This window comes from Penicillium argentinense, assembly GCF_028826775.1.
Source record: "Penicillium argentinense strain IBT 30761 chromosome Unknown utg000002l_segment0_segment0, whole genome shotgun sequence".
NCBI classification, from domain to species: Eukaryota; Fungi; Ascomycota; class Eurotiomycetes; order Eurotiales; family Aspergillaceae; genus Penicillium; species Penicillium argentinense.
The window spans coordinates 2416133-3487199 of NW_026622661.1; the positions used below are offsets into that span (position 1 = coordinate 2416133).

The 1071067-nt window shown below is 50.4% G+C and overlaps 381 protein-coding genes across 381 annotated transcripts; 193 read left to right on the plus strand and 188 right to left on the minus strand.

The window, feature by feature from the left end:
• Positions 1-3093: 3093 nt before the first annotated feature.
• Positions 3094-4935, plus strand: N7532_001737 (uncharacterized protein; the record flags this gene model as incomplete). The annotated part of the gene is made up of 1 exon (XM_056614231.1): positions 3094-4935. One exon carries the CDS (start codon positions 3094-3096, stop codon positions 4933-4935), a length of 1842 nt encoding a protein of 613 aa, XP_056479272.1.
• Positions 4936-5314: 379 nt separating this feature from the next.
• Positions 5315-6489, minus strand: N7532_001738 (glycosyltransferase family 34 protein; the record flags this gene model as incomplete). Its single annotated transcript, XM_056614232.1, has 4 exons — positions 5315-5635; positions 5659-5860; positions 5917-6292; positions 6369-6489. 4 exons carry the CDS (start codon positions 6487-6489, stop codon positions 5315-5317), a joined length of 1020 nt encoding a protein of 339 aa, XP_056479273.1.
• Positions 6490-6940: 451 nt separating this feature from the next.
• On the minus strand, positions 6941-9234 carry N7532_001739 (alpha-galactosidase; the record flags this gene model as incomplete). The annotated part of the gene is given in 3 exon segments (XM_056614233.1): positions 6941-7120; positions 7138-8482; positions 8546-9234. The coding sequence occupies 3 exon segments, from the start codon at positions 9232-9234 to the stop codon at positions 6941-6943; spliced, it is 2214 nt and encodes a 737-aa protein (XP_056479274.1).
• Positions 9235-11631: 2397 nt separating this feature from the next.
• Positions 11632-13245, minus strand: N7532_001740 (kinesin light chain 3; the record flags this gene model as incomplete). Its single annotated transcript, XM_056614234.1, has 1 exon — positions 11632-13245. One exon carries the CDS (start codon positions 13243-13245, stop codon positions 11632-11634), a length of 1614 nt encoding a protein of 537 aa, XP_056479275.1.
• A 498-nt stretch (positions 13246-13743) lies between these two features.
• On the plus strand, positions 13744-15076 carry N7532_001741 (uncharacterized protein; the record flags this gene model as incomplete). Its single annotated transcript, XM_056614235.1, has 4 exons — positions 13744-14028; positions 14085-14168; positions 14226-14980; positions 15040-15076. The coding sequence occupies 4 exons, from the start codon at positions 13744-13746 to the stop codon at positions 15074-15076; spliced, it is 1161 nt and encodes a 386-aa protein (XP_056479276.1).
• Positions 15077-15257: 181 nt separating this feature from the next.
• Positions 15258-16517, minus strand: N7532_001742 (uncharacterized protein; the record flags this gene model as incomplete). Its single annotated transcript, XM_056614236.1, has 3 exons — positions 15258-15330; positions 15391-16235; positions 16299-16517. 3 exons carry the CDS (start codon positions 16515-16517, stop codon positions 15258-15260), a joined length of 1137 nt encoding a protein of 378 aa, XP_056479277.1.
• A 509-nt stretch (positions 16518-17026) lies between these two features.
• Positions 17027-18522, plus strand: N7532_001743 (uncharacterized protein; the record flags this gene model as incomplete). Its single annotated transcript, XM_056614237.1, has 3 exons — positions 17027-17632; positions 17695-18413; positions 18471-18522. The coding sequence occupies 3 exons, from the start codon at positions 17027-17029 to the stop codon at positions 18520-18522; spliced, it is 1377 nt and encodes a 458-aa protein (XP_056479278.1).
• Positions 18523-19708: 1186 nt separating this feature from the next.
• Positions 19709-20500, plus strand: N7532_001744 (putative C6 transcription factor; the record flags this gene model as incomplete). The annotated part of the gene is made up of 1 exon (XM_056614238.1): positions 19709-20500. The coding sequence occupies one exon, from the start codon at positions 19709-19711 to the stop codon at positions 20498-20500; it is 792 nt and encodes a 263-aa protein (XP_056479279.1).
• Positions 20501-20720: 220 nt separating this feature from the next.
• Positions 20721-22316, minus strand: N7532_001745 (MFS transporter; the record flags this gene model as incomplete). Its single annotated transcript, XM_056614239.1, has 7 exons — positions 20721-20751; positions 20772-21091; positions 21236-21678; positions 21768-21853; positions 21905-21987; positions 22040-22110; positions 22163-22316. 7 exons carry the CDS (start codon positions 22314-22316, stop codon positions 20721-20723), a joined length of 1188 nt encoding a protein of 395 aa, XP_056479280.1.
• Positions 22317-23254: 938 nt separating this feature from the next.
• Positions 23255-23855, minus strand: N7532_001746 (Zn(II)2Cys6 transcription factor domain-containing protein; the record flags this gene model as incomplete). Its single annotated transcript, XM_056614240.1, has 2 exons — positions 23255-23606; positions 23671-23855. The coding sequence occupies 2 exons, from the start codon at positions 23853-23855 to the stop codon at positions 23255-23257; spliced, it is 537 nt and encodes a 178-aa protein (XP_056479281.1).
• Positions 23856-24282: 427 nt separating this feature from the next.
• Positions 24283-27862, minus strand: N7532_001747 (bifunctional cytochrome P450/NADPH--P450 reductase; the record flags this gene model as incomplete). Its single annotated transcript, XM_056614241.1, has 4 exons — positions 24283-25847; positions 25903-26889; positions 26943-27629; positions 27745-27862. 4 exons carry the CDS (start codon positions 27860-27862, stop codon positions 24283-24285), a joined length of 3357 nt encoding a protein of 1118 aa, XP_056479282.1.
• A 1349-nt stretch (positions 27863-29211) lies between these two features.
• N7532_001748 (glycoside hydrolase family 16 protein) lies at positions 29212-30309 on the minus strand (the record flags this gene model as incomplete). Its single annotated transcript, XM_056614242.1, has 1 exon — positions 29212-30309. The coding sequence occupies one exon, from the start codon at positions 30307-30309 to the stop codon at positions 29212-29214; it is 1098 nt and encodes a 365-aa protein (XP_056479283.1).
• A 2308-nt stretch (positions 30310-32617) lies between these two features.
• N7532_001749 (uncharacterized protein) lies at positions 32618-33027 on the minus strand (the record flags this gene model as incomplete). Its single annotated transcript, XM_056614243.1, has 2 exons — positions 32618-32953; positions 33025-33027. The coding sequence occupies 2 exons, from the start codon at positions 33025-33027 to the stop codon at positions 32618-32620; spliced, it is 339 nt and encodes a 112-aa protein (XP_056479284.1).
• A 672-nt stretch (positions 33028-33699) lies between these two features.
• On the minus strand, positions 33700-36653 carry N7532_001750 (uncharacterized protein; the record flags this gene model as incomplete). The annotated part of the gene is made up of 10 exons (XM_056614244.1): positions 33700-34075; positions 34148-34240; positions 34306-34376; positions 34431-34486; positions 34574-35115; positions 35171-35261; positions 35316-35828; positions 35882-36001; positions 36052-36202; positions 36261-36653. 10 exons carry the CDS (start codon positions 36651-36653, stop codon positions 33700-33702), a joined length of 2406 nt encoding a protein of 801 aa, XP_056479285.1.
• A 797-nt stretch (positions 36654-37450) lies between these two features.
• Positions 37451-41989, minus strand: smc4 (condensin subunit SMC4; the record flags this gene model as incomplete). The annotated part of the gene is made up of 4 exons (XM_056614245.1): positions 37451-37624; positions 37677-38429; positions 38496-41383; positions 41497-41989. The coding sequence occupies 4 exons, from the start codon at positions 41987-41989 to the stop codon at positions 37451-37453; spliced, it is 4308 nt and encodes a 1435-aa protein (XP_056479286.1).
• A 288-nt stretch (positions 41990-42277) lies between these two features.
• N7532_001752 (ELYS family protein) lies at positions 42278-43366 on the plus strand (the record flags this gene model as incomplete). The annotated part of the gene is made up of 3 exons (XM_056614246.1): positions 42278-42431; positions 42534-42763; positions 42827-43366. 3 exons carry the CDS (start codon positions 42278-42280, stop codon positions 43364-43366), a joined length of 924 nt encoding a protein of 307 aa, XP_056479287.1.
• Positions 43367-44513: 1147 nt separating this feature from the next.
• On the plus strand, positions 44514-47035 carry N7532_001753 (FG-nucleoporin nup42; the record flags this gene model as incomplete). Its single annotated transcript, XM_056614247.1, has 3 exons — positions 44514-44559; positions 44612-44696; positions 45487-47035. 3 exons carry the CDS (start codon positions 44514-44516, stop codon positions 47033-47035), a joined length of 1680 nt encoding a protein of 559 aa, XP_056479288.1.
• A 2215-nt stretch (positions 47036-49250) lies between these two features.
• On the minus strand, positions 49251-49818 carry S10a (40S ribosomal protein uS10; the record flags this gene model as incomplete). Its single annotated transcript, XM_056614248.1, has 3 exons — positions 49251-49335; positions 49411-49634; positions 49777-49818. 3 exons carry the CDS (start codon positions 49816-49818, stop codon positions 49251-49253), a joined length of 351 nt encoding a protein of 116 aa, XP_056479289.1.
• A 381-nt stretch (positions 49819-50199) lies between these two features.
• On the plus strand, positions 50200-52254 carry N7532_001755 (ASCC2 family CUE domain-containing protein; the record flags this gene model as incomplete). The annotated part of the gene is made up of 1 exon (XM_056614249.1): positions 50200-52254. One exon carries the CDS (start codon positions 50200-50202, stop codon positions 52252-52254), a length of 2055 nt encoding a protein of 684 aa, XP_056479290.1.
• A 276-nt stretch (positions 52255-52530) lies between these two features.
• Positions 52531-54280, minus strand: N7532_001756 (fatty acid desaturase; the record flags this gene model as incomplete). Its single annotated transcript, XM_056614250.1, has 2 exons — positions 52531-54004; positions 54078-54280. The coding sequence occupies 2 exons, from the start codon at positions 54278-54280 to the stop codon at positions 52531-52533; spliced, it is 1677 nt and encodes a 558-aa protein (XP_056479291.1).
• Positions 54281-54614: 334 nt separating this feature from the next.
• N7532_001757 (phosphoribomutase PRM15) lies at positions 54615-56904 on the plus strand (the record flags this gene model as incomplete). Its single annotated transcript, XM_056614251.1, has 9 exons — positions 54615-54659; positions 54716-54794; positions 54862-55181; positions 55245-55263; positions 55315-55324; positions 55387-55567; positions 55628-55938; positions 56004-56686; positions 56738-56904. Coding segments are annotated over 9 exons (1815 nt in total), but the record flags the coding sequence as incomplete, so codon positions are not given.
• A 127-nt stretch (positions 56905-57031) lies between these two features.
• On the minus strand, positions 57032-57400 carry N7532_001758 (uncharacterized protein; the record flags this gene model as incomplete). The annotated part of the gene is made up of 2 exons (XM_056614252.1): positions 57032-57088; positions 57158-57400. 2 exons carry the CDS (start codon positions 57398-57400, stop codon positions 57032-57034), a joined length of 300 nt encoding a protein of 99 aa, XP_056479293.1.
• A 2799-nt stretch (positions 57401-60199) lies between these two features.
• Positions 60200-60536, plus strand: N7532_001759 (uncharacterized protein; the record flags this gene model as incomplete). The annotated part of the gene is made up of 2 exons (XM_056614253.1): positions 60200-60427; positions 60480-60536. The coding sequence occupies 2 exons, from the start codon at positions 60200-60202 to the stop codon at positions 60534-60536; spliced, it is 285 nt and encodes a 94-aa protein (XP_056479294.1).
• Positions 60537-64323: 3787 nt separating this feature from the next.
• Positions 64324-64926, plus strand: N7532_001760 (uncharacterized protein; the record flags this gene model as incomplete). The annotated part of the gene is made up of 1 exon (XM_056614254.1): positions 64324-64926. One exon carries the CDS (start codon positions 64324-64326, stop codon positions 64924-64926), a length of 603 nt encoding a protein of 200 aa, XP_056479295.1.
• A 2280-nt stretch (positions 64927-67206) lies between these two features.
• N7532_001761 (Dyp-type peroxidase) lies at positions 67207-69375 on the minus strand (the record flags this gene model as incomplete). Its single annotated transcript, XM_056614255.1, has 8 exons — positions 67207-67841; positions 67895-68182; positions 68239-68318; positions 68376-68501; positions 68555-68653; positions 68706-68986; positions 69049-69274; positions 69326-69375. The coding sequence occupies 8 exons, from the start codon at positions 69373-69375 to the stop codon at positions 67207-67209; spliced, it is 1785 nt and encodes a 594-aa protein (XP_056479296.1).
• Positions 69376-71242: 1867 nt separating this feature from the next.
• N7532_001762 (uncharacterized protein) lies at positions 71243-73288 on the plus strand (the record flags this gene model as incomplete). The annotated part of the gene is made up of 1 exon (XM_056614256.1): positions 71243-73288. One exon carries the CDS (start codon positions 71243-71245, stop codon positions 73286-73288), a length of 2046 nt encoding a protein of 681 aa, XP_056479297.1.
• A 365-nt stretch (positions 73289-73653) lies between these two features.
• N7532_001763 (uncharacterized protein) lies at positions 73654-74079 on the minus strand (the record flags this gene model as incomplete). Its single annotated transcript, XM_056614257.1, has 1 exon — positions 73654-74079. One exon carries the CDS (start codon positions 74077-74079, stop codon positions 73654-73656), a length of 426 nt encoding a protein of 141 aa, XP_056479298.1.
• Positions 74080-75988: 1909 nt separating this feature from the next.
• Positions 75989-77358, plus strand: N7532_001764 (Zn(II)2Cys6 transcription factor domain-containing protein; the record flags this gene model as incomplete). The annotated part of the gene is made up of 2 exons (XM_056614258.1): positions 75989-76150; positions 76204-77358. Coding segments are annotated over 2 exons (1317 nt in total), but the record flags the coding sequence as incomplete, so codon positions are not given.
• A 3510-nt stretch (positions 77359-80868) lies between these two features.
• N7532_001765 (cutinase-domain-containing protein) lies at positions 80869-81826 on the plus strand (the record flags this gene model as incomplete). Its single annotated transcript, XM_056614259.1, has 3 exons — positions 80869-81073; positions 81143-81630; positions 81686-81826. The coding sequence occupies 3 exons, from the start codon at positions 80869-80871 to the stop codon at positions 81824-81826; spliced, it is 834 nt and encodes a 277-aa protein (XP_056479300.1).
• An 847-nt stretch (positions 81827-82673) lies between these two features.
• Positions 82674-83444, minus strand: N7532_001766 (glycoside hydrolase family 3 protein; the record flags this gene model as incomplete). The annotated part of the gene is made up of 3 exons (XM_056614260.1): positions 82674-83072; positions 83112-83239; positions 83294-83444. 3 exons carry the CDS (start codon positions 83442-83444, stop codon positions 82674-82676), a joined length of 678 nt encoding a protein of 225 aa, XP_056479301.1.
• A 3297-nt stretch (positions 83445-86741) lies between these two features.
• N7532_001767 (uncharacterized protein) lies at positions 86742-88343 on the plus strand (the record flags this gene model as incomplete). The annotated part of the gene is made up of 4 exons (XM_056614261.1): positions 86742-86875; positions 86928-87519; positions 87582-87944; positions 88002-88343. 4 exons carry the CDS (start codon positions 86742-86744, stop codon positions 88341-88343), a joined length of 1431 nt encoding a protein of 476 aa, XP_056479302.1.
• A 653-nt stretch (positions 88344-88996) lies between these two features.
• On the plus strand, positions 88997-89386 carry N7532_001768 (uncharacterized protein; the record flags this gene model as incomplete). The annotated part of the gene is made up of 1 exon (XM_056614262.1): positions 88997-89386. The coding sequence occupies one exon, from the start codon at positions 88997-88999 to the stop codon at positions 89384-89386; it is 390 nt and encodes a 129-aa protein (XP_056479303.1).
• Positions 89387-90351: 965 nt separating this feature from the next.
• On the plus strand, positions 90352-91181 carry N7532_001769 (SDR family NAD(P)-dependent oxidoreductase; the record flags this gene model as incomplete). Its single annotated transcript, XM_056614263.1, has 3 exons — positions 90352-90764; positions 90821-90931; positions 90992-91181. 3 exons carry the CDS (start codon positions 90352-90354, stop codon positions 91179-91181), a joined length of 714 nt encoding a protein of 237 aa, XP_056479304.1.
• A 196-nt stretch (positions 91182-91377) lies between these two features.
• N7532_001770 (uncharacterized protein) lies at positions 91378-92672 on the minus strand (the record flags this gene model as incomplete). The annotated part of the gene is made up of 3 exons (XM_056614264.1): positions 91378-91409; positions 91488-91605; positions 91656-92672. 3 exons carry the CDS (start codon positions 92670-92672, stop codon positions 91378-91380), a joined length of 1167 nt encoding a protein of 388 aa, XP_056479305.1.
• A 1351-nt stretch (positions 92673-94023) lies between these two features.
• On the minus strand, positions 94024-96695 carry N7532_001771 (putative C6 transcription factor; the record flags this gene model as incomplete). The annotated part of the gene is made up of 4 exons (XM_056614265.1): positions 94024-94098; positions 94173-94579; positions 94629-95904; positions 95991-96695. The coding sequence occupies 4 exons, from the start codon at positions 96693-96695 to the stop codon at positions 94024-94026; spliced, it is 2463 nt and encodes an 820-aa protein (XP_056479306.1).
• A 1116-nt stretch (positions 96696-97811) lies between these two features.
• Positions 97812-98920, plus strand: N7532_001772 (lipid-binding SYLF domain-containing protein; the record flags this gene model as incomplete). Its single annotated transcript, XM_056614266.1, has 3 exons — positions 97812-97854; positions 97926-98041; positions 98108-98920. 3 exons carry the CDS (start codon positions 97812-97814, stop codon positions 98918-98920), a joined length of 972 nt encoding a protein of 323 aa, XP_056479307.1.
• Positions 98921-99393: 473 nt separating this feature from the next.
• On the plus strand, positions 99394-100333 carry N7532_001773 (sucrase/ferredoxin-like domain-containing protein; the record flags this gene model as incomplete). Its single annotated transcript, XM_056614267.1, has 2 exons — positions 99394-99687; positions 99740-100333. 2 exons carry the CDS (start codon positions 99394-99396, stop codon positions 100331-100333), a joined length of 888 nt encoding a protein of 295 aa, XP_056479308.1.
• A 161-nt stretch (positions 100334-100494) lies between these two features.
• On the minus strand, positions 100495-101499 carry N7532_001774 (Peptidase S12 Pab87-related C-terminal; the record flags this gene model as incomplete). Its single annotated transcript, XM_056614268.1, has 4 exons — positions 100495-100595; positions 100656-100751; positions 100976-101357; positions 101419-101499. The coding sequence occupies 4 exons, from the start codon at positions 101497-101499 to the stop codon at positions 100495-100497; spliced, it is 660 nt and encodes a 219-aa protein (XP_056479309.1).
• A 954-nt stretch (positions 101500-102453) lies between these two features.
• On the plus strand, positions 102454-104180 carry sld2 (the record flags this gene model as incomplete). The annotated part of the gene is made up of 2 exons (XM_056614269.1): positions 102454-102604; positions 102685-104180. 2 exons carry the CDS (start codon positions 102454-102456, stop codon positions 104178-104180), a joined length of 1647 nt encoding a protein of 548 aa, XP_056479310.1.
• Positions 104181-104388: 208 nt separating this feature from the next.
• On the minus strand, positions 104389-105593 carry N7532_001776 (RING finger domain protein; the record flags this gene model as incomplete). The annotated part of the gene is made up of 2 exons (XM_056614270.1): positions 104389-105314; positions 105374-105593. The coding sequence occupies 2 exons, from the start codon at positions 105591-105593 to the stop codon at positions 104389-104391; spliced, it is 1146 nt and encodes a 381-aa protein (XP_056479311.1).
• Positions 105594-106016: 423 nt separating this feature from the next.
• N7532_001777 (rRNA 2'-O-methyltransferase fibrillarin-like protein) lies at positions 106017-107727 on the plus strand (the record flags this gene model as incomplete). Its single annotated transcript, XM_056614271.1, has 3 exons — positions 106017-106092; positions 106156-106771; positions 106830-107727. The coding sequence occupies 3 exons, from the start codon at positions 106017-106019 to the stop codon at positions 107725-107727; spliced, it is 1590 nt and encodes a 529-aa protein (XP_056479312.1).
• Positions 107728-108725: 998 nt separating this feature from the next.
• N7532_001778 (uncharacterized protein) lies at positions 108726-110034 on the minus strand (the record flags this gene model as incomplete). The annotated part of the gene is made up of 4 exons (XM_056614272.1): positions 108726-108911; positions 108969-109465; positions 109518-109704; positions 109753-110034. 4 exons carry the CDS (start codon positions 110032-110034, stop codon positions 108726-108728), a joined length of 1152 nt encoding a protein of 383 aa, XP_056479313.1.
• A 1820-nt stretch (positions 110035-111854) lies between these two features.
• On the plus strand, positions 111855-113824 carry N7532_001779 (uncharacterized protein; the record flags this gene model as incomplete). Its single annotated transcript, XM_056614273.1, has 8 exons — positions 111855-111963; positions 112032-112183; positions 112357-112433; positions 112487-112538; positions 112681-112983; positions 113056-113136; positions 113329-113711; positions 113809-113824. The coding sequence occupies 8 exons, from the start codon at positions 111855-111857 to the stop codon at positions 113822-113824; spliced, it is 1173 nt and encodes a 390-aa protein (XP_056479314.1).
• A 730-nt stretch (positions 113825-114554) lies between these two features.
• Positions 114555-115550, minus strand: N7532_001780 (Fig1 domain-containing protein; the record flags this gene model as incomplete). Its single annotated transcript, XM_056614274.1, has 4 exons — positions 114555-114936; positions 114994-115321; positions 115389-115457; positions 115520-115550. 4 exons carry the CDS (start codon positions 115548-115550, stop codon positions 114555-114557), a joined length of 810 nt encoding a protein of 269 aa, XP_056479315.1.
• A 967-nt stretch (positions 115551-116517) lies between these two features.
• N7532_001781 (putative exonuclease) lies at positions 116518-118822 on the minus strand (the record flags this gene model as incomplete). Its single annotated transcript, XM_056614275.1, has 3 exons — positions 116518-118537; positions 118595-118742; positions 118810-118822. The coding sequence occupies 3 exons, from the start codon at positions 118820-118822 to the stop codon at positions 116518-116520; spliced, it is 2181 nt and encodes a 726-aa protein (XP_056479316.1).
• Positions 118823-119135: 313 nt separating this feature from the next.
• N7532_001782 (translation machinery-associated protein 16) lies at positions 119136-119779 on the plus strand (the record flags this gene model as incomplete). The annotated part of the gene is made up of 3 exons (XM_056614276.1): positions 119136-119307; positions 119356-119440; positions 119497-119779. The coding sequence occupies 3 exons, from the start codon at positions 119136-119138 to the stop codon at positions 119777-119779; spliced, it is 540 nt and encodes a 179-aa protein (XP_056479317.1).
• A 321-nt stretch (positions 119780-120100) lies between these two features.
• Positions 120101-121144, plus strand: N7532_001783 (MAM33 family protein; the record flags this gene model as incomplete). The annotated part of the gene is made up of 3 exons (XM_056614277.1): positions 120101-120281; positions 120388-120568; positions 120628-121144. The coding sequence occupies 3 exons, from the start codon at positions 120101-120103 to the stop codon at positions 121142-121144; spliced, it is 879 nt and encodes a 292-aa protein (XP_056479318.1).
• A 255-nt stretch (positions 121145-121399) lies between these two features.
• N7532_001784 (fungal specific transcription factor domain-containing protein) lies at positions 121400-123032 on the minus strand (the record flags this gene model as incomplete). The annotated part of the gene is made up of 2 exons (XM_056614278.1): positions 121400-122985; positions 123017-123032. 2 exons carry the CDS (start codon positions 123030-123032, stop codon positions 121400-121402), a joined length of 1602 nt encoding a protein of 533 aa, XP_056479319.1.
• A 416-nt stretch (positions 123033-123448) lies between these two features.
• On the plus strand, positions 123449-124422 carry N7532_001785 (uncharacterized protein; the record flags this gene model as incomplete). The annotated part of the gene is made up of 2 exons (XM_056614279.1): positions 123449-123703; positions 123766-124422. The coding sequence occupies 2 exons, from the start codon at positions 123449-123451 to the stop codon at positions 124420-124422; spliced, it is 912 nt and encodes a 303-aa protein (XP_056479320.1).
• A 171-nt stretch (positions 124423-124593) lies between these two features.
• On the minus strand, positions 124594-127327 carry N7532_001786 (uncharacterized protein; the record flags this gene model as incomplete). Its single annotated transcript, XM_056614280.1, has 5 exons — positions 124594-125958; positions 126021-126254; positions 126306-126603; positions 126766-127083; positions 127170-127327. 5 exons carry the CDS (start codon positions 127325-127327, stop codon positions 124594-124596), a joined length of 2373 nt encoding a protein of 790 aa, XP_056479321.1.
• Positions 127328-127724: 397 nt separating this feature from the next.
• N7532_001787 (DNA primase subunit PRI1) lies at positions 127725-129309 on the minus strand (the record flags this gene model as incomplete). The annotated part of the gene is made up of 2 exons (XM_056614281.1): positions 127725-128862; positions 128927-129309. The coding sequence occupies 2 exons, from the start codon at positions 129307-129309 to the stop codon at positions 127725-127727; spliced, it is 1521 nt and encodes a 506-aa protein (XP_056479322.1).
• A 1525-nt stretch (positions 129310-130834) lies between these two features.
• Positions 130835-131676, plus strand: cspA (putative cell surface protein; the record flags this gene model as incomplete). The annotated part of the gene is made up of 2 exons (XM_056614282.1): positions 130835-131066; positions 131123-131676. The coding sequence occupies 2 exons, from the start codon at positions 130835-130837 to the stop codon at positions 131674-131676; spliced, it is 786 nt and encodes a 261-aa protein (XP_056479323.1).
• Positions 131677-132153: 477 nt separating this feature from the next.
• N7532_001789 (uncharacterized protein) lies at positions 132154-133865 on the minus strand (the record flags this gene model as incomplete). The annotated part of the gene is made up of 6 exons (XM_056614283.1): positions 132154-132563; positions 132815-132936; positions 132996-133177; positions 133237-133326; positions 133404-133739; positions 133803-133865. 6 exons carry the CDS (start codon positions 133863-133865, stop codon positions 132154-132156), a joined length of 1203 nt encoding a protein of 400 aa, XP_056479324.1.
• Positions 133866-135378: 1513 nt separating this feature from the next.
• N7532_001790 (threonine synthase THR4) lies at positions 135379-136969 on the minus strand (the record flags this gene model as incomplete). Its single annotated transcript, XM_056614284.1, has 2 exons — positions 135379-136627; positions 136683-136969. 2 exons carry the CDS (start codon positions 136967-136969, stop codon positions 135379-135381), a joined length of 1536 nt encoding a protein of 511 aa, XP_056479325.1.
• Positions 136970-137402: 433 nt separating this feature from the next.
• On the minus strand, positions 137403-138350 carry N7532_001791 (NAD(P)-dependent alcohol dehydrogenase; the record flags this gene model as incomplete). The annotated part of the gene is made up of 2 exons (XM_056614285.1): positions 137403-137693; positions 137751-138350. 2 exons carry the CDS (start codon positions 138348-138350, stop codon positions 137403-137405), a joined length of 891 nt encoding a protein of 296 aa, XP_056479326.1.
• A 56-nt stretch (positions 138351-138406) lies between these two features.
• N7532_001792 (Polyketide synthase enoylreductase) lies at positions 138407-138613 on the minus strand (the record flags this gene model as incomplete). Its single annotated transcript, XM_056614286.1, has 1 exon — positions 138407-138613. The coding sequence occupies one exon, from the start codon at positions 138611-138613 to the stop codon at positions 138407-138409; it is 207 nt and encodes a 68-aa protein (XP_056479327.1).
• A 1148-nt stretch (positions 138614-139761) lies between these two features.
• N7532_001793 (putative AP-1 adaptor complex subunit beta) lies at positions 139762-142395 on the minus strand (the record flags this gene model as incomplete). Its single annotated transcript, XM_056614287.1, has 7 exons — positions 139762-140215; positions 140271-140632; positions 140689-141257; positions 141308-141945; positions 142016-142147; positions 142223-142243; positions 142319-142395. The coding sequence occupies 7 exons, from the start codon at positions 142393-142395 to the stop codon at positions 139762-139764; spliced, it is 2253 nt and encodes a 750-aa protein (XP_056479328.1).
• A 387-nt stretch (positions 142396-142782) lies between these two features.
• N7532_001794 (DUF5310 domain-containing protein) lies at positions 142783-143061 on the plus strand (the record flags this gene model as incomplete). The annotated part of the gene is made up of 2 exons (XM_056614288.1): positions 142783-142914; positions 142975-143061. The coding sequence occupies 2 exons, from the start codon at positions 142783-142785 to the stop codon at positions 143059-143061; spliced, it is 219 nt and encodes a 72-aa protein (XP_056479329.1).
• Positions 143062-143240: 179 nt separating this feature from the next.
• N7532_001795 (putative transcriptional regulator) lies at positions 143241-144410 on the minus strand (the record flags this gene model as incomplete). The annotated part of the gene is made up of 2 exons (XM_056614289.1): positions 143241-144095; positions 144159-144410. 2 exons carry the CDS (start codon positions 144408-144410, stop codon positions 143241-143243), a joined length of 1107 nt encoding a protein of 368 aa, XP_056479330.1.
• Positions 144411-145170: 760 nt separating this feature from the next.
• Positions 145171-145883, plus strand: N7532_001796 (flavin-linked sulfhydryl oxidase; the record flags this gene model as incomplete). The annotated part of the gene is made up of 2 exons (XM_056614290.1): positions 145171-145325; positions 145379-145883. 2 exons carry the CDS (start codon positions 145171-145173, stop codon positions 145881-145883), a joined length of 660 nt encoding a protein of 219 aa, XP_056479331.1.
• A 474-nt stretch (positions 145884-146357) lies between these two features.
• Positions 146358-150378, minus strand: N7532_001797 (coatomer subunit alpha; the record flags this gene model as incomplete). The annotated part of the gene is made up of 6 exons (XM_056614291.1): positions 146358-146612; positions 146678-147277; positions 147337-149330; positions 149398-149770; positions 149842-150124; positions 150194-150378. 6 exons carry the CDS (start codon positions 150376-150378, stop codon positions 146358-146360), a joined length of 3690 nt encoding a protein of 1229 aa, XP_056479332.1.
• A 711-nt stretch (positions 150379-151089) lies between these two features.
• On the plus strand, positions 151090-151785 carry N7532_001798 (uncharacterized protein; the record flags this gene model as incomplete). The annotated part of the gene is made up of 1 exon (XM_056614292.1): positions 151090-151785. One exon carries the CDS (start codon positions 151090-151092, stop codon positions 151783-151785), a length of 696 nt encoding a protein of 231 aa, XP_056479333.1.
• Positions 151786-152163: 378 nt separating this feature from the next.
• N7532_001799 (uncharacterized protein) lies at positions 152164-153520 on the plus strand (the record flags this gene model as incomplete). Its single annotated transcript, XM_056614293.1, has 3 exons — positions 152164-153074; positions 153165-153379; positions 153444-153520. The coding sequence occupies 3 exons, from the start codon at positions 152164-152166 to the stop codon at positions 153518-153520; spliced, it is 1203 nt and encodes a 400-aa protein (XP_056479334.1).
• Positions 153521-153969: 449 nt separating this feature from the next.
• Positions 153970-155632, plus strand: N7532_001800 (esterase-like/phytase family protein; the record flags this gene model as incomplete). The annotated part of the gene is made up of 3 exons (XM_056614294.1): positions 153970-154238; positions 154314-155482; positions 155538-155632. 3 exons carry the CDS (start codon positions 153970-153972, stop codon positions 155630-155632), a joined length of 1533 nt encoding a protein of 510 aa, XP_056479335.1.
• A 357-nt stretch (positions 155633-155989) lies between these two features.
• On the minus strand, positions 155990-157406 carry N7532_001801 (putative tubulin-specific chaperone c; the record flags this gene model as incomplete). Its single annotated transcript, XM_056614295.1, has 4 exons — positions 155990-156196; positions 156256-156984; positions 157042-157202; positions 157289-157406. The coding sequence occupies 4 exons, from the start codon at positions 157404-157406 to the stop codon at positions 155990-155992; spliced, it is 1215 nt and encodes a 404-aa protein (XP_056479336.1).
• Positions 157407-159028: 1622 nt separating this feature from the next.
• On the plus strand, positions 159029-160949 carry N7532_001802 (S53 family peptidase; the record flags this gene model as incomplete). The annotated part of the gene is made up of 3 exons (XM_056614296.1): positions 159029-159599; positions 159667-160528; positions 160583-160949. 3 exons carry the CDS (start codon positions 159029-159031, stop codon positions 160947-160949), a joined length of 1800 nt encoding a protein of 599 aa, XP_056479337.1.
• A 194-nt stretch (positions 160950-161143) lies between these two features.
• N7532_001803 (uncharacterized protein) lies at positions 161144-162268 on the minus strand (the record flags this gene model as incomplete). Its single annotated transcript, XM_056614297.1, has 1 exon — positions 161144-162268. The coding sequence occupies one exon, from the start codon at positions 162266-162268 to the stop codon at positions 161144-161146; it is 1125 nt and encodes a 374-aa protein (XP_056479338.1).
• Positions 162269-162965: 697 nt separating this feature from the next.
• On the plus strand, positions 162966-163887 carry rpnL (proteasome regulatory particle lid subunit rpnL; the record flags this gene model as incomplete). The annotated part of the gene is made up of 2 exons (XM_056614298.1): positions 162966-163532; positions 163609-163887. The coding sequence occupies 2 exons, from the start codon at positions 162966-162968 to the stop codon at positions 163885-163887; spliced, it is 846 nt and encodes a 281-aa protein (XP_056479339.1).
• A 210-nt stretch (positions 163888-164097) lies between these two features.
• On the minus strand, positions 164098-165422 carry N7532_001805 (uncharacterized protein; the record flags this gene model as incomplete). The annotated part of the gene is made up of 2 exons (XM_056614299.1): positions 164098-165157; positions 165214-165422. 2 exons carry the CDS (start codon positions 165420-165422, stop codon positions 164098-164100), a joined length of 1269 nt encoding a protein of 422 aa, XP_056479340.1.
• Positions 165423-166878: 1456 nt separating this feature from the next.
• N7532_001806 (uncharacterized protein) lies at positions 166879-167271 on the minus strand (the record flags this gene model as incomplete). Its single annotated transcript, XM_056614300.1, has 1 exon — positions 166879-167271. The coding sequence occupies one exon, from the start codon at positions 167269-167271 to the stop codon at positions 166879-166881; it is 393 nt and encodes a 130-aa protein (XP_056479341.1).
• Positions 167272-168491: 1220 nt separating this feature from the next.
• Positions 168492-171435, plus strand: N7532_001807 (Isopenicillin N synthase; the record flags this gene model as incomplete). The annotated part of the gene is made up of 11 exons (XM_056614301.1): positions 168492-168712; positions 168794-168927; positions 168993-169265; positions 169332-169340; positions 169391-169499; positions 169554-169577; positions 169626-169746; positions 169802-169957; positions 170009-170092; positions 170362-170518; positions 170576-171435. 11 exons carry the CDS (start codon positions 168492-168494, stop codon positions 171433-171435), a joined length of 2148 nt encoding a protein of 715 aa, XP_056479342.1.
• Positions 171436-171788: 353 nt separating this feature from the next.
• On the minus strand, positions 171789-172664 carry N7532_001808 (COG1/VPS51 family protein; the record flags this gene model as incomplete). The annotated part of the gene is made up of 1 exon (XM_056614302.1): positions 171789-172664. The coding sequence occupies one exon, from the start codon at positions 172662-172664 to the stop codon at positions 171789-171791; it is 876 nt and encodes a 291-aa protein (XP_056479343.1).
• Positions 172665-172835: 171 nt separating this feature from the next.
• On the plus strand, positions 172836-173558 carry N7532_001809 (OB fold domain-containing protein; the record flags this gene model as incomplete). Its single annotated transcript, XM_056614303.1, has 1 exon — positions 172836-173558. One exon carries the CDS (start codon positions 172836-172838, stop codon positions 173556-173558), a length of 723 nt encoding a protein of 240 aa, XP_056479344.1.
• Positions 173559-173745: 187 nt separating this feature from the next.
• N7532_001810 (SKI complex subunit tetratricopeptide repeat protein SKI3) lies at positions 173746-178100 on the minus strand (the record flags this gene model as incomplete). The annotated part of the gene is made up of 3 exons (XM_056614304.1): positions 173746-177652; positions 177716-177916; positions 177985-178100. 3 exons carry the CDS (start codon positions 178098-178100, stop codon positions 173746-173748), a joined length of 4224 nt encoding a protein of 1407 aa, XP_056479345.1.
• A 530-nt stretch (positions 178101-178630) lies between these two features.
• On the plus strand, positions 178631-181041 carry N7532_001811 (sterylglucosidase 1; the record flags this gene model as incomplete). The annotated part of the gene is made up of 4 exons (XM_056614305.1): positions 178631-179014; positions 179068-180005; positions 180059-180377; positions 180430-181041. The coding sequence occupies 4 exons, from the start codon at positions 178631-178633 to the stop codon at positions 181039-181041; spliced, it is 2253 nt and encodes a 750-aa protein (XP_056479346.1).
• Positions 181042-181821: 780 nt separating this feature from the next.
• Positions 181822-186129, plus strand: N7532_001812 (karyopherin MSN5; the record flags this gene model as incomplete). The annotated part of the gene is made up of 10 exons (XM_056614306.1): positions 181822-182625; positions 182684-182872; positions 182929-183397; positions 183451-183683; positions 183746-183970; positions 184104-184207; positions 184262-184544; positions 184574-184716; positions 184778-185621; positions 185692-186129. The coding sequence occupies 10 exons, from the start codon at positions 181822-181824 to the stop codon at positions 186127-186129; spliced, it is 3732 nt and encodes a 1243-aa protein (XP_056479347.1).
• A 1458-nt stretch (positions 186130-187587) lies between these two features.
• N7532_001813 (putative MFS alpha-glucoside transporter) lies at positions 187588-189213 on the minus strand (the record flags this gene model as incomplete). Its single annotated transcript, XM_056614307.1, has 2 exons — positions 187588-189000; positions 189049-189213. The coding sequence occupies 2 exons, from the start codon at positions 189211-189213 to the stop codon at positions 187588-187590; spliced, it is 1578 nt and encodes a 525-aa protein (XP_056479348.1).
• A 319-nt stretch (positions 189214-189532) lies between these two features.
• Positions 189533-191785, minus strand: N7532_001814 (fungal specific transcription factor domain-containing protein; the record flags this gene model as incomplete). Its single annotated transcript, XM_056614308.1, has 5 exons — positions 189533-189807; positions 189868-191143; positions 191204-191235; positions 191301-191517; positions 191582-191785. The coding sequence occupies 5 exons, from the start codon at positions 191783-191785 to the stop codon at positions 189533-189535; spliced, it is 2004 nt and encodes a 667-aa protein (XP_056479349.1).
• Positions 191786-192643: 858 nt separating this feature from the next.
• On the plus strand, positions 192644-193321 carry N7532_001815 (bZIP transcription factor; the record flags this gene model as incomplete). The annotated part of the gene is made up of 1 exon (XM_056614309.1): positions 192644-193321. One exon carries the CDS (start codon positions 192644-192646, stop codon positions 193319-193321), a length of 678 nt encoding a protein of 225 aa, XP_056479350.1.
• Positions 193322-193842: 521 nt separating this feature from the next.
• On the minus strand, positions 193843-194584 carry N7532_001816 (putative NADH-ubiquinone oxidoreductase subunit GRIM-19; the record flags this gene model as incomplete). Its single annotated transcript, XM_056614310.1, has 3 exons — positions 193843-194062; positions 194195-194301; positions 194396-194584. Coding segments are annotated over 3 exons (516 nt in total), but the record flags the coding sequence as incomplete, so codon positions are not given.
• Positions 194585-194676: 92 nt separating this feature from the next.
• trm10 (tRNA (guanine(9)-N(1))-methyltransferase) lies at positions 194677-195894 on the plus strand (the record flags this gene model as incomplete). Its single annotated transcript, XM_056614311.1, has 1 exon — positions 194677-195894. One exon carries the CDS (start codon positions 194677-194679, stop codon positions 195892-195894), a length of 1218 nt encoding a protein of 405 aa, XP_056479352.1.
• Positions 195895-196299: 405 nt separating this feature from the next.
• Positions 196300-198864, plus strand: N7532_001818 (uncharacterized protein; the record flags this gene model as incomplete). The annotated part of the gene is made up of 3 exons (XM_056614312.1): positions 196300-196318; positions 196423-197990; positions 198046-198864. 3 exons carry the CDS (start codon positions 196300-196302, stop codon positions 198862-198864), a joined length of 2406 nt encoding a protein of 801 aa, XP_056479353.1.
• A 781-nt stretch (positions 198865-199645) lies between these two features.
• On the plus strand, positions 199646-200730 carry N7532_001819 (aldo/keto reductase family protein; the record flags this gene model as incomplete). The annotated part of the gene is made up of 2 exons (XM_056614313.1): positions 199646-199703; positions 199781-200730. 2 exons carry the CDS (start codon positions 199646-199648, stop codon positions 200728-200730), a joined length of 1008 nt encoding a protein of 335 aa, XP_056479354.1.
• A 367-nt stretch (positions 200731-201097) lies between these two features.
• On the plus strand, positions 201098-202185 carry N7532_001820 (alpha/beta hydrolase family protein; the record flags this gene model as incomplete). Its single annotated transcript, XM_056614314.1, has 4 exons — positions 201098-201477; positions 201534-201566; positions 201626-201648; positions 201701-202185. The coding sequence occupies 4 exons, from the start codon at positions 201098-201100 to the stop codon at positions 202183-202185; spliced, it is 921 nt and encodes a 306-aa protein (XP_056479355.1).
• A 1023-nt stretch (positions 202186-203208) lies between these two features.
• N7532_001821 (flavin-containing monooxygenase) lies at positions 203209-205013 on the plus strand (the record flags this gene model as incomplete). The annotated part of the gene is made up of 3 exons (XM_056614315.1): positions 203209-203238; positions 203310-203484; positions 203536-205013. 3 exons carry the CDS (start codon positions 203209-203211, stop codon positions 205011-205013), a joined length of 1683 nt encoding a protein of 560 aa, XP_056479356.1.
• Positions 205014-205313: 300 nt separating this feature from the next.
• N7532_001822 (fungal specific transcription factor domain-containing protein) lies at positions 205314-207599 on the minus strand (the record flags this gene model as incomplete). Its single annotated transcript, XM_056614316.1, has 5 exons — positions 205314-205489; positions 205549-206468; positions 206533-206972; positions 207031-207214; positions 207289-207599. 5 exons carry the CDS (start codon positions 207597-207599, stop codon positions 205314-205316), a joined length of 2031 nt encoding a protein of 676 aa, XP_056479357.1.
• A 247-nt stretch (positions 207600-207846) lies between these two features.
• On the minus strand, positions 207847-208891 carry N7532_001823 (uncharacterized protein; the record flags this gene model as incomplete). The annotated part of the gene is made up of 2 exons (XM_056614317.1): positions 207847-208521; positions 208718-208891. 2 exons carry the CDS (start codon positions 208889-208891, stop codon positions 207847-207849), a joined length of 849 nt encoding a protein of 282 aa, XP_056479358.1.
• A 6070-nt stretch (positions 208892-214961) lies between these two features.
• N7532_001824 (uncharacterized protein) lies at positions 214962-216319 on the plus strand (the record flags this gene model as incomplete). The annotated part of the gene is made up of 2 exons (XM_056614318.1): positions 214962-215016; positions 215085-216319. 2 exons carry the CDS (start codon positions 214962-214964, stop codon positions 216317-216319), a joined length of 1290 nt encoding a protein of 429 aa, XP_056479359.1.
• Positions 216320-218904: 2585 nt separating this feature from the next.
• N7532_001825 (uncharacterized protein) lies at positions 218905-220171 on the minus strand (the record flags this gene model as incomplete). Its single annotated transcript, XM_056614319.1, has 2 exons — positions 218905-218971; positions 219045-220171. The coding sequence occupies 2 exons, from the start codon at positions 220169-220171 to the stop codon at positions 218905-218907; spliced, it is 1194 nt and encodes a 397-aa protein (XP_056479360.1).
• A 1405-nt stretch (positions 220172-221576) lies between these two features.
• On the minus strand, positions 221577-222432 carry N7532_001826 (class I glutamine amidotransferase-like protein; the record flags this gene model as incomplete). The annotated part of the gene is made up of 4 exons (XM_056614320.1): positions 221577-221853; positions 221907-222025; positions 222075-222295; positions 222357-222432. 4 exons carry the CDS (start codon positions 222430-222432, stop codon positions 221577-221579), a joined length of 693 nt encoding a protein of 230 aa, XP_056479361.1.
• Positions 222433-222999: 567 nt separating this feature from the next.
• On the plus strand, positions 223000-224037 carry N7532_001827 (MDR family NADP-dependent oxidoreductase; the record flags this gene model as incomplete). The annotated part of the gene is made up of 1 exon (XM_056614321.1): positions 223000-224037. One exon carries the CDS (start codon positions 223000-223002, stop codon positions 224035-224037), a length of 1038 nt encoding a protein of 345 aa, XP_056479362.1.
• A 581-nt stretch (positions 224038-224618) lies between these two features.
• On the plus strand, positions 224619-226887 carry N7532_001828 (acetoacetyl-CoA synthase; the record flags this gene model as incomplete). The annotated part of the gene is made up of 4 exons (XM_056614322.1): positions 224619-225763; positions 225828-226285; positions 226335-226675; positions 226729-226887. The coding sequence occupies 4 exons, from the start codon at positions 224619-224621 to the stop codon at positions 226885-226887; spliced, it is 2103 nt and encodes a 700-aa protein (XP_056479363.1).
• A 142-nt stretch (positions 226888-227029) lies between these two features.
• Positions 227030-228280, minus strand: N7532_001829 (aspartate aminotransferase family protein; the record flags this gene model as incomplete). Its single annotated transcript, XM_056614323.1, has 1 exon — positions 227030-228280. One exon carries the CDS (start codon positions 228278-228280, stop codon positions 227030-227032), a length of 1251 nt encoding a protein of 416 aa, XP_056479364.1.
• A 916-nt stretch (positions 228281-229196) lies between these two features.
• Positions 229197-230404, minus strand: N7532_001830 (putative oxidative stress response protein Oxr1; the record flags this gene model as incomplete). The annotated part of the gene is made up of 3 exons (XM_056614324.1): positions 229197-229341; positions 229393-229660; positions 229699-230404. 3 exons carry the CDS (start codon positions 230402-230404, stop codon positions 229197-229199), a joined length of 1119 nt encoding a protein of 372 aa, XP_056479365.1.
• Positions 230405-231037: 633 nt separating this feature from the next.
• On the plus strand, positions 231038-231504 carry N7532_001831 (uncharacterized protein; the record flags this gene model as incomplete). Its single annotated transcript, XM_056614325.1, has 2 exons — positions 231038-231188; positions 231236-231504. 2 exons carry the CDS (start codon positions 231038-231040, stop codon positions 231502-231504), a joined length of 420 nt encoding a protein of 139 aa, XP_056479366.1.
• An 84-nt stretch (positions 231505-231588) lies between these two features.
• Positions 231589-233657, minus strand: N7532_001832 (putative endosome-associated ubiquitin isopeptidase (AmsH); the record flags this gene model as incomplete). The annotated part of the gene is made up of 2 exons (XM_056614326.1): positions 231589-233073; positions 233139-233657. The coding sequence occupies 2 exons, from the start codon at positions 233655-233657 to the stop codon at positions 231589-231591; spliced, it is 2004 nt and encodes a 667-aa protein (XP_056479367.1).
• Positions 233658-233742: 85 nt separating this feature from the next.
• N7532_001833 (uncharacterized protein) lies at positions 233743-235609 on the plus strand (the record flags this gene model as incomplete). Its single annotated transcript, XM_056614327.1, has 2 exons — positions 233743-233842; positions 233922-235609. 2 exons carry the CDS (start codon positions 233743-233745, stop codon positions 235607-235609), a joined length of 1788 nt encoding a protein of 595 aa, XP_056479368.1.
• A 1306-nt stretch (positions 235610-236915) lies between these two features.
• N7532_001834 (protein kinase domain-containing protein) lies at positions 236916-238124 on the plus strand (the record flags this gene model as incomplete). Its single annotated transcript, XM_056614328.1, has 1 exon — positions 236916-238124. The coding sequence occupies one exon, from the start codon at positions 236916-236918 to the stop codon at positions 238122-238124; it is 1209 nt and encodes a 402-aa protein (XP_056479369.1).
• Positions 238125-238560: 436 nt separating this feature from the next.
• N7532_001835 (SRPBCC domain-containing protein) lies at positions 238561-239184 on the minus strand (the record flags this gene model as incomplete). Its single annotated transcript, XM_056614329.1, has 1 exon — positions 238561-239184. The coding sequence occupies one exon, from the start codon at positions 239182-239184 to the stop codon at positions 238561-238563; it is 624 nt and encodes a 207-aa protein (XP_056479370.1).
• A 517-nt stretch (positions 239185-239701) lies between these two features.
• Positions 239702-241051, plus strand: pgxC (putative extracellular exo-polygalacturonase; the record flags this gene model as incomplete). The annotated part of the gene is made up of 1 exon (XM_056614330.1): positions 239702-241051. One exon carries the CDS (start codon positions 239702-239704, stop codon positions 241049-241051), a length of 1350 nt encoding a protein of 449 aa, XP_056479371.1.
• A 292-nt stretch (positions 241052-241343) lies between these two features.
• N7532_001837 (uncharacterized protein) lies at positions 241344-242798 on the plus strand (the record flags this gene model as incomplete). Its single annotated transcript, XM_056614331.1, has 1 exon — positions 241344-242798. One exon carries the CDS (start codon positions 241344-241346, stop codon positions 242796-242798), a length of 1455 nt encoding a protein of 484 aa, XP_056479372.1.
• An 871-nt stretch (positions 242799-243669) lies between these two features.
• Positions 243670-244536, plus strand: N7532_001838 (uncharacterized protein; the record flags this gene model as incomplete). The annotated part of the gene is made up of 1 exon (XM_056614332.1): positions 243670-244536. The coding sequence occupies one exon, from the start codon at positions 243670-243672 to the stop codon at positions 244534-244536; it is 867 nt and encodes a 288-aa protein (XP_056479373.1).
• Positions 244537-246995: 2459 nt separating this feature from the next.
• N7532_001839 (uncharacterized protein) lies at positions 246996-248922 on the plus strand (the record flags this gene model as incomplete). Its single annotated transcript, XM_056614333.1, has 6 exons — positions 246996-247437; positions 247502-247838; positions 247903-248174; positions 248220-248395; positions 248444-248726; positions 248783-248922. 6 exons carry the CDS (start codon positions 246996-246998, stop codon positions 248920-248922), a joined length of 1650 nt encoding a protein of 549 aa, XP_056479374.1.
• Positions 248923-249028: 106 nt separating this feature from the next.
• On the minus strand, positions 249029-250434 carry N7532_001840 (uncharacterized protein; the record flags this gene model as incomplete). Its single annotated transcript, XM_056614334.1, has 4 exons — positions 249029-249555; positions 249611-250061; positions 250113-250180; positions 250269-250434. 4 exons carry the CDS (start codon positions 250432-250434, stop codon positions 249029-249031), a joined length of 1212 nt encoding a protein of 403 aa, XP_056479375.1.
• Positions 250435-251967: 1533 nt separating this feature from the next.
• N7532_001841 (NADP-dependent isocitrate dehydrogenase) lies at positions 251968-254103 on the minus strand (the record flags this gene model as incomplete). Its single annotated transcript, XM_056614335.1, has 6 exons — positions 251968-252929; positions 253000-253138; positions 253211-253244; positions 253325-253335; positions 253495-253530; positions 253831-254103. 6 exons carry the CDS (start codon positions 254101-254103, stop codon positions 251968-251970), a joined length of 1455 nt encoding a protein of 484 aa, XP_056479376.1.
• Positions 254104-255074: 971 nt separating this feature from the next.
• N7532_001842 (C-1-tetrahydrofolate synthase) lies at positions 255075-258375 on the minus strand (the record flags this gene model as incomplete). Its single annotated transcript, XM_056614336.1, has 5 exons — positions 255075-255183; positions 255249-257776; positions 257837-257874; positions 257950-257970; positions 258036-258375. 5 exons carry the CDS (start codon positions 258373-258375, stop codon positions 255075-255077), a joined length of 3036 nt encoding a protein of 1011 aa, XP_056479377.1.
• A 576-nt stretch (positions 258376-258951) lies between these two features.
• Positions 258952-260169, plus strand: tif34 (translation initiation factor eIF3 subunit i; the record flags this gene model as incomplete). Its single annotated transcript, XM_056614337.1, has 4 exons — positions 258952-258978; positions 259050-259556; positions 259633-259749; positions 259810-260169. 4 exons carry the CDS (start codon positions 258952-258954, stop codon positions 260167-260169), a joined length of 1011 nt encoding a protein of 336 aa, XP_056479378.1.
• Positions 260170-261016: 847 nt separating this feature from the next.
• On the minus strand, positions 261017-261583 carry mbf1 (multiprotein-bridging factor 1; the record flags this gene model as incomplete). Its single annotated transcript, XM_056614338.1, has 2 exons — positions 261017-261325; positions 261428-261583. 2 exons carry the CDS (start codon positions 261581-261583, stop codon positions 261017-261019), a joined length of 465 nt encoding a protein of 154 aa, XP_056479379.1.
• Positions 261584-262962: 1379 nt separating this feature from the next.
• N7532_001845 (uncharacterized protein) lies at positions 262963-263910 on the minus strand (the record flags this gene model as incomplete). The annotated part of the gene is made up of 1 exon (XM_056614339.1): positions 262963-263910. One exon carries the CDS (start codon positions 263908-263910, stop codon positions 262963-262965), a length of 948 nt encoding a protein of 315 aa, XP_056479380.1.
• Positions 263911-265195: 1285 nt separating this feature from the next.
• On the plus strand, positions 265196-266063 carry N7532_001846 (O-methyltransferase; the record flags this gene model as incomplete). The annotated part of the gene is made up of 3 exons (XM_056614340.1): positions 265196-265240; positions 265295-265978; positions 266034-266063. 3 exons carry the CDS (start codon positions 265196-265198, stop codon positions 266061-266063), a joined length of 759 nt encoding a protein of 252 aa, XP_056479381.1.
• A 524-nt stretch (positions 266064-266587) lies between these two features.
• On the plus strand, positions 266588-267567 carry N7532_001847 (SH3 domain-containing protein; the record flags this gene model as incomplete). The annotated part of the gene is made up of 4 exons (XM_056614341.1): positions 266588-266644; positions 266702-267170; positions 267224-267457; positions 267512-267567. The coding sequence occupies 4 exons, from the start codon at positions 266588-266590 to the stop codon at positions 267565-267567; spliced, it is 816 nt and encodes a 271-aa protein (XP_056479382.1).
• A 1048-nt stretch (positions 267568-268615) lies between these two features.
• Positions 268616-272266, plus strand: N7532_001848 (ankyrin repeat domain-containing protein; the record flags this gene model as incomplete). The annotated part of the gene is made up of 3 exons (XM_056614342.1): positions 268616-268711; positions 268771-269323; positions 269385-272266. The coding sequence occupies 3 exons, from the start codon at positions 268616-268618 to the stop codon at positions 272264-272266; spliced, it is 3531 nt and encodes a 1176-aa protein (XP_056479383.1).
• Positions 272267-273088: 822 nt separating this feature from the next.
• Positions 273089-274354, plus strand: N7532_001849 (AIM24 family protein; the record flags this gene model as incomplete). The annotated part of the gene is made up of 5 exons (XM_056614343.1): positions 273089-273131; positions 273186-273203; positions 273258-273671; positions 273730-274079; positions 274136-274354. The coding sequence occupies 5 exons, from the start codon at positions 273089-273091 to the stop codon at positions 274352-274354; spliced, it is 1044 nt and encodes a 347-aa protein (XP_056479384.1).
• A 1893-nt stretch (positions 274355-276247) lies between these two features.
• Positions 276248-277494, minus strand: N7532_001850 (uncharacterized protein; the record flags this gene model as incomplete). The annotated part of the gene is made up of 4 exons (XM_056614344.1): positions 276248-276728; positions 276904-277015; positions 277065-277423; positions 277454-277494. 4 exons carry the CDS (start codon positions 277492-277494, stop codon positions 276248-276250), a joined length of 993 nt encoding a protein of 330 aa, XP_056479385.1.
• On the minus strand, positions 277485-278460 carry N7532_001851 (uncharacterized protein; the record flags this gene model as incomplete). The annotated part of the gene is made up of 3 exons (XM_056614345.1): positions 277485-278165; positions 278252-278323; positions 278437-278460. The coding sequence occupies 3 exons, from the start codon at positions 278458-278460 to the stop codon at positions 277485-277487; spliced, it is 777 nt and encodes a 258-aa protein (XP_056479386.1).
• A 5689-nt stretch (positions 278461-284149) lies between these two features.
• On the minus strand, positions 284150-285383 carry N7532_001852 (serine/threonine-protein kinase HAL4/sat4; the record flags this gene model as incomplete). The annotated part of the gene is made up of 2 exons (XM_056614346.1): positions 284150-284284; positions 284340-285383. 2 exons carry the CDS (start codon positions 285381-285383, stop codon positions 284150-284152), a joined length of 1179 nt encoding a protein of 392 aa, XP_056479387.1.
• Positions 285384-287295: 1912 nt separating this feature from the next.
• On the plus strand, positions 287296-290599 carry N7532_001853 (uncharacterized protein; the record flags this gene model as incomplete). The annotated part of the gene is made up of 4 exons (XM_056614347.1): positions 287296-287538; positions 287622-287642; positions 287726-287886; positions 287953-290599. The coding sequence occupies 4 exons, from the start codon at positions 287296-287298 to the stop codon at positions 290597-290599; spliced, it is 3072 nt and encodes a 1023-aa protein (XP_056479388.1).
• Positions 290600-291142: 543 nt separating this feature from the next.
• Positions 291143-292999, minus strand: N7532_001854 (cation:proton antiporter; the record flags this gene model as incomplete). Its single annotated transcript, XM_056614348.1, has 7 exons — positions 291143-291565; positions 291620-292154; positions 292212-292332; positions 292407-292457; positions 292514-292639; positions 292697-292903; positions 292963-292999. 7 exons carry the CDS (start codon positions 292997-292999, stop codon positions 291143-291145), a joined length of 1500 nt encoding a protein of 499 aa, XP_056479389.1.
• A 4711-nt stretch (positions 293000-297710) lies between these two features.
• On the minus strand, positions 297711-298910 carry N7532_001855 (uncharacterized protein; the record flags this gene model as incomplete). Its single annotated transcript, XM_056614349.1, has 5 exons — positions 297711-298168; positions 298233-298533; positions 298586-298716; positions 298767-298833; positions 298890-298910. The coding sequence occupies 5 exons, from the start codon at positions 298908-298910 to the stop codon at positions 297711-297713; spliced, it is 978 nt and encodes a 325-aa protein (XP_056479390.1).
• A 1071-nt stretch (positions 298911-299981) lies between these two features.
• On the minus strand, positions 299982-300705 carry N7532_001856 (uncharacterized protein; the record flags this gene model as incomplete). Its single annotated transcript, XM_056614350.1, has 3 exons — positions 299982-300433; positions 300494-300576; positions 300635-300705. The coding sequence occupies 3 exons, from the start codon at positions 300703-300705 to the stop codon at positions 299982-299984; spliced, it is 606 nt and encodes a 201-aa protein (XP_056479391.1).
• Positions 300706-302552: 1847 nt separating this feature from the next.
• Positions 302553-303137, plus strand: N7532_001857 (uncharacterized protein; the record flags this gene model as incomplete). Its single annotated transcript, XM_056614351.1, has 1 exon — positions 302553-303137. One exon carries the CDS (start codon positions 302553-302555, stop codon positions 303135-303137), a length of 585 nt encoding a protein of 194 aa, XP_056479392.1.
• A 2967-nt stretch (positions 303138-306104) lies between these two features.
• Positions 306105-307075, minus strand: N7532_001858 (translation initiation factor eIF2 subunit beta; the record flags this gene model as incomplete). Its single annotated transcript, XM_056614352.1, has 3 exons — positions 306105-306271; positions 306530-306937; positions 307024-307075. The coding sequence occupies 3 exons, from the start codon at positions 307073-307075 to the stop codon at positions 306105-306107; spliced, it is 627 nt and encodes a 208-aa protein (XP_056479393.1).
• Positions 307076-307712: 637 nt separating this feature from the next.
• N7532_001859 (uncharacterized protein) lies at positions 307713-308141 on the plus strand (the record flags this gene model as incomplete). The annotated part of the gene is made up of 2 exons (XM_056614353.1): positions 307713-307980; positions 308038-308141. 2 exons carry the CDS (start codon positions 307713-307715, stop codon positions 308139-308141), a joined length of 372 nt encoding a protein of 123 aa, XP_056479394.1.
• Positions 308142-308528: 387 nt separating this feature from the next.
• On the minus strand, positions 308529-309367 carry N7532_001860 (alpha/beta hydrolase; the record flags this gene model as incomplete). The annotated part of the gene is made up of 2 exons (XM_056614354.1): positions 308529-308864; positions 308951-309367. The coding sequence occupies 2 exons, from the start codon at positions 309365-309367 to the stop codon at positions 308529-308531; spliced, it is 753 nt and encodes a 250-aa protein (XP_056479395.1).
• Positions 309368-309952: 585 nt separating this feature from the next.
• Positions 309953-312126, minus strand: N7532_001861 (uncharacterized protein; the record flags this gene model as incomplete). The annotated part of the gene is made up of 4 exons (XM_056614355.1): positions 309953-311449; positions 311502-311646; positions 311752-311768; positions 311854-312126. 4 exons carry the CDS (start codon positions 312124-312126, stop codon positions 309953-309955), a joined length of 1932 nt encoding a protein of 643 aa, XP_056479396.1.
• Positions 312127-313611: 1485 nt separating this feature from the next.
• N7532_001862 (RNA recognition motif domain-containing protein) lies at positions 313612-314551 on the plus strand (the record flags this gene model as incomplete). Its single annotated transcript, XM_056614356.1, has 6 exons — positions 313612-313631; positions 313745-313817; positions 313891-313997; positions 314069-314295; positions 314387-314422; positions 314505-314551. 6 exons carry the CDS (start codon positions 313612-313614, stop codon positions 314549-314551), a joined length of 510 nt encoding a protein of 169 aa, XP_056479397.1.
• Positions 314552-315089: 538 nt separating this feature from the next.
• On the minus strand, positions 315090-316475 carry N7532_001863 (gamma-glutamylcyclotransferase; the record flags this gene model as incomplete). Its single annotated transcript, XM_056614357.1, has 6 exons — positions 315090-315626; positions 315728-315812; positions 315935-315939; positions 316088-316137; positions 316233-316264; positions 316381-316475. 6 exons carry the CDS (start codon positions 316473-316475, stop codon positions 315090-315092), a joined length of 804 nt encoding a protein of 267 aa, XP_056479398.1.
• Positions 316476-317250: 775 nt separating this feature from the next.
• N7532_001864 (putative short-chain dehydrogenase/reductase family protein) lies at positions 317251-318325 on the plus strand (the record flags this gene model as incomplete). Its single annotated transcript, XM_056614358.1, has 2 exons — positions 317251-318131; positions 318202-318325. The coding sequence occupies 2 exons, from the start codon at positions 317251-317253 to the stop codon at positions 318323-318325; spliced, it is 1005 nt and encodes a 334-aa protein (XP_056479399.1).
• A 623-nt stretch (positions 318326-318948) lies between these two features.
• Positions 318949-320137, plus strand: N7532_001865 (EF-hand domain-containing protein; the record flags this gene model as incomplete). The annotated part of the gene is made up of 3 exons (XM_056614359.1): positions 318949-318989; positions 319161-320050; positions 320115-320137. 3 exons carry the CDS (start codon positions 318949-318951, stop codon positions 320135-320137), a joined length of 954 nt encoding a protein of 317 aa, XP_056479400.1.
• A 1226-nt stretch (positions 320138-321363) lies between these two features.
• Positions 321364-323405, plus strand: N7532_001866 (MDR family MFS transporter; the record flags this gene model as incomplete). The annotated part of the gene is made up of 5 exons (XM_056614360.1): positions 321364-321597; positions 321671-321700; positions 321757-322067; positions 322125-322246; positions 322300-323405. The coding sequence occupies 5 exons, from the start codon at positions 321364-321366 to the stop codon at positions 323403-323405; spliced, it is 1803 nt and encodes a 600-aa protein (XP_056479401.1).
• Positions 323406-324165: 760 nt separating this feature from the next.
• N7532_001867 (MFS transporter) lies at positions 324166-326005 on the plus strand (the record flags this gene model as incomplete). The annotated part of the gene is made up of 3 exons (XM_056614361.1): positions 324166-324613; positions 324688-325616; positions 325670-326005. The coding sequence occupies 3 exons, from the start codon at positions 324166-324168 to the stop codon at positions 326003-326005; spliced, it is 1713 nt and encodes a 570-aa protein (XP_056479402.1).
• A 138-nt stretch (positions 326006-326143) lies between these two features.
• N7532_001868 (uncharacterized protein) lies at positions 326144-327441 on the minus strand (the record flags this gene model as incomplete). The annotated part of the gene is made up of 4 exons (XM_056614362.1): positions 326144-326550; positions 326604-326960; positions 327015-327216; positions 327271-327441. The coding sequence occupies 4 exons, from the start codon at positions 327439-327441 to the stop codon at positions 326144-326146; spliced, it is 1137 nt and encodes a 378-aa protein (XP_056479403.1).
• Positions 327442-330272: 2831 nt separating this feature from the next.
• N7532_001869 (uncharacterized protein) lies at positions 330273-331165 on the plus strand (the record flags this gene model as incomplete). The annotated part of the gene is made up of 2 exons (XM_056614363.1): positions 330273-330561; positions 330624-331165. The coding sequence occupies 2 exons, from the start codon at positions 330273-330275 to the stop codon at positions 331163-331165; spliced, it is 831 nt and encodes a 276-aa protein (XP_056479404.1).
• A 177-nt stretch (positions 331166-331342) lies between these two features.
• Positions 331343-332656, minus strand: N7532_001870 (putative aminotransferase; the record flags this gene model as incomplete). Its single annotated transcript, XM_056614364.1, has 1 exon — positions 331343-332656. One exon carries the CDS (start codon positions 332654-332656, stop codon positions 331343-331345), a length of 1314 nt encoding a protein of 437 aa, XP_056479405.1.
• Positions 332657-333148: 492 nt separating this feature from the next.
• On the minus strand, positions 333149-333758 carry N7532_001871 (GFA family protein; the record flags this gene model as incomplete). The annotated part of the gene is made up of 4 exons (XM_056614365.1): positions 333149-333399; positions 333455-333518; positions 333598-333644; positions 333707-333758. The coding sequence occupies 4 exons, from the start codon at positions 333756-333758 to the stop codon at positions 333149-333151; spliced, it is 414 nt and encodes a 137-aa protein (XP_056479406.1).
• Positions 333759-334604: 846 nt separating this feature from the next.
• Positions 334605-336525, minus strand: rlmA (SRF-type transcription factor RlmA; the record flags this gene model as incomplete). Its single annotated transcript, XM_056614366.1, has 3 exons — positions 334605-336173; positions 336235-336391; positions 336470-336525. The coding sequence occupies 3 exons, from the start codon at positions 336523-336525 to the stop codon at positions 334605-334607; spliced, it is 1782 nt and encodes a 593-aa protein (XP_056479407.1).
• Positions 336526-339325: 2800 nt separating this feature from the next.
• N7532_001873 (DUF1708 domain-containing protein) lies at positions 339326-342818 on the plus strand (the record flags this gene model as incomplete). The annotated part of the gene is made up of 7 exons (XM_056614367.1): positions 339326-339515; positions 339603-339760; positions 339835-339928; positions 340011-340239; positions 340305-340381; positions 340411-342672; positions 342745-342818. The coding sequence occupies 7 exons, from the start codon at positions 339326-339328 to the stop codon at positions 342816-342818; spliced, it is 3084 nt and encodes a 1027-aa protein (XP_056479408.1).
• A 673-nt stretch (positions 342819-343491) lies between these two features.
• Positions 343492-344420, minus strand: N7532_001874 (ThiJ/PfpI family protein; the record flags this gene model as incomplete). Its single annotated transcript, XM_056614368.1, has 4 exons — positions 343492-343883; positions 343955-344053; positions 344101-344191; positions 344343-344420. The coding sequence occupies 4 exons, from the start codon at positions 344418-344420 to the stop codon at positions 343492-343494; spliced, it is 660 nt and encodes a 219-aa protein (XP_056479409.1).
• A 363-nt stretch (positions 344421-344783) lies between these two features.
• N7532_001875 (uncharacterized protein) lies at positions 344784-345644 on the minus strand (the record flags this gene model as incomplete). The annotated part of the gene is made up of 1 exon (XM_056614369.1): positions 344784-345644. The coding sequence occupies one exon, from the start codon at positions 345642-345644 to the stop codon at positions 344784-344786; it is 861 nt and encodes a 286-aa protein (XP_056479410.1).
• A 975-nt stretch (positions 345645-346619) lies between these two features.
• Positions 346620-347696, minus strand: N7532_001876 (OSTA/TMEM184 family protein; the record flags this gene model as incomplete). Its single annotated transcript, XM_056614370.1, has 6 exons — positions 346620-346889; positions 346957-347067; positions 347127-347252; positions 347323-347344; positions 347439-347573; positions 347635-347696. 6 exons carry the CDS (start codon positions 347694-347696, stop codon positions 346620-346622), a joined length of 726 nt encoding a protein of 241 aa, XP_056479411.1.
• A 974-nt stretch (positions 347697-348670) lies between these two features.
• On the minus strand, positions 348671-350742 carry N7532_001877 (putative sucrose transporter; the record flags this gene model as incomplete). The annotated part of the gene is made up of 7 exons (XM_056614371.1): positions 348671-349688; positions 349742-349931; positions 349987-350058; positions 350109-350175; positions 350237-350481; positions 350552-350577; positions 350645-350742. 7 exons carry the CDS (start codon positions 350740-350742, stop codon positions 348671-348673), a joined length of 1716 nt encoding a protein of 571 aa, XP_056479412.1.
• Positions 350743-352499: 1757 nt separating this feature from the next.
• On the minus strand, positions 352500-354780 carry N7532_001878 (glucose-6-phosphate dehydrogenase; the record flags this gene model as incomplete). Its single annotated transcript, XM_056614372.1, has 9 exons — positions 352500-352612; positions 352680-353051; positions 353104-353388; positions 353463-353547; positions 353605-353802; positions 353871-354221; positions 354286-354306; positions 354370-354442; positions 354737-354780. 9 exons carry the CDS (start codon positions 354778-354780, stop codon positions 352500-352502), a joined length of 1542 nt encoding a protein of 513 aa, XP_056479413.1.
• A 1974-nt stretch (positions 354781-356754) lies between these two features.
• Positions 356755-357481, plus strand: N7532_001879 (60S ribosomal protein eL33; the record flags this gene model as incomplete). The annotated part of the gene is made up of 4 exons (XM_056614373.1): positions 356755-356782; positions 356917-356926; positions 357115-357311; positions 357384-357481. The coding sequence occupies 4 exons, from the start codon at positions 356755-356757 to the stop codon at positions 357479-357481; spliced, it is 333 nt and encodes a 110-aa protein (XP_056479414.1).
• A 2750-nt stretch (positions 357482-360231) lies between these two features.
• Positions 360232-361559, plus strand: N7532_001880 (DUF2406 domain-containing protein; the record flags this gene model as incomplete). Its single annotated transcript, XM_056614374.1, has 3 exons — positions 360232-360433; positions 360538-360849; positions 360907-361559. 3 exons carry the CDS (start codon positions 360232-360234, stop codon positions 361557-361559), a joined length of 1167 nt encoding a protein of 388 aa, XP_056479415.1.
• Positions 361560-362200: 641 nt separating this feature from the next.
• On the minus strand, positions 362201-362859 carry N7532_001881 (DUF3602 domain-containing protein; the record flags this gene model as incomplete). The annotated part of the gene is made up of 5 exons (XM_056614375.1): positions 362201-362335; positions 362397-362519; positions 362595-362664; positions 362719-362749; positions 362817-362859. 5 exons carry the CDS (start codon positions 362857-362859, stop codon positions 362201-362203), a joined length of 402 nt encoding a protein of 133 aa, XP_056479416.1.
• An 824-nt stretch (positions 362860-363683) lies between these two features.
• N7532_001882 (putative mitochondrial phosphate carrier protein) lies at positions 363684-365184 on the minus strand (the record flags this gene model as incomplete). The annotated part of the gene is made up of 6 exons (XM_056614376.1): positions 363684-363756; positions 363813-363832; positions 363889-364234; positions 364304-364557; positions 364625-364789; positions 364849-365184. Coding segments are annotated over 6 exons (1194 nt in total), but the record flags the coding sequence as incomplete, so codon positions are not given.
• Positions 365185-365686: 502 nt separating this feature from the next.
• On the plus strand, positions 365687-366287 carry N7532_001883 (putative cystathionine beta-synthase (beta-thionase); the record flags this gene model as incomplete). The annotated part of the gene is made up of 2 exons (XM_056614377.1): positions 365687-365791; positions 365856-366287. The coding sequence occupies 2 exons, from the start codon at positions 365687-365689 to the stop codon at positions 366285-366287; spliced, it is 537 nt and encodes a 178-aa protein (XP_056479418.1).
• A 715-nt stretch (positions 366288-367002) lies between these two features.
• N7532_001884 (vacuolar ATPase assembly integral membrane protein VMA21) lies at positions 367003-367463 on the minus strand (the record flags this gene model as incomplete). Its single annotated transcript, XM_056614378.1, has 3 exons — positions 367003-367139; positions 367204-367295; positions 367366-367463. 3 exons carry the CDS (start codon positions 367461-367463, stop codon positions 367003-367005), a joined length of 327 nt encoding a protein of 108 aa, XP_056479419.1.
• A 469-nt stretch (positions 367464-367932) lies between these two features.
• N7532_001885 (DEAD/DEAH box helicase) lies at positions 367933-371307 on the plus strand (the record flags this gene model as incomplete). Its single annotated transcript, XM_056614379.1, has 1 exon — positions 367933-371307. One exon carries the CDS (start codon positions 367933-367935, stop codon positions 371305-371307), a length of 3375 nt encoding a protein of 1124 aa, XP_056479420.1.
• Positions 371308-372049: 742 nt separating this feature from the next.
• Positions 372050-372572, minus strand: N7532_001886 (uncharacterized protein; the record flags this gene model as incomplete). The annotated part of the gene is made up of 3 exons (XM_056614380.1): positions 372050-372147; positions 372215-372342; positions 372370-372572. The coding sequence occupies 3 exons, from the start codon at positions 372570-372572 to the stop codon at positions 372050-372052; spliced, it is 429 nt and encodes a 142-aa protein (XP_056479421.1).
• Positions 372573-373771: 1199 nt separating this feature from the next.
• N7532_001887 (tRNA-dihydrouridine(20) synthase (NAD(+))) lies at positions 373772-375151 on the minus strand (the record flags this gene model as incomplete). The annotated part of the gene is made up of 1 exon (XM_056614381.1): positions 373772-375151. The coding sequence occupies one exon, from the start codon at positions 375149-375151 to the stop codon at positions 373772-373774; it is 1380 nt and encodes a 459-aa protein (XP_056479422.1).
• An 852-nt stretch (positions 375152-376003) lies between these two features.
• Positions 376004-377241, plus strand: ipp1 (inorganic diphosphatase IPP1; the record flags this gene model as incomplete). The annotated part of the gene is made up of 3 exons (XM_056614382.1): positions 376004-376357; positions 376490-376609; positions 376672-377241. 3 exons carry the CDS (start codon positions 376004-376006, stop codon positions 377239-377241), a joined length of 1044 nt encoding a protein of 347 aa, XP_056479423.1.
• A 409-nt stretch (positions 377242-377650) lies between these two features.
• N7532_001889 (mitochondrial 54S ribosomal mL53 protein) lies at positions 377651-377971 on the minus strand (the record flags this gene model as incomplete). Its single annotated transcript, XM_056614383.1, has 1 exon — positions 377651-377971. The coding sequence occupies one exon, from the start codon at positions 377969-377971 to the stop codon at positions 377651-377653; it is 321 nt and encodes a 106-aa protein (XP_056479424.1).
• A 565-nt stretch (positions 377972-378536) lies between these two features.
• Positions 378537-379828, plus strand: N7532_001890 (putative protein transport membrane glycoprotein Sec20; the record flags this gene model as incomplete). The annotated part of the gene is made up of 3 exons (XM_056614384.1): positions 378537-378853; positions 378940-379190; positions 379251-379828. The coding sequence occupies 3 exons, from the start codon at positions 378537-378539 to the stop codon at positions 379826-379828; spliced, it is 1146 nt and encodes a 381-aa protein (XP_056479425.1).
• A 319-nt stretch (positions 379829-380147) lies between these two features.
• N7532_001891 (replication factor C subunit 2) lies at positions 380148-381501 on the plus strand (the record flags this gene model as incomplete). The annotated part of the gene is made up of 4 exons (XM_056614385.1): positions 380148-380269; positions 380323-380401; positions 380467-381282; positions 381337-381501. The coding sequence occupies 4 exons, from the start codon at positions 380148-380150 to the stop codon at positions 381499-381501; spliced, it is 1182 nt and encodes a 393-aa protein (XP_056479426.1).
• A 1894-nt stretch (positions 381502-383395) lies between these two features.
• Positions 383396-385683, minus strand: N7532_001892 (uncharacterized protein; the record flags this gene model as incomplete). The annotated part of the gene is made up of 2 exons (XM_056614386.1): positions 383396-384211; positions 384268-385683. 2 exons carry the CDS (start codon positions 385681-385683, stop codon positions 383396-383398), a joined length of 2232 nt encoding a protein of 743 aa, XP_056479427.1.
• A 1248-nt stretch (positions 385684-386931) lies between these two features.
• On the plus strand, positions 386932-389826 carry N7532_001893 (Zn(II)2Cys6 transcription factor; the record flags this gene model as incomplete). Its single annotated transcript, XM_056614387.1, has 4 exons — positions 386932-387326; positions 387418-387565; positions 387636-388384; positions 388443-389826. 4 exons carry the CDS (start codon positions 386932-386934, stop codon positions 389824-389826), a joined length of 2676 nt encoding a protein of 891 aa, XP_056479428.1.
• Positions 389827-390957: 1131 nt separating this feature from the next.
• N7532_001894 (uncharacterized protein) lies at positions 390958-392660 on the plus strand (the record flags this gene model as incomplete). The annotated part of the gene is made up of 4 exons (XM_056614388.1): positions 390958-391038; positions 391091-391264; positions 391318-391510; positions 391564-392660. 4 exons carry the CDS (start codon positions 390958-390960, stop codon positions 392658-392660), a joined length of 1545 nt encoding a protein of 514 aa, XP_056479429.1.
• Positions 392661-393766: 1106 nt separating this feature from the next.
• On the plus strand, positions 393767-395011 carry N7532_001895 (uncharacterized protein; the record flags this gene model as incomplete). The annotated part of the gene is made up of 5 exons (XM_056614389.1): positions 393767-393853; positions 393922-393943; positions 394042-394110; positions 394173-394264; positions 394340-395011. The coding sequence occupies 5 exons, from the start codon at positions 393767-393769 to the stop codon at positions 395009-395011; spliced, it is 942 nt and encodes a 313-aa protein (XP_056479430.1).
• Positions 395012-397002: 1991 nt separating this feature from the next.
• N7532_001896 (uncharacterized protein) lies at positions 397003-397296 on the plus strand (the record flags this gene model as incomplete). Its single annotated transcript, XM_056614390.1, has 1 exon — positions 397003-397296. One exon carries the CDS (start codon positions 397003-397005, stop codon positions 397294-397296), a length of 294 nt encoding a protein of 97 aa, XP_056479431.1.
• Positions 397297-399054: 1758 nt separating this feature from the next.
• Positions 399055-399552, minus strand: N7532_001897 (uncharacterized protein; the record flags this gene model as incomplete). Its single annotated transcript, XM_056614391.1, has 1 exon — positions 399055-399552. The coding sequence occupies one exon, from the start codon at positions 399550-399552 to the stop codon at positions 399055-399057; it is 498 nt and encodes a 165-aa protein (XP_056479432.1).
• A 299-nt stretch (positions 399553-399851) lies between these two features.
• N7532_001898 (bZIP transcription factor) lies at positions 399852-401151 on the plus strand (the record flags this gene model as incomplete). The annotated part of the gene is made up of 3 exons (XM_056614392.1): positions 399852-400010; positions 400081-400996; positions 401060-401151. The coding sequence occupies 3 exons, from the start codon at positions 399852-399854 to the stop codon at positions 401149-401151; spliced, it is 1167 nt and encodes a 388-aa protein (XP_056479433.1).
• A 555-nt stretch (positions 401152-401706) lies between these two features.
• On the minus strand, positions 401707-402579 carry N7532_001899 (MBL fold metallo-hydrolase; the record flags this gene model as incomplete). The annotated part of the gene is made up of 1 exon (XM_056614393.1): positions 401707-402579. One exon carries the CDS (start codon positions 402577-402579, stop codon positions 401707-401709), a length of 873 nt encoding a protein of 290 aa, XP_056479434.1.
• A 390-nt stretch (positions 402580-402969) lies between these two features.
• On the plus strand, positions 402970-403404 carry N7532_001900 (uncharacterized protein; the record flags this gene model as incomplete). Its single annotated transcript, XM_056614394.1, has 2 exons — positions 402970-403196; positions 403224-403404. The coding sequence occupies 2 exons, from the start codon at positions 402970-402972 to the stop codon at positions 403402-403404; spliced, it is 408 nt and encodes a 135-aa protein (XP_056479435.1).
• A 1485-nt stretch (positions 403405-404889) lies between these two features.
• Positions 404890-406104, minus strand: N7532_001901 (uncharacterized protein; the record flags this gene model as incomplete). The annotated part of the gene is made up of 1 exon (XM_056614395.1): positions 404890-406104. One exon carries the CDS (start codon positions 406102-406104, stop codon positions 404890-404892), a length of 1215 nt encoding a protein of 404 aa, XP_056479436.1.
• A 480-nt stretch (positions 406105-406584) lies between these two features.
• On the plus strand, positions 406585-406815 carry N7532_001902 (uncharacterized protein; the record flags this gene model as incomplete). The annotated part of the gene is made up of 1 exon (XM_056614396.1): positions 406585-406815. The coding sequence occupies one exon, from the start codon at positions 406585-406587 to the stop codon at positions 406813-406815; it is 231 nt and encodes a 76-aa protein (XP_056479437.1).
• A 965-nt stretch (positions 406816-407780) lies between these two features.
• N7532_001903 (ATP-dependent Clp protease proteolytic subunit) lies at positions 407781-408752 on the plus strand (the record flags this gene model as incomplete). Its single annotated transcript, XM_056614397.1, has 3 exons — positions 407781-407948; positions 408023-408041; positions 408109-408752. The coding sequence occupies 3 exons, from the start codon at positions 407781-407783 to the stop codon at positions 408750-408752; spliced, it is 831 nt and encodes a 276-aa protein (XP_056479438.1).
• A 188-nt stretch (positions 408753-408940) lies between these two features.
• Positions 408941-410082, minus strand: N7532_001904 (DSC4 family protein; the record flags this gene model as incomplete). The annotated part of the gene is made up of 2 exons (XM_056614398.1): positions 408941-409724; positions 409859-410082. The coding sequence occupies 2 exons, from the start codon at positions 410080-410082 to the stop codon at positions 408941-408943; spliced, it is 1008 nt and encodes a 335-aa protein (XP_056479439.1).
• A 277-nt stretch (positions 410083-410359) lies between these two features.
• Positions 410360-412142, minus strand: N7532_001905 (M18 family aminopeptidase; the record flags this gene model as incomplete). Its single annotated transcript, XM_056614399.1, has 6 exons — positions 410360-411375; positions 411426-411518; positions 411573-411708; positions 411788-411889; positions 411967-412028; positions 412085-412142. 6 exons carry the CDS (start codon positions 412140-412142, stop codon positions 410360-410362), a joined length of 1467 nt encoding a protein of 488 aa, XP_056479440.1.
• Positions 412143-413260: 1118 nt separating this feature from the next.
• On the plus strand, positions 413261-415256 carry N7532_001906 (WD40 repeat domain-containing protein; the record flags this gene model as incomplete). Its single annotated transcript, XM_056614400.1, has 4 exons — positions 413261-413574; positions 413675-413802; positions 413858-414441; positions 414498-415256. 4 exons carry the CDS (start codon positions 413261-413263, stop codon positions 415254-415256), a joined length of 1785 nt encoding a protein of 594 aa, XP_056479441.1.
• Positions 415257-416485: 1229 nt separating this feature from the next.
• pdx1 (uncharacterized protein) lies at positions 416486-417512 on the minus strand (the record flags this gene model as incomplete). The annotated part of the gene is made up of 2 exons (XM_056614401.1): positions 416486-417294; positions 417434-417512. 2 exons carry the CDS (start codon positions 417510-417512, stop codon positions 416486-416488), a joined length of 888 nt encoding a protein of 295 aa, XP_056479442.1.
• Positions 417513-417993: 481 nt separating this feature from the next.
• N7532_001908 (uncharacterized protein) lies at positions 417994-418884 on the plus strand (the record flags this gene model as incomplete). The annotated part of the gene is made up of 1 exon (XM_056614402.1): positions 417994-418884. The coding sequence occupies one exon, from the start codon at positions 417994-417996 to the stop codon at positions 418882-418884; it is 891 nt and encodes a 296-aa protein (XP_056479443.1).
• Positions 418885-419298: 414 nt separating this feature from the next.
• On the plus strand, positions 419299-423361 carry N7532_001909 (cohesin subunit SMC1; the record flags this gene model as incomplete). Its single annotated transcript, XM_056614403.1, has 6 exons — positions 419299-419329; positions 419385-419478; positions 419530-422503; positions 422557-422864; positions 422921-423287; positions 423344-423361. 6 exons carry the CDS (start codon positions 419299-419301, stop codon positions 423359-423361), a joined length of 3792 nt encoding a protein of 1263 aa, XP_056479444.1.
• Positions 423362-423965: 604 nt separating this feature from the next.
• On the plus strand, positions 423966-425725 carry N7532_001910 (glycosyl hydrolase family 79 C-terminal domain-containing protein; the record flags this gene model as incomplete). Its single annotated transcript, XM_056614404.1, has 4 exons — positions 423966-424140; positions 424195-424294; positions 424354-424869; positions 424927-425725. The coding sequence occupies 4 exons, from the start codon at positions 423966-423968 to the stop codon at positions 425723-425725; spliced, it is 1590 nt and encodes a 529-aa protein (XP_056479445.1).
• A 3627-nt stretch (positions 425726-429352) lies between these two features.
• N7532_001911 (DUF2841 domain-containing protein) lies at positions 429353-430758 on the plus strand (the record flags this gene model as incomplete). The annotated part of the gene is made up of 4 exons (XM_056614405.1): positions 429353-429500; positions 429569-430018; positions 430070-430255; positions 430313-430758. 4 exons carry the CDS (start codon positions 429353-429355, stop codon positions 430756-430758), a joined length of 1230 nt encoding a protein of 409 aa, XP_056479446.1.
• Positions 430759-431107: 349 nt separating this feature from the next.
• N7532_001912 (serine hydrolase domain-containing protein) lies at positions 431108-432811 on the minus strand (the record flags this gene model as incomplete). Its single annotated transcript, XM_056614406.1, has 7 exons — positions 431108-431266; positions 431338-431859; positions 431923-432003; positions 432089-432197; positions 432283-432349; positions 432417-432641; positions 432721-432811. The coding sequence occupies 7 exons, from the start codon at positions 432809-432811 to the stop codon at positions 431108-431110; spliced, it is 1254 nt and encodes a 417-aa protein (XP_056479447.1).
• A 422-nt stretch (positions 432812-433233) lies between these two features.
• On the minus strand, positions 433234-435238 carry N7532_001913 (uncharacterized protein; the record flags this gene model as incomplete). The annotated part of the gene is made up of 9 exons (XM_056614407.1): positions 433234-433380; positions 433442-433669; positions 433736-433880; positions 433936-434084; positions 434139-434395; positions 434453-434628; positions 434682-434790; positions 434849-435047; positions 435110-435238. 9 exons carry the CDS (start codon positions 435236-435238, stop codon positions 433234-433236), a joined length of 1539 nt encoding a protein of 512 aa, XP_056479448.1.
• An 840-nt stretch (positions 435239-436078) lies between these two features.
• Positions 436079-438352, plus strand: N7532_001914 (arylsulfatase; the record flags this gene model as incomplete). The annotated part of the gene is made up of 8 exons (XM_056614408.1): positions 436079-436144; positions 436199-436507; positions 436560-436726; positions 436796-436972; positions 437039-437350; positions 437405-437418; positions 437476-437563; positions 437614-438352. The coding sequence occupies 8 exons, from the start codon at positions 436079-436081 to the stop codon at positions 438350-438352; spliced, it is 1872 nt and encodes a 623-aa protein (XP_056479449.1).
• Positions 438353-439670: 1318 nt separating this feature from the next.
• On the plus strand, positions 439671-441386 carry N7532_001915 (glycerophosphocholine acyltransferase; the record flags this gene model as incomplete). Its single annotated transcript, XM_056614409.1, has 2 exons — positions 439671-440584; positions 440648-441386. The coding sequence occupies 2 exons, from the start codon at positions 439671-439673 to the stop codon at positions 441384-441386; spliced, it is 1653 nt and encodes a 550-aa protein (XP_056479450.1).
• A 574-nt stretch (positions 441387-441960) lies between these two features.
• On the plus strand, positions 441961-443733 carry N7532_001916 (MRS7 family protein; the record flags this gene model as incomplete). Its single annotated transcript, XM_056614410.1, has 3 exons — positions 441961-442027; positions 442099-442601; positions 442684-443733. 3 exons carry the CDS (start codon positions 441961-441963, stop codon positions 443731-443733), a joined length of 1620 nt encoding a protein of 539 aa, XP_056479451.1.
• A 1140-nt stretch (positions 443734-444873) lies between these two features.
• Positions 444874-447625, plus strand: N7532_001917 (uncharacterized protein; the record flags this gene model as incomplete). Its single annotated transcript, XM_056614411.1, has 4 exons — positions 444874-444982; positions 445042-445344; positions 445403-445571; positions 445636-447625. 4 exons carry the CDS (start codon positions 444874-444876, stop codon positions 447623-447625), a joined length of 2571 nt encoding a protein of 856 aa, XP_056479452.1.
• Positions 447626-448391: 766 nt separating this feature from the next.
• N7532_001918 (NUDIX hydrolase) lies at positions 448392-450554 on the plus strand (the record flags this gene model as incomplete). Its single annotated transcript, XM_056614412.1, has 6 exons — positions 448392-448418; positions 448948-449104; positions 449209-449235; positions 449435-449905; positions 449961-450056; positions 450259-450554. 6 exons carry the CDS (start codon positions 448392-448394, stop codon positions 450552-450554), a joined length of 1074 nt encoding a protein of 357 aa, XP_056479453.1.
• A 479-nt stretch (positions 450555-451033) lies between these two features.
• Positions 451034-452437, plus strand: N7532_001919 (uncharacterized protein; the record flags this gene model as incomplete). Its single annotated transcript, XM_056614413.1, has 1 exon — positions 451034-452437. One exon carries the CDS (start codon positions 451034-451036, stop codon positions 452435-452437), a length of 1404 nt encoding a protein of 467 aa, XP_056479454.1.
• A 1845-nt stretch (positions 452438-454282) lies between these two features.
• On the minus strand, positions 454283-454675 carry N7532_001920 (amino acid permease; the record flags this gene model as incomplete). The annotated part of the gene is made up of 2 exons (XM_056614414.1): positions 454283-454492; positions 454568-454675. The coding sequence occupies 2 exons, from the start codon at positions 454673-454675 to the stop codon at positions 454283-454285; spliced, it is 318 nt and encodes a 105-aa protein (XP_056479455.1).
• A 2681-nt stretch (positions 454676-457356) lies between these two features.
• N7532_001921 (uncharacterized protein) lies at positions 457357-459382 on the plus strand (the record flags this gene model as incomplete). Its single annotated transcript, XM_056614415.1, has 5 exons — positions 457357-457455; positions 457522-458399; positions 458454-458715; positions 458800-459104; positions 459172-459382. 5 exons carry the CDS (start codon positions 457357-457359, stop codon positions 459380-459382), a joined length of 1755 nt encoding a protein of 584 aa, XP_056479456.1.
• Positions 459383-460882: 1500 nt separating this feature from the next.
• On the minus strand, positions 460883-461883 carry N7532_001922 (acetate uptake transporter family protein; the record flags this gene model as incomplete). The annotated part of the gene is made up of 3 exons (XM_056614416.1): positions 460883-461200; positions 461253-461412; positions 461483-461883. 3 exons carry the CDS (start codon positions 461881-461883, stop codon positions 460883-460885), a joined length of 879 nt encoding a protein of 292 aa, XP_056479457.1.
• Positions 461884-464077: 2194 nt separating this feature from the next.
• On the minus strand, positions 464078-464493 carry N7532_001923 (uncharacterized protein; the record flags this gene model as incomplete). The annotated part of the gene is made up of 2 exons (XM_056614417.1): positions 464078-464343; positions 464385-464493. The coding sequence occupies 2 exons, from the start codon at positions 464491-464493 to the stop codon at positions 464078-464080; spliced, it is 375 nt and encodes a 124-aa protein (XP_056479458.1).
• A 2222-nt stretch (positions 464494-466715) lies between these two features.
• On the minus strand, positions 466716-466940 carry N7532_001924 (uncharacterized protein; the record flags this gene model as incomplete). The annotated part of the gene is made up of 1 exon (XM_056614418.1): positions 466716-466940. One exon carries the CDS (start codon positions 466938-466940, stop codon positions 466716-466718), a length of 225 nt encoding a protein of 74 aa, XP_056479459.1.
• Positions 466941-467090: 150 nt separating this feature from the next.
• N7532_001925 (uncharacterized protein) lies at positions 467091-467762 on the minus strand (the record flags this gene model as incomplete). The annotated part of the gene is made up of 1 exon (XM_056614419.1): positions 467091-467762. One exon carries the CDS (start codon positions 467760-467762, stop codon positions 467091-467093), a length of 672 nt encoding a protein of 223 aa, XP_056479460.1.
• An 836-nt stretch (positions 467763-468598) lies between these two features.
• On the plus strand, positions 468599-471940 carry ams1 (alpha-mannosidase; the record flags this gene model as incomplete). The annotated part of the gene is made up of 3 exons (XM_056614420.1): positions 468599-471255; positions 471309-471418; positions 471459-471940. 3 exons carry the CDS (start codon positions 468599-468601, stop codon positions 471938-471940), a joined length of 3249 nt encoding a protein of 1082 aa, XP_056479461.1.
• A 1711-nt stretch (positions 471941-473651) lies between these two features.
• On the minus strand, positions 473652-474574 carry N7532_001927 (chromatin modification-related protein EAF6/MEAF6; the record flags this gene model as incomplete). The annotated part of the gene is made up of 2 exons (XM_056614421.1): positions 473652-474218; positions 474377-474574. 2 exons carry the CDS (start codon positions 474572-474574, stop codon positions 473652-473654), a joined length of 765 nt encoding a protein of 254 aa, XP_056479462.1.
• A 304-nt stretch (positions 474575-474878) lies between these two features.
• Positions 474879-475763, plus strand: N7532_001928 (low-affinity Cu transporter; the record flags this gene model as incomplete). The annotated part of the gene is made up of 4 exons (XM_056614422.1): positions 474879-474971; positions 475029-475230; positions 475414-475591; positions 475646-475763. The coding sequence occupies 4 exons, from the start codon at positions 474879-474881 to the stop codon at positions 475761-475763; spliced, it is 591 nt and encodes a 196-aa protein (XP_056479463.1).
• A 347-nt stretch (positions 475764-476110) lies between these two features.
• N7532_001929 (putative F-box and JmjC domain protein) lies at positions 476111-477783 on the minus strand (the record flags this gene model as incomplete). The annotated part of the gene is made up of 2 exons (XM_056614423.1): positions 476111-477296; positions 477497-477783. 2 exons carry the CDS (start codon positions 477781-477783, stop codon positions 476111-476113), a joined length of 1473 nt encoding a protein of 490 aa, XP_056479464.1.
• Positions 477784-478305: 522 nt separating this feature from the next.
• Positions 478306-479792, plus strand: tif1 (putative eukaryotic translation initiation factor 4; the record flags this gene model as incomplete). The annotated part of the gene is made up of 4 exons (XM_056614424.1): positions 478306-478342; positions 478499-478573; positions 478647-478715; positions 478780-479792. 4 exons carry the CDS (start codon positions 478306-478308, stop codon positions 479790-479792), a joined length of 1194 nt encoding a protein of 397 aa, XP_056479465.1.
• A 706-nt stretch (positions 479793-480498) lies between these two features.
• N7532_001931 (uncharacterized protein) lies at positions 480499-481605 on the plus strand (the record flags this gene model as incomplete). The annotated part of the gene is made up of 1 exon (XM_056614425.1): positions 480499-481605. One exon carries the CDS (start codon positions 480499-480501, stop codon positions 481603-481605), a length of 1107 nt encoding a protein of 368 aa, XP_056479466.1.
• Positions 481606-482093: 488 nt separating this feature from the next.
• Positions 482094-482920, minus strand: N7532_001932 (uncharacterized protein; the record flags this gene model as incomplete). The annotated part of the gene is made up of 2 exons (XM_056614426.1): positions 482094-482794; positions 482863-482920. 2 exons carry the CDS (start codon positions 482918-482920, stop codon positions 482094-482096), a joined length of 759 nt encoding a protein of 252 aa, XP_056479467.1.
• A 677-nt stretch (positions 482921-483597) lies between these two features.
• N7532_001933 (mitochondrial carrier) lies at positions 483598-484487 on the plus strand (the record flags this gene model as incomplete). Its single annotated transcript, XM_056614427.1, has 2 exons — positions 483598-483678; positions 483750-484487. 2 exons carry the CDS (start codon positions 483598-483600, stop codon positions 484485-484487), a joined length of 819 nt encoding a protein of 272 aa, XP_056479468.1.
• A 564-nt stretch (positions 484488-485051) lies between these two features.
• On the plus strand, positions 485052-487681 carry N7532_001934 (fungal specific transcription factor domain-containing protein; the record flags this gene model as incomplete). The annotated part of the gene is made up of 4 exons (XM_056614428.1): positions 485052-485124; positions 485400-485860; positions 485977-486512; positions 486559-487681. 4 exons carry the CDS (start codon positions 485052-485054, stop codon positions 487679-487681), a joined length of 2193 nt encoding a protein of 730 aa, XP_056479469.1.
• A 363-nt stretch (positions 487682-488044) lies between these two features.
• N7532_001935 (RraA family protein) lies at positions 488045-488791 on the minus strand (the record flags this gene model as incomplete). Its single annotated transcript, XM_056614429.1, has 2 exons — positions 488045-488671; positions 488738-488791. The coding sequence occupies 2 exons, from the start codon at positions 488789-488791 to the stop codon at positions 488045-488047; spliced, it is 681 nt and encodes a 226-aa protein (XP_056479470.1).
• Positions 488792-489180: 389 nt separating this feature from the next.
• Positions 489181-491627, plus strand: N7532_001936 (uncharacterized protein; the record flags this gene model as incomplete). Its single annotated transcript, XM_056614430.1, has 2 exons — positions 489181-489734; positions 489800-491627. 2 exons carry the CDS (start codon positions 489181-489183, stop codon positions 491625-491627), a joined length of 2382 nt encoding a protein of 793 aa, XP_056479471.1.
• A 268-nt stretch (positions 491628-491895) lies between these two features.
• On the plus strand, positions 491896-493458 carry N7532_001937 (mariner-Tc1 transposon family protein; the record flags this gene model as incomplete). The annotated part of the gene is made up of 1 exon (XM_056614431.1): positions 491896-493458. One exon carries the CDS (start codon positions 491896-491898, stop codon positions 493456-493458), a length of 1563 nt encoding a protein of 520 aa, XP_056479472.1.
• A 3718-nt stretch (positions 493459-497176) lies between these two features.
• On the minus strand, positions 497177-499302 carry N7532_001938 (uncharacterized protein; the record flags this gene model as incomplete). The annotated part of the gene is made up of 7 exons (XM_056614432.1): positions 497177-497421; positions 497482-497905; positions 497966-498109; positions 498165-498368; positions 498426-498601; positions 498661-499016; positions 499070-499302. The coding sequence occupies 7 exons, from the start codon at positions 499300-499302 to the stop codon at positions 497177-497179; spliced, it is 1782 nt and encodes a 593-aa protein (XP_056479473.1).
• A 703-nt stretch (positions 499303-500005) lies between these two features.
• N7532_001939 (SET domain-containing protein) lies at positions 500006-502020 on the plus strand (the record flags this gene model as incomplete). Its single annotated transcript, XM_056614433.1, has 7 exons — positions 500006-500119; positions 500194-500547; positions 500606-500650; positions 500722-500948; positions 501028-501105; positions 501131-501596; positions 501673-502020. 7 exons carry the CDS (start codon positions 500006-500008, stop codon positions 502018-502020), a joined length of 1632 nt encoding a protein of 543 aa, XP_056479474.1.
• A 1558-nt stretch (positions 502021-503578) lies between these two features.
• On the plus strand, positions 503579-505459 carry N7532_001940 (cation:proton antiporter; the record flags this gene model as incomplete). The annotated part of the gene is made up of 8 exons (XM_056614434.1): positions 503579-503615; positions 503675-503881; positions 503939-504064; positions 504121-504171; positions 504245-504365; positions 504423-504957; positions 505012-505055; positions 505105-505459. 8 exons carry the CDS (start codon positions 503579-503581, stop codon positions 505457-505459), a joined length of 1476 nt encoding a protein of 491 aa, XP_056479475.1.
• Positions 505460-505960: 501 nt separating this feature from the next.
• Positions 505961-509272, minus strand: N7532_001941 (cation-translocating P-type ATPase; the record flags this gene model as incomplete). Its single annotated transcript, XM_056614435.1, has 3 exons — positions 505961-508607; positions 508682-508947; positions 509030-509272. The coding sequence occupies 3 exons, from the start codon at positions 509270-509272 to the stop codon at positions 505961-505963; spliced, it is 3156 nt and encodes a 1051-aa protein (XP_056479476.1).
• Positions 509273-510780: 1508 nt separating this feature from the next.
• On the plus strand, positions 510781-511721 carry N7532_001942 (kinase-like domain-containing protein; the record flags this gene model as incomplete). The annotated part of the gene is made up of 2 exons (XM_056614436.1): positions 510781-511535; positions 511646-511721. 2 exons carry the CDS (start codon positions 510781-510783, stop codon positions 511719-511721), a joined length of 831 nt encoding a protein of 276 aa, XP_056479477.1.
• Positions 511722-513258: 1537 nt separating this feature from the next.
• Positions 513259-515469, minus strand: N7532_001943 (short-chain dehydrogenase; the record flags this gene model as incomplete). The annotated part of the gene is made up of 1 exon (XM_056614437.1): positions 513259-515469. The coding sequence occupies one exon, from the start codon at positions 515467-515469 to the stop codon at positions 513259-513261; it is 2211 nt and encodes a 736-aa protein (XP_056479478.1).
• A 3119-nt stretch (positions 515470-518588) lies between these two features.
• On the plus strand, positions 518589-518912 carry N7532_001944 (uncharacterized protein; the record flags this gene model as incomplete). Its single annotated transcript, XM_056614438.1, has 1 exon — positions 518589-518912. The coding sequence occupies one exon, from the start codon at positions 518589-518591 to the stop codon at positions 518910-518912; it is 324 nt and encodes a 107-aa protein (XP_056479479.1).
• Positions 518913-519531: 619 nt separating this feature from the next.
• On the plus strand, positions 519532-521035 carry N7532_001945 (Na/H antiporter; the record flags this gene model as incomplete). The annotated part of the gene is given in 5 exon segments (XM_056614439.1): positions 519532-519954; positions 519988-520047; positions 520100-520307; positions 520324-520612; positions 520717-521035. 5 exon segments carry the CDS (start codon positions 519532-519534, stop codon positions 521033-521035), a joined length of 1299 nt encoding a protein of 432 aa, XP_056479480.1.
• Positions 521036-522055: 1020 nt separating this feature from the next.
• N7532_001946 (potassium channel family protein) lies at positions 522056-524258 on the minus strand (the record flags this gene model as incomplete). Its single annotated transcript, XM_056614440.1, has 3 exons — positions 522056-523675; positions 523732-523870; positions 523924-524258. 3 exons carry the CDS (start codon positions 524256-524258, stop codon positions 522056-522058), a joined length of 2094 nt encoding a protein of 697 aa, XP_056479481.1.
• A 615-nt stretch (positions 524259-524873) lies between these two features.
• On the plus strand, positions 524874-525215 carry N7532_001947 (Sodium/hydrogen exchanger family-domain-containing protein; the record flags this gene model as incomplete). The annotated part of the gene is given in 3 exon segments (XM_056614441.1): positions 524874-524903; positions 524938-525046; positions 525061-525215. 3 exon segments carry the CDS (start codon positions 524874-524876, stop codon positions 525213-525215), a joined length of 294 nt encoding a protein of 97 aa, XP_056479482.1.
• A 304-nt stretch (positions 525216-525519) lies between these two features.
• Positions 525520-528296, plus strand: N7532_001948 (potassium ion transporter; the record flags this gene model as incomplete). Its single annotated transcript, XM_056614442.1, has 3 exons — positions 525520-525599; positions 525668-527447; positions 527505-528296. 3 exons carry the CDS (start codon positions 525520-525522, stop codon positions 528294-528296), a joined length of 2652 nt encoding a protein of 883 aa, XP_056479483.1.
• Positions 528297-529288: 992 nt separating this feature from the next.
• Positions 529289-529871, minus strand: N7532_001949 (chromate transporter; the record flags this gene model as incomplete). Its single annotated transcript, XM_056614443.1, has 2 exons — positions 529289-529439; positions 529498-529871. The coding sequence occupies 2 exons, from the start codon at positions 529869-529871 to the stop codon at positions 529289-529291; spliced, it is 525 nt and encodes a 174-aa protein (XP_056479484.1).
• Positions 529872-531915: 2044 nt separating this feature from the next.
• N7532_001950 (uncharacterized protein) lies at positions 531916-533786 on the plus strand (the record flags this gene model as incomplete). The annotated part of the gene is made up of 3 exons (XM_056614444.1): positions 531916-532051; positions 532132-533351; positions 533406-533786. 3 exons carry the CDS (start codon positions 531916-531918, stop codon positions 533784-533786), a joined length of 1737 nt encoding a protein of 578 aa, XP_056479485.1.
• An 8510-nt stretch (positions 533787-542296) lies between these two features.
• On the plus strand, positions 542297-544559 carry N7532_001951 (uncharacterized protein; the record flags this gene model as incomplete). The annotated part of the gene is made up of 5 exons (XM_056614445.1): positions 542297-542741; positions 542796-542972; positions 543020-543159; positions 543219-544293; positions 544510-544559. The coding sequence occupies 5 exons, from the start codon at positions 542297-542299 to the stop codon at positions 544557-544559; spliced, it is 1887 nt and encodes a 628-aa protein (XP_056479486.1).
• A 3139-nt stretch (positions 544560-547698) lies between these two features.
• On the plus strand, positions 547699-548190 carry N7532_001952 (uncharacterized protein; the record flags this gene model as incomplete). Its single annotated transcript, XM_056614446.1, has 1 exon — positions 547699-548190. One exon carries the CDS (start codon positions 547699-547701, stop codon positions 548188-548190), a length of 492 nt encoding a protein of 163 aa, XP_056479487.1.
• A 7013-nt stretch (positions 548191-555203) lies between these two features.
• N7532_001953 (uncharacterized protein) lies at positions 555204-555929 on the minus strand (the record flags this gene model as incomplete). The annotated part of the gene is made up of 2 exons (XM_056614447.1): positions 555204-555613; positions 555668-555929. The coding sequence occupies 2 exons, from the start codon at positions 555927-555929 to the stop codon at positions 555204-555206; spliced, it is 672 nt and encodes a 223-aa protein (XP_056479488.1).
• A 6963-nt stretch (positions 555930-562892) lies between these two features.
• On the minus strand, positions 562893-564657 carry N7532_001954 (uncharacterized protein; the record flags this gene model as incomplete). The annotated part of the gene is made up of 4 exons (XM_056614448.1): positions 562893-562933; positions 562999-563751; positions 563811-564172; positions 564227-564657. The coding sequence occupies 4 exons, from the start codon at positions 564655-564657 to the stop codon at positions 562893-562895; spliced, it is 1587 nt and encodes a 528-aa protein (XP_056479489.1).
• Positions 564658-568001: 3344 nt separating this feature from the next.
• On the plus strand, positions 568002-569614 carry trm5 (tRNA (guanine) methyltransferase; the record flags this gene model as incomplete). The annotated part of the gene is made up of 4 exons (XM_056614449.1): positions 568002-568293; positions 568357-568458; positions 568519-568596; positions 568650-569614. 4 exons carry the CDS (start codon positions 568002-568004, stop codon positions 569612-569614), a joined length of 1437 nt encoding a protein of 478 aa, XP_056479490.1.
• Positions 569615-570042: 428 nt separating this feature from the next.
• Positions 570043-571065, plus strand: N7532_001956 (DNA-directed RNA polymerase II subunit RPB4; the record flags this gene model as incomplete). Its single annotated transcript, XM_056614450.1, has 3 exons — positions 570043-570503; positions 570598-570725; positions 570938-571065. 3 exons carry the CDS (start codon positions 570043-570045, stop codon positions 571063-571065), a joined length of 717 nt encoding a protein of 238 aa, XP_056479491.1.
• A 1809-nt stretch (positions 571066-572874) lies between these two features.
• Positions 572875-574799, plus strand: N7532_001957 (putative C6 transcription factor (OTam); the record flags this gene model as incomplete). Its single annotated transcript, XM_056614451.1, has 4 exons — positions 572875-573014; positions 573078-573979; positions 574035-574266; positions 574328-574799. 4 exons carry the CDS (start codon positions 572875-572877, stop codon positions 574797-574799), a joined length of 1746 nt encoding a protein of 581 aa, XP_056479492.1.
• A 483-nt stretch (positions 574800-575282) lies between these two features.
• N7532_001958 (fungal specific transcription factor domain-containing protein) lies at positions 575283-575864 on the minus strand (the record flags this gene model as incomplete). The annotated part of the gene is made up of 2 exons (XM_056614452.1): positions 575283-575769; positions 575821-575864. 2 exons carry the CDS (start codon positions 575862-575864, stop codon positions 575283-575285), a joined length of 531 nt encoding a protein of 176 aa, XP_056479493.1.
• A 3190-nt stretch (positions 575865-579054) lies between these two features.
• N7532_001959 (uncharacterized protein) lies at positions 579055-579273 on the minus strand (the record flags this gene model as incomplete). Its single annotated transcript, XM_056614453.1, has 1 exon — positions 579055-579273. The coding sequence occupies one exon, from the start codon at positions 579271-579273 to the stop codon at positions 579055-579057; it is 219 nt and encodes a 72-aa protein (XP_056479494.1).
• A 2690-nt stretch (positions 579274-581963) lies between these two features.
• N7532_001960 (uncharacterized protein) lies at positions 581964-583039 on the plus strand (the record flags this gene model as incomplete). Its single annotated transcript, XM_056614454.1, has 3 exons — positions 581964-582052; positions 582139-582621; positions 582679-583039. The coding sequence occupies 3 exons, from the start codon at positions 581964-581966 to the stop codon at positions 583037-583039; spliced, it is 933 nt and encodes a 310-aa protein (XP_056479495.1).
• Positions 583040-587695: 4656 nt separating this feature from the next.
• Positions 587696-589117, plus strand: N7532_001961 (VOC family protein; the record flags this gene model as incomplete). Its single annotated transcript, XM_056614455.1, has 1 exon — positions 587696-589117. One exon carries the CDS (start codon positions 587696-587698, stop codon positions 589115-589117), a length of 1422 nt encoding a protein of 473 aa, XP_056479496.1.
• Positions 589118-590083: 966 nt separating this feature from the next.
• Positions 590084-591398, plus strand: N7532_001962 (uncharacterized protein; the record flags this gene model as incomplete). The annotated part of the gene is made up of 4 exons (XM_056614456.1): positions 590084-590251; positions 590332-590439; positions 590491-590867; positions 590939-591398. 4 exons carry the CDS (start codon positions 590084-590086, stop codon positions 591396-591398), a joined length of 1113 nt encoding a protein of 370 aa, XP_056479497.1.
• Positions 591399-591722: 324 nt separating this feature from the next.
• On the minus strand, positions 591723-592517 carry N7532_001963 (mitochondrial 54S ribosomal protein bL21m; the record flags this gene model as incomplete). The annotated part of the gene is made up of 1 exon (XM_056614457.1): positions 591723-592517. One exon carries the CDS (start codon positions 592515-592517, stop codon positions 591723-591725), a length of 795 nt encoding a protein of 264 aa, XP_056479498.1.
• Positions 592518-592940: 423 nt separating this feature from the next.
• Positions 592941-594033, plus strand: N7532_001964 (rRNA-processing protein NSA2; the record flags this gene model as incomplete). The annotated part of the gene is made up of 6 exons (XM_056614458.1): positions 592941-592943; positions 593015-593025; positions 593088-593630; positions 593688-593873; positions 593932-593958; positions 594018-594033. The coding sequence occupies 6 exons, from the start codon at positions 592941-592943 to the stop codon at positions 594031-594033; spliced, it is 786 nt and encodes a 261-aa protein (XP_056479499.1).
• A 1792-nt stretch (positions 594034-595825) lies between these two features.
• On the minus strand, positions 595826-598294 carry N7532_001965 (serine/threonine/tyrosine protein kinase MPS1; the record flags this gene model as incomplete). The annotated part of the gene is made up of 1 exon (XM_056614459.1): positions 595826-598294. The coding sequence occupies one exon, from the start codon at positions 598292-598294 to the stop codon at positions 595826-595828; it is 2469 nt and encodes an 822-aa protein (XP_056479500.1).
• Positions 598295-604406: 6112 nt separating this feature from the next.
• Positions 604407-606803, plus strand: N7532_001966 (putative cell wall protein; the record flags this gene model as incomplete). The annotated part of the gene is made up of 1 exon (XM_056614460.1): positions 604407-606803. The coding sequence occupies one exon, from the start codon at positions 604407-604409 to the stop codon at positions 606801-606803; it is 2397 nt and encodes a 798-aa protein (XP_056479501.1).
• Positions 606804-608387: 1584 nt separating this feature from the next.
• On the minus strand, positions 608388-609363 carry N7532_001967 (PWI domain-containing protein; the record flags this gene model as incomplete). The annotated part of the gene is made up of 4 exons (XM_056614461.1): positions 608388-608768; positions 608863-609027; positions 609106-609196; positions 609260-609363. The coding sequence occupies 4 exons, from the start codon at positions 609361-609363 to the stop codon at positions 608388-608390; spliced, it is 741 nt and encodes a 246-aa protein (XP_056479502.1).
• A 303-nt stretch (positions 609364-609666) lies between these two features.
• Positions 609667-611037, minus strand: N7532_001968 (uncharacterized protein; the record flags this gene model as incomplete). Its single annotated transcript, XM_056614462.1, has 1 exon — positions 609667-611037. One exon carries the CDS (start codon positions 611035-611037, stop codon positions 609667-609669), a length of 1371 nt encoding a protein of 456 aa, XP_056479503.1.
• Positions 611038-611657: 620 nt separating this feature from the next.
• Positions 611658-612784, plus strand: N7532_001969 (uncharacterized protein; the record flags this gene model as incomplete). The annotated part of the gene is made up of 5 exons (XM_056614463.1): positions 611658-611703; positions 611762-611973; positions 612158-612454; positions 612536-612610; positions 612764-612784. The coding sequence occupies 5 exons, from the start codon at positions 611658-611660 to the stop codon at positions 612782-612784; spliced, it is 651 nt and encodes a 216-aa protein (XP_056479504.1).
• A 586-nt stretch (positions 612785-613370) lies between these two features.
• Positions 613371-614707, minus strand: N7532_001970 (wax synthase family protein; the record flags this gene model as incomplete). Its single annotated transcript, XM_056614464.1, has 2 exons — positions 613371-613893; positions 613947-614707. The coding sequence occupies 2 exons, from the start codon at positions 614705-614707 to the stop codon at positions 613371-613373; spliced, it is 1284 nt and encodes a 427-aa protein (XP_056479505.1).
• A 297-nt stretch (positions 614708-615004) lies between these two features.
• N7532_001971 (DUF924 family protein) lies at positions 615005-615541 on the minus strand (the record flags this gene model as incomplete). Its single annotated transcript, XM_056614465.1, has 1 exon — positions 615005-615541. The coding sequence occupies one exon, from the start codon at positions 615539-615541 to the stop codon at positions 615005-615007; it is 537 nt and encodes a 178-aa protein (XP_056479506.1).
• A 435-nt stretch (positions 615542-615976) lies between these two features.
• On the plus strand, positions 615977-617646 carry N7532_001972 (uncharacterized protein; the record flags this gene model as incomplete). The annotated part of the gene is made up of 4 exons (XM_056614466.1): positions 615977-616253; positions 616321-616452; positions 616504-616806; positions 616859-617646. 4 exons carry the CDS (start codon positions 615977-615979, stop codon positions 617644-617646), a joined length of 1500 nt encoding a protein of 499 aa, XP_056479507.1.
• A 3215-nt stretch (positions 617647-620861) lies between these two features.
• N7532_001973 (cytochrome P450) lies at positions 620862-622782 on the plus strand (the record flags this gene model as incomplete). Its single annotated transcript, XM_056614467.1, has 7 exons — positions 620862-621060; positions 621135-621267; positions 621323-621514; positions 621564-621715; positions 621770-622017; positions 622071-622342; positions 622392-622782. The coding sequence occupies 7 exons, from the start codon at positions 620862-620864 to the stop codon at positions 622780-622782; spliced, it is 1587 nt and encodes a 528-aa protein (XP_056479508.1).
• Positions 622783-625525: 2743 nt separating this feature from the next.
• Positions 625526-627066, plus strand: N7532_001974 (glycosyltransferase; the record flags this gene model as incomplete). Its single annotated transcript, XM_056614468.1, has 3 exons — positions 625526-626058; positions 626117-626734; positions 626802-627066. The coding sequence occupies 3 exons, from the start codon at positions 625526-625528 to the stop codon at positions 627064-627066; spliced, it is 1416 nt and encodes a 471-aa protein (XP_056479509.1).
• Positions 627067-627185: 119 nt separating this feature from the next.
• N7532_001975 (uncharacterized protein) lies at positions 627186-627605 on the minus strand (the record flags this gene model as incomplete). Its single annotated transcript, XM_056614469.1, has 2 exons — positions 627186-627443; positions 627558-627605. 2 exons carry the CDS (start codon positions 627603-627605, stop codon positions 627186-627188), a joined length of 306 nt encoding a protein of 101 aa, XP_056479510.1.
• Positions 627606-632078: 4473 nt separating this feature from the next.
• Positions 632079-633061, plus strand: N7532_001976 (oxidoreductase, short-chain dehydrogenase/reductase family; the record flags this gene model as incomplete). The annotated part of the gene is made up of 2 exons (XM_056614470.1): positions 632079-632151; positions 632214-633061. 2 exons carry the CDS (start codon positions 632079-632081, stop codon positions 633059-633061), a joined length of 921 nt encoding a protein of 306 aa, XP_056479511.1.
• Positions 633062-635365: 2304 nt separating this feature from the next.
• Positions 635366-636214, minus strand: N7532_001977 (uncharacterized protein; the record flags this gene model as incomplete). The annotated part of the gene is made up of 1 exon (XM_056614471.1): positions 635366-636214. One exon carries the CDS (start codon positions 636212-636214, stop codon positions 635366-635368), a length of 849 nt encoding a protein of 282 aa, XP_056479512.1.
• Positions 636215-637926: 1712 nt separating this feature from the next.
• On the minus strand, positions 637927-639168 carry N7532_001978 (VOC family protein; the record flags this gene model as incomplete). Its single annotated transcript, XM_056614472.1, has 3 exons — positions 637927-638440; positions 638790-639094; positions 639157-639168. The coding sequence occupies 3 exons, from the start codon at positions 639166-639168 to the stop codon at positions 637927-637929; spliced, it is 831 nt and encodes a 276-aa protein (XP_056479513.1).
• Positions 639169-642109: 2941 nt separating this feature from the next.
• On the minus strand, positions 642110-643315 carry N7532_001979 (kinase-like domain-containing protein; the record flags this gene model as incomplete). Its single annotated transcript, XM_056614473.1, has 1 exon — positions 642110-643315. The coding sequence occupies one exon, from the start codon at positions 643313-643315 to the stop codon at positions 642110-642112; it is 1206 nt and encodes a 401-aa protein (XP_056479514.1).
• A 1073-nt stretch (positions 643316-644388) lies between these two features.
• N7532_001980 (cation-translocating P-type ATPase) lies at positions 644389-647700 on the plus strand (the record flags this gene model as incomplete). Its single annotated transcript, XM_056614474.1, has 3 exons — positions 644389-644631; positions 644714-644979; positions 645054-647700. 3 exons carry the CDS (start codon positions 644389-644391, stop codon positions 647698-647700), a joined length of 3156 nt encoding a protein of 1051 aa, XP_056479515.1.
• Positions 647701-648201: 501 nt separating this feature from the next.
• On the minus strand, positions 648202-650080 carry N7532_001981 (cation:proton antiporter; the record flags this gene model as incomplete). The annotated part of the gene is made up of 7 exons (XM_056614475.1): positions 648202-648498; positions 648702-649236; positions 649294-649414; positions 649488-649538; positions 649595-649720; positions 649778-649984; positions 650044-650080. 7 exons carry the CDS (start codon positions 650078-650080, stop codon positions 648202-648204), a joined length of 1374 nt encoding a protein of 457 aa, XP_056479516.1.
• Positions 650081-651638: 1558 nt separating this feature from the next.
• N7532_001982 (SET domain-containing protein) lies at positions 651639-653653 on the minus strand (the record flags this gene model as incomplete). Its single annotated transcript, XM_056614476.1, has 7 exons — positions 651639-651986; positions 652063-652528; positions 652554-652631; positions 652711-652937; positions 653009-653053; positions 653112-653465; positions 653540-653653. The coding sequence occupies 7 exons, from the start codon at positions 653651-653653 to the stop codon at positions 651639-651641; spliced, it is 1632 nt and encodes a 543-aa protein (XP_056479517.1).
• A 703-nt stretch (positions 653654-654356) lies between these two features.
• N7532_001983 (uncharacterized protein) lies at positions 654357-656837 on the plus strand (the record flags this gene model as incomplete). Its single annotated transcript, XM_056614477.1, has 9 exons — positions 654357-654589; positions 654643-654998; positions 655058-655233; positions 655291-655494; positions 655550-655693; positions 655754-656177; positions 656238-656446; positions 656670-656729; positions 656790-656837. 9 exons carry the CDS (start codon positions 654357-654359, stop codon positions 656835-656837), a joined length of 1854 nt encoding a protein of 617 aa, XP_056479518.1.
• A 3110-nt stretch (positions 656838-659947) lies between these two features.
• N7532_001984 (uncharacterized protein) lies at positions 659948-660606 on the minus strand (the record flags this gene model as incomplete). The annotated part of the gene is made up of 2 exons (XM_056614478.1): positions 659948-660275; positions 660371-660606. Coding segments are annotated over 2 exons (564 nt in total), but the record flags the coding sequence as incomplete, so codon positions are not given.
• A 2749-nt stretch (positions 660607-663355) lies between these two features.
• N7532_001985 (uncharacterized protein) lies at positions 663356-664524 on the plus strand (the record flags this gene model as incomplete). The annotated part of the gene is made up of 2 exons (XM_056614479.1): positions 663356-663839; positions 663890-664524. The coding sequence occupies 2 exons, from the start codon at positions 663356-663358 to the stop codon at positions 664522-664524; spliced, it is 1119 nt and encodes a 372-aa protein (XP_056479520.1).
• A 7545-nt stretch (positions 664525-672069) lies between these two features.
• N7532_001986 (tetratricopeptide repeat protein) lies at positions 672070-672477 on the plus strand (the record flags this gene model as incomplete). The annotated part of the gene is made up of 2 exons (XM_056614480.1): positions 672070-672158; positions 672291-672477. The coding sequence occupies 2 exons, from the start codon at positions 672070-672072 to the stop codon at positions 672475-672477; spliced, it is 276 nt and encodes a 91-aa protein (XP_056479521.1).
• A 1887-nt stretch (positions 672478-674364) lies between these two features.
• Positions 674365-675855, plus strand: N7532_001987 (tetratricopeptide repeat protein; the record flags this gene model as incomplete). Its single annotated transcript, XM_056614481.1, has 1 exon — positions 674365-675855. The coding sequence occupies one exon, from the start codon at positions 674365-674367 to the stop codon at positions 675853-675855; it is 1491 nt and encodes a 496-aa protein (XP_056479522.1).
• Positions 675856-677903: 2048 nt separating this feature from the next.
• N7532_001988 (ankyrin repeat domain-containing protein) lies at positions 677904-678338 on the plus strand (the record flags this gene model as incomplete). Its single annotated transcript, XM_056614482.1, has 1 exon — positions 677904-678338. The coding sequence occupies one exon, from the start codon at positions 677904-677906 to the stop codon at positions 678336-678338; it is 435 nt and encodes a 144-aa protein (XP_056479523.1).
• A 1106-nt stretch (positions 678339-679444) lies between these two features.
• Positions 679445-679720, plus strand: N7532_001989 (uncharacterized protein; the record flags this gene model as incomplete). Its single annotated transcript, XM_056614483.1, has 1 exon — positions 679445-679720. One exon carries the CDS (start codon positions 679445-679447, stop codon positions 679718-679720), a length of 276 nt encoding a protein of 91 aa, XP_056479524.1.
• A 4664-nt stretch (positions 679721-684384) lies between these two features.
• N7532_001990 (ribonuclease III domain-containing protein) lies at positions 684385-684862 on the plus strand (the record flags this gene model as incomplete). The annotated part of the gene is made up of 2 exons (XM_056614484.1): positions 684385-684562; positions 684609-684862. The coding sequence occupies 2 exons, from the start codon at positions 684385-684387 to the stop codon at positions 684860-684862; spliced, it is 432 nt and encodes a 143-aa protein (XP_056479525.1).
• A 3393-nt stretch (positions 684863-688255) lies between these two features.
• Positions 688256-689171, plus strand: N7532_001991 (fasciclin domain-containing protein; the record flags this gene model as incomplete). Its single annotated transcript, XM_056614485.1, has 2 exons — positions 688256-688726; positions 688776-689171. 2 exons carry the CDS (start codon positions 688256-688258, stop codon positions 689169-689171), a joined length of 867 nt encoding a protein of 288 aa, XP_056479526.1.
• Positions 689172-694543: 5372 nt separating this feature from the next.
• Positions 694544-695494, minus strand: N7532_001992 (uncharacterized protein; the record flags this gene model as incomplete). Its single annotated transcript, XM_056614486.1, has 1 exon — positions 694544-695494. One exon carries the CDS (start codon positions 695492-695494, stop codon positions 694544-694546), a length of 951 nt encoding a protein of 316 aa, XP_056479527.1.
• Positions 695495-696134: 640 nt separating this feature from the next.
• Positions 696135-696482, plus strand: N7532_001993 (uncharacterized protein; the record flags this gene model as incomplete). The annotated part of the gene is made up of 1 exon (XM_056614487.1): positions 696135-696482. The coding sequence occupies one exon, from the start codon at positions 696135-696137 to the stop codon at positions 696480-696482; it is 348 nt and encodes a 115-aa protein (XP_056479528.1).
• A 1296-nt stretch (positions 696483-697778) lies between these two features.
• Positions 697779-699842, plus strand: N7532_001994 (uncharacterized protein; the record flags this gene model as incomplete). Its single annotated transcript, XM_056614488.1, has 3 exons — positions 697779-697865; positions 697954-698562; positions 698607-699842. The coding sequence occupies 3 exons, from the start codon at positions 697779-697781 to the stop codon at positions 699840-699842; spliced, it is 1932 nt and encodes a 643-aa protein (XP_056479529.1).
• A 3413-nt stretch (positions 699843-703255) lies between these two features.
• On the plus strand, positions 703256-705040 carry N7532_001995 (uncharacterized protein; the record flags this gene model as incomplete). Its single annotated transcript, XM_056614489.1, has 1 exon — positions 703256-705040. One exon carries the CDS (start codon positions 703256-703258, stop codon positions 705038-705040), a length of 1785 nt encoding a protein of 594 aa, XP_056479530.1.
• A 1242-nt stretch (positions 705041-706282) lies between these two features.
• Positions 706283-707469, plus strand: N7532_001996 (uncharacterized protein; the record flags this gene model as incomplete). The annotated part of the gene is made up of 4 exons (XM_056614490.1): positions 706283-706317; positions 706366-706485; positions 706507-706646; positions 706709-707469. 4 exons carry the CDS (start codon positions 706283-706285, stop codon positions 707467-707469), a joined length of 1056 nt encoding a protein of 351 aa, XP_056479531.1.
• Positions 707470-709188: 1719 nt separating this feature from the next.
• Positions 709189-710058, plus strand: N7532_001997 (uncharacterized protein; the record flags this gene model as incomplete). Its single annotated transcript, XM_056614491.1, has 7 exons — positions 709189-709209; positions 709278-709349; positions 709389-709460; positions 709520-709634; positions 709685-709770; positions 709830-709917; positions 709973-710058. 7 exons carry the CDS (start codon positions 709189-709191, stop codon positions 710056-710058), a joined length of 540 nt encoding a protein of 179 aa, XP_056479532.1.
• Positions 710059-711421: 1363 nt separating this feature from the next.
• N7532_001998 (uncharacterized protein) lies at positions 711422-712989 on the minus strand (the record flags this gene model as incomplete). The annotated part of the gene is made up of 6 exons (XM_056614492.1): positions 711422-711448; positions 711582-711658; positions 711734-711911; positions 711960-712156; positions 712474-712526; positions 712877-712989. The coding sequence occupies 6 exons, from the start codon at positions 712987-712989 to the stop codon at positions 711422-711424; spliced, it is 645 nt and encodes a 214-aa protein (XP_056479533.1).
• Positions 712990-713775: 786 nt separating this feature from the next.
• On the minus strand, positions 713776-716062 carry N7532_001999 (uncharacterized protein; the record flags this gene model as incomplete). The annotated part of the gene is made up of 3 exons (XM_056614493.1): positions 713776-714591; positions 714648-715509; positions 715542-716062. The coding sequence occupies 3 exons, from the start codon at positions 716060-716062 to the stop codon at positions 713776-713778; spliced, it is 2199 nt and encodes a 732-aa protein (XP_056479534.1).
• A 1149-nt stretch (positions 716063-717211) lies between these two features.
• N7532_002000 (uncharacterized protein) lies at positions 717212-718316 on the minus strand (the record flags this gene model as incomplete). The annotated part of the gene is made up of 2 exons (XM_056614494.1): positions 717212-718116; positions 718172-718316. 2 exons carry the CDS (start codon positions 718314-718316, stop codon positions 717212-717214), a joined length of 1050 nt encoding a protein of 349 aa, XP_056479535.1.
• Positions 718317-718962: 646 nt separating this feature from the next.
• On the plus strand, positions 718963-719634 carry N7532_002001 (ankyrin repeat domain-containing protein; the record flags this gene model as incomplete). The annotated part of the gene is made up of 1 exon (XM_056614495.1): positions 718963-719634. The coding sequence occupies one exon, from the start codon at positions 718963-718965 to the stop codon at positions 719632-719634; it is 672 nt and encodes a 223-aa protein (XP_056479536.1).
• Positions 719635-719664: 30 nt separating this feature from the next.
• N7532_002002 (ankyrin repeat domain-containing protein) lies at positions 719665-720273 on the plus strand (the record flags this gene model as incomplete). Its single annotated transcript, XM_056614496.1, has 1 exon — positions 719665-720273. The coding sequence occupies one exon, from the start codon at positions 719665-719667 to the stop codon at positions 720271-720273; it is 609 nt and encodes a 202-aa protein (XP_056479537.1).
• A 2038-nt stretch (positions 720274-722311) lies between these two features.
• On the plus strand, positions 722312-724018 carry N7532_002003 (inorganic phosphate transporter; the record flags this gene model as incomplete). Its single annotated transcript, XM_056614497.1, has 1 exon — positions 722312-724018. The coding sequence occupies one exon, from the start codon at positions 722312-722314 to the stop codon at positions 724016-724018; it is 1707 nt and encodes a 568-aa protein (XP_056479538.1).
• An 843-nt stretch (positions 724019-724861) lies between these two features.
• On the plus strand, positions 724862-728287 carry N7532_002004 (reverse transcriptase; the record flags this gene model as incomplete). Its single annotated transcript, XM_056614498.1, has 1 exon — positions 724862-728287. One exon carries the CDS (start codon positions 724862-724864, stop codon positions 728285-728287), a length of 3426 nt encoding a protein of 1141 aa, XP_056479539.1.
• A 2058-nt stretch (positions 728288-730345) lies between these two features.
• On the minus strand, positions 730346-731371 carry N7532_002005 (metallophosphatase domain-containing protein; the record flags this gene model as incomplete). The annotated part of the gene is made up of 1 exon (XM_056614499.1): positions 730346-731371. The coding sequence occupies one exon, from the start codon at positions 731369-731371 to the stop codon at positions 730346-730348; it is 1026 nt and encodes a 341-aa protein (XP_056479540.1).
• A 2414-nt stretch (positions 731372-733785) lies between these two features.
• On the minus strand, positions 733786-735752 carry N7532_002006 (uncharacterized protein; the record flags this gene model as incomplete). Its single annotated transcript, XM_056614500.1, has 6 exons — positions 733786-734070; positions 734127-734227; positions 734280-734342; positions 734390-734455; positions 734504-735487; positions 735554-735752. 6 exons carry the CDS (start codon positions 735750-735752, stop codon positions 733786-733788), a joined length of 1698 nt encoding a protein of 565 aa, XP_056479541.1.
• Positions 735753-738255: 2503 nt separating this feature from the next.
• Positions 738256-740575, plus strand: N7532_002007 (uncharacterized protein; the record flags this gene model as incomplete). Its single annotated transcript, XM_056614501.1, has 3 exons — positions 738256-738548; positions 738613-738971; positions 739062-740575. 3 exons carry the CDS (start codon positions 738256-738258, stop codon positions 740573-740575), a joined length of 2166 nt encoding a protein of 721 aa, XP_056479542.1.
• A 1566-nt stretch (positions 740576-742141) lies between these two features.
• Positions 742142-742825, minus strand: N7532_002008 (uncharacterized protein; the record flags this gene model as incomplete). Its single annotated transcript, XM_056614502.1, has 1 exon — positions 742142-742825. One exon carries the CDS (start codon positions 742823-742825, stop codon positions 742142-742144), a length of 684 nt encoding a protein of 227 aa, XP_056479543.1.
• Positions 742826-743827: 1002 nt separating this feature from the next.
• On the minus strand, positions 743828-745356 carry N7532_002009 (uncharacterized protein; the record flags this gene model as incomplete). Its single annotated transcript, XM_056614503.1, has 2 exons — positions 743828-745141; positions 745201-745356. The coding sequence occupies 2 exons, from the start codon at positions 745354-745356 to the stop codon at positions 743828-743830; spliced, it is 1470 nt and encodes a 489-aa protein (XP_056479544.1).
• A 17343-nt stretch (positions 745357-762699) lies between these two features.
• On the plus strand, positions 762700-763673 carry N7532_002010 (aromatic alcohol reductase; the record flags this gene model as incomplete). The annotated part of the gene is made up of 2 exons (XM_056614504.1): positions 762700-762732; positions 762810-763673. 2 exons carry the CDS (start codon positions 762700-762702, stop codon positions 763671-763673), a joined length of 897 nt encoding a protein of 298 aa, XP_056479545.1.
• Positions 763674-771966: 8293 nt separating this feature from the next.
• On the plus strand, positions 771967-773085 carry N7532_002011 (NmrA/HSCARG family protein; the record flags this gene model as incomplete). The annotated part of the gene is made up of 3 exons (XM_056614505.1): positions 771967-772542; positions 772594-772935; positions 773002-773085. The coding sequence occupies 3 exons, from the start codon at positions 771967-771969 to the stop codon at positions 773083-773085; spliced, it is 1002 nt and encodes a 333-aa protein (XP_056479546.1).
• A 1058-nt stretch (positions 773086-774143) lies between these two features.
• N7532_002012 (glutathione S-transferase family protein) lies at positions 774144-774812 on the plus strand (the record flags this gene model as incomplete). Its single annotated transcript, XM_056614506.1, has 1 exon — positions 774144-774812. The coding sequence occupies one exon, from the start codon at positions 774144-774146 to the stop codon at positions 774810-774812; it is 669 nt and encodes a 222-aa protein (XP_056479547.1).
• Positions 774813-776660: 1848 nt separating this feature from the next.
• On the plus strand, positions 776661-777755 carry N7532_002013 (uncharacterized protein; the record flags this gene model as incomplete). The annotated part of the gene is made up of 1 exon (XM_056614507.1): positions 776661-777755. The coding sequence occupies one exon, from the start codon at positions 776661-776663 to the stop codon at positions 777753-777755; it is 1095 nt and encodes a 364-aa protein (XP_056479548.1).
• Positions 777756-777913: 158 nt separating this feature from the next.
• Positions 777914-778663, minus strand: N7532_002014 (uncharacterized protein; the record flags this gene model as incomplete). The annotated part of the gene is made up of 1 exon (XM_056614508.1): positions 777914-778663. The coding sequence occupies one exon, from the start codon at positions 778661-778663 to the stop codon at positions 777914-777916; it is 750 nt and encodes a 249-aa protein (XP_056479549.1).
• Positions 778664-782459: 3796 nt separating this feature from the next.
• Positions 782460-782881, minus strand: N7532_002015 (uncharacterized protein). Its single transcript, XM_056614509.1, has 2 exons — positions 782836-782881; positions 782460-782632 (listed from the first exon to the last, which is right to left on the minus strand). Exons 1-2 carry the CDS (start codon positions 782869-782871, stop codon positions 782522-782524), a joined length of 147 nt encoding a protein of 48 aa, XP_056479550.1. The 5' UTR covers positions 782872-782881; the 3' UTR covers positions 782460-782521.
• Positions 782882-783371: 490 nt separating this feature from the next.
• N7532_002016 (uncharacterized protein) lies at positions 783372-784238 on the minus strand (the record flags this gene model as incomplete). Its single annotated transcript, XM_056614510.1, has 1 exon — positions 783372-784238. The coding sequence occupies one exon, from the start codon at positions 784236-784238 to the stop codon at positions 783372-783374; it is 867 nt and encodes a 288-aa protein (XP_056479551.1).
• Positions 784239-795445: 11207 nt separating this feature from the next.
• Positions 795446-796614, minus strand: N7532_002017 (uncharacterized protein; the record flags this gene model as incomplete). The annotated part of the gene is made up of 3 exons (XM_056614511.1): positions 795446-795992; positions 796050-796168; positions 796564-796614. 3 exons carry the CDS (start codon positions 796612-796614, stop codon positions 795446-795448), a joined length of 717 nt encoding a protein of 238 aa, XP_056479552.1.
• Positions 796615-803170: 6556 nt separating this feature from the next.
• Positions 803171-805109, minus strand: N7532_002018 (uncharacterized protein; the record flags this gene model as incomplete). The annotated part of the gene is made up of 3 exons (XM_056614512.1): positions 803171-803510; positions 803612-803840; positions 803903-805109. 3 exons carry the CDS (start codon positions 805107-805109, stop codon positions 803171-803173), a joined length of 1776 nt encoding a protein of 591 aa, XP_056479553.1.
• A 1055-nt stretch (positions 805110-806164) lies between these two features.
• Positions 806165-807658, minus strand: N7532_002019 (uncharacterized protein; the record flags this gene model as incomplete). The annotated part of the gene is made up of 7 exons (XM_056614513.1): positions 806165-806277; positions 806334-806357; positions 806431-806538; positions 806601-806963; positions 807022-807135; positions 807190-807379; positions 807437-807658. 7 exons carry the CDS (start codon positions 807656-807658, stop codon positions 806165-806167), a joined length of 1134 nt encoding a protein of 377 aa, XP_056479554.1.
• A 1369-nt stretch (positions 807659-809027) lies between these two features.
• N7532_002020 (uncharacterized protein) lies at positions 809028-813066 on the plus strand (the record flags this gene model as incomplete). Its single annotated transcript, XM_056614514.1, has 13 exons — positions 809028-809280; positions 809347-809409; positions 809465-809584; positions 809636-809652; positions 809716-810011; positions 810066-810246; positions 810354-810528; positions 810584-810640; positions 810723-810936; positions 811008-811054; positions 811121-812176; positions 812233-812402; positions 812470-813066. The coding sequence occupies 13 exons, from the start codon at positions 809028-809030 to the stop codon at positions 813064-813066; spliced, it is 3246 nt and encodes a 1081-aa protein (XP_056479555.1).
• Positions 813067-816202: 3136 nt separating this feature from the next.
• Positions 816203-819266, minus strand: N7532_002021 (PX domain-containing protein; the record flags this gene model as incomplete). Its single annotated transcript, XM_056614515.1, has 6 exons — positions 816203-816430; positions 816493-817742; positions 817801-818425; positions 818487-818795; positions 818861-819090; positions 819176-819266. 6 exons carry the CDS (start codon positions 819264-819266, stop codon positions 816203-816205), a joined length of 2733 nt encoding a protein of 910 aa, XP_056479556.1.
• A 1583-nt stretch (positions 819267-820849) lies between these two features.
• Positions 820850-823652, minus strand: ace1 (putative C2H2 transcription factor (Ace1); the record flags this gene model as incomplete). The annotated part of the gene is made up of 3 exons (XM_056614516.1): positions 820850-822667; positions 822747-823000; positions 823136-823652. 3 exons carry the CDS (start codon positions 823650-823652, stop codon positions 820850-820852), a joined length of 2589 nt encoding a protein of 862 aa, XP_056479557.1.
• A 2923-nt stretch (positions 823653-826575) lies between these two features.
• pex6 (AAA family ATPase peroxin 6) lies at positions 826576-830594 on the plus strand (the record flags this gene model as incomplete). The annotated part of the gene is made up of 2 exons (XM_056614517.1): positions 826576-826765; positions 826852-830594. 2 exons carry the CDS (start codon positions 826576-826578, stop codon positions 830592-830594), a joined length of 3933 nt encoding a protein of 1310 aa, XP_056479558.1.
• Positions 830595-830756: 162 nt separating this feature from the next.
• N7532_002024 (Peroxisomal biogenesis factor 6) lies at positions 830757-831098 on the plus strand (the record flags this gene model as incomplete). Its single annotated transcript, XM_056614518.1, has 1 exon — positions 830757-831098. The coding sequence occupies one exon, from the start codon at positions 830757-830759 to the stop codon at positions 831096-831098; it is 342 nt and encodes a 113-aa protein (XP_056479559.1).
• A 618-nt stretch (positions 831099-831716) lies between these two features.
• N7532_002025 (uncharacterized protein) lies at positions 831717-833024 on the plus strand (the record flags this gene model as incomplete). The annotated part of the gene is made up of 1 exon (XM_056614519.1): positions 831717-833024. One exon carries the CDS (start codon positions 831717-831719, stop codon positions 833022-833024), a length of 1308 nt encoding a protein of 435 aa, XP_056479560.1.
• Positions 833025-833483: 459 nt separating this feature from the next.
• Positions 833484-835353, minus strand: N7532_002026 (fungal specific transcription factor domain-containing protein; the record flags this gene model as incomplete). The annotated part of the gene is made up of 3 exons (XM_056614520.1): positions 833484-834593; positions 834651-835111; positions 835173-835353. The coding sequence occupies 3 exons, from the start codon at positions 835351-835353 to the stop codon at positions 833484-833486; spliced, it is 1752 nt and encodes a 583-aa protein (XP_056479561.1).
• An 897-nt stretch (positions 835354-836250) lies between these two features.
• N7532_002027 (Zn(II)2Cys6 transcription factor) lies at positions 836251-837750 on the minus strand (the record flags this gene model as incomplete). Its single annotated transcript, XM_056614521.1, has 1 exon — positions 836251-837750. One exon carries the CDS (start codon positions 837748-837750, stop codon positions 836251-836253), a length of 1500 nt encoding a protein of 499 aa, XP_056479562.1.
• Positions 837751-840153: 2403 nt separating this feature from the next.
• On the plus strand, positions 840154-842639 carry N7532_002028 (GMC family oxidoreductase; the record flags this gene model as incomplete). The annotated part of the gene is made up of 9 exons (XM_056614522.1): positions 840154-840296; positions 840347-840500; positions 840541-840812; positions 840880-841539; positions 841594-841654; positions 841734-841978; positions 842046-842200; positions 842259-842443; positions 842508-842639. The coding sequence occupies 9 exons, from the start codon at positions 840154-840156 to the stop codon at positions 842637-842639; spliced, it is 2007 nt and encodes a 668-aa protein (XP_056479563.1).
• Positions 842640-845484: 2845 nt separating this feature from the next.
• Positions 845485-847192, plus strand: N7532_002029 (uncharacterized protein; the record flags this gene model as incomplete). Its single annotated transcript, XM_056614523.1, has 2 exons — positions 845485-845729; positions 845785-847192. 2 exons carry the CDS (start codon positions 845485-845487, stop codon positions 847190-847192), a joined length of 1653 nt encoding a protein of 550 aa, XP_056479564.1.
• A 1274-nt stretch (positions 847193-848466) lies between these two features.
• Positions 848467-849414, plus strand: N7532_002030 (putative short-chain dehydrogenase/reductase; the record flags this gene model as incomplete). Its single annotated transcript, XM_056614524.1, has 3 exons — positions 848467-848509; positions 848575-849296; positions 849352-849414. 3 exons carry the CDS (start codon positions 848467-848469, stop codon positions 849412-849414), a joined length of 828 nt encoding a protein of 275 aa, XP_056479565.1.
• A 445-nt stretch (positions 849415-849859) lies between these two features.
• Positions 849860-850471, minus strand: N7532_002031 (uncharacterized protein; the record flags this gene model as incomplete). The annotated part of the gene is made up of 1 exon (XM_056614525.1): positions 849860-850471. The coding sequence occupies one exon, from the start codon at positions 850469-850471 to the stop codon at positions 849860-849862; it is 612 nt and encodes a 203-aa protein (XP_056479566.1).
• A 927-nt stretch (positions 850472-851398) lies between these two features.
• Positions 851399-852490, plus strand: N7532_002032 (zinc-dependent alcohol dehydrogenase; the record flags this gene model as incomplete). Its single annotated transcript, XM_056614526.1, has 1 exon — positions 851399-852490. One exon carries the CDS (start codon positions 851399-851401, stop codon positions 852488-852490), a length of 1092 nt encoding a protein of 363 aa, XP_056479567.1.
• Positions 852491-853471: 981 nt separating this feature from the next.
• Positions 853472-855262, minus strand: N7532_002033 (putative ribosomal assembly complex component Ipi3; the record flags this gene model as incomplete). The annotated part of the gene is made up of 2 exons (XM_056614527.1): positions 853472-854845; positions 854918-855262. 2 exons carry the CDS (start codon positions 855260-855262, stop codon positions 853472-853474), a joined length of 1719 nt encoding a protein of 572 aa, XP_056479568.1.
• A 1268-nt stretch (positions 855263-856530) lies between these two features.
• On the plus strand, positions 856531-858798 carry N7532_002034 (uncharacterized protein; the record flags this gene model as incomplete). The annotated part of the gene is made up of 2 exons (XM_056614528.1): positions 856531-857718; positions 857776-858798. The coding sequence occupies 2 exons, from the start codon at positions 856531-856533 to the stop codon at positions 858796-858798; spliced, it is 2211 nt and encodes a 736-aa protein (XP_056479569.1).
• Positions 858799-859395: 597 nt separating this feature from the next.
• Positions 859396-860643, plus strand: N7532_002035 (lipoate synthase; the record flags this gene model as incomplete). Its single annotated transcript, XM_056614529.1, has 1 exon — positions 859396-860643. One exon carries the CDS (start codon positions 859396-859398, stop codon positions 860641-860643), a length of 1248 nt encoding a protein of 415 aa, XP_056479570.1.
• Positions 860644-861351: 708 nt separating this feature from the next.
• Positions 861352-862858, minus strand: N7532_002036 (phosphoserine phosphatase SerB; the record flags this gene model as incomplete). The annotated part of the gene is made up of 3 exons (XM_056614530.1): positions 861352-861672; positions 861726-861983; positions 862043-862858. The coding sequence occupies 3 exons, from the start codon at positions 862856-862858 to the stop codon at positions 861352-861354; spliced, it is 1395 nt and encodes a 464-aa protein (XP_056479571.1).
• Positions 862859-863854: 996 nt separating this feature from the next.
• On the plus strand, positions 863855-864849 carry met16 (phosphoadenylyl-sulfate reductase (thioredoxin); the record flags this gene model as incomplete). Its single annotated transcript, XM_056614531.1, has 2 exons — positions 863855-864035; positions 864101-864849. The coding sequence occupies 2 exons, from the start codon at positions 863855-863857 to the stop codon at positions 864847-864849; spliced, it is 930 nt and encodes a 309-aa protein (XP_056479572.1).
• A 1054-nt stretch (positions 864850-865903) lies between these two features.
• On the minus strand, positions 865904-866224 carry N7532_002038 (GroES-like protein; the record flags this gene model as incomplete). The annotated part of the gene is made up of 1 exon (XM_056614532.1): positions 865904-866224. One exon carries the CDS (start codon positions 866222-866224, stop codon positions 865904-865906), a length of 321 nt encoding a protein of 106 aa, XP_056479573.1.
• Positions 866225-869124: 2900 nt separating this feature from the next.
• On the plus strand, positions 869125-870684 carry N7532_002039 (putative exo-polygalacturonase; the record flags this gene model as incomplete). Its single annotated transcript, XM_056614533.1, has 6 exons — positions 869125-869385; positions 869437-869702; positions 869759-869838; positions 869888-870129; positions 870188-870257; positions 870323-870684. The coding sequence occupies 6 exons, from the start codon at positions 869125-869127 to the stop codon at positions 870682-870684; spliced, it is 1281 nt and encodes a 426-aa protein (XP_056479574.1).
• Positions 870685-872340: 1656 nt separating this feature from the next.
• On the minus strand, positions 872341-873253 carry N7532_002040 (GNAT family N-acetyltransferase; the record flags this gene model as incomplete). Its single annotated transcript, XM_056614534.1, has 4 exons — positions 872341-872469; positions 872525-872814; positions 872858-873063; positions 873108-873253. 4 exons carry the CDS (start codon positions 873251-873253, stop codon positions 872341-872343), a joined length of 771 nt encoding a protein of 256 aa, XP_056479575.1.
• Positions 873254-874372: 1119 nt separating this feature from the next.
• On the plus strand, positions 874373-875143 carry N7532_002041 (Endo-1-6-beta-D-glucanase neg1; the record flags this gene model as incomplete). Its single annotated transcript, XM_056614535.1, has 1 exon — positions 874373-875143. One exon carries the CDS (start codon positions 874373-874375, stop codon positions 875141-875143), a length of 771 nt encoding a protein of 256 aa, XP_056479576.1.
• A 1265-nt stretch (positions 875144-876408) lies between these two features.
• N7532_002042 (putative pathogenicity factor) lies at positions 876409-880448 on the plus strand (the record flags this gene model as incomplete). Its single annotated transcript, XM_056614536.1, has 5 exons — positions 876409-876467; positions 876547-877053; positions 877174-877567; positions 877630-877907; positions 878042-880448. The coding sequence occupies 5 exons, from the start codon at positions 876409-876411 to the stop codon at positions 880446-880448; spliced, it is 3645 nt and encodes a 1214-aa protein (XP_056479577.1).
• Positions 880449-881040: 592 nt separating this feature from the next.
• Positions 881041-883637, minus strand: N7532_002043 (SNF1 family serine/threonine-protein kinase; the record flags this gene model as incomplete). Its single annotated transcript, XM_056614537.1, has 4 exons — positions 881041-881591; positions 881643-882251; positions 882309-883144; positions 883246-883637. The coding sequence occupies 4 exons, from the start codon at positions 883635-883637 to the stop codon at positions 881041-881043; spliced, it is 2388 nt and encodes a 795-aa protein (XP_056479578.1).
• Positions 883638-884540: 903 nt separating this feature from the next.
• Positions 884541-886166, minus strand: N7532_002044 (snoRNA-binding rRNA-processing protein UTP15; the record flags this gene model as incomplete). Its single annotated transcript, XM_056614538.1, has 1 exon — positions 884541-886166. The coding sequence occupies one exon, from the start codon at positions 886164-886166 to the stop codon at positions 884541-884543; it is 1626 nt and encodes a 541-aa protein (XP_056479579.1).
• Positions 886167-887871: 1705 nt separating this feature from the next.
• N7532_002045 (uncharacterized protein) lies at positions 887872-890537 on the plus strand (the record flags this gene model as incomplete). The annotated part of the gene is made up of 2 exons (XM_056614539.1): positions 887872-888095; positions 888164-890537. The coding sequence occupies 2 exons, from the start codon at positions 887872-887874 to the stop codon at positions 890535-890537; spliced, it is 2598 nt and encodes an 865-aa protein (XP_056479580.1).
• A 689-nt stretch (positions 890538-891226) lies between these two features.
• Positions 891227-892159, plus strand: N7532_002046 (phytanoyl-CoA dioxygenase family protein; the record flags this gene model as incomplete). The annotated part of the gene is made up of 1 exon (XM_056614540.1): positions 891227-892159. One exon carries the CDS (start codon positions 891227-891229, stop codon positions 892157-892159), a length of 933 nt encoding a protein of 310 aa, XP_056479581.1.
• Positions 892160-892494: 335 nt separating this feature from the next.
• Positions 892495-893548, plus strand: N7532_002047 (DUF218 domain protein; the record flags this gene model as incomplete). Its single annotated transcript, XM_056614541.1, has 2 exons — positions 892495-892911; positions 892976-893548. The coding sequence occupies 2 exons, from the start codon at positions 892495-892497 to the stop codon at positions 893546-893548; spliced, it is 990 nt and encodes a 329-aa protein (XP_056479582.1).
• A 132-nt stretch (positions 893549-893680) lies between these two features.
• On the minus strand, positions 893681-894687 carry N7532_002048 (spindle checkpoint protein MAD2; the record flags this gene model as incomplete). The annotated part of the gene is made up of 7 exons (XM_056614542.1): positions 893681-893972; positions 894041-894114; positions 894169-894314; positions 894382-894410; positions 894474-894512; positions 894574-894599; positions 894652-894687. 7 exons carry the CDS (start codon positions 894685-894687, stop codon positions 893681-893683), a joined length of 642 nt encoding a protein of 213 aa, XP_056479583.1.
• Positions 894688-895027: 340 nt separating this feature from the next.
• On the plus strand, positions 895028-897109 carry N7532_002049 (GTPase GUF1; the record flags this gene model as incomplete). The annotated part of the gene is made up of 2 exons (XM_056614543.1): positions 895028-895767; positions 895846-897109. 2 exons carry the CDS (start codon positions 895028-895030, stop codon positions 897107-897109), a joined length of 2004 nt encoding a protein of 667 aa, XP_056479584.1.
• A 413-nt stretch (positions 897110-897522) lies between these two features.
• On the plus strand, positions 897523-901960 carry N7532_002050 (DNA-directed RNA polymerase III core subunit RPO31; the record flags this gene model as incomplete). The annotated part of the gene is made up of 2 exons (XM_056614544.1): positions 897523-897617; positions 897712-901960. 2 exons carry the CDS (start codon positions 897523-897525, stop codon positions 901958-901960), a joined length of 4344 nt encoding a protein of 1447 aa, XP_056479585.1.
• Positions 901961-903378: 1418 nt separating this feature from the next.
• On the plus strand, positions 903379-904310 carry N7532_002051 (uncharacterized protein; the record flags this gene model as incomplete). The annotated part of the gene is made up of 2 exons (XM_056614545.1): positions 903379-903683; positions 903749-904310. 2 exons carry the CDS (start codon positions 903379-903381, stop codon positions 904308-904310), a joined length of 867 nt encoding a protein of 288 aa, XP_056479586.1.
• A 1950-nt stretch (positions 904311-906260) lies between these two features.
• N7532_002052 (uncharacterized protein) lies at positions 906261-908489 on the plus strand (the record flags this gene model as incomplete). The annotated part of the gene is made up of 5 exons (XM_056614546.1): positions 906261-906436; positions 906512-907061; positions 907128-907498; positions 907555-907887; positions 907964-908489. 5 exons carry the CDS (start codon positions 906261-906263, stop codon positions 908487-908489), a joined length of 1956 nt encoding a protein of 651 aa, XP_056479587.1.
• Positions 908490-909139: 650 nt separating this feature from the next.
• N7532_002053 (uncharacterized protein) lies at positions 909140-913153 on the minus strand (the record flags this gene model as incomplete). Its single annotated transcript, XM_056614547.1, has 7 exons — positions 909140-909790; positions 909852-910102; positions 910152-910555; positions 910671-911188; positions 911242-911344; positions 911710-912217; positions 912268-913153. 7 exons carry the CDS (start codon positions 913151-913153, stop codon positions 909140-909142), a joined length of 3321 nt encoding a protein of 1106 aa, XP_056479588.1.
• Positions 913154-914228: 1075 nt separating this feature from the next.
• On the plus strand, positions 914229-916537 carry sly1 (syntaxin-binding protein; the record flags this gene model as incomplete). The annotated part of the gene is made up of 4 exons (XM_056614548.1): positions 914229-914265; positions 914336-914561; positions 914638-915020; positions 915078-916537. The coding sequence occupies 4 exons, from the start codon at positions 914229-914231 to the stop codon at positions 916535-916537; spliced, it is 2106 nt and encodes a 701-aa protein (XP_056479589.1).
• An 844-nt stretch (positions 916538-917381) lies between these two features.
• N7532_002055 (uncharacterized protein) lies at positions 917382-917816 on the plus strand (the record flags this gene model as incomplete). The annotated part of the gene is made up of 1 exon (XM_056614549.1): positions 917382-917816. The coding sequence occupies one exon, from the start codon at positions 917382-917384 to the stop codon at positions 917814-917816; it is 435 nt and encodes a 144-aa protein (XP_056479590.1).
• Positions 917817-918712: 896 nt separating this feature from the next.
• On the minus strand, positions 918713-921025 carry N7532_002056 (uncharacterized protein; the record flags this gene model as incomplete). Its single annotated transcript, XM_056614550.1, has 6 exons — positions 918713-919358; positions 919410-919626; positions 919679-920053; positions 920106-920593; positions 920659-920681; positions 920759-921025. The coding sequence occupies 6 exons, from the start codon at positions 921023-921025 to the stop codon at positions 918713-918715; spliced, it is 2016 nt and encodes a 671-aa protein (XP_056479591.1).
• A 1434-nt stretch (positions 921026-922459) lies between these two features.
• N7532_002057 (uncharacterized protein) lies at positions 922460-923811 on the minus strand (the record flags this gene model as incomplete). Its single annotated transcript, XM_056614551.1, has 3 exons — positions 922460-923392; positions 923476-923583; positions 923659-923811. 3 exons carry the CDS (start codon positions 923809-923811, stop codon positions 922460-922462), a joined length of 1194 nt encoding a protein of 397 aa, XP_056479592.1.
• Positions 923812-926186: 2375 nt separating this feature from the next.
• N7532_002058 (GLTP domain-containing protein) lies at positions 926187-927018 on the minus strand (the record flags this gene model as incomplete). Its single annotated transcript, XM_056614552.1, has 4 exons — positions 926187-926478; positions 926582-926694; positions 926755-926813; positions 926880-927018. The coding sequence occupies 4 exons, from the start codon at positions 927016-927018 to the stop codon at positions 926187-926189; spliced, it is 603 nt and encodes a 200-aa protein (XP_056479593.1).
• Positions 927019-927440: 422 nt separating this feature from the next.
• Positions 927441-930933, plus strand: N7532_002059 (sporulation-specific 71 family protein; the record flags this gene model as incomplete). The annotated part of the gene is made up of 3 exons (XM_056614553.1): positions 927441-927548; positions 927617-930319; positions 930379-930933. The coding sequence occupies 3 exons, from the start codon at positions 927441-927443 to the stop codon at positions 930931-930933; spliced, it is 3366 nt and encodes a 1121-aa protein (XP_056479594.1).
• Positions 930934-931158: 225 nt separating this feature from the next.
• On the minus strand, positions 931159-932095 carry N7532_002060 (putative mitochondrial inner membrane protease subunit Imp2; the record flags this gene model as incomplete). Its single annotated transcript, XM_056614554.1, has 2 exons — positions 931159-931585; positions 931626-932095. 2 exons carry the CDS (start codon positions 932093-932095, stop codon positions 931159-931161), a joined length of 897 nt encoding a protein of 298 aa, XP_056479595.1.
• Positions 932096-932718: 623 nt separating this feature from the next.
• On the minus strand, positions 932719-933479 carry N7532_002061 (macro domain-containing protein; the record flags this gene model as incomplete). The annotated part of the gene is made up of 2 exons (XM_056614555.1): positions 932719-932776; positions 932833-933479. 2 exons carry the CDS (start codon positions 933477-933479, stop codon positions 932719-932721), a joined length of 705 nt encoding a protein of 234 aa, XP_056479596.1.
• A 3916-nt stretch (positions 933480-937395) lies between these two features.
• N7532_002062 (uncharacterized protein) lies at positions 937396-937620 on the plus strand (the record flags this gene model as incomplete). Its single annotated transcript, XM_056614556.1, has 1 exon — positions 937396-937620. One exon carries the CDS (start codon positions 937396-937398, stop codon positions 937618-937620), a length of 225 nt encoding a protein of 74 aa, XP_056479597.1.
• A 4212-nt stretch (positions 937621-941832) lies between these two features.
• On the minus strand, positions 941833-942102 carry N7532_002063 (uncharacterized protein; the record flags this gene model as incomplete). The annotated part of the gene is made up of 1 exon (XM_056614557.1): positions 941833-942102. One exon carries the CDS (start codon positions 942100-942102, stop codon positions 941833-941835), a length of 270 nt encoding a protein of 89 aa, XP_056479598.1.
• Positions 942103-943029: 927 nt separating this feature from the next.
• Positions 943030-943404, minus strand: N7532_002064 (uncharacterized protein; the record flags this gene model as incomplete). The annotated part of the gene is made up of 2 exons (XM_056614558.1): positions 943030-943198; positions 943256-943404. 2 exons carry the CDS (start codon positions 943402-943404, stop codon positions 943030-943032), a joined length of 318 nt encoding a protein of 105 aa, XP_056479599.1.
• Positions 943405-946430: 3026 nt separating this feature from the next.
• nsdD (GATA-type sexual development transcription factor NsdD) lies at positions 946431-948247 on the plus strand (the record flags this gene model as incomplete). Its single annotated transcript, XM_056614559.1, has 4 exons — positions 946431-946921; positions 946989-947325; positions 947508-947825; positions 948035-948247. The coding sequence occupies 4 exons, from the start codon at positions 946431-946433 to the stop codon at positions 948245-948247; spliced, it is 1359 nt and encodes a 452-aa protein (XP_056479600.1).
• Positions 948248-952420: 4173 nt separating this feature from the next.
• Positions 952421-952751, plus strand: N7532_002066 (uncharacterized protein; the record flags this gene model as incomplete). Its single annotated transcript, XM_056614560.1, has 2 exons — positions 952421-952583; positions 952663-952751. 2 exons carry the CDS (start codon positions 952421-952423, stop codon positions 952749-952751), a joined length of 252 nt encoding a protein of 83 aa, XP_056479601.1.
• Positions 952752-955055: 2304 nt separating this feature from the next.
• Positions 955056-955826, minus strand: N7532_002067 (uncharacterized protein; the record flags this gene model as incomplete). The annotated part of the gene is made up of 1 exon (XM_056614561.1): positions 955056-955826. The coding sequence occupies one exon, from the start codon at positions 955824-955826 to the stop codon at positions 955056-955058; it is 771 nt and encodes a 256-aa protein (XP_056479602.1).
• A 1465-nt stretch (positions 955827-957291) lies between these two features.
• On the minus strand, positions 957292-957801 carry N7532_002068 (uncharacterized protein; the record flags this gene model as incomplete). Its single annotated transcript, XM_056614562.1, has 1 exon — positions 957292-957801. The coding sequence occupies one exon, from the start codon at positions 957799-957801 to the stop codon at positions 957292-957294; it is 510 nt and encodes a 169-aa protein (XP_056479603.1).
• Positions 957802-958831: 1030 nt separating this feature from the next.
• N7532_002069 (uncharacterized protein) lies at positions 958832-959050 on the minus strand (the record flags this gene model as incomplete). The annotated part of the gene is made up of 1 exon (XM_056614563.1): positions 958832-959050. One exon carries the CDS (start codon positions 959048-959050, stop codon positions 958832-958834), a length of 219 nt encoding a protein of 72 aa, XP_056479604.1.
• Positions 959049-960175, plus strand: N7532_002070 (SET domain-containing protein; the record flags this gene model as incomplete). Its single annotated transcript, XM_056614564.1, has 2 exons — positions 959049-959882; positions 959936-960175. 2 exons carry the CDS (start codon positions 959049-959051, stop codon positions 960173-960175), a joined length of 1074 nt encoding a protein of 357 aa, XP_056479605.1.
• A 342-nt stretch (positions 960176-960517) lies between these two features.
• Positions 960518-960759, minus strand: N7532_002071 (uncharacterized protein; the record flags this gene model as incomplete). The annotated part of the gene is made up of 2 exons (XM_056614565.1): positions 960518-960644; positions 960674-960759. 2 exons carry the CDS (start codon positions 960757-960759, stop codon positions 960518-960520), a joined length of 213 nt encoding a protein of 70 aa, XP_056479606.1.
• A 2334-nt stretch (positions 960760-963093) lies between these two features.
• On the minus strand, positions 963094-964922 carry N7532_002072 (uncharacterized protein; the record flags this gene model as incomplete). The annotated part of the gene is made up of 4 exons (XM_056614566.1): positions 963094-963686; positions 963743-964363; positions 964423-964609; positions 964659-964922. The coding sequence occupies 4 exons, from the start codon at positions 964920-964922 to the stop codon at positions 963094-963096; spliced, it is 1665 nt and encodes a 554-aa protein (XP_056479607.1).
• Positions 964923-966657: 1735 nt separating this feature from the next.
• Positions 966658-967419, plus strand: N7532_002073 (uncharacterized protein; the record flags this gene model as incomplete). Its single annotated transcript, XM_056614567.1, has 1 exon — positions 966658-967419. The coding sequence occupies one exon, from the start codon at positions 966658-966660 to the stop codon at positions 967417-967419; it is 762 nt and encodes a 253-aa protein (XP_056479608.1).
• A 246-nt stretch (positions 967420-967665) lies between these two features.
• N7532_002074 (uncharacterized protein) lies at positions 967666-968127 on the minus strand (the record flags this gene model as incomplete). Its single annotated transcript, XM_056614568.1, has 1 exon — positions 967666-968127. The coding sequence occupies one exon, from the start codon at positions 968125-968127 to the stop codon at positions 967666-967668; it is 462 nt and encodes a 153-aa protein (XP_056479609.1).
• Positions 968128-968625: 498 nt separating this feature from the next.
• N7532_002075 (glutamate--cysteine ligase) lies at positions 968626-971027 on the minus strand (the record flags this gene model as incomplete). Its single annotated transcript, XM_056614569.1, has 8 exons — positions 968626-968927; positions 968983-969631; positions 969687-970272; positions 970333-970458; positions 970521-970696; positions 970754-970819; positions 970888-970960; positions 971017-971027. 8 exons carry the CDS (start codon positions 971025-971027, stop codon positions 968626-968628), a joined length of 1989 nt encoding a protein of 662 aa, XP_056479610.1.
• A 1006-nt stretch (positions 971028-972033) lies between these two features.
• On the minus strand, positions 972034-972485 carry N7532_002076 (NADH dehydrogenase [ubiquinone] 1 beta subcomplex subunit 7; the record flags this gene model as incomplete). Its single annotated transcript, XM_056614570.1, has 3 exons — positions 972034-972138; positions 972234-972355; positions 972434-972485. The coding sequence occupies 3 exons, from the start codon at positions 972483-972485 to the stop codon at positions 972034-972036; spliced, it is 279 nt and encodes a 92-aa protein (XP_056479611.1).
• A 394-nt stretch (positions 972486-972879) lies between these two features.
• On the plus strand, positions 972880-975117 carry N7532_002077 (putative APSES transcription factor; the record flags this gene model as incomplete). The annotated part of the gene is made up of 3 exons (XM_056614571.1): positions 972880-972921; positions 973030-973216; positions 973280-975117. 3 exons carry the CDS (start codon positions 972880-972882, stop codon positions 975115-975117), a joined length of 2067 nt encoding a protein of 688 aa, XP_056479612.1.
• A 2219-nt stretch (positions 975118-977336) lies between these two features.
• Positions 977337-979031, plus strand: N7532_002078 (uncharacterized protein; the record flags this gene model as incomplete). The annotated part of the gene is made up of 1 exon (XM_056614572.1): positions 977337-979031. One exon carries the CDS (start codon positions 977337-977339, stop codon positions 979029-979031), a length of 1695 nt encoding a protein of 564 aa, XP_056479613.1.
• Positions 979032-982360: 3329 nt separating this feature from the next.
• Positions 982361-982659, minus strand: N7532_002079 (uncharacterized protein; the record flags this gene model as incomplete). The annotated part of the gene is given in 2 exon segments (XM_056614573.1): positions 982361-982505; positions 982523-982659. The coding sequence occupies 2 exon segments, from the start codon at positions 982657-982659 to the stop codon at positions 982361-982363; spliced, it is 282 nt and encodes a 93-aa protein (XP_056479614.1).
• Positions 982660-983647: 988 nt separating this feature from the next.
• N7532_002080 (threonine/serine exporter family protein) lies at positions 983648-986304 on the plus strand (the record flags this gene model as incomplete). Its single annotated transcript, XM_056614574.1, has 2 exons — positions 983648-983693; positions 983732-986304. 2 exons carry the CDS (start codon positions 983648-983650, stop codon positions 986302-986304), a joined length of 2619 nt encoding a protein of 872 aa, XP_056479615.1.
• Positions 986305-987506: 1202 nt separating this feature from the next.
• N7532_002081 (uncharacterized protein) lies at positions 987507-987888 on the minus strand (the record flags this gene model as incomplete). The annotated part of the gene is given in 2 exon segments (XM_056614575.1): positions 987507-987807; positions 987818-987888. 2 exon segments carry the CDS (start codon positions 987886-987888, stop codon positions 987507-987509), a joined length of 372 nt encoding a protein of 123 aa, XP_056479616.1.
• Position 987889: 1 nt separating this feature from the next.
• N7532_002082 (uncharacterized protein) lies at positions 987890-988125 on the plus strand (the record flags this gene model as incomplete). Its single annotated transcript, XM_056614576.1, has 2 exons — positions 987890-987909; positions 987951-988125. 2 exons carry the CDS (start codon positions 987890-987892, stop codon positions 988123-988125), a joined length of 195 nt encoding a protein of 64 aa, XP_056479617.1.
• A 1410-nt stretch (positions 988126-989535) lies between these two features.
• N7532_002083 (Mis12-Mtw1 family protein) lies at positions 989536-991738 on the minus strand (the record flags this gene model as incomplete). The annotated part of the gene is made up of 6 exons (XM_056614577.1): positions 989536-990085; positions 990144-990312; positions 990369-990536; positions 990599-991138; positions 991218-991306; positions 991383-991738. 6 exons carry the CDS (start codon positions 991736-991738, stop codon positions 989536-989538), a joined length of 1872 nt encoding a protein of 623 aa, XP_056479618.1.
• Positions 991739-992195: 457 nt separating this feature from the next.
• N7532_002084 (putative phosphatidylserine decarboxylase Psd2) lies at positions 992196-995927 on the minus strand (the record flags this gene model as incomplete). The annotated part of the gene is made up of 7 exons (XM_056614578.1): positions 992196-992369; positions 992433-993184; positions 993248-994756; positions 994818-995268; positions 995360-995575; positions 995660-995704; positions 995784-995927. 7 exons carry the CDS (start codon positions 995925-995927, stop codon positions 992196-992198), a joined length of 3291 nt encoding a protein of 1096 aa, XP_056479619.1.
• Positions 995928-996741: 814 nt separating this feature from the next.
• On the minus strand, positions 996742-998390 carry N7532_002085 (putative MFS glucose transporter; the record flags this gene model as incomplete). Its single annotated transcript, XM_056614579.1, has 2 exons — positions 996742-998109; positions 998172-998390. 2 exons carry the CDS (start codon positions 998388-998390, stop codon positions 996742-996744), a joined length of 1587 nt encoding a protein of 528 aa, XP_056479620.1.
• A 314-nt stretch (positions 998391-998704) lies between these two features.
• Positions 998705-1000261, plus strand: ssn3 (cyclin-dependent serine/threonine protein kinase SSN3; the record flags this gene model as incomplete). Its single annotated transcript, XM_056614580.1, has 3 exons — positions 998705-998759; positions 998980-999127; positions 999193-1000261. 3 exons carry the CDS (start codon positions 998705-998707, stop codon positions 1000259-1000261), a joined length of 1272 nt encoding a protein of 423 aa, XP_056479621.1.
• A 398-nt stretch (positions 1000262-1000659) lies between these two features.
• Positions 1000660-1002467, minus strand: N7532_002087 (putative metaphase-anaphase transition protein (Mlo2); the record flags this gene model as incomplete). Its single annotated transcript, XM_056614581.1, has 4 exons — positions 1000660-1000667; positions 1000737-1002195; positions 1002243-1002312; positions 1002376-1002467. The coding sequence occupies 4 exons, from the start codon at positions 1002465-1002467 to the stop codon at positions 1000660-1000662; spliced, it is 1629 nt and encodes a 542-aa protein (XP_056479622.1).
• A 557-nt stretch (positions 1002468-1003024) lies between these two features.
• Positions 1003025-1005954, plus strand: N7532_002088 (MCM DNA helicase complex subunit MCM2; the record flags this gene model as incomplete). Its single annotated transcript, XM_056614582.1, has 5 exons — positions 1003025-1003029; positions 1003089-1003198; positions 1003258-1005563; positions 1005623-1005792; positions 1005858-1005954. The coding sequence occupies 5 exons, from the start codon at positions 1003025-1003027 to the stop codon at positions 1005952-1005954; spliced, it is 2688 nt and encodes an 895-aa protein (XP_056479623.1).
• A 1745-nt stretch (positions 1005955-1007699) lies between these two features.
• On the minus strand, positions 1007700-1009531 carry N7532_002089 (Pal1 family protein; the record flags this gene model as incomplete). The annotated part of the gene is made up of 4 exons (XM_056614583.1): positions 1007700-1008475; positions 1008531-1008999; positions 1009077-1009312; positions 1009477-1009531. The coding sequence occupies 4 exons, from the start codon at positions 1009529-1009531 to the stop codon at positions 1007700-1007702; spliced, it is 1536 nt and encodes a 511-aa protein (XP_056479624.1).
• A 52-nt stretch (positions 1009532-1009583) lies between these two features.
• Positions 1009584-1010727, plus strand: N7532_002090 (uncharacterized protein; the record flags this gene model as incomplete). The annotated part of the gene is made up of 3 exons (XM_056614584.1): positions 1009584-1009670; positions 1009814-1010177; positions 1010591-1010727. 3 exons carry the CDS (start codon positions 1009584-1009586, stop codon positions 1010725-1010727), a joined length of 588 nt encoding a protein of 195 aa, XP_056479625.1.
• A 335-nt stretch (positions 1010728-1011062) lies between these two features.
• N7532_002091 (putative tannase) lies at positions 1011063-1012835 on the minus strand (the record flags this gene model as incomplete). Its single annotated transcript, XM_056614585.1, has 1 exon — positions 1011063-1012835. One exon carries the CDS (start codon positions 1012833-1012835, stop codon positions 1011063-1011065), a length of 1773 nt encoding a protein of 590 aa, XP_056479626.1.
• A 1612-nt stretch (positions 1012836-1014447) lies between these two features.
• N7532_002092 (mediator of RNA polymerase II transcription subunit 31) lies at positions 1014448-1015194 on the plus strand (the record flags this gene model as incomplete). The annotated part of the gene is made up of 1 exon (XM_056614586.1): positions 1014448-1015194. One exon carries the CDS (start codon positions 1014448-1014450, stop codon positions 1015192-1015194), a length of 747 nt encoding a protein of 248 aa, XP_056479627.1.
• Positions 1015195-1015859: 665 nt separating this feature from the next.
• Positions 1015860-1019469, plus strand: N7532_002093 (uncharacterized protein; the record flags this gene model as incomplete). The annotated part of the gene is made up of 2 exons (XM_056614587.1): positions 1015860-1016074; positions 1016157-1019469. 2 exons carry the CDS (start codon positions 1015860-1015862, stop codon positions 1019467-1019469), a joined length of 3528 nt encoding a protein of 1175 aa, XP_056479628.1.
• Positions 1019470-1020069: 600 nt separating this feature from the next.
• N7532_002094 (palmitoyl-protein thioesterase family protein) lies at positions 1020070-1021101 on the minus strand (the record flags this gene model as incomplete). Its single annotated transcript, XM_056614588.1, has 1 exon — positions 1020070-1021101. The coding sequence occupies one exon, from the start codon at positions 1021099-1021101 to the stop codon at positions 1020070-1020072; it is 1032 nt and encodes a 343-aa protein (XP_056479629.1).
• A 427-nt stretch (positions 1021102-1021528) lies between these two features.
• Positions 1021529-1022885, minus strand: N7532_002095 (uncharacterized protein; the record flags this gene model as incomplete). The annotated part of the gene is made up of 3 exons (XM_056614589.1): positions 1021529-1022539; positions 1022668-1022677; positions 1022725-1022885. 3 exons carry the CDS (start codon positions 1022883-1022885, stop codon positions 1021529-1021531), a joined length of 1182 nt encoding a protein of 393 aa, XP_056479630.1.
• Positions 1022886-1025443: 2558 nt separating this feature from the next.
• On the plus strand, positions 1025444-1027291 carry N7532_002096 (putative C2H2 finger domain protein; the record flags this gene model as incomplete). The annotated part of the gene is made up of 3 exons (XM_056614590.1): positions 1025444-1026231; positions 1026313-1026579; positions 1026652-1027291. 3 exons carry the CDS (start codon positions 1025444-1025446, stop codon positions 1027289-1027291), a joined length of 1695 nt encoding a protein of 564 aa, XP_056479631.1.
• A 770-nt stretch (positions 1027292-1028061) lies between these two features.
• Positions 1028062-1029418, minus strand: N7532_002097 (putative RNA polymerase II Elongator complex associated protein Kti12; the record flags this gene model as incomplete). Its single annotated transcript, XM_056614591.1, has 3 exons — positions 1028062-1028937; positions 1029093-1029362; positions 1029413-1029418. 3 exons carry the CDS (start codon positions 1029416-1029418, stop codon positions 1028062-1028064), a joined length of 1152 nt encoding a protein of 383 aa, XP_056479632.1.
• Positions 1029419-1029817: 399 nt separating this feature from the next.
• Positions 1029818-1030660, minus strand: efm7 (putative nicotinamide N-methyltransferase Nnt1; the record flags this gene model as incomplete). The annotated part of the gene is made up of 1 exon (XM_056614592.1): positions 1029818-1030660. One exon carries the CDS (start codon positions 1030658-1030660, stop codon positions 1029818-1029820), a length of 843 nt encoding a protein of 280 aa, XP_056479633.1.
• Positions 1030661-1031638: 978 nt separating this feature from the next.
• N7532_002099 (uncharacterized protein) lies at positions 1031639-1032118 on the plus strand (the record flags this gene model as incomplete). Its single annotated transcript, XM_056614593.1, has 1 exon — positions 1031639-1032118. One exon carries the CDS (start codon positions 1031639-1031641, stop codon positions 1032116-1032118), a length of 480 nt encoding a protein of 159 aa, XP_056479634.1.
• A 651-nt stretch (positions 1032119-1032769) lies between these two features.
• Positions 1032770-1033550, minus strand: N7532_002100 (uncharacterized protein; the record flags this gene model as incomplete). Its single annotated transcript, XM_056614594.1, has 2 exons — positions 1032770-1033075; positions 1033131-1033550. The coding sequence occupies 2 exons, from the start codon at positions 1033548-1033550 to the stop codon at positions 1032770-1032772; spliced, it is 726 nt and encodes a 241-aa protein (XP_056479635.1).
• Positions 1033551-1034199: 649 nt separating this feature from the next.
• N7532_002101 (SDR family NAD(P)-dependent oxidoreductase) lies at positions 1034200-1035298 on the plus strand (the record flags this gene model as incomplete). The annotated part of the gene is made up of 3 exons (XM_056614595.1): positions 1034200-1034394; positions 1034451-1034735; positions 1034813-1035298. Coding segments are annotated over 3 exons (966 nt in total), but the record flags the coding sequence as incomplete, so codon positions are not given.
• Positions 1035299-1036501: 1203 nt separating this feature from the next.
• On the plus strand, positions 1036502-1038543 carry N7532_002102 (sugar porter family MFS transporter; the record flags this gene model as incomplete). Its single annotated transcript, XM_056614596.1, has 8 exons — positions 1036502-1036576; positions 1036641-1036692; positions 1036764-1037019; positions 1037086-1037132; positions 1037196-1037397; positions 1037459-1038094; positions 1038155-1038285; positions 1038341-1038543. 8 exons carry the CDS (start codon positions 1036502-1036504, stop codon positions 1038541-1038543), a joined length of 1602 nt encoding a protein of 533 aa, XP_056479637.1.
• Positions 1038544-1038802: 259 nt separating this feature from the next.
• Positions 1038803-1039621, minus strand: N7532_002103 (SIMPL domain-containing protein; the record flags this gene model as incomplete). Its single annotated transcript, XM_056614597.1, has 1 exon — positions 1038803-1039621. One exon carries the CDS (start codon positions 1039619-1039621, stop codon positions 1038803-1038805), a length of 819 nt encoding a protein of 272 aa, XP_056479638.1.
• A 2447-nt stretch (positions 1039622-1042068) lies between these two features.
• On the minus strand, positions 1042069-1042554 carry N7532_002104 (uncharacterized protein; the record flags this gene model as incomplete). Its single annotated transcript, XM_056614598.1, has 1 exon — positions 1042069-1042554. One exon carries the CDS (start codon positions 1042552-1042554, stop codon positions 1042069-1042071), a length of 486 nt encoding a protein of 161 aa, XP_056479639.1.
• A 1354-nt stretch (positions 1042555-1043908) lies between these two features.
• On the minus strand, positions 1043909-1045462 carry N7532_002105 (caspase family protein; the record flags this gene model as incomplete). Its single annotated transcript, XM_056614599.1, has 3 exons — positions 1043909-1044155; positions 1044276-1045080; positions 1045153-1045462. 3 exons carry the CDS (start codon positions 1045460-1045462, stop codon positions 1043909-1043911), a joined length of 1362 nt encoding a protein of 453 aa, XP_056479640.1.
• A 1414-nt stretch (positions 1045463-1046876) lies between these two features.
• fbx15 (F-box domain protein) lies at positions 1046877-1048848 on the plus strand (the record flags this gene model as incomplete). Its single annotated transcript, XM_056614600.1, has 2 exons — positions 1046877-1047026; positions 1047166-1048848. The coding sequence occupies 2 exons, from the start codon at positions 1046877-1046879 to the stop codon at positions 1048846-1048848; spliced, it is 1833 nt and encodes a 610-aa protein (XP_056479641.1).
• A 683-nt stretch (positions 1048849-1049531) lies between these two features.
• On the minus strand, positions 1049532-1051226 carry N7532_002107 (transposase; the record flags this gene model as incomplete). Its single annotated transcript, XM_056614601.1, has 1 exon — positions 1049532-1051226. One exon carries the CDS (start codon positions 1051224-1051226, stop codon positions 1049532-1049534), a length of 1695 nt encoding a protein of 564 aa, XP_056479642.1.
• A 400-nt stretch (positions 1051227-1051626) lies between these two features.
• N7532_002108 (DUF3712 domain-containing protein) lies at positions 1051627-1053208 on the minus strand (the record flags this gene model as incomplete). Its single annotated transcript, XM_056614602.1, has 3 exons — positions 1051627-1052303; positions 1052365-1052789; positions 1052952-1053208. 3 exons carry the CDS (start codon positions 1053206-1053208, stop codon positions 1051627-1051629), a joined length of 1359 nt encoding a protein of 452 aa, XP_056479643.1.
• Positions 1053209-1053879: 671 nt separating this feature from the next.
• N7532_002109 (oxygenase MpaB family protein) lies at positions 1053880-1054773 on the plus strand (the record flags this gene model as incomplete). The annotated part of the gene is made up of 1 exon (XM_056614603.1): positions 1053880-1054773. One exon carries the CDS (start codon positions 1053880-1053882, stop codon positions 1054771-1054773), a length of 894 nt encoding a protein of 297 aa, XP_056479644.1.
• Positions 1054774-1055047: 274 nt separating this feature from the next.
• On the minus strand, positions 1055048-1055498 carry N7532_002110 (uncharacterized protein; the record flags this gene model as incomplete). Its single annotated transcript, XM_056614604.1, has 2 exons — positions 1055048-1055098; positions 1055181-1055498. 2 exons carry the CDS (start codon positions 1055496-1055498, stop codon positions 1055048-1055050), a joined length of 369 nt encoding a protein of 122 aa, XP_056479645.1.
• Positions 1055499-1056885: 1387 nt separating this feature from the next.
• N7532_002111 (uncharacterized protein) lies at positions 1056886-1057494 on the minus strand (the record flags this gene model as incomplete). Its single annotated transcript, XM_056614605.1, has 2 exons — positions 1056886-1057309; positions 1057376-1057494. The coding sequence occupies 2 exons, from the start codon at positions 1057492-1057494 to the stop codon at positions 1056886-1056888; spliced, it is 543 nt and encodes a 180-aa protein (XP_056479646.1).
• Positions 1057495-1058587: 1093 nt separating this feature from the next.
• Positions 1058588-1059185, minus strand: N7532_002112 (uncharacterized protein; the record flags this gene model as incomplete). Its single annotated transcript, XM_056614606.1, has 2 exons — positions 1058588-1059019; positions 1059081-1059185. 2 exons carry the CDS (start codon positions 1059183-1059185, stop codon positions 1058588-1058590), a joined length of 537 nt encoding a protein of 178 aa, XP_056479647.1.
• A 652-nt stretch (positions 1059186-1059837) lies between these two features.
• Positions 1059838-1061350, minus strand: N7532_002113 (indoleamine 2,3-dioxygenase; the record flags this gene model as incomplete). Its single annotated transcript, XM_056614607.1, has 2 exons — positions 1059838-1060992; positions 1061060-1061350. The coding sequence occupies 2 exons, from the start codon at positions 1061348-1061350 to the stop codon at positions 1059838-1059840; spliced, it is 1446 nt and encodes a 481-aa protein (XP_056479648.1).
• A 2180-nt stretch (positions 1061351-1063530) lies between these two features.
• Positions 1063531-1064859, minus strand: N7532_002114 (NADH:flavin oxidoreductase/NADH oxidase; the record flags this gene model as incomplete). Its single annotated transcript, XM_056614608.1, has 2 exons — positions 1063531-1064628; positions 1064689-1064859. 2 exons carry the CDS (start codon positions 1064857-1064859, stop codon positions 1063531-1063533), a joined length of 1269 nt encoding a protein of 422 aa, XP_056479649.1.
• Positions 1064860-1066062: 1203 nt separating this feature from the next.
• Positions 1066063-1067181, plus strand: preB (alpha-factor pheromone receptor STE2; the record flags this gene model as incomplete). Its single annotated transcript, XM_056614609.1, has 1 exon — positions 1066063-1067181. One exon carries the CDS (start codon positions 1066063-1066065, stop codon positions 1067179-1067181), a length of 1119 nt encoding a protein of 372 aa, XP_056479650.1.
• A 620-nt stretch (positions 1067182-1067801) lies between these two features.
• Positions 1067802-1069267, minus strand: N7532_002116 (carbohydrate esterase family 9 protein; the record flags this gene model as incomplete). The annotated part of the gene is made up of 3 exons (XM_056614610.1): positions 1067802-1068060; positions 1068123-1068844; positions 1068908-1069267. 3 exons carry the CDS (start codon positions 1069265-1069267, stop codon positions 1067802-1067804), a joined length of 1341 nt encoding a protein of 446 aa, XP_056479651.1.
• Positions 1069268-1069517: 250 nt separating this feature from the next.
• N7532_002117 (amphiphysin) lies at positions 1069518-1070956 on the minus strand (the record flags this gene model as incomplete). The annotated part of the gene is made up of 3 exons (XM_056614611.1): positions 1069518-1069540; positions 1069609-1070634; positions 1070773-1070956. The coding sequence occupies 3 exons, from the start codon at positions 1070954-1070956 to the stop codon at positions 1069518-1069520; spliced, it is 1233 nt and encodes a 410-aa protein (XP_056479652.1).
• Positions 1070957-1071067: the final 111 nt, after the last annotated feature.

Here is a 1071067-nt window from a genome sequence, read left to right on the forward strand (position 1 = left end):
GTTCGCACCGCTCATGTGAGCGAGCCTATTGTGCCAAAGTGCCGATTGCGGGCTGACATGGTAGGCTGGAAAAGCAGGTTTCGACCATAGGTCGAGTGCGTAGACTCCATGATATTGGCTCGCAGTGAACAGATTTCTCCCATCTGATTTGTTCCGAATAAAGGCGCCATTTCTCGAGAAATCAATCTTTGCCCCCCGATTGAGAAGCTGCAGCACGGATATGAGATTCGCATGCGCAGTCGGGACGAACAAGACGTCATCTAGAACAAGCCATTTCTTTCTTCCTCGTACATTGCACAAGATATTTGCCACTCCTATGCCGGAAGGAGCCGTTGAGGTATCGACGCTTCGCAATGGTGGACCGTCATATTTGTCCATCTTAACGAATCTCAAGGCATTGTTACAGACGTGCTGGGCACATCCGCTGTCCACGATCCAGGCCTCACTGATCGAGGGAGCCTTCGTGACCATCATGCTGGGAATGAAATCAAATGTGGCAACATTTCCTTCAACTTCGGCTCCGAATGCTGCATTGATATCCTGTTTTGAGGCTTGTGTCGCCATAAACGTCGGTCTTTTGGGGTCTCTCGGTCCTTCTGAATCGTCGTCTTCATGATCCGTACTGGCCCGCCTCTTTGATGAATTACGATGGTCCGCATGCGCATCTTTGGGGTTTGATCTGCGCGTCGTTCTCTCCTTTCCTTGGTCCCTCGGTTTAGGGTTCTTCTTGAAACACTGCGGCTCTCTGTGATAGGGTTTTCGACAGAAAAGACAGAAGGGGACATTGTTGATCTCGATCCGGCAAGTTTTCCCATCTGGAGACGGTATGACTTTCTTGTCTTCAAGTCTTCGACTGAGTGTGAAGGCAGGAAGGGCATTTGCATCTGCGGGTTGGTTGCCCAGCTGTCCTTTTCTGTGTTCCTCTTCAATGGCCTTGTTCTCAATGTAGTCGAATGTAGGAGCTGCTTTGGTGATATTTCCGTCCTCATCTCTATCATTGACAATGTCCATTTGCCGAAAGACATGGTCGCGGAAACTCTCATATTCTGGACCTAAGGCATGGAGGAAGAAGAAAGTTCGTTCAATCTCAGAAGTGACACATGCGGGGTCGAGTAAAAGTTTCTCGGCATGGATCTTTCTGATCTCGGCCCCGAGGGCTTGTGCACTCCCACATTTTGCCCGGGTAAGTGACATGTACCTCCTCTGAAGATTCACGTATGTTCCTGAACCTTCCGGCTTAAAGCTTTCTTTGACCGCTTTGATCAGTGACTGGACTCGGGTGATTTCGAAGGCGTTTATCCGCTGAGCCGCATTGTGGGTCAGCTTTGCCGCGATCATTGCCGAGTAGAACGTCTGGCGGTGAGACCATTGCTGCGCCTCCTCTTCTTCCAGAGGTGGGATGGCTTCATCCTTAGCCACAGGAGATATTCGAAGAAACTCCTTGACTTTCTGGTTCCACTGTGACCAGTCGTTGGCATTATCGAGTGTTGGTATGGCATGATAGAATGTGCTCAAGCCTATTTGTTCAAATTTATTCGAATCCATCGTGGTGGTTTTCAGGGCTCTTCGGTGCTAAAGAATTCGGCACTTGACGAGCCACTTGAGTGAATTGAGTGGACAGAAGGCGTGCAGTTTGACAGCTCGGGAGACCGCGCCTCAAGACCGAATAGTTCCAGGCTTGATATCTCGCTGGGCGGACTAGAGCTGATGGAGTGGGAATAATCCGATGAGCCTGGAGTAGGCGTATGCGATGGAGGAATGTATTCACTGTCCGATAGGTCGTATGGTTTGAGGTGATTGCGATACGACTCGAAGAAATGAGGAAAGCGGACGCGGTCAACCATATATCGTGGCTTTCGCTCTTGAAAGGTTGTCGGTCTGTTTGGTCGGAGGTTGTACCGATTTGAGTTATTCCCATTTGAGGTCAACGGTGCATGTCCAATCTCAGTGCTTGTTGAGTTGAGGTGATTTGGACCCTGCTCTGGACTGGAGAACGAAGGTCGAACTTGACGTGGAGAACTGTGTCCTGTGGTATGCCGGGAGTTGGCGATAACAGGCGCAGCAGCGATCGCCCGGCGAGTGCGCTCTTCCAGAGGTAAACGCCTATAGGCCCCGCCGAGTGCGTGTCGGGAAAGTAATGGAAACTTCGCTTTTTGGATTTGCGAGAAGCGCCACTGGCGGATGTATCGAAGATAGCATACCAAGTTGAGCTCTTCTTCAGTCCATCTGTGTCCCTTGTATGATCCTTTCCTTCTCGTCATAGGTCAAAATAGTGGAATGTCCTTTTCCGAGAATGCCAGGGATTTGAGAGGAAATGGATTCCTAGCATGCTACAGAGAGCAGGTCGTTTCTGGTGGCAATGTGATACGTCTGGAGCGGTGTGACGTTTGTAGCGGTGTAAGACGATGTTGTCTGTTGTGAAACATGTCTATAGACCATCATTGGTCTAACGACTTTCTGTAGCGGTGTGGTGGCTTTGTCAGCCTTGTGAGACGATTTCGCACAATTCGTTTGCCTGTTGATCCTCAGAAAAAATGTCTTCTCGGTTGAAGAACTAAATGAGAAATTCCAGTTCAGTCAATATATGTATGAAGCTTTCACTTAAGGGGGAAACTTAGGAGTAGAAAGTATTCTCCAGTTTGAGGTGAGCATTGCCGGGCTCATAACCTGTTGATTTATAGTGATGCTTCAGTGTTCATGTTGTTTAGGGGAGTTGATTGTGTTAGATACAGGTAGACTGGTGAACAGGTATATAGGCATGCACGTGATCCCAGCCCCCATGATTATCCCAGTAACCGTGATATTTCAACAGGGATCACGTGCATGCCTATATATCTGTTCACCAGTCTACCTGTATCTAACACAATCAACTCCCCTCAACAACATGAACACTGAAGCATCACTTATAAATCAACACCCATGATGGGTTGGGTTGGGTTGGGTTGGGTCATGGGTTTTTTGGGTTCTGCCGAAGTCTATGGATGACTCAGCAGGGCTGCAATGAAAAAAAAGCTGGCCCGCCACGACGACTGCGCTAGCGAAAGGCCTAAAGGGGCTTTTAGGACCGACAACGACTTCCAATTATATTTTAGCATGGCTTTCGAGCGCCCCCTACCCATCTCCGGGGTCTGGGAGAACCCCGATGCCTACATCGAGGCCCTTCTCTCCTTCTCCACCAAGTCCGTACTCTTCATGAATTTGTGCGGTGGCGTGCATATGGTGGATTTTCTGACTCGCGAGCCTGATGTCTATACAACACTCCTGCCAGAAAACTGGAGGAAATTCTTCGATCAACATGATGTCCAGGATATCATCCATCTACTACTACGGGAGGATATTGAACACTTGCGCGACACTAACAAGTCTGCCGGAGAGGAAAGCAGCCATACTTGGAATGGAGGCGCTTTTCCTCCCCAGAGCCTCTTGGATTACATTTTCAACGTTCGTCACTTATCGCTTGGCCGAGAATTCTCAAGGTCATCTTTAAAGGACATCGAGTTACCGAAGCAAGTTGCCATGCGCATGAACAAGAAGAAAGTACACGAGGTTGAGTGCTTTTCGCAGTATGTCGGAACCCTATCAGACACCGTTCATGAAAGGCGAGGGGAGCGAGTCTCCCATATAGTGGACTTTGGGTCTGGTCAGAATTACCTTGGCCGGACGTTGGCTAGCTCGCCTTATCATAAGCATATCATCGCTATTGAGCGAAAGCATCAGTACATCGACGGTGCTAAGGGCATGGATATTCGGGCCAAATTGGCAAAGGATCCGAAGGCTATATATGCGACGAAAGATAAAAAGGTGTGCGATGATTGTAATGAGACTTCGGGGGTGAATACCCCAGGAAGCCCTCAATCAACATCAGAAGGTTCACCGACCTCGGAGGATGTTCCTCTTGCCAACATCCTGGGCCAAGTCAGCATTGAATCAGACGACCTCGGCTCCGATGATAAGAACGCCCCTCAGGAAAGTTCATTGAAGGCGAAAATTGAAACACGCGGTACCCTTAGCTACGTTGAGCATGAAATCTCAGACGGCTACCTGCAGCCCATTATCGACCACATCGTCAACCCTTCCCACTCCAGACCGCTGGTCGAGGAAGGAAAGGAAGTAAGCGATGGCAAATTGATGGTCGTCTCCCTGCACTCCTGTGGAAACCTAGTTCATCACGGCCTACGATCCTTGGTTCTAAACCCCTCGATTGCGGCCGTTGCCATGATCGGCTGCTGCTACAATTTGTTGACCGAACGGCTTGGTCCCGCCACGACCGATCTCCCTGTACTTCAATCTCTTCACCCTCGACTAGAAGAGAGCGGAAAATCCTACGACCCACACGGATTCCCCATGTCGAAGTACTACGAGGATTACCGAAGTCCCGGCGCAACGACAGGCATGAAGCTGAATGTCACTGCCCGCGCATTGGCTATGCAAGCTCCCTACAACTGGAAATACGACGATAGTGAAGTGTCATTCACCCGACATTTCTTCCGTGCTCTTTTGCAGAGGATCCTCGTTGATCGAGATGTTCTTCCTAAGCCTTCCGGTGCGACTCAGTCAGATACCAAGGCCGATTCAATCATCCTCGGAAAATTACCCAAAGCAGCTTTCAAGTCCTTTAATGCGTATTTCCGTGCTGCCACGACCAAAATGATCCGAGACCCTGTCTTTGGGTCCCTGGTGCAGGAGAATCTGACTGGCATGACGGATGAGGACATTCACCACTACGAGACTGAGTTTTCCCATGTGAGGAAACATATCAGTGTCATGTGGAGCTTGATGGCATTTAGTTCGCAGCTTATCGAGTCTATTATTGTTGTGGATCGATGGCAGTTCCTCCGTGAACAGGACTGCGTCAAAGATTGTTGGGTTAAGCCGTTGTTCGACTACGGTGAAAGTCCACGGAACCTGGCAGTCATGGGACTCAAGAAGGCATGAGTGATGGGAACCGAGGGAATAGTGCCAATTTCCATCCGAGTGTCTACAAAGCGGACTCCTGAGGCTCCTCTATTGTCGCCTTGAATGGGCACCACATGGAAAGGTCAAAGACATGGCCTAGATCTCCTCTCTACAAGGGCTTCCGAGATGACGTTCGATCGTACGATCTAAAGCATGAGACAATTTGGATGTCATTCCGCTTGGATGAAGGCCATTGTCAAGACCCCTTCATGCGCCGGATGTGCTTGCTGTATTCTCCAGGGGACCATGTCGGTGAAGACTTTTGCTATAAAGAGACCTAGAAAGAGAATTCTGGTTGTTCTTGCAGTGTTCGACGACCAGAAGGTCTGTCCAGAAATTAATCTTCATTGGAGTGCGGCTATGGCTCTCTATGTCTTTGCCAGAACCGAGCCGTCTCATTTGTATAGCCAGTTTCTTCCACAGGAGCACTCCAATCCGGTCGCTCCTCTGCTGAGATCTTAATATAAGCACCCATGACAGGCTCTCGGGCCTCACCCGGGACACCAGCAAAATGAACCAGGAGATCTCCAGGGTGCACGATCATATCGGCCGGCAGGCCCTCTGTAATTGGCAATTCGCCATTATCCGACCTCTTGTAGGGATTGAACCATCTTGATGGACAATATACCACGCCACGCGAAAACTCCTCATTTTCCTCGAGAACGTGCGTCAGGGCAGACTGGTCCCGCCAGGGAGATCCACGTCCGGGTTCATGAGGGGCCATGCGAGAACGGCATTGAGCAGGTTCACGGACTGGGGGTGGACGCGGATGAAGAAGTTTCCGTTGTTGATTCCGTTCCAGTCTCTCGATAGCAAGACGTTGACATCTGCTAGGTCTGGGGGTGGGAGGAAGATTTCCAGTGGCAGGTTGAGATTCATCAGTACCGTGTCTCCGTCAAACCAACTAAAATCAATTATTAGCCCAGTATTGAATAGTGATTTTCGCATTGATGTCCCTACAAAAGCCATTGTAGTCGCTCGCCCTCTGGCTTCTCTAGTTCCTCCACGATTGTTGTCAGGAGCTTCAGAGGCTTGTTCCAGACTCCGTCGCCTTCGAGCACCTTTTGGCGAAGAACGAACATCGGGTAGTTATGTCGGTGGGCATGTTCTTCGTGTGATTCCAGCGCTCTGTAGAAGACCATCAAATCACCGTAAACCATGGACACTTTCCCAACAACCGGTTGCGGAGTTGCGGTCGGTACGCTTGATGTGGTCGTCGTGGCTATCGCAGACGACGTAGTTGTGTTCGATTCGATGTGTACGGCTGATGCGGTGGGAACGGAGGGTGCAGACGGCATCACGGCGGGTTGCGAAGAGAGGCTAACATTCTTCAAGGCTATAGATATCGTCAGTATCAGCGATGCCTGTTTGGGACGCCGCAGTGCGACTCGGTGATGTGAAACGAAACATACAGTAATTCGAGAGCATCGACAGCAGGCTCAGAACCCCCAAAATCCCAAACAAAGCCAGCGCCACGTGCGACGCCGGTCGCAGCAGATTGCCATAGCCCTGGCTATGCAGAATGTTCACCATGGTGGGCGGCTTAACGTCTGGACATGACTCGGAGATCGGAGGTGAAGCTCGCGACGCCGCACTTGGGGCCGAGCGGAATCGCTTAGGGGCCAGGAATTATGTCATGAAATTCGCTCCTGTTAAAGTCCACTAAAGCAATCGCTAAAATTGAACTGAGCGATCGGCAAGGTACTAGCGCGGCTCGTGGGGCTGATGTGGATGTTGTGAACGAACGGGTTCGGGCGGATTTTGATTACAATGGGCGACTAGCGCGAGGTCTTGGGAAAATATTGGGGGCCATTTCGAACATATGGCTTTGTTGATTGTCCATGCTGCTATACCCATAAAATCAGGCAAGATGTACAAAAGGTTAAAGGAAGCAAAAATGAGCATGTTATGGATATAGGGTAATTTTAAGGTCAATTGCCCCATGTAGTGTGAATGAAAAAACATAGTTCCCCAACGCAAGATCTTATTGCTTCTCAAAGAAAACAACCTTGCTCCCATAATCCGTCGCAATAGGGAACTGCAAGCCGATCTTCATCAAAACAGAACCGGAGTACGTCGCATTTCCATCCACGCTGTATGTCGCCTTCGGATCCAGGCCTTGCAACTTAACCCACGGGGCAGCATGATTGATGTTAGGGTTAATCTGGAAGTAAAAAGAACAGCCTGCTTGCCGTCCTCCGAAAGGAACTGGACAGCCGGCCAGTTGGACTCTTCCGGCAGATTGAGACGGTACATGTCACCCGTCAAAATTATCGGATTAACCTTCTCAGCAAGCTCAATGAGAGCAGGAAGAGCGGCTTTGTCATCCGCCGGTATGTCGGCGGGGTCCAGTTCGAGACCGAAGGAGCCGCCCATCATCGCGACGTGTCCGCGGAAGTCGACTGGGAGAGTGCGACCAGTTTGTTGGTTTGGTACGGCCGAAAGATGCGCGCCCATTGCGCTGGGCGGGTAGGCGAGAGAAGTGCCCATTTGGATCGTAATGCGCTCCACGGCATCGGTATCATCGGAGGTCCAGATCTGAGGGAAGTACTGGAGGACACCCGGGTCGAAGCGGCCGCCGCCAGAAGCACATCCCTCCCAGAGCACGTCAGGGAAGCGCGTGGTCAGGGCGTCGAAGACATGGTACATTCCAAGCATGTATTCGTGGTCCGTGGATGGGGAGGGCATCTCGTGGATTCCTCGATTGTTATCCCACTTGACGTAGCTGATGTTGGCGCTGTTGAGGATGTTGGAGACAGCATCAATAATGAACTCCTGAACTTCTGGGAGAGCCACATTGAGGACAAGTTGGTTGCGTGTTTCCGTGCGAGGGTATTTGCCCGCGTGCACCGCCCATTCCGGGTGCTCGTGGTAGAGAGTGGAGTTAGGATTAACCATCTCAGGCTCAAACCAGAGGCCAAAGCGCAGGTTGGTTGATGTGTTGGCTGCTTTGAGAGCTGTGATGCTGTTCACGGTGTGCGCCAAACCGTCAGGGAATCGTCGAGGATTCGGAACCCAGTCGCCCAGGCCGGCATCGTCTGAGACACGAGGATACTTGTCGCCGAACCAGCCGTCATCTAGAACAAACATTTTGATTCCAAGATCAGCAGATTCCTTGGCCAGTTCATAGATGGTAGACTCGTTGTAAGTGGAGCCGAGTCCTTCCCAGCTGTTCAGGAGAGCGGGTCGGTCAGCCATAGCAAACTTGCTCTTGATTAGGTTCTTGCGGTAGAGACGATGAAGCGAGCGAGACATTCCACCAATTCCGCTGTCAGAATAAACAGCGACACATTCAGGAGAGGTCAGGGTTTCGCCTGGACCAAGCGACCACGAGAGCTGGCTCGGGTTGAGGCCTACCAGAGCGCGTGTCAATCCTTGGGAACCTTTCTCGACATCGATAGAGAATGATCCCGAGTAGACGAGCGAGAAACCCCAGACTTCACCGCTAGACTCGGTACTGGCTGGGTCCATGATGGCAAGGAATGGGTTGTGGAGGTGGGAGGAGTATCCAACACTGCTCTCAAAACTGTGATTGGTTCATTGTGTTAGCGATTCAAGTCTCTCTAGCTTAAGGACTGGAGCAGCTTACCCCTGTGTTCCATATTCAACCTTTCGCCTCTCACGATGCGCCTCTCGTGCCCAATCTCCACGAAGACTGATCATGTCGAGATTCTCATACGGAAAGTCCACACTGATACTTGCCAGCGATTCAACCGTGATGTTGGCCTCGCCCTGGTTCGTGATGCTTGCACTGCGCACAATTGCATTGTACTTGGGGAAGATCGAGTATGACAGGTCCGCAGCGACGGAGCTATAGTTGTCGTAGAGGTGAACGATCAGTGTCGACACCTCGTCCTCGGTACCGAACGTGGCTGGCAGACCGGGCAGTTCCGGCTTGCCGTGCTTGACTGTATGTGATTGATATTGCAGGTCTGAGACCGTGTATCCTTCCGATTGACGAATCCTAACTGCTGGCTTTCGGAAGTCCCCTCGGCCTTGGTCAGGGAATTCTCGTCGGACGCGTCCGATCGTATTGACCCAGCCGTTGACCGTGTCAGGAATTTCGGTTGGAATGTCTCCCGTGACGCTAGCACCAAAGTGATCCGACAGCAGGTCGCCGGTAGTGTTGTCGACATGGAAGCGGTACGACACGTTGTCACCATTCAGCTCAAAAGCGCTGCCATCAGCAGTGATAGCTATCGCACCTAAGGCGTTAGCGTATGTTGCTGCTGAAGTGGTTTCGGAATGAAGAGTACCATTTGCAGAGTCTGCACCCATCACAAAGGAATTGTGACTGAGAAAAGCTGCAAGGCTGGCGAAAGCCGCCACCTTGGGAGTCAAGAGAGGCATCCTATTCTCTATACTGCTTTTTCTCGCCTAAAAAGAGGATTGGAGGACAAATTCAAGCCAAAGTCCGGTCCTTTCGCGGCCTTATATATCCCAAGCCCCGTGGGGAATGTGGAAAGTAGCATCCGGATCCGGAGAAAGCAACCAATTGGCGTCAATGAGCCCCGACGGCTTCATTTCTGCAGAAGTCTGCTTCTGCCGCATCGTGCTAGCTTGGAGACTCGGGGTTTGCGGAGAGCCTTGCGGGGTGGAGTGCGGAGTCTCTCCGGGGACTGCGCCTGCAGTGTGCTGGCGGCGGTTTTGATGCCGTCTCATTGGCTCACCGCCCGCCAATTCCGCCGCCTTCGCGACGCCAAGAAGTCATGGCCTGTTCGCTTTGCGACGCAATGATGCTGATCGCATCAGAGCGTATGGGATTGTGCTCGATACTACTTTTTCGGCAACTGTCGGCTAATAGGAAGTATCCAGTATGGAAGAGCGATTTTCCAGTTGAGATTTGCCAGTTGTTGACTTATTTTGAGCTGTACATTGACATGAATGAGTGTGGGTTGCTGCACTGGCATAATAATACTCAGTAGTGTACTCTCCAATGTTTTTTCAAACATGCACAGATGAACTTGACTTAAAGATTCAGCTACCCCTATACTTGCTGTTCCAACGAGATCTTTCGACCGTCCGATTTAAACGGTAGAGTATGACAGACACTGCAAGACTTGGAGATCAAAATTGTTTGCGCTATTTTAGCGACGACAATTAGGCGATACTTGACACGCCTGGCATTGAAAAGTGAATCATAAGTAACGCACTGGATGATATAGATCAACAGGGCCAGTGGTATTCGATAGTTCGAGCGTGAACGAAAAGTAAACCAGGAATGTTCAAGAAGGGGACCTCAGGAAAGCCCAGACTTGCGTGTATGGTCCTTCTTCCCATCGTCAACTGCCCCGTAGCAATTCTCGTGGTTAAGCTGATACCGTTGTGTGTTTAAATTGTCATGAGCCGTTGATTATGCCATGGTTACTGATCATGTGGAAAGAATGAGGACCGATCTTCGAACAATGTCGCCAGCGTTCGTCGTCTCACAAGTGATCAAAGGACTAGCTGTGTCAAAGTCGGGAGTGATGTGGGTAAATATTGTAAATATTGTCGACTGATCGCATAGGTCGATTGATTCTGGAAGATCAGATATCGATGCAGGGTCTGGTGCTGTCTTACTCCTTACTGAACTCGGTTTTATCACTCGGTTCCGATTTCGTTTCGAATCCGCCAACAGCCACGGCATGCCGTGCACGAAGGCCTAGACCATGCTGAGAAACATCACGACAACGCAGAAAATGAGAACCTTGTAATGCATCGGGCACGAGAATCGGCATGGATTCCAGCCCAGACCGAATGGACATGGGCATTCGCATGCTGGCATGTCAAGGTAAAAGCTCCTTCCGTTTGGGCAGGCTATGGTGATTGGATGTGTGTGGATATTAGGACAGCTTTGAAATGAGAGAAGGAAAGAGAAGGTGCCGTCAGAGAAAGTTACTGATCACGTGTGGCATCAGTGTGCCTTCCTTTTGGTGACCTGCGAACAATTATGCCAGTGCTCTCAGCTATAATATGAATACTGCAAGCTTGCCCAAGAAACAAAATTAGTGGCGGTAGGAAAAATAGGGTCGTAGGATGTAATGAGGGGTCCATCGTCTCTTTGAGGATGGTAGCGCTAGTTGCATTTTAGTTGAAGGGGAAAGAATTGCTTCGATGATGCCATAAGATACATTCTTACTTCTTCATAATTCAATCATTTTATTTTTTCGAGATTACACCTTTTATAGTAGTTTCGAGGATACATAACGGCGGGATTGTGATATGGCCAATATGCGAGGGCCAGCGAATCTTGCGCTGGATTTTAAACTGACTTGATTCGCTCTTTTCTTCTTTTCTTCAATTAATTCATCCTATCTTTTTGGATTGGTAATAACCCTTGACCAAAGCGACTTTTAATAGCGGTCATATCTCAATGTCGGTACGACAGGCGCCATGACTTCGTGTATTGATCCATCTGACTTTTGGCTCCCCAAACGATCGGGAAGTTGAAATGATTCCAATCAAATTATGTCTCTTTCTCTCTACAAATTTCCTCTCCGATTGCCGGCGTTGGTCTCTCTCATCACATCTAGTAATTCTTGGCAAGGAGGCTGTGCGAGGCAGTGCCGCCCAAAACTGCAGCATGACTGGCCCACAAGCGCCCAATACGCAAGGAAGAAAGCAGTTGGCTTGACATATTTCATTAATCATCAATCTGGAAAGCTATGACCCAGGCACCGGCTCCAAATAGGTCTAATTCGACATCATCGCTGCATTCCGATCCGCCACCTCAACCCACGAAATCCGCTTCAAATCCTCAAACGCTGCAACTGTATCCGGATGATCTTTTCCCAATACTTTCTCTCGCTGTGAGTAAACGCTCTCAGCAAGGTCACCTGCTCGATCCCATCTCCCCTGTGATTGGTAGATGTATGCCAGGTTCGATACAACGCTTAATGTATACGGGTGCTCTTCACCCAATGACTTCTTCATCGACTCCGCCACTTGCGCTGTCAATTTCGCTGCAGAATCCATCTGTCCGTCGACTTGGTACGTCACTGCTAAATCTGCTAGGGCGATCAACGTTTGGGGACTTTCGTCGCCTAGTACCTCCCGCATAATACCCGATGTTCGTTCACCGAGCTCCTTGGCTTCGTCTAGTCGCCCAAGGCCTCGACAGGTGGATGCAAGGTTCCCCAAAGACATTAGGGTTTGTGGATGTCTTATTCCTAGGGTCATTTCGCAGATTTTCACCGCTTCGCGATCGAGACCCTCCGCCTCGGTCCAATTACACTGATTGCGATAGTTTGCCGCCAAATTGGAGATCGACGTGAGCGTCAACGGATGCTCTGATCCCAGAGATTGTCTCCGGGCTGACAGGACCTCTCGGTCCAAAGCCTCCGCCAAAGCAAAGCGTCCGTCGTCTCGATAGTTCGATGCCAGGTTGGATTTCATGGTCAACATTGAAGGGTCTGTTGCGTCGAGCACGTTTTCCGCTCGCCCCACCAGCTCGCGGCTGATTGCCTCTGCTTCCTGGTAACGACCTTCCTCTGCGTACGAGGTCGCCAGGTTCGACATCGAGGCAAGTGTTGAGCGGTGTTCTTCGCCGAGAGTTTGTGCTTTCAACTCCACGACTCGTGCATCCATTATTCGGGCTTCTTCGAGTCGACCTTGCCCTCGATGGGCCGATGCGAGGTTTGACATTGATGCCAGTGTTTGGGGGTGGTCCTCCCCATATTTCCTCCTTCTGAGGCTCGTGACTTCGGTACTGAGGACAGCAGCTGCATCGTACTGGCCCATGCCACAGTATGTGGACGCAAGACTGTTCATCGCGCTTAGGGTTTTCGGGTCTTCTGGCCCGTTGCGGGCTGTGTAAACGTCGCACATCAGCGATGCCAGATCGCATGCAGCTGCCCACTTGCCATGATGAAGATGAGTCTTGAGCAAGGCGTCGAGGGCGTCGAGTGGATCAGGCGGCGAGTTATTTTCGTCGCTAGTTGCAGATGGCGTGGTCTCTCTTTCAGATACAATCCGTTCCAGTTCTGCAGCGTCCTCAACCCATCCTCGGGCTCTATATCTCTCCGCAAGGCTACTGACCCTATGCCGAAGTGAAGGGGGTTCGTCCATGTATCGCAGTCCAGACGGGGCGCCTTTCATGTGCAAATCAGCCCAGCTCAGTTGGACCGACACCACGACAGTGTCTCCTCTCGCACCTTTGGACTCGTTCAGGGGTTCGCTTCGCTCACGTCGCTCTGGTCTGCAGAAAGAGGAGTGTCGTGCCGGGGATTTCGCGTAAGACGATGGTGAAAGAGTAATCGGAGCCGAAAGTCTCGGTGACATCTGCCAAGGTGGGATGCGTCCCGCCATTCGATGTGGGACAACTAGCGCGAGCAGTTCGGCGGATGTTTTTCATTCGCAGATGCGGGCTGCTGGCGTGGGTGTTTGTATCGTTCGGACTTTGCGGGCTGTTGGGCCCGTCCGTTCCCACTGGCAGGAATGGTTTCAGCCACTGTAAGGGCTGCTGTATCCTGCACCTGCAGGAGCACCGCGTTGCCATCGTCACGATGTGTGCTGGGCTATTGCTCTGGCGGAATTTTGCTGCCTGGATTTGAGGGGTGGGTTCGGCCGGAGTCAGCCCTATCACACCGGCTCCATTGTGGTGGGCCACGTACGGCGCTAGTAATAAGGCTGAACGCCCCAAAATTACCGCAGGAAGCGTACGATACCAGACTCGGGGACTCTGGAGAGTAATCAGGTATGATACTGTACACACGCGAGGTTGTGAAACCCCTCAAGACCGCTTGACCCTTTTGCATCCTCTCTTTCCCCTAACGGACGCATTGCTGAGTCCCTCTGTTGAATACCATGGCGACCAGCGATCGATGGCCGGGACTATCTGAGCTGACCCAGCTGCCGGTGCAGGCTGGGCTGAGCTCCAATACCAAGCAGCCCGTGATGTATCTGCTTCCACTGGCCGGCGCGGCGCGATTGTTTCAGTGGAATTCGGCGATTGTGCTGGTGGTCAACCTGGTCGCAATCGTTTTTCTATCAGACATCATTTCTTCTACGTCGGATGAGCTAGCGGACTCGTTAGGCCATTTGCAGGGTGCTCTGATAGGTGCGACACTGGGAAACACTGTTGAGTTGACCGTTGGTGTCTCTCCTCTTTTCTATACTTGGCATCATACTGACAGATCGTGGTTTAGTCTGGTATCCTCGCTCTGTTGCATGGTGACATTATCTTTGCACAGTCTGTGATGGTCGGTAGCATCTTATCAGATATTCTTCTGGTGGGCATCTCTTGTCGTTTTCGAAAACGAATATCGGATACTGACTTTCCCCGGCAGATCTTCGGCTTTTGCCTTGTCACGGCCTCCTACAACAAACAGATCCTTGAGTTCAATGGCCATATGGCCAAGACTCTATCATCACTTATGATGATCACCGCAGTGACAATGCTTCTTCCGACTGCTTTGTACTCCACATTCCCGGTGTCTCAAATTGATGACAGTGTCTTGTCCTTTTCCCGCGGCACCTCTTTCGTTCTATTTTTACTCTACGGGGGTTATCTGTACTTCCACATGGGAAGCCACAAGCATCTCTTCATTAAAGAGGACGATTACGCTCGGACGAGCGAAGAAGACAGCTCTGAGCACGCCAAATCACAGCAAATACAGTCTGATACCAGCATCTTCGCCCCATCCATGCGACTCGCCGCCGCAGTCGCAGCCACCGTCTTCTGCACAGAGCTGATCTTCGAAGGCGTAGACGACATGATAGCGTCCATGGGCTTCAGCCGTGTCTTCATTGCAGTCATTCTCATCCCGATCGCGAGTAACAGCACGGAAGGCACGGCAGTCATTGCTTCAGCGCTCAGCGGTGACACCGATTCTGCGATTCGCGTGATTGTGGACAGTCTCCTCCAAATCGGTCTCTTTGTCATTCCTTTGCTGGTCATGATTGGATGGTTTATACACGAGCCGATGACTCTTTATTATGACCCGTTTCAATCTGGTGTCATGTTCTTGGCTGTGCTGGTCGTCAATCATCTTCTTCGGGATGGACAGTATGCGTATATTCATGGCGCGATGTTGATTGCATTGTAAGGGCGGCACTCTTCGAGCTACATGTGTTGGCCTCCGAAAGCTAACATGACTATAGGTATGGCAGCCTGGTAGTCGCTTTCTATGCGCGCTAGAGACAAATCGAACTTATTATTGTACACTGGAGTCCGGGAGCTCCTAGGGCTTACTGTTTCATGCTTAACACAAGAGTCTTACTTTAATAAAAGCCTGTGTAGAACCAAAGTTTGCTACATCGACCGTCTGTGGCATCAAGGACTTGTTCAATTTTGCAGATTGGTAGCATCTGTTGTTGCATTATGGCCCGACCCAATCGACCTTCGACGATGTCTCCGGGCGTACGTAGAAAGAGAATGACATGATCAAGTACCTGTGAATGATCTCGTTAATCTCCGTTTCCCGATACAAGGAAAAGGTAGTTTGCACTTACGTTCCAATCAACATCAATCCTTCAAAGTAGTTGCTTCGCCCATCCGCAATAAGGTAAGTCATCACAACAATACTCAACAGCAGAGTGGTAGTCTCGAATTCATCGAACTTCAGCACGAGCGGTTGGCTAAAGATCCAACCAAACAGGACCAAAACGGGTGCGACCAGCATCGTGAGTCGCAAAATGGTGTTGATCACAGCGCGGATCCCACGTTCAATCTGGTCGTTGTAGCGGGACCCCTCGACGGTCGCGCGATATTTCGAAATGTTCCCGATTAGTGGCACCAGAGTAAGGACCGGGAAAGACGAATTTGTTCCCAGTGTCTTCGCAGCTCCACTAATACTGCGAACAAGTAGAAAAGCACAAGTAAGCGTGCCCGAAGATGCAGCCAGCAGAATGAATGCCGTACGGGAGCGCCCGGTGAGCGGGGGTAGCGCTTGCGGGCTCAAGGTACCGTGAGATGTTCGACGCTCTGAACCGTCATGAAATGGAGTTCCGGCAAACATATCTGCGTGAGTCCGCAGTCTGAAGAACAGAAATGTGCACAGAAGAGCGATCAGGGTAATGGCGGTGATGTGCAGTGTCATCATCGTGTCTTCGTCTGTGACATCCTTGCGAGATGACAGAGCTTCCATGGCCGTCGGGATGGCTAGCATAATGAACACTACCATCATCAGTGAAGACAGGGTGGTTGTCAGAGTGCGGTCGAATCGTAACCGATTCTTGTCATAACCCGCGAAGAACAATGCACTGCCAAGGACTAGCAACAGGTTGCAAAGGATACTGCCCAGAATGATGGACCTGGAAATTGAGGGCACACCTTGGATGATAGAACTGACTCCGATCTAAATAATTTGTTAATTCTTGAATCGCAATTCTTGGCCGTTGAAGGGAAGGCAGATGGTTACCATCAGCTCAACGCCATTCCCCAGTGTTCCTTTGAGTAGTTCATGGGTGAGTCTTCCAGAATGGACAGAAACCACATGAATACATCTTAGAATCCAGTTCATCAGAACAGCGAGAGCACCCAGGTTTAGAGCGAAAACAACGATTGCCGGTAGCTGTGATACTCCGGCCACGGTGCCTGCTATCGGCAGCAACGGGAGGAACTGTGCGGCCCTCGCCATCATGTATACCAGTGGGGAGTAGTTTTGAAGCTACAATCGAAGATGTCCTGATGATGACAGAAACAAGCTTGATCTGCCCTGAGCGGAATGTATAGCGGACCCCAGGGAATCGTCGAAGTTTCAAGGCATCGGCCACGGGAGGCACCCGCGCTGCCGTGACGAGGTAAGATTGAACCCCACTGCGTAAGATCGGCGTGCATCAGGCAACTGGCAGTGTGTAGGGATGAGTTGGCCTCTTCCTGCCTTCTCCTTTTCGCAAGCCGCGCCTGCATACATGCTGTCCCACCCACCCCCGTATTGCCCCGCCTATACCGCGTTTTACCGTTTCACCATACCATCCATACATCCATAACAGTAACGTGAGTCCCCTGGAGCTTCGCCCATTCCCTCTTCCTCCGACTCTGCTTCTAATATTAGTGATTCAAGATCCCTTTCTAGGCTCGGTTCCGCCCTATCCACCTCACTAGAGGGCATGTCTCGTGAGCCGAATCTCTCCTGGCTTGACAACTATGGAAGCTCCCTCCGCTCGATTACGGAAGCCTGCGAGACCAGACGACGATAGCATGTCCCCGTCGCCAGCTGCCGATGCAGTAACGAATGACGAACAATTTCAGCTGAAAGGCTACACGCAAGACTCGAAGGGGGAGCAACCAAGCTCCTCACCGTCGTCCCCCGCGAACAATGCACGTACTCGACCGGCCCACGATCTCTCCCTCGGGGAATCGATATGGGCTGCAGTGAAGGTGACACTGAGTGACAGCTACACGAGCTACTTGCTCCCTTTTGTATTTCTAGGAATCGTCGCAGGGAGACAACATTGGAATGACTCGTTGGTTTTCGTGCTGAACTTTTTGGCAACGCTTCCACTAGCAGCGCTCCTCTCGTTTGCGACGGAGGAGCTGGCGAAAAGCGTCGGACAACTTCTGGGAGGGTTGGTCAATGCCACATTTGGTAATGCGGTGGAAATGATTGTTTGTCTTCCCTTCTTTGCCGCCAGTGTTTACGTTCAAAGGCTGATGTGGCTTTTACAGGTCGGAATTACTGCTGTCAGTCGCGGGGAAATGAACATTGTACAGTCGAGTATGGTCGGCAGCATTCTTTCTGGAAGCCTTCTGGTCGGTCATTTCCCAATTCCTTTCTCTCAGACTTCAAATTGACTAACATTTGTTTCACGAAGATTCTCGGCTGCTGCTTAACCGCTGGCGGTCTCTCGAAAGACACTGTCGCCTTCAACGTGGACGTCAGCGGAATTCTGTCTTCCCTCATGGTCGTTGCCTCCGCCTCGCTGATCATTCCCTCCATTCTGGATTCAACGACTCCACCTTCCTGGGACGCAGTGCATGGCAGTGTCTTGAGTCTATCCCGAGCAACTTCCGCCGTCTTGCTCGTATTCTACCTCGTCTATCTCTACTTCCAGTTGAAAAGTCATGCAGATCTATTCGTCGATGATTCCGAAGAAGACGAAGAGGAAGCGAAACTCGACCCCTGGGCTGCAAGCCTTGTTTTAATTCTAGCCACCCTCGGGGTTACATTCTGCTCCGATTACCTCGTGGACAGCGTGGATGGCTTCGTCGAGGCTTGGGGCGTCAGCAGAGCCTTCATCGGACTGATCGTCGTGCCAGTCATTGGTAATGCGGGAGAATTCAACACTGCGATCACAGCAGCCATGAAGAATAATATGGACCTTGCGATCGGCGTAATTGTCGGGAGTACCCTTCAAATTGCTCTGTTTGTGAGTCCGTTTCTGGTAATGTGCGGCTGGGTTATTGGACAGCCGATGTCTCTTCGGTATAGTACATTCGAGACAGTGGTGTTCTTTTTATCGGTGATTGTGATGGACTGCTTGATTCGAGGCGGTCGTTCAAACTACTACGAGGGCTGCTTACTTATTGGAACGTGAGTGATTCGTGTTTCGCTTTGCGTTGAGATGTGGTATTAACCTCTGCTGGACAGATACCTCATCATTGCCATCGCCTTCTATATACATCCAGATAGTGCCCAATAGATTGGTGACGATTAATTTCTCGCGAAACTCATGTCATACTTCTTTATTAGCTTCGTACCACGGCCCTGAAACTAAGGGCCCAACTCAAGAGCATGTGCAAGTTGTAAATCTATTTCATCGAATTTACAAAAGTTTTGCGGGGATGCGGAGTGACCGCTCGGCATTCTCTGCTCCGCGGGGTCGGTCGGCCGGCATCCCTCCCGACTTCCTTAGCGCATCCCTGCCCCCGAGAAACATCCAAATCACGAATGAGAAAAGCCAAGGCCTGCAGAGCTTGCCGGTGAGATTGATTTGGCTGAGAGGCTATTACCAGAACTGCCACAGCTGATATCTCACAAAACATGACAGGGAGCGACGGCGAAGGTGTGAGATCCGCGCAGCGGGCGCGGCATGCACCTACTGCCATGAGCGCGGCATCACCTGCACAAGCAGCGAATCATCAATCAAACCCCAATTGGGCGGCTATAACCAGCCCTCCGTTTCTCAGGCGAATCCGATCACTCCGAGTCAATTGTCGAAGCCTGGCAATGGCTCTCTACCAGACCTAGCTTTGTGCACCGAATTGGTCCAGCTTTATTTCGACTATGTGCATGACCAATTTCACACCTTGTTCCATCAACCGAGTTTTATGGAAAGTATCAGTCGAGGTCAAACTCCACCGATCTTGCTGTATGGCATGATAGCTCTTTCGGCAAGGTCGGTCTGCTCTCCTTTCGGAGTCTGGATTGCGCTCACAAATGTCCCTCTATTTAGGTTCTCGAAAAATCCCTTCTTCTCCCAAATCAACCCCAGAGAGAGGGTACGGGCTTATGGAGAAGAATGCGAGCGTCTACTCAATTGGAACGATATCTCGTTGACCACCATACAAGCTTGTGTCTTGCTCGGTGCGATTGCTATCACAGACGGGAAAGCGGCTTCGGAAAATATTCACTATGCGGTAGCTTGTCGCATGGCACAGCTTCTTGACCTTCCGAATCGTAAAACTACTTGCCGCGTGGAACAGGAAGTTAATCTTAGAAGTATTTCACCTCCTTCCCCATCGAGTCGTGGCACACGCTAATCAGCTCCAGCATGGTGGTCTCTATGCATGATAGATGTCTGGTCTTCGTCTGGCGTCCGTCTCCCAAGACTCCTCACCCCGATAGAAAATATACCTCTCCCAATAGACGAGATCGTCTTCTTAAACATGAGACCAGAAGATGGCTTTGCCGTCGCAGCGACTTGCGAAAGAAAATCTTCCCTGTTAGCAGAGATGGTCCGCCTAAACCATATCCTCCTCCAAATCAACCAATTCAACATCCGAGCCTCCAAATCCAACCTCGACTCCCAATCAATAATGGACGACGTCGAAAGTCTCTCCCAACAGCTCGACGCCTGGTTCGAGGAATTACCAGACCACATGCAAGATACGCGCGAAAATCTCATCCGCTACTCGGAGCAAGGACTAGGTCGTTTACTCATCGCCCTTTATCTGGGGTACTACAACTACGGCCAGATGCTCTTCTACCGATTCCTGCACGATGACTCGCAACACTTCGATGCGCGGACTCGCTACTACGCGAGTAAATGCAAGCACCATGCCGGTAGTCTGTGCGAAATCGTCTATGCCTCGGAGGAAGTGCCTGGATGCGATGTTATGTATAACATGGTCGGCCATGTGTTGATGATTGCGTCGACGGTGCAAATTCACAGTTTGCTTTTTGAAACGGATGAGAGCATCGTGGCTACCTCGAAACAGCGCTTAGAGAGGAACTTCTGTATCCTGACTCATCTTGTTAGTCTTTGGCCGACTCTTGATGTGTGCATGGAGCGGCTTATGGCATTTCATGCCTCTTGTCGGAAGTCTGCGGAGACGAGCTTTTGCATGGATCAGTGGATGGTGAGGTTTTTGGTCGAGTTTGCGAGTCCGGTTAGTGAGAAGGTTTCGGAGGAGATGGGTCCTTGGTCTCTTGCGAGAATGGGTGTTTTCGAGCAATGAGATGTGTCATTTGCTATATAAAAGTACAGAAGCCTGGGGGGGGGGAATATCAGTGATTCTTCGTTCGATAATCAAGTTGAATTAATTACCAAACCCTTCTCTTCCAGCTCAATGCGTCATATCTCTCGTCGCATTCCTTTTATGCAGCCTCCCCAGCCAAGATCCAGCCGTCCACCTCCGAATCCTCTTCCCAAAAGCCACAAACACGAAAACAGCAAGATTATTCGCCAGTAAAACTCCACAGAAAATCCCTGATATAACAACTACATACCCACGCGACAGAATCCAATCAAGCAAATACGACCCCATCCCAAAGGAAATAGCCTGTTTCCCCAGGTTCATGGCAATCAACATCTCAGAAGTATTAGCGTAGTACGAGTCGACCGCATAAGCCAGCGTAAAGGTAAAATAGAAATACGACCCGAATTGATTCATCGCGACGCCGGCGAAGTATCCTGTCCAGTGGAGGTTGCGTTGGGCTGTGAAGCCGTAGACGATTAGGCCGGCGGGGGGACATGAGGAGGGCTGGAAAGAGGGCTGGGAGACGCATTTCGGCTTCGCGGATGCCGTTGTTGCGTTTTGTACGGTATGCTGCTAGTCGGTCTGAGGTTGAGGTTAACGGGAGGGCGAGGAAGTAACCGATGAAGCTTGCGATTGCGATAAGGCCTGAATTTGTCTTTTTTATTTATTTTTTGGTTTAGTTTATAGTATTACCGTGTTGGAAAGTCAACATACCTCGCTCCAATTGTATGGCGGCGCCGTAATCTTAATTGGGAAGGTATAGTTGAATGCGAGTGCGCCGAGCCCGATGTAGAGACCGTATGTAGCGATCACCCAGAATACGACGGGTACGAAGAAGTAGGTGAATGAGCGGAGGATTGTCATGACGAATTCAGGTTCGTGATCGACGGCATTCCATGGTTTGAGCGTCTGCAAGAAGGTCTTACGTCGGGGAACGGATGTTGAGGATACGTTCTCTAGCTGTACAGGTGTCTCTGGCTTCTCGGCAATTTCTGCTTTTAGAAAATTTGACGAAGAAGTCGTTGATGGAGAGCTTTCGCCTCGGTGGTAAGTAGATTCTTCGACAAACAGGAATGCCATTATCAGCAGGGCGCCGGCGAAGGCAGCTTCGACGTAGAAGAATAGTCGCCAGGAGTATCCACCGGCAAGCATGTAGCCTGCATATAGAGGGCCAGTTGATCCCAAGCAGAGGCAAACTTTAGTCGTTAGTGCTTGTAGAATTTTTCTTCCGGCGGCTGTATCTTACTCGTATAGCATCCGATCCGCTTTCCCCGCTCGTGGATGTAGAAGATATCGTTGACCAGCTGTACTGGCAAACTTTCGCAGACTCCGCTAGATCACAGCTGATGAGTGACACTCTCATTCGAAATTTTGTGGACTCACCTTCCGAATCCATGAAACACGCGTGCAACCATCAGCCCTGTATAGCTCGTCGAGCGAGAGGCACCAATTAAACCCGCGAGGAACTTTTCATTTTGGTAAGAACAAATCGAAGTTGCGGATCAGATATAAGCATACCGTGATCATAGACAACAGTGTAACAGGTCGTCTGCCAATCTTCAAGTAAAGTGGCACCAAAATAAGCGATCCTAGACATTTAATTCAGTAAATAATTTCTCCCACTGGAAGCATAAGACTCACCAAATCCAAAAGCCAGATTTGGATACGAAATCAACCCCGATGCCTCAGCTTGCGAGATTCCAAATTCCTCGCTGTAAATACTGATGTAAACCGAGGGCCCGGTCAGAGAGCTGTTTCCGAGAAATGAGTAGACAGAGACAATGATCAGGATCATTATTTTCTTCCAATTCGGCCACTAGGTACGATCAACAATCTGAGCTTTCATCCGATTCCTCGAGGATCCACCTCAAATTTCCGACGTACCTGGAGTGGATCATTTGGGTCCTCTGCCGGGACGGGATACAATGCCTGTCCGTAGGCAGTATCATCGCCTTCGACTGCGCTCAAGTCAACGGTTCCTGGTATTTCTCCTTCGTGGGCATGGCTGTGAATGACCGGGTGAGTAACTCGCTCAAACAATCCTAAATGGGCCCGAGATTCAACGAACCTATGCATTAGATGCGGTCTAGCCGCTTCCACGTTCGCATCCCCCATATTGCGAGCAAACAATAGCTCTTCTGGGCGTCAATTGTTCAACAAAGTCGGAAGTAAGGGTGGGAAAATATTCCTGCCCCCGGAGAAAAACGTCAGAAATCCTCTACGGATGATCCTCTCTAATCACAGCAAGTAGTCTTAAGCTACCATTTGCCTCTGTAGATGGGGCCCGGCATTTGGACCGTCTTCCCCGCATTATTCTCCACATTCATCCCCAGATTTGTACCAGTCACAACTGTCGCTCCTGCCTTTACCCGTTGGCCATGGGGCTAGCCCCACATAAGGAGTTGGGGCTATCTTGACAGAATGAATTACCAGTAGGTGTGGAGTGATGAGATCTGGGATAGTGGGGGTCATGAGCGCGATGCTGCAGAATCTATCCATGGCTGAACCAATAGTCGAATTCTACTCGCATGAGCCGGATCTTGTGTATCGAATGCATTCTGTTTAGACTGGACAACCCCCTGATAAGTGGCAAATAAGAGCTGTCCGACAACCCAGGCCTTTTTTAAAATCCTTCTGTATATACCCAAGCAGACAAAATCAACAAAAACCCATGCATCCCAAATAAGGATCCTCCTGTTTTATGATCAGACCAAACTCCACTTCCATAAACGCTCAAAAACTCAACAACGCGTCAATATCATCCAAATTGAGCCCCTCATGAATGGCTTTCCCATTCCACTCACTCGCAGCGGGAATCTTATTCCTCGGCACCTCGCCCGCATCTCCTCGTCCATCCACCACTTCCTTCGAATTCGACCCACCCTCTTCATTCACACCATCACCCCTCTGCACATCCCCAGTCTCAGACGGACTCTCAGGCGGTAGTAAGTGCAAAACCTCCGCAAACATAGAATAAACCGCACTCCACCGTGGAACCTCATGATCAATTCCACGAGGTAGAGGCAAATTATACGAATTCGACGAATCAGATAACCTCTCTTCAATCTCCATCTTCTCATCAACCCTGTTGTTGTCAATACCCCCTATTGATTTCTCCGAAATGTCTCCATCGATGGAAAGTGACATACCTGGCGCGTTCACGCGGAACACAAGCCTGTTCTTCCTGGATGCAGTATGTGCAACGCCGTGACTGCGACGCTACACAGCGCTTTTTGCGGATGTGGCAGGCCTGGCAAGCTACTCGTCGTGTGGCGGATTTGGGGTTGGGTGCGGTGACTTTGTGGATTCCTTGTGGGGTTTTGGTTTTGGTCATGGTTTGGGGCCGGGGGTTGGGTTTCATGGCAGCGATTTGTATTTGGATGTCTTCTTGGACTATGATTTTGTTTCTTTTCGTTGATGAGGACCTGGATGTGTTGGAAGGTGCAGGGCGGAGATTGAAATTCGGTCGGTTGCGGATCCGCGGACTAGCGGAACTTCGAGTTGATGGCGAAGCGGGGATTATCGGGCAAGTCGATTTCTGCACAACTCCTGGATGGGATCCACTAATGCTATGCATGGCCTGATTCGGTAATGGTACAACTATTTTAATACTATTAAGATGCTGACAGCAATGAAAGGAAGGTGACCAATTTGGAAATATGCAATATGTCAATCTAGATCAAGACTCCACCCACAACAATCCTATCTATCCACTTGTCTAATCAAATCCCATCCACCGGGTGATTCTAATTAGAGATGATCTACGTGAAAACATCCGTAGCATACCTCTCCTTCGTCCGCAACTTCTCAAAGAACCTATTAGCAGCAGTATCCTCATCAAGCTCCGCCTCCTCCGCAAACGCACCCAGTTCCTCACCATTCTTCGCCCTCGCAAGCTTCTCAGCCCGACGCTCCAAATAGATCTTCTTACAGGACTCCCGCACCGCACCACCCACACCGGTACTACCGCACACATAGATGCGCGCCCCCTGCTCCATTAGCGCAACCAGCTCGTCCTTATCTTCCAGCATAAGATCCTGGACATGGTGGCCCTTTCCCTCTGTGGGACGACTGTAGGCCCAGCGGACTTCCACGGCACCTGATTCGGCCCACTCGGCCAGCTCTGCGGCGTGGATGTCGTCGACGTTCTTGGTGCGACAGCCAATATACAGAATTGCCTTGGCGGGCTGCTCCGATGCGGGAACGTCGTCGTCGGAAATGGAGCTGCGGCGGCCACGGATGCGCTGCACACGGTCCATTACGAAACCGCGGAAGGGCGCGAGGCCACTTCCGGCGCAGGCCATGATCATGGGTGTTTGGAGGTCGGATGGGGGCTTGAAGCCGGAGTTGGAGGGGCGGACAGTGATGTGTGCGCGTTCGCCGGGTTGGAGTTCGGACAGGTAGTTTGAGGCGACGCCCAGATACTCTTCTGGCGTTTCGCTGCCTGGCTCGGTGGGGCCAGAGAGGGCAGGCGCGCTGAGGACGGAGAAGGTAATTGAGCATTCGGAGGGGTCGGAGAGGGGAGAGGAGGAGATGGAGTATTGGCGGACGCGCATGGGTGGGAGCATGGCGAGGAAGTCGCCGATCGGGAGCTTGATGGCTGGGTAGCGCATCAGCAGTTCCAGTGGACTGACGTGCTTGCGAACGATCTCTGAGGTGAAGCGGCTAGGACTGGAGGCAATGTACCGCAGTTCGGCCTGAGTCTCGGCATCCGAGATGGCGGCGTCAGCTAGGACACTGAGATCGCGCTTGGAGGCTGGCTGGGAGAGCTCGACGTAGGTGGAGAGGAGTTCGAAAGCTGAGATAGGCGTGTCGAGAGGGATGGATGGCGGAGCCGAGGAGCCCTTGGAGGGCTTTTGGATGCGCAGGACCGCGTCCCAGGGGAGATCGAAGCGGCGGATTGCACGACGGACCACAGGGCTTGGGTTGACGGGTAGGACGGCGAGATAGTCACCGCATTGGTAGGTCATGTCGGTTGGCAGCTTGAAGCGAAGGAGACGCTTTGCGGGCACGCCATCCTTGGTGAGAAGCTTGTTCTCGACGACGAAGCCTTCTTCGAGTTGGAGGCCGAGAGTGGAGGCACGCATGCCCGAGCTAACGTCAACCTGGAGAGAAGACTTGGGCTTGGTAGTCTTGTCCTGACCGCCACCATACTTGGCTGTGAGGGCGGGCCAGAAGGAGGTCTCGCCCCAGCCATCGAAATCGGTGAACATGTCCGAGTTGGCGGCATCACACAGGCCGAGGTCGCAGAGGCGGTTTCCTCCGTTCTGCTTGACAAGTTCGTTGACAGCCTTGGGGATACGGTGGAAGGTTGCCGCCCAGTCATCTGCATTGAATGTTAGCATTGGAATGCTGCAAAAGAGATTAAATGCTGCACTCACGATGACCACAGCCAAACACTGCGTAATTAGTTCCCTCTAAGCTGTTGCCCTCGAGCTTGCTCAACCACTCGAAAAAGTGAGCCGCATTATCTGGCGGTTGTCCTTCATAAGAAGCCGTAATAAACACAACCGGTTCTTCCTTGGGGATATTCTGCGTCGCCGAGTCCAGAGAAGCAGTCTTCGCCTCAAACCCATACCCGATCGCATCATCTGCCAGTCGCCGAGCAAACGCCTCACAGGTGCCCGTGTTACTTCCGTAGAAAATGTGCATGGGCTTCATCTTGCCATCGGCAGGTGCAACCTTGGGCTTTCTTGTACGATCAGCGATGTTCTTATTCTGAGCCCCATCTGGCGTGCCACTCAGGGACGTGCTCAGCTTGGTCGGATCAAGACCATTGCGCAGAGAAGCCTTGATATAGAAGTCCTTCGGCTTGATGGTGAGAGTCTGCTTGATGCGCAGGTCGTAGCTGGGATTATCCATCTGGAAGTTGAAGTTCTGCAGCAGGATTGCAACGACCAGCAATGCCTCCTGCCATGCGAACGGACGACCGATGCACCCGCGCATACCGTTACCGAAGGGCTTCCAGGCGTTCTTGGGGAGCTTGTCAAAGTTCTCGTCCAGCATGCGCTCGGGTCGGAATTCGTCGGCGTCAGGGCCGTACACCTTCGGATCGCGTTGCATCTTGCCCAGCATCAGGACTACGGGTTCGTCCTTTTGCAGGACATACTTGCCGCCTCCTAGAGTGACGGGCTCATCCTTGGTCTTTTCGGGATGTGGGTGGACCGCGATCAACGGAGCAGTTGGCTTCAGTCGGAGTGTCTCACGCATGACAGCAGTGATATATGGCAACTTCGACATGTCCTCGACGGTGATCTTGCGTCGGCCGAAGACCTGGTCGACTTCTTCTTGGGCCTTCTTATAGGCATGGGGTGTTTTGAGCAGGTAGTAGAACAAGAATGAGAGCATGCCGGATGTCGTCTCATGTCCTATTCAGTCATCAGTAATGCTCCACCCATTTGGAGTCTGACTCGAAACATACCAGCAATCAAGAAAGTAATCATGTTATCCACAATCGACTCATCGGTCATCCCCTTACCAGTCTGCGGATCCCGACCCAGGATCAACGCATTCAACAAATCCTTCTTATCCTCCGGATTATTCTTGCGCGCATCAATCAACTCCTGCGAGAGGTTCCGCAGATACGTAATATCGTTCCAATACTTGGCGTTCTCACTCGTCGGCAAACTATTCAGCAAACCAGGCCTCCTCGCCCGATTTCCCGACCCAGACAAAAGGCTCACCATCGCCTCGACAAACGGATGCATCTCATCATGGTAGAAGGAGTTGAACCTCGTCCCCATCGAGCAAAGCGCAATTGTGTCGAGGGTGAGACGAGTGAAGTCGTCTGTAACGGTAATCGCCGCATTGGGACCCTGCCGAGCCCATTTCATAACGAGCTGGGTGGCGATATCATACATCTCGTCGAACATGCCGCGAATCATCAGCGGGCCGAATGCGGGGACGAGAACGCGGTGGGCGATCGCCCAGTTTTCTTCGCCCGGGTAGTTGGCTGTGAAGAGGCCATCGTGGGTGCCGTTGCGGATTTCTTTCAAGCCGGCTGTGACGACTTTGGAGAAGCGCTCTTCGTTGCAGACTTCGTCGACGAGCTCGTGGGAGCTGACGAAGACGCGGGCGAAGCCGAAGGTCGTGAGGCGGTAGATGGGGCCTAGAAGTTTTAGTATTGTTTTTGAAATGGAACTTGGGTCATTGGCTGCACTGCAGGTGGCTGCTGCAGCTCCATGCAATGCTACCATGTGGCAATGTTGACGATAGATACATACCGTAATTGTCGGCCAGCAGCTCGATACTGTTGAGCGGGACTTCTTGCTCGATGTCATAAATGTTGCCTAGCAGAGGCACCCCTTTGGGGCCCGGGATGGGGACCTCCTTGGTCGACATGCCAGGTGTAGTACGGACTGCCAGGTGAAGGTGAGGTCGAAATCAATGCAAAGCAAAACCAATTTTCCGTCGACGAGGCACAGCAGCTGACGACGATTTAAAGGCCGATCGCAGGTGCGGCGGGGTTGGCAGGATCGAGTCCGATCGGTGGAGTTGATGTTTGAAGGTTTGAAGCCCGCTCGAAGTCCGGCCACACCGCGTTTTTATCAAGGTTCGAGTGTACGCCTGACGACTCAACGCATTCTCTGACAGGCGGCATCCCCGACTGCTTCTTGGAATGATCCCCATCCCACTCGCGCACTCTCCCCCCAAATGGTTTAGCTGCTCGCAACTTTTCTGGCACCACCGCGGAACCTCGGCCCTTTCCCCTCCAATCATGGTGGCTTGTCCACAAATCTGCGGGCGCGGTTGGCCCAAAGCAGCGATCGCACCGTTGCTCCACCCTCCGTTCCGTGTCCGATCAGGCCGAGCAATACAGCTTGAGGGCAAGTGTTGGGAGTTATGCGCCCGCGATACTCCATTTGCTCTCCAATCGGGCCGGCCCTGCAATTTAATTTTAAAATGCGCTTCCTTTATCCTTCGATTTGTTCCATACGCCCCCAGGGGTCCACTGCTAATGCCGATGAACATGGCTACATTATCGGTACAATCGGTCCGGCAGGGGTGGCTGAGGTGAGGTCATCTTACATGGACAGGTGGACCTAATTATAGATTAGGATGGTGCCCCGGGCGATCAAGTAAGGACATCCCTGTCCTCGCAGCTAGTTTCTGTCGGTGGTTAAAGTTCAATACTGATATACGTACTGATTTGCGTGGTGCAGATAAAACCCCTCTCGCTCTGAGACATGCTGCTTAACACCGAGGCTCAGGACTGAAGAACATATCAAGATGAACAGTGAAAGTGGAAGATTCAATGCTAAAGTATGTACAGATCATGCGTATATTGATGAGAACGAACGTGCCAGACAAAGACAGGACATGGCCGCGGCCGCAGCCGCAGCCTTGACAACGCCAGGGATGTTGGCCGAGAAAGGAAATGGAGAGCAAGGGTTCGCGAACCCAGGGGGATATCAACTGGGCAACCAGGAACGAGTGCGGGTGCCATGGAACGGAAATGGAATCAGGGGACGGCGGATGAGTGAGAAGGTCATTAGTGGCGGGTTTTCAACCTGTTGCAGACGCCAACGCCATGAGATGCGTGCAGAGAAAGACAATTTCTCATCAGGGATTCATGACAATGACTCGGCGAGGCTGAGGCGTGCAGAGGGGGAGAGGATGGGCTCGCAGAAACTGTTCATGACAGACAGAAAGGTAAAAAAGAAACATGGGCATCAAAAAGGTCTAAACATTTAGCTGACCTGGCGGTAGCCGCTGTTCCTCCACTCTGTCTGCTTCCAGTCTTGCTGGTAATTCTGCGCCTCGTTGCGCTGGCTGGTGTACTGGGCGTCATCCAGGGCATACTCGAGACGACCCTTGCGGCGCTGGCGGATGCACCAGAACAGGAAGCCCGCGATCAGAATGACACCGGCCGCGGCAGCACCAACGCCGACACCGATGTGGGCGCCCGTGCCCAGGTCATCCCACTTCTCGCCGAGGGACTTCTCGGGTGGCTTGTTCAGCTCGTCAAGGGCGGTCGAGTTGCCCTCGGCCACCTTGATGCTCTGGAAGCTGCCGGAACGGTCGCCGTAGGTGTACTCCTTGCCGGTGTGGAAGTCCTGCACGCGCACGCGCTGCACGGTCATGGTGAAGGGGGCTTCGTCGTAGTTGACCAAACCGCCGGCCCAATCGACGGTGCCTTGCGCAGCGGACTCGGTACCCGCGGGCCAGTTACTGATCATGACCTGGCAGGGGGTCTGCGGGTAGTTCTTGCCGTACACAGTGTTCTCCTGGGAATAGTTGACCTGGCGGACCATTTCACCGTCAATCCACCACTGCAGCTTCTCCTGATCCCAGTAGGTGGTGTAGTTGTGGAACTCGGTGTCGGCATTCTCGACGACATGGGTACCACCGCGGCCGTAGGTGGTGGTGTTGCCCTTTCCGAAGAAGTTGGACTGGACAGCCGAGGTGTTATAACCGACCCATTCCCAGTCAATCTCGTCAAGGTCATCCGACTCCAGGACGACACTGCTGATGATACCGGCGCCCTTGGCCATCTTGACCCAGGACTCGACGACACCGAAGAAGATATAAAAGTTGGACTGCAGCAGGGTCGACTCTTTGGGGGCGTACAGGGTGAACTCGGCACCCTCCGAGGTGATATCGGCGGTACCGGTGCTCTGATTCCAGATGACGGTGTCGAGGGTCTCGTTGAACCACCAGGTGTGTTCGGTGCCGAGGGCAGGGTCCGCGGGACAGTCCCTCTCCAAGGGATTGCACTCGGTAAAGGTTTGGGCGAGGGCCGAAGTGGCCAATGCCGCGACGGCGGCGAGTTTCATGAAAGACTTCATGATAGACCTCCTTTCTCGTGTGGTCTGTATATCTGTATATATCGGGTGATCTCCTCAAAACTTCGATCCCGGACGAAACGAATGAATGGACACGAGGACAAGCCTCGAACAACGCCTATAGAACGGCTATAGGGTCGAAAGAATGGATGGGCGACAGGTCGCACCGCGAAAGAGTGGATGGGGATAGAGAAGAGGGAAGATTGGGGGGTCTCAGGGACCAAAAGACCAGCGGCGCCACGGTGGATTCGCATCCTGCCTAGTTCGAGCGAACGAAGTGGACGGTAAGGGGAAGCTGTACGCCGATTATTGTGTTTTCTTCACGGCTAGCCCAATCCGGCAGGGGTGGATCCGCGAGGGTAGCTCGGGGCTTTCCGCTAGCCTGAACTGGACGTCCTCTAAACCTTTTTGGGGAATAGTGTTAGCTGGGCAGCAGTCCCGTGCCTGGCGCTAGGCCGGAGTGGGCGAAGATGTTCTGCACGGAGCCGGGCTTCGTTGACCCTTTGGGAAAGTGAGGGTAAACAGAGTGTCGAGCTAAGACTAGTTTCGATGTTGACGGGGAAGTGCCGTGATACACAGATGGGTAGTAGTATCACAATATCAATATTAAGATGGGAACTCTGGGACGGCAGAACATCGGGGGGACCCGATCAGCTGGAGAAGAATTCTGCTCGTGGATGTGCGTGATCGGCAAGAGCCAACCCTCGCCGAACGAACAGTCTAGATCCCTGGCGCCGTGCCAAAACCATGCCAATCAGTCCTGCCCGATAAAGTGTGACAGCCACTCTGGTATTTTCCCCCTTTTCGTTCATTTTACTGCAGCACAAACCTTCGCCCGCAAAACAACCAGACAGCAAAATCCACTGTGGATGCGTGTCAGGCCCTGTTCCTGGGTTCTCCAACCCCATCGTCCCATCGCCCCGCCAAGTCCCTGGAGCTTGCCACATCGGGCAGTGGAGTGCCCGGATAAGGTCCTGGTGGCTGCCCCTGAATTGACATGGGACCGCGATGCATCGCCTCGATGGGCCAGGCGTCTGGTTCGAACGCCCTCGACGCCACGCGCTCGTTTCGTCCGTACCCAAAGGTAAAAGAACCTATCGGCGGAGGGAGCGCGGCGTGGCGGCCGTTAGCATCGTCGTCTCGTCTGCCTAGGACGAATCTTTATTTTGCTTTTCAAGTCAGTCAGTGCCGGCTGTCTTAGATTGCGGTCCACCGTGCAATATTTTTCATCCGGTCGCACGAGCTGCTGCTGCTCGCTGGACTTTGATGTTGTATGACTTGTCCACGTAACGCGGTCAGTCAGGGGTATACATGCAGTTGCAGCGGATCCAGGCATTCATGCATGGCCAGCAAGAATGCTGTGCTTGGCTTCGCTGGCTAAGCTCCATTGCCATGAGTTGATAAGCAATATGAGTACAGCGATACTTTTGTAGCTGCGAGCGTTCGGGGTTTCCGAGAGGTCCACTGATCACAATCGGTCAATTGAATCACTTTCTTCCGACCGATATAGCTGTCTCAGACACGCCCGCAATCAAATGACGCCCGCAATCAAATGCTCGAGAAGCGTGGGGCTACCAGACCACAATATATGTATGTCTTGAGCATGCAATGTGTGAGATGTGGAACTCGTCTCTGGAAAAGCGGGGAATGCACACTGGATGTGTATTAGAGGTAAATCTCCGAACAAATTAATTAATTCTGCTTGGCAGCTCTACCAAAGCAGAGAAAATTGGTGCTGCTCTCATCGGTGGGCTAGTACATTACTTTAATTTCATTCGCTGAGGTTTCATTTCATGAAGCAAATGGGATCGATATATTACATATTTGAGAACGATCCCACCGGCTTTGTCCAGACGAAAGATTAGAAAAGATGAATCCATTGTAAGATGGATTTACCCCGCTTCAGGTGTGCGTCACTGTCGATGGATTTTCCACCGGGGTAGTAGAGCTAAAGTGCTCACGCCACACTCATGCAGATTGCGGCGTCAAAGTGGCTTCCTACCAGGGACACCACAAATGGCTCTTGAGATACAGCGAACATGCGGTCTTAGTAGTTTCTGTGGTGGTTCTCGCAAAACAAAGGTAATTTATTACCGATCATTATCATATAATCGTATCCAAAGTAAAGACATCCATCATCATAACTCGTAATCATGTCCAGCAATTACGTCAGACCTCGGGACTCATCGACAATCTAACTAACAAGAACCTCGTCCAAAAACTCCGAGTTCAACTCCATCCAAACCACACCTATCGAATCATCTGAATATCACCTAGGCATTCCCAGTATCACCCCTCAAAAGAGACGTAATCACTCTGTCAAATAAACCTTCGCCGGCCTCCTCAAATCATCCCGATAGTAATCATCCCGATACCGCCTCGACGAACTCCGCGGTTTCTCAACGTACTCGACATTCGACCCACGACTCCGACGCCTACGCCCGCGCGTCCGCGTAACAGGCGGCTTATACCCGACGTCCGGTTCACCGCCGCCGCTCCAGGCGCCGGGTAGGTTGAAGACGCGCCAGAGCCAGAGGACGAGGAGGGTGCCAGCGATAGAGCCGATGACGATGCCGGCGATTCCGCCTCCGGTGATGGTGCTTGGACAACCTTCTGGGGCACGGGGGACGAGGGTGTTTACTGGGGCCTGATGAAGGAATAATTATTAGTGAGATGGATGAGGGAGGGCTGAGCCGTGGTTCGGGGGCGGCTGCTTACCATTGGGACTGGTGTGGGTGTGGGTGTGGTTGTGGTTGTGGTTGTGGTTCTCGGGAAATGCAATGGGATTGAGATGGTGGATTGGCTTGGATGAATTGAGCTATAGATTAATGAGCTTGATGTCAAGTCAATCACTGGCAGGTAAAGTCGAGGTAGCTCGACGATGGAAAACGCCAATCGAGAGGGGAGAAGGAAAAGGGAAAAAAGAGCAGAAGAGCCGCAGTTCTTATACCGGCGTTTAATCCCGCACATTACGAACTTGGGGCAGTAAGTAGTACGAGCATTACTCTACATTCTGCGAGTGTAGAGTAACTGGGGTACTGCTCTTACTACCTTAGGATAGATAGTGTTTGCACAAAGAACCCCAACCACCCGCTGACGTCAAACCGAGCCGCCCCTCTTTCGCGCGATCAGCATCCAGAAAACCTGCATCGCCGCGCTGCCAGGCCCGGCCATTGGCTCTGACGAGCCTACGAGTCAGCAAAAGTTGAATTGGCCTGCAAGTTCAAGTACCTCGGCATGTTGAGCTGAATTCATTCTCTGCCCGCCGGATTTTGCGCGCGATCGGGCGGGGGCGACCTTAATGTAGTGGATATACTCGCATGATGAGTTGTGTGACAGTCCAGAACACGGTGGAATACATCAATTCCTCTTGCCTCCACTACAGTTAGATCTCTATCTTCTTAAAGAGACATGTCCTGGGGACGGCGGCACCTCTGCCTTCTCCCACGCCTTTGCCTCCTTACCGAGCTCAAACTCGATCGTGCCGCCTTCCACCATAACATCCGCATGCTCAAACCAATTCCTCGTCCACGTCTCCCCATTGATCTTCACCCCCTGCACATAGAAACCCTCCTCCAGCCCATACGCCCGGATCCGCAACGTCTTGTCGCCGTTGATCGTCATGTTCAGATCCGGGAACCACGGCGACGACAGCAGGTACACCGGCTGCGTGACGATCGGGTAGATGCCCAGCATCTGCCACAGCAGCCACGAGTTCATCGCGCCTGCGTCGCTATTACCCGGGATGCCGTAGGCGGCGTCCTTAAAGCTGGGATCGGTGAGCTTCTTTCCTGTCGTAATGCACGACAGTCCAGGGAGTGTTTTTGGTTGCGGCACTCACTATTGGTCCGCCAGGCTGCGGGATTGCATCACGCTCTTGGCTTGTTTGTTGATGTAGTTGTACAGGTACGGCGTGGCGAAGTCGGGCTCGTTGCTGCGATCGTCAGTCTTCAACTTACAGTATGGTGGATTGCGCAGCGAGTAGTTATATCATCTCACCCAATGTTAATCAGCGTCGTGATCCCTGCGCCGTTGGCGCCGAGGTTCTGCTTCGACATGTTGGGTTTAAACTGGATCGATCAGCACTTGTAGTCAAGCGATCATGGTGCTGGTTGGTTACTCACCATCATATCCAGTCGAGCCTCGAACGTCTCGTCTCCCCCATAAACTGAATTAAACTCTTCACATCATGAGGAATCACAAACGAGTATTCTGCACTCATCAGCACAACCACCCCCCGCAACCCAAGTCGAGAAACGAAACTCACCCCAAGGAATCGCCTCATACGTATAATCCGACCACTCACATCCATAGCACAGCAACGGATCATATCCACTATCATTAAACCGCCCATCCGCAAGCCTGGGCGCCAAAAACCCCTTAAACCCGAGACTTTGCACGTTCTCACCCCAAATATTCTGCCAACCAGCCGAGCGATTGAGATACTTTTCCACGTCCCCCGGCTTTTCTCCCTTGGCTACCTGCGCCAACGAGAAATCGTTGAGACTGTACTCGACCGTCCGCGAGATACACCGCGTATTCCGGTCCTGCGAGACGTACCCCAGTTCCTTCCAGTCGTCCAGGGCGCCGCGGCCTTCTTTTGTGCTGGCGGTGAAATCTGTCGGGTCGAAGGTGTTGTATGGTGTGACTTCTGCGTCTTTGACCATCGCTGCGTATCCTTCTGTCCAGTTGATGGAGCCGCGAAGGCCTTTGACGTATGCGTCGGCGAGGACGTTGTCTGCGTCGGAGCCGCCTTGGACCAGGCCGTTCCAGTTGCCCGAACGGCCGTCTGGCATGAAGCCTGCGTGTCTGTGGGCATGGAGCTAAGTGGTTGCTGTCTGCAGTGTTTGAAGATGTGACTTACTTCCAGATATCAATCAGACTGCGGATCATAGACTCATAGTACTTCGGCTGGAAGATGTGGTAAAAGCTGACAGTGCAGCGGAAGATATCCCCTAGACATCATTAGTATCCGCCGCATACCCCCAGACATCGGGCACTTCACTCACACATGGTATAGAAATCATCCCAATACGGCTCTCCAGAATCCCACAACGGGTTCTCCCCCGTCCGATCCGACGGCATAAGATGCATGAAATACAGCGAGCTGTACAAAAGTCTCACATGTGTCATATTCGCAGAATCATCGAGCGGGACCTGCACCTTATTAAAAACATCCTCATTCCACTCCTTCACTGCATCCGCGACAGTATCATTCAGCTTCCAGGACGAAATTTCGTCCTTGATATATGAGCGAGCCCGCTCAACTGAGATAGACGAGATTCCCACGCGTGAGGCAAGTCGGAACGCGGGACCGTCGTTCCAGCTTAGAAGCACGCCGATTCGGTTGTTCATTGGTCCTGAGGTGGTTTTGGTTGTGTTGCTGAATTTGGGTGTGCTGACGCCGCCGTTGGCTAGGCCTTGGGAGCGGGACATTGGGTCTGTGTTTACACCCGAGTAAGTCTGCGCCTCGTCTGGGGTGTTGTTGAATTCGCCGTAGACGTAGACGGTGAATGGTGCGCCTGTTCAGTAATGGTTTAGTGTTGACGTTGAGGATAGGAGGGGCTGAACGGACCATTGTTCCAGCCGCCGACGTAGGTTCCGTAGCCACTGTATGATTTTCCATCTTCCTCGATCTGGATCTCGCCGCCAGCGAAGAATTGGCCATCGGCGTCGCCGGGGAGGCAGGGAGGTACTATACAATTGTCAGCAATATGTCGACATAGTATTCCAGCAGATCAAAACTCACATGTGAGAGATCCACAAGAATATGCTTCTCGCCCTCGGGAAAGGAATACTCGAGAATCCCAGCATGGCGCGACGCAGAAAGCTCAACATCCACACCACTCTGCAAGCGCGTTTTATAATATCCCACCTTGGCAACATCCTTCCCAATCTAGTCAAGAAATCAGCATCTTCCAGGCCCCCAAGCTTCTTGCAAGCAACAAGCTCACCCTCGCCTGACTGTACGTCGTATTATCCAACACATTAACTGGCGTCTGGACAGTAGTCAACGGCATCTGCGCAATAAGCCCATACTTCGGTGCCCCGCCCGTCCCACTCTCATGCATCATACTGAAGCCGGTGACATTCCCATCCGGCGTCCAGCCACCATTCAGCACGGCGGTACTCCAATTCGCGGCCGTCGAGTCGATTCCGACTTTCGCGACGCCAAAGGGCCGCGCACCCCCGACGAAGATGTCACCGCCGCCGAAGCCGGTGCCGTCTGGGCCTTCTGAGCCGATGAACGGGTTCACGTATTGTGAGAGGCCTTCATCGAATGCGGTGACTGGCCTGCTGACGAGGCTAAGAATGCCCAGGGTTGGAACGAATGAATGCAGATGCATTCTGCTGGACTGATGATCTCGTGGATGTAGTATCTAATTACCGTGTCGAAGGTTTCTCTCCTAGTAGTAGATCTATCAGGGTCGAAAATAAGCATCAGTGGAATATGAAAAAGGGACATGCAGCCTTCCTTTATACCACATTCCACACCCTCATTCCATGTCCCAGTTCGACCGTCGCGGTGTAACACCCCATCCAAGGCCGAGAACTCCGGACTGAAATGGGGTACTCGGGTCTATCATTTCCCAGCTAGGAAGCTAAGTTAGCTGGAAACACCGCACGGCTCTGCGGCATGTTTGAAGGCTTCGCGGCTGCTGGAGTTACCCCGCATCCTACCATGGAGTAGCTGGGATATGGGGAAAGCGCCGTGACATATTTTGATCGGCGTATGAATGTAACATTGGATGCTCTTCAGAGGGCGTGGGGTTATTGCGCTGGTTGTTGCGCTAGGGAGACTAAGTGGGTTGGTGGAAGCTTGGAGTGAGAATCAGTGCGGACACGTGGTGAATGTGCCATTGCTTAGGCTAATGACACTCAGTCGGGTCAATAGACACCAATGTGCTCACGGAGACTAAGATCGAAGGTCTTGCGACAGATCCACATTACTTTTACACTAGTTACCTACACAGTGGAAAAGTAACCTCTACAGAGGATGGAATAGAATAGTTACCCGGGGGTAATTATGAAGAAATCAATTCAAATCCGTACTCCGGGCCCATGATATCATCAAAACAGAAAGGCATAGCCAGATACCTATGTCCATGGATGCAGAAAAACAAAAATGCGTTGTCTTAAGTCATTACCGGCCCTCGATGTAGTCCCTGTTCTCGATGGTCACACTTTTGGTCATATGGTTGACCTTGTAGACACCAACGAGACGCGAGGCAAGTTCGAACATGTTGTTTCGCAGGGAAATGACAATGAACTGCGCATTCTTGGTCCGCTCCTTGATGTACGATGCAACAATCGAGACCTATAGTTGAGAATTAGCATCGAACTGATATAAAATATCAGAGGTAACTCACGTTTCGGAAATCCAACGCAGCATCAATCTCGTCCATGACGTAGAGTGGCGTCGGCTTGTAGTGGTGCAGAGCAAAAACCAGCGCCAGACTGGACAGCGTCTTCTCACCGCCAGACAAGTTACCAATGTTCTTCCAACTCTTCTTCGGAGGCATAACCGAGAACAGGATACCCTCAGAGAAGGGATCCAGAGAGTCGACCAGTTCCAGTTCCGCGTTACCACCCATCGTGATCATCTGGTACATCTCCTTCAGGCGGAGAGAGATGATGCCAAATCCTTCCATGAATCCGTTCAAACGGGCTGATCGAAGACCATCGAGTCGGGCCTTGGCGCTGTCGCGGGATGTTAGGGCAGTGGCCAAATCGGCAGAGCGGGATTCGTGCTCGGCCGTGCGACGACGGTACTCTTCGATGACCGACAGATCCACAGAGGCATTGTGCACCTTCTCCTCCAAGGCAGCAATAACGGCCTTCAAGGACTCCTTGTTCATGGCGTCGAGCTCATCCTTGGTGTACGTCTGAAGCTCCAGAGCCTCCTGCTCTTCACCGAGATCGCTGACGTTCTGCAAGGACAGCTTGGAAAGCTTCTCCTCCCAGTATCGACTGCGCTTCTGGTTCTCAGCAAGGGCCTTTTGGTTCTCGTCGAGCTTGTTCCGCATCTCGATCTCAGTCGCACGAGACTCGTTCAGTTCGGCAACTTTCTCGTCCAGCTCCTGCTTGAGAGCCTTGAGCTCGCCCTTCTTCGACTCGAGTGCCTGAAAATTCATTCATGTCAGGAACCTGGTTCGGTGACAGAACCCATTCAATAGAACAAAACTTACCTCTTGAGCCTCATCGGCCTTTTGCCTCCATCCAGAAGCGTCTGTGGCTTGGGTCTCAACATCTTCCTCCAACTTCTCCAGATCCGCCGCAATCTGCCCAAGCTCCTTCTCTGATCCATCACGGGCCTTGGAGTGCTTGGTGATCAGCTTCTCGTTTTTGGACTTCTGAACCTCGGCGTTGGAGATTTCCTCGGTTAACATGCTGATTTGCTCCTTCAGGCCATCGACCTTGGCCTTCTGTCCACGAAGGCGAACACCACCAACTTCCATGATCTTGTTTTGCAGAGTCTGGATCTCCTCCTCGATGCCGCTCTTTTCGGTATTAAGGTCCTCGATCTCGTTGTTCAAGGCCTCGATTTGCTCCTCAAGAGCAGCAGCTTGAGACTCGTCGGACTTGGAAGGCTTGTGTTCCGCGCTCAGCTCCTTCACGCGTCGTTGAGCATCAGCGAGACTGCGCTTGGCACTATCGATCTCAATCATAATCTTCTGGATCTTCGTCTCCACACGCGGAATTTCTTCGGTCTTCTCGCGCATCTGAGACTCGATATTACGCTGCTTTTCCTGGAAGGCCTGGAACTTCTTTTCCAGCTCCTCGAGATCTGTTTCGAGTCGGTTCACTTGATCCTTCGTGGTGTCGGCAACTTGTTTAGACGACATGGCACCTCGGGCGACGCGAGTACCACCACCGCTCATCGTACCAGAAACATCGATCAACTGGCCATCAAGAGTCACCACTCGCCACCGGCGAGCACCGTAGGCGATGCGGTTGGCTTGTTCCAAGTCCTTAGCGACCAGAGTATTTTGCATAACACTATAGAAGGCCGGAGCAAACTTGGGGTCCTTTGGCTTGACGAGATCGAACAGACGGGGCACGCTTTCCGGGGTGTAAACACCCGACATGTCGCGACGTGGGAGGCGATCGAGAAGAATGAAGTTGGCCCGACCGAGGTTGTTCTTGCGCAAGTAATCAATACACTGTTGGCCGACCTCCACAGTCTCCACCACCATGTTGTCCAGGGACGGGCAGGCCGTAGAGATCGCAACATCATACTTTTCATCGATGGTACCCAGGTTACCGAGACGGCCGTGGAAGCCATCAATACGGCCAGACTCCTTCAGGCGCATGAGGCCCGTCAGCACACTACCACGGTTCTGTGTGTTCTGCAGGCTGACTCGGGCTTCGTCGGCCTTTTGGCGAGCGCTAGAGACATGGGCGCGAACTTCGGGTTCACGAGCGGAGTACTTTTTCAGGTCGTGCTTCAGCTTTTCCACTTCGGCTTCAAGTGTCTCCTTCTGGGCCTGTCGCTCTTCGAGGTCGGTTTGCTTGGATTCCAAAGTCTCTTCGATGGTCCCAATCTTGCCCTGTGCCTCTTCCAGCAGAACGGCACCGGCATTGCTGCGTTCGCGAATGATATCGAGCTCACTCTGGGCAACAGCAACAGCAGACTGCTTCTTGTTGATTTTCTCATTCCAGGGCTCCAGCGACTTCTGCTTGGCGGTGATCTGGTCCGAGAGACCTTGGGTCTTGCCTTTAAGACTTTCACGAATAGTGTTCAACTCTTCTTCCTCGGCGGTCATCTCCTGCTCAAGCTGAGCGATCTCATTGGTCTTCCTCTCGATGTCATCGCTAAACTTTTCCACCAAACTTTGGCATTCAGATGCGGCGAGGCGGCTGGTCTGCATTGTCTTCTCAAGCTTCTTCTGCTTGTTGACCAAGAACTTCTTCTTTTCATCAAATTTGACCGTCTCTTTGTCATACTTGGCCATTTCCTTCAGCAGTCCTTGTGATTCTTTTTCCATCGCCTCGAACTCGCGTGAGCCACGCTTGTAGGCCTTTTCAAGCTCCTTAATACCTGACTCGTTACCTTCGTGCTTCTCGAGCTCCATGTTAAGCAGCTCCTGCATCTGGAGGATAGCCTCCTCGGTGACGCGCACGTTATCCGAGCATTCATCGATGTAAATTTGGTAAAGAGCCGATTGCTTCTGCGACAATTCGTTTTCTTCGCCAATGTATGCCACGGCCTTGTTCTTCTTGTCCTCGAGCGCGGTCTTCTCTTTCTCCACGTGCTGAACACGGTTGTTCTTTTCAGCACACACGTCGTTCAAGGTCTCGAGCTCAGCTGCCGCTTCATCGATGGGCGTTTTGTACTTGGAAGTTCCGATGATATCTTCCAAATATTCGAGGAGACCTTCGTCGTGCTCATTGGCAGCCTTGGCCTTCATCTGGGCAATGGACTCGACTTCACCCTGCAAAATCAAGAATCGCTTGTGGTCGAGATCGATTCCGCGGTCGCGCAGGAAGGTGGTGACAGTGGTGAAGTTGGTCTCCTTCTTGTTCATGTAGTATTTGCTGCTGTTGTTCCTGAAGGCACGTCGAGAAACAATCAGGTGGGAATCTGGGACCACCTCATGACCACCCTCAGGCAGATCAAGAACCTGCTCGAAATGGACCTCGACCTCGCAGTACGGCAGATCGGGATATTGCGCCGAGTTGTGAATAAGGGCCGAAATCTTGCCCTGTCGCATCTTACTGGCGCGGAAACCAAACACGAACAACAACGAGTCAATCACGTTCGACTTGCCGGATCCGTTGGGTCCAACCACCGAGGAAAACGAGGCATGGAATGGGCCAACAACCTGCTTCCCGGCGTAACTCTTGAAGTTGTGCAGAATCAAATTCTGAATGATCATACGAGGCTTGACCTCGGCGGGCTCCTCGGGCGCCGGAGCGGCCATGTTCCTCGATTTCATCACAATGTCCATAGGCTTCTCCAGAACGGTCGAGTTTGGATTGATGTACGAAACTTGGGACCGGGGCTCCTCGGCGGGTTTCGAAGGCGACGACTGGTTGACGGCGGACTCGGTGATGTCGGCGAGAGGGGGACGCTCTCGCGTTGGGCGCGTGCTTCAGACTCAGGCGACGCGGACGGCTCTGGAGTAGGGAGTGAGCCCTTTGCCGCTTTTGGAGTAATAGAGCCACGGCTCTTGCGGGAAGCCATACTTTGTCTTTTCAACGCCGACTTGTTGGAAGGTGAAGCCGGATCGGCCTCTGAAGGCTCGATGCTCTTCCTCTTCAATGCCGCCTGGTTGGAGGGGGAATCAGGATCCCCGACTACAGATACCATGCTGGGTCCTTCATCATTTTCGTCGTTCTCGGGCTCGGTATTTTCTTCATTCTCGTTGTTCTCATCCGTATCATCAGCCTGCGAGGCCTCCGACTCGGATGCGACCGACTGTCGGGACTTGCGCGTCGGCTTCACGGTCGCGGGCGTCACCGGTTCTAGTGTCAAACGCTTTGAGCGGGATGCGCGCTTCGCCTTTTGAGGGACAGGTGTATAGTCCTCCTCTGCGCTCTCGTCCTCATCCTCGTTGTCGTGGGTAGATGGTGTCGGTGTCACGTTGCCGGGGTCCTCCGACTCAGATGTTTCTTCAACGACGTAGCTCCTGCGGGGAGCGGCGCGGCGCGAGGGCCGACCCTTTGCGAGCGAAGCCATTTCGATTTAGTTGGGCGCCTGCGTCATGGGCGGCGAGGGGTTAGATGCGGATGGAGAAGGCGAGGAGACCGGAAGTGGGTTGTTTACCTTGCGCCCAAACGGGAATAGTGCGCCCTTCTGCCACAACAAAAAGCTGCACGGGACTCACCGCCCGGCCGGCCACTGCGGTGATATCAGCGAGCTCCCCTCATCAAATGCGCTGAATTCGCTTTGCAGGACCTTTGAATTCAGGCAAAAGGCGTGCTCGGCCAAGTCGCGATCCTCGATATTTACTATAATCTGCCCATCATGGCGCAGTGGGAAGAATTCGATGATACTTTCAGCTTCAACAATAAGTACTCCTACGACTCAAAGACGGTCGAGCAGATTGTTGCCAATCGCCGCGCACTCGAGGGACAGCTCTTCGCTGATCGGCTTCTTGGGCTTCTTGGTATTAGAGGAGGTAAGTCTAGTCTTCCGGAGGGTGCATTGCGCAACTCTTGAGGAGCTCTCAGCTGGGGGCTCTAACAAATGTTTCGCGGCTAATCAATTGACTCCCCCGCAGTTACCAAGGTGTATCCTCCCAAGTCAAATGCAGACCTCCGAGCTCTTTTCGATGACATTGTCGCCTCCGAGTTCGATAGTCACCACAAACAAGCCTTGATTTACTATCTTCTCAAGGACTGTCGCAATGCGCTGGGCGCAGCGGCCGACTTTGCTCAGTCGTGCTATCTCCCGGAGAAATACCGTCTCTTTATCGAGGGCCTATGGCATATGGACCGTCTTGACTTCAGGGTATGCTGCGCCCCTATTTTCTGGAAACAACAGATGAGTTCGCTAACCTTACATTTCCGACAGAGTGCTATTTCATACCTCGCCGAACCCTCCTTGGTTCCTACCTTCCCCGACGAAATCCTTTACGCCCTCACCCTGTCCCAACTTCCTAAGCATGATGACAATATTGCTATCACATATTACCTGGCCGCAGCTCCTCCGTTGGCGACGGCAAAAGTTCAGCGCGCGTACTTCGAAACCCTCTGCCGATCTTCTGTGACAGAGGCCTTCTACTTTACCCGCAAATACGACGAATATCACCGTCACGCCTACTTCGAACAACTTCTCGAGTTCGTCTTGAGGACCCCTGCTGGCCAAAGCCGGAGCAGGCGTGCCATGGATCTTGTTGGACTCCCTCTGGACGAGGATGAGGCTGTGTGGTTCGAAGAGACTTTGTTGCGTGGGAAGGCAAGCTCATTGCCTGGGGCCAAAGATACTGTGATGATGCGCCGTCTGGCCATCGGACAAATGGGAGGACTTGCGCCTGAGTTGGAGTCGATGGGTGGCAAGAAGGTGGACGGCCTTAATTGGGACGATCTACGGGAAGGCATGCGAGGAGTCTGATACCCATCTTATGGCGCTGCATTTAACATGATCTATTACACTGGCAAAATCAGCTCGGTTGTTGGAGTTTCGGTCTTTCATACTTCTTAAGGGTTCGTTTTAGGAATAGATTTCTTCGAGGTCTATATCAAGTTCACTCTGATCAGGCACCTAGGCGCAGATGTCATAGCACACATTGTACTCAACTGCCTGAAGCTTACTGTACCTTTGCGTATAGTTCTGACCCACATTTTGCTTCGCGCATCTATGATAAGACATCTGGGGACACGTAGTACAAGCTCATTCGCGAGCTACTATGGTGGTCATTTAGTGTGGGTAAAATGGAGCATATGAGACCACTATAGACAATCCCTTTGGCAAATCGCATTTATTACTCTAACCTTCTAAGGTTTGAAACAAGCACGGCGCCTGTAACCTTTGGAAGCAATCGTACACTAGCTTTTCCGTAAACTTGTAATCGTATTCTATATCTATGGATTTTAAATTCCACAATACACTATAGTTTCTAGTTGTCGAGATGTGAAAGCAAAATTATATTACGCTACAGAGTGCCAGTCGTGGTGCATCTAAGAGTTGTCCGGTGAGTGCTGAACCGATAATTGTGAACAATTAGTGTATATATATTTCGGCACTGCACTGGCCGGGAGTTTCAAACGCAGGGCGTTCGTCGTCAGCTATTCCTGGGCACCATCACTCACCTACAAAAGCCGCACCGTACATCCACCCTCTCTCAGAAAGGGTCCGGAAAATTTAAACGCTTTTCTAATCAAAAATCAAAAAGCCGCCTCGTTTTCTACAACCATTAATTCGTGATTATGATCGTGACCGAATCCTCCGAGGCTCTACTGCTTCATGGCGGCCAAAACATGCCGACCGATAAGACCCGCGATAAGAGCCACCAGGCCTGGCGGTGCAGCCCGGAAAAACAGCATCACTTCAAATTGGCTCATTGCAACGCGTCTCAAGACCTACGCACCTATTCTCACATCAAGTCCTCCTATCAATCCCACTCAGAGGACATAGAGCTCGACCGTGATCTCTTCAACGACTTACACAGTGCCCGTGAACCAGTGAAGCGACTGCACAGGGGCTCTATACCAGACAGAGGCTGAACGCGACAACGCGGCGTTGATGCCGCAGAGACAGAATGGCAATCTGTGTCTTCTTCCAGCAAGGCCGTTGCAGATTCGGCGGTGCGTGGAGCATTCCCCCCGATCTCAAACGATATTGCTGACTGTGGTCTAGACAAGTGCAAGAATGAGCATCCAGGTCGTTCCACTGTTGGAGGAAACCGTTTTGGAGCACTCAGTGGTGGGGGATTTGGAAGTAAGTGAATCATTTCATTTGTTTTTCTTCTGCTCCTTTTTATTCCTGGATGGGCAAGTTCAATGAGGGAAGATGTCTCGAGACACCAAGCGCGTCCTAGACATTCACTGTGTCCATTCATTGAGTGTATGCACTTGAATTATTTGGCACAATCATCTGCCCTGAGAATTTCCTCCCAATTTTTTCTTCAACCCCATCCTCGAAAAGCCCTCTTGCCAAAATCTTCTGCCTCGTTATTTTCGGTTCCAACCACCAATATGTGCCCCGGTGCCTCTTCACCCTCATCCGAACCGGACGACCGTCTAAAGGATGATCGACCTGCCAAGCGCACTTTTCGAGCACGCAAGTCGGATGACGACGACGTGCCCAAGTTTGCGAGGCCCGTTCCCGTGGACGAGCGCGCCCCTTCCCAAGAGTTCACGGATGTTTTCCTGCGGGGAGATCTTAACCGTGTGATCAAGAAGAACGCGCCTCCAACAATCTCCACCTCCTCAATCCGGGCGCCCCCTACCATTCCTACCTCCACCATCAGAGAAGCTCCAAAATCCGTGAGCAAAAAGCCCGGAACATTCGGGACTGCGAAGCCGCCGGGCCTGTCACAGCCCGGACGGTGCTTTCCTTTGCCGGATCGACCGCAAGCTCAGCATTTGACTGGTTCATCCCCGAAAGAAATTGCTAACACTTTGCGCCAAAATGAAGGTCAAAACCAAGGGCACACCCAAGATCCGCAAGCCAATAAGTAAGTACCCTAACCTCGAAGACTCAATCCGAACAAAATTCTAACCATTCAACAGCTACGGTATTCACGAAAACGACATCAAGCACGATCTCAGCGCAGGCAAGGGACGTCCAGAATGGATCTTCTCATGTTACGCACCGCAGCGTGACATTCCCCGGCAATTGTTTGGCGGTCCTCAGCGCGAACAAAGTATGGAAGAGATGCGCCTTCGTCATTACGAGGCAGTTGCTGCTGGTAACATGAACCAGGCCATTCAAGAAGCCGAGGCTCTGTGGAACGAGTTCAATCAGCAAATGAATGCCGCTCTGAACGATACCAAAGCCGCGGTCAAATATGTTGTGGATGGTGCGAATGAACATCCCAATCGCCTTGACATTGTTGCGGGCAAGACTGGCCCTGTTACAAACCAAGGGACCCCATTGGGTCAGCCATCAGCATTTGGTCAGCCCGCTCATACTTCTACACAACCATCTGCATTCGGCCAGCCAGCTTTCGGTCAGGCTGCTCAGCCTACCGCCCAGCCATCTCCATTCGGTCAGCCAGCTTTCGGTCAACCCTCTCAGCCCAGCACACAGCAGTCGGCGTTCGGCAAGCCAGGTTTTGGCCAACCAGGTTTTGGTCAGCCTGCTCAACCCACTGGGCAGCCATCGCCGTTCGGCCAGCCCGCTTTTGGCCAGCCCTCCCAACCTAACGCGCAGCCATCGGCTTTCGGCCAGCCAGCCTTTGGCCAACCTTCTCAACCTTCCGTACAACCGTCTCCATTCGGCCAGCCAGCTTTCGGTCAACCCTCTCAACCCAATGCGCAACCATCTCCATTCGGCAAGCCAGCTTTTGGCCAGCCCTCTCAACCCACTGGACAGCCATCGGCTTTCGGCCAGCCAGCCTTTGGTCAGCCTTCGCAACCCAACGCACAGCCTTCAGCATTTGGCCAGCCAGCCTTTGGTCAGCCTTCGCAACCCAACACACAGCCTTCAGCATTTGGCAAACCAGCATTCGGTCAACCCTCTCAATCCAACGCGCAACCATCGGCATTCGGTCAGCCAGCGTTCGGCCAGCCCTCTCAGCCTTCCACACAGCCATCGGCATTCGGTCAGCCAGCGTTCGGCCAGCCCTCTCAGCCTTCCACACAGCCATCGGCATTCGGTCAGCCAGCATTCGGCCAGGCCACTCAGCCTTCAGCCCCAGCAGCAGGAGCGGCATCAGCAGCCCCCTCGAACATACATTCTGGTCCTCGTCCCTTCATCAAAATCGACGATCCCTCCCAGTTAAATCCCTTCCCACCTCTGCAGGGAGAGACCAGATATAACCCTGCATCCAAGACTTTGACGATGTGGAAAGGCCGTCCGGTTCAGCAAGTCCAAGTCGCGGACGGAAATCTTCGTCCGGTCTATCTGCATCCCCAGGACAACAAGACCCTGGTCCGCGTCATGTTCCCGGATGGACCGCCTGACGCCGCCTCTCTTCGCGATGCCGAGGGAAAACCCGAAGAATACACGCCCGAGATCGAGGAAGCATACAAGTTCTTCATTGAGAATGGTTATTTCAAGGATGGTGTCCTCCCCTCGGTGCCTCCGAAGCGGGAGTGGGTCAGCTTTGACTTTTGAGATATAGTTATGTGCCTTCCTTCTGTGACCCCGACATGAGTATGGGCTAGCTTTGGGTTTGAGATGCTGTTATTTTTAGCCACGTCCTACGATTGTTAATTTGCAAGTACCTCGACTAACTCGAAAAGAACACGTCTATTTTTATTGACTCCTTCAATCGCCTATGTAATGACATCATGTGCTTCCTGGCCAGCTGCGTATTTGATAGCATCAATACTCCAAGGGGAGTGGGCGACTAAGCACTTCTTTACACGGCATCGGGTAGGCACCTGTGCGATACGCTTTTGGGTACCGTAGGCTGACCGAGCGAGTGACTAGCGACTAATATTCTTGTCGGGACATAACATCCCTTTCTTGGTGTACGCATTCTTGCGCGGAGCTGCGGCTCCGGTGTTGTGACCGCCGAGTGTCCGTGCATGGGATTAAGGGGTATCTTGGGACCTGACTTGACCTGACCTGACCTGAGAACACATCTACACACATCTACACACATCTACACACATCTACACACATCTACACACATCTACACACATCTACATCTATCAACAGGAATCAATTGACTTTTGCTTTGGAGCATACATACTGTCCACTTAACTGTGTACACAGTACCTAGCCGGTGATACCAACAATGCTATTAGGTACCTTACACTAGTGTAGTAAGCGGCATAGTTTCTAATGGCAGCGGACATATAGCTCCCATATTTGATGCGCTTTTACTTTTCCCTCCTCTCATAACCAGTCTACGGAAGGTTATACATAGCGACCAGAGCTCACTTTCCAATTTTAATGGGCATGATGCCTGAATTTATAAGATTGTACCTTAACCTGACAGCCCTACATACTCTAACAGTCTTCTAAAACAGTCTTCTAAACTGCCACCTCATATCGCCACCGATCTTGTACCAACGATGAAGCTTCGACAAGTGTTATGGATATAAAACTTTCTCGTATTTCTAGGAATTTTTTCATTTGTCGGTGTTGTATCAGCCATCATTTGAAAACAAGGCATCAGCATGGGCGAAAAAAGTAAAGTGAGCTCTGTACCGGTCGTTATAACCCTCCATAGCAGTTCGAATTCACGATGGACGAGGTTTCAATCCAACAAACAGAGCTACACAATTCCTGCCAGGTGGAGGAAATTCGTCAAATATCATGGGCGAATCTTTCCTTTATTCAACCCCTTCCCCGACACAAACTTCTTTCCAAAATCCCTGTCTCACTATTATTTCTCTCGCCCGCCAAAACGTGCCCTCATGCTTCGTCAACACTTGTGAAAATCCGAAAACGACCGTCCGGCTAAGCGCATGTTTCGCATCTTGAAAAGCAGAAATGATGGCGACGAAGTCCCGAAATTCGCGAGGTCCGTGCCGGTAGGCGAACGTCCACCCCGCCAAGAATTTAGGGATGCTTTTCTTTGCGGAAATCTGGACGAGCTATTCAGGAAGAGTCGGAGACTTCTCGACTCGAGAAATTCCTATATTTGCCCCGAAGAAACCCGGCACGTTGGGTTCATGGAATCGTAGGAATTGAGAAAAATGTGAAAGTCGTCATCGCGTGCACGAGGGTAGCATATAGTTGCCAAGGATGGTAGACAATAGTAGGAGAGATCAACTACCAAGCAGCGAAACCGGCCTTAACCTGCCAGTGGCAATTAATCGTCGAAACTTCAGTACGATCAGTTTCCCTCCGTACAATGTGCTACGTTCATCTTGCTCTAGATCGGTCACAGGCCTGACTATCTCTTCTATGCCCGTTAATTAGCACCCAGGCCGATTTGCCCCATGGATCTGTGACTTGTCACGTCTTCGATACATACTATCCTGATTTGACAAAGCTCTGTTCATAAGCCAGTCATTCCCTTGGACGCCGCTTGAGCTATTAGTTCTGAAGATCGCGAACAGTAGTACATGGCATGAGTTTCACTGACATCCGTACATACGGCTCCTATATCTGATGAGATCTCGAGACAGGCAAGGTATCAGTACCAAACCAATAATCCAAACGTGACTCTAGAAAATGGCTTTACAGGATTCTACAAGACACAACTATGATTTCTCAAGATGTTTCCATTTTTTTGTAGTCCAGGAACAAATGGGTATACCAAAATCTCACGAGACTTGCAGTAAATGGCTAGTTCCGAGAACACCGGCGTAACGCACGGTAGTCCAAAAAACTAGCCCAAGACCCTCCCTGTTCCATTGCGTAGCTAACTAATTTAGGCAGCAATGGTGACCTCAACCTCGACACCAGCCTCGATGTTGATGATGATCTGCTTGACGGTCTCGGTGGGGGCGAGCAGGCTGAATTGAATGTCAGTTATTACATTCCTTCTCGCTGCCGGGGTATTGGGCGCATTGCGATGCAGGTGTACTCACTCGATGAGACGCTTGTGGATGCGCATCTCGTACTTGTCCCAGGTCTTGGAACCCTCACCGTTGGGGGTCTTGCGGGTGGAGATGTGCAGGGTCTTGGTGGGCAGACGGACGGGGCCCTTGACCTGGAGGGACTTGGAGCGGGCACGGTCGATCAGCTCGCCGCAGACCTTCTCGAGGGCAGCGACCTTGCGAGAGGTAAGGGTGATACGGATCTTGTGGACCTTCTGTAGGTTATATTAGTCTCCAATTCCACTTTGTGTATCTGGCGATTCTATCGCGACGACGTGCTTTCGCGCAATTGCGACGGCGAGCGTTTGCGATTTCGAGATCAAATGTGAATGTGTGGTGTAGGGACGGTGCACGTACGGGGCCCTCGCCGAAATCCTTCTCGGGCTTCTGGAAAGACATCTTGAGTGTGTTGTGCTGGTGTTAAGGCGAATGCCAATCAAGACCTGAACTGCAGGGTTCGGTAAGGTGATGATTGCTGGTTGAAAGTGTTGTGTGTGGAGCGAAGCGAAAAGATTCGGTGCGGCGGGGCTTGGCATTCGGTTATCTGACGCTAGTCCGGATGTGGCGATATTAGTGCCTGACAAATGATCCTATTGATGCCTGATTAGTAGCGATGAGTCAGCACTCGGGGACCCAATGCGGATGCTGCCATGGCAGTCAGAGCGTGTTGATATTCCGCTGATTGGGAGGCTGTGCGGACTGCGAGGGCGCCAATTGCCTCTTTTCTTCATCTCAAAGCTCCAGCAGTTATACCTTACTCGCCAACCTACCCCCCAGACGATGGCGAACTTTCCGGGAATGGCCTCTGTGCCTCTCCCCGCAGTGCAGAGTCGCATTCCATCAGACGACTGGGAGGCCTTTCTCGATGCATGGATCACACTGCTAGGTATTCGCTTGAATGTTTCAGACAAAGAATTCCAGGAAACTGCCGAGGATGACCCTTCCGGTGTGGCTTTCCTGAATAGTTTCTACGAGCAAGCCGCCAGTGGGACCCCGTGTCTACAACATGGACCCAAAGGACTAACCCTGCGCAAGCTGTCCTTCTTGGCTACCCGACGCTACATCCTCGATCTGCGAAAACCCCCAGAAAGCCTCTTGCATTGGAAATTTCTGGGCAATTTATCTTGCTGCTATCCGTCCAGCACCGCATTGAAAACGCTTTTATCAAGTGCCTGGGATCGGCATTCCGATAGGATATTATCAAGTATGGAAGAGGCAAAGGCCATGGTGATTGAGAAAGTATCAACAGGCATGCCAAGTCATGGATCCAAAACTTTTGTGGAGCTTCGATGGTTGACTATCCTGGCCTCGGTTTTGCCACAATGTGGACAGATCCTCATGGCTGGAACCGACTACCTGGACACAATGACAGAAACATATCAAAAACAATCAAGTCGAGAAGACATTCACAAGGCGTTCACTGCCAACGTCTATGTTGGACTGGTCTCTCTACTCAAAGCGCCACCTAACCTATCCCTCCTACTGGATCAGCTCTTCAGCCTCAAAGCTAGCGCAGGCGTGGGGACGCCCCAAATGATAAAGGAGAAAACACTTCTATCCGATCTAGTCTGCAGCTCAGACCTGCTCCTGAGATTAGAGAAATATCTTGCAGCCCACCCCCAAAAACGAGGACAGGATCTATTGACCAGCCTGCGCGCATATCAAATGGAAACGAAATTTCTCCACAGCCGGTATCAAAGACGCAGGAAGGTCGACAAAGGCAAGGGCCCATCATCAGACCTTCAAATACCCGACGTGCACCACGCGCACAAGATGTCTCTGGTTTCTCAAGTACAAGACCTCTTCCCGGACCTAGGCTCCGCCTTCGTCGTAAGGCTTCTCGACGTCTACGGCGATAACCCGGAAACAGTCGTCGCTCACTTACTCGATGACTCACTCCCGCCAGAAATCCAAGCTCTCGACAGAACCGAACAACTCCCTGAAACAGCAGAGCCCCAACACGACCACCTGGCACCCAAGCCAACACCACCTCGGCAACCCTCACCACCGCCAGCTCGCAAGAATGTATTCGACACGGACGTCGATATCGCCGAGCTCAGTCTGTCGGACAATGCAAAGGGCAAACTTCGTTTTGGCCGTGCAGACCCTGACCTTACCGCCGACGAAGTCCTCGCGGACCGCAGTCAACACGCCGTGAATAAAGCAGCTATTCTCTCGGCCCTGGCGAATTTCGATTCGGACGACGATGAGCGCGACGACACATACGATGTCGCTGATGTGGGCGGTACCGTTGATGCAGCCACAGCCGGCACAGATGCAGACGCGGATGCCGAAGCAAAGAATAAGCGGATGGCAGCAGACCAGCTTGATATGACTCTCTTCCGCGCTTACAAGTCCAACGCCGCGCTATTCAATCGCGACTCGGCTACTCGCCGCTCGCAGCCTCGCGCGTCGCTGAAACGCGAGACGAACATGACAGACGAGGCTATTGAAGGCTGGGCAGTAATGCTATCGCGGGATTCAAGGCGCCTTGCTAGGCTTGAGGACCGACTTGCTGTTGATGCCGATGGAGTCGGCAGTGGGGCATTGAACCAGCCGGAGCTTGCTTCGACGTCATATAGAAGGCCTCAGGCAGCTGGTAGTGACGAGGAGTCTGCAGATGAAAGCTCTGGGGCTCGTGGAGGCCGGGGTAGAGGACGCGGAGGACATGGACGTGGACGGGGGAGAGGTGGTAGAGGTGGCCGCCCCCCTCAAGATCCGAATACGCCGCAGGCGCATCAGAAGAAGGAGCAGAATAAGGCTAGCAGGGCGAATCATAACCGCCGACAGCAGCGGGCCAAAAAGATTGCGCGTGGGGGTGGTTTGCCTGGCTGAGATTTTATGCTGAGTGTTTCCGCATGAGAAATGAGACGACGAGCCTGCTTGATTCGATGTCTTGCATATATGGAGCATTTGTTGATAAATTACTACAATGTATTGAGTTACGCAATGGAAAAGCAGACGTGAAAGACATTTGATTCGTCATTAGTATACCGAGACACGCCGGAGTGACGGTACAACAGTGCTATCTAAGAAATCTAAGGAAATTCGTTCGCATGGCCAGCATGCGGTGAGAGTAGGGGCTTCACAATGATGAACGGCACGCTGTATTCAATGGTGGTGTGTGAAGACGCCTTCGTCGGCAATCGACTTGCGGCACTCCTCCATAATGCGCAGCTGCTTGGCCACATCGCCAAGTCGGCCAATGACTTCCTTATTCCCGTCATAGAACGTGAAGATTGCATATGGGATACCAGTTTCACGGCAGAACTCCAGAATATACTTCTGAGCCTTGCGGAGATTGTGACGAGGCATACGAGGGTAGAGGTGGTGGATAGCCTGAAACTGCAGCCCGCCGTGGAAGAAGTCCAACCAAGGGGCACAGTCGACATCCATGGTGGTGCGGAGCATTTTTTGCGGGAATGACTCGTGGATACCCAAGTCGGCGGTGGACATGGCGAAATGGGACAGTGTGATCTGAACATGCAAGGGGGAGGGGACAATGTGGGACACCATGAGGAAGATCAGGCGGCTATTCCAGTCCGGCAGAGTCTTGTAAAGTACAAGGTAGACATACCAGTACCAGAAGAAGATCTGGCCGGCCCACTCCACATACACATGCCACCAGGCAGGGCCTTTCTTCGGAGCCTGGCCCTTGAGCAGGTACTCCCAACTCAGTCGGTAGAGATTGAAACGAGCGAGCGCCATGATGGGGTAATAGGAGTAGTTCTGGATCTTGAGCATGAATTGAGACGGGACATCGAAAGTCATTTCTCGGTCGTAGTAGGTGCTTCGCAGACTGTCGAAAAAGCGGTGGGAGATGCCAAAGAATGGGATATGCTGAATATCGGGGTCATGCTCGGGTTCGTTGGTTACAATGTGGTGGACGTTGTGACTACGCTTCCACCATCCCAAGCTCAGTCCTCCCATAAAGTCGGCGATGATGATACCAATCACAGTGTCAAAGTGGAAGTTGTGTGTGATACCCATGTGGCCAGCATCATGGGCAGTGAACACAAGCTGGTGCCAGAAGCACCCGAGGAAAAATCCAGACGTCCCCCACCAGCCCATGCGGAGGAACACATATGCCAGCGATGCGAAAAGAGTATACCGACAGCATTCAACAAAATAGGCCCAGTAGTTACAATTGAACAAGCCCTCGTCTAGCATACGCTTGTTCAATTCCCGATATTCGTGCTTGATGCTTTCCTGGCGTGCGGTATCCAGCGGCGGGTATTTGAACTGATCAAGTTCGATTTCATTGCGGGTTCGAGCGTCGAGGAAACCGAATTTGGGGTGCGATCCTTCGTTGGGCGGAGTGGACACGGAGCTATCGGTGGCTGGCGCGGACTTCTTGCGACGAGTCACGGACGAGTCAACGGCGTCGAATATCGGGGAAGGTGGTAGTGATCCCTCCTGGCTGGAGCTGTCCTGGCTGGGCAGGTCTTCCTCGCTCGAGCAGCTGTCCTCGGAATAAAGACGAAACTTGCCGCCCTGGATGGGAGGGAGGAAGTTGATCCAGATTCCTTCAATTCGACCGATCTGAAAGGAGAGCATGCGCTCGCGAGCTTCGACGGAGTGCAGTCTAAAGTGACAGAGGTTCTATGGTCAGCACAAATATGGCTCGAACTCTCCTATGTTGATTGAGCTTGACATACGCATTGATCTCATCTGTGGCATCTCTGCCAACCATATGCTTGATCGGCTTCTCTCCACCGGGGTGGAACACGATAAAGGCATCTACCTTCAGGACGAGGCCTTCGTAGATTATGACATGTTTCCCCTCTGCAATCAGTCCCTCGATATACCGGCGACTCAACAGGGTGTCCTTCCGGGACGGTCGGGGTGCGGCTTTCTCCATGGCGGGGGAGGTGCGGTGACGGGGTGTCTCAGTGACCGAGGATGGTTGCTAATTTACTGAAACATATCTCCGGTGTTGGTAGCTTAGTATCGCAGGGAACTTGAGAGGAAAGAGGACGCAACGGCGAAAAGAAGGTGCGGCCAGGCAGAAGGCGGCAGGGAGGTGGAGTTGGCCGGCGGGGCGGATCGGCCGCGGTCGCCCGTGATTGCGCAGCACGGTCTACTTCTGACATTCACATCCACATTACTGGCACACAGCCATTCCACCTCGTGGCATGATGGAGCAGGTACCGGCCCATTCTTCCTGGTGGCGCGGATGTGGCTAACCCGGACAGACCTCGCTTTCCTCGCTGGTCGAACAATGGCTGCAGTGGGACCAGGTACGTTTGGAATGCAGCATGGCCATGGCCTGATCTCATGCGGATATACGGTATAGGATCCCAAAACACGCGCGGAGATAGAGCATCTGCGGGATGCTGGTGCTACCGAGGAGCTGGAGCTGCGCTTGAGACATCGTATGTAGATCCGACCAGGTACTCTTGTTTGGCGTTTGGGGCGGTGCGGATCTTAACGTTTGATCAGGTATTGAATTCGGGACCGCCGGTCTACGGGGTCGGATGGCAGCTGGATTCGCCTGCATGAACTCATTGACGGTCATCCAAGCTTCGCAGGGCCTGGCAATTTATATCAAGACAAAGAAGCCCGAGATCGCCAAGCAGGGTGTGGTGATTGGCCACGATGCGCGCCATAACTCGAATCAATTCGCCAGGCTTGCGGCCAATGCCTTTATTGCCCTCAGCATCCCGGTCTGGTTTTTCGATCAATATTCACCTACACCGATGGTCCCTTTTGGGGTGAATCACTACAAAGCCGCTGCTGGTATTATGGTGACTGCCAGCCATGTATGATTCCAGATCTGCTCCAATTGTAAATGAGGATCGGCTGACACAAGGACCTACCACAAGAATCCACCCCAAGATAATGGTATGTTCTCCTCTGTTGGATATCGTCATGACATGCGCTGACTTTTGACAGGCTACAAGGTGTAAGCTTACTCAAGTTACCTCTTAAGAGCATAGAACCTGGATACTGACGACTGTACCGCAGATACTCGAACAATGGAGCTCAAATCAATCGGCCTGAAGATGCAGAAATTTCCCAGTCTATCTGCGAGAACCTGGAGCCCTGGTCAAGTGCCTGGAAAGATCTTGAAACTAGCGATTTGTTGCATGACAAGTCCTACCAGGATCTCTTCCCCCACTACGTCAGCCGAGTTGTGGAATTTACGGTATCTACAAACCAGCACTCAAATCGCTGGGTCTGATCACAACGCTAACAGCTTAAGTAGAAGTCGACTTCATCTTACTGGATGCCTTCGAAGATGGATCTTGGGAAGCCTTACATTTACACACCTCTCCACGGAGTTGGTGATGTCGCCTTTAATGCAGTGTTCGAGCTGCTAGGCGTTCCGGAGCATCACTTGCTATCGGTCCCTGCTCAAAAAAACCCTGATCCCGACTTTCCAACCGTCAAGTTTCCTAACCCGGAGGAAACTGGGGCTCTGGACCTTGCTATCGAGGCGGCAAATAAAAAGCGATCAATTTTGATCTTTGCCAATGACCCTGATGCAGATCGATTTGCCGTCGCAGAGAGAGTCGAGTGAGTGCCCTTCTATCCAAGCCGCAATTACAATTTCAAGAGCTCTGAAACTAATCGATCCACAGTGGAAAAATGTTCCAGTTCACAGGTGACCAGATCGGTGTTCTCCTGGCCACTTACCTCCTCGATTCTTCTCGTGATGGCGAAGGCGCCAATGCTTCTGACATCACCGTGCTATCAAGCGCTGTATCAAGTGGCTTGCTCCAAAGAATAGCCGAGGATAAAGGCTTCAAATTCAAAGAAACACTAACAGGTTTCAAATGGATGGCGAACGAAGCTCGAAATCTCGAAAAGATCGGTCGCGTGGTCCCGTTCGCATACGAAGAAGCCCTCGGCTACATGTTCCCTTCTGTTTGCTACGACAAGGATGGAATCACAGCAGCTGCCGTCTTCCTCGCCGCCCACCTCGAATGGGCCCGTGATGGTACGAGTATTTACCAAAAGCTCGAAAATATATGGGCGTCATATGGCTATCACGAAACACTGAACAATTACTTCCGGTCACCGAGTCCGGCGCTCGCAGTTGAATTGTTCCGCGGGATCAGGAGCGGCCCTTTCCTCGCAGAGATGAAATTCGGCAACTTCAAAATCGAGCGATGGAGAGATCTGACTGAGGGTTACGACTCTGCCACGCCGGATAACAAGCCCGAGTTGCCTGTGGATCCGACTAGCCAAATGCTCACGCTCTGGCTGGATAAGGGAGTGCGTTTCACATTCCGAGGCTCGGGAACTGAGCCGAAGGTCAAATGTGAGTACATAAACCCATCTTTTCTTATGATATACTAACATTGGAAACTAGTCTACATCGAGAGTCGCGCAGAGCCGCATGCACCACACCGTGATGCTACCCAGGCCGCATGCGACGCTTTTACTACTCTCCTGCACGAATGGGTTGAACGCTACACCCCTGAAATGACCTACAGCAAGCAGCTTCGTACTTCATCGGGATATGTCTTGGACTTGTAGTAAAGTAAGCAGCCCAATTCGGACACTGCTGGCTTACATTTATTATGAATATCTCTCACATTAGAAAGCGCATTATGTCAGTTCTTGAATTAAGGCCTTCCGAAAGCTTCCTTAAAATCTCTGCTACTTAGAGCAGGTGATTCAGACTGCACTGTAGATTGAGATCCAGGTTGATTAAACCGACCTAAAGAGGAATAATTAGCCATTTTGCCTCTTTTTGTGGAAATCGTTGAAAGCTTAGCTTTCATCATACCTGCTCAACATCACTCTGCGAGCAGCAGTAGACGTCGCCACCGGAACAACTCTCGCCCAACAAACCGTTGAGAAGGTTGCCCAGGGATAGAAGACCGCCATTGCCGTTATTACTGCAGACGACAGTCTGGTGGCTTTCGCACACAGTAGAATCGTCCTCGCGAGCAACGTGGACATCGTCACCAGTAGGCATAGCAAGAGAAGTGGTGGCGAAGATTGCAGCGCAAGCGAGAATGAACTTCATTTTGGCGAATGGTATGTGGGGAAGCTAGTGTTAAAAATGCATTAGCAAACGTTCTCTTTGTGGAGTTGTCTCTGTGTGGAAGTGAAATGTACCGCTTGAGTTTTTTTAGTTAAAGTAGAAGATAGTTTATCGTTGGAATGTGAGGTTAGCGCTTGAGTATTTATGGGCTTAGATGTGAAAATTCTGTTCTGGTAATGTAGAAGAATCAAGAAATAAATGTAACAGTAGAGTGTTATCGGTCATATAGATGATGGGTTTATTTTGCCTGACCATTTACTCTAATTTCCAATAAACTTTTGCTGAAAACGGCGTTTCTGCGATGGCCTGCGAATATTACAAAAGTGTCCAGGCGTCGACCTAGCTGTTCGCGGAAGTTGATTTGTTCTTGAAGCGTATATCGAACGTCACCGTATTCATCAAAATTGATAGGCATTGGTGACATGGAATCTCGCGCGTATTGGTCGTGCAGATCACTTTGGACTCTCTTGACACCGTAATATTGTACCGCGGAAGAGCGGCGGTCAGTCCTCTCTAGTGGAATCCGATAAACTCAATTAAAATTACTATGTTTTTCGATTTTAGTGAGTTTGAATAGTTCCAGCCCTCCGATCTCACTTTCGAAAATCGGCAGGCTCTAAGAGTCATACATCCAACTTTGTGGAGATGATGACTAATACCTTGAGAGGCAGATGTTGCGAGTTGATCACAATGGTAAATTTTAAATTCGCTTTAGAAGAATGTGAAATCTACCTTACTATGGATTGAGTATTCTAAATTATGTTGCTTGATTCGGTATCAACGGAATCCCTAGGATTCCGCGTCGTAGATATTGAAGGCACTGTCTGACCGCCCCTGTTTCATTACTTAGCCATAGTTCAAAAGAATTTCATCAAAGAGGTCATTGAATAGACTCCAATACCGTTACCTAATTGAAAACTTGAAAAATTTTTCAATTTCATGGAAAGAAACACCGGGCGGATGAAAACGGAAGGATTTTATTGGGGACATTGCCACAGTTACACTCAATACATATCAGATAAAGACCCACAACAAGTCTACACGAAAACGGAGCTCTACACGCTGATATTCCGTTTCTCGGGAATAAAATTTTGGTCCAAAAAGCAGTATGCCTACGGCTGCTTGATGCATGGGGGTCGACTTCTATGGGGCGAAGAGGGCCGCTACGTCATGAAGCTGAATCAGATGGTTGTTTTCGGTGCAACGCAACTGTACCATTAGTTTAAGACTACTACAGACCACCACATAAGAACTAGTGCAGGTTACTATGGCACGAAAACATGTCAGTTCAGTTCCCTGAATAGTCCTCAATGTCCCATAAATATTCCCAGTAAATTAGACACTCGGCCTTGATGCGCTTCAATTGATGCCAGACGAAAGCAGTAAATAGTTTTGCAAGCAGCGAAGGCACTGGGAATAGGTAAAATATTTCCAAATGGTCTGTGCGTATTTGAGATACTAAGGCACCATTTGATGATAGATCAGCAGCACTGATACTTTGCAGGGGAAGGGTTTTTAGTACATACAATCTGCCCTGATGTATTTTCAATTGGTGCCGTCTCTATGTTCTAACTAGGTTACGTATTTGATTCTGATGCTGTCTTCCTTCTGAGCTTTTTTCCTTCCTCTATTTGCTCCTGTATCTATTGTCATCTTGATTTCATAGCTATCACACGAACATCGATGATAGATATCATGTAGGTCGAACCCTTTCTGGGACTCATCAATAATTGGATCGACATAACGTAATCGGTAGGCGAGCGCCGCACCCCAAAACACCATATTAAATGCGATAAATTACCACATGATATCCTGCCAACCACTGTTTAACGTAGATTATTCCTATGATCTAATATTATTTGCGATATATCTAGCCTGTTTTTAAAGTCTAAGAAATTTAGAAGTTGGTGATTCAAAGTATATAACTGCAGTGTACACAGCTCCAAATTGTTGTATTTTACTGTATCAGGATACAAGAAATGTCTCGTTTACCATATATGTTACCGTATGGTTTATTACATCTGTAGTAATTAGTAAATCAAGAATGAAAGCGAGAGAGCTTGTCGTTGTTGAGATATTCGACTTTAAAATATCGCATTTAATATGGTGTTTTGGGGTGCGGCGCTCGTTTACATGCGGCGCTCGCTTACCGATTACGTTATTACCATTTCTAACCTCCTCTGCTACTCAGACGAACCTGCTCAAGTAACACGCTAATCCAATTTTAATAAGGCTTAGCTCGGTGATGGTATCTCCTAGGCGACAAGGACCCTAGCTACCTTCAGCAATTAAATATCATCTTCGTCTATGTTTCAGTTTGTCGCGCCGCAAGCGCTGTTCCTGGAGGCTTGATCTACAGACTATTCCTAAAGCTGGAAAGTCGTTCCATCATGCGCAATGAAGAATGACGTCTACGACTATTTTGGGAGCTCAGTCTCATTCTTCGTCGATCTCTCTACTTTATCAATAGCGCGGAATCTGGCGAGTCCGAGAGGGATGAACGATTGGCCGTTTCCTTGATACTTGCCCTGAAGATCCACATTCTTGTCAACCTCCTGGTGTAACCTTCTGGAAGTAACGAGCTAAGGCCCCTGCTGCCTTGTATTTTTGCCTTTCAGAAAAGGTTTAAATAATGAGATCCCTTCGCGCTCAATGAATAGGCACTCTTCATTATCCCAGTTCAAACAATTTCACTATCTTTCAGGTAATGAAAACTACCATCATATGTGACGCCCGGTGGCTAATAACCATCTAGATTACCCAGTCTCTTAATCAGCCACCATGAAGTTTATTCTGGTTTCTCTTGCCCTCGCGGTGACTGCAATTGCCGGAGGTGGCGACGGCGGCGATGGCGGAGATGGCGGCAAAATCTGCAAAAGCGGCCAAAGTGTTGTTTGTTCCAAGAACGGAAATGGAGGCCTTTTGACCCTGGGTAATATCGCAACAGGTGCACTGGGAAGCAGTTGCTCAGGTGGCGATGTTTACTGCTGCGACGACAAATATGTCCAGGTAAGAATGAGGTTTGATGACTTTAAGATTCCGCTCGCTAACATATAATTAGAGTGGCTTGGTGAACCTGGACGTGAATGCTCAGTGCAGTCTCAATCATCTTCTCTGAGGGAATCTCTTGAGCCAAGTACATCTCGATCACCAACGTGGTCTGTCGCGTTATCTGACCTTTGTCTCCATCTGCTTTGGCTTTATTCTCATCGAGGATTCTCATCGAGGAGATTGCAATTTTAGTTATTTTAAGGCGCCTAATACAGTATTCGAGATGTTGGTCTATTTCTGCGGTCAAGTAACTGAGTAACTGATGTTTCTATGAGAAATAGCTCGTTTCAGCGCGTAATGTTATAGTCCCCCGGTTATGAAGTGGGATTGTATGTTGTACTCGTACCTGGTGGTTTATTAAAGAACTATCATGAGGTCAATCAACCTCTCGGGGGAACTAGTGCACGACGAAGCGGGAAAGTCAGCAGTGACGATGGAAAATCCACCTAAAACTAAGAACTTGCATACTACAGTACCACCCTGAAAATCTATTTTTTTTTTGTGTCACCCAGCAAACTTTGGAAGTAATATCTATTAGCTCTGGCCAGCACTGCTGCAGCATTCGGTCCATTGTATTAATCGTGCTTCAGGGTATATTGATTCCTTGTAATAAGCACCAAATCTACCTGATTTATTTGAATCTCTCCATCAAGACGCAATTTTGACATGGTCAGTGTAGCAAAAACAGTTCTAGATATCAAATTATTAGGAATGCACGTGTATTCAACGAAGGTATCAAAGCTGAGGAAAGAACGTACTGGGCGACCGCAGCCGCAGTACCTACATCCTCCACGTGACCAGACGTTGCATCGGCTTCAAATCTCAGGCCTCAGAACCCATGGGTTATACCAGCTACACTCTGCGTTCCATTGCAGAAAGTTCTGCCTTGTGATCCACTTATTGAAAGCTCCATGGCTTATGGAAATGGAATAAAGTCCGTTCGTTAACCTAGTTTTCGTGTCGATCCTCCTGTTTTAATTCCATATCGTCGATAGGCGACATAAAATAGTTTGCTCCTTTCATGTACACATGGCAATATTCCTATGACACTAAAAATCCCGAACCTTACGGAATAAAAACCCGGTTCAGTTCAGCAGTAACCTTTTTGTCTTCTCGAATTATGTGGACGATGCAACGACCAAACGGAAACGGCTAGATTCTCATGATTTATGTTGCATGGACGCGTCAGCTGACCAAGTCTTGTACATTCCCCGGTCGCAGATCCATTCCCTAACCTATGATCACACAGCAATTTTGATCGGCATATTTTCAAAAAATTCTCACAACAATTATTCAAGTTTGGTTACTCCTGTTATATGATCATCGCTGGCAAAAGACAAAATGAAAGGGCGGTCTAAATAGTCGGACAGTTACCGAAAGCGGCAAGTAGGTGGGGCACAGCACTCGGTCGGCCCTACTCGATTTTTCTGGTCAGCTTTGAGCCTTAACGGTCGGATCATCGCGAATGTTTGGATATACTATAGCATGAGTCTCAGTCTATTACACAACGTGCTGGATACTATGGAACTATCTTCATCCTGAAGAATGTGCCCGAGGATTGAGAGAATATATAGAGACCGAAATTTGGGATGTAATCTTGGAGATGGTGATCTACCGATCGAAATGAGAATTCATTTCGTTGACACCTGAGTACTCCGCTCAATATACCTAAAATCGTATCATTTCACTGCAATGTCTCCGATTCATGACACTGAATACCATGGCTTCCAACATTAGATCAAAGCATATAAATCTAATCGAGATTTGACTTCTCCCGCTATTCGTATCAGTGTTTATCGAGGACAGAGTACAGAGCCGAAAATATATTCCTGTTGATAATTTCATGGGATAAAATTCGCGACCATTTCGCAAAATCCGTTTAAGAGCTAGTCGAGGTTTTCGGCGAGCAGACGCTCGGAGGTACCCCGTTCAGTTGAGCTAATCGCCATATCCAGAAAAGTGATTAGGCCAGCACATTGTCAATAATTTCGTTATCTTCAGCGGTATTTCGAATTTATTCAAAAGGATATAAATTTGTGACCATATATTTCGGCCGACAACGAAGGTAAAAATCGCATTGACAAAGATAGCACTGAAGAGTGCCTAGGCGTGTCTGTTGATGATGGGACTGTTACAGCGCCGGGCTAGTATATGTGGCTGGAAATCAATCAGTCTGAAGTCAAAATTGCTGTAAAGGGAATATGACGTACCTTTAATCCGTCCTTGCGCGAAAAACTTTTGCCACATTGCGAACAACAGAATGACTTTATCAGCAAATGGATTCGCTTATGGCGATTGAGATCATGGTTGCGGTTGAAACTCCTAGGGCACAGGTCGCACTTGAAAGGACGGTCTGGAGTCGGTGCAAAAAAGCCATAAGGTCGTTCAAGGTCACAGCAGTACTGTATGTTGGCGAAATGCTCACCAGCGGGACTGTCTAGAAGTCCAGGCGGCATGCTCCCTATAGCAGTAGTGGGGCTCGTCGAGCTATACCAATTTATCATGACCGGGCCATTCATCGCAAGGGGTCGGCAAAACAATGACTGGCGCGAATGACCCATGCCATCTTGTCTGTGGGGGCTTTGCGTGGGTATGGGTCCCGCAGGATAACGGATGTCCAGCCCAGCTTGGCGTATCGGGCATTGGTCATAATATCTCCGGGGGGATTCTGCCTGCTGCAGGTTCGTATAGTGTTGCATATTCTCTTTGTGGCTGTAGATGATCTTCGACCAGGAGTTGAGAAAGACGGTGCACGTACAACAAGCTATCAAACGCGCAACAAAAGTCGCTATTGGGACTACGACACCTGCGCCCAGAACAGATACGAAAACTCTACCAGGCATGTGTAACGCCAGTAGTAGACTATGCATCAACGGTCTGGCACGACTCACTACGAGACAAAACCCACCTTCGACATCTGAACACTGTACAAAGGACCTCGCTGATCCGGGATTCTGTCGGCATTTAGAACAGTGTTAGGTTTTGAATGGTTTTGAAGATGTACCGTAAATTACCGGACCATCATAATAGCGGGAAACATGTTTATTACCTGTCAGGCCTAGAAGCTGCCACCTCGGTGCCCCACATTCACTTTCCCGCCCCCACCCGGGGTTTCTTGGTTGGCACTTCCACTGGCGGTGCAACGAACCATGGCTCCCAACCTAGCCAAGTCTACTCTCGTGTTGATTCATGATATGATTGCCAGTAATGAACTAACTACCTCGCAGATGGCGAAAGCTGCAGGCTGCAGCAAGCGCGCCATTATCAGGATCCGGTCTAACCTGCGACTATTTGGTAGTGTCAAAGCCCCTCCTATCAAACCTGGACGGCCACGGAGCATCACTCCGATTATGCTGGAAGCCCTGTGCGACCATCTACTCGAAAAGCCGGATCTATACCTTCATGAGATGGAGCTCTTCTTTCTTGATGAATTCGAAGTATCTGTACCAAAGTCCACGATCAGCGATGCCCTGCATCGCAAAGGGTGTTCCAAGAAGACAGCTCGACAGAAAGCGAAAGAGCGTAACCCAGATTTACAGAATTTCCGGAATTCGGTGTCACACGACCGTGACTCTTTCATTGTTCCGCGAACCCTACTACTAACTAGTAAGCACCAAGATGCACTAAACTCCACTTGGAAGCCGATCTACATAGCATTATCCGGTTTTTTACAAATACAGATATTTACACAGTTCAGATACATACCATGAGGCTCTCGTATTGGAGAGCGTATTGGAGAATCGCTGGAAGCTTCCCGAGAAAAGTCTCATCCTTGTTATGTGTCCGCTACTTACCGTCTATCAACACATCACCGTTCACCGTTCACAGTTTATTATATTTCCAACAAGCTTCCAATGCACCACCCATCAGACGATATACCATGGCATCTAGTTGCCTCGAATCTTCACTGGGCCCCGGGTGCGCTCGCACCGCAAGTTCGCGCCCTAAATCTTCCTCAGCTTCCCGGCAAACTGAAGGACAAAAAGGGCTGCGCGTGCGGTGCCACTAACTTGCACCCAAATTCTCCTGCGCCTAAATCTTTTGATCGAGATGGATTCACTGAGGCCTTTGCAAAGGCCGTGTCTGATGCTTCGAAACGCAAGCGAGCCCAGTACCCGGAGAAGTACAGTTCCCCCAATCCCAGTGATGTTCTCTTGGGGGATGAGCTCTTTGAAAAAGTCGATTCACTCTTGTCCCGGAGAATAAAAGGCGGGCCTAGACTTCCATTTGAGCAAAGAACTGCTTCCGCATTCCTTCACCCTTGGGAGTGTGATGATTATTGCAATTTCTTGAGTACCACCGAGATCGGATTCCTCAATCTGGAGGTAGTGAAGATGCTACTCATGCTAGGCGAACTAGGCCCAATTCTTCAGGCATGTGCTCACCCAGACGAGGGACTTTCAGGGTGGTACTCTGCTGCCGCCTGTGATTGCATGGTAAGTCCAGTCCCGATTTGATTGTTCCAGACGACATTACCAAAACTTATTGCAGGCGAGTCCCTTTAATCTCGGGTGGGATAGGGCCCTATTTAGGGCTCTGGAAGCCTATATTGCACTCAACGTCGCCCTTTGTTTCCCGCAAATCTATGACCCGACAGCGGGTCGAACTGATGAAACCGACTATCGCCATACAGCATTCTATCAGTCGATGCTGAGAAGAGTCACAGAGTCACATTTTTTCCTTCCGAAGCAACGCCCTATCCACACCAGCAGTTTTTTGGAATTCCCCGGGACCACTTTTGTGAAGAATCTGACATGTCTAGTAAGATTGATCAGATGCACTGGCTCCATCGCACAGACATCATCAAACGCGCCGGTCACTATGGTCTACTCTCATTTGATGAGTTCCTCAACTTAGAAGGTCCATTGGATGATCAATATCAGCCATTGGAATCTGATGTTGAATCAGTGAAACAAGAACTCCTTTCTAAAAGCCTTCCCCTCGACATTGTGCTTATGATCATGGATTTTGCTGATTATAAAGCCAAGAGGGTTCTCGAGGTCCCGCATGATCCCCTTCACCCTGCCAACAGAGCCGAACTGGACCATTATCTTGATCAATGCTGGCAAATAATCATTGGCTGTAACATCATGAACAACGAATTTGGTGGGGATACGATTGACTGGCAAGATCTAGTCCATAGTGAAGTGAGGACCCTTTTTTACAGACCAGAAAGACCCTATTACCTTGTTGATTCGATAACGGGAATGAAATGTACTGGTATATAGACCATATTCAAAAGCTTTGTCATTATTTTGAACGAAGGCTACTAGTATTAGTGTTCCTTGAAAATTTGTTTACTACTATCTTTCAATGCTCCTCTGTCCATGATTTGGAGCGGAAAGAAAACAAAATATTATACTTTGCTCTGAGTTGTATGTATTAATGGGTTTCTTAGCATTTGCGTCCCCATATCTCTTTCAGATAGCCGAGAATTGGGGACCAGAAAAATCAGTTTCCTCCACGTATGCAACTCTGGAAAGCTTTACTAGCCCGAAAAGTCCTGGCCATTTCCTTATTATTTACTTCATCACTGCTAAGCATGTCACGAATCGCGAATCATGAGAGTAGAATAGGCTAGGCCGTAAGCCATAGTCTGTTGCATGGCCAGTAGGTTTTCTAAAGAAAACCCGTCCTTTCCGCCCGCTCCTCACCAGAGAGGGCACTCATTCAGCGGGACATCCACGCTCAGTGGGAACAAGAATGGAAATTATCCACCAAAGGTGGTCAATTACGAAAGGTCGATAACACCCTGCCAGCAAGCTACACTAGGAGGCTATACGAGAACTTGCCAAGGACCCGCGCGTACAACAGGCTATCCAGCTACCGCAAAAAAATTGCCTACAGCGACGATGACCGGTGTGCATGCGGCGCACAGGAAACAGTCACCCATATCCTGGTGGACTGCCCACATCTGAGAGGAACTCCGAAGAGAGTCAAGGAGAGATGTTGGAGACGCATTCAAGAGTGTATTGAGTCTGCTGGGAGGCTCAAATCAAGGTGAGAAAGGTAAACCAGACACCGTCTCGCGAGCCAGGACGGTCCAAGCCGTGCTGGACTTCGCCGAGGCGTCACATCGGTTTCGCAGTCGTGCGCCACGAGGGCAGCCTAACAATGGGAACGGCAATTAGGCTACGGCAGGCCTTGACTAGACTCTAGGTTCGTTTTCATGTACGTACACGGAGATAAGTAGTGGAGGAATCTTGGAGATAAATTATGATTGCTTGATGCAATTTGAAGAATAATTTCACCCGGGAATACAAAGAAATTATCTTGAAACGTAGCCTTTGTCGAAGTCTAGTAAAATTAATGGATTTAGTACACAGGTTGACTGAACAATGGACTTGCGGATTAGATGATTGCATAACATGATGACAACGGATGAAAATATTCCCATTTTCACTTTACAGACTCTATTCTGCTATACTAATAAAACGCATCGATCTGCCATCCAAAGTTTTATAATTTCTTTAGTACGTTTAATGAGGATAATCTTCCCATATACTAATCTCCCGGCTATTCACTATGCCTAAGGAAGCCCGACCAGGCTGCCTGCGTAATTACCAGGTCCTAGCCATTACGGGTAGTAGGAGGTAGGTGAAAGAACACTTATAAGTGGTAGAAGAACCTTCAAACAATAACGTGTCTTAATTGAATCAAGCCTGCGAATCGAAGCCATATAAATCGCACATATCCCCTGAATCCCGAGTCATCTGCTACTAGTTTTTGTAGTTGACCTACGTATCCTCCGTCACTAGACTTAGTACATACCTTGCACACTCATCCCCACATGAATCGGACATTCTCAGGCCCAAACCCGTACCATCCTCACTCACGGAACCCTCAAACCAGTAGTCGTGTGAACCGTTTTTATCAATTCCCCTAGTTGCGAAGGTGCGATCACCTGAATCTATCGCGTTGTAGAGGAAGCTCAATGGCACCTTTTCTTTACCAACGGGCGCGGTCCAAGTTGTCAGGACATGAAGCGGTGCTCCCTCCCTCCGACCTTTAGGAAAAACTGCCCAGATGACTTCATTGCGCCCAAAGATGCCGGTCTCATATTTGCCAGAATAGACAATGGACGGGCCGCAGCAGCAGGAGTCTGACCGTTTGCGTTTGTTATTTCCGCCCAGCTCCTCAAGAAGTTTTAGGGATGGCGAAAAAAAGTAATCTCCGCCATTGGACTGGATGAAGGGGAGGAAGCTGGTCGTGGTATTCTGACCCTTACCGTCGACAAGGCTCGTGGTCAGGCGTTTGTGTTTTTCCCTTTGGGGCTTCTTGACAAGTTGGCCCACGATAGCATCTTGTCCAGGGTTGGTACCACCAGTATACTCGGTCTTGTCGGCTGGGAAAGTATCCAAATTGATCCAGCCTTGGGAGAATAGTCAGTGGATTGGTCCATATCATCGATGTGAAGTGACTTACTTCTTTTCAGAAACTGAAAGCCGTTACCAATACTGGATTGGTAGCATGTGAACATGAGACCTCGATCTTGCTCGGTATTGGTCTCGTTGATTCCGACTTCAGGCCCATATGGGATGCCGCGACGCATGATATCATTCATATCTCTATTGCTGACTATGCTTCGAGGCTTAGTCTTGCGCATGTGTGAAGCAAATGGACAATTCTTGTGATCGTTAACGTCATAGTTGAATTCGTTCATCCTTGCATCTTTCGGACAGTCTGCATTGGGATGCAGTTCAACAGGGGCCCCTATCATTCGTCTCAGTGTCTTGAAATGCAAATCACACTACAAACGTGTAACTTACCACTTTTCCAACGTCCCACCAGCCGTGCTCCTAACTGGTCTTCAGTAAAGTTAAGTTTAGGAGCTTCGGTTTCCAGGTATCTACAGTTATAGCGGTCAGATCATTTTCCGAAAGATGTGAGCACAAAAGTGGCTTACCTGTTGAATTCTGGTACATATTGTTTGAGTTTGCGGATGACGAGGTAGCTGCCGTCCTTGGCCCAGGGTGGGTGCTGAGATTTTGGCTCATTGTTCATATCACCATCGTGTCCGATGATAATGCGGCTATTGTTTTTTAGTCAATGAGTGACTGTTTTCAAGTCCATAAAATAACTTACCCCGGACGGCACATATATTGGTAATTGCCATCTCCCTTCTCGCATTTCTTATCAAAGCCCGTCAACCGAGGCTGCGAAATGGCATCCAGGAAACCGAAGCTGTGATGGTTTTAGGTTGAGGTTTTCCAGTGCAGAGAACTCGAAGACTTACTGCTCATGCTTTGCGTTCTCCTCGGGTCGTTCTCTCCCATCAAGAGTAATGATGTGCTTGATTCCTTGCGTCGAGCTGAAGTACTTCTCAGCCAGCTCCTTCGTGGTCTTTCTGACCTTCGTTTCAGTCCCGCACACCAACACCACGCCATCAACGCCACCATTTTTCGCTTTGAATTCATCCATCCATTCCTCAATTTTATCTCTGCCCTCGTTTACCATGTCAGCCTCCATACCCTTGCGAAATGGATCATCCACGAAGCGGTCCTTGTTTTTGTCCAGCTACAACGAAAGCGAAGGTTTAGCACTGGCTCGCAGCCATAAAGATCATTATGATTACTTACCTTTTGCATTCCCTTGAAGCTGAACGCAATATTTACTGCAGCTAGCTCGTGCAAAGTACCCGGCTGCGAGGTTTTAACCTCGTGTATCTCCTTCCTGTGGCCTAGCGCATCTGCGGAAGTCGTAATGACTTTATCATCCAGCAGCTTTCCGAGACTAAGCTTGAAGGCACTGGCATCAGTGATCTGAAAGAACCAAAAAATTTGGTACTTTTTTGTCAGACCAGGCCTATTGCAGGTCAGTATGAAAGCTAGCAGTGATATGGAGAGAAAAGCTCACCAGATATCGCCTTGGATGTTATCAAGATTGGGAGCTTCAGCTTCGGCCATTTTGCAATAGTGAATTTGTGGTGTAGGTCCAAAGAATGGGAAATACTAGATGCGGAAGAGGGGATTAAATAAATCACAATTTATGCTGCCTCGGGCCTCGCTTTATATATTGATGTGAAGTACGTGCCGCAACTTCCGCCGAATGGCACCCCACATGTCTACAACAGTCAAATCATACTTTTCGTCTACGACATAGATGATCCGATGTAACTGTAATTTTGGCCCCTTTATTACCTACATTGGGATAGGCACTGCTTGCGGAAGGTCTTAACACTGATGGTACATGGTAGATCTTCTACATCTTCTCATAGTGGTATGTGGTGAGTATATCCAGGGGCTCAGAGATGTCAACCTGGTGATTTGGTAATCCAGACTATGAAAATAAAGAACGGGCAAATGACCAAGGTGGCCTTTTACTGGAACAAACTGTTGATAGTGACGAGATTGGTGTTTGACGGATTACTTGGTCACAAAATTCGCATTCCCTTGGACATAGACGTGGCTGAAGAACATAGGTATTCCGGATTCCGTGGCTCTTAGCGATGCTGCAATACTATGCTATACATTCAAAGTCAGGGGATCATAAGAATTCTTGGTACGTTTCGATGAGCGGAAGGAGCTTGTCGTTGGTCTTGCCTTGTCAGTGAATACGACGCAGTAGTATACTTACCCATTTTCGTCAATGATTGCACATACGGCCATGGTCCAACTGCAGTCAAATGCTGGGAGCGTTACAATGAGATAGCCCCACAGTTGCCCTTACTACCTCAATTTTAGGTTTGCGGCTGGCGAGGAATTTCAAATCATTTGAATTCCGTAGGTCGACGATTCGACACTGACATGTCGACCAGGGCGCTGAAAAGAAAAAATAGAAAAGTTACGGCGCAGCATGTCCCACTGTTCATGGTTAGATCTGCATGGCTCTGACTGGGTGATCTTCAATTCCAGACTGTTGCATAGTATGACCTGATGCTGTAGCTAACATTCCTGTTGCAGTTGTACTGTACTGGTCATCACAGCAAGGGCTCCTCCGTGTTCTTTTACACAACAATTGCGTAAGCATGCCGAGGAAGACAGTAAATTGTACTTCCGGAGGTACAGAATATGACGGGAAGTACCATTCATATACCCTTTTTAGACTCAATTGATCCGTATGCTTTTATCCTATCGAGCAATACCATTTAGGGTAGTCGGTCTAGGAGATGACGGCTAGGGATGAATAGGGTTGCGGTGGGTTGTGGGGCCAGCACTGACGGGCTCGGACACGGCCCGTCAAGGTTACCACTAAGGCTTTACATCCCCCCTAACTTGTCCTAGTCCACATTCCACTCTTACCATCTAGCATGCCGCAATAGGCCACTCAAATCTTTCAGGAAGCTCGGATGCAGAACACACTCCTGTACTTCCTACTATTAATATGATCAACAATTTGATCCTCAACTTCCGGCTCACCCCCAACATAACTAAAGTCAGTATTTATGTCGCGCTCCTTGATGAATGGTTGATATAGGAGAAATGGCATTCAACAACATTCTGCACCCTGCTGAAGGGATAGACTAGAAGTTTGTTATTTGCCCACATCCGCGGAGAAGGATGTTCCTGAGCCGATTCATCCCAGATGTATCTTGACATGGATCGAAGGCTTTGTCCTTTGTTACACGAGCCATGCCTGTCTCGTTCCCCGGCCAAGTCTGGCATGCTGTGACGAAAATATTGCTGGGCTCGAGGGTACATACCATAATGGTGACTTTAAAAGCATCGCAATCTGCAATGCATGAAGTTGCGACTGTCCCTATACCTACAAGTTTTTTCTGTTTGAGTTCATGCCTGCCTTTTGCGACCAGAATACCGTTACTCCACTGTCAATATGAAATCTCGATGGTATACAGGAGCTCTCTTGCTGGGGACAGCGAGGGCGAGAGACATCAAGCATCTCGAGTCTCTGTATCGCGAAGGAACGACACCCGACACCGCTGTTATTGGTGGGAGAGAAGTTGCGACTTTGTCGCAACCTCTGCCGCAAGGCCAGCCTATTGACTCATCTGGATGGAAGCTTCAATGTACCACGATTATGAGTGGTCACGACTGTGATCAAACAATCGATAATTCGACCGACACATTCTGGCAGAGTGCGGCCAGCAGTGACGCCCAAAATATCACTGTTAACTTGGGACAAGAACGGACCGTGAATGGGTTGACAATGGTTCCCAGGCGAGATAATGAGGAGAATCTCATCTTAGAGCATCAAATCCTCCTCAGTACTGATGGTGAAAACTGGAGTGAGGTCTCATATGGAACCTGGTGGAAGGACGACGCCATGAAGCTCTCGGCGTTTCAGCCTAGAAAAGCCAACTACCTGCGTCTGTCTGCTGCTGCGGAGAATGGTATTGCCATTGCGGATCTGCAGATCTATGAAACCGAATTCATTCCTCCAAACCCTGCCTTGGGTGCTTGGGGGCCAACAATTGATTTGCCCCTGGTTCCCGTCGCTGGAGCCGTTGATCCAATCTCTGGCGCAGTGGTGACATGGTCCGCCTGGGGACACGAAATCTTCACTGGCAGTCCTGGTGGCGAGACACAGACTGCCACTTGGCACCCAAAGGATCACTCTGTAACTCGGAGAGTTGTCGAAAATACGCAACACGACATGTTCTGTCCTGGTATCTCGACCGACCAGAACGGTAAGATCGTCGTCACTGGCGGAACAGATCAAAGTCGGACCAGTATTTACGACCCTACCGTTGCTCGTTGGTTCAAAGCAGCGGCCATGAATATCGATCGTGGCTACCAGGCAACGTCGACCCTATCGGATGGGCGCATCTTCGTCATTGGTGGTTCATTCAGCGGCGGGGTTGGTGGTGGTTCGGAGGGCGAGAGTGGCGCTGCGCGTGGCAAGGACGGCGAGGTCTACGATCCTGCAACCAATCAGTGGAGTAGAATCTATGGCGCGCAAGCATCAGCTATGCTTACCGACGACGTTCGCACCTACCGACAAGATAACCACGGCTGGATATTCGCCTGGACCAACGGCTCCGTTTTCCAAGCTGGCCCTAGCAAAGCGATGAACTGGTATGGTACATCAGGGAATGGCACCACCAATTCTGCTGGAAGCCGCACTGGCGATGAGGACGCCATGTGCGGAAATGCGGTCATGTACGACAACGGCAAGATTCTCACATTCGGTGGCTCTCCCTGGTATGAAGACAAACCTGCGACGACTAATGCTGCCATCATCACAATTGACCAGCCCGACAAGAATCCGTCTGTCAAAAAGGCAGGTAACGGGATGTTCTACAAGCGCACTTTCCATTCCTCTGTTGTTTTACCAGATGGCTCGGTGTTTGTTAATGGTGGCCAGGATGTCGGGCTTCCCTTCAATGAAAGTGGCGCCCATTTGACCCCAGAGCGATTCATTCCCGATGCCAATGGCGGCAAGTGGATTAAACAGCAAAAGAACAGCGTCGTCCGTGTCTACCACAGTCTCTCGTTGTTGCTTCAGGATGGCACAGTATTCACAGGTGGTGGTGGTTTGTGTGGAGATTGTGATGCCAATCATTTCGACGGTCAAATCTACACGCCCCCATACCTCCTGAAAGAAGACGGAACTCTGAAGACTGACCGTCCTGTTATCAAAAGCGTTTCACCAAACGAGGTCAAGGCTGGCGATACCGTCGAAGTCACCACTGGTGGTGATGTTGACGAAGGAGCGTCGATCATCCGTTATGGCTCGGCGACACACACGGTGAACACTGATCAGCGACGCATCGGTGTTAAGTTGACGAAGGATGGATCTAATAAATACAAGTTCCAGATTCCTGCGGAGGCAGGCATTGCCCAGCCTGGGTATTACATGCTTTTTGTTCTGAAGAACGGGGTTCCCAGTCATTCGGTGAATGTTCGAGTAGCGGCTTGAATGATATACAGTGAATTTAATGGCTAATGGTGTTGGGCGTGAGAGTGGTTGATGATTGGATGCATTTACTTCTTGATACATGTCTACTTCTCTTGACGCGTTGTTGAAAGATAGTGGCGCTCTTTTAATTCTATTTATAATAATCCCGCAATCGTCCGCTTTGAATGAAATAGTATTCGAAACTGTTGTTAAACAATATCATATACTTGAAGTCAAAATTATAACTTAGTACGGGACTCTTTATCATCTTTATCTTATCTAGGGCCTCTATATTCATTTCCATCTCCCATACCAGCGATACTTGGAAGGTTCATAATTGTATGCATTGCTTAGATGGCTCAGGTCCGGCTTATTCTTCTGCCTGGCTAAGCAAGCCGTGACAAATCTGCCCATGTGATAGCTTCAATGCCACGGCGTGAAAATTGTAGGTGAAAGCGAGATGAGGCAATATCCGTCAACGTGCCGGGATGGTTCTCCTCGAGCTTTATCCTGCGAGTCTCCATAATCTCCATGCGGAGTTTCTCAGCCGCAACATACGTCAGGCTGACTATTCTCACGACCGTTTCAAGAAAGCACCGGGCGAGCGCGGTCTTGCTCGTTTTGGGATAGAAAAGTGGCCTCCTCGAAGGATTCTGAAGCTCCCGTTCGTGGCTTCTGTCGTCTAAACAACATCCGGGGTTATCTAAATGGGCGGCTCGTGCAGGGTGGTCTAGTGGAGTAGCAGTGACAGTCAGTTGTGTCATATGGATGGCCTCTTCCAGATCCACAATGGGAAGCATTGTCTTGTACATGTTTAAATAACATCCGGGGTTATTTAAGTAGATGGCTCGGTCAGGATGGTCTAGCGCAACAGCCAGCCGTGCTATACGAATGGTCTCTTGGAGCACCATTATTGCTCCCGTTTTCAGAGTGTCTGTCGCTTAGATGCCTTTGGTTGCAGGTTTGCGAAGGCATTCATCATTGTCAATGTTGTCAAGAATAAGAACCATTTCCCTCTCTTGTCATCTTGGAACCAATTTTCGACCAATCCGCATATATCGACACGAGGGTTATGGAGACCGTGAGTTTGACCTGATCCACGATATCCTGGAAACTTTGTTTAGATCTAGCTGCATTACTTGCGTAAACCCAGAAACCCCATGATGACGATTTGGATCGGATATGATAGGAGTATTTGACAAACTGAGGGGGTGGTCAAATACCACTAGGATCCTTCGGGATAGGCTTATTCATCGTTCACTCAATTCTCCCTAGTGTGGTTTCATAACAAGCCACAGTTCGATTATAGAAACCCCGGAGATCGCTCAACCGATCTCAACAACCTTCAATCCATCATCTTATTCTATTGGGACATCTTCAGTACTAGCCAGTACATCAATTCCTCATCCTGACATTATTCATACTTGAAATCACGAGACCTGGGCGGTGACGGGCTACACCATACCTCCGTCACACACACCTTCTTCCTTTCCTTCTTCCTCAGTTAGCCAGATAGCTACGAATACAACGTTCGGCAAGCTGCACTCTGTTTAGCTCACTCCATCCAAACAATTCAATAGCGAGTTGCGATTTCCTTTAATCTATTAGTGGTAAATTACCCTTATAGGTACAACTTCGTACTAACCCAAGCCCACCGAAACCGACGAGCGCTACTCTCGATCTTGGGACCGAGCACTCTTCATGAAGGTGTTGAAGTACTTCTCGAGTAACAAAGTCTGGATCGCGCAAGAAGGGGATAGTTAATTTCGATGCTTAAGGAACTACTAAAGCAACGGTCAAATAGCCCTCCGACACCACCAAAAATCATTCTAGATCGGATTATCAAAGGCCACTATCGACCACTACATGACACAGCACTACTAGCGCAAGAAATCGCCAATCTTCTCGCAGCGAATGAGAAGAAACGCCAGAAACGCACTCGATCTAATCAGTGGATAGCACATAAAGGGGGCCTAACAGTTAAAGAGGGCTTACAGCTGGCCCAGCAGCAAAATCAGCAAGTAGAAGGTGGAAATGCCGTATCGCATGCGCAGAACGATCTGCCTATCCAGCCGGATCAGCCAGCCAGGAGGGCTCCGCCAAGGTGTAGTGGATGCAGAGAAATTGGCCACAGGATTAATTCATGTAAAAATCGCTATATTTAAACAAATTTATGCGTTTTGGTTGGAAGGCCTCCAATTAGAAAAGTCGAGTCGGGCAAAGTTGTCAGCTCGGCCGTGTTGTCAGCCCGACTGTGGATTACGTTAGTTAGGATTCAATATATCGACAAGCTAGATTTTCTAGCAGAATATCCTCAAGCACATAAAGATACCTTTAAAACAGAGATTATTCAGCAGTTTCACAGCAGCAGGTCTAGTTCCACTTGATCCTGAACGGGTACTTACACATGCTACAACAAATTCTTAAGCTCAGCACTGTATATCCATGTAGTGGGTAATGGGGCTGATCGGCTGGCTTGTGTGATCAGCTCCCGTGTGGGTCTCGTTATGTGAACGAATCCATAGAAAGTGGAGACCCTATCTCGGTTTCACTCGTATCCATTTCCAAAACCGGCGAAAGGATTCGGGCCCGTTTTGGGTCTAGCCGAAAGCCTAAAGCTGAAGCAATATGGCCAAACAGGCGGATCTAGTCTGCATTAAGAATTTTCATTAGAAAAGGGATCGCTTACGAAATTTGTATCTTTCAACCTTTCCCCTATAGCCAATATTTCGTGTGGCAATCCGTTACTCGAGTGACCAAGACGTCTGCACCTTGCGCAACTTCCACAATAAGCCCGTATTTTGTTTCCAATTCATCTTTATGCGAAAATCTCATAAGAAGTCTCGGCATGGTTGTGCGGAGTGCAAACGACGAAGAGTCAAGGTAGGGTCCCCTTCTTTGCCTAACCTAAGCATATTGCTAAAGCTACCTGTTAGTGTGATGAACTGCGACCTTCATGCACCAATTGTCGCAGAAGAACCTGCAACTGCAACTATAGCTCATCTGACTCGTATATGTGGCTGAGCGCGGATTCTTCTCAAAATAGTTCAAGGTCCAGATTCGGTTTTCCTCAGGAATTGATGAATCTATTTTCAAGACTTGCGACCCCAAGAGGGCCAATACAATGCAGTGAGAGCGGATCTCCTGTGTTCGATCCGACGCCCCTCAACCTGGGGAACCTTGAGTTGATGATTTTGTGGTCGAGCAAAACACACTTGTCTTTCACCCGAGACGAAAAAACTCAGAGAGTCTGGCAGGTTCTGGTTCCTCAAGAAGCACTGTCTCACATATTCCTCATGCATGGGCTGTTAGCCACATCTGCGCTTGAAGCGGCAAGCTCTAGCGACCGCATTTCTCGAGTAAATTACATAAATACAGCAGTGATGCACCAGAATGAGGCTTTGATTGGGTTCCAAGGAATTTTGGGCCAAATCAACTGTCAGAATGCCAAAGCCATTTTCGCCTTTGCCAGCATTCTCGTTGTCTATTCATTTGGATTCTTCCACATTGAGAACCCTGCTGGAACCGCGATTGCCATGGAAGACCTCTACCAGGTTCTTATGCTCTGTCGTGGCGTGCAGCAAATTATAACTCGCTCTGAATCTTCGATACAAGGTAGCAGCTTCAGTCCAGTTCTTGACTTCAGTCCTGTGGATTATCCTGTCCCTTTGCCTGGGAGTGTCCAATTTGCCGTACACCAACTCCGCGAAGCGAACGCTTCTTACGGTGCGCGACGCGCGAGCCATGACACTCCCCTTTACCAGGTGGCAATAGCCATCCTCGAGGAGGCTTTGAATGCATCTTACCAGGACCGCATTGCTCAAAATGTTGTCAGCCGCTGGGCGATAACGCTTCCTCAACCATTTCTAGAGCGGTTGAACGAACGGGAACCAATGGCGCTGGTAATACTAGGATTTTTTTGTGTAGTACTACACCGTTTAAAGGGGATTTGGTATTTTCGAGGATGGGGTATATCAGTTATGAAACTGGTATGGCAAACAATACCACTGCAATGGAAGAACCTTCTGCATTGGCCCGCGGTGGAAGTCCTCGGGGAGGCTCCAGAAGTGCATCAACCACAATTACCTTGACGTGCAAATAGAAGAGAAGATGACGCTTTAAGCATCGCCTCAATAATAGAATACAGAGGCACAGAAATTCATGATACGAAAGCAATGCATACAAGGCATACAAGTATTTACAGGCGACGTACTCTCAAATCCCCCAATAGTTCACATCATAAGCCCACGCCTTACAATGGGAGTTGAATCTGCCCCAACCAAAGAGGCCTTATCAGATTTTATCAACACAGTGATGGTGTATATCAACTATTGTAAAGAAAGAGGTGCTTGGTTTAACTTTTTTGTCATAAGTGTGACGGGTGGGCGACATCTTGCTGTCATGAGTTCCGCGTAATTACAGTCCACAATGACCTATTCTGCAAGTCTGTAAATAGCTAGTAGAATGAGAATAAGCCTGTCAAAGCTGTCAGTGCATAACTAGTCTTGAAGATGCTATTTGTCACTGATTGGACGTCTTTGAAATCCCCCACCGCGAGCTTTGGCTCAAGAAATACGCAGATAGAGCCGGATTGGAACGGTGGGCCTCTCTCTGCTTCCTTTTTTCAAGCCATTCTGTTCAAACCAGTGAGTTTGAGCTGGCCTCCTTCTGAACCAATAATCATGGGTTCGGAGCACGCATTAGCGTCGAAGAAGAGATTGCCAGAACATGACCCTTGCTACCGAGATACTGGAGAGTTTTATAAGAGGAGGGAAAATCCTCTTGGTCTCTTTGCTGCACCTCTGCCCTTTGGCGCAAAAAGGTTGTTTGGAGGCAACTAGACGCTGAAGGCCCTCGAAACAGCAAAAGACAAGCTTCTTATTGCTATGCAAAGTCAGATGAGTTTCATGGTGGTGTCTTTGCAAATTGCACTACAATTGCACATCAGAGCATACTTGAGTTCTTTGCTGCTAAATAACGAAAATTGACCGCTAGATACCGACGAAGACTTGATGGTTAACTTCAGCCTTATAAACGACGACAATCTAATGCACAATTACAGTGAAGGTCACCTGAGCATGTAACTACGTTTACAGAGCTTGAAGAGAGCTGCATGCTTGAGAATTCCAGCAGTCCTCCACTAGCCAGTGTGGTGAGTTTACTAAATACTTGAGAGTGGTGAGTTCAATCTGTATAATACTGATAGAGCTCAAAGGTATCGTTCGGACTCCAGCCTGAACCTCCTGGAAAGATCATCAACATTAGTTTCAGTTCTGGCGAGCCTAGAAAGTGATATCCTTGCTATCCCTGCCATCGGTGCAAGTGTTGAACGGCTATTTAGCTCCGCATGAGATATCTGTTATTTTGTCCAGGCAGGTTGGATCCCACAACCATCGAGGATCTTATAATAGTTATATATGCATATCAAATTTCGAATTTGACGAATAGCATCATGTGATGCTTAACGAATACCTCTCAAAAGATGAAATCCAGGTCGGCAGTGAGGAAAAGTTATCGCATCGGATCGCTTTGATCCGATCAGTGGCTACAAAGAGAATGGTCAACAGCTGAAGGTCAGATTACTCAGAAGCCATTACCTTGCCCAAGCGAACTTGCTATTGGTAAACACCTAAGAATATACTGTCGAGTCAGAAAGAATAGGGCAAGTTGCCGAATGATGTCGATCAGAATAATGATGTTCTTTCTATAAGCCAGCTATGCATATGACAGAGTTCGGAAAGAGACCAGACTTCATGAAAAGATACGGAGGTTAATGTAACATAGTGGCAGACGGAACTATTGGAATTAATCTATAAGAACCTAAAAAATTCATTGAATAAATGTCCATTCGCGTGGAAGTCCGATACCACTCAACTGTACATTCGTCAGACCGGAAGACACGATCAAAATCCCCCTTTGTATAGTGTTGATACCTTGAAGCTCACACTAATTGTTGCTCAGCATGTTCAGGTCTTAGACATGGTCGTTTCATCACTCGCCACTCCAGAAGTTTCCCAATCTAGCGATTGAGTCTTTTTTGCATTTGCTGCTGACCTCAGAGTAGATCTTCATATGTAACTCGGGGTGTTTCGTGAATCTCCTAGAGGATCTTTTGACCATCATCTTCATTAAGGATCTTTGTGTCAAGGAATTTTGAGCATATGCCTGAGGAAGCTGGTATTAGCCCTCATGGATGATAACAGAGCGTTGAAGAGCGGTGTACAACAGTATTTAATATCGAGTAGTGCGCGAAGGATACTCATTCTTCAAGCTTCAGCCTCTGTTATCGAACATACTGTTCGGTACAGCTTCTAGCCATTTCGTACCCTTAAAGGTCGACCTATACGCCTCTTATTGCTTTACCTAGTCCCGGCGTCATCGAACCTGACCGTGACCTTTACACTTTGGACATCCAGATCGCTTCAAAGACTGCTCTTTTTGCCGAACCCTTGATCGTAGGCATGTCATTTTGGTATTTGAGAGTGGTAGATCAGGGACTTTCTTATGGATTTTCCCGTAAGACCACCCAGCGATCTCTTTCAAAGTAGTGATCTGGGTACGTAGATTAGGGTCTAATTCACAATTCTGGCGACGTGGTGTGCTTATAGGTGTAGGATTAGGCGCCCTAGGAGATGTAGGGAGAGGTCCCTTAGGCACTGGGCGCTGTGGTAAAGCTCTCACACGAGGCATCGTGTGATGTAGAGAGGTGTAGAAAGAGACACGAGCTCAATACTATGTGTACTAGCCTATTTTAGGAAGGCGGAGATGGGAGCGGTAAATGGGGGTGGTCACAGACTTTTGCAGTGCCACACTGCCACTGTGAATGATCATTGTTTGCTTGTTCGTATCCAGAATTTTGGAATTATTTCGCCACAGACATCTCCAAAAATGGTAGGCGACGAGGCGCACTCTGCATACCCATCCTCCTCTCTTCAATGCCCTCCAACCGAGAAAACAGCTAAATCGAGCCTCGCTTGCGATGATTAGTACCAGCTGGGGTCTTTTAAACGCAAATTCACAACCTACAGTCCTGATGCACAGATCTGGTTCAATAGGGGTCTGATCTGGATGTTCTCATTCAACCATGACGAAGCCGCCAGATGCTTGGAGAAGGCTGCCATTGCAGACCCTTCGTGTGCTATGGCGTATTGGGGACCCAGGCAAAGTGGAGACAGAAACCAGACAAAAGGACTTCATCAAGTTAGTGCGTTTCAGGCAACACTTTCCGTTTTCTCGATTGGGCTGATCAAAGATCGCCCAATCTTTTGCAGCCTAGAGCCACCGTGTGGATAACCTCACCTGATAGACTTCACTAATATAGTCCGTTTTAATTAATAGATACGAATTCGAGATTCCTGGTTCGGAAAAGTGGGTCTAGTTCAGATGTGGACCCGCGGATCATCGCCCCCATCAAGAAAGGTTTACGAGGTGAAAACGAGATTGGTCTCTATTCAATCAGAATATGACCACGGCTTACACCATCAAAATATGGATCAAGAAACCATGATTATTAAAATAATTTGGAAATTATAAATATTTCTATCTCGCTGCTTTCTTTTCCCACGTCTCAGCTCTCTTTTTTCTCGACGTCGTACAACAACATGCTTCCAACTCTTCGTCTATCCTTTCTGGCCGTCTTGGCTACATGCGCCTCATCATTCGCTCGGCCATCCATTTTCGCGCGTGACACCAGCTTGTCTGAAGCTCTCGAAACATTTGAATGCCGATGCGGAACTTCGGAGTTTCTCTCACTTCCACATGCCAATATCACGGCCTGGGAAAAGGCTAAGCAATGCTCCAGCTACAGTAAGAAGGCGCCTTCTGCAAGCATATCATAATTCCACACCATAAAACTCATTTGGCTGGTACCGGCAGAATTGATTGACGCTCGTGGAACCGCTGAACCGCAGGGTGTCTCTACAGTGTTCTATCCCCTGATCGAGAACATCCTTGCCAACATCAGTGGTGGTGTCAGTCTGCCCGTTGAGTATCCAGCGGGACCTGCCCAGAACACGACCGTTGGCGAGGATTTTGTACTGAACACTATCAACGAAGGTCTTTATCACTGCCCTGGTCAGAAATATGCTCTTTTTGGCTACTCCCAAGGCGCTACGTTGATGCTCAGAGTCCTCAACCAACTTGATCGCAATGCCTTGAGCTTGGTAAAATCGGTTATCCTTGTCGGCAACCCGTACCGCACTCCTGGGAAATTTTCCAGTGTCAATGAGACAGGCCAAAGAGATCACAGCAACACCGTTGGCATGTTTACACATTCTGCTCTTGCTGCAAACACAAACGCTACGATTCCCCATCTCTCGAGTGACATCGACCGGAGTGGCAAAGTGTTGGATTATTGTCTTGCTGTGAGTATCTACTTTTTTAATCAGTTAAGTCATTTGACTAATTATGGTTCAAAAGGGTGATGGCGTATGCTCTTACAACCCCGCATGCTCTTGCCAGATTCCGGCTGGCCATCTTTCCTACGGACTAGTCGATACTGTGCAAACCACTGCCTTTGAACACGTTGTTTCTCGGATCAGCGAAGGTGGCTATAATTAACGTTTCAGGTATACAGACCAGCTCTCTCGAGCTCTTTCGCATGTTTCCGTTAGCTGTGTTGCGAAGTCCACAGGCCACGCAAACCTCTATGGCTCATGTCTGGCTCTCGTTTTCCCTGTTTCTATTTCCTTTCCTGTGCTTTTACTTCTATATATGGAGCAAACTGCTTTGTTTTTTTTTTTTTGTCTCGCGGAAAAATTATAGTTTCTATCGTCATGGTCATCATACGGATGCCAGTCAAGAAGTTTTAGCTATTTAATAGTGCCGTTTACTATTTATGAATGAGTCGAGCATAGAGGAATAACCAACTATGATTACCAAGCTGCTGGTGTAGGTATATATATTGTAGTGGGGAGACCCCCTCCCCCTACTACATGGGTGCCATCCAGACTATGTGACATAGCCGGCAGTATACAGTGGCCGGATAGCTAGTTCTAGAATACACCTTCTTACACCTCCCCAACCTGACCCCTACATTTGGGCTTCTCGCTGTTTCCTGATTGCTACGCGTGTGCTTTGTGGTGGTTTTTCTGCTGAATCGACCCGCACGTCTCAGCGCGTGCAGCCATCGAGCGTTCCCCTCTTCAATATTTAAAACATAACCTTCTTTGTTTAAAACATATTAAGTTCAACAAACCCCCCACTGATTCTTTAATTTATTTTATCCTTTTTTCTGTCTATTTCTGCTAGTACTGAAGTGTCAGAGTGGTAGGCCAGAGGAGTTCTGACCGCGGGGGGGCGGTGTAATTAAGCAGAACTATTCAGCAGAAAAACAGGCAAAAGGCTTTTCAGCAAGAAAGCCTGATCGAGAGCTTACACCTGAGAGTTTAAACTTTTTTGAGCTGGCTCAGGGGCCAAAGGGCAGGAATTGAGCTGGGAATGGGTTTGCTTGGGTTTTTAATGGGTTGTCAATGGGCTCTGCTGGGTTTAGTGGGTTTAGACCTGGGCAAGGCCCATGGGCAGATGGACAAAAAGTCCGGCCCAAGGCCCAAACATGGCCCGACCCAAATGGCCGTACCCAGGTCTTGACGTTCGGGATCCAAACATCCAAACCAGCACGACCAGCACTGCCACATGCGCACACCTCATTGCCAATGGCGTTCGCGATTGAGTATATGAGCTCATCATCGAATGCGGCTGCTGTGAGAATAGGAAGTGTGAACGATATGGCATGACTGAAATCTCCAACTTCGTTGAAGTTGGTTCCCAGACCCGATGCAACACCGTGTATCGCCTCGTTCCAGAGCTGTGAAGTTATGTTAGTACTGGCATAACAACCACGTACCATATGGCACCTGATTACGAAAGGTGGGGTGTTGAGGCGCTCTATGGCTGGTATGTAGAAAATTGATGAGTTGACCTTTTCCTCGAGGGTCAGCTCACCGACCAGCGCAGCAGCACGTTCGTAGGGCGCTGTGAAAACGTCTGTTAATATGTGATCTCCAAGCTGACCCCCTCGACACTCACACTTGCTCGTATCGCACATTCCATTTAGACTCAAAGGCGGAACTGTACAGTCGGGCAGGCTTCGAATAGCCCAGCTACCGGAAGCAAATGGGAAAAGGTACTCCTGCAGATCAGATGCCACAGGCGGTAACAGTACATTGCCAGTTGCCATTTCACATCCAAAGGTTTCCGCTGTGATATTCCATCATTTTGTCGGGGCATGTTGGCATTTATATCGTTCTCATGCAATCCTCAGCCATGGAACCACTACAACATGAGGGAACAATGAGTTTATGCTAAAGGGAGGTTTGAGGAGTTGTCCCTGCATGTTGTCGTAGCACCCGCAAACTCCTTCTAGTCGTTCCTTGTAATAACAGGTTAATATAATGTCTAATTAAGGCTGAGTGCAAGCATATCAGCTTTTGTACCCTTGTCGCCGCCGAATAGTCTGGCCGCCGACGTAAACATGAAGTTGCGTAACTATTTTAGACTAGCGTTTGGTTTCATGTCATACTTATTCAATACGACTAGGAGGTCTGAGGACTCTATTGGGAAAACTTCAACACTTGAATTAGCCAAATCAGTCTTGCATGGTTTGCTACTACTATTGATGGCCTCATCCATTTCAGTTCCCCTTCTCGATTATGAGCCCGGATGCTACTTGCCAATCGGACAAGTTACAATAGTACCTTGTTTGGGAAGGATGTGTATAAGCAGTTAGACCCTCTACTCGGAAGCAAGATATGCCAAACAATGTTACCCGTTTAGAGCCTCGGCTTGCTTCTTCCACTCATTGATGTGTCCGTCTCGGAAGTCGGGGGAACAGGCTACCGTGGGCTGGTAACAGTCAACGTTTCTGGCTAATATCTGCCGCTGTTGACGCTCCTCTTTCGTTTGCAGCATGTTTTCAGCATTTGCTTGCGAACTCTTTCCCCAGTAATCACTAGGGGCTATGACCAAGTCTTCCTCGGTTACGTTTTGAGTATAAGCTTCCATGCAATTGTGTAGCAGATATATCTAGGCCGCAGCTTATCATATTCGCCACCTTCTTCCCATGCAACCCATGGGAGAAAGTCAAGAGAATCGGACTACAGCTGGTCTGTGGCACAATCCGGGGCAGGACTAGGCGAGTACAAGGTGGCGGGTGTGCGACCGAAAATAACAGGTATAGGTACAAAAACCGAATTTCCGCGTAATTTGTACCTAACTGTAATAGTACCAATCCCCTTTAATAGATTGTAAAACAGATACAAGGGCATATAATTAGAATCCTGGAACGCCTGGAAGGTTCCACGCAAACGCAGCAAAAAGCACAAACAAAGCAACAGCCGAATTGGCAAAGTGTCAACTTCTGCCTTCTGCAGTTCGCAGTTGCTCTACTGCAGTGCTTGGTGCTTCCCGGAGGTCTATCTGGATCAAGGTGATAAGTCTTAACAGCAAGGTTTGGTTTCGGGAACCCCACCATTGCTTATCATGATGCTGCGGGTTCAAATCTTATTGGATAAACTGGCTAACGCCTCATAACATCTCGCAGGTCACCTTCGTCGGAGGATATTCACGATGACCAATAGCTTATATGAGGACAACGCTTCTCAACCCAGATGGTCGTATCATGTGATTAGGGTTTGAAACAGCGTCTCTATGTTTCCGATATGGAAGGCGAACCTGGGTCGGTCTGTATATGTAACTAAGCTGCATGGTACCGTCGAAACTGGAATCGCTTCGATATTATCCCTTCAGCGTCAAACTTGTAGACCAACTTGATGGATGGCAAACTGAATTTTGACGTCGCACCGAAAGCGGACTACACTAACATCGCCTATTTAATGGAGCCTTCCCGCCCCCCCCCCCCCCGGGCAGGAAGATATCGGAGTAGCCCTCTTTCCAAAGCTCTACAATCGAGTTCAAGATCCATTCTCATACCGCATCGTGGTCGCTTTCCAAGACTGGAGGTAATGATGCGTTACCAAGCATGTTGTCAGAGTGCTCATCACCAAGCCCACCATGACATGGACTCGTGTCAGCAACATCACAATAACTTGCAGCCGCTACGAAGACTCCACGGCCATTGCGACCACGGACAAGTACATCACCCCTGCGAGTTAAATCCTCAGGCAACACATCATACAAAGAGCACGGAGAAAAGCCACAATGAATGTTCCGAATGTTCCAAATGTCAACAACAGAATATCGACTGTGCTTGCAGCTACCGTGTCCAACAGGATCCATGCACCAGTCAGCCGCAAAACAGGTATGATTTCAGGTTCGGGCACCGAGGCGATAATATCCCGAGCAACCTGACGGAATGATCAGCCCAAAGCCGATTGAGACTCAACCCAAAGCAAACTCATCAGAGCGCTTCCACCACCACGAGCAATGTGCCTCGTGTGAGAACACCCAACACCGTCCAGTTCCAGTCCAGACCACTCCGAATCACCAACAGCATGAGACTCCCCAGTCTGATGTCAGCAAAGCACTTCTCTGTGGCATCCGCAAATGCCCAACCGCCCCAAAAAAGTCCCACTGCTGCCACGGAATCGAAGTCCACTTACACAACTACGCTTACGCGCAAACACCCAAACCAAGACGAGCAAGACACACATGCCCCCACCACAATCAAAAACATAATCATCTAGTACAGTGCTGCCACGAGGAATCAGTACCCTCCGAGTGTCTCAAATACACGAGAGCACCCTACCCACACTCCAGAAGAGATTCGCAACACCTAGACTTCCCGCATGGGCCTGAACGCATAGCCCCGAAAAACGCGACCAAGCATGATCACAGCCATTGTGGCTGTGTATGTCTTCAGCGATCTTTCCCATCGCAGCGCGGTGGGTATGCTTGGGTTTGGGGTCCGCCCTTGCCTATTTCTGCGGGGGAGTATAGATGTGGTTCGAAGATCCGGGGGTAGAGGATGGTCTGTTGCGTGTAGTCGTGAGTATTCGATTTTGGGTTATGTTATGAAATTATATGAAGAGTATAGCTGGATTGCAGTTCAATGATATAGTTACTGTCCATATCATTCATTTCTATACCCTCAGGTATGGTCTATCAGGCACGGTGGGGCAAGCCGAGTCGGGACCAGCCGATCGGGAACTGAAATTTCAAAGCCGAGTCGACATTGCGGATTCCGGGGAATGCTTTATCTTCATGACCTTATCATATCAACAATTTTGATTGTCTTATAGGGACGCGGTGCCTTTTCTGATTTCATATTCAATGTTAATGAACTGTTGGTACGTGACACATTTTCCAGTTTAAATCCACCAATTGGCATCCGCACGTCAACAGTTGTTGCGCGAAAGAAGGCCCGATGGCGTGACAGCCTCTTAACTCGACTTCTCCAGACAAAACCGCATCACAAGCCTCGGCCGAGAGAGCCCTGGCCACGTTGAAAAGATCGGAGGATCGTCGCTTCCGGCCCTCCATTACCATTATCAACCACAAGAGCACTGCTGTTCACGCCATGTTACCTGCAAAGAGCGTTGCGGTGATCGGTGCTGGTCCGTCAGGGGCTATTGCGGTCGATGCACTGGCGCAAGAGAATGCATTTGACACGATTCGTGTGTTCGAGAGACAGGAAAAGGCCGGAGGATGCTGGTTTGTTCTCCTCCGTCATCATTACTGGTCAATATGTCTAATCAGAGGGTAGGGTTTCCAGAGATGATCCGCCACCGCGGATAGTAGACTTTGAAGGACTTGCTGCGCGCACGGCAGATGCGCCGTTGAAAATTCCTGAGCAATTGCCATGCCGGACACCGGCGATATCGCAAGACCGCTTCACAGACTCGCCTGTTTACCCCGGGCTGGAGACTAATGTGGACGCGGGCGTCATGTCCTACTCCCAAGAGCCTATTCCAATGATCCGGTCCCAATGGTCTATTGATCGTCACGGACCGGAGACACCATTTCGACACCATGCGGTGATCCGGAAGTATATTGAGGATCTGTTTATTGAGAAGGGTCATCATGGCCTGGTTCAGTATAACACTACTGTTGAGCGCGCGGTCAAGGAGCCTAGTAGTCAGAAATGGGTTCTTACGATTCGGAGAAGAGAAGTGGTTGATGGCATCCCTTCAGATTATTGGTGGAGTGAGCAATTTGATGCTCTTGTCGTGGCCTCTGGTCATTATGCCGTGCCCTTTGTTCCAATGATCTCGGGTTTGGAAGAGTTCGCGGCACGATATCCTGGTAGCGTCGAGCATACCAAGCATTATAGAGGTCCAGGGAAGTACTGGGGCAAGGTGAGTTGCTGCCAAAGAATATCCAAGCCTACCTTTCTGGCAGGTATATTAATTCCCCGCAGAAAGTCATCACCGTCGGAGCCTCCGTCTCAGCCGCCGACACAGCCGTCAGCCTCATCGACACAGCACAATCACCCATCCACGCCGTCGTCCGCGGCCGCTACAACCCCTTCTTCGGCGACGAGGCCTTCAAGCACCCGAAGATCCAGCGCCGAGCACCAATCTCCCGCATCACGGCCGAAGACCGAACGGTGCATTTCGAAGACGGCACCTCGGAACCAGATATCGACAACATTCTACTTGGCACCGGCTTCACCTGGACACTCCCCTTCCTCCCCCAGGTTCCCACCCGAAGCAACCGCGTCCCCGATCTCTACCAGCACGTCTTCTACCGGCACGATCCCAGCCTCGTCTTCGTCGGAGCTGTATGTCTCACCGTATCCGAAACCTGCCCCTCAAATTGACACTAACACGCCCTACAGGTCGGCGCCGGACTCACATTCAAGATCTTCGAATGGCAAGCCGTCGCTGCCGCGCGCGTGCTGGCTGGACGAGCTACGCTGCCGTCCGATGCTGAGCAGGAGAAGTGGGAGCAGGAGCGGATCGCGCTGAAGGGCGATGGGCCGCCATTTTCGGCAGTCAACCCGGACTTTAAGGAGTACTTTGAAGAGATGCGGGCGCTGGCGGGCGAGCCCGCGGCTGGAGCACCAGGGCGGCGCCTGCCGGTGTTTGATCAGCGGTGGAAGGACGATTTTGATGCTGGACATGAGCGGCGCAAGGAGATGTGGAGGCGGGCGAATCGGGCGGCGATGGGGGTGCTGTAGTATACCCTGCCCAGACTAGTATATAGAGTTAAATAGTGCATAGTAGAGACGCACTGAGTGCGAAATAAAAACAACCATTCAGCTGATCTCAATTACAACATACTGATATTCGAGAGCTCTCTACTATGTATTCTTTCCTCAACTGTGCTACCCGATACTGCTCTGCTCCTCCGATCGGCGCCCCTTGCGCTCCCCTGCATCTCCACGCATCTCCTGCGGCGCCCATCACGCGACCGGCAAATCATCAGATCGCAGGCAATATCCGCCGGGAATCAATTCCCTCCTGCTTGCAAAATGGGTGCCATGCGTGGCTCAGGGGTGCCTGCTGAACTGGTCAGCGCAAATCAATAGCGCCTTGGCGTGCCTCCCCACCGAATGCGGCTTTAAGGCGCGGATCCCAATTCTCCCCTCGAGTTCTCCTCGTCGCGGCGTCGATACGCCTTTACCCTGCTACAGCAGCTGCAGAGGAGCCTTCACCCTCGATTTGGACGACGCCACCACCTCCTCTTCCTCCTCAGCTCCGTTCAACCTCAGGGTTCAGTCAGGGTCCAGTCAGGGTCCAGCCACCGACGAACGCACGAACGCACGAACACCTCCACCCGGCGCCCCTTCCGATCTCGCGAGACCTCCGTCCGCTCTTACACGGACACAAAATGAGTCCTCCGACCGCACCGGAACACTACACTCAACCAGCAGAATGCTACTACGCACGCAACAACGTCCCCTCCGTCCCCGGCGCGAAATTCGCGACCCTGGTCCCGCTCTACCAGGAAGCACACCCCAACCTCAACATGCAGGATGAACTAGAGGAGTGCTGCGATACCAATGTGTGGCTTTTCGAGGACCCGGAGCCATGCACGGCTGTTTGTGCGGCGCGGTCTGATGCGCAGGCGCAGACTGTGCAGTATTGTTTGAATGCGCGGGATGTGGATTATGGGGATGGGAGGATTCCTTCTGGGGCTGTTGGGACGAGGGTTTCTGGTGGGGCTTTGTGGTTGTCCTTTTTGTTTTGTGGGCTTGTTCTGTCGGGGGTTGCGTGGTAGGACCACCTGCAGGACGTGAAGTTGGTTTGGTTCGTGAGTTTTTGCATTAGAGATACCCATTTGTTTATTGCTGTGCGTGGAATCTTGTGATAGTATGTTGCTCTGTAATTTTATGTACGAGTTGGAATCGATTGTCCAAGTAGTTATATGCAATTTTCTCCGTTGCCATATTACTCTCCGGTGCTCTCACAATGGTTATATCTTGACCACGGGTAGATCTTTTATTCTTGCCTGGGGAGCTCGCTTCCTTGACATGAGTTGAGCCTGTCCGTTACTAAAGAGTTGTAGAATGCATTCAGGCGCTACGCCTTTTAGAATTTGTAGATTGGTAAGCTCAGGTACCACCTCGCTTTATACGTCAACTGGGCAAGTACATTCTTCCACTTGCAATTCTAAATGTGACATCTATTGGAATTGGCTCATCAAAAATCTGTTGGCCAGGGCCAGTGTTTATTATTCTCACTTTCAGTGAATGGGACGTATCAATGTCAGATTCGTCAATCGGATGAAAAGTAGAACATGGTGATTTAATAGACTATACCTTGATATTGATTTGGCCCCCTTTCGTCTTTTTCTCTTTCTCTCTCTCTCTCTACTAGACATACATCGATCCCACATATACCGTCTCTTAATCAGCGTGGTCTTCTTCTTCTCCCTAGATTTAGTTGGGACAATATAACAAAGCCATGTGTCTGAGGAATGTGGGGACCCCGCAGTACTATCTACCGACAGTTTAGTCAGGAGGGTTACACTCCCCCAAATTAGCCGCCCCTCATCCACCTGCCAACTCCACCCTGTCCATAAAATGACAGAAAATAATTGTCAGACCCAGCATCTGCCCTGACAGAATTTGGCACAGAGCATCTCCAGCCCCGCCGTCGCAGATTCTTCATTACCCTTCTCTCCTCTCTTCATCATCTCACCACAGAACAGCAACCCCGTCAGTACCACCCCGGGTCAACAAAATGAACTCCTTCCAAGACAAAGTCTACGTCGTCACAGGCCTAGGCGGCATCGGCCTAGCCGTCGCAAAACAACTCCACGCCGGCGGCGCCAGGCTCTCACTAGCAGACATCTCATCCAAAACGCTATCAACAGCCCTGCAAGAAATCACCGGATCCGAAAACACGCCTACCTCGAGAATAATGACAACAGTCGTAGACATCGGCTCCTCCGCCGCAGTCAACGACTGGATTGCGAGCACAGTCTCCCACTTCGGTCAGCTCGACGGCGCAGCGAACATGGCCGGCGCAATTGGGAAAAAGCACGGGATCGGCAAGTTCGTTGATCAGGAAGATGACGAGTGGGATATGCTGGTGCGGGTTAATCTTTCCGGCATGATGTATTGTTTGCGCGCAGAGTTGCGTGCTATCATGGCGTCTGTGCCGGGGGGAGGGGGAGTATTGTGAATGCGTCGAGTATTCAGGGGATTAGAGGGTTCCCGTTGCATGCTGCTTATTCGACGACGAAGCATGGGGTTGTTGGGTTGACGAGGTCGGTTGCTAAGGAGGTGGGGCCTGAGATTAGGGTTAATGCTGTTGCGCCGTGAGTTCATATCCTCCTCTCATGATACTACAAGGATTTGGAGTGCTGATTATGGAATAGTGGTTCGATTCAGACGCCGCTTCTTGATAGTGCGGCTGTTATCCAGGGCGGTCCGACTGTCCCTCCGTCTGTGATCCCGCGCGTTGGGACACCAGAAGAGGTGGCGCAGACTGTCGTTTTTTTGCTTAGTGATGCGGCTTCATACACGACTGGGCAGGTGTATAGTGTTGATGGAGGTTGGGATCCGTGAATGAGGGTTATGTCCGAAGGTGGGGATGAAATGTGCAGATTGCGATGAATCTATGAACAAATGAGGTATTTTGCTGTATACTACAGATCACGTTGCGATGTTGCATGGAATCAATGTGCCTGAATCAAAAGGCCCGCTAAAAGATGCAAGGGCTGAATAACAAAACGCCGACCATCATTCGATGCATCGCTAGAAATCAAATGGGAATCAATGCGAGGTAGGGATCTGCTATCACCATATGCACAGCCATAAACCTAGGACCATATAATCAATATCGACTCAGATCATCAATGAGGGAATACTTACATGTCAGGGTCGTCAGAAATAGCCAGCTGGGTACACCCAAGATGACTGCAGCACTGTCGCTCACCACCTCAGGCCATCCGTTTTCATACTTCAGGTAGTTCCAGCCTAGATGGGCATCCTGAAAGGAATTAGCATACCGCTCAGGGTTCTTGTCGAGGGAAAACTCACATTATCGTCAAAACCAATACTCGTGTTGAGATAGTGGTAGTAGAGGATATCCGGTGTCGAATCATTCCCGGGCAACACGCCCAATCCACCCGGAGCGTAAACAATGCCATGGTTCGACCCATACACCGTGGTACCACCGCCATCCAACAATTGATGGCCCTCCTTATCAACAAAAGGGCCCCGAACATTCGTCGCTCGTCCCACGCGGATGCTATACTCCTCTCCACGATTGGGGAATCCGCCGCGATCCGTGCCAAACTTGCAGCACTTGCCTTGGCTGAACCAGGTATAGTAATACCCGTCATGATAACTCATCCACGAGCCCTCCTGTGGTTTGACCTTTTCGTTCGGAATATAGCTCAATTGCACCGCATCCGGATTCTTGGGGCTTTGAATAGACAACAGATCATCCGACAGTGGAACCTGCCAAATATCATGCCAGAAACTCCCCCAATTCAAATAAGACTGGCCCGTCTCCTGATCCGTGATAAACGACGCATCAATGGCATTGGTGATGGTAAAGGGAAACATAGCCGACCCCTTCCCCTTTCCCGTCCGAATCACCGCCCCATGGTCCGTCCACGGACTGCCGTCCAACTTCGTCGTCGTCGCAACTCCAATCGCACTATCGCGCTTCCCATGTGTGCTGAGCGTGTAGTAGCAATAGAAGGTCCCGTTCTTGTAGACCGTCGTGGGCGCCCATGGCCGCGATCGGTTCCCGACATTGATCACGCTATCCTGGTCCAAGACGGTGCCGATCTTCTCCCAGGGCCCGCTGAGACTACTGGATTTGAAGATGGGGACGTGGTGGCCACCTTTGAGGAGGTAGTAGTAGCTCTCGTGCTGAATGATGTTGGGGTCGTGCGCGACGATGTGGCCCAGGTTGGGGTAGGGGAGTCGATCGGTGGTTTGATAGACTTGCGACAGAGCGGGGCCGAATTGTGTTTGCGATGCTGGGACTGCCCCCGCGCCGATCCATGTGATTGTGGCCAGCGCCAGGAGGAGCTTGCGCAGCATCGTGGTGTGTTGCGCAGTATGTATGAGAATTGAGAAAGCAATGGGCAAGCTTTCCAGTTAAAAATTCTCCGTTGCAATTGAAGTTTGCTGAATTGAGGCGTTAGGTTGCAGCGGAGTGTTTGTATGGCAGTCCACCCTAATCTGGAGGGTATCGGTGCTATCGGGTTGCACTGCGCATGCTGAGTTGGTCGAGAGGAAGCGAAAAGAAGACCAACCGATGGAAGAGGACGAAGAGCAGAATTAAAGAAGCACCAGCCGGCGCAAGGGCAGGGGAAAAAATAGAAAAAGCACCGCCCGCAGGGTCCGTCGATCGAGTCTAATCCAAAGCCAAGCGTTTTAGGCGGCCGCTCAACCGGGGCAAGTACAGTGGGGGTACTTGCCCTGCTAGTGGGGGCTGTGCCTGCCCCGAGGTACCCCCAAGTACACTGTGCTCTCAGGTACCCCGAGGTACCACTCACAGCCCACATTGGCCTCACGCAGGGGCGACTTCCATGAAAGCGCCGGGCCTAGCAGCCGCTAACGCACTCGAGCCGTGCTATTATTGGGTGTCAGCAAGCGATTGGGCATCCCCCGGCCAGCAATTCCCATGGTTCTGATGGGCGCGGATACTTGGGTGCCTGTTGTATCGCTCGCTGTGCGGCCCGAGCCCAACACTGCGGTCTAGACGGGTCCAGATAACACGCTAGATCACGGCACACGCACGACTACTACTGTGTCCGAAGAGCGGTTAGCGCCGACTCAGCAAGACCTCTTGTGCCATTTTTGCCACTTGTGCTGCAGGATTTCTGAGCCTCGCCAACACAGACCGTCCATTTCTCTATCAAGTTTTCGCCCCCCTCGAGCCGAATAGCCCCGTCTTGATGGGCCGCATCTTGCCATCGCAAGGCTCAATGCGAAACTACCGCCTCGCGCAGTCACTAGCGATGAAAATCCGCTCGGCATGGATCACGTATTGATAGGGGATGCGGTAAAAAAATGCGGAAATGGAGTCGGACCCCGCGGATGCGGATTGTCGGAGATCATGATCGTACCGCGATCTACACACCCTTGCAGTGCGACAGCGATCGGCACAGATGAGCTCACTCACGGTGGACCCCCGACCCGGTTGCTGGAGCTTGAAAGTGCGAATCCTGCTCCTGAATATATGAAGTTGCGAATCAAGATCTGAATTTTGAGATCGTGATGAAATCATCGTCGTTGGGTGATGCAATGCCAGCATAGCACGTTCACCGGTCGATCGGCCATTGTCGCCAACTTAGAATAATTATGTCCTCCGTACTCCGTTTCTCGTCTATATGTACATGGATCCACCGTAGCTATGCGTAGCTATGTTATGAGCGAGGCGATCGGCTTAGTTGCCCAGGGCGATCCCCGTCAGATCTTCCCAATCGAAAACATCGAGGAAGGGATCGAAATCGCCCGGCGGCTGAGAAGCGGTCAGTATGACAAAAATAAAGCAAGAGCGAAAGCGAAGCAAAGAAAACCGGGGCCATGACTCACGGTCACACCGAAACCTGGCGGCGGAAGAATGCCGTCCAAATCGGAAGGCAGGACGGGTTCCATGCCGGGTGTCGCGACAAAGGCCGCAACCTGATTATCCTTGAAGCTGCCCATCCCCGGTGCGCCCAAGTGTTCGCAGGTGGCATGTCGTGAGAACAATGTCTGGGCAAAGGATAAGACGCGCTCCACGACTTGCTGCTTGCAGATGTTCGATTGCGATGGCCACACCTTGGCCTTGACCAGGGCGACGATTGTTGAGAGAAAGAAGTAATCCTTGGCTCCCTTGACGACGAGCAGGAATCGGTGTTCAAGAGCGATGAGAGCTGTCTCGACGAGTGCAAGGAGAGAATCTGGCAGACCGGGGAGTGCATGGATGGTGGATGTGGTAGAGGCTGGGTAGCATGTAGCTGGGAGATTGTTAGTTGGTTTCTTTTAGTGCCAAGGGGAAAGACATACGGTGCTGATTCCCTGAGTGCAGGATCTGGCAAATAGTGATGTATGCCTGAATCGTCCACTCGCCTAGCATACATAATGACAACGGCTGCGAAGTTTCATACAGCCGCTTCTGTGTCGTGAGAATGGAGACAGCAGCGTCAAGACGGGATCGAGCTGAAGGCACGAACAGCGATTCTCGACGAGCCTCGATGGCAAATGGCGTATGAATCGATATCAAACTTTGAGCAAGCTTGGTCTCAATCATGGCTTTCCATAATGCGACCTTGTGCTGGGCAACCAGGTCATTCGCGTCCGAGACACTCCATGCCGGGATACGGGAGATATGCCGACTAAGTTCCCAATCCAGACGCTGAATCTCCTCATAGCGACAGCTAATCCGAGGAGAATGCATCAAGTGGCACGCATTCAGTCGAAGAGGAAGAGACCGAGCAATGGCTGTTGCGAACGATGAATCCGTGACCTCGCTGATTGGCCGGTCCTTGGGGGGTTCCGTGCTGCTCTCATGGATCTCGTCGTCGTTGATATTGAGCGGGGGAAGAGTATCGTAGTCGGAATTCTGTATATTCGGCGGCATGCCTCGGTCAATGGCGACCTGCATATCCAGCTCCAGAATAGTCATCCAGATCCTCCGCCGCATCTCCTTGTTGAATACAGAGATGCGGGCATACTTGTTCGGATCACGATGGTACCCCGCCAGCATCGCTTGTCGGATAAGAGTACCAGTAGCAAGCCAGGCTTTGCTACGCTTCGTGCCAAAGCAGTTCTGAGCCATGATCAGCAGGATGTAGAGTCGCAGAGCCACAATATCGGGCCGCTTGATATGTGCACTGTCGATCCACTTCTCTGCATGCAGCACCCACTCCACAGCTGTATAGCATTTCAACAGGGTGGCACTTTTCTCTTGCAGACTACCCACATCTGCAAGGTTCCATGCACATGCAAGGACTAAGAGAAGCTGCACCACGAAGATGGTTGACACATTGATGGGATTATCCAGCATCGCAAAGAATTGATCTACCTCCCGTAGAAATGACGGGACGTGAAGAATGCGGTGCTGGGATTCAATATATGTGAGGTACAAGCCGATGAGCTCGTCGACTACCCCTCGTGAAGGTAGGAGAGCTATCAATGAAGCTGTCGTAGGCTCTGGGAAAGGCTCATTGAGAGGTTTTCGCTTCCAGAGTCCTTTTTTGACCCGTTCAAGATCAGGTCGAACTCGCGAGAGGATCGGATTTGTTAATCTGATTTCCTCTGCAAAGGACCTGATATCAGGGAACTAGATTGGGTATTAGTCTGGGACATACCGGGAAAAGCAAAAAGTAACACGAAGAGATACCATTGGTTGAAAATGACACAACATACCTGAGCGACAAGATTGGCAAAAATGCCTGATCCGCTGTACCTCGTTTTCGTCTCACGACCTCTCATCATGATACGCGGTGACAGATCCAATTGATGTGATGGTGATAGAATATCTTGGTCGTCCTCTTCAATGCCTTCTTGATCTACCTGCGAGGAATAATGCATGTCAGGTTCCGGTGCAGGTCGCCTTGGCCTTTGCAGCAGGCCCGTATTCACATACGGCTCCTGGTTGACCGCGGCTTTCGGCGCACCAAGCACAGTCTCAAGGAAGCCGCGCTCTCTATGCCTCCCTTTGTGATGCGCATGCGAATGGGGGTGCGGGCCATCTGGAGGCCTACTACTAGTATCAGCGAGCGTGGACCCGAGGCCGAGGACACTATTCGAAACGAGTGCGTCCGGCCGAGTAGACACCGTCAAGCCCGAGTCGGTGGGTGTCTGCATCGCCTGCTCGGGCTGGGGCATGGTGGATCCATGATCGCTGGTAAAAGAAGCCCCCGACACTGTTGCGGGTTGCTGCCACAGAAACCCATCCTCGTAGGTGCAATTGGTGGGCGCCCTGCTCTTCAAGCACCGGCTGCACGTCGGATACTCGCGGTCACAGCGCAATTTCCGACTGCGGCACGGCTGGCAGGCCATTGTCCGCCTTCTGCGCTTCTTGGGCCGCTCGGCCGGTCGCATACTGTTGAATTCCTGGACATCAGCCATACTGGAGGACAGGAGGGAAGTATGGACATGGACCTCGCCCATCGGTAGTCCCGAGGACTACTGCGTACCTTAAGCTGTTCGGCGCCGGGCTTACGCGGTGTGGCCCACTTTTTCCCAGCGGGAACGGATTCGATGACTCAGCAGCGCCTGCCTATTTCGGGAAGCTCCGCCGACCTCGGAGAAGCACACTCTTCCCGTACTAGACCGGCCCTCCCCAACAAATGCATCGCTGCAGGCTTGGCCTGTTCGTTGCCTGAATCGAGCTGGTCGGGGGTTTATCTGTGAATATTCCGATTCGATGATTCTGCAGTCAGCGAGGGCTGGATCTGCGGTCGTCGTGCAAAAACCCGATATACCCGAAGATTCTCCGGTGTCTTACACACGGCGAAATTCTACGAGATCCACTACAACCCCTGAGTCGGCTACTCTGTACTCATATGAGGTATGTACTTCGTTTACAGGCGGAGTATACCTGAGGATAAAACAATGGCTTCTGCTCGGCAGACGTCTGAAAACATCTGAAGAGGACTGACCACGTCGCTTAACTGCCAGTGGATATTAGTCTGATTTAAATCACTATGACAGGAGACAGTCTACAACTTTAATTCGCGACAAGAGTCACACTACACTTGTGCAATAACATTACAACCATGACCTGCATAAACTGCAGTCTTTGGCTCATACAATGCTCAATCTTCCAATCAGATACCTGCGCACCAGCCATCAATGAATAACGAATCCACCCCGACAGCGCCACGAGGCTGTGGATAAATAAATACGACATGCGATCGACAGCCAGCCTTGCCTCAAAGATCGGCCCCCATCAACCTTTTCCCCTCCATTCTGCATGCTGACTGCTATTCTGTCGAGCGCCTGGTGACCATTAGCCTTCAGCAACTATTCAGTCGGAGTGATCCTCGCGGCTTGGATTAACATCGCCGAGCAACAGCGGCGTTGACTGTTTGAAAGCGCACGCCAAGTGAAACTGCCACCTGCCCCGCAGACAAGACAGTGCAGAATCTCAAATCCCGTAACAGTGATAACCAAATGGCGGACAACAAGAGTATATCGGCTGCCAGCGCGAGCAGCTCTTCCAGTTCGGGAAGATGGGCCACCATGCAAAAACAGCTGAGCAGTCCCATGCCATCCTCGCTATCCAGTGCGTACCACGCCAGATCAGAAAAGATATCTCGCGAGGCCACGTGCAAGGCTGACTCAATCCAATGCTAGACGAATGCAAAAAGGCAGAGAAAATCCTCAACTCATTTGTCAATCCGCCCCGAACGAAAAAGACCAAGGATGAACCTGAGCTGGGCATCCCCCGTGCGATCCTCTCTCGCGCCAAGGTAAGCAAATGCCCCTCCCGAATGACACAGTAAGTATAGTTCAGCGGACTCACCCAAGATCTTCAGGGCTTAGCCATCTTCACAGCCATGAAAGCAGGCGTTGTAGGGTCAATCCGCTTCGGATCCGGCCTGATCGTCGCCCGACTCCCAGACGGCAGCTGGTCTGCCCCATCAGCCATGGCCACAGGCGGAATCGGACTAGGCACACAGCTCGGCTTCGAACTCACGGATTTTGTGTTTGTGTTGAATAGCGATCGAGCCGTCAACACCTTCACTCAATCTGGCTCCATCACGCTGGGAAAAAACCTGTCCGTAGCTCTCGGTCCGTACGGCCGCAGCGCGGAAATCAGCGGTGCACTCAGCTCCAAGGGTCTCGCGGGGATGTTTGCGTACTCGAAGACCCGCGGTGTCTTTGGCGGGAAGTCCTTTGAGGGCGGGATGATTGGGGAGCGGCCCGATGCTAATAAAAAGATGTACGGCGTTACCCTCACGGCGAAGGAACTGCTGAGTGGAAAGATTGAACCGCCGCCTGATGCGGAGTCTTTGATGCGGCTGTTGAATTCGGCGAGGTTCAAATATCCGACCGTCGATGATGGTGACGTTTCGCCGATGGCTTCTACAGCAGAACTTTCCTCTGGTGGAACTCAACAAGAGATCGCTGAGTTGCCTGCCCACGTGCCTGATGATGAGTCCAAGAAGGCTTGTGAGATAGACTCCAAACCCCCTGGGATGATTGCTGAGCTTGATGCTGGACCTGGTAATGAAGTTTTCGAGCTGTCTGCTGGTGATTTTGATTCACCGAAGGTTTATGAGCTTGATGCGTCGCAGCCAGTTTCGTCGCATGCATCGAAAGAGGGAGAATCGACCTCGAAATCCTAAGTGCCGCTCACGCCCAGGACAGCATCTGAAAAAAAAATAGCTTCCTCCGCTACCTTCGCAATGATTCTTAAGCTAAATATACCCTTTCACCCAATGTTTGAAAACTTTGATTTCTTTTAGACCTCGTCATTTCTATGTTTCGAATTGTGGTCTTGTAGAAATTCCCGATCTCAAGAAGAGCGCACTAATGTAGAATCCATTTAGTTCAATCAGATAGTACTAGCGGCAGATGGCGAAATGCACTTAGGATCGACTCATCGTGATGGTCGTTGGGGCCGGAACTGTCAACGGTCTTCGGGGTTAACGCCGTCGGGGATGGCAGCCTCGGACATACCTAACTTACTCCATCCAGGCAACCATGCCCGACCTCCTACTAGCTACTAGTACTTAAGGCCACATCCAGATCCAACCCTTCCTGTCGGATCAATTCTCTTCGCTAACACTCTCACGCAACTCACTGCATCCTCGCCAACATGTTACGTTCGTTGCTTTCGCTTGGCCGGAATTCCGACCCCGAGTACTTTGTGCCTCGTGTGGATCCAGCGAAAGACGGAGCCGACTGCCTGAAAGACTGCGCAGACTGCACCACGCATTTCCCTTCTAAAGTCAAGGTCGAGAACTCCAGACCCCTCTATGGCCATATCAAAGCTTTTAATGCGCATGTCTTGGTTGCTACGGGGCAGTCTGACTGGAAAGAGAAGGTCGAGCAAGAGAAGGGTAGTCTGATGGAGGCTTTTGATAAGCCCTCGGTGAAATCGAATCTGGGAGTGTGTTTTGAGAATCCTAAAATCATTGGGCTTTGAACTGACCTTTTCTCAGCGAATCATGGTATCGGCGACAAATATTAAGCCGCTAGAAGACGGTGACAACCCAGAAAATTCAGATGGTCGCACGACAGTGCTCATCCTCCCATCTTTCACATTTGTGGACTCCGTCTCACAACCAGACGTTCCTGACCTTGTCCATCAATTCATCAACAACTCCACGGATGAAAAGGATGGCACTGGTGCCGTGTCATCGAAAGCCGGCATGAGCACCCGACCCTGTGAATTGGACTACGTGATTCTGCTCTGCTCGCACCGACGACGCGATGCTCGCTGTGGAATCACCGCGCCACTGATTAAGCGTGAGTTGGAGCGTCATCTGCGTCCGTTGGGACTGGACCGCGATGTGGATGACTCTCGGCCCGGTGGCGCGGGGATCTTTTTCGTCTCGCATGTTGGTGGTCACAAATTCTCGGCGAATGTGCTTGTTTACCGGAAGAGGGATCAGCAGATGATTTGGTTGGCGCGTGTGCGGCCGGAGCATTGCGAGGGAATTGTGAAGTATACTATTCTGGAAGGAAAGGTGGTGCATCCGGAGACACAACTAAGAGGTGGATTTGATCGGATACGAGGATTGACTAGCTGGTGAGATGAATTTTAATCACAAGGTAATTATTCTGCATTGCTATTGCCACTGCGAGGTCTAGCGCATTGTTTTCGGCGCGTCAATATCATTAGCTATTCAATACCCACTGCCTAATCGAGTCTTGATTATGTCGGTCATCACCATAGACTGGCTGCCTTCCACGATCATTCACCCCGTTCAAACCAGATCTTCTCTCCTTTCATGGCAAGCTCAAGATCCATGCCAATCTTCGTGACCGTCCCCGATGGATTGACGTAGAATTCCACTGCGAAAGGTGGCAGTGTAATATGGTTTATGATCCTTGACTTTGCGACGAAGAACTCACCATTTGCGTGATTGAAAGATATCTGGCTGGGCAGTGTACCCTGAGACACCTCGGCTGTCACCTGGCCCTCAACCAACTTGAGTGTGATCCAGGAGTCTGCGGGGTGCCTGTACTACCCCACATACTTCTCCAGTGACAGAGAATGAGGGACCGGAGGATTGGGCAAACTAGGAAATATCTTCCGCTTGGCTGCTTCCACGTCCTTCAGGCTAAAGATGCGGTTGGCTTCCCCATGATCATTGGCAAAGCGAGCAGCCATCAATTCTCTATGGTACGAATCCGCCGACCCAAGCAACCTGTCCATAAGATGAATGGCCAACCTAAGTGAAGCGTGTCATGCTGTGTCCGAGTTCCCATGAACGCGAAGCCGAACTTCTCCGGGATAAAACCGACATAGCTGCCAAACCCGGGCCAGCCATCAGTGTACCAGTAGAGATTCAGACCACGATAGTTGTCCATAAACCATCCTAGTGCATAGGCGTGGTATGGTGTCGGTGGGTTGATGTCGCTGGTCTCGAAATGGAAGGTGTGCTTGGTCAAAGAGTCGTGGGCCTTTAAAGGGCCATCCGTTTCAATCATGGCCCGCAGCCAGTGCGTGTAGTCCAGGACAGTGCTAACCATGGCGCCTGCATCTTTATTCGGCATCCAATTCATGGCCTTTTGGAGGTGGTAGTAGAAGCCTCCTTTCTCATCGAACAGCCACTTATATCCATTAGCGAGTCTCTCCGCCGTCGATGGATCGAGAAGTATGTATCTCGCATACTAAGAGGTTCCAGTTGCGTTTCTTCATAAATGATCCCAATGACTCACCAGTCCGTTGCTCAAGGGCATTCGACACATACATCTGGTTCGAGTAATGATACACCGTCCCGGGTGGGGCGACAAATGGTACATGTCGGAGTCACCGAGCGAGAGATTTGGAAGTCGTGTCATTTGGCGAGAATGTAAACATCCATCCGTGGTCTGGAAGTCCCGATCGATGGGACAGGCATCCTCGAGGATTTGTGTCTAGTGGCGTAGTCGTCTGCAAGGAGAAAGTCTTCGGGGATCAAAGTAGACATCGACGTGTCCCAGTCAATCGGAGGGCTTGAACTTTTGCTGTCTTCTATAAATATGGAAGTGGCAAAGTCCGTGAATGCCTTCGCTGTACTGCATGTTGGGAACAGAGTATCGGTCGTCATCTTCTTGTCCGGCAACTCGGAGACTCCGTAGGCCTGTCGCAATTTGAACCGTAAATTCTTTTTCGCACCTTAACTTCGAATACGAGTGGGACTCGTGCCCTGCGGCGAATCGACAAGCCTGGGACTTTCCTTTCCTCGAGAAGTTTGCTGACAAGAGCATCAAACTCGGAGTCGAAGGGCGATCTCTCACTGCTCAAGGTCGGAACCTGCATGTTGATATTCAAATGATAAGCTTCTCCAGCAAGGAAAGTCCTTGGTGTTTATCGCTGCTGGGTAGTCATTTTCGCTAAGTGCTGGCGAGGTCTGGGGTCTTAAAATGTGACCTCATTTCGACACTAGCGATTATTGGCGCGGAGCAAGCTTCTGAAATCGCTGGAGCTAAATCCAGTGGCCTAGCAGGACTTGAAATTTCCACTGGAGGCCGTATCATAGGCAAGACTCCATGATTCGGTGGCTGCGCTTAGGCTGAAAGGGCGCAACATGCTGGAAATACCTTAAGCAAATGCGGAGAGGCGCAGGGCGGGCCGACGCGACGTCACCGCGTTGAGTAGTTTCGCGTTCGCGTCGCTCCCTTCTAGTCCGCCGTTTGCTCCCACCCCCCAGTTTGATATGCAATAATGGCAGACCACGCCCTCGGTTCCCGTGCTGAGGCCGCAGAAAAGGCTTCGACCGTTCGAACCGAATTGAAGGCCTGGGAAAAAGAGTTCGCCGCGGCGAACGGTGGGCGCAAGGCCGGCCGTGAGGATATCAAGCAGAACGAGTACATCGGTACGTTTCTTTTCTTGTTGAAGCGCATGTTGCTTGCAGTTGCATTTGCGCGAAAACTTGCTAATTTGTTTTGTGTCTAGCTGCCAAATACAAGGAGTACGGCCAGCTCAAAAACCTCGAAGCCAAGCTCAATCGACGCGAAAACAGACAGACCGAACCGCCCAATTCACACTTCAAAAAGCGAAAGCATGCCTCTTCAACAGGTCCAGCAGATGCGCCGCCGAATTCAGCCACGCCGCGCAAATCGGCCAAGGGTCTTTTCGCAACCCCATCTCAGAAACGCACTGAGAGGATTCATCCTTCCAACCTAGACCCCTACGACTCGCCATCTACCTTTCGCAAATTGTTCAGTCCGAGCACACATAAGCAAAGCATGCCAGCACCTTCACCTCTGAAGACTGCGATTGGTCCTACCCCTCAACGCGATGGCAAGACCCTTGGCCTGTTCGATTTCCTGTCCGAGTCGGGTGGCAGCCAAGCGACTCCATCGGCGAAGAGACAAGGCGAAACTTTAGAAGCAGGGTTCCGAACACCCTCGAAACCCAAGACGTTCAACCCGTTGAAGGAAGTACCGGAAGAGGAAGAGGAAGAATCAGCTCGGGTCACGAGAACACCGGCATCCTCAACAAAGCAGTTTTATCTTGCGAACCTCTTTGCGACTCCAACGACCATGCGCTATGCAGCTATGGTAGAAGCAGATGATGAAAAAGAGGCGCAGGGAAACTCGCATCCAAGCCACACAGAAGCGTCCCCAGAAACCAACCATTCAGCGACCCCAACTTTCTTGCGCCGATCGAATTCCGGACGATATCCCGCAGCTACGAACAACGATGGTTCCGGGCTCAGCCCTATGAAATCTCGCCAACCCGGTCGGTTCCATGGCAAGGGACTGTCAACCATTGTGCAGAGCCTCCGTGATATGGAAGAGGAGCGAATGGACGATGATTGGGACGTAATGCGCGAAATGGAGGCCGAGGAGGAAGGCTTTGGCTACCCAATACCAGAGAGTCAGCCCGCTCCGGAAGAGGGCCAACGACCGTACAAGAAGAAGGGCCAAAAGCGAACAACTCGACGTGTCATTATGCGGCCAGTAACTCGGCAACCAAAATCGCGGCAAGAATCAGAGAAGAGTACCGCTCCACAGGAGAGTGACGACGAACTCACGACTGCTGTTCCGGAAACACAGGTTCAAGCCGCGCCTGAAGATATCCCCGACGAAGTTCTGGAGAAGGGCCTTGAAAGCGATGATGCTGCCTCGTTGCATACTATGTCTGAACCAGAGTCAGAAGACGACGAGCCCGATGTGGACTCAGACGGCGATCCTGAATACGGCGAGAAACCAAAGCCTATGGCAAAACCAAAGAGCTTTTCGGATCGCCTTAAGGAGGCGGTTTCCAAAGTCAAGCCAAAGGCGGAAGGGCCTCCTCCTGCGGAGCCTGCGAAGGCTCTCGTGCAGAAGGAAGAGAAGAAGCCCAAGGAGCGAAAAGTCAACCCTCAGTCCCATGCCAACTACCGGTCATTGAAGATTGGTAACCGAAGTTCACGGGGTCGTGGGCGTTTTCGGGGTCGAAGGTAAAAAAGAACGTTGGGTATATGTTCCTCGCATTCATGAAGTGACGACTACTTTATTATTTCAGCATTAGGGCACGGAATGGGCATAGGCGTATTCATTTCTCATAGATTCGAATTGATAAATATTGCAGTGTGGATACATTGCATTCATTCCTGCGTGGTCGTTAGTCCTATACTCCAGACCTAGCTTGGCTCGGTTGATGTACAATGTATTAGTATTCGGGTATATATCGATCTAAGTATCCGCGGTTCCGTGCCCGAGGCCGCACTCGAGTCCTGGGCTGCACCTCCACTTGGGTAGACGTTAATGTATTCGATCCCTCCGCTCTGGAAATCCGATCAAACAAGCTTCTATCTGGTGTGTGGATGGGCGACGCACTGCGACGCCGACTCGCCGGTGGTGGACTGCGAGCTCTTCGGCGATGCGAGTTTGACTCTATTTCCAGAGGCTCCCGGAGCTCCCTGCTACGGTGAGCCTGTGTCGTTGGGTACTGTACATTGCGATCCCAGTCTTCCAGCCTGTCGTATGGACTACGCAACCAGGACAGCAGTTCATGTAGGAAAAGGCGAGCATTTTCACGACCGAGAAAATCTTTCAACAGCTCCTCTGCTTGCCCAGAGCTTCCCCTAATATCAATCGTGCGCAGGATGGAGATCACATAATCGAGCAGAAACTCGGCATGGTTCCCATGTGGCCGCCGGCCAAAGGCTGGTTGTTCGTCCTCCACTACTGGGTTCAAAAAGGTAAAGACTTGTAGTTCCCGGCGAATCCATTTCCGTGCCCGTGAGATAAGGGATTCGTTGCGGCTGAATTGCTCCGGGGTGACCTCGCTGTACTGAGATAATCGATTCGACCCGACACGTAGAGAGAATAGTTGATTGCGGTAAACATTGTATCGCACTGAAACAGGATTGGTGGGTAGAAGTCGAGGTGGTCGCTGATTCGGAGGGCGAGATCGTCGTCGTTGTGCTCGAGAATCTCCAATATCCAAGCCGCCTGCCAATGCCCGTTGTTGTACAGAGGTTCGAGAAAAGGCTCCGGGTTTCATTCCAGGCTTCTCACGGGCAGGCACCTTGTATGTTTTGAATCCTTTGGGCGCATTCAGATCATATTTGACAGCAACGGTTTCAATCTTACCTGTTGTTTCAATCAGCTAAATCATGTCGGTCTTCATGGGATCCAAATTAATTCCATACACAGAGGACAGAATGGTCCCTGCTCCAGCCATGTGAGCAGACACAGGTAGTCGAAATTTGAATGATTGCATGGTATAGCCACGCAGGGTTCTGTGATCAAGTCGAGGCAGATCACGCAGGGGTCGTTGGACTCTCCATCCTTTTCCTCGGTTTGCACTTCCTCCAATGTCTTTTGCAAAACCTGCTGTCGCACATTTCTCTCATCTGCTGTGTCTGCCATTTCTCTCATCTGCTGTGTCTGCCATATCTCCAATGGCAGGCAAGAGGATGGAGCAGTTGGGAAGACTGACATGAGCATCGGACCCACGACATGCGCTTATCGAAGGGTCATCTGACGTACCCTAAAGCTGACCGCCTACTGGAGGTGGCTAGCGCCGGATGTAATCACGTGAAGATAGGATCCAAATGTCAGCGCCTGCCAACCGCAACACACTGCGGTCACAAGTTGTTTTCTGCCAGGCCGAAGCTTGACTCGGATTTCGACTTCACTCAATTTCCCCAAACGACCAGCCGCTTCTCCTCATGAGCCACTAGCCATACTCCTCACACCTCAACCACCAGCACGAACGATCGGATCGCGCGCATGCGTTCGGCTAAAGCTGTTGTGTCTGAGAGACTGGCGCGCATGGGTCCCGGAGCGACCATGTCGACCGCGCAGCGACCACCGTACACTTTGACATCGCTGAAGCGGTGGTCAGTTACCGACAAACAACTACCTGGTCAGCACTTCTTTGAGTTATAACTTCTTTCGGGATCTTGGACTGACCATGATTCGTGTGCAGCTGTGTCTCAAATCAAGACCATTCATGTTTACGATTTCGACAATACTCGTGAGTCTTCTTGTCGCCTGTCCAGAAAAAAAAAATTATATTTACTGAATATCGCTGCAGTCTTTTACTCCCCGCTCCCCAATCATCAGCTATGGAACGGACAAACAATCGGTTTCCTGCAAGCTGAACAAGGCTTCGCGAATGGCGGCTGGTGGCATGATCCCAACATCCTGTCCGCCACTGGAAAGGGCATGGATATCGAGGAGGCACGTGGATGGCAAGGGTGGTGGAATGAGAATATCGTGCGACTGATCTATTCCTTTCTTTTGAATTTTCTTGTTTTTGCTAACTTCTATCAGCTCCGTCTTGTCAAACTTAGCCTCGAACAAAAGGATGCGCTTACAGTCCTCTTGACTGGTAGGCGAGAGGACCGCTTCGCCGAAATTATCATGAGAATAGTTGCAAGTCAGAACCTCCATTTCGATATGATCGGGCTCAAGCCCGTTGTTGGACCGAGTGGGGAACAATTTTCTTCCACAGCAGTCTTCAAGGAAAAGTTTCTGGAAGATCTCATCCTTACTTATGACCAAGCTGATGACATTCGGGTGTACGAGGATCGCCCAAAGCAGTAGGTTGACCGTGGATCCTGATTGTATCCATGCATGCTAACGCAGCTGGCCTTTTAGCGCGACTGGATTCCGTGAATATTTCGAAAGCATGAACACGCTGTTCCAGACCAACCGATCTTACAGAAAACCTCTCAATGCAGAGGTCATCAATGTGCTTGAAGGGACAAAGTGCCTTGATCCAACCACCGAAGTTGCTGAGGTGCAGCACATGGTCAATTTACACAACCACGGCCTGCGCAATCCCGGCCAGCAAACATCCAAGAAGTCTAACGCATTGCTCCGCATCAAGAAATCTGTACTCTACACAGGCTATCTGATCTCCAAGGATGATCAATCTCGATTGCTCTCTGAGGTTCTAAACAAAATCCTACCACCTGGACTTGCAGACTCGAGGGAGCTAAAGTGCACGGCTAATAACATCATGGTCGCCCCACGCCAGGCGTCCAAGCAGCTCCTCAAATCAATCGGCGGATTGGGCAGAAAACTTAAATGGCAGGTTACTGGCACAGCCAACTTTGAGAATGCGGTCTTCGCCGCACGAGTGCGACCTGTTTTGCCCAGTGCGCCATATCATTCTGAGAATTCCATCCCCCTGGTTGTCTTGGCGGTTCGCAAGCCCAAGCGTCCTGTTGATGCCAGACTGATCCAAAATTGGCACCCTGTTCCAGCTGAACAGGCTTTGACATTCGAGACAGAACTTGGGTTCAAAGAGATCCTCTCAGTGGAGGAGTCTGTTCGAGACCGGGGTGTCCACTCAGGCCCATGGCAAACCGGCAAGAAACGGTCTCGTCAGCAATATGATGAAGGTGCCACTTATTCTGGACGCGGTCAATATCCTGGCTATGATACTTACCCGCAAGACCAATTCTATGGACATCATTCAAGTCATCATCATCATCATCATCAAGACGATGGTCCTCGTCGCGGTGCCCCCGCGTGGCCGTGGCCGTGGTAATCAAAGGGGCCGAGGCAATGCTACTCGTGGAAATCGTGGTCGTGGTCGCGGTGGCGCCGGGCCTGGAAACCCCTTTTACAAGTCTCTGGATGATTCTTTTGGAGAGTCTGATGTTTATCACGACGGCGGCAATCCAGCTGGGGGATACCCAATGGACTACTGATCCTTCGATACACAGCTTTCGTGGATCTCTGCTGACAGCGTGCATATTCGTTCAAGCTTCGGGTGCATGGTTAAGAGGCGTTCCCGGTATTTATTTATTCTTTTTATTACTTATTCACCTTCCAAGATTAAGTGGTCCGGCGTGGTGAATCATGAGGTGCCATCCACTCTTATCCATTTAAGAATAGGTGCTCCTTTCCAAGGTTCTCAATTGATGATCCGTTATACAAATCATTATCATTCCTCTGAGAATTCCGTAAGTAGGCGTGGAGGACGACCGACCTTTTACTATTCTTTTCCCGTGTACGTTGAAAACAAATTATCATGCAATTATTTTATTTCACACGTGTGATAGATCAATGCCTCTGTCCGGCACATTAAATGTCATGGCGAGCATACTTGCTGGCCATGCGAATCCTCCGCCTCCTCCATAGAAGAATAAACGGGAATGGTACAAAAAGCACCGTCAAGCAGCCGAACAACGTACAGGCCCACCCAACACCCAAATTATGAAACATCGCCGTAGCAAAAAGCGGAAACCCTGCTCCAAATGATGATCGCATGAAATCGTTTCCGGCCAGAACAGAAGCGGCATATTTTGGGTAAGCATGCGCAAGGTAGCAGAAGATGCAGTTGGATATCAAGCAGCCACCGACGGCAAACAACATTGATGCGATGATTGTCACTATCCAATGTACACTCTCGAGTTTCCTGTCCAGCCAAACCAGAATAGTGAGATTTGCAATGCTGCCATTCTTAACGAAATGGCGTGATTGATATCGATACTTCCAGTAGAAGTAGCCTGGGATTGTGAAGCAACATGTTGAGACCAGGATTCACATAAAGGCAAGTCCACTTTGTTCGGGATTGAAGCCATGGATCTCTTCGAATATGATTGGAAAGGCTTCAAACCAGATATAGAGGATACCGTAAATCAGTGACATATAGAGGTTGAGAAGCAGAACGATAAGTTCCATGAAGCAGAGTTGGGAAGGACGAACGAGAGATTCGAAGAGGACCTCCTTTGATCACCTGTTAGTTATACATACACTCTCCAAAAGACAATGGGAGGTACATACCATTGTTTTCATTTCCTTAATCTCCAATTCGGATTCGGACATGTATTGTGAGTTTCCCGTGATGCGACGCACGCGACGGGCCCGGCGAGCAAGTATATTCGGTGCAAATGTCTCCGGAAGACAAAAAAAAAACAGCACCAAGGTAAGAGCTGAGATCCAAAGCAGTTGCCAGATGGTCCATGTCCAGCCTTTTGCCGAAAAGGCAAATCCGCCGAGCATTGGACCCAAAACTGGAGCGGAGATGGCGAACATGCCCCAGATTCCAATCATGTAGTCCCGAATTCCGGGGCTCCAGATATCGCCCATTGAAGCTGCGCCCGTCGCAAGAGCGGGTGATCCGATGAATCCTGTGAGAAAGCGAAATGCCAGGAGCATGCCGAAATTCTTCGCGTAGATGACGCCGAAGTTGAAGAAGACGAAGACGACCAATGTCAGTACATATGTTGGACTGCGGCCAATCATTGGGATCTCAGAAAGCGGCGACCAGATCATCGGGCCTGGTTCGGGTCAGTATTCCTATTAGAAGACCTGGGATCAATGGATTCAGACCTAATCCGTAGCCGGCCACGAAAAGTGTGAGACCCAGGGTCGCGGCAACACTGCTCACGCCAAGTTGTTCAGACACACTGGGAATACCCGGAGTGTATATGGCAGAGCCATCATAGATGGCGAATGTGAGTAGCCAGATTAAAGTGCTGACAAAGACCTTTTTCGCCATACTCCAGTTTTGAGGGTTCTGAAGACAATTAGCATCTATGCAAGTCCATAGTGCGGAGAAACTAACCTCGGGATCATCGGGACCTTGCCAGTTGATTACCAGCGGCTGATTCGCTGATGGCGAATTTCTGACTCCCTCGTGAAGTGTCGAGACAGTTGACATTCGCCGTAATCGAGTCGAACACTGCGACATGACTGCGTATAGGCCAAACGCCTCGAGATCCTCGGGGTTCTCATTCTCGGTTGTGTCGGTCGTGGGGATCGAAGCTTCATCTGTTCCCTTCATCGCTGTCTCTGTCTTGAGATAGTCAGGCCAAACAGATGCATCCTGCTCCTCCGAATATTGCATTCACCTGTAGCGGCTGAAAAGCCGCACCAGCTTGCCAAACGCTGTATCTCGCAGGGTCTCCATGGCTGCAATGGTTAACTCTGATCTAGACAGTGGGTAAGGACACCTCTGTATATCTCCCGATAGTAAGAGTATATTTTCGAAATATGTTCGCCGTAAATTCACATTATATATGCAAATGGTGATTCTAGAAGGTTAAGTCGGCTGTGGTAACCTGTTCTTTGTCCGTAAATCCGTACATATGAAGGTTGTGGCAATAGTTAGTTGCCCCCTGCCTCTAGGCCGTTATCGCTTTTAGGCCATGGAGTTATGACTGTGGCGATTAGAAATCGGCAGGGACGATGGAATAAACTACAATATTGTCTACTCTCGGCGGGACCAGATTTCACCGGATTGACGTCACGATGTAACGTTGATTTCTAAGGCAGGCTCTAGCTCACACTGTGTTGGATTGGTTAGCTGGTTAGTTCTTAATTCTGCATTATTTATGATAAAGTCCATCTCATGCAAAGATTTGCGCCGATCCTACCGCGCTCCTGTGAGCTGTTGTGATACGATGGGCCGCTGCAATGCGAAAAAATATATATTATGTTGCCATGTGACAGCAAACGTGGACCTTTTGGGACTCAATGTGCGCGGTGCTACGCTAGTATATGTTTGATTTTAGACTTATTTGGTTTCTGTTGTGATTGAGTTATCGAAACTTGCGTCCTACTTATGGAAAAGGCTACACTACCTGAAAATTTCCCCATAGACGCTGAGAGAGTAAAGCACTATCACATGTGACTGCCTGTTGAAAATTCTGGTCACAAGTGTCGCGAAAAACATTGTGAAGAGAAGAAAATTTGACTAAGGCCGATACAAGGTAATGAATGCTACTGAGGCGATGAGTCCCCAGTATATTCCATAATTTTCTAGCGTTTCCGACACCTTCAAAAGACAAGGGAAAGTATCTCTCGTCCGATCCGCAATGGTCACAGACAAGAAGATGCTCCTTGGTCGAATTGCAGCAATATTAACGCCACGAGTGCAAGAAGACGAAGTTTATAGGCAATTCCTACCCAGAGGGCTGAGTGAGCAAGTGCCAAGGATTGTGGCTTCCTTGAGCTAACTGAGTATGCCGACAGAGTGAGAAAAAAAGCACTGCTCGGATACGCAAATCGAAAATGGGATTGATCTACGCTGGAATATCGCGGAGTTGATCCTTGAGGCCCCCAGTAAGCCTTAATGAAAGTAGCGAAGAAACTAGCTTTAAATGTACTGGCATGGATAACCGGCTGTGAGAAATCAGCACTCATGATTTGCCCGTTCGAGAGACTTAGCTAACAATTGCCGGAGAATCCCCACTTCAGTTCCTTCTTGAGATTCCAATGAGTGTCTTCTATACCTAATTCGGGAGAGGCTAAGAGCACGAAACCTTGGCTCAGCCTTGCCATGAGACCTAGAATATTTTCTTTCCAAGTTTCTATAACAACGTTCTGCATCTTCGACCGCAGCGCGAATAACTAAAAGCCCGATTCTACCTTGGGAGAGAATGTTTGTTTTGTCCTCAACAGCTTCGGTGAATCCTTAGTAAATATTTCATGATGAAGCACATCTCGCTACTTCTCCGTGCCTTGACAGCATGCTTTCTCAATCGACCTTTCCTCCTGAGCCAGCTGGACTGAGTGAAATTGTCTCTGAACGATGACCAGGAGCATTTATGTCCTACAAACAGGTTTGCACTTCCTTTCTGGGTGCGACATTTCTCGTTCAGTTTTGCTATCAGAAGTATTGGACACTGATCCACGTATTCTAGACATAAATCTGCATGACCACCCATGGGAGTCGGTGCATGGAGTGGCTATGTTTCGCTTCCCAAAGAATTCCTGAACAACATGGAGAACATGAGCGTGGACTACGATATCAACCTGTTCTTTTGGTATTTTGGTAAGTGTGCTTGTTTCGCGATTCGTGTCGTGTTCCAGCGCGACAAAGGCTAACATTAACTCTAACAGAGGCTCGACACAATCCCTCCAGTGCTCCTACATCGATATACCTAGGAGGAGGCCCAGGCCGTACCTCTCTTGACTCAATGTCAGGCTTTCCGTGCAACATCAACCCAGACTCGAACAGCATGAAGCTAAATCCGCTCTCCTGGAATAAACATGTCAGTATGCTATATATCAATCAGCCTGTGGGAACTGGCTTTTCATATTCTTGTCGATTGAATGGGACTCTTGAAATGACCAATCCTGATCGGCCACTATTCACTCCTCTGGAAGATGGTGAAGAGCTGCCCAAGACCAATGCGTCCGTCATGGCTGCGACTTTGGACTCCAGGTCTATGGCAACGACACAGAACACGACCGCACAGGCCTCGCGGACCCTGTGAAATTTGCACAAGTTTGGTTCCAGGAGTGAATCATCGGAAGAAATTCCTTTGAAGACTATTTTCTTACACCGAAATCAGATTTCCGGACTATAGAACCACCAACAAGAAGGTCTCGCTGTGGGGAACGTCGGTATGAGTTTCCGAACCCAAGAAGAATCGTTTCATCGGAATCTATATTATCTCTAGTATGGCGGATTCTGGGGCACAAGAATTTCCTCGCATGTTATTTACCAGAATGAACTGATCTCCTGTGCTGATGTTAATGCGACAAGCCTCCCACTTGGCTTACTTGGCATCGGCAATGGCTGCATCGATACAAGGCTCAAGCTGCCAGCTTCCCTCACATCGAATACAACAACACTTATGGGATTCAGCTTTACAATCATACCATGTACTCGGTTTTGATGCAGAATGTGACTGCGCCCAAGACAGGCTGCTATGACCTCGTTGATCAATACCGAGTAGCTGCTGCCGAGGGTGATTCGACTGGCCAGGGTACAAATGAGACTGTCAACGCAGCTTGTCAAACTGCCTCAGCTGTTTACTTTGTTCAGGTCCTGGAAGCGTATATGGTCGTCACGAACGGGAGCACATCTTTATATCTGAAAAAATGCATTCCAATGCGGTGCTAATAATCACGTTCTCAGTGCTCGCAATTTGATCTCGCTCGTCTCCGAATCGACTCTGATGAACCTAACTACTTCAACGGCTTTTTCAACCAACGATGGGTACAAGAGGATCTTTGGTGTCAGAGTCAATTCCACGGCGGATGACTATTCCTACTAAGCTGCGATGTTCGGGCTAACAGGCAATTCCATGGTCCAAGACATGTCTCTTCTTGAAAAGGTTCTTGATCATGACATCAGTGTTTCATTCGTCTATGGTGACCGTGACTATCAATGCAACTGTTAGTTTTTCAGCCACATATTTCGCATGACACAAAGACAAACGAATGCAAATTTACGGGGATGGGCGTTGAAAACATCTCCCTCGCCGCGGGCTTCCATTCAGCTCCATCTTTACGCGCGGCCGGATATGAAGATGTGAGGACAAACAAGACCTACAAGGGTGGTGTCGTTCGCCAGCACGGAATTTCTCGTTTTCGCGTCTTTCAAGGAGGCCACGCTGTTGCAGCATATGAACCCGAGACCATCTATCGTATTTTCCAGCGGAGCATGTTTGGCCTTGATGTCGCCACTGGGCATATCAAGACCGATTCACACTATAGCTCGAAGGGTCCGCGGAGTAACTGGCACATCAAGAATCAAATCCCTGTGGAAAACAGAGAGACTGTCAGCTACACGTATGCGGCGACTGAAATACGTGCACCGACGAGCAGCTCGAGGCTTTGGAGAATGACACGGCTGTCATTGAGAACTTTGTTGTTATTAATCCGACAGGAACCAGCTTGCTTGAGGAGTTCGGTAAAGGATGCAGTGAAACACAGCCTGCAATTACTTAGCAGCGAGCAGCTGAGAGTGTCAGATGCTCTCATTTTTGGTCAAGATTATTTGAAATATGAAGGAGATAATAGATATTGGGTTATCATTCTTGTGGAGACTAATACTGCCCTCGCATAAATTACTATGCAAGAAAAAAGTCAATGAGCCGGTCAAAGCCAGAGGTAAATTCAGCGTCGAAAGATTCGGTGCATGTTTTTATACATGAGAGAAAAAGAAACGCCTTACAAGAATTCCGACAATGGCATTTCACACAAAAAACGCAAATCCCATAAAACCGACCTCGAGGCTGTACAAAAAGACGCGGTTTGCTGGTGTTTCTGATGCCGTACCAGAAAATTCTAGTACGGAAAAGAATTGCCACGCTTCCCACTTGTGTTCAGGCAAGCTGTGATTTTTGGGCCCACTTAAACATGCGTAGAAGGAGGATCCAGATCCTCGATATGTTCGTGTTGCAAATTGTTCAGATAAAACCGTTTCCCATTGGGATGAAACTTCCCGTCCGTGTTCCATCCCGTCCATTCCATATGTCGAGCCATCCGCAGATGGTATATTATTCATTTCCCATTGTGTCGTCGGTAAAAAGTGGTAAAAAGGTGTCGTCGCAATAAAAGGAGGTGGCGTGAAATCAGATGAAAGTAAAGCATAAACGGCGTGTGCGGTAGTGTTGAGACTGGTCAAATTTCTCAAGGTTCGTCATCAGTCAGCTTTCTAATCAAACTGATGCTGAGAATCATGACCAGTAGACCGATCGTGACGACCACCAGTAACACAAATCCGAACCAACCAAGCACCATAGCTGAGGTTCCGACGCCGCTCTTGACGACACTATTCCCCATGTCTTGTGCAATCGTACTTGCTGCAACAGAGGCAGTGTGCTGCCATAGTACCGAGACCAGGACAAACACAGAGGCGACGAATATCAGAGCTAGCGCAGCTTGCGAAACGGGCCGTGAAGGGAAGGGCTTGATTTCCACGTCCGAGCCAGACTCGTCGCGCTCCTCGTGCCAGCCGGGGAATGTTGCGAGTAGGATGAAGCAGAAGAAGGCTAGGACAACAGCGACAATACTGAGAAAAAATTAGCATTGGTTCGGCACAAACAAAAAGATTCTATCCTTGACTCACAGAAGGTACGGGAACACGACCGCATCTTTGAAAGTGGAGGCGACCCAGATCAGGTTGAGTGGATCTTGGTCCACAGTAACGATCTCCGCCAGCGCGGTGGCATTGGAGTTGCAAATGAACGAGCCACCGTCGGGCTGAACGCAGATACCGAAGTACCCAACACGGACCTCCAGCTCAGCTGCACCGACAATATGTGACATGGCCGATGACACGCCGGGTTGGACTTGAGCCAAATCGAATATCGGCTTGTAACTTTCATAGTACATCGAAATCAAAAAGATGTTGGGTATTTGGGGAGAGGATGAAGAGCATCCGGCCAGCAATAGTGCTAAAAGAGGTTAGTCACATTCCAGACCAAACGTGGGGGCCAATTGTGTGAGGCGTTGGCCACTTACATAGCAGGATGATTGCTACTGCGATAATGATCATGAGAACATGGTGGTACCCGATCATGGGAATGAATCCTGATAGTTTGTTAGCTTTCCTGCTCCGTTTCTGACGATAGGTAACATCGGGAGTCACTTACGGGCCCATGACTCTGCGAATCGAATAGCCATCGCGACCAACTAGGGCGCGCAAACGGCCTACCTCTGTCTCGCGCGTCAAGTGACTCGCTTCTCGGCGCTCCGAGAAGGAGTATTCGAATCCGACCTCAGAGACAAAGCTCTGGTGCTTACCGTATAGCGATATCGGGCTTGTTGATCGTGAGAAGTGGTTCCGATTGTCAACGATAGTTGGAATGGAATGCCGAGGAGGAATGCGGGAGATGAAGATGCGAAGAGTTCGGAATTTCGTTTGAACGATTTCGTCGATACTTCAACTTGCCAGGCAGGGACAGTTGAAGGTGCTGTGGCCTATCGTCGGGTCCGAATCGCACCTATATGCAAGTCTCGACGCGGTCAGAGGTCTGGAAGTCGCTCTGGACAACAAGTGTGAAGATGGTGGAGGAAGGAGAGGAATGTGTAGAAGGAATGGAAGGGGGAGGAAGGGAGAAAGATCGTAGCTGCAATTCAGAAAAACCACGTCAGGCGCAAACCGTGAAGTCCATGTCTCGAGAGGCTGGGGGTGGAGTAGAGTATAGTAAACAAAGAGGCGGTTGGCCCAGCCTCCTCTATTTCCACGGTAACCAAGCCACACCGCCTCCTACTTGGAGAGTTCTGCCAGGGACTCCAAGCTGCCACTAGTCCCCGATAGGCATAGTTACCTTCTCGATAAGGTGCGCCCCACCGCGGGTCACATCCCCAGCCTCATAGTTTTCTTGGTGGACTTATAATTGTCGCAATTTAAAGATCTAGGACGGGAGAGGGACGGGAGAGCGGGTAGTACAAATTCTGTAGTGTATGCGCTGAATTTAACTAGATGCTTATGACAATTGATAACAAAAGCCCCTGAAAGCTTACCATTGCGCCCCAATAAGAATCAAAGTCTAGACCATATGCATTGATGCATGCCCGAAATAGAAAACGTCTTAATCCATACCACGTTTACTCCCGAACCAAGCCAAAATATGCATAACTTTCGTAGTTAGTTCGCGGCAAACGAGAAGCGCTTCAAGTCCAAAGGCTTCGTTGCCGACATGCTCGATTCCTCGTCTTCGTCCTCATCCTCGCTGTCGGGAATAATAAGATCCTCACTGCCTTGTGCACCGCCCCCCATGATGGAACTCGCATCTGACATCGATTCTGAAGAGTCGGCCTGTCGAAGCTTTGTAGGGAAATTGATGCTTTGAGACCGGGTTAAGGCCGCTTGCCCCATCCGCTGCAGTGGGGTCAGTCGTCGTCGCAGAGGTGATCGGTTTTGGGTACTTCCGACAGGAGTTCTGGGCGAACCCAAGGGCGCTGGTCTATTGTGAGACTGAATGACGGGCAGCCGAGTCATCGGAGAGTGAGGCGAGGCGGTCTCTGTTGGTGGACTAGACTGAAAAGTGAACTTGGAAAGTATGTTCGTGTTCTGTCGCTGTACATGATATTCCAACGCGCGATCAAAATCAGCGTCTTGATTCGTCTCGGCTGGTGTATGCTTCGTTTTCTCCGTTTTCTTAGTCACAGAAGGGGGACCAGCAGGGATCTTGTCACCCTCGGCCTGTACTGATTCCTGACTAGTCGATGGTTGTGATTCTGAAGACTCGGCGTTGGAAGATGGATCAGGAATTTTGGAAAAGATATCTTCGGCCAATTCGTCTGAAAAGACGTCCATAACCGACTTCCGTTGCTTCTTCGTTCGTCCCATCTTTTGTCCGCTTGGACTCACTTGGTCCGCCTTGGGGCTGAAGTAACGACTGCGAAAGTCGGGACATGCCGGGAGCGAGTCATCTTCCGTCTCGGAGCAGAGCCTCTGCCGCTTGATGGGCTGCAAAGTGGATGCGCGAGCCGACTGAGTGAGCGTGTTTCGTTCAACGCTGCGTATCATGGGGCTGAGACCAGCTTGGTCTGAGAAGGCACGGAGAGGGGTATTTCTTGTCGAGTTAGATCGCAAGGGAGCTGAGTTGGTTTGCCAGGAGTTGTTCGCATTCCGTTCCAGGAGCCTCTGCTGACTTGGGGACGGGGTGAGACTGTTTGGGTCCAACTCGCCCAGCGGTGTCCGCTTCGGGGTGAAGAACGAATTGATGGGTTTCTTCGGCTTTAGCTCTGAAGAGGAACCCAGTGTCTGGCGACGACTGATACCAAGAGGTAGTTTACCTGCAGCCACCGGCTTCAACTCAATCGGCTCCTTGTTCGACGGGTCCAGGTCTCCACGTGCGACTCCGGCTGCAACACTCGCTTCCACATCACTGCCGATAAAAGGGAGCTCGTTCAGGTTGACGCCATCATCCGGCGCCGTCAGAGTCACCAGCTTTTGGGCAGTCGGGCAGAAGACACGTTGATAGAGGAATGTCAGCTCGGCCTGCTTGAAGTTGGTCAGGTAGTCAGCAGGGACTTTGAATTGGCCATCGAACTGGATCATGCGCAGAGCCTTCTCCACAGTCTTGTACTTCCGGATACTGCGATATGCCGTCTTCAGTCCCATCTTGGGGATATTGGCCAAATAATCACAACCACTTAATATGCACATGCGGCGAAAATCTGCATCACTCCATCCGACCAAGCTGACCTCCCGACAGGCCGTGAAGTCCGCCCGGTTGATTTCAATGCATTCGCCATGCGGGTCCAGTTTAGACAGCAGTCGCTTTGCACCAAACACAAGCAAATCGGAATCCTCTGAAATGATTCCATCGATATGTCCTTGTTGCTCCAGATACACCAATTGAGCATCGGCTTCATATGGTGCCACCACATACTGTACATCCATCTCCTTCAGCTCTTCAATGAGCTGACGGGCCATGTAAGGAGTCACATCTACAGCCTTTTGGAACTCCTGGTAGGCCTCCGGTACTTTGCCCTTTCGTTGTAGTTCGAGTCCGAGAGCTTTGCTTTCTTGTCGTTTTCGGTGCCGGTCCTGTTCGGTGCCCGATTTGCTAGGAAGATTGTCACCGTCGAATACGAGGTAGGGTATCACTCCAAAGTAGAGGAGCATGCGAACGCGGTTTAGGACGAAATCGATGTGTCTGAAACAGGATTAGCTTTCCATTTGACCATTGCTATGTTGCCAAGTGCATTCTTACTTTCTGGTAGGCCGGTCCAGAACCAGATCGACCGAACAGGCCACCGTCCCGCGGTGAAGCCATCCATATGCGTCGACTCCAAGTGTTTGGCCGCTAAACTTCTTCAGATGACATGGTTTTTGAATGGACTTGAGGAGACCGTGCAGCCCTATATTCCAAGTTAGCTCAACCCTTCCGAAAGGCCTTCCTTCCGTCTCAAGAAGACACAAACATACCTTTGATACCCATGGTGGGCACCGGTCAAGAAACAGGCGGGTCCTCGTATCTACTCAAGAAACAATAACATGCGTTTCAATATTTGCAAGGTGCAACGCGAGGTGACTGAAGAAGCGAGAATAGAAGGAGAAGGACCGAGCCAGATCACCGAGTAAATACCTCCATGGCTGGTGCTGGAATGTTTGTTCAGGTTTGTCCCCCTCGACGCGCAGACGCGATGGCTGGCGATTGCGGAAGGCGGTGGTGGGTGCGACCGCCCGATTCTGCAGGCACGCCGAAAAATAATTGTTCGGCCGATGGAGGGACGGCAACCACCCACGCCACCATGCCTTCTCGCACTCTGCAGAAGGTGCACAAGCACATTTCCAAGAAGCGCGGCGTTGTCAACTCACTGCATGAAAACAGCCGCGATGCCCGTCGATTGCGCCGCGCCGGCCACCGAGACGAACGCCTCTCCAAGCATGCCTCAATCACTATGAGGGCCCGCCAGCCATACGGTCAGTGCTGTCGCATTAAATCAGATTAGCTGTACTGACTATCCTCAGTTGACCGTATTGAATTTTTCCATGACTCCGTTCAAGCCGTTTCCGAACCCATGTCCGAAGCCGAGTTGGCGGAACTGATCACCAAGTATGCATGCAACCTGAGGCTAATGGCTGAAAGTGAACGGTACTAATATCTTATAGCTACATCAACCGGGACTTAGAGGAGATTGAGCAACTCACGCAAGAGCGTCGCAAGGGCCGGCCCCCAAGCAAACGGGAAGAGGTCCTGAAACAGCGGACGGAGACGGAGGACAAAGAATTCAAGACTGGGTTCTGGGCGCCGGACTTGACCGAGATGGATGTCTTGCTGGCATTGAAGCACTGGAATGGCGAATGGTCTGGACTCAGTACTATGAAGTTTATTCGTCTGGTCCAAGGAGGCGAGAAGAAGGCATCAACCTTCCCGCCCAAGGGCATGTCATGATTACGGATATCCTCTAGATCGTCTTTGCGTTGTTTCCTGGGTGGCCGAGTGGTCTGGGCGTATTTGGTGCACAAAATTCGATTCTCGTACATTTCTACCAATGAAGCGTATTATAACGGATAGATTTTATTGAATCGTAGATATTCACAATCAAGTTTGTATTTTGTGTCAATTTGATCAGGCCGATAACAAAACAAGCGGCAGATCTGCATAGGCGGTGCCAGCGGAGCCGGCCTTGGCGCGGCGTCCTCCAGCTTCATCCGCAGCATTTTCTCCTCGACCCGAAGCTTCCTCCATCCAAACCACTCCCCCATCTTTATCATGCTGTCTCTTCGCGCTTTCTCTCGTGCTGCCCCGCGCTTCTCGCGCTCCATCGCCCGCACTTCCCTGCGCCCGGCTGTTCTCCCCAAGTCGACTTTTGTCCAGCCATGGAAGCAAGTTGCGAAACCCGCCTTCGCTTCCTTTTCCACGACCAGCGTCTTCCGTGAGCCCGCTGCTGAGAGTGAGTCAATTATCTCTCGATTCTCAATCGCGATTGCGATGGTTCCAAATGGTCATATTCCAGACCTGTGGAATCATTTGTTAACTATTGAATGTTCTTCCGACAGGTGACGTGGAGCTCATTGCTAAGCTCGATGAGGAACTCAAGCACGAGAAGGCTTCCGGTGTTGAGGATGCCCGTGAGCAGAAGGCTAGCATCGACTACGTTCTTGAGGCTGGTGAGTGGAAGGCCAAGGACATCGAGGGCGAGCAGGAGGTTGTCCTGACCAAGAAGTTTGGCAACGAGACGTAAGGTGACCAACTTCCCAATCTGATCGCATAGAAGCTAACAAGATCTTTCAATTCAGTGTCAAGGTTACCTTCACCGTCGCCGATATCAACAACCTCGCCGAGGACCCCATGGACGACCTCTCCGACGAGACTCTGGGTGATGAGGGCGAGTACCAGGGCCAGCAGAACAAGGACGTCGAGGGCGAGGATGATGTCCTGCCCCCCACCTTCCCCGCCCGCATCAATGTCGCCATTGAGAAGCCCACCAGCGGTGCCCTCCTGGTCCAGGCCGTCATCCAGGATGGTGACCTCCAGATCGAGGAGATTTCCCACTTCGCCAACGCCGAAATCGCCAATGCTCAGACCGCTGAGAAGGACTGGACTCGCCAGAGCCTCTATGCCGGTCCCCCCGCCGAGAACCTTGACCCTGAGCTGCTTGCTTTCTGGGGCCGCTACCTCGAGGAGCGCGGCCTGAACCTCGAGTTCCAGAACATGGTCACCGACTACATTGCCTACAAGGAGCAGAAGGAGTACATGCGCTGGTTGGAGAGTGCGTATTCCCTTTCCATGAGAATTCCCATGTCCTTTTGCTAACATTGGATACTTTAAGACGTCCGCAAGTTCGTTGCTGCGTAAGCAACCAATTAGTATGAACTACCCTCACCTATCGCTTTTTTGAGAAGCCGTCCGGGCTCTTCCTAGGCGCGTCTCTTTACTCATTGTGTTGTAACACCTCCTATAACCCTATCTGTCAAGTGTGGCGCCTGAAGCCCATTCGGCCAGATCTGTACCAATAATACTCCTAACATATGAACAATCGACTTTCCTACTCTTCATCCGCATTCCGTACTAGAGTCCAATTACACGCAGCCAATCAATACTAAAGCCCAGTTCCAAGAAGCCTGAGGAGCCACTCCCCTGCTCATCTTGGATATTGACTTCCTCCGGTCCAGGCTGGCCTGCCAGTTTGGTCGCTCGCACGGCGGCTGTCCGCTCCACCAGCTCGTTCAAGGGTTTCTCCAAGGCCGTATCTTTCGGGAAATTTTGCTGCCACTGAACCAACATCTTTGTGACCAAATCCCAGGCGTGATCGGTCTCTGGGCACAACGGATGAGTACATAACTCTGAGAGAATATATGCCATGACGTGCCACTGTCTATAGCTTTTGCACAGCCAACTCCATTGCGCAGTGACTGAATTCGTCTGCAATAGGTAGGAGAAGTTGACGCCTTCTACAGCAGTCTCGAATGCTGTGTCGTTGTAGGGGTCCGTCATTGGTAGTGTGTCCGAGGGTATTTGCACCAGCAACCATGCCCTCGACAGCTGAAGCCGGATAATGGTTGCAGATATCCATTGCAAGGGAATGTTCAGGTCCATGTGTCTCAAATACTTCTCCTGTAGAGTTTTGCCCACTTTCGTGACACGCTCTTCTTGAACTCGGAGAGACATCGGTAAACTCTGATCGAGTGATGTCGAGGACCAGTATACATCGTTGAGGACCATGCATGTCATGATGCAGGGCGTGATATCTGTGAATATTTTCGTTACAGGCGGTATTCCGGCCATATCTGGAGAAAGTTCATCTCCATCAATATTCGATGGGAACTGTGCGTCAAACATGCCAGGTCTGATTTGAGTATCAACTGCTTGGTCCTCGGAGGATAGCGTATCCAGTATGCAGATGTAGCACCATAGCCGGCGACGAATCTCGGTTTCGAAGGGTGTCAGACCGAGTTTTTCCCCGTCACGATGTACTTGGAGGCTTTGAGCAAGGCGGATGACAACTGCTGCCTTTACCCAGATGAGCCTTGTATTCCCGCCGGCTCGAGAGCATAGCAGAAAGAGCACTGCAGCCTGGAGTGTCGATATATCCTTGGACTTGAGGAAATCTGCATCATCCAGGGCCCTTTCTACAGCATTTCCGTAGTCCTGCCTTGCAACATAACGCTCCTGGCCAACCTTGGATTTGCACTCTTTGGGTGTCATACTGATCACAGCTGAAAAGCAGATTGAAAATAGCAATGCTTTCTGTGCGGCGTTGAGCTCTACGCCGTCAACCGCATTGCTAATCAATTGACGTGTCGTGGGTATGTGGAGGATAGCAACCAATGGCGCGACATTATCTTGATACAATGTCCATAAAGCCTTACTCTGCCCAGGCTGGAGATATTGGTGCCGAAAATCATCGTCCGGCTTCAATTGGCTGTCCGACAATTCCGTCCCCGGTAGGCCGAATACATTGGAGCCACTGTTTTGGATAGTCCGCTGAGCAGCCTTCTCAGAGTCGCTATGCGACTTTTTAGACCGAAGCTCCTGCACCTCACTCTCCAGATCTTTGAGGCGCGTAAGCAGCTCGCCCACTGGCAGACGGTTCAATTGTCGTGGAGCGCGTTTGTCACCGGGGAAGACACATTCCTCCCCGGCCTTGACACAGGCTGTACATGGATATTTTCGACTGCATTTCACTTTCCTTGCATTGCATCTCGTGCAACTCCCGCTTGTGTAGTGCTGCTTTGGTTCTCTGGTGTTCTTCGGTCGCCGGGTGCTCGAGGGTCACCAAGTCGCGAGATACCCCTCAAATGCCAATGCGGTCATGGAATCAGGTATGAATCCGCTCACATGGAGCGAACAGTGCTGGCATACCAGGTGTCGTGATCACGCCCATAATTCCACCGGTTCGTGTTCTGGGTTGGTGTGGGGGCCTCGCGCGGTTTCGGGGTTGAACCCAAACCCGAGATTATCAATTGATGACGTCTATTATCAATCAAACTAAACCTTACATCTCATTTCTTCGCCTTCCTTTTCTCCCATTGCGTTATAGCCGCAGTATTTCCCTTAATCTAATTTCAATATTCTCCATCTTACTCGTTTTTTTCAAACCTCTTTTTCTCGCCCAAGATGTCTCGAGCTGTGCTCATCACCGGCGCCACCGGCAAACAAGGGGGCAGCGTGATTCAAGCCCTTCTCGACCAAAATGCAGATTTTGAAATTCTCGCAGTCACCCGTGATGCTTCGTCAAATAGTGCGCAGAAGCTCCAGAGAAAGTCCACGAATATCAAGCTCGTTGAGGGGAATCTGGATCAGCCAGAAGACATTTTTATCGCCGCCGAGAAGGCTACATCGCAGCGCATCTGGGGGCTTTTTTCCGTGCAGGTACGAGATAAAATCGGCTATGACATTAAAAACATATCCGAGTGTTTCTAACACCATTTTAGGTTCCCGCCACGGGGAGTTCAAATCAGGACATCGAAGAAAAGCAGGGCAAAGACCTGGTCGATGCCGCCCTGAAGCATAATGTCAAGTTTTTCCTATACTCGTCCGTTCAACGGGGCGATAACTCATTTGAGAATCCCACGCCTGTTCCCCACTTTATCAGCAAACACAACATTGAGCATTACCTTGTCAGAAGAGCCGAAGTCTCGGGGATGGATTATACGATTCTGCGACCGGTCGCTTTTCTCGATAACTTTACTCCGGACTTCTTTGGCAAGGTCTTCACGACCTCTTGGAAAGTGGCCCTCAGAGAGAAACCTTTGCAGGTCATATCAACCAGGGATATTGGCTTTTTTGGTGCAAAGGCATTCCTGAATCCTGACCAGTATAAGGGAAAGGGTCTTTCGCTTGCTGGCGACGAACTCACCTTTAAAAAGATGGCTGAGATCTTCAAAGCCAAAACTGGCAAAAACGTGCCTTTGACTTATGAATTCATCTGTCGGTTTCTCATGTGGATGATGAAGGATTTCGGTTACATGATGCAGTGGTTCTACGACGTTGGGTATGGCGCAGATATCGCCGCTATGCGGGAGATCCACCCCGGTTTGAAGACCTTTGAGGAATGGCTTGAAGTGGAAAGCGAATTTGATACCAAATAATGTGCCTTGGGGACTCTTTTTTGCTTCTCGACTGTGCATTAATGTAAATTATATTTTGTGCTGCCGTATTAATCGCTTAATTCCCAATACTCAAACACTGGAAACAAATAAGAGTATTTCACGATTCAAGGGTGAAAGAGGACCCCATTTTGCTTAATTTCAACTAGCTAGTTACTTATAATCTGACTTAACTCCAGACCAGGCCCCACCGATAGGTGGCAGTGTTTTTCTCCGGGGCCTAATGCTGGGGTCTGGACTAGATGGCCACCCAGCTCGGAGCGCTGCAGGATAACGATGACCCGATGTAATTTCCGCAGTCTTTTCCGAGCTTTGAAAATTCACAAGTTTATCGGGATGAAGGAATGACGAGAAGATGTCCAACGAATCAGGTCTGGCTATAATAGGCCGTGCGTTTTGAAAGCCAGAGGAGCCAGATGACCTCTGAGTCGGCTGCATAGAGGTTGATCGTGAGTCCGAAAAGTTTCTAGAACCCCATCTCGGTACGTTTGAAGGCCTTGAGAGCTGTAGAGTTTGTTGGGAAGAGCTTTCGGGGCCTGACAGAGCTTCGTAATCATCAACGCCGCGATACTCCTTGATCACCGGCTCCTCGGTCATCATGCGTTTCACATGGTCAGCTCGACTCCCTTGTTCCAGTGCAAGCTCGGCATCAGTCTTTCCCATTGTCTCATGCATGTACAGTTCAAAATGATGGCTTGTTTCTGCGACTGTTTTGAAGTGCCTTGCCTTGAGCTCGCCTTGTAAAGATTCGACGACAGCATCAGGCACTGCCTCTTTCTCGCGCTTTTTGGCAGCGGTGCGCATTTCAAAGCGCGCCAGCGCCGCAGCAATCTGGAAAGCATTGCGAATATGTCCGTCGTTACATCTCCCTTTTCCGTGCTGATGCTTTGGCCAATGGCTAAATGCAAAATCCAAGACTTCCTCTTCATCCACTTTCAGAGGCAATAAGACGACGCCGTCCGACCTTCCACCACTATGAAGTGCTTTTTGGCGTTCGTTCTCAATTTGAGTCAGCTTCCTTATGTTGATTCTCCAAATACCTTCGGTCTGCTTCCTGCTCAGCGGTGGATAGTAAAGAATGACGTGGATCCGGGATTTAAAGGTCTCGTCAAACCTTCCAACTCTATTGGTAGTCAAAAAAGAACTCCATTGTAGCACTCGAGGATGCGTAGAAACTCTTTTTTGGTTATCTTTAGGCCGATGCTTGTCGTCTGTGGACTTGAAAAGCCCACCTGACACCAGTGCGTTTCGCTTCAAATCCCAGGTCGACCTTTGCGACAAGAAAACATCGCTTCGTCCATCAACAAGACACAATCCCACCAATGAGCCAGTCATAAAATTTCCTTGAGAGAGGTTTCCAAATCCGACGGAGAGAATCCAAGGTCCCCACAAGTGATAGTAAACAGTGGCCTTTTTTTCGCATGTGCGAATGCCTCCGCAGTAGAGCTTTTCCCAACCCCCGGGACACCATGCAATAGGATCACAAGCCCTCTCCCCTTGTTCTGGATAATGTCTTGACTGATGTTTGCCAAATGTGGATCTCTTTCAACCTTCTTTCTTTCAAAGTGCGAATCAAGTACCGCGTTGATCATTTTCTTATGCTCCTTGGCAATGAAGATGTTCTTCAATTGTTCGCCTCGATCTGCGACAAACTTCAGCTTGTGAATGTCCACTGCAACAAAATCTTGTTCTTCGAGTTTTCGAATTGGAATCTCGCCGAGCTTTCTGCGTCTTTCACTTTGGTTCTTGAGGAATTTGTCGTTTTGGAGGTTGGACTTCCGCTCTATTGTGTCGACAAATGCGCCCGGGTAAATCTCGTCTTGGAAAGTTCCCGCTACGTCATTTCGATCTTCATCTCTCTATACTGTTCCTGGGACCTCATCTGATACCAAAGGGAAGGATTCTTCCGTGTCGTGCAGAGCCGGTATATGTGGAGCAGCGGCCCAACGCGGGTGGGCCTTCAATGCCTCGACAAAATCCACGATCACATCACTGTCGATATATTCCAGGTGGTCGTAGTCCCCGATGGTCCAGCCTTTGTAAGACAGATGTTTCTCTGTGACAAAATCTTGGAACATCTTCCCTTGGTCATATACTTCCTGCAATATTCGGAGGTGATCATGGGCAAATCGAATGGGATAAATATCAAGCGATTGGATATTCCTGTCACATTCGAAATATGGGATCACAATTTTCTCCTTGACCGGGATATACGACATTCCATCATGGTCAATTGAATAGCATCTGACGAGCACTTTGTCATTTGAAGAATATCCATCTGTTCCATGATCTGGGTAGCTGATCGAGTACACCCTCATCACTCACCTGCTTCTGAAAGACCTCTCCCTTGACTTTCCATTCGTAGGGTCCGGCGCATTCGGATTGAAAAGTAGCTCTCCGGGGCGAAAGAGGCACCACAGGTCGTCGAATCTGACTATGTGGGTTGTACCTTGGCTGTTTGTAACCTCGTATTGGCGATAAAGCGGCATCAATTCGCTGTCGACAAATTCAACGTACACCCGCATGGCTCTCAGAGCCTCAACACTGCCCAGGATGGCGGCAGTTCCGGTGCTATTAGAGATGTTCCTTTTCCGTGGAGTGCCAGGCTCAGCTGGTGCGGCTCCGATGTTTGTGCTTGCGGCTCTACTTTCAATTGTTATATTGTAGAATGCAATTTGACATTGATTTCATTGACTCGCGGGTATATCGGGAAGCGCAATGTCTTGAACAACTTTGCGATACTTTTTGCAAACTTGTTGAACAGCTTCCAGTGGACACCTGTGTCTTTTGTGTCATTGATGGTGTTTCGCTCTTTGAGGGAGATGTCTGGCTGCCTGAGTTGCTTCTGGTGTTCGAGAGGCTCAGCGATATTGCGCACAGCCGACATTTACGATCAGAGTTCAAATTATTGTTGACTAGTCCGTTTGCCAGTCGACAACTTGGACAACGAGTTGCGAGTTTCCAGCGGTTGGTCCTGCAAGGGAGCACAATCAATGGTCTTTTGATTTCTCAGAGGGCTCTGGGTACCGAGCGCGCTGTTTCAAACATGTACAGGGCTTTTCAGCTTCGCGTACAAGGAGAGGATGAAGATTCTCCCGATGATTATGAGTAAGACTGGAAGGTGGAATTATCACGGAGTAACGAGCTTCTAATGCGAAAAACAGTGGTTGCCTCGGTATAACACCAAAAACGCCTTAGGGGCTAACCGGAAGTCAAGGGAGATATACGCAGCCCCTTGAATATGAATTACAAAACGTAAGATCGTAACGTATGGGTCAGAATGCTCAGAACTCCATTGGATCGGCTTTCACTGCAGGTGCGGTTTCTTCACGCTCTCGCTTGACTGCCCGCTCCTCCTTAAGAAGGCCAGCGATGAAAGACCGGAAGAACTCGATATACGGCTTCAGGCTGGTCTTCTCATAGTCCTGCATTTTGCGAGTGCCGCCCTTGACATCCGAGTCGTTCACCGCACTGCCCTCCGCGTCGGGCATCTCAGCTTCTGTAGTGCCAGCCGGATTCTTAGCATCATATGCGTCGATTTCGGTCAGCAATTCCATAACGGTTGGGACCGAGAGGGGATCAAACTCTTCCGCCTTGCGTGGGTCGATAGGTACACAGATTCGACCGGTCCCAGGGTGAATGACAAATGGACTCTTCAACAAGTGAATCATCTTCTTACTGACTTCGGCATCAAGACGCGGGTATGTGTATTCCAACACAATATCTTGTTTCGCGTCGCGAAGAGTGGCTGTATTCAGTGTACTGCTCTTTCCAGTCTTTGCCAACGAATCGATGTCGGCCCATTTGCTGGCGCTAGGACGATCGGGCGAGGAATCCCATTTTCTTCGCAGAGCGTTGTTTAGAGACTTGTCGGGGAGTAATGTCAAAAGCCGATCTGCCTGTTCAGAGCTTGCAAAGGTATCCTGATCGACCAGAGTAGTTTGTGCGAAATTATTCTTAAGAATGTCGAGACTGCGCGCAACATGAGGATGCAGTGGTCGCTTAAGGTTCACCCGTTTTCCGCTCTGAGAGCCTCCGCGTAGGATTTCAAGGTAACCGGCGATGGCTCGACGTCGGTCGTCTGGCAGATTGCGTGCACGAGGGTCACACACCCAGGCGTGAGCACCACGACGACCGGAGTAGACCCAAAGAATATGTTCGAATCCAAAATCCTCGCGCAAGGCCGTATCGATAACCTTGATTGCCATCGTAACGAACGCCCAACACTTAGCACAAATGTTTGCCTTCTGACAACAAGTTCGAATATCGTCGTAATCCGTCATATCGATATCGAAAACCAGTTCCTTGGAGACAGGCTTCATCTGACCGCCTCGAAGTGTTTTGCGATCGCGAGGGTTTGTGCTGTAGACGGGCCCGATTTCAAAACGTGAGGGGTTCATCTTGAGGATATCCTTCCGAAACCTAGGAGTACTCCAGTTAGATCAAATCTGGCATAGTGCTGGGTATCAGGGCATCGGAATCGTACAAATCTGCGGTCGGATAGGACTGGTATCGAAGGTAGGCATCATTTTGGAGCGTCAAGGCAAACTCCCGGTTTCCGAAATCGCGCGTCGGGACAATCCCGTGGTTTAGCCATTGGAACAGGTATCGGAAGGGGAACAGTCGTTGATAGAAAGCAAGCATTATATCCGAGTCAACGCCAGAAGGAGCCGGTGTAGGCTCCGGCACTGAAGCTGGGGATGACTGCATCTTCATGTCCGCAGTGGAAGCAGGGAACTCCTCATTGTCGTCGTCGTTGAAAAGGTCCTCGAGCTTGACACCATTCTCCGCGGTTCCCTCGACGGGGGCATCCGGGAGTTCTTCATCATCCTTCCGAGGAGAATTAGCAGGCGACACCGAGTGCGGCATGGTGGACAGTGAAGTTGAGACGCGATCGGGGAAACCTGGCTGACCCGAACGGGAAGGCGATACGTGAGACGCGTGAGACGCGTCCTGCCCTAAGCCCTAAGTCACGTGCGTTTATACTATATGTCCGCAAACGGGCGACGCGTCTCTCTACAGATCAACCTACAAGGCTGAACGAAAAACGCCTTGGGAAGCAGCGACTCACATGGCCAACCGGTACTTCCGAGAGAACAAATCTTTTCGCCCTCCCGGTTTCTGGCCCTTTACCCCTTGCCGTTTGCGGCCAACTCTGACTCGGTGCCTGCCACCCTCCTGAACTGCCCTGGATGATAACGAGACTACCACAGGTAGCTAGGGTACCACCCATGGCCAGGTTTTGGTCAATGCTGGAGACCAGTTCGAGGAACCAATTGTCAAACCTGACTCGTGTTCTGGCCGATTTCGGTTGGTGGTGAAAACTTGGTGAGTGGGGAACAGTCTAATCCGGTATCAAGCTACCATCTCCTCGTCATGGATCGGAAGCATGGTCTTATTGACGAGAGCTGTCAGAATTTGCAACTACCACTAGCGCAAGCGATCACTTCCTAGATGGATTTGTTTCTATCAACTTCGAAGGATGGCCAGTGTTCCCCTCCAGCATTCCAACAGGCGACGGTACCAATGAAGAGAGAGCATTGCTGGCAGTGCCTTGGTTAACATTCCTGGACGCCTAGGAAAATCCTCCGATTTGTTTCTGGCCACACTTTCAGGGCATGGCTTGCACTCCGCCCCCACTGTCCATGCTCCCAGGTATCTCAGGAGGTAAAAGCCTGGCCCATCGATTTGTCCGGATTGGTGCTCGCAGAATTGCCTTGGCTGAATTTAGCCGGCTACATGGCGGGTAGTCCCAACTGATCATTAGTACTTCGGAGCTTCCGCATTCGTCACCAGCTCCATTGCCGAACTTGGGCTTGCTATCAATGGTCTTGTTTGATTTATTTGGCTCGAGCTGAAGCCCTCCAGCATTTCACGAGGGAATATCTACTTCAAGTCTGCAGACTGAAATGACTGACCTGGCATCTCAACTGACCACCGTCAATTGGCATTCGACTAATATGACTTGCAGATTGGTTTTGTAGATCATCCGTCGATAACTTTCCGCATTTGTTATCTTATGGATCCCAACAGGACTACTGACAGAAATGATACCCTATCTGTCCGATGTCACGTTTGCATTCCAATCCACCATTCAAAGGTATCATTGCCCCGCAGTTTCTGTCCTATCGTCATCAATGGGTGCCTCGGATGTCCGTGGTTCCGCTGTCACGGTTCCTGCATTCAGCCATAGACAGCAATATGTGGATCAGGTCAACATTTGCTCTACCATGGCAGCCCTCACCGTCATGACTTCTCTTGGATTGATTATCCAGTCCGAAAGAGCATAAAAGGTCGCACGTCCTGCGAACTCTCCTAACTATCTTTCTTCCACATCTTCACTCGTTTCATTTTTTCCAAGCTTGCTCTCAAGGGAAACCTCCAATCTCTCGACATGATCCCCTCCGTTGCTCTTGTGGCCCTTGCCGCCAGCCCGGCCTTCGCCGGTGTCATGCAGGCTCGTGGTGAGAACTGGGTTCGTCCTGTTGACGAGCACAAGTCGTCCACCCCCTGCACCACTACCACCCATCACTCCACCACCCCGTGCACCACCACCACCAAGCCTCACTCTAGCTCCGTGAAGCCCACTACCAAGACCATCACAGTTGTGACCACCTCTTGCCCTGGTATGTCTTGATGTCTTAGCCTTCTATATCGAACTATCTTTCTAACTTGACTGAAGTCACCTCGTCCACTGTCACCTCTGGACACAAGACCTTCACTGTCCCTGTCACTCAGACTAGCACCGTCACCCAGACCAGCACTATTGTCTGCACTCAGTGTGAAGAGATCCCGGCCACCGTCAATAAGGTCACTTCCACCCCTAGCAAGGCTCCCCCTGCTCCGGTTGTGAAGCCCTCCAAGCCGGCTGTTCCTTCCAAGCAGCCCTCTGCTGTTCCCTCAGCCCCTGCTGTACCCTCAGCCCCTGCTCAGCCCGAGATTCCTGCTCAGCCCGTGATTCCTGCTCAGTCCGAGACTCCTGCTCAGCCCGAGATTCCCGCTCAGTCCGAGACTCCCGCTCAGCCCTCGATTCCTGCTCAGCCCGAGATTTCCGCTCAGCCCTCGGCTTCTGCCCAGCCCGAGATTCCTGCTCAGCCTGAGACTCCCGCTCAGCCCTCTACCCCAGCTGTGCAGCAGCCCAGCGCCAGCGCTGTCCCCTTCACTGGTGCTGCCTCCAACACCAAGCCCGTTGCCGGCTTCCTGGCTGGTATCGTCGGCCTGATGGCTCTACTGTAAATCAGCTTCGAGTTGAGGATAGCCTAATCATTTCGATGTTTGGCTACATCCAAAAGCCCTGGTCTCTCTTGCTTTCTCGTTCGATCTTTGTGGTGGGGATCTGAGAATCTAGAATTCCAGGATGTTGTTTTCTTTCTGTGCTTGCTTGGTTGGTATGCATGTCGATTCCAGGCCCGCTTGATCTCTCGTTGACAAAACAGGAGATAAAGTTGCTGGGCCATATCGAGATTTTGTTCGTTTTCACTGCGTGTCAAACCTACATAATATATAATAGTAATATATAGGTATTGCTTGGATCTTTGTCTCTTCTATCTATCTGTATGACTTCTAGCTCGCCAATATACAGGGGCTTTCGAGATTTGAGATGCTTTCGTCTGATGACTTTGGTCTTATTGGCCGTGAACTTCAGATGAGTCCTGAGTGTCATGTCAATTCAAGTTTATCTTGAGTAGAGCTGAGAGCGAACTTGTTACATGGCTACGCCTTCGAAACCAAGAAATCAATCTCCTGCAATGCTTCAACCGCTGCTTCTACACGAATCTCCACCCCATTTGCAAGCTCTCTTCTAACAACCCCTGCTCGCGGCTCATAGAGGAACCAGCTATTCGAAGGCAGGTTCCTAACCGCAAAATTGACGTGGGTCCCCCGGTCAGCCCATTCTCGCAAGGTTGTGACCAGCCATTGAGCAGATGCATCCCAAATCCCACGCAAGCAATCCACTTCAGAAGATAGATCAAGCCCATCGACCCAAGGCATTTTTTCAATAACATCTTTTGTCCAAGGAGCTTCCCACATCTTCTTTTGACCATCCTCCACATTCAGACGAGCATATCCGATGGCAGAATTTTCTGAGAAGGGGTCCATATGCGTCCATTGGCCCTGTTCGTCTGTTGAAGTGTCGTTGCGAGGATAATGTAAGCCCCCATTTTCCCAAGTCGGGTTGAGGTTTTTATTGGTATATTCCAGGATACCTTCTAACTCCGCGGCCTTCCCAGTTCGGAGAGCCATTTTACCACTTACTCAAATGTCGGCTGCTTGTAAGGGAAGTTTATTGTGTGGCGGTTGGTTAAATAGTATTCACGCGCGGCTCTGAGTGTCTCTGGGGTTTCATTTTGTCCTTGTGTTGCACGAAGCGCACCAGCCACCATCGGATGTTGAAGCTCGAACTTTCCGTTGATATTGGTGATGAATCCAGACGAATGAGCTTTGTAGCCTGATTTCACAAAGTCAGAGTTCCAGGTGTCTATGAAAGATGCAGCCCTATATTTTTGTCAGACGTTAACGTGGCTCCGACGATTCGTGGCTATAGTGGGAATTACCAGGCAGTAAACCCGCAATCTTTTGCCCCACGAGTATGGTCTTGCTTCAGAACAAGCCAATCCTTAAATAGTTCTGTGTTTGCTATCATATTCTTGCTTTCTAGTGCTGCTCTGTACTTGTCCAGGACCCCGTCTATGACTTTCGTCCCATCACGAACATCATTGTATCTCATCGCAATCAACTGAAGTATCGTCAGCAAAACTCACCTCCATCTTCGACTCCGCTCATTCTTCTACATACCGGAAATTGATTGCAAACAACAAAGACAATATTCGGCTCGCAGCAGACCCCAACCCACCCATTCCGCTCCATCTCCTTCAATATAGCTTTCTGAAGGCTTCAATTATCATATTGAAAGCACTCGGGGCCCATGCCCTAGAAGAGAGGATTTCAACGGAATGACAAACTTCCGGGCTTCTCAAACTCGTCATTATCAACAGCATCGCATAAATACTCGTTATAAGCAGCAAATGTGCGCTATACATGACATTCTCTTGAACAATCGGATCCGCCCAGGGCTTGCGAAGCTCCTTGATATCGGGCTCCACAACGGATTCTGACTGCGAGGTTAGATACCAGTTGCCCCAGACTTCCCGACGAAGTATTTTGTGAATTAATCGGCGTATGAGTGGCTTGAATAGACTTCTCATCACCGGCATGCGGTGGTAATGCGTCACGCCCGCTGCATACGCCATTGTCGCAAGCTGGTAGCGATAGGCATCGAGGAAATCCTGGGCGGGTTCCTAAGCCTGTAGTCAATTCGTCGGAAAGTGCCTCGATCAACAGACCCAGTGAGATTTGCTCACGGGTTCGTAGGGCTTCGACGATGGGTGGTTGGATTTTGGGATCAGCACGCAATACAAGAGCATTTATGAGAGCAAGTAACGGACAAGGCCCGTTCTCATTTTGAACCAGGACGGGCGATTGAGATCCAGCTGGGGATATAGTAAGCCAGGGCATTCATACTGACTGTTCTCCACCCCTTTTAGCTCGGCGGCAAAGAATGGACCGCCGAAAAGGTCTTCAAGAACATCAAGGGATCTAGACCCTGGGCTTGTGGTACTGTTGGTTGGTACCAGGTTTGTTCATCCCATGATCCAGCATAAAGCAAAGAATTGAAGGCTCACAAGCTCATATAGGGAAGCGCATTCTTCCTCTTTCCACTTTAGAGCAAATTAAGCATGCACTTCAGTATGAAGGGCACATCGAGTTTCTTGCTGTGATCGAACACATGGACCTTGATTGACTATTGTACATATGGTTTGAAAGAGTTTCTGAGTGCGAGCGAAGTTTGCGGGCGGACGTGGATGATAAATGTATTGTATTTCGTTTGTCGTTGGCTAGGCAATGTCAGCATCCTCCTGTTATGAGTTTGAAGGAGGAAGAGAAGATATCCTACATTGGTCTCTATTGCCCCGCCTTTTGGATTACCGTCAACCCTCGGATTTAAGAAGTCCACTTGTCCTCATCTTGGCCGGTGTCGAGTATTCTGACGATATGGTATCTGCCTCGAATTCAGCTATTCGAGGTGCGACCGCCACATCCAACCCAGTAGCGCTTGCCTCATTTCAGCACCGCTGTTTTGGAAGGGTTGTTCGCCAACGAACACAATCATGCTGGAATACTCGGAGAATTTTTGAATCATTACGGTGTGGTCGAAACCAACGGGGGCTGCCCATGTGTGGCCAGTCGCCATCAACTGCGGTGCTTATGTTGTGGAAGTGGCGCAGGTGGCATGCTTGTGGAGCCGATAGCTTTTCATAGCCATCTATATCAACAGGAAAGGTGACTTTTTCTTTTCCACAGTTCATTGCTGCCCTGTTTTGCTGTACAGTCGTAGGAAATGAGTCGAATGAAAATATCAGTGAATCCTTGGGATAGGCGGTTTATATAGGAAAGACATTCTCCAATCACTCCATGATACTAGGTTTCGTGGTCCGCTTACCCGATGGGCTGATTGAATGACACTGCTTCAAGGCGTCCCACAACGGTCTCGGTACTGAATAGAAAAATAATTCGCAAACTCAAGCATCCACTCTAACGCAATAGTTCGAGTCTCGGCAGTTACCAGCTCAGCTCGGGCGGAGCATACATCCAGATGTGGAAAAGCGGCCTGGCCCCAATTATTCATAGTCCATAATTGCCGCATGATAAGCGAAAATAGACATAACTAAACCATGATCACCACCAAGGCCTTTCATCGTTCTTCCTGAGACTGTGTCGCCGGCGAGATATCATTCTCATTCATATCTGGAAGTAAATCTATATAACATGAAGGCAAGCATCGTAAGTTTTTTTCTGCCATTGAACGGCATGCAATAGATCGTCAAATTCAGAACTCCAACGGCAGAAGCGGTCTATACAGAATCACTTCACACGGCTCTACCGTTGACCCTGAAGCTCCTGCTCAACCTCAGCCTTGACAATCTCGCGAACGCCCTCCCAGCCAGCACCAGCGGGAACGGGAGTAACGCGGCTTTCACGCTCCATCAGGCCAATAAATTCCTTGGGCAGGATTTCATCAAACACGTAGCCATCCTCTGAGCGAAGGGCCAGATCAACGGAGCCGGCAAACTTGGCGGGATGAGCAGTGGACAAGGAGATGTGGTAGGAATCAGGGTGCTCCTGAATGGAGCGTTGAGAAGCTGCAACGCCAACAGCAGTATGGGGGTCGACGATGTATCCGCCAGTCTTGGTGCTCTTGGAGCTGCTGGGGCCGTTGTTGGGGAAGCAGGTCTTGTAGACACTGCGGATGGTGGCGATGGTCTCATCGTTGCTGACACGGTGGCTGGAAAAGTCGGCCATGGCAGCCTCGAGCACGGCGGGAGGAACCTGGAAACCACCCTTGGACTTGAGGTCGTTCAACCAGGTGGTGACGTTCTCGCAGGCGTGCTGGCGACGCTCCGACACGGCATTGGCACGGTCGGTCTGGAAGGCCAGGAACCAGAGCAGACGCTCGAAGTTGCTGGACACCAAAATGTCCATGGCAGGGCTGTGGGTCTCCTTCACACCCTCGTCGGTGGTGTTAAGGGCCTTCTTGGTGTAGTGGCCACCGCTACGGAAGAAGCGGTCTAGGATGTCGTTCTCATTAGTCGCGATGACAAGCTTCTCGACAGGCAGTCCAAGGCGCTTGGCGAAGTAGCCAGCAAGAATATCACCGAAGTTACCGGAGGGAACGACGACGTTGACCTTCTTATCCTTGTTATAGTTCGCCGACTTGGTCAGGGAGAAATAGGAGTAGAAGTAATAGGTGATCTGGGCCAGGATACGAGCCCAGTTAATGCTGTTCACGGCTCCGAGGCTGTGAGTAGAGTTGATGTCGGGGTCGGCGAACAGGGCCTTGACAATGTCCTGGCAGTCGTCGAAGGATCCCTCGACGGTCAGGTTGTGCACATTGGCGTCGAGCACGGTAGTCATCTGCTTCTCTTGAATGGGCGACACCTTTCCGTTGGGGAACAGAATGAAGACACTGGTGTCTTTCTTATTGCGGAGACCGTAGATAGCGGCCGAGCCAGTATCACCGGAGGTGGCACCAACAACCGTCAGGTGGTGTCGGTCCTTGCCGACCTTGCCCTCGTTCTCACGCTTGAGGAAGTATTCGAAGAGGTTTCCGAGGAATTGGAGGGCGACACTATGATTTGTTAGCCTTGCAACGTCCAAACTGCGACAAGATCTGTAATGCATACTCCTTGAATGCCCGTGTCGGTCCGTGCCAAAGTTCCAGCAGGTAGAGGTTTTGTTTGGGGTCGAGTTCGACGAGCGGGGTACGTTCAGGATGGTCGAAGGTCGAGTAGGACCGCTTAATGATATCCTTCAGGTCGTCCGCGGGGACTTCCTCGGGCGAAACGAAGAGGGACATGATGTTGAAGGCGAGTTCTTCGAAGCTGATGTCGGCCCAGCTCTCCCAGCCCTGGGGCAGGGAAGGAACTTCCTCGGGGATGAAAAGGCCGCCATCACTGGCTAGTCCCTTCATCACAACATCTTCGAAAGATTTCTAGGGGGAAGACACATTGTATGAGCGATGTGTTCCTGCGCATTGAACACCCCACTTTTTTTTCTCCCCTTCTTGTCGCGGACTTACCTCGTACTCAGCACCCCGAGTGCTGAGGTATTTCTGTGAGAGCGTAGGCGCCATGTTTGAGCAGCCAGCGAATGCGTCAATTGACGGGGAATCGGGTGGAATGGCGAGACAGAGAGGGACTGAAGGGAGTGTGAATCATCGCGAGATTCGCCGCGGAGACCATGGAGGGGTGTCCCGATCGGGTCTAGCGCGGCCGAAAACGGCGCTACCATGTGGCGGGCTTTTGATATCTCGATTTCTTCTACCATTCTACACAAACTCAATAGGATTGTGGTGAAAACTCATCTCATCGTCATTATATGTCTAATAATAGTCATGTCTTCTTTTACTCGTTTGCCAGCACATAGCGGTAGCGCGCCTTGCCAGCCTCCATGTCCACAATGGCCCGGTTAGCGTCCTTCATGGGGATCTCCTCGATCCACGGGTGAACACCCTTGTCGGCCACCAACTGGAACATCTCACGGATTTCGTCCGGGCTACCGACCAGGGAACTCTCCACCTTGAGGCGGCGCATCAGGGGGCGGATAGGAGCATACAGAGTGCCGTCGTCAGGCAGACCGACCTGAACCAGGCTTCCGTTGGTGCGGAGCAGTCCCAGGTACTCGGTCATCGGCATCTAGGTAGGATTCCGGGTTAGCTTGCAATTGACTATCCATTCCTGCAAGGTACTCACCTTAGTAGACGACACAGTCGACACAATCAAGTCTAGAGAGCGGGCGTGCACAGTAGCCCAGTCAGGCTCATCCTCAGTAGCAATGTAAAGGTCCGCGCCCATCTTCAGCGAGTCCTCGCTCTTGTTGGCTCGGCGAGAGATGGCAACGACCTTGTCGGCACCCATGGCCTTCGCAAACAGCACACCAAAGTGTCCCAGTCCACCAACGCCAATGATACCGACACGCTTTCCGGGTCCACAGCCATTGTGCTTCAATGGGCTGTACAGAGTAACGCCGCCGCACAGCATCGGAGCGGCCTCGGCAGAGGAAATGGTATCGGGAATCTTGATGGCAAAGTGGCCGGGAACGCGGTTGTACAATCCATATCCACCGTAGGACTTGTCACCATTCTGGTGGGTGCTGTTGTAGGTTCCAGTGAACTTCTTAGAGCAGTATTGCTCCGAGCCCATCGCGCACTCTTCGCAATCGCCTTGGCGGCCCTGACACGAGTCACTCTGAGCGCCGACGCCGACACGGTCACCAATGGCAATTCCCTTGACCTGAGATCCGACACGGACGGCTGTGCCTACAATCTCGTGACCGACACAGCAGGGGTACATGGTGGGTCGCTAGAAAATGTTAGTATTCAATTCTACATTGCTCCATGGAGGTATAGTCAAGAAACATAAAAAGATAAGAAACTCACCCAGCCACTGCGGAGAGTGTGCAAATCCGAACCGCAAATACCGCAGTGCGAAATTTTGATATCGACATCGGTCTCCTCCCACTCCTTGGGCTGAAATTCTTGCCAGACCATGTTGCCCTCGCTGGAGCTGGAGTCCAGGCCCATCCAGCCCTCAAACTTGTAGTCAGTTTGCGCCATTGCTGCTTGGTTTGGTCCAGGTATGTATGAATGTGCAGATGTCCCCAGTTTGATCTATGGCGAGAGTTCCCGCCATTTCGTCGGGGCCACTGCCCCATTTATCTCACCCCAGCCGAGTCTTCAAGCCCGGGTCAGGGCACCCGTGGACGTGGTTCAGCAGCGGGGACTGGTCCGAAGTCCCACTCATCGAGAGTGCTGGAGAACTCGGCTTGCGCGAGAATTGGTAAGCAGGCGCGGTTTCCAGCGGATCTTGCCTGGCCAATTTCTGTTTTTGGGGGCATTGCGCCCTTTTCGGAAATTGGCGTTGGTTCGTGAAGCTTAAATTTTCCATCAGCACGCTAATTCTCAATCCACTCGTTGTCGGCATCATATCTTAACGCCAAGTTGCAAGACTTCTAGGTAGAACTCTGAAACATTAGAACAATCACGATCAACTGCTCGTAAATTATTCTTATCTGCGCGGGATTTTCCGCATATTTCTCCAAATCGTCACTCAGTCTCGACCCACCACGTTATCTCCCCAATTCCGCCGGGCAGAACAACAAACCATTTAATGAGCTTCTAGATCGCTGTGTATTCATTCTCTCTGATTGCATGAATGTCAATTGAGGCCATACATCACAATGAAAATGACTTTCAGAGTCGATGAGGCTCTGATTCGACTTCTGCATGGATCCACAATCGAGGTCATATACGAACTCAGTATATTAACTAACCGCCGGGGTCTACTGATAACAACCTGACTGCAATATCTAACTTGATCGAGCACATGGCCGAATTTACGAAATAATATTAACATTTGAGAAGCTAGATTCGTAATAAGGGACTTCCATCGAATTCAACATCACGAGGCACGTACATTACCTGATAAATGAACCAAAACTACACAGGAAAAACTACACGGAAAGATGTTGATACCACAATCGCTAATGGTTATGGACGACGATATTTGAGAAGGTAGAAGATGTACATACAAGCCTTTTTGAATTCCAGCATGGGGATGCCTAGCAAAAAAATTAAACATGGTAAAAAAGAAAAAGTAAACCATTCTATCTCGTTCTGTTCAGATCCTCGCTTGCGAAACACCTGGTAAAAAAGCAACCAGCCTCTACCGCTAGCAAAAGACACTAGACCATATCAGAAAGGCTCTAGAGCAGGTCCAGAATATCCTCGCTGGCTTTCTTGGGTTGATTGTTCGCAGGAGGGGCAGGTGCCGGAGAGGCATTGCCGGACAGATCGAGACCAGAGAACCCATTCATAAGATCAGAGGTACCGCCGCCATTCGAGGGACCTGCTGAAGGCTTGGCCGCGCCAGAGTCGCCGAAGACACCGAGGAGATCGTCCAGATTGTTGCTTCCTTGCGGTGCGGGAGCACCAACTGCGGGTGACTGGACCCGAACGGGAGTACCAGCCAGGCCTTCGAGGCCAGACATCTGTCCCGACGGCTCCGTGTGCGCCGATGCGGGGGCACCACCGTCGAAATCAATGTCCAGCAAATTCTCGACGTTGTTTTGCGCCTGCGCAGGGGGTGTTGAACCGCTGACAGCTGCGGCAGCGGCAGCAGCAGCCAAGGGGTTCTCACGCGCGTTCTGGATTTGTTCCCTGTCATAAAGTTAGCGAAATGTCAAGAATGTGATCAGTGGAAACGTGAACATACTCGATAGCGGCTCGCTGAACGGCATCGGCACCGAATCGGCCCTGTCCAACGAATTGCTCTGGAGGCTTGTGGTAAACGGAGGATAGAGTGGAAAGCTCTTGAAGGAGCTGCTCCAATAGTGTTGGCGGTAGTGAAGAGATGGTGGTGACGATAGGGGGCTTCTCGGATAGAACGATGTTCTTGGTGGCATTCTGGTCGCTTGTGTTGGACAGAAGACGCCAGTAGATGTAGGCCCTGTCGCGAACATCAGGGTTATCATTCTCAGCAGTAGCTGCCTGAAGCACACGCTGAACCAGGCCCTGTGCCTTATCAGGCCTCTTCAGGAAGAGCTTAACGACAGCGGTGAGAATTTGCAGTTGAGTCTATATCTCGTCAGTCTCAATTATTCATGCAGCAGAGGTGAAGTTACAAGACGTACCTGCGCAAATTCCTCGTTGAAGCCATCCACAAAGCTACCAAGAATATCACCTGCATTGCTGATCTTTTCGGCATACTCGCCGACAATCCATATAAGTGCCGCTCTGGCATTGGGCTCTTCCAGTTCGTCAATGCATTTGCACAGCGTAGGAATAATTCCCTCGTAGCCAGGGTATTTGCGGAAAATATCCTTGATAACAACAATGGCCTCCTGGACAACGTAGTTCACTTTCATGTTAATCAAATCCAGAAGAGTGTTGACGCATTTCTCGCTGGCGCTCTCGATCTTGATAGCAACCTGGCCAATCGCTCTGACGGCCCGACGAACGAAGTCCATGTCAACCTCAAGGGCGTATTCCTTAAGTTCGGCCAAGAGTTGGTCGACATTGCGGTCGTTGGCTATCCGGACCATGATCTCGAGTTTCTGGAACTTGACGTAAGGAGGGTCGTTGTACTTGCAGAAGAACACACGCAATTCCTTATTCAGAATATCGGGCTGCTTCTGCAGCAAAAGATCGATGTTTCGCAAGGCAACATATTGCACCTCGGGGGCAGAGGAAACCAGCGTGACTATTTTCGTTAAACAATTTCTGTTGATACAAGGTAAAAGTGGAACTTACCGAGAGGAGGAGCCATCTTCTTGAGATAGGTCTTTGCCAGCTCCGGGCCGACATACTTCATGTGCAAGAACACGGTCTTGACCGCTGCAAGAACCACACTGGGGTTGGCATGTTGGAATTGAGGTGCCACGCGCTCACAAATGTGCTCCGATTCCTTCACATCGGCGGTTCGGTATTCAGCCAGAGTCGAAAGGATCGTCACACGTCCCCATTCGGTGCATTCGTTCAGAGCCATAAGCATCTTCCGTAGTGTGTTGGGGGTCACCTGCAAAGCCTTGGTCTCGGGTGCAGTATGATGGATCTCTGAAAGCGCAGTAACTGAATTGGCCACGACCATGGGGTTCGGGTCTCCAATCATCTCCTGGAGCATCTCCAAGAATCCGTTCTCGAGGCACATGCCCGCATTGAGGTCGAAGAGCTTGGCCACGCAGATTGCGGCAGTTTTGCGGACATACGGCGATTCATCACGGAGCGTCTTGCGCAGGGGTTCCTCCATGTAGTCCACCATCTTCTCCACTCGAATACAGCCCATGGTGCGAATGGCCAAAGCGCGGATCAGCGGGTTGGGGTCTTCTGAGTCTTGTACGAAGGTATTGACGGCGAGAATGCAAAGGTCCGGATGGGATTTGGCGTAGTTCCTATGAGAAAGAGTCCAATGGTCAGCGCATGCGCCTCCTCTCTCCGACACAGACACGAGAGGTCACTCACATGAGGTACAAGTAAACCAGCTTCTTCTGCTCCAGGTCGGAAGTAGCGATATTCTTCAGCACGTCGGGGAAAAGGGCCGAGACGTCTTTGCCCAGGGTCATAGCCATGATCGTCTTCTGGATAGATTCCTTTCTGTTGAACCGTTAGCCACGCCACCACGTCTCCTATACCATCGACACCACTGCGACATTGGAAGATCTGACATACCGTTCGTAGGCGTACTGGGATCTGCAAAGACTGTCAGCTTCTTTGTACATTCACCGGGCACCTAGCGGCCACTTGTTCTCGGAGGGGATTGCATACACGAGCCCAGCTCGCAATTCAAAGGTCTCTCCTTTCCGCGGCACCGCGAAGGCGCCTCGGATCTTGTTCATCGCCATCGCGAGGGATTACAAGCTTCAGCAACGACCAGGTCGTGCCTCCGCCAATGACAATCGGAGAGGGGAGTGGAAGGAGTCGACGGACGGACGACTGCGGGGGGAATCGAAAGCTCTCGCGGTCGCGCGACTGAGGATATATCGAAGGTGGTGATTGGGAAGACAGGTTAGAGCATCTCCCCCTCTCTCGACAGCACGAACGCAACGGAGAGAGACCGGGGGTGGAGGTGGAGGGTTGTTTGGAGAAGAGGGCGATGGGGAGGAGGGAAAGGGTGTTTGGGCGATCAAAAGTTGTCCACAAATGACGGGGGCTCTGGAACCTGGGAACTTCCCGCTCACCTCCTCCCCCACCGACCTCGACAGGGAACGCGGGCTGCGATCGGAATCGCGATGGTGAGTCTCTCGTTGGTACTGGTTCAACCGCCAAGGCTAATCCACCTGCAGGCCAATCTCCCTAATCTACGACGCCTCTTTGTCGAGGCCAGAACGGAAGTCGAGGAGAACGAGTACTCCCGCACCGCGGTATGAAACCTCGAATTGACGTGCAGCAAAGGGCCTCACTAACACATAGACGATATTTAGTTCTACAATCTAGTCCTTTTCATCTCGTCCGTCGCTGTCTTCAGCCTCGCTGCTCAACGTATGAGCGGACCCAAGGCCGCCCGATGAACGGAAACTGCACGGCATGAGCCACGAGGCGTCCTCGTGAACCACGGAGTATACCCTAATATCATGAGTTCGAAGGCATTGGTACAGAGTTTTCATTATGGGATATCAGATACAATGAGATGGCCTAGTTTAAAATGCTCGGCCAATGCAATGGCCGAGCCCCTAGCAACATTTCAGTCTCAGTCAGTTTCCTCGCCATCGCTCTCCAGAAACGCCAGCGCCTGTCGTCCTCGAGCAGCCCGACGCTTAGGAGGGCCGGTATCACCACTTTCACCCTCGTGTTCATCTCCGCTTCCAGTTCCCCATTGCTTCGCGCCTTGCTGAATTTGCTCGAGGTCGTCCTTGAGCTCGCGCTCGTCGCGGATCTGCCGGGCCTTTTCCAAAGAATAGCGACCCTTCATGCCAGCGTCCTCTAGCATCTGTTTCAGGTGCTTGATCTTCGCCTTCGGAGTATCATACGGCTGCAATTCCCGCCACCACATCTTGCGGATGCCACACTTGACAAGCCAGCCCTGCAGTCGCTTGATTTCGGCTTGATCGGGGTCCGTATCTTCGTCCTTGCCCTTTGAAGTTGGCTTCTTCTTTTCTTTTGTTGGTCCTTCGGCGCTCTTTCGCTTCGTCGGTGCGGGTTTTGGCGGCTCCTCATCTATGACGACTGACACCTCACTCTCAGAGTCGTCTTTGGTGGCTTCCGCGCTTGGTTCGGCGGATTCGGCCTTTTCTTCTGGTGCATCTGAGGATTCGGGTGAGGCTTCCTTGACAGGTTTCGACTTTGATTTTTTGGCCGGTGGTGCTGATTGCTTCTTTGGTTCGGATACCTCTTCCTCGCTATTGTTCTCAGATGCAACGGGCTTCTCGTCATCTGAATGGGGTGTTTGTGTCTTTTGGCGCTTGCGCGGCTTCGGCGCGGCGTCGCTCTTGGTTCGCTTGGGCGCTGCTTTCTTCTTGGGCTGTGGAGGAGGCGCGGGCTCTTCAGCTGGCTCGGTTTCGATGTCCTCGCCTGCGTTCTCTTGTTTGTCCTTCATCGACAGGATCTAAGTTAGTACAATGTAATCGCGGTACAGCGAACGCCCCTTGTCTAGCCGTAGGAAACTTACGACTTCGTTTCTGATGATCTCTGCACTCTTTTCCTTCCAGTCACCAGTCTTGAAGAAACCTTCCTCCAGTTTGAGCTCTTGTTCCACAGCCAACCGCACACGCTTTACGGTCAATTCCTCTTGCTTTCCAGCTTTCCAGCGGGCGGCGACCTCGTCGCGCAAAGTCTTCTCCAACTTCGTCTCAGACGGCGCATTGGGCGCATCGGCCTCGGACTCTGACTCCGAGTCAGAAAGTGCATATTTGGGCGCCATGGCTTGGGTTGCGCGCTCGGTACTTGGAGTGGTTTGTGTTGGCGGCGCGCGCTGCGTGGGCGGGTTTGGGATTGAGAGGGACGCGACGCAGAGTAATCGACGCGTTTCGGTAAGGGGAGACTTCGATATCAGACAAAATCAGTGAGCAATCTTCGGCGATGAGCGCATGTCTACGCGTCGTGCTGGGTGAAGTTTGGCATGGTAAAAAGAAGGCGCTGACAAAGCCGAGGGTCGGCCTTGTTTGTGACATCTCGTTCCGCCCACTCCATGAATGGAAAAGATGAGAATCAATATGGCATCTAATCTTATTTCTGTTTTCAATTCTATATTCGTGCATTCCAACATTTTCTTCGTCATTAAATGTAGATTAGGCCGGTCCAGTTGCAAATTATGACATATGAACTGTTGGAACGGCATCGGTTTTGACAGCATCTGAGGCTTGGGAAGATATATACTTCGCTCTCAGAATGTTCCGCAAATTCAGCATGAAAGAACCTCATGCATCGTGGTGCGCGGGCTTGTAGGCTTAAAGCTCAGTGACTTACCAATTCATGTCTATGATTTATAATCAACTTGATAGGTTCGTTTTCCTTCCTTTCAAATGGTATACCCCAAACCGCGGAATCCACCGGGAACTCCGACCTGAACCATTCGAGGTTAGTCACCGCGAAATTCCTCCGGTTTCCAAGATTTATTGATTCTACGCCGCAACGCCTCACACCAGCCAAACACGAAAGTTGAAGGAGCACAGTCAACCGCCATGGCCGAAGTACCACAAGAGCAGATCAACTCCCAGCACGGCGGCAAACCGCATTTCTTCAACCAGACCCCGGTCAGCGGCTCAAGCGGTCCGCAAGAGCGCGACGCGAAAGCGCCGCTGCCCAAGGGCGTGGTCCTAGACAAAGATGGCAAGCCGTACGTCGCACTGAGAAAGACTTACTGAACGCATACTAATTGGGCCATTCTAGCTGTCGAACCTGCACATCCATGTCCTCCTGGCGCGCCTTGACGAAACAAGCCAGAGCTGAACCTGCCGCATCCTCCACCTCCAGCTCAACCTCCACAGCCTCCACCGTTCCCCTCGCAGCCCCCGCAACTCCATCCTCAAGCTCGATCCCCGCAGACTGCCCGCCTGACGTCGAGGAGCTGGGCCGCTCCACCTGGACCCTGTTGCACTCCATGGCAGCCACGTACCCGGAGAAAGCAGATACAAAGCAGCAGGAAGACATGGGCGGGTTCCTGAAGCTCTTCGCGAAGCTGTATCCGTGCTGGGTGTGCGCGGACGATTTCCAGTCTTGGATGGCTCATCCTAGTGGCCGGAATAAACCGAAGCTCGGGGGGCGCTCGGAGTTTGGGTGGTGGATGTGTGAGGCGCATAACGAGGTGAATCGGAAGCTTGGGAAGAAGGAGTTTGATTGTCGCTTCTGGGAGGAGAGGTGGCGGACTGGCTGGAAAGATGGTCGGTGCGATTGAGCTTCTTTTTGAATGGCCGTCCTGGAGTGATATTTTTAATGCTGGGCCTTCGCCTCTTCGCTACGCTGGACATGATCTCCACTTCTTGTATACTAGCACTTCTTTTCCCTTGGCATCTTGGATGGTGTTCGCATATAGATCTTTGTATTATCAGTAGACTAGACATACGCCGAATGGACCGACGGGTTTATCAAGAAAGTTCTAATCCTAGATCATGCTCCGGATCAAGGTGTGAACACAGATTTCGAATAAAAGTTAAGTTCGCTAAACAATTATAATCTCGGTACAGAAAGACATCTAGACAGGTGCGAGTGTAGGAGATTTTGTTGAACCCCCAAGAAAGTGACGCCGAACAACTTCTCCTCGTGCATGAAAGCAAAAAAATGGAAAAAAACAAAATGCCCATTTTTGTAACTTTATGTCAAGAAGAAGAAAAAAGGTGGGAAATGCCGTCAAATTTCGTCAAACTGCAAGTCAATATTGACTGGGCACGAACAGACGCAGGCCACTGGCCGGCGCCCCAATCTCCGTGACATCGGATATCCGGTCCACGGAGCCCTTGTACTGCTCGTGGTACTTGGCACCGGTGAATGGGTCAGTCACACAAGGAGAGCCGCTGAAGATCGGGGTGTGTGAGGCGGCACAGATATCAAACTCGGCGAAGGGATCGAAATCGACATCGATCTGATCTTGCGGGTTACGCTCGCATTGAGCCTTGATCTTGCGGGCCTAGTTAAAATGAGTTAGCTTTTGTTTCTAATAGCCATGACACGAACGATAGACTGTATGCTTACCTGCTCGAGGAGCTTGGCGGAACCTCCGTTGGCCAGCATGCGGCTGGCAAAGCCAAGGGCAGAGTTGTAGTTCTTGTTGGCAAAGGCCAGCTTCATGGCGGCCATGAGTGCCAGCTGTCGGTGAGCAACTTCCAGCTTGGGGATGGTGAAGTAGGCTGACAGCTCCAGACTGCGCTTCAGGCCATCCGGGGAATCGGTGCCGATGGAGCGGCGTTCCAGCTCAATGGACATGGCAAGGATGTACTCCCGAGCGGTGGAAATGATCTTCTTGGCCTGTTCAACCTCTGCCTCAGAAGAGACGGTGTTGACAAGAAGGCTGTGCAGGATGCGCTTGAAAATCGTCACACCTTCCTCCAGCTTGTTGCCCCGCATGGCGGCATATCCCTCTTGGAGATCAACACTAGCAATAGTCTCCAGGTCCCGAGGAATGATGGGCAGAACCTTGCGGCTATCTGTCTCATCGGTGGTTCTCCGCACGTAGTTGACCAGCGGCGGCAGGCCAACAGTTGCGGGGAGGTAAGTCTTGGAGGCCTTGAAGACCTCAAGGAATCGGTTCTTCAGAGGAGCGAATTGCACGGCACCAACCTGGCGGTTCAGAAGCTGCATCGCAGTATCAAACGAACCAGCAGCAACATGATCAGCCGCCAGCGGTGAGTTACGAGCCCAGATGTCAGCCTCTCGGAGCTGCCTGCACCGGCCTCAGTGTTCTCCACGTTGACAAAGTCAACCTCTTCCTCCACGTTAACATCGTCACCCATATCCCACCCAGAGGCATCTTCCTCATCATCATCGAGGGTATCCTTGGCAAGAACAGCCTCCTCATCGTCCTCCTCAACCTCGAAGCCATCGGCGCCGGCATCGTCGTCGGCCGCACCAACCTCGCCGAGCAGCGCCTTCTCGAAGGAAGAGTGACCGGCAGCCTTGACGGGCCAGTTGGACTTGAAGGTGGGAACAATGGGGTGAGGAACCGTTAGAGGACTCTCGAGCGTGGGCAGCACGATCTGATCCTCAGTGAGACCACAGGCCTCGAGGATGGACTCGGCTTCCTCGATCAAGCCGTGAGCCTTGGCGGTCATATAGGCCAGAGGGTACATATCAACCTCCTTGAACATCTGGATCCGGTCCTCGACGTCCCCACGGTAGATGGCGTTTTGGAAACGGGAGGTGAAATCACCACGGTGCTCGGCAATCTTGGCCATACGAGCAAGCTTTTCCTGGTCACCGGTGGACAAGTACAGGAAGGAGAGCTTGTCGAAGTTACGTTGCTTCTGGTAGGTCATCTCGACAGTCTGGTGGTTACCGTGGGCAAGAGCCTCGGCACCGAGTCTGCTCCAGAAGTTGGGGCGGTCCAGTTCGCGGGCCATCTCAATGGCAACCTCGAGATTACCGCACTCAAGAGCCAGATCGAAGCGGGTCTGAGGATCCTGGACGAATTGCAGAGCGATCTCTGGGTAGCCCTTCTTCTGCAGATACGAGATGATGCTCTGACCAACCAAGCTCGAGGTCTTGATGATCTGAAGCATCTCGTCGTAGTTGCGCTTGACCAAGGCCAGCTTGAAGCGGTACTCGGTGGGGTCAATCTCCAGGGTACGGGGCTGAGCGTTGCGGTCGAGGCAGTAGACGTTGCGTCCCTTGACACGGACGAGGTAAACAGTTTGGTCGAGGGTGCGAATAATTCCATTATCACCATTCAGAAGGGAGTACTTGACGTGGTTCAGAGTGGAGTAGATGAGGACACCGGAATCATCCCAGGTAGCACTCTTGATGCGGATGGTCTCGTGCAGGGTGCTGACCTGCTCCAGAGTCTTGGTCACAATGGTAACATTGTGCTTGCTGAGGAGAGCGCAGTAGAGACCGTCATTAGACCAGACCACATACTTAACACCAGAAACAACAACCTCTGCCAGTTGCTTCTTCTGTTGAATGTCGTAGAGAACGACGTGGGTGGGGGTGATGAACAAGAGGCAACCAGTGCCACCAAAGTAGATGTCAGTCGTACCGGCGGGGGGCTTGATAGTCTTGGTCGTGGAGTTGCTGAGGTCCTTAATGTCAACCTGCTGGTTCGAAGGGTTGTAGACAGCGAAGCGGTTGCGGGCCACGAAGACCGCAGACGTGGCCTGGCCGCGCTTGACGTCGGTAGGCTCGACAGCTCCGGTAGCATCCCGGGGAAGGTGAATCAGCTCGTATGTTCCACTGTCAGCCGGCGAAGTGACGAGAATGGCGCGCTCGGCGGGGTTGTAGGAGACGGTGCGCGGGGGCACCCAGGGTGAGCCCAGCTTGCGCAAAGACAACATCGGAGGCGATTCGACGTTCTTGGCGAAATCGTACGACTTGACGTGCTTCTCCTTGGTAATGTAGAAGAGTTGGTTCTGGTAGACAGCAGAGGCGGGTCGCTCGCGCTCCAGCTTGAACACCATCACACCGGTATCGTGGCCTGCAGCGAACAAGTTCATCTCGGGGTGGGCGGCGATCACCCAGAATCGATCGAGATCACGCTTGAAAGACTGGACAGAGGTACGCTTGTTGAGATCCCACACACGAATGGTTTTGTCTTCACCAACGGAGAGGATGAGGTCCTGGTGAGGGTGGAACAGACAGGCGGAGGCATTCTGGAAGTGGCCGCGGCAAGTGTCGACTTCCCAGGCCTTGGTATCTAGAAAGAGGAGAAAGAGTCAGTAAAGAGAGAACACCTGGAGCCATGGATATAGTTATAGACGAACCACTCATGCGCCACAGCTTGATCAATCGGTCGTCACCAGCGGAAACAATCAATGGCAGTGTTGGGTGGAAAGAAACCCAGTTCACACCACGGTCATGACCCTCTAGCACAAACTTGACAATCGCATCGGTGTTGCCGAACATATCAGCTTGGTTGGGGTTGGCTCGAGCCATCTGATCTTCGAAGGAAACCGAGGTCGGGGCAGAGTGCTTCTTGCGCAGGCCGGAGATATCCCAGATACGAACGGACTGGTCCAGAGAGGCGGAGGCGATGAGGTCTTCGGTAGGGTGAAATTGAGCGCACATCACATAGTGGTTGTGACCGGTCATGGTGCAGATCAAAGAACGGTTTTGCCAGTTCCAGATTCGAATTGTCTGTATGGGTTCGGCAGGTTAGTCATTGGCCAGATGCTATCGGACTCGGGGCGACAGAATTGTGGACATACCTGGTCATCGGACGCAGAGAGAATCCATGGCAGCTCAGGGTGGAAGAACACTGTGCGCACATAATCCAAGTGGCCGTTCAATGTGAACAGACACCTCCGGGTCTGGTAGTTCCAGACCTTAATCTTGTAGTCGTCACCGCCGGAGACAAACAGGGGCTGAGTCGGGTGGAAGTCGATGCCTCGAACGGGGCCGTCGTGTTCTTCAAAGCGGTCAATGAGGGTGCCCATGCGGTAATCCCAGAGCTGGATGGTCGAAGAGTGCAGCGAGACGAGAATCCATGGCCTACTGAGCAGTTAGCGTTGATGCTTCCAAAGGTCGACCGTGTAGCGTGTCCCCGCGGGATGAACTGACCGTTTCGGGTGGAATGCGATTCCCTTGGCTCTGGAGGATTTCGACTCAAACTGTGCGAAGAAGGAGACGTTAGCAGCTGCAATTGAACGATCCCATGAGATGTGACGGGGGCCGGATGGGGTGATGGGTGTCCGGGGGCAGATCGAGGGGCGTACCTTGGTGAGCATGTTTGGAGAAGACTGCATGTTGACGAGATGGCCGGAGCCGCACTGTACAGTAGCAAGCTCCGCACGCGAGAGAAGGAGAAATCACAGAGACAACCACGGCATCCACCCAGGGATCAAGAGAGGGCAGCGTGAGTCGTGGATGCCTTGTGCTTTGGAGTAGCGGAGGAGACGCTGGCAGTTGGCAGTTGGCACGTAAACTAAACGTGGACACTATTGTGTGAGCCGGGCGACGGGCCAATCAGCGGCCCGGGTTGACCGAGCGGTGAGAGGCAAGGGGTCGTACTCTTAACTATGCTATATTTAGAGGCGATCAATCTGGATCGGAGATATCGTTCAAGTGTTTTGGATTGCACTGTAAATAGTCTAGCTAAATTGTGGGAGGTCGCTGCATAGCAAGGGAGCTCGAGGTTGCTGTGGTGGGGGTGGCCGCGCCGCGGCTTGCTTGAGGGTCATCATTGGGCCCGGAGACAAACACCTCCCCGCTGGAAGCATCTGGAAGACAAGATGACGATCCTGTTGCAGTGGAGGTTCCATTCGCATGGATTCTCTCAAGTTCATGTGGGCTCTTTTATCAAAAACGACCTTATTTATGTTTTCCCATTCCAGCATGGCCCACGGATAACGTTTACTCCACGAAGCATTCACTGGTGACGTGATGAGCCGGACCTCCTCCCCGAGTTATGGAGAAGGAGTTGCACTGGATACATCGGCCTCACGATTGGATACACTATGACTGAAGACTTTGTTATGGAAGATGGAGATACATCGAGTGCTCCATATGTGAATACTGGGTTACTTCGCTCCCAGTTCTCCACATCGGCTGACGATGTCGCCAACAAAGATGGCAGCGGCCATAGCTTAAACGACTCGGGTCCCTCAACGCCAACACACGGAGATGGCGATCAATGCCAGGATACCATGTCTCCTTTGACACTCCATCCATATGCCATTGAAGAGCCTGATGACGAACCAAAATCGGTCGATCAAAGGCCCGAGTTACCAAGTCTCCCTGACCACTTCGAGCAGTGGCAGCGGGAGCTCAAGGACTCCGTGTGCAACCTAGAGTCTGAGCTTCAAAAGATTATTCGGGGTACCAAGTCGTCCTCAACTCCCCGGAGGGGTCAGAAACGGAAGTCTGCCCATGCGACTGGTGCTATCCATTGCCCAATCATGCCGTCCAATCAAGCAAAGAGCAAACAAAAGCTCAATGAGCCTACAATGACCGTGCCAGGTTTGAGCTCGAAACGAAGACGAAGACGCAGCAGACCGGCAGCGGACTTTGATCAGGCCACTCGCACCGCCTCTTTGTATGACTTCCGCGAGACGCAGGTCAACGACAGCTCGAGCTCTGATCAGCCCACAACCGATACTAGCGCCGATACCACCAATGAATCCGTCTTCACCGAGGAAATGGAAGTTGATTGATCAATAAATTCTTCATGTCACATTCATCTGTTGCTGAGAACTATGATTGTAACGCCCAAAGGATATGACGGCTTGGTTGATCCGTAGAGGACTAGGGGCTTGAACTTGTCATGGTAAAATAGACAAGTCCAACTAACTATGATTTTCAACCCTACTACTCATCTGCGTGATGTCAACGCCTAGTACTGTCGTTTGACTTGTGAGGCTCTAGTGGTAGACATGACGTCATCTACATCTCATGCAAACGATGGCTCTAACCAAGGACCTGATTTTTCTCCAAGCTGTTTCTGAAGGTTCTGAAATACTCTTCAACCTTTCAATTCACCAATACTTGATTCCAATACGAGATTGCAAAAGCGCGGATACTGAGAAAGCATCATGGCTACGCGGACTTCCTCACGTCACGCCGCTCAGAAGGCAAAAGAAGCTATTACGACTTCTGCTGAAGCATCTACAAGGACACCGTCAGGCTCGAAGCGCAAGGCACCGGAAAAGAAAGACTCTGAGCCAAAGAAGGAGCAGAAAGTCGACCAGCCACCTGAGCCGCAGCCAGAGGTGAAGCAAAAAAGTACCCCGGCAGCAACCACCGACAGCATACCCGATGTGAAAGCAAAGGAAGAGGAAAAGAAGGTCACTTTTGCCCCGACCCCTGAGTCAAATCATGTGCCATCTGATCGCCCGAAATCCGACTCAACTGTCGAAGCTGGTGTTCACACGTCCCAAAAAAGAGAGGACATCGTGCCATCCAACATCCTTGAAAAGGGCATCATCTACTTCTTCTATCGTCCGCGTGTCAATGTAGACGAACCCCACAGCGTCAATGACGTGGCTCGAAGTTTCTTTGTGCTTCGCCCTACCCCGTTGGGAGCTGAATTCGACCAGAGCCAGGGATCTGTTGATAAAGATGCCCGTTGTCGCCTGCTCATGCTCCCAAAGAAGAAGCTCCCCACCTCTCCCAAGGAACGAGACATGGGATTCGTGGAAAAGACGGGACAGACGATGAAAGATCTACAGGAGAAATTCATCGCCAGCTCAACGTATCAGACCTCCACTCGTGGTGAGCGTACCATCAAGGAGGCTCGGCCGTATGCCGAGGGCGTGTACGCGCTCACCTCGACAAAGCGAGCCACACATCTGGCCTATGTTTTGACTATCCCTTCCGAGCCGGCCGAAATCCAAGAGAATTTTGGCCTTCATAAACGTGGTAGTTGGATTGTGCAGTCCAAGAACCCCAAATTCCCTGGCCCTGCATTCGCGCAGCTCCCCAAGGAACCCGAATATCCTCCTTCGTGAGTTTCCGTCAAAGCTTGAAATTTGAAACCCCCCCCCTTCTTCCCTCCTACCCGGGTGAGATGTCTCAAAGGCTAATTGAAGATCAGTGTGCGAGAGAAATTCGGAGACCTCCGATGGGTGCCGCTGGAGCCGGAGTTTATCGAATATCCCAACGCTCAGTTCTTGATGATCGGCGAGGCGCAGGATACCCTGGGCAAAGCCGCGACTGCCGAGGGTGCCAAAAAGGCCCACGAGGAAGAGCCAGGGGAAGAGCTGGAAAAGCTGGAACGGGAAAACGAAGAGCGGGTTGAAGCGCTGCAGGGTAAGCTTCTAGACGCATTCCTTTGGTTCCTGCATGTCACACTAACTTGGACTTGCTTCTACAGGCGATCACGCGGTCTATGAAGATCTTGGCTTGCATGCAAAGAAGTATGCTTCTGTGCCGACCACATGGAACACCTAACTTAACTGTAACCACTAGAATGTATTACTATGAGTTGATATTGATCATGATTTGCTCTATTTCACGCAGCATTCAGCTCGCCAAGCCATGTAGAATCGACCATCGCAATCTCTGGATTGCGGTCTACTGAGTATGCACGGGGTAGGGCGAGGCTATACCAACCCCCGTCAGCCAGCGGAGGCTATACATGCCCGGACGGGAAAGGATAGACAGGCGGCATCCCACCTGAAACGCGCACTTAGCGACATCATACACTAAGATTGATAACCGACGACGGCCTTGGCGATGGCTGATCGGCGAATAACGATCTTCTGCTCTAGCACGTTGATGCGCATTGCACCATCCACGCAATTACAACCTCGTACTGACATGCAGACAGCCTGCAGACATAAAGCTGTCATGGCGACCCTGCCGGTGGACCAGGACCCGAGATCAATTCGTCAGCCACCATGAAGTTGACCTCGACTCTGGCAGTTCCAATCCTTGCGGCTGGCGCAGCGGCCAGTCAACATGTCGTCAATCAAACTACCTGCGGCGACAACGCCTATCAATATACCGGCCTTGCAGGATATGGTTTTCTTCCTTCCAATGCGACAGACAAGTACGGCGACACCATTGGCGGCATTGGTAGCTCTATCGCCATTGACCAGACTTCCTGGCGCAAGTTGGGGGCCGATGGTTATGCGGGGACAGTCTATGCGACCCCGGATCGCGGCTGGTAAGTGGAATGCGCAGTCAAGAAAGACACTGATTTCCTTACATGACATGTATTATGTATACTCACACTATCTAGGAACACAAACGGCACTCTGAACTATCAGAATCGCGTTCACAAATTCGCCATCTCCCTCAAACTGGCCCCGAACGCCTCGGCCTCCAACCCCTCCGAGCCCAACATCCGTCTGAAGTACCTGGACACCATCCTCCTCACCGGCCCAGATGGTGAGCCCACCACGGGTCTGGATGCCGATTCCACCGGCCACGCCTCATACCCCGGATTCCCTCCTCTCCCTGTCGCAACCTATAAAGGCAACGGATTCGGCGGTTCAGGCAAGGGTGGCCGCCGCGTCTCTGTAGATTCAGAGGGCCTGGCACTGGCACCGGACGGCGGATTCTGGATCTCCGACGAATATGGACCCTACGTCTACAAGTTCAGCGCCGAGGGACGCATGGAACAGGCCATCCAGCCCCCTCAGGCCTTCCTGCCCCGACGCAACGGAACTCTCAGCTTCAGCTCCAACACGCCGCCACTCTATGACCCGTCTGAGGTGCCTGTCCCTGAATATACCGAGGCTGGTCGTAACAACAATCAAGGCTTCGAGGGCGTGACCATCTCCGCGGATGGAAAGACCCTCTACACGCTAATCCAGACCTCGCTGAATCAAGAGGGCGGTCCAAGCAAGAAGTATCGTGCGCCAGCTCGTTTGCTCGCGTATGACATCTCGGGTCGTACGCCGCGGTATATCCATGAGTGGGTTATTGTATTGCCCAAGTATCATGATTACACCGAGACCGATCCGGCCAAGGAGTATCCTGTCGCTGGTCAATCGGAGATCCATCAGTTGCCTACGGGTGATTTCCTGGTTCTGGCGCGCGACTCGGGCTTTGGACGGGGACAAGAGAACACGCGGTCTGTGTATCGCCACGCGGACGTTTTCTCGGTCTTGCATTCCAATGTGTCGGATATTAAGGGGGAAAAGGATTATGATTCCGCTACTGGGGCTGTTGCCTCGTCGAAGGGCGTGCTTGATTCGGATATTACCCCTGCGCAGTATTGTCCGTTCTTGGACTACAATGTTGATTCCGAGTTGGCTAAGTTTGGTCTGCACAATGGTGGCCCGTCGGATAAGCACCTCCTCAATGAGAAGTGGGAGAGCTTGGCTGTTGTGCCTGCCGGTCCAAATGGAGGCAATGAGTATATCCTCATCAGCTTCAGTGACAATGACTTTATTACTCAGGATGGTAAGTCATATTTCTGCCTGATTTATGGAAGGACTGAATATTGACGATGGCACAGGATCTATCAACACTGGAAAGTCGTTCTTGAAGTACAGCGACGAGTCCGGTTTCAACCTTGATACCCAGATCCTGGCATTCCACATCAAGATTTAAAACGAAGGCCAGTCATGGATGTCGTATTTGGATGTTTCCTATTTTCTCTCCCTATGGTATCCACCTACCAGTACATTTTTGAACTAGATATCAATTCCCATTGCATAGATTGTCCGAAAAAGCCAAGTGAAGAGAAGAACTGAGACTGCCAAGGCCAATCGCAAGTAGGTCAAGCTCACTGGCCTCGATAAAGTAACTTCCACGGTGGCAAGAAAACAAATATGGCACGAAAAGAACGTAGATATTGCGCGGCGCATCAATCGTAAGTATTAAGCGTAATCAACGATGGGAACGCGAAGAAAAATGAACGATTCAACGATCCAAAAATAAAACATTTGTCTTTGAATCGTCGAACCATCATCCTTTCACCAATTTGATGGCGTGCAGGATGTCTTCGAGGGACCATCCCGGCCCGCCGGGAACGATCTCAGCCCAGACCTCCTCCGGGACTGCATCGCTAGGATCCAAAAGGCTCCAGTTCGGACTTGGCTCAGCTTTGATCCACTTGAAATCTTCAACCTGGCTCCAATGATCTTCGTGATCCAAGCGGTCATGATTAGGTGCCTGCGGCATCCATATTAGCACGTTTCAGCAAGAGACCGGGAGGGATGATAATAACTTACATAGGCTTTAGGGATCCGGCCAAATCGAATATTGGTACAATCCTCAATGATGGGGTTACTAGAGCAACTGAGGTAGACATCTACGTCGCTGCAATTGTGCATACGGAACTGCCGACACGAAACCACCATCACACTGTGGTCTACCCCGGTGATGTGTGCCGGGCCGTTCACTTGTCCGCAGATCAGCAGACTCTCCTTGATGTCCTTGATGGTCAAACTGGCATAGGGCTTTCCGTTTGAAGTGGGGATCGACATGTCAACGACGCAATGTAGAAGGGAAGTAATCGAGGCAGGGACAGTAGCAGTAGAGCCAGAGGCCGGAAGCATGATGTGCAGACCATAATGATCGTCTACGGAGACGGAAGATATGCCGCTGGCCGCGAATGCTGACAGACCAGGCTTGGTATCAAGTTGAGACCTTGCCAGTACCTCCGTAGGTGAAATTGCAGGGAAAGAGGTTGGCGCAATCTCGGGTCTCTCTTGGCGTTGCTTGTCCGGTTCATTCAAGGGAGTTGACGGATAGTTCGGAGTTTGATTGCCAGACGAACCCATCGACGAGGCACCGGGAGAGTGGTATCCTGGCACACTGCGACGACCTTCGGCGGCCAACGTGGCAGCATCGGAGAGGGAGATCCCGGAAGAATTCTTCTTTGCCTTGAAACTGAATTTTGAGCGAGGTTCGAATGCTGCGCGAGTTTCGTTCAATTTGTCCTGTAGGGCTTTGATTGCCTGGAAGGTGTTATGTCAGTATGGTTTCCAAGTGGGTCGGTTCTCTGCTTTTCATACCTCTGCGTAGACTCTTTGATCGTAGGTCGGGATATAACTCGCCGCATCCTTAACCTCGTTTGAAAGTCGTACAATCCCGGCTAGGCAATGATCCGTGGCATCCGCTCGTTCACCACCGACAAGGGCCGTATCCGCTAGGCGGTCCATCTGTTCCTGCAAGGCTGAAGTGGGTAGATTAGCAACCATGATTCAAACAATGACTTGTGGGATTGTGGCTCCTACCGAAAGAGCAATTGATTGGACATACCTGTGATTTCATGCTGGAAGTAACGGAAGAAGCGTTCCTTCAAGGGAATATCGGATTTCGAGATGGTTTGGTTCTCAGCCGACAATCGGCGAGCATGCTGAATCTCCGGTTCCGCCATGGTGAATAGGAAACAGCGGTGTGGACGAGAGACGATATGGGAGGTGCAGGATGTGGGCGTGGGAAAGTTGGCAGAAGCTGCGGGTGGGAAGCTATCACGCGGGGGATGGAATGTAGGAATGACGTCGGTCCGATCTCAAACGATCATGCCACCCCGCAGTACAGTGAAGCCTGGGAACTGATGGGGAGGTGGGAAGGTGATGAAATTCGGAGAGAACAGAGCTATTAATATGAGTGAGATGCAACCGAAGCTGCAGCAAGACACGCGCTCTGGGCTAAGAGCTGTCAAAATGCACAATCTCCACGCACGCGGGGTCAAAGGCTCCGAGCGCGACAGCTGCAATGCTAACAGCACACGCAGCTGGGCAACAGTAGCCTCGTGGATTGGGCTTTCTGCAGCTTTCGTATTGAGGAGAACACTCTGCAGGAGTGGAGAATAAAAGCATCCGAGCGGACAATTCGACGCTTCTTTTGCGGTGACGTCGATCATCCCGCATCGGCCTCGGAGCTTGAGATGATCCGCAGGCAGCATTCAGGCCACAAGGCACCGATCTGTCGACAACAATTATCGATCGAATGCAATGAAGTTGAATGCTGATAAACGAAATATAGTTGTGCAAAAATGGCTTACATGATTATCAGGGAAATGCAGGGTTGATCATACATGCGTAGAGTTTCCAGGGGGTATGGAATCGATCTTCATGCACTTCGGACATAATGCAAAAGATCAAATGATAACTGACCATACACTATATCACAAAGAATTTCCGATCTTCAGTGTTTTAACTTGGCAAATTGTAAGGCATAATCTGCAAAACCACTTGGCAAGTTCATTTGGAGTTCGGGTTTCAGGAGGGTCAGAGGAAGTGCCGCTAAAATTAGACACTGGGGGGTTTGGTATACTACGCAGTAAAATGCCGGCATATTCAATACCGAACTTGCTATACCACAGCCAAAATTTGGCCGATGTGAATACGTATTAATTATCCAATGCCATCTCGCAAAGGAAGCCACGGCCAATACTAGGTGCTAGTTCATTTTGTGGCGGACCTACATGGAGTCCCAATCAAAGAAAACGGGGGATCCTGTGACGCCCAAGACAGATACGGGATTCCACTAATTACCAGGATCGACGTCCTCCATCGAGTCAAAGTTCCTGGAATTGCCGATGAGGTCAGAGTAAAATTGGATTCTTCTTGAGCAGTTGATGCTTTATTGACGCATCAATCGGAAAGGGTTGGATCGGCTTCTCAACCTCGTGCGAAATCGAAATTGAGTTCTGTCGATCTTGAAGGCGCCCAATAAAATGAGCCACGAGGACTAAAGTTAACGTTAAGCAGCATCGGGGAACTCGGCCATTTAGCACACGAACCTGTAGTGATGTACATCAAGGAACCCGCCCCGGGTTAGACATACTCACCGTCGCCACCCTCCCAAGGTTGTACTACCGGGCTAAGGTGACTGTACAGCACTCAGGAACAGTAGCTTTTGCATCAAATGCAACCTACCAAGACGCTGTGATCTCATCAATGAGGAGGCGGGTATGGGTACAAGAGCTTGAACTCCCATGTGCGGCATCTTCAAGACCGAATTTATCGATTTGACTTCTCAATGCATATCAATATGGCACATCCAATCGCCTTTGCAGTTCAACTTCTCACAATCACTCTCGCTCTCTTTCAACGCACTCTCGCAGTCGAACCATACCATCAGCTAGTGGAGTCATTGAGCGAAATACCCCATGGCTGGTATAAAGGAGAAAGAGCACCACCTTCCGCATTGATAAAATTCCACCTTGCCATAAAACGGCCCACAAAGCATTTTGAACAAGCAGTCATCAACATCTCGACCCCGGATCACCCGAATTATGGCCGCCATATGAGGCGAGACGAGTTGAAGGACATTTTGCGTTCAGATCCTGCCGCCCTGAATGATGTACTTTCTTGGTTGAAGTCGGAAAATCTTGACCCCAACACAGTCGAGGTCGACGGCATTTGGATTCGCTTCGAAGTGTCAGTGGCTCAGGCGGAGCGTATGCTCAAGACTGAGTTCTCCTATTTTCATGACGCCTCAAAGCTGAACACGGCAATCAGAACGCTCAACTACTCCGTTCCCCAGAGGATACATCATAATATCGCACTGATTCAACCAACGACAAAATTTGCAGCTCTGAATCAAGGCGGCGATAACCCCCGTACCGGGACCGATCATTGCCACCAAGGAGGATCTAAATGCTGATTGCGGATTCGTGGTTCGACCAGAGTGTCTTCGTGACTTGTACAATATCAACGCCACAAAGGCCCGACGTGATAAACGGAATCGATTAGGTATATCGGGCTTTCTCGAGCAGTTTGCTCGACACAATGATTTCCAATTCTTTATGAACAGTCTTTCACCGAACGAAGCCGGCGCGAACTTCTCTGTCGTGCGCATCAATGGCGGGCTAAATGACGAGGACTCTTCAAGCGGTAGCACCGAAGCGAGTTTGGATGTGCAATATTCGATGGCATTGTCATACAACGCGTTGGGCACGTTTTACACGACCGGCGGTCGAGGGCCTCTGATACCTGACGGAGACCAGCCAGATCCAAACAAAACTACGAACGAGCCCTATCTTGAGCAACTCCATTATCTCATAAATTTGCCAGATGATGAGTTACCCGCAGTGCTAACCACCTCTTACGGGGAGCCAGAGCAGACCGTCCCGGCCTCATATGCTGCGGCTGTCTGCAATTTGTATGCCCAACTCGGAGCACGAGGCGTGTCGGTCATTTTCAGCAGCGGAGACTCTGGTGTCGGCAGGTCCTGTCAAAGCAACGATGGCTCGTACCGTACTAGATTCCTGCCAGGGTTCCCTGCTGCTTGTCCCTTTGTCACCTCGGTGGGTGGGACATATAGTCACAGGCCCGAGAGGGCAGTAGATTTCTCCGGGGGTGGATTCTCCGACATATTTCCTCGTCCATCCTACCAAGACGAGGCAGTGAAAGGGTATCTTGACCAGCTAGGGGATCAGTGGAGTGGTCTGTATAACCCCAAAGGTCGAGGTATCCCAGACGTATCCGCACAAGCAAGCGGTTTTCTAATTCGCGACCATGGAAGATTCATGAGGATCAGCGGAACGAGGTACGCCTTTCTCACAATCGTAGTCTGAGTGCTTTTGAGCTAATGTATGTGTAGTGCGTCGGCTCCTGTGTTTGCCGGCATCGTCTCTCAGCTCAACTCCATTCGTCTGGCACAAGGCAAGCCTCGCATGGGATTCCTGAACCCATGGCTGTATTCAACTGGCGTATCAGGAATGACCGACATAGTGGACGGAGGCTCGCGGGGTTGCTATGGTGGTGAACGTGGCATTGCCGTCCCTTATGCGAGCTGGAATGCTACAGCTGGTTGGGACCCGGTCACGGGACTGGGGACACCTGTCGCAAACAACGAAGAAGTGGATATATCCCACAACCAATGGGGTGGTAGAGGTCTGAATTGCTGTGAAGCCCCTGTTCTGGCAATTTATGGGGGCAAGCTGACTAACTACAAAACAAGGCAATAAGGCATCAATCTAAACCCAATTAGGTCCTCCAGCACCTGGATTCCGACACACCCCCTCAGCTTTCCTGCTGCAGTAGGAAAGCTGGACGGCCTGGAATCCTTCATTTCTGACCTTTCCATCGGCTGGCCTTTGTTTCCTCTTTCAGCTAGTCGATTAGGTCGCTGACTCGCTTAGCCGTAAGCTATGACAGCCTTCTAAATGTCGACTGGTGAGAGATTATCTGTCGAGATCGCGGAGAGTGAGACCTGAGGTGGTGGGAATAGGGCATTGTTGGCAACCGGTTCCTTATCCTGCCCTTTCTGCTGCTTCTCATTATACACCTTGATCTTTGCCTCGATCCAGTCCTTCCACTGAGGGTCTTCTTTTAAAGCTTTCTGTACCCTCTGTATCTTGGCCTTCTGTACCACCCAGTCTTGTGGGCGTACGGCCTCGTTGATGGTGTAGCATAGCCATGCTTTATGACCAGGGTTTCCGCAGGGGCACCTTCGCTTAGCAAAAGGCTTATCTTCCTGCTTCTGTAGTATGTGCTGGTCATCTTCTTCCATCTCTTTTGCTTCTGACTCCGCTTCTTTGAAGTCCTGAAATGTCGAGAAAGAAGCTTCCGAGATCGTATTGTCTGGTTCCTGAGGTATTACCTCGTGGTAGAATCCTCGGAAATTCTCAATCAAGTCTCGAGTCTCCCAATCCTCATGATTCATGATGATAGACTCGTACTTCGCCTGCCACCAGATAGGCAAGACGTTTTTCACCGCACGAAGGAAATCCTTGTTCGCACTCTTCACTTCTGGCAAATTCAAGGTAACTGCTTGTTCCCTTAGGGTATTCCAGTCGGCTAGCCAGCGGTCGATATCCACGCCCTTCCTTGGCGGCATCGACGAGAACTGTTTCCACTGAGCACGAATATCCTCCTCGTACGCATTCGATCGGGCAAATCGAGTCTCGAGATACACTAAGCGCTCATACGGAGTCTCATAATCAAGCAGGGAGGCATGGTGAATCGGATCAAGGTTGATGATAATCCACTCGTTCACAGCATCTAGTCCCTTTGCTTGCTGCTCCCATTCTGCAAGATCAAGCTTATAGATATCAAGCCGATCTCTCCATTCGCGCTTTACACTCTCGCTTCCGCCCTCTGTATATTGAGGCCTTCTCGGCTTGCGCATCGGCTGCTCGAGCCTATCTTCCTCAATCTGTGGGTTTATAAGGTCCCACACCTTCTTCTGGCGAGCCAAAAGCTTCACTCTTGCCAGCCAATTCCTCCATTGAGGAGGGTCCTTCAGTTTATCGCCCTTCATGGCGGAGACAGTACTCGATTCCATGGTTGTTTGCTACGTCCACTTCGTTTCGTTCAAGGGGGGCTGTCGCTCAGGGGTAATCGTCTAACACACTCGCTACCACACACGCCGGCTGTGAATAGCTTCAAAATGACGATTGATTCATGGGCGAACCGGGCTCATAACTGTCGCAAACAACGAAGAAGTGGATATATCCCACAACCAATGGGGTGGTAGAGGTCTGAATTGCTGTGAAGCCCCTGTTCTGGCAATTTATGGGGGCAAGCTGACTAACTACAAAACAAGGCAATAAGGCATCAATCTAAACCCAATTAGGTCCTCCAGCACCTGGATTCCGACAACACCATTGTTCTCGAAGTTGGCCGGGTTGGCAGTCTCCGGAGATGAGCCGTAATGGATAGTGTATCGAAATATCACAAAGCTTCCACATTAAGCTTCTTAGTTAAAAGCGAACGAGAGAGCTTTCTTCCCTCAATTTCAATAGCTTCTAATTCGTTTTGAAGATGGGTGAGACTAAACCGTTGCGGCAACTGGCGAGAAGCGGGTCACGTGTATGAAAGCTCACCGCCCACGGCAGCTCCGACATGCCTGGCCAACACCAAGCATCAACTCAAGCAGTCCTCATTGACTCCTCTGTACTGTCGCGATCATCCGATTCCGTCTATTCGCTGGGATAATACCTCAACCCCCTTGATCTCGCTCACATACACCTCTCTTCACAATGTCGGACCTCAAGTCCATCGTCCCGCTGCTCCACAACGCTTTGGAGCACAAGCAGCTCGATGCCGCCAACGATCTGCTCAGCAAAGCCAAGCGCGCTCTTCTCACCCAGAACGCTCTTATCCCGACTCCCTCGACACAGCCTCAGCTTGTCGCCCTTGCACGACAGGTGCTTGAGCTTGGCGCCATCGCTTCCATCCGTCAGACCGACGCCCAGACCTTCACAAGATATTACCAGCAACTGCAACCTTTCTACGACCTTGAGCGACATGCCGGTGTACGAGGCCAGAGCTCCCCTGATATCGATATCACTAGCAGCCAGCGCAGCAAGATTACAGGCCTTTACCTGCTGCTTCTCTTGAGCATGGGTGATAGCGCCAACTTCCACACTGTTTTGGAAGGGTTGGTGGAGGAGGCTAGCTTGAAGGGTAGCCGCGTTGAGGATGATGCATACATCAAGTACCCGGTGGAGCTTGAACGAAACCTAATGGAAGGAAGCTACGATAAGGTGTGGCGGGAGACTAAGTCGGAGCGCGTGCCGTCGGAGGACTTTGGACTGTTTTCTAACGTAAGTGTCGCATCTCTTGCATCCATCAGGAAAGCTGCGTTTTTGGTCGCCGATTTACTAATCCGTGTCTTCATAGGTTCTCATTGGTACCATCCGCAACGAGATCGCCGGCTGCTCCGAGAAGGCGTACCCGTCCCTTCCTATCTCCAACGCCAAGAACCTCCTCTTCCTCGAGTCCGAGGGCGCTGTCATCGAATTCGCCCAACAGCGTGGCTGGATCCTCCGTGATGGGCGGATACACTTCCCCGTCGAGCCTGAAGCGTCTACGAGGTCTGAAAAGGACATCCTGGTGGAAAGTGGCACTGTCATTGAGAACACGCTTGGATATGCTCGGGAGCTGGAGACGATCGTTTAATTCAATACGATCATGCTATCAATTGATATGAAATGGTTTATTATCTTGTTTTGGTTATGGTCCTCGGGTGCAGATGTACTTGTATGCCTGTTGGTGTTGCATTTTGATTTGATCTAGCGTGTTCATGACAACATTCATGTCTAGAGTTTGGTATTGCGTTTTCCCTTGTGCCCCAACTAGGATTTGGCTTGGTTCTTTTCGTACACGTCGTTATACTATGGCCCTCCATACACAAACACGGCGATCGTAGAAGCTGCTCGAGACGCAAAGCAGCTCGGACAACTCTCCTACCTGACTAGATGTGTCCGCGCCCACCCCTTTCCAGACGTCGCTGGCGTAGTTCATACTTTCATGCTCTGTGAACTCTGCCAGCACCTCAATGCTCCATTCGGAGCTCTGGTCCTCCTGCTTCCAGATTACGCGCACAACTCGTGTCCCGCCATGCATGCAACTTGCTAGGACCAAGAAGTGCTGCTCTCGGATGTCCCCAGCGTCGTTTGATTTGACGACTTCTTTTGGATCAAGAAGCTGTAAACGCCAGACACCACCGCCCAGTCCTTCCTCCGCGAGAACTTCCCCTCGTCGTGTCGCATGGTATACGCGAAGACCCTCATCATAACTTCCTGTCAAGAGAACAGGTGCGTCGTCAACTAGCGGCACGGGAAGGGGTATGATGGCAGTGACACCAGCAGTGTGATGGCGGGCTCGATCGTCGTGCTCGAGCAGTAACGGGGAAAGGGGCTCTTCATCACCCTTCTCCTTTCCCCCATGGCTCACAAATCTGCGCGTATGAAGCGAGCCAAAATCGTTACCGGTATACATAAACGGTATCGTATTCTGATTCTGCTCACTTTTTTCGGAAGACTGGGTCATGGCTGCGAGGGCAACAAACCACACCTCAATCATCTGTTTAGCTTCGAATGAACCCCATTCGATAAGGCCATCTTCTTCTGTGATGTCTTTCTCGGTTCCAAAGACAGCTGTCCGGCTATCTGAAAAGGTCACCGCGAATCCATCGGCTGATGGACTGGGAAACCAGTTTTCTGGTGTCCAGGCCAGAAAGAGGGCTGGGATGGAAGGGTCTTCGTGGACTTGCTTAGTCCAGAGCTGCTCGATACTCGGTTGCGTAGAGCCATCCGCTGAGGACTGAGAGACATGGAACAAGGAGACACACCCCGTGCTACTTGCGATAGCAAACTTGCTTCGATTCCTTGGGTGGAAATGAAGATCGAAAACGGCGTATGGGAGTGCAATCCTTTGCACTAGGGAGCTACATAACGATCAGTCACATCGCACAGCTTCGCCGTTGCAGAAAGTTTGACTCACAGCGCATCTGTGGTCTGATCTAGCTTCCAAAGTTGAACACTTCCGGTTTTCGTCTGTTGCACCGTCTCGTCCTCACTCTTGGTCTCGGAGAGGAGGTAAGTACCCACCACGAGATGGTCGGGAATCTGAGGACAAAACTCGAGACAGCTGGGTGGTTGGTCCAGAAAGACGGTTGTTGCTGACCGGGGCAATTGTTTCGCTTGTTTCATTGCGCCGACGTGGTTTCCTGGATCTGTGTGGCCAAATTTATGATGCGGTTCGGTTGGTGGGGCTTTGATATTTTAAAGGTGGCGGAGCGGATTTAGATTTCCATACGGACTATTATAGCGGCCAGAGCTCACTTTCTTATTTTCACTCATGTTGATGCTCTGTTTCCAATTCATGACTGAGCCAGCACCGATAGGAGATAAAACTACTAGAAATCTGAAATTGTTTCATTCCCTAACCTTTCTCTGATGTACGAATTTTTTCAAGGTTCAAATTGGTACTAGTATTAAATTAGGTGGTGCTCCGCTCGATCCTCGTCCTAACAATAATGATCACGTATTATCATAGGCACACATGGCAGTATTCAATGACCCGTATAGCCAGCTACTTAGCCCATCCATATGGGTTTCCATTCATATCGGGTGGGAAAATACGCGTCAAATAATCGGGCCAGTCGGGCTTCCGGCCCCAGCTCCCAAGCGCTCGAACATGTTCCCAGTGTGCCGATGTATCACTCAGCATCTTTTCAACCAAGAATTGCTGTCATATGACCTCCTTCGACAAGGATGCCCTGTGCGGTGAGATTAGAATGAGTGAAAACGATATCATGGCCATCTGGAAAAGCAGATTTGGCCATGTGTCGCTGTATGTCTGGTTCTGATTTAACAATATTTCCCAGGATAAACTAGTTGAACTGCTGCTTACGACTAAATCGCAGTATCGGATAATGCCATTACCATAAAGTGAATGAAGAATCGTTCCTTCCTGATTTTCTATGCATTCATCTTAGACTTAAATACAACCACACTTGTCGCGTCAAGGATACTGAGTGGTGATGATTTTGAACAGAATAAGTCACACTGCTAGTGTAGAGGATAGAGATGTTGGGGATCAACAAGAGGCTCATTAGGATGAAAAGAGGGGGAGATCGGCCCAGTAAGATTTTGATCCAATAGCTACTACAGTAGGAGATGCCAGGGATGGGATAGGAGACAAGGGTATGTGGCAGCAGTAGTGTCCTTGGACACTCAACTGTGAATTTATTACCATTCGGTTAACTGAAAGACACAATTTCCACGGAACGCGGAATCAAAAATTGGTGTATTTGATAATATAAGACGCTGACAAAGAGATTAGCTCAAGAGTGATGACAAACGCTATGCAAACAGCGCGTGGTCGCTTTTTAATCCAGGATTTCTCCGGGGTAGTTATTTCTAGAGCCGTGATTACTCAGAATCAGACATGCCTCAATCGAAATAAAACCCGAAAATAACTTACAAGTCTATTTCGAATTCGAATTAGAAAGATACTCAATGCGTAGAGAATATTTCAGACAAATCATCCCTTTTGACAAAAATATTAGGCGAAATACAGATGAAAATAAAAAAAGCACCAAAAAAATGAGGACAAAGGCAGATGCACATCCGGTACCTCTGTCTTCGAAAACCACTTTCCTTCTCAAGACAAGTGTCGAGTTTTTATCTCAGGGTGAATCCCCCGCAGGCTTTGAATGTCGGCTCCATACCCTTCGTCAGGAAACCATTTTAACATGTATCCCATATCCTTCAGAGAGGCCATGAACAAAGAGCAGATTGGAAATGTCGGGGGCAAAGTCTGGCCCATCTGACGAGAGAACACTTGTGCCATCTGATCGAACGTCAACTCATCTCCAGCGAGGGAGATCGCCTTATCCTGATAATGCTCGGGGTTCAAAAAACCATCATCCCCCACGATGTCGCTAGTCGCGCCCAACTGAAGCGGTTTGCCCTTCAAGGCCATCTTGAAATATGTCGCAACACCTTCGCCGAAGAAATCTGGGGTCAGAATGCCGCCGGCCTTAGGATAGTCCATGTCATTCAATTGGCCTTTGCACGATCGACAAGGTGATGCTCAATGTTGTGCTTTTTGATGAAATGTGGAATATTGGTGGGGTTATTGTATGACTTCTCTTAGCCCCCGCGGTCAACAGAGCTATAGACAAAACTTTTGATGTTCTGCTTGATGGCCTCATCGACAAGGGCTTTCCCTTGTACTTCATCTGAGCTGTTGCCGATAGCCGCCGGCTTCCCTCTTGATTAGCTTGTTGTGTTTATCTATGGCGGGGAGCCCTTGAAGAAATCAAGTATCTGCACACTGTAGACACCCCAGATGGGAGCGGAAGTCAAGCGCTGGGCATTTTGAAAGATATCTGCCGGTTTGTCCAGGTCTGCATATCTGCTGGAAACGGATCATCGAACGCGTAAGTGGGCATGGTTCTTTGGAGGCTATCCGCAATGGCACGCCGTTATGTTTGTATTGTCCGAACTGTGCGTACGGCCGCCGAGCGTGGAGGCAGACCGAGCCTGGACCGTGATGGAAGGGGCTGTCACGCGCTAAGTTGAAAAAAAGGCGTCAAAAGGACGGAGTGACACTGAAGGTTGTCAATAATCTCATGGCACAGGCAGCTGTAACCCATGGCCATGTCTGGCATAAATCAGAGAAAAGTGTCGCTGATGATCAAAAAGCATCGGAGATATAGGTCTTCAAGTGTTCAGTGTTTTTTAGATGAAATGGATTTTCCAATATTGAAAACCATTTTCGTGTAAGATTGATAAGAGTCGATGAAATATGACTCCGAGGAGTGTTGTCTTGGATGACACCATGGACCGGTACATGTGAATGTATTCCTCGCAAAGACATGCCCAGGACACTTGCGGAGACATCAACATGTGGGTGGTGCTACTAGGAGGTCTTTGTAGCTCGCAGATGAAATACCCGGAATACATATATTTCTTGTATTCGTGTCCTGTGATGCAGCTCGAATATCTGAGCCTACACTAGTGTAACATTTCCAAGGTTGTGAACCTTTTCAAACTTCAATATTTGCAGGTACATCACGAGAAGATGAGTCAAAAATCAACAGTGCATCTTCATAGGAAAACATGGTTGCGGGCCGATCGGCTTCCCCGCAGCAAATCTTGGAAGCACATGATTAGGTATGACACGCTAGCCCCCTCGGCACGGCAGGCAAGTCGAATCCAAACAACACTTACCAGGAACACGAGCTGCTACGATTACATCTCCCTCCAACCATGTCGCTCTTGTTCAATACCCTGCCGGAAACGGCCCGGGTGTCCCCCACGCCCTTCAAGGTCTCCATCCACAAGAGCCGGCTGACCGAGCTGGAGACGCTCATCAGGCTATCCAAGTTGGCCCCGCACACCTTCGAGAACTCGCAGACTGATGGCCGCTATGGTGTCACCACCGAATGGCTGGTTGGTATGCGGGATCAGTGGCTACAATCCTATAGATGGTACATTCTTTGACCCTAGCCATGGATCTATGCGATGTGCTCACTTCCCTTCATCTGACATAAACTAATGGATTGCGGTAGGAAATCATCCGAGGACCGCATCAACAGCTTTCCCCAGTGGAAAATCGAAGTCGAAGATCTGTCGATTCATTTCGTAGGTCTCTTCTCGCGGAAGAAGGATGCGATCCCGATTCTATTGATCCACGGATGGCCTGGTACGAACAACAGACGGCCGACCAACAGCTTAGCAGGATAATGGCAACTGACAATATTTCTCTAGGGAGCTTCCTGGAGTTCCTCCCTATTCTGGACAATTTCAGGCAGGAATATACACCTGAAACCCTGCCTTACCACTTAATTGTCCCGTCGCTTCCCGGATATACGTTCTCTTCTGGTCCTCCGCTTGATAAGGATTTCAACACGTGGGACATTGCCCGCGTCCTCGACCAGCTGATGAAGGACATCGGATTCGGAAATGGCTATGTTGTCCAAGGTGGTGATATCGGAAGTCACGTAGCCAGATGTCTCGCTGTGGATCATGAAAGCTGCAAAGGTAAGCCATTATTGCTATCATGGATGGTTGATTGATTTCCAGGGAATCATGCTGACATATCTGAAGCCGTACATCGTGAGTACTCTTGTACCATGATACAATTATAAGATACTAACATTAGTCAGTCAATGTTTGTTTCATGCGACGACCAGAAGGAGTAACCGATGACAATTTGAATGCTTTCGAACTACAAGGCATCGAAAGACTGGAAAAGTTCCAGGCACTGGGGTCCGGGTATGCTATTGAACATGGTACTCGACCCAGTACAATTGGCCATGTACTTTCTAGCAGCCCCATGGCACTGTTAGCATGGTACGTGGACATTGCAGAAGAAAAGCTCCTGATTACTGACCCTGGTAGGATTGGTGAAAAGTACCTGCAATGGGTCGATGAGCCCTTGTCTCAGGACTATATCCTTGAATCAGTTACTTTGTATTGGCTTACAGCTACAATTGCTCGGTCGATCTATACATATCGCCAGGTATGCACAACCAGAAAAACGCCGACAAAATAGTCAATTCCTAAAGATCAACTAGAATTACCCACCACCATCCGTTCCCGCTGCAAATGATCCTCGGTGGTACATCCAGAAACCTTTTGGATTTTCTTCTTTCCCCATGGAATTAGCACCCCTACCTCGATCATGGGTGGCGACTACTGGAAACCTCGTCTACTGGGGACAGCATCAGAAGGTAACAGCTTGTGTAACATCATAAAGAGCAGAGTTAATTTGAAATCAACAGGGTGGCCATTTCGCAGCACTCGAAGAGCCCGAAGCGCTTAAGACTGATCTTACAGAATTTGTGCAGAGGGTCTGGCCGGATGTGGTTGGTAGTCAATAGGCTCATTACCTGCTGTGATATTTCTTTTTGATATGGTAATTTATATACGCTGATGAAATGTCACCCAACCTTGGAAGGACAGGAAAGGGCCATGTATTAAATTTGAACATTAAGAACGGGACCAGTGGTCTTCTATCATATATGTAAGATAGAAAAACGGTATAAATAGTAAGGTAGTATGTGTTGAGCTGGCAAAAATGGCCCAACGCTGATGTATTGTTCGTGTTGTCATTGTGGAGCTGCTGGAACACCAGCAGTTCCCCACATTTGAGGCTCCCATCGATGCCGCTGATCTAACCTCCAACTACACAAGGCCGGAACTACTCACATCGCTTGAAGGCACGATGTGCTCAGCTGCTACAGACCCCATGGATATCGATACAGTCTTCTCCGACGAATCTAGCTTTTACGGTAATTATTCGCGAGGGACTTCCATTGACAAATGCCACCAGGCTGACACTCACCCAGGCGACGAGGAAGAAAAGGCAAGCTTGGAAAAACAAGCAGCTACCTTCGACCCAGAACCATACTGGTCAAAATTCCACCCTAAGCTTCTATCAACGCTTCAGCATGAGCTCCGCGCACCGACTTCGCCCGCAAAATCAGAGCCGCGGGCATCTGTACATGCAAACGAGGACGTCTCAGATTCAACTCTCCGGAAGAACCAACGCGGGCGCAAAGAACCTATATCCCACTTTCTCTCACGTCTCCCGCCTTCTAAAACATTGGCTTCAGACGTCGGCCCCTGGATCTGGATGTTTGGCCCAGACTCCAAGGCCCAACTGGACCAAGACGTCCCTTCGTTCGTGAGGAAGGGTAGTGGCCTGCTACATGCCTATGAGAACGAGAGCACGGAACTCCGCGCAGCCCATGAGAGATCCGGCGCGAAGACTACGGCTCCTCTGACCCGTAAACTGAGTCAGCTTCGTCGCGCGCTGGAACGGAATATTCTGGACTCTGCACGGGAATGTGGTGTGACGTACGGGAAGTGGATGCTATTCCCCAACGTACGGAATGTGGATTCGATTTGGAAAACGGTTGTTACTGCGCTGGATAAAGGGAAGCTGGGGAATGAGGCAAAGGTTGCTACAGATGATGGGTCGGGACAGACGCGGCTGATCTGCATCTATACGAAAAACTTTGGAGACAAGGAGGACGTGAAGCGCGTGTTGAAGATGATGGTCGAGGTGGGACTGGTGCAAGAGGAGGCTAAGCCGATATATTACAAGTGTGATGCCTACACGCATCTGGATATCAAGTCGAAGAACGACTACGGTCTCAAAGCCAGTATGTTTTCGAGTCGTGATGTGCTTACTGGGAAGGTTTGAATTTGCAAGGCAAACCATTCGATAGTTGCGTTAATGCGAGATGATGCTATGATTATGACATTATGTGGCATGGCTTGATTGCCAGTGGGTATCTATGTGTATACTATTCTCGTAGTATACAAGCGGACGGCATAAAATGGGGACTCCGAGGCGGTAAAATGGCCAAGGGCCAAGGTCAACAAATGGGTAAATGCATCACAAGTGACAGCAACCGCCGCTCATGTAATCCAGGCATAGTGGTTAGCCTATCGCGAGAGGAGTACCCATGGTGATGCCTATGAGTGGCTCTGGTGGGTGTCGGGATCTCGGCTCGAGATGAACGAGAAGAGACTAAAGCAAAGGAGACAATCTCTTCAGTCCTTGTTGGTCTCCTTGTCCATGACCTTTTCGCAGGTTTCGCGGACTTCCGCGACGCCCTTGACCTGGCCCCAAGCCTCAAGTAGCTTCTGGACCTCCTTCCAGTCCTTCTCGGCCTCTTCCCGTTTATCGTCCGCAATATATTTCTCTAGTCTCTGAGGCGCCGCAAGGACCCATTTGACAGTCTCCTTCTTAGCCTTCATGTTCCAGACGGGATTTTGCTCACGTTCCTCCTTGATCCGCCGTCTGTGCTCCTCCCCTTCCTTGATGAGACCGCCCGCAGTCTCAGCAACGAAGGAAATAGCCGGACCAAGAGTCTTGGTCATCGTCAATGGAGCTCCCCGTTCATCCATACTTTGACGCATCTTGCCAATTGTTTCCACGGCGCGAATCAACTTGGAGTAGTTGTCGTAAACGAGCGCCTTGCGCTCTCCATCTAGGGTGCGGATATCGCCAACGAGTGTGTTTTCGGCTTTAAGGATTGTGGACAGCGATGAAGTGGAAAGGAGGTGTTCGACGTAGCTTTGTGGGTCGAAATCCGCATTGTCTAGCTCCGTCCCCGAGGCGAGAGTTGAGGGGTTGGAGATGTCACCCGCGTCCGTGTTGCGAGGGACACTGCGGGATCGAGCGCCACTCGGACTGTCGGAGCCAGGAGGCTTTAGCTTATAGTAATCTCGTAGGGCGGAGCGGTTCCGGCGACCTGTGTTGGGGTTGGGCGAGATCGCTCGCGCGGTGGACGGGGTGGACGAAGCACTCAGCCCGCCGGGGATATTGGTGTTTAGCGTATCAAGAGAGGGTCGCGAGGAAGCCGGCCCAGGGGAGTGACCCCGGGAGGAAGCAATTGAAGGGCGGGGAGAAGATAGCGTCGACATAATTGCAATGGTGAAGGTGGGATGTCCAGCGGCGCGGACGACGGGCCAGATCAACCGGAGATACCCTATGGCCGGCCAGCGGCCCGTGCTCGTTCGGCGGAGCTGGAGCAGCTTCGATTTCGCCGTCTCCACCACGCTCGAGGGCCGTCATCACGAAGAGATGCAGGCAGAATGGCCAGCGCAGAGCAGATCGCGGCTCAAATCCAAAATAAAAAGTCCCTCGCCGTCTCGTCGACCTGGCTGAACAACTTTTTGTCGACCTCCGGCTCCGCCCAGCGCAATATCCCCGCCTCCGCGATCATCAATACAGCTATATTCCGCGTCCTCGCGTCCGATTTTAGGGAATCTCTGTCGACAACCCCGGCTTCCCTATTGCCAGTTGATATCCATGACCCGAATGTACAGGAAAGACGTCTAGTAGGGCCAATTCCAGTCCAGGTTCTTGACATCGAGGATATCGGGACTAGTCTATGGAGCCAGGTCGAGGCAATTGAGCGGGTCGAACGGGGTGAAGCGGTTCGTGGCCGAGAAATCGTACGGACGGTTAATGTGGGTGATGACAACGAGGGAGAAAATGGCCAGTCCAGTAGCAACTTTGCTGGAAACACATCGGGAAGCCGAGGCGCTGGACCACATCGATTGATCCTACAAGATGCGGCCGGCACCAAAACTGTGGGTATTGAGATGCAGGCTATTGAGGACCTTTCGATCGAGAAGGTCCCGATCGGCGGGAAAATCCTCTTGCACAATGCGACTGTTGCGCGGGGTATGGTTTTGCTCGATCCACAATGTGTTTCTCTGCTCGGTGGGAAAATCGACGCCTTAAATGGGCCGTGGAAGGAAAATAGGAAAGCGTGGTTGCTGCAGAGAGTCTCCCAAGTACAAAACGAGTGAATACTACGAACTGTGGGGAATACTAGAATCATTTTAGTAATTTTTTTGTATTTTTATTTCCTTTACCCCTTTGCCATTTAAGATATCCAGGCATGTGATTGATGTTCGGAATCCATCATACATCTGCCTACGCAAGATTTATCCGTTCTGATTGAACGGACGAGTCACCAGAAAACTACTATGCCACTTAATTGGATTGGACGTAGTTCACGGACTCCCAAGCCTCTCGTTTCCATGGTGCAATCATGGTGGCCCGAAGAGCATCCCCAGTATTTCCAGTCTGAGTGTACGCTTGGCTGAGATCAGACGCTTCAAGTTTGCCATGGGGCGGAACGCAGTGCAGGGCACGCTTGACAGACATTGCTGATGCATATGGTTCACCGGAGGTGGCTGACAATTCCATCCAGCCAGAGGGTTGACCAGGGGAGAGCATAACGGCGGCAGTTGCCTCACCAAGGCGCCGGACGTCCTCCGGGAGCGAGACATCTTCGGTGAACCCCATGGCCGAAATCGCGGTCAAAAGCTTGAGAATTCTAGCACGCTCGCGGATGTCGATGTCATCCCGTGTGACCATGGTACGAAGATCCGATTCGACGGCCTCCACGGCGTCGTTGTCCCGATCCATGATGGCGATGGCCCCCAGGAGACTAACAGCCCCGACGTGCTCTGGGTGAGTCTCGATACAGTCAAACAGCTGTTGACGAGCTACCGAACGCTCTTCCTCGCCACCCTTGGCCCAAAGAACCTGAGCCAGAAGGCATACGACATCTGGGGCGTGATCTGATTCATTTAAAGCGTCACGGAACATGTCAATCGCCTGATCCATTGACTGAATGAAATAATAGGCAAGACCAGCAGTGAGGTGCGCAGACAGGCGCATCTTCTCGCAAGCCTCTGGGTCGAAATCAATCGCATCTTGTTCTTCAGACAAGGTGAGCGCCGTTTCAGCCTTTTCAGCAGCTTGCTCATAGTCCTGGCGAGCAAGAAGAACACGGGCAATGTCTGCATTTGCCTGGGCAAATCTGGAGAGCGCAGATGGCGACTCCGACGACTCGAATTCGGCCTCCATTCCGGAGCAAACAGCTTGTAGATTGGCCTCGGCGTCGCTCGTTTCGCCCATTCTTTCTCCGAGGAGTGCAGACATGTGCATAATAGGCAGGTCCGAGGGGTCTTGCGCACAAAGCTGTTGAAGGGCGAAGCAAGGTTGGATCAGCTGGGCGACTTCGTTGGAAGCCGAAAGGTCGGAAACGAGATGATCGAAAAGTGTGAGAGTATATTGGCGCTTAGAGATGGTGTCCGACGAGCTCGAGATATCAAATGCATGCGCAAATAGACCTCGTGCTTCTTTCTTGTCACCGTAGAGAAGAGCCAGTAGGCCTTGTCCCACCCAGGCTGGCGAGTAGTCTGGATCGGTCGATTGAGCTCGAGTAAAGGCGTCGTTGGCCAGTTGAATGTCATTGTGAATGAGATAAAGGGCGCCTAGGTTGGTCCAGGCCTCGGCACCCTTTTCATTGAGATGTAGGCTACGCGCAAAGGCATGCTGCGCCACCTTGGCACTCATGCTCATGGTGGCAACACCGAGCGCGTTCCAGAACTCGGCATTTCCTGCCTCTAACTCAATTGCTTTCTTGAAGCATTGCATTGCAGTCTTGAGAAACCTGCGCGGCTTCTTTATGACATCTGGGCTAGCGAGCGAGGTTCGATACGCCCGATACTCGGCACAACCAAGGTTGTACCACGCAACTGACTGGGCGAGTTGATCACCACTAGCAACATGAATTGCGCGTTTGAATGCCAGGATAGCAAGATATGTGCAGTCACTAGATTGAATTGCCTCGTTCTCGCTGGAATCAAGATAGCTGTGCCCAATTTTGTCTACCTCACTCATGATGTCAAGCTCCCCATCGTTGGCTCCGCTGGCCAAGAGAGCTCTACATTCAGAGATCGGCAGCATTCCAATTTCCTTCCCAATGTAGGAGAAGTTAATGCAGGCATCACCAACTGCCTTCCAAAGATTGAACAAGTCGCTCCGAATTTTAACAATCGAGCTTGACACGTTGATGACCTTGCTGGCTAACTCTGCCGCGTCGTGAAACAGGCCGGAATCCAGACTCTTCCAAGAGCTCTCCGCAAGTGTCTGGAGAAGAGCGGTTGTGACACCAATGTCGGCAGGCCTAGAAGCGAGGATTTCCTCGTAAAGAGCGATTGCATCACCATATTCACCAAGATCTGTTTTGACGTTGGCTAGCATGTATCGTGCAGACCAAATGTGTTCCTTCTCGGCCTCGGAGAGACGAGACTCATGCTTTCGAGCCTCTTCAAATGCCTTGGTAGCGGCGACAAAACGACCGGCATGGTGATAGCTCTCGGCGAGACCCACCCAACAATGATAATCCTCGCGTGCAAGTCGCAAAGCGCATTGGAATGACACGGCGCTTTTGTCATACTGCTGCCTGTTGATCTGCACGGCACCAAGAGCCGCGTATGGCCAGCTGTATCCTGGACGTTTGGAACTAGGGGCGGGCTGAGCGTTGCCCGAGTCCACAACTCGCTGTGAAATAGCCTCCACGAGGTCCCATTCCTGTTGGTCTGCAAAACCTTTCGCCAGGCGTTCAGCTGCTGGAATCTCAGACGTTGAAAGCTCGAAGGCTTTGTGAAATGATCGCCGTGCCCTTGTCTTGTCCTTCTTGTAATCCGCAAAGTAGAATCCGAGGCTCGAGTAGGCCGGGGCGTAATTCATATCGGCATTGATTGATCCAAGGAAATATGCATATGCACCATTACGAGCCTTTCGTGCGGCCGGGGATGGGTCAAGCTCCCATAGACAGTAGCCTATACGATAGAGAAGGACTGCCTTGAAAGACCTGCTCTCTGGCTGCTCTTTCATCAGGCTCTCAAGAGCAGCCTCAAGACCCGCTCGGCCAGTTACAAGGTCACCATCCAATGCGATACACCAGTAAAGCTCTCCGCGGATCTTGATGTCGGTGGGGTCACGCGCCAGGGCACGCCTCAGGAATTCGACTGCATTTTTGTAGTCTTTATCATCTTGGAGGATCAAACCAATTCCGAGAAGGCAGACCGTGGATGACGGCTTTCTTCCTAGGATTTCCTCGAAAACCCCCTTGGCTTCGGAGTGGTGACGAGGAGACTGGTGATGGATCAAGGAGTTGGCGAGGTTGATTTTGAGAGAGTCGGTGGTGTTGGCTAAATTGACGCCGGTGCGGCCTACCAGGTCGGGTATGATGCTCTCTAGTCCCTTGCGGGCTACATCAATCGCGACCTGATATTCTCCGGCAGAATGGTAAAGGTCAGCCATGATGCGATGGGCGATTGCGGACGTAGGGGCATGGTCCAATCCATCGACCATCAGGATCATAGGGTCCAGCGCAGCCAGATCGGTTATATCGCTGTCTTTCGCTTGCTTGTCTTCATCTGGGTTTTCCTTCGGAAAAGGCGAGAGGTCACTGAGAAGAAAACCCTTGAGGACCTTTGCCAGTCCATCTTCCGGGAAGAACTCGATATACTCACGCAAGACGCCAACATCCCACTGGGAATACGTCTGTACATCCTGCCACTCGAGGACAATCTCCCAGGCCAATTTAAACGGGTGCTTGATGACAACCATACCCTGAGCGGAGCGCAGTATTTCTCTTCTCTTGGTATTTCTCTTCTTATGAGGCATGACCTCGAGCTCATCACAGGCTCTCTGGAGCAGTCTTTCCTCGTATTGACGGCGGACTTCGTCGTCGTTTGTCCAGTCGATGATGCCTTGGTAGAGTTGCTCTAACTGTGTCTGTTTGAAAGCTTCGCGCTTAACCTCAAGTGTGACCAGATCGATCCGGGCACCCAGACGGGTTCTCCGTTCGCCAATTTCGCGATTGATGTATTCTTTCTCTTCGGCTTCGGTGATTTCGATAAGGCGGAGATAGGTATGGGACGGGTGAGGCACTCGGCCTTCGAGAACTCCGTACAGGGGGCAGGTGGGGAGACTGTAAAGTAAGGCGCGCTTGTACTGTGCCGGGGAACCTCGACTCCGCGCGACGTTGGTGTACTTCTCGATCACCTCTGCACATCGTGCCGGTGCTGAGTCCTCACTGCGAGGTTCCGGTATTAAAATCGGCCGATGGCATGGCCTCAGGGAAAGGAATGATACGTACAGGTTCGCAAATATGGTAGCTAGCTTGAAAGCTGCATCATGCCAGGCGTTAAGCTTCGAGGCGCCCTGTTTCTGGTAAACAGCGATCAAGCCCTGCCAAGCTGTGCGGTCATCCGGTTTGATACGCGTCGCCGCGAGGTACGTCTGTTCAGCTTCATCGTTCTGGTTCAGCTTGTCATACGCGAGGCCTAGAAAGACATGGCTGTCAAGACAGAAGAATAAAAGTCAGCATTGGTGTGGTGAAGCTTTGAGGGGGGTACGGGGACGAACGCATGATAATTTCCTGGATCTTCTTGCACGAGAACCTTGGCCTTGCCAACTGCCGTATCGTAGTCTTTCGAATCAATTGCCGCTCGCACGGCCTTCAGCGCCGCATTCTTCGACATTGTCAGATCGTGGCCAGCGCGAAGGAGGCGGGGAGGTTCTGGTGTGGCCGAGGAAGAGTGGAGCAAGTAAGAGGGCGATCGGTTGGCGCCGATACGTCACCGCTTATCGGCTATCGACCAGCTGCTCACTTGACAGCCGGGAACATCGCAGTCACTTGATCTTGTCCCCTCCACCTCGTCTCTTTGCTGCCTGCAAAATATCTGTCTCTCTCTCTTTCTGAAGAAAGCTTCCGCGAGCTCCAAAACCCGTATGTGACGAAGTGGGGTGTTCATGCGAACGGCATTATCGAGCGTAAGCAGCTTGAATGTTCTCCCTAGGTCATTCGCGAGAGCTGCTGCAATCATGTCCCTAGTCAGCTCTAGTCAAGCCGATCCATGCTAATGTTGGGGTTTGCTTCAGTGGCTTTGTCCGAACAATCATCGTCTTCAATTTTGCCCCGTTCTTCCCTCTGGGTATCCCTAGATCCCGCCTTGTCTTACGCCGTTCCGCGTTATCTCCTGGAGTAGGTGCAGCGAAGCATCGTTTCGAAATGGCATCCTTGCGCCTCCACATCGATGGCAGGATCTTTCGCGATTCCCATAAACGGGAAGTAGTGATGCGAGGCATCAACGTGGCAGGCGATGCGAAATATCCAAAGTCTCCAGATCTTCCCTCCTTCGTGCCCGATAAGTTCTTCGAAGCCGATGACGTCTCATTCGTCGGCCGCCCTTTCTCTCTAGAGGACGCGCATACGCATTTCAGAAGACTTCGCAAGTGGGGATACAACACGATCAGATATATCTTCACGTGGGAGGCCATTGAACATGCGGGGCCCCACATCTACGATGAGGAATGGATCACGTTTATGATCGAGGTTCTCCGCATAGCGAAGCAGTATGGGTTTTATATTTTCATGGATCCTCACCAGGATGTGGTAGGTTGTACAAATCGACTAATTAGCAGGCTCCATCGGCTGATAGTTAGCAGTGGTCACGGTTCTCCGGGGGTTCCGGTGCCCCTATGTGGACACTATACGCAGCAGGTCTTAATCCGAAAGGCTTCAAGAAAACCGAGGCTGCCCTTGTCCAGAACACATATGACATTCCCGCCGAGTTCCCCAAGATGATCTGGAGTACAAATTACACACGAATGGTCTGCCAAACAATGTTCACGCTCTTTTGGGCTGGCCGAGATTTTGCTCCCAAGGCCATTATCGATGACATGAACATACAAGACTACCTGCAAAGTCATTACATTGCTGCGTGCACACATCTTGCGCAGAGGATTCATGATGCTGGGGGCCTAGAAAACGAAGTGGTCATCGGCTGGGAAAGTCTCAATGAACCCAACCGGGGTCTCATTGGCCTGCAAGATATTTCAATAGTTCCACCTGAGCAACAGCTTCAGCTTGGAACGTCCCCCACTGCTTTCCAGGGCATGCTTACAGCCGCTGGACGGGCATGTGAGGAAACCACGTGGGGATTCGGTAGCTTTGGCCCTTATCAGACCGGTCGGGAACTTGTGGACCCGGAAGGTGAGATAGCGTGGCTGCTGGCCGGCGATACGGATATTGATACGAGATATGGCTGGAAACGTGACTCTGGTTGGAAGCTCGGAGAGTGCCTCTGGGCTCAACATGGCGTGTGGGAACCATCCAGCGATACTCTTCTTCAGAAGGACTATTTCTCCAAAGTTCCCCAGACTGGAAAGAAGCTGGACTATGAGATTTTCACTAATACCTATTTCTTGCACCACTACCGAGCGTACCGCGATGCAATCCGTGCCGTCTGCCCGCAAACAATCATGCTGTGCCAACCGCCAGTGATGGAGGTGCCTCCTGACCTGAAAGGGACCATTGATGACGACCCTAACATGGTGCATGCCGTTCATTTCTATGACGGGTTGACCTTAATGACCAAGCACTGGTATGTTGTGACTTTGCGCTGCGATTCTACCTCTTGAGTCTAACATATTCCAGGAATCGCCTCTATAACGTCGACGTCATTGGGGTTCTTCGAGGCAAGTACTGGGCCCCGGCCTTCGCTGTCAAAATTGGGGAGACTGCGATCCGCAATTGCCTGCGTGATCAGCTGAAATTTCTGCGCGAAGAGAGCTTGAAATACATGGGCAACCACCCACTCCTCTTCACAGAGATCGGAATTCCGTATGACATGGACGATAAGAACGCCTACAAAACAGGCGACTATAGCAGTCAGACCAGTGCTATGGATGCCAATCACTATGCTCTCGAAGGGAGCACGGCCAATGGGTTCACGCTGTGGGTGTATGAAACTGAGGTAAGCAGACGTTCTCCCAGTGTAAAACTGCAGCATACTAAGGCGAGTGCAGAACAATCATGAATGGGGTGATTTTTGGAATGGGGAGGATTTGTCGATTTGGTCGCGGGACGACCACGAGCTCCCCAGCGGTGGCGGAATCCGCTCGCTCGACCCCAATTCCCCTGCTTACTCGGAGAGCCATAGTAGTGGCGAGCAACCAGAAGTCGGGCCACGCAATCTGAAGCGTGCGTTGACGTCTCCCTCGATATCCAGTAGTTTCTCCCAGTCCCCCAAGGGCTATCGTGCGGCCGAGGCCTATCTTCGACCATCCCCGATCTATGTCAGCGGGAGGCTCGACCATCACGTCTTTGATCTTCAGAACTGCACATTCACCATGTCCTTGACGGCGGAGGCGGCGACGAGCACCGAAGCGCCTACTGAGATCTACCTTCCCGAATTCCACTTCCCCGAAGATCAGACCGACGTTGCCGTAAGTGGCGGTAAGTGGGAGTTGGAGATCGACGAGTCTACCAAGGGTCAACGCTTGCTCTGGTGGCATGCGGAAGGAGAACAGGACATCAAGATCGAAGGCGTCAAGCGCAAAGTCGGCGAATATTCCAATTCGGGCGAGGACGTGACCTACCTGGAACAGTGTCAACGTGGCCAATGTGTAATGATGTGATTTTTTTTTGGTTTCTAATCTCTTCCCAAGATTTCTAGTTCACTTCTCTCTGGTCCTCGTGCAATGTCGACTAAAGTTGTTGTAGAATGCGATTGTAGGCCCGACAGACCCATGGATCGCGTCCAGCATGCAGCAGATAAGATAAACAACCGGTGACGATGGAGGGGCAGTCCTCAGGGAGACAAAGTAAAAACACGGAGCAAAACAAAGGCGTAGGGAAGTGCTACCAATTGGCACCAGCTGCTTCGCGTCTGCTCGTGCTAGAAAACGCGTGAAGAAAGACGAAACAGTGGGAGCGGTGTGTCCTGGGAAAAGGCCTCGTCGGTCGGCCAAGCCCAGATCCGCCGCAGGCCCCCAACTTCCGAAGTGCTGCGTCTCCGGCTTCCTTTCCGCATCGTTTCTTCACACCCGCCACGCGCAAAACTGCCCCACCACTATCCTGGAACAACCCCGACCTCCACAACATCAGACTCAATCCTCATCTCCTACCTTCCGTTCTCAACTCGGATTCGATTACCACCGAATCGCCGAATGGCCGTTGTTGCTGTGTCCGGCTGCTAAACTTCTCCTACGGACAGGGTCAACGGCCAAAACATTCAGCACACACCTCTCCTAGCCACGCCTGTGAGATTATGAGAAGCGAAATATCAACCTGATACAGCAAACACTCGTCCTCTGTCTCATCTCTCGTACTGAAAGCCCGCGCCCGCGATACGCTCCCTACCTCCGCCCCGTCACCGTGTATTCCCAATCGTCTCCCACACTCGGCGTGCCACAGAGATGTCTCTCGAAGAACTGATTCGGGCTCTCGAAGTCATCCATAGTCCAACGTCGACAAATGAACTTCGCAAAGAAGCTCTCACTTTCGTTGAGTCGTTCAAAGACGACGCAGGGGCGGCTCGGAATGGATTCTTGCTGGCATCGCGTACCGATAACGCCCCCGTGGTGCGATATTTCGGTCTCACTCTTATGGATCATGCCTTGCGCCATCTTTCCCTCACCGACTCTGAACAAATCGCGGCAATTCGAGGCATGATCTTGGAGCTGGCCGAGCACATTTACCCCGAGGACCCGAATTATTTCCGCAACAAAATCCCCCAGCTGTTGGCCGAGGCAGCCAAGAAGAGCTGGGGTCTGGATTGGATGGATATGGACACGACGCTGGTCAAGTTCTGGGGTATGACTGTGTACCATAATGAGCTCGTGCTTTCTCTTTTGGAGACACTCTCCGAGGACGTGTTCTTCCGCGAGGATACAGTCTCGTCGCTGCGTGGCTCTGAGCTGAACCGCGCGCTCGTGGAAATTTTCACTCCGTCTGCGATCGTTGAACAAATCCACCCCGACACGAAGACCAATACAATGCTACGGTGCGGGCAAGAGGGTTGGCTCGTTCGAATCTCCGAATTTTTGATCTATTGTGTTGAGAATTTGGGGAATTCGCAGGTTGCCAAGCCCGCTGCTCTCAAGGCCCTGAAGACCTTGAGAAGCGCGCTGTCATGGTCGGTGTACCAAGCCGTCACCGCTTCCCAGGTCGTGTCAAGCATATTTAGGTCGCTGACCTGCCAGGATGAGCAAATTTTGCTTGTAAGAAACGCTCTTCCCGTTGCTGGTAGTGTGAACAAGGCTAACACCATGCATCTAGGCCGCCGTCGAGGCCCTGCACGCTCTTTACGGCCGGAACAACATGGGAAATGAAGATTCTCATGGTCTTGTCTGTCTCATCTTCGAGCCCGATTATCTGATTACTCTCCAAAATCTGTACCAGTGGTCCATTGTGAGCCCCGAAGATGTCGACGAGCCCAAGTATCTCGTTTCCAAGAAGCTCTCCGAGGTAAGATGGTGGTCTTCCCTTATCATATGAAACTGATCAAACTAACCAATTCCTAGATGGTATCGTACATCGCCGCGTGCTTAGAAGACAAGCAGTTCTTACAAGACACCATGAATCGCCTCGACCTCCCGCGATTCTTCAATTTCATGGTCAACATCATGCAGCATCAGAGTTTGACTGTGTCCATTCCTGCTCTGCATCTTTGGTCAAAACTCCTGTCTATCACGAAGATCGCAATGTCGGAATTTGTCCTGGAGCTCACGCCTAGCCTTTTGAACATCTGCACCCAACGTTTAATACGCTGGGAATCTCTCCCGGCTGATTCAGATGATCCTACCGTCCAATTTCTGGTCGAGGACATCGACACTCTTCCAGAGAGACATGCGTTTGTGGGCAACTACCGCCGGTACTGCTCTTCCATTATCGAGTCCGTCACCAGGATCCGGCCAGAGGCGGTCCGTGACATTCTGAACCAAGTCGATGAGAACCTGAACAATCTGTACAGTGGGCTGGAACCCTTTACAAGTATGATCTTAATGAAACCCCTTGTGATTAATAAACTACTAACGCAAGCCTAGTTCAAACATTCAACAAGTCTGCCATTTCAATTATGCGAGCCGATGCTCAATTTGCAGTAGTTGAGGCCGTGATCAAGAGCTTCCACAAGTGGGAGGCTCAGCAAGACGTGAGTCACCTCCTAACTGTTGACGACTTTTCATTTTACTCACCAATGCAGGTGCAGGAAATCTATGAGTCTCTAGTGTTCGACATGGGAATCTGGGCCCAGGGTCTGATGACAAGGAACTTTGAGGTTGGTAGCCCCGTTATACCTACTTATCTTGTCAAGCCCAGAAGTACTAATTTTCACAACAGGATCCGGTTCTGAAACAGCGAGTCGTTAAACTTTTGGTGGACATCTCCTTCAAGGCGTTGAATAGGCAGCCTGACTTTGCCCTCAGGGTTCTGGAGCACATCCTCATGACACGGCTTCCCGATCAGCCTGATTACCCTGCCTATGCAGAGGCTGTCAAAGAACTCCATGGTCTCGCTAGCCATGAACTGCGTCGTCTAGCCATGCGCTATGCAGACCATTTCTCGGTACGTACGGTTTTTACCGAACATCTTTATTCTTTTCTTTCTTCATCTTTTTTTTTTTTTTTTTTTTTTGCTACCTTCTCCACATCCCCCCTTTTGCTTCTTTTAAAATCAGTCTCACTAATTCGCCATTTAGACTTTCTACGACTCGCTGGAGCCAAAGATTCAAGAAATCACGAATGTCAACAAAGTGGATGACAAGCTGCAGATGGAATTGACTTCCAGCTTGATGATCATCATGTACCGTGTATTCTCCCTATGCATCGAAAATAATCTTATGCTAATCTGAAGTAGGCAACGCGCGACCAATGTTGACCCGAATCTGCGTCAGCAACGGCTAGCTGCATTCCTTGAGCCTGTTCGCCAGGCTTGGCAAGATGACAGTTTCCGACAGGCCAGCTCGTCTTTTGACGGATTCTGTAAGATGCTTGGGCTCGAGAACGTCGGCTCGTACATGCAGGCAAAGCAAGCTCAAAATTTTGCCGACTGGTCGGAAGTTGCTCTGGACAATGAGGGAAAGGTCATCCAAGAACAAATGACCACCAAGTTCCAGGCATGGACTTTTTCTTTCCAGGTTGTATGAAACTTTGCTAACCGGTATAACAGATGTTACCATTGCGGGGCACGAAAACCATGATGTCAGTCTCGGTGGATAAGCTGAAGGCTTCCGACGCTGCCTATCCAATTGCTTGTGATATGTGGCGTGATCTCATCCCCCAGATACTTCCGACTCTCCTTCAACTTGTCAGGTACATCGCCAGTGCTTTCTCATTGTTGAAGTTGGTTTCGTGCTAATTCAAATATTCGCAGCCACGCGCATGCTTTCCATAATCCCGCCAACTGGGCCGTCAGCAATGAGATGCGGGCTGTTGTCGAGCGGATTTTGACTGACCGATTCTGGCAAGCCGGCATTTCAAGCGGGAGCCGTGACGATTTTTATGCTCGAATCACGGCATCGAAGGCGACCTTAGAGGGGTTTGCCTCTTCGGTCCGCGGTAAGATCAGAGGAGTCCGCGAATCATGCTATTCCATGCTGTACAGCATGAGCAGAATGCGTGATCATTTTTACGGCTTCGCTGAGCTTCCTGGACCTCTGTCAGAAGCTCTTTTCAAGGACTCCGAGCATCTTTCCTCTCACCAATTTTCGGTCTTACTCAACGTCTCCCGCTACTTGATCGACGATTGCCCCGTGCAGTACCGCGGTCAATATCTTCCTCCCATGCTCGCAACTTTGTTCGGAAGTATTGACCGCAAAATTACCAGCGAATGGCAATTGATTGAGCAGAGAAAGAATGGCATTTCGGATGGTGATCTTACCGACGAGATGAAATCCGAAAGTGTACTACGCCAACTGACCTATTCCGCTGTCCTCATGGCCGCCAGTTTGCTCGATCCCCAAAGAGGAGGTGAGGAATGCGCATCTCGCCACCGAGAATATCCAAGTCTAAAAATGTATCCAAGTCTAACGTACCTTTTTGCCCAAGATCCATACAGGAACGAGGCTGAGCCTAACACACCTCAATCGATGCCCTCGCCTGACGACTCGATTCGAAATTTCGTTCTTTCGTCCCCCGAAATCTTCGAACCAGTCATGCTCTTTTGTACGCATGCACTCAGCATGCGCGACACACGATGCTGCAGCATAATCACCCGTGTCATTCGATCAATCCTCCCCCGACTTTGCTCCCCCCAACAATAGCCCTACCACTGTTACTATCCGCGAGTTCATCTGCACAGAGGTCCTGAAGGCGGGCATCACATCAGTCCATGAGCCCTACTTCGTCGATATGCAGAAAGACCTGGCCCAGCTTATTGCGTCTATCTGGGTGCTTTACGGATACGCCAGTGAAACACCTCGGTCCGTTCTCCTGAGTCTGCCCGGCATCTCAGAATCTCAGGTCGCCCAAACTGAAGACGCTCTACGACGTTCTTCTGCTCCTCGTCAGCAACGCGCTCTGGTCCTTGATCTCCTGGAACCTCTTCGTGGTATTAGCATCACCGAACAAGGCAAAATCATGAAGTCTCGCGAGGAACGACGCAAGTTTCTCACGGCCCTCCAAGAGAAGTACCGGGCGTTGCCGATGGAAACTGAGAACGAGAATCACCGTGTCGATATCAATGATGGCCCAGATCTGTCTGGGGTCGCCGACATGTTTGGTTGATTCATTCAAAGCCCCGAAACTTCACATCTGTTCAATAACCCCATCAGCGATCGATTTTTCCAACTAATTTTTCAAAATCCACGCGGATGCATGTTACCCACATCATGATCCCCCCAAAGGTAGCAAATTATCGAAAATTCACCTTCCCCTGTGGTGGCCTTCTCATAATTCAATGCATCTCGAGCGTAAATCTAAATTTCCTTTCTTTTTCTTGTTTTCCTACCTCTTTTCTATTCATATTAGCTCTTCAGGTTTTACTGTTAACTGTTAGGCTTATAGACTACCCTTGGCGGCGGCGCTCATGGGGTTGTCATTCCATACAGTTCTGTACGGCGGAACGTATGAAAATGTCAAAAAACAAACAGAACTCAATAATCTGGCAAGCCATCACAAGCTTACTTGGACTCATTCGGAAAATGAGTCTTTGACTGTGTTGTCGTTACGTCACAATATGCTAGTGATCAAAATGCCTCAGTGTTCCCCCGGAAATACAATTTTGTGACCGGCTCTCCTGATTTCAGCTCCAATTCATATGAACATGGCATTCCGGGATCGCAACAGCATTATGTTGCCGCTGGGATCTCGACGCCATACCCGGGGGCACTCTTTACCAGAGACTAGGGGAATGCCAAGCCACTGAGAGTATCTCGCTAAGGCAGTCTCAAACCGACGCATTTGTCATTGTTCAAGGGTAGAAGATCGAGAACAATGCACTTCCGACATTTTCAAGCAAGACAGCAGGAGCAGACGACCCCACTGGCTTCAATTCCATCACGATTCCCGCAACACCTCACGGACACGGCGAAGAAACAATTCGCAATTTCAAGATCCTTTCCGAGGCTCGTTGCTCGGGAACAATACCAATTTTTGACGATCCTGGAGCCCTGCGCGAGAGACGTTAAACCAGGTCTATTTAGCAATTCGAGAATGTTCAATACAATCTCTGGTGGTATCGAACGGGTCCAGGGCTCGCTAGAATTTGTTTGCATCCTCCATCAGTCTGTTGTGAAAACCTGCGCTAACAGGCGAAATCCTGGGAGCCATCCCGTGTGACACAGCCGTTTAATATCGAGATTGGCTTGATGCTTGCGATTCTGTCTTGTGATGTTTCCGCAGATACAACATGTCGCAAGGAAAGAAAATTCATCGCACAGTACCCTGCCCAATCTCGTCTTTTAGAAGAGATTCAGCACTCCGTGTGGCTTTATAGGTTGAAGCCTCGGTCTGAAAACATTCCTGCAAAACGACAAGAAATCCACAATACCAAAAGACCTTTTCCAGAGCGGAAAATTGGCCTGTCATGCGTTCAGTAAGCAGCATAGTCGAATGCGGCATGGGGACACGGTGTCTCATTGAAAGCTCCCGAAAATTTACCTCAATGGTCTCAAATTCCCATGCTGTAATTTCTAGAAAATTCTCAAATTCATCACTGCTTCGCTCGGTAATTCCCAGGAGCAATCATTCTAAGCGCCTCCCGCTGACATCAATGTTGACCTTGAAATATTTGAACTTGCGACTTGGCACCTTGCGTTCAAACAGAATATCCAGCTCCTCAAACGTCCGTCCCTTAGTCTCGGGCATGAACCAGAAACAATACATCGCACAGAGCATGGCCAGACCAGAAAATACAAATCCGATCTTACCGCGCCAGTTTCCTTGATCTTCATTCATTGCATATGGAATCACCACAGCAAAAACAATAGACCAGACAAAGCAGGTCACGGTGGACAATGCGATCGTGAATCCTCGGAGCTTCGCCGACGAAACTTCCGCTAGCAACACATAGCAAAACGGGCCCAGGCTGAGGTCATACACGAATGTGCAGGCTAACATTAGTCCGCATTGTACCCATGTGGCTGATTTCTGTCGCGGAGCGAGATCGACCGCCCCGATTAGCAGTTGTAAAACGGCCAACATCGAGCACCCATAGAGGTACATGGTTCTCCGGCCGACGAACGAAAGCAGGAACCACGAGATGCATGTCCCCAGCAAGCCGAGTGCCGTGAGACCGATGTTCATAGAAAATGCATCTGAGGAGTTCAAGCCCGCCAGCTCCATGAAATGCACGGCATAGCTGAGAAAGAACACGTTACCAACGAAGGCTTGCATATCGTATGCCATGACACAGATGAGCAGGCGGCGGAAATTAGCTCCCCGGAAACAGTCGAGGTATCCAAGCTTTTCGCCCCGGTGACTTTCCTCCAACCGAAGGGTCTCCCTTATATGCGCAAGCTTCTTTGACACATCCACCGAAGGTGTTCCAAGCCGACGTAGCGATGTCCTCGCGTCTTCATAGCGGCCTTTGCGGCACAGCCAATAGGGTGGTTCGGGACACAGTGGTACCAAGACCAGCATGACACATGGTAAAGCCCATTGAGTGGCGATCGGGATCTTGTATGACCACTTGCTATCCATAGACTCGGTGCCCTTGAGAATACCGGACGCGATGAGAGAACCAATAGAGAAAGCAAGGTTGGTGATTGTGGCAGCGAAACCGCGCAAGACCAATGGAGTGACTTCGCCGACATATGCCGATGCACAGATGGGGTAGAAGGCAATAATACAGCCGTTCATCAGCTCGCCGACAAACAACTGGGCCGGTGTGTGGCTGAAAAATTGTACGAAGATGAATGCGATCGACAGAACGCAGCAACCGGCAGTCATCCACCGAGGCCCAAACCGTTCATAAGCAATCCCTGACAAAAGAGCACCGATGATGGCACCCAGGAGATTCGCGTAATTGAATGCTGAAAGCCACTGCGCAGCAATAATGTATTTTCCATTGTGGTTATAGCCGTAAATCTCCTTGAAGATGGGAAGGCCGACTAGGCTGCGCACGATGCCTCCATCAATACCCTTGAGAATCGTTGCCTAAAATCGTGAGAAAATTGTCAACGAGTTGTTAGGGGCCTGACTGACCAGGTTCATCAGAATCCCCCAACCAATGGCGGGGTAATGCAGACGCATTGCATCCCACCATCCGAGGACATGTTCCTCCTTGGTGAACTGGTATGACAGTTCGGCCTCTTCAGACGCATCGGCCGGGATATGCTGGACCACAGTCACATGCTTCTCCGACACCATTGTCATTGTTCATATCGAAATAACATCGCAACTGAAATTCAAAAAGGACGATGCATTTATCTTGATGCCAAGAGCTTGGCGGTGGGTTCCAATTACAACGGACGAATTATTCATTATCGCTGCTGGTGGGGACCATGCTGAATGGCGGAGAGTGCCGACGAAGACATGCAGCGGAGTGGACGATGGAATGAGGACCTTGGAGCCCGGTTAGTGCATGGCTGATCGCTAAAATATGACATTTGATATATATGATCTCGTCCAGACACAGATGTTCTTGTCTGTGAAGGTGTTTCGGAGCCCCCATTTGTTGGCATGATCGCTAGGGAAAGCTTCCATCAGGGAAAAGTTGTTGCTGAATGTTGGCTGGCGGCTGCTCGTCTCCTAGCAGCATGAGATTATCCCAATACCGATCGTAGAAGTCCACGATTCCTGCTGATCTGGCGAAGAACTTCTCCGTGGGCTGCGAAGTTGCGTCTTGGCCGAGATAGAACGAAGCGTCCATCAAGTCCACATCCAAGGGACTGTATTCATTTTGACTGCTCAGTTGTGCCCCCTGCAACGACGGTGCCGCGGAAATTGTAGGGACTTCGAGGACTAGGGATATATTTCAGCAAGGATTCGAAGGTGTACTTGAGTTCTAGGAACAATACTTACCACCTTGATGTTGCAGATTGGGACTGGTGGTTTGTATCTGCTCCGGCGTCTCGCCATGTTGCAGGTGGGTATTTGTGACTTTAAGCATGATTTTCAGAGCCTCAGCTGTTTTCGAGGCTTCTTTAGATTGATGACGTAGCTGGCTCCAGATGTTATAAGCCCTCTCGATCTCTTGTGAGAGCTTTTGTCGCTCCATAAGAATCGTTTGCCTATCACCAGGAGACAGTTGTTGCCTCAAGTCATAGCGAGACTGGCATGAGATTTCCAATGAGACGACCATCGCAGCGGATCGGAAATGAACAGCCACAATCGGCGAGAAGAAAAACGAGGTATATCCCAGCTGCGCTCCTATGGAACTCGCTTCGAATATGTCCGACTGATGCTGAAGCACGGTTCTCGCAGCGTCTAAGCATTCTTTTCTGGAATACGCGTAGGTTGAGTCCATGCGATGTTGTGCCAAGTATCGTCGATGAAGGTCACAACGCGCCTTCTGGTACATGAGGTCGATATTGTAGCGGTCCATGATCGTGTTCGGAGAATCGGCGATGGATTCGCTCAATGTGCGAAACTTGAGGGGCGGGGGAATCCCTGTACGGAGTTCTTTCAATTTTGCATCCAGCTGTATGACTTCCTGGTAAAGAACTCCCTTGACCGAGCAGACTCTCCGCATAATTTCGGCGTCGACAAACATGATTCGGTTCAACACAACCGGAAATAGGATGGGCGTTCTCTCTGTTGGTGGCCTGGAAGGCGGCAGGACTGTCATTGACGGATCCAGATCTTCGTCCATCAGATTTCGGGGCTCCTCTGTGTCGGATTGTGTCTGTGCTGTTGTCGGTGATAGACCTGCCTGGAGAGAGATGTAATGATCGAGCAGGCGAAGATACATCCAGACGCGACGACGCATCTCGCCATCAAACACTGATATCTCGCGGTAGTATTTGGAGTCTCGATGGTAGCCGCTATGCATGGCAAGTCGAGTTGCCAATCCAAGTAAAATGGAGGGGCCAACATGGTTGTCGGTGCTTCTCAGGATCTCCATGGCGACGCTTAACCCCACCGCCTCCATTTTGTACCGACCAGGCGATGTATAGTTTGATATTGTCAGGCATTGTGACGCTATCCTGTGGTACTCTGCAAATGTTTCTGCGAGATCTCCATCGGCTCGACCAGATGTGGAGAAGAGCTGCAGACCTGTACCTGCGCAAAGGATGCTAAAGAGATATGCTAGCCATCCGATTGAGGCTCCTTCAGGATTCTTCCAGAACGCGGCGTACTAAAGGGGTTAGGCTTTAATGGACCTTTAATTGAAGCTTGTACCGGGGCGTCGACTCACTTCTTTTGTAAATGTAGGGATGTGCGTGATAACTTGATGACTATTAGCGTTCCCTTTCCGACTTCAATATGAAGTATCGTCAGGTTGGTGATCATACCTAATGTAGACTCTTTCGAGTTTAAATAGGAAGAAACTATTCGGTCTGCAACGGGTCTGGTGGGAAGTGCAGAGAGCAGATCATCCTTGGATGTGGAAATTGCATTTCCGAACAGCAGGACCGGTCCGGAAATGTCGGGCATAGAGGAAATCTCGTCATCTTCCTCTTCTGGCGACGTGTCCTCGGTCAACTGGAGGTATTCTTTCACTTCCGCGAGCTGGTCTTGCCGTTAGTCAAAGGTCCGCGACCGATTGTTCCCTAGGTGATCATCATCAACTCACCTCGCTCAAGACCGCTTGCCAATGGGTTGGATTGACATATCGTGTCCCATCTTGATTGACCTGCATAGTTCCGAGAAAGTCTGTCCCCGTCTCAGATGGCATCTCGTTTTCGGCCTGAGGCTGAGGTGCCGTCAAAAGCTCCCATGGTGCCACTGGTTGCTGCTGCGGTTGCACATGAGTGGCAGATAGTTGACCAATCTGCATCTCTAGCTGGCGCAGATGGTCTTGAATGCCTTGCGAATGCCTCTTGGTCATCCACTGGGGACCCGAATAGTGACACATATACACTCTATTATGCTTTATGCAATTGTCGCATGGATGCTGCCGATTACACTTCAGCCTGTGTGAGCAGTTAGATCGGCACTTCACCCCCATTCGCCCCCGTCAAGTCCTGATGGGACATAGTTGTTGTTTGGGAGAACGCATGTGGGGGCGTACGGACTTTTTCTGTCGGCAGAGTACACACGACAGCTTCGGCCTCGGCTTTCTTTTTTTTGCCGGCACCTCAGGGCCGGCCCTGGGATTGACTCCCGCGTCCATGGTGATTGAATGCCTGCCAATTAAGTCCGTGTGGACGCGGGGATCGCAATGAGATCACGTGGTGTCACAATGTTCCAGATGCGCCATACTGGATTTGGCACTAGCGCCGGACATATATGGGACTAGCGTCGGGTTTGCTCTACGGGTTCCAGCTGGAGGTATTTTGGGAGGCGCGGTCGAAAGAGCAGGCCACGAAATGTCCATCGGACATACTTTGAAAGCATGGTGCGTCCGTCTATTTAACGCATGGCGGGATCCTATCACTTTCAGCTTATTCCCATCTTAAGTGTCAGGCAACAAAAGTGATACTTGCACAGCCACCTGGATAACACCATCACCCAGCAAAGTATATACCTTGCGGCGACGGCTATGACTGCATCTTCACAGCCACCGCACGAAACAAGAGCAGCGATACAGAAACAAAGCAAGCAACAAGTCTGCTGGAACTGGACCTTGTCTGCGAACAATACTTTATCAAATTCTCCGGCAGACCCAACCTTTAGCTGGACAGGTATTCCAGAGATGTCTGAACTCCTTGAATCACCACAAGTCTGGGTGAATGGCGATTTCATTCCCCAGGACGAGCTCTACAACACTACATCGACATGCGATTTCAATTCAAATTTCTCTTCTACCAGCAGCCCTTTGATCAACTCCACTGTGGCCGATAATGGCACATTCAACACATTCGCCAATGTCGATGTCTCTCTTGATACGCTTATGCCCACAATTGAACCCAACGACCGAAGTCTCTCAATGACCAGCCAGAAGGATCTAGCCCTGCGAAACGGCCTCTTTCCTCTCGAGATGAGCTACTATCACCCATCATCTTCTGCCTCCCCTCGTCAACTGGCAATGCCCGAGCAATTTCAGTCGCAAACCTCAACATCCAGACAGTCTGAATTGCCTCGCAGTACGCGAACCAAGACGCAAAGAGATCGCTCGCAACGTCAAACTACAGTTGGTAGCGATAGCTCTTCTTCCCAGGACTCTGATGAAGAGCGGCTTGCGGAGAAGCGACGGAAAAACAAGCTGGCTGCTCGCAGGCTACGACAGAAAAAATTGGATCAAGTATCGGAACTTGAAGCTCAGTTGGAAGAAATGAAAAAGGAACGAGATTTGCTGCGATTGAGGGCGGCGAAGTCAGAGGGAGAGGTCATGGCATTGAGGCAAATGCTTGACCAGAAAGTTGGCGTATAAACGATTGCTGCGCGGCATCGGCTCTTGAGCGAATGAACGAATTTTCAATGTATATTTAGATACCACACAGCGGAGCAATATGGAAAGACCTGTGTTTCAGAGTCAAATGGAGTCTGAGTAACATTTATGAACGGTGCCTGTGATGTAGTTAAGTGAAGATGGGATGGCCGTAACAACATGCGATGAAATTGACATGGAATGATGATTGAAACAGATAACATCAATTGATTGCAAGTCCAAACTAAACCCTTCTTTGAATGTAATATCTACAAGTTTTGCTCGTTCATATCGAAGCACAGCTCCCACCCACTCTCCCCAGGAGCTTTCTTATTCAGTCAACCATTTCGCAATGACATGCTTGACTCCATTGCTCTGTATGCAAAGTAGGGAATCGACTAATACATATCGGTATCACGCTCAACCAAGCATCCGGTTGGCGATTTACCAGAACTTGTACCAGGGCTTGCCGGACGGAGTGATCTCCGGGGTATAGGTGATGGTAGTGGGGACGAAGCTGTACAGAGACCGGGTGTTAGCAACGAAAAAAGCCCGGGAGGGGAGATTGATGCTAGATCATGGAGTGCATACCGGTCGGAGTTGTAGATCTTGGACTCGCTGCCGAGGAGCTCCTTCTCGCGGGCCTGAGCAGCAAAATGACGACGGACCTGGTCACGGTCCTCCTCGGCCTGGAGGAGAGGGGTGAGGTGCATGCGAGCCCACATCTTCTCGCGAGCAAGCTCACTATGGTAGAAAAAAGGTATCATGTTATTCTTCCATTCTCAATTCTGCGCTGCGCGGGCCGATTTCAAGGGTTCAATGGCAGGGTCTCGGGTTGTTCGGAGGAAGGGAGCACTGCCGTCGCGCGAAACGTACCGTTGCTCGCGGGTTCCTTGCATATACTTGTAGGTACCCCAGATCATGATCAGGTGCATACCGGCCATGTAAAGGTAGGCCTGGTAGCCACGGGAGGGGAGGTTCCGCTGGAGATCAGACGTGAGAGTATTAGCCATTGCTGTTGTGCGATTCCGTCGCTTGTGGGGGCTGGGCCGTGGCCAAACCCGCTGTGAGAGCTACCTTGTACTGGACGGGGGCGTAGCCGCCCGCCGGGGGCATATCCTGAGGCATGGTGGCGGTAATGGGCTTTTGAAGTGAATGGTAAAGCCGCAGCGAGGAGTTGCCGGGAGAAGTCGAGTGATGGAAGGTCACGTGCCGGTGTACAGTAATGGCCGCTGCGAGGGATGTGATTGGAGCGCGGACGGCAGGTGGGCTTTTTTCGTGTCGGGAATCATCTACATTAGCAGCTACCCGCCTGCTTGAGCCTTTCCCTTGCAATCGAAACTTTCGTGGGCGAGACAATGTCGGAGGACGAGCGACCTCGAAAACTGCCGAAGCTTGCCGACGACAACGACGAGGCAACAGACCGAGAACTCGGCCCCGCCATGACTGGCGCCGTGCACGTCGATGATGACCGGGCGCAAACGGGCGCAGTCGGCGCCAGCAACACCCACTTCGAGACTCTGGGAAACGCAGACGACCGCCTGACCGAGACAAGTGAATCTACTGTGAAGCCTCATACTGAGGATGGCGCCCCACAAATGTCAAAGAATCAGCTCAAGAAGCTCCTTCGACGACAGAAGTGGGCAGAGGACCGCGAGTCACGCAAAGACAAGCGGAAAGAAATGGCGGCCAAAAAGAAGGAGCGTCGGAACATCATGGTGCAAGAGGCCCGAGAAACGGGCGGCGAGGAAGCCGTAAAAGAGCTGCGCAAGAGGTGGGAGGGAACCAGAGCCAAGGCGAAACGATCCACGCCGCTTCCCCTTTCAATTGTCATTGACTGTGGCTATGACGACCTAATGACCGACAAGGAGCGAATCTCCTTGGCCTCTCAACTGACGCGGTCATACTCCGAGAACACGCGTGCGCCCTGGCGCGCTAACTTGATGTTCTCGTCCTTCGATAAGCTACTGAAGGAACGCTTCGACACTGTGTTGGCTGCCCACAAGAATTGGAAGAACATCACAATCATACAAGAAGACTTTGTTGAAGCAGCGGAGCTTGCGAAGGCACAAATGGCATCTCCACAAGGCGGCAAATTTGTTGGCCCCTTCGCCGATTGTACGGATGCGAAGCCAGAAGATGGGGAGGTTATCTACCTTAGCAGCGACAGCGAGAACACGTTGACCGAGCTGAAACCATACAATACTTATATCATTGGCGGATTAGTCGACAAAAATAGGCACAAGGCAGTCTGCTACAAGGCAGCCGTCGAGAAGGGCATCAAAACTGCTAAGCTGCCTATCGGAGATTATATTAAAATGGCATCGCGCTCGGTGCTGACTACCAATCATGTTGTGGATATTATGTTGAACTGGCTTCAACTAGGCGACTGGGGCGAGGCTTTCATGAGAATCCTACCGCAAAGAAAAGGAGGACAGCTGAAAGAAAAGACTGGTGGTAATGACGGCGGAGAGGATGCGATTGCAGAGGAGGATGAAGATGGGGATGCAGATGTGGCTGCTTTGGAGGTAGTCGCAGACGAGAACGAAGGAGACGATGCCGAGCATGAGCCATGAAACTACCAGCAAAGACTATGGATATAGCGCTTCACAATTGACATATACAGTCCCATTGTCACGATGCTCATACCCTAGGGTATAGTTCTCGGCCTGCCTTCATTGGACAGGTGACCTGAAGCTGAAGCCTCTTACTTAATCATCCTGGTTGAAAGCGCCACAGTGCCACAAACGCCACAGTCAATGACGGAGGCGATTTTCTTGTGATGCACTTTATCTCCCTTTATTTTCACATTTCGCTTTTCCCTTTGACAAACGGCAGGAAAAGCACCCCTCGCTGTTGCCCTTTTCACTCTCCGCCTTCCTTTGTTACTCTCCTTCTATTCCCCTTCTCCCCACCCCCTCTTTCCGCAGTCGCGACTTCAATCCTTCTTCCCTTTCGCCTGGCAGCTGCCCCTCGCAACCATGTTTATGCTCCGCAACGGTAAGCAAACACGCTCCATGCCCCGCCTAACCCCTCCATACCGACCACCACATCTCGCCACTGAGTATACAAATTTGCTAATGTTTTTCGTGCAAAATTTATAGTGGGCAAATTTCTTTTCGGTGATACCTCGAAAGAGTCTATCATCGAGATTCCTCAGGGCCAGCTGTACTTGGTCCGACCCCTCTCCCCCAAGGGCTATTCGGAGCTCATCTTCAAAGACGCGGCGGCGACGATCCGACGAACTGGCCAGGAATTTCAATACCAGCTGGTAATCCAGAGAGCCTACGAGGAAGGCGAGGAGGACCTCGCAGACGATGAGGATGAGCAGGGAGCCGCGGACGGGCTGGACAAAGACGAGAAGGTTTTCCTGCTCGACCAGTCTCTGCACTTCCGCTCCGAGGTTCGCGAGGGTGGTGTGAAGATTCTCGCCTGGGATGACCTGAGTGGTGACGAGGGTGATCTCTTCGAGTTCATTTGCGACTCTTCGGTGCCTTCCGACAAAGTCGCCACCTTTGAGCTTGCTGCCCTGCAGTGCCAGTACGAGCGGAAATTCCGTCGCACCGCGCAGAAAGCCACCGAGGAGGAACTCCAGCAGTTTTCCTACGAGGAAGAAGAGCCCATCCCGTCTGCGAGCCCTGTCGCTTCGCCCACATCCAAGTCGCGTGCTCAGTCCCTGACCTCTGGCGATTCTGCCGCGGCGATGGCGCAAGACGTGAGGTATGCCCAATCTAAGGGCCACATGAAGGCTGCTGCCGAAGATGAGGAACCTACTGTAGCTCCACCCTCTGCAGCCCGGCCAGAGTCCAAGGAAATTCTGACCAAGGAACGGGCTGAGCTTCACCTTTTCGATTTCCCGACCGGAACGTTCGTGTTGCAGGATTCCGAAGTCATTGCGACCGTGTCCGAAATTGGGAACTGGCAATACTGGCTCCAGATCACCGGCAACGAAAAGGAATGGCTCGGCCAGGCTGTTGTCGGAGATATCAACCCTGTCTTCAACTTCGAATATCTTTCATTTATCTTCAACCACTACGCTGAAGACGGATCGGCCTACTCATGGCTTCTTCGTTTCAAGGACCAGACTTCGGAAGAGCGCTTCCAAGAAGGTCTGATGCAGGCTCTGTGGGAGCAGCTTAACGAGATGAAGTGGACCAAGGTCAAGGAGAATGATCGAGAATATGTGCTGGACGCTTTCCAAGACCTCACTATGGAAGATGCCGACGACCAGCCTGAGCAGGAAGAAGAGGAGGAAGAGGAAGAGGAGGAAGAAACCGACCAAGACGACGGTCAACGTAGCGAGCACTATGATAGCGACGAGGAGGAAGACGACGTTGTCACTCGCGATCAGGATGGCAATGTTAACTCTCAACTGGCTGTTGGCTACAAGCATGATCGCTCGTTCGTTGTTCGTGGTTCCAAGATCGGTGTTTTCAAGCACACCCCCAACAACAACCTTGAGTTCTCGACCAACATCTCTAAAGTGGAAACACCAAATGGCAAGCTTTTCAGCCCAAAGAAGGTTATGCTGCATGCAGAGGATCGCAACATGATTCTTCAAAATAGCGATGACCCCAATTCTCTGTTCAAGATGGATCTGGAGTATGGCAAGGTTGTCGATGAGTGGAAGGTTCACGATGATATTCCAGTCGAGACCTTTGCCCCTGAGAACGTGAGTCCGCCCCAATTACAAACTGTCGTAACATTTGTTTGCTAAAAGTTCGCAGAAATTCTCCCAGATGACTTCTGCTCAACCCTTCGTTGGCGCATCCAAGAATGCCTTGTACCGCATTGATCCTCGTGTTTCAGGAAACAAGCTCGTTGATACCGATCTGAAACAATATGCTAGCAAGAACGACTTTTCCGCTATGGCTACTACCGAGAAGGGATATCTGGCTGTTGCCTCCAACAAAGGTGACATTCGCATGTTTGACCGCTTGGGTATCAACGCAAAGACCCACATCCCAGCTCTCGGAGAGCCAATCATCGGTCTTGATGTGTCTGCTGACGGTCGCTGGGTCCTTGCGACCTGCCGTACTTACCTCCTTCTGATTGACTCGTTGCAAAAGGATGGCAAGAACGAAGGCAAGCTCGGCTTCGAGAAGTCGTTTGCCAAGGACGCGAAGCCCCAGCCCCGTCGCCTTGGTCTGCAGCCGGCACATGTGGCACAATTCCAGCACGAGACCAAGCAGCCGCTGTCATTCACTCCTGCTCGCTTCAATACCGGTGTTGACTCCGAGGAAACTTCAATCATCACCGCAACTGGTCCTTTCATCATTACCTGGGGCCTGAAGAAGATTATCGCTGGTCGTAAGGATCCCTACACAATCAAGCGATACGAAGAGAACGTCATGGCAGACAACTTCCGCTACGGCTCTGACAAGAACGTGATCGTTGCCTTGCCCAATGAGGTCAACATGGTTGCCAAACGCAGCTTCCAGAAGCCCACTCGTGAAAGTATTGCCGGCCCTATCACCCCAAAACGTGGCCGTAGTGGCAGGTTCAGCCACCTGGGAAGAAACGACATTGTCAACTCCCCATACTAAGCTTTTCGGCGGCTCTCGCCATTCCCAAATTTCCTTTCGTTCACGTTCCTGACTTTGTACCATTACCCATACCCCCTGTTGTTTTTTTTGCTTTCCCCCTTTTTCAGTTGATCTCCAGATCAAATCTTTCGACATTCGTCTTGCTGGCGATGCTTCAACTCTTTCTGAATTTATTATTTTTGAATTAGATGCAGGTCTGAGTTAACCCCCCCCCTCAAGATAGCTAGCTACTAGGTAGTCTATGCAGACCCTAAGTCGAATGAGAATTATCTAGAACAGACCTGGTTGTTGCTTTTTTGCACTAGTAGACGTTGGACCTGAGGAGAACCACCGATATAAGAGGCTTGGTGGTCTGTGAACGAGTCCCGCTTTTGATTTCCGAACATGCTTTTCCAATTAACTAGCGACCAAAAAAAAAAAAAAAAAAAAAAAAAAAAAAAAAAAAAAAATTTTAATCGAGCGACATAAACCAATATTTTTTTTCAGCCACGTTTGGTTCATGCAAGGCGAGAATTCACAAGAGTTGCTGCGGAATTTAAGTTCGGTCTTTGTTGTTGGTGGAGGCGCGGGCCCGGCGTTAGACGGATATAGGAATTGCATTAGAGCGCGCCTGCATTGAGGCGCCGTGGCTTCGGTCAGCAGGGGAAAATCGGTATCATTGACTTCAGAATATAAATTCAGAAATGATTCCATAGATAAAAATTCAACTCGGAATACAAAAGATTCAACCTACTTCATTTGCATTTACTTTGGACCTCCCAGTCAGTGCAATCCAGCAGCAATGACGCACAACGAGAACCTTAAGATTGTTTTCGGGGCCATGACTTTTGGTAAACCAAGTAAGCAAAAGGCTCCAATTCAGCATATCCTACATCCTGGTACATTCTGGAAGGGACTGAAAGCTGACCAAATGCAGATACTCTGGGCGCGCGTGTTCACGACGAAGAGGAGGCGGCGAAGATTTTGGATACTTTCAAGAAACATGGTTACAATGAGATCGACACCGCCCGAATTTACGGCGGCGGTTCCTGCGAAGAAATCCTGGGATCCTTGTTCTTGCAAGACCGCGGACTCATTGTCGACACCAAACTCTACCCAAACGCCGGCGGAGCTGCCGCCTTCGATGATCCATATACGCACAGCCCCGAAGACGTCCGTCGTGGACTCTTGAACAGCCTGACAGCTCTCAAAAGTGACAGCGTCGACATGTTCTATCTTCATGCCCCGGATCGAGCGATCCCCTTCGAGGATACCCTTCGGGAAGTCAACAAGCTCTATGAAGAAGGGCGATTCAAGCGCCTCGGACTAAGCAACTATATGTCTTGGGAAGTTGCTCAGGTCTGCGAGATCTGCAATAAAAACGGATGGGTCATGCCATCGGTCTATCAGGGTGTCTACCATGCTCTTCAGCGCAGCATTGAGAGTGAACTAGTCCCTTGTTTGCGCAAATATGGCATCTCTCTCTATGCTTTCCAGCCTCTGGCTGGTGGTCTGCTCACTGGCCGATATAAGCGAGAGCAGACTGAGTTTGAGAAAGGGTCACGTTTCGATCCCAAGATGATTCAGGGCACAGTTCACCGAAACCGGTACTGGAATGATGCCTATTTTGATGCGATTGATATTATTCATTCGGCAGCAGCCAAGCATGGTTTCACCGACGGAGAGGTCGCGTTGAGATGGTTGAAATACCACTCTCAGCTTAAGGAAGATTTGAATGATGCCATCCTCGTTGGAGCTAGCAGCGTGAAGCACCTCGAGGTGAATCTGTTAGACTTGGAAAAGGGACCCCTCCCAGATGAAGTTGTTCAGGCGGTTGGGAATGCTTGGTTTCTGGTGAAGGGGGTGGCGCCAAACTATTGGCACTAGAGATATACAGCCAAGGGAAAAAGGGAATATGAGGAGTGGGTGTATCATAGAGCTTTAGGTGTCAATGAAATTCCAGGCATTTGAAGCTGATGATCCAAACGTCGGCGGTGCCCCACTGTCCCGCGGGTTCATGCCGCCTTAACCGAGTACCCTGAGTCCGGCGGAGTCCTTTAACCGGCGGAGTGCCCAGAGGCCGAGTGAATCCACGGAATACCGTGCTCGTGCTCGGGCGGACTGCGAGACCGGCCTTATTAATCGGCCGTTTCCTGCACCCGAATCTCTAAACTTGAGACTCCATTCTTCATCCTCCCCCTTGAATCAAGCACTTGAGACGAACGGATCGCATTATTGATCTCGAACTTTCACCATGTCTAAGAGCGATCGTTTTGACCAGCTGCCAGAAACCACCCCGAAATCTAGCGAGCTCAAGATCAACATCGCGGGTTTCCACACTTACATCTACGGTGCCGATGAGCTATCCCCGCAGCAGGCGAAGAACACTGTGGTTTTGTTCCACGTCCACGGCCGCACGAGAACTTACAAGAATGCGGAGCTCTTTGCTCATCAATTCCTTCACCAGATGAGACAGCATGGAGAGTCGAAGAAGGGCTTCGTCGTGGTAACCTTTGATAATCGCAATCATGGCGAACGAGCGGTATTTACACCCCCCACCCCCACCCCCTACCGCCCTTCGTGTCGACAACCGCAAATAACTAACAAGAGACTGCAGATTGACAAGAAGTCGATGTAAGAAGAATTGGGTACCACCCTGGATTTTTACAATTTACTAATTTCAAATACAGTCAAAGCTGGAAGGGAGGAAATGAGAAACATGCGTGCGTGTTCCCCATCCCCTATCCGGTTCTGAGATCTTGAACTTACAGACCAGATGCAGGCACGACATGCTAGCTATGATAGGTTCGTGCTTTCCCCTGAATTTGGAATGAAACCTCACAATTCTTCATGACAGACGGCATCGCTCTTGATATCCAAACCGTGATGAGATTCCTCGGAGTCTACGTGGAAGATCGATTTACGCCAATTGAATTCGTGATGTCAGGCCACTCGCTCGGTGGACATACTTCCTGGAATATCCTTGCCCAGGAGCCCAAAATCAAGGCTGCCATCATCAGCGTCGGCTGTCCCAATATGACCGACCTGCTTCAGGATCGACTTGGCGGGAAAGATGTCGTTGATCCGGTCAGATGGCCTGACTCGATTTCATCAATGTTCCGAAAGCGCGATGAAGATGTCTCGAAGATCACGGATAAACAGGTTCTGATTTTGAATGGCGCTCTCGATACCCTTGTCCCGAGCAAGTTTACTAAGCCCTGGGTTGAGAATTATGGTCAACAGAATGACGTGTCTTTGAATGTTTTTGAGGAGACGGGTCATTGGTTTTCGCTTGAGATGATGGACAAAGTTGTTGACTGGGTCCTTCAGAAGATCGCTTGAGCATATAGGATAGAATTTAGGAGCTGTCAACGGACGAATAAAATTCAGAAGTTTAGTTCTTATCTCTTTTTTTGCCTCTACAAGTAATTAATCTTCCTTGCATGGGTTGGTACAACTTGTTCTATCGGACCACAGATTGACATGAGAATACTAAACGTTATAATCATTTTCTGCATACCCTACCGAATGAATAGTAGTAGACCTATGAATATTTGTGCACTTACTTTTCTTCTCAGACCAAGTTTGGTGTTTGTTTTGAACGCTTAGACGATACTTCTATACGGCACCAAGGTTTCATCGAATCAAGGCAGGCTTCAAATAACGAAGCTTTTTTTCACCGAGGCTGTAAATGCCATTGCAATGGTGTTGTCCTGTCTGCGGCGGGCCCGATGTATTTCTCCAGAAACTCCGTCGGACTTGGTGGCAATGGTATTGTTGAATCACCTGATCGCTGTCAACCTTCCATATCTGGCAAATCCATATCGGTGTTCTATGCGAAACAGATTCCTAGGGCAACGAGGAGTGCAAATACAGTCTTTGCGATAAATCATCTTCATTCGACAGTCCCAACAGGCACCTAAGGAGATTCTAGCATCATGAGCTACTAAGTTTCTGTTTTATCAAGATCACAATTTCCAAAAGAAATTAAATTATCTCGAGGTATTGAACTCCGCAGATCCAGATTCTAGGTTCTACCGATTTAAGTAGCTCTGTAGTAACTATGCAGTATTTGTGAGCCTACCTTCCCCGTAGAGTCGGAATCTCGGCTGAAAATACTATGCTTTACCAGTCAATCGGGGATCTACATTACTCAGATCATGCCGAATTGCCTCTGAATGAACCTAAAGTATGGCCGACGGACATCCGGCTACTCGGCACATGTAATAAGGACCGAGGGAAAAGTAGTGTCTCGCCTTAACTATATAAGTAACCTGATCGGCCGTACTTTGAAAAGAAACGCTGAAAGAGAATTGTCAAATATTATCGAAAAATCAAGCTGAAATAATCGCTAAATATACGGATATGGTCGCCAATGATATCAAATCTAATTTGGTAAGGCTCTAGTTGCCACCTATCAGTATCAGTGTCTTTACTTGCAGCAGTCTCTGACGTGACATCTACAGGAGATTGATCATGCACGCCCTATGAAGGTGATTGTAATCGGGGCCGGTATTTCTGGCATCCTGGCTGCAATACGCTTCACGCAGCGTATCCCAAATCTTGGTCTCGTCGTGTACGATAAAAACCCCGAAGTCGGCGGCACCTGGTACGAGAACCGGTATCCTGGGGTAGCATGCGGTATATTTGATCACCAAGAAGTCATATGTTCCTTTTCTAATTATCGTCTAGATGTGCCGTCCCATGTGTACCAGGCTTCATTTGAGCCCAATCCCAACTGGTCTCAGTTCTACTCCTCCGGCAACGAAATTCTGCAATACTGGAAAGGAATCGTCGAGAAGTACGATGTCAGAAAGTACATGAAGCTCAACCACAAAATTGTTGAAGCTCGTTTCGACGACTCGCAGTCCAAGTGGCACGTTGCAGTCGAGAACTGCAGTTCTGGAGAGGTCATTCATGACACCTGCGACGTACTCTATGCATGTATAGGAGCTTTGAACGACTGGAAGTGGCCCGACATTTCGGGTCTTTCCAGTTTCAAAGGCAAGCTTCTGCATAGTGCTTCGTGGGATGAGAGCTGGAATCCAGAGGGTCTCTCTGTTGCAGTGATTGGTTCTGGGTCCAGTGCGATCCAGATCGTCCCTGCTATCCAGCCCAAGACCTCTCGGATTGATAATTATGTTCGAGGTCAGACTTGGATTGCTCCTCCATGGGCTGCAACAGAAGTCCGGAAGCATACTGCGACTGGATCGAACTTTAAGTTCACAGCTGAAGAGCTGGAAGACTTCAGGAGCAATCCAGACTCGCTCCTGGCATACAGAAAAAGACTGGAAACCGAGGTCCAATCCATGACGAAGCATTTGTTCCGTGGTCAGCTTGCTGAGAAGGCAGCTTCTGACTTCAAGCAACACATGACGAAGTTACTGGAGAAGAAGCCCGAAATTCTGAACAAAATTCTCCCTTCGTTCTCGCCTGGTTGCCGTCGCATCACACCTGGCCCTGGATACCTCGAAGCATTGACCGAGGACAACGTATCTTTCATCTCGGACAATATCTCCAAGATTACCGAAGATGGAATCGTCACAGCTGACGGAACTTTACGAAAAGTGGATGCTATCATCTGCGCAACCGGATTCGATACGAGCTTCTCGAAAAGATTCCCAATCTATGGCAGCGGAGGCTTGGACCTTGGCGAGAGGTGGAAGAATTACCCCGATACCTATCTCAGCTTGAGCACTCACGGTGCACCTAATCTCTTCTTCGCTCACGGTCCTAGCTCTGGAATTGGTGTAGGATCTCTAACCATTGTCCTGGAGCGAACCTGCGACTATGTTTGTTCGGTTATTGCAAAGATGCAAAAAGATCGCATCGCCACAATCCAGCCAAAAAAAGCGGCCTGCGACTCTTTCAGACGGTACTGCGACGAGTTCTTCAAGAAAACTGTTTTCTCACTGCCCTGCCGATCGTGGTACAAGCGCGGCACCGAAGACGGACCGGTCACCGCACTTTGGCCGGGGTCGTCTCTGCATTTCGTGAAAGTCTTGGAGAAGCCTCGGTTTGAAGACTATGACTACATCTATGTTGGGGGTGATGACATGTCCTGGATTGGAAATGGTCTCACGATGGCTGAATCGGACTCGAGTGTGGATATGACAGCCTATCTCAACCCGGAGAACATTGACTATCCTCGTTCTCCAAGTCAAGTTTGATGATTTGGTCCATCCCAAGATCCATAAGGCACAAAGTGAATCGGTCCTGCCTCTTGCCGGTCGCCCATTTTTTCTCTTCGCTTTTCTGTGTTTCGCTCTAACATTTTGTGAATTGCTCTTGAAATTCCATTGTAGATCGCTTCAGTTCTCGAAATTCCAATAAACAGGCTTGAGGGATGTTCATTGTCAAGTTGTCGTTTAGAATTTAGGTCAGTCACAATATGAAGATGATGATTTCAATTTTGCTTTGATCGTTTCATTTGAATTTGTAAAATCACTTAAAATTAGCTTCCGTGCTTTCTATGAGAATAATTGCATGTCTGGGCTTTCGGCCCATAGCCATAATTGACTAGCATCGGCTAGAGCAGGATCGAACAGATAGGGATTGTCACCATTCCACACAAAGCCGGCTGCTGAATCGAGAGACAATGATCCCTGCTCAGATCCTACTAATATATGCCCAACGGGATCACTGCCTATATGCAGATCGCTGTTAGTCAATTAACCCCTGGATAGATCATTCGGGGTTTCATACCTAGAGAAGGGTTGGTTATCTGCTCCTCAAGCTGAGTATGATCAGAGACGCTCGGTTCGGAGCTCTCTGATGCCAAAGCCTCCGTGGCAGAGAGAAGATCTGGCGTCCTGTTCTCATTTGTAGTCAACCCAATCCTTGGACAGCTTGTCGTGTCTTCTCCTTGGATGAAACGTTGCTCAGTACGCATGATCAAAGATACGAGATCTTCGAGTACTTTGACACTCTGGGTCGATATAAGATGCTCTCCCAACACCTGCTCGCGCTGTAGGCGAAGGATACTCATGATACCTTTCTTTGCGTCCTCGCTCGTTCTCGACAGTGGCTCCGAGAGAGCAAATGCGCACAGGACCACACCTGCCGTGAAGAGGCAAATCCCGACATGCATTACGGCATGTGTCTTCCTACAGGCCTGTAATAACTGGCTGTACTCTCTCAAGCTTGAGGTTCGAAGTGCAGATTGAAGGAGTTGATCCCGTGACAATTCCGACCCTTGTTGGACTGCAGGAGGATCGTTGAGATCAGCGGGCTTCAAACCACCTCCAAATACCACGCTTCGATGAAGAACAATTTGGATGTTATCGTAGGTCAGCTGCAGAGCGAGTGCTTGCATTTGCAGCACTTGGGAAGCATTTTGGCTTCCATCTTTGTATTTTTCCAGTTGCAGGTCGTGTGGCAGCTGCGTGCGCCATGAGACCAACTGGTTATGGATTCGATTAACAGTCTCGAGCCTGTTGATTTGCGGCCTCCTGCTGAGGAATGGACCGACGATTCTATATAGTCTGAATTTCCATCGATGGTAGTCAAGTCTTGTAGCCTGCCGGGCCGCATCATCGATAGTGATGTTGAGATCTGAGACTGTATTGACATTGCAATCGGAATCGTCAACACTGCAAGGTCGCCCGAATGCGATCGCCGCATATCTAAAAATAGCTTAGTTAGCACCAAGAATATTGACCTTCCTATCTGGCCCGATGGGTGTCATACTTATCGAAGACTTCCAACGCCCACCAGGTACGCCGTCGCGACTCTAAGCGGGCTCTGGTCATTCTCGCATGTTGCGACTCCCGATGCAATCGAAGAATCTGCGCAATTTTGACACCACTTCCCAATATCCCCAGCCCAGAAGTCGGCCGACCGTTGAAAAGGAAGAAACTGCCCATGAGAACACAAATCTGGACCGCCTCTTCGTTGGCCGAGTCGAGTATTCGTAGGAATCGCCGTTCAACCTGCGCCAGGAGGCCTCTTGAGACCTGTTCCTTGTCAAGTCTTTCCTGGTCTTCCTTCGTGGCGAGAGATGAGTAATGGGCTCCCATGGCGACGACGAGAAGGATCAGCCACGGTTCATTGTTGTCTTCCAACCCAGGCAGGTAGGTCGAGATCATTAGATTCTCATATCGCCGTCGGAATTCCTCCTCGTGAAACACCTACGATCTACTGGTTAGCTATGTCTGTCTACCAGCAGGAGCCACCAGGACTGCTTACCATCATGAACCAGTCGACGGTCTCGAAGAAACAGTCCACCAATCTGTCGAGGCAGTATTTAGACGGCAAGGGAACTCCGACGACGTCTCTCCAGGGTATCGAGGCCTCAGAGATTGAAGCGGCTGGCTTTGTGCCGCCTGGTAGAGCTGAAGTGTCGTAGTCGGTGGTCGCTCCATCGCTTCGACTGGAAAACATCTAAATCGGGTCAGAATCCCCGTTTGAACAAAGTACATATAACGTCCTGGAGGTGAAACTTACGCTGGTGCTGACGTCCAGTATATTCGATTCGGGGAGAATTGCCGTTTCCTCAGTCCGGTTTCGGTTTCCAGGTCTTTTCGGTCGCACCTTAGGAGACGATCTCTCGGGTGTTTGCGGTAATTTGCTTGATCTATGTCTCGCGATACATTCGACCCCGGCTCGCAGGCATAGTTGGCAGGGTCGAACTGGGTCGCACTGAGACGGTCAGCAACCTCCGTGCACTCAATCAAGGGGTGACGCACTCCCAGCTTTCGCTTGTGACATCTTTCACAAGCAGTCGATGTCTTCTGGCGCTTTACACGAATATCCATTTTTTGAGAAGGGAGGTTTCCGTCGGAGAAGGAAAGACGCGATGACGGCGCATGGCAAAGCCCGCTCGGCAACTCCGACGGAGTTACATCATCATTCCCATTCGCGGACACACCACTCGAAATGAAAGGATTGGTATTATTCTCATTGTCCATTTATTCTAGTGATTTATGAGGCTACTCACCGTTGAAATAGAATTGGAATCAAACTTGAAAGCTGACATTTGTGACATTCTCGTTATTTCAAAACTCATGTCCTGATCCTCACAGGACCACGGTAACTTTCGACTTGCAGCAAATCTTCAACGTGACGACTAGATTCGAGGTTGATATGACCGCAGTCCACCCACTGACCAATGCTGCGATAGAGCTCTTTCAATGCATCGCGGTCGGCCTCGTTGCACCCAGGCCACTCCACCCCTTCATACGCAGGTCCACCTTCGTCCTCCTTCATATCTTGAAAGTCTTGCTGGGTGATAAATTGACAAGGTCCGAGTCCTCCATCGAAAGCGTTATACCGGTCGTCCATCAATCCAGGCACTAACCTTTCTTCTCCCTCGAGAGGAATTGTGTAATCCTCAGCCCACTCGATGCTTTCGCCTATCTTGAATCGGCGGAGACGAGGAAGGCCCTCTTGTATGGCGGTAAAATAATCATGCCAGCGGCTTTGATAGGTATAGTAGAAGTGTGTGGCCAATTCGTGACCCGTGTTCTTCAACTTGGATTGAGAAATACCACATTTCTCTGGCTCGTATTCATCGGTGCAAAACTTTGCGTGAAATATGATGCTGCAATCGTCGAGATAGAGTTCCTCCAAGGTTGAGGAATGGCCCAAAATCCAGACCAGCTGTTCGTCTTTCACAAAGGAAAATCGACCTAGGCTCAGAAACTCTAGTTGTGGGAAGTGGAGCCCATCTAGGTCCACCTTTGGAAACATTCCCCAGGGAAATGTCGAGTACAGCGAGAGCTTCCTTTAAATTTCCCATCGAGGGCTTCAGCCAAATCGACTGGAGCGTGTCATTGAAGAACTGGTGAGGCTCTGGTAACTATAACGTGAGGATTCCCGTGTGAGAATAATGGACCTCCTTCCATGGTTTGAAGTGAGAGGTAAGGGGGCTTACCAGGATCTCCCCCTCTGGAGAGGCGGGGATAAGTTCATGCACGACGGCCATACGAAGAGAGCTCAAGTTCTTGACGACACCAGTGATCTGATCCACAAGCTCTTCGCTTAATGGGGTCGCGTTCTGGTAATTGTAGATATCCAGCTCTTCCAAAGGATGGGATAGCCAGCCCATGAGAGTTGCTCGGTAGCTTTGGTCCTGAGGCGATATTGCAAGTGGTTGCTGCCTCCATCACAGTTTTTGTCAAATCTTACAACAAGACTTGCAAGGCGTTTAAGCTCCTTTAGTCTTGATAAAAGATCTCTCCAGCGTTCCGGGAGGTCATCTAGTTCTTCTCTGTCGGGGTCCTGGCAACTTGATCAGCATGTGGAACTCGCGATCTTCCCGAAGATCACCGATCTCTTTTTTTCTTTCTGCTGTACACAAAGTAGGCTCAAGCTGCAGCCAAGAAATACTACTCACATGGTCATCTTCAACGGTCTTAAGGTAAACCTTTTCAACGGAATTCTTGAACTTCGCGTTCTATAATACGGACTCAAAAGCATGGCAGCTTTTTTCTTTGTTATATATATTCACCGAGCGAAAGAGACACCCGATTGCATGGGAGCAAAAAAGACGGCTCGTCAGTCTCAAGGCTTTCAGAGAACCTATGTCAACCAGGGAAGTGATCAATGTCAGGAGCTCAGGAGGGAGTTGGTGAAGCATTTTGGTGATTTTCAGGAGAATGGCTTCGCGGGCTCACAAGAATGATATAATATCGGCCCCTGCATCGCGCAGTCGAAGATTCTATCCTCGAAGTGGGGAGTGTTCAAAGTGTTTCAAAATTCTAGGCAACTCTAGGCGGCAGTGGCCGAGTTACAGTACTAGCTCGATCCTGCTAACGTAGCTCATGACCGAGCGGTGAACACTATCGAACGGTCAACCCCATCAAAAACCGCGTCCCCGATCCACTCTATTCAACAACCCGCCGTGCCACCACCACCGCTGGTCAATCAGGCCAAGATTCGACTAACCATGGGGTCAAAATCTTACTAGCCATCCAGGCTATTCAAAACAACCAGGCCGAATCAAAATATGCAGCTGCGTCACTAGACAACATCTCATACACAACCCTATGTGCTCGTCTCAAGGGCCGAACTTCACGTACCACTACACGTGCTAACGGCGGAATGAGGCGAAATTGAGCACCAATAGTTCGAGGGAGTTGTAAAGAGCGATTCCCAGGAAGAAGGTGAACGTGGCTTTGATAGTGAGATCATTTCCCGAGTACTCACCGATAATGCCGCTCACAGATGCGTAAGACATTATGTCCTCGGTAGACCTGGGCATGGGCCGGCCCATGGACAAAAACCTCGTGGGTCGGCCCATTTGGGCTGACCCACGAATGGGTCAGTCGGCCCACGATTTGGCCCATTTGGCCCATTTGGCCCCCAAATCTGCATAATAAATATATAAAATATCCAGAATTACTAGCGTAATTTATAGCTGTCTTAAATCTTATACCGAAGTACAGAATAGATTACGCTGTGCGTAATCTCTTCTAACTTGAATATATATATCGAAGTATTCACGATCAATTAATTTAAATTGTCCTTCTGCTCTTGATGTTAATTTTCTGAAATCTCGACGCAGGTCATTTTTGCTTGATTTTTTAAAGTATCGTATAATAAAATATAATTTTATGTATGTTTAAAAGCATTCTTGTTTACGAATTAGATGTAGGGATGGATTAAATCTTTTATATAGTGAACGTTGAAGGGTGAAAAAAAAGTTGTCGATGAGATAAAAACTGCGGGGGATGCCGTAGCACGAATTTCGAAGGCAAACGGGCTGCCTCATGGGCCGGCCCATGGGACTAACTAATAAAAGATATTCAGATGTGGGACTTAGTGACTAAATAGCCAATTATCGCGAACATAGGAGACGCGTTATCCCGGGCTTTCTGCGCCTGGCATGATAGCCCAGGCTATCTACGGACTCTGTATTCTAGCTTAAATATAGGCCAACCTATCTCCTCTTTATAGTCAACGATGATTTCTCTCTAACGTTGGGATTATTGAGCTTTCTTACCAAACTATCATGTCTCAACTATCGGATATCTACTCAGTACCCTTTTCAGAGAGTGGGGAATTTGATGATTCATCCTATCTTTTAACGGATAGCGTCGCGCCCGAGCACTCCGCAAGCCAAATACAGCTTCCTCCCCCTCTCTCTGTTCCCACCTCTCTCAGACGCTCCACAGATCCAGCACAAACCTACGTTCTATGCGAAGATATGAATAAAGTGGATTTCGTGGATTGGTGGATCCAGACCCAGAGTGGGCACTCTGAGCACCAATCTACTTTCTGGGATCGAAAGGGCCAGCGAGCAGATATATGGGCTGACTTCGAACAGGTTGCCCATTTTATTACTGGACAACCTAAGGTGATGTGCAAGAACTGCGCCTTTCTACAGATTCACAACTGCTCTCTCAAAAACAAAAGACATAACGATTCATACTGTTTTCAGTATTTACAATCGTCTCTTTAATCATCTTGAGAGCCGGATCCGCCAGCTACAATGGAAGAAGATCGGATGGAAAAGACAAATGCTTGATGCTCTGAGAGGAGCCGAAAGTAAGCTCAGGGATTATTATATGATGACTGACCTTGAAGGTCTTAGTGATATATACTCAACTGGGACTATTTTGGCGCCGCAGTATAAGCATGAATTCTTCCAGACCTCAGATTGGCGGGATGACGAGAAAGACTTTGCAGCCCAATACAGACAAGCTCTCGAAGCCCGAGTTAAGCACTACGAGGATAGTATATATAGCTCTCTCTCTCAGACTGGAGGTTTACAGACTGTGAAGCCTACGAGTGAGATTGATTTACTACTCGCTTGTGGTAGTCGGCCTACTGCCCCAGTCCCTGAGCTCACTCAGTATCTCGAGAGTAGTAAGTGGTCTTCTATTCTTAAACCAAACACTCTTTCTAATTTAAATACCTTAAACAGGCACGGCATCAATTCCTCCGCGCGAATTCTGGAGAGATCATGAACACAGATTTCCTGTACTCGCAGCTCTCGCTCGAGATTTCCTTTCCGTACCAGCCACAGGCGCAGGCGTAGAGCGTCTCTTTAACTCCGCGCGTGATATCTGCCACTATCGCCGTGGCTCACTACAATCGAGTACTATTCAAGATCTAATGCTTCTTATGTGTGGGATTCGATTTGATCTAGAAGAGGAGCGGCTTGCTTTCGTTCGAGAGTACGCAACTGAGACTGAGATAGAATTCCAACAAGAAGAGATGGATGAGCGTACGCAGGAGGGCATTCTGGAGATTAGTGATAATGAAGAATGCCCTGCGCAATATGATTTGAAGAGGCGAAGGAGTGTTAATGAGCCTGCCGAAGAGCCTGAGGGGGAGTCTGAGCCTGAGGAGCCTGATTTGCCTGAGCAAAACACACAGCGTGTTTCAGGAAGAGTTCGAAAACGTTCAAGGTTATTAGATGGCTATGAGATATAGTTGATTTCTACAGTAATATCAAAATGCCCTCTTTTAACTGAATATCGTATATAACTAAGAGCAATCAATCATTATTGTTACCAAGGCATTACAGCCAAGAGCACGCGAAAAGTACATAAATTATGAAAGTCACATGTACACTAGTTTTCGCCCTAAAATGGGTCGAATGGGCCAAATGGGCCGGCCCATGAATGGGCAGAAAATCGATTTTTCGGCCCATGGGCCCAAATGGGTTGACCCATTTGGGCCGGCCCATGGGTTCTGCCCAGGTCTAGTCCTCGGGGAGTGAAGCTGGCGAGCACGAACGCAAACTGCACAAATCGAACTACAAAGCTGGATAGACACTGAATCACCGGCCACTGGTGAGGACGAAGGCACTCTGTGCTTGAATTGACCTTCGCTCAGTAAAGGCGAGCCTCAACCACAGATAGACTTCAGGAATCGTGTCAATATCTATCTTTATAATATCAAGAAAAGTCTCGGATACCCTGGACCCTCAAGCTCAATGCTAGTGATTGAGAGGCAAGGTTTCTTGCCAGATAACGAAATATATACAAATCTGGAAATGTCGTAAAGTCCTTGCCGAGATTAGCAGCAGTCAGCTTGAGCTTAAACGAAGCAAAAGGTAATTATACTTTTCATTGGATCAAGAGCGAGAGGGAAATACGTTAATTTTCGCACCCCAGCACCACTTCAATGCCATAGCTCCTATACTCAGGGTGGGTCGGTGGGAAGTCGCTCAAAAGCTTAGAAAGTATATGGAATTCATTGCTTGGGTCATAACCAAACCGTCCAGAAAACATATCATGTCAAACTAGATTATGAGTGGAGTAGTAGAGTTTGATTAATGAGGACAATCTGGGATAGTTATAAGAGAGGGAATAGTGATCTAACCATGCAAGGGTCGCTTCTCAGCCCGCGTTCAGATAATAAGCACTAAGATTTCTGTTTTCCCCGCATTAGATCAAGCCAGTGACATAATCTCAATTCAGACGAGGTCTTTGAATTTCGGTAGTACGAAAGTGCGGGGGACAAATGATGTCCACTTTACTGGTATATGCTCTAGGTACGTGAAAAACCTTCGGACATGACTTTCCATGTATGTCTTATTCACGTCAGTATCCCCAGCCGAGTCAGCACTGGCAACACTATTGGTTAGTTAGACAATCCCCTTTATGTTTTCAGCTAGATTTCAGCGATCGACCGGTCCCCTTATTTTCAATTGAACTTTGTTTACTTCTTTACAGCAAGTTGCAACACAAGGATGCATGCACCCTGCTTGCATATCTGGGGGTGGTTTTTTAATATATATATATATTTTTTACCCAAATGGATTAGAGATTAGTTATGCGTTCTGTAGTTAATATAAAATAGAGTAGACTGCCAGCCATTTTTTTTTTTTTTTTAATGGACTCAGGCCCGGTGCGCGTTGGCAATATGATTGGCTGTAGAAGATGAAAAGTATTATTTGGAAAGGGCTGTCAAGTATGGGCCCACTCCTTGTATGCAGTGCGAGAAAGGAACGGGTATGTCTGGTATGTTAGTAACGGTCACCCAGTGTTTCGCCCCGAGCAGCAGGATTTCCTCAATTTCCGTGAAATCCACGACGGGCAAGAGCCTCAGCCAATCGGCAGCATAGTCTAAGGATGAAACGTGCGAGTGCGCACACTAGCAGAAACAGGATGCTTCAATCCAGGACCCGGTTCGAAGGTGTGTAATGAGGCGTGGCTCGGCTTGTATTGAATTTAACCCCGCAAGCAAAGTGCCTGCTGATCACCTCCGGAACGAGTAAAAGTGGAAGCCCTCCGACAAGAACAGGGGTAAGTAAGCTCTATTCAAACCAGCGAATCTTCGGGGACAAAAAAATGCAGTCGCGGGGACAGATACATGTTGTCTGGTTTACACCATTATTGGAACCCAATGGGTTGAAGAATTGGACCCAAAACCCATTTTGGGTTGGGTTGGGTTGTGCCGATGTCTAATTGGAAGCGGGGATGGATGGCTAACTAAGTGGAGTAAAATTTGTTAATTGTATGTCGCGCCAAAAAACTCTAGTAAATGAGAATCTAATTTCCTGCTTATCTTGGTGTGCTGGCCCATCAAATGTTGTCCTTCGCATAAGCGCGGCTGAATACGAGACTTGGCGCATGGGAAGCTTCTCCGCCCTAAGAAACTTTCTTTTGTGGTTGAAAGGGGGGCCAAGATGCACTACGAATAATCTGAGATTGCTGAGCATCCTTGTCCAGAATATCCTTCTTTGCACTGAAGCACCCTGTATTCTCGCCATATACTTAATTCTGATCACTATGCGTACTCATCCTTCGTGCAAGCCTGACGTCCCGTTGAAGACAGTCATTATTAGATAGTCGGAAACTCGTACGGAGTAGTATCCAGGATGGCCATTGATAATTAAAATAGGATAATGAGTGTGTGTCTGTTCAAATGATCCACGAGCTATAAACTTCGTGTTCCCCCACAGTTCTTCCGAGACTGGCCCGAATCACCATACAATAACCCTAGCGATGTGGGCAGTTGCTGAATAATCAAGTGCTTGTGGAGAATCCACGGTATTTTACCTCTCTCCCAGTTGACAATTGTCACTTATAATTAAAACATTGATGGTGGGTGTGCCGCATAGCAAAGGCTGTGTAGCCTGTATCCGGCGGCGGGTAAAAGTAAGTTAGCCTTTTAGCAAACATTCAAAAGCGCCAAATCTAACTAATCGGACTTGCAGTGCGATGAAACGCGTCCAGAATGCCAGCGCTGCCAGCGGATGGGGACCCAATGCCCTGGGTATGCTAGGTATCAAAAGTTTTACCACCAGTTTTTGACTCCCTGCGAACGGTCCAATCCGAGCACAGCTCCTACTTTAGCCAAAGCTGTACATGCTGTTTCGCCGTACCCGACCAAAAGTCGTGTGCATCTCCCACACGCGTCCATAGATGAAACTGTGTCACCGAAACTGGTCGCTGGCGCCCTAGACCAGCAGTACAGAGAATGGTTCTGTGCATTTATCGATGCCCATTTTCCCGTATCAACATATGCTTATATCAGCCGCATTGACGTCAACTGGTTCAACGTGGCTCGCAACCACGAGGGATCTTCGGGAAAAGCGCTTGACTGGGCCTTGCGCAGCCTCGGATCTCTACACATAGGCAGAGTACATGACAACGAGGGGCAGGTTATGGCCAGCCGCGAAATGTATGGTCGCGCGTTGCGACATCTCTTCTGGAGCATCAATAAACCATCATTAGTCGCCGCTGACGAAACACTTGCCGCCGCCATACTACTCGGAGGTTACGAGATGGTCAATCCTACAGGCCAAGGGACGTGGTTGCTGCATTCGCGTGGCATCTCTGGTCTCTTTTGTCTACGGGGACCACAGGCGCACGTCCGTGGGCTTGGTCGGAATCTACTCGCATCTTTTCGAGGGTTCCTAGTATTCGAAGCCCTCACCCGGGGTGAAGCGTGTTTTCTAGAGCGCCAAGAGTGGAGGGCGATTACCTCGGACACCATCAAGGCAGAACAGCAGCTCGGCAAGGCCTGCCGTCTCTGCGAGCTGATTGAATACGCATTCTACGAAATTGCCCAATGCCCAGGATTTTTGGCGAGTACGAGGGCCGTAGTCGCCTATTCCCCCACAAAGAATATGACGAAAAAGCATCTGATCTATCGCATGACCCGTTGCCAAAAAGCATTACGTGATCTACAGTCACAGTTATCGACTGGCGTCCGGGTTGCTCGCCAATCAAATAACCCGGAAAACGGAAGTTTCATTGGGCTAATTCCCCCTTCTGTAGCTGATACCTTAGGGGTGTTCTCACTTGAAGGGGTCAGTTCCGCTATAGCGCTTATTCAACAACTGTTGTCAGTCCTGGAGTCCGATCGCACTCGAAGAACCATGAAGTCGCTGTCGGTTTTCCCAGCCAACGATAGTATCTGGAACTTGGTTAAAGATTCTACTGTGATAGCTAGGATGACTCGCGGGAGAAGCAATTTGCAGCTGGCTGGGCCTCAGGCTCAGGAGGGGTCGGAAACTTGGCTTGACCCGCTCTGTATGTCAATGGGTATGCAGGCAGCGATACCGCCTATCTGAAACCAACTGTCGGAGATACTGGTCAGGAAACACTTTCCAGCACATCAAGCTGGCATGCACCATCGAAACCTATTCAGATCAGTATCACACATGTACCTTACTTCAAAAACGCATCTCAAGTTCCACCAGCCTTTTCATCAGCTCGGTTTCAATCTCATGGAGTACATTGGGTCTTGATGACCACCTTTGAAATTCGCCTCCAGAACGGACAGTGCCATGTAAATACGCCTTGATGTCTGCGTCTACCGCTTTCCCTTTGAGGGAAATGCCGTCGTCGTCCGTAATTGTCAGCATGAGAAAAATACATGACTAGTAAGTTACCAGATTAATGCCTCTGGCATTCTTTTGGTCTAGCGGTGTTTTTCCTCTATTTTTGGTCGACAGTAATATAGAAATACCGTACTTCCGAAAATCGGTGTCACCACTTACACTCGTTGATTGTTTCTCGAACCGGAATGCCAAAGTATGCTGTACTATATTGGGGATAGTGTCGGAATAACAACACTACGGATTAATGTTCCGTACAGTAATGTACACTAGTCATTACATGACTAATGTCTCGTAACCGTATGCAGCAAGCCATTGTAGGAGTCGCCCTTTTGAGGATATTGTAGAAATTGATGGAACGTAACAATAAGACATGGGGGTGGCAATGCGTTGTGCTATAAATTCCCAGGCCCTTCTTTTGCAAAGGGTGCTAAAATACAAGAGTGTAGAAGGTGACATTCCGAAAAATATGCTTCATCTAAGAAGGATTCAGTGCCCGGGAAGAGCATGTAACAGTCTTGAGGAATCAAAGGTAAACAATAACACTCGTCCCGAAGGACAGCCAAGACAAATTGTAGATAGTGATGAGGCGGAAGTATGCGGGCGGTATTCCGGTGGCAACCATAGCAGATTCTCCGAGTTCCAAGTGATCCACGCACGATCAGAACTTACACTATAACCTTCAAATCGCGGCACTTGGGGGTCGGCATTGGTCAGCCCTACATCCGAAACTAAAGATAAACCAATGGTACCGTTATCAGTTTCAAGATATGAGTTGGTATTGTCGAATGATTTCACAGAGGTGGCTTCTCCAATATTGAGGGTCTGGAGACATTGGCCACTGCTCGTATCCCACACTTTGACGGTGCCATCGCCTGAAGCGGAGGCGAGGAGCTTAGAATCATGCGAGAAGGTGACCGAATTGACCCAGCCTCGATGGCCCTCAAGGGTCTGTACGCAATGGCCACTGCTCAGATCCCACACCTTGACGGTGCGATCGCCTGAAGCAGAGGCGAGGAGCTTAAAATCATGCGAGAAGGTGGCCGAATGGACCCGGCCTCGATGGCCCTGAAGGGTCTGTACGCAATGGCCACTGCTCGGATCCCACACCTTGACGGTGCGATCGCCTGAAGCAGAGGCGAGGAGCTTAAAATCATGCGAGAAGGTGGCCGAATGGACCCGGCCTCGATGGCCCTGAAGGGTCTGTACGCAATGGCCACTGCTCGGATCCCACACCTTGACGGTGCGATCGCCTGAAGCAGAGGCGAGGAGCTTAAAATCATGCGAGAAGGTGGCCGAATGGACCCGGCCTCGATGGCCCTGAAGGGTCTGTACGCAATGGCCACTGCTCGGATCCCACACCTTGACGGTGCGATCGCCTGAAGCAGAGGCAAGGAGCTTCGAATCATGCGAGAAGATGACCGAATCGACCGAGCCTCGATGGCCCTCAAGGGTCTGTAAGCAATGGCCACTGCTCGGATCCCACACCTTGACGGTGCGATCGCCTGAAGAGGAGGCGAGGAGCTTAGAATCATGCGAGAAGGTGACCGAATAGACCGAGCCTCGATGGCCCTCAAGGGTCTGGAGACATTGGCCACTGCTTGGATCCCACACCTTGACGGTGCCGGAGGCGAGGACGATGCCGGAGGCGAGGAAGGTGCCATCGGAAGCAGAGGCGAGGAGCTTAGAATCATGCGAGAAGGTGACCGAATTGACCGAGCCTCGACGGCCCTCAAGGGTCTGTACGCAATGGCCACTGCTCGGATCCCACACCTTGACGGTGCCATCGCCTGAAGCAGAGGCGAGGAGCTTAGAATCATGCGAGAAGGTGACCGAATTGACCGAGCCTCGATGGCCCTCAAGGTTCTGTACGCAATGGCCACTGCTCGGATCCCACACCTTGACGGTGCGATCGCCTGAAGAGGAGGCGAGGAGCTTAGAATCATGCGAGAAGGTGACCGAATGGACCGAACCTCGATGGCCCTCAAAGGTCTGGAGGCATGCGCTCCAACTGTTCTCCATACTTGGTTTCCTAACTATCCACACTGGTCCTTGTGTTTCAAATTGAATCCTTGTCATGCTCCTCGCCGGACTAAATATTAGCCCTGAAGAGTAAACTTGAAGTGGATGATTCTCAATCCCAATTTTATGGTATAGGATAAACCGATATGCATCTCGAACTCTATTAATTAGCTGTGAGTTCTCTGTTGTTGTCTAACATAATATTAAAATACTTCCTCGGTTGCATAGTGGAAAACAAACCTCTAGTAAACTCCGGAGTCTTTGTATTGAAGCTACCCCCTCTGACAAGCTTCTTATTAGGCTAAGAGCCTCGAGCCAATGAAGGTAGTTATTGCGAAAGAAAATGCCAACTGAGCCACTATCCTGGAGGTCTTTGGTCGCATTTTTAGTTGTAGAGCACCTGCATAGGTGATCAACCCAGTAGACACACGCATACCGTATTGAGGCTAGCGGGTCTGGATGTGGCTGGTTGACCTGGTTGACTGGATATCCGGGGTGCAGTAGGCTGTAGATGTCGCGTCGTAGCGTCCTAGAAATGGCTCCCAGGGACTTTGAAAATATGGAATAGTGCACTATGTCTTCTCCGTCGGGGAAAATCTCCTGGACTGCTTCTCGAAGTAGAAAGTCCTTGGCTGACTGATGAACTAGAGAGATTGTGCGTCCTCTGAGCGTTAGGAACGAGCCGCAAAGCCCAATAATCTCTTCCAGAGACTCATGATCGTCTGCAACGCCTTCAGGTAAATTTATACAAGACGCTAATTCATCCAACATAATAGGGCGATAAACGGTCGTGACAACGCCGAGGAGAGACTTGCAGAGTCTAGCATCATCATCATCTGATTCGTTGATTTGACTCAACATTCGCTTATAAAGCTCATCAAGACCAGAAGGGAATTCTTTTAACTTCTTCCGAATGTTTCTTTTCGGGACCTTGGTGAGTTTCTCGCAAACCAAGGCTACCCAGAGGAAGGTACCATGTGCGTTTGACAATAAATACTGGAAAACAGCATCACGGGTTGAATTGTCAAATTTCTTCTTTTCCGTCAATTTCTGGACCTTGTAGCGGATAAAGAAGGCGACGGCCTCAGTAACGGACGCCTCATTCAATTCAAGCCAGAGCTTTGTTTTCTGGGTTGCAGCGTCAAGAGTTTCTTCAATGGCTGGCCAGTTACGGCTCGAGACGATCCATTTGGCATGTGGACATGCTGATGACTGTTGGGCGACAAGTTCAAGAAGTCGATCTAAACCTGTAGTACATTCATCGAGAGCATCGATGATCAAATAGGTGGTCTGCAACGAGTCCCCAAGGATACTAGTGAGGATTTCTGACAAAGCTTCCCACGCATTAACGTCCTCAAAGACCTGCTTCCCAGCCTTGTCGTACTGTCGCCGTATATGAGAGATGAGGGATGGCTGCTGGTCAACTAGCATAAAGATCAGGCCGCGAAGGACCGCAGTGGCGTGGTTTATCCGTACATCGGTGGCTTGGCAAAAAAAGAAGGCGATGGTAGTGGTGTCAGGAGCGGACTTCGTCAATTCATCAATGATTCCACACAGGAGCATCGTTTTACCTTTCCCAGGGTCTCCTTTGATCCAGAACAGTTGACCCTGTCCCTCGCAGTGCCATCGTTTGAAATCAGCATGGTCGAGGATCCAGCTGTATGCGTCTTTGAGCAGTCCACCCTTGTGGGTTTCGATACGATACTTGTCGTGACGTGGATTGGTCGTCTGCAAATCCCGTAGACAGGCTTGGTTTGCTGCTATTTCAAATTGCTCTGAAACAGAAAAATGCCATTAGTGCATATCCTGTCGCATGGCTTCACGACCTACCAGCGGGGTGCTGAAACTGTGCAGTGATATTGCCACTGTTTTGCCCTATCTGAAGACCAGTGTTCATACCACTGAATGATATCGTAGACGCTATGGCCATTGAGATAGGCGAGATAGCTTTGTACATTGGACGTGGTGTGGCACACGGCGAAGTGCAACCCAACCGCCTAGCCCCTCTGTCAGGTGACCCTTCATACTAAGAAAATGAAGGGAGCTCAAAAGGTCAGTCTTGCTGGCCGATTCGTTCTTCAGTCTGCCATGAGCGTAATGAAATTCGCCGTCACATATCATTCATGTCATGAATTAGCTCATGCTTTGAAAGGCTACATCCGTATTTCTTCCGTACCAGAGGGAGGATGGGTTCGGAGGCGGGCATTAAAGTGTCGTGTATTAACGATACAAGTGAATACAACCCGCCGCAGTCTTTGCTTCTCTTTGTAAAGCACAATACAAATCCCGCTGACAGGGGTCTGCGGATAAATTCCCAATATGTACTCGCGTGGATTAATAATAAGATTTTGAAACACAATCGAAGAGTGTAAGTGGTGACACCGATTTCCGGAAACACTGTAAAGCGCGCTCTCAATGTCTTCTCTCCGACTGCTGACTAAAAGCTGGATGTTGTCGCTGTTTTTGGCTTTCATCACCTCTTTATCCAGACAAGCGGTTGGCATTCATTTTGCACTCGTCCAAGGCATCAATAACAATTAGAATTGATTTATTTGACAGCCGGCTCATAGCTAGAAACGTGTAAGCTAGCGATTTGGTAGTTAGGTGCCTCATTTTGGTCTCCAATACCCTGTACAAGTGATCTAGCATTGATCGTAAGTGTTACGGGCCGTTCGAAAGAAACAGATTCATTCGGTGCCTACAGACGAGAATCTCGAAGATGAAGAAGGAAGGAGAAAGAAAGAAAGTCCGCCAGAAAAGAGGGCTTAAGTACCCAGCAAACGCGCACCAGCAAACGCGTAGTGCAAACGACCCGAATCATGCCTCAGGCACCCTTCCACGAGATGAGGCTATTCCCAGATTCATCCGACACAGTGACCCAGTCGATCAAAGAGAATCGAAGGCCTTGACAGCGTTTTCAGCAGTAACATGCGCACTGGCAGGGTTAGCTCCGGTGACGATCTGCCCGTCAGTGATGGAGAACGCATCCCAAGGACCGGCGGGAGAAATATCTAACGAAGTTAGAACCGAAGTCTTCGGACATTAGAATCAGATTGGGCTCACAAGTTGCTCCACACGAAGCCGCAGAAGCCTCAATCGTCTGTCGGTTCCAAGCCTTGATGGTCTCCAGGATTCCATGCTCCTCTTCGCCTCGGTTGGTGAATCCGGTCACACGGCGGTTGGCGATGATGGATTTTCCGGTCGCAGGGTCGATGATGCCGGGGAAGATGGCTCCGCCGTGGCACCTATGCTTGGGTTAGTTTTGACAGTCATCAACGATGGAATGTGAATTTCATACACAGCCGAAACAATTCCACCACTGGTAAAGATCTTTGCAGCGATGCCCTGCAGACCCTTGGCCTCGGGATAGTCGATCAAAGACGCATGTCCCGCAGATGCAAAGAAAAGGCCGTACTGCTGCCTGTCAGTAACTGTAAAGGTCAGAGGTACAAAAAGAGAAACCAACTTTCTTAGGGTCAATGTCGGCTGGCTTCAGCAACTTGTCCAGCTTGCTGCGGAACTCGCTGGAGTGATCCTCCCAAATAGCACGATCGGCGTTGTTCAGCCAGTCCTTTTGCTCGGAAAGCCAGTCAGGTTGGTAGGTTCCAGTCTCAGAGACAAGTTCAACCTCGAAGCCGGCCTTTCGGAAGACCTGGAAGGGGTGCAGAGCCTCAGTGATAAAGAGGCCTATCACCAAAATTAGCGCTGCTCTGAAAGAGGCGAAATGCGCTCGGGACTTGTAGCTCACCTGTCTCCTTTCCATCTGGGTACAGAGGGGCATGGGCGGAGGTAATCGCGATGAGAGCCTTGCGGGCCGGAGCCATGTTGGATGTGTTGTTGATCGAAAGAATAGATCTTTTGTGTTCTGAGTGGTTTGAAATGATCTGGATGATCGTTGTTTGATGATTTTCTTCAAGTCGGTGGTGGAAAGGAGCATGCTTTTATAACCTGAGGGTGGCCACATCTCGTATTCGATTGCATCATGACCTTGACTTTCTGGTAGTTACCCCGGTGGGCTCAAAGGTCGCGAATCTGACTGAGGTTGTGGAGTGTCGGGGGTCTGGAAACATCCAGCACGGTGATTGTTGGCGCAGCCAAAGCTCCGACGGAGTGCCCCTTCGCCCACTTTCCACGCTCTCCACTCCGCGCAGGTCAGCTCCGTCGGAGTTTTTGGGTTCCATGCATTCCACACTTACTTACCTCGATGTCGCCTCTATTAATTTATAAATTCGCGTTATGACAAATCCACCGTTTCGGAACTAACTCTCCGCAGAGCATGACCACCAGTATATAAGAGATGTCTCATTACTTTTACAAGATGTAGTAGTTTTCAATAAGTTCTGTGCTCTACACTCCGCGCGTTTTAAATCATCGGATTTTCGAAGTCCAAAATGACGACCAACAAGGCTCTTGTCTTCAAAAAGGTACCCGATGGCTATCCTGTTGCTGGGGAGCATCTCGTTGTCGAAGCCGTGAGCAACGCGAACGACTCGCCACCACCGAACGGAGTCATTCTCAAATCCCTCTACGCCAGCTTCGATCCATACATGCGCCCTCGGATGCGCTCTGTGGAGGTCAAGTCCTACACACCTGCCTTTACTCTCGGGCAATCCATCGACGGCGCCGCGATTGCAGAAGTACTTCGTTCCGATAACTCCAAATTTCGCAAGGGAGACCTGGTAATTGGCCACATCCCTTTCCAACAGTACAACGCATTCAGTCAAGATGATATCAACAAAGTGGATCTACAAATCCTCGACAATCCTCTAGGAATCGAAGAAATTCAGACTTTCCTCGGAGCTTTGGGAATGCCTGGTCTAACAGCCTACTCATCACTGTTCGAAATTGGAAAACCAAAGAAAGGAGAGATAATATTCATCTCAGCGGCCAGCGGTGCCGTCGGGCAGATTGTTGGCCAGCTTTCTAAGCATGAGGGACTGAAGGTCATTGGTAGTGTTGGATCCGACGAGAAGCTTAACTACATCATCCAAGACCTGGGCTTCGACGGCGGTTTCAACTATAAGAAGGAAACTCCCGCATCGGCTCTGGCGCGACTTGCTCCGGAAGGCATCAATATTTACTATGAAAATGTTGGAGGTCAGCATTTGGAAGCTGCGCTGAATGCATTGCGAGATTTCGGACGCGTTGTCGTCTGTGGCATGATTTCGCAGTATAACTCGGCCCCTTATCCGATCAAGAACATCGACAATGTTCTTTTCAAGCGTCTTACAATTCGTGGCTTTATCGTTGGGGACCAAGGCATGGGAGACAAGTATGCCAAGGAGCATCAGCAAAATGTCCAGAAATGGATCAAAGACGGCTCGTTCAAGGCACTAACGCATGAGACGCAAGGTATTGAGAATGCAGCCAAGGGATTGATTGAAATTTTCCATGGAGGAAATATGGGAAAGGCTGTCTTGAAATTCTAGAAGGAAACTTGAAGCTGTATGTATTTTAGTCGGGAATGGTTCATACTGTTATTATAGATCTCATTATTGCTGCGGGTCAAGGTTCAGTTTACTGTGCATCTTTCTAGTTAGTCCTGCAGTAGCAAAGTTGGTTAATAGTTGCCACCTTTATATTAATTGTATCGCGGATCCTAGAGATACCACTAGAATGTCCCCACTTACTGTTTGCGCAAACAGGTCAGTGCTAGCCCGACAGGGGTCCAGAATTCTACGAATAGAACAAGAGCCATAGGATGACCAGTAAAGGTACTGAGAATACCAAGAGCTCAGCAGGTTCTATCAGAAGAAACTAGAAATCATTAGCAAATACTGGCAACAATCGTATCGATACCCCAGAGCCCCAGGCGTGTCAAGTGGGAACTATGGTGTAAACCCCGCATTTGCGTCTACCCGAAAATGAGCCGCGGCGCTGCTTATTGCATCCGACCCGCCCGCCGATTAAAGCTCACCTACTCCCACGCCATTGCCATTTCTATCTTGTCTTTCCATCATTTTTTGCGATTGTTGATTTCTTCACAACTAGCGAATAAAAATTGCCCACCATGTCAGCCTACACAAGCGTCCCCCGGAAGCTATGGGAGCATCCGGACCCCGAATCCACCGCAATGGCCCAGTTCAAGCGAAGCCTCGAGAAGGAAAAGGATGTAAAACTGCCCGACTACAACACACTCTACGAGTGGTCTGTCCAGAACAGAGCTTCTTTCTGGGACTTTTGCTGGAAATCCTTCCCGATCATCCACGAGGGAACCTATGAGCGGATTGTTGACGAGTCAGCTCGCATCGATAGCATTCCAGACTGGTTCCCCGGTGTACGTCTCAATTTCGCCGAGAATATCCTCTTCACGACTAGCACGCCTGGTGAATCGCCTTCGACGATCACCACTGTTGGCAAAGAAGATGACAAGATTGCTGCTACGGAGGTTCGCGAAGGTGCTGTTGAGCCTACGGTTGATATTACCTGGCGAGAGCTACGGCAGCGGGTTGGTCGTCTTTCGCAGGCTCTGAAGGCTGCTGGTGTTCAGAAGGGTGATCGTGTTGCGGCTGTTGCTAGTAATAGCATTGATACGTTGACGGTCTTCCTGGCGACTACTGCTCTTGGGGCTATCATCTCCACTGCGTCTACTGATACAGGAGTCAAAGGTATCTTGGACCGACTGCTCCAGATCAAGCCTCGGTGGGTGTTCTTCGACGATACGACAGTTTACAATGGGAAGACGGTGGATCTGCGTCCGAAGATCAAGCAGGTTGTCGAAGGCCTGGCTACAGTTCAAGAATTCCAAGGGGTGATCTCTGTCCCTAGGTTTAGAGACCAACCCGCAGAGATCAAGGACATTCCGCGAACTCAAACACTGGCAATGTTCCTTACAGGCGCAAAATCCGATCAACTTGAGTTCGTCCGAGTTCGATTCCGTGATCCGTTCCTCATCGTGTATTCGTCTGGGACCACTGGAGAACCAAAATGCATTGTTCACTCCGTCGGAGGCGTTGTGCTCAATACGAACAAAGAAGGCCGACTAAACCGAAGCATGGATGCGAATGCAACTACACTACAATATACTACCACTGGATGGATCATGTATATGTCCTGTGTCTCGGCCCTGATCTTTGGCGCACGGCCGATCCTGTACGACGGAAGCCCATTCTTGCCAGATGTGACAATTCTGGTGAAACTGCTCGAGAAGTACAAGTAAGTTGCCCATATCTCCGACTCAGGTCTCTATCTCATATGTTAATGAATTTTCATCGTATAGAGCGACTCACTTCGGCACATCGCCCCGCTGGATGCACGAACTCCGAAAGAATGGAATCAGTCCACGTAAGATCGCAGATATCAGCAGCCTCAAGGGCGTGACAAGCACCGGAATGGTGCTTTCCGAGTCTCTATTTGAATGGTTCTACGATGAAGGCTTCCCTGCACATACTCAAATTGCAAATATTTCCGGTGGTACCGATCTCGCAGCATGCTTTGGACTAGAGAATCCGATCACCCCTGTTTATGCGGGTGGGTGCCAAGGACCTAGTCTGGGCATCCCCATCGCTGCTTTTGAACAGGTCGATGAGGGAGTGACTCAGATTCAGGGTACAGAGGTACCCAAGGGAGAGCCTGGTGAGATTGTGGCAACTGCTGCATTCCCAAGCATGCCTGTTATGTTCTGGGGGGACGAGGGTGGGAAGAAGTATTTCAATGCCTATTTTGCCCGATTTGACAGTGAGTCACACCTCTTCTTAATTGGATGGTTGGACTAATGGCATTATAGATGTTTGGACGCACGGTGATTTTATTGCCTTCAACCCAGCGACAAACCAGGTCCTATTCTTGGGTCGATCCGATGGTGTCTTGAATCCATCCGGCGTCCGCTTTGGATCTGCAGAGATCTATAACGTGATCGACACACAATTCTCGAAAGAGATAGTTGACTCTGTCTGCGTTGGTCAGCGGAGACCGAAAGATTCTGATGAATCCGTTGTCCTGTTCTTGCTGATGCGACCGGGCTTCAAGGCGGATGATGCATTAGTCGGTCGCATTAAGGAAGCTATTCGGAAAGCGCTCAGTGCCCGCCATGTGCCGAAATTCATTTTCGAAACGCCTGCTATTCCGGTATGTTTAACATGCTCACTCTTGTGTAGCTCCTACTAATAAAGCATCTTTAGGTCACTGTGAACCTGAAGAAGGTCGAACTTCCTGTGAAGCAGATTGTTTCTGGCAAGAAGATCAAGCCGTCCGGGACATTGCTCAACCCCGAGAGTCTCGATTTTTATTATCAGTTTGCTGAGATAGAGAAGTTGCTTGACCGTAAAGCCAAACTTTAGACTTTTAACGTCCATTATTACACTGTGTGTCGTGGGGGAATTATTTACAATGACAGGAGCAAAGCTATTGTTAATTTCAGAACCCAGCTCACAGGAGCGCATACAAATAGAATATGAATTTTTTTGTACCAAACTATACCTTTTAGGACAAGTCATCAACAAAAGCCTTCAAAGCCTCAAGAAGTCGATCCACAGATTCCTCAGTATGAGCAAGATTCAAAGAAACAAACCCACGCCGTCCAATCGAAATACCCCGATTAATCAATCCAAAATAGAAATACTCCCTCAAAGCCTCTGCATCATCACCAGAAAAGTGAATCCCCACTGCACTTCCATACCCAGTGAAAGACATTTCATCGAATTTAGCCTTCCGCAAAATCTCCGTCGCCTCTTCTCGAAGCCGATCTCCCATCGCATTGAGGCGTCTCAACTGAGACTCCGTAATCAACCTCGACGCCGCAACAGCCGCGGACATAGTGAAGATATTGTTATTGAATGTCCCCGAATGATGCAGTGTAACAGATTTATCGCGTGAATCAAACCGGCTCATGATCTCCGTAGACCCGCCGAAGGCCCCGAAGGGGAATCCGCCGCCGATATACTTTCCCAGCGTCGTCATGTCGGGTATGATACCGAGTTCACCTTGCATGCCACGATAATGTAATCGCGAAGTCACGACTTCGTCGAAAATCAATATCGCCCCAATTTCATCCGCTGCTTGGCGCAGGTAGGACAGGAACTCTCTTGTTCCGCGTATCATGCCGCCGGCACCTTGCATTGGTTCGACCAAGATAGCGCCGATCTCGTTGTTGACGACAGCCCGCGTCGCTTCGATGTCGTTGTATGTGCCAAATACGAACTGGTGAGGGATATTCATGGGGTTATCTGGTTTCGAAAAATTCATTGTTCCACCGTGGTACCCATTTTTGAAGACGAGAACCTTCTTCCGCTGTGTGTGTGCCAGCGCAGTAGCCACGGCGAATGTGTTTGCCTCGGTACCCGAGTTGCAGAACCTCACTTTCTCGATCGACGGGAATCTACCGGCTAGAATCTCTCCCAACTCAGCTTCTTTCTCCGTTATTCCGCCCAGGCTAAAGCCGGTTGATAGAGCCTGCTGCACAGCCTCTTGGATTACCGGGTGCGAGTGGCCATAGATTCCAGCTGAGAAGTCGGATAAGAAGTCGTCGAATTTCACCCCGTCGACGGTCGTGAACTGTGCCCCGTGTGCTGATTTGATGACCAGAGGGAATGGATCTGAAACGAGGACAGATCGGGTGCTTCCACCTGGTAAGACCTGCTCAGCGCGTTCGAAGGCCCTCTTTGACTCTGGATGGGACTTCTCGTACTGTTGGACCAGAGCTTGGAGCTTTTTGGCGAGCGCAATGTCAGGCATTTTCATGTTTTCTGTTGGAATCTCAACAATCTGTGCCCAGCCTAATAATCAGGTATTGCCTCGATAGAAGAGAAAGAGGGGAAGGGAGTGATATTGCGTGCGGAGTATGCGGTAGATAAAGGTGGAGAAGGCAAGGTTCCGACCCCGCGCGTGAAGGTTAAATACGAGTGCCCTATTAGAGTAACTGACGTTTTATGGTACACTAGTGTATGTTGTCTGTCACGGGACGCCAGACTTGCTAGTCTCCGTCGCGCCCTCAATTGGCGTTAGTGGCGCTGGCACAGGCCGCAAACTGCGTCATAGCCGTTGGAGCATTCTTTGTATCGCGACTAGTGACAAAGTGACAATATATGATAAGCCCGAGGACCTGCCTAGGGCCATGTTTCTCGGCTTTTCTGTGTTCTAAATTTTCGAAGTGCAAGTCTCGGGCCATCACTGCAGGAAGGCCGGTCAGCTCAAAGAGGTATGTCCAGCGGTATGCAATCAACACGCTGTTTAGCGTCAAATTTATCGGTATCGGTAGCTTTTGTTGGATCATCTAAGAAGTTGACCATGAGTTGACCATAAACTGAGTGTATTTACATTGCACGCCAGAACAAAGATCGCCTTGCGGCGAGGACCCATGAATCTAGCGCTATTTCCAGGCTTTATAGCAAATGAAAGTAAGACAAGAGCAACGGAACTCGCTGCCCGGGTATTCAGAAGCAAATGCAGAGAGAAAACGATACTCCGGGAGAGGAAGACGACACCCAGTCTTCCTCCATGACGGCCTGATTACCCTCCGTCCGTCTGATGAAAACGGGTGAGGCCGGTAGATTTTGTGCTGTTATCCTTTGTTTGATTTTTGGGGTTGGTCTCGGGTGCCCTGGGCAGATTTCCGTGCCTCTAGGGCTTGCTGATTGGAGAAAGACCACCCTTATGACCCAACATACCACACTTCGATGCCGATAATGTCGAACTTGACACCCTCGTCGGAGAGAGGCTCGTTTCCGAAGGTCTGACTGGGGGCGCTGACACCCTTCTCGAGACCGGAATCAACCCAGAGGCCATAGTGCCCATCACTGCATTGTTGTAAGCCTCAAGTTGGCAAAGCATCTGATTGGAAAACTTACCCGCCACCCAAGCTGAGGAATCCCGTCTCGCAAAACATCATATAATCATTGACGCCACTGTACGGGAAGGCCTTGAATCGAATGCGCTCAGGAGTACTCGCTCCGCTACGCGAGGTATTAATCGACGAAGGCGACGGGGGAGCCAGGGCACCACCACTAGCCGCCGCAAGATTCGTCTTGATATTCATATTAAGGTTGTGTGTGGGCGTCTCAGTCTTCGTTTTGGTATCCTTCGATTTAGGGTCGCCACGGAACGTGCTCCAACGTCCTGCGTGGGTCGTATCCGCGGAGGGAGGAGGGGCAGACCAGCGCGTTCGAGCGCCTCTTCGCTTTGAGGTCCGTCGCCAGAGAATGCAAGTCCCAGGCTGGTCGGGGGTGGCAGCACGCTCGCGCGCCAGAGGAAGCACTCGCCCGTGCCGAAGAACTGCGAGTCTGGGTGTGGCGCGTCGGTCATGTATGCGCCGAAGACGGCGCCGGATGGGGAGGAGTCGCGAATGACGAGGACGTAGCCCGCCCGCGGGCTGCGGTGAGAGAATTGTTCGCAATTGTCGTAGAGGGTGGCTAGCGAGGCTCCATCGCGATCGAGGCTGTAGGCGAGACGCCAATTCTCGACGAGTTGGAGGCGGGCGGGGACGAGGAGACGGATTTCTTCGGCGAGGGCCCGCGTGAGGAGCTGCTGCTGGAGGAGGTCTTCACCTTTGGGAATGGTCAGGGATAGAGGTGTGAGGGGCGGTGGTTGAAAGGGTGAAGCTGTTCGGCGCGGGGTGTAGACTTCCGACGAAGCACCAGATGAGGAGAACGACCAGGGCATGACGGAAGAATCCGGGGCGGCGATATTTGGGTCAGTCAGGCGGCGATACAGGCCCGAGACGACGTGGCTGACGGGGTAGGAGAGGTAGGAGGCCGCGTTGAAGGGATTGCCCGATGGTTTTCGCTGAGGTGTGTGAGAGCCGGACCTGGTGGTGGTGGAGGGGGTGTCGGAGGGAGGACCCCCTTGCGATGAAGACGACATACGGGCAATTCGATTCAATGAAAGTTGGAGGTGGTGGAGGGGTCAGGAAAGGAAGTAGGTTGAAGATGCAGAGATGCAGGGTGAAACGACTTATCGCTTATCTCATGAATGTGGGGGACGCCAGCGTTGTATTCCCTGGATGCTGTATGGGGACGGCTGGACTCTCCATGCAGACGCGTCCTGCAAATCAATTTAGTGTGATTGGAGCATGCAAGGTAGTACGAATGCGTACTAAGTATCTTTCGAAATGACAAGATACTTTCCGTCAATCATGCCATCCGTAACCGTGCAGATTAGATGTCCCAGCCCAATCCGCCCAGGCGCAGCTCCGACGGAGCACCTGAACCGGGTTCTACCTGAAACCAGGGCACCACGACAATTGTAGTTCTCGATCTGATGATAGAAAAACTAGCTTTTAGATCTGACCGATTTTCATTCGAGCGGGCAGTCCTTCCGAGTCGCCTGCTAGAAGCCTAGTGACGACAGAGTGGCGGTTTAAAATACTATATAAATCCGACTACTGCTCTAGCGGGTGGATCGCACCAGACCTGACACTTTTGATATTAAGCAGCTATTCCTGAAACGGTAGCACATCAGACATTGTTCATCCCAAAACATTGTTTTGAAAGCAAAATGACTTCCAGATTCCCCAGCTCCGACCGTTATCGCGCCGAGATTTCTCAAATGGAAGAAGACGCCGAATCGCATAGCCACCAGAACGACATTGGCGGGGCCCATGCTGATATGGTATGTATGATTGATGAACTTGGTGTATACATTGACAGTGAGTATGTTCGACCAGCTAATGTATCCCATGCGTTGTTATTGCAGAGCATGAACATGACTACTGTACGGAAGTCACGCAGTCGACGCAAGTCCCGCGGTTGCCGGACACCCACAACATCACGCAAGGCGCGAGCGAGTTCCGGTTCTGCATCGAAGAGACGAAATTCCTCAAAAAGCTATCACCCACATACACACCCGGCAGAGTAGCGTGGTGGATCGTGCAATTGCCTCCTGAACTGATGGTATCAGCCGAAGAGGCCATCGGAACTTGTGTTGCAGACTATCTATGGCACGTTCAGACTGTCAAATATTGAATGTTATTATTGATTGCTCTAGAACATGTTAAAGACAATATCGAGGGTATCATAGTTGATGGAATGTCGGAAAGAAGTCGCGAATTAGTTCCGCGAGTCATGCGGCCGCAAGTCTACCGTTTCAAATTCCAGGCCATTCACCTCAAACACATGACCCGGCCTCAATGCGCCCGTGTATATATTATCCTCCGCGTGCGGATGGAACAGGCCAGTCTGAGTACAGTTTAACACCGTCTTCAGGCCTGGCGGGTCCGTTAGACGGAACACGCCCCAGTCGGGATTCTTGCTCGGCGCACAAACGATGGCAATGCTCTCTGGCAACATCACTTGGTAGCCGCAGTGGGTGTGCAGGTCGCGCGAGCTCATGAAGCACGTCTGCGAGGGATGTGTGTGGATCCAGCCCAGCATCATCAAGTCTTCGGAATCACAGTACTCGAAGATGGCGTTTTCGTTGGTCGTTTCACAGGTGTCGGACGTAGAGGTCTGCTCGGGAATAACGAGACGCGATATGAATAAAGCATTGGACACCAAGGTACCGCATAGAATGCCGCATGTTTCTAAATTGCGACGCGTATTGATAGCAGCATATGCCAGGAATTGGGATCGGAGGTTGGCTGGCAGGAAGACTGAACGCAGGGGACTGCCATTTTCCAAGTAGGCGGAAGGCTTGAACGTGTAACTTGCAGGATTGAGATCGGACCGTGTGGCCGCGTCTTCGGACACTTGTACTTTCTCTGGCGGAGATGGTGCTGATAGCACTTTTGATGGACGAGGCGGCACCTGTTCTCCCACTGTACCGTCCACGAAGGAAGCCCTGCTGGGTGCGATATGTTCCTTTGGAGGGAGAATTGGAGGAGGCTGCCGTTCCGCATTTTTGTCGAGAATGGCGATCTGAGCTGGTGATACAGATGGCTCCAGTGGTTTCTGGCGAGGTACAGTAGGGTACTTGTAGGCCGATGCGACGGAGGAGGGAACGTCTTGAACAGATGGTTTCTGACGCGCAACAGTATTGTTGCCGCGCACAGGATCGATGTTGAAACGGATGTTTTGAATTCGTTGACTCAGGTCGTCGCCTCCATTTCCTTGGTCATTTGTCTTAAGAGCATCTTCCCAGCCACCCCATACACCAGCCGCTCGCCGACCATCCTCTTCACTTTGTTCTTTGGTTCTCCGAACCGTTGCGCGGCGGGTAAATTCCGTCTGGGCTAAACGAACCGCGAGGTCTCTGTTTTCGCCCGCTTCCAGGGGCTGTGCAACTCCAGATAAAGCGGGATCGGTGATTCGGTTTCGTGGATCAGGGACGACACTGACTTCTGTCGGCAATTTGCGCTGTTGGCGCTCGCGCATGAGCTGGGTATAGCGCTCGTAGCGTTTATTAATGCCTGGCTTCAAAGCCTCCAGCTTCTTCAGGTTCACCGCCACTTCTTTCTCGGCAGCCACCAGCGCCTTTCGTTCATTTTCATCCTTGGTATCCGGGTGTTTCGATAGATGCACTAGCACCAACTGGGCGTGCCGAAAGAGGAGGAGGTAGGCTTGCTCATCGTGTCCTTCGCGTTCGTAGATTTGAGCCTAGCAGATAGGTGTGAGTCAGTAATATACATAAGAGACAGGACAAGTTATAGGAGCTCACCTACCTCACGGTTCAGGGTGGCGGCTGTCCTCAGCCAGTATCGCAGCCGGATCGCGGGGTTGTACTCGTAATCTTGGGCGATGCGAGTGATCCTTTCGACATTCTGAGGTGGACTGCCCGCCGCGCCGAGAACTGGCGGATGGGAAGCCATAGTGGAGAGTGTCGTGTAAAAGGAAACAACAGGAGAGGTGGATGGAATGTTTCGAGATGAAAGGGCCTCCGTCAGGTCTTCAGGCGAAGACGGTTCGCAGGGGCATGATTGTCGCAGATTGGGTGGGGCGATCACCAAACGCGTGAAGACTGGCGACCGAGGCGTGACGGCAACCGCATAAAGGTGGCCTCGAATCTGCCAGAATTCAAAGGTAAGTGGGGGATGTGTTTCAAGCGAAGGACTTGCGAAAGGGCCGGTGCCTGGTGGGATGCGGCGCGGAACAACCCCAAGGTTGCGGATTGTTCGGTCTCCGCTTTCTCCGATCAGGAAAAAGACAGCTTCTCCAACTACGACGACCGCAACAGCCACCATGCCGACCGACAGCTGACCCTTTGTGACATGATCTTTGTGACGATAGAGGATAGACGTCATTGTACAGTATGGTCGTGTCCACAATATGGAAGCCGAGACCCGGCTGCGCATTGTCGGAGAGACTCAGCAAAGTCTCCAAAACAGACAACCGATCAACTCGACTGCATTTTGTGTCAAAAAGTCTCGTGGGTAAGTAAGGAACCCTTCCAGGTCCAATTACTCCCTGGAAGCTCGCGAATCGAGCCTGACAATGGATTCCCATAGACCATATTCTCCAACGCGCATCGCCCTTTCTTCTGCGAAACAAGCCCGTAGATATTCTGGATCTATGGCCTGGATCCGGTCTTTTGTCTTCCAAAATCAACGATCTCCTCAAACCTCGTCGCCATATTCTCCTCGATCCTGGCAAGAGCTCCTACCGGCGATTCCTGAAACCTCTCGCGGCCAGCAAGCCCTGCTACACGCTGGAATTTATGGATATTTATACCGAAGAAAAATGGACAGATGTGTTCAAAAAGTTCCTCCCCGAGCAACAGCAAGCCCCGACGGCGGCTGGAAGAGTGCCTAAAAATGATACGTTACTCGTTCTCGCCCAGCCCCCGGAGCCCACGTCGGCCAGCAATCACTATACCCCGGCACGATGGTGGAGCCAAGTCATGGAAAGCTGTCTGCACAAGGCTGGCCTCCACCAGTATGGCAGTGTTCGGGTTTTGGCTGTCATGCCCGAGGCCGAAGCGGCTAAGTGTCTGCCACGCACCATGACCGATCGCTCTCGGCCGTCCATATTGACGGAGACTGTGGCATCGCAGACCCTTCCCCTTGCCAGTACATACATGGAGCCACGATATGAGCATTTTAAAGGCTGGGATTTAGCCACCCGAATCAACGCACGAGTCGCCGAGAGAAGTGCAGAGCTTGGAATCACCACACCCAAAAAACGAGACGCGCCGATGATGCGGCTGGCTCCTGAGCAGCCTACCGTCGGAAAGGGTTCAACAAATTATAAATTGGACCTCCCTTATCTACCGCGACCTCGAACCGAATTTCACGACGAGCTGGAAGCACGGCTCGCCAGCGAAGACCCCAAGATTGCTAGAAGCGCCCGCGCAGCCATCAGGATGGATAATCGCAGACAACGCACCATTGTCGCGCTAACAGACTTGCAGCTGGCCATCGATGCTAAAATGAACGAGCTGGCCCGGCTAGCTGCTGATCCTCACACTCTCACGACGGACCTGCGGGCCCGGGACCGGGAAATCAATGCCACCATCAAGAAACTCCAGGCGGTGTCCTCCGAGTCACACTTTCGCTCGCTGGGGAACTACGCCCGATATGTCGATGAGTCCCGGACTGCCAGCCTTGGTAACCGGAGCCTGGATGAATCTCCATTGCTATGGGACCGGCGACCGTTTGACCCTCTGCGCGTGGATGCGGAGGCAGAAATCTACCCGCACAAGCCCATGGCCGTCTTGTACTTTGAAGCGGACGAAACCCCGGCCTACCAGCATAAGCTTGAACAGGTCCCTCTTGAGCGACGGGAAGGAGTGATTGAGATCTTTGACGCCCTGACGCGCATTTTCACGACTCAGAACCTCATGTCCATCGCCGATCTCTTGCATGCCATTATGCCATCGCGGACCATTGAGGATATCCTCCGAGACGATATCCCGAGTCTGATCCCGTACGCCGATAAAAGCGTCAAGCAAAAGTGCCCGGTGGGCTGGGAGCACCACGCACGCGATCCCATGAGCTCGGTTCTGGGGCGACTGGACTATGACCTGTCGAGCTGGCGCGTCCGCTGCCTCCCCGTGGATATTCTCTGGGACATTGTCCTTGCGTACCAAAAGAATTCGCTGGACCTGTCGGTGCTGCAATTCAGCCGGCTGATCGGGGCGACGGTCACGAGCTACCGGGCTGGAGACTATGGCGGCAAGGCGTTCAAGCTCCGGTAACGCGGGGAAGCGTACGTCATTCCGTGTATTTATAGATGCGATACGATACCCCATGTACATGAGTATAGATATTTCCATATTCGAGGGTCCAATGAGTAGTGTATCTATATTTCCCCATCGAGGCTAGTGCGCTGCACTGGCCCGCTGCATGCTGGGATTGGCACGGGGGCGGGCGATTGGCTGCAAACTGTTGGGATCCCGCCGCATAGACCAATTTTGATCAATGTCACGATGATCACTATTTTGTGGTATCTCGTGTTTATTTTAGTTTATTTTAGTTTTGATGTTGATGTTTATGTTATTGTGACCGTGCAGTGTGATGGTTACATACTAACTGGAAGGTACTCACCAAGTGGAGAGATGTTGGGATGGTCAGCTGCAGCCGTTAAACGCATGCGGTGGAGCCGCCCACGTCGGTTGCAGCAATGCGACTCTACCCCAGTGTCTCACCTTATCCTACGCCTATCGAGCCTTGAATACCCTAAGGTAGAGTGCTAACTATCTCGGGCAATCCGCGGGTAATTTCCTGATCAATGTGTACCCTGACCCAGTTGGAGTCATCTCGCGAGATAAGCAAAAACAAAGCACAAAGCAAACCCTCCCGAGTGGACCCTGAAAGATCAGCGCGAACCGCCCGAGATTCTCCATCTGGAACCGGTTCTTCCCAATTTCCCTGCCAAACTACGGCCCACGGTTACCACCGTCGTATCAACGAACGGCCGTCGATCGACTGTCACTTTGTCATTTCCCGCCGAGTCGAGACCGGCCATCGCCCCCGATAGGTGGGTTCCCAATCCCAGTCCAATTTCTTTTTTTGCTTTCTTTTTTCGCGCCTTTGATCGTGAACCGCGCCATGGCCCCCGTCCCAATTGCCTTTTGCGTCTTTTCCCTTCCCTTGTTTCCGGCCACGCCTTTCACGTCTTTGGCCTTCTTTGTCCCTGGAATCCCGTCTTTCTTTCACACTCTCCTTTGAGCCTCATTGAAAGGACCGTCTCTCGAAAATTTTCTATATAACCAGTGTCGAGTGTCGAGTCTCGAGTTCGAGTGGCCAACGTAGTCGTCCTTTCGCCGCCACCACGTCATACCCGAGCCCTCAACCTTGGATTATGCGACTTGCTGGTACGAAAGCGCCAACGAATACTTTTTGCCTTGGGTGGCGCTGCTGATATCAGTGACTCCTCGTGGGACCTGGTTTCCTGTGCACGCACTGCACGCAGTCTAAGCCGCGTTGGCCCTGCTCGTCAATTCCAATACTCTATATACAACCCCCGCTGTCGCGAATCGACGACCGTCGCCTTCTCACACCATGCCCAGCATGACGCCCCCAAGCTCGCCCATGCAATTGTCACTGCATACAGGACGCGATGGCAAGGATGTCTCGTTGCAGACCCCGACCTCCGTCTCTAGTCTGACGCCGCCGGTTACACCGATTGGCAAAGATAGCGTCGAACGTATTCCCTCGCCATTGTCTGAGCCCAGCAACGAACAATCAGCCTCTTTACTTCGAGGAAAGATCACGACCCCACTGCGATTCACGGATGAATTGGAAGAATGCCTCGACGAACGAGGCCGCCGCATTGAATTCGGCGAGGGCGTCTGGAGTAAAGTCTACAAGGCGCGATCTACCCCGGCATCCACAAGCGCCCTCCAAACGCCACCAAGCTCGCCCGTCACCGACAGCCGCATTCTCGCCATCAAGACCTCTCGCCGCGGCGACGCGGGTCCCGTCCTCACAACTGAGGCACTCATCCTCACTCGCCTGACATTAACCCCGGGTCATGAGAAGCACATCGTCCCTTTCCACGGCTTCCACACCGAGACGCAGTCTCTCGTCATGTCTGCCGTGCCGCTGGCCCTCTCAACATACATCGAAGATCAAGCCGACCTAGCTCGCAAGCAACCCGTTTCAACCGCGACAATGTTCGACCCATTCCTCGGCCCAGCCCCCTGGAAGGATATGGCCCGCAAGTTGATCAGCAGTCTCGCCTGGCTCCACCATACCGCAGGCATCATGCACGGCGACGTCAAGCCACATAGCATCCTGCTCCGCCCTACCGAGGCGGACGAGTCGCACCCCGGCGCCTTCCGCTACGAGCCGTTGCTGGCTGATTTTTCCGCTGCAATGGACATTGCGCCGGATTCCGCGGATCAAAAAGTTCTATCGAGCTTTACGGCGCCTTTCTCTGCGCCGGAGGTACTCAAGTCTCTTCGACCAGGTGGTGCCCCGCCCACACCGGCCTCTGATGTCTTCTCGCTCGCTGCAACGCTTCTGGCTGCTGCGACAGGTCATGTGCTTTTGTACCCGGGGTGTGATTTCCGACGCCGGAACCTGATGGCGGGTGAGGGGCACCAGATTATTGATTTCATTCGGTCGTTTGGGAATGGAAGCCGTGTGCCTCGAAATGGATTCGTGGAGAAGTTGACTAAACCGGCTGTCGCCAAGATTCCTGAACAGCGCATTTCTGCGCAGGATTGGGTGGTGCTCGCAGATGAGATTTGTGGAGATTCTGCCTGATCTGGGCCATCTTTGTATTTGCGATCATTTGTCTCATTTGTTCCTTGTTTTTGTTTTGCATTTGCATCTGCATCACGCTGTCGTTTCCGGTCGCATCTCAGGGCGTTTCCCTTTTTTTTTTGGTTTTGTCTTGCATTGTTATCTACACTCGTTAGATCGATACCCCGTTAGATGGAGTTGGCCTTGGAAGACCCGGGGACGCGAATGATATTCGCATATTGTTGCATACCACAAATACTACTACCTAGCTATTCAACACAACATGCCATTGTAGTACAGTGCTGCCTAGATTCGTAGGGCTGCGTAGCCGAACCTTAATCACGTTAATCTGGAGACGATTTCCACATGTGGTCCACATGGACAAAACAAAGCAACCCATCCGATCAGTCCTAGTATCATCAATCTGGTTTCATATCCAGTCCTTTGCAGTGCAGACTTAATTCTCTGCAGTAGAGCCTTCAACAAATTTCTTCAAATCCTCCACCCACAATTCGAAATTCATCTTCAACTTCGAGCCATACATCCACTTCACCAAATAGACCATCCACCCAACCTGCAGCTCCCAATTCCGCACCTCGCAACCCTTAACCACATCCTCACCTTCACCCTGCTCAACATCCGTAATCTCATGCTCCCGCTCAGCAGTCAACAGAGACGGACCCATCGTGCCAGGCGCATCAAAGTCCGAACCCCAAACTATCCGACCAGGAGTCTTCGTCTCTGGATTCGGCGGCACGTACTCAGTCACGACAAGGCCGGCGTCCGTGGCAGCCTGCGGCTTGGTGGAGGTCGGATCCATGCGGACGTGGAAGGTGAGTCGGGTGCCTTTCTGCAGGATCGGGGAGAGGGTCGTGGAATCAGGAGCGTCCGGCTGTGAGCGGATCGTCACGCGCGGCACGAAGGAGTTCCAGTTTGGCCATGTCGAGATGTCTGTGAGGACTTCCCAGACGCGAGTGGAGGGGGCCGCGATGAAGGTGGAGCTGCCGAGGTGCAGGCCAGCGTCGCCGGGCGCGATGTTGGGGGTTGGACGGTCGGTGTTTGTGGGGTTTGTGAGGGTCATTTTGGATATCAGAGTCGTGACGGTGGTTAGGATTGTGTTGTGAAGAAGCGAAAGAGTTGCTTTTGACGTGCAGAGCTGTCGGCATGGTTGAGCCTCCGAGCTCCGATAAGCCGCTTATCGCCAGCCCCAATTTAAGATACAATGGGATGGTCCTCCCTCCAACATCACCTCACTAATAGCAGGGAATTGTGCAGGCACAAGGCCCCCAGATCGACCGACGTTCGCACAAGCATTGTTGCATCTCGCCTGCAGACAAGGTCGTCGATAGCAGCAATTATCCCACCAGTCGTACCGCAGCCTGTCGACGCGGAAATAAAAGTCCATCCACTCAAAGCTGGTGTCTCCGCGTTGTGGGGAAAGGCATTGCTCGATTCATCCGGGGGTGCGACGATCGCACTCTCAACCGTACGAGTAAGCCCGAACTGAGCAGGGACGAGGGGAGTTGCATGTCTGGCATGGTGAGTATAAAGGTTCCTGATGCTCTGGATATGTCTGCACTTTCACCGCTTCATTCAAAATGCTGATTTCAAGTGCTACAGCTTTAGCTCTACTATCCGCTCTCGCGCTCGGTGCACCCGGCTACCAACGCTCAGATACAAGCCGACCCCAGCGGTGCATCGTCCCGTCTTCCAATGGCACAGCTGATGATTCCCCGGCAGTCCTGAAAGCCTTTGCGCGATGCGCCACAGACTCGGTGATTGTTTTCAAGGAAGGCGTGAATTATAACATCTTCACACCGATCAGTGCGACCAATTTGAGCAATGTGGAGATCCGGATGAATGGCAATCTGCATCTGCCTCAAAGCATTGCAGAGGTTCAACGCGTCGTCAATCGCACGAATCGGGTGACATACTCCGACGGCCAGCATTGGTTCGCTTTCAAAGGACCCAGCATCGATTATATCGGCTCATCAGATATCAACAATGGCTGGATCAATTCCTACGGCCAGGCCTGGTGGGATGCAAACCCGGTCAATGGCACGGGTATCGACTCACGCCCGCATTTGATGAGTTTCAAGACCACAGGTGGCTCACTGAAATACTTCAAATCTCGCAAACCCATTGCCTGGAATGTCCAAGTAGAAGGCGACGACATTACTGTCAGTCATGCCTTTATTGATGCGGAATCTACCGGGTCATTCCCCTTCAACACCGACGGCTTCGATGTCACCGGCACAAACGTGAGAATCACGGACAGTGTGATCTATAACGGCGACGACGCTATTGCAGTCCAGTCGGGATCTCACAATATCCTATTTGAGCGAAACACTATCGGCTATCAAAGTCACGGCATGAGCATTGGCTCCCTGGGCGAAGACCAAACGGATTTCGCCAACGTCTCAAACATCCACTTTGAAGATGTGACAGTAATCGATGCAGTCTACGGCGCGCGTTTCAAATCCTGGATAGGCGGTCAAGGACTTGCAAAAAATATTACCTGGAAAAATATCCGCGTGTACAATGTCACTTTCCCGATCTTCGTCACCCAAAGCTATGTCAATCAAGGCTCTTCTCAAACGCAGCTTGGAGATGGCCAGACGACTGGACGTATCAATAATGGCTCGGTCATGATGGAGGACTTTTCCTGGTCTGATTTTACTGGCACCATCAATACTTTTCGACCTGGTGATGGTTCCTGCGTGACTAATCCTTGTTGGTATGATGATGGGCTTCCAGACCTTAAACACACGGAGGCTGTCATTATCGAGTGTAACACCGATACATCCTGTAAGAACTTTGCTTTGGAAAACATCCAGATTATCCCACAGAGCATGGCAGCTCCTACGGTGGTGTGTATAAATGCCACTGCCGAACTGAACCCGCAATTGGGATTCGACTGCAAAAATGGCACTTTCTCCCCATTTTGAAACTTGCAGTGACGTCGGAGAACCTTATCTGTTACCTTCCGTTATTCTACTCGGGCCAGCTGCCCGTGTTCCTGCCATCTTTCGGGTCGTTGTGTTCTTGCCCGCTAGGAAGGAAAGAGCATAAATGTAAACATAAACAAATCTTCCACCAGAATCAACTTCCTCTTCTTTTCTCTCCATCCTTTACTCTCTTTACTCAACCAAGGCATACACTCGCTCTGTATACTCACCGGCTTACGCATTTGTTTTTTTCTTTTCCTTTGGTACCGCTGTTCATCCAATACCGCTCATTATGAGTTACCCTTTCATCGTCCCACCTCCCGCCATGCAGTTCCACTCGCCATGCACCATGCCATATCCCAACTCTCATCCGCGTCCAAGATTCTGCATTTTCCGACCAGGTGGTATCTTGGTACCGCTTATTCCCGTTGATGAGTTGCCTGCTTGGTTGGAGGTCTGCAACTTAGGTGCGCAGATGCATTTGGGAGTGCAGCCCGTTTCGCTTACATACATCCCCCGTGATGGCGAGTACGATATCATTTGCCATCACTGCTCGAGCAGCGTCGACTCTCTTCACCAAAGCGTCTCGGATCGAAATGCAGACTCTCCCAGGTCTCCTTCCAGTCACCCGTCCCATACGAATAGCTACCAACCCGGTATCTACCTCGTACCAGAAGCAACGTGCGAGCCGCCGAGCCTCGACTCCAAAGTGTTGGATCCAAAGGCAGCACTTGCTTCTGGGGTTCCACTGCCAATTATCGGACACCCGCCGATTGCTGCGACCTTGCAACATCCATACTATGGCAGTTATTCGCTCAACATTCCGAACATTCCAGGCCTGACTTTTAGCATCTCGCAAAAGGCATCCAATGTGGTCAATCCAAGCTCCCCGGTATCAGATTGCCTCCCAAAAGAACCACCGAAGACACCTGCTCTATCTCCGCTGAAGTCCAACAAGGAGGGTGGCCCAGACGACATCGCATCCATTCCCGATCTTCCTCCTCTGCCTCCTCCGGCGAGGCCGCTTGAACGCGAAGATCGGCCCACTACTCCAGCGCCAGGTGCACCCAGCAGACATCCGATCAGTCCGGGTACACAAAGCCGAATTTCACAAGCTATTGCAGCCTCACTCTGCTCCGTCGAGGTGGAGAACGAGAATCGGCCCCCGGTGGGTTCTACAAAGGGTCACTGCTCACGACGTATGTCGCTTGGCCAGGCCTCCAACAGCAGCATTTTTCGAAACATAGCTACTTCGATTGTCTCTGCCTCTCACGCGAATGAAAGTCTCGCATCTCCAGTGTCTCTGAGTGCTGCCGTGGAACGATTCAAAGAAGGGCTCAAGAAATTGTCTCGGATGTCCATCCTGTGCCAAAGCGTTGCCGGTAGCTCGCACCCGTCCAAATCGAGACCTCTTTCCCGCGCTTCATCCAGAACCAAGAGAGCTCGTGCAGCTGCTCAGCGACGCCGTGACCGAACCAAACGCCGCCGTGAGAGGAGGAAGGAGAAACTCGAAGCTCTCGCTACACAGACCCCGAAGGCAGAACGACACCAGCGAGGGAAGCAGCCCCCACACGAAGACGAGAACGACATTGTCGTCGTATCCAAGCCAGAGCAGGTCAACTCCGCTACCAAGCGACGTGATCGACGTGAGAAAATGCTTCATGGTCGCAAGGATCATGGCGATCACAGTCGGCATGTGCACATGATGACGGCTTCGAGTGCACGTCCGAGTGTTTCCTGCCGTTAGGACCGAAGCAGGGAGGATGGAAGAACTGTTGAATCATTGTCGGAGACCATTGCCCAAGCTCCGTGTATTTTGCATGCCAGTATATATGGGTACATTGCTTTCTTTCCTTGTTCGGGTCTGTCATCATGTTTGTTTTCTTTGTACATAGAATTTCGCTCTTTGGTCTTCTGTTTGGGTCTGCATTCCTGTTCGGGTCTTGTTGCCAGTCTTGCGACTTTCGTTTCTGTTTCTCTGTTTGGATCTCGTTCCCGTTGCGAGCTTTGAGCTGTGCTTTGTTTGTATGCAGCTTTTCGCTCTTTAGTCTTCTGCTTTGGTTTGACTTCCTGCTTCGTGTTTCGTCGCTGGTGTTCCGACTTTCGTCTCCGTTTGGTCTTTTGTCGCCTGTGTTGCAATTCTTGGGCTTGGTTTAACGGTTTTTAGATTATCAAAATCCAACACTCCCTTCTGCCGGTGAATATACTGTTCTTCAAACAAAAAAAGGAAAAAACAAAAAAAGGAAAAAACAAAAAAAAAATTCTACTTTGGTAGCCCCTTAAGCGAGTGTGGCTGCTACCGCGGATCAACTCCGACGGCCAGCAGCTCCCGTTGTATAACTCCTCGCTAGCATCAACCCGGCCGCCGTCTTCCCCGCACTCTTATCTCCCGTCGATCCGCCTTCGGCGCGAAGAACTCACTGCTGTCAATACTTGCGGATGCGTGAGTACCATGAAGGCGGATGATGGCAGGATCCAAGAAGCCTCGTGGCATTCGCCATGATCGCCACTGTCACCACTGCCGCGCCAACGGCATCAAATGCGACCTCAATCGGCCCCGTTGCCAGCCATGTCGACAACGAGATCTGGCCTGTCAATATCCGCAAAGAGTGAAATGGATGGGAGAGAAAACGACGTCAGCAACAAAGTTCTCGCCTCGAGCATCTTCGTCCTCGCCATCATTGTCTTCCATACCCTCCGAACCTAGCCATCAGCATCGACAGATCCAGACCAATCTGGATTCCAAGATTCCCATCAATCTATACGGCTTCATCGATCTACTCTCCCACTTCTCCCAGGAGATCCAATCGAGCAAGCAGGAACTTCCAGACGAAGCCATCGAGCTGATATCCCGCACACTAAGCTTCGCCCAATCGCGCCTCCAAGGGACAGACGACAAAGACTCAATCCAGTCCCATCTAACGGCCCTAGCAAACCTGAGCAAAGTAATCGAGTCCGCCCACCCCGTCGCACTCTTCGGAATTGGCACCTTCGCTATGTTCGAGGTCTGCTGTGGCCCATTCGGACGATGGCACCGACATCTACAAGGAGCCAGGTCATTACTCGACCTCCATTGTCAAAACCAAGCAGACATCGACGCCCTCACACAGCAAATACCCGGTCTCGCAGATGTCCTGGCTTACCTCGTCTGGTTCGACGTGACGGGCACTCTCGTCCGCGAAGACGCATCCCTCATCTTCGACGATTGGCACCGAAAGATCCTCACGCCGACCTTCTTCGAGTCCGTCGGCTGTCCACCCGACACCTTCGACCTCTTCGTCGACCTCGCGCGATCCAACCCAATTGAAAGCAACATCGTAGACCTCAGCACACGAGCAATGGACCAAATCCTCTCCCTCGATACAACAGACAATCCAACCACGGACCGCGCGCTAGCCGCAACAGTCTACCGAAGTGCCAGCGCCCTCCTGTCCTTCGCCCGACTAAACACCCCGCCCTCAAAATACCACACACCCCCGTCCTGAGCAAGTTAGTAGACCGCGCCTGCACGGCCATTTCGCAAATCCCGACCTCCTCACGCTTCTACGTGCACCTCGCCACGCCTGCCTTCCTGAGCGGGATGCACGCGACGCGCCCCGCGCAGTGCGATGTTATTCGGGATTATTGGCGGAATTGCCGGCTGTGCGAGTTTCCGCGCTATCCGGATGGACTGCGGCTTTGTGAGAGGGACTGGGTGAGGAGAGGGGGGGTTCTTGCAACTGTTCTTTGCTGATAGGTGTGGGGACTGAATTGCGGGGTAACTACTAACGTAATCGGTAAGCGAGCCGCGCATGTAAGCCAGTCGCGCACCTTAAGCAACCTATTAATTTTAAATGCATTTATTTCAACAAAAACGCTATTAATCTAATTCAGCTAACTTGCTGGTCTATCTGGGCATGTCTCCCTTCTATGTCCCGGGCGCCTACATATTCCACATCCTCGCTGGGCCCGCGTAGGTGGCTGTAAACCCTCCGAAGGCCTTCCATCCCCGGGGGTGGAGCGGGTTCAATTGCTTGCTGCGACTGCATTTTTAATGCAGAGGCCTCGAAAACCGAGAGGCCCTCAGTGGAAGGCATCTGCCTGCGAGATCTAGTGCGTTTTTGTTTCTTCTTCTCGTTTTCCGCCCGTAATCCTTTGACTTCCTCCGCTAGTAAAGTAGCGCTCTGCATCGAAAGTTGGCAGCCTTTAATAAGCTGGTTTAACGCTCGATCTGATGGGCTTGGTGGACTTCGAGACCCCGTACGAAGTAAAGCTTTGATTGATGAAGCTTGCCGACGTACCTGTTTATCGGTAAAAGGGGTTTTTGGTGTAAAATTCTGGCTTGATTCGCTATCCCGGCTCGGAGGGGGGTCGGGGTTCGAAGACAAATATCAAGCTTTAAGATCACTTGATCGGGTGAAAAAGGTACCAAACCAGCTGCTCTGAAGCTATTTAAAATAGTATCGGAGCGGAAGGCTTCGTTTCGCGCGGAAGGATAAGCCTCGAGGAAATCAAGTTTGTCGATATGGTTGATTCCGTTCCGCATTTTCGTTTCAACTAGCCGACCGTACGAGCGCTTTAACACGGCAAAACAGCCGATATCGAGTGGCTGTAAAAGGTGAGACGAATGCGCAGGCATACAGATTGGTATAATATCGTTTTTTTCACAAAGTTCATCGAATTTCGGAGTCAAATGGCTTCCGTGACCATCGAGTATCAAAAGTCGATACCTTCCCTTCACACGCGAAGAAGTCGACGGAATAAAGAGCTTTTCGAGCCAACGAAGGCCGATCTCATCGGAAGTCCAGCCATTCGGACTAACCTCGAATCTCCAGTCTATCGGAAGATTATCGAACCAACCCTCGATCAAAACTTTGCCTTTAAAAATCACACACGGAGGGAGCGCCCACCCTGAAGCATTCGTACACTCGATTGTAGTCACCCACTCGCGATTTCCGGGCTGTAAAAGCGATCGCCGACCGTAGTATTCAGCCCTCGAGATAACCTTCGCGGTCGCTGTTAATCCCATCGCGAAACCAGTCTCATCGAAGTTATAAATATCGTCGGGATCGATGCCGTATTGAAGAATGGTGTTTTGAACAAGATCAAACCACTCCCTAATGATTCTTGGATCTTCGCACTTCGCACGTTCGTAATTATAACGTCTTGAGAATCGGGATGATAGGCTTGGGTGTCGTTTTACGAAGTTATAAACCCATTTTTCTCCGACGGTTTGAACTGGTGTAGTTCCGCGGGCCGCGAGAAGAAGATTCGCAGTTTCGCGTACAGTAGATGGCCGGGGCGCTGCTCCGCGATCATCTAAAGAGAGTATCCATTTTTGAAGTGATTCCTCTTCGATTTCTGTTAATTTATGCGAATTTGCGCGAGAAATCGCGCGATTTGTGGTGCCGTGACGACGATCGCGAAGTGTAGTTTCAGGCACATTATAAATGCGCGCAGCTTTGCGAACGGAGGATATTTCTTGATTTTTAATAGCCTGGATGGCTAATAATATCCTACCCTCTTGCTCTGTTGAATTTGTAGAGCCTCTGGCACGAATTGGTGGCATGGTGGGTGGTTGAATGAATTAAGTGCTAATTCATAGACGCGTTTTGGGGTGGGTGCGCGACTGGCTTACATGCGCGGCTCGCTTACCGATTACGTTAGTTTCCTACTATATTCAGGTAGTTAGTAAGGGTGGATGACTGGATGACTGGATGGCGAGAAGGCCGCGGCTGTGGCTTGAGGTAGATTACTTGCCTGTTTGGGAAACTAATCTATCTTTCTTATCTTTTGGTCGCGCGACATTGTATAGATCTTAGGTACTAGAACGAGTATTCGTTGTTGTTTGCCAGGGGAGATTCGGGCTGTTCCTTTCCTATATAGCCGGTCTTACTACCCTGCTTCGACATTCCTCTTCTTTAACCGAGTTTTTAGCATCGCTCTCTATAGAAAAGCATCGATCATGGCGACGGCAACACAACCCTCCTACCTAGATCTCGCCGCCCAAAAGCGCGCAGAGCAACTTGCGCTCATTCCCGCAGACTGGCGTCTCTCCCCAGTCCCCTCCATCGAGTCCACACCAGATGCACTATCTTATCTCCGACGCATCCTCTCAGCGCGAGAACTCTCCCTCACGGAAGAAACAGATATCACTGTTCTTCTCCGCAAATTGTCATCTGGCGAGCTCTCCTCGCTCGAGCTCACAACTGCATTCGCGAAGCGTGCGGCTCTGGCCCACCAGCTAACGACCTGCTGCACGGAGATCTTCTTTGAAGAGGCTTTTGCCGTCGCGAAGGGAATGGATGCGTATCTTGCTGAGACGGGGAAAACGATTGGTCCTTTACATGGACTCCCTGTTTCCATCAAAGATTTATTCTCCGTCAAGGGCGTGGATACATCTATCGGTAGGTCCTTCCACCCCTCCTATCCATCCTACCCCCATCAAAGGCCTCGACTAACAAAATCCAGGCTGGGTCGGCCTAACAAACAACCCCGCAACCTCCGACAAATCCGTCGCCCAAACCCTCCGCCGACTAGGCGCAGTCCTCTACGTAAAAACCAACCTCCCACAATCAATGATGATGTCCGACTCGTACAACCACGTCTTCGGGCAATGCGTCAACCCGCTCAACCGCAATCTTATTTCTGGTGGTAGTTCCGGCGGCGAGTCCTCGCTTGTTGCGGCAAAGGGAAGTGTCCTCGGTATTGGGACGGATCTTGGTGGCTCGATTCGGATTCCTGCTAGTTTGACGGGGATTTATGGGCTTTCGCCGAGTCCGGGAAGACACCCTTATGAGAGGGGGAAGTATGATGCCCCTTTTTTATGTTGTTGTTCCGCTGAGAGTTAGGATAATGCTGATGCAATATAGTCCTGGACAGGATATGGTTCGCTCGGTTGCTGGGCCGATGTGTGTTAATCTCGCGAGTATTGAGCGGTATATGGAGGTTCTCCCGTGTGCTGCGCCTTGGGAGCTGGATCATCATGTTGCGCCCGTGCCCTGGCGGAGGAGCTTGGCTTCTTTGAAGGCGAAGAGATTGAGAATCGGGTTCTTGGTTGATGATGGGGTGGTGAAGGTGCAGCCTCCTATTGCAAGGGCGGTTCGGGATGTTATTGATGCGTTGAAGGCGGCGGGTCATGAAGGTTTGTCATCACTCTTTCTTTATTGGGCTTTTCTAACTCTTGCAGTATTCGAGTGGGATGCATCGTCGCATGGATACGCCTATTCCCTGTGGGAAAAGGCCATCTTCTCCGATGGCGGCGAGGGATGTCGGAAGAAGATTGAGATGACGGGCGAACCTTTGGTTGAAGGGATGCTTGTTGGTACCCCCGATCATATACTGACTACCTCCGAGACACACCAGGTGAGTTTTCTTCTACGGGTTGTCCACTTTCAATGCTAATCCGCACAGCTCCTCGCCGATAAATATCTGTACGAAAGCAGCTATCTCGACCGCTGGACAACATCCGGCATCGACGCCCTCATCATGCCCACGACTCCATGGGTAGGATATAAACCTTGGACCTGGGTGAAATCCAACGCATATGTGGGGTACACCAGTATCTGGAACTTGCTTGGATACGCAGCCATGTCGGTTCCTATCACTACCGTTTCTCGAGAACAGGATATCCCGAGTCAGGAATGGCTGAACCATGCTCCTCGGAATGCGGGGGATAAATTTAATAAAGAGCAATGTGAGTTGTGCCGTCTCGAAACTATATATACATGTGTGATACTGATATTTCTCTAGATGACATCAATCTGGTGGAAGGGATGCCTGTCGGCGTACAGGTTGTCGGCGGCCGTTTTGGTGAAGAGAAGTGTGTTGCTGTTGCAAAGGCTATCGAGCAAGCCATGAGATGGAAAGACGTGGCTCGGCCGAGTCTCTAAGTTTTCAGTAGTTGGTAGGCTGTAAAGATGCAGGATTACTTCGTTTCTAATATCATACATCATGCAAATCTCTCGTATATACATTCACATGTTATCATCGTCGTCGTCATGAAAGAGCAGCATTCATCCGCTCCTTATAGTCAGGAAACTCAAAGTCTCCCAAGTCCCACTCAACCGTCGAAGGATTTCGCTGCTCCATCTCGAAATCATGATCCTCAGTCCCCGACATAACAGTCGGGACAACAACAGAGTCAGACCCAACCCTCAACTCACGGACAACGCGAATACCCTCCCCACTGCCCGCGGCACTACCGCCGCTTTCACGCTCATCTTCGTTTGTGCCGATCTTTGCGATACTCGCGGTGTAGCTGCCTGGTCCGGCGTAGAAGGCTTCGTTGTAAAAGATTCCGCCATCTGGACCGTAGTGGTTGTCGTAGACGGAGGGTTTGCGGGAGGAGGTGAGGTTTGTTGTGTGGGAGTGAGATTTTGAAGCTGGAGAGGAATGGAGGGGTTGGGGCCGAAAGCAGAAGGAGAAGATGCGGGAGATTAGGGGGTGGAGGGGTGGGAGGCAGGCGCAGATAATGGAGACGTTGGCCTCGAGGGATGACCAGACGGCTGCTTCGGCATTTGTTTCTTATTGTTCTGTTAGGTTTCGTTGATCATTCGTGGAAATGGAATTGGTACTTACTGGTAAAATCGTGTCCGCGTATCATGATGCTGAGCTCGTAAACTCGAGCTGAGCTAGTGGCGATGACGAAGATTCCCACGCCAAACACCAGCATGATACCGGCTCGCTGTCGCTTTGGAAGACGCAGCCGAGATAGCACAGGCATTGGTAGAATGAGAATCACGACGTCTGTGAATATCTGGATTCCCGCATTCGTGAACCAGACCGGCCCTTCTGGGAGACAGTGCTTGAGACGGGAGGCTGTATTCAAACTCCAGAATTCATGAACGGGAACACAAAAGACGAAGCCACTGAGGACCATCCATAGTCCTGCGATGACCAGAAAGCCCATGGTGATATATGTGACGATGAGGAAGGAGCGGATCCGGAAGATAGAGGTGTAGAAGATGAGGGCGGAGAGTTTGGCGAGGATGAGGGAAAGGTTGTAAAAGGGGACGGAGACCCAGAGGTACTGGTGAGAGGTTAGCCTTGGGCCTCTTTACTCGATGAGTACGATACTTACATGCATCTGGCCTTGGATGGCGCTATCTGGAAGAGATGCTTTCTGAACACCGAGGCCATAGTGGCGTTCTAGAACAGTGTTAGCTGGATATCCCAGAGTACAACACCCTATTGCTGGACTGCATTAGTATAGGCAGGCTAGTCCGGCTGAACATACCGACAAGGATGAACGCATAGAAGGTAATCGAGGATAGCAAGGCCCCGAGGATGAGCAAGTCGTCGTATCCCGGGTTCTTCACCAGCTTCACTCTTGTAAACAGCCGAATCGCAACGAACAGAGCCGCCAGAACGGTAAAGATGGTCGTGATGATCAAGACACGCATTATCAGGCAGTGTCCATCGAATGTGGCAGTAGGTGAAGGCGAAAGGCGTTTGTTAGTCCATTTGGTTCTTCTCAGCGATCGACCACACTCAAAACAGCATCAATTGAGTGAATATAATCAAGTTTTGCTTTTCAATGCAATGCGGGAATATCAAAGACTTTGTGCCAATGCACCGAATCGGTAATGTGCGAGCCGTCGGAATATATAACAATGTCACCGTAACCGAGAAAGACCCAAGCAGCGATGCGAATTCTTCAGGAGACCAAATTACCAGGCACGGAAGAAGAAGACGATCCTCCCGACGACAAACTCCACCCTCGCACTGTACTTCCTCACTGTGCTGATATCACCCACGGCGCGGGGATTGGCCAGTCGCCGATCGCCCAGTCGCAATGGCCGCATCGGGCAAGTCTGCATTGCCGATTGCGTCAAGGACTGCAAATCCTATCAGCGCCCGAACATATCCACGCCTCTTCATAGGCGGAAACCCCACGGAGGTAATCGCTGACTGATGGCGTTGCGCAAGATGATTAGTCTGGAATAAGGTTGTGGGGCCAGCCAATGCAAGAATTGCAGGCTGCGGAGGATGTGCAAAACATGGATCTCCTTCGTCAGACCGGCCTCGCCTTCCACCGAATTACCCCGGCCAAGTCTTAATTTTTGGCCAAGCTCGGTCTCGCACCCAGATCTGGGCCAACCTCAGTCCCGGCCTTGATAGAGTTGAATGGGGGCCGAAGGGGCTCTCGCCGTTCGTTGATCCTTCGGATATTCTCGTGTTGGTGGATCTCATCCGGATTTGGTAGTTGGTTGGACGGCGAATCAACGCCGCAATTGAGGAATGTAACGAGTGAGGAGGCCGGTATATCTTTTCCATCTTGGTATCTGCACGATTCATATTCGTACTTTTGTTGGTCTTTGTTGCAGCTGCTTGACTGGGGGTCGGAGTCGCCGATGCCTTCGAGATGGTCGCCCACTCTAATTGCCAGCACCGCGGGGGAGATTTTCTCCCAGCCATGCTGTCTATTGTAAGAGTGGAGCTCTGCGTGGCTCTGTATCTCTGTCCGCTGTGGCGCAACTCGTCATGCAAGCCCATGTCTTGGACTCGTCTAGCTATTGACTGACGGAGATGATCGGCTCGTGGAGAGGGCCTTTGCCGGAAATTCACCAGGGGGATTTCCGTGATAACGTGCTGTTGTGCACGACGTTCAGGACAGGGGCGAGACCGACATGGCTTGAAAAGGTACGCGGCACTGCCCGACGTTGACGTGCTTCGAGGTCGCTTTGACGAGAGGTTCCAGCGGAGGGCGGAAGGCATAGCTGCAGTCCTTCTCTTAGAGTGGGCAGTGTCCGCCAGACCGCCAAGACCGTCCTATAGAAAGAGCCTGACTACATTGATTACAATCACTAATAGAAGATCTCATGAACTATGATAACGATTTTGTTTTCTCTCATCTGTACATAGCAGCAGCTGGCGGGCCCCAAAGTCTAAGGGGAAGATATCATAAGGTACGAAAATGGCAAAACAAAAGGAGTTTACAGGCGAGCCTTGAGGTTCGCCTTGAGGCGCCGCTCAACGGCAGCCATGTACTCCTTGGTGGTGACCCAGGCCTCACGGTCCTTGCGACCGCAGGCAAGAGCCAGATCCTTGGTCATGATGCCCTCCTCGTTGACAACGTCAGTGCAGGCCTTCTCGAGCTCCTCGGCGAAGGCGACAACGTCGGGAGTGTTGTCGAGCTTGCCGCGCTGGACGAGACCGCGGGTCCAGGCGAAGATGGAGGCAATGGGGTTGGTAGAGGTTTCACGTCCCTTCTGGTGCTCGCGGTAGTGGCGGGTGACAGTGCCGTGGGCGGCCTCGGACTCGAAGGCCTCGCCGGTGGGAGTGACCAAGGTGGACGTCATCAGACCCAGGGAGCCGAAGCCCTGGGCGACGATGTCGGACTGGACATCACCGTCGTAGTTCTTGAGGGCCATGACGAAGCCACCCTCGGACTTGATCATCTGGGCAACCATGTCGTCGATGAGACGGTGCTCGTACCAGATACCCTTGGCGTCGAAGTCCTTCTTATAGTCCTTCTCGAAGATCTCCTCGAAGATGTCCTTGAAGCGGCCGTCGTAGCGCTTCAGGATGGTGTTCTTGGTGCTCATATACAGGGGCAGACCCTTCATCAGGGCCATCTGGAAAGAGGCGTGGGCGAAGCCGCGGATGGACTCATCGGTGTTGTACTGGCACTGGGCGACACCACCGCCCTGGAAATCGAAGACCTGAACACGCTCGACCTCACCACCATTGGCGGGAGTGTAGACCAGCTCGAGCTTACCGGGACCGGGGATGACACGGTCCTGGGCACGGTACTGGTCACCGAAGGCGTGACGGCCAATGACAATGGGCTTGTTCCAGCCAGGCACAAGACGAGGGACGCGGGGGATGATGATGGGCTCACGGAAGACGGTACCGCCAAGGATGTTACGGATGGTACCGTTCGGGGACAGCCACACTGAAGAACAAGGTTAGGTTTGTAGGTCCGAATTGTACGACATCATGCGGGGAAAAAACTGGGTGCTTACTCTTCTTCAGCTTGAACTCCTCGACACGGGCCTCATCGGGGGTGATGGTGGCGCACTTGACACCGACGCCATACTTCTTGATGGCTTCGGCAGCCTCAACGGTGACCTGGTCGTCGGTCTGGTCACGGTACTCAAGACCCTAGAAAGCAACAGGTGATTAGCTTGCATGTCCCGTCAATTGCGACGTCATGATCGATTGCTTTGAGCTTACCAGATCGTAGTACTTGAGGTCAATGTCGAGGTACCTGATTGTACAATGTTAGGAGGACGTCCCGCGAAGACTCGGATGCACTGCGATGCAGTTTCGGGCCAATTAGGCACTTACGGCAGAATCAACTAGAGATGGAAAGTTAGTCTCGGTCCAGATACTCGGAATGGTGCAACATGAACGAATCAGACCGCCTGTACGCCATCTGCAGGGACGATCATGCGGGTCTGGCCACAATGAGGGGGAGGCGTTCCGGGATGGTGAGGGGAATGGGATCCGAGGCATACCTTTTCCCTGATTTCTTGCCAGATGATACGGGTCATCTTTAGATCAAACAGTCGGTTAGCATACGCCCAGAAAGCAATTGACGAGTAACAAGGCATTGCGCCGCGGCCCTCGGGTGAGTTTGGCACATGGGAGTGCATGGATGGACCCCCGTGTTTCCCCGCGTTGGAGGAATGGACAAGACGAAAATGCACCACCCGAGACCACGAGACATTGCAAGCTTGTGATACGGCCCGAACCGTTTTCGAGGGGGCAAAAGAAGGTTCGAACTATAAAAGCGAGGCGGAATTCGCTAAAAACGACACAAGGGGAGGGGTGATTATTTTATTCTTTCGTACCTCATCACCGTCCAGCTCCACCACTGGGTTCACGACCTTGATCTTGCTCTCGGAAGCCATCGTGCGGATTTGGAAGAAGTTGACGGAGGGAGTCGATCCGGACCAGCGGGATGCAGCAGAGGTACTTCTGTTAGGGCGGAGGGAGGCAGAAGAGATGGATCTCTGAGAGGTGGGAAGAGAAGAGGAAGAGAGAAGACGAGAAGAAGAGAGAGGGGCAGAGAGAGGGGTCAGGGACCGGCGCGCGAAGGCGGAACTGGACCGAAGGGCGTTCATCGTCGAGGGCGTGCTACTGCTAGCTGCTCGGGAAAGGTCAGCGCGAGTTTCGCTCTTTCTGTTTGGTTCGGATGGCTGGGTCGGCGTGAGGGAACAACCGAGGGAACGATGTTCGGCAGAAAGGAGGTGGAGTCGGCGACTGCGGCCGTTGACGTCTCGCGCAGGTTGCGGTTGCGGATTGCGGGTTGCGGCGGCCGACTGGGGGAAGGCCGGGGCAATACGGGAGTCCCCGGAAAGGTCAGGCAGGGGAGAGTGTGTAGGGCAGGGACTGAGGCAAATGCAGTGGGGGAATTACCGAGAGTGAGCCTGTGGGAGCGACGATGGGGGGAGAGGGATGGGGAAAAAGCCTTGTCCGGCGCAGGAACCAACTGCTTTTTAACCGTCAGAAGCGCCGAAGCCGGATGTCACGAGACAACACGCACTGGGTCCTTTTTTGGGGGGAGTAGGTCAACGGTTCCTTTTTTGATTATGCTATGGTATTATCTGCTAGTTCTATCTAGATCGACGGAACCAGGGCCGACCGTGCCAGGTGCCAATGGTCGTGGTATCGAAGACGAGTCATGGTGGGAAGGAGATGATCCACCGGCGGCTGAGCAGTTGCGGCTGCCGGAGCTCGGAGGAAGCTCCGCGGGTGAACCTTTGCAGAAAGCCAGCGGGGCGGGAAACGCTCTCCCGAATAGCACCATCTATAGCCTAAAAGCGGGAAACTCATCCGCGGCACATATTTACCCTATCGGGCTCATGACAGACAATTTGATTAACAGACAAGGACAAAAGCATCACAGGAAAGAAAATAATCGATTAACTATGGTGTTGAATTCCTCTAAAATCCCGCTCCTCGGACGCCAAATATTCTCGAATACTGTATGTTGAAAGGGCCCGCGTGCGTCGTAATCCCGCTAACCCTACTGGTTTGGTATATACACTCTATCTACCTCGATCGTCATCGAGTAGACGGTCTAACACAGTGTCTAGAACAGTCCGTCAATCTCCCCAGTCTCCACGTCAATATCCACGTTCAAGTAGCCCGGCGCGGTCGGCAGACCAGGAATCGTCTGGATATCCGCAGCCAGTGCGTACCTAGAGTTAGATATGTTAGCGCAATTCACGCGAGAAGAATGACAGTAATCGCCAGTGACACTTACAGATAGCCACCGCCCACCGCCAGGCGCACATCGCGGATGGGCACCGTGAACCCGGTGGGCGCACCCTTCAGCGCCGGGTCATGACTGAGCGAGTACTGCGTCTTGGCGATACAGATCGGCAGGTTGGCGAAGCCTTGCTTCGTGTAGGTGTCGACCTTCTTCTGCGCCAGCTCGCTGAACTCCACCTTGTCCGCACCGTACATCGCCGTGCCGATGCGCTCGATGCGCTCCTGGATACTGCCGTTCAGGTCGTACAGCAGCTTCAAGTCCTTCGGCTTGGAGCTTGCCGCCAGGACGCCCTTGGCCAGATCGACTGCGCCGGCTCCACCTTCGGCCCAGTGGTTAGCAGGGATCGCGTCCTCCGCGCCAGCAGCGATAGCCTCCTCGCGGATGACGTTGATCTCGGCTTCGGTGTCCGTCTCGAACTTGTTGATCGCAACGACGACAGGCACGCCGTACTGCTTGGCGTTGGCAATGTGCTTGCGCAGGTTGATGCAGCCTGCACGGAGAATGTCCACATTCTCGGTACGATAGATCTCATGCAGGGCGCCGCCCGGGGTGATCTCGGGGCCACCACCGTGCACCTTCAGCGCACGGACCGTAGCCACGATGACAACAGTGTCGGGCGACAGACCCGACGATCGGCACTTGATGTTGAAGAATCGCTCGCCGCCCATGGTGAAGTCGAACCCAGCCTCCGTCACCACGAATCCGGTCTTGCCGTCATGGTCCTCGTCGGGCTCAGTACCGGCCAGCTTGAGAGCCAGCTTGTCGGCAATGACCGAGCTAGCACCGATACTAATGTTGGCGAAGGGACCCGCATGCACCATGACGGGGGTGCCCTCCAGACTCTGCATCAGGTTGGGCTTGATGGCGTCCTTCATTAGGGCAGCCAGGGCACCACCAGCACCAATGTCGTCGCAGGTCACGGGGTCGCCGTTCTTCGAGGTAGCGACCACCATTCGGCCGAGACGCTCGCGCATATCCTCCAGGCTGTTGCTCAGAGCCAGGATGGCCATACACTCACTGGCAACGGAGATATCGAAGCCAGTCTCGCGGGACAGACCCTTCTCGGTGGGCGCCTGACCAACGGTAATGCCACGTAGGTGACGGTCGTTCACATCGAGAACACGGCGCCAGGTGATGGTCTCAGGGTCGATATCAAGACGAGCGAAACGGCGGATCTCCTCCTCAGTAAGCTCATCGGGGTTGGTCTTCTCAATGCCAAGCTTCTTCAGGCGGCGGTACATGATCGGCTGGAACTCGCGCTTGCCCTTCTTGGCGGGGACCAGGCGCTTGTAGAGTGCGCCATCCTTCTGAGTAGACTCGTGGAACATACGGGTCTCAATGGCCGCAGCGAGCAGGTTGTTAGCGGCGGTGATGGCGTGAATGTCACCAGTCAAGTGCAGGTTGAACTCGTCCATAGGGATAACCTGACTGTAACCACCACCGGCAGCACCGCCCTTGATACCGAACGTGGGACCCTGGCTGGGCTGGCGAACGTTGGCAAAGGTGATGCGGTTCAGATGAGCACCCAGCGCTTGGGTGAGGCCCAGAGTAGTAGTGGACTTGCCCTCACCAAGAGGAGTAGGAGTAATGCCGCAGACCAGGATGTAGCGTCCATTGCGGCGGTGGGCCAGACGGTCCAGAACGCTCAGGCTAATCTTCGCCTTGGTGTGGCCGTAAGGCTCCAGCTCGTGGGGAGCGACGCCAACCTCAGATGCAACTTGGGTAATAGGCTTGGGGTATTGGGCACGGGAGATCGCAATGTCGGAGGGCACGGGAGTCTCCCGGCGGATGGGCAGAGGGGTAATGTGACGGTCCTTCTGCTTCTCAAAGTAAGACTTGGCAGAGTGCACCACATTCTTCAAGAGCATGGCCACGGTCATGGGGCCAACACCACCGGGAACCGGGGTGATCTGGGAAGCGACCTGGAACGCAGACTCGAAATCCACATCGCCAACAAGGCGCTGGCCCGACTTCTTGGTAGCATCAGGCTTGTAGTTAATGCCGACATCAATGACCACAGCACCGGGCTTCAGCCAGTCGCCGGTGACCAGCTCGGTCTTGCCAATGGCAGCGACAACGATGTCGGCGTTCTTGACAACACGGGCCAGATTGGGGGTCTTGGAGTGGCAGACAGTGACAGTAGCGTCGGCGTTCTTCAACAAGTAGCTGACGGGGCTACCAACAATGTCGCTACGGCCCAGAACAACAGCCTCCTTGCCGGCGGGGTCAACGCCACTAGCCTTGAGAAGCTCCATCACGGCCAGAGGGGTGCAGGGAGTGAATAGCGGACGGCCGCCACGCTTGGCGAGCTCGCCAATGTTGATTGCGCCAAATCCATCGACATCCTTCTCATCGGCGACGGCGGAGGTGATGGTGTGCTCCGACATGTGGGCGGGGAGGGGCAATTGCACCAAGATACCGTGAACAGTGGGGTCATTGTTGGCCTTGGTGATCTCCTGCAGGAGCTCAGATTCGGTGACGGTCTCGGGGACATTGATAAGGGTGCAGATGATGTTGGCCTAAAAGCAATGCGGGGTCAGTAAGCACGACACGAAAGCGGGTGAAAAGGATCAAAGTACCTCTTCAGCGGCCTTCAGCTTCATGCGCACATAGGTGCCTGGTAGATAGTGTTAGTTGAACTTCTTTATAGGCACCAGTAAATTTATTCTGGTTCGGTTTCATGGAAACTAACTGGAATCGGACCGGCTTCCAACTGTTTGATATCAATTCCGTCAGTGTCATGTCGCTCCCATCGAATTGCTTCACGAGAACGCTTACCCTGGAAGATGACCAAATTCGGCTTGAATCTGGGGTTGGTGACCTGAGCGTGTTCGATCTCGGCCTTCAAGCCTGCGCGAATGCTCTTGGCGATCGCCGTACCGTCAATCTTGGTGGCCATGACTGCGGAGCTGCAGAACGTGCGATGGGAAGAGGCGGCCGGGGGATTTAAAAAAGCTGCCAGCGGAGACCGACCAGACGAGGATACAGCAATTCCGCGGACCCCTCGTGCGGAGGAAACGATGAAGGGAAAAAAGGACGGAGAGAGGGTGCGGAGACGAAAATTGACCGCGCGCGCCTGGAGGGAAAAGCGACAGCGGGGTTTGGCGGGGAAGAGCATGAATATTATTGCTTCTTTAGGGGCGACAACCCTCGGAGTTGCTTCTGCGGTTCGGGATCACAAGGAACGCCGTCTGGACTTCATCAACTAGCAAGGAATTGTTCGGGAAAGCTTCACGAGTTCACGAAAACTTCCTCAATCACCCCCTCACACACTGTAGCTCCTGCATTCCTTCTTCGCGCGTCTCCTTTAGTTCTCGGTCGAGTCGTCCTGGGCTGCCCGTTTGAGGGGAGGCCGTGATCCATCGTGGCCTAAGGCAGAAATCCCGTGGACGGGCCTTGATGAGTCATTGCCCGGATTCCGGATTAGCTCTTAATCCGATGAGCACTTAGGGTTAGGGCTGATGAGCGGGATCACGTGTAGATATCGGACAATAGGTTTCTCCGTCGGAGAAAGTCGATACGGCCAAGTCTTGGCGTTGAGGGCCCAGTGTGCGATGAAATTCACCAGTCAAAGAAAGTCGAGGTTGACGAGATTGACCCCCCCTCCGCTATACCCGCCCTCCCCTCCTCAACCCCCGATCGCCTCGAATTTTTCCCCGATTTCCGGTGGAATACTCTCGTCGCACCCACCAAGATGCGGCCTATTTTGCTGTCGGGCCATGTGCGTTGCATTTCTCGTTCTTGAAGGTCCTGGATCCGCCGAGCGAATGCTAACCTCTCCGTCTGTTATAGGAACGGTCCCTGACCCAGATTCGTTTCAACGGCGATGGCGATCTCCTGTTCTCCGTCTCGAAAGATAAGATTGTTTGCGCGTGGTGGTCCGCCAACGGCGAGCGTCTCGGAACATACAACGGCCACCAGGGTGCCGTCTGGACTGTCGATGTCAGCCCCAACACCGTCCTCCTCGCAACCGGCTCCGCCGACAACACTGTGCGGCTATGGAACATCAAGACTGGCGAATGTGTGAAGATTTGGGAGTTCCCTACCGCCGTGAAGCGCGTGGCGTTCTCCCCTGATGGAAGCAAGCTGTTGGCCGTGACGGAAAAGCGTATGGGTTTCCTGGGTACCATTGCCGTGATCGATATCAGCTATGGCGAGAACCTCGGGGCTCAGGCGGATGAGCCTAGCCTGCGCATTACCTGTAACGAGAGCAAGGCGACTGTCGCGGGCTGGAGTTTCCTGTCCAAGTACATTATTGCCGGACACGAGGACGGTAGCGTCAGCCAGTACGACCCGAAGGTACGATCGAAACTTCTTGGGCGGTGTCGATGATGTATCTTATTGCGAACGGTTGATACTGACAGCTCTTTTTTAGACTGGTGATCAGCTGGCCAACGTTCAAGTCCACGAGTTCGACATGCAGATCAACGACATCCAATTTTCCCCCGACCGCACCTACTTCATCACCGCCTCCAAGGACAAGTCTGCTAAGGTAGGCACAATGTGTACAGCAACCCATCTTGCCGAACATGATTGACTGATTTGATAACAGCTGCTGTCCGCTCGCGAACTCGCCATCCTCAAGACCTACCCCGCCGATACTCCGCTTAACTCCGCCGCTATTACCCCGAAGAAGGAATACGTGATTCTGGGTGGTGGTCAGGCCGCCATGGATGTCACAACCACCTCCGCTCGCCAGGGTAAATTTGAAGCCCGCTTCTACCACAAGGTCTTCGAAGACGAGATTGGCCGTGTCCGTGGTCACTTCGGTCCCCTCAACACCGTCGACGTTCACCCGGCCGGTACAGCATATGCCTCCGGTGGTGAGGACGGTTACGTTCGTATCCACCACTTCGACAAACCCTACTTCGATTTCATGTATGAGGTCGAGCGGGAGCAGATGCGGAAGTGAGGAATGAAGAGCTACGACCGAAAAATTTAGGTGATTCGAGCCTTGCTTTCTTGTGTATGTGTTTTATGATGCGAAATAGAACTCGGGCCTTCGCGCCTACGAGTTTTTGCATACCGGATGAGATGATGACCTTCCGAGGCACGGTTTCTCATTTCTCTTGATTACATGATCACCCGGAGTTGGTACCCCCGTTTTTTTTATTGTTCTGGATTAATAAAAGATGGCATGCTTTTCATGGCCGCTTTTTCGAGGTATATGTTCCTTGCTGCAGGCATTAGTGGAAACACTCGGGGCTGCCAGCAGACGATTGCATATCACGAATAGACAAAATGAAGCTTTGCAAAACTTTGTGAATTGGGCCGTCGCGTAGATATATTCTACAACGGGAATATTAGACTGCAATATGTCAACGGAGTCCATTACATTAATGTAATGCATCGTTTAAAATGTTGAGTTGCTTGGTCAGTTTCGGTGCTATTATATATTTGGTTCAGAGTTGAGTGCTTTTTCCCAGATGTCATCATATTTGAAATTTTTGTACCACTTTCAAGCTAATGTGAAACGTCCTACAGTGCGAAGATCAAATAGGCAAAATCCTTATATGTAGGTATCACATTTGTACATTTTCATCAAGTTTTCTAAAAGCTATTTTCCGCCGAGGCCGGCGCTCATCCGACCAGCAGAAAAAGAAACCCAAGGAAGAAAAAATCATGAAGGGGGTCGTTCGGGGGACATGACGATCATCAGAAACAGAGAAGAAAGGCAAGAAAAGACAGATGCAGAACTTTATTTTGTCCTGGTCTCATCCCCAGAAAATAAAAGCCGCGGGCTCACCCCCGATCCGAGTTTATTTCTTCTTGGGGAACTTTTCTTTACCGATGTCAGACCCACGGAGCTTGACGTTGAGCACACGCTCCATGGCACTGAGTACCTTCTGGTCGGGCGTGGCGGTGCCGCGTTCGAAGTCTTGCACAACGGTCATGGTGGTGTTGCATTTGGTGGCGAGCTCCTTCTGGGTCATCTTGTAGCCCTCCTCGGTACGGCGCCTCTTGATAGCGTCAGCAACAGCGAGACCAACGGTCTTGGGCTTGATGATGTCGTCGCTGCGGTCGACCTTGGTGAGGTGCTGGCCGTCGGGGGCACCGGCCTTAGCGGCCTGTGTGGGGGTTGCGTTAGTCTCACGTATACCTCCAAACGTCTCCATTGACCCTCCCTGGCTCTATAACGAGAGGCGGGATTGCCAGAGGGTGCGACTTACGATATTGCCGGTGGTGTACTTCTTCTCGGAACCGAGGACTGCACCGGAGCGCTGAGCGGCGTTCAAAGCGCTCTTGCCCTTGATGGTGGTCTCGCGCGGCGCAGCACCGCCGCGGGTCTTGCTGCCAATCTTGGTGACGGTGTCCCAGTCGCTCATTTTGTCGGTGTTATGATGTGTGTGGAGGTAGAGAGGTGGTGGTGTGCGTTGGAGGAGGTGGGGGTATGACGATGCTCGCGTGTGAGGAAGCAATTTATACCAAAACCACAGAAGCTTCTCGAGGGAGGGGAGTCATGTGCTAGACCCGATCGGGTTTAGCGTGTATTGGACCATAGACCAAATCTCATCGATTTCCGCCATAACTCCGTCTATACAAAGTCCGGATTACTTTCTATGTTTGAGTGTTCTCTTTCAAATTGTTCACGGGTCGTGAGAGAAAAAGTGTTGGGTATGATTCACTTTGACTGATCGTCAAAGGGAGCCGATTAGTGTCATTCCACTACCCTCCTACTTCGCCACACTTCTACACCGAATATGTATCATCCGATTTCCAGCAGGTCTTATTCCTTGGAGTTAGCTTCAAAATGAAATGATATAAGATTCGAATTTCACTTTCAAAGTGAATTCTCCTCAGCAACGATGACGGCGACTGATGTTTTACAATGCGATATTATATCACGACCCACTTGATGTCATACTGCTGGGGCCATGTTGGCGTTCTCTACGATCACTCCACACCGCACGCGAGCCTACAGTCGCAGAGGCAATTCACCTGTGAGACACCAGTGTCAACATGTACATGAGATGACTCATCCACTACTCTCTGGGGTATAGAGGTCAAGGTCAGATCCTGAGTGCACCGATTCTTCCTATTTGGGTCCCCGACCGCCCCCACCACGAGGCTGAGTCTCGGCGCGCATGCGTCGCGAAGCAACAAGGATTTTTAATGAGAAAAATTTCAACTAGACGTGTACCTTCATAATTTACATACATTGACTGCTAAGATATGGAATCTGACAAGACATGGAATTGAAGTTTCTACAACCCCAAGCTAGGGATGTCCTCATACCGAGAGATGCGAACACGAACTCTCTGTGATAAGTCAACTGGAGCAGGTACGAAGGCGTCCGGTGGTCTTGTATAGTGAAAAGTTGAAGTACATAAAGAGCTCTGCCAGAGTAAGATGTATCTCTGTGTATGCCAGGCTGTGATAGAGAAATTAGCTTAGGTCGTTGAGGCTGATTTAATTTGCCACCTACTGGCACCCAAACAACTACGCGAGCCTCTTTCAAATATGAAAGATCGGAACCTTCGAAGGTCCTCTTTGGATTTAAGCCATCTCTAAGTTTGGAATGCGAACGGATCGGGAAAGATGTTCGGATCAGTTAGAACGAAATACATGGTCTCGCTGACGGGAGACTAATAAAGCCAGACAATATCGGATCAAAAACTTTTGAATAATGTTGGGAATCCAGCGCCCATACTTGCTGCGCTTCTTGTGCTCCGGGCATGGGTAAATACAGACACCTCAACGCTAATCATACATTGACAGACATGGATTGTGTTTGCATCAGGAACATAAGCAATTGTGGCGGGACGACACTCGGGGGACGTCGATAAAAGAGCTGCCAAACGCTCTGTGCTGAGCCACTTGCGCCAGCATACCAATGGGGATCCATGAAGAAGCATTTATCCATCTTCATCCATCCAACATTCTCATCGGCATGACCTCCAATGGGCTCCCATAGTCCCTCAGTCTGACATTCCTCAGTCTGACATCCCTCAGTCTGACATCCCTCAACTTCCCTTGATCTGCTTGGAACCAGGAAATTGCCCGTCTCGGATGTCCAATAGCCGTCGATGAAGTTGGCATAGCCTTCGCCTGATCCCTTCTCCGCAGATTGCCCCACGTCCCATAAACAATTGCGGAGGGCCTGATCGTCGATCTCAAAAAAGTACCGGTACCGAGGAACTGGTTCAGAATGGTGTATAAGATCCTTGTCGGCATCCGGATTCTCGGCCTGAAAGCTGTCCGTCACCCACTGCTGGAAGTGGGCTCGTAGCTGATCTTTTGACGCTCCGTTAAGTTTCTCTTTGTCTTCGATGAAGGTGATTTTGAGTGTGTCAGAGAGAATATCTCTCATTTTTACCCTGGTTTCCATGTTGACGATGTTGCGCACTGAAGTATTGACCAATCCTTTGAAATGGTCCCATGCTTCATCGTCTTCGTATGTGGTTCGGTAGAACACCCAACCCCATGTGATTAGGGTTCGCTCATACATCTCCCGGCCAATGAGGACTGTCGACGGCCACTCATGGCCCTCGTTTCGAGCAGCCGTGGAGACCTGGAATCCTCGTCGTGGTGTCCTGGGCAGCGAAAAGTTGGGGTGTCGCAATTTGCCTTGAAACGCGACCACAGATGCGCTGGAATAGGCAGCAACCAATGGCCGGGTGGATAGGAGGCGCCCTAGTGGGGGCAAGAACATGGCTGTTTTAATAATCATTTTCTATATGATGAGGAACTTTTCTGTGGTTGGGAGCAAGTCGATGAAAAATCTCGGTAGGAGATGCCTCGGAGCTCCCAGGCGGCGGCTGCTGGGGGCTAAATTGGGATTAGTGAACTTCTAGTGGTAGACCGAAATGCCGAATAGCAGATTCAAGGTGCATGTTGATTGATTCCGCAAGCTTTAAAGATATTTGATAAGTGGACAACTGCTCTTGCACCGGTTCTCAGTCAAGTGTGGTCGATCGCCAAGACATCGTCGATCAACAATCTACCCGAGAGGTCGCAAGTTGCAAGTCGAGCTTGCCTCTGCAAGATTCAACTTAAGCATTTACTGGACATGAAATGCCTCCAATCATCCTTCTCCACACAACCGGACAAGTCGGCCAAGTGATGAAAGAGGTTGCGTCAATCGGAGGTAGTGTAAGCCCGATGACACTGTGCGAAGAGGCATGCGCAAAGCACAGAGGGAAGGTCGCGAGGGAAAAAAATTGACTAATCACAAAGTGTCTTCCGGAGAAGACTTTCAGAGATTAAACTGAAAAGAACAGATACTACACTTGATCTAAGCCAAAAGGCAAAGAGAGCTGGAGAGGAGAGAAAGAAGGGAGAAGTTGGGAAGCTGGCGGTATTTATAGTGAATGGCGGGACCCAGGCGCACGCGTTCTTACCTGCACAGTGACATGACACTCCGTATCCCTTTCTACACGTGACCATATTCTTCTGGAACGAGAGACTGCAATTTAGCCCGAAAATTGTATAATTGGCAGCTCGCAAACAGCGCCCGCGATGCTGTTCCCATCTTGATTTCTCATCGATGTGATCTCGATATGCGTGGGGTGCTAAATCCGGGCCCGGCGACCCTGGGCAACCCGGCACGGGCCGTATTTACGATCCGCAGTTAGCTCATGCCTGGCGAAGCTGCCAATCATGAGGCATGAGTTATGTCCTAGGTCCGATGAATGACTGTTGCTGCCATACCTGGCATTCTTCCAGTGGAAATGCGATGCCTTGGGTAAGTCCGTGAAGGAGTCGGGGAATTTGCTTCGTGGGGCAACGGATCAGCTGTGTACCCCGAGCTTCCCCTTTGGGCGTCCAACAGCTATCTCCGAAAGTATACAAACCAACGAGCAAAACCTATAAGAGCGACTATTGCCAGCTTCAAAAGTCAATCTATTCAATCAGCAACAAGCAGAGTCTATATGATCATTTCTCGATTCTTCAAACCAACTCCTCTACCCTCAATTCGAACTATCTCGCGATCCATCATGTCAAACCGTCCACACGCTCCTCCTGCCCACGTCATTGGCCAAGTAAGACACTATTCTATAAGATTTGTCATATATTTATCTTCTAACGAAATTCAGGATGGTCGAGAGACCGACCTCCTTCACTGGATGTACGCTCGCTCTGACATTAAGCAACTTCGAGGAAATCCGCAGAAAGTCATCGCAGCCATTGATGAATATCACACCAAGCATAACCAGCTCATGAACATCGGCGCAGTCAAAGGAGCAGCTATCAGTGATCTCATTGCTCAGAGAAAGCCCTCTATCATGTTCGAGCTCGGCGGATACGTGGGTTACTCGGCTGTTCTCTTTGGAAATAGTCTCAAGGCGCACGGAGGAAGATTCGTGAGCATTGAGAAAAACCCAGAGATGGCCGCAGTGGCCAATCAGCTGGTTGATCTCGCTGGTCTGCGTGAAAATGTGCGAATTCTTGTTGGCTCTAGTAACGAGGTGTTGGAGGAGCTTGTTCGTGAGAAGAAGGAGCTCAAGGAAGTGGAAATGATGTTTATCGATCACTGGCAGAGACTGTATCTGCCCGACCTGTGGCTTCTCGAGGAACTTGGTGTCCTGGTTCCGGGAAAGACCATGCTGATTGCCGATAATGTCATTATGCCTGGTGCTCCGGACTATCTCCAGTGGGTCAAGGCTTCGCCGGAAGAGAAGAAGAAGCTTCTCAGCAAGCTCAATGTTGGATCTCATCATCCCAACCCGGATCTTGTCTTTGAAACCGTTGTTCCTGAATACGATACGGATTTTGGAAAGGTATGCTACCCTTACGAAAAGACTTTGAGCTATAAGCGCTAACACGTTTTTCTAGGACGGTCTGGCAATCACCAAAGTTTTGTGAAGAATTTTAGGAAATTGTCATTCAGCGGGCAGTATTGGTCTCAATATTGATTTATTCGACGTCTCCTTTTTCTTCTTCTTCTACTACTTCTTTTGTATTTTTTCATAATAGCTCCGTCAATGTCTATTGTATTGCATGACTTGAATCTCTTTTCCATAGGTGTATAACCCCTAATCTTAGAAGCATTCCTTTATATGGTTACAGACTTCAATTTCTAACTTGAAAATAAAGTTCATAAATGCAAAAAGAATACGAATCAGAATAAAACTGATCGAGCAGTAACACGAATGCCGAGAGTGAGTCCGTGATATGCCCTGTTTCTAAATTGAGGACGAACGTGTGGAATTGCGGTGTTATCCACCCGCCTTCCCCCAAGCTGCCCGGCGGCTTGGCTGTTTCGTCTGCCTGGCGCAGCACCAACTTCCGGCAACTCCCTGCCTGACGCTAACTCCCATCCCCATCGCTTCAGTCTCTCCTTTTCAACCCAGGCTGCCTTCCAGGCATTCACCACAGCTCTCCCCGCCATGGCGAGCGATTTCCCCTCTGCCATGACCGCCCGGTCGCTCCGCATGGTCCGCACCGTATGTCCCCACACCGACGTTGAAGACCGTGGACATTGACTGACGCGCAACTCTCAGGAGCTGGAATTTTTGGCCGATGCCTCCGTCATCACCCGTAAACAACTGTCTTCGATCCTCGATGAACTCCCCTCCGAGTCCCAGGCCCGCGATGCGATCGCCCACACGCACCAGCCGTCGTACCAGCCGTCGCCCGTCACTGCTCGCGCGCATCAGCCCTCACCTGCACCGGCCCCAGTGCCTTCGCCCCTGCCAGAGCCGGTGCAGACACAGCCGGTGCAGACACAACCCCCTCCGATGCCGTACTCACCTCCTTCCACGGCAATGTCCAGTGTCTCGCTGAACGAGAAAGCTCCGCTGCACAATCAATATGTTGCGCCGCCCCCTCAGCCCCCGCCCGCCTATCCCCAGGTCCCGCCCATCCTATCGCTCGCCTCCGCGATGTACGCATACACACCGACCGACCCTGGTGACCTGGCATTGCAGCCGAATGATCGGATCCAGGTTATTGAGCACATGAACGAAGACTGTATGATCCCCAGGTTTGGACGTTTCAGGGACAACACTGACAAGTATATACAGGGTGGCGCGGTCGCAACGAGCGCACCGGCATGGAGGGTATCTTCCCTCGTAGCTACGTGAATGTTATCAACGAAAAGGGAGCGGTTCAATCGCCCCCGCCTCCTACCAACTATGGAAACATGCCCCTGGAGGTTAGCCAGAGCGGATCAGGCGACCCTGCTTCCAACGACCCGGAGAAGAAGAACAAGTTCGAGCAGGGTGGAAAGAAATTCGGCAAGAAGCTGGGCAATGCCGGTGAGTTCTTCAAGATCATCTGATCTCTACCAGAACCTCTCTAACTATTGACAGCCATCTTCGGTGCCGGTGCTACGGTAGGATCAAACATCGTCAACAGCATCTTCTAATCTAGGCCGGAACCAATGCCCAAAAGCCGACTACTTGGTTGTCCTGCCTTCATAATCGATATCCTCCTACATCATTCATTCGACGGCGTTTGGCTTGATTTTGCTCTAGAGAGAACAAGTGAATCTGCGACTGAATTCCTATCGTATTATATCGGTTGCTTTTCTGAAATTCACGAAGCGCCCTTGGTTTTTGATCTGGGGTAGTGAGATAGTCAGAAGTTTAGCGCTAAGCTTAATGGAATTCAGCCATGTCTACACACCCTGTTACTTCATTTTCCCAGGCTTAAAAGCACCTTAGTAAAATAGTGTGGCTGTTAGTACAGAGGCCTCCGAAGCACAAGCTATCGGGTAGGAAACGTGAACTTCTTAGACAAATAAGCATCTGGACCACCTCAAGCCGCTCTCCTCTGCACGACACCTCGACATGACGCGGACGATGAACTCTTCAACTTCACACCACCTCTAAGTTGAGGGGAATCGAGAAATTATTGCTGTCAGGTGGGCACGATCGTGTCGTCCCCTCCAAAGTCCAAGCGCTCATGCCGATGCTGCCTGCCAAGCCTCCACAAGCAACCGAGGAATTCCAAATGCCAGCGTCTTCTAGTCATTTGCGTCACCAGGTTATTTGCGAGCGAAGCAAACACCCCAGATAAAACGAAAACAAGCCACCGATGAAACCAAGAAGTCACCAGCCGAGACACCACATCGAGACCAACGATGCCGTGCCCCTCCTCCACACAAGCCGCACTTAGCGCAACGAAAACGATGGATGATTCAGGCAGACAGCGCCTAATCGCATGCAGTCAGTACCTTAGCGGTTTCAAGATCGGAGGAGACTTGAACCGACCTGTTGTTGTGATTAGCCACGATTTGGGGCCGGCGCTTCACAGGCCAAATGCCCCACCCAGAGCCTCTTAGTGCAAACTGAATGGGCGGATGAGCGCAAGGAGCGCCGCTCTTAAGAATAACCCATATGACTCTTTTGCTAAGATCCTCATATCAGTGCCGTACTATATTTGTGTTCATGCTGTTATGATTTATGACCGCTATGAGCCCTATTTGGTTGACGATTTTGTTCCTTGTTCCGTTTGTTCGTGCCGGTGATGACTGGGAAGACTTTACGAATAACCTTGCGACTGACTTGGTGAGTTTCAGCATCGTGATTCCCTCTCAGACAGCTGTGGTGTGAATTTATGCTTTCAGTTGACCATGCCTAACCTGCGTCACTATTCGCAGGCCCCCTTGATTGTCCTCTTCGGAGAGAGGCTTACCAAACAATTCCTCTCCGAGTCAATCCATATCGTGGATAATCTGATATTTGCCTTGTCACCCCTCGGTGTTCTTACTACCGTCGTATCTCTCATTCGGGTCCGGGGAAGCTCATCCCTGAAGGCTTTCGTTGGACGAGCTCAAGAAGGTCCCGCCGAAGCCGAGAGCGAGCTGTTACCATGCGTGTCTCAATCTACGGCAGAGCTCTTCAACGATGGAGGAATTTCCAGGGTATTTGGTCGGCCGAAGATCATTGAGATAATTGCATGGGAGGATGAAGACCCCAAGACCTTTGAAAAGTCCATGAAAATTGGAACTCTTCGTGATGCGATTCGAGAAGGTGCTTGGCGAGGCGACGGCTTGGGCCCCGACCCCAATCATTTTCCCGAGCTCGACATTCCGAACCTGTCTTTGAACAAAGGCATCAAAGCCAAGGGCCAGTTTTGGTTCTATTGCGCTGCTATGCTTGGTATTGTGATGCAAATAGGTAGGCCTAATGAGTCGCAGATGCAAGTCAACGGAGCACCGAATTGACCTCAAGTTCTCAGGTGTCATGGCATATTCTGCGATCACAGTTTTTGTTTTCCCGAGTGATTTCAAAAAGAATGACAAGGCCGTGCCCGGCTACGCTTTCCCCTTCTATATTACCGGAACGACCTTGCTGTTCACAGGGATGCTTTCCTCCGCCATCATCATCCGACACTCTTCAGTGTTATACAAATTCGAGCGAAACAAGCCAGGAAAGACCTACTGGCTACAGCCTGGAAACCAACACGTTGGCGACCAAGTGTTTGGCGCGTTTATGACATCGAGCAAGCGGCCCGTTTACCTCAAATCTATTCGAGCTCCCAAATACCTGGATCATGAAAATTTGAAACATGGAAAGTTGTATATGATTTTGGGAGCTACTATCGTCGGCTTCGTGATTCAGTTCGTCGGTCTCAGGGGTCTCCATGCCTCAGTCATCTTGGCCCAACTGGGTTCCACCTTGGCCATGTCCATTCTGCGAACCTGCCTTCGAACCGAGCGAATGGCGCCCGGAGAAAATCTCATCGAAAAGCAATCGCAACAGCTCAAAGTTGATAGGAAGCAAGAGCTGGATCGCTTTGCCCTGTTTTTGCACGACATTCGGTCGCTGCAAACTGTCTTTGTCAGGTCGCCAGGATTATCCCAAACCAGCTCCTCGTCCACCTTTACCGTTGGAGTGGAGCCTTCAATGGCTGCAAAGGTAATCCAGACAAGACTAACCCTTGCCGAAATTACCTCCAGAGACTCAAGATGTGGAGTTCATGTTGCTTGGGATGATATGCCCGTACGGAATACTGCACGGAGTCTGGCCGAAACAATTGGCACAACTATGGATCTTCTTTCAAGTTGGGGGGTTGGTCTCGGAGACCACTTCAGGTTTCAGATTGTCGTCGAATGCTTCTCTTCCAATCCGCAATCTCAAATTTCTCCTTCTGACCATGAAGCCTATACTTTTCATGTCCTCAGAAAAGGTGACGTTTTAAAGTGGACGGTGAATCCCAATGAGCTGGAGGCAGTTATTGGGCTATCAACATATTCATTATACCAGTCTGACCCCTGTTGGAGTGAGGAAAAGCTCCATCGGATCGTTGGACTCGGTGACTCGGAGGCCGGACAACTGGAGACATACCTTTATTTTCACAAATGGGTTTTTCGGCAAACGGAAGCTAAACTCGTTCCCGGCCAACAGTTCCCTCCGAGGCTTTTTGGATTTTGCCGCCGCATGTCCGATAATACCAGCATCTCGAACTATTCCAGCATGTCTGCCTTCTCAAGCTCTAATCAGCCCGGGGAAGATACCTTGGTGGTGAACACCATGAATACGTTGGAGACCATGGTGGCACAAGATATTTACATTCAATTCTTTCGATCTGCGTGTGCACATCTCGGTGCCCAAACGGACGATTCAGAGATTTGCAGCGGGATTCAAAGTTCGTTTTTGATCAAGAATGATCGGATCAATGAGCTGGTGGCGTGTTTTGAAACAAGCGGACTGGGCTCCTGGGAGGACGCCCTCCTGTGCACGATTCCCACGCTTAGGGAATTGGAGATACTCCCTCGCCTATCTGCCGAATCCCCCAAGGTGAGAGAAAAGGTCAAAACCCTGATTGAGCGAGGTAGTTGGAACAAGATCTTCAGCCTCCTCGAATGGATTTGTGAGCGGTCGGAAGGAGTTGAATTTGAGCACTCTGTCTACGAGCTCGGAAATATCTGTTGTCGAGCACTGCTAGGGCCGAGCCTTTCTGATCGGGCTGCTGGTGTTGATAGAATCAAACATCTCTTCCAAGGCGATCTACGACACCAATTCCTTAGCCAACGGCAAATCTCGACACCAAAAAGCTGGACAGGGTCGCAGCGGGACCGTGATTGGTGGCAAAAATTCCTGAAGCAGCTTGGATGGATTGCGTGGCATCAAGCAGTCAATCAACAGAAATGGCAGAACATGGACTGGGCCCTATCGGCGTTGCAAAGACTTGGGGCGTCCGAGAGCCTGGGTACCGCTGCCGAGTTTGGTCAAGATGCAAAATATCCGATAGAGGCTGTCAAAGCCGTTCAAGACTGGCTCACAGTGGATGATTTGGACTTCACTCATGACATCGATGGCAAAGAAGACGAGCAAGGGTTTGGATGGGCATTACAAGAGGGGTTCAATGCGATAGCGTACATGTTATTGGTCAGATGGGCGGAGGTAGGCACCAGATACCAGGAACCTCTATTCTTTCAGCGGGCATTCACCACGGCTGCAAAACACTCATGTGATTGGGGCATATCGGTCCTTAAGCAGCATGGCGCCGATATCGAAGCAACGAATCCGAATAAGATCTCGGCGCTACTTTATGCCATCCACGAGGAAGATCTAGGAGCCACCAAATTGCTTCTTAGAAACGGGGCAAATGCAAATGGAAACGACAAAGCGCCGGATGTCAAACCACTGCTCCTGTCTGCCCATCGAGGATTGACCGATTTCGTGGAGTTGCTTCTACTCCAGGGTGCTGATATTGAAGCCAGAGATTCCATCGGGATGACTGCATTGCATTGGGCCTGTCGTGAAAATCAGATCGACACGGCTCGCTTCATTCTTTCTCGAAATGTAGATGTCAATCTGTGGGGGGCCCAATACGTTACGCCGTTGATTTGCGCGGTTAAAGGTGGTCATTTTCAGATGATGAAGGTGCTGATGGAACACGGGGCCAATGTCAATGCCCAGGACGATAGCGGCATGTCGGCTCTAATGCACGCAGCCTCTGAGTCCCTTGAAGATATCATGCATTTGTTGCTGGCAAATGGGGCCGATCTTCATGCTCAAGATTGCAACGACTTAACAGCCTTGGACTGGGCGAGGAACTGTAAGCGCCCGGCGGCAGCCGGCATTCTGGAGATGGCACTTTCCAAAAAGACATAGCCTGCGTCTTCAAATCGGATTAACTACCCTCTCTTTCAACAAAACATGCTGCCAATCAATTCAGAATATTGGTACTGGGATATAGATTGTTTCTTTGCAAGTTCCCTGGTTTCGTCGTTCTGACCTGGCTCTGTCGGTTGCTTGGGGCTTCTGAGATACAATTCCGACAACGCCGGCTATTCCATCGCTATATTGCAAGCATCTTAATTCTAGACGAGTGTGAAACGCACTCAGCACGCGGGAAAGGGAAGGTTTCTTGGGAGATCTTGGCCGGTCATGGGCGCTAACGCGGGTTGCCAATCACACCAGGCGCTCCACTGTGGTGGGGATGGCCATGAGCCCATCAGGTTACGCAGGCGTACCGTTTACGCGCCGGCTGGGATGCTCCTGCAGTAGTCGAGTGTGATACCAGAGCACCTGATTGACTGCTGCCAATACGAGCCCTCATCATGCTGGCTAATAATAGTCTCCAAGTTCCCCCGTGCGGAGTCAACACTTGCAGCTACTGCTTTTCACAAAAAGCCACCATCGTCCGCAACTTTCGCTCTTTCTGATTTTCTTCCTCCGCGCATTGCCTCTAGTTCATCGCAAGTGCTACTAGACTCTGGTCTCGTTCCTACCTTTGTCGAACGGCGCGGGCCATCCATCGAACCATAGCCGTCTGTGTTCCGCTCCCCGCAATTGCCGAGACATCGTGAGTCCTGCGGACATTCTCGTCTCTCTCCCGCCATGGAGAGCCTTCGAGAGGCGAATAAGGGATTCGGAATGTTTAGCTGACCTGGTTTTCTCCAGCTCAAGATCTTTTCCCCTTAATTTGTCAAGATGGCGCACGCGCAAAGCCAGTACCCTCCACCACCGATGTCAGGTAGGTCAATTTTCTCAATTCGTGAACATTGAGGCTCAGTACTAATATCAACAGCTCCGGCGCATGTAACATGTACGTCAATCTCATGTCTCTCCAGTGGATGATGGTTGTTCTCACACAACGCAGCTTTCCCGCCGCCCCCACAACAATCCGGAGGCTTCGCACCTCCAAACTTCAGCTATCCTCCTCCCCCGACACAGACGCCCCCTTCTGCTGAAGCATACCCGGGTCCTCCTTCATCGGCTAGCCCCCCTGCTCAAAGCCCACCACCTGGCGGCTTCGCTCAGCAAAATGCAGCTGCTTTCCAACAGAATGCGACCCTACACCGTCCATCGATGTCCCAATCCCCACCCTTGAGGTCCACCGTGGAGCATCTCCCCGGAGGCGCACCACCAGCGGGTCAGTTTGTTGGAGCGGGCGCAGCTAATGAAGACTCCATTGGTACTTTCAATGGGGGCAGTTACCGGGTCAGCCACCGAGACTCAAACTCGCTTTTAACGGTACAACTTGCCATTGGCGCCCCATTCACTGCCAGACCTGGTATGAATATACTTTATTTCCTTTCGAGTCCGTGACCAACGCACTAAGGTCTATTCAGGCGCCATGATCGGAATGTCCACAACTACGACCCTGACAGGAACGTTTACCTTTAGGTGGAAAAAGCTTATTGCGGGTGGAGAGATGACGATGTCCGAGTATAAAGGCCCTGGAGAAATTCTCCTCGCCCCATCAGTTATCGGTGACATCATTGTTCTCCGCGTCAGCGAGAGCGCCGAGTGGAAGATTGGCGGGGATGCCTTTTTGGCATCAACGAGTGCCGTCGAACACAAATACCAGGCGCAAGGGATCTCCAAGGCTGTGTTTTCTGGGGAGGGCCTATTTATCTACAAGATCTCTGGCAACGGACTACTCTGGGTCCAAAGCTTCGGTGCCATCATCAAGAAGGATGTAGGTCTTCCATTCAAAATCTCTCCACGCACTGCTTACTGACGACCAAATAACAGCTCAAGGAAGGCGAGAGTTACTTCGTCGATAACGGTCATCTTGTGGCATGGAATTGCAAGTACAAAATTGAGCGGGTCGCGTCTGGTGGGATCATGTCCAATTTCAGCGCTGGGGAGGGTCTTGCGTGCAGGTTCACGGGCCCGGGAACTGTCTATCTGCAGACAAGGAATCTGAATGCATTTGCGGCCCAGATGAAGGTCAGTACTGCAAGTGGTTAATCACATACCTTGAAGAAGAAACAGGTTTACAACAACTATATGTAAGCGGTGTCGATCTTTGCTTGCATTGGTCGCTGAGCATCGTATTCTATTCTCTATGACATGTCACGAAGCTTTTACTTTTTGTCGGGGCATATCCTCCTGTCAGAACAAACTAGCGATGACCCACTGCTAGCGTTTGATGGATAACATCCCTTGCTTGGGGTACGCATTCTTGCACTGGGCTGCGGCTTCGGTGTGTGGGATCTAGGGGTGTTTTCCAACTAGACTGATCAATCTACATCTATCTACATGAATCAATTGACTTCTGCTTTGGAGCATACACACTGTCCACTTAATTGTGTACACAGTACCTAGCTGGTGATACCAACACTTACAATAGCTCAAACCCCAACGCAGTGAGAAAGACAACTACGGACTCGTTGAGTGAAGATTCGAACAGGACCATGAAGCTGGGATAATTCGAGGAAATGGCTTCGGCGTCGGCGTCGGCGATCGGTCCTAGGATCGAAAGCATATACACGAGCCTTTGATGTGTACTGTGTACATGGCATCTCTCCAGAACACTGAAATGCTTTAGCTCCACGTCTGCGTAAAAGGGGTCTGTCGTGAGGGGTCATCCTTTTTCGTCGCCTTTTTCCGTGCCGAGAGCCAATGGGCCGAATGCTTGAAACTGGTTTAAGAACCCTGTCCGGACCATGAATTCGGCCACAATTATGCGAGCCTCTGGTCGCGTGAGGAGTTCGTCGCGTCGAAGACAACTCCGCGGTCGGACAGAGCGTTTCTCATCCAGTTGCGCTCGTCTTGGAGTAGCGGGCATTCAAGCAAGATATGATTGACCGTCTGGTTCCCCAGATCGTAACCACATCTCGCTGACTCGCGCCGATTGATGCGAGTCAAGTAGGCAGCAAGGCCAATTCGTCCAGTACGAAGCTGCATCAGAATGGACGCTGTCGCTTTCCGCAGGTCGGACCAGTATTCCAGGGTCTTTGTTGGTCGTTCGACTAAGCGTTTCGTCGGTCGACCTGTTCTCTCTATAGACGATGACCTTTCCCACTCGATTTTTGCCTCGCGGCGAATGCGGCTTTTAGCTGCAGCTGCAAGGTGTATATAACGATTGTTTGGGTTTTGTGGTCCTTCTGGTTCCTGGGCCGCCTCCTTTGCGTGTCGGTCGACACGTTCATTGCCGGCAACTCCTTTTTTGAATTAAACATACTCCAATATGATATCTCCACTTCTCTGATAGGAAGTTATGGGAAAGAAGTCTCTTAGCAGAAAATGCCTCTCCTGGTCGGTGGAAGGCCTTGCTCCTGGCGGGTCTGCATCGCTGGATACAACAGCTGGAATTTTGCGGTCGCCGGCTGGTGGGTTGTATGTTGTTGTTCATTCCGCCAAGGCTCTTGGACAGCAATGATGTCCGCCTCTAAGACTGCTTTATCCCTGAGAAAAGTGACCATCACGGACCAGGATTTGTGTGAGTTGTATTGGAGCAGCTCGAACGATTTCATTCGTGGTTTCGTTCGTCGTTTTCCAGGTCATATCCTGAACACTACCAGCTACCGGGAAAAGGTTGAATCGGTCTGTATTTCTAGCTATGAAACCTACATATGCAACGATCCGGTGCTTACTATGACATTGCATTTGATGAGTCCTGGTGGTGTCCCATCTATTGCATGTACCTGAAGGACTTTCATACTCTACATGTCTTACTTTGATACAAGACTGGTTCGAGTTCAGAAAACAAGTGCACGAACGAAAGTAATCCTAGATGTATTCTTTGCGAAGAAGCAAGTCTATCCAAGTGCCCTGAGAAGTGCTCTCGGGTTGACAGCCAGTACTTCCCAAGACCTGTCTCACTGAAAAGAATACCGTACTAGCTTGGACCAGGGGAAACTATCTGACAATTTCTTGATGTTGTGCTGCAAATCTCTCTTCCTCGACGTGTCTATTTGTCTCTGGTGATACCGACGATTCAAAGAAAGGAGCACAACTGTCAATAGTAACAGATATACCACGGTGCCTTCCTCGAAATGCAACTGCAATTAAAAATAATTTACTAAGCGTATGCCACGCACCACAAAACGCATAGCTTTTGCCCGGATAACCGATACTTACACCGACGCAGCTGTATGCAGACACTGTTTCGAAAATAACCTTGAATGTGGAAAAAGCCATCGGTTCTGCTTGAAAGTGATCTGACTCAGTCGTGGTTATGAGAATAATAGCGAGCGAGAGCCACCAGATATCGTGGCTGAATTGAGAGCGGAATTGTTGGTAAGCGAAGCGGGCATGCGGAAACTTTGAGCGGGTTGATATATAGGATTCTTGTTGATGTGGACCTGTGGTCCAACTATCTGCGGAATTGGTGCTGCTACTATTTTTCAGTCTTGAGTTTCAACCTGAGATTTTGAAGGTGTTATACCAGATGGTGGAAGAGACCGGAAAAGCAGAAAGATACTAAATCTCCATACGGTCAACGCTGATATTTATTTTGAGCAAAAGGTGAGTTCATACCATCATAATGACTAAATGGAAACCAGTTAGCAAACTGCTCAAAACATGACTTCCACGTTTGGAGAATGAGAAATATACCATATAGGATAAGCAATCCCTGTGGGAGTCGATCAAATGCCACAACAGTAAAACCACCACCACGCACAGCTCGTTTCATATCAGCTTCTGTAAGCAATAGATGGTCGAAATGACATACATAATCCCTGGAATAGCCCGTCTAGGACTCTGAATTGGACTGGAAGAGCGCGAATTTCCTCGTTATGGATGGCAGCAACCTCAAAAGCACCCCACATGATGGAATTGAGGATAAGGACGGTGCCCAGTATGAACCACGTATGCCAAGCAGGATATAAGTAAGCGCCGACCTTTTGTGATTGAGCGAGAGTGAATTCGAAAGTCTGATGCCACAATTTCCAAGTGGGTTTATTTGGCAACATCATTTTCAGGACCCATATGAATAATCGAAGTAGGCAGGGGAAAAGAGTGTTTCCGGCAAGAATAAGAAAGCCACAGACAAGAAGTGGAAACGCTCTGCGAACGATGTTAATGAAGGTTCTGAAAAATAATCCACGGAACGTGTCTCACTCTTTCTGGTAAGGGCCCATACTAGTATTAATCAGGGACATGCCGTTGTTACAGAACGCCGATGTAGCGAGAAAAGCGCCCGCCCAAAAGGGGAGGCTTCATTATTCCGCGGAATGTCTGAGCGTACGAACTTTGACCAAAGACCGATGCTCACGACGCCGAGGATGAGGAAGCCGATGAAATAGAGTATTATAAGCACTGCTATCAGAGCCAGTGCCATATATTGCTCCACACCAGGTTCGTTGCAGTTGATAGCGAATATGCAGGACAGGTGGCTGGCTGTTCGTTGCACCACGCGCTTTGACCACGATTTGAAGCTCATGAAAAGAATCTTACGACTTCCGAGATCCTCGTCATTATCGACGGTGACGTGAGTGACTCGCCTTGGACTTTGCGAGACTGTGACAACGGTTTGGCCATAGTTATCCCATGGCACTTCATGCTCATCATGAGGTGAAACATCTCCTTGGATCTCAATCCTTTCAGTGGCGGCTTTTGCTTCGACTGAAATGCTATCAAACAGAGCACTCTTTCTATAGCAGGTCATCAATTCTCCGTCTTTCTGCAAAACCTGTGACTCTGCTTGCTTCTTCGTAGTATTTCTTGAGGTGAGTTTCTGAGCTGACCGGAGAGTGGAGGCACGTAATAAAATGATCGTCCCGAAAATAGGAAAAGCATGGCCGAGAATGAGAAGGGCAAACAGAGTGCTTTGCTGTAGGCAATTTAGAGTGGAAAGGTCTATCTTTGCAAAAGTCAGCCATGCATTCATCTACAAAATTCGTGTGGTGCAGAATGTACCACGCTCAGCCCAGTTCCCGTCATAGCGCTGAAAGACATGAACAAAGCATCAGCAAAGTGAAGATCAGTGATCTGCCTCGGAGTCGTGTAGAGTATAACACTGCCTATGGCAGGTATGAGAGTAAAGTAAACATAGTGTAATGTAAGTGGATTGAATTTCAAAAGATCGGCCATCATCAACATACTCCATTGGGAGTCGTCGTAAGCATTGTCTGAGCCCAGGGCTGGGATACCCGAAGCATATAATAATCGTCAAGTGATGTGGCCCAGTACAGCATTTTTCTCTTATTTTAATGACGGCTTCCTGTTTGAAACTCAATAAAATTCCCTTAGAGAATGTAGGCAGGGTATTGTCGAACCTTGGTCAGTTCCTCTTACCAAGACCGTCTCTGGACGGTGTCCGAGCAACTTGGGACTTTCATTGGGCAATCCTTATTTTAGGCTTCCGAAAGAGCACAAATGGCAGACAATTCAATTGTCCGAAGGTACGGCACGCTGCATTCTGCGGCAGCAGTGCTCAAATATGTGGAATGGGACTATGTTGGACTTTCTATTATCAAGGGGCTTAGGCATGTCATCACAAGAGAATGGCAAGATGGCGACCGCCACAAGGTTGGTGACAACGAAAAAGATTATCATTGATAGGGATCGTAGTGGAGAGGCTCTTTTTTGGTGGTAAAGTTTCATTCTGGTGTCATTTATGTGGTATCACCAAAGTATCCTCCACTTTAAGGATCACTCGGGTGAATAATGTTTTACTAACCTCTGACAGTGGAATGCTACGCAGGGGAGAGCCATCCGGCGTATGTTGCATCTACTGAATAACCTAATGGTTCGACCTTGTTCTACCAGTGTTACCTATTGAATGCCCGCAACATGCAACTATAACACTTACCCGAGCCACAAGACTCATTGTCAGACTTGCAAATTGCAGCAGGGCCAGAAATAGCCAACAATGCTGCCTAGGTTGGTCTTAAGTATGGACAGCCAGGGAATCGGTCACTGGCTATTTATGATGTTTGATTCATGCCAGGCGGTCGAGGTGCTACCTAAGATCTCATAACTAGAGACTAACTAAAAGGGGGCCGAGTTAGTATCTCCCCACAAGACTACTGACTGACATACTTCAAACCCACCCACCTCTGACAAAAATCTCCAGGTAGCATTGCTGACTTCGATATCATGCCGGCACAGCTGCTTGACGCACGTCGCAGGTACATTCCTGTGAAACGGAGCTGAAAATTATTGTATTGCAAAAAACAGAAACGTCCGGTCTTTATGTCAGTGCTCCGTTTGACTATAGTGTAGCTCAATACTATGAGGAAGTTAAAGTATTAATCTCTCCTAGTGTTATTGCACTAAATCAAACAATTGAAGCCCTCGATACTAGCAAGATTCGTTCAAAGAAAGACAAGATCACGTTCTTCAATTACTACCAGTTGATTCAAAGATTTCAGTTGCACTTGATTGCTGGACTTCCCATTCTCGCAAGCATTCATGGCGATAACTGGCTACTTTATCGATGCTGATTGGGTTTATCGTGAAGTTCTTCTTGGATTTAAGCCACTTCATGGCCCACACACTGGTACATATCTGAGCAGTGTTCTTCTAGAAACACTGGTTCATCATCAGATCCAGGATCGAATCTTTGGACTAACTACCGACAATGCATCAAACAATAAGACATTGGGAGACTCCCTCCAATCTGCTTTGCCAAATGATGTTCACATTATACGAACCCCTTGTCTCGCTCATGTCATCCAACTCAGTCTCAGCCAGCTTCTTGAGCTTTTAAAAGCTGTTCCACTTAATGACGATACAGAGACAGAGTGGACTGAGCAACAATCAACTTTGGTAAGGGCAAATGCAAGATATCAAAAGCGTGAAATCTTCCATACCTTAACCAAGGTACGCCTTCTTGCAATTCATGTGAACGGGAGTCCTCAGCGTCGGAAGTCATTCCAAAACCTCCAGTCAGAAGACCCAAAGCTTGTTCCTGTCCAGGATGATCGCACTCGATGGAATTCAACATTCTTGATGCTTCGCCGTGCTAAGAGACTCCGTTCTTACTTTACTCCTTACAGTACAGAGTATGACTGTAAAGAGTTGTTACTCAGTGATGAGGAGTGGCGTCAAATTGACTATCTTCTCCATATTACCGAGCCATTCTTTCTCTACACAACTGAGCTTTCAAAGACCTGAGAAGTGACAGCACATCTAGTCTTAGAGCTTTACAATGTACTCTTTGAGCATCTGGAAAAGCCCATGAAACAGCTCCAGCGAAAACGAGTTCCATGGAAAAATCAGATGCTGAAAGCTCTTGAAGCTGGTCGATTGAAACTTGATGAGTATTATTCACAGCAGATCATGTTCGAGGGCATATCCATGCAATCAGTACCATGCTATCCCCTGATAGTAAATTCCAATTCTTTCTCTCTGATGACTGGGATAAAGAGGGGCGCATTCGATACCGGAAGTCCTTCCAAAACACTTTACTTCCTTACCAAGAGCGTCTTTCCAATACCCAAGGCTCTTTTGTTGCCCAATCAACAGGAAGATCAACTTCAAAGTTAAGTCAGTTACTTAAGGGAGCAAACTTCAGCCAAAGATAGTTGGTGATTGTCGGGACATATCCTTTTGTCAGAACAAGCTAGCGGCAACTTACCGCTGGCGACTGATAGATCACATTCCTGTGCTGGGTAACCTTGCGCCAAGCTGCAACACCGGTGTTGAGACCACCGAGTATCGGCGTATGTGATTCAGGGGTATTTTGGACCAGACCTGGTACACATCTACACACATCTACATGAATCAATTGACTTTTGCTTTGGAGCATACACACAGTACCTAGCTGGTGATACCAACAGTGATGAAGTAACACAATATCTTGATACTGGTATATTCTAACCTTTTCTATCATATATGATGGTCCTCTTACTAACTTTCCTATAGATCCAATTGAGGCGAGGCCACTTCAGTACTGGAGAGAGAATCAATCCAAATTTCCAGCGATTGCACTTTTCACTCGTGACGTTCTCTCAATTCCAGCAACTGGTGCTGGAATTGAGCGGCTGTTCAATACTGCTCGCGATATCTGTCATTATCGCCGTGGCCGTATGAAGTCTAAAACTATTGAGAGGTTGATGATGTTTCTTTGTACATCCCGGTTTGATCTTGGAGAAGAAGAAGAAAGGTATCTTCAGGAATTCTTTACCTTACATGAGCTTGACACAGTAAGGGAGGAAAGGGATGACAAGCTAGCTGAGGTTGAGCTGGATCCAATTAATGATACTGAGGAGCAAGATGATAGAACTAGGGACTTGATTGAGATAGAAGTCGATGCTGATGGAACTGAACCCCAGCTACCAGAGAGTAACGCTCAGTTACGTGTCTCAGGAAGGAAGCGAAAGAGTAGAGAAGATAGTGAATTTGAGCATTATTAGTGACCAGTGAATGAATTTCTGATTAACGTAATCCACGGCCGACCTGTCCACACGGCCGACCTGTCCACTTTCACCGCACCCTCAATAAAATTGCGGCTTTTCACCCACGAGACAAAATTATATTAGACTATCTAATCGCTGAATATATAGCTATTTACTAGGACAACTTCTTACAGTATGTCCTATAGTCCCACACCCACTGCAGCGCCGTGGAGCTCGCTGGCATGGCCTAGCAGTAGGCTCACTATGTTGCTCGTTCGGCTGCGTATCAAGCTGCTGAACGCGATTTTGACCCTCATCTCTAGATAAAAAGAGATCGTCGCCTATCTTACCACGCCTTCTTGCCTTCTTTTTCAGTTTCCGCTCATTCTCATCGCGTAGAACCTTGATTTCTTGTTGGAGAAGAACGTTCATGTTCATTGCCATCTGCGCAGCCTTTTCAAGATGTTGAATATGAGAAATTGGGCTACTAGAGAGCATTCTTTTTCGAAGGCTTCTCTGTAGACTGCGAACCTCATGATATAGCTGGCGAGGATTCTCAGGTGTTTGAAAAGTAGAGGATATTGATCCTTCGACAAGAGGTGGTGTTGGCGTCCGAAGTTGAAATGTAATCTTTTCGAGGACCCGGTCTTCGTTAAGTGGCCTAAGACCAGCTCCTGCGAAGCCATTCCGTATATTCTCTAGATTAAAAACCATCTCGCGTGTAGGAGGATATAGGTGTAGGAAGTCTTCCTTGTCGATATGATTGTTGCCGGCAGTCATCATTCCTTCAACCAATTTCCCATAGGAACGTTTTAACGGGCCGAAAACACCAACATTGAGTGGTTGTAGTAGATGAGAGGTATGAGGAGGCATACAGAGACAGATAATTGCATTCTCTTTGCAAAAAGCATCAAACTCTGCAGTTTGGTGGCTAGAATGGCCGTCGAGAATAAGTAATCGCTTCGCACCGGTTGAAAGGCGTTTAGAATATGGCTCAAATGTCTCTTTTAGCCAAGCAAGGCCTATTTCATCTGTTGTCCAGCCATTTTGGCTTCTGGCAAGAACCCAGCCATTCTTGATAGCAGGCTCTTGATACCAAGCGGCCTGGTGAGATCCAGCCTTTAAGATGACCCATGGAGGTATAGAAATGCCTTTCGAGCTCACACATTCAATGATTGTAACCCATTCGCGATTTCCCTGAATAACTCTCCGAAGTCTTTCACTACGATCTACCGCAGTTATAACCTTAGAGGTTGAACAGAGTCCCATTGCAAAGCCGGTTTCGTCAAAGTTCCAGATATCATCCTCATGGATACCATGTTCTTGAATAGCTTCGCGTACGGTCGCAAACCACTGTTTTATAACCTTTGGATCCTCCTGCTTTGCTCGCTGGTATGTAATCCTCCGGTTATATCTTGTTTGTATTTCAGGGCGGCGTTTTGTAAAGGAGTAGGCCCAGTTAACCCCAAGGGTTGCTGAAGGATCCTGTAGACGCGCTTGGAGTAAATTCTGCGCCATTCCACGTAGAAACTCTGGCCGAATTGAAAATCCTCGTTTATCAGCATCTAGTAGCCGTTTAACTAGTGCTTCTTCTTAAGTCGCTGTTAATTTATGGCCGCTAGCGCGTGTTTCCGACCGTGGTTTGATTCCTTTCAGCCGAGAGAGTAAGGTGGATTTAGGCACTCCAAATATTGCCGCAAGCCTTGATTTTGATCCAATTTTTTTGTTTTTGTAAGCCGCAATAGCCATTTGCATTCGATTTTCTTGGGAAAGAGGCATTTTGTATGCTGGTGGTGTAAAAACAACGCGTTGAAAGATGTTGCCGGAAGGTTGGACGCGAAAGTGGACAGGTCGGCCGTGTGGACAGGTCGGCCGTGGATTACGTTAACACATGAATTAAAAATTCTGAATACCTCCATTTTTAAGGAAAAAGAGTCTAGCATGGTTACAAGCGAAATACTCAATATTACAGCTGGAAAATGCACAAATTATACAGTCACGGGACACCGGGTTGTTTGCAGTGTCAGCAGACTTTGGGCCCCCAATGGGCCCCCATTTTTGGGCCCTGGGCTTTCGTGGGCTCTGCGGAAGTCTAATTTGAACGATATCAGTCAGGCAGTTCTGCAGGAAGATTCTATGTCGGCGTCTTTTTTAGCCTTTACGAGATCTTAGGTAGCACCTCGGCCGCTCAGTACCAAACAATCACCACAAGAAGCCATTGGTCGACTCCCGGCTGTCTCTCCCTAACCCAATCTAGGCAGTATTGCTGGCTGTTCGTGGCCTCGCCAAAAGAGGATGATCTGGCTATGGGCCTTACGGCAAGGGGGGTCTAGTACGACTCCACTTTCGTGTCATGTTATGATTTATGAAAATCGCATTTCTCAGCTGCCCTTGGAGATGATTTCGCGGCACCCGGACAACGCACTTATCAAAATGCAACGAATAGTAGATTTTTATTGACTCAATCACCCCTTTAGACTTGTCCATTTTCTGCATCTGTGCATACTTCAATCTCTTGTAGCCATTGGGAATGTAGAACCTCATTTGAGAGGGGCCGGCCAGTATAGTCAGCATTTAGCATCGAATAGATGACGCAGCGGCTCGCTACCTATAATGGCGAATTAGCATACTGTTCAAGTATGTGAGAACTTAGGACGGCATACAGAGCACGTGTCTTCGATGAGAAAATAACCCCTTCCAATTTGACGGTCTGCGATGTAGTCTCTAAAATTCTCGTCTTCGGTGGTGGCTACCATCCACAGGATCCTCCCCGTTCTCATTGCAATGTAGGTCACAGCCGTGGCCCATATGTCGGCTAGTCTCGGATCAAAATACTGGCTGAGATACTGCTCGGGCGAAACGTAGGGTCGCGATCCGCGTCGTGTGGTTGTCATGTGAACGTCACTCTCCCAAGCGAGACGAAAGCATTCTGCGGTGCCAAAATCCGATATCTTGAGGCAACCATTTGAAGTGAGAAGAAGATTCTCCGGCTTCAAATCACGATGAGCTATGCCCATTTCATGGATATAATTGATGCCGCGCATGAGCTGTTTCAAGAAGCAATCGGCCTCTTCATTTTCTAACTGACCTCTTGCAGCCACCAAGGTATGGAGATCACCACTGGAACAATATTCCAGGATCTCACCAAAGACACCACTGTCAATCTCTATGAGTTCGAAGGTTCGAATAATATTTCGGTGTCTCAATGGAGAAGAAATTGAAAACTCGGCATCGATCGGCCTTCGATAGGCTGTTTCGCTCACCCCTGGTAGACGCCGAAACACTTTAATAGCGTAAAATGAATGGATATGGGGATGCCACTCTTGGGGCTTGCGTGATAGAAGTATGGTCGCCGAAGAGCCCCAACCAACCACGTCGCAGATATCCCCATACTTCTGATATATCAGTGTCCTGCTTTCACAAGCACTTTCTCCTGACTGAAAAGCACTTTTCCACGTCTTCAATTCCACGTCTGACAGATTGCTTCTTTTTCCCTTCCCGCGAAATAGCCAGCTTTTGGCTTTCGCTTCGTTCGCCTTATTAAACATTCGAATTTTCGACTTTGGTGATTTTTGGAAGTGGCAATGCATGCCATTCCGGGGATAAAAGCTCCAGTCTCTAGACCCCGCTGGGCTTTCGTATGCGGGCGGAAGGGATCTTCTATTATTTTCCAGCCCAATTTCAGAGTTGGTTGGGCTGTGAGCCATGAGTGCGCGGTCAAGGCTGGCGTCGTTGAGGGGTTCGGGGTTTCTTTCCGAGCGGAAGAGGATGCAGAGCTGGGATACAGTCTCCAGTAGCTCACGCAGTCGTTCGAACATTCTGTGCTACAAAATGACAGAAACCCCTTGGCCTGTTGTGTCCAATAGCTTATCTGCCAGATGGACGCGTCAGTAAAAACTGCTCAGAGCGGTGCAGTTCCCAGTTACCTGATACAATGGTATTTGACGGGTCTGGATTACTGATGGAATGACGAGGCATTATGCCATTTCACAAAATTGTTGAAAGAGCTACGAGCGTAATCGGCCACAACATCCAAAGCTCCTGACAGGATCCAGCAGAGGTGGAAGACCTGTGATGCAGCCTTGGCGAAAGAGACCACGGGCTTGGCATTCCGGACTCATGGGAATCGGCTTGGCAGAGGGCAGTAGAAGTCGTCGCAGTGTCTGGTTGTAGAAGAACGTTGGGTAAGTGATAGCACTCCGGCAAAAATGTTCGACAAAATTTACTTTAAAGATATAATGGCTGATGCTGTAGGGAGTTAGGGTCAAAGAATTTGTGATAATTATTGATTCGACTTGGTCCTAACTGCAAGCACCATAGCCCCACCCTCATCCGCTAATGCTTGGCGCCGAGGGTTGGCACTGGGCCCCATGCGGGTTTTTGCCACTTACGACCATAAGCAGCTTCTCAGCCACTGGGGTTCTTAGAGTTCACGACTAACGGTGTGACTGGCCTGGCAACTACTTACTTATGCAATGACAGCATAACTTCCGCTTTCAGCCTTCTCCTCGCTCTCTACACCAATATCGTGTGATCAGCGGCTTGGCCACCCACCTGGCGCACTGGTATTCTGACCATGGATACGCCGATATCTTTCAACCAGATTCATCGAAGCCACTATACAGCAACTTAGTCCCATAAGGAACAAACCATCATCCAGTACAGGGCTAAGCTCTTTGATGACAGCTTTAAAAGTAAACGAGTGGGCGGTCTGGCTAGCAGACTGTCGCTAGACTCAAGGTTGGTGACGATGCTGTGCTGCTCATCGGGAATTGAGTATTGTCTTCTGGTGTTCAGTGTGCAGTAAATGAAGGAATGATGTACCAGGTTCTCTATCTGATCCGCAGTATTCAATTTTTCATAGTGGTCAAAACTCAGAACTCAACACACCCAAAGCACAGGTCTTGGCATTTTGGTTCCGAGCGCTTGGCATACAAAAGCATCACAGGGAGCAGGCTTGGCAGACGATGCAGCGTGGAAATTTATGTAATTTATGTCTTAAACAAGGTCACTTCTTTTGTCCTGGGTTTATGCTGCATGGAAATAGTGACATTGTGGTCTCTTATAACGAACTCGATTATCGATTGCAAAATCTTGACAGTCCCAGTCATCTTTTCATGTCCGACGAAACGAAGCGTGGAGTGATGCCAGGGACATAATTGGTCATGCAGCTCTACCCGAGCGCGATTGCGGAAACGAACGTAAACGTGACCCAGTCTTGGCACAAAGAGCTTTCTTGGCAGTATCGCTGTCAAAGAATCCATCCTGCCCAGAGTTCCAGGGCTGGACACAGTAATTATTCTTTCTCGTTGGCTAATTAATTTTGCCTCCGCTGTAGAAAAACACCCAATATTCGGCCCACATTCTGGCGCTAAGCCCCAAACCTCGCCTTATCCAATGACTGTCTCTTGCCGGCGGCGACCCATGTGTCATGGTGATGTATCCACACCAAGTCTCAACACGAACAAAATTAGTCCGCTTAGAAAACAATTAATTCCCCGCTTTTCGCGCAGCTCCTTCTCCTGATGGTCCTCACCATCAGGCGTTCTGAAAAGGACAGAAGAGCAAACGGCTATATTATCATCTCAGCTACAACTACTCAGCCGAACAATATCTCCAATGCCGGAGAAGCACGAAACCACACACAATCACGGATCAGGGGGCAGTCCTTTAGACCAGCCAGCTCACTCGCTGACTTATGAAGCCGTAATCAAAAATCTTGATACTGAACTGGACGAAGGACTGGCTCCTGATGAAGCTAGCCGTCGCCTCGAGCAATATGGTCCAAATAAACTGGACGAAGGCGAAGGAGTGTCGGTGGTCAAGATCCTTGTGCGCCAGGTGGCTAACGCAATGATGCTAGTAAGACATCCACTATGCTTCGCCTTGACAACTTAAGACTTTGTTGAGAACCTTTCAAATCTGATCCAGGTCGCTTGTTACAGGTGCTGATTCTGGCCATGGCGGTTAGTTTCGGAATTCGGTCATGGATTGAGGGGGAGTAATTTGCGCTGTAATTATCTTGAACATCGTTGTTGGGTTCTTTCAGGAGTACGCTGCGGAGAAGACTATGGAGTCGTTGCATTCACTGTCGTCGCCGACAGGGACTGTCTCCAGAGGTGGACACACCTTCTCCGTACCGTCGTGGGAAATTGTGCCGGGTGACATGGTCGAGTTGAGGACTGGGGATACCGTTCCAGCAGATATTCGGTGAGTCTTGTTGCCACTGCGCTCTAAAAGTCGCTGAGGGACTTATCGTTTTCCTAACCGTACTAGTCTGGTTGAAGCAGTCAATTTCGAGACCGATGAAGCACTCCTAACCGGCGAGTCTCTTCCCGTCCAGAAGGAATGCGATGCAACATTTAAAAAGGACACTGGACCTGGGGATCGTCTGAATATCGCTTATAGCTCGAGCACAGTCACTCGTGGTCGTGCTCGTGGTGTCGTCGTCAGTACAGGCATGTCCACAGAGATCGGCTCCATTGCTCTCGCGTTGCGGGCCAGTGACAGCAAGCGTCGTTCCGTCAAGCGTGATCCTAACGGCGAGAGTAAAAAACGATGGTACATCCAGGCTTGGACTCTTACTGGGACGGATGCTGTCGGTCGATTTCTCGGTGTTAATATCGGAACACCTTTACAAAGGAAGCTGTCGAAACTCGCCTGTTTACTATTTGGAGTTGCGGTTGTTTTCGCGATTGTATGCATGGCTGCAAATCTCTTCAGCAGCAATACCGAAGTCATCATGTATGCAGTCGCAACCGGTATTAGCATGATTCCAGCGTGTCTTGTGGTCGTTCTCACTATCACTATGGCAGTGGGTACTAAGCGCATGGTCCAAAGGAACGTAATTGTTCGCAAATTGGACTCGTTGGAAGCACTTGGTGCAGTTACTGACATCTGCTCCGATAAGACTGGTACATTGACCCAGGGCAAGATGGTCGTCAAGAAAGCATGGATTCCGTCTCGGGGGACATACTCCGTTGGCACATCTAACGAGCCATTCAACCCTACCATTGGAGATGTCACCTTCACTCCTTTACCTCCTTTGGATTTCGACGACGAGAAAGAATGTCCCGCTGCAGAAAATGCAGAAGAACTAGTATCGGGAAATCGCCAGCTTCAGGACTTTCTGGACGTCGCAGCTATGGCCAACCTCTCTCATGTATACATGTCTGAAGAGGGTGAATGGAACGCGCGCGGTGAACCCACAGAAATCGCCATCCAAGTATTCGCGTCGAGATTCAACTGGAATCGCGACCGCTGGACTAAGGGTCAGAAAAGAGTTTGGCACCAAAAGGCTGAGTTTCCTTTCGATTCGACCGTGAAGAAAATGTCTGTGATTTTCAGCAACTCTTCCCTACAAGAAGACTGCACAATGGTATTTACCAAGGGTGCTGTTGAGCGCATCACTGATTCGTGTACTTCCGTGATTTGGGACCAAGATTCTTCTTCCCCCGTACCAATGACTGATGACCACCGCGAAAAAATCTTTCAGAACATGGAGGAACTTGCCAAGTTGGGACTTCGGGTATTAGCTTTAGCCCATCGACCATTTACTGGTCAGGTACAACTTCTCGAAGATTCTGACCTGGAACGTGAGTATGTTGAGAACGACCTGTGTTTCCTGGGTCTGATCGGGCTGTATGATCCTCCACGCCCTGAGACAGCAGACTCCATCCAGTCCTGCTACCAAGCTGGTATAATTGTCCATATGGTCACTGGGGATCACCCCGGCACTGCGAAAGCGATTGCGCAGCAAGTGGGGATCCTTCCTGCTGATTTCAGTACTGTAGCAGCTGATGTCGCGGACGCTATGGTCATGACTGCCAGTCAATTCGACAAACTAACTGATGAGCAGGTAGATGCTCTTCCTACTCTGCCTTTGGTAATCGCACGCTGCGCCCCTCAAACAAAGGTGCGCATGATTGACGCCCTTCATCGGCGTGGTCGTTTTGCGGCCATGACTGGGGATGGCGTAAATGACTCTCCTTCGCTCAAGCATGCCGATGTGGGTATTGCTATGGGACAAGCGGGCTCGGATGTAGCCAAAGACGCCTCTGATATTATCCTGACGGACGATAACTTTGCTTCGATTCTGAATGCTGTCGAGGAGGGTCGTCGCATTTTCGATAACATCCAGAAATTCGTGCTTCATCTGTTGTCCGAAAACATCGCCCAGGCCTGTACCTTACTCATTGGATTGGCTTTCAAAGACGCTGATAATCAATCTGTCTTCCCTCTATCACCGGTGGAAATCCTCTGGATTATTATGATTACTTCGGGTATGCCAGACATGGGCCTTGGCATGGAGGTGGCTGCGCCTGACATTATGGATCGCCCTCCCCAGAGTAAGCAAGGCATATTCACCTGGGAGGTGGTGATTGACATTCTTGTGTATGGCGTCTGGACAGCAGCGCTTTGCCTCGCGGCATTCTCTGTACGCATGTGGGGTTTTGGCGATGGTAACCTCGCTCGTGGCTGCAACAAAGAGTGGTCAGAAGAGATCAAAGACTGCGAACTCGTCTTCCGAGCACGAGCCACTACGTTCGTGTGTTTGACATGGTTTGCGTTGTTCTTGGCTTGGGAAATGGTTAACATGCGTCGGTCATTCTTCCGCATGCAACCAAAATCCAAGAAATACTTCACGCAGTGGATGTACGATGTCTGGAGGAACAAGTTCCTTTTCTGGTCTATCATGGCTGGGTGGATCACCATGTTCCCTATCCTCTATATCCCCGTGCTGAATGACGTCGTCTTCAAGCACAAGCCCATAACATGGGAATGGGGCATCGTGGCGGTCGAGGCTGTCCTATTCTTCATCGGCGTTGAAGCCTGGAAATGGGCCAAGCGGGTCTTTTTCCGTCGCAAAGCTAAGAAAAGTCCGGGTTTGACTTCTTTCAGAGAGGTCCCGGAGCGACCCTAACAAATGCTTTCCCTGGTCCGATATTGAGAAATTGGGGCCAGGGAACACACCCTCACTTGGACATAGCGCACACATTATGGATACAAGTCAACGGAAAGATGCCAAAGCTAAGACTGAAGCTGCTATTGGAAGATTGTTGAGGGCTGGGCTTATTGGTTTGCCACTCACTGACCCTTGGGCTAGTCTTTCACCCATCTTCGGAACAGATCGCATGAAACAGAGATTAAAGTCATATCGAATTATTCTACCCTGGTAATCTGACGGAATGCACAAGTCCACGTAAGAAGAAGCAAAATTCATTGAAAGCCACTACTGCATTATTTGGCAGAAATGGCTACTAGTGAATATTGGCGATGTATTATTTCTTGCTTTGCTGGTAGTCTTCATGCACTTGCAGGCGTCATTTAATTTTATTCGCCAAAGATGCCCGAGGTGTGCCGATAAACCTATAGCGGGTCCACAAGCTGTGTACAGCAGTACCTCCCTATGCGGTGTATCATCTTGATCCGAAACAATTATACAGCTCAGTGGCCGGTCTCCTGGCTAGGAACGGACAAAGAAGAATCCTGTAGTCCCCACTCCCCCTCCCCTATTTTTTTTCGCGTGGAATCGAACCAGGAGACCGACGATAACAGGACCAATGATCGTATTCAAAAGAATGGCCCAGACACCAGTGATGAAACCCTCATCACTGACGTACGGAGTTTCGTTATGTCCGATTTCGATGATCAATAGGCCGATTTCACCGCGCTCTACCATAGCAGACCCTAAGAGTACCGCGGCGAGCCAGACACGATTCCAACTTCTCCTCTCTCCCTGCTCGGTTTGTTCTTCATCGCGATCCTTCCACCCCTCATTCCTTTTGGGTAGTCCCTGGTTCAGCTGCTGCACACGTATTTCTTTTCTGTGGCAGGGTTTACACCTTGCAACAACTTGCCATATGGGTATCCAGATCCCAACAATACACTATTTTTAACTTGTTAGCTCGATCATTAACGACTTCTTCGAGTATCTGCTTACTTTTGCAAATGCCATAAGGAGCGTGTAAACCACTCCTCTCCAAATTCGCTCTCCAGTCCACAGTTGCAAGAACGGAATCGCGAATCCGATGCTTGAGAAGAACAAAGGCTCCATCAGATACTCCTGAGGCCCCAACAAATATTTCTCAAATGTGTGAATGAATGTAGGACTCTTGTCCGCTTCGCGCTCGCCCTCCTCACGGCTCATGACAACGAATGGTCCTTCCGGGCGCTTGCTTGGGAGGTACGTGAGAAATACGCCCGCCAAGAAAGCTCCAAATAGGACAGATGTACCAGTAAAGCCAGCAATGCTAATAAAAGCCGCAAGAACAAGGGTCATGAGAATGATGTTGGAGATATGGTCAAAGCGCGCGAAATGGTGTTCGACAAACTTTCGGAAAAAAGGCGCAAATACCCACTTGGTGACAATTGGTGTTAAGATAGCCATGGCTATCGATGCCACTATCGGACGCCCAATGAGCCAGCCGAGATTGACGTTGGTTTCTCCCGAAAGTTTACCCAAGTCGCCAATGACACTATGGAGTTAATCAGTTAAATGCATCAAGGGTACCTCGTTCTAACAAGCAACATACCTCAGCATAACAAGTCCTACCACGTCATCTATGACAGCTGCGCTCACGAGAACGGATCCTACTCGAGTCTGTGAGAGACTGATCGAGCTTGACGCAGAACTGATCACGGCAAAAGTGGTTCCTGGTACGCATCAGTGATCTTACTAGACAAAGTGCAGTCAACCTTTTTAAGAAAAAATGAATGAAATTGCTTACCTAGTGACGTGGCGGAAAGAGCAGCACCAATGATGAATGTCTCTACCGGACCTGCCCACGTTAGCTTGTTTACAGATATCGGTGATTACCAGAGAAGTAAAACAAACCATATCCAAAACCAAGGTAGAGCAAAAGATATGAGAGACCAATGGGAAAACAAACCCCAGTTGTGGCTCCAACCATACTCAAAGTGAAATTCTGCTTGAGTAGATCCACACGAGCGCCAAGACCGCCTAGAATAGATGACATCAGTGTCCACACTGAAGCCGATGAAAGTGTTTTCCACCTACCTTCAAAAATTATCAGAATCAGACCAACATATCCGAGAGCGAGAAACGTCTCCTGCCAGTTACGTTCAAGGATATCGGCCAATGGTACACCGTAGATGATGCCGACAGCGATTTGACCTATAATGCCGGCTTGAAAGATCTTCGCGGAGACCCATTTCGCAAGAGAAAGGAAGAAGAAGAAAGAAACGATGATGAGAATCTCGACGACTGTGATTGTTCAACGGGGAGTGAGCAGCGTTCGGTTGAGATAGAGCTTGGGTACAAACTTCCGGGTTCGTGGTAAGGCAGAAATCGATTGGCCATTCTGGAGCGTTTCTTTCAACTTTGTGAGTGACGATATTGCAAAAACGAACAAACGAACGCTGGCCGTTAAATATTCTGCACCTCTTTGGAGTGGAGACGCCCGTGTGGCGACTTTCGGAGTTTGGGTGGTCTGGGCAGTCTAGTTATGACCTTGGTGGGCCTGAGGTAATGCAAAATGTTGGATTAGTTAACGGAACTCACATATGAGCTGATCAGTCCCCGCCCCCTTCCACCCAACATACATATACAGTGGCACCGCAAAAGTCTGTGACCTCCCACCCCCATTGACCGCTCCCATCTCCGCCCTCCTAAAATAGGCAAATACACTCTGCCGCATTGTAGTATTGCGCTCGCGTCTCTTTCTACACCCCTCTACATCACACGATGCCTCGTGTAAGAGCTTTACCACAGCGCCCAGTGCCTAAGGGCCCTCTCCCTACACCTCCTAGGCCACCTACTCCTCCACCTACAAGCACACCACGTCGCCGGAATTGTAACTTAGACCCTAATCTACGTACCCAGATCACTACGTTGAAAGAGATCGCTGGGTGGTCTTATAGGGAAATCCACAAGAAATTCCCTGATCTACCACTCTCAATTATCAAAATGACATGCCTACGGTCAAGAGTTCGGCAAAATGAGCAGACTTTGAAGCGATCTGGACGTCCAAAGATCCTTAATAAAGATGATCGTCAAAAGATCCTCCAGAAGATTCACGAAACACCCCGAGTTACATATGAAGATCTACTCTCTGAGGTCAGCAATAAATACAAAAGACTCAATCGCTCGTCTTCTCTGTGTTGAGAACCTTCGAAAGTGGCGAGTGATAAAACGACCCTATCTAAGACCTGAACATTCTGAACAAAGATTGGCGTGGGCTTTACGGTATCAACACTATACAAAGGAGGATTTTGATCGTGTCTTCTGGTCTGACGAATGTACTGTTGAGCGTGGTATCGGACTTCGAACCGAGTGGACATCTATTCGTCCTGGAGAGCAAGCAATTCAAGGCGAAGCCTATCCAACTCCATACCGAGGATTCCAAATTAAACAGATGTTTTGGGCTTCATTTTCTGGCTCCCCTCAACGAACTGCTCTTATCCCACGTTCTGGAGATCCGAATTCACATCGACGAGGTGTAAATTGCTTTGTTATTCTTGATTTATATCGCCGAGTCTTACCAAGTTTACTTGTTGATCCAAGGTCAATTTTTCAGCAAGACAATCCTCCATCTCATACTGCAATCATTGTACGCGAATATATTGTTCAGCTTGGACGTGAAATTATTACTTGGCCACCTAATCCACCAGATCTAAATCCAATTGAGAACCTCTGGATGCTGTTGAAACAGAAGATCTATCAAATCAGGCCAGATCTACTACACATGCCTAATAATGATGATACATTAGAGATTCTGATCACTACAGCAAAGAAGGCCTGGCAGCAACTTGACCTTAGCATTCTAGAAGGTCTATCAGATAGTATGCCACGTATGGTGCAGGCTATTATTGAGTCTATTGGATGGTACACCCACCCTCCTTTCCACAATTAGACTTCATTCTCCGGTCTCTTTCATCCCCCACCGCCTTCATCTGCGCAGCCCTCTGGGCCGTCGGCTGCCGCTCCTGCGCTCGCTTGCATCAAGGGAGTACAGTGGACCTGGCACTGCACTCCTCACGGTCACCATCCTTCTCTTTCCGTTACACTATCCTGAGGGGTCATCCTTTTTCGTCGCCTTTTCCGTGCCGAGAGCCAATGGGTCGATTGCTTGAAACTGGTTTAAGAGCCCTGTCCGGACCATGAATTCGGCCACAATTATGCGAGCCTCTGGCCGCGTCAGGAGCTCGTCGCGTCGAAGAGCAACTCCGCGGTCGGACAGAGCGTTTCTCATCCAGTTGCGCTCGTCTTGGAGTAGCGGGCATTCAAGCAAGATATGATTCACCGTCTGGTTCCCCAGATCGCAACCACATCTCGCTGACTCGCGCCGATTGATGCGAGTCAAGTAGGCAGCAAGGCCAATTCGTCCAGTACGAAGCTGCATCAGAATGGACGCTGTCGCTTTCCGCAGGTCGGACCAGTATTCCAGGGTTTTCTTTGTTGGTCGTTCGACTAAGCGTTTCGTCGGTCGACCTGTTCTCTCTATAGACGATGACCTTTCCCACTCGATTTTTGCCTCGCGGCGAATACGGCTTTCAGCTGCAGCTGCGAGGCGAATATAACGATTGTTTGGGGTTTGTAGTCCTTCTGGTTACTGGGCCGCCTCCTCTGCGTGTCGGTCGACACATTCATTGCCGGCCACTCCTTTTTTGAATTAAACATATTCCAATATGATATCTCCACTTCTCTGATAGGAAGTCATGGGAAAGAAGTCTCTTAGCAGAAAATGCCCCTCGTGATCGGTGTGTGCTCATGTGAAAGCCAGAGCCTTAGTTTTTGCCAAGATCGCGAAGCCGTGGATCGATGAAAGCTGAGTTTGGCATGTTTGCATTTAGAGGACCTTTCCGTGAGCGAGTGAGGTATCTTGGCTGACATTCAACTTTGCCTTCCTCCCGAAGTTCAGAGCGTCGGCTCAACCTGTAACTTCTTCGGGTGTTTGATGAGAATTACCAGGCCGGCGAGAGCTGTCCGGATAGTTCTCTTTGCTTGAGGGGCTATCGCTCTTTTTCGAACGAAGGAAGGAATGGCGCTGCTTGACTGCCGCGGGACTTCGTCCAGGAAAGTGGCGAAAGATAGACCACCATCCGAGCTTTTGGGTATCCCTTAGGTCTAACAACAGATGTTCTTCTTCGGGTTCCCACTTTTTGTTTGTCGCAAATAGCCGTCTTTTTGTAGTGGAAAATTATTTATCAGTCTGATCAGTTGCCATATTTGCTCGTTGCAATAATGCCGTATATGTGCTGGAGATCTTTGATTGTGTTCTGAATCACGGCAAGATTTTCCTTGCAAGTACCTCCGTCGACCAAATCATCTGAGAATTGAGCTTCAGCGCTGGCCAAACTGTAGAAGTGTTTCAGGTATCGTATCGAGTACCTAATGCTGGTCTGCTTATATGAATGGCCTTCTTCATCCTGAGATGGGCGTTCATCTTTTGGACTGCCTCTTCTTCTCGTCGACGACACTTACGTATCGTGGTAGAATAGCGGGTCTGGAGTCGTTTCCGAGTAGAATGAGGTCCTTCAAGAGCCCTCTTTTTTCCTCTTACACTAGGCTGCGTATGCACGTGCTCGCTTCCTTGTTCGGTTGGATCATCGTGAAATATGTCAAAGATCCTTGATGTCCCAGGCCTGTCTAGACCAGTCACAGAAGGGCTGCTGCTAACTCGAGAGGAAGGGTAGAGTGCGACCTCAGGGTAATCGGGGTAGTTATCAGTGGTCGATACGTCGCTAGCAGAGGATTCTGGTAGAATTTCTTGGGCAGATTGACCATTTTGTGACACTAACGTGGTTATGTTAGATTACCTGAAATGGAAATTGGGATGTCTAAAGATTGATACGTACCGAAGTCCTCTGTTCCATCCCCATCATGTGGCCTGTGTTTCCACAGCATGTAGCCATTTGCATCGCATCGTTCTCCGACATTAATGAATTGTTCCGGTATCCTGGAAGTGCCGATTTCAGTACCATTATCTGAGCATTCTCTGGACGTTTCCGTGGACGGTTGCCAAAATCTTTGATGATTTAGCGTCACCATAATGACATAGGATGGCGTAAATTGATCAGGGAACTGTTGAACCAGGAACGCGAGAATGAAAATTCAGAACGAAAGATGTATTCCAGAGATTCGTGATATGGGGGACGGTCGTGGCTATTTATACTTTGTTTGTACCATCGTGCTTATCGAGGTCCCAATATCGGGGAAGAGATATGATCAAAAATCGGCTTCTGCTCAAGCTGCATATAGCTAGAGCTGAAATTGAAAACACACCGGCTGATACCCGACCCTATTGCACTGCAAGTTGCCGTAGCCAATTGAAAGGCCGCTATTGCCCAGGATATACCAGCAAAAGGAGATGCTCCCAGGAACTCACGTCTGAAATGGACGTGTGATCAGCGATTAGACAGTAAATCATATTTGGTAGGCTGGACTATAGTGATGGATGACAATCCTTCGGTGAACTAATTCAGAGCATAGAGGCAGAGACAACGACGAAAATTCGTCTTTTAGAATTCGGTCAAATGAAGCTTGTATTGCCACTGAAAGAAAGAAGAAGCAACGAAGACCGAGTTCAGGGAAATCATTTCTCCTACAGAATGGCAGACCATGGTCGTCAGGCGATGAGCTCGGGTAAGCAAGCGCTGGAGAATAGATACAGTGTGAGATCAGGTCATGTCTTCCCTCGAGCTCCTAGGAGCGACCGTAGGTAGCAAAGCGCTTATCATCGGAGGATGTGAAACAAAGAAGGAAGAGTGACGTCGGCTAGTCGGAGCATCAGAGGTGAGCGATCAGGGTGCTCCGGGAGCAACTCCGGGATCGCTCAGGGTTGCTCATGGTTGCTCAGGGAGCAGCTCAGGGCGGCAGTTTTACCGTCACCTTTTTTACTCTCACGTACTTTCTTGGCAGATATCTCCTGTAAATTGTCAATTTCATATATAATTATCTCAAACGTTATGGTGGCCATCTAACAAGAAAAGTTACAGATGCTGGAAGGTCGTAAATTCTCGTGGAAGAGCTTTATTTACTCGCTCTTCCACAGAAGAAAAGACTGAAAAGCTCAACTGGTCTCTGGATTCTCAGCGTCCGCGGAGTCCCTCGCGCAGTGATAGTCCTGATGCCGTCTGACAATGGGCCCAAGAAGCACCGCCACGAAAGCAATGAGTGTATCGACGATACCCAGACCCCTTCTTGGCGACATCCCATTCAAGGTCCCGAAGAGAAGACCCGCTTCAAGCTCGCTACAGATCACAAATTGTTTCTTGTCAACCGCAGCAATGATGTAATCGGCGACCTGCTTGGCCGAGTGGAGTGTCTTCGAAAGCTTGGATATCGGAGCCGTTGTTCCTTCAAGTCGTTTTGTCAATTCTGGTTTATTGTTTTGTTCGTCCACGAAGGTTGCTGACATGAAGTTCGAGGGGAATGCGATGTGCACGGAGTATTGCGACGCGGTGCCAGAGTATCGCAGAACTTCCGCGCGGAGCGTGTCGGCCAGCCCTCTTACTGCACATTTTGTTGCTTTTCTGAGTTTTAGCTATTTGAATTCCGAGTTCGTTCTTTTATCATATTCAGTGAAACCCACGTGCGTAGGCAGTATAGCCGGGAAGGCCGATAAAAGCAGCGGCACTGCTCACAAAGACAATGTTCCTGATCTTTGGAGACTGTCTGGGACCTGGAACTGTTTGAAATTTCCTGTCATCAGCGACCCATAATTTCAGCGCTGCTTGAGCTGGGAATACACTGGTCAAATAGTTGTTGTTCATGCATCGCGAAATTTTGTCAGGGCTGATATCGACAAGAAACCCGAGTTCGTTGGCGGTGCCACCAGCAACGCAGTAGAGCATGTCGGGGAGTCTTGGTTGCGACTTAAATATTTCCCTGACCTAGACCCTCTTCATCAGCCTCGATCGGAGTGTGGTTTATTATGCGATTCACCTTTTCAGGATCGGTCAGATCTAGAGATATCGCTCTCACGTCTTGCGCCTCATGCTTTCGGGCAGCAAGGATTTCGACCTTGGCTTCATCCAATGGCAGCTGTCTCCGCGCAAAGATGGTAACATGACAGCCTGTGTAGTATTTAGTAGGCATAAATCACGGATCATATGGCAATGCCCACCTCGCTTTGCCAGAGCTATTGCCAGTTCCTTTCCTAGTCCCGTCGACCCACCAGCGACAAAAGCGACCTGGAAAAATTGAATCAAGGCTCGTCGATTGCTTCGCGGCAGTGCGCTGGACCAACCTTGGCTGCGATATCTCCCATTGCTGATGAATTTCTGCTTTTGGCGAGCGTAAGGTTAAGTTGGCTATTTTCGGGAGCTGGATGCTTAAATAGCCTTCTCGACAACCGTGGGTATTTAGAGTCTGAACTGCGAGCGTTGGCCTATGTAAGCAACTTCGTTTTGATGTCAAAGAGTGGCCCCTCTAATAAACATTTGTCTAGTCTCGTTCTGGGCTAGTCGCCAAACGTGACCACTGCCTTCCTCGCTGCCTAGGGTCCGTACCTGTCTCGGGCTAAGTAAAGTCGCCTCGAATTATCGGGAATCTCAGAACCGACGGGAAACAATCTGGCCGGCGCCGGAAGGAAGACACCCGATCATCATATGTCTTGGCCTGGGGCCGTTTAGCTGGCCCCCATGCGCCATGCAGCTGAAAGCTGACAATGTACCAGACTTTTCTCGGCCAGTCATCTGTCGTGATGACTCTTAGCTGTCTCGCGTTTCTTTGCACTCATTTATGATACGCTTGATATATTCCACGTCTTACATGGACGATATAGCTGGCGGGCCTGGTGGCTTCTACGAGTAAATACATGGTAATGTGGACGGGTAGGTGATTGAGTATTTGATCCAGCAAGTGACCCGACAGGCAACCGAGGATGCAAATTTGCCGTTATAATGCAATTGTCCGGAAACATTAATTTACGGCTCGAAATCAGCTCGTGACTTGCCAGCCTTTTCGTCAAATACCAGAGAGATCAGAATGTGGGTGCTACACCGCGGTCAATAACTTTCCCTTTTCTGGAAAGTCATCCTGGTACTATCATTCTAAACTGTTTTACTTCAACTCACCCATCTCTACATGACGTGGTTTAAGAGAAACCGTCTTTGTGCGTAGATGGAGCCCTCGTTGCTAAGTGAAAAGCTTTCTCAAGAAACAACAGATACAGATTGGTCGCAGAAGAGAGGAATCCTTCCAGAGTTCAATAAATTGGGCTTGGAATTTTAACTTACTTGGTCAGACTTTTACATGTGCTCTTCGTAGAGATCGGCGCTAAGCTCGGCTTTGAAGACAGTGATTCCTTCTCGCATTATCCAGTTTTCCATGGTCTCGATTACTCCCAGTCCAGATACACCAAGTCGTGCAAGGGCTTGGGGCTGTAAGCAGCTCGGTTGACGGTAAGTCCGGGAGGAAGATGCATGATACGGGTCGGGAACGTACCTCGGTCATCGTATCCCTCCGTCAGTTGGATCAGGACACGCAGTCGGTAAGGAGGGGGCTGGGCGGGATCTTCCGGATTTTCCTCATCGTCCCAGTGGTCAACGACAGTGAAAGTGTTGGTCTTCATGTCAAAATAGGAACCCAGCTGAACGGCTGGCCAGGATTGAAAGGACTCACGAACCTTGGGCACCTTGGCAGATGTACGGAAGGCCATAAAGCTTCGACCGGAGACAGGTGGCTCAACAGCAGCCGCCTCGAGCTCTGCGACGGCATCCCAGTAGGCCTCCTCCGTTTCGTGTTCACGGAAGCACACAAGCCAGTCGATGGGAAGATAAAAGAGGGTGCCTAAAAAAAGAACTGCAATCAGATACTATCTTTCCACTGAACAAGGTGAGGACAACATACGGAGAGACGCTCGACGACGCTCCCAAAGGAATTGGAGAGTTTCGGCGGGAATGACTTCCTCAGGCTTGACTTTCGAAAGATTCCTGCATCACCTAGTCAGAACCACACGCGCTTTGGACTTCTGTTTGCGACCTGACATACCACCACTTGGAAAGGAAGACTCTCAGGCCGAGAGGGCCAGGCCCAGGAAAAACCTTCGCGCGAAAGAACATTTGGATGGATGAGGAAGCGAGCGCGTGAACGGGGTTGTTGTGGGTGGAAAAGCAACCTCAAACGGGTGAAGCGAGAAGAGGATTTCAGAAGTGGCGGTGGTGGGTTGTTTATACCTTAGGAAATGCCTGTCCACCTCCACAAATAAGGAAGGCGCGGGCAGGCAACAACTCGCAGTGCGGAAGACGCCATGGAGATGCGCCCCCCCCCCCCCCAAAGACCGCTGCAGCATCACTGGCGCACTGGCACCTTTGTAGACTGACAAACAGCTGAGCGGGGCTAGCTTTTCATTACTTTGAATATTATCTCAATCCAAAACTGCTACCAAGGAAACGAGGCCAACATGTATGGATGATGTTGATGGAAGAACCTACAGTCATTCTCGAAATCGCCTTGACCGGTACACACTCACACTCTCTCTTCTGGCCCCACCGCCAAGACCTTAGCGCAGATCCGCCATTGCCGTGGCCACACTTAGTTGAGGAACGTTGTAAGATGTATATGGTATGATACGGTATCTAGCGAAGTAATATTACACTCGTCTCATGAGAATCCCGTCGACTTCCATGGAACCCCGCAGTGGGTCTGAAAAACATGCGTGGAGGGTCGCCACACACTGGGTTCCTAGACGATCTATCTAGAGCTTTATGATATTGCATGTGTATTATAAAGCTGTATAAATTCCCATCTTTTCCCAGACCCTTCTAAAGGGATAAGAAAATAGATGAATCGAAATTGTTGGTATCACCAGCTAGGTACCGTGTACACAGTAAAGTGGACAGTGTTTATGCCAGAGCAAAAGGTTGATTGATTCGTAGATAGATAGATGTTCAGTCTAGTTGGAAAACACCCCTAGATCCCACACGCCGGCCCTCGGCGGTCACAACACCACGCCAAGCAAGGGATATTATCTCTCGACGGACCGAAGGATATATCCCAACAGACATAAATTGCATCTATATACAAAAGCCGATAAAGAAAACCAGTCCTGATACATGTCCTATGGCAAGTGTGTTACCATTGACCTTGAAACAGGAGGGCCGAGACTCAACAGGAAGCCAGAGAACCCTCTCGCCGTTTAATTTTATCCACTGATTCTGTTCAATAGAGATATCTACATTCGCGTGAAGCGGTTGAGGTGTGTTAATGTCACCCATGGAGCCGGAAGTCGTGTGGAGATAAAAACCATCACTAGAAAATTGCACTGCAGTAACTATTTGTCCAGTATTCCAAGTTTGGGTACGCACACCAGTCGCCGGGTCCCAGAAGCTCACTGTCTTATCGTAAGAGCCGGATGCCAGCAGCCGGCCGTCGGGCGAGAAGGCCACCGACGTAACATAACCCGAATGGCCTTCGAGCGTCTGGGTGAGCGAGCCCGTCACTGGGTCCCAGAGCCGCACTGTCTTATCCCAAGCGCCGGACGCCAGCAGCCGGCCATCGGGTGAGAAGGCCACCGACATAACAGGCCTCGAATGGCCTTCGAGCGTCTGGGTGAGCGCGCCCGTCGCTGGGTCCCAGAGCCGCACTGTACTATCGCTTGAGCCGGACGTATGATAATTAGGCACGTGGAACGGAACAAGGACGAGAATTATAGAAGCCTCAGGCAGCAAGACTGGAAAGACCTGAGCGAGGCTTTGAATGAGCTTGTTCTAAACCGCGAACTTGAAAGTATTCTTGATCCCAGGTAGACCCTTGGCCACACGATAGTAGGAACTTGTAGTTCTCCGGAAGGCTGATTGAACACGGTTAGGAAATATATCACGTGATGGGAATTTTTGACGCTAGGCCTGACAATTACGAGGCTCGCGGCGAAGGCAGCATATTCATCACAGAACCGAGATCAGCCAATATGCGCAGCACCGTGACGCGCATCATCGAGACCTTCAACGCCCCAGAATCCACGGTCAAAACGGCCTGGGAGGACACAGAAGCCAAATTGCAAACGGCCCTTCCGAACGACTACAAAGAATTGATAGACCGGATGGGCGGTGGCTATATTGAAGAGTACATGCACATCCTTGAGCCAAACTGCCGTAACAAGCACTACGACCTGGTGGACATGACCGACGAACGGACAGAAGCGAACGAAATGATGTGGGACATTGAGGAAAAGCCTCCGGAACTGCAGATCGAAGGCTGCTTCGTCATCCCCTGGGCGACGACGGACAACGGCGAGTATCTGTTCTGGCGTTGCCTCCCTGGGCAGCATCCCGACGAGTGGACAGTCCTTGTGAACCAGGGTCGGGACTGGACCTGGGAGCACCACGACATGAACTGCACCGAGTTTCTCTTCGCAACCCTGACAAAGGAGATTCGCTCGAAGATTCTGTATGATGATTTCCCCCTCGCCCGTCACGTCTTCGCGCGTTTCACCCCCAAGGAATTCACCAGGCCGAGGGGAACATTGAGAGAAAGATTCGCTCGGAGATCCTGAGTGATGACGTCCCTCTCGCCCGTCACGTCTTCGCGGGTTTCACCCCCACGGGAATTAGGAGGCCGAGGAGAACATTGAGAGCAAGATTCGTTAGGTGATTCGTTACCATAGGTAGGAATGCAGTACCACGGACTCGGCCCAGGCCCCGTCCTCGAGGTCCATAGCAACCGGTCAACTCGGTCTCCTTCTCTCACTGCGAGTCCCCTGCAACACCTTCCCGCAATGGCTATTTTCTGTGTGTGAACATGGACATCAGCTAGTGAAGTTGTATTCCGATCTACTGTGGCAGCGACTCGAAGCGATTGTGCGGGTAAGGTTGTTCCTGGCCCATCAATAGGTTCTGGACAAGTCGCTCATGAGGAGTGTATGGAGGACTTAAAGTGGCACCTGGAGTGATCCTATCGGCACCCGGTCGCATTCAATTTGTCTATTTATTCAATAAGAGGGTACGTTGTGTGGATTGTGTGGTCTCACTGAGTGTCATGCACGAAAGCTAGTAATCAGTTACAGCTCTTCTGATGCAGAGAACGTATGCTTTACTTCCTTTCGATGGTTACTACGGCAGAATTTTCCGATAATGGTTTATATCTCCATACCGAGTCCGGTGTGCTCGTGCTTGACATTCAATCCAGGTCTGACATTCATACAACTCAACCGCCTCATGCGAATGTAAATATCTCTATTGAGCAGGATCAGTGGATAAAATTAAATGGCGAGAAGGTTCTCTGGCTTCCTGTTGAATCTCGGCCCTCCTGTTCCAAGGTCAATGGTAACACACTTGCCATAGGACATGTATCAGGACTGGTTTCCTTTATCGGGTTTTGTATATAGATTCAATTCATTTTAATTCCCTCTTCTTCCTCTATTTTCTTATCTCTTTACAAAAGAAGGGTCTGGGAGGAGATGGGAATTTATACAGCTCTATACTACACACGCAATATCATAAAGCGCTCGTCATCTGATACGGCCCTCCACGCATGATTTGCAGACCCACTGCGGGGTTCCATGGAAGTCGACGGGATTCTCATGAGACGAGTGTATTATTACTTCGCTAGATACCGTATCATACCATATACATCTTACAACGTTCCTCAACTAAGTGTGGCTACCGCAATGACGGATCGACACTAAGGTCTTGGCGGTGGGGCCAGAAAGAGAGTGTGAGTGTGTACCGGTCAAGGCGATTTCGAGAATGGCTGTATTAGATTTGGCAATCACATGACCGTTGCAAAGGCACGTCAATAAAAGCTAGCTCCATCAGGCTGAAGCTGCTCCTGGTTCCCGTTGGCGGTATCTGAAGCAAATCGACTATCCCTCGTGCAGTGTGCTCATTTTGCTACTTTCTACCATAAGCATCGCATCTTTCAATGTCTTTGCACTCGTGATCCGAGTCACGTTTTCTTTCGTCCGCCTGCTTTTTAACATTTCTCCACTTCATGACAACAGCTCTGCAAATCGACGCACAGAAAACAACGTGCCCAACTAGGAAACAGGCTTGAAAGGGTCTCCGTCGTGATTCATTTCACTGGCCAACTGTTCGGCCCTTATTAGTTGTGTCGGCGGTTGCGGGTCAGATCATACCAAATGGACTTCTTCACTTGTGTCCAGGCTGGGCTTTTGGAGATAATCCAAGATTATCAGTGTGATAAACTCTCTCCGGAAACTATTTCGACAATGAAATTACGGCAGAGCACGACCCGATTCCATCTCAACGACCAGAGACCAAGTATTGCCTTCAGTTCTATGATATCGACAGGAAAAAATTTCAGAATCTCGGATAGCAGCAAAGGGTATTTGGGGTATATGGAAGCAGACCATGGACAAACCTATAGAGACACAGAGGGCAGTCATGGCTATGGAGGCGGTGCTACAGCATGGCTCTCGGCAATCATCCATGTCCCTTTCAGCGCCTCTTCTGCAAAAGGATATCAAAACAGGCCTTCGACCCCGGTCAGATGCGCCCTTATTCGGAACGAACGATGATTCATCATTGTTTCAGAGCATGCTGGTCGCCTATTTGCTGAACCTATCTGTGAAAGCTGGTATGGGCAGTCTGCCAATCAACCGCTGATGCAATGTGCTACCGATATATGTTACATACGAATTACACAACAGCATCCACAGAGAAGTCACCCCTGATATAGAGGAGCCTTTTCTTTATCCTTACGACAAGTAAGTGCTCTAATATGTGGCCGACTTCAGCATTCGGCACATCATTCTCTCAATGTAAAAGGCTCCTGACTTCATCGTACTCCAGACTAACACTGTTCTTTTCAGCAGAATACTCTACTGAACTGGGAGCGAGGACTCGAATCTATTATGGCGGAAGTCAACCGGTAGTCCGTAGTAGAGCGTTAGAAGGGTCGATATCTTTCACAGCTTGCGGTTTATATCCCGATTGATCGTCATCATGGTTACGAGTGGTACAACAGAAAGATGATGAACACTGCCGAGAAAATGAAAGTAAAAAAAAAATTAAAGAATTAAAGAATTAAAAAAAAAAAAAAAAAAGGGAAATGGCCAATGCAGCTTGACATGCACCTCTGACAGAGTTGCCGTGTCAGTAATAGTCGATGCGCATTCGTGTGCTTAAGAGTCCACGCCGTCATGGTGCAATGTGGGCTATGTTACGCATGACATCTCCAAGTCGTCCCTCCATGATACGCCCAGAGCTAAGAGAATAGGGAGCCATTGCACGGATTCGACATTTAGCATACGGGCATTAAGCTTGTCCAATACGGAGCTGAGGATATAGAAATTTTTGATCGTAGCAGTCAATTCATGCCGAACTATTCTATCCTTCAAATCATTGCTTCATCGCAAATCCCCTAAACGGTAGAAAAAGATACATAGCCAAGCGGGCCTTATTTCCATCCGCGAAAGATTGTAGTAGGTGACACGCCATAAAGAGGAGAAACAAGAAACTCCCACCTCCACAAATGCCAGCTTTTTTTTCCTGGACTCCATTTAACCAGTACGCTTGCGACGGCCGACCTGGCCACGGAAACCGGTCTTGATGGCGGCAACGGAACGGCGGGATCCGCAAGAGTTGCAGGTAACGAAGTACAGACGGTTCTCTCCCTTGTTGAGTTCGGTATCGGGGCTGCGGCATGTCTTGCAAGTGACGTATTCGACTGGGAAATTCCTTGTTAGAGAGATGTCGGGTGCTAGAGGAAACACATAACGTACCAATATATCTCCGCAGAACGGACTCAATACCACGCTGTTGGAAACGACCCTTGATGACCAGGCGACGGCTACCATCAACACTACCACTGGTACCCAACTCAGCAAACAGGAATTGCATAACGTGGTCGTCAGAACGCTTCATGCGCTTGCAGATATCGGCGATGTTGGCGAAAATAGTACGGCGGTTACCCTCACGCAAACACTGGGGGGGGGGATCTTGTAGGACTTGGTGCCGCTAGAAAGGAGGTCGGGGTGGTGGCTCTGGACGAGGGAGAAGAAGCGAGAGACGAGGAGGGAGTAGGGAATGGCTTGCGTCGCGTCGTGAGCCCAGATACCAGTACCGGCCTCGAGATCACCCTCGGGGATGACCTCCTCAGCCTGCTCCTCGGTGGTATCTTCGGTGACACCGTGCTCCTTAAGCTTGGCCTCGAAGTCACCGGCGTCCTTCTTGGAAGGCTTCTTCTTCTTCTTCTTCAGGAGGGAGGGGTCGAACTCGCCCTCGGCGGCGGGTGCCTCGTCACCCTCCGCGGCATCAGTGTCCTTGGACTTCTTGGACTTCTTCTTTTTTGAAAGGTTCTTGAACATCTCAGTGGCCTCGTCGACCTCCTGGTCTATAGCAGAGTAGTTACTGGTTAGCGGATCCACCGATGTGGATGGGCGGGAATCTCGAATGCCCAGGGGGTGCTATCTGGCGTACCGATGGGCTTTTCAGCCGGAGGGGCGTCTGTGACCTGGCCGTTGGTATCCATGATGACCGATCCTTCGTCGAATGCAACCGACTTGCGTTGCTTTTGAGTGGCTTCCTGTAACGAGAAAGAAGATCACAAAATTAGTGGGGGTGTGTTCCAATCTTTCAAAAGTGATGAAAAAGAATGCGCAAGGTCGAGCGGTTCTCTTGAGAGCAGGTTCGGTACTCAGGAAGTTCAGAAGTGCTCTGCGCTGGCGCCGTGGTGGTTGATCGGAGGGGTATTGTGCAAAGCAAAGAAAATGTGGGAGGGTCGGTAAAAAGAAACCAGGATATGACGTACAGTGTCCGCCATGTTTGCGACTGCAATATGCAAATTCTCCAGCACCGAGGGTTGCGACGGGTACTCGAGTTCGTTCTTGACGCGGATCTTCGTGAATGGGTCGACAGTGTCGAATTTGTCGCTGCGCTGCGATATCCGCCGTCGAAGGCGAGCCTGTTATCGGTCACGTGGTCATGAGTCAGTGATCTCGATCACGTGCCAGGTGCACGGGAAGCCTCGCGGCGGCCGGCGAGTCGTCAACATTGACCAGCACCGTCGAACGCCGATGCTCTAATCTACCAGCCGGGCAGCAGGCAGGTCACTGCTATACCATCTTCGCTTCCTCGAAAGTCACCTATGCGTCGGCAAAACCTTCGTGATGTCCGCCGATCCCCTTTCCGAGTCGAATCCCTCCTTCTCCATGTCTTCCTACATGGTTCCCGAGACCGACCCCTCCTATGAGACCGATGACGATCTCGCATCCCTTCCTTCGGAGTCTACAACAGATACCGATCTCGAGACGCTCTCCGACTATTCGGACGCAGAAGCTGAGTGGCGGGAGAGCATTGAACAGCTAGAGTTGCTTCTCACAATGGTACTGGTTCCGTTCATCGGAAAGTACGTGGGCCGACGATGTGCATATTGGAGTAAGTCTTGTCATTTGAGGTTGAATTAGGGCGCCATACTAATCATATCACTTGCAGGTTGGACCAGATTCATGCAATGGAAGTACCCTGTCGAAGTGGTCGTGCAGAACCCGACTCTCTTCAAGGGAACCGGAGCAGTAGTGGCTGCGGCCGGTCTGTGATCCTCTCTTCGACCCGACATTTCCTTTACTCGAAGCCATCATGGATGGCAAATTCTCTCGGATCATGATACCCCCAATTACAATCAACCCTCCTACGTCACCCACATTCCTGGTCAGACGCTTTCATCGACTATTTCCTTGCAATATCTTTGCCGTTTTCCCGCATCAGTTGGCGTTGAACAGATGAGCTATTCTCCGTGGCCATGGATGGCTTTGCGATAGCGGAGACAATCACTACAGACCTTCCAAAGGTCCGGGGCTAGACTTCTAGATGTTTGAGTAGTTTTTTTCCTACTTAATATTGTTCTACTTTATATACCCAGCCAATCGATTTGTCCGACACAAGCAGTGCCGGTGCATCATTATATGATGTATACGGTGCATGGACTAAGCACTTACAGCGGTAGCTGCATCGTGTATCACATCAACCACCCGTTGCGGCATACTCAGCATGGGAGAGTGACCTGATGCGCAAGTATGGGTACGCACAAGCCCCTCTTCAGCTATTGCCGCCATATGCCGCTGGAAACCCGGTGTGAGAGCTACGTCCTGCTCGCAAAAAAGATAGCTCGTTGGCACGTCCCGGTAGGCCGCATAGGTGAGGGGAGTGACAAAGGAAGGCATAGCATGGTGTACCAGCCGGGAGATGTTCTTGGCGGCCGTTTCATCATCGAGGTCATTATAGAAGTTATGCCTCGGGTCTGCAGGTTGTGTCACATTGCCCTATGACGAAAAAAGTCAGCAGCGAGTACGGTGCCGTGTTTCCAAACAATGTACTTTTAAGCATGTCAAAGGCGGGTGGAACATACATTAACAGATCCGATGATATTAGGCTCAGTTTTGGGCAAAGAAGATGACAGGCTCTCTCCCGCATGAATCAGGTAGGCAGTCACATAGACCAGCGCAACCACGCCACCGGGTTTGCCTTGTGCTGCGAGGTCCTTCCTCGCGAAACCCTTGACACATTCCGTACCGGGGACACCCCCGTATGAGTGCATGACCACAATTACATCTCGTCCCTGGGCAATAAGATCATTCAGATATTTATTGCGAATGAATTCGGCATCGTCGGCAATCGTACTAGACGAGGGCCCGCCAGCCGAGGGCAGCGTCAAAGGCTCAGCATAGTAGCCTTGATCGCGCAGGAGATCAGCGACAAGCATCCAGGCTTCGCCCTGGTGCCACGCGCCGGGGATAAGGAGTACTGATGGCTTTGAAGTTGACATTCTGAGTATGTTTGGCTCACCAGGTTGACCAGTAGCAAAGTCAAACGGAATCTGGGGGCAGAATGATTGTTGCAATCTGGGCTGAACGATTTGAACCAACGTGCAGAGCTATGAGAGCAGTGCGCCGAGGGTCGTTGATGTGTGTATCTACCAAGTTGCATTGACCCGCACAGGATGGCCTCGATTTAGCCCCTCATTGCGGGTTTTTTTTTCCTGGCTGTTTTGGTCTTAGCTGAAAACCCAGCTGGGGGCCAAAGACAAAGCCTTGCGTTGCGGATACTGCTTTCGGTAGCCTTGGGAGTTGTACTATGTATATACTGTACGAGGAAAGTAATGTGCTACTTCCATCGGGCAATCAGCCGTGACAAGTACTGGATAGAAAAATACTGATGCAAATGGGAGTCTTTGGGGGTACACTAATGATATGGACTTCCTGGCGTCCTGGAAAATATAAGAACAGATCGCTCAATCTCCGAGAGAAGAGACACCCGTGTTCTGTTGGTACAAAGGTTATTTCAATTCGCTATTCAGAAATAGAAGGGTGGATGTTGTACAAGGTCTGGTAAGGTCTTGCATCTTTGCGATTTAATATAATTTGTGTTGTCTCCAAAAACCTGCAGGGATGTCATTTCGTTTAGAGTTCATCCGGGTCGCTAGCCGAGGAATGCGGCTGCTGGTAAGAGGAGAAAAATGTCTCCTTTCTTTTTCCGGTCTAGAGGTACTGCCAGTCAGAAAGTGGTGGCTCGTGGGGGCTTTGCCGTTGCAGAGTGCACTGGATTCCGTGGAAAATTGTGCCCCGACAGAAGGGAACGTCCCGCGAGGCATCGTAGAAAGCGCATTCCTGGCTTCCATACTGCTGCATTGAAGTATATTAAGGCGGTCACAGCTGTCATTGTTTGCAATTCGTGTGGCTCGACAGCCAGAGTCCGCTTGCAGTCCGTGCCAGGATCCCTGCAACGTCTCAAGTATTTCTAGCTCCCCTCCCGCTGCAGTCAACTCTTCACCTTCGGATCCGACTATTTCCTGCAAGCGCGCATCTAGCTTCTTGAAGAAGAGCTCCTGATTGTTTGAGTCACTCTCAATGACATCCATGCTCAAATCAGCATGGCCACATGCCTCGTCTGTAGCCGATGACAAACAGCGATCGTCGTCATCCTCTAGCCGATACGCATGCAGCTGGTGTTGATCCGGCGTCATAAATTCAACAGAGAACTGGTTCCCAGGTCTTGCCATAATGCTTCCTCGCCAATCCGTTGTCTTTTTAATCTCCAAGGATTTTTGGCCTTCAGAGACATCGGATGGAGCGAAATTAGATCCGGTTACCAAGCTTGAGGGTAAGTGAGACCCGACGCTCGCAGCAACCGTCTGCACTCCCCACGCTGTTTTCTTTGCGTCTAAAATGCTCTTCAGGTCTTGGAGATCGTAGTAGTGTCGAGTTTGATGGACCATTGAGCCTTGGTCATCGGTTCCCTTCAAAGAGAGACCCTTGTGGAGTACAGCCAACAGATGCGCTTCCACAGTCTGGTCTGACCGGGAGACGCGGGGCTCACTCGTTGACCAGATGTAGGGCGTAGAAGACCGAGGCTCCCGGCAAGAAGCAATGTGCTCGCTGGCACTTGAGGACCTCTGTTGTCCGTCATGGGCTGGAGCCTTTTCCCTTGACGGTGTCAGCTCTCGAATCGAGAATCTCTTTGACTCTTTTGGCCCTTGTCGTCTCTCAGAAATTCTATCCTTTGCGTTGATCGACTTATTTGATCTTCGATTCGCCTTCTTCTCGTCAGGCAGTGCTGGGAAACTATGATGATAAATATCAAGCCACTCTTTACCACGAGTGTGATAACTCAGTCTCGACAGCTTTGGTCCTTTCCCCCTAGTTGTAGCGATGTCAAAAGGTATTTTCCTCTCACGCAATGAAAGGTCGGTTGGGGACGATGCGTGGTCCAATAGTGGTGAGGTTGGGACGTTCGTGCCTTCCCAGCCATCCCTCTTCTGTGATGAATTGAGATGCTGGCGCCGCCGTGACTTGATAGGGGATGAGGCTTTGCCTTTGCTGAAGATTCCAAGTTTGGAAGCGATTGGCAGCTATGGAAAGGTCAGCGAGGGTTTCACACTGTGCTCTGGGGCCGGTGCTTACCGTCAGTCTGTCACGAGCAACATTTGCTGCCCGGAAATGGTCATTGATTGTATGCTTTCTCGCTCTGCGAGGGCGCTGCACCTTTGCCTTCTCGCGCGAGTGGTCATGGGAGATTGCCGCACTTCGATATTCATATCGATCTTCTCTGGTTCTGTGTCGTGGCCGTCGTTCATACATCCTTCCCGCCTTCTTCTTGGGGTGCAATGGAAGATCGTCATCGGGTTCGAGTTCATCTCGATTCCTTTTTTACCTCCCGGCCGTGAGTCCCTGGTATTTCGGTCAAGCGAATCCAGCGGGTTCAGAGGCGATTGGGGGCCACCATCAACAATAGCCGCATCCTCCTGGCCCGGACCTGCATCTCGACTTGGGTCAGCGGCTCGGTGTGGGAATCCAGAGAACTGTGGGAGATGATGGCCCATACCCTGTCCCGACGCTCTTGGCGATATCTGCGCCAGCCATCGATAAATCCAACCTTGGCCTGTCGCCTCCATGGGTCCAAGAGGAGGTGTGATATGCAGATCTCCAGCGCCCCAGCTGATGCCGGCGGATGCAATTGGAGAGGAGACTGGAAGGGCACAACCTGACGGCCGGCCAGCGAGCCGTCGACGCTCGCGAGACTTTCCATTTGGGGAAGGCACGACTGTTGTTCCGCTCCGCCCGCGTCTTTACTCTAACTTTTTACTACTACCTCAACCTTGAACCCGTTCTATCTTCTTCCATCTGCCCCCATCGGTCTCACAATCTCTACTCGATTTGGCCATTTTGAGCAACATGGATTTTCTCCGGGTCTTTCACGATGAGGCATTTTGCCATGGTAGCAGGGCGCTGCTGTGCAGATGACTTTGAGCAACAGTTGGACAATGACACCACCGAATCGCATTGATGCTTCGTTCGACGGTGTCCGTAGAGCCCTTTTACGTCCAGGATTCCCCGTGTTCCCCGGCCTCTGCGCCAGGAGAAGTGGCATTTCTATCTAGGAAGTGTCAAGCCGATCCATCTGCGGATCTCCGTTGCTGTCCGGAGTCCTGCCGACCTATGGCCCAAGCGGCATGTGGGTCGACAGCCCCTCCTGCACGCATTGCGTGGATTGGTTGCGGATGATCATTGCGGTCAGACTGGAGCCCCAATTGACCTGACAGGGCTAGGTCCAAGACCATACTGTTGACGCTTTTTGCATGGTGCATGCGGGCCAGGCCAATCTACGCTGTTTAATCCACAGACTGACCATGGCCGATCCCATACTGCAGACTCGCGCATAGCCCGCACTGCAAGGGAACCTGTGAGGTACGGACCTGCCCCATGGACACAAGTTTGGGCCCGCCAGTGTGCTCCACGGGTGCGAGTGCGTGGAGGTCCCGCTTCAGCCCGCCTCTGCGTTCCAGGGTCCTTCGCCGAATAGCATGATCTGTCGACGCTTTCGCATGGTTCTACAACACGGGCGGTGCATCGTCCTATTTTTCCTCTTGAGTAACTCGCCTCCTGCAACGGTTGTAGATGTCGACGAAGCAGTTATCGGGCACCGGTTTGCGGACTTTGCAGACAAGGGAGGGGTCATTGGCAACGCCCATCAGCCGATGCCTGCTAGCGTCCCCCGTCGTCTAGATCCAGCCTTGGGTGGCATTTGATTGATGGAGCACGGGCAAGCCATGCCGTCGGGTCCCGAGAATTCAATCAGCTCAAGGTTTAGGTCGGTGGGACTCGTCTTGGGGGAGGGTGGGTGGAAAGGGCTATTATCTCTGCAGCAGCCTGCCCTCCCCCACTCTGGCCTTCATCCCTCTCTACATTGGACCTCTGTCCTCGTCACTGGTTGCAGCCCGCAGCCAAAACATTCCAGTAAGCATCACAATTTCGTTGGTTGGTCTCGTTATTGGCGCCACCGCCTGCCTGGCGAGGTCCCAAGGCCGTGGAAGCCCTAAAGCAATGTGTGCGATTGTTACACGGTTTGACTGCTGACTCGTTTCGCAACCACTAGGATCTCCCTGCCACTCGGCGCACAGCACAACCCATCACTTCTTCTCCTTCGTGGGTCGCTTCTGTCGAGTCGCTTTGCCTCTCGTACTAATCTATCCTCAGTTTCGATTTTCGGGGGTCTCGCGAGCAGTCCACCAGAATGTCCAAGCTCTTTGTCCAGTATGTTACTCTGTCCTGTTCCCCCGCACGTTTGGCTTCGGTCTTTTTTGGAGGGGTTCGCCTCTCCGTTCGGGTCAGAAGCAACGAACTGACCACGTATCAACTATCACAAGTGGCCTTTCATGGCACACAAATGATGAGACTCTCCGCGAGGGCTTCCAGCAATTTGGCGAGATTCAGGAAGCTGTCAGTATCCATTTCAAGCCGAAGAGCCTCGTTTTCATCTTCCCCCTGCTGCCGGACCCTAATTTCTTTCTAGATTGTGGTCAAAGACCGCGCCACGCTGCGTAGTCGCGGCTTCGGCTTTGTCCGATTCGCGACTGAGGCCGAGGCCGATGCTGCGATGAGTACAATGAACAACCAGGAGTAAGGCGCTCGAGGGATGCTCCCTTCATTCAGTCAATCGCGGCGATTAATTGGCTTATCAATTCACGCAGATTTGATGGACGTGTCATTCGAGTCGACAAAGCCTTTGATCGTCCCAACCGTCCCGACGGTGGCTTCCAGGGTCGTGGTGGATACAACCAACAGCCCCAAAGCGGCTACCAGGGCGGCGGCTTCGGCGGCGGCGGTGGTGGCGGCGGATACAACCGTGGAGGATATGGCGGTGGTTACAATAACTACGGCAACGGTGGTGGCCAAGGTGGTTATGGCGGCGGCTATGGTATGTAGACTTTCACGTCGCTAGTCTCGGTACTTGCAACGACCTTCCCATCATGTCATTTCTACTATCCATGGACTTACTTGGCCTACAGGAGGCGGTGCGAATGCCGGGTATGGAGGAGGCGGTGGTGAGTCATACTCCCGTCGATATGTGGCTAAAAATGTCTGCTGTGCTGTTTGACAATGTACTGACTATCTATATCCGCTTAGGGTGGCGAAACAACCAACAGCCTCCGGCCCCATCTGAAGGTCAATAACTATAAGACATTCAGGATGCCCCTGTTTACATCTTTGTCTCCGCACACGAAAGGCTTCTTCGCCCACTTTCCTTTTGTAGAGGGTTTGACGAAATTTTGACGAGTTTGGGACTTTGATACAATGTGGCCTACAAATCCTGGGCGTCGTTTTGAGCTTTGAACCTTTTTTTCTTCCCTCCCTGTTTTTGGCTTTTCTCCCTGATATCGTCTCAATTTGGCTACACGGTGGCGGCTCTGACTCTTGAGCTGCCGAGGCCAAGAGGATCAGCATTTTGACGCTACATTAGTTCTTATTTCTGGACCAGTGTTAATTTGTTCTTTGTTCTGGTCTTTCCGTGGGTCATCTCTCTCCCCTTCGCACATTTCCTCTGGTCCGGTACATGTTCCATTTTTCGAGGCTTCGTATTGTCTTAAAATGTCTAAAATGATAGAAGGGGAACAGTCAACTTCTATTTTCATCATTCTGGACAGTCGAGCCCTTTGTCTAGTCTAATCCGCATTCCAAGGGGTACTCCGGGACGTCTCTGGAATGAACTTGTCATTCGATCTTGTCTCCATGTACCGGTTCTCCCGCAGACTCCAAATATTTCCGCACGTCTCTTTCTGCTTCCTTCTCTTCGGCCTCCGCCAGGTCGTCGGCCTCGATAGCCTTCACCCGTCTGACCAAGTCTGTAACATGTACATCTGCAGTTCCGAGTCCGAGTCCTTCGAGCGCCTTCTCCAGCAAGTACAGGTACTCTGTATTCTTACCACTTTGTCCATGACCAGCACTAATCACTTGCGCGACGTTTTCTGGCTCTCTCTGCTCGCGTTCTCGCAGGAATTGTGGATTAGTGGGCTGGCCAATATAGACCATGGTAACGATGGGGGTTTCTTCGCTCGACTCGGGGGTCTTCGAAACTGTATGCGTGGATACGCGGGATACGGCATGGAAGGGCGTGAAGTGTGCAGTATACCCATCAATTTCACGCTCGTCAAGGTAGTCGTGTACTTCTTCAGCATGCGAGGCCGGGATGTGGTAGGCTGCGCCCCAGACTTTGCCGGTCGAGGCTGATTCGGATTCGAGGTGAGCTAGCTAGTTGGGGATTAGTGAATGGATGGCGTTGAGGCTGAGCGAACGCTCTTGTTCAAGTCAAGCCAATGAATCTTGCATAGATAGAAGATGGAAGTGCTTACAGGGTCGTCAAGCGTCTCCCAGAACTCCCGTTCGATTACAGTGACAACCCGCCCCGGCTGCTCGGGTGTACCACGGTGATCGGTGCTGCACTCGGCGGTCAGTGGCTCACAATTCTCTGCTTTGAACGCAGATGAGACTGAGAGTCCCAAGGGACTCAGGTCGCTCCACTTAAGACAGGGTCTCCCATCACCTGAAATCAAACGTACCTAGCCTGCAAGAACGCCACATTGCGGCTTCATGTCAGCTTCGATCGATCTAGGCTTGAAACACGGGCGAGATTGGGGAATCATAACCAGGCTGCCGGATTCCTTCTTTCGCCCTTTTCTTTGGTCTTAGTGTTCAATGAGAGGGTCGCTTACCTGCCAGAAGCGCCGCACGTAGCCGTTGATATATCCGGGTACCCGCTGGTCTGTTGACGTGGTAATCGTTAGCTCGGTCGGACTCGATTGAAACCACCACGATTTGGCGTATTTCAATTACTCCGGTGTAGGATATTCCGCTTACCGTAATGAGGCGGTGGTTTCCAAATCAAACTCCTGCATAGAATTAGCGGGGATTCATTCTGAAACGTCGCGAAACGTCGAGCCATTCAACTCTTTCCACAGATCGCATCTTTCGCGTAGAAAAGACGGGGTTCTGCGACCAAACTCACCCATATCCGAACACCCAGAGATCCCTCTTGGGGAAATGATTTTTCCACGTCCGTCCTTCCGGGTGCACCTGGTGTCCCTGCAATGTAGCTGCCATCCTCGCAATGCGGAACTGATGGCGGGGCTGCCTCTGCTTCTTGGCTGCTCCGAGGTTTGCTAGGCCGAGCTGCGCAACGATGAAATCTGTCTCTAAGCACAAGACACGATTAACAGATTTTTATTGGCGGGTAATAGCCGGATCGATGCAGGCCTTGTTTGTATGTCCTTGTATACTTCAAGGTGTGGGCGTGGAGGCTTCGCTGAGAAATCCGCTTCACCCAGGGTGTTTGCAGTGTTTGTTTGGTGTCGCCATATGCGCTGGTGGATATCCATAATTCTCGAGATGATTGATAATAATCGCATGGCATCATGTCGATCGAATAAGACATTATGCTGAAGTAGTGCATCTGAGCTTTCCTCGCAACAGATTTCACTGGTCCACTTCTTGTGTAGTGCAACTCTATATATCTGGTTCCTGAGCCCATTCATGCAAGGCAGCAAATTCGATTCTAACACTACGAGGCTTGTTGTACTATAGTTGGCAACCTGTCCAAAAAATTAAGTAGGCACATTCTGATAACGGAAATGAAGTATCTTATGGAAAAATCCGGCCATCTACACTCCAGTCAGTAGCCAGTAGTGCACCGATATCCCGAGTAGAACGAGTGTCGACAAGAATGGCAGGCGCAAGCCCCACTTTGACCCAATGACTCAGCAACATATCACGTGCTCTCGAATGTAAACAGAAGCAGCCTAAAGCTCGACGCTTCCTGGCTTTCCTTTATCTCTTCAGAGACGCTTTCCAAGATCATCGAATCATCGATATCTTCAAGATGGCGGGCATCTTTCGTCTTCTCAAAATGCAGTACATGTCCCCCAAGGACCCACATGACATCTCCTTTGCGGGCAAGATCGTGATCTTGACCGGCGCCACTTCGGGTCTGGGATACGAAGCAGCAATCAAATTCCTCAATCTCGGTGTGGAGTCTCTGGTTATTGGCTGTCGTGATGTCGAACGCGGAAACATCACCAAAGCCCAGCTGGAAAAGTCCACCAACCGACAGGATGTGATTCAGGTCTGGGAGCTGGACATGAACAGCTTCGACAGCGTCAAGAACTTCGCCAATCGTGTCAATGCCGACCTCCCCCGAGTCGATGTGGCCCTCTTGAATGCCGGCGTGCTCAACCGTGACTATGCTGTGACGCCCGAGGGCTGGGAGGAGACCCTGCAGGTCAATACCTTGTCGACTTCGCTGCTTGCCATTCTACTTCTTCCCAAGCTGCGACTGAGCTCGACCGCGACCGAGCCAACTCACCTGACCGCTGTCTCCAGCCAGCAATTCGTTCGTGTTCGGCCCGAGAGCTTTCCTTCTGAGGGTCCTCTGCTCGCCCATGTGAACCAAGCCGACCAGTTCAAGGGCCCGAAGCAGTACGCCATGTCCAAGCTCTTGCTCGAATATGCGATGAAGACTATCGCCGATCTGGCGTGCACCCACCAAGGATATTTCCAGGTCATTGTCAACACCGTTAGCCCGGGATTCTGCGCTTCCTCCCTTGGCCGAAAGTATGACCAGTTCTACATGCGTTGCCTTTCGTGGTTCGCGTACAAGCTCCTTGCCCGCACGGCCGAACAGGGAAGTCGCTCGCTGGTTAGTGCAACTGTGCAGGGCATTGATTCCCACGGCCGCTGCTGGCGCAGCGATGATTATCTCGAGTAAGTATTCACATTCACCATTGCTTCGCATTTGTCGATATAAGCAGGCGAATAACAATTGTTCCACTAGCGAGTCCAAGGCCTTGACCAGCGGCCCCAAGGGCGATGAGCTCCAGGCGCAGGCGTGGCAGGAGATCATGGGGGTCATGGAGGAGCAGGCAGGCGAAGTCCGAATCATTGCGCAGCGCATCTAAGCGCATGACTTACGAAATTACCGACATCACTGACATCTGGGATCTGGCGATCTGGCGGCGAACATGGAGGCGTTTAATGGGTTGACTCGTATTCGTTTCTCGAAAGTGTATTATTTTTAAACCGTAGTGGAGCCGCAAAGGCGCGATGTATCAATATCATGGGGGCCGTTCGCCAATCTCTCCCGACCACTCGTACGTACTAGTGTACTACTAAGTCTTGTGTATTCTCTGAGCTTCATACCTCGTAGTTCCTCACAGCATTCCTGACACGAACGTAGGGCTGAACGCCACCACAAAAGGAGAGTGACCCACTGTTGAAATGGCTCTTCATTTACTTGGTGATTGCTGTGGGGTACAAACGCGTCGTTTAGTCGGAGGTTGTAACTTGGCGTTGGGCTAAAAATCGTCTTGAACCACCGCCCCACGGCTCCGCCCTGACACCAAAGAAGCCTCCCCCTTTCAATCCCTTCCCATGCTTCTCTTGTGAACACCTACCGGGCTGCGAGTGAGCACGCATCTTTCATCCGATATCCAGCCCATTCCGTTTATCCAACCGCCCTGCGAAGAAAAGGGCTCTTGACCACGCGATCCACCCTCGAACCTGATTGCGTCAGGGCCTGACCATGGCCTACAACAAAAGCTACAACCCCGATGCGCTGCCAGCGTGAGTTGCAAAGCCCCGACGCAAATCTCGCGAAGCCGCATCGATCGCTGACCTGGTGGAATGGCATAGGCACGCTGAACCAGAGCAGGTACTTGCGCCCACCCCGCCGAACGTCTCTCTCACCCCCGCTAAACCAACGAACAGGTCGCGCAGATGATCGGGAATATGCAGGTATCGAGCAGCCAAAGCCAGCTCCCAAGCCAGAGCCAGAAGCCTCTGCCATCTCGACCACCGCCGCAAGCAGGCCCCGCTGGCGTGCCACCTCGTGTTCCGGTCTCCAGCGCCCCTCCACACCAGGGATATAAGTCCCCTCCCCCCGCGCCCGCAGGATCCCCATGCCTCGCATTCCTTCACCGGGCGCCCTTCGCCTGCCAATCCTCCCTCCTCCCAATACCGGCCGCACCCATTGCATCCATCGCCACCACCGCAGAACTACGGCTTTGGCCCGCCACCCTCGCAACCGCACCGCAATCGACCCCCGCCCTCGTCGCGCCCTCCACAGTCTCCCCAGCCTCCCCCACTGTCAGCACCAACCAGTGATGACCCGCAACAGCTCTTCCCGCTGTTTCGGGCGGCCAATTCGTCGCACTCGGGCTCGCTGACAGAGCACGAACTGGGCTCTGCCCTCGTCAATGGCGACTATACCTCCTTTCACCCGCGGACGGTGAAGATGATGATCCGTATGTTCGACCGCGATGGCAATGGGATTATCAACTTTGACGAGTTTGTCTCGCTGTGGCGGTATCTGGCGGCGTGGCGGGAACTGTTTGATCGCTTCGACATGGACCGCAGCGGCCGGATTAGTCTGCAAGAGTTTGAGAATGCGCTCGTCGCATTTGGATACCGTCTGAGCCCGAAGTTTGTCTCCGTGTTGTTTTCTACCTTTGAGAGTAAGGCGCGTCAGTTGAATGCTCCGCCGCGGAGTCCCCATCACAGCGGCATGAGCTTCGATCTCTTTGTGCAGGCGTGCATCAGCTTGAAGCGCATGACGGATGTGTTCAAGCGGTATGACGATGACCGCGATGGATATATTACCGTGAGCTTTGAGGAGTTCTTGACTGGTATGTTGTTACTTGTGATGAACAGCTATAATCTATCCCTATTAACCGCAGTTGCTGCTAATAGAAATCCTTCAACTCCAAGATTAGTCGAATTCGAACCCTCTTCGCTTCGACTCACCACCGATACGCGACATTCATCACATGTCTGGCGCACCATTCGAGCTTTTCATCTTTTTTGTTTCATTTTTGTTCTATTGTTGGCTTCCCTTCCCATTATACCCCTTCCCTTCGATCCCACATCTGTTTCAGTCATAGAGTTTTCGGACAGGCCGTTGCATTTGATCGGGGCGTTATTCAGTCGTACGCATATTCAAGAACGTTTCTTTCTTTTCTGCCATAACACTATCTCAACGTATGTCGTCATGATTATAGTTGGAATGTGGACGTCTCAACGGATTACCGTTTTCGGATCTCTTGGGATCAAAGCACGAATGGGATGCAGTATGCTCCGACCGCAAAATGCACTGCTGCAGTATTAAGGTACTTCAGGCATACGAACACGTATTATTTAATTCATATGACTGCCAATGGCCACTCATTTGTTCGTTTTGCTTTTCTGCAATAAACTCCGCTCCACGTTCTTGGCAGATGTGACAGGTCTGAAGTAACCGCTGATTTGCCGAGCTGCATGACGCGCAGCTAAGACTGCAATGAGACATTCGAGATACTCACACAGCTCCGGTGATTTTCATTCTTTATTCTCTCAACGGCCCGTCGTTCAATCCTGGTCGACTACTCGTAGTTGCATTTTTCTTGTAGAATGTTTGTAGAATGGATCCGCCCCACATCACTGACTCGCGTGGGAGTACTTTTTTGTAGTAGAGCAGCCCGCAAGCGTCGCAATCGCATAAAACTGTCCGCTAGACCACCAGGCCGGTGCTTATTTCAATCAGGCTCCGACATCGACCCATTGTTCATTTGTTCTCACCTACTTCTAGTCAGAGCATAGTGGCAATCACAGCGTCAGGCTAAACCCTTCCAGCTCGGCGCTCGGCATTTCGGGCCTTCCCGACGTCCGCGGAACCACCACCGTTTTGGCGCATAGGAACTTAACTCCGAGTTTTACGATGACTCCCACCTGCAACACGAAGCTGGCGCATGCACATAAATGCACTCTATGCCGCTTTGACATGCCTGCTTGAACTCCAACGCTGTCGTCCCTGGGAAAAAGACTCCCAGCCTCCCTGATCGCGGTCCCCGATCGATCGAAAATCGCCGCCCTGCCGGACTTTGGCGTCCCCACTTAAATTCCTTGCTCCTTTCCTTCTCCTGTCGTCTCAGGATCGGAGAAATTTCGCGACACTGGATTCACCATGTCGGCCAAGCGACAACATCATGATTCGTCCAGCGGCGAGTCTGTCGTTTCGGAGAAACCTCCCGTCGCGACTGCACCGCAAGAACAAACCGATATGACAGCAACCCCCGAGGGCAATGAGAAGGAGGATGTGATCGAAAAGAAGGCGTCTGGCGCTCCGCTAGACCGCACACCGTCGCAGGCAGCCAAGATGGGCAAGAAGAAGATTGTGGTCGTCATGATCGCGCTCTGCGTAAGCTATTCCAGGCCCTGGCGCATTGCGCTGGACTCCCGTGCGACTCATTTGTTAACATATGCTATTCTAGATGGCTCTATTTCTGGCGGCTTTGGATATGGTATGTACTCCCCTATGAAATCCGAGGGTCAAGCAGTTGAACTAACTTTGCCACAGACTATCATCTCAGTCGCGCTTGTCAAGATTGCCGCCAACTTTGGTGCTTCCGAGAGTGGCTACTCATGGATCGCTTCGTCGTATCTCCTTGCTAACGCGGCCTGTATTCCGCTTTGGGGCAAAATCAGCGACATCTGGGGTCGCAAGCCGATTATCCTGCTTGCCAATGTGATCTTTTTGGTTGGTAGTCTGGTCTGCGCCCTGGCGAAGAATATGGCCATGATTGTGGCTGGTCGAGCTGTCCAGGGTGTTGGCGGTGGTGGTATTATCATTCTGGCCAATATCAGTGTTTCCGATCTTTTTAGCATGAGGTATGGATTAACTTAGCCGCTAATGTTGATTGGCAAGTTACTAACGGTGAATTGCAGAGATCGACCTATGTACTACGGCCTTTTCGGCGCCACCTGGGCCATTGCTGGTGCTCTGGGACCCATTATTGGTGGTGCTTTCACCACCTCTGTTACGTGGAGGTGGTGCTTCTGGCTCAATCGTAAGTAGTTACTCCCTAATTGCGAAGAGTTTTGAACTAACACAGCTTCACAGTTCCCATTGGTGGCGTTTCCTTGGTCATCCTCTTCTTTTTCCTGCACATCGAGTCACCCAAGACCAACTTCTGGGAAGGCCTACGCAGTATCGATTGGGCCGGAACCTTCCTTATCATCGGCGGTACTCTCATGTTCCTCTTCGGACTTGAATTCGGAGGCGTCAACTACCCGTGGGACTCGGCGACCGTCATCTGTCTCATCGTCTTCGGCGTCTTTGTCTGGGGCCTTGCCATGCTGTCTGAGTGGAAGCTGGCCAAATTTCCCATCATCCCGCCTCGTCTATTCAATGAGTGGTACAATGTGCTGATCCTGATGGTCTGCTTCTGCCACGGTTTCGTCTTCATCTCCGGAACCTACTACCTTCCGCTCTACTTCCAAACCGTTCTCCTCGCAACTCCTATTCTGGCTGGTGTCTACGTCCTCCCGATGGCCCTGTCTCTTTCCGTCGTTTCCGCCATCGTCGGTGTCGGCATGAAAAAGACCGGTCGCTATCGCGAGTTCATCATTGCCGGTCTCTTCTTCATGTGTCTGGGTTTCGGTCTGTTCATCGACCTTAAGCCTTACGCCTCCTGGGCCCGGATCATCATCTTCCAATTGATTGCGGGTGTAGGTGTCGGCCCGAACTTCCAAGCTCCCCTGGTCGCATTCCAGGCCAACATCCGTCCCTCCGATATGGCCACCGCCACAGCGACATTCGGCTTCGTGCGCCAGCTGTCCACCTCGATGTCCGTCGTGCTCGGAACAGTCATCTACCAGAACGTCATGAAGACGCAGTCCAGTGCTCTCATTGCCGCCATCGGCGAAGAGCGCGCCGCCGAGATTTCCTCCTCCTTCGCCGGTGCATCCAAGTCTCTGATCCAGAGTCTGGACCAGTCTCAGCGTGACGTTGTTCTGGGCGCATTCACCCATGCCCTGAGCCGGATGTGGATCTTCTACACTGCCGTTGCTGGTCTCGGCTTCATCTTGTCGTGCTTCATTGTTCCCCGTGAACTGTCCAAGTCTCACACCATTCAGAAGACCGGTCTCGACGTGCAGGAAAAGGCACGCCAGGAGCGTCTAGAGGAGGAACGTCAGGCCCAGGGCAAGTCTGAGGCCGAGGCGTAGGCTGACATACTGATACCTGATACCCATCCCTATCTAATTTTAACGATGTTTGCTTCGGAGTTTTTACTCTTTTTCTCCGCAGCGTCGCTACTTGAATAGTATATAATAAAAGGAGTCTGGACATTCATAGAATGAAAATATAAGAATCAAATCAATCACTCTATCGGCCTCGGCCTTCGGTGTTTGCATGATTGCATATCAACTTGGTGTGTCTTCGTAGATCGTATGAATTCAGGATCTGCTCGGTCGGACAACTTTCCAATCGGCTTCTCCCGCCGCGCTTCGGGTAATTACCCCCGAGCTGTCGATCTAGGAAGTATTCCACGCTTGGCCGCAGATGAAGACAGCGCAAAGAAAAAGCGAAGAGGAAAAATTCAATGGGAGTAGTATATGAAAGAGCCTAAGATTTACCTCAGTCCTATAATTTCCAGGTAATAAAACATAGAAACCGAGTAGATCTACCAAGATCATCTCTCGACCGAGTACAGCTTGATATCGGCCCTACGCAATAGACCCACCAGGCAAGTCCGGAATCAAAAAGACACCGAACGACGCCAGGATTTATCAGCAGCGCGGGCCAAGAGGGTTGCAGAATAGATAAAAAGTGCTGTCCCTTTCCCCATCGCTTCGCATGCTAATATCCCCGTCCTCGAGTTGACCTCGAGAACAATCAAAGAAACACACCAGTCGCAGATTGGCTTAACCGGTGAGAACACAACCCAGGAATTCGCCAATTCCGATCTAATCCCGAGACCCAAATATGCAGTCGTATCTGCAGTATCGAAGACTTGGAAATGCGATTCGACCGCAGCCCGGGAATCCCCCGGCCGTCACGGCCGTGAAGGAGACGTCGAGTCCAAACGACCAAGTCTCCTCTGTTCCAACAACCCTGACGGCGAATTCACCTGCCCGGCAAGAATCTCAAGACTTCGAGAATTCCACCCCCGATTTATCGTCCGCTGGTGTCGATGTCCAGAAACAGCTCGGATCAAAGGATCAGCCGGCCCACCTCTTGATTGTCGGCTGGGAGGGCGAGAATGATCCTCAGAATCCGCGAAATTGGAGTCTATCCAGCCGGCTGACTGCTACCTTACTCGTCTCGGCATTGGGATGGGTCGTTGGAGCGGCATCTTCGATCAACTCGGGTGTTTTGCCGCAGACTACGGCGGCATTTCACGTCAGTGATGTTGTCGGGTCTCTTGTTACAGGTATCTCCCGCTTCCGAGCCCATCCAAATTTGTGCTGCTAGCAGGTCTAGTATAGAAGCTAACCAGAAGGACAGGCCTATACCTCCTTGGTTTTGCAGCCGGCTCCCTCGTCAGCGGGCCTCTCTCCGAAATTCTAGGCCGAAACGCAGTCTACACAGGCTCACTGACCCTCTTCATGATTTTCATCATGGGCGCAGCCCTTGCCCCCAACATCGGCGCCCTCCTCGCCTTCCGCTTCCTCGCCGGTATCTTCGGCTGTCCCCCATTAACCTGCGCCGGCGGCACGATTGCCGACCTATGGAACCCGCTCGAGAAAACAATCTACTTCCCCATGTACGCGGTCCTCTCCTTCGGCGGCCCCGTGCTCGGTCCCGTCCTCGCCTCCTACATGGGCCAGACGGGCGTTCTATCCTGGCGCTGGACGAGCTGGATTATCTTCATTGGATCCGGTGCGATTTTCGTGCTGATCGTTTTCTTCCAGCCGGAGACATACACGCCGCTTTTGTTGAAATGGAAGGGAAGGCAGTTGAGGTATGTCAGTGGGGATGACCGGTTTCGCTCGGAGATGGATATGGAGAAAATTGATCTTCTTGCTCGCATTGGGAGTGCGATGAAGAGGCAGTTTCTCATTACAATCCATGAACCGATTATCCTGCTTATCTCGCTGTATATGACTGTGTTGTATATTGTGTTGTTTACCTTCTTTGACGGGTACACCTGCATCTTCACAGATACATATGGTATCTCTCAGGGTCTGACGAATATCGTTTGGGTTGCCATGTATGTTGGGATTATGTTGGCTGCGCTCCTTGTGCCGCTGGTCTATCGCTGGACGAAGAAGGATTTCACGCAGGCGGCTATGGCTGCTAAGGGCGCCGACCCAATGCTTGATCCGCATGCTCTGGATGGCGTGCACACGCAGCCGGAGATCCGGCTTTGGTTTGCCATGTTTGGGGCACCTGCCATCCCAATTAGTCTATTCTGGATGGGCTGGACGGATTTTGTAAGTCATGACACCTTACTTGATGAAGCCTTTCGAGTCTAATGAAGAGACAGGCCTCGATCTCGATTTGGTCGCCCATCATCGCATCTGGATTGTTTGGGTTCGGGACTATTTGCGTCTTCATCAGCTCGTACATGTACGTGATCGACTCGTATGATATCTACGCCGCATCAGCGTTGGGCTTCATGACGGTTTCGCGGTACTGTGCTGCGGGTGGAATGACCATCGTCGGTATTCCGTTCTACCAGAATATGGGTGTTCATTGGACATTGACTATACTGGGCTGTATCAGTGCGATCATGGTTCCTGTGCCATATGTGTTCTATCGGTATGGCCCTATTATTCGGCGGTGGAGTCGGTATGCTGTTACGGAGGAGGTGAAGGTATAATAGCAGATATCCCTTTCTGATGATATCTGCTTTCAATTAGAAGGGATTACTGCAGTGTGGGATCGCTGTGGCTGATTGATAGAAAGATTGATTAAATGGATAGTGGTATACATATGACATTAGATCTAAATCACGCTCTCATTGAGGATGCTTCTTATAATGAGACATTTCGACCCATCCCTCTGGACCGCCGGGACCACTCAAGATAGTGTGAGGTGTCTCCGCCTCCTCCTCATCGAATCTGGTCACAGATGAAGCAGACGATGATGCACGGACAGTCTCGGCATCGGCGGCAGGTCCCTTATTGGACGAAATGGAAATGGTGGTAGTGACGACAGGAGTTTGACCGGACGTGGCAAGGTCCCCTCTCATCGACGCGTACTTGTTGTAACCATTGTAGTTGTCAGGGCTGCGAGAGAAGTTGCTGGACTTGATGAAGTGTCGTGTTAGGGGTCGGAAGAGTGGCCAGACGGGTGGGATCGACATGGAGATGAGAATGATCCATTCTTCGACTTCACCCCAGCGGAAAAGAATGCCGACACCATCTGTTTATTTCGTTAGTAATCGTCTTGAGGAATTGACCTGGTGTAAAACTTACATGAAGGATCATCGCTCAGAATGAATTTGGCAGCCCAGGATCTGACGATTGCCGCCGCTCCGGCAAACACCCCTAGTCCCATCAGGAAGCTCAATCCCCACTTCAACTTGCGACCGAGCCTCAGTGGGGCCAGCATCGTCACCGGGATGATGGCAAGATAGAAATCGGAAAGTGCAGCAACGGCGCCGATGAAGTAGCTGTAGCGGACACTGGTTTCGTGATGGCATTGGCCCTGTCGCAAAGGATCCCAAAGCGCGTCCGGAGGGCTGCATTGGAACCAGGCTAGCAAGATCTGGGGAATGCTGAGGATGATATTCAGCGCAGCAACTACGATCAAACTGCGTCTGGTTTTCGGGTCTGGGACGGAAACTTAGGTATGGTAAGATTGTTGAGGCAACTGGTTGAACTCACTGCTTTGCGAATTCATCTCAATCAGGAAAGCGGCCACAGCAACTTTGCCAGTCGGAATGGCCATGTTGAAGAAGAAGACGGTGATCCATGTGAAAAGCAGGTAATTGCCCAGCTGGCCAGTAGCTTCAACCACTGCAATTCTGTTTCCCAGTCCATGGAGGATCGATATGATGCCGAAGCATTGAGTGATGGTCGTCAACAACTATAAGTTGAATCAGCAACACAATCTAGAGCTCGAGTGCACGCAAGCACATACCCAGGCAATAAGCGCCCAAATCAACGCAGTGGTCCCAAATTTATTCACACGCAGTCGCACGTAGACACGCAAGATCATGAAGATAGTGGCGACAGCCCCCAGTCCGAGACCGATCCGGAGATCACCGGGCCCGCGCCCTCCATATGCAGGGAACGTCTCCTGCAATCCCATGATGGCAGAGATGGGATGAGAAGTAGCAGAATGGAGGGGCATCCATATTTAGCCATGGCCCCCTCACATCGTCGGGGGAGAGTCCAAGTCTCGGCTCTCGGCGGTTTGAGTCGAACTGATGTGAAGTGGGGAGCGAACCGGTGGATCGTGAGAGGCTTGGTGGCAGCTCGATAGATTGGCCTCGTGGCGCGAGCAAGTGGGGTCGGACCGTGCAATTCGATCCGGCGGTCTTGCCAACGGTTGTCCACGAGTGTTTCAGAGAGGGCAATTCCTCGGGCCATTTGAGTTTGTTGGCTGGTCGAACTGCCGCGTCGATTACCAACTTAAGTAAACTTTGATCGGCGATTTTGAAGACTATCTGCGACTGCCGAGGTTCAACTGTTAACATCAGTACCCTACACATATTAATGTACCTGGATTCATCCACTGTTTGAACTCGCTTATCGAGGCTGTATCAGCTGAAAACCCTGCCTCGCCACAATAAAAACGGGGCGAGGCCGGTGTAGTGATTTGATCAGCTGGGCAATCAAGATCAAGATCCAGGCCCACCCACCATGTGGCAGGCGCGCCTCTGCGCTCGCTACCTGCCTTGCCTACGCCAACTGGCGCGATCTTTCAGCTTTCGTGGGTGCCCACGGAGAGTTTCTGAGACCAGCCAGTCCGGACCTACCCCTTGCGCAATAGCCCGGAGCAATCGCCCCATGCGTCGGCCCTGAATACCTCTTTATAGAGAAAATCTTTTCCATTTTGCTCGGTCCCCACCCAAGGCTCTTTACTTTTCAATAGTCTTGTCGGGAGAACCTCAGTCATGGAAAGCACTCTGGCATCATTCTGTTAGTAGGACTTTTCAGAGTATCTTTGAAAATTTTGTCGTCGCTGCGGCTTATCATTCCCAGCAAATCTAGATGAGAAGTTAGGTGTGGTAGAGGCTTATTCCGAGCTGACGGGCTTGTTTCAGCGCTGGCAACTCATTTCGTTAAGATCAATAATTATCATGGGGACTTGCAAAACTTAAGCTGGAGTCGTTTCACCTTGTGGTTAAACCCTTCAGCTTTCTCTGGGATACGGACTGGAGGATACGGGCTGGAGAAATCCATGTCAACGGGAAATATCTCCGGTCGCTCTCGAACTCGTACCACGATGGGAATATCCACCTCTATCGAAATGCTTTCGGGAATTTTCCCCGTCTAGAAGAGACTGGAAGCCCAATGGAAGTTTTCAACCCCGCAACTCCCAACTGCGCATCTTCGCACTGGGCCTAAACTAGTGTTGCATGCATTGGTTGTTGTTTCTGCATCACATGTAACTCAGTAATGCGTCGCACATCTGTTCTAGAAAGCATCATGATTCAGTCTAAACTTAGGCTCGTTGGCAGTCTTTAGACTTGGAATTCTTTTCGCTGTCCCAGCATTACTACCATCCATGAAGAGGGCGGTAAAGGATTCGGTAAAAGCGTCATCAGACGATAACTTGTTGTATGAATAATTAGTCAGGGTGGTGTACTGGAGTCCTACATCAACGTAGTCTCTGTTTTGAAACTTGGATTTTTCCCCCTAGATCAGTCACACGTGGCTTATGGAAGCTCGTCGATTAAAGTCTTGTTATGGCCAAGTGATAGTGTGGAGTTGACTATCTATTGTATCCCTGCTGACATATCCCTTTTGAAGCCTGTGGCATTCAGATTGCAAAAAGATTGAACTCATAGAAACAATTTTTTTCAAAGTTGGACATATGCTTATTGTCTTGACCGTGGAGCTTACAAATGTACATAATCAATGGCATTGGCTGAGCATAGTAAAGGGTCACGTGATATATCACCGCCCATCTCTAGATAGCAAAGATCTTGCCCCTCTCACCTTCCCAGGCACCTCTGGGACGGTTCTTTCCACGCATATCTCTCTCATGCCGTGGGCCTAGTCGCTTCGCTTTTCAGCAATCAAGCCCGAACAATCTGATAAGGACGCCAGCATATCGTCGAGCCCAAACCCTTCCAGCCATCTTGGCAATGATCTGCATCGAAAAAACAGAACAAGTGTGCTTACGCCAAGCCATAGCCTGACCAGACTAAACCAGAATCGAGATAGCTGCTCCTTTCTGCGTTGGAACTTGAACTTGCAAAAGGAAAACCATGGCTGGTACAAGTAATTCCGCATATCTCTTGTTCCTGGCAAGGGAGGTTTGGCTTGCGGGAACGGTCATGGGAATTGGCCTTTGAGTATATCTTCCCCTGACGACCCTTGACCAGGCCGTTGAGCCCTTGTGGAACCCCATGCCGTCGTGTCCTCGGAATTCCACTCGTATTTGGGACAGAGTGCTCCACATGCTGGACATCTCAGTGGCCTGTTGTGCACCACCCTGGAGTTTCATCCAACATTGAGAATGGCGATCGATCCGATCGAAGGCATGCCTGATCGCCTGGTTCGCATGTTAAGACTCATTGCAGATACTTCAAGATGATCACTATCGCCGTCGAGACACTCGCACTTGCTGAATGATAACGATACGGATATATCACCCGCGCGGTTTCCATCAATTTCCCCGTCAAGAACACACTAGTTACTAGCGACATGATTGGTGTTCTTCTGCAGCAATGCCTGTCCAAATTCATTTGATGATCACCCTCGCCAGCCCACCAAATTTTCGGCCCCCAGGTCAATTTGAAGAACGTGGCCACTGATGTTTATCAGTTGCCTTTTCAACACTGGGGCGTAAGACCTAGCCTTTATTCTGACTGTACTCCACCATCACCTTAAGGTCCCTGCTTATCCTCTCGCCCCCGTCACCCGCCCCTCTCCACAACCTTGCTCTTCCTTCTTCAGCCTTTCGACACGATGTTTTCGACGCGGAGGCCGTGGTCTTTGCTGGGCGTTTTGGCGATCTTCTTCTGCGCGACGTCCTGTCTGGCTGCCAGTGATAGTCGCAAATGCTATAACCCCGACTCGTCACAAGCGACCGCAGATGTCCCTTGTACGGATGATGATGTTACCTTTTGTTGCAACAAGGGCGACATCTGCATGTCCAATGGGCTATGCTATCTCCAGCAATCGTCGGGATTCGCATTGTCGCGAGCAAGCTGTACCGACCTAAGCTGGAGCTCGTGCGGCTCCTATAAATACTGCTGTAAGTTGTTCCACACGAGCTCTTTCACACTATCTCGAGATCCAAACTCACACCGCCGATAGACGACTACAACAAGAACTCCGGATTCCCAATCGTTGCCGCAAACTTCGCCGGAAATAAGACAGTCCACTGCTGCGGCACGGCTACCTACGACAACGGCACTGTCAGCTGCCCCATGAGCTCGGTCTCCGTACCTGTCGGAACCGTCATCCCAGGCCGCGCCGCTCTCGCAGTCAGCTCCACATCAAACTCCACAAACTCCTCTTGTCCTGACTCCAGCTCTGGGTCTAGCTCCAGCTCATCATCATCATCTCGGGAAACAGCCATCGGAGCCGGCGTTGGCGTGCCGCTTGGTGTCATTGCGATTGCTTCGTTGGCATGGGCTTTTTGGGAGCGCAGAGGTCGGGTAAGAGCTCTTGCGCAGGCACAATCTGCTCAGAGTGTTTCTGTGTACCCAGATACTGCGCAGCCGCAACAACAGATGGCGTATTACTCGCGGCCTGCCGAGTTGGGGGCTCCTTCTGCGGAGTTGGGAGGTTCTGAAGCGGCGACGGAGTTGAGTCATGAGGCGGGTCCGAAGCCTAGCGGTCACCTCTTAAGTTGAGTACTGTGCTAGCTAGCTATCTGGATACAATTATATACTGTAAAAGCCACGTGAAGCGAACCCCCTGTTGAGAGCGATACACGATACCACGGATTTAAAACTTAATGTACCTATTCTTTTGCATTCATCCTATAATAAATCCGACGTCCAATTCATGTTATTGACAACACATAAACGCTATTCATCATTCACAGCCGCAAAAATTCTCCCCAAAGCCTCCGCAAGATAATCTCTAGGTTGAGAGAAAACAATCCTAAACCACCCATCCTTCTCACCCCCGAACAGAGCACCTGTCGCCAAGAAAACCTTTCTCTGCAACAAATTCTGCATGACCTTCTCTCCAACCTCCGTCATCTCGGAAACACCAGGATGCAACTCGCGATACTTCTTCCCCAGATCAACCCACAGGAAAAACGCAGCATTGCAACCCGGTGCATACTGAATTCCCTGACTCTTCAACACCCCAACGCTGTACGCATATGATTCCGCCAGCCGTCTCTGATTCTCCTTGATATACGAGTCTGTGTAGGCAAAGTCCTCCAGAAGAAGCGATATCAGATGATCCGAGATCCCGGATGTATAGGAATACAGTGAGATCCCCTTCATCGCCAGATGAAAGGACTCATTGAATTGGGAAATGATCGCTCCGATGCGGATTCCGTTCGCGCCAAAGTCCTTGCTCATGCCCCAGAGGACGTGGACTAGGCCGGGATCGATGATCCCACGCAGATCAATCGACAATGCAGACTCGAATTTGACTGGCGGCGGATCCTGATCTACTGTATTCTCCCACACGGATAAGGCGTAGATCTCGTCGCTTATCAGGTTCACTTGGTACTTCTGGCACAGCTGCATCAATTTGATGATTGTTTCGCGGGGGTAGCAGCGGCCGAGTGGGTTGTGCGGGTGGCAGAGCATCAGGCCCCGGACTCGTTTGCCGGTACTTTGTTGGAAGTCCAGGATCGCTTTTTCGTATTTATCCACCGCCGCGAGGCTGAATGGATCGACGTCATCAAAACTTACTGGGACGACCTTGGCACCAGGTCGGAGGGAGATATCCTGCATGAACATGCCGTAGTAAGGACGGCCGAGCAAAATGCCCTCGCCCGGATCAGCGAATGCCCAGGAGACGTGCTCGATGGCGGTAGAAACGCCGTTCGTGACAACGATGTGATCCGGTTCAAGGGGGGTAAGTGGGTGAAGGTGATGGTTGAGGAATTTGCACATGGCCTGTCGGAGCTTGACGGAGCCGCCACCGCCGTCGTTGTATGTGAGATATTTGGCCGACATCTCGAGTTCCTTGTTGAGGAATTGCAGGAGTTCTTCGTGCATCAGGGCGTTCTCTGCTACGCCGACGTTAACGTAGCCGTCTGGGTTGATGCTTGGGTGCCATGGGTTGTTCATGATGTCCCACATCAAGCTGCTGGAAGTGGCCTCTGAGACAGTCTTTGCCCGTTGTGAGAGCACCGGGCTCTTGTTCTGTGTCGTCATTGTTGATATTCACTGCTCACTAGTGATCTGAGGGATGGTTGTTGGGAAGAGAGAAAAATCTGATACGTGCAAAAGTTTAAGTGGGATGCTGGCAGTCCCTTCATGTAAGGCCGCCTCTGGCTGCACAGGTCTTTGAGGCTTAAGTAGATTCCGATCTCGAGCCCCTTGATTCACGATTGAATCGAGCTTGGCCTAGTGGATATGAAGTTCGTGAGATTCACGGCTAGCATCGGAACCATCGAAAGCCGAGTCGATGTGGGGACCATCGCCGAATGCAGGGCCTTCAACACCCTATTGTTATCCGCACATCACAATTCCTAATCGGCAAAAATTCTCCAGAAACGAAATTGTTTATTTTGATCGAGTAATTGAATTTATTTATCATCAGTTATCTTCCGTGCCTTCACCCACAACCCATGCCCGGCAGTGATTCGGCCTCTGATCCCCCCGTACCAAACGCTGAATATGAAGAAATCACTAATACTAACATAATTAACCGAGCATCTGCTCCTGCTTCGCACCGGGGATAGCAGGCAGGTACGAGGGACGATCCTTGACGTAGAGCTCGACGTCAATCTTGCCCTTCAGGTGCGCGTCCTTGTTGTCCAGAGTACCGGCCTTGACGCAGGTCTCCTTGGGCATGATTTCTAGCTCGGTGTAGATGCTGGATCCGCAGGTCGGGCAGAAAAAGTGCTTGTTGATCTTGCCACTGGCGCCGGTCGCATCGTAGGAGGTGCAGTTACCTATCCAGTGTGAATGTGATGCAGAGTGTGATTCAATTGGGTTTGCGGGACGTACCCTTGGTGACCTTGAAGCTGGTGCGGGGAACGATGGCGTTGGACGTGAAGGCGCCTCCGGTCCACTGTCGTGTGTTAGTATTTTCTTTTTCTTTTTCTTTTTCTTTTCCTTTTCCATAACAGTAGAGGAAGGACGCGGCATACCTTCTGGCAATCCGTGCAGTGGCAGAGAGCACTCAGGTACTCATCCACTACATCCGATGATTAGCCCCGCTTCGAACAACGAAAGAAAAATAGAGGCATTGTGACATACCCTCAGCGGTGTAGTGAACACCGCCACACATGCAGCTGCCAGTCAGAACCATTATGTCCGAGTAATTGAAAGTTAAACTTCGTTGGCGTGGACCTTGGTGGAATCAAAGGATGAAGTGAGGGGGAGGGCAGCTTTCCGCACTAGGACGATTTATACCACGCCGGCTCGGGATTTGGTCTCCCGGTTCAATGCTCCAATCGCCGAGGCTGTGCTTCTGGAGTCGTCCAGGGGGCTCTTGCTAGCTGTGCGTTATTGGTCTGCGGGGCCGAAGTGAATTTGTCGGCTTGGTGCGACATTTGCTTTTGTGCTTGTGTCTCAGCCTTGCGTCAAAAGTTCCGCTAGTGTTGTATGGCGCAGTGCGACGTCGACTTATCTGACAATGTTGCTGTCAACAACACTTCTTTGATAGCGCCGAGTTGATATGAATGTTATTCTTAGGTAGATATGACATTGGAATTGTGGCAGAACTTGACATTGCTGTCCATAATAAGCCTGTATGTACACCGTCCAAACGTGCAAAATTAACGCCAGATTCAAGTATCGGACACAGAAACAATTTTGAACGAGCCAATATCAGAAAAAAAGCGAAATGGAGAAAAGAAAAGAAGTTGGAAAAGAAAAGTATCCTCAAGGAAAAACATACAACATAGAAGATCATCAAATAAGCACGATAGAAAGGAAGGGAATGAGAGGATGGTATAGAACTGGGGTATAAAGTGCAAGAAGACCCTGAACCCAACCAAATCGAAAGCGGAACCAAACGGTTGTGAGAGGCGTGGTGGGAGGCTGTAGGCGTGTAGATATCAGCCAGGATATCATCAAGTAGGGTGATGCGTTCTGAATATACAAGACTTGAACGTATCAAAGGATATAGACGGTCGAGCATTCCAGCTGCGCTTTAAGTTTTGGGTTTTTTGCTTGCTCCCTCATCCGACGGCCCACTGTCCGGGGTCTTGCGTTTCTTGTCCTGTTCGTCTTCCCGGGCAAAACTGGGCCCGCTTTGCAATGCGGGCGTTGGGAAGGTGAGTGGGCTCGGGAGCAAGTTCGAGTCTGGTCCGGTCCGACCGAAACCCCATTCGGGGAAGAAACTGGATGGTGACGGGAGGAGATTATCGGAGACAAATCGACTTGGTAACGCGGAGAGTGGCGTTTCGATATTGGTGGAATTATTGCCACTGTTATTGTTCCCCGTGTTGCCGTACGAATTATTTTGCGAGGCCGTTCCTGGGGGTGGCGGTCGAGCAAATGGATTAGGAGGCCCCTGGGCGCCAGCGCTGAGAATCGCCCCGGCTGATGGTGATGGAGGCGGCAAAACCACGCCTCCTGCAGGTGGATTATCTTTCGCGGGAGTCACCGTCTTGTTCCCCGCCGAATCGCGTGAGGATGATCCCGCCGTTGCACTGCCTTGATCGGAATTCTCGCTTGGTATTTGCACCTTCAGTACCGGTCGTTTCGATGTCAAGGGTCCGCTATTTGTCCGAGATGGAGGCTTGATATCTGGCGTTGAGGACGCTCGTGGGGGCTCGACTGGAGCGGCCGGCGGCTTTAATTTGGGAGAGTTTTCTTGGGATGTCTCCGTTTTCGGTTCAGCTCGCGGCGATTCATACATGGGAGCTCCTCCAAAGTGGCGTGCAAGGACCGATCCGCGATCATCGATGGGTGTAAAGATGCTGCGAGACTTGGAGAACGATTTTGGCTGGGGCGGTGACTGGCTCTGCTCCGGTTTCAATACACCCGGTGCATTATCCTGTGAGTTCTCAGGAACAGGCGCAGCGCGATCCTGCTGGTTCTCTTGTCCGTAGGAAGGTGGCATCGATCCCCTGCCTTGATCTGGCATATACGCTTGCGTCACCTGCTGAACTGGGGCATGCGACCCTGGTGGCATCCCCATAGGCGGGGGACCGACTGCATGTGGATGTTGGAAATGCTGAGGTCCTTGATGAGGCTGCATCGGTTGAGGCGGAAGTCCGTGTGGGTGGTGCATTGTCTGAGGTGGCGTTCCTTGCGGGGCGGGCGGGGGATGGGGATGACCGTAGGTCTGATACTGTCCAGGACGCGACTGACCCATTGCAGAATGGACGTTTGGATTATACATCGAGGGATTGGGCATATATGCAAACCCGTTCTGCGGGGCCGGAGGCGGAGGTGGTGGTGTTCCATGCTGGTGTGGTCCAAGGTTTGAGCTGACACGACGGATGTGATTTCTCGAAGACGGGCGGGAGAGACTCTGGGATTGCGGGGTACCATGTCGCGTTATCGTCATGCCGTTGGGGATTGGAGGCGAGGCGGAAGGGGCGTGGTTGATATGCTGGAATCCTGTCTGATGCAAATGAGGTGGAACAGCAGGGGGGCCCTGTTGAACGGCCTGCAAGTCCTCTGGTGCCGGGGTCGCCTCATCATCTTCGTCATCATCTTCACGCTTGCCCGCAAAATCGTCGGGTCCTTTGTGTTCGTGGGGTGGACCAAACTAAATGGCAAAATGTTAGGAACGATGCGCCCGTGGTGGATCAGGCGATATAAAAACTCACGTATTGGTAGCGACCCAAGGCTTCCGGCATATCACACGACGAGTACTCGTATAGTTTCTTGTTATGGCCGAAGATGATCACCGCGACATCGACAGAACAAAGAACAGCGAGCTCATGCGCCTTCTTGAAGAGACCACCCTTTCGCTTTAAAAATGTGCTGTATCATGAAGATTTTTTAGTCTGCACTCTTCAAATATTCTCTGGGTATTCAGATGAAACCGCACGGGTCACTTACACTGAGCGATTGCGGTCATCTTTGATCGCTTTGATCTCAATCTTTCTGCGACCCATGTTGAGCGGTTATGGGCGCACGATGCGCGCGCGGCGAACGGTGTAAGCAACGAGCGAACGAAGTGGACTTGCGGGTTATCTCGCGCTTCTCGATCACAGGGAGCAACTCGGACGCGATCTCGAGTCCAGTCGCGCAATCCGACACCCGGGGATGTAACTTCTAGTATAGAGCGAGGTGGTGGTGTTTTGGCGCGCGGGTGGAGGAGCCTTGAAGACAATGTCTGAGGCGATGGCGGAGAACAAAGGGGCCGGGGGAGATCACACGAAGGGCAGACAGAGGCGACGCGGGTGGACAAGGATTTGGAGGAAGGGTCCAAGAGGGACTTAGGATACCGTGGAGAACCGATGGGGGGCTGATTGACGATGCAGAAAAGGTTGATTCTAAAGATAGAATCGAAGGGGGAGAAGACGGGAAAGAGAGGCGGGGCTGACTCAGCATGCACGGGCCAGTTCTACGGTCACATCTACAGACACCACAGTACTTATGTATACGACCCTACTATGCGATAGAATACAATATGGAGATATTATCGAGTAGTTCGGCTTTGAAAAAAAGCTCGTATTAAGTACCAATTCAAATACATGCTGCTCTTATTTGTAGTCTGATATCCGCCCTGTGGTCAGAAAACTACTGGTCTTCAGTCCTGTCGCTGCGACCGGTGTTAGATTGATGTGTGATGACAATCTGCTAGTACCTTTTATCTCTTAGCGCGGGTTTCGTCACATAAAATCGTATGGACTAAGGATATATCTAATATTAGGGCACTTCAATTTGGTCAAGTAGCTTACTCGGTCAGACAAACTACAGTCTGTTAGCGATACCAGCCATCAATATTTCACCTCGACTCCATAGACTTGGCCCATACAATTGTATACAGCTTTATGTACTGGTAGAATCCGGTCTCCACGATTCGGCTTAAAGTGCACCCAAGACGTGACCAGAAGGGCATGCATGCATGCGGTACCTTACGCAGGCAGAAGATGGGCAAGATGGGCCGACAGCTACCCTGCTCATAACACTGATGCTATACCCACCAGCGTGAGTTTGGGTTTGGATGGGGGATTGAGTTATGGGGGGTCGGTGTTTCCACACTCTCGCCATGGCTTCGCTCATATAATACAGAACTAGAACCTTGATCAAACATGGTGCCAGTTTCGGCGCTGAATACCCCGTGGGCTATGGTCTTGATGACCGTCAGGTTGATTGCCCAATCACCTATCTCCAGCTGGTCAGTTACCTGGCCATCTATCCAGTCAGCTTCGTGATCGGCTGTCTGGATAACTATTCTGTTTGCCAAGCTTCCTGATTCTCATTCCATGAAGAACATGGTCTCGAGATTTTCGCGAGAGTAGTGTGTAGTGTACCGTACTCCGACATCGTACCATACATGCCTAAATAGGAGCCCTGTACCTGTTGCGTCATCCGTTTCCGGCATTACCACAATCTAAAATAACGCCACATATGTCCAATCTATATACTAATGCGTTTGTACCTAGGAGTCTTACTCGCATTCCCACCCTCTACTGAACATCACATCTATCCGAGTCTTCCCTTTGCCGACAGAGTGGGACCCACAATGAGCCACTTTCTGGCAGCGGGCTGAGAGGCCCGGGCTGTCTCAGCCAGCAATTTACATTCCAGCGCCTCATTTAACTGGCATTATTAGGGCCTTTCGGTCATTGGCTCTGCTGGGCATGCGATCTCTGACGTCAGCTATGGGGCCTGGCCTGAGCTCGCAGAAGTGGGCAGCTAATTAGTATATTGTCAATAGTTCAAGAGTTTATCGAGTTAATCTATGCCCGATTGGAGGGCGATCGCGGGGATGCACAGATTGTGGGATCTTCGGGGACGACAGCTCGGAGGATTTTGCGCTCCAACGGCAGGGTCCATGCAAATTGACAGGTCGTGCTCTTCTTGTCGTACTGTTGATGTATCCAACTCGGTAGGCGAGTCGGCCATCAGCTAGCCGAGAATTAGTACCTCCGTACTACTCAGCTACTAGTAATTACCTGCCTAGGGTAAGTACATTTGTGCAGACAATTGCCAGTGTCGCTACACCCTCCAGTACCCTAAAGTACTAGTATTTGATTAGTAGTCCGCTATCCAGCCCAATGCCGCCCGAACAGCAGTGGGGATGCCCTACGAAACCCTGGATCATAACGCCCGCGTTGAGATGATGATCGCCCGCATCATCCACTCCGCACACACTGCTCTATTTACCTACCTTGGGGTATACTCCAATCCCTCCAGCTACCACTCTCTGAGAATACCATCGACCGAATATCTTCGGCATTGCAATATTCTTGAATGAACCTCATTCCCTGGTAGGTGCTGTTTCGTGTTTCGATCTGCTGCGGGGCGGTCGAGACCCTCGTCGATTCGTATTGGGCGAATTTACCCCTGACTGGAAGGCATCGCGTCTCGACCGTTTTCTGTCTCTTTTTCTTTGGCGCCCCTTTTCCTTCGATCACATCTTGTCTCTCCACACGTTCCTTGATCTCTGTTTCTGTTTCCGAGCACAGACTTGCCAGGGGATCCTTTCTTTTCCGCCTGCGCTGCTCCGGGGCTGCAGGCCATCCCGGATCGTTTTTCCCAGCCCGCCTCCCTTTAAAATTACCACGCCTCCCTGGACCATTTGGCAAATCTTCTAATCGCGGTTGCAGAGGCGTCGACACGTCCGAAACAATCATAAATCAGACAAAAAAATCAACAGCCAGCAAAAAAAGAAAAAAATACAAAAACACCGTCGATTGCGGCATTGCTCCCCGGACATCGTCAATTCGAGCTCCCTCCGCGACGATGCCCTTCTTCTCGCGCGTCTTCCGGAGCAAGGACTCCAGCGCGGCCAAGAAGCAGGCGAAACCCGCGACCACGACCGACCCGACCCCTGCGAGGCCCAAATGGACCGACGCCTGGCAGCGCACCGAGGTGGCGCCCGAGGAGGTGGCCGACCTCGTCCGCGGCTGTGCGCAGGAATTGAAGGCGCGAGGTGAGCATTCCCAACCCAACCATGTGGTGGCACTGACCACGCAGAGTCTCCTTCCTTCCCCGGATTGCTGATCATTCGTCCATGTAGCGCTTGACGTCCCCTTCCTCCTCCTTCCCTTCCGCCCAAGCTCCGATCCCAGCGCCGCCCGCTCCTTCGTCCGCAACTATTTCAACCAGTCCTTCGAGAAGGGCGCCCCGATCACCGGAGATGCCCTAATGCAGGAGCTGCGGCTGAATGAGCCGATGGTAAGACGCCACTCTCGGAGCATATAAAATGTCAAATGGGACGACTAGGCTGACTTCAAGGTTGTCAACATCAGGTCCTTTGCAGTGTCTTGAAATGGTGCTGGAGCCGCTTGCCCGGTGGTGTCGTGACGTGGGAGGCATATGAATTGTTCAAAGTTGGCGAACAAGGTATGATTCATAAGTGGACAAGCTTCGAACGCAGGGGAGCCGCAGGGGAGCGACATGGGCTAAACTGGAAAAAACAATATAGATTCGGATCTGGCCCGCGACGCCTTCTCTACGTTCATTCCAATCAGTGTTGACTCCGACGCCCGCACCAAAATCATCAATGACTTCTTCGATCTGCTCGCAGCTATTGCTGCGCACGGCAAGTCCAACGGTCTGGGAGGTCGCAAGCTGTCCCGCTATGCAGGTTGGTGGGCTTTTGAGCATACCGACACTGGCGGTGGCTTTGAGGCCTCCTATAAAAACTGGGCTGCGTAGGTTTCCCCCCCCCAGGCATTGAAATCCTGCTGCGACAGTCTTCTAACTTTTTATTGTACAGTGCGGCCGATGCCACCAGCCATCTTTTCTTCGCCTATCTACGCTCGCTGACTCCCGAAGTGCCGCGCGGTGTGACTGGTATCTCCTCGCTGCCTATTTCCCTTCAGTCCCTGGTCGAGGCAACCGAATATCCCCCGAGACCCCAACACTCCTTCAGGTGACGACTACTAAAGTTGTTATGATTGTCGACACTGTCTCACCGACCCCTTTCTCTCTGCTGCGCCGCGCCAAGAACTTTGAATACCGGGACGAGCACTGGCACCTCCAGGAGTTCTCCAATTATGAAGACCCCATCAAGGCATTGACCGATGAGTGTCTGCGTGTGTTGAGATGTATTTCTTCGACCAATGAGTCCAGTGTGTCCACCTCAAAACACTCGACTAGTCTCCGCGATGCATCATGGTCTCGATTTGAAGATATTGGTTTCGGTGGCTCCATCGAATCGGATCCGGAGGATGAGGAGAACCAGCACCCGACAGGAACCAAGAGTGAACCTGCTGCGAGCCTGAGGACCGCGCCCCAATCCCAAGGAGGAGATCTCGGACGTCCCACCACTCCATCCTGGGCAGACTTTATGTCCTCTGGGTTCTCTGAGGAAAATAACCTCAAAGATCGCGTGGGTCCTTTGCTGCTGCCCCCGGACAAGGTTCTTCCTCCCATCGCTGCCACCCGTGGCCAGAGTTCGCAGTCGCATAAGCGGAACTTGGAAAGTGAATCTTCATTAGAGCCGGCCGAGCTAGCCAGCATCAACACGTTGGATCTGGACGACTCCTTCTGGTGGGTGTGGATCACCAGTTTGTCTGATGATGAGCCTGCCACCCGCAAGGCCGTGTTCGGTCGCTGTGCCCTTCTGGAGACCGTCATTCGGGAGACCAAGTGGCTGGTTCTGGAGGAGCAGGTCAAGGGTGCCGCTCCCGAGCCTGAGGCTGGCGCGCAAATCGTCGAGAAAAAGCGCTTCTTCAGCTTCGGCAGTCGCAAGGGTGGAAAGTTGAGCCGCCGTAAGTCGTCGGCGAAGAAGGTCAACTCCATTGAAGATTCCTATAAGCGTCCCAATAACCAGGCTCCGCAAAGCAAGACCAGCATCGGGCCTGATCAGCACAAGCGGATTCAGGCTGCCGCTGCGGCTCTGCAGAAGAAGAACCGTGAACAGGAGGCCGAAGCCAAGGATCCTAGCACTGGCACTGGCACTGTGCGGGAAAACTACTCCACCAAGACCAACTCGGTCATGACCCTTCAGCCGGCTATCGTTAACGAGGCCTCGTCGGCCTTGAAGTGGACGAAGAACTATGACAAGAATGCCTACCGGGCTGCCTACCTCAGTGACGTCCGTGCTGGTACCGGTGCCCACGGTGAAGACAAGGAACCTGCTGAAGAAACCCAAGAGCCGGCAGCAGAGAAGCCCTCGACGCCTTTGGCGGCTCTGCCTCCGACAACATCCAAGTCGGGACCCCCTCCTCCTCCCAAGGATACCGCTGCTGTGGTCACACCCCTGCCACCTTCTCCTGAGCCGGCCAAGAAGACTTTTGAGGAGCCAACACTGCAGTTTGAGAAGACCAACTCCAAGACGGTTGTCGTTGAGGATCCCGTTGAGACCCAGCCGAAGCAGTCTTTCGACGAGTCGAGCAAGAAGCTCAAGAAGAAGACCGGTAACACCGGCGGTTTCAAGGGCATGTTCGGCACCGGCAAGAAGAAGGGCGAACAACCCCCGATGAAGAGCACTGGCGCTAAGGAGATCACTTCTGTGGCTGCTGCCCGCGCTGCCCTTGAAGCCAAGGCCGCGGCCGTCCAGGACTCGACTACCTCTTCTCCCAAGCCTGCGCCTGTGAAGAAGAAGCCTGTTCCTGAGAAGCCTGCAACTCCTGTTACTTCCGTAACTGTTCCCGTGGAGTCCCCAGGCTCGAAGGCTGAGAAGCCATCGACTCCTCAGCAAGCTCCTGAGTTTCCTGAGCAGGCTCGTGTGGCTTTTTCCCCTGCTGGCAGTGGCGGTCCTCCCCAGACCCGTCACGCCGTTGAGTGTGACGCTATGTCTCGTGTTGACACCAATGAGCGCAACGCTGCCGATCAAGAGTTCTCCAAATTCGACCAGGGCCCTCTTCTGGACCAGCCTGCCTTCGTCACGGCTGACTCCCCGGTGGAGGCCACTTACGCTGAGACCAAGCTCCCCGAGACTCCGACCAATGGTCACGATGAGAAGGACCAGGTCACTTCTCAGGCTGAGCCCGTTGCTGTAGAGGAGAACCGGTGGGCGCAGATTCGTAAGAATGCTGCTGAGCGCCAGGCTGCTGCTGCTGCCACTACTACCGAGGAGCCCGAGGCTCGCGTCAGCCAGTCTGACCGATCTGACGAGGGAGACACCAGTGCTGAAGAGTGTAAGTTCATCACCGACCATCAATATACTCAAGTATAGCAGAATAGAAGTCAAGATGTTAACAGCTCACCAGCCATTGAATCACGTGTCGCTCGCATCAGAGCTCGTGTCGCCGAATTGACTGGCAGCACCGAGCCCCCTCGCTAAACCGAAATATTTAATTCCGAGAATAATTCCCTTCCATATGTCGTTCTTCGCTATTCACCAAATTCCGCTTTCCTTTTTGCGTCGCGTCGAGGTTCAAGTACCGTCTATGTACCCACCTCTCGCCATTCTCGCATCCATTCCGCCCGAAATTCCTCTACTTCTTCTCATTTAGCTTCTCGAGCCAGTCTGTCTCCTTGCTGGATTCTTGCGAGCCAATCGCTGCCGCCGGGCTTGGACCAAAGGCAGAGATACGATTGAACGGAAATCTTGAACGTTCAAGGCTGCGATCTTCTTTCTTCCAAAATTTTCCGACTATTTCTGAATTTTCGGCCCGTGGCCGTACCGATATCCGATATTTTCTTGCGATCTATTTCTTTGATCTTGTGGTTCTTTCACCTCGGCCTATGCTTCTCGTGCTCATGCTTTCTGCTTTGTCTTGCTCTATTCCCCTTTTGCTACTGAATGCCCAGCCGGTTCGGTTCAGCTTTACTTCAGCTTGCTACAATGTTAATCGCTTTGATTAATCCGATGGATGGTTCGGTACTACCGTGAGTAGCAAGTAGTCCGTCAATCAATATCATTCATTTCAATTTGATTGTTATTCATCATAGATCATTTGCTTAGGCCGCTGATCCTATACGAACTTGAGGTACAGCACTATGTGCGATAGTACTTAAAGCCCCAAAGCCTTGAGCAATGCCTCACCAACCCCAGCCGCAGAAGCAGGGTTTTGACCCGTAATAAGCGGTCCTCCAATGCCGGCTGTGGTCTCGACACAAACCTTCTCTCCCCAAGGCTCAGCGGCCTTGACATACTTGCCGCCGGAGATCTTATCAAGCTCCGTCTCCAGCATAAACGGCATAGCGGCAGACAGCTGCACCTGGTCCTCTTCGTCGTTCGAAAAACCAGTCACCGTCTTACCGGAGATGAGAGCCTCACCAGAAGGCGCCTTGGTGTTCAGGAAGACGCAGGGAGCGTGGCAGACGGCGGAAATGGGCTTCTTGGCCTTGGCGAAGGTTTCGATGAGGCCGATGCTGGTTTGGTCGTTTGTGAGGTCGAACATTGCTGTTTTATTTCGAATGTTAGCCATTGCCTGTGGTTTCTTTGTACACTAAGGTAATGCGGGGCATGCTTACGGCCATGACCACCGACGTAGAAGATGGCGTCGAATTCGCCGGCGCGCGGAACAATGTCGGCCAGCTTGTGGGTTTCCTTCCAGAGCTTCGACTGCTGGGCTAGGAATGTTTGGGAGACCTCGTCTGACTTAAACATTTCCACTGACGACGGGTCGAGGGGGCTTCGCCGCCCTTTGGCGAGGCAATGGTGAGGTCGACCTTGCCATTGAGGACGTGGTGGGGGTGGGCGAATTCAGGCTGGAATAATTTATATTAGTTGATCTGGTCTTCTTGTGTACAACTAATATTGCAGCATGCAATTGTTGTAATTGATGCGTGAAAAGACCCTTGCCAAGTGGCAGGGATAGCTCTGCATGCTGATTGTGGGGTTATGGACTGCAGAACTCACCAAGAACCAGCCGGTTGGTTTACCGGTGGAGGGGATAGTGTCGTGGGAAGTAAGAACGACGAGAACTTTGGGTGCCATTTTGAAATTGATTTTGAATAATTACTGAGAGTGCTAGAGGAGAGATAGGGAGAAATTCGAAGGGGAGGGAGCTCGAGGGTCTTCAGGAAGAAGTGGAGCCAGCGATATCATCCACTCGTCATCGCTCCACCTGCTCCTTTCGTGCGCTGATCTTTCGACCTTGCCGAATCGGGATATGGTACTTGGGTAGCACCTTGAGGCGGTGTGAAGCAGGTATATTGAGGAGGTATATATACATAGTGACGGCGGAGAAGTGCATCTCTTTGCATATATGCTTGGCTTCTATGTATACGATACTGACAATGCGCTAGGTCATTACCCATCCTTCATCAATCCAAGACAGTCAGACTGATCTATCTCCTCTCATACCCTAGGGTATCCCATCCCATCATCATCATACACAAACAACCGCATAATAGCCTTCGCAACCTCAACCCCATCATGCTCAAGATGCGCCGTCTCCGCCGCCCGATCCGCATGCTCAAGATCCTTAATCCCACCCCCATCAACCCGAATTTGAATCTGCCGCTTCACCATATCCTCATCAAACGCCAAATGCGCCTGCGATGTGAATAGCCGGTTCGCAATATACAATCCCTGAACAGGCGTATGCTCACTCCGCCCCCAGCACGCAACCTCCGTATCTGGAGAAAGCAACGACCCCGCAGTCGCAGCGCTCGGCATCTCAACAACCTGGTCTTGATGCATCTGGTGCAGGTATACAAATGCCTCGCACGTCCGGAACAGCCGCTGTCCAACAGGCGTGAGGTCAATGCGGGAGTGACCGAGTTCCCAATCTCGGGAGGGCGCGGGTCCGACAGTACCGCCGAGCAGACGGGCGAGGAGCTGGTGGCCGAAGCAGACGCCCAGGAAGTGGAAATCGGGTCGTTCGATCCAGAGCGTTCGAAGGAGGTCTAACAGTTGCAGGATCCAGTCGTTGTTTCCGTGGGCGTCGTAGATGCTGCCGGTGATGAGCAGTCCGTCGAAGCAGTCGAAATCTTGCACTGTGGGCAGCCGGCCGCCGCGTTCAGTTACGACAAAGACTTGGTCTGTTTCCACGCCGAGGGGTGGGTGGTGCGCAAGTCCGGCTTTGGTGAAATGCTCGTGGACAATGCGGCCGAAGGAGCCTCGCGCTGAGTAGGTGTCTGGGTGAGGCAGGTCGGTCTCCAGGACCATAAGGCGGATGACGTGCGCCGAGGGGGTGGGTTTGGAGATTTGATCCATACTGTGTGTGTTTCTGCTGGGCTCTCCCTAATGCTTTGATGATATGACAAAAAGTCCAGTGATTGTGTTGTGCGGAAGAGTCCTTGACGTAACTTGGAGATTGCGATACAGCGCCCGGTGTTCGCAGGGACGTAATTGCTCTAGGTACCAATGCCAAGTTACTCGGCACTTCTATGTCGTAGGGGCACCACGATGTTCATAGAAAAATGGTCCACTGCCAAGGGTTTGGCTCTTGGCCGCTGCGTTTTCATAATACCAGTTCCTGGCTTGACGTCAGTGTATGGAGATCGGCCCGATTTACATAATCGATCGTCTCCCGATCTATGATTCGATCGATCCGTGCCTGTATGAGGCTCATTTGAATGGCCACTCATTGGGAAATACAAAATAGATTAATCCCCGGCGTTCGTCGCGCGCTTAATTGAGGATAAGAGGCATTGGCCAATCAGGCTGCGTCGAAGCTGACTGGGACGGCCGGCATCGCGTTTGGAGAGTTCGAGGTGCTGGCACGTCATTACTGGATACCAGTAGAGGCCGCATGAATTTCCGCACGTTTTCAGAAGCCATCATGAAAGCCGAGTAGACTGGACATATCGATTTGGGTGGAAATTATAGGTTAGATGAAAATGCGGGGTAAAATAGAAACGCGGAAGCACCAGAACGGGATGAGAACCTTAAATATTGCTTTCATCCGATGGCATTGAAGACAGTAAAAAATTCCGGCTCATGCTAAACAAAATAGAACACCGACAATAAATGAATCTCCCGCCCAGAGAACCCCATCTATGCCCCCTTCCCACCATCATACCGCATCATCTCCTGCTCCATCCTCTGCTCTGCTTCCTGTCGCTGATACTCCTGAGTAACCTGCTCCTTATATACCGCTCTTGAGCTATGCAGCATCTTATAAGTAGATACCACATCACGGATTAAATCCAATGGATTGAGATAAAGAGCCCATGCATGCAATCCCATTCAACTTCCCTGATACCGCTTCAGTTCACCACCCAGCATCGTCTGTTGATCCCCATCCTCGCCGAGGGGGTGGTAGGATCCTGGCTTGATGAGGCGTGGCATGTGAGAGATTGTGTAGGGCTTGGTACTGCAGGCGTAGACGACGGGGAAGCATGGGGGAACCATTTCCACGCAGATGACCATTGTTGGGATACCCATGTGAACGTCGGCGTAGGAGAGTATTTTGGTTTCTTTGAGGACTTGGACGCCGGCGAGGATTAGGAAGAGGATCTATAGTTTGTTAATTTTTTATGGTCAATGAGTTGGAGTGCTTGGCTGACCTTTCCCAAATAAAGGCTGTCAGTTTCAGGAGCGGGATGTGTTCTTTCATGTAGCCCTTCATGTGCATGTAGAATTGGAGGATGGCGTTGACGGCCACCGAGGTCGAGAGAGCTATCAGTACTTGGAGCTATTGAGACAATTGTTAGTTTCTTCTTTCTCTCACTGAGTGGCTATGGTGAGATATACCCAGATATGAGCAAACTTGGGCGGATTGCTTTCAACACAGTAGACCTTCGCCGCCTGTGTTGCGAGCTGAGCAAAGGCAGTGACAATGGCGACGACCGGGTATTGCAGAACAGACCACCAGGTCAACTGGATTTGCAGAGTTAGCATCCTCTTGTCTCGTACTCAATCCTGAAGGCAAGAGATAGATCTAACTGACGTTCAAGAAGTCAAGACCATTTCTTTTTTTCTTAGGCCGCCATTGTCGTTTGGTCTCTATTGAAGAAAAGAACTCGACTCTGGATCTATCGTTCGGAGCGAGAAAGTTGAAAGCACATGAGGAAGGCGTAGATGGCGATTCCTTGAAACGCCTCGGTAAATCCTTGTAGGTAGACCCAGGAGTTTGGAAAGCAGATGGCGGCGTAGGAGAAAGCTTGGAAGGAGGGAATCAGGTGGCAAATCCGCATGATCCTATTGAAAATTTGTGTTAGCTTCGAAGGCAAATAGGTTGTTTTTTCATGGATAGACTTACTTGAGCTGTTGATTCGGATTGCCCATTCGCATCGCATGTTGTGCCATCAAGCCGAAGATCATGACCAATACTATCGCTGTACAATCGCCGGATACAATCATATTGAAATGGTAAAATGAGAGATACCCCACAAAGGGCTCATTTGCTAGTCTGAATGTTAGTCTAGTCCATTAGTCAGTGCAAAAGAACGTACACACTGTCAGATGGTCTGGTACCGGACAGCCACCGCTGCCGGTTTCTTTCTCTCCGAAACAAGAAAGCCATGGTGTATAAGATAGCGCTGACAACAAAAAATTCGTGAAGGAAGTGAATAAATAAAAAAGAGGGAAATAAGCGGCCTTAAATTCCCCCTCCCCAGGCTACTTCCACCTGCGACTGCCCTGCAGATTCGATATCCTCACTATTTGAAATTCGGGGGCGGTGCCGATCCCGTCCCACTGCAGCTTTACCGCTAAAGTCTCAGCCATCGACCATACCCGTTTCAGGCATTGGGGGCCAGCCAAGCTCAGCCCTGACAACATCTGCACACTGCTTAGCCCCCAACCCTCGGGCCGCGACCCTCAACACTAGTCCGAAATGCGGCAGGAAGTACGCACGATCGACGTCTTTCAGCCATAGCCACACGCAATTTAGAGTAATTAAGCATTGTTTACTGAACCCGCGCAGCTGTGAGAAAAAACACACCCGCGCCTTTTTGCCCGATTGGGTTGTTGATCGACGTGTCAGGATGAAAAAGAAAATACGCGAAAGGCTTAGCTGTTTGCGAGAAGCTTAGGCTTTCGTTTGGAGCTGGAGTTCAATTTGGGTATGTCGTTATTAGATTATTAGATTATCCAATCGTAAAGAACTATTTATGCACGCCCCAAATGCATGAAATTCTCAAGTCTTCCCGCTATACAGAACAGTTTTCTCTATAAACATGATATAGGTATGCATCGGGTATAAAACGCAGTTGGGTTTTTGGTTTTAGGTCATGCCCCATCGTCTGATAGCCGGCTTTCATAAATGGCGCTGTACAATCCTGTGAAGACAATTCTCATCGGACATATCGCAGTCGCCGAGTCGCCTCGGCTGCCACGAGTGCACTGATTGCGCCGAGAAATAGGCAAATGGAAATGGCGTTGGGCTTGTCTTTGTCCAGATTCATCCACTGGGTGTCTGTCGCATCACTGTCCTTGTTGGGTTTGGTGCCCGGCTCCAAAAGTGTGAAGACGATCCAGCTGATGAAGGTACCAACGAATTGCGGGAGTGTGGTGTATACGTTGAGTACACCCAGATAAATCCCAGCCAGCTCGCCAGTCGATGGGATGTTGGAAGATGGATCCTCCTCATCTGCATCGCTGTCGGAGTCGTTATGGTTCAATCGCAGGACTTCGAGTTCAGTGTCTGGTGCACTAGCACGCATACTGGCGGAGGTAATCATAGTCACACCACCAGCGCGGGCGGTTTGAGCTGCCATGGCCGCAGCATTGTTGCCGTTCATCGTCAGCTTGTTGATCTCCACTCCCATAAATGCGAATGGAGCCCAGCCGCTGATGGCCCAGGGAATACCACACACGGCAACGAGGAAAGTCGCGAACCCGCGCGAATGTGCGAGGGGAGCGAAGATCATGGTCGCGGCAAACATGATCTGAGAGATCAGCCAGGCCGTTTGCAGGTCCGGTCGAATCGCAGTGATAGCCTTCAGTACGGCCGCCACGCCGGGAGGTGGGCGAGGTGTGAAGCGCGATCGTTTCGTGTCAGGTGGTTGCACGCAGAACGGAAGCAGAACTGAGCTCAAGAAGGTAATCGATGAGAAGACAGTCAGTGACAAACTACCAACTCGGCCGACTTCGCCCAGCATATCGGTCGTCTTAGACAGTTCATCTTTCGGCACCTCATATCGAAAGTAGGTCTCGCCGACCCAGGTGGTGCTGTAGAAAAGAAACGGGAACCATCCAATCCACGCCCAAAACTGGGCCCAGCAAATTGCCTGGATGCGCGGCGGGAGTTCCATCGTCGATTTGAACAGCTGCTGGATCACCTGGATGGCGCCCGCTTTCCCATCGGAATCTCTGTCGAAGTTGTCAGTATTCGGTTCATTTTGTTTTGGACGAGGATAACCCACCTTGCGGAGATCAGAACTCGCTCCTTCACAGAATATGAAGTAACCGCGACGGCAAAGATCAATGACATGGCCGCAATCACCGTCATTTGCTTAAACTGGGTGTCGCCCAGCAAGCTTCCAAAAATGCTCACTGTGTCGACCGCGCCAACTACATAGGCAATCAACTGACCAATGGCAGACATCCGACCAGCTGTGAAATTTTCAGCAATCCGCACTCGAGACGAAGAAAAGACTTAGTGACATACCCCAGGCAGATCCCGCTTGTTGTAAAGGAATCGGCAATGTATCCACGATGAGACTGCGGCAGCATGCTTGTACTGGAAGGAATTAGCAGAGCCCAGACATACAGGAGACCAGCGGCACTCACCAACGTTGATCGAAAAGTCGACCGCGTAGATACTCGAGACCGCCAACGCGATAGTAACGTTTTTGGCCTGGCCAAACCCCGTCAGTGAACCCATTCGCGAATTGATCTTAACACTTCCGTGTACGTACCTTCTCTGGTTCTTTCACGAACATGCCAACAATTTCAGCAGTCCATCCCAGGATGATCAAGCAAAAAGCCACCACGAACGACCCAAAGATCATAAAGGGTCTCCGTCTCCCCCATTTTGACCGTGACCGATCCGCAATCACGCCAATAAGTGGCTGGATAATCAGACCAGACAAAGGGCCCGCGATCCAAACCAGCGAAGTCTTCGATTTCGTCAGGCCAAGTTGAAGAAGATACGGCGTACAATCTAGCCACAAGCGCGAACGTTAGCATTCATCTAATCCAATGCCAACTGCACTGATATATGTCAGACTTACAAGTCATCTCTGTGCCCCAAGTGAATCTATAACCGCAAATGTCAGCCAACCCATATCTAGGGACCTCTGCACTATCCAGGGAGGAACACGGACTGCAATCCGACCAAACTGAACGTCAACAGCGCCATGCGCGTCGACTCGGACTTCCCCTTAATCGAGGGCGTCCCCGCCCACCGTGCAGTTTGCACCATTCTCCCTATACACGCAATGGCATGCGCTCGATTCCTCCGCCGCTAGGTCTATCTGTTGGGGCCAATGGACGTGTTGACCCGGAGGCCACGGGTAGAGGTCAGCAACGCGCTGCGGGGAGTCGATCGGCTGGTTTGGTGGGTAAGGTCTGTGGCTGTCAATCGCACCCGAGGAGAAGAGAAGTCGCGCTCTTGTTCGAATGACAGTTGTCAATGGTGCCAAATGGGTGTCTACGTGCCCTGCTCGCTTTTTTTCTCCGATCCAACTGGAGAGGCTGGGAGTCGTGTATGGGAGGCGGGAGGTCGTGGGAAACGTATTCGGGTGTAAATCTCTGGACGGTGAGAGCGTCGGTCGGGTGTCGAGGAGTGAAGATGGGAGTAGAGGCTGGCTGAGACTGCGGTGGCTTTGAGGAGAAAAAAGGGCTTGGCCCCGGCGTTCATGCGGGCCCCCGGCTTATCGTCAGACCCGCCAGGGGTTTCGCAACTGCCGATCGATGGTGCCAGCCGTCGGCCCCATCGCAGAAACGTGACCTGTGTCGCAAGTGGGCTGGAAAGGTCTGGGCTCACACTTGCTTTTTTAGGAACGATGGATCCGTCGTAAAGGTGCCGTGTCATCTCGCTCTGGTCCTTTTGTTTGCCTCAATGCGACTGATTGGCGCAGCGGATGAGTAAGCTGAGCCATTTATAGAAACATGTTTGTATATTCGCGACAGATCAACATCAATCCTTCGGAGAAGTTATGAGAGATCAGATTGGAAGGTAACAATTGATATCACATACTATGAATGAAAAACAGAGGCAATTTGAGATATGTGGTGTCACGCTTGTGTTGAGGTTCCAGGATAAGGCACCGAATTGATGCCTCATTCCCAACCTCTGTCGGCATGACTGTCCAGGGAAACCCGAGGCACTGAGCTTAATATGCGCTTCAAGCGCTCTTGCCGACATTATATTCTACATTCAGGGGATCTTCATGGAAGAACACCGATCGAGACCGATTATGAGGGGTTTACTACTATCAGGGGCTTGGCGCCCGTTCAGGGATAAATACCCCCAGAATCGCATGTAGACAGTTTGATACAGTCAAATCAAGTTCTGTCAATTCCATTAAGGTCGATTTGTCTAGCAGGCCCTCATTCTATATTCAGTGCTTCGTCGTAACCCATCTCAACCGCTTGGTCGAGGACCGTTGAGAATATATATTCCATTAGACGTTCCTTGATGCTTGGACAGCCCTGCACCGACTTTTATTTTTGCATTCAAATAAATTATTGGACGAATACAAGAAACACCAACAAACCAACAGTTGTGATCACATTGAATTAGGGAATAAGTTTTTTTTCGGTGCAATAACACCCCTATGAAGGCTCTATTTGATACGTTCATTTTATTCCTCAATATCCTAAGATAGGATATGAGCTGTTAACAATCCACCAGCCAATCGATCGCTCATACCAAAGTAGATAATACCTGCACGAAATACAAGCTATAGTAGCATATTACAGCTTCAAAATACGATCATGAAGAAAGTGGAGTGTGCAGTCAAGTAAGATAAACTCGGAAGTAAAACGCCATGATAACCATGACCGAAAAGAGCATCAGATTCAGAATGTGAACATGAACATCAAAGTTTCTTGTTCTTTCATTGGCTCAGCCTCTAGTCGAGGAACTTTAAATTGAAAATAGAAAAAAATGGATTTTATTCGCCTTCATATCCCGCATCCCATATCGTCGTTAACAAGCGTCCATTAGGAATGTGCCTACAGCCGGTTGGGGGCCGTGTTGGTCACAGGCCACTGGTAGCCTGCGGCGTCGCTGAACTTGTAGCCGAATGAGGCGGTGAAGTCGTCGAGAACGGCGGGGCCGCGGGAGCCTGGTTGAATGAGTTAGTTGCTGGAATCCCAGGAGAAAAGATGGTTGTATGCACGGCAGGTACTCACCGTAAGGGTACTCCATGGGGATGATCTCCTTGTTGTCGTCCAGGTAGTGCAGGAGAGGAGTGAAGATGCGCCAGCTGGCGTCGAGCTCGTCGTCACGGACAAAGTTGGAGTGGTCGCCCTTGAATGCATCCAAGATCAGAGACTCGTAGGCCTCGGGGATCTTGAGGTCGGAGAAGCGGCGGCGGTAGGTCAAGTCCAGCTCGGTCACCACCGTCTGCATGGACAGACCGGGCAGCTTGGAGTTCATCTTGATGTAGACGGACTCGTTGGGCTGAACACGGATGACGAGCTCGTTACGGGGAATGTCCTTGAAGATGCCGGAGGTGACATCCTTGAACTGGATGCGGACCTCGGTCTTTTGCTCGTTGAGAGCTGGAGAAGGATTAGTATCGTGATTGTACTACCAAGAAATTGTGCGACTTACCCTTGCCGGCCTTCAGGATGAAGGGAACACCATCCCAGCGCTCGTTCTTAATGTATGCGGCCATGGCGCAGAAGGTGGGGCAGCGCGACTCCTTGGGTACGGTGTCGTCCTCGAGGTAACCGGGCTTGCTGCCGTCCAGAGAACGGCCATATTGACCAATGATGACATTCTTAGGCTCGACCGCATCCATCGCACGCAGAACACGGACCTTTTCGTCGCGGATATCCTCGGAGGAGAAAGAGATGGGGCGCTCCATGGCGAGCAGGGTCAGGACCTGCAGAAGGTCTGTCGGAAGGTTAGTATGGTCGATCGCAATTGTACCCTAAGGTAGTCATGGTATGGGTTTTTGGTATACGCACGGTTCTGCATGACATCTCGGATGATACCGAACTCATCGAAGTAACCACCACGGCCCTCAGTGCCGAAAGGCTCCTTAAATGTGATCTGCGGCATTCGTTAGGGTCCAATTGTTCTCCAATAGTCGTCGGGAAAAGTTCAAACCTGAACGTTATCGATGTGGTGACGGTTCCAGGTAGCGTTGAAAAACTCGTTGCCGAATCGCAGGATGAGGATGTTCTTAACCATCTCCTTACCGAGGTAGTGGTCAATACGGAAGATCTCCTCCTCCTTCCAGTTCGGGTCGAGAGCCTTCTGGAGATCGCGCGAGCTCTCCAGGTCCTTGCCGAAGGGCTTCTCAACCTATTTGCGTAAAGCAAAGCATTAGCGGCGGGACCTCGGCAGTGAGCGCTTTGCTTGGCACAACTCACAATAATGCGGGCAAGGCCGTTCTTTGGGTAGCAGTTGCGCTTCAATTGCTCCGAGACGGTAATGAAAACACTGGGAGGCAGGGCCATGTAGAACACGCGGTTCTGCTCCTTGGATTGGCGGGCCTTCTCGACCTCCTCGAGGTGCTTGTTGAGGTTGATGAAGGAGTCGTCCTGGTCGTACTGGCCGGAGACGTAGGTGCACAGCTGGCAGAACTGGTCTAATTGCTCCTCAATCTCCTTTGTAGGGACCTTGATATACGAGCGCACGCGCTTCAGGTATTCTTCGTGGTCCATCTTTGTCCGCGCATATCCGACGATCTTAATGTCCTTAGGGAGGAATTTGTTGCGGAACTAGAGAGTTCAGGGTTAGCCGGGGCGACGCAGCTAGCAAGTCAGAATCGCAGTTGCAACATACAAGACCGAAGAGTGCGGGAAACTGGAGAGCGAGTTAGCTGCGTGAGGTTTCTCGGATTAGCAAGAGCCGAAGGGGGGTACGAACAGTCTTCTTCTTGGCCAGATCACCGGACGCACCGAGCACCACGATGAGGGTGTCATCCTTCAATTCGATAGTGCTGGTATTAGGAAGCATGGTTAGTAGCTGAAATGCCAGGTTGCACGTCGAGAGCAGAATTTGCAGAAGATGGAGGAAATGGAGGGGTTTGAGCGGGGGTTGGCGGAGGGGCAGAAAAAACAAGCAGCACCGCGGGCGGTTAGGATTTCAATGGAGAGATGCTCGACGAAGTTCTTCGCAGCGTGCGCCCGAGGAACAGGGACGGGAGAAGAGGCCCTTTTGGAGAATGTCTACGGCCGCGCTGCCGCTGTCGGCGGAGGGAAGGGAGGTGATGTCAGAGACGAGGGGAACTCACCCAGCGTTCTGGCGCCCATCGTCCTGCGAGATCATGCTGGCCATTTTTGCAACACAACACGAGATACAATGAGTGGAAGCGAAATTTGGGTGGAAATTGAGGGGTGAAAGAGGAAAAGGCGAAGTTGTTGGGAAGAGGGAGCACTCTGCTCCAACAGGTTCCGGCGGAGCAGGTACTTTTTTAACGGGAATCGCTCTGCGCGCTCACAGCTTCGCTGGGTGGGTCCCTTGGGGGGTGTTGGTCTGGGTATTTTATGTTATTTATGACTTCAAGGTATTCTGATTACACGACATCCTGGCCGATGAGACGCGATGGCTGGCACATATATAGACGATCGCAGTGCCTCGTGGCGAGCCCGCACTTGCTGCGACTCTTGCTGCTGTGCATGTATAGCATCATCTGGCCGACATCCGGGTGCCCTTCCTGCTTCCGCTCTTCGGATCTGGCCTCTTTTTTTTTTGCTTTTGCTTTTGCTTTTGCTGACCCCGCGCTTACTTCTCATTTATTAGATGTGTGCAACATCGGCCTGACCTGCATTGCGGGTGATCCAATAGAAGTCGTGAGGCTTCTGGAAGTCGCAGAGAGGTCATCTGATACATACTCTATCGGATGATACGATACATGTACAGGGACGGCGAAACAGCCTGAATGCATGTGGAGTACGTGGCCACGCTCAGAGAACCAGCCAAAAAAAAGAGGGCTATCCCCGACTGATGGGTTGCGGTCAGCGATACGCGGGTGGAGCTTACTGCGACTCTGGCTATCTGGGTATAACCTGCAGCACCCGTGGACTCTGGCAGCGTCCAGCTCCACCGCCGCAAGATCGCATGACACTACTCTTAAGGTACATATAAAAAGACTCTTATCTCGGCATGCTATCGGCGGCGATACAGACTATGATGGCATCTAGGTTTCTTGACGACTTGTACAATCAGCATCTAGCGGCAATCTGGGCCTGCCGCCCACCGGACTTACAGTAGGCCGTATCGTACCTGATATACTCCTCCGGTGACCGAAATCGTGGAGAGGATCGGCACATTTGTCATCTCTCATACCAGACGGATTCTATTTTCCCGTCACAGGTGCTCCGGGGAGACTGTGGCCCGAAGTACTCGGCCCAGCGTGTCCGTATTCGGAGCAGCGAGTAATTACCCGTTGGAACTCTGCAGCGCTAACCGTCCCCATTTACGGACACTATACCATACCCTAAGGTAGAAAGAGGACTGGTAACTGAATAACGGACTCGTATGAGTGATCCGCCCGATCTCCCGAGTCATTGACCCTCCGGTGTCATGGTGGGGCGGTAATGGGGGATATCTGGATTTCCCAATCAGTACACCCGGTCTGCTACCTAGATGGACCGGAGCTGCCGGAGAAGAGTCCGATGAGCGGTCATTCTCCAGAGTCATTTCCAGTCAACCAGTTCATGAACTTGAATATGCACGACTTCGAGCGGTATCTCGGGTGGCAGGGGCCATGAAGTGCCGCGCGCGCCAAATAATATACCGGGGAGAAAATTCAGCAGAGGCCGAATAACCGACGCGGGGAGCAGAATTAGCCTCGAGTGCCTCGAAGGTAGCACAAAGTTAGGTTCGGCTAAGTGTCGTCATGGTGAGGTTTGTCAGCTGCGGCTTCCAGGCTCGCGGACCACTGTAGCCCGGCGGGCAGAATTGCTGAATGCGAAGGCGGTCATCGATGAGGTGATCACCGTCGACACCTGGCGGGTCAGGTGTCATGTAAATCGGCGCCTCAGGTGTTTTATCTACAGGAACGGGTAAACAATATCTCCGGGATCCCCGGAACCCACCCAGAGTGTGCTCATGTGACCTCGCTTACCCTGTCGCTAAGGGCCCGATTGGGTTAGGGCGAGCGGTGGCCAACACACCTCCCAATTTGATTGTGCGCTCGACTATCTCAAAGCGACGACAACCACGACAACCGGGAACGACTTCTGATCTCTTGCGGGTCATTCCTTCGACTTGTTTTCCTTGCCCGCTGCTCAGAGAAGAACCGTCATTATGTCTTCGGAACAACAAGGTCACCGCCGTGAGTGCTCCCTGAGAGCCCGTGAACTGCATCTGGATGCGTCGGGAAGGTCGATTCAAGATCGCCCAGGCGCATCGGATGGGCACCCTCTACAATCCTACGAATTGTTATACTAACCTTTCTGCGCTTACTAGTTTACGTCAAGTAAGTTACCACGTCGATTCGCGTCGCATTTCATTCCACGCACACAATTCCCAAGTTCGAAATCGTCGGTCAAGATGGAATCAGCAACCCACAACGATGGAAGCGAGAAAGGACGGGAAAGACCACACACACATGCACACACCAAGTACGAACGATCGAACAGAGGATTAATACGGATTTCTTTGCAGGGGACGTCACCTGAGCTACCAGCGTTCCAAGCACGCTCTCAACCCCAACACCTCCCTGGTGAAGATTGAGGGTGTTGACGACCAGAAGGCCGCCAGCTTCTACCTGGGCAAGAAGGTCGCTTTCGTTTACCGGGCCAAGCGTGAGGTTCGCGGCTCCAACATCCGGGTGATCTGGGGCAAGGTCACCCGCCCGCACGGTATGTGCCCGACATTGCCAATTTTCGACAATAGAGGTCTCGAGTGAACGATCTAACACTTTCTTGCTACAGGCAACTCCGGTGTTGTGCGCGCCAAGTTCCGCCACAACCTCCCCCCCAAGTCCTTCGGTGCTACCGTCCGCGTCATGCTCTACCCCTCCAACATCTAAACGGCTTCTCTGTATCTAGTGGGCGATTCCCTTTCTTCGTGCAGACGGTCGGTCAGGCAAGGAAAAGTCGACGGAACGAGCCGCGATGTTGGTTTGATTGGGAGTTGGCGGTTTGACAACGTTTTCATTCGTGGGAGAAGGCAGGGCCATAACTAAAAAAAACCAGCCCTACGAATCAAAAGAAAAAAAGAGTTTTTTTAACACGTTCACAACGGTGTCGACACCCTTGACTGGGATGAAGATTCTTTTTTGTTTGTTTATCAGGTCTCGTTTCTCCATGGGATGAGGCCAGTGGCGGGACGCGATGCCCAACGGTCTCATTGTGGCCGTGTCTCGTCACTTTCTCCCGTGTATCTGACGCTCTTACACACCAAATTCCATACCATTTTCAACAGACCGGTCAATCGATGTTCGATGGTTCCTCGCGCCGTCCGTCTGGGTTATAGAAGAATTGCATTTCTCTTGCTCTGGCTACTCCACCATAGCATCTAATGTTCTTTTTTTTTGAGAAATATACCACCCATTGCGCCTGTCAGTAATCATGTCCGTTATACCATGCAGTTGTCTCTGGAGCAACTACACTCGTCGAAAGCTTCAGCTCTAGAGCTCCCACGGCCATAATGGATTACCGTAGTGATGTACCCAGTGCACCAGCAATGCCCAGCCTGGAGGTCTAGGACAAACTGACATCGTGTGGTTCTCTCTGAAGAGCCAGCATTTGACCTCACTGGTTTTGGCTTCGTCCAGATCGTAAGAGCTCAACCAAGTGGAGCATTTCTTTTAATACGCGCAAAGGAATTTCATAGGTACTAGGCAGCCATGGCATAGAGATTCAATATATATATCTCTCTAGCAAATGTGATTGAACTCGCAGTGTGGTTTTCTGCACCGAATAGACGAGGCCAAACATCATGACATCAGTGCTATATGTGATTTGCCGCGGGATATATATCTGGTGCTATGGACCGGTCATCTTTCCATAAAATGAGATGTCAGGATTATCTTCTACAAAACACATGAAGACTCAACAGTTGCCCCAGTGGGTCCCACTCCGAAGTTAAATTGCTACCTTCATAACATGCGATGCTGATCCGGGGTAGCCATCAGGGACCATGCCTACAGTGGCCCTTGTAGTCTACATACCAATGGATGGCACACTCGAAATTCTTATGCCAGTTTGATTTCAAATTCCATACTGAGAGACATTGAGTCTACAATCGCGAGAAACTCGGTAGACTCGGGCTGTAAACGCGGCCCTATTTAGGCCTTCCGATTAGGCCGGATTTATGCCTGAGGCACAAGTAACATTGTTAGCCTGGCCAACCTTGCTCGGAGATTTTCCCTTGCCCCTTACTCCGTGCATTCCTCGGGTAGTCCCTGATTCCTTCGATCGTGGACCCACAAGTTTGTCGTCAATTGACTGTCTTGGTATACATCAAGTTTACAGCGGAGCATTAGATCGGCAATCTCAGGCATTCCCCGCCTGTGCTGTTTCTAGTCCAATGCAAAACGAAGAGGTAGCTGTTCTGGCCGCGCCGCGCCCTGGGAAAAGTCCATGCCCTCTGGGCATTGTCCTCGGCACAAACCGAACCTTTGGAACCATTCGATTGATCCACCCAGCTAAATGCATTATTCGCGGTGCCCCACCAATTGGAAGAAGCCGGATACCATGCATCACGCGGCACCATGATCCTCACAAGTGAGACTTTTCGCAGGATAAGCGAGCAAGGCGTGATGACCTGCTATACACCTAGTAGCATGCCTGCAGATTCCATGTGCGCTGTGCCATAGGCGTTCGAATGGCGGTTGACCTATGCCATTGGAATAGTATCCGCTCACCTATAGACCAATCTATCCGAGGAAGGGCGAGTCTGCATGCTATCCGCCATGAATACTGCCATTGAATTTGACTCCCCTCTCCGGTCATCTGCTTCAGAGGTTGCACTGGCTCGGTCCCTGGCGAGTTGGCGGGCTATTTTGGGATGCCGCTAGGGAAGAACCTCGCCAATGGCAGCCCGCGCACCACACGGGCTGTGTACCACGGAAACCGGCTGGCCAGGCACTCACACTTTGTGCACACAAAAAGAAATTGAATTGCAGACAGTCTTGGGGATGTCGATGGTGGCCATGGAAGAGAAAATTGTGTGCTTCAATGCTTGCGTGGCCTGAGGATTACTGAGAGTAGACGATCTCTGCAGGCCCGAATCGTTCCTGCCGCGCCACAGATCCCTCAAAAGTTCTGCCTGACCGGCCCAGCCATTGCGTGGCCGGCTGTCGTCAACCTACTCCCAGTTCGTCTGTCTTTGCCGCTGTCCTCTGCTCGTGCTTGCTGTCGCGGTATTTAAGCGATCGACTCCCCTCCAAATTCTACAAACACCCTTCGGCTCCGCAGTTCAACGGCGCTCCACCCTGCAATCCATCTCCATCCTCCTCCCCATCCATCACCAACCTCCACACTTGCTTTTTGCGCAGCCCCGCCATCGCCAGCACAGCAATTTGCGTCATATTCGCATCAACAGTTCTCCAGTCCCATCCTCGCGCAGAGCACCCGGTTTTGCTACCTCACCACGCACGAACGAACCCACGCCGGGCCATAGAGTAGCGCTGCGATCGGCTTGGCGAGTTCCACCTTCCATCGTTGCGCTCCACAACGGCCGCCAAAGCTCAGGCGATCCCAGCCGTTTCAGAAGCGCCAGCTGCCTTGAATCTCGGACGCTAAGAAAGACGGTGGACACCGGCCCCTAATAAAAATGGCGACCCCCCAACAACCCGGTCCTGCTTCTCCCCGCCGGAGTCGTGGATTCAGCGTCAAGTCCGACAATTCCCATCGCACCAGTACCTCCGGCCACAAAAGCCAGAAGAGCCATTCTTCCGAGACTCACGAGGAAAAAGAGCGCCGCAATCTTCACACCAAGGCAGATCCCCTCGTCGCCATGAACGAGTTGCAGCCCAGTATGTCCTGATTCCCCATCCGCGGCCCCCCTCATTCCCCTTGTGACACTCGCGGTCGCATCCTCCCCAACCTGGATTCCAATCACTGACTTGTATAATAACAGTGGCTGTTGCGCTGGAGAAGTCCAATCTTGGCTCTCTGCGTGATATGCAGCACAAAGACCAGTACGGTAACATCATCAGTATGCTATTCCCGTCCCCTTTGCCAACCCCAGATCCCCTGTCTCAACATTCCCCAAATCCACTTCCTCCCACGTTTACTGCTCCGCCTAACCCTTGCATCTACGTTATAGCTGATCCCGACTGGTCCAACCCCACTCGTCCCCGATCCGAGCGACCGCTGGATACAATTCGATCCTTCGAGGCAGCCATTTACGGCACGTACAACAACACCCGGGGCTCTTATGCTCGTACAGGTTCGTCATGCTCATCCCAATGCAAGAGCTTCTGGTCTGATACGATCTCCAACTTAGAAGATGCAGCCTCCCAGATGGGCGACTTTAGCCGTCGAACCAGCTACTACGGAGGTGGATACGGTCGAGGCCACGAGCAGAGCAACTACTATGGAAGACAGTCGCATTCGCGCCCGGACAGCTTCATCGACGCCTACCAGGGTGCTAACCAGCAGGAGAACTACTATCCCTACAACCAGCAGTCTACCAACCGCCGCCCTCGCCCCGCTCCGCGGATGCCCCCCGACCAAAGCGGCCACCAGCAGCACAACCATCAGCGCTCCTATGACAATGTCACCGCGATGTCGGGTTCGGGAACGGGCTCCGGCTACACGGAATCATACGGCCACTCGACAGACCCTAGCTCGATGAACAGCTCGATGGATCAGCTCCAGCAGCATGCCCTGCAACAGCAACAGCAGCAGCGTTTGGACGAGCGCGCCCAGGAATATGGATTCCAGTTTGGCACCGCACCGAACCTTAACACCAAGGGTCTTCCTTCAGCTCCAGCCCCTGTTGCCAGCTCGACCAGCCCGATGAGTGGTGCGCAGCAGCAGCAGCAGCAGCAGCAGCCTGCGCAAGCTCACTATGCGAAGCCTGCGAATACGATCCGCAAGGGTGCAAACCAGGAGAACCGCAAGAGCTGGTTCAAGCGCCGCTTTAGCAAGGACTAAATTAGACTCCTCGAGGATTTGAGGGTCTAGATCGCGCGCATACTCATGATTCTCTATTTTTCCCGACATGTGTTCAAATTTTTTTTTTCGACGGAGCTCCGTCATTTTCCGAACACGATCTCGATCTGCGATGTATCACCATCCTATCATGGGCGTTTTGCGTTTATTTTACCTGCACAGATTTACGGGATACGGAGTGCACGAGTGATTCTTTCTATTTTCATTTTTATCTTTTCTTTCATTTTCGTTTCTGGTTTGCTCGAGCTTTCAGTCATGAGTCATGATTCCATGGGTTTACGGATGGTTATGGACACGGTCGGGAACGGTTTGTTTTGCTTCTTCTTTTTTTTTTACCGAATTTCGTCAATAGGCAGCTTGCATGTGCTGCAAGCAGTCTAGCGCATCTTCCTCTCCTTCAGATGCGCTGGCAAATAGCAAATAATTTACCATAGGGACAAATACAATTGAAACTATGTGTAACTTCTACTGGCCTATCACCTTACTTGTCAAGAATGGCCCAAGTCATTCAATCCAGAAATCGAAGTGTCGAATGAATTGCAAATACCCTATCCACTAACACGCATCCCTTTAAAACAAAGCGAATGGGAATCAAATCGAAATCAGCACCCTCTCGACACAACCTACTTGCGGCCCAGCAATTTATTCTTCAGCCGATCGGCCAATCCCTCATGCGCAGGAGATTTACCCTTCTTCTTCTCTTCCTCCTTCTCCTTGCGCGTCGCATCGTCGAGATGGACGTTTCCCTGACCGCCGCGCTGTATAAATGCCCATTAGCAACGAGCGCAACTCGAAAACAATGATTGGGGCAAAACTCACGCCAGTGTGGTAGTTCTCATCAGACGATCCCCGAATCGCAAGTTCAGGGACCATCTCCGCATCGTGCGGGATCTTGGATGTTGGACGGACGCGCGGCGATCCGATGTTTCCTACGCCGCCGCGCTGTAAATATTAATAATTAGTAAATCTTTGCTACCAGGGGAGTTTCGCGATGCGCTGAGTGAGTGCAGGACTTACACCGGCAGAGTAAGCGCCATCGCCTTGGTCGCCGTAGATGCCTTCACGGACGATCTCGCCGTCGACGTATCTGTTTTTGTTATTTAGGGCTGTTTGGAATTTGCAGGAGGAGCTGTGTGCGTACTGCGTTGAGTCGTGACCGATGTTTCCTTGGCCTGAGTTTCAGGTTGTTAGCTATGCGGCGTTCGTACGGTGGAAACCAACCCTAGGTGTTTGATGTACCGCCGCGGCCGTGGGAGACCATAGGCTGATCGTTCTCGCCCATTCTGGTGGCTGGTTTGAGAGCGTAAGCGAGCTGCTGCTGTGCGACTGAGATGAAATGAGGAGATGGGTGAGGTGAGAATGGTCTTATCGAGCAGGGCAGGGTTAGGGTACCTTGAGGTATGCAGATAAGACGCAGGTACCGAGTCGGCTCGCCTGGGTGGCCCCGGTAGTTTCGATCGAGTGGGGACGGTTTGGGGATCGAATTGGTATGGAATGAATCCAAGAGTCAAAATTGGATCTGGAGGGGATAGGAGGAGATAAGAAGAGGATCGAGTGGTCCTAAGGTGAGCGATGACTACTACCCTAAGGGAAATGTAGACGCAGACACGAGGATATGCCGGAAGACGAGTGGCGTGCCGCGCTTGGATTTCGCCATTCAAATGATCGGCCTGAGGCTCGATGCCAAGGTCGGGTTTTCTATCGCATAAGAATTACTGCACTACTAGTGCTAATAGTACTAATCTGAGAGTATCACTGCTCTCAACGCATTGGTTTAGTTCTTTGATCGCGACTGGTGACGTCGATGATAAGATAAGGGGCGGCGATTGGTCGGTGCAGTGACTAAAGATAGCGAGCTTGGCATATAATTTCAAGCTCCTACCGTTATGCAATTACAGTAGCCACGTGCATTGATCTGACACCTGGTGAAAGAGAAGGGCAAAAATACATTTTACTAAATGGAGAAGAGAGTGATAGGTATGGCCGTAGAACTCGAAACTTTTCACGCAGAAAACGAAATCCCTGGATCCATGAGAAACTCGAGCCCTGGCGGAAGAAAGCATAGCAAAGGGCACACCGTTAGAGCTACATCTTGCTTGAAGAAATTTACTTCTTCTTCTTGTCCTCGGAAGGTCCACCAGTGGTCGGCAGTCCCATAAAGATCTTGAACGAATCGTAACTGTGGAAACGGTCAGCATACGTGCAGCGTGAAGAGGGAAGGCCGGTTGTTCGTACATCATCCATTGGAGACCAGTCTGTTAAGAAACAAGTTAGCGTAGCTCCATTGTATGAAGGAATCGTGAAAATTTACCAAAGTACCAATCATGACAATACGGACAGGCAAGCCATTCCACAGACCCATGAATCCGATGTCACCATAGATTCGGCTCATCGCAGCACCGAAAGCTTCACCCGCCAGGCGATTGGCGTTCAACTTACTGACCATCACATCAGCGGGGTGGGACACTGCCGCACAGAGAATACCGGCCATGTAGCCACCGGTGAAAGCAACGGCAGTCTGGGCGCCCTTGTTGTAGTCGGACTTTTGGCCAGGCAGCTTGTTGTAGATCATTTCGACGATAGTCTCAAAGGAGGCAAACTTCATCATGGTGTACGGAATTTGGCGACCCCAGAGTGGGTACAGGCCCTTGTACAATCTGGTGGGGTTAGCTGGTTAGTACTTGAAACCAACTTTATTTCAACGAGGGATTTGGGGATGGACTTACCCCGACGAACCCTCCTTCGCAACGACAGCGGAAATACCGCTGAACGTACCTCGGAACTCGGGAGGGATGGTCGTTTGCATGCGAACCTTTACAGATTCGAACGGGCACAGGGCAACATCGGCGATAAATTCGGCAGAGGCACTGCCTGCGAGGTAGATGGCGGTCCTGTACTTCTGGGCATTTTCGGGGCCGACCAGGTCACTATAGAACTTCTTGAAATACTCGTAGCCGCCGTATTTGAATGCTCCTTGGGCCTGGTAGATCAATATCAGTATCCTGTATGCAATTTGGTCATATCAGCGGCAGGGGATAGTTGCTTACACTGTAGCCAAAGAAAGTGGGTCCCCAACCGGTGACCACACCGCGAATACCCTCAATGGCACGAATCTTGCTGAACGCCTGCATGTTGCTGCTGTAGAGTTTGGGGTCAACTTGGCGACGGCATTTGATCAGATCCAGGGGAGTGACAGCGGTGTGAGTAACGCCCTATACGTGGAAAAGTCAGTATATCAAGAACTAGATCCAATTGAAGTCCCAGAACGCACACAAGCGAGCATTCCACCGACAGTGCAAGCGGCGTAGTACTTGGCCGACCAAGGCTCGATCTTGCCCGTCTTCTCTTGAGCCTTTGCGCTCGCGACCTCGAACTCGCGAGCTGCTTCCTTGCCGATAGCTTCCGCCCTGGTCTTTGCATTGTCGAGGGCGCTCCAGGCTTGGAAGGGTTCACGTCGCTTGGGGGCAGGATTCGAAGCATGCTCCGAGTGGGGCTTCTGCTGAGCACTCATAGCTCCCAGAGGGTGCTGAGCTACCAGCGAAGCAATTGTCGAGCCGGAGGGAAGCATGCTGTCACTGTTTACTACCTCGTGATCAGCGCGGGTAGCCTAAAGTGGAGCAGACGAACACAGCGATCGTGGTGCCGTGGTTGCTCCACTTATCGAAGGAATGGATAACTCACCGGGTAGTGGCCTGAACACGATAATAAAAGGTCGAGCGAAGAATCGCCAGTTAGAGCGCGACGTATTTAAAGCACCGAAGAGTGCCGAAATCCGAGGGCAACAGACCTGGCAAGGCTTCGTCCCCCAAGAGAACGTGAGCATGACTTGACTCAGGCGCAGTGACGTAGCCCCGTGCCGGTCTTGGCGCGGGAAAAGAGGAAAAGCGCGGCCGCAAAAAAAGCGTCCTGCGAGACACTCTTGCCCCTCCTCAGCTTCTTTTGGGAGTTACACCGGCGAATTGCTTGTTATGACCTCAATTATATCCGCCTGAATACATCAAATCGTCCTTCTTCGCAGATAAATCCTTTCCTGTTCCGCGCTCGCACTGCCAGAAACCCCTCCTCGAACCACCCCGCCAACCCCCGCGCAACACCCAGCTATATCTACAATGGCTTCCTACTTGACTGGCAGTGAGGCCTTTACTCGCGAGAACCAGACCTCGGCTCATACAAATGCGGCCCAGCAAACACCTTGGGCCGACAAGTACCGTGGGGTATGTTCAAGCCTCCATACGCACCACGACTGTCCGCCATCCTAATTGCATGATATATGTACAGGCCACCGTCGAAGATCTCGATCCTCCTCCTGCGCTGTCCGTCTCCCCTAATGACCCCATTTCCGCCGCCCTGATGGCCGCATACGAACGCGACTACACCCACCTCACCGTCATCTCCGCCACAAAGCGATCCCTCCTCGGCTACCTGAGCATCCCCAGACTCAAGGAGCTGATCCAGAATGGCACAGTCAAGGAGGCCGATCCGGTCTCCGCAGCCATGCAACGCTTCAACCGTAAGCGCGGCATCTACCAGGTCATCACCATGGAGACACCGTTGGAGGAACTGGAGCAATTCTTCGAGAGTCAGACCGGCGCCAATGGCGACCACCGCGAGAAGCAGCAGTTCGCCGTCGTGACAGATGCTGGCCGCAAGTTTGTTCTCGGTGTTGCTACCAAGGCGGATCTGGAGGAGTTCGTCAAGCGACGACCCTGAGCGTGGACGGTTGTGCGATGGAGTTCACCTTTTGCTAGGAGACATAACAGCATTTCGGCGCCTCCGAGCATATTATTCCGGGCATTGTGGGCATCTTTTTTTTTTTTTTTTTTTTTTTTGTTTTTGATATTAATACCGGAGCACGGTACCTTCAACATGGGCAATGGCACCTTTAACATCTGTCACAGAAGGAAACGGATCGGGGGCCACACGCCGAATGCCCCGGAGACCAGACATGTGGAATTTCTCTTATGATATCCAATGATAAACATGCACTATTTCGTGGGCTCCCTGTCTGGATTTTCAGTCATCTAATAGTACTTCAGACTCAGTGTACTGGTTGTATATGAAAGCCAGATAGCAAATAATCATTGGCAGATAGGTGACTGGGCAATCAACCAGCGCTCGAATTAGCAAAACCATAAGGAAGATGACATTTGATAGCGAATTTGGCATCCTGCTTGATCAATGTACGTATTATCTGAGAGACTTCATGGTGGGGTGTGGTCTGAGGCAACGGAGTGGTGCAGTAACAGTATTTCCTTGATATTCCATTTCAATACGCTCAGATTGGCCACAGGGAAAATCATAGACTTTTTTGCAATCTGCTTATGGTCCCCGAAAATCCAATAACCCGAGTGCTACCCGCAACGCCGCGAAACAAAGAAAAACCATTCGAGTACAAATTGCTGAGTGACTTGCAGCATTCAACAGACTACTGTCCTTTCTTCGACTTCGCTTTGGCGGCTTCTTGCTGGTCTCCTTGGTCTTCTTTCCAAGCAACGTAGATGTACGCGAATAAGACCACGTTGGCCGTAAGGGCCGCAGTGATTCCGGCATATGTTGGATTTCCTGATACAATGATAAGCTCCAAGATTCCAGTTCAAAGGCTAAAACTGCCCTATGACAGACTTACCACCGAAGATCGAATTCACAGTGAGAAAATAAATGCCGATGGGGCCGACCACCATGGCTGCTGTGAAGGCGAGCAGCTTGAAAATGACATCCCTTGGTGGTACAATAAGTCAGCACAACACTTCTGTACTGGCATTATGTTGATTGATGTTGTTTCACATACCCTGGGACTGCTGGAGTTACATCAGAGTCGGTCTTCTCCAGCGGAGGTTTGGCGGCCACGTCGGCGTAGCTCTGGCCGTGAGGCTTGCGGGCGGACATGTTGGACCAGGGATGCTAGCACTAAACTGTGCAATCACCCGGGAAGTGAATATTGGGTTAATTTGATGTGCGGAGACGCAAAGGCGAAGCTTGTGTTTGGGGTGAATAGAGATGAAGCTATATTGCGGAGAAAACCCTCAGGCACCAAGGCGGCTCCGGTCACATGGCGGCAACCGCGTCACCGTTCACTTTCTCCCCACGAATTTCGAAATTTCAAGTCAATTCTGACGGTGCCAATGGATTTATCGAGAGCAATTCAATCAATGACATCCTTGCCTCGGCCTCATGCTATGCCCACCAATTCTTCGCTGACGATAGCTCAATCCCGATTGGGTTGTCTATGGGGCACGTGATGTTCGCGCGTCGGGAGCGCGTTTCCGCCGGCAGAAAAAGTGTTCCTGGATTCACTGGCGATAGACAGGAGGCGGGCCTCGACTGTTGAATTAGAGGGTCGAGAATTGTTTTTGCGATGCATGACTCGGTCCCCGACACCCCCGTAAGGGATAGGAAGATTGCGCTTGGCACCCCCGAGGAGGACGGCGACCACGATACCATTGCCACGGTGCCCGTCGGAGCGCATACACTTACTCCGTCGCAACGATTCACTCAACCCACGCAGCTGGTCGACATGCCGTACTCAAAGACCCCCGGGTCGGTCGTCCAAGTCACTGCTTCGTCGCCAACCGCCCCGGCCCATTCACCAATCCGCCGATCGACTGGTGGTATATTATCCTCCCTCATGGCCCCTTCAGGAACACGCTTCCGTTCTCCTGCCAACTCCCTCGGTCCTACGAAAAGAACCACTGTCATCGATCTCGAAGACGGTCCAACATACCGAGGCGGATCATCTGACGACGAAGACCACCCTTCTTCTCGCAGTACCGACATCAAACCCGCCATGTTCGCAAAGACTTCTCGAAGCCCCGAGAAAGAAAAGGTCGCCGAGTCCCCCGTGCGCCCCGACGGAAACACAATGGATCTTTTCAAGGAAATCACGTCTGCTGCCGTTTATGATCCCAATGCGACTGGTACGAAACGTTCGGCGGACCAGATGAGCCCACCCCACAATGTCAAAGGCGTCGCCACCAAGAAGGCGCGCCAGGATATGTACACATCGGTGCAAGACATTCAAGACTATCGCCTGCAAATCAAGGTCAATCGCATCCTGAATGTCCTGCCCCAAAAATCGGTTCAAGACTGCGTCGATGCACTTCTCGAGGTTGATGGCAATTTCGATGTGGCACTGGATCGCCTCGCCCACAGCCACGATGTCTTGGTGATTGAAGAGTCGGAAGACGAGCTTAACGCCCCTGTCACTCGAAAGGCCATCCCAGTACCCATGGCCAAGCAAAAAATCAAGGCTCGTGGCACGATTCAGGACAAGTGGGCGTCCATGAACCGACCGACTACCCAAAGAGAACACTCCGAGGAAGGAGCGAAACCCCGTGGTCGTCTTATGCGTGGTCCGAAAAACCGTGCTTCTCCTGGCGATGCCTCTCCCTGGGCCGCCATTGAGATCACCTCCTCTCCCCCAGCACAAAAGAAGGCAGGGCGATTGCAGAAGGGCCGACGTCGAGAGCCGAGCCGCTCAGAATCCCCCGAAGCCGCAATGTCAGACTCGGAGGATTCCGACGTTCAGGCCCAGGATTCCGGCCCCAGCGACTTGGATCGAAAGGTTCTCAAGTTCTTCAACTCCTGCCCGACCCACGACCTTGCCGACATTGCGGCAATTCCAGAGGAGACTGCAAACCTCATCACCTCCAACCGTCCTTTCCGGTCCCTGGATGAAGTTCGTATAGTACAAGCACCCGTTGACGAATCGGCCAAGCCAAAAGGAAAGGGGAAGCCTCGCAAACAACCAAAGCCTATTGGCGAAAAGATTGTCGACAAGTGTATCGAGATGTGGACTGGTTATTTGGCCATTGACGCTCTTGTTGCCGAGTGCGCATCACTGGGCCAGCCTGTGGCCAACGAGATGAAGAAATGGGGCGTGGACATCTTTGGAAAGCGCGAAGGCGAGCTTGAGCTTACGTCGATGACCAATGCGACTAATGGAAGCTCTCATGATTCCGGTATCGCTACTCCCTCGTCGAATCTTCAATCACCTGACAGCGATGACGATGCTCCCGTGTTCATCGCACGAAAACCGAAAGAAGCCAAATTCATTGCTCAACCCTCGATCATGGCTGATGACCTCTTGATGAAAGACTATCAAATTGTCGGAATCAATTGGTTGTCGTTGCTGTTTGATAAGGGATTGAGCTGTATCCTGGCTGATGACATGGGTCTGGGAAAAACCTGCCAGGTCATCGCGTTTCTTGCTCACCTCTACGAAACTGGCACCAAGGGCCCTCATCTGGTTGTGGTTCCTGCTTCCACCATTGAGAATTGGCTCCGTGAATTCCAAAAATTTTGCCCAACTCTCAATGTCATCCCCTACTACGCCGGTCAAAACATGCGTGCCGAGATCCGCGAACAAATTCAGGGCAGTCTCGGAGATGACCCTGACAGTGTAAATGTGATCATCACCACATACACTATTGCGAAGGCAAAGGTCGACGCAAAGTTCCTGCGTGAATTGGATTTCACAGTTTGCGTTTACGATGAAGGACATATGCTGAAGAACCACCAATCTCAGCTGTATGAAAAACTGATTCGCATCCCGGCTCAATTCCGACTTCTCCTCACCGGCACACCTCTCCAAAACAACCTCCAAGAGCTGGCATCGCTTCTTGGATTTATTCTACCCGGAGTGTTCAAAGAACACAAAGACGACCTCAATGCTGTCTTTTCCAACAAGGCTAAGACTACAGATGAGTCGCATGCAACCCTTCTCTCAGCACAACGGATCGAACGAGCCAAATCCATGCTCAAGCCGTTTGTCTTGCGGCGGAAGAAGCATCAAGTCATCGAACTGCCGGCCAAGCACGCTCACGTGGAATACTGCAAAATGAAGCCCTCCCAGAGGGCCATTTATGACCACGAGCAAGAAGGAGTGCGCCAGCTCCTGACCGACCGCGCCAATGGCGTTAAGACCGGCTCAAAGTCGGCAAATATCCTCATGAAGCTGCGTCAAGCAGCCATTCATCCTCTCCTCCGCCGGCGCGTCTACGACGACGCTACCCTCCGCAAAATGGCCCAGGCCTGTCTCAAGGAAGAGAAATGGTCATTGTCCGACCCTGAGATCATCTTCCAAGAACTGCAGCCCTACAATGATTTCGAGTGCCATCAGATGTGCATCGAAAACCCACGCAGTCTGGGTAAATTCAAGCTGCAGAATGAAGAGTGGATGGATTCGGGCAAAGTCGATGAACTTCAAAAACTTCTCACTGAATTCATCACCAAGGGAGATCGAACCCTCATCTTCTCTCAGTTCACCATGGTGATGGACATCCTGGAGAACGTGCTGGAGACCTTGAAGATCCAGTTCGTGCGTTTGGACGGCCGCACGAACGTCGAGGATCGTCAGTCCATCCTGGACGCGTTCCACGAGAACACCGAGATCCCCGTGTTCCTTCTGTCGACCAAGGCCGGCGGCGCAGGTATCAACTTGGCCTGCGCCAACAAGGTGGTCATTTTTGACTCCTCCTTTAACCCGCAGGAGGATGTGCAGGCCGAGAACCGCGCACACCGAGTCGGTCAGACCCGAGAAGTCGACGTCTACCGTTTCGTCACGGAGGGCACGATCGAGGAGCAGATCTACTCCTTGGGCCAGACCAAGCTGCTCCTCGATCAGGCTGTGGCGGGCGATGAGGATGGCGGCAAGGCAGAGCAGCAGGGGATGAACATGGTGGAGAAGATGGTCCTGGCGGGCATCAACAAAGATTCCGATGAGAAGGAGTGAGCAGGAGGTCGAAATGGCCGAGGATGTCTAGATGGCCAGAAATGGCTAAATAGAAAATATCATAGGTTTAGAATAAACCTATATTAATACCTAGTTCATTTTCAGTTCATTCTCGCCTCCATTCTCTTAGATTACTCTCGTCCATCGTCTGCCAATGTTGCCACTTACCTACTTCACTCATAGTGAAAACTATAGGATGTGAAAATATTCGAGTTGATTCTATCTCTCTTATCAATTACCAAGTTCCCTCTCTTTTAAGGGAAGGAGGCGCAACAGCAAATTACAATCGCGGGCAATGTGTTCCTTTGGATGTATACTCCGTGTCTTCTCTAAAACTTGCCCGGTCATGTGTTCTCACACTAAGTGCTAGCCCCAGAGCTATAATCCATAATCACTGTGTGCAAGAAACTCAAATTGGCAATCTGCGCAGATTTTAGTCATGAGAGTACCTTACTGTCCGACTTCGGGTGTTTGATCGAATGAGTAAACAGTGACGGTGCCAACAGTTCTTAAATTCTTCCAACATGTGTTGATCGCACCCAGTGGCGTACTCATTCAAAAATTGAACAAGCACATGCAGTAATTGATCAATGCTTACAATGCCCAGATGAGAGATCGGAAACCAAGACAATATAGCGTCGCAAACTTTGGGAAGGCACTCGCTCATTAAATGTGGAGTACTTTATCTTATTATTCTGTCCGTATTTGAGCTACTCTGGTGGTTTGAAAGAGCCATTTAGACCTAAGCGCCTGTTGGAGTCGCAGAAACAGCTTCAGTTGTCGCTGTTGCGGTGTGACCGGGGCAGACCATGTTCGCACCGTCAAGTTGAACGGCATCAGCTACGTTGTATTAGAAATTGGTGCTTGCAATAAAAGCGAAAGCGATGGAATTGGATCATGGACTTACAAATAGCGATGCTACCACAGCCTGCGTCATCGCAGTCGATATTGTCTCCGCTGACCGAGCATTTGAGCGGATCGCAGGTTTTAAAGGCATAGCCCCTTTGCCTATCGTTAGCCTCGCACTTCTCTCTTCTATTCTCAAAGATTGATCTGACTCACACGTCCTGTGCATAGAGCTGTCCATCTCTGTTAATCAGACATAGGTTCATGTCCATTCTAGCGGTGATATCCGTAGCCCCATCTTGACAAGTGTAGATTAGGGTAAAGGTGTCGACGGGATTCCACGCGTATTGGCAATCAGAGGCATAGACTATTCCCGAGAGAAGGGGTAGGAGCAGGGCAGTAGCTTGCTGGTGCCGCATTGTGAAGTTGAACGATTCGAAAGCCGTTGAAAGAATACAGCGTAGAGACATGCGTTTGGTATTTAAATGACTTTCTCCATCCAAAAATCGCCCGGAACTGCCTGAAGATACCAGAGGAATGCATTAGCGTCATAATAATAGTAACTTGGAATCAGGCTTCGTTCCCGAAAAAGTGAGTGATCGGCGAAGTGGGCTAATTCTATGAGGCTTTGTACCTGCTGGAATCCGCCTGACTAGATTTGTATTTCAATTTCCGGCCAGTTGATACCCGGATTGACATAGATAGATTTAATCACTGAAGTAAAATAATTTAAAAAAGACAATCTTAAGTATCTGATCTTAAAATGCACATAACCGTGCAGTGTCGCGTGTGCGTGGCTACTAAATTTGGATGGTTTGCGGCCCCGGGGCGGCCCCAAAGCATGGAGAAAAGTAAGCCCAGTTTTATCCAACGGAGTAACGCTGAGAGCAAATGGACCCACAATAATGACAATGAGCGAAGAAGTTATTTATTGGAATCATGTGTAATCTCGTGAGAAATTACACAGTAAGGCAAGGAATCTCGAGCACGCAGAACGTGAAGTACGGAAGGGTATAGCGGCCAAAGCTCAATTGCCTTTTTATTCGCCCCCGTTTATGCCCTGTTCCAGGTTGATGGCTTATCAAACACCGGCAGACGAAAGGCAAGTAGAAATATAGAAATATTTTATATCCATAACACTTGTTGGAGCTTCGTCGACTGTAAAAGATCAGGAGGGACGCCGGCTCTGGAGACGGGTGGGTGACTGTTCAGAAGACTGCTTGGGCGACTGCTTCGATGACTGTTGTGTAGAGCGGTGAGATTGAGGTGCAGATCTCTAGTCCAGGTGTCAAGCCCGGCTGGAACTCGAAAGTGAGCTCTGGCCGCTATACCCTTCCGGAACGTGAAGACAGTTTGGGGCGCATCGTGCACCTTCCTTGATTGCGCCTTCACGCTGACCAGATGCATGTTGAATCATAACCTAGAGTTAAGCACGACTCAATTGGACCAATTATTTTCCTGCATTTGGAAAAATGAACTCAATAAAACCATAACCCATATATTACTTATGTATCTTTTGGGGAGTCTATAGACAAAAGAATCTCTTGATGCAGCAAATAACCATTTTCAAACCCATGCTATGCAGAAAAGAATGATGAAGAGAGGAGGGTGGAGGATATCATGCAGTAACTCCCGGCTGCGGAGCGGCCTGGGCAGTGGGGATCGAGGCACCAACGGCAGGTTGCTCGTTCTCGGTCTTGTTCGCCGTGGCCGGCTCGGGGAAGGAGGAAGTACGAATGGGCCCGCCGGTGTGCGTGGGTTGTGCGGCGTGCTTGGATCTGGCACTGTTTCCACCAGCAGCACGGGCAGATTCATTGTTTTCCATGGCGTTCTGAATGGCCTTGGAGCGAACATGGTCCTTGCTAGGAGCAGAGGCCCACTTGTCGGTCAGTTCAAGAACCTCGTCCACTTGCACAGCAAGAGGTATCAAATCTTCGAAGCTCAGTGCACGGCAGAAGTCCAGATAGGTCTTGCTGTTCTTAGCCTGGTTGAATTCCTTGTTCTTGCCGGGAATGAGCATGTTGAGCAGGTACTTCGTATTGCCGAGCCTGTTCTCGCTTTCAAGACAGAACTTCATGTACTCATACACGACGTCCTTCCACGGCGCCAGACCCCCATCGGCCTCGGAGCGGAAGCAAGACGAATTTGCCTCGGCGGATGTAGCGATCATGGCACCGTCCACTCCATACTCCTTCATCAGTGCGAGCCCCTCGTCGCGAGAGGTCACATCGCCGTTCATTACGCAGGGGATGCCGGCATTATGACAAATATCTTTAATCATGCGGAGCTGATCGCGGATGGCGCGCTCTCGGGGTCGCATGGGAGTTGTGCGGCAGTGTACGGTGAGACCTGTGATGCCGGTGCGGACGAGTCGAGAAACCAAGGCCTCAGTGAGTTCGGGGGTTTCGAGGATACGAATCTTAACGGAGATGCCAATCTGGTAGGGCTGGCCGACTTCACGAACCAGGGCTTCGAGGATCGAGACGAGTTTATCGGGGGTGCGCAGGAGAGCTGCACCCATGCCACCGCTGGTGCTGAATGGCTTCGGGCAGCCGGAGTTGACATCGATTCCTGAAACATCGGCGGCCACCACCTTTGCGGCTTGCACGGCGAGGTCCGGGTTTGCAGTTCCCATCTGGAAGACAAGTCGGCCTTTCTCACGTACTGGGTCGAGTCGGTAAATCACAGATGGCTTTGCGGCTTTGTCGGTTCGGCCACCGTTGGATGGGACACGAGTGAATTCGATTGTACCGTTGCGGGGGTTCACACGTCGCTCAGCGCCGATAAGGGAGCGATCGATGGTTTCGGGACCCCAGACAAGGTCGGCGCCGTACTTCAGGGCCAACAGGCGCGAGGGGAGTTCGCCGGAACGTACCATCGGCGCAAGCACGATCTTCCCGCGATAATCAACACCATTGGGAGGGATGGGCACGCGCGGCACGGTGGCCGGCGCAGTGGCGGTCGCGGTCGCAGTCACGGATTCGGCGAGGGCAGACATGGCGGAGCGAACGAGACGGATCATAGCATGTCGAGGAGGGGTTTGTTCCCTGAGCCACTTTTTTCCTGGGGTGACCCTCCCTCCAGTCAGTCGCCATCGGTCATGCCCGGTGGGTCACGTGGCGATAGGACCGATAACCTTTTTTCCCTTGCAAAATTTGCACCTTTTGCATTCCGAAAATTTGCACGGGCAACCCTAAATCCCTACTCACTGGGGGAGGCTCCACGTTTCCACCGTTTCAGTCTTTGTCGCCCAAGTCTGGTTGCCCTGATGCCAATTGCAACCGATTTGCCCTGTCAAGGGGGAGGCTCTCGCCACTGCGCAATCAGATTGTTCTTTGAATAGATTGGACTACGTACTACACGTACCTACATGGGTGACCTCGGACTGACTGATGGATATGGCTGCCGGTGTGGAGCCTGGGATAGACATGAGCTAGCCGATATCGGCTAGTACTCGCAGGTGTTGAGGATGAGTACGGATTACATTGCAGCGCATACGTAGGCACCCGAAGTCATACATCAAGATGGTCATAGTAGCGCGAACACGAAACCATTCCACTAGATACCCTAGGTACACTAAGGTATACTAGAGAGATCAATGGCATGTAGTTAGCACGTATATTGAATTAGTACTATTAGTAGTACTGCCGGACACTTTCTCCCGGTCGGAACGCGAATGCTCGGCGTTGTCCTGCTGGGTCCCGAAAAAAGGGCCGCGCAGGGGGCAGCAGCAGCACCCGACCCGAATACCAAAGGCCAGGAGTGACCACCGCCATCTTCAAAGTCGGGAGAGGCCCGGGTTACGGATTGACAGCACCGCTCTTGCTTTGCATCATTGCCAACACAGCCAATGGCTCTGGCCCGTCCTCCCTTGGCCCGGCTGGGATTTTCTGCCTCCACCGCCTCTGTTTGGCGCAAATCCGCAACGCTGGCTCCCCCCACCTGCACCCCTCCTTCCTCCTTTTCTTCCCCTCCTCTCGCAAGAGCCGCTCTTCTCTCTAGACATCTCTCTTCCCCCGCGCACACCATGGCCTACACAATCCGCAAGATCGCCCAGCCCTTTACGCTGGAGCACCGTGTCTACATCGAGCAGGATGGCAAGCCCATCTCGCCCTTCCACGACATCCCCCTCTACGCCAATGCCGAGCAGACCGTCCTGAACATGGTCGTTGAGATCCCCCGCTGGACCAACGCTAAGCAGGAGGTATGATATTTTGCCCTGCCGCCCTTACGGCCCGGCTGTTTCTCAATTGCCTTACACTGCCAACCCTCGCTCCCCCGCTCTCACACAAATATAATACACAATGGACTATGCTAATTGCCACATCTGCTCTAGATCTCCAAGGAGGAGTTCCTCAACCCCATTAAGCAGGACGTCAAGAAGGGCAAGCTCCGTTACGTCCGCAACTGCTTCCCCCACAAGGGTTACCTCTGGAACTACGGTGCCTTCCCCCGCGTAAGTACCACCGAGATCCCCCCACCATCGGGAGTAACAGTCAGTCTTAACATTTCTTTTAGACCTGGGAGGACCCCAACTCCGTCCATCCCGAGACCAAGGCCAAGGGTGACAATGACCCTCTCGATGTCTGCGAGATTGGTGAGCTGGTCGGCTACCCCGGTCAGGTCAAGCAGGTCAAGGTCCTGGGTGTCATGGCCCTGATCGACGAGGAGGAGACCGACTGGAAGGTCATTGTCATTGACATCAACGACCCTCTGGCCGCTAAGCTGCACGACATCGAGGACGTCGAGCGTCACCTGCCCGGCCTTCTGCGCGCCACCAACGAGTGGTTCCGCATCTACAAGATCCCCGACGGCAAGCCCGAGAACCAGTTCGCCTTCTCCGGCGAGTGCAAGAACAAGAAGTACGCTCAGGACGTCATCCACGAGTGTGCCGATGCTTGGGAGAAGCTCATCACCGGCAAGACCGCCCCCGGTGACATCTCCGTCGCTACCACCCAGGTCGCTGAGTCCGCTGCTCCCGCCGACCCTGCCCAGGTTGCCGCTATCCCCGCTGGCGAGGACCTGCCCCCTGCCCCTGTTGACGGTACCGTTGACAAGTGGTTCTTCATCTCCGGTGCCACTGTGTAAATGTCGGATATCGTCACTTTTAACAATACCAAAATCAAAATGTTCAATGTCCTCTCCGCGGTTTCCGTGAGTGGTCCAAATTTGAAAGAATTGTGCAGTTTTCTGGCGAGAGAAATCTTGACTCATATTCCTTTGCTCCCTGGCTCTTTGTTGCAGTGCGATTGAGACTTATTTACCTTGTGGGTACTACTTAATACACTTGCTGAGACAAGATGGCCTATGAAGATTCCACGTAAGAGTCTTTTTGAGTTGTAGATTGGATATCATACAAGAGCGACACAACCCTCTCAGTAAATGGAGAGCGTCAGCTGTGCGCTCGAAACAAGCTAAATAATATACATGACAGACTGAAGCCCAAATGCAATGCCAAAAAGTAGAAACATCCCCAGTTCCCGAATCATAAACGCGGTTAACCCTTCAAACTAGCCTCACGCTCCAAAGCACGCGCAACCCGCGATACCTCCTCAACTACATCGCCGATCTTCAGGCCACGCTTGCCAACATCGAGAACCAGCTCCTTGCCGCCCTTGAAACCGACGGTCATGGTAGGTGGCACTGTCGAGTTGCGTGGCAGCTGCGTCACCTTGATGTCGATGTGGGTAGGGCTGCTAGTCGGTGTTGTGTTTGGCGTACGCAGGAGCGAGAGAAAGAGGCGGCAGGGTCGGGACGCTTGGGTGAAAGGGTTGAAGGTGGTGCGGAAGGTTGTGATAGTGCTGAGTGGGATAGGCATGGCGGCGGTTTTTGTCGCGGGAAGAACACTTGAATGTGACCAAAATTTCTTCAATTGGAGGGATTGACCTTCATAGGTGATCAGCAATCGGTTTCGACGAGTCTTGTAGAGGTACTGGCGCAGAAGACTGCGTACCTGGTTCGGTTTGAACGGCGTTGATCCGGAAAGGTTTTTTGCGGAGGCGGTTCGGGGACGTTGTCAGCGCACAGGACTGTTAATCACGATGATGTGCGATACTAAGAGGCCCGTGAGATATCCGATTAGACCTGAGCAGTCAAAGGGCCGTAGATTGGAATTCGAGGTGACCAAGTGAACACTTCGGAGTCGCGGGCTGGAGAGTGGTCGAATGATGTTTGTCTTCGATGCAAACACCCCGGGCCCGACGCCCACCTGGCCACTTGCGGCCGAGCTACATACAACATCTGCACAATATTCTGGGGCTCGTTGTCTTTCCCCTCGAAGCCAATCACTGATCTCTGTCTCTTTGGTTTTATCCAACGCTCTTGCCTCGATACCCAATAGCCATCGAATGCGAATCGCCCGTTGAATCCCCGAACCCCCAAACATGTCCGCCACGGCCGCTCTTCAAGCTCGCTTGAAAGAGTTGGCGACCACCCTAGGCCAGGTCAAGCCTCTTGTTGATAGGCTTCGCAACTTCACAGCTTCCATCGGCCAGGGGAACGAGGCACGCGTGGAGCTGGGAGCGGAGATTCATGCCCAACTCAAAGATGCCGAGGAAGAGCTTGAGCTCCTGCGCGGGGAGGTCGATGCACTAGGAGCTGTATCGGATGGTCGGAGAAAGTCCGCAGCTAATGGAGATAAAGAGGCAGAGAAGGAGCGAGTCATCGTCATGGCGGGGCGATTGACGGACGACTTGAAGAGGTGCGTGCCACACTTACTCCGGACCAGCATGTTTTACTACCGGTACACCTGTGCTCTTGCTGGAATACAGTTCTGACCACCTGAAGACTACGAGGAGACTTCCGAAATGCGCAGTTACAGGCAAAGCGCAATGCCGAGCTAGCACAACGCAAGGAACGCGAACTACTGTTCTCTCGACCGCAATCGCCTGGCACAACCCAACGACAGTCGACAGAGAAATTCACACAAGGGGACCTGGTGCGCAATGCGTCGAGTGATGTTACTGCTGCTCTGCGCCGAACCCACAACCTCATGCAGACAGAACTGTCTCGCAGCCAATTCGCGCATGAAACGCTCGGTTAGTATACTTACCGTTTTCGCCATATTCTGGATGGATGCTGATAAACTTTGTATCTAGCGCAATCTTCCGCGGCTATCAGCTCCCTTTCTGAATCCTACAGCAGCCTCGATACCCTCATTTCATCTTCACGCAGCCTCGCCAATACCCTTCTCCGTTCACAAAAGTCTGACACTTGGTACCTTCAGACATCCTTCTATATCCTCGTAGGAACAATCGCCTGGCTACTGTTTCGCCGTATCTTGTGGGGTCCTACCTGGTGGCTCTTATGGCTTCCGGTCAAATTCGCGTGGAAATTCGTGTTCACAGTGCTGGGTGCGGTTGGACTCTCTCGTGGATCAGCGGAGCTCTCGGCTAGTCCAGTTGCTAGTGGTATTTCCGCCACTCTCTATCAAACAGCAACGGCAGTGACTGGTGGAACCGTGCCAAGCGGGACCGCTGAAGAGAATTCTCATGTTTCGCAGCAAGAAGAAGAAGAGGACCGAATCATTGATAAGATTGGTCAAATGGTCGAAGAAGGGGTCAAAGAAGACACTCATGTTGACGGAATCTCACCCGAGGAAAAGGCTAGGGCAGAGCAGATGCCTCGAAATACTAAGAAGCGGATGTGGGAAGAAGACTTACGGGATGAGCTATAGACGAGTGTAATGATAGTCCATGCCAATTACGAAACACTTCAGCCAAAATTGGATTTTAAGCGCCTAAATCAATAGAGTGGTCTTGAAATGAAGCAGCTTGGTGACACTTTGAGGAAAATCGGATTCCAGGACAGCGGCGTAGAAGTATAAGTGGGGGCCCTGATTCGCCACGTCTAAGTGCTGCGCGTGTCACGTGTAGACGCGTTTCTTCCACCACGGCAGGCGTCGAAAGCTCAACTGCTGCATCTCTGACGACCCCAGCTAGATCGCAGTGCAGGGTTGAGACTTCTCGCCGGTCCAATTCACTACACTCAACAGTATGGCTTCTACCTTTTTCAACAACAAGGCGCGCGCCGCCGCCGCTGCCTCGAGTAGCTCAAAGCCCAAGGTCGGCGAAGCCAAGGAAGATAACGTTCGTCAGCAACCCTGGGTTGAGAAATAGTACGTCTATGCCATATTTCCTACAGCTCGAAGCTGCTACTGACTCAATACAGTCGACCCAAGACACTTGATGACGTCGCTGCTCAAGACCACACCACCAAAGTGCTCCAGCGCACCTTGCAAGCTTCCAATGTACGCAACCATACCCATCATTACAATGTCAACCCCTAGACAAATTCCAATCTAACATTCGCCAGCTTCCCCATATGCTCTTCTATGGCCCCCCAGGAACAGGAAAAACCTCCACCATCCTCGCCCTCGCCAAGTCCCTCTTCGGCCCCGCCCTCTACCGCTCCCGCATCTTGGAACTGAACGCCTCAGACGAGCGAGGCATCGGTATCGTCCGTGACAAGGTCAAGAACTTTGCCCGTGCCCAACTCTCCCAGCCAACTGGCCTCGACGCCGCCTACCGCGCCCAATACCCCTGTCCGCCCTTCAAGATCATCATCCTCGACGAGGCGGACAGCATGACCCAGGACGCGCAGTCCGCACTCCGTCGCACGATGGAACAGTACAGTCGCATCACGCGTTTCTGTCTGGTGTGTAACTATGTTACCCGCATCATCGAGCCGCTTGCTAGCCGTTGCAGTAAATTCCGGTTCAAATCGCTGGACAACTCAGCGGCTGGGTCGCGGTTAGAGAATATCGCGCTTGCGGAGAACTTGACGCTAGAGGATGGTGTTGTGCCTACGCTCATCAAGTGTGGTGATGGTGATCTGCGTCGGGCGATTACGTATCTGCAGAGTGCGGCGCGTCTTGTTGGCGCAACCAAAGCAGATGCGAAGCAGGCCAACGGATATGACGATGACGAAATGACAGATGCGGGCAGTGCTAGCGGCACTATCACTGTGCGGAGTATCGAGGAGATTGCTGGTGTGATCCCCGAAGATATTTTGGATAATCTGGTGCAGGCTATGCAGCCCAAAGGCTCTGGATCGGCATACGACGCAGTTTCTAAGGTGGTTACGGGTCTCGTGGCGGATGGTTGGAGTGCGACCCAGCTTGTTAGCCAGGTATGTTTTGCTCCTTGTTTTTCTTCCATTATAGTACTAATAGTCGCGCCATAGCTATATCGTCGGGTTGTGTTCACTGAAGCCATCCCAGACATCCAGAAGAACCGGATCGTCATGGCCTTTTCAGAGATGGATAAGCGACTTGTCGATGGTGCGGACGAACACTTGTCTGTCCTCGACCTGACGCTACGCATTGCTGGTATCATGCGTAGTGGCTAGTCTTCCAAGGGGATCGTTGTGAGCCTCAATGTGATAGGTCATGCATACGGTCTACCTAGCAGTCAACAATGGACTACTGGGTAGGGGGCGTTTGGTTCTGGATTTTTGATAAAAACATAGGCGTTCTGTATCTACACTGATTATTTGTTGAGAACGAGGATGATTGTGATACCCTGATAATTGCTTGGGTCAACTGACAGGTGTTTCTGGTGCTGCACCGTCTCATTGCCTTTTACCGTATACGGTGCGTATACGTCAAAACATTGCAAAATATATAGCAAGCGGCCAACGTTGTTAGCTTGTACCATATAGTGTAGCAGTATCGTTCACGAAGATGACTGAATTCTAGAATCGCACCAGTGCACTATCTCACAATAACGATGTGTGTCTCAATTTTCGTTTGCATTGTCAAGGCGTGGAAAAGTAAACCCCCTTTAGATGGCATGACATCATACTTGGAGATGAGCTTGGCTTTCCAGAAACGTCCTGGCTCTCGATCAACCCGACAGTCATCGCTCTCTATAAATCCCCAGCGGCCCCCTCCTATACGCTGACTATGAAGCAACTGACAGCGAAGCCGTAAAGGCAGCCAGGTCGAGTCGAGGACGCCAACGAAAAGAGGCTCAGCCTAATGATTTCTCATGCAGGAGTGCCACTCTAGGCTACCAGGCTACTGGGACGCCCGTTTAGCCTTTGAAGTAAGAGTCCCGGGAGACCCTAAGAACTCTGGATTCGACCAGAGCGACGATATGGTCCGGAGCAGCTGTCTTGCATCCCACTGCCTTATTGAGTTCTCGGGTATCCCGAGGCGGTCCATCCCGACTGATTTTGAGGATCGTCTTCCATTGATCCCAGACTCAATGTTTCCTCTCAAAGCATCCCCGCCATGCTCGGAGTGCGACCCAGCCAATAAAGACACCGATGGAGATCTCCTCGGAGCCCGCTATGAGATCAATTTTCTAATTATTTTTCCTGCATCTGTGCAAATATGCAGCTCTTTGCATTGTGTCTGCTGGATTGATAACATTGACGTCATAATAGTTTTCAGGTGGCATCGCAGCGAACGAACCTCCATTCCAATTTGCATTGCATGGCCTCAGCTTTCGCAACTCTCGAGCGGAATGAGGGCCAAAAAGCGATTTCGCATTTTGTCGCCCCACTTTCCATTGAATGAAGACCCTTTTTTTTCATTCAGACTGGGGCTTCGCGTGATGGATAGATTTTTCTTTTTCTGAAGCCAATGGTCCGTAGAGTGCGATCCCGCCAATCAAGGCTCGGAATCGTTGATCCGCCAATGGAGAATGTTCACACAACAACTAGATGACTTTTCCCTTCGGTGCATTGTTGATTACTGTTCATGCCACTTAGGGCTGCTGCGAATATTCGTAATTGCGAATATTATTCGTGCGAATATTCGTACGAATAATTATTCGCGAGATTTTTGCTTTGCGAATAAATTTTGCGAATATTATTCGCAGCAAATCGGGATTACGAATAAATTATTCGCGAGTCTGCGAATATTCGGCGAATATTCGCAATCCCCGAATTATTATGTAATCCTCCAGGATGATGATGGTTGACTAGTTAATTAAGTATATGCTAACTAGTTAGTTACTTGGTTACGTAGAGGGTTAAGGTAAGATTTCTATACTTGTAAGTCTTGTAGAGTAGGAATATAAGGAGTGTAGTAGATTCTACTGCTAGACTCATCTTACTTTTAGAAGTGCGTGTTCAAAGTAGTTATACAGATTTAGAGTAAGTACTTGAAGCTAGCATGTTATGGGTATATATATTACGGATTTGCGGAGTTAAATTGAATTATCATTTATAGAACACCAGAGGAAACACTAGAAATTGAGACTGCTCTCTATATAGTTGTCCAGTCGAATCACTATTACTTATAAACATCATTCAACAACATTAAAACCCTCATCGTCTCTGCCTTCATAGAGTATCTCCGTACTCCAAGTACATCTCTTCCTGCATTGAACAATCTCTCAACCGAAACTTCAGAGGCTGGGATTGCTAGGTAATCTCTAGCAGCAGCAGCCATCCGAGGGTAGTCATGTTTATGAACCCTCCACCAATCACATAACCAGTTTGGATCTTCCATATCACTAGCATCAACCCGAGCACTGTCAAAATATCGATCAATATCAGATACTTGAGGCTTATCGTGAGGCTGTAGCCTTCGTAACATCCGGCTTCCAACTTTTTGCTTCTTGTGACTGGGCTCTGAGGGCTCTGCTATACTAAGTAGGTCTGAAGTCTCTGGATATTTGGAATAAAGGTCATCACGGAGAGATTGAAGAATCTCCCTGCTAGTGGCTTTATCTTCCAATTCGTATAGGAGGAGGTCTCCTTTCACACGAGGATCCAGAATCAGAGCAGTATAGTATGTATCAGAGATATCCATAAAAGTATAGTACTTCATATACTTCTTGATACTTTGCCTAACCGCACTTGCAATATCCTCATCAATGTCTGCAAAATCCTCCTTACGCTCCGCAGCATCATGTAGTAAATCATGAAGTTCATAATAGACCGGCACTGTGAGACTGATCTGGGGCCTTTTCTCTGAGACAAACAAGGTGAACTCATCGAATTTTGAGAGAATAGAGTGGATTTGTGAAAGTCGTTCCCAATCTTTTGTCGAGAAAGGTAGAAACTCTGTCTCGTAATGAATGAACTTCTCAAGCTGGTCCTTTGACTTAGAAGCATTAGTATTTAGTCTTATTAAAGTATCGTTGAGTGCTAGTAGCTCACCTTTAGAGCGTCACTTATCATGCGGAAGGTAGAATTCCATCGTGTATCAACATCATATTGAATGAACTTTTCGGGAAGGTTCATACGCTTGCAATTGTTTTTCCACGCCTGTCTGCGTTGAGGACTTCGGTAGATCCAGATAGCCAGGATACGAAGCTTAGCGAGTGGTTCAAGTGTATGGAATGAGTGATGTTCCCCTCTATCAAGGTTATCACAGACAGAAGTGGCCTCTTCTGTATTACCAGACTTGAGAGCGGAAAGGATATCCTTCACGATCAGGTTGATAATGTGCGCTAAACACCGCACATAGCTTCCTAGACCACAGAATATGGTATTCGCTCCGGACTGCTGTAACTTTTCAAAGAGTTGTAGCACCATCCGCTCATTATTGCTAGCGTTATCACCAGTAATTGAGAGTAATTTGTGCTCAAGATTGAGTTCAATAAGTAATGTTTCAATAGCCGTAGCTAGATTCTCCCCACTGTGTGGTCCATGAAGCTCTGTAAACTCTAGGACTCTCTCACGATAATCAAATTCTTCTGTGAGCCAATGACCAATAACACCAAGGATTGGTAGGTGATTCTTGCTAGTCCAGACATCAAGAGATAAAGCAATTGTTTTGCACGTCGCCGCAAGCTCCTCTTTCAATTTAGCGCGTTGTTGGTCGAAATCTTCTAGGAGACGCTGTCGAAGGGTATGGCGAGAGGAAAAAGGGAGCGAAACCCCCGGTATATCCTTAAAGAGTTGCTGAAAGTCTGGTGATTCAATGACTGTGAAAGGCTGCTTACTGCTCACAACCCAGCGAAGAAGGTTCTTTTCAAGACTTTGTTGAATCGTGATATTTGCCTTACTACCCCATAGGCTCAGAAGAGTAGATTTAGGTGTAGTAATCACTTGCTCAGGGCCATTAGGGGGTAAAATCCCATGTTTCTCCTTCAAATGGAGCCGAATATTAGTGGTAGAAGTCTGTCGCTTCGAATCTGTTGTAGACCAGTTGCATTTCTTCCCTGTGGCTTTATCAATAGCCGTACAACTGATTTCGCGATCGATGAGCCTCTTCTTTCTGCTTCTCTTTTCGATCCATTCGCTAGAGAACTCTCTAACATGAAGAAAACCCCATAACCAGTCGTTTTTCAGTGTTTTTGGGCGGGAAATTTGGGAACCAGTAGCTGGAGGAGGTAGTTGAGAGGCTGATTCTGAAGGTAACACTTCATCCAGAGAATCAAGATAAGAATCGGTATCTGCAGTCACCACTGACAGATCAGAGGTATGCGGTAGAGGCAGTAGGCTAAGCTCTTCTGGATGCTGAGCTATCGGATTCTCTATTAGGTTTGATAGCCAATCTTCAGAGGGGGCTTCATCTTCATAGCCATCGTTTAGAGCAAGGTAATTCGGATGGTTCCCACGAGTCAGCATCTTGGGCGATAAATATCTCTGCAAAGAGTCAAGAATATAGCACGAATTGTACAGAAGAGTGATTTTGCATTGGGTGACTAGGAATTATTTTTTTGCTCCACTATTCTAGCTGCACGTGACATCTTGCGAATATTATTCGTATTCGCAGCCTTAGTGCGAATAATTATTCGCACACTTTTAGTACTGCGAATAAAACTGCGAATAATATTCGCAGTGTTCGTGTGTTGCGAATACGAATAACGAATAATACCGATTCCTGCGAATATTCGTATTCGCAACAGCCCTAATGCCACTGTGGCCATCGCCCCGCCATATCAAAGCCACAGACCGCATCCACTTCCCATGATTCAGCTGTGGCAGTAAGTTGAACCCACAGGTCCTGCCACGGCAGCGAATGATGTGACCTATGTGGCGCCGACCGACAATTACGAAAATGGAGGGGGTGCAGCAGTGTGGGGGTCGGGCGATTGGGGGAACACGAGCGAAAGGAACGAAAAATACAATGCCCAAAAGTGTGATAGTGGGACTCCAAGAAGCTTCTGGAAGAGGCTCTATTGCACCTGACAATGCATCTCTCTCCCAAAATATCTGGACCAGCGAATCAACAAACGTTCCCGACGACATTCTGGGATGTGACCTAACACGACATGTGGTTTGACGTGCGATGAATGCCGTGACGTCCAATCAGATTTTCTCATGCGGCAAACGGTCGGCGACCAGACCATCCTTGCGACGCAGTATAGCCCTATCATTCCCCAGAACTTTCCAGCTTCAACCGGAGAGGCTCGGAATTTTCTGGGAGATGACGCAAAAGACTTTAAGGACAAATTATCGAACGAAGGATGCCCTATAAAGGCTTAAAGATTGTTCAAGCCGATTTCGCTCCCTTACTTCGGGATTTCGTGAATTCTCCCGTCAGCCTGGGTCGTTGATCCCAAAGCAACCGCAAGCCGAACCAGACACCCCAACAGACAGGCAACTCCAGGAGATTATTTCGCCAATAATATCGTATCAACTCTAGGACGCAGGACCGTGAATCTTACTCTCTATATCTGCATTTTCCATACAAATTGTTTTTCCTCTCAAAAACGGCCCTAGTCCCCACTCTGTTGCGCTCTGCAAATTCCGGCCTGTCATTGGCGGCATCTCAGACCGAAGCACAGAGTGCCGCACTGGCAAGCTGTCAGTACAATGCTCAATAAACCTAGGGGTCTGGCTGTTCCTTTGTGAATTGACCTGCGAAACCTCATGAGCCGCAAAAGACAACAAAATCAAAACTATAGCCCACCGAGGGAGGGCTCCAAATCCCAAAATGAAGGCCCGTCCAAGCAGTCGAAGCCGCATAGCGCTCCTGTAACCCCCAAACGGCCACCGCTTTGGGGAGCTTCGTCAGCTCGAGAAGGCAAGGAGAGTCAATCAGCACCGCTAATGGAAGAAGCCGGAGCGACCCCCAATGCGAAAGTTGCCATTCCCCGTCAACCGCCGGGAAACACGCCGCGATACAATCGCCGGGTGCCCCGAGCCTGTGAGTCGTGTAGAACGCGCAAAACTAAATGCAGCGGCGACACCCCGATCTGTCGACAATGTCGTGAATTGCGAGTCAGTTGCCAGTATCCGGTGGGCTGGAGGGAGAAGATGAAAAAGTAGGTACCTTCACATCCTTGCTTTTCTTGCTTTTCTCCTTCATTTTGACCCCTGCTTTTTTCCCATTAAATGCCGAGAAAATTCCGAGAGTCCAAATGTACTGACATGCCTTTCGTGGTACAATAGTGAAATTGATCGACTTACTGCAGAAGTGCAGGACTATGAAAACTTTATCAATGATTTGCGGTCCTCTGCTGACAACCACACGGCCGACTGGATCAAGGGCCTGATTGACAAGGTAAGTCTTGTTTGGATCTTCTTCAGTATCTGGCTCGAAATTTTGAAATTAACCAAGTTCATCTCTTCAGCATGGCTTGAAGGGGAATCCTTCATTTGACAATCTTCATTCTCAGCTATCAACACCGCAGAATGAGGTAGAAGATGCGGATGCGTCTCCACTATCTTCCATTGGCTCTTTGGAGGCCATTGATCGAGTCCAGGAAGATTTGAATCGAACGAAACATACTCGAGCCACGGGGTACATGGGGAAAAGTTCGGAGATCTCTTGGATGCAACGTCTTCAGAAAGAGGCCGAGCAACGCGCCCGTGGCAATCCTGGATCCTTGGATCCCAACACAGACGGGGAAGAAACGCCAGATGATCGATTTTCCCTTCACGCTCTGAATTATCATCTTGATGACCTCGAAATCTCAGTCTCCGAACCGGTTCAGCTTTATGGCATGCCATCGCGGCATCTGGCGCATCGACTTTTTGACGATTATTTGAAAACCGTGCATCCATTCTTTCCTATCATCAGCAAACCATTGTTTCGCGCGCAATTCCAAACATTTTTTGACAGTTCTGCTCGTTACAGCGCAGCACGCCCTGGCAACAAATGGCTTGCCATCCTGAATACCATCTTTGCGATCGCTGCCAAGCACGCTCATCTGATCAATGCCCCATGGCGTGGGGATGAAAACGATCATTTGATGTACTTGGCCCGAGCCCGGCAACTGAGCATGAACAGCGAAGTTTTGTTCAGTCACCCCGATCTGCAGCAGGTTCAAGTGGAAGGGTTGATTGCGTTTTATTTGCTAGCATCCGATCAGATAAATAGGTTCGTCTAATCGCGCACCTTCCCTTTCGGAATTTTTGGCTAATCGTGGTTCTCGCAGAGCATGGAGGATATCGGCCCTGGCAGTACGTTCCGCCATCACACTCGGAATAAATCTAAAAATCGACACTCCAAGAACGCCAAACGTTGCAAAAGAGGCTCGATACAGAGTCTGGTGGTGTTTGTATAGTTTCGAGCACATGCTGGGAATTATGACCGGCCGAGCTATATACAGTCTCGATGGAGGCTACGCGACGCCACTGCCGCTTCCATTCGAAGAAGAGCAGCTACAAGAGGAACCGAAAGCAGTTAAATTGCTGAATGATCCTGCCGCCCGAGACGAACACATCAGTGCCTTGATGGCAAGCTGCGGAATTCGACAAACCAACAGCACCAAGGACGACGTACAGAGATCTCGCTCAAGGGATCGGAGTTGGCTCAGAAGCATGCCATTGAACTCAGGACTTTGTTATCTTTATTACTGTGATTTGACAGTGATCACCCAAGAGATTGTCAACAAGGTCTTTTCGACGAATTCTGTGACGCTTATGTGGTCGGAGATTGAAGCTCGTCTTGACGAACTCAAAGCTCGAATAGATCTCTGGCAATCCAGTCTTCCAAAGGCTCTCGACTTCACACAGGAAGAGGCTGACGACGATCCTGCCCAGCTGCGGTATAAGTTGTTTCTGGCATTCCATTACTATGGCGCACGAATTACCCTCGGCCGTCCGTGCCTCTGCCGGCGTGATGCTCGCCAAACGAACACCCCTCAGACATTCAGCCATATTATGGCAGTAATAACTCTGAATTCGGCGTCAGGAATGCTGGATCTCATCCCCGATGAACCTAATGTGCTTCAGCTTTATAAGTTGTGTCCTTGGTGGTGTGTGTTGCGCTATTTGATGCAGGCGGCCACGGTCATTCTGCTCGAATTGTCGTTTGGCAGCGTACACATGCCAGAGGAGGAGCAGAAGCTTGTCCGGCTATCGAAGAAGTGCATCCGATGGTTCCACTCCATGTCAGAGCGCAGTGTTGGCTCTCATAGGGCATGGGTTCTCTGTGATTCCATCTTCCGGAAGCTTGCCTGCGGCATGAAGTACGGCACTGATGATATTCCATCTAAACCCCAAGAGCAGCAAGGAAGCACCCACGACATTCCAACTGCGATTCCGAACTTCTTCGGACCGGTTCGCTTGGCACCTCAGGATTATTTCAATTTCCACTTGGAAGATCTGAGTCTGTTTGGACCTCGCCCCCCGGCAGAAGAGGACATTTGGACTAATTATTTCAACCTTCCAACTCCTGACCTCATGCCACCACTTCAAGGCCATCCCAGCAGCATGCCTGAAGACACATATTTCCCCTTACGACCCGCTAGGAGACGAATTCATGCGATCGCTCTTTCCTTCTTCCGAGGAAGAGAATCGAGAGCCGAACTGAGTTAATCTACGAGGATAATGGACTTGCGGAAGAGAGGGAATGTACACGAATATTTCTCCTTATAAGACACCATTTGCATTTTCACGTCTCAACGAAACCCCCCCCCCCAATTGCATGCCACGGACTTCGATTCTTCGATTCAAAAGTCACCAAATTAGCGCTTAGCATTTTCTTCGGGTGAATGACAGCATTTACATTGGCATTGGGCTATCTCATGATTTGTAGATAGACAGAAAAAATATCTAGAGTATTTGATTAGGAAGGAGAGAAATGAGTTGAAAGCTAAAAATTGTCCGGTGCATTTTCTCATTGGTCTGCGATACATCATTCGCGCAAAGGTCTTGTGCAATTTATACACGAGTGTCTCGGAGGTTTGCCAAGAACCTCGGAGATACCCCGACTCAGAAATGTTTCCGTAGAACGGGGAGAATCGCAGACCAGCGAATAGCAACCAGCACAGATAATCACATACATTGCGCGCCTTTTCGTGCCCGGAGCTCATACGAAGTGACCCCACTCCGCTGGTGGATTGACCTCCACAGCGGACTTCAACCGGCTCTTTGGCCTTGGCTGACGGGCTATGAGAGCGGGGAAGCTTTTCTGAGAATAGAATCGAAGATAGAATTGTTCAGATTGTAACCCCCGAGAATCGAATCTATGTGCAGGTAGAAATAAGGTTAGCCACAAGAAAACAACGATCACAACCCACGATCATGAATCAAGCCATGCCCAGAAGGGCTTTATCACGGAAGCCCAAATGTAAATGCAGGAGTGAGTTTGATTATTCTGATACAGGTAAATTCGTTGATGATAGTCTGGGCACGAAGCCACACCGGAGTCCCCATACCCCACACTTCGGCTTAAGCTTTAGCCTTAAGCTCTACCCCAGGAAATCGTGTCACACAAAAGCGGGGAAGCAAGTCTCGCCCGAAGTGCTTCGACAAAAACAGTGCAGGGGGGTTGCCACAGATACGCCGCGTCATGGCACAGCGTACTACCTGAATGCCTGTTTAGTGAATGTAGATGTAGATCGGTCATTGTAGGGTATAAAGTCAGCTGCCCCGGCGCTCGGATCTAAATAGAACAAAAGAGTGCAGAAAGACATCGTAGACAATTCCTACATCATGAGGAACCACATGGCTGCCGGGTGGTTTTATTCCCCCGCACAGATTATTCGGTACTTTGCAACTCGGGTGACAAGTCTGAGTCCACCTCAGGTAAGTTAGCTGCTTCGTAAATCGAGACTCTCTAACAAAGTATTTGTCTTAGAACAAATTGCTTAATCCAGTCACGATATTACGGGAGCTGACCTCGCATCAATGGCTCATGTTTGCCGCGGGATTCGCAGGCTGGACCTGGGATTCTTTTGATTTTTTCACCGTTTCGATGACTATAACCGAACTGTCTGAAGCATTTGATGTGTCTTATTCTGACGTCTCATGGGTATGTCCTGGTGACGCTGTCTGGATTTCACAAAAAACTGATTTTGTATAAAGGGAATGACAGTCACTCTGATGCTTCGATCGGTTGGTGCCGTCATCTTCGGTATACTTGCTGATAGGTACGGGCGGAAATGGCCCATGATCATCAATCTTTTTCTCTTTATTGTCCTCGAGCTTTGTTCTGGATTCTGCAATACCCTCCCACAGTTCCTGGGTGTTCGATCATTGTATGGAATTGCCATGGGAGGTAAGAAGTGAAAACACCGTTTGAAGCGACGACGAAACTAAGGAATGACCCAGGACTCTTCGGCCCGGCTGCCGCAACAGCTCTTGAAGATCTCCCCTACGAAGCCCGAGGTCTCCTATCTGGTCTCTTCGAGATGGGATACGCAACTGGTTTCCTCCTGGCCGCAGCCTTTTATCGTGCTCTTGTACCAACGACGTCGCATGGTTGGAGAAGCCTGTTTTGGTTCGGGGCAGGTCCTCCCATCTTGATTATTCTCTTCCGCTGGTATCTGCCAGAAACGAATCATTTTCAAGTGATGAAAGCTGAGCGAGAAGCCCGTGCAAAGGCAGCAGCAGAAGATGGTCACACACAAGGGAAAGACTTCCGTGTTTTCGTACGTGATGCTGGACGTGCGTTGAGAGATAATTGGGTCTTGTTCATCTATTTGATTGTTCTGATGACAGGATTCAACTCCTGTTCCCATGGAAGCCAAGATTTCTTCCCAACGTTCCTCAAAGACCAGGTCCAAATGGATGCCACGCAGACCACGGTTATTACAGTCGTCGGTCAGATCGGAGCCTTGATTGGAGGTTGCACGATTGGCTATATCAGCACGTTTTTCGGTCGACGATTGACGATGATGATTTCTTGCGTGCTCGGAGGTGCGATAATCCCGGCCTATGTTCTCCCGCGTTCCATGTCCTTGGTCGCCTGTGCCTTTTTCGAACAATTTTTTGTCGGCGGAGTCTGGGGTCCCATTCCCATTCATCTTCTGGAACTGTCGCCCATTGCGCTTCGTTCATTGATGGTAGGATTGACCTATCAGCTTGGTAATCTTGGATCTTCTGCTTCGGCTACCATTCAGTCTATTATCGGCGAGAGATTTCCCCTTCCACCAAGCCCCAGCGGGGAAAAACGATTTGACTATGGCAAGGTGATTGCGATCTTCATGGGCGCTGTTTGGGCATTCATTCTCTTTTTCCTTTTCTGGGGGCCAGAGATGCCTCAGGAAGAGAGAGATGAAGAGGCAGAGGCCGCACTAAGATTGGAACAGCTGCGTGCCTCAGGAGTCAGTCTGGCTGACATTGGTGAACAACAGTTCCGCGGAAAGGGTATTGAGCGAAGCTCTTCGCGGGATGAGGAAAAAGCAGTTGTCGAGCATTATAATTGAACTAACTTTTGTGTTGGATATTTTTGCTAGGCATGTTTTCGCTGATAAAGAAATGATGATATCTCTATCAATAAGAACTCCTCATTCCTTCCCGAATGGTGGTAAAGCAGTTTGAACTCTAGCTCTGTATTCTGGGTCGTGAAGTTCCAGGACAAAGAGTCTCAATTTTTCAAAATGGTCTTTCACATGCACTATCAAAGATAATAGGAGGATATCATCGATATCCTTCTGACACAAAGGACAGAATGATTGTTTCGAGAGATCGAATGAGGTAAATTTTATGGATATGGGAATCCCATTGCTGTTCATCACTGTAGAGCTTGAAAGGGGTTTGGCATTCGGAGGCTAGACAAATGCACTGTGTCAAATCCCGAGACGGGTGTTCTTCCCATTATCTATAATCCCAAACTCGAACTTCGATAAAGCAATTAAGAGCTCTGAATCTTTGGCCCAGTTTTACAGGTTGGATCGGACTGGGGAGAACCATAGGGCACGAGCGAAGGAGGCTGTCCGCGATCAATTTTGCTTCTGACAAAGTAATTTGATCCGTTGTACTATAAATTATGGTCTGCAACTCAGATGGTTATGAATTCTGAATAAGAGACCTAAATAAGAGACCTCTCCGATTTTGCGCACGATGATTTAGGACCTCCTACTGTCTTGCTATGGCAATTGTCAGGCAATCAATTATTAGAGGCTCAGCTCTAGAAATGCCGGTATAGTCAGCATCATCTTGGCACTTGAAGTGCCTGGGTCCATGGTCTTTCGGCAGGAAGGAAAGTAAAGAGTATAGGAGAATTGATTCCAATCTCTTCATAAGAAAATTTGGCCTAGAACATCGTTATTTCGTGGAATTGGAGAATAACCATTGCAATTTAGTAGGTATACCCGTGGAAGGTGCAGGCCCCACCTGTGGGCAGCGGAGATGCGTCACCGGCGAGTCGCTTTAGGCGGCGGACTGTCGGGGAGTACGGTTCGAGTTCTGCCCCATTCGGACTCGCCGCATATCTTCAACTTGCGCCCGCGCTGCTTGGACTCGCATCCCCTTTTCTCACCTCTACACCTCTCGTGCCCCCCTCGCGCGACCCTTCTGCTCCCTGCGAGACATGGCCGACTCAACCCCCGCGTCCGACGTGCCCCGCTACCTGACCGGCGACAAGGCCGGTCTCCGCGAGTTCTTGGCCAAATACGACGTGAGTGCCGCTGAGCGGACAACGATATTCGAGGACTCAATTGACTGACTCAATTTCTCTGTCTATAGGTGTTCTTGTTTGATTGCGATGGTCCGTTGCCTCTCCTCCCCCGAGCTCGGCCTTCCCTCCGGCTCCGCTTCCCCGCGACCGTTTTACAAGAACAGCAACTAAGATGCAATTGGTGATAGGCGTGCTTTGGTCTGGTGACCACTGTTTCCCGGGTACAGTCGAGACTTTGGAACTTCTCCGCAAGAATGGTACGAACAATTGCCGGTCTCCGAGTACGATACAAGCCAGGACGAGACTGAATGACGCACAGGTAAACAAGTGGTTTTCGTGACAAACAACAGCACCAAGTCTCGCGCAGACTACTGCAAGAAGCTTGAGAGTCTCGGCATTCCGAGTACAGTGGTCAGTGTTCCGCGAGACATCTAAGCTGGGCCGGCGTAAAGGCAGTAGGGATTAAATGACTCACAACCTGTATAGGAAGAGGTCTTTTCCTCCTCATACAGCTCCTCGATTTACATTTCCCGCATTCTCCAGCTCCCCGAAAACAAGCGCAAGGTCTTTGTGATCGGTGAGACCGGTATCGAGCAAGAATTACGCTCCGAGAATGTCCCCTTCATCGGCGGCACAGACCCGGCCTACCGTCGCGATGTCAAGCCCGAAGACTACAAGCTGATTGCGGCTGGCGATACCTCCCTGCTGGACCCCGAGGTCGGAGTTGTGCTCGTTGGTCTGGACTTCCACCTCAACTACCTCAAGCTGGCGCTGGCGTTCCACTACGTCAAGCGCGGCGCCGTCTTCCTTGCTACCAACATCGATTCCACATTGCCCAACTCCGGCTCTCTTTTCCCCGGTGCCGGATCGATGAGTGCGCCGTTGATTATGATGCTGGGTCAGGAGCCTACAGCGCTGGGTAAACCTGCTCAGGCTATGATGGATGCCATTGAGGGCAAGTTCAAGTTTGATCGGGTTCGCGCCTGCATGGTTGGCGACCGGGCCAACACTGATATCCGCTTCGGAAGGGAGGGTAAGCTTGGTGGCACGCTTGGAGTCTTGACTGGTGTCAGCTCCAAGGAGGACTTTGTGTCTGGTTCCGTGCGGCCGCATGCGTATCTGGACAAGCTCTCTGATCTGCTGGGCTCGGAGCTGTAGGGCCATGATTGCATTTAGCATAGACGACTTGATGATAGATGGATTTTGTTATAGAGCCATTCTCACTGCTTCGTGGATATGGCATACGACATACAAATAAAGAATACCATTCACTTTGGCTAAAAGATCTTAAACTGGCAGGTTCCTTCGTAAGCTGAGGTTGGACTCGGTTGGATATTATGTTCTGCAACCAAACAAACAGCCCCAGCCCCAACGCGCTCTCGCGAATCTGCTCCGTCAAGCGCCGCTTGAACTCAGCACCCATGGCTTCAAATGTACTTCAGAGATTCGCTTGTTTCTTCTCCAAGTGACCGGGCAAGCCGATCAGTTGATGAAAAAGGAGGTTCGCGTCGATCGGAGGTAGTGTAAGCCCGATGACACTGTGCGACGAGACATGTGCAGAGCACAGAGGGCAGGTCGCGAGGTACAAAAATTGGAATAATCATTGATGTCTTCCGGAGAAGACTTTCAGAGATTAAACTGAAAAGAACAGATACTACACTTGATCTAAGCCAAAAGGCAAAGAGAGCTAAAGAAGAAAGAAAAGAGAGGAAGGTTCGCGGAGGCTGCGGGTATTTATGCCCTTGGGATAAGGGCGGTGAAAGAGGCAACTTTTTGCCCATTTGATCACGTGGATTCATTGTACGACCTGTGAACATGTGCCCTGGGAATATGCGCCTATATACACAGGATTTTGTCCGCCGGGTGGGGCTTTCCTGTCTGGGCTGCCGCCGCTTTAATGAGGGCGATCAGGCTCAGGCTCAGTGAGTAAATGTCAGCACGGGCTCATGCTCAGTGATCTGGTCAGTCCAGTCATGTGATCGCTCGGTGACCAATCATGGGTGCTCAGTGATCGTTTGGTCCTACACCACCACCACCACCAAGCCGTGGTAGTGGTAGTAGTGGTTTTGTTCCTTGCACACCTGCTAGGCCTATTGATATTCACCGACAGGTAAGATCAATAGGAAGACTACCACGAGAATCACCACCTAGTCCTGCTAAGCAAGCGTTTACGCAGCTTGCTAAGGGATTCGAGAGCGGCCTACATAATGTTTCTTTACTAGAGGCCGAGATTAGTCAATTACGCCGTGCGAACGCCGGGTTATCAAAAAAGAGACCTATATCAGGTAAAACTGAGCACAGAGAAAAGGGCTTTTCTATTGAAGAGTGGCAGGATAGGATGGCAGAGGCACAAGTAGTGATGGAAACGAATATTGCTACTGGGCAATTACCAGTGGTTGCTACTAATTCGACCAAACAGAGGGCACCACGGCGCTGTGGAAAGTGTCGGAAGCCAGGACATTATAGATCAAATTGTAAGGATTAATTTGACATAGTTATCAATACGATATTGGCGTTGGTTGTTGAATAATAGTAGATTATATTGATGGGTAGGTCGGTAGGTGCGTCACTCGCCCGTTGATTACGTTTTAAAAATAAGTGCTATAGAATTCGAATGGTTCGCTCTTCTCTCGTAAAATACTTGAACAAAGTGCTCAACACTCCGGCCCTTGCTGATTGTTTACACCTCGAATCTAAGGACCTGTGAAATCGACGCCGAAAATGATAGCCTCCGGGAACGGGCTGGAATACATTCAAGAGTTGCCGTGATGCGCTCTTATTATGAGAGAACCTATAATACTCTAATGAATTCCTTGTTCCTTGTCGTGATATATCTTGGGTATTTTGACTTCTTAAGCGCTCCTTACTGTCTACGTTTCGGACTGTACAGGCGCTGAGACCTCCCTCGAGATACTCAAGATCGAATCCAGCTCATCAATAGGCGTCCTCCCCAACCCACACTCCGTTGCGACCCCAAACCCCTTTACAACGGACAGCGCCGCCTCAATCCTCTTCCTCGTCCCCTCCTCATCATTCGCATGCACAAGACCCAGATACAACTTCGTGTCAGCCGGCGTACCGACCCCCAAAACCAACTTCCTCAACGGCTCAAAGTAATCCTTATCATCCCGATCCTTCGGCACAGGAAGATGTATCCAAGCAATCCTCCTCCTCAGCCTCTCCCTAGTAGCGTTCGCAAACCCCACAGCGACTCCCAAATCCTCCGGCTCAACATAATGCCTATGATCGCGGTCCCCATAACAGAAGTGAAAACCGAGATCGACATCCTCCGGGATAAGCGCGGTAAAGCGCTGAATGCGATGCAACACCCCCTCGAGAATCCCCTCCACACCCGCAAAATGCGGCCGAAACTCCTCACCCAACTGACCACGCTCATACTCCAGCGCCAGCGTCTCGCGCGCGAGGTCAAGCTGGATCGCTAGGTGGCCGGCGGGGATATTATCAAGAATGACGCGAACCGCATCCTCCATCCGCCTCGTATATAGCGGCTCTATCATTGCTTGGAACTCCGGCCGCACGTGCCCCGCGACAACCGCCCAGGGCAATGGGAGTGAGACCTGAAATCGTACACCGGCCGGGATCTCGCCGCGTTCTCGATATTCACAGAAGAGCCGGCATGATTCCACTGCAGCCGCGCCGTAGTCTGTTGGACTGACGTCGTCCTGCGTGAAGACGCCCGAGTGGCCGTCGGGAAGGTTGATTCCGCCGTTGGTGTACTTTAGGGTTTCGGGGGGAAGCGCGAGCGTTCCCAAAGAACAAAGTTTTGGCGGGGGCCCGTTTCGCCGTCTGGAAGTGAGGAGAGGCGGTGCGGGAGGGTGGAGGTGAGCTTGTTGAAGACTGCGCTTGTTGAGGGGAGCGGGACGCTGCCGATGAGGAGGACGCCGGATACGGGGGGGGGTGGAGGGAGCATTTTGGGCTGGTCTGGGGAAGTGGGTGGGTGCTTCTAGTGAAGTATTTGGGTATGAATGGATTGATAAGAATCGTGAGAATCACAGAAGAAATGGCCCTTGGAGGCAGGTAGGAACGGGTATTTATATATTTATGATGCAGGAGAGCGATCTAGATGAAGATGCACAACTCCCACAAGCTCACAAGCTACCTAGCAGGACTGCCTATTAAGCATCATAAAACGTGGCGATCTGTCGCACTAGATGGATGATGTGGGCGGCCCAGGTAAGCTGACCTAAAGCTGACACCCCGCACCTTGAATGACCCGAATTATCAGCCCTCGCAGGGCGCCTCGAATGGGATCGCACTTCTAAATACTAGTAGTCTCGCTCAAGTCGGTTGCGGGGTCACCCAAGGCTGTCAAACTCCACACCTGACTGGTGTCCGCCGCCTGAACTCGGTGCTGGGATGCCTTAAGATTTCCGGATTGCCGAGAGGCGAACATGTCAATAATTTTAAGGCCTATTTTGTCAATGGGATGGGTAGTGGGTCCCTTTGAGGGGGCGGTAGTTCGCAATGACCTGCTGGTGCTGGTTCCACGTGGATTTTCCTGGAGGTTCGCTGTCCATCGCGTGGGGTCGAGCTGCATTTCTGGTGAAATGAAAGGGGCAGTGCGTCGGGCAGAAAGCCAGCGCAGTGGTCGGTGACGGCGAGAGGGAAAGAAAGGGGGTGGCGATGAGTGCAAGATAGAGGAATTGAAGGAAGGGGAAGAAGGGGAAAAGAGGTCGAAAAGGGCAAGGTCTGGTCTTATACATATGTCGAGGCGATGGAAGGAGAGGTTACAAGACAGCGTATTGTGGCGCTAGGCCGAGAATGGCAAAACTAACCAGATATAGTAGTACAGAGGTCCGCCGTTTACAAGCTATATTTTGCCCATCTAGCGACAAAATGTACCCGTATGTAATTGTGCATATGAATTCACCTATTACCCAACACCCGAGAAGAGACATGCAAGCACAGTAATTAAACAAAAAAAGGGGCCAGGACCCATCAAGTCGCCATGTGAAAAGCTATGGATGCCCCCGTCCTGGTAAAGTTTTTATTGTGGTTCCTAGTGCGGGGAGGGAGCGCGGCCGCAGCTGACACTAAAGGTCCAAATTGGCAGATTCACGAGTCGTACTGGGAGACCATACGCAAATGTTGAAATTGCGAGGCTCCCACTTCAGGTTGTGAGCCTCTCGGTCGAGCCTAGTCCAGTAGTCCAGGCTCCGAGATAAGACCACAAAAATAAATCATAACCCCAATCTAGCAAGTTTCTCTTGCCCCTTGTCTGTAAACAGAAGCACTCCATTCCAATATCCAACAGCCCAGATCATCGGATACCGCCAATGGAACCACATCGGATGTTCTGCGGCTCCAAACCACCCAAAATGTCTGTCGAGGTTGTAACAAAGATAGTTGCAAGTGCTGAGAATCAGAAGCGCCAGTATGCCGGTGAAATGAGCGGCCTTTTTCCCATAGTAATGGTCAACGATGAAGCAATTTATCAATCCGCCCATTGCCCCGCCCATGCCTAGCGGGCAGAAGACAAGAGTCCACATGACTTTGTAGAAGAGGTCTCGGGTACCGGTCATGATGAATACGCCGACGGCGAGGAAAATGACTTCGGCGATCAGTGAGTTAAGCCAGAAGAGGAGGAACGGGCGAAGGTAGATGCTGCGTCGTTTCTGAGCAGATTTGATGTCATCTACCCCAGTTATGATAGGTTGAAAGGTGTTTGTGGGCGCCATAATGAGTTTAGAGAATGTCTGTTATTGACAGTACATATTTGACGGCTGTTGCTTTTTTTTATACATCTTCGCAAAGCAAACATCCATAAAACCGAGTACTGAACTTGCATATTCAAAGTGATCAAAGAACGCAGCCGAGGCCTGGTCCTTCTCCTCAATGGCCTAAACTCGCAGCCGTGGGCAAATTTTGCCATGATGAGTGATCATCCCGGTTACCGAGAGTCTGTTGCCGACAAGGCCGAATGCCCACTTCAACTGTTTTCTTTCCTGTTAACCTGAAAGAATCCAATAGACACAAAATGCCGCTTCACAAGGGAAAAAAGAAAATGAGCCCCAACGCGAACTTTGCAATCTCAAGTGGGGTGGAGCCTGTGTTAACGGCTCCGTCAGCTGCCTCACCCAAAAAGACCAGGCTCTTACACGAACGTGAGCAGCCCACAAGCCCGGAAAAGAAGGAGGTATATCACATAATCAACATTGAAACCTAAAAGCAAATCGAATAAGTTTCATGGACTGACACGGCTATAGCGACGTCGGAAACAAGTTCGCCTGGCACAACGGGCATATCGGGCACGAAATGAGGCAAACACCACGTTACTCAAACAACGTATTGCCCGACTAGAGTTTGCTCTAGAACGTCAGAGCAGGGCGGTCGTCCTCTTCAGCGATTTCCTGGCCGAGGACTCAGTTGTTATTTCCCGCCCGCATGTGGCGGATCGTCTTCGGGAAACGGTGAAAATATGCCTTGATTCGGCCATATGGGGTGATGAGTCCGAGGAGGATATTGGCCATTTGCAACTAAAAGATACATCCTTCAGCGTACGAACGCCGATAAAACAACCACTTTCCCCGAGAGATTACTCTAAGTACTCTCATCCGCATATTGATTTAAGCTTGCCAAGCGCAGGGCCTCGCATCCAACTCTTGCCGCTTGAGCGAGACCGTGCCATAGTCGAAGCACCGGTCTTTGTGCAGTATCTCAGGATATCATGTCTATACCAAGGATTCTTGATGCTTAAAAACCCGTCTGTTCCGCTCAATGCGTTAAGGCGGCCGTTTCGATTTCTTTTATCCCTGGTCCCGCGGGAAACCATCACGTTGTTCTTCTATAATTGTCTCTATGCAAGGCTGAACCATAACCAGCCAGACAAGTGGACCGAGATTCCGTTCTTCAGACTTGGAGGTGCAGGTACACACTATCGTGAGGTACTCTCGTCGAGGGAGAATAATACAGAGGCGCGAGAGCCAAAGCAGCAATACGTTCCCGTAGAACATGGTGCCCGGTCGGCCTTTTCTCTAGAGGCTCAAGAAGAGCTTGAAGGGGATTGGTTTGATATTTGGGACTTGGCGGGGTACTTGCGTTCAGAGGGAATCACTCTTTCGACAGCACCACCAACTGGGAACACTGCAGATCGCAAGGTGAATGCATTAGACTTCACAGCAGGTGAGAATCGACGCTCCTATTTATCTAGGCCATGACCTGAATGGACTACCTGACAATTATCAGCTTTAGTGGAGAAGGGAATATGTCTCGGGCGCAGTCCTGGGTTCAAGCGAAGTGATGTAGAGGCAGCAATTAGCCTGTCATCCTGGAGGTGAACCACAGCACATTGTGCGTATTAATTCATGTTTCAACAATCATAGCTCACTTTATCAGGCATGACCTTTAAAAGACTAGAAGATGACCAACTCCTATCTCATGTACTGCTCCTCAACCCATCAACCACCAATGTCAGTTGCATACTTGTAGATATCAGCTCACCGTATTCTATGGGTCAAGTGGTATGGCATCATCCAATATAGTTAGTTATATTTAGATCTCTTTGCGCTCGGACCATTCAATCATTACCCATGCCCCGAGGAATACCGAAGGTCGTTGGTATCATTCATCATCCCGAGCTCGAGCACACGTGTTAAGGCATACATCCCGTCAAGTATTTTCCCTTGTTTTGACAGAACTCGGGTCAAGCATCTTGGTCACCAGTTGACGGGGTGATACAAGATCGCAGAACTTAGAGCTTTGTAGGTGTGTGTTCCTTTTCCTTGTTGTAAATCACATTCAATTCACTGCATCACTACAGGGGTTTGCCATACTGAAAGCAAGATACATCCTTTGTGGATAATCACAAAGGGATAACATGCCAACTATTTACATCAAACCTTAGACGACGCCTTCGCTTCTGGAATAGCTGCCAACGCCCCTCTCAGGATCGCATGAGGATTGATCCGGTTGGGGTATCGTCTCTGGATATCCCCCACCAATTCCTTCCAGTTCGAGGCCGACCGGACAGCATCTTCGAAATCCAGGATATACTGGCGCGTCTTCTGTAGATTGAACAAGCCATCCACAGTTCCCGCTCGCTTATGCCCCGCGATGACAGTATGCGGGTCAAGCGCCTCGATCGTGTCGAGTGCGCGCAGCCATTCATTTCTCTTTTCGGAGGTGTTCGCTTCACCAAAGAACTGATGCACGTCTCCATAGACTGCATCACCGGCTACTACCAGTCGGATGCTGGGCACGTGAAGCACTGTGGTGTTATACGTATCAGTATGTCCGACTTCAATAGCGCGGAATGCATGGCCTTCGAGCTTGAAGACAGGTTCATCCATTGGTTCGGCCAGCTCCAGAGGTTGGGGGATTTGGTTCCCCGGAAACAGGGTAAGCCATGTTCCTTTGAGAATTCCTGGCTGGAGTTGTTCCTTCATGTGTTCGACGGTACCGGGGGTCGCAAGGGCACGTAGATTGGGCCAGTGCTTTCGGAGGATGGTGATGCCAAACCAGTGGTCGCCATGGCCGTGGGTGATGTATACATAGCGGAGCTCTTTACCTGGTGCTGTCCTCTTGATCCAGGAGACTAGGTCTTCAGTTTGAGAGATGGATATAGGTGTGTCAACGAGAACAGCCCCTTCATCTCCGTGGATAAGGGTGCAGGATATCGGGGAGAATGAACTTGTCTCGCCCAACCGCTTGATTGCGATAGGAAGGCGCGAGGAAACATAGACATCTGCTTGAAGAATGGAAGACATATCGAGTGATAAAGATCAAAGAAAGAGTCAGATCAAGCTTACTGGGTAGATCGCGAAATAAATCAGTTTGAGAAGAGAATGGACTATCTCTCATATTAGAAGCAAATCCTCCCAAGCCGAGGGATTCGGTAGATTAGTGAGCCTATGGATATATACCGCACCGAAGTGAACATTGTCGAAGGTCAGATAACCATTAAAATCCCGTTTGAAGAGGGGTCCATTGATTTATCATCGAAGAGACGTCGGTCCTCGGTTTGACGATCATCAACCTAGGCACACCCTCAGCAGGCATAGCTTATATAGAACAAAATATAAACGGCATGAGATCCAATACCGCAGGATCTCAGCCGTGCCACATATTTCCCGTATCACACATACAACCCCACAAAAATGCCTCGCTGGACCTTCGAAGTTACCCCGGACACCCTTTCCAAAGATGAAAAAGACAGATTGGCTGAAGCCATCACCAACAACTACGTCAAACTCGGCATCCCCGCATTCCTAGTGAACGTCTTCTTCCATGAAAACAGAATTGGTACCTTTTACAGCGGGGGCAAAACACCACCAAACACGGTCTTCTTCGTCCTGGACCACGCAGCTCGAGCATTTGCCAGCGAGTAAGTCCGGCTGGCTTTTATCGACAGCGTGAATTCTATTGTGGAACCCATTCTGGGACCTAAGGGTGTCAAGTGGGAATACAACATCTATGAACATCCCGCTGACAATTGGCGTGTGAATGGTATGATTCCGCCGGTGAAGCAAGAGAAGCTTTGGAAACAGTGGATGGATCGAAATGAGGCCGTTGAATATGGAGAGTATCTGTAAATCGGACGAGAAGGGTGATCTCGTTAAGCGAAACTATACTGTACCTACTGAGGCCTAAGGCACTCTGCCGGTCGGCAGATAGCTAGCAAAGCAGAAATCAACTTATCTCCAACGGTCAACGATTAAAGTCATACAGTGGCGCCCGTTATTGCCTTCCATGTTGGGAAGCAGATACTCCTTCAAACCCTAATCACATGATACGCTAATCATAATATTGATAATTCAGTATTTGGAGGCTTGTTTCAGGTGTGCATGGTAATACAGAAAACATCTGTACCACCGAGGTCAACCTGGCCTCTGGAAGGCGTTCGACTGAAATTACACTAGGTCTTGATCCGAAATTATTATTTAAAGATCACAACCTGACGAAATGCCGGTATATGTTCTCGGCAAACACCGCGAGATACAGCTTCCTTAGTGCAGCACAATTTCTGACCTAGCCGAGGTTGGCGTGACCAGGACGGTAGGATTAGTGATTATTTTCGGACTCACATCCGACAGCTGGAGAGTATCGTGAGCATGAAAAATACATCATGCTAAACTTGCCTATATATTCCAAGACAGCCTTCACCGAAGAAATACTTTTATCAGCCAAAGATTTGGCTGTCGTTTGGTCAAAAAAAAAAAAAAAAAAAAAAGGCCAGGAGAGGTGCAACCTAAACTATTCATCATGGCACGAAACGAGTATATCCGAACTCATGATGGAATCGTCCTTCGTGGCTTGTTTTATCCAACTCAGTCGATGGCTCCAGTGGTGATCATGTCCGCAGGTGTACGATTTCAGCTTCCACCGCTGTTATTCTCATGCTGACCTCGTTTAAAACGCAGTTATCGGGAATCAAAGACCATCATCTCCCTGCCTTTGCTGAAAGGTTCCAACAAGCACGGTACGCTGTTCTTCTCTACGATCCTATGATAGAAATTGGGGAGAGAGCGAAGGGCTTCCTCGCCACCACTCCAACCACTATGAATAGACTCAAGATGCTCATTGTGTTATTCATTATGTCAGGATGTTGGGGTCAGGCTCAGTGATCAGATCAGGACGCTCCGATCAAGCTCACTGAGCAAATCAGGATGCTCAGATCAAGCTCAGTGAGCGAATCAGTGTGATTATGTAATGATCACTGACCAGCTCAGGCCGATCAGGGGCGGGCTCAGTTCTACTCAGTGAGCAAAAGCGGCGAGGGGGTGAGCACTAGAACGGAAGGAGAGTGTCAAGCGTTGCCGGACAAAATCCGGTATATATGCATAGATGTAAGGGTTGGTGCCATGATTTCAATACCATAGGGTACAAAACACACTACAGTCCAATATTTCCTTGCCTACAAGTCTGTCAGCGATTCTTGATGTGATGAACTGCACGACAGAAGAAGCCCCATCGGAGCAGAAGTAAACCAGTCACGTTCGCTGAGGTTGTATTTTATACATAGTTTCTTTAATGCAGAATAGTATACAAGGCTGTGGATATGGTTCTAGTAGAGTATTTTACGCCATATCTGCTAGATAGCGTTTTATCTTCCACAGGGAAATCATCAAGTCCACACTCGCACCGCAATCTGGCCTCAGAAATAGAGCACTGGCCTGGAAATGCGGAGCGTGGGTCACGCGCAGCTCCTCCATCCCTTCTGCAGTAAGAAAAGCCGATAAATCGAACACCGGAAGCTTAGTTTGAGTTCGAGGATGAACAACATCCTCCAAGAAAGAACTCTTACGTGTGGTCCTCGCTTTCGGCGGACCAAGTAGCAACACACCACCATATGCTTCACGCGCCACCGGTTCCAACTTCCCGAGCGCAGTTTCGATCGCAAGGCCTGAATATTCATTCAAGTCCAGGGTTCTCCAGACATCATTCGCGTCAAGCTCATAGAACTCACTGATTCCCACAAGTTTCTTAATGACATCCTGTCTCATCCGTCGCAGTAGATATTCAGGCATATCTTGCATCCACATTATTTCCTTGATGTCATTGGAGGTGAGAGGCCCGAGCGGATACTTCCAGCGATATGGAATGATTTTGCTGACGCCGAGTCTCTTTCCAACTCTCGCTGCCAAATGAGACGACAGTGCTTGAAGGAGGGGGAGAAGATTGATCATCCGGATAGTGAGCAGCTTCGATAACTTCTCGTCGCGAGGTACCTGGTGTGATATATTTCCCCTTTTACCTTTTTTCGTATTTGATTTCCCATCGTGCATAGCATCAGTATCGGGTGCTGTCGACGTCTCCGGCACAGCCGGCTGTTTTCGAAGCGTGTCCTTCAACAAATCCACCGGTAACATATAACTCAGCTCCGAATCTGGTCGTCGCACAAGGCCGTATTCACCCATGAGGGCGCGGGGGACTCGAAGCCCTGTTGCCGAGCACATGCGTATCGGCGACGCGAGCGCGACGGCCCATGGATTCTTGGACAGATCGGAGAGGTCTTTGGGTTGTGGACGTCGTTTGCGTACTTTTGTTATTCCGGAGCGAGGGTGTGTGATGACAGGCGATTGTGGCAGGCGCTGGGAAGGAGGGATATAATCTTCGGACGAGTTGGAGCTCTGCGGAGTCTGCGACGGAGCTTCATCGTGCTCTTTGCTGCGCGGCGCGGAGGTTGAAATTGAACGGCGGAATGGTCGCGGTTGCGACTCGGATGTAAGAAGCTGGTGGAAGGCTCGAAGGCGCCATGTTGCATATGAGAGCCGGTGGCTGGCGAGCTCCATTTGCACGCGCAAGTGATGGGGGAGGCGAAGACGAAGAGTTGCCGACGCGAGATGTTTTCTGTTCCGTGCCGACCTGCCAATCAGGGCCCGCCATTTTCGGGGAACGTTTGGAGTTACACCGAGTCACCTTGCGCTGTGGAGTCCTCTCCCTTTTTCTCTCAATTTCAATGCTAATACCATTGTTGTAGAGCAGGTCCTCGGTTTCGGGTTCGCTCAAGATTGAAGGGCGGTCCACTTTTTGCTTGACATTGCAAGGCGGTTGGACTGCGCTTGCACAACCACAAGGCACACTTTTTGACATCCGAGTCTTTATTTCAATCTATTTAACTACTGACCTGCCTGACACCCGTCTATTATTGACGAAGATGAACATAAATACACTCTATTGTCTAAAGAACTGGGAGTCTGATCTTCTTTGGTCCACACGGCACTGAGGAATCATCCTTCCCATCCATCAGCCAGTTGTTAGTACCAACAACGATGGCTGAAACTAACGCTCAAATTTCACGAACCCAGAAGCTCACCGGTCTGGGCCTAACATACCCACTCTGGATATTTGACGTTGACCAATATCCCTGGCCACGCAAGCTTGCCGATATTCCTCCCAACTCAAAAGGGGCCAAGATCACAGGATGGTACAAATGGCCTTGGGAATACGGCACTGATCTCCGCAATCGACGATCCACCACCAGCAGACGTGGTAGATACTAGCTCGAAAGAAGGTATTTTCTCGCCGCAGAAATTTCTCAGCCAGCTTCGGTTTGATGCCAGGTTTCTGGCCGATACTTTCCGCGTTCTGTTTGAGGCTGGGAAGGGCGATGCAGTAGGGGGATAACAAAGTCAAATCTCGAGACTTTTCAGACTGGATACATGACCCTAATGCGTCTGAATATATTGCACCTCGTCGCATTGTACATATCGAGCGTATTTAGGATAATGTCTCAATTTGGGATTGTGCTAGGGCAATCGATATTCTACACGATGCTGAGGATTCTGGGCACATCGCATACGGTCATGGTGTTGCGTACGTGGTTCAAGACGATGGAGGCTGATTCAAGCTGCTGGAGCTGAAGCAAATCATACCGAAGAAAAGATCAAAAGGCCGAATTCGAAGCCGATGATGAATTTGGCGAGAGAATTAGAGGAATTGTGTGGTCAGTGAGGGTTTAAAATGGAGGGCTGTTTATCAGTCGCAGCCCCGAGTTAGCAGGAAATATATGGGCTTTCGCAGAGACTTTACTAGAGGCCGCTACATCGTCAGAAGTCAAATACTGTGTGATTGGAGATATGTCCAGTGTCTTCATTTAATCCCAGAAAGACTATCAATTGCATCCAGTGAAGAACGATATTTGTATAAAGCTGCGGACTGAAATTAGGTGTCATCTCAAACCCCATTTGCCGGTTATATATTTCAGAATTCTCAGTATTTTCTAAGTGCACAATTTTTGTCTCAAAATCTAAGCTCACGATTAAACACAACAAACAAAATCAACGCCTACCTAGGTACATGACGGCTCCGGGTGCTGTTGGTCCCACTCGGAACTGGAGCTGCCGTATCTTAGCGCCTGCGGTTATCGCAGGTAGCTCCGCACCGCCTCGGGGCGCCTTTTTCCTTCGCATCTCCAACTCCAGCTGTGAGCACCACACCTCCTCATTCTCACGGCGCCTTCTTCAAAATGCGCCCGACAACTTCTCTCCCGCGTCTAGGACGCTTCATTCCTCGCCCCTCATCTCCGGCTCTCCGACTCGCTGCTGTTTCGCGATGCTTTTCGTATTCCGCGCCTTCGCTTGACCGCGCACCTCCGCGGGGCTGGACGCCGACGCCTTTTGTGACGGAGACTGTTGTACGTGGTCCCTCAAACCATTCAGTGTGAATGTATAAGGAAATGATCGCGCTAATCAACTTATTACTGTTTAGGGAGGTGGCTGGCACACTTGTACGTCTCATCGCATCGACGTCCTCAATGACCCGCAATATGTGATCCCAGCTAACCACCGGTGCAGACGACATTTTCTCTAGATTGCTCAAGGAACGAATCATCTGTCTGAACGGCGAAGTCGACGAGTCCATGTCGGCCTCCATCGTCGCCCAACTCCTCTTCCTGGAAGCCGATAACCCGCAGAAACCAATCCACCTGTACATCAACTCGCCCGGCGGCTCCGTAACAGCAGGTTTGTCCCACCCGCCTTCAATTGCACCGGATCGAAACTTACGCAGATCTCCTCTTTCGTCAGGACTCGCTATATATGATACTATGACATACATCGCTTCCCCCGTTAGCACGATTTGCGTTGGCCAAGCTGCCTCTATGGGCTCATTGCTGCTTTGCGGTGGTCACCCCGGAAAGAGATATTGTCTGCCGCACAGCTCAATTATGATTCACCAGCCTTCTGGTGGGTATTTTGGACAGGCGACGGATATTGCGATTCATGCGAAGGAGATCTTGCGCGTGCGTGAACAGCTTAATAAGATCTATCAGAATCACTTGACCGGGAAGAAGACGTTGAGTTTGGAGGAGATTGAGAAACTTATGGAGAGAGATTATTTCATGGGTGCTTCTGAGGCGTTGGAGCTGGGAATTGTTGATGAAATTCTTGATCGGAGAGTTAAGAAGGATGGGGAGGGCGAGGGGAAGAAGGATGAGTGAGTGGGCTTGGATTAGTCCTTGCGTTGCAATGTACTATTACACTATCATGACTACAATTGATGCACATCCCATCTACTGCTACAGGTCCTTCAAATGACTGGGCTTGGTAGATCTGGACTAGAAGATGCAGATGCTGGATGAGAAGCATGTCTGTAGCTAAATTACATGTCGGGACATACGGAGAGATGCTATCGGTCCAGTCGCACGATGCGCCCATCAGTCCCAACCTGCAGTCCGAACCGCTGTCGCAGAAAGGTCGCAGTCTCTGGCGACGGGACAAACCCAGTCGGACGCTGGGGCATCGTTGTGTACTTCCATTGATCTCGTATTGTCCCCAGAAAACCCATATCCATAATCACCGCCTGGCCTGCGGAAAAGGTATCTAACGGGTGGCCATCGCGGCTCTGGACAGAGCTGCCGTCGCCAGGGTCCGCGAGGAGTGTTGTTCGTTCATCATATATGTCGTCATTTATTTCGGCGACGGGTGTTGTATTCGCGGGCGCGTCGTGCTCACTCGTGGTCGAGTCGGTTCCCCGCATCACACCCCGCTCCTCCGCATCGTGATCCTGAGTATCTGGTTGCGTGGCATTCGAGTTCGCATTTGCGTCTGTATTTGTTTCCGTGTTCGTTTGTGGTGAGCCCGTCGATTCTACTGTCTTTACGCGCTCGATGACCAGGGCCAGCATGATCAAGTCGATCAGGAAGATCAGTATGTCGAACGATACGAGTCTGAAGACCGGGACGGGCTTTTGGCCGATGAAGTCAAGAAACAAGCCGCCATGAAGGTAGCCGCGTGTTTCTTCGCCGGCCTGAGGGTGGATGAAGAAGATGTGGGAAATCATGCAGACGAGGTTGCTGGTGAATATGGCGCAGACGAAGGGTTGGTTGCGTGTTGGGTCAAAGGGTGGGGATTTTGGCGTGAAGAATATGAGTTGGACCATGGCACGTATCGCAAAAAGAATGAGAGAGCAGCTTTGAGAGGAACGTGTTAGTCAAGCCCGAAGTAGTCGTAGAGTATACGGGGAGTAGATGGTGATAACTCTCGGTCCGATGCGGAGTGCGGGATAAGGCGGGGATCTCGTCGCGGAGAGATGCCAGTAACTTACTCCATGTAATACAAGGCGGATAATTGGCAGTAGATGATGATATCGAGATCGCGAAGGAGACGGTCAATGAAGGCGACTTTGGCGGCGGATTGGAGCTTCTTTACGCGAGTTGCCTGGCCGCTGGCCGGGAGTGGTCCTGGCGCGACCGCGTCTGCACCCCCGAAGGAAATGCCAGACACGTCAGCGATGTACTCCGCATCTCGAAAGGCATCGACGTCGGTCATAGAGGGTCATGGGGGCATGGACGCTCGGCAATGGTCCAGGCAGTCGGAGGTGGTGATAGTGATAAGCGGGTGGAGTTACAAAAAGGGAGGCCGGCTGCTGACTGGACTCGGGCCGAACACGTGCCTGTCATCTACTGTATACCCAAGCCCTACGAACGCCTGCTGTACTACATATTGTGCAAAGTTCCAGGGAAAAGATACATGGTGAATTTGAATGTGCATTTTTTTATCATTATGGTTACTGGTATGTTCCTCCCTAGGTCTACCCCATCCTCATCTAGTCCACGATAATCTTCGGAGACAGCTCCGAGTAGTGCTGGAAAAAGCCCGTGAACAAGCGGATCGCGTGGGCGACATCATAAGTACCACCAGTCTCACGGATACTGTGCATGCTCAGTTGGGGGTTACCCAGATCCAAGGTACGGGCTCCCAGGGCCGCAGACAGCATGGGGCCAATAGTGCTACCGCAACTCGAGTCGTTGCGAACAACGAAGAGCTGAAGGGGAATGTGCTCGTTGATCTTCTCAGCGTGCTTCCGGGCAACCTCCTGCAACAAAACGATACCAGGAGAGTTGGTGGCATAGCGGGCGTTGGCGTTGATCTTGATCACACAACCCTGGTTCATCTCGGGCTTGTGGTCGTTCTCGTACTTGCCGGCGTAGTTGGGGTTGACAGAGTGGGCCATGTCAGCGGAGATGAGGAAGGAGGTGGAAAGAGTCTGCTCATAGGCAGTGGCCAGGTCGTTGTCCGATGAGGTGGAAGATGGGAGAACGGACAAGCGGCGGATGATGGCCGGGAGAGCGTTAGAGTCAGCACCCTGGGCAGTGCGGCTGCCAATTTCCTCGTGGTCGAAGAGAGCGATGAGGCGGATGGCGGGCTCGTTGTCGAGCGCAGAAGCCTCGGCCACGGAATCAATTAGACTGACGGTGGCGCAGTACGAGCTGTTCAGGTTGTCAAGACGAGGGGAGAAGATGAACTCTTCCAGCATGCCACCAAGGCAGGACTTCTGGGTGTCAAACAAAATCATCTCAAAGTCCAGGATATCTTCGGGCTTGACACCGGCCTCCTCGGCAATCAGGTCCACAAAGTAGGGGTGGTGACGCTCAGTCACAGCCTTCAGAGGCGAGAAGTCCTCCTCATCCTGGTCATCAGACTTGCCATTGGGGGAAGACTTGGGAGTGCGGTTCAGCTCCGCAGCCACGAGGCCGGCAATGGGGAACAGCTGGCTCTCCTTGTTGAAGGAGAAGCTCTCCTGGCGGTCCAGGTGGATGGCCAGAGTAGGAATACGGAGGACTGCAACGTTAGACCATGGCTATGGAGGGGCTGTCGGGACCAAAACATACTGGGACGATCAACCTTGACCAGCTTCTGGACTATGGATCCGTCGCTGGCACGGGTCATAACCCGGCCAGCTACACCGAGATCACGGTCAAACCCTGAAGCTGTTAGTAATGATCATCGGGTATACGTCGCCCATTCCTCAAACATACAGGTGTGCCAGATGCCGCCGCCATAGCATTCCACACCGACCTGGACGAAGCCCTCGCCGCTCTTGTTGCTGACAGGCTTGACACGCAGGACGGGAGAGTCGGTATGAGCACCAATCATGGAGATGGAGTTACCGGGCTACCACCATGTCAGCTGCAATTCGAAACATAGAAACGGAGTGTATCCATCTTATTTACGTATGGGCATGTATACTGACCTTCCATTGCTTTCCAATCGCAAAAGCGACGAGAGTGGTGGTGTTTCGGGTGAGATAGTACTTGCCGCCGGGCTGGCAGGTCTTGGCCCACGAGTCTTTCTCCTGTGGAGCCGCGAGGATCAGCTCAAAGTTCGGGGTTGAAGCTGTGGGGAAGCTCCCTGATGGATCCGCGTGCGTACTTTGATCTCCTGGAAGCCGGCCTGGGCCAGAAGGTCCTTGGCGGATTTGACAGCATGGAAGGCTATACCCGGTCAGTTCACCCGAATGTCTGATTCTCATTGTCCAATGGGGCCTTACGAGTGGGGGAGGCATTCACAAAGTCCAGAAAATCCCGGGCAGGCTGCTTGGACGCCATGGTAGAATTGAAGCTAGGCACGAGGAATCTGCCGAAGGATGGAGATCTGGGGGGCATCACAGAAGAAAAAAACGTCGCCAAATGGGCTGCGGGGCGGTGGCTCGTTGGGGAAAAGGTGGGCGGTGACTGCCGAGCGACGTGATGAGGGGAAGGCGGGCTCGGCCTCCGCTGCGATAGCGGCAATCGATACAAACTCAAGCAAACACAATCGCTTCAAGTTTCTCAAAGAGTGGATTGCATTGGCAAGTTGGACTAGTAATTCTCCGGGGCTCAAATGATTGGCAGTGGCTGGTTTGTTCTGGCCCAAGCTCGGCGCGTCACGCGTGGCAGGGCGCGTTCGCGTAGCCCGTCTAACCCGTTCAAGCAGTGTGGTACCCTCCTAGGGAGGGACAAGAGGCAAGGCACTCGTCGCTATGTCAAAACTAACTGGAAGGTACTGCCCTCTACGTCGCGCCCCACTAGGTGTTCGCTGCAGGTTTGGTTGGTCTGTGGCCCCCTGCATCCAACAGGTAAACAATCTGAGACCCGGGTGAGACGGGTCTGGCATCATAACAACGATGTGATTGATTGCGAGAGCGGTGGTCTAAGAGGGCCAGATGGGGGCCTGGCACTGGGTGATACAATAGACCAATCTCCGAAGTTGGAGATTGAATGACATTGAATCGATGGTCAAGTGGAGCAAATATGTTTCCCCAGCAATGAAATCCAGTGCTAACAAGGGCTCGCCCGATCGGGCCTAGCGCACCCGACGCGTGACCGAGAGGGATGCCCTCCAAGGGAGACATGGACCATGCCTTTCAGCTTCTCTGAATGCCATTCCTTTTGTGCTGATACTCCTGTGGTGCTCACTCCTGTGGCTGAGACGGGCCCAAGCCGAAGGTCACCGCTGTGCCAACGCGCCAGTGAAAGCGCATCGCCCTCACCTCCCGGCGGGCAACGTCAACACCGGTACCTCGCCAACGTTGCCTGCCCTTGAACAACCCCCAGGCTTCACGCAACAACGCAATCGTCCTGCACCTCTCACCACTGCAAATTTCTCGACCGTCTTGTATGCGAACTCCGATAAGCTTTGCCAATCCAGCGCACTCCGCATCTGGGCCCGAGGACCAGCCACCAGCATGGCGGACCAGCCTCAGCGAACTGAGGGCCCGAAGGCCGGCATGTCCACCAGAGCCCAAACCCGATCGCAAGCTGCCACTGGTAGTTTTGTCTCCCCGCCCGGATCGAAAACTCCGCCGAGTATGCCCGCAAAACAAACGATCCGGTATCCCGATAACAATGCCAACCGATCAAGGGCACAGGAGGGTTCGGAACCGATCGATGCTGCATCGCTGGCCAAGGCGCTGAAGGACTACGACGAGGCAGGCCGTCAGAGAGAACGGACTCCAGCCAGTAGCCCCTGTCGTAAGAGGCAGCGTGTCTATGGCGACCGGTAAGTGGTCCAGGCATTGGCATCGTTGGCGAGGGCGCTTGCCTACGCTTTCAATGTGACCCCTCCCAGCGAATGACAATGAGGCTGATTCGGATTCCAGATTTATTCCGAATCGTGACGGTCAAGATTTGCAAGCGACATACAATCTGCTAGGAGAGGATGGGTGTCCTTCCACGCCCTCTAAATCCAAGAAACGTGCCCCCCATTCGGAGCTTCATTTCCAGAAGAGTTGGTGGACCTTTGATTCAGTCGTGTCCGATCCGTACTGACGAACGATTTTTAGCTGAGGAAGCGAACCGGACATTCTCTCGTGTGTTGCGCAATGAGCTATTTGGCAACTCTATCCCCCAGGCCGACCTTACAGCTGGACCCTCCGATCCGACCATGGGCTTCTCGAATGGGATCAACGACACAACTCGCTCTCACACTCCCCCCTCAAACATTGTCAACCTTCCACCCGCCAGCATCACACCATCTACCCCGCACAAGAACATCTTGAACTACGGCCCGATCCGACCAGGTTCCGGCCAACCGACTCCCTCCAAAACCCCTCGAAGTGCCAACGCTCCGAATCTAAATGCACGGTCAGAACTGTACAGCCTCTCTCCGATCCGATATGACAGCCAACGGATACTCGAAACTCCGCGCAAACAGCCCCGATATGTCAACAAGGTACCTTTTAAGGTCCTCGATGCTCCTGACCTACAGGATGACTTCTACTTGAACCTCGTCGATTGGGGCAGTTCTAATATGCTTGGTGTCGGACTGGCCAACTCCGTCTACATGTGGAATGGCCAGACAGGCCGTGTGACCAAGCTATGTGAGCTGAAAGATGATACAGTCACTAGTGTGAGCTGGATTCAACGAGTAAGTGTGATGGCTGTTGGATTCACTTGACTGACGGTGGCTAACTGACTTCTCAGGGAACCCATCTTTCGATCGGCACAGGGAAAGGGCTTGTGCAGATCTGGGACGCCGAAAGTTGTCGCCGACTTCGAACAATGATCGGACACCAGAACCGAGTCGGTGCCTTGGCCTGGAATGACCATATCCTGACCTCAGGATCTCGAGATCGACTAATATTTCACCGGGATGTCCGTTCACCAGATCAATACCTCCGTAAACTTACTGGCCACAAGCAAGAAGTCTGCGGTCTCAAGTGGAACACCGAGGACGGTCAATTGGCATCTGGTGGTAACGACAACAAATTGATGGTGTGGGACAAGCTGAACTCTGCACCTCTGTATCGCTTCGACGACCATTGTGCCGCCGTGAAGGCCATTGCATGGTCACCGCACCAGCGCCACTTGCTTGCGTCAGGTGGAGGTACTGCAGATCGCACCATCAAGTTCTGGAACACACAAACTGGCTCAAAAATCAAAGAAGTCGACACTGGAAGCCAGGTTTGCAACTTATCTTGGGCCAAGAACTCAGATGAGATCATCAGTACCCATGGGTATAGCCAGAACCAAATTGTAATTTGGAAGTATCCGCGTATGGAGCAGATAGTTTCTCTCACTGGTCACACCTTCCGTGTCTTGTACCTGGCCATGAGTCCGGACGGCCACACCGTCGTGACTGGCGCAGGCGATGAAACATTGCGATTCTGGAAGATCTTCGACAAGCGAAGCACGAGAAACTATAACCCCAGCAAATTTGCGGAACTCGGCACCATCCGCTGAAAAACCCTCGTCTTTCCCATCTCAACATTGCATTCCAATGGAGTTTCATGGTCTTTGGTGATGTTTATGGTTACGGTTACGGTCACAGTCATGGGGCAAATCTCGTTGCATGGTACCTGGGATCTTCGCATTGTACGCATCGGCATCTACTACATCTCTCGTCAAAAATCCTTTGAATTTTCTCAACTGGATTGTTCAACTGCTATCTGAAGCTCTCCTCAATCGTCGCAAAACCTTAACTTTCATCTTGTTTTTCGTCTGGTTTTGGCCTTCGAGGCCCTTCAGTCGGATCCTTTCTGAGTTGCTTTTATTTTTATGTGCGTGGGAGACGCATTCGGGCGCACCTCATTTTCTTTCATCAGTCCAAGCGGCGGCGCACATGGTATTTCGGCGGGGTCACCAGCATTCGGAAATTCGAGGCGTGGCGTCGGTGGATGGTCGTTTCTCATTACTACTTCATAGGCAACGGTTTCGAATGCCTTCGATCACGATGATATGACTTTACTCTCTCCTTTTTTCTTGGCAATATTGGTGTTCATTTTGTTGAATTTCCTAGGACAAGGATCCTCAATCACAAGTCCAGCACTACTTGGATAAGCTGGCATACGCATAGTGTTTGAATAGACCAGCTCTACCTTAGGGTAGTCATGACACTCAGTCACATGTAAATGTGCAGATGTAGTCTACAAGTGTACCATATACAACACTAGCGTACGTAATGGGTGACCGAAATTTTTATTTTTTATTTTTTTTGAGGAGAGGCATGCAGTATTCACGTGTACCTTAGGGTAGTGTCTTGAGCTCAGGCATAAGGATGAGATCTTGCATCTATGAATGAGTTCACCGCTAGTCCGCTGGAACATATTTCGCATCCAATAATGAATGTGATAGCATTTTTTTTTGAGAGCTGATCGGCAACAGCATCAGCCAACCAGTTGGCTGATTCACAGCCCGAGAACTCTTGTTGCCAGAAAACATCATCTCACCAGTAATAAATATTCAAAACCGTACCCTAGGAAATGAGCCGGGTCTTTCACGGTGTGAATTCAACGAAACACGATGTGCGATCTGTCTATCTTGATGGAACAGAGTGAACCAGTCAAGGTGATAATCGATTATCTATTCTACACTAAATACAAGCCTTGAAACCAACCCAGAGAAAGGGTTATCAAAGGAACAAAAGAAAATGTCGCAAAATTGGGGAGATTTGTGAAAATGACATGACAATTTTAAACCACCAACCTAGCAGGCTCGACCTGCAGGAGAGTCTGGATCCGCTCGAGGAATGCCTTGGCGCGCACCTCCTCACCAACGGGGACAGTCAGGCTAAAGACATTGGCCGCGCCAGACTCATCTTCGAATGCAGGAACAGGCGCAGGGGCAGACTTCTTGCCGGGCTTAGCACTCAGAATATCAATGATATCCTCAACAACGGGCTCAGGCTGACGAGCCTGGTGAGTCTCGAATGCATTCAGCTCAGGGATGTAGTCACCGCGTGATGAGAGAACAGGCTCACCACCGAGAATCTCATCGAAGAGCTCGTCGGCAGAGGGCTTAGCGTTCTTAGCACGGGGCAGGTCGTCGTTCGCCAGATCGGTGGCAATGGCCAGGAAGCGGGACAGCGGGACCGTCACGCCCAGGTTCTCTTGCAGCTTGCGCTGAGCGGACAGAACAGCGGCCAGGGAGATAGTGATCGCAACAGAGGTGACGGGCGGGGGTTTAGCGACGACTTCCTCCTCCTTGGTCTTTTCCGCGGCCGGCGCGGCGGGCTGGGGTGCCGGCGCAGCAATCTTGATGTTGCTCAGGTCGAGAACCTGCAACTTGGCCAGCGAGGCGGCTTGCGATGCGGGGTAGTCGTTGGCAATCTGGCCTAGGTAGGCGAGGACATCACCCTTCAACAGGCGGCCCTTGGGTCCGGAGGCAGGTATCTTGGATGCTTCCGAGAGAGGGATGTTCTTCTGGTGCAGGAGCTGTTGAACGGAGGGGTAGAGCGGGTAGGCGGGGTTCTGTGTTTGAGAAGCAGAGGTGGATTGGAGGCCTTGAAATATGTTATTATTGATGTTTGTGAGCTGAATTGACGAGCCATGGACTTGGAGGTGCGAGGTGTTGAGGTCTCATGTTTGTCCGGGCTCGCACGCTCCGCTCCAAGATCGGGTTGGACAGGCGGGAATACTCACGGCGCGAGGTTTGGAGCACTCGAGGCTGGCGGCGGGCGAACATCACCGGGACCTGACTGACGGGGATTCGGGCGGCCATTTTGTTTGAGCTATGTTGCTCCTTTGAGGAAGGCGGATATGGATAGGCTGGCGGAGGTGTGTAGATGAGTTGTCGCAATGCTCCGGGAGCTGAAATTGTCGGCAAAGACGGACACAATCGACCAAGAGCCCACCACCGCGTCGAGCCGCGCAAAATATCTTTTAAAGTCGTCCGAGTATCGTTTGAATTGGAGGATGGAGGTGATGGAGGCGGTCGTTGAGGGCGTTGGGAGCTTTCACCGGCGGCCGGGACGGGAACATTTTTCTGCCGCGGGCTGTTTTCGACCTGGCGGCGCTTTCCGAGGAGAACAACGGTCGATAGTTTGGCGTCTGGGGTAAGTCCTATCAGTTTTGTTTTTGAGCTGCTCGGGCCTGAGCTCTTTCTTCTCTGGTCGAGCCGGCCTTGTCCGATCCTGCTGTCGCAGGATGTCAGTGCTTGCCACGCTCGTGCTAACCTTGCGGACACAGATCGTGCGATAACCATGTCCGCCAGAACAGCTACCCTCCGTGTATTTTGGCACCGGTGTGCTGGGGCTCCCCTGCGACCCAACTTACAGACACAAATGGGCCTCTCATGGCGTTCTTTCGCATCCAAGGGTCCCCATGGCACGCCTACGCCCAACACTAAGAATCTGAAACCTGCTTCGCAAGCAGCCAGACAAGCGCAAAGGGTTCAGAATACCGTACGGACTACGCAGATGAAGGCGGGAAACATTGGGCAACTAGCACTGAAGGTGGCTAGACAGGGTGAGGTCGTCCTATTCAATGTCCGTTCTCAACGGTCGTACGTCCTGAGTGCCTATGGCCTGTCCGCGTTCTGCTTTGCGTATGCAGTCTACAACTCCAATGCCGTCTTCCGGGACCCTGTGACGGTCCTACCTGTGTGGCAGCAGGCTCTTTTTGGCGGTATTTGTGTGACGATGAGCGTTATGGGCACCATATTCTTCACCCGCACCAGCCATATGATTCGCAATATCACTGCGGTCAAGTCGCAGGGCCAGACATACATTCGATTCACCGTTCGGCGCCTGATGCCATTCACCAAACCATATCAGTTCGAGGTGCTGCCCTCCCAAGTAGCTATCTCTAAACGCCTGGTTGTGTCCGAGCAGACCGCGAAGCGTTTCGAGAACGAGAGTAGAAAGCTCGGTCCTGAGGAAGAGACTACACCAGGCTTCTTCAAAGCCCCAGTCGAGAAGCTGAGCCGCGGTCTCTGGAGATTGTTTCTTTCCGTCCGCCAGGTTTTTACGAGCGAGGACTTCATTTTGATGCGAGTTGAAGGCCGAAATGCCACCTTCCGGCTGGACTCCAATGGCTACGTCTCGAGCGACCTTTATGCTCTTGGGAACCCAGTGAAATTCACGGGCAAATAAGCAACTCGAGATGGACCAAGCCATAGTGTTAATCTCTCCAGCGTATCTTCATTGTTTCTGGCTTGTTTTTACAACTTGGCTGGCGTGTCAAAGTTCTCGGAGATTGGGAGGAATATCCCGATCTTTACTATAACATGTACATATAGAATCTGTAACACCATCTATTACATTTCCAACTTGAAGCTTCATTTAAGAGTAGTCTTGAGTTGCTCTGGTGTGCTTGGTGGTAATACATCGCTCCTGCACCGGGGGGATGCGCGGCCACGTGATTTGTCCCGGCGCGTGTCGACGCGGTTCCCCATATCGCGCCCCTCCCACGCTCTCCGACCAGCACAGTCTTGCGCCTTCAACACAACCCCACCGTTTGCCTGACCCTGACCGTCTTGCTTCCTCGGGAAGCAACCGCCGCGCAAAATGGGGAAACTCGTTCGGCTGGAGCTATTCAGTATGCACAGCCCCCTACAAAGCAGCTTGTCGAGTCGCTAACTTTTTGCGCGCAGACTTCAAGTCCTACAAAGGACATCATACCTTACTCTTCGGAGACGCCTACTTCACGTCGATCATCGGGCCCAACGGGTCTGGCAAATCCAACTCGTACGTGCTGACAGGTTTCCTTTCGCGAAGTGTCCATGCTAATAACACTAGGATGGATGCCATCTCATTTGTTCTAGGTATCAAGTCTTCCCATCTGCGATCAACCAACCTCAAGGACCTCGTGTACCGCGGTCGCGTCTTGCGCACTTCGAAGGTCGACGTCAATGGAGAGCCTATCATCAACGGCGATGAAGGCGAGCAAGAGGACGAGGATGAGGACGAGAATATGGATGAGTCGCAGGATGCGGGCGGCGTGAATGATCCTAAGACCGCTTGGGTCATGGCCGTCTACGAAGATGATGCGGGCGAGGAGCAGCAATGGCGCAGAACCATCACCAGCCAAGGTGCCAGCGAGTACCGTATCAACAACCGAATCGTCACTGCTCAGCAATACAACGAGGCTTTGGAGGAGGAAAACATCCTGATCCGCGCGCGCAACTTCTTGGTTTTCCAAGGTGATGTCGAGGCGATTGCTTCCCAATCCCCGAGGGACCTTACTCGGCTGATTGAGCAAATTTCCGGTTCCTTGGAATACAAGGGCGCTTACGAAAAGCTCAAGGCTGAAGCCGAGGAGGCCGCAGAGCAACAAACTGTCCAGCTCAACCGTCGCCGAGGAATCAATTCGGAGGTCAAGCAGTATCAAGAACAGAAGCGCGAAGCCGAAAACTACGCCAAGAAAGCAGAGGAACGCGACCAAGCGATCATCACCCACATTCTGTGGAAGCTCTTCCACTTCCAGCGTCTGATTGATGCCTCCAGCGCCGATATCCAGAAGTACCAGGATGAACTAAGGGAGTACCGCCGTGGGGTAGAGAAATACGAAACCAACGTGGAAGATGCCAAGAAGGAGCACGCCCGTGTTGGTCGGGACGTTGGAAAGGCCGAAAAGAACATCATCAAGAAAGAGAAGGAGATTGAAGAGCTCAACAACTCTCTCGTCCCCATCGATGAAAAGGTCGACATCACCCAGAGAAAGGTGGAGAGGTATTCCTCGAAGATCGACGAGATCGGCCAAGAGCGCTCGCGCCAAACGAACAACGCCAAGCAACTTGAGAAAGACCTCAAGCTTGTCGAGAAGGCCCAAGGTCAATGGGAAGTTGAGTGGAAAAAGGCGACGAGCAAGAGAGGCGGCCAGCTGAGTGAAAATGACCAGCAGGAATATCATAAGCTTCGAGAGGAGGTCAGCAAGCGCTCATCTGCGGATCAACTCAATTTGGACAACCTTCGACGACAGAGGAAGACTGAAGCTGAAGCCGTGAATAGCCTCAAGAGCAAGTTCGAGACTACCGAATGGCAGTTCAATACCTTGCAGTCCGACGCGAAGAACATGGGCGAACGCAAAACTGCGCTTAGTGAGACCATCAAGACCACGTCCAAGGACATTGATCAAAAGAAAAAGGACCTGAATGCCCTGACTTCGGAGCGCTTGAAGGTTTCGCAGATGCGAACCGAGCTCGAGGAGAAGCTGCAAGTCGTTCTGAAGAAACTGATGGAGGCCGACGATGGCAAGAAGCAGAACGAGCGAGAAATCCGGGCGAAGGAGCTGATCTCAACTTTGAAGCGTATTTTCCCCGGTGTCAAGGGCCGTGTCAGCGACCTTTGCCGCCCAAAGCAGCGCAAGTATGCTGAAGCAGTCAGCACTGTCCTGGGCCGCCACTTTGATGCAATTGTTGTAGACAACGAAAAGACCGCGAAGGAGTGTATTCAGCATCTTCGCGACCAGCGTGCTGGCCAAGCTACGTTCATTCCTCTCGAAACCATTCAGGTCAAGGCCTTCCCGTCTAGCCTGAAGGGCATGCACCGGGGAATGCGCCCTGCTATCGAGACTATCGACTATGATGATTCGGTTGCTCGGGCCATCACCTATGCTTGCGGAAACTCCATTGTCTGCGACGACCTGGCCACTGCCAAGTATCTGTGCTACGAGCGTAACGTCGATGCCAAGGCGGTTACTCTGGATGGCACTGTTATTCACAAGGGTGGTCTCATGACTGGTGGTCGTGGTCCCCAGCAGAATAACTCCAAGCGTTGGGAAGACTCCGAAGTGGAGAACCTCTACAAGTTGAAGGATAAGCTGATGGGCGATCTTACCAATCTGCCGAAGAGCCATCGTCGGGGCTCAGAGGAGGAGACTCTGCAGGGAGAACTTGTTGGCCTTGAACAACGTCTCAACTATGCCCATGATGAGCTGAAGGCTCTTGAACGTAACATTGCGAGCAAGCGCAGCGAGCTGGACTTCGTCAAAGGACAAATGGAGGACTTACGGCCCAAGTTTACTGAGCGCAAGGAGAACCTAGATGAGCTGGATGAGACTATTGAAAACTCGCAAGCCTCAGTCAGCACCGTGGAGGATGAGATCTACCGCGACTTCTGCAAACGCCTGGGATATGATAACATCCGCGAATACGAAGCCCAGCAGGGCTCACTGCAGGAAGAAGCTGCGCAAAAGAAACTCGAATTTACAACGCAAAAGAGTCGCATTGAGAACCAACTCAGCTTTGAGAAGCAGCGCATTCAGGCCACCGAAGACCGAATCAATGGTCTCAAGGCTCAGTATGAGCGTGACTTGAGCTTGATTGAGGAACTCAAGGAGCAACAAGAGGAGATCCGGAACAAGCTGGACGAGTACAGCGCTGAGCTGGATCTTCTGCGAGAGAACCTAGAAGAACAAAAAGCAATCTATGCGCAGTCGGCTGAGATCCTCGCTGAGCAGCGACGGGAGCTTCAGAAGCGCAGCAAGCACGTTGAAGGAGCACTCAAGAACATCAATGCACTGGAAGCTGAGGTCCAACGCAACTCCTCCAGCCGCTATGCCCTTCTGCGACGATGCAAGCTTGAGGATATCGACATCCCGCTGTCGGATTCTTCTAACGCGCTTGACAAGCTTCCCATCGATGATCTCGTGCAGGCCACGGATCCTGATGCCATGGACGTGGACGAGGCTGATGAGCTGGATGAAGGCCCCGTTGTTCAAGACTACGGCATTGAGGTTGATTTTGAATCCCTCGGAGAGTCTCTCAAGGAGGTAAGTTATCAGCAAAGATATGGTCGTGCACAGCCACTAACAGAATCTCGTAGGAGTCCGATGATAAGCTCGAGGATGAGCTGCTCGAAAAGATCCGTGCTCTCAACAGCGAGCTTGACAAGATGGCACCCAACACCCGTGCCATGGAACGTCTGGAGACAGTTGAGAATAAGCTCCGCAGCACGGAGAAAGATTTCGAGGATGCTCGAAAGCATGCTCGGAAGGCAAAGGAGGACTTTGAGGCGGTCATGAAGAAACGCTCCAATCTCTTCAACAAGGCTTTTACCCACATTTCCGAGCAGATTGGCCCCATCTATCGCGAGCTGACGCGAAGCGCTAACTACCCTTTGGGCGGACAAGCGTAAGTCAACCAGTCCCCCCTCCAAAAACGGCATTCTCGCTGACAACCCCGTACAGGTACCTCGATATCGAGGATTCGGATGAGCCATATCTCGACGGTATCAAGTATCACGCCATGCCCCCGTTGAAGCGTTTCCGTGACATGGAGCACTTGTCTGGTGGTGAGAAGACGATGGCCGCCCTGGCGCTGCTCTTCGCCATTCACTCGTACCAGCCTTCGCCCTTCTTTGTGCTGGACGAGGTCGATGCTGCTCTGGACAACACCAATGTCGCCCGCATTGCCAACTACATCCATGACCACGCCGCACCTGGCATGCAGTTTATCGTCATCAGTTTGAAGACTGGACTGTTCCAGAACAGTGAGGCGCTGGTTGGTATCTACCGGGACCAGGTGGAGAACAGCAGCAAGTCTTTGACTCTGGACGTGAGTGTTCCCTCTTCAAGATTTCCACTTGAATCACCATTGCTAACTTGTCGTAGCTCCGCAAATACACCTGATGCCGGCGCAAAATTGAGATGTATTTCACGATAGCCTTGTTTTTGTTTTTATTTTTTTTTCGCTTGTGTAGATTATTCAATCTGGCCGGATCGTTATTTCATTCTTCTCGCTGAATCGGTGCCGGGTACTGTGTCGAAGCATTCTTATATTTTCGCCTTGCTGTTGATTGATACCAACTCTTGCCCCGGAATTCAGTGTTTCCTATTAATTTGCTGTTTTCGCTACTCTGCATAATCGAGTCTGGACCTGTGTAGACCACCGCTAAACCGCATCCAGGATGGCTGTTTTTCTTCAATAGCCGACTGACGAAAACAATGCAACGATCGTCGCTCCACGTCCCCAGATGTAACCCCCGCATTGCCTTCCGAGGTGGACAAGCACCGAGTCGAATTTATCCGGGAAAACTTGCTCCAATTATCGTGGTCTTTTCCCGCACACTCCACTTCATACTCTGTTGTCGTTGCAGGCGGCTTTTGAAGAACTGCTCCTGTCAATGCTCGATACCCTACTGCCGGCGTGTCTTGTTGACCTATAAATGACGACCATCATGCCAACCCGGGAGTCAGTGACTTGCGACTTCTGGTCGGATTCAATCAACATAAGATGTTTATTCATTTACTAGCAGGAGCCGCAGCGGCGGCAGCCGTGCCAACAGCTGGCCGTGATAGCTCGCCTGTGGTCGACGTAGGCAAGGACGTGCCTGGAAGTGCCGGTGCTGCCGTCCTCCACCCATTTGTGTCCTTCTCCATCGAGTTCTCGTCTTTTCCAGACTTTGCCGGTATATATCTTCTCCTCGATGATTTTCATACCAATAAATAATTTTCGCCCTTAGGAAACCTGTCCCACCCGAATAAATTCTCGGACCAGCTGCTAGACAACCTTCGCGATCTCCAAGGCGTCAAGCCTCACATCCGCGTGGGCGGAAACACTCAGTAAGACATGGACAAGTTAAATCCCCACTACAAGTAGCTTTCGTCTCATGCATTGACAGGGACCTGGCCTTATATGACCCGGATCTGAAAATATCCATCAATGGCACATTTGTGCCCTCTGTTTCGACCGACTACCCGTCCATCATATATATCGGTGATTCTTACTTCGAGTCATATGCTACCTGGCCAGGAACCAAATTCAGCCATGGCTTCAACCTAGGCAAAAATGGTACGACCGGGATGAAGACGCTTGTGGGCACTGTTCCCCTCGCGTGCAAGGCTCTTCAAGATGGAAACCTTGCGTACTGGGAACTGGGAAATGAGCCCGATCTATTCCCCATGTACCCTGTGCGCCCGGCCGGTTGGGATGAACAGGCTTATGTGGATGAGTGGCTTGCCAAGACGAAGGTTATCGAGCGACAGCTCAAGAAGAGTTGTCCGGAGCTGGTTACGAAGGGAAAGTACAAGTATATTGCACCGTCGTTTGCAGGACTCACCAATAGCCTGGATCCCGTCAAGGCGTGGCAGGCTGGACTTGATGATGATCATGATATTGGAATGAACTCCATGCACAAGTGAGTACAGCTCTACAAAGGATGGTTGTCTTAACGACTTGCTAACGGACTCAACAGCTACATCGGCGGCGCAGATGAGCCAGGCGTGACACTGGCCAGGACCCTGATGAACCATACCTCGACCGTCCACAGTGTCAACCAGCACGTTTATCTCTCCGGCGTCCTCAACGAACAAGGCCTGACAAAGGACATCCCTTACATCCTCGGCGAAACCAACTCCCTCTACCACCAAGGAAAACCAGGCCTCTCCAACTCCTTTGGTGCCGCCCTCTGGGGCGTCGACTTCAACCTCTACTGCGCGTCCCAGAGCATCCGCCGAACACACATGCACCAAGGCACTGACTACCGCTACGACTCCTGGCAGCCCGTCCAAACCACCAAAACGACCATCGGCACCAAGGCCCCATACTATGGCAACATCATGGTAGCGGCAATGCTGCGTGGAGCAACCGGTGGAGACTCACAATCCGACGTCCAGGTGACCCATCTGTCGATGCCCCACGAAACCGAGTCCGCCTACGCGGCCTATGTAAATGGCAACCTGGCTCGCATCGCCGTGATTAATATGCAGGAGTTCAACTACACTACGGATGCGTCTCGCCCCGCCGCAAAGTACACCTTCCGTCTGCCCGATATCTTGGCCAAGTCCCTATCGGTGCAGCGGCTGTTGGCGAATGGGAGTGATGCTATTACCGGCATCTCGTGGGATGGGTGGTCGTACAACTACGAGTTGGAGATGGGGAAGCCGGTTAGATTGAGTAATGTGACGGTCGGGGAGATGGTGGCCGTTAGTGAGGGACAGGTGGAATTGAGTATTCCCTATTCGAGCGCTGCTATCTTGAATGTCGACGCCTAGATTGTGTTCTCGGGTTGCATTGCCCGAACCCGTTAGCAGGGTCCGCTGGCCGGCTTGCATCTGATACTAGGATCTAGAGTCGATGGAGAGTTCGCGCGGGTTTGTGGCGTTGATTTTTGATGCCAGGTCTACCGAGGGTAGTTCATTCGTTTGGAGAGTTAGGATTGCCGATCGCCTTTGATGGATTCGAGGTGGGAGGGCCCACTGCCAAGTGAGACAGTGGGCGTTTGGAGGTGCGCGAGTCATGTAGGCGAGTAGTGGCGGGGGGTGAATTATAGCGTTGTTGCGGAAGGATCCACCGTCGTTGCTGGTGCTCTCGACTCTATCTGCAATTATTCTAATGAACAAACTCAACTGTCCACACGGGCTTTGCAATGAAATAGACTGCACGGATCCGCGCTGGAGACAATCGAGTCGCCGGATGCCCGAACTGTAGGTACCATAGCCGAAACAAGTATGATCGACCTCCAGGCGATTTCGTCGCAGTCAAGTCCAAATCCCGCCGCCCCTCGCCGATGGAAGAGCCGCGAATGTCGTCATCGCTACCGGTTCAGCCTCACGGGGAGCAAGCCGTGTTGGGTAGAAAGGTGCCGGAGGGAATCCATTCCTGCATCTGCCTAAGAGTGGTGGGTGCCAGGGTCTAGGGGTGTCCGGGAAGCCCTGGTCTGGACCGTGGTCGAAACTGCCCTGTCAAAGATGATCGCGGCTTTATGCACGTCCGCTGGAATTTCCTGGTACCAGGCATACCAGGGATTCCCCAGCTGCAATAACCCTGCAGTGACACGACTTGGGGTTCAGCATACTTTTGGCTCGAGGAGAGTCCAGGCCGGTATCCGCGTGGCGCAGGCAGCACTTTCTGTATCCTCGCCAACTACCCAACAGTAATGTTCTCAACCGACTCCTGTCCATACCTGACGTCAGTGAGCAGACACCAGTCGGGGGCAGCGAGTGTTGTACAGGATGCGCAGGAGAGTATCAGTGCCCACCCTCCACGCAAGGGGCGCATCATGCTTCCACGCGAATGGCGGAGCGACTTTTTGGCAAAAGAGAAGGGCTCGCGGCATGACGTAAATACGGGGCCGATGGCCCGGGAGGAGCATGAACGAAGGTCGAGGCTTCGTGAAGCTGCAAAAACATCGAGGGGGTGAAAGTTTTGCCAAGGGCCTTGGATCGACTCTGCGAAGGACCGAGTTCTCGAACTCTCGAACCCGGGGAAATGCTCTTTCCCTCTGTCGAAACGCAGGGCAGCATATACCCGTCCACCGACTCTCTCCCACATACCACCTCGACGCCATCTCCTGCTCACTGCTGTCGTACACATCGAGATAAAGGGTGGCGCCAGCGTCATACGCGGCTCCTCGAATTACACACCCCAGATCTCTGGGTTTATATTTCCGGAGTGCGTGGCGCCAGTCCCGATGGCAATAGTATCGCAGGAGCAAAAGGAAAAACCGTTGATATGCCCTCAAAGTACCGATGATGGTAATGGCTTGTTGCGGCGGTGGAGGCCGCTGCTGTATCGCAGGGTTTCGGTGGCACCGCTTGCATTTTGACAAACGTACAGTGGACGAAGTACGCAATATGGAGACTCTAGACCATCGGTGACGACCTCGCTGTGCTGCTGAACCCCCTCATCGCCGATCTTCAGGGTCCCGCCGACCTGAATGTCGATCCGGTCCGAAGGAATTGATTCTAATGGCCAAGGACACCTATCTCCGTCGCCTGGTCGGCCGTGAAGGTCGATTCTTCTAGCTTCGATAGGGGTTCTGTCTGCGATTGCGTGTGGAATTTGCTCATTCGTGGGGAACATTCACCCTCCCGACGCAATCTGCCAGTGTGGCCCCTCCTCTCGGCATTTCAATAACAAAAAAATTATTTGTCACTCTATCCCCAAGCACCATGATTCGCCGTGCTTCCCGCCGTAGCTCCGTCGGGGTGCTTTTGGTGGCGGCGAAGGACTAGTAGATGTGGGCGACCCCGGGCATTAGCATTGCCAGAATCAAGGAAATGGTACATGGAATGGGGATGCACCGGCGATCTGCCTCGCGGGTAACAATGCCGCAGTTCCGCAGGCACCGAATAAGCTCAAGATTCGATGGTGGGTTTTGATGGCTTTATCTAGGCGGTTTGCTCTTGTCTCTCGGGCCGCATGTGGCTGGCCCTGTCAGGCTGGCGTACCACACCGGCGTGCTAGTGGGTGGACGGACCCTGGGGATCTTTCAGCAGCGGAGAAGCAGCGTTCGGTTGTCTGTTCGAGATTAGATCGGCGCACAGACAATCGTATCCGGTGGAGCTGTGGTGGGTAGTCGAGCAGGGTCCCGGGTCGTACCCTACTTTTACCGTAGAGTAGGGTGCAGAATTATTGTTCGGGGTTCCCTCTGTGCAGATGGTTGGAGCAGGGATTGCTCCGCGCGCCCCCACTGGCTCCTTCCCAATGCTTGGCCTCGACCTGTCGCGGCATCGGGCGTGCAGGCAATGATCTCAAAGGCGTTCTGGCGGGCTGCCCTGCCAGAAGCCCAGCAGGTGGGTGAGGCTAGGCTGAGATCGGCGATCGCGTGCGTCCATTGGTGCGGATGAGGCTTCCCTGTGTCGGGGATTGGTTAATCAGTCGATCTAGTACATCTCGCTGCATTTGTTAGGCTGGGGAACCCCTGGCGATGCAGCTGCTGCGAGAGTAGTGGTTGTGGTGGGTGCAGGCGTGTCGAACGGCGCGGATCTCCCCCAGAACCGAGTCGCTGTGATTAGAATCCGCGTCGATGGCTCCGTTCGATGCACCGATTGAGTCGTTAGCACTTTGTCAGCCCAGCGCAAGCACAATGCGTTCTGGGTCGTGGCTCAAGCGTCGAGATCGGCGAGGATGCTGAGACGAGACGATCTCTCGGATGCCCCGTGATGTGGAGCAGCGCTCCCGTGAGTTGACGGCATTTAGACACGACGAATGGGAAACACATGGATGGAACGGCTGTCTTTTACGCCACGTCCAAGCGGGCCTGAAGTGGACTCGTCGAGTGCTGCGAGAGGGAGATGGACCAAAGCACCGGCGATCCGATCGCAGCTGCAGCGAGATCGCGTTTTTGCCACCAGGCGAGAGCGGCAGATTCTCCTTTTGTCCTTGCATTAGCCCATCTGCCATGGAAGCACCCAACCCACATCCCTTCGATCCATGTATAATTGCTTGCACTCCCCGCCCCCCCCCGGCCTGGATGGTGCCGGAGACTATACCCAAAGGTAGCCAGCCGCGGAGCCAGCCGCGGAGCCAGCAGCAGCTCTGCCAGGGGGGAGGCCTAGTCCACTTGTCCATCGTTCTGATATACCACTGGTAGTCCCGCGCTCGCTGCATGTTTCCTGTTTCAACATATATTCCCACGATACTTGGCTTGCGAACACGAGGTCGAGGACCCACGTGCAATCGACAGTGATTATCTTCGCGATCAATTGAGATGAATCGTCCACGTTTGGTAGTTGGGGACTTGGAGCGGCGACATTCTGACACGTCTATACCCCGATCCGACAATGTGGTAAGTGGGAGTGCCGAGAAGAATGGGAAGGAAATTAGAAAACGAAGAAATCAATGAATTGACTTGCAATCAGTTGCAGAATATCGGTTTTCACCATGATCACTACGCCATGATCTATGTCGACGAACATGGACAAGTCAAGATCGCATCCTCCCAGTCAATTGCGAACTCGGGGAACCATATCTTCACCCCAGAGGTGACCGGCCATTTCATGGAGATGATCGGCTCGAACTCTCAATCGATGCAGTTAAACAATAGTATGTCCGCCCCTATCAGCCAAACCATTTGACATGACTCGTGACGGGCTAACCCATACTCCCACCAGACCCAGCCCAAGCCCCTCTACCATGGGGAGTTCAGCCCAGCCCAGAATGGATCCAGCCAGGTCAGGCCCGGCCCGCCGAAATGATCCCCTGCGAGTTCCAGTCTCAACAGTCGCGACGCAAACGCCACCGTCCTATGGCCAAGCCTCAACCGAAATCAAGCTCCCCACCCGCAACACCCACCCCAGGTCGGACGATCCTCCGTGTAGGAAACCGGAACCTGCTGCGGCAGTATTACGAGAAGGCGTTCGAGGAATTCCAGCAACTCAATTGCCGGGCTATCGCCAAGTCATACATCAAGCTTGTCGAGCCGAGGAAGCAAGTGCATTTCCCGTACAATGGGCGAAAAGTCATTTCAGGTGTCTCGCGTGATGTTGGTCCTGAACGGACGAAGCCAGCTTGGTGGCCGGAGGGAGTGTTGCACAAGGAGCCGGATCATCTTCTCAAGCCTGGTAAGGTACACTTCTCCTCAACTGATATACTAGACATTAATGAAGATACAGCTCGTCTTAAACTTCTTGTCCATATCCTTTGCGAGCTGAAAGATAGCCACGGCGTGACGGCGGACAAATTGCGCGAAGCAGGACAAGATGTCCGGCGTACGATTGACCCACCCAGTCGACTACAAGTCTTGGATGAGATTTATTTTGTGCGCCGCATGGAGGAACAGTACCTAGATGGGGAGATTGGTGAGTAAATTTGCGTTATATAGAACCCACAACCGGTATACTGATAATTCTATATAGATGGAAATACCTTGGTGGCAGTAACCTACACTCAACTCCCAGAGGCCCTCAGCCAAGAAGGAGAAGAGTTCTTCACACAGACTCATGTCACCCCCGTGTCAGTCCTGGACATCAAGCCAGAGCACGACCGCGATCACCACAGTCTGCCTCTGACAACAAATGACTCTGCGACAAATTCGCAAGGTCTGCCTCTCTCGCCCGCCACAAGCGACTCAAGCGGCCCGCACAGCCCCGGCACCACCGACTTCAACTCCTACACAGTCAACATGGGCCAAGCAGCCATGCCGCAAGGATCGCCGACTGCACATAAATCCATGCCCCCGCACCCACACCCCAGCTACATCCCTTCATACTACCCACAAGAATTTATCCCGGCCCAGAAACCTGCTGGCGAGTACTGGCCTGATGTTCCCGCCCTGCCGCCACCCTCGCAGTATGGCTACTGAGTGCATTCAGCGCTAAGGTGGGAGTTTGATTTTCTTTTGCCATATACAAGGTACATTTGAGTCGGCTATAATGATGATTTACGAATACGAGCCGTTATCCTTTTGGGATCGATGGCGTGGAATGGGTTACATGTTTGCTTCAAATTGTATTAATTGCAGGAAGAATTGGATGGTCGCACACGGGCACAATTCTTTTTAGGGGAAGGGACTCGGGATAGTTACAGGGAATAGTATTAGTAATATTCAAGAATACGAGAACATATTTGATGGCTTCACTCTTTTCTAGTAGGTAGCTCGAGGCCGAGCATCAAAATGATCGGCTTGTCATAGTCGCAATTAGGTGAAGTGCTTATAGCTTTGCGCCTGTCACTGAACTCTTGATAAGAGTGTCCAGAGACTTGTAAACAGCCTTTTCTAGATCAATTAGAAGAGATGTGACTGCCGCATCTCCCGGTGGCATGAGTTGTGTAAAGAGAGCTGCCGCAATCCCTGCTTTTCGATCAATCCACTGCACAAGAAAGGAGTAGTTAGCAAAGCGAATTACTACGCATTGACATGAATGAAAGAAAACTCTCTCACCCAGTGTAGATTTGGCAGTCCACTCCAATTAACGGTACCAGCCCGTCGACGACCAGGAATATCCCGGAGAGTAATGGTCCCACCAAGAGAATGATCCGCCTGCTTAATATCAGCAATGTCATTAATCCCCAAGACCTTCCTCATTTGCAACCCAAGAGGCCTGGGCATCGCAACACGAGACGCCTCGCTTAACTGAGGCCGAAAAAGCGTATCGACGCCTTTCTGACTTAATAATGGACCTCCACCTCGGAGAAGCGCAGTCAGGAGCTTGACGAAATCCGACGGCGTGCTGAAGAGACCGATACCCCCAAGTTCATCCTTCGCTGGCTGGTCGAGGATAATGCGGCCTGCTTTTACGGATTTCGATCCCTGGCCGACACCGACGCGATATCCCATTTCAAGTGGCATGGGGAGGGTGCCGCGATTTAGCTCTGGGTGGAAGGTTGTGGAGATTGCGCCTATTTTGGACCAGATATTGGTTTTCATGTAGTCTTCGAGAGAGGATTTGGACACGCATTCAACCTGTTACATGTCATTTTTGTATTCAGAGAATGGTGTCAAATTGAGTAGGGGTGGGATGCGCACCACTCGGCCGGCCCAGTCTAGACCTGCTCCATAGGCCCAGGAGGTACCGGGCTCGAATATGAGCGGGTGCGTATATCCCGCCTGTCAATACGTAAGCACAGTTGCTTTTGATAGTTCCCAAGAGACCAAGGAAATATAGTGGTGCTACTATGAGTGCTCAACCTACTATGCTTCCGCAAAAGGTATGCGCTGTGCGCCCGTGGAGTTTTGACCATTTTTGTAGTAAAGGAGAAGAGCTGTCGTACACGAAGCCAGCTGTGTGACATAAAAGGTCTCTGTAGGGATTTAGAAAACTGATTAATCTCTCCAATCTCTTTCCCGGGGGCTATGCATCGCTTTTTGTGCTAAGAGACGGCTTACCGGATGGTGATCTTTCCTCGAACCGGGACTAAATTTGGTGGGGATGTGCTTGATGGGGTATCTTTCTCTGGAGTTAGCAACATCAATATTCTATAATATACAGTTTTGATAGTGCGCAGTTTGAGATATCTTACCACTTCCAATATCTTGTAAAATTTGAATGTCTTTCAGCTCCGGAACGTAGTCTCTAGCGTCGTCGTCAAGTGATAGAGTTCCTCGCTCTACAAGTTGCATCAGGGCGACTGCAGTGACAAGCTTTGTCATTGATGCAACCCAGCAAAGAGAGTCCAATTGAGGGGCCCTAGGATTGGCTTCATCGAAAGATGCTTTTCCACTTGTTCGGTCGTAGATTACAGTTCCTGAGTAATTATTAGTGGTAGGCAGTGACAGGGACATAAGCCAATAAATTCAAAACGACAATATCATGCATTATCATACCAGAGCTGTCAACTACAACAAAAACTGCACCATGTAATGACCCCGTCGAAGAGTCCGTGAACTGGTCCAAGATGTGTCCGATTTCTTCCATTTTCCCTGCTTATGCTTTTGGTTGCTGATAAAACACTCGCTAGGGGATTGTGATAGATCGAAGATGTTTTTTTTTTTTTTTAGCTCAATTGAAAAGGATGAATGTATTGAATCGCGTCTGTGTTGCAGCGCAGGGGTTTGGCGCTTGGATAGCCGAGGTCGCCTCCACCGAGTTGAGTTCAAAGAGACGGGACCGAGGTTGTGGGGTTGCAAAGCGATCCAAGCTTCAACTCCGAGAATCACCGAGTTGAATGTCTTCGAGTCAGGAGAAGCTCAACTGAGAGCATACGGAACTTCAATCTGCTGATTGTTGCATGTAGCAACGAGTCTGACAGATTTGTGACTATGCCGACTTCAAAACTTTTCATTTTGAAATAGATAAATGTCTTCTAATTGTCGTAGCCTATCCTGAGATATAATGATTCAATCCATATGATTCGCTTTTCTGAGGCCTCCTGCCGAAGGACTCTCAAGATCCTTCCGTGTGGTAGATTGGTCCTGTCCATCTTTGGGACGGAAAGGATTGAATGGGGTCGCAAAAACAGCATCAAGCTCCTCGAGATCGCAACCCTTTGATATTTTAATCAGTATAATCCCTTAGTGGCAACTGAAATGAATAGTCTAATCTCACCTTCGTCTCTGGCAAAGTAAAGAAAGTGTATACCAAAGCGAGCAGTGAAATGCCGCCAAAGATCCAGCCCACTTGGAAGTGGATGGCATCGATCATATAAGGAATGATGAAATTCGTCACAAAGGCCCATATGACGTTCCACGAAGTACCGAGTGCTTGGGTCTTCTCGCGGACTGATGCGTTAGGAATCTCGGTCCCAAGAAGATATGGAATGGAAGCACCGCCCAGCTGCAAATTGAGAAGGTTAGCTAGATGATTGAGAGAAAATGCATTCAATAACGAAGTGGTACTGACACTGTAAGAGAATGCATAGAGCATGAATGAAGCTACGATGGCATTCTTTGCAGTAGACGTCTTGTGGTTTTCTCCTCCAAGCCCAGCCAGCAGGAACATCCAGAGGGCCTGGAAGAAGAAGGTGATGAATAAACTCTCGCGCCGGCTACATTCGAGGTTTTCATTAGTATGGCCGTGCTCCCAATCCGTTTTTGACTTACCCAAGCTTGTCAACCATATACATCGCCGGAATAACGGCTAGGACACCAAGACACGAACTGATGATCGGGTATGTAAATGCTTGCGATGCAAATCCATTCGATTTGTAAAATGTCGTTTGGTATGTAGAAAAGAATGCTTGACCCGTAGTCTAAAAGATCAGATCGTTAGCACAGTCGGAATTGTTCGGATCTTGATATCTCACCTGCTGAAAGAAATAATAGACGAGCACAATCATTGTTCGGCGGAAGTTGTCTCCCCGCAGGAGATCCACCCATGGCCCCTTGTGTATATGCTCTTGAAGAGCCTGCCTAATTGCCATAATCTCCCTTTCACAATTCCCATTTTCGGAATCCTCTTTTGGCCTGAGGCGTCGTAAAGCAAGGATGGCATCTTCGTTTCGGTCTTTGGATAGCAACCAACGTGGAGAGTCGGGTATTAAAATCGTGAAGCAGATGATCACTTTTTTCTCTGGTTAGCGATTGTCTGTCGGATCTTTGTTGGATGAATTTGCCTTACAAACGGGAAAAATGAACTGGATCCCTGTCACAGTTTTCCAGCCCACGCTGTCGCTGCTCGTGGAGAATCCCTTGTTCACTGCACTGGCAATGACTGCACCGGAGTTCAGGAAAAGCTGCAGCGACACAATTACGAGGCCTCTGAAATTGGCTGGGACGATCTCGCATTGGTATGTTCTGGTATTCACCAGTTAGATATTGCACTGATTGTTTTGTCTGCTATAACTCACGTCACATCGACCTCGACGAGGCCGATTGATATGTAGACGATGATTCTCCCGATGATGAACTGAACCAATCGGCCGCTGCCGGAAACGGTACCTGCCGCAGTAATTTCAACTAGATAAAACTGATTAGCAAGTTGATCGGGGATTTTTCCTCAGCTAAGGCTCCTCACTAATAACGCCAATGATGGATATTATCGAAAGAGCATAGAAAACAACACGATGTCCAAAACGCTCGATCACCGGGCCAGCGACCAAGCACCCAATGAACTTTCCGATGAACGCGAGAGAGCTCAGCAAAGAAGTATGGAGAGAGTCGATAGAGTACTCTTGGGTAATTGAGCTGTATTGACCAAATTGGTTAATAAATCCCTGGGAATTTAATCAGTCCTGAAAGGCAAAGGGAGAAGGGTCCTGGTGCGGATGGACCTTACCGGATTGGCAAGAATGCCACCAAAGCTGCCAGTATCATAACCAAAGAGGACGTCTCCCACCAACAGACAGAAGCAGGAAAACAGAAGCATTGGAGTGACCATATCCCAGGCTGAATTTGTCTCCGCCATGATTGCTCTGAGTGGATATGAAAGCTTGCCCACGCGCGCAAACGAGGATTCGGAAAAATTCAATGGTCAGGGTGGGAGTATCCGACGTTATATGTGGATGACAAGCTTTCTAATGGCGTGGCAGAGCAAGGGTAATTTGCGAGAGCTCATAGGATTCAATTAGGAGCCGACTTGTTCTTAGTCTCGATGGCTTATCATACCCCTCTTGTACCAAGACTGATCCTGCAGGGAAGCCTTCTGCCGCAGCGAATGCTCCGGAAAGCCTGTACAGATTTCTCCCTTCTAGGCATGAATGGCTGAATCTGTACAGCCCTCGGGAAATCAAAGTAGCGCCAATATTTTCGATCCTTTGCACACTTTTGTTGACACAAGCTGATAGATGGCAGCCGACTCGGAGCAGCGTGGGAGACCCAGATGCACCCACATGGCCCCACAATCTGGGGTACATCATTTAAGCACGAATGGCGAAAGCACGAAGCCAGTCAAGACAGACCAGGCTTGCGCCAAGAAGGCTCGTCTTACCTGCCGACAGTCGAATGTGGTGATACCGCGACATGTCCCACCTCATACTTAGCCGAAGTTCTCCCGGATCCACCTGCTCGGTTCTTCTGAATGCCTTCGCTACCGCATGTGGCTTGAAACGATGGGCTAATGAGTTGTTCTTATCCCATTGCATTCGCATAATCGACCTCTGTCTGTCTTTCTCTCTTTCTTATATCTTATTTCCGCTCCCTGTCACACTTTTTGGGTGTTGATCTTCCCTTTCTTGGTGTTGACACTGATCCCGTCTACAAGCCCTCCATTGGCAACGAGCTCGGTCCACATCCCGAACAATTCAAGATGGGCAGCGCAACAAAGGGCACGTCGAAGCGCCCCAACTTCCTCTTCATTCTTGCTGATGACCTGGTAAGCTTCTTGTCTTTCCGAAACGAAGACACGACTGAGCTAATCGAGCAACAGGGCTTCTCGGACATCGGGTGCTATGGCAGCGAGATCCAAACGCCCAACATCGACCGATTGGCATCTGAGGGCATCCGCATGCTCAATCATCATGCTGCTGCCGCTTGTTCCCCCACAAGAGCAATGCTGCTCAGCGGAACCGACGCTCATCTCGGCGGACTGGGCGTGCTGATCGAATACAAGCAAAACGCGATCGGGGCTAAAAGGTATTCCGGCAAAGCTGGCTACGAGGGGTTCCTCAACAATGACGTCGCGACGCTTCCTGAGATCCTGAGCGACAATGGATATTTCACGGCTCTTTCCGGCAAAGTGAGTTCTGTTCGCTGACTTTAGAGACAATGCTGACCTCGTGTGACTGTAGTGGCATCTTGGTCTACGCGCAAGTCACGGCCCGCGGGAGCGTGGCTTCCAGAAGGCGTTTGCGATGCTGCCGGGCTGTTGCAGTCACTACGCGTGGGAGCCAGTGCAGGAGCGATTTCCCTTGGGCGGGTCGCCCATTCACACTGAGAATGGCACCAAGGTTGACATGTAGGTTGCTCAGCTTGAAGTTTCGAGGTCGAGGCGGGATCGCTAAGCAATGACTGCATTGATGTATAGTCAGCCCAACAAGTCCGAAGACCCCAATGGCTTTTATTCGACCGACGAGTACACGAACCGTCTGATTCAATATCTCGAGGACCGGTCTCCAGAAGAAAAATCGAAGCCTTTCTTCGGGTTTCTCCCTTATACCGCTCCACACTGGCCGCTTCAATGCTCGAAATCACGGAGAGATAAGTGAGGAGTGACCCTGAGGGCATTGATCGATTTCGAAGACTCGGTCGAGCTAATAGAATGTGACAGGTACAAGGGAGTGTACGATGACGGCCCATATGCCCTCCGTGAGCGCCGACTCAACAGGCTCACCGAGATGGGTATCATTGAGGAATCGGTCGTCCCGCACGGGGTCGAGACAACGACGCAGAATGTCGGTGAGTGGGACGAGCTCACGGCCGAAGAGAAGAAGCTCTCTAGTCGTGCCATGGAAACATACGCTGGTATGGTCGACTCGATGGATGTCAACGTCGGTAAGGTGATCGAGTATTTGAAGAAAATCGGGGAATATGACGATACGTTCATTGTGTTTATGAGCGACAATGGAGCCGAGGGAGCAGCGTGAGTACCGTTTGCACACAGGATGCGCGTTTTCGAGCTAACACTGGTGCATAGAATGGAAGCCATTCGTAAGGACGCCGAATATTCGTAATAACAATGCCTTGTCATTAATCGCTTCGATATAGCTGTTATGGGCGAGAAGATAACGACTGCTATCCATCAGTATTATGATAACTCACTGGAGAACATTGGCAACTACAACTCCTTTACGTGGTATTTTATTCTCGTTTGAAGACTGTGAAGGAAGTAGCTGACTTTTCCAGGCTCGGTCCACTCTGGGCCCAGGCTTCGACGGCACCATCGAAGTTGTTCAAGGGGTTCCCTTCGCAAGGTGGTATCCTGGTCCCCTGTGTCGTCAAGCCGCCGACCAATACGTTTCTACCTTCCTTCTCACCCGGCTCATTCAATCGCTCCTTCACTACCGTCATGGATTATCTCCCGACATTCATGGAACTAGCAGGCCTTTCTCAGCCCGAATCAAAGAAGACGACTGTGCAGTTGACCACCGGCACCGTAACGCGCCAAATGAGCAGCTTCCGCGGGAAGGTAGTACATGCCATCCGAGGCAAATCATGGATCCCATTCTTCGCTCGAGGCACAAAAGAGGAAGAAGACGAAATGTGGTACATTCACCCCTCATCTGAGCCTATAGGGTGGGAACTGTTTGCCCGCGGTGCTCTACGCAAGGGAGATTGGAAGATCGTTCATATCTCGAAGGCAAATGGAGGGGTCGGCGTGGGGGATGATGGCTGGGAACTCTTTAACGTTGTTGAAGATCCGGGTGAGACGAAGGATCTAGCGGACGAGAATCCGGGGAAGTTAAAGGAGCTTCTGAATCATTGGGATGAGTATGTAGTTGAGTGTGGGATCGTGTGGGGGGAGACGGCGGTGACTCCGGGTATTGGAAAGGACGAGGCGCCCGAACTGTGGGAGGATGAGGTAGAGCTGCAGAAGTCGTGGATGGGAGCTCGGGTGGGCGAGGTTCCTGCAAGTTGTCAATGAGGACTTTTGCTGTTGCAGGCTCAGTGATAGACATGCACCTGTTAGCATTCAAATGTGATGGTACATGTCGTGGTTGGAAAGAGGCACCGAGAGCCTCTGGGAGGAAAGCTACTACCAGATACGGCCCGAGGCTGTCCACGAGTGAGATATCACGTGCTATTCGTCTGAAGTATTTCAGCGAATCGTTTTGGGCTTGGTAGCCTATGGGTTAATTAGTCGACCATTGCGAATTTTACGTTTTGAACAGTCCTCTCCGGATTGGTGACTCATCTGGACAAAACCAAACTACAACGGAGTGCATCCTCGGGATCGCCACTGGGTTTGATTAAAACAGGATGCTTGATCGGGGCATTCAATCCAATCTTGAAGATGCTGGGGTCAAACATTATTTACATTAAGCACTTCGCTTTGCGGCCGATAGCCTATCTCGGGGTGCTCAACTGCTGACTGTGATATTCGAAATTTTTCCTTTCTGCTCAAGACATAGGGTTTGTGCGATATGCAGTATAGTGGAAACGTGGAAACCACATTGCAACGGTGTAAGATGGAGGCAAAATGGAGTATGCTGGATATACACTATGAGCTTGAATGTACTTGTTGGGTGGCCGTAGCGGTTGGAGATTGTAATCGGGACCGGTGGAGGCGGCGAGTTTCCGATCACGTTTTGGGGTCAGCTGCAGGAAAAACGCGGTTATGAGATGGGCGTAATCTCCAGCTGTCTAGTGTAACGTACTAGCAAAGTATTGTATTTATTGGATGGTACATGTTATCGTGTAACACGCTCCTCCAGATATATATAGAGGATATCTCAGGCTGTCAACACAGTTCCCGAAATGGAAGTTACTTTATCCTTTCAACTAATACATACTCTAAGATACCAAATAGGGATATAAGAAGAAGATACTGCCTTACACTGTAAGCTACTCCTTCTTTGTTGACGGACTGTTTATACTGCTACACCGGGGTATACTTCAGCGATCCATGGTTCTGCATCACCTGCCCTCAGCCGGCGCTGTGATTGGGCGATCTCGACGTCCGCGCCCAAGCACGCCTCCACCAACCACCAGCTAGCTTGGAAGCACACCGCGACTCTGCATCTTCTCTTTTGTCCTCTGCTTTGCACACTTGGCATCGCGCCCTTCGACCAAGACCATCGCCTTCTGCTTTCGGGCTGCATGATCGCCAACGTCTTCCCCGCGTGAACCCTGGTAGTGTGATCTTTCAGCTCTAGCCCAAGCTTTTGGTGAGTCTTAAAGATCCCCGTCGGCCCAGCCAGCGGCTGGAGGTGGTCGACCACTGCGCGACTTCGTGATTCATTATGGGAATGCTAACATTCGGCCGTTTCCTTAGCCGGCCTTACCCTCATTACAGGGACGGCCCTACCCTCTTCTCCTTCCAACAACAGTTCCTCATGGAGGACACCGCGCGCGAACGCCGTCAGTCCGACGGCACTGCGGGTCCCGCATCCATCGCCTCCGCATCCCCCGTGCTGGAAGATATCGACAATCCATTCTTTGAGGACTTTGACAACGATGATTTCTACTCGCCCCCCGCCTCCCCCGGCAAGCTGTCGCGAACCAACAGCAGCTCGTACCAGGAGGACTGGGAGACCTTCCCTCCCCTCGACAAACTGACCATCTTCGACCTACTCGACAACATCCAGCTCACGCAGCGATTCGAGAAATGGCAACACGCGATCAACGTGCAGAAGGAGAAGGTACAGAAGCAACGCGAGAAGCTTCGATCCACCGGACAAACAGCTAGGAATCGTGTTGTGGGCGAGTTCAAGCGTCGCGTGCCGACGGCGGATGAGCAGCTCGAAAAGTATCGTCATCGCATGAAAATGGGCGTCGAGCGCCTGGGGAAACAATGGAACAAGACGGCCACCGTCACCCTACGCGAGAAGATCTCCTTTATCGCCGGAGTGCTCAACATATTCTTCAGCGGCTACTTGATCGGCGCCTGCCCAGAGTACTTCTACTACTGGTTCACTGTCCAGTTCGCCTATTTTATGCCTATTCGATACTTCACCTACCATGCCAAGGGCTATCACTACTTCCTCGCCGATCTCTGCTACTTCGTCAACGGGCTCTGTATACTTTGTATCTGGGCATTCCCGACCTCCAAGCGACTGTTCATCGGTACGTTTTGCTTGACTTTCGGAAATAACGCAGCCGCCGTGGCTATGTGGCGCAACTCCCTGGTCTTCCACAGCATGGATAAAGTAGTCAGGTATGGAACCTTCCCAAGATTCGGAAAGTGTATGAAACAAAGAACCAACTAACGCGTGTCTAGTACTTTCATCCACATCCTGCCTCCGGTCACATTACACTGCATCGTCCACTTGACACCCGTCGATATGCTCAAAGAGCGATTCCCGGCCGTCTACTCCATCAAGTTCAGCAAGCCTGGCGACCCAGAACATTATTCGCTCGGCGCGATGATCATTTGGGCAACGGTCCCGTATATCATCTGGCAGCTTGCCTTCTATTTCATGATTACCGTGCGCCGTGCCGAAAAGATCGCCGCCGGGCGCCCGACCAGCTTTACATGGCTCCGAAAGTCATATGCTAAGGCCTGGATCGGGAAGCTTGTCTTGAGCCTCCCCGAGACTCTGCAGGAGCCGGCCTTCATGTTCATTCAGTATGGATTTGCCCTATCTACCATGATCCCGTCTCCAATTTGGTTCTGGTACGGCTGGGCAAGCGGTTTGTACATGATAGCACTGTTCGCCTGGAGTGTTCACAATGGTGCAACCTATTATATTGATGTCTTCGGCAAGCGCTTCCAGAAGGAGCTGGAGCAGCTGAAGAAGGACGTGGCCCGATGGCAGAGCTCCCCAGAAGGCGGAGCGGTCAGCCCTCTCGTTCTTCCTGACAGCACTGCCGATGCTCTGAATGCACCTGTGCCGCTCGAGAAGCGCAACAGTGTCGACCGTATTCCTCTTCTGGATCCCAGCTTTGCGGCCACCACCTCTGCCGCGGATCTGCGCAAGGCCGCCTCCACTGATTCTACTGTCCGAGAGAGAAGTTAGTTATGGGGGCATCCCTTTTCATTCGTTTGTGATACCCCTCCCTGTGCACAATTGATTTAATCCCGCCCGAGATTTGTTTTCGGCTTATTTTTATTTATATTTTTTTCATTTCTTTTTTTTTTTCAGCGGTAATATGCGCTCTGTCTTTGTTTTTGGCTTGCATAGAGGCGATTTTTGATGAACCAAATTGCTATGATGCCATGATCTACATTTAATTCAGGAGGACGTTCATTCTCTTTAGTGTGTTGATCTTCTCAGGCGTAGTGGATGTAGCTCAGCCCCGAAATGTCTAGAATGCGCCACTTGGCACGGCCAATTAACTCCGGCGGCATCTCCGAGGCCGCATGCGGTCACGTGGGATCAACGTGATGTTCAGCGGCGTCACAACATCCTGCCGGGCCGCTCCCAGTCGCTTTTTCCATCGAATTTCGGGCATCAATCTAATATATCTATCCAATTCATTGCGTGATTGTCGAGGCCCCACCCGGTTTCCTGTTGTTGCGCACTCCGCACTCGCCTTCTCGACCCATCGAGACCCCTTCCTTGTTCTCCCAACATTTCCGCATTTCCGCAAATGTCCGCCACAATGAGATCAGCTCGTCTGGTGCGCAACACCTCCGCCTTGCGCCCGGCGCTGACCGGTAAGAACGATCATACAAATTCCAGGATCGGCGATTATCAGCGACTGACTTTTTTTTCGACGATCGAATAGCTCGTACTCGTGCGAGTGCTCTTGGACCGGCTCCTCTGGCTGCGGCCACCAGCGTCCTCTTCAACGGTCGCGGAATCCCCTCGCAGGTTTCTGCTCTTGCGATTCTGATCCCCCAACAGCGTGGATACGCCACCGAGCACAATACGACCAACTCTCAGTCGTCATACCCCCCTCCCGGCTTCAATGCCGAACAAGCCAAGAAGCCGCTCCCCCAGGACCAAGCTCAATCTCCATCGACTACCCAATCGAAGCAGAATGTGACTCCTGCGGCCAAGGTGCCTGCGCGCGAGGTGTCTGGCAAGCCTGTTGCGACTGAGGAGGACAAAAATGTGGCTGAGGCGAAAAAGGAGGCCAAGAAGCTGACCATTGGTCAGAAGATCAAGAAGGAGGTTCAGCACTACTGGGATGGCACCAAGCTGCTTGCTACAGAGGTCAAGATTAGCTCACGCTTGGCATTGAAGATGGCAGCTGGTTATGAACTCAGCCGCAGGGAACACCGTCAGGTTCGTCAAATCCATTCACCCTATTCAATAGGTTTCAACAAGTTTTGTGGCATCAGATGACTAACACGCACTGCTGGAACAGCTCCAACGTACCACCAAGGACCTGGGACGATTGGTGCCTTTCTCGATGTTCGTCATCGTTCCCTTCGCCGAACTCCTACTTCCGATCGCCCTGAAGATCTTTCCCAACATGCTGCCCAGCACCTACGAGGGCCAGAAGGCCCGCGAGACCAAGGCCCTGAACCTGAGCTCCACCCGTAAGGAGGTTTCGAGCTTCCTTCGCAACACACTCCGTGAGACCGGTCTGCCGTTGACTGCCGCCACCGTTAAGAACGAGGAATTCGCAGACTTCTTCCGCAAGATCCGGACTACCGGCGAGTCCCCCTCCACCGAGGATGTCATTAAGGTGTGCAAGATCTTTAAGGATGATCTGACCCTGGACAACCTCTCGCGGCCCCAGTTGGTCGCTATCTGCCGCTACATGAACCTGAACTCGTTCGGTACCGACGCCATGCTCCGCTACAACATCCGTCACCGCATGCGCCAGATCAAGCGCGATGACCGCGCCATCTTCTACGAGGGCGTCCACTCGCTTTCCGTCCCCGAACTGCAGATGGCCAGTGCCTCCCGTGGTATCCGCACCCATGGCGTCTCTCCTGCCCGCCTCCGCGAGGATCTCTCGATGTGGCTTGACCTCCGTCTTAAGCAGGGCGTCCCCTCCACCCTGCTTGTCCTGAGCAACGCATACATGTACACCCAGGGCGGCAAGGAGTCTGAGATGGCCTCCCAGGTTGACGCCCTCAAGTCTGTGCTCTCCAGTATCCCTGAGGAACTCTTCCACGAGATCGAGCTCGAGGTTCACAATGCCGAGGGTGCTGCTACCAACAAGCAGCGTCTGGAGGTCATTAAGGAGCAAGAAGAGCTGATCGAGGAGGAGAACGAGCAGAACAGCGAGAACGAGGGCAAGGGCGTCTCTGCTCCAAAGGACATCGAGGATATTGATGACAAGGAGGAGACCAAGGTTGAGGCTGCCGACAGCAATGCTAATCAGTCTGCCGAGGCTAACGAGGCTCTGAATGAAGGTGCCAAGGCTGAGCCTACTCCTGCCAAGGAGGAGAAGAAGAGCTCCTAGGTTCATGCATACGTCTGGTTTATTTGCTTGCTTTATGGGGCTGCGATCTTTTTTAGGGGTTTACACGGGTTCATCATAGACCTTTCCTATTTTCTTTGTTTTCTGGACATTGTCCTCCTTCGATTCTCATCCTGTGTTACTTTTACTCTCCGCTATGTTGATAGACTACCCTAAATCCACATCTCTCCTGTTTATATTCGGGCAGTGGCTATCCTGCAGTCGTGTCGTCTGACTGATTGTTGGCCCGTCCCTCAGGCATGTCCAGCTAGCCATATGCAGACTACGCAGAAATTTGTCTATTTTTACCCCTGCCATTAGGCGATTAGTATACGAGTACAATGTATTTGATGAGAGACAGTCAAATACCGCAGGAAACCACGCTAGTGTGCAGTTCCGATCGTTCATACCTCTGCCAGGGTTTCTAAAAAGCGACGGAGGCAACGAGTTGTGATGTGGTAAGAGACAGCAGGCGTGATGCACCAGTCTTGTTTACATTAGTCCGTCAGTCCTAATAGTGTTTCACAGTTCATCACATCGTACCCTAGGCCGCGATATGTTATGAGACCTTAACATCACGTTAAATAAGTTAACCAAATCTAGATTAATAGCAAGATTCCAGAAAGTTGCATGGTCATTTAAGACTGAGAGTATACACAAGTGACACGATTGAGATAAATCGCATGAAGAGATTAGAGGCAAGAGTGGGCACGTGCAAACAGTATACTCCAAACCGGCTTAAAGTAAACAATCCGAGGCTACACTAGCAGGAAGAGAAGACTGCTTCTGGATATAGAATTACAAGGCGTTTCACTATTTAAAGCGGTTTACAGCGGAGCAGTAAACGAAGGAAAGGTCGTGGTCTCTTGCGTACATGGGGAGTTAGGGAAAGAACTCACCCTGACTAAAATGAGACCCACGGACGCGCCTGCCATCAGAGAGGACCCAGCAGTGGGACGCGATGTATCCAGCCAGGTCCAAGGCTGAGTTGGTATTCCTTATGCTGTTGCTGCCTACCTTGTCGTACTTCCACGTCAACAACACGCTCCGCTCCACCACCATCCTCTTTCCTCACCACCACAACCTTCCACCACCGATCGCAACCGTCTGTTATCTATTTCTACCACCTGATACTTGTTCGAAATGCCTCCTGGGGGCAGCAAAGAGCCGAAGTCTCTGACGCGAGCCGACTTTGACAACCCTGATGTTCTCAATGCCGTTAACCCGCACCCAAGATATGGATACTTCCATGGTAATGCCAGCTTCAACCTAAGCCCCCGCATCCATCTCATTATCTGACAATCATAACAGGTCCCATTCACGACGTAAATCCTGGCTGGAAGCCAAAGGCTTGGATTGACCGCAACGGCGGCCCAGGACAGTGGAAACCCGTTTCCTGCCGGGATGTCGACAAGGAGTACCACACGCCGACGGGCCCTGCCAACGAGATGGCTCTCCTCAGCCGCGCGCATAGTCTCACCTGTAGTGTTCTCGCGACAGAAATTCCACTGCTCAAAGGTCAAGACATCAGTGGACTCAATATTATGTGCGGCACTACTTGCAAAACCCTCGAAAGCTTGCGCAAGCATATTCGCAATATACATACCGGGGCTAGTCCGTTTCCCCTTTCCTTGTTGACATCAAGATTTACACTAACTATAAATGTGAATAGTTATCACGTCCTTCTCACGTAAGCAGGTCGAAGGCGAGTTCCAGGCAGGCGAGAACGCACTCAAAAAACTAGTTTTGACGGGTGGCTGGCGCCAGGCGAGGTTCATGTATGAGCCGAACTACGGTGAGGGCAAGATCAGGGAATACTGCGATGCTCTTGAAAAGATTGCGTGAGTATTCTTTTCTATTTTATCGTTTCTCTCATGGTGTGCAGACCCACTGACAGTTTTATAGTGCCGACGACCAGGACTTTGCCAGCAAGTATGGACGATCCTTCCATCGAGACATTGTTCGCCAAATCGAGGCTGGCAAGAAGTCTCTGAAGCATGGACCCTGGTCTCGATACCAAGGTGACCAAAAGGAGTCTGGCGGGCTTGTGCTCGTCAAGGAAACTTCTGGCAAGACCATGGAGAATCCTGAAATATGGTCTTCTTCCTCTGAAGCTTTGGTCACATCCCGAACTGGGATTCCTCGATCTATTTCGTCTCCGTCCGTGGTTCATACGTCGATGATTCCTCCCATGGACTCGCTTGTTCCTCCGGTGACTGTCCCTCGCGCAATGCCTCGAACTATTTCTTGTCCGTCCGTGGCCGCCCCCATGACGATGGCCGCCCCGCCGTTGCCCTTCTCTGTCCCTGGAGCTCGCCATTCTCGATCTGTGTCCTATCCGACCAAGCCTCCCTTTATGCCAGTTCCGGCTGAAGTATCTCCAATCCCTCCGGTTGTGCCAATGGCCCTTGGACCGGGAATGTGTCGAATGCCCCGATCTGCGTCTGCTCCCAATGTGGCTCGAGCTACTCGTCCTTTGCCTGCCTCGGCTCCGGTGACCCCCCGAAAGGCACGTTCTCGCGCCCAATCTCTGACTACGCCTCCTTACAGAGCCTCGCCTCGTATCGCACGCACACGCGCCCAGGGACCCGTGTTATCAAAGGCAGGTGAGTACATTACTTCTCTGATGGCTGGTAAAACTCCAAGTCACTACACCGATATGATTGCACTTGGAACGAATCTTAGCGCTGTGCCTGAGCATCCCTCTGTGGAGAGTCCACAGGGGGCAGCTGATCAGGCCATGCCTGATCCGTTTAGTCATTCTTTTGGTGGCGACGATGTCTTCATGGAAGTTTTGAAGGGTCCCGGCGACCAGACCGTTCCTGCTCCTGCTGGCAATTATGTCGTATCGGCTCTAGATGATGAAGATGCCTTCATGAAGTCTTTGATGGAGACAGGCATTCAGCCTGTGACTGCTACCGCAGGCAACGATGTCTTCACGGATACTTCGAACGAGGGTACCGACCAGCCCATGTCAGCTCGCATGAAAGACGATGCCTTCTGGAAGACTTTGATGGAGACTGATAACCTGCCTGTTCCAGCTGGCCATTATGTGCTCATGAATACTCCCAATGAGACTGGCAGCCTTCCTGTGCCTTCTAACATTGACGACGATCTCTCCCTGAACACATCGAAGGAAATCAACGACCGGCCCTTGCCTGCTCCCGTTGGTCAGAATATATTCATGAATACTCCCAAGGAGGCTGATTGCCTGCCTATTCCTCCTACCGTTGACTGCAATGTATCGATACCTCCGATGAACTGGCACGATACACAGCAGAAGAAAACATCGAACAAGAGAGCTGATCAGTCAGACAATCTGCTCAATCCTGCTGCTGTAATCCAAGGAAACCATTCAGTAGTGATCGGTTCGGGTGATCCATCCAGGATCGTACGCAGCAGTACCCAGTCTGGCCAGTCTGTCAGTCATCATGAAATCCCTCTTCCCGGTCACTGGCCGCCCCTGTCTACTCACTCCAATTTTCCTGAGCCGTCGCTGGATCATAGAGCCGGTAAGTCTGACAGCCAGCTTATCGCCGCTTCTGTCCTCGAAAATGCCCCTGACAGTCAATTTGATGTACTTGAACCAAACCAGAACAAACTTGGCCCTACTGGACCTTGCGGCAAGACCCATACATATACTTCCTCGGATGGAATCCCTACAAGTACAAGAAACATCGCACCACACAGCCCCGACGCTGGTGGGCCCGACTTTGATTCCGAGATTGAGGCACTCTTATTCACGGATCCCTTGGAGGGGAATGAGATGTTGCATTATGGGGATACCACTGAGGAGGATAATTTTGAGCATGACGGCCTTTTCAATCGTTTTGATCCCGCGGTAAGTGCCAGTGAGAAGCAGCCAAATTTGAGGGCCTCCGAGACAGACCATTAGTCAGGACCCGTTCCTGCTGGCTTCTGGGGAGTGATGGCTTTTGTGATTAGTTCTTTTGTTTGATGCTTTTCCTGGGTTTCATGGGCATCTTGGGTCTAATGTCTAATGAGATTTATGGTGGTTACCTTGAGATTACCTTGAGCCGCAAGATTATGGTGCTGCCCAGGAGCATCTTTGTTTGTGTGGAAATGTGAAGTCGAAATGTGGATTGATGGTATTTTCCGGGGATCTCGTTCATGATGAACATCAGTCAGAATGATGCATCATGTTGTGTACTGAGCGGCGAGGCTAGAGCAATTTCAAGCATATGTCTAAGTAGTTGAATCAATTCATGAATTTCCATGGGAATATTCTGCAACCCTGTATAGTCTTCAACACTCGGTTTGAGGAGAGTAGGTCTCGTGGGGCGACCTCGCTCCTAGGATGTAAGTTGGGACTAAGGTATTCGCGAACCGCCCCTTAACACGCCAAACTAAGGCAATTACCGCGAATTTCCAACTCGACTGGGTCCTCGCAGATCAAAATAACCTACTGTACTGCTGGGCGTAGTTGAAGTATACCCCGGCTCTCGGCCCATTAGTCACGCCCGGGGGCGACCTCGGCAACCGCCAGCCGTCGCCTCTTTCCCCGCCAGCACCGCTTGGGGTTTGATAACACAACAATGCGGAGACGCCAACTCCAGCTCCTCCAAGCTATCCGTCGTCGCAGTTTGACTTGCACATTTCGACCCCGTCTCTCCTATCTCTCCACACTCACTCAGCCCCCGATGCCGCCGCTTAATCCGGCTTCTTTGGTACGTCTTCATTCCCTTCTGTGCCTACCCGAAGCCCGCGTGTGCGGGATTGGATCCAAGACGGCCTCTTCCCACGCCGTGGGCGGTTCATTTGGGTAATTATTCGGTCTTCACCCGGCTGCAGTCGAGTGTCTTATACTTGCTTCTTCGTGGGCCTTGTTTCTCATTTCCTGGCCGTTTTCTGTTCGGGCGAATATCCTCCGGGGATCGTGCCTTAAGCCGTGCATGTGGAGCATCACATTTGCTCCCGACTGGTGCTGGCGTGACCCAAGCGGGTGATGGGCAATGTGAGATGTTCTATCGCCCTGCTAGCAAGCGGTGGGAGACATGTCTTGCCTACACGTCATGGCAATAGCCCCGTGGATGGACATCCCTTGCGAACGCCGATGGCGCTGAAACCCTCCCGGGTCGCGTGGCAGGAATGAAAAAGGAAGGACGAAGAAAAACCTTACGGGGTTGAAATGGAGACAATCTGACTAAGGCGACGTTTATGTTTCTGTGATGGAATGGTCTGCTGACGCTGCGCCAGGAAGCCATCCACCGACTCCGAACATACGTTCCTCCGCCAACGGCATATGGCGATGTCCCGCTCAGCAGACGGGCGGCTGTGCTGATACTGCTGTATGCCGATCCTCATGGAGAGCTGCGAGTTGTGATTACGATCCGGGCCAAGACACTGAGTTCGTGTACGCGTGCTCCCTTCTCCCCCTAGGCTACGGCGACCCTGACGTCCACGGCCGATGCTGCACGACATGGCGGACTGGCGCTAACCTCATTTCCTGCACTCCAGATGCAGGCGAAGCTGCTTTACCGGGAGGTACGTGTGGACCGACCCATACCAAGCAAAAAAAAGGGAAAAAAAAAAGCAAAAGGGAGCTGCCGCCTGATCAGCAGGGCGACATTCCTAATTGCGAAAGAGTTCGTGTTGGATTTCCTGGGGAAAAGGAAAAAAAAGAAAAAAAACCTGCATGCCTGCGGTTCGTTCGTATCGGCGTAAATTAACGGTTCTCTTGTAGGACGCGCAGACAGTCTGGCCGAGACGCCCTTCCAGACGGCGCGGCGCGAGGCCTGGGAGGAGATCGGGTTGCCCGATATCGAACAGCCGCTCCCGCAACCTTTCCGCGTGGAGCATCTCTGCGAGTTGCCGGCAAATCTTGCCAAAACAGAGCTGGTGGTACGGCCCTGCGTCGCGCTGCTGCACTCGTTTGATGAAGCGACGGGCGCGCAGGCCGACCCGGAGATCTCGTTGATCCCCAAGCTGGATGCGCGCGAGGTGGCGGTCGTGTTTACGGCGCCCTTCCAGAGCTTTTTGCGGTTGTCGCAAACTCCTGGCGAGGACCCGGGGGAGTGGTATCGTGGGTCGTGGAATGTGTGGCACAATTCCAACTGGCGCAGTATGGTTTCCAATTTCGTTTTCCCCTTTCTTTCCCTGTTGATTGTCCCCAAAGATGAGGCGACCCGAGGGGGCTATGATCCCTGCCAGGGAGGTCCTGAGGCTCTCCCCCTGTCTTAAGCCTGCTGCCGTCTTTGATTGTCCTGCAGGCAACGGTCTTGTGCCCCCCTTTGACGAACGACACATGGGCGAAGGCATGGAAGGGGTGGGACCGGGACGGCTGTCAGACTCCACCTGGTTTTGGCGTTGGCGTTTGCCCTGGTTCGCGATAGCCAGGAATAGACCTTACCTTACCCTGGTAGGGTACCTTCTTTACCAAGGTGGTCAATCCATGCTGGAGTGGATCCGGGAGCGCCATGCCGAGTTGCTTTGATTTTGCACCGACCCTCACTACTCGCTAAGTCCGACTGAAAGATTCAGGAACCCCCGCTGATTGACCTGCATTAGTGCACCAGTTCTTTGTCCAGGCGAACGACCAGGTGGTCAGGCCCCGACGTGGGGCGCCGCGAGTCCCGGCTGATGGACAGAAGGAGCGATATCGCGTGTTCGGGATGACCGCAAGAATCATCGTGGACGCCGCGCGAGTGGCATACGCGCGCGAACCCGAGTTCGAGCACAACAGCCACTTTGGCGACGAGGAGATGATTGCCAAGTTGCGCCGGCTGGGCCGGTTGCGTGGGCGCCGCAGCCCGTCGGACGAACTCACGCTCGAGACGATGGAGAAGGCAGCGAAACTCAGTTGAGGACTAGCCGGGAGTAGTTAGGCAATTAGAACAGCTGGTTGACCGGGGCAGGTATGGACTAGTCAAGTACGGACTAGGGCAGTCTAGCCTCCGATCCGTGCTGCAGCCTGGCGTCATCGGGCCAGTTGGCGATGTATTGTATCTTACACTATACACTCTGCTAGTTAACTAGTTAGTTAGTACTATTAGGTATTACCTAGGTACTCTTCAGCAGGTATACAATACTCCTACCTGAATACTTGTCGTGTGCCTGATCGCCTCGATGTGTCGGCCTCCTTGCAGCCCCTCGCGTTGTCCGTGCATCGCCTTGGCTGCAGGCCTAGTTCCCTTCTGCTTCTGGAGATCACCCTGACATGCCTGGGATGCTGGGTGAATGCCCAGCTCATATAATACCACAACCCTCCCCCCAGCTCGGTGGCGCCCTCTCTGTGATTGTCGAGTCTTTGTCTGCTGAAGAATCGACTCGATCGGTCTTCACCATGCTCGCCCCCAACTACTACACCCACCCCTACGCCTACAACTACCGCGTGGCGCCCCCGGTGCGGCCCTCACGGTCCCTCGAAGGCCTGGAGCGAGTGATTCCGCCAACCAGCCCCAAATCCATCGACGTTTACTCGCCCACCCGCTCCGAACTCTTCCTCAACAAACCACTCCCCGCCAAACCACTGCCCTCCACCCCCTCCGACGACCTGGAGCCCGAGTATTCCGGCATGTGGAGCGACTCGAGTGACGACGAAAGCGACGACAGCACCCTCGACAGCATCGCCAGCCCCGAGCCGCGAGCCTCCACCGAGAGCTACCCCATCTTTGTGTCTGGTGCCGACGACATTCTGGGCGATCCCCCGGCCCCCGCCGATCGCTCTGTCAAGCCGATCGTCGCTCCACAACGTCTCCTGTCTCGCACGGACTCGTTCGTGTCGGACACGTCGACCAAGTCCGACGCTCAGTATGGCCGCCCCGCCTTGTGGTCGCAGCCACAGTCCCAGTATCAGTCCCAGACGCGAGCTGGGACGAATCACTACTTCCGCGAAAAGAAGTGGGATTTTTTCCCAGAGCTCGCAACGCCGGGGGCAGTGTCTGCCGTGGGCCGAGCCAGCCCGGAAATCCGCAATGGAAAGACCCGCAAGAAGCAGAAGCCTGGCCGTCTGAACCTCTCCAAACGCCGACGATGGCATTCGCTGGATCGCCCGGGAATGGGCATGGGTTTGGCGCAGGCCCGCGACTCCATCAAGACCTACGTCCACCGAACACTATCCCGAGATTCGCCCGAGTCCAGGACTAAGGCCAAAGACAAAGACGCCCAACGAGCACGACCGGCCACGGCCCCGGCGAATGAGGTCGATGGAACACCCAAAAGCACCCTGCAGCAATGGCGTGGGCTCGCCGGTCAGCCCCTGCAGCATTCCTCGCTCGGCGCCGATGTGAATCTGCAAATGCGGGCGCTGTCATTACACACCATGTCCAGCACTACTGCCAGCACGACCAGCGATATGCCCGACAGCCCCCGGTCGGCCCGCTTCGCCGTGCCCATGACGGCTTACCAGAAGTACGGCGCCTCGATCTGGGATGCGCCCAAGTTCAAGAAGCGCACTCTGCGCCCGCGCCAGCAGCCCGGCGCCTCGCGGTCTTCGTCGCAGCTCGCCTCCATCAACCCGACATCACCCCTCTCCCCGCCGCTGAAAACGCAACTGCAGCAGAATACCCGGGATGCAGTCCGGGTCTTGCAGGGTGGGACAAGCCACATGCTCGTTGCGCTGGACGGCGCCAAGAAGAAAATATCCGAGTCCAAGGACGAGCGTCGGCGCGAACAGCTCAAGGCCCAGATCAAATTGGTTGGGCCGGTCAATCCGCACACGTGTGGCCAGCTCGACCCATGGGTTTAGCTATACGTTGCAGTTCTTTCACTTTTTTTCCTTTTGTCCTTTTTTCTTTTTTCTTTTTTCTTTTTTCCCTTTGACGTTTCAAGTTTTACATCTTTAATCGGTGTTTGATTTGTTGGCCTTATACGATTTACGACACATCATTGGAGCTTAAACACTCCTTCTCATATTCCCACATTAGCATCTCATCTCTTTGCGTTGGACTTTCTGGGTATTAGCATAGACTGGCGTTGGTCCACAGGAGGACATGGAGGGCTGGTTGAATCAATCTTTTACAGTATACTCCCTGTGGGTTTATATACACTTTACCATTCTTCCATACAGTGTAAACACTCATCGAGTAATTAACTATACGCTACAAGTACTGCACTCAATCATGTCATGCCCAACATGCATCTGCAGCACTGGCAATGACATGCTTGAATCTCCATCCAGCTCCATTTCCATCTCACCCACATACGCACCGCAGCACCGAACCTCCGCGCCAATCGCACTGAGAACACAGCGCAAGCCATCGCCACCGGCACTTGACACCGTTAAATCGACAGTGTCAGCAGAGGCAATGTCAACCCCTACTCACCTTCTATGTACTGAAGTGAACTTAGTTAACTACTAGTTGTATTGTTGCGGTGTGAACCTAATTTCTGAAAGAGCGGTGTCGATCGCAGATCCGCGCAGCTACAAGTATGTAGGGTCGCCCGAGCCTCGCATGCATGTATTCTGTACGTGCCTACCGTAGGGTAGGTTACACACAGTTACAGGCGATACATCAATGGATGTACAGGTACAGCCTCGCCCTGCCCTGCTATCCTCCACACTAGGGCTCAGTATGCATTCGGTTCTCGGCTCCGAAATCTGGCAAGTAGTGTCTGACCTCCCACCCTATCAAATCTATTCTTCTACTTTACTGGAGGACACGCCAGCTGTCACCGACTTTACGCCCGATCAACCCCTCGCATCATCCCCCCGCTTCCCGCAGCTCAATCTGGACTAGACTTTATCTTGCAGAATATTGATTTGGGCTGTCCTCACCTTAAACCCTGGTGTCCTCTTGGAGGGGAATGTGTATTTGTAGGATTTTTGTTCGGCCACAGATCAGGGTGTCCCGAGTGGGTGGGTTAGGAGTATGATCAAGGGCAGGTGGGGAGGGCGTGGAATGTACCTTGTAGTGCTTGGGAGTATCGTGTTTCGGCCCTACCGTTGAGTCAGGGTGTTTTGGGTGGACGGGGATGATGTTTTCTTTTGCTTGGTGGAATTATCAGGTGTAAACGCCATGTCCCCGCTCAGCCGGTTAGGCATCAGCTTAGCCGAAGTATGTGACGAAGATTTTCGCCGGTTTCCGGGTGGGAGACAAGATGAGTCGGAAAACAATAGGTTTGTTGTTTCCCTGCAGGCAAATGGAAGGAATTGTCGAAACAAAGAGAAAAACATATACGATTAGAAAAGAGAATATTGCGATTACCAGAAAATAATCGATACAGATCCGATGCTGAAACATTACCCTAATACCAATAAAAGACTCTATTGAAAGCGTGGCGCATTCCCCGCTCTATATAATCACAATCATTGTATCGTCTATACATTTGATACCTCCAAAAGACATGTAAACAGGCTCACTCCAACTGAAGCTCCCCCTTCTCAACAACCACCCTCACAACCTCCTTACTAAGCCCATCCCAGTTCCTCCTTCCCCTTCAAAAGCTGATACTCAACCGCAAATAACGTCGACGCTGCAAATATTGGCACGCATAGTTCATATTCTCGCCCGTAATAGGCAGGTATGTGGGAAACGCGAGCCAGACCGTCACCCAGGTCGTATAGATCGACGCAAAGACATTAAATGCTATTTCAGTCAACCAGAGGCGCCGGCGTCGCCTGGAATCGATTGTGGATCATGCGTGCGATAGCAATAAAATATGACACAAACAACCCGATCGAGCCCAGTGCGACAAAGGCTTGGAACGCGGCTGTATCAGCGATATTCAGACAGGCGAGACACATCACGATGAAAACAGGGAGCCAGACCACGCGGACGAAGACATTATGTCTTCGATCAATCTAGAAAAATTAACAATAGATCAGCCTGTATACCTGAAGTCAAGTGGAGTGACTAGCTGAACTACCTTCGCGAACCACCTTGGCAAACGCCCCATCCCGTTCCAAGGCCCATGTTAGCCGAGAGGCGGACGCAATGCTAAACAGTGTAACCGACAGAGAAATCACGAGCAAGCCGCACACCATGGCGGTGGCGGCTCTCAGGGATCCGAAGACCCGTGTCAGGCAACAAAATCTGGTTCATTCCCAAAATTTTGGATGAGAGGATAACAGCAGCCCTGGGAAACGAATACCACATCGGTTTGTGAGAGCGACTGCAACCTTCTTCGGTTTGCACCTTTGATCGGCATAGGCAGAGCAAGAATCGCAGTCCATGAGGAAACCTGGCTTCGACTTTGAAGACTAGGTCAATAAGAGTTTGAATCTTTCAATTTGTGGTCTTCCGCTCAAAGAAGGCAGACAGTTCGATGTGGGTATTTATTTCCTAGGTCTGTTGCTGTTGGCAGACGGAGTCAATATCGCTGGCAGAATTTGAAATCACCGAAAAACAACATTCATTTCGTTGTAGACAATAGAGATAGTAAAATAGTGATGAGGCTAATAGTCCTCACTCAGACCCAATAGCAATTCCGTGCTTTGCTGATCGAATTCTGGCTTCGCTGTCCTTGATGTCCGTTCCACTTTCTCGGAAACCCAGCATCTTTTCACGATGCTCTAAAGCTGTCGCGCACGCATTGCTTGTGCTCATTAAAGTCCTCATCCATACCTTTAAGATGATTACTGATTCTCTATGCATTCTGGAAAACTGTTCGCCAGTTTGCCATGACGTTAAGTCATCCCTGGACCTTTTTGAGGGCCTTCTCAGTCCATTCAAGAGACCTTAGAGCTCGCAGACGATCACCGCGACTCGAATTCTGGTACCTGAAAGCCTTCTAGAGTTATGAACTTCTTATGGACATTCCCGTGATATTCTGCGTACCTATCATAGGTGCTGTAAGCCTCTTGAAGGCCCTTATCTTTCCAGTCAAAGGGTGTGTTCGTGTAGTGGCCCCCCAGATAATCAAGCCACGTTCAAGTTTCTCGTCTCGGCGAGCCCTTGTCTGATTTCTGTCTGGATCTCCGCTGCCCTCGTGGGCAGACCCTTGATGGTTATCAAGGACGGGGATGCGGGCTCGTCGGCATGGTCAAAGTGAGTTTTCCAATCAAATCTGAAGATTTTCCCAACGCATTATTTGTCTTCAGTTCGTGGACGTGGGAGGTGAATCATCCGGTGGGTCGAGGAGCTGATGGTTGGCGGTATGGGTCGATGGGTCGACGGCTGGACTAGATAGCCAAATAGTGAATAAGTGATCTCATGAATACTAGATACCTCAGGGTAGATAAAGGGATCGTAGCAGAGAGAGGAGCGATGAGTGATGGAGAGAGAGACATGGGTGATGGATCTGAGAGAGGTGTGGGAGGATAAGTGCGATAAAGCAGCAATTCAAATCGCCTGCTAAAAGTCGAACAGTCACTGGGAATAAGTTCGGCGGGCAGATCATCGATGGCTGTATAAGGATGAGATTGGGGTGGTGGTGTGTCGTGGGCGAAATGCTGGATGCGCGTTCTCTATAGTCAATCCAAACTATCTTCTAGGGCATTGTCCTTTGGAGCTACGGGGCGGCGGCAGATGGGTGGAGAGTTGGATGGGTGCCTTCATGGGTGATTAGGTGGCAGGATAGATGATTTTGATGGATAGGGCTTAACTTTGGGTAGATAAACAAATGGTAGACAGATGGGGTATCCTTAGGTAGAGGATTGGTGGGTGGAGATAGGCGCATGGGTGATGTGTGGGCGAGTAGTGGGAAAATATAATGAGATGAAAGTGAGAGGGAGACTTCTAAATAGTCCCAGCGAGGTCGAGCGTTGAATGTGATCGCGAGGCCCATTTCACGGACCGGACCACTCCGCCGATAGCAAAAGTAAGATACGTCCCAGCAGGAGGTATTTTTGCCTCGGTGTTCACCAACTTGAAGTTATTGACAACGAGAACTGCTACCAATTATCTCCCTGGCCTTTCGGATACGTACGATATCATCACGCACTCTGTGCTGTTTATGCCACGTCCCCCTAGTGTGACCCATCCTATTCGTCCTTGATCTTGTCAAATTCGATCATCGCACTGTCAGGGGCCATGCAGTTGGTAAAAGTAAGCTTTTAAATGGGAAAATATCGTGAAGAGGAAGCACACTGTCCCCGGGCTGTGTGAAGCGGCAGTAGCAGCAGGCAAGTCCTCAGAGGCTCGTCTGTATTTTCCAGGTTTTTAATCCTCACCCAGAAGATCTCATTGATTAAGATTGCCCTCCAAAGGTTCAGCCAATAGCCAGTGGTGCATCTAAGACGCAGAGTCGCTCTTGCCGCAGCAGCCAGGCCGCAAAGTGCGTGCCGGTGTGAGGGCGGGTGCCTTCCTTCTTCGGCAGGCATGTGACGGTAAGGGCCAAACAGCAAAAGTCCACGACGATGAGGCCCAGCGTTCGGAACCGGATGTTTTTTACTTCGTTTTTTGTCTCTAGATTCAAGATTGATGCTTTGAGAGGGAAATACTCGAGAATCAGGCAAATTCATTTTGTCCACTTCAAACCTTCAATTTCCAATGGCGTCTCGAAATGTAGAGTATTTCGTAGAGTGAAACGAGGCCATTTTGGATTCAGTCATGTGACAGGCCTCCGTTGTTGCCTATCTTGGGGTACAATAATTCACTGCGAAGCAGTCAGGTAGCCTCCCTCTTCATCCTCGTAGAGTTCCCATTTCATCCAATTGCTGCATACCGTCACGCAACCATCACCTATCGACCTCTATCCATCCATAAGGACCGAAATACATCCAAAATGGCTTCTCCCACCTTCTTCTGCGCCAACTGGAGCCCTCAGAGCATTGATTGTGCGAATCAGGGCAAACGCGTCTGCACGGCCTGTCGTCTCGTTGCTGTAAGTCCATCAACCACTGCGTGTTGTGTCAACGCAAGTCGTCTAACTCTGTTAATCAAACTGTAGTACTGTGGTCCGAAATGCCAAAACGCTCATTTGTCTACCCACAAGAAAGACTGTAATTCACCCTTGCTCTCAGAAGCGTGGAAGCCCGGTTGGGTTCGACAGAATCGAAAGCCTGTATTTTCTGGGAAGATATTCGGCGTCGAAAAGTTCCTCTGGGGTAACATGCCTGCGATCGACATCCTTCGCCTCGAAGCAAATGAAGGAAAGGACTATTCCGGTGATTTGCGTTTGCTGTTTGCTGGTGAGTATCCTAAATACCCAAAATCCTTTAGACTGTGCAAGCCTGATATCGCAATTCCAATAGCTTCTGGTGATCTCCGTAACGTGATCAAGACCGTCCTCGGCCTTCCTGAGGCATATTCCCGCCCCCTGAGCATCACCATCAATGATGTGGATTTCGACGTCGCGGCCCGGAACACAATCATGATGATGATCGCGCTCACGGTCGAGCCAGTCGAAAAGGCCATTGACTGCATCATCCATGTCTGGTACTCGACTTTTGTGCGCCAATCCGACATTGAAATCCTCCAATCTTACGTTCGCCCCATGATTGAAGAGATGTGTGAGAAGATCAAGAGCAAGAGACTTGGGGCATACTCGAAGACATGGAAGCTCGACCGGGGTACCTTGCGAGTCGGCATGGAGAAGTCGTCCTGGGATCGGTTTCTATCCCTCCTGAGCAAGCCACTCAAGGTGTCTGTCGATCTGGCACGCACAATCCGCAAGAAGACTATGCTAGCCGCGTCCCGAGTAGACTATCGCGAGCGGACCATGTGTGCCCTGTCGCCGCTCCGACGAGCGGCATTTGCCAAGTTCCAGGAGGATGGGTTGCTGGTCCCATTCGGATACCCTCGCCATGAGTTCAAGAAGCCAAATCCGTGAGTGAAAACAGATTGCAAAGTGGAACGTGCTCAAGCGCTAACGTCATCTAGGACGTTCTTCCAGAACGCGGATAGATGGCCAATGCAGGACAGCGCTGAACCGCTGCAAGGATGGCCCGCAGAGGAGGTCGAGGATACCTCCAGTGGCCTCGCAAGCGCCGATATTTACGGCAAGCTGTTTTATTACCTGCGAAGTCAGCTGAAGGCCTTCCTAGGCCGACTCTCGGGCCTAGAAGCCTCCTTTACGGTTCATCAGTTCAACGTCACCGAGCTCCCGAAGTATATCGGGAGTGAAAAGTTCTGCCGGATCGAGGTAAGAGATCACAGGCCCATCGTAGCCTTCGTAGCGGGGCTGTAGTTGAAGTGATGTCTCGAACAATTAGCTCACATTGTATAGGTGTCCAACATCATGGACGAGAAATGGGTGAAGGTGGGTGGCACGCTTGGGCCAATGATGCCCTTGCTGCAGACACCCAACGAAAATCCCCACGCGACCCTCTTGGGCCTCTTTATGATGGCCGTCGACGATACCCGGACTGCGGAGGAGAGATCACAGCCCCCGATTGGTACTACAGTTGAACTGATGAAGCTGTATGTCCCGGCGCTTGCGGAGGGGGAGATTACCTCCCTGTATGACCCCTCGCTCATCAAAGTGGAACTTTCTCGGGGCCTTGTCGAAACTCACGATGAAATCTTCGACCAGTAAGAATAGGATGAAGATATTAGCATACCTAGAGTAAACAAAGCAGCTAACCTGTATCTTTTGAAGTTACCAGCGGAAATGGGAATTCCGTCGGGAAGAACGCCGCTCCGGCGCGATGATGAAGGACAAGAACACCATCATCGACAAATGGCCATATAAGCTGAAGCTTAATCCAAACAATCCAGCGGGCCGTGCGGAATTTGCCCGTCGTATCGGCGCAGGGCTCACTGGCAAGGAAATTTATGCCGAGTGGAAGAGAGTCCCTCCCCACAAGTGAATCCTCCAGTATGCTGGGAGTTGGCTTGGTGCTTTATTTCTCCTTTTTCTTTTTCCTTTCAATTTCTGAGACCAGCAATGGCAAATATCCTCGCAAACAGTTATTTCATGTTGCTGTTCTTGCTTTCTCAATCTAACGCCTCAATCATTGAGCATTGAACCACATTCATCAATCAGCTGTAGAATATGTACCTTGTGAAGGTATAAAGTACACGTGAAATTGAGACACGGCCGTTTTCGAACTGTGACGCGCCTATGCCGATGGAGTAAACTGTAGTAGTTTTGCGAAGGCTTTTTTTCTAAACCCATGTGAGATATGGCCTTTTCACAGTTAACCCTTCGAATCTAAACCTGAGAGGCATTTGAACTGTTTGTGAAATCCAATAACCAACAGAAAGCTAACTAGATAATTGACAAGTTCCTTCTTAACTTCCAGAAATTCAAGGTACACAATACGGCGAGCAAAGTATAAAAATCAAGTTAACAAAAAAATTCAGGAAGTAATATTTACCAATTCGCAGCCGGAGCAATTCCAACTGTTCAACAAGTCCACCGCCTCACCGTTTCTTGTTCCGATATCCGAAAGACGTCATATTTCTTTCTCTATTGAAGATACCGACGTATTCTTTGTAGTAGTTCGATCAATGCAGAAACCCACATGCTAATTAGGCACGCAGTCCCTAACACCGGGCTGAAGAGACACTGTGGTATTTCCTTTTCAGGATTAAGTATGTAACGCTCTTTTTGTAAATTGTTGTCTGCCCCGCCCTGCCTGATCCGCGTAACTTTTGCAGGCTTTGTACACCCTTTTGGAGGCCCTCGCGCTCCCAGTCGGATAGAGTATTTGCGTATGCGTCTCTAACATTCGACTCAGGCTTTGAGACTTCTTGCCACGGAGAGGCCTTTCTGGATGTACCACTGTACCGCTACTTCGGTGGGCAGATCCTCGATAGCTATGTGGACCAGAGTGATGCTCTGTTGGCATATTTGACGCGTTTCTTAAAATCAATAGGTTTCTTGCAGTGCCCAAGTGCCCCAAGGGACTGAATGATGTCCTTAATCTTCAGGGATGCTCTGGCTATGAACAAAGTTCAAATAACGAAACTGAAAATCGCTTGTAAATGCTTTTGATAGAATGAATATCAGAGAATTAAATAGTGGGTACTAGACAGCGCTGGCCCCTTTGCAGCAGGTAGCAGGTGGATCCCCTTCATTGATGTGTCCGACAGATCCAATGCCATTCATGCTCATGGTGTAAGCGGCGCTTGTAATAAAACCGGGAGCTGGAGTCAGGGTGACCTTCTAGGCGATATGAAAGGTAGGAAGGCTTCGCAAGGCGTGTTGATGGATCGGACAATGGAAAGATTCATATGTCAGAGAGACCGTATCCAAATGATGTTCCGATAGTGAAAAGATGAAGTTGCTGCGGAGCCTTGCGAATAGTCTCAAAGTTGAATGTGGGTTTTACGAAATGCTGAAGAAAAAGGACTTCCGATCACCCTCACACCTCCTTGTACTTGGAGTGGTGGGCATGGATAACGGGAGACCATGGGAAATGACCAAGAGGTACTGTGAAGAAACCATTGCTTCTGTCGAAAATGCCAGCAAAGGCGTTGTACCACGCAGCAAAAGCCGCTAGCAGACCGCAAATCCCCCCAGCCTGTTGCACTGATGCCAGGATCTTGCCGTGGTAGCCGCATTGTATGTTGGCAATACCCAGGAGGAGGTAGTTCATGTCGAGGAAGAAGAAAAGCAGGAACATGGCCAGACTTGACTTGAGTGTGCACAGCAGCATAATTGTGGTGAAAATGAACCATGCCTGCAAGGGCATCAGTATCCAGATGTTAATTAGTCCCTGGTTTATTTCTTACCATCATGAATAGCCCCATCAATGTCTCACTCTGGCATGCTTCGGCCGGTTCCTTGCTCGTCACCTGGGTCCCGTCGAAGTTCAGAAGGGCAAATGATACCCAGTATGCGCCGTACGAGCAGAATGATGTAGCACCGAACGTATTTCCGAGGGCCATTTCCCTGAGATTGTCAATATCATTCGGGATCAGGTGGATTCTTGATACACGCAAGAAAACTTCAAACCACATACCACATGCCAACAAGCACCTGGATGATGCCTCCGTAGGCCAGGGCCGAGGAGACATTTTCTCCAGCAACAGAAACCCCGGCAAACACACTCATGCCGTTAGATAGGAATGCAGTGAGTGCAAACCCACATAGACCAAGGGGAGCAGGATTGGCAAATTTTCGCACTTCTGACGGCGAAGGTCCTTGATCATGATGCTGTGGTGGTGGTGGTGGTGGTGGTGGTGGTGGTGGTGGTGGTGGCATTGGTCTTCCCACCGGCGTTCCAGGAGAAACCAGGGTGTAATCGTGATCGGTCTGTGAGGCGGCTGGGGTTTGGCTCTGGCTATCCAGACCGGTCTGGCTGCATATCTTTGCATCAGCCTGGGGCTGTTTTAGCTCAGCGACGTTAATAATCTGTTCCATTAATAAATGTTTCGCAAAAAGGACAAATAAGTAGACGCTGGGCTAAAACGCGATTAATGCAAGCAACAAGAAAGGAAAACAAGTGGTGGTTGATATTGAGCGTGCCAGGAAATATCCCACTCTTGGGCAATTCTTGGTAAATAACTACCCAAATTCATAGCCTTCACTAGCTTGATCGTCGGACCAAAGTTTGAAAACCTGGTTTCGCCACAAAACAAAAGGGCTTCATCATATTCGGAAAGGAAGACGGCGAGCGCCGGGGTAGCGTCATGTGCGCACCCCGAATTTGGTCTATGGGAGACTATATTTTCCGGTGCTACCCCACTGAGGGTCTGGGCCATTGCAGTGCGCGGGGGCCCGGGGATCAGGTTGCAATCCAAAGAAAGCTAGATCACGGGTAAGGCCGCGATGACTGCAAAGTATATCGTCTTGATTGACGAATGGAGACCGTGAACGCTGGTCTAGAGCACTCTAGAGCATCGTCGTCAGTATGCATGAACAGCAAGATCTGCACATATCCTCGATTGTGTAAAACGCACTCTTTGAATCATTGCTGACCGGTGACCGTCGGAGAGAGACTGGACGACGCCTGGGGCTTCCGGGGTGGCGCTTGCTATTTGCCCAGATCGCCGAGGAAGGGGGATTTCTGCCTGACTCGCTCAAACTGCACGCGCCGATCGTGTTGGCGAGAGTTTTTTGACGTAATTTCCCTATATTCTCCGAGTCCCATTTCGCGTCAGTGGTCACTGTCTCTGGCCACCTCGCATGCTCTTGCCCCCCCCTCAAGCTTTGATATCGACTATCACAAAGCGCTTGCTAGTCCATCTCGAACAATAGATATACCCGTTCTCTTGACCTCATACTGCATTGCATTCGCGCCTGCACCTGGACGAGGACTGATGTTGCAACGAAACTGCGGAGTGCGGCGGCTTCCGCAAAACAGGAACCCGCCCCACCGCCCACCGTGGTAGCCCCGACACCGGGCCAATCAACGCTTTCCGGGAACTATACGATCAGTCGCTATTGGGAAGCTTGGCGCGATGGCTGTTTGTGCTGGATGGCCGGGCTGTCATAAGCAAAAATTGGCCACACCTGCTCAGAAATTCGCTTTTGATATAGGATGTTCGGGATAACTCATCAGCAAAATCCATTCCGGTCTCTGTTTTGAGTGAGCATTGACAAAATCAACATGTCGGGAGGTTCCGAACACTGAACCACACAGATCCAAGATTTCCCGGAACCAGTCAGACCGCGCGGGAAAGTCTCAAACTTGCCGAGGCATTGCACAAACGAAAGCAGTCATCTTTCAGAGCCAACACGTTCATGGCGGATATGGACTGACGCAAGGATCGCTTGACAAAAGCTGGAAACACGGGGTCATATTCGTACCACCCCATAAACAAAGCAGGTCGGCATGGGACAACGGCAGAAGTCGCCAGGGGGCGAGTAGTGGGCAAATAAGCAATCTCATAAAAGTTTCTCCCTCCTAGAACCACGCTAAGAATAAGCTTCGCGCCGTGAGGAAAAAAGGTACCGGAGACCATGCAAAAGGTACAAGCATATCTCATCCCTGGAAATCGTTCTTAGAGATGTCACAACCATAAACGCTGGCTCTTACTTCATAATATCAATTTTGAGTGCTGGGTAGTTGTGGTTTTGGCAATATTCGGCACACGCCCGTTAGAGCAAGCACATTTCTGAATTTGCTTCAAACACACCCAGGAGTGGCTCATTTAATTTGTTCCAACCGAGTCCAGAGCGCTAATAGGATATCCAAACTACCTCAAAGACAATTAGGTGTTCGCGAGTTGGTGGCACTATAGTATGAAATGCTGAACATGATGTTTTCATTTTTGCTTTGGCAGACATTATGATCGTTGCCAGAAGGCATTATTGCTTTTCCGACATTATGAATATGAAGTAGACATTATTCCGCCTTGGATATTCTCATCGCCCCGAAAATGTGAAATTATATGGCCCGGTGTGCCTTTTTTTGGAGATTCTTCAACTTCCGATTGCCAAGGTGCTTGGCTATCCCTCGTTCCTATGGCCAGATCTTGTGACTTCGTCGCTGAGTCATGTCAGACGAAGAGAGGAAGGACCGGACGTTGACGTGATCGAGAAGGGTTCGAAGTGATGTTCAACCGCCCTTCGAGTAGAATATTATATGGTTCATCGCTCCAGGAGGACTGGATCAGTTGGAGATTCGCTCGCGACGGCGCTGATACCACTGGCCCACGGAACCGAACCAGCGGCCCTTGGGGCTCTTGCTGCGTCGCGGTTCGTCGTCCTTCGAGGTTATATTCGACTGGCCACTAGACCTCCGTGACACACTCGGGAATTTGATAGGGTCATCCAGCATGGTATTGCTCAGTCCAGTCCCGAGGTCGATGGTAAACACGCGGTCGGTTGATGGGGCTGGTGCTTCATCTTGGTGCGCTGGGATGCTTGTCAGATCTTCTGTTGTGCGATTGAGTAGTCCTCTGTGGGTGTGAACTTACCTAGAGCGTTTGCGGTATCCACAGCTTTTGGAGTTGTGACTTCATCGAAGTAGGGTCTGTATCGCTGAAAGCCTAGGAGGGGAACGAACTCGACAATCTCGTCGGCCATGGTGAAAGTGGATGGATTTGAGTTGATTGTAGAAGAGATCGAGTTGCTGCTGGAATGCTCGACTGGGTGTGAACTGATTTCTCGCTGGATTTATAGATGGGGGAGCTCAACAGCTCAGCTGGGCTGCATGGGGGCCATACTGCGTTGAGATTGGCGGCGGAACAAAGATGCCGTGCGACATTTTTTGCTTTGCCACCCGTCGCGCCCATCTTGGACGCGGTCTCGAACACAGTCGTGCTATGCGATAAGCAACATACCGCGGAGCTATCCATGACTCGTCGACCGCTACTGATATCTCTACCATACTCTCTTTGGCAACCTTCCAGACAAATTCTGGTCGCAGGTGGGCGTTGAGGGGCGCGAAGGTCCAATGAATTCGCCCGTGGGAAGCAGCCCTGTGGATGTACCAGGCCAATCTCGCCCTTATCGACTGGGTGTCCCGAGAAAATCACCTATCGCAGTTAGCTCCATCCAATATCAAAATTTGATAATGCAGCCGGCTGGAAAAGCGCGTGGGCGGCCGCGCCGTCTGTTCGAGCGAGCCTTATCGCCACCGCGAGACGACAACTACCGAGCACCACCAACCACAATGACTACTTGACTACAAGATGTTGAATGTCGATAGGGGGGTAGCATATGGAAAAAGCAAGATAGGAAGCTATCAATATCAGGCCGCATTGGGGCTGTCTGTGATCACCACGTCGACCCATGCGCAAATCTCGCACAGTCGGGTGACTCGCGGCCGCTTAATCGGCATCAGGCACGAGTGGAGACCGGTGTCTCGAACCCATCGACCGGCCCATCCCAGTTCTTTGGTACATCTGGCACTTGTCCCAGATAATTTTGGAAAAGGCTAGCCTAAATTGACGGTTTCTAAACCTCCTTAAGGGTTGGGCTCTGACCTCCAACGTATACCACGAGCACGCCAGATCATGGTAACGAGCGAAACACGTTGTTCGAAGACCCACCGTATCTGCTAACAACAGCTTTCGAGACAAAAGTCCCTCGACAAAGGCTCAAGCACTTCTACGTTCCGGGATGAACTCGGACTGAAATCGCAAAGAGGTTGGGATGACTTCGATATTCTTGAATCGCGGGTCGACTGCCATCGCGCTGCAACTGACACACCTAACTCTCGGAGAAAACATGACCCACGCGCAGTTCCCCTTCCCCCCAACTATGGACATTGACAGATCCCTTGTTCCCTTTTGAAACTTATCACTATCGAATTTATCTCATCTCCAAAGATCAGTGCAATCCACTGCGGCCGTGCTTGCATAACAGCTCTGCTGGCTTGAATATGGATTTGACGCTGCGCAACCAAATAGGCGCCGTCCACAGGGCAAGAGAAGCAGATTACCTTGACACTCCATTGGGGTCTCGGTAACGTGCGACCGGTACTGCGTGTTGAGCTGTCAATTCAGCAAAGCAGGGTACGGCTTTCCCTGCTCGGATGGCGACATAGGTACCGAAAACTCGATCCTCGCAATGCACGACGACCCACTTCGCTGCCCATGACCAGCCCAGCCCATAATTATCGCCCAACAATCTTTGTCCAGCCACATGCGTGAGTTCACTCCATTGACAAACACCCCGGCAGATTATTGTGAGCGATAATAATCGTTTCTACTTCAGAACGCTACAATTGTCTAATCAGATTTGACAGCTTCAGGTTCCTAAGGTCCTGCCACCTGGGCACACAAGGTCCGAATTTCTCGCATTTGTTGCTCTCTAGGAATTCACTCACCGGAGCTCTGGGTATCAGGCTTACCATATTTAGTTGTCTCTAGAATTGACCACACTGTCATTATGTCATATATCACTTCATCCCCTCCGCGCGCAATATCGCGTGTACCTATGTTGACCACATTTGAATCAAATATTCCCAGGTATGACAGATACACTGAAATGAGAATTGGGCTCGAGTGCATGGAGTAATCCATTTTGAACGGCATCCAATAGCATCGCCGATTGGCGACTGACGCAGGCTGGCGTAGTCCTGTTTCTCTACAAGTGGAATCTTTTGGTACTTGATGATGAGGACGAACAAAGTTCTCTTGCTGCTGCGACTTCCCAGAGTATATTCCCACATCTTTGATATCGTACAGAGTTCATCCCAAGTCATTACTAGTATCCCACTGAGTACCACACAATATCAAAAAAAAAAAAGAAAAGAAAAGAAAAGAAAATAAAAAGTTCTCTTGGCCCCAAAAGGTGCTGGTTCACTGCAGTCCGTGGCCGGCCGCGAGGATGACGGCTCTATCTGCGCGCATCTTCCGGAGGGTCTCTGCATCCCACATGACATACTCCCATGAAACCAGGGACTTTGGGATGTAGGCCCCGACTTTGTTGGAATACATGTCGCTGTTGAGCATCGTCCACGCAGGAGGTGGACAGAGACCCTCTGGATCAATATCCCTGTCTCCCTGGAAAAGCAGCGGGTCCATTCTCCTCTCTTTCGCGTCCTTCTCGGATGGGAAAAGGTTTTGTTTTGACCCCTGGTTTCTCCGCGTCAGAGTACGGCTAGGAGCCCACTTTTTGGCCGCTTTCTGCAATTGAGTGATGATTGTTCCCCGATTAGGGGGGCTGAGGACAACTCAGAGAAGCCCGAGGCCTTGGGATACATACCCATTCGCAATTTGCGAGCCAAGCGGGATTTCAACAAGCTGAGAGTTTGCCCATCCAATGTGGGAGAATATGAACTCCGGGATTAGGTCACTCGTTTCGGGATCACTGTCCTCGAATCTGAAGATATCTCTATTCATAATTCCCTTGTACTGACATTCGGCGAAGGTGACAACGCTGCAAATTTCTTCGATCTTCCATGAGCGGTACAAAACATCCAGACATCTGAGAATGTCCGTGCCGAAGATACTTCTGTGAATATCAGCTGCATTGTGGTCTGTAAAGGGCTGGCAGCCAATACCAAGCAAGTTTGCACAAAGGTGATATCGATAAAGGGTCCTTGTCACACGAGCCTCCTCGGTGGAAGTAAGACTTTGAGGAAACTCACCTACTCGGACCTCGGGCTTCCTTTCAAGATGGGAAAGAGCCCACCTGATGTATTTTCGGGTAAGCGGCATGACATTTCGTTCGTGGAACTCGAGCATCAAAGTCATACCTCGTAGGGTGAGAGCATGCGGGAACTTCGTAGGGTCGGCCGTGGGAGTGATGAGCTCGCTCCGGGGCCCGTGCATCAGGATTGTCGCAATTCTCTCCGGCGATGATGAGCGGCGGAGCTCTTGGAATTTCACACTGCCGCTCAGCATGGCCAGGTAATTGTCCTGGACGGTGCTTCCCAGAGTGTTTTGGAGACAGTAAGATAGGAGCAGTCGCCGACTTGTCGCGTATCGCTCTTTGAAGTTTTTGGATGCGAGAATCGCCGACTTCAAACTGGTATAGTCGACGAACGACAGGATTAGAAATTGAATTTATGCTGGCAGGGTCTCAAGAGTCGGCTCCCCCAGAAGGGGGCCAATAGAGCCCGTCGACATGGTTGGGTTACTCACCGAACAGAGGCGGAAAGATTTGGTGTGCGAGGATAAAGGTTGTGAAGGCCCTATTTGGACTGCTCACCATTGCGATGTCGCATCTGGCTGTGATGAAAGTAGAAAGAGAAGGCAGATGGGGGCACAACAGTAAAGTGCCCGTGGGCTTAGGTAAGTACTCGTTTAGGCAGGCACGTCCAACACCCAAACAAGGAAAGGCGGACCTCGACGGCAATTCAGCCAAGCTGGCTTTGTCACTTCTATGGAGAGACCGATGCCTCCTGTACCTCCTTGCTTTTTCCTAGACCTCGCACTGTATACTATAATACATTAAGCACCCAAGGTACATTGTATACTCTACCGTAGGGTACTGATCGACTCAGCGGGGCAGCATTGCGGGCCCACGCTTACCCAACGTGGTTTAGCATCGACCGATGGTCCCCGCATTCCTGAGCTTTCGTCACGCCGCATCGGGTCAGCTCCCTTTCGTCTCTCTCCAACTCCAACTCATTCCTGTCTACTGTGCGTATCCTCCACGGTGCTACCCTCAATTCTATCCTTCTCTCAGTCTCTCAGTTTACTTCTATCCTACCATTCTCACTTACTACATCACCAACATGGGTGGAGAAGCTCCCCATATTGCCCCCACCCCAGCTTACCACTCCCTTCCCCGCCTTGCCGAACGTCCAGTCGGCCAGCGAATCACCAAGATCTACACCGATCGACTGAAACAGTTCACTTCGACAGGCCAATATGAAGGCCAGAATCTTGTTTCCAAGTATTTCGAAGCCGTCAACTCGGATAGAGAACATGTCAAACTCTCGGTCTACTCGGTTCCGGACCTTCAGCGCCCGTCTTTCGAGGAGGCGACCTCCCACGAATTCACCCCTACTCAAATAGGAGCTTCCTTTGGTCCCAGCTGGTCCACCCACTGGTTCCGAATTCGCTTGACTATTCCCGAGGATATGCGCACGAAAGAACGACTCGAGTTTCACTGGGATGCTAACAACGAAGGGCTGGTCTGGACCGAAGATGGGCATCCGTTACAAGGCTTGACTGGCGGCGGAGAGCGGATTGAATGGATCATTCCTGACGGCTGGTGCGATGGCAAAGAGCATACATTCTACATTGAAATGGCCTGCAACGGGATGTTCGGCAACGCCCCTGGAGGCGACTCGATTCAGCCGCCCAACCCTGACAAGCAGTATACTCTCAGCAAAGCGCAGATCACCGCAGTCAACCTAGAGGCCCGGGCACTCTTCTATGACTTTTGGATCATCGGAGACGCTGCTCGAGAATTCCCTGCAGACTCCTGGGAGGCCCATGAAGCCAATATGGTCGGCAATGCCATGATCGACGCATTTATCGCCGGCGATGGTAACAACGACTCGATTCTCCAGGCCAGAAAGATAGCGCGTGAATATATTGGTGACAAGGTGGACTCCTCCGAGGTTTATGACCTCGATACGGCCCCTTTCGTCTACGCCATTGGCCATTGCCACATCGATACATGTTGGCTCTGGCCCTGGGCAGAAACCAAGCGCAAGGTAGCACGGTCGTGGTCAAATCAATGCGACCTCATGGACCGTTACCCAGAGCACCGCTTTACATGTTCTCAAGCACAACAGTTCAAGTGGTTAAAGCAATTCTACCCTTCTGTTTTCGACCGTGTCAAGCGATGGGTACGAAAAGGCCATTTCCAACCGATCGGCGGCAGCTGGGTAGAACACGACACAAACATGCCAAGCGGCGAATCTCTTGTACGTCAGTTTCTCTACGGTCAACGATTTTTCGAGGGCCATTTTGGGAAACGATGCACCACTTTCTGGCTACCCGATACCTTCGGTTACTCCACGCAAATCCCTCAGATCTGTCGCCTAGCTGGCATGAGCCGATTTTTCACTCAGAAGCTCAGCTGGAATAACATCAACAATTTTCCTCACACAACCTTTCAATGGGTCGCGTTGGACGGCAGCCAGGTAATGTGCCATATGGCTCCCGCCGAGACCTACACTGCGGAGGCACACTTTGGCGATCTCAAGCGCAGTGTGACCCAGCACAAGTCTATGGACAAGGACAAATCATCACTACTTGTATTCGGAAAGGGTGATGGTGGGGGTGGCCCTACTTTCGGCCATCTGGAAAAACTGCGCCGAGCCCGTGGTCTGAGTGACAAGATCGGTACCCTCCCGCGTGTAAAGATGGGAGATTCTGTTGATGACTTTTTTGATAAGCTAGAGGCCAACGCTACTAGTGGCACTGACTTTTCGACATGGTATGGAGAGCTTTATTTCGAGTTGCACCGAGGAACCTACACAACCCAGGCAAACAACAAGCGTAACAACCGCAAATCTGAATTCCTGTTGCGGGAGATTGAACTCCTTGCGACCCTTGCTACTGTCCGTGACTCAAGCAAGGAATATCGTTACCCGAAGGAGCAAATTGATCAAATGTGGGAGGGCGTCCTCCTTTGCCAGTTCCATGATTGCTTGCCAGGTAGCTCCATCGAGATGTGCTACGATGATTCAGACAAGCTATACGCTGAGATTTTTGAGATTGGAAGCAAGCTTCGCAAGGATGCTCTTGCAGCTTTAGGACTTACTGGCCAAAGCAAGAGCGAGGGCCTTTTTGCCTTGAATACCTTGCCCTGGCCTCGCTGCGAGCTTGTGAAGGACCCAGGTGTCTCCACTTCAGATGCTGACAGCTACTTCTTAGTCAACGGCGCTCCCGGTGCTATCGGGGCTCAGCGCGTTGACTTCGAAACCACTGCCGCAGTCACTGTTTCTGAGATCCAGCCCGGCCTTTTCCGACTGTCCAACTCTAAGCTTAAGGTCGATGTCCAGGACGGTGTGATTATCTCACTCTTTGATATTAAAGAAGATAGGGAGATCATAGCCAAGGGTGGCAAAGCTGGTCAACTTGTTATCTTTGATGACAAGCCCCTTTACTGGCAAGCTTGGGATGTCGAGGTTTTTCACCTTGAATCCCGAAAAGAGCTCCCAAGTGGCAAGACTGTCATCGCAGAAAGTAACCGCCACAGAGTGAGCGTTGTGACTGAGACAAAGATCAGCGATAAAAGCTGGATCAAAACATCGATCAGCCTCACTGCGGCGGTGTCCTCTGAGCCATCCTACGTCGAGTTTGAGAGCGAGGTGGAGTGGCGGGAGACGATGAAGTTCCTGAAGGTCGAGTTCCCAGTGGACATCACCAACACAGAAGCGTCTTATGAAACTCAGTATGGCATCGTCCGACGTCCTACTCACTACAATACAAGGTTTGACTTCCCCCAGCCCTTTATTGATTCTGATGCTGACTCTCTTTGTCTAGCTGGGATATGGCAAAGTTCGAGGTTTGCTGTCACAAATGGGCCGACCTCTCCGAGAATGGCTACGGTGTATCAGTCCTGAACGACTCTAAGTACGGCTTCGCTACCTGTGGTAACCTAATGCGCCTCTCCCTCTTACGCGCCCCCCAAAGCCCCCGACGCTCACGCCGACATGGGCCGCCACCGCATTCGCTACGCAGTTCTCCCTCATTCTGGCGCGCTCGATGCTCGAATCGTTCGAGCCGGGTATAACTTCAATCACCCTCTGGTTCTTGAAGCGGGCAACCCACAGGCCATGGAGTGTAATGCTGCTTTCCAGGCTGTGTCGATTCAAGGTGCGCCGTCTCTTGTCCTGGACGTCGTCAAGCGGGGCGAGGATGATGAGGATGTTTCGACGGGTGATCTTCCTGCGCGCAGTGGGAAGAGCATCGTCGTACGTATCTATGAGTCTCTTGGTGGGAAGGCTCGTGGTTCGATTCATAGTGGATTGCCGATTCAGAAGGTTTGGAAATGCAATGTCCTCGAGGATGATGAGGAGGAGTTGCAGACAAAGAAGGCAATGTCCGGGAATGCTGTGCAATGTGATATTGAGCTCAGGGCTTTTGAAGTCGCTACTTTCCGACTGCAGCTTTGATTTAACTCTTTCCTTGGCTCGGTGCAGTCGAGCTTTTGCCAATGACTTTCGTTTTAGGCTCACACTGTCTGCTTCTAGCATAGTTCCTGTCCAGAATATGTATATATTTTTTCCGCTTCAGAACAGATATTTGAGTATCTCATCGTATGACACTTTCCTACCTTAAATCCTACACTATACCTGCAATGAGTGATTGAACAAGTTATGGCTTTAAGGGATTTTGATGAATCGCGTCTTCTCAAAATGCAGCAGCTTTCATTGATGCTTGCTCCCAGCCCACTCCGATTAGTGTGGTCGTTATTCTCACGTGATGCGAACGCACGATTGTTTCAAGTCATCCCTTACGTAAATTACAGGGTTCGTGCCGGGAAATGCCTGTAACAGTCGATAAAATACGTACATAGCGGTAAGCCCTTTACCCAGCCGTCAGGGTAAATACCGCTTGCCTTCCCGATCTTCTCTCTTCCTTCTCTCTCCTCCAGCTCTCTTTGCCTTTTGGCTTAAATCAAGTGTAGTATCTGTTCTTTTCAGTTTAATCTCTGAAAGTCTTCTCCAGAAGACATTTTGATTATTATCAATCTTTGTCCTTCGCGACCTGGCCTATGTGCTTTGCGCATGCCTCGTCGCACCGTGTCATCAGGCTTACACTACCTCCGATCGACGTGACCCTCTTTTTTCTCATCAACTGATCGACTTGTCGGTCACTTGGAGAAGAATCATTATCGTTAATGTGTCGATTGGCATAAATGTACCCCTAAGCTGCTGGGATCCACACTCACGTAGTTTGGAGGTGTCATCCTCGCCCAACGCCTTGGGACCAGGTAGTGTTCCTCGCTGAGTGCGGCTGAGCGCGGCGCATCTCTACGTACCACCACTGCAGCAACCTTATTTTGATATGCATCTGCCAGCAGAGAAGGACTCTCGCCGTGCCGCCGACAAACACGTCTGCCTCAGGCATACTGCATGTCTGATCAAGCTAGTTAGTACTGGGCAGTGCCGATGTCTTTTCTCAGAAGTTTAAAATTGTTCCTACGCCATTTGAAGAGGTTGAGGAGAAGAGGTTGAGGATACCGGTTCCTGTACGAGGCTACAAACACTTACTCGGACAAAGTGACGCTTAACATGGCAGTGTATGAGCTTCACCGAAGGCAATTAAAAAAAAAAAAATTGACACTTCCGGAGGGATTCAAAACATCTCATTACATAGGTCAATATTGCGCTGGCGATATGCGAGCCTTGACAGGAAAATTAAGGCCGAGTGGACTATGAAAGCCTCTCGTTCTTTGGTGGCGCATTTTTGGAGTCGCTATAACATCAAAAGCCCCACAGATGAGGCAAGTTATGACGTGCAACAGAGCCTGGCAGTAGGGCTGACAAGTTTTCAGGATCAACTTATGCCAGATTCGGTGTTTGATCAACATTGCTGTATTGCTTTTAAGGTGCCAAAGCTCTAAGAGCGAGGCTTTGCGGAGAACCAAAGTCTTTCACTAGTAAAAGCTTGAGTGGTTACATTTCGAAGAAACTCTGGCCATTGATCACTGATGTTCAAAGCGTAGCGTATTGGATAATGTACAAGGAATAAAATCACCGTAAACCCTCCCAGTCCCAACACCAAGGCTTTGTTTCAAGAAACTCCAGAAGAAAATCTCCATACCAGCCCAACTCCGTCCGAATAAGAAGTGTAAAATGCAATGATAGGTAGAACAGCCATCTAGTCTCTCCCATAGCTGACCTTCAACCTCTTAGTGGGTTTATCCTCATCCGAAAGCTCCTCCGTCTGATTTTTGCCCTTGGTATTCTTCGATCCACCGGAAGACTTTTTCTTGTTCTTGGACGAGCCGCTGTTGGTCTTAGCGGCAGCAGAGGCAGAGTCTCCGTTGCTCTTGTTCGAAGGCGCGTTGCCGCCGGGTGTGGAAGTAGGTGTTGCGGCGTGGGAGGGAGTCGTCTGCGCAGATGACGGGCCAGGTGAATCCTTATTGGATCCCAATGTCAGTCTCTTCCTTCTGGGATATCTTCTGGAAGATGGTTGGGCTGGGGCGTTTCTCTCACTCACCATCATGTAGCTAGCGGAACTCCGCGAGAAGACCCGGTCCGCATCTGTGACCTGTGCCTTGCGCCGTCCACCGACACCAGATCCCAGACTGAGACCTGATGCGCCGAGACTTGAGCCACTGGAGGATCCTTTGATGTAGTTGTCGAATCCTTTGATGATGTTTCCTGCGGTTGTTTCTTCAAGATATGATTGCTCGAACCGGTAGATCTGATCCTCGAGCTGGGCCTACAGTCATCAGTGTTAGCGCATGTAATTCGTAACGGACTTTGAAAAAAAAAAAAACCCCATTTGCAACAGCGACGCGTACTTTTTCCCCAAAAGGCGAGCGACAGCCTCCGGGGTCCAGGGACTTTAACATGGCCACTGCGGGTTCTGCGACTCACCATGCTCTTGTCCATCAGCCGCTTCTTGCTGATTGTGTCCCGTAGATCCCGTCGCAGCCTCTCATAGTATGGCAGTCCGCGACTGTTTGCATTCGAGTCGGCGGCCGCATTCGGGGCTCCTGCGGTTGTACCATTGGCTGGTGCGGCGGGCGCGTTGGTGGTGGGCGTGGCCGCCGGGGCGGGAGCACTCTCGGCCATGGTGCTGGTCGTATTAGAATTCGGAGCAGAAACAACCTCGGTCTTAGCTGTATTCAGTCTGAAAATGCAGTGGTGAGTGGAGACTGGGTGTTGCAATTGCGGGATTGCGAAGCTCAGGTCCGATCGCAGCCAAATATCGCGGCGCCTTATCGAGGATGTTTGTCTTGTTTGCAGTGCGGTGGTGTCACGCATTGTGAGCGGATGTTTACGTCGTGTTGTTCTCTCATCCTCTTGGGTTCTTTTCGATCATCGTCTTGATCGTTTGATTCTCTGATTCTCGCTTTCACTCAGGCACTCGCTCACAATGGATCACTCCATGCATGCCATGCACGACATGGGCCACGGCCACACCGGCCATGGCGATATGGATATGGACATGGGCCAGTGCAACATGAACGCAAGTACTCCTACACTTGAAATGGACCTGATAGCTAACCTCTCTCATTCTCTGTAGATGATATTCACCTGGTCATCAGAGAACCTGTGCATCATCTTCCGCCAGTGGCGCATTACCGGCCCCCTCTCCCTTATCCTATCGCTCATCGTCATCGTTCTCCTCACGGCCGGCTACGAGGGCGTACGACAAATCACCCGTAAATACGAAGCCGCTCACAATCAACGCCTCAATGCATTCGTCGCGACTTCATCCACTTCTGGTAAGTATCCCCCTCTCCCATCCCTTCCTCTTATCTCGGTGGATACGGACAATATCGGGAAATGCTTGGACGGTGATGCGGCTGGCTTGATGTTGGTGTAGGATGGCAGTGATGATCACACATTTCGCCCCCCTGTTTCTGGCTTCATGCTTGAGCAAGCTCTCATTTATCTTTGCTCTGCAGACGATGGGATCCCCCAGCCCGCTACCGCTAATGTCCCCGCCGCAGCTCGTCCATCCGTTACTGGCGAAGGCTCACCACTGCTTGTAGGACGGGATAACAGAGCCGCTGTCGCACGGCAGGGAAGATTTACGCTGGCTGCTTTGTATGCCATTCAAGTCTTCTACAGCTTCTTCATCATGTGAGTTGCCACTGCCCATGTTATAGGCCTTCTTACTAATGCGTTTATTTCCAGGCTTCTTTTCATGACCTACAACGGCTCGGTCATGCTGGCTGTTGCGGTTGGCGCATTTGTTGGGTACCTACTTTTCGCTGACGGTACTCCGGCTTCCAAGACTGTTGCCTGCCACTGATCATCTCGGAAAAATATCTCAGCCTGGCGTTCACGGTCTCTACTAAGCTCTAATCGATCCTCTTTCGCACGGATTCGACTTACCGGTCTTTGTGGTATTACCACGTTCATGATAGTCGAAATTCAACATTATGAGATGTCGTTTCACATTTTGAGTGCTAGACTCGCTTGTTGGGTCCAGCTCTAGTGTTACTAAGTACATGAAATGCGCGAGTTAACACAGGCATCCCGGTGTTTAGTTTGGTAGGACTACTCTGATTGCTATGGTACACTCTGAAGCTCCCCTTGTGGCGTGGTATTGCAAGGCTGCAGATGTAAATGATAATCGTTCTATATGTGGTATCTTGTTCATGGCACTTCAACATCACTATCGTCTCCAAATCCAAAGCTGAAACCTCCAGCATTTTGTTCTTCTGTCTCTCCTTCTGCCTTTCCATGGACAATATCGTCCCACTTGCGCTTCTTTCCCTCTGCTTTTTTCTGCAGCTCCTCCAGGGCTTGCTCAAGGAGCTCAGGGTATGTCTCACGCATGCCGCTGATAAACTTCTCGTATGGGTTAACCACATTCTTGCGGAACCCTGAGACTTGATCGGCCTTGTTAGACAGAAAGTCGAGGGCTGCACCGAGATGCGCACGGGGAATAAAGTTCTGAGTAATGGCAATGGATGCTTCAAGATTTACGACCAAATGCCACCAGCCCGAGGGGACGTGCAGAATCTCTCCTTCGCCACAGATACCTTCCATGCAGCCGGCAGTACGTCTTGCCTCTGCATGAAAGTTGAGAAGCCACTCCGCGATACTTAGTGGCGAGGTCACTTCGCTCTGATCATCCGATACATACACACCGGGTGGCGGAGGTCGCTTGTCGCCGGAGGGGAACATGATCCAATACTTTGGTCCACGGATGACTGCATTCCACGCGCTTGTGGCATTGGGATCCTTGTGGAACTTGCTTCCCGATCGTTCCGGCCCGACGATGAGCCATTGGTGATCGGGTCGGTCACTTCCTACGACCGAGAACAGATCTTCGGCGAAGCAGGCTGGTGGCCAATACGCCGCGTTGGGAGTTGACTCCGGTGCGCCGACAGCCAACCCCATTTTGGAAACAAATCCACAGTCGAATAGATACAGAGGACTCTCATCCGCGTTGTCGGCCATGTAGTCACCGTAGGTTCGCAGGGGCCAGTCCACAGCCTCTGCGCGGAATGTGCCCTGGCCGTAGCGGCCCAACAGGGTGCCAACGGTCCAGTCCTTGTAGACGGGCCATGACTTGACGGGTTCGGTTAGAACAAAGGGAGTGTCAGCCCATTTCTCATGAAATTCTCCTGGTGAGAGGTCTGACAGTCGCGGGATTTGGTTGCGTGCAGGGATCTTGGTGACATAGGGATCTAACACAATGTGGGCGCAATTGAAGGGTCGGTAGAGTGCATCGGAGTACAGATGGGAGCAATCCACCATGGGCACTTTCGAGGCAGGCAAATTGAGATAGGTGGATCGCCAAGATCCTCGCCAAGTGAATGTTGCTGGCGGCGACCTGTGACTCAGTTTAGTGTCATGCTTATATGCGAGGTCAAAGGGTTGTCGGCACTTTGAGTCGATCAAATGCCACTTGAGCCGCATCCGCACCCACCGTGGCTCCGCCCCCACGGATATATAGTTCCGCAGCCACGTCTCATCATTATGCGACCAGTCAAGTGCTAATGACCTGACTCATAGTAGAAAGGAGTATCTTACCCGACGAAAAGAGCCTTCCACAATTCTTCCGCCCGTGTGAAGGCGTAGAAGGCTTTACATGTGCGCCCGATCCGTAGAAGACTGGGGGCGTCCAATTCTTCCAATAGTAGTAGAATTAAATCGTCTGGCAGCAACTGGAAGGATCCGATGGCGCTGCGGAGACTCCACGAGGCTAGCAGGGCGTTGCCACTAGGCTTGACGCCCAACGGATGGCTGGGGATGGCCTCATCGCCGTGATCCCCGTCTTGGGCTGGTGGATAAATCGGTAGCGTTGTGATGTCAGGCATTATCCGCCACTCTTGGTTAGGGCTTCAAGTTTTTTTTTTCTGCCGGCCCGAGCACTCCCCCACGGCTACCGCAAACGAGCGCAACAACCAACGAGGGCGATGACAGAAAAAAAAGAAAAGAAAAGAACAAGCAAGGCCCACAGAACGTGATCCAGTAGTAGTCACGGCGAGGCGAGAACAAAGCAGTCATTTGGGGGAAGGAACAATGCTCGCTTGCGGGTTGCCCCACAAACGGCAGGCGGTGAGGTACCCGCCCACCTTGAAAAAAAAAAAGCGTCGCTGGCAAATAGCGGCCGGCCGGCAGTCGATTTTTTTCTTCTTCTTTCCCACCTCCTTGTGTCTCCATACACATCTCACTCACCACACACCTTCACCCGTAGTATCTGTCGCGCTCTTCTCCTTTGAAGAGCCCTGATACTAGCACCTACTCTCAGCGAACCCCACTCCGTTCGCTAAAAACTCTCACCCCACCACGATCACAGCGACAAGTCGCCTGTGATCAACTTCCCTCCAACCGCCAACATGTCGAACGATAAGGGTCTTGAGGACCTCCCCGAGGGTATGTGTCCCCTTCTTTCTGCTTTTCTTGGGATATTGTCTTCTGTCGCGCTTTTTGGACCCCTTGCGGTTAGAGTGGCGACTGTCAAAAGAGAACCCCCCTAAACCCACAAGCGATAAGAACCACGCGGCTAATACTGGTTGCGCCTATGTACAGGTCAGATCGAGTCCAACTATGACGAGATCACCGACTCCTTCGACTCCATGGAACTCAAGCCTGAGCTGCTCCGCGGTATGTGACATCGTTACCACCCGTCCCGCCCATGGCGGGGTATGCAGAAACTTCATTTACTGACGACCCCCAGGTGTCTACGCCTACGGTTTCGAGCGTCCCTCCGCCATTCAGCAGCGCGCCATCATGCCCATCATCAAGGGTAGGTTTCCCCTCCTGGAATTACACGATGTACTTGAAGATCGGGCTCTAATCTTGCGATACAGGCAACGATGTGATCGCTCAGGCCCAGTCCGGTACCGGAAAGACCGCTACCTTCTCCATCTCCGCTCTCCAGAAGATTGACCCCAACATCAAGGGATGCCAGGCTCTTATCCTTGCCCCTACCCGTGAGCTGGCTCAGCAGATCCAGAAGGTCGTTGTTGCCATTGGTGACTTCATGACCCTTGACTGCCACGCCTGTATCGGTGGTACCAACGTCCGCGAGGATATGACCGCTCTCCGTGAGGGCCCCCAGGTCGTTGTCGGTACTCCCGGCCGTGTCCACGACATGATCCAGCGTCGCGTCCTCCGCACCGACCACATGAAGCTCTTCATCCTCGACGAGGCCGATGAGATGCTGTCCCGTGGTTTCACCGAGCAGATCTACGACATCTTCCAGCTCCTGCCCCAGTCCACCCAGGTTACCCTTCTGTCCGCCACCATGCCCCAGGATGTCCTCGAGGTCACCACCAAGTTCATGCGTGACCCCGTCCGTATCCTGGTCAAGAAGCAGGAGCTTACCCTTGAGGGTATCAAGCAGTTCTACATTGCCGTCGAGAAGGAGGAGTGGAAGCTGGACACCCTCTCCGATCTGTACGAGACCGTCACCATCACCCAGGCCGTTATCTTCTGCAACACCCGCCGCAAGGTCGACTGGCTCACCGACAAGCTCACTGCTCGTGACTTCACTGTCTCCGCTATGCACGGTGACATGGAGCAGGGCCAGCGTGATGTTATCATGAAGGAGTTCCGCTCCGGTTCTTCCCGTGTCCTGATCGCCACTGACCTTCTGGCCCGTGGTATCGATGTTCAGCAGGTCTCCCTGGTCATCAACTACGACCTTCCCGCCAACCGTGAGAACTACATTCACCGTATCGGTCGTGGTGGTCGTTTCGGTCGTAAGGGTGTCGCCATCAACTTCGTCACCGCCGACGATGTTCGCATGCTCCGCGAGATTGAGCAGTTCTACAGCACCCAGGTCGAGGAGATGCCCATGAACGTTGCCGACCTCATCTAAACACCCTAACACCTTTTATGTCTTGATGCGGATTACGATCGCAGAACCTGCGTCAAAAGTGGCTTTCTGTGTTTCCCAACGCATTTCCGCACGCAGCTGGCCTGGTGGGGTCAGTCGATGACTGTCCTCGGTGCAATGAGACGAGATTCTGCTGGCCTCGGGTCACTGCTATGGTTTCCTATGTCCCCTGCACTTCCGGAGATGTGACATGTTTATGCGTTTTTGCTGTCACGGTTTTCCTTTTTCTGCATTTTCTCTCCGTTTCCTCTGTATCTAGCTCGCTCTGGTTGGTTAAGGACGCCGATGTTAAGATACTTAATCAAATAGATCGGGCCAAAATGTGACTTGTTCCTCACGGTGTTGTTTTTCTACAAGGTAGAGTAAATGGACTTAAGCGGCATACAACGCGGGATTCTTCCTATTCTCTGTGATTTTACGGGGTGGCTGCCCGCTGCCTCAGGCTGCTGCGCGTTTGTCGTCCTGGTCAACGGGGTTCCCCGTTGTACTTCGCTTCATTCTCACTATCCATCCACCCACCACCAACCTTCTTCATCCCTCACCCCCCAGCTCCCTTCGTGCACGTCTAAGTTTGCTCAACGCTTGATTCCATTCCAGGTCAGTATGCCCGCAACATGTTTTGATTGGTCTCTTTCCAACATTCGGCCTCCAGTTCTCTCAGGTCCGTGGGCGATTTCGACGGCCCACCATGGCCTCGTCCGCAGAGATCGTGGAGGGTGTGCCCACTCCAGTCCTGCGCCTGCTCCCCCCGGTGACTCTGCTTCATAACTTCGAACTGCAACGCCAGAACCAGCACATGGTTCATTTCATCTCTCAGCTGCAGGAACAGCATCAGTTGAGCGATCATCTTACCGCGAACATCACGCATGCGTTCCGACTCGCGCTGCGACGCGATCTTGACACTCTCATAAAGTTTGGGACCTTGATAAAAGACCAGCTGCGAGGACGCGAGGTTCTTGCTGACCACTTTAACGCTTGGGCCGAAGCAGCTGCGGCTCTCCGCCGCCTTGGATTTTCACGGCCCAGCCAAATTCCCACCGAAGCGTCGGTTCTCGAGCAGCAATTGCGTCGGTGCGTTCTGAATCATATGAAGTACGGTTTCCAGCATCTCTACAATGAGTACAATGGACAGCATGATCAGATCATTGATACTGTGTACAAAGCGCTCGAGAAACGCTTTGGCAGTACACTCGTCAACGAAACCGTTCGCGAGCTCCGTGAAGCAAACAATCTTGTTGATCTGTCAGAGGTACATCGCCTTCTTTTGCCCAAGGCTTTGCACGAGTCCTTTAGGACTCGCGAGGCACCTGTCTCGACTTCTCCTAGCCTCGGCATGGATCAGCGCATGCCTCGCTACCCAAAGAATAAGAAGGCCGCCGTTCCACTGAATTGCCCTGTCGACCTCTACGAACAACTTTCTGTGGTCATGAAACAGGGCGGCATTCCTATCGCGGACTACTTTGCCATTGCCAGCCATGTCTGTCGCATAAAGCAGCAGACTCACCCGGGAACCGAGATGGCAATCATTGATGCCTTTATCGCCGGAATAGACAACGAGCTTTACCGCCGGCGAATGGTTCACTGGCTACGTAAAGGAAGATGGAACTGGGAGGCCGTCTCTCAGTACGTCGAAATTCTGAGTCGTGAGGAAATCTACTTGGCCAATCAGGAGTATGCCCTTCAGCACCAACTTGAGGATGGATCGGTTCTTTTGCCGAATGGAAGCAGAAGCTACCGCTTCACTTTCCTGCCGCCTATCAACGATGAAGATCTTACTTCCAGTGATGAAGAGTGAGGATATTCAGTAGGCCCATCGAGTATCTCCCTCTTGCTCACCCAGAAAAAGGTGTGTGCTTTTTTCGGCTCTGATTTTTATTTCATGAGGGGCGGGGGGCGGTTATGTCGGGGACCGTGCCCAATGCATCTACGGAGTGTCTGTTTCGAGAAATTCTGATAAATGGAAATTCAATTCTGAACCACTCAAATATTCTCATGCATAGTGTGATAATGAAACTGGTATATTGAAAGTAAATGAAACTGTCTACCTACCAGTCATACAGCCTTTGCGGATTCTGCACCATCAATGTATGCCACTCCAGATCTGTCAACCATGATCGGAGATTTCTCAGCCAGGCTAGATCGTCCACTTGTAAGTATGGTATCTCTGCCAAAGCTTCTTCCCTCGTGCGAACCTTCATCAAAGGTGTATGCGGCCTAAAGGATTCGAACTTAGCATCACCGATTCACGCTCAGCACTCTTCTACCTCTAAACAGATGGAGTATTTACCAATCACTACCCCAGAGAAGCTGCTGCGGATTCGCATCAAAGAGCACTCTCACAAGGGGTCTCAGATCCTCAAAGTCAGGAGCCTGGGTGCTCACTCGGTAAGGTCCACTGATCTTCACGAAAAGATGACCAGCGCGTACAAGACCCAAGACTGCCTGGAATCCTTGCTGCCGAGTGAGATCACCTTCACATTCCTCTGGCAACATACTAGCCCCTTTCAGTAGTGCAAAGTGATCAGTGACCAGCCGAATTCCTCGTGAAACAACGTCTCGCTCAATGACGGGCTTCAACTCTGCCCAAAATTCCGGATGTGTATGTGTGAAGGCCATACTCCATCCGGTAAAGTGACCACTCAGAGCCCTGGCGTGAGCTGAAAGTGTAGCCTTTTGCAGCTCCAGATCGTGCATTGCTCCGTATCTGTAGATGTTCACTCTAATGCCACGGATGCCATTGTTATGCATTTTTTGCAGCTCGGCTGGTATTGTGGTCTCGGGGTCGATTACTGCGATTCCCCTTGTGACATTTCGACCAAGGTCGGATGTGAATGCGTTGAGACACCTGCTGTCTGCTCCGTAGGAGAGACCGTGTGTCAAGACTGAGTGCGACAATCCTAGGCTTTTCTTGAAGTCATTGTATTTCTTAGTCGAGGCTGGGGGCGGAGTGAGATGGCGGTTGGGGTCATAGGGGAATCTTTCAGCTGTGAGGAAAAGGAAATCAATTTAGCGTGACCGAGGAGGTTGAAGGGCAGTGACTTCTTGATCTTACGCTCAAAGATGTGGTGGTGGACATCCCATCCGCCATTTGGGAACAACTGCGAGGACATTTTCGTTGCCGAGTTATGCGCTTGAAAGATGTGGAGTGAGACGGTCGTAGCAGTAGTTCTTCTATCCTAGTTTTCGTGCATCTGCATAGAAAATGGGGTGGTAGTCGCCAGCGTGAAGATAGGGAAAATATACCGGGGCTACTAATAGTAGTCATCCCGGGGCTGCCCTGCAGCTTCATGGCTGGCCCAATGGATTGACACCCTTTGGTCGGCGTCATACGGGACAGAAGCGGGAAAGAGGGAGGAACCCATTTGCTCCCCACCCGTCAAAATTCCGGCCAATTCGTGTAGTATGGGGAAGTGTTGGAGTCGGACATGCCGAAGTATCCCAGCCTGGCGCACTCCGGGTGGGTCTGGGGCGCTCCGGGACTTCAGGACCAACCGAGCAACCAACATCCGCCGAATTGTGCTCTTCATCTCGGCCACCACCCGAAGTGTCTGCCGAGCTCCGATGGAGGCACGGTGGTGGCGGTTTCCTTGGTCACAATTGCGATTTCGCAATGTCGGACTGTTCCCCTCCGCGCTCGCAGTGGGTGCGCAGCTTGTTGACCTACGCTCGGCGGTGCGCGTTCGATCAGCGCCATGACGCAATTCATATATGCTAATGGTCTGCTAGAGGCAGGAACAAACTGCTGTGGGTATTCTGCTTTCAAAGGGTAGCTCGACTGTGCACCACCATGTCTTCTCGGAAGCAAGTAACGCCGCTGCAATCTATCCTGGCTGGGGGAGCTGCCGGGGGCTTTGAAAGTTTGATCACGGTATGAGAGGCACGACTCAGAGGAACACAGAGGAACAGAATGATATACTGACATATTACTACGCATTATAGTACCCTACCGAGTATCTGAAGACCCGTCAACAACTGCTTCAGCCCGGAGCTACGGAGACACAGTCACTTGTACGCTTGTTGACATCCACTATCCGGCAACATGGAATCAGTGCCCTCTATACCGGCAGCGGAGTATTCTGCTCCTCGAATGCCTCCAAGTCAGCAATTCGATTCTTCACATTCGACCTAGCTCGAGGTTCCATGCCGGCTGATACAGCGGGCAAGGTGACACCCATCGGAAACATGTGTGCTGGTTTGCTCGCAGGCGTGGCAGAGGCCGTTATCGTAGTGACACCGGGAGAAACTATCAAAACCAAGATGATTGACGACCGAGCTGGTCCGAGGCTGTATCGATCAACTAACCATGGAATCATTTCCATTCTCGCGAAGAATGGATGGTCGGGACTATACCGCGGCGTTATTCCAGTGACATTGAAACAATCGGCCAATGCGATGGTACGATTCACGAGTTACAACATATTTTTGAACCAGATGGAGGTCTTTTCGGTCCCCAATTCGGCCGGTACAGTCCTTGCAGGTGCCATGGCAGGCGTCGTTACGGTTTATGCCACCATGCCGTTCGATTCCATCAAGACACGACTACAGGCAATCGATGGCAGTACACGATATCGAGGCTCACTAGACTGCCTTCGTTCTGTGGTTACCCAAGAGGGGACTTCTGCCCTGTGGCGAGGAACTACGCCACGGCTAGTTCGGCTCAGTGTGAGTAATACTTAGTGTTATGTGGTCTCCCATTGACTTTCCATGACTGACAATTGGCTTCTAGGTTTCGGGCGCACTGAGCTTTTCTATATACGAAGGCGTTATTCAGTGGACTAACACTTTGTTGATTGACAGGTCGGCGGAAGCTAAGACAGCAAATTTGTAAGATATCTGAAGTTCTTAAATCAGGTCTTAGTTTGGAGACCCCGAGCAGTAAATTGTGGAATGTTTCAGGAACAAATGGGGTTTAATCTCTGGATCGCAAATTTCGGTAGACGGCCACGTAAGAGGCCACAATAGCGGGAGCCTGAGATCGGAGAAATATCCACAGACCCCGAATTCCGAGAGCGCTTCGCACCATTGAGGGTTCAATCTGCCGACAGGGTACTAGGGCTGAACCGGTTGTTATGCGACCGGCTTTTACCCCAGAAACTATCGGTAGGCCAAGCCTTTCCCCACAGGAGAAACTTTCCGTCTTCATCCCCCATCGCCTCTACAAAACACCCCAGCTGTCGTCCTAGGATGCATCCCACGAGACCTCTAGAGTGCTGAGAAGGCTTCTCCGACAGCGCCGCCGTCATGGCTCCCGAAGATGGCAGTGCCCCGCCTCCGAGAAAGGTCCGCTCGGCATGCCGCCGATGCCGGCAGAAACGTGTGAAGGTCAGCATTCTAGTCGTTGTGCTTCCAGCAGCAGGTTGACGATACGATTTAGTGTGATGGTGGTATTCCTGCCTGCAGCAATTGTGCCCGAGCAAAAGTCGATTGTATTGATGTCCACACTGGCAATAACGAGTTGTCTATCCCACGAGAGTGAGTCAACCTCACACGTCCTCGGCCTCTCTCTCAGAGCAAGGGACTCTTATTTTAGATGACGTTCTTGGCTAACCCATTTGCAAAGCTTTGCTGTAAGATGCTGCGCCCGTATAGAATGGCTGGAGCAGCAGTTGGGAACGTTGTGCCCCGATTTTGACTTCTCGCAAGGCCCAAAGGTCAATGCTGACTTCATGGAGACGCTGAACGCGTCCCGTGATAGCCAGAGCTTTGCTAACTTACCCTCTTTGTCTCATGGGGCTGCATCGGAAACATCCCCTGATGCTTTTATCGAGGAGGCTGCCACAAATAAACGCTGTCACTCGGCCATGGAGTCAGAAGCCGACTCCCCACTTTCTGCGAAAGCGCGGTCTGTGGCGATTGACCTAGGAATGCTCTCATTACAGTCTGACTCACGTCAGAAGCACTATCTTGGATCTTCTTCCGGGTTGTTGTTTGCGAAGTTGATGGGGCTGGACAATGAACTGCGTCCTGAACAAGCTTCCCAAGTACGCCGACTCGCCCCAAGGCGGGTTCCAGACGAGATATACCGATCCCTTTACGACCAACTGAAACATGTAAGCTTTTGCCTCCGATGTGAATCCCCCAATATTAGCTAGATCAACCTTTACTTACTCTTCAAGGATCTCCCTCCCCCGAAGTGGCCTGTTTTCTTTTCGAGGTTTATTTCCAGAACATTCATGTCGACCAACCCTTCCTCCATCCCGCATCGTTGATCAATGCGTATCAGGCCCTGTACCTGTGCTCTCAAGCGGGCTACAATGGCTCCGTCGACCGCAATGGCTGGATTGATACGGTGGACCCGTTTCATTACAATGGTAAGATGGACCATGTGGCTGGCCGCAACATTACTCCCATATCTATCGCGACCGCCGTATTCCATGTCTTTATGACAATCTCCCTGTCGGCTACGATTCTTACCAGAAAAAAGAACTACGACTATTCGCCAACTAGGTTCCAGCGAATGGCGATGTCTGCTGCAGCTGAAACGTTCTCAAGCATCTCAGTCCCATCACTGCAGGCCGTTCTACTACTGGCCGTGCAGAGTCTTATTGAACCAGCCAGTGTGAACATTTGGACATTGTCTCATATTGCAATGTCCCACTGTGTGGACATTGGTCTACACAGAGAGTCAAGTGGCTCAGAAATGCCCAGCGTGGCAAGAGCGATGTTGAGATTCATCTTCTGGACTGTGTACTCTCTTGATCGGTGAGGAATGAATACCCTTTGCTTCTAAAATCCACGAAATCCCCAGTTGGTTAACTGGAATCTCTAGCTCGATCTCCACGATACAAGGTCGCCCACTTGGCATTCGCGACGAGACGTTTGACGTCCAACTCCCTGATGAAAGGGATATCTTCGAGATGATGACCCTGGTAGGCAACGATCTGGTAATCGAATTGCCGTCTTCCCATATCCTGGCGCTATCAGTATCTCGATTCCGTCTAGATCGCCACATCTCGGAGATCAAGCTCTTGTTGTATCATTTACCAACACAGAACAAAAGCTTCGTCTGGCCCACAAACCTACCAGAAATCCAATCTCGACTCAAGTCAGACCTCGACAAGTGGGTCCTTGATGTTCAACGGATTACTCCGAATGACACCATCGATGACGAAGAAAAGATCAAATTCCAATTTGAGAAAATGAGACATGAGCAGCTCTATCACTCGGCTATATCACTTCTGTTCCAACCTTCCCAGGCTTTCCCATCACCCAGCGAGGAAGCATTATTCCTCTGCTACCAAAGCTGCAGCAAGCGCCTGGAGATCTACGATGCCGTCAACCATCAAGACATGCTGTATTACAACTGGCGCAACATACACGGCATCTTCTCGTCTGGAGCAACCATCGTCTACTGTGCATGGGCGTCACGAGACCTGCAACGCACCATTCCTTTTGCAAAGCTGCTTCGAGACTTGCGTACCTGCTCCAACCATCTTAGTATTGGGAGTCAGTGGTGGCCATCTGTACGCAATGGCAAGGAGAGCTTTGAGATGATGATCGATCTGATTATCAAGTATTTCAGCGATATACAGCTACGGGTTCAGGGCTCTATACCACCCCTGGGGCAAAGCTGGCCCCTGAGAGATAGGACTGAACACCCTCAACCTTCTTCATATCACAGTGTCACCGGAATGGACGACAGCATGTCTGGAGTGGATTCCACGCCTGGGAGTCAGCAGCGAATGCAGCTACAACGCCTTGTTTCTAATGGCCCAAACCAGCCATTCCCGCCAGGTAGGTGGCTTCCTCTTCCAGAGACCTCAAATCTCTTCCCTCCGACCTTTCTCTGGAATGTTGTTGACCTTGACCAGTTGAAAAAGGCCAGTCGTCTTTCGACAACCTCAATCTTTCCATGCCAATCGATCCACTAGAAGACTTTGATCCTCAATCGATTGAAACAGCGATGGAAAATTTTATGGCAGGCTTTCTGCATGAGGATTGGGGATGGGATCCTTTTTCCAGTTCCACAGGAACACTCGATCATCAGGGGCCTGTATGACACATATCCGCCACCTACTCACCATGGCCTGAGGTTGTGGGGATGCGACTGAGGATTCTACTATTCATTTTGCAAGCGAGCATGTTTGAACGTTTATGTAAAGTCTGGGTTTGAATATCGATATCACGATGGGAGACCGATGTTATCTCCGGATCGCCGATTGGCCCAAGAATACTTCTTGTCTTTGGCACTAGTCGAAAGATAATTCTTTTGCACCCAGTTCTCTCAAAAATAGCTACTTTCGGAGTCTTCTAATAGTCTTCCCTATCTCCTCCCCATTTTCCAGACATGCCCTCGTCTCCTCATCGACCTCATACCGCTCTTGACACAGACTCAAGCATTCCTCCACTTTTTTGGGCGGGATCGCAACGACGCCGTCACAATCTCCAAGGATATAATCACCCGGATTAATCACCACCTTCTCATCGATCTCGTGGTTCACATACTCGACCGGGACATTCAGCTCCGACGAACGAGTAAAAGTGTTCGACCCAAGGATACTGATCCCCCTCGCAAAAAGCCCAATGTCCAACGCCTTGTGCTCCTCAATATCTCTAAATTTCCCGTCAATCACCACACCCGCAGCTCCGAGCTTTTGCGCACGGGTACTCATCAGTCCGCCCCAGCACGCACTAATCAGGCCCTTCGGTTGCGAAACAAAAACAACGCTGTTCATGGGGATTGCGTCGGCGAAGTGCGTTCGTGGGTTCGGAGAGGTCTTGTCGGAGGCTGGGACCATGCGGACCGTGTACGCTGGGCCAAAGATCTTGGATGGTCCGCTCATTCGGCGCGGGCTGTACATTGATAGTCCAGAGAGGTAGCCGCCATGTTTGAGGCCGAGTTTCACGAGGGCGTCACCGATCTGGATTTATATATTTTAGCTTCTTCATCCTCTTCAGTGTGGGTGAAGGGAGGGAAGAGAGCTTACATCGCAGGATGAGAACTTGCGCAGGGCTTGGACAGCCTTTGCTGGAGCTGCCATTTTCTTGGCAGTGGCGAGACGGGGTTAGGCAAAGGAAAGTCAAAAGCAGTTGGCGATGTTCGAGCGATCAGACAGTTGCTTAGCAAAAAGTGTCTACTGTTAGACAGCTTGGGTCAACAAATATGGGCTGGCCGCCTCTCCTCATTGCTTGAATACGGCACTCCGGCCGACAGTCTCATTCGCCCGGAGCGCTCCAGCCCCACCCGGAGCCATCCAGCAGGGCGACCGAGGTTTCCAAAGTGGCGATCATCGGCGAGCGAGAGAAAGCTGCGAATTGCTAATAAAGCGAACGAAAGGACTTTCATTGGTCGCGCATTCGACGTCTTTCTAGCATCCTCCTTGCGTGGTTCAAACCGCGATCTTCTCGGTCACGACGGCACCCGCCCCACATGATGTCGCAAGTATACAGACGGACTTTACACACAACAGGACGATTTCGAATATGTTCAACGATCCCCGTGAGACAGTTCGTAAGCTCTAGAAGCTATCCTTCCAAGATCCTTGGCGTCGATTACAATAAGCAAATCTCCGTTCTGGACACGCTGAAGCAGCAATCACAGCGCCCGCTTACCCTGACCGAAAAGCTTCTATACAGCCATTTGATCATCGATGGCGAGCGCAATTGGTGCTTGGGCAATATTGATCGCGGGAAGACGATCCTTGAGCTGCGACCTGATCGCATTGCTTGCCATGATGCGACGGCGACAATGGCTTTGCTGCAGTTTATCAGCGCCGGTCTTCCGCACGTCATGACGCCGACGACAGTTCACAGCGATCACTTGATTATTTCCGAGAAGGGCGCTGAGGCAGATCTGCAGCGTGCTGCCTCGGAGCATGCTGAGGTGTATGATTTTCTTAGCAGTGCCTCCAAGAAATACGGAATTGGCTTTTGGAAGCCCGGTTCGGGAATTATTCACACTGTTACCTTTGAGAACTACGCAATGTAGGTTGCCACCAGCTGGACTTGATGCCCAAAGTACCGACCACTTATCTCATCTGCGCTTCTAGGCCGGGTGGACTGATCATTGGAACTGACTCACACACCCCGAACGCTGGAGGACTGGGAATGCTGGGGATTGGAGTTGGAGGCGCCGATGCAGTCGACGCTATGTCCGGTATGCCGTGGGAGCTTGTGGCTCCTAAGGTAATCGGTGTCAACCTTACCGGCAAGCTCCATGGCTGGGCATCCACTAAAGATATCATCTGCAAATTGGCCGGCATCCTCACAGTGTCAGGTGGAAAGGGCTCGGTCATCGAGTTCTTTGGATCAGGCACCCAAACTCTCGGAGCCACTGCCATGGCTACCATCTGCAACATGTCTGCAGAGATCGGATCTACATCTTGCATCTTCCCTCACTCTCCCTCAATGGATCGTTACTTGGTCGCGACCGGACGTGAATATGTGGCACAGGCGGTCAATCAGGTTCGGGATGTTCTCCTTACGGCCGACGAGGGATCTCATAACTACTATGATTGTATCATTGATATCGATCTATCGACCCTTGAGCCGCATATCAACGGACCCTTCACCCCTGATCTGGCGCATCCAATCTCCCAAATCAAGTCTGTTGTTGCTGCGAACGAATGGCCTATCGAACTGAGCCATGCGATGGTCGGAAGCTGTACGAACAGCTCATATGAAGACCTGGACAAGTGCAGACAACTTGTGCGTCAGGCTAAGGCTGCTGGTGCTGAGAAGTTCAAAATCCCGTTTCTCCTCACGCCAGGAAGCGAGCAGGTTCGAGCCACAGCCGAGGCTGATGGAATCCTAGACGAGTTGAGAGATGCCGGCGCCGTTGTCATGAGCAGCTCGTGCGGACCCTGCGTGGGCTCGTGGGACCGCAAGGATGTGGATGTCAAGGGCAAGGAGAAGAACTCCGTCATTTCCAGTTTCAACCGAAACTTCATCGGCAGACATGACAGCAACCCTGCTACGCATTCTTTCGTGACCTCCCCGGAAACAGTTACTGCATTCGCATATGCTGGTCGTCTTGATTTTGACCCTCTTGTTGACGAGATTACTGGATTCGAAGCGCCATTCAAACTCGAGCCGCCCGCGAACCAAGAGCTTCCAGCTCATTTCGAGACCGGTATCGATACATTCCAAGAGCCGCCGCTTGACGGCTCTGACCTGACTATTGCCATCGACCCTAAGTCCGACCGCCTACAACTACTTAGCCCTTTCCAGGGCTGGCAAGAAGGGAACGCCGATGATATGGAGATTCTCATCAAGGTCTCTGGGAAATGCACAACTGATCACATCTCTCCCGCGGGTCCATGGTACAAATACCGTGGTCACCTTGAAAACATCAGCAGTAACATGTTGACAACCGCCACCAATGCCTTCCTCTCGAAAGACCCCCAGCTTCTCGGGCATACCAAGCACCCATTGACTGGAGATGTGGATGTTGTGCCAAAAGTTGCTCGTGACCTCAAACGACAGGGTTTGCGCTGGTGTATCATTGGTGACAATAACTATGGCGAGGGTAGTTCTCGCGAGCACGCAGCGCTGGAACCCCGTTTTCTCGGTGGTACGGCTGTGATTGCCAGATCTTTCGCTCGTATCCATGAAACAAATCTGAAGAAGCAGGGTATGCTTCCGCTGACTTTTAACGACCCCACAGCTTATGATCGTATCGCGGAGCGTGATCGAATTTCTTTGCTTGGTGTTGAAGACGGCAAACTTCAGCCTGGTCATCCTGTTACCATGAGGGTCAAGAGTAGAGATGGCAGTGTTTGGGAAACTCAGCTTAACCATAGCTTCCACCAGGGCCAGCTCGCTTGGCTCCGGGCTGGTAGTGCTTTGAATCATATCAAGAGTAAGACAATGAGTTGAGAGGGTGGATTCATGAATGATCTTGAGCTGTGCTACTGAGTCGGTTGGGATTGGACTTTTTGGTGTACAGTAAAACCGGGTTATAACGAACCCGGCTAAGACGAATCCCTTGTTATAAAGAATTTGCCACGCATTCCTTTCTAACATTCCATACAAATAACGAATTATCCCCCTTACAACGAAATTTGTATAAATAGATAGGATTCCTGTTTTTCCCATACAAAAATCTTCAACAAATCGTAATACCCAGGTACCACGTGATCACAAAATGCCTCGCCGTACAGCTATCCCCATCTCGCAAAAGATTGCTCTACGCGCTCAACGACAACTCCAGCCAAAAGCTTCGAATATAGAGCTGGCTCGCTGGTTCAAAGAGACTTTTCAGCACCCAATTGCTCTATCTTCAGTTTCTGAAATCCTTTCCTCACGATACAAATGCCTTGATAATCATCTATCTCTACACCAAACCAACTCCAAGCGTATCCGAATCGAATTCTGGCCCGACCTAGAAAAGGCCTTATTTCAGTGGGTACAACAAGCAGAAGGACAGATCATTATCAGCCAGGAGGTTATACGCGAGAAAGCGCGTTTCTTTTGGGCTAAAATTCCCAGCTATCAAGGGAAGGATATGCCTTCTTTTAGTAATGGTTGGCTTGCTGGGTTCCAATCTCGACGATCAATCAGAGCCTATAAACAGCATGGAGAGGAAGGCAGTGTCCCTGAGACTGCTTCTCAAGCAATGAGACCTATCCAACAGCTACTATCGACGTTTCAGCCAAATGATATCTACAACTGCGACGAGACGTCACTATTTTGGAAGCAGGTCCCAGATCGAAGCCTTTCAACACGCAGTATACCGGGCAAGAAGAAGGAAAAAGCAAGAATTTCAGTTTTATTTTGCTGCAATGCAGATGGTTCTGAACGCCTGCCACCATGCTTTATTGGTACAGCTAAAAAGCCTCGTGCTTTTACAGCTGCGGGAATCAATATTGAAAACTTTAATTGCCAATGGTATTCCAACCGCAAAGCCTGGATGTCAGGCCAGATTTTTGAGGGATGGCTCCGATGGTTTGATAATACTATGAGTGGACGAAAAGTGGTTCTTTTACTAGATCATATTTCTGCTCATAAAGCTGCTTTCGAACAAATCGATGAAGGCCCTTCTCCTTTGAAAAATACCTTGGTTATTTGGCTTCCGCCTAATTCGACAAGCCATTTTCAACCTCTTGATCAGGGAATTATTCGAACTTGGAAGGCTTACTGGAAACGACGATGGGTGCGTTTTATCCTTGAAGAGTACGAAGAAGGACGAGACCCTTCAAGATCAATGCATGTCCTACATGCAGTTCGATGGGGTATTGAAGCTTGGGAATTTGATCTTTCATCCAAAACAATCCAGCGATGCTTTAATAAAGCTCTTCGTTCTGAGCAAATACAGCTCTCTGAGATCAATCCGATTATCTCTGATATTACTAGGGATTTTCAAGAGCTTCAGCATTCATCAAGGATCAGAGATCCTATGGATATTGACGACTTCATTAATCCGAACGATGAGGTTGTACAAGATAATATCCATGAGATAGATGATCTAATTCTTTCCCAATTTCAACCTGAAATTGAGCAAGAAGAGGATGAAATCATTCAAGAACTACCCTCTATCTCAATCAAGGAAGCTATTGATGCATTGGAAAGGCTTCGGTTGTACGAGGAGCAGCAACCTCGGGGTAGTTCTTCATTTTTGCGAGAGCTTTATAAACATGAAAGAGTGGTGAAAGGGAGAAAATTGGCAAACCAGGAGCAGAGGGATATTAGAAGTTATTTTAATGTCTGAATTTGATTATTGTGGTTATATATAATGGTTCTCGATATAGCGAATACTTAGATATAACGAATGAATTTAGCTGTCTGAATTGATTCGTTATAACCCGGTTTTACTGTATATGCAGAATCTGGCAAGTATGGCGCGAGACTACATGGTCTGGAATGTGGAGATGATTATGCGGAATGCCGACTTCAAAAGTTTTCTGCAGCGGAACTCGTCCTTAGAACAGACTGTTTTTCGTTCAATGTGGTACAGTCGTTCTTGAAGTTGGCTTGACCAGTTCACACTCAATCACTCATTCCTGGGCCCACCGCCAAGACCTTAGCGCAGGATCCACGTTAATTTTGGTGCAACGTAACATGCATATCGTAGAGATAGTACGGTATCTTCCTATGTACGATAATTTACACACCGCGTAGATACCTCAATGGAATTGCAGGGAAGCCGATACTGGGTCTCTGCACATCATCCGAATGAGGTCTGCCGTACACCTGGACGATCAGCTGGGCGACTTCGATTAGCTTTTGCTCTGGAGATATTTTCTGATGAGCTCACTTTTGAGCCTGAGAGTAAGACCATGCTCCGCTTTTGCTAGTCTCGGGCTGACTTTAGTTTTTTCGTACCTTACTGGTCTTTCCATGGATTGGAATTGGGACAAGCTCGGGAACCGCCCGGTGGGAAGAAGCAAACAGCGATCAGCTGGGTGTTCGGGGACGATTTGTTCTCGCAAATCGGATTAAAAGCCGGGTGGGGCTGCTTTCTTTGTTTGCTATTCAGGCACACATGCGTTAGCACTGGTCATTGACTTGTGGATCGCTTAATAGTGATTGCGCCACCGAACAGGTTTCTTTGTTTGACAAACATTTCAGCAATAAAGAATGCGATCCCAACATTAAAAGGGGAACAACATAAAAGCCAGTAAACCATTCCCATGCCATTCGGCTTTGATCACTCCTATTCCGTTCATAATCCCATTATATTTGAACAGTTGAGAAATGCCGGGAGAGAAGCCTTTTCACCCACTGCTTCCTGTTCAGGAAGCTATTTCCATTGGTTCTAAAGATCATCTACCCCAAGCAAAAAAGAAAAAGGTGTCACTCGCGTGTAAGGAGTGTCGAAAAAGGCGGATCAAGGTTAGAACGCGCCACGTTTCACACAGACATAGAGCTAATCATTTCAGTGTTCCGGAGAGATGCCATGTACACAGTGCACATCAAAGGCTCATGTATGTGCTTTCGATCCTAGGACCGATCGCCGGCGCCGACGCGGAAGCCATTTCCTCGAATTATCCCAGCTTCATAGAGTCCTTCAAAGCATTGTGGCTCAATTACGACTTGGAACATCCGATGAAGTTAGAACGTTGGTATTGGCAATACGCAGCTTCAAAACAGACCGTGAAGCAATAAAATATCTTACCCAAATGAATGGATAGAGCTAGGAATTCATGATTCTTTTGAACCTATCATTCTGTCGGCAAGTGACTGTACTGGACTGGGCAGTCAAAAATATGGCATGTACGGTAGCAGGCTTGATGTTTTGGAATATATCTCTAGAATACACGGCCACTATGATAGACCAACAGCACACAGTGTTACGCCAGAACCACCTTGACGAAGGATACGCCTAGGCCCTATTCCCACAGCCTGTTGTACTCTAACAGCAGACTTATTGTAGATATCGAAACCTACAGACATCAGCAGCTGTTGAGGCCCTTAGTCGCCTTACAAATAACCGACGACGGGACAAAATGATCATTTGCCGATGGAATACCCCATTTAGTTGCTTTGAGCCAAAGAGACACCCTCACGAACGTTAACTAGCATATGTTGCACACGAGATTAGGGACCTTCCAGCAGGTCGCCGAGTTATTGGGGCCAGGTGGCCCTCCTCAACTGATTTGCAAAGCTCAACGACCATAGGAATACATGAAATTCCATGAGTTTTGCGTACACATAAGGTATTTTACGCCGCATGGTAATGTACCATGCATGGCGCGTTTTACTGTACCCCTCAACGCAATGCGAGTAGCTCAATAAATGATCCGCGCTAAGGCCTTGGGTGGTGGGGCCAGGAAGTAGATTCTCAGTGTATGTTGGTCAACGCGATTTCGAGATTGACTGTAGTATGGGCTGGCTTAGTTCCAGTACGTCCCGAAACTGACGCGACAACCTACACACTTCGAATCACTTTTTAGCACGCTGCCAAGACGCACTAGACTACATGGGGAATTCCTCCAGAGGGCCCCTGTAAGTTGCTGTGTATTTCTTCGTCCGTAAATTATTCAGTTGTTTCAAACATGTATTCGCTAGTCAATTCTATACAACTGGCACCTCACCCCTCTTGAAATAGCCTTCCTCGGGAGGCACACTGAACTAGCAATCACGAGTGGTCCAACCAAAGATGGCCCCAAACCTAGCTTCTTCCACGCATGAGCTAATCTATGATATGATCCATGGTGGCGAACTATCTATAACTGAGATGGCACGGGCAGCTGGCTGCCACAGGAGTTCCATCCTGAGGATTTCCTCTAACATACGAATATTTGGCAGCATCAAAGCACCGCTCAATGAAGGTGGTCGGCCGAGAAGCATCACTCCAGTGATGTTACAAGCTCTCTGTGATCGCCTGCTCGAAAAGCCCGACCTTTATCTTGACGAGATGGCTAACGGTTTTCCTGTGGGAAGAGTTCGCCATCCAACCAGCAAACTCGAGTATCATTCGCGCTCTTGCATCCAAAGCCTGGTCAAGAAAGACTGCCCGAGTCAAGGCCCGAGAGCGCAATCTAGACTTAGTGTACGTTATGAATACTTTCACTTTATCTCAGACTTCGCGATATCAAAAATCTATATGCGTATGCTCAAGATGGTATCGTTCTTTCACGGGTATTCCGGGGCTTGACCGACGCCTTTGTCTTTGTGGACTTCATCGAGCAGCTTCTTCAGCCCTGCGGAGGATGGCCCGACCCGAAGTTTGTGATAGTTATGGAAACGCATCCTTTCATTACTCCGAGCGTAAACAACGCACGTGTTCAGAAGCTGGGGTAAAGCTGGTGTATTTACCTCCATATTCTCCGGGCTTGAATCCTATTGAACATTTCTTCGCTGAGCTCAGGACCTTCATCCGGCGCAATTGACAGTCTTACGCAAGAAATGCAGACCAAGTCTTTGGGACATTTCTCGAATGCTGTGTTGATATCGCTGGTGCAAGGGAAAGAAGTGCAGAGGGGCACTTTCGAAATGCAGGTTTGGCCGTGGAAAAGGTATAAGACAGCTACTATATTCACGTCATTCATTCAGCATAGATCAGAATCTTGTTATGGTCGACTGACAATGTTCCGAAAAGAGATATTTCGGTGGTGCGCTGGTAGACTATCAATCACGAGAGTTTCACTATCCCACCGTGCCCTGTGGTGGCAAGGTGGCTCTAAAGTTACGATGATATATTGCATACCTGGTGCCAACCTACCACACCGCTGGTACCTACCCGACCGGCGCGAAGAAATGTGACCCACTCATTCTGGTAGCGATACTGCTCTGCCAGGTACTAGCGCATTCTGTAAATCTACGTGTTTAATACTATGGGCTAGAATGTAGCGGGAGGGAGAGAAAAAGGAGCATGTGTTTTCCTCAAACTCATGCTTTGATACGAAACTAGTTCGTATATACCTATAGCTCAGGCTAGACAACTACGAATATTTGGCCGCTTCATGAATGATTTCATGCAAAACTCAACGGTGAATACTACCAGCTCTTTGTCTACTCACGCCTCTCTTCTGTTCCGAGTACCGGCGCTCAAGACCAAATTCCTGGGTGTGAGTCTCGCCTGGGAAGCGGGGCGGTCCACCAAGACTCGCCAACACGGCTTTGTTATTGGCTGTCATGTCGTCAAGGACGCTGGTTTCGTCCCGAGAAAACCACTTAGGAATGATCCACACTCGGAATGGAATGAGTGCTATAATAAGGACGGGAAATCCTGAAAAGGGCAGAAGACGTCAATAATGATGCAGAAACTAAAATGAAAGGAATTACTTACCAATTGCAGCGATGGTTTCGGATATCGCGACACAGGCAGCGACCCCAATAAGCTGGCACGCGATCCATAGCATGACCTTGCGGCTGCGGACTTTCAAGAGAGGTTCGTCGCGCTGCACAAACCGGTCCTCCTGTATTAAATGGATAGCTTTGCGCATGATACCGCTGCTCCCGATGGATCCCCAGCCAACAATGAAAAAAACGCCGGCGAAAACGGCGGAAGGCATAGTGTGGAGGACGATCAGAATAGGCCCCGTCATAGTACCAATGATAGCTAGCCCCATGACAAAATGTGATATGCGCTGTTCAACAACTGCAGTTGCACTGATGACAGGGCGGCGGATCTCGGACTCTTCGCCTTCCTCAGTTGGTATAAGTCGAAGTTGAGTGTGATAGGCGGTCAAGGAGTCAGTATGCACAGGCGCCTGAGTCAGAATGTTAGAGTACACAAAGTGGATTTGAATGAAATCGATAGGCTATCTTACCTGTGGGACTAGTCCATTAGGAAAAGGGATTCCAATGATCCCGGAAACGAATGTGGTGCAACCGAGAAGAAAAAAGTCCCAATGAAAACCAGCCGGCTTTCTCAGAGGGAATTGTCGAGCCTGAGCCGTTAGGCTACTGACATTCTGTGACTGGATTAACACCACCGTCAAGACAGGTGTGATTGGAAAGAATCCGTACATGATCAAAATAGAATAGCAACATGATCAAGAATCCAAAAGGAAGCGCTGCGAACACCCACTTGGTATCCAATTCCCAAAATTGAATCAGCCAGTTTCGTGGCTGTGTGGGGTAAAAGGCTTTGCTGATGGGTACACGAGTGACATCTGCAGATTGGAGCGGTCCAGGGATATGCGAGAACCCGACCCAGAATACTGTACCAATCTAATAGCAACTCATTAGCGACTGCGTATGTGGAAACCTAGAATTTTTGATACATACCACGTACGCGTAATCAGCCAGCAAACCCCGAAAGCCGGGCCTCCAAACGGTGCTGGAACCGATGGCTTCTAAGCTGTAAATGGTCAAGAAATACAGAATAGCCACCATGCAGCTCATGAATCCAGCGATGTGCCCTTTAGTTGTGAACTCGCTGATTAGCTCCTCCACGCCCTTGCCTAAAATCTGGGTTAATGAACTTTCTTGCCGGAAGTGATATGATCGCGCAGATACTGACTGATATAGATGGTCCCGACATAGAAACCAAACGTTTCACTTGAGAAATCTGTCACATATCTCATGTAGTCACACATGTTGCAGAGCGCAACAATCCAATGGAAAATAGCTCCCCAGATTCCCACCCAACACATGAATTCAGGGAAAATGGAGGGTTCATAAAGCTTGACGATGTCATATATGGTGTAATTGAATAAAGAGATCAGTCCAGTTATGCCGACAATGGTTAGAGGCTGTACTGCAAAGACGCTGAATACCATCGCCGCCAAAGCAGACGAGAAAAGGGATTCATTGATGCCATAAAACTGCCCAGTTCTCCGATTCATATCCAGAGTATAGGCTATGGCTGGAAGCATACTAAACGTTCAGTTATTAGCATCACATTCGACTGCAGGCTTATGCCAACCTACTTCACGAAGTACATGCGAATGATACTGGCGACGGTTCTGTACGTCCACGCGTCGCGAATGTCACTGAAGTAATAAGGCAGGCGTCTCCGGACATCATGATACATCCCTCTTCCAATTCGAAGAATTCGAACGCTTTTCCATCCACTAATGCCATCATAAGTATAGGATACCGCAGACCTTTCTCTCTCAATGGGTGGTGAAACCGTATCAGCGCCGTCGGAATTGGACGGCATGATTTGAAGTGTTGCAAGGAGGAAAGTTGGTTTTCGAAGGTAGAAAGAAAGTCACTGGCCACGGAAAGGGGCAGAGGGGTAATTTATAATTTCGCCATAGTCAGGCTCCACTGGGTGTATTAGTTGCTGGTTCAGTCTGATTGCCCAACCCCAAACAAGAATGCACTTAACCAATTTCTACCGAGTCTCCATCGATATCTTCGCCTCTGCGCATCTTCAACTTAGAAAGTGGTATTTACCTTTCGGCCCAATTACTGATATGTAAAGTGCCCTCGGGTCTGTGCATAGTACTGATCATATAGAAGACGTTAGGGCTCAATAGGCCATTTTCCACAGTGCAAAGATCCGTTGTGTCATCATGATCGGTGCCAAGCTTGAACCGCGCAATTGCTGAGTCAGCAGTTTCTGCCCGGGCAGAATCGACTGCCTTTGCGTGAACAGAGCCACAGACTGTATTTTCCAAACCCTGGACGATGCATTCGCTTGCACACCATCCGGTCGTAGCAAAATTGTCGGAACTATTCCAAAATGCGGACTTTGTTACTCAGCTTGCATCTACCTTGGACTCTTTCAGCAAGCAGGATGAAGGAGTCTGCTTGCGTATTGATGCCGTCGTATGCTCTTCGGATCATGCCCAGTCGACCGTCACCAGGCCGACTAACGAGTCCCTGTCACTCGTACGAAGCACGATAAACACCATGTAATGACTGTTGTTAACTTGAAACTAGGGATGGTTGAGCATGAAGGAAGGTTGTGTCCCTGCGATGATGCCCGGGCAGGTTACTTATTCGAAGTCTCCGGTCAAAGTGGGTTCCTTGTGCCTATGCGAATCCCCCATCAAATTGAATCCATTTGCTAAGCTTTAGAGAATAGTCCAGCATCGACGTACAGTCTGGTCGTGAAAGCTGTCCAGTCACGGCCCCATCCATATCCCGGACCATCCATGAGAGACCAAGGCACAAGACCGTCAGCGGGCTGCGACCGTCAAAATCGCAAGCAATAGCTCTGGCGATGGAAGATGTTGAATCTGATAACGATGATGCGGTGGCCGAGGATTGTCTGAAATCGTCCAATGCGACCGCGCCGCCGGTCCGTCAGTTTCACTGTGATACTCGCTTCCCTCAACGCAAAAGAACTGCGAATGATTTAGCAACCCCAAAGTTGCAGCCTTCATCTATAGATAAATTTATTTTGGGAATATGGCGACAGGTACACTCTCCAATCACATTAAGTGTGTCATTTCCGGTGAGTATCTTGCCAGCAAAATAGCTCAGTATGTCTGCCAATGCTGACGATTGTACAGGACCGAAGGCCAGAATTTAGTCTCCGCACTGGTATCAGTCAGGAAGTATGTGCGGCATTTTCCTTATCATGGGGATCGGGAACCGAGTGATCTAATGAGACCAATTCGAGTCTTAGGTTTTCCGAGCCATTAATAGCCTGTGCAGAACATATTGTGACCAAAGCCGTTCGTCGCGGGCTCTGGAAATGATCATTCAATCATATTGGGTGGAATGCTTCCAAGCACGAATTGCATCGATCCGTATCGAACACCCAGAGTGTACGAATGTCGAAGCTCGAATGATAGCGCTGAAAGAGGCCTGCAGCACGCTCGGCTGGCAGGAAAAAGAGCTCAGAAACAGGATGTAAGTCGCTCTTTCGTATATTGCTTGCTTCGTCCCATCCCCTTCTTTCTTTTCTCCTCTTCAACATCATTGCTAATAGTAACCGAGGGCGGTGTGGCGTGGCTACAAAGAAGTTAAGGATTCGGGGGCTGGGCTTGTCTGATCTTTGCCGGGGCCGGTGTTTATCGCTTGTGCAAGTATAGGATTGGTTTTGATAATGGACTCACAACTCGGTTGCGCCACCTTGCACCCAGTCTCGAAGTCGCCGCAGATACTCTCCATCCCGGTTGGCGAGATCTCCTTCGAGTTGTAGACCAGAGTGGCCCCCGCCGATACACTGGTCACCCTCATGAATGGGTTACAGTCGATACCGGGCCAGCGTTGCCACTTCAAGATACTTACTCACATCTACCATTACCAAATGGCTTCGCGTATCAATTCGTTGAAGACTGTGTGATCGACCAGGACGTGTTTGGTTCGGAGGACCCTCGACGCGACCCAGGGTTAGACCCCGACCTGTGTCAAATATGCAAGGAAAAACAGTCGGATAATGCGACTTCCAACTGTTGTTCCTGCTTTCCAAATATATTTGGCTGTGTTCGTTGTCCCTCCCCGGTGCAAATATTTCACACGGCTACTGGAAAGAATAATGGAGTGGTTGCCCGCTGCGTATGTTTTTTGAAACCCCCTTCCTTGTTCAATCGCCTTCGTTCCCGTCTCTGGTGTGCATACTGATGCTTGGAAGCCATTTGAACGAGGCATGGCTATTGCAGAATTCGTTGGTTTCATCACTCTCGGAATTGATGGTCTGGATGTGATGGCCGGCGGAACACCAGAACGACCCTATCAAATTTTCCAAGGCAACCTAGGTAATTTCACTCGTTTCATTAATCATTCATGCCGACCCAACTGCCAATTCCAGAGATTCTATTGGTGTGGGGTGGAACGTGTGATCGTGGTTTCTCGCGGAGTTGAGGCTGGCAGTGAGATAACGGTGGACTATTCAGATTTCTACTGGAGAGAATTGAAAAAAAATTGTCTTTGCGGCGAGCCGGGCTGTCGCTTTGCCCATCAAGGCGAGATTGGGCTGTGAGTCAATCCGAATATAATGTCCTCGACTGAAGTACTACGCAGCTTCTTGGACAGAGCGAATTACATTCTTACGAGATGTCCGTCGTGGGAAATTTCGGCATCCTGGATCTGCTTTTACACGTTTCCCCTAGCGGCGTGGCATTGGAGTTTGACTGGGGCTCTTCTATACTCTGGTACAAATATTAGAAGAGGGGTCGGGCATGGGAAAGGAAAAAGCGGAAATCCGCTCCTGTAAAGAGTCAAAATATTATGTATTGAGGAGCTGGGGATACCGCGTTGAGCCGTTTTGAAGAATCAGTAGTTTGGCAGCACTGCAAGCAATGCGGGTCAGCAACAGGAGAATACTCTAATTTTTTGACCGGAGATTAAGTACTTAACCAGCAATGTTGCGTCCGCAATTGTGTTATCCTAGAACCAGGACACCAGGTGATACGAAATTCGGACATTTCATTCTGGGGTCAGCTGGCGAAAGTAAGTAGTTTGCCGTATAGCAATATTCGACATCAGTTTACCCCATACACTCACCAAATTAATGTGGTGTTACTGTACCTCCGCAAAAAAAGAGAAAAAACCCTTGCATACAGAAACACGTATGAAAATATTTGACACAATAGATCCACAATCAGTACTAATACAGTATAAATACAATGACCATCAAATGTACATAAATACAGTACCAGCAAGTGTTTTCTTCACTTTCCAACCCGTCACAAACAAAACGGTCTTGCGCAATGTCCCGCATCTTCACGGACCAGAGACCGCGATATGATGTTACCGATAAGAGGAACTTTTCATAAACAATTATCTGTGGGCCATATATTTTGGCATCAAATGATAGATCTATCTGGTACTCGGTAAGCCTAGTCCGTGTTTATGGGCGGAGACATCTTCATGAACGCCATTGTTTAAACATATTCTGATGGGTCTCGAGCCACACGCACCACACGCCCGTGTGAAGAACACAGTTAACTGAGCTGCCCCTCAGATGAAGACGAGATTTCGAATCGCTTCTTTATTTCCAGATAAGCACTTTGAACACTGTCCCAAAAATGGCACCCCCGTCTATGCGTGATGAGTACGCCGAGCTCATGAAGGGCGACAGCGACGGCCACTTCCTTACGAGGGCCAAGTAATTTTGGTAAAATTACGTGGGGCCGGCTAATATTTAGTCAATTCGGCACCAACGCGGGCAGGCGAATCGGCCAATCAGAGGCCGTCCTAGCGCTGGGGTTGTTGCCGAAATATAGGGCATCGCCGGAAAAGCTGTCCTAGTATTACTGGGAATAGTGCACTCTAATATTATTGATGGTTGTTGAAATATATATATGTATGTTGGGTGGAAAGGGGGGGTGGACTGTTCGGCTCATATGTGAGTTCCGTTAATCCAACATTTGCATTACCTCAGCCCCACCAAGGTCATAACTAGGCTGCCCAGACCACCCAAACTGTGAAAGTCGCCACAGGGGCCTCCCCACCCCAAGAGGTGCAGAATATTTAACGACCGGCGTTCGTTGTTTTTGCAATATCGTCACTCACAAAGTTGAAAGAAACGCTCCAGAATGGCCAATGGATTTCTGCCATACCACGAACCCGGAAGTTTGTACCCAAGCTCTATCTCAACCGAACGCTGCTCACTCCCCGTTGAACAATCACAGTCGTCGAGATTCTCATCATCGTTTCTTTCTTCTTCTTCCTTTCTCTTGCGAAATGGGTCTCCGCGAAGATCTTTCAAGCCGGCATTATAGGTCAAATCGCTGTCGGCATCATCTACGGTGTACCGTTGGCCGATATCCTTGAACGTAACTGGCAGGAGACGTTTCTCGCTCTCGGATATGTTGGTCTGATTCTGATAATTTTTGAAGGTAGGTGGAAAACACTTTCATCGGCTTCGGTGTGGACACTGATGTCATCTATTCTAGGCGGTCTTGGCGCTCGTGTGGATCTACTCAAGCAGAATTTCACTTTGAGTATGGTTGGCGCCACAACTGGGGTTTGTTTTCCCATTGGTCTCTCATATCTTTTGCTCTACCTTGGTTTTGGATATGGTTTGTTTTCCTTGTCTGGTAATCATCGATCCCTGTAAACAAGCTAACATGGGCAGGTCCGGTCGAGACATTCATCATCGGTGCCGCTCTTTCCGCCACGTCACTAGGTAAGCAATTTCATTCATTTCTATTTAAAAAGTTGACTGCACTTTGTCTAGTTAGATCGCTGATGCGTACCAGGAACCACTTTTGCTGTGATCAGTTCTGCGTCAAGCTCGATCAGTCTCTCACAGACTCGAGTAGGATCCGTTCTCGTGAGCGCAGCTGTCATAGATGACGTGGTAGGACTTGTTATGCTGAGGTATGTTGCTTGTTGAAACGAGGTACCATTAATGCATTTAACTGATTAACTCCATAGTGTCATTGGCGACTTGGGTAAACTTTCGGGAGAAACGAACGTCAATCTCGGCTGGCTCATTGGGCGTCCGATAGTGGCATCGATAGCCATGGCTATCTTAACACCAATTTTCACCAAGTGGGTATTTGCGCCTTTTTTCCGAAAGTTTGTCGAACACCATTTCGCGCGGTTTGACCATATCTCCAACATCATTCTCATGACCCTTGTTCTTGCGGCTTTTATTAGCATCGCTGGCTTTACTGGTACATCTGTCCTATTTGGAGCGTTCTTGGCGGGCGTATTTCTCACGTACCTTCCAAGCAAGCGCCCGGAAGGACCATTCGTTGTCATGAGCCGTGAGGAGGGCGAGCGCGAAGCGGACAAGAGTCCTACATTCATTCACACATTTGAGAAATATTTGTTGGGTCCTCAGGAGTATCTGATGGAGCCTTTGTTCTTCTCAAGCGTCGGATTCGCGATTCCGTTCTTGCAACTGTGGACTGGAGAGCGAATTTGGAGAGGAGTGGTTTACACGCTCCTTATGGCATTTGCAAAAGTAAGCAGATACTCGTAGAAGTTGTTAATGATCGAGCTAACAAGTTCAAAATAGTGTATTGTTGGGATCTGGATACCTGTATGGCAAGTTGTTGCAAGGTGTAAACCCTGCCACAGAAAAGAAATACGTGCGCAGCAGCTGAACCAGGGACTGCCCAAAAGGAATGAGGGGGGGGAAGGATCGCGATGAAGAACAAACCGAGCAGGGAGAGAGGAGAAGTTGGAATCGTGTCTGGCTCGCCGCGGTACTCTTAGGGTCTGCTATGGTAGCGCGCGGTGAAATCGGCCTATTGATCATCGAAATCGGACATAACGAAACTCCGTACGTCAGTGATGAGGGTTTCATCACTGGTGTCTGGGCCATTCTTTTGAATACGATCATTGGTCCTGTTATCGTCGGTCTCCTGGTTCGATTCCACGCGAAAAAAATAGGGGAGGGGGAGTGGGGACTACAGGATTCTTTGTCCGTTCCTAGCCAGGAGACCGGCCACAGAGCAGTATAATTGTTTCGGATCAAGATGATACACCGCATAGGGAGGTACTGCTGTACACAGCATGTGGATCCGCCATAGGTTTATTGGCACACCTCGGGCATATTTGGTGAATAAATTAAATGACGCCTGCAAGTGCATGAAGACTACCAGCAAAACAAGAAATAATACATCGCCAATATTCACTAGTAGCCATTTCTGCCAAATAATGCATTAGTGGCTTTCAATGAATTTTGCTTCTTCTTACGTGGACTTTTACATTCCGTCAGATTACCATGGTAGAATAATTCGATGACCTTTAATCTGTTTCATGCGATCTGTTTCGAAGATGGGCGAAAGACCAGCCCAGGAGGCAGTGAGTGGCCCAGCCCTCAACAATCTTTTCCAATAGCAGCCTCAAAGTTTTAGCTTTGGCATCATTCCGTTGAGTTGTATCCATAATGTGTGCGCTATGTCCAGGTGAGGGTGTGTTCCCTGGCCAATTTCTCAATATCGGACCAGGGAAAGCCTTCGTTAGGGTCGCTCCGGGACGTCTCTGGAAGAAGTCAAAACCGGACTTTTCTTAGCTTTGATGCGGAAAAAGACCCGCTTGGCCCATTTCCAGGCTTCAACGCCGATGAAGAATAGAACAGCCTCGACCGCCACAATGCCCCATTCCCATGTTATGGGCTTGTGCTTGAAGACAACATCGTTCAGCACGGGGATGTAGAGGATAGGAAACATGGTGATCCACCCAGCCATGATAGACCAGAAAAGAAACTTGTTCCTCCAGACATCGTACATCCACTGGGTGAAGTATTTCTTGGATTTTGGTTGCATGCGGAAGAATGACCGACGCATGTTAACCATTTCCCAAGCCAGGAATAACGCAAACCATGTCAAACACACGAACGTAGTGGCTCGTGCTCGGAAGACGAGTTCGCAGTCTTTGATATCTTCTGACCACTCTTTGTTGCAGCCACGGGCGAGGTTACCATCGCCAAAACCCCACATGCGTACAGAGAATGCCGCCAGACAAAGCGCTGCGGTCCAGACGCCATACACAAGAATGTCAATCACCACCTCCCAGGTGAATATGCCTTGCTTACTCTGGGGAGGGCGATCCATAATGTCAGGCGCAGCCACCTCCATGCCAAGGCCCATGTCTGGCATACCCGAGGTAATCATAATAATCCAGAGGATTTCCACCGGTGAAAGAGGGAAGACAGATTGGTTATCAGCGTCTTTGAAAGCCAATCCAATGAGTAAGGTACAGGCCTGGGCGATGTTTTCGGACAACAGATGAAGCACGAATTTCTGGATGTTATCGAAGATGCGACGACCCTCCTCGACAGCATTCAGAATCGAAGCAAAGTTATCATCCGTCAAGATAATATCAGAGGCGTCTTTGGCCACATCCGAGCCCGCCTGTCCCATAGCAATACCCACATCGGCATGCTTGAGCGAAGGAGAGTCATTTACGCCATCGCCAGTCATGGCCGCAAAACGACCACGCCGATGAAGGGCGTCAATCATGCGCACCTTTGTTTGAGGGGCACAGCGTGCGATTACCAAAGGCAGGGTGGGAAGAGCATCTACCTGCTCATCAGTTAGTTTGTCGAATTGACTGGCAGTCATGACCATAGCGTCCGCGACATCAGCCGCCACAGTACTGAAATCAACGGGAAGGATTCCCACTTGCTGCGCAATCGCTTTGGCAGTGCCGGGGTGATCTCCAGTGACCATGTGGACAATTATACCAGCTCGGTAGCAGGCCTGAATGGAGTCTGCAGTCTCAGGGCGAGGAGGATCATACAGCCCGATGAGTCCCAGGAAGCACAGATCATTCTCTACATCCTCACGTTCCAGGTCGGAATCTTCGAGCAGTTGTGTCTGACTAGTATATGGTCGATGGGCCAGAGCCAATACCCGGAGTCCCAGTTTGGCAAGTTCCTCCATGTTCTGAAAGATTTGTTTGCGGTGGTCATCAGACATTGGGACGGGGGTAGACGAATCTGGGTCCCAAATCACCGAAGTGCACGAATCAGCGATGCGCTCGACAGCACCCTTAGTAAATACCATTGTACAGTCCTCTTCTGGAGAAACTTTACTGAAAATCACGGACATTTTCTTGACTGTCGAGTCGAATGGAAATTCAGCCTTTTGGTGCCAAACTGGTTTCTGGCCCTTAGTCCAGCGGTCACGGTTCCAGTTGAACCTCGATGCAAAGACTTGAATAGCAATTTCTGTAGGTTCACCCCGTGCGTTCCATTCGCCCTCTTCGGACCTGTGCACATGAGAGAGGTTGGCCATAGATGCGACGTTCAGAAAGTCCTCGAGCTGGCGGTTTCCCAAGACTAGGCCTTCTGGGTTTCCCGCAGCTGGACCTTCTTTCTCGTTATCAAATTGCGAAGGAGATACTGGGGTGAAGGTAACATCTCCAACAGTAGGATTAAAAGGCTCGTTGGATGAGCCAACGGAGTATGTCCCCCGAGACGGAATCCATGCTTTCTTGACGACCATCTTGCCCTGGGTCAATGTTCCAGTCTTATCGGAGCAGATGTCAGTAACGGCACCAAGTGCTTCCAACGAGTCCAACTTGCGAACAATTACGTTCCGCTGGACCATGCGCTTGGTACCCACTGCCATAGTGATTGTGAGCACGACCACCAGACACGCCGGAATCATACTGATACCGGTTGCAACTGCGTACATGATAACTTCAGTATTACTGCTGAAGAGGTTTGCCGCCATGCACACAATGGCAAAAACAACAGCAACTCCAAACAGTAAACATGCCAATTTTGACAGCTTCCTTTGTAAGGGTGTACCGATATTGACACCGAGAAATCGACCCACGGCATCCGTCCCGGTGAGAGTCCACGCCTGGACGTACCATCGCCTTTTGGCCTCACCGTTGGGCCCACGCTTGACGGGGCGACGCTTGCTGCCGCTGGCCCGCAATGCGAGAGCAATGGAGCCGATCTCGGTGGACATTCCAGTACTGACGACGACACCACGACCACGACCACGAGTGACCGTGCTCGAGCTATAAGCAATATTGAGACGGTCCCCAGGGCCAGTGTCCTCTTTGAAAGTCGAGCCACATTCCTTCTGGACAGGAAGAGACTCGCCGGTAAGGAGTGCCTCGTCGGTCTCGAAATTGACTGCTTCAACCAGACTAGTACGGTTAGTAAAATAATAGACTGCCTCGGCAACTTTGAAGGCGCAGGTGCATCGTAACAGTAGACTCACCGAATATCCGCTGGAATGGTATCCCCTGTCCTCAGCTCGACCATGTCACCCGGCACGATTTCCGACGACGGTACCGAGAACGTCTGTCCGCCTCTTGTGACAGTCCCTGTAGGCGACGACAGCGAATGTAAAGACTCCATGGTCTTTTCCGCGGCGTACTCCTGAAAGAACCCAACGACGATATTCAAGATAATGACAGCACAGATCACTCCGCCCTCAATCCATGACTGAATTCCGAAACTGACCGCCATGGCCAGAATCAGCACCTGCAATAAACGGACTGGATCAGATTCGGAAAGTTCTCAACAAATTCCAAGATACAGTCGCAAAGAATAGTGGTGCTCTTACTAGCATCATTGCATTAGCCACCTGGCGCACGAAAATCTTAACCACCGATACGCCTTCGCCTTCGTCCAGTTTATTGGGACCATATTGCTCGAGACGACGACAAGCTTCGTCAGGGGCCAGTCCTTCGTCCAGTTCAGTGTTGAGTTCCTTGATCACGGCTTCACAAGTCAGTGAGTGAGCCGGCCGGCTCAATGGGCTGCCACCAGACCCGTGGTCGGGAGCGATGTCCTGCTTCTCTGACATTAGAGATTGTGCTTGGGTGAGAGCTTAGCTGTAGCTGAGATGACAACGGAGCCGTCTGCCCGTCCGTCTTTTTCAGCGAAACCACTGGCTTAGGAGAGTTTAAAAGAATATAGCTCTGTGCGGGGAGCAGGGGTTTTCTTCAGGTCCAAGCTAACACTGACACCTGAGTTCTGCTCACGTGAGGAGTCGAAGTGGACGCGAGCGTCCAAGCGCATCACAGCACATAGGTCGCCACATAGGTCGCCACCCGCGCTGGAGGGTTCGCAGGAGGCCGTCATTGGATGAGACGAGGTTTTGGCCTTGGCGCCAAGAATTCCGCCGAAACCGAGTACTTTACCCAGATCCACACGACAACGATTAGCTAATCAAACAGAATAGGTTAGTTAACTGAATCCGGCCCCCAAATTCTGGGCAGGACGGATCCAATGACAGCAATGTTGCCAAGGATATTCATGTGCCAAGACTGAGGCGGTCAGATTCCACCATTGTTTTCATCTCCGTCGCAACTGGTTGGGGCTGCATGATCAGTCAGCTCCCCGGCCATACTCTACGCTTGGATTCGTCGGACAGGAAAAGGGGACTGGGACGGTGGAGATATTCCAGATGATGACCGAATTCCTTAGCGGTGCCACGATTTTTATGTTGGACACCGCCAAGGGCAAAGGTCAAAGTGAATTTGGAGACATATCATGTCCTCCTTCGGGTCAGCCATTTATGGGGCAGAGAGCAACAAATAAGAATCCACGTACAGCCTGCCAAGCCTGCTCCGCCTTGTTTGCCAAGCGCTTGGAAGGGATTGCCAAGCCTTCCAGGCTTGGGCCGAGTTCTGAGCTTTGGCCACTATGAAATGGTTACGTCAGTGCGTTGCTTGCGGAGGTAGCAAAAAACCGCAGGCAACGCACGAATTGATTTAACTATCATGCGGCAGCTCCCTTAAAATCCGGAAGTAACGAACAGCAAAGAGGTAACTGAATCCCAATCTTATCAATTCTGCATTATGTCTTCGATATTTTGACAGTTTATTTGTCGAACAGCCAGACCGCAACTCCGGCCGGTCGGCGACGCAAGTAAAAATGGCTGAGCGTCTCCAAAAGTTGCTGAACTCAGTATCCTGGCTTTTCACTTTCTTCGCCGTTGAAAAACGACACGAATCCATTAGCGACAATGCTCTCAATTATGCGCCCATAGCTCAAAGTCAAACCGATCCCGAAGTGGAACTAGAGGCGAACAGAGGCATGTTTCCACCCTCAACGAACATAACCAAAAACCGCAGTTCTGGAAATGGAAAGTTCACACTCGAGAATGGAAAGCACGACCACTTCCACGAACCGCCCACGTCAAAAGAGCGGCACGTTGGAAAGAATAAAAAGGCAATAAATGCAAGCTGGTTATCTTCTAAAATAAAATTTACAACGTCTGGAAGAGCTTGCTCACGACCGCTGGTGGAGTTGGAATGGGAGAGATGGATCAAGAGTCTTTCTCAAACCGGAGCCACTGCAGGTAAAAACATGGCACTCGTGTCTCAGAAGTATGGCGAATGCTGCGATGTGATCGGTCACGGCTCCTCTGGAGTTATCCTACTGTCGCACAAGGTCCAAGAATGGCACCCGAACATTGATTCCTTTTACGCAATCAAGGTCTTCCGCCGCGGGACGGACACCTGCGAATCGGCTTATAAGAGGCGTATTGATGCAGAGTTTTCCATATCTTCTTCATTGAGGCACCAAAATGTGGTTCGGACATTCGATCTATTCCAAATTGGCAGTGGCAGCCTTTGTGAGTGCTTGGAGTATTGCTCTGGTGGGGATCTACATTCATTGGTGGTCATGAGAGGCCAGCTGGAGCAGAATGAGGCCGACTGCTTCTTTAAACAGCTTATGCGTGGTGTCAACTACCTGCACGAAATGGGAATCGCTCATCGCGACTTGAAACCAGAAAACCTTCTTCTCACATCAAATGGTTGCATCAAAATATCGGATTTCGGGACGGCAGAATGTTTCCGTCTTGCTTGGGAGAGTGATATACACATGTCAAGAACACGTCGCGGTTCACGCCCTTACGTATCACCGGAGCAGTATCTCAGCAAGGAATTTGATCCAAGATCAGTCGACATCTGGGCTGCGGCTATGACCTACGTTGCGATGAGAACTGGCAGGATCCTGTGGAAGATAGCGACTGATGTCGACGAGAATTTCAGAGACTACGTCGCGGACCGCAAGATTGGGAGAGGTTACTTCCTTATTGAGGATATATGCCATGTTAAGTACCCGGCCTCCTGACTTAACCGGTTGGATTGCTAATTTCGCAATCATAGATGGCAAGCCGCTGGGTCATATATTCTATGCTAGATATTGACCACATAAGTCGTCCCAGGTCAAATGAGGTTCTTCGTTCTCAATGGTTGCAGGAGATTGAAACATGTACAGATGACGACTCTAAACCAGTTTAGCGAGAGACTGTCAATAGACCTCTTATCCTATTTTATTTTCGACATGGTGTTAGTCGGATTTCCCAGAGTCGCTGCATGGAATCGCCATTAGTTGCACGGATATTTTTCACCATCCCTTGAAAATAGTCTTCAGAAGCTCGTCCGCAAACAGGGACTGGAAATCCAGGCGCAAGTTTGAATCTCTCTCTGTGGCCTCGGATGATCGCCAATATGTGGGCGTAAGGGAATATTTTCGTCCGTTGGAATCCTCAAGAAGCCAGGCTATTGGTGTCGAGCTAATCAAAAGTACGGTGAGCTATTTTGAAATGATTTCTAGCTAATCTGCATGCCCCAGCGCATGAGAACCCATCCGAGACGAAGGCAGCATTGAAAATCACAACTCAGTTGCTAGCAGCATAGATACATATAAGTATTTTGAACGGCTCAGGAATGAGGGTTCTTTCTCAGCATTAAGTATCCCTGATCAAGTGACGCTGCTCGAAGTCTATTTGCCTTTAATTCGATCGTCGGTTGAGTCATACATTAAGACAGGGAATATCCATAATATTCAGAAGCAACATGGCCGGTCAGAAGCGGTTACTGGGAAACCACCGTCAAGGAAAAGATCACCGAGGTCGTTACTGCCTAGATGCCTGGCAGAATCGTGTGCATAACCGAGTCAGAATGAGCGATCAACTTCAGAATGAGCGGTCAACCTATGAGTATAAGACCCTCTCCTAGAGATCGATATACCTGAGTCCTTCAAGCGTTAATATTATGTTTACGGGAATACACGCATTATATCCGCCTCTCTTGCCTACTACCTAGCCACCCGGCGCCAACCAACCTGGCTTATTCCTCTACAACCACATATGAATTGTTATCATCCTGATCCCCCTGCCCAGGAGTTCAAGGTAGAGGTTGAGTCAAAATCCCTACATAGTTATACAACAGCAGCAGTATCCCCTAGCCCCGGGATGCTGATGAATACCTCCCGTTTGATACATGGAAGTGGTGTCGGACACTGCTCCTGGATATTGGATTTGATCCACTTGATCCACCGCCACGAGGTCCCTAATTGAATTATTTTAATCAATCTTACTGGGTTGAACTACGAGGCAAGCAGTTGCTCATAACCAATCAGGGGCCTGGCCAGAGCTTGCTTTAGCAAATAAGCCACTTGGAGCTCACAATTGGCAGCCGGATACTACCTTAGACTGTGATATATAGGCTAGCTGAGACAATGGCTGAAACCTTTATGGAGGATATATCGTAAGTGAAAACTTTATATATATAGAGGATATATGGGGGTCAGATTTGCCGCGTAATTTCGCGCGTTATTATGGCGAAACCGCCAAGCCCTCAATACATGACCCATGGAATGGGGGTCAGATTTCTGTATTGACCTTGTAAGAGGGCTGTTTTTACATTCCAATCCCCCCTCCTTCTTCTGCCGGCAGAAAATCAAAAATCAATTCACTATGGAGTCGCTAGCGAGCTTTTGAGAGAAGCTGAGATAGCTGGTAAAGCGAAAGCTTGCCTCTGCACCGTACAAGCTCTAGCTCCTCAACAGCTGCATCCAGAGACAGGCCCTTACCATATCTAGCGTAGATCTCGTCGATGATAACTTTCGGCGGCAAAACATGACCCTTTCGCGAGAGGAAGGCCGCCAGGTCGCACCATACGATCTCTCTAATGACTGGACAGATGGATTTGCACCTAACCCACATGTCCATTCTCTCCAGACCTCCGGCACAGTCTGTATCGTACGAGAGAGCGAGTAGAGAGATCGAGAGGGGGATAATAAAGAGGAGGGAGTATCGATCCCCTGTGGGAGAAGCTGCTGCTTATCTACAGGAGGCTGCAAAGATGATGCCTCCGATAGACATGCTGCTAGCTGAGAAGACGGTGTGAATGAGTCCGAGTCTGGTGTCCGCGCTTCGATAATAGAGGCATCCATGGCTCGTACGGCAAAGGTAACGTGACCAGAAAGGAGATCATGAAGCTGGCGAGAAATCTTTCTAAGCTGTTCATGAGCCTGATAACCATGAAGATCAACCGCCTGATGGATATCCTTCTGGAGGACACTAAGACGGTCGGCAATAATAGGAAGCGTCTGCCGGAGCTGAATCTCCTGAGGGGTCTCCGTACAAAGAAGGGACTGCCGTATTTGCTCTGCAAATGCAGTATAGTCTTGTGCAAAGATAGGATCATCCCACATTGAATGCCGGGGGAATTGCGCCTGTAGGAGAACCGAGTCCTGGAGGAGGATGATCCGTAGTTGATTCAGTAGCTGCAAAAAGCCTTGGGCTGCCATATCATCTCTGTCTTCCTGCTCCTGACTAGTAGCCCCGCTAGGTGGCTCATTTGTAGGATCGTTGGACTGGAACCAGGCAAGCCACTGATCGATCCATGGCCAGAGAGCTCGTACGAGGGAATCTGGAGGTTGAATTTTTGCTCGAGGAAGATAGTAGTTCCCAATTGCATCAGGCTGGAAACCAGCCATAGAACGAAGGAATTTCCCCGGCAGATGCGTCAGATAGCAGTTAGTTAAGGCATCCTGATTCCATTGACCAGCACGGCGGATCTGGTTCTCTTCCACGCCTTCTAGCTCGGCTTGTTTTGTCCCCTGAGCTCGGCCTGCATGTGTCTTCTTGTCGGTAGAGAGATTGATTGCCTTATAGACCTCATTGGCCCATTTCAGCTGGATTTCGTACGAGATTGGCTTCTCTCGATCTGAGCCCTTGAAGAAGTGGAAATTATACCACTCTGGTCGGCTCTGAAACCGAGGCGGCGACTCCCCTACTATCTGCCAGCGATAAAAGAGATAAAAAGCCGCCTGGCTCATCGTACAAAGGAGAGGATCCTGATGGCGCATTACCCCCATATACTGCAAGCGGCCAAACTGGTTAGTCTTTCCATTATTCATAATCATGATCATTGGCCAACAGGGGGTCGGTCCTTCGTTGGGTAAGGAGATAGTGAACAGGTCAGGAAACTGGAGTTGCCGGCGCGATTCTCCACGAAGGAGCATATTGTGACTGAAAAGGAAATCCACGGCCGTGAGAAGATAGGACTCCTGAGCTTGAGGCTTTCGATGCTTAAGATCTTTTGTTCGCCATCCTTGCCAACAGTATCGTACGAAGTCCTTGATTTTATCCTTGGAATATCCATCCTGCAGGGTGCCTGCAGCTCGGTCAAGATACTGCTCGCGCTTTCGCTCGCTTTCCTTATGTAGTCGGCCAGTCATCAAGGCGGAAACAGCATATCCACGGGGGTTAGGGAAGCTATTCGTACCAATGCTTTTTTGGAACTTCCAGAGGTCCACAATAGCATTGATATATTGAGTGATTGAATTGCTTCCCAGGGTTTGTTCTACCTTTGATCCATCTGGCCGTGTACGATCCTTCTTATATTGAGAGGACCGAAGAGGTCGATTAAGAACCTCAGTGTCAAGAAAGTAGACAAGCTTCTTCTCTGTGACTAGTTCGCCGTCTGGGAAGCCCTGCTTTTTGCAGAAGCTCTGTAGCATCTCGTTTAGCTTCTCGTACGAACTAGAGACAAGGTCACAAGGGTGTTCCTTTACCTGCCATTCCTTATGCTTGTTAACATAAGCCTTGGATGTATTCTTAGGCCGCTGGCTTCGCATGTAGTGTAGGGCTTTGATGCTGTGGAGGTTTAATCGGTCCTGGAGCTCAATCTGCGCTAGCTCCTGGGTCTGTGATGATGGAGGAGAGGAGCAGGGAGTAGAAGGTGATGATAAAGCCATTTTTGATTAGGTTCGAAATAGTGTTCTCTCTTTCTCTCTTTCTCTTGATGATGAGATGCGTGTAGGTAGGAGTAATGACAAGAGAGGAAGGAACGCGACGCGGAATTCACACAGTAACCAGCTGCCTTTCTTACCACCCTTCCTACCGCCTATCCCCATCATCCCTAATCCCCCTCCCCCCCCCCTTGATTCATCGTAAGGTACTGTCATAGCCCCGTAAGGGCGCGTACGAAGCTATCCCTGGCTTCAGGATTACTGCCAAGATTTCGCAGGCTCGATCTGCGGTCAGATATCTTGCGCGGGATGGGGGTCAAATGGGTGGGTGCGATCAGATATCTCAGATATCCTGGGGGTCACGTGATATTTCGCGAAATTTCGTGGGTGTGGATACATACACATACCACCTAGATCATTTTAAAATAAAAATTTGGGTATGTAGCGGTTCCCTCAATACTTAATCTTATAGATATAGAATAACTCCTTAACCGCCTTTAACCGCATATTCCTACTGGTAGCCATCTAAAATGTCTACTATTTTCACTAGTGACGACGCTGACACTATTGATTTGATGGATGAGTCTCCTCTTACAAGCTCAGATTGGTCGTACAGTGCTCGCAGCTAATCTCACGAAATCCATTCAATCGTCCCTCATTTACCGTCGTCAATAATTCAAGATCAGCGAACGAATCTCGCCTTCGAAGAATTCAGGGCACAGTTCAACGGTCACGGCCACAGCAGCGACTTCTTCAGCTGCAGCGTCTGCAGCGTCAGTATCTTGTTCGACCGATACCAACGCAGCTCCAGCCGGTGGTTACATTCTATCTTTGGTTTATCCCGGTGACTAGAGAGCGGAAGGTTCTAACGTAATTCACTACCGAGTCGCCCACCCTACCGAGCCGCCCGCTCCGCTCGGCCCCTACCATTATTTTTGAATATTACTCGACCACCAGGAATTGTATGAAATTGATAAATATATCAAACTAAGCCGGGCAGTGTGTTCTCTTATGCCCAAGAGTATTGCAATTCGAACAACGCGGCGGCGCTCTCTGAAATGTCGTTTTTCCTGTCCCACTAGGACCTGCCGTAGTAGTATCATTGGCACGAACATATTCCTCCTCCCACTGTGCGCGCGTACAACCCTCCGATCGACCAATATTTGTGCCAGGAATTGCTTGTTTCTTCTGCTGCTTAGCATGGGTAGCGTGCATTCGGTTGATATCAGCTAAATATAGCGTTTTTTCATGCATACTAGAGCGCGCGCTCTTTGCTAATTGTTCGATTTGCACCAAAGCTCTCTCAATATTGGTATCCAGCGCTAATTGGCGAGCTTGCTGTAGTAATTTGCCAATTGATCGTGTTTGCCGCTGAATTTCAGTAGGCTTTTGTGGTGTACAGGGGATAAAACCACTGCTGCCGCTCTCTCCTGCCCTACTCCCTGGGGGAGTAACATTGATATGGATATTCAATTTTTCTAATACCCTCTGCGCAGAGAGAGGTAGAAGACCGGCGCCAGCAAAAGCATTTCGAATAGTTGATTGTGTGTATGCCTTTGTGCGCGCATAGGGGTAATTGGACAAGAAATCAAGCTTGTCGATGTGGTGTATACCATCCACTATCATTGACTGAACCAATTGACCATATTCTTGCTTGATAATAGAGAAACAACCTACATCAAGTGGTTGAAGTAGGTGAGACGAATGTGGCGGCATACAGATAGAGATAATATTATTATCTCTACATATTTGGTCAAATTGAGCAGTCATATGGCTTCCATGTCCATCCAAAATTAGGAGACGCCACTTGCCCTTTGTATAACCATTAGTCAATGGTATAAAGTGGTTTGTTAACCACCGAAGGCCAATTTCATTAGTCGTCCATCCATTATCGCTAACCTCAATATGCCAGTCGCGAGGGAGGTCAATTTCGGAGGAAAACCAGGCCGAATTGTAGGTTTTCGCTTTGAATATGAGCACCGGCGGAAGCGCCCATCCACTCATACAAATTGTTTCAACTGCCGTTACCCACTCACGATTCCCCGGTTGGATTTTAGCCCTTCGTCCATAGTAACCAGCGCGAGTTACTACTTTAGAAGTGCTACAGAGGCCCATTGCGAAGCCAGTTTCGTCAAAATTGTAGATATCGTCTTGGTGGATACCGTATTTGCAAATAACCTCTTGAATAAGGTCAAACCATTGCTGAATTAGCTTTGGGTCCTCACAGAGAGCACGCTGATAGTCCCTACAGCGTGTGTATCGTGTATCAAGCTCTGGCGTGCGCTTAATAAATTTGGTGACCCAATTCTTGCCGACCGTGACCGGAGGACCTTTGCCGCGCTGAGATAGTAGCAAATTTGCCATCTCTCGCACCAATTCATGCCTAGGAGCAATTCCACGGTCGTCCATAGAAAGAACCCAATTCTCTAGCGATTTCTCCTCCAATTCAGTCAATTTATGGCTGTTTGCGCGCGTGGCAGTGCGTTCAGTTGTGCCACTGCGGCGACCGCGGAGGGTAGTACGAGGAACATCATATAGGTCTGCAGCGCGTCGGACAGTCAATTTTTCGTCGTTTTTGAGAGCCTCTATAGCAAGTAATAACCTGCCCTCTTGGTTCTCACGCGTATGGACGGTAATATTGCGAATTGGTGGCATGGTTGCCGGATGAAGTGGTAGGAAGGGATAGAAATACGCGTTCGCGGGCGGAGCGGGCGGCTCGGTAGGGTGGGCGACTCGGTAGTGAATCACGTTAACAGAACTTAGTAAGTCTTAAAAAGCAAAATCCTACTACTAGGAACAGAAGCCAATTCTCTGTTAGCATGTGTTTCACGAGCATTCGATCCTCGAACAATCTTTAGCGTTAACCACTTCATAACCTGCGACCTTATGCCTGGGATACAGCAAGGTCTTAATATTTATACCAAGCAGGAGGGCGATGAGCCTAGGCTTGCGCGTGAAGTTCGACGCACGAGGTCGGTCTTTATCGGCGCTGAAGACATCCTTCAAATTCCAAGGACCTATGCCATTAGCATTTCAATGTTTCAAATGGAGAGTACCAGATTTGCGTGCTGATTGTCCGTCATGAGCTTCCTAAACTTCCTGAGATTAAACAGGAAGAACAGGATATGGCCCAGTCTACTGCCACTAGCTTTGACCTAGACGGCGTTGATATTTTCACTACTCGCAGGACAATGCAGCGCACCAATAGTCCGATTGAGCGGACTCTAATTGAGAAGGGCCCGGCTGAGTACCAGGAACCCGAGCATACTGACCGAGCCACCGAGCAGGCCACTAAGCTGGCCAGACGGGGTCGGCCAAAACGAGCTCGATCCGCGGTATCTTCTATTGCTACAGGACCACCACCTCGTACTCGACGGAGATATCAGCTTCGGACAGAGGACCACGTGCGGATGCGGGCGTCAGAACCAGTAGCGATTGGATGGGAATAGGTTCTGGGTCCTTGTAAACAAATTAGGAGGGCTCAAAAGGACGAAAGCGCTAATTTTGATAGTTCTCTGAGAAAATAAACGCTGTTTTTGATTCGGACTACTTCCAGACCTACGAGCACGTAGTTGACTGATTATGATCAGCAGTTAGACAAAAGTTGAAGGATAAATGATAAGAATCAACAGATGGATACTTTAGGATTAGACTGTGTCGGACTCTGCCAGTCAAAAACTGCATTATATTAAGCACTTTCCCCAAGGCCGCTGTGGGATGCCGTAATTCGCGAATGCCCACATTGAGCCCACTTTTTATGACTTTGTCGATCAACAAACATCCCCCTCTCTCTCTTTCTCTTTCTTGTATTAGGCCCCGCCTTCACTCGTCCTGTTGTGCAGCGTGTCCTCCCGCTCTCTACTTATGATCTAACTCATCTCATCATACATCGGTCTCACTACTATGGTTGAATAACATTCGCTTCAATATTCCGCTCCCTGATCCGCCCGGCCGCAGATCGACTCTACATTGCGATGAGAGAATCGGAATTTCTGATTCCGCTGTGAATGGTTTGATTGTGACTGTGCCTATCATCGTGAGTGGTGCATCCACCACACAGATCGCAAAATGCCGACGCTGGCCTTGATCAACTTTAACATTGTCTGCGCCACACTTGGAGGCTTTATATCCTTGTTCGGTTTGGTCTCCTACCTATGCAAGGAGCGATTCTATCTCTCTGAAGCGTGTCCGTGCCCCTGTATTTCCATGTACCTCATAGGGTGTTCTGACGTGACAAGTGATCTCCTTGCTGGCCGGTGTGGCATTCTCACCACATGCAGCCAATTTCATACGGCCCGAGGAGTATGCCATGCACTCCGAGCCGAACCTCGAAGCCATCACCCTGCACTTCTGTTCTTTGGCATCTACCAGTTGAAGTACATAGGAATGGGTGGCGAGGGCTTCAGCGGTGGCGCGGGAAAAGCCATGGGACTGTGGTTCTACGAGACTTGGGTGTACACCATCATCTTGAGCGTTGTTTATGGCGCCGCAGTTGGCTGGCTGTCGCGGAAGCTGCTTCACTAGGCAGAGGAGAAGCGCTATGTCGACCGGGAAAGTTTCCTGGTGTTTGCCATTGCCCTCGCGGTGAGTGATAATGTAGACATGGCAGATGGCGTCTTGCTGATACCTAGCACAGCTTTGTATCGTGGGCACCTGCGGTCTCATTGGCACCGACGACCTCCTCGCGTGTTTCATCGCTGGAATGTTTTCAGGCAGGAGTAAGTTGCACCCGCTGACACAGGGGTCCAAACCCGACCATGATAGTGATTGGTTCCGCCTCGAAACCATGGACGACTTACTCCAGCCGACAATGATATGCTTCTCAACTTGTCTGTCTTCGTGTGGTTTGGTTTGGTGCAGTGTGTCCGTGGTCGTCCTTCCCGTACAACAACATCATCTCGATTTATCGACTCATATTCCTGGGCATCCTGATCCTCTTAGTCCGCCGTATGCTGATCATCTTCGCGATGCATAAGTACATCCATCAGATCGAACATCTTGCACAAGCCGCCTTTGTCGATTCTTCGGTCCAATCGGCGTCGGCGCCATCTTTTATCTCTAGATCAGCCAGGAATTCCTCAAGGAGATCACAGTCGACGGCAAAGTGCGAGAGGATGCGCAGCAAGTCATGGACGCTGTCTGAATTGTAGTGTGGCTCTTGGTTATGTGTAGTATTGTGAGCTCACCTCTCCCCCTCCCTTCCTTTTAGCTACAATCTCTAGCAAACTTCCCAGATCATCCACGGTCTCTCAGTCCCAGTCGGCAAAGCCGGCTACGACCTTCCACGCACAATCTCCGGTGCCATCAGTACCGGCACAGTCGACGAACCCGACCCCTCCCCATCTCAGCCATCCACCACACCAATAGCACTGAAACTCCCCATATCGAAGGAGCAGGCTCTAACCGTACCCGCAAGCGCCGCTCGGTGATCCGTTCCGGCTCGCCGTCTCGTCAGCTCCAGCCAGGCGTGGGCTTGACCGACAAACCGGAGAGACCGGTTAATCTGGCTGTACATAGCCCCGTGGCTGGGGCGCATGAAGCACATGAGAGCTCGCCTAGTCCAGCCCTATGAGAGTAGGACAAATTACCTTGGACGACTGCCTGCCAAGCACGTCTTCCGGACCATATTACAAACGACACTTCCCACATTGCACATTGGATAGACAATGTCCAAGTCTAGGTTTCATAGTCTTTTTAAATTTTCACTTGTGCATCTTTTGCTCGCCTTATCAGCGTCCAATTCGGTCGCGGCCAAGTCTCGAGTGACTGACCTGGGTCCACCATTTCATTCCATCTTGCAAGCAAAGAGCACATACAAAGTACCTCTACAATGAAATACTTTCAAGATCAAATTTGGAAAGCACGTTCACCTGACAGACTCTCGAAGTACCAAAGTCCTGACCCGAAATCCTAAGACATAGCATTCATCCATCCATGCCACGCACAACAGACCATGCGCTCCTCCCCTTCACTTTGATACCTAGAGATGTCCACGCTGCGGTAATCCTAAGACATCATTCCAGCGGGAACGATATGCGTGATGACCATGAGAAGTGCAGTAATTCCCCCTTTTTGCCGAGATGGAGGACCATGCATACCCAAAGCAGATGTTGAGATAAACGCCACCTACAAATTCTCAGACCGGACTTGTATAGTATTTGGTTATCTGCGCTGTGATCCAGAAGAAAATCTCTTGCAGATGTACCTGTTGCCGAACTCCAAGGAGTACGCCCTTACTATAGGAGAGCTTCCTGTCATTCGACCGAAATCGGATATGCGGCCACAACAAAACCATGTCGATCATTGTCTGGATTAGGAGGCACTGGAATGGGATAGTACCAACCTTGGCCGAATCCGCGAGGTTAAGTTCGGTCCCGTTGATCGACGTGTTTCAAAACGTCTCGGTTCAGTAAAACAGCTGCTAATGGATATGAAGGGCGACTCCTGTTGATAGTGGTTTTTATCGAGTTATAAGAACGTAGTGTATTCTAAAGCCTAAGGAGACCAAGTTCATTCATGTCGCGCATTGACAGGTTCAATATATACAAGATAATACTTGCAATCTGGTGAACAATATTAAAAGCGTAAGAGGCTACGAATTATTCCCCTCTTGGGAACCAATATCCGCCTCTTTCGTCAAGCCATACTCGTGTCTTTCCCTATCGATCTCTTCGTTCTGGAGGGGACATCTTTTGCCGTGCATGCTGCTACACCGAATCATGCTCTCACACAAACGATCCAGGATCCACTCAGACTCCGATTGCTTGGACATCATCGGTGTCCATTCCCCAATCCAGTCCCAGTGTAATCTTCCATACTCATCCTTGTCCATGTTCAGTTCACCTGGACGAGAATGGCTGAGCTGAATCATCTGCATGAATTCCGCCCATTCTTCATAACTGTACTGATTTCCACCATCTAATGCATCTTGAGTTACCCGACGAATGGCATATGTCAATTTCTGGATGACGTCCATGTCCGATGGTCTCCACTCTATGCCCGGTTTAGCCGAGGACGGAAACGGTCGTTCTTGCTGCGACCACAAGGAAGACTTGACTTGTTCTTCATCAGCAGATTCGGAGATGTCACTATTCTGTTCAGCCTCGCGAGTCCAGCCGATGTTCAGAACGAGAGGGATTCTCATAAACCGTGAGTGCTTTAGAGGGGACTTGGAGAGGTTCGACCATCCCGCGAGCATGTTCGTCGCGCGTTGGAATGCGGAAATGAACGTGTCGCTCATCACGGAGATGAGAGTGGTCATAGTCGGGACAGCTATCAGTGACCAAAGAACAAAGAAAGCCCGAGCTGAGTTTGTGTTTGGAGTGATATCGCCGTATCCAATAGACAAGAGACAGACGAAGTTGAAATACAAGGCGTCAAAGTAAGTCAGCTCAGGCTGTAAAGTGCAGAAGACCAGCGCGCCAATTGTCCAGACAATTGCGAATGAGATCAGGCATTGGATAAGGGTGAACCAGCGACGGAAACTGGCGACCTCTTTCTGGATAGTACGCATTGCACGAAATCGGTCTTTCTCTTCACTCGAGACCTGTTTTCTTCGTTGGCCTAACACAATGTGAGAAAATGCGGTCGTAGAGGTGTTGGTGAAGGTTTCTTCGCTTTGTTTTGACGGGGATGCGCTCTCTGATGTTTCTGAATGAATATTCACGGTATTCTGGTCATGGGAATGGACATTTTCCGAGATAGGGGAAGTTTCGACCAAGGCTTTTCGTTTCCGATCGATTCTTTTCCGCACGACGTTGTCAACTTCTATTTCACCGAAGAACTGGTTCATACTTCCGATGACGAGACCGAGCATCACGATGCCAAAGACGGCATAGGGGAAGATAATTCCACGAGCCACGGGAGTCTTGGCCAGAATGTCGCCGAATCCGAGAGTGAGGATCGTAATATCACTGAAGTATAAAGCGTCTGAAAATGAGATACCAATGAGTTTCTGGAAGATGGCTGCTCCCACTATCAGCCATACGGCTAATGCAGTGGTCTGCAGAATCAGAGTTCGCTGACTGTTGGAAAGCGCGAAGTGCTGCGGGTAGTGGCCCAGTAAATAACCGAGGAGATTGATCGTCAGAATCAGAGTGTTGAAAAAATAAAGACACGCTGCTATGACGGCAAAATAGAATGCGGTGGTGTATAACTGATGAGGAAGAGCGGGGGGCGCGTAGATGTGGACGGCCGATGTGATTCCGATCAACTAAAGGAGTCAGTGTTCATAGACAATAAGTCAATTCCAATGTTCATTCAACTCACAATCCCCGTTGCTAGCCACCAAAGTACGATAGATACGGGCAGTGCGACGATGTATCGCACCGCTTGAGTGAAATTGCACAAAAGAAAGATATTCCCTATTACGCCGCAGGCGAGGGAAGTCGCATTGAGTGCCACAGACCTAGAATTCAGATATTAGCATGAATATGGCTCTCTCGTACCTTCCACCCATACCACGTGAGATCATCATATGGGACTTGAAGCGGGAGCCCGTCATTACCGGTCTTGTCGTAATGTATCGTACTTCTCCAAGGCATGGCCAGAGCCACAATCGACATCACATTGGCAAAAGGTGCGGTGGCCGCGGCGATTAGTGGGATGGCTGTCGACGCAAACCACCAGGTCCGAGGTTTGTCATCCTGGATTGGACGCGGATTGAATTGGCTCCGGAATCTCTTCCATGTTGACTGATCCGTCTCTGAAATTGAATCCTGGTGAGCCGGTGGGCGCGCTGTAGCTGTAGCTGTAGCTGGGCCTGGAGGTGTGTCTAGACGTGCGTCTGCCTCCATGCTCTATCGGAACCGCTGATCAAACTTGGTCGAAGTGTCTTCCAAGTGCAAGCTCCGAAGGAATGACCCCACCAGCACGAATGACGAACGCGGAGCCAGATACTCCACACACCTAGCGGACGTGCTTGCGATGTCTCATGCGCTGGCAATGAAGCAAAATTTAAACACGGAGGAAGAAAAAGAATCAAGGGTTGGTTAGGAAATTTGGATTTACACGTAGGTGGCTTTTCGTTCAACACGCTATACCAAATTGGACTCGCTACTTTTGAAGTCCTATCAGATTAGATTTATGCCTCATTGAAGTGGGTATATGCGGGGCGGCTTAGTCTACCCTTGGAATAGTAGAAAACTAGAAACTTTTAACGGTGTGCCAGTCCAAGGATTTCTTTAGATGGATTATCTTTTGTGATGCACCGTTAGATTGGATGGTCCATTCCGCTTGGCTGGTCCATTCCGCTTGGCATTAAACACTATCGTACCTCGTACTCGTTCTCTGGTCGAAGCTCCCAGTGGGAACACGGATGAGTGCACGGTCGGACTAGGTATTGGCAGCCATTCCTGACCACGTTTTTGACGGCACCCCGTGAGTTCCGCTTCCGGGGCGCGCTCGGCGCCATGGCCGTCGGCACATGTGCACGCCCACCGGTCCCTGCTCTCTGTTCTCATTGTCACGGGAAAGTTTGCGGATGACAACGTCCCCGGGGACCTCCAGGATCTGATCATTGCGGGGTCGGGCGCCAATGACGGGCTCGGCCACACATTCTCTCCTTTTCGCTCTACCTCGTCAAGTACGTGGGCTCAGACGCCGCGTCTGGCGGTGCCGGCGCTGCCATAGGCCTGCGGTTCGGCTCGGATTCACCTGGAAATGCAGGAATGCACAATATTCCTCAACGTCTTGTACGGCGCTGGGGTTGGCTGGGTGGGCAAGGAGCTGCTGCTGCAGTGGGCAGAGGCTGATTATCACTCTAATTAAATTCAAACACGACACGTAGAGATAGCACAAGAATAAATTTCACATCCAGCCATCGACGGTGAAAGATTTTGGCAGGTTACCGTAATTTACACACTGCCGCTATGCCTCCGCACGTTTGCGTATTTTTTTTGGCTTGGCAGGTTCTTTTCCGATTTCCATATCCCCCTTTTCTGGCGTGGGAGGTGTCGTAACTACACCTCGAATCCCCTCTTCCCCCTCTCCGTCGATGTCCCCGATTATGTCTTTACTTCATCGCACATTGGCACGCGACTAATGGTGGCGTTGCTCATGCTCCTCTTTCTGTCTGACTTTCCCGACTCCTGCGATCGGCGGCGCAAATGTATGCCCAGTCTTGGAAATCACCCCAAGTGGATTGGATCCCCTCCCAGATGTACTAGGGTCGAGCGGCTGACCATCATGACGATTCCCTGCACAGGGCCGAAAAATTTCCCTCTATCCACTCCCAATTTCTCCCGGCCACTTCATCGCCGTGGACTGCGCGGACTGTGGCTTCTACCTGGGAACGACGGCTTCGCCGTCTGTGTCCGCGAACATTGTTTTCGGCTTTCACTGGTCGTTGGTCAGCTTTCTTGCGCCAAGCAAACATCATCAAGCAGCGCGTCCCACTGGTGAACGAGCTGCATCTGAATTTCATTTTCATACATTACGTCTACATCATCTCCTGTGCGATCATCAGCTCCGTGATCATCTACCCCGGGAGCGAAATCGCCTACGTCGACGCCCTCTTCCTCTCGGCTGGTGCCGCTACCCAGAGCGGGCTGAATACTGTCGATCTGAATAAACTCCGACTGTATCAGCAGATCACCCTCTATATAATCTGCATGATATGCACTCCTATCTTCATCCATAGCGCGCTGGTGTTCGTCCGGTTGTACTGGTTCGAGAAGCGGTTTCAGCACGTGGTCCGGGATGCACGCGCGTTGCGCTCCACCCGCTCACGCATGGATACGACCACCCGAGAGAAAGATACCCAGGAAATCAATCGCGCGGAATGTGGAGTCGGCGGCCGGTCCATCGTGGTGTTGCGGGACACTTCTGGAGATGCACGGGGCTATCGACTGCCTGACCCCGCGGGGCAAACGCACGAGCAGGATGATGTGCCCTCAGAGGCCAACGCAGCTGATAGAAAAGGACCCAATGGCCAGCCAAGCACAGATGAGGGGAAGCACAACCGTGACGGAGATCGTTTTGGGATAGGCGGCTTGAGGGTGCCCACACAGTTCGGTCCTGAACATCACATTGCTTTCCTCGAAAACCAGCGGAGGAGCAAAGGAGCTCTGCGCATCCCCAGTCCTCGCGAATACGATCGTGGTGGAGTTCCAGAGGCTTTGGATGAAGAGGACAAAGACATGGCTGAGCAAGCCCAACCTCGGAGTCCTATGCGCTCGGACAAGACCCATTTTATTGGCGCCCTGGAAGGGCAACATATTACCATCAACGAGCCAGACATGCCGAGGTGTCGCACGCACGGGTCCTCTTTCTCTCGCCTGGACACACAGCCTACCGTCCGTGACACCAAAGAAGCGAACGAGACGACCGGGTTGGGACCGGTAACTACAAGAAACACCTTTCGAGGGCTCTGGAGATCTCTGACTCAAGAGAGAGATCGTCCTACCCAGCCCTATCTCAGTTGGAACGCTACAGTGGCCCGAAACTCCAACTTCGTTGATCTGACGGAGGAACAACGCGACGAGCTAGGTGGCATTGAATACCGCGCCTTGAAAACCCTGGCCGTCGTCTTGATCTCCTACTATGTTGGATTCCATATTCTTGCCCTGGTATGCATGGTTCCCTGGATCATGACTGTCGAACGCTGGGGCAAGATTGTCATCGAAGATGGACTTGGGCGGCCCTGGTGGGGTGTCTGGACCGCTGCCTCGGGCTTCAACGATCTGGGGTTCACCCTGACGCCAGATTCGATGCTTTCATTCTCAACAGCTGTCTTTCCTTTGCTGCTCATGACGTTCCTCATTCTCATCGGCAACACCGGGTTTCCTTGTATGCTTCGGTTGATGATCTGGGTTCTCTCGAAGTTTGCACGGCAAGGGTCCGCCCTATGCGAAGAGCTTAAGTTCCTCCTTGATCACCCACGTCGGTGCTTCACCCTTCTTTTCCCTCGCAATGCTACTTGGTGGTTGTTTGCAATTCTCGTGGCTCTGAACGGCATCGATGTTATTTTTTTCATTGTCCTGGATGTGGGTGTCTCCCGGTCTTCGGGCCATCGTGGTCTTCAGCTAACACTACATCTACAGCTACACGACCCAACAGTGACGAATCTTCCTCCTGGGGTTCGAGTCCTTGATGGGCTATTCCAGGCATCCTGCACACGAACTGCTGGTTTCGGGGTTGTGAGTCTGGCGGACCTTCACCCAGCCGTCCAGGTTTCATACTTGATCATGATGTACATCTCCGTGTACCCCGTTGCTATCTCCATGCGGCGCACGAACGTGTACGAGGAGAAAAGCTTAGGTGTTTACAGCCAGGGGGTTGAGGAGAATGACGAGGAAGCTCAGACTACCCCTAGTTATATTGGACACCACTTGCGGCGCCAACTGAGTTTCGACTTGTGGTATGTGTTCTTGGGTCTGTTTGTCATCGCTATCGCGGAATTGGATCGACTTCAGATTGGCGATGTGAACTTCCAGCTGTTCCCGGTCTTGTTCGAAATTGTGTCTGCCTACGGCACCGTGGGCCTCTCCTTTGGCTATCCCGGCTACAATACGTCTTTCTCTGCGCAGTTTAACACCTTCTCCAAGTTGGTGATCGTTTCTATGCAGATCCGTGGCCGCCACCGTGGCCTGCCCTACTCGCTGGATCGTGCCGTGCTTCTACCATCCGATTCTCTCAACAAAAAGGAGGCCGCTGATGCACAACATCGCTTGCGCTGCCGTGGCTCGAATCTCAGTGGCGGTGAATCTATGAGGCGCCAGCAGTCGCGCACCGTGTCGCAGTCCCGGGATGCTGGTCTGTCGACGAGCTTGCAGCCTGCAGCAAACGGCAGTGCCGTGGTGCAGCGGTCGTCGACCATCCGGTCCGATCAATAAGCATCGTTTATCATACGCCTGCTTCCATTGTTGTATTTATTGTTGTGACGTTACTTGAACTTACGTATGCTGTCATCGGTCACCACAGTGAAAGTCGAAAACAGATTCCCCTTCGGAGACTCAAATATTCTTCCGCAGAACGTAACTTAAACAGTTTAACTTTGTTAGGGCCTAGCCGTAATCCATTTCCTTTACAATTGGTGTGAATCTTACCGGACATCCCAGTCCGGATTAGTCGGGTGTCGGGTACGAGACGAGAAACAATGCGAGTCTCCACGGAAATTTGTTGGACTCTCCTTGTAACCTGATCAAGCAATGTCCGTGATCTATTGCGTGGTGCTTCCCAGTTTGGCTTAAGTGGCTATTACATATGATCCTTCGAAGGCCCACTTGCTGATTAGAAGTGCCAGCGGCACTCACAGGTGTGTATGGAAGCTCTTCAAAATCCCTGAAAAGTTCCTGGTGGGCGTATTGGCACCGTGATCAGTGCAGATATTGCCAGCCATAATCCCATTCCAATTTTCTCAGCCTGAGCTCATCTTTGACTGTTGGCCCAACTAGTCTATTTGTTGAGATTCTCCCTTTCTTTGCCTTTCATGCGATTGAGTCCCAGTTCCCGTGAGTTAGCGAAATATTTAGAAGCAGCCCCAAACGTTACGGGATGAGTCCAGCCCTCCCTTTTCACAAGCCCATCAATACTAAAAAAAAAAAAGAATCCTGGACATCGTTCCAACCCTCTGCGCCAACAGGATGGCTTCTCGACATTTTCTCAGGTAGAATTTCCATCTGCTGAATAATTATCTCTGAGAATCCCCCAGATCGTCTGCGGCTTCTCATTGTGTCATTGTTGATGTTCCGCTTCAAAGTTGGAAACCGGTACCAGGGCTACTACCGTATACAATGATCAGAGCAAGAAACAATATGCACCCACCCAAGAGAACTCCATCGCACCTGAAGATGTTTATCTTCAATACGGAACCCAGTAAGAATATTTATCGGCCCACAGCCCCGTACCAACACAAACCCAGGATAGCACCAATAACAATAGACACAGCCGGAGGCACCTTAAACCACGCATTGCCGGCATAGGAGATGGTAGTGACAACCACCCACCATGGCTCTCTAGCAAGACTCTGTCCAGCGCTATTCCGGGATGTCAAATAACCAATCTCCCACAACCGGTAGACAGCCGTACACCAACCCAATTGCAGTAGCGTTTACTCCTCTCAAAATGTGAATGACAAACTTCTTCCTCCGCAGCACGCTCCAAAAACTCTGGAACGCAACAGCCAGGGCAAGACCCGGCACGAAGACTCCTAACCAGCCGAGGAATGCGCCAAATACCGTAGGGAACTGCGTTGGTTGCAGGGCCAAGGCACCGAGGAAGACAGCGAAGTTAAAATTTGGTCCTGGGAAGGCTTGAATGATGGCTAGACCGATGAGGAAGTCTCGGCCAGAGATCCAACCAGGGGCGACGAGGTAGCGGAGAGTTCTTGTTGGACGTATTGTCTCTCCGCGTAACTCAAGGCCGGCATCGAGATCCTCTGCAGGGACACTGCCTCGCGTGCGGTACATATGCATGAGACCGTATTTAGCGGGCGCGAACCTTGATGCATGCCGTTTCTCCCACGTCTCGGTGATCTGGTGTAGGTGTTGGAGGAGACGGCAGTTCTTCCTCGAGGACTTACTCCAGACTAGGATGCAAATGGTTCTTCGTTCTCAGTGGCTACAGGAGATTGAAACATGTACAGATGCCGACTCTGGGGTAGTTTAGCGAGGTATCTATCAACTAGTCTATTCTTCTGTTAGACAATTAAGTACGGTTTTGGGTTCTGAGAGATTAGATGCCGATTGTCCGGGAGTGTCGAGGTCTCCAATCATGGTGGTCTCGAGCCAATAGGTTGAGTCATAGGATCAGCTTAATTTTGTGCATGGATAAGCCCGACCATTGATCGCTTTCTTTGCTGTGCAGTAGACTTGTTACAGTATAGCTCTTGAGCGTCGTGAAAAACAATGACTCGGAGCTCAATCCTATCAACCCTAAAACCCAATTTCCCGGGAGATCCTGGGCCAGTTTGTTTAGCCATTACTCTCGTAGCCCATTGGCAAATTGCGGCCACTCAAATAGTTGACGGCTACAGGTTTCGTAACAAAACACGCGCAGCTCCTGGAGACATTCTGCTCTTTGTCCTTATGCCGAGGACTTTTTTAGACCACTTGGAACTGGCCCTCCTCTTAATGCACGGACAACTCTGAAATGTCTCAAGCTGCCGACGGATATATTATCGTTCTTTTGCTGCATTTAGCTGCATCAGCATTTGAGACATGGTTGGAGGCTTGCGTTGTATCATGCCACGAATGAAGGGTGGCTTTGGGAGAATAATCTCGGTACTAGCTTGCGCAAATCATCATAGCAGTTCTCGAAATGGGGCCATCTGGCCAATGGGTTAACTGTGGGGAGTGGTACAACAATGCTGAAAGGTGCTGGCACGGGATGGCCAACTGGGCCCTGGCCCGTTACATGGTAGACAATAACTTGACAAGGCTGAGCCTCTGCCGCCTCTGAACGGACATTGTACTAGGTACTTTCAAGAACCGAGCAGCTCCAGTACGCCACACCTATAATACCCTGAAAAGCAACATCTGGTCCTACATCGTTGATCTTCCTGAGACGTAATATGATACCTAAGCCATGAAAGACGCCGTAGCAGAATAGTGCAATTGTCCGGGTCCTCTGAAAAAGTATGAGAGTAGCGAGGGTCATTTCGAGGAATGGCGCGAAGCGGTAAGATGCCTTATCGCCAGTGCTGGAGATTTGGTACGTGTAGAGGCGCGGATTGGAGCGACTACCGGTGAAGCGGCTGAAGGCAGCAAAGTACGCGTAAAAAGCAACTGCAAAGGTGAGGGCTATGTGGTTATACCACATGAGCATTGCGAGATAGGTGTGACGGCTATGACAAGACATAAGCACGATTTTGCGGGGCGATCAAGGGGGAATTACTGTACCTGCTACTCATTGCTCTACGCTGGTTTTGGATCCTCGGGAAAATGCATCCGCGAAAAGGAAATGGTCTTACAGCCTCGATGGATACTGTTGTCGTTCAGGATTCACTGCGATCGGTTTTATGTGCCTCAGTAGTGGAGTTGAGACTGCAGCAAGGGCGAAAACTACAAGGATTCAAACGAAGAGACGCACCTGGGATCAGCCGAACTACCCGGTCAGAGATCTTGCATAGACACAAGACGGATCACTTGGAGGCTTAATGAAAGCAGGTCTAACTGCAGTATCTATGTTGATAGCCTGGGCCCGGGCTGCGTATGGGGAGGCGCCGCAGGGTCAGGCCGTTCTCAGTTTGTCGTACAGATGCCAAGTGTTGGAGATCGGCATGTGGTAATTCCACTTCTAGGTGCGCCACAGTCCTGCTTCCCCCGCTTTCGCTTCTTTGCATCGGTGTGCGACCGACGAGTCTCACCGTTCCTCCGCGTCGACAGATCGTTCTCCATTAGTCGTCGACACCGTCCTTGACGAAAGCCAGCGGTGGTCCCTATTTCGGCTGAACCTTTCCCGCATCATCATCGTCGCCACTGACCTCTGCTCCTGATACCTTATTTGGCGGGGATGGTGCATGACATTTGGGCGGTTCCCCTCCAGCTCTCCAACTTCAATATCCTAGTTGCCGTACTGGGCGGCTTCGTCTCTCTCTTTGGCCTCGTGTCGTATCTCCTAAAGGAGAATTATTCTCTCTCTGAAGCTCGTGAGTTCCGGCTCCTCCGCTGATTGCCAGGCCAGTCGCCGTTGCTCTTCCGTAGTAAAATATCCTATGGCTGGGTTGAGGGTCACTGACTCGAGAGAAAAATCAAGTTATTTCGCTCTTAGTGGGCGTCGCCTTTGGACCAAATGGGGCAAACTTCATCCGCCCGAGGGACTATGCCGAGTGCAACCAAAAAGGAGTCTCAGTCATCGAGTGCCGCGACAATCTGAACGCCATCACGCTCAATTTCTCCAGACTGGTTCTGGGCGTCCAGTTGGTTCTCGCTGGCGTACAGCTCCCCAGCAGATACCTCAAGACGGAATGGAAGTCGGTGCTGCTGCTCGTCGGCCCCGGCATGACGGCTATGTGGATAGCCACGAGCCTGCTAGTCTGGGCTTTTGCGAGGACGCCGAGCTTCCTGCACGCACTCGCCGTCGGCGCATGTGTAACGCCAACTGATCCCGTGCTGTCCGCCGTTATAGTTAAAGGTAAGTTCGCAGACCATAATATCCCCAAAGAACTTCAGAATCTCATCATTGCCGAGTCGGGCACCAACGACGGGCTCGGCTACCCTTTCCTCTTCTTTGCACTTTATCTCATCAAGTATGTGGGCTCAGGTGCCGCATCTGGTGGTGCTGGCGATGCCATGGGCCTGTGGTTCGGCTTCACCTGGGGATACACGATTGTTCTCAGCGTCCTGTATGGCGCCGTGGTGGGCTGGGTAGGCAAGAAGTTGCTGCGCTGGGCAGAAGAGCGCAACTACGTGGACCGCGAGAGTTTTCTCGTCTTTGCCATTGCCCTCGCTCTTTTCGTCTTGGGTACGTGTGGCCTTGTTGGTACCGACGATGTCCTTGCCTGCTTCATCGCGGGAAATACATTTACATGGGATGATTGGTTCAGGCTGCAGACCAAGGATGACTCCCTTCAGCCGACAATCGACATGCTCCTGAACGTCACTATCTTCTTGTGGTACGGCGCCTACCTACCGTGGGACCTTTTCGGTGATAACAATGTTATCTCTACTTGGCGCCTCGTAGTTCTTGGTCTCCTGGTTCTTCTCCTGCGACGGCTGCCTTGGGTGTTCAGCATGCACAAGTGGATTCACCAGATTAAAGAGATCAGACAGGCAATTTTCGTGGGGTTCTTTGGACCCATCGGCGTCTCTGCCATCTTCTACCTGTTTGTGAGCATGGAGTATATCGAGGAACATTTGAGTGACGTGGACGGTGTCCCTCGAAGCGATGTCAAGGACCTTGGTGAAACAATTCGAGTCGTCGTCTGGTTCCTCACAGTCTGTAGTATCGTAAGTCGCCCCTATTCATCTCTGTTAGCAACCGGAACAGCTAACCTGCGTAAGGTCGTCCATGGGCTAAGTATCCCTCTGGGAAAGGCGGGATACCTCGCGCCTCGGGCCTTTGGCCGGGTACTGAGCGAGACTCTGAGCGATGAGCCGCGCGCGGTGGAAGCTCGGCGCAGGATCCCGGTTCTGGGCAAGTACCTTATTAGAGAGCGTCGCGACCTTGAGTCCAGGCACGTTCAACATACTAGCGTAATATCGCGCCCGTTGGACCTTCGTCACCCACATTCGGAGACAAATACCTCGGTTGATTCATTGCAGGCAGCTGTCGTACCGAGTCGCGCGAGCCATATTGAGGTCGACTCGCGCAGTGCCACCCAGGTCCCGGTTCAGCGCGAGCGGGAGATTCGGTTCCCTGACGAGACCCAACGGCTGAATTGATGCAAATAAGATACTTTATGGCTGCCTGGAAAGCAGTCATGTTTAATAGCCGGAGATACTGTTGTGCTGTTCATTGATAAGGGGACAAGGAGAGGGCTGTATTACCTGCACGTCTGCGGAGTAGTTAGCCGCAATTATAATTGCGCAGATAAGGACCGTATCCTTTTGTCGAGGATAGTGGGGTAGCACCCGAAATAGTTTAGTTCCGTTTGTGTCGTGATATCTTCATTTGTACTAGGGGATTCTCGACACTCCGAGATCGGGAGGTTCAACCCCTCACCCTACTCATGTAAGCAAGGACACCCTAACGTGTCCTCGCAGCATCCGCTCTTTTCTTCTGTTCTTCAATTAATTCATCCTATCTTTTTGGATTGGTTCCCCTTGGTAGATTAGCCCCATTCTTGCATACAATGCCATACTATATCAGCTAGCTGCGACAGTTGCTTTCTAGGTGGGGTACTTTGTGGTCTGACTCTTCCACGCAAACATCACCATGACAGCAGAATTCAACCGTTGAGGGCACGCCTGGACTCGTGCACACATGTCATTGAGGCTGCGGCGCCTAACTACCGCAAAGCATAAGACCCAAAGCCACCTTCACATGGGGCTATGCTACTACCTCATTTAAGTATAATATGAGTATTTATAGTTTCCAAACTACTCGCTCAAACAACAAGAACTATATCACGTTCAACCACCTATTTTATGCAGCGAAGCGTGCACCCCCTACATGTAGCGCATGCAGGCAGATTGGCCATATTATGACCCGTTGCCCTAATATGTAGTTTTTTGAATTAATGATGTTTTGGTGGTTTTACCTGCTTTTGAAAATGTGGTAGTGGGGATGGTTGACCGCTCGGTGGTAGTTGACCGCTCGGTAGTGGATTACGTTACATCCAAGAGGGGTTCGCTCTATCATCGCCCTATATATAAACCCTAAAGTTTTTCAGATGAGAATAATAACAACGAATCTTCCTCTGAACTATAACAGCTCTACTTCCGGCTCTTGATATTTGAATCTGCTCGGCCAAAAGAACCTTTCCAACCGTTTGTCAATGGTGTAGATCCATTTAAGCTCCTTTCTTGTCCGGCTGACATACTTGATTTCCCATAATGCTAAACCAGCCGCAACCGTAAGGGCAACACTGGGGATCATATAGACAGTTAGCGATCCATGCTTCTTTATGGGCCAGATCATTAAAGAGAACTTACATCACAACAATCTCATAGTGCCATAGCATTATGAAGTCATTGCACGGGTGTATGTAGCGAGTCACGGTCTTTCCCGAAGTCCTGGATTTAGAGGTTTCGATATGGTCCGGAAGGGCCTCCCACAAGGTGTCTGTACCGTGGGGGGCGTCACTCTCATTTGGCCATTGATAGTCTTTCTCGCAAGACCCGAGTGGGCGAGGCATAAAGGACGTCTTGATGATAACAGCTGCCGTAAAAACTGCGCCATGTACAAGCCGCGAGAACGTGACCGCAATCCAGAATGATTTCTTCCTTCGTAGGGAGGTACATGCCATAATCCATGTTGTGATGATGAATGCGAGGCCAATAGCATTCTAATACCGAAGTTTCTTTTGTTAGAAGATGGACTGCCCAAAGGTTCTAGAGGAAACATACAGCAGCAATAGATAGGGTCGCAACCGGCTTGATATTAGGGTCATATGGAGGATGTAGGACTTGTGGAGTGGCTTGAATAGCGTCGTAGAACCGTTTTGACAGATGGAGCATTACGCCATATGAAGTCAGGTGGAATACCGGAATCAGTATCAACTCAACAAGACCCAGGATGACGAGCCCACAAGTCCCTCTGTTGGATGGATCTCTTGATCTAGCCATTGTTGTCGGCTGTAGTTGCTATTCCTTGTCAGGATTGTTGGTGTTTCCTGGGAGCACACTGAATACATGTTTCGGCGCGGAAAAACAAGTGCAAATGCAACTCCAGTTTAAATAGGAGAATAACGCCGAGGTTCCAAGAGTGATCTGCAGGCTGCAGCTGTGTATCATGCACCACGAATGGCTGATAAATAGGGTTGCCGTAAATACGAGGTGGAATATGAACAAGTGGATAAGGCTATTGCCCATCCGTCTTGGTTTCCCTTGGCTTGCAAAATACAGTGGTGTTCCGTGAGTACTGTCATGTTCCACAAGTATTTGCACCCTGTTACTTCACTACCCCCTAAGATCCACTTTTTATTCTGCCGGCTAAACAGTGATGCTTCACAAACTAAATTTGATCGCAGTAGCTAATGCCATACTGAACAATTAATAGCTTGTGTACCACCCTTCGTTATCAATAATATCTTGTATCCAGTGAGACATCATCTCTGCAAGGTTAAATAGCTTTCAGATTTCACGCGTTTATTTTACGTGTTGGCGTGTCGTGTATTAAATTAGTAGGCGGTAGCAATATGGCGGTGAAACAAGGAAGTACCAAGGTGCGAATACTTTTGGAACCCCACAGTACTTGTCGGTATCGGTGGGGAATTGGTATCGTAAGGCATGGTCAGAATGTAACAGTGCCTACGCTGCGCGTAGGCACTGCTATCATTGTAACTTAACGTAATCCACAAGCGAGTAGATCAAGCAACCGAGTCGATCAGCCAACGCGGTCGCGTCCCTCATTTAATCTTCCACTACATTCAACCACCCACTATGCCACCAATTCGCTCTCAAAATGCCCAAAAACGTGTCGAGCAGGAAGGTAGGATCCTCCTGCTGTTAAAGCCATCAAAAACCATGAAGTCTCTTCTATTCGTGAAGCTACGCGCCGTTTTGATGTGCCCTTTGGCACGTTATAGCCGGCTTCGCGGTCAGCAATACCGACAAGAATCAAGCGCAAATGGTGATAAATTGACCCAGTTCGAAGAAGAATCGCTTATTGAATGGATACTATCTATGGATCTACGTGGAAATCCTCCCCGTTCAAGCCTGGCTAAAGATATGGCCAACTTACTACTCGCAAGCCGTGGATCTACACCTCCTCCGACCGTTGGCATTAATTGGGTCCCAAACTTCATCAAACGTCATGCAGACACGATCGCGAGTCGCTTTAGTCGTCGATACGACTACCAAAGGGCACAATGCGAAGACCCAGCTGTCATTGGCGAGTGGTTCGACTCTGTACAGCGAGTTATAGCCAAGTACGACATCGCCAACGAGGATATCTTCAATTTTGATGAGACTGGCTTCGCAATGGGCCTAACTGCGACCGCTAAAGTGATCACTCGTGCCGAATATTATGGGAAACGATCGATGCTACAACCTGGGAATCGTGAGTGAGTGACTTCGGTGGAATCAATTAACGCCGCTGGTTGGCACCTTCCACCGTATATCATCTTTAAGGGCAAAGTCTTTATCGAATCGTGGTTTGATGACCTTCCGGATGGCTGGAAAATCGACAAAAGCGCAATGGATGGACTACTGATGATATTTGCCTTAACTGGCTTAAGAATCACTTTATTCCGTCTATTAAAGGCCGCTCCAAGGGCAAATATCGACTACTAGTACTTGATGGCCACGGCAGTCATTTAACGGCTAAATTCGATCAAATCTGCACGGAACATGATATTATACCAATTTGCATGCCAGCGCATTCTTCGCATTTACTCCAGCCACTTGACGTGGCTTGCTTTGCCCTCCTAAAGCGTGCATATGGTGAGCTTGTCGAAAGCCTAACTCGGAATGGCATCAACCATATCGACAAGCTTGACTTCCTTTCGGCATATCCTGAGGCCCGTCTACGGGCATTTAAAGATACCACTATACAAAGTGGCTTCAAAGCAACAGGATTAGTGCCATCGGATCGTACTCAAGTTCTTTCGAAGATCAATATTCGGCTAAAAACTCCAACACCACCCCAAAGTCGTGGAAGCAACTGTTCAGTCGATTTTATGCCTTTAACACCACACAACGCTAAGCAGCTACATCGGCAGGCATCTTCGGTTAAGTCACTAGTTAAATATCGATCTTAAAGCCCTCCTACGCCCACCGAAGCGGCCATTGATCAACTGATTAAGGGCTGCCATATGGCTATGCATAGCGCAGTGCTTTTAGCCGAAGAAAACCGGGCCTTACGTGCTGCAAATACAAAGAAAAAGCAAAAGCGATCAAGATCCACTCGTGAAATAGCTCATGATACAGCATTAGGTGCTACAGAGGCGCGTGCGTTGATACAGGCCAGCCAACAGCCAGCTGAAGCCGAAGCTACAACCTCCGTGGAGATCGCAAATCAGGCCAGTACGCAACGAACTCGGGCTCCACCAAGATGCAGTGGATGTGGAGTGATAGGGCATAAGATAAATAGATGTCCGAAGCAGTAGCTATTAATTTAATTGCGTTGTGGTGGTAATATTTGCAAACCAAAATTATGACTGTAGTTGGCTGATCGACTCGGTTGTGTGATCGACTCGGTTGTGTGATCGACTCGCTTGTGAATTACGTTAATATCTTGTTGAAGAGAGTGTTCTGTTTGTTGACCTCCATTGGGTGTAGATCAGGTGATCTTATCAAGTTGAATTGTATCATGTGATCCGTAAGTCAAATTGGCCACCGACTCAACACTCTTTGGCCTTTCATACCGACTTTCAAGTTACTGGTTTTACTATCCGTCGACATCATAATTTCGGGGTACCTAGGCTAGCCTCATCAATACTCGAGTGAATTCAGTCCTTCAAATATATTCAAAACCTACAGTCACCTCTGGAATCATTGTCTCAATTGCATCATTCGCAAGCCCCCGCTGTTCATCCTCCTGCTGCGCCCGTGGTCGATCGGAGCTGATGTCAGCCGATCACAGCCCCGGCAGAAATATTTCCCGGAAAATGACGGAGCCCTACCTTCGACACTGTGACCTCTATTTGGGTTGCAGGACACAGACACAAAGCCTTTCTCGTATCCGCTGACTTCTCGATGGAGGATGGTGGTCCTTACATGCCCTAGCATCAGATGAGATATCCTGAAAATGCAAGTTTTTTATCGATGCTATCGAGAACCGCGAACTCATGGTTTCAAACTGCAAAGCCAGACTTGCATCTAGCAATAAAGACGGTGAAACTAAATTCGTGCCGTATGAAAGAAATCTACGGGGTTGTACTAGCGAGAGGACTATCTCTGAATCCGAGCATTGGTTTCTTACCTCGTCAGAATTAGTCCCCGGATATTCTGGTTTCTTGGGAAAGATAATGCCAGGAGGTGTCAATCATTAACGATGCCTTTCAACGGTCGACTTCAACGACTTTCACGACGAATGCTCTCAAACGCATCCTTTTGGCACTCCTTTCAACGACTGCCTCAGATTGTTTTTGTTAAATATTTCACTATTTCCCCAATTAATTTATTCAACGGTCTTTTAAATTGTTTCTTTAACTTGTCCATAGAATTGATCTGTTCAACGACTCTTTTCAACGACTCCCTAAAATTGAATCCTCCATGGGTTCCTTGACAACTCGTTCAACTATTTTATTGAACTAATTCTGCCAACAAACGCCTCCGTTGATTCCTTCAACGACGCTCTAAATTTTTTTCTTCAACAACCCATCAACAACCCATCAACATCCCCCTCCCCGGTTAGTTCCATCGATGATACTCCTTTTCTATTCCTTCAACACATTCTAGGTTTGATACTTCCACGACTCGATTTAATACCTCAACGACTCCGTCCAATTAAGCTCTTCAACGACGGCCTTGATTTCTTTCCCGCAATGACATCTAAACATCTGTCTTCCCAACGATGATGTAGATTTTCTTTTTTAGCAACCGCCTTATTTTTTATTTTTTATTTTTTATTTTTTATTCTTTATTTTTTTCCAACGATACTCTTCAACGGCTTGTCGAACTGACACCTTTTCAAAGACCCTCCTAAATAAACCTTTCAACGGCACCTCTGAATTTACGTTCAACGACTCCCTAGGATTAATTCCTTTCCGACTTACCCCCTGGACAAATTCCTTGACCGATTGTTGTCTTGCCCTTCAACAAATTTTCGCAGTTTCTCCCCTTGGTGACTTTCAGCGATAGCCTTCACTGATTATAGAGAGAACAGGTCGACCGACGAAACGCTTAGTCGAACGACCAACAAAGAAGACCCTGGAATACTGGTCCGACCTGCGGAAAGCGACAGCGTCCATTCTGATGCAGCTTCGTACTGGACGAATTGGCCTCGCTGCCTACTTGACTCGCATCAATCGGCGCGAGTCAGAGAGATGTGGTTGCAATCTGGGGAACCAGACCGTCGATCATATCTTGCTTGAATGCCCACTACTCCAAGATGAGCGCAACTGGATGAGAAACGCTCTGTCCGACCGCGGAGTTGCTCTGCGACGCGACGAGCTCCTGACGCGGCCAGAGGCTCGCATAATTGTGGCCGAATTCATGGTCCGGACAGGTCTCTTAAACCAGTTTCAAGCAGTTGACTCATTGGCTCTCGGCACGGAAAAAGGCGACGAAAATGGATGACCCCTCAGGACAGTGTGACGGAAGGAGAAGGATGGTGCCCGTTAGGAGTGCAGTGCCAGGTCCACTGTACTCCCTTGATGCAAGCGAGCGCAGGAGCGGCAGCCGACGGCCCAGAGGGCTGCGCAGATGAAGGCGGTGGAGGATGAAGTAGATCAGAGAATGAAGTCTGATTGTGGAAAGGAGAGTGGGTAGAGGGGAAGCGACGTTCTTTTTGGATTTCTTTTGTTTATTTTGTCTATTTTGTCATGTTTGCATACATTCCCGGGCGACCAATCAGGGGCTTGCGTTGCAGGCCAGGGAAACAATCTTTCAGTGGGCTGGCGACCACCTTCAAGCTGTCGGCAGGCCTGACAGCACTCCCGCATAGCAGCATATATTTAGAGCAAGCTACATCGGGCAAATGAATTCATCATCATCATCATCATAGCCTTCACTGATGACAGATGCCAAGTTCTAAATGATTCTTCGCAGGCATGCAGGCATGCGGAAGAAGTTTATCGTCTTGGCACTGAACGAAATTACTACGCATAAGAAGAGACCGGATCGGACCTCAGGGTTGCAGCTTGCCTGTCAACTTGAGCATGCACCGGGATGCACTAAACTAAAAAGGCATATATGCGATAGGCTTTGAGTTCCCGAATATCTCATGGTATCTGGTCTGTCTTAGCATACATAGGACGGTATGCTTATCGTATAGGAAAGTATGCTTATCGTACAGTTCATTGAGCCTCTCTAAAGTTGCGACCGCCTGGATCGCGCGGATCATAGAATAGTCGGGCTAACAGAGAACTAAGTCTTATCCCCACAATCGTGGGACCTAGGGGTGCTTATGGAGCGTACAGAATATGCGAAGCTTGGGTGGGTCTCTTGACTGCTTGGCTCGCAGCGTCAGCGAACGATTACCCGACGAGTGACCGTCCTTCCCGTTTAACCCTTCCCTATGCCAGTAGTGCGATCACAACGCTGTGGAGAACCAGGTCACAAAACTTGAGAGAGGGAATGATAACTGTCGGAGAATAATCCAAGACTGCAAAATTTAAACAATTAAATCTTAACACTAGGCTAATATTTGTGTTGGGCTGAAATTGAGAGTTGTTAATATTCCTGGTCTCATAATATTATCTGTCTGGAGAATTTCTAACTGTTCGGTTTCAACGGAGATAAGGGCGAGCCATGAGATGGTTCAACCGGTCATCAAAGATTTGGCATTTGATGCCTGAGGCTATAAGTGACTTAGCGGGTTGAAAAAAATTCTGGCCGTCGAGCTGGGGGTGCTGGGGTATTACCAACGCACGTGATTATGACTCACCTGAAAGGTGTGCAGGGATATGGTGGTGTCTGGCCAATCGATTCAATTCCTTAATCACCCTCTATTTTCAGAGGCAACGGTTAAACAGCAGATTGTGTTCATCTGTTTTTGGCGAGCTTTGGCTGCCATTCTCCTCTGCCTGTCAATGGTCCATCGCTATTAACCATCGAATGACCACTTCACCAGAACCACCTGTGCAGATATCTACTGTTAATCTGAATTATTATTCCTATAATCAGTTACTTTCTCATCGGTCACCACTTTCCTCCGTTCCATCAACCGTGTTTTTTTCGTTCCCTCCATTTGTGCCTATCCATTAATCAACGACATCCAACACATCTCTCTTTCCCCGTTTGATCAACTATTTTCGCACCAGAAAGTGTTGACCTAATTGAGTGCATTGCAATACATATGCTGACGTTAGATTTGAACAACACGTAGGTTCAACGGATGTTACGCGATATTAACTGGTCATCGTTAGTAGAACGGAACACTTGCCTGATTCCCAAGCCTCCTTTGTTGCAGCTTCTGCGGGGCGATATGGAAACATGATTTTGGACGCGGCATGTCAGGGCTACAAAGGCTACATGCTTGCCGTTATTGGAGAATACTTTGGCGGGGCTTTGCCGAGTTTTTCCGCTCCGGACGATGCGTTGTCCATGTGCAATCTCAACCTCACGCACGCTGGAACCCAGTCCAGCATGATTTCTGCGAAGACCGAAGCAAGAAGTCGACGATAATGGCCAACAAGATAGACAACTATACCGCAAATATCGTGCGTCTTTCTCGATTTCTCCCCGGATACGACCAGCTCTCTGGAAACTCTACTGAGAAAGTGAGCGTTTCCCTCGTCGATTTGGAAGAAAATGGAAATTTCCACGTTCACGAATCCCAGTCTTGGGATTCTAACTCATCCCAACGGGATCTTTCTGCCTGGCTTACTGGAGAAGCCAATGGAGTGGCCACGAGATACATTTTGATGGAGGACATTATCCCCTGGATCTGCGCGCCATTAGGGGCGACATTCGACTTGGATCCTCAATTCTTCGTTGACCACATGGGCAATCAAGCTCCTACTGTTAGCTTATGGGGAACCCCCAGAAGCGCTCATTGGAACACTTGGAATCTTCGCAAGCCATATCTCTCCTCTCGCTGGTATCGACCTGTAGCCTATCGGAAGCCCGGTAGTCGATCTAAACGCAAGAGAACGGAGACGTAGTCCACACAAATACACCCAGTGGTCGGAGGAGAAAAAGGTGAAGTACAGGTAAAGCAGTTCCTGCCCAATTCAAGCGTGTTCCGGTCCGAGTTGGACTTATCCGAGCTCGTGGTTCCCGGCTTCCGGCCTGGCCGAATTACAGCTATTGAAGAGCGGGTGTCCATCTACCACGTCGAGAAGGATAGGCGCAGACATGGTGCGTTACGATCGAAGAACGCTTCGCAGCTACTAATATTATCACAGTGATTATAATCTCGGATCCAATTCCGACATGTCGTCAACAACGCTGGACCACAATCCATCACAATCCTTTGCATGAGACAGAACCTAGCATCGCCCCATTGGAGGCAGAAATCCACATCTCTACGTTATATAAATGCCTGGTACCTCGAATCCCTCCAGACATTAGGACCAGCCAGTTGATATAAAGTACACCGGATAGCGCACTTCGCTCATTCTTGAGACTGTGTTATCCACAACATCATGCCTCCGTGATTATGCTCAACGCCCAATTCCAAATGAACTGTTACTTGAGGAATGCCTTTTCCATATAATTGTCTCAGATACTCAGGGCTTGCTTTATCTACTTCACCACGTGCGAGGTACTATTGTTACGGCGGTGGTCCCACAAAATGCTGAACTCGAAGATATATTTGCCCTACGGACATTTATTGCCAACATTCAGTCGCAGGTGCCTGATCTAAAGTCCGAGCTTGAGCAGGGCTTGGGAGCCCTGCTAGAACTGTTTCCAGCAGACGAAGCTCACCGCACAGCCAGTGCTCAAGTTAAAATCCAGTTTGAGCACATCATCCTGGATCTTAGCAGGTCTCTTGATTCGATTACAGGAGCAGTTCAATTCATGGAAAGCCAGAGAGCAATTCTTGAGGCTGAGAGCATCACCCGCTTGACGGAACTGGCGTTCTTCTTCATTCCCCTTTCTTTTTCAGCCGCGCTATTTTCAATGCAGGTCCGGGAACTGTCCCAGCCTCTGCCACTGGCCTACTTCGTTGCTTTTGCCCTCTCACTCAGTGCAACCACATATACCCTGCGACTTGTTGTGCGCAGTTCGTGGATGCAACGGAAGAAACAAGAAGTGTTAACCTCCGTCAGAAAACATAGCTCTCTGCCTCCAAGCGCACGAGTAGCGAATTCAGCTGTTATTGCGTGGATGATTACCCAGGCGGTAGTCAAGCCTATCGCTAGGATGATTATCCATGTTATTTTCTCTGACTACATCGGGGCTTTCTATCAAGTGCGCTATCTCGTGCTAGTGCTTACAGTCCTACTACCTTGCTTAGTAGCCCCCCCTCTTGCAGTTTTATGGACTCGTCAGATCAATTTGGACCTCAAGATCGGGCTGACATTCGCCATCTTGCTTCTTACGTTGTGTATCCTTGCGCTGGTCATTCTTGCCATACCCACCACCCGAGAGCAGATCAAAAGTTTGCTTCCAAGCCAGCCGCCAGACAGTCTTCCAAGGAATACCAGCTCAAGAGAGCCAGAGCGACCAGACTTAGGTATGTTCGTCAACAAGGGCTTGCACTGTGGATACACTAACCATGTGATGCAAAGCAACAGTCGGTTCCTACTTTTCCTCGTCAAGCACAGTCTATATATAGAGCCACTAGAATCATGACGGCAAATACTGTTGGCGCTGTTTGTTGCTGGGGAGGCGCCCTACTGCGAACCCAAAACCAACGGCCGCTCTCTTGCGGGGTCTAATTATGATACAGTACACAAGGGGACGGTCGCGCAGGGGACGAGTAGCCTGGTGTATCTTTGAAAGAGCCACTAGTTCATATGCGTGTAGCAGAGTAGCGCAAGACGACGAGGATCTGCCTGATGTGACTGAGACTACTCCAAGATGGAGAAAGGAGTGACAGCAGACCAATCACAAGTTGCCTTTCTACACTCACTTAAAGTCTCAAGGCGTCTAAGCAAGTGTCCGTACATGAAGGCTTGTACCACACAAGCCCTTCTAGTCTCGCCAGCTGCAGCTGAGCTGCTCTTAGTACACTGTACCTTTAGAGCAAAAGAGCTACCGAACAATCTTAAATCGTCTCTGATAGCGGTCTGTTTCCCTAGTTGAGCCTAGCACTTCTCTGAGCAGTATGAAGAGCCACGCTAATCTCTTCCAGTTTTGTAAGCTTTAAGCTGAAGCCCTGTTGCCTGGTGGTCATGAATGAACAACTCAGAGGAGCGCCTGAGTCTGACTCTTTGTTGGGTCCCCGCCAATGATTTGATCATCGACTTCTTCCTACGAGTTGCTCTGCTTCACCAAATCCAGCCCATCAGAGTATTGGCCACCCGGCAACAGAATCGCCAAACCCTTGACTCTGGCATATAATGAGAACTGGCTTTGGGAGGCCAAGCCTGGAGCCACCTATATTCTGTGCAGAATTATAGGGGAGCGGGAGAATCGGATAGGGATGACCTGAATCCAGTTGTCCGGTCTGGCCCGAGGGCTCGGAATAGAGCGGAGGTACCCACGCTATTGTCCTTGCAATCAAGGTGATGGCTAGAGACCTGGGGGGTGCGAGGGTATTACGAAAGGCTCGGGCTTGAAGTACAAGTTTTTTTTTCGCAGAAACCAAGAGAGGAGCGGTCCAAGAAAATGCGGTTTGATCGCCATCCACCTCCACGTCAGGAACATGATGCTCTGCTTTCAGACAACATATTCATCCCGATCCCGACCGCCAATTCCTTCAGTGCGGAATACCCTCAAGAGTATTACTATAGGAGCGAAGATTCCTCATCAAGCAGCAAATGCAGCTCAGTGGTATCTAATCCTTCCACCGCAAATTCCCTGCTTTGCTCACGGCCGACCACCCCCGTACTCGACGTTATTGATCCGGAAATTCTTGAACCTTCCGATTTCAGCGAAGAGAATGACCTCCAGACCTGTGATGAAACCGAAAAACTGGATTCACATACTGGCTGCCCGATTGAGGTTGATGGTAAAATGCTCCCACTCAATTATATTTCGCAGCGGGTTCTGCCAGCCCCAACCATTTCTAGTGAGCAGGCTATAATCTGCATTAGCGACGGAGTGGATGAGAATGTCAACGCTGTACAAGATGAATGCACTGTCCCTATTTCTTTCATCCATCAATCTGCTACAGTGGAAGACGAAGGCAGGAATGATGTGTTTGCCGAGGCAGAGAAAGACGCTGGAAATGAGATTGGTGGAGAAATCACTGCTGCGCGAGATAAATTCACAATTCCCCCTCTTTCAGCAGTGAGTTGCAGCACAAGGCAGAAGATGGTGGGGATGATGACTCTTTCAAGCCAAAGTATTATGGCCCCCACCCCACTCAAGTTCCCAGCGAACATGATCAGAACCTGTTGCATCCCACGCGAAGGCCAAATTCTAAAAACTTGCATCGCAGGCTCAATGCAAGGGATAGATGGAAGTTGCTTGCGCTCAAGGGCGAGAAGATGACTCTCAGACAGATTGGACCTCAATTCGCTCATCTTGACACAGATTTTCTGCGACAGGTTTGGGGAGAACTGAAGCCTTCCGAAAGATGCACCAGATCACGCACCATTAGAAGTGATAGATGGTCTTACTGTCCTGTACAAGCTTCTACCGTACAATATCGTCGAGTGTTTACTATATCGAGGAAGAACCTTATGTCTGACCATGGGCGATGCCTTGGTCTGTGCCTGTGTTCAGTTAGCGTCGGAACCCTCTATGCGTTCCAGCCATCGAAATCCGTTTTGGCCCCCCGGGCCGAAGGCGGACATAAGAGAGTCATTTCGATATTATCACCGAGAAGGGAATGTGCTCGGCTCAGGATTTCCCTTGGTGACCGAAGACTGTCATTATGACGGAAAATCTGTTTCTTATTCGGTTATTCATATAAATTGGACTTGTAGAGAGGGATCGTTCCGACATGTTTGGGGGCGAGATTCCAAATAACCAGAACCGAATGTCCCCGACCTGTTGACTCCCGCCAAGAACAATCGTCAGTTACACCACCTGCCGAGCCACCATGTGGAGTTAAGTGCGCAGTCAAAATGCGAAGGCGAGCCTCTCCCCATAATATTCTGCACATTGGAAACTGAAGAATCACCTTGCAGATTGAGGCTCGGAGCTAAGCATATGAAGTCCGATCTCTACGCATGATATTCTGCACATGGTGCCTGACATGTCCAGATGCTTACATTTCATAGCCGGTCTTTCTCGACCACTTCCTTGAAACAGAATTATATTTATGACGTATTTAAACTAGATACCCCTTCCACGAGCAGAACAGCTTGTTCCCTTCCTCGTTATATGTCTGTACATTGACATTCAAAGCCAAGAATCCGTATGGGCTAACCCGGCTATTATTCTGCCCCTAAAATCCCTGCTCGATCCAACAATGCAAAGTGCTTCGCTTGAAGCCTCCTTCCCGAAGAGGCCGTAGTTCAAGAATTGGACCTTGTAGGCTGTGTTTAATCCAAAGCAGATCGCCCGGCCCCCACACCAAACAATACGCCAAACCACGGCGACCCCGAGTTAGGCAAGCAGAGTACTCCGTAGTCCAGTTCATGGGCTTCTACCTAGTAGCTAGTTTCGCAGCTCATGAAAATGGCCCCCGCGAGCACGTTGTATCCAGGCCCTCGTTTGCGCTAATTCTGTTGATACAGTGCAGTCGGGCTGTCCGTGACCCGACGATCACCATAACCGAGATCAGCTCTACAGTCTCCACTCTATATGATGGGGGCCATTTTGAGAGCGACGATACGAGGTGCAACGAAGTGCAATGTACCGACCGGCGAAGGTATAAATACCCTCGTCAGAGACTCCCAAACGCTCCTCACCTTCTCAGATCATTCATTCAGTTAGAGCAGTCCAACACAGCCCTTTTTCAAATACCTCAACCTCAACCTCAACCTCAACTTCTATCTTCCACAAAGCGCAAGACATGCTGAAAATGCGCTGGCAACTCCCAACAACTCTCCTACTCTCCACCCTCAGCGCGACCCCCGCCCTGGCCGGGCAGGAAGTGGTCGCCGTTTGGAGCAGCTCAACCTTCAGCACCAGCGGCAAAACAGGCACACACAACTTCTCCGCCGGCTTCGCGCTGGTTAACCAGGACGGTGAGAGCATCTACAGCGAAGCATACCCGGACGGGTACAACCCGTGTACCTTCGTGGGTCAAGAATTCCAGCTCGAAAAAGGATGTTTCGGCGGGGCATGGTACTCGTTCCGGTGCCAGGCAACCCAAACCGGCATCCCGCAGCAGTGTGAGGTGAGGGGACCGGAGGGGAACACTGTCGGGACCGGGGAGGGTGAAGATCAAACGGATTTCTTCGGGGTGGGGATTGCGAAGTCTGGCGCTTGCAGAGTGAAGTTCGAGTTGGTGGATGGGATTGCCTGTGGCGCGGACGCAGCGGGGTTTTCAGCACATCATAGCGAGTTCTAGGTAACTAATGGAATGGCCTTCTGTATCTACTCGGGTTTTAAACCGTATACATGGACTTTTTATCACGATGTGGGGAGCAGTTCGGTCGAATGGACTCTGGAGAACAGACAAGCTATGTACATAACCGGAGAATGGACACGATGAACAAAGTCTGGAGTACGCATCCGCTATTTCTCCGGCTTCTCCGGCGCTGGCAAACAGCAAATGTAATAAGCACGACGTATTTCCTTCACTCTCGGCAGGCGTCTGTCAATCCAATCTTATACACTGCGGATTTCTACACATTCCTAGGAAGTCCAGCTTAAAAAAACGAAAGCTCACCTCCGATCCCACTCCCAAACGCAAAATCCTCCAGAACAGTCGGGACGACCAGGTCCGCCAGCATCTCTGACCGCGTATCTGGTTGCGCACCCTGGCCATTGAACAGGGAGTAAAAGAAATCCCCGCCCTCAGTAGCTGGAGTAACATCCGGTAGAATGAAGCCAGTAGCTGAATCAACGCTTCCACCACCTGCCGGACCCAGTGTTGAGTTGCTGCCTCTAACCAGAGAACTGCCGAGCGCGAACTGCGTACCTTGTATCCCAGTGTATTGAATCGGCTGCTGCCGCCCAAGTGGTAGTTCGTTGACAGACTCATCATTAACAGTATCAATCGAAGAACGATATAGGTGGAGAAGCTGTTGTTTGGCCAATCCTGTTCAATCAACAGAAAGGATAGTGTTAAATTCAACACCTATTCACCACTTTCAGCGGCCTCATATTGAAATAAAATGAATTTTAATTCCTATTTCACCACTTTCTCCCATTATCATTCGTTGACTTCACAGTTGGGCAGTCCTTTATGTCCCTAGGACCAACTGAGTTCATTTAATCTGATCAACATAGTATAGACTGGTATCAATTAATTGAGAATGAACGGTAGCCGTGACAGGAATGCCAGTCAACTACCTCTCTGGCCCTCACAAACAAATGCGGTGTGATGAAGTGAAGCCGGACTCACTTTCCTAAGCTGGACGGACTTGAAGGGGCGATTCTTGAAAGCACTAACGTGATTCCCGGCTAGCCGGTCATCCCGGCTACGCGGTCACCCCATCAAAATTCAAAATTTGTAAAATCTTCAACAACGATTTTAATACCCAAAAAAGATTGAATTTTGCTGTTTAAACTTTCTGTGGACATCTAGAGATATTGTGATCTTGTTTTCCACACCCAGAACAGGTTATCCGGCGTCGTATAGCAGGTAAAACCGGTAGTGAAAGTTCAACAGTAGGTTGTGGAGCAGCTACGAGACCAGATATATATTCACCTGCACCACCTCCTTCTCCACCAACAGGATGTATGATATCCAAAACTTCGGTCAAACTGCCTTCATGAGCAATTTGCCTTCTAGATCTAGCTCTTTTCTTCACCTGTTTTTTGTTTGCCTCCCGTAAACGCTTGATTTCATCCTTCATTAAGATATGCGAATGAAGCATTTTGACAGTCATGTTATAATACTGTTGATCTCGCTTAGTGGGCGAAGAGATCTTATCTGTGACTGAATATAGGCCAGAATCGAGCCTAGATTTCCTTTTTTTGAGTTGTTTGGTTGTCTGAGGGATACCGGCAGAGATATTGCTATCAGAAGTTGAACCCTGTGAGGTTGGTCGATCCGGGAGAGGTGGTGACTGAAGACGAATATTGAGCTTTTCTAGCACGCGATTCGGGTCTAAGGGAACTAAACCAGTAGCCGCAAAGGCATTCTGAATAGTAGCCTCTTTAAAAGCGTGCCCTCGTGTTTGTGGAAAAATCTCTAGGAAGTCGTCTTTCTCAATAGAATCGATACCCAATCTCATATACTCTGCAACTTCCGTGCCGTAAAGCTTCTTTAGAACAGCAAAACAGCCAACATCCAAAGGCTGTAAAAGATGAGAGGCATGCGAAGGCATACAAATCGGAATGATGTTGTTTTCTTTGCAGATCTGGTCGAATCTGGCTGTAAGATGGCTGTCGTGGCCATCAAGGACTAGAAGTCTGAACTTCCCTTTGTCTGACTTGTTGTATGTGGAATAAAGTGTTTCTGGAGCCAATCTAATCCAATATCATTGCTAGTCCAGCCTCTAGGACTAACATTAAGAGCCCACTGCTTTGGAAGGTGATCGAACCATCTAGCCATGAAGTTCTTGCCTTTGAAAATGATGTATGGTGGAAGGGCCCTCCCAGATGCGCAGATAGTTTCGATAACTGTGACCCATTCACGATTCCCAGGCTGCAAAACACCCCTCCGACCATGGAAAAATGCTTGCGTGATAACCTTCGAAGTCGCATTTATCCCCATGGAAAGCCACATTCGTCAAAGTTGTAGATATCGTCCGAAATAATGCCATTTTCTCGGATTGTTTTCTCAACCAGCTTAAACCACTCAATTATTATGGCTGGGTCCTCATTCTCGGCCCTCTTGTAGTCATATTTGCGTGAGAAACGAGTTTTCAGGCCTGGATGCCTTTTAATAAACTCAGTTGGCCAATTTTTACCCACAGTTGGTGGGTTTGAAGAGGAGCTAGAACCGCGAGATTGCAGCAGTAAACTAGCCATATCTCTTAACATAGAGATTGTGAGAGCTGCACCTCTCTGATCCATAGATATTAACCAATCCTGGATAGAGTCCTCTTCAAGCTGAGTAAATTTATACAGAGCTGAGCGAGTACCGGACTGACTTTTTCGCCCTTGGATCCTAGCACCGAGAGTTGTACGTGGGACATAAAAGACCGAGCAGCAGCAGCGACCGAGGTAAATCTGCCATTCTGAATAGCTTTGATAGCAAGCAGAATACGACCTTCCTGTTGAATTGATTTTTGAGCTTTTTCTGAGCGTTTTGGAGGCATGGTGTTTGTTTGAAAACAGAGGGTTACTACGGAGACGAAAATTGCGAGGCGGTGACCGCGTAGCCGGGATGACCGGCTAGCCGGGAATCACGTTAGAGATTAATCATTTAGCTAATCATGTCTCACAAGCGCCATCGCCCCCGACCTAGCTTTCAATTCAATCTCTATCTAATCAGATCAACGATCTCAAGATTGAAGATGAATCGAATCATCTAAAAATAGAAGGTCAGTCGAATTATCTCCAGATTAAAGATCAATCTGATCTCAAACGATATGCGGCAAATAATTCATTTCGGCCGAAAAGTCTCAGTGGTTCATATGATCTTTGGCATATCAGACTCGGACATGCTGGAAAAGACGTCTTATCTCATGTCCAGGATCATACAGAGAACATCTCAGTTGACTCGAACTCGACACTATCTGATATCTGTGAAACAATCAAGATTGGACGATCTAATCGACAGATTTCTCGACAACCTTTCGAGTACACCAGACCATTCGAAGCTATCCACTAGGACTTATCTTTATTTGGAAAATTAGCTGCCAAAACGAACTATGTCTCATTCCGTTGACCAGTAACGAAGTATCAAATTGGTGAAGATATTACTCGAAAAACTGACTCGCCCGAATCACTGATCGCCCAGATCAATTTCGTCGCAAGTCAATTTCATCTTAAAATCCAGACTATTCACTGCGATGGCGAACGATCGCATATTCCGTCTATCACATATGAGGTCAGAAAATGTGGTATCAAATTTGAGACCACTCCACTATATCAACCAGAGCAAAATGGTTATGCAGAACGCTATGGCGGTATGATCTCATCGATGCGAAGACAGATGTTGATTCAAGCGAGTCTACCATCGAATCTTTGGCACGAAGCATGCAAAACGGCAATCTATATCCAGAATCGCATCCCACATCGAAGAATTCGAACCAGAACAATGACCATCCTGTCTCACGAATAAACCTGATCTATCGAATCTTCGAGTATTCGGATGTAAAGCTTTCGTCCGAATTAACAACATTCCCCGACTCGAAAAAAATGAACACTCGAGCAGAAATCGGCTATATAGTCGGTTATGACGCCTCGAATATCTGGAGAATTTGGATGCCTGAAAAAGGAAGGGTTATAAGGGCCCGAGACATCGAATTTGATGAAAACAAGTTCTATAAGCCTAATCACCAGCCATCCAAAAACATCAGCATTATCAACGATCAATCTCAGCAGATTTGATTACTCGACCATGATGAAACGAAACCAATCCTCGAAGATATTGATATACCTAACACTTCCTAGTCACCAGAACAGACAAATAGAAATAAAACAGATCCACAAGATCTAACCCTTAGTGATATACTAGAAACGCCACCTGATTCTGGAAAATCGGATGAATCAGATGATCGAGATGATCAGGTTAGTCAGGAAAACCAAACGCATCAGAACCCAGAAATACGAACACATCAATACACAGCAATTCAACTATTCGTTCTGATCGATAACTCGAATATTGACATATCAGATTATCAACCTCTCACTTTCAAGTAATCTCGGAAACGTGATCGATTCACCAACGCCAAAAGAACCAGAAGGAAAATATCAAGGTCTCAATCTGATACCATTCATCTGAGCATTCTCAACATATCAGATTGATCAACCTAAGAAAGTGGCAATTTCTGCAGCTCCACCAGCACCATCAGATTACTGAAACTTGCGAATCACACTTTCCGACGACAGTTCCTCGAGGCAAAGGAAATTGAGTTTACCAAACTGGTTCAGATGCAAGCATTCGTCACATACACAATCAAAGGTGTGCATCAGTCTCATTCAAAACAGTGCGAATCAGATGAATCAAAACCGTTCAGATCAGATAGATCATCTGATTCGAAGACCTGCCCGAAACATCAGATTATACCAATGCGATAGGTCTTCGCTTATAAATCTGATGAAAATGGTTATATCTCGAAGTTCAAAGCACGACTCTGCGTTCGTGGGGATATGCAGATTCCAGATAACCGAAATACGAGGACAAGCACACTCGCGGCGAGAACGTTTCGGACCTTGATTGCTATCCTCACAGTATTCAATCTGGAAATATATCAGATAGATGTGGTAAATGCGATCTTGAACAGTGTACTCGACCAAGACGTATATTGCCACTATCTACCAGGTATAGGAGTGAGAGGAAAATGTCTGAGACTGAAACGCGCAGTATATGGTCTCAGGATTGCTGGCAAACGATGGGAGGATGATATCAGATCAAAACTCATCTCCCTAGGATTCACACATTACCTAGATAATCCATGCCTATATTCAGATAGGAAGATGCTGAATATGGTGTTTGTTGACGATTTCGCAATCTACTGTCGATCTGATACTCGACATGCGATCAAGATCAAACGAAAGCTGCAGGAACAATTCGAGATGAAAGATCGTGGTGAACTTACTCAATTTATTGGCATCCAGATAACACTGATCGAGCGAATCGGAAAACATGGCTCGATCAATCCGCGTATATCGAGAAGATAACGGCCAAATTTCACCTACTTCACTATCGAACTCCTCGAGTTCTGCTTTCACCTGATATCCTTAATTTGACCTCAAATAAAGAGAGATCAAATCAAGAGAAATCAGACCAAGAGAGATTAGATGATAAGTTCATCAAACTCTATCAACAGAAAAGCGGCTCTACCCTCTTCCCCGCTCTCTGGACTCGACCAGACATTGCATTCGCGAATCAGCTTCTCGCGAGATTTCTCACAAAACCCACAGCAAAACATATGAATGCGATCGATCATCTAATCTCATATTTATATGGGACGAGAGATCTTGCTATTTGTTATGATGGGATGAGAGAATATGCTGAAGTGTTCACCGCAGCATCAGATGCAAGCTTCGCTGATAATCCAGATCGAAAGAGTTCAGAAGAATTTATATTCGGTTTGTTTAGCGGCCCGATTGACTGGATGGCCCGAAGACAGAGAATGATAACAACCTCGAACACGGAAGCAGAACTACTAGCCCTTTCGCCGGCTAGTAAACAGCTATATTAGACGATGAGACTGTTCTCTTTTATCGAGTTTGACCCAGAGCATCAATTCCTTATCAGATATGATAACAAACAGACTGTTGATCTGCTAGCACAAGAAAGATCAGTTTTCCAGACCAAATTGCGTCATGTTGACATCCACCAACTTTGGATAAGACAGGAAGTTCAGGCTAAGCGACTCAGTATCAGATGGGTCTAGTCATCTGAAATGATCGCTGATGGTCTGACGAAGCTATTCTCGAGAGAAAAACATGCTAGGTTTATCGAACAACTTATGATGGAACAAACTCGAGACCCTTGATCTCAAAAAGAAAAGAGAAGGTATGTTGGAAGTCAAAGTAGTTTAACACCTGACTTCCAAGGCCGTGATGTAATTCTGATCAGTTCACGGGGACTTAAAACTCAGAAGAGAGTCAGCCCGTGGATAAAAGGAAAAATATGAGCTTTAATAATTTACCCGCTTTTTGCTTACTGTGTTTGTCTGCTCGTTTGCTTCTATTTTAGTCGATTTATACGAGATTGATACGCTTCATGCTTCTATGCCACTAATGGCGCAGACTGACGAGTCTGTTCGAGCAGGGACCGTTAATGGTTCATGCACAAAAGCAAGTGCTGCAAAGGAGAGTGTAAATATTGTGTTATATATTACACTGGGTCGCCCTGGTTCAGCCACTATATTAGGAAGGGCGAGGTGGGCTCACTTAAGGCAGGCGGTAAAAGGTCGACATGGATACTGAACGATACGTGAATGTCAGGCAACCATTTTATCCTGCATATTGGCATAGCAATATCATAAGTAACTGGTGTTTTTGCACTAGAACTCAGATATTTTCTCCACAAACCATCCAGTGACCAGTCCCTGCCGTATTCACTTCCTGATCCAATCGTACATTCTGTACGCCATTGATCGGGAAGGACAATCAACTAGACGGTAAAAAGCTGTCCCTGGAGCAAACCGTTTCATAACGGAGCACAGATCTCTCTCGGTTAATCCAGGACTAGTTTGATATGTGGACTAAAGGTCCATTTTGTAGGTACTATCTGGAAGACCCGACTTTCTTCATTATTTCACGCGGCAAATTCGACCTCTGAGATTTTGACTAGGTAGGCAGCTCAGTGTAGGAGAGACAGATACTGTTCCGAATAGATCCAGATTCCCTTGCGACCTTAATGGCATTTCGAATGGCATCGTAATAGTATTCACGGGATTCTTCGGTAGTTAAACCTCGAGCCAGTACAGACTCTATCCATTCTTCCTCTTCTATAGTCCGACAGAACCATACATTCAGAGATTCCAACGTAGGAAACTCCGTGAAAATAGAGGATAACGCAATGCGTTCAAGATCGCTTCCCACAATATTGCGCTGCTCTTCGCAGATGTCGCGCAAAACATCGTAAGCCAGCATGTATGAAGGAAATTCGCAAAGAAAGGAATCCCGGCCGAATACACAGTCAACATAGTCATCAGGGGTCAATATCTCAGAACCGAAGCTCTCAAAGTTCAGAATTTCTAGACGACGAATGTTAATACTACCATGCACAGGGATAGAAAAATGGAATATACCTGGCTTGAGGATTTCCGGGGCGACGTATGTTAAGGAGACAACATATTGGCGTATATCGGAGCCCGAGAGGCGTTTTAGGCCATTCAACCCGGTTTTGGAAAATTCAAATTTGACTGCGCGGAAGAGCACGGGAAGAGACGCTGCCCTGAGCCGCTTGTTGACGCAGGATAACACTTCAATATCCCAAGGTCCGAGGTATCCCACGACTCGGGAGAGAATGGAGGAATGGAGGAGATCAAGACGAGCTTTAGGACCATTCATAATCAGCGACAGGACTGGCGGTTGCGTCCGAGATTCTATGCCAGTACAACAAGTGGACAAAAACGGGCCTGTATTGTGGGAATGAGCCCCTGGACTTAAAGAGGCTCACTGATTAAAGAGGTTCTCCCGATGCAGACTTATACGATTACTACTGGGTCTGCCGTAATTGATGAATGATTGGATGAAGTTTAATGTGCAAGAATATCCAGTGAAGACCAGTTGCGAGTGGTTTCAAGCGCACGGACCTCCCTCAGCTCGCAGACCGCGTCTCAATAGTCCCACCAATACCCCCGCTCATCTTGCGAGGAACCTGCCAAGTTCACCACAATCGTTTAACACAGTTATTCTCCAGCCAATAACCAGACGACGATACCCTCCTGAGAAAGGGCCTCACAATTGCTTTGCTTCTGGTAAGATGAAATTAGACCCGTGGAATGCATTGGCCGCTTGTATCATGCTGCTCGCGTTCTAGTTTTTAATGAGAGTTAAGAGCTCGGACTAGCCAGGTTAAGCGAGGTCGGGCTACCGTTCTGGAATCGTGACTAGTGTCTGACTTTCATTCTGAATTTCTGACTGAAATCATCCTTGATGTCTCACCTTCCCTCACAAAGTGGAGCGGAGGAGAAGCGCGTGCCAAGATAGATTGGTTAGCTGTCAGTCACTCTTTCCCTTTCTCCACGGCACCGAGTTTAGTGAGGATGGAGTGCAACCGCAGCCGATATCCCTGCCGGTCGCGAAGGCGTCAAGGAGTAAGATCGGATTCTTGTGCGATTTTATTCCCATTTTGACTTTGGTGGGGATCAGTGTTGTTCTAATATAATAGAGCTGATACTTGAGATGGTACTGTAATATCCGATGAAATTTAGTAGGATTGATCGCCACTATTCGGAGAGGGCAATTTGTTCGTGACCAGCTGCGGGCTTCCTCGTTTTCTGGACGGTGGTTGCTTTGTAACTCGGATGGCTGTTAGTGCTGGACCTGTCGACGCTTCTTCAAGTGTGCATATCGACACGAGCGGTGTAAAGACTGAGAAGAGAAGGAATTGAAAGTCGGTCGGTCATATTTGATTGTAATTATTCCTGGTATACCATATACAGATTGTAGATATTAAAGTCTTTGGATCGTAGAGAAATGTCAGGCAAATGTGTTTACCACCTTTTACGGAAATATTTACACCCCAGTCGGATGGAATAGTGCAATGTTGCATCCCAGGTCAATCCACGTACAAGGTACGGCACCGCAACACTGGACAAGGCTAATCCAGGCAAGTATTATGGTCCGTTCCGTGGATGCACGCCGTTACGAGCGGCCCAATGGTGAACCGACTATAGCGACCTGCATAGAGGCTAAGGAAATCGGGCATTGTTAGGAGATGCGCTGCCCCATTTCTCTATCTTTTCTCTCTCTTTTTTACCCCCCTTTGTCGAGTCAGTGTTTGTGGGGGCGTTTCTTTGTTCCTTGTGACTGCCTAAACAACACAATCATATATACAATATATACGAAAAGTGCAGACGGCGCACTGAATACCATTCGCGATTGCCTTAGCCCAAGTTCACATGGTCCAGGTACAGTGGTGCACCCTGTGATCAGATATTCGGTCCCCCCAGCAAGCAAGGACAACAAGAGACAACTTTATTCGGGGGGAAAAGTTTCCAGCCATTGGGAAGGCTCGCCAAGACTTCTAGTGGATCTATAACTCTATAACTAGGGCGGTGTTGGATCCCCTGTTCTGATGGTATTGTCCTGTCACCCTGATACACACTACTCATGCATTAGGGTTAGACCTGTATCTATAGAACCGGGTCCGAGACCCACAGATCCACACACAATACAACCATCATACACATGCTACAAGAGGCGGTGATGAATGCTTAGCTAATAAAACCCGCAAGGGAACACCTCTACTCCGCGCGCGATCACGCACGTTTCTATCATTCTCTACGGTAAGGACCGAAGTTGCGTAAAGCAGAGAAAGATCTTCAAAGCTCAGTTGCGCAGATGAGGGTATCTATAACTTGCAGTGTCTGCGTTCGGCTACAGAAACTGTAAGGTGGGTAGGATTTGAGGCGCTTTCCGATGGGTCGTTAGCCTCCACTCTAACCGACACGCTACAATCACCGACAAATACGTATTAACGAGGGGAAGGATACCCGCGAGTTTCATAATTGGCTGTGCGTTCCGGCGCAGTTTTGACCTGGAGAGACCCCGCTCATTCACTTTAGACCCCATGGTTCCAAATAAATATGTACCAAGACTACTTTTTGGACACTGTAGCTTACTAGACTAAGCATCCTCATACACAATGATTTTACGTTGTGAAGCTCCGGAATTATGTCTGATGTCTCTAATAAATATGGGTAGCCTTTTTCGGATGGTTGCCACTTGTAAGAAGTTCCTTCTCGTTTCATTTTAAACTGGACACTGTACTTCTGTCGATATTATTTAGTATTCGTGTTTTACTCTGCTAGGCGTTCGCCATGTAATGATATGTGGGGTGTGTAAGTTGAGTCACGATCCAATGTCTCGGAGGCCTTAAGGCCGTCCAGCCATCACTCAGTCCGGCTAACTTTAGCATATGTTAAAAACACAGCTGACCCAATCGATTTCTGCGGGCCCACCGCACTCAAACATCGGCGTAGCGATAAAGAAGGGACCTCCGGGAATTCCATGCATACAATCGCGAAAAAAGTAATATACCTTCAAAGGTTTAACATCAAGTAGTACCAAATACGAAGGATGTTCAAGTTCATTCCGGTCTTCTCGTACTTAATTTGGGTCTGCCAGGTACTGTACAGAAAACGCGGTTGTAACAGAATTCGATGGCGAGAAAGTCCGGCTGACATGCATAATTATTCTCTCTATATGATGATGATGATGATGATGATGATGATGAATTCATTTGCCCGATGTAGCTTGCTCTAAATATATGCTGCTATGCGGGAGTGCTGTCAGGCCTGCCGACAGCTTGAAGGTGGTCGCCAGCCCACTGAAAGATTGTTTCCATGGGTTGCAACGCAAGCCCCTGATTGGTCGCCCGAGAATGTATGCAAACATGACAAAATAGACAAAATAGACAAAAGAAATCCAAAAAGAACGTCGCTTCCCCTCTACCCACTCTCCTTTCCACAATCAGACTTCATTCTCTGATCTACTTCATCCCCCACCGCCTTCATCTGCGCAGCCCTCTGGGCCGTCGGCTGCCGCTCCTGCGCTTGCTTGCATCAAGGGAGTACAGTGGACCTGGCACTGCACTCCTAACGGGCACCATCCTTCTCCTTCCGTCACACTGTCCTGAGGGGTCATCCTTTTTCGTCGCCTTTTCCGTGCCGAGAGCCAATGGGTCGACTGCTTGGAACTGGTTTAAGAGACCTGTCCGGACCATGAATTCGGCCACAAGTATGCGAGCCTCTGGCCGCGTCAGGAGCTCGTCGCGTCGCAGAGCAACTCCGCGGTCGGACAGAGCGTTTCTCATCCAGTTGCGCTCATCTTGGAGTAGTGGGCATTCAAGCAAGATATGATCGACGGTCTGGTTCCCCAGATTGCAACCATATCTCTCTGACTCGCGCCGATTGATGCGAGTCAAGTAGGCAGCGAGGCCAATTCGTCCAGTACGAAGCTGCATCAGAATGGACGCTGTCGCTTTCCGCAGGTCGGACCAGTATTCCAGGGTCTTCTTTGTTGGTCGTTCGACTAAGCGTTTCGTCGGTCGACCTGTTCTCTCTATAGACCATGACCTTTCCCACTCGATTTTTGCCTCGCGGCGAATGCGGCTTTTAGCTGCGGCTGCAAGGCGAATATAACGATTGTTTGGGTTTTGTGGTCCTTCTGGTTCCTGGGCCGCCTCCTTTGCGTGTCGGTCGACACAGACACGTTCATTGCCGGCCACTCCTTGATGAGCAGGTATCCACCTGAGGTGGATTTGACGGCCATTGGCTGCATGTTGCCTTACCAGGTGGAGGCATTCTTCCAGGTAGACCTGTCCTGATGGCATCCGTGGTTGGCGGAGCGCCTTCAATACCCCTTGGCTGTCTGCAAAGATGACAAGCCCGTTTCTCGCCTGTGCCGCCCACGGTTCCGTGGTCTCCAAGATTAATTTGAGTGCCATTTCGATGGCACTGAGCTCGGCAGCGTATACAGTGGACGTTTCTTCGCCGCCCATTTGGCTGTGAGCGTGGTGATTCTCGAGATCAACGACTACTGCTGCTCCAATTTTTCCCTCGATCCCACTCCCGTCGGTGTAGAGAATCAAGGGTCTTTCGCTTGGGTCTTTGGATAGAATGTGGTCGTGAGTTTTCACTGCCATCTCTCTGTCCTCGATGAACACTTCTGGCGGCGCTTGCCATGGTGCCTGGACGAATGCCTTCCGACTCTCCCAGTCTCTCGCCAAAGTTCCCGGGGGAGCCGTAAGGCATCCGCTCGTTTTCTAGGCCTGCGCCTCCATCGGTGTCCATCCAGACCAGTCTCTCTCGTCCACGGGTCGGCGTCGTAGCATTGTTGGTGGGACAGCGAATACTGGTCCAGTCCGTAACCGTAAAGCTGTTTCTTTTACGAGGCGGTTCATATGGATCGCAAGTGGTGGTAGGTGTAGTTCTGTGTTCAGTGCCTCTGCTGCTGTCGTTCTGAAAGCTCCGCTGATCAGGCATGCTGCCCGCTTCTGGATGGCCACGAACGGTTGACTGATCATTCGTGCCTTCATCTTGCTGACAATCATTGGGTGGTACCAGGCCGATACTCCGATGAGCATCTGTGGGATGACTACCGCTTGGTAGATCCTGCGCATAGCTGAAAGAGAGGCCCCCATGTCGAGCCAGCCAAGCTTCGTAGCGCCTGGAGGGACACACTTGCCTTCGAAATTGCCTTTTCGCGGTGATGCTGAAACTCCAAGTTGGGATCAAGCCAGTAGTCCAGATAGCGTTCCGCCGTCCTTGTCGCAGGTACTGTGTGCCCCACACACCTCTGCTGATATGTTGGTGAATAAGTTTGGTTTGAAATTTCGGATTCTTCTAGGACTCGAGAGTTCGTTTACTGGCCATTGAAACCATAGTCAAATGAAGGAGAGTATTCTAAAGTAGGCGGGGAGAGGTGGTCAGTTTATTTCACGAGAATGAGCAGCATTTAACCCTTAAAATATGTCTGATAAAATGAGAAGGCCATCTGTCAGTAGACATCATTCAGTTGAAAGAGGCCTCAATTTAGTGCATAGAGAATGTGGATTTTTGATACATCTGTCATGAATCTATTTGGAACCTCAGCTTTTTAAGGGGCTTATTGTCTTGGGATCCCCGGAAGCCGTGACTAATATACGGCCAATTGTACAGATTGCCCAAATATCCAGCCCCCTTGTAGCAAAGTGGTGAAAAAGAGAGGGCACACACCGAGTGCTGAATCCCATCGTCCGCGATTTCGTTCGCACCACACGTTTAATTCTTTCCCGCAAGTTTATTGATTGAATTAGTACAGTATCCTTTGTAGCAGTGGATTGTGGACGCACCTCGAATTTGCTTTGAATTGATGATTAGTGGACGCCTGAACTGGCCGCAGAAAGGGGGTTCAGTACCTGGTCAGTTTTTGAGGATCTATTTTTCACCCGGATTACTCGGTTGCCAAATGCCGTGTGAAGCTCTTCGATGAAAACCCATTCATTTTTTACATTGGCAGAAATAATGACCAGGACTGCGAAACGGCCAACTACAGTAGATTGCGTGCAGTATACCCAGGTTGTACTCCGTCTGAGACGCTGGAAAGACACCCTTTGGAATTATTTGATTACAAGATTGTAATTCGTCCAGAGCCAGTTATCATTTGAGAGAATGGAATATTCAGAGCGCCCATTTACCTAGAGCAATGGAAATTTGCATGGAGAATTTCCCTCACCATCTCAAACTTCGGCCAGGACAGATCATGATTTTTTTCAGCAGGCAAATGAGTTACGATATGGATTGTGACCTGCTTCAGAAATCAATAAGACAATACAAAACAGCTATCTGACAGGTAATTATATACAAGACGTTATTTACACTAGTAATTGTAATAAGAAGGGTGTGGCTGTGCAATGTACAGTACAGTACTGTACGTATTCTGTAAAGATATGTACCATGAGTATCGGAGAGTGAGCTGTATTCTTCTAGAATTAACTGTCAGGATGTCGGATACGTGTATCATCTAGTATCGAGGGACGGCCAATTGATGCATGAGATGGATTAACGAGAGTGTGTCTGTGTGTTGAAAATGATCCAGGGGCTATAAACTGCGTATTACATCACAGTTCTTCCGAGAATGACCCGAATTACCATACAATTACGATTGCAATGTGGGTGGATGCTGAATAACCAAGAGCAGTGGAGAATCCACAGTGTTTTACCTCTCTCAGAGTTGACATTAACCAATGGGTAGGACCCCAAAAAAATAAGTATTCAACAACATGCGGCGTAGTTAAAGCATTTGTGTATTGCCAAGAACCTGCCTTGCGTACATCATCGTTTTTGAGGTTCCTTGGTTCGATTCCCTAGCTTTGGTCGGCAAGGTAATGTCTCGCTGATGCAATGGCATCTGTGGAGTGTGCGTAGAACAATTACCTACTTTATTATAAAACTTCATTCTAATTGACAAGCTACTCTGGATTTAGCCACGAAAGTGCGCATGGAAAGCACGAGTAGCGGAGGTGATTCCCCAATCCGCACAGAAAATCATTGTTGAAATGAATGTTCTAGCCGGGGTCTACTCCAAACAAAAGTTCCCGAGAACAAAGCCAGCAATTGATATCCATGTTATTCTTTATGTTATGATCTCCCTATGCGCTATTTCTAGAATCCTGCCTTTAGACGTTGCGCTTCTGCAAAATAACGTACGGAGTGGACATTTTCGGCGTGATTTTTGAGTGCTACAGGTCCACCAAAAGCAAGTCCGCAAAATCTATCAGGACATTCTATAGGCTCGTCCCGATTAAACCCACGCATGTGTTTCTCAAAATGCTCCCTGGCTTTGCGCGAAGAGGCGAAATAGCACTGGTAATTTGGCTCAAAGACGCAGAAGAGGCAATGTCTATTTGTCAGAGAGATTGGACACATACGGGGCTCCGGCGAAGGGGAGAAGTCCTGCCGTAATGATTCTTCTGGTGTGACCTGGCTAACTGCCGTGTTGCGTGGCTTGGCCTCTTGGATTGGTCTTTCCGATGGAACTCTTTCGATTTGGCCGAGCCGAACCAGGGCACCAACCAATGTAATTCGTTGAGTCGTATCCTTGCGCCCAGAAAATTCTTGACATGGAATTTGCATCAATTCTGCCACTCGGCGGCGTTCTTTGAGGCGGTGGACAATTCTTTCTGGTTCATAAGCATCCTGTTTAATATCCAGGAGCGATGGGTCAAGCTGCCTATTGATTTCCAATGTATCAATGGTAGCAAAAAACTTTTCGCGAGCACCAGTGAAATTCGATTCCTTAAGTTTCTTCTTCGCTGCTCTCAGAGTGGCGTCCGCTTTCATCTTCAGCTCGCCAATCTTTGTTCCTTCTGCATTTTTTATGGATCCGTAGAGCTCCTTAGCTTCCATGGCAAGTGAATCACGCATTTGCTGTAGGCGCTTTATGCCAGAGTCATCTGAAAACGTTTTCCTTTCAGCTTCAGGCAGGTCGTCGTATCTGGAGGGAGCCCGAGGGTCGATATATCGGCTTTGGTGGCTTAAGATGTTCATTAATGCATCCTCAGAAGGTAAACCAAGGAATGCAGCTTGAACATGGCTTTGAACGCGCTGATTCATGTATGCCTGAAATGTGCTGGCGTAGGCGTGGCCCATCACATGTTGGAGCAGGGGGAGCGATGCGGTTTCTGGATGGATATGATACGTCAGCTTTCAGAATCTGTCTTGACCACTGAGTATGACTTACTGTCGACGGCCTCGCCAGTACCGCGCCGAAGGTCGTACGGCTTCATGGCTCGAATCATTCCCACGGCCAGGCTTAGCCGCTGAAGGAAATATAAATATGTGTGATACCTCAAGGGTTTGATGTCATCGATAGTCATCCCGGAGGAGGTCGAAACTGGCTGCCGGCAAATGGGCACGTTGAGAAGTTTTTGTTTGAATCTTATATTCAACGACCGACGTGGAAGGGTTACACGAGTTCTGAAGATGTCCTCAACCGACCTGATGTGATCCGATTCAAAGGCGTCATCAAGGATTGCTAGTGCAAGAACGAGACTTATGACATCGAAGATTGGTTGCTTCACTTCGGACATCAGAAATATTTTTCTTCAGGGTGTGGTCAGCTCAAATGATGTCAAGTAGAGTATCCATGCATCTCACCTTTTTGGCCTACTATGATGGCCCTTGGTATGTTTCAAATCAATTTCCATCACAAGATGGTCACGTTCTCCAGTTGGGTTAGGTAGCAGAATCAAGTTGATTTGCCCGTAACAAAGAGTTTTTAGATCCTCGTGCCTTAGGTCCCATTCATCTTCGGGTGGTCTGTCATCATCATCAGCATTGCCGAAGAAATGCTGGATGTTAGTTTTCTCTTTCCTTTCGAGATAGACCAAAGCTCCTGGTCGACTAGCGGTATATGCCGACACCAGAAGGATAAATGCGAGTTGTATGATCTGTCTACCATCAGGATAGGGTGTTTTGTCCTTTGTCCAATGGTGGTGGAGTACAATGTATAGGTCGTCAACATTCATAACCGGCTTCTCTCCAACGGACATGTCAAGATTGTAGCGCGCAACCAGGTTCTCTTTCATGTACTGTCGGATTTTGCTTTAGTACGATGAAAGACGGCAGCATCACGTGAAGGCAAAATACACTCACATCATTGATATCCTGGCTGCATTTTGCATGAAGGCTACGGCCAACTGCTTTGCGATATAGCTGGCACCATTGTCTCCAAGGCTCATGCAAACTGCTGAACTTCCTTATTTTTGAGTTATCAAGTATCCACTCCAGAAATATCATAATGTCTTCTTTCCGCGCTGAAACGAGAAAGCGCAGAGGATCTTTTCCCAGTACTCGCAGTGCCTGGGGCGATTAGCTTCGAAGGATTCACGATTAGAGTGTTGTGTTACCTGATCCATCGCCTTTTGATATGGTCAATATTGTTTTTGGTTGAAACAGCATGTCGTTTCTGGATAATGCCTTTCTGCAATTGCTGACGGCGTCGCCGGTAGTACTCGGGACTAGGCCATTTGGCCCTTTTGGTGGCAGGAGATTCAAGGATCGACATAACTGGGGATATCGTCCGCAAGAAGCAAACGAGGAAGCCAAAGATGGAAACAAAAGAAGGCTTCAGATATTGTGATGACAATGGTGGCAAAACTAATAGGATGATTGGAGATGAAAGGGACCAAAGAGGAAGATTAAAGTTGCATAAATCAAACACAAGAAAACGAAAGCGAGCGACCGAGCCAAAGTCAAAGAGACATGATACATGATAATTGAAAGAGGGTGCTTTGAATGAATATATCTGAAAAGAAATACGGGCAGGTGGGAGCAAGGACTATTTATGGATCGCCGAAAGCTTGAGATGGCTCGAACACCTGGCAAAGTCATCCCTTTATTTTTGTACAAGCGGCTACAAGCGGACGACAGAGGATAGGAACTGATGACGTGCCTGATCGTCTACCCAGAGCACCCTGAGTAGGGTGGATCTGATCCCGGAGTACTCAATGAGTGCTCAGGGAGCAATCCGGGAGCAATCTGGGAGCAATCCGGGAGCGAGCGATAAGACTGGTTTGTGTTAGGGAGATGTGTGTTGTTATTGGTCATCTAAGCCATCATGGAGTATATGACACCCTGGTGGTGGTCACGTGGCTCCCGGACTATAGTTGATCCACGCCAGAGGAAGATCCTCGGATGCAGCACGCTGGCAGTTTGATTGCAATCACGTGCTGTTTAGATGACTAAGATATTGGTAAAATGAACGCTTAAACTGGCGTCGAATGTAGCCATTTTCGGCGCTCAATTTACCGTCACTTAGTGTTGTGGTGTAATTTAATAGAATGAAACAGCAACTTTATCCACCCTAATTCGGAAAGGTTGCCTTTTTTTTATGCAAACGAGGGCAGGTGAGGGCGGGTGAGGGCCGCCAGCCGAGGGCGCAGGGCCGGGCGGAGGGCCGGGGGGACCGGCCCTCCAAATGTTTCCGCCGAGGCCTAAGCTTGTGGAATATTTCCGTACGAGTCCTATCTTGCCCCTATCGATGCGATGCTAACGAGCTCCATAGTGTCAAACCTCTCACAGAGATATGGCCCTCAAGCACTCAGACAGTGAGTTTGGTGACATCTTGCATCATATAATGTTTACTTTCGTTCCTTTCCGAATCGGTTTCAGGGGATCAGGATCCCGGATTCTCGCTTGGAATCGACTAAAACCGATGCCTACTTGTGGAACGAAGAGGATGAAACAATGCGTCGCCGTATGTTGAAAATGGCGGGATACCCGTTGAGCCCATGCCCTGTACATACAGATTTCTTCCGCGAGTCTGTTGCCCCGTCTTTAGGTCCACGCCCCAGAGCGTCTGGCAAATTCACAGCCTGAAAAGTTTCATGACAGACGACTGCACCCCGGTTGAAATTAAGTGGTGCTGGTCTGTCTCATGATACCCCTACGGTTCGCTCCTCAGTAGAGCCGATCGATAGATTGGAAGGGCTACCGGTCGACCCGTTTAATACGGCTGCCAGCGTGGGGTTGCTAAGGGATGCGCTTTCGCTGGCACCGGAAATCGATCTATATTTGCATAGGCATCTCAAACGTTCAATTCTGTCCCGGTGTTATTGGAGACATCGATATCGCCAACGTCCCCATGTCACAGACTTTCATGGCATTCGATCTTCTGGAGGCCACTGTCATGGTCAAGCAATACTATCTGCCAGCTCGCCGAGCATTGCTGAATGGGACATCCAAATTCGCTGTCATAGAAAATGAGTTGAGACAGCTCCCGACGATAGCAGGATCATTGCTTTCTTAGTTCGATACTCTCGTGAATTTTATTAAGTCCTTCCCAGAGGAGGCTCGGCCGGGGGCGGAAATAATGGCCATCGTCTGTTTGGATCCGGTCCAGTGGCGACTCAAGATATATGTTCGATGCCAAGAGACAACTCTGAAAAGCGTGTTTGATACTATGGCATTTGGATGGCTGGCATCGAAACTGAACGAGGAGAAAAACCCTCTTCGAGGAATAAGGTGCTGCGTGTTCGGATTGAATGAAGAGACATACCAGGGTATCAAGAGCTCTCCCAGAACGATCATCGAACTGGTGGCATCCTTTACTTCGAGCTGAAAAGTGGACTCGATATACAAAAGACAACGGTGTACCTGCCAGCCCGACACTACGCGATAAATGATAATCAGATCGCACGAGGCCTTTCCTAATATCTCAGCAAAAGGAGCAAACGATTGATGACAAGGTCTTATTATGAAGGGGTAAAGCAACTTTGGTATGTATCATTATCCCACTATCTGCAACTAGCTATTATTTGTTGCTAACAACTTTGTCTTAGTAAAAACCGCAGTTTGGATGCGGGACTGGGCTTTCATACCTACGTCTGCTGGAGCTCAGATGAAGATTCCGAAGGCCTATTTCAACCCGGAATTTTACCACCCGGTACGGGAGAACTTGAAGTTAGATAACCGCCATCTAAACCACTCCCAGGATGCAAGAAGCCGAAGATAATTCTTTGGGGCTTGAGAATAATACGAAATTCAATACCAAAAGAGGCTCTCGTGGCGCTCGACACGGCACTAATTTGCAATTTCGCGACTCTATATCCGGTATAGAATGTCCAGGGGCTCCAGCTGTAGTGAAAAAAGCGTCTTTATTGGCCGTATGATGATATGGGCACTCTTCTACTATAGTACCCTACCTAGGTAAAGAGGGACCTTTTACCTAGGGTAGTATGTACGACCAGTTGAGCCCATGCTAGCGTGATTAGGCATGGGCTCGGTCGGCATGGCGGCTCCGATCTGCAGCGATAATTAAATGTCACGTGGTTGATAAGAAACAAATTATCGCCCAACGCGACAAGTCCACCACATTGAACACCCAGGCCACCGTCAATTCCCTCGCCCGTCGGACCATACCCTCCTCTCGATGGAGATCAAACAGAAATCAAGCGTCCAGGTGCCCCGTGAACTGCCCGCCATGTTCCGCCCACCCGTCAACCGGGCCATGCGGACCCTCGACCGGTCATTCTTCCGCAAGACGATTCCCCTCGCGACGGCCAAGGTCTTCCAGAAATCCGAGATTGCGCGCGTGCGCAAGGAATTGGGCGCATCGAAAGATCTGTTGGTTATCCCGCGCCTGTCGGGCGTGCAGGATTTCAAGGAGGCGGATGGCTCGGTCCTGAAATCGCTTTTGCTGCGGGAGGATCTCATGCACAATGGTACGTGATTGACCAGGCGACTGTCTTGTGGCGTGGAAACGAGCTAATTGCTTTCGTATGCAGATAAGTCAACGTGGTCCCCCAAGGTGACCGAGCTCGTGGAGAAGGGAACTGTGGCTGTTGCACCTTACGAACTGACACTGGATTACGACTTTTGGAGCTATGGTATGACTATACTTGTGCATTCCTCTGACTTCGAGAAGTTCAATTGCTGATATGCAACAGCCGATATTATGAACGCCATTCTGCCGGAGCAGGAGAACCAAGAAGTCCCTCAAGGGTTCACGCAAGTGGGGCACGTGGGTATGTTTCTGCCCGACAGACCATTTTTGAACAACAGCTAAAACAGCATAAAGTCCATCTGAACCTGCGCGAGCATTGGCTTCCTTTCAAGCACTTCATTGCCGAGGTGCTCAAGGATAAGAATCCTACCGTTCGGACGGTTATCAACAAAACCGAGGATGTTGGCTCGACCAGCCAATTCCGCACATTCCCCTTTGAACTGCTGGCCGGTGACAATGACCTGAACGTCGTGCAGCACGAGCAAGACTGCGAATTCCACTTCGATTACTCCCGCGTGTACTGGAATAGCCGCCTTGAGACCGAGCACCGCCGACTCGTCGAGAAGTTTCAACCGGGGCAGATGGTCTGCGACGTGATGGCCGGCGTTGGGCCTTTTGCTGTGCCTGCCGGGAAGAAGAGAATCTTTGTCTGGGCCAATGACCTGAACCCACACGGATATGAAGTGATGATGGATGCTGTCCAGCGCAACAAGGTCAAGGACTTTGTCACTCCCTTCAACTCGGACGGTCGGGATTTCATCCGCAATTCCGCTACGCAGCTCCTCGAATCCGATCCCGTCGCTGTGGAAATCCACCCCAAGGTGCGGAGGGATAGGAAGAGAAAGGCGGACGGGAGCCAAGACCCCCAGCCGCCGGCGAAGGTATATAACCGGCCTTCTGTGGTCGACCACTACGTGATGAACCTGCCCGCCACCGCCATTGAATTCCTCGACGCCTTCCAAGGCTTGTATACTGGCAAGGAAGCTCACTTTGCGCCGCAGACTTCCCAACAACTCCCCATGGTGCATGTGTACTGCTTCTCCGGTCATTCGGAAAATGAAGTGGATGACCACGCGAACATCTGCGAGCGTATCTCGGAGCGCATTGGATACAAGATCACCCCGGAAGATCGTGTAGATGGCAGTGGAAATGCGGCGATCGAGCTTAACATTCATAACGTGCGGCTGGTCAGCCCGAAGAAGCAGATGTTCTGCGCCAGTTTCCGGTTGCCGCCAGACGTCGCGTTCCGCAAAGTATAGAGATGGAGATGTATAGCGGCATTGGATTAGCCTCCTCGAGGCTGCCAACAAGTACAAAATTATGAATACTGATACCCTCATTATAAGCATTTCTACCTCTGGGTGTTGGATGTGAAGTATAGAACATGGGCAAAAGCGCAGCTGCTTCTGGCGATGACTACACTATTGTAGGGTCCTCCAAAATGTTAGTACCACAGGCCTCAGTACTACGTTCACATGTGCCATTGTAGCCTGGAGTAGTTGTTGTTCTCGAAAAGGAAGGCACGCACGTCGCCGAGCCGTTTACCATCGCACCTTCCACCTGGAGGCCCTCGGCGTGGCTGTTGGCTTCGCTGACTTCTTGAACATCTTCTCAATTTCTTCCTCCTTCTCTCTCACCCCATTCGACTTTACCATCTCTTCCTCGTCTGTGTTCTCACACCAACCCAATGGACGACGACACTGTGAATGACCCCGACCAGGCGGTGAGCGCCGATGGGAGCTCCAACGTCAGCCCTGGGGGCTCACCGCCTCAATCTGCCGAGAAAAAGCGCCGATTGACTAAGGAGGAGAAAATGAAGCTCCTGTTCCCGCCAGCACGAGAACCCGAACTTCGAGTCATCAAGCGTGACGGTAACTGGACTTATTACGCCCCTTATCATTCCCCTCCCGATACGGACAAGGACAAGGACAAGAACACGAACAAGTCGACCGGCACCATGAGCGTCCAACTCCCACCCGTTACTTATCGCCAGCGCACGGTGCCGCAAAGCGAACTTGAAGCTTCCTCGACGCTGAAGCTGGGCGCGGACCAACATACCCACACGCTTTCGCTGTCGGAGGCTCGTCTGGTCATCCGCAAGGTCTTGGAGAACAAGCAACGCGGCGAGAACCGTTATGAACCCCCCGAGTATGTACTGCCCATTTGCAAATTGGAGCTACTGTTGGCCTGCGCGGGCAGAAATGTGGAGAGGGATTAGTGCTAATACTCTGTTCTTGCGCAGGACACTGAGCAAGACCCTGGATTACCTTGACGTGTTTGCCCGGTTCAAGGACGAGGAGAACATCAAGGCGGTGGAGCGACTGTTGAACTCCCACACGGAGCTGGAGATGTTTGAGCGCTCGCAACTGGGTGAGTGACCATTTTCTTCCCGTGATTTTACCCCCCGGCGCTATCTGCACACCCGGTTGGTCAGCCATGTTCCGATCTTCATATCACCTTCCCCCCTCTCCCCTGGTGGCGTTTCGGAGAAAGGGAGTGGCGGACTCCGGTTACTGTTATGGGGGATGCCCAGAGATGAGCCTCGCTGGATCGGGCCAGGACCTCGGCTGACGAATGAACAGGCAGTTTGTGCTGCGACAACGCGGAGGAGGCGAAGTCGCTCATTCCCAGCCTGCAGAACAAGATCAGCGACGGCGATCTGCAGGAGCTTTTGGATGAGCTGACCAAGCTCCGCAACTTCACCGAGTAGGGGAAATGTCTGCGGTGACGGCGACTGGATTTTGAGAGCATAGGAGTTTGGCGTTTAGAGGATTTCCGGGCGGAACAGACCAATGAACCGCAGATCTGCCATTTACCCTCGTTACTATGTCCGATAGTCACGATGAGGTGTCGCCCATTTACGATGCAATACGATAACCCCGTTTTAACCCCGAGTGCTTTATTTAAGTAGACACTAGTGCGGTGTAGAGTAGTGTACTTCCGAGTTTCCCCTACGCCCTTTGCATGCACTACTATAGTAAACTTCATACTAAGTATAGTAGCCTACAATAGTAGTGGATGGATCACTACTTAACATTATGACCAAGGTTAGTCATCCCGGGTCAACGTTTTCGAGGCAGGTGAGCACATGCCGGGGACGGCGTCCAGCACTCCGGACTCCACCGTGGGGCCCGTTTAACTCGGTTCAAACTCGTTAAACTTGCAGTTTGATCCCATCGACGGCGCAGTGATTGGCCACGTTAATGCTGTTATCACGGGCAACCGATTGGCTGGTGGTTGAAGGCGAGTTGATCCTTGGTGTCTGCGGAGTAGTGTACTGTCGTCGCATAAAGTATTCATCCTGGACCCTGACGAAACAGAGAATACGATATAAGTACTACAATAATATTGTAGAGATGTACTCATAGATAGTATTATGACTACTAATATAGTTAGTGTAGCTGTATATCTATGACTCAAATCACATGTAGATTCCAGTCTTCTGACTGCACACCGTCTCGAGGCCAGCATCCTATTACCTAACACCGACCGAGCCAGGATGGCAGCGAGCTGGATCAGGACATGCTCCTTGTCGCACGCTGCTGGGCGGACGGAAGCTGCAACGGCTGCTGGCGGCGGAGCAAGCTCGATTACCTACCACGAATTAGATAAGCCGGGCTCTCATAGGCGGGACTGATTGGCAGTACGTAATGCGGCGAAGGATCCACGCAGATTGAGCAATGCAACCAATCAGCCGCCACCCGCTTATCAGGCGTGACAATTTCACGGTGCTAATTGGGACCATTCTGTTACGAGAGCAAAAAGAGGATCGTCTGGTTCCGGCATGCTCGTCGCCCAGCGGAAGCCAGCACGCGCGACTATATCGATGTCATCATCCCCATTTCTCCAGATCACTCTCTTTTTCACAAAGAGATGACCGAGCGCACGATCCGGCACCTCATCTTGCTGCAGTCGCTGGCGGGCTTGTCGGCTTGATATCAGATCTACTTAGCATTGATCCATATCTGGACTTATTGCATCACTGATCGGAGATAACACTTTTTCGTGATAAGCGATCACCCATCGGATTTGCACAGATTGGAGTGCATGTGGTACCTCCAATTTCCTCGACTCGACCTGTTCGACCTATGGTATACCTGCCCGGGACCTTGTTATCGCGGGACAGCAGCCCTGACGAAACCCAAAGCTCCTTGGACCTCACGCCTTCCCCGTGCGGAGTCCCCGGTTTTCTTTTTACGTGACGATTGCCATTCGCGAATCGCAGCCGCTCGATTATTTATCGTCCTATCTCGACCCTACCTGTACTTTCCCCTGAGGTCGCGGTAGTATATACCTGAGCACCGGGACATGGCAACCGTCATCACAATCCAGCCTTCCTCCACGGCAGGCCCGACCTCCCACTCGCACTCTCATTCCTCCCCCCGACCTCCGCCGCCGGCACACGGCCTCAACCGCCTCGACCCTCTCGCCCTCCCCCGTCTCCGGTCACTCGTCCTTGCCCCGTCTGCGGGATGGAGCCAGTTGCGACGCCTGTCTCCGCCGAAAAAGCCGCTGCGCCATGAACGAACTCGTCAACAAGTGCTACTCGTGTGATTTCCACCGCCAGGAGTGCACTTTCACCCTCTCTGCCGACTCCGAGGCCCCAACCAAGAAGAGGAAGCTGGAGGATTCTCCACGGGAAAATGACTCCGTAAAACGGTATGTGATGCCTCTCCATCCATCCCTTGCCGCGGACAAGAATTGATATACTGACGTGCCAAGGTCCTCCATCCAATCCTCCCAACCCACCCCTAACGACGAGGCGGTCCGCTTGCAACACGGCGCCATGATCCGCCCCGGCTTCTTCAATCAATCCACCCAGCATATCGGCATGACCACCGAATTGGAGCCGGCCCTCCTCGAATTCCTGCCGCTGGATGAGTACGACGAATGCACCGTATCGAACTCCCGCATCCGCCGATGCGCCGATGACTGCACCTTTATGCGCGTGGTCGACACCGTCCCGATTGGTGACTCGCAGGCCGTGTCACTTGATGCCATCGAGAGCCTGGTTGCTCCGTACGGGTCGACCCTGATCGAGAAGTTCTTCGAGCACGTGCACCCGTCTTTTCCGATTCTGATGGAGGATGCCTTCCGTCAATCATACCGGGAACGCCGTCAATTGTCACCGCTGTTGCTTGCTGCGGTCTATGTGTTGACTTTGAAGTTCGTGGACGTGGGTGCTTCGACACAGTCGGCCCGTCGACCCGACGCCGCCCGGTTAGAAAGCACTGCATTGAAGCTACTCATCGAATCACTGCCATTCCCCAGTATTTCCACTATTCAGGCCGGTCTGCTGTTGACTCAAAAATCGACATTGGCGACAGCATCGCTGAATGGACAGCTGGTGACCGCCTGCTTCGAGCTGGGCCTCCACCAAGACTGCTCAAACTGGCGGATGCAGATTTGGGAGAAGGGTCTTCGAAAACGTCTGGCGTGGGCATTGTACATGCAGGACAAATGGTCCTCGCTGGTGCATGGCCGTCCGTCGCAGATCTTTGCGTTCAACTGGACCGTCAAGGATCTCGTGGAAGACGACTTTTCCGATGCATTCCTGTCTGGCACCGACTCTGCACACGACTCTGCAGCTGTCGGACATGGCCCTCTCTTTGTTCTGCCATATGGTTGCGCTCACCACCATCCTATCTGATATTCTGGATCGTTTCTACACCCTGCGAGCTATTGAGGACTTCCAGGCCGCCGGCAATCAGCAAACTCGCATGATTCTGGAAAAGGCGAAGCCGGCCCAGATCCGGCTGAAGGAATGGTTCTCCTCGCTTCCCGCCGCGTTAAAGATGGAATCCTCGACTGGGGAGCTGGTCGAGACCATCACCGACGAGCATGCCCGTAACGGGGCCCTTCATCTCGCATATTTTGCCACCGAAATCACCCTCCACCGCTGCATCGTGCGGTCCCTCTCTGCCGACGGCACCGACTCCTACCTCGCTCATATCTGCCGCTCCGCTGCAAAGACCCGTCTCATCTCTGCCATGGACTTTGTCAACCGCCTCCGCCCCGCCCACCTCCGCTCCCTTTTGGCCGGCCTCTGCGCGCACCAACTTCTCGCTGATCGGCTCGTTCGGCATGTTGCTTCGCATTACCGCGCCTACCAACGAGGAAGCTGAGTTCTACCGCATCCGTCTGTGCGAGTACCGCTGGACTCTAAGCGTCAGCCACAAGAACGCCGAATTCATGAGCTTCGCCCTGGAGAGCCTGGACAATGCCAACGCCTTTGACAAGCACGTCCCCGCAAAGCCGAACATCGACGAATTGATGGCATCGACGAAGCAGGCCCCTCGCATCTCCATGATGGGCGCATACGACGACGCCATGGCTGAAGCTGAAGCCACTCACGGTGCCGCTTCCTCATCCGTGTTATCAGGACTGGCCTCTCCCGCAACCTCTGTTAGTGACATGGAAGACAACGATGCCTCCATGCTCTAATTTTTTTCCCTCCTCTTCTCTCGCATTAATACCCACACTTCATGATTTACTGGCGTTGAAGGAACGCAACGAAGCGCATGATTTTGACTAGCATCTGTGGTTTTCTGTACTGTCACTAGTGGCAGGCCACGCTTTGAATGATTGATTTAGCAATAGCTGTTTGGATTACCCCGGAACGCGCTGGATTTTGGATTGTTTAGAGACAGGCATAGATGGTTATGAATTATGATATGGATCAATATTCTCAGCTGCCCTGAAGTGAAGTAGACTGACTCCACGTTCTCTTTAGTAGGAAACTAGTATGTCCACCATGGCTTAAAGCAGTCATCCCAGCTCACGACATCAGACCAAATACGTTAATGTGAGAATCTAGAAAAAAGAAAACTCCTGTCCCCCGAACGCAAAATCCTCCAAAATCGACGGATTCACCGAATTCGCCAAAATCTCCGTCCTCGTCGAGTCAGGCCGTTGTCTCGCTGGGCCCTAACTAAATAAAGAAAAAAGGAAATCGTCGTCAGGTTGTGCGGCTCCCCCATCCTGCAGAAGGGACGTATTCTCCAGTACCGAGTGTCCTGTCTCGGATATAAAGGACCCAGACGCCGTGTGCGGAGTCCTTATCTCTGTCTCCGGGGTATCCCCGGCTATCCCAGGTGCATTTAATCCTCCAGATGAAGCTTGGATCTGGGGACTAAATGCACCGGACACCCCCATTCCCGATCTCATTCTTGGATCTGTACCAGACGGGAAATCATGACGTCGACGGGCAAGACAAGCTCGCGCAACCTCCAGAGCCTCTCTCAACATATCCGCGCACCGCCGCGCAACAATGATATCCGCCGTAGACGAGAAGATCTCCAGCGACTTCTCTACATATTCGAGGAGCTCTTCGTCGGGTAGATCGGGGTAGTTGGAGAGGATGAGGTGGAGGAGGATCATTGAGCCGTAGAGGTTGTACGTTGTGTTGTACCACCTGATTAAGTTAGCTATTGTTAATTTGAAAGAAAAATACAAGTGGTAGTACCAAGTACGAATGTAAATTCTATGCATGAAGGATTCGTATTGCATGTTGATACTTTTCTGCGCGGCTTTGAGACATCACATAGGGGCGCATATAATATCTGAATACCATTGCCGTACAGTTTAGATACAGTAGTAGATTTAAAACAATTAGAATACTATATTGACGTGTCAATATAGTTTAGATACAGTTTTTGATTAAATATAGTATTGAAGACACTACAGTATTAAAGACAAAATACGGTTATGGTCTTCGATACTGTTGTTGCACTAATACGGTTTTGCCGCCTCAATACAGGTTTGCTGCCCTAATACGTTTCGCCCCTCAATACGGTTTGGCAACCCTCTCACAACTGTATCGCAAAACTGATTCGCTTACTCATTATAGAGGTTCCATATCAGGTGACTGTATAGCGTGTTCCACACTTTGTGTAATGATTATATACAGTGCTAGAGTGCCATTCCTCATTACTATATAGCTCTTATTAGTGTAGTATAGTATTGAGATACCAAAGTTTCAGTGCGCGCATTATATAAGGTTATATGATGAGAGAATTATACTACCTATGTATACGATTTAATTTACCACGAGCTAATTATATATTTATGATGTTTCCTGTACTTAGCTTAATTTGGTTGGTTAAGCACTAGCCACCCAATTATTCAGGAGAGTACAGAATAGGAGTGCAAGCTCAGTTGCTATGAGGTCGCCTATGTCTCAGGGCGTTATGTCTTGGTAGGGGATAAAGAAAGTATTACAATAGGGGCAAGAAATTAAATATCTCTAATGTTCCGGATCCTGAATATATCCTCGAGGACTCTCTTTTCCTTGGCATCTAAAGGAGTCTACAGGAAAAGTGGTAATCTCCCAAATATTACATTGATCATCAAAGACGAAGTAATTGACTGAGTAATAATACAGAAAAAAGCATAATCGACAACCCCTCCATCGTCTTTGGAAAACCAAAAAGCAAAATTTAGTACAATCTTGGATAGGCTCTTGTTTAATCAAAAAAAGCACCATTTTCATCATCGACCTCTTCATCTCCGCTGTCATTGACCAACACAGTCGCAGTTTCAACTGCGATCTCAGCAAAATCTTCCCTTTTAATGCTTCTGAGCTTCACACTATGAGGTGCTTTGAAAAAGAATTCTTTAACGATCTTCAGCAGATACCCGGGGGCGGTGTCCCGAATAACCTTTTCACTGGAGTGTAAGAGGTCATAGTGGGCTTTGCAGTAGGATGCTAGGTTGGCAAAAATAGCTATAATTAAAGTCAGATTAGCTTATGCCAGTAGAAAATGACGTGTGGAGATAAGGACCGGGGTTAATATACTCTTGATATAATTTTGTCCTTCTGCAGTTGATCGATCATAGTCTACTATGTCTCTGACCCACGAAAAGACAAGAAAGTAGTCATGAGATGTGAATCTTTCCTTAAAATAGGTGTAAAGATTCTTTCGATTCGTGATGGCCCTGAGGCGCTCTGTGGACCGAGATTCTGAATCAGTGAAGTTGACCCTGTCCCGAACATATGCCTGCGATAATTAGCCATGGGTAACTATAGATAGTCAGGAGGTAGCCTTGGACTATACCTGCATGCTCTTAATCGTATTAGACTTCCAAACCTTAACCAAATTCTGGGCATGGGTGAGGTGTGACCCCCATTCAGGTTGGTTTGGCGTTAAACCAGGCTGTGCTTTCTGCACAAGTTCATCAACATTATTCGCATCCACCCAGAAATATAATAGGTAGTGCCAACGGCAGTAGTAGATAAGTTGCCGCTCGTAGAAGAGGGCCCTCTCTTGCTCAGCTCCCAGTGGGAACTTTGCATGAATATGATATGGTCGAGTGCCTCCTCTTTTTCTTTTTCTGTTTCGCTGCACTTGTCTATTTCCATCCCCCCTGGCATAGAACAAGTATCTTGTTCGAGGGTCGATAAAATGATATCTTCGCTTGTTGGGACATCAGTCGGAATCGGGGTTTCACATGGCTCAGTCTTTCCCTGACTTATGGCTAAGCTAGTAGTGCTTATTGTTGCCTGGGATGATTCTTGTAGGGATGAGCTGCAGGGTTCTTGATCTGTGGTTCGCGGTCGAACTGTCTGTACTTCAGGGAACTGAGGAGGATCTTCGCACTCTGAGATTCTAGCCTATATGATTTTGATTAGTCTCTTGAATCTTGAAGCCAGATTTGGAAGTATGAATAATCACCCTTTTGCTGAGACTTTTGCCCCGTGACTGTGAGGCGACAGAAATTCCTGAAGGCATAGTAGATGTTGGACTGTAGAAATGTTAGCCAGGGGCCCATTATAACAGTCAATTACCATTCCTCACACAGCACCTGTGAGGTTAGGACTAGTGGAGTGACTTACCCACAGAGTTGAGCTTTGCTGAATGATACTGAATTTGGGCCTTGGGGTCCCTTAAAAGGGCAGTGTAGTTGACTTGTTGGACAGACGGAGAGTTGGAGCAGTGATTAAGTCAGGATGGAGGATGTGAGAAGGGTGTTGTGGATGTGTTATGATAGTTGGCGTCGCGTTTTGCGGCAGTCCATAATAGTACAATACAGTATTGTAATCAGCAGTGTACCCGTCATACTCTATAGTACGGTCCATATAGAAGTAGTATGGCTCAAATGTGAATTTCATTATTTTTAAAACCCCAAACAGCTTGCAATCTTTATTTTATATTTTTATCACTTCTAAAAAATTTTCCTTACTTCTAAAAATGAGGTTTCTAGACGACAGTGCTACGATTTACGTTTTCAATACCGTTCTGGTCCAGTATCTTGTGATACTACCACCAGACACAACACTGCACCATAAATATGGCACTTTAGGCAGGCACGCGTGGGATTTTGCCGCCCACACCTGCTATACACTACAGGGCGCCTTAGTGCCAGGCCAAAACAAATATGTTTACTTACACACGCTCTTCTGTCAACAACAATCCTTTTCATCAGCTCTCCTAGTATCCAGTCCTCTATTTTCGCTGGCATTTCACACGAGCCCCAGAAATTTCCCCATGCCCTAGGTAAGACACACACTGTCCCAGCCTGTGCCAAACGGTTACCGGCTTTGCAGACTGAACTTTCTCAGTGTGATCACTCCATCAGGATTTCAGGGTCCTTTCTCACTCTGCTTATCTCAACAAGTTTCCATACTTAAGCTAACGAGACTTTAGGCCTGACCTCGCCCTGTTATTTATCTTGATTCCACAGCCTCACCAAGTCATCCTCACAATGTCGCGACGCGGACATCGCCGGCCCATTCAGTACCTCCGATACCAAGAAATGCTTGGCCATGCCCCTGAGGAAGGACAGCAATCTCGTAGCCAGAAGCAGCAATATCACCTTCAACAACAGCACGATCCTTCTCAGGGACTTCAGATTCCCCTTCAAGTACACCAGCAGACACTAATGCAGACATCGAACCCTGCTGGGCCCATAGTACCATCTATTGAGCAATATCAAGCTGGTGATGCTGACGTGGATATGCTTGATGTCAGTACGAGTGATGATAACCCATCTATTATTTTAAGCTCGCGGCAACTGAGCTTAAAAGTAAGTTCCTCGACAACACCTGAGTTGAATTACTTACTAACTATATTTTACTAGTCTATCAAGAGCGATCAGGATTCAGTCCCAGCCCAACAACAGCATTCCTCTTCAGAGCAATCAGACGGTAGCCTAAGCCCTGAGCCTGAGAGCGATGTTGGTCATATGGTTGCCCTGAAAGTTCTGGATAGTACCCTGACCAGAGAGAGAATCGCTCAGTTAAATCAGGATGCCCTAGCCTCACCAGAGTCTGAAGAAGAGGAAGGGCCACAGGAGTCAGACACAGAAACTATTACAACACCCATCTCCGCTTCTCTATCAACACCGAAACTATCTATGCCTCCTCCCAAAGGCATATATCACTCAGCCATACCAATATTCCAGGATGTCTCCTTGGATGTTGTTCCTGTTCCTCAGACAAGAACTCCAATGGACGCATTCAGTGCTGCACTCACTTTGCTGATGATTACGATGGCAATATCTCGAGAAAACTTTCAGCTCCTTTGTGAGCTTTTTGAAAGTATTAAGGACCTACCCCAGCTCCCAGAGCTGCCATCAGATCTTGGGACCTTGAAAAGACGTCTCAGGGGTCAATTCAGACAAATTCCACTCTTAGAGAGACAAATCTCAATTATTCCAACGAAACTGCCAACACTCTCAGCAGCAGAGCGACGCCTTGTGAATTCTGAAATGCGAAGTATCTATGTTATGGACCCAATTGCACTTGTGGTTAGGCTTTTGCAATCACCAGAGTTCCTTGGTAAGATCTATCAAGGATTTGCCAAGGTAACCGAGGAGCCGTCTGAACTTTGGGAATCACAAGCTTGGGGAAACTCCATTCGGACAACCTCCGGAAAGTTCGCGATGTTTACAGACAATACGCCAATCTTTCCTGGAGATGTTATTTCATATCAGTCACCTGATATCGTTGACCCATCTCATCTTGAAATAGGACGTGTTCTCTGGATTGGGGCCTACCAGCAGGGCTCCACTGAGGAAATTGTTTTACAAGTTCAACGCACCTATCACTGGGAGGATATCCCAGATGAACAACGAGGGCTGCTAGTACAGCTAGGAGGACCTGAGATTACCCAGTATGAACTTGTCCTACGTGAGAATGAGGATGTCCTGATCTCTCCCCATCAAGTCCTAGGAAGGATTGAGGTTGGCCGTGATTATCAGTTTCAGAATCGCCCAAACAGTCACATCCAGTCACCAAGACTGCCAAATATCTATACAATTGCTCGGATACTCAATGAGCATGAGAATCAACAATTGGTGACACCACTGAGGAACTCTTCTCCTTTACGAGGCGAACTTGAAGTTGATTTTTATGGTCGGCAATATCTGGTAGAACGTCTACATGGAGTGCGATATATTTCCTTTCCGTACCAACTATTTATTGATGGTTTTGGGCTGTATCGAAATATGTATCGGACTCTGATGGGAATCTACTTGATTTGTGCTGCGCTACCGTGTGTAGAGCGTGTTCATTCGGCAAATTGGATAGCTCTCACACTTGGACCATACGGGGCAAACTTTAGTGATACTATTGCATCACTAGATCCCCTCCGCAGACTAGACCATGGTATTGACATTACCTGGACTGATGGCCAGCCGATGAGAATCATTGGCTTTGTTTTTTCTTTGCTTGGAGATTTCCCACAACAACAGCAGGGTGCTGGCTGTAAAGGGCCTACCGCAGAGAAAGGCTGTCGGAGATGTACAGTCTCTAAGTCCCAACGGGGCAATTTAAACTTCGATATACGACGGAAAAGACGAGGACATTATAAGTTACTCCAGCAGCACCTTTATGCATCCCAGATCCGGAATGAAAGTGCCAGGGAAGAATATAGGGCTAAAAAAGGGATCGGTAGCCTGAAAGAGGTTACCCCTCTTTTCAGAATTGCGCCATGTATGAACTTGGTGACATTTTTCCCGATAGACCCCTGTCATTCCGAGTATGGTGGCTTATGCAAAATGGCTCTTGAGCTCTTAATTGAAGGAATCCTCAGTCCCAAAGGCTGTGCAGCGTTTTCTAAAATCCTTGAGACATACCCCTTCCCAGCTGGATGGACACGGATCCAGTCGCCTACGAATCATCTTGCAAATTTTCAACTGCAAGAATATGCAAGAATGAGTGTGATTGTTCCATTCATACTCTCTCAATCAATGGAGAGGAGCTGGATCAATGATAAGTTTTATAACCGCCTCCTCTATGGCCCAGTTGCAGCCCAGGTCTCTTGTGAAGCCAGAATTATCCGTGCTTATGCAGGATTTGCAAAAAGCAATTCAGTGCTGGTATCACCAACAATCTCATCAATGGACCGACAAGAGTTTGATAAGATTGTGAGACTTCCTCGGCTTAAACTACAGAGCCTCCTGAAAGCAGCCTATGGGGCAACTATAGGACGTGGCTTAGTATCTAGATCACCATCAGCATCGCAAATCAGGGCTCCACCTCCTCAACGCCAGACTAGCAAAACCGCTTCACAGCATGGAGCTTCGTCTATCCCTCGAGTCAAAGAAAAGCCAGCAAATTTGACTAAACAAGGGGATAAGTTCTATAATATGTTGTCAAGGCCAAATATGCATATTGCGCTTCACTTTGAAGAAGACTTAGAGGAGTATGCCACTCCTTTCAATAGCAATGTCCTTCCTGGAGAGAACAAGCATCGGTAAGAATAACCCCAGTCATATCTAGAGTCTTAGAGCACCTTGACGGCAAGTTCAATTCTGATCTATTTACTAACCTAAATTTTAGGCATCTGAAGAAGCTTGCAGAACAGACCAATCATCAGAATCCAGAAAAGCACCTGCTCTTGAATGAATGCCTTCAAAGGGGTACACAGCTTTGGATGGAAGGAGCCTATGCTATCGATGACCCAGATGGAACTGAAATGGCTCGTAAGGTCGCCCGGACATGTCCTTCTCTAATCAGATCTCGCTACGGTGTTGCTATTCCAGATGATCCTTCCAAAACTGGCTCAAATTCTCGGAAGAAAAAAAGCATATTAGGACAGTCCGAGAATCCAGCTGAAACTCCATTCCACTCCAACATCAGGGCGTGGTCTCCTAACTACCAGGATCATTTTGGGATCCCCAACCAGCTTTCTTTATTACGAATGAAAAGCTCTTTCCTGGACCTTTTACGTCATTCCTATAATGCCGATTATTCGATTCCTCACATTGTGGACCCAGGTCCAGGCTATTTACGCTGGTACAACAAGATAACATTCCAGTACAGGTATATATTAATAAATTTTCCTTGACGCAAGACACTCACTAATAATCTGATTTATAGGGATAAGACATCAACCACAACTCTGTCTACAAACCAGTTCGCCAAGTTCCAGAATGGAAGCTTTGTGCTCATCCTTAACTTTTTTACTCACAAGTTACTGGGGGGGAAACTGAGGGCTTTTCTCTACGGGCATCCAGTCCGACCAGTTGTGGGTCCAGGGGCTACAGACCCTGATCTGGGCCTCCCGCGTTACATTCTTGTCCAAGACCAATTTATCGTTGTCGGGCTCCCTGCAATTACAGATGAGCGTCCTTACTTTACAAGGGCTGCAAAAATCACCAACATCCAAGGGCAGCAGATAGGTGACAAGGAGCCAGGACACGTACTGGTTTATTGCACCTGGGAGATCTCGTTCTTCTAGAACAACCAGATAGGGATCGGCGTGCACCAGATTTGGTTTCATTTTCAAAGCCAGAATCTACTTAGCGGCCTTCCTAAGCTTCTCCCTAGGAGCCCCCAGCCCCCACCCCCTTTTGTCTATTCTATTTCTTTCCTCCACGCTAGAGTAACTGATCGCATATTGAAACAATGTCCAAGTTTTAAAGCAGGGCCTTTATAGGACCCCACAGGATGCTTGCTACAAGTCTAGTCATTTTATTACACAGTGTTCAATGTCAATCTCTTGGTAATCCTTCATATACAGTGCTGATTTCACCTTACTGGTTTTGTTTTATTTTACAGAACTACTTAATTGCTAACTTCATGTAGATCAGAAAAAACCATTCTGACACTACTAAAAGTTTCATAAGAATGGCTATATTGTAGAAGTGAGTACAGAGAGTAAACATAGTCCTGTCGTGGCCTCAAGTATATTCTAAAATTACGAAAATCACCTCTTAAAGAATACTACGCTAGACTGTATCATCGCCTCAGGCGAAAAGCTTACCTTTAGTATATTAGATTATCGGGAGAGTTACGCGTAAGTGTGTTGTTTTTCTTCCCCGGACGCGTGCTCACTCTCTCCCGACTTCACCTCCTCAACACCACTCTCTATGCCCACAACATCACTTCTGCCATTATCCATGAGCCATCTTATTATTTTGTTTATCATATAATGGACATTCCAGTCCAAGGGGAAATGAAATTTTCATATTCCATTCTCTAAGTGGACCATGATGCAGTTTTTCCACAAGCTCCCACATGTCTTAGCTCTTAACTAACTTAATGTCTCTACTCTAGAAACCAAACCACTTCACGTTATCCAGTATTGGCCCACCGCTATATACAGAGTTTCTATTGTATATCGATCCAACTCACTGTCTCACCACCTAATATTTCCTTCCTTCGATATATCCGATCGACCAATCCAGCTCAACTTCAGAGCCACAAGAACCCCTGATATGCCTATGTTTTACCCCCGTGGAAGGATAAAACACTAATAGAGCAGAGCCCTTAGGTATCTCGACTCTTCAGTTCAACAACTCTCTATTCTCTATCTAGACCTCTCTGGCCCTCTAAAAGGACAGGAAGAGACATGATCCGATCCAGCGACCATATCACCTTGTTCACAGATGATGGGGAACAATAATACCAAATAGGTGGATAAAGTAGGGAGATAGTAGGAATAAGAGCATCTATGGCTCTTCTGGAAGGTGATATAACAGATCTTTGTGTTCTGACAACCTTGGAATCCCTTAAGGTGGATATTTCAGACCACATACTAATAGAGGTTACAGTGATTTGGCAATACTATTGCCTGAGGTTCCCAATTATATTCATGGCTTTCTATCTAAAGCCCAGCCGGGCCCTATAACGCCACTAGCCCAGGACATTGATTGAAAACCCACAGTAACAGGCCACATTTCAAACAAAAACGCAGAGATAATAATAAATGCTCTCTGAGTCTACGTCACTCTTGGGAATCTTGTACTTAAACAAGGGCACCAAAAGCCAAATGATAGCCGCAATGCTAATAATTTCCTCTAGAGGGGCTAAGCGACAGACTGGCAAGAGCAAGATCTATTCTCCTTCTAGCTAATAACAGTGCGATAGCATAAAGGATCTAACAACTCAATTATTGACCCTAAGCTAACATTGATCATTTTAGATATCATAACTTTGCGCATCTGCCATACTCCTACACACAAGATAAAATCACCCATACTATATTATGGGATCTTGGAGTGTGGTCATAGGGGACTCTTTTTGTGGGTGACTTGCTATCAACTTTGAAGTATCAACGATGGACCCCAGATCAACAACACAACCTTCCAAGTACAGACAGCACCAAGATATTCGAAAGATAAGGATACCCTTATCCTTTCGTGACTTTTTTGTCCAACAAAATTGAATCGAGCTAATTAGCGTTCATCAGGCTCGGATTCTACATCATTCCTTACCAACAGATGTCATACCGACTCATGCTATGGATAACTTCAACATATCCCAATCCGGAAAATCTAGGTTGTATGATCCCAGTGTATCTCCACACACCTAGTGCTGTATTATGATGTGATGGTACAGAACATGCGATGTACTTTCATCTCTCATACAGACAGCAATTATTGCAGGGTACATCCAGGAAAAGTCTGTACATTGTCACGACAGATCCAGTCTTTTTCCAGATTACATCATATTGGCAGTATACTGACCATGATACAGGCATTAGGTTCCAGATTCCTACTGTCACATACGCTGTGCAGTATATACTCTATTGCGATACGACTCCATATTGGTGTAATTTGACTCCAATCCGACTCCAATCCGACTCCAATATCATATTATGAGCATAGGTATCACAAAGCTTTCAGACTGAGCTAGAACAGTGCTACAGTGCACCACCTCTGACAGCAACCCGATTCTAATCCCAGTGATAACTCAGTTATACGAATCCTACAGGATCGCGGTATTGTATTGTGATTGAGGGCGTACTGCTTGGTCTAGAGAAGGATAGGGAGAGGCGTGGCGCCAGGGTTAGCCGGGATGAAAGGGGCCGGGATATATGGAGCACCAGAAGGCGTGGGGGCAGGATAGATCTCGTGATCATGTGATGTACAAACACTATTAGTAATAGAGCATTAAAAGCATGAATCACGTGTACAGTCACTCGGGTCAATATCGCCAATACCTTTCTAGCCGCCAATACGTTTTCGACCACCCAATACAGTTTTGGCCCGCCAGTACGTTTTTTGAACCCCAATACTGTTTCACTACAGTCTTGTACGCCAATACAGTTTTTAATCTATAACCGTATCTTTACTTAAATACGGGATTCAGATTTCAATATTATATTAGCTTTTAAACACGTATTAAAACTTCAATACAGTTTTCGCTATCACAACGGTTGCTTAACGAAACTGAATTAGATACTATATTAGAATTCAATACTGTTTTCTAACTGTTATAATACAGTATTTAGATATTATATATTCCCTTATGTGATATGTGTAGGTGTTGGCTGAAGTCGGAGGACGAGGTGTTGGCTGTTGCGAAGACGAGGAAGGGTCTATGGACTAGGATGCGAGTGTTATAGTATCCTGCCATACCATTAGCATGGGCTCACACTTTCGGGTTTATTGGAGAGAGGAGTGGGTGCATACGCAATCGCAAAACAAGCTTCTGCTTAAACGTTCACTCGGGGTCATTGAGGGGGTTTGCATCTAGCGCTAGAAAGGGGCGGGATATTTGCTTTCCACTCCAGTAGCCTTTTATCGAGGGACATTGCTAAACTGGATAATTCGCTTGCTGTGCCACGGGAGGAGTGGTATAGTGGTGTGAGACTTCGGACATTATATTTGGGCTAAGGAGACCATCTTTGGGATCATGGCTATGTCGTTTTCTTCGACATCGGGGTCGTGGTCTCCCGTTTGAACTGGGTTTTGTTAGGCGGGTTCATTCCAAGGATTGTGCTGTCATACCTTTAGCTTTGGCAGCGAGACTTGGTAGTAGTGGAGATCCATCATGCTATTCAGTCGTCCGGAGGCACAGCGCATTTCGCTAGTGGAGTCAGTTACGTCGTATTAGTGCGATGGGATCTGGTGCTTACATCTCATGTGAGTAGATGCACCTAGTTCAATGTTAATAGATAAAATTTGAAGGCGTGGGTGTATAGTGTACTTACCACCAGGTACGCTTTGCTTCTTTCCTTTCGTGTGGAGGTAAAGAAGCCATACTCGAAGCAAGCCCAATAGCCACTGCTGTCCGAACAGCCATTCCAATCCCTGTTTCCTACCAAAAGCTCAAGGTAGTTCATCCGGGCTTTTTACACAAAGATTGTAGAAATTAATCAAAGAGAGTCTGATTTCCGGGCAGTAACGACTGAGCCTGAACTGAAAGATGTGGAGGACTTGACCGTCCAGAAAGTAGGCCCGCTTGAAACCGAAGACACATTTTTGAACCCCAAAGGACCCTCACAAAATTTCAGCTGGTGTTTATCTCCTCCCGATCAGATGTTGCATCATTGCCTACCTCTTCAGAGAGATCGCTGTTGTATGAGGTATCAGGAACATCTAAAGTGGAAGGTAATGATCTAAAAGAGTAACATCGGCGATACGGCGATTCGTCGGCGTTAAAAGCAATGCATTATTTCCCTCGGACCTACATCCTATTGGATTCGCGGCAAGCTGGAGCTCCACACATAAACATCAACTCGTATTGTCGAGGATCATGTTCTAACCTTGAAGGGGTACTTTTAGTCATGGAAACCGGCGCTGCTTCGAAGCCCCGCATGAACTTCTGATTGCCGAGGATAAACGCTCCTGGGGTCCGAATCTTCGAATCGTATCCAAGATAGCCAGCCACATCTTATTCTATCAATACTGATAACGCTATCGGCATGGTAGGTGACTGGGGCCGGACGGAACATCCGTTGGCGGATAAGCACGGCGATTAGAGGTCATAATCAGATATCCGAGCACTTGGCGCAGCCAGGATAGCTATAATCGCAGCAAAGAGAACCAAGGTTCCAGAATATTTATTTTTCTCAACATTTTGCGTCCCAATATACATTCCCGCGTCCGGTCATAGAAGCCCTTGTGCATATTGCCTGATAACACTTCCGATATTCCACGAGCACAGTATGACCAACAACCGGGATCAAAACGTGCTTCGGGCACGTTTTTGCCATGCTCTTTCAGAAATGTACAAGACTGAAGTTCCCTTATATGGCGACCTGGTCGATGTCGTTCTGGAAGCTGATACCAAGGCAATCCAGGACAGCGACGGGTCGAAAGGAACAGCCATAAATCCCGATGACGTCTTACCATCGCGGCATCGGGTGGAGAGACACGGAGCGATCCGACTGGGTACTCCATATGAGCTCAGCACAATCCGACGCATGTTTGCCGTGATGGGGATGTACCCCGTGGGCTACTATGACCTCAGTCTGGCTGGGTTTCCGATGCACGCGACTGCCTTTAGGCCCAATACGCAAGCTGCCCTTGCTCAGCATCCTTTCCGGGTATTTACAACCGTACTACGGATGGACCTTTTGACCGAAAGGACTCGCGAACTGGCACAGCATGCGTTGAGCCAAAGAGATATCTTTACACCGAGGCTCCTTGCTCTATTGGACATTGTGGATCAAAAGGGCCATTTGACTCCTGCGGAGTGTACTGAATTTATTCAAAATGGACTGGAGACATTCAGATGGCATTCCAAAACCACGGTGACTTTGGGCGAATACATGCGTCTCAAATCCGAGCATCCATTGATCGCCGACATTGTTTCTTTTCCCAACGCACATATTAATCACCTAACACCTCGAACTATTGACATCGACCTGGTCCAGAAATTGATGGCCGACCATGGGATGCCCGCAAAAGAGAGAATCGAAGGGCCACCCAAGCGAGTGTGTCCGATACTTCTGCGACAAACTAGCTTCAAAGCCCTGGAAGAAACAGTGTACTTTCGTGACTCGTCTGATAATTACGTCAGAGGCTCTCACACGGCTCGTTTTGGTGAGGTTGAGCAACGAGGGTATGCTCTTACACGCAAGGGACGCCAGCTGTATGATCAGATTTTGGACCGGGTGAACGCAGGGGCTGTGAAGCAGAAAATGAACAGCTCTGAGTATAACTATATTCTGGAGGAATCTTTCAAGGTTTTCCCAGATAGCCTAGAGAATCTACGTACCCAAGGTCTGGCATACTTCAACTTTCGACTCACCCCGACCGGCGAGGAGCAGGCAGATGATGCGCAAAATATTCTGAGAGGCAAATCATCATCACTGGAGAACCTTCTAAGTAATGGCTTATTGAGCTATGAGCCATTGACATACGAAGATTTCCTTCCACTATCGGCAGGTGGGATCTTCAACTCGAACCTTGGTAATGATTCCCAATCCAAACAGCTCATCATGAGAGCCGAACCAGATCTTGATGGCTTCCAACGCTGCCTCGGAGCCCGTGTTGCGGACGAGTTTCACCTATATGCGGAGATGCAGCGCGAATCGCTCGAGCTTTGTCGGTTGAGACTTGGTTTGAAGGAAATTGCTGTTTAGTGGTCTGATGTTGTTCTCAAGATCTTGGCCCTGGCAATCATTTCCGTCATATATCGCCCTTAGTAACAAATGCATGACCAGCAAATAACATTATACTATTCCCAATTTTTTTTTAACTTTCGAAATGTCAAGAATGCTTCGTTTGGGTCATCTATACCCGTCGCTAAGTAGCAAAAGTCACCTTCTTTTCTAGGATGGCTTGTGGGGCATGATTGACTCGAAGTAGTAATAAATTCGCGAGGTCAAGTTCAGACGTGAGGAGCATTTTTAGAACACTTGTGCATAATGAATCATCACTCGGCTCATGAAAAACAAACCAGTGTTCCCTAGGATATGCAATTCATAGGCCAGCATAGACCTTCGGCTCAGGAATTTCTTCCCCGACGTATAGATTTTCGTCGAGGGAAATTCTAGATAGTGCCGGAGGGTTCCGATCTAGTACGCGTAGATCTGAATAGACCGACCGCGGGGTCTGTAAGAGAAAGCGGGATCATGCAACTCATTATGCAGGTACAAGCCCGTTCTGTCATATTGCGCCACGCGGTACCGGAGCCAGTTGGACCTAGCGGGCCCAGCCGTTGACCTATTCGAGTAAGTAAGGTCCTCTTCCCCGGCTATCATGCCAGAAGTCGATGTCTTCCGCGAGAGACCCCCGGATTTACCATTCAAGCGAGATTCGGCCGGGGTGGATGCCGCGCCAAGCCCTGCCGGAAGCGCCCGACGACGGCAAACCGATCGCATCTGCGCCTAGGGATGACGCCCCGGCCGAAGCCACCCGGTCGAGAAAAAAAACAAAACGAGGCTTAGCAACCACACTGTGAGGATCTGGGCCCGGAGTCATGGCGGCACTGTGGCGATTAGTGATTTTATACGCTTGGGATATATATGACCTATAAACAAGGACGATCGTCATGGAGACGCGATCTGCCTCCCCAGCTTCTGTAGCCCGGATAAGTCTCGGCCTGCATGGAATCACTCCAAGACCTTCCTCATAATGACATTTCTTGGCGCATCTGGGTGGGAGCATTTTCTACTATCATTCCTGCCACTGTGGTTGTGGCTCTGCGGTATGTAGCCCGGTATGTATCGCGTGCTGGGCTCTGGTGGGATGACTATACTATCGCCGTGTCTCTGGTAGGTGCTCTATACTACCTGGGTAGTAAATGTCAATATGATACTTCCAGGAATACTAATTTGTTGTCTGTGTGTATTAGATGTTTAACTGGGCGATGGTGTCTCTGCGATGCGTCCAAGTCGCCAAGTTTGGTTTGGGCAAACATGCCTACGACATAGCTCCAGCGGTATTCCAAAGCTTTGGAAAGGTACGTCCTCCAAGCTCCCCTACATACTGGCATGACCTCATGTGTAAGCAGAGTTTACTCGGTAGTCAAGTCATCTACTTCACCAATGCCGTCTTCACCAAAGCATCTCTACTTCTCCTCTACTACCGAATCTTCGGTGTTGTTCGTGGCTTTCGCTGGGCCCTTGCAATCTCATTTTTCCTGGTTATTGCCTATTTCATCGCCGCCTCAACAGTTTCGATTGCGGGATGCTCTCCAGTCTCCAAATTCTGGGACCCAAGCCTGCCTGGGTACTGCGTCAACGAAGTTGCCTTCTTCCGGTGGAATGGCTTCGGCAACATGGCGTTGGACATCTTGGTTCTTTGTCTGCCATATCCCATGGCCTGGAGGCTGCAAACCTCCCCGCGGCAAAAGCTTATTCTCACCGGAATCTTTCTGCTAGGAGCTTTGTAGGTTCTTCCCTTTTCTTCGTGCTCTGGTCAAAGCTCAAGTCAAGACGCAGATTGCTAAGAACACACAGTGTCTGCGTTGTTTCTATTCTTCGGATAACGAGCTTCAGCTTTAGTTCTCTCGAGGATGCAACCTACGTCAGTGTTAGTCCATCGACTTGGTCCTCTATTGAGCAATCAGTCGGAATCATCTGCGCGTGTCTGCCAACCCTCCGCCCGCTTGTCCGCGAGTTGAATGGAAACTCGTGGAACTCTGCGAAGAGAAATAGCGCTTCGCCCACTGCTTCCAACAGATCTTGTTTCCCCTTCCGTGGGTCATCCGGGGATGAAGAGAATAATATTGGGATTGCGAAGCCAGTCTGCGCGCAGCAGGCGATTGGGAGCAAATCAGCTACCCCGGAATCTGGATTGCTCGGATCTAGAGGTCGGGAGTCATGGCAGCCTGATCAGCGTCCCAAAAGTCCTACCTCTCCAGTCTTCCTTGGTGATGATGTGAAAAGACAGATTCCCCGTCCTGAAACGTTTGCTTGAGCACAAACCCGTCTGCTGTTATTCCCCTAGAGTTTGGTGTAACATCAGTCTCGATTTGTGATCCTCTACAAGTTTATATATTGTTAGCCAAAACTCAACGAAGACACTAGAGAAAGAATAACACTAAATTCCAATTTCCGCAGATGAATTTGAATAATAAATATAAAATACAATGCACACAAAGGATCTGATAGATCCATCTATCTGTACAAAACATGCTGCAAATTAATGCATCATATCTTCGCCAGGCATTCGACAATGCTTTCTGTTGGATCTGGCGTATTTTCCTTTCAAATCGCGGTATCAATTTCCGCCTTCGTCACTTCATGACCGAGCCTCGACTTTGGTTGTGTTCTCCGTATCCTCGACCACCACGGCACCCTCCTGCAGCAGCTCCTCCGGTGTCTTCACGCGCACATCCATCACGCGCATGATGGTGTATCGGTGCTTGCTCTTGGCAGTCTTGGTGTGTCGCTGTCTCCGCTTGGTCTTCTCCTTGATGCGCAGAGGCTCGGACTCGGTGCCAGTCACGCGGACACGGCATTCGAACAGACGTTCGTCAACGTATGGGGAGCCCTTGAGAGTGAAGTCGCGAGATCCGACAGCAGATGCGCGGTTGAATCGGAGGATATCACCGGGCTTGACCTTAGGCATCAGGAACGGCAGACGAATGTGGTCACCGGCCGTCAGAAGGTAGGGGCGCGCATGCAACTCCGCAACGACGTAGTGCGGTGTCTGACCGGCGAGGTGGGGAAGGCTCGACATGAGAGACTTGGTGATTTCGAGAGGAGTGTCAAAGTTCGGTGCGACGGGCTGCTTTTCAATTGGGACGTCGGCGCGCGTTTGAGGAATGATGGTATTGGATGTGGATGTCGGGGTGGAAGGCGCCTTGGAGCCCTGCTGGATCTCCGGCTGGGTATCTTGTGCACGGGGAGTGGCTCCGAGAGGGGATTCGGGGTTTGGAGACTGAGATTGAGACTGAGATTGTTGTTGCGTTGTTCGGAGCCAGGAGGTTTGGTGCAGGCAAGCTCGTTGAGGAAGTGGAGCTGCCGAAATCGAAGAGCGTGCTGTGAATCGCAATTCGGAGGTAAAACTCCGAAGAATGGAGCGAGAGAACATAGTGATAGAACCTGCCTCGGCGCTCAAGAGAAATTGAGGGAGGAAATGGTTCTGTGGTCGTTGGGATGCAAAGGCGGCTCTCCGTTGCGTCGAGAAAATCACGATGGCGCCGGTGGCCGCCTCGTGTTCCGTAGTGTCACGTGACTACTCCCAGTGTACTCCATTTTCCTGAGTTGATAGTTATACGATGTGTATATTTGAAATATTCCTCGGAATTTACGAGCAACTTTCTAGTCACTCTTCTTTGAGGACCAGAAAAATTTACCTTCTGTGGCTCGTTGGTTTTGCGACAGCAATCAAATTGGTGCCTCAAATTGATAAGACGGTCACGTGCCCCGCTATCTTTGCTGCCGACAATTTTCTCGCGATTAGATCTTGCAGACCCAACCTCGTCCCACCAGTTATACTCCGTTTGCATTCATCATGGTAAGTTGCTGGATTATGACTTTGAGTTACTCTGCTCATGCTCATTTACTAACAAAAATTTTCACCTACAGCCTCAGAACGAGTCCGTCCATCCCCCACCGCAACAAACCCATCCCGTCCACAACCCGGCTAACCCACCATTAGGTATATCGAGCGCTGGCAGAAGCAGCACGGTAAGCGCCTCGACCACGATGAGCGCACCCGCAAGCGCCAGGCGCGTGAGTCGCACAAGCAGTCGCACGATGCCCAGAATCTGCGCGGCCTGAGGGCCAAGCTGTACCAGCAGAAGCGTCACAAGGAGAAGATCCAGATGAAGAAGCGCATCAAGGAGCAGGAGGAGAAGAACGTCAAGTCCTCCGCTCCCGACGAGCCATCCAAGACCCCTCTGCCCCAGTACCTGCTCGACCGCTCGCAAGCCACCAACGCCAAGGCCTTGTCCAGTGCTATCAAGGACAAGCGTAATGAGAAGGCCGCCAAATTCGCTGTTCCTCTGCCGAAGGTCAAGGGTATTAGTGAGGAGGAGATGTTCAAGGTCGTCAACACCGGAAAGAAGACCCACAAGAAGTCCTGGAAGCGCATGATCACTAAGCCCACCTTTGTCGGCAACGACTTCACTCGTCGACCCGTCAAGTACGAGCGTTTCATTCGCCCCATGGGTCTGCGTTACAAGAAGGCCAATGTTACCCAGTATGTTGTCCTTGGTCCAGTGTGATATTGCCAGGCAGAGTACTAATCTATTTCCAGCCCCGAACTTGGTGTCACTGTTCAGCTGCCCATCCTCTCGGTCAAGAAGAACCCCCAGAACCCTCTCTACACTCAGCTGGGTGTCTTGACTAAGGGTACTATTGTCGAGGTCAACGTCTCCGAGCTTGGTCTCGTTACGACCAGCGGTAAGGTCGTCTGGGGTAAATGGGCTCAGATCACCAACGTGTAGGTTTCCTGATAACGGTCACAATTTCTTCTGACATTTACTGACAATTTCCACTAGTCCCGAGAACGACGGATGCGTCAATGCGTGAGTTCCCGATTTCCCTATGATTCCGATGTTACCGTTATACTAACAACAATCTTCAGTGTTCTCCTCGTCTAGATTCATACCCTGATGACAAGATCGCCCTTCCCTTTCCCCTCTCGACTGGCCCCCGTCTGTCTTCGATACCACTACCATCTTCCTAAGCATTATATGCTCTATTTGTTTCACGGTTCATATGACATGGTTGATAGACCACGCTATTTCTTCGGTGTTCATGGCGCATTTTCCCAAGTCTTTTTGGTCTTTGGGTGAAAAGTATACTGCATGCTTTATCCCTCGCGGGATGTAGTTAGATTAGCTTAGCTACACATACATACCGGAATATTCCCGATCTAAATGCCTTTTGCTGTTTAAAAAAGTCTCCATCGGCGAGTTTCTAAGGTCTTTTCCATCTTCTAGAAGGTATATCTTGTTCTACGACTTCATATGGTGCTGAGCCATTGTCGAAAAATACTAGAAACTCAGCGTAGTTTGACTCGAGGGAAAAGATAAAATTGATATTTATATCATCGAAAGAAAATAAAATAGAATACATGTCCCATCGTTAACCAATTCTCGTACATTTATTTGTATGAAGCTAGGTGATGTTCACGTATATTGGTACCCAAGATAAATCCAATCAGTCGCATAATGTGATATCATCATTTGATCCTCTGCTACAGTCAAGCTTGAGTCAATATTTTTCCCTTCTCAATCATCTGAGAAGTAACAATAACTCACGTTTTGATAAGTCGACATGCTATTCGCAGTTCCCGATTGAAATATTATCTCTGCAGGCTTAATCGCCTTAATTCTCGGTGTCGTCCCAACGGTCGGCCTTGGCCGCCATGGACTTCTTCTGGGATCGCCAGAAGTCCGAAACGTGTTGCCTGACAGACTTCCACTGGAAAGACATCGTGGTTGGGTTCGACGTGGCGATGATGTGTAATGGATAGGGCAGATAGTAGTTTCTACTTTGAGAAAGTACTCAGGTTGATCTGGATTGATGCTTGGTAGTGTCTTGACTACGGGATTTTCGACATCTTATATAGACATGTCTCTTTCTACACTATCTCAGCAAAGAATCTCGATGGAACTATTTCAATAATCCGAATCAGTCGCCACGCGTAAACATCACTCAGCAACGCTTAACAGGAACATAGTCTCGATGAAAACGGAACATGGTTCAGAAGAGAAGTGGTCACATGGGTATAATTGATTAGGCCAATATATCCAATTCCGGCGATCGTGTGTAGCAAGTTTCTCAGCAGTGGCTTTGCCGGTGGCAAATGACTTCTAGGCTCAGTTCGTTGGTAAGCGGGTGTTGGCTGGCTCAAGTCCCACTTGCCGAGGCTGCCCCCGCAGAGAGCAAGCTTACGTTTGGCACAAGCGAGAATGGGAATGCTAATATTTTTTTAATTGTTGAACATATCGCTCTATCTACGCTATAGTCTACTGTTTCATATGGTATGGTAGAAGAATTGACAGAAAGTTTAATGAATTAAAGGGCGCTATGAAGGCACCAAGAAGAACTCCAATAACCCCAATGCTTGAGTCGATATCCCAATGCAAGCAGAGAAATGAACACAAGAATTCATATACAGAATGGATGTTCCACACGCAGTGCTGAGCCGCCAATGCGAACTGTTGATTGAATCAAACAAAGCCCATAAGGAGCTATGCAAGAGGGAAGAGAACAGGAAAGATAATAAGTGGCAGTCAAGATATTGGTGAGATCGACCACCAGTGGACTCTAAACGGAAGAAAACGAAACCCATCCAACACCGGTCATTAAGTCGTTCTTGTGTAAAAGCAAAAAGAGGGAACAAGGTCTGGGAACATGAAGACAAAGGAGAGAGGTAGGGACCGGTTAGGAATTTTCTTCTTCCAGTGCTGCTTTTATCTTGGCAAAGAATCCCGCAGGCCAAGCTGCCAATTCTTCTTCCTTGGGGATGCCGCGGGCCCTGCAATGGTTGACGACATTGGCGAGGATGCGGCCGAGCATGTCCTGAGTGACGGGAACTGCACCCTCGAGCTGGGCGTCAGGGTGTAAGAATGGATCACGGGGGCCGAGCATCTCCTCGATGGTTGGTCGAAGAGTTTGGTCACGCTGCAAGCAGCGTTTGAGAGTGCGGACGAGACCAGGAGGAACAGGGACACCGCCCACGCCATGGGACGGAAAGTCGATTTGTACACGGGGGTTGGGAATAGCCATGATACGTTCGTAGTATTTGGCAATTTTTGCAAATGGGGGCTGGCCGTACACCATTTTGTACAGGATGCAGCCTAAACTCCAAACATCACTAGGTTTGCCCAGCTTCATCACCTTCCCGACGCTGGCGGGCAGACCAAGCGAAGCATTGGAGTCGACCAAAGCCTCGGGTGACATGTAATTTGGTGTTCCAACTTGTTGCTCACGGTGCACATTGACCGTGTTGTCTTGAATCGCATTAGCGATTCCGAAATCGATCAGTTTGAGCCGGCCTTGAACCATAAGGAAGTTGGCAGGCTTCAAGTCGGAGTGCACAATGTTGAAATCATGTACAGCTTGCACACACTCAAGCATTTCTTTCCAATAAAAACGGGTAAAGTTGATGTCAAATACAGCATCCTCAGCGTTAAGACGGTATGTGAGGATTTTTTCAAGGTCGGATTCGCCAATTTCCATAAGAACACTCAGGGAATGTTTTTCAGAGTTGAGCTCCCAGTCAAAAAGACGGACCACGCGCTCAACATTTTCCAATTTCTTCAAAAGATCGATCTCACCCTTGTACCCAGCCAAGGTCAGCGGATCAACGTCCTCCAAATTTACTCTTTTCAGGGCAAAGATTTTATAATTCTCAGCCATGACACGATAGACACGTGAGCTTCCCCCACGACCAATGCAGTCGAGACGAGTGAAATGCTTGTGGTTGATAGAAACCTGGGTCCGCTTCTTCCGAGACTGTGATGTGGATGCTCCAGCGGTAGCAGTGGCTGTCTCAAGCACCGACATTTTCGGGGGCGGAGGAGCAGGCCGGCGAGGGGTGTTGTTGCTCCGAGTCGACAGGATCTTGCGAGGTGTGGTTCCTGCTGGCGCTTCCACAGCATCCTTTTTGTCGGCATCGTACACAACAGAGAACTTCTCGGGCTTGTCCAGCAGGTTAAAGCTTTGGGGCTTGGTACGCTTGAACGTTGGAGGAGGCTCATTCTCCTGATCCCTTACCGACGGGAGTGGCGGCAGTGATGGAACTTTGAATGCCGGCTGCTCCTGCGCACTGGAGGGCTTAGACGACTTGTCCGAGGATGCGGGTGTCGACTTCGATTGAGATCCAGCAGACTTGGGTGACGATGATCTTGAAAAGAGACCTTCTTCGGGACCTGTTGCTGGTAGCTCGGAGCGATGCGATTCTCTTTCCGACGGTGGGCTCGGGTCCGCCCATGATACTTTGGGCGATGATGGCTTCCGGGTTTGATATTCAACATTATTATCTTCACGCTCGGCATCCTCTCTCACATCCCCATTCAGTAAATAATTTTCCTCGTTGTTTTCTTCGCTTTGGCGGCGCAGGACTCCCCGCCGTGCTGGTCCGTTCAAGAATGTGCCGGTAAGTCGGCCAACCCTCTTCACTCGCAAGGAACTCTGGGGCCCAATATCGTCTCCATTACGACCTCGCAGGACTGATGAAGAGCCGATGTGAGAAGCCGGGTCATCTTCAAGGCGAGATTTCCGGTCACTATCAGATCGCTCCCCACTTCCATACTCGTCGCCCGATCCACGTTCCGTTGAACGCTTCAGTGGTGAGATGGAAGAAGGAGATCGCGTATGGCTACGCGACGCATTGATCCGAACGCTGCGCGGTCGTGGGGCGGGAGTAATGAAATCATTCGGGCGATCTTGTGGTTCGGACTCCGCACTGTGGCTGTTTGACAATGGAGATCCTTCGCGAGAAAATCTGGAGGCGGACGAAACACCCCCAATTCGGACGACCCTAGGGGCAGGGCTGCCCGTTGATCGATCGTGAGGTGACGCAGTTCGGGGCGATTGGCTACCCTGCCTCGATCCGACCGCCGCTCGTCGCTCATATGCCGCATGTCCCTTTTGCAGATGAGGCGAAGATCCCAATCCATCTCCGTCCAAAAGGGCTTTGACGGAGGCACTAAACTTCGGTTCTGGAACCTCCTCATCCGAACTGTCCCCCGAGTAGTGTCGAGACATTGTTTTGGGCTGAGCGTGGAGCGCCGGTGACGCCCGTCTGGATCCCGAACGTGAAACCGCGGATCGGGACATCGGACGAGACGGCAGCTGAAATGGGCCGCCGGATTGGTAGGCGGAGGAAAGCGAATTCGTCGAGGCCATGGCGACAATTGCCTACATTGAAGTCGTGGATCAATGTGGCCCGCGATGGCCGAGTTGTCGGATGTTTGTTGTGTCGCTGCAGGGGAAAGTCCATCCAATCTCGAAGTGCCGTCGCGGCGCGCTATAGGTCACGTGGTCTAGTTGCCATGGCGACGCCAACAACAAAGAATGTCATGATGGACGTGTCGACTCGTCGCGACCGTCTTGGGATCAATAGATAGGTGCTCAATTGCTGTCGCTTTTATAAACTATTCCGTGGTGTTTTCATTATCTCTCTTCCCTTGGAATTCGGCTGCTTATTGGTATTCGCTTTTACCATCACCTGGGCCGGGGCTCGGTTACCGCCGCGCAAGGGACATTGAGGCTCCGGCCGATGCGATACTAAACAACAAAGTAATGAAATGTTGTCTTGGCTTTAAAATGTAAATTGACTGGCCTGCGTGATCAAGTAAACGTTCCAGCGATTTTAATGGGATCGTATTCGTGCATACGGTCACCAAAAATAAATATGTGATTGTGGTGTTACAAGGCAAAGGCAGGTAGAAATGAGATGATGTCAAATATATAACCTCCGCTCTATGGTATAACGTGATTCCTAAACGAGTGGGCCACCGAAACGAGTGGGCCACGCGTCCACGCGTATCTCCAATTTTGATCTCTGGCAATTTCCAACCATCCAAAATGCCACCAAATCGCGTTCAAATTGGCCAAAAATCTACAGAACAAGAGGGCAGGATCCTATTAGCTATCAAAGCCATCAAAAATCAGGAGATCACCTCTGTTCGTGAAGCTGCGACCGTCTTTTCCGTCCCGCGTACGACTCTACAGAGACGCCTACAAGGCCAACAATTTCGGACTGAAATGCGTGCCAACAACCACAAATTGACTGCCAATGAGGAGGAATCGCTTGTGAAATGGATACTCTCTATGGACCTACGTGGAAATCCTCCTAGGGTCAATATGTTGAGAGAAATGGCCAATTTACTACTTACAAGCCGTCAAACCAACCCTCCACTTACGGTCGGACGAGATTGGGTCAATAACTTTGTTCGAAGGCACTCAGATGTGCTAAAAAGTCGCTTCACGCGCCGATACGACTATCGAAGGGCTAAATGCGAGGATCCTGAGGTTATTCGCGATTGGTTCGACCGGATTCGACAGGTTATTATCCAATACGGCATCGCACCTAACGATATCTTCAATTTTGATGAGACGGGCTTCGCAATGGGCCTAACTGCGACCGCAAAAGTCATCACTAGGGCTGAATACTACGGTCGGAGGGCATCTTTACAGCCTGGAAATCGCGAGTGGGTGACAGTTATTGAAGCTATCAACGCCACTGGTTGGGCGCTCCCGCCATATATCATCTTTAAGGGCAAGGTTTTTATCGAATCCTGGTTTGATGAGCTTCCAGACCAGTGGCGATTAATGATTAGCCCGAATGGTTGGACAACAGACGAGATCGGACTCGAATGGCTTCAAAAAAGCTTTATACCAGCTATTCAAGGTCGGTTAACAGGCAAATACTGTCTCCTAGTCCTTGATGGGCATGGTAGCCACTTAACACCTCAATTTGACCAAATATGCGACCAAAACAACATCATACCAATATGCATGCCAGCACATTCATCGCATTTACTCCAGCCACTAGATGTGGCCTGTTTTGCCACCCTCAAACGTGGCTACGGCGATTTAGTTAAACGGCAAATCCACAACGGGATCAATCATATTGACAAGCTTGATTTCCTATCTACATATCCAATAGCACGGCAAAAGGCACTTATTACTGCATCAATCCAAAGCGGTTTTAATGCTACAGGATTAGTACCATATAATCCTGATCGCGTGCTATCTAAATTGACTATTCGTCTAAAAACGCCCACCCCTCCTCCCAGCCGAGGGAGCACTTCTTCAATTGCAAAAACACCTCAAAATACCCGTCAGCTACAGCGACGGGCATTATTGATGAAAGGCCTCCTCAAAGTAGGGTCTCAAAGCCCTCCTTTAGCTGTGCAAACCACGTTAAACCAGCTCGTTAAATGTTCAGAGTTACATATGCACAGAACAGCGCTTTTGACCGAAGAAGTTCGAGGCCTACGTGCAACTGTGGCAAATTTAACCCAAAAGCGCACTCGATCTAAACGTCGGATATCTCATAATAGCAGTATAGCTGCTCATGAGACCTCTACGTTGGTAGAGAGCCCTCAACATGCAATTCCGACCGAAGCAGCGGGCACAGCGGAGGTGACAAATCAGGCCAATACACAACCAAAAAGGGCACAAGCACGGTGCAGTGGGTGTCGAGAGACAGGCCATGATATCAGGACATGTCAAAAGCAGTAATTAATTCAATATCAGTACGTTGTGGTTGATATATATATATGTATAGTAAGTGTACTGTTGATGTGTGGCCCACTCGTTTCGGTGGCCCACTCGTTTAGGAATCACGTTACATAGTGTACACTAGTGCAGGCCAGCTTCACAACAATATGTGATGGGGACAACAGTTAGATGTATGACGATTCCCAAAATCGAACTTAATAGGAATAATGCAAAGCCCAATTTTCAATCTGAACTACATACTGTAGATGATTATTTTATTTTATTTTATTTTATTTTTCTATTTTCAAATATCCAATTTGCGAACCACACTGGTGCACAGCATTTGAATGACGACACTGGGCTACCTAGTACCCTAGGGTAGGGTATGACTTTGCGATGCACGCATAAACATTGAAGGCACAACCAGCCCAGCCACTACACTGGGCACTTCCCGAGGTTGCGCCTGCAAGGTACGCCTGCAAGTCCGCCAACACGAGCTGGGAGCCGGGACAGTGGCGCAGACGAACTCGAATTGGACAATTTTAATGACACACACTATCGGCTACTAGCGCCATAAATGAACGGTTTTGAGAGGTTCACATGAATAAACGTGCGGTCGTTTCGGTCGATCCACTTATGCGGTCCTGCAGCATTGTCGTCCCCGCCAGGAAAATTCTTCGATAGGTAGCCATGCTACCTCGTGCACGCACTATGCGAGATGATGCCTGCGATGTATCGAGTGCAGAATGCAATGTGTCGAAGGGCAATCCAGGGATACGCTTGGTCATGTCGCCATGGATGGCGATGGAGCACGGGAAAAAATCAAAGTCTGGGTCCTGCCATGTGATGAGGGCCGTATAGATCCATCAGATTCGCAGAGATCCACGACCAGACCCGTCCAGAGCTCGGTGCAAAGTCCCCGATCGGGATTATAGTTTGGTCCGTGAGGAGTTCCTGATCAAATACGAGTGTTCGATGTACTACACCCTAGGGAAGACTACTTAGGGTATGTACTAGTATGTACTATCCGATCATCTACGTCGAGTGCTAGTATTTCCTGCAGGTGGAGCATGGCGCACTGAGCCATCGGGGAGATAGAAATATTCTACGAGGTGCAATGTTTCAGGATGCTGTTGATGCTTGCTTTTGTTGTGAGAGTCCAGGATGATGGAGGACAAAGATCGATCGATCAGCGTATCCGACGAAGCCGGCCAAGACACCGCCGGGCAGCCGCGGTTGAAGCTGCCGAACCTAATTAGATTGCCTCCCCGTTTTTCCCCTCAGGACAACTCTCATGCAGGGCCGGGTACCTGATCCATCGGCTGCCGACCGCTGGGACGCAGAACTTGCGATATGCCACCTCGAGGCTGGGTATGTAGCTCCCGGCGGGGCGCGTTTGAAATCGGACACATCGCAATTTGCCTTTCGGACGACTTCCACCAGCATTCCTGACTGCTGGAACCTGCTGTCTGCCAGCCCGCCAGGATGGGACACTCAATCGGTACTCTATCGCAACCAGTTGCTTTTTTTAGGATGCGATCGTGAACTCTCTTCCCCATATCGTTCGAACGACACTCTATCTCATACCCACGCCGTCGCGCCATGTCTCTGAGCTTCGCGAGCCCTGCGCCTGGGCCGACGAGGGACGGGTGATGATGAAACAACGATCGTGTCGAGATCCTCGGGAAGCCCCTCCAGCCCTCCAGAATCAAACGAACCGGTTCTCCACTTCACAGGACCAAAGGGAAGAAGGGCCTGGACGCTAGTTTCATCTCGCTGCAGTAGTCGGTGGGGGCTTCGCGCACAAAGAAGCTTAGGCAGACCACTCGACGACGAGCGCGACCAGAGGGGGTGCCCTCGAGTCAACAAAGGTGTGTTTGCACTGTCTGGCGACTTGCGTCTCGCCAGTTTCCACCTCCGCCGAGCCTGGTGGAGCCATATCCTTCCCCTGGGTCCAGGGGCAACTCGCTTTCCCTCCACGCTCATTTTAGAGCCACTCGGCTTTGAGGAAATCGCCCTGGAATGGGTCCCTCTGTACTTTTCGCGACGCCGGACGCCTTTGTTGTCAGTGGAGTCCAAAGCTGCAAGTCGAACTGCAGTAGTGTTGCTCCAACTTCAGAACTATCGTTGCCATACGGACGGTGGCTTGCATAGTGCAGCTCTCATCCTTGGAAGGAATCGAGTCGAGATTCTTCTGGGATCGCGGTGTTCAGCACATCCTGATTCCTGACTGCCTTGATTTCCTGATCACATCCTTGTCTGAATCAGACTTCGCCCCGTGGAGCTGCCAACAATGCCCCGACAGCTTGCATGCTGCATGCTGATTCCTTTCGAAAAATCTGCCGTACCTGCATCCTGGTCACACAAGATGAAGCCAGCAGAAAAACAAGCATAGAACATACCATGCGTCGTCCGTGGCACTGCAGGACAACCTTAAGGGCCATCCAACGGCATCCGGTCACTCTCCGACCCTGCGTGACCCGTGAATAATAAGCGCTGCAGGGCCCGAAAATTCAGTCGGGTAGCCACCGAAAGAGCGCTGGACCTTGGGTCAAGGTGTTTCGACATGTCTCTTCTTCTCCTCAGGGATTGAAAAGCAGAGCGAGCTGCGTCAGGGCTAGACCCAAAAGCGTTAAGCCGGTGCATCATGATCAGGACTAAATCTCGGGAACTCGGGACCAATTCACGACGGACCACTCGGATGCCTGTCGCTACTGGGCCCCGGTCGAGGCTTCTTGGGTCTTTTGGACGAGACTAACCCCGAACGACGACTGGCTACCTGGAGGAGGACCCCCTTTTTGGATGCTGAACAAAACTGAAGAACCAGAGTCCCCTTTTCCTTGCAGGCTGGCCGTGACCAGGGCACTGCTTTTTGGGGGAGGACGAAAATAGCCCACCCCAATATTCTTTCGGGTCATTGCCCGTCAACCGTTGGTGGGTCACGACGATCGTTTCCCCTGGCACACTGCGCCAGGTGGGCGATGACTGCATTTCTCCCTATGATCCTCGCCGCGGTTACCTTCTTCGGGCCAAGACTCGCATGTCTCCTCTCGGCTGCACTCGTGGCAACATACCAAAATTTGACCGCGAACTTGGTGGGAGATGCTCGTCCAAGTCATGATACAATGTCAACAATCGCAATTGCGCTGTTGCTCTAACTCAAAAGACAAGTCAGGCCATGGATCAATAGTCGGGATGAAAATGCCACAGATTCCCCATATTTTGCCGGTACCTGACACCTTCTGCGACTACCTCGCCACAAATAGACGGCACGAGCGGGCACCGTTTCCACCCATGTGTATCCAGCCTGACCCGGTGAATTCTCACTGGTAGCCTTGCTCCACCCGGCCCTGAATGATCCAGGTCTGCCCCCCGATATCCGTGAGCCTAAGGGGGTGGATAGGTGGATAGCTCCAAATGTGGATTGAAGGCGTCGAGACCGGGGTAGCAGTGCACTGCACCTCCTGGTCCATCCGGCCCTGGTGATGTGCTGGACATGCTGGATCGAAAGTGGAGATCCGGCTTCCAGTAGGCCGCGAAGTTCCTGGACGATCAGGGGTGTATAAATATTGAGGATCTTCGCTCTCCCGATGTCACTACTCTATCTCTTTTCTTTTTTCATATCTCTTTTTTCCATCCAGTCTATCGTTAATCACCTTTTGGACGGCCGTTGTGGTTTGTCTGCCTCTCTTTTTTCCCACGGGTTGACTGTTGTCAAATCCGCTTTTTTTGTACCGTCATTGGCCTGCTGTGCCTATACACTCGCTATACACACTTGTGACGCCCGAAAATGCGTTCCTCCCTCCTTCTGCTCGCCGGTCTGGCGAGCTCGACTCTCGCATACCCTGCAGACATCGCTCACGAGCGCCGCACCTTCGGTCTTCTCGCTGATATCCTCGGCGATGCCGTTGTCGACGTCGGTGGTATCCTCGAGGCCATCCTGGGTGGTGGTGCCCACGTCTCCGTCTCTCTGCTCTCCGGCCTGAGTGCCCACGGTGCTGCTGCTCTGGAGGGTGGTGCTCTTGGATGCAGTGCTGGCACCATCCACGCCGATGCCCGTGCCCAGCTGAAGTCCTGGTTGCACGGCCAGACTCACATCACTGGCACCCTCAAGACCCACCTGCTGTCGTGGTGTGAGGCTGATGCAGATGTTACCCTGTCCGCTGATATCCTCGCTGCCCTGGCTGTCTACATCCCTACTTGCGCTGAGATCGCCGCCAAGGAGTCTATCTACGTTACCCTGGACGGTATCTTTTCCGCTGTGGACCTGGAGTCTACTCTCGTCCTGAGCCTCTCTGCTCAGTCTTCTCTTTCTGCTTTCCTCGAGACTACCCTGAGCCTCGGTGCCGATGTCAAGGCCGGTCTGGGCGTTTGCGCCAACGGCGGTGTTGTTGGCAGCTTGACTGCTGACATCAAGGCTTCCCTGCTTGCTTGGCTCACGGGTGGCGACTGCTCTCTCGATGCTGACCTCAAGGCCACCGTCCTTGCCTGGATTCATGGCAAATCCGGTGCTGACCTTGTTGCCATTGGGTCTCTCTCCGACAATGCCCTGACCTCCATCTCCGTTGGTGCTTCCGTCGGTGTTTCCGTTCAGGAGAGTGGCGCTCTCTCCACCCACGCCCAGGCTTCCATTGCTGCTTTCCTGGAGGCTGCTGTTTCCGCCAACCTCGACGCCAACGTTCTGCTTGCCCTGAAGGCCTGCGCCAAGGGTCACCTCGCTACTTCCCTGTCCGTTGAGGCTCGAACTGCTCTCGCTGTCTGGCTGTCTGGCTCTGACTGCAGCCTCGGCGTTGAGCTGAAGGCTGTTGTCCTGCTCTGGCTGTCCCTGGCTGTCACCGAGACCTCCGTTGACCTTGTCACCGGCCTTGTCGGCGACATCACCGGCTTCCTGACTGAGACCGTCCTGGCCACTCTGAGCGTCAACCTCCGTGGTGCCCTTGGTCTGCTCATTTCTGGCGAGAGCCTGTCCTGCCTTTCCTGGGAGGCTCGCGCTGAGTTGGCTGCCTTCCTGGGTGGCTGCACCAGCATCGATATCGGTATCAACATCGAGCTCATCATTATTGAGTGGTTCACCGGCTGCAGCCTGCCCGGTGCTCCCAAGCCCTCCTCGGTCCCCAGCCTGCCTTCCTCCACCAGCATCGTCAACACTCCCCTCTCCTCCGGCCCTGCCTCGACCCCCGGTGTTCCCTCTGGACCGGCTCCCTCTGGCCCTGCCGCCTCTACCACCCCCTGTGACACCGAGACCAGCTCCATTATCGACTCTACTATCATTCCCGGTGGCCCTGCTCCTACTGGTCCTGCCAACTCTGGCTCTGTTCCCTCCGGCCCCGTTCCCAGTGTCCCTGCTCAGTCTAGCTCCGTTCCCTCGGGCCCTATTCCTTCCGGTGCTTCTCCATCTGAATCTGGTGTCCCCGGTGGCCCTGCTCCTTCTGGACCCGCTACCACCCCCTGTGACACCGAGACCAGCTCCATTGTTGGCTCGACTGTGATCCCTGGTGGTCCTGCTCCTACTGGCCCTGCCAACTCGGGCTCTGTGCCCTCTGGCCCCGCCCCCAGCGGCCCAGCTGAGTCTGGCTCCGTTCCCTCGGGCCCTGCTCCCTCCGGTGCTTCTCCCTCCGAGTCTGTTGTCCCCGGTGGCCCTGCTCCATCTGCCACCACCCCCTGTGACACCGAGACCAGCGCTGTCGTGAGCTCGGCTGTCATTCCCGGTGGTCCTGCTCCTACTGGCCCTGCCAACTCGGGCTCTGTGCCCTCTGGCCCCGCCCCCAGTGGCCCAGCTGAGTCTGGCTCCGTTCCCTCGGGCCCTGTTCCCTCCGGTGCTTCTCCCTCCGAGTCTGGTGTCCCTGGTGGCCCTGCTCCATCTGCCACCACCCCCTGTGACACCGAGACCAGCGCTGTTGTGAGCTCGACTGTCATCCCCGGTGCCCCTGCGCCCTCGGGTGCTTCTCCTTCTGAGACCCCCGTCGCTGGCGGTGGCTCTCCCTCCGGCCCCGGTGCCAGCGCCAGCACTCCCTGTGAGACTGAGACCATCCCCGCTGTCACCTCTACCGTCATCCCCGGTGGCTCTGGTGCCACTCAGCCCCCGGCTCCTACCACCGCTCCCTCCGTCCCTAGCGGCGGCAACGGCGGCGAGATTGACAGCACCACCACTGTCACCGTCACCTCGACTGTCTGCAACTGCGAGTAAGCGGCTCTTGAAAACGCTTTCCAGCAGCATCCCATTGAAAGAGCTACTCTCCCGATTTTGTTTTACTTTTCTCATGACAAGATGACCTTCAAACTCCCCTGGGAAGGCGCGTGGCCTGCGGATACCCTTGTCTAGAACTCAGGTTCGACCCTTCGCGTTTGTCCTGTCTGTAGATATCTAATTCTAATTCTAATCTGCTCTGGGAGATTCTGGCCTGACCATGTAAATGTATATGGACGAACGGCTTCGGGCGGTTTGCGGCTTGGGCCTTTGCGCCGGTTGAAGACTTGTCGTTTTGTGCCTTTTTTGATCCCCCCTTCAATGGAGTACATTCCTTCTACGTTCGAGGCCTCGAGTCTGCCATTGATATACTTGTTCTCTCAAAATGTTACTTATGTTATTTAGTGAGCCCTATTCTTGACGATATAGAATCTCTACTTCTTACCCAGACAGACCAATTGACATTCTGGTTCGATGATGCGTTTCAATGCTTAGGCAACATTTTCACTCACTTTGGTTATCCCCTTTTTCTTCTGATTTTTCTCTTTTACTCAGCGTGGCTACCAGGCAATCGCACATCTCTAGGCGAAGCCTGCCGAGGAGCGATCCAAATTCATTAAGCCCCGAGGTGGCCCAAGCCTCGGAGCCAAGTTGGAGTAAAGGGAAAAAGAGGAAATGTATACTTTTGGTGTACACCTAGAATTATACGTTCCTCTACGAAGCTCGGATGCCAGATGTTTTGAAAATTTTCATTGTGGTTTACCCTGATGTAGTGATAGATCGTTCTGGAAAAGATACTCATTGCCGAAAGTACCCATTAAACACGGAAAGTAGAAGTGAGCATTTTCAAAATGCCGAGAAAAGCGTGAAAAAAACTGCTACGGTGCAGTGGTAACCAGTTGTCTGGTTGAAAAGAGAAAAGCTGACGGCCATTGGACACCAGCGTAACGCAGAAACAATCCGTGGGCATTTTGAAATGCCGAGTAGGTATGAGAAAAAACACAATGATTCACTCTCGCAGATCCTCTGAACCATCCTTCTCCGCGGTTTCTGGAATCGATGGCTTCGGGTCTGGAGATTGCGAATGACGCTTTGAATACTTGTCCTCGTCATCCACCTTTTGTCGCTTCTCATTGGGGCCCAAAGAAATGGAAGACGTGCTGCGTCTTCTGCGCATAGCAGGCTTGTACCTTTCAATTGATCGTCGACGGGCGCGATCCTTTCGAGGACTGCGGCTTCTGCTTCGGCTTGAAGTGGCACGATGAGGTTGGCGGTGACGATGACGGCTATGGCTGCGGCTTCGGCTCCGGCTTGAAGTGGCACGTCGACGCCGGCGGTTATTCTCACGACTGTGGCTACGGCTGCGGCTCAGGCGCCCGGGGCTCAAGCGGCGAGTATGGCGGCCTCTGTATAGGCCAGTGCTGTGCTCACGAGAGCGTGACACGGAGCGAGTACGAGATCGTGAGCGAGAGTGTCTTCTGTGGTGATCGTGGTGTCGAGGCGGAGTTACGCTGCGCGAGACAGAGCGCCGTCTGCCTCGATCTCTTCTGGGAGTTCGTGAGCGGGATGATTCACTGCGGGAATTCAAACTGTATCGATCACCGTAGTGCGGGCTGCGCCGTCCTCTTTCCTTGCGATCTCGGCGATGCGGCGATCTAGATCTGCTGTAGCTTCGGCGGCGGCGGCGAGGCGGCGGCGAAGGGGACCGAGAAGAGTGTCGGGGAGGAGGGGAGCGAGAATCGGAGGAGCGGGCTGGTCTGCGACCTCTGTCATTGCCGGATGGCGCGTAACGATCGTACTCACGACGAGATGGGGGCTCACGATATCGGTCTCTGCTTCGATCTCGGTATCGGGGCGGAGATCGCGGCTCTCGTCGACCGAAGTCGCGATGGCGGCCGGGCGTAGGACGATTTGCACGCTCTCGACGTCGCAGTTCTTCCATTTCCTCGTCTCGCTTTCGCTCTTCTTCCTGTTTCCGGGCAAGTTCAGACTGACGAATCTGCGACTTTCTGTGAATATTGTGTTTGCATTTGGACCTTACACGTTTGTGGCGACTCACTTGCTCCTTTTTAAGGGCCTCTTTCTTTTCCTCCAACAATTTTTTGGGGATGCCCTGGGGATTTGCTTGGCCATCGAGACAAAGTGCCCAGAGTTCTTTGCAGAACGCGGGGGTGTCTTTGTCGAGGAATCCAGTGAGTTGGATTTGGAGGGACTTGATATCGGGCTGCTCATTATAACAAACGGATTAGACAAAAATTGTTCTAACAAAGTTGAGAATTAGTAGAATTGGCAAGGAACGTACGTATTGTGATCCCTCCAGTAGGTTGAAACAAAGCTCAACGACGATGTCATCCTCATGACCCAAGATCTCTGAGATTCGCTCGGAAATCCACCTGTGTTAAAGGCCCATTAGCACTGACCGACGGCATCATCGAAACCCGGGGAACGGCGCGCACTTCTTCATGACCTCAATGTGGAGCTTCTTCATGTCTACCTTCTGGTTGAATTCCGGGGGAAACTTAGTCTGCTTGAGCAGCTTGGCATCCACGGGAGTTGCCATTTTGCAGGGAGCGAAGCCGCAAACTGCGACAGAATGCGAATGCTGTGGGGGTTTGAGGAAGCTCGAGGAAGAGGAAATAAGTGAAGGGCGGTCGACCCGCTTAGGTAACCGCGGCCCGCTCAGTTGCGGCCTTGGCGCCTGGTCATCTAGGCAAAAGTCCTGTGATTGCACAAATAACCATTGCTTTGCTGTAATTTCACGCTGTTGTGGCATTTGTAAAATTATTTCAAATCGCTTAATACTAGAAATAGAAGAGAAGAAAAGGGATAATGAATGGAACAGAGCTAACAGATGCACGAGTGGTCAGCTGTCATCATTGTTGACATTGAGTTGTTTCACTCTCGCCCGGATCCAGGCTCCAAATGGCGCGAAGATATGCGCCTTTTTGTTGCCCGGCCGTTCGCAGAATGCCAGAAGCGCTCTATATCTGTCGACTACATCACCGGAAGTGGCATGCAAAACCTTGGCCAAATCGACAGGGCAAAGATAGGGTGGCTGGGCTGCGTCTTCGCCCACCGAGGCAGTTCCCTGCATGGAACAAGCGTAGTACATGCAGTGATCAATACCAAAACAGTGGCCCAGCTCATGAGATGCTGTGCGGCAAAAGCGACCGAGCCAAAGTGCAGATAATGAGACCGCTGTCATGTTCTCTGTGGGCAAAGATCGGTGGACCGACACCGCGGCATCCATGGGACCGGCCCCAGATCCAGGAGAAACGGCCGGCAGTTTGGATTTCTTGGTTCTAGGCTTCTTTGATTTGATTGAATGGTTTCCTCTCAAGTCCTCCTCTGCTGCATCGCAAAAACGGGTAATATAGCTACCGCAATGTGATGCGGGCCAGGCATGCAGACGTTCAACAGATTCCAACTCGTCCAAACCTGGATTGTATCGAGCACTCGACACAACAGCCACCCTGCTTCCTCCGTAAGCGCGGCCACAGGAAAAGTCGTCATTCTCATCTTCGTATATGTCATGATGAACCAATAAAAGGAGTGCGTATGCATCTCTCGGCAGCATACTAATCGCAGCATCTAGGAGGTCATTCAAATTCAGTTGTCCTTGAAAGACGCCATCTTTGGAGGGACGAAGACGAATTCGAACACATTCCTGGGTTGTCTGTAGCCCGACGTATCTTGGTCTCGCCGGCTTGGTGCTAGGTGCAGTTTTGGATGGCTTTCTCCCAGAATCCCATGAAACAAGACGGAGTGTCGATTGAGGCAGAAGCTTGACCGGAAGGCCATGATAGAATGCAGACACATATCCGTGTACGTCTTCATGGTGGGGAGACTGTGCTCGTGGCCCCTTGTCATGTTGTTGCGGCTGAACCAATGATCGCAGAAACTCGACGGAATCATCAATTTGCGGTGGAGGAGCCACATAAACGATTTTGCGTTGAGTATTGACTGGGTTGCGATCCTCTTTATCTAGCCACTCCTGGAAAGATTGGGACGGATATTCAGGATCTTCAGCAATCTCATCACCAGGTAGCACCAACGGAGCAGGAAATGCTTCAGGATTGTCCTCAGATAGTGATTGAGTTGACTCATTTTCTTCTTTCTGTGCAGAGACACGCTCTTCCAGACCAGGTCTTTCGAAGCCTGCCTGTGCTGCATGACGAGAGCAATCAAAACAGATCGACTGGTGAGTACAGACTGAGCTATGATTTGACGGCATATCTGGATGTGTCAAACCTTGGAGGATGCGGGGAGGGAAAAAAAGGGCGGAAGTGAGAGTGAGGAATGGACATCAATCGGCGAGAAATTGCCGCTTTGGCCCCTTGAGGTTCGTATGTGGAGCGGGCCGCTACCACATTTCCTTTTACATAAGATCATGTATGATAACTAGTCAGTTAACTAGGTTAGTAGAGGATACCGGGCTGGCGTTGATTGGAATCTATAATAATAACCCACAATGGATAGAGGTCCAGATACTCGAAATACTTGCAAAAATCTATATGAGTTGTATTTTGCATTTGTTTAGCTCCTTTCCTGCATTACTGATCGACACTCTTAATTATTAGAAGCGACGGCAATAGTTAGTGACAGTGAGACATTTGATGACCATATCGAGACCTAAAAACCGATGATGTCTTAATACAATCACATATAGCCGAGATAAAGTAGCGTCAAAGCAAACCTTTCATAAAGAAAACCGCTCACTAGCACCCCATGCATCTCTGGATCTTGGAGTTTCCTATTGACAGCAACCATGGCACCGGGCAAAGGGATCTTAGTATCCTCATCGAATCTAGATCCGAACAAAAATTCTGAGTCTCATTTGAACAGACCCTTGACATGGTACCCAAATCCTGGTACGTGGGTGGAGAAGGAGCCGCGATACGTGAGTGCATTTTTTCCACTGTGAAGCAATAAATGACAAGTCCGCTGGTATGGTACAGTTAGTTATTACGGGTCGCTGATCTTCAATCTTGGATCATTTGTCCTCCCAGCCATCTACAGCACGCTCAGGAAGCTATGGGTGTCGAACATCGACTCATCGCAGGTTGTGACGACAGACATCTACACCTACATAAGCGTGATTGTCAAAGTACTGAATGAGAGCATTCCTCGTTCTGCTTGGCTTGTAATCGGAGACAATACGACAAGAACGGTACACTCGAGGCTAAATCTGGCATATACAATGATCACCTCTATGATGGTATTGGGACTGCTGATGACAATTATCATACTGGCCACATCTCAAAATCTCAGAGCTGCCTTCGTCCCAGTCGATGTCCGACATGCTTAACTAACCTATGTCTGGATCTCATCCGTCCAGGCATTGACACCCGCAGCTGAAGCCGCTCAGTCGTTCTCGACCAGAGCGGTTGGACAATCCGGACGTGCCCTTGATAATCCGTTCCAGCAAATTTATCGTCGATATCGTTTTGGATTTCCTCATCATCTCAAAATTCCATGTTGGCAGATCGAAGCCGACCGTCGTGACCCAGGCACTTATTCGGCATGTTTGCGACAGCGCACCTGCTCTCGTGGGGCTGCTCTACTTTGTGTTCGTGGTGGTGAAACGGAGAGAACGGGAATTCAGGGATGACAGACGGCTCCAGATGAGCTTTTCGGCGTTGAAGACTTTGGTTCGTCCAAGTAACTTCATATCTGGGGAGTCAGCTATCAGAAACGCTATATACTTGTGGCTTGTACATAACATAATACAGCTGGGGCAGGACTATGCCACTGCATGGGATGTTTCTAACACCGTCCGATGGGGACTAGCCATGGTCCCTGTTGAGGTACTGGAGGCATCGACTCTCGTTTTTGTAGGGCATATGTGGGGCCAATTCCGAGCAGATCAGGACACGAGCTACCAAAGAGCTTCCAGAAAAGAGATTCTTGTTAAGAGACGGCATTAAAAAAGATTCAAAAGCAGCTAACATCGTAAACAGGAATCGTCCGTGCGGCTTTGAAGTCATGCCTGATTGCACTGATTTTGGAAGTTGCATCTGCATCGCCATGTCTTTCGGCGGCATTGAATTTTTCGCACGTTACCTATCCGGTTCGCAGGGGGTGGCAATTATCACACAAAAAATGTGAAGAGTGAGTCGCTTCATTCCCACTGCGAAAAGGCTACCCAATAATGGTAAATAGGCAATCGACTGGACTTACATTCTCTACAGTCTCAACTACTAGCTTGCAGCTGTACTGCTAGCGGCCTCCCGTCGTTGGTACCTTTGGCTCGAACTGGCTCTGGATGCTTCCTTGGGCGATCACTATGACCATAACTCGGATTTCCAAATCGCAGTCCTGGACATACTACACCATCATTTTGGGGGCGCAATGACGTTCGACTTCTCTGATGTCGTACTGATGCTGTTGCTTTGGTGTTTCCGAGTTTACAAAGGAAAGCTCAGAATCACGAGTTCGGAATCGGACATCTGAGTTCGAGTTGATATTCCAAGACCGGATGACTGCAGAGACCAACATCAGATATTCAATTTGACTGCCGAGGATTTGTCTGAAATGACTATATTCGTTTCTGATAAAAATGCATTTTCAAAGTTCAACCTCATATACATAAGCAATGATCATGCCACTGATGACGGAGAGCCCCACGATAGGAAACAGACCAAATTTCCCAGCAAAGCTGAAAGGAACCATAGTAATGTCTTGGCCAGTCAAAGCGATCATCGGAGTGAAGTACCATGTAGACGTGATGGCCAACCATACCATGACCCAAGTATACCCAATGATTCGCTGCCACAACGGGGGGAATGGAGTTTTGGCAGAATCACTCTGTGCATCAGAGGGGAGCAGCCGCTGCCAAAGCTCCTGAATCGCATCCTCAACCACAATACCGATGACAAAAGTCATGAAAAAAGGGATGGAGCCTGAGTGCTCGATCGGTACACTCTGCAGCAAGTCGACAATGACATGAAACATGCTCGAGAAAAGGAATACAAGAAATAGATTCATGTATCGCTCCAGGACGGACGGAAATGGAAGCCCAAGTATATCCCTTGCAACAAATTTACTAAGAGATGTAAATGGTTGGCGCATGAATTGATGCCAAAATTTTCTGTGAGTTCGAATTAGAGATGTTATAATCTGACAGGATAAAAATAGACATACCCCCAGAAATTTCGTAGTGTGTAGCAATCAACCACACTTCCGAATGCAGGAGGCCAATTTGATGGATCGTCTATACCGAGACCGACGAAAAGAATTGATAGTAGTCGATATGCAGAGTCCCCAATCAACCGGTTCACGACAAACCAGATGGCTAGGTGAGTGGTTCCTCGTTCGGCCCACTTGCTCAGTGGAATATTCCACTCTGGCTTTACGTTGAGGCTCTGCTGGGACAGTGAACTCTGAATCGATGCAGCTTGAGTAATGTCCAGAGCCAGATATTGCCACGCCAGAATCAATGCCTGACGGGTTATGAACTGAACCCGCTGAGGTGTATCCATGCCACGTCGTTGGTAGTATTTCGAATGCGATGGGACATTCTTCACCTGCCAGGGAGTATCAACTCCTCGGGTCTGAATCAAAGCCCTCATCGCATTGTACATATGCGAGATTATGCTCTGCGATCCTCTGAAAGCATTCGCGATATCCCAACGATCAAGCGGACGAATTAACAGGAGGTGCGTGGCTTGTATAGACACCAGGACAAGTTGACAAATAGCTTGACACCAAGCAGGACTGCCAGCTGGAGCGAATGGCCGTATAAAACGACTGGCAATTAATATCATGGCACCGATTGCCAAGAGGCGAATCGGGGATTGCTTTGGTGTGGCGACGATCATCACCGCGGGCAAAGCATTCTGGATGAGATAAAAACCGACAAAGTCCAGAAGATTTGCTGAAGTCGATTCATGTAGCCCGTACATGATTCATGCATGAGAAGCCGGTGGGAATTATCAGTGCCCAGAAGCCAAGCTGAATGCCCCTTTTCTAACGTGATCACAAAATCCTTCACGGCCCGAGGCCGATGATCCACTCGCCGATGGTGGGCCGATCGCGGTCTATACGTCGAGAAAGCAGAAAGAATCGGTTCCAGCCCTATATTTTTTATTTGAAAATGCCATTCGAGTCAGAAAATGGAGCATCCGATTTGTCTTTTGTAGCCCTGCAGCCGATTCTATCAATTGTCCTTTCCGCACGGCCCAAGAAGCTGTTCACCGTGCTTAAGACCTCCCCAGAATGCGATCCCGATGTACAAATCGCCCGTTTCGCTTGATCTGATCCCGAAAGTCCTTCGCCCAGTGTAGATGGTACGAGTCTCCAAGCTCTGTAAACAGTTCCACCGACGTCTCCTGATCTTTCAGGTCCTCAGAGTGATTGAAAGGCGAGTACATGTATCTTCTCTGAATAGTCGGTAGCTTCTTATCCCAACCACGATCAATGGCATAACGAGCGACTGAAATGGCATCGGAGTCGGTGGCATATGCGCGGGGAGTATTGCGGAAGATGTTGCGCGGTACTTGGTCAAGCAGTAGGATCAGGGCCAGTGCTCCTTCTCCCTCGCCCAGCGATTTCCACGAGTCCAGCTTCCCATTTTGGGCCTCTTCGTATGGCCCGCCCAGGTGCTTACGCACGTATGCATCGTCTGACGGGCTGCCGTACCAGAAAGCCTTTTCTTTGAGGTATTCGCGAGATGATTTGGAGCCGAACCAGAAGTCCAGGACATTTGTGTACGTTTTGGTGGACATGAATTGTTTCATAGAGACGATAATTGAGGTCGGTGGGATTTGGTGAGAGGGATTTCGCTGAGCCGACTGGAGATGCAAAAAGATCAACTAGGAACAAAGAGAGGGAGAAGTTGAACGCAATGAATAACACTCGAGGTATGTAGAAGGAATAAGTAGTGCTGCGACACGGTCGCCGGTGACGTCATGCGCAGGGTCTTCCCCAGCATTCAACCGTTCTTCACTCGATAACCGCGCTTAGATCCGAGTTTCTGGCCAGGCGCCTGTGGATGCAGCGACAATCCCCACTGGGACCATTCGGAGATAAATCTGCCGTGTCGCTCGGCCGTTCGTGACATCGAGCGACCGAGGCACGACTCCCCACTCCGCCATTATAAATCGCCAAACCGCTCCTCTCGAATCCGGAGCTAAACCGAAGCCACCATCGGAGATATTGAACGGACTCCGAACATGGCCTCCCACATTTTACTGCAGAACGCGACCATTCTCGTCCCCTCCGGCGAACCGAAGGGCTATGTTAAACCGCTACGGAACCATTCGCTGCTCGTCGAAGGCAATCGGATTTCGAAAATTGCATGCGAGATCGATGCGCCAGCCGGTACAGAGGTTATTGATTGTACGGACAAAATAATATCGCCTGGTTTCATTGATACACACCATCATGTGTGGCAGACTCAGCTGAAGGGCCGCCATGCCGACCAGACTTTGCTTGAATACCTTCCCAATGGTAGGCGACTTCTCGTCTACTCGCGAGCGAAAGATGACACTTTTCTGATCGAGTCTTTGGAGTGCAGGGAATATGCAAAGTGCCAACTATACACCAGAAGATGTGTTCTGGGGTGAATTGGGAGGCTGTCTTGAAGCTTTGGATGCAGGGACGACAACTTTGGTGGATCACGCTCATATGAATATCTCCGCGGCTCACAGTAAAGCGGCCCATACCCTCACATATCGCAATGACTGATCGCTTGCTTTAGCTTCAAATGCAGTCGAAGCCACAGTGTCGTCGGGCATCCGGTCAGTGTTTTGCTATGCGCCGACCATGAGAGTCCAGGACTGGAAGCCGGATCTGACCGTAACTGGTGGGCTACTGGATGACTGGGTTGTCGAACACCTTGAAAAGCTTCGCGCCTCTTTCCCTGTGGGAGACGGCAGAGTTCAACTTGGATTCGCATTTGATGGATTCATGCTGCCACAGGACCAAGTGGTTTCAATCTACAACAAGGTGCGTGTGCTTGGTGCCAAAGTGATCACAACGCACTATGCCGGCGGCTACTTCGGTGAGCGTATCCAAGGGTCTCCTAATCTCTTTCTCATACTAACACGGTCTAGATAACACTTCGCTGGTTGATTTACTCGACAGATACGGTCTACTGGGCCCAGACATCCTGCTCTCACATGCCACGAACCTGACCAGCTCCGACGAGCAAACACTGAAACAAGCTCAAGCATGGATCTCGTCGACCCCAGACACAGAGCTACAGATGGGCCACGGAGATATTGTTTGCTTCCGAGAGGGCTGTGCTGACATCAGCTCCTTGGGAATCGACTGCCATAGCAACAACTCGGGGGACATGGTGTCACAGATGCGACTAGCCCTTCAACACGAACGAGCCAGTCGGAATGAGAAGATCATCGCACAGGGAAAGTTCTCTCGCTCTTTGAATCTTTACGTCCAAGACGTCTTCCGACTAGCGACTATCCAGGGGGCCAAAGCGATCCGCATGGAGGAAAGCGTGGGCTCGATTGAAGTTAGAAAGCTTGCTGATCTCACTATATTTGATGCAACCAGTCCCGGTATGGTTTGTGCATCGGAGCAGGATCCAGTGGCTGCTATCGTTCTACATTCCTCTATACGGGATATCGATATGGTTATTGTTGATGGGCAAATCCGCAAGCAGAGCGGCAGACTGGTTCCGGTGAAAATTGCGCCCACTATGGCTGAAGTGAATATTGAGTCTCAGGACCTAGATTGGAGCCATATTTCCAAGAGACTGCTTGATAGCCGCAAGAGTATACAAGATCGCATATCAAAGGCAAACGCTGATGAGCCAGAGCGTCTTGTCGAAAGCTTCCTTAAGCTCACTCATGCCGATGAGAGCAAATTTGTGAGGCTATGAGAGACGCGTCATGAGGAGAATGAAGATTTCGATTGACCAACTGATGTGAATATCATTCATTATACTGTGTCTATTCCTCAATGGAATAGCCAAAGTTTGAATTACATTACTTTGACGAAGACGAACCAGTTTCCTTGTTGGCCGACTCATTGATATACTGAGTGTCGCTGTCCGAACTAGTAATCTGCCACGACGTATTCTTCTGGATTCTGTCCAAGGGCACCGAGTCAGATCCACTAGGTGTATTTTGGGGAGGTGTGACATTATTATAACGGTCATTTGTGGGCAAGCCAAATATCGAAGGAAAAAGGTTCTTCAACAGCGAAGGGATGCAAGGCATGCAAGCACAAATGATTGCGACATCACATTCCACAACACTCCAGTATATTGCTGGTGTATTATCATCTGATATGCGCTGTTAGACTGGAGGAATCGCCGTAAGACCAAATCGGGCTTACATGTAATATTCGATGACTTGGAGAACTTAACGAGAGACTGCAAACGCAAGCAACTGACAACCGTGATTCTATTGTTTTTGTCAGCAATAAATGCAAGGAATTGAATTACGGATTGACCCACAAAAACCCAGTGCAGAACATGAGAACAATTTGTATCTTCTTCTTGTTGTTGAGTGATAGATTGAGTAATGGTCGAATCGGGAGACTGATGATAGAAATATCCATGACAATCTGCATAGCCGCTTTGTACCAGGAGAATGTATTGATGTCAATACAGTTTCCGTGGTACTCGCCTGTCCATCCCGACCAAAAGTACGGGATTGGCGTGCACTGAAAAATCATGACGAGCGTGTTAGAAACTCCGAAGCAGAAAGATAAAGCCATCAAAAAATAGACAACGCGATGGAATATCTTTGATGGGAATATTCGGAGATAGAAGGCGAGAAAGGATAATTGTGTCAAGGCCTCGGCGGGCATGTAGCAGATTTCGGCCACATATAGCAACTGTAGTAAGCATCAATAAGGGGTGTCCGGGATTTGTGGATGTGGGTCTCACCTCAAGCTGAATAGTGATATGGTCGAACGGGATTGTCCAGATGTTTGTTCCCAGTCCGAACTTGTGCACTGTTTCGATTAGCCTTGGTACAAATCGAGGAACAAATTGAAGAACAAACTTGGAAACATGAGACAATTTAAGGGAATGGCACAGGCTAGTGCAGCGACAATGAAGCCATCATCTAATCCGAAAAGCCTGTTGAAAACAGTTCGTTGAATTAATCGTAGTAGTACCATCAGAAGAGCCAGCATTCCCAATATACCGGCGACAACAGGGGCTGTCAAAGCCCGACTGGCTTCAGGTACGTGACATGTCGACAAGGTAAAATTTGTAGCCTCTGAGGTATACGGAGTCAGAATTACGGAGATAGGCAGAAGGTCTCATGATATTGCACGTACCAAAGCCTGGTTTGATGCCACATTCTGACGACGTGCACCCGGTGGCCGAGGTGAAGAAAGTTGAGTCCATACAAAGACAAGTCAAATTGGATGCGGCGCATAGAGATTGATTGAGTGCGGCATTGAAGCAATTTAACTATTTCAGATCATGTTAGCTGGAGAGCGACTATGAGGATGCCTGGCATGAGGGAGACCTAGGTGTCATACAGCACATGGTTGCAAGTGGCCGAATGGCCCCTTTGCCAGCGACGCCATCACGGATGAACCTCAAGAGGTCCAAACTGGAGAAATAGAGTCAGAATCCCCAGGATGTCGATATCTACTCATAGCTCTTAAAGACGGAACGGCACAGGGCCGACGAGAACACATTGCGATACAGCAAAAGTCGTGAAAGGAAACTGTCCTGATTTTAAGAGACGAATGCATTTTCCTATCCCGAACTGGTCGCCGACCTCTGCCTAAGTTCCTTTGGTAAAGTTTGGTGGGTAGCACAGTTTTTCATCAAAGCAAATTGACCACTTGATCGCGCTTTTTCATTTGATTCTGGGCCGTCTTAGTCGGGAAGCCAAGTATGAAGTAACACGGCGATGGGATCATGGGGAACAGAGAGGAATGGATGGCACTCTGTCCAATTATGGCCAATTACCAACATTAGCGATGCTCCGAAAGGTCCCTGTATGATGACGGCGTTCTGAGCTAGAAAGTGAGAGTATATGTCGTATCGAGCCAAGGGTCGTGCGACAGGAAGAGCTTTTTGCATTGTTGTGGTGATCAAAGGCGCGTCAAGTCCGTATACTCCTTCAATAAATTGTGATATGAGTACTAAAGCATCAGATAATGTAGAATATGTGCTGCTCCGCGAATGACTTCATGCCGTGACGATCTTCGCTGTCAATGTGTCAGAGATTCGGATCCCGGCCACTCCACACATGTAACAAGATGCGACCTAGACAGGGATGCCATGTTCCTCGAATATCAAGGGAGGGCGAGATAACGGCTGAGGTTGAAAATTGCATCCGATCTGGCTGATGCGATCTGGCTGATGCGATTTGACTGATGTGATCTGGCTGTGAGATGCCCGATGAAACAGAAACAGGAAAGGAGACGGATGGGGCAGTATGGAGAGCGGAGAGCGCGGAGGGCGTGTGGGCGGGTGAGGCTGAACAATCCCTGGAACCTGCAACGGCCCCCCACAGCCCTCTAAATTATCCCATTTGCGAGAACGACAATCGCAAACTGGAAACAACAGGGCGTTCTCCGGCTTGATCACACCAAGAGCCCAGATTGACGTGTTGCGAGCCTCCGTTTGACCGATTTTTTCGCCCCTGGCAACGCAGGGCCTGACCTGATCTGATCGGAGCGAAGATGCGTGCATCAAGAGACAAGCCAGGATATCCGGGCTCACAGCATCAAGGAGACGCTCCGATCCCTCTCAGCTGGAGCTATCGAGATGTCAATTGCTCTGGCCACGCCAGTGTGGGGGCTAGTCGTCGTGGGCCCAAGCGATGCAAGTGGGGATGGCTGTGCAACCACTCAACAGACAGTTGAACGAAATAAATCGGACTCTGCTGGCAAATCCGAGAGCAGATAATGCAAGCCCGGCAATCCCAACCTCACACTTCTGACTCGTTTTCCTGCTTCTTCAGTTTACAGGTGGATGACAGGTGGAGGATCGCCGCCTGGTGCTTGACCTTGGACTCGCTGCGCAGACTCATTTCCACACCTCTTTCCACTTCTTCTGTTCCGCATTGCCTCCTTATCCTGCCCGACCATACCACACCTGCATGTCAGGTCAACCCCGCCATGTCCCTTTCCACGCTCTTGAGCGTAATCTTAGGGGCGCTGCTGCTCTACGCGACTAGATGGCTACTGACAAGCAAGAGAAATGACCTCCCCTTGCCCCCAGGTCCGCCAGGAAAGCCTCTCATTGGCAACATCTCGGACCTGCCTGCGCCAGGGACACAAGATTGGGTACATTGGCTGAAGCATAAGCCGCTGTATGGTGAGTAACATTACCGGTTTGTCAGGAAGGAAGGACCCGAAGATGGCAAGCTAATCATCCCCTCCACTCTTCAGGCCCCATCAGTTCGGTTACCGTCATGGGCCAGACCATCATAATCGTGAACGATACCCAAATCGCCCTGGAGCTCCTAGGAAAGCGCTCAGCCATCCATTCCTCGCGCCCGAAGCTGGTATTCGCGTCAGATATGTCAGTCGCCCGGCTAGTCCACAAAGGGATCTAATACTGATGATCAATTCACCAGGGTTGGGTGGGAGCATATTCTAGCAATGCAACCCTACTCCAGTCGATTCCGTGCCTATCGCAAGGCCATGCAGCCTTATCTTGGCTCTGAGCAAGCAGTTGCGCAGTACAACTCTTTGCAGGAAGTCGAGGCTCACCGGTTTCTACTTCGTGTTCTGAGATGTCAAAACAAGCTGGCCCAGCATATTCAAACGTGAGTACCCACAACTCCGGGAAGTTGTGACACTAATGACCTATCTTAGTGAAGCTGGAGCGGTGATTTTGAAAATCGCATATGGATACACCATTGATCCGCATGAGCGAGACCCCTTGGTACACATTGCGAACCTTGCCCTGGAACACTTTTCCATTGCCGGAACACCGGGTGCTTGGCTAGTGGATATGATACCCATATGTGAGTTCTCCACCGGCAACGTGAGCTCCGCAAGATAACTGACTCTATTTGAAGTGAAATATGTTCCTGCCTGGCTCCCCGGTACCGGGTTTAAGCGAAAGGCAACGGAGTGGAAGAGTAACCTGGAGGATGTCGCGAAGAAGCCCTACGACTTCGTGAAGAAGCGCATGGAGCGAGGAAAGTTCGAGCCATCGTATCTGTCGAATTTCTTCAAGGAAGAAGGCTGTCCTTCCAACGGAACCGAGGAGGAGATAGTTGCGAAATGGACCTCGGCATCACTCTATACGGGCGGCGCTGACACGGTACTTTCCCTCTTTGCAAATGCATGATGAAAATATTGACTAACAATCGATAGACTGTCTGTGCCATCGAAACCTTCTTCCTAGCCATGACTCTCTTCCCCGAGATACAGCAAAAGGCACAGGAGGAAATCGACAATGTTTTGGGATCGAGTCAGCTGCCCAAAATGGCCGACCGGGCTCGACTTCCATATGTCGACGCTCTTGTGAAGGAAGTCCTTCGCTGGCACCCGGTCGCACCAATGGGCATCCCCCATATGTCTGTTGAAGAAGACACCTGGGAAGGATATCGGATCCCGAAGGGATCATTGATCATGCCTAACATCTGGTAGGTTCACAATGACAAGGAAACTTGTATAATTTACTAACAAACGCAGGGCTCTCACACATGACTCCGCGACTTACGAAAACCCGATGTTGTTTAACCCCGAGCGCTTTCTAGCTACAGATGGTCAGGAACCCGAGCTACATCCGCACACGATCGTGTTCGGCTTCGGCCGTCGCGTCTGCCCTGGTCGTTTTCTCGCCGACAACACACTGTTCCTCAGCGTCGCCCGATCGCTCGCGGTGTTCAACATTAGCAAGGCAAAGGAAAATGGGAAGACTGTGGATGTGAATCCGGAATTCCAGCCTGGTGTCATTAGCCACCCGGCTCCTTGGAAGTTCGATATAAAGCCTCGTTCGCCTGCTCACGAGGCTCTGATAATGTCTGTGGAGACGGATCATCCATGGGAGGAATGTGATGCTCCGGAACTGAAGACTGTGTAATCCACCAGTCATTTCATATGCGGGGTATTCCCCACGGCAATAAAAAAGATATGCTCCATCTCGAAAAGCACTTTCCACGTCTCATGATGGCAGGGAAAAACGTAAAAGCGAGAGAGGGATAAAAAATTTCGCAGCCATGCTGCAGGATCGCGTAAGACCATGCATGTTGATGTGGCATCGAGTGCCGAATGGACATGGGATAGTTTCGACGGATGAGATGCGGGATGAAAACAATCCCTGTTAGCTGAGTGGAGAGCTGAAAGTGCTGCGACGCAGATCATTTGACTGCATGTTTCGCTGAGATTGTGGGCTGTGATGAGCTGCTTTTATGCTGTGTTACCTTTTCTCTGTCGCAATCCATGCACGCTGTAGATCGTAGCAACCTTGAACAGTCAGGGTAGAGCCAGAGGATCTTCTTACTAGTAGATCCCTTAATGGGTCACAAGATCTTCGTCGGCTGAGAGAAATGTCTTGAAAATTAAAATTTGTCTTCAATTCCCTTCAATTCGACTTGGCGGCTGAGAATCGACCGTCACCATTCGGAACCGCGTCGCGGTTTATAGGATGCAAGGAATGTACACGTCGCCAGCCAACCGAAACATCTCCGTGCGGTCGCAGGCAAGGGGCCCCGGGAAAAGAAGACGTGTAGACAAATTGACAAATCACATCTGTCGACTACTTGTCCCAAACGGCACGGACCGTGGACGATCGCCTCGCTATATTGCTTTTCCCGATTTCAATAGCCTTGCATACCGTTCGCTGCTTTTTCCCTTGTCACACACGGGTTGTTTGTTAAGAAAAGCCCCTCCCGGCGACAGCGTAACATGTCCTGTCCATCTCGATCGCAGTCCCCCGCCCCCATTCAGTTGGACGATGTGGAAGAGCAAGAATTACCTAGATCGTAACTATGCCACGATCTCACCGACAACAACCAACGATCTTCGTTACGAATATTATGGGGACCACGACGCGCTCGTGGGGAATCTATCGACCTTTCCTGAAATAGAGGAAGACGCGGATATTGACCCAAAACCCGTTTTCCTGCTCGTGTTTTGCGTCGCGTGTTTCATCTTCGCGGGTTCAATTTTGGTGGTTCTCCTCGCGGTCAAGATGACGGAGAAACCAGTTGTAACATGACTGGCATGTAAGTCCCACCCATTTTCTGAGTATTCCTGGCGCTGTCGCACTTCTTAAGGTTCAATCTGACACGCCGTTGATTCCAGCACATTCCTATAATCGGCATCGCTCGGTCATTTTGCGGGGTGTTTCTCTATGTACCCATTTCACCTCTGGCATTATGAACCTGTCGCTCGAACTGTCGGTACGACAATAATTCAAGTCCGAGACGCCAAGTAGCTCGCCGGGGCGGGTCCCCTGCGATAAACTTGGTTATGGGGCATATTGCGACCGAGGCCCTGGTAACGATCATCTATCATTGCTCGAAGTGATCCGCGACGATCAGCACTGAGAGCGCACGGGTGGTGTGGGATTTCAGGGTCTTGTCGCAAGGACACTAAAATTGTGGAGAAGGTGGAAGAGTATTTAATATCTCGGCCTCTGTACATAGATAGCAGCGGATCTCATTCTGTTCCTGTGTCTCAGTCTCTGAAGAAGAGGGAAAGTTCCATGGTAGGGTATGATGCCTGCCCCCAGGCACAATAGCCGTGGTTTCGGACCATGTGCCTTGATGTGTGGAATTTAAGAAACATTCGCCAAAATGCTACTTGTTGACGCAATCTCAGTTACGTATCATGCATGTTAGACAGGGTAGTACTCTTACTTTCTCAAACATGGGATCCGCGCACTCCGACGGTCCCTCTCGTAGTATACATATGTGCGGTTACATCATTCCCTCTCCGGGGGATAAATTTACCGAGTTTGACGTTCGGCCCTTAATGGTCGGTCGCTCATGCAGATACTGTTAACCTTTGGTAGATAGAGGTGGTGAGTTCTAGATGCTGGAACGCCGACGCTGACCGAGCCCCGAGCAACTATACGCTCTGTACCACCGGAATGTATTCGATATATTTATTGTCGACAAGGGCAAGATATGGACTAGCCGGGCACAATACGGCTGGACACGGGTTGTGAGTGTTCTGGTGGCCAACGGTTCGATTCAAAAAAGAGCCTGGAGGGGACCACGTGTGTCTGGATGTCAGTAAGCTTAATCTCTGATTTCGGAAGTGCCGATCGACCCACTTCCCTGATGAATTTTGACTGGTGATTGGCTCGCCGAATCAGTAGAAATCGGGGATTCTTCCTCGCCCAACCCGAAACGACCTTCAACCACTCTTTCGTGTCGCCTCAAAAATCGGGCCTCTGGTGTTTCAATGCCATTCTAGCTTGTTTTACGGTACGGTCTCTGCATAAACCTCGGTTCCCACGAACTTCTCGAAACTGCGGCTTGCGCGAATCTGCTGAGCTGAAAGGCGCGCCTGTAAAGATCGGTGGCCGAACCAACCTATTAGCGGCCCAGACGGCGAAACCTTTCCCAGCACGACTGGTCCGAAGTGGAGATTATCGACGGGGTCATGGGGCGTACGGTCAATTCTAGAGGCAATAGAAGGGAAAGGATGTTAGCGTAACCCATTACTTTTGGCGAATCTGAACCCTGCCAGCGCGGTGGGTCGATCGTATATCCCACCTACCCATAAGTATAATTGCGACTCCCCCGTACAAATGCTTTGGATCAGTCTCCATTTCGACTTTTTCGCCCTCGCGCTGCTCGTCGCGTCTGTTCAACATGGCCCCGCCCACCCGGAACATTTTGTTCCTCACCAACAGTGAGCTGGGCCAATGCAATGTCGCCCTGGCTGTCGCGGAGGAGTTCCTGCGCCGAGGCGAGTTCCAGGTACACTTTGCGTCTTTTGGTCCAATCGCCAGCATGGTGAAGGGGTTGCACAATCGCGCCGGGTGCGCTCAGATGGCGCAATTCCACGAGATCCCTTCCCCATCGATGACCGACCTCGCGATTCGCAGCTGCGTCGGCCTGCTGTACCATAAACCCGGAGTGAAGGGCGCCCAAGAGGGATTCGCCAAGGTCGGCAGAGCCATGGAGAGTTGGAGGCCTTCGGAGTATAAACAGGCGTACGAGGCCTGTCTAGAAATTCTGGATAATGTGCAGCCGGCGATGGTTGTGGTGGATCCGATCCTCCATGTTGGTATAGATGCGTGCCACAGTACGAAAACCAGATTCACGGTTCTGTGGCCTGTGCCAATCAAGGACGTGGTGGTTGTTAACCAACCGAAGGCGGCCGTCCTTTGGAAATATCCAATGTAAGAGGACGCTTCATCCACAAGACGCAGTATCAGTGGCTAACATCGCGATATTTAGAACGGGATCTGGATTCCCATTTCCGGTGCCATGGAAACTAGTCCTTCATAATATTTACTTGGTATTCCGCATCGTGATGACCCTGGCATTTGGAAAGTCCGTGCCGGATGAGCTGAAGAACGGCAAGAAGCCCGAAGGACGCACTCCCTTCCCCCTGTCAAATGCCTACGAGAAAGACGCATTGCAGCTGACACCGGCATTCCCCGAAATGGACTTCCCCTTTGAGATCCCGGACAATGTCATCAGCTGCGGACCTATCCTTCGCGAGTGTGCGCCACTGTCCGAGTCCGAACCGGATCTGGATACGTGGCTCCAAAGGCCGACGATTTTGATCAGTCTGGGCTCTCACGTGCAACTGACGGAGGAAATTGCCGTGCAGATGGCAAAGGGCATTGCAGCAGTCCTTTCCAAGCACCCGGATGTGCTTGTTCTATGGAAGCTCCGATATGACTGGAACAGTTCCGTTTCATTCCAAAAGGTCCTGGGACCGCTCATCACCGCTGGCTCGGTGAAGGTGGTATCCTGGATTCAACCTGATATCATGTCCGTTCTCGACACTGGACGTATTGTTTCATATGTGCATCATGGAGGAGCGAACTCGTATTTCGAAGCCTGCAAGTGAGTATTAACCGCGCCAGTGATCTACGAGATCATGACCAGTGGCAGCTCTAACATAACACAATAGAGTCGGGGTGCCACAGGTGGTCCTGCCTCAATGGCTCGATACATATGACTGTGCGACACGCGTCGAATGGCTGGGAATTGGAGTCAACGGAAGCCGGAAGGCCGCGCCCGGGATTGAGTCGACAGAGTTCTCGAAGGCTTTGCTGCATGTGCTGAGTGACGATGGGATCCGTTCCAAGTCCGCTGCGATGAAGCAACTCTGCGGCAAGACGGAAGGGCGCGTGGTGGCTCATGACCAGATTGTCGATTTCTGCTCGATGCACTAATCACTACGAATTCCTTTTGCATTGATAAATATACCCAATTCCATTCAATCGTGTCATCGTCAAAATCGCTCCATCTAAAAGTCATTGAACAGTAAAAGGTGGAGGACTGATTAAGTCGTCTATGAGAGTTCCCTCAGGACCTTGTTGACGTCTGCGCGTGCTTGCTGTAGTGCAGGATCCACCTGGCCATCGATATGTCGTGATTTGACCTCGTAGTGAAGCTCGACCAGCTCCTTCGCCCGTTCTAGGTCTTTGTTGGTTTGTGATGGTTCGCTAGCGACAGCCGAGTCATTTGGTGCGGATATGCTTCCCGAACGAACAGGAGTGTCAAAATCGGTTCGGTGCACGTTGACCAAAGCTAGAGCCTCATGGTGACCCTATGGCAGATTAGATTATTCCATTTGTGGGAGACCAGCGCAAGGACGCGAGACTGAGACCCTATCGCGGGTCACGGTGGGGCGCGAAGATCGCAGGTAGAACTGAATACTTACACACACGCGCAGAGAGGTGATATCTGACAAGATCTCTGCGACTTGCATCCTGTCTTGCTTGAGAGGTGAGGGCAGACGCTAATATCCAGTTGGTCAGTTGGTTCTTGAGGAAGGGGTTGCGCAGTTGTGGATGCGATGACGTCTCAGTGCGAGGGATCAAATGTCTTGGCGCGCGGGAATGCCAAGACCGCCATCTGCCAGGAAAATACTCACTATACTATATTCAAAATGCACAGTGTTTTTGCTGATACAGTTCATAAGATGGATCATATTCCCAATCTCTGAAAGAAGAACAATCATTGCAACGTGAACCACGACTGAAATTACACCACAACGCTAAGTGACGGTAAATCGAACGCCCACAACGGCAACACTCGACGCCAGTTTAAGCGTTCATTTTACCAAAATCTTAGCCATATGTCGGCATTACCTTACGAATACTGCATGAAACCTGGTCTATGGATGATCCGACGGCATTGCTTATGTAACTATATTGGACCATAACGTAATCAACCACCGAACCGCGGATACCACCGAACCGCGGATTCTCTGCTATAGCCACCACTTTTTGAAGCTTTTAAACCACCAACACCATTAGAATTGACTAATTAAATACATAAAAAATAGCTATTTACTAGGGCAATTTCGAATCGTATGTCCCACTGTTCCACAGCCACTGCAGCGCTGCGGAGCTCGTCGGCGAGGCACGGGAGTAGATTCTTCAGGTTGCTCATTAAGCTGCGTATCATGCTGCTGAATCCGATTTTGACCTTCCTGTACATTAAGAAGGCGATCATTACCTAGTTTACCACGCTTTTTTGCCTTTCTTTGACGTTGTCGCCCGTTTTCAGCCCGTAAAGCCTTGATTTCTTGCTCTAAAAGCAGTTGGGTTTGCATCGCCATTTGCGCAGCTTTCTCAAGATGTTGAATATGAGCAATAGGACTGCTAGAAAGCTGCCGTTTTTTATTAAGGCTGTTCTGCAGGTTTCGGACTTTCCGATCTAGCTGGCGAGTATTCTGTGGAGTCTGAAAAGCAGAGGAAATCGAGCCTTCAACTAGTGATGGTGCAGGTGTAGGCGTACGTAGCCGGAAGGTAAGTTTTGAGAGAACATGCTCTGGATTGAATGGCTTGAGCCCTGCCCCTTTAAAACCGCTGCAAATCTTCTCTAAAGTAAATACTTTAGCGTGTGCATCGGGGTATAGCGATAAAAAGTCTTCTTTATCGATATGATTGTTGCCGACTTTCATACGATGTTCAAGAAGCTTTCCGTACGCCCCTTTAAGCGGGCTAAAGACACCCACATCAAGCGGTTGAAGAAGATGCGAAGCATGAGCAGGCATGCAGTGACAGATTATTGCATTCTGCTTGCAGAAATCATCGAATTCAGCAGTTAAATGACTGCTATGGCCGTCAAGAATAAGCAAGCGCTTTGCACCAGTCATATAGCGCTTAGAAAGCGGTTCGAAGATATTTTTTAGCCAAAGAAGGCCTATTTCATCAGTCGTCCAGCCATTCTGACTAGTAGAAATCCACCAGTCTCGAGGAAGCTTAGGTTCTTGAAATCAGGCAGCTTGTTGAAAGCTTGCTTTTAATATAATGACTGGCGGTAGATGTATGCCTTTTGACCCGATTGTCTCGATAACTGTGACCCATTCGCGATTGCCTTGAATGACTCTGCGCGGTCGCTCGCTGCGCTCAACTGCAGTAATCACTTTTGAAGTAGAGCAGAGTCCCATTGCAAAGCCAGTCTCGTCAAAATTCCAGATATCGTCTTCGTGTATGCCGTGCTCTTGAATGGTCGCTTGTAAAGTCTCAAACCACGGTTTTATAACTTTCGGATCTTCCTGCTTTGCGCGCTGATAGGTAATACGTCTTGTATATCGCGTACGTAGCTCAGGATGGCGTTTAACGAACTTATAAGGCCAGTTAATTCCGAGAGCTGCCGTTGAATCTTGTAATCGATTGCAAAGCAATGTTTGAGCCATTCCACGTAGGAATTCAGGTCGAATTGGAAATCCTCGCGTATCTGCTTCCAATAATCGCTTTAAGAGTAATTCCTCTTCGAATTCAGTAAGTCTATGACCATTGGCGCGTCGTTCTGTCCGTGATTTTGAACCATGAAGCCGATCGCGTAGAGTATTTTCAGGAATCGCAAAGACCTGCGCAGCGCGTAAAATTGATTTAATTTGACCATTCTGATAGGCTGAAATAGCCATCTGAATACGCGACTCTTTAGAAAGAGGCATATTGTATTGTGGTGATGAAGATTCGACGCGTTAAACACAGAGAATAGAAATTGGATTGAAAATCCGCGGTTCGGTGGTATCCGCGGTTCGGTGGTTGATTACGTTAACGTAATTCACCACCGAGCTGACCGCTTACCCACTTTTTCGCGTCCAGACGCGTCGTTCTATGTTTAACCATCCACCATGCCACCAAATCGCTCTCGATCAAGCCGAAATTCCATTGAACAAGAGGGTCGTATCCTCCTAGCTATTCAGGCTATTAAAAATGGAGATAAATCACCAATTCGTGTACTGGCACGGACTTATTCAGTCCCATACTCTACGCTTCGAACACGACTTCGCGGCACCCTAAATCGCGCCGAATCTCGCGCCAATGGCCATAAATTGACAGAAATCGAAGAGGGTTCGCTTCTTAAGTGGATTATCTCAATGGATACTCGCGGTGGAGCACCTAGACCGTCGACGGTGCGAGAAATGGCTGATTTACTACTCGCGAAGCGCGGTTCAACTAATATCGAAGTCGTTGGCCCAAATTGGGTTACAAAATTTATTAAACGGCATCCTGAGCAGCTAAAATCGCGCTTCTCACGACGATACGACTATCAACGCGCAACGCAAGAGGATCCAGGAGTTATCCAGCAGTGGTTCGACACCGTACAAGCTACAATTCAGCAATATGGTATCGTTGACGAAGATATCTATAATTTTGACGAGACTGGCTTCGCGATGGGCCTTACTGCGACCGCAAAAGTCATTACGCGGGCGGAATACTACGGTCGGCGCTCGCTTTTACAGCCCGGAAATCGCGAGTGGGTTACCGTAATCGAATCAATCAACGCAAGCGGGTGGACGCTTCCACCAACAATCATCTTTAAAGCTGAGCTATACCATTATGCTTGGTTCGACAATCTTCCAGGAGACTGGCGCTTTGAAGTAAGCGCAAATGGGTGGACGACAGATGAAATTGGGCTTCGATGGCTACAAAAATGCTTTATTCCAGCGACAAATAATCGCATAAAAGGCAGATATCGACTTCTTATCCTTGACGGTCACGGTAGTCATTTGACACCACAATTCGACGAAATCTGTGCTCAAAACAATATTATATCGATTTGTATGCCACCGCATTCATCACACCTACTTCAACTACTTGATATTGGTTGTTTTGCATCGCTTAAACGCGCGTACGGTAAGCTCGTCGAGCGTCAGATGCGTCTTGGTATCAACCATATCGACAAGCTTGATTTCCTCGAAGCATATCCACTCGCGCGCATTGAAACATTTAAATCATTTACGATTCAAAATAGCTTTGCAGCAGCTGGTTTGGTGCCATTAGATGCCAACCGAGTGATATCAAAGCTAAATATTCGGCTTCGTACACCTACACCCCCTCGGAGCCGACCAAGCAGTCGATCTAGCGCTTTTAGCCCAAAAACCCCAAAAGCAAGCATTCAAGCACGTCGTCAAGCTTCATCAATCAAAGCTTTTCTTCGTCGACGGTCGCAAAGCCCATCACTTCGAGCATATCAAGCAATTGACCAGCTAGAGAAAGGGTTCCATAACGTCCGTCAAGAGCTTATAATTCTCACGAAGGAAATCCAGGATTTACGCTCAGAGAACGAGAAAAAGAAGCAAAAAAGGGCACGTACGCAGAGACGAGAAGCACATCCCACAGGCCTATCAGTCCAAGAGGCCCAAGAGCTCTCACAACCTATTGAGCAGCCTATTCCTTTGGTTCAGCCCGTTCTGCCCAACCCAGTTCAACCGGTTCAAACTACAGCAGCACCCCTACAGAAGCGTCGATTTACCTGCTCTATATGTGGTGAGATAGGGCATAAGTCAAATAAATGTTCAGTTAGATAGTTTTATTAATATTACGGCGTTTTGGTTGATAAATACGCTATTAAATAGGAAGAGGGCGGGTGAGCGGTCAGCTCGGTGGTGCGGTCAGCTCGGTGGTGAATTACGTTAAAAAGCGTGAATAGGGGTAATGGAAATACAGAGTCATTGATATCTCCAATTGGTCGGATACTATACGGAAGTTGACATAACCTATTTGTCAAAACCCAGTGATCGGAGACGGATTATCTAGATTGCCGATCGCTTTGTATTAGTCACTTTCCCCCCATAAATTGCCAAAAAAGGGGCTTTACAGTAATTTAGACTCTCTTTCGAGATTCCATTGGTTGAAGCATTTGTCCACTTCACCCTGGGTTATGACACTCCCCAACTCGTCCTCTCAGAGCACAACTCATAGTGAACCATACATATATCATGCCTAACGTAAATTTCAATCCAGACAAGGACGTCCCAGATCTCGCTGGGAAGGTCATCTTCATTACCGGAGGTACGCAACGACAATGGTTCGACTTCTTTCCAATTCCTGCTGACTAGACTTACTGGGAGCAGGAACCAAGGGTTTAGGTGCCGCATCAGCCATCCATCTCGCGAATCACGACGCAGCGCACATCTACATAAGCGGACGTAGTGCCCAGAGCGCACAGAAAATCGTCGCGCTGATTCGTGACAGCGGCTCCAAAACCAACGTCACATTCGTAGAATGCGATCTCGCCTCCCTCTCATCGGTCAGGGAAGCAGCCGAAGCCTTCATATCCCAGACCACACAGCTGGATATCCTGATGTGTAACGCCGGAATCGTGGCTCAACCGCCCTCCCTAACAATGGACGGATACGAGCTCCAGTTTGGTACGAACCATCTCGGACATGCGCTGCTCATCCGGAAATTCCTCCCGCTACTACAGGAAAGTGCCAAGGAGGGCAATGACGCTCGCATCGTCATTCTCACATCTGACGTTTGGATGATTCATCCTAAGGGAGGTATTGTCTTCGACAAGCTCAAGACAGTCCAGCATTACTGGTTCGGCGGACCATGGCGACGATATGGACAGAGCAAGCTTGCCAACCTCCTCTACGCGCGAGAGCTGTCCCGCCGATACCCGGAGATCATCTCTGTCTCGGTCCACCCCGGAATGGTAGCAACAAATATGTTGGCCGGTTCTGGTTATATTACCAGGGCTCTCATATATGCGATGAGCCGAGGGAAGGTTCTCACGCCAGACAAGGGGGCTTACAACCAAGTGTGGGCGGCCACCACATCTCGTGAGAAAATTAAGAACGGAATGTACTATGAGCCTGTGGGACAGTTAGCACAGAAGAAGTTGGATAAGACAGCGAGGGCCAATTCTCTAGCAGCGCGCTTGTGGGATTGGACTGACGAGGCACTAAGGGCGTTCTGATCTAGCTTAAAGCTATGTGGTTGGGTTCCCATTTGCATCCATTGCATTGGCATCTGTAGAACCGCGGAAGACACGCGAGAGAACGATCCCATCCTGGGTGTAACGGGCTGAAGCCCAGGATATGGCCGGTGCTATGCCCGTGCACCACGTGATCGCCAAGCCTCTGGGGTACCTAGTTCACCGCTAGTTAGATGCCCCGTATGTTTACTTTCCTTAAGCTTCAGATAAACAGCATGATGGCACCGCTCAATTGAATCAATTCGGCCGTAGCCCGTCACACAGAGTGCTGTGTAGCCTCCGCCGGTGTTTCTCGCTCCTCAGCTAAAGCCTGAACCTCTTGAATGGGTAATTTGCCTTCCTCTGGTATCTGGCGTCTGGACTTAGCAGAATTTTTGCTTTTTTTTCTCAAGCGCAGCGCGAAGAGTAGCGTTTTCCTCCCTTAAAAGTATTTCCCTATGAAGATGTTATAATATTTCCGCCATGAGGCTATTTCTATGTCGGTTGTGCCTCAGGGCTATGCGGTAGCCTGAGGATCCTGGCAGAACGGCAGCCCCTCCGTGGTTAATCATCAACCTTTCGATAGTGATGCGGTGAAGGGACTCCACAGGGGGGAACCTTGTTATAAGTTGCATAATCTCGTATTCCTCTCTCTACCCCTCTTTTGTGGGGCTTTCCCCTCCTTCCTGTTTGAGAGAAGAGACTGTATATAAATTGAGTCACAGTGGGTTATAGAAACCCTAAGAAACAGTCTTGAAGCAACTTGGGACTTAGTGCTTTCTTCTTTACCTAATTGACAGGCCTTCTACCCTGTAAAGTAGATCATACCTTCACAGCAGAGCCTTCATAGCCTTTGAACACCTGTTTAAGCTCGGATTTTAACGGGCTTTGAAGGCTTCTTGATCGTTGTTTGAGGCGGGCCTTGGTCAAAGATACCTGTTTCTGAAGCTGTTTGGTGGTTTTTGGTGTTTTCTGTAACGGTTCAGGTCCCGATCTATTGCCCAGGCCAAGCCTGCGATGTAATCTATCAACTCCCCAGGATATTTAGTCACCGCTGGCCACCCCCTATTTCTAAACTTCTCTAAGCTTCAGATAAACAGCATATTGGCACCGCTCAATTGAATCAATTCGACCATGGCCCTTCACAATATAAGAATCTTTGGCAGCGTCAAAGCCCCACCTAATAAGGGAGGTCGACCACGAAGTGTCACACCAGTTATGCTGGAAACTCTATGCGAGCACCTGATCGAGAAGACTAATCTTATCTCCATGAGATGGAGATTTTTGTCTGGGACGAATTCGCTGTCTAAGCAGCAACATCGAGTATCAGCCGCGCTCTTGCGTCTAAAGGCTGATCAAAAAAGACTGTCCGAGTTCAGGCTCGAGAACGCAATCAAGACCTACGCGATGAATATTTTCACTTTATCTCCGATTTCCAGTCGTACCATCTTGTCCATGTGGATGAGTCAGGCTGTGATAAACGAATAGGCTTCAGGCGAACGGGCTGGTCTCCGCTAGGTACCGCGCCAGTCCAAGTGTCCAAATTTCATCGTGATCAGCGATATCAGATATTACCTGCATATGCTCAAGATGGTATTGTTCTTTCTCGGGTATTCCGAGGCTCGATTAATGCATCTCTTTTTGAGGATTTTATTGAGCAGCTTCTCCAGCACTGCGGAAGGTGACCCGAGCCGAAGTATGTGCTAGTCATGGACAACGCATTCTTCCATCATTCTGACTGATAGAAAAGATGTGTTCCGAAGCCGGAGTAAAGCTAATGTATTTACCTCCATATTCGCCTGACTTGAATCCTATTGAGAAGTTCTTTTGCTGAGCTAAAAGCCTTCATTCGGCGTAATTGGCAGTACTACGAAGAGAATCCCGAGCAAGGATTCGATAACTTTCTCGAAAGGTGTATTGACGTGGCTGGTGTGAGGGAGGAAAGCGTAGCGGGACATTTTCGGCATGCAGGTCTGACTGTAGAGGAACTTTATCGCAGCTAGTAAGGCGGAAAAATGTCAGCATGTCCTGAGCAGTTTTAAGAATTCTATTTTCAGAGCTTGAATTGATTTTCATTTAAGCGCCTACGTATGCCCAGTATGGCATCGTTCCCTCATCAGTCTTTTGTGTCTCTACGGATGCCACCTTGCTCGAGAACTTCATAACTCAGCTTTGTAAAAGTAGGAGATACAGGAATATCAATCCTCAGGGTCCCACAGGCCCTGCTGCTCCGACAACAAGTTAACTATTTCATCTCTCCTCCGAAAGCCCCCGTACTGGGGATCGCCTTTCATTTGATTGATTTTCTCAGTTTGTCAGAAGCAACACTGCCGTGAAACTAGGAAGAACTATCAATTCCCACCATTCACTTTGGCGCCTCCAGCTTCCTGCTCCCCCTGTCTCCGTCGGTTGGGCGGCAGAGTCATAATCCGTTGGGGTTGCCTGATTGCTACCAGCCGTGGGAGGGTATGGCCCATCACACCCACCAGATCCTGTGGCAGCTGAATTTTGGCCCAGCTCAGTGCAGACATGTCGTCGAGGGTCAACACACTCAGAGAGCAAATGGTCATCCTCAACGCGAAAATCATCAACGGGAAATGCATTGGATTTGAAATACACATCACACACTGCGGTCGTGACGGGCTGTCCGCCGAGGTTAGTGCTGATGGTAGACTCATAGGTCGTGACGAACAGAGCCAGTCTGGTATCTGTTGCACCTGAAGCTAGCGCACTGCTTAGGCTGATCCCGATAGTATCTGTATAGGTGAAATCGGTCATGGTGCAGGATTCCGGATTGGACACGGTCACGGGGATGTAATAGTTTGTCTTAATGGAATGGGTTTCGGTGGGGGTTGGTGATTCGGTCACGACAGGGAGATCAGCTGGTTCCGTGGGGAGCATAAGGTAACTGGTGGTGACACTGATCGTAGCAACTCCGTTGCCATTTTGCGTAGGGTAAAGATATTCATGCGCCACGGTTGTCGAAGTGGATATCGGAGAGACAGACGCCGTAGGGAAGACGGTGCTAGATTCCACATAGTCTGGTATCAGACCCGTGGTGATGTTGCGAACAATGACATATTGTGTGACAGCCCAGGCTCCAAATGCAGGCTGGAAAATCAAAGTCAGGAGGGGAAGGAGTGTCTTCAAGAACATGATGAGCGGAAAATTGCACGACTAGAACAGTTGTACTTCGCCAGGGGAATCCTCGCCCTTTTTAGGGGCCGGGTAATATTCTGTTTCAAGCCCTGCACGGCAAGTCAGATGTGTTCATCAAAAAGTAATCTTGTTAAATCTCTACCAGTAACTGCCGATCTCTTGGCAGTTCGTATCTGGTGGTCTTAAGCCTCTTCTAGGGACAGTGTCTGAGAGAAATTTCCGCAGAGCTGGATGATCTGCGTCAAAACTTATAGGTCTAAGCATGCGGTCAGATCTCGCAATATTCAGTTCACCGAAGTTAGAATATTATATACATATTCTGCCAATTCGTGCTATTTACTAAGACAGTTGTGGGCGAAAGTCCTATGGTATTCAACACGGAACTTTTCCAAAAAGGACAAGAGCTGCTGAAGTGGAAGGCATTCGGGAGAAAGAGATCAACAATCTGTTCAGCAGTCCTGCTATTGGCGACTTTCTTCGTATTAAAGCCAAGCTCTTGGCGCGCGGGGCCGATATTCTACTTAGAGAGATGGATCCCGCCCCCACACGGGAAAAGAGATCACCAGGCTGGTCAGCAATCCTGTTATTGGCGACTCTCTTCGTGTTAAAGCCAAGCTCTTGGCATGCGAAGGCACACGCTTTATCCTTTATTTTTTTCTGCTTCGTGAAATTTTATTCAATTTCTCTTTCTGATCTAATTCTGGAGGGCTTGGCACCATCCAGCTGATTTTAGCTAAGCACAACCACGTTGTAATCAGGTGTCCGGCTCGGCAACCACAGCTTCCCTGGCAAGAGACTGATTTTCACTGTACACCAGAGCTATGGACGATGTGCTTCGGCCTTTGACAACAGCTTCCATTGGTGTTGCTAATACTATGTGGGATTTGTGGCCAGTGAGCCAAATCAAGCACCATTTCCTCGGCTTTTCTAGCTTCGGTAAGCACCCTATCGCTGTTTGGGAGAAGCTCTCTGCTGATAAACAGCATTGCCCATGAAACAAGGTCCCAAGCGAGAATAAACTGCTTGAGTGTCTTCCGAAGCCTGTTGCAGCACAGCCACTAGAAATTATCGATGAGTGGGGTCTTGAGCTGACAACCGAAAGAGACAAGCCTAACTGGTCTCGAAACGACCAGTCGTCGGTGATTGATCTTACCTCCATCACATCGGGTCTCGCCAGCCTGAATCATACAGTGCAAAAGGGTGGATGACGTTTGAACATTCATCCGACCATTTCCCGATCTGAACCGCGCTTGACATTGAGACATCAATCGCTATACAGCAGAAGCGAAGAAATTGGAATGCGACTGACAACAAGAAACTCATCCAGAGGGTCGAAGAAAATCTTCAGGCAAGGCGTCTATCCCAGGCAGACCCACAGCAGATAGAGGCTCAATGCCAGGAACTACTGGAAGCTGTCCAGTCAGCAATTGAGGACTCAACCCCATGGGCAAAACCATCAGCGTGGTCGAACTCTGATTTTGACGACAAGTGCAAGACAGCCGTCAAAGAGGTTCGTCGTCTTCGCCGCAGACATACGAGAACGAAGGACCCCTACGACTGGAAATGTTACTCTGAAGCACGTAACAAGAAAACGCGTCTCGTCAAGAAAACTTTGAAAAGATCGCACCGGCGCCGTCCAGGGCCAAGTTGGTACACGTGGCTCAACAGTAGGGCTTTTTTGGCGCCAACGTATCCCAGTGGATAAACCACTAGAGCGTAAGTCGATCCCCGTCAAAAGCGTTGCGTAGCATGTTCACGTCGAACTTCTGCATATGCATCATGACAGTATACGCACGGTCCCGCTTCTCTATCTCTGGACTGTCTAGTATCCTGTGGAGCTCGTTAGGGATGATCTGCCACGACAGGCCGAACTTGTCCACGAGCCACCCGCACTGCCTCTTGCTCTCATCTCCACTCTCACCGAGCTTATTCCAGTAGTAGTCGATCTCGCTTTGATCCTTGCAATTGACCATGATAGAGATTGCCGCGGTGAACAGGAATTTGGGCCCACCATTAAGGCCGACGAACTTCTGATCGTTGAGCTCAAACTCGATGGTCATGAGACTGCCCGGCTCGCGGCCATGGAACTCCTTGCCCGCTTCGGTGTAATAGTGGCGTCCGGTGATTTTGGAGTCCTTAAATATAGATGTGTAGAACGCGGCGGCTTCTTCGGCCCGGCCGTCGAACCAGAGGCAGGTGGTGAGTTTGCCGACGGATATTAGGCTAGTGGTGGCGTGCTAAAAGCAATATGTGAACAGTATATAGGACGGGGGAAGAATAGCGCCTTAGTCCAAATATGCTTGTAGCTTACTGTTTCTCGAGTAAGACGAAGTGAGCATCAAGACACTATGGAGTCTGGATGACACGTTCATATTTTACCTTCTAGAACCGGTTAGTTGCGGGGTTCACGGGATACGAGAAATCGCGTGATTTACTACAGCAAGGGCCATCACAAAATCTCTTTCCACAGTTCCTAGGTCCACGGTGAGATATACCAGCCACAGAAGTACACGTAACAGCCTCCGATTTGGAATCCCCCTATTTATGATGCCAAAAGACGTGTTATACAGACACCCAACCAAACCCAACCAATGATCCAATACCAGCACCGCTAACAAGCCCACGCCAATTCCCTGCTCCTGATCCCGACAATCCCCGTGAAGCCACGGCAAGCACCCCAATAGCCGCAGTTGGCTCACTCCAGTTATCAATAGCCACCTGGCCGGAGTTATACCGTAAGCGCCAACTGCGATCTTTCCAGTCGATCTCCTCTCGGCCCCACATCCGAGCGATGAGGCAAACTCCCGCCATGCCGGTCACGATGAGACCCCCAGTACCCGCTGAGCGGAGAAGAATAGGCGTATTAAGAGATCGGCGCTTCAAATGGAATGTAGCACCGCTGTTTAGCAAGCCGATCGCAATGCCAAGTTGGAACCCACGGCTAAGAACATGGTGGCGAGAATCGTTCGTGCCAAAGGTTGGTCTTCCGCATACTCGGCCGTAGGGTAAAATTATGAAATTATTGTGTTCTAGGAGATTGGAACCAGCAGATAGGATAGTTGTTCACTTGGGCAGCTGGTCACTTTCGTGTTCTGGTTAGCCTTGCGGGGGTTAAGGCGACTTTATAATCTGGGGAATCCTTGACGGCGAATTCCACGTCTAACGGTATCAGATCACGCCACGGCCTTAAAGGCGCTTAACTTAGGTTCGAGGCATCAGCGCTCACTCGGTGTGTGCTGACCGGTGCTTAGCTGCCATTCCCAAGGGAACGATTCGTCCCAAGGTGCTACTGCAATGGGGTTGGTGTTTACGGCTGTCTACCGGTTGTGGGAGATGGGTTATTTGACATCCCAGAATAGCGCTGGACGGAGTCTTGCTAGAGAGCCATGGTGGGTGGTTGTCACTACATCTCCTGTGCCGGAAATGCGTGGTTTAAGGTGCCTCCGGCTGTGTCTATTGTTATTGGTGCTATCCTGGGTTTGTGTTGGTACGGGGCTGTGGGCCGATAAATATTCTTACTGGGTTCCGTATTGAAGATAAACATCTTCAGGTGCGATGGAGTTCTCTTGGATGGGTGCATATTGTTTCTTGCTCTGATCATTGTATATGGTAGCAGCCCTGGCACCGGTTTCCAACTTTGAAGCGGAACATCAACAATGACACAATGTGAAACCGTAGACGATCCGGGGGATTCTCAGAGATAATTACTCAGCAGGTGGAAATTCTGCCTGAGAAATGTCGAGAAGCCATCTTGTTGTCGCAGAGGGTTGGAACGATGTCCAGGATTTTTTTCTAGTATTGATGGGCTTGTGAAAAGGGAGGGCTGGACTCATCCCGTAACGTTTGGGGCTGCTTTTAAATATTTCGCTGACCCGCCGGAACTGGGACTGAAGCGCATGAAAGGCAAAGAAAGGGAGAATCTCAACAAATAGACTAGTTGGGCCAACAGTCAAAGATGAGATCAGGCTGAGCAAACTGGAATGGGATTATGGCTGGGAATATCTGCACTGATTTCGGTGCCCATACGGCTACCAGGAACTTCTCAGGGATTTTGAGGGGCTTCCATACGCACCTGGGAGTGCCGCTGGCACTTCTAATTAGCAAGTGGGCCTTCCAAGGATCATATGTAATAGCCACTTAAGCCAAACTGGGAAGCACCACGCAATAGACCACGGACATTGCTTCATCAGGTTACAGAGAGAGTCGAAAACAGATTTCCGTGGAGACTCGCGTTGTTTCTTGTCTCGTACCCGACACCCGACTAATCCGGACTGGGATTTCCGGTAAGATTCACACCAATTGTAAAGGAAATAAGTTACGTTCTGCGGAAGAATATTTGAGTCACCGAAGGGGAATCTGTCTTCGACTTTCACTGTGGTGACCGATGACAGCATACATAAGTTCAAGTAACGTCAAAACAATAAATACAACAATGGAAGCAAGCGTATGATAAACGATGCTTATTGATCGGACCGGATGGTAGACGACCGCTGCACCACGGCACTGCCGTTTGCTGCAGGCTGCAGGGGCAGCCAGTCGTGGGACTGCAAGCTCGTCGACAGACCAGCATCCCGGGACTGCGACACGGTGCGCGACTGCTGTCGCCTCATAGATTCACCGCCACTGCTTGCTCTCGTAGTTCAACCCAGTAATGTTGATTAAAATAATCCAATTGGGGACCTCGTGGCGGTGGATCAAGGGGATCAAATCCAATATCCAGGAGCTGTGTCCGACACCACTTCCATGTATCAAACGGGAGGTATTCATCTGCATCCCGGGCTAGGGGATACTGCTGCTGTTGGATATGTAGGGATTTTGACTCAACCTCTACCTTGAACACCTGGGTAGGGGGATCAGGATGATAATAATTCATATGTGGTTGTAGAGGAATAAGCCAGGTTGGTTGGCGCCGGATGACTAGGTGGTAGGCAAGAGAGGCTTAGGATATAATGCGTGTATTCCCGTAAACTTAAGAATTAACGCTTGAAGAACTAAAGCATATCGATCTCTAGGAGAGGGGTCTTATACTCATAGGTTGACCGCTCATTCTGAAGTTGACCGTTCATTCTGACTCGGTTATGCACACGATTCTGCCAGGCATCTAAGCAGTAATGAACTCGGTGATCTTTTCCTTGACGGTGGTTTCCCAGTAACCGCTTCTGACCGGCCACGTTGCTTCTGAATATTATGGATATTCCATTTCTTATGTATGACTCAAACGACGATCGAATTAAAGGCATATAGACTGTGAGCAGCGTCACTTGATCAGGGATACTTAATGCTGAGAAAAACCCTCTCCTGAGCCGTTCAAAATACTTATATGTATTTGTGCTGTAGCAACTGAGTTGTGATTTGCAATGCTGTCTTCGTCTCGGATGGGCTCTCATGCGCTGGGGCATGGAGATAGCTAGAAATCATTTCAAAATAGCTCAGCGTGATTTTGATCAGCTCGACACCAATAGACTGGCTTCTTGAGATTCCAACTCACGAAAATATTCCCTTACGCCCACATATTGGCGATCATCCGAGGCCACAGAAAAGAGATTCAAACTTGCGCCTAGATTTCCAGTCCTGTTTGTGGACGAGCTTCTGAAGACTATTTTCAAGGGATGGTAAAAATTATCCGTGCAACTAATGGCGATTCCATGCAGCGACTCTGGGAAATCCGACTAATGCCATGTCGAAAATAAAATAGGATAAGAGGTCTATTGACAGTATCTCGCTAAACTGGTTTAGAGTCGTCATCTGTACATGTTTCAATCTCCTGCAACCATTGAGAACGAAGAACCTCATTTGACCTGGGACGACTTATGTGGTCAATATCTAGCATAGAATATATGACCCAGCGGCTTGCCATCTATGATTGCGAAATTAGCAATCCAACCGGTTAAGTCAGGAGGCCAGGTACTTAACATGGCATATATCCTCAATAAGGAAGTAACCTCTCCCAATCCTGCGGTCCGCGACGTAGTCTCTGAAATTCTCGTCGACATCAGTCGCTATCTTCCACAGGATCCTGCCAGTTCTCATCGCAACGTAGGTCATAGCCGCAGCCCAGATGTCGACTGATCTTGGATCAAATTCCTTGCTGAGATACTGCTCCGGTGATACGTAAGGGCGTGAACCGCGACGTGTTCTTGACATGTGTATATCACTCTCCCAAGCAAGACGGAAACATTCTGCCGTCCCGAAATCCGATATTTTGATGCAACCATTTGATGTGAGAAGAAGGTTTTCTGGTTTCAAGTCGCGATGAGCGATTCCCATTTCGTGCAGGTAGTTGACACCACGCATAAGCTGTTTGAAGAAGCAGTCGGCCTCATTCTGCTCCAGCTGGCCTCTCATGACCACCAATGAATGTAGATCCCCACCAGAGCAATACTCCAAGCACTCACAAAGGCTGCCACTGCCAATTTGGAATAGATCGAATGTCCGAACCACATTTTGGTGCCTCAATGAAGAAGATATGGAAAACTCTGCATCAATACGCCTCTTATAAGCCGATTCGCAGGTGTCCGTCCCGCGGCGGAAGACCTTGATTGCGTAAAAGGAATCAATGTTCGGGTGCCATTCTTGGACCTTGTGCGACAGTAGGATAACTCCAGAGGAGCCGTGACCGATCACATCGCAGCATTCGCCATACTTCTGAGACACGAGTGCCATGTTTTTACCTGCAGTGGCTCCGGTTTGAGAAAGACTCTTGATCCATCTCTCCCATTCCAACTCCACCAGCGGTCGTGAGCAAGCTCTTCCAGACGTTGTAAATTTTATTTTAGAAGATAACCAGCTTGCATTTATTGCCTTTTTATTCTTTCCAACGTGCCGCTCTTTTGACGTGGGCGGTTCGTGGAAGTGGTCGTGCTTTCCATTCTCGAGTGTGAACTTTCCATTTCCAGAACTGCGGTTTTTGGTTATGTTCGTTGAGGGTGGAAACATGCCTCTGTTCGCCTCTAGTTCCACTTCGGGATCGGTTTGACTTTGAGCTATGGGCGCATAATTGAGAGCATTGTCGCTAATGGATTCGTGTCGTTTTTCAACGGCGAAGAAAGTGAAAAGCCAGGATACTGAGTTCAGCAACTTTTGGAGACGCTCAGCCATTTTTACTTGCGTCGCCGACCGGCCGGAGTTGCGGTCTGGCTGTTCGACAAATAAACTGTCAAAATATCGAAGACATAATGCAGAATTGATAAGATTGGGATTCAGTTACCTCTTTGCTGTTCGTTACTTCCGGATTTTAAGGGAGCTGCCGCATGATAGTTAAATCAATTCGTGCGTTGCCTGCGGTTTTTTGCTACCTCCGCAAGCAACGCACTGACGTAACCATTTCATAGTGGCCAAAGCTCAGAACTCGGCCCAAGCCTGGAAGGCTTGGCAATCCCTTCCAAGCGCTTGGCAAACAAGGCGGAGCAGGCTTGGCAGGCTGTACGTGGATTCTTATTTGTTGCTCTCTGCCCCATAAATGGCTGACCCGAAGGAGGACATGATATGTCTCCAAATTCACTTTGACCTTTGCCCTTGGCGGTGTCCAACATAAAAATCGTGGCACCGCTAAGGAATTCGGTCATCATCTGGAATATCTCCACCGTCCCAGTCCCCTTTTCCTGTCCGACGAATCCAAGCGTAGAGTATGGCCGGGGAGCTGACTGATCATGCAGCCCCAACCAGTTGCGACGGAGATGAAAACAATGGTGGAATCTGACCGCCTCAGTCTTGGCACATGAATATCCTTGGCAACATTGCTGTCATTGGATCCGTCCTGCCCAGAATTTGGGGGCCGGATTCAGTTAACTAACCTATTCTGTTTGATTAGCTAATCGTTGTCGTGTGGATCTGGGTAAAGTACTCGGTTTCGGCGGAATTCTTGGCGCCAAGGCCAAAACCTCGTCTCATCCAATGACGGCCTCCTGCGAACCCTCCAGCGCGGGTGGCGACCTATGTGGCGACCTATGTGCTGTGATGCGCTTGGACGCTCGCGTCCACTTCGACTCCTCACGTGAGCAGAACTCAGGTGTCAGTGTTAGCTTGGACCTGAAGAAAACCCCTGCTCCCCGCACAGAGCTATATTCTTTTAAACTCTCCTAAGCCAGTGGTTTCGCTGAAAAAGACGGACGGGCAGACGGCTCCGTTGTCATCTCAGCTACAGCTAAGCTCTCACCCAAGCACAATCTCTAATGTCAGAGAAGCAGGACATCGCTCCCGACCACGGGTCTGGTGGCAGCCCATTGAGCCGGCCGGCTCACTCACTGACTTGTGAAGCCGTGATCAAGGAACTCAACACTGAACTGGACGAAGGACTGGCCCCTGACGAAGCTTGTCGTCGTCTCGAGCAATATGGTCCCAATAAACTGGACGAAGGCGAAGGCGTATCGGTGGTTAAGATTTTCGTGCGCCAGGTGGCTAATGCAATGATGCTAGTAAGAGCACCACTATTCTTTGCGACTGTATCTTGGAATTTGTTGAGAACTTTCCGAATCTGATCCAGTCCGTTTATTGCAGGTGCTGATTCTGGCCATGGCGGTCAGTTTCGGAATTCAGTCATGGATTGAGGGCGGAGTGATCTGTGCTGTCATTATCTTGAATATCGTCGTTGGGTTCTTTCAGGAGTACGCCGCGGAAAAGACCATGGAGTCTTTACATTCGCTGTCGTCGCCTACAGGGACTGTCACAAGAGGCGGACAGACGTTCTCGGTACCGTCGTCGGAAATCGTGCCGGGTGACATGGTCGAGCTGAGGACAGGGGATACCATTCCAGCGGATATTCGGTGAGTCTACTGTTACGATGCACCTGCGCCTTCAAAGTTGCCGAGGCAGTCTATTATTTTACTAACCGTACTAGTCTGGTTGAAGCAGTCAATTTCGAGACCGACGAGGCACTCCTTACCGGCGAGTCTCTTCCTGTCCAGAAGGAATGTGGCTCGACTTTCAAAGAGGACACTGGCCCTGGGGACCGTCTCAATATTGCTTATAGCTCGAGCACGGTCACTCGTGGTCGTGGTCGTGGTGTCGTCGTCAGTACTGGAATGTCCACCGAGATCGGCTCCATTGCTCTCGCATTGCGGGCCAGCGGCAGCAAGCGTCGCCCCGTCAAGCGTGGGCCCAACGGTGAGGCCAAAAGGCGATGGTACGTCCAGGCGTGGACTCTCACCGGGACGGATGCCGTGGGTCGATTTCTCGGTGTCAATATCGGTACACCCTTACAAAGGAAGCTGTCAAAATTGGCATGTTTACTGTTTGGAGTTGCTGTTGTTTTTGCCATTGTGTGCATGGCGGCAAACCTCTTCAGCAGTAATACTGAAGTTATCATGTACGCAGTTGCAACCGGTATCAGTATGATTCCGGCGTGTCTGGTGGTCGTGCTCACAATCACTATGGCAGTGGGTACCAAGCGCATGGTCCAGCGGAACGTAATTGTTCGCAAGTTGGACTCGTTGGAAGCACTTGGTGCCGTTACTGACATCTGCTCCGATAAGACTGGAACATTGACCCAGGGCAAGATGGTCGTCAAGAAAGCATGGATTCCGTCTCGGGGGACATACTCCGTTGGCTCATCCAACGAGCCTTTTAATCCTACTGTTGGAGATGTTACCTTCACCCCAGTATCTCCTTCGCAATTTGATAACGAGAAAGAAGGTCCAGCTGCGGGAAACCCAGAAGGCCTAGTCTTGGGAAACCGCCAGCTCGAGGACTTTCTGAACGTCGCATCTATGGCCAACCTCTCTCATGTGCACAGGTCCGAAGAGGGCGAATGGAACGCACGGGGTGAACCTACAGAAATTGCTATTCAAGTCTTTGCATCGAGGTTCAACTGGAACCGTGACCGCTGGACTAAGGGCCAGAAACCAGTTTGGCACCAAAAGGCTGAATTTCCATTCGACTCGACAGTCAAGAAAATGTCCGTGATTTTCAGTAAAGTTTCTCCAGAAGAGGACTGTACAATGGTATTTACTAAGGGTGCTGTCGAGCGCATCGCTGATTCGTGCACTTCGGTGATTTGGGACCCAGATTCGTCTACCCCCGTCCCAATGTCTGATGACCACCGCAAACAAATCTTTCAGAACATGGAGGAACTTGCCAAACTGGGACTCCGGGTATTGGCTCTGGCCCATCGACCATATACTAGTCAGACACAACTGCTCGAAGATTCCGACCTGGAACGTGAGGATGTAGAGAATGATCTGTGCTTCCTGGGACTCATCGGGCTGTATGATCCTCCTCGCCCTGAGACTGCAGACTCCATTCAGGCCTGCTACCGAGCTGGTATAATTGTCCACATGGTCACTGGAGATCACCCCGGCACTGCCAAAGCGATTGCGCAGCAAGTGGGAATCCTTCCCGTTGATTTCAGTACTGTGGCGGCTGATGTCGCGGACGCTATGGTCATGACTGCCAGTCAATTCGACAAACTAACTGATGAGCAGGTAGATGCTCTTCCCACCCTGCCTTTGGTAATCGCACGCTGTGCCCCTCAAACAAAGGTGCGCATGATTGACGCCCTTCATCGGCGTGGTCGTTTTGCGGCCATGACTGGCGATGGCGTAAATGACTCTCCTTCGCTCAAGCATGCCGATGTGGGTATTGCTATGGGACAGGCGGGCTCGGATGTGGCCAAAGACGCCTCTGATATTATCTTGACGGATGATAACTTTGCTTCGATTCTGAATGCTGTCGAGGAGGGTCGTCGCATCTTCGATAACATCCAGAAATTCGTGCTTCATCTGTTGTCCGAAAACATCGCCCAGGCCTGTACCTTACTCATTGGATTGGCTTTCAAAGACGCTGATAACCAATCTGTCTTCCCTCTTTCACCGGTGGAAATCCTCTGGATTATTATGATTACCTCGGGTATGCCAGACATGGGCCTTGGCATGGAGGTGGCTGCGCCTGACATTATGGATCGCCCTCCCCAGAGTAAGCAAGGCATATTCACCTGGGAGGTGGTGATTGACATTCTTGTGTATGGCGTCTGGACCGCAGCGCTTTGTCTGGCGGCATTCTCTGTACGCATGTGGGGTTTTGGCGATGGTAACCTCGCCCGTGGCTGCAACAAAGAGTGGTCAGAAGATATCAAAGACTGCGAACTCGTCTTCCGAGCACGAGCCACTACGTTCGTGTGTTTGACATGGTTTGCGTTATTCCTGGCTTGGGAAATGGTTAACATGCGTCGGTCATTCTTCCGCATGCAACCAAAATCCAAGAAATACTTCACCCAGTGGATGTACGATGTCTGGAGGAACAAGTTTCTTTTCTGGTCTATCATGGCTGGGTGGATCACCATGTTTCCTATCCTCTACATCCCCGTGCTGAACGATGTTGTCTTCAAGCACAAGCCCATAACATGGGAATGGGGCATTGTGGCGGTCGAGGCTGTTCTATTCTTCATCGGCGTTGAAGCCTGGAAATGGGCCAAGCGGGTCTTTTTCCGCATCAAAGCTAAGAAAAGTCCGGTTTTGACTTCTTCCAGAGACGTCCCGGAGCGACCCTAACGAAGGCTTTCCCTGGTCCGATATTGAGAAATTGGCCAGGGAACACACCCTCACCTGGACATAGCGCACACATTATGGATACAACTCAACGGAATGATGCCAAAGCTAAAACTTTGAGGCTGCTATTGGAAAAGATTGTTGAGGGCTGGGCCACTCACTGCCTCCTGGGCTGGTCTTTCGCCCATCTTCGAAACAGATCGCATGAAACAGATTAAAGGTCATCGAATTATTCTACCATGGTAATCTGACGGAATGTAAAAGTCCACGTAAGAAGAAGCAAAATTCATTGAAAGCCACTAATGCATTATTTGGCAGAAATGGCTACTAGTGAATATTGGCGATGTATTATTTCTTGTTTTGCTGGTAGTCTTCATGCACTTGCAGGCGTCATTTAATTTATTCACCAAATATGCCCGAGGTGTGCCAATAAACCTATGGCGGATCCACATGCTGTGTACAGCAGTACCTCCCTATGCGGTGTATCATCTTGATCCGAAACAATTATACTGCTCTGTGGCCGGTCTCCTGGCTAGGAACGGACAAAGAATCCTGTAGTCCCCACTCCCCCTCCCCTATTTTTTTCGCGTGGAATCGAACCAGGAGACCGACGATAACAGGACCAATGATCGTATTCAAAAGAATGGCCCAGACACCAGTGATGAAACCCTCATCACTGACGTACGGAGTTTCGTTATGTCCGATTTCGATGATCAATAGGCCGATTTCACCGCGCGCTACCATAGCAGACCCTAAGAGTACCGCGGCGAGCCAGACACGATTCCAACTTCTCCTCTCTCCCTGCTCGGTTTGTTCTTCATCGCGATCCTTCCCCCCTCATTCCTTTTGGGCAGTCCCTGGTTCAGCTGCTGCGCACGTATTTCTTTTCTGTGGCAGGGTTTACACCTTGCAACAACTTGCCATACAGGTATCCAGATCCCAACAATACACTATTTTGAACTTGTTAGCTCGATCATTAACAACTTCTACGAGTATCTGCTTACTTTTGCAAATGCCATAAGGAGCGTGTAAACCACTCCTCTCCAAATTCGCTCTCCAGTCCACAGTTGCAAGAACGGAATCGCGAATCCGACGCTTGAGAAGAACAAAGGCTCCATCAGATACTCCTGAGGACCCAACAAATATTTCTCAAATGTGTGAATGAATGTAGGACTCTTGTCCGCTTCGCGCTCGCCCTCCTCACGGCTCATGACAACGAATGGTCCTTCCGGGCGCTTGCTTGGAAGGTACGTGAGAAATACGCCCGCCAAGAACGCTCCAAATAGGACAGATGTACCAGTAAAGCCAGCGATGCTAATAAAAGCCGCAAGAACAAGGGTCATGAGAATGATGTTGGAGATATGGTCAAACCGCGCGAAATGGTGTTCGACAAACTTTCGGAAAAAAGGCGCAAATACCCACTTGGTGAAAATTGGTGTTAAGATAGCCATGGCTATCGATGCCACTATCGGACGCCCAATGAGCCAGCCGAGATTGACGTTCGTTTCTCCCGAAAGTTTACCCAAGTCGCCAATGACACTATGGAGTTAATCAGTTAAATGCATTAATGGTACCTCGTTTCAACAAGCAACATACCTCAGCATAACAAGTCCTACCACGTCATCTATGACAGCTGCGCTCACGAGAACGGATCCTACTCGAGTCTGTGAGAGACTGATCGAGCTTGACGCAGAACTGATCACAGCAAAAGTGGTTCCTGGTACGCATCAGCGATCTAACTAGACAAAGTGCAGTCAACTTTTTAAATAGAAATGAATGAAATTGCTTACCTAGTGACGTGGCGGAAAGAGCAGCACCGATGATGAATGTCTCGACCGGACCTGCCCATGTTAGCTTGTTTACAGGGATCGATGATTACCAGACAAGGAAAACAAACCATATCCAAAACCAAGGTAGAGCAAAAGATATGAGAGACCAATGGGAAAACAAACCCCAGTTGTGGCGCCAACCATACTCAAAGTGAAATTCTGCTTGAGTAGATCCACACGAGCGCCAAGACCGCCTAGAATAGATGACATCAGTGTCCACACCGAAGCCGATGAAAGTGTTTTCCACCTACCTTCAAAAATTATCAGAATCAGACCAACATATCCGAGAGCGAGAAACGTCTCCTGCCAGTTACGTTCAAGGATATCGGCCAACGGTACACCGTAGATGATGCCGACAGCGATTTGACCTATAATGCCGGCTTGAAAGATCTTCGCGGAGACCCATTTCGCAAGAGAAAGGAAGAAGAAGAAAGAAACGATGATGAGAATCTCGACGACTGTGATTGTTCAACGGGGAGTGAGCAGCGTTCGGTTGAGATAGAGCTTGGGTACAAACTTCCGGGTTCGTGGTATGGCAGAAATCCATTGGCCATTCTGGAGCGTTTCTTTCAACTTTGTGAGTGACGATATTGCAAAAACAACGAACGCCGGTCGTTAAATATTCTGCACCTCTTGGGGTGGGGAGGCCCCTGTGGCGACTTTCACAGTTTGGGTGGTCTGGGCAGCCTAGTTATGACCTTGGTGGGGCTGAGGTAATGCAAATGTTGGATTAACGGAACTCACATATGAGCCGAACAGTCCACCCCCCCTTTCCACCCAACATACATATATATATTTCAACAACCATCAATAATATTAGAGTGCACTATTCCCAGTAATACTAGGACAGCTTTTCCGGCGATGCCCTATATTTCGGCAACAACCCCAGCGCTAGGACGGCCTCTGATTGGCCGATTCGCCTGCCCGCGTTGGTGCCGAATTGACTAAATATTAGCCGGCCCCACGTAATTTTACCAAAATTACTTGGCCCTCGTAAGGAAGTGGCCGTCGCTGTCGCCCTTCATGAGCTCGGCGTACTCATCACGCATAGACGGGGGTGCCATTTTTGGGACAGTGTTCAAAGTGCTTATCTGGAAATAAAGAAGCGATTCGAAATCTCGTCTTCATCTGAGGGGCAGCTCAGTTAACTGTGTTCTTCACACGGGCGTGTGGTGCGTGTGGCTCGAGACCCATCAGAATATGTTTAAACAATGGCGTTCATGAAGATGTCTCCGCCCATAAACACGGACTAGGCTTACCGAGTACCAGATAGATCTATCATTTGATGCCAAAATATATGGCCCACAGATAATTGTTTATGAAAAGTTCCTCTTATCGGTAACATCATATCGCGGTCTCTGGTCCGTGAAGATGCGGGACATTGCGCAAGACCGTTTTGTTTGTGACGGGTTGGAAAGTGAAGAAAACACTTGCTGGTACTGTATTTATGTACATTTGATGGTCATTGTATTTATACTGTATTAGTACTGATTGTGGATCTATTGTGTCAAATATTTTCATACGTGTTTCTGTATGCAAGGGTTTTTTCTCTTTTTTTGCGGAGGTACAGTAACACCACATTAATTTGGTGAGTGTATGGGGTAAACTGATGTCGAATATTGCTATACGGCAAACTACTTACTTTCGCCAGCTGACCCCAGAATGAAATGTCCGAATTTCGTATCACCTGGTGTCCTGGTTCTAGGATAACACAATTGCGGACGCAACATTGCTGGTTAAGTACTTAATCTCCGGTCAAAAAATTAGAGTATTCTCCTGTTGCTGACCCGCATTGCTTGCAGTGCTGCCAAACTGCTGATTCTTCAAAACGGCTCAACGCGGTATCCCCAGCTCCTCAATACATAATATTTTGACTCTTTACAGGAGCGGATTTCCGCTTTTTCCTTTCCCATGCCCGACCCCTCTTCTAATATTTGTACCAGAGTATAGAAGAGCCCCAGTCAAACTCCAATGCCACGCCGCTAGGGGAAACGTGTAAAAGCAGATCCAGGATGCCGAAATTTCCCACGACGGACATCTCGTAAGAATGTAATTCGCTCTGTCCAAGAAGCTGCGTAGTACTTCAGTCGAGGACATTATATTCGGATTGACTCACAGCCCAATCTCGCCTTGATGGGCAAAGCGACAGCCCGGCTCGCCGCAAAGACAATTTTTTTTCAATTCTCTCCAGTAGAAATCTGAATAGTCCACCGTTATCTCACTGCCAGCCTCAACTCCGCGAGAAACCACGATCACACGTTCCACCCCACACCAATAGAATCTCTGGAATTGGCAGTTGGGTCGGCATGAATGATTAATGAAACGAGTGAAATTACCTAGGTTGCCTTGGAAAATTTGATAGGGTCGTTCTGGTGTTCCGCCGGCCATCACATCCAGACCATCAATTCCGAGAGTGATGAAACCAACGAATTCTGCAATAGCCATGCCTCGTTCAAATGGCTTCCAAGCATCAGTATGCACACCAGAGACGGGAACGAAGGCGATTGAACAAGGAAGGGGGTTTCAAAAAACATACGCAGCGGGCAACCACTCCATTATTCTTTCCAGTAGCCGTGTGAAATATTTGCACCGGGGAGGGACAACGAACACAGCCAAATATATTTGGAAAGCAGGAACAACAGTTGGAAGTCGCATTATCCGACTGTTTTTCCTTGCATATTTGACACAGGTCGGGGTCTAACCCTGGGTCGCGTCGAGGGTCCTCCGAACCAAACACGTCCTGGTCGATCACACAGTCTTCAACGAATTGATACGCGAAGCCATTTGGTAATGGTAGATGTGAGTAAGTATCTTGAAGTGGCAACGCTGGCCCGGTATCGACTGTAACCCATTCATGAGGGTGACCAGTGTATCGGCGGGGGCCACTCTGGTCTACAACTCGAAGGAGATCTCGCCAACCGGGATGGAGAGTATCTGCGGCGACTTCGAGACTGGGTGCAAGGTGGCGCAACCGAGTTGTGAGTCCATTATCAAAACCAATCCTATACTTGCACAAGCGATAAACACCGGCCCCGGCAAAGATCAGACAAGCCCAGCCCCCGAATCCTTAACTTCTTTGTAGCCACGCCACACCGCCCTCGGTTACTATTAGCAATGATGTTGAAGAGGAGAAAAGAAAGAAGGGGATGGGACGAAGCAAGCAATATACGAAAGAGCGACTTACATCCTGTTTCTGAGCTCTTTTTCCTGCCAGCCGAGCGTGCTGCAGGCCTCTTTCAGCGCTATCATTCGAGCTTCGACATTCGTACACTCTGGGTGTTCGATACGGATCGATGCAATTCGTGCTTGGAAGCATTCCACCCAATATGATTGAATGATCATTTCCAGAGCCCGCGACGAACGGCTTTGGTCACAATATGTTCTGCACAGGCTATTAATGGCTCGGAAAACCTAAGACTCGAATTGGTCTCATTAGATCACTCGGTTCCCGATCCCCATGATAAGGAAAATGCCGCACATACTTCCTGACTGATACCAGTGCGGAGACTAAATTCTGGCCTTCGGTCCTGTACAATCGTCAGCATTGGCAGACATACTGAGCTATTTTGCTGGCAAGATACTCACCGGAAATGACACACTTAATGTGATTGGAGAGTGTACCTGTCGCCATATTCCCAAAATAAATTTATCTATAGATGAAGGCTGCAACTTTGGGGTTGCTAAATCATTCGCAGTTCTTTTGCGTTGAGGGAAGCGAGTATCACAGTGAAACTGACGGACCGGCGGCGCGGTCGCATTGGACGATTTCAGACAATCCTCGGCCACCGCATCATCGTTATCAGATTCAACATCTTCCATCGCCAGAGCTATTGCTTGCGATTTTGACGGTCGCAGCCCGCTGACGGTCTTGTGCCTTGGTCTCTCATGGATGGTCCGGGATATGGATGGGGCCGTGACTGGACAGCTTTCACGACCAGACTGTACGTCGATGCTGGACTATTCTCTAAAGCTTAGCAAATGGATTCAATTTGATGGGGGATTCGCATAGGCACAAGGAACCCACTTTGACCGGAGACTTCGAATAAGTAACCTGCCCGGGCATCATCGCAGGGACACAACCTTCCTTCATGCTCAACCATCCCTAGTTTCAAGTTAACAACAGTCATTACATGGTGTTTATCGTGCTTCGTACGAGTGACAGGGACTCGTTAGTCGGCCTGGTGACGGTCGACTGGGCATGATCCGAAGAGCATACGACGGCATCAATACGCAAGCAGACTCCTTCATCCTGCTTGCTGAAAGAGTCCAAGGTAGATGCAAGCTGAGTAACAAAGTCCGCATTTTGGAATAGTTCCGACAATTTTGCTACGACCGGATGGTGTGCAAGCGAATGCATCGTCCAGGGTTTGGAAAATACAGTCTGTGGCTCTGTTCACGCAAAGGCAGTCGATTCTGCCCGGGCAGAAACTGCTGACTCAGCAATTGCGCGGTTCAAGCTTGGCACCGATCATGATGACACAACGGATCTTTGCACTGTGGAAAATGGCCTATTGAGCCCTAACGTCTTCTATATGATCAGTACTATGCACAGACCCGAGGGCACTTTACATATCAGTAATTGGGCCGAAAGGTAAATACCACTTTCTAAGTTGAAGATGCGCAGAGGCGAAGATATCGATGGAGACTCGGTAGAAATTGGTTAAGTGCATTCTTGTTTGGGGTTGGGCAATCAGACTGAACCAGCAACTAATACACCCAGTGGAGCTTGACTATGGCGAAATTATAAATTACCCCTCTGCCCCTTTCCGTGGCCAGTGACTTTCTTTCTACCTTCGAAAACCAACTTTCCTCCTTGCAACACTTCAAATCATGCCGTCCAATTCCGACGGCGCTGATACGGTTTCACCACCCATTGAGAGAGAAAGGTCTGCGGTATCCTATACTTATGATGGCATTAGTGGATGGAAAAGCGTTCGAATTCTTCGAATTGGAAGAGGGATGTATCATGATGTCCGGAGACGCCTGCCTTATTACTTCAGTGACATTCGCGACGCGTGGACGTACAGAACCGTCGCCAGTATCATTCGCATGTACTTCGTGAAGTAGGTTGGCATAAGCCTGCAGTCGAATGTGATGCTAATAACTGAACGTTTAGTATGCTTCCAGCCATAGCCTATACTCTGGATATGAATCGGAGAACTGGGCAGTTTTATGGCATCAATGAATCCCTTTTCTCGTCTGCTTTGGCGGCGATGGTATTCAGCGTCTTTGCAGTACAGCCTCTAACCATTGTCGGCATAACTGGACTGATCTCTTTATTCAATTACACCATATATGACATCGTCAAGCTTTATGAACCCTCCATTTTCCCTGAATTCATGTGTTGGGTGGGAATCTGGGGAGCTATTTTCCATTGGATTGTTGCGCTCTGCAACATGTGTGACTACATGAGATATGTGACAGATTTCTCAAGTGAAACGTTTGGTTTCTATGTCGGGACCATCTATATCAGTCAGTATCTGCGCGATCATATCACTTCCGGCAAGAAAGTTCATTAACCCAGATTTTAGGCAAGGGCGTGGAGGAGCTAATCAGCGAGTTCACAACTAAAGGGCACATCGCTGGATTCATGAGCTGCATGGTGGCTATTCTGTATTTCTTGACCATTTACAGCTTAGAAGCCATCGGTTCCAGCACCGTTTGGAGGCCCGGCTTTCGGGGTTTGCTGGCTGATTACGCGTACGTGGTATGTATCAAAAATTCTAGGTTTCCACATACGCAGTCGCTAATGAGTTGCTATTAGATTGGTACAGTATTCTGGGTCGGGTTCTCGCATATCCCTGGACCGCTCCAATCTGCAGATGTCACTCGTGTACCCATCAGCAAAGCCTTTTACCCCACACAGCCACGAAACTGGCTGATTCAATTTTGGGAATTGGATACCAAGTGGGTGTTCGCAGCGCTTCCTTTTGGATTCTTGATCATGTTGCTATTCTATTTTGATCATGTACGGATTCTTTCCAATCACACCTGTCTTGACGGTGGTGTTAATCCAGTCACAGAATGTCAGTAGCCTAACGGCTCAGGCTCGACAATTCCCTCTGAGAAAGCCGGCTGGTTTTCATTGGGACTTTTTTCTTCTCGGTTGCACCACATTCGTTTCCGGGATCATTGGAATCCCTTTTCCTAATGGACTAGTCCCACAGGTAAGATAGCCTATCGATTTCATTCAAATCCACTTTGTGTACTCTAACATTCTGACTCAGGCGCCTGTGCATACTGACTCCTTGACCGTCTATCACACTCAACTTCGACTTATACCAACTGAGGAAGGCGAAGAGTCCGAGATCCGCCGCCCTGTCATCAGTGCAACTGCAGTTGTTGAACAGCGCATATCACATTTTGTCATGGGGCTAGCTATCATTGGTACTATGACGGGGCCTATTCTGATCGTCCTCCACACTATGCCTTCCGCCGTTTTCGCCGGCGTTTTTTTCATTGTTGGCTGGGGATCCATCGGGAGCAGCGGTATCATGCGCAAAGCTATCCATTTAATACAGGAGGACCGGTTTGTGCAGCGCGACGAACCTCTCTTGAAAGTCCGCAGCCGCAAGGTCATGCTATGGATCGCGTGCCAGCTTATTGGGGTCGCTGCCTGTGTCGCGATATCCGAAACCATCGCTGCAATTGGTAAGTAATTCCTTTCATTTTAGTTTCTGCATCATTATTGACGTCTTCTGCCCTTTTCAGGATTTCCCGTCCTTATTATAGCACTCATTCCATTCCGAGTGTGGATCATTCCTAAGTGGTTTTCTCGGGACGAAACCAGCGTCCTTGACGACATGACAGCCAATAACAAAGCCGTGTTGGCGAGTCTTGGTGGACCGCCCCGCTTCCCAGGCGAGACTCACACCCAGGAATTTGGTCTTGAGCGCCGGTACTCGGAACAGAAGAGAGGCGTGAGTAGACAAAGAGCTGGTAGTATTCACCGTTGAGTTTTGCATGAAATCATTCATGAAGCGGCCAAATATTCGTAGTTGTCTAGCCTGAGCTATAGGTATATACGAACTAGTTTCGTATCAAAGCATTAGTTTGAGGAAAACACATGCTCCTTTTTCTCTCCTCCCTCCCGCTACATTCTAGCCCATAGTATTAAACACGTAGATTTACAGAATGCGCTAGTACCTGGCAGAGCAGTATCGCTACCAGAATGAGTGGGTCACATTTCTTCGCGCCGGTCGGGTAGGTACCAGCGGTGTGGTAGGTTGGCACCAGGTATGCAATATATCATCGTAACTTTAGAGCCACCTTGCCACCACAGGGCACGGTGGGATAGTGAAACTCTCGTGATTGATAGTCTACCAGCGCACCACCGAAATATCTCTTTTCGGAACATTGTCAGTCGACCATAACAAGATTCTGATCTATGCTGAATGAATGACGTGAATATAGTAGCTGTCTTATACCTTTTCCACGGCCAAACCTGCATTTCGAAAGTGCCCCTCTGCACTTCTTTCCCTTGCACCAGCGATATCAACACAGCATTCGAGAAATGTCCCAAAGACTTGGTCTGCATTTCTTGCGTAAGACTGTCAATTGCGCCGGATGAAGGTCCTGAGCTCAGCGAAGAAATGTTCAATAGGATTCAAGCCCGGAGAATATGGAGGTAAATACACCAGCTTTACCCCAGCTTCTGAACACGTGCGTTGTTTACGCTCGGAGTAATGAAAGGATGCGTTTCCATAACTATCACAAACTTCGGGTCGGGCCATCCTCCGCAGGGCTGAAGAAGCTGCTCGATGAAGTCCACAAAGACAAAGGCGTCGGTCAAGCCCCGGAATACCCGTGAAAGAACGATACCATCTTGAGCATACGCATATAGATTTTTGATATCGCGAAGTCTGAGATAAAGTGAAAGTATTCATAACGTACACTAAGTCTAGATTGCGCTCTCGGGCCTTGAATCGGGCAGTCTTTCTTGACCAGGCTTTGGATGCAAGAGCGCGAATGATACTCGAGTTTGCTGGTTGGATGGCGAACTCTTCCCACAGGAAAACCGTTAGCCATCTCGTCAAGATAAAGGTCGGGCTTTTCGAGCAGGCGATCACAGAGAGCTTGTAACATCACTGGAGTGATGCTTCTCGGCCGACCACCTTCATTGAGCGGTGCTTTGATGCTGCCAAATATTCGTATGTTAGAGGAAATCCTCAGGATGGAACTCCTGTGGCAGCCAGCTGCCCGTGCCATCTCAGTTATAGATAGTTCGCCACCATGGATCATATCATAGATTAGCTCATGCGTGGAAGAAGCTAGGTTTGGGGCCATCTTTGGTTGGACCACTCGTGATTGCTAGTTCAGTGTGCCTCCCGAGGAAGGCTATTTCAAGAGGGGTGAGGTGCCAGTTGTATAGAATTGACTAGCGAATACATGTTTGAAACAACTGAATAATTTACGGACGAAGAAATACACAGCAACTTACAGGGGCCCTCTGGAGGAATTCCCCATGTAGTCTAGTGCGTCTTGGCAGCGTGCTAAAAAGTGATTCGAAGTGTGTAGGTTGTCGCGTCAGTTTCGGGACGTACTGGAACTAAGCCAGCCCATACTACAGTCAATCTCGAAATCGCGTTGACCAACATACACTGAGAATCTACTTCCTGGCCCCACCACCCAAGGCCTTAGCGCGGATCATTTATTGAGCTACTCGCATTGCGTTGAGGGGTACAGTAAAACGCGCCATGCATGGTACATTACCATGCGGCGTAAAATACCTTATGTGTACGCAAAACTCATGGAATTTCATGTATTCCTATGGTCGTTGAGCTTTGCAAATCAGTTGAGGAGGGCCACCTGGCCCCAATAACTCGGCGACCTGCTGGAAGGTCCCTAATCTCGTGTGCAACATGTGCTAGTTAACGTTCGTGAGGGTGTCTCTTTGGCTCAAAGCAACTAAATGGGGTATTCCATCGGCAAATGATCATTTTGTCCCGTCGTCGGTTATTTGTAAGGCGACTAAGGGCCTCAACAGCTGCTGATGTCTGTAGGTTTCGATATCTACAATAAGTCTGCTGTTAGAGTACAACAGGCTGTGGGAATAGGGCCTAGGCGTATCCTTCGTCAAGGTGGTTCTGGCGTAACACTGTGTGCTGTTGGTCTATCATAGTGGCCGTGTATTCTAGAGATATATTCCAAAACATCAAGCCTGCTACCGTACATGCCATATTTTTGACTGCCCAGTCCAGTACAGTCACTTGCCGACAGAATGATAGGTTCAAAAGAATCATGAATTCCTAGCTCTATCCATTCATTTGGGTAAGATATTTTATTGCTTCACGGTCTGTTTTGAAGCTGCGTATTGCCAATACCAACGTTCTAACTTCATCGGATGTTCCAAGTCGTAATTGAGCCACAATGCTTTGAAGGACTCTATGAAGCTGGGATAATTCGAGGAAATGGCTTCCGCGTCGGCGCCGGCGATCGGTCCTAGGATCGAAAGCACATACATGAGCCTTTGATGTGCACTGTGTACATGGCATCTCTCCGGAACACTGAAATGATTAGCTCTATGTCTGTGTGAAACGTGGCGCGTTCTAACCTTGATCCGCCTTTTTCGACACTCCTTACACGCGAGTGACACCTTTTTCTTTTTTGCTTGGGGTAGATGATCTTTAGAACCAATGGAAATAGCTTCCTGAACAGGAAGCAGTGGGTGAAAAGGCTTCTCTCCCGGCATTTCTCAACTGTTCAAATATAATGGGATTATGAACGGAATAGGAGTGATCAAAGCCGAATGGCATGGGAATGGTTTACTGGCTTTTATGTTGTTTCCCTTTTAATGTTGGGATCGCATTCTTTATTGCTGAAATGTTTGTCAAACAAAGAAACCTGTTCGGTGGCGCAATCACTATTAAGCGATCCACAAGTCAATGACCAGTGCTAACGCATGTGTGCCTGAATAGCAAACAAAGAAAGCAGCCCCACCCGGCTTTTAATCCGATTTGCGAGAACAAATCGTCCCCGAACACCCAGCTGATCGCTGTTTGCTTCTTCCCACCGGGCGGTTCCCGAGCTTGTCCCAATTCCAATCCATGGAAAGACCAGTAAGGTACGAAAAAACTAAAGTCAGCCCGAGACTAGCAAAAGCGGAGCATGGTCTTACTCTCAGGCTCAAAAGTGAGCTCATCAGAAAATATCTCCAGAGCAAAAGCTAATCGAAGTCGCCCAGCTGATCGTCCAGGTGCACGGCAGACCTCATTCGGATGATGTGCAGAGACCCAGTATCGGCTTCCCTGCAATTCCATTGAGGTATCTACGCGGTGTGTAAATTATCGTACATAGGAAGATACCGTACTATCTCTACGATATGCATGTTACGTTGCACCAAAATTAATGTGGATCCTGCGCTAAGGTCTTGGCGGTGGGCCCAGGAAAGAGTGATTGAGTGTGAACTGGTCAAGCCAACTTCAAGAACGACTGTACCACATTGAACGAAAGACAGTCTGTTCTAAGGAGTTCCGCTGCAGAAAACTTTTGAAGTCGGCTTTCCGCATAATCATCTCCACATTCCAGACCATGTAGTCTCGCGCCATACTTGCCAGATTCTGCATATACTCACTATCTTCGAAAACAAATTCCAATAGCTGAACGATGTCTCCCGTCCGTGCTTTAAATACTGTGAATTTCTCAAGCAATCGGAGAAACCGGCAGTAAGATAGAACCCTCAGGGGATACCAGCCTGTTCTGAATGCAAAGCGATGAATTTCAGTGTGAGTCAAAAACACTGCTGCATAGCTAGTGGAAGGTTCATATTTGATCCTTCTTTACATTCCTGTCCTGGATCCCGGCCAAATCTTTCCAACAGCATATCATAATTCAATAAAAGTGACACCGGATGGAAGAGGTTCCAAGTTAGATAAGATGGATCCCATCTTTTTGCCGCCTTCTGGCACTGCTTTTCCACGTCTATCGGCTGCGATTTATCACCTTCGGATGATCCTGGAATAGGATATGGAGCAGAGTAGTCCCCAGAGTACACACACTCACAGCAACGAACAAAGTCTTCCTCATCAACTCCCTCGAGGATCGCTGGCTCAAGGGCCTTTCTTGGAATGAACTTTCCAATGCCTGGTGAATTGAGAATTGCTTTTGATTTTTACCAACGAAAAGGTGAACGACATCAGATTGCAGGATTCTGCGCAACTGTTAGGGACTAAAGCAATCTTTGTCTAAAAGCAGGCAAACTTAATTATGATATGCGGGCCGCATTATATGGAGAGTTTTTTAGCGGTAGAAAGATATCTATTGAAGAGGGGAACGCTCGATGGCTGCATGCGCTGAGACGTGCGGGACGATTCAGCAGAAAAACCACCACAAAACACACGCATAGCAACCAGGAAATAGCGAGAAGCCCAAACGTAGGGGTCAGGTCGGGGAGGTGTAAGAAGGTGTATTCTAGAACTAGCTATCCGGCCGCTGTATACTGCCGGCTATGTCACATAGCCTGGATGGCACCCATGTAGTAGGGGGAGGGTGTCTCCCCACTACACTATATAACCGGGTCCGAGACCCACAGATCCACACACAATACAACAATTAGACCTCGCCAAACGTGGGTTTGGGTTGGGTTTTCAATTTCTTTACCCGCCCACGGGTAACCCATCGCGGGTTTTGACCTTGGTGAACCCGCCCGTGGGTTCTTGGCGGGTACCCACGGGTTGCCCAAAATACCCAAAAATATGCATAAATCGTGGATAAACTCGATTAGTCACCTAGTGTAATTTTGGTAATTTATTTCTGTCACGCCTTAAGGTGTGTGTTACGTCGAAACAATGTACGCTGACGGCATGGAAATATATATTTACTGCAAAGGGACCACCTCCTTCATCCCACCACTTCTACATCCCAAGCGATCAGGGGCCACATCCATGAATTCACGAGAATTCAATGAGTTTGAGCTTTATGAGCCACCTCGAAATGATTATTTGGAAATTAATAAATTAAATCGGCGACACACACTTTCTCAGCGTCTATACAAAGTCACGTCCATTTTGGGCTGGGTTGGGTCGGGTTGGGTTTTTGGGTACCCGCGGGTTTAACGCGAAGCGAAAGTTAATAGATCCAAACGCACGACACGACCCCCCAACAAAGTCCATTTCCAAGTTTTCACAATGAGAAAATTTATTCCCAAGCCCGATAGCACGCCTCTTGAATATGGCTTCTTCTTCCTCATCGTCGCGATCATTGCATCAGGCTTTCAGTCCTCTGCTTTCCATTGAGCCGTCATCTGACGCTTTCCTAGACTCTGACATTCAGTCTTCTGTAAGAGAATGGCCCCTCCTGCCCCTGAATATTGCGAGACCACCAACAGGTATGCTGAGACGACCTATAGCCTTTCACTAGATCCCGCAGTAGCTACGATATAATCGCTCGAAGGCCCCCAGGAACGCTGAGGCGTGTGGTGCCCCAACGAAGAAAGAATTGGATTTTGTTCGAATCGAGTCTAGAGAGAGAGTTCCTAGGGTGGTGGGAAAAAACGGAGTACGGTCAAAAGCTGAACGGAGATGGTCAGTCTCAGATAAAATGGTCCACCGAATCGCGGCATGCCGACGTTTGGAAGCACTTCGACCAAGTAGCTGACATCGATACTGGGCGTCCACGAGTCATCTGTCAAGCCTGTCTTACTTTGCTTGATCATCCGCAGCACAAGAAAAATGGTACAAGCGCCATGAGCAGACACCTGAAGTCCAATACTTGTCGCCGGGGGAAAAAGAGAGGATCCCATCAAACTTTACTCTCAGATTCGTTGCAAAATCATTCCACTAGTGCATCACTCGCCGCAGACAGGGTCACAACATCTGAACTTGAGGAGCAGCTGCTGAAAACCATCACCTGCCTTCGGCTGCCATTTCAGACTGTGGAGAACCCCGTGTTCCAAAGACTGCTGAACATCTTACACTCTGGTCCGGGGGAACTGGAAATTCCATCAGCGAAAACCCTACGACGGCGACTTCGAGATGCAGTTACAGCTCAACAGGAGTCACAGTTACAAGATCTGCCTGAAGATGCTAAGGTGTCACTTGCCTTGGATTGTTGGACCAGTCCATTCCAGCAGGCCTTCATGGCAATCACGGTATACTTCATTGACAAAGACTGGAACTATCGAGAAATGCTTCTTGGATTTGAACCGCTGCATGGCCCTCACACGGGGAGCAACCTCAGTGATGTTTTGCACCAACTACTGAAGGAACGGAAACTCCTGGATCGCATCTTTAGCATCACTACCGATAACGCGACCAATAACGAAACTCTCATACGAGCCTTGCAGGAAAGACTGATCTCCACCGGCGCGATTGGCTCCAGAGAATCAATAGTTCGAGTTCCTTGTATGGCTCATGTGATTCAACTTTGCCTGAAACAACTTTTGGGGCATATGAAAGCAGCACCCCGGAACAAAGAGATAAAGACGTTTTGGTCTGACACCCAAGCGAATGGGTTGAAAGATTCGGTCAACCATGGAGATGTGGCTCATACTCTAACCAAAGTGAGCATAGATTCTCTCTGATTGGCTGTCAATATAAATGGAGCACTGATAGAACTAGATTCGATCATTTGCTGTTTTTGTCAACGCAAGCCCACAACGGCGAGATGCCTTTCTGTGTCTCCAATCAGGTGGAACTCGGCTGTTCCCGTTGCATGACGTTCAAATACGCTGGAATTCGACGTTTTTGATGCTTCGCCGTGCGCGCCGGCTAAGAAACGTTATCGACAAATACTGCTGCGATCATGAATACTCGCAGTTCAAGGTTACTGATGCTGAATGGAGGCAAATTGACTACCTGGTTCATTTGACTAAACCGTTCTTTCAGTTCACCATGGCTCTGATGAAGACCAGAGACATCACAATTCATAGTGTGTTCCTCGTGTACAGGAAGCTGCTGGAGCATATTGAAAGGTCGAATCGGAAATTGAAAAGAAAGGCAACACCCTGGAAGAAGGACATGTATGGCGCTTTGCTTGTTGCGAGGCAGAAGCTGAAAGAGTACTATGAAAAGACTTACCGCGACCACGGTTTTCTCTATGGCACTGGAACATTACTCGCTCCTCAATATAAATTGAGTGCTTTCGATGATAGAGAGTACTCTACCTGCCACGAAGATACGTCGAAACGGTACTGTGAATACTTGAGAGCATGTTTCACACAGTATCAGCAGCAGAACCCCGAGCTGTTATTCCGCACGGTGCAGCGCTCTTCCACTTTACATAGCTCAGAGCTTGATCGGCTACTTGAACCACCTGATGCATCGATGCTCCACGAAGGGGCAGAGTATGACGAAGTGGACCAGTATCTTAGAGAAGGTACGAGCAACTGGCATACTGTACTAGAACGACTGACTGACTTCTGATAGCAAATGTCCCGGTATCACCGCGGCTTTATTGGAAGGAACACGAATACGAGTTCCCGGTGCTCTCTCGGCTTGCACGAGACTTGCTTTCGGTCCCTGCCACCGGCGCGGGCGTAGAAAGGCTTTTCAATAGTGCACGAGACATTTGTCATTACCGTCGAGGATCTCTTCATGAAGCGACTATTCAAGACTTGATGATGTATATGTGCTCAGAAAAGTTCACACTAGAGGGACAGCAACTGACCCGTCTGGAGAAACCATTGGAGAACGACAGCCAAGAGGCACTTGAAGAGGATGAAGCGCTGAAGGCAATTGAAGAGGATGCAGAGCCGATCAGCGACGATGAAGAAATTGAAGAGAGCGAGGACTTCGAGGGTAATTTTGAGCTCGAGGAGCCATATCAAGCGGAGTGTACGCTGGCAGAGACTGGTCGGAGCACCATGGACAGCCAGACTTACGACCTGGAACAAGAGGAAGAGGGTATGGAGGAAGAGGGTATGGAGGAAGAGGTGGTTGAATCCGAGGAAGCAGATTTACTTCCGCCTCCAATCACGCAGTTGGGTGAGAGAAGCCAGAAGAGATCTTCTGGTCGGGTGACAATGCCCTCGAGCCGACTGCGAGGTTATGAGATATACTAGTCTTTATAGTTAGCCAATCTTATTTTCTTCGTCCATCATATTTGTTCCAAATCTTCTCAGCCGTAGACCAGGAGAACACAATCGATACCATTATGTAATCGAAAATTACTGCATAATTTAATGTAAAGTGATAAGTCAGCTTTTTTTGCCTTTTTGGGTTATCAAGGGTACCCATTTGGGTCTTGGGTTGGGTTGCCCAAATGACAACCCGCCTGTTGAAATATCACGGTTACTGGGATAATCATGGGGGCTGGGATCACGTGCATGCCTATATACCTGTTCACCAGTCTACCTGTATCTAACACAATCAACTCCCCTAAACAACATGAACACTGAAGCATCACTATAAATCAACAGGTTATGAGCCCGGCAATGCTCACCTCAAACTGGAGAATACTTTCTACTCCTAAGTTTCCCCCTTAAGTGAAAGCTTCATACATATATTGACTGAACTGGAATTTCTCATTTAGTTCTTCAACCGAGAAGACATTTTTTCTGAGGATCAACAGGCAAACGAATTGTGCGAAATCGTCTCACAAGGCTGACAAAGCCACCACACCGCTACAGAAAGTCGTTAGACCAATGATGGTCTATAGACATGTTTCACAACAGACAACATCGTCTTACACCGCTACAAACGTCACACCGCTCCAGACGTATCACATTGCCACCAGAAACGACCTGCTCTCTGTAGCATGCTAGGAATCCATTTCCTCTCAAATCCCTGGCATTCTCGGAAAAGGACATTCCACTATTTTGACCTATGACGAGAAGGAAAGGATCATACAAGGGACACAGATGGACTGAAGAAGAGCTCAACTTGGTATGCTATCTTCGATACATCCGCCAGTGGCGCTTCTCGCAAATCCAAAAAGCGAAGTTTCCATTACTTTCCCGACACGCACTCGGCGGGGCCTATAGGCGTTTACCTCTGGAAGAGCGCACTCGCCGGGCGATCGCTGCTGCGCCTGTTATCGCCAACTCCCGGCATACCACAGGACACAGTTCTCCACGTCAAGTTCGACCTTCGTTCTCCAGTCCAGAGCAGGGTCCAAATCACCTCAACTCAACAAGCACTGAGATTGGACATGCACCGTTGACCTCAAATGGGAATAACTCAAATCGGTACAACCTCCGACCAAACAGACCGACAACCTTTCAAGAGCGAAAGCCACGATATATGGTTGACCGCGTCCGCTTTCCTCATTTCTTCGAGTCGTATCGCAATCACCTCAAACCATACGACCTATCGGACAGTGAATACATTCCTCCATCGCATACGCCTACTCCAGGCTCATCGGATTATTCCCACTCCATCAGCTCTAGTCCGCCCAGCGAGATATCAAGCCTGGAACTATTCGGTCTTGAGGCGCGGTCTCCCGAGCTGTCAAACTGCACGCCTTCTGTCCACTCAATTCACTCAAGTGGCTCGTCAAGTGCCGAATTCTTTAGCACCGAAGAGCCCTGAAAACCACCACGATGGATTCGAATAAATTTGAACAAATAGGCTTGAGCACATTCTATCATGCCATACCAACACTCGATAATGCCAACGACTGGTCACAGTGGAACCAGAAAGTCAAGGAGTTTCTTCGAATACCTCCTGTGGCTAAGGATGAAGCCATCCCACCTCTGGAAGAAGAGGAGGCGCAGCAATGGTCTCACCGCCAGACGTTCTACTCGGCAATGATCGCGGCAAAGCTGACCCACAATGCGGCTCAGCGGATAAACGCCTTCGAAATCACCCGAGTCCAGTCACTGATCAAAGCGGTCAAAGAAAGCTTTAAGCCGGAAGGTTCAGGAACATACGTGAATCTTCAGAGGAGGTACATGTCACTTACCCGGGCAAAATGTGGGAGTGCACAAGCCCTCGGGGCCGAGATCAGAAAGATCCATGCCGAGAAACTTTTACTCGACCCCGCATGTGTCACTTCTGAGATTGAACGAACTTTCTTCTTCCTCCATGCCTTAGGTCCAGAATATGAGAGTTTCCGCGACCATGTCTTTCGGCAAATGGACATTGTCAATGATAGAGATGAGGACGGAAATATCACCAAAGCAGCTCCTACATTCGACTACATTGAGAACAAGGCCATTGAAGAGGAACACAGAAAAGGACAGCTGGGCAACCAACCCGCAGATGCAAATGCCCTTCCTGCCTTCACACTCAGTCGAAGACTTGAAGACAAGAAAGTCATACCGTCTCCAGATGGGAAAACTTGCCGGATCGAGATCAACAATGTCCCCTTCTGTCTTTTCTGTCGAAAACCCTATCACAGAGAGCCGCAGTGTTTCAAGAAGAACCCTAAACCGAGGGACCAAGGAAAGGAGAGAACGACGCGCAGATCAAACCCCAAAGATGCGCATGCGGACCATCGTAATTCATCAAAGAGGCGGGCCAGTACGGATCATGAAGACGACGATTCAGAAGGACCGAGAGACCCCAAAAGACCGACGTTTATGGCGACACAAGCCTCAAAACAGGATATCAATGCAGCATTCGGAGCCGAAGTTGAAGGAAATGTTGCCACATTTGATTTCATTCCCAGCATGATGGTCACGAAGGCTCCCTCGATCAGTGAGGCCTGGATCGTGGACAGCGGATGTGCCCAGCACGTCTGTAACAATGCCTTGAGATTCGTTAAGATGGACAAATATGACGGTCCACCATTGCGAAGCGTCGATACCTCAACGGCTCCTTCCGGCATAGGAGTGGCAAATATCTTGTGCAATGTACGAGGAAGAAAGAAATGGCTTGTTCTAGATGACGTCTTGTTCGTCCCGACTGCGCATGCGAATCTCATATCCGTGCTGCAGCTTCTCAATCGGGGGGCAAAGATTGATTTCTCGAGAAATGGCGCCTTTATTCGGAACAAATCAGATGGGAGAAATCTGTTCACTGCGAGCCAATATCATGGAGTCTACGCACTCGACCTATGGTCGAAACCTGCTTTTCCAGCCTACCATGTCAGCCCGCAATCGGCACTTTGGCACAATAGGCTCGCTCACATGAGCGGTGCGAACATACAACGACTCAAAAAGCAAGCTCACGGCATTCAGGACGATACACCACGCCAACCTTGCAACGCATGCCTTCAGGGAAGAATGATTGAAACCCCCCATCGCCGTTCAGAAGCGTGCAAAAGAGCCACATACGCCATGGAACTCCTCCATATCGATGTTGCAGGACCTTTTGAGGAGGGCCTTGATGGTAGTCGCTACTGGCTAACCATTGTTGACGACCATACTGGATGGGTTGAGATCGTCCCCATACCACAACGGCAAGAATACGTCGTGGAGTCCTTGCGGTACTTCCTCGACCACAATGAGCGCCCTGAGCGCAAATGCAGGCGCATTCGTCTTGACCGGATCCCGGAACAAGTGGGAGAAGAAATGAAATTTACCCTCTTCTCGAGGGCAATCCGAGCCGAAGTCACGGGCGTCGACCAGCACCAGCAGAATGGGGTAGCGGAAAGAGCCCACAAGACAATTTACGACCGAGTCGGACCAACGCTCAGGCATGCGAAACTACCGCCCAAATTCTGGCCGGAGATTGCGCGAACTGCGGCATTCCTCTCAAATCGATCCCCATCATCCAAACGCAATATGACTCCGTACCAAGCTTGGTATGGTGACAAGCCTGACCTGTCACGGCTGAGAGTCATAGGATCCAAGGGAGAGTACCTAATTCCACCCAAACAAAGAAAGAAGCTGACGGGACCAAGAACAAGGCCATGTCTACTATTGGGATACGAAGGTAATACAAACTATCGCATCCTGCTAGAAGACGGCAGAATCATTGGTACGCCAAATGCAGAATTTTATGAAGTCCTCAACACTCCCTCCACGCAGACCATACAAGACGTGGGAGCCAAACAGCAGAGCTTTCCTGTGGCAACGGCTGCTGCCGCAGGGGGGAGTGAGACGGTGGGACTAATAAACCAACCGTCGGCCAGTATGCGACATGCATCCGTGCCAGCCTCGGGGCGTCAGGCATCCCTGGCGCCACAAGAGCAAACACAGCCTGGATCATGGGACGACATAGTGCAAGTGCATCTGCCTCAGTCGAGTGATAAGACCTCGCAGCCCGCTGTTGCTGGCCAAGGAGCTATAACCTTTTCGCCTACACGGAGTGATGATACCTTCGGGCCCTTATCACCTGCTTCACAGGATTCCGCCCTTAGGTTTGACTCACCACCCGGTAGCGACCAGCAACAAGGCGATGCTCAGCAAGGGCGAATCCCAGATTGGCTAGATTATTCCGAGCTACGAGAGGGTGGTGCAAAACACTTAGTGCAAAAAGACTCACTGGAACGCCACCCTGAACTCAAGCTCCGTGACACACAAACTTTTCGAGACACATCCGGTTATGACCAAGAAGAACTCGCATTGATGAATATCCCCGACAAGAACGTCATTCCAACCTTCTTGGCTGTTGCGGCGGAAGAGATAGAACCCTTCGAACCAAAGTCCCTTCGACAGGCCAAGAATGATCCACGCTGGCTCGAATGGGAAAAGGGAATGATCGAAGAGATACAATCACTCAAACAAAACAAAACTTGGGAAATGGTTGACCCTCCCAGGGATCGCCGAATCCTGAGCGGGAAGTGGATTTTTAAACTCAAACGAGGATCAGGCGGAGAAATCGTCCGCCACAAGTGCAGATGGGTAGTCAGAGGTTTCACCCAGGAAGAAGGTGTCGATTATGATCAGACATTTGCTTCCGTAGTCAAACCAATGAGCTACAAAGCCTTGTTCGCAATTGCCGCAGCTCTGGATCTCGAGATCGAACAAATGGACGTCAAAACAGCGTTCTTATATGGCGAGATAGACCATGAGATCTTTGTTGAACAGCCTCATCACGCTACAGACGGCACATCGAGGGTCTGCAAGCTTCGCAAGGCACTCTACGGCCTGAAGCAAGCACCTCGTATCTGGTATCAGACGCTGACCAATTTCCTTCGAGATCTTGGCTTTGAGCCCATCAACGCCGATCTCAGTATCTTTGTTCGGAGCAGCATGTACATCGCAGTATACGTCGATGACCTCTTGATCATCGGACCAAGCATTGCAGAGATAAAGAAGATCAAGCGAAGCCTCAGAAACCGTTTTCATATGACAGACCTTGGCCCCTGCAGCTACTATCTCGGCATGACTATCCGACGAGATCGGCAGAACAGAATCCTCTATCTGAGCCAAGAGGCTTACGTGCGCAAAGTCCTTCAGCAATTCGGGATGCTGGATTGTGCTCCTGTCAGCACGCCCATCGACACCTCACCTCTACCAGAAAACGGCCCTGAATACATCTGCCCGTCGAATACAAAGAATGAGTACCAGCGCGTGGTCGGATCGCTGATGTATGTCATGCTTGGAACCAGAGGCGATATTGCATACGCTGTCTCAGCGGCAAGCAGACACTTGACAAATCCTGGCCCACAACATCTGAAGCTCGCGCGTCGAATCCTTCGATACCTCAAAGGCACCAAATCTCTCAGTCTCGCATATAAAGGCCAGCTCCAGATGCTCCGTGGCTTCACGGATGCAGATTGGGCCGGCTGTCGCCAGACAAGGCGCTCGACGGCAGGATATCTTTTCAACATTGGAAGTGGAGCAATCAGCTGGCAATCAAAGCGCCAGAATGTTGTTGCCCTGTCAACCTGCGAGGCCGAATTCATAGGCCAGACACAAGCAACCAAGGAAGCTATCTGGCTGAGAAGACTCCTTCACGAGCTGAATATGGGCCAGGGACAACGGGCAACGATCATTTGCGGCGACAACCAGGGAGCCATTGCGCTGGCCTCAAACCCTCAATATCATTCGCGCACAAAGCATATGGAAATCCAGCGAAAGTGGCAAGGAGAAGTCCAAGATGCCGGGACAGTGGAACTCAAGTATATCCCAACGTCAGAACAGATAGCGGATGGTTTCACGAAGCCCCTTGCACGAGACAGATTTGAATGGTTTCGAGAAGGCCTCGGCATTGAATAATAGCCCGGTCAGACACGAGCCTTCAAACTAAAAGAAAACAAAACAAAACAAAAGACCGGCATGCAAGCACCCTTTCCTTCCTTTTTTACCACTGGTTTTGGGAGGTTTTAATGGGGCTTGACAACCGTGATAAAAGATCGCTAATCTCCTTCGTCAGAAGGATATCAGCGAGTGGGAGTGTTGAAATATCACGGTTACTGGGATAATCATGGGGGCTGGGATCACGTGCATGCCTATATACCTGTTCACCAGTCTACCTGTATCTAACACAATCAACTCCCCTAAACAACATGAACACTGAAGCATCACTATAAATCAACACCGCCCACGGGTTTGCTGACTAAGACCCAACCCAACCCGTGGGCCGGGTTTTCGTGGGCGGGTTTGGGCCGTGGGCGGGTTTTGGCGAGGCCTAACAACAATCATACACATGCTACAAGAGATTTCGCCCTATTCTCGAGGCTAAGCTAAATAAAGATTCAAGTGGGCCTTGCCAAGCCTTTTACAAGAAATCCAAGGGAATAAGACGGTGAAACTAAATTCGTGCTGAATGAAAGAAATCTACGGGGGTTGTACTAGCGAGAGGACTATCTCTGAATCCGAGCATTGGTTTCTTACCTCGTCAGAATTAGTCCCCGGAAATTCTGGTTTCTTGGGAAAGATAATGCCAGGAAGAGTCAATCATTAACGATGCCTTTCAACGATCGACTTCAACGACTTTCACGACAAATGCTCTCAAATACTTCCTTTTGGCTCTCCTTTCAACGACTGCCTGAGATTGTTTTTGTTAACTATTTCACTATTTCCCCAATTAATTTATTCAACGGTCTTTTAGATTGTTTCTTTAACTTCTCCATAGAATTGATCTGTTCAACGTCTTTTTTCAACGACGCTCTAAAATTCTGTCTTCAACGACCCATCAAGATCCCCCATCCCCGGTTAGTTCCATCGATGATATTCCTTTTCTATTCCTTCAATCAATTCTAGATTTGATACTTCAACGACTCGATTTGATACTTCAACGACTCCGTCCAATTATGCTCTTCAACGACTATTTTGAATTCTTTCCTCGATGACATCCAAAAATCTATCTTCCCAACGATGATGTAGAGCTTTTTTTATACAACGGTACTCTCCAACGTCTTCTCGAACTAATGCCTTTTCAAAGACCCTATTAAATAAACCTTCCAACGGCTAGTCGGAATTGACCTTCAACGAACCTAAAAAATAATTCCTACTTACCCCCTCAATGAACTCCTTCACCGATTGCTATCTTGCCCTTCAACGAATTTTCGCAGTATTTCCCCTTGGTGACTTTCAGCGATAGTCTTCAATGATGACAGATGTCAAGGAAGTTCTCTAGTGTTTCACAACCATCCCGAGCCCTTCTTCCTACGCAAATCGTCCCTCAGAAGGCTTGCCATTGCAGGTCGCATTTCCTGGATTCATGGCCAAGACTAACAACGAGAGACGTGCTCAACTAAAACAGCAATGGCAAGAAGCTATGTCGCTCCGCATTTGTAAGTGCTCGTCTTGTCACACTCGCGCCGCGAAGGAATGCTAAACAGCATAGATGACCGCCTTGGTCTCATCATTGCGCCCAGCCAGGTCCGTCTCCAGCCACCGATCGAGGACGGATATGCATGGTCGGTCACGGCTCGCTCCTGAAGATCTGTCTGAGCAGCGAAAGCGTGCGTCTTTTTCGGGCAATTTGCAAGGAACTTGGCCGATCGGTCGAGGCCGTCACTCCGGAAACTCACCAGAACGGACTGTCCCAGGCAGCAGAACCTCGACACGCTGACGAGCATATGCAACCTCGCGTCAACATATCGGAATCAGGTTCAGTGGGAGGAGGCCGAGAAGCTCGAGGTGCAGGTCATGGAGACTCGCAAGACGAAGCTCGGCGCGGAACAACCCGACACGCTGACGAGCATGGCCAATTTTGCGTTCACCTGGAAAACTTGAGGTTACAATGCCGAATCCATCGAACTACTATGGACCTGCACAGTCAAACAGGAAAAACACTGGGCCGAATCACCCGACCATTTTATCGAATTCTGAAACATTGCTGGAATGGGAAACGGAGGCGCAGGACGTTAATGCCTAAGTAGAACAGATGCTTGAATACATGTTAATATAGCAATTTCTATTTCATTTTCAATACCGTACCTTATTATGTTGCGGACTTAGGGAAAGGCCTGTCTTCAGAGCCATGGCGGATATTGTTGCCAAGAGTGACGGTAGTAAGGTCGTAGGAGCGAGCTGAATGATGACGTCATGGGTGTATCGATGGTAGTAGTATTTCATGTAATTTAGCTCACCCAGTCTTCCATGATGTCTTTCGATACGACTCAGCCCCTTGAAACTAGAACAAGCGATATATAGTTAGACAAGCGTTTTGCAGAGCGGGTCTTGAGAAAGAATATCTGTGTGCAAGTGGTGAAACTGATTTTGATACTCCCAGTATGTGTTTGATAACCGACAGCACCGGATGTCAATATTTGAACTTCAAAGCGTGCTTTTAGCTAGAGGGATCTGGCTGTCTATCGCGTGCTGTGCGTGATCTGGGTGTCCTGGTTCGGGCCGATCCCACCCGCAGGAGCCAATCTCAGTTTGATTCCGCAAGTTTGATTCCCTGTCTTAGCGCCGCAAGGTCACCTGATCTTAAAGCTCAGGACTTGGCGCCTCTTTCAGCTGGGGATTGGACCACGGTCCTTCGAATGAAATTCATACAACGCAAAGTTACTTGATCATGGCATCAACATCATTCCTTGGCAACAATCATGGGCTCCAGATCGGAGATAACCGTGGCTCGATCAATGCGGAATTCCATCTGCCGCCAAGTATGTAATCAGGAGCCGTACAGCCACGGTCGACTTGCTAACCACTGCTTCTCATCCTAGAGCGACCGCAAACCCCGCCTAGCCCGTTATCAACTGTCCCATTCCCGCGCGATCCAGGCTTTGTCTCTCGTGACACGCTGCTGCATCAGATTCATGAAAAAAGCTCGGTGCCAGGGTCGAGAATAGCGCTAGTCGGCCGCGGCGGTGTTGGGTAAGTGTAGAGCGACCAGGACGTGGTATTTCGCTCACAACTCGAAGAAAATCACAGCTGGCCATCGAATACTCCTATCGGGTCCGATCCGAATCGCCGGCGACATGGGTTTTCTGGGTCCATGCCAGTAACGAAGCCCGGTTTGAGCAAAGTTTCCGGGACATCGCGGACCAGGTCAAGATCCCCGGTCGCCAGGAACCGGAAAGTAACATATTCAGACTGGTCGAGAACCGGCTCCGGGATGAGAAGATAGGGAAGTGGATTTGTATCCTTGATAATGTCGATGACGATAAGTTGCTTTGCTCGTTTTCAGCGGTAGAGACTGAAGATTCGACGAAAGGTCCCCGGAAATCATCGACAAAACCGATATTGGAATACGTTCCTAGAAGCCGAAATGGATCCACCATCATCACGAGCCGAGCCAGAGAAGTTGCGTTGAAAATGGTCGATCACAAGGGCCTCATTGAAGTTAAACCAATGGAAAGACCTGAAGCGCTGGAGCTTCTGCAACGAAAGCTTTCACAACCAGGGGAAAGCCAAGAGAGCCGACAGTTAGTGGAAGAGCTCGAGTTCATGCCGCTAGCGATCGTACAGGCCGCTAGCTATATCCAAAATCGGGTTCCTCGCTATTCGGTATCACAATACCTGAGAGACTTCCAGAGGTGTGACCGTGAAGCAACGAGCAAGGCGAAGCTTGGCGAGGGCCATACCTCTACGCTGACGAGTATGGCCAACCTGGCGTCGACATACCGGAACCAGGGCCGATGGAAAGAAGCCGAGCAGCTTGAGGTACAGGTGATGGAGACGAGCAAGGCGAATCTTGGCGAAGATCATCCCTCCACGCTGACGAGTATGGCCAACCTGGCATCCACGTATTGGAACCAGGGCAGATGGAAAGAAGCTGAGCAGCTTGACGTGCACGTAATGGAGACGAGCAAGTCGAAGCTCGGCGACGACCATCCTGACACGCTGTCAAGCATGGCAAATCTGGCGTCGGCGTACCGCAACCAGGGCCGATGGGAGGAGGCGGAGCAGCTTGAGGTGCAGGTGATGAAGACGAGCAAGATGAAGCTCGGTGAGGACCATCCGGACACGCTGTCAAGCATGGCTAACCTGGCATCGACGTATTGGAACCAGGGCCGGTGGGAAGAGGCGGAGCAGCTTGAGGTGCAGGTGATGGAAACGAGCAAGACGAGACTGGGCGAGTACCATCCTGACACGCTGGCAAGCATGGCCAACCTGTCGTTGACGTTCTCGAGTCAAGGCCGATGGGAGGAGACCGAGCGGCTCAACGTTCAGGTAATGGAGACGAGCAAGACAAAGCTCGGCGTGGACCATCCCTCTACGCTGACGAGTATGGCCAACCTGGCGTCGACTTACCGGAACCAGGGGAGATGGGAGGAGGCCGAGAAGCTCAACGTTCAGGTAATGGAGACGAGCAAGATGAAGCTCGGCAACGACCATCCGGACACGCTGTCAAGCATGGCCAATCTGGCGTCTACGTACCGCAACCAGGGCCGATGGGAGGAGGCGGAGCAGCTCGAGGTACAGGTGATGGAGACGAGCAAGACGAAGCTCGGCGAGGATCATCCCTCTACGCTGGCGAGTATGGCAAACCTGGCATCCACGTACCGGAACAAGGACCGATGGGAAGAGGCCGAGCAGCTCGAGGTGCAGGTGATGGAGACGAGCAAGGTGAAGCTTGGCGAGGATCATCCCTCTACGCTGACGAGTATGGCCAACCTGGCGTCTACGTATTGCAACCAGGGCCGGTGGGAACAGGCCGAGCAGCTTGACGTGCAGGTGATGGAGACTCGCAAGATGAAGCTCGGCGAGTACCATCCTGACACACTGTCAAGCTTGGGCAACCTGGCATCGACGTATTGGAACCAGGGCAGGTGGGAACAGGCCGAGAAGCTTGACGTGCAGGTGATGGAGGCTCGCAAGAGGAAGCTGGGCGAGTTTCATCCCTCTACGCTGGCGAGTATGGCCAATCTGGCATCGACATATTGGAAGCAGGGCCGGTGGGATGAGGCCGAGCAGCTTGACGTGCAGGTGATGGAGGCTCGTAAAACGAAGCTCGGCGAGTACCATCCTGACACGCTGTCAAGCATGGCCAACCTCGCTTTCACCTGGAAATCGTTAGGGCACGATTCCAAGGCCAACACTTTACTACGGGACTGCATTGCCAAACAGAAGCAGATATTAGGGCCAATCCATCCGGGCACTTTATCCAATTCCGAAACGTTGCTGGAATGGGGAAGAGAGCGCCGACGTCTGAATGGCTAGATAAGCTAGCTACTTGAATATCAAATGTTTATATCCTGTGACAAATTCGGCCATATGTGATAATTTCTCAAAACGATCTTTCCATCACGTATTGACTTGTGCACTATGGGATAACTCTAGCGCTTGAGTGAACATTGCTGCCAAGAGTTGGCAGGGTGATGACGGAAAGATGTGATCCAATAGCGCAGCCTCCCCATTAGAAAGATGCTCTTTAAGAACACCGAGCTCATCTTGCCTGACATCAAAGTTGGTTGCGAAATGATGAAGCATTAGTTCCCGGATTGTGTCTGGCTTTAACTGACCGCGGCGATAGTAGCAGATATCACGGGCACAATTGAACAATCGCTCCACACCAGCACCACTGGCAGGGATAGAGAGAATATCCTGTGCCATCTTTGCAAGGATAGGGAATTCATTCTCATGCTCCTTCCAGAAAACTCGGGCCTTCTGTCTCTCAATCCCACGGGCAAGATATCTTGCGATCTCATCATCTTCAGGCTTTGTGAGCTCCTCGGGTAGCTGGTTCTGGGAAGCACAGGCAGCATCAAGATCACAGTCATTATTATCATCAACAGCCTCACTAAATATATCATCCAATGCTGTAGGATCTGAGTTGTGGTGAAGTAACTCTTTGTATCGATTGAACTCTCGTTTCAGAACTTCATGATAATGTTGCACATAGTCAATTTCACCTTGCCAATCACTTGATGAAAAGTATCGGAGTTTCTTTGATGGACAAAGGATTGTTGCAAGAGCGTAGATATCACCGTAAGGTTCATGATCAGTGGCAGTATAATACTTTGAGAGCTTCTTTTTTGCAGTCTAGAGAGCCCAGGAACCAACCATTGGCTTCCATGGAATTCCACTGAGTTTTGTGCAGCATGTTGTAATACTTGCGGAGTTATGCATTGTAACATGCCGAGCGCATTTTACGGCGCCCTCAATTTAGAGTGGCAGGCTCAATAAATGATCTGCGCTAAAGCCTTGGCGGTGGGACCGGAAAAGAGTGATTGAGTGTGTGCTGGTCAAGCCGATTTCGAGAACGGCTGTATGTTGGAGAATCAACCTCGTCTGAGCTTTCGGATTCCTTCTAGGACTCGAGAGTTCGTTTACTGGCCAATGAAACCATAGACAGTCAGATGAAGGAGAGAGCCTTGTGGTACAAATCATCCTCTAGACGCTATCATAACAGATGCATGATCATTGTCAACGACCTCATTAGTATAATCTCGTAAACTCAATAGCGCCAAAAGGACGTTGAACCAAATGGCTACAAGAAGAACTCGAGTACCGGGATTAGAAGAAAATTTGAGCATGGAAAAAAAGCAGGTGGATGTTACGGGCCGTTCGAAAGAAACAAATTCATTCGGTGCCTACTTACGAGAATCTCGAAGATGAAGAAGGAAAGAGAAAGAAAGAAAGTCCGCCAGAAAAAGAGGGGTTAAGTCCCCAGCAAACGCGTTGTGCAAACGACCCAATATTATGCCTCAGGCATCCTTCCACGAGACGAGGCTATTCCCAGGGTCATCCGTCACAGTGGAGATCCCTATAGAATAGGTTGCAAGAGTGTAGCACCGTTTTTGCTGTCTCTCCAGAAGAGGTAGCCTCTTTATTCAAAGCTCCTTTTGTGGTCCTCAAAATTTGGCTCTCCACCGGGTCACACTGTTGAGATTTATTTCGCTCTTCGCGAGACTGGCGCTGTTTGACTGCTTCGCCTTTGCCTCTAATAGTCGGCATCAGTATTGAGATGGAAGGGAATCGTCAAACATTTATTGATGCAACGAGGAACTGCGTGAAGACATTTATAGCACGATGTCATGAATCCATCAACACACAAAGCTGACAGGCACAAAGAGGTAGGGAGGAACGCCATCTTGAATGCTCACATATTCCAAGATACTGAACATAAATACGCATGGAGCTCGCCATGTAACTACCTAAAATTGACTGGTTCTCCGGCTTGGTCGCCGTCTATAATATCGCTTCCGCTTTCAGTGCTAGCTCATTTCATTCAACGATATAAGGCCCAAATGGCTTCCCGCACTACCATGACCATCATCGATGAGGAATTCAAGCGCCTGAAGAAGATCCAAGAGAACAAACTGAACAAACACATCATGGAATTCCTTGGTGATACACACAAGGCGATCCTATTTAGGGGTATATGCAACCCCAAAGGCCCGTACAAGAAATCTCTCATTCATTTCGCTGCGATGGGAGATTGCACCGAGCTTCTTCAAAGTCTGCTGGACATTGGTGCTCCGGTTGACGATCGTGATCAGAATAAGCGAACACCCCTCTCTTGGGCCGCTGAGTATGGTTCTTACAACGCCGCCGAAATCCTGCTGAAAAATGGAGCTAAGGTTAATACCCTTGATTATATGTACACGTCACCTCTGTCATGGCTGGAAATGCCGGCCACGCTGAAAGCAAAGGCCTCGAAACTACTAGATTATGCCTCAAACAGAACGGCGCAACTATGAGGGGTACAAAACGCGCATGGTTGCTAAATAAACTGGGACTCCTCTGAGAATGCGAACGAAGTGACAAGGTCGTCTTCTGGATTAAGAAAGGCCAGACCTATCTTGATTGAGGCTACCGCTGTCATTGTCAGCCCTCGAGGTTTCAGCAGCATACAATCGAACGCTGTCTTTCCAAAGTCTCCAAATTGCCGGAACTCGCGATATGAGACGCCTCAACTCAAAGTACGGAGAAGAACTATTTATCAGAGAAGATTCGAGATTTGCATTTATAGTGCCTCATGGCCCTCGAATAGACTGTATCTTACTGTGCACTGAAATAACTCTTTAATTCTGAGCAACGGACCACTGCGGTTTCTTGTCTGTTCCAGCTCTCTCATCGCCTTCTCATAGTTTTGGTACAAATCCACGAATATTGTATGATTGCTCATTCCTGGGATGTGGATGGGTCTCCTAATTTGCCATCTGAGGGGAAGTACTGCCACAAAGACCGGCTGACGTAGTGGCATTCCGAACGCCATTGTATGGTAGCCGAATCAACTCGGTAAACGCATTTCCATGATGCTAGACTGGTCCCTAGATACGTATAGGATCTCTCAACAGCGGTCTTTTGATCGACCAAGTGCCTTAAGGTCGTTGCCCCGTCAGTATAGCACGTGTGGAATCCTGCGATCCAACAGATTCAATCAAATCGGCCATAATCAAGGATACGAAACTACTCCGGGTCAATTTGCGTTCTTTTCTCCCTCTCTCTCTCTATGTGTATGTGCGTGTCTCACAGTATCTCCGCTACTGCCTAATAGGGAAGCACCTAACTGGTAGCCACGCCTACAGCGCAGATTCGCAGAACAGCTACTGCCAGTAGGTTTATTTGGCCCTAGCTGAGCGACAATTGACGGTAGCGTACATCTACGTAGGATCGGTGGAGTTTCCTCGACCATGGTGAATGTCCTCAACGCTCATCCGAGCAGAGTAGCAATGCAAGCGAGAGTGCAGCGGCGGGGGCGGGGGCGCAAGGAGAAACTATAAAAGCAGACCCCGCCTCCTATCGGCCGTCGGTTGAATCGACATTAGTTGCGCTCGGTACAGTACATATTACTCGATCAGCAATGGAATATGCTGACCGTCCGAGGACCATGTGGATCGATAATACTCCTCACTGGTACCGGGTGAGCGAGTCACTAAAGCCGCCTTTGCCATCGTCCAGCCCCCAGTCCAGCGTCGTAGCGGCCTATCTCGCCAGCTCCCGTGCAACGCGAAGCCCAAGCACGGCCGCTGAAGCCCAGCTGTTGATCGAAGATCCATGGAGGACGTGGGAGCCGATCATTGAGATTGTCTATGCACGGCCGGGTCTGGCTGGCCCGTTGGAGGAGCCACAAAGCTGAACTAGCCCATGTCCAGCAGCTAGACTGCGGCATATCCGCTCCATTGGATATGAGATCAATACCATATCCGCAATGCTGCGGATATTGGATATCACTTCATATCCATGTCCAAGTTGAGGATATCCACAAGATATCCGCACTAGCATAAAACTCGCTTAATTATCTGAAAAGAGATAGTCAGATTGCCTTTGGATAGCATAAAATATTCTCGCTTAGGTTGAAAGAAATACATGTTTGGTCTTAACCACGCCAACAACCCAGCTCATCCCATCGTTTAATGGAATTTTAAGAAATGATCTTGTATCTATTAATTGATAATAAGTTTCTTATATATTGTCGCTTTGAATTTAGTGATTACTCCTGTACTGGGGTTAGAAACGATGTTTGGTTATTTTTTTGGTAAGTTACCTAGTGATTATATATTTCACAGGTGTTTTCCTATGTACCTCCTGTCCGTCTTTTTGTTAAACGAAAAATACTTAAACAAAAACATAATTCCATTATTTATCGGGTTCAATTTAGGACCAAATTATTCATCTAGGTCTACAATAATTTTTATCTAATTTTAAAAAAATATTTGCTTACAAAAACCTAGAGAAACCACAGTCGGAAGTCTTGACTCTCGGGACTTAGCGATATGGCTTCCACTCCTGCGGATATCCAACGGATATCCGCAAATTATCCACAGAATATCCGCAATATCCATAGGATATCCACGAAATATCCGCACTAGTAATTTATCTAGCCAATCATCAGGACACTAACCACAAACACATATTCAAGTCGTGAGTTTGTGCTCTGTTTGTGACACCCCTGAAATTCTTCTCCAGCCCCATATGTAAGCCTTCCTCTCTACGTTCCAAGTCTCTCCCAATCTCTACTTCAACAGACAACTTATAGTCTATTGAAATATGTCCCAACAACAAATGTCTCAATCCTTCTGCTCCTATACTGATTCAGACTTAGGTCTGAATTCGGATCGACCTTATCCTGACGATATTTCTGATTTTATTGGCAGCGAAATAATATCAATATCTGCATCTCAATATCTAACTCTAACTGCAGATTCAACCTTGACCGCACCTCCCTCCCTCACCCGTGTTGGCCTTCCTCTTCAACAACATTGGGTCCTCTACCCCGTTGATTCTAGCAGCAGCGATATGGAGGAATCCCGAAAAAAGTTTGTAAGCTGGTGGCTTACTACTGAGTTTGGATCGAAGCCTGATATAAGAGAGAGTATTCGTTGGGAGACAAAAACCCAATCGAAAGTTTGGGAGAGTTTCCAGCAAGTTGCAAATGAGAAGACTGGAAAGCCAAAGGTGATGTGCAAATCATGTCTCTGTACTCTTGGTCATCCAAGATTTCGCCGTGCAGGATCATCGCCAATGAATGCGCATATTAAGACTGGCTCCTGTGCCCGAAGCCCTAATCCCAGGATTGATCAGCTTATCAAGCAGATGGTATACTGTTGACCCTTATGATCTTGACTCTTACCACTAATACTAATCTAAACATTAAAGCCCAGGTTTCAACAGAGCCATACATTCTCCCAAGAACGCCTCTCAAGAGCTATTCTGAACTTTATCTCCACTGCTCATCTCCCTTTCCGAATAATCGAGCATACCCAGTTTCATGAACTAGTCGAGGTTATTCAGCAAGCCACAACCAAGATCACAATTCCATCTACGCGAAGTATCCCGACGTTGCCTTGAATTGACAGTCCAAAACAACCAGAAGGAGGTCATTAGAAGACTTCCGACCGGAAGTAATTTGTCAATAGCTCTGGATTGCTGGACATCCCCATTTCAGCAGGCATTTATGGCTATTACTGGTTACTTTCTCGATCAATATTGGAATTACTGTGAAGTCCTCCTTGGATTTGAGCCTCTTCATGGATCTCATACTGGTGAAAACCTCAGCAAGACTGTTACTCAACTACTGGCTGATCATGAAATATCTGACCGGGTATTATCAGTGACCACTGATAATGCAACAAATAACAATACCTTGATGATGAATATCCAAGATACCCTTCAGTCACAATATCGGTCGGATATCATGGTATTCCGAGTTTCATGTATTGCGCATGTGATCCAGCTCAGCTTGAATGAGCTCCTTGGGAAATTGAAAGCAACACCACAAAACAAAGAGATTGAGTTGGAATGGTCTGATGACAAAACCCATTCATTTCAGACCAAAAGGCATGGCTCCAACCGAGCTCATATCACAGAGATATTAAAAAAGGTAAGTTTATCCTACTCTTATATTTATAGATCTGTTCTAATTCAAATAACAAAGATACGGGGTCTTGCAGTCTTGATTAACGCAAGTCCACAATGCCGGGAGGCATTCATGGCTCTGCAAACCAAAGAGCCGGCCTTAATCCCTATTAAAGACGTCAAAACTAGGTGGAACTCTACCTTTCTGATGCTCAATCGTGCCAAAACCCTACAGCCTTTCTATGACCAGTATTGTGCAGATAATCAGTATCTCTATTTCAGGCTTGATCAAGAAGAGTGGCGACAGGTTGAATATCTTCTTCTTCTCACAAAGCCCTTTTTCGACTTTACCAGCATGTTATCAAAGACTAAAGATATTACTGCCCATAATATCTATAGTATTTATAACAAGCTATTCTCGCATCTTGATGATGCCGAGGCCAAGCTCAAGAATAAAGGAGTTTTTTGGAAGAAGCGCATGCCTACGCCACCCCAGGTTCTTGGACAATCGCCAGATAACCAGAGCTTTATGCAACATTCTATGAGTGGATGGAACCGCATAGATCCCCCTCTTCTCCCAGACTTCTTTTTAATAAACAGATAAGAAACTCAAGGAAGGACAGGAAACTGACATAATTTGTATCTATATAATAAAACTGATAGAGATCCGCCCTGATGTGTGTCCTAGGGCGAGCGTATGACTATTGATCTTGGAACAGCTGGGCCGTGACTCGACAGGAAGCCAGATAACCTTCTCACCATTCAAATTTATCCATTGGTAGTGACAAAAAGAGATAGCTAGATTCGTGTGAGGCTGATTGGGTATAGGAATGTTACTCCTGGATTGAATAAGAAGAATGCCAGCATAGTATGAAGAGATACACTGTCGTCGGAAAATCCCATTGTGGTGACTATTGTTCCAATATCCTGAGTTTGCATCAGGACGCCCGTCGCTGGGTCCCAGAGGCGCACTGTATTATCCATAGAGCCGGACGCCAGCAGCCGGCCGTCAGGCGAGAAGGCCACCGACGTAACTGAACGCGAATGACCTTCGAGCGTCTGTAGTTCTGCACCCCATAACTAGTTCTTCAACTTGTGGTAACTGGCATATCCAAGTTGGAAACTCTTGTTTGAACTGTGTACGGATCATTGTTGTCTGGGGTGCAAATATAAGTCCCGCACAATAAATTTGAAGGGGCGCTTGATCAATAATCTGGTAGTTTTTCAGAACAAATCGCTTTGCATCGTGAAGAAAATCTGAAGCTGAGGAAAAGTTATTTACCCTAAAGCTGTTAGTGCGAATCACATATGACTTATCTGCGCAACTTACCGACATAGCCGTTTGGAGTCGATCAAGAATGCTTAGTATCTCAGACATAAGACCAAGTAGACTCATGGCTTCCACCCAATGTAGAAAATGTTTCCGTATAAAACTCCTCTGGAGAAACAATAGAGCACTATATACCATATTCCCGGAGTCGGTGCATTTAACTAGATGATATGCCCAATATCGACAGGCGTATTGCAACTCTGGAGGAAGGTAGGCATCGACAGTCTGACGATCAATTTCTGTACGTTGGGTCCCATCGCTTAGCAGCCCACAAATATTTTTTCGCAGGGTTTGACACATGACTTGTCGATCGGAGACTGATATTACAATCAGGAGCAGGACGATTCAGCAGATACCCAATCTCCTACCTGTTTTGTATGGTAATCGGGTATTCTCGGAAAAGCAGCGCTGTAACACTGAAAACCCTGAATAGATGGCATCCTGAACGGGAGCCGAGAGATAGTTCTTCAGTCAATCAATCGATCGCTGAGATGGTTCAATTGGCCCCTCGCGAGTACTAGTCGGTACCGATATCCTAAAGTCCGACAGGAGGCATTGTCTCGCCAGTATCATGGTGACAGGACGATACCATTAGTACAGAGGATCCAACATAACCATACAGTGACACCGCAGAAGTTTTGGCATCCCTCCTAGTTACGATTTTATGACGGCAATTTCAATTTCCGCTATCATAAATTGCAAATCGAGGGCGGTATACCAAGTCAAAAGGCGGTAATCTACAGGGTGTTAACCCTTTTGCTGCGTCACTGTACTGGGCTTCAGTGCCTGATGAGTCATTGTAAATTACTGTTTCTGAGGGCCTAGAATGGTGGCAAGATCTGGCAATCTGGCTTGATCAAAGCCCTCTTCCAGCCTCTGGTTCTCGAATACAATTTGCTCGGGCGCTCACGCATGCATGTATAAACTGGTTCACAAACCATATCAACGTTCAATTCGGTCTAACGGTCATACCGACGTAATATTTATAGAGACCCATGTCTCAGCGAACAGGAGTATTATATAGCTCATGATCACCTTCCAAAGCTAACACAGATTCAAACCGAGACAATCCATCAATTTTTGAGTGGTATTTAAATACATTCGATTGATGCAGCATGGAACCAGAATTTGAGTGCCTGATTGGCTATCAGTTTCAGCATCGAGACTTGATGGAGGAGGCTTTAGAAGAGGCCGAACCAGAAACCGCAGGAAACGAGCGGTTAGCCTTGTTAGGAGACAAGGTTTTAGCGCTTATGCTGCTTCAACGTTGGTACGGTGAAGGTAACACTACAGGTAGGTCTGCTCCTGCTATCACAGACATTGTACTGATACAGTATAGAGCAAGGGACAAATCTGCTGCAGGCTTACGCCTGCAATAGGCAGGTGACCTCTAGAGCTAGAGCTCTGGACTTACAGAAGTTCATCCACAAAAGACTTGACCTAGAGAGAAGCGTGCCAGATCATGCACTAGCTTCCACGGTGGAGGCAATTCTTGGTGCTGTTTGGCTTGATTCCGAGGAAAAGATAAAGAGGGTGAACGACGTCATGGAGAAAATCAGCTTGTATCCGTCTAATATCTGCGATGCGACCTGATGCGCGAGATTTATTACCAGGTGCGACAGTAAGAAATGTCTACGCGTTGCTCGAAAAGCGCATGAGTGTGCACAATGCCTTATTCCCTATGCACTGGATTTATACTCAGAGCGTTTCTTCAGCGCCTGGTGGATTTTCAACCAGTAGAACATCCCATGTCCGGGACTTTTAAGTTCATATAATGGATTCAGACGATGGATATACCTGCTTTTTCGGTTAGATGCCGTAAAGCTTTGGCACCAGCTTCAATTTCTCTATTTCCTCTCTTGCGAGATGATATTCGCATTGCGACTAGTGGTACCAGGCAAGCCCAATCGTTAGCCGATGACTTTGAACAACCAAGCCACGAGACAGGACCTAAAAGAGGTACCCCGCGTGATCTCAGATATCTGGATTGTGAGAGCGTGTTTGTTGAATCAATCAATACGACTGGCTCGACATCATCACGGAAGCGAAGAAGAACAGAAATGAAGGAACGGTCATTTTTGGGTAAGAGCTCGTCGCAACAATTTCTTCCGTGGCTAATGAAGCACTAGGATGACCATGAAATCATGATGTTACAAGAGACAAACCGAATGATCCAGGTGGAGCTTCTTTTGAATTATCTTCTTTCAGATGGAACAGAGTCTCTTGGGGCGATTGAAAGATGCTCCATTGTCTCGTAATTGATATAATAGCAGCATTAATGTCAATTTCCAATGTTGCAAAAGTGATGATGCGTTGTACGATTCTAGACGACTCGGGGCACTCTTAGGGATAAATATGTACTAGAGTATGCCAGTGAAGAACCGGGTTCAATGGGCGGTTGCATCGTGCCTGCTTGAGCATGCGAAGCTACAATGGCATTCCCCGGATACTCTGGCACATAACATGTTCGGTAAGCGAGCGGAGCAAGTAAATGAGGGCGCACCTACTCCCATCTATTAAATTTAAATTTTATCTCAAACCAAAACGCAATTAAAATAATCCAACTAGCTAGTTTCTCTATCTGGGCATGTCTCCCTTCTATGCCCTGGGCGCCTGCATATCCCACATCCTCGCTGGCCCCGTGTACGCGGCTGTAAACCCTCCGAAACCTGCTCACGACAGACAGCTATTGATACGGGCTACTTGGGCATCAAATGGCTCCGCACGTAGCTCACGAACTTCTGCAACCGAGAGGTCACCTTCGTGAGCTATTTGTCTAGTCGACCGAGTCCGTTTTGGCTTCTGCTTCTCGTTAGCGGGCGCGTAAATCGCTGTTTTCCTTTGCTAAAATTGCACCGCCTTGAATCGCGAGTTGGCAGCCTTTGAAAAGTTGATTTAACGCGCGATCCGACGGGCTCGGTGGACTTCGTGAACCCGTACGAAGTAATGCTTTGATTGATGAAGCTTGTCGATAAAGTTGCTTCTCGGTAAAAGGGGTTTTGGTGTAAAATTCTGCCTTGATTCGCTACCCCGGCTCGCGTGGGGTGTCGGGGTTCGAAGGCAAATATTGAGCTTTAAGAGTACCCGATCGGGGGAAAACGGCACTAAACCAGCAGCTGCGAAGCTATCTTCAATAGTCTCCGATTTAAATGCCTCGATTCGGGCGAGGGGATATGCCTTGATGAAATCAAGTTTGTCGATATGGTTGATCCCGAGACGCATCTTTATTTCAACCATCCGACTGTACGAGCGCTTTTAACACCGCAAAACAACCGATATCAAGTGGCTATAAAAGATGCGACGAGTGTGCGGGCATACAGACTGGAATGATACTATTTTGTTCACAACTTTGATCGAAATTCGGAGTCAAATGGCTTCCGTGACAGTCGAGGATCAAAAGTCGATACCCGCCCTTCACTCGCGAAGAAGTCGATGGAATAAAGAATTTTTCAAGCCAACGAAGGCCGATCTCATCAGACGTCCAGCCGTTCGGGCTAATTTCGATTTTCCAATCATCCGGAAGGTTATCGAACCAAGATTCAATAAACAACTTCCTTTAAAAATTACGCACGGAGGCAAAGCCTACCCCGAAGCATTCGTACTTCAATAGCGGTCAACCACTCACGATTTCCAGGTTGTAAAGGTGGTCACCGACCGTAGTATTCAGCTCTCGTAACAGCTTTTGCGGTCGCGGTTAATCCCATCGCGAAACCAGTCTCGTCGAAGTTATATCGTCGGGATCGACGCCATATTGAAGGATGGTTTTTTGAACGAGCGTAAACCATTCACTGATGATTTTTGGGTCTTCGCACTTTGTCCGAGCGTAATTATAGCGTCTTGAGAATCGGTTTGATAGCTCCGGATGCCTTTTCACAAAGTTATAAACCAATTTTCCCCGACCGTTTGAACAGGTGACTTTCCGCGCGCCGCAAGAATATTCGCAGTTTCTCGTACGGTAGTAGGCCGGGGCGCTGCTCCACGATCATCAAGTGAGAGGATCCATTCTCGAAGAGATTCCTCTTCAACTTCCGTCAATTTATGGTTATTAGCGCGTGAAATCGCGCGGATTTGAATACCACGGAGGCGACGGCGCAAAGAGGTTTCCGGCACTTCAAACCGACCGACGTGCTGCTTCACGAATAGCGGTAATTTCTTGGTTGTTTATAGCCTGGATGGCTAATAACATCATTCACCCTTTCTCTGTTGAATTTCTGGAGGTTTTGGAGTAAATTGGTGGCATAGTGCGTGGTTGAATTAATTAAGTGCTAATTCATGGACGCGTTTTGGGTGGGGTGCGCCACTCGTTTACATGGGCCTCTCGCTTACCGAATACGTTACGTACTCCTAGACGGAAACGGAAACAACAGGACGAAACTGCGCCCGACATCGCGTCATTTACCACAGAATCAACCCTTTTCTTCTTTCATCCCACACGCAAAGTACGATAACCGACTCATCTAGCCCAGAAGGATGACGTTTTCTGCCAAGCTTTCCACAGTATTGAGAAAATACACCCTATGAAATGAATATCATTTGCCAAGAGAGTAGGCATAGTTCATTAGTTATAGTACGCTTGATCCAAAATGACCAATAACTAAAAAGATATGCAGAAAGCCACATCGGGCTTAAACAGACATATATTCAGACTGGGAATCACAAACCTAGACCCTCCACGTTCGCCCCGCACACCTATGGGAAAGGATAAAGTTCGGCCACGCCCAATGACCAGGATGCGTAATGTATCTCGTAGTTCCTGTCTGCTAGAATTTAATGATTTAATGACTGGCTTTCGAGGGTCGTCACTACATCTTAGCATACATCATGACTAGGCGGTTGTCCAAACTTTTAGCGGTAAATAGAAAGGTGGTTGCCCCGGGTAAATGCTGATAGGGTTTCTGAAACACATCTCTATTTCTTCCTGATAGTGGCCGTACACTGATCTTTGCTTTCGCTAACGACAAGTGGGCGAAATACAGTAGCCACAAAATGCGGCTAGTCTATTTCCTTCCTGCCTTTGTGTCCTTGGCTACTGCGCAAAACTTGATGTCTGCGTTGGGTTCTAACGACAATCTATCAACTCTGAGCTCCCTTATTTCAACCGACAGTGAGCTCCTTCGAACAGTTGAATCTGTGGACAATGTCACTATACTTGCCCCCACCAACAAGGCTATCGAGGATTTCGAGGAGGGAAATTCGGCGCGCCTTCGCGATGGCCGTCTCACTCAAGCTTTGATGCAGTATCATGTCCTTAATGGCAGATACCCTTTTGACAGTATAAGGGAAACAGGGATATTTATTCCGACATTGTTGACAGATGATGCACATGTCAATGTCAGTGGAGGGCAGGTTGTCCAAGCCGTCAGAACCAGCAGCCATTCACAAAATGCGTCTAAAATATCAGAAGATAAAGTGGAATTTTACTCAGGCTATAACTCAAAATCAACCTTGGTGGATCCTGTATGTTTTTTCCAGCGCAACCTTCCTTATTATGCTGACTCCCCAACAGGACATCGGATTCGATGGCGGCCTGATTCACACCATAGATTCCATGCTCGTTATTCCTCGCAATGTTACCGAAACATCTCTCGCTGCTGGCCTTACATCGCTTGTTGGCGCAGTTCGTGTGGCTGAATTCCAATGGAATGAATGGAGAAATGCCACATATTTTGCCCCGAACAATGAAGCTTTTCGCGCCGTTTCGTCAGTGCTGGCAAACATGACAAAGGAGGAGCTTCATACGACATTAATGTATCATGTTATCAATGATACTCTTCCTATTTATACAACAAGAATTAGCCATGCTGATTGGATCACTACGACTGGCACAAATATCACCTTCACTTGGCAAGTGACGGCACCATATATGTCAATTCCGCTGCTATTATCCGACCTAACGTATTAGTGGCAAATGGTGTCCTCCATGTCATCGATAAGTGAGTTAGCACATTTTTAACAGCAGGATATCTATACTCACTAGAAACAGCGTCCTCAATCCAAATGCCACTTTAACTGAAACCCCATCGGGGCATTCCGGGACACCTGCATTTGGGAATGCTTCACCTACGAATGGACCCCCTTTCACAAGTGGGGTTCCTTCTGCTAGTACTACGGTTGGCAACGGTCCATCGCTGACTCCCAGTGCTGGTGGAATAAACCCGGAGAATAGCGCTGGACACGGTCTGGCTAAAAAGCAATGGTGGTTAGTCATCACCACTATCTCGTATGTGGGAAACGTGTGGTTCGATTTCCCCCAGCTCTGTCTATTTTCCTGGGTGCTAACCTGAGATTGTGTCGGTACTGAGTTGTGGGACTGTAGAATTTCTTCTGCCCTGCGCTTTGTGGGTTTGGAACTCGTGTTCGAAAGAAGCTTCTGGCCATCAAGTCTATTAACATGGTGTCATATAAGCCTGGAAACCCATTCTAAACCCTCGGGGAGGGATTACCCCCCTAGTAGTTTGTATCTGAAGCAAGGTTCGTCCTTCCGATGAGTCTTCTCCGGTTCAATTCCCGCTGGCGATGATCCTAGGTCGTACGTGTACCAGGAAGACGCTATTTGCCACAGGGCATCTTTCGTGTGTGCATTGCGACTCTGTTATTTTCCTCGCCAACAAACAAACAGTACACTACGTCCCGAAACTGGTGCAACCACCTAAACCCTTCAGTTGCTTCCCGAATCCTAATGCTGAGACTTCCTAGTCTATAATAGGAGTAATCTCGGAATATCGATATTTGTTGGTACCGCTTTAGGCCCAATCACCTGGACGAATCATAGATACCTTGTCATCTGCATTGGTTCTGTTCGTTCCCACACACGAATTTGCATGCGACCGAGCATGACTAAGACTCTTGGCTAAGTTACAATGATACAATCTGACCATCCCTTACAATACTGATTCTCCACTAATACCGACAATATTCCTGTATCAGTATCGACTGGAAGACGCGCGCCGCGCGCATCGGCCCTGAAACGAAGACATGGAGAGCCTGGAAGGAGATAACTCCCAGACGTGCCGCCTCTCCTGCAGGGTGATGATCTGAAACGTGACGCTAACCAATCCCTGTCTCCTCGAAACGGAAGCCTCAACGCACAGATGAGGCGACCGCTTTGCTACTCCATGGTGGGGAAAGGTGTAGCAGCCAGCCAATGATATTTAACATTTTTCATCAAGACTATGATTGGCCAGCTGTCGTTACTCTCCATTGGAGACGTGACACATTAAAAGCACGCGAGATATCCGTCTCCAAGGTCTGCGTGGTTCTCACCTGGGAGGTACAAGTCCTCTGGAAGTTATGCTTGCAAGTAACGTCGTGTCTGATCGTGGTCATAGTTCTAGTGCTCAGTATAGTAAACATAAAAATTTATGAGAACATAATAATACCATCACCAATAATGCTCGAATCTACAAGCTATTCTCTTCAATGAGGTGGATTATGTCGTCGTCGATAATATTTTGTTCGGCCTCTTCATCAATGTCATACCATCCCTCCAGCTCTAGACACCAATGTGATCCTTCTTTTGGGTACCTGTGAGTTTCGATTTAGACTTCACTTTCACAAAGGAATTCGCTTTCTGTGGAATCACTCAGCTGAACATCCATGACTTCATACTATAAGGGAGAGATCAAAGGTGTCATACCGTTGTCCATCTTGAACCTAGGAATCAGGCTTAAGCAAAGAAACTCCTGGGGCATGGATAGTGCTTACCCGCCAACCACACAATCCTGCATATCAACGACTCCGTTTTTCCACCACCGGCACCATCAACGCTGGTTCATAAACAGTTTCCGCATCTCCTTGTGCCTTCGTGCCTTGCCTACCGCATGCTCCGGGTTGTCCGCTATGCGCATATATTCCCCAAGGACACACATACACCTTTTTGGGTCACCATCCAGGGTAGTACTCCGCTCCCGTATCTGTGCACAGTGTTGTAGTACATGGAGTTCCTTCAAATTCTTCAACGGAACACTCCACAGATAGCGCATAGAGATACCGTTTGTTCTCAAGCCACTCGAGCCAGGCAATTTGGAAATAACTTGCCTCTTCAAGAAGGACAAGTTACAACGCTTGGTCGTGTCCTTTGTCGATATCATAAAATGTCGGGAACACCCCACGCCGAAGCTAACATAGGCGGGTGAAAATGGCTTGACTATAGCATGCCGAGGGATGTGGCATTGTGCTATATTCAGTCCACTAGGCCGTACCTAGTGCACTACCTTAGCTGGCGTGAAAGGACAGATCTGAAAAGTAGGGGATATACCAGTTGCCTATACCCTGTGACGGGCTGACATAGTCCATTCCCAGGCTACCTTTGAGGAGTGATCCCATATTGCGAAAGTAACTCCACAGTGGGTTGTGTAGCAGCTCGCCATGTAGATGAAGGTCCAGTCGACGGGATAGTTGGGTTGCGAGATAGAAGTAGCTCAACGACTTCTTTATGTCCATTCAAGATCGCTTGATAGATTGGCGACAAACCATTGTCGGTCCAGATATTGCGATCAGCGCCATGGTTGAGAAGGATTTCCACAACCTCAGTGTGCCCAGCCGCTGAAGCTTGGAAGAGCGCAGTCTGGCCCAACCGATCTTGCCGATCGATGTCGACCCCAGCACCACATAGCTTGTGCACACGTTCAGAATAACCATAGCTTGCAACGAGCCGAAGTGGGGTTTTCTCCGAATCATCGAGCACATCATGTTGATTTTCGCGTGTCAGTCCATCAATAGCATTATTCCACGTCTCTGCAAAGGCGGATATAGATGGCAAGATAGGTAAATATTCGGCTTGAGAATGGATGCCCTTAGCCTCGGGGGAAAGGTCAGGATCAAAAACGAGAGGAAATGGAGTGGGCCAATAGTTTGTCCGTTCCGGGAATCGCGGCTAGAGCCGTGTTGCCTCAGGACGTAATCCCTTACAGTGCGCAGTTTGATGTGTTCGCGCAATCCACCGTCTTCCACGTTGAATCGAGCATCAGGGCCCGCCAAAATCAATGGTCTTTCGAAACTACACCGCAAACAGTAGCGCAAACAGCACCGCAAACAGAATTGGAATACATATTGCTAGAGTCAGCTGATGTCCATTTTGGAACACTATATCGGCGGTTTATCTTCTCAGCACCGTTTTCGCCGCTGAATCTCGTAAGCTGCCATGAACATTCTAATGCGGGAGCTTTGATAACACCTACTAATAAAGCGGATAAATACCGGGATCTTTTCCATTCGCAACGTCATAAAATCCGTTTGGACCCAAAGGTGTCGTTTCTCCCGCTCCGCTCTTAATAACCTCTTTCACATTCTTGGAGCCCTTAAGTTCCATATAAATTCGATCTACACCCGGTTATGCGAGGATGGACATCGCCCCTGCGATGTCGGTCAGATTAAGCTCTGTTGTAATTCTGTTGTAATTCAGAGGAAGATTGCTTGTATTCCTTCTGGACAGAAAACTTGAGGGTTTATATACACATGCGACCTCCAGATTGATTTTCAATCAAAGCTGGTAATTCCGTGAGGTTAGGAATTGATTCCGTTACGATACGACATATCACAACAAATTCGAAGGAAGCTTGATTCATCTTCTTGAGGGAATACATGGGGGTATATATACAACGTGAATTTCAAGCTGATTTTCAATCAACTTGGCTCTCCTCATACATAGAGCGGGAATTATTTCCTATGTTGCGGCTTTATTACTGCGCAGCAAGTGCCTGGTGTCACAACACCTGCAGATCGTGTCGGACTTCGGCGAGGGCGGCACTAAATTCTTCTGTAACTTTCTGAAGCTCTTTCTTGTGCAATTCATCTCGCCGTCTGATCTCTCGGCTGAGTTTGATGAGCTTCTTCACGAGTTTGGTGGCACTCAAGTCGTCGCTCTCTGTCGAAGAGTCGTCCGAACTTGCCGCGTCACGTTGGTTTACTGGCTTGTCCTGGATTTTCTTCCTCTGTTGAGAGCGTGTATTCCTCTGCTCGTTATTGAACTCTTGTTCCTGAGCATACGTATTTATTGGTCTGGTGGTGCGTCTCGGTCTCGACAATCGTGGCGGTGAATCTTCGCGGTCGGGCGGTTCAGGGGTTTGCATCACGGTCCGTCCCGCCATCGTTCAAAATCGATACCGGAAGTCGGTTCCGTCACCACGTGGCACAATCAAACTCTCTCGACTGCCAATACAGTCGGGTCTCTCCCTTGGTCAGTACAGTAGAACTTCGGAGCCAGCTACCCTTCGATAGGGGATGTGTTCGGCATACTGTGGCGTTCTAAATATGAAAAGCCCCAAAGGCAGGTAGGTACTTAAAGGTTAGCAAGGCCAAATGCCGCGACACAGCGCCTAGACTCGTGCCTCTATTATTGCCCTTTTCTAGCTAGTGACTGGTGTAGGAATGAGAATGTCACATCTCCTATTAAGAGCAGAGGTCCCGAGCATGGGATCGGCTGACGATTATTTATACATAGGTTATTTGTCATTCAAGGAAATCCCGCTGCATCTAAAGTGAATGAGTCTAGATATCTAGGGCAGCGTCCTACGTCCGAGCTAATATATAGGCTAGTATCTTATATAGCATCTGTTACTTCTTATTCAGTTTTAGTGCTCACCCCTTCCTCCCTGTGTAGAGCCCGCCACTACCCTGAGCGGATCTACTCACTGATCCGCCTGATTTGCTCACGGAGCCTGACCTGAGTGAGCATGAGAGACAATCGACTTGAGTAAGTCCAACAAGTCCACCCCCAATAAAATCACCATGCTAGCTCTATCTACGTGCAGTCGGTTTTCCCTTTGCTAAACTTCTATCTCTCCCTCCCATCAACAAGAAATTGGAGTCATCCATGTGGCCGTTGTTGGATCCGGCAGTACCCACTCCAACTTCTGTGACAAAATGCACAGTGGGTCATGTTCAATTGACCTATAATCCTCAAAATTCTGGTGTATTTAATGCACTTACACTTGTTTTCGAATTTATCATCCGCGAGTGATTTGAATAAACAAACACAGGCTTTTCCAACATCGATTGACTCTAAATTTGAGGCTTCAGGAACCTCGTAACGTGTTCCCAAGTAACCGATCTCTGTCACGATTTTAGATTTCCCAGGAGACATTCTGTCACAGTAGTGATCGTTTAAGTGGTGGGCTTCACAGAGGACGTGTGAGGAGGGATTAACCCGCAAACATACACTAGGGCGCTTCTACCGTTGTGCTTGGCATGAACTCATGGAAGGTACTATACTGTATGAGAATCGCCATAAGAGCATGAATCTACCTAAACTGCTATTAAACATATAATGCTCCACTAGGAAATGAAAACCTCCTTGTTTGTCTCGGTCCACTCTTCCAAGCTTGAGGCCCGGCCCGCGTACTTTCGAAGATTAGTGGCTGCCTGTTCGTACGTCTCTCCTTCGAACGGGTCAAATTCATCACCGCGCATACTCTTCGGCCTCAACGACTGAACCAACCTCCCAGCCACAAACTCTGGTATACCAATCTTCAACAGGTTTTCCACCCCTTCCTTCTCATCCAATTCGGTGACCTTGATATCTTTGCCAAGCGCCTTGCCAAATATGCCCACGGCGTCTCTCTGGGATACCAGCTTTGGTCCACAGAGAGAGATCGAGTTGCGTTCTTCGGCACCTTCGCTCGTCTGCATCCCTTTGACAAGCAGCGTTCCGGCCACCCTACCAATGTCTTCGGGCGAAATCCAGTCGAGTTTAGAATCGGGATACACGATTTTCACCTCTCCTTCGCGAATCATACCCGCCCACCAACACGCATTGGTGCTAAAATATGCCGGCCGAATCGCTATGTAGCCGTCACTGCCAAAGACTTCGTCAAGGTTGACCTCGACCTGTGCATGGGCGTACGCGATGAAGTCTGTCGGCGTTATGTTTCTAATGTCACCGTGAACGCTAATGCTGCTCAGAAAGACAACAAGCTCAATACCAGAGGCCTTTAGAGCTTTGATAGTTTGCCTCATGTGGTCTGTTGTGCCGTGCACAAGGTATATGAAGGCCCGCTTGGCTCCAGTCGTTCGGACGGCAGCATGAACCGTTTCAGGATTGGTGAGATCAGCTTGGACCCTTTCGAAGCCCGCTGCCTTTTCCTGCTCCAAAGTGAGGCCTGGAACGAGCTTTTCGGTGTCACGCAGAGCAAGGGTCACTTTTGCACCGTGTTGTTGCGCGAAAAGTGCTGCGGCAGAGCCGACGTGGCCGGTGGGGCCAAAGATGATAGTAGAGATGGAAGGCATAGCGGAAAATTTGTCAGGCTGTGAAGATCTGAATGAGAGTAAAATGGAACGGTTGGGAATCGTTGTGAATAAATATCCGAGTCGACGATGTTATGCTTGTGCTGCATTCTCGCTCAGACAGGAATTCTTTTGGCCGACGTCGGTATTCGGACTCGTACATTGCCGTGTTCTCGGGATGGAAAAGGTCCCCGAGAACTCTGTACTGAGTAATATGTTAATCCACAACTCGTTAGCCTATAATTTCAGGGTCTTTCACAGCCCAGAGCTTATAAAGTTTCTGACACGAGAGTTTTAGGTTCTGATTAGAAATTGAGACGGTCGGGAAGATCGCAGGCGAAATTCCGAGCGCTTACAAAGCTTCTTTGCAAGTGACGCACAGGGACTTAGCAAGTCGTTTGCGTCTTGCTTCTATAAAAGCCAACCTGATTCGGCACTGCTTTTCGTCGTCCTTAATGCAGCGTGAGTTTCTCCTGTTCGAAGGATTTAATATGCCCACCCCAATTGTTCTTTGTGGCCGGCTGGAGAAAGTGGGTTGCATTGTGATCTCAGAGCTAGAACCTGACTATGAAGGTAAGAAAAGCTCGAAACACCAACGTGGTTTCTTTCGCATCTCACAGGGGAATTAGTAACACATTTCATCATGAGCGTCGAGGATGGTATACGCGACCTCCCTCTTATCCTGTCCGGTTCCACCCCGGTCAATGACAAAGGCAGTCTGGGCTCGAAAAACTACTCGGCTCTTCCCAAGGCTGTCGTTCTAGGAGGCGGATACGACGAGGAAGCTATCACTCGACTCCACGAGGCTGTTACCAGCTCGCCAGTAACAGTAAAGTTGCCTTGGTTGAAAGCGGATCTCAACAAGACGAAGGCAGGCCCTACTCCAGGTTCAGAGGAGTACTGCAGGGCGGCGGCTTCTCGAATGAAACATACACTTGGAACTATACTGGAGAGAGAAAATCTTGAACCAGGAGGGATGTTCTACTGGTAATAGGGCGAGGCGAGTGTATCCATATAGAGTCATAATGGGAAGACGAATTATTGATAGGCTCGCAAGGCTTGATGCAAGCACTACACTAATAGTCCCGTAGTTGACCCACACCGAACACCCGAAGCGGTGTGCTCAACTACGGGACTATTACGATGAAAATTGTGGACTATTACAATGAAAATTGTGGCTACGCTGGGGCGCCCTCTCACTGGCATGTGGGGGGGCTAACGAACCCGTATTACACAAGGCACTGCTACTCCTGAGCCGCTGTGAATAATGTGGAGCAGTCAACCTTAATAGTAATCGGATTAATTGGGCTAGTCCTCTACTTGATACTTCTACTTCCAATGCTTCCATTCTCCTTCTGCCCCAGTCTCCTCATCAACCCCCCGAATCACACTATCGTAGACACCATGTTTAACCGTGAGAGCCTCATGGTATTCACAGCTAGCCCTGGCTTCGCCTGTGCAAATTGCCTTTGCCACGTCTCCACCTGCTAGCCAGGGACAGCCGATGCCGACGCTAGAAAAGTGGATAGTGCGGCTGTCAAAAGTAGATAACAGGCAGGCAAAGCTCTGCGTAGTCTGCAGAATGGCGATCTTATCACGCCGACAACAGTTAGAGTGCCAAGATTTTCCCCTTTGGACGTGGAGTGTGTCCGCCATTCCAGCCGGCTGGCCTCGTGTCCATCCCCGTTTGCCCCCGTTTTGCCGGTCTACGGAGTACAACTAGCTAGCCTTGTCAGGCGCGTGACGAGTCAAGAGCGTCTTGACGAGTTCGAATCAATCAGCTATGAATCAATGTGAATGCTGCTGCGCGTGTTGCGATCCGATCTTGCCCGTGCCTTTGGGCAATCAACACCGAACGCTCGACCTTATGGGAGTGTCGCCTGTGGAACCCGACTAGGCTAACGATACGAGTGGAATCGAGCGTCCGCTTCGCTCGCTCGTCTTTGCGCCACTCAGCGTCGCTGCTCCTACCCGGCTCCACCGTCCCAAACAATGCCAAGAGCCTTCACCGCGATCGTCAGATTCCATGCGCTCCCCCGAGGCCCGTCGCCGCCTGAGCGGGCAAAAAACTGCGTGGAGTCTTCTGCCTTTTTCCCTCCCTGACCCGGCCTGCTCTCCACTCGTTTTTTGACAGTCGGGACGTCCGAATGCTTCGTCATTGGTCTGTCTTGTATCGTCCCCTCCTTTCTCCTTCTCTTTTCCCACCCCTGCTTTCACCCTCGTTTATTTTGTTGTTGCCTACTTCGTCCCGGGGAAGATCGTCCTCTTCCCTAACCACTGCTTGATCATGTTGTTTTCCGCCGCGTTGTTACTATTGGTCCTGCATAATGCCGTCGCACTGCGCGAAGATGGCGATTTGATGTCATTCGTGACGGTTGGTAGCCCCCTTGGTGTCCTGTTTTTCGCACCTTCTTGGCCAAGCCAAGTCCTGAACAGAGGCCAATGATCTGCAATTCCTATAGCTCCCAGAAGTCCGCGCCTTGAAGTGGGAAGTCACCTATCATGACCGCGAGCGAGTGGGCCCCAGATACTGGTTCGTCGCGCCGTACGGCCAGATCTCGCCCGAAGCACCTACCCAGAAGTACCAGCAGTATCAGGTCGGTCCATATATCTACGATGGCGAGGGCAAGCTTGTCTGGGCCGGCCCCGTCCAGTACGATTACATGAACGTGTTCGACTTCCGACCCGTTAGCGATATCGACGATGAGGTTGAACTGTCTTTTATCTTGAACTGGGAACTTGACGGAGGCGGCAAGGGAAGTGGCATTGTCTTAGACAAACACTATAAGGAACAGACCCGCGTTTACCAGCCCGATGAGATGCACGACTTCAACATGCACGAGTTCAACATCTTGCCCGGTGGTAAGTCCGCCGTGGCCTGCACATACCATCCGCAGGTGGCCAACCTGGCCGACTTCGGACGCCCGATGGAGGAGAGCTGGGTCGTTACTGGTGGATTCGTCGAATTGGACATGAAGACCAGCGAGGTTCTGGCTCAGTGGAACAGCAAGGACGCTATTGCGCTTACCGAGTCGAACATGTTCCCTTCCACTCGTGGGACGCCCCATGGGGTAAGCCCGGCTGGGACTACGTCCACATCAACACTGTCGACAAGAACGAGGCGGGCGATTTCATTATCTCCCTGCGGTTCACCAACACCATCTACGGTATCTCCGGTGAGACTGGCCAGATTATGTGGCGCCTTACCAGCGGTCCGGAGGGTGATTTCGATATGGACTTCACTTTCTCCAAGCAGCACGATGTGAAATTCGTCTCTTCCAACGGCACTCACCAGGTGATCTCAATGCTGAACAACGCCTCAGACGAGCGGGGTAACGATGAGAACATTTCCTCGGTGTTGTACATCGAGATGGACACCGTTGCCATGACTGCCCGTGTCATCAACCGCATCAACCGCCCTGACAGCAGCCGGACCCGTCTCCGTGGCAGCGCTCAGACCCTTCCCAACGGCAACATCTTCGCCGGCTGGGGTGAGCGCGGCTACCAGAGTGAGCACGCACCCAACGGCGATGTATTAATGACTGCCCGCTTCGCCTCGACACGCTACTCGACCTACCGGGCGTACAAATACGAGTTCATCGGCCGCCCTGCCGCTCCTCCGGATGTTGTTGCTTCTGTCTACGGTACCAATGATGACGATACCACCACCATCATCCACGTCAGCTGGAACGGTGCCACCGATGTTGCCGGATGGAACTTCTACGCCAAAGCTGACTACCGCGGTGGCGATGTGCTCATCGGTCACGCCAAGAAGTCCGATTTCGAGACCATGTACATTGTCGACGGATACATGGACTGGATCTCCGCCGAGGCTGTCGACGCTGAGGGAAAGGCCATGGGTAAATCTCGTGTCCAGCGTAGCGAGATACCTAGCAACTGGAAGGCTGTCGGATTCCAAGGCTCTGAGAGTAGACCTTCCCCTGATGACCCGTCAATCATCAACAAGGTCAACGAGACCACCGAAGGTGCCACTGGCGCAGCTGGCGATAAGGAGGTCGCAGATAAGGAGACCACGGAGACCACCGATGGCCATGACCACGACGACTCCATGAACATGGACATGGACATGGGATCGGACTCTGACTCCGACTCCCCTCAGACTTACGCCGACGCTAAGGAGGTCGCCAAGGCCGTCTACCAGGCCTCCGAGGTTATCCGCGGCGTGGGCCGCCTCCTGATCTTCATTCTGGTGGCTTGCTCCGTCGGCGGTATCCTCGCCGGTGCCTGGCGTCTGATCCAGAAGCGCAAGCCGCGCTCATACCAGCACGTCCTCTCAGAAGATGGGCTCCCCGTGGAAGAGATCCACATGCGATCGCAAGCGCACGACTAGGCCACCACTCTTCCATTGGGACAACTGTTTAACTTCTTTGTCATTTTCATTTTTCTCTTTGCCTCGCCTGATTTCCAAGCGTCCACATTGACCTTCGCAATTACACATTACCTGCCTCTCCTCTCCGCCTTCTTCCCGGCGGTGTAAGCCGGAAGAAGAAAAGACCAAGAATTACAGGGTACATGATCAGAAGATAACTCAAAAGAAAAAAGAAAAGAGTAAAAAAAATTGTCTTAAACATATTAGCCCGATTTTCTTCCTGAGCGTCATACACCACAAAACCAGGGATCAAGGAGTAACACCAGGTTGCTGATCAATCTTGTTGCAGTTCCGACCCTGGTGTTTCCATCTCAAAGCTGTGCCCACTCGGACTGGATAGTTGGCCCAAGGATTTTCAGATCGAGGATAGCCTGCGTACCAAGAATGGGATGCCTTGTAGCGCAGCGCTCAGATAGACAATCTAAAATAATTGGTTACTGTATAAGAACCTTTGGTACCAAACTTACCTCGCAAGCACCAATGCTAAATCCTCATTCGAGTTGGGACAATGACCAACTTTACACCCTTCACACAGTTCACTATCGTGCGGTCCTTTGCTCTGGCCGGAAAAACTGGACCGCTGTACCTCAATTCCATTCCATTTTTTGAGCCAGTATGTCACTCTTTCCGCATAGCACCCGGTATCCAGGACTAGCCGACCAACTGCTCTGCAATTTCTGCATCGCTGATGATACACTCGTGCATTATATCGCTGTCGGGGGTACATGCGAATTGTAATCGCGACTTTTTTGCTCGACCAACCGCTGGAGTAACATCTGCTGTTTTGGCATATAAATCGACCCATAACGTTTGTGTCCCATTCCTCAATGTTGGTTTCCTCATCATCGGCGTCAAAGAAGTCTATTTGAAGCCCTTCCTCGTCTAATAACCGTACTACGTCGTCATGAAGCTTTGGGTGGAGCGACCACAATTTCGTAGCTTTGCGTCCCTTGTGTGGCATTTTAAACCTGGGTGTCGGTTGTGGGATCTTAGAATGTTAATGATGTCAAAAGCTTGCGCTGAGAACTCGGAATATGATCGGAATATGGCCTTGGATGGGCTTATGAACACATTTCTGGGAGAAAGGCTACCCCGCTTCGAAGCAGCAGCCGTACCTCCTGAGGACAACGCATCGCTGCCGCAGCACGAGTTGATTGGTAGATATATTTCATGTGGTGTAACACGACGCTAAACGCACAGCTGAGATAAGAATAAAAACAAGAGAATGCCTGTAAGCAACAAATGGATGAGTAACTACTTTATTCGCGGAGAGTCCGCAGAACAGCGTTAGATCCTCTGCAGTGAAGCAACTGAGGGATGGAAGAGGGAAGTTACTAGACTACTAACGGTTGCCTAGTTTGCTTGGTTTGCATGGAGCCTTCTAGTCGTCTAGGCTTCCAGAGTCTTGTATCTATACAAAGGGATACGAAGCTAGGTATTATTACATGTATATTTATAACTCGTGACTTACGCGAAATTCATATTAGGTTTAGCTTCACATGTGCTCAGGGTTCGAAAGAGTCTCTCTCTGTTCCCCCATATGGAAGGCAATAACGGGCGTCACTGTATGAAGCGTCGGGAACAATGACCATAGTTTGACGGGCTTTGGTCTCTTTTGACCTCGGTGTGGCATATTATCGGTATCGATGGTAGAACTTTCTATTCGAAGCCTCAAGCTTTCCGTCTAAAAAATTTAAAAGCCTGAAAGTCGCCACGTGCACTAACGTCAATCAATTCGGCGGATGGGGAAGTAAATCGGGCAACAAAATCGGTTGCCTTATATTGCATCATCGGAAGAATTCGACCAATTAAAACCTGTCATCAAGATGCATAGTCCAGAACACTTTGCATCACCGACGTGTTCGACTCACCATTCGTCCAAAATCTAAGCAAGCTGTGTCCTCCGCAAAGGAGAAGGGTAATGTTATGGTCTCTGCCTTACGAGGGGCCACGACCTACAGGTGGGCCACCAAGAGACAACCATTTCAGGAAGTACGGACAGCTACGAACCACATGAAGCGAAGCAGGAATCGGCGTCATTTTTACTCGCATCAATGTTACGCATATCAGGTTACTTGTTGGAAGCGAAGTGGATTTGGAATACTCAGAAGATAATTGCGAATTAGGTATTAGGCATTGCAGAATAACATCATCTCGCAAAAGTTTCCCGTCAGGAATTCCGAAGGATTCTTGGTGGTGTATGTCAGACTGAACCAATGGAATCTGTTAAGGGCCTGGACGCCAGGCCAGGTGTGCAATCCTACGTGGTGACGCATATCGGGCGTAACCCGTTACTATACAGATCGTTGTAAAAGCCCTTGTGATTGAGCCTCGTGTTTCGTAACTCGATCCTGGCGAAGTTGACTTGGCGATGCTGATTTGGCGATCCTGGCTTGTGGAGGCTGACCTGGCAACGCACCCCGGCCCGCACGGGCTGGCCCGTCTTGCCGTAGACGTAATGGGTACCCCTATTGTTCCTCCAATCATCACGAATGGTTCATCCTGTTTCATCTGTCTCATATTCATGTGGCTATGCCAATTCGTACCCTACGAAGAAGCATTTGCGCCGCTCAACCCCAAGTAGACTGGAGACGGGCTGTGTCACCCTGATGATTTCGGAATCATATCGATTGTCACAAGCTTCCTTTGATTTTGCAACGTGTCACTGCATCCAAGGAAATGATGCTTTTAAGCAGTGAGGAGTGAACTGACGTGGTGTCGCCACATCCAATAGATTACGTCCATGACACATATCGTTTCTTTTTAGCGCTGGGGCGTTCCAGTGGTGAGTTCACCACCTATCAGGCAGATGATGCTACTAAATGCAGCAAGTCCATAAGCAACAGGATTGTGTGTCGTTCGTGCCTTTGATGGCATCAAATGACAGCCCAGAGCATGCTCTGCGTGGAAAGATACTGACAGTTCTATAGGCAGCTTCCTATCACATCTCACGCCACGTACGGCATCGTTCTCCTCATTACCTGCTGCAGGGATTTTTACCTGCCTCTTTCCTCTTTCTAACCTCCCACGCCGCAAAAGAAGTCGGTCAGAGAAAGGCTCGTTATCCCCTTCAGGGTGCTCTGTTGTTACACAGGGGAATAAGAGGCCTTAGGGCTTGGGATTTGGAGTGGTTGGTTTTTACGTTATTTCTACGGTTGATGCAGTGACTCGAGAACCTGAAACTTCGAAATTCGAAGGTTTTGTGCAAGCCATATTAGCAGTGCGTAAAAGTGAAGGCCAGATTATGCAAGTCCTCGTTGTCTTAGCCCGTGCGGGGTAATATATGACTTTCGGTGATTCAAATACCGTGAGAGACTCAATCCAAATCTCGTTCTCCTTGGCTAGTATAATTTCATCAAGCAAGAAAGGCAGCAATGGATTCTACCTGGATCACAGACATACCTCGCCCTTGCTTCGAGTTAGCAAATGCAGAGATGATCGGACCATCCATCACGAATGTGGAGCATTTGTCTTCTTATAATTGGATTGAATCTTCCAGCCCCACTATCGCTGTCCCCGGCTGCCCGCCTCTTTGGTCTCCACCCAAAGCCGCCAAAAAAGTGACCAAAGACTCTGGGCTGATTTACATTGCTCAAAACGCGTTTCGCCTTCCTGAAAGTCCACTCGAGCCACTTTTCCGCTCCTTGTACACCGAACGCCCTTCGTACGATATACACGAAGTTGACGTGATAACTGATCGAAACAACGTTCGCAAACTTCTGTCATATATCAATCCAAATCTCTCCAGGAACGGGCCGGAGCCGTTTACCATTGAAATTGAGGTCAAGGACAATACAGCGATTTTTTGTAGGGCAGAAACCGAAACACATACATTCATCGGGCCACTGGATTTCAGAGGTTACGGCCACCAGTTTGAAAAAGCTTTCACCACAGCCCAAGTGTCCGGTAGCACAGGACACCATCGGATTATCTCCTATAACTTGGGTGATTTGAAATTAATGCTACGTTACGAGACAGACGCATATGTCGAAGTAGCTTCAAAACTTCAACCTCGTAGTTCGGGAAATGAGGATATTCTGAACATGATGGAAAACCTGTCTCTTTCGCGATCCGAAAATTACTCTCGGCGTGCTACCGAGTCCAAATTGGCGATCCAAGAAAAAGGAAAACGGATACCAATCGATTTAACTCTTGAGATCAAAACACGTGTGTTCCATAAGCCAATCGACATCCAAGAAGTCCTTCCACAGCTATGGGTATCGCAAACACCAAATCTTGTTCGTGCCTACCACAAAAGTGGCACATTTGAACCGCCGGAAGTCGAAGACGTCACCTGTGATATTCATAGATGGGAGCAAGACCATGCTCATGATATTTGGAGCTTGGTGGTATTGATCAAGGAGATTATTAGAGTGGTGAGAGAGAATGATGGGAATGCCATCATAAAATATGACGGCCGAAGTGATAGCCTTGCGGTTTCGAAGAGAGAAGGTAGCAGAATGTTACCGGTTGATCTTTATTCGAAATTCGGTGATAAAAAGGGATCGACTCAAGCGAATGAATCGATTTCTCGCAGAACAACACTGAAAATTGGGGATACGTTCCACAATGTTGACCTCTTGACGATACCATATTTATCATCCTTTGTCCGATTTCAACGTCTTGCCCAGCCGCAAAATACAGATTTCATTCATCGCGATATTCCTTTGTTTGATATTGCACTCAAGGGCTTGGAATCAGGCTATCGGCAATGTTTCCGCTGTTTGCGAGGGAATATTCCCAGATATCACACTCTCTGTGAGACATATCATTTCCTTGGGATTGACGTACCAGCCGGGAAGACAATCGAAAATATCTTTGTTGATTTGAGAGCCTGCAAAACTGTTTACGAGCTCGGGTATAAGAGTTATCGAGGTGTAAGGGGCGATAAATCTCGAGCACGGGACGCGGCATTTCGGCTTTTATTCCTGATAATACGAGGCGAATTCGGCGATGAAAGAAATGAACATGCCAAGGTTTATAACGCGGTGCTCTTCATTGTCTCACACCCCGGCACCTTCAAGAAGAGCACGAGAATTGCAGTGCGGTCTGTTTTTGAGGAGCGGTTTGTCATTTCCATGAAGCAACGAAGTCAATTGGATCGCTGGCGAAAGAGGGATACTACTAACTCGTCAGGTGACGAGGACAACCGTGGATGAATCGCCTGAGCCATATTTCTCTGACGGATCTTAGGCCAACAAAGTTCGGAAGAATGATTGAGCTACTAGGAGTCTATTATATGTCATGTGTTATGTTGCTTCCACAAGTGTTGCGTCAAATTGAGAAAGTCGTGGCTGACGGGTTTAGTAATATTGTGATAACTCAACAGAAGGGATTGTCTGGTTCTGAAAACTATCTGGGGCATACGGTCTTATATACATTAGCGTACTGAATCGGAGATTCAGTATTCCGAATGGAACTTAGTAAGCCTGTTCCACACTGTACTGACTGACCTAACCAGGGTTGTCAGTACCAGACCATACCGCGTATTCTGTGCCAAATATCACAATATGATAAGGAAGTTCGTGAGTAGTGAGCAAGTAAGTCAATTTGTTGTGACATGTCGTATCGTAACGGAATCAATTCCTAACCTCACGGAATTACCAGCTTTGATTGGAAATCAATCTGGAGGTCGCATGTGTATATAAACCCTCAAGTTTTCTGTCCAGAAGGAATACAAGCAATCTTCCTTTGAATTACAACACTATCTTGGAACAATAACACGTCTGGGTTCTCTCGTCGCCTTGCGGAACAGTACATATCAAACTCGAGTAGTTTGATACTCCCTCAAAGTAATTAGACCACTGGCGTTTTCCCACCGATCTTTGGCTCGATGCTAGGAAGGAGTTCAGAAATTCCCTAATTCTGTCTGTACTGTACTGTAGCGGTTTTTCACTCACTCGGAGTTTTATTTTTCCATATAATCCGACACTTGCTTTTGCCAAGTGGCATTTCCTTCGCGCAATCAACCAATCATCGATATTCTAGCCTCATGCAGCGAGTGTGCCGTCACTGACTAATCTCTATTTGCTGTCACCTAATCCTGGATTTGGTTTACCCTCTGAAACCCCTCTTACGGGATAAGGCCTTCTGTCAGGATGAGGAATCGATGTATTGGCTAGTACTGAAGATGTCAAACAGAATAAGATGATTGATTGCAGGTTGTTGAGATCGGTTGAGCGATCTCAGGGGTCTTTATATTTGAACTATGGCGTGTTATGACACCATACTAACTAGGTGGAAATTGGGTGAACGATGAATAAGCCCATCCCGAAGGGTCCTAGTGGTATTTGACCACCCCCTCAGTTTGTCACCTTCTCCTTCTCGAAACCACTTTGGCCACTTCGTGCGCTTCTCCCTACGTCATCATCGGCTCGAGAACTCGAAGAATTCGCTGAAAGATGGCTTCACGAACGAATTTCCTACAAGATCCTAGGTAGGCGCCTGTCAATAGTCACACATTCTGGCACTGACATTGACGGAGTATATTCAAGGACTGCCCAGTCCAGATCATTGCCGGATCCCAGAAGACTATTTACTACATCCACCCCGGAGTCCTTTTATCGAGCGGCTCACCGGTATTGAAAACCCGTGTCAGCGATCAGTGAATCAAAAATGGATCAAGTGAGACCATTGACTGGACTGAGTTCGATGAAGACACCGTTGAATGCGCCTTGAGCTATCTCTACGTGAAGGATTATGATGTGCAAGGTCAACCAATATTTGGCGAAAAACTCCTAGAAGATAAAGAAAATGACAACAATTGTAATTCCCATGGCCCTGTCATACGTCTATCTGCAGTCGACTAATATAGAGTTTTCATTTAGCTGGACAAGCGATCAATAAACCCGAAGCAGGATTTTCGGCATCCGACTCCGCAATTACGGAGGAACAACAATTGGAACGACCGCTTACCCCTTTGAGTCGATGCTTGCAAGCTGGCCTGCCATTAGAGACTATGCAGACAGCGGCAGGTTCTTTCACCAAGATGTCTCATGCCTGCGACGGGCACCTAGGAAACATAGCCCTCATGCACGCCAAGATTTATTGTTTCGCACACCAATTCTTGTTCTCCAGACTCGAGACTTTGGCCCTACAGCGCCTAACGCAGCTTCTTCTCAAATGCGATACACCAACTGATCCATTTTTTCTGCATCTCGCGGACGCCATACGCCTCATATACGACTCAACAATAAGATCAAAAATGGAAGATCCAGCTCGAGAACTACTCTCCCAGTACGTAGCGCTAAATTACACCAAACTATCAGAGGAGAGTTCAAAGGAGAGTCTGGGGAACTTGATCGCTGAAGGCGGTGACTTTACAATCGATGTCACCCGCAAGCTAGCCCGGAGAATATCAATGAGCGGAACATCCATTCAATCTCTAGAAGAACATATCGATGGACTGGAAATGAATTTTCTCAGACTGAAGCAGGGCGCTCAAGAACAATCTTGCTTACTCAGGCATGCGGAGGAAGAGATCCGAGAGTGGGAGAGCTGGAACAGAGGAATTTCAGCAAAGCATAAGAAGGCTAAAAGGGTGGTAACGCCGTTCGATTTCAGTGTATTTCATGAATCCTCAGCCTAGCATTCCTTTTTTCCCGCCTGAGTGATGCAAAAGACGTTTAACTCTAAGTTCGTCAATACTGCCAAATTCGAAATCAGATTCCCTTGTTCATACTCGCAGATTACTTCTTGAATCCTGTTCCGAAACTAGCTAGACCCAATTTAGACAGATGTCTCCTAACCCCTGTCAAAGTGTATCGTCCTGTATGAACAGTAATAAATGAGTCATCGTTATTGAACCGTAAGCCTCAATGGAACCCCGAGGAAGGTTTGCCTCTGAAAGAGAGAACGGAAGGCCTGGGGACGTTGCGAGCTCGTTGCCTATCTCCCTTCTTTTCTCCATGACCACGCACTCATGTAGAATGTTTGACTTAATATCGAACAGTGAAGTATGAATGAACAGTAGATCCAAGTACACTAACAATGTGCCATTCGCGGAGAACTAAAGACAGGATTAGCATAACATGTGACTAGGGTTTGAATCGGTATCTCTATATATCACGATATGGAAGGCAATAACGGCCGCCACTATAACAACAGGCTCATTGCAAGATATCGAAACCTACAGCCATCAGCAGCTGTTGAGGCCCTTGGTCGCCTTACAAACAACCGATGATCGGACAAAATGATCATTTGCCGATGGAATACCCTATTGGGTTGTTTTGAGACAAACAGACGCCCTCGCGAATGATACCTAGCATATGTCGCCCACGAGATTAGAGGTATTCCAGCGGATCGTCGAGTTACTTGGGGCTAGGCGGCCTTCCCCACTGACTTGCAAAGATCAAAACCATAGGAATACATGAAATTCCATGAGTTCCTTTTGCGTACGCATAAGGCATCTTACGCCGCATATAACGTAAGGTACATGGCGCGTTTTACTGCTCCTCTCAACTGTTACGCGCTACTAACTGGGCGCGGTGAACTGGTGGGTTCCTGGGTGATACTTGCCTCAAGTATGCGTGCCTTCAAGCTTGTCCACAACCGTACCGCTGCGTACGACGCCTTATACGGGCTCGGGTCCTATAGGATGCTTGCAAAGGTGCGCCAGCCGAGTGCGCCAAGTAGGTCAGTCCGAAGAGCTCCCCCACTTGTAGGATGTTTGGCTTTATATCGAACGGTGAAGTGAATCAACAGTAGATCCAAGTAACAATGTGCAATTGATCGCGAAGAACTAAATACATGTGCGTGGAGGAATGTCCTTATATATCTAGCTCCTCCTACTCCGAGAGTGACTTCTGGAAGTCAACACTGGAGTCACGTACACTTTCTTGTATACTTCCGCGAGTCATGATTCGGAGTGTCGGCATTACCTTACGAATACTGCATGAAACCGGGTCTATGGATGATCCGACGGCATTGCTTATGTAACTAAATTGGACCATAAAAAGCGTGAATAAGGGGTAATGGAAATACAGAGTCATTGATATCTCCAATTGATCGGATACTATACGGAAGTTGACATGTTATTGGTGCCTGAGGCAGCAAAGTGTCGTCCTAGTCCCGAAGGTGACTACAGCTCAGCCCACCCTCCAAAAAAGCTCATCGCACCCTCAAGTCACATGACATGTGGGTTCCAACTGTAAATACCTTACACCTCATTTCACCTTACAAAACCTTACCCTCCTTCCTTCAACCCACCGCCTCCCTTATTGGTTCTTGAACACTTCAGGAGCCGTCCCTGACCGCTCTTTTCTGCTGGATTATCGCATCACGAACTAGTTCAACTTCAATTTACAACATGCCGAAGTACAAGACAGCTGTGAGTAATAAAGTTTAATAAAGTGAGAGAAGAGATGAGAGAACTGACTAGCTCTGAACTGGTTGTAGGACACCTATTTATGGTATACCACGATGAAGAAGGAGGACATATTACATGAGTTGGACATGCCTGTAGCGACCGTGAGTGCCTCCACTAATGCTAAACTAGTTCTGATATAGCCACAGGAAGCGAACACTCTTATTATCCACCCAGGCGAATTGCTCTGTCGTTACTATCCCTGTGCCAATATGGTATATGACTTTATATTCATAACGATAATCTTCTAAGTCTGGTTTTTAACTAGTCATAGAACCGTTTCCAAAACACCAACGCCCTTAAGGCTCATATCAGAGATAAGCATAACGAGATTTGCGAGGGAGAGGGCGGAGGTTCAATCACAGCTGAGCGTGATGCAGCTGCTATCGGTAAGTTAAAGATATTTGATATGCTAAACTAGTCTCTAACTAATTTATAGCCTTTTACAATGACCTCAAATCTCGGTACGACACTCGTGTAGCTAGTGCCCCTCAGCCCGCATTTCCTCTTAAGCGCGATGGTACTGTGAGTGGATATCCTCTAGTATATTACTCGTTCTTAACTAAATGACAGTTTCTTAATAGATCAATATGTCTGAGCTAAAGCGCCAGGCTATGGAAATGGGTGTGGACGTTCCCTGTGAGCAGTGTAAGCTCGATAATGTTTCGCGAAGTGAGTCTTTAGCAATTCTTAACTAGTTCAGAACTACTTTACTTAAAACTTTCAGGATGTTGCAGTCATGCTCGCCGTACTCAGTGTGATATCTTTGAGGAGTTTGCCCCTTATCCCTCTGATACTATTAAGGATCCCTGAACTACCTTTGAACTAGTTCTTTCTTTTCCTTTGAATAGTATAGTTTGATTTTGATCTTTCTCTTGACCCGTAACAAGAACAACTTTTTAAATGCAGAATATTAAAAATGTCAGATTAGAACTAGTTTTATACTAGTTCTGTCCTGACTGTTTCTTCAAATTAGCAAGCTGAATAGCTAATAACTCATTTTCCATCACACTCTTCTCAAATGCAAGTTCATCCTGTCTTTTCTGTCTTTCTATTACCCTCCGTTGCTCCTCAAGCCTTACCTCATACTCCTTTCTCTCAAATTCTACCCTTAGTTCTATCCGCTGTTTCTCTTCCTGATACCTAAGCTGCGCTTGACGTTGATTTTCGTCAATAGATGCTTGGTTATGTAGGTTCACTGAGGCAGTACGGCGAAGGTCTGGAGAGTCAGACCGAGAGGGTAATGAGAATGGGGTCCTATCAACTAGTTAGTTTCTAATCAATATCTAGCTATCGTAGTCACTTACACTGCAGGGCTCTGAGAACGGCTTTGGGAACGGCTCTGGGAACTACATCTTGATGATGACCTTCCCCGTGTAGAACGGGACCGTTTGATCATTCTACCAGATGAGCTCGATTGATGGAGAATTAGATCCTCCTGAGAGACTATTGCATTAATCTTCTCTTGCTGCTCTTGTAAGAAACAATCTCTCTTTCGGTCTGTGTTAAATTGTTAATATTAGTACCTAGACTAATCACTAGGTTTTAGCTAGTTATGTCTTACCTTCTCTCTGTAGATTCCTCTTCCATCTCGCTTGTTGGCTATCACATCGATATGAATGCCTACTACCATAACGCTCACGAATATGATATTGCTCGACGTCTTGGAGATCTAGCAATCTGGACCTTGTAAACTAGTTAATAACTAAATTATAAATAGTTGACTTTGAACTTACTTCATCACTGCACCAAGCAGGCTATCGTGTATGCCTAGAAAATAGGACTTGTAGTGGCTCTGTTCAACCGCATTCGTATGATTCCTGATATCCTTATAGAAATCCGGATTTATTAACGAACACGCTCTACATAAACCAGCAGAGATAATTGGATGTCGCTTGTGGTTTGCCCAGTCAACTAAGTCTGGGTAGTGTCCTACTTATTAGTTAGCAACTCGTTTTGTAACCACTTATAATGGACATACCCGCAATTAAGTCAAGTAGCCCATGATACTCCCTCTCCGTCTGAGAGCTAAGCAAGCTCATACATCGTTCCCGGGCTAGATGATATGTTCCATCTAAAGTCTCAGGGAATAATTCTGCCACAGTGCGCATAAAGTGCACCTTGCAGAATATCAAAATATTCCGTAGTTGCCAGCCACGCTCGCGACGAAAAGGGTCTATTCTCTGGAGGTGCTGCCCGAGACCTAGGTTGAATTAGTTAAAAGCTAGTCAAAGGCTAGTAAAAATAAAATAATAAACTATACCAGTCATCTGATTAGGGCACATATCTGTAACAATAGCCTTGAAGCCCTTGTTATGTAGATAATGAAACCTCACTGATTCGTTCGTAATCTTCTGGATCAAGTAGAATACTCGGCTAAAGATAAACTCATAAGCATTTGGTGACTCTTGATCTGTGAAGACGCGGAATAGAGTAAAGACTAAGACGTAAATTAGTAAAGAACTAGTTAGGGAGTAGTTATACTTACTCTTGCCATGCTCCTGTATAAGGGTTGCGAATATTACTTCGATGACGTCGCCTTTAACCCGTTTATACGACATATCCACCTCAAATGAGTCAAGTGAGGCTAAATATCGAATTTGGGCTTCAAGAGCGCAGAAGACGAAAAGACCATACTCATTATCATAGACCTCCCGTATATATGACTAATAATCAATTAGTAAGTAAATCACAACTAGTTCCTGTTGTCCTACCTGCAAAGTTGGATCACGGTGAAGTTCATGTTGAATACCTGCAATATCTCTACCCTTGGGGTATCGAAAGGCACGTTGTTTAGTGAGAACGGCTCGAAAACGGTCCATATTCACGAAGCTTTTATGGATCTGAGAGAGTGTCATGCATTTTCTCTCCTGGCAGTATTCACGAAGAGCTGGGCTTTGTAGGAACGACGCTGTTAACTAGTTAGATATTAGTCAGTAGCTGGATAAGATTACTTACTAAGGGTTAAGTCTGGGGTCTGGTTTCGACAAATTAGATTCAATATATCACCCATAATAAGGTATGGTGCCTTATTTGGAGGAGGTGGTGGGTGACTATGACATCCGCGAGAGTAGAAAAGAGCGTATGGGCACGCTGCTAAGTCTATCGGGATCCATATGCGAAATTGTACGCCACACTGTTGCTGGGTTAATTTACCCTGCCCTTGAGGGTGCATAATACCTACACACGAGTTAGTAACTAGTGTATAACTAGTTATCAAAGACATACCGCAGTCCTTACGCCGCGTAGAGCGCGGCTCAACCACACCGCAGTGGTCAAAGCTTGAGGGTATATTTCCATCTACTAGATACTGGAGGTATCTAATATCTAGAGAGGTCTCTTTCCCTATTAGGCTTCGATGGAAGTGCAGAGTCCTATTTTCAAGGGTGCGATTACTGCATGCGAGGAAGGGATGATGGATCCCATCAATGGTCTGTTGACTAGTTAGCAATTGGCTTTCCTTGACCTATTTAGCAAGCTTACTGGTTCATGGTAGGTCCCATAGACTAGCTTACAGCTGTCTATAGAGTTTTTACATGCAGTTTTCATGTGAAACCTCTCCTGATGGACCTGGTAGAAGCTAATAGAAGTTAGGATTAGTTCTATTTTAGTTACAAACTAATTATCTTACCTCATGCTAGCCTTTTGCTGCAAAGTCAGGCTATCTTCTTGCTTGATTCGCCGCCGGGTCTCTGAAAGCGATGTGAATAGATCTTCATCAGCAAGGTAATGTTGCGAAGACATAATTAACGGATGTGCGAAGGTGCAGATAGAAACCCCAGTGCATTTTAACCTTCGTTTCCTAGTCTTGCAACCAAGGAATGGATTAAACGCAACTGTTTCGGTCCCAACTTTAGCGTAGGAGTACTGTATCTAAGTAACTGGTTAGTAAGTAGTTTAGTATTAGTTTCTAGAGATACATACTGAAGTGAGAACCTGAGATGCTTGCTCATACGATAGTCCTCGGAGGTTGACCACATATGCATAGCCAAGATCATGGGTAGGGCTGCTGCGAATATTCGTAATTGCGAATATTATTCGTGCGAATATTCGTACGAATAATTATTCGCGAGATTTTTGCTTTGCGAATAAATTTTGCGAATATTATTCGCAGCAAATCGGGATTACGAATAAATTATTCGCGAGTCTGCGAATATTCGGCGAATATTCGCAATCCCCGAATTATTATGTAATCCTCCAGGATGATGATGGTTGACTAGTTAATTAAGTATATGCTAACTAGTTAGTTACTTGGTTACGTAGAGGGTTAAGGTAAGATTTCTATACTTGTAAGTCTTGTAGAGTAGGAATATAAGGAGTGTAGTAGATTCTACTGCTAGACTCATCTTACTTTTAGAAGTGCGTGTTCAAAGTAGTTATACAGATTTAGAGTAAGTACTTGAAGCTAGCATGTTATGGGTATATATATTACGGATTTGCGGAGTTAAATTGAATTATCATTTATAGAACACCAGAGGAAACACTAGAAATTGAGACTGCTCTCTATATAGTTGTCCAGTCGAATCACTATTACTTATAAACATCATTCAACAACATTAAAACCCTCATCGTCTCTGCCTTCATAGAGTATCTCCGTACTCCAAGTACATCTCTTCCTGCATTGAACAATCTCTCAACCGAAACTTCAGAGGCTGGGATTGCTAGGTAATCTCTAGCAGCAGCAGCCATCCGAGGGTAGTCATGTTTATGAACCCTCCACCAATCACATAACCAGTTTGGATCTTCCATATCACTAGCATCAACCCGAGCACTGTCAAAATATCGATCAATATCAGATACTTGAGGCTTATCGTGAGGCTGTAGCCTTCGTAACATCCGGCTTCCAACTTTTTGCTTCTTGTGACTGGGCTCTGAGGGCTCTGCTATACTAAGTAGGTCTGAAGTCTCTGGATATTTGGAATAAAGGTCATCACGGAGAGATTGAAGAATCTCCCTGCTAGTGGCTTTATCTTCCAATTCGTATAGGAGGAGGTCTCCTTTCACACGAGGATCCAGAATCAGAGCAGTATAGTATGTATCAGAGATATCCATAAAAGTATAGTACTTCATATACTTCTTGATACTTTGCCTAACCGCACTTGCAATATCCTCATCAATGTCTGCAAAATCCTCCTTACGCTCCGCAGCATCATGTAGTAAATCATGAAGTTCATAATAGACCGGCACTGTGAGACTGATCTGGGGCCTTTTCTCTGAGACAAACAAGGTGAACTCATCGAATTTTGAGAGAATAGAGTGGATTTGTGAAAGTCGTTCCCAATCTTTTGTCGAGAAAGGTAGAAACTCTGTCTCGTAATGAATGAACTTCTCAAGCTGGTCCTTTGACTTAGAAGCATTAGTATTTAGTCTTATTAAAGTATCGTTGAGTGCTAGTAGCTCACCTTTAGAGCGTCACTTATCATGCGGAAGGTAGAATTCCATCGTGTATCAACATCATATTGAATGAACTTTTCGGGAAGGTTCATACGCTTGCAATTGTTTTTCCACGCCTGTCTGCGTTGAGGACTTCGGTAGATCCAGATAGCCAGGATACGAAGCTTAGCGAGTGGTTCAAGTGTATGGAATGAGTGATGTTCCCCTCTATCAAGGTTATCACAGACAGAAGTGGCCTCTTCTGTATTACCAGACTTGAGAGCGGAAAGGATATCCTTCACGATCAGGTTGATAATGTGCGCTAAACACCGCACATAGCTTCCTAGACCACAGAATATGGTATTCGCTCCGGACTGCTGTAACTTTTCAAAGAGTTGTAGCACCATCCGCTCATTATTGCTAGCGTTATCACCAGTAATTGAGAGTAATTTGTGCTCAAGATTGAGTTCAATAAGTAATGTTTCAATAGCCGTAGCTAGATTCTCCCCACTGTGTGGTCCATGAAGCTCTGTAAACTCTAGGACTCTCTCACGATAATCAAATTCTTCTGTGAGCCAATGACCAATAACACCAAGGATTGGTAGGTGATTCTTGCTAGTCCAGACATCAAGAGATAAAGCAATTGTTTTGCACGTCGCCGCAAGCTCCTCTTTCAATTTAGCGCGTTGTTGGTCGAAATCTTCTAGGAGACGCTGTCGAAGGGTATGGCGAGAGGAAAAAGGGAGCGAAACCCCCGGTATATCCTTAAAGAGTTGCTGAAAGTCTGGTGATTCAATGACTGTGAAAGGCTGCTTACTGCTCACAACCCAGCGAAGAAGGTTCTTTTCAAGACTTTGTTGAATCGTGATATTTGCCTTACTACCCCATAGGCTCAGAAGAGTAGATTTAGGTGTAGTAATCACTTGCTCAGGGCCATTAGGGGTAAAATCCCATGTTTCTCCTTCAAATGGAGCCGAATATTAGTGGTAGAAGTCTGTCGCTTCGAATCTGTTGTAGACCAGTTGCATTTCTTCCCTGTGGCTTTATCAATAGCCGTACAACTGATTTCGCGATCGATGAGCCTCTTCTTTCTGCTTCTCTTTTCGATCCATTCGCTAGAGAACTCTCTAACATGAAGAAAACCCCATAACCAGTCGTTTTTCAGTGTTTTTGGGCGGGAAATTTGGGAACCAGTAGCTGGAGGAGGTAGTTGAGAGGCTGATTCTGAAGGTAACACTTCATCCAGAGAATCAAGATAAGAATCGGTATCTGCAGTCACCACTGACAGATCAGAGGTATGCGGTAGAGGCAGTAGGCTAAGCTCTTCTGGATGCTGAGCTATCGGATTCTCTATTAGGTTTGATAGCCAATCTTCAGAGGGGGCTTCATCTTCATAGCCATCGTTTAGAGCAAGGTAATTCGGATGGTTCCCACGAGTCAGCATCTTGGGCGATAAATATCTCTGCAAAGAGTCAAGAATATAGCACGAATTGTACAGAAGAGTGATTTTGCATTGGGTGACTAGGAATTATTTTTTTGCTCCACTATTCTAGCTGCACGTGACATCTTGCGAATATTATTCGTATTCGCAGCCTTAGTGCGAATAATTATTCGCACACTTTTAGTACTGCGAATAAAACTGCGAATAATATTCGCAGTGTTCGTGTGTTGCGAATACGAATAACGAATAATACCGATTCCTGCGAATATTCGTATTCGCAACAGCCCTAATCATGGGTTTGTGGGTATTCTGGGAGCGAAATAACATGCTCGATCTTGGCAGTTTCTACTACATCGTGCGTACCACCTGAGAGTGGAATTGTGACCTGTGGCTCGGGTTGCTAGAGATTAATTGATTAGAGACTAAGTAAAAACTAGTTGGAGTATAAGAGATATATATTTACCTCATTGGGGTCGGCTGTTGCTTCATTTCGTTCATGTATGATACGAGTATCATTACTTTGATTCAAGATAGAGAGGTCCTCATCACTCCTATCTTGATTCTCTGCGCTTGGATCAAGATTAAGCAGTTGGTTGAGAGGCATTTCCCTCCAGGGGTACCAGAACTGGTTAGCAACTGGTTGGTGCTCCATGTTGTCTGCGTAAGGCGAAGACGGGATAAAAACAGGCGTGTTTTTAATTTATAAGGTAAATGAGGATTATTTACATGGTTACTACAGCAATACAGGGATAAATACCAACATAAGTGGGTCTAGGGTGTGATGAGCTACTGAAAACCCACTTTTCACGTGACTTGAGGGTGCGATGAGGTTCAGTGAGGGTTAGCTGACCTGTAACCTGGTCCCGAAGAGGTCTTCACCTGTCCCTCTGTATTCATCAATGTAACATTTGTTCAGGGACAAATGGTGGTTTTGCGGTATAGATAAATAGTGATAAGGTTGAGACCCGGGCTCCATCCTATTATGCAAACGGTCATCAAGTACGAGGGGGTCGAGAGGGCAGCTTTGCAAGAGTGCTGTGTATAAGCCGAAAATCAATTTGGTTGCATTGTCCAATCGCTCGGGACTAAAATAGCGTATCTCATAACATCGTTAAGCTGAATCTGTGATCCGAACACACATCCGACGCATTATCAGCTGAGCCCACTGCTCATCGAGTCCAAGAGCTTCTGATCCAATTCTCTCTGGGCCTGCAGATTCGTGATTCTCTCATGCAAGTACCGAATCTCATCGTCTTTCTTGGAAAGCTCCTCTTCCTTTTTCTTGAGAGCCAGCCGGGTGATCTCTCGACCGCGATTGACACCTTGCAGTTTCAAGTCATGGCGATTCAGCAGCTCGACCAGCTCGTCAAGGGCCTTGTTCGATAGGACTACATCGTGCTTTTCAAAAATTGCGGTGGCCTCGCGTGCCAGCTCAGACTTGTGGGGGACGGAGGTCGAGCTGAGGACGTTGTGGTATTTAGTCGGCGTGGGCGTCACGCACAGTTCCGCCGAAGAGGGTGGCACACGGCTGGACAAGGTCGGCCGAGACGAGGAAGTCGTTGGAATCACTGTTGAGCTGAACAGATCTTCGCGGCCATTCGGACTTCCGTGGGCGGCGAAGAGCTTGCGCTTGCCGGGTGAGAACGTTGTCGGTGTTCGCTGTACTTTGTTTGGCAACTCCGGGTAGACAACGTCGGACTGTGACTGGTATTGCTCGGCGGCTTGCGTGGACAGTAACAGCTGGGCTATCTCATCGCTATCCTCGGTGTCGCTGTAGTCTCCCGTATCCTCTGCCATCATCTGGGCTACTCGGGCGCTCCTCGGGGAGGACTGCGCGGGGCGGGGCGGAGTGCCGTAGTAGTCGCGATGGCCGGTCTGTGGAGTGAGGAGACCGCCTTGGCTTTGAGTGCTCTTCGATGGGGTTCGTGGGGTGGAATCGCGGGGATCATGTTCAGAGCGAGAGTTAGAGAGGTTGACGGACTTTGCGCGAATCTCTGCGTCGTTCTCCCATAGAAAGAAGCCGCATTTCTGAGGCGGTTGTTTTTGACAGGTATAGACTGATACTTTCAGTTTCGTCCGTTATCTACTATTTCGGAGTTGGTCAACACATACACCATCGGCCATGGTTTTTCCCCTCCTTCTTGACCTGGAACTTGACAGCGGGCGGGCGAAGGTGGCAATCGCAGTGCCACAGGCCGTCTTTGAACAACCCGGGCTGGCTCTTATATTTAGTCGGGCTGCGCTGGTATTGCGACATCTTGCTGGCTCGACAGTCCCAGAGAAGGAAGAGCGAACGACCTGCGCATTCCCCCATTGATCTTTGAGAGGAACAAAGTGTCAACGTGACCGGCGGAACGTGACCAGTCGCCCGGGAAACGCTTATCTTATCGGCGACAAACATTCATGGAAGGAATCTGGGGCAGGAGTAGCACAGTGGTGTATACTTAGACAATCCGACTTTAAAATAGCATCCCTGCCCCTCTTTTATACAACTCGAATAATCAAAATCGTGATGCCTACCACTGCGACAGTCGTGAGACGACTGCCGGTTTCATGGCCCATCGCGATCGCCCAAGCCGGGTTTCACGTCGATCGCCCGCCGCAATCCCCCCCCCACATCCCACATGCGAACGACGCCGGGCGGGGCCCACCATCGCAAGCCCGCTGCACAACTTGCACAACCCTGACCTGACCTGACCTGACCTCCGGGTGCATGCAAGCCGCGCAGCAAGGAGACATGCGCCGAGTATCGGGTGCATATCTTGAAGCTGTCCTCCCCATCGCAGCGGCATCGCCTCGAACATGAACGCACCTGCGCCCTAAATTTCCGCAGCCTGTCCAGCTGAGCGCCACGGCCCGGAGCTTTTCAACGACCACCTGCCCATGTTCGACTCGCACACATCATGGCCGATGACTCCGACGACCACCGCTGCAGCCTTGGTCACTTGCCTAAGGAAATCGTCCTCCAGATCGCCGGCTATCTCGACCTCCCGGCCCTCAATGCCTTCGCCCAACTGAACCACTCCACCCTCGCCCTTCTCACCTCATCGCTCTTCAAGCTCGACGCAAAGCTCTTCTCTCAGGCTCTCTGCTGGGCCGCCATCCACAACAACCTCACCACCGCCTCGAAATCCATCGCCGCCGGCGCCGACGTCACCACCGTCACTGACCAAGATGATCTCATCAAAGGATGCACCCCTCTGATGCTGGCCGCCTACCACGGCAGCCTCACAGTCCTCACGCTCCTCCTCGCCCAATTCGACACAAACCCCAATTCGCGCGATCGAAAGTACATCCGGCCCCCAATCACCTGGGCCGTAAAACACGGCCACGCCGGCGTCGCCCGTGCCCTCCTCAAAGACGAACGCACCGATCCCAACCTCCAGGATAAATTCGGCGACACAGCCCTCATGACCGCCGTGACATTACGGCCCGATATGATCCCCGTCCTCCTAAGCGGGAACCGCGTGGATCCCCGCGTATCCAATACCCAAGGTGCAACAGCCCTCTCCCGCGCATCCCAAAAGGCATTGAAGTCGACCTCATCCTCGCCTCCCATTTACGATTTATCTTGAACGGGGACCAATCCCCGGCCCATTGCCAGCATGTCTTCTTCTACGCGGCTATCTCGGGCCACCTCGACATTGTCGAATACCTCGTCTCCTATTTTGGGGACCGACTGGATCCGAACGGCGCGAGTGCGGGGGCACGGCCGCGGCGCCTTCTCCATTGCGGTGGATCGGAACCACATCGACGTGGTGCGGTACTTGCTGACCTGGGAGAAAACTGACCCGAATCTGAGTGATTCCTGGATGCATCATTCGCCGCTGCTGGTAGCGGCCATATCGGGGAATGACGAGATGGTCGCTGTCTTGAAGAGTTGCTCGCGGGTAGATCTCCAGAATCCGGATGTGGCGGGGACGTCGCCGCTTCATGCGGCTGTGGAGCGGAACAATATATCTATTGTGCGGACGTTATTGTCGGGTTCGCGGACGGCGGATGTCAATGCGACGGATACGCATGGTCAGACGCCACTGTTCACTGCCGTGTTGCAGGGTCATTCCGAGCTTGTCGCCGTTCTGTTGGAGTGTGGCGCCGACCCTTCGTTACGGTGTGCCGAGGGTCTGACGGCCTTGGATCAGGGCCTTCAGTGGCAGCCGGATGGAAAGGCCACGGCGGAGCTACGCAATTATATACAGATGCAGAATCGATGAGTGTGCATTGTCTTACACCCATTCTATATATATGCCACCGTATAGACAGGATAATGTCTGACGAGTGATGCTTTCCTGTTTTGGCTGGGGCCGCTTTTATGAGGGCTCGGAGAAACGAGACCTGATAGACAAACAAAGAATAATCTTCATCCCAGTCAAGGGTGTCAACGCCGTTGTGAACGTGTAAAAAAATTCTCTTTTAATTCTTTTGATATGCTCAGGCTTAACGAGTAGATGTCAGCACGGGCTCAGACTCAGTGATCACGTTAGTCAGTAGAGTCATGTGATCTATCGGTGACTAATCAGGGCCACTTCAGTGATCAGGTCACTATGCGAGACCCATCGCCCTCGCTCACCTCGGGGACTAGTAGCGCCACTGGCCGCTTTACCGCCAAGTTAGCGGCCGTTCATCTCTTCGACTGGTAGTAGTTTCTCCCATTCTTCTTGTCCGATCTCCTCGTCGGGGAAGAAGGCAGCAAAATGCGATTTTTTTGCCATGAAGTCGTGACCCGGGAGATCGGGAGATTGGATGTAATCCGTGGCAGTCCCTCTTAAACGTCGCACGCGGAAAGTCGAATATGCATTAATATTCCCAGTGGTTGGCCTTTGTTCGTCCGCGGTATTAATGAGCATAGGCATCCACTTCTCCTGAGCTTAACCGGAGAGTATTGGCGTCAAACAGAATTGCAAAGCGTTCGTATCTGGGATCTGGATATCTTGAAAACAATGAGCAAAGCCATCTTGTCCTGACGGCTTACTTGCTCCGAGGAGTTTTGACGTTTGATCAATCTTTAAATCTATCCAAACTTTTATCAAGGCTCCTGGGAACTCCAAGACAGTAAGCCCTTTAGATAAGCAGAGGGTCTACATCCTACGATGAGTTTGCCTTACGGCTGAATGCGATGAAAGAAATGTAAGGTATCGGGACTAAAGCACGTAAAACGTGGCGTTGGACAAAGCAGATCAGTTTGCATTCAATATCGCAATTGCGCGACAGAATTTTATTGATAAATTTCAAACAGACCCCATAGTATTTCAACACCTCACTCCAGAGAGTAGATTTGGAATAAAGGAAATGGGTATAAGTTCAAAAGGATAGCAAGGATTTTCACCTCCCTATACTTTTGACCACCCTCTCTGCCGTAGAACCATCTGCAGAAATACGGAAAAATTAAATCGAAGGAGCCATGGAAAGGAATCGTTGGAGTCCGACAAATCAATTTTAGCGAGCTATTGAGCGAGCTGTTAGGAAGTCAAAATCCTTCTAGGAAATCGTTGAACGAATGAATGGTGTAATTCAAGACATTGTTCAACGCCCGGTGATTCCCTAGAAACGGGCAACTTTTTGCTCTTGGCAGCTTCGCCACCTCCAATTCCGCTCTGCCACCGTCTTTTTATACCACCCTCTCTTTTTCACCACTCACTTATTATGCAGTGCTTTGCAGTATGAGCACTACAATCCCTCTGCTCTTTATCTAAAGGCCGTAATCGTTGCAACAGGCTCTCCTGAGTTAGGTACCCGTACCCATTTGTATGTCGATTTAGGCATGTGTTCTGTTTCTTCGATCAGAACCTCCGGACGATCAATCATTGCTGCTCCGCAAACGGACCCTCACGTGCCATCGGCTGTCTGGGAATGTGCTCATATAAGATTTCGTGATTGGCCAGGCATCGATGAACCTTGATCGGAAATTAACTTGGAATTTTGCTTGGCGCCAAGTACTCTCCCGCCGCGCATGAGCGGGTGCCCTGAGCCAATGCGAGTCTAGTATCGGAACACGATGGTCCTCGTGGTCGCTGTCATTCGAGAGAAGGGTCGGCTTGCCGTCATCCACATGGAGTGTTCTATACAAAGTTTTGCCAGCGGGCAGGCCTTGGCAAGGAGTCCGAGTCACAAAGCGAATTAATACATAAGTCGATAGAAGCCTACATTAACGAATTTATTTCCTCCTTTTTTTTCTTTGCAATTCACGACATCCAACCTCTTCGAACAATCTACGAGCCCTTACTCTGCCTTTTTTGAGTGATAGGCGCCAGTATGATTCCCGTTGCCACCGCCAAGTACGAATGGATCCTTGCCCTTATCAGCATTGCCTTCGTTTTCAGTGCTTTTGGTAATGGAGCCAACGATGTCGCCAACTCCTACGCCACTTCAGTGGGTGCTCGAACTCTAGAAATGTACCAGGCCGGCATACTCGCTGCCTGTACCGAATTCGTTGGTGCTGTGGCTCTTGGACAACGTGTTACAGATACCATCAAAGACGGCATCATCGACATCGACCGGTTCCAGGGCAAGCCTGGAACTCTCATGCTTGCCATGGGTTGTGCTGAGTTTGGCAGTGCTGCCTGGCTGGCCATAGCTAACTACATGGGCTGGCCGGTGTCGACCACACAGACCATCGTCGGTGCTCTTGTTGGTGTTGGGTTAGCTGCGCAGGCTAATATCCACTGGGAATGGACCGATGGTAGTGTCTCGCAGGTTGCTGCGTCCTGGGGTATCGCTCCTGCTATTGCTGCCGGTTTCGCTGCCGTCATCTTCGCTACTCTCAAATACTCGGTCCTTGAACGACAGGACTCATTCAAGTGGGCCATGCGCCTGATTCCCGTCTACCTTGCCGCAACCGGCGCTATCCTCGCCCTCTTCATCGTCATTGAAGCTCCCAGCGAGCCCTTCTCGACATTCGGAGTGGACAGCGGTGTTGGAATCATTTTGGGCGTGTTTGCTGGCTGCCTGCTCGTCGCCGTTGTTTTCTTCATGCCCTACTTCCATCGTCGTTTGGTCAAGGGTGACACCCGCATTAGAGCCTACCATCTTCCTCTTGGACCTTTGTTGTTGAAGGATAATTGTCCATTATACTTCCCCGCCAAAGGCGATACTGTCGTTGTCAACTATTATGAGGATTCGTATGGCCAGGTGCTGGCCGGGCAGAAGGATGCACTGAAATCCCCGGAAACCCAGCACACATCCGATTCCAAGGTTCTCAAAGATGCAGCCGACGTCGAGCAAAATCCCGAGTCTGTTGAATCGAGCCCGCAGATTCTGCCAAAGTCTAAGCACGTTGAACCGGAACAACGCTTCCTCGACCCTGTCCGAGACTTACCCTGGTACAACCCCCTCAAGCCTTGGGGCTACGTCAAATACTGTCTCCTTCAAGGTGTGACTCGCGATGTTGTTACCCATGACTCCCAGCAAATCCGCGACATTCACGCCCGAGCCCACAGATACGATGACCGTGTGGAGCACATGTGGACCTACTGCCAGGTTGTCTCCGCCATGATGATGTCTATTGCTCATGGTTCTAACGATGTTGCCAATGCTGTTGGTCCCTGGGCGGCAACATACAGCACCTACCTTGCTGGTGAGGTTAGCACCGACGCTCCCACGCCTGTTTGGTTCTTGGTCGTCGCCGGTCTCCTCTTGGGTGCTGGCTTCTGGTTTTATGGTTTCAATATTGTGCGCGCACTCGGCAACAAGATCACCCAAATGTCGCCTACCCGTGGATTCTCGATTGAGCTAGGCGCCGCCATCACTGTTCTTCTCGCTTCGCATTTTGGTCTGCCAGTGTCGACCACGCAGTGTCTGACCGGCGCTTCTATGGGCGTTGCCCTAATGAACTATGACCTGGGGGCAGTCAACTGGAAACAATTGGCTTTTATCTTCTTAGGCTGGGTTATGACCTTGCCTTGCGCCGGTCTGATGAGTGGATTGTTGTGCTTGATGGCATTGAACACTCCTCACTTCTAATTAGACCTCGGCACAAACATTTGGAGGGCCGGGGGGACCGGCTCTCACCTGCCCTCGTTTGCATAAAAAAAGGCGACCTTTCCTAATTAGGGTAGATAAAGTTGCTGATTCATTCTATTTAATTACTGTTATTTAACGCTGTATCGGTTCATAGGTCGTTTCCTTAAGCTATTCCTGTATGATCTTATAGAAATTTTGAGAAATCCGTTGTATTATTAATAATCATAGTAGATAATAATAATTTGACAAGACTCTTATTAGCTCAAAGTGTGATTGATAGTAGTAATTATAGAAGTTGTTGAGGTAGACTTCAAGAAATATATATTCGCTACACTACAAGGATGATGCATCCTTTTTTTTTAATACACCATTTACTTTGAGATTTCTCGAAAGTGATTAGGATTAATAAACAGCCTTTGCATTCTTTTATCTGGAACCATTATCCTTTCCCCTAATTATTATTTGTTTGTGCGTAATTTATATTTGAATATTTCAATTCGGGAAAATCCCGCGGAATTGGCATTAAATTCAGGGGGCCTTCAACTCAACGAAGAATCGAGGGCGGATTAGTGTTTCGAGGGCCGCACACATATTTCGAGGGTTTATTAGAGGGCGGCCCTCAACGACCCTCAAAATATAACCAATTATAAGAATAGTTCAGAGTAGAAGTGGGTCAAAATATGATATATCTATTTACAACGCGACCACGAATGCACCCGCAAGCGAGCTGAATCTCAAGGACTTGTGGATTTTTTTGTAGGCCTTGACTCTCTTTCTCTCTTGCTGCACAATATGATGATGAATTCATTTGCCCGATGCAGCTTGCTATAAATATATGCTGCTATGCGGGAGTGCTGTCAGGCCTGCCGACAGCTTGAAGGTGGTCGCCAGCCCACTGAACGATTGTTTCCATGGGTTGCAACGCAAGCCCCTGATTGGTCACCCGAGAATGTATGCAAACATGACAAAATAGACAAAATAAACAAAGAAATCCAAAACGAACGTCGTCTCCCCTGGAAGAACGCAGATTGGAAAGCCTGGCTGGCAGCTCTCACGCCGCGAAGCCAGACCTGGAAAGCGGGACCGTACGAGACAACAGAACAGATCGACGCGGCCGTGGAACTTATGGTTACCGACATTCTCCAAGCAGCCCAAGACAACGTTCCCCGAACCAGCGTGAATGAATGGTCTATACCGGGATACACGAAGCAGCTCGCACCACTCAGGGCAGAGGTCCGCCGCGCTCGTAGGCACGCGAAGGCGGAGGACCCGGAGGCCTTGGAGGAGTTTCGACAGCTTAGGCATAAGCTCGGCCGCCAGAGCGCTAAAATCGCCCGAACTGCTCATCGAGAACGCGTGGAAGAAGCCACGCAAGATATCCAAGGGTTCTGGAATCTCGCCAAATGGGCGCGTAGCCGAGGGACGCCTCAGGCAACCTTCACGCCAACACTCCAGGCAGGGGATCGCACATATGAAACGGCAGTCGAAAAGGCGCAGATCCTCCAGGAGACGCTCCTTCCCCCAGCGCCGGACGCAGACCTTGGAGACTTACAGGGGTTCATCTACCCCACGTCGATCGACATGCCAGCAATCACACAGGACGAAGTGACCAGGGTAGTCCTTAGGACCGCATCGCACAAAGCACCCGGACCAGACGGCATCCCAAATGCTGTGCTAAAGAAGGCGCTCGAAGTCCCGCACTTCGCGGCCTTTCTGACAAGCCTCTTTAACGAATGCCTCCGCCACGGTTACTGCCCACGCCACTTCCGTGAGTCGACCACTGTCGTTCTCCGGAAACCTGGAAAGCCAGACTACACAGTGCCGAAAGCATACCGCCCAATCGCACTACTTAATACGTTTGGGAAAGCCATGGAGGCAGTCATCGCAGCTCGATTAAGCTTCCTCGTTGAAGAACACCAGTTACTTCCGGAAACCCACATCGGAGGCCGGAAGGGCCGCTCGTGCGACCATGCAATCCATCTACTTCTTGAACAGATCCACGCGTCATGGAGAAACGATGATCGGGTTGCATCTCTGCTCACATTAGATGTGAGCGGGGCCTTCGATAATGCATCGCACCGACGGCTGCTCCATAACCTTAGAAAACGGCGGGTCCCCCAGTGTATCATCCGCTGGGTGGGGAGTTTCCTGCGTGACCGGCAGACCTCACTACTCATGCAGGAAGGCGATATGGGACGATTTGGCGTGGCTACGGGCATCCCGCAAGGGTCACCGATCTCACCGATCCTATACCTCTTTTATAATGCAGATCTTATAGACGAGATCCACCATGCGGCCCCGGGACAGGTCCTGGTAACGGGGTACATCAACGACATTTGCATCCTAGTCTGGAGCAAGTCCTCGAGGAAGAACTGCCGTCTCCTCCAACACCTACACCAGATCGCCGAGACGTGGGAGAAACGGCATGCATCAAGGTTCGCGCCCGCTAAATACGGTCTCATGCATATGTACCGCACGCGAGGCAGTGTCCCTCCAGAGGATCTTGATGCCGACCTTGAGTTACGCGGAGAGACAATACGGCCAACAAAAACTCTCCGCTACCTCGGAGTATATCTCGATGAGCACCTCACTGGTCTAACCCAGATCCGGAAATGCCACGGGAAAGCGTCCGAACTCGTTTCCGCCTTACGATCGATAGCAGGGATGACATGGGGTGTCAACCTCCTCGATCTCCGCCGTATGTATACAGCAGTCTTATGGCCGCAGATCAGCTTCGCGTGCTCTAGCTGGTTCACATGGGGCCCTTGGGGCTTCACAGGCCCCTTGAACGAGCTCCGCAGGACACTCGAATCTATCCAGCACCAGGCACTTTACCGGATCGCAGGCGCATTCCGCACAACCGCACGCGCCGCGCTCGAAGTGTGCCTCTACATCCCGCCACCAATGATCAGCCTTACCCGTCTCGCGGAAGAGGCCTGTATCCGTCTCTGCTCATCACCGTTCATGGGCACACTTCGCCATATCCGCGAGTCTGGAAAACGACCTGAGATTTACAGAGGCCGAGCACCGCAATCACACCGCAGACGCCGCCACTCTGACAACCTTATCGGACGAACCCCCTACGCGCGGCGGAGGTATGATGATCTTCTTCAGGACCCGCTCACATCCCCTCTAGAGCGGCTCGAGATCCGGCTCCGGCAGAAAGGGGTGGAGTGCAGCCGCCTCGAGCCAATCCAACCATTTGCAGTTGCTCCATGGTGGAAGGGACCCGAGACGGTCATCTCATCCACTAAGGATGCAGCTACCCACGCCCATCACGACGTCTTACGCCACGGCCCAAACGGATATATCGCCTATACAGACGGCAGTGCTACCGACAAAGGGGTTGGCGTAGCCGCGATCTACCCAGGCGGCAAGACGGTCGCGCGCGTCGGCACCCGCGATACGCACACCGTCTACGCGGCTGAGCTTCAAGGGATCCAAGCCGCACTTGCCTTTCTCGTGCTCCGAGAGTTCCACCGTGCCCAGAGCGGCATCCCTAACATCCAACCTGCATTGCGGACGGCCACGATCTTTACGGACAATCAAGCAGCTATTCGAGCGTGCGCGGAACCCCGGCGGGGCTCCGGGCAATGTATACTGCGCAGTATCGTACAATTCGTCGATAACCTAAACCGCAAGGGATGGAAGATCCGACTACAATGGATCCCGGGACACAATGGAGTCTATGGGAACGAAAGGGCCGACGTACTGGCAAGAGATGCGGCTAACTCACCAACGGCAGACGATCAAGGGGCCCCCATCATACTCACCTCAAGCAGCCGCACAAAGCTACGCTCAATTGCGAAGCAACAGTGGGAAAGAGAATGGGCCACCGGCCGAAGCGGCGCCGCTACAAAGTCTCTCTTTCCAGCACCTACGAAGGCTATCTTCCGTATTCACGAGAAACTCCGACGAGCGGCAAGCTCCGTCGTCATCCAGATGCAGACAGCCAAGATAGCACTCGCTAGCTATTTGGGCACATTTGCCGGAGCGCAAGAAGCAGCCATCAGGGACCCCACGCTCTGCCCGTGCGATCGCGGCAGGCAGACCGTACGACATGTGCTCTTTAGCTGTACGCGACATGTTAATGCTCGAGCCCGTATTCTAGACACCGTCAGAACCACCGCCCCGCAGTGGCAGCGGTGGCTCACAGAACCAGAATTGGTGGCAAGAGCGGCCAATTTCATGCTGCAGACGAGACTCCTCGGCCAGTTCGGGAGTATAGTAGACACATACCGAGTTTACCACAACGTGGCGGACTCGTGACCTATTCGCTTGCCTTCGGGCCTTCAGACTCGCAGCTGCCAACCTGCCGAAACGGCCTCGGCCGTCGAGGATCAACCGCAAATAAGGACCGTACGGGAGCATTGGACAATACGCCATGATTTTGGGAGAACCCTCAGGCATATACCTCTTTCCCGGCAGGTGTAAATTGCGGAGGGTTGAGATTGATGGCAAGCCAGTGTAGATAGTGATGTAGTTGACCCGGCTACCCCAACGTGACCTGCCGGCAAATCGGCCAATGGGCTGACAGATCCGAGAATGACAAATCAATCAATCAATCAATCAATCAACGTCGTCTCCCCTCTACCCACCCTCCTTTCCACAATCAGACTTCATTCTCTGATCTACTTCATCCCCCACCGCCTTCATCTGCGCGGCCCTCTGGGCCGTCGGCTGCCGCTCCTGCGCTTGCTTGCATCAAGGGAGTACAGTGGACCTGGCACTGCACTCCTAACGGGCACCATCCTTCTCCTTCCGTCACACTGTCCTGAGGGGTCATCCTTTTTCGTCGCCTCTTCCATGCCGAGAGCCAATGGGTTGACTGCTTGAAATGGGTTTAAGACCCCTGTCCGGACCATGAATTCGGCCACAATTATGCGAGCCTCTGGCCGCGTCAGGAGCTCGTCGCGTCGAAGAGCAACTCCGCGGTCGGACAGAGCGTTTCTCATCCAGTTGCGCTCGTCTTGGAGTAGCGGGCATTCAAGCAAGATACGATTGACCGTCTGGTTCCCCAGATCGCAACCACATCCCGCTGACTCGCGCCGATTGATGTGAGTCAAGTAGGCAGCAAGGTCAATTCGTCCAGTACGAAGCTGCATCAGAATGGACGCTGTCGCTTTCCGCAGGTCGGACCAGTATTCGAGGGTCTTCTTTGTTGGTCGTTCGACTAAGCGTTTCGTCGGTCGACCTGTTCTCTCTATAGACCATGACCTTTCCCACTCGATTCTTGCCTCGCGGCGAATGCGGCTTTTAGCTGCAGCTGCATGGCGAATATAACGATTGTTTGGGTTTTGTGGTCCTGGTTCCTGGGCCGCCTCCTTTGCGTGTCGGTCGACACGTTCATTGCCGGCCACTCCTTGATGAGCAGGTATCCACCTGAGGTGGATTTGACGACCATTGGCTGCGTGTTGCCTTACCAGGTGGAGGCATTCTTCCAGGTAGACCTGTGCTGATGGCATCCGTGGTTGGCGGAGCGCCTTCAATACCCCTTGGCTGTCTGCAAAGATGACAAGCCCGTTTCTCGCCTGTGCCGCCCACGGTTCCGTGGTCTCCAAGATTAATTTGAGTGCCATTTCGATGGCACTGAGCTCGGCAGCGTATACAGTGGACGTTTCTTCGCCGCCCATTTGGCTGTGAGCGTGGTGATTCTCGAGATCAACGACTACTGCTGCTCCAATTTTTCCCTCGATCCCACTCCCGTCGGTGTAGAGAATCAAGGGTCTTTCGCTTGGGTCTTTGGATAGAATGTGGTCGTGAGTTTTCACTGCCATCTCTCTGTCCTCGATGAACACTTCTGGCGGCGCTTGCCATGGTGCCTGGACGAATGCCTTCCGACTCTCCCAGTCCCTCGCCAAAGTTCCCGGGGAGCCGTAAGGCATCCGCCCGTTTTCCAGGCTTGCGCCTCCATCGGTGTCCATCCAGACCAAATCTCTCTCGTCCACCGGTCGGCGTCGTAGCATTGTTGGTGGGACAGCGAATGCTGGTCCAGTCCGTAACCGTAAGGTATGTATCCAGGAATTAAATTAATGTGTTTATACATTGGTGCCCTGCCCTACAACCCGGGGTGGCTTGCGATAGGGACTGGCTGGCGACCTATGAGGGCTGGCTACATTTCTTATTTTTTAAACAATCTGGGATGTCCTAGACAGTAGCTGATGGGTTATTCATTTCTCTTTTCCTACGATTATATGATACAATACATAACCAGTCGCTTGCCACGTCTCAAATAACTGAAGAGAACGCAAAAGAAGCCCGATTGTAATAGTGGCACAGAATTTCGCCTACGTTATTAGTATAAGATTCGATAAACTATATTTTGGTTTATAAGATTATCGTGTGAGGGGCTTTTCCCAGTTGCCCGTCATCGCTCATGCATGCAGCATTTACCATAAGAGTAGATTGCCATCCAGGACGCCGCGGGGCAATCACGATGGTAAGTAGATTCTGTAATCCACATAGCATTACCATCGCTGCATCTAGCCATAATTTGGGTCGAAGGATTCCTGCAAGCGTAATAGGGTGCTCATTTTGACTCAGTAGTTCTTGAACGCCTGAGCAGAATTCCTCCCATCTCGACTGGGCATCATTCCAAACAACACGCTCAGTACCATATGAAGTATGCACATGTCCAAACACATGCAGCAGTGGTCGAACTTTCCACAACTCTTGAAGTAACCAGGGACATCCTTCTGGAGACCCGCAATACCAGTCCCGGTGAAACTTGGGGGGCGTATGTGTGACTAGAATATCAGTGGACTCAGGAATCTTGCCAGCCCACGGATTATGGCTCACTGGATATTGGAAGGCATTCTCCGTATCAGGGCCACACTCAGGGACAAATGGTGCGCCATAGATATTAACATATTTCGGGACAGTAGATGAGACGCGGGAACAATCCAAAGTCACAGAAGTTCCCTGGAGATAATGTATCTCGCCCCAATCGAATGGCATTTCGAGTTGACTTCGTAGGTTCTTTGATTCTTCCCTGCCGGAAGAGAGGCCAATCGTCGACATATCCTCTGGTAATCGAGAGCGAGCATCGAAGAAACGATCGCTATTTCCGGCCACCACCACTTTATGTTTATGGGGCAGTGACTTGAGCCAATCGATGGTTTCTTGAATTTCCGTTGCACTTCCGTTCAGGCTCAGATCACCTGCATGTATCAGCAGTTCACCATATGGAATGTCACACCGCTGCGAATGGGTATCAGCGAGGCAAATAACGCGGATTTGGCGTCCTTTGGTGCCCCCCAGCGAGGTAAGTTTCCAGCTCAGGTGCCTTAACAAGGCATGGCCATTGTAGGTGATGGCTTTGAGCCATGAATATGCGAATGCGTTTGAGTCCATGCTGTTCGGCCTAATCCACGCTAGGCAACATTTGACGGCGCGGCCTATGGTTTCTTTCCTTTGTATTACCAGCGGAAGTTAGCGGTCGATGACTACTGCGATATTGAAGAGGACTTACAGTACTCGAAAAGAAATCACGTTTCTCTTGTCCCCATAGCGTGAGCGTGGATGAAGCCAGATCGTCAGATCGACCCCGCCCTCGCCCGTCAAGAACCTACCTAGAACATTCTACGGATATTAGTACGTATAAGCCGCGATACGGCTAAACAGGGATTTGTTTTACATAGAGTAGCCCAATATGGTTTAGGGTGGTTTCGGATACGGGCTGAGAAACAATGTGTGATTGTCCACAGGGGAATCTGTTTTCATCATCGCCTGTACGATTAATCGGGGAAACAGCTCTTTGAGAGTGTCAATGTGTGGTGAGACTCTATAAAGATCTTCACCAAGATCTTAGGGTTTTAGCGTTTTAGCGTTTAAGGGTTTTGGAATTCAACATTTTTGATGCTACGCCGGGCCAAATGACTATAGCAAGTATTCAAGGCCTTCTATGATGCATTTCACCACTCTCGTGTTGAGATAACCAAGATAAACGGCGACAGGTTTTGATTTGCATGACTCAACCATTCTACTAATTCACCACTGCTCTCTCAAAAACAAAGGATGTGATAATTCATACTGTTTTCAGTATTTACAACCGTCTCTTTGAACATCTTGAGAGCTCTATTGGGCAGCTGTTACGGAAGAAGATTGGGTGGATGCTAGATGCTCCTAAGGCAGCTGAAAACAAACTCAGGGAGTACTATGCAGAGACTGAGACTACAGGTCTTATCACTATGTATACTGCTGGGACCATTCTTGCACCAGCATACAAACGGGAGTTCTTTCAAACCCCTAGCTGGGAGGATGAAGACTATGCTGCCTAATATAAGCAAATGCTTGAGGCACAGACTAAAAGTTATAACTTAGTAGGATATGATCTATAGTTCAATCTCAGACACAAGGGCTACAGCATCTAAATCCTCAGAGTGAGATTGATCTACTACTCCTTGATGGTAGCAAGATCCAGCTTACAGCACCAACATCTAAGCTTGATCAGTATCTCAAAAGCAGTATGTGTTTCTTTGCCATCGTTTTCAACTGAAAACCATCTCCTTTTAGGACATTTCTTTGATTGTCTAATATAATCACTAACTTTTTTGCGGTATAATAAACACCATGCGAACCCGTCCTCGTATATTTTGGAGAGATCATGAACACAAATTTCCAATTCTTGCATCAATTGCCCGTGATATACTCTCTGTGCTAGCCACTGGGTGTGGAGCGTTTATTCAATTTCGCCCGTGATATTTGCCATTATTGTTGTGGCTCAATAAACCCAAGCACTATCCAAGATCTTATGCTGCTTATGTGTGCAAATCGGTTTGATCTAGAAGAAGAGCGGCTTTGCGTTTATCCGAGACAACGCAACTGAATATAAGATGTCAAAATGAGAATGTTGAAGGTACTAGGGGTGAAGTGGACAATGCAATTGAAGATGCTCGGACGGATCAAGAAACCTGATTACCAGATCTCAACACCCAGAGGGTCTCAGGGAGAATTCGGAAGCGTTCACGATTATTAGATGGATATGAAATTTGATTTACCTGTCTGGTTTACTACGTATTATCCTTTTTGCATTCAATTCTATGCATTGCCTACTATAACCTCTGTCCAGTCCATTATTATAGTTACTGTAACAAAGCCGTTACAGCCAAGACCTTGCTTACGCTTCATAATTAATGCAAGTCACTTAGACGCTAATTTTTGGGCCGTTTGGGCCTTGGGCCGGGCCATCGGCCATGCACAGGTCTAACCAGGATCAGCAAGAAGTAGGCGATACAGGCCTAGTTCGGCTCCTAAATAGGCTAGAAATCGATATACAGGGGCAGGAGATTCAAAATAGGCGTCAGGTTGACATTCGAGGCTATTCTGGGGGGGGGGTAATACTGGATATAACGAATTCCTTGATATAACGAATTCAGATGCTGAAATTAATTATTCGTTATAACCAGGTTCTACTTTGTGGACTATGAATTGAACACCTGGAGATTCTAGTTAATTTTCTCTTCCTACTTGGGCATCGACAAACAAAAAAATTGCGTTGCAGACTATAGGTGGGTCGGAAGAGTTTGGATTATCCTGAAAGAAATGCTAATAATTATAAACTTGTATATATATGTATGAATGAGACAGGAAGAAAGAAAGAAAGGTAATAGTTCGAAATGAATGTAAGCTGTTCAGGGAAGAGTAGATATAAGGAAAAAGAATCGAAGTTTAGTCGGTGTGTGTGCTTCTTTTTGAATGCAACTTGCCGCATTTTCAATCACGTACTGCGCTTGATGCAGTAGTCATTATACGAGGAGTCTTTGCATTCAGTGTCCTCGCATCTCGTGATACCGTCGGTGGTTATGTCTGCGGTGAGACGAGGTCGAGCTAGCAGATGGGGTCGAGGTAGCAGACGACGGCTTCGATGTCGAGGATGAGGTGGTGATGGGCTTTGACGAGGTGACTGGTGTAGTTGAAGGTGTGGATGTATATTTGATCGAGGAAGTAGACGCCTTTCTGGATGAAGTTGGCTCGTTTTTGTCACCACCTAAACTTATGGACCCGACCGGGCCGAAATTGACACAAGACGGTGACATTGGCGCTTTGATCTCCTGTACAGAAGTCAGTGGTGGTTTCAGGGATCCATTCACAGGTTTAGTTGACATACCGTAATTGTCTTCTCCACCATAGGGTCTTCAGGTGTATCAGCCTGTGCAATATCCACGTTAAGGCTGACTCCAGCCTTTGGGGTGATGCAAGCCTTAGAGCCTACGTGACTTCGTCAGGGAATGCTAAAACCTATAATTGAAGACCAACTTACCACCAGCCGCGATATGAGCTCCGAGATCGTCTCCAAGATTGACATCGACTCCCAAACCCTTGTCTAGATGACATTAGTACATCGGATTCTTGTTTGAGAACTTGACTTACCGGTAGAGACTGCTACATTGGCTCCGAGATAGGGTCTCAGATTGACACCGGCTTCATAGCCCTGATCTAGATGATGTTAGTACATTGAATACATGCTGGCACGGTCATACATACCAAAAACTGACGCAGAAAATTGAATTTCAGCTTTGGCGTAAACCTCAGCCCCAGCCTCGATCTTGGCATCGATCTTCACCGGCTGCGTGTCAACTTGAGGAGTCCACCCGCCAGCGGATACATCCGGAGACAGAAAATCAATTTCGAGCTCTGCAGAGTCCTGTAGACTGAGGGTTACTCCAGATGTAATGCCTGCGGAGCCTTTGATAGGACCAATTTGATATCCAAAACTAAATACAATTTCCGGGCCAAGGTCAATAACACCCCCTGGAATTGAGATACCATCGATAGGGATCTTTACGAGCTCGTACTCGTCGGAGATCTCATTGGTCATGTTCCCACTCAGTCCTAGGCGTGGCGTGAAGCTTGCAGAGACGCTATTAGGCGAGAGTGTTAATGAGGCGGACTCGGGAATGCCATAGTTTGTCTTGATGTGGACACCAAAATCGAACGATCCTTTTGTTTCACATCCCTCACATGAAATGTCCACGGAGACATCCGTGCCGGGAATAGGTATCGACTGGCTGAGGGGTATTTCATGGTTGAAGCTTAGAGAAGCCTCCTCGTCGTAGTCGTCCCAGCCTCGCCTGGCTGTGGATGATTCTGGAACATTGCCCACCGTGACCTCGTAGTTACGGAAGAGTTGTTTCCACTCCGATGCCACGCTGCTCAATTTCGCCTTCAGTGATGGCTTGTCGAACACAATTGATGAGACGACAAATGGCATCCTGTGAGGGTTCCAGCCACAGTGCTTACTGCCAGTCACAAGGATCAATTTACGATCATCGTCATCATTGACCCACTGCCATCCACGCTGGGTGTACCCGAACGCACGAGTGTCCTCAAACTCCACGACAATGCCATTAGCGGTACAGTCAACGGATTTCAGTAGGTGTCGAAACTTCTCCATAGAGACGATGTTTGCTTCGTCGTCGCCGACGTCGACTGTGAGGTTCGCCAGAGTCTTATGACCATTCTGGGAACCTGTTGTGCAATGTTATTTATCTTGCCATGACTCGAGGAACATGCTCTATCCAGGGGAAACCATACCGCTCCAATAGTAAGAGTCTTTGCTCAGTCGATCAAAAACCGAAAAGGCAGCATCTTCGTTCGATTGGTCTCGACTTTCGAGAAGGTGGTTGACGGCATCAGGGGCGTCTGTATCTTCAAAAACCATAGACAAGCCTTGCTGAGCGAGAAGGGACAGGACCAGGCTGGAAGACAGCCAAAATCGCCGGATATTCACCATCGTAAGGCGAAGATGAAGTCTGCTGCCTGATATAACGGTTTCTAAGGCCCAGCCACGAGTGAGAGCCGCGAGTGATCTGTTTTTCCTCGAGATATCATGTTGCGGCTCCCCGGACTTTATCTTGTGAATGTTACAGTCTCGTATTCCTTCTCATGTGATCGTCGTCTTCAAAGGGCTGAGGATATTTCTCTCGTGGGCATGAGAAGCCATTCTTGGCGAGATCTAATGCATACTTTTGTAGCCAATAATAGGGCTCAATGCCTCAAACCTTGGCAGGGGCAGACGGCAAGACGCGGCAACATTCGTGTTCTTATGCAGGCTGTCTCCGGCTCCACATTTCAGGACTTTTCGTTCAGCGATCCTGCCCCTTTGAAGATAACAATCCATTTGTTATCGCTCATCATAATTTTACAATTCGTATTGAGCCGCATCGGATCTAACCAAAAGAAGTTGGTTACTTCCAGATCAACATCAGGTTCTTGGGGGCCGAACTTCAGGTCGGTGGCCAATTGGGCTTTGGAATCCTTCCAATTTGATAGAAGGGCGATTACATTTCGACAGACAACAGACCAAACCGACAGACACTAAATCATATCGGCCAAGTAACTCTTGTTGCCTATGGGCATGCTTTGTCAGAATTAAATACTCTCCACGTGTTATGATCTACTATAGCAGCGTAGAAGGACTGTCGGTTAGGTAAGGTTGAATCAATAGTTATAGTAAACAGAAGTTGATTATTGTTCCCCTGACTGAGTACCCCGGTGACCTTAAGGACCCGGTTGCAGAGCGGTGTGAACACGTGACGCGTTCACCGAGTTTCTGCCGCAGGTTGGGAATAGTAGTTGGAAGGCGGTGGAACCGCATAATGTGATGGCAACCAGTGGATGTAGATGAACAAGTCTGATTTCGAGTACAACCCCTGAGCTAACAATTTATAACTAAGAGGTAAAACAAATTACTAATCTATGATGTTTATCCAGAACCACCCACTAATATCCTGTTGAAGTTGAGGGTGCCCTGGTAGTGATATTCAGGGGGTGTCGATCAGGTTGTATTGTTGATCATGTGACCCATGAGTCGAATTTGGCCACCGACTAGAGTTTCAAGAATAGAAGGGACTACCTAATATCATTACACCACGGGTGTTCTCATAGATGAAATGACAGCCCAACCTAGCCTCAGCCACAAGGTACATCTATAATAATATAACTAATTCTTACTGATGCTTATGCTCCCCAACCCCACCCTAGGCCTCCCTGGCCACCTAGAGTACAGTATCCATTATCCATAGCATATATATATATATAGTAGACCTATATCCATAGAGATATGCATAGATATCCATAGATAATAAGCAGGACAAATATGCCAGGAATTGGTGTGATTTTCGTGTTTTAACGCGCGAAGATCGCGTTAATTAAATTACATATAGAATATGAGGACCTGTGGAATTGACGCCGAAAATGACCGCTTTCGACGCCAGAAACGGCCGCCTTTCCACCCGTAACTTTGGACGTCGAGCCGCCGCTTGACCGCCCACGACCCTAGAACACCACTATTCTGCACCCGCCCAGCACTGTTATGTCATCATCCACTCCTGATGTTAGCGCTCGACTTCAACAGTTGTTCCCCTTGTTTCCACTGGCGACCAAAACGACGCCGAAAATGGCTCCCCTCTGCAGCCAAATCCAAGTTCCCCCCCACCTCTTCGCCCGGCCTGGTCGTGTGCCTATAAGATGCTTCGTCTTCCCTCTCTTCCGGTGTCATTGCACACTCCGATTCTCGCTCCTCGTCCCCATTGCCCTCGCCCTAAGCCAACCTTGACGTTTCCTACACCAAAATTTTGCATCCTAGTCTTGGTATCTGGCCGTCCCCATGGCACCGACGCCCGTACCTCCGGCTCAGGCTGATGAGCACCAATACTGGACCGATCCTATTCTTTGCGAGGAAACTCGAGCCAGACTAGAACATTTTCGCAGCCTTGGATGGCTCCCTCCAAACTTCAAGCCAAAGACTTTGGAAGGTATCGCCGTTGTCGAACGTTATTGGCGGAAGTGAGTATTCGCTTGGTCGCGAAAAGCCTTATGATAGGAAATAACATACGAGACTAGATATTGCATTCAGTCGAACGAGGACTACGTGGACTATCTTCTTCTGGAGGATCAAGCGATCTATATGAACTTTTTTGACTGGATGTTCAAAACATCACGAGAGAAAGTGCTTCAGTCGTATGACGAATACTGGCGCCGCCTTTGTCAATACTTCGAGCTCTTCGCCCGTCGCCGCGTCAATGAAGACGTTCACAAACAGATGCGACGAGTAAGGGTGCTTCCTAGTTCTCGCAAGTAGAAGGCTAATTAGAGTATAGTTTCTTAATGGTGTATTCCCCGCCGAGCGCAGGATCGCCCGACGAACGAAGGAAAAGAATACTCTCGATGTGGATGTCTTTTGTGTGATCTACCGTCATCATTGGGTCCATTAGAGGTTTTTTCGCCATGGAAGTATGATCGTCCAATTTTCGACCGTCCAGCTCTGGTCCGCCATTACCGGGACCCGACCTGGCGTCCTACTCCCACAGAATACCTCGCTGCCTGACTCGTCCTTGGGTAAACGCAAACGGGCTCATGCTTTCCAGAGTGATCTTCCCAAAAACGTTTCCCTGAAAGATCTTCCGGACTCAGTCTGCTATCGTGATATCGAACTTTTCTACCTGAAAGGCCCTCAAAGCAAACGCGACGTCCTTTGTGCCATCATCGAGTTTCGTAATCTCAAAGGTCGACCAGAAGGCGCTGATGGGTAAGGGGAATTTTCTTTATCTAAAATCCCTCCGAGCTGATCTGATACTAACCTCTGGCGTCAGAACAAAATTCTTCATGCACGGTGATTACCAACTAGCATATTGCCCTATCGCTCAAATTATTTCGTTTGCTTTCCGCGATGGCGCTTTTGTCAATACAGAGCTCACACCAGAGCTCATTTGGCGGCTGCAAGTTCCACATCGCAGTCTGTCCCTCCCCCTCCGATGGAAGCCGGAGGTCCTAAATATGCCTCTTCTTCGGCGTCTTGAGCGCACTCCATGCGACTACGAACTCCATGAGTCTTTGCCGATGACTTATGAATCAAGTCGGCAGGCGCTCCGGGAGCTGGGTCGAGATGCTAGATTCGAAAATGATATCGGACATTACAACTTCCGCCGCTGGACAGCAAACGAAGTCAATCGTATGTTACTCGTTGAACGCAATTTGATGAACACCTTTCCACTTTGATAACGAAAATTTTCTTATATTGGGTCTGACTATCATCTCACAGGGAATTTTACTAGCCAGGAGCGGCAAAGGGTGCTTGGCCAGTCTGGCGACGCGGTCTTCGAAAAGCATTACCAATCACAATTCATCGGGCGCGACCTCCAGCATGTCGTTCTTCTTCGGCCGTCTCAGGAAGGTCTATTACTCGCCGCTGGAAGCATGCTCAGGAAAAGAGATCCATTAGCACCGTCCGATCTTACCGATGCGCACAAACGTGCTATCTGCCAACACCCCGAGGTCTTGCAGCTTAGACGAGAGAAGAGAGAGCTCATGGCTGAGATGCGATCTCTGATCGGCACTGTTAAGAATGCCCGAGAACCCTTTCCGCACCTCTATCAGAGACACGAAGCAGTCAAAAAAGATCTGGCCAAGCTTCGGAAAAAATTGGCAACCGACACTCGAGAGACAGCCAGAAAGGACCATTTTCAGAGTGCACCTGTGCTCGAAGTCGACAGACAGATTAAGCTACTTCTCGGCGAATCTGATGTTGGAGGATGTGATGCTGATAGCCTTGCCGATGAAGACTGGGAGTTACCCACCCCGAAATATGTATTTTCTGAACGGGCACGACTTGTGGAAAACTTTTACGGACCCGACGCAGAGAACTTCGATGAGGACAAGCTGCTTGCTCGACGCATCCAGGTTACCAAGGACATGGTTGCACTTTTACGGCTCTGTGAGCCGCCCCGACGAGGCAACCGAGTCAATTGGAATCTCGATGGCTGGGATGATGGAGTACTTGAACAGCCAGAAGAACCCGCGTCTTCATCTTCTGGAGAAGATAATCTGGTCTGTCCAACTGATATCTGCATCATTTGTTATGGTGTATCTCGTCGCTCAGCATCGAATCCCCCTCCGCATAAATTTCCTTACAAGCGAATGGATTCTCTTCGTCGCCACCTCATTGAATCTCATCTGGTCCATGCACACGACGGGATTAGCTGCAATTGGGAAGCCTGTCATAACGTGTCCAAGTTCAGTAAAGTCACTGAATTTCTGGCCCACGCTGCACAGGTGCACAAATATGACGTCAAAATTAAACTTTGTCATCTGCCACAAAGTCCACTGGTTACTTGCAACGCTATCTCATCCATAGATAGCTCAGAGGTGTCGTCAGAATGCGAGAGTCGGCCAAGGACCGAGACTCCAGCCTCCTCTGTCGGCTTTGAGATAACAAATATCGACCCACGCTTGTTGGAACCCCAAACTGTCCACACGGAGCCCCTGTCGAACCGGCCTGTCACCGATACTCTCATGCCTTCTGTTGGTTCTGGGGTGACAAATAGCGCTTTATGCTCAACGGAAATTGCTACAGGGCGAAAAACGACGAAGCGTGCAGCAAAGGCGGCACAATCCGAGCCGGGGCCTCGAAGACAATATACGACGCGCTCATCTCAACATCGCGATCACTCGAAAGAGCAGCCGGGAGTAAGAAAGGGGGCAAAAGCACGACCAGAAATACCTAAAGCCTCCAGCATCAAGCCTTTGCTGCGTCGGTCAAAGAGACTGAAAAGTTGATAATGGTGCGGTTCGGATGGTGGAATCAGGTTCCAAAAGTCGACTAAAAGTAATCCACCTGAATTGCTCGAGACAGCTTAGATTAGAAAATGTGAAGACAAAACGTTATCACCGCAAATTTCGTCAACATTTCCACAAAATTGCAGTTGATACCCCCGTATGAGACCGAGGAGAAGAGGGCAGAATCTTGTGCGGGAGTGTCGAGCACGACTAGAGTGTCGGGCTAAAGAGATTCGGCAACGAGGAAATGCACACTTGTATATACACATAGTCGACTGTGGCGTCACATAGCCTGAGTATACGTATTCCGGAAGAGAAGAATAGGATGAATGGTGTTCTTAGACTCACGTCTTCCTTCTCGATTTATGATCTGCCAAAACCATTGTGGCATTTTGTTCGCACAGCTACAGTTGAAGGTCACCGTAGACATCATACCATGCAACGGAAATGCAAACTATTAAAAGAGTATGACGAGAAAGATATGTAAAGACTTTCATCGCTATTAATCATTGGCTACCATCCTCATCTACTCTCTTTCAGTCCTACGAGCTATCAGCGTTGCTGAAGCCTTTTCCACAGCCGAACAGTTATCCCTTGGTTGAATTTCCACCTAAAAAAGACTTCCCAGTTGAGCCTGCGGTTGATTGCCTCCTGGGGCGAGTCGAAGACCTTCGGGCGATGGTAGAGCTTGCCACTTGAGTGGCTTCATGCTGTGCTGCCACGTATAATTCCTGGGAACTGCGGAGTTGAATTATATCGGTCAATGGCTCATGGTCGCCGCCTTCCACCAGAGAAATACACGGGAAAACAATGAGAATATTAAGGTCTGGGAGGTCCTGTGCTTCTGGTGCTGTATTGTTACCAGCCAAAGAAAAATGACCCCATTCATCGTCCTCGAGATCAATTAGTTCAAAGTCCGTCTCGAACTTCTGTTGCGATCGTTGAATTGGAAGCCAAACTTCGGCCGCGTTTTGAACTATACTCTTGATTTTTGTGCAAAACAAATCATGCTGCGCTTCAGAAAATAGCCCTCTCACATACGAGGACATTCTCAGGATCACAGCTCGAATTTCAGCTTTGAGAGTCTCGTCTTCGGCGCCAGGATCAATGGAGAGAAGTATACGACGGCAAAAAGCTTCTTTCTCGCTATCACATTCTGAAAGATGACCGAGAGCCTCACGAAGATGGTTGTCCCCTGAAAGAAAGTAGGTCGGTCGAAATATACGTCGATCGATCTCTCTAGATAAAACAGCCAGGATCAATGCAAAGCGTATCGCTTTGGCTCCCGGGGAGTTTGAAGCAATCAGAGGAAAGTTCGGTGGTAGGATGACATTGTCTGCTTTTCTAAGTTTCTCCCAGATGGACTTCTCCTTTTAATCTTATCAGCGAGGGGTGCGTGGCAAAAGAAGTTTGAGAACGAACCTTCAAAGTATCTACCGGAACATCCTGCTCGAGCAATGGAGATAACTCGTTTATAGCAGAGGCCCAAAGGCTCGCAAATTTCGTCGACCTGTCATATGACACGGGAACAGTCAATCTATGAATGGTTGCAATTATTTGCACGACTTACACGGAGTCTTCCTCAATATCCGAGGATTGGGCAGCGAAGGATTCCAATCTTTGGATATTTGCTTTGACTGCCTGTAGCTCTCTGTTCATTGAGGCATTAGCAGCTTCCAGCTCTTCTTTCTTCTTCTGCTCCGACGATAATATTGATTTTAATTTCGATCCAGCTGTCTTCATTTGGTCGATCATCCTGTCTTTGTCTTTCAAATTGGTTTGCAGTGTACCGATATCTTTGGCGGACTGTGAGACTTTAGCGAGCTCCTGCGAGCAAGTCGATTCTAGCTTCGCTATTTCTTCCTGAGTAGCTCTCAGAGTTTGAGAGTATTCGGCGATCTTGTTTTCCTTTTCATCGACAGTAGCACGGAGGTTTTCGATATGCGTAGCGGAGTCTCTCTGTTTTGCCTTTTCGTTCTCGTTGACAGCATACATATCTTCGATAGTAATTCTTTTTCTCTCCTTGATATCATGGATCTCCTTTTGAAGTCTCTTCAACTCTACATCCTGATACTGAATCTTTTCACGCTGCTGGGTGATCTCGCCAAGTACGGCGGATGCAAATTGAGATTCAGAGCTGGACGCCAGTACACCGATGTACCTGATAAATCCCTCCAGGCTGCCACTATTGACCACAGGCGTGGCATCATGATTTCCTGAATTCAAAGACGGTGACTCGGTAGGAGACATAACTAGAGACGACTTTGGTAATATCGCTCGAGAGAAACTGGAAGGCCTTAAGAAAAAACTTATCGGTCTTAAAGTTATGTCAGAAAAGATCGGATTTATATATTCGTGATTACCTAGCAAATGCGTTCGATCTCTATGCATCAATCGCGAAGCCAACCAACCGAGCCTCATGATGATGGGAAGGAACAGTGATGCTGTTCATGCATGCAAGCGCAGGGTAATTTTGCGACGTGTTCTCGAGTATGTGGCTTTGGAGTACGTGAGTCATGGCATGCAGATGTGAAATAGTCAAGCTAGCACGTGTCGTTCAGGCTATGGCCGCATCACTGAGGCTGCTGCAAGCTCTGAAATCTCTGTTCCTAGACCACCGAAGACTGTTTCACAATGTAGAAGAGAGATTAGCCGCGGAGGAGCGGTGCGGCAAGGACCACCACCGAAATTGAAGGCCACTGCGGGGACCCACTCCTTCAGCACAACTGATAAGCCAATGAAATCGATATTCACTGGGGCAGCGTGACTGTCTTGGCTGAGAACCCCCTGGTCGCCTCTAGACTGTCTCAAGGTGTAGACTTAGAATGATTGGACTAGGAGGAAATACTACGAAGAGCCAGCTCATATAGCGTGTAGCGCGGGAGCGGAGAGACTAGGAGAATTGCCCACGACTGGGGTGTTCGGCCACGACTAAAGAGTAGTGCAGGACTAGCAAGGACCACTCGCCAATTAAATACAGCAAACTTTGTGACTGAAATGGACCAGTGGGCAGCTGCCTGTCCTGATCGACTGCGACGCACTCGGTTCTAACCGCTCTGGAAAAAGGCCTATTCATCGTACCATGGAAGTAAATACATGGATGGATTCTTGTAGCATATATTTGCATTACGGACAAAAGATAAGATGTAATTAGGCATGAATTTGTTACTGGCTGGAATTCTTTGCTCGTATTTGGAACGGAACGCATCTAAAATTACCTGAAAAAGCAAAGGGAGCCCCAATAGCAGACCACTAGTTAGTAGCAGATTCGAGAAAGCCTCTTTTGGCATTTCCAGGTGACGAATGCAAATGGTATTGTTCTTGTTGAGCAGCTGCGCGAACGATAGGATCAAATGGCATGATGTGCTTGGTGGCTTTGACGGAGACTCGCCACGAGATGCACGGCTCCGTCGCATTGCCACCATGGAATGCCTCCCAGAAAAGGCACACGTTTGCGTTACCGCCTGGTTCAGATACCTGCATCTGATTCAGCACCCCAGTGACCTGAGAATAGTCAAGCCACAAATTCTCGGCGGGACCAGAGATACCGTGGGTGACACTGAAATCCTCCGACAAACGGATGGTGCCAGCAAACATACCCAGGAAGTCTCCCTCGCAGATCGGCACAATAGAAGAGACGAACAGAGTCTCATCGTCTTTGGGCAGAAGAGTGATGAATGCGGACTTGTCTGACCCACCTTCGTATCCTGATTCATCGTGTGGTATGCCAAGAATATCAGTCGAGATTGACTTTGAGCTGCGTTGCCTGAAGATTTCTTCAGCGTTGACGGCCCACTCGTTTGAAGCATTATTCCACGAGGGCTCTGGCACTTTCAGTCGTTCTAGCACCTGATGATTGCTGAGGTAGCTAAGACACTTCGAGTCTCCTGTCTTCAATTTGGTAATCCGCACTTCCAATTGTTCGATATGAGATCGATACTCGTTTTCCCATCTCAAAACTTTATCCAAGAGTGGAGTTTCCGATGTCTTGCAATAGCCCCTGCAGAAATTGTCGAATTCTTTTGTACGGTAGAAGAGAATTTTGTCAACGCCAGCCTCACGCATATCGTATATGTTTTTCCAGAAAATGCGGCACTGTCGCTGGTTTTCTGCACCCACGCTATACCCGGTGTCCTCCATGAATTTCTTTGTGGCAGCTTTTTCCGCCATGGTGAATCCATCAGCCGGGCCCTTGGCGGGTGGCAGCGTGGCAGGGTCGATCAGCGCCGCGCACTTAAGAATGATAGGCCAGAAGATAGTTTCGTTGTATCTTGTCTGTATTGCTTTGCCCGCAGTTAAAGCAGTGTCTCTTCGAATGGCGTGAATTGCCTGCTCATAATTGTATTGAGAGACATCTTTGACATGCTCCCGCATCCTCTCGAGCCTAGTTGTTGCCAGGGCCATGCAGTCGCGCTGCCCATATTGTGCGATATCAGAGTTGAATTTGACACATTGCGTCAATATTGTTGTCATGATCTTCATCTCGTAGGCTGAGTCTAGGTATAATGGCAAAGAGCTGTTACGGCGATTCGGGGCACACAAAGATTCGGGGTCCTCGACTTCGGACTAGACATGAACCATGTATCCATTAGACTTTCTTCAATATGGAGGTTAAAATAACATACCGTTGTTTGTACTCCTGGCGAAATTGATTTCTCGGGAGCCTTATCTTTGGCTGTTCCATTTCCACCAACTACCGACGCTCCGGGCGGTTGATCCATCAACTCCGACCTGTCGCTTCTTTTCCTCTTCTTTTTCCTCTTCTCTTCCGTGCTGGCCATATCACTGTAGGTTGTAGGACCCTCTTTCCCTGTCTGTTTCATAAGTCGATAGGACCCACGAGTGTCATGTGGTGGAGTTGGAGGGGTTTCTATAGTCGCTTCCTTAGCCTGAGAAATAGGCTCGGTCGCACCTCCAGCAATCACGAGTCGAGCTTTGTAAACTAAAGCGACCGTTAATGATCCATTCTCTCAGACGTTGGCGGGGGCTAACTCACCATGATCGGCAGCGTGGGCGATAACCAGATTAAGGTGCTCCTCACTAGACCTGGGCATGGGCCGGCCCATGGACAAAAACCTCGTGGGTCGGCCCATTTGGGCTGGCCCACGAATGGGTCAGTCGGCCCACGATTTGGCCCATTTGGCCCATTTGGCCCCCAAATCTGCATAATAAATATATAAAATATCCAGAATTACTAGCGTAATTTATAGCTGTCTTAAATCTTATACCGAATTACAGAATAGATTACGCACAGCGTAATCTCTTCTAACTTGAATATATATATATATTGAAGTGTTCACGATCAATTAATTCAAATTGTCCTTCAGCTCTTGATGTTTATTTTCTGAAATCTCGACGCAGGTCATTTTTGCTTGGATTTTTAAAGTATCGTATAATAAAATATAACTTTATGTATGTTTAAAGGCTTTCTTGTTTACGAATTAGATGTAGGGATGGAATAAATCTTTTATATAGTGAACGTGGAAGGGTGAAAAAAAAAGTTATCGATGAGATAAAAACTGCGGGGGATGCCGTAGCACGAATTTCGAAGGCGAATGGGCCGGCCCATGGGCCGGCCCATGGAACTAACTAATAAAAGATATTCAGATGTGGGACTTAGTGACTAAATAGCCAATTATCGCGAACATAGGAGACGCGTTATCCCGGGATATCTGCGCCTGGCATGATAGCCCAGGCTATCTACGGACTCTGTATTCTAGCTTAAATATAGGCCAACCTATCTCCTCTTTATAGTCAACGATGATTTCTCTCTAACGTTGGGATTATTGAGCTTTCTTACCAAACTATCATGTCTCAACTATCGGATATCTACTCAGTACCCTTTTCAGAGAGTGGGGAATTTGATGATTCATCCTATCTTTTAACGGATAGCGTCGCGCCCGAGCACTCCGCAAGCCAAACGCAGCTTCCTCCCCCTCTCTCTGTTCCCACCTCTCTCAGACGCTCCACAGATCCAGCACAAACCTACGTTCTGTGCGAAGATATGAATAAAGAGGATTTCGTGGATTGGTGGATTCAGACCCAGAGTGGGCACTCTGAGCACCAATCTACTTTCTGGGATCGAAAGGGCCAGCGAGCAGATATATGGGCAGACTTCGAACAGGTTGCCCATTTTATTACTGGACAACCTAAGGTGATGTGCAAGAACTGCGGAGCAATTTTGAACCATCCGAACTCTCTAGTTCATACCAAAGCAGGGACGGCAGGGAAGCAAGGAACAACTGCTCTACGAAGACACCTAGAACGGGCAATATGTAAAACAAAGGGTCAATCAAGCATCCGGCGGCTACTACAGAAGCAGGCAAGTCTCTCATTTATTTATTCCTAGATCAAAGCTAATTTTGCTACTTAATAGGCAAAAATCGCACCAGAGCCGTTCAGCGAGTCCCGTTGGGAACACCAATTAGTTTCTACAATTACTACCTTACGGCTTCCCTTTACGACTGTTGAACATCCCGAGTTCCTTAAGCTTCTACAACTAGCTCAGAAATCGCCAACAGCTATAAGCCTTCCCTCTCGAAGAACCTTACAGCGTCGAATTCAAACAAAAGCACAAGATCAGCAGAAAGAAATACTTCAGAAGCTTCCACCAAAGGCAAAGCTCTCAATAAGCTTAGATTGTTGGACGTCCCCTTTCCTACAGGCCTTTATGGCAGTGTCTGGTTACTTTATTGACGCTGATTGGGAATATCGGGAGGTTTTACTAGGATTTGAGCCTCTGTCTGGTGTTCATACTGGGGCTTATCTAAGCACAGTTGTCCTAGACCTGCTTGAAAAGCATAGGATCAAAGAGCGAGTGTTAGCTGTCACAACTGATAATGCGTCTAACAATTCGACTCTTATTTCATCTCTGCAAGACTCTCTTCAGTCTCAGGGCCTTCGTTCTGATACTCTTATTATCCGAGTACCATGCCTCGCCCATGTGATTCAGTTGAGCCTAAAGCAGCTCCTTGGTCAAATGAAAGCCAACCCAGTGAATGAGAATGTCGATACGGTCTGGACTGAAGAGCATACGAAAATAGCTCGCCAAACAGCAAGAGAGTATAGTATGGCGAATACACTTAAGAAGGTTTGATCTTAAACTATTCTTTCTACCTATCAAACATATACTAATTATACAATTGCTTAGATCCGAAACCTCGCTATCTTCATCAATGCAAGCCCTCAGCGCCGTGAATCCTTCCAAAACCTCCAGTCTAATACACCTCGATTATTCCCAATCCAGGATGTCAGGACGCGCTGGAATTCGACCTTCTTAATGCTCCGCCGGGCTAAGAAGCTACAACCTGTGTTTGATACTTTCTGCTCCGAATTTCATCATTCTCATCTTCAGGTCACATCAAATGAGTGGCGGCGGGTTGATTACCTGATCTGTATCACCCAGCCTTTCTACAGATTCACAACTGCTCTCTCAAAAACAAAAGACATAACGATTCATACTGTTTTCAGTATTTACAATCGTCTCTTTAATCATCTTGAGAGCCGGATCCGCCAGCTACAACGGAAGAAGATCGGATGGAAAAGACAAATGCTTGATGCTCTGAGAGCAGCCGAAAGTAAGCTCAGGGATTATTATATGATGACTGACCTTGAAGGTCTTAGTGATATATACTCAACTGGGACTATTTTGGCGCCGCAGTATAAGCTTGAATTCTTCCAGACCTCAGATTGGCGGGATGACGAGAAAGACTTTGCTGCCCAATACAGACAAGCTCTCGAAGCCCGAGTTAAGCACTACGAGGATAGTGTATATAGCTCTCTCTCACAGACTGGAGGTTTACAGACTGTGAAGCCTACGAGTGAGATTGATCTACTACTCGCTTGTGGTAGTCGGCCTACTGCCCCAGTCCCTGAGCTCACTCAGTATCTCGAGAGTAGTAAGTGGTCTTCTATTCTTAAACCAAACACTCTTTCTAATTTAAATACCTTAAACAGGCACGGTATCAATGCCTCCGCGCGAATTCTGGAGAGATCATGAACACAGATTTCCAGTGCTCGCAGCTCTCGCTCGAGATTTCCTTTCCGTCCCAGCCACAGGCGCAGGCGTAGAGCGTCTCTTTAACTCCGCGCGTGATATCTGCCACTATCGCCGTGGCTCACTACAATCGAGTACTATTCAGGATCTAATGCTTCTTATGTGTGGGATTCGATTTGATCTAGAAGAGGAGCAGCTTGCTTTCGTTCGGGAGTACGCAACTGAGACTGAGATAGAATTCCAACAAGAAGAGATGGATGAGCGTACGCAGGAGGGCATTCTGGAGATTAGTGATAATGAAGAAGGCCCTGCGCAATATGATTCGAAGAGGCGAAGGAGTGTTAATGAGCCTGCCGAAGAGCCTGAGGGGGAGTCTGAGCCTGAGGAGCCTGATTTGCCTGAGCAAAACACACAGCGTGTTTCAGGAAGAGTTCGAAAGCGTTCAAGGTTATTAGATGGCTATGAGATATAGTTGATTTCTACAGTAATATCAAAATGCCCTCTTTTAACTGAATATCGTATATAACTAAGAGCAATCAATCATTCTTGTTACCAAGGCATTACAGCCAAGAGCACGCGTAAAGTACATAAATTATGAAAGCCACATGTACACTAGTTTTCGCCCTAAAATGGGTCGAATGGGCCAAATGGGCCGGCCCATGAATGGGCAGAAAATCGATTTTTCGGCCCATGGGCCCAAATGGGTCAACCCATTTGGGCCGGCCCATGGGTTCTGCCCAGGTCTACTCCTCACTGTCCTCAATTCCGCAAATTGTGAATAGCTCTCGTATCTTCTGGGCTGTCAAGCTCAAAATGGCTTTATCCATGGCGGGCGATGATGATGGCAAAATACTGAGACTGCTCCTTTTGTCCATGAATACAGAATCCCTTCTGGAACGTTCGGGGCAACGGTTGCCCTTTGGTTGTTGGGGGGGGGGGGGGGGGGGGGGAGCCAATCAAATCAACCACAAGCGAGTCACGAAAATAGCATCAACCAGGCCAAGGTAAGACTTGCCCGGGATGGGCCCCCTCTTTTTGTAGTGTCTGTATGGGCCATCACACACCAAAGAGCAAACAGATCAAACCACGCAGCTTTGTAAATGGTACCTGCCGCAACATTCACCTTGAAAGCCCTAAAGGAATCCATCACCTTCTGGATAGGTGTCAACAGCCCATCTGGTATATTCCTTGCCCTTAAGGATAGCACAGGGCTTCGGGAAGGCGTTTGCCCCTGAATGTCCAAGTCATATCCTCCAAGCAATTAAAATGATCGTTTCGGGTCTGTTCAGAGTGGGTGAGCACCCATGAATATGAGTAACCAGTTGAATGAATTCGTGGATGCCTTGGAGTCAACGGTTTAAAACTGATCCAGGAATGATAGAGGTTAGCACAGATTATGTTGAACATAAAAGTGGTGAAAAGTAATAAACGATGGCTGGTGAGAAGGACGCCGCCTCTCGGACAAAGAGTCCGGTGGTCAGTTACTGCCCTTAGCCGAAAACGTGATTAACCCCCTTCCTTGACCCCGCACACATTACCTCCTAATACCCAAGACACCCCCGCAAAATTAGCTGCATGAAACCGTTTCGGCCATGTCTCCGCGCATTCGCCCAAGTCCACAAACAGAACGAGTGTCTAAGCGCGCAAGAATACGATAAGTAGCAAGGCTAGGGTTCCTTGTTCAGTTATATCGTATAAACAAGCTATTGTCAGACAAAATAATTCAAGAGCATCTGAAGTTCCACTTGGATGTCCACTAGACATAGCATGACAGCCTCAATAGACAATGTAACTGGTTGTAAGGGCCTAATGGGCCACCTGGCTATGAAAGCCTCTCATACATTGATTCAAGGCCATGGAGGCCCAATATGAGGAGTCCAGCATCGAAATTCGCCGATGATCAACTATCACAAATTCGATGGCAGTACTGTAAGCTATAGGTGACTGACTGCTGTTCCAGAGCTCGCGCCATACGGTCATGGTTAAAAGGCAGTGGCATGTGAGACAAAGGACGAGATCAAGTGGCCTTGAGCACCGGTCGCCAGTTGACGGCCAAAGAGCCCAGCCGGCCCATGAGCCACGGACTATAGGCCAGCTGGGCTCTTTGGCCGTCAACTGGCGACCGGTGGGGCTTACTAACCTGACAGGCCAGGGAACACGCGGCTACAGTGCCTATTCGATCATGAACAGTGTCTCTTGGAGCAGAAGGAAATTATTAGAACGATGCTACATCATCTGGCGCGCCTCGGTTGCCTTTGCTGGTCACGGCCATCCGCTAAAGCACGCGAAACAGAGTCCATGTTTTCCTCATTGCGAGCCAATCCCGAGAGGATGGAAGGCCAAATCGGGCCTGCGTTCATTGTCACAAGGCTACCAAGGATATTAGGCCAAAAGACTTGAATCCCAGGCGATTATAAGAACCATATCTGAAGACTGAGTTAACCTGAAGTCTGCTCATATGAGACTACGTACTAGGGATCGGTGACACCGACCCGAGGGCGGTGGACACAGAGCAAGAGACACAGCAGATTCCAAGACCGCGGTCTCAAGACCTGCCAGGCCATTAAACCACCCACTCGCGTCCTCTACGATTTCGAGACCCGCACAGCCTTAAGTCTCACATCTAAAAATGCCTAGTGACTCAGGCTATGCTTAGAACTTGACTACTGTATTGCCCTGAAACGAACGAAGTGAGAGAAAGGGAATTAATCAACACGGATGTGCGTTGTGCGCGAGACGTTGCAAAAAGAGGTGGCTTAACTGTATATGGACTGTTCTGCCACGCACACTTCCCATTGCCCTGAAACGAACGAAGTGAGAGAAAGGGTTTACCTTCGTGCCCGGGGATTGCCCTGAAACGAACGAAGTGAGAGGAAGGGGAAACGGATGCACGTGACACGAACTATATATTTTCGCGACTCAACAGACTGCCAAAGGTCCATGCCCTGAAACGAGGAACGAAGTGAAAGGGGTTATTAACCTGCGCGAGCTGCCCGCAAAGTTTCCCTGCGTTCGTCACTGCCCTGAAACGAACGAAGTGAGAGGAAGGGGAAACGGATGCACGTGACACGAACTATATATTTTCGCGACTCAACAGACTGCCAAAGGTCCATACAAAATCGTGGCGAAAATGGACCGAAATCGCGATGATTGGCTCGCCGTGCTTCGGTATCATTGGACGAAGGCTTGAGTGCTATTGGACGAAGGCTTGAGTGCTATTGGACAAAGGCTTCCAATGATATTGGACGCATGCTTCCAGTGATATTGGACGCATGCTTCCAGTGATATTGGACGCATGCTTCCATTGATATTGGACGCATGCTTCCAGTGATATTGGACAATAATTATACCGGAAACGACTCTAGTTTTCCGTTCTTTGTCCAATCCGCTCCCCTGCTGGCGTTTTTGTAGCTTTTCAGTGTTGTTGCTCACTCTGACTCCATCCGCACCATTGGGTTTTTGCTGCTATTTTCGTTTCGGGGATGGCGTTCGCGCTAAAATCACTGAAAGGTTTCTTATTGGGTTCGGCTTCGCGTTTCCGGAACTTTAACACGTGCTAGCACCCATGCAGCCCCCTTTCGTCGTGGACCTCGTATCCTTGTGATGGGGACCGTTGTCTACGTTCTTGGCCCAACATTGTCGACATCATCACTCTCTTTTAGTGAAGATATTCTGGCATTATTATTGGTGTTGTGATCATGCGCTCTGCACTTTTACTTTCCCAAGCCTTCTCGCTCGCTATATACGATCAAATCTCTCCGTGTGGCTTGGAAATAATACTGTAAAGTTTTCCGTTTCATTGCATTGCCAATCTTGTATCAATTTGATATCCAGACACTAGATGTTTTTTACACATATATTTCATATCTCTGTGAAAGTCTTGAATGCCACTTCTTCTTGTCCATCACCCTTCGGCCTTGCACTATCTCGGTCTTTATTTCCTCCCAGATCGTTGTCCTTGTGCCGTCTCAGGTTAACTCGCCCGCTATTCTTCACTTGAGGGACTTCATAGACAGCGTGGGACCCGACCCATCTCGGCCCAGCCAGGGACTTGCTCTACAAATTGAGGCGTCCTTACATCTTCCTTTCCAAACGGATCTCTACTCAGACGATGTTGAATTGAATGAGCTTCCGACTACCATACATTTCTTTGCCTCGCCGCGTAACCCTCAATCTTACGAACCCAACAAATTCATCTATGCTTGGGGCTCGTTCTTAACCTGTGTCGACCCGGAAGGGTCTCTACGTTTGATTTTACACGCCCATGAGGTTGACTGGTGAGATCCCGTATCACAACGCCACCCTTGCCTCCCCACCGCTGAAGGTTTCCTTAGTCACCCGGGCGATCATACCAATTCTCATACGTACAATATGCACTGCCCAGAGGCTGCTCTCCCTACTGTTAGCTTACTGGGAATAGTCCAAAGTGGAGGTGGACAGTTAAACAACGGACCCACTCTGTTGTATTACGACCTCGAGACTAATGTCTATGACCCCTCTAATAAGGCGTCTGTGACATTTACAGTTTCTATTTACTTCAGGAACGGAAACCGTTGGACAAAATTTCCCGTCCTTTCTAGGCAATCTCGCATATTTATTACGGGGAGAATTTTCGGCATCACTACCAACACGCCTCGGCTCGCAATTGGCGTGGATGATGTTTTTTTTATTCCAAATCTCAGCTTCATTACTACAGCTCCAGTGACCCCTACCTCATCGGTGGGAAAGCAGAAACAAGCAAATAGATGGAACAGTCGTGCCAACTCAGCTACTCCAACAAAGAGACCTCGCACGCTGACCTCGACTTCTGATTCCCAACCACAAGACGACGATGTCCAGACTTGTCACTCTAGTGACCCTCGCCTTCTGATAGAATCTGAGCTCTGCGAAGAACTCATCGGTAAGGAAACAACTGCTGACCAACCGACTCGCCTGGAAGACGGTTCGTCGGCTGACACAATCCTTCCGGGCCGTCGACCCAAGAGAAGTCGTAAATTTTCGAAGATGGATTCATTTTTATAACGAGCTCATGTATCGCGTGAACTATCTCCTTTTTATGCATGCCCCGCTCTTCTCAATTCATTTTGACTTTATGGATATATTTTCGCTCGCGTGCTCGTCCAATCATCACACCCTACGCAAAACCTTGCTACGTCACTCAGTCTGTATATAATTGGCTAGTCCTAGCAGGCATACGTGTGTACCTTTCCGGTGGGTTATCAAAACTAATCGTTCGACTTCCATATATCATTCCTCGACTTATGATTCACCTTTCGTGCTTGTTTCGTTTCAGGGCTTACAGCGTGCGTCAGCGCGCGTCCCCCAGTTAATCAACACGGATGTGCGTTGTGCGCGAGACGTTGCAAAAAGAGGTGGCTTAACTGTGCCCTGAAACGAGGAACGAAGTGAAAGGGGTTACTAACCTGCGCGAGCTGCCCGCAAAGTTTCGCTGCGTTCGTACTGCAAAATACTTCGAATTTCTCGCCTCTTAATTCGTCGATTTTCGCCGCCAAGAATCGTTCTCGTTCGCTCGTGGCCATCTGTGGCCACGTTTCTTATTGCTCGTCGACATCTCCATTCATCTTAGCTCTTAGGGTTCTAGGGCTTCATTCCATACTTCTCTCTACGTTTCCTTCCATGACCGGCTCGTCTTGGCTCGTCCGTGCTCGTATAACTCGCTTCTTGGCTTAAGCTTTCTTAAGGAATTGCTACTGACTTCCACACTTGCCGTCGCTGATTCGCTGACTTGCGGAATCCTGGCTGGGCTTCGCCTTCGCTGGTCCACGAGGCCCTACGGCTTCATCTGCACTGCTTGCACCTTCCATGCTTGCCTCTCCTCTGTTCTATAGCTTGCCTCTTACCATGACTCACTGCAGCTGTTCTCACGCCTTGCTTCACTGACATGAGCACACTGAGTGCTGTCGGAAGTTCGGTTGCGGTTACTCGGCTTTTACCCCCTCTGTGATTTGATTGGCTGGGCTATTCATGGTTCAAATAGATCCAATCGGCTCTTCGGCTGCTGTCTTCCGCAACTTTACCCTCGCTATGACCGTGCAGCCACAACTCACTCGCACTCCTACTACACCAGATATATTTATTTGCCTTTCTGCTTAGTACTACTTTCGTTCTATGCAGAGTAGACTCTTGACGTAATGTCTCATCCATTACCGATTCTTAGTCTGCCATAGGAAGCTTCAAACGTATTAATCAGTACTGAACCAGGCCATCATGGCGTGTAAGGATCAGCATAAACAGATACAGGCCGCACATAATGCTCCCTTGCTACACGAACAAACGTAGTCAGAAGAAAGGGACACTACTGCACGTAACTGAACGTATATTTTCGTGACTCGCGAGACCGCTAAAAGCCCCTACAAAATCTTGACAGGACTCAAATCGCGCCTATCGGATTCGGTTTGTTGTCTTCCGCAACCTTAACCACGCTACGGCCTGTCCAGCCACAGCTGTCGCTAATCCCGCTATACCCGATGTCATCGATTATTACCTCATGAAAGAAAGAAGCTAGCTTCACTTTCTTAGGCCCTTATCCTCATGCATTGCTATTGATTTCCACCCTTGGTGTCTCGTCCATTACCGATTCTCAGTCTGCTACATGCACTTGCCATTCTTCACTTATAGTGGACGAGGTTGTCTAACTTCCCGTCGGTGGTACGGCTTCAGCATGTTATCTCATCGATCTTGTCATGACTGTGGTCGCCGCGTTCGTCTTTCTACCACTATCGAACCACCGCGGTGTCCTGCCTGTCGATTGGCGTCTTTGCCGCCTCTGGTCGAAACGCGCCTCTGCTTAGGTTGCCATGTTCCGATTCCTGCACTTTCAAACGATCTAGAATTGGCATAAACAAGTACAAGTCACACGTAATGCTCATACCTGGAAGACGGTTCGTCGGCTGACACAATCCTTCCGGGCCGTCGACCCAAGAGAAGTCGTAAATTTTCGAAGACAGATTCACTTTTATAACGAGCTCATGTATCGCGTGAACTATCTCCTTTTTATGCATGCCCCGCTCTTCTCAATTCATTTTGACTTTATGGATATATTTTCGCTCGCGTGCTCGTCCAATCATCACACCCTACGCAAAACCTTGCTACGTCACTCAGTCTGTATATAATTGGCTAGTCCTAGCAGGCATACGTGTGTACCTTTCCGGTGGGTTATCAAAACTAATCGTTCGACTTCCATATATCATTCCTCGACTTATGATTCACCTTTCGTGCTTGTTTCGTTTCAGGGCTTACAGCGTGCGTCAGCGCGCGTCCCCCAGTTAATCAACACGGATGTGCGTTGTGCGCGAGACGTTGCAAAAAGAGGTGGCTTAACTGTGCCCTGAAACGAGGAACGAAGTGAAAGGGGTTACTAACCTGCGCGAGCTGCCCGCAAAGTTTCGCTGCGTTCGTACTGCAAAATACTTCGAATTTCTCGCCTCTTAATTCGTCGATTTTCGCCGCCAAGAATCGTTCTCGTTCGCTCGTGGCCATCTGTGGCCACGTTTCTTATTGCTCGTCGACATCTCCATTCATCTTAGCTCTTAGGGTTCTAGGGCTTCATTCCATACTTCTCTCTACGTTTCCTTCCATGACCGGCTCGTCTTGGCTCGTCCGTGCTCGTATAACTCGCTTCTTGGCTTAAGCTTTCTTAAGGAATTGCTACTGACTTCCACACTTGCCGTCGCTGATTCGCTGACTTGCGGAATCCTGGCTGGGCTTCGCCTTCGCTGGTCCACGAGGCCCTACGGCTTCATCTGCACTGCTTGCACCTTCCATGCTTGCCTCTCCTCTGTTCTATAGCTTGCCTCTTACCATGACTCACTGCAGCTGTTCTCACGCCTTGCTTCACTGACATGAGCACACTGAGTGCTGTCGGAAGTTCGGTTGCGGTTACTCGGCTTTTACCCCCTCTGTGATTTGATTGGCTGGGCTATTCATGGTTCAAATAGATCCAATCGGCTCTTCGGCTGCTGTCTTCCGCAACTTTACCCTCGCTATGACCGTGCAGCCACAACTCACTCGCACTCCTACTACACCAGATATATTTATTTGCCTTTCTGCTTAGTACTACTTTCGTTCTATGCAGAGTAGACTCTTGACGTAATGTCTCATCCATTACCGATTCTTAGTCTGCCATAGGAAGCTTCAAACGTATTAATCAGTACTGAACCAGGCCATCATGGCGTGTAAGGATCAGCATAAACAGATACAGGCCGCACATAATGCTCCCTTGCTACACGAACAAACGTAGTCAGAAGAAAGGGACACTACTGCACGTAACTGAACGTATATTTTCGTGACTCGCGAGACCGCTAAAAGCCCCTACAAAATCTTGACAGGACTCAAATCGCGCCTATCGGATTCGGTTTGTTGTCTTCCGCAACCTTAACCACGCTACGGCCTGTCCAGCCACAGCTGTCGCTAATCCCGCTATACCCGATGTCATCGATTATTACCTCATGAAAGAAAGAAGCTAGCTTCACTTTCTTAGGCCCTTATCCTCATGCATTGCTATTGATTTCCACCCTTGGTGTCTCGTCCATTACCGATTCTCAGTCTGCTACATGCACTTGCCATTCTTCACTTATAGTGGACGAGGTTGTCTAACTTCCCGTCGGTGGTACGGCTTCAGCATGTTATCTCATCGATCTTGTCATGACTGTGGTCGCCGCGTTCGTCTTTCTACCACTATCGAACCACCGCGGTGTCCTGCCTGTCGATTGGCGTCTTTGCCGCCTCTGGTCGAAACGCGCCTCTGCTTAGGTTGCCATGTTCCGATTCCTGCACTTTCAAACGATCTAGAATTGGCATAAACAAGTACAAGTCACACGTAATGCTCATACCTGGAAGACGGTTCGTCGGCTGACACAATCCTTCCGGGCCGTCGACCCAAGAGAAGTCGTAAATTTTCGAAGACAGATTCACTTTTATAACGAGCTCATGTATCGCGTGAACTATCTCCTTTTTATGCATGCCCCGCTCTTCTCAATTCATTTTGACTTTATGGATATATTTTCGCTCGCGTGCTCGTCCAATCATCACACCCTACGCAAAACCTTGCTACGTCACTCAGTCTGTATATAATTGGCTAGTCCTAGCAGGCATACGTGTGTACCTTTCCGGTGGGTTATCAAAACTAATCGTTCGACTTCCATATATCATTCCTCGACTTATGATTCACCTTTCGTGCTTGTTTCGTTTCAGGGCTTACAGCGTGCGTCAGCGCGCGTCCCCCAGTTAATCAACACGGATGTGCGTTGTGCGCGAGACGTTGCAAAAAGAGGTGGCTTAACTGTGCCCTGAAACGAGGAACGAAGTGAAAGGGGTTACTAACCTGCGCGAGCTGCCCGCAAAGTTTCGCTGCGTTCGTACTGCAAAATACTTCGAATTTCTCGCCTCTTAATTCGTCGATTTTCGCCGCCAAGAATCGTTCTCGTTCGCTCGTGGCCATCTGTGGCCACGTTTCTTATTGCTCGTCGACATCTCCATTCATCTTAGCTCTTAGGGTTCTAGGGCTTCATTCCATACTTCTCTCTACGTTTCCTTCCATGACCGGCTCGTCTTGGCTCGTCCGTGCTCGTATAACTCGCTTCTTGGCTTAAGCTTTCTTAAGGAATTGCTACTGACTTCCACACTTGCCGTCGCTGATTCGCTGACTTGCGGAATCCTGGCTGGGCTTCGCCTTCGCTGGTCCACGAGGCCCTACGGCTTCATCTGCACTGCTTGCACCTTCCATGCTTGCCTCTCCTCTGTTCTATAGCTTGCCTCTTACCATGACTCACTGCAGCTGTTCTCACGCCTTGCTTCACTGACATGAGCACACTGAGTGCTGTCGGAAGTTCGGTTGCGGTTACTCGGCTTTTACCCCCTCTGTGATTTGATTGGCTGGGCTATTCATGGTTCAAATAGATCCAATCGGCTCTTCGGCTGCTGTCTTCCGCAACTTTACCCTCGCTATGACCGTGCAGCCACAACTCACTCGCACTCCTACTACACCAGATATATTTATTTGCCTTTCTGCTTAGTACTACTTTCGTTCTATGCAGAGTAGACTCTTGACGTAATGTCTCATCCATTACCGATTCTTAGTCTGCCATAGGAAGCTTCAAACGTATTAATCAGTACTGAACCAGGCCATCATGGCGTGTAAGGATCAGCATAAACAGATACAGGCCGCACATAATGCTCCCTTGCTACACGAACAAACGTAGTCAGAAGAAAGGGACACTACTGCACGTAACTGAACGTATATTTTCGTGACTCGCGAGACCGCTAAAAGCCCCTACAAAATCTTGACAGGACTCAAATCGCGCCTATCGGATTCGGTTTGTTGTCTTCCGCAACCTTAACCACGCTACGGCCTGTCCAGCCACAGCTGTCGCTAATCCCGCTATACCCGATGTCATCGATTATTACCTCATGAAAGAAAGAAGCTAGCTTCACTTTCTTAGGCCCTTATCCTCATGCATTGCTATTGATTTCCACCCTTGGTGTCTCGTCCATTACCGATTCTCAGTCTGCTACATGCACTTGCCATTCTTCACTTATAGTGGACGAGGTTGTCTAACTTCCCGTCGGTGGTACGGCTTCAGCATGTTATCTCATCGATCTTGTCATGACTGTGGTCGCCGCGTTCGTCTTTCTACCACTATCGAACCACCGCGGTGTCCTGCCTGTCGATTGGCGTCTTTGCCGCCTCTGGTCGAAACGCGCCTCTGCTTAGGTTGCCATGTTCCGATTCCTGCACTTTCAAACGATCTAGAATTGGCATAAACAAGTACAAGTCACACGTAATGCTCATACCTGGAAGACGGTTCGTCGGCTGACACAATCCTTCCGGGCCGTCGACCCAAGAGAAGTCGTAAATTTTCGAAGACAGATTCACTTTTATAACGAGCTCATGTATCGCGTGAACTATCTCCTTTTTATGCATGCCCCGCTCTTCTCAATTCATTTTGACTTTATGGATATATTTTCGCTCCCGTGCTCGTCCAATCATCACACCCAACGCAAAACTTTGCTACGTCACTCAGTCTTGTATATAATTGGCTAGTCCTAGCAGGCATACGTGTGTACCTTTCCGGTGGGTTATCAAAACTAATCGTTCGACTTGCATATATCATTCCTCAACTTATGATTCACCTTTCGTGCTTGTTTCGTTTCAGGGCCACAGCGTGCGACAGCGCGCGTCACCAGTATATGGACTGTTCTGCCACGCACACTTCCCATTCGCCTTCGCGGCCCTGGGTACCTGCCTTATTTTCGCTTTTTTTGGATTAGATCATCTTGGCTTAGGCTTGTAGGGTTATTTGCTCGTATTCATGCAGGTTGTCCTGCTTTCATTGCTTCATCATCTGCTTGTCGCCCTCCATCCTATTGCAACACAATGTTGTTTACTGCCACTATGATGTCCTCCTAGCGCGTTTATTCTTCCATCCATTGCCCCTCCTCTTACTTTTGTATCTGTGCCCACACAATGTTATCTAACCGACTTTGCTCTGGCTGTGGACGTCAAGTGCGTCTGGCTACAATCCACATGGAGCCATACAAATGAGTCTTCCCTCGATGAACCACAGCTTGCAAGGGCTATTAGAACGAATACTCCTGTTGACGAAGACGAGGAAAGCACTCAAATCACCTGGGCTGATACGGTGGATGACACCAAGAGCTTGCCACAGGCAAGCACTCCTACTCCAGAAAGGCGTTCACAAAGGTCAAGAAAGGCTTCATACGCCAATATACTTGCACAATCCAAATAAAAATGCGGCCAGTGATTCGAAAACATGCTTACATCATTTCATGTTGCGGCCATTAGTCATCGTTGGGGCTTTCTGTCATTGGTCCATTTGGTTTCAGACGCTTTTCCGCTTCATACGAAACATTTGAACACAACTTTTCACTTTTAAATCCTATTTTCCTTTGATTTCGTTTCAGGGCTGATGCGCGCGACGCGCGCGTCTTCCAGTCCATTATTAGCATTAGTTGTTATCTCAAAAGGGCCTAGCTCGTATAAGCCAGCTCGGCAACGGTACGGGTAAGAGTAACAAATCAAGTACAGTACTGTAGTATCTGAGATACAAAATTAATTTCTGTTTAATTTAGCAAATGATTGAGGTTGCGGAAATCGTGGTAAATCTTGGGATAAGTATTGTCCCACGATCTTTTGATTTGTGAGATTATCAAGGTGGACGAAGATCGTAGTGTTTCTTATGATACCAATAGTCTGATGGGGGTTTGATCCATGAGAAGACCCTTAGAGTTGCTAAAGAATCGTGACATTTCTTAGGACAGGGATAGTCGTATGTTCTTGCGGTTAGCAAGAGAGTCAGAGCTCGCAGAAACCGTGTCTTTTCCTATGATATAGATAATCGGACAATCGTTTGGTTCGTAAGAGCCTAATGCGCGCGGAAACCGTGGTGTTCCCTAGGATCTACCTTGTCCAACGATGTGTATGCTCCCCCGAAGGGTCTTAGATTATAAGAAAATCCGTGGTTTTTCCTATATAGCGATAATCAGAGGACCCCCGGCTTCGGGAGAAAATCAGAGTTCGCGGAAACCGTGGTTTTTCCTGTGATAAAGAGAATCGGACGATCTTTTGTTTCATAAGACACTAAGGAGCGCGTCAACCGCCTAATAACTCCTAGGAGCATAGGTCCTCTGGCAATTCTCCATACATGTTTATGACAGTTGTACTATAGGCTGCGTCGATCAAAGATATTGCAAGCCTCTTGATTGGCGAGGTGGGTTTCCGTGTGTTTTGCACGGTCTATGCTACTCAAGGTGGAGAAAGGAGTGGGAGAGGACCAATCACACATTATGTTGCCCCCCGAACAAACTAGGCTAGATTGTATAGTTGTGCGCAATTCCAATCAACTCTGTTGAGACGGATCAATACCAAGCATCGTCGTAAATAAACATCAGTGGTTACGCAGCACGAAGTTCTCCACCACTGAAACCTATCACACATCACGTGAATTTCCTAAAAACCTCTCGATTCCGAGTTGGCAGGGCGATTTTATGTTTGCCAGGTTCCTCAGACCAATACAGATTTCGGATAAAGATTTCCCCGACCGCGATCCTATCATCATCAACAACTTGGCCGCTGAGCAGTCCGACTCAAAATCCTTTCGTCAAGGATCGACTATCATTTCATGCTGTGCCAACAATCTACACCGTTTATGCCATTGGTCTGACATGTGTTGAGGATGGTATCACGATTTGCAAGGGCCAAGTACTGGATCTAAAGCGTAAAGAATTATCGCCACCTCCAGATGCAATAATACTGCTAAGTCAGTGGAAACCTGACGGTGTTATCCGGCGCAACAGGTGGCTTTTCGACGTGGATAGCCGTGTGCTAGAACAAGGAGTCAGGATAGGATCTCTAGCGCTCCTTATAGGGTACTCCGATACAAATACTAACATCGGTCAAACTTAGTAGAGAATCGAAGAATTGCCGACAGACGACACACATATTGTGCTCTCCAATATCGTGCCGAGCAAGCTCGTCGGGTGTATCAAATTGAACGTCGCAAGAGATACAGATGTTGTGCTTCACGCCCCGGTGCTCGTCAAGCTCAACCAATTTCGCGAAATCTAGTGGTGGGGAGCAGATATTGCAAATATTGTGATATTGAGAATTACTGGTATGCTGTAGCCTGACGGAAAAGGGTTTAAAGTTGATTTCGCATGATCAAAATTTGTTCGGCGTTTGCTTTTGGAGTCATGAAGACCATCACAGAACAAAATGTGGGGCTGGTAAATGAAATTGGGTCTTATCTTTGCAAATAAGACAAACTGGCCAATGAGTAGTGGACCTGTTGTTCGAAATCAAGAAAATTGTGATTATTCAACAATGCCGGTTGATTTGACAACAATTGGCGGCTTTGCCTTATTCAGCTTGATGCTAAATCCAACGACAATGATTTCTCATCTCAGAATACAGACACAGCAATACCGGCACGATGGGGCGTTGTCCCGGGTAATAGGGGTAGAATGGCATAAATAGCACGAACGCCGTGCACAATACCTTTTGCTCTAACGCTTAGTCGATGAGCTCTATCTTACACTGTTCCTACTTCACGTTCGTTTTATCACCGCTACAAAGCTAGATCTATCAATAATGGTCCGGTTTAAAACTATTTTGCTTATTGGAGTACGTTCTATTTATTCTGCTCGCTTAGTCTATCGAGACGCTGGTATGATAGACATCTTGCTCACAACACATTACAGGCAGGCGGAAACCTTGGGCCCCACGCCATCCAAGCATTGCTCGGCTCTTCGTTTCGAGTCACCATTCTCTCCCGTCAGGGATCAACATCCAAAGTCCCCGAAGGCGTGCCTGTCGTCAGGGTCGATTACAACAACCCGGACTCGCTTATATCTGCCATGCAAGGCCAGGATGTCGTGATCAGTATGGTTGGTGGTCACGTAGCCGGGGACCAAAACAAGTTTATTGATGCTGCCCTCGCTGCCGGAGTGAAGAGATTCTTCCCTAGCGAGTTCGGGCCATATTCGCGAGACCCCAAGTTTGCGGAGCTGAATCCAGTTGTTTTACCGGCAAAAGCAGGCACAGTCGACTACCTCCGATCAAAAGAGTCTGAAATGTCCTGGTCGAGCCTTGTGACTGGTGCATGGTTTGACTGGTCTATGAAAGTTGGATTTTTCGGCTTCAATCTTGCTTCTAAGTCTGTCACTCTCATCGATGATGGGACTGCGGTATTCACTACCACTACATTGTCCACAGTCGGCAAGGCGCTGGCTGCAATGCTCGAACACCCAGATGAGACAGAAAACAAGTATGTTTTCATTTCATCCTTCAACGTCACCCAGAAAGATATCCTTGGGGTAGTTGAAAAGATCGACGGCCAGAAGTGGACTGTAAAGCACACGTCATCCGAGGAAGTCATCGCAAATGGTAGGAGGAGGCTCGCAGCCGGCGATTTCGCAGGGATCATGGATTTGACTAGAGGTGGCGCATTTGGTAAACCGGGTCTGGGCGATTCGAGAACGCATGGGCAGCTTTGGAATGACCGGATAGGGCTACTCAAAGAAGATATCGAGAATGCCGTTAGAGATGCGCTCCAAGGGCCATGATATTACTAGTCGACTACAGTAATCTAGGTATCTCTACCTACCTTTGCATTGAAATCTGACTACTTTAGTTATTTTCATCAATATGTTATGTGCTCTGTTGGTAGCTAAAGAACTCCCATCGGTGGGATGATACTCGTCCGTCGTTCTATTATACCACAGATACGTAGAAGACATGATGGCGACCTGTACCTTCACTAAACCTAGCTATTTTGCTCTGAATCACGAATCTTCCCGCAGACCAGGTCAATCATGACCGCAAAAGCCCCGGCCCGCGAAATACAACGGCCAAGAGCCCTCCAATCAGGCCTCAAACACCCTTATCCCATCCTCTCGGCCCTGTGCTGTAATCCATGTATCCGCCAGACATACCCCAGTCCAGGCCATCGATAGCACTTCCATCTCCTTCTCCTTGCCTTCACGGTAGAGCCAAACTAATGCCGTAGTAACGGCCAAGTCGCGAAATCACGGGGAACACCATTGCTTTCTCAATCATGATGTAGCCTAACCCGACGAGTCGCCACATTCCTCAGCACCCCATCAATCCCGAGGCCTTACAATTGCAACAGCCCCAGGCCCCCAAAGGCCACCAACGCTGCCCCTCCACACAGTCCCCAAACCCCGTTGTCCCATCCTCTTGGCCCCTGTATCGTAACCCATGTATCCACCACACATACAACAGTCCACGCGGTCAATATAACTCCCATTTCCTTCCCCTTTCCTTCACTGTAAAACCAAAACAGGGCGCCTGCCACGGCTATGTCACGTATTCCAAGGAATGTCATTGCTTTTTCGGTTATGTCGCGGCCTTCTGGCGTGGTAGGGATGACCCCGAGAGACCCTGCAGCAACGGACGGGGATAGACAGCCCCAGGCTCCGAGAGAAAAGACAGTCGTTGTAAGGCCAAGGCCGATAAAGTGCCATGTTGAACGAGTGAAGAGACGATTAGGGAAAGCCATTGTGCATCGGTTGCGAACAATTGAATGTTGATTTCTTTATTTAGCAGGATAGGGTGAAAGAGCTTTTCTTTTGGATAACCAAGCCACGCAGGTGGGAAATCCCACTTCACATAACCTAACACCTGCTTCCGGCCAGTTATGTCACTGCGGAGAGTTTAGAAATGCTCTAGCTCTATCCAAGGGAGACCCCTCCGGCTTGATGAAAAATCAAAATCATCTGCAGTGACGCAAACTTGCCAAGAGTTTCAAATCCAGGGTACTAGTTAGAATCTTGGAGTAAACATAAAATAGCGGTGAACTCAAACTGCGTTCGGAAGCCAAGTGGGCCTTCCATGGGTGGGTTGGACAGGGATTGTTCACTAATCATTAATGTATAATAACGTAGTTCCCAAGCGAGTGACGCACCCAAGCGAGTGACGCACACCGCCTACCCCTACATTTTTAAAATGATATTAGACTACTAAAAACACTATTAAATTCAAAAACTATAGACTAGGGCACCGAGTAATTGAATGGCCAATACTATTGCAGCCGCTACATCTCCGCGGTGCACGTTTGGCTGGTGGGGGTGGCAAAATAGGTGATTCAACCGGTGCGGGCGGATGCTGTTCAACAGGTTCCACTGGCTGCACTGGCTGCACTGGTAGTCGCAAGCCCTCTCCAACTGTAATACCCTGTTCGCATCGAACGAGACGATTCGTTCTTGCTCGCTTTTGCCGTTTCTTCTCATTCGCAGCCCGTAAATCAGCAATTTCCTGCGCTTGTAGCACATTGGTATGCATTGAGACACAGTAACCCTTGATAATCTGATCTAGGATAATCTTTGATGGGGAAGGAGGGCTTCTTGATCGTTTTCTAAGTAGTTTTTTGAGTGAAGAAAACTGTCTTTGTACTTGTTTGACTGTTTTTGGCGTTTTCGGACTGAACTCGCTCGATCGGCTGCTTGGGCGGCTAGGTGGTGGTGTAGGTGTTCGGAGAGAAATATTCAGTTTTGAAAGCACCCGTTCAGGATCTAGTGGAACTAGACCTGCTGCTGTGAAACTATGTTGAATAGTCTCTAGTTTAAAGGTCTCTTCTCGTGCCTGAGGATATTCTGCTAGGAAATCTAGCTTATCAATATGGTTAAATCCTAGCCGTGCCTGATTGGTAATCAGACGACTATAGGCACGCTTAAGAACAGCAAAACATCCAATATCTAGAGGTTGGAGAAGATGGGATGAATGTGCTGGCATGCAGAGTGGGATAATTGAGTTTTCAGCGCAAATTCGGTCGAATTGAGGCGTGAGATGGCTACCATGGCCATCAAGAATCAGAAGGCGATGCTTTCCTTTCATCCGACTTGAGGTGAATGGGATGAATAGATTTTGAAGCCATCGGACGCTAATTTCATCTGAAGTCCAGCCATTAGGTGAAACTTCAAATCGCCAATCTTTTGGAAGGCCATCAAGCCAACCGATGTTGTGGTTTTTGGCTTTGAAGATTATACATGGTGGAAGAGCAAAACCTGCTGCACTGATTGACTCGATTGTAGTCACCCATTCACGATTTCCTGGCTGTAGAACTGCCCGACGACCATAGTACTCGGCTCGAGTAACCACCTTTTGTGCTGAAATAAGGCCCATCGCGAATCCAGTCTCATCAAAGTTGTAGATATCATCTGATTGGATGCCGTTCTTATTGATCACATTTTGAACGGTTTTAAACCACTCACGTAAGACCTTCGGGTCCTCGTTTTGAGCACGTTGATAGTCATAGCGTCTTGAGAAGCATGTTCGAAGCTCTTTTTGGCGATTGATAAAATTTGATGCCCAGTTTTTTCCAACTGTTGGTGAGGGGGTGTTTCCGCGGTCGGCAAGTAGAATATTCGCTATTTCTCTCACAGTTGAGGGCCTAGGCGCTGCACCGCGTGAATCCATTGAGAGTATCCACTTTACAAGCGATTCTTCTTCAAATCCAGTCAATTTATGACTATTAGCGCGTGTATTCGCGCGAGAAGACTGGCCCGCACGTCGGCGGCGGATTGTAGCCTCAGATACGCCGTATGTCTTGGCTGCAGCGCGAAGACTAGGAAATTGTCCTTTTTGAAGAGCCTGAATGGCTAATAAGATCCTGCCCTCACGATTAACCGAATCCTGGCTTGATTGAGCGTGTTTTGGTGGCATGGTGGGTGGTTGAAAATAGTGGGTACGCGTCAGGACGCCATTTTTGGTGGGGTGCGTCACTCGCTTGGGTGCGTCACTCGCTTGGGTGCGTCACTCGCTTGGGAACTACGTTACCATCAATCAGCATCAATCAGCATTAATCAGCATTAATCAGCATTCTTCAGAAAACCGAGAACCCTCACAGGAAGCAGATCAGGCCGACAGTAACAGGTGGGTCGGGCCACACCTGACCGGAAGATCTATTTTCCAGGTGTAGAGCATAGATTAGTAATCTATTATTATTGGTCAGGTCAAATACCAACTTCTTGGCAATACCAACCCTTTCAATCTCCACACCCCTCCTCCTCTCCACCAATCGTGAGCCCTCCCAACTCCCCGCCTATCTTCATCAAGAACAAATTATTAATCTATTATTGTCGAATCCTAACTAGTTACACCGTACAGGTCCCTGAGTCAAGATGGTGCGTTTCCTGGGGTCCCACGCCCCATACAAGCAATACGTGGCGGATGCGAAGGCCGGTATGCTAGAACTACCCGCGTATGAGAAGGTGAGTGGAAACATCTCTGAGTGGGGTTTCTGATTGTCCTGGGCATTGAAATATATATTGAATGCGCCATCTGTGCTTCTAAAAAATCCTAATAGTGACCTTGAATATATGACTAATATGCATTTCTAGGATGATGATGGTAGCGTTATTGTCCTTCCTGGAGAACTTTTCTGTCGATTCGAGGATTGCGATCACCAGGTATGCTATATGATCTTAAAATATTCTGAATCTATTACTAATGTATTATCAGAAGCAGTATTCTCACACTGGCAACCTCAAGACGCACCTCACCGGTCATCAAGGCGTGACGGTCTCTGGTAAGTACGCTAGTAAGGGCCGCCACGCTATCAAGGAGATGGACGAGGTCAAGGGTATTAACACATTCCTAATTTATTCTTGTTATACTACTAATATATGATTTTAGCTTGGTACACTGCTCTTGTTGCCCGTATCTCTACGAAGCCGCGACTTCCCTTCACGAAGGGTAAAGGCAAGAATCGGAAGGTAAGTTATCTCTGATTTATTGGGAACAGATTGCTAATATATTATAGATTTCGGTTAAAGCCGTGAGGGATTTCCTCGCCACTAAGCATATACACGATGACTGCAACGCCTGTATCACTGCTAATATCAGTAAGCGATTCTTAATATATCCTTAATGCATTGCTAATATATCATAATAGAATGCGGTACTGCCCCATTCACCTGCGAGTATCTTTCTCGCTTTTGGGATGTGGACGCAGACTTTGAGCGTCTCGAGGAGGAAGCATAAATTTACAATTATTCTTAATTCCTTGACCAAAATTGTTAGAGTTAATAGAAGTGGGCATATTTTAACCTACCTACGCTTTACCTGTCTATCTATCTCATCTAATTCTTGCTGCCGTTTACGATTAGCAAGCTGCTTTTCGAGCAATTGTGCCTTTAAGTCCTCCTCTCGGAGCTGATGTTCAAGCTTTTGGATAGCAAGACTATCATGCTCTTGTCGTAAATTGTCAGAGGCAACCCGTTGTAGGCTTTGAGCTCTGTAGTATATTAATAAAATATTCTTAAAACATCATAGAGTACTAACCTTGGTGTAGGTGTTCTTGTTCGGCGAGGAGTAGCGGTAGGGGATCTAGTACTAGATCTCCTTGGTACACTAGCTGAACGTCGAGAAATTGGTACACCTGAGGTCGTATACCGTACACTTGTCTCATCAGATGCGAAGAACTCATCTATGTTCGATGAGCTCTCAAGCTGATTGAGTTCCTCTTCTAGTAGCCTCTCCTGGCGCCTTTTTTGCTCTATAGAAATGATTAATAATGTATTGTATATATTCTTCGTATCAACTTACCCTTTGCTAGGTGACGATCGAATGCTGCATGAATACCATTCATCCGATACCTTTGTCGAATTCCGGTTACTTGACGAATAGAATAAGCTTGCATGCGGTTCTTATCATGGGCAAAAGAACTAGAAATATTGTATTAATATACTATTAATATATTACGACGAAATTAATAAGAACTTACTTCAAAACCCCTTGTAGTAGTGAAAGCTGAACACCAGTACTATTGATCATATGGTGCGATTGCTCCACTGCATTTGTGTTCTTTCGAAGTCCTTCGAAAATCACATCAGGTATCTGACTCCAAGCTTTATTCAAAGCTGCCGCAACGTAAGGCAGTTTTTTATGGCGAGCCCATTGCTGAATGACAACAGATGATTCATGCTCTAATAATAAATTAATAACCTATTAAGAACCGATTAGAGTATACTTACCGATTATCCAGTCTAAAGCTTGAATATACTCCTCTCGATTCGGAATATCGACCACTGCTCGCATCCTTTCCCTACATCCAGGAGCGACCTGTTGCCCACGAAGTGCTCTATCAATACCCCTGTAGAAGTGGGCTCTGCAGAAGACAACGAAGTGTCGGATAAGATCATCAGGCGATACTTGAAGAGTACTCTTATCAGCGAGAAAGTCTCTAAGACCTATAACGTATTAGTAATATATTAATAGTATATGATCTATTTCTCACCTCCGTATTGCTTTGTATCCATATCCAGAACGACAGCATGTAGCCCTGTACGATGGATTGGATAAAAGTAGAACTGGCGACTAAGCACACGCTCTATGCACTCAAAAAGCCGAGTAAATAGGAGATAATAGGTTGAATGGGTCTCGGAAACGACAATCACACGTGCTAGTGTAAAAACTAGAAGAACATTGTATTAATAAAGAACTATTAATATATTAGGGTAATATTTACCTCGGTCTTGCTCAGGTATATATTTTGAAAATGTAACCTCTCGCATTGACCTTTCTTTGAATCGTTTAAAAGACATGTCAATCTCTACCGATTCAGATTGGATGAAAAGCTCAGCCATGTCAGATGTGAAGCAAATAACCATAAGGTCAGGGACTTGATAGATATGCTGAACGTAGTCCTACAAAAGGTTAATTATAATATATTCTCATTATATCACGACCTATTATCTTCATACCTTTAAAGGAGGATCCTTTTCCATCTCAAAGATCAAACCATTGATATCCTGTCCATGAGGAAATCGTAGGAGTCTCTCCTTTCGAATGAGTGTGCTGATCCGGTCTAAATTAGCAAAGCTTTCATGGACATTGAGCAGCGACTCGCTATTATTGTATCGCTTGCATAGACCCCGAAGCTCAGGGCTAACGAGAAAACGTCCTAGGATAAAACATTATTAATATTTCTTTAATATATTCTTAACATATTAGAAAGAACTTTACCTGTTGTTAATGCAGGATTGTTCTGTAGGCGGATTATTCGTACTAATCCGTCTATAATTGCGGGTGGAGGCTTCGATGGAGGTGGCGGAGGGTGCATATGAATCCCGGTTGAGGTAAAAACCCAAAATGGATTGGACGTGAGGTCTATTGGAATAAACCAATGGAACTCAACGGAGCATTTGTGCCTTTTAATTTTACCAAGCCCACGTGTATGGTCAAATTCTATAATATAGTAATTAATAATATGTTCTTAATGTATTAAAGATATATTCCTTACCACAATAGTCTCCACGATGACGATTTGTGTCGATATAACCACAGGTTTGAATTTCTCCCTGGACCTCTCCATCAAGGATTCGCCTAAGCAATTCCCTGTCGATACCAGAGTCAGGGCGCACACATGATGCAAAATGAGACCTTGGACTTTCATATGAATTAGAGCAATAGATATAAAAGTCAGATCCACCAATAACACTCTGATATATAAATAACAGGTTAGAAATATTTTAAGAATATATTAGTAGTATATTACTTACATCCTGAACCCATCGACCGCGCGGCGAACAAGTATCCTTCCAAGATCCACATGAAGTGCGATTGATCTTGAATTGGCGCATCGTAGATTGGTACAACCTATATGTTGCTGGTTGTAGAGGGTTTTGGGTATCACTGAATGCGATATGTTGGCGAAGCTCTTTGATTCGCTGCCAAATACCCTCAGTAACATGCGAATGCACCATTTGCTTGAGCTCAGGATCTGTAAATTCACACATTTTTATGCCTGTACATCTGTAGAGGCTGTGTAGAAAAGCGACCCTTTCTCCAAAGATAGAATCATGCTGGTTACGTCTGTTTCGATAGGCTTGTTTTGACAAGTATTGCACCTAATATATTATTAACATATTATTAATATATTAATGGGATATTAATATACTCCTTCAACTGACTGCTCCACTGCAAACAATGACCGATCAGGCACATTGATCACATATGTGAAGCCATCCGGGTCTGTCCGGGGATATTCAGGTAGCGCTGAAGTATATTCGATAAAGCGTGTTCGAATCGGCGAGCGCTTGTCGTGTAAGATAGTCCGTAGGAATTCCTAAAGACACAATATATTATTAATGTATACTTAAATATTGAGAATATATTATCGTCATGCCGGAGGTTCATCTAGAGCATCTGTAGGTCCAGGGGTCCATTGAACAGTAGCAGGAACTGCACTCTCCTCACTATTAAGCTCCTGCTGAAGCTCCTGCTCAAGGGATTCACCGATATCTTGGTCGTCCTCTAAAAAGGCTGCCATACTGGGTGTGGGTGCAAACACTAGAATGAGATGAAGGAGAACTACCCCGCCTGACCCATGGTTCAGTGCGAGTGAATAATACATCAGTAATTTATTAAATGTATTCGCCAGAAATAAATTACAGGTGCCAAGAAATTAGGTGTGGCCTGGACTTATCGGGCTTATCAGGTGTGGCCTGACCCACCCGCAGGTGTTCAGGTCACATATACACTCGAACCCTCACGTAACGGGATGTCCCGGACGATGACTAAGGATATCTGTTGACATCATATAGCCTCAAAGTAGGTTGGTGATGATCCACAGAGATTCAACTTCGCCTTCAAGCCATACACGGGCCGATCATATCATCCTCAAAACCAAACTCAATCAAAAAGTCTCCGAAGCTTCCGAGCAGCTTCCGAGCCTCTTCCATGGTTCGTTCACTCGGCATTTCTAGGGTGTTGCTCCGTGCAGGAATGACAACTATAAATGGGCTAGCAGGCCGCACTACGTTTTTTTCTATAACATCAAGCTAAATCTCACATCCATCAACTCAAGGTTCAGCATCTGCTCGTCAGCCATTCATTATGGAAACCAAGAAACTTATTGTTATCCTCGGGGCCACGGGAAATCAGGGTGGCTCAGTCGCAGAGGTTTTCCTCCAGGAGCCGCAATGGCGTGTCCGTGCGGTGACGAGGAACCCGGCCAGCAAAAAAGCTCAAGCCTTAGCTACCCGCGGTGCGGAAGTGATCCAAGCGGATTTAGATTCGCCATCGACCCTCTCGTCGGCCTTTGAGAACGCGAATGCTATTTTCGCTGTCAGTGACTTCTGGGGTCTATTTGGTGATCCTGCCAACGAAGCCAAGGCGAAGGGTCAGCCGCTCAATGTCTGGGCTGCCAATCATGAGACCGAGCAACTAAAGGCAGTTATCGATGTTGCCGCGAGGATTCCTACGCTGGAGCGCTTCGTGTTGTCATCTCTTTCCGACGCGACGAAGTGGTCCCGGGGAAGATACACGCACGTCTACCACTTCGACTCGAAAGCCAAGGCAGAAGCGTACGGAAGAGAAACCTACCCTGAGCTGTGGAAGAAGACAAGTATCTTCCAGGCTGGGTTTTTCTTGAGCAATTTTGTCTCGAATCCAATGTTCCAGCCCGTGATGGTAAGCTCACTGATCACCTTTACCCGCGGAATTATCTCTAAATCTCTCTAGACAGCGCATGGTACAGTCCAATTCGTTGGGAATTTAGATCCAGACGTTAAACTGCCTTTCATCGCCGCGGAAGAAGATACCGGCCCAATTGTCAAGGCCCTTGTGCAAGAGGGCGCTGGGAAGAACATCATCGGCTATCGGGAATGGAGCTCCTTACGCGAAATTTCGAAGGCATTTTCTCAAGCTACTGGGGCAGAAACAGATTGCATCCAGTTACCAGGAGGGCAATCGAGCGTCCCCCTCCCGAGTGAACTCCAACTTGAATTGGACGACAATTGGGCTTATTGCAACGAGTTTGGATACGAGGGCCGAGATGACCCCACAATCATCCATCCCAAAGAGGTGAGTTCGTTGGCGGTTCTCTTGGTTTTTTTTAATTTCACACACATTGCTGATATTTCAACCTAGTTGGACTCGCTCCTGCAGCTGGACAGTGTGGTAGAGTACTTCAGGAAGCAGGATTGGTCCAATGTCTTCACACAAGGAAATTAGTTTCCCAGAAGCTACTGCACAGGGGCGTCTCCCAATGTAGCCTACCATCTGATGGACGCTTGAATCCTCCATCATTCTTCCCGAAGACACCTTTCGTTCGATGAGACATTGGGATTGAAAAGTGATGAGGCCCTGACTATGTATTCACCTATATGCTATAGTATTGTATCAAATATACACCCCCTATCCTATTTTCTGGCCAATAATGTTTTCCCAATAGCTCCTTGTCGATAAGTATGTTGTCAAATTCGATATTATACCCTTACGTAAAGAGGGCACATACCCGTGGACGGCCAAAGCTGGTCCTTGTGTAGACAACGTACTCCTGCTGATCGTGGTAAGCGCTAACCTTCTGTACAGTGAGCAGACCTAAAAGTTTTATCGTGGCAGCCATCTGAGGAAAAGTATCCCATTTTCTACTACCGCATCGGACAGGAAAGGTGGAGCTGTCCGTTTTCCCCCAGATTTCCCCAGATTTCAAAGACACAACGAATGGGCTGTTGCTCATTCGCCAGTCACCTCCACATGCCTGTCGTCGTCGGCAAACTCTTCCCGCACCCAGTCGGCCAAAATATTGGCCAAAATCTACGGATCGTTAGTATAAAGGGTTTCTGTCAGAAGAGACTGGCCAAAAAAAACAATATAATCTGTCTCAGTCACACGTGTCCACTTTGTCTCATCTCTTGTAGTTCTATTTTCTGTGCAGTTCGATACCCCCTTCATGATGGATCATTCTAAAAGAGATCGACTCAACACAGAGACAGTCTCTACACTGTGATTAGAAATCATTGTCCATGGATAACCTCAAGCTCAGACCACGAACCAATAATCAGTTAGTTGTGGGTCGATATTCTAATCAGTTTTTGCCTGTTTACTCATCATACCGAGAGATAGCATGCTATTTATATTATCGAGGAAGGGAGAGGAGAAATATATATTCATCCATGAAGAAAATCGAGATAAGAGAGGACGCCTCGTCTCGTCTCACAGCTACAACGAAGCTCAGGATATTCACGTCCTTTTTCTTATAGTTGATCTACCCCTACCGAAGAGTCACAATGCAACCCATAACCCTCTACTTCCACGGCTCTAGTCCAAATCCCTGGAAAGTAGCTATGATCCTCGAAGAGCTGAACCTCCCTTATATCAAAAAGGACGTCTCCTTCACCGAGATTAAAAAAGAACCTTACGTGCTCATAAACCCTAACGGCCGGCTTCCGGCAATCCAAGACCCTAACACGGATCTGACACTTTGGGAATCTGGCGCAATCATTGAATACCTCGTTGAAACCTATGATACGAATCACAAAATTAGTTTTGAGAGGGGCAGTGAGGCGTACTTCCACGTGAAACAGTTCCTGCATTTCCAAGTGAGCGGGCAGGGACCATACTTCGGGCAGGCGCTCTGGTTTCTCTACCAGCATCCGGAGAAAGTTGTTTCAGCGCAGGAGCGGTATATCAATCAGGTGAAGCGCGTAACAGAGGTATTGGACAGTGTCCTCGAAGGGAAGGAGTATCTTGTTAGCGAGAGGTTTAGTTATGTTGACGCGGCGTTTGTACCTTGGTACGAGCCTGTTCCCTCTGTTTCAGGGAATGCCATTGATCTTGAGGAACTCTTTCCAAATGTGAGGAGCTGGTTGGAGAGGGTTCGCAGGAGGCCGGCGATTGCGAAAATTTTGGGAGAGAGGGATAAGGCTTTGGCTGCTGAGGCTGCGGAGAAGAAATAGTGGGTGTTTAAATTCTTTTTATTCCTGCTACAACTAGCCGTATAACTAGGAAATACCGTCACCTAGCTATGGTTGGCCATGGCAGCCATCTCACACCTCAATCCAATCAGATATGCAGTGAAAGTCTTATTCTTGCTATTCGCAAACCTGCTTATTCTTCCCACAAGTTCCAGCTTTTAGGTGTAGGTTGATTTTTCGCCTCTAAAGCGTGCAGGAGATCTCTGGATATCTTTTGACAGGCGAACAGAAATTGCAGTGAAGGCCTAGCCTACTGGTAGTCTATCCATTAGGACTAATTTCAATTCTGTACTTAGGTGGGAGCTTCGGATCTCAATGCCAAACCCTCTATAGGGACTTTCCCTTTGAAGATAATGCATGGAGGAAGCGTCGATACCCTCCAATGAAATCTGATGCTGCATTGTAAGGATTTGTACGCGGTTAATCCACTTTTTGATAAGCTTAGGGTCATCACATTGGGTACGTCGATAATCATAGCGGTGAGTCTAGTGGGTTTTCAGTTCATCACATCATTTAATGAACTTAAGAGACCCAGTTCTCTTCAACTGTCTGAATAGGTGTCGTACCGCGCTCAGCAAGAAGAATATTAGCCATTCTCGCATATGCGATAATCGGGAAGGCGCTGGTGGAAAATATTCCTGTCTGGACTGCGATTGGTTTATATAAGATATCATGCAACAGATATCAAGAAGCCTAAGTAATTAGACACTATAAGATATCGAGCAGCAAACAGCTGTACAATATCTACATTACATACTCTATGCCTTGGTAGTCAATGTTCAGGTACCCCACTACAACAGGTTATAACCGCCAAATAGCCATACTCCTTTCTGCTTGACGCATAAGGCAGAAAATCATTGGTTTCATTGTACAGTAGATGATGATGATGATAATGATGATTTCATTTACCCTGACCCCTCACTTTAACGGTGATATGCAGGATACGACACCTATATATATCCCTTTGCGTACATCTAGAATGTCCAAATTTCTGACAATGAACTTAGAGCCTCGTCACGGCCTACCGTGGCCTAATTGCCGTTCCTATTATTAGGCTGTCCTCGTGGCGCGCGGCTGCGAAACTGTTGTCAGTTGCTGTTGGATGGTGAATACAGTAACAAACCAAAGTGCGCCGTATTCTAATGTAAGCATAATACGTACGATGTGGTATTTTAATTACCTCAGTTCCCTCAGCCGCCCCCAAAAAGGCGGTGAATCTGGCAATCCACCGCCTGCTGTCTTCAGCGATGCTGACACATCTTTTTGGGGAGTCGTCTGAGCGGCGAATGTTATGGTACACATACTAAGTCGCGTTATTTTTGATGGTCATTTTACGCGACAAAATTCACTTGTTCCACATTTTCTCAACAACCAACGCAAATATCAAAATTCAGGCGACGATGTCTTCTAGATATTGAGAGGCGCTATCTGTTGGTATGAGACACATTCCCAATTTCCCAACATTAAGGTAAAATTACGGTACCTAACGCGTGAGACCACTTAATAGGTGGCTTGGAAAAAACTCGCCGCGATTTGACGCGACAAGATCCGGTTTTCTGCATTTTTCTCAACAACCAGCGGCAATATCAAAAATTTGGCGACGATGTCCTCTGGAAATTGAGAAGCGCTATCTGCTGGTATTAAAATCGGTCCCAATTTCACAAAATCAAGGTATAATAATGGTACCTAACTCCACCGGCTCTTTATTGCGAACGGACAACCCAATAGCTCCCCTTGCGGTTTTCTGGCCCTATCATGCTAATATTTAGCCTTAGCCTCTAGTCAAGTGGACATTGAAATATTAAGCGTAACCATTGGGCTTTTCCACCAATGGCCCGTCGAAAAGTCCGAATTACTCCTTCCTCCAAACGGCGTCCTAGTGGACGGAACCCTTACGGTGTTGCAGCACTAGGCAATGAGCAGACAACCTTGGATAAATGGTTAAGCTCAAGCAGCGCAGCACAATTGCCATCATCACTAATTAACGCACAAGAGATCATCCAAGATGCCCAAGTGAAGGAGGAGAAGGAACAGCATGCTGCCATCATTGCAGCTATAAAAAAACTCTATACCTTTCCCCCTTGGAATGGTCAGCGAGAAGCGCTCCATCACCTTGTCTTTCTCCGTAAAGATATGATTCTTATAGCAAAGACATCATTTGGAAAGAGCATGCTCTTACAAGCAGTATCTCTTCTCCTCGAGAAGGCAATCACACTCATTGTGCTTCCATTGAATCAGATTGGTATTGAGCAAACTGAATATATCAGAAGTCTTGGTGGCAGACCCTGTTTCCTCAATGCTGATACCACTTCCGCAGAACTCCTCGATGAAGTCAAGGTAGCTAAGTATACCCATGTTCTGCTTAGTCCAGAGCTTGCAATTGGGGATAAATTTCGCGCTGTCGCCTGCCATCCACAGTTCCGTGAACGTCTCCGTCTTGTTGCAGTTGATGAGGCACATTTGGTTGCGCATTGGGGCCGCGCTTTCCGGACAGACTATGCCCGAATGCAGCAGTTGCGCGCATTATTAGGAAAGAACGTTCCTTGGTTTGCACGCTCAGCAACGTTGGATCAAGCTACCTTGGAGACTGTGAAGCAAGGATGTGGGTTCTTACCCGATGTGAAAGTTCAACGAACCTCTATTAACCGGTCAGAGTTGGTTCTCCGTTTGGGCAAGATACCAAAGAATAAACGCCGAGCTTTTACTGCCCTACGTTTCCTGTTCAAGGAAGGAGGAGGGTTTCGTGCTGCTCGCGAGTCTGCACATTTAAATATCCCCAAGACAGTTGTGTTCTTTGACACTAAGAAGGAAACATATTTAGCACTGGAGAAATGTCGCGAATGGCTGGAGAAGAGTGATAAGCACCGATACACCGCTCGGCAGATTCAGTGCACGATCTTGCCAGTGGTAGCAGAGATATGTTGAGAGTGGTCCCGAAGAGTTTGATGACGGACATTTTGATTGTAATCGAAATTGTCCCAACATATAACAAAATTGCCACGAGAAGACAGAGCAGCTTCCTTGAGTTGTGTCTGTAGTACTATTAGCTACGAAGAGCCAGGTACTAAGGGAAATACGGTGAATTATTGGACAACCTTCCCTAACTGAACTAGTTCACTGCGTCGACTCATGATTGTCGTGTAATGAGGAGTAACCCCCAAGCCATGAAGAAGATTGATCGTACGCCGTTTCACACCCATAGAATGTAAATGGAGACCAAGCAGGACAAGGAATTTATTACAGGTCCGGGGAGCAAAGGCTGAGGCCAACATCGTGCAAATCATAAAGATACTGCCCTGATACTCCTGAGATGTATCACGAGCACTTGGACGCTGCTGTGTCATGATACAGACAAGGAGAGCCCATAAGGTAGGAGCAGTGGATCGCACACGTGAAGCCATCTCAGGCATATGCAGTTGATCGACTGTCTCATCTGTGACGAATTGACCAAGCCCAACTTCAGGTTTATCAAACTGGGCAAGCTCTTTGCGAATGAGCCCGACCAGCTTTGAGTGCCTTAATGACTCAGCATTCTCAGGGACCTTGTGCAGTTCAGCCATCACCTCCTCTTGCTCATATATGGCTTCAAATAGCTTCCGTGCCCGGTACTCAGTTGACCAGGCATGTTTCTCTTCAGGCTGCGCCGTTACCAGGTGGTAATGGAAGGATTTGAGGCCCCAGCGATGCTGCTCATGCAGCTGCTGTAGCACCATATCTACCCGCTGTCGGTCGGATAATCCAGGAATGTATTTGTAGTTGCTTGGTAGATCTTGCGGCACACTTCGCGTCCGCATCACGGGTGGAGGTGAATGACATGCGCGTTTTCGAGACATAGCGGTCGATTTTTGGTGAGTTTGATGAGAGTATACTGATAGCAACCGTTAGATACGCCAATACCTAGCATATAAAGGCGTACCTTACGTGAATAGCGGGGGATTAAAGAAGATTGCCGCGAGACAGTATGGGGAAGACGCGCTCAGCGCTCAGACCATAGAGCAGCAAGCAATCCGATTAGGTTTAGCGTGCCAAAAATCCGGCAGAATTATTGGATCATGTGATATGGTCTGAGGGCACTGAGGTAACCCGATACTGCCTCAAGTTAGGCATCTATACTTCGCGCTTCATCTTGAACCAGAGAATGCTAAATCATAAATCGAGCCATCAGATGCCCCTGCGAGAGATTTCATTCGATGTCAATGTTTCTATCTGCTCTGATATACACAAGTCTGCAAGAGTAGGAAACTGCGGATGTCAACAGTCAACAAAAATACGGTATCCGGTAAAAGAGGATAGTTCATAACGTGACCGAAATTGATGGTCAGAACTCCCCCAAAATCATGGCAAATTGACCAAGACAAGGGGTGCATGCATCATAAGCGTGAGTTAGAATGCTAGGCGGATCTTGTATGCCGCTTCAGCCAAGTTTCCTCGAAGGCCAGGCATTTTGCCCCGAAATTCCCTTCTCCGCAACATGTAACTCACCCCATTGTCCTGTTCCTCCTCGGTGGCTCTTGAGTTAAATAAGACAGAGCCAAAGTGGTTAATGCCTAGCAAATGTATAAAACCCTACTTTAGCCAGGCTCAGGAAAAGAAAGGTACGGTTTTCCCTTTCCCAAACAACGGATATAACGACTTTTTGGCTTGGGAGCAAATATCAAAAATTCGGGAAAAGATGTATATTGAGGTGATTTTTCAACTAGTTACATCCGCAACAGCATCTTTTTGCTGTGGAACAAGTCTTCTTCTTTGGCTCCTGTCTATCAAGGCCTTCAGCCAACCAAGATTGAGCAGAGAATTTCTCATCTCCAGCCAACTTATTATAGGCAGTGCCGCCTTCTTGGGACTGATCGCATCTATTCCGCTCGTATTGTTTGAATTGAAGTGGACGAAAGGTAAAAATCCAAGCTCCCTTTTCTCTATTCCTATCGTACCTAACTCTATTCCAGGCCTATCTTGGCCAATACTACAGCAGGAGATTGGCAGTGTATTTCTTCTCCTCAATTTAAATGAGGTAAGGGCATTGAATTTCAAAGAGAGTGACACTGATCTCTCCAGTACCTAAGTGTTTCTACTTTGCAATCCTCGTTAACCCATATAATATCTGCCATATTATTGATGGGAACAATTACTATTCTGTCACTTTCCTTGTATTTTCCGGTGCGATTCGACTGATACTTCCTTGGCTACCGTGCGTGCTTAATTGACCAAAAATGCAGGAGCACCACAATGCTTTGTTTTCTTCATATATGATCATCAGCTTGGCTAGTCTCAGCTTCGTCCATGCCCAAATTATTCGAGCTTGGGTCATTTGCTTGAGGCCATGGCATATGCAAACAAGTACTTTCAAATTGTTTTGGCGAAGTCCGGACCTCAAAACTGCCAGGCACCAACGAGCCTTGTGGGGAGCTTCCATTGGTTCAATGGGGCTGCTTCTTGTTTTATTAGGCTTGACAATCCTTGCCTGTATAAAAGCCAACCTGCAGACTCAGATTGTGACGGTACGTGCATTGACTAGTCCATCATCATACACTGCTTACATGCTGCATAGCTCCAGATTGCTACAATAAGCCTAAGAAAGGCGGCAGTTTCATTCTACCTTTTCCGAGCCCCGGAACGCAGTATGGATGTCTTACTTTCGCATGGACACGTTCAACAATAAGAACAGAATATAGAGTAGCGTGTGAAAGACTACAGCAAAGGATACATCTGTGTCACATAAGAGAAATTCAAGACTATCATCAGTTATTAAAATGCAGTGAAGAGATGGGAGAGTCAGTTGCTCGCATTTTTTAACTGCTGCCTCTGAATCTTGGTAAAATACCTAGAACACATGTCTCATGTGCTTATGCCTTCACGGTGTGGCCGTCCGAGTCATATGCATCTCCATCTATTGGACGCGCACCAAATACCCCGCTCTGGTCAATGTTGCTCGAAAGTTAGGTATTTTGCCCAAGGACCACCTGTCCGTAAAAAGCGACACATCTATCCGTCCTTTTTCCCTTTGAATTCTCTGCACAGACCCAGTAATGACAGTCAGTGACAGGTTTCCCCTCTTCAACTGAACAGATTTTGACGCACTCAACCGCATGTATGCTGAGTTTTCAAGCAGTGGTCCGCGAAGGAAAGATATGAGTTCATCCACACCCAAAATGGTGAATGTGGCATGCATTAGTCCCCACCAGAGACGGATGGACACAGGCTAGTGCACAAGTTATCACAGCGCTAAGGAGATTTTAAGTCACATTTCTCTACGACATTCAACTGCAAGCTGGAAACCACGTCAGCTAGCGTGATAGTGGACAGAGCCGCATTTTGAGCCTAGCGTCCCTCTGGTTCAATCTCTTCTCCTTCGACCTCCTCTTCCTTACAAATCGCAGATAATCATAGAAAGATCCATCAGGAATTGAAGGCAGTCCAGAGATTGTTGAAGAGAGGGAGCACAGGTCAAAGAGTTCTGCCGAAACAATACCAACATTCCTTGCAAAGGTGCGGGCTTGGCGCCTTACACTTTGGCGTTATTTTCGGACGTATCCGAGGGGATTCATCGGTTTCACCAAGCCACCCAGCCCATTTCTTCAGCTGAGCCTTCTGTTTCCATCAAAGCAGTCGCTGTCTCGGCTTCCATTGTTATCCCTGACCTTCATATTCCTACCATTCAGGAAGGCGGCGCCGGGAAGGTTTGTGGGAGTAACTTTCGGATTCTTTGAGACGGTGTCAATAGGATGGGAGGGAGGCGGGGTAACGTCAAATATCGAGAGAATCTCGTAGGGACTGGGCTTGTCCTGGAAAGGATTCTATGGTCGAAATGATTCCATGCGAAAACTCAAGTTCGACATATAGTATATGAGAGACGGCTAAAAAGCCTTCGGGATGCGGTGACTGTCGTCACTCATAAAAAGGGAAACTGGCAGAGAACAGGGAGCAGGGGACCGGGGAGGAGGAAAATTTGAAGATGATTCGAATTCCAGTTCTGCCATTTTGGTGGAATTGTAGTCTCTCTTATAGACGATGGTTGCCTATGAGGCGTCGGAGCCCTCCTTCTACCAAGCACAGATGATCTCGAACTAGATCCTGCAATCGAGGCTATTGCATCCATGGAAGTGAGACCATGCTAGTTTCACAGCCAACAACCACGGGCCATAGTTCACTTGCAAGGATTCCCGCTACGCTCGCTGATGACCCTTGCCATGCCCACACTAGTCATCAGCCCGTTCTAAGCCGTTTCTCCATTAGGGAAGTGATGGTATGATCATGATATAGTTTCGCAGTCGCTGTCTAGCATTGGCCGCAAGATGCAGCACCGACCGAGATTAGGGGTGTGTGCGGTATTTTCGCTATTGGCCTATATCGCCGGGCTGTGCTTTCGAATATTTATTGACTGGGTGTAGCGGGAACCGGAGAGACCGGCGATGACGACAACTGGGTCGTATTCGTGGCCAGGCAACCGAGAGCCATTCTGTGACGCCGGGGCTGTGCAGTGTAATCTCGGATAGAGCGGACGAAGCGGGGAATGCGGCATCGAGGGTACACCGGCGCTTTACAGATGTGAAGGAGGCCGGCGGTACCAGAGACGAACAAGGCTCACTGGCAGAGGAAAACCTAGATAGCTTCGTAGCATGGTACACAGTCACTCCCTTGGGGAAGGAGTAGGAGTATCGAACTGAAGCCACACGATACCGCTGCGGGCTGGATCATTCCAGTGGTTCTGCTTCTGTGCAATTACCATTCCAGCCCGAGGAGCGAGAACAAGCTGGGGTTCGGATCGAGCGGCATCTCCAATAAAAAAGGGGCAGTGCGTCGGGCTGCAAGCCAAGGCGTAATGGTCGGTGGGGGCGAAAGGGAAAGAAAGGGGGCGGCGATGAGTGCAAGATAGAGGAGTTCCAGGGAAGGGAAGAAGGAGAAGAGAGGTCGAAAGGGCGAGGTCGCGTCTTTTATGTCGAGGCGACGTCGGGAGAGGTTACAAAACAGCGTATTGGGGCGCTAAACCTAAAAAGGCAAAACTAACCGAATACAGTAATTCACAGGTCCGCCGTTTACACATAAAATACACTCTGTATAATTCTTGTTTTATTAAATTCTTATGTAACTAACTAACAAAAGTTGAGGTGTCTCTATCAATTCCCTGATCAGCCTGAGCTGATCAGGGCCGTGCTCAATTCTATTCAGTGAGCAAAAGCGGCGAGGGGGTGAGCACTAGAACGGAAGGAGAGCGCCAAGTCGCCAGACACAATCCGGTACATATGCAGCAATATAGACTGGATAATGTCTGGCGGGTGGGGCTTTCCTGTCTCGGCTGCCGCCGCTTTTGTGAGGGCGCTCAGGCTCAGGCTCACTGAGTAGATATCAGCACAGGCTCAGACTCAGTGATCAGGTCAGTGGGGTCATGTGAGGAATGTGTAACGCTCAGTGATCGCTCAGTGACCAACCAGTGGTCGTTCAAATTCGCTCAGTGATCATCCAGTGTTTAGTCATACCAAGACTAGTTATTTTTCTATGTTCAATACCTAGATCTCAACACAAATTAACTGGACAGACTATCCTTCACGGTAGTGTCTGGCGCTCCTTGTATTCAGACTCTGTGACGGTTTTTGTTGTCGCAAATTGAGGGTAGCAGCCACGCCAGTAACAATCGTAGCCAGAAGGACAAAGAAAGACGTCTTGCTTCTCGACCGTGGAACAATGTCCGTCTGTATACATGACGTTCCCAGGACGTGCCAACCCCCACTCTCCCCATTGTTGCTCTCCAGAATCGAGGCCATCACAGTGCAGAGAAAAGCATAAGATATCTTGCAGAAGAAGCCTAACCGATCCATCATAGTGCTCAGAACAGTCGTTTTCTGGATCATTCGCATCAAAATCACAGTCGATTATGGTGACATATCCGACCAGGCCAGACTTGCTGCCCCGCTCTGGCGGCGGCTCTGAGCTTGCCAAAATAGACCGGATGGCGCGGTCACCCAGAATAATGCAGTAGTCAAATCGAGGGGTTCCAAGGTTAAAATCGTACCCCCGCGCTTCGACCCACTGTTTATGTCGCTTGCGAATGGTAGCTACTGACGCGCCTTCTAAATCTGGATCTTGAACAATCAAATTTCGATAGCCCTCGCGAACAAACTTAGGGATATCAAACTGAGGTCGGAAATCTTCCAGGGCTTCAGAGCTGGCTATGCTAGAATAGCTGTATCTATCAAGCTTCTTGATTGCGGCATCCCAGTCCTGATCAGAAGTGGCCGTGAAGCTTGTGCGATAGATAACAAACCCCCACGGCCAGCCTCCGGTGTGTCTAGACTGATCCTTGAAGAATCGAGCAAGTATATCGTTGCAGACGAGGTGCCATTCCGGCAATTTTCGAATCCGCCAGCTTGTTTGATGGGGGTTTCCCCCGGTGGAATTTGAGATGAGCGCCATGGCGTAGCCCACGAGTCGTCGTGAAATGGGTCCATGTTTTCCGACAAGATCAATTGAGTCAAATAGTCAAATTTGGGCTCGAGGGCGGGTTACTACAGTAGTATTTATCGTCGTTAGAGTAAGTGGCGGAACATGTGACTTCACGTGATGCTATCTTTGCACGTGACAAATCTAGGTCGGAGAAAGGTAACCCCGAGGTCCGAGGAATACAATTGTTTTGACAGCGAATATAACACACCTCCATTCCTCCCCCGCGGCAAGTTTCGGCTAATCATGATTTTGTTCAGATCTCGTTGCAGAAGAACTACTCGCCCATTCAAATCAATATTGAGAATGTCATCCTCAGCACGAGAATCCCTCTGCCATGCTTGTAGTGTGGTGACCAGGTTTTCTGCCTGCGTGCCGTCCGCGGGGTACTAATTTTGTTAGGTCATAGTGGTTCGAGAGTTTGTAAAAGTACGTATCTCTCAGTCAATATCGAGTTCATCCAGGCCAAGGTCCTTCACTAACGCGACGGCAGAGGATACGAATTAAAGGGCCATCTCGTCTTGGTATAGAGTCGGCTTCTCCAACCGATGTTCACAAAGAGCTTCGAGCATAGGTGGCGTGATACTGCGCGGGCGTCCAGCGCCATTGCGGGTGGCTCTCACGTCTCCAAACACTTGCAGGTTAGAGCGAATGTGGAGTATAGATTGCTTGCTACAATCAGCGGCGTAGGCCATCTGAGACGTTGTTAGCGAGTTACTCTGGATCATATGATGGATAAGCTCAAGTTGTGGCGGCTTCAAGTTCGGTGCCATCTTGGCTTGGTGTAACGTGAAGCGTCTGTTAGTGCTACGTGGACTCTCGGCGCGAGATCGGCAGCCCCAAACGGACCGACAATAACCCGAGCTAAAGACATCTTTTCGATGCTTCGAATGGCGCGCAAGTTTGCATAGTTTGGGCCGGCGCGGGCCGACACTGCTTCCGATGGCGGAGCCAGAAGCCACGTACCTGTGGATGGAGTTCCACAAAATCCCTGAGACATATGACGTGCGCACAGGGCGACGTTCGAAGTATTCACTGCGTTCCTTGAATTGATGTATACTGAAAGTCACTGTTGAAAATAGAAAGGAAATGTGGTTCTATCAATTACAAGAATGCTATAGTAGTTGATGTCACATGATGGCGGGGCTAGGCTGACACGTAGACACGCTTACACACTGTCACCTAAGGACAAGTAACCCCGCATGTTACTCCTGATGGCCAACAGATCGTTAACTTCGTGATCCATGGACTCAACGATCTCATTTGTTGGTCCCAATTATGGATCGGAAATAGGCATTAACCATGGTTCTATCACGAACGAGTTTCATCTTCCTCGGGGTAACTAAAAAGAGTACTTGTTAAGTGTCGATCGTTCTAACCTTTGTGCAGACCTTAATCAATTATTACCTATCGTGCCTGGGGCTGCATTCAACTCATATGCAGATCAACATAAAGATAAATGTCTCCCAGGCACACGAACCGATATTATCGATCAAATCAAAGAATGGGCTTCGTCACCACACGGGAAATGCATGTTCTGGTTGAATGGTCTAGCTGGGACAGGAAAATCGACTATCTCTCGAACCATGGCGGAATCCTTCAGCCAGTCTAACTCCCTAGGAGCAAGCTTCTTCTTTGAGAGAGGTGAAGGAGACCGAGGGAATGCCAGAAAGCTTTTTCCAACAATCGCAAGGCAACTAGCGATTAGCATTCGCCAGTTGAAACCATTCCTCCAGGAAACTGTCCATGGTGACCCGGACATCGCCGAAAAGGCAATAAGAGAGCAATTCGAAAAACTCATTCTCCAGCCACTACAAAGCCTCGAGCGATCCGATGTCCCAATCCAAACCATGGTGATAGTGATTGACGCACTGGACGAATGTGAGGGAGATAATGATATTCGGCTTATACTTCAACTTCTCCCACAGCTACAAAACATTACTGCTATGCGTCTACGAGTGCTTTTGACTAGCCGGCCTGATCTACCGATCCGTCTTGGATTTTTAAAGATTGCAAGCGATGACCATAAGGACCTTGTTCTCCATGACATCCCTATGGACGCGATCAAGCATGATATATCATTGTTCTTTGATTATCGACTCGCTGAGATTAGAACAGAACGCTCTCTACCTGCAGACTGGCCTGGTGACAGAGATCTTCAGAGGCTAGTGGCATTATCCGTTCCCTTGTTCATTTTCGCTGCTACTATCTGTCGCATATTCGAGGACCCGAATTGGGACCCAACTGAAAGTCTCACGGAGATCCTTTCACGATCAAAAGGTCAATCAGAGCTAGATAGGACTTATCTTCCGGTTCTTAGCCGCCTTCTTAGCGGACAGCATGAACAACAAAAAGAAAGATTGGTCTCAGAGTTCCAACAAGTGATCGGTGCCATCGTGATACTAGAAAGCCCACTCTCAGTGATCTCACTATCAAAGCTTTTGGATGTTCCTGAAAGCCTGATACATCTTCGTCTAAACCAGCTACACTCGGTGCTTCAAGTGCCAGATAGCGAGGTAGTTCCTATACGCCTCTTTCACCTGTCATTTCGTGACTTTCTTCTCAATCCGGAGACCCGCAGCAAAACACCTTTAGGGGCGAATGAGACAGAGATGCACTACAGGCTTGCCAGGCAATGTCTGCTGATGTGTCAAAATCTTCGGAAGAATATATGTAGACTACCAAGTGATGGAACCCTTCGTGCTGAAGTTGATCGTCGGACAGTTGATACCTACATTCCCCCTGAGTTGCAGTACGCCTGTCGATACTGGGCATATCATCTAGATAAATGCGGGGACTCGAGTGATATGGTTTATAATGCTCTGTTATTTCTCCAGAGGCAATTTTTACGGAAGCATTTTCTACACTGGGTGGAAGCAATGAGCCTACTTGGTCTCACGTCGGACATGTTAAGTATTCTTGATCGCCTTCAAATAGCCTTATCGGTAAGTTTGAAGACCGTCATACACAAGGTCCACACTGACAGCTTTAGGACAAGAAATTTTCCCTAGTTTCGGCCTTTTTTCAAGACGCAAAGCGCTTTTTTTGAAATATCGCCAGATAGTTGATGGAGCGCCTCTTCAGGTTTACTGTGCCGGACTTATATTTGAACCCCAAACGGCAATAATTCGAAGAGAGTTCAGACGAGAGCTCCCAACTTGGATATGCCAGTTTCCACGAGTTGAAGAAAATTGGGGTGCAGAAATACAGACACTCGAAGCCCATTCGGGTTCGGTCCGGTCGGTGGCCTTCTCGCCTGACGGCCGGCTGCTGGTGTCTGGCTCTGGTGATATGACGGTGCGGGTCTGGGACCCGGTGACAGGCGCTCTCATCCAGACACTCGAAGCCCATTCGGGTTCTGTGCATTCGGTTGCCTTCTCGCCCGACGCACGGCTTCTCGCATCTGGCTCTTACGATCATAAAGTGCGGCTCTGGGACCCAGCGACAGGCGAGCTCGCCCAGACGCTCGAAGGCCATTCGGGTTCGATCCAGTCGGTAAGCTTCTCGCCCGACGGCCAGCTGCTGGTGTCTGGCTCTAATGATCGGACGGTGCGACTCTGGGACCCAGCGAAAGGCGCGCTTATCCAGACGCTCGAAGGCCACTCTAGTTGGGTTCGGTCGGTGGCCTTCTCGACCGACGGCCGGCTTCTCGCTTCTGGCTCTAATGATCAGACAGTGCGACTCTGGGACCCAGCGAAAGGCGCGCTCATCCAGACGCTGGAAGGCCACTCTAGTTGGGTTCGTTCGGTTGCCTTCTCGCCTGACGGCCGGCTACTGGCATCTGGTTCTAATGATATGACAGTGCGGCTCTGGAACCCGACTACAGGCGCATTCGTCCAGAAGCTTGAAGGCCATTTGAGTTGGGTCCAGTCGATTGCCTTCTCGCCTGACGGTCAGCTGTTCGCGTCTGGCGTCGGTGATAGGACGGTACGGCTCTGGGATATCCCGACAGGCGCGCTCGTCCAAACATTCGAAGGCCATTCGGGTTCGGTCCAGTCGGTTTCTTTCTCTCCCGACGGCCGCCTTCTGGTGTCTGGCTCTGAAGATCAGACAGTGCGGCTTTGGGATCCGGCGATACGCACGCTCACCCAGACACCCGAAGGCCATTCGAATTCTGTTCAGTCGGTGGCCTTCTCGCCCGACGGCCGGCTTCTCGCGTCTGGCTCTAAGGATCAGACAGTGCGGCTCTGGGACCCGGCGACAGGAGCGCCTATCCAGACACTTGAAGGCCACTCTAGTTGGGTTCGTTCGGTTGCCTTCTCGCCTGACGGCCGGCTGCTGGTGTCTGGCTCTGGTGATATGACAGTGCGGTTCTGGGACCCAACGGCAGGCACGCTTACCCAGACACTCGAAGGCCATTCAGGTTCGGTTCAGTCGGTGGCCTTCTCGCCTGATGGCCATCTGCTAGCCTCTAGCTCCGAAGATCAGACAGTGCGGCTCTGGGACATAGAGACAGGTTCGCTTACCCAAACGCTCAAAGGTCATTCAGATATGGTTGAGCCGGTTGCCTTCTCGCCCGACGGCCGTCGGTTGGCGTCTGGCTCCTACGATCAGACTGTACGGCTCTGGGACACGGCGACAGGCGCGCTTATCCAGACACTTAAAGGCCACTCTAGTTGGATTGATTCGGTTGCTTTCTCGCCCGATGGCCGTCTTCTAGCGTCAAGCTCTGCTGATTGTACAGCGCGGCTCTGGAACCCAGTGACGGGCGCCCTCATTCAAACTTGGAATATTGAAAATTTCTTGACTACGCTAGAATTTTCCTACAGCGGTATTCATATCTATACCACGTTCGGCGCTCTTGAAATAAAATCCAAGTTTGACATTTCAATGTTACATCCACCTCGTGCAAATCTGGGTATCTCTATTGAGCATGGGCAATGGATAAAATTAAAGGGTGAGAAGGTTCTCTGGCTACCTGTAGAGTCTCGACCCAGGTGTCTTAAGACAAAGGGTAATACACTTGCCATGGGGCACACATCAGGGCGGATTTCTTTTTTCAGGTTTTGTATGTAGATGTACATAAATGATGTTTGTTTTCGCTCTTTCTTTCTATTTGCGAATCTCTATATGAAATAAGGTCCTGCGAGAAAATGAGAGTTTACTCGGCTCTATCCTGCTTATTGAATATTCCAAAATTTGCAGTGATAACGCTTAGAATAGCCAGTGAATGTGACTATAGGTGGAGACTCTCTGTATGATTCGCAGAGACCCACTATCAATTTCCATGGAATTCCATTGAGTTCTCTACACATCGTGTAAATTTTCGTACGGTAGCAAGATACGGTACCATACTGAGGCGCATTTTACGTTGCCCCTCAATTTAACCTGGCCTGCTCAATGAATGATCTGCGCTACTTTCTTGGTGGTGGGGCCAGAAAAGAGTGATTGAGTGTGTGTTGGTCAAGTCGATTTCGAGAATCACTGTACTCGCTGCGTATGCTGAAGATGGATTTAACCTGTGTCGAGTATTCTAAGGCGCTACGATATCTTCGAAGATTTCATCGAGCAACTCCTTTGGTACTGCAACATCTGGCCAGAGCCAAATCTGTTCTTGTTATAGATAATGCGTTTGTTTTCATCGTACGAGAAGATCCAGCAAATGTGCCTAAACGCCAGCGTCAAGCTGATATATCTCACCCCTTATTCGCCGGGTTTGAACACTATCGAGGAGTTCTTCTCTGAGTTAAAGCGATATATCAAGCGAAAGTGGAATGACTATGAAAAGAACCCAAATCAAGGTTTCGATGCCTTTCTCGAATGGTGTGTTGATGTGGTTGGCTCAAGGGTTTCGAACGCGGAGGGTCATTTCCAAAATGCAGGTCTGATAACTAATCGATGAACTCTAATTTCTTGCCTAGCTGCATTTAAGATGTCTCAAACTATATAGACGCCTAGAGGAACAAATCAGAATACATTATCCACTTCGCTTGCCGCATTCATTGTAATTTTCGGCCCAGTACCTTATGTCTCTTGACACAATGCCGAGCAATGCCCCCTCCCGACACCACGCGCCTTGAAGTAATTCGGATCTTTGTCTTCACCGATCTGCTCCAGGTCCGGTCCACTAGGGCTACATCGCACGCCTTCTGATCTCTCGGCTTTCAATGCCTCATCACTCAAAGGGGACTAATATGGAACTCTTTTCCACGTCTATGGCCACCTGGAAGATTCACGCTATTTGGGTGTTCCATCGAACCTCTATTTCTTGACCCTGTCACCTACCCGATCATTTGCTTGCCCCTGTTCGATACACTCGAACACCATCGGGGATCCAAGCAACATGATATTAAATGCATTGGCCATGTTGCTATTGAGATCCTACGTCCAGGAACGCCTATCAGATCCTAATAGGACGAGTATCCAGACATTACCTGATTCGCGTGTCTATGTTCGCCAATTTCTTGAGGAGACTCGGAGAAATGGAGTTACAATCCAAGCTCTATTACAGGTATGTGAAGGTCAAAAGTAATTTACATGGCTAATTCGAACTAGCATGTTTTCCTCTCTCACGCCTCTGAAGTTGGCGCTCTAGTCGTCCCTGTGATGAAAGTCAAGCCATTTGTCTGCCATGACTATGAGTAGGCTCGATGAGAGCACGATCATATGCTCGATCGATAAAACGATAGAGACCATTGCGTAGATGGACCATAAGGGGGGGGGTCGGCTCCAGCTCGGGAAATTTTTGGTCCAACAAGAATGAGTTTGTCTTGTATGGCGGTTGTATATAGATTTTTGATTGGTATCACCCGCCATATGTCAGATACGCAACACATGAACATCTGGTTTCGATCTGCCAGCCAACTTGCAGTTGCCCGAAAATTTGGCGTTTCACTGTCACCAGTTGAGAATCTCGCAAACTTTCTTTCGTTCCACAAATAGAATACTAAATATCGTTTACCTTCCAGCAACTCGTGGACAACGGTTGAAGGCCTGATGCCTGGTTCAATAGTCTCGAATGTAATTTCGCTTTCTTCCTCAAATGCGTAATCAGGGTCGAGAAAGTTTGAGCCAGAATCCTCGTCAGAATTCGCAGTAATAGATGCAGAAACCCAAGATTGTTCCACAGAGTCATTAATTCCTCACCAGTGTGTTCTTCATTTTGGAGAGGGGTCTGATTGCCGGAAAAGGTAGTATAATATGACGATGGACTATAATGCGACAATGGATTATAGTGCGGCAAGGGACTGTGGTGTGGCAAGGGACTGTGGTGTGGTGATTGACTGTGGTGTGGTGATAGACTGTGGTGTGGTGATAGACTGTGGTGTGGCGAGAGACTGTGGTGTGGCGAGAGACTGTGGCGTGGAGGACTGTCATTATAGGAAGACTGTCACTCGAAACCTCTTGGCTATCGCTAAGATCTCCAAAAATGACACAAAAGTATCTCTTTGAATGGCAAGAGAATTTGGATATGCCCGCCGCACCGAACCCCGGTATATTAGTATCCCGAGAAAAAGATACTCTCTGTATTTATTATAGTCCTCAATTGATGGACGACTGCAACGCGACTTCTTAGGGAGTTCACTAAGATTTGTGGTGAATTTTGCACTCTTGTGTGAGGCTCTAGTGACCCCAATTGTTAGTAAGGTATTCCCAACGTAATGCGCCATTTCTGTTCTTCTCTGAGTACATGCCAAAACTCCCAAACTGCTCGTTTACGACCAAGGGAGAAATATGACGATCAACTTAAAGCATCCTCCGGGGACGAGGTATCTTATCGCGGGAAATCTAAGATAAAAGGTATTGGTCTAGTGGCTTGGGAAGCTGAGAACTGGGGTGACTCTGTCGCGGTTATTTTTCCAGTAGAAGGTGCAGATTATACGCTCACCTTCCTATGGTTACACCGGGAGAATGGGGAATGGACATAGGAGTCACGGGATGTTTTTAGGACTTTCTTGAAGGATTTGTCTTTATTTAAAGTCGATCTTCTCATCTATCACATTGCTACTTCACAGGAGGCTTCTTATCAGGAGAAGATGAAAGGAAGGCGACCCAATTTTCCTGTGCCTCAATAGTATATAAAGTCAATTAAGGCTAGACTCAAGGAGGTTTCTGGTGCACTAAACTTTTACGCGCTACTGGCTGGGCGCGGTGAAACTGGGTTCCCTGGGTGATACTTGCCTCGGGTATGCGTGCCTTCAAGCTGGTCCGCAACCATACCGTTGCGTACGACGCCTTATACGGGCTCGGGTCTTATAGGGTGCTTGCAAAGGTGCGCCAGTCGAAGTGTGCCAAGTAGGTCAGTCCGACGAGCTCCCCTACTTGTAGGATGTTTGGCTTGGTCGACCTGTGAAGATAGAATCTAACAGGAATGCCCTGTATAGTCAGGGAAATATACTGGATTTACTGGCCAGCGAAAGGCAACGGAATCAAAAAGGGGAAAATACCAAGAGATGCAAAAGAGTGTTGATTCTGTTCTCCTGAAACTGTTGGTGGTTGAGGGGGGTTAATATACCCTCAAAAATACCTGTGACTCGGTGGTTACATTCCGAGGTTGCGAAAGGTGGCGAAAAGTACGCGTAATCCCGATACCGAATACCATATCTTCGGAAACCTCAGATGTACCGTTTAAGTCAATACAATGTCGATCACTATTTTCCTGACAGAATCAAAGGTGTATCTAAGTAAAATGTTTGATTGATCGCGAAGTACTAAATACATATGCATGAAGGAATGTCCTTATATATCAAGTCCTCGCTGTATACCCCCGTGGTGACTCCTGGAGTCGTCCTTAACGGTATTCCTCCCAAGTAGTTAAATACTTCCGAAGATATCATTGCTTGGTTTCCCTTTGTCCTCTTCAAACTTTTCAGTGGGCGCCCCCTTGCCTTGGGATTGGATCCACCTGCAAATGGCGAATACTCGCACATCGACGTCCGTGTCTCTCGATCATTGTCGAGGTTGTCGCTGTCGGTGTCGCCCGAGCGGCTACCACGTCGTGCCCTAGGTGGAGGGTGCTTCTTGGTCCTTGCCACCAATTCATCATTTCGACTAGGATAAGTCAGTAATCACGTGTATTTAATACAACATTCTGGACAGCGGCGTAGATACTTGGGCAGGAATTGCACAGAATAGATGTACGAATTTGGAGAACGGCTGAGCGCCTTGGACAGGCGAGGCAGATTTCACACAGAAGAGGGCAAAATAGAACGCTCAAGGTAAAGTTTTGACGAGAGGCGATAGAGAAATTCCACAGAATTGTTTGTGAAGCCTCAGGCCGTGCACCAAATTAGAACTTTGTATGAAGGTCCCATAACAATGGCCTCGTTCTTCTCCTTCTAGGCAGCTATCGTACAGTTGAGAGCCTGATCAGTTCCCATTACATCACCATTATGCAGTTGATAGCCCAATTCAGCTTTTTGCGTCAACAGGAACTATAGTTGCGTAATGTTAAACTCCTTTGACCATCTATCCTTAGCAATATAAAGAGCTCTCTCCTCCCGCCTAAAACTTAACTGTTTCACCAACCACCTCGATCGTATTTTCTTTCGTTCGTTCGATCTCTCCTCTGTTGCATGTGCCCGCTATAGATCTCCAATCCGCGTGCCAACTTTCCACCGTGGCTGCGCACCGCACATATGATCCAGCCTCGGTCCTCCCTGATAGCAACAAATTTCTCAACCACCTCGACAGATTCCACGATAACAACAATCGCGAGTATGTTCGTGTCTAGCTCACTGTAGCTGGTAATGAAGCTCTCCGTACACTCTTTCATACCTTCATCCAGCGCCAGGTCTGGTCCTGGCCATGTTACGAATTCACTATCGGAGTGATTAATGGTGAACCCTGCGTTAAGGTGGCCCAGGTAAATCAGAGTCTAGAGGGTCTTGTATGATTATGCTAATTCGCTCCCAGATGAAGATGGCTTGTCCCTCGTACGTGAACGCACTCCTCATCACTTCTCGTGGAAACCCGATGCCCAACCCCTGTGAGTATTCCACCAATGATCGTCCCTTCGGCGGGAATGTACGCCTTCCTGGCACCTTCAATGGTGCATGCGCTAATTGCCTAATTGCCAATGGCGTGACCTTGCTTCCCAATGCACGCTTGGGAACCGCCATGAGCGTCAGTATATTTCGTTAAACGCTGGCGAAATTCCTGAGCCTTCTCGAGTCGAAAAGTTGGTCGACTGAACAAATATGCATGACATAATCATAGTGATTGAGTGGTGGTGAATGGATGTGACTTTTTCTTATTGTTAGTTTTCTCCTTTTTGTTTTTGCTTTTTGCTGTTTTTCTTCTGAACAGTCACCTAACACTATGGACCACGTAATCTTAAATCGTCGATGAAGCCTCAACAAGTGTTATAGGTACGAAAGAACTTCGTGTTTGTGGTACTCTTCGTCCGTCGGTACGAACCCTAGAATTTTCGACGAAACCATTTTGATAAACTTCAAAACCTAAACGAGAAATGAGATGATTTTGTGCCGGTGTGGGGTGCTCGGGTTCCGGGGGAATTAATATCATATTAAGGAGAAGCATGAGACTCTTCAGCTGTGATTTTCTGCTTGTTCAGTGACACATGGCTAAGCCTGATCGTGAAAGGCGGTGCTACGGGCATCTTTTCAAGTTGAAAATACAAACGGATTAATCTAAAAATATCTATTTCTTGTAGCAAAATGACCCCCTCGGAGCAATTTTGAATACTGTTCTGGACGGTGAGGCTGCCCGATTGTAAGGGGGCTTCGGTTACTCGAGAGCTCAAGAGGGATCAACATCAAGGTCCCGATCTGTAAATGGATACATGACAAGAGTGTTCTGTAGTCCACGCAACTCTCGTAGACAATTTTGCAGTTCAAGAGACAAATCCGAAATACGTTTTTCATTGATGGTGGAGACGGAGTTCCGAATTTCCTCTGCAAGTCCCTTTGCGGCTAATTTGTACGCTTGCACAACCATCGTAGGGTACTTCGGAACATTCAGTACGGTAATGGCCAGATTAGAGAGGGAATACTCACCGGGTGCGCCGTAATATCTTCGATATTAGCCCGGGGTGACGGTGCGTGGGTATAAAGGGTCGTCACCCTCGCCCTCACGATATTATGGTGTTTCCTGGTGAGCCGGAAGCACTCCGTTCTGCTTTGACGGCAGAGTCACTCTGCGGGCGTAATTCTGGGTGTTTTTTCCAACAATTAGCGGCTACGTGGCCTCGCTTCTTGCAGTGGTTGCATTTCTTTGTGTTAGCTTGGACTGTATTGACAGATAGTCCCGTTGCCCCTTGCGGTGGCGTGGGAGAGACCTTTCTCCGTACCGTCTGTTTCGGCATTGGCCAGACGGTTTCCGATGGTGGTTGAATTGACTGGGTCTTTGTCATTTTGTATGCCGTCCACGATCAGGATATATTCAGGTCCGATCTGTGTCAACAGCATCGCAATATGTGCCCTATCGCCAATTGATCCAGGCGCGATGGCATTCAGTCGATGCACCAGCATTCGTACGCGATCTACAAATTCACGCGCGCTGGCGCAAGAGTCACCAGTCGTTTCACGAAGCTGGGCGAACAGCTCGCAAAATGTGGCGAGCTCCATGCGTCGGTACCGTTCTTCGAGTTCATTCCACAGGTCGCGGGATGTCTCCAATCCCACGACGTGCATACTGATATTGGGGGATAGGTACCGGAAGATGGTGTGGTAGGCCTCGGCCTCGCGGCGCGACCATTCACGATGGCGCTCGAACGCTTGGATCTCCACCTCGAGGCGCACGTCAATAGCTCGCTGCCTCACCGCCCTATTAAGGTGGGAATCTACCAAGGGGCTAATGTCTGCCGTGATTGGCTTGGCTTACTTGAACAGGCAGTCTGGACGTTGAAGGTCGCCCGACACTACATCCCATACCTGCCTTGCTTTGAGGTAGGAGGTTATGAGACGTTTCCAGGTCGCGAAGTTGTCACTTCCTGTCAGAGGCTCGATAGCCGTAACAGCTCAGTCGGGAGAGTCATGGACCAGAGAAGACATATTGATGACTGAGAAAGCGGGGTAGATATATATAATCAAGATGAATAAGGTGCTTTCAGAGTGAGTAGAGACGGCACTCGAGAGTTTGCTCCCGGGCTCATAACCTGTTGTAGTTCAGAGGAATTCATTCAGTTGTTATTCTTGAGGTGATACACGACGCTATATATACGACGAGAAGACCAAGTTGATTGCAAATCAACTTAATTCTTCACATAGGCAACCCGGGATTATTTCCGATGTTGCGGCTTTGTTCCTGATCTGCGCAAGCCTCGTATCACAACACAGAATGGGTCTGAGATCAAAACTGCCAGCATTTCCGGACTCCTGACGACGCAAAAGCTCACCAGCATTTCCTGGAAGATCTTGGAGATCAATTTCACTTGGCCTTCGCGCATCTCAGCCCTGGACTGCTATGTGTTGGGTCATAAGGGATATTTGGTTCGACATCAGGAGTCTCGTCCATACAACAGTACGGTTAGAAGGCAGTTTCCTGCTCCTTCCGTCTGACCGCCGGAGCGTGCACGTGACTGATCCTTCCTGGGGATGTTGGTGGCTAGACCTCGCCAAACGTGGGTTTGGGTCGGGTTTTCAATTTCTTTACCCGCCCACGGGTAACCCATCGCGGGTTTTGACCTTGGTGAACCCTGTTGAAATATCACGGTTACTGGGATAATCATGGGGGCTGGGATCACGTGCATGCCTATATATCTGTTCACCAGTCTACCTGTATCTAACACAATCAACTCCCCCAAACAACATGAACACTGAAGCATCACTATAAATTAACAGGTTATGAGCCCGGCAATGCTCACCTCAAACTGGAGAATACTTTCTACTCCTAAGTTTCCCCCTTAAGTGAAAGCTTCATACATATATTGACTGAACTGGAATTTCTCATTTAGTTCTTCAACCGAGAAGACATTTTTTCTGAGGATCAACAGGCAAACGAATTGTGCGAAATCGTCTCACAAGGCTGACAAAGCCACCACACCGCTACAGAAAGTCGTTAGACCAATGATGGTCTATAGACATGTTTCACAACAGACAACATCGTCTTACACCGCTACAAACGTCACACCGCTCCAGACGTATCACATTGCCACCAGAAACGACCTGCTCTCTGTAGCATGCTAGGAATCCATTTCCTCTCAAATCCCTGGCATTCTCGGAAAAGGACATTCCACTATTTTGACCTATGACGAGAAGGAAAGGATCATACAAGGGACACAGATGGACTGAAGAAGAGCTCAACTTGGTATGCTATCTTCGATATATCCGCCAGTGGCGCTTCTCGCAAATCCAAAAAGCGAAGTTTCCATTACTTTCCCGACACGCACTCGGCGGGGCCTATAGGCGTTTACCTCTGGAAGAGCGCACTCGCCGGGCGATCGCTGCTGCGCCTGTTATCGCCAACTCCCGGCATATCACAGGACACAGTTCTCCACGTCAAGTTCGACCTTCGTTCTCCAGTCCAGAGCAGGGTCCAAATCACCTCAACTCAACAAGCACTGAGATTGGACATGCACCGTTGACCTCAAATGGGAATAACTCAAATCGGTACAACCTCCGACCAAACAGACCGACAACCTTTCAAGAGCGAAAGCCACGATATATGGTTGACCGCGTCCGCTTTCCTCATTTCTTCGAGTCGTATCGCAATCACCTCAAACCATACGACCTATCGGACAGTGAATACATTCCTCCATCGCATACGCCTACTCCAGGCTCATCGGATTATTCCCACTCCATCAGCTCTAGTCCGCCCAGCGAGATATCAAGCCTGGAACTATTCGGTCTTGAGGCGCGGTCTCCCGAGCTGTCAAACTGCACGCCTTCTGTCCACTCAATTCACTCAAGTGGCTCGTCAAGTGCCGAATTCTTTAGCACCGAAGAGCCCTGAAAACCACCACGATGGATTCGAATAAATTTGAACAAATAGGCTTGAGCACATTCTATCATGCCATACCAACACTCGATAATGCCAACGACTGGTCACAGTGGAACCAGAAAGTCAAGGAGTTTCTTCGAATATCTCCTGTGGCTAAGGATGAAGCCATCCCACCTCTGGAAGAAGAGGAGGCGCAGCAATGGTCTCACCGCCAGACGTTCTACTCGGCAATGATCGCGGCAAAGCTGACCCACAATGCGGCTCAGCGGATAAACGCCTTCGAAATCACCCGAGTCCAGTCACTGATCAAAGCGGTCAAAGAAAGCTTTAAGCCGGAAGGTTCAGGAACATACGTGAATCTTCAGAGGAGGTACATGTCACTTACCCGGGCAAAATGTGGGAGTGCACAAGCCCTCGGGGCCGAGATCAGAAAGATCCATGTCGAGAAACTTTTACTCGACCCCGCATGTGTCACTTCTGAGATTGAACGAACTTTCTTCTTCCTCCATGCCTTAGGTCCAGAATATGAGAGTTTCCGCGACCATGTCTTTCGGCAAATGGACATTGTCAATGATAGAGATGAGGACGGAAATATCACCAAAGCAGCTCCTACATTCGACTACATTGAGAACAAGGCCATTGAAGAGGAACACAGAAAAGGACAGCTGGGCAACCAACCCGCAGATGCAAATGCCCTTCCTGCCTTCACACTCAGTCGAAGACTTGAAGACAAGAAAGTCATACCGTCTCCAGATGGGAAAACTTGCCGGATCGAGATCAACAATGTCCCCTTCTGTCTTTTCTGTCGAAAACCCTATCACAGAGAGCCGCAGTGTTTCAAGAAGAACCCTAAACCGAGGGACCAAGGAAAGGAGAGAACGACGCGCAGATCAAACCCCAAAGATGCGCATGCGGACCATCGTAATTCATCAAAAAGGCGGGCCAGTACGGATCATGAAGACGACGATTCAGAAGGACCGAGAGACCCCAAAAGACCGACGTTTATGGCGACACAAGCCTCAAAACAGGATATCAATGCAGCATTCGGAGCCGAAGTTGAAGGAAATGTTGCCACATTTGATTTCATTCCCAGCATGATGGTCACGAAGGCTCCCTCGATCAGTGAGGCCTGGATCGTGGACAGCGGATGTGCTCAGCACGTCTGTAACAATGCCTTGAGATTCGTTAAGATGGACAAATATGACGGTCCACCATTGCGAAGCGTCGATACCTCAACGGCTCCTTCCGGCATAGGAGTGGCAAATATCTTGTGCAATGTACGAGGAAGAAAGAAATGGCTTGTTCTAGATGACGTCTTGTTCGTCCCGACTGCGCATGCGAATCTCATATCCGTGCTGCAGCTTCTCAATCGGGGGGCAAAGATTGATTTCTCGAGAAATGGCGCCTTTATTCGGATCAAATCAGATGGGAGAAATCTGTTCACTGCGAGCCAATATCATGGAGTCTACGCACTCGACCTATGGTCGAAACCTGCTTTTCCAGCCTACCATGTCAGCCCGCAATCGGCACTTTGGCACAATAGGCTCGCTCACATGAGCGGTGCGAACATACAACGACTCAAAAAGCAAGCTCACGGCATTCAGGACGATACACCACGCCAACCTTGCAACGCATGCCTTCAGGGAAGAATGATTGAAACCCCCATCGCCGTTCAGAAGCGTGCAAAAGAGCCACATACGCCATGGAACTCCTCCATATCGATGTTGCAGGACCTTTTGAGGAGGGCCTTGATGGTAGTCGCTACTGGCTAACCATTGTTGACGACCATACTGGATGGGTTGAGATCGTCCCCATACCACAACGGCAAGAATACGTCGTGGAGTCCTTGCGGTACTTCCTCGACCACAATGAGCGCCCTGAGCGCAAATGCAGGCGCATTCGTCTTGACCGGATCCCGGAACAAGTGGGAGAAGAAATGAAATTTACCCTCTTCTCGAGGGCAATCCGAGCCGAAGTCACGGGCGTCGACCAGCACCAGCAGAATGGGGTAGCGGAAAGAGCCCACAAGACAATTTACGACCGAGTCGGACCAACGCTCAGGCATGCGAAACTACCGCCCAAATTCTGGCCGGAGATTGCGCGAACTGCGGCATTCCTCTCAAATCGATCCCCATCATCCAAACGCAATATGACTCCGTACCAAGCTTGGTATGGTGACAAGCCTGACCTGTCACGGCTGAGAGTCATAGGATCCAAGGGAGAGTATCTAATTCCACCCAAACAAAGAAAGAAGCTGACGGGACCAAGAACAAGGCCATGTCTACTATTGGGATACGAAGGTAATACAAACTATCGCATCCTGCTAGAAGACGGCAGAATCATTGGTACGCAAAATGCAGAATTTTATGAAGTCCTCAACACTCCCTCCACGCAGACCATACAAGACGTGGGAGCCAAACAGCAGAGCTTTCCTGTGGCAACGGCTGCTGCCGCAGGGGGGAGTGAGACGGTGGGACTAATAAACCAACCGTCGGCCAGTATGCGACATGCATCCGTGCCAGCCTCGGGGCGTCAGGCATCCCTGGCGCCACAAGAGCAAACACAGCCTGGATCATGGGACGACATAGTGCAAGTGCATCTGCCTCAGTCGAGTGATAAGACCTCGCAGCCCGCTGTTGCTGGCCAAGGAGCTATAACCTTTTCGCCTACACGGAGTGATGATACCTTCGGGCCCTTATCACCTGCTTCACAGGATTCCGCCCTTAGGTTTGACTCACCACCCGGTAGCGACCAGCAACAAGGCGATGCTCAGCAAGGGCGAATCCCAGATTGGCTAGATTATTCCGAGCTACGAGAGGGTGGTGCAAAACACTTAGTGCAAAAAGACTCACTGGAACGCCACCCTGAACTCAAGCTCCGTGACACACAAACTTTTCGAGACACATCCGGTTATGACCAAGAAGAACTCGCATTGATGAATATCCCCGACAAGAACGTCATTCCAACCTTCTTGGCTGTTGCGGCGGAAGAGATAGAACCCTTCGAACCAAAGTCCCTTCGACAGGCCAAGAATGATCCACGCTGGCTCGAATGGGAAAAGGGAATGATCGAAGAGATACAATCACTCAAACAAAACAAAACTTGGGAAATGGTTGACCCTCCCAGGGATCGCCGAATCCTGAGCGGGAAGTGGATTTTTAAACTCAAACGAGGATCAGGCGGAGAAATCGTCCGCCACAAGTGCAGATGGGTAGTCAGAGGTTTCACCCAGGAAGAAGGTGTCGATTATGATCAGACATTTGCTTCCGTAGTCAAACCAATGAGCTACAAAGCCTTGTTCGCAATTGCCGCAGCTCTGGATCTCGAGATCGAACAAATGGACGTCAAAACAGCGTTCTTATATGGCGAGATAGACCATGAGATCTTTGTTGAACAGCCTCATCACGCTACAGACGGCACATCGAGGGTCTGCAAGCTTCGCAAGGCACTCTACGGCCTGAAGCAAGCACCTCGTATCTGGTATCAGACGCTGACCAATTTCCTTCGAGATCTTGGCTTTGAGCCCATCAACGCCGATCTCAGTATCTTTGTTCGGAGCAGCATGTACATCGCAGTATACGTCGATGACTTCTTGATCATCGGACCAAGCATTGCAGAGATAAAGAAGATCAAGCGAAGCCTCAGAAACCGTTTTCATATGACAGACCTTGGCCCCTGCAGCTACTATCTCGGCATGACTATCCGACGAGATCGGCAGAACAGAATCCTCTATCTGAGCCAAGAGGCTTACGTGCGCAAAGTCCTTCAGCAATTCGGGATGCTGGACTGTGCTCCTGTCAGCACACCCATCGACACCTCACCTCTACCAGAAAACGGCCCTGAATACATCTGCCCGTCGAATATGAAGAATGAATACCAGCGCGTGATCGGATCGCTGATGTATGTCATGCTTGGGACTAGAGGCGATATCGCATACGCTGTCTCGGCGGCAAGCAGATACTTGGCAAATCCTGGTCCACAACATGTGAAGCTCGCCCGCCGAATCCTTCGATACCTCAAAGGCACCAAATCTCTCAGTCTCGCATATAAAGGCCAGCTCCAGATGCTCCGTGGCTTCACGGATGCAGATTGGGCCGGCTGTCGCCAGACAAGGCGCTCGACGGCAGGATATCTTTTCAACATTGGAAGTGGAGCAATCAGCTGGCAATCAAAGCGCCAGAATGTTGTTGCCCTGTCAACCTGCGAGGCCGAATTCATAGGCCAGACACAAGCAACCAAGGAAGCTATCTGGCTGAGAAGACTCCTTCACGAGCTGAATATGGGCCAGGGACAACGGGCAACGATCATTTGCGGCGACAACCAGGGAGCCATTGCGCTGGCCTCAAACCCTCAATATCATTCGCGTACAAAGCATATGGAAATCCAGCGAAAGTGGCAAGGAGAAGTCCAAGATGCCGGGACAGTGGAACTCAAGTATATCCCAACGTCAGAACAGATAGCGGATGGTTTCACGAAGCCCCTTGCACGAGACAGATTTGAATGGTTTCGAGAAGGCCTCGGCATTGAATAATAGCCCGGTCAGACACGAGCCTTCAAACTAAAAGAAAACAAAACAAAAGACCGGCATGCAAGCACCCTTTCCTTCCTTTTTACCACTGGTTTTGGGAGGTTTTAATGGGGCTTGACAACCGTGATAAAAGATCGCTAATCTCCTTCGTCAGAAGGATATCAGCGAGTGGGAGTGTTGAAATATCACGGTTACTGGGATAATCATGTGGGCTGGGATCACGTGCATGCCTATATACCTGTTCACCAGTCTACCTGTATCTTAGACAATCAACTCCCCTAAAACAACATGAACACTGAAGCATCACTATAAATCAACATTTCCAACTCGCCCACGGGTAACCCATCGCGGGTAACCGATTTCACAAACCCGCCCGTGGGGTTTATGGAAAATTGTCACGGGTACCCAAATTACGATTTCTATTGGTATTTGTGATTTGCCATCAATTCCGATGCAAAAAAGCCTCATTTAGACTATGGAGATTGTTGAATGTCAATCTCAGAAAATGGGAATGAAATGTTCAGCCTCCACCGGTTTATGTGCGCTTGGACTTTTCCAGCTTATCTGCTTCCATCCAGGGATCTTCGTTCTCAAAAATCACATAGTAGTTCTCGATGCTCGTACACAAAGTTCGCATCAAGTCAACGATATGACCCAGGAGGTCATATTGAGTTTGAGCTCGCTCGGCGAAGTCGTTATACCACTCTTCTCTGGCTCCCTCCTTCTGGGGACTGAATACCGATGCGAAACTGAGTGGCCCTATTTCGTCGCCTCCAGTAAAGCGAGGATTGACCGGAACCCAGGAACTGCATCTCTCTTCGAGAGCTGACCACGGGGATGATTTACTTCCCTGGATGACTTGTTGATTCAAAGTCCTAGATCAGGTCGAAATGATAATGTTAGCAATTAATCCTCCGAGAGAAAGGGTATTTTGAACACAACAAGATTTGAAACTGCAGTATAGGGAATAACGTACTCTCCATAGTTCATCATGGCATATCTAAATGCGCGTCGGTCATTCTCATCCGATGGCATTTCGTAAAATGTTATGTCTGCATCACTGCACTTTCCAACGAATTGTGGAGAAGCAGTCATTCTATGCTGGAGATACTGTATGTCATCACCAGATATCTCGGAAAATTCCTGAAGATACTGCTGCAGAAGAGAATATGTATCTTCATTGGATTGAACGGGGTTTGAAAGGTCTTGAAGAATGAGGTCAGTATCACCCATTAACCACGATGCAAAATACCTTGACGATACTCACCAATGAAAAGCAGAATCTTGGCCCAGTCCATTTCTTTCACTGGATCATCGCCCCATTTAAGGAGTGGGCAGTCGCCCAGCTTCCAAAGTCTCATCCGCAAGGCCTCAAAGGAGCTTTGTACATGCTGCTTGCCGCGTCGTGCCCAGAAAGAAATCATGTATGTACCAGTTTTTATAAGACTCTGGGGCAGAAATTGAAGCCTAGCTTGAAGCGGAATATGATGTTGAGAGATAGTTGACGCCCTATACCAAGCCCCAGCCGGACCAGCGGCAATGCGCTCAGGGGGCCTTTGCCTTGCCAGCGACATACTTTCCACATGGCAGATGTCCTTCCCAACACTAGTACCAGGAGTCCCCAAATCTTCATGAAGGCTGTATCTTGGTTGCACAGGCTTTTGAAAAGCTGGATGTCTGATTTTGGAAATTTCACAGCCCGTAAAAGAGTCAGACGGCTGAAGTATAGATGCATCATCAGGTGAGACAAAAGCCAGCTGGTTTGTGCATACGGACACTGTTGACGACGCATTCTCGACGAGGGGAGATATACGATTGACAAGAATACTTTGATTGCCTCCTGCCCCCAAATTCCAGAGAAGCAGGCCGACAAAGAAGGGATCCTCGGAATCAGTGTCTCTTTCTAGCCACTCTCCACCGGCGTGCACCAATCCAGCCTCAGATAAAGCAGCTTGGCAAGGCGGCGAGAAAGTATTATCCCATTTAACTTTGAACTCTGTCCTTTCATCTACCTGAGGGGTAGATGGCGTAGCTGGGAACTGAAAGGATACTAGCTCCAGATAACATGAGCTCGGTATCTCCAGCGGCAGAGTATGTTGGATGCAACGATTTGAGGCTTGTGCAATATAGCCTAGCATCATACTAAATCCGAGGGACAACTGGAACAACTTCCATCCAGGAACGCCATTCCACTGGATTAAGACGACGACCTGCTGACATGACGACTCGGAAGTACTAGTATCGTTCACTAGCGACCACAATAGCCTTTCAAATCCAGGGATTGTTGAAACATATTTCAAAGACTTCCTCCACAAGGCAGCCGCACACTGCTGTGTATCGGCAATGTCAACTCCGGGGTGAAAAGTGAAATGAAGGATCCCAAGGACGGGGAGATCCGTAAGTTTGTCAAGGTCCTTTGAATAATAGATAAGATCATGAAATCGAGGCAGAATCTTCACATACTCAATGTTCATGTTGAATAAAGCGTACTGGGACTGAGACTAACTGAAGACCCCTCAACAGGAACTTGAACTGGAAGTGTTCTCGACTTTCGAGGTCGGTTGATTCGGAGGTGACTTCGGGCCGTGAGTAGAGAGAGAAAGTGGATATACGTGGAAGTCAATGCGAGCGTCCCTACTTTTTAGCACTCGCAGTGGCGTGCCCCTGCATTTTATTACTTTCAAATTGATTGGGGCGAAGAAAAACAGGATTTTCGTATGGCCTTGTATCTTATGCCAAGTTATCGGTCATCTTCCGGTTATTGAGAGAAAAAATTCAATTAGCGTGTAAGTGGGGGATCTCGCCAAAGTTTAAGCTAGTGTGAGTGGCGAGCTAAACTAACTACTAAACAAACTAGCAGCAAGAACCATCTCCACGGTCGCACCATACTACTGCATTAAGCTCGGTGACTTGGGGAAGGAAAATTATTCTGATGAAGAATTGGACTTTTCCCTTATATTATTTTGAATTGAAACCAATGTCAAACATGGTGATGACTGTACTATTTTGTGTCTCAAGCAAGCAGAAAACTTGTGAAGATACCGAAAGAGTATGGAATACGATGAAAAGTAGGAAGATTTAACTTTGTTAATGTCTCCTCATAATCACTGCCAAAGATTCATTAATTTATGTAAAGTTTGTTAACTGCCTTTAGGGCCCGCGGGTCCCTGGGATGGAATTTTGTGAGATTAACCCCCAGAGCGGGTCTCCGCAAGTAAACGGAGATAATTCATATCCGTAGGGTTCACCCGGATGTACTTTTCTACTATCGACTTCAATTTGCCTTCCCATGGTAATTATCCTTTTCCTTACATGTGATTCCAAGGTTTATTTGAGCCATTTGAGTAACAAGGAAAAATTGTTTTGATTAGTGCCTATGGACAGGCAGTAGTAATTCTAAGCATGCCAGTGGTACTAGACACAATTTCCTATTCAATATAGTTCCGTTGTCTGGGTCCGTCATAGAAACTTGAACTCTTCCACCTCCATATATAGTACTAGTAGGACTTCCCATACCATAATGGTGGCCTCAAGGCCCAGTGTGTGTCATCAAAGCTGCGATACCAGTATTGAGAGGATTTGTGACGGAGGGGATTTCACGGGGATAGCCATATGACCAGTCGTCCAGTGATAGATACATGGCTAGATGCGTGTCAGTACAAATATTCTCACATTATACAAGGGGTTGATTAGCATACCGGTGGCATAGATAGAGAATGAGTCTGGTAGAGAAGCCATCATTTGATTAGCAGTTGCTTGAAAATTCGAGATGAAGAAATATCCAAAGTCTCTTACCGGCGTTGTTAATAGCCTGTGCCGGCGCATTCTGCCCCAATTGGCTGATGCAAAACCAGCCATAAGCCTTTACTGTTGATCCATCGGTGAGAGTGCATGATTCATCGACTGTTGTTCTTTGTTAATAAATGAAGAGCTCCCGAGCTCAGTAGGAACTGGGTAATACATACTCAAATATGGAGTCCCGACAATAGCTGACGCATGAGTGAACTCGTGCATCATAGCTGTGGACATAGTTTGACCTTGAAAGCTATCAATACTCACTTGAGGAGTCTGACCACTCAAAGTCTGCTTGGAAAATGATTCGATCGTTTTCCCGTTATTGTATCTTGTTATCCAGTCTGCAACATTGTCCTGACAAAGAGTCATAACATTGGTTCTGCCGCTTGTGGTCTTGCTTGATGAGAGAGAGGGGTTAACCCATGCGTAATGGGTGGCTGCGTCTCTGCAGGCGCCGTGCACGGTTTCGAAATTCTCGGCATAGTCCTCTGTCCTTGTCTCTCGGTTGTCCCAATAAAGGTAGGAATTCGTCACTTTGGGGGGATTTGTGTCAGCTTCAGAGGGAATTCATTCAGGGAAACATTTTCTCACTGTCAATGTCACCGTCGCGGTCTTCCCTCACGAGCCAGGCATCACTGCAATAGATCTCAAGATCTTGATTGCCCACGATGCCTTCAAGGCCAGTCTTCATGTTTGTGGCAATTGCTTAGGAAATTGTCAGTAATATGGACTAATTCCTTTTTCCTCAAAATACCGCACCGAGGATTCGCTGCACTCTGGAGATGCTATCAGCAGCTTTGCCACTTTGGACCCCATATTCAAGGCGGCCAAAAATTGCCTCAAATGTATAGAAGGTAGATTGTAGCAGTTGCTCATGTTGAAGGATATGGGCTGGTGGATTGCGAACAAAGGCCTCAAGCGCAGTTGTCCGATCAATAGTGGTCGTCAACTAAGATATTCATGTTAATGATCCTATCTAAAACCAGACTTGTCCGTGTCATATTACCATAGCCTTGATTTCATCGACCGATGCAACCAGCGCGGAGTTGGCGTGATCACAGAAATATTGGCGTGTTCTCTTGGTCAGGGTGCTATTGCCATAGCCATGAGAATGCTCATGATGGTGGTGGGAGTATCTATTCGAATGACCTGAAGGCACAGCAGTCACCAGTCCGATATTGAAAATGGCTACAGCGCCAACGGCCTGGAGCAAGCTAGAGAGACGCATTGCTTATATGGAAATTAGCAAGCGTGGTCGTCGAAGCTGAGTCCCAGGAAAGACTTCGTGAACTAAATCGACCTTGCCCACTTAAGGGGAGTCAAGCTTATAATGTGAATTAAGGATGCCACAAGTTTAGACTTGACTGGACCCAACGTGAAAACCCTGTAACCACTAAAAAAAAATAGCTACAATTCATTCAACAAAACCCGTAACACTATAGTACTAGCTCACTTCGTTTGGCTGATTGCACCCATGATTCTATGTTCATTTCCAAAAACCGGAATAACGCCGTGGCCCCCAAGTAACTAATTTAGCGCTGCTTGTGAGCTAGTGCCCCCATTTGGAGGCGAAGTGGAGACCTGGTGAGAGTGAGCGAGTCTTAGCATGCTTGTTTTTCCTGGGAAAGTGGGCCATTCGTGCATGCACGCATAGAGGCGATCCGGCTAACAGTCTTAGCTTCCCGGAGATCCGATCACGGATTCTTCCTGGTGAAGAAAAGAGAAATTTCGAATTGTGCCCCAGAATTGTGACCAGACACTTGGTATCCTTATCAATGCATGACGAGCATCCAGATAAAATGTCGAAGCGGTGATCCAGATTAATAAAAACACGGAGGCAGCTAGTTCTGCCTCATGAAACTCACGGTTACGGAACTGCACATTATCTTATGCACGCCCAGGGGCGAAGAAGATTATGGGTCCGAGTCCCAGAGTGGAGTGGCCATACATCGCTTGAGGGATATCAACGAAGTTAGTGCCTCTTATCTATGGTTCTGCTAAAATAAGTTACATGCACTAAATTAGTGTATATTCCAAGACGAAGAAAGAGGCTAAATCTTCTTTGCTCCGAATCCGAGTCGCAACGAAGTGCCACTTTGGGACAATAAGAGTGAAAATTTTTAAAACTTTGAACTGGTCGGCTTTGGTAAATACAGATTGAATTTCAAAATACCAGCTGAGGTATCATGGCTTCCGAGTCTATGCTGACTCTCGCATTGCCCCTCTTCAAATCGAAATACCATGAAACTTTCAAGCAATATTCACGCTCTATTTGCAAGGGTGGCAATGGAAAAGTAACCGTATGCCTCTAGTATATCCACTTTGCTTTATGGTTCTCCTTTTGCGGTCTTCCTCCGAAATTAGTAGACTCAGTATGGTCTACTGAAACTAACTAGCGCTACCCACTGGGTTTTCGTTCTCAACATGGGGCCATTTTAAGCGAATGTAATAGACTCATAGTTCCGAGAAAATGAGAATTATTCAATTATGTTGAAGAGATCCTCTTCACCGGAATTTGTTGAATAAATTTATCTATCCATCGTCTTCCTCTCTCTGAAAGACCGTGCGTGGTTCTCAGTCACAAAAATATCTTCGCAATGCGAAGTGTCTGGGGCTTAGCGGCAGCCTTGCAGCTCTTGCTCGTCGTCTCAAGCGTACAAGCAGACGATGTCCCATGCTCAGTGGATAACCCCTGCACAGAGGGCTGCTGCTCGAGTGTTTCTGAAGTCTGTGGTTATGGCCCAGATTACTGTGGAAGTACCTGCATCCAGGCTGCCAGTTTGAACAGCACATGCACGCATCTCTCCGAGTGCAATCCAGGTTCATATCCAGGATGGGGAGAAACTTGGGGTATTTTTCCAACCCTCAATGTTTAACACCAGGAATATCGAAGCATGACTGACAGAATTTTCATAGCTTCTAACTACTCAACATCGGAATCGTGTCCGCTGAATGTCTGCTGCAGTCAATTTGGCTTCTGTGAGTATAAGTTTTCAACATTTCCGTAGGACAGAATACTTATGCAGATCACCAGGCGGAACCTCAACCGACTTCTGTGGTACTACCACCTGGGACTCACCATCATGCTCTAATACCACCGCGACACGTAGAATTGGCTACTACGAAGCTTTTAACCTTGACCATGCCTGCAACAGTAAGTTTCAATGCCATTTTTGAGAGATAACTTGCTGACATGTCCTCACAGCAATGACCCCGGAAGAGGTATGACATTACATTCTTGTTCGCTGGTAAAAATAAAGTCCGATCGTTATTGACGTTTAACAGATTCCCGTTGGAGGCTACACCCATCTGATTTTCTCATTCCTGTACATTGACCCGGATACCTATGAGATGACCCCCATGGAGTCTAATCAGACGGATCTGTATGCCCGATTCACTGCCCTTAAGGACTACGGTGTTGAAACCTGGATCTCTATCGGCGGATGGGCTATGAACGACCCAGGAGAATATTCTCATGTTTTCTCCAAGCTTGCGGCATCGACTACTGCTCAAACTAAATTCCTTACCTCTTTGAAGGCTTTCTTGAAGAAGTACGGTTTTGACGGTGTTGACATTGACTGGTGCGTTTTTTGATCCCTTTTGCTTGTATTCCCGCAGTACTGAATTCTCTTTAGGGAATACCCTGGTGCAGCTGATCGATATGGCTCAGATGCCGACTACGAAAACTTTGTTTCGTTTTTAAAGAATGTGCGATCATCACTAGGAAGTGACTATGGCCTATCTATCACCTTGCCCAGCTCGTACTGGTATCTGCAATACTTTGACATTGTCAACCTTGAGAAGCATGTCGATTGGGTACGTCTTCATCTTACTAAATTTTCGTTCTCCAGATTCTCTGCGCTGCTTTTGCTTTTTTTCTCTTTATCCATTCTTTGGCTTCAGCAAACTCTAACTCGTTATAGTTCAACTTTATGGCCTATGATATCTACGGTACATGGGATGCTACAATTTCTTCCATCGGAAGTAGAGTTTATGCTAGCACAAACCTCACCATGATCGAATCGGGGCTGAAGCTACTGTGGCATAATAACATTGAGCCCAGCAAGGTTAATCTCGGTCTTGGTCTCTACGGACGTAGTAAGTTCGCTGGTTGCAATTCTCCTTTGGATGGACCCCGTATTAACACGACCAGGTTATACCCTTGAAGACTCCTCGTGCACAGAACCTGGATGTGCGTTTACTGCAGGAGGTAAGAAGAATCGAGCTCTGAAGATTTAAAGCAATGCCAACTTGAAATCCCTACCCGCGGATACTAATATTTTTGAAAAAAGGAAACCCTGGCCCATGCTCCCAGACTGAAGGTCTGCTTTCATACGATGAAATCATGGATATTATTGACGACACCTCGAGAAACCCAACTGTCTGGGTGGATTCTGAAGCTGCCGTGAAAATCGCTGTTTATGACGGTGACCAATGGGTTGCCTATGATGATCCCGAAACTCTGCAAATGAAGCTAGACTTTACCAACTCAGAGTGCATGGGAGGGTACGTTACCCTTGTAGCGAACATCGCTCTTTTGTTATTTTTCCATTGCTAACTCAATTTCTCATCGATAGTGTCGCAGCCTGGGCTGTTGATGAAGATGGCAAGGGAGATCTTTCTGGTATGATCATCTAGCTACTATTTTTCACCTGAAGTGTTCCGGGGCAATATCGCTAATGTCAAGCAGAAAGTATCTCGAACTCCACCGATCTGTTCCCGGCTGGAGGAAGCGGCAAAGTCTATCTTTCTCCTGATATCTGGGATGATGACTCGCCCGAAGTTTCTTGCGTCGCTCCCTGTACTTTGATTCTCCCGCCTTTGCCTATGGAGGGCTCGCAGACTGTCACTTGGCCAGCGCTCACCACCCCGGTCCTTGTCAGCAAGGATGGCAGCATTGTGACATCGACAACAACAATCTCAATCCCCGCATTCGGCGTGGGAAGCATTCCGTTCTGGCCAGTGACCATCGCCAGCAACAAGACATCCGGCGCTCTAGTCCCCGTCCAAAGCATTACACCACCGTCTCATGTTATAGTCTTCCCAGGAAGCGTGACCCCCTTGCCGATTGTTACCACCAACTATACATCAGTTGCGGAGGACCAGATTGCGTCTTTGAATCAGGGTAACAGCGGTGACTCCAGTGCCTCAGGCACAATCACAAGCCCTGCTACAAACACTGCCTCTGCCACTTCTACGGCAGTTGTGACACCATCCCTTATTGCAGCCAACATGGAGAGTGGCTGCACGAAATTTTATCAAATTCAAAACGGTGACTCTTGCTGGAGTGTTGAGAACGACAACAACATCGATGCTTCAGACTTCGAAGCTTGGAACCCAGACGTTGGCACTGACTGTGCTAGTGGTGTGTGGCTCAATTATTACTATTGTATCAGCCACTCTGACGGTACCTCTTCATCTTCTGGGGGCTCTGGAGGTTCCACCTCCACTAGCAACACTGATGTTCCCGTTTTCTACTCGACATCACACTCCGTCACCATTCAGCCCCAGGCAACGCACGCCACTATCACACCTTCAAAAACGATTCCTTCCATAAATTTCGAATCTGGCAAGCCTAAAGGCTCCGGGTCTAGTGATGGTGATTGTGATGGATGCGGTACTTTGGACTGCTCGATCTTCGGCTGTGACGGCAAGTGTGGTATCTTTGGTTGTGATGGAGGCTGTGGTCTAACGTGGTGTGGAGGTGGCTGTGGATTGTCATCTTGTGGGCCTGGGTGTGGCACCAGTAAGTTTATCTCAAATCACTACCTATAAAGACCAGGGACTAACGTGATATACAAGACGGATGTGTTGTTGAAGGGGGTGGCGGTGGAGGTGGCAGCACCGGCTCTATCGGATTGGAGTCTGGAGAAGATGGAGATTGCGAGGATATCAAGACTGTCGACGTCTGCACTGTCTTCATCAAAAGCTTCTCCACATCTGGCATGGAGTCCTCTTCCACTACAACGACGGTAAGCTATCACATACTTCAAGTGAATGTTGAATGATCTTCGCGTAACAGCTTCTAACAATCATTAGACTGCATGCGCATCCAGCGAAGGTTGCTCTGCCACTCCGACGACCACAACAACCACCGTTAGTACAACAGGAACCTACTCGACCGAGAAAGTCAGTTTCATGTATACGTCCACGAGTGTTCCGGCATCTGTCATGTCCTCCATTTCCAGCAGAATTTCCAGCCAACGAAGCGTTTGGGATGCTACACGCTGGTCAGGCTATACTATCACTGCCACATCGACATCATCCAGTGCCACCGCTTCGCCTACCGGATTCCAGATCGTCCAGGATATCCGCGGGTACAGCAATTACGATTATATATGGTGGGCTGTCTACTACGATGGCCTAGATCAGCCTATTGTCCTCAACGACACCATGGCCGCGGGGAATGAATGGACTGCTGAAAATACAGAGACCACATTCTGTGACCAGACGTCCTCGTTCACTAAGGATGACTCGGGTGACCTTATTGGTGACAGTGATGGAGACAAGTACACATGCACACAAATACCGAGCGTTACTGCAACCGCCTATCCACCCACCTCCACGTACACGGAGGTCGGAGATGATGACTCTGTGTACCCCGTATACGACTGCCTTACCGACATCTGTACATGAGTACACAGGCGTGTACCCTAATTCTTTCCTGGCTCGGAATCAATTTTCTTGTCTCTTGATGCGGGATTTCTGCGCGTCCACCCTCCGGGTCTCGGGGTTCGCCTATGTCACGGTTTTGATAGACGCTTGCCCTATCAAGCTCCTAGACGTTGTCACATGTCCTGCATATCAATATAGAGGGATGAAGATAGCCTCGAGGTACAAAAATCAATACCCTAGTATTTCAAGTTTCTTTTTCATAACGAACTCCCACTAAGTAGCAATATGAGTTAGTGGTAGGAAATACGGACAGTATGTGCACGTATTCAAGTTCGTACTAATCTCGACTATAAATTCCAGGCTATCGATGACGATTATTATCAAGATCCTAGACCCATCATAACATCTCTTATCAAGGCTAAAAATCTTGAAAAACTCCAAGTCTTGTCTCTTGGAACTTTAGCTACAGAAGGGTAAAAAAACAATTATTTTTTTAATAGTCATTTTCTGTGGTTGCATGTCCAGTATCACTTGAGGTATTTTCACTTCCAGATGAATGCAAGGCCGCAGTGAAGGAGGTCCGTCGTCTCCGCCGCAGACACACGAGAACGAAGGGTCCCTACGACTGGATGCGGTACTCCGAAGCACGTAACAGAAGACAGGGGCAAATACTGGGGCTAAATCATCACGACACCTTGTATAACTCTACAATATTGTTGCAGTGGGAAACAGAGAGTTGAATCGTTATCGGTAAATGAGAGTGGTATTTGTTGGTATATTAATTATTTTTCCCTGAGGTATACAGTATGGATGGATGGATGGATGATTTCATTTACGCTGACCCCTCGCTTTGAGTTGGATTATAAATCATATCCCACTAACGTAACCCACAAGCGAACCGCCCACACAAGCGAACCGCCCACCCCATCAATTTTGATCTGAGTACTATAACCTCTCTTTTATAACCATCCACCATGCCACCAAATCGATCTAGTTCTGCCCGATTTTCGCAGGATAGGCAGGGCAGACTCTCATTAGCCCTGCATGCCATTCAAAATGGTCAAATTACCTCTATTCGCAAAGCAGCACGCCAATTCGACGTCCCCTGGTCCACTCTACGCGATCGCGTCAACGGTCAACAAAGTCGCTCAGAAACACGCGCCAACAACCATAAATTGACAGAAGACGAGGAGAGATCACTTCTACAATGGGTGCTCTCTATGGATTCACGTGGATCAGCTCCTCGGCCTGCTATGGTGGCAGAAATGGCCAATCTTCTATTAGCCGAACGCTGTACGCAGACTGTTGGCGTCAACTGGGTCTACAACTTTGTTAATCGCCATGATGATCTTAAATCTCGGTTCTCTCGAAAGTACAACTACCAACGAGCAAAATGCGAGGATCCAAAGGTCATACGAGAGTGGTTCGACTTGGTTCAACGCACGATTAATGAGAACGGCATCCAACCTGACGATATATATAACTTTGATGAGACTGGCTTCGCAATGGGTCTTATTGCTACTGCAAAAGTCGTCACCCGTGCTGAATACTACGGTCGGAGATCTCTTAAACAACCTGGAAATCGTGAATGGGTCACATCTATCGAGTGTATTGGTGCGTCGGGCTTCAAATTACCACCTTGTCTTATCTTCAAATCCAAGACACATCACCAGGCTTGGTACGAAGATAAAGGGGTAGGACCGGACTGGAGGATCGAAATCAGTGATAATGGATGGACAACTGATGCTATTGGCCTTCGCTGGCTGAAAGATCTCTTTATTCCGAGTACGGCGAGCCGTACAAAGGGTAAATATCGTCTTCTAGTCCTTGATGGTCATGGTAGCCATTTGACACCTCAATTCGACCGACTTTGCGCTGAACATGATATTATACCAATTTGCATGCCAGCGCATTCATCTCATTTGCTACAACCACTAGATGTCGGGTGTTTTGCGAACCTAAAGCGCGCATATGGTGGCTTGGTTGAGCGAAAAGCTCGATGCAATATCAACCATATTGACAAGCTTGATTTCCTTGCCGCCTACCCGCACGCTCGCGAGATCTCATATCACTCGGATATAATTCAGAGCGCATTCGAATCTGCTGGTTTAATACCCTTTGATCCCGATCGGGTTATATCGAAGCTTAATATTCAGCTTCGAACACCAACCCCCCCAGGAAGCCGACCAGGAAGCCGATCAAGTGAGTGGAGCCCTACAACACCACTCAACACAAAACAATTATATCGGCAAGAATCTTCAGTCAAAGCTCTACTCAAATATCGATCCGTGAGCCCTCCAACGCCTACAAAGCATGTGGTAGAGCAGACTCTTAAAGGCTTCCATGTCACGCTTCAAAGGCTAGCGATGTTGGAGAAAGAAATCCGGGATTTGCGCGCTGCCAATGAGGTTCGGAAACAAAAACGCAAGAGGTCTAATAAACGCATCGACCGTACTGAAGGCATGTCAATTCAGGAGGGAAGAGACGTAATATTCAGTTCGAACCAAGCCGTTGAATCTCTGGATCCTGTTCATCCAGAACTAGCTCCGGTCGCAAATGAGACTAATACACCACGACAACGGGCGCCACCAAGATGCAGTGGTTGTGGAGGGATAGGGCATAAGATAAATAGATGTCCGAAGCAGTGATATCAATAATTTAATGGCGTTGTGGTTATTTTATATGCAAATCAAAATTATAGGTTGAGATGGGTGGGCGGTTCGCTTGTGTGGGCGGTTCGCTTGTGGGTTACGTTAACTAGGCTCAGTGAGTGAATCAGGCTGATTACATAATGATCACTGAGCCGCTCAGGCCGATCAGGAGCGTGCTCAATTCTACTCAGTGAGCAAAAGCGGCGAGGGGGTGAGCACTAGAACGGAAGGAGACCGCCAAGAGTTGGCGGACATTATCCGGTACATATGTGATCTAGTGGCTGGAGGTTCCAGTGTATTTGTATCTAAAGCGTTCCCATTGTTTGACATGTCCAGCAGCGGGACGAAATAGCATGATTAGCGAATAGAACGACGGGGAATAAAAAACATGCGTTGTATCAGCGATGATGATGATTGAATTGGTTACATGAATGTTGAATGCAAAGGGGTCAGGGCTAAGACACTGCGAGTCGCGAAGAGCATAGTGTAGTTGCCAGTGAGGGTTTCTAATCGGCAAGAACATAGCGCAGCATCACCACGAAAGGATCGGCCAGCTTCGGAATCTCAACCACCTCCGGCTTGACAGGCTCGCCCGCGGTACGGCGGAGCTGGTCCTGCTTCTTGTGGCGACGGCGACGCTCCACGGCGATGGGGTCGTCCAGCTCTTCCTCGTCGGCCGCCTCATCTTCCGAGTCAGAGTCCTCGTCGGAGATGGTGAGGTCCTCCAGATCAGCCTAGAGAAACAAAAATAGTTAGAAAATATTCAACAAGGTACAGAGAATTGAGGAGAGCATACCTCGTCAAGACCAAAATCGCTGCCCTTGAAAGTGGCACTGCCAGGAATGGACTCATTTCCGGTTCCTTCGGCTGCCATCTTCTGGCGAGTCTTGTTCAGATGCCACCTCTTTCGGTCTTCTTGCCACTTGATGAGCGAGTTGATCTCCGCGAGAGCAATGTCCTTGTCGATTTGGCCGACGCCGACCGCGCCCTGGAACAGAGCATTCATGTCGAGCTTGGCACCCTTGCCAGCCTGCGGGCCCTTACGCAGGAATTCGAGGATCTCCTCAATCCACGACATCAGCGACTGGAAGAGACCGTTGTCATGGATGTGGACCTCATGGATGAACTTGTAGAAGTTGTCTTCATGACGAGCGCAGAGATCGATAAAGGCCTGGACGGTCTGGTTGGGGTCGGCCGAGGCGTCCTGGCGCTGGGCACTCTCGATCACGGAGATGGCGTCGTCGGCAAAGACGGCAAAGTCGGTGATACTGCTGTACACGTTGGCGGATTTGTAGACTCGGACCAGCGGCTCGTAGAAGATGGTGAAGAGGTCACGGAACAGTTGCAGGGTTGTGGGTTCTTCGACAATGCTCAGCATCATCGCCTTGTCACGCTGGCGAGTGTACAGCTTCAGCAATTGCTTCATGTGGGCGAACCATTGAGCGCCTTGCTGCATTTCAACGTCCACGTTGTCCACCGCATTGTTCCAGGCCACCCAGCCATTAAAGACCTTGCCAATTTGCTCCGCGTTCAGCTCCGGAGACAGCAGCTCGGATCGGAGAATAGCGACAATGATATCTGCATCTTCAGCCTCGGCCTCCTCTCGAATCTCGTTCTTAACCGACTCTTCGGCGTCCACGAAGTTCTTGAGCTTCTGAGAAAGAACAGTATCATCAACCTTTGCTGACAGCGACGTGATCGACTTTTGGAAGTCCTTGATGCTGTCGTTCAATGTGAGGGAGAAGATACGCTGAAGCAATGACCGCGAGCCAAACGGTTGAGCACAGAAGAGGTCCAGAACACCGGACATGACTGCTGCTGGATTGGCAATGCGGATGACATTCTTCATCAAAGTGTACGGAACGAGGCCATGGATTCTCTTGGCTTGCGCGAACAGTTCTGGAGAGTTATCCTCGGCGAGGAACAGGTGATACACAGTAGCAGCGACTTCAATGCGAAGCCACTCAGCGAACTTCTGGTATTGCGGGCTGAGTTCAGCGATGCATGACTTTTCGCGAATTTCGGCGAAGAGCTTTGTCAGTCCATCTAGATAGATCAGTTTTATGATTCGTTTCATTTTACCTTCTCATAGGTCAAAACTTACTGCTCTCCACGATATCCCTGCGGAACTTCTCCATGTACACATCCAGTTCCGCCGCACGTTGCCGAGCAATCTCATAGAAGCGCTTCTGCTCCTCAATTCGTACAGCATCCATCGCCTTGCGCTTGTCCACGTCAAGCAATTCTTCCTCGTTGAGATTGACCGGTTGGGCAGACAAAAACTCCTCCATCGACTTGGACTCGGCAATCCGCTTGTTCTGCAGCAATGTACGGAGGAACGCACGCAAAGAGACACGCTGCTCCTCGCGGTAGAGCACGGTCTCTCGTGATACTTCCGCAGAAGGACGGGGTGACCTGGTTGATCGCATAGAGCCTCGCGAGACTGAGCGCTGGTGGCCACTAGGAGCCAAGGTCCGCCCAGTGGTAGCAGGAGGGTCATCGGCAACACTGGCATCCTGGGTCGAGAGAGATGAAACTGAGGAGCTGTCGTCGTCGGCACTACCGAACCAGCTAGAGCTGGTTGATGTCTTGTTCTTGCGGGGCAGAGGGGGCAGATGCTTGCCCGGGAACTCGGTGCGCAGTCTGCGGTGCAGCTTTACGAACTCGCCGTATCTGCGCCCAACGTGAAACTCTTTCTCGCCATTGCGACGGACTCGAATAAGAAATTCCTGGAGCAAATTGTCAGACTGTGCCCCACGGCTGGTCACCTTGATCAGCTGTATAACTCACCGCATGCTGATGGTATCGAACGGTGCGCTTGACGGATGTCACCCGAACAGCCGCCACATTGACGTCCCAGCCGTTGATGGCGTGTCCTTCAGGCATATTGACGAGCAACCCATTATCGTTGGCGCCGCGCTCAACCACCTCCATCTCGGAGAACTGGATGCGCTCCTCGTAGCCCGACGCTGTCGGAACACCCGAGACCATCATCAGCTCGACGAGCTTCTCGCATTTTCGCGCCAATTTCCGTCGCTTCGTCTCTTCCAGACGATCCTCCGAAGAGGAGACATGTTTGTTCGCAAAGGATTCTAAGAACTGCGCCATTGTCAGTACATTCCTCGTCTCTCCGCATTCCCTCCGCAACGGAAAAGAGAACACACCACTTGTAGCTTATCCTGCCAGAACTCCTTCTCCTTGGCCTGGTCGAGAAAGGGAAAGTTGCGAACGTGGTGGACGAAGATGTAACGAAGGATGGGGAGCTCTGAATCGACGGGCGCGACTTCGCCAAACTCCGATCGAAAGGGCGCGCCGAATCTCTGGAGCGCGGTGGGGGAGTTGAGCTCGTTGATTTCGCTCCGCACTTGACGGGCAATGAGCTCGCGCTTAAGGTCTGCACAATCCACGGATGAGTATTTGTCATGGTCGCTTCGTCAACCACGTCGTCCTCGACGACGAAGAGCTGGATGAGAACTCACAGTGTTCCTGCTTGCCGGCCAGGATCTGACCTGGGGCTGCGGCGGGCACGTCGCCATTGGAGGCTGCGGCGGGCGATTGCGAGTCCTGCATGTTGACGAGTTCGCAGGTCACGGGTGGATGCAAATCGTACGTCGTCGCAGGTGTGGAAGAAGAGGAAGGCCACTCGTCAGCTTTCCCCGAGAAGGTGTCGGCTTGCGGGGCGGAATCCGTCTGCCTGCGCCGAGCTTCGATGGCCACAGCCCCCGTTCGGTGAGGTTCGCTGATCGTGGAGGTGAAAATCGCAGCCGCCGGCAAGTCAAAGAACGCTTCGCAAGGGAAATCGCGGGGATTGACAAAGATCTGGAGAATGCGAATCTCGAGGCCGAAAAGAAAGGAGAAGGCGGGGAGGGCGACTGACGTCGTCACCCGAAACGTGGTTTACGCTGACAATTTGACCGTTTGACAGTTGCCGGCCAGTTTCAGCCTTGCTCCAAGTCTGCCAGTTGCTTCTATCTTAATCGCAGTCACTGCCACTGTCTCCGTTGCACAGCCAGGATGTCTTCTGGCGAGACTACGGCTTAAGTACTACGTGCCCAGCCTCGTCGACTTTCGTACAACGCCACGAAACCGCGCCAATTCAGGACTTTCCCGGGCGCGACTTGCTTCCAGGGACTCGCACGACCTTCCACCCTCTTGGCTTGAGACGGTCATTGGCACCGCTGCCATCAGGTGCAATCCAGATCACTCACGCCGTCGCTGCGCCGTGCCCGCGCCAACCATGCTGCCCTGAGGGGGGCCATTATCCACTTGCCTCCACCGCGCGCCGCTGGCATTCGCAGGGCTGAACGGGGATCCTCGCTGCTGCCTACGCTTGCCAAGGATACCCAAGAACGGCCCTGGCGACAGTCCGAGAATGCCCCAGAGAACTCCTGAACTCCTGCGCAGTAGAACTAAAGTATGCTTGGCTGTATCCAAGGTATGCTGGTGAAGAAGAATTCCCGATAATGTACAGAAGCTCGGGAGTCGAGAATACCCCAGGGAAACCAATTGTTGGGCCATGCATGGTGGATGCCAATAGAGGCTTTGAGTGACCCATAACGTAGTTCCAGCCCTATAGCCCTATAGCCCTATACTACTAGTACTACTCCAGGAGTAGCTTGATGTGCCGAGGCTGTAGTGTCCAGGCCGCCTGTCTCGGCGAAGCGTGAATGTTTGGGCTCACTTGCTGCATCCAAGTGCGGAGTCGATTCCGTCCTTAAATACAACTAGCCGTACTTGTAGTTTACTCAAGCTACGTGGTTTTTGGAAGAATAGAATAAAGATAAGTTGGTGACTTTCAGATTGGGATATTCCGCCTTGCCCCCATGGCAGTAGCAGATAAGGTAAAAATGTAAGTGTAGAGATGTCCTCAGAGAATAATAAAGTATGAAACCACCAGCTGCATCATTAAAACACCACAGACCCTGGAACGTCTGCCAGGGTATTCAACAGCATTCCACACACAGTCACCAGAACCAGTGGAGACTGTGGTACAAAAGGATAAGTCAAAAGATAGAGTTGTGATCGTCGCTTGCTGAAAAGTGTAAAGATAGGACCATCAAATCTGCAGGGGAAAAGATAACCGTCGCGCGTATGTTAGAGAGACAATCTCTACTTTTTGTTCTCCATCTCCTGAAGCAACCAGGCCTCGTGGTTCATGTCCTGCGAGTCCCAGCCCTGAATGCCACGGAGCATTTCAGGCTCGGCAAGGGAGGAAACATCGCCTCGGAAGAAGCAACATACATGCCGCCCATCTGCTGAGCGGATACCTGGGGCTGGTGGGACTGCTGTTGGGGCAGTCGGAGTGGCTGTTGCTGACGAGGCGCATAGGGGTTCACCATCTGGCCGTTCATGGCCATAAGGGAGTTGTCGTAAAGAGGGAAGTCGGGGTTCCCGGGCTGACCAGCAGACTTGTAGAGATGGGTGTGGTGGCCATCAGCGCCGTTGGAATCCGGGGAATACAGCATCAGATTACCCTGGGCATTGGGCGAGAGGCCAGAAACATTGCCATGGGTGTTGTAGCTGTAGTTATGAGGCATGCCCATAGCTCCCGAGGTAGACTGCTTCAGGCCACTGTGATCCGAGTAGGCAGGAGTAGGAAGCTGCATGTTGGAGGTGGAATAATCCTCCGGCATAGTTGAAGAAGCCTCCAGGCGGCTCCACTCATACTCGAAGCTCAGGTTGGGATCGGCACTGCTGGCGAGCGGAGAACCGTCGAACGACATGGACGGGGCCATCAAGTCGGGAACGGAGCCGGCAGAGGGAACAGACATGGAATTCATGGACTGGCGGTGCATCGACAAGGAAGAGATGAGGCCGTTCGGGTCACCGGCCCCGAATTGGTTCTCCATTGCGTCGAGGTTAGCCGAGGTAAATAGGCTAAAGTCCTGTCCTCCCATGCCACCAGACATGTTGGAATCAGAGAAAGGCGAAGTCTCGAAAAGAGGGCCATAGTCCTCGCTGCGAGCGGCCGCAGGGGGGTCATTGAAATTGAATGGCACCTGGTCGGAGAACATCGGCGGATCATAGGGCGAAGGGCTGGGGCCCGAGACAGGCGTGGGGAAATCGGCAGCCGAGCGAGAGGCAGGAGTGGAAACGCTGGGGGTACGGGGCGTGGCCTGCAGCGACGAACCACGCTTGCTACCGCCACGGGCATTGTTCTTGGAGCGGTTGTAAATCCAGCCGTGGGCCTTCTCCATGTGCTGCTTGCAGTTGCTCTCGCGCTTCGAAGCGTAGGTGCACGGCTTGAAGCTGCACTTGTAGAGGGCAGGGTTATCCGAATGCTTGTCATTCATGTGGCGGTCTCGCTCCTTCTCAGTAGGCCAGCCGATCGTATTGTACTTGCAGCCGGGCATCGTGCACTTCCAGGGACGGGAATGGGTCTTCTCGTGCTTGGTCAAGTCGCAGGGGCGCTTGAAAACCTTGTCGCAGTGGCTGCACTTCTGGTTGATGTCCATTGGGGGCGCATTTTTCTTGCGGCGGGCCATGGAGCGCTGAACGCCCTCATCCGTCGACTGGTCAAAGCTGATGGTACGCTTGAAAACAAACGGAGAGTCGGCTTTGTACACTTCTCCGGTGCGCATCGAGATGGGTTTTCCATCTTGAGTCACAATGATCTCCGCGGGCTTTCCATTGATCGACAGTCCCCCCTCAAGAACAGCCTCCGCGACGCTGGGGAGACGGTTAGACTTGTCTCTGGCAGGCCATCGAGCCGATTTATTGAAAAGAGGACGCAGTTGTACATACGGAGACTTTTTCTCGCTTTGAGCGGCCTGCACCCGCTCTTGCGAGGCGCGAATCATCGCGGCGTAGCGGCGGACCTGTGAAACAAGATCGACAAAATAACCGTTAGTATACGGTCGGTCGGTAGGTAGACGTTGGTCTCGGTCGTTTAGATGCGAAGCAGATGTATGCAGGCACTGGATGGTGAACTCGGCGAAATTGAGATAGGCGTGTCGAGAAGAAGTCGACTTCTAATGAAACCAAGAAATAGATGAGCGAACGAAATTCTTCAGGCAGAAGCATCGAGTAACTGTAGCCTGCTTCACTTACCGGTGCCAACCACAAAAGGGTCTTTTCGAGGTCGCGAAGGCAGACAATCTGCTTATTCACAATGCGAGACGGAACACTCCGAGTCAAAGCGTGAAACGGTTTCAGCTTAGGTTCCTTCAATATGGGGACCAAAACAAATTTTTCAATCTGTTTGCAGGCGGCAAGGCCCAATTGTCTCTTCGGGGTCGAGCCAGATTCAAAGGTCTCGGACGTAGTGATTGCCGTCTTGTCGTGGCTGTGAATGTCCTCTTTCACTGACGAATCGAGTTAGACGATGAGACCAGAACACCAAAAATTTGAGTGAATGAGAAAATGACAAGAAACGACAATATGGATGAAGCAATGAATAGTGGAATCGCAAATAAAGCATTGTTCGAGGGCTAACTTACTAGCTTTGCTCAAGGGCGACATGCTCTCGACGCTGCTCACGGATGATCCAAGCCCGCTGTCCGAATCGTGGCCCTCTTCCGAGGAAGTGGTTTTGTTGTGAGGTGAATTATGGTCATCACGAGAATCGGAGTCTTTCCCGCCGGACTTGGAAGCAGCACGAGAGCTAGGTTGGTCGTCCTTGGCAGGGGCCGACGACTTCTCCTTCGGGGAATCGTCAAGGGTCAAGCGGTTGAGGATGGACGCCATGCGTTCTTCGCTGGAAGTGATTGCCTCCAGAGACGTCGGGGCACGACGGGGCAGAGAGCGAATACTCAAGACCGGATCGCGATCGCCAGAGGGCGGGCTGGTGGGGGTGTTGAATGTCTCGCCTTTCCTCAACGGCATCTTGGAGGTGCCAGATGGAGGCTCCGTCTGAAGCGAGGGGAGGGCCGAGTTTAAGTTGGACCGGCGACGCGGGTGCGTTCGGCCAGCGTCGACTTGAGCAACAGTCATCATGGGCTGAGATGAGATCTGCATGGGGGCCGGCGTTAGCAAACAGGCAGCGGGGCAGGCCAGTCCGGGTGGTTCTGGGCGGTTCATTCGTCGGTGGTGACTCACCGATGATGGTCTAGTTCCAGCGTGTTCGAGAAATGGCGTACGATCGAGTCAGAGGCTAAGAGGACGATCCAAACTGTCCTGAGGCTCGGTGGATTTGGCTGATATAAAGACAGCCGGCTGCCCTTCTCAACATGCACAAGTCAACCACAGAACGGGGTCTACTTGGGTTCAAGATATGGGCGGGATATTTGGAAAGATATCGAAGATAAGACAATAACAATCGCAAGAGATGGGTGAAGCGTTCGGCCCCGGATGAACCGGCTTTGCGCTTGAAGCAATTTCCGACAGTGCCAGTGCGGGTATGGGCAGGGCTGAGAGCAAGTTCGGCGATTCCAAGAGCGACACTGGGCGGGCGACCGTAGCAATATGGGTATAAATTCGAGAATATGGCACGCAGATGTAAAACGGGGGAAAGACGACAACGACAACTGGAAAGATGGGAGATGACGGCGACCGCGTCGCTGGATGTCTGCCTGATAGACGAATCACGCTATCCCCAAACGGGTCTCGCGCGAAGGCTGAGCCGTTTGTGCCGGCTGTGATTGGTCGCCGGTCGCAGTGCCGTGTCGTCCGTACACCGCCGTGACACTCGGCACTGCTGAATTCCGGGCGATGCGGCAGCCAGCGGGGCCCCGCTGGGTCACATAACGGTCTCGTACGGTATTGTGCCCTGGCCCCAAAAATGGAAACACGGAAAAGCGCATCCCTCCGAGAGCCGCATGGTCGTGAAAAAAATCAGTGCCTGTCGTCAGCACCAGGACCCATTTCGAACCTTTTTTTTTCCTTCTTTTTTTTCTTTTTTTCCGTTTTGTTTCTCCGCTAGTGCTGTCACTTCTATCTCGACATTCGATCTCAAGTAGCTAGATTTTCATACATCGCTATCTCGGGCCCATCGAGGTTGGAATGGTCCGCCCACTTCAGCCTTGTCGCCCCAACATTCTTGCGAACTGGGGGACCGGTCCACACCTTTTCCACGCTGGTCTGGCCGGTGGGGAGGGCCTTGGTCCCGCACGTGAACTTGAGCCTCCCGGATGGCTCGGCTGAAGTGGCTCGTATCCTCGTTTCGTTGACGCTTTACGTCCTGCGGTTTCTTTTTTTTTTTCGGCTGCCTAGTCGTCCCATGTCCGGCTTACACCAAAGCGTTGATCGCTGATCCGGGGCTGGGCGCCTCTCGCGGTGTGCCAAGTGGCATGCTCCGCCACCAACACGAGGCTTAGCCCCCCGCTGGTGTCGTTGCTGTGCTGCCTGGAGTATTGCAGGATTCCAGAGACCTGCCAAGACAGCCCTGCGTTGAACAAAGTCACAAATCCGACTCTGGCTGAATGCTGAAAAGCCAATTCCTCGGAGATATTGTAGTGCAGACGAATTCAATCGCTTCTTAGATCTAGAGAATTGAGATTCTTCGTCGGGGTTATTATCTTAAGCTGCACCGTACATCGCGCTCATGATCCCCAGGCAAAAGCGTCTCTGCTCGTTTGAGAAGGATCATGGACAATCTCGAGACTGGCAATCTATTATTATTTGGCTGTTGTGTCCTGATGCATTGTGGTTTTTAGTAGCGGTGGGTGCCGAGGTGGAGACGCAGTCCCTTGCTGGATACATTATTGGACCCCAGATGGTTCGACGCGGAAAAGTACGACGATTCACATCGCATCTAATCATGAGTTCATCTCTCATTTGTCTATTCCTAATGCGATATCTTGCCCTGGCAGCAGATTGCACTCTATGCTTCATTGATTCTTCGCGGGGATGTAGGCAACGATGTTGGAATATCCATCAGATACGAGAGCCAAGGCAAACACTTTTCGCAGGCGAGACTTCTCCCGTGTCTTCAAAACCATGGCGTGCTCACAATTCTAGGCCATTGCCATGGGTGCACTGTATCAATCACGATGTTTCATGGCACTTGGGTGGCCTCGGTCTAAGTCTTCCAAGCCCTCAGCTTGGTGCAGTACCGTCCTACGCAGTGTACACTAGTGTACTTTAATGTTCTCTCTGCACTGTAGGTATTAGGTGCTGTGCAATGGCGGTACCATCCGGACAGCAAGTGTGAGGTACATCGAATCGTAGGGAACCTCATGCATTGAACTTGATACAATGCGTCGTGGTGGTACAATAATGCGTGTTGAATACGAATGGTTCATAGGCCCTGTTGAGAGCACCACGGTGCTCTTATTGTAATATATCTACTCCATCATAATCTCATATCGTAACCGCCGTGGCTAAACATAGGACTACCTTAAGTTATGCTGAAAATATATATCCCCAGAAAAAAGAGCCATGGCTGAATCGGAAGAGCGCCGAAGCCCCGAGAGATTGGTCAAATACGAATGTAGAATAATGGTCTTGAGAAAAAGTCGAGACGAGCAACTATGAGGTTACACCTCGGAGCCGGAGAAGAGTCCATGCTTGCGGATCACAGGCCGAACACCAATGGCGTCACTGGCCAACACGCAGGTCGGATATCGTCATCCAGCATTCCGGCATCGACCCTGGAATCCCAAACATTATCGAAATATTAAAATCTGACATTTAGTAATCGACACTATCCGGAGAAATCTAGCAAGGCTAATTTTCACGTACTTGAAGCCGGGCTGTTGGACCTCGGCTTCGGGAAGTGGCAGAACGCGGGCGGTGCCGAACCGCCATGTTGACCTCCCCCGGATTCTGTCCGGCGCATTTCGTCCTCTCCCCGCGATCCCCGTTGCTTGCGACCTTTCCTTTCTGTCCGATGAGAGTGTCGGCCTGGTGAGCGCCCACTTAACCCCCGTTCTCCATCACCTCGCCCTTCTCCATTCCTCCGCTCTTTTTCCCGACGGCAATTGGGAGCCCCCGCGCCGCAATGGATTACGAGCACTTCGGGCAAAGCTCCCACCAGCCTAGACAGCGCCGGAAGAGAGCTAGCAAACGGCGCCAGCGCAACAAACCTCCTGTTGCTGCGCGCCTAACGTTGGACCCTCAGCTGCGTGGCAACGTTGGTGTCTTATCCCAGGATCTCGCAAGCAACCTCTTCCCGCAGCAGGCCATTCAGGGTGAGTAACGACGTCGGCTGATAACGGTGAAAACGAACGATGGGATCGAAATTGAAACTGACTAACTGGTTGTCAACGTTCATTAGGTGTTGCGACCAATGACGGTGTGCTCTATGTAGCTGTTTCCCCGCATTCCCCGAGTTTCTCCTCCGTGGAAGATCAGTCGTGGACGATTCTGCCGGTGCGCATCCAGACGACGGAGAGGCCACACGCTCCGATATCGCACTCGACTGTTCTCTTCCCCGATTCAGCGGACTCCCTTCAGCCATTCCTTCAGGCCCTGGGAAAATTGGACTCATCCCGTAACTCACTGCTGACACACCGGGCGGTGGAGATCCGGATCCTCGATGTGACCCCCTTGCATTTAGACACGATATTCGTAACGGTCGAGCGGCATCTGCTCCGCAACCATGATGACGTCCAGAGTAAATTTGGCGGTGGCTTCTCCGGAAATGCGCATGTGCCAAATGGTGTTTGGGGCAAAGGCAAGGGTGCTGATACGAAGAAGCTCTCCAAGAAGGCCGCGGCCGATGCAGAACAACGGTTGACGGCGGCTGTGCGTGAGGCATTGGGTGCCCAGCGTATAGTCCATGCTGGCGATGTGCTTCCCCTTCCCTTGCCTCCCCACCCAATCACCTACGCTCCCGCTCCACCAGCGCGGATCTCATTCTGTGAGCCAGTATCACAGGGTCTATTGATGCCGAGCACCAAAGTCGTTCTCGTCCAAGCTCGTCCCCAGGGTCACCGTGCACCACAGACTTTCCCGCCGAGATCTGCCCTCCTAAAGCAAGTAGCCGAAGATGAGGCCGACGATACCTCCAACGAACAATTCTATTCCGCCGCCGAGGACAAGCCTAGCGAGAGCGGAACTGAGATGGAAACTACCTCTGCGGCCGAGGAATCTGAGACAGAAGGCTCGGTTGGCTCCGCCAGTGATTCATCCGACGATTCACTGGAGGACATGATTTCTCTCTCGGCGCCGGAGCTTCCACAGCCGCCCTCGGGCGTCATGTCTTCAATGACCTCGGCAACACCCAGGGCCGGCGGACGACGGATGGATGGTATTCATACACCAGGCTCGGTTACATCGAACTTCACATCAGCTACGATGCGACCCGGTCGTGGTGGTGGCAAGACATTCAAGGTTGAAGGCTTGCTGCAACAGGTGCCAAACGAAGTACTCCACCCTCGTCCCCGCGACGATGAGGATGTCGACTCCTTCATCTTTGTGGACATTAGTACTCTTGCCAAGATCGGCTGCTTTTCCGGTGACTGGGTTCGAATTGAAGCAGCCGAGGAGCCACAGCTGAATATGTTTGCGTCGCTCCAGTTTGGAAGCTTCAATGATTCCCCCGAGGAATCGAGTGAGTGGCGCCCTGTTAAAGTCTTTGGACTACCTGGCCTGCCCTCGCCGAAGCCTCGTTATGCCATCAACCCTTCTGGTGGCCGCCGTTCGAGCTTCTCGCAGCGTGCGCCCGCGCGCCTGACCCCCTCCGTCTTCGTTCCCCCACTACTCCTGAGCAACATTGAGAATCCCAAATATCTCCGCATCTCCCCCATGATATTTGCCACGACCAATGGTGTCACGAAGCCTGGCCTTTTGCACCAGATGAAGAACAGCGCCGCGAAGAATCCACCTTTGGCTAAGGAAGTCACCCTTCTCAAGGTTTCTACGCCTCTTTCTATGGATCGAGTGCTCCAGCCAGCTCTCTTTGCCGGACTCAAGCAATACTTCGAGTCTCGACGCCGAATCCTGAAGAGTGGGGACCTTGTCGGTATCAGTGTTGACGAGGGACTCGGCCGAGCGGTATTCTCTGGAACTTCTGGTGGTGACAGTGCCCAGGAGGATGACATTACTGCCAGATTAGGCCAAGGACCTACCCCCGACAACACCCAAGCCCGTAAGGTCGGTGTTGCTTGGTTCCGTGTTGGACAAGTCGCCCCGACTAGCGTTGAGGAACTCGAAGAGACCGGCGAAGATCAGTGGGGTGGAGTGGCTGTCATTGACCCGACAAGTACGCGTATGGTTCAAGCCGGCAGCGATGTGAGCCGAGTGCCTGGTATCCTGGGTAACGGTTGGGAATACTGGCTTGGAGCTAAGAAGATTCCAAAGGCTATCGGTGACGTCCCACCGCCACATGGAATTGTTGCCGACCCACCTCAAGTTTTCATTCCTCCTCTGCAGCAACGAATCCGAGACCTGATGGCTGCGGCTACCAGTCCTCGGGCGATTCAACTAGGCATGAAGCCAGTTGTCATTCTGTTGAAATCCCAGCAAAGACATAACGGCAAAGCAACCGTCGCAACACGGGCATGTGCCGACGTCGGTCTGCACACATTCCCCATTGACGCCTACGATATCCTCACAGAGGGTGGGGCCAACGGTGGTGATGTCAAGACCGAAGCATACCTCAAGGCCAGAGCCGAGAGAGCCTTCCACTGCGGGGCCCACTGTACCGCTTTGCTGATCAAACATATCGAGGTGTTGACTGCTGATCGAATGGTCACTGCCATGGCCGATATTGTGAACGAGGCCCGAGTGATTATCGCCACCACAAGTGACGTTGAGGAGATCCCAGAGGGCATCCGTAGCATGTTCACCCATGAATTTGAGATGGGCGCTCCCGAAGAGAAGGAGCGTGAGGGTATGCTACGCAATGCGGTTGCTGAGCGTGGTATCAAGCTGTCTGCCGATGTGGATCTGGGAACCGTTGCCCTGAAGACCGCTGCATTGGTTGCTGGCGACTTGGTTGACGTCGTGGAGCGGGCTGCCGGAGCCCGAACGGCCCGTATCGAGAAGCTGGCTGAGACTGCTAGCAAGCAGCTGCCAGAGTCGCAGGTCTACGTCAGGGACGTTCTAATTGCCGGTGGAGATGGCGCGCGGGGTGTGACCAAGGCAGACTTTGATTTCGCTGTTGAAGCTGCCCGAAAGAACTTCGCTGATTCTATCGGCGCACCGAAGATTCCCAACGTTGGCTGGGATGATGTTGGTGGTTTGACCAATGTCAAGGACGCTTTGATCGAGACTATTCAACTGCCACTCGAGCGACCCGAGCTGTTTGCCAAGGGTATGAAGAAGCGCAGTGGTATTCTATTCTACGGTCCTCCTGGTACCGGAAAGACTCTGCTCGCCAAGGCGATTGCAACCGAGTTCTCGCTCAACTTCTTCTCCGTCAAGGGTCCCGAGTTGCTCAACATGTATATCGGTGAATCTGAAGCCAACGTGCGACGTGTGTTCCAGCGCGCTCGTGATGCTCGGCCTTGTGTTGTCTTCTTCGATGAATTGGATTCGGTTGCGCCTAAGCGTGGTAACCAGGGAGACAGTGGTGGTGTCATGGACCGTATCGTCAGTCAGCTTCTCGCCGAGCTGGATGGCATGAACGGTGGCGAGGAGAACAGCGGTGGTGTTTTCGTAATTGGCGCTACCAATCGTCCCGACTTGTTGGATACCGCGCTTCTTCGCCCTGGTCGATTCGATAAGATGCTGTACCTGGGTGTGTCAGATACGCATAGAAAGCAGGCCACTATCTTGGAAGCACTCACCAGGAAATTTGCTCTACACCCGGATCTGTCCTTGGACCGAGTTGCTGAGAGTCTACCTTTGACCTACACCGGTGCCGATCTGTATGCCCTTTGCTCGGATTCCATGCTCAAGGCCATCACTCGGAAGTCGAGCGCGGTCGATGAAAAGATCAAACAGCTGCCCGGCGGGCCGGTCAGCACCGCCTATTTCTTCGATCACCTGGCAACCCCGGAGGACATCTCGGTCATGGTCACCGAGGAAGACTTTCTGGCGGCGCAGGGTGAACTGGTTCCCAGTGTCAGGTAAGTGATACTATATCGGTGCGAAAGGAAAGCAGGATGTCGAAACTAACAGCTGTGCAGTGCCAAGGAACTTGAACATTTTGAGCGGATTCGACAGACGTTCGAGGCGGTCGACAAGTCTAAGCAGGACCCAGGTGCTGCCGCGCCGCAGACAATCGCAGAAGCCATGGAGGCGTTCAACCTGGGAGCGGGCTCCGAAATCCCTGTGGAGACGCCTGCTGAGAATGGTGATAGCCCGTTCCCCGGAGGGATTCATGGCCGGATCAAAGGTCTGAAACAATGGCCTGGAGGAATTGTTCGGAGTGCGAGTGGCTCTTCGATCTCGAGCAGCAAGGGCAAGGGGAAGGCCTCGAACAAGAAAGGCAAATCTGCTCGCACTGGGGGAGACTCCGATGCCTCTCTAGAGGGCGATGATGAAAACATGGCCGACGGAGCGGTAGAGGATGATGAGGATGATTATCTCGTGCGAACAGACCATCTCTCAAACCCGATGGAAGAGGTGGAGTAGACTATTTGTATATTGATAGCAGCGACTTTACCCGAGGAGCATCTGTGTTTACGGCTTGCCCTGGGGTCTCAATGGGTTTTCAGAAATGTAATATTTGAATATACATCATGTTCAAAATCTCAACGGCGATGCGGGACATGAGTGTCGTCGTGTTGTTTACCTTGTTACTGCCTGCCACTGTATGTAGTATCCCAATCAGGTAACACTATGAAAGTAGAGGATGATATTATCACCGAGCAATGCCGCCATTATTCCGAACTAAATAACATCCTGTGACCTGTGACGCGCTTGGGACTACACGTGGGTTGCGAAAACGCGAGGTTCGTCGTGCACCACCCTCTTACCTCTGCCTTCTTGTTTATGGCCGCGCTGCCTCTCTCAACCACAACCTCCCGCCCACCTGCCTCTCTCCCCACACCGACCCCCTCCAACCTACTCATTCTTATCCACCTCATCCGTTCTGCTTACGTCTAATCTGTCGATTCTTAAATCTGAAGCGTGGGCTCTCTGGTCGATCTTTCCACTCCCGAAGATACCGTCTCTGTTCACCACTCCAAGGTTCACTGGCCTCAGCATCGGCAGCGCGAGTTCAACCAAACATTTTTGCCGGCTGCCATCATGTCCAACGGCATCTGGGGAGAGAAGGTGTTCAAGGAGTGGTTGGAAGATGAAAAACAATGGCGGTTGATCACCGACATCCGGGCTTGGAGCGACGAAGACATGACCAGGCACTTGAGCAGGGACCCGATGTATCTCAGCGCGCACCTAATTTCTTCTCACACAGCCGGATATCGTGAGTATATCACCTCCGACCTTCCAGAGCAGTCTTATGGACTAGGAACCCTGGACAAATTCCCTGGCGAGATTCTGGATTACATCCTCGGATGTCTGGAACCCGACTGGCTTGAGACCTTTGGTCGAACTTGCAAACTCGCCAGATACTTCAGCGCCCACCAGACAGGATTAGTGATGCTCCGAAAGTGGGCACCTATGGTGCCTCCCATCATTCGATGCGTGGGCCTGGGCCGCGACCACTCCATTAACCAGATCATTTGCGAGTTTCGTTACGCCTACTGCCGTTCCTGCGGTCTACGCGGTACACTGCTCTTCCTTCCCACCTGCGAACGCCTGTGCGAGAACTGTGCCTACTACAACCAGGCCTACTGGGGAATCGAGATCTTCCGAGCCATCAAGGCATTTGCCCTGCCCGCCACCTTCGTCCACAAACTCCCGATCATGCTCTCCACCAAATATGTGTGGCTCGGATCAGAGCCCCTTTGCCAAAAAATTGACCCCACAGAGTTCGTCGCCGTGAAAAGTGTCAAGGCAGCCGCGTTAAAGGTCCACGGAACACAGAAGAACCTAGACCTGGAAGCGGAAAACATTATCCCAGATCGTTTCCGTCGACCGACAACCCTCGATATGAATGAGAGCATCCGATACCGATTCTTCCGCGTTGCGAACTTGGACCCTCTGAACGCAGATATGGCCCTGCTCAAATCACTCCCCGAGACCCACGACCCTATGCCCCCATGGGAAGGTTATTACGGCAGGACCACGACCCTCTTGCCGACGCTCCCGCATGGTAGCAAGAAGCCTCTTCAGACGTATCGCTGTGCTGGCTGCTGGTCCATCTGTTCGTCGCCATTCGAAATAACTTCCCAGCAGTACGAGATGCTCGGAGTAGACCCTGACGCACGAACGTTCGACAAGGCCCGGATTCTTTGCGGACGAACCAGCTTGACATATACGGTGGAGGAGTTGCGACGTCATGTCGCAGGTTGTTTCGGCGCCAAGTTGTTGATGTATCGACAGTCGGTGCTTGAGAAGAAACGCAAGGAGAAGAAGGAGGACAAGTATGCGTTCCTCCTCACTCGACCTCGCAAGCCAAATAATTGGGTGAATCTCCTCGGACCTTCCCTGTGAAGCTCAGTCCGTGGCCAAGAATCGTTTGGCTATGATGACAAGGGGATGCTGGTGTTATGGCGTTTTGATGGAAGGCAAACTGGGCGTGAAGTGCGAAGTAATGGGTCTGGAGATAGTTTTGAATCATGCAAAGTTACGGGTTCGGGAATTTAGTTTAAGCTTTTGTGCACGGTCTTGCAGGATGTGGCACAGACCCATCAATTCAATCTCAGGAAGCTGGTTTCAATGAATTTGCCTTAGTCTAGTGCTTCGTCATAGTTTTCACTGGTTTACTAGTCGTATTCGGAAATTGAGAGAGCCTGATTTCAACCATTGCCGTCCACAAATTACTCTTTGGCCACTCGTATTGTACTGAAAGAAACCAACCACTTCAATTCAGAAACTTGGAGTAGACACTAGCAGATCATCAATTGTTTTATTAGAATATAATATTAGTAATTTTAGTAATTAACTAACTGACTATTCGCTGGCGCTTCCTATCGACTCCGCAGAGCCTACCGACTGTAACATACCACTCGCTTTTCCGAACCCTCTATTTTGTGACTGGAAGCCATGGAGAGGACTATCTGATAGCACAGAAGTCTGCTGGATAAACTTTAGTGCCCAAGATGTGACCCTGTTCGCCTCGGAATACACATCTCGCAGGCTGGCCATCATTTCCAGGCCCAACTGGAAGTTCTTAGTTGCTTCATCTTTCTGCGGTGAAGGCGGTGCCTTCATCTCCGAGATGTGAATGACAAGCGCGACGAGAATGCCCGTCACGCCAACAATGGGGAGTCGTCTGTGTAGATTCCTTCGATGGAGGTCAAACGCAACTAATGTGATCTGCCGAGAGGCGTGTTGTACGCAGAAGTTCGAGGACGGAAAGGGTCGTGCTTGGTGGAAAACTGCAATTGTCGTATAGAAGGTCATGTGGAGAAGGCTACGTTGGACGGTGATCGCGGCCTCTTCTTCTTGGTTTTGAGGTGTGGTTTGAAAATTAACAGGCAGTGAGTTGGCCCATTCGGATAACATTCGCTCGGAAATAAAGACGCTCTGCGAATAATCTGAGTCGTCGCTTACCGCTGATGTTGGTGTTGCTGGTGAGGTCGAAGCACGGAGCTGACTTTCTTTGCATTGCACGTCTAGGACATTTCGTATACATACTGACAATCGCGCGTTGGCGATGAACATGAGGGCTAGTTCTCTTTTCGCTGCGAAGTTGTGGTATGGGCTTAGCTCGTGAGCCATTGCTAGATTTTGATGGTGCAATTCAAAGTCATCTTCTGAGATCATCTGGTGACAAAAGTCCGCACGTTGAATGATCGGTCGGCGTCGTAGTCGCAGCGCAATCTGACAGTCCACGACGTGACATGCCCAGGCAATCCGTCGCCACAAGGTGGGGCGATAAGGGAAGTTGATGGCCTGGGAGACATCTTGAAACAGGCCGATGGATAGAGCAGTGGGGATCGCGATTCCGACCAGATGACGACTGTCGTCTCCATCTGCCGTATCGAGACGATATGTCATCAAGAGAAACGATTGCACGATTATCAAGGAATCTGACTCGATATTGGCTTGATAAAGGAGCTGGACATTTAACCCGTTAGTCAGTGGGGCCGATCACATGCTTGGTCCCTGACTTACCCTAGCCTTTTGGAAGAAGGATTCCTGCGCCTCCTGTCTGCTGGAGAAACCGGCTTCGACGATATAGCCGATGTCGACGAATGTTGTTGCGGAGACCATGATTGCATGGTAGAGGAGTAGGCTGACCGAGCCATGTTGACCGTCACCTCCATGGATAGCATGGAAAAGATTCTGCCATTCGACGATTGGCATGGAGGGGAGAACGCATTCGGCGAATGCACCAAGCAGAGCATTCTGAAGGGGCGGATTTGCCAAAGCGAAGACACCGTTCAGGTGAAGGCATTCAAGCGTGGCCGGATTTATCATTGCCGGTAAAGGCTTGATGAAGCCCGGGAGGAACGCCTGTGGGTTCATTCCCTGTGGAGTAGATCCCTCGGATTGCAAGTTCGTAAAAGCGGACCAGACATTTTCCTCCGGAAGGTGGATCGAGGAAGGCTGGCTCAACGGAGGTGTGCTCAGAGCTATGATCACACAGCAAGTTAGCTTGGCTGCTACCACCGAGGCTGAAGGTTGATGACTGACAGGCTGGGGCTGCGCTCGTTTCAGACCACTTGGCAGCTGCATCGTTCGCGAAGGCTAGATGTCCATCTACTCCAGGCTGATGGACATTTGTCTTGATTGGATATGGGTAGCATGGAAGGTTCCCATGACCCCACTGCTGAGCAGCCGTGGGCGAAGTCGATGGGGAGTGTGGATAATCCATTCGTCGTCTAGGTCAAATGGTTTTATTTAGAAAGTGGAATCCTCCAAGATCACCATGGGGGCGCACCTCTTCGGATGTCTTTGATCCATTACGTGGTCGATCGGTCTTTCTCTTCTCGTCTTCTATCGCAGCACAGCATGAGATCGCGCGGAGTGGAGCGGCAAAGCTTCGTAGCGAGGCGATCTGCCGCTTGTATGTTCTAATTCGGAGTGGGAATCGGTGTCCCACCAGTCTCTGGGCTTAGAGGCGATCCGAAGCGCGTAAATGTCCGCTGGGAGAGATAGCGTAGATAAGAAGTTGAGCTGTATCAGCGTTATGATGCGCCCTGCGTGTGGTGCATAGACTAATTATCGTCTCGGAAGTAATCTGAGTTGTCTTGGGTGCGATAGGGGTATGTCCTCGCGTTTGAAGAAAGTCCAGCATAAACGACCGGCGACAGGGATAATAAATGCAAGCGACGGGCCTCGTCGCCTCTTGCATCAACGAGCGTCAACGAGTACATTTTCCGGGCAGTTTCTGCTGGATGAGGTTAGCCACAGCGTTGCGCACGGGCGGCGCGTCAGGACAGAATCGGGTGGAGAGCCCGGCACTTTCTTACCCGTTCGGGGCATCTCCGGGGCCGAAGCTTTGACAGCCCTTGAGCTCCGGGGAGATCCTCCCTCTTTAGTGTCCGCGGACCACCTCGAGCGCCGGCTCGGTCGCGGCCTCCGAGCACTGTCATAGGTCGCCAACGACAGGGCGTTTTGTGTTTAGTCAACTTTATCTACAGTTGTCGTGGGCGGGGCGACCCTCGGATGATTTCATGCTCATGCTGACATCAATTAAATTGGCTAAGATGGATCAAAATGGGAATAGACTAGGCTCCGGCCTTCTTGGCGGATCGCCCATAAACGACATTTAAGGAGGCATGGCCACATGCAGTTGACTGTCGACCAGTTCAAACCAGAGGCCCCCATACCCGGAATCCCGCGCGGCCCGGACCTGCTTGACGAATCCCTGGAGCCGTACAGCACTCATATTCTGTACGGTGAAGGCCGCTAATTGTTCCCACAATTCCTCCCCAGGCCCTTCGATCTCGAACATGGCCAGGGTCAAGGGGAACACCACCGGCAATGCTGTCGATTTGGTGGCATCCGATTTGACAAAATATGACAATTCGGAAAAGATGCCGCTGGCCAGAAAACGCGCGGGTTCATCTTCGATGCCCAGTGGGTATCGGAGGCGATGTATAACTAATAGGGCCGCGAGTCTATAAACACTGGCTTGGGTTACCATGGCGAGGACCTCGTGCTGGGTGAAATCGGTATATAATTGGGGTGGTGATGGAGGTGCCCAGCGCTGAATTTGTTGCTCGATATCGGCCAGCCGCTCATAAATATGCGAGGGCGATTCTGATGCTGTATCGCGCACCTCACGCTTCTGGGCGTGGCTCCAGGTACAGATATCATAGAGGTGAGGGAGGAGGGTCGCGCACAGACCAGCATATCGGTCGATGATGATGCGGCCGGTGTCGGACAGGCGCACAATGGGAATTTCGCGGTGCGCCAGGCACTCGATGGTGTCGATCAGGATCGGAGTCATGGTTATTGTGTCCATGATGGGGATGCGGATTAATCGGGGCATCCACTGCTTGGTGGACATGAGCGAACTCCGCACAATGGAGTGGGCAGAGGAGGAAAATGGCGCGGTGAGTACGTTGAAGACATACATGGTCTGCCCCAGGAAGAGAGCGCAGGCCGCATCGTAATCGTGAGCTATCTTGACACTTCGCAAGCGTTGCAGGCCCATGGCCGCCTTGGACATGTCGGGCTCATCTTGTCGCATCACCAGCGATCTCTGATAGCGTGTCATCAGCCCCAGAAAGGCGAGATACCCCTCGGTCAGGGTCGGCGCCGACAAGGCGAGAATTCCATAGACGGTCTTTTGAGCAACCGGGATAAAGCTAGGTCCCCACATGAAGGGCATATGGATGACGGAAAACTTCTCGATATCCAGCACGGTGCGGAATGCATCTCCCGTTGTGCGCAGACTGGTCGGGGACGCGAGTAATTTTTCAGGGCCCATGGCCAGCGACAGGTCGCGATCGAGCGTCCGTACTACTTCCGAGGCTTCAGAGGGATATCGTGCCTTGGTGCTTCTGCTGGGAGTGGTGCTGGGATTGCCGCGGGCGTCGCGGGACCCGGACTCGTCTTGGTGTTTTTGGGGCTCGGCACTCCAGACCTGCATCTGGCCATGTGGGAAGGCCTTTGCCGCGGGTCGTCGCCCGATGCGGCGGTTGCGACGAGATATAGAGCAGGAGAGCTTGAGCCGACGACATCGGGTGCATTGCGGGCTATCGCCGGCGAAGGTGCATTTTTCTTTGGCGGAGTGGCACCGATCGCATGCCTTGAGGACCATGTCCACGGCCAGAGAAGGAGTGACGGGAGGAAAGGAGCAGCCGCGGTTGGGCTGGGTTCATTCAGGGTCGACCGCAGCGAGAGAAGCTCGGTTGACGCGTGAGATCAGGAGGGGGCCATCTCGTGTCCATCTGCCGAGAGTTTCCCCGCTTTTCCGGGGGACGGCCGTGGGGGCCAATCTGGGGGTTCTCAGAGACCAGTCTAGTGTAGTAGTCATGAGTATCTAGCAGTAATAATAGTGTACAGCTAGAAGTAGGCCACAGGATAAAATAGGCAGATCGACCCGGTCTCCCTGTGCGCTACTTCTATATGCCTACTTGCATCCGCCGATGCCGATGCTGTGGTACCCTGCGCGGCTCTCGGCCCGAGCTCTTAACCTTGTGTCCCCTGACTTAAGGCATGTAGGGCGGCCTATGTGTGATGGACTCCAGAACGTTACACAGACATCAATAGTCCTGTTCTCTGGTTGAAATATTCGAGTGAAAGTCGAAGAGAGGGCTAGATAGTGCCAAATGCACACAACCTCTGGGAATTACACTGTCGGGGTTATCTCGGTGCCTTGGATAATCCGGCCGGAAGAGAAGAACACTGGCAATCCACGCTTGAAACAAGAAGAGTCAGCAGAAAAAATCGAGAGTAAATTGTTCACAGTCCGTGGATGCTAGAGAGCTCATTTTCATGATCATTTATTGGACGGTTCAAGAAGATAAGATCACCCCCTAAGGTCGACTTGAACGGAGCGACGGCTACACATTGGACACCACGAGACTGGGCTGCATTCTAGTGGATGGGCTTTCACTCAGAGACCTCCTTCATCAGGTTTATGGGACTTGCAATTATATTATTTGGCCTTTTCTCGATCTACCATAAATAGGGAGCTTGCATCTCATACATGAGCGCTCCGTGTCATCTGAAGCGGGGAAGATCAGACGGGAATCTATAAAAACTCAACGGGGACTTTCGAGACTAGCATAGACTCGGCTTTTGCCCGGTAGCTCTAATACAGCGCTGTATTTCAAACAAAGTCCTCTCAGATCCACCCTTAGTACATCTCAGAGGTACAAGAGGCGGGGAATGCGGAGCATGATCTCCTTGCGTCTAGTGCCCCCGCATAATGCAGCTGGCCGGATCCCGTTGAGCGGAATTTTCCATCGCACCAATAATGAGTGCCAATGTCTTCAAACTGGTCGAGAGATATCTTGGCGCGGGGCTAGGTGGCAAGCACATTCTACAATCGCCGTACTAAACGGATCTCCATTGCTACATTGCCAGAAAGGAAAACTCTCAATTCCTTGCCATAAATTATGAAACCAGTATTACTCTAGGCACATGTCTATTCGTGGTATTCACATTTGCTTCCTTCTGAAGGGACAAATACAAGGAAATGGCCCCACCCCAGAAGGACAGCTGTCAGCAAAGAACAAACTTGGCAGGTATCAGGTACAAACGGATCCGCATCACGCCCCACATGAGCAGGGTCATGACTCAAGACATCTACGTGCACTGCGTTCCAGCAATAGTAGACATGACTTGTTCGGATTCCCGGCGAATCTATGCATGACAAGGTTTCCTTTGGTCTTTTTGGCCATTCCCCGCTCTCCTCGCGACCTATCAGAGATGTGCAGGAAATCCTAGGAACCTCCAGCAGCTCGATATTATAGCCATCAATTTATCAACATTTGGAATTTGTGGAGCGTTTGATAGACTCCTTTCATGTAATTGAGCAACTTTGTGAAATACTAGCCTCTTTAAAACTAATGGCCGATGCATCGAGCTGTGCGTTGCGCAGCTGTTCTCCATTTTCCTCAAGTTGAGAACCGCATAAGCAGATGTCAGCACCGTCGTCAGCATTGGCGTAGTCTAGGCGCATGCACTCCGCATAATGAAACGGGCAGTGAGGTGGTACATGTATTTCGCGAAGTACATCGACATCACCGAGTTAAGACGGACGCGGAAGGCCGGATTCAGAACACATCAATTTGAGGTGCAGGATTTGAGATAGCATCAGACAAGGATATTAGTGTACTCTCAACAAAAGCCGACTATCCTGAGGCCAGCTATTTGAATGGTCTCTGCGACAGAGAGAATTTGCGAAACCAAGTCACCCTTTCCAAAGGTAAAGGCCGAGCATCTTGGGCCCCAGGTTGTGGCTTTTTTTCCCACTATCTCTGCCCATCATTTGAAGTCTATCCCCGCATGAGGGGTAACTTGATGGAGTCAATTTGCTTTTGTTGTCAATTCTAGAACAGGGTGTATTGTTGGCATTCTTTCTAGACGGGTGGGGTAGCCTGGGTATAAAAAGAGTGAACAGGACTTTTTGCCTAATTTCCCTACTCTCATTTCTCCCAAACCCTTATTTAGGATTAACAGAACAACTTTACTTGACATTAAACACTAGGCAGATATGACGATCCCGGACGAGGTTGATATCATCATATGTGGTGGTGGGAGTGCAGGATGCGTGCCGGCTGGCCGGCTGGCCAATCTTGACCACAACCTCTCCGTTCTCTTGATTGAAGCGGGAGAGAACAACTTGAACAACCCATGGTAGGCCAATCCAGGATTTTACTTTGTGTCTTGCTCTCACACCCAGATAGGGTCTACCGACCCGGCATCTATCCTACAAACATGAAGCTTGACTCAAAGACCGCATCCTTCTACCACTCTCGTCCTTCTGAACATCTCGATGGACGACAAGCGATTGTTCCATGTGCCAATATTCTTGGTGGTGGAAGCTCGATCAACTTTATGGTATGTGGAAACCATATCCCTGTCTCTGATGTCTCAATAGCCTCTGACCCTTGTCAAGATGTATACCAGGGCGTCTGCTTCAGACTATGACGATTTCCAAGCCAAGGGCTGGACGACCAAGGAGCTCCTTCCTCTCATGAGGAAATATGAGACCTACCAGCGGGCCTCAAGCAATCGTGACCTGCACGGTTTCGACGGACCCATCAAGGTGTCCTTCGGTAACTACACCTACCCGATCAAGGAGGATTTCCTTCGTGCTGCCGAATCTCAGGATATCCCAGTCACGGACGACTTGCAGGACTTGACGACCGGGTGAGATCTCACATGTTTTCCCAATATTCTAATTGTTATCTGTGCTAATGACGGAGTGCTCTTGCAGACACGGAGCCGAACACTGGCTGAAGTGGATCAACCGCGATACCGGGAGGCGAAGCGATGCCGCCCACGCGTATGTCCACAGCACCCGCGCGAAACACTCTAACCTCCACCTTAAGTGCAACACCAAGGTTGCGCGCGTGATCATCGAAAATGGCCGAGCTGTGGGTGTGGAAACCGTCCCGACCAAACCCCTAGGAGGAGGTGAGCCCGTTCGCAAGGTCTTCCGCGCCCGAAAGCAAATTATCATCAGCGGAGGCACGCTCAGCTCGCCATTGATTCTTCAGCGATCTGGAATCGGCGAGCCCGAGAAGTTGCGTCGGGCTGGCGTCAAGCCCCTGGTGAATCTCCCTGGCGTTGGTCGCAACTTCCAGGATCATTACCTCACTTTCTCTGTCTTCAGGGCCAAGCCGGACGTGGAGACATTCGACGACTTCATTCGGGGAGACCCAAAGGTGCAGGAGAAAGTATTCGAAGAGTGGAATCTCAAGGGAACTGGCCCCCTGGCGACTAATGGCATCGACGCTGGCGTGAAGATTCGCCCGACGGAGGAAGAGCTGAGTGAGATGAAGAAGTGGCCAACTCCGGAATTCGACAGCGGATGGCACTCTTACTTCAAGAACAAGCCCGATAAGCCGGTCATGCACTATTCGGTCATCTCAGGGTATGTTCAAGGATCCGAGCCTGCGTATAGATGGCCGTGCTAACAGATGGGCAGATGGTTCGGAGATCATATGCACATGCCCCCGGGCAAATTCTTCACCATGTTCCACTTCCTGGTGAGTACTAGTATTCTTGGACACTCTCATATTGAGTTTGCATCTCTTCATGAAACTTCGACTGACGAAATGAAATCAGGAATACCCGTTCTCACGCGGCTCGACCCACATCAAGTCAGCCGATCCCTACGAAACACCTGATTTCGATGCAGGATTCATGAACGATAAACGGGACATGGCGCCCATGGTCTGGGGCTACATTAAATCCCGCGAGACCGCACGACGCATGAATGCCTACGCCGGCGAAGTGACAGGAATGCACCCCCACTTTGCATACAATTCGCCCGCTCGAGCACTTGACCTCGATCTTGCAACTACCAAAGCGTATGCCGGGCCAAATCATATCTCCGCGGGTATTCAACATGGTAAGCTCTGAGCATGCATCTTTCAGTGATTCAAAGTCTCACGCAAGCACACCAGGTTCTTGGTCGCAGCCCCTTGAGGTTGGAAAACCAGCTAAATCCACTTCTCTCAACTCGAATAAGGTGGAAGCTCGCGACGACCTCGAATACAGCAAGGAGGATATCGCACATATTGAAAAATGGGGTGAGCCTCAATCCGGAAATATTTGTCACGTCTAATATCTTCTAACTCAATCGCAAAGTTCAACGCCATGTTGAAACCACTTGGCACTCGCTCGGAACATGCAGCATGGCCCCTCGCGAGGGAAGCTCCATCGCTCCCCACGGCGGCGTTGTTGATGAGCGCTTGAACGTTCATGGCGTGAAGGGCCTCAAGGTCTGCGATTTATCCATCTGCCCCGACAATGTGGGTTGCAACACTTTCAGTGTAAGTTCTCTACATTCTCCCAAGTCCTCAAAAGGAATGACAAATAACCGGAAATAATTTTCAGACTGCTCTCCTCATTGGCGAGAAATGTGCTGTTCTCACTGCAGAGGACCTCGGCTATTCCGGCGCCGCTTTGGATATGAAGGTGCCCACTTACCACGCCCCAGGCGAGTTCGCCAATCTGTCCCGTCTTTGAAAGGGGAAAGAGATGCGAGTGTTGTTGCATGATTACTGTGCACCATCAATATGAGTACTTTCATTACTGTTTATTCCCTTTGGGTTCTCTTTTTTGCTGTTCAGTCCAACCATAGTGAGAATGAACTTACTTTACCTTCTTGCATTTTTGAGTGATATCGGTCTGGACACAGCACTCTTGGGATGCGGGTATATTTCGATTATATTGGTCGTTTTCAGAAAGTTCAAGTCCAGAATGATCGAGGGTAGTATCTGTTACGGAAGACGTTGATCCAGAGCGGAAAAACCGGCTGTAGCGGAAATTGCCCTTCGCTTGGCCACCTCGACCTAGAATTGCTTGATCATAGCCGATTCTCAATTAAATTCCATTGGTGTAACCATCTGAGACATGCCTACTAGCATTTGTAAGTGAGTTTGAAGCTTAATTGATTAGTGACACGAAGATAGTGCTTTCTGCCATCGACTTCGAATTTTCAAAAGAAGAGATTATGCTAGCCTCCACAACATCTTCTCCTGCATCTCTCTATGCTAGCGAGGATTTTGAACTGAAGACTTTCATTCATATTTAGTGCGAGGGTAAGACAGTGGCAATCTCATCTCGGTCTAACCCTTCCACTAGCACTGTTAGCTGATGTCAGATTTGGGGCCAAAAATTGGGATGTGGATCATATGCTTTCAATGATCCTAATTCCCGATCCGATGCCGGCGGATCGGATGATCTGATCTGATAAGATGCAAATTCAGTCTCATGTTTTTTGAACTCTCTATAGTATAAATAACCCGTCTGGTCGCTACAAATCAACAATTGTCCAAGCATCTACACACTACAAATCCCTATACTTCTCATTCCTCTCAACTGCTCATTGACTTCGCTATCCCACAATGAAGCTTTTCAGTGTCATTGCTTTTGCTGTCCTTGCCACCGTTGCAAGCGCATCTTCCAATGTTTGTGCCTCGGGTAAGTCGATTCGTCCCCTGTCTGATGGGTCATCAGCGGCGTTCTGACGGTAATCATAGCCGGCCAGGGATGCTCCCTCGTGAACTGCTGCAGCGGCTACCACTGCATGAACAAGAACCATGTCATGACCTGTGTGAAGAACTAGATCCGGCCTAGTTGGTGGAATTTGTGGTGATGAACTGCCGAAGCTCAGTCATAATCGAGTACCTGGGTACAACACTTCGAATTATGTGAGGCGACTTAAAGAAGCTTACTATAGGATTACTATAGGATGGGCTTTGTGCGATAGGATACATTATTGTCATTTCATGATCTTTAGCGACCGCCAAATTTATTGTACTTAAACGAAACTTTGCTGTACCGCTCCGACTTTTCAGCTCCCGTTTGTTTCTTCCTTGCTGAATGGACAAACTAGACTACTCGAAAAGCTCAGTTAACATCCTTTCTATACGTTCACTGGGTGTGTTCATATCCCATGGATTAGTATTCAGTCGCGCAACCAGATATTTAGTCATTGCGATCATTTTCAGGGATTTTCGGACATGGATCTGGCAGGCATCGTCTTTCATTTGCTTCTAATTACATTCCAGGCTAAACCAAATATAGGTCTCAATAAGAAACCTTTTTTTTTCAACGACAGGCTTGGCTCGGCGAGATGCGGCAGCCTCTCTTTGTCTCGGAAACACGGATGGCAAACTCAAATTGCTTGGCCCAATCAACACATCGTTTTGTCCAAGGTATATTTGAGCTTGACTGGGGGCTTTTGGGCTCAAATTTCGGCTTTTCCAGAAACCGCTCTCAATAAGAGGGTCTAATCGAGGTACTCATGGGGTTAGAACGAGTAACCCGATCACGACCGCTATCATTATAAATATTGCTCAATTCCACGTCTATGGAGACTCCAGATTCAAGCTTGTCTCCAGAATCAGAATGAACTACCTTCGTTTGACTCACGTTCTTGCCATCTGGGGCCTTTTCGCCGCGGTCGCTGTGGCGTTGCCCCAAAAGCTGCCCGACTGCTATCCCAGGTGGGACACCAAGCCCGATGCGAGCTGCCCCTCGAAGGGATGGTAGGATGCATCATCCTCCATAACATGCTCTGCATGCTTTTGAAGAAGTTGATTATTTGTCGAAACAACCAGCAGAAATTAGTATGTTACATCGATCTATCTCACCGCGTCTTTTCCACTCCGTCAGAAATTCTGACTTGATATCCAGGGTCGCCAAGATACATCGGGGGCTGCCTCGAAAGTGCACTCTTTGCTATATTCCATCGACATTCAATATTGCATCTTCCAGAGTTATGATTGGGCTCCAGAACTGTGTTTCTTGGATTTATCATCAACGTTCAGATGTTTTATCGGTCTCTTCCAGATGAATTGATAGATTGCTGAGACGTGTTCTCCCATTCACGTGTATACATGATGATTTACCAACAAATTGAAGCATTTTAATGGCAACTTCGAAACTGACTTGCGTGTTCTAATCCATTTTGATGTATATTCATTGGAGCTGCTAGCGTGGATAGCTGTTCCTGAGAAACAATGATCCCAACAGACTCTTTCCCGGGTGTGGAGAGTATTCTCAAGCTTAGAACTTGCCTCAAAATTCCATAACATCCTTAGACTTTTTTCCATATTCATTTGGAATTTTCTTGATATCAGCCGAGTATCCACGGGCCAAAGTTCCGCTAGGCGAGTACGAGCAGATCCACCGAAGCCATCGATCGTTACACGTGATTTCGCGTCGGAGAAAAAACTCTGCAAAAGTGCACTTCTCGTTTGCTTTGAATCAGCCGCCATTGTCGTCAATCTTGCGAAATTCACGGTACCGAGCCTCCCAGTCCTCGCGATCTTTGTATATATTACTTATGGGATCCGCCGATGCCATGGCTGCCGCGCCTGCAGCCAAGAACGTCCAAGACGTCCAAGACTTTCGTGACAGCACGGACCAGACCCAGTCCGTCATCAACGAGGACGATCGCGACCTGCTGAAGCTTGGCTATAAGGCTGTTCTGGAGCGCGGATGGGGTTCTTTCGATAACTTCGCATGCTCCTTTTCAGCCTTGTACTGCATTGGTGGAATTCGCGTCTTGTTCTACATCGCGCTCAGCGCTGGTGGTCCCGCAGCTCTGTATGTCATTCTGTTCCGCTTCAGCGCTGTCGCCATACCCTAACTGATCCCGCAGATGGAGCTCTTGGGTCTCTGGTAGCATTCTGGCGATCATCACCGCCGCCTGTCTCGCTGAGGCGTGCTCCGCATACCCCGCCGCGGGGTCGATTTACTACTGGGCCTTTCGGTCGTGGGGTGGTGGCCAGCTCGGACGCTTCATTTCGTTCATGGTGGCGGCATGGACTCTTGTCGCGTGGACAGCCTTCCTGGCAAGTGACTCGTTTGGTGTTGCCAACTACCTGGTGTCCGAGATTCTCGTGTATGACCCCAACACCAACTTCCCGACTGATACCTCCGACGTGCGCGCTAGGGCCGTCGCCTGGGCATTTTCGCTGTTGTTCCTGGGCATCGGGACGTCGCTCAATTTTCTGCCTGCGCGAATGTACTCCTGGGTCTTCCGTGCAGGAGTCATCGTCATTATTATCGACATGTTGCTGAACTTCATCTGGCTGCCTATCGGCGTCGCGAAAACATATGGTTTCCAGACTGCGGAGTATGTCTTCACTTCGACATACAACGGCGGCGACACAACCCCGGGTCTCAACTGGGTGCTGTCCTGGTATCTGGTCTCGAGTTGTCTTGTGGGTCAGGACGCGTCGGGTCACGTCGCAGAGGAAACGATCTCGGCCAAGAAAGCTGCTGCTCAAGGTGTGTTCTGGGCGACCGTCGCATCTGCTGTGTGTGGCTTCCCTATCATCGTTCTGTTCCTCTTCTGTATGCCCTCTATCGAGACTTTTTACGACACCAGCGCGCCCCAGCCATTCATTAACATGTACTCGATGGCATTGGGACCCCGTGCCCATGTGGTCATGACCGTCGTCTCCATGATCGGTTCCATCCTCAACACCTCCATCTCCCTGGTCGCGGTGTCGCGACTGGTCTTTGCCGTCGCTCGTGATGGTGTCTTCCCCTTCAGCGATACACTTTCGCGTGTGTCAAAGTCTAAGCAGCCCCACAATGCCGTCATTTTCATCGCGACCATTGCTGCGCTCCTCCTCTGCACGCAGCTGCCTTCTCAGGTGGCGTTCTCGAGTTTGATCTCCACCTCGGCAGCGGGCTCAATTGCAGCCTACGGTCTCGTTGGTCTTGGTCGGACTTTTATCACGCGCAAATCTTTCCGCCCGGGATTCTGGGATATGGGCCGATTTGGAGTCGTGGCGGCTGTCGTGACCTTCATCTGGAATGGCTTCTCCTTTGCGGTTCTCTGCGCACCGCAGTACTCGGACAGTGCTATCAACCAGGATTCCAGCTTATTCAATTACTGTATCGTGATTATGGGCGGTGTTACTATCCTGGCACTGCTCGAGTGGTGGCGAAAGTCCAAATCTGACTGGTTCCAGCACCTGGAGACCGGTGCTACAGCGTCCACAATCGATGTCTCTGTGACGCCGAACGAGAAGGAAAAGGATGCCGTCCCTGTTTAGAATTGGGTGGACATTGGATATCTGGTTGAATACGCTCAACCATGATAGGTATTCGCACACTCGGCGAGGTGTGGCTTGTTCCTGGAAGGGAAGCCAAGGTAAGTATGAGCTTTAGGAGCACGCATGACGGGTGTTCGAGGCTTTACTCTAGAGAGTAGCCTTGTTCTGAGATATTACCGTTAAAACTTGATCTGGACAATACCAGCGAAAGGACATGCCTGCTTTACCTTCCCCCTTTACCATCTTCTGGCCGTCTGCATTTGCTCCATCTGGTCTGCCATGGGGGAAATGCTACTAATAACTCGGTTTCTGTAGGCGGGGAGTCTCACTGGTCAGGCTTGGTCATTCATTCCAGCCGCTAACGGTGCTCGGTGAGAGGTGCTCCTTCTCGCACCAGGGTTGTACCTTGAGCATAGTCTCGGTCGCTTTTTGACACCATACGTCTTGGCCTGGGCGGGTCTCTGGCTCGGTGCCTAACCCTTTGCGCAGGAGTTGCCGGCCTCTGAATCATCGCCAGCACCAAAGCTTGCAATTGTCAGCTGCATGGCGTAAATTTTCTAGATGCAGGGCATGGAGTGCTCAAGATCTGGACAGTGAGACTAACCGCGGGTCGTAATGTCGTAGGAATCATTGTAAATCCACAACATCTAACTACTAATTCGCTGAACAGCAGCAGGCCCTTGAACTGTGGGGATTGTAGTATGAGCTGGACTTGTCTGCCGTCCTACTTCGCCGGTAAACGGGCGCGAAACGCCCGTTTCACACCCGCATGCCCCTTTGAAGACTTTCAAACTCGTCTGGCTTGGCTTAAAGATTTTTTTTCAACGACAGATGGCCTGCTCTATTGATAATTGGGCGAGACTCAGTGCGTCACTGCGGTCGAGCCCAGAATGGAACTATGAAGTATCCTATTCGAAATGTGCTACGGTCTCATAGGTCGTAATCGCACTCAAACCTCCTGTGATGATTACGACCGTGGTAGGTTTGGTTCTATACATTAGCTGTCTGAGCTGTATACGTGCCAAACTGAGTAAAATTGCGTGCAGCGTGGATGTGGTGGAGGGCTTGACGTCAGCTTCCCCATATTTTTTGCCCCAGAGTGGCAAGTCGGCGAGATCACCGATCATTTCCCAAACCGTCCAGCTGCCTAACAGCAACGAGGGGGAGAGCCCCAGCGTCACTGCTCGGCTCAATTTTATTGCACTACTTAGCTCTTTCTGCGCAGCTCGCAACTTATTAAATTCGCGCTAGACCTTGTGATCCGTTGAGCAAACATGGCACTCGCCCGCAGACTGGCTGTCCTCCCCGGAGGCCTAGGTAGGGATCAAGGGTGCCCACAGCCGCCCACAATGCAGACAGAGTTAACCTCGATTTTGTGATAGGTGGACTGGGCTCGAGTATCGGGAAGAAACTGAGAGAGCAAGGGGCCCGCATTGTCATTCTGTATGCGCCCTTTGAAGCGAAGCGTCGCGATGAGCTGCTCGAGGCTGGCTACGGCGGTACCAACCTGGATGACATCCGCACCTATGAGTGCGATATCACGTCGCCTGACTCGGTAGAGTCGGCTTTTGGATCGTTGCAGAAGGATATGGTCGCGCCGGAATCGTCATCTCTCATGGAGAGAGCGTTCCCTAGTATCTTGATCAACACGGCCGGTTATGTGTCGCTCAGCGATATGGAGACCACGCCGCCCGAGGAGACCATGAAACATCTCACCACCAATATCCTCGGCCCAATGCTCTGCTCGCAGGCCTTTGCTCGACTGTACTTTGCGGCATCGAAAGCTGCCGAGTCATCGACCAGTCCGCCTCCGCCTGGGAGAATCGTGAGCATCTCCTCGCAGGCTGCCCATGCCGCTCTTCACCGACATGGTGCATACTGTGCGTCCAAGGCTGGACTTCTCGGTCTCAATCGCAGTATGGCATCTGAATGGGGAGGTCGTGGTATCACGTCGAATACTGTGTCGCCTACTGTGGCGTGGACGGCTCTTGGACAGAAGGCATGGGGTGAGGACTCGGTGCGAGAGGCGTTTTTGAAGACAATCCCGACAGGCAAGTTTGCGCTTCCCGAGGAGGTTGCCGATGCGGTATTGTTTCTGTGCCAGGTAAGCATACCATTATTGTGATGCTGGATTTAGTTTGATGCTCACAGATCGATAGGACTCCAGTGGAATGATCAATGGTGCGGATATCCGAGTTGATGGCGGATTCACCATTCGGTGAGAATGTGTTTTGGCATTCGTGCATATAGACTACTCCAATGAATGAACATTATCGCCATATATACCTTGCCGAGAATAGAGCCAGATATGGAGTCGCTCGAAATTCAGTACATGTACTACATGTGTGAGGTCCCTGCTCCTTCGAAAATTTGCTTGTCACAGTGCCCACCCCAACCGATTTTCCGGTTAGGGGTAAGCCCACACCTCTATACCTACTTCCTTATAGTCGACGTTGCCGTTATTTCCGTCTTTCGCAGATGCTAACAATTAATTGGCAGTTTTGCCGAATGGTTCAGTCGATAAATCGGTGCTTAATCTGTGTTATCACTCAAGTACGCAAGATGTGCTATATACTAGCTCTCTAGATAAATTTGATGACTCGGTGTTGAAGACGGATAAATGGGTTTCATGGATTTATTTCGGGTAACTCAAGAAAAGACCTCCAGCTACAGAATATCCGAAACATCGACATCTTCCTCGCGCTGCACTCTGGTACCAGATATAGAATCATCGAAAACCTCCTTCTCCCGAGCTAAAGACGAGAACCCCGCCGTATCAACCTCGAAATCACGATGGAACAAGCGTCCGCTGGCATCCCTCATCTCGCGATGGTGTCGGGATCCTCTTCCCGTATCATAGTCGGAATGTTCATCGTACGCCCCCGAACTGGGATCATACACCTTTGTTGCAAATGAACCTCGGTCAACATCGTCATCTATAGATTGGCCGGTGGCTGAGGCACCATATGCGTTACCTGTATCAATCGCTGCAGATCCAGCTGTATCTTCCTCATCCAGGTCTGTAATTCGCCGCACTCCACCTGCGGACGTCCCTTCTGGTCCTGGCAATGAGAGCTCTTCTTGTCCGGTCTGATCATAACGCCTTTCTTCGACGATGGCGGGTTGTCCGAGATCTTGACGGGCTGTACGAACAATTGTGGTCCCGTCTGGTTCGGTGTGAGAAGATGTGGAATAGCGGTGGCCACTCTTGGTGGCATCGCCACCGTTGTTTGTGGTAGAGCTGTAGTAATATGAGGAGCTTGTGTATGACTCGGACATTTTGGCAATGTCTTGATGCGATGAGACTAAAGTGGGTGGTGAACTAGTGGGTATACAGTGTCTTGGACGGTGGTATTCAGCCGATTTCGTTGGTTCATCAATAACGCAAGCACTTTCTTATGTACAAGGTTCCAAATCATTGCTTACGCTTGGTTTGAATATATAGCTCATTTCGTGGCAAGACATGATATAACTTGACATCATGCATCTTGCGACAATTGCCTCAAAAAGTGGGGCCGACCGTGATGGCCTGGTCAGATCCCTGGAGTGACAAGTGGGCACCAATAAAAACGACCTCAGGATAGCCATACGAGCCCTAAGAACGATATATTAGACCACAAACCCGGTACAGAATCCGGTGGAGGCCAACTCGGTGGGGTTGTGGAGAGAGCTGGCAGCAGTATGTTGTGTAGATTCCCACGAGGTACTCCGTACTCGGGGCTCCCCTTTCTCGAAGGATGCCACTCGCCCTGATCTTCAAGGAAATTTCGCCAGGCATCAATTTTCGAGAGTTAGAAAGCTCAAATAAAATTTTCTAGATACTAAAACTGTGTAAGTTATCAATTTCACAGCACGATTCGCCTTACCGAACATTCGCGTCATGGGTGAGTAAGCGGTGGTCCAGTGCAGCCGGTTTTACAATTGGACACCAGTTACCTCCAAAGCTTCCGCAAAAGGTCCACTGCTCATTTTTTCTTGATTTTCTTTGACTGTTGTCTTTGACTGTTGTCTTTGACTGTTGTATCGGGACGTTTTCGGGGATAAGCTGAGATGGAACAAGCTGTGGTGGCCGGCAAAATGACGTTCCATTTACTCACCCTTGCATGTTCTAGTAGTCTCCTGCAAATATAAACCACTTCACACTGTTCATGTGTTCTCTCTTTAACATATCTAAACAAACAACTGTTGTTTTCAATCACATTCACCATGGCAGATCAAATCCCCAAAACGATGCGAGCGGCTGTTGTCAAGGACTTCAACAAAGGCTACGAAGTCCGTGACGTTGAAGTTCCTACCGACCTCGGTCCAAACGACATTCTTGTCAAGGTCGCTGCCGCAGGATATTGTCATACAGACCTTCAAGTGATGCAAGGTGTCTATGAATCATCTGGCGCAAAGCCGGGTCTTGTCGGATCGCATGAGCCAGCCGGAACAGTCGTCAAGATGGGCTCCGACGCTGGCAAGTCCAATATCCATGTTGGAGATCGCGTGGGATCAATCAATACGTATAATTTCTGCGGCACTTGCAACGCTTGCAAGCACCAAGGCCAGCAGCTTTGCGAGAAGCTGACTGGTATGCTGGGTCTGACGATCAACGGCGGCTTCGCGCAATATATGAAAGCCGATGCTCGTGTTGTATCGAAAATCCCCGAGTCTATTCCCTGGGACGAAGCCGCCCCTCTCTTCTGCGCGGGCGCCACAGTGTACGGTGCCATTCTCGCGGCAGATGTCAAGCCAGGTCAATGGTTGGCGTTGGTTGGCATTGGCGGACTTGGACACCTAGGTGTTCAATATGCAAAGGCCTTGGGCTACAAAGTCATCGCTATCGACAACCGGAAAGAGGGGATTGAAACAGCACAAGCCGTCCCCTCGCACCTCAAGCCGGATAAGACTTTCGTGATCGATTCGGAAGATGCGCAGAAACGAGTCATCCAAGAGCTGCAGTCCTCCTTCTATGACACGAATCCGGGTGTGGATCGTGTTGTCATCAACGCAGAGGCACGACAGCTGATCAAATTTTCCCAGCAATTCCTGCGGAAGGGCGGAATTCTGACTGATGTCGGCTTGCCATCTGAGTGGCCTTTGGAGGTCGATCCATTTGCGCTGAGCTTCAAGGAGCAGACGGTTAAGGGAAGATTGATCTGTACGCCGGAGCAGAGTCAGGATATGATCAATCTTCATGCTAAGAATGGGTGCAAGACCCACATTGAAAAAACTTATGGGGTGGAAGAAATTAATAAGATGTATGATCACTACCAGAGGAAGGATCTGAGAGGGAGACTTTGCATGGTGTTTTAAGAGTTGAGAGACTATGAGAAGTGTTCGATTTCAATAGAAGATAGCTTTCCGTCGTGATACATCATGCACTATTAGTGTAGTAGGAAGCCAGATGATTTACTTGAGGCTGGTTCCACGAATTTTGGTGAGATATATAATGCAGCAGCATACAATGAACGGTCGTGCTGTCAGCAAATATGATTCATATGCATGTGATAGTTTATATCAAGGAGATTGATGCTTTCACACCCCCAGTGCCGTCGCTCAGATGACACAGAAGTAAAGCCTTAATCGAATTGGATGGTGCCAGTTTCGACGCCGACTACCCCTTGGAATATGCTCTTGATAACCACCAGGTTCATTGGTTAGTCGACTACCTAGCCATCTACCCAGTTCCCTACGTGATCAGCTGTCAGGATAGCTATTCTAGTGAGTGATGCTCTATGTAAAATGAATGCGATCGGGCTAGAATAATTCTCCCATAGAGCAGAAAGTTCATTTTCTGACTCGCATAGTCAGGACACCCAAGCCGAAGAACTAGCAGATACCTGAAATGTTAGGGAGGTGTGTTCTGAGGTAGAAGAGGTGCCCGTGGCTGTATCAAAACCTATATTAAATATATATCGTCAAATAGTGCATTGTAGCATCCGGCGGGTGCATGGGCTTTGAGGTTCTACGTTTCGTTTGCACAGATTAAATGTCTTTGAGTATGGCACATCACATACAATAAACTCCGAAAAATGATTTTTGCAGGTGTCCATGTCATGGTGCTATCCGAAAAGATCGAATGAGATTGCGGTCAATACTCGTCAAACCGGCTCATCGAGGAACACTCGTGATTGACACGGACGTTATGATTCGCGGTGAAGAAATTATATGTTCGTATATTCCATGCAGCTATTGGCTTGCTATTCAATTCCAAGAGTGTAAAACAGATGATAAAATATGACTCCAAGCCCAATTCTATTCAGTGTACAAGCGAACGATGCTTTTTGAAAACCCTTACTCATCGCCCAGATCATCTAAGTCGCTAGTCACATCCCCATCATCAATCTCCATCTTCTTCATAACTGCATCCCCGTTGCGCCCTTTCTTCTCAGCAGCTAACCAAGCTTCCCTTCTCTTGGTCTCACGTTCCTCCCTCCTTGCTTGCCGCAGGGCCTTGTCACGTTGAGCAGCCTCCTGCTTCTCATGCAGTTCATTGATGTAATCCTGCAAGTTGGCGAGGTCCGAGCGCAATTGCACAACCTCATCGGCAGTTGCGTGTCGAGCTGTATCATTCACCGCTGCCTTCTTCTTGAGCATGGCTATTTCGGCTTCGAGCTCAGTGACGTGGCCCTCTCGGGCGGCCACGTCCTCTGCACTGTTCGAGGGGGTAGAAACGCCAGGGACAGTACGAGCGACGTCAGATCCACCAGATGTGCGGAGTGCAGCTAGCTCAGCGAGGCCGTCGTCGATCATGGAGTCGGGGAAACATGTGTGTGTGAGGGCCTGAGCAAAAAGTGAGGGTTTGCCAGATCGGGATTGTAATGGTGCGAGGAGGTGAGTGTTGAATGCGTAGTCGACTGGTACAGCACCGGGGGCATGAGAAGGATCGGCGAAGGCATTATCATGACGGGGTTTGACAACCGTGTGAATCGTCCTCTTCAACTCCTTGGAGGCTTGCTGCAGGCCACTCGGCGGCAACACGACCAAATTGGTGACGGGGTGTGTGTAATCGGCAACTGTGGTCGCAAATTTCCGGCGAGCAATATTCCAGGACAAAACTTTGCCGCCATCGTGTGCCGAGAGGAGTGTGGTACCGTCGTAGGACAGGGACAGGGCCCGGGTCGTACCCGAGTCGGCAGCGGGGGGCAACCATCTGTCTTCGCCCGATACCTGTGCCGGGATTGATTGGAGCGAGGCGTCGTGAAGCGGGTGCTGCACAGTGGTACCGCGATAGAAATCTATTAACTGCACACTTCCGTTTTCATAGCCGACGTAGCCAGCCCTGTCAACGGGATCCAGCGCCACGCATGTCGCGGAAGCAGGAAGGAGGAATGTCCGTAGCACACGCCCCGTATTATAGTCCCATATGATTGCTGTATTGTCCTTGGCTGTTGACACAGCTATGTTATGTCGGCCATTGCTGTGTCCGACTGCGAGAGCGGTGATCGCCGCTCGATGGTTGGAAAAGGTGCGAATGGGCGCATTGGGTGGTTGGCGGTTGTGGCTGAGCGCCGGCTTTGAGAATGACAGAATTCCAGACAGCGACCAGACATGTATGGCTGCGTCTGAGGAGCCAGACAGGATGAAGTTGGATGTGGGGTCAACGACGAGGGAGGTAACGGGTTGAAGATGGGAGGCTGTGGTAGCCACTTGGCGTCCGGTGCAGGTCTAGAAGTCGCATATCAGTTTCATGAGCTGTGACAGGTCACCACAATTGGTGTCATGGAACCAGTCGCATACCTCCCAGAGGATCAGCCGCCCACCTTCCGTGCCGAGGACTAACACGTCGCCATACTTGGCACCGGCCACCGCAATGCTGCGAATGCGCTCCGGAAAGGGCACGAGAGCTTCCTGATTTCCCTTCTCCCGGCTGTAGACATGGACGACGGCCTTCTCGGCCTGGGCGGAAAATATATGCGACGGGCTCACAGCCAGGCAATTAGCCGTGGTCGAGCTCTTCTTGAAGGTGGACCGCAGCTGGGGCGAAGGCTGAAATTCCTGCACGCAAATCCCGACATCCCTCAGCGTGGCGGCCGGAGATTTAGCGGATAGCAGCGTCGACGCAACGAAGGATTCGGAAAGCATGGAGAATGGGGCGCGTGCATGAAATATGGGGAGGGCTAAGTTTCCGAATCACCCCAGCCGTCGCTTTTTTTTTCGGATGCGATAAGTCAATTGATAACGGGCAGTTTGCACTGTTTGTCTGGCGCCGCGCCGCCAACCGGGAAATGCGCGACAGACTAGTCGCCGCCTCCCCGGCCTAGACGTGACGAGTAAGAAACTCTGCTTTGCCACGATCGCACACGGTCGCAGTGCGGCTACCTTAATATTACGGTCTGCGGGTCGCGAAACCACATCTATCAATCTACGCGGGTCGCGTTGAGGCGAAGCGGGGCGCTGGAGTTGGACATGTCATCGCATCCACTTGGACCATCTACAAATGATAACAGGCATTCGGGGTATGAAATGAATGATCGCTATCTGCCAGGAACACGTCACTTGGCCCGGCAGAGAAGCTAGTGAACCGCATGCTGGGATTCGACTCATAATCCTGGACAATGGCAACGGCTGTCGGGCAGGAATTCTAGCCATGGCGAAGCATTTTATACTGCAGTTTCAGACCACAGCCAGGCATGAGCCCGATGAAGCAAGGGGGGACCACCCTCTGCTCTTCACCAGGGGTGACGGCGAGACACAACATCCAATGATGACCCGCTTGCATACACCCTGCTGTCGATCCTGTTGCCCTTCTCTAGGGCGTTGATTCGCCGTCGTCGCCCTCTTCCCCTCTATTCATCCCATTTGTCTCATTCCCGGGGTCCACCCGCCCCCGAACCATGACGATATTAAGCGACGGACGAGGGTCCATCCACGTTGACGGAGGCCTGCGGGACCCAAATCTGGCATCGGGGCCCAATCAGGGAGCCGTTGCCCTCTGATCGCACCTTAACCGGGAATGCAAGGACAATGCGAGCTCATTCTCACTATTATTGCGCTGGCCCGTGCCTGTTGTGAGCTGAGCTCGTTGAGTGCCGGTGATGGGGGCCTTGAAGGGGGGCCACCTTCAGCATACCCGGGTTTCTTTACGGCAGGGTTGTACTTCCTGTCAAGGGATACTGTAGTCCCTGGTGACCCTATCCACCTGGAACTTCCTGGCTAGGGCCAATCTCTCTGTATAAGGACATTTGGAGCCCCTGCATGGGCGTGCGGTTTTGTTTTGACCGGTAATTCCTCAACTTCACACTCGCTGCATCTCATTCTCATCCAGGTAACTCTTGTGCGACCAGTTATTTTGCTTTTTCCATTTGATCCTTCTGGTTGGGATTAGGGCTGCTTCATATCAAGGCCGCGCCATGGCCGCCATGGACTGCGGTGCCGCCAAAATGCCTGCGAAACCATGCTTGCCGGCTCCTATCCAAACGCACATCAGGAACCAAGACTCCTATTCGTCTTCGCTGAGCCACGATGCGATGGGCCTTGGCGAGCCCATCCCGTCGCCACGCCGATGGTCACCCACATATCAACCCCGAAGTAGGAGTAGGCAATTTCCGAACTCACTTTCATTTGTGCCACCACCCGCCATGCCACGATCAGAACACGAAGTGTCACCATCGCTACCACGTTTCTCCATGGACCGCGGCCAAGTCTCGATCTCTCCCTTTCGTTCGGTGCGGAGAATGAAGGAACCGTTTCAACTCATGCTACCATCATCACCCGCATCAGTCTCGTCGCCAGTATCAGCATCATGCGACGGGGCACCACCATTTGCTGCGAAAACTACGAGGCAATCGAAGCTGCCGGCTGGTCACTCGCTGCGAACGTGGAGATCTGACCAAAACTTGACATCAACGAGCATGTCTGCCTTTGGACTGCTACCGAGCCCACCTATATCAGACTCCCGACCTGCAAGCACCGGTCCCGAGTCATACTTTGCATATCAGAATTGCTCCAAAGCCTCTTGTGACGAAGGTCCGTATGAACTGGAAGCGCCGGATGTGCCAATCCCGCATGAATCACAGCCGCAGCCTCTGAAAGAGGAGCCTGAAGAAGAGAGTCCACCTGTGGAGACTCAGACCGAGGACGAAAGTAAAGAACAGCTTGCCTATCAATCCTATCGCCCATGGCAAAAGCCAGTGGAACACAGAATGACAGACGTCAAAAATGTCCACGAAGCACACACAAACTTGATGCGGAGGTGCGATACGAATGAGTCAGAATCCACTCCAACCGAAAAGGAGAGACTACCGGTTCCCTTCACATCACCTGCATCTGAAATCAAAAACCCGACCTCTGCGCCAGGAAGCTCCCCGAGACCTCAACGGCCAAGAACTGCAACTGTCTCAAGCGAAGCAAGTTGGATACCGAGCAACTTCTCGTATTGTAAGACATGGCTGCAAGGTGTACCTCTTGATCCTTTGGAGGACCAAGAAGATGAGAATCCCCGGGTATCAAACCGTCGAAAATTCCAGATCATTGAAAAAGATCCTCCTATGCCGCCATTAGACGTGATCCCCGGGGCTAAAGCTCTCGATGAGCCAGTGGTCAGTCTCCTCTTCCACACAATCAAATCCTCAATCTTGCTGTTAACTTGAAAATAGCGATTCGCCGTTGCGAGTAAGCCGAAGCTAGTGGAAATTGCACGACAATCATCCCCGTCTGTGGCGCCTTCTCCATCTTTGGCTCCATCCCTTGCACCTTCTCCGGCACCGCCTCCGGTTCCCCCGCATACTGTTCCTATGACGCCAGATCAAAATCAAGAAGAAGTCTCCGCCTTCAGTCCGGACACACCTCTTGAGAACCCACCCGACATGTCCGATAGCGGTTACGGAACTCGTGAATCAGGCTACTCACTGGATAGCTTCCAGGACAGCAAGGATGACGACTCTTACACCGATCCGGGGTCGTTGACCTCGGATAGTGTTACGTCGACCGTTGTTTGCGAGAGGCCGGATTCCGCGCAGGAAGAGCGCGACACGTCGCCAAAGCCTGAAATTCGGTCTGGCAGCGTTAGCCCACAGGCGTCACCCACAACACCTGCACATCCTTCCCCAGGGCGGATCTCGCAGAAATCCGGGAAAGATGACATGGAGAAGCAAGGCTCCTGGCATCAAGAGTGGACCATCGATGACCACGAGTGGACACTCGGCGAACTTGAGCATTGCGTCAAGGACTTCCCTCGTCACATGTTACGCCTTACATCTCCTGTCATCGTCTTCTTGCGCAAAAACGACGAAAAAGCTCTCTTACGTCCTTTCCACACTATCTTCCCCGAAGTCACAGAGAATCTTCTAGACTGTCTCTGTGCCGCTTTAATTGCCCGAAACTATCTCCTTTCTCTTTCCTCCATTCATCGCCGCAAACCTTCTCTATCAACCCGCAATGACATCTATGCAGTGGACGCTGTTCCCGCGAAGGCATACAGCACACTAGGAATACAACTCCCAACTGGATCTCCCAGTCGAGTCAAGGACCGGTTCCTTGGCTCTCGCAGCAGCGATCTGCGACAACATGTCGAGAAAATTGTCGACAATCTTTTGTTTGCCATTTGCGGCCGAGCTGACGACATGCTCAAATCTGCAGTCGAAGTCCTCGCTCAGGTTCTGGAAACCAAGGCTCAATAACCACCTCCCTGGTGATTTTCCTATATTGTCTCAACCCGCTCTCCAATCCCTGACTTTTCCTTCCTCACCTATGCCATCTCACCATGGCACGGTCACTCTTTCCCTCGCAATGATTCCCACTCGATTGATTCGATTTTATCAACTGGCTCATTCATTGGTGTTTATTTGGTCTCATCTGCTCTTTATCTTCATACCCTTGCATTGCGACCCGCTCCTTTGGAAATGTTTTGCTTTTGTTCAACGCCGCCCTGTACAATTAGTATTAGTTGCATATTAGTGCATAATCATAATAGCCTTCCGCTATCTAACAATTTATCTTGTCATATTCAAATATATTGCCTTCCTCGGCCCTGCCACTAGCATCATCTTATATCGTGCGCTGAATCTTTGTGTCAACCAACTCTAATACTAAGCTTGAGCAAGAACAATAGGGCAACTCCCGATCGGCTTGACCGCCTTGACGGAAGATCCGCGGAACAACAAAGTCCCGAATCATGTCTGCTGAGTAATCCCGCTTTCCCGCGGGATTCGAACGGTCCTATCTTTCTCTGCGCATGGCGTGAACCTCCTACTCTTAAGCTTAACACAACCCCGATCATGGCAGCACCAACACGTAGTTTACGTCGCTTGTCAGCTGTGAGAGCGATTGCCTCTCCCTCGTGCATGTACCCCTCAATCGGCCAACGCACCTATGCTACTACCGATTCCTCATCCGCCACCAACACACCAGCGGGAAGCACCCGGCGACCTGCAACCACTTTCCGAGACAAGCTGAACGCCGGCCCCTCGTTCGCTGATTTCGTCTCCGGCGGCAAGGAAGAGCCTCTCGATTCCTCGGAAGCCTATGCCCTCAAGAAAGCTATGGTCGGCCCGGCCGGCCGCAAGAAGGAAATGACCCGATTGCCCGAGTGGCTCAAGACACCGATTCCGGACTCGAAGAACTATCAGCGATTGAAGAAAGATCTGCGTGGATTGAACCTGCACACTGTCTGCGAGGAGGCCCGGTGCCCCAATATCTCGGACTGCTGGGGCGGAAATGACAAGTCCGCTGCGACAGCCACAATCATGCTGATGGGTGATACCTGCACTCGTGGATGCCGCTTTTGCAGTGTGAAGACAAACCGAGCGCCTCCTCCGCTGGACCCGCATGAACCGGAGAACACATCCGAGGCCATTTCGCGATGGGGTCTTGGTTACGTTGTTCTCACGAGTGTTGACCGGGACGATTTGGTGGATGGTGGTGCCCGCCACTTCGCCGAGACAGTGATCAAGATCAAGCAAAAGGCGCCGAATATCCTGGTCGAGTGCCTGACTGGTGACTACCGTGGTGACCTCGAGATGGCGAAGCTCGTTGCTCGGTCCGGACTGGATGTTTATGCCCACAACGTTGAGACTGTCGAGGCTCTGACGCCGTATGTTCGTGATCGTCGCGCCACCTTCCAACAGTCTATTCGTGTTCTAGAGGCTGCTAAGCAGGCTCGCCCCGATCTCATCACGAAGACCTCACTCATGTTGGGTCTTGGTGAGACGGATGAGCAGCTCTGGGATGCTCTTCGCCAGCTTCGCGCTGTGGATGTTGATGTTGTTACCTTCGGCCAATACATGCGCCCCACAAAGCGTCACATGGCTGTTGAGGAATACGTTACTCCTGACCGCTTCGAGGCCTGGCGCCAGCGGGCCCTGGACATGGGTTTCCTGTACTGCGCCTCGGGTCCCCTGGTTCGCAGCAGTTATAAGGCTGGCGAGGCATTCATCGAGAATGTGCTCAAGAAGCGTCGTGCCGGAGCTACGGCTGCGGAAGGCACTGCTGATAAGACTGTTTTGGCTGATCAGGCGACGCATTGACATTTCCTTTGTCCGGCATAAAGAAAATATTAATCTGCATGGCATATTAACCGCCTTGGTCTTGATTTTCTTCCTTTTCATGGTTTACTCAGTATGGCGCTGATCGCATTTTATTTGGGCTTGGTTGGGTCGGGATTCATGTCTATTTTCAACATTTTAACACGGCAGCGTCTTGTATCATCAACGGTTATGCTGTACATTCGAGGAATTTTTCGCGTAATTTTAGAAAAGCCTTACAATTCTAAAGCAAATTCTCATCAACGTCATCATCGTCATCAACGTCATCATCGTCATCGCCAAGTAGTCCTTGGTTCATGTTGGGGCATCTTTATCATATTGACTACGTTGTAGCCATGAGCTTTATACTACTTCTTAGCAGGGCCTCCATATACCACCTACGCCCAAACCTTGAATATAGACCAGACATCTATCGTCGAAGTAGATGACCAAAGCAGATACCAGGCTGACAACCCATCCGCCACCAGACTCCTGTTCCTGGGTCTTGTGTTGTTGAAATTGCAAGTAACTCCGAACTGACATTAAGAAATGCAAGTCGATATTCCATGTCCTCATCAGCTTCTGGCTTCTGATTTGCGAGGTATCGACCAAATGGATATCCCTGCCCACCAAGCCAAATGGGTATGATTTTGAATTTGAAATGCAGCGGTTCCGCAACAGAGGAAGGTATCCAGCTCCCGGTTGGGGGTTTTACTGCCGCTTGGAGAGTTCAACAATATCCTTACTATCCATACCAAGTAAGTAGAGGATATCGACCAGACTCTCGCCGTTGACACGAGTGGGTGCTTCAAGCTGGACCTTGGACTTGGCGCGCCAGGCGACACCAAGGCCAGCAGCGTGAAGCATCAGTAGATCATTAGCGCCGTCGCCAACAGCCATAGTCTGGGATACAGGGATGTTGTTCTCGGCCGCAATGGACTTGAGGAGGGTGCGCTTCTGGGCTGCATCGATGATGGGCTTGGATTCGACGAGTTTGCCGGTCAGGGTTTGAGTGGCGGTGTCGATTTCAAGCTATTTGAAAATCAGCAAGTAGAGAGGCTCAAGTGGTCTGAATTGATACTTACGTGGTTAGCAACGGCATAATCCAGTCCAAGTTCACCTGCGAGCCACTCCGCCAGAGGCTGGAAGCCACCACTTAAAACGGCCATTTTGTATCCGAGAGCCTTCAAGGCACCGCAGAGTTCGCGAGCACCCTTGGAAATAGTGAGAACAGACTTAAGCTTCTCGAAAACGTCGGCGGGGACACCCTTCAAAAGGCCAACACGCTCCTTCAGGGAAGCAGCAAAGTCCAGCTCTCCGTTCATCGCTCGCTCCGTGATTTCCTACGTCCTTGTTAGACTGACTACTGTAAGCATTGTGACCCTGGCACGGAGGAACCTACCGAAACCTCTTTCTCCACTCCGATGAATTTGGCGATCTCGTCGATGACCTCGTTCTCAATAAGAGTGCTATCCATATCGAAGACTGCCAATCGCTTGTGCCGGCGGAAAACACTCTCCTCTTGCAGGACTACCTCGACATTCCACTCGCGCTCGAAACGCCAGATGCTCTCGTGCTTACGTAGATCCACGAACGAGAGGTATTCTGGGTCTGGAGGCGGGGAGAATGTGACCTCGACAACTCGAGGCTGCTCTTCACGATCAAGACAGCGGTGCGACGTGTTTGCGCGCTGGTACGGGGTGGGAAGAGTCTCGAGGATCTGGAGGAAGTTCGTCAGACACAATTGCGAGACGAATGGCCCGTACAGGTGATCCAATGGCTCCGGTTCCGGTGCTGGCGGCTCTCGGGGAATCTTCTCCATGTCATCCGTCGGGGCTGACCCCACTGGGACATGAGGCGCAGGGAGCTTATCCCCCGTGGTGAGGTTAGGCGACACATCGGGGTGAATATGAGGGTGAACAGGATTGCCGGATTTGTAGAAAATGGTCGCGACGATGCGCGGAGTGCCGTGGGGGAGCTGAGCGGCCTGGTGGTTGAAGATACTGTGAATAACACCACTCTCGTGAACACGCTCTGGGTCCGGTTTAATGGGATTGGTGAGAGTAGACAGACTCTCGTCCAACTGAGAGCCGAGCACCTCGCCAATGTTGGCGCTGATCGGGGCGGGGGGCTTATATTGCTGGTGATCTTGGAGGAACGAACTGCTGCGCATCTGGCCCAGCGAGGGCCGCTGGCGAGGGTGGGTGGATTCGGCCATGACTGCGGACGAAGAGCGACTTCGTCCTCCGGTCACAACAAAGCGCAACGAAAGCCCCTCCAAAAAAAAAGCCCACCGATCGGCACGTGGGCAGGGCCCACCGTCACTTCAGGTAGTCACGTGATCTTATCACCCTCACGTGCGGTCACGGCAGCCGTGGCCTCCGAGAAATAATGCCGGGCGGTGAATACGCACGCAGCCTGTCGCCTCAGGCCGCGAAATCACAGCAGAGCGAGCAGGCAGAGCACTCCGCCGCCACTCCACCATGACATACATTGCAGATCATAACGTGCTTACAGCTTGCTAGAAGCCTGCTGGATCGGGTAACATCCAAGATTGCGTTTTTCTAGAAGCTGGCCCGCTAACATCATTGATCAGGCAAGCGAACCTGACGTTGATTCCGTGATTATTGTTCATCGGATGAATTGGTCAGCGGCGGGGTTTATCCTGCTTACGGATTCCGGCCGTACTCCGGAGCTTCGACCATGTTCCGTGCACATGGAGGGGGAAGGAATTATCAAGCTCTAAACCCCGAGCAACTTAGCTCTCTGCGACTGAAAATGGAAATGGAATGCTGCCTCTGGCCAGTGGCAGCCTGAGGCTGCCGGCGCCGAGCCCGATTTCGCGGCAAGATGGGTGGTCGGGAGCCCCACAGCGACCAACTGCGCATAAATTGCGTGATTCCCCCGGAACATGACAGAATCGAATTTTTCAGCAAGAGCCCCGATCTGGCAGGCGGTATTTTGCAATGTCGTGATTGCCAGGCCGGCAGAATGGACGGAATGGCGGGTTCGGATGGAATACCAGGCACGAACATCCGAAATGATGTCGTGATTGCCCCTGGTGTCCCTTATATTCCTGCCATTGTCATCTTTGCCTCCATCCTCAAGCTCTTTCCGGTGTCCCAAACCACGTACAGCGCCCCCAAAACCACTTACTGGTTCTGCTCTATACTTGCCTGTACACATTCACCTTACTATACATACTCCCTCCACAATGCCGGCCAAGATGTCTGCTGGTTACCCCTCTGATCTCGAGGGCATCGACTCTCGAGACAGTGCCACTGAGTCTGGATATGTTAGCGGCTCCTCATCTGAAGAATATATCCCCGAGATTGTCTTCACCAAGCCTCATCTCCAGTTCTTGAACCGTCAGCTGCAATTCCTCGAACCCCAAGGTATGCTTTCGTGTTTTGCCTTGAACCCCGCCTTTGAATACATAGTTCTGACTCATTTTGTTTAGATATCCTCAAATGGTGCATCACATCACTCCCCCACCTCTTCCAGACCACAGCCTTCGGCCTGACTGGGCTGGTCACTCTGGATATGCTGTCCAAGCTGGAGGTTCCCCGCCCCCAGATGGTCGACCTGATCTTCCTCGACACTTTGCATCATTTCCCTGAAACCCTGGCCCTGGTTGACCGTGTCCGCAAGCGTTATCCCAACAACAACGTGCACGTGTACAAGCCAGCTGGTTCTGATACTGCCGCCGAATTCGAAGCCAAGTATGGTTCCCGCCTCTGGGAGACCGATGACCAGCTCTACGACTGGGTTGCCAAGGTTGAGCCCGCCCAGCGTGCTTACCGCGAGATGAACGTCCATGCCGTCCTCACTGGCCGTCGCCGTAGCCAGGGTGGTAAGCGTGGTGACCTCGACGTCATCGAAGTCGACGAGGCCGGTCTCATCAAGATCAACCCCATGGCCAACTGGACCTTCGACCAGGTTAAACAATATGTCAAGGAGCACAATGTTCCCTACAACGAGTTGCTCGACCGTGGCTACAAGAGCGTTGGTGACTGGCACTCCACTCAGCCTGTGGCCGACAACGAGGACGAGCGCTCCGGTCGTTGGAAGGGCCAGCAGAAGACCGAGTGCGGCATCCACAACCCCCGCTCAAAGTACGCCCAGTACCTGATGGAGTTGGAACGGAAGCGTCAAGAAGAGGCTCTCACCCAGGCACTTCAGTCCCAGCTTACTTCTGCTGCCCAGTGATTCCTCGATCTTACGTTTTTTCTTTATATTTCCTGTGCATACCCCTGGCGTTCCAAGTGTGGATGATACCTCTTGTTCTTTCAGCGGCCCACCTTTCCACTTTGATGATTGATTTTTTCTGTTGTTGGGCTTCCACACCCACTCAAAAAGATGGTGTAATCCACTGTCATCTGCATACCAGCTCTTCCTTTCTCCTTTTGAAGGGCTCCTGTTTGTATATAGGGAGTTGGACTCCGTTCTCAGCCCATATGGAGCTGATACATGATAATGACCCTTGCATAATAGATTCAAAATAGCATATTACGATCCGCTATTCTAAACAATTCTGGTGTTTGCTGTATATCTCTAAAATTGAGCTCGATTTTATTTCATGATTTTACCGAGAACGCATTGTGATCCTAAAGTTTGCTCGGCTGCTGTTGGGACGTGCTTCGTTCCTGACGTCCTCCGATGAACGGACCCGATCACGTGATTGACCAGCCCTAAATGAATTGGCCAACAGCTCAATGGCACTATGCAATTCCTAGTAGAGCACAAAAACGACTCGGGTAGATACATATCCCTGATGTGTACATAGTCTTCTAATTTGAGTTGGCACATTTGCTGTCACCAGAGAACAACCAGCGACAACAACCAAATTGCTTAATTAGGATGCGTAATAACGCGTACGTGATCCGTGTGGATCGGCAGTGATCTGCTTCCCCCGAAAATTAAACTTGATCACGCAATATAGCTTATGTGAGATCAGAGAGGAAATCCAGAGTCAGCTCTATTCTGCGGGCGCAGTATATTGAGGTTCGAGGATTGTAATCTGAGCATGGTCGATGCGGTGTTGGCCATTTCACAATTGCATGCATATAGTGCTATCAGGGTAGCTGAAAGTACTAGTATGAGAGAGGATACAAACTTACAAAGAATTGAAATTGTGGAAGATATTTCTTGGTTGTTTTCCGGCTTCTTTTCTTTTTAACTTTCTTATATGTACACCGATGATACCAACCCATCACAAAATGTTCTTAAAAAAATTTTAATTGATATTTTAAGATGCTCAACTTTAGTCATCTTGGACACCTTGGATCAGGTTCTTGATACCCTGTCCATTCTTCGTGATCTCCCAAGCTTCTGGAGCTTTTACGAAAGGCACAATGGTGCTCTTCAGGCACTTGACGGAAATTTTGTAGGAGCTCAGCAAAGAAAGGGCAACCTCGTCGTAACCTGGTGCGTATCGCCTCCCTGTCTTGAACTCGGTCTCTTTTTTGCACATGTTCAGAACAGGAAGAGTCAGACCAGCTTTCTTAAGCCCAATCTGAACACCAACACCTCCCGGTCTGGAGGCATACACCCAGTCTGGGCCGATGATTCGGCACCTGTGCATTCCAAAACCACATCCGCGCCCAACTCAAACCAGTTGCTTCTGTTCGCGCTGGAACATACCTTCACCGGGGTCACACCTCTGCCTGGTTGTCCGCCATACTCTCTGCTCACCTTCGAAGATGCACACGATCTCCGAGCTTGGATTGAACGATCGGTGTTTGAGCACCACTGGAATGGGAGTATATCTAGGTAGAAATGATTTAGGAATGGACTAAGATAGACGGTACCGACTTTTCTCCCCACTTTGATAGTCCATTATTAGCACTCTCAACCTACTATACACCCCCGGTACCACCCACCTGCCACCTGACCGGCCCTGAATATAGGGCTGAAACGCAGCACACATAGCACCTTTACTACAGTACCTAAGCGCTTATGAATACACAAGGAGCCATTTTTGTAGCAAGTGGCCTTGAGTCGAGCCCTTTGGCCCGCTGGCCCACTAGGGCAGGCCAGGATATCATTAGTCCGCAGCCGCCGAGTTATGCCAGATCCTCGTCTTTGGTGTGACTAGCTGTATAATAGCACGTAATTGGTCCGCTGGCACTCCTTACAGTAGTACCTTAAAGAAGCGCTCTCTCACAGAGCACGTGAAGGTGATTATAAATTACATCGGCACACCTCAACAATACTAAGAGCCCAGTAGAAGGATAAGCTTCGCAGTCCTGGAATTATGAACGTATTCAATCTCGACCCAACCAAAGAACGGCTGACTGGTGCTCGTGGAGAGTCGATGTCGGCCTCTCCCATACCACCGCTTGGATTTTATGTTACAGTAAGTCTCGCGCTTCCTTCATTGGCGATTTGATTTGCATATTAGGCTTTGATGGCCCGGATTCTGCGGAACCGAAAGCTAAGTGAGAGATCAATGGAGTGCGGGACAAAGCATTTTTAGCATGACCAATCCGAATTAAAACCTGTATCCTCTGGATCGGTAGTCATATCATCATCCTCTTATTCTCCAGGAGAAGGGGACTCGATTGCCCATTTGTTGAGTTTTTGCAGCTGTTTTACTGAGGCATGAAATCGTTCCTCGAAACCCTCACTGATCATTTTTTCGCGCTTTGTATTTGCAAATCCTTCGATGAGGTACAACGAATAAAGATGCGTTGTATGCAATATTTGCATCTCTAACCTCCGAATCGAAATTGCCTATGAGAAACTGGAATAAGAATTGAAATGCCAAGTCCTGTGCCAGACTCCTCCCGTATCGATTCTCTCCCTTGGGTCCCATTAGCTCTTCTGAAGTATTCAAGAATGCCATGCATGTTGCGATCGCACAATACATCAACATGGAGGATTTTCAGATTTTCACAAAGAATAATGTAGTAGTTTATCCGTGTTGGCATGTGACGGAAGAAATGGCGAAATCCATTCTTCACGCCCTCGTATATTATCTCAAAGAAGGGTATATCTTCGTGCGTTCGCAACTCCGTTGAATCGTGCCCAGGAGACCGTCTGGACCTCGAAAATGATGCGAAGTAAAGCATTTTTGTCACGCCAACTAATTATTCCGTTTCTCCAACGCGAATTTTAACGTTAGAACCATATCATCTTTGGCTAGATGAAGTGCATCCTACTTTATAGTGAGCAAAAACTATGAGACCCATGCAGGCCAACCCAGAACTTTACCTCCATCGAGTAAAAAAAGAGGCTTCTATGTAGAGAGGCAGTACGCTACAGTGCGTCCCAAAACTGATGCCACCACTAACTCTCTTTGATTGTTTCCCAAATCTTACTTAATATGCTCGGCTAGTCCCTAGTTATTGGGGATTTTTCCTTGTAACTTTGGCGTTGGTCCTCGTATTGTTTCGTACACAGAGTACCTTCCGCTATGGTGGGGTGTATTCGCCTGTACTTAATTATGACCGACACCTTTTTACCCCGCCCCAAAGGGCGACCTCTCCTGGTAGCTTACGTGGAGAGTATAACCATTTTGTGTGGTTCTAAGGCCAGAAAGGGCCACACGTGATCTGAAAAACACAAATGGTAACCCCTATGACTATGGCTTATGGGCCTTCAATGTGAGAAGGGCAGCGAAATTATTTACTTATCTGGCTCTTCAGCAAAGCCATGCCTTGTAATTACAGCTGCTCAGAGCTGGCCCCGCCCTGGTCTTCTAACAGTGACATATCCGGAATTGGGGTAAGCTTCCTGTTATTGTCCACTTGTTGGCCTACCTCACCTATTTAGGTCGTCATTAGCTACGTTGTGACTGCTGGAATTGCAGTAGTTATTATCTTTATCTATTATTTTACGCTATATCAACCAACCAATGACCCTTTTCGCGGAACTCGTGCAGCCAACAGCGCTTTCGTACCAATCCGGTGGACGATATAATGCTGACTTGCTTACGTCTTGCGGCAAAGCGCACCCCGGGAGCCTCTCGGCTGAAGCACTATGCCACTACTCGACTTGACAGAATATTTCTGAAGATACGATATTGGCTACATCGTTAGATAGCTTTCGGAATAGGCTCATGCAGTTAAAGTGCATCCAATTTCCATTATGATAGTCTTTCTGAGCAAAAATTCGCATCATGAGTTGAGCGACAGATCGAGTGCCTTCGGTCCCTTCTACACCGATCTTGCCGACAGACGCCGTCAAGTAGGGACCTAGACTTCACAAGTAAGTCACTTCGCTTCGTTCCAACTGAGTTGGCACTGTGGGTGTATCATGTGGGGAAGGCACCGACCGTCGCTCTATTGGTGGAAATTTTGGTGTTCCATCCCCGTTGCGCTCCTCGCAACGCCCCAATGCGGGGAAATACTGGCAATGGAATAATGGCTTACTTTTCGGCCTCTGATGCATTGTTGTTTTGACCCTAATATCCTATTTATAAACTCTGAGCCATCTGTATGATACGATACAATTGTTATTGCTTGTTAGGCAGTCATCGAAATGCGCCTTTCCCAAGCACTCTGCCTTCTTTCTGCCTTAACCTGCGCGTTTGCAGGCAGAAAGCCTCCCTTCAGAGAAGTCTGTGTCGTCCAGGCTTCAGGATCCAACACCACAGATGATGCTCCTGCCATCGTTCAAGCATTCAAACGATGTGGCCGCGGAGGCAGGATAGAATTCAAGCCGACTACATACTACGTTAACTCTGTTATGAATATTTCATGGCTGGAGGATGTTGAGGTTGATATTCGAGGAGAGCTCCTGGTTTGCAATCCTAACAGGATCCGTCAATGACTACACTGACAACTGTTTTAGTGGAGTACTGACATTCAGTACTGGCTGAACAATTCCTTGGACGTCGGCTATCAGAACCAGTCTACTGCATTTATTCTCGGAGGTAATAATGTCAGGATTGACGGCCACGGCGTGGGGACGTTCAATGGGAATGGCGACACATGGTATCAATGGATAAAAAAGCAACCTAATACGTCCAACTATCCCGGGCGGCCCCATGCGATCACCTTTAACGGCCTCACGAATTCGGTGGTTCGAGGTCTCAACTTCCTTCGGAGTCAGATGTGGTACGTTTGGTGTGGGTCCCGGTAAATAAACGAAAAAACTAATAGGTGCGAGACAGGACAATGTCTATCATATATTCTCACCAAGTTGATCTAGACAGTATCTTTGTGAACAACACTGGAAACGTAATCTCGAGTTGTAAGTACCCCTTCTACCGGGAGACAGTATCTTAACTAATCTGGCATAGCAAACACCGACGGAGCAGATACCATTCGATCCTCACATATCACGTTCAACAATTGGACCGTATACAATGGAGATGATAGTATTTCGCTCAAGGGCAACAGCACTGACATCACAATTACAAACTCCCACTTCTACAACGGACTGGGAATTGCTCTGGGCAGCATAGGCCAGTACAAGGATCAGCTCGAGACTATCGAACGATTCACTGTGAAGAACATTGACTACCATAACATACTTCATGCGGTAAGAAACTTGCCTATAATTCTACGGGCTGTTCTTGACAAGTTTCTGCTACCTTCAGGTGTACTTCAAAACATGGACAAATGACCAAAACGGATACCCACCTAACGGGGGCGGTGGCGGACTCGGATGTGAGGTCGCCTTGGACAGATACCTCCATCATATAAGGGAGACAAAACTAACCTAAACGCGATAGACGCTTCGGACATGATCTTTGAAGACCTCAAAGTTACAGGTCTACGTGGCGCTGCAATTGCAATCTCTCAATGCACCCGTTTTAGCGGCGCACCAGGCCAAGGAAACTGTACAAATTCAAAGTTCCAAATTCGAGATATCAAAATGGTCGATTTAAATGGTACGACTGAGTCCCCTAACGTGGCCTCCTTCCAGTGCAGTGCTGTTGCACCCTGTACCGACATTGGGCTTTTCGATATTCATCTAAAGCTGTCGAATGGAACTGAGGCCTCGCAGTACCTGTGTGGAAATGTGGAGAACGCAAGAGGCTTTGAATGCACAGGGGCGGCGTGCGTAGGGTCCAGCGCGACAGGAGAATGCTAAGGTATGTAGTTAGTGGATATCTGGAGCCGGATCTTCTTGCCAAGACGAGCCATGAGTGTTCAGGAAGTACTCAGGGAGCAAACGATAAGACTGATTTGATCTCATTTACGTGATGTTTCGGTGAATAAGATCTTGGAAAAAATGAACGCTTAAAATGGCGTCGAATGTAGCTGTTGGTATCACCAGCTAGGTACTGTGTACACAGTTAAGTGGATAGTGTGTATGCTCAAAAGCAAAAGTCAATTGATTCATGTAGATAGATGTTCATCCTCAGTCTAGTTGGAAAACACACCTAGATCCCACACGCCGGCCTTCGGCGGTCACAACACCGGGGCCGCAGCCCAGCGCAAGAATGCGTACACCAAGCAAGGGATGTTATCCATCAGTCGCTAGCAGTGGGTCACCGCTAGTTTGTTCTGACAGGAGGATATATCCCCACAGTAGCCGTTTTTGGCGCTCAATATACCGTCACTTAGCTTTGGGGTGTAAGATTTGAATACCGGACAAGGATTATCCATAAGGCCAAAATATTCATATCTACTGTCGGGGGTTATACATATCCTAGAATCCAAAAATCCCTGGTCTTGAATCATTCGATGGACCTGTGGCTCATACGGCAAATTGGGACAAAGAGTATGACCTTCAATGTTTGAGTGTGGCCGTGATAGGCAATGGATGTTCGTTTGCTTCTCTAAAAATACAATGGCATCCGGCATCGTCTTCCACGTCGGAAACACAAAGATGCTCTTTCAGAACCTAGTCACATGATCCTCTAAATTCAGATATGGTTACTCCCGTCCTTTAGATCGAATTCAATTTTGAACAGTAAAGCGGTCGAGAGGTGTAATGTTATGTATTGCGACTGATCCAAAAATAACCACCCCTGTGGTATCCTCGTCCCAATACAATTTTCCTCCCCAATCAAGCAACGACCAAACCCCTAAATCGTTGGAAAATGGCGCGAAACCTGAATCCCTAGCAGCGTAAGATGATTATATACATGAAAAGCTGCAGAAAAGGCTGACATACATCACAAATGGCCAAACTGGCAAGTGTAGTGAGCGTTCTATTATTAATATACGCAAGAATATGCGGTTGTTCGGCAGTCCCAATTCTACCATAATTCCTCGCCACCAAGCATTACTCCTGTGATGTTGGACACTTCTTGTGACCACCTTGCTAAAACACCCCACCTTTATACATACAAAAACCTCTTTTCCAAGACCTCGATGGGAAAACCAGTTCGTTTTCGCTGGAGTGGAACAAGAAGCAACACAGGACACGAATACGGCTCAGTCACTATCTTGGACGACAGATATTATCACAATCTACGAATCAGCTTCAAACTGGATTTTACGACCCCAGCAGGCAGATCCTACGACTGTTATGACGACTTTCCCGAATCATACATCACGGACCAAGGAAAGATCCTGGTGACTGCTATCGACACAACCTAGGCTGATCTGGCCTCGGTTGGCGGACCAGCTGACGGGTAATCTTTGATAAGTGGCTCTACAAGATCTATATCAAGACCAACAAGACGGTCTTCAGCTGATGCGCTCTTGAAGCTGGCAATTATCTCAATTTGTTAAAAATCTCCATCGATTCAAATGTTTCCGGCAACGGATCCTCTGACTCTAATGCATGGGAGTGGTTTCATATGAATTCAATCCAGAGACGTTGGAAAGTATCGGTGAGGTTGCCAAAGACGGCTTCGAGACATCTTTCAACCTGTCTCGGCCAGCTAAGATTTTCCAAGTCGCTGCCTTCTCTGGGGATAAATTTCTAGCCAGATCGTAGTTAGCGTCACGAGTCTAGAGATGAGCTCTCAACTAGCTACAGTTGCTCCACGCCAGTTCGACCCTTCCAAATTTGGCTTAGGGCGCCAGATCATTCCCGTCAGTCTAAATTCCCCGAAGCCGCTATAAGGAGCGGCATACTTTCTGAGATCTATATCCGCATGTTTTGTTTCTTCCAATCCCAGTTTGACGTAGAAGCCATGCGCAGGAGCCTCGGCACAGAGTCTCAAAGGCACGTCCTCAGCTTTTGCCCGATCGAAGCCCAGTTGCATTAACTTCGAGCCGATTCCATGTCTCTGGGCAGATGGCTTGACGCACATATAAACAATTTCTATGTGTAAGGTGTCATCCAGTGGAAAAGGCGTAGGGACTACCGAAACAATCCAGATTTTCCACTCCACCCATGACATCGCCTGATGTTTTCATGACTTTCGCGAAGAGAATCGGATTCAGTCCTTCAGGAGTCTCTTGGTTTGGACCATTTTTGAGGCCGTATTCTGGCTGGGCTTCCAGCGGGCGTTTGCGGGCGATCACATAGTAAACGAGGATTTCCGACGAGGTATTGACCGCCTTGAAGCATCTGTGGAGGAATCGTCGAATCCGGCCATGACCGCATTGGCGTACGCTTTTGTCTGGATTTGGTCCTTCGGCCAGTTCTCGAAGAGGAGGCGATTGATGCTGAGGCGGAGCTTTGCAGCATGGATAAATCGCGCCGGAAAGGGGAGGTCGTCCCCCTCGACGGGCAGCATAGAGAACTCGGGAGTCGTCATGGTGTTCGGGGGGGAGATTTCACATCCAGGGATATGAGTTAATACTGTGCGAGGCTGGCAAGGGCAAGGGCTTCAGTTAAATTGTAGATGCTGTCGACGTTGTGTGGACTGAACGACCTTCCTCAGGCTACCGGCAATATCGATTCAACAAGGCAGCAACTCGTAGTCGCGTTCTTGTAGCTATTTGGCAGAAGATGACGAGTCTCCCGAATATCTTGCAGGCTGAAATTTTCCAGGTTGGTCTTCTAGGAGCGCTGAGCATGTCTAGGGTATGCGATCATCGCCAGGCAGAAATGGCGGGGCCGAGATCTGTTATTCCAAGCTCAACCGAATCGGTCTGGGGCCATCAACAAAAGAGGCTTCCAGATTTCTCGACCCGACTGTGTATATCTTGATGACTATCGCAGTTTTGCACGAGTGGAAAGAGTCGGAAATCCATGCTGCCTGTTCTGTCTGAACTGCTGAATTTGCGGGTATCGGAGCGAACCGATCGAGAATCGATTTTCTTCTGCATCGAGTAAATCCTTGGCTTTCAAGATCGGCGCCTGGGTCCAGGCGCTCTCGGATAGATCACCCTAGTATAGTCTTGCTGTGCGTGCTGCATGAATCCCGGCGAGCTCTGAGTACGAGAACGAGCGCAGGTCGGCCCTTGTCCTCCCCTGCGACCACCCTGCAAATGCTTACCGGCGCCACAGCAACTTGGCCCCGAGCCACGTCCACTTTCTGAGCTGCCCTGGCGTGTCTTTCTCCGTGCGTGGTCGCATTGTCGGGTTGCGCGGTGGCATCCGCAGGAAATTGCGGGGAGGTGGAGAAAACAACGCAACGCTGAGAATTCCACCTGCTTGCTGCAGAGTCGGCGAATGCGATGCTCCCGTTACAGGCTACACCGGCAATACCAACCGCTGGCTTCGGTTTTCCAGGACGGGGATATCGTCGGAACGCCGGTCTGCAGGAGGTGAGGTTGCAAAATGTGCTGAGTGAGCGGAAGGTTAGCCCCGACTCCCAGCTGTATAAACATGACCCTGACGGCTTACACACTTTCGAAGATCTTCGTCAAGGAGTAAAGCACTCCTTCCTGCTATCGTCGATTTTCTCTATTCTACCCCTCGACAAAATGAAATGCACGGAATATATCCTCTTCGGCCTGGCAGCACTGGCCGATGCTTCGAAAAAGCGCGCTGGACCGGCATCGGCTTACTCGTCCAATTCCGCAGGCAACTACAAGTTGTCTTAATCAGCCCCCCTGTTCAAAGAGGTGGCAGCTCAGTCTCCGAGTCAACATGGAAAATCAGTATCGACGACACAAATTGCGGTCATAAGCAGACTATTGTTGGTTTCGGAGCTGCGGTGACCGATGCCACAGTTACCTCCTTCAACACATTGTCTATTGCAGAACTGGGCCTCCGGTGTAACTGCCTGGCCTCTCGGCACAGACTCCTCGATGGTCCGCACCTGTCAAGTGGTGGCTGCGGCACCTGTACGGGTCTGGTCACTATTAACGGCGATAGCTATACGTTCCAGACGGCATATTACATGATTGCGCAATTCAGCAAGTTCATGCCACCGGGCGCGATTGTGCTTAGCGGCACTGGTAGTTATACGTATTCGAATGGCGGCGGTATACAGTCAATTGCCTCTCTGAACCCAGATGGCACTCGCTCAGTCGTCATCGAAAATACTTTTGGTAACGATATTTATCTTTCCCTATCGACAAACAGTGGAGAGGAGTGGAGTGGAACATTCCTGCCGAGTCGGTTACTACATGCGTGCTTCCCGCAAGCCAGTGAGTCGTGTATTGTCGATCTCAATAACCATTTCATTGGGGAATTATCGATCAATTATCAAGAATTGATAGGCATTGAGAGACATGGGTATTCGAGATTCAACTGAAATGGCATTCCGTGAATGTCCTCATTCTCACAGTGCATATACAAATTCTGGATTTTCCCTGTCGTTTTAATCACGTACACTAAGTATTTCCGATATCAGTAAATAGCACTTAGGTGCATACTGTGCATTCTAGTAACTAAGCCGAATATATGCCTAATCAGCTCACATCACCGCTTTGTGCCTGTTTTCTCGACGACACCACCTCAGTTGATGAAAAGCAAGTCGCAAACGCACAACGCAAAACAGACCATGATGGTTATCTCAGGCGGAACATATCGGGACGCGTCTCGGGGGCTGAATGTTTGTGGTCCGATAATATTATTAGTATAGTAGCCAGTTAGATACAACGCCAGCAGCGGTTGTCTTCTTGGTGTATTTAGCTGCGGTTGGCCGATCATGTACCCTTCAAAGAATGTTCTCACAGCTCAAGCATCTCCTCGGCCTCTTTGTAGGATAGGATGTTTTCTGAAATTAAGTCCGAATCCATTCTTTGCATGCCGCCTTTGCGCCTCTGCTTTGCACTCCTGAGCTGGCTACGGAGCCCGTCCAATCTGGTCGCCCCGATCAAGCTTCCCATCGGTCCGGGAGACAGATCTCTTTCTTGCCGTCTACGGCTGCTCTGGCCCGGCTCTTGGGAGTTTGGCCTTGTTGGTCTTGGCGATTGCGAGGGCTTCACAATCCACGTAGGTGCGTAAAGACCCAGAGCTGGCAAATTCAACCTTTCGAGCACGTCTTCAGGAGTCCTCTCTAGCTTCACCAGATCGACGTCGTATGGTGGTGGTTGCCTGTCTCCACTACTTTCAGCACTGATCCAGACCTTTTTCTCGCTCACGTAATTCAGTCGAAGACGGATGCACCGCGAGCAGCTCCCCAGGATGGAAGGAGCACCGTCTGATCGCAAAGAGACGAAGCTGTTCGAGCTTTGGGTCCACTAGAACTCACTAGCTCGGGCTTGGGAAATACCTACCCTAGGGTAGTAGCAATGTCGTGTTCCGTTGTTGCTGAGACCAAGCGTGCGATCACATGACGAACTTTCGAACAGGCATGACATGATCGGGCGCATTTCTACGGAAGGGTATAGCGGCCAATGCTCACCTTGGGACTCTCTCTTCACTTCCCAATGTTGCTGCTCTTCTGGCAATAGAAGGAGCCCCACTTCCCCACACTCTGACTGACTCCGATTGACGCCGACGGGGATGACCGGCGTGAGGCCGACGGGATCCAAGCTGTAGTGCAAGTTTCGGGCCAACTACATGCAACCCCGAATGTCCACCGGTCGAGGTCCGATTCGACTCCCATATATTCTGTGCAATCTGCATCCACCGTAGATTGGCATTATCAAGAACATCAAGACCCCCGCGACAGCAATGGCTATGATTCGTCCCCGCATTTGATCCACCCAGTGGTGGCCCCGAACTGGCCTCGAAGCTTCTTGCAGATCCTCGAAATGTACAGCGTTTGGATCTTCTTGTGCTTGCGGATAGATCGGAAATCGAAGCGGCAGCCTCTGTCGCCAATGTCACGATTCCAGACAGTGTGCAGATATTGGAGGACAAAAGTGCACCTACCGTGCCGATTCCCGATCGAACGGGGGAAACTTCGAAAGAAGCTGGAAAGCGAGCACTCCATCATCTCAAGCGCGCTGTTTCGTTGGTCAGTCAAAGCCAAGCCGATGCTATAGTCTTCACTCCACTCAACAAGACGTCCCTCCATATGGCCGGCGTGCACGAAGAAGATGAACTGCGATGGTTTGCCATGCACCTGAATCACCGGGAAACAACGAGCGAGGTCAATATTATTCCTGGGCTGTGGACTGCTCGGGTCACGAGTCATATCGCTATGAAAGACGTGTCGTCGTGGATCTCGGCCCCATCGGTTTCGGAGTCTATCGAACTCCTGCATAATCTACTGTGAGTATCCTTGATAACCAGAGATTCACAAAATCGTAGCCTATCATGATTTATTGCAATTAGGTCGGAATCCGGTATCCAATGTCCCTGCCTAGGCGTATGTGCATTAAATCCACACAGCGGGGAGAACGGGCTTTTCGGTCGCGAAGAAATTGATTCAATCGGGCCCGCTGTGAGCGAGCCCCAGGCAAAGGGCATTAAAGCCAAGGGCCCTTTCCCGAGCGTCACCATCTTCGTTGGGCGAACAAACTATGATGGCATCGTCACAATGTATCATTATCAGGGACATATTGCACTCAAGGTCATCGGGTTCGATAGTAGGATGACGGTTCAAGGAAGCCCACCGGTGGTGATCGCGACTCCGGCGCGTGGCACGGCGTTTGATATCGCAGGCAAAAATTTTTCCAGTTTCGAGAGCAGTCAAAACGCATTTGGATATTTCCATTGCGGTTGTCAGCAAGAAGGCCGCTCTGCGGGTTGCTCCATTCTAGCTGTGAACATGAACATGTGTGAGGTAGGCAGAAGCCAGAACCAGTTCCAGCAGAACATTTCCTGATCGGCCCATCTAATCAACAGCATAGCCCACCCGTAATTAGAGACGGTTTGGTCGGTTTTCTGGGCTTCACGGTCGCACTAGCAGGATCAAAAACTTCTCCCATTCAGTCGGCCACTAGACCGTTGCGCAGCTTCCATGCATATCGACTGTATGGGAGTGTCCATCCTCTCGTTAATACCAAAGAGAAGTTGAAGGGACGCTTCAAGCTCGCTCTGATTGCAGGCGGAACTTTCCTCGGGCAGGCAGAAATTCACGGAACCTTCCTGTACAGCTGGTACCAAACCGACCTGCCGCTGGGGTATAAGTAGTTTCTTTTCTCACTTCCTCCACCTCTTCCTTCTTCACCCACCACCCCGCCTCCTCACCTTTCTACTTGCTGCCTTCTTGTGGTCAGGCCATCATATCTTGCTCTCGACCTCTGATTCTTTCTAGCGAGCCTTGTCAGCTATCTGTCTTCTCGCTCGACAACATGTCTCAGGACAACGAGTCGTCGAGCAACCATTCAACCTCTCCCCATCCACTCCCTCTTTCCCCCAACAACACCCAGCTTAGCCCACCGCCGCCCGAATTTGCAGACCCCCAGCAGCCTGTTCCCCAGCAGCCTGTTCACCAGGAGCCCGGAGAACAGCAGGCAGCCCCAGCAGAGCCCCATCCTTCCCTGCCTGCTTCTCCAAGTCCCAGTGACCCAGCACCCCTCCGCGGAATGGACCTCTGGAGAGCAGCCATGAGGCGTTGGGAAGAAAATCCACAATTTCGACGAGCCCGAGAACGTCGGCTTCGTGAATTTGCTCAACTCAGTGAAGCCTCCAGCAACGGCATCACTACCCGGCGTCGACTTCGTGAATTTGCTCAACTTAGTGAAACCTCCGGCAACGGCATCACTACCCGGCACCAAGACGAAGGCTCACTGTCCCCTCCTGGCTTATTCGGAACACGTCCCACGACGCCGCCATCTACTACTCAGTCCCGAGACGAAAACCTGCGGCCCCCTACTGTGCCCTCTCGTGACTTATTCAGAACTCCTCCCGCGCCACCGCCATTGTATCAGTGTCGTCTTCCACCACTCGGCGCCAGTACAAACTATCCTTCTACGCCGAATGAAGGCCGTGCTGTCTTCAATCTGCCCCCGCCTACTCCCACCAGGACCTCCTACAACCAATCCGCCTCTCGTCCGCATGACCTCGTGTACTCACTTGCGGACCACCCCATTCTGGATCGTCCCTGCTATTTGTGCATGACTCTGGATGCCTGTCCTCACAACATCAGACAACCTGCTTCGACCATGGTTCCTTCTTCCTTTGAAGCTGGCTCGGAACACTCCTCTTTGAATCATATGAGAATCGATGAGTACCGTCAGGACACAGGATACGAGGAGGGTATGCCTTTCTCTGCCTCCCCCTCGCCCTCGCCCGTGAATGAAGACTCCGATCCAGACTATTTGAGCGACGATTCCAGTGAGCTATCCGAGTATAGCAGTGCGGAGTTTGACGAAGATGATCTGGGATTCAGTGCTCCCCTGCCTCGTTCGAAACAGTCTTCAGAGACTCCCGCAAATCAGGAAGACACCCAGTGCGAATTTGCCGGTACCTGTCACATGGGACCTGCTACTCCCAATGGAACTCAGCACTACCGGAAGATCATTTCTCACGTCTTCGGTCGTAATAAATCAGCAACAAAGATCTTCCCGGAACATGTCTGGGTTCACTACTGCCGCAAGCACTACCAGCGTGCACGATACCGGGCTGGACAATGGCCATTTACCCAGTGCGAACTACTGCTCGAGTCCTTGAACCGCATGGAAAGTTGGGGAGGTGTTCGGAGCTTTGAGCTTATTCTTCGTCGACGAGAGCAAGAACGCATCGACGGTAGGCAGAGCAGTCATGACCGTCAAATTCTCACTTCTTCCCATTCTGCAACCAGCTATGTTTCTACGGGGTTCTCTCCTCGCTCTGGTCGTCGCAACCCACGCGCTGTGATTGCCCCCGTTCCAGAATGGCTTCGTCAACTCGTTGGCGATGGTCTCACTTTCGACGACATTAGAGGCATAATCTATGAAGTCCGCGAGTACATGGCTATTCTGCAAGAGGAGGAGGGTGAAATCGTCGCTGTCCAAGATGGCGCTATCGACAATGATGACGCCAACGCCGTCGACTATGACAATGACAATGACAATGACAACGAGCCTACCAGAGCAGAATATTTTTCGAATGCTGAAGGAAAAGAACGTCGTGTCATTTTCAAGAAGCCTGCTCGTACTCTCCGCAGCCCGATCCGCTTCCCGGATATCGAGATTATCCCCCATTTCCACCAGTGGGCTCTGGATGAATACGAAGTTCGAAGACAGCGAACGCAGTCCCGTGCTCCACCCAACAGGAAGCTCAGATATTCAGGTAAGCGACATTGGCGTCTCCTCGACCGTCCGGTCAACCCGCGGGAAATCCAAATTCCTCGCGGTCTTGAGCGTTACGCCGGTTGGTTCAGGGATTACCGGCGGCCTGCTGACCCCAGGTATTCAGATATACGAGCTGATACTGCTACCCCCCGCTCGGCTATCAGCCATAGTCCGACTGTCACCAATCGCCATACTATCACCCACAGGCCTACTGTCGCCCACCGCTCGGCTGTCAACCATCGCCATGCTATCACCCACAGTCCTACTGTCACTCATCGCCCGACTATCACATATCGTGGCGCCGGTCTTACTAGGGGCCACTTTAGTCCTCCAAGTCGTACGACAGGCTCGGGTATCAGGGGCAACTTCAGGATCATGGCGCGAGGTCGTCCTCGACCCGTGTCTCGCGTTGATCAGCAAGGAAAAGTTAAGAAACCAAACAACTGAGTCAACCGTCAAACTCTTGGAAATGGCGACTGGAATTTGTTGTATGTTTGGTGGAAGATTTGAAATATGTGATGTTGAACTAGGGTTCAAAATAGTATGACATCTGGAGTTAAAAAAAAAGGAAAAGAGAGAAAAAAAGCAAGGGTGGTGGGCGGATTGTTTGAAGTCGAATGTTTGGCATTTGAATACTCTTCGTGATTGACTGTGCTGCGATGGAGAAAAATCTCCCTGGGTTGACTACGAATCTCAGCTGTGTCTACATCTAAATTCATCACACATCGAGACACTTGGTTGAACGTCAGGGAGAGAACGTTTTTCCTAGGGGATAGGTATCAGAATACCATCAAAGTCAATCAAATTTTAACGTATTCATATGCGAAATATTTTCTGATGAGTAGATTAAAAACTCCATACTGTGTGCAAAAGCATCAAAAAATAAGACCACGCTTGCTGAAACAGACACCAAATGCAATGAGATCCGATGTACAAAAGAGCCGCGCATCCCCAGGTGGAAATAGCATTAACAGGATTAGGAGGATGATTACGGTGAGAGATGTCGTGATCGTCGGGATTTTTCAGGGGACGACGGATATTAGCTAGCCACTGCAAGCTGAGCCACGAGATCGGAGGCTACATCAAGGAAAGGATAAGGGCTCGTGACCTCTTTCTCCTTATTCTTGATCCGCTTGCTGATGGGGTTCCATTCAGTGTCACCTTGGGCACGAATCACGTTTTGGTAACCGTCGCACTTGAAGTCGACCATGTAGTTATTCTCCTCGAGTTGATAGAGTTGAATGTCGACGAAGACCCAGACACCGTGGGAGATGCTGGGAAGGCCCTTATTTTGCATGGCGGATGAAGGCGCAGAAGGTGCACTGTTGTCGGTTGTTAAGGTCTTATTATCCTCAGTGTGTGCTGAGATGCCGGAAATATGAAAGCGGCGGCGCAGCTCCTCGAGATCACTTCGGCTATTATACACACTGGTGGATGCTCCCGGTGCCGTCACGCCTTCTTTTAAAAGGCGAGCGCGAATGAACCAGGGGTCCTTGGGAATGTAGTAGTCCGAGGGAAGATCCGGATATTTGCTCTGGAGGGGTTTGGGTTTGTCGGGTGACGGTGTCGCATCAGGGCCAATATTAGTTCCTATGAAAAGTCAGCATGGGCAGTTCCAAATATACCAGCAGTACCATATACCTGATTCAATCGGCTGGACGTCCCAGACTCCACCCTGAGCAGCAATTGCTCGGTACAAATAAAGCATAGCCTCATAGGGTTGGTTGCGAGAACGAATACCAAATTGCCATTTTCGTGATCTCTTCGGTTGCTGTGTGATAGGGTGTCCAATCGGGGGCTCGAGCCGCAGCTTCTCCAGGTCAACGATGCTACGCGAATGGGGCTTCAACGCCCAAACCGTAGTAGCTTGCTCCTCGACGGATAGTTCTCTCGGCTCGCCTCCCTGGCCTTGTTCTTGGAGAGCGGCCTCTTGTCGGCGCTCTTCTAGCACTCTATCGCGCTCTCTCTGCTCCCGATCACGCTGTTCCATCAGTTGATCGTGGACATATGGCAGACTGGTAGGCAAGATTCGAACATGGCTAAGACGCGGCTGCTCGGAATCTTCCATGTCCACTTGTTGAGCTTCCTCGGCGCGTGCACGTCGCGCGACGCTAGGCGTACGAGCAACTGTCGGCTGGGGCTGTGGCTGAACCTGCGCTCTGGGGAGAGGAGAACGATCGGATGGTGAGGGTGCGGGTGATTTTTGTGCAGAAGGGACGTTTTGGGCCATCAGGTTGTCTTCCGTTGGAGCTGGTCAGGGAGTTAGTCGTAAGTATCAAGGTAAAGTTGTTTTAAATGTAGACTTACAGTTGGTCTGCATCATTTCATTCTCGACCACGATTGAGAATGCATCTTTGATCGCGCTGGGTTCCGGATGCCGCAATGCCTCTTCGATATCTTCCTGGCCATATCCCATGCTTTTCTCGAGCTTTCGCACGGCTACGCGGTGAATCTTATGCTGAACTGGAAGAGGCTTTCCGGGTGCAAGCTTGCGCGAGTCGATTGCCTTGTTGGGGTCCACGCCTGTCGCAATGAATTCCTCTGGTGGGGGCTCCAGGTATTTTGGTAGGTTCTTGGTAAACCACGGGTCTCTGCGAATCTCCTCAATTGTAATTCTGTGGACGGGATGGACTTGAAGCATTGCTCGGATAAGACGGGCGGCCCCGGGGGAGATGTATCCCGGGACGTGGAAGTTGCCGGCCGCGATCTTCTTGAAAAGGGCGGGGATGTAATCATCGTCAAAGGGCAATCGGCCAACCAGCAGCACATAAAGAATCACACCACAGCTCCAAACATCCACCTCGGGCCCCGCGTAGAGCTTACCGGAGATAACTTCTGGAGCAGCGTAGTTGGGGCTTCCGCAGCTCGTCTTCAAGAAATTACCGTCCGTCATGATATTGCTCAGTCCGAAATCGGCGATCTTCACGTTCTTCTGGCTGTCGATCAACAGGTTCTCTGGCTTCAGGTCACGGTGGACGATCTTGTGTCGGTGACAGTATTCGACGGCGCAAATAATCTGTTGGAAGAACTTCCGAGCTTCGTCGTCGTTGCATTTTCCTCTCCTGACAAGATAATCGAAAAGTTCTCGCTCGGCATACTCGAGGACCATCACAATATCGGTTTTGGTCGCGATCACGGTGTACCTGAAAGCGGGGAAGGCAGTAGCAGTCAGTCATTCGGTTCGGCTCATTGCGGTTCTGCCGGAAAGGTTGACAACGGGGCAATTCATGAACATGACACGTACAATTTGATGATATGAGGATGGCGTAGCAATTGAAGGTACTGTATCTCTCGCTCTACACGTCCGACCATGTCCCGGGAGAGGAGCTTGCGGCGGGAGATGATCTTGAGGGCGACTTGACGGCCACTTGGCTGATGAATCGCCAGTTTGACCTTGCCGAAAGACCCTTCGCCCAGAATCTTGATCGTCTGGTACTGATCGAGGCGCTGCATATCCCTGGTGGTCGCGGGGGATTGCGTCGCGGCCGCATCGGTCCGGCCGGTCGGGCGTGGCGGCGGCATGGCCATGGCGGAGGGGTTCGGTCTAGCAGACTTGCTAGCAGGCTCACGCGAGCGATCGGAGTCGGTAGATGCAAGAGGGATCGAGAGATCCTCCTCGTCGAATGCTGCAGCCATGATGGAAGGATAACGTGACGTGATTGATTTTATGGGTCAACCCAGCGGTCTGGGTGGCTGATTGTGCCGTGGTTCTCGTTCTATTTTTCTGCCCTTGGAGCATCGCCAATCAGTCGGTCTCGACCCTCCCCACAGCAGAGCCGAGGGTGGAGCAGAAGCAGCTGTTATACAGCTACTGTAGAAGGGCGGGGCGGGGGCGGAAGGCGGAGGGGAAGTCCCAGCGCTAACGGGGGGTGAGAATGAGAAGATGCGGTGATTCGTGGGCGGAAGTTGGCGAGGGCGAGGAATGCGAACGTGGACGCGGAAGTGGCAGTGGGAGTGGGAGAGAAAGTGGGAAAAGGCGGGAGGGGAGGTCACGATGTCTGGAGAGTGCTGGAGAGCAGATCCCCGCCGGGCAAATCTGTCCCCGAAACGAACACCGGTCAGGCTGGACAACACCGTGCAAGTGCTGTCGCAGGGTGAAAATCATGCCATTGCGTCCGACACCCATACCGGATCGACCCATCGAATGTCATTTCAGGTCGACAACGGCTTGCCGAGCGATTCGGGTCAATCAAAAGATCCACTTCGGTAAAACTGGCGGTATATACCTCTATCGGACGGTGCAAACTCGAAGCTCTCCCCACACACTACTAGGCACCATAGATAACCCAAGGTAACTTAGGGTACTATTGTAGCTACAACCAACTCGAAAGTACCGACTACTTAGATCAGCACCATGCTACCTAAGTGAAGGTCGATCCTCTTATAAAAAAATTGGATGCGACTGATTATAATGGTTGACTTTTATTTCGATGCAACTTTGTACAATGATCAATGGCCCGCCATGTACACCGACGAAGCAAAACCCAGATACCCGCCCAAACTCCAAGCCATTTGAGACATGATAATGGAACAGTGAGATCAAGCCTTCAACATATCCAGCATACCTTTGGTTTGGTATGCATGCTGAGCCATCTCGACCTCATCGCGGACCCGCTGGTGCAGCCGTTCGATTAATTTATCGATTTGCGCAGACTGGCCCAGGTTACCCGAGTAGATATCCAACAAGTTCATGGCAACCTCCACACTCAGCTCGACCAGGCGCGGTTCCCGGATGTGCTTGTGGACCCATTGCAAGACGGGCTGAAGGGTGACCTCGTCGCGGTCTCGGAGAGACGCCCGCAGGGCCGAGCGATGGCGGAGATTGGTGAGGAGGGTGAGTTGGGCAGTCTTGTCGGTCGATGAGAGGACTTGGTCCAGGGCAACGGCGTAACGTCCCTTGCGGAGATCGTTCTCCCATGGCTGCTCCTTCTTCCGTCGCTTGCGGTCCTGACCTTCAATCACAATGTCCACTCCTTCTCCGATGAAATCCCGTCCACGCAGCCGCTTCTCCCAGCCGGAGCCGCGCTGCTTGTTCTTCTTGGAAACCTGACGGTCGTGCTCCTCCAGCTTGCCTTCAAGCAAGGCTTGCATCTCCTTCCGGCGCTCGCGCTCCTTTACTTTCTGCTGACCAGACAACCGAGTCTTGACCGAGAGAAGACCGGACTGCATACCGACGGCAATATGCTTATCTTCGTATGCCACGCCCGAGGTGACAACATTCAGCGACAGGATGGGGGAGGGGTATTTGGAGCCCGAGACTGTGTTCCATCCGGTGGTCTCAAAGACCTTCATATGTCCATCAAGCGCACCGCTGACCAAGCGCTCTCCATTAGATGCCAGCGCAAGAGAAGTGACTGTCTTCTGGTGGCTCTGGATCATGTGCAGTGGCTTTCCAGCAACAATATCCAGCACCGCAATTTTGTTGTCGGCGGCCGCCAGAACTTGTGTGCCCGTCGGCATGGGCAGAACATCTTCAATAGCGGCACCCATCTTGAAGGTCATAGCCGAGCGGCCTTCGACACGCGGGTCCCAAATACGCACCGTGCGATCGTAGGAGCCAGAGACAAGCAGGCCAGATGAGGCCATTGAGCCGGGCATGAAAGCACCGCTGCGTGCATAATCGGTGTGGCCAACAAATGTGCGAATGCTGCTTTCCGCGGGCAGATCCCACAACCGGACCGTTCGGTCATCACTAGCCGTCAAGATAGAGGTCGGGTCGCTGGGTGAAAACTTGCTCACCCAGACGGGCTGTTTGTGGTCCTTCCAGGTTTTCAGAATGGCGCGTGAGTTGACATCGAAAACCTGCACTGAACCAGTGTCGTCACCCGTCACGACGACACGACCATCCGGACGAACGTCTGTGCCACGAACAGTATCATCAAACCGAGTAATTGTCCGCAAGAGTTTCCGTGTGCGAATAGAATAGATCTGAACCCGTGCGCCTGTCGTCACAGTGAAGATATCCGGCGGTTGTGTCAGGGAAGGAAACGCAGCAGGCGATGACGGAGCGGAGGGCTGTGTGATCAGGTTGACAGGTCCATTGGCCGGCGATGGGATCAGAAGCGGGTTCTTGAAGGTGCGCCAGTATTGTTGCTCTGGCGTCAGGCGGGTGGAAGGCAACGAGGCGAGCTTCACCTGCTGCAGGGGCAGGACGGGCGCCGCCATGGTGTACTGTAGGATTCAAGGCGTCGAAGCGAATTCGATGCAGTCGGTTAAACGAGGGTACGAACCTGAATCCCCGTGGCTCGCGGAGGCGTCTCGAGAAAGTTGAGGATCTTTTTTCTGCCGATCAAAAAAGTTCAGCCTTCCTGATTAGGGATAGCGGCAGAAGCTTTGGTTGCCTGAGGCTTCTTAAGGCGCAGAAATCTTACAAAGCCATATCTTCAGGCATTAAGGCAGGAACACCTGCCATGGTCTCCATCCCATCGCATACATGGAAGCTGCATGCTGCATTTCCTCGGAAATTCAGTTGGACTGACAGCCGATAAAGTTTGGCTTTACAACACGCGTAATTAAATATCCTGATATCTTCAAATTCTCGATAGTCCTTGAATCGCTTCCAGACAACACTACTCTTCACCACCACACTCCAACGACTCGAATTTATGAAAGTGCCTCGGCTCCTCTGTCCTCCGTCACGGCACTGAGATAGCCCTGTGAGGTATTCAGATATCCTCGTATCCTTCAGGTTTTTTAATTCATGTATAATATCTTCCGTGAAACGTCCTATTCAACCCAAGAACAGATAAATTCCTCGAAGTTACTCCCCGCGCTATGGTGCGCTACGACAAATTATTGTTCAAACTCGAATTGCATGGCCTAGACCATCAAAATCTCTTGTTCGGATGCTATACCAAACACTCTATACCAGGCATCCGTATTCTTTTTCCGGGGTGGGGGCTTTAATTAGATTCCGCCCCAGTGCATAAACGCCCGGAAGGCTCGGGTTCAGAACCATTGAGGCAGTGACGCAGGCAACTACCAATTGTCTGACGTCGGAAGCAGGGGATGGTGGTACGGCTTCGATCTGTCTCACTCGAAGAGAAATATTGATGAGCATGCAATGGGATGGCGATACTTTGTTCAATATGTTTCAAGCTGGCTCGGGGGATGAAAGTGGCGGTCGAGCATGATGTTTGGGCGGTCGCTATGGCAATTTGGTGGGGAGCGGAGGGGCTGCAGCTGCTTCGCTCGAAGTATACATACTAGGTGGGGATGACAGCTACAGTACGAAGACTCGCGCGTCTGAAACAACGAAACCGGATTCACCGACAACGCGATTAACGGGTGACGATCGCGCCGCTAGGCCTGTCGCCAATGATTGCCATTTCCCTCGGCAGACTGGCCCCTGTCCACGTCGGGAATGTATCGATCGGTGGATCGCGGTGGCTGGGGACTTGATATGAGCTGACGCTGCCGATCCACCTCATTTTCGATGCCAACCCGGGGTTGGGTGATTTGTAGAATTGAGGAGCCGGGCCAATCTATGCTGCGTGCGCCTCTGACGGAGCTTGGATGGCTGGTCATCGGATGAAAAAGAAGAGCGAGGTGGGTGGTCGCAGTGGGAGCTTCCCGATCGCCGGGGTGTTTATCGCGGATCTGTGTATTGTCACGTATTGTCCCATCGCCCAGTCCAGGCGCCCGATCCAGGGGAACGTACCAATAAACGCACCCCAAATGCCGCATCCCCAGCCACCGCCAATACCGCGTTACCGCATCTTACATTCCCTCCGCCTCCATAAGGCAGGCGCTTTATCTTTCTTTTTCTTTTCCCCTCCTCCCACCTTTCTCCTGAAACACCACTCGATGCTGCCTCCTAGACTTTTCAGCTCCCGCTTGATTCGTTCTAAGCGCTGAAGAGCGAAGCATCATGTCGAAGCTCACCCACACCAAGGTCAATCATGCCGCCGGCATCTTCGCTGACATGTCTGTTGACGGTCCCCCTATTGGTACTCTGGTCGCGATCATCGACCGAGCCAAGAACCTTCCGAATCGCAAAACCATGGGGAAGCAGAATCCTTACTGTGCAGCACGACTCGGCAAAGAAGCAAAGAAAACCCCAACCGATCTGCGCGGAGGACAAACACCGCGATGGTACGTTCGTCAACACGGTAACCTCCAAGCTCCAGAGCACCACTGACCAACGACCCCGACAACAACAGGGACCACGAACTGCGCTTTACTGTACACGAGTCTCCCGACTACTACAAGCTGAAGGTGTCTGTCTTCAATGACGATAAGAAGACCGACCTCATTGGGGAAACTTGGGTTGACTTGCAGAACTTGATTATCCCCGGAGGAAGTCAGAACGATCACTGGCACTCACTGCAGTGCCGAGGAAAATACTCAGGGGATATTCGAATCGAGATGACCTATTATGATACTCGGCAACAAGACGAAGCTGTTATTGAGCGACGCAAGGAAGCAGCAGAGAGGGCCCAAGGCAAAGCCCCGACTACGTCGAGCTCTGGCCTCTCTGGTCCCCGTCAATTGAATCAAGTCAAGAGACGTCCGCTACCAACAGATCCCTCGGGAGTGACTCCTCCACGACCTTTGCCTATGGAGAAGCCCCAGTCCGCTCCTCTGTTGCACCACCCGATGCCATCGCGACCGTCTGTGCGTGAACCCGCCCAAGCCGTGCCTCGGACAGATGTTCCAGTCTCACACCCTCCACACCCACGACACTCCGAATCTGTTTACGATGCTCCGTCCTACGAACCCCAGCATCCCAGCATGCATTCTCGTGCAGGTTACGATCTCCATGATAGCTATCAACGAGAATGGGATACTACTGCTCCCGCTATGCCTCCGGCAGCGCCGATGCGACGACCCACGCACGAAACGCCATATTCTGAGTCGCCTTACGATTCACGACCACTTCAACCCCGCAGTCACTCGGACTACGACCATCCTCCGCGGGACTATCAGTCAACCAGCGAACCCCCGTTCGAGGCTGACATGCGCGGACGGACTGTGTATGAAGAACAGGCCCATCCGCATGATGCCTACAGTCTCGTATCTCCACAGTATCCAGCGAACCCGATGACCTTTGGGCATGTGTCGACTTACACTCCCCGGCATGCTGCTCCCATGGATGAGCCGGCACCACTCGAATATTCCCGTCCCAGCTCTTCCTCGGGGCCTGGGGACGATTGTCGATACCAATCGCACAACACCAGAGCTTTGCAACCTGTGCGTCGCCGCGATGACTATCATCCGGAGTATGCAACCATGCAGCCTCGTGTGGAGGATGAGGATGAGGACGGGCCTCCTCCCCCACCCCCTGTCCACCGGTCTCGTATGGCACAGCCTGCCCCATCTCAGCAATTTGTCAGTCAGTCTAACTCGCCTTACAAGCCTTATACCCCCGGGGCGTCCCCCAACGCTTCGCATATGCCGGCCAGTCTGGTCGCAGGCTATGAAAGCGAGGATGCCATCGAGCGGCAAACGTTTGGGGACCGTTTCCGCAGGCCTAGCAATCATGTCGACGACGAGATGATGATCACTCCGAGTACACAGCCTTCGCCAGCCTCTGTCCATTCCAACTCGCGGGCTCCTTCGCCCTATGAGTCACCGATTCATCCTCTCCGAACCTCTCCTAAACCATTGGATGACCGTGCTAGCATTGCAAGCCGGGGATCCGCCAATACGGAAACACGTATGGTTGTTACACGCAAATCAGTGAGCCCGCGACCTTCGTCTTCTGATTCGCGCGGAGGGTCCTCCATCCCGTTTTCCCCTGACTCTTACAACTCCCTCAATCCTAACGCCTCGCGCTCGGCCACCAGCCGTGACCCGACGCCGGCCTACGACTCCCCATCGCAGGCTCGGGATGCCGCAATGCGAGCAGAGATTGAGCCTGTTCGAGACTTGAGTCAGCCCATCATCGGTGATGATGGGCGAGAGATTGATCCCTCTGATCATCTGCCCACGGATACCTGGGCACCCGAACCCGAGCGAAAGAGTCGGAAACCAGAGGTGATCATTCGCTTCAAGCACTCTCCCCGTGATAGACCTACATCACGAGGAAACGATACCGCTGCCGTTGCCCGCAGCGGTGGCCCTCCTCGCGTCGGATTCCGCACTGAACCGACCACCTCCAATGTTGATCGTCCGGCAAAGAGATACACCCCTACCCATGTGCACAGTTCCGAGTCTTTGGACCGGACGCCTCCCCGGGGTGGTGGCCAGGATAACTACGCTAGCTATTCTCACGGTCGAGGGTTCACGACCCCAACCTCGGCGGACCGACCGCGCTCCTCCCATCGGGGCTCTGTCTCCCCCTCTCCTGGCTCCCGCTCGCCGCTGTACGACTACAGCCCAGGTCCCCCTATCCCTTCCAAAGTGCCAATCTCCTCGGGATCCCCGTCCTATCCTGTGTCTCCTAGCGCCCCAAACAGCGGCAACCCCGGAATGGACGCTCTGAGCCGTGAATTGAAGACGATCGATATCGGATCGGTCGGGTGCAGTCCAAGCCGGGTTGTTCGCAAGTACGCACCCCCTCGCCCGTCGGCTTCGATCGGTTATGCCAGTTAAAATTCTTTCTTTTCTCTCCATCTACGCCCGGTATTGCATGTGATGATTGATGTATTGTTATGGTCTGTTTTGTATTTTGGGCGGTTGACTGTTTGATATCCCGTGTCTTGTTTCCCTGGTTCAATTTATGCATTCGAGTCTTTTTTCTGGGTATCTGGCATGGCGGCGCTTTCGATTTGACTTTTCATCATACATGTATTTGTCTCCTGTCTGTACACTTGAATGACGACCCAGGGTGGTCTTGGAGAATACCATTTTGATTATTTCACCCACCCCTCGGGGCTTCACAGATGACGTAGAACTGTAATGACATATCAGGTACTAAAGATGATTCTGACTATTAGTACGTACCCCCAATCCACCAGCTTGTGGTTTTATTGAACTGGGCATGTAACTCCAGTAAGTTTTCATAATTGGTTCCTCATATACCAAGTTGCTAGTAGTAGGTACAGTAGTACATGAAAATGTATCTCTGGGAATGCAACCCTCACGAGTCTCGCAATTCTCGCGAGCCCAAGTCGGCACGCTGGGGGCCAGTTGAATGCTCTCCAATGGCCCGACGGCAGCCAATCGCGTTGGCCAAAGCATATCGCTTATCGTCATTCCCCGCCTTTCAGCAAAGAACGCCGCAACGCGACTTGGACATTCCTTACAAATCGCGCTGTCAGAATTTCTCCAGATATTCCATCATGGCCGGTCTTTCGCCCGATCAAGTTGCCTCGTTCCAAGAGAATGGGTATCTTGTCCTACCGGACTACCTCAACCCCTCAGAAATCGAGTCTCTCCTCACGGAAACAAACACGCTCCTCAACGACTTTTCGCTGGAAAGCCACCCCCTCACGCAATTCACCACCGGTGACGACGACGAAGCCGACCATGTCGGCGACGATTACTTCCTTAGCTCGGGCGACAAAATTCGCTTTTTCTTCGAACCAGATGCCTTTACCTCCGAACTCGATCCGCTAACCGGGCGCCCCGCGCTGCTGAAGCCGAAGAATCTGGCCGTGAACAAGATCGGACATTCGCTGCACACTCTCTCGCCACCCTTCAAGGCCGTCTCGCTGACTGAGCGTAATGCGGCTGTTGCGCGATCGCTGGGTTTCCAGGATCCTCGCGTCCTGCAGAGCATGGTTATTCTCAAACAACCGTCTATCGGGGGCGCGGTGCCCTCGCACCGAGACTCCGAGTTTTTGTATACCAATCCACCTTCGGCTGTGGGTTGGTGGTATGCTCTTCAAGATGCGGGGCCAGGAAATGCTACACTGGGGATGTGGAAGGGATCGCATAAGGGGAGAAAAGGTGGGCATATTACCCGGCGCTTTGTGAGAAAGTGTGATGACGCAGGTACGGAGTTTGTGGAAAACATCGGGCCTTCATTACCAATGGGCATGGAGGAAGACAAGGTCGGGGAGCCTGGTGATGAGGATCTCGAGATATTGAATATCAAGGCTGGCTCGCTGGTTCTTATTCATGGGAATGTCTTGCACAAAAGCGAGAAGAATACCAGCCCACGGAGTCGGTACGCATATACTTTTCATGTCATTGAAGGGGCCGACGGGTGGGAGTACGATAAGAGAAATTGGCTGCAGCCCCCGGAGGAGGGCTTTTCAAAGTTATCTTAGGCTATATATGACCGAATCGACGACCACTTGGATGAATACACAGGAAATATCAGATATCGAACGCCAGCTTGCTCTATCCGTTTCCTTTCCTTCCAAAAGTTATATAGCAATGTCGTATCTATGCTGCAAAATGGAAGTCGCTACACTTAAAGGCTTCTTTCCTTTCCTTGGAATAAATCGACTAGCGTTGCGGCAAATAGAGGTGTGTGCATCTTTGGTCCTATACTTCGGATCTGCAGAGCATCTCTTGGCGCCGCACAAGCTAGAGTCGCTCGGATGAGCGGGCCTCATCCAAGCATCCTGAGAATTGGGCTTTCTATTTAAAATCGACCACAATGGACTATGAACACCTAATTATTGTCTGCTGTCATGCGATCTACATCGGAGGACCCAAGCACGGCAGATCGGAAGATGAATGGTCAGTGCACCACAGCGCCTGGTGCCCAGGTGGTCTTGATATATCTCGAGAACCCCCAAAATGCCCGTCGGAGAATCACATTAACAGTGCCCAACAGGCTGATCGAACCATTTCAGAAGGGAGAAACCTCGACCTTTATAGATCATGCCAAGGCTGGGATAAAGGCACTGGGAGAGGATCCCCATGCTTTGCTAGTGTTTTCAGGGTAGGCAAAACCCCCTCCCACCCCCAACGCTGCACTGTAGGCCTCCATTCAATCAACATCGAATTAATTTTTCTCAGGGGTCCAACAAAGAAGTCGAGGACGGAGACAAGTGAAGGACAGTCTTACCTTGTATGCCTTCCCTTGAATAGAAAGAATCGTTCAACAACATTCCGGGCTGACTGAAAAATAATAGAATCTTTGCAAGGACAACAACTTCTTCACTTTTCTATTTCCAAAATCGCCAATTGACCCTTCCAGAGTGCTTTCAGAGTGCCACGCAACAGATTCCTACCAGAACGTTTTGTTTTCCCTACTTCAATTCCGGTTCCACACAGGCATCTACCCACGACGATTCACCGTTGTGACGCACGAATTTAAGAGAACAAGATTCATGGAATGCCACTTCCCGGCCCTCGGCTTGCTTCCCTTCGCCAACGGTAAGGAACAAGTTGAGTCAGATAAAATCTCTGTCATCGGGATCAACCCCCCGGAAGAAGTTACACCTCTTGAGACCCTGGTGCGAGGGGAGATGTCTAAGGGGATCGCGCTCTGGAAACAGGACCTTTACGGAGTTGGCGGGGAACTATCAAAGAAAAGGAGCACGCGAGGCTGGTCAAAAGAGTTGCAAAAGAACTTATTTCTAAACAAAGGGCTGGGCGATGTCGTTGAGAGGCTAGTTTGCTGGGAAGGTGGTACGGGTAATCAACGGTTTCTTAGCATGGACGAATTGCCCTGGTATTATGGCAAGGCACTTTCAGGGCGATGAAGATAGATATCGACAGTTAAAATTTCATTAAGGGATAGTTGCCCTAGGTCGGATAAAATCATAATCCAGTCCCCCTCTCAACGCCAATGAATGGAGAATGCTCATAGCGGGTCATAATGTGGCGCCGAGCACTTAGTCTGCTAGACGGTAGCTGACAAGAGTGCCCACCCGGTGGTTGTTCGTGCTGAAGCTTCGCAGCTGCACTTTCTCAGCATTTTTGATCTCCTTGGCATCGCTATCACCCCATTCCACCGGCACTTCCGAATCGGCGTCGGCGTAGACGAGGACGTTGAAAGTGCAGTCCCCATCCAAAACGGGAAGGAAAGTTACCGAGGCGGTGATCTGCCGGAAAATAGCTTGGATTTCCTCTTGAATCTCCTTTTCAGTTTTCTCAACCGGCTCGGCTGGCTGGGCTTCCGCATCGCTATCGAAAACAGCATTGTCAGTCAAGTCATGAATGAGTGGACCGATGAAACAAGGACATAAACTTACGCAGGAGCCGAGTTCTCTTTATCGCCCAATCGCCGCGAGCTCGAGCTCTTGGAATGTCTGCTAAAGATTTCGACCTATGAAGAGGTTGGTAAGACAAAGACAGCAGCATAGGGGATGTTTTGACGTACATCGAACTGCCACCGTTCGACATGTTCGCCAGATTCCTTGTCGGTAATAACCACCACGAGCTTTGAAATCTTCCCACCCGACATCCACTTGTTAAGTTGCGACATGATCCTCTTGATGTAAGCTTTCACCTGGTCGTCGGCGGACACTAGCTAGGGGTTAGATTTTGTCGATGCGGGGAAGCTTCCGGAGAAGGAAGATTGGATTAAACGGACCGAGCATGTTGAGGCCATATTTTTTGACACTATTGCGGGTCAGCTTTTGTCTTCATTGACATAAATTGCCATCGCCATCAAGGAGGACTTACGTTGTGAAGTCCTCTGGAGGGTAGACACCCCGCTGGAAACTATGCTGGCCGTAAGCTGCTGTCGAGCGATTGACATGTAGGGATGTAGGGAATAACACACAGAATGGAGTTGATTGAGTATTCGAACTGCATCACTATCAGTAATCGACTCTCATGGAAAAATATAGCTGCGACTTACGAATTCAGACACAAGCTTGGCCGATCCTGTGATCATGATTCTGTGAGCTTTCTGGGACCACGGCAGACCTGTGGTGAGATCACCCACCTCTGATGGACAGCTTGTGGACCTTTGATTTATCCGACTTGTCCTTTGTCCCAGTCATGGTGGCAGGGCGAGTGGTGCAGCAAGCGAATGGAGGGGCGAGCAAGAGAAGTGGTTTGTTTATGTGGATAGTCGCCGCGGCGATCGATCCGAGTCACCGCCCGCGCGCCCTTTTTTTCTCCGCAACTTTTGGCTGGTCGCTCAACCCCGAATTGTGACTCTGCGAAACGACTCGGACACTCTAAAACAAACCGGGCGATCTTTCGCTTTCCATGCCATTGCACGAATCCCGATGCGAGGATGTCTGCAGTTAGCCCGATGGCTGAGCGCAACGCCGAGATGTCCGGCAGCGGGCCTCAGGTCGTCGGCTTGCTTTCCATCCCAGTATAATTCCCTACGAACATTTACAGCATCTGCAGTATGGAGAGCCCGGTCGAAAGCACCTTCTAGCTCCCCGGACACCGATCTAGAATGCCGCATCGCCAATATCCCAATTGATCGATACCGCAACTTCTGCATTGTCGCACACGTCGATCATGGCAAGAGCACGCTTTCCGATCGCTTGCTCGAGCTTACGGGTACAATTCAGCCAGGAACGAACAAACAAGTCCTAGACAAGCTGGATGTCGAGCGCGAGCGTGGAATCACGGTCAAGGCACAGACATGTACCATGATCTACAACCATCAAGGCGAGGACTATCTGCTGCATCTGGTAGATACGCCCGGCCACGTCGATTTTCGCGCTGAGGTGTCGCGCAGTTATGCCAGCTGCGGAGGAGCTCTGCTCTTAGTCGACGCCAGTCAGGGTGTTCAGGCGCAAACGGTGGCCAATTTCTACCTTGCTTTTGCCCAGGGTCTGGAATTGATACCTGTCATCAACAAGGTCGACCTCCCATCTGCGGACCCGGAGCGAGCTTTAGATCAAATGAAAAGCACGTTTGAACTTGACACAGAGAATGCAGTGATGGTGTCAGCTAAGACTGGATTGAACGTTGGAGCTATTTTGCCGACGGTCGTTGAGAAGATCCCAGCGTACGTACACCTTTATGGCTAGGTTTCACTCGGGAATGTCGAATATGATTACTGCAGGATACTAACGGTTCCACACAGGCCCATTGGCGACACGAAAAAACCTCTTCGAATGCTACTTGTCGATTCTTGGTACGACTCCTATAAAGGCGTGATTCTTCTGGTGCGTGTTTTCGATGGCGAGGTGCGTGCAGGTCAGCAACTCGTGTCATTTGTGACAGGTATCAGGTACTATGTGGGCGAAGTCGGCATTATGTACCCCACTGAAACTGCTCAAACGGTTCTTCGGGCAGGTCAGGTTGGCTATATTTACTTCAATCCCGGTATGAAACGAAGCAAGGAAGCCAAAATCGGCGATACATTCACAACTGTCGGCTCCGAAAAGACCGTCGAGCCTCTACCTGGCTTCGAGGAACCTAAATCAATGGTCTTTGTTGCCGTTTACCCCATGAATGCGGATCATTTTGAGCACCTTGAGGATAGCATCAACCAGCTGATTCTGAATGACCGTAGTATTACGGTTCAGAAAGAATCTTCTGAGGCTCTCGGGGCTGGATTTCGTATGGGCTTCTTGGGCACTCTTCATTGCTCAGTGTTTGAGGATCGTCTGCGACAAGAGCACGGTGCTAGCATCATCATCACTCCTCCATCTGTTCCCGTCAAGATCGTATGGAAGGATGGCACCGAAGAGATCATCACCAACCCAGCCAAGTTTCCCGATGATGATAGTGTGCGGTTAAAGGTTGCCGAAGTTCAAGAGCCGTACGTGCTAGCCACTTTGACTTTCCCTGACGAATACCTGGGCAAGGTCATTGAGCTCTGTGAGGCCAACCGGGGCGAACAGCAAAGTATCGAGTACTTCACATCTAGCCAGGTTATACTAAAGTATGAGCTGCCATTGGCACACCTGGTTGATGACTTCTTCGGAAAGCTGAAGGGATCTACCAAGGGCTATGCCAGTCTCGACTACGAGGAGTCTGCTTGGCGGGCCGGGAATATTGTCAAGCTTCAGCTCCTTGTGAACAAGGTTCCTGTCGATGCCGTGTCGCGAATCATGCATATGGGTCAAGTAGCCCGACAGGGCAGACTGTGGGTGACGAAGTTCAAGCAACATGTCGACCGACAGCTTTTCGAAATCATCATCCAGGCTGCTGTCGGCAAGAAGATCATTGCTCGTGAAACCATCAAACCATATCGCAAAGATGTATTAGCCAAGTTGCATGCCAGTGATGTAAGTCGTCGCCGGAAGCTGTTGGAGAAACAAAAGGAAGGCCGAAAGAAACTCCGGGCGGTTGGAAATGTGGTCATTGAGCACAAGGCATTCCAGGCATTCTTATCTAAATAACCACCCTATGTATATTATTACTATAAAGTACTGTACAATAAACAAGTAGTTCACTAGCAATGCCAGTAGTATGCCATCGAGTTCTACAATCTCGCCTCTTCCCATCGGTATACTTCCAGTGACCATCTGGAGCTTCCTGAGCGGTGAGAGCTCCGCCGGCAGAAAAAAAGTTCGTGGCCAACCCCGCGATACATTCTTTCTCTCTCTGCATCTCCCCAGCCTCATTCTCTCCCCCATTACCTCTCCCTGGAGAATATTTGATTCTGTGGCCTTTCGCCTGTGCTTAGCGACTGGATACTCGAAGGTTTCGTCCAGTTCGCCCCACGAATTGCTCGATTGCGGCTGAGAGCCGCCCGTGCCGATCGCATTTCCTTTGACTCACCCTGCCATGTCCTACCATTGACAACGGCGCGATGCAGCCTTCCGAAGGTGCACAGATCGACCTGGGCAAGGCCCAGGTCATTGATCGTGTGCCCAAAGTGATTAAGGAACTGAAGTTTGGCGTACTGTATGAGCTTCCCATTTTGACCCAGAAGCCGAGCCGCAGCGCTTTGGCTAGCGCAAAATGTGATCACTAACATGGTTTTCTTTCCTCTGGATAGGACGAACGATGATATTGTTGGCCAAGCTGTCGTCGAAGTTTCCGACAGAAAGTTCTTCGACCTCGACCGTGACCGCGCGGTGGTTGCCCATGGCCCTCTCGATGCACGCATGGGTATTTCGAATAAGACGGCGATTTGTCAGACATGCGGCTATCATCTCAAGGAATGCAATGGTCACTTCGGCCATGTAAGACTGGTACTTCCGGCGTTCCATGTCGGTTATTTCAAGCGTGTGATTGGGGTTCTCCAGGAAATTTGCAAGGAATGTTCTCGCATCCTACTTCCGGAGGCAGAAAGACGTGCATTTCTGCGCGAAATGCGCCGCCCCGGGCTGGACAATCTACGGAAGCAGCAGATTGTGAAAAGAATCAATGAACGATGCCGCAAGACGCGCGAATGTGAACATTGCAATGCAGTTAATGGTGTCGTGAAGAAAGTCGGCTCAAGTGCGCTGAAAATCACCCACGACAAGTTCCGTGCGTTCAACGCATCAGCTTCGGTGAAGAAGCAGCCGCCAATGAGCAAGATGGTCTTTGACGATTCCTTTACCGAAGCCCGGAACTCGAACTCCGAGGTCGAAAAGCATTTCAAGAAGGCGCAGGATGATTTGAATGCCCTTCGCGTCCTGAAATTGTTCAAAAAGATCTCAGACAGCGACTGCGAATTACTGGGCTTGGATCCGAAGGAAGCTCGACCAGAGATGTTCCTTTGGCAGTTCATCCCTGCTCCCCCAGTCTGTATCCGTCCATCTGTTGGACAAGACGCTGCATCAACCGAGGACGACTTGACTGCCAAACTCGGTGATATTGTCCAGAGCAACATCAACCTTAAGAATGCTTTACTGAAGGGCGCCCCGGTTCAAACCATCATGGAATGTTGGGACTATATGCAGCTCCAGATCGCAGTCTACATCAACAGCGATGTCCCCGGTCTCAACAAGGCAGATCTCGGAAAACCCATTCGTGGCTTCGTCCAACGACTCAAGGGTAAACAAGGTCGATTCCGTGGTAACTTGTCAGGAAAGCGCGTCGACTTCTCGGGTCGAACAGTCATCTCACCCGATCCGAATCTACGTGTGGACGAAGTCGCAGTACCTGAGCTCGTGGCGAAGAATATGACCTACCCCGAGGTCGTTACTCGGTACAACATCGAAAAGCTACGAGAGCGCGTGCGCAATGGATCCACGAAGTGGCCTGGTGCCAACTATCTCTACAAGAAGGGATCGACCTTCAGAACCATGCTGAAGTATGGTAGTCTCAAGCACATGGCCAATGAATTGCAGGAAGGCGATAAGGTGGAACGTCATATTGAGGACGGTGATATCGTTCTGTTCAACCGCCAGCCATCCCTTCACAAGCTCAGTATTCTCTCTCACTTTGCCAGGGTCCGTCCGCACCGGACTTTCCGATTGAATGAGTGTGTTTGCAACCCCTACAATGCCGATTTTGACGGCGATGAAATGAACTTGCATGTTCCGCAAACAGAGGAGGCTAGAGCAGAAGCCATGGAACTGATGGGCGTGAAAAACAACCTGGCCACCCCCAAAAACGGCGAGCCCATTATTTCTGCCATTCAAGATTTCATCAGTGCTGCTTTTCTACTCAGCAGTAAAGACAACTTTTATGACCGTGGCTCGTTCTCCCAGATTTGTCTATACATGCTGGGCCCCCTAACACGATTTGATTTGCCACCGCCCTCAGTCCTTAAGCCGCAAATGCTTTGGACAGGGAAGCAGGTTTTCAATGTGCTGATGCGTCCTAACAAGGACGACCCAGTTCTAGTCAATCTAGATGCTGCATGCCGTCAATTTAAGCAACCCAAGGACGGCCGGCCAAAGGATCTTGATCCAAATGATGCATGGCTTGTTATTCGCAATTCGGAGGTCATGTGTGGTGTCATGGATAAGTCTACCATCGGTTCTGGTAAGAAGGATAATGTCTTCTACATTATGCTTCGTGATTTCGGGCCTCCTGCAGCTGCCGAGGGCATGAATCGCCTGTCAAAATTGTCGGCACGGTGGTTCACCAACATGGGGTTTTCCATCGGTATCACTGATGTTTACCCTAGCGAAAAGCTAATTCAGTCGAAGAACGACTTGGTTGAAACTGCCTACGCCGCTTGTGATGAAGTCATTGCGAAGTACAAGGCCGGTACTCTGGAAAAGTATCCCGGCTGTGATGAGTTGCAGACTATGGAGAACCAGCTGTCCGGTATTCTTAGTAAGGTTCGACAGCAAGCTGGTGATGAGTGCATTGCGCAGCTCAGCAAATACAACTCGCCCCTGATCATGGCTACTTCGGGATCCAAGGGATCCAGCATCAACGTGTCGCAGATGGTTGCCCTAGTCGGTCAACAAATTATCGGCGGACAGCGTGTCCTTGATGGGTTCCAAGACCGGACCCTGCCTCACTTCCCTAAAAATGCTCGACAGCCCCCTTCAAAGGGTTTCGTCCGAAACAGCTTCTTCTCCGGCCTCGAACCCACCGAGTTCATTTTCCACGCTATGTCTGGTCGTGAAGGTCTGGTCGATACTGCTGTCAAGACTGCCGAAACCGGTTACATGTCTCGTCGTTTGATGAAGTCACTCGAAGATCTTTCCTCACAGTACGATGATACTGTTCGAAACTCATCATCTGCCATTGTGCAGTTCCAGTATGGTGATGATAAACTGGATCCGGTGGATATGGAGGGCAAGGCCAAGCCTGTCCATTTCGATCGGACGTTTATCCACTCTGAATCCACCACCTATAACAACGACGAACGGAGTCTGCTGCCTAAGGAAATCATGGGGGTCTGCGAGGAAATGCTCCAGAAGGAGCGTGTCAAGCTTTACCGCAAGGACTTGCTGGGCCGAGATTTGGAATACATGGATCGTACTGACAATGGCATCGATCAGTTCGAGAGTGCGCGCGACTTCTTGGATTCAATTGAGCAATATGTCCAGACGAAGGCCGACAGACTTATTTCTCGTGGTGGTGATTTTGACCCGTCCGACGAGAGAAGCCGGAAAGGCTTGGATCACACAGGTAAATTGACAGAGACCACACTGCGAACGTTTATCACCGCCTGCTTGCAGAAGTATAAGAAGGCTCAAGTCGAACCTGGTCATGCTGTCGGCGCGGTGGGTGCCCAGTCTATTGGTGAACCTGGTACTCAGATGACCCTGAAAACTTTCCACTTTGCTGGTGTCGCCGGTATGAGTATCACCCAGGGTGTGCCTCGAATCAAGGAAATCATCAACGCCTCCAAGGAAATCAGTACTCCGGTTGTTGCTTGCGAGCTAGTCACCAAGGATAGTATCGCTGCGGCACGTATCGTCAAGGGTCGGATCGAAAAAACCTACCTTCAAGATATCATCCACTCAATCACTGAGAATTGGAATGGGAATGAAGCTTACATCAAGGCCAAGATCAACTTCAAAACCATTAACGACCTCCAATTGGAACTTCGGATGCCTCAGATTCTTGCGGCGATCAAAAACCATAAGCGATTCAAGGGCGACGACCTCAAGTTCAGTGCCACTGGCCGGTCTATCAAGGTCACGATCGATTTGGATCCAAGCAGCAAGACAAACCTGTCTAAGACCGAAATTTCGGCTACCAGCGCCGACCCCTTCCTTCGTCTGAAGCATCTTAAGCGCATCTTACCGACCATTCAAATTCTGGGACACCCACGCGCCCACCGTGCCATCATCCGGACGGATGAGACTTCCACGATCAACACCCTGCTGGTGGAAGGCTACGGTCTGCGGGAATGCATGACCACAGTTGGTGTTGACGGTCTCCACACCAAAACCAACAACGTCATGGAAGCACGTGAAGTACTCGGCATCGAGGCTGCACGAAGCACCATTATTACCGAAATCAGCGAGGTCATGAAGGACATGGACATTGACCCTCGTCACATGCAGCTACTGGCAGACGTGATGACATACAAGGGTGAGGTACTGGGTATCACCCGTTTTGGTCTGGCCAAGATGCGGGACTCTGTCCTCCAGCTCGCTTCGTTCGAGAAGACCGCAGACCACCTTTTTGATGCTGGCGGTGCTGGCCGTACCGATCTCATTGAGGGTGTTTCGGAGTGTATTATTATGGGCAAGACCATGGGATTGGGCACGGGCGCCATGGAGGTGGTGCGCAAGTTGAATTTCTACGAGGGGCAAATCGGTCCCCGAAAGACTGTCTTCGAAGATGTCTGGTCTGAACTGAATGAGGCGCCCGCAAAGAAACCCGCAAGGAAAGTCCGGTGATGGCGTTAGATGATGACCGCCGGTGCTATGCTCCTGTGCGCGCTTTTACTCAGCATTTCCCCTCGGCGTTGTGTTTTGCTCAATTCGGCTTGCACGTTTCCAGGCGCCATTTGTAAATCTACCCCTTTTACGGGATCATTCGGTATCTATTTCTTACGTTAGCGAGTAACGATTTGAATGGACGAGTCTACTTCTTTCAGGTTACTCAATTCCGCATTGCATCGATGTATCTATCGCGAGCGCTATAATTCAGTCAATATCCTTAGTTCCTGTGAGTATTTGTCAAAGACTCGCGTCTCTCATTCGTAAAAAACGAAACACCCCTGTCATCGTGTGATTGCTCCTGACTTGGTTTGAAAATCCACCTTGATTTTAGTGCTTACTTTCGTGTCAGAGAAACGGGTCCTAGGGCTGCGGCCATTGGGTCCGAGAACTTCCCACGGTGGGCCTGCGTGAGGCTGAGTGTTTAGGGAGCTTAAGGACTGCTGAATAATTGCAACATGGGAAAATTGCTTTTAGTGCGCGGTGGCCGATGATCGATGATCGACAGTTGAATGAATGAATGCCGATGGCAGTTTAAGCTCGTCGGCGCTGCATTGGGCCGACCAGAGATCCGGGACGTGTTTTGTCCATGAAGGGGCAAATGGGCAGTGCCGAATGTTTAACGGATCCACCCGCCATCTTAGCATCTATTTGGAATCCGAGGAAATTTTAGATCGTCAGGCTTAGCGCATGGCAAGCCTTGCTGGCCCGGTTTTCAATCAACGAGCAGATCGAGGACTATCCAGTTACTGATTGCTGGTTAAGCAGGGGAGCCCTCCAACCCAGATTGGTGAGGCTATTATAGGGTAATTGGAGCGATGGGTTTTCTTCGTAGGGATACAGAGTCGAATGGGACCCCAGAGATGCTTGAGCGCAGAACCTGACCCCGATCCTCAGCACGCGATGGTCTGGTTCTAGCAGATGCGTGGCTTTACTCCTTGGTGTCAGCGGCTCAACTCGTCCCGGGCAAGTATGAGCCGGGCCATGCGGGTGGCACGTGGGAGATGACTCGATTGGGATCGCGGCTATAGTTTATCTGAGGCACCACCACCTTATTCCTTCCACATGGAGCAGCAACACTCCGGGTGCCGGGAGGCACTTCAGTCTCGTGCAATTCTATTTTGCTGGGCTGGCCTCCCTCCCATACGAGACTCTCGCAGCGCTTATCTCCGGACCAAACAATGTTACGGTTTTTAGACCCCACGCGAGATCAGCGCATCTTTTTGCCCCAACAACTTAGCGCTGGACACTTTCCGAGTTAATGTTGTGGCCCCTTTCCTAATAAAGGGCCCGCCCCCCAAAACCCTGCCTGGTTCCTGCTGACCGGTTTGCTTTCTGCTCCTGCCGGCACTGCTTTCCCCAGGAGTGGTAGCAAAATGTCCGTGGGTGCCCTGAGTACAACTTTTACGCCACCCCCGTCGTGTACAACGCAAAGTAACGGCTGGTGGTACTATGATAGCTCCAATCTGGGTGACTACCCTACGGTCACTACAACGGGCGCCGACATCGAATGGTATCTGAGTCTTGGGCCATCTAAATGGGATACTTGCTTTCCATCGGGCTACAAGACCGGCTTGTCTTACTTCTCACCGGGTATCTGCCCTGATGGCTATACCGCTGCGGGTCAAACAAGTCTCGCGAGTGATAATGCTGTCGTGACCGCCGCAACATGCTGCCCCTAGTGAGTACTACATCATGTTCCTGTGCTTCTTCTGGTCAATCCTTTGTTAACCGTTTCGTATTCAGTGGCTACAATGCGCAAACGGGCCATGATAACTACTGGTACTCAACAAACCAATGCAGCTCATCTAACACCGACACTGCTGCCGAATATACCTACACCCAAGGAGGTACCGTCACATCCTACTCAGGCTCCTATGGCGTAAACGCCAAGGGAATCTCAATTCGCTGGAAGTCAGAAGACTTCGCAACACAAACCTCGACAATTTCCAGCACAAGTACAAACACCTCAACAAGCAATGCATCCAATGGATCCAGCTCAGGTGGGCTTTCAGCAGGTGCCAAAGCAGGCATCGGTGTCGGTGTTGGCGTCGGGGTTCCTTTGCTGCTTGGTGTCCTGTATCTGATCTACCTGGTGAAAAGAAATATGGACAAGAAGGAAGCTGCTGCTGCTGTTTCGCCTCAAGGACATGCTGTTCCACCAGCTTCTGAAACTGCCACTCAGCCAGGCTACATGCCCGTTAACTATGATTATGGGCAGCAAAACATGTATGCACCTTCATACGAAATGTCTTCCGATGGCCAAAAGGATACCCAGCCCCAGGAGATGAGTACGTTTAGGCAATGATTTGGACGTGCATGTACTGATCACGAATGGAATAATTTATTTTTGATGGGGTACACAGACGTGAAAACGGGCATAGAATCACATTAATAATTCAGCGCGGTTTAATTAGCGACATACCCCGGAGTGCCTATATCTATTCAGGGGAGCTTCTTCCCGTTATTGTCAGCAAAAAAAGAATAAAATATACGAATTTCATTTTGAACACTTGATGTTAACCCTGATAAGCATTTCGATGGGGCAGAGGTCTTCAAAAGTAAATTCTAGGAACTAGAATGTGTATCAATCCAATACAACGTGTGAGGTTATTTTGACCGAGTATTTTAGGTGCTTCGCAAATATTGCCCCCCCCCTCCCCCATGTTACCCACCGAAAATAATAAATGTATACTAGAGTATTTACATGTATGAATTATGCGAAAAGCAAGCAACTCTTGGCAATCGTAGTTATGTTCACATGCCATACCACGTTCGAATCCCATCGCTATGCTCTTGTTTCTTTCTTCGGCTTCCTTTTACTGAGGGCCTCCAGCCGAGGCAAAAATGGTAGTCACCAATGATCTCTAGGTATTATAATCTCTTGACCGCTTCTCCAAGCCACGTGAATAGGGTTAGCTTCAGGCCAAATCAAAATCTCCCACCTGAGCAACTGCCTCCTGAGATCTGTAGACGGAGTCCTTGTCCATAAGAAAGTATTTATCTTCACAGTGATATGACGTTCCGCGCACCTCCCCCTCTCTCCCGACGCTGGGTTCATGATAAAAATACCACGAATCGATAATTTCAAGGACTACTGGGAATGGCCGCGATCAAAACACATCCATAATTTTCTTGGAATATATGCTTCACAAGCATTATGTCCATGTACCCGATGTTACATGACAGCTATTGTCGATAGTAATCATTTGCTAAAACCAATACTTGCTGTATTGAGATTATCTTCGATACTGTGGTTTCTTCCTATTCAATTTGGCTTTTTAGACCTTGTATGGTATGAATGATTCCTGCTGGCCAGAAATGCAATCCACAGCCCTGCACAATGTAGTTGCTTGCACCTGCATTGATCAAGTTGCCTATAATCTTTTGCATCATGCAGGCAAGCCACGAACTGAGTAGCTCCGAAAGCTGAAATTAATGTTATTCTAAAGATTTGTCATGTCAAGGCAGGTATTGCTTTTTTGGAAACGTCAAAGAAGCGGGCGCGCCCTACTCTTCTTTGGTGCCATAGCTTATACAAATCTTCGCCATGCATGTCTTTCCCACATGCAGTACATGACCAATGTGCCACCCCTAACTGCCAGCTATTGGGCCTCAATCCCCGGGGTATCCCGGAACCTTTCCTCGGGTGACGAGGAAACAACTCGGGTTTCTCGACCAAGTCACCCCCGGCATTCGTCATGTCAATCACTTCGATTCGCCGCTTTCTACCACAATGGCGCTGCAGGTGACCCAAAAAAAGAGCCATGCACCTTAATTGGTTGCGTTGGTTCTTGGGAGATGGAAAGGCGCAGCCTCGCAGCTCCAACCTTTCCACCGTCCGGGGGCACGACGCCAGCGACAAACCCTGCCCAGGTGCCGAGTGCAGCGACGAACAGTTCTCCAATAAACAGCCTCGGGGCCCTGCTCCAGAGATGGAGCTTTCAAGAAAGATACTTCACCTCTCAACTTTTCTCTTGCGACTTTCTTTGTCTAGAGAATTTCTTTAGTTTCATCCTGCCACGCCACAGCCGTAAACCTCGCACAAACCGTCCTATCAAGGATTCATGTCACGCCTTTTTGTCTATTACACTCTTACTTCGTCACGGCCCCTCTGCATAGCCCGAATATACTTCTCTATAACCGGTTCATCATCCACAGCCCGCATTTGATTCACCTTATTTCCCTCGTGGGTTCCCTGGTGCTCCCCAAGTCACGCCGGGAGTCTCAAAGGGAAGAAAAATATCACCCTAGAGTCATGAATTTGGATCCCAAGTTTCCTAGGAAACGCGAGAGTCGTACACGCGCCCCAACAGCTTGCCAGACCTGCAGATTGCGAAAGACCCGGTGCGACAATACTAGGCCCGTCTGTAGCTATTGTGCAATACAAGGGGTGGAGTGTGTTTATCCCGAAGCCTCGCCGCATCCAGTTCAGTAAGTCGGGTCGCCTAACGGCTTTTGACTTTTAAGTCAAGCTTTGATGGCCTTTCTAACATGCTTATCTTTAAGGACGAATTTTGAGTCTGCCAATCATGAGATCCTCCAGAGGCTAGGGCAGATTGCTTCGCTCCTGGAAGATCTTAAGCAAGATAGCGGGTCGAGTTCTTTGTCCGGTCGTTCAGCCAGGGGCTCGCTCCTAGAGTTAGCTACTGGTACACAGAATTCGAGCCCCCTGGCAGATCCATTCGCGAGTCGCAATCATCCAGGAAGTGCCACGAGTATCGAGGACCGGGCTGATGACCACGATCCCTTGACCTTATATGCAGCCAATTCTCCGGAGTATATGCTTCGCTGGCCAATATTCAATCGGGTCATTCCCGAATCAGAGAGACATGTTCGATCTTTCTTACTCGATTCCTTGGACAATCAACCACATGTACTCTCACCTCCTCGGCAAGCGGAAGTGGGTTCCTCTCTGGATGACATCCAGCACCTATGTCGGAAATACATTGTTTTGATTCATCGAAGGAACCCTGTTGTTGAAGCTGAAACGCTCGAGCGATATGCCAGACAGGTGACTCTTCAAGGGTTAGGTTGGGATGGGCCATCGTGCCAAGTGGTGAGTTCCTGTTATACGTCGCAAGGGTCACATTCGCCACAACTCTAACAGCTCTTATTTGAATAGCTTCTGGCCTGTGCACTTGCCTGTTGCACATCTTCCTTCGTTCCATTGAGTGAAATACCTAACGATCTCGATAATATTTCCAGTCCGCCTCAGTCAGATGCGAACGTTGAGCTGGCCGAGGCTTATTTTCATGCAGCCGAGCAAAGACTGGGCTCCTTGAACACATCTCCAACAGATATCCAATGTTTCCTTCTAGCTGGATCCTATCATAGTCACGCTATTCGCCCGTTACAAGCCTGGTTTTGTTTTCAACAAGCTTCTTGCAGACTAGAAGTTCGTCTACGCTCCTTGCGTCGAGAGCAATGGACCGCAGATATCGACTATTATAATCTCGAATCACGCCTATATTGGTCATGTATTCAAGCAGAGCAGTGAGTTCGGTTTGTGTCATCCTCTGTTTGGGAAATCCTCTAATCCACTCGAAAAGTGAAATGCAGGCAGAACTTCCATTGTGGGGCAGCTGTCTTGAGAGCCTGGGATATGCGAATCAATTCCCAACCTTCCCGAGAACTTCGTCGGCATCGATATCTCCAGCAGACAGATTTGGAGATAATAAGGATATTGTCACGAGGTCATGGCCTGAAATGTGTGACACTGACGATGAAAAGGGATGGAGGTTCTACATTGGGTCGATATGCAATCGTCGGACTGTGAACGATATGCTCATTGATATGTGGCGAGGTGGGGAGCAAGACTGGGTCAACAATATCCATGGTGTTGTTGAACGGACTTCCGCAGCCGCAGAAGTCATATACTCCTGGTATGCATAAATATTCCGCGTCGCTAATTTAATCTTGTCTTTCCTTTCAGTCATATGCTAATAGAATCTATCGCAGGTACCAAATGTCACTCAGCGGCCTACCCTCCCCTACACCAGACAATCAAGATCTGGAGTTTCTTCTATACAGCCGCTATCGCATGGGTCTCGAGAAAATCTATCGCCCAATTCTCTACCTAGCAGTCCATTACAGCTTCCTGCCGAGCTATCTTCAAAACAACACCCAGCTTTTCCAAGAGGTATTCAACCACGCCCAAAAGGCGCTTCAGAATTGTGCCGCTCTCATCCCGAATCTATGGTATCATTTCCGCCACGAATGGATCTGGAATATGATGAGGTGCACCTTTGGAGCCGCGATCCAAATCATCGCAGCAGTCCTCAGTCGGTTGCAGTATGCGGCCTCGGGTGGATGGTGTCTTGTTCCTCCGCATAATTGGCCTGCATTGGTGCGTTTGTCAATTCGAACTTTGAGGGCTTGGTCTGGCGAGTCCATCGATTTGGATATGATGAGATCTACTCTAGAAAGAATGTACCAAGGCACTTGTCTGTTAGCAGGTATAAGGTCAGACATGTATCCATCCTAATTGGGTCTTACGGTGCATTGATGAGGGATGAACGATGTGATATAATAATGTTCATGCCAAACACTGATTAATAAATCACCATCCCTTGCAGTGTTGTCGCAATGCCTTCGATTCCAATTCTAGTCTGAGATGACTCTTTGGTAAACCCGTCCCAGCATGTAGCGCTGGGTCGCTACTGTACATGATTACACACACTACTTGTGGACTACGTTGGTATGAAAGCTGTATTCTCAGGCACAAATCTCCATTCTAGAGAATAAGTTGATACCACTTAATGTACATTCCCCGTTTTGCCCCAGACTGCGCCGTATCAATGATCACTGCTAACCCGAGCCAGCTGAAATGCGCCGAGAAATGGCAGACAGAAGATCTCGAGATCGAATCAAGAAAGTAAAAAGAAAATAAAAACGCCCCGGCTCTTCGTACCTGTATGTGGGAATCCCATGCAAAACATGCTTGACCCTCGGGACCGAATGATGCCGACACATGAACGCCATTGAAATGTCCCCCAGGCACTTGGTCAGTGCCACTGAATATGCAATAGAAAGGATACAAGAATTAAGATAAAGGCGGACTGTCAGCTGGACAACATAAGAATAAGAATAGGCATCAGCTGAGAGGACGAGTGGAGCCCAAGTCGAAAAGCGAGATTATTGAGGATCATGGCGGAATGTGCAATTGTCGCCCTTTCTGCATTTGCCTTCTGCCCAGAACTTGCAAGGAACGACGCCTACTTTATACGGCATAGGACCACCAGCCTTCGTCCGCTTCTGTCGACTCCACTCTTCTGATTGGCTCGTTTCGCGGATTCTTTTACGTTCTGGATCCTCGTAGGATTGGCCATAGGAAGAATTATGGTTAGGCATTTGGTTTTGGCCACCGAACTGCTGCCCAAACATGGCACCCAGATTGGGGGCCATTCCCGCCTGGCTCTGTGGAGCTTGGGGGAAAGTAGATCCCTGCATCTGCTGCATGACGTTGAAGATCTTCTGGAAGTCAATCTCCTGCGTCGCTGTCGGCTGGCTGACAGGGGCCGGTGGAGGTGGGGGCGGTTGTGTTTGGCTCTGCTGTTGTCGGAACTTGCCGATGGTGCGCTCCAGTTCTGACGCAGGAGCCTGTGGAGGTGTCGGTTGTGGCTGAGGAGGGGGTGTAGATTGCTGTTGTTGTTGCAAAGCAGGATTGATGAGCTTCAGCAAGTTGGAGATATCGAATCCTCCAGGGGCAGTGGCAGGCTGTGATAGAGGTGCAGGTGCCACTGTGAGCTTGGGATTGACATGAGCGTAATAGCGTTCTTGCCGAGCCTATAAACCATCACAGTTAGAATTTTCCTTGTCCCTCTCAGCAATGTCGCCAATTACTTACCTTGACAAAGTCCTCCGCCGATTCTCCAAAGAAAACCAGTTCAGGGGCAGCCTCTTCAGTACCGGACTCAGGCGCAGAAGGCTCCTTGGGTGTCGGGGGAACGTCGGCAGGAGAGTTATAGTAGGTCATCAGAGTCGTTGCTTCTCGATGCTTCTGTGCCTCCTCTTCTGGGCTGAATGGCATTTGGTCACCACCACGTTTCACGAAGTTGCCCGCCTTCGTTTGGCCATTTTCATAAACTATGTCAATCACTATTAAGGTCAGTCACGCTCATAATAGGCCGGCATTCGATAGGCTTACAAGTGGGGATAGGGTAGTCGTTGATGTTCGTCTCACGGATACCACCAAGGTCGTCCTCCTCTAGCTCCTCCAGATCTTTATGGAGCTTCAATACACTTCCCTCACCCTTCACGTCACCTACTCCACGTAGAGAGCTATCACCGGGGCCAAGTTCTTCGTCGGGATCATGAGTAAATAGCCGAGTCTCGACGAGACAGTCATCAGGCTTCCAGGTGACGCGCAACTTCCGCCTAGACTCTTTTCTGACTCGCTTTTCACGTTCTTCCTCAGTTTCGGGAGTTTTTTCCTCGGTCGTTTTGGTTGAGGGGGCGTCCTTGGGTTTGCTCAAGTCGGCCATGATATCACCAAACGAAAACGTGGACTTGGGAGGAGCCGCCGGTTTCTCCTTCTTTTCTGCGCTGGGTCTGGCAATCGATGTCAGAAAAATCCAGGATGTATTTTAGGTGAGGGAAGAAAAAAATTCAAGGGAGAGGAATAGGGCATGGGTCTGTCAGGGAAAAGGCGGCAAGGTAAACGTACGTCGACTTTGCGGCAGCGGCCGCGGCAGCACGTTCAGCGTTGGTTGTTCCGGGTCTCTTTGATGCAGAGCTCAGCGTACCAAAAAGACTACTAGGCTTGGGCGCGACAATATTCGTTCGCGGACGAGGGGCTGCTGTTGCTGCTGCCTTTCCGTTGGGGCCACTCTTAGCGGGTCCGTTAGATGCAGGCCCAGCTTTGCTCGCTTCCTTAGCGTTCGGTGCGACAACCATCCTCTTTGTTGCGGGATGCGTGTTACTATCTCCATCGCGTGCCCGTTTGGTTCCCGCAACGTCAGCCGAGGGTGAATCTCGCAGGGGCGCCTTGAGCGCAGGCGGATCTTCTTTTCCGGTCTTTGCATTATTCTGCTTTCTCTTGGTAGAGGCAGAAGCGTTTTCTAAAATCTTCTGGGCAAGTTCCTTCGTAACCGGGCCTCCCTTCTTAACAAACTTCGGAAGGATTTTGCTAAGGTTGGTTTTTTGCAGCAAATCTTCATCTACGGTGACGAATCGTTCCAGAAGCTGTAGAAATAGTTAGTAGACGGTTCAGGAGGGTTGGCCAGATGTAAGCTTACCTTGAGCAAGTTGACAGTCAAAGAACCATCATAATCGACTGACTGGAAGCGCTCAGCCAGGAAGGAGTAAATAGGAATGACCGCCATGGGGTGTTCTCCAAGCCTATATCGAAATAAAAGGTTAGCAAACGTATGATTCAAAGGCAATATCGGATGCATGTGATGAAGGCTAGTCCGCTCGGGTTGAATGCTTCTGCAACATCAGGAATTGCGTTACAGAATGTGGTTCAGGCATTCCCATTTCACCTGTTTGGGAAGTAGACGGTTCCGTCTCCGCTAGGTCCAAACCAAACATGGCATTTCAATGTTATCGGCACACAAAATGAACCAAGGAATGGCCTTTAATTTGGCCCATGACCACGATGAAAAATTACTCGGGCAAAGGGCTCAATTTGCTTGGAGCTTCTAGGGATATAGAGATTTTGTGTGCAAGGAAAAGGGGTTGGAGAGAAGGAGGGGATGACACACTTTTCAACAATCATGGGGTGGCCCATATCCAAGGCAGTTCTCACGATGCTGTCCATGACTTGCCGCTGCAGTGCGACGTCTTTCTTAAGAACCGTAAATTTGTCATTGTCACCTTGGTTTTCTGCCAGCTTCATTGCTTGAACCTGGTCCTTCCATGCATCACGTAGAGTTTTGATGATCTTTGGGAAGGCCACAAGCGCACTCTTTACTTTGTCCGGTGTTGGACGCTTGTTTCTGGGAGACCAAACTGCTTTCATGGTATCGTATTTGGCACCTTCCACAGGGTCGTTTGATCGAGTTGAGGGGATCGGAGAAGGCTCATCTGGGGCTTCAATTTCCGAATCCGACTGATCCGAGCTATCACTATCCGACTTTGTCTGTGCGTTCTTCACTTTTGCAGTGGGCTTTTTGGCCTTTGGCTTGTTCTTGGCGGCAGGTTTAGTTGTATTTGTGATAACAACATCAGGAGGCGCAGGAAATCCAGCGGGTGTAGAATGACCTCTGGCAGCTATGCAGAGTTAGTGTCAGTATAAATGGAGGGATATTAAATTATCATACCAATTTGTGGCATTCCAAGATTGGATGGGATGCCTTGAGGTTGCACGGAGAAGTCATTTTGATAGTAGTTGAACATCGTCCCGTCAGCTCCTTGAAATTCGGCAGGGACCGCGTATGAAAAGTTGTTTGGCACGTGTTGCTGTCGCTGTTGACGCTGTTGTTGCTGCTGCTGTGGTTGGTTGGGGGTCGGAGCCGTAGGGCTGAGGAATTGCGGGTTGATGGTTTGGTGAGACTCGGCATGGGGGAAGTCATTGGTGAGGTCGATGGTAGGCAGTTCTGTTTGGTAGGGAGAAGGGAGGTGAAACTGAGATATCGACGATCGAGGTGCCGTGGTCGAAAATTCAGTCGGCTGCTGATGTTGCGTCGATCGTTCGATCAAAGGTTCCTGCACCGCGAGCTGCTGTGGGTGGTAGTAGTTTTGTTGGTAGGTATACGTCGGAAACGCAGAGCTCTCTGAGGGCGTCAAGGGCCGTGAATCGAAGGCCATTTGGTCATGTGGGTACTGCGGGAGCTGCTGGTGCGGTTGAAATTGTGATGGAATTGCATAGCTCGCGGGCGCTTGGTGGAGAGGGTTCTGTTGCCAGGTCTGCGGGATGGCGGAATAGATCCCATGGTTCGACTGCGTCTGGGGCTGAAGGGGATTCTGAGACTGCGGGGGCTGCTGGTTTTGTTGCTGTTGTTGCTGCTGCTGTTGAAAAATCGGGTGGTCCCAGCTAATCCCCATCGGAGTTTGTTGCGTGGATGGATCCTGACCTTGACCAGGCTGGAGCTGAGATTCGGGGAACAAGGCATCGAGGCCGTTCCAATAACCAGGAGGTAACTGACCCTGCCCGGGGGCAGCATGCGACCCACCCGACATTGGGTGTTGAGCCGATGACTGCTCCATGGTGGTCAACCTCGCCGGACCGCAGTTGCTCGTTGCTTGCGCGCCCCGTTTACTACTGTCGATCGTGTCACGTGCACAGAGGAAAACTGCAGAAGGGGTTCCACCGCTTGCTCTTTAGGTTCTCGGACCTCGGAGTCAAATCGGCCGGCGGTGAGGTGGAGTTGGGGATTCTGATAGGTCGAGAGCCACAAGCTTGAGACGCTGAGGTGAAGAAAAGAAACGGTGTAAGAGAGTGGGAGTACGGCTAGGATGCGAGAGAAAGAGAAGGAGAGAAAAGAATGATGAGTTCTCCCGTACCTGATGTGACGAGAAGGTGCCTGGGCAAGTCCCGCGGCGCCTGAGTTTAGGTGGTGTTGGTTGCCTCAGGCACCAAACTGAATTCCCCCTGTAATGACGACTGCCTGCCGCAGCGAGTACACCGTAGGAAAAAGTAATTGAACGCCACTGGGAGAATCTTCGTGGATCCTCTTAAGGCTTGCGCTTGATGCTTGGATTTGTTTCCGAGTGTATCCTCCTTCACTTTGTATTTGATCCCGGACGGCTTCAAATGTCCCTGTAAAGGCCGGCACTCTCCTTTCTCTGCTCTCTTTAAGCTTTGCCTCGGACAGCCCTTAAGGAAAGACACGAAGGACCCTCATACAAAGAGCCACTCTAGCAACATAGCCATTCACTTTACGAAGAAAGGAGAGGGGTTGGGAGGGGGGGGAAAAGTTGGTGTTGACAAGGAGAGGTTAGAGGTCGGAAGGACAGAAGCTGCAGAGGCCTTGGGCGGTCGGTATTGGAGCGAACACTCCCTTGCGCGAGGAGTAGTGTGTGATTGGATTAGAATGGTGACCATTACGGGCTCTCTGTATCACCTTGGTATTCCGCCCAACCCCTGCGGCGGAACGGACTGACATGTGATCTGTTTGCAGTGTTTGTGTTTGATTATGTCATCTGCTGCTGCGGCCACCTGGGCCAGTGGAGTGCATCAACAGCACGGCATCTCACTCACGGCCCTCCCTATTGCTGGTTTCATGTCGTGAACTAGCCCTCGTGTCCTCTTCAATTCCGTGCCCGTGGTCGCTGCTCCGCCATGGCGCATCCTATGTCACTCCGGGACCGACAGGTCGGTAAGTGGTGAACCCTTGCAGCGTGACAACCCCCCGCAACTATCGCCGATGAGCTGACCGAACAATATAGCTTCCATTCAAAAGCTTCTCAATCTGAACCATGATCCGCGCCCTGCCGACGAAAGTACCCATGACCCGTCAGGACATTCTGGACTCGTTTCCCAATCCACGCCTATTTTGAACGAAGATGGCGATCCCATTTGGAAGGTTTTGGTCTTCGATGGCATGGGCCGAGACGTTATCAGCAGTGTGCTAAGGGTCAATGATCTTCGTGCTTGGGGAATCACCATTCATCTGTATGACGCATGACTTGACACTGTCTACACTTCTGGTAGTCTGGTGGGTCTGTCCGCTAACGAGAGACTATACCAGGAACATTAACTCCCAACGATACCCTATTCCCGATGTCCCCGTGGTGTACCTGGTCGAGCCCAACGAGGCTAATATCCAGGCCATCACCCGCGATCTCGCGGGTGGTTTGTACTCTCCTGCCTATGTGAACTTCCTCTCCTCCGTTCCCCGCCCACTCCTCGAAGACTTCGCATCGCAAATAGCGACCTCTGGCGCATCAGAGAACATCGCCCAGGTCTTTGATCAATATCTTAACTTCATCGTTGCTGAGCCCGATCTGTTCAGCTTGGGACTAGGCAATGATGCCTACTACAAAATTAACAGTGGCAAGACAAGTGATGAGGACTTGGATGCTATGATCGATAAAGTGGTCAGCGGTCTCTTCAGCGTGAGCGTCACCATGGGTATGTACTCTTTCTTTGGTATTATAATTTAGAAATTGTTTCTGATTCGTTTTCCAGGTACAATTCCCATCATCAGATGTCCCAAAGGTGGGGCGGCAGAGATGATTGCCACCAAACTCGATCGAAAACTCCGTGATCACATCCTCAACTCCAAGGATAACCTTTTCTCTGGCAACCAAAGAGCCCTGCCTGGTGTTGTTTCTAGCCGTCCTGTGTTGATTGTGATGGATCGAAATGTTGACTTGGTACCCATGCTCTCGCATTCTTGGACATACCAATCTCTTGTGCAAGACGTTCTTCAGATGCGTCTAAATCGGATTACCCTGGATGATGAGGAGTCAGGCAAGGTCTCAAAGAAGTCCTACGATATCAACAGCAACGATTTCTTCTGGCAAAGGAATGCCGGCGCTCCCTTTCCTCAGGTAGCCGAGGATATTGACGCCGAGCTGACACGATACAAGGAGGACGCCAACGATATCACAAAGAAGACAGGTGCTTCTTCTATCGAAGATCTCCAGAATGACACAAGCGCCTCGGCACAACATCTCAAGGCCGCTATAACTCTACTACCCGAGTTGCGGGAGCGAAAAGCAGTTCTCGATATGCACATGAACATCGCCACTTCCTTACTTAAGGGCATCAAGGATCGACAACTAGATGGCTTCTTTGAGCTGGAGGAAAACATTACAAAACAATCCAAGTCGCAAATCCTCGAGCTCATTAATAACCCCGCCAAAGGCAGCAATCCGCTTGATAAATTGCGTCTGTTCGTCATCTGGTTCCTCAGTACCGAGACCGAATTGAACCGCGCAGAGATGAGCGAATTTGAGGAGGCTCTGATCAAGGCTGGTGTCTTGGATGTGACGCCGATTGCATATGTTCGGCAAGTCCGCGAGATCACGCGAATGACCATGATGACCACTGCTGCCCCAGAGCAGCAATCCAACGATCTTTTTCGCGGTTTCTCATCCCTCTCCAACCGCCTAACAGACCGCCTCACCTCCGGTGGCCTGGGTGCTAACTTCGAAAACCTGCTTTCCGGTGTTAAAAACTTCCTGCCCGCAAACAAGGATCTTACCGTAACCAAGATCACGGAATCCATCATGGACCCCTCCGCCGCATCCAGCTCGGCAATTGCAAAGACCGAAAACTACCTCTACTTTGACCCGCGAAGCGCCAATGCACGTGGGGCCATGCCTCCGACCTCTGCATCCCGAACCCAACAGATGCCCGGTGGAACTATCCAGGGCCCTGGTACCGGTGCCACCTTCGGCCAACGTCGCCAAGCCTTCAACGAAGCCATTGTGTTCACGGTTGGAGGTGGGAGTATGGATGAATATGGTAACTTGCAGGACTGGGTCGCTCGGACGAGCGGCCAGCAAGGTACAGATGGTGCACCAGTCAACCGTGGCGCTCCTTCCGGTATTCGCCGCCGTGTTGTCTACGGCAGTACGGATTTGATGAATGCCAGCGAATTCCTGTCGGACTCGTTGGCGCCGTTGGGCAGAGAGAGCTAAACTGTATACCCTCCTCTTGATGGAAAAACATGTATGGACCAAGGGGAACGAAGACAATACTCGCAAAACGAGCTATAATTCAAAGACTTGATATAATTCCAATGTCATAATTGTCTGTAGCTCACTCAATTACTTCCATTCGGGAGTACTGGGGAAAGTCGCTTTCATTTCGCGTGAAGCACGCCACTTAATACACGCACAAGAGCCCGCAAGTCGTGGCCAAACCTCAGGCCCCTAGAACACCCAGTAACTTGATTTTTCATTTTTAATCCAATTTCTTTTGAACGTTCGAATTGAGCTATTCACAATGCGCCATATATGGTGGTGGCAAGCTCGTCATATCACCCTGGGCAGATTTCTTGCCACGAGCCACACCGTTTTTCGATTGACGCAAGGGATGGAATTAAATGTTTGACAATTATATCATGAGGTCTTCTCGAATGAAACTACTCAGGAATGATTTTTCGATGGTGTTATAGAAGTGGCAGTAATATCTGTCGGCTCATGGCCTAGTGTCCTCCATCATCCGCCTCCCGAGGCGACGGTCTGGAACGAACTTCCCCAGAAATGTCAGCCAATCAGTGCATTTAATTGCGACAGTGGTCATCATATTTATCTTTCATTCGAGCCATGTGCATCGCCCCCCTATACGCAATACCCTTTTTACAACTCAGATATGATGTCAAGGTACAATCATTTGCAAAGATACTTTCCGCCACGAGGATTATAAGAAGTGCTCCAGAGCTCTGCGAACCTCCATTCGAAGGCCACTTTCTTTTCTAATTATCCTTCGCCTGTCAGCCATATTGAATTTCAAAGCTCCAAATTTGACCAGCCTGGCAAAATGACTGATCGGTTCGGCAATTCTGCGTACACAAATGACTACTATGATTATGATACCACCGGAGCAACATACGATACAATTGGCACATCTTATGATAAAAATGGGAACACTTTTGACGCCACTGGATATGGTGGATATGCAACGACTGGCTTCGGTACGACAGGTTATGGCACAGATGCCATAGGTAACACATACGGTACAACTTATGATACTGGGTACGGTACCACAGCCTATGACCCCAGCAGCGGTGCATATGATCAGCATCTCGACTATCGTACCGACAACTCTCGACGACATCATCGCGAGAGACTCGATCCCAGCGGCGTCTATCGACACCGAGATGTTGATCGCCGCGATGATGGCACGACACATGTTCACCGAGAATACGATAACCCTAATACCGGCACCAGCTACCATCGCGACTATGAGCGATAAAAATTCAGATATTATAAAGTCAGTTGAAATGGCTTTATCAGGGTAATGATCTAAACATGTGTATAGAGGGATACGACGTCACGAAACTAGTACAAAAACAGATTGAAGAAAGGCAAAAATCCTCGAGGGCCGGGAAGATAGCTTGTCCTCTACCTCCCCAAAAAAAAGTTGAAATCTGTCAAATCATCCAAAAATATTGATATTGATGTACTTAATTTGCCCTTTGTTCTAGCGATCGAGAAAATATTATGGCTTTTATTTGATCACCTATTTTCCGGTTCGTCAATACCGGATTTTTAGCACTTGTGTGAGCATGTGATATTGCGGATGTAATGAGCAATTTTCCAGTTAGCATTTCTGCGAAGACGCGTTTCGAGGGATATTTGAGCTCTTTATTATAGCCGTTGTTAGGATTTCGTCTATTCTGCTACGTACCCTAGCGCGAAAGTGTTTTTGTGCTGGTCATAATTGGGAATGGACACAAGGTACATTGCACTACATGTAACCATAAATGGAATTTTGGTCAAAGGTGAGACCAAATACTAGGTTTGAGTCCTCACCTATCGCCCGAATTCCATCTATATTACACACTATCTACTCACCACCATGTAAGAGATAGACAGGTATAACCTTACCATTAACATGTGTGACATTTATATGTAACGCCACTGGCAGAGTGGTTAGAGCGAATATGTTTTTATTGTACTAATTTCCATCAACGATCGCTTAAACGCCCAATGCTATGCAAATGTCGCCGCAAGGAGTTTGAGAACACCCATTTGAAGGCCATGGGCTCAAGAGAAACAAAAAGAAAGCAGATAGCTAAATGACAAGGCGCCATGCATCTGTGCAAAATGAATGTAAACAAGGGTTCGTGATACCCCTCTTCAGGGCTATCAAGCGTTTGCTTGAAGTCCGCCGGTGTAGACTCCCTCAAAATCCAAGCCGGCAAGCATCCCGTTGACACGATCAATCTCGCGGCTCAGGTCCTCAACGTTGACGGCGAGACTACTTACCTCGTCGAATTTACGACGACGATTAGCATCTGCGATCATTTCGGAGACAAAGAATTTCTGTTCTTCAAGTACGATCAGCCGTTCTCGAAGCGCTTTCTCTTCTGCTTCCAGTGCGGATACAGCACTGCTCGTATCACTTGCTAGGCTGCTGGAACTTCCATTGGCCCCAGCACGATCGTTATATTTTATTGATGCAAGTGCTGAATCTTGAGGCCGGGCACCAGGTGCCGGTGATCCATTGACTGGTGTGCTGGGGGAAGATGTGCGGCTAGGTATGCGGTCTCCTGCTGGTGAGGCATGTTTGAGGACCTTCGGTAGAGATTTCAGAGGTAGCATGTGAAGATGGAGAAAATTGCTGGCCTGTTGGTAAATGGCCTTCTGCAATCGCTGTTGGGTGGGAGAGTTGGTTGGTAGGTCACGAATTCGGCGAGCTACTACGTCATATTTTGCGAAGGAGTCCATGAGTCGCTTACGGACTCTGGAAGCTTCTGCAATTTGAGCCGACGACGGCGGGCGCCTTGGGTCTCTGTAGCTCATTGTCAGTACACATAAAGCCAAACTGGAATTTTGTACATACTGGAGTGCGGAGAGAAGTTTCTGAAACTTGGGCATATGTAGACGGATTCCTCTCTCAAACTGGGCCAAGTTCTCATAGGATCTGACTTCAGGAGGCTTGCGTGCGACATCGGCTTCAAAATCGCGTCGGTCGAATAGTGTGGTCCTGCATTCCTTACAAAGCCTCACATCAACATTCAGCAGGTTTTCGGCGGCGGCTTTTTCCGACGATTTTGAGACTAGCATGAATTAGAGGTGATGGTAAATTCGCAAGAGGGTATTGAAACATACGGGGTGCGATGGTCAGCCCGACCTCACTGGAGCAACCAGTATCGGGATCACTACACACAACCCGCCCGCAAGTTCTGCAATGGTGTCTTCGAAAGGAATACCCCGAAAAGTCCTGCTGGCAGAACGGGCAGCGCGAAACACTAGCATCATCTTGCCAACTGACAATCGTTTGCTCCAGGCTTCTTCGCCGATCGTTCTGCCAGCCAATAGAGAATAGCTTCGTCGCACTTGGCTGGATTTGATCTGCAGGCAGGCTTGCCAATAACTGCGTTAGCCTGGTCAATCTCTTCTCGAGCCGTGAAACCTCGAGGAAATCTTTGTCGACTGTCTGCTTGCGAGTAGACTTAAACGCATTTGTTAAATCTCTCGTTGCACCTAATCCATTCATGAGCTTGAGCCAAAGATATGGAAATCCAGTGGGGCTCACCATTATGATCGATGTAGCCTTCCCTCGACTTATAGCAGGTTTCGCAGACACGGGCCCAGATTCCCCTGACAGGCTCATGCTGTGCGGATCGTGAGAGCTTCATTTGGTACATTGTATGTTCCTCGCAGAATAGTTTGCCGCATTTCCGACAGTTCACACAGCCGTTGGTGGCATTAAGTCGCTGTCCGCAAGATGGTTCCAAGCATACGTCGTACATACAACCGGCCTGCCAGTGTTGCTTTGTGATGAGATCCTCTGGATCTAATAACTTCGGTGTTTCGGAACTTCCTGCATGAGAAGCCAGTGGGCGACCAGGTACCGAGCTAGTCTGATTCTCATTCGATTCGAACACATCCAGACCTTTAAGCTTCTGGTTCAACACGGCGAGTGGTTGAAACCGTTTCGCTTTCTCCATTTGTACCTTGAACCAATCTTTGACCTCGTCTTGTGTGCCATCTTCCAGGTTCTGGTGAATATCGTCGAGGTGTCTATCGGTGGGTTAGATAGGGTCGGAAGATAGACACAGGGGTATGGGCCGAGGGTTGGGAGATACCTGTTTAGCTGTAGGAGCGTTACCTGCGGATATAGTCAGTATTGCTAGTTCGAAGTGGAAACTAGGCGCGAGCAAGCATTCATGTGCTGGGTACACGTACCATCTCCTCACTGCAGATTGGACATGAGAGCTGGGTTCCGGGTGCCGCGGAGGCGGCGGATATCGAGGTGTCGCCATTCTCCAGGGATATGCGCGACGTGATATCTTGCGTACCGGACGAGAATTGTGATGCGGAAGTCTGCGAGCTCAGGGAAATGCTGCTGGCGGTCGGTGAGAGCACCCTCTTCGGTTGCGGGGACGAGGACGGGGCTGAGAGCGCACTCGGAGTGCCCAGAACACGACCTCCACCCAACGTCCTCCGGGACATGATTACGGTGGCATGGGAAGCTGGAGAGGAATAAGCTGTTTCAGCTCGGCATCCAGTTGAGAGAGGGTTGGGCGCCCGTCGAGACAGATGGAGTTGTTGACTTGGGGCCACGGTGATGATGCGGTGGAGCCTTGAACCTTGCAGCCTGAGGCATCAGTCCCAGATCAGCGCGGCTTGACGGACTTGGCGTGAAGTGTGGCAGTCGGCGGGTATCATCAATCAACTCGCTACATCCTACCCTAAGGTAAACAGGAATTTGTTACGATGTAGTGGATTTGGCTCCATCGCGATGATTTACATATCAAATTATCATAAGGGATTGACTTGAAAATTTCCGAGCGCGACCGATGATTATGTGATGTCTGTCACCAGCGTCCCAATATATATGGTGCAGGTTTTGGCACAGCGACAAACCATCCTCAATGACCCGAGAAGGGAATATGAAACGCGAGGCAAAACTAGACACCAGCATTGCTGTCACACACGAGGACACCTGTCTACCCAAAACCAGGTCACAATCACTTAGAAGAGGGACTGTAGACACCATAATGACAGTACTTTTGACAGTGCTTACGGTTGCAGGTGACCCCCCATCAGGCTTAGGGGAATACAGGTCGATGATAAGAAAATAAATGAAACAAAAATATATCATACATTTTGCCTCGAGAACCAATGCAATGTGGTGCGCACAAAGGAGAACCAAAAAAGAAATCTCGAGGTATTGTAGGAAAAGCCGAACGCGGGGGTCGAACCCGCAGCCTTGAGATTAAGAGTCTCACGCTCTACCGATTGAGCTAGCCCGGCCGGGCTGTTGAAGACGGTAACCGGCTTTGGCTACATAAACCTAAATCTGCGAGCGAAACTTTCTCGTCCTGTACTAGGTCGGTCTTTTCGTTTTTCCCTTTCTCTCTTGACACAATGTAAATTGGAAGCTCCCTTCTGCTCATGATTTCTCTAATTCATCTCGTATCCCCACCCTGAACCTTCCTTAAGCACTGGTTCCTATATCAAATTATTTTACTGAAGTGGCCAAGCGCTTTACGTTGGCTCAGTGTTCGTCCCAGCCTCTCGGCACTGGATACAGCGCAGGCTCCGTGGCGGTCTTGGCTGGAATCCCGTGGTAGATTGGATGGGCACATGCAGATACGATAGAACCGTCTCCTTGGGTTCGCCAAGTGCCGCGCTATTGTCTGTCTGTTCGTCGCGCGAGGGCACGGTCTGCAGAGATTTTCATAGTCCAGATTCTTTTCCACATACTAGCATCCTGGGGTAGTAATACTAAGTGGGCCCTGGTGACACTATCTCACGTGGTCGGACGCAAAATATATCCCGACATTTCAGCGGTTCCAGTGCCAGCGAAGAAGCGATTCCTCAACAATCTGATTTCCTTCAATTTCTAAATTATATAATAAAACACAAATAAGGCAAACGTGACTATGTTTCATGCTCCGAAACGAAGAATGTCTTCTGAACATTCACACCGCTGAAGAAAGTTCCATGACCTGGCTTGGGATTAAGGTCCTCTTGGCTGCTGGTGCGGCTCCCCTGGTTGGAGGTGTGGATTGTAGTGATCACCGCATGTGAATCGTCTGGATCTAGGTCCGGGCGCCAATACTGGGGACCCGAGGGATCCGACCGCACGGCATTCACACTCGACAGGGGGACGCTGCCTCCAGTACGCTTGCTCCGAGTCCCTGCAGAGCTGGGGTCGCGAAACCAGCGGAACAAAGGCCGAAGCGTAACGAGACTGCCAGCTGCAATTCCCAGACTGGCTTCGACATTAGACCAGATGGAGATGTTGGAGGTAGCATCTATCGAAGAAACGCGGTCAGTAGCCGTCAAATCTTCGTTCACCGGGAAGAGCCGTGGGCAATGCAGATGGTACTCACATAAGAAATCATCGTCCTTGTAGTCATGCAGGTAAGGAATGCGAATGATCACCGCGGCACTGGCGACGCAGCCCATACCCAGGATAGTCGCCAGCGCGGTCTTCGTCCGTGTATTCATCTGCAAGTTCCACACCAGGAAGATAGGCAAAATACCCAGGGTAAAGTCACAACATGTGGCCGTCACACTATAGACATAGGCGATATTGATGATGCTATCGAGGCTCATGCAGGAGCCGCTGATGTTGGCGTGCAATGGATCGAGCTCGAGTCGGACTCGTTGCCAGAAAAAGGAAACGGGATGGCATTGAAGGGTCAACATGAACCAGAAGATGAGGCCGACAACTGTGGTCACACCCACGACAGTCCATAGGATCGTGCGATGCAGGCGGGAAACCGTCAGACGGAGAAGGGCTGTGGTAATGGAGCATTTGCAGACCGCGCATACCCAGACATAGCTGGTTTGTCCGAGCCACCACCACTGAGTTTATTGTCAGCTCTGATTTGTATATACGCCGTGGGCGCATAGCAGGCAGTAGGAGGGATTGAGAATCACAAACGTACAAACATAGCAGTCTCCATGGTGCCACGATCAGCCAGAACCTTTGACCTTTGACCAATTCCATACAGAGCGCCCGTGATCCCGCACAGGGCAAAGAGGATGTTCAGGAGCTATAGCAGCAGAAGTGGTTAGTATTCGTCTGGTGCAATTAGAGGCAATATGGTAGAGTCTAGTGTAGTATGTACCATGGCAAAGACCATCAACGCATCATCCCAGCCAAAGGCCTTTACGATTCTGAGCCGGACGAAACATCGCAGGCAGACCGCGATGAAGGAGATGCTCAAGAAAACGGCGGTGACAATGAAGATCGACAAGCTGCGACCTTCCAAGGGTTGCATTGTGAGGACTGGTTCAAGAACTCTATGACTTGCGATTCATGGTCTGTCCCAGGCACGGTTGTGCCGGTGTCACGATGTCTGCCCCCCAAAGAATGACAATAGAATAATGGTATAGGAGGAGAAGGAGGAGAGGGAGTAGAGAAAAAGAGGGCAAGAATCAAACCACTAGCCAAACATTACCATTGCGGTCGTCAGTGGCGAGAAGGGGGGTGACCGCCGTCCAAGCGGGTCGACGCGGCGTTACCGTCTCTCTTCGTTCCTAGCCTATCCAGAATACGGGCGAGACGCGCATGAAAATTCCCTGAGGCTCCCAGTGATACTAACTAGTGCGATCAACGGGCCGGACGACCACCTGCGACCCGCGTCGGCAATATCCAAGGGTGAACTACGGGAGGGGCCTGTGGGTTCAAACCAGATGCTCTTGGATTGTGCAGATTTAGTTGGCAGTCCTGGATTCCGCATCAAGTCACGATGGGATCTGCGCAATGTACCTGTCACGGGTTCTCCAGAGTTCCAGAATTTTTCAAGGGGCTGTCGCGTGGTCAGAGACAAGGGCGGCTCGTTGCCATCCATGGACACATTGTGGAGGTAAAAGTCAAAAGGCGAACCCTGTCCGACGCCCGAACTTATCGCAACCCAGCGAATGCAAATAACGTTTCGGCTCCCGACACATGCTGTCTAGACGAAACCTTCCCCCTCGCGTGGCCACAAGGATGGCAGGTCTAGGCTGGGACACGCCATGGGGAATGCGACTTCCACCCGCTTAGGCCGCCAACCAAACGATCGCGGGTTTCATCAGTTGGCAGCATCGGCGACATGACTCGAATTAGTTCGCCTGTCAAAGGCTACCAGCAACTCTGCCAACGAGGGTTGCAAATACCACCCGCCAAGTGGACCACCTCTCTTGGCCTCCACATGCAGAATCCAGTCCTTTGCCCGCTAGTGTCGTTCGATCGTTTCTCGTCGCGTAAAAAGGGGAGACCGTTGCCACAACTCTAGGGCGAACTGGGCGTTCGAACCAGTTTGGGGGGGATCCGCCATTCTCGTGCCCCTTGGCAGCTGAGCATGCTCGAAGGTTGTCAGCGAGAGGTTGACGGGAGGATGGGGAGTTCGGGTTGATTCGAGCACCGGCACTTGCTGGCGAGCCGAAGCGGACAATATATGAGGTACAATGCAGAGGACAACCATGAATATAGATGGGGTGACGACTAGTATCAGGGCCATGGCCGATAGAGGGCACTTGCGGGATCAATCGATCGGACACATACCTCGATATAGAATCGAGATCTCCCTGGTTCAATCCACGATCAACGAAGGGCAAAATAATGGATGCCCTACGCAGCCGATCATCAGGGTGAAGGCCCGGCTGCCACGAAGTGAAATGATCTGCAGTCGGAGATTACCTGACAATTTTGCTGTCTCCACCCGTCGCGCAGGTGAATCATTAAGGTGCCAGTGCAAGATCGTTTCACAGGCTATATCAAGCCACTGGTTGGCACGTTCGTAAAACCACCCAAGCCAGGGCAGACAATTTTATTGAGCGTGGCGTGACCAGATGCTCGAAGAAGGTATGGAAAATTGAAGTCTTGATGCGCGATTAAACATTGCAGGGAATAATTTTTTTTTTTAAGGGTCCGCTACTGGCCAAACATCAAGTAGTTTCCATCAATCCGGGGAGAACATTAAAACTCGAGACTTCATATCCGTCAACCAGTGGATCTTGGTTAAATTAAAAGTTCGATCGATATTGCTGGTTTCAAGCCTAAATTTGTTATTTTCGGCGTCCGCCGATAGAGACGCGAGCAACACAAACCGTGGAACGCAGTGTCAGCCATGTGGCCCTGCATTTCCTTGTTCAGGGGGTAGTGATGCATATCACCATGACCATGGTTGCTATCGCTCGTAACTGAACCGTTGGAACTAGTGAGAAGGCACCGGGTGGATGCTGGCTGGCGAAGGTGCTTCGAATGAGCTAAGCGAGTACCGGGAGCTGTAGCTGTTTCAAGTGCCGGGCTGGTTCCACCACCTTGAGGTATGCAGGAGGCTGTTGGGAGGAAAATTAAAGCCGTGGAGAGACGCACGTATGGCGCTAGGAGCTAGCTTTGTTCATCAACATATAGGTGATGCTCGACGGAGGTTCTTTCGGCACGAGCTGACTGAATCTCTCGACTCTATCTGACAAAATGCTGCTTCGATTTTCGTGCAAATCCCGGTAACTCCAGAAATTCGGGAAGGATGCAGTCGGTGTTTCACCAGGAAGGCCAGTTCTTGGATTTCGCTATAACAGTTGAATCTCACGTGCTCACAGAGACGGATCCAATATGTACATATCTAACTTGAACTGCAGATGCTTTCAATGACAAAGCCGCACAAGATCATTTGAGTTCCTGGAGCGGCTTGAAGTCCTTCAGGATGGACACCACCTTCTCCAAAGCAGCAACCTCCTGCTCCATGGGACCAGAGATCTGCTCCTGCTTACCACCCAGAAGCTCGTAGAACTTCTCGCGAGTGGGAACCGCACCGACAGCGAGGCCGAAGGCCTTCTTCGCGAACCAGTTGTGGTGGGGCTTGAGGGAGCCCTCGTAGGCATCGTTGAAGGAGGTCTTCAGCTCGGCGGAGGAGTTATCGAGGTTGTGACGAAGGGCCTTGGCGGTGAATTCGAGACCACTATGACAATGACATAATATTAGTCTCCATTCTAGGCAATTTGAGGTACTCAATCACTCATCACCTTGAGAGCAATTGGTAGGTCAAAAAGAGGAGGACTTACCGAACAAGCCAGAGCAGACCCTCGGAAGCGGGCTTCTTGCCAGGCTCATTGTTCACAAGATCCTGCAGGGTCTGGGACTCGGCAGGGGCCTCTTGGAAGCGCTTCTCGACTTTCTATATGATTGTTGCTGTCAGCGTCGGCCCGCGATTCCGGGGATACGGGGGTTAACCAACGTCGATGTTGCCGGTCATATCGCTCTTGACGAAGCTGAGTCCGGTGCCACCAATCACATCTAGATGAGTTCAAGCATCAGTATTCGTGGTCTCTAGGACAAACAGGACCAAAGGTAAAGACATACCGAACAGAGTAACCAGGGATTTGGCAGCCCGGATGAACTCCTCAGTAGAGATGTTTCCATCAACGATGGGGACATCCTCAAAGGACCGGCCCTTGAGGGTGTCGAACCAGGTACCACCGGCAGGGATTTCAGCAGACATAATGGATTGTGTGAGGGGCAATGGCAAGGGAGGAACAATTAAAATGGGATGTCAACAGCTGTCCCTCACCGCTCCTGCCACGCAAGCCACCTTGTCAGGCGGGGCCCTGAGCAAATAGCGCAAACATAGCAAACAAGACAAACATGGATTAGCCAGAAATGTTGCTGCCTGAATATTGGCAGGCACCAACCACAGTGGCCCCTTCAGGGACCGCTTTCGGGGCAGTTTGCACTGTTTGAAGACCCAGCTATGATGTCATTTTCTGCATGTTACCTGCGATCTCCCGATCGATCGCGCTATGCTTGTCTTTTCCGCTTCTGCGGTGCCTGAACGATCTCCCCCCTCCCCGTATGAACTTCCGCTCCTAATGTCCTGCGCATTGCACCGGATCTCAACCACAGGGCGGGCGACACACGGGCGCTATGAGCTCTTCTGACGAAGCCAACGGCTCGGCACGGCCAGAAGCTCTCCACAATGACTATGAAGGCTACCGAGGCCTGCCAATAGGGTCCTACACGGATCAGAAGCTGGTGGGTTGATCGTTCGAACCACACCACTGGTATCCACTCAGAGCTAATGATTTCCCTTCTATTGACAGCGTCATGCCTCTGCCCATCATTTGCATATGACGAGTCGCCGTTTCTTCATTGGGCCGATTCCGGAGGGCTGGGTTCATGGTCACCGCAAATCTTGGTACAAATCACGGCTGCAGTTCAAGAACTATACCTCCCAGACCCTTTCCTTCTCCGTAGACCCTATCAAGTCTCATTATACCCAGAGAGACAAGAGTCAACCCGATACCCAAACGGACCAAGCGGGGCCTTCGTCGGCGCTGGCGGGGGAAGAAGAAGAAGAGGTTGCTCTTACATTTACACACACCAACGAAGAGTCAACAGAGGAGGAAGAGATTGGAGAACAACAACAACAGGAATCAGCTGAAGAGGACTCGGGAGAGCTTCGTACTCTACCCCACGTTGCCGCAGAGACGGGGCCTGACACTGAGACGGGGACGGAGACGGAAACAGCTGATGATGCTCCGTTGGGGGCCCCGGATGATGATGACGACGAGGAAGATTCAGACAAAACGCCACGGGCGAGCGCAAGGCCGACCAACAGGACCGAGGACGACATATATGATAACGGGGAAGCCTCAACCTCTTTTGTCACAGCCAGAGAAGACGCCTCCAGCACCACAGACTCAAATACGTCTACATCGACAATACATGCAACTGGCTTGCAACCGAGCCAACGTCCGGTTTCAAGGGGATCTCAGAACCTGAGTGTTGCCGGTCCTAGCAATCCGAGTCCGATAATATCAAGTGTTTCTGCCATAGCCAGCGAAACTGACTCCACTACGCACCTTCTGAAGGCGAAACCCAAAGTCCAGAAAAAACTGAAAAGCAAAGCTTCGGGAATATCTCGCTTCGCATTAGAGCACCATGATCCCCAGAGCGATGATGACGACCAGGACGGGGACCTCCCCAAAAATGGATATATGCCACGACGATTCACTCGCAAAATGGCGAAATACAACATCAATGACAACGTCCAGGACAAACAAGATAGAATCAAGTCTCGAATCGCCAAAACAGGAGGAACAATTGTTGCAAATCGACCCCGCCGGCGCAAGATCCAGGATGGTGAAATCATCAAGGCTGAGAGAATGCTGGTCCTGGTTGAAGAAACGCCCAAGGAAAATCTGCCTGCTGATTACTCTGAAAATGACAGTCTTCGAATGGAGACCCGGGTTGCGGACAAATGGCGAGAGTTTTTGGTTATCTGTCGAAAGGGCTCTGCTGAACATGCGCCCTTTTCTTTGCAGATGTACCGAACGCGTGTTATCCCCGATATTTCCAAGCCAAACAGCAAGACAGCCCCTTATTACGAGGTCCAATTGAACCACAGGAACACTCATGTCAACCTCTACTCTTCATTGGACAAGACCATTGTGGTATGGCATCCTCGGAAGCGTGGAACCAAGATTTACATCATCCGGCCGAAGTCAACAGCTCATGCTGCGGAGTGGTATACATTCATCCGACAAGTCCTTGGCTGGCGGCGTCCCACCAAACTTCCCATCAATGTTCCCGACTTGGGAGTATCGTTGGTGTTCAATCATCCCTTCGATCAACTGGAAGCTAGGCTAGGTGCCGTCGATGACGATACTAAGCATACTACTATTTTGAGCAGAACTGCAGCTGGTGAACGGTTTGCCGCAAGAGCAATCATTCGTGGCTGCCTGGAAATGCTCGAAGGTCGCCCAGAGTGGTCTGAGGTGTTGCGAGCGTGGTCCAAGACCGAAAAGATGGGACTCGCTTGGAAGCGGTATGACCGCCTGGAATGGATCTTTGGCGAGAACGAAGCGAATATGTGTGGGACCATCGCAATGCAGTCATCGCACGAGCTTGAACTCCGCCCACGTCATCATTATTCAACTTCAATCCGACACTCGGGCGAGAAGGAAACAGAACCGGCGCCAATTGAAGGATTCCTGATTCGCTTGACATCGCAAAAAGGCATACATCAGAGGATGAACAAAATGTTTTTCAAGCGGCTATACTTCTTCACGCAGGATCATTATTTGTTGTTCTGCAGGCCAGCCAAGGCATTCCCCCCAACACCACCGAAGTTTGCTCCAACTTGCATGGGCGAAGAATCGGACATCCCGACCTCTCGTCAGATATTGAACGAAATGCCCATATCCTGGGATATCGATCCATATCCCGTCCAAGATGGAGATATTGTTTGGCTTGCCAGTGGCAATGACGAGTTTGTCCAACGACATGACGAGGAGGCTTACGCACAACTACAGAGAAACGTTCACAACATGAGCCAAGCAGACGGATACATTGATCTATGCCGAGTGACGAACGTGCGGATAATTCAGCGAGGTACCAGTCCTGCTGACCCCAACGTTGGAGAGGGACCTGCCGTCGACTTTCAACCTGAGCCCACAGACTCTCGACGAGATGATGGTGATACTGGAGAATTTGACGATGACCGCACCTTTGAAATGGTGTTGGATAATGACCTAGTCATTCGCTTACAGGCGTACGATGCTGCCACTCGTGATGAATGGGTCAAGCGACTTGACGCCTTGGTCAAGTACTGGAGAATGCGACACGCAGACGATGCAGCTGAACTTCAAGCCGTGCGCCAGAGAAACCTCAAGCTCTTGGAAATTGACGAGGAAATGGAATCAATTGTGGGCCAGTTCGCGAAGAAGTGGGAGGTCAAACACGCCGAAGCATCGCCGCTCCTGCACAACATGTGTGCATTGTCTGGTTGCCGAGCGATCAAGGTACGCCACTATTACTGCGTACAAATTCAAAACTCCCTTAGTATTAACTTAATTACTAGATGTCCGGTCAGCTCTACCGCAAGCCTCGTCGGCACTCAACCTTTACCAAGTGCCATGTTATCCTCACAGCAGGCAAACTCCTCATCTTCCGGAGCACACTGCGCAAGGGAAACGGTGTTATCGTCCCGCATATCCATCAGCAGCACGAAACAACAATCGATCTACGGGATTGCTATATCTACTCAGGACTTATCACAGAGAATGATTTGCTCTATGCCAACCAGACCTTTGACAGTAACAACCCTGGTCTGCACGCGCTACCAAGGGCTTATCTGTCTTCGGACGTCTATACGAGCCGCGATGAAGACACGGCCATCACTTTTGTTCTTTGGCAGCCTATCAAGAAGAGCTTTTTCCGCGCTCAAGAGCCAGGTATCCAGGGTGAGGCCAAACATTCCCTTCGGCATGTGACGACACTGGGAAAACATGGGCGAACGATCGTTTTCAAGACGCGCAGTCGAGTCGAGAAAGATCAATGGGTGTTGAGCATCTCCTCTGAGATCGATCGTCTGCAAGAGGAAAAACAAGAAGATATTCGGATTGTTTCTCTCTAGCCTCTTTTCTTCGGGATTCGAGTCTTCCGTCATCTTCGTTTTATTTGCACCAATTTCCCTTCACGAACACGTGTAGCATTCGGGTTTTGCATTTGATATCCAATCTTTGTTCGGTTTATACGTATTCGTACATACACGGTGTCCCATGATCATAGTAGTAATACATCGATGCCCCCCAGTTAACTCCAAATATGTAAGTCATATGCCGTGCGATGATCCTAGTATTTAATCCAGATTCGGCCTTTCCAGCTTAACAGCTTCCTTCAGGACTCTGTTCCGTACACCCTGTCGATACTTCTGCCCGTCCTCCGAACAGGCATCGTCTAGTTTGCCAGTTTCCCAATCTGTCCAGTTCAACCACCTCATGCGCGGTCCGAGAACGGCAAATACTCGCCCGGAAAGTAGGCTGATGCTGACCGGGCCGTAGGTATTGCTGTCTAGCGTACATTGCGGATCCTGCGCATCGCCCTCCAGCCAGACATGGTTAAACGGAACGATTTGTGTTTGCTTCAAGCATGGTTCGCGGGTTGTGATGCGGTCACCGGGGAGACCGACGATTCGTTTGATAGCGATATGCGACGAATTGGCAGGAGAACTGGACGCAAAGATGAGTGAATGTCCCAACTCGGCCAGTCCATGGAATGGGACTTTCCTAGGGCATTGCAAGCAACGTGACTCTAGAGAATACGTACCGGAATGTAACCACCATCCCCCTCTCCAGCCGCCTTTGTCTTTCCCATGGCCATATCCGGTGCGGCATCATGCTGACCAACACCATGTCACCCTTCGTGTGATCTTGATGGTAATCTTCATTGAGATAGGGGGTCATGGACTGCCCTCGCACCCACATGACCTGCATGACATGTTCGGAGAAAAAAAGACTAATCGGAACGAGAGGTGCGAGAATGCGAAATCCACGGCATGCTTGTTGGACAGGCCGGGGGAGTGCGGAGTAGCGTCGTCGGAGATTGGAGAAGAAGGCGCGCACCGGTCGTTTCGAGCCCAGGGTCGGACCCTGACTCGGGGATTCTGCTGCTGCTGATGATGCGCCAGGGGTCTGAGTAGGTGTTGATTCGGGGGTGAGCTTGTTTCTGTTGGCGAGGTCCTTGGCGGCGTTCGGCGAAAGGATGCGGAAATTTGGCTGTTTGGGTGGTTTTGCCATTTTGAGGGAGGTAGGAGGCGGGCCCGTTCGGGAGCGGGGTATTGCAAAAGCGATTGAGTGAATTCAAGATATTGTCGTCATGCTTTCAGTGGGATGTGGGCGTGAGCAACGCGTTGCGATATTGGCCTTCCGTTGAGGTCAGAGAACGGCGGAATTGATACGATCCGTGTTTGCACTGTTTGTCTCGACCATGTCTTACCCCATTGAGGCCTGCACATTATTTGGCTACTTTTTATGGCCGATACAAATGCATTTATATCATATGGCTACTGGAGGGGCTTCTGATTCCAGTTATACAAAATGGTGCAGTGTGTATTGATTATGAGTCTATATTGATGAGACGACATGACACTTGCACTTTCGTGGTGGTATGAGCAACAACAATATACTCCAAAGTAAACCAGTGCAATTGAATAAATATATATCATCATAGCGATTATCATGAAGCCGTCATTACCACTAATACTATGCATTGGCTGAAAGAAATACCCATAAATCGAACTCTGAAAACGACATTGAATTGCATCCGAAGTATCTCGATTCATCTCGATTTATTTCCCCTGACGTTAGATGTATGCGAACGCCAATTCGCATTTTTTCAGATAGAGCCGGGCTATCAAATGTTAAGTGGTATCCTCACCAGCAATGCGCAGGTCTTCAGGAGTCGGAGGAAGATATTTCCTAAGACAAACAAGTCAGCAGTCAGTGTGCAAATCAAGAAGACGGGGGACACAAACGCGATTGCTTTGGCATACGCCTCCATATCCTTCTGCTCAAAGTTGGAGAAGGTGACACGCTGTAGTGCATTATTCTGACCAACATGGCTATCCAGGAATTGACGAACTTCATGGACCACTGCACGCGCTGCGAGATGGCTTGGATAACCGTAGACCCCGGTGCTAATTGCTGGAAACGCAATCGTCTTCAGGCTGTGTTGCATCGCCAGCTCCATGCTGGTTCGGTAACAGGATCGCAGCAGCTTCTCCGGCCGAGTGGCATCTTGCCTGCTAGCCGAGTGGTAGATTGGCCCCACGGTGTGTACTACATATTTGCAAGGGAGGTTGTATGCCTGGGTGATCTTTGCATCGCCTGTATCGCACCCGTCTAGACCAGAGCACTCCTTGACCAGGCCTGGTCCTGCCGCTCGGTGAATTGCTCCGTCAACGCCTCCGCCACCAAGTAGGGATTTATTCGCTGCATTGACGATGCAATCGACCTCGAGCTTGGTAAGGTCGTTGCGAATTACCGAGACACTGTCGTTCAAGTGTTGAGATGGAGGGAAAGCTGGGTCGATAGTTTCAGCAGGGAGCAGTTTTCTGGTGCGATACAGCTGTGCCACGGTGGGAATACTAGCGAGATCAACGAGAGCAGAGTGAGTCGCCATAATGTGTGGTATTACATTGAGCTGATTTCAAGATTGTACAGATGAACCCTCGATGACTTCACACCGGCGGGGAGCTTTCCCAGGCGTTGCGGCCTCAGGCATTAACAGAGAGTCCTTATCGATAAGAAACAGGATCGAGTCACGTGTGTTGACTCCTGCGGTGGATGCCTGCGGTGGATGGCGGCGAGGCAGAAAGAAGGCAACGATACGATGCATTGAGTTTGGATATACTTCGACAAGGTGATTCAAGTCACGAACAAACAAGGCAACCTGAAGGAGATCGCTGGTGACTTTTGAGACATAGTGCTATGCTGCAAGAAGTCGGGTATCAATTTGGAAAACCGATGGTCATGGCGAGTAAATGCACGAAGTACACAAGCCGACCCCTTTGACCACCAGTTTGGCCGCTGTGGGACTAACGAGCATTAAGGTGTCAGTTGATGTATCAGAATGCCCCCTTGAAATCGGGATTTTAGCAAGATATCTAGGGGCTCGATCCTAAGTTTGGAGTGGGCACTGGTCAAGCGTCCGCAATCTAGACCTGCATCGGACACCTCGCCTCGCCCCGAGGGCACTATTCGACCTTGACCATCGCCCAACCACGCCGGCCAAACTATTCCGGGTTGACGATGTACACCGGAAGAGCCAAGACTCGACGCTCGAAGCCGGCTTCCAAGAAACGCTCAAAGCTTAGAGCGGCCAGGTCGTACGATTCGTGCAGGACGAAGAGGGTCCGCCGGTCCACGCCCGAGACACCTTCCAGCTTCCTGGGCTTTGGGACTTACAGCCATTCTGGCCCCCCTCTCTCCCCCCGCGATCATGTAGGCCCGGATTGAGATGTCATATTACGGAAGGACGCGATCGCACGGCACTCCATACGGAAGCGTGCATTGCATATGCGGTCTGCACGCGACCCGAAGAGCGACGCCTATCTGTCAGAGAACTTGTCATCCTTCGACTCCGCTCGATCAATCGGGGCCGTCCAATAGGCACTTGCCCCAGAAGTACGAGGGCCATCCATTGGGGGACTGGTGCCGCTGTCAGTCCAGTCAGTCAGGCTCGGGATTTGGTGTGACCACCCCTTCCGCGGGCTTTCATATGGTCCTCTGTGTGCGTATGGATGCGCCTTTGTTCCGTAGAGGTTTTTTGGCCACACACAGAGGAGAAGTAGACGCCGGTTGGAGATGGGTAGTGGCGGGTGGCCCTTCGACCCGAATAATGTTGAAGTGGTCTTGCAACACGCCTCGGCGGCACATGAATCAAGACATATACCCGTGTATCGGCACATCGCCGCCTTCCCCTCCTTGCCCCCATGAACACTTTTTCAGTTCCTAAGATAGGTTCTTTTGGGACGATGTGCACAACGGATAGTCATTGACGGAAGGAGTGGATTCATCCAGCTGGACCAAAAGTACCTAGGTACCTCTGACATGTACCGTTGTCATGGGCGAACTTTGCCCGGTAGGTCACCTGGGGCAATGATTAGAGAAAGGTGGCCCTTGAAGAGGATAATTCCTCCGTATGGGAATCCTCCTCGATTACTGGCGTGTACTTTTGTATTGTCGTTCGCACTAAAACCATTCCAATTAGCGTCCATGCTGGCCAGCCACTCATGGCAGGCTGTGAGTGTCGAATTAGGAAAAGGTAACGGTTCCGACAGAACGGGCCCCTTTTCTCGTGTCTTCGATTTTCCCGTCGAAGGGGAAGGGGGAAACGGGGGGAGCCCAAGGGACTTCACTTGCCCCAGGGCACCAGAGCGAGCACACATGAGGTTCCCTCGGGAATCTAATTACGGGGATCATCGAGTAGACGAACTGAGGCCATGATTTCCGCAATCGTGTGGAGCCCGCGTTTGCCCCGTTCTCCCGCCGTAGCGTAGGGGGTGGTTGGATCCCTGTGAGCGTTGGTGGCAGCGTCCACCAGGCAGAGTGGAGCCGGCTCCGGCACAACCGTTTAGCTGTCATGAAGGACCTGACGTTCAGAGTACCGTGGATCAGCGGGGCCCAGCTCATGTGCTCCGATAGTCGCGGTGGTTCATTTGATTGATGATTGATGATTGCTGATCCTTCGGCTGTTGTACTGTCGTCGTCGATCGCACGAATCTGTCTCATTTCGCGTACGTTCCTTAGCCTACGGAGTCGACGTCGTCCTTCCCCTTCAAGCGAGCGACGTGCCGCCAGAGGATTGTCGATTGGCCGAGGTCCCCAGTTTGTCGAGTTGTCGAGCTGTCGAGCTGTCGAGCTGTCCTGCTTCCGGGACCCCATGGAGAGTGCCGGGGAGGAGAGGGACGCTAGGCCGAACCCGTCCTTTTCTCCTTCCGCAGGCCACCCTAAAATATTCTTGCAATATTCCTATTCGCCGTGCCCAGTGGTTTTTTTTTGGTCCTCGTGGAGTCGATGCTCGTCCCTGGGTCGGACTGGAGAACGGCGTATGGCCAGCGAACTAAAGACAAAGGGGTGGATCTCGAGTTTTGGCCCGGGGTGATTGGCTGTCGTGCTGCCATTTTAGCCCTGTCGAAATACAGCGCGGGCGATGGCATTGGCATATTGGCAGTTTGGACAAGGGGGCGTGACAAATTGCTCCAGGCGCGATCCGCGTTGCAGGTAGCTCAGCTGTCAGTCAAACTCAGTTGCAAGGTTCAAGTTGCGATGGCTGGGCGAACGGCGGAGGCGGTCTAGACGGGCTGCTAATGCAGCGACCAATGCACCGCAGCTGTCAAACACGCAATGAGCACCTGCAGCCTGCATATGACAAAACACTAACACAACTCGCAAAACTCAGAAGGCAAGGAAAATTCAAATTCCAGGACAGAGGAGCTGCTATTGTTGGATCTGGATGTATCATTCCCCAGGATTCGACCTGTTCGAATCTGGGGCATCTCGTCGGATAGCGTTCGGATGTATACAGTCGAAGGAATGCCAATTTGTAATACATCCCTGTCCAATACACTGTAGCCAGCAAGTATGTACCCTGCTGGACCCAGAAGCCCTGGCAAGGTCCTGGCAAGGTTGCCGTGGGCGTTTTCTTGGCTGCGGTTCCCGCATGCTGGGACGAGTGAGGATATCTTATTGGTATATCTACTCCTCGGTGATGGTATCGTCGTTTCAACATGTCTTTGCCCCGTATATACCAATGCCACTGTAAAACACGTCGATAACCCTGAACTCACTCGGAGAGGATCCGAAAGCCAGACCATGGCAAGAGTCATGTTGTCCTGCAGTCTGCCAGGAACCATCTACAACCCAAATCATCAGTCGCCCCCCCCCTGAGAGCGTAAGTGCTGCATAGTTGAGTTAGTGTAGCACAGATAGTACAGCAGTGAATGTCGATCCCGCGGGATTATCCCGCCATCGCGTCGACTATGATTCAAAGATGCATGAACGCGCTCAAGGCTGCACTAGGCCTATGGAGCAAGGACTAAGACGACCAACAGGAATCCCGATGCAGCAAAATCGAATAGGATATCTCCAATCGAGGACATCTCTTTGTCTGTTCGGTGCTAATTCGGCCGAGTCCCTGCACACTGCGAGACGGACAGACGCTGCTGTCACAGGATCATCCAGGGTCACGGCGATTACTGCCGCCTGTCATATTCGGGATTTGAAGCTTGTCGAGACGGGGCCTAGATTGGACTGTACATAGAGTACATCGTCCACCAGGGATGACCGGGACAGAAACAACCTGCTTGATTCGGATATGTCTCCTAGCAGCGCTGGCTTTTTGGGGCTTCGCATTTTTCTCGGGGAGAGTCCCAACGAATCCCGTTCGTGGCTCGTGCGAGACAGATCGCTGTCGCCACAGGTGTTGTGGTCTTTTTTGGGATGGTCCTGCCTGGTCTATTCCCTTTCGCTGTGATGTTCCCCTGGTATCGGACCGAGGGATTGACGCTGCGTTAGTTCTGGTTCTTGTTCTGGCCATGACACGTCCCGTGTTTTACCACTGGGCGGCTCTCGGAATGGCCCAGTCATCGAGGGCCATCAATCATCCTATTCAGCAAAACCCCCGACGCCAGCACGGACGTGCACAGCGCGAGAACGAGGTCATCTTTGCTCGCATCCTCGCCACCGCCATGCCAGAATCCACCTCGACTCCATTTGCGCACGGCAACGTACGCGGCTGGACAGAAAAGACGGCATACTAGTGCCAGGAAACTTGCGTAGATACCGTCGGTACCGGCGAGCGTTCTGTACGGCACAGACCAGATGTATACTCATGGGCGGTTAGGTGTACTGTTGAGCGTGGCCATCCGTGGGATCCGTTCCCTCCGTCGTGATCTTCAGCCGTTGAGGTTGATATACTGGGGCCCAAAAAAAGCGGCCCATCGAAACCTGGAGCAATAGTCGCACCCACTGGTCCCCACCGTGGCGGATCTCAATTTGAGATTTCTGCACATCGCGTGGCTAAAAAATCAGGAATCTCGCCTCGGCTTCCGGTTATTCTATCTCCGGGGGTGTTTGTCGATCTGAGATTTGCAGTCCGGCGGGTTGCGGTTGGGGTTGGTACATAAGTCGTTCTTTCCAAGCGCATTCCGTCTGTATACCAGATACCGTGGACTCCATCTGGCATGCGCCTTACTAGATGGTATTGATGGTGCAACGGTCCATCAGAGTGGATCTGCACGCTGTCATTCCCTAGACAACCACTGTCTCGATCCTCGACAGGAAGCTCCATTCAGGGGACCACCTGCATAATCCTGCTTTAGGAACAGTGGGAGGATGGGGGGCAACCAGGTCTCAACAGACTTCGAAGGAATTTTGGCCCCGAGCAGTCGGGTCTGCGCTGTTCGAGATAGCCTATAGCGCGTTCCGGGCGTGAGGGCTTATATTGCATCTGAAGGCTAGTTATATTGCCAAGCAAGAAGGCTCGGAGAGTTACTTGGATCCCACGGCCTGGAGTGGGAATTCTCCGGTCGGGATTTGCGTGAATCGCCCATGCAGCTTGAAGTGGGTCGACAAAACCTCGAGGCTCACAATTTTCTCCTTCCTTTTTTCGTCGGATCCATTGCCCAAGACGGTGTTGGAGAAGGATGGGATTGACATGATGATCTCCCGAGCGAGGTCAACGTGAGGGACTGCTCTCATAGTCCTGGTGTAGTGGCTGGGACACGATGACGTGACTGTGAGTTATGAAAATGACAGCAGAACAACCAAAAACAGAAGAACAAAACAATCTTGAAATTATGATCAAATCAAAATGGCAATCTCGGCAGCCAGTATACGCCAATCTTGCCACGATCGCCGTGAAGGCGCGTATCTTCGTGTGTGTATCGTGCACTAGTTATCTTAGTGACCTTCGCGGATCCCCTCCTACTTGCCCTCGCCTTCCTCTGCCCTGCTCCGGATTCGGCAATGACCGGTCGACACTAGTCCCATCTGCGATGCCACCAGGCCTCAAAATGCTCTGGAAAATCCTCCCTTCCCACCCCCGCCGATCGAGGCGGTCTATCTGGTGGGTTTGGGAACGGTCCCGTAGGAGTGTGGCCCGTTTCTGTTCTGCTTCTTTGCTGTTTGGCGTCCATCACCTCTCCTCATCCCCAACCCCCCTTGTCATGGGGATTTGCTTAATCGTCTCGTCACCTTCAGGTCAGTTCCAATTTGTCAGATCCCCCTCATGGCGCCAATTCATGACTCATTGTCCTTGTCCGCCGCCATTCCCGATCCCATTGCGTCGGGAATGCCGCTGGGTTGGGAAGAGAGGGGGGACCTACTGGTGTAAGATCACCATCCTGTTTAGCGTCGAGTGTCCACGAGGAGGGTGGGTGCCCCGAGGAAACTTTCAACATCCCGTGTGTGCTTGGACTTCAGATTGGAACGTGCAGAAGCTGCCGTTGAATTACGATTAGTGCAGAGGTGGCTCTCGCCTGCCTTCTTCAGTCAACCCTACAGCAGTCGGGCTGCGCAGGGCACTGGTAACTTGGTCGCGGTTGCGACCCAGCGATGATGACACTCGCTGTTTTTGTTTCTTGGTGGTCTGAGGACAATGTATATGCCATTTTCCGTCCTGGCGCAGGGTATGCGGTGGCTGGGCACAGGGCGACAGAGCTCGGTGGAGCCGATGATGCTGGGCATCGCCAATGGCATCCACGCCTTTCACATGCATCTCACGGGCTGTCGGTAATCATATCATGGAGCATACACTGACAAGATGAATCTGCTAGAGTCGAACCGTTGACAATAGTTCCATCTGTCCGAGCTAGTAAGATGGTAACAACGGGACGAGATGTACGAGTTGTTTCCTCGCCCCTAATCAAGATGGGCTCCCTCGATCTGACACATTAGTTGGTACCGATGAGGAGTTCGGTCCCTCACCCTAGTCGGCCGAAAATATCGAGATGTATTAAGTCTTAGCCTTGCAGGAGCGTTGCCAGCCGGCCGACGCAAATGGCCAGAAAGGCGACTCCGTGGCTCAGCCCGTTGCAGGACATGATTCATGTCCCGCTCCCGTTTCTGTCGGGATGCAGGCTTCGTCCCCTTGTCATCGCCCCGGTAGCCCCTATTCTGGGCGTTTAGGTGTTCAAAAAAAAAAAAATACCTGAAGACTGGTTCTCGTTTTTCCGACTTGCTTGCTCTCTTTCTTTCTTTCTTTATTTTGGTCGACGCGGGCCTTCCAGATTGCTTCTCTGTGTCGACGGTAGATTGGCCGCATTCTTTTCTTGATTTTCTTCGTAGAAAAATGACACCTGCCAACGATTAACCGACTGTAATTTCTTCAACGTAGCTACCAAACAGGCAAAGTCCCAAAAGGGAGTCTATCGCAGCTGTCAACTTACTCGTTTGAGCTTGGAGATCGGATGGCCGGATGTGTCTCCACTGTCTCGGAGACTTGAAGCGCCTCTGGCCGCCCCCTTTTTTTCCTTCAACGGACGTGTACCTATGGAGTACCCACGCCATGAGTTGACCTTTGTGGCGCCATCCCCATTCGAGCGGGACCAGGGTAAAAAAAAATGCAAATGAAAACAAAATTCATCACACTGGCATTTTTCCCCATCCTCATCCCTGTCAACGCCTGTGGTGGCGTCTCGGTCCGCTCCCAGGACGGAGGTTTGACTGCGTAGAGGCGTGAACCGTGCATTGGGTTCACTTGTTCCTTTTTTGCGAAGAGACAGGTGGAGCAGCCATGCCGATGCGGATAGGATTGTGTACTGTTGTATGTATATCGCCTCAAACGAAGCCCGAGGCCGCAAATGGCCATGGAGCACCAGCACTAGCTGGCTATTCAACGAACCAAGTATCGTTGTTTACCTGAGAGAATCCCGAACTGTCTAGACGGCTGGTCTGAAAGTCGACGTGAGCATTAACTAGTAAGTAAGGCTAAAAACGGCCAAGTACAAATCCTGCGTGGCTGGAATTCCAAGCGGGCGGGTTTGCAGCGCAAGCCTCGCCCCGGTCTTGCCCAAGAGCTCTACCGATGGTGAGATTGGCATTTGCATTGGGTTTTTTTGGGAGACAATGATTCCTCAGGGTTGCTCGAGTGGGTTCCAAGTTTCTGATTGTTCGACGCCTCCCGGCCCCATTCCCCTCCTATTTGAGTTCTGTCATAGCAGATCCAAATGCTGGATGGATCATCGCTGCGAGGGCGTGCATACGCGCTGGCAGGTTGGAATGTGGGATTCCACGGGGATCGGCCACACACTCCCCCCAGGGCGATCGCCAATAAGTACGGAGGCCTCCGTGCTTTGAGTAAAGGTACATTTCCCTCTCCCTCTAGCAAAGCGAATGGTCGGAGGATTTTCGGCGTGTTGCCATGGGGGGAAAAAGGAGCGTGGAGTCGACAATTACCGTTAAGGCCACACGAAGAGCCGTGCAGGCGACTAAAATTGGGATCGAATCTTAATCTCTTGCCAACTTCAGCAACGGCGCTGTCGCTCGTTTTCGTTTGCGGTTAGGATTATCTGATCGTCCGCTTAGCGATCGGACACCCTGCTCCACCCTGCGCTCAGGAGGCTAGCAAAAGGTCGTGACACGCTTTCCCACGGCCGTTTTGGTCCTGTTTTGTCAGGCTCGAGTCATCAAGTGGTGGAGACGTTCAAAGCGGACGCCAAAACGGTCCTAACGGTGCCCCCCGTGTTGTCGATCATTCACTGCCCAGCGCAAGACTGGTCCTGTACCTCTCGGAAGGTGGTTGCGGTGAACTCGTAGGGGCGATTTGGGCTTGCGGGCAAATTGTGATCTTGATTGGAACTTGGATTTGGATTGGACCTCGAGCCGACGCAATTTTATGCCGGCTTTTCTAAATTACGAAGGACCGTCGACAGTCGTACGCTCGACGATCACGGTCCCAGCGCGTCGGGAGTTGCAAGAGGGCTGAAGGATCGGGAATCGTCCTGGGGGAAGAGATAGCTTCATGGTGGGACCTAAACAGCTGCTCTCTTATGATCGCCCACTGGCCCATCCCGGTGAATCTTCTGCACAGAGTCATCGATATTCACATCCTTCTCCTCATCCACAGTTCCTTTCCATTTCCGTGCCGAACTGAAGGCTGGACGTTGGGGGAAAAAAGGGCCATCCCATCGTTCCTCAGGCGGCGGGTTACTACCTGTTCGGTTTTTGATCCGCAGCTCCTTCTCACCTGACAGGGTTCCCTTTCCCTCAATGGCTCTCACTTGCAGCAGTTCCCGCTGCATAGTGGGACGGCGGGCCCTGGGTCTCATCGCCACCCTCCATCGTCACCGTCGTGCACATTTTGCGATGCACGGTTGCCAGAAACAGGCAACTGATTCTCGATGGTCCCCTCGTTCGCAGCGCGGCTCTCTTGTCGTGCACTGGCGCCTCCAAGTCCAAGTAGAATTCCCAATGCGCCCAATCGCGGCGGTTCTAATCTGATCCCGTACGAAATTCAGCTCCAGCGGGCTGCGACCGGCCTGCCGGTCAACGCTTCCGACAGTTCAGATCGAAATCCCAGTGCCACGGGGAAAGCCGGGTTTGCTGTGAGGTCCATCGAGGCCAGGCGAGGCACAAAAATGCCTCCGCTCTCTTCGGCTGCCCTTCCCACCCCCTCCCCCTCTCTTCACTGCCATCAGTCTGCGTATGAGCTGACCCAGACGGTGGTCCTGCGGACTCCTCTGCACCCTTGGGGAGCCCCCCTGTTCGCCAGATCGTGCACTGGGGTGGAGACACTCCTGCAGACGGCAAATTTTGGGTGCATCGGAGTTCAGTCACAGGCGAGGTGACCTACCGTGCATACACTAATCTCAGGTGTGCACAGAACGCATCGTAGAGTGGCTGAAATGGAGCAATCCGGGTGGTGCGCAGGGCTCGCGATGCAGCGACCAGCCATGTAGATCGATGCCTCGCATCGCTAGATCTCGGACCCGTCAACAAATCCTTTGTTGCAGGAGACTATTGCATTCGGACCCGATGCAGCCTGTGCAACGGCGGCTCGATTTCAGGGAGGAGCGCGAGTGAAAAAAAAAAAAAAAAAAAAAAAAAGAAAAAAGAGAAAAAGGAAAAAGAGAAAAGAAATGAAATGAAAAGAGAAGACCAAGGCCATGCGGCCCCGATCGAGGGCTGCAGCTGCATCTTTTCGAGGCGTCAAATTGCCCTGGGGACGTTTACATGCCGACCGCACCCTGTCCAACCTGGCCTGGGGCTGCGATGCCAGGGCGCCGTCGTCTCGTAACCGGGTGTACAATATGACCGGTAAGGTTTTCAATATTGTTTTCTCTTCCTCCTCCTACATCGGGAGTTGTTGTCAAGGAAGGAGACCGAATTGCCAAGCCCCTGGGGAATTAGATTTACGGCGTGCGTTGGAGGACCCGAAGATCTTGCGTCGATTACCTTTTGCGCACTGGGGTCAACGCCTCGACCTCGGGCGACCGTTGCGCCATGCCCCGATGGGTCCACGGCGTCTGTGCACCGTTGGCTAAGCTGAGGGCGGATGAGACGATGCAGGATGGGCTCTGCTCAGCCAAGCTAGGATGCTCCATCTGCTCGGAACCGAGGCGAGGGCCTTGTTGGGCTAACACTGAGCATCTCCAGGATGGCAGGGGAACGGCCATAGGGGTCGGAGAAATCGCACGGATATGACATGTTAACGGCTGGCAGCGGGTCCTCTCCCCCAGAAGGGGCCAAAGCGAGCGCGTGGCATTTGGCCAGGTCCAGGTCCGATCTTCACTGAGCCTGAACGGTTACGACACGGTCTCGTCGGAGTGATCCTCCCCAACCACCTGAGGAATGAGATAAGCCGGGTTCCGTGCAAGGCGGGAGACATTTTTTTCTCGTCTCCTCGCATGGCAGATGGAGTCCACTCGAGCCAGCCCAGTCATCTAAAGCCCGCCGCAGGCAGCCGAGATAGGCATCGGGCATCCGATTAATGATGGCAGGGCTAAATTTCCCTTCAATCGCGATGCGATCCGCGCTACGTCACCGCAGCCATGTCCCTGGCATCGTACGCTAGTTCGCGGTGAGCCACTCGTGCGCCCCGAGAATCAAGGGCCGAATGGGGCCAGGTACGGCGGTGGCTGCAGAGAACACGCGCACCTGCGATCTCGCCAATAGCGTCCCGTGTGATCCGATCTTCGATCCGAAGCTTACTGGGCTGGAGTGCCCCATCGGAGGCCGCTGAAAGAAGGAAGCATGGCCGAGACGATTCGCACTATTGAGGGGCGTCGACTGAAGAGGGTTATGGTGAGAGGCGCTGCGTTCGAAGTAGAGTGGACGACGGTGTTTTTTCTCAGGGGTGGGAAGATTTAGGAAGGTAGGTGAGGTCACGGAGATAGCAATGCGGTCGACGTAGGCACAATTGCCGCGTATTGTTGGTGAGCGGCCCGCGCAGGCTAACCATGGAACCGGGCATACTACTCTCCGAGTGCACACTAAGCTTAATGGCCATCTCTACCTTACCTTACCCTAAAGTATGTACGATAACCTCTCCCGAGGCGAAATGTTCTGCTCCAACCGCCAGATCCGATGAGTCTGTACGACACACCTGCGGCCGCTATTGGCCGGCCCTGGCCGACCCTGGGACGATCCAGTCGCGATTTCAACTGGAGGGCGGGCTGTGTGACAGTCCCCACACCCTTCAGATCTGAACTCGGTGATCGGGGGCCAACGGGGCGCCGAAGGGGTCACTTTTGTCGGTACTTTGTACCTGGGTACATGATGGTCGTGGTCGACTACGATGTCGTCGTATACTCGTTGGCCATGGTCGCCGCCAGCTCAACCTCAGTGCATGAGGCCGAATTACATCATGCGATGAGTCAGCGACCCCGAGGTTGACTGGTCGAACCCTGAGAGATCTCGCCATGTGACACAGGGTTATTTCTCTATCGATGGATCGCTGTATCATATGCCGACTGCAATCTGCCAGCGAAGGACAGTTGTAGAGTATACACTGTATTCTACATTCAATACGCCTAACATAATATCATGATAGGACTAGAATCTTCACTTAGGATACTAGTAAGTATATACCTTGAATTACCCTAGAGCAGAGATACTGAGTACATCCTATCTGACAATGGGATCCAATCGATGTGATGCGACCGCCGGTCGTACATTGTACCTGTACCCCGGCGCAACCATGTTCCTGAGGAGGGTCGTACTGGGCTTTCCAGAAGTCGTCTCGTCCCAAAAATCGAAATTCCAAAAACCCCCAAACCCCAAATAACCAAAAACCCATTTGGAATAAAATCATAATAAATCCATCCTGAATAACCCCGGCTCCACCACCCCACCAGCGCTAGTGATAGGTATGATCCCAGACGATCCGCAGTTCGCTGTACCGTAATTTGCCTCCAGTAAAACGGGGTACGTACGGGTACGGCGTACCTGAGTATCTGAATATACCTTAGTATAGTACCCTCGTACATAGTACCTAGAGTTAGGGAATACTAATGGACGGGGACTAGTCATACCTCTGGTGGGCTCAGGTCGACCGCAGTACGATCCATCTCGATCCACTCGATTCCTCCGATGGAAATAACGCCCTTTATTTTCGATTTTATTGACGATTTTATTTTTTTAAAGTTCCTGCTGGCGTCCTCCGTTTCCCTTTTTCCCCTCCCCCCGGTTCATTCCAATCTAAGGCCCGAAATGAAGTAGCCTCGATCCCCTTTTGCTTTTCCCCTCTTATATCGATGCGATCGCGGGATCGAAATCTGACTCTGACTTTATTTAACTCCTCCATTCCACCTCGTGCGCCCCCAGCCTGACATACCTGGATTGACATTCCCACTCAATTTTCCCTTTCCACGCGGTGCAATTTCACCCCTTGCGTCCGATCGATTGTCTCTGCCGCTTGACGAGGATTGTGCTGTTGAGGCCGTCACGCCGGGCTCCGACTTGATTTAGTCGGCCATCCACCACCAGCACCTTCCCACCACTCCCTCACCACCCCTCATCCCTCTGGAAGGGTCTTGTCACTTCCCTCCCGGGCCCGTGGCTTGCCAGTCGCGCTGATTGATGCCCGTACGAGATCGGACTTAGTTCGCACCGGACTTCGGCGCGCCACCCCCAGGATCTTGGGTCTCCTTCACATCTCCGATCCATCCGCCACTCTCGCCCGGCACGAACTGGTGGAACGGTTTTCCTGGTCGCACGAGAGGCGTTTCCCGAGGATCAACCCGTTGATTCATTCGGCCGGATCCTTGATTTATTTTCTGCCCTTCGCTCTCGATTTCGTTCTCGATCGCTTCCACAGATCAACCATCGTGTGTGCCGCCCTCTCACGGATTTCTCAACGATCGATCCCCATCAGCTGCCCACCGCCGCTCTGCACCGTTGATGAGGTTAGGACTGGCTGACTGACACCATTCCTTACCTGCTGTCCTCTCGAAACGTGATGGGGTCTTTGGAAGCCGCATCCAGGCACAGGTGGGTGGACAACTCCGCAGTCCGTCGCGCGCGCGCCGATGCTCCAGCGCCAGCGCCAGTGCCCACGCCACCGCCACCAAAACACGCGCAACGCCTGTCCGCTGGAATTGGAGCTTCGGAGGTGCTGGTTGAAAATACAATGCTGACAATACTTGCCCACAGAGACCCTTTGCCCGCTATCGGTTTTCTCGGCAAGGACGGTTCGGGGTTCACGCCCAAACACCCGGCCGCATCGCCCACCCCTCTCCTGAGTCCGAACAACATGTACGCCGGACAACCGCTACCGTATTCCTATGCCCCTGCGACCAGCGTGCCCTCACAACCCGGGTACATCTCGCCGTCCGAGTCGCGCCGCACACTGGAGGACGAGAAGGACAAGACCACTCCCCGGCAGTCCCTCCCATCCATCCACGAGGCCCTGGGCAACGACTCGGCCCTCCCATACCCTGCTCCGACCTCTGCGCCGCAATCGCAACCGGGACATACCGCGCCGCCATCACATCTCATCGGGCGCTCCGGCGCAGAAGGCCCACCGGGGCCTCCAAACCCGTTCTCATCAAATGGCCCGCCCGCCGGGTCGTTGATGCGGGAGTCGGGCTACCCTCATCAGAATCCGCTTCAGGTCGAGGCGTCGCGGAATAGCCTCACCTCGATTAATACTCAGGAGTCTCGGAACGCCTCCCTCAACTCCCCTCAGCACGGGCAAGTCGCCGACCCAGAGCGCCAAAACTGGCATCACCTCGGTCTCGGGCTCCCAGAACTCCTCCGCCTACGATTACAGCGCCCCTCCGTCCGCCGGCAGCGTTGCCTCTCCCAACGGCTACAGCCATTTCCCGCCCAACTACTCCTTCCCTCCCTCCCAGCCGGGTGGTCCGTCATACCCTCCGGCGCATTACGACGGTCGATACATGGGCGCGCCGCGCGTGGATGAAGTCAAGGGTGGATTCGTGACCCGTCCGATACCGGGTCAGCCCCATAGCGACTCAGTGAAACGACATCTGGATGTTTACGATGTGGAAACGTCACTCAATGAGGTATGGATATTCCGGCTCTTTTTTGCGTCTTGCTTGTTTTTTACTGTTGTTTCTATTTTTTTCGACCAGTCCTAGCCTAAGCGTTGGGTTGGGAGATTGTCATCTGTCGATCCGCCGATGATGGGTTTGCAGGCTGCTCAAACGGGAAGGAAGTGGGCTGACATTTTTCCGTATTGGAACAGATCGCCGAGATGAGCACACGAACATTGGACTTTTCACGGCATTACGCTGCCCGAGCACACCAGACGCAACGGTCTGGGCCGGTCATGGGGTCGCTTCCCTCGTTGAACGAAGTGGAGGACATGCTCCATATGCAGCGTCGGAACCAAGATGCGTTGATCCGGATACGGACGGCGGTCGTGAACCAGGAACAGGCGCTGGCGGAACAGATGGCTCAACGCAAGGCGTTTAAGCCCGAGGACGAGCACATGGCGCTCTACCAAGAAGACTTCAAGGGCACCGGTGGGTTTGCCGGGGCCGACTCGAAGAAACGGCGTGGAGTAAGTTCTGATCCTCACTCTGGCCCTTCCCCTCCCCTTTCCCTATGCCTGTGACGACGGAGGATTAGGGCTAGACACTGTGGTGGCTGTCTTCCCCCCTGATTACCCGTTTATCCCCGTGGACACCGTGGTTGACACGCTGTCGGAATCCCCACTTTCCCCGTCTTTTCCGAGCTGTCAATGGCTAACCAACCCACGTTTTTTTGCAGAAGGCGGCCCCTCCTGGTCGTTGCCACAGCTGTAACCGAGCCGAGACGCCAGAATGGCGTCGGGGTCCAGATGGTGCCCGAACGCTGTGTAACGCGTGCGGGCTGCACTACGCCAAGCTGACCCGCAAGATGGGTGCCAACAAGGCGTCGAACCTGGGATCGAACCTGAAGCCCAAGTCGGTCCTCGACTCCTCATCGCCAACCAGTCATTAAGCTTCTTTCTCTCATGTGGCGTTGGATCAAGGCGGGAAATAGAAACGGGAGGCAAAAAGGAGTTCAGTGGTTCTTCTTTCTTATCTTTTTATTATTTTTTGTCTTGTCATTTTTTCGGGGATTCATGAGCTTGCTTTTCATTTCCATCTTGGCTTGCGCTTGCGCCTCTTTACCTTTGCTTTGTTTCCCCCTCGAGCATTTGGACTTTCCCCCCTACTGTCTGGATTTTTGCGTGTGGACCTTCCTAATCGGTGCCCTTATATAATACCCTCGCAGCGTTAGGAGCCTGGCTTCAAAGCATAGATTACCCTCCCCTTTTTTTTTTTTTTTTTTTTTTTTTTTCTGCTCTTTTCACAGTTTCCACTGGTCGGCCTCGTCGAACACGATCTGAGGCTCTTCTGTGTTCTTCCCCTCAAGATTGATCCCCCTTTGCTTGTCGTTCCTGGTTTATACCCTGCATCTTTATGTGTCCGAGCCCCCTCATCTTTCTGCGCGCGTGTCTGAGTACGGTTTTACCCCTGTGATGTGTGTACGATCTTGGTTCTTTAGCATCTCCACGGTCTATATGGATGAAAAATTTGCTACGGCAGTTGTGATTGCACTGGAAGTCTTTCGTGGGTGGCAATTTGGAACCTGATGGCAAATTACTGTGTATTTTTGCAAGGTCTGAATAAGGAAAACGAAAAAAAAAATAAAAATAAAAATGCAAATGACGATATATGACTTCCAATTTTTCTAATAAAATGTATAGTATGATCCAGTAGAGTGTAGTTTGCAATCGGTGTTGCCACAGCTGGACATAGCTCGGCGAGCCCATGTGGTGCGGCCGATGAAGTCAGCGCGGCCAAAGCCGAAGTTTAAAAACCATGGTTCACAACAGACAGCTACCAATTCCCAGGCGCCCGGATTCCAGTGGCTTCAAGGGTCTGAGAGGGTGGCAAGTGCGGTATACTTCGCTAGGGATGTACAAATGCGAGCGATGCCAAGACACCGGGAGCCCGACAACATCGTGATGGCCGCATGGCGGCGACAGTGCCTGATTTGGAAGCACTGTAGAGATTTACTATGTCTTGATCGAGGAATTTTGGTTCAAAGCCACATCTCCTTTGTGGCAAGAGGCAATTGTTTTATTAATGTATTGTCATTTTGGACTTTTCCATGAATATGGTGGAAATACAATTGTACTGGCGCGTACTCCGTGTAATATCCTGCGCATAGATCGTGTTTGGCGATACCCGAAGTGATCTCAGATGTGCAGGAATATGAATGTAGGCTCAAAAAAAGGCCTGTACGATGGTCGGCATGATCTGGCCCCTCCGCTACCCGACAGCCGCGTTCAGATCGTCCAGATGCTCGACTCCAAGATTGGATACGAAATTACGGAAAAAGTTTTGCGCGTCCATGCGAATTCCAATACTGTCGATCGTGCGAACGACCCCATCGAATTGCGGGAGCGGCGCGGGTAGAAGGGGGCCAGCAGAGAACCAGTCCACACCCCACAATCGCCTCCGGAGCATATACTGCGGCAGGAGTATACTCGACGAGGTTGCTTGATTACTGGTGAAGGTATTCCAAATCTTCCACCTCCCCTCCCCCTCCCACACTGAAGCTAAGCCCGCCACGAATCCACCGATCTAGGCTCCGCCCGCACAAATTGTCAGACCGCTCCTACGTGCTACGAATCATCGTCAACGGGTGTCGCGCGTCTCAAGATTTGTCATGGCGAAGAAATTGCTCGAACAGGCAAGGCTGAGGGGAGGGTTTTGACAGGTTCGTTCATCGTGCACCCGCCCTGGTAAAAGGGATCGCGGGCGAACAGGGCCATCCCTGTTCGGTCAGATCGGACCCGATCGCGTTGGGAATGTGGTCCGATTTTGGGGTCAAGCTTGGCTTCGCTGGACGTGACAGAGGGATCGCCGGCCCTGACTGGAGACTTGGAGGGGAGGATTTGGCATAAGCCCCCTGGAAACACTAGACTCGCAACGATCCTGTACAATTTTGGCCCATCCCGCTGGGACGAGCATCCTGGACGAAAGTTCGGTCTCAGCTGGGGGCGTCGTTTGGGTTTGGGGTGCCAAACACTCGGAGCCCAGCAGGGATGCCATCGATCAGATCGTTTGGGTATTTGAAATCGCCTGCGCTCCCCACCGGGCGATCGGTCGTCGAAGAACACCCTAATGGGGGGCCTTTTGCCTCCTTGACATACCTGTGGAGATCGTCAAGACCGTGTTCTGCGCTGACCGTACGCCGTACAAACGACCTGGACACTGTCAGCATCAGTACAGGTACTTGACAAGGGACAGGAGACTTACCGACAACACACTCTATGAAGCCAACGTGGACGTGGGAGAGTTCGGAGGTTGGCACATACCCTAAACATTAAGCGTGGCCGCGCGATGCCCCCACCAAACTACTGCATCACCTATAGACGTGCAGTCGATAGTTTTGCCACGGTAGTCCGCTCGAACCGAATCGCCTCATGACGCGGTAGTTTGGATGTCGTGTCGAATTTGGAGACACTCTATGGTGTATGGTAGAAACAAGGTCGGAATCTCCATCGCCGCATCGCCGCATCGCCGCGGAGATCCGGTCCCCGGCCGAGATGGGATCGCGATCCGCTGACGTCGTCAATCTATGAAAAATTCGAAATCTTTCTTTTTGCTTCGATCTGACGCTGAGAGTGTATACACTGTATGTATATATTATGTTTATGTATATTGTAATCCTGTAGGAGATATCTGGATACCGACGGCGAACTCCGTTCCTCTGCGGAGGGTGGATATGGCCATCTCATGGTGGCAAGTATGCTAACAGCGTCTACTGGATGCGCGCATGGAACTAGCTTGAACGTAGGAAACCAACTACACCGTATACGTCTTAATTTAATTGTATACTAGAAGAGTTTAAGGTTGTTTTGGTCGTCATCCCTATATTGACGTGCCGTGATGTTGACTCGTCGGTCGTACCTAACGAGGCTGATCATAGTAAGGTTCACTGCCAATTACCTCTATACCCTCGTACTACTCGTCTCGTACGATCCGTACTAGTAGAGTTCTTTAGTAGTAGTACCTACTTAGGCAGTAGCCTAGGTAGTACCTTGGCCTCGAAGGCATTCCCGTTTATACTTTCCCCTAGTCGAGCTATTCCCCTGCGAACCAAGGTAACATGGTCGATTGAGGCCCACCATGCTGCAAAAACAGATCGACCCTGGCCTGTGCCGTGCGGCACACAAGCCTTGGGATCGGTGCCCAATGCAAAACCCTATCTAGAAATAGACGAGGTCCCTGTCCCTCCCGCGACCGCTGGATCGGTCTGTCATGCGCTGTGCTGCATCGTGCATCACGGGCAATCATCGCGATTATGGCCGGTTAATGCATCCGTCCAATTATCATCGTGCATCGACGGGTACTACCCTGGCCAGCAGGGGGTGTGGTCTTTGTCCCGAGGAACTGGACGAGGCTATGAACAAAAGTAGCTTGGATGCGAGATCGCCCGAAATGTCGGTCAGTTTCGACCCATTTGCGTGTGATTGCCCCTAGAACCGCTAGATTCGGAACGAGACGAGGCAATGTCCACGAGAGGACACCCGTTGACACTCTCCCCAAGCCTAGGGACATTACTGTACGTATTGTGGAAATGCATGGCAGATCGATATCTTACCGGGCTCCCGGGCCTCTCACGCCAAACCCCTCTGGGCCCGCGATGACGGTGGAGCCCATTCGGTGGGTGTTCTTCTCACCTTCTCTGCGCGTTTTGCTTCTTTCGAATGGTGAGACCAGATCTCGGGATTTGCTGATCCTACGCCATTGAACGCTGGTTGACCGGTCCCAGGATCCCGGAACTAACCGGAGGCCAAATGACCAACGGTATCCTCCCATATACTACTGCATCCTAAGGTACATTACACTGAAGGTATTGGATACGCATCCTGAATAAACCCCCTCAGGTCCCAGACTGAGGAAAGTTTTGAAGATCGATTCTGCAAGCCGATCGCGATCAGCGCATCCCGTTTCGCTTACCCCTGTGATTTCTCGCGATAGAAGTCGCCTGCTGAGTGGTTCGCGGTCGCTGTGCCTAGCGGTGGCTGAGGAGCAAAAGGAGCGCAACAGGAATTCTGACTGGGCCAAAACCGGGCGGAAGTTTATCGAACTGGGTCGGCGGGGCGCGGTGGAGATGAATCGAAGTACCGGCCGCGTGGGACACATTATTGATTGGGAAGTATCGGAGGGCCCAGGGACTCGTGAATACGAAGTACGGCAGACTCCATGTGTCCATGCCACTGGCCGAAGCGGTTGTGGTGGTGGAGGGCGGTACGATCCCGATCTGCTGCCCGTTGGTATGTATGCGTACAGTATTAACCCACGACGAACACGCCTGGTATTGCTGTATTTGTTCTAACTCTCGCTCCCGTCCAGACGATGTAGATGCAGACAAGCTAGCAGCCACCCCATGGACCAACCCGTCTGATCTCAGCTGTCCGCTGGTCTCCTATACCTCGAAATAGTATCGTGGCCCACCTCGATGCGAGGGGGATAAAATATTCAACGAAGATCCAACGCCATGCCTCCCACCATCGTCCTGCTCGAGCTGAGATCGCCGCGATCTCCCATGGCATGTGTCGTGCATACATATTCAAAGATCAGAGATCGCATGACCGCTTCTGTCCGATCTCACCCACCCCTCCTTCCAGACGCGTCGCAGGTGGTACGGCAGGAAAATCGGGGGATCGTGGCTGATTGGCATGGCGACCGGCGTCCGATCCTCGCGCTGCATGAATCGCGGGTGATCGTTACTGCATCCAGGGCCCCGCTGACTGCAGTGTGTTCTGAGATTAGGGTTTCCCAGGTGCGAGAACAGTATGGGATCGCATGGCGGTGAGATGCTCCTTGTTCTCGCGTGCGCCCCTGGTGTTGTTCGCTGCTCGTCGCTGGTTCGGTAGTTTCCCTGTTGGATCAACCCCCGTGGCGTTGGCAGCAGTCTGTCCTTTCGTACAAGCCATACGTACCTCCACTTCGGGTAGGAGTTCGCGGGAGAATCGTAGATGTGGCTTCGGGCCACGTCACTAGTTCGGTGCCCTTCGATCCGGAGGCAGAGAGACCTGGCACTCCATCCCTCCCACGGCGCAGGAATAGTTCATGCATCCCCACCCGCATTCCCACTGCTGCCCCCGAGGAGACTCCGGGGGCCCACTCTATTAAGCGCCTTCTCCCTCTTGACGCGCTGGAAGTGACATCCGAGAAAACCGCCATGAGAGCGGGTAGCGGTTGGTCTCCACTGGGGCTGTTTCAGTGCGGCTCAAAGGTGGGTCAAGTAGAATCAATAATCGATGGGGTCGCGGGCGCCAACTCATCGCTCATCGTGCGATTGATGGCATTATTGAAAGGGAGGCCGCATGGTGCCACAGAAGGGCCGCCGAAGGACCGCGGAAGGGCAAGTCGTGCGCGAACCCCACGCGAGATCTCGATCGGCGCCGGGGCTCCGATCGGCATGTTCTGCACGCCCCGACTCGGCAGTACTCAAGCTGGTGTTCGTTTCTCAGGACTAGCAAGGTCTCGGGGTCGGTTCCAGATTGGGTGGTACGGCTCGTTCTCGTTTAGCATGTCATCAACTGCATCAGCGCTGACTGACTCGACCATCGTTCGGCATTGTATTGTAGTCCAGCATTGCAATTAAGCAACATGAAGGTCCTCCTGCACAAGAATGGGAGACGGATGAGTATTCGAATGACTAAGCTGGTATATACTCGGTGCCGTCGGCTCCGAAAACAAGTGGATGCGATCCGTGGACCGCATGTTACGTGCTACTGACTGGGCGCGGTGAAAACGGGTTTTCCTGGGCGATACTTGCCTAGTATGCGGCCTCCAAGCGAGTTCGCAACCGTATCGTTGCTGATGATAAGCCTTACACGGGCTCGGGTCTCCTGGGTGCTTGTAGAGGTGCGCCAATCGAGTACGCCAAGTAGGTCAGTCCGAAGAGCTCTCCTACTTATAGGATAATTGACATTTATTTCGAACAGTGAAGATAGAACCTGTAGATACAAGTAACAATGTGCAATAGATCGCGAAGAAATAATTACATGTGTGTGAATGAGTGTCCTTATATTTTTAGTCCTTCCTATCGCCCTGATTGGATTTCCATCCGATGGTTAGGATAAGATGTCACGTGACCCAAGGGGTGCTGTGTCTGGATTTCTTGCAGTGTTTCTGCCTTGCACGTGACCCAAGGGGTTCGAGCGTGTCTTCCCTGAATGATTGGTCCTGAGTGGCCCATCAGTAAGCTGCAGCCCCTCATATTGCAGGGCCCGTAACACCGCAATCATCAGAATGAAACCGAGGGTGCATGGTGGCATTGAGTCATTAATATACCATTAAACCTACTGACGAGGCAGCAATAAACTACATACTAGTTGTCATAATATACTTGCGAGATGTTAGATGCCATGTGGTAGCGAACTAAACACTTGGCACTGCTGTAATAAGATTGGTCGTATTGGATGGTTGTGGCAATGGGCAGAACTACTACTAGTAAGTAGTGAGCAAATTAGACTACCGAAGTCTCTCTAGACTTGCCTGTCTCAGAGTGACAACATAGTCGATAGTGTACTAATGCAATATGCTACCTTGGAAAAAGTTACACTACCCAGTGAGACACCTCACGGATGGGGCTTAAACTGCATATGAACAAAGACTGTTCAGTAGAGACTATTTTTATTCAGAACAAAGAAAAAACTGGTATGCCCTGAGAAATCCAAAAGAGGCCAGTCTAACAATGCTAAATATAACGGCGGCCATCACATACAAGTGCTTCATCAATAGGTTTCTCCGACGACATCATTCTTCTCACTTGTCCACTCTTCTAGCGGATCTAGAGTTTCGGCTTCATACAAGCCACCAAGTTGATTGGGCAGATTATCCTCATCTTGAACCCAGTCTATTTTCCGAAATAGACATCGTCGAGCTCTTTCGCTGCATTGAGGGCAGTCGCACTCGGGCTCGTACCAATTGACCGAGTTGTAGCAGCTATGAATCGTCGTATTACCCGCGCCTCGGCAATGCCTCTCGTCCTTTGTACATAGTGCACACATCCATTCAGCATACACATTGTCAGCCATCTCATCCAGGGCCTTCGCGGCGATGTCCCATTTTGTATGGGCATCAAGTGTAAGTCTGCCAAGATGTACAGAGAGAATACTGAGAACCCCAGGATACTCTGCCTCTACTACGGAATCAGACTCGACGATATTGCGAATATTGAATCGGATGAGGTTTATCTTTGATCGAAAGCAATGGCCGGATTTGGTCTCGTCTATACCTTGCTTTTCGACTTGAAACAGGAAGTCAAGAGTATCTAGGAAAAGATTATCAATTGCCACCGAGACGTCTTCCCGGTCCTCGCTCCCAGTGCTAACCAATTGTACCTCTGCAGTGATCGCGAGTATGGAAGACTTATCTCGTAATGTCTGATATCGCTTCACTAGAGCATCTCTAGTGGTGGCGAAGTCAATGACTCTCTGCTCCCATTTGGAGAATTCCTCCAGAACTGCCACTGTGAGCTTGGGGTCGATAGTTGGAGTAGGCATTGCGATTGTGATTGCGGTTGCTATTGTTTTGATCAGAATAATTTACTGGACAATAGTCTGGATGGAATCTTGGGAAGGAGGAAAAATATGCTTTTATACTTCATTTCTCGAGATAGCCATTGCCAGAGGTTGGATACAAAGATTGGTATCATTGTTTCCACTTTGACAACGAAAGGAAATATTTTGTATTGACTAAAGCTAAACAAAGCCGTCTGCTATTCGTGTAATAGACCAAAAGCCCACAAAGGTTCTTTGTTAGCTTTTACGTGAACATCTTCCCAAAGGGCATTTTTGGACAATGGTGAAAAGATATAACATTATCAGACCTTAAAACGCATGAAAATGATGACCTATGCATACGACATCTTAGAAAGTATTCACGGAGTTTTGTAGACCAAATGACTTTTTTTTTCCCTACGATATGTAACATTTAATGTGAAAAATTACCATATTATTTTCAGAAAGTAACGACGGCAATTCAGATAGAATTTGAAGCAAAAGCGAAGCCTACAGCATACTATATCCAGCGAAGTACGACTCTAGCTCAAATACTCAAGCTTCCAATATTCAGGTCATCATCCTTAGGCCCAACCAGATCACTATCAAAGCCGGAAGGGGATAGCCTGTCACGGTGAATACTTCACATGCGAAAATTTCATTGATCCTATTGAGGCCTTAAAGGAGCAGTGGAGCCTTTGTGTTAAAGGCATTAATGCCGCTCACATTCTGAGTGAAACTACTGAACGTGGTGCCAAGTTAAATGGTGCCAATGTTGTCTGTGCAGGTTCTTCTTTTCGTTATTGGCATTCTGCGCCTTTCCCTGGTTAGTGCATGGGCCTCCAAGTTCATCTTGTCTGCATATTCATCGGCGTCAGTATAACCGTCGAGTGTCAACCTACCGACATGTCTGCAAGACTATCGAGGATTTCTCTCCATTGATCATAACCGACGTGGCCATCTTTTTGCTCCTAGCAGTGAGTCCAAGTAGTTAGTGTTTTCTGCCAGGAAGGATTCGCGGCTTTCATATGCCTTGTCAGGGTCGCTGGCAGAATGGTTGCGCTTTTGTCGCAGACATTGAACCATTTTCTCTCGCGCTACCGAGAAGACCTGTGGGTCAATACCGGTTGTAGGGGAGCTAGCTATAATCACTTTTCTGGAAATCAATGTAATAGCCTCGAAGGTATTTCGTTGATTCTGCAGCATTAAGTGTACAATGGTGTAAATGGATCGACTGCGACAATCCGATATCAGGTACAGGGGGCGCAGTATTCATAGGTCAATTTGCATATCACATTGTTGGTTGGAAGCTTCACATGTTGCGTATTGCAATGCCATTTGCTTTCATCAAGTTCGTTAACAACGGGCAACAAAAAACCCTAAGCGAACTCTAGAAGAACCATAGCTCATTGCCAATTGGTAAAGCTGCCATTGCATGTTGAAGCGCATCAAGTCTCCCGCGACGAGATCAACGGCGCTTCACGCACTGGGGACAAAGGCAAATTGGAGATACCACAGAGAGAGATGTCCATCTTGAACGAAGTTGTGCCTGCCTGAAGTCCTCGATTTCACCCTTTTTCGGAGACTTTTCCTGCCATTCCTTGTCAAGCCTTTCTACCTTCTGGTCCATTTTCATTGCAAAAGTATCGGAATCTGGGCCTCCTGGAATCATGAGTCGACCAATGGCCGGGACAAGCATTTTGAGTATCTCTCCGCGAAGGATGGCATCTTCGTTGGCTATTCTTATCGAGTCGAGTATTTGGCGAACCTTCTCGGCGAAGCACGTTCCGGTGCCTTTTTCAGCGTCCGTCGGCAGCAAAGTGGCAAGCTTGCTTTCGATGCGGATCAGAAGGGCCTGCTTGCGTTGCCAGTGATTGGACCGCGATATCGTCAGTTTCTCCCAGACTTTGTTGAAGTACTCGAGTTCTTTGACCCATTCTTTACGATCGCGTGCAAAATGGCTGGCAGTGTATGCCATGATGCACGCCGAAGCAGCAAAGCTCCCCTGACGGATGACTCCAGAAGCTGGGAGGCAAGAGCGCAAGAAAAATGGGTGCCGAGAGGGAGAGAGGAACAGAGAACTTGAAGCGTGGGCGATATTTAGAGCGTGATGGTTTTGTGATGACCGGTCAGCCGTTCCGCCCCCGCGAGACCCTTGATTCCCGAAAAGGAAGTGTGTGTTCGTTTGAGAGCACTGAATCGCTCGATTCTTTCTCGCCCTACTCTCTTGAGCTGTATTCAGTCGGAATTTTGCTATGGAGACGGCTGATCTGGGAAGTCGTACCATCAGTCACAAGAAGAGACTATCTTCTGGCTTTCTGAAGAGCCTGCTAGTCAGCTGGAGCGGTCGGGCACTTCTTTTGCATAGCCATTGACGGGGCCCTAGTGACCGCTCTGTCTCTAAATCATGCTCTCAAATGACTACCTTGGTAGTATTAGGCTCGCGTGTAAGCTCTAAATGTGATTATCTTAAACCGAGCTGGCATCTTTTGGAGGCATGCCTTGGAGCGTTTCACATGCTGGCCTTGTGAGATGCTACTATTGTCAACCGGACCATCGGTGTCGTACCAGAGCATCACGAAAGCCGGGGCTGGGCGTCTCTTCGACGTGCCTTCTATTGTTCCTTGTGCTGATTAAGTATGACGTGTGGATCTGCCTCGGCGGGCTTTTTCCATTTTCGGTTTGCCTCCACTTCGCTTCTTCTCTATTATTTTCAGGTCGGAGCATCCAGGGCCCAAGACAATGCCAGTGGCTTCATTCTAAAAAGATCACCGAGCCTACACCTTTGATTATCATTTTTTCTAGGTCGAGAATGTATTTCATTTTCGAGGTTTCTTTCAAACACGGCCGCTACCCGTCTCTGCGTGCCGACATGGCCGACAACAAGCGAATCCTTGCATTCAGCTTGTCGACGAGACTCTTTCAGATACCATGCGATTGACCAATGAGAGGCTCGGAATCGTGCGTGCGATCGTGCCGCCAATCATCCGCAGTCGCTCGGAATAGCCTCACATCGGGGCTGTGGATGGCGCTCGCATTGGCTGGCGACGGCCCAGAATGGCGACTCTCGGCCCACTCGTCCACCAGAACCAAACGGAGCCCTCAGCAGTGCGGTCCTCTTCGCTGCACAACTCCGCAGAAATTTTGCCCTGGACTGCGATCTTGACCCCGTAAAGCACCACATCCCAATTCGCGCCCATCGCTGGATCCCGGCACCACCACGCCATGTCCGAGGTCGTATACCTCACGATCGAATCGTCGACCCCCATTCGTGTAGACGCGATCTCGCAGGCTCAACCTGACTGGATCCACCCGCATTTAATCCAGAGCGCCGACCCGGTCAAGGGTCGCCAATTTCGAGTGTCGAGTCTGGTCCCCAAAGGCGCCTGTCTTCTTGTCGATCGCCCATATGCAATTATTCCGGTCGTCGATGAACCGCAGTCTAGCGACAATCTGATTTGCAGCAATCCCGCTTGTAATAATCGCGCCGTCAAGCACGCGGAGCGACTTTCGTGCCCTAACGTCTGCATTCCGGACGTGGCATGGTGTAGCAGGACTTGCCAAGACACTGACAAACTCCGACACGACTTTGAATGCAGCTGGCTCAAAAGATATGCGAGCTCAATAAGAGCCAAACGAGGTGAATACGACTTTGGCATGCTGTGGGTGATTGTCCGACTCTTGGCCACCCGCCGTATCGAGATGTGCGACTCGGCACCGATCAACAGCGCCATTGCACCAAACTGTCAGCAATCAATCTATGGTTGGCAAGGCATCGAGGCATTATGCGGATCTTCAGACACCTGGTCTCATGATCAGGTCCGATCGTGGACTCTGCTCGTGAAAAAGTACCTCCAAAACGGCCCGGTCTTGCCTCACGGATTACCCTCCGAGCGCATACTTCATCTCATCTGCCAAGAAGAGGCCAATTCGTTTGGACTGTACCCCCGGGAAACGGGTTTTACGTCAAGGCCTGAGTCTCTGGTCGACCGGGGAGAGCAATTTGCAGCGTCTGTCTATCCTACTGCAGCGATAGCCAACCATTCATGCGTGCCAAATGTCAGATATTTTCTCTCCCAAGGGCGACTGATGCAATGCTAATTTAATCCCAGATTATTCATAAACCGGACGAACTAGGTCGGATGGTCTTCAGAGCGTCCCGCGACATTCTTGCTGGCGAAGAGTGCTGCATTTCGTACTTCGACCTGACGCGCTTCACCGACCTAGAGTCTCGCCGCGAACATCTTCGAAAATCATTCAAATTCGTATGCCAGTGCGAAAGGTGTATATTCGATGAACCTGTCAAGGAAACGGATACATGGGATGCCATGCCATTAATGGATGGATTCTGAGGCTTGATTGATTCAATTCGCGTTGCTGGTTTACGACATACAATCCTTTTTACACTCAGCATTTTTTTGCATAGCGCGATCGTATTTGAAACCATCATGAATTAAGACATACTTTTGCATACAATTAGAAACTGAACAGGAATTGCAATTAGGTACTGGATAAGGCCAGCAAGCAAAAGGTATAAAAGCAACAAGCAACAGGATCCCATACCGATTCGCTAAAATTCCTCGAGATTAACGTAAAGTTCGATTGTTTTCGTCAATCTTCCATTGTCAGGTCTTTCTCCTTTTCGTTGGCCAGGATTTACCTTTTTTTTTGTGACTCGAGACTCTGTCTCGGCTTTAGGAGCTTGATTTTTCCTTGCCGTTTGTTTTGGTCTTGGGCAATCGTCTCTTGTCTCGATCTGTGATGGTGTTCTTACCCTCGGCGGCGGACTTGGTGCCAAATGAACAGGTCCACGTCTGTCGCCTTGTTTGGAGAAGTCATGATCATCATACTCTGGAGGATCATGACCGGGGTAGCAGCCAGGAGCGTTCTCTGGCTCCTCGAAAACTCCGGGACGGGACGAAGGGTTTCGAGGCATTTCGTCTAGCTTGTCGGCCAGGCCATCTTTGAGAAGTTCTTGGTCTTGACCTCACAATCAATTAATGTATAATTACTTAGTGAAGGCGACACCTGAATTCCGTGCTGAGCAACCCACCACCGAGGAGGAGGGTTTACATATGCTACGCAAGGTGAGTGTGGTTTAAGCCAAACTTCTTTTGGTGTATATTTGAATCCTCTCGTCTACGCATCAGCGGGTCGGGATGGGTGAAAATAACATTGAGTACCATCTGGATTTCTGAAAAATAATGACCACCATCTCTTCGAAGATTCTATACATCAGCAAATCTATGCCAGCATATAGAATGCAAGGGAAGCTTCTGAGGTGCCCATACGTGAAGATGGTATGATAACCGTAGGGCGATTGTTCATTATAAGAGAGATAATCATGCTCGCAGCGCCAGTTACCCTAGGATTTTGCAATCAGAAGTGTCATGAGACAAGGACTCTTCAATGTCTCTCACGTTGTTTTCGATCTTGCACTCGATCACATCGTAACGACCGAACGCATCACGGCCCCTCAAAGTGCCCTGTTTGGGATATCGCCTGGATCGATGGACAAGCGTTGATTGTCAGGGTATTCATTTGTCTAGTTGAGAAGAGGCGTTAGACACGCCGGTTACGTGTCTCGCCGGGGATGCCTGCAGAGCTTACCTGGCCCTGATAGTCATCCCAGTGACGCGTGTATTCATCCATGACGATGAGATTAAATCGACTTGACCTTGGCTTGATGTTATGAAAATGAAAACAATAGTTTAGGCAAAGCGTATGGAAGGTTTGCACGATCTCTGCTAGTAGGGGAAGATGACGAAGGTTCGACGTATAGGCTCTTTCGGAGTGCTAAGTGTGGAAGAGAGAATTCAGGATAATTCTAGACAAAACAGAACCCAAAGAGCATTCAATCGACTAGTAACACCTATGAAATCAAAGCAGACACCCCAAAAGGTCGCAAACCCAAAGGGGATTAGGAGTCTCGGCACTGATATTTCTCCGTTGCGTTTGAATTGCGATCTATGACCTCATGGATGTACCAAAGAAAAGAGGCCTTTAGCCAGTATTTCTCTACTAATTTAGCTCAAATTTTGAGCTTAAGGTATAAATGAGGAATATTTTGATCGGACAAGGATCTTGTGGGAAGTTTTTGTTCAGTTACGTTGTAGTTGGTAAAAGTCACATGGCATTATATAAATAGCACTATGAAAGACAGGTGCAACGACAATTGAATAAGCAAAATCAATGACGATCCATTCCAAAGAAATGGGAACAGATATTTAAATCTAGCTACTGACAGCTATCGGAAGTTGCTAGACCTTCGCCGATAACATTGACGGCAGTTGCAGAAGGGGATGTCCCTCATCATCAACTCCCAAGCCTGGAGGATAACCCGGTCAGCAACTTCGTTTTGAGATGGAACCCTCTCATCTAGCCGCTCGCTTGATTCTATAATAGCGTTATCGAAAGTATTCGCAGAGTTGTCAGTATCATCGTAACCATGAAGGGTTAATCGGCCAATGTGCAGGGATAACATATAAAGAATCTCACTAATATCTCTTTCGAACCCTTGTCCTCTATCAACCAGGCTAATGGCATCTCGAATTACCTGTTTGATGCCACTTATCCGGAGAGTAAAGCACGTTGCTCGCTGAGAAGCATCTAGCAAGGAGTCAGGGTGATAAAAATAATTATCAAGTCCTGTTACAATCCCCTCTAGCTCAATTGTAAGGCTATTAAAGTCCACAGGCTGACGCCTGAGTATATCGCTGCTGAAAAGACAGAGCTGGGCAGAATACAAGGACCTAAAATGCCTAAATATCTCATCTCTCTCCTGCGGAGAGAGGCCTCTACCCACGGACATGCGGGCTGGGTTATCTGAGGATATGCGGATTGGGTTGTTGGGGTTTTGCATCCTTATAGATATCACTGTGTTGGGGTATTCTGATAAAAGTTGCAAAAGAAAATCGTCGTGATCATATGCAGTATGATACGAATACTTACACTGGTCTGAGGGAGTACCGAATATTTATAATTGCAGTTAGGCCAAGCGAACTTCACAGTGTTTCATCTGGTAACTAATCGAGTCAAAATAAAACCTGGATACATATTTTGTTCGTATTAATCGGATTGACTAGACAAAGTTTGGAACTTTATCCTATTGTATTTATTGCAACAAGGAAGGTCGCAATATAGATAGCGAAACAATGGAGCAAAAGGATGAGGCGGATGAAATGTCTTTGTCTCTCCACAAAGAAGATTGTCGAATATGTGATTGTCTAATTCCAGAAACAATCTTCAAGTATGTACACTCCACCTGGTATCAGCGCCAGAATGCTGGGGCATTTGAATTGATATACTCGATTCCCTCTTTTCGCCAAGTATCAGACTCCATATGACTTGTCGTGTTGGCATCCAAGAGAATATTCACTGGTGTTTCTTTCCCATAGGCTGCCCAATGAACACTTTTATTGACAACACCCGAATTTGGATCCAGGTCATGAATGAATGAAGCCCACATACTTGTCATCATAGAGCTGAGATCGAAGTAGGATTGAGGGACACCTGCGAAAGGCTTTCCATAGTGATAGCCTAACCCAGCAATATTATGAAAGACGAATGATACTTCTTCAAAGTGCGTTGCCCCGCTGAGAAGCGGCACGTCGGCTGAATGTACGTTGAAGCGATAGCAATAGGCAGGTGTTGATGCTTCCGTCCATGCTTCGCATTGTCGGCGCCGGTTCGCATGCATCGTGAAATCGCCAGCAAAAGTACTTGTGCGCCTCCACTCATATCCCATCGATGGGACACGTTTATCCCCCAAGTATTCTGGTATGCCTTGTGATGGGTCGTCAGGATACAATTCGAGAATCTTTTTCGCGACCATAGGAGGTGTCTGGAAGCCAAATGCGCCATCTGTAGTGAAGTAAGTTAGTTTTAGAATTGCAGGCAGGAACTTTCAGGAGTCTTACCGGTAAGATAATCATAGAACTGCTCGGTTGTATTGATCCCAGTTGGCCCGAATGCGGTTCCCTCATCTGTGTTGGTTCCAGAAATGATCGGAACTTTGACGAACTCATGCTTGTTGAGCTGGATGCTGCCCCAATTTCGTACAAAGTCTCCATCAACCACCGGAGTGAAACTGTATTGAGGTGATCCGTCGGTTCCATTGAGAACAGCATTCAGAGTCTCGAATGGGACTTCCCGCAGGCACTGTAGCGTGTCTTCGGTGTTGGTACAATTCACCCTGGCGACTATTGCGTCGTAGGAAGACTGGTATGTGGTGTAATTTGACGGACTTGCATATATGGAGCCTCCGGACTCCATAATGCCAGCCCTGAAAAGTTTGTCGTCCCGACCACCGTACGCTGTAAGATGAAAGCCCACCGACATACCGCCAGCGGACTCGCCCCAGATTGTGACCTTGTCGGGGTCTCCACCGAACGCAGCAATATTTTCCCGAATCCAATGCAGAGCTAGTCTTTGGTCTCTCAGGCCGAGATTTGTGTTGCCGGTGCCAGAAACTTGACTCGAGCTGATGAACCCCCAGGTTGAGAGTCTGTAGTTGAGGGTCACGGCGATGAAAGGTTTTCCTGGGCGCCATCATGCTTTAGATTCAGCCCAAGTTGGAGAATAAGCCAGGAATACGCACCAATAGCATATGAATTTTGCACAATTGCGGACATGTTATAGCGCTGGTCGGCTCCGGATCCTTGGTAGAACCCCCCGCCGTGGATCCACACCCCGACCGGAAGCTTGGCGTTCTTGTGCGCTGAAGAGCCGCGAATCACGTTGAGCGTTAGGCAGGCCTCGGACTGGGGGTACCAGATGGAATCCGTCTATCATTCATTAGTAGCAGTTCATTCATGGGGAAAGTTAAGGACCAACCCCGTAGCCCACACAGATGTCTGAGTATGCTTTCGCGTCACGTGTCTCATCCCAACTTTCATTCAAGGATTGCGGTACGGTGAATCGTAGGTCGCCTACAGGCTGCTGTGCATAGGGCATTCCTAGGAAAAAGTCCTGGTTGAATGTGTCGCTGTGTACACCAATATAAGTGCCATTGCGCACCGTAGCTGTGGGAGGTGCAGCGCTTGGTGCGGCGTTTATAGTCGCACCCAAAGTGAGAAGACCGACGGCGAATCGTTTCATGTTTGCTCTGGATGACAGAAGCCTTATGCAAACAGACTCTGTCCAACATGTCGCGCTGCATTTTGCTGCCTTCATATACTCTTCTTCGGAAAAATCTGGGGATATGCATTTGCGGGGAAGGCCAGGGCCCCACACCCGAGTTGTTTATGATCAGCACGCATGGCAGGATAAGCCCCGAAGAAACCGGATGGTAAGTGTCCGGGGTATTCCCAGGTCGCGGGATATGCCGTCTAGAATTGCCGTTCCAGTACTAAAGCTCTCGGTCGCCGGAGTTTCCGGAGATGGCGACGCCTCGAAAGCCCGGGAAGAAGTAGTCAGAGCCGAATGTGGAGTCTGAAGATGCCTCTGAGAGGTTGGATGTGGTGGACTCATCACTCACAGTGTAAAATGTCCTTAAAGTTTAGCGGATATATGCCCGGATCGGTGGTAGCTATGGCATTAAGACCGAGGTTTATCCGGGGAGGGGGACTGTGGGGATCAGTGTTGCCCGAGGCACTGATGATCAGTGCTAATTACGAATTTGTCGGTTGGAGTAGCAATCCATCAATCTATTAAATCTCGAGGTCTGATTAGCAGAAGACAAGCTTCTGTGACTAGCCTCGTTCCGTTGATAGGTGTCGCCTCGAGACGTCATAATGGTCATTTGGCTGAGTGGAGGTATCCAGTGTACCTCGGGTAACAACACAGCAAGCAGTAGCTACTACCACCTCCTAGGTAGTAGAGACCTTGCTATTTATATGAGGTGTTATTCTGTTCACAAAATCAAGATCCAGGAAAATTCAAGTTGGAAATCAAGCTGCTAAAGGTAACATCGAAATTTCACGACAGTTTGAACTTGAGATTATGAAGTCTGTCAATTGACGACCTTGAATCGAGATGCATAAACGCCATAATTGAACATTCAGTTAACACTCTCATAGTGAGATGACTTCTCGACAATTTTCTCGTGAATAAGCCTCGACTTTGCTGGATATATACACACACTCAGAAGGTTGAGTAAGTGTGTTTTGCATTCTGTTTGATTGGGCGTGACCCTGGAACGACCAGACGCACTACCTGGCTACCATCCCCGAACGATCTAGATCTGGGAATAAGCATAATCGGACATGCTAACAGCCTTTCGGGCTGCACGGGCGTTCAGCCCCTTCCAACTGAGGGATCGACAGCCGGTTTCATTGGACGTGACGGGGCAATCGAAGGATTAACCTTGGTGATCGCATGAGCCAATCCCGATGCAGCCAATACGAGCCATTCTGGGATGGAACAGTTGCCTAAATCGATCACCCTTTGCATGTCACAAGAGGAGGCCCGCTGATCCCGAGCTCCCGCGACGACTATCTTCAAGCCCCCTGCTACACAACATTCAACGACAGTGACCCCTGGGAGAAATCTCACCAGCCGACTGCTCGGCTTTCAGGTGTCACATCATCTGCCAAGTCGAATCGAGTACGAGCACATCCCGTGCTCAGTCAAATTACCTTTGGAACCCTGCAGAGTCGTGCAGATCATTTGCCTCACTGAGTAAAGATCGGAGAACTCATGAGTCCCGCCGGCCACTGAAGAGCACAGCTGCGCCGCTGTGAGCAACACGACGCGCGCAGAATACGAGGCAATGGCCACCAAGGGCCCCTGACACACTGCGACATGCTCATAAAGAGCTCTCGCCAGAATCCTCGCGCAGCCCAACCTGAAAGCTGAACCCTGCTGAATTTCTTCTCCCCGCAAGAATTGCGCAATGGAGCTGACAATCATTTTGCTGGCGCTCAACGCGCTCTCAACATTGCCACAGGCACAGGCATGGACGTTTGTGTGGAGGAATGCCACCAATAACTCCTTCGTCGAGCACTCAAACGGGGCCATGCCCTGCACTAAAGTCAGCAACCCCAAGGGCATGCTGTTTGAATATGACTCGGAGGACCAGCCATTCGCCATTTCATTATTTGGAAACAGTGACTGTTCTGGAACCGCCGGGGGTTATGCATCCAATTATCTGAGCAAGAATGCGAGCACGGCCATCGACTCGTTCAAGGTCGACTCCACCACGACGACCACGGCCACCTCCTCGAGTTCGGTCCAGCCCACCACCAGCGCAGCAGAAGCCGCAGCGTCGTCTCAATCGGGATCAGACATGTCGGGTGGTACTATCGCGGGAATTGTCATCGGTGTCGTCGTGGGCGTGGTCATTATCGGGGGAATGCTCTTCTTCCTCGGTCGTCGCCGTCAAAAGCCTCCCAGAAACCCGGCTACAAGTATGGGGATGGGATTTGCGCCATCGGGCTTTGGATCACCGGATACACACACATCCCCATTGTCGTTCGGGGAGATGGCAGCGCTGGAGACAAAGAAACGGCAGCAGTCCCACTCATCGGCCCCAGAGTCGTCAAATGGACCTGTTCGGGTGGTTGAGCTGCCTGGAAATTACCAACCAGCGGAGCTGGGCAATTATAGTGAGCGGAATGAGCTGGAGGGTCAGGTCCGATCGCCTGTGTCGCCCTAGTCAGGCGGACATTGGTCTTTGCTATATTGTATCATGACTTGATTCGGGCGGGATCTCGATGGTATGTAGATCATATGTGATGACGATGTTGCGTTCAAGCGAAGCGAAAATATCTTTTCAAGCGGAATATCCTAATTTCAGCTGAAGTTTGAGGGATCTTAACAGAACATGGATTATTAATCTTCTTTCTTGTTTGTCTGAACGGCCCAGTATTCACCTCATATCGCATCGCATCCGTTTGATTTCTTAGTCCATCCCCATCTCTTCCTCCGTTGGCCGTCGACAGGAATCTGCCAAACCAGTCACTTTCCACTCGCCATTCAGTTTGTGCAAGACGAATAGTTCAACACCCACATGGTCGACGACCCCATTGATTTTCGCCCGGAACGGCGCCCATACGGCTGCGAGATTCCCGGCCTCGTGTATCTTGACTTCAGGATCCCAGATCCGCTCGTCGATGTCGTCCTTCAGAGTCGTCATGTACTCAATGAACGATCCGATCGTACAAAAGCGCAGCATGGTGGGGGAGGGAGGGGAAAGGGTCATACCCCCGGCGCGAATACAATGCTTTTCGAAGTCGATGCGCGATTTGGCGCTGAGCGCGGCGAGGAATCCTTGCGTGACGGCGATAATGGCTTCTGCATCGGAGGCCTGAGAGGCGGAAGCTGCTACTGTCCAGCAGATGTCTGAGGGTGTGTGGTGGAGCATGGTGAGGAGGTGCTTCGTCAAAGGGAGCCTTGAAAGAAAACCAGGACATTTTTCCTTAATGTGTGGCTACTGCTTGCTTTTCTAGTGCCATGTCAGATCAATTCCCTGTTTCTTGCTTAGCGGAATCTGCCCTGATCTAGGCCCTGCATGGGAGGAGGGTTGCTACCGTTGCAGTGCTCCCCAACTAGTTCCCCCTTGTATGACCTGCCTCCGTCTCAGCAGATCCGAAGACCTTGGTTTGCGTAGTACGAGAGGCGTCGGCTGTTGATATGAGGGAGATTTTGGGATGTTTCGTTAATAGTCTGACTTGGAGGCAATCAAGGATGGACGGTAGAAGAGAAGAAAGCTTACATTTCCGTTATGCGATGAAGAAGAATTGTGGACAAGAGGGCTGCCCCCGGGCATCAATATGTGCAAGTGTATTCATTCATGTTCTATGCTTTCAAGCCCGGTATTTCTATCTACATGGGGAATGAAAAGTTGGAAAAAATTGTCTACCTAGTTCTTGCCCCGAAGGAGTTCCCACCCAACAGAGCCATGCTTGCCCTCCTTAGCTGTCATTTCTTCGACGGCTTTGACGAGGTCGTAGGTGATTTCTTCGGAGACAACACTGTCGTGCTTATAGCTAGGATGCTTGTTTACGAACTCGCGAATCCATCGGGCTCCGGTCCAGAGAGTTCCATCGGCACGTTTGCGGATCAGGTCAAGGTAGGTGGCGAGGAAGCACCGGGTCTCAACATCCACATTCACACTGTTAAGATAGGACTCCACGAGGGGAATAAGACCGGGGAAAGTCCCGCCTGAGCACCCGTTGATGATCTCAGAGATAGTCATCAATTCGTACTCCGACTCGACGGGGTCCAGGGGGAGGAGAGGGTGGCGGCGTGTTAACCGCCGAGGAGGTAGCGGAGGAGAAGTTGCTGCCGTTGGACGACTGCTGGGGGTTTCTTGGAGTCCGCTGGGCGAATGGATCCTTGCGGAAATAGAATTTCTGGTCAAGCACGGCATTGCGAGCGTGAGCCGTCTCCATATTCTCGGTCGTTCGGGGAATAGGCAAGTAGAAGTTGAGGTTGAAGCTCAAGATAGCTCGGGTGATGAGGACGATGAAGATGCTGAATGCTGCGTTTTCGAAATCCGTGATTTGAATCTCCATGGACCGGAACTCCACTCGCCAACCGATGTCATCCTTTTCGGAAGGCGGGGGCTTGAACCGCATGTGTTGCCAGTTGGTAGATTGAAGGTTTTCGAAGTGGTCGCCTTTGGTCAAATCCAACTCTTCCAGATCCTCGGAGAATATCACCAATGGATCCCGAATGAACAAATGTGCAAAATGCGTGGCCAGGAGATCGTCCATTCCTCCTTCCATCAGCCGATTCTTAATATCCTCATCTACAACCAAATCCGGGTCGAGGTATTCTTTCCGTAGACGAGGATCTTGAGAAATATAAGTCGAGTTTGAAGCATACCGAGACTTGGGGATTCTCCAGCGGTCATTCCTGAGAGGCTGTACGATGTCAGTATATTCCCAGGTTTCAATGAATAGTGGAATGGTGACTCACAGCTTCTCCTAGCTCTTCAGGGGTTCTATCGTCCACGGCATTACCGATCTGGTTCCATCGCACATCCGTGTCCACGAGGAAGCCCTTATATATAGGGGTGGCCGCCGTGAGGGCAAGAAGAATTGGGCCGAGCGGACTTAGCTGATCGTAAAGCTTTCGGCCCTCCGTCATATTCTTGGCTTGAAAAGTAATCTGCAAGCAGCAGCTGCCCATACCAAACGCCATTGCATCCATATAGACATGGTCGTCTTTGGCAGCGCCGTTACGCACGTCCGCATCCTCGGGCCATTGATGGAGGTCATAGTTGACGGTAGGGTCCTTGAATGGCGAAGGGGTGTTAAGATCTTTATAGACAGGCACATTCAATTCGACCTTACGCCCTCTTCGAGAGCGAATATTGGCAGCCAGTGTTGGGAAGCGGATATGCGGATTAGCGATCTCATCGGGGACAAACTGAGAACGCAGGGCAGGCCCAGATGGCGGATAATAGGGCTGGATATAATCATCTTTCGTGCCCAGCCGGGGGAATGTGGTCAGAGTGATCGGGGATTCGTTTGGCGCCATGTGCGCTTTCGCGACCTCTCGCCTAAAACATGATCAGCAAACATTCAAAACGCGATGAGACTGTTCTCTATCCAAAAAGTACCTCCACTTCATGTTGCTCTCCACCTTCAGGAGGTCCTTGAACCCGATTCCCCAGGGTCGCCCGGGTGTGGCTTCCAGCATAAAACGACCGAATTCCGGGTGGAAATGAGGCGGCTCCTCACCATCACTAAGGATTGTCAGCATCATTTCCCATCAACGACATAGTCCTCCCATGGGGCGTCAGCTTACTGTTCCCCATTGCTGCCATTTTCTTTGTTACCCCCGGCCTGCCACAGTGCCTCGTCCCGAGCAAGGGATTTCAGAATTTCGGCCTGGGCGAGCGATAGCCGGGCCTTTTTGCTCGAATCGTCCAAGGCTACCACGAGATATTCTACCTGCGTTATTGAAGGAGGGATAATTAGCTTCTGCCGACATCGGCAGGTCGTGTGATGCTGTGGAAGGGGGATATCGATTGCGCATACCTCATCACCCCAAAGAAGGGCATCGCGTTCTTTGCCACGAGCTCGTCGCCAGTTCGCCAGTAATTGCTGGTTTCAGATCAGCTCCATCTCCCACCGGTGTGTTGGGCGATCCAACAACCCCTCATCAAGCATACCTCAATGCCCCACTGGCGTACTTGGCCAGCCTTCTTCTTCGCCTCTGGCCATTCCAGAGCGGTCCCCAGGGCACTAGATCAGAAATTAGCAATCCCTTACAAGCTTCCATCGTCAACTGAGCCACGTACAGAAGACCCATGGTGTCAGTGCCGTATTTCGAGGTTCTCCGCGCTCCGACAGGCGCAAGGCGGGTCAAGAGTCCGAAGTATGCGAGGAAAGTACTTGATCACAGCCTGAGGTCGATGGCCTCGAGGCAGACGGTGGTGTCAAGGAGGGGTCCTTGAAGTTTAAGGACGGAAAGAAGCGCGCATAGTCCCCGCGTTCCGCCCGGTTCTTTTCAATTCTCGCATGGGGGAATTTTCAGTCGCAACGCTTCCCGGCGGGGCATCTCGGCGATAACGGCGGGCGGATTTCTAAGCAGTCACCTGATTGCCATGTACAGTGTCGTATACATACTTGAGATGGATTGCTGCATCTGCTTCCCTTTGTTTCTTCCTTTATCAAAGATTTTCGAGTTTTGTGCCAGGTCTCTATACAAAGTTCCTCTACCATTGCACAAATGAGACGTGCAGTACCTTAGTGACATGCCGGGTTCAAATCACGACAGACCTGCAGAACAGACCCCGGCGCATAGCGCGCCACGCAGGTCGAACCCCGGACCTCAGCACCCCCGAATATCGGAAACCGCAATCTCACCTTTGTAATGGTAGTCATTCACAAACCCTGACATGCCAGAATACGAATGGATATTTCGGGCCACCCGTCTACTCCTATCGCGGTAAGACGAGTGCCGCTCATGCTGACCAATACTGGCAACGCAAACTATGGATTACCAATCCCCGATTCCCCAGGTGTAACCTCATCTATAACATGTCTTGATACTTCTTTGGGAACGCCCAGAAGTTTCCCTGCGCTCAAACACTCGGCCGCGATGATGACCCTTCTCGGACGAGGTCCTGCCTAATACCAACTTGCAAACATCCGGTAATCTATTATACGAGGCGTCACCGGCAGAAACGGAAAGTAGAAGGTCCCAACGCCAAAGGCAGTTCATGGGCAGTCTCGGTATATCGTCTATGTACATAACCTGCTGCTTCACCAGCAGTCCCGACCGCAGCAACACAACCTAGAAGCTTCGCGCAGACTCAGTTGCTGCGGGCGCCGTCCTTGGAGGCCCGGAGCTCGTCCATCTTTGCCACCCGCTTCTTGAATTCTTCGTACTGACACTTTTCGTAAGAGTGTCGCTCGTCCTGTAGAGATACAACAAAAAGTACCGAGTCAGCAAGGGAGTGAACAGCAGGGTGCGCGGATTCAATTCAATCCGCTGTCTTGGGGGCATTCGTACCTCGCACTTCCAGGGAAGGTAGTATTCGGCTTGCCGGCAGCGGTTCAGCGGGATGAGAAGGTGTGCACACGAGTCACGGTACTGCATAGGGAGGCGAGCCTCCGACATTTCCTGGCGGGTTGCTGGGGTTGCTGAGGTTAGCTTCATGACACCAAAAGTTCCGAGGTTTTAAGATGACTCAATTGATCGAGGGATCGTACCGGAGGTGTCCGCGAGGCCCACAGCACTCTTGACTGACTCGGCGACAGTCATTTTCGCAGGATTGAAGGTTGCGCAGTGGAGGAAGAGGGAAGGAAGGCGGGCTGGACTGCAAGGTTGGCGGTTTGCATCGTTTCGCTATGTTCCTGTGGTCTCATGTGTCATGTGACTTGATCGTAGCGCCGGTCACGTGCATCAACCCGGAAGAGGACTAGCGCCCAGAATCCACTTTACGCGCTGAAATCGCGTCGCGATGCCGCCCTTGCTCCGCCCGCAAATCGTGTCCCTACACCAACGGTCCTTATTTGCGTGCGTGCAATGTGTCAGGCCCCGGAACATTCTTGATACTACCAACCTGTCGATCCTCGAGCGGTCTCGGGCGCCTACGTGCGTGCCACTTTGGTAGTCGAAAACGTACCTGATCGCTGTCGTTCGACGGCGACACACGATGGCCGGAATGGAGTCAATCTATTCTGCCACCTACAGCAGTGTATGTATTTGATATTGGAAGCTGTGGTCTGCACGGTCTTGGTCGAACCAGATCCCTTCCTTTCCATCTCACCTCTATTCCCCGATGTTTTTAACGCTCTTCCGATAGGTCCCTGTGTACGAATTCAAGGTCGATGGCGACAGTGTGATGAGGAGAAGGGCGGACGATTGGGTCAATGCGACGCATATTTTGAAGGCTGCTGGGTTCGATAAACCTGCAAGGACTCGAATCTTAGAACGGGAAGTCCAAAAGGGAGTTCATGAGAAAGTGCAGGGCGGTTATGGCAAATATCAAGGTACGACATCGTGGATTGGGAGATGGCGAAAGGCCGTGAGTGGCTAACATAGATGTGCGGCAGGGACATGGATTCCTCTCGGTGAGGGTCGCCTGCTTGCCGAACGCAACAATATCCTCGCGAAGATCGCCCCAATTTTCGACTATGTCGCTGGAGATCGCAGTCCGCCGCCGGCCCCGAAACACTCCTCGGCTCCCTCAAAGCCGAGAGCACCACGCAAATCTACTAATCGCTCGGCAGCCACCGAAATCTTCAATGTGGTTCAACCCAATCGAAGCATGGGACCTCCAACCCTACCCCATGAGCAATACGAAATCAGCACTCAGTTTGATGACAACGAATCTATCGAGCAAGCAACCATGGAATCTTCGTCCATGATTGCGGACGAGGATATGTTGCAGATGTCCCAACATGGCGGACGGAAACGCAAGCGCGGGACGAACGAGCCCAACATGATGTCCATCAGCGAACAAGAGCATATCATTTACGGCGACCAACTCCTGGATTACTTTATGACCGTGGGTGATGCGCCACAAGCCACAAGAATCCATCCCCCGAAACCTCCGGACAACTTCCAAGTTGATCGTGCCATTGATGATTCTGGGAACACGGCGTTACATTGGGCCTGTTCAATGGGTGATCTTGACATCGTGCAAGATCTACTCCGCCGAGGTGCCGACGTCAAGGCATTGTCCGTCCACGAAGAGACACCGCTTGTTCGAGCAGTTCTCTTTACCAATAACTACGAAAAGCGTACATTCCCTGCTCTGCTTGACTTCCTACTGGATACTGTCTCTTTCCGGGACTGGTTTGGAGCAACTCTGTTCCATCACATTGCGGAAACGACCAGAAGTAAGGGCAAATGGAAGAGCTCACGGTATTACTGTGAGGTATTGCTTGACAAACTGTGCAAAACTTGCTCACAGGAAGAAATCGATCTGCTGCTGGCGTGCCAAGATGAAAATGGTGACAGCGCGGCTCTCGTGGCGTCTCGCAACGGTGCATTCCGACTTGTGAATATGATTCTGACACACTGCCCCCGGTCTGGTGATTTGATGAACAAGAAGGGAGAGACTGCCAATGGCATCACGCAATTTTCGCACCATACCGAACATGATATTCCACCCGCTCCGTCGTCCGTCACTATGATGAATGACCATTTTGAGGGCCCTGCTGGCGACCTTATGAATCCGGACCACGCCCCCATGCCTTTACCAGTGGATTCCGGTGCCAACTCAGAGCTGCTCACCAAGATCAGCACGATCATGTCGGAGGCGAACAAGAAGCTCGCGGTGACCTATGGCAATTCCAAGATTAACCAGCAAGACTCGAATGATGTTGCGAACCCGGAGGCCCTCTTCGAGCAGCTCGAGTCGGATCGTCAGAAGATCCAAAAGCAAGCGGTTGCGATGGCTGCAAAGGAGGCCGAGAATGAAGCTAGCGATCACCAGCTGGGTCGATATGAGAAGCTGCGGGCCAACTACGAGTCACTTCTCGAACAGACACAATACGCCGATTTGGCCCAGCAGTTGAACACCGGGGCGCCACCGGAGGCTCCACGGGTGAACCCATCCTCGCTCAGCCCTGAGGAACTGGTGGTCCGCTATCAACTCGCGCGTGAGCTTTGTACTGCACAAAAGACGCGCCGCGGCACCGTTAAGGACCTTGCCCAGCAAACGGCGGATGCTGGTGTCAGCACCAAGTTCGACGTGCATCGCAAGCTGGTGGCTCTCGCTACTGGCCTGAAGGAAGAGGAACTCGACCCCATGGCGGCCGAGTTGGCTGAGACCCTGGAATTTGATCGCATGAACGGCAAGGGCGCATCCCCCGAGCCTGAACACCGAAGCCTCGCTTCGCAGAGCGAGCTTCACCCGGGTTCTGGCGTGCCCGTCGATGCGTGAGTGGTCACTACTCACCATGGCCGCTCCTCTTCCTCTTCACCCTCATCCTGTATCCGTAACGATTTTCATTGTGCACTTTCGTTCTCCTTCTGGCATGACTTCTGACCTCTGGGCGGATGTACTTGACCAGCAGATACCCCAATGTCTTGTTTTATTACATTCTATCTTCTTCGTTTACCTTTCTCCTTCTGTCCTCGCCACGCCTGTCTCTGTCTTCGTCCCCCTATCGATTGTCCTTTTCCAGGCCTGGACGGTTCGATCGGAATGCTTGATGATTTTCGGAAATAGTTGACTAGCTGGCTGGTTCCCAAACAAGCGCTACTGCGTGTCTCCCCGCGCGGTAGTTTTTTTGTACAAGTATGATTGTATGTGTACATAGGGCTAGAAAACCTACCGTTCTCCACATCGTCGATGACCATTCCATGACGACCAATGTCTGAGGGGGTGTTTGATTAGGCTGACACGACGGATCGGCATAGGCGTAGATCATAATCACAATACGGGGTAATACCAAGCAGAACCACCGATCTGGCCCGGGTGGTCCATGTCCGGGGCTGACAGTGGACAGTACAGTGCTACTAATGCTACTTGTACGTAGCACACACAGAGTCTAACATCATAGTGGCCTCGCCACTGGTGTGTCCAGCTACAGCAGGCCCTCCTCTCTCTGTTCGATGGCTGGATTGGCCACCGGGCGGTGCTTGGCGGCGGCAGCAGGGGTGCTGTGAGAGGCCCCAACCAATCGATGACCGGGCGATGTGACGGGGCTCTGGCCTCGTCACTTGGCACCTGCAGACGCGCCCATCATTGGCGGTGGCCAGCGCCCAATGACAGCAGCCTAGTTCGCGCCATCCGCGCCTGGTGAGCTCAAGCCGGCTCGGCGTGGCCATTGATGCACTGTATGTATGTAGTACCCTCCCGCCTAATACGCTCGAGTCGACCTAGGGTCGGCTCAGGCAGCATTGTAGCTGAGGGGCCCATTGTTCACGTTCGAAAGGACAGCCGAGGGTCACGGACCAATCCGGACTGCCCGTTGGTCTGCGCTAGTCCGTTATGGGACTGGCGGCCCCCACTTTCATCTCGTGTCGGGCGTGTTGCTGCCTTTATGCCTCAGGCCCCCAGGCACACTTGCCTGTTCCCCACATCCGCACCGCGCTCGTTCTTCTTCCTCTCTCCATCTCTCTTCCCCCCATCCCGTAATCTTCGCTTCTTTCTTTTTTTCCTGCATTCTTTCATTCTCTGCAGCTCGTGTCTTGATTGGGAACTCTCACAAAATCCGCCAAAAAAATATCCTGCAAATAATTCTTCCGATTCGTTCCACCCCTGAAAAGAGTTGCTCGTGTCTGGCCGAGACCCGACCCGATTTTGATTTCGGTTCGATCCTCGATCCTCGATCCTCGATCTTTGATCTTACCTTCCTACCCAACCACCCCCAAAACACGGTCTTGGTGTCCAGACCTTGTTACTGGCGTCTCATCTGGTTGTCCTTTGGTACTTCCCAGATTTGGTCGTGCATTGTGACTCGCTGCTGGTCGTGTTGTCGCCTCTCCCGAGTCCCTGCATCACCCGCGTCGGCTCCCTCTCTTTCTCCTTCGACTGGGATTTGCAGCGCATTTCCCTCGGTATTTTCGGTTCTCAGTCTTTAAACAGACTGCTCTCTTCGGTGTTCGCTTAATTACTTCCGCCTATCGTCAACTTGCCTTTTGCCCCCCGACGTGACCGTTGGATTCGTAATCGCTGTCGAGAAAAGAAAGTTCGAAACCCGAAAATAAAGATCCCAAGGAACATCGCTTTTCTGTACAGCAGGATAATATTGATACTTTGCGTTTCCGCCTGCATCAATCAGCCTCTCTTTCACTTCCTGTTGCATCCTTCTCTTGTGGTATGTGAATTCCACCCTCTGCCGAACTCCACGAGACCTCAACTGACAGCTGCCTGATTGCCAGACTTCGCGACTCATTTATCCTCACGATCCGTTCACTTCCTTCATCTCTCGCTCACTCTCGCCTCTCGGAACCCCTCTCCCAGCGCGGCCGACTCGATCAGTTTCGCTATTTCACGCCCGTCATAGACCGCATAATTTTCTAATCCTCCGACAAAAACTGCTCGAAGCTTCGTGGTTGATCCCCAACGCTTCGCGCACCTGACGCGATTTGAACGCCTCCGCCGAAACATTTTGCACATACCAACATATCCGCCCTCTCTCGACGACCCTGAGTATGGACGCTGGCGGTCTTGCTCAAATGACTTACAACAACAACTTCAATAATGGCACCTCTCTCGGTGTTCCGAGCTCGGGTTTCGCCTCGCGAGGCAAGGGCTCACACATCAAGAGATTGAGTGTCCCCCCTCAGGTGGCCACCATCGATGAGTCCCAGCCCTCGATCTCCACTCCGCGTACCAGTCGCTCGCACCTCTTGGCTGGTCTGCGCACTGCTCCTCGTTCCGCCACTATTCCTTCTCAGCATCAACAGCGAAATGGTATGGAAGACCCTCGATTCCACGTCCTGCCTAACCGAGGCCTGGACCGAGTTCCGCAAACTGCCACGGGAGCTGGATTCCCGCAGCACGCATATGCCAACAATCAGAGAATGGGTGGGCATGGCGGACACAGCGGACATCGGGAACGCCCGATGTACACTCTTCCGGAGCAGGTTCTTGCACCTCCCACCCTTGAAATGGGGGTCGATCCTGGCATGGATGAGAACATGTATGCCGAACTGATGTCGACCAATCTCTTCCTGGCGGCTCAACAGCAGCGCCTGCAGCAGCAGTTGATCAGCGTCACTGCTGCAGCTCAGCAGTTCCAAGGTCTCAACTTAGGAGGAATGCCTATCCAGCACCAGCCCGCCCCTTCGCCTTCGATGCCTGGCATGGGATTCTACCAACAGCAACTGTTGCAGGGTGTGCAGCCCATCGTGCAGCCTGTCCCTGGCCAGCCTGGCCTGTTCTCCGTCTACAACCCTCTCACCGGTCAACAAAGTTACATCATGGATAACAGCTCTGAGGAAACCAGCTCGCTATATGCGGACAACCATCTGGCCGGTCACCAGGTTCCTCAATTTCGCGCTGAAATCTCCCCGCCCGCAGAGTCGGCTCCATCGCACATGTACTTTTCGCAGCCCATCTCGCCGCCAAGTGGCACTCCTTCCCCGCCGACCGAGTCCACTGCTTTCCGCCGTAACCACCGAAAGAATCCGCCGTTCAACCCAGCACTCAAGACCAGCATCGATACGACCAAGGCCAATGTCGGTCCAGGCCCCCGGTCCGCCGCTCTGCCTCCCACTCCTGCCACAGGCACATTCGGACCCGGTCAAGCTCGCGCGGGCGAGCACCCGATCCGTCAGCCTCGTGGCCCGCCCTCGCTGGAGGATCTCGTGGCCAAGCCGACTTCCAAGCACGAAGGAAGCAAGAATTTCGCAACTCGTCAACGTCGACGTGCTGTCCACAACCTGGTTCGCGCTGGAATTGAGCGCCGAGGTGACACTCGTAGCTTTGGATACAACAGCAGCGGAGGCACCAACACTCCCGCCAGTGAGAAGGAATTCACCTTCTCCGATGGTGACGATGCCACCGTTCGCAGTGGTAGCCTCTCCAGCAAGCCCAGCCTCGGCAGCCTGCGCGCAGCCGCCAGCGGCGCCATTGGATCTGAGCGCAAGGAGAAGTCCGGCCGTGAGCGCAAGTCTCCGGACAGCCCCTACCAGAGCGGAACTCCCACGAGCGAAGACGGTTACTTCGGGTCGAAGCTAGCGGAAATCCGCGCGGACAATATCTCCCTCCCCAGTGAGGCTTCCTCGCCCTCCGTGGCGGCTGTCGTCGCGGGCCAAGGATCAACTGCTCAAGGCCCCGAGCGGCGCAAGACGCCGATGCTTGTGTTGTCCAGCGCTGAGAAGCGCAAGACCCCCATCATGTAATGCCGACCAATCATGTGACAGCGACGTATGACCATTTCATTCTCCCTCTCGTTGGGCGGGCCTTTCTACCCTTCTCGATGCCCCAGCCCAAGGTCCATGGACCCTTCCATTCCTTTTCCCTATTCTCATGTCCTGGCACTTGTTGCTAGCTTTTTTACGTTTTCAGTGTGATGAAAGACCTGGATCAGTCTGCAATGACTTCTTTTTCCGTTTCGATCCCCTACCTTTTTATCATGGTTTTTCTTCTCTTCTTTACATTCTGTCTACATGCGTTTTGCCGACCCCGTTGCTCATGCGAGGTTGATGCGAACTATCTTTATTTCTGTGACGAGCATCGCGAGCTCCTCGACTGGACTGGGAGATGCTAATCTTGCCGTCTTGCTTTCTTTCGGGTTCCTGTCGTACATCCGGTCATGTACCTCAGTCTGCCCTGTCCTCTCTTAGGATCCACCAATGCATACTTTGCCAATTAATTGTTCGAGTATTTCTTGTAGAAATCGATGTCTTAGTGTTTCGCTCCATGTGATCGGCCGGCCTCCTCGAAAATCCATCATGCTCGGATCGAAGATAATGGGCTATCGTGCAATGATTTTGACCGATGTATGGTCCCTGTGATGTTCCGCTGAGATGAACCTGGCATAATCCCACCATTCTATACTTGCTACCCAGATTCACAGATCAACCCAGGCGCTTCGTACCTAGACCAAAGGGCATACTCTACTACGTAGGTCGTATCCTCGACATTAATACTTATCAAATGGACTGGCGTAGCAGGACTGCCAAGTTTTGTACCAATACATCCACCCATGCACGTGCTAATTCCACAAATATCAAGCTATAGACATCGCATTCGGCGTCAATGCTATGAATCTCTATGGAGTTTCGGAAAATATTCAATCAACAAGAAAGGGTAACTATACGGCACCACACAGCTGCCACGTGGAACGAAAAGACAAAAGGAACCAGACCCAGGTCCATGGTTAGAGCCCGCCATTGATCGAACCATGGATCTGTCACGATGTCGTAAGTTGCGGCATGAGGTCAGTCGGTCGGACGGCAGACGTGCAGGATGCAAGATTGCTGGTCCCGCCAGTTTGTTTCCCGGATCTGGGGACTAGGAAGGTGAGGCATTGGGCATGGGATGCTTTCCTCCGGCCTAAATGGCCTAAACAGGAAGGACTCTCTCCCTGGGATTGCGACCCCTGGCTGTTCCCGATAGAATAATGCGAGTCATGGTACCTGACTATTTCTGGTTTATTTTGGGCTTCCAAAGTCAGGAGTTTTGGCTCGGGCATTTGAGGTTTCTTGCTGCTGTGGAATTTATCCTTTTTTTTCTATCTAGGCGGAGATTTGGCCGAGTTCTGCCAGACCGATCGAAGTTAGTGCATACATCACATCGCGTCATATATTACTCCAGTAATTCAAAGCATTGCACGCGAATGGGAAGCTGGTTTGAACCCATCGCAGGAATAGCAAAGCAACCTAGTACGCATACATCATTCAGATAGAAGAGAGAGCTGCTAGGTCTGGGACTCATCCATAAGAATATGATTCACAGCCTATTATGTACAGTTCATGAAGTCAATACCTATAATCCTTGTATGTTTCTACTACCCGGTCTGCTATAAACTGGCCTAAGCAAGCTTTTTTCTTTTCTAGGCTCCGGTGGGTTCAGCGGGAAGCACTGGCTATGGCTCTCAAACAGTCCCAGGTTCAAAGGCTTTGATAGACTGTGAGTAACATTTTGACGAGGACCCACTATGAGGAATCCTTTCCTTATGCTTGATGCTGGTTAGGATTGGGATCTAACCCCTCGGTCCTATAGAGCAGTGGGCGAGATGCGGAACGCAGTGTCTCTTGGAAGCATGTGCTGTCGGCCATCAGCACGATGTAGCTCCGGAATAGGATTATCAAAATATCATGTTTTTCGTAAATTATGCTCACTTGTGAGTCGAGGTCTCAGATCGGTGGGTCGGTTTTTGCTGACCCAAGCCCGAGATATCCGTGGTTCTCGCGGCGGGTAACCACAAACCTTGATCTATAGAACTCTTGACTGTAACCCAAGGTACATATTCATAAACTCAAAAAAACAATAAATTGGAATTGCAATAAACTCAATCACAGCACTAGTGGACCAACAGGCTACAATGCATTAACAAGCACATGGGTTCCAGTCCAAGAATCGACGCGAGTGCTCATAGACACAGACGGTCGTAAGGCATGCGTGTCACCATGACGGCCGCGGTGAATCGGCCCTAGGCAATTATTAGGCAATGGCAGGTAGTCCCTGCGTCCTACGAGGTTTTACGGTCATCCTCGGTAGGCCGAGCTAGGGAGGGGCTGTGTGACCGCGAGGAAGAGGTGAGCGTCAAGGGTGCGACCACCGATGGGTGTGCCGTCACATTTGATTACTGCAGGACGGAAGCCGTGGGGGGCTGCATTTGATTATTCCCAGGAAAGGATCATTCCAGCCAAACTCGATTTTATCACGATCTTAGGGCTTCGTTTATTTACCATACCCGTCCCAGGGCCCGGAAATTGTGTCGGTATCTTGCGGTCTCGAATGAGTGACAATGCGAAAGCTGTTTCAATGGTGTGAGCGTGTACCTAGAATCCGAAGCCCGGGCCTGCCATGTTTGTGGGTTTTTCTTTCGTCATTTTTAAAGAGTAGTGGATCCAGGGCGGCAAGAGCTTAATCCTATCCGTTACTCTCGGCCAGTCTGTTTCGCGCTTCCCCGAGTTGCCCTTGCGGGACATGGGTTGCACAATGACGCTAGCAGGGCAGCCCATCTCCCCAGCTGACATCATGAGCGATCGGATCCAGAAGCTGAGCTGTGGGGAGAAATAGATACGTTCCGCCTGAATTAGAGACAAGCAAATCTCTTCCCCGGATGGTGCGGCGACTGCCGAGGCCGTTTGTTTTACTCTTCGAAGGGCAACGGTTTACGAAACTATGAATCACCCATCGTAGACTTGTTTGTGGATCGGCTGAGTGCTGTTGAAGGGCTAGATTCCTTCCGATGGTGTGATAGACCCACGTACCAGCCTGCAACATGTATGCTGCATGTACCTGTACGGTTGAGTTGAGAGCCCCTGGGCCTGGTTTAACCAATGTACGTTCCCCGTCGATTAGGAACGAGGCATTGTGCAGAAGACGCAGCGATCATTATATACATGTCTTTACATTATACACTAAGCAAGTTTGAGATATCGGACACCTTGAGAAAATATTCGCTTAGTCATGACAATCATTCGAGGATGGTATGGGCCGGTTGGCAATTCGCAGGGTGCCAAGGACGGAGGGGGATGTGCAGTAGACCGTGTATACTTCAGACGTTTGATCTTCCGGCTCCGCCGTTTTCCCCTTCCAACCCCCAACTTCCGACCTCCACGCTTGTCTTCACACCCACTTGGACAGGGAACTTGACCTGGAGCGTCTCCGCTACTTCTCCCTTGACAGAGCTCTGGCCAGGGCTTGTGACCTGTCATACCTCATGGCCTCTGTGGAACCGGGATCGACTTGCTGGTTCTTTTCGCAATGAGCTCGGGCTCTCCCCTTTCTCCCTCCTGACTCGCGCTCGAAATAGGCTTTCCAGTTTAGATTTCCGACGGATTTGACAATATCCATTTTCGATTTTCGATTCCCTCCACACCCCCTTGGCTCAACGGCTGATCCGGAAAGTTTCTTTAAGCTACAATCCAGACCGTCGATCCGTGTGGCAAACCCAGTAAGATGGGCCTCCCTCTTGGTGCATACCCACTCCACCACCCGAGGGTAGGGGTAACCCGGGGTTTGTGTCAACAGGCCCATTCGCTGTGCGTTGTCTTTTCTGTGACTCGATCTTGACATCTATGACCGAATCATGCCCGGTGATTTACCATCGTGGCGAAAGAAAATTCTAAAAAACAAAATCAAGACTGGAGCTTGGCTGGCCGACACCGGCTTGACTCCCATGCCCCCATGGGGGACCAAAATCAAGGGAAGGGGGTGGGAATCTTCTCTGGTGCTGAATCTACTCTTCATGTGGCCCGTGTGGCTTCGAGCTCGGCGACAGCGGCTTTTCATCTGTCTCTATCCGTGTAAATAGAGAAACACCCGCAGCAAGGGCTCACGATCTTCTATATCAGCCCAACTGGAAAGCCTTAATGATCCTTTCATTAAGCTCACCCAGCTGTGTTTAATTTCCGATCGCAACTTGCACGGTCACAAATTATGCATTGGTGACATAGCCCTCATTCCTGGCGGGACTCCTTCCGATCTTCCTCTCCTTGCCGCGAGAGCTCCAAATCAGGTGTGGCCTTAATCCATTCCCACCAGCTCTGATTTGCCACTGGACCCTCGGAGCTAACAGATTCTGAGCCAGTAAGTGGGATCTGTCGAGCTCGTGTGGATCTCCTACTCAGAGCTTGACGGCGATGGGATCTCACATAGTTGACGATTGTTGCCAGGAGGAACAACCTACCACGCGAGCCACCCGCAAGAGCTGTCCCCAACTCCGCTACAAGTCAGCTGAATGATCTACCTGTCTGCCCGATGGTAAAAGGTCAACAGACATAATCAAACGAGGCGGAAGAAGGCAAACAAAGGAAGATCAGAAAAAGAAATTCCACCGAAAATGGCGGGGGTTACTTCGACCTCCCAGTCATCCACCGCTCAAACACGTCTGATGCCACAAAATCAGCCGGCACCACATCTGCAGAGCCACGTACATCATCATTGCGCCTGTCGCGCGACAGCTTTCAAGAACAGCAAGCGTATCAGGAGAGGATATCGAGTGAAGTCGGAGCACAGGGCAAGCAATGGAATGCAAGCATTCTGAGAAACACCAATCGCATCCAGTCCACGGTAGACAAGCCGGAGCTCCAGCAGCCTACTGGGCTCGTGGGCGAGCCCCGAATGGACCCAAGGGGCTCGATGTTGCTTCAAAGGCCATTGCCCACCGCCAGCATTCCACATATCCAAGAAAAAGGACCCGTCGATCCCCAGCTGGGAGTTTCAGTGGAGGTGGACAGGAGACTTACCGCGTCAGCAGATGTCACCGGCCTGGCGATCAACTACCGGACCAGCGTGCCGTCGTCCGAAGGGGAAGATGAGATCAGTTCCAGTACGAATGACAAGGGGCGGACACTGTCTGGTGTCCTGGGAAAGTCCCAGAGACTTGCATCCCTTCCAAGTCGCCCCCCAAATTCTCCGAAGCAAAGTCCTAGGTCAAGCCTAGTGTCATCGCTCGCGTCGACCCCGACTGAGCTGGAACTTGTGGAAGATGGAGACGAAATTCCTATGATCAGCTTCTCCGAGAAACAACTCTTCGACTTGATTGACGAGAATGACACGGCCGTCTTGAATGGGCGACCTATACAGCGCACTCACAACGCTCACACTTTCGTGCAACCAATGTCACGTCCAGACTTTCAGTTCCTGACTCGCCTCCGCGCTCCTTCGCCGAGTTTGCTCTCTCGCCAGGAGACCTCATCCGAAGATCGCTTCTCTGAGGATCGGGACTCTGAGACCTATGTCGAGCGGCCGGCACACTACCGCCGAGGAATCCTCTCCTCTATCCTTAAACTATATGATCACCAGAGCGGCGGCCACAACTGTGACTCTCAGGGTCGGGGCAGGTATGGCCACTCTCGTCAAGGGAGCACCTCCGAATGGAGTGGCCGTGGCCTGTCTCCAGACCCTCTGTGGAAACCACACCGGCCTCAAAAATGGTATGAAAAGCCGGGAAACCACTCCACTTCGACCCTGTCGGGCTCAAGCCCAAAGAAGACATCCCCCATGAGCATGCTCAAACGCTCCAGGAGTAGTGGGGCAGTCTCAGGGAGCTCGATGGGTGGGGTGGCTCGTCGCTGGATGAAGCCTCAATTGGAAGACGAGATCCGTATCACCGTCCATATTGCCGAGCTTCTTTCCCGCCAGCGGTATTTGATTCGACTCTGTCGAGCACTGATGAAGTACGGAGCTCCGACTCATCGCCTGGAGGAGTATATGCGCATGACTGCTCGCGTCCTGGAGATTGACGGCCAATTCCTCTATATTCCTGGTTGCATGATCATCTCCTTTGATGATACTTCAACGCATACAACCGAGGTGAAGGTTGTTCGGTCCAGCCAGGGCATTGACCTGGGCAAGCTTGCTGATGTACACGAGATCTACAAGGAGGTGATCCATGATGTGATTGGGGTGGAGGAGGCTACTCAAAGACTCGATACGACTATGAAGCGGCCTAGCAAGTTCCACATCTTGTTCCTCATCTTCGCTCACGGCTGTGCAAGTGCATCAGTCGGCCCCTTTGCGTTCAATGCTCGACCCATTGATATCCCTATTGCCTTTTTGCTCGGGTGTCTTCTTGGCGTCTTGCAACTCATTTTGTCACCCAAATCGAGCTTGTATTCGAACGTATTCGAGATATCAGCCGCGGTGTTGACATCCTTTTTGGCTCGGGCCTTTGGGAGTATTCGATTCCAAGGAGAACCGCTCTTTTGCTTCTCTGCTTTGTCACAGGCATCCATTGCATTGATCCTACCGGGATATACAGTGTTATCTGCCAGCTTGGAGCTTCAATCGCGCAGCATTGTTGCGGGTTCCGTCCGCATGGTCTATGCCATCATCTACTCTCTCTTCCTCGGGTTCGGCATCACCATTGGCACTGCTGTTTATGGACTACTCGACCCACAAGCATCCACCGCATATACGTGTCCGGCCAGTCCTATCACCAACGAATATGTTCAACATTTTCCCTTCGTTGTCATCTTCACGATATGCTTGGCAGTTGTCAATCACGCCAAATGGAAGCAGATTCCTGTGATGGCGACCATCTCCTTAGCAGGCTATGTAGTCAGCTACTTCAGCTCCAAACGATTCTCTTCAAACACTCAGGTGTCCAATGCCTTGGGCGCTTTCGTTATCGGCGTGATGGGAAACTTCTACAGCCGTATACGCCATGGACTTGCCGCGGCCGCAATGTTGCCGGCGATTTTCGTTCTAGTCCCCTCCGGACTGGCTGCCAGCGGGTCTCTTATCTCGGGAATCACATCCGCCGAACAAATGACACGTTCCCCGTATGCTGTTGTTGCAAATGGCACACAAGGCTTTGTTGATGCTGCAAAGAACCTATCAGCGGCCGAACAGAGAAACCAGAGCTACGGTGTTGTGTTTGATATCGGATATGGCATGGTCCAAGTGGCCATTGGTACAACCGTGGGCCTTTTCCTGGCTGCCCTTGTAGTCTATCCTTTTGGGAAGAAACGCAGTGGTCTGTTCAGCTTTTAAGTTGTGATCGCACGAATATCTCAGGACCTCGACACCTACATGCCCACATCCACAATTCTCATTGTCTGATTTACTTGCTCGCTTGTTTCAACCCTTGTTCCTTCAGCGTCTCTCGATCTAACCGAGTCTCTTGGACATTTCGCATCCGAACATCCGTTGACCTTCATCTTTCACCGCGGTGCCAGGTGAAAGCAAATGTTCGGTCGTTGCCCTATTCCTCCAGCAACCGAGGCGGGGGCTTGTTTGCTGTTTTTTAACTCTTCATTTTTTGCTGTTGATACCTGGGGACGAGGAGTTGGAAAGCGCTTGTTGTTATATTCCCTTTTTCCTATCGTCTCTCGCTTTAAACCCGCTTTTCGTCGCTCACTGACAAAGTCTATATCGACTCACCTACCCCGAACATCTGTTCGGACATACATAGAAGCTACGATTCTTACGAGTCATGACCAAAATCATCGAGGTCCCCCTTCCCGATCGCTCTCTTGATATCACCCCTGGTTTTCTGATGTTTTCTTTCCTGCTTTTTGCCCGGCAAAAATACGTATGCTGGCGTGTGTGGGGTCTGCTAATACATGTTGGTTATTTGTATTCAACGAAATCTGGAACTTTATGGATCTATGATACTCGTGATTTTTTTTTGGCCTTTTAGATCTAGTTCTCGCTATTGCTTGCTCTCCTATATACTCTATCCTCTACCGTTAGATATTGCTTATGCCCTCGGACAACTTTCTACTCCATTGCGCGTATGTAAATACTACGGCGTCCATTATAGAGCGGTGCCGTTAATCGCATTGTATATCTTCGAATCATTTCATACACTTCGAGCAACACCATGATCAGACGGGAAATAATAGTAAGCCAAAAACCCTTGACCACATTCTGATGGCATATCCTTCCTGCTCTCTCTAAGATGCTTGTCTAAAAGCCAGGACTGATGTGGTATCTGTGCGATTTTAAATTTTGCCTTCTGAGTACACCATATCGTATCACATAAATGAAAATATATGATATTAGGGCCAGATGGTCTACATGCAAAACGAGAAAGACATTGTGCATGCTTCTTAGGGCAGGTGCTACAGCGTGGTGATAGGGTCCCCCATAGTGTCAGATGTAGACACCTAGAAGCATAAGGAGCCTACGAGTGTAGAGATGGCGCATGGCTGCATCACTCGCGCCGCCCCCTAAAAAAAGCGCCCTAGATTTCATCCAACCTTCCCTGTATCTAAGCGGCGAAAGAAGCAAAAAAGTTTGTGTCCTTTATTTTTGGTCTTTGAGAAAAACTCCAGAAGGGATCGATATCTTCCCAGCACAGTTATTGAAGTAGCATATATGACTTTAGCTAGATCAACAGGGCACAGATAAGGCGGCTGTCTCGCATCTTCGCAGACGGACGCGCTGCCCTGCATCGAGGAGGCATAGTACACGCGGTGTGCAATGCCGAAACAGTGAAGCAGCTGGTAGCTGGCAGTACGCACATTCTTCCCAGCCACATTGCTGGATGTGCTGGAGTGACTTGCGCTGTGGAATGGACCAATACACGGATATTGTTTTTTTTGTAGGCCCGATCGCGGGATCTAGCGTCATGATGTGGTCTGCGCTCCTTGAGTTCGATACCTGACACAAAAGTGTTCATCTACTCTTCACAGGGAGAAGCTGGCCATGAATGCAGGCGGTCGTGTCCTGGATATCGTCGAGGCCAGGATTGTATCGAGCGCTGGATACGACCGCGATGCGTTTGCTGTCGTAGGCTTGTCCTTAGACGAATGTGTCGTCCCCGTCTTCGAAGAGATCAATGTTCATGAGGGGAAAGAGGACATATGAGCCCTTGGTCAGGTGGCTTATGGCCGCATTGAGGAGGTCTTCTAGACATAGCTGGCCGTCGTAAAGATTGTCCGAAAAAGGCGCGCGCGAATGCCCAGGCAATCATCCCCGAGGCGAAGACCTATGTACTCTGATCACTTTTCCTTGCTCTTGGATGTGTTCCCATCTCACGATATGAAGCGAAGTGTCGAGGATGGCATGATTTTCACTTCCACGCCGTGATAAAATGCAGCGAGATATTATCGAATGTCGCTTGATTCAGGAGGCCGTGTATTTCCTCCTTTAGCTTCGCCTCGCAGATTATACCATGTCTGCATGACATCAAGCTTTGGATCAATTTCTAGTGTCGGCAAGGCATATATTGTTCGTTGCTTATTGGTAATTGGATTACGGTATTGGCCGTCTTTCCATTCTTGAAAGCTCTGGGCATATGCCTCCGCATCTTCGGCTAAGTATTCACCTGGTAGCATTAAAGGAACTGAAAACGCATGCGGGTCATCATCCAGAAACCTGTGGTAATGCTTCTGCTCTCGTGGTGTGATTATGTGCCTTCCAGGATAATGATAAACTTAATGTCAACATTCATGGTTGCAACCTTGGAAGGTTGCTATTTCTGGCCGTCCTTTGCGGCGGGTGCCAGCAAGGCTGAGCCTCATCGGTTGCCGGGCAACGCTTTTGCGGTTAGCGTCCGCCAGTCATTACCACACACCAGTGAATCTCACATCCATTGCGGGTACAATTGGTGCTTTCCAAGTGTTGGGCTGCAAAAGCTAACCCACGTAGATGTACTACTCTAATCCTTAAGCTCCCTTACAACTACCAAATTGGGGCTGAAACGGTTCTATGCGCAAGTGTGAAGTTGTGATGTGACCGAGAGACGATTGCATCACGTTATATATCTCCACCTGTAGCTTCTCGGCACTGGAGAAATGTACATGATATCCTTGTGATTTTACTACGTTCCAAATGTTGTGACCTAACCGACGAGGCATCAGTGCAGCATTGTGTATCTATGAAGTGTGAGATAGAAAAGAGTCCACATGAGAATACGATTGTGTTAATTGCTCAAGGTGCTTCATTCAAGCTAACTATGCATAGCCAAAGCAGGCCAACTCAGGAAATGAAAATCCCATATTGGATCCGCCATGCGGTATATTAGACAACACCCATCCAAAAACTCCACGCTTGCGGAACGATTTTAATGCATCCCATATCAGTCCCCATTGCGCCATTGGCCCGCTCTTTGACGAACATCCGTTCGTCAAAGTCATCAAATCAGTCCATCGCCTTGCGAGGAAACTGAGAAACAGGAAAAAGAAGGATTCGCTGAAAAGAGCACGAAGATAGAAAAGAAGCGTCGGTGAATACCCAGCAGAAAGCCCGGTGGGACATTGTGACAGATGAATATCACTACCGCCTTTCAACCCGACTGAGCGCCCCAAGAATAAGACCCAGATCCTCTCGCGGACGTGCTGCAGCAGGGCAAGATGACCGACTCTCGTCATCTCCCTCGATTGCGAGTCGTTCCCGGTAATTTCGTGCATCACGTTCCTCAAGGCGTTCTGCACAGATGCGCAGTACCCGCGATGAGAATGCATCTGCGGTAGATCGGTATAACTCGATGTCATGTACTCCCGCCGCGAAGGCATCGAGTGTTGGCGCAAGGCCAGTAGTGATTCGAGATAGACGTGCTGAAACAGCGGATGGAGAAACTGGAGGTTGGACTGTTTGTGAAGAGGAGCCCTTCTCTATGGAGGGGGCGTGAGGTTTGAGGGATGTATAGAGGGCTTGCTGAGAGGGTTCAAGAAGAGAGGTGTCGATCTCTTCAGCCGGGGCTTTTTGAAGATGCCGTTGAGATTTTGGAGACTTCTTGGTCGAGGTATTTGCCTCGAGTGTATCAAGGCGAGGAATCGGAGGTTGTTTATGAAGAGCGTTGAGAGCTTGCCTCTCCTTTTGGAGCCTAATAAACGAGATTAGCTTGATGGAGCCCCGATGGCGAATTCAACTTATGTGCTTACCTTTGTATTTGTTCCTCCAACTCCTTGATCTTTTCTGTGTTCTGCACGTTCCTTGGGTTGGGCTTCTTCACGACAACGGCGGGCGGATTCACATCTTCGCGACTAAACCAATTCGAAAGATCCGAGTTCGACGAGAACTCTTTTTGCAAGTCCTCTTGGATCACACGGGCTGAAACACCATTAGCACTCGGTAACCAGGCTTTTTTCGAGTTGTCAACCACTTACCGGCCAAATGTGCGCTCTGATCCTCCGCGTGGAAGCTTGATGGTTTGTCGCCCAATGCACGCGTTGCGCACCATATCAAAAGCTGTCGCATTCTGCGCGGCTCAGGAAGACCCTCATCGGCAATGTGCTTGTAGAAATCCGCCGTGCGAACCTCCCGGTGTGGTAATGCTAGACAGAAAAGATCATTAGTACACACGTCGTCCTATAATGTGATAATGGGATTAACCCACCATTTGATGTTCCCGAGTCAATCAAAGAGCTGGCTCTCCGACCTCGCATCTCTGAACTAATGCGTCGCCGCCCTTTACCTGACTTCGTCCCTCTCAGTTCCTTGTTGCGCTGCATGACTGGCGTGTCGGCTATCGGCAGGGCAACCTTGGTAGGCTGCTCCGGTGATTTGAACCCGTTCGTTTCCGCCTTCTTCGGTCTGCCTGGCCGCCCTTTCTTTGCTGGTCTTTCGTCCTGCTGATCGTGCTGGGGCTCGTGTTTTCGTGATGAGCGCGTCGCGCGCTGTTCGGATTCGGAAACTGCCGTGTTCGCAGTACCCCTCGTCGGTCGCCGCGTCGGAAGTTCGGTTGTTTCGCCTGTCGTCGGCACTGCGGGTGCAGCATCACCGGTTCGTTTTTTCGGCGGCCGTCCTCTTCGTGGTGTGGATTGCGAAGGCGCATTTTCTGCATCTGAATGAGGGGCTTCTGCGACTACTTCCATCGTTGGCTTCGCCTTTTTTGACGGTACTCGTGTAAATTCGAATCCGCCATCATCCTCGTAATCTGTCGCGATTGAAAGGGGTTGTTAGCAATCCACCGACGATCGATATCAAGTCCATGTCGCTCAAAGAGCAGCACTCACTGGCTTTACGTTTGCTTTCGCCGTTCGTGATAGATTCTAAATCTTTTGTGCTTGCGCTGTTTCGTGTGCTCCGTCGCTCCCCTCGGCTTCTGCCGGCTCCAGCAGACGCAGACGCACGCGATTGCGCCTGAGAAGCCGCCATTACAATCGTCCCCAGCGGTTCACGGCGCTTTGCTTTGGTAGTCGGGGGTGCCAGGACCGCGGTGGTCATGCCAGGAGGTGGTCACACGAAATAAACTGCTTGGGGTTGACTGAGGGGGTTGCAGTACACCACGACAAATGCGCAGCCGCGTCTCGAATGGCGCGTCTTTCAGTCGAGCGCTCCTCTGCAATCCCTCGCTGGGAAGACACGGGCGCGCCGCCGTGCCGATTTCCGCGTTGATGTTGTTCTCCAATAGGTCTCCGCCAGGCTCAACGGTGCCAGGAACCTGGACAGTCGGATCGGGCGGCGGTGAGCTGTATCGTGAGACGAAAGTCGAAATCGCGTTCGCCAACAGAGGTTCCAGGTGCCGGTCAGTCATTCACGCCCGCTGAGTCGAAGTCGCTGCGGGCAGCAAGGGAAGCGCAGAAGGTGGGTTGGAGGGATTCGGCACGCGGTTGTTTTGGTCGGGGCGCGTGGGGCGCTAGTCTCTTTCGGGCAGCCCCTCTCAGTGCCAGACTTCAATACACTCGGACTCGCTGGATGGTACCCTCGGCTCTCCTTATCTTTTCAAATTGACAAAAATTCACATACGTAATTCTGATTGAGTGAGAGCCGCGTTGGCCATGTCTTCTGTTTAAAAATTTAGACTATTGGGTTGTATGATGTTCCATTTCGGGCCCCGCAAGGGACCATGCGCATATGCTGTCAAATGAACGCTATGTCGAGAATTTCAAACAAAAACGCCAATATTGCACAGGGAATACCTCGAAATATGTCCAATGAAAAAGTTTAGGGTGGGAGTTGAGCCCAGCCATTCGGTTCAAATAGAACGAAGATCACTTAATGCTAGCAGCCATGGAGGCCGGCTCACTTGGGGTTGCCAAGCTACCTTCAATGCGCCGCCTGGCTTCTTGCATTTCTTCTGCAGTGATGTTTTCTGCTCTCTTCGGCATGTCTGGTTCGAACTGAGGAACGTCAGGGCTGTGACCGACAGACATGCCAACTCGAATCTAGAACGTGGTGAATTGAATTAGCTATGTTGATCTTTCAAAGGAGAGGAGACGGTTCCTTACCAGTGTCTCCAAGGGGCCCTTGGAATTGTCCGCGAGGTCACTGTCAAAGTTGACCATGCCTTCCTCGAACAAGACAAGAAGGGTAGAGCCACCGAACTTGAAGTATCCAAGCTCTTCTGCTCGAGCAACCTTTTCACCCTTTTTGCGCGTAATGACAGTGCTACCGACCATCATGGCTCCCACACAGATGACCATCACGCGACCGTGGGCCACGGAATCGATAGGTACAAGAATACGCACATTCTCGCCATAGACGTCAAGAGCCGAGCGGATGGCCATCGGATTGACAGTATAATACTCTCCTTCGATGGTCTTCGGCTCATCCATAACTCCGTCAACGGGGACGTGGAAACGGTGGTAGTCTTGCGGCGCAAGGCGGAATACGCCTACAGCACCATTGCGGTAACGGGCTGCATCCTGTGGATAGGCATCACCAAGGAGTCTCTCGACCGAAAATTCTCGGCCCTTAACCCAGATGCTGGTAGCCTCATCAATCCGATCGAAGACCACCGAGCGACAGTCGGCAGGAGACACGACGATCTTGGGTTCATCGGGAGCAGAGCAAGGGCGAGCATCGGGCTTCAAGGCACGGTAGAAAAACTCGTTGAAATTGCGGAACTTCTCAATAGGGAGCAGGACCTCGGACATGTCCAGCTGGTGGAAGTTGATGAAGTCCTGGATCTGCGCGGCAGATGCCGGGTCATCGTACTTTCGACCCTGTTTGATACTCAGAGAACGCAGCACACGGCGAACTTTGGAAGCCCTCTTGTTAGAATCTAGCCCTCTTGAGGTTGCACCGTGGCATCATTACTTACTTCTCTTCTTTTCCATGTCCTTGCTCTTGAGACCCTTGTAAAGTAGTCGGATTCCGAGACGGACATAGATACTCATGCGTTCCTCGTTGATCTGACCTGTGATTCGATCCTGGACCAGAATATTCGCCGAATTCGCTCCAAGTCTATAACCGCCGTATGAGATCTTCGTGATGACCTTCGAGTACCATTTGCGCTGTGCCTGGCTCGATGTGACAAATCCGCCCATAACCAAGTTGTCAACTTGGCGCCAGTCGCGGCTAGCGCAAGTAGCAATGTGAGTGATAATGTCAGCATCTGATCGCTTTGAGAGACGAGGTTGGTGGCAAAGCGGGCATTCGCGGATTTCGACTACATGTTCCTCACCCCTCTCATCTCCGAGATCATCGGGCTGGAGGTCGTCCTCATTCGAGCTGGGCTGCTCCTCACTATTCAATGTCGGAACAGCTGTTCCATAGGGATTAGCGGTGGACGAAATGGCGGTGTTGGATTCTAAAGCGAGCTCATCGCTGCTAGATGGCTCCTCACTTTCTTGACTGCCGACGGATGACGGTCCCATGGGGGATCTCTGGGTAACAACGGGTACAGAATTTTTCTTCTGTAGAGCTTGCAATGTGTCTTCGAGGCAAACCACTGCCTGGTCGAAGGTCAGATCGACAGTTTCGTTGGGCTCATTCTCGGCACTGAATCGCTCGAAAAAGCTGTCGATCGTTGATTCCTTCAGAGTAGAGCCCAAGGTATCCAGCATGGTGGTCATCTCAACTTTATCGATACGGCCACTGTCATCGGCGTCATACTGCTTCAGCATAAGGAGCCAGAATTGCTGTCGCAAGGCACTGTAAGGCAAATATTTCGCCTTGACATGCAAGACAGGCGAATGTTTATCTTCCCAGCGGTCTCGATTCTTCAAAGTCAGAGGAATTGTGTATGTCCGTAGGCCCTCGTCATCAGCAGGAGGCAAAGGTTCAGAAATTGTTTGGCCTGTCTCGGTAGACGTGCTTGGAACTTGCAGTGTGGAACTACTGCTTGATTCTGTGGTCGGATCCTCAGGTACAGATGTCGGCGTAAGCTTGTTGGCCAGATCAGAAACAAACTGAGTTGTCACAGACGAAGCCGAACTGCGCGATTTCAGCGCAGGCCGAGCCATTCTGGTGAGGTTCTGCGAAGATGGCGAAGGGCTGACTGCAAATCGAGGACTGTATTTGGCTGCAGGGCTCGGTTCATCCAGCTCCACAAAGTGATATAGACCCGTTTCAGGGTCGGCCTCGGGAGCAGATTGGATGAGAGTCTGTAGGGGGAAGTTTGCAGATGCAACGAAGTCATTGCCTGAGAATTTGTCCCGGTCCATCACCGTGAAACTCATTGTGTAGGTATGTTCGTGTCGCATGACCTGGAACACCATTTTCTCATGGTAGATCGGGTTCAAATTATGGCGCACGACCGGCGTTCTCAGTGTTTTCCTTCCAAGCGATGTCACGACAAAGGGGTCCATGTCAAATGAAGTCCGAGTAACTGTAGGCAATGGATCAGTCAATCTGATCACCAGGGGAAAGAAAAGGGACGACCGGAGTACCATTTTTTTCAGGGGGAAGGTCGGTGACGCGAATAATTTCCATGAACACAATGCCTCGAACTCCAGTTCCCGAACCCGAAAATTGATATGCTCGGGCCGCCAGAGACTTGCGGCGCAGACGAGCTAGCCTAAGTCGCCTCCGACGCTTTTCCACAACTTCTGGCTTGGTCGGATCATCGGTCTCATCCGAAGTCTCTTCATCGCGGTCCTCGTCCTGCTCCAGCTCCTCGAGTTCGGCCGCCGGGATGTTGTCAATCTGGTCATCTTCCTCGCCAATGCATACCAGGTTCCGGAATTTGCGATAAGTATCTGCAGGGGAGGCGCTCGGGTTTGCGGAGTCCGAAAGAGAGAAATGCAACAGAATCTCGCCTGATACAGTGCTGTCCTTCTTCTTCTTCTTCCGGTTCGAACGGCTGGAGAGCCGTTTCGACTTGAGATTGTACCATTTTGGCTGTCGAAGAAAATTCCAGTTAGCCATCTTTCCTTCTAATCTCAATATCCGTCCCCGAATCCTTTATTAGAATGTCTCGATAGGGACCCACCTGCTGGTTGATTTGGCCGTCCGAGAAGATGTCTTCCAGCGCAATGTCGAACTCGCCCATATAATCCTTGCCAAACCGATCGTGGTCCCAACAGATACACTCCAACAACGGTACGCCCACCACGGGCATTTCAAATGACACGTTCCATTCCGGATTTAAAGTCTTCGATATTGTGGGCGTGGACTGTCGCGCGTCTCCCAATGTCACCACCAGATACTGTTACGCGTTGTCAGCGGGCTGGATGTCGATAGCGAAGGCACAAGGTCTCCAGAAAAATGCCTCGTAGTATAGACTGCTTACCGGGTCACTTGTGCCACCTCGGTCTTTAGGAGCCAGGTTGCGTCCCTGGGCAAAAACAATGGCGTCAGAACAGCGGTCGCGGGTTTGATGTGGGGGGCAATTGGCCACTTCGCCTTCAACTTACTTGAATTACCGTGACCTTCAGTAGCAGGGGCTTTGATTCGGCCGACCGCATGGGACTTGTGCTTCTGCTCTGGCCCGGGGTCGAGCTCGTGCTGCGGGCGGACAGATGCGAGCTGAGGCGCTGCGGGAGCGGCAGCCGGACCATGGCGGATGAGGCAGCGGCCGAGCGTGGAAGGAGGATAAATAAAGGAGCCGAACTAGAGGAGGATTTAAAAGAAAAATAAAGAAAAGAAAAATAAAGAGAGTGAGAGAAGCGCCCCCAAAAAACCGAGGGAAGGCGAAGCAGGCTTTTAGGGCGGCTCTAGGCCCCCGAGAGAGTCCACCGGTGTTGGACTTTGGTCTTAGTGAAATTGGCGCAAGACCCCAGTTCGATCTGCGATCTGCTCGGGTCGATCTCAACGTCGCGGTTGAAGGCCAAGAGTAGGAGACCCCGTCCCAGGCCGTCGGATGATGCTACACGCAGGCCGAGCAATGGCAATGGGCGTGGAGCAAGGTGGAACACCGCTGTCAAAACGTTGGGGAAGAGGGAATTGCGGCGGTCCGAGGGGCGGAGGGGGAAAAAGGGAATCGTGGGGCGAGACACAACAGCTGGATGTCTCCCACACGACGTCAGGACGGGGGTCCACTCTCTCCACCGCCAGTTGGAACAAGGGAAAATGGCAGCCTGGCTCGGTCAAAAGGCCACTTACTTACGACGGATCCTGAACTACCGACAAGGAGGCACCTGGCCTCACAGCGTGGTTAAGGGGGGCATGCTTCTATACTTCGCGAATGGCTGTCAAACTACGAATGCAAGGATCCACTCGCCACGGCGCGAGATACCCCGCAATCAACAATGCGCGTGCATCAATCGCTCTACGGGCTAAACCGGAATCAAAAATGAAACCTCTGTGATTCGTCCTGGGGTATCTGGGACCGAGGAGACACATTGCAACAAATCCACGGAAAACAATAGTGCTTTAGTCCTGGCGCCGGTCCACGCGACCCCAAACCTCGTCGGCATCGGTCTTGCCCTTGGTTTCTGGCACGCGGCGGTAGATGAAGACGCTCATGAGCCCGGCCATGGCTGCAAAGACCCAGTACACTTTGCCACGACCTCCGAGGACCTCGTTCAAGACAGGGAAAAACTGCGCAACCACAAAAGTCGCCGTCCAGTTGGCCGCGAGGGCCCAGCTCTGCGCTGCGCCCACTGCCTCGGGACCGACGAGCTCGGAGGCCAGAATGAAGGGAACGGGGCCGAGTCCTACCGCGAAGGAGGCCACGAAGAGGAGGGCCGCGATGGCAGACGCGATCTTCTGGTTGAAGTAGATACCCAGGGCCAGGAGGACAGAACTGCAACCCATGCCCGAAATGCTGCACAGCAGACAAGTCTTCCGGCCGATCCGATCCGGCAATGGCGAGCACGCGAGGGTCATGATGAGATTGATAGCAGATATTAAAATGGTCAGCAGTGCCGCGGTCGTGGGCAGAATGCTTTGCAATAGCGAAACACTGTACATGATGATACTGTTGATGCCCGTGAATTGCTGGGCAACCATGACACCGACAACGGCAATGATGGCGGGTCGATAGTGTGGGTCTCGGACGGCCTCCATCATTGTGACTGCAGCCGGTTTATCATCCTGCGTCGCTGGCGACGGAGCGAGCAAGGATTCCTCCTCGCCGGATGTGGGAGGAGCGCCGGCTGTCTTCCAGCCCTTGATCTCGGCTTCAATGTCTGCATTCCGGCCCCGGATACGCTGGAGGATCTTGCGGGCCGGGCCCGGCTGGCGGTGCTCCGCAAGCCATGTCGGACTTTCAGGGATCATGAACAGACCCAGGAGCTCCAGGGCCCCTAGTAAACCGGCCACCGCAAGGATCAATCGCCAGTGGCCGTCATGGCTCCAGAAGTAACCCAAGGTCTGTGTGAGCAAAATACCCACATTAGTCATGACCTGTGTAAACGCCCCGAAAAATCCGCGGGATTGAGGCGGCGCGATCTCAGAGACGTATATCGGGCCTACCACAATGGCAGCGCCTGACCCGACTCCTGATAGGAACCTGCCCAATGCAAGAAGAGAGATCGAGGGGGCCAGGGTCTCAGCCACCGGACCGAGGATGAAGAAAATAGTCGTTGTTTGAAGGGCAATCCGACGTCCGTATTTGGTCGACACCGGTCCTGCCAGCAAGGCTCCTACGAAACCTCCGAGCGTGTAGATCGACGAGACCAGGCCGAACTGGGACGAGTTCATGGGAAGGCATTGTGGTAATCCATGGCGCGTGGACGCTGATGAGTGAATGGACCTCTTTTCGCAAGTGACGACGGCCTGAGGAGCATTAAGCTCGGCCTAATCAACGCAAATTGTTAGCGGGATTGGCACCGGAGCTTGCGCATCCTGGCTAGACGTACCAGATGATATCCAAATTGGAGTGGACCCAACGTGACAATGAAAACCAGAAAGACCAGATATGGCGTGACCGGTGATTTGGTGGGCTCGGCCATGGCTGCAAGGTCGATGGTGAAGCAGAGAGCGCGAGGTTTGACGCTGGCAGTCAAGATGACGTGCACTCCCCCTCGGATCGCGATAAGCGCGGCCCGCTCGATTGCCAGCCAAGCCCCAGCAATCATGGGCAGCTTTTCCCGCCCCGTCTCTTAACACAGCAACCACCCAGCAAAACAGCCGCAGCGCCGTGAGCCCATCGCGCCTGCTTCTCCGCCTCTCCGCCTCTCCACTTCTCTCCACCGGCTCCTCTTTCCTGCTGAACCAGCTGACTCAGATCCTTCCATGGAGTGACGGTCCAATGAGTCTGACGAACCCGCCTTCCTCCGGATCGCTCTCTGCCCGACGGACTGTGGGTCAAAGTCTGAAGCGTCTGCAGACGGTTGACGGTAATTATTTCTTCTTGGATCTTTGCCCTTTGCATCCTTGATCTCCTCCCGCCATGTTTGGAAAGGGATTTCCGTTCGTCAATGCTGCGGGAGGCTTCTATCCTCGTGGTAATCTTTTTCCCCGCAACGGCGCCCGCTGTGCTCCCATGTCCTGGTTGCGTTGTTCTGTTGTTCTCGAGGGCTGGCGTGCATCTCTGGTTGTGAGCTTCATATACTTCGTGGGCTTTTTCTTCGAAAAACACTTGGATCCGTTGATTTGTCTCCGCTGTTCTCTCCGCACAGCGGCGTAATGACTGTGGACCACAGAGCTGACTCGTTGCCCCAACAGATGAGGCCCGCAGAACGCCGGGGTATACCACCAAAGTCCGAGTGCGAGACAACTACCACATTGTGGGATTCATTAGCAGTGGCACCTACGGCCGGGTATACAAGGCCATCGGCAAGAATGGCAAGCAGGGGGAATTCGCGATTAAGAAGTATGCCCGTCCCCCTCGATATGTACCACTTCATTTTGAACTGGCCCTAAAGAATCTGCTTGCAGGTTTAAGCCCGATAAGGAAGGCGAGTCGATCCAGTACACTGGCCTTTCGCAGTCAGCCATCCGAGAGATGTCACTGTGCACTGAGCTCTCGCATGCCAACGTCGTCCAGCTGGAAGAAATCATCCTCGAGGACAAATGTATCTTCATGGTATTCGAGTATACGGAACACGACCTCCTTCAGATAATACATCATCACACTCAGCCTCAACGACATGCGATTCCTGCCGGCATGGTTCGGTCGATTCTCTTCCAGTTGCTCAATGGGCTGCTCTATTTGCACACTAATTGGGTCCTGCACCGCGATCTGAAGCCGGCCAACATTCTCGTCACATCTAGTGGCGCCATTCGCATCGGTGACCTAGGACTCGCCCGCCTTTTCTATAAACCCCTCAACTCGCTTTTTTCTGGAGACAAGGTAGTCGTTACGATCTGGTATCGTGCCCCAGAGCTTCTCCTTGGAAGTCGACATTATACGCCTGCCGTCGATATGTGGGCTGTGGGATGCATCTTCGCCGAGCTTCTCTCTCTCCGCCCAATCTTCAAAGGCGAAGAGGCCAAGATGGACAGTAAAAAGACGGTTCCTTTCCAGCGCAACCAGATGATGAAAATCGTCGAGATCCTTGGGCTTCCACGCAAGGAGCACTGGCCGGGTCTCGTCTCTATGCCTGAATACACCCAACTACAATCCATGGTTCTCCACCGACAACCTCCGCATTTTCACCGTGGATCTAATCTGGAGGGGTGGTATCAAAGCTGCCTCAAGAATGGCGGGTACTCATCCAACTCAAGTGCGGGCACTCCCGGTGCGGACGGGTTTGACCTGCTTTCTCGCATGCTGGAGTACGATCCCACGAAGCGAATCACAGCCCAGGAAGCCCTTGAGCATCCATATTTTACGAACGGCGGACCTATCAGTGGCAATTGTTTTGATGGGATTGAAAGCAAGTACCCACACCGCCGTGTCACCCAAGACGACAACGATATTCGCACTGGTAGTCTCCCAGGAACCAAGCGAAGCGGTCTCCCAGATGACAGTCTATTGAGGGCCTCAAAGCGGCTTAAGGAATGATTTAGTGGCTCATTAGTTTCTTTTTCTTTCTTTCTATACTTTTTTCGGCGCGCATATCGGACTTGGCAGCGAAGACTTGGATTTCTTGTCGTTATTTTGCGGTGGCGTTGTGTTTGGTCTGTTCCGATTCCCCACACTGATACCTTTCAAATGTATGTATTATCAAACCAACATAGGGCCAGTGAATGAATTTCATTTCATATCGTGATAGAGTACGCCGTAAACCAGTGGTTGGATCCTTTAGTTTCCATCCTCACCCTGGAAGAAGCAAAGAAGCAACGACCGACCGATTTCCAACCTATTCCGTACCTGCACCATTCCCATAACGAGTCGTAGTCCAGCTCCAAGATATACTAACGATAGTCGTACAAAAATTAATAAAGAAACGAGAATTCGTATCAGTATCCTGCAGCACATAGCGTCAGGTTAGCAACATGAAAAGTCAAAAGGGAATCAAAAGGATTTGTGAATTTACCATTCTGCTCGCGTCGGTTATCACTGCCAGCATCGTCGCCTCCACCACCACCACCACTACCCATGGCCTCTGCCTGCCCTGCCGCATCTTGGATTCCCTGCCCATCACCACGGAGCTTCTCAAAGTAGCCCTTGATATCCTCGGCACTAACCGCCTGCCCGCTCTCCGCAAATGGCTTAAGGAAGTCCTTGACCTTATCGCGGAGGTGGTTATAGATCATGGCACCTTCGATGGCTCGCACGCGGTCGACGTTGCTGAGAGCTGCCTCACCACGCTCAAGAAGACTACCGGTACCGGTACTCACTGCTCCATCTTCTTCACCGTCATCGGAAAGTGGAGGTTCGTAAGTATCTTCTTCTTCCCGAAGCTGAGGGAAGGGAGCAAGTTTGGGAAAGCATTCTGCGCAGCGGCAGAGATGGTCGTAAAAGTCTTCTTTAACGAACAGCGAGAACGAATCGATAGGCGCGGCATCAGGAAGCGAAGCATGCTTGGGCTTGGTGACCTCAGTCGTAGATGTAATGTCCTGTTTTGGTTCGGAGGCGGGCTCTTTTTCGGGCGCAGCAAGTTCAGACAGGTTGGTATCTTGCGCCGAGTCCACTTCTCCTTTTCCTTCTTCCTTTGTTCGCTTCGTCGATGGCGTTTCTTCAGATGGCTCGTCATCCTCTGCTTTCCTCTTCTTCGGATTCTCAGTTTGGTCCTTCTTTTCCTCGGGCTTTTTCTGCTCATAAGTCTCTTGCGGAATATTTTTATCGGCCAGTTTCTTGTTCAGACCGCCCTTCTGGTATACAGGAGGGAGAAATCCTGGTGATCCTGCATACTGCTTAAGCCATGGGTTGGAATCAAGGCACTTGAAGCAAATCAGTTGCCAGAAATCATCTTCACCAGGGAATCCCGGCGGTAGAGGGGTTTCATCTTCCTCCGCGTCTCCTTCCTGGGAATCATCACCTCCCGCGTTAGGCGGCTTCGTTTTATTCGTATTTCTGTCGACGCTATGCCAATCTCTCGGAAGACCGATGAGGCACTCCGGGTGCCACCAGTCCTCGCCACATCCCCCGGTTTCAACTGTGCCTAGACCCAGACATTGAAACATCGTGCCTTTTTCCTGATGGGGATCATACTTCTCGCCGCAGCCGCAGAATTGGTTTCGGAAATTGTGGTTATATTTGTTGCCGGTCGACGCTTCTTGCGAATGAACACCCTTGCGGCCAGTCTTGGGGTCTTCGCGCAAAGAGCACAGAGATGTGGCGGGCATTCGAGTGGTACCGCAATCACAGACGAAGCCGCGTTTGTTGAAGAGCTCCACTAGGGCGTGCTCACCATGACAGGCGATGGAGCATGAATAGCAAACCGCAGCGGGGGTGTACGGGTCATCGTCGTGTTCCGGAACAGGATTGCATGTCAAGCAAGCAAAGAGATTCTGGCGCAATGGTCCAAGATCGTAGGTGCAGGAGTCAAAGGACTAAGTATCGATCACTGTTAGCGTAGCTATGATGATGGGTATGTTACCCGGTTTAAATTCACATAAGGCAGCACCTCGCGTGCATCAGCTTCGAGGCGGATTTGCGATTCGATGAACCTGAACACAATCAGAATATGACCGAAGTCTCTCAATAAGATCTGCTGTGATGGGGGGACGTACTCTTTAGCTGTCTGGGAATTCTGAGAACTGAAGCTCTCACGTCGGCCTTCAGCAGGCTTGGCTTGACCGGGGGCGGATTGTGTCAAGTCCATTCCGGAATTCGCAAACTGGGATCCGATGACTGGATCTAAATTCCAGAGCAAAGCAATAGTAAGATGGAACACTCGAGGGATGGGTCTTCCCCAGATGGCGCAGCGACAGGTCGGAACGCGATGCGCGAGTACGGTGTTTGTTCAGTTTGCAGTCCTCACTGACACTGGCGGGGGAGGCGAAGGAATTATGCAAGGGGATATGCAAATGAAGTCAGTGCGCGGTCGACCCTTTTGTTGTATCCCTTCACTGATTAGTCTTGCTGTTTCGAATATGCGCCTTACTAGGAATCATGCCGAAGGTACCTGGAAGTGTAGAGTACCATGTCGCGCTGCTGGTTCCACGTGATGTCCCGGTTGGGGTTTAATTGAAACGCGTCGAAGTAAGATTATGTCATCCGCGTCTCGACGTGTCGACGCGCGCGAACCATTGCAGCCCCTTCCTCCTCACCACGCTTCGGGGCCGTCAAGAAAAATACCATCTCCCATTACATCTCCCCCCAACTTTTTAACTCAATCACCATCCTCCCCAAACAGGACGATTGAGCTACGCATATACGATGGAGTATGTGTCCCCTAATTCGTCTGTTCTATTTTTTGTTGTGCCCAACTAATGCCCTGCAGCCCCCTCCGTCCTAGCGACTCGGCCGCAAACCGCGGACCGAGATCGAACACTCGCAAGCGCGAGAGAGAAGAAGAAATATCGTCGCCCGCACCCTTGCCGCCTTCCAGTCGTATGTATACACCCTATCCCTGGGATTGCAGGGTCAGCAAAATCTGACATGGTAAATAGCGACCGCACTTGGCTCGTCTCCTCCCCCAATGCCCTTCGACGAAGATGGGGATGACGACGAAGAGGCCGAACTCATCCCCGACATTGACGACGTAGATGAATTGGCTGAAGATGAAGATGGAATTGATCTTTTCGGCGACAACTTCGAACGGGATTATCGTGACGGAGAGGAAGATCAATACGCCAATGAGGGGTATATCGATGATGACGGGGACCATGAAGAAATCGACGCAGCTACTCGTCGCCAGCTAGATGCTCGGTTGAACAAAAGAGATCAAGAGCTTGCTCGCCGACGTCGCATGCCAGCGGCTTTCTTGCAAGACGATGATGACCTTGATATGGATCTATCGCGTCAGCCCCGCCGCCGCCGACACCATTATGATGAGGAGCGAGAAGACATTGATATGGCTGATGAAGGCATGGAGGAGTTGTCCCTGGAGGAATTGGCTGATGTCAAGGCCGCCAACATTACCGACTGGGTTACCCAGCCCCAGGTTCTCCGCTCCATCTACCGCGAGTTCAAGGCTTTCCTGACAGAGTTTATTGACCCTAGCGGCCAATCGGTCTACGGTAACCGAATCAAGACACTTGGTGAGATTAACTCTGCTTCCCTGGAAGTGTCCTATGCCCACCTGAGTGAGACCAAGGCCGCTCTGTCATACTTCCTCGCCAACGAGCCCACCGAGGTCCTGAAGGTCTTTGATCAGGTTGCGCTTGACGTGACCCTCTTCCATTACCCTCAATACCATGATATTCACAACGAGATCCACGTCCGCATCACCGACGTGCCTATCATCTACACACTTCGTCAACTGCGTCAATCGCACCTCAACTGCCTGGTCCGGGTCAGTGGTGTGGTCACTCGCCGCACCGGTGTGTTCCCCCAGCTGAAATATGTCATGTTTCTTTGTCAGAAGTGTGGTATTACTCTGGGCCCCTTCCAGCAAGAAGCTAGTGCGGAAGTCAAGATTTCGTTCTGTCAGAACTGTCAGTCTCGCGGTCCGTTTACCGTGAACTCCGAAAAGACTGTGTACCGCAACTACCAAAAGTTGACTCTTCAAGAGTCTCCTGGGTCTGTTCCTGCCGGTCGTCTGCCTCGCCAGCGCGAGGTTGTCCTTCTGGCCGATCTGATCGATACCGCGAAGCCTGGTGACGAGATTGAGATTACTGGTATCTACCGCAACAGCTATGACGCACAACTGAACAACAAGAACGGATTCCCTGTATTCGCAACCATTATCGAGGCCAACCATGTCGTGAAGTCGCATGACCAACTTGCTGGTTTCAATATGACTGAAGAGGACGAGCGTGAGATCCGTGCCCTTTCTCGCGACCCTGATATTGTGGACAAGATTGTCCGCTCCATTGCTCCCAGTATCTACGGCCACACTGATGTCAAGACAGCTGTGGCGCTTTCTCTCTTTGGCGGTGTCAGCAAGCAAGCGCAAGGCAAAATGTCCATTCGTGGCGATATCAACGTCTTGCTTCTTGGTGACCCCGGTACTGCCAAATCGCAGGTCCTCAAATATGTCGAGAAGACTGCTCATCGAGCTGTCTTTGCCACTGGCCAGGGTGCCAGTGCTGTTGGTTTGACTGCCAGTGTTCGCCGAGACCCTTTGACTAGCGAATGGACTCTGGAGGGTGGTGCCTTGGTGCTGGCTGACCGTGGCACCTGTTTGATCGATGAGTTTGATAAGATGAATGATCAGGATCGGACGTCTATTCACGAGGCCATGGAACAGCAGACTATCTCTATTTCAAAGGCTGGTATTGTGACTACCCTGCAAGCCCGCTGCTCTGTTGTCGCCGCTGCCAATCCCAACGGTGGTCGCTACAACAGCACCAGGCCTTTCGCACAGAACGTCGACTTGACTGAGCCTATTCTGTCACGTTTCGATATCTTATGTGTGGTGCGTGATCTGGTTGAGCCCAGTGAGGACGAGCGCCTGGCCAACTTTGTCATCGAATCCCACCACCGTGCCAACCCGGCCCGCCCACTGCGCAATGATGCCGGTGAACTCGTCGACGCCGACAACAACCGCATCGACGCCGAGGGCTATCGTATCGACAAGGAGGGCCGCCGTCTGCCTCTCAGCCAGGATGAAACCGCCAAGCGAGCTGCAGAACAAAAGCGCTCCGAGGAAGAGAAAGAGGGCGAGATTCCTCAAGAGCTGCTGCGCAAGTATATTCTTTATGCCCGTGAGCGGTGCCACCCCAAGTTGTATCAAATCGACCAGGATAAGATTGCTCGCCTCTTCGCAGACATGCGTCGCGAGTCTTTGGCAACTGGTGCCTATCCCATTACCGTAAGCCAATCACCCTTTGACCTATGGGTGACTGCGATACTAACTATTGATTAACACAGGTCCGTCATCTCGAAGCTATCATGCGTATCGCGGAAGCTTTCTGCAAGATGCGTCTGTCGGAGTACTGTTCCTCCCAGGACATTGACCGTGCCATCGCGGTCACTGTAGACTCATTCGTCGGCAGCCAGAAGGTCAGCTGCAAGAAGGCCCTGTCTCGCGCCTTTGCCAAGTACGTTGTCAATCTCGAGCTCAAAATCTTGCACTTCTCGTCCATGCTAACATCTCCCTCCTTAGATACACACTAGCCAGACCCAAGGCGCAATCGAAGCGCCGCGCTGGTATCCCTGTGTCCAATCCCCATACGGCCCGGGGTGCATCCGCCGCGCACTAGTTACATGAGTCGATTTCGTGCTTTCTTTTCGAGTAAAATACCACATTATTTGCATGCGGTGTGTACGGCGTTTGGTGGGGGCCTCGCTGGTTGGGCCATGATTTAATGAATGAACATGATTATTTTTCAGACTTGCATTCTTGAGAGTACTTCTGCGAAACCCCATCAAGCTTGACTGTATCTTCCCTCTCCCCCCAAGTACCCAAGTTCTGGCATATTTTAGACCACTTGTTGTAGGACTAATAATAACAATCACTGTATCACAAGGCTCGCTGGAAGGTAGGGCCCAGATGTGATTCCCGTGTTGTCTACCCGCGTCTCAGGGTGCTAACCTCGAGACAGTCTTCATTCCATCACATTTCGGTTTCGAAAAATTCGACCACAACACCTTCTGTATCTTCAATACCCGAATTGTTTTATCTAAAATATCCAAAATCCCGCCTAGTGACTGAACAATCATAGTAGAGTCGGAAAGAGTCGCATAGGTGTGGATGGAATCCGTTGGGGAAGACACCGGATTTTGAGGTGACCAATATCGATAGAATAGGGCGACCTAGTTGACTCCGAGTCGATATTCAAATTTGAAGGGAGCACTTTACAGTGTTTCTTAGGAGCCTCAATGCAAGAGGCGTGCTAGTTTCCGATAGAGGTTTTCCATAGGAAATTAGCCCCTTTGAAGTCTTCGAGGTCCCACGGGTTAGTCTGCGACGCTCGTTGATAGGTAACTCGGGTTAAGCCTAAGACATTGGTTTCAGTAACGAACTCGTAGATGTCACCATGTCCTTTCTCAGGATCGTCTGTGGTGGGATGAGTGAGGACGAAAACGAGCTGGCGGCTTGGCTGGCTCGTCCCCTTAAAGGTAATGAGGGCGACAAGGTAGGATTTAGAATAAGTTGGGCATGGTTTCGGCGTTTTTATATTTTGGTATTCTGATTGACTGAAGTCAGAAAGATGCCCAACTGACCTTGCCCTCGTCCGGAATTGCCAGATCGAAAAAGAATGAGAGAATACCCGGGAAATGAGAGATTTAAATAATTCACAAGTGTCAGGTGCCTGAAGCGTATAGCAGCACGGTTTATAGGGTGTGTTCGACTCAGTCGCCGCGCTGGCGATATATGAAGCCATGCTAGACTTTTGCCTGGGGCTAGCAGATGCTGAGACCAATTATTGCAGCTCAAATTCCAAGAAGACGGCAAGGCTATGGTAGCGCTAGCGCCGTGTCTTATATGAGATACTAGATGGACAATTTGTTGGCTCTCCTGTTGTATGAGAGCATATAATACGATTTGCCGTATTGTGATGTGCCCAATCATCACTATATCACGGACTATTTAGCGGCCCCTAGCCTCACTTGATACGATAGAAAAATGACTGGGGAAATCAAGACCGAGAGGACCTATGGAATCCGAAGATATATTTCTGGAGCAAAGCGGCAAATAAAAAGTACAAGAAGCGAGACTAATGGGCATGAATACTACAACTGCACGCCAGAGCAATCGTGGTTCAAGAATTAAAATCGGTCAACCGACTCCAGTAGAGCAACGCCATGTCGGGCGCCAGATGCTAGCGGCGCCCCAAATGTTGGGTATTACAAAGAAAAATCATTGTTCCCCATGCAAGGGGAACACGGATACCACCAGACCGGGGGTATTGTCAGTCTGGCAGCAGAATGCAAAAATGCAAGGTTGGAATCATCCACCAACTCTTCTCTCTTCCCCTCTCCTCTTTTCCTTTCATGTCGTGACCTAATCACTTGTGCGACGCTCGGGTCGCGGCTTGCGCAAACTCTTCATGCGATTGAGGAATCCACCGCCGCCTGCGTTGAGCTTATTCTCGTCCGACGCTCTGTCGTTGGTGGATTTGCGCTCCAGGCCTGTCGGTTGTTTGGGGCTGCTCGAGGAACGCATACGGCCGGCCCCGCCCTCAAGACGCGTCTCCTGAATGCGCGTCGCCTTCTTGTCGTATTCCTCATTATAGTCCTGGAAGAATGGGTTGGTTTCATTTCCACGAGAAGAAGCGGAGTGACTTGAACCCATCGGCGCTGGTGCCGCCGCTGGGAAGGTCTGCTCCGTGGGAGACATCATCCGACCAGTACCACTCTTCCCCCGCAAACGCTGAGCCAGACTCTTCTTCCGCTGGAGGCCTCCACCGGACCCAAGACCCTGCTCGTTTTCACTCCGCCGGCGGGCCATCGCCGAGCGACTGGCGGGGGCACCATCCAGGAAAGTGCTCGTACCAAGGCCCGCGCTCTCGGACCCATGAATGGGATCCACGAGAGACCGGGGATCAAAATTGACAGTTTCGGTGTTGTTGCGGTGAGCTCCAGAGGTTGAGAAATCATTGTAGCCCTCCTCCATTCTGCCATGAAACAAATTCAAATCAATGTTGGAGTTGTTGGGGCCCGAGCCACCCAAAGCCATGTTCGTAGAATTCTTAGGGAAGGCTTGCATGGGCGCAATGCGCGAGCCCTTGCGATTGCGGTGCGGATTGCAGGCGTCGAAAGGTCCGTCATGGTGAAACACTATTATGCATTAGCATATCTTCAAAGTGGGCTGCAGGCAATTATCGTTACTCACTTCCAGTGCCGTAGATGCTCGTCACATCCAGTTTGTCAATGATGTCCAGCCGGCGATCCTTGCGAGTCGAGCGCGACTTGCCATCGCGAGGGCGACCATCGCGGTCGCGATGGCGACGTTCCCTTCGGCGGCGGTCGTCATCGTCGTCAAACAACTTGGAGGCCCGCTCCATGACCGAAGATTCGGAGTTTCGACGGGGTCGGCGCGAGGCCTTTTCGCGGGGACCTACTGTGGCCGCCTTTGACAGGCTCGGAGGATCGGCAAAGATGTCAAACGGATCCTTCGGGTCTTTCGGTCGCGACTCTACAGGGCGCCCCGACGGGCGCTCTCTGGGCTCCCGTGGCGGTCGTGGGCGACCGGGCGGGCATCTGGGATCACGAGAAGCGCTACTGGGGGGTGGTCGGAAGCCCTTTGTCTCGGGAGAAGCGACGGGTGGAGGACTGGGCTTCGGGTTCAGCGAGAGGTTTTCCTGCAGTCACGTTAGCAATCGGCTCGCCCAGCTCTTCCCATGCGCAGTTCGCAAGTAACCGCCGAGGAGTTACGTACAAAAAGATCGCGGGTGTTGCTTGTGACGTCCTTCTCCGTTGGAGAGAACATGGTGGCGCCGGTTGTCATTCCAGGGGCGGATTGCGGCGACAGCGCCTCGGTGTCGTCGAGGAATGGATTTGTCGACCGGGGCCGTTCCGGGCGCGAGCTGGTGGTCGAGCCACCAGATGGAGACAGGGCACGGTTTCGAAAGGGGTTATTTGAGCCAAAGCTCGCAGCTGTTGGAGATACCTGGTCTATGGAGCAGTAGTTTCACGTCAGTTTCCTGTCAAGAACAAGTTTTAAAGGGAGTTCGGAGGATCTGGCGCCATTTAAATGCCACCGCGAAAAAAGAACGTCTCAGGGGGGGGTTAAGCGAATAGACGGGCCAGATCTTGCCCAGAGCCAACGAAATACGCACCTGGTGCTGCCAGCGACACGCCGGGCGGGTACCCAAGCGCTGGAGGGGCATTCATGATGGCGAGAGATGAAACGGGGGACGGGTGGAGAGTGTTGCGTCAATCGAAGATGTCGCACGAGTCGAACGACGGAGGCGCCGATGAAACGGCGCGTGTGAGAGTGAAGGAACAAAAGTTCAGCGAGAGGTGGGCAGAGGTGAGCAGAAGATGGAGCAGAGGGAAGAGAAGTGCAGAAGGGGGGGGGCAAAGGGGAGGACGGGATCAACGGGGTACGTAAAGAGAGGCGATCGGCCAGGACCGCCTTCCTCGTCGTCTTCACAAGGAACTGCGACTGCCTAGGCTCTCCACCTCAACTCCTCCTACGACTCTATGAGCTTACGCTCTCATTCGGCTCGCACATTACTCGTGACTGCTCTGCTTTCCTTCCCTGCAGGCATGCTAATGCTAGTGCTGCAGAATCTCCCCCAGACTCGATTTAGGGTCAGAATCCAGGGGCACACCCTCGATCGACAGGGCTCCACACGCGGTGGGCTTGACTTCCGGCATTTTGATTATTCTTCCTCTTCCCCTGGAGAGCACGTTGACCTCGAGGGGCCCTGGAAACCTCCCCCAACTTCCCATGGATTCCTCCTCGATCTGCTCGCCCCCAAAGATGCGAAGCCCCAGCCGTTCGGAATGACGTCCGCATTCCTGGCGTCCACCGGTTGATGTCATCTCTGGCCTGGCGGAATGTGGATTCGCCGTGGCTGGCACACGCGAGTGTCCTGCGGTCTCAATTGCGCGATCTCGCACGGCCCCTAAGATTTGATGTCGACGGTTGACAGGACGATCTGCTTAGCGGCCTATCGTCTCTCCTTGGCAGGATCCCCCTGATGACAACTGCTTTGCTTGACACGTTCCAGCCGCTTGAGTTCAATAATAGCGCCCTCTGGCACTCAGATCACAGCCCGAGAACTCCATTCTCCGTATTTCAAGGCTGAGCTTCTTCCCCTCTCGATGGAATTCAGGCGCCTGGTCCTGCAGGTGATCTCTCTCCGATACGATCGGACACCTGCATTGTCATTGTGTCCAGTTGGGTTCCCAATAGTTTGTGAACTATGCGTCATGGCCATGCAGATGAACGGTCGAGGTTTACCGCCGAGACGACTCTTGCAGATGAGGACGCGCTCACCGGACAGCATGTTGCCGCGCTGGTCTACCCAATTGTGGATGAGGTGGGTGCGATCTACACAGGCAGCAGGCCATCCGAATGATCGGGCCCGCGGTCGGCAATCATCCGGCTAGATAGCCGTAGACATTCACCGCAGCATGAGTGGCACAGAGTTAATCTCCTGGTTGTCATCCGAGAGACCGGTAGACTCGAGTATCCATAATTAATATGTATTGAACTTATCCCAGGGTCTGATCGATTTACAGTCAAAACAGATTGATTATAGCTATAGATTTGCAGCAAGAAGATCCCAAGTGTTGGCGTCAGCAAATACACTATGTACATACATACTAAGAAAATCAAGCCGCACACGCTGCCATGAGATGACTTGCAATTACAATTACCACTGCATATGCATCGATAATGCATCACACTACCCTAGTAGACAGGCACGGGCACACCGGTCAAATCGTAATGCCAGGTGTCGATCGACTCCTGGTCGTACTCGCACTCCATCTTCCCAGCTTTCCACTTCGGACGGAGCGGCCAGCCGCAGATCTGGCGGTTCTCACCAACATGCTCCCCCTGGAGAACGGTGGCATTGAGGGTAACCGGCTTCACATCCTTCTCCACCCAGTTGATAAGAACCTGCAGGTTAGTCTGCGGGAAAGGACCGTTGGGCATGAGCTCGTTGGTACCACAATGTGCGGCCCCAGGGACAAGGTACAACTGATACCAATCTTTGAGGGCGGCGGCACCCTCCTTGTAGGACAAATCGGGGTACATGATGCTGCGCACAGATTCCCAATATCGAACGGACGATGCAGCGGGGATACTGTTGTCTGCTTCTCCATGGAAGTGAATCACCTTCCCCCCGGCTTCATGGAATGGGGTCAGATCAGGCCAATTGGTTTGCAAGGTTGAGCCGTACTCCTGCATGCCACTGATCATCCAGTTCTTCAGGGTGTCGTAGGTCACGCCGTCGAGGGTTGAGAGATCTGTGCCGTTCTTGTCCACGAGCAGGGCGATATGTTCAGCCCCGAGACCGTCAACCTCCAGCTCCCATTCCCCTGTGGCCGAGTTATATTGGGTTGTGACATCGGCAAAACTCGCGGCTACTTGATATGACAGGTACACCTGTCGACCTTTCGAATCGCGAAGGCCACGAATAACTTCTTTCGCAACCTCCACCCCCTCTTTAGAGACCGTCCCGTTCTGTACGGGGGTCGCCGCCGAAGACATCTGTCTCTTTCGTTGGCTTCCGTAACCACCACCACTGGATGAGGCGGCGCAATAGTAGGGTTTGCCAATGACCGAGGAGATATCAAAGTGCAATTGACAGAGGTCGGAGCGAGAGACAACACCGTCCTTCAGTCCATCGAGGGCGTCGCAGGCGGAAATGGTTTCGTTGACTATCTTCTCCATCTCACAAGGGGGTGGATAGTATTCCAGGGTCTGTGTGACAATGTTGGAATAGAGATGCTGGGTCTGCTGGAAAGACCACCGGAAAGCAGGTGCTCCAATAGCTGCACCGTCCCACTCGTCTCCAAACCGCTGAATCTGGCTCCAGCCTTCACGGCCACCCTCAGAGCAGCCTTGGTAGTAGGAGTAGAGCTTGGAAGTCTCGGCCATGTCGAAGAAATTGCGAGTGAACTGCTTTCCGATCTTGCTGAGCTCATAGATGCCCTTATACCCAAACATGTATAATGTTTCATAGTCGATAGTGCCATTGGCCAGAAGCATTGCGGCGTCTGCCTGGGTCGTAAAGCTGCCAAATCCACCATCGGTGGCTCCTGCGACAGCACCGTACATAATGCCCCCCGGAAGAGACTGTTCCCCCGAATTGATCGCATAGCCTCCGCCGCCAGTGGATAGGTAACGATTTTCAAACTTGGCGGGATCTGGCAACCAATATTTGACGAGAACTTGGTCGCCGCGGCCATCATGAGAGTATGCGAATGTAACATTGCAGTAAGAGAAAGTGGCTGCTGGGAAAAAGGTCTCGTCCGTGCCTATAGATGCGTTATAGACGGTGTTCGTGGTGACAGAGGATGGGTCGATAGTGATCCCTTGTGCGAGATCGGATCCTGGGAGCTTGGATTGAACATAATTGACCGTGCAGGCGTCTTCCAGTGAGGTGGCCGTTGTGGTAGTGGCGTATATAATCGCTGCCAGGGCCATAACCCGAGGGCACCAGGGGTTGAGTTGCATCCTCGAGTAGAGTGTTTGGGTTTTGTTTTCTTCTTCCTGTCTGCTTTGTCGATCGTCTGGGATTTTCAGGCATATTTATACCCCTCGTGGATGCTTCCGCAAACCCCACTTTGTTGACAAAAACCGCAAGTGCCAATGCGTGCATCAGGCCGAGTGCCAGGGGCCGCCAGGGCTTTCTCCGGGGAAATCCAGGGAATACCTGGGGCCGCTCAGAACCCCGGAAAAATGGAAATCCACAATGAGCGTGAGGAGCGAAGTCTCGCTGAGATGGATGGAGGAAAGGTGGGGAGCTCATTGTGGAGGTGCGTGAACTCCAAATCCATTCATTGGCTTCTGTAGACTCCAAATAACTTTTCAGGACTGGGGTTCGAGGCCGACGCCGGAGATAACCATGGTGGATTCATCGTTTGCGGAGGAGACTACCAGATTCATCATCCCGAGATGACAAAGGGGTCATGGCCTGTGCGGGCATCAGGGGAAATTCGTGGGGCTTCGACAAAGACGAGAGGATGGTGTAGATATTGAAATGTGGTCATTGGTGCTGCTAAAAACTTTTCCGTAGCCTAGCAACTACACTAGTGTACTCATGGCACTGGTGCTTCGCGTCGAGAGTGCGGGGATCACAACAAAATTGCTCGTCCTCCACGCTATTGTGAATAAGCCCACTATCAATAGTCAATGCTAGCAACATTTGTGAAGTTTTGTGCAGTGCGATCTCATCACTGAAGTACCGGTATCATATATACTTAAATTCCCCCATAGCAAACCCTCTTTGTTCAGAAGGGATTGAGAAAGGACTCGCATTGAAATAGATATTAGAGTACTCTTGGTCCTAAGGAATAAAACAATCACTACACACTGCGTACACCTATCCATGGATACTGCAATGTGGTATGGGTACCTAGGCACGGAAAGTTATAGCGGTCACGCCCAAAGTTCACTTTCCAATTTCAGCAGGGCCTGATGTCTGAATGGTAAGATTTGTACCTCAATCTGACCAATAGTCATAAAACCAGTCGCCCAAACAATTGGGTCTCCTGAACGGTCAGCTGAATAGTAATCTGTATAGGTCGGTAGTGCAATGCCTGGGTGTATGCACAGCACCGTGTAATATGAGAGAGGTATCATACTTGAGGTTACCAACATTGAAGCATCATAATTTGTACTAAACCACAACGCGCTGGTCTGCGGCGCAACTCTACTGTGAATATAAAGTCATATTTCGGTGACTCACAAGTGTTGGAGTGGACATAGCACATGTCAAGACAACTGATGCATATGTAGATTCCAAAACAATGTACATGTATATCCTTTCCAAAGTTCAAGGGAGTACATGATTTCATATGATGCAGGTTTCACGGTGATTAAAATGATATGAGGACTGAAAGATCTCTAGTTCTGAAGATAATTGATTCCTTGATATAATCGACCTCTCTATCCCTAAAAGTCCTTGTATTTAATTATGCGTGTACGTATGGAAATGCCAAGTCGAAGTATGGACTGCCGGACAAAGCGGGCGCATCCTCGGCCTTGGCGCTCCCGCCCGACCATCACCCGCCTCTGCACTCACATTGAGCTCCTTCTCACATCCAACATCCAAGTGTCATTCACCATGAATTCCACGACGCAGCCACCCCCAACGCTGACCAACCCTCGATTCACTCTCGAGCTTGAGTTCGTCTCCTCGCTCGCTAACCCCTACTACCTATCCCACCTCGCCGTCAACTACCCGAACCTGCTGGGCATCTCGCGCGCCGACGACGACGATGAATCCTCTTCTGCCCCCGATGCCCAGGCATTCGCCGCATACCTAGCCTACCTCTATTCCTACTGGAAAACCCCGGAGTATTCTCAATTCCTGACGCACCCCGGCCCGACCCTGCGCGCGCTTCGCCTGCTCCAGGAGGACAAATTCCGCCGCGAGATCATTCTTCCTCAGGTGATCGAGGGATTGGCGGGATTCATTGCGCCCAGCGATCCTGCTGAAGCTGCAGCGACCGAAGTCGATGCTACCAGCCAGGAGATCGAGCAACAGGAGAAAAAAATGGGTCGAAGACATGATCGCATGCGCGCGACACCGAGGCCCAGCAAATCCCGCAGCCACACCACATCCAACAGAGGTCAGAGCATTGAAAGATTTACAAAAGCCTCAACCTCGTGCACGGCGACGAGCACCGTCATCGACTCGGCATTCCCCATTGACACAACCAGCACGGCGGGGTGCGTGCTTCATGTGCGACCGAGGCATTGGACCGATCGGCCGGAGGGTTTGTCGATCGAACAGCAGCAGGAACGAGGCTGGTCCCAGTGCCAGGGACCATGTTCAAAGCCGCCTGCACTTGTCGGGTTCGTCCCTTGAACGGCATTTGCGGGGTCATGAAGGACCAAGCGTTCCTGTTGGGATGAATACGGGCGTGCATGGGAGATGGCCGCATTCGTCCAGTTTTCCCCCGAGGCAATTGACCACAACCAATACGCAGTGCTAGTATCCAATCCAACACACAAATCCCAAGTGCCCCGAATTTCCAGTCAGACTGGGTCCTTCGTAGCAACCCGACTTTGGAGTAGTGTGCGCAAAAGCAACGTCGTGACCTGCCACCGTCAGCGTCCGATGGGCTAGGAGCTCCCCCAACCTTTTTTTTTTTTTGTGCTTCTCCCACACAAGTAGTAGCCTTCCCCTCCTCCATCCACCGCCGACTCTACCCAGGTACTCATCCTTCAAAGGCGCGGGCCGTCTTCTGCTTTCATCGCTTGTTCCTAGCAATTTGTCCCCGGGTTACTTGCGCGCGCCAGCTTCCGGAGCCCCACCCCCCTGGTGATCGCCGACTACCTCATCAGACAGCCCCGTTCTCGTCCACCCTGGCCCCAAACCCAACCGTTTTCCATTGACAGCTCGCCCTCCCATGGCCACCGCCTTGCACTGAACGTTCTCCTGCGCTCACCACCGAGTCCCTCACCGTCCGAAGACCATCCACCGCGTGCCTTTGCGAACTTCTCTCGGGGAACACGCCCGTCTCATTCCCCATGGCGTCCGTCCGCCAGGCCTGCCGCCCGAGGCACCAGGTCTTGACGCTGAAGTGCTATCCGCAATACCAGAAGGGAGTCGTGGAAGTCAAGCCGAACCCGAGCGAGCTGTCATACCTGCTATACTATCTGAGCACGCGTCGCAGCAAGCTGACTAAGGTCGGCGCTTTTCTTACAAAACGAGTCTCTAAAGATGTCTGGAGGCGCAGATTGGGGTGAGTGAGATGCAGCTCGGACGAAAGAGATTTGACTCGCACATAGGGAGAATGGAAATAGCTGACGATCAATTGCAAGTAGAAATGTTCAGGTTGCGCTTCACATTCTGACCGCGCTCATCGAAAAATGTCCGCGCGACCTGCCCATCTACGCGCGCTTCGTCCTTACTATCATCGAAACCGTCCTATGCTCAAATGACATTTCCATGGTGGAAGATTCGATCGCGACCTTTGAGACCTTCTGTCGGCACCAGGACATCGCAATCATCGCAGCGGAACAAAGTCTCGCCCAGCAATACAGAGAAGTTGTGCGATGCTACGCCAACTTTGCGGATCCTTCATCCTCGACCTACTCTCCTACCAAAGTCAGCCTTCCCGTAGCAATTCGATGGAGAAACGCCGGTCTGCGTGCGATCAAGGGTGTCGTCAGTTCTGAGAGCCTTGCCGCTGATGGAGGGACATCCTTGAAACTCATTCTGCCTGTCATTTTGGAAAACCTTTACTCGGAAGCTGAAGACGTGCTGGTTCCGCTCAAGGTCAGGCTTCACGAGACCGACAGGGCTGAAGACGATGCGACTCGACCCCGCCGAATGAGCGTCACAACAGTTCACACGGTTGACACTGCCGAAGGTGACCCGGCACTAGCAGCACAGTCAACGGCCGATGCAGATAAACAAGCAGAAATGAATGCGCGATTGCTGGCCTTGCGCTGTCTTGAGAGAATCATTGTATCCGGGAGCAACCGGGGCCAAATTCGAGTTGCAGCTTCAGTCGCTCTACAATTCATTGCCAGCAAACGATTTCCCGAAACAGCTATTCAAGACCAATCCGGCGCCGCGAAAGAAGGTGGAAACTGGGCTACTTCTCTCATTGAGCTGATTGCAAATTGGTGCCCCGTCCAGGTCCGGTTTGTCATTTTAATGGCTGCCATGGACATTTTGCACGAAACAAAGCCCACGGAAGACGCTCTGGACTCCTCCTTCACCATTCTTTCTGTGGTGGACTGGCTTCTAAAGTCATCGGTCAACATGATCGGGCTGAGTGTCATGGACATATTATTCGGCCTCATGCACTACGTCTCCGAGATTCTATCCAACTCTGGTCAACCTGGTGCCGAGGACCCCGAGAAAAACACGGAATCGCAAATTGACGGGGCAGGGCCTATAACGGAACGGAGAAAAAGCTTACTTACCCTGTTAGAACAGTGCATTGGTGATCTGGCAACCCATATCTATTACGGAGACCAAGTTGCTGATATGATCCGGGCAATCCTGCGGCGCTTCAAACCAACTGCAACCATGGATAGTGCTGCACAGTCTTCCCTGGCTACGGTTCATGAAGCAGGCGTGGCGCCGCCTGCTGAAACTACTCAGACGGGAGATGCCAATGGAGAAAAGACGCACGGGGATGCGATTTCTCATGATGCCGCCAAATTGACTGCCCTCCGGGCCGTGAAAGCCATTCTACTGGTGTCTAACTTGAGAGCCCCGGGTGTCGCCAGTAGTCCTGAATCTCGGAACCAAGTGGGTATCCACGTGTGGGAAGGAACGCAAGGGCTTCTGCGAGACTCCGATCAGGAAGTTCGTCGCGCGTATGCCGATGCCTTCCTAACATGGCTCTCACTTGAGACCAACAAGCGTGATCTCAAAGTGCGAGTGGATATTCCGAAGTATATCAAGCCGTCATCAAAACGCGATTCCGAGCAACCGGACAAGACGAATCGGCGGAGCACCTCAGCCCCGGGTAACCAGAGGGAAAAAGTGGCCCTGGCTGCGCAATCAACCTTCCTGCGCCTGCTGCACCTGGCTATCTACGATGCTGCTCTTGAAAGCCCCACGGCCGAGTCAGAAATACTCCTTCTTCACCTTCTTCTAGCAAGCCTTGTCGAAAAATTGGGAGTCAATGCAGTCCAATATGGTCTTCCTATGGTTCTGAAACTACAAGAGGATCTGTACACCTCTGTTGATCTGGGAAGATTTGCGGCTCGCGTCAATATCGGTAGCCTCGTTCACGGATATCTGCTGGCTTTGTCGGAGAAGTTCAATTTCGAGTCTACGCATGCAGGTGTCGAAGTCCGCAATGAAATTGAGAAACGACAAAGCAAAAAACAGTGGTTTCCCAAGATTCGGTTGCCCCCGGCTGGCTTGGATGGTATCCCCGTCGATCAGGCACCATCCACCAACGACGAGTCCACCTCGTCCATTACTCTGACGCCTTTCCGAAATGTCGATGACCTTGTCAATGGAATTGACGATGCCTACCGCCAAACCATCTCCTCGCCGCCGCAGAGCCCACCAACCTCCCCGCCGGCACGAGGGTTTAGCTTCCCAGTCTTGAATCACGCCTCCGTGGCACCGCAGTCCAAAACAGATAGCGGCCTTCCATCATCCGTCAGAGAACAGATGCTATCGGCTTGGTCCCGGGAGTCTTGTTTGGCCGCCGTGGAGAAGGAGAGTATCAAGACTCTGTCCATCAACGGCTCGCGCGGAGGTACTATCACTCGCAACGGCCAGGCTAACGGCGCTGCAAACGGCTCCCCTGCCGGCTCGGCTTCTAACAAACACCGCCGAATGAGTGTTCCTGAGATTTCGCGCACCTCGGAGCCTAGCTCCACCCGAGGGTCCCCAGTCCGCGTCACCGAGTTGCGTCGTGTGCTGTCTGTGAATCACGACACCCAGCCTCGGAAATTGAGCCCACTGCGTGGCCAGCTTGATGCCTCGAATGCCAGTGTAGTGTCTTCCGGTAGTGAAAGCATGGTCAGTGCTGCTTTCTCAGTCTATGGGGTGGATGGAGATGGCGCGTCTGTTCAGCAAGACGGAGAGCAGACACCGGAAGAAGATGGCGTGGAAACACCCCGGGCATCAGCATCAGAAATTGCTCTTTCGGGGAACAAGACCCCAACAGATCCTCAAGTGCCGACACTGAGCCGGGTGAACTCCGAAGAAGATATTCCTCCAGTTCCTCCCATTCCTCCCAGTCTCTCCATCCCCGGTGGCTTCCCAAACGACTCGCAGCGGTCTTTAGTTTCAGTTGATCGCCCAGCGACTGCTCCCGATACCTCGCGGCAGTTTTCAGTGAAGGACAAGTCTGAAGCAGCCCAGAATTCTCGAAACGCGAACCTTACCCGCAATAAAAGCCGATCCAACAATAACCTCGCTGCTGGCATCAGTGAGGTCTTCCGGGGCGCCGAGACCAACGGGTCTGACGCTCTGGACAGTGCCCAACGAGCCCAACTGAGGAGGATTCTAGACGGGTACCTCTCGCCCGATGGCAGCATACTGGCGAATGGAGACCGACCGGCAACCGCAATCCCGGCCTCCAAGGCCCCGCTGGGCGGCGGCTACACCAGCAGACGGCAAGTTAGTGGCAATGGTATCGGACGACCCCCCTACTAGTGGGCCTCCATTTCCATTCCCTTTCCATTCCCTTCCTTCACCTGTACAGTCGGTCCCTGCGAAAGTTTCACCGCATGCCTTGCTCCCCCTATCTCCTTTCTCTTGCCTTGTTCTGTACATGTTTATCTATAATTTCTCTATCCACTTCTTGCTCGAGTGGAAATTTGCTGCAGTCTCATCTCTGAACTTCGGTCCGATGTTTTGCCCTCTTCCATTCCCGGCTTCCACTACGGCACCTGATCTTCTGCCTTCTTTACCCTTTCTTTCTTCTAGTTGCATATGTTTATTCTGAAAATCCCGTATCTCTCTTGCTGCTGGCTTCTGCTCAATGCGGGTTTCTGTATCTAGCTATATTGTCGGTAGATTAAAATAGACGGTGCTATAGTCCAGATGATCACGAGAAACTGATTTGGTAAAAACAGCATTTCATTTTGACCCGAAAATGCAAGACTGGGAACCTTACCATGCAAGTAGATAAAGCTACTTCAACGATAGAGCGAGTGGGTTCACTCCTAAATCGCCCAAAATACACTGAACTATACAAACGGGATATCTAATGTTATCAACGCCATGGTTAAAATAATATGAGCATGAACGTGCTTAGAAGCCTGGCTGCGCTTGCACCAACAAGCCCGAGGATCCTGAGAAGGGCTGGGTCACCGGCTCCTGTTGCGATTCCATCTGAAGTCGTAACTGCGAATTCTGGACGCGGCCGAAGTACTCCTTGAAAGTTCTCTCAAGGATTTTATCAGTCAGATGCATATGTTGACCAGGGACAGACTTGAAATCCAGTCGGCCCTGGCCATCCAACTGCTTCAATCCGAGCCAATCCTCCTTGTAAATCGGGCGTTCCTGTAGCGGAGTCACCGTCCCACTGGTAATATTCACCTCTGCAAAAAGTGCACTCTCCTTGGGCACTGCAATTGTATCATTGTCGAACATGAACATCGCGAACTTGTTCAGCGTTGCCAGACGTTTCTTATAATCCGTATTCTTCAATACCCGCTCATTGTTGATATCGGCCAAGAAATTGCTGTGCTCAAGGTAATCATCTAGCTCGTTGGGGTCGCGGAAGTACTGCGCTGGAACCAGGTGGGACTGTACGAAATCGGTCCATTGACCAGAGCGCAGCAGTGCTTCGGCCCCGTTGCAGATCCAATCACCCGTCTTGCAGGACTGGAATTCCGAAATCCCGTTGTGCTGGCTGCCGAAGGTAACGAGGTTGTGTACCGGGGGGTTATTGCATCGTTCAATGTAGCCGCGAAGGAATTGGCCGCCCTGTGAGAATCCCAAAGCATTGATGGCGGGGGCGGAGCTGAGGATCGGCTCTGCAGCCAGTTGCTGGCAAACGGTTGCGATTTGCTCGGTGACGTTGCCAAAAAAGGTCGCTTGACGGTCGCCACCTCCTGTATCAGCTAGTCGAATGAGGTGGACGTGAGTGCCTGGGTTGGCGGAGGCAGCGAGGTCAGCCACTTCTTGCAGCCCATCACGCTCGAAGTCGTCCCCTAGACCGTGCCAGATGACGAGAGGAAGCTGTGTTGTCTGGTCGATATCTGGGGCTAAAGCAGGCGAGACTGCGACGGATAGCGCGCCCGTGGCTATCGCCGCCAGGACCGTAATGAAACGCAGCATGACAACGGCGGAGTGTCAGACTTGGAGGTTGGAATGGGAAAGATGGAACAGGAAGGGGATCGCGACGTCAACTGAGCTCAAACCGGGGCCGATCGGCACGTGAACCTTGGTTAGCCGGCAGCTCCCAAAGAGCTGTGGGGAAACTGCAGCCATTTTCTCGACATCAGAGCCGATTGTTATGCTATAGAAGTCGCAGAAAGCTGCAACGGATGTCAAAAAATTATGAATTGTATTTGTAGCGTTGGTTGTCGCCCTAATCGCAGTGGTCTTCTAAAGGTATCAAATATATGTTATCGCCCAATGCCACTACTAAAAATACGAGTATGACAGACAATTCCAGAACGAGAGCGTAACGATCGAAACCAAAAGCCCATACAGCAGCTATTTTCGGCTTCTCACCACCCGCGGTAGCCCTGGGAGTGACACTCTAATCGTCTTGGCGGACAACCTGACCAAAGAATCTCATATCCCCAAAACTGCGATCTTTGTAAATATGATAGGGTGGGTGCTCGGTGGAATTGGTGCATGTAACATCAAAGCCATGGAATTCTTGAGGACGAGCAGCATTGGGCTGACGAAAGTTGGGGGAAAACATGGACCATCGTGGTTGCAACGGCCGGTTCGAGGCATTCAGACTTGGCGGTATTTCAGGACTGAGCAGAGAGGGTGACGCCAGCAATGTGGTCACAGAGCTAGGGGACCTTGGGCGAGATGGAGCATTGGCATCTAAACAAATGGCGAGATTGTTCTGCTCCGCTTGTATTTGGTCATCAATAGTGAAATGCCGACGTGCGGACCACGGCAGCCTAGCGGAACCAGGAGAGACATCAACTCGGTTGCGGCCGCTTAGCCCATAGATTAAGTTTTCTTGAAGAGGAACACGAGATGGTGACACAGGCTCAGAGATCTGCAGCATAACCGTTTCTGGAATGGTCGAGGGGGCTTTGGGGACCTTAGATGGTGGGGCCTGATGGCTTGGGCGGAGGCTGAGAAAATCTCGCCCCGAGCAATTTTGATCGGCGTTTGGGTGACCACGAGTGGAGGAATAGTGAACCGGACCAGAATCATCACAAAGGACGATGGACTGTGATGAAGGTTGGCTCGGCCTTTCGGCAGTGCTTGCAGCCGACGATCCATCAGCAGGTTGACCATCGATTCGGATTTGGATGCCATTCAAGTAGGCGTCTCGCTCGGAAGTCAGCTGGCGAGTCCTCAGGCGAGGCCTAAAAAGGCGTACAACCCGGTCTCCAGAGGTAGTTGATAGACGCTTGCGGTCAGCATCATTCAGTTTGCGTCGTTTGCCGAAGCGCTCGATTTCCTCTATGGGGGAAATTGATAGTCTAATGGCTGGGCCATGGATACTGCCGCCCAGTTTGGGTCTTTTAGAAATCGACATCCGAGAGCACCCAGATGCCTGCTGCCGTGAGCCGAGGAGCTCCTAGGGACTAGTGTCGGCTTTGGCTTCGGAGACCTGGACCTCGCTAATGTTAGTATGAGAAGTCACCCAGACAAGGATACAGTGTGATGATAATGATGCAAAAGAGCAATCAATCGACCAGCACTGACAGTTTCTGGGCTTCCGTCATATTAGTCCTCTCATTGATCAATTTCTGCCCATCACACCTATCAACTCCCAGCCTGGGAAAGCCCTGGAATGACGCAGGCGGACGAGACGCTCGATCGTTGATGAGTTGGCGAGATTTGGCGAAATTCTGCTTCTGGGTCTTGGACAATATTCCTTTGCGAGACGAGTGACGATGCAATTGGCCACCGGTCCAATTCATTGTGATTGTTGACGCAGGAGTGTACACAAGCAGTATTCTCCAAACCATCAGATGCCATGTACGATGATGCTCGATTGTCACCGGGTGGAGACTCGGCGGGGCGGGCTATGCAAACCGGACAAACTCACGTGACCGCACACACAAAAGCGCGCCGCTTCACTTTGAAATCTCTCCTTCTCAACCAATCGTCCCCTGGAGGGACGCAGCCATGCGCTGTTCGCAGTCGACCGATCGCTGACTCCAGGCATTCAGCAACCAGCATTCAGCCGCCCCACTCGGTAAGTCCGCTGTCTTATCCTCATTTTCTTCCACTTTACCTCCTCCCGGCTTCCGCCTGGATGATGAACAAACCTACCAAAGCATAGTTCACCTGAAGATCTTCGGATCACTGAACGACAACCTTTATCCATCTTTCTTTTTATCTGACTCCATTTTTTCTGGAATTTTCCTTCTCGTGTCCACTTTGCGATGGGATCATGGCTGACTTGGGATCATCCACAGAACTCCGCCAGCTGCATTGCTGCCCAACGTGGGTCCCCCGGGTTCGCTCCGGGCCGTGTCCGTCGTTTCTCATGTACTACTTCCGTAGGTAGTCGTTTCATGAAATCAGTAATCAATAATGATCATCACCAGCAATCAATTTTACTTCTTATTGTATCCACAGAGAGTGTCTGCGTAGATGAAATGGCACTCGATCGTCCACGTAGCCACGGGACCGACACCCGTCCTCCCCGCTGCAGTTTGGTGATGGCTGCACCTCTCATTCCGCATCACTCCGACGTGGGATGCTCTCCACCACCCAACCCCCTGTCCTTACCGCGAGAGCATCTGCCGATCGTCCAAACTGGACATCATCTTGCAGCGTCAGCCACGAGGGACATCCAATCACCAACCCACCAATGCACCGCCAAGCCCCCCAGACGCGGGCCCCGTCTCACCGCTACAAACACCTGCTCTTCTCGTCCATTCGGGACCCGCCAGCGCAAAAACCAGGCCTGCAGATGCCATCACCTTCGACCCGGTACTGGCTCCTCGCTGGTGCCAACAGGGCAGGTTGGCCCTGCACTATGCAACCCTGGCACACGCCATGTTTGATAGGCTCCACCCCCTCCTGAACCCGATTGTGCGTTTCCTGCCTTCTAAAAGGCCGCTGATCCCCCCATTCCCTACCGTTTTCTTTCTTTCCTTTCCCAACTCAGGATACCCTTTTAACTCATCACGATTATCTTCGATCAACGGTCGACTGCCATTATATACCCGAAGATACCCTGTCGCCCCTCAACAGTCCCTGGATCTCGGACAACCTTGCTTTTTTTTTTTTTAACCAAACTTTTGCCCTGGTTGCTTGATATTACCCAAGGACTACTTTGCCACTTCTCCCGGAACTGGACTTTGCTTTGTTGTTTCCCAGGCTTCTCTTTAGTCTGCACACTCGATACAAAACACACGAGGTAGTCCCCATCACACTTTCCTTCTGCTTTTCCTATGCGTTTCGTCGTTCTCGTGTTTTCTTGTTCCCATCATTTCCGCTGGACCCATATCTCGACATCTGTTACTCCCATGGATCTAGTCGACTACTTGAAAACCAAATCCCTGGAAACCTGGACCTTTTACTTGATCACTTGATCTCCCTTGATGCCTTTCTCTTGCCATTTTTGGCAAATTAAAGAATGATGCTTCTTTACAACGGATGCTTGTTGGCGACCCGCCGACTAAGCCGGACTCAGATTGAGTGCTGTTTATATTCAAACGCGCTCAAATCTATCGAAATTCCCACTGGATTACTTGTTCCCTGGATGCCTCCCGTGACTTGAACTGAACCACCTGGCCCTTAATTGCTCTCTCCAAGCCTGGAGTTGAGCGCTCGGATTATTTATCCCGTGGATGACCTTTTCTCTGGAACTACTACTATTGGATCCCAACTACTCTGCCCTGGATTTTATACCACACCAACCTAAGGAAATATAATGCTTGATCCCTGGAACTATGATACTTAGGCCCTACCCCAGCCAAACCTATGGAAATGCCCAAGGGCCCTCCTGAGCATGCAAACTGCGCAGACCTCGCAACGGAATTCGAAGCGTCCGCTTCAGGAAACTTACACTGGCCACTGACTCTCAATGGACTGGCCTCACAACGGCTTCTGGCCTTACCAAGAACAAGAAATCATGCTTTCTTGAACTTGACCCAACTGGATGATGATGCTTCGACATTGTAGCTTCGGCCTCTTGCAAAACCTGGCTCTTCGACAAACTACTGGCAATAGGCTGTCATTGAACTGGATCCAACTCGTCATTTTCACCCTTGCCACTGTCAACTAGGACCTCTCCCCGTCGCTCTGGATTGATTGATTCTACTAGAAAACCTTGGTGCGTTCACTCGGCACTGCTGGTGCGCGTGGGCTTTTGCTAATGACTGATAGGTTTTCGGTTTCCTCTGGACCTCGGAAATTTTGCTTTTGTCTTTTTTGTTTACTGTTTTGAATTTTATTCCTTTGTCGAAAATGTGTAGTTTACTGACTCGATGATGCTTCTCGCAGTGATTTTTACACCACACAAATGTCTCCCAGGACCAGCAACGAGCCCGAGAGGCTCTCCGTTTCTCAATCCAGACATGCCTCCATGGTCTCAGGGATGTCAAATATGGCCTCAAGAACACTCCAGGATGATGAACTGTCGAGCCATGACTCCGCGTCTCTCTGCTCAATCTCCGCAGCCCATGGAAACCCCCAGGACATCAAAGACTGGAACATGAACACTACAGAATCCCTTGATCAGGCCATGTCTTCCAAGGAGTCCCCTCACATGCAAATGCTTGCTTTCCAAATGCCTTCGCAGCTCATGACCCCCACGGTCGGACCAAATGATGTGATGTACACAGGCGTGGACTTCCCAGCAGTCACAGACCTGCATGATCATAATGAGATGCCGCGGGACTTTTATTCTTTTGTGGATTTGTCTTCCATAGATAATGATGTCTGTGTACAGTCGAGCACACCGGATGATGCTCTGTCAGTTGCACACAGTTCCCACACGGAGGATGGCCATATGATTGCCGCTCCTGAGGCATGGAATGCCATGATGTCTGAAGGCCACTACCCTGGAACCACACTGGACCAACTTTCATCAAGTCTTTTCCAGACTGTGCCTGTCTCTCCGCCTCTGACAGAGGCCAGTCATGACATGTCAGTTACTTCCTCTTGCTCGCACCCAGGATTTCCTTCATATCTCGCCCCCGATGACACACTCCTGGGAGATTTCACCACATCGCCAATGAACAGCCATGGAATCAACCCAACGGAGCCTCTTTTCCCTACTCCGCCTCTGAGCGAGAAGGACCCCAACAGGTAGGTGCCCTGCCAAACTCGACTGCAAAAAGAGATCGAGGAAAAAAACAAACCAGAACCCCATCTAACCACCCAGTACAGGACCATCAGGGCTTCGAAGACTTCGCGCCGGAGTGCACTGCCGAGTGCCTCCCACCCCCAGGTCAAGACTGAACAGGAATTCTTCCCTTCCCTGCCCGTGAGAGAGCCAGCTCGCCAGAGGTCCAAGGATAGCTCTGAGTCTCGCAACCCGCGAGAGCACGCCTTCTACTCCATGCCACCCCAGAACGATGGAAAGTACTACTGCCCATATGCCTCCGGAGACAAGCCCTGCAACCACGCACCCACCACGCAGAAGTGCGCCTATCAGTATGTTCACTCTCCACTCGCCCTCGGGCTTTCCTCACTCCGAGAATGCGCCCCTAACAGACCGCGTTGTAGCAAATACCTAGATTCTCACCTGAAGCCCTACCGCTGCAAGGTCCCCGCTTGCGTGGATAGCCAGCTGCGTTTCTCGTCCAATGCGTGCTTGTTCCGACACGAACGCGAAGCCCACGGATTGCATGGCCACGGAGACAACCCTCACCTCTGCCTGTGGGAGGGCTGTGAACGATCCGCCCCTGGTAATGGATTCCCCCGTAGATGGAACCTGTTCGACCACATGCGCCGGGTGCATGATTATCAGTCCTCTGAACGACTCAGCTCGCCTGAGACCTCGCCGACCGGTGCACCCGCTAAGGTCAAGAAGGAAGCCGCCAGCCGCAAGCGACGAGGAGTGACCGGTGCCACCCCGGCCTCGACAATGAAGCGCACTCGCTCGGTGCACTCCCAAGCCGGATCCGTGAAGGCCAACCAGGCTACTGCTCAGCATGGACAGCGCCTGCAGAACGCTGAGCGGAACTATTACAAGTGCCGCGCCCGTTTGCTTGAGGAGCTCGGGAAGATCACCCCACAGGACGCCTCGATGCATGAGAAGGTCAATGCCAGCCTCCAGGAGCTCTACACCCTTGGCCTGAACTACCGCCACCTCGAAGCCAGCCACGTTTCCCAGATTCCCAACGGACTTTCCCTGCCCGCGTGAAGGGAAGTCGAGAATCCTGTAAATCTTTCCCCCAGGAAGGATTTTCAGTGATGGAATGCTTATTATCCCGCGAGAAGCGCTTTCAATTGACCCCGTGGTACCAATGGACGAATATGCGCTCCCAGTCGCGCGGTTTCAACACCCAGATGGCCTTTTTGAAGACTACACGAGGCTGAGAGTTGCACCTGCGCTCCACACTCAAGAGGCCTAAGAGACTGCTCCTCCGGCTCAACCCACATACATAGATCAGACCAATGCCACAGTCGCCACGGTCGTTTCGCCCATGGATCCGTATGGAAACTTCGTGCCCCGGAGCTCAATTCTCGGCACGATTCAACTCAGAATTTCAAATTCTGCTCATAATCATTCTGGCTAAATTTGGAATTGGAGGGCCCACAATGTTGGAACAGCTGGGAATAAAAAGGATGAGGATCATGTGCAAAAGTCGCCGATCTCATTTCAAAATGATGTGGATATCCGACAGCACAGGAATTATGGGAGGACTCTTTTTTTAGTATTTAGAGAGCATTATGGTTTTGTTGGTTTTGTTTGGTCTACGCACTACTTTTCTTCAACACTACCCATAAACAATTCAAAAATCGAATCTTTTTATAACACACCTTTTAGAAAATTCTCGATAGGTAAATTATTTGAAGGAGTTTTCAAATCATAACCTCGTTAATCATAGCTCTATAGCTCGTTCTAAATGACACATGGACATGCAGTATGTACCAACTCTCATCCTGCTAGCATGTACAACCTCTCAATATTTACTCCTCCAAATCGTCTTCGCCTGCAATGGTGCTATTCAAAAACCGGACAAACGCATCCCCAATCTGATCTGGTGTCAAACCACCTTGACCAGCACCATGACCGTGAGCAATGTACTTGCGGTTCAAACTGATCCATTGTCTACGCATGCGCTGCATTTTTGGCGCAGCCAATATTCCACCGGCACCGGCTAACTCATCAGTCGTTCCGGTCGCAGCAAGGTGCGCGGGAATCAAAACCGAGATAGATGATTCGGGCACCGCAATGGTGATGCCTCGGGGGTTCTGACTCTGCGCGAGGGCCATTTCAGCAGAAGGATTGGCCTGCGCAAAGGTGCGAATCGCATTCACGATGGCCGAAGTACGCTTCTCCATTGCATAAAGAGCACCTGGGTCCGTTGCGACAGCTTGCGCCGTGGCTTGGTGCGGGATGATTCGTGGGCGGGCAGTAGTGTTACGGGTAAATGTTCGTGCAGTAGTCGTCGTGCTGGCTGCATCGGAGAGGCTAGCCGAGGCGAGAGATGAGGTGAGGTTCGAGATTGGGGTGACAGTCGGTGCCTCAGCCGATGGGAGAACAACGCCTGTCAGGGCGTGGAAAATGTCAGCCACTGGGGGCTCAGGATCGTCCCATGGGACGGTGAAGAGCGGTTTGTCCCATCGGCTGTGCGTGCTGGGCTCTTCGTAACGGAAAATGAGATTGTCGAGGAGCGCGGGGGCGTAGGCTTGTTCGCTATCAGTTGATTCGGTCTGGGAAACATCGTCGGTAGAAGAAGCTGGCTGTTCAGCTGGAGATGTCTCATTTTTCTGGGCTGCATCGCGTTTCAAGCGCGCGTTGTTGTTCACAATGCATTGATCGGTAGGTGTTCCGACATGAACCTGGAAAATAACCAATGGACGATTAGCCATTGAAATGTCTAACCCATCGAAGTGATTTCAAATCATACCACACAGCAAGAAGTTCCTGCAGCTTTACTTTCGCACCAAAGCTGATACCGCCACCCTTTGATATAGTTCATTCCGTCGAGGATCACAATGCTATCCTTGGCCATCACGCGCTTCGCCCGGGCATACGCCACACCGCGGGCCTCCTTCTCCGTTCGGGCATGATCATAAACGGTACGCGGGTATGAGCTGTTATCGTGCGAAGGAACGACGTGGATCTTGAATCGAGACTTCAGCGAGACAGGCGACGCTGTTTCAGTGGCCGCGAATATCTCATCTTGCGCCTTCTCGAGCAGGGACGCGAGCTGGTTTGCGCGATAGGTGAGACCAGAGCAAGGGTACCCGGTGAGGATAATGAGCTAAACGAGCATCAGTATGGCCTGCGACCTGGCAAAGTGGTTGTGCTCACCGGCATCGTGGCTTGTTGCGGCGTTGCAGCGGCGAACTTTTTTTCCCGCGGGGTTGCGCATGTGACCAGGCACGACATGACACCAATCTGGGAAGTATACCTAAGAACCAGTTGTGTTTAAAATATACAGAACATTCTTACGAGCAGATGTTTCAACCCTTTTTCTTTCTTTTACGATACCTTGGATGGAATTAAAAGAAAGAAGTGTGCAATTGCTTTGGAAAGTGCTGCACATCAACTGGCCGAGGGGCAACCCCCACTGCGGCGTCTATATTTTGCTGCAAATGCCAGGGTATCAAATTCGAATCTCAGGAACTTTTGGAGGCAATTACTGCCAATTTTTCTGGGGCCCAGCGGAGCTCGTATCCAAACACGGTCCTCCGGAGTTTCTCATCCTGTGTCGAGTCAATGTTTATCGCGGGGCAAATTAGTAGACAAGACGGGGCTACCTACACCAGGATCATTCTCGAAGAGAACATCGCCCATGAGCTTCTCGAAGATTTTAGTCACAGTGAAGCCCCCAGCCTCCGCTAATGGGAAGAATCGTTCTGTCTGGGGCAACAACCAAGGCTCGTACGGTGTGAAGATCACCAATGCAACCGACTCCGCATTTTTCTTGAGGGTTTGCTGCATAGTCTTGACCAGATTCCCATGCTCACGGTGGCTGTAAATCACATCCGCCATGATCAACACATCGAACCCAGTGGGCGCAGTCCCATCCGCCAAGGGAGGAATGTACGCCAGCAGTGGTTCCACGGGGTTACCCCATTTGTAGCCATCGACATGCAGCGGGTTGCGGGAGTCGGGGCCCTTGACGATTTGGTCGACCGCCAGGTCTGCATTGTATTGCATGTTCTGAACGAGGTCGGGGTCGGGGTAATCGGTCAGGACGACAGTGCGGGCACCCTGGATAGCGCTCACAATGCTGGGGACGCCCGCCGCTGCGCCGATCTCGAGAACCTCCTTGCCCCGGATAAGCTCTTCGGTTCGTTCTTCAATATAGTGTGCACTGGTTCGACCGGCGTTCCAAAGCAAATTGCCCTGTTTGCATCCACGACAGTCAGCGAAGCGATCGAGCAATTGAGGATTCTTTGGACGTACGTAGAGCGGGTGGCTGCCGACGAGTCGCACGCGCACCGTCTGGCCCGACAGCATAGTGTGCTCAGCGAACGTGGGCTCTGGTTCGTCGGGGTAGAACCCCTCAGGTTCCTGGAACATATCTCCAGTCTCGAAATTGGCCTCGTCCATAGTGTTGTTCTTGCGCTGTGCTGGGGCTGCCCCTCCAACAAATCCGCCTGGCGAATTTGGGACAAAATTATTATCGGCCTTATCGGTGGGGCGTTGCAGCCTGAGGCACCAAACAGATCATTACGGTCTTCACGGGCTGAAGGGATTGGCCTCGCGGCCAAAATGGTCGATCTTAGATCAAACGATCTGATTTGTCGAATGCCGTGTGGTTCATTGATTTTTGGCTTGAGCCCTTGATTTCTACCTTTACGAATAGATTCATAACAATGCCACGTTGGATAGATTGATACTGCCAGTAGCTTTTACATTTGTACTTAGTAGGAAGAGACTCGCGCTGGAATGTACATCCGAGCTAATCGCGTACCAAGCAGTGCCGGCCGTATACACCACTTCTCGGGGATAGAGTTCTCCTGCACAATGAACATGGTCTTTGGATTCCCTAGGCCACTCAGCACCCTCATCACGTATGTCGAGTGCATCGTGACACCGATTGTGTACATGTGCTGGGCCGAGGATGTGTATTGAAATACCGTAATTTGCCACCGGGCCTACGAGTCCGAATGTGGAGAGGAGTGGAGATACCGTACGGTTACGCGGGTAATGGTCGGGATCACCCAGTTGGGAACGAACTGCGATCTTCTTTTTCCCTTCCGCACTCTTCCTGTCCTGACTTCTCCTCTTTCCTCACTCTCTTTACGCCCCAAACTCCCACCTGCCCTTCCCTGCCTCCCCCAGATCGTCGTTCTCTAAGTGGTCTGGTTCCACCTGCGCATCGCTTGGATTCTTCGCCCCCGGCTCCCTTGCCGAAGCCATCCCCCGTCAGTCGTGGAACTGTGACGCTTCGATCCCTCAGGGTGGCCTCGAACCGGTAGTCGCGGGTGCTTCGATCCTCCATACCTCGACTTCCTTAGAGTGTCTGTCGTGCATCGACCTGCATTGCCGCTGGACAGGGTTTTTCGGAATCGCCGCATAGTCGAAATGGATCCTCGACGATCAGCCCATACCCCTCAAGCCCCCGCTCAGCCTTCCACCCTCTCCTCCTCGACTTCGACGCTCGCTCCCTCTGCAAACCTCACCACCACAGTAGCACAACCTTCAAATCCGTTCGAGATACCCCCTGCTGCCTCGACCGTCCAGCCCTTCACGGCCCCTCTGCCCGCTGCCTGCGTCGCCCAGTCCGCCATGTCCCAAACGCAGCCCCTAAATGCTCTCAACGACCCTGCTCGCGCCGCTGGGATACCACTTGCGCCCGAGGGACAGAATTCCGAGTCGGTGCCACGGTCGGATGTACCACCCGCCACACAGCCGGCCGCGGACCCTTATCCCCATGAAGGCAACGGACTAGGAGGTCCGACGGCAACGGCGCCTTTCCTACAGGATTTCAGTCTGGTCGCTGAGGCAGCCAAACGAGCACAAATGTCTATCGTTATGCGTGATCTCGAGAGTGTGACCCTCTAAGATCTTATCAGTGAGACATGTGATAGTCGGTGCCTCGTTGTCTGCATATAGAGCGGGCTACGTCCGCGCCAGATGGAAGTTGGTAGATGAAAGGGTGTGATTGGAGTTTATCTCAGCCAAATGGCATGGACTGGATCCATGTTCGAAATATGGCTTTTTATTTGACTTGGCTTTTTGGCGTTCATCCTGCGACGGTTTTTGGGCCTCACCCTGCGGGGCTTGGCGGGCAGCTCTACCGAGACGAGGCCGTTATTGACGACTCGGGAAAGCAATCCGCTGCGTGGCTTTCGGCGTTTTTTGTCTATCAGGGCGTTTTGGTCGGTTGCTTTACTTCGTTTCTAGCCCAACTTTATACCACCTATATACGCTAAAGGCATGAACTCTACTTTTTTTTCTCTCTCTCTCTCTCAATGATTGTTCCCATAGCTTATACACGCCCCTGTATTAGAATTTCTACCCAGAGGGTCCTGTGCACTTTGCTCTGAATAATGTAATTTCGTCAGTCCGGTTGACCCATAAAATGTTAAAATGGGCAGTCGATTCTCTTGAAGGAGTCGCATATTTCACAAACTAGCCATGTTTTGCTAGCCCTAGCTGCCAGTTCCCGCCCAAAGAATATGATGAGCATGACGCAGAAGAAACAACGGTGGCCTATGAGCGTTTTCTCTTCCCAGATGCAACTGTATTCTTCCTTGGTCTCGCCACAGGCTTGAAAAGCGAGTCAAGGCTTTGTTGCCCTTTCTCCTTCCGTTCGACCTTGACCTTCTCACTCGAAAGAACAGGCGGGAGGCCACGTATACGTCGCTGTGCATCCTGTAGTAGCTCAACTTCACGCTCGCGCTGCGCTTGTACCTTCGGAATCGACCAAGTCTTGGCTGTCACTGACTTGTGTGCTAATTTGTATTTCGACCCGGTGAGATGCGTTTCGTAAGTGTTTGCATCGATTTTCCGCACATGCTGTCGCAGTCAATAAGCTAATTCTTCGAAGGTCGGAATAGGTCGGACTGCGTACCTGATGGCCAACAATTAGCCAGTGATATTCTGTCCCCACAGGCGCACCGCTACCCTTGGGCGCATTGCGTGCCCGTCGTTTCTTGGTCTGGTAGTCGATTCTCCACAGGTCCGGCTCCTCCTTCGTCTCTTTCCACGTTCCAGAGTCATAATTCCAAGTGTGCGAGCCTCCAACTGCCATTCCGGCGTAGAGTTGCCCCTGATGGGATTTGAGAGCATTGTATCCGGCCCCGCCGTCTGCGTAGGAGTACTTTGACGACACAGCCACATTATCGGCCAGCCCATCTTCCAACGGATTTTCCTCCTCGTCAAGCAACGCGGGATCGAGATCCTCCGTAGAAGCAATGCTACTGGGACTGGCACTGTTGGATTGACTCGGCGAGGGAGGGTCGCTGGGTTGGGTGGAATGGGTAGTGGCCATTTCTAAGGTTCTCAGTTCTGCAAAGGTGTAAGAGGGGGTATTTGATATTTTCAATCCAGGGAGTAAATTGAAGGTATCATGTAGTGTTATTGCAGTAGCCAGAAAATGAATCCTCTTGGAACAAACAAGTGACGTCAGTTTGACGACAAATTTTATTGGACCCTCAAAATAGTGGTAGCTATAGACAGAGTCGTGGTAGGATCATGGTAGGATGAATGGAATGATTATAGATCGTTATAGATCTCAACGTCAGCGTAAGACACATCAGATGTATCCTAGACACAAACAGCAAAGCGGGATGTCGTGAGCTTCCAGTTCGGGGAGGGGTATACATCCAAGGCCTTCCTCGCCTCGGGAAGAATTAGCCTTGTTACTTCTGTACTCTTTCTCACGTCCCGTACAGCAAGGGAACCTGTAAACTTCAAAAGTTTAGAAATCAACAGTCTCCTGGGGATATCCGATTAGGCCGGTGTGGAGACAACACTGCAAGGTCCGAGTGACAGCCCGTACTGGCCCCCACGTCGCGCGCGGAGGGGAGTTACGGCTTCCCGCGAAAGCTATAAATCTGACACCCCCCTCTAAATAGCTTAACCTTGCTTCCCCTCCCTTTCCACACCTACTAAATAATTTGTAACTAGCCCTGTATAGATTTCACACATTTGTTTTCAACATTTTCACACCGTCGACCCCTGACTTCGATCCGGACTGCCAAGTCAAAGTAACAGCATTTACGAAGAAGAACTACCGTGATGTGTACCCTGCCGTCGACCCTTCTCGACCCGAGCTATCACAGACCGGAAAAGTGATTATCATCACCGGAGCCAGCCGTGGACTGGGACGATTGGTAGGCAGATGCTGGCCGTGCCGGTTCCGAGTAGGACAACGTTGACAGCTCAATAGGCGTTTGCGGCTTCCTTCGCTAGAGCCAATGCCGCTGCATTGGTTCTCCTCGGTCGATCAGCTGAAGGCCTCGAAGAAACCCAGAAGCTAGTTAACGAGATCAATCCCGCGACCAAGGTTCTCTCCATTGCAGTAGATGTCACGGACGAGGCGGGCGTGAACAAGGCTTTCCAGGATGCAGTGGCTCAATTCGGGGTGCCACATGTCCTTGTCAACAACGCTGGGGCACTTGTTGTACTGGACACGATAATCAACACCGATGTAGAATCATGGTGGAAGACGCAGGTTGGTGATCACCCGAGATAGACTTGGATCGGAGAGTCTCTCGTCAAACTGTGTTCAGCTAATGCAACCTGCGACAGGAAGTCAACGTCAAGGGAACTTTTATCGCCACAAAAGCTTTCTTGAAACATACCGGCGATAGTCCGTCCGCGTCCACAACAATCGTCAATATGATTTCGATGGCCGCTCAGGGGGTTCCACCGGGCATGAGCTCCTACTCTCCCTCCAAGCTCGCTGTTTGCAAGTTCACCCAGTTCCTGGCCACCGAGCATCCGACCATCACGTCAGTTGGACTCGACCCGGGTGTGGCGGCTACGGATATGGGGCACAGCGTCCCGTATCTTGCACCGTTTATAGGAGACACTCCTGATCTCTGCGGTGGTGTCGGTGTTTGGCTCGCTAGCGGTGATAAGTCATTCTTGTCGGGGAAATACGTCTCCGTCTGCTGGGATGCTGCGGAGCTGGAGACCCGAAAGGACGAGATCAAGGGGGGCAATCTACTGACCTTCCGTTTGAGCGGTGAATTTGGGGGCCCCGACGTGACTGTGGAAGCCTTGCACAAATGATCGCAGCCTGCCTCACAGGTACTGTGGCTGAAGCCGACAAGTCTGCATGCAGGGCCTGGTCAGCAAGTAGCATATCAGAACAGATTTTTCGATTTTATTGGAAGCTGAAAGCTGTGTCGATAAGGAAATCTTGAAATAAATGATCGGCTCCTATCAGGAATTAGCCGGGGCTACTAGGGGCTGCCATGCGTGATAGACCCTTATCTGTTATAGATATAGTTGCTGTTTTTGAAGTCGAAGCAGCAGAAAGCCAGTTATCCATGTCATTCAGCGGCAATGATATGTATGATGAGATTAGTTCGTTGATGAAACCAATTTCTCCAAGTTGTACTACTACAGTAGTACTATGTATGGCATGTTTACTTCCTCCACTGCTGATGTTGGGAGACACGGCAAACACTCGGCACGTGACCTCTCCTACTCAGTATGGAGACCGCATTGCTGTGACAGTGTCCTTTGGGATTCTAAAGATGGTTCTTCATCTCCAAACGTTCCACGCGAGTACATAAAGTTCCATGCCTTTTTCTCATCGGTACTCCAAAACTGACACCGCAACCCGGGTCTCGCCTGAAGTCCCACAGGGAGGAAATCGTGCGCCCGATCTATTGCACTGAACAGGACTAGCCTTGGAGAGATGTCTGCTTTGCGTCGGGGGAGCGGGAGAGAGGGCTCTGCGATGGGCTGCCAAGCAGGTTCAAAATGGAGGCGCCCCGGACTTTCCCCAGACTCGCGGCTTCTCCAGTTTTTCTCCAAAATTTCCCCCACGCGGACAATGGTGCATGCCCGGCTAAAGTGCGACGATCGTCGCGGCGGCCGCCAATCCCAGCCGGGCCCAACTGGTCGCCAATGATCCCTTACTGCATCGGGCAAGTTAGGCGGTCTTCTCAACAGCCACTCGGGGGCGGATTGGACCATGCGGATCGGTTGAATTGCCGACTCGAGATTTCCCCCTCTTGTGTCGTGGGATGATGAGGCCTCGGGGGAAACCCGAGAAGTGTTTAGCTGGTCACACCAGCCCCTTGCCTTGATCGGTTGCAGAGGCAAGGTCAAGATGGTATAAATCCGACGTGTAACCCCCACTCCGATACTCCGACAGCCGATTTTCTTACATCGTGCAGTCAGCAGACGGTATCCCGTTGAACGAGTTGATTATTCTTCATTTTGTTTGAACTATAGACACTATTGGGTTCATCGCTCTTGACCATGACGGTACCGGCGGAAAAGAAGACGCGGCCTTACTTTGGGCTAACGGGAGGATGGCTGACCTTCTGGGTTACGGTACCCTTTCGCCATCATACTGATATTTTGGAATGCCGAGAATTGTCATTGACCATCGACACAGGTTGCGTGTGCAACTGACATGACCCTCTTTGGCTATGACCAAGGTGTTTTCAGTACGTACCTCTAGTACATTATACCAGCATCCCTTCGGCTGTCGCATGCAGCGCCATTGACCATTCTATAGGCGGCGTGGTAATCACGCAGGACTTTCTCGAAATTCACGACCTTATCGGTCCCACCAAGACCAAGACCCTATCGACGGTGACGGCGATTTACGATGTCGGATGTTTCCTCGGAGCTATATTCGCATTCACCATCGGGGAGCGACTGGGTCGCAAGAAGGCGGTCTTAGTGGGAACAACCATCATGGCTGCTGGCGCCATTCTTCAAACAGCCTCATTTAGCCTCGGGCAGATGTTTGTAGGTCGTATAGTATCAGGGTGAGTGGGATTGGCCGACTACATTTATCTCAGTAACATGCTGGGTCTGACAATATGGCTTCTTAGTATCGGAAACGGTGTCAACACAGCGACGGCTCCCGTGTGGCAAACCGGTAGGATGCCTCGAGTTACTTAAAACCTCAACTGTGCCGTGAATCTAACAACATGGCTTGCAGAGACTTCGCAGCTCAAGTGGCGAGGTAAATTGGTCATTCTGGAAATGATGATGAATATCGCGGGCTACTGCTTTGTAAACTGGGTGAACTATGGTCTTTCTTTCGCCGGTGGCGCCGTCGCCTGGAGGTTTCCACTTGCGCTTCAGTTCTTGTTCCTCTTTATTTTGTGGTCTACCACGCCATGGCTGCCGGAATCTCCTCGGTAGGTACCTCCGTTAAAAGAATTACCGAGTACCAGATTCTTTTATACTAATCTCATTCAGATGGCTGCTGGCCCACGGAAAAGAAGACGAGGCCATCGAGGTCATCAGCTGCCTCGAAGCAAAACCGCTTGACGACCCCTTTGTCATTGCCCAGAGAAACGAAATCAACTTTACCCTCCGATATGAACGCGAAAATGCCGTGCGGTGGCGAGATCTGCTTAAGAAGCCACCAAACGACACCAACACCCTCCGGCGTCTTCTCCTGGGTGCCGGAAGCCAGTTTATGCAACAGTTTGGCGGCATCAATATCATGTCCTACTATCTCCCGACTGTCCTGAAAAGCTCCGTTGGCATGGATGACGAGATGGCTCGTTTGTTGACAGCTTGCAATGCCATCTCGTATTTCTTCTTCGCAGGCCTTGCAGTCCTTCTTGTCGAGCGGATGGGTCGACGTGGTCTAATGCTTCTCTCTACCTTCGGTCAATTTATATGTTTCTTGATCATCACGGTCCTACTGCGCTACGCGGTTACTTACCCCGATAACAAGTCATACGGAGCTGCGTCTGTCGCTTTTATATTCCTGTTCCATGCCAGCTTCGGAGTTGGAATGCTAGGAGTGCCGTGGCTCTATCCCACCGAGATCAACTCTTTACCGATGAGAACGAAAGGTGCGGCACTCGCAACGGGAACTGACTGGTAAGAGCTTGAAAGATTCCGAACCTTTTCTTCACTCTAATTTTCTAACCGAATATCCAGGATTACCAACTTCGTCATTGTCGAAATTACTCCCATTGGCATTCAGAATATCGGCTGGCGATTCTGGATCGTTTGGACAGTCACCAATCTGCTCTTTCTGCCAATTTTGTATTTCTTGTACCCCGAAACTGGTGCGTTGCTAGATTCATCATTGTTCCTTGCCGGAGTGCCACTAACTTGGTACAGCGAACCGAAGCCTGGAGGATATCGATGCCTACTACCGGTCGAAGCCGTCTCTTATTGTGGTCGGAGACCGTGATGCAACATGCAGGGGCCGTCCTCAGAAATACATCGATCGTGAAGACGAGGAAATCGAGAGAACGGCTGCCAACAAAGGTCTTCCACCCGTCTCTGCGGCGCATGTGGAGTGGACTGAAGAGAGCAAGTAGCACAGCCTCTAGATACTTTTTCTTTGAAGACTCGGCTTGGCACAGGCTTTCCTTTTGATAATAATTATAGGAATTAGTCACATGTCACACTATGTGTGTTATAAATGCATTTTCAATATTATTTGGTGTTCAGATGAGCACAGTGCACCCTCGACACGCATTTGAAATAGGACCTAGTAGGGCAGCAGCGACTGCCGTGAGGCCTTCTGCATCCCAGCTGTCGGCAATTGCCATTCTCCACCCTAGTGAATGTTTGGCCTTAGTCTTTGAAGTATTCCGACGGATCTGCGAACTCCACGGAAACGGAGCTCGAGTACTTGATCAGCTGTGGGCTCAAATCAAGCCCCGAGGGTGATCCAGACCGAGATTGCTGATTGGAGGCAGAGTTGGAAGAAAGGCTTGCCGTATTGCTCGTTGAGCTCATATTCCCTGCAGGACCAGGCATTTGCGGTTGCTGTGGCTGCATTTGTGGCTGCATTTGTTGCTGCATCATCATCGCACGATGTCTGCTCGCGACAGGCGCTGCTCCCGAGGCTCCATCGCCGTGGTCAGTAATCTTGATTGCAACGACTTGTCGGCCGATCACCTCGGCATAGTCATTGGCCTTCTGGATGGCATCTCGCATGGCATCCTTACGGGCCTCGGAGCTCAGCGACTTTTGCGTCGCCTCGGTCAAAACCCAGTCCAGTGATTCGATCATGACATTTGGATAGATTACCAGGTTACTGACAACCTCATTCAGCTTGTTAAAGTCTTGAAAATTTGCACCGATCGACAGTCTTGCCGAGTGGATCCTCTGCCACTCGTCACTGTTGGGCATCCTTTCTTTGGAGGCCCACGTCTGAAGGGCGGTGGACGAGAAGGAGGTGATGGGGGCATTTGCAAGCGTTGCGCCCGTCTCTGATTTGGGAGACAGCTCTCTGAAGACCCGAGTGATTTCGCTGGCAGTCTCGATCACTTCTTTGGAGACGGCCTCTCGGTGTGGTCCGTCTGACCGGATGTTGAAGTGAAGGACACCCCGCTCTGGCTGCTGGGTGACAGCTGAATGACCTTGAAGGATTATCTTCAATGGCGGCATGGTGTTGGCCTATCGAAATCAAAGTAATTAAATTCCTCTCGTTAATAGTTTCTTTCAGGAGCACCGGAGGAGAGGGAGAGAGGAACCTTATATCACCTGCTCGTTGCCCAGGCGGTGGGGAGGCCGACAGCCTGAGTGGTCTGTCCCATTCGCCCCCAAATGGGGCTCTTGAGTTGACCGCTTTGGCTTCCCGCAATATAAGAGGCTAGACACCCAGAGTTATGACTGCGAGGCATCCTCTAGGCACCACTAGACAGATACGGCTATACGATGTCTACCGCCTTCGGACTTCTCGACCAGCACGTGGCCATGAGGCTCTGCTAGCACCTTAGCTCGTGAGTCGCCTCCCTTAGTACCCTAGGGTAGGATAAGTACCCTAGTACTACTTTATGCCTTAGTATAGTACTTAATACTACCCTGGAATTTGGTGCTATATACGCACTTAGCTTGAGGTCGACCTGGCCACCGTGTTGAGTAGACATCTGCCCTTGACGAGATATGCGCCTCAATGTGAATAGTCAACTTTGGTTTCTGTTGTGATATGTCGTATCATAACGGAATCAATTCCTAACCTCACGGAATTACCAGCTTTGATTGGAAATCAATCTGGAGGTCGCATGTGTATATAAACCCTCAAGTTTTCTGTCCAGAAGGAATACAAGCAATCTTCCTTTGAATTACAACAGTTTCATCTCACACAAAGTGTAGCATCTGATGAGGATTTGCCTTTTTTGGGAAAAGCTGTCGAAGGGCGCAGCCACTAGAGTGGGCGCGCTGCTAAGGTTCCAGATGCGACGATTTCATCCCCAGTTAGACGAAGCAGTTGATTTGTGAGTATAGAATCAGAAGTCACCGTGATTCCTTCTACAGCTACCTAAATCTTGCAACTGGACTTCACATGTACAGCATTTCGATGATTCCGATAGTGAAAAAAGAACTTCTCCAGTGTCTCTCCTGATGATAGAAACCTAGTGCGGCAGGCAACGCAGGTAGAGTATGGCAGTCGGCGACCACGCTATAGTGTTGCAACTCGAATACTACACACGTTGCACGAATATACTACCTAGGGTAGTAGTGACCATGGCTACTACCAAAAGAGGGTTGTAGCAATGAAGACATAGACTGCTCTGAAATGATTCTATGGGCCACATGACAGACAAGAGAGCCCTAGCCTCGTTCAGATGCCGCCGATGATGTTCAAGTATACAAGTGTCCTTGATGCACGGCAAGAGTCTCTGATGGGACATTTCAGAGCCCCTGACGCGCATCAATTCAAGCATAGCCGAGATTCTTGGTCGATTGCAGAAAGTGCTGCTATATTTAAGAAAATGTTCCTGCCTCGCCAGGCAGCCACCCACCTACCCGTTCACACCAGCACCGGCGATCAGCGATCGAACGTGGCCGATGATGAGCTAATTGACGAACGCTGAAACAGCGACCAGATGTCAAGTGTCTGATCATCGATTTGAACGGGACTTGTGGAGTGGGTGGAGTCCACGGGGTGTGTTGATCTGCGATGATAGGGAGATGGAGGAGAAGGAGGAGGAGGAGGAGGTGGTGGTGGTGGTGGTGGTGGACATCCGGTGGACGGGGTGTTCCGAGGGGAGTTGGGTCGATGCAGGCCGACCGGTGCTGCGCCGTGCTGCGCCAGGGGCGATTCGAAATCCTCCCAGATTTCCGATCTCACCCACAACAACTGGTCGAATTGTAAGAACCATTTGCGCTGCTTGGACAGGTTTCGACTTATTTTTAGCGGCTGACGCACGTCGATCCACCGTCGAGGCTTGGAACGCCATCGCCGCCAGTGGCGTCCCTGCAGCCAATAATGCCGGCAGTGACGCTGTGGGTGTCGCATATCCTCGCTCGGTGCATGCGACTAGCTCGGCCAGCAGTCTGCAGACATCAAATTCTATCAATGTTCGATAGCACACTGCCCAGGGTGGTACATGGCAGAATATCAAATTGGATCTTGCATGGATATGATAGATGGCAATTTCAAATGGTCAAAATCAATTCCCAAACACCGAGCTATGCGCAACCAAACCAAGTCCCAAACGATAGATACAAGCACGCAATTAGGCGTATGAACCGGTCCGCCCGGGATATGAACAAAGACGGGAATATTAGGTAAAAATCAGGAAAATCAAAACAGCCGGTACAAACGTCAAAACCAAAAATCAGAACTAAATCAATCCAAACTCCCAAGCCCTACCCAGTAGGGGGTGTGTGTTTGCATGTGGAATGCGGTATATCAGATATGTATGATCGTCGCTGCAGGCGGGACGTTGCCGATCTCCCCGCGAACCACCTCGCTTTTTTTTGAATGCGGGTGGACATGTACTCGTCGCCCGGTGGGTTCATCCTATTCAACTCTTTCTTTGTTGTTTGTAGTTTTCGTGCGGAGATAATTTTTTTTTTTTTTTTGTCTCAGTCGCCCCCACCGGCGATTAGATGAAGGTGGTCTGACTCCGGCTAGCGTAATGAGTGGAGGAGCCGATCAAATTGGGGGAAGAGATGCTCGTTGGCTTCGAGGTCGAACCGCTGCGGCTGAAAATGGACAGTCGGCGGGACAGACGCCGACTCAGGCTGCGCTGTGGCAACGAACGAGGGTCGACAGACACGATGGACATGGGGCGCGACCGAGGACCGTGGGGACCGGCGGTCTCGGGCCGACTGTGCAGGTCCGGGCTGGAGAAGTTGCCGTCGAAGAGTAGCGTCGAGCGACGCTTGATCTTGTTGGCGGTGCTGCGGGCGGGGTCCAGCTGCAGCGAGAAGTCCTCCTTGATGTCGTCGAGAGCGTGGGAGACACGGCGGAACATGGTGGGCTTCTCCATGATCGACGGCTCGCGCTGTTCATAGCCGTAGAGGTCGACGGGGGTGCCGGGGCCATCGTCGACCGGGGAGGCATAGAAGCGCGGATATTTGACGGGCATGGGGGTGCGCCGGGGCAGTTGCGAGCCTAGGGAGAGCGAGGAGGGCTGCTGCGAGTGGTAGGGGAGATGAGGGTCGGAGGATGAGACACTGGAGGAGTAGGAGGAGTTGGTGGAGGACAGCATCGCGCCGGGGGGTCGTGTATAAGTCCGGAAGAACACCAGTTGCAGAGGTGAGAGCAGGGGGGTTGGCGAGGGGTTAAAGGAGATAGAGAGAAAAAAGGAAACGAGCGAAACGAGGGAAAAAAAGCAGAAGCTGAGATCGCATTCCGAAAAAGACCAAAAGTGGATCAAGACATCGAGGTTAGTTCCCAAGCTACGAGGCGCCGGCCCGTGTAACACATAGATGACTGTAATTTTGATTCCTGGGCGACGAGGAGAATTACTAGAAATTTATTACTTAGTAGTATGTGAAGGTAGTATACCATAAGATAGTACTATACATAGTATACCGAGTCTCTGTGGTGGCCGTGTTGGGGTATACCGCAATGCCATTCCATTTCTCCGTGCAGTACGGCCGTAGATGCAATGATTCTCCTTCAGGTGGCCTGTGGACTGTGGAGGTCTCATGAACGTATCCACCGCGTATCAGATCATATTGTCTTGGATCTGACACATCCTCTGTGACGCGGCAGTGCGATTCATTGCGCCATCTACCTTGTGGCCGGATGGGATCGCAGTCTATATTTTCAATCCATTCTCACTGTTCTCTCTCTCTCTCTTTTGACCCGTCCTGCTTTCCTTCACCCTCCCCCTTCTAGCAGCTTCTTTTTTTTTTTGGCGAATCCACCGAAAAGGAGCCCACTGGGATTTTCTGCCGCCGTCTGCTGATTGGCCCGATCTGCGCTCAGGGGGGTCCTTTCGCATCCCAAGTTCAACCGTGAAAGTGCATCCGTCGAACGCTTGGGGGATTGTCCTCGCCAATCGTGGTCGTCGCCCCCGTCACAGCCACATTCACTCTGGTCGCCCCACGGGACAGGCAGAGACATACAACGTGCGAAGCGGCTAACCGCCCACCTTCTCGGATCGCACTTTTGCGATGTTTCTCCCGTGTCTCCCAGTCCCAGTGTTCGCGGTGGAGCCGATGCGATGGGGCCGGGCGCCTGACAAACCACAGCCTCTCATCGCTGCACACAGGCCGAGTAGGTGTGGACCAATGTTACGGGTATTACAAGTGGATATCCCCGCGCATGGAAAGAGGGGAAGGAGAGGAAGACACGGTTGCTACGGATAGTGAGGCACTGCATAGGAATAATGGACGGTCGATGACGTCGTCGCTCATTTGCTCGTGGTAGGCTGATGCGAAAGGGCGAAACATATGCAGAAGAGCCCTGGAAATAAAGAAAGAAAGAGGGATTTACATCACAAAGCGGAGGTTGGTATCTGCCGAACATGTCAGCCCGAGCTTCGTCGGTAGCACGGCAGTCAACTTACCAAGGGGATGGCTGCAGCTCAGCTGCGGCTTCTGCGTATACTTCCCGTCCAGCTCCGCCCGGATCGTATTCAGCAGCTGCAGATAACTCTGATGCGGCCACTGCTGCAGGGACTTGATAAACGCCCAGCTCAGTGCGCCCCGCGCCTGGCCGTCCTGGAATGTATCCGCCCTACCATTGGTCAGTCAATTCTATACAACCAACCTACTACGAGTAGTCACAATAGTAGTAGGCAACAGCATCGATGCTGTAGAAGATGAAACACGGGGGGAAGGAAAGTCGGGCACTCACGAAGTCTGTGTATCCTTGGATCCCGAAAACATCACCACATCGGCCGGCGACGTTTTGGTCATGATGGTGCGCTCGCGCGCTTGTCCGCCATTGGCCGCCTTTTTGAAGAACCCGATGGCCGTGGACGCAACGCTGGAGAGATCGCCCTGCCCGTAGGAATTGATGACGCTGAACAGGTCTTGTGCGGCCTCCTTGGCCAGGTTGGGCTCCTTGAGGATGCCTTGGGTGGAGTAGATGTACGGCAGGTCCAATGCGGTGCCGGAGTGGCACGAGTCGAAGATGGCCGTCAACCGCACACCGGGCCGCAGGGGTCGCACCATGATGGCGTGCATGTCGTCGTCGACGATGTGCCCGGCGGTCCGATAGTCGACCGGGTAAATCACGTCATCGTACCCGTCGTCCTCGTCGCCGTCGAGGTCCGGAGTCCGGCCGCCGTGACCGGAAAAGTGGACGAAGAGGGAGTCATGGGGCTGAGCGTCCTTGACGAGCCACTGCATGGCGCGGAGAATGTTCGTCTTGGTTGGAATACTCATCGGGTTGCGCTGATCGTCAGTGAGGATGACCATGTCCTCGCGGCGGTATCCAAATCGCTGGTGCAAGAAGCTGGACATGTTGGTGACATCGTTAATACAGCCCTTGAGCGAGTTGGGTTGACCAAAGTAGTTGATGCCGATCAGCAGTGCCTTCCGACGACCGGTACAAGCGGAGTACTGGAATTGGTAGTTGGAGGGGGCACCCTGGCCGAAATGCTGCAGGGTTTGCGGCGGCGGCGGAGGCAGATTGGGTGAATTAGCGCCGGGTGGACCTGTTTGATAGATGAGATGAGATTCGTGTGAACACCTAGATAGGAATTGAGAGGCGCCATGAGCCCACCTACCATCACGGGGAGCTCCCAAATGAGGCTGCTGCGGCGGCGGCGGGTACGGCGACGGCTGGCCGTACGGCAGCGGCGAGGGCGTGTGACCATACGGTTGAGGCGACGGCACATGCCCATAGGGCCCTAGCGGTCCGGGCTGGCCTGGTGGAGGGTACGGCGCCGGCGGGTTGGAGTAGGAGTGATGATGCTGATGATGATATGGCTGTCCGTAGGGCTGAGGCGGGGGTTGCGGGGACCAGCTTGGAGGGCCCTGCGGATATCCCCATGGCGGCGGCCCTGGCGGAGGAGGACCTTGCGGCGGATAGTACATGGCAGCAGATGAGGGAAATTGGTCGATCCCTAAGTGCTATCCCTCTGGACGAGGATCTATGGAAGAAGGATATGTCGCCGGTCGACACAGTACGGAATACGACTCAGCACAGAGAATTTTCTCGGTGGGTCGCGCAGATCTCGGAATGAGCGAGGCGCCCAGCAGATGTGGCGAGCTGAACAAGGTCGGTATAATCCTCAAACTGTGAACTGTGAACTGCAAATTGAGCACCGCCCCCAGGAGTGAAAGGAAGGAACTGAGCCGAGTGTGCCTGAAAAAAGGCTACGACGGACAAACCCCATTGAACGCGCCCGAGGAACAACCATGGAACACATCCCCACACGCGTAGGGCTGCAGGCAGCACTCTATACGACGCACAGTCAGCAGAACACGTGAGCAATAGTTAGTTATATATAGGCAGATTAGTCAGATCCGCAGAACGAAGAAGAGCTAGTGTCGCACTAGCACTTCTCTCCCATTGCGGCTAGTTGGGGACTCGCAGTAGGCTGTTAGTGCCAAGTTGGTTAGTGAGGCCTAATGAGACATCGTGCAGAGGTACGAGTACGTTGATTGTTCGGTACTAGTACGTGGTGGTAGTGCAGGATTTAAGTCGGGGTGGCTGCTTGTGCCCAATATCGGGGGGCAGTGCAAGGAGAGCACGTAAGCAGGTGACGGGAGATCGAACCCGACCCAGCAGCACTGGACAGCATGACCTTGGAATAGGACATTGTAGGGGGATGGAGGGGGAAGCAGAAGAATCAGGGAACGGTGCAGAGTCGCGGGACTGCACCGGAGATCCCCAGATTGTACATACTGTACTGCTTCTGTAGATGCGTGGGGCGGCCAGCAGAGCCGCATCGACCTGAGCAACCCGCAGGACGACTGAAACGACCCTTCGGACATCTGCTCGGACCCCGCGGATCGCCCTTCCAGCACGCATGCCGTTCGATTTCCAGGAAGGCTGGCCTCGATCCAGTAAGGCGGGCGCCATGCGAGGGGTCAACACGAGCAGAGCCGCATGGAGCGAGTCAGTGATACCTGTCGCGGCCCAGGTGGAACATTCCAAGCGTCGCAACTCCACCGATGGCGTGACCGGGGTCGATCGTCCACCACGTCGGAGCCGCTAGTCGTCGATAGATGGCAAAAAAGGGGATCATAGTTGCGCCGCACGAGGTTCCCAGCTTGGGGGCAGAGGAGACTGGGAGCCGCAGCGGCGAAGTGTGAGGCTCAACGGCCGACTTAAAACTCGGTGTAGTACCCACCACTTCACTGCCATCGGCAGTTGCTGCGCCCTGTCCTTCCCTGAAGCACCACCACCTCAACTCCGCCTCCTCCCCCATCCATCTTTTGACTCCTTCTTTCCTCTCTGCGATTCCATCATGCCCTGCTGCTAGGCCACCGCAGCTCCACCGCCATGGCTCGGAGCCTGGATACCCTCCCCTTCGATGTCTTTTATCAGATCGCCACGTCGCTGGACGACCGTGACTTGATCCATCTGAGCCGCGCCAACCATGCTCTCCGCACCCTGACGAATAGCGATCTCATCGCCCGCAAGACGGTCGAGGTACGTGCGCCCTGTCTCCCCCGAGAGCTGCAAGCCGCGAGCCCTCTCCCTTTCCCCCTCCCCTTCTCCTCCCCTCTCCGGGACATTCCCGAGTTCCCGTCTGGGGGCCAAAATACGATCCCAGCTAACCCTTTACCAGCGCGTACTGCGATATAGCGAGGAAGGCCACGCAGCCTTACGAGCCCAGGCTGGCTACCGCAAGGCTGTTGGCCACCGCTTTGACATCAATGAAGCGATCGCGACAGCGGACCCGTATTCCGTCTGCGTCTTAGCCTTTGGCGCCGACTTCCTCTATGAGCAAGGCTTTCTCTGTTATCGCGTCGGGCATGAAATCCGGCTTCTCAACGTGCATGGCGTCGACGAATACGAACGCGTGTTGAATCTCTACGATGTACTTCCCCACCTGGAGGGTTCGAGCCACTTGGACGCCGCCGAGCGGGTGACACTCGTCCACTATCACGATGGCGTCCTCGTCTTACGAGTGGCCAGCAGTCACGATGGCTTCACAGACACGTTGCTAGTGTTGGATATGCAGCCTCATCCCCGGCCTACCACGGGACGACGAGGACGACTGCTTCTACAAGCGGCGGTGCCTGCAACTGTGCCCATCTTCGTGCGCAATAACCGCTCCTACATCTGGTACGGCACTTTTACGGCCCTGGATGATTCCAATGGAGTCTGGGCAGTTTCTGGAGTAGATTTACTCACTCTGCAGACGATAAACTTCTCTCTCGACGGAGTGGTCGAAGGTGATGTGGGCCAAACAGTTGCCTTTGAGATGTACGAGGCATGCCTCTATGTAGTCTCCACACAGGCTACATCAGGCGACGACGAACGGTACTCCTCTTTCTATCATTGTGCCTGCTACGCTCCGCGAAACAAGGGCCAGAAATGGAATGGACGCCTGTGGCGCCGTGAGCACCGCGAGGGACCGATCAATGAGATGTGGACAGACCTGTCGATCCGGATGGACGAGACGACCGGTCGACCGGTCATTCTCGAATGTCGCCGCGAGTGGCGACAGGGAAAAAGCGAAAACCATCGAACAAATTACATCGAGCCCCTCCCAACTCCTGAAGAGGCCTTTGGCGAGCGGAACGGCGAGACGCCTCCGCGGTGGGTGAACGAGGTCAAGGACCTCAACCCGGGTGACAACCGGCAGACCTACAACGAGCGCCCCGAAAAGCGACTGCGCCGCTACTACCATCCCGAATATGAGGACACGCATGACCAAAACACACGGCAGGAATTTATTGCTGTCCGCACGAAACACCGAAGTTATCACCTCTCCGCTGCTACCTTCGTGGACCTCGTCAACGACCCCCAGGCGGACGGTCTGCGGTCCCGGGACCGATTGCGCCTGCGAACAGTCTCGCGGAAGCGCAAATGCCCCCTGGATGAGGAAGGCATGCTCCTCAAACCGACCCAGGCCGACGCCGATGGCCGACCTGTGGAAGGCTCCGAAGAACAATTCGTTTCTCGCGGTGTCCGCCTCTGGCCACCTAAGGACTCTCCTTCCGAACTGACCCAACTTCTCTGCCCCGATACCCGCCTGGGCGCCATCCGTGCTGTCTCGGACGAGCGCTCTCTCATCTATTCCGTTTCCTCTCCAGGTCTCTCTCACAACGATCGGGCTCTGATCCTGATCAGCTTTGACCCTAAGATCCGTTTTCCGGATTTCCCGTCCCTCCGCACCATGAAGGCAGCCACAACTGGGCAGATGTTCCCCGTAGAAGTACCGCGACCCGAGTCGAGTAACTTTCTCATCAGAAAGTCGGAGCCACTTTACAAGGCTATCCGACGAGGATATTGGGTCCGATAAACATGTCGGCACGCGGACCTGTCATGCACCTGTTCACACTCGAACAGCCGAAAATTGAAATAAATGAAATGAAATACCTAAGATACGTGAATCATTCCCTGATGCAAATATCTCACTTTCGGGTACCTAGGTAGGCGATGAACATTCGTAACCGGCAGTAATCCCTTTCACATCAGCTAGTTACCTCATGGTACTTATTACCCTTGGGTAATGTATTAGTACATTCGATTTTTCCGGCAGCCCGATTCTCCGAATTGCGATTCAGACGGCCCAATAATGGGATAGTAATTCGCATTGCGTATCCGAGACAGCCAGACAGACCTGACAATCAAATCGTCAGCAGCCACCCGGTAAAAATCTCAATCATGGTGATGCAACGAGTGGAGCGCCCCTGCATGAAAGATGAAACAGCACTAGCGCCGTCATCTGAGCTTAATCTTCTGCAGCAACGGGTATGGGTCTAGATCGAAACGACATTTTGATGTACATGAATTTCAGCTCATACACTAGTGTAGTTCGAGTGTTCTTACCAACTGTTTTGAACTTTCTCATCGTCAGTGTGCCTAAATTACTGAAACACAAGGATGTAGCCGTGGCTCCACCCACCTACACCGCTTTGCGCTGTAGGTGGGCTTCAGCCACCCGAGCACTTCAGCCATCCGAGCAAATTTGCATTCCTACTCCTATATAGGGAAATATACTGGTTCATCTAACGTAACAACACCCGGATAGGATATTTGCGGCCTCACGCTTTCTTTTGTAGGCATATTTGGCTGCTCAGGGCTTTTGCGTGGAGTTTTAGCCCCTAAAGGAATCTGCTGCTTCCGAGCTCGATCTTCAGCCCGCTTCGCTTCACGTTCTTTGTCGATAGCAATATGGCGTTTTGTATCCTTCACATTGACTTCGCCGAATACCTTAGGGACCGTCTTTCGACTCTTGTTTTTCTTAGAAGTCGCCGGGATAAGACGGTTGTGATAATCGGCATTAAGCTGGGTGGCTAACTCGAAGGTTTCGAGCGAGCTTTTGAAGACGCGATCGAGGCGTTTTACGAAGCTTTCATTGAGCCCGGGGCTTTTCTGTATAAAGTTCTCGGCTTTGCTGATGCTTCGCCTTAACTTCCGAATCGTTTTTGGTGGCGAATTATTTGAACTAGATGCTGGTGGGGGTGTTTCGCCGTCGAATATCTGAAGATCTGGAGTCGGTTCGCGGTCGGCATTAAGTTGATCGAGGATGATTTGTGGCCGTAAAGGGTATATGCCACGCTTCGTAAAAGACTCTCGGATGATTCTTTGCTGAGATGCTTTATCACGAGCTTCTGGAATTTGTTCGAGAAAGTCGGCTTTATCGGTTGTCGAGCCACCCCACTGCGCGATACGATTATTGTTGGTTTTGTAGTGAAATTTATATGTCTGAAATGCTTGGCCGTCGAGTGGCTGGATGAAGTGGGTTGTTTTTGGAAGGAAACAAAAAGGAGTGATCTTGTTATCGTGGCAATACGCGATAAATTCGTACGTGAGATGCGAACCATGGCCATCGAATAGTAGAAGTCGTTGCTGACCACGCGCCCGAGACTTTGTGTGTTTGTCAAAGTGTTGAAGCCATTTGAAAGCGATATCGTCATTTGTATAGCCGGTCTTCGAAAGATTGATTTTCCACTCGCCTGGCACGTTGGATTCGTACCACTTTTGGAGATGATATCGGCCACTGAAGATAAAGTATGGTGGAACAACATCGCTGCCGTCGGCACAAATACACTCGATTGCTGTCACTGATTCGCGTGAACCACTGCTTGGATTGCCCTTTGCCGCATGTTGTTGGTATTTTGTGACTACTTTTTGAGGCTTGCCTTGGCCGAGTTGGAAGCCCGTTTCGTCGAAGTTGTAGATGTTGCATGATGGGATATTTCGCATCACAATCTCGAGTCGATCGAACCACGCGGTTTGTAAGCCGATATCCTCAGAGGTAAGGCGTTTTTTTTCGATTGGCTTTTGCTTAATGAGCTTGAATTTCTGTGGAAGACGCGATATAAACCTATAAACCCACGCATTACCGACGTGTCGAGGGCGAGTATCATCGGGAGTGTTTCGACAAAGAATCTGATTTGCACAACCCTCGATCATCTTTGGTGTAGGAGAAATGCCATATTCATCAAGTTGATCAATCCACCTAATAATAGCCTGCTCCTGGGTCTCTTCAAGGGCTTTATTGGTTGGCTTTCGGCTAGTCAAAGTTCCTCGTCCGTGAAGCCGTGCCGAAAGTAGTGATCGGGAAACGCCGTGCTCTCGCGCCAACGCGGAGATATTCGGCTTTTTGACACGTTTTGCAGCTTGGCAGGCATGGAGGATTCTATCCTCCTTGGTTTTAGGAGAATCAGGCATATTGGTTGATGGTAGTGGATGAATCAAGAGAGATTTGCTCGGATGGCTGAAGTGCTCGGGTGGCTGAAGCCCACCTACAGCGCAAACTGGTGTAGGTGGGTGGAGCCACGGCTAGATCATAACTTTATATATTAACGTCTAGATCCTATTCTAGATATCACCCGGCCTCTATTTCTACACGACAATAGCCGTGGTCTATCCGCCGAGTGATCAATATGAACAAATATACAAGGGAATCCGTAACGCCATAATCCAGGGGCAAAAGGCCACCGTCCGGGGAATCGAGAGAAATCAGAGTCGCAATCACAATCGTGTCGGCGTAGATCACATCCAGGAGGATTGTTGAGGGGGAATCGGAATTTAAATTCAGCAAGCAACGCGTGGGATGGCACCAGCAGAATTATGCCTTCATGTACATCCCAGCGATCGAGTCGAGAATTATATCCCGCTTGACCGGGTGCTCATCCTCGAACAGGTTGCGCACGTGGATGTTTTCCTTAAGCGCATCGGACAGGGCCGATCGCTTCGCTTTGTCGCCGAATTCGTCTTCCATAGAGGAGAGCAAGCCACTGCCGCTGCTGGAGTTGGCGTGGAGGATGGAAGTGAGGTTCAGCTTGCCGTCGCTGCCGATCAGATTGTGGATGCTGTTTTTGATGGTGTCGAGGAGAGGAACGTTGGCGACGAGCGGAAGCTCCGACATCACCTTGGTGTAGTAAGGGACGAGGGTACCCTTCCAGGTGACAGAGCGTGTTACGGTGGTCAGGGAGAGGCTGCCATTGCCGAGAGCGCTGGCCTGCTGCTTGATGATCTCACCCAGGTGAGAGAAGGCCGTCTTGAGGTCGATGGTGGCCTTAACAGGGAAGACGTTGGATCCGGGGTAGAGGGTGACATCTTCGAGGGTGGCGTTACCCAGGACCAGATCACCACTCTTGATGTCGAGGACGAGAGTGCCGATGTCAAGGGTCAGCACCGACGGGTTGGGGAGAGAGGCATTGCCAATCAGATTGGTGCCGTCCTCGCGAGCCGGAAGGAGCAGCGTGCTATCCGAGAGAGTGAAATCCTTGAAAGAATCGAGAGCTGCACGGGACGTCAGCATTTAGAGTCGGCAAATAGCAAAGAGCAAGCTGCATAGACTTACTCGGAGAGGTCACATCCTTATCCATCGTGACGTGTGACTTCAATACGCCCAGATAGGAGTTCGTTGATCCCCGCAGCGACAGGGTCGAATACTTCTTGAACACGACATCGTGGACATAGTCGACCCAGACATCCTGGTCGACCAGCGGGCGGTGTTGGTTGTCCACACCCAGGGTGGTGTTGCCCTTGATAGTCATGCCGTCAAGGGTGATATTGGTCCATGGCCTGTCGGCGCCGGTATCGCGCATGAAGAGATTCAGGTCAATCGGCTCGATGCGAACCGGCAAGGCGATCTTCAAATCCAATGCCGACTTGAGGGTCAACTGGATTGAGTCTGGCTGGGGGTTCAAGACAGCCGCACTGACCAGCACGAGGTCAGACTTGTTGACGACGAGCTGGGAGATGGCGGGGATGGCGACGAGGAAGCTGAAAGTATAGTCAGTCGCTGAAAAGTCTAGCCATTGGTGGATGCAATTGATGTCGTCCAATTGACTTCAGGCTAGGGTCGAGAATTGGACCCTATGGAACTACAAGAGCTCTCCAAGTACAAGGTATGATAGTAAGGGATTTCATTGCGTGATGACTTACAACACGGGCAAGAAGATGGCAAGGAAGATGACATTGCCAATGAGATAGCAGCACCAGAAGCGCTTCCAATGGCGCGTCAACCGTTCCCTACGCGTGCGAGTGGTCGCGAGCGAGAGTCCGCCCGCGGACTCGACCTGCTCGAGTTTGGCAGTATCGTCGAGGCCGGCAGGAGGCAAGGGCCCACGATGGACACCGAGCGAGTACTTGGCGTCGTTGGAGCTCAGGTAGGCCGGCCGGTCATCGGTGTTCTTGCCCATGGTGACTGAGTGGGAATGGGACGCGACGAGGGATCAAACTCAGCACAGCACACACACAGCACGGGGAAAGGGAGGAAACGAGGCGCTGGGGACTGGGTCCGCCCCGCGACTATATGTGCACGTCGTATCGAGTGCGTATTCTGAGAGATTCGCGGGGGAAATTGCGAGTCCGGGGCTCGCCTGTGACCTGCTACCGAATGGAGGGCAAGCGAAATAAGCCCGTGAAAGAAAAGTCCGGGGTCCATGGTGCCCGTGGTTTCGCCCGCGGGCTTTCCAGTGGAACGTCGGGGGGAGGGTCAACCGAGCCCAAAAAGCATTAGGGGTAAGGTGGGACGGTGGATATCTCGGAGCAGCGTTGCTTTGTTCGGCCAGGATCCACGAGCCGACTGGGGCTAGTGGCGCCTGCGCAGAGCAGGGATCGGCGCCGGAGATGGCGATCTTCTGCGAACCGCGGCCTGTCGTGATGCAAAAAGAGGCTTCACATGATCTCGACTTGTTCGTCACAAGCGAGCGGGTGTTGATTTGTGTGGTGCGGGCGTGTTGGTGGTGGTGGTGGAGAGGATTGTCCGGGGTTTGCGGGGACGAACGTGAAGGAGTGGATTTGGGATTTTAACCCGAAGCTTTTCACTCCTCCCGTTCCCCAGACTCCCTCTGAGCTTCTGCGCATCACCATGTCCTCCACCTCGTCTCCCCCGTCTCCCTTGGACGAAAAGGCCGACGCCAGCGTGGGCCCCAGTGAGGCCACCACCAGCGATGCCGGCCGTCTGCACGCCCTCGAGCAGCTGGAGATCCTGCCCCAGATGCTGCAGGAGGGCATTCTCTTCGCCGGCTCTGGTGCCGCGTTGCTGCTCCAGGCGGCCCTGCCTGCGATCCGTGAGGTTGAAAACACCAACACCAACCCGGAGGCGCTGGCGACCGAACTGCTCGACGCCCTGCAGGCCAACCTGAGCTACATTTCCAATTTGGTCTTCGGCACACGTGCGGAGCGCAAGATCCTGCTCGACCTGCTGCATCGCGGCGAGGCCCCTGGCCTGGGCGGCGGACGCAACAACCGCTTCGCCCACCATCCGCCCCTGCAGAAGTGGATGGCGGCCACGCTGTACGCCACCGCAACCGACTTCTACCAGCGTGTCTACGGCCGGGTCGACTACCAAACCGCCCAGCGCGCCTACAGCGAGTTTGGCCTGCTGATGAACTGCCTGGGGATCCCTCCCGGTACCTGGCCCGAGACCCGCCAGGCCTTCTGGTCGTACTGGGATGACCAGGTCGGCAAGTTGACCGTCTCATCCGACGCGGCTCAGTTCGCAAAGGATCTGCGAGAGAGCACCGATATGCCCAAATGGGTGCAGAACTTGAAACCCTTCCTGCGGGCTGTCACCATTGAGATGCTGCCGCCGAACCTGCGTGACTCGTACGGGCTGCGGTCCACCGCCAGCACCCGCACCCTGTACCGGACCTGGATGGGCTTTTCGGTCGCAGTATACCCGGCCATGCCTAACAAGTGGCGCGGGTACCCGCTGAGTTACTATAAGGATAAGTTGCGCGATAAACTGAATGTTGTTTGAACATTTTGGACAGGCGGGTGAACCAGTTTGGGAGGAAATTATCAGGATAGTCGGTCTTTTTAATGTTTTGTATATACCCATGCTATGAGATACGCTCTGTGCGGAGATGAGGGTTCTTACCGTGTCATAAACTTCAATTGCATATATTTGGTTGTGATGTTTGCAGTTAAATGTCACACTATGATCATTTTTATATAATATTGAATATTGATCTCAGATCCCTCGTTGAAATTCGTATGCTATCATGATTTGAATAAACAGTCATAAATCTTCTCTATAGCGAGCCCAGCACCCCACCCAGCAGCTTCGACACGTCCTCCACCAGCTGATCATTGTTAGCGTGACACCCTATTTTGGGAGATGCAGATACACTAGAGGTAGGGGACTAGTGTACGAGGAATACGTACCGGTGTGGCATCGCCGATCAGCGTTGTGGTGTTGTCGACAAAGTCCTTGGTCAACAGGGTGTGGGCGTTGTTGAGAATATCCTGCAGGATATCGATATTGTCGGAGGACAGCAGCTTCGCAGCGCCGCTGACAATCACCTCGAGGTTGTTGATGGTGTCCTTGCTTAGCAGCTCCTGCACGCCGTCCAGGATGCCCGGCAGCTCAGAGAGCAGGCCACCGGTCGACGCAGGCGCCCGCGGTGCGACAGGGTTGGGCTCGGGGGCTGCTAGAGCCAGCGGAGCCGCGGCGAAAGGGAGGAGCAAAGTCGAGAAGCGCATTTTGAAACGTTAGGGAACAAGAATTGAATTGGAAAATGGCGATTGGCAATGGAATTGAAGGCGTGGATTGATCACACAAAAACCCCCAGAAGTGATCTACGACCCTGGACGCAGATAAGAAGAAAAAAGCAGCCTCGCCGTCAGCTCTCCCCCGCCTGTCACGGTCTTATAAGCGAGTGTGTAGCTGGGAACGCCTTCCCTAGACCAGCACGGTCTCCCCCGCTGCATCTAGACCTGAACTTGGTACGCCAGAGACAGACTTAGCTTCCAGACGTTAGCGATCCAGCAAAATCCCCGAGGCTCCGCCAGTGTCCACCGGCCTCTCAGGCATCACGAGCAGCCGGGGCCCGGCCGGATTGGCGTGCGCAGAGCGGGCAAGATCCACGATCGTGGATCCAGAGAGTCGCCGAGGTCGATCGCTCGACGATGTCATTCCATGTGAGAGGGCGCCGGTTCCAAGTCTGCGCATACTGGCGTTGCGGTGGTTGCAGCGGCGCAGAGCATCGAGCAGAGGCGATCCCCGCATCGCAGGTCTCACCCCGGACCACATCAAAGCAGCATCAAAACAGTAAAAGATCGACTGGCCGGGCGATCGGACCCTTTATTGGGGCCGGCTGGGACTCGCCTCGTTCTTTCGTTCGTGTGGGCAGCCTCTTCTGCGTGTACTAGCGGAGGGGCTAGTGGCGTGCGCCGCCTGCTCAGTGGTTCATCGGGCTGTCAACTCGGACCGACGACTCCATGTGACGCCGGAGCTGGACGATGGGTTGAGTAGCGATCAGCGGCACGACTCGCGATCGCGAAGATCGTGACATTTGGTGGAGTCTTGCCTGCAGTTAATCTATATTCGGCAGTTAATATATATTCGGCGGATGGCGAGATAGCGGAATGTGAGAACCGGCCGGATTGCCTGGAACATCGAGAACGGTATGTAGTAGTGGACTGATGAAAAGGAACAAGAAGTGGCCGAGGCTGAAAAATGAGGGGAAGTGGAGGTTTGCGCCACGGCCGATGCACCCCTGGAAACAAAAGCAGGAACCGCATTTTCAGGCGGTGGAAGTATTCGACCTTAAGTCACAGTCGCATCTTATGGAAATATGAAATTGGGTGAAACAAATGTCTTGATATCATGTCTCGTCGCGTCGTCTATCTGCAACTGGATTTGATCCAGACCAAAAAGTAGAAATGCAAAAGGAAAAAAAAAGAAAAGAAAAAAAAGTGACCCTCCAGCTGAAGTATGTGCTAGTACACAACCCGCGAATGTGGTACAGCCCCACGGTGACCAGCAGGCCCCTCGCGACCAACCAGTGGACCGCCAGTCCCCCAAACAGGCTGCGGCGTGCAGCTTGTCTGCAGCTCACCCGCTAGCGCAGAAACCCCATCAACCCGCCTACAACGCTAGGGCCAACCCGAGAACGCTCAAGGCCCCGACCACCGACGCGGTCAATCCGGTCGCCTGCGCCGGTGCCAGTCCGCTCGAGGTCGACGTCGCGCCAGTGGCTTGCGCGGCCTCCGTTTGCGAGGCACCGTTCGTGCCGGTCGTCGGGGTCGTCGTCTGGGTCAGCACGCCTGCCTTGATCTGGGATCGCACAACGGACATGTAGCTCTTCACGTCGGACGGAAGACTGCCGTACCAGGTCGGCGTCGTACCGGCGCTGAACTCGCTGGCAAGCGAGCTGCGCGATTGTGGATCGATGAGCTCCCAGATCACCGTCATGGGGACCACCGAGATGATCTCGCCGATGAGGGATTTTGGCGGCGGCGAGATGTTGGCGAAATTCGCCCCGGAGGTGGCATTGGCGGTGATATGTGCACTGTATACACCAGAGCGTTAGTGATGGGCTGGTACGAGATAAAAGCAACGAGTCACGGAATCGCACAGTTCGCTGGATAGCGAGGCAATATTGAATCCGCTCTCGCTGGTGGTAGTGTCTCGCCGTTGAGGCTCCGCGCCCCAAGCAGCACCGACGAGGCAGAGAAGCACCGCTGTGAACTTCATCTTCTTAGCTCTGTAGAATGAATTGGAAGAGGCGAAGTGGGAGACTGATAAGGACCAAAAAACCTGGGGTCAGCAGCTATATCAAATGCTTGACCCCTCTTGGCCATCGATCTGCCCGGATTCTTCGGTCGATCAGCTCGCTTGGGAAGCCCGTTATCCCTTGTTGCATTGAGCCCTGGGACTGACCGATTGGACGGGCTGGGGACGTCTAGGCCTGGAGGGAGTGAGAGTGAGTGGACCTCGGACCAGCAAGATCAGATGCGCGAGCGGGGGACGAGATGCACGTCACGCCCCAACCTTACCTAGCTAGGTTTGCTCGAGTCTTCCATCGTCAGTACGGTCCGATCCCTTGTCAACGTTAAGTTACGGTAGTCCATCATGCCGCAGATGTCGATACTAGCTCTTTGATCTACTGTAGATCCAGATTAGATCTGAAGTAGAAAGTTTACTACTACCTTAGGGTACGTTTTGTATAGAGGGCAATTGGCTCTATATTATGGTATCCACCAGAATAGCTGTCTAGTGTTACAACGGACTCAAGTCATCGACCGTCCGTACACTAGTGCAAGGACAATGACCTAGGACTTCACATTTGGAAGGATCTCAATTTTCTCAATTGGTGAACCAGGCTGCTATGTGAATCGTGTGGATGCGGTGCACGAGCAGCGAGCAAGGTTTCTATTCGTGATGTGACAGAGCAATTCAAAAAGCTTCGTCCTGATAAATACTAAAGAAACCAACTATTGGTGAGGACTAGTAGGCGATTCCAGCCAGCCTGACTGCAACAGTGCCCTTGTTTCTCTGTCGCGTGGTAGCGGTACAGTACAAGTGAGCTGCATTGTGTGTATGGTGCAGCATCGATTATGATAAACAGGGTGTATTAAAGCCAATCATGATCTTCAAGCACAGCACCTACGTGGATTAATTCCATATTTAATGATTCCACAAACGTTAAAAACGGCGGCAGACGTCAATTGCTATTCGCTATCGTAATCTGGTGAGGAATTCATAAATCGTGACAATAAAACAAGCCGAAACCCGCTGGGCAGCAAGAAGGGAAAAGAGTGGGAATCAGGGCACATTAGAAGTGTATTCATGCGCCCTGCTTCTTAGCCATATCGGCCTCGGCACCACGCTGGCGGACCTTGCCCTCATCGTGGATATCGCGCCACTTCTGTTCTTCCTCACGGTCACCGCTGACCGCAGCACCGATGCTGCCAAGTGCACCCTGGGCACGGTTCTGGATACCGCTGCCCCAATCCTTCAGCTGACCCTTGGCCTCCTGTTCCTTGCCGGCGGCGTTCTGCTCGACACCCGCGCGGCGCAGGTTCTCGTTGCCGATGGCGTTGCCAACGGCCTCCTTGGTAGAGCCCATGGTCTGGTCCCACCAGCCGGTGGAGCGGTTTTGGTCATCGTGGGCGACGGCACCGGTATTGGGGTCGGCAGAGACAGGACCCAACTTGGCAGTGGTGTGGGAGGCCTCGTCCTGGGCCTTGGCCTGCTCCTGGGTGGCTTCACCCTTGTTCTAGAGGATGTTAGTCTGAATTCACTTCAAGAGTAATGAGAAGGTCAGAGAGGCGTATTACCTGAGTGGAAGAGTCGCCGGTCACGGCACCATAGGCACGCTGAGCCATGCCGGTGGCAGAGTTGGCAATGGAGCCAAGGGTGGAAGAGTTGCCGTTGTCGGCCATGTTGATGGTGTGGATGGAAGATGTAGTTGTGATGAAGTGGATGATAGATCGAAGATCGAAAGAGTTGATGGGGACGTGAAGTCAATATTTTGGAGACTGCAGAGTTGAGAATGAAACTTGTCTTGGAACAACCGGCAATATATATAGTCCGTCGTGGCCGCCTATTTTCCAAGCTTTGCTTCACTCCGTGCAAACAACCATCATCGATGACATCATCGATTGATGTCACACCACGTGACAAGTCAAGCCACGCGGAAATTCGTCATGAAAGCCAGGCCCAGTACCTGGATTATTGGAAGCCAAAGAAGGACAGAAGATTCTAGTCTACGGTGGATCCAGCCACAGAGGCGTTGGGACTCCGTCTCGTGGGGAGATAGGGGGAGGATCATTCGGTATCGATGATGAAATTGTGCACATCACAAAGGATGGCCGCTGTCTATCCCAGGAGTCGAGATGCGACTAGGAACTCACTGACAAATAAACCGTTGATAAACCTGAACCCTTACCGGAAGGGTAAACTGAACCTTTGACGCCATTTTGAAGCCATAACCCTCAATCCATAAATGTAGATTGGTAAAAATCCCGACCCAGATGCATGTGAACGCTCAGATAGTACTCGAAAACAACAGAAAAACCATCCAATCCACACCGTTTACCAGTGGCAGATTCCACCTTCATAATCATCCGCCGTCCAGGTCCCACAGAGACCAACGACTTCGAGGTTGCCATCCGGGTGTTCGCCCACCTTGCTGAGAGCGGCCGATTTCTTATCGAGGGAACCGCTGAGAAGTCGCTGGGCCCACGAGTCGATGGCTGGCTCCCCCGTCTCATCCCGAGCTTGCTTCAGGAAAGGGATGAGGGCGGTGCCACCTGTGCCTCGAAGCTTCTTGTTGTCCTTGGGCGCCGCAGTAGCAAGATTTGTGGCGGCTGGCTGGTTTGGCTCCATCGGCTGGGATGCATTGCGAGCACCGCGGGACTGAACAATGATGTAGCGAGAGACGATCTGAATATGCTTGTCGCGCATCACCCGCAGCATCGACAGGCAGGCATCGTAGGCCACGCACAGGGCCGAGTTGGAGCGATGGGCCTCGACATACGCGCGAATGTTGGCGACCGATTCGACATCACCCAAGAACCGACGGTGAGGGCCAGGCATGTACTCGCGCATCTCATGGATAAAGCCGTGGCGGGGGCGGGGACTCTCATTGGTATTCGCGGAGGCTTGGTCATTGCGAGTCACCCCAGTCGGACGATGCTCCACGCCAAGGACGATATCAAAGAATTGGATGATCGAGCTTTGCGCATTGCTGCCACCGCCGTACTGCCGATACTGGGGAGTCGACTGGCCATCGTCGTACAGCACACCATTGGGGAGACCCGCATCAGCCATGTTCTTGCTGCCGGCTAGGTACGGGCGGATGCGGTTGTAGAAGACGTAGGGATCGCAGTTGTCATACATGCGGGTGAGCAGGGCAGTGAAGCCGTCGAGGATCTCTGCGAGCTGCTGCAGGCACTCGGTCACGACAGGGGTCTCGCCCCGACGCGCAGCGCTGATCGCCTGCAGCATCAGAGGGATCGACGGTGCACCACGTGCCTCCAAGGCGATCGAGACCAGGAAGAACCACTGTTCGTCGAGCGAGCCCGTGAAGGTCTGCAGGCATGCAAGGTTGTCGAGATCATCGGTAGGCTCGTCCGGGAAGATCGATCGATAATTCCAGAGGCAGACTCCGGCATAAGTCGCGACAGGCGGGAGTTCAAGTCGCTCACAGACTTGGAGCAGTGGCACGGTGAGCTGCGGTGGGACTATCTGAAACAAAACGATGTCAGTATGAGACACTCTCTTCATTCGCGACACATAACAGCTCTTAGCTTACCTCGGCAGGCTTATCACCGCCCCAGATGTAGCCATGCAGCATAAAGACCAGCACGACGTAGGCTCGACGCCATTCGGCATCTGTTTCGAGATGGTCTGTCGCGAGAATGGGCATGGTGTCCACCACGGCTCGAACCCGCTTGCTCAGCAGCAGCGGCTGCAGGTTAGCCACAACAGTCTCCCATTTGGCGTAGTACGGGTCCGGCAGGATCTCCAGCGGCGGCTCTGGAGGCAGGAAGCCATTTTCCGCTGAAATACCGTAGTCCTCGATACGAGGGATCGGCGGAAGCATTTTGCAGGATGGATTTGACGGTGCAACGAAGGAGAAAAACGACGACGTGCCGGAAAACCGCAGTGGTCCAAAAAACACTGCTGGCAGGTGAGCACGTGTCCCCAGGGTATATGAGGATAGGGCGACTGGTGCCTCGCGGCGCACCCGGATCAGAACTCCGACCCCGTCAATGTCGCGTATTAGGATACTATGTGTGAAGTATTGACAGCCTCACGCAAGCCATGTACAGAATATACACAAGCAGACTGCTGAGGTCGGTGGTTGCAAGCGGAGTTGTGGTAAGGGGAATGTCAGGAACAGGATGCAAAGGTCCCCAGACCAGCGACAGGCGGGTGGCGGAGAGGATGACAGCCAATACCCCGGAAGGCTAAATTGTCGGATGCGAACGGAGCAACTCCGGGTTGAAAATTGGTACGAACTCGGGAATATGAAATAGTCTTCGTTCTGCAGAAAACGCTAGGGGACGAGAGGGGGGACTTGAAATGTTTATAACGCTGCGCCGAGTTTGCTACGCCCCCCGGTTCTGATCGCCCGCAGAGTTTTCGGCGTATTCTGGGGTGCCTCTGGCCCGGCGAATTGCCCGAGCACGTAAAGAGTTACCGGGGCGCATTTCTAAGCACGCGATCAACTCCAGCCAGGACCCGAGTTGACTCGGTTGGATCTACGGACTACTGGCGGGTAACGCCTCGAGGCTAGCCCGCGGTCCGATATAGGAGGGGGATTGCGTGGTGTCCGCCATGACCCGGTGAGATGGGTGGTTTAAAGGGGTGGACGGGGAGAATACTGTGAGAGCATTGGGGGTCATTTAGAGGGCTCTGCGGCGAGACTTTATATCGGCTCCATCAAACCCCATCAGGAATGGGGGCCCATGCATCCGAGAGCCCGCGTGCAGGATTTTAGGCCGAGTGCAGGCGATACAGGTCCCTGCTAGTGCCAGAGCTAGAGAATGATTCGGAAGCCGGTGAAAGGCCTTCTTTCTGCGTGTGTGCCGCCTCGCAACCCTGGTACGGCCGAGCCCCACCGCAATCGCCCTCACTTCGCTAAACCTGAGGGGCGATCATGCGCATCCGGGGTCAACGTCAACCCTGAGCTTGTTCTGAGGTGCAGAACCCGGGGGGCTCTGCGAACACGGACGAGCGTCAATAAGACATCCGTGCCAGCAGGAACACCGAAACAAATGCCCGCACTGGAGGCCGGACACGCTGCGTCCGCACTGCCCCGCAGCCACCGCCCACCCACGACGGAAAGGGACGAGAAAGGTGCAAATCGAAAAGTGGCGATGTTTGGTACGGCTTATGTAAGGTAGTTAGGTGCAGTATAGCAGCCATCCGGAGTATACAGAATTGGCTGGCCCTGCGAGTAAACCACCACCCACCACGCAATTTCGTGGTCGGAGTTGAAGACAGGGTATTCTAAAAGGAAATTTAATCGGGCGCATGTGGTTTAATTTCTTTGGATGTACAGGGATATGCGGTTGCCACGATGGGGAGATACGGGATGTCCTCTAAATTGCACTCAAATTCAACTATATTCTGGGAAGTGCACTAGTTCGCACCCTAAGGGAGTTTCGGGAACTCTTTCCCGCTTATTTCCAGGCGTAGAATGTGGCACAGAATGAAAACTCAAGAATTATCCTCGCGGAAAATAATCATTTACCATGATCATAACATTAAGCCTCCGGTTTCCCGTAAAAGTCCAAGTCCTAGTATCATATTAGAAGTATGCAGTGCAGAGTCGAAGGGGAAGCCTTGTAGATAATAACCCAGATGAGGAACGGAACTAAAGATTCAGCTCGATCCTTGTTAGGACGAGGATAGAGCATTTATCCCATTTATCCGTGCTGCCTGGTTGATCAACCGTGATCAATTGTGAGAAAGAGAATCCGAAAGGTACTAGCTGCGGGGTCGTACGTACATGTTCCGATGACGGGCGGCACGCTGGACCCGAACTTGCAAGCTGAAGGGGCCTTAGGTCCTTCATCATTTCAGTTTCCTCGGAGATTCCCCAGCTGCCGAGGGTTCCTTTCCCGAAATTACAACCACCTAGACCTTAAGCGACATGGAGCTACTCGTATAGTAACAAGCCTTACGTAGTGAGTGAAAAGGATGTGTGGAAATCGTCAAATCGTGCATTTTCTACCGTACTCCCAAGTCTATATGCTATGCAGTTCATATCGTCGTCTAGTCAAAGATGGACGCCTTGATCGAGTTCGGCTGGATGTACTCCGACGCATTGCGGAAGCTGGTGAAGCCCCAGCGGATCTGAGCCGCCATGGCGATCTCCACGTCCAAGTCCTTGGCAAAGGCCCAGGCCAGACCACTATCACGTTGGAAGGCCCGGCCGACCAGGATAAGATCTATGTCGTCTTCGTTGAGGATCTTCTCAGCCAGAGTACCGTCGTTGATGGTGCCCACGGCGGAGACCAGCATCTTGTTGCCAATGGCCGCCTTGACAGCCTTAGCGAAGGGCACCTGGAAGCCAACGCCCGACGTCACTTTCTGAGCGGCATGCACACCACCAGTGCTGACGTCGATCAGGTCGATGGCCCCCTGGTTGGCAAGAGCCCGGGCAAACTCAACCGTGTCCTCCAGCTTCCACCCCTTCTCCTCGGGCAGGCTGGTCTCCAGCCAGTCGGTGGCAGAGACACGCAGGAAGACCGGCATATTCGGGCCTACAGTGTCACGAGTCAACTGAGATATCTCCAAGGACAAACGAATGCGATTCTCGAAGCTACCACCATACTCGTCGGTGCGCTGGTTGGACGAGGGGCTGAGGAAGGATGACAGCAGATAGCCATGGGCGTTGTGAATTTCAATAAAGTCGACACCAGCAGCGACAGCACGCTCGACCGCGGCCACCCAGGCATCCTTCACCTCTTGAATGTCCTCCTTGGTCATAGCCCTGGGAACAATGTCACCCTCGGCGAAGGGGATAGCACTCGGGGCCTTGACATTCTCCGTCCAGCCACCCACCGCGTTGGTCGCGGTCACACCCCCCAACCACGGAGGAACCGTGGAGGCCTTGCGGCCAGCATGAGCCAGCTGGATACCAATCTTCTGGCCCTGGCTGTGGGCGAACTCGACGACCTGCTTCAGCGGTGCGATCTGGGAGTCCTTCCACAGACCCACACAGCCAGGGGTAATGCGGCCCTCCGGGACAACACCAGTGGCCTCGATGATGATCATACCGGGGCCACGCTGAGCAATGCCGCCGTAGTGGGCGATGTGCCAGGCGGTCATATGGCCATCTTCGGCGCTGTACTGGCACATGGGAGCCACCTACTCAATGTTTAGTGTCGAATTCGCAAAATCTGGGAGCCAATAGATGGGAAAACTCACGCCCAGGCGGTTCTGGAAGGTGTGGCCACGGATAGTCAGGGGCTTGAAGAGCGTCGGAATGGGCTTGCCGCTGGTTTGAGGGTCGCGGGCGGTGCCAGCAGGGGGCGACTGCGCAGGCGTGAAGTAGGAGATGCCCGGGGCGGGCGCAACAGAAACATCGGGCCAAGTCATGGTGTATTACCTCCAAGGATTCTATCTGCTACAATTCCAATTTCCGACTGATCTTGTCGAGATATGCACTATTTATACTGGGTGATTTCTAAGCCCCGAAAAGATTTTCCCGCGCCCGCACCTGTATACTTACCCCGATGGCGACGCGTTGATTTCCAATGCCGCTCCAATTCGGAGAGATCTCCGGAGCTGATGGGGTATTTTGGTGTGTTTGTCAGCACTTTAATCTCAATTGCCCATGTATTCAGTGCCAGGTTCCTTAGGTGCTAGTATGTCTACGATGGGTGACTGCGTTTCGCCATCGAAAGTCTCCGAGTCGCTCGGCCCAATTCCTCCCCGAGCTCCACCGACTCCACCAAAGCATAGTATGTCTATCTAATGGGGTAGGATGGGTTGGGGTAGGTGATGGCCAATATCAAATAGATCAGTGCAGCCATAGAGAATGGACACTGTGCCCCAGGGAAGAGACTAAGCGTATAAATGGGATTGAAGATGTGAGGTCCCATGCGAGTACATTAGTGTAGTCCGTGGCGGCCTCAGGCCTCTCGCCGAGCGCTAACTAACTGCTTCACTTGAGATGGTCTCCATCCGCCAACAACGTCAATTCAAGTCCATAATTCACTGGATATCTCTCGTCCAGCACCTGTCACTGCGGACCCGTCCAGGCCTAGCGTGTCAGCGTGTCTGGCACGAATCGCGAGCGGCCATGACCTCGCCACTCGGTCATACAAGACATCCTCATCTACAAGATACACCATCCGCAACGCAGCCGAACTGGCCAACCTCCACGAGCAAGACATGGCACCCAATTCTAAATGGCAAACTTTGGTGACCGCGAGACTCGCATAACTCGCCGGATGCGATGCCGCGAAGGGCCCAAGTCTCGAGTGCGACCTGGGCCCTTCTTTGTCTCGGCCTTAGTATTGTTCTTCCCGCTCGTAGCATTGTCCTCCCCCCTGTTCGACTTCACCCTCCGCCCGCACCTCGCATTCCGACCACTACTAGTATTGTTTGTTTCGGCTGCCTCATTATGTTACTCTCCAGCCCTCATCGTGAATCCGAATACTCTCAGTGATTGCCTGGCAGAGACCATGCGGCCAGCTCTTATACGCGTCAACTTGAAGCCGGGTTCTGTCTCTTTCCAACCATCGTCTTCAGCATCCGGTTTTCAATTGAGTCTCTCATACAGCACCCGCACACGTCATGGACAACTTCGATCCTTATCAGCAGAATATCACCATCCGTCGGGCTGATGGCTTGCCCCTGGTGGTTCCCTTGGTCGAGCTCGATTCCTTTGTCCAGTACAACGTCCGCATCTGCATCAACTATGGCTCCCAGCTCGGGGCATCGCTCGTGCTGTTCGTCATTCTCCTTCTTCTCACCCGGCAAGAGAAGCGCGGCTCGGCTGTGTTCACCCTCAATTCCCTGGCGTTGCTGTTCAACATTATCCGCCTCTTCTTCGGCGTCCTACATTTCGACACCGGTTTTGAAAAGATTTACCCCTACTTCACATACGATTATTCAGCGGTAGAGACTGGGGCATATGTGGTGTCGATTTTTACAACGGTGTTCAGCACGCTGTTGGTCGTCTGCATCGAGATCTCACTGGTGCTGCAGACTCAGGTAGTCTGCGCGACGCTACGTCGGCGGTGTCGAGTGGTTCTCCTCGGTCTTTCCATCTTGGTGGCCCTTGTGCCGATCGGTTTTCGATTCGGATGGATGATCATGAACTGCATCTACATCTTGAATATCGATTACATGGATAGTATCTGGTGGCTAGAAAGCGCCACCAGCAACGTCATCACTACGAGCATCTGCTTCTTTTGTGCCATCTTTGTGACCAAGCTGGGATATGCCATTCGACAGCGAAACCGGCTCGGAGTGCGCGACTTTGGCCCTATGAAAGTCATTTTTGTTTGTGGTTGTCAGACGATGACCATCCCGGCCATCTTCTCCATCCTGCAATACCGGGTCACCGTTCCAGAACTCCAGACTAACGTCTTGACCCTGGTCACAATTTCTCTGCCTCTGTCATCTCTGTGGGCTACCGCTGCTCTTGAGCAGCGAGGCCCCGGCTCGGCAAGCTCTCCTCGTCGCAACCTCTGGAAAGCACTGGCATTTGGAGTCGACAGCACAATCAAGGGATCTCTTCCCAGCAGGAACATGTCCACTTCCATGACCCCCAGCAGCGCGGCAGAGACCCTATGCTACGCGGCCCATCCTGCGAGTAAGCGTTCTGAGGAATCTGAAGCTCCTTTTGGGATTGCTGTCGAGCATGATATTTGCATTAACAGCATCCGCCGGGAGCATTCCGTTGTCTGAATCAGGACACGACGGTTTTCTTTCAACTGCGATGTGTTCTTTCTATTTCGAATCGGCTCTGTCGACATAGCAGGAGTCGTAAGGTTTTTTTCAGGCCTCAAGATGCAAATGCAGGCCTTTGTCCCCATTTCACTTCGGGTGTCAACTTTCGGGCAGGATTCAAATACTTTAGCTGCAGTTTACCTTTCATTCTCCACACTATTTCGTTGATGACGATTTCGTTCCGGCTTCAAGATCGTATGTGATCTTGTATATCTATTCTTTGTCTTGCTTTGATTATCACAACTTTCTCCTTCTACTTCACTCTTTTCTGTTGTAATTATAGGATTTCTGGTCGAACTGCGCCTCACGTCCTGGGTCTTATTGTCGCCGGAGACTTTTGATTGTACATGGAATCAAAACGCCGTGTTTGCATTTCCTGCATCTTTCTATCGCAAAAACCAGCACAACTGTCATATAGACTCTGAATCAAGCTGAAATTTGTTGTACTACTGATAGCCTGTGAGCCCAATAGACACCTATGGTAGGATCTACAAGTCTAGCCATATAAACACTGTGTGTTGAAAGTATACCTGCTAAAGTATGGGACATTTATCCCTCAACCTTGGTGTAGCATATTGCTATGATGTGTTTCGATCAAAAACCTTTGTCCCAAAGTTCCATACTTCGTCAACTACCAGGTCAGATGCCGGTTGACCAGGTACATGATTCTCACTTAGTACGACAAAATCAGCGTCAGCCCCAGCCTGCAGGGTTCCCTTGACATGGCCCAGCTTCAGGACTGCTGCAGGTCTAGAAGTCACGGCTTGTAGCGTAGCCGGTATGGAAGCACCTGTCCATTTGCGGAAGTTATTGATACATTGCAGCAGAGTCACGCAGCTACATTTATATGTGAGTATTCGTGCATGCGCGATCCATCGATATTTAAATTTAATACATACCTCCCTGCGATGATGTCGGTACCCTCCAGTGTCACCGAAATCCCCTTTTTAGTCAGACGCCTCGTCAGCCAGTCGATCGTCCCATCTTCATCTCCCAGCAGGAGTAAAGCATCAGTCACCAGTATAAGACCATCTGGATGCATCAGGTGTGCTAATCGAACACTGGCTGGGTGAACATGATGTCCATCCGCAATGATGCCGAAGTAAGGACGAGTGTTAGAAGTCCCCTCTCCTAGAATCTTTGCCTCGGTCTCGGGGTTGATATCCCCTGCTCCGCCGAGAATTCCCAGTGGACCCGGTCCGCGATGGTGAAGAGGATTCATCTGATTGTACAGGTGGGTGATCATCGTTGCGCCAACTTCGATGCCCGCACGCGCTTGTTTATAGTCGGCTGCCATATGGCCGATACACATCACGATACCCTTCTGGCTGAGCTCTGTGATTGTATCGAGAGCACCGGGTCTCTCTGGCGCCATTGTGATCATGCGGACATTGGAGGAGATTGAGCCATCGAACGAATAGCTCTCATCGAAAAGGTTATTCATTCCATATGTTTCGAACACGTGCGTTGGCTCACTAGTTTTTCCAGACGAGATGATAGCGTCAGGAAGATGAACTCCCATACGATTATGGGCAAAGAATGGACCCTCGCAGTGAGCACCAAGAGATTCGGCTCCATCAAAGGGGTCGCGAGATTTGGAAGGTCCTAATAAAGGCAAATTCTAAGGGACAAGTGTTAACTACCCCCTGTGAAACCTCATTAGGTAGTCCCCATTGTCACTCACTCGATGATATCGCTGCGGTAGCTGGCTTGTCATTGTCGGTAAGAAACTCGTCGTCCCCGTAGCGATGAGTTTCCGCCGCACATCACGGTATCTCTGCGTGTAGGACTTTCCCTCGACCTCTTCGGTAGCATCTTCTGAGAAATCGAAGCCATAGGCGCCGTTGATTTGCAGGTCGATGAATCCGGGGGACACGATGCGACCTTGAAGATCGATGCTCGTTGCAGCTGCAACTGATGAGGCGGGGTCGGGCAGAGGCGGGGGGATGAAGACTCCGGCGATGGAGTCAATCCACAGAGACTTGGAAACCAGCTGATCGCCGTCGACGAGGCGTGCATTTACAAGGTGGATGAGATGAGACATGGTATTGAGAGCAGGTTTACGGAGATGGTCAAATGCAATCAAGGGGAGGGACGAGCTTCTTAACATTGTACTGCACGGTCTCCCACGCCGAGGCCCGACGTAGCATCGACGATGACCAGTTTGATAAGGTGGAGCAAAGTGAAAACGAAGGTTATTTACACAAACGCTCTATGGGTACCATTATGCGCCGGAGCTAAAGAGAATCATAAGAGAAAAGACAAAACCGATTGAAGACGTAAACGCATCCATGCTAATGCAACTGCACGTAGTTGGCTGGAGAAGAAAGGCGTTAGCAATGATTACAGAGAATGGGAGTAGAGAAGAGAATAGCAAACACTTACCAGGGAATTGACCCTCCCGGCCATCGACCCGGCCGGTCCACCACTCGTTCTGGTTGTCGGTCCGATGAACAATCTCGATCACATCGCCGGCCGAAAATCCGAGGTCGCCGTGTGCTTGAGCCTCGTAGTCGTACAGCGCGGTCACCTTTTCGACCGGCTTGCTGAGGTGGGCGGGCTTCACCCTCGGGGGAGGAGGCGCCGGCTTGCTCTTGGCCGCCGAGGAGAAGCTTCCTGTTGGGCTGGGAGTGACACCAGAAGAGGAATAGGGAGGAGGAGGGTTCTCGTCGGCAGTCGATGTGGATCGCCCACGGCCCAGAGTGCTCTTGCTTTCGGCGGCCTTGAGCGAGCCGGCCTTGGAGCCCGAACGGCCAAGTCCCTTGGTCTTAAAGTGCACAATCATCAAGGCCTCGGCGCGCTCCTGCACGTCGCCCCGCTTCTGCTCAAATGCCTCTTCCACGTCGAGCTGGAGGTTAAAGTAGCCGATATTCATGGCTTGCATCTTCTCGTGTAGGGTGTAGAAGACGTTGAGTTGCATGTAGTAAAAGGACTGGAACAGCGGGCGGATGAACTCGGCCTCGAGGGTGAACAGTTTCGGCAGCTCCTCCTTCAGCAGGTCATTGTAGTAGTTAAATTCCTGAGTCGCTTGTTCGACCTCACTCTCCGCCTTGTAGAGCGCCTTTTCGTCCTTGATGTTCTTGTCCTTCTTCTCTTGCAGCTTCTTGAGTGAGGCATTGTGACGATCAAAGTCGAGCTTCTTATGGTCGCGTTTGACGGCCACCTTGCGGATCACCTTGATCACCTCCAGCAGCTGGTCCGCGGGGCTGATCACCCGGCTCTCGATCATCTCGAGTTCGGGGGCCAACGCTTCCTGCAGCTCCCGGACGATCGTCTCATAGTCCTCACAGGCCTGGATACCTTCGGGGTTACCTTCGAATTGGTAAGAATTGGGATCCGACGCCCGGCCGGAAATGGGCTTGTAGAGTTCGGCGATTGCTTTAGAGAATTCGATTTGGTGGCTTAGCATGCCTGTCGGACAATGCGGTCAGCCCGTCTGTGGGCGCGCTCTTGGAGGGTGAATTTTGGTGCGGCAATCCTGGCCCCCGAACACCAGACCTCACCAGGCCTTTGGGGGAATCCGGGATCGCCGGGATGAGCAGGACGTACCGTTGATAGCGTCAAAATACTTCTTGGATTCATCGTGCAGCTTCTTAGTCTCCTTCTCGAGCTCCTGGAAGCGGCGTTCGGCGTCGCTATACACGGCATCCTTGGAGTGCTCGCCGATGTTGAATTTGACCTTGAACTGCTGCGGCGCACGCACGATGCTCTTCTGGAAGCCCTTGAAACTCATGGCCACGGGGGATTGTGGACTGGGGAGATGCAGAGGGAGAAGACGCCAAGGGCGGGGGCTCGCTGGTCCTTCCGTTCCCAACTTTCGCTTCACCTATGACATAAGACTTGC

Excerpts from the sequence above, each read along its gene's own strand:
- N7532_002015 (XM_056614509.1), bottom strand. The coding sequence starts at position 782,871 with ATGTGTAAACGGCGGACCTGTGAATTACTGTATTCG. Across the intron at positions 782,633-782,835 it reads CCTGTGAATTACTGTATTCG|CCCGACGCACTGCCCCTTTT; the intron begins GTTAGTTTTGCC and ends CTTGGCTTGCAG.